This window comes from Mauremys mutica, chromosome 7 (genome assembly GCF_020497125.1).
Source record: "Mauremys mutica isolate MM-2020 ecotype Southern chromosome 7, ASM2049712v1, whole genome shotgun sequence".
Classification (NCBI taxonomy): Eukaryota; Metazoa; Chordata; order Testudines; family Geoemydidae; genus Mauremys; species Mauremys mutica.
The window spans coordinates 5986984-6967964 of record NC_059078.1 but is presented as its reverse complement, the minus strand read 5'-3'; the positions used below and the strand labels follow the sequence as shown (position 1 = coordinate 6967964).

At 43.7% G+C, this 980981-nt stretch overlaps 1 protein-coding gene and 5 long non-coding RNA genes across 43 annotated transcripts in view; 4 read left to right on the top strand and 2 right to left on the bottom strand.

Moving 5' to 3' along the window:
• The first annotated feature begins 63688 nt into the window (after nucleotides 1–63688).
• Nucleotides 63689–79379, top strand: LOC123374143. The gene is made up of 3 exons (XR_006581014.1): nucleotides 63689–63772; nucleotides 65381–65485; nucleotides 79205–79379. It is a non-coding gene; the product is annotated as an uncharacterized LOC123374143 (long non-coding RNA).
• A 78057-nt stretch (nucleotides 79380–157436) lies between these two features.
• On the top strand, nucleotides 157437–652913 carry MAGI1 (membrane associated guanylate kinase, WW and PDZ domain containing 1). Of its 36 annotated transcripts, none has more exons than XM_045023739.1 (26): nucleotides 157437–157872; nucleotides 419394–419510; nucleotides 535178–535297; nucleotides 552557–552763; nucleotides 560594–560804; nucleotides 564510–564592; nucleotides 567728–567766; nucleotides 573000–573057; nucleotides 577573–577661; nucleotides 578494–578586; nucleotides 581818–581880; nucleotides 583469–583651; nucleotides 584927–585547; nucleotides 608119–608150; nucleotides 617522–617738; nucleotides 623257–623334; nucleotides 627136–627227; nucleotides 628266–628458; nucleotides 631138–631431; nucleotides 634713–634913; nucleotides 643253–643343; nucleotides 643469–643529; nucleotides 644368–644511; nucleotides 645604–645742; nucleotides 647698–647786; nucleotides 649278–649472. In XM_045023739.1, the coding sequence occupies exons 1-26, from the start codon at nucleotides 157554–157556 to the stop codon at nucleotides 649332–649334; spliced, it is 3891 nt and encodes a 1296-aa protein (XP_044879674.1). In that variant the 5' UTR covers nucleotides 157437–157553; the 3' UTR covers nucleotides 649335–649472. The 36 variants fall into 36 exon arrangements, with proteins under 36 accessions (XP_044879674.1, XP_044879673.1, XP_044879672.1 ...); XM_045023738.1 differs by having other exon boundaries at nucleotides 634710–634913; XM_045023737.1 differs by having other exon boundaries at nucleotides 634710–634913; nucleotides 644365–644511.
• On the top strand, nucleotides 328831–334232 carry LOC123374159. Its single transcript, XR_006581016.1, has 3 exons — nucleotides 328831–328958; nucleotides 332235–332313; nucleotides 334102–334232. It is a non-coding gene; the product is annotated as an uncharacterized LOC123374159 (long non-coding RNA).
• Nucleotides 652914–768902: 115989 nt separating the features above from the next.
• Nucleotides 768903–785635, bottom strand: LOC123374893. 2 transcript variants are annotated; one of them, XR_006581240.1, is made up of 4 exons: nucleotides 785598–785635; nucleotides 771002–771090; nucleotides 770268–770336; nucleotides 768903–769303 (listed from the first exon to the last, which is right to left on the bottom strand). It is a non-coding gene; the product is annotated as an uncharacterized LOC123374893 (long non-coding RNA). The 2 variants fall into 2 exon arrangements; XR_006581239.1 differs by lacking the exon at nucleotides 785598–785635 and adding an exon at nucleotides 785462–785533.
• An 80448-nt stretch (nucleotides 785636–866083) lies between these two features.
• On the top strand, nucleotides 866084–941844 carry LOC123373605. The gene is made up of 5 exons (XR_006580777.1): nucleotides 866084–866168; nucleotides 866437–866945; nucleotides 933224–933332; nucleotides 940133–940186; nucleotides 941769–941844. It is a non-coding gene; the product is annotated as an uncharacterized LOC123373605 (long non-coding RNA).
• Nucleotides 941845–943555: 1711 nt separating this feature from the next.
• The window catches only part of LOC123373606, a 45561-nt gene continuing 8135 nt past the window's right edge, over nucleotides 943556–980981 (bottom strand). Inside the window, exons 2-3 of one of the 2 annotated variants that reach the window (XR_006580778.1) lie at nucleotides 949237–949329; nucleotides 943556–945789 (exon numbers count right to left, since the gene is read on the bottom strand). This is a non-coding gene — a long non-coding RNA (uncharacterized LOC123373606). The remainder of the gene's footprint in view (nucleotides 945790–949236; nucleotides 949330–980981) is intronic. The other variant, XR_006580779.1, reaches the window with a different exon arrangement.

Sequence of the window (980981 nt, the reverse complement as noted above, 5' to 3'; positions counted from 1 at the left end):
GGAGTGTCGTACATAAAACGTGGACAGTCATTGTCCTGCTCTATTCAGCACCGGTGAGGCCTCAGCTGGAGTCCTGAGTTCAGTCCTGGGCGTCACACTTTAGGAAAGATATTGACAAATGGGCGAGAGTCCAGAGGAAAGCAATACAAAATGATCAAAGGCTTAGAAAACCTGACCTATGAGGAAAGGATAAAAAACCGGGCAAGTTTAGTCCTGGTTTTTTAGAGAAAAACCTGACGGGGAACCTGATAACAGGCTCCAAATATGTTAAGGGCTGTTAACATAATCAATTGTTCTCTTGTAGGTAGAATAAGAAGTAAACAGGCTAAGACGGCAGCAAGGGAGATTTAGGTTAGATATTAGAAAAAAGCTTTCTAACTCTAAGGGTAATAAAGCTCTGGAACAGGCTTCCAAGGGAGGTTGTGGAATCCCCATCTCTGGAGGCTTTTAAGAACAGGTTGGACAAACACCTGCCAGGTATGGTCTAGGTTTACTTGGTCCTGCCGCAGCTCAGGGGGTTGGATTTGATGACGTTTTGAGGTCTGTGATGGGGTGGGTGTGTCCTCACAGGCCCCAGGCGGTTAAGGTGGGCTTGAGAAGTCAGTTATGGTACCTGGATGCACCTGGACGGAAAGCCAAGCTGAACTGACCATGAAGCCCAGCTGGGCAGGAGTGGGCTGGTTAGTATAAAGCCAGGAAGTTGAGTGCAGGAGAAAGCTGTAGGGAGGGAGTCTGCAGTCATGCTCTGGGAACAGAGGTGGTGAGGAGGACACACAGGGGAAGAATAGGCCATGGGATCTTAGCCCTGGAAGAAAGATCAACCCAGAGATGTTACAGGGAAGAAAGCCTGAGAAAGGCTCGGTAGGAAGAAGCCCCGGGAAATGGCTGCAAGGAGTGAGACTGTGCAGACCTTGGCTGCTGATTATAGGTCCCTGGGCTGGAGCCCAGCGTAAATGGAGTCCATAGGTTCCCCGACCAGGACCTGGAGACGTGGAACAGAAAACCATCTGAGGCAGCGTCTGGATAGCTTGTCCAATAGGGCTTGCTTACCCCAGAAAGGGGGCTATATAGTGAACTGGCTGGAGGGAGGTCGCAGGGTGAGAAAGAGGAGCCAGAGCGCGAGTAACCGACAGCAGGATGTCTCAGATGCGGCAAGAATGAATTCCCAGATTCAGCCAGAAGGAGGCACACCCTTCACAAGGCCCCTTCACAGTCTCACTCCTTGCAGCCATTTCCCTGGGCTTCTTCCTACCGAGCCTTTCTCAGGCTTTCTTCCCTGTAACATCTCTGGATTTCTAGGATTCTGTTTGCGGTTTGAAGGCTATGTGATTGAAGTGACTGAAAAAAAACTTAAAGACTTTTGTTATTAGTATCACTGTTGTGCCTTAACTGAGATCCGGCCCCACTGTGTTAAGCACTGTACAGACAGATAGTAAGAGACAGTCTGTGTCCCAGAGAGCTTACGGTTTCAGAAGAAAGGACTTCCCATGGGAGTTCGGCTCCAAAATCCCCTTTAAAAATCTGGCCCTAGGTTGTAGATGTGTCAATTCAGGTGTGATTGGGCTGAGTTATAAAGGTTCCAGAACCAAATCTTGTTAAAACTAGTGATCTGCCACTGTCCAAGTGGCAACAGGTCATAAATAGATGCTCTCTTGTGATTCCAGTGGATCTGTGTAGAGGAAAGCTGACTGGATTTTGCCGGGGCTAGTGGGATATGCTGTGAAAGTGTGTATGGAAGGGGACTGGGGTTTGAAGTAGCCCTATCTCCTTCCAGACAACTGCATTCAGCACTGCCTCCTGGCACGTCACATGGAAAGGTGTCTACGTATTGAGGCTAGGCTCCTGCCACGTTCCCCGCACGTGTTGTTGGGATGCTCCTGTTATTTTCACAGAGAATCAGGCAAAGGTGCTCCATGCCACAGCCTCATTCACAATACAACCCTGCCTCATTCACTGTCCATCGGGGGCATTGAATGAGGCAGGGGTAGGGTGACCAGACAACAAATGTGAAAAATCAGGACAGGGGGTGGGGGGGTAATAGGAGCCTGTATAAGAAAAAGACCCCAAAATCGGGACTGTCCCTATAAAATCGGGACATGGGGTCTTATGGATAAAATAGCTTATGATGATATCATAATGTATACCCAGAAGGGGACTGAATTAAGGTTGCACACGCAACCTTATTTCTGGCATTTCCTGATTCTGATTGCTTTGTTTTGCAGCTTTAACTTTCCTTTAAGGGCTGGGGTGAGATTGGTATAGAATCTGAATATGTGATGTCAGAGACCATAAGCTTCCCCATGCTGTTTACAATAACTTGCCCCATTCCAAAGAAATCTGGCATTTTTAGAGAAATTTAGCTGAAACACTAATTGCAGTAAATATCATGGAAACAGATGGGGAAACCAGACAGCCAGAGATTTAATAACTCCTTCGAGTACTTAACAGTAGAAACACCTGTCCCAGAATTCATTAAGAAAAAATGATTAATGAAGATGTAGTTTTTGCATAATTATAGAAAGACCTGAATTGCACAACTTTTATTATCCTCATTTATTTTGGAATCCAGCCCTTATTGGCAGCCTGGACAACCTAAAAGATGAGTGGGTTGTGAATGACATGAAATGCTCATTTTTAGCCATTGGGCAGGGCTAGTGCAATGACTAATCTAATAGCGAGGCAAGCAGAGGTGAAGGAGCTGTATGAAATCGCTAGAAATTAACCTTAAGCCACTACCTTTTATTCCTGGCTGAATCTGTTATTTCATTTGGCACACAAGAGAAGAGGAGAAAAATCTTATTTCTGCCCACTCTTGTGCTTACTGTCCAAGGCCCGTGTGACGGGTTGGGTCACAGAAACCCCCTTGGGACTGCCACCTGATGTGCTGAGACTACCACTAAGCCCATTTTCCCTGGCAGCTTGGGACTTCAGTACTTTGCCTGGTTGTTCCAGACACGCTAGCCAGCTGCAGACTCAGACCCAGGTCTGAACCACATTCCCCAGAAGCTGCAGACTTAACTGAAAACAGCGTAAGAAGTGCTCCTGTCTCCAACACCTGATACCCAGTTCCCAATGGGATCCAAACCCCACAAAAATCCCTTTGACTCTGTATAAAGCTCATACAGGGTAAACTCATAAATTGTTCACCCTCTATAACACTGATAGAGAGATATGCACATCTGTTTGCCCCCCCCAGGAATTAATTACTTGCTCTGGGTTAATTAATAAGTAAAAAGTGATTTTATTAAATATAAAAAGTAGGATTTAAGTGGTTCCAAGTAATAACAGACAGAACAAAGTAAATTTCCAAGCAAAATAAAATAAAACACGCAAGTCTAAGCCTAATACAGTAGGAAACTAAATGCAGGTAAATCTCACCTTCAGAGATGTTCCAATAGGCTTCTTGTACAGACTAGACTTCCTCCTAGTCTGGGTCCAGCAATCACTCACACCCCCATAATTACTGTCCTTTGTTCCAGTTTCTTTCAGGCATCTCTTTGGGGTGGAGAGTCTCTCTCTTGAGCCAGCTGAGGACAAAATGGAAGGGTTTCCAGGGGCTTATATAGTCTTTCTCTTGTGGGTGGAAACCCCTCTCTTCTCCTATGTAAAATCACCTCCACAAGATGGAGTTTTGCAGTCACCTGGGCAAGTCACATGTCTATGAATGATTCAGCTTTTTGCAGGCCGACGCCATTGTTTACATGTTAGTTTGAACATTTCCAGGAAAGCTTAGATGTGGATTGGTGTCTTCCAAGGTCCCTTGTTAGCTAAGCACTTGAATAACCCCTTCACACTATGTTGACCAAATCAGCCTTATTGCTTCCTATAGCAAACACTCATAGCTTCAGATATAAAAATGATACATGCATACGAATAGGATGAATACATTCAGTAGAACATAACCTTTGCAAAGATATGTTACATGGCATATCTAGCATAAAACATATTCCAGTTATGTCATACTTACACTCGTAAGCATATTTCTATAAAGCATTATGGGGTGCATCGTCTCAGCCCGATCCTGCAAACACTTACATATGTGCTTAACTTTACTCACTTTATGAGTGGCCCCAATGACTTCCATGGGACTCACTGAGTAGAATGGAGAAAGCGTTTGCATCATCAGGGCACCATTTGCTCTATCAGTTGCATTTCTTGACATGATCAAACTATTCTGAAGGCTGATGACTGCCTGAAATGTTGTATGGCAGATATTTTCAATCATCAAACTGCTCAGGAAGGCTGTCTTTGTAGCTATGGCACAGGTAGGGTGACCAGATCACCACACTAAAATATCAGGATACATTGGGGTGCCATCATCCTCGCCCACAGTCCACCCCCGCTCCTCCCAGGCTCTGCCCCCACTCTGCCCCAGGTCCTGGCCCCTCCCCGCTTGCCCCCTGCCCACATCCTTCCTCATCCCCCGGCCTGCCGTTGGCTTGCTGCGTCCCGCAGTCCCCCACCCTCTGCTCGCCTCCCCGCCCGCCCGCCCGCCACTCGTCTCTTCATCCCCCCACGCGCCACTTACCCCTACGGTGCTGACTTCCCCTCTGCCCAAGTCCCTGACCATGGCCTGCCTCTTCCCCGCCTCCTCCCCTGAGCGCGCCGCGTCCCCGCTCCTCCCCCCTCCCTCCTGGAAAGCGCTAAGTGCCACCAAACAGCTATTAGGCGGTGGGAAGCGCTGGATGGGGGGAGGAGCGGGGATGCAGCGACTGGGGGGAGAGGGGAGAAAGAGGCAAGGAGGGGGGAGCTTGGCTGCAATTTTTCCCCCTGGGTGCTCCAGCCCCGGAGCACCCACGGGGTCAGCACCTCCCTCCCACTTGCCTCCTTACCTGAATATCTGGACAAATGGTGTCCCAATCATATATTGATCGGGATGCGGGACAAAGGGTTAAATATCAGGACAGTCCCGATTTTATCGGGACATCTGGTCGCCCTAGGCACAGGGCTAAGAGTCAGGTGACTTGGGTCCCGTTGACAGCTCAGTCACAGCCTTCCTGAACCAGGTCTGGTAAGTCAATTACTCTCTGTGTGACTCAGTTTCTTCATCAGTAAAAAACCTGCCTTCCTCAAAAGGCTGCTGGGAGAGTTAATTAACAAGCATTTGTAAAGTGTGCCGAGGACTGTGGGTAAAAGGTGCTGGGTATATGCATGGGCAATATGCTCCCCGTGGTGGCCAGAAGATGCAGAAAGTGCTAAGATACTGAAAAATGGATCTGCACAGCCCAAATTGCTGATTCCCCCAGGATCCACATGGATCAAGGCTCTCCCCATGGAGGCTTGGTGCCACCACTCAGGCTGTGTCTCTGCAGGGCTTCTGCGAGGAGGGACCTACGCGCCAATGGCTCCTCGAAGTTCTGCATAGATCTCAAAGGTTCTGTGGATTTGGAGGATCCAGCTCCATTGCTGTCCCACTGCAAATAAACGGTGGCTGTTCCTGTGCAGAGACAGGGCAATTTTTTTATGTTAGTTCGCTGCAAATTGTCTGCTCAGCTCTGAGTAATATAGCCGCTGAATTCCTTCCCTGGACTCTGTCAAGCATCATCTGACACTGCCAGCAGTGATGTAGAAAGCCGCCACTCCAGCTGAAAATAGGGTTGCCAGGCGTCCGGTTTTTGACTGGAACACCCGGTCGAAAAGGGACCCTGGCGGCTCCAGTCGGCACCGCCGACCAGGCCGTTAAAAGTTAGGTCAGCGGTGCTGCAGGGCTAAGGCAGGCTAGTAGGGGAGTGCCTGCAGGCGAGAGCAGTGCACAGAGCCTCCTGGCCCCCCTGCTCAGGAGCCGGACCTGCTGGCCACTTCCGGGTGCAGCACAGTGCCAGGACAGGCAGGGAGCCTGCCTTAGCCCTACTGCGCTGCTGACCGGGAGCCACCTGAGGTAAGCCTGCACCCCAACTCTGAGCCCCAACCCCCTGCCCCAGCCCTAAGCCCCCTCCAAACCCAGAGGCCCCTCTGGCACCTCAAACCCCTCATCCTTGGGCCCACCGAAGCCCTCGCCCTCCCCTGCACTCCAACTCCCTGCCCCAGCTCAGAGCTACTTCACCCTGAACCTCTCATCCCCAACCCCACCCCAGAGCCGGCACTCCCAGCCCAGAGCCTGTATCCCCTTCTGCACGCCAGCCGCCTGCCTCACACCGCAGCCCCACCGCCACACTTTGAATCCCTCAGTCCAACCCCTCAGCCTGAAGCCCCCCCTGCACCCCAAACACCTCATCCCCAGCCCCACCCCAGATCCCGCACCCCCAGCCTGAGCCCTCACTCCCTCCTGCACTCCAACTCCCTGCCCCAGCCTGGAGCGCCCTCCCACACCCCAAACCCCTCATTTCTGGCCCCACCCTGGAGCCCACACCCCCAGTTAGAGCCCTCACCTTTTCCTGCACCCCAACCCTCACCCCAGCCCAGTGAAAGTGAATGAGGGTGGGGGAGAGTAAGCCAGAGAGAGGCGGGGAATGTAGTGACTGGGGGCGGGGCCTCGGGGAAGGGGAGGGGTTACAGTATTCGGTTTTGTGTGATTAGAAACCCTAAGCTGAAACCATGCTCCTACTGGAAACACCCCTGGATACAAGGGCATGTGGGTTTATGTGACCAGCTGGATGTTGGTATGTGGACTATAGCTTTTTTTGTGGTTAGATTTAAACGATTGTGCCTTTAACAAAAGAGCAACATGTCCTTGCTCTTGTCCTTATGAATTAATTCATAACTTCATAGATGCTATGGCTAGAAGGGACCATTGTGATCATCTAGTCTGGCCTCCTGTAGAACACAGGCCAGAGAACTGCTCCCAAAATAATTCCTAGAGCAGAGCTTTTAGAAAAACAGCTAATCTCGATTTTAAACTTGGAGAATCCACCACCACCCTTGGGAAATTGTTCCAGTGGTTATTTACTCTCACTGCTAAACATTTTATGCCTTGTTTCCAGTCTGAATTTGTCTAGCTTCAACTTCCAGCTACTGGACTGCAAATAATAATAATACGCCCTGACTCTGAGCCCTTCAACTAGCCAACTACACCCCTGGGTTTCTCCCAGGAGGATTATCTTAGTTCCCATATGAAATACGCCAAGGGGAAAAGTTCCTTAACTCTTCAGTACATGCCAGGGTGATGTATGTTCACCATTTTTGGAATTCATATACTCACCATGGGGAAAATGTTATTACATGGAAAAATATATTATCTAAGGAATATAAGAATGGCCATACTGGGTCCATCTAGCCCAGTAGTATCCTGTGTTCTGACAGTGGCCAATGCCAGGTGCCCCAGAGGGAATGAACAGAACAGGGAACCATCAAGTGCTCCATCCCTGAACATGAAAGATCATAGAATCATAGAATCTCAGGGTTGGAAGGGACCTCAGGAGGTCATCTAGTCCAACCCCCTGCTCAAAGCAGGACCAAACCCAACTAAATCATCCCAGCCAGGGCTTTGTCAAGCCTGACCTTAAAAACCTCTAAGGAAGGAGATTCCACCACCTCCCTAGGTAACCCATTCCAGTTCTTCACCACCCTACTAGTGAAAAAGTTTTTCCTAATATCCAACCTAAACCTCCCCCTCTGCAACTTGAGACCATTACTCCTTGTTCTGTCATCTTCTACCACTGAGAACAGTCTAGATCCATCCTCTTTGGACCCCCTTTCAGGTAGTTGAAAGCAGCTATCAAATCCCCCCTCATTCTTCTCTTCTGCAGACTAAACAATCCCAGTTCCCTCAGCCTCTCCTCATAAGTCATGTGCTCCAGCCCCCTAATCATTTTTGTTGCCCTCCGCTGGACTCTCTCCAATTTATCCACATCCTTCTTGTAGTGTGGGGCCCAAAACTGGACACAGTACTCCAAATGAGGCCTCACCAGTGCTGAGTAGAGGGGAATGATCACATCCCTCGATCTGCTGGAAATGCCCCTACTTATACAACCCAAAATGCCATTAGCCTTCTTGGCAACAAGGGCACACTGTTGACTCATATTCAGCTTTTCGTCCACCGTAACCCCTAGGTCCTTTTCTGAAGAACTGCTGCCCAGCCATTCGGTCCCTAGTCTGTAGCAGTGCATTGGATTCTTCCGTCCTAAGTGCAGGACTCTGCACTTGTCCTTGTTGAACCTCATCATATTTCTTTTGGCCCAATCCTCTAATTTGTCTAGCAAAGAATCCTGTGGCACCTTATAGACTAACAGAAGTTTTGCAGCATGAGCTTTCGTGGGTGAATACCCACTTCTTCGGATGCAAGCAGTCTTCTTGCATCCGAAGAAGTGGGTATTCACCCACGAAAGCTCATGCTGCAAAACTTCTGTTAGTCTATAAGGTGCCACAGGATTCTTTGCTGCTTCTACAGAACCAGACTAACACGGCTACCCCTCTGATAATTTGTCTAGGTCCCTCTGTATCCTATCCCTACCCTCCAGCGTATCAACCACTCCTCCCAGTTTAGTGTCATCTGCAAACTTGCTAAGGGTGCAGTCCACACCATCCTCCAGATCGTTAATGAAGATATTGAATAAAACCGGCCCCAGCACCGACCCTTGGGGCACTCCACTTGATACCGGCTGCCAACTAGACATCCTGGGTACCTGGTCCATTGTGAGACAATGTGGGAAGGATATGCCTCACAATGATTGTGAAGTCAACCGATATTATTATTCTGTGTCTTATTAAAACATGCCCAGTGCTGAGTCTTATTAAAACATGGCATCAATAGCCGGTACTAACATGGAAGGAGCACCAAGTTAGAAAGGAACCTTACTGACAGTGTTATATAATGGCCTGATCATGCCTCATTCTTGTAAAGAGTCAGTGATTTAATCTGGGTTACTTGCAGGACTAGGGCTATTTAGACAAATAAAGATTGCATTCCATATTGGATCAGACTTGCTTTATCCGAACTGGTATCCTCTCTCTGGGTGCACCTGCTCCTTCATTGGACTGAGACCATTTCCCAGCAAAATAACAGAGATCCAGGGTTTGCAGGTCTGTACAACGGTGGAGACCTGGCTTTGACCCAACTTGGCTGATGTCCCAGGGCATATTTTAAAACTCTTCTAATATTGTCTTCAGCTTGTCTAGCTGAAAAGTATTATGGATGGTTCTAAAATTATGGACACCTCTTCAAATTCCAGCCTCTCTTTTTGCCTCCATGCGCTTCAGCTTCAGGTGAGGCTGGATGTGTCTATTTGTCCCACTCCCATTGGCACTGAACTCAAAGGGAGTTTTGCCAAACACGCTTGCCTGGAAGGACTTACTGACCAAAGCCCTGATTCTAAGCCCTTTTGGAGCCAACAGAAAGTCTGCCACTGATCTCAATGGGCTTTGGATCAGGCCCTAACAGAGCATTTTACAACTTCTAGTTCTACTTACAAGGTACAAGCCCAATTCTTACTTTTACGGTCTTATTCTTGCAAGGGACCAATCCTGGAAGACGAAGCCAAAAGTTCAGATATTGTAATTAGTATATTTTTATTATGGAGTAAATACAAGAGCTGTTATTTTAAAGCCAACTCAGTCTGGTACTGTCATAAATCAATTTTGAAGTTCATACTCCAAATGAGTCATAATTTTGTTAATACTCATAATTTTTGCCCATGCCCCGCATAGAGATAGGGTCATTTTAATGAGTTCTAACCACCCACCATAGCTAGAAGTTGATATGGGCATAATAATCAAACTGGAGTTTCTGTGCTTAAGATGATTTGTATCAATCTACACCCCCCTCCCCTCAGTCTAATTAACTGCTCTAATAGAATTAATCAGCACCCTAAATATGGGACTCTCTAGCGATTAAAAAAAACCCTGAACTATCTGTTCCAAAATACAATTACACTGACAAACTCAATTACATGCCTCAGTCACTTCTTAAATTACTAGCTGATATTGAATTGTGCACAGTTTGTTTCATTGTAGACAGAAATCATAAACACTTTTAAAATCATACGGTGTTTACCAAAATACACAGAAATGCTGCTTTTATTACCTATGCTGCAAATTAATTTGACACGTTGAAAGCAAATGAGTGGAGCTGGAGAACTCTATTCATGCTGCAACCTTTCCACGGATACCATTTGCAGTAGAGAAACATTTAACATATTAACTTCATTAGAATCTTAAGTTGGTAAATAGCTTTTCAAAGTAAGAGAGGTTATTTGAGTCAAAATTCTATCTGCGTTTGAATGACAGCATCGATTACTGTATGCAGTGTTGTTGTAGATGTGTTGGTCCCAGGATATTAGAGAGACAAGGTGGGTGAGGTAACATCTTTTACCGGAGCAACTTCTGTTGGTGAAAGAGACAAGCTCTTGAGCTACACAGAGCTCTTCTTCAGGTCACCCGTATAAGCCTGAAAGGTTGGGTCTGTCACCAGCAGAAGTTGGTCCAATGAAAGATATCACCTCACCCACCTTGTCTCTCTAGCATCAATTACTGCATTCTAACTATTAATTTCTTCCAAAAAGACTTTTCACTAAGTAGATTTTTGCCCTGGAGTCAGTGAAATGTTTACAACATGTGCAATTTATAATACTGTAACTATGAACTTGGGTTTAGTGTTAAGTCTGCAAGGAGTCTGATGACAGGTTTCAGAGGGGTAGCTGTGTTAGTCTGTATCAGCAAAAAGAATGAGGAGTTCTTGTGGCACCTTAGAGACTAACAAATTTATTTGGGCATAAGCTTTCGTGGGCTAAAGCCCAATTCATCATTCATCATTCCATTTGGTGAATCTTTCGGCTGACAATAAATGCCAGTCAAATGTGATAATGGGAGTTGGTTTAATGTGCACTTCAGAAGGAGCAGGGGGATACCTTTTAAAAAATACCAAACTTCGTCTTCATCTGAATTTGTTGACAGAGGCTTCTGGAACTGTATAAAGCTTTGTCAGGTCCTATACAGATTCCCCTCTCCTGCCATACACTTTAATGTTTTTCAGATTTTTACTCTAATGGGACAGTAATAGTCTCAAGTTATAGGGTGGATCTTTACTTGGTTGCAGCTGGTCATGTGGTGTTGTGTCTTGAGGGATTTATATTAGGGCTCCAATCCATCAAAACATTTAAGTATGTGCTGAACTCTAAGCACACAAGTAGTTCTACTGAAGTCAATAAACTCATGTTCTAAGCATGTGCTTCAACGCCGTGCTGAAAGAGGGCCAATGACAATATTTTCCCAGGCTGACCCATCCCACAGGTGTTAGGGGATTGATAAAAGTGGGTGGTTCTCTCCTGACCATGTTATTATATTATACCAGCATCCCCAGAGCCCCAGTTTGAATCATGCCCCTTGGTGCTACATGTTGTACAAAGACATAGCACCTGTCCAATCTAACGGCCTGATCCTACATCTCTGAAGTCAGTGGGTGTTGTGCCATTGACTTAAATGAGATCAGGATTGAGCCCTATAACAGGACATAGAATCATAGAATCATAGAATATCAGGGTTGGAAGGGACCTCAGGAGGTCATCTAGTCCAACCCCTTGCTCAAAGCAGGACCAAACCCAACTAAATCATTCCAGCCAGGGCTTTGTCAAGCCTGACCTTAAAAACCTCTAAGGAAGGAGATTCCACCACCTCCCTAGGTAACCCATTCCAGTTCTTCACCACCCTACTAGTGAAAAAGATTTTCCTAATGTCCAACCTAAACCTCCCCCTCTGCAACTTGAGACCATTACTCCTTGTTCTGTCATCTTCTACCACTGAGAACAGTCTAGATCCATCCTCTTTGGAACTCCCTTTCAGGTAGTTGAAAGCAGCTATCAAATCCCCCCTCATTCTTCTCTTCTGCAGGCTAAACAATCTCAGTTCCCTCAGCCTCTCTTCATAAGTCATGTGCTCCAGCCCCCTAATCATTTTTGTTGCCCTCCGCTGGACTCTCTCCAATTTATCCACATCCTTCTTGTAGTGTGGGGCCCAAAACTGGACACAGTACTCCAAATGAGGCCTCACCAGTGCTGAATAGAGGGGAATGATCACATCCCTCGATCTGCTGGACTAGGGTGACCAGATGTTCTGATTTTATAGGGTCAGTCCCGATATTTGGGGCTTTTTCTTACATAGGCTCCTATTACCACCACCCCCAACCCCTGTCCTGATTTTTCACACTTGTTATCTGGTCAGCCTACAAGTGACATGTACAGGGCAGAAGGAGAGACAACTTTTATACATGGGGGGTACAGCTGGTCAGGAATTCTTTGAGTAAATTTTTTTTCAGTGGAAAATGCCAATTTGTAACTTTAGATGGTGCTTTTCTTCAGCTCTCAAAGAGGTGAATGCCTGAGCCACAGGGCTATTGGCTTTTCCAGGGTGGTCTCTCTGGGTTGTTTATTCAAAGGGCTTGATGTTGTTCCCCACCAGAATGGAAGCAAATGTCAAAACCAGGAATTTTTTTCACAGAACAGAATTCTTGTTTTCCAGCCAGTCCTAGTGTGTATGGGGGATTTTTGTTGTTTGTAGCATCAGCTACACCCATCTGTCCCTCATTGTGGCCACTGCTGATCTCTTATGGGTGGGAAAACAGAGTTCGGCTTGGAAGGGGAGGAGAGGCCAGTGGCCCTAGAGATCAGTTTGGTGGGGAGGGGTTCATGCGTACAGGAAAGCATGGGGATGTTTGTGTAATGAGCTGGCAAACAGGTGGAAGAGTCTGGTAGAGTGAATCAGGATGTGGTGCAATCACAGACAAGAGCTGGAGATCCTGTCTTGCTACTGGCCAGGGATAGAGACTGCCTCTATTACCATCTCCACCTAGAGCAGTGGTTCTCAACCAGGAGTACGCGTACCCGTGGGGGTACCCAGAGGTCTTCCAGGGGGTACATCAACTCATCTAGATATTTCCCTAGTTTTACAACAGGCTACGTAAAAAGGACTAGCGCAATCAGTACAAACTAAAATTTCATACAGACACTGACTTCTTTATACTGCTCTATATATTATACACTGAAATGGAAGTACAATGTTTATATTCCAATTATCAGAGGGGTAGCCGTGTTAGTCTGGTTCTGTAGAAGCAGCAAAGAGTCCTGTGGCACCTTATAGACTAACAGACGTTTTGCAGCATGAGCTTTCGTGGGTGAATACCCACTTCTTCGGATGCAAGTGGTGGAAATTTCCAGGGGCAGGTTTATATATGCAAGCAAGAAGCAAGCTAGAGATAACCACTTCCTCGTTATCTCTAGCTTGCTTCTTGCTTGCATATATAAACCTGCCCCTGGAAATTTCCACCACTTGCATCCGAAGAAGTGGGTACTCACCCACGAAAGTTCATGCTGCAAAACGTCTGTTAGTCTATAAGGTGCCACAGGACTCTTTGCTGCTTCTATATTCCAATTGATTTATTTTATAATTACATGGTAAAAATTAGAACATAAGCAATTTTTCAGTAACAGTGTGGCTGTGGCACTTTTGTATTTTTATGTCTGATTTTGTAAGCAAGTCGTTTTTAAGTGAGGTGAAACCTGGGGGTACACAAGACAAATCAGACTCCTGAAAGGGGGACAGTAGGCTGGAAAGGTTGAGAGCCACTGGCCTAGAGTAACATAGAGAAGGACTTGGCCCTGGACCTGTTGGAGAAGATGGACTCTGGCCCAGATCCTAAAGGGTATTTAGGCTCCTATTATCCATTGAAATCAGCATAATATAATAATGTGGTCAGGAGAGAGCCACCAGCTTTTACTTTGAGGATCTGGGCCTAAGACACTGGGCAGAATTTTCCTCTTATGTACATAGGTCCGACTCCTGTGGTCTCAATGGAGATGGATTGACATAATGGAGGAGGACATGACCCACACGGTCTGTGTTGGAGCCTGTCAAGCATTTACCCAAACATAATTTCCCTTTCCTTTTGATCTCCCCCATCAAAATGGAAGATGGAGAATTGAGGTTGCCGGTGAGCAGCAGCAGCCTGTCTTTCTGCTATTCATCCTGCCACTGATGGACTAAATAAACTTAGCCTTATCTTGTACTTCCACAAGTGTAACAACATACCAATGCTCTGCCAGTAGTCCTCCCTTTGGGATTCCTGTTTCATATCACACAAGCTCTCTTAAAACAGTGTTTAAAAGGGATGGAAAACCAGAATCTGTGCAGGAAAAGGTTTGGAGTTGGATTCCAAAATGACAATGACTTGCAAATTCATCTCAGGTGAAGCAACCAGTGTGGGGAAGAAAATGTGTGAGGGGATGTCATTGGCCATCCTCTCCATGAGGGGAAAGCATGACAGTGGTGAAAGGAAGCACCATGAAGACCTTAGAAAATGAATTTTGTTTTATTTTACTTTTCCCCAGTGGTGCTCCACTCCGACTCTGCCCCGAAGCTCCGCCCCCACTCAGCGTCTTCCCCAAGGCCCCACCTTCACTTTGGCTCTTCCCACCCCCGCTCTGCCCCCTCCCCGAAACTCCACCCATCCTCCGTTCACTGGACTCCATCCTCTCTCAAGCCCCTCCCTGAGCCACCAAACAGCTGTTTAGCGGCACCACCTACCAGCTGTTTGGCAGCGTCCCCGATCAGCTGTTTGATGGTGCTGCCAAACAACTGTGGCTGGTGCATTCTGAGCATCCACTATTTTTTTTTCCAATGGGTGCTCCAGCCCCGGAGCACCCACAGAGTCAGCACCTATGGGGAGGTTAAGTTTAATTAGCAATATAAAAAATGATGCAGTGTCAGTTGCTGTATTCCAGCCAAATATATTTTAACTGACAGACTAGACATCCAAGTACTGTTGTTACTTGCTCCTATTTATCTACTTCTGCTATGATCTAGCAGCAGCAAGATAGAAAAGGTTAAGTTGGTCATGAAGGATTAGACCTCTTCTGTATGGGGGAGGTGGTATATATTAACCCTTGTCTCTCAATTCCCTGTGCTAATTCCAAATACATCTTTCTCAGAGCAAGAATTGTATCAGTTGTACTGCAAAATTCTCGATGGAGTTGCTTCACTTGAATAGCCATTTACCTTCAAAACCCTCCTTAAAACTTTCCTTTGTCAGGATACCTACTGGTGCATTGAGATAACTGCCTGTCGTGCCGAGCAATATTGTCTCCTTGCTTCCCTGTACTTTTCCAGCAGTCTGTATCCACCTGTTGTCTTTTTTCTTATACGTAGATTGTAAGCTGTCTGGGACAGGGACGTTCTTTTTTTATTCTGTTTTCGTACGCCTAGCACAATGGGGTCCCGATCAATGACTAGGAGTCCTAGATGCGACAAACATATAAATGATAATGAATCAAATGTGCATGATAAATGCAATTAATCACATGGATCTCCTCATCAGGGATGTGGATTGTTGACAGATTATGCACACACCTTATGCGCTATTAAATAATTATTTGCCTAGCAGGTAGGATAATGTCAGCATTCACATTCATTCAGTCTCACTTAATATAGGAGGCCCAATGCAATGTATGAAGTTACTGAGGTATAGCAGAGAGTATGTTTGTGCGGGTAGTCACTTCACTCTAACGCAGTATTAGGGAGTGTATGAAAAGGTACTAAAGCAGGGGTGGCCAACCTGAGCCTGAGAAGGAGCCAGAATTTACCCGTGTACATTGCCAAAGAGCCACGGTAACACGTCAGCAGCCCCCCTAATAGCTCCCCCCTCCAGCCCCAGTGCCTCCCACCCGCCAGCAGCCCCACCAATCAGTGCCTCCCTCTCCCTCCCATGCCTCCCACTGCCGCAATCAGCTGCTTCATGTGTGCAGGAGGCTTTGGAGGAGGGAGGGGGAGAAGTGAGGGCACGGCAGGCTCAGGGGAAGGGGCAGGGGCCTTGGGGAAGTGATGGAGGGGGGACAGGGCCTGTGGCAGAGCAGGGGGTTGAGCAGTGAGCCCCCCCAGCACATTGGAAAGTTAGTGTCTGTAGCTCCAGCCCCGGAGTCAGCGCCTGTGCAAGGAGCCATTTGTTAATCTCTGAAGAGCCGCATGCGGCTCCGGAGACATAGGTTGGCCACCTCTGTACTAAAGTATTAAAATTAGATTCCATTCTATTCAGACTTCGCATTCAATTTAGCTATAAAATACTCCAAGGCTGAAGATATATTTTAGGATAAAGGCAAATCTGAAGATGCTAATGGAGGACTAGTGCAAAAGAGTTACTCTGCTGAAACTCTAGGATAAGACTCATTTCATGAAACAACTAATACTTTTGATACTTTTCTCAGAGTTCAGCAGAATAAAATCATACATCAAACTGATAGCTTTCTTCAAAGCTGGAGTTGCTTGGGTGTTCCATGCAGAGGCACCATCCTTTATTAATTCTACACATGTTTCTCCAGTCAGCAATGATGCATTAGATGACACTTGCAAAGGGTTACAGAGCTGATACAATATTAGATAAAAATTACAAGTGAGAGGCTATTTTACTGCTATTTATTTTCATCAACTAAGCATCGCTCTCCTAAATGTCATTCTAGGTTAGTCGATATTGGCTTTTCAGTCTTCTGAAAAGTTTTGTAATTCTTTGTTTCACAGCTTATGTATAGAAATCAATACTAGTTTGCAATTGGTTGAAACTGTGAAATGGCCAAGTTAGTGCTGATGTATTCCTGATTTCTCTTCACATTATATTCCCATTCACTCTCAGAATGCAAATAAGATTTTTTTTTAAGTCAACCCATGTTATCTTACAACTGGAAAAAAACACATTACTTCCATGTTCATTAACATTTCCAGTTTGGTCTAGTTCTAGAATTTATAATTAATAAAAGAAGCAATAACATGATGATTGGTCTTGCCCAACTCTCACTGAAGTCAATGTGAGTCTCTCCACTGATGTCAGTAGAAGTTGGATAGAACTTTTTTTTAACCAGCACCGATGAAATTGCATGAATATTGGTCATTTCGGGTTATAGTCAAATTAGACTTTCTTTGCTGCTTCAGAACTACTGTTAAATTTCCTGTTATTACAAGTTTAATTGTGTGCCTGATTTTCATTTTTTTTTAAATACACCAGCAATAATTGTAATACATGGCTTAAAAATTCTGACACCCTTAACTTTGTTTCCCTCCTGGGACCAAGTGGTGTTGTCTCCGAAGAAGAAAGATGTGCTATAGTTGTCCTCTCCAGCTGCACTAATGGTTCAAAGGTAGAAAAGTAGGGCTGGCCAGAAAACAAGAATTTCATTGCATGAAAAATGTCAAGATTTTGAAAGTTGTTTTCATTCCACATTGAAATAAATGAGAGACCTTTCAAAAATTTTCACAAAAATCCCATACATGCTAGGACCCCTCCCAGTATAGTTCAGTGTTTAGGGCATTCATGGGGGAGGTGAGAGATCCAGTTTCAAATATCTGCTCTGGCTGGGTTCAGACCAGCAAGTTGAACCTGAGTCACTCTCATCCCAGGTGAGTGTCCAAACCCCCAAACTACAGAAATTGTTTCTCGGCCTAATGAATATTTACTTATTTATACAAAGTGGAACCACTCCAACAGAGAAAAAAGACCCTCTATAGCAGGGGTTCTCAAACTGGTGGTTGTGACCCCTTGAGGGGTCACAAGGTTATTACTTGCGGGGGGGCACAAGCTGTCAGCCACTCCAAACCCCGCTTTGTTTCCAGCATTTATAGTGTTAAATATAAAAACCGTGTTTTCAATTGGGGGGCGGGGCTCGCACTCATAGGCTTGCTGTTTGAAAAGGGTCACCAATACAAAAGTTTGAGAACCACTGCTCTGTGGCCTGGCAGTTAGGGCTGTAGGAAACCCAGGTTCCAAATCCTCCCTTGAATCATGCAGAGTAGAGACTTGAACTGAGGTTTTCACATCCCAACAGCCGCAGCCTGTGGGCTATTCTGGAGTGATGGTCTAACGCTCTGGCTTGGATCAGAAATTCTAGCCTGGCCCCGAGAAATCTTCCTACCCAGCCAGTTCTAGTTGTAAGCTTAACTCAGGAATAGCTTCCCCGATAAATAGTTCTTTAAAAACTTATTAAGACCTCAATTCTGCTCTCATAGAAATCTACTGGAGCTTTGTCATGGACGTCATATTTATGGCCTGATTCTGCTCTGACTGAAGAGTTCACTTGTTTGAAATAATGTTTCTACATGAAAGCTGACTTATCTCAAATCTAGCTGGTATGGCCAGCTCACAGGGGGGAAACAAACATTTAAAAATAGATTTACTGTCACTATGCAATGTCGTATATCCCACAGAAACTTCTCTGGACTGAGACTACCATCTAGTGTTCTCATGACAGACTGCTGCTTTGGATGGGAGCAATGCAGAGCACCGTGGCTTGATTACTATTGTAACTGGATTGTTGATGATGACTGACTGTTCCAGCCATTGGATCATGTTATACCTGTCGCAGCTAGATGGAAGAGCCCATTATTAAATATTTGTTCTCCTTGCAGATACTTATAGACTGTAATCAAGTTATTCTTTAATCTTCTCTTTCTTAAGCTAAACAGATTGAGTTCTTTCAGTCTATCACTGTAAGGCAGGTTTTCTAATCCTTCAGTCATTCCCGTGGTTCTTCTCTGAATCTTCTCCAGTTTATCAACATCCTTCTTGAATTATGAGCACCATTACTGGACACAATATTCCACCTGTGGTCACATTAGTGCCAATAACCTCTCTACTCCTACTTGAGAGTCCCCTGTTTATGCATCCCAGGATTGCATTAGCCCTTTTGGCCTCAGCATCATACTGGGAGCCCATGTTCAGCTGCCCCCCAAATCTTTTTCTGAGTCACTTCTTCCCAGGATAGAGTCCCCCATGCTGTAAATATGGCCTCTATTCTTTGTTCCTAGGTATATGCACTTAGTTGCATGAAAACATGCTGTTTTCTTGCACCCAGTGATGCATAGACCCTGTGGCAGCTCTCTATCCAGCGGAGAATTTCACTCTTAGGGATTTGCTGCAACTAGAAAAGAAATCTGTGTCAAAGCGGGCATGACATCTCAAAAGCTACCAGCTCCCAGGGCTGTGGTCAGACCAGGTCTTACAAGGAGAAACATTCTTGACCTGTTTTCATTTGTGCTTTGTTAATGATTGTCAATCACCTGATTTTAAAGTTGCTGTTTGTAATTCACATACTTTGAATGGGTTTCCCCTTCTTCACAAAACCCCTGGCTAGTAAGCCCTTTTGGTGAATTAAGCAGCACACCGGTCCACCAAGATACCTTCACCATGTGTGTTAGTTTGTCTCCTCCTTAAACTCCAGGTACAGTGCAACCGTATAGCAGCAGTTGTGAGGAGACCCTTTCTGCTCCTTGGGTTAGCCTTTTATACTGCCCACTTCCTGGGTTCTCCAGCTAGTGAGTGTCAAAGTCAGACTCAGGACTCACAATTTGTCAGACCACTCTGTTTATTAGCAAAAGTGCTCTGCTAATACACCCAGAAAATGTGAGCACCATACAAGGCTCAAACCACCTTATTTATACAGATAAAAGGGCACAAAGTTAACAAGATTACAAAGGGAGCAGAACTGATAAATTTAACTGGGGCTAGACACATATCTCATGTCCTTATTAACTCTCACCAATCTCCTGTTGATGTCCTACCATCAGTTTAAGTGGACCCATTGTTCAATACCTTAATGATCCTCTTCCTGACAACTTTATCTGAACATTCCTCATTCCTGCCTAAAGGAACATAGAGCATTTCTTTAATTCATTCTACTTCTACAATATCATTCATTCTACTTTCACATGAGCTAATGACCTCATTACCTTGTCAGGCTACCAACAGATGTAAGTGTTCCCTTATGCCTTAACCACACCCATTGCCCTGCATGTTCTAAGTGACCAGGGTGCTGGCTTCCATACAGCCCAATTTGAAGCTGCTAACACCACCCTGTCACACATACATTTGCATTTTGGAAGACTGTGCTTATGTTGGGCTTTGCATGTGCAAAGATTAACTCATTTCCTACAAACAAATGAATTGACACTTTTTAAATTTTGCTTTCTTTTTTTTCATTTTAATTTCAGTTTCATGCTCTATTTCAATCTAATTTTTATAGATCCTTCCCTCTTCAGTTTCCAACTTCATCATCATCTACTTGTAAGGAGAGATGGATCCAAACTGGAACATTGCATTTGAACACACACATACACACACACACACACACAGTTATAACTTTGGGGAAATTATATAGAACCTATACAGAACAGAATAGAAATTCAGATCCCATTCCAAATCCATAGTTCATCCCCAAGCTTTGGAGAAGTTTGAATTCTTCCCTAGATCAAGATTTATGCCTCATCTTTGTAAAGGAACAAACCAGAACTCTGAATCTGAACACCATAAACTCTGGGAAGTCCAGATTTTGTTCTGATTCTAGCTTGTTTCTATTAATAGGACAGCTATTCCTTTTGGATTTTTAGCTACTTTTCTACCCACATTACCTTCATATTGGTCCCATATCCAGAGTCAATGTTAATTCGCTAAGAGTTGTGCTATGTATGGGTTGCCCCAAGAACTGGATTTTTGGAGCTTACTGTTACTTAGCATTTTTATGAAAGGCTTTAGAGAAGTTATCTTGGGATTGAAGGGCCTGCCATGCTCCCATTGAACTCCACAGGCGTTTCCCAATGACTGCACTGGGAGCAGAATCATTCCCTAGACATGTTAACGACAATGTGTGAGCATCAAGCCCATTGAAGCCAATAGCAAAGCTCTCATTACCTTCAACTGAAGCAGGATGCGTCCCTTGATTTTTCCACTCAAAGTCTTTTGTCTAAGTTAGAAGACCAGGTCCACATTCTAAGGTCAGTTTGGAATTTTGACACCTTGTTTCTCCTATTAACTTATTTAATAATCCATTGCCTCCTAGTTATTTGCTTTCTCCGTTATTAGCCTGTATAAATCAAACCTGCATGGTTTTATTCTCAGCACGCCATCTATTTTGAAGCTAGAATAATGAATTGTGCTCCTGCTTTGGAAAAATTCCTGTGTCAAGGACCACCTTGGTTTTAGAATTCAGATGTCAGGATTTAGAGGGGAAACACTGAGGAGCATAATAATGTGCAGCCAATGATAACTTAGCCCTGAACAGAATGCAGAGAGATGAATAGGCAGTTGCAAAATACCAAGGACAAGGAAACAGTACTGCCTGCTCCGCCTTCTCATTGGGTGAGAGCCCGACGTTACTTCTACTGGATGCCTGGGAGTGGAATGGTTGATTAAAAACATTCTTCTTTTTCATGAGGTGCAGAATGAATTTCAGGATCAACATCACCAAGTATCTTAACCTGCCAAGATGTTCTGGACAGAAAATTGGTTTCATAATGTGAAAGTGATGCTTTTTTAAAAACACAGTAAGTGCTATTGTCCCCATGAAGACCCCAGAGTTAGTGAGGGAGGGCGTCCAAGGTCCACAAAGGCCATGAGGAGCAAAACTCACAGAGGAACTGCCATTTTCCCTCCTTTTATTTGTGTTTCCATCACTGACTCACTGTGCGGCAAATCACTTCATCTTCCCTTGCCTCCGTTTCCATCAGGCTGCACCCAGGGCACAGCCTGCCCAGGACCACAGGAGATGACTCAAAGGCGCCTTTGCCCACCACACCACACTGTGTGCTCCTCATCCAAAGCCAAGGTTCTAGGCTGCAAAGCCTTGTTTAAGTGCTAGCTGTGTGGAGTCTGCTGGTTTCTGTACAGAGTCTGCCCTTTCTAGGAACTGGATGGAGCTATAATTGAAATACCCCCCATTCTAATCTCCATAGCAAAATTTGAGCCATACAGTAACACTGTTGTCCTTGAAACACGAAACTAGTTGAATGTGCTGTCTTCAACGGTTGCCTTGAGTTCTTCGCATCCAACTCCATTCTTGACCCATTCCAATGTAGCTTCTGTCCTCTCCACTCCAATGAAACTGCTCTACCTAAACTTAAAGGTTAAGAACCACTGCCCTAAAGTCTCTAATGACTTCCTCCTGCCCAAGTCTCACTGTTGCTACTTCATCCTCCTCTTTCTTGACATCTTTTGAAAGTCAGCGATTCCCTAATTGAAATGCTTCTTTGTCTTCCATGAGTCTGCCCTGTCAATGTTGTGTTTGATGGGTCCTTTTCGTGGGTGTCCCCCAGGGCTACATCACTGACTCCCTTCTCTTCCCTCTATTTGTAGGTGACCTTACCTGCTTGCATGGCTTTGACTGCCACCTTACTGCCAATGAGTCACATCATGATCTATCTCTCCATCCCGACCTGCCTTCCTCCTTCCCATCCAATATCTTGGCCTGTGAGGATTTGAGGGTGTGTGTATCTGTCTACATATAATTTATGAGTTCTGGCTGATTTTACAAAATTGCTGTACTACTGGATGCCTCAGTGGAATCAGCCATCTGCTGTCAGGGCTGGTGTCACATCCCTCCCAGACCAGAGACAATGGAGAATCATTAACATGAACCATTCCCATTCAAATGGGAACACCTTAGGACAATGGGATGGTCCCATCCTAAGTGAAATCAGTTTTCTCCAACTTCTCTGCAAAGAGCTGGGGTTTGAAGCAGTTGAATTTCCCCAGAAAGGGAAAACAAAGGAACTAGGTATTTAGAACCACAGCGGCTGAGAAAGAGGACAAAGAGGAATGCTTTCATAACAAGAAGGAAGCTGACTCAGGAGAGAGAAAGAAAGAGACAGAGACTCAATGATGTGGAAGAGAAGCCATAGCAGGAGGGGGATCCCGGACTTTCTAGAGGACTCTGACTAAATCCCAAAGAACGTCCACAAACGGTGAGGAAACTGAGGCAGAGATGGTGTACAGGTGTTTTATTTTTTGTCTAGATCTGTGTATTTCTTATGCTAGCTAAAGTAAAGAGTAATTGTGTTAGAAACCTTTGCAAATCCTGTGTGTTATGTGCTTCAACTATCACCTGTCCCTGGAGAGATGAACTGTAATCCAGGAGCTCTGGGACAGGGTGTCTTTAAGCCAGGGGTAGGCAACCTATGGCATGCGTGCCAAAGGTGGCATGCAAGCTGACTTTTCATTGGCACTCACACTGCCTGGGTCCTGGCCACCGGTCAGGTCTCCCCTCTCCCCTTTGCTCCCCAACTTGCCACTGAGGGGAGTGGCCAGTGCATGGACTGAAGTTTGCCACTAAGGGCCATCTGGTCCCCTGGGGGAGAGAGCCAAGTGGACGCAGCTGAAGGGCTGTGTCCAGAAGAGGATGCCATGGTCTGGGGAGCAACATGGGTCCTAGAATTGGAGGCGAGAGTGACGATGGGCGAGACACCACTAGACAAGGGCGCTCTGGCAAAACAAGAGTTAATTCCCAGGACAGCCAGCAGGAGGCACTGTGGTGGTGAGTCCCACCCCATTACAGGGTGACAGACAGACAAGGGAAGCTTAAGCACCTATGTGTCCCAGTCATGCTGCTTTTTCCATCGTAAACTCTCCAAGGCTTTTCTTTCTGTCCAGAACATTAACTGCTCAAGCAGGCCGTCCTCATCTTGCAAGTGAGTCACTGCAACCTCCCCAGCAACTGGCCTTCCTAATACCCCGCCCCCTCGCCTCACTCTCCTCTGTTCATCTCACTGCTGCTAAAGTCATCGTCCTGGCTCATCGCTCAATCACGTTACCACCTCGTCAAGTCTCTTTGCTTGTTCCCCCACTTCCATTGTGTCTAAAACAAACCCTGGTCCTTACCTCCCAGACCCTTTCCAGCTTAGGGCTTCCCTGCTTCTCCAGGCTCTCATCCCACTGAGCCTGGCTGCTTTGCTCTGCCAACGTGCAGGACCTCCATTATCCACTGCCACTGTGATTCTTCTACAAGCCCCTTCTTCCAGGCTGTCCCCCGAAATCAGTTCACAAAGCCACTGCCCTGTCCTCCTTCATGTCCCTTCTTAAATTCCACCACTGCTGCGACCTCCAGGCTAAACTGCCTGACGATCATGGCTAGGCCAGTGATCCAATAATGATCCATTAATACCTCTTAGGTACACTGGATATAAGTCTGGAAGGGAGACTTCTGGAACCTTAAGTCCAGTCCTCTGCTCTTGCAGGCAAGCCCCTCATATAATCTTGTGTCCACTTAATTATTAAAAACCCTCCAAAGTGTACACATAACTAATACATGCAACTGCATTCTTGGCTTCCTCTCTCCCCGCCCGCTGCCTCGTGTTCTGTTTGGATTGTAAGACCTTTTGGGCAGGGGCGGTGTGGCCTTCCCACTTAAAGGCCAGGAGGCCTGGGGCTGGCCAAGCCTGTTTAATTACCTTTGCCTTGCCACGCCTGCACTGAGTGTAGAAGTTAAAAAAAGAGAGAAAAGCCCAAGTGTGGAGGAGAGCAATGGAGCTGGGTTGTGGCTGGAGAGCTGAGCCACAGGACTGCTGGGGGGGCTCCTGGAACAAGGGGCCTGGCTCCAGGGAGACAGTCATGGGGCTGGTGTTCCACTAGGAATCAGGAGCACTAAGAGGGATGATGAGCCTAAAGAGGGGTGAAAGATGCTTCACAAGGCTTTCATTTGTAGTTCTGAGCATAGGCACAGACTCCGTGGGTGCTCCGGGGTTGGAGCACCCACAGAAAAAAAAGGGTGGGCCCTCAGCACCCACCGGTGGGCTCCTCCCTCTCCCTCCCAGCACCTCCCTCCCACCGGTGATCAGCTGTTCAGAGGCATGCAGGAGACGCTGGGGTCGGGGGAGGAGTGGGAACAGGGAGATGCGGGGCGGGGGCAGGGTTTGGGGGAAAGGGTGGAGTGGGGGTGGGGCCTGGAGTGGAGTGGGGTCAAGCACCCCCGAAGAACTCAAAGTTGGAGCCTCTGGTTCTGAGTTTCTGGGCCACCTGAGGTCCTGGGCCCCCAAGAAGAAGCCCTGGGACCAGCTATTCTAGAAAGGAGAGTGGGGTTTTATCAAGTCCTGTGGTGATTTAGAAAGGCTTTACTGCCAGCCCAAAGGCACTTTGAAGAGGCCAGCTTGGGCCCTGACCAGTTACAGCTGGCCTAGGATATGTCACTTTTAGGTGACCTGGCCAGAGGCTGCGTCATGGATGACGGAGGTGACCAACAGAGGGAAGCACCCAAGGGGAAGGCCCTAATCACAAGGGGCTATGACAAAGTGACTCAGCTAGGTGCAAGGTTGCCAGGTTATTCTCAACAACAGTTCTGCTCACTGGCCTGCCAGGCCTGTTAGTGGCCCCCTTTGCCTTGTGACTAGGTCACTCTTGAGTCTCTCCCCTTTCAAGGTGTCATAAACAGACCTCTGACACAAGGTAATTCAGAGTCCAGCCAAAAGCCAGGAAAAACCCAAAGTCTAGTAACCTCCATGCCAGTCCCTTGGCCTGGATTTGGGGCTCGTTGTTCTTGTTGTCTTTCAAGAACAAGTCTGCCCCTTCTCCTTTTGGACTGGGGGAGAAATAGGGGAACCCAGGCCCACCCTCTCCCCTGGGTTCCAGTCTAGGGACCCCGTTTTAGGCAGCTAAGGATTGTCCCTTCAATTCCCTGCCACTCTCCTGGGCTTCTACACTTCCTTGCTTGTCAGCCTCTTCCCCATGCCTGTGAATGCCGATATTCCCACAAAGGATTTGTGGCTTCTCGCAGCTTCTTCCCAGCTGGTTACTGAGCAGCTTCTGCCAAGCTTCTCCCAGCCTCTCCAGCTGTAGCTGGGCTGTTTCAGACACTCCTTCTGGTGCCCCCAGGACTCCTCCTGCAGCTGGGGTTCTGGTTCAGACAGTCTCTCCGTCTCTTCTCTCCAAGACTGGAGAATCCCAGCTCCCTTCCATGCAGCTGGACTTGTAACGTGGACCAGCTGTAGGGCCGCAGTTTGCTGCTCCTTCAGCTGACTCCTTTTCCCCCAGGTTCAGGGGGTTCAGCAAGCCAGCCTCCTCCTACTGATGCCCCCTTCCTAGTGGGGAGAGGTCTGTTCACCTCCCGCAGATGGGCCCCCTTCTCCCTTTCAAGGCTCCTCTTCCAAGACTGGCACGCCAAGCAGATGTGATGGGGCGGGACTGCCTGCGCCCACAGTTGCTCCTTAACCCCTTCTTGCATGGGGCGGGGACTGTGCACCTCGTCACAAGGACACGAGCTGGTGAGTTGCTTCTGTGCATGTGGGGCTGACTCTGGGGCAGGGCCCTATAGCAGGCTGCCTCTCACTCGTGTTTTGCACAGCACAATGGGATTCTGATCCTCACTGACCCAGGGCTACTGAAAAATCAGTCAATAACGTGGTCATGTATTATGTAAAAACAACCTGTTCAATGATGCACAATGTTAACCTAATGATTAATGAAAGGCCCAGAACGGTTCTGTTGTGATTTCCATGGGAGAGTCTTGTTTTCTCATTCTACCGGGGATCGTAAAGAGAACAGTTATATAGCTTGGAGTGAGAAGTAACTTCAAGAGGAAGAGATCTAATTTCAACTCTAAATGCTGTGGCCTTCCTGCTGCTGGAGAATACAAGTGGAAGTGGGGAAATCTCCTCCAGACACTACTCCGGTTTGCCACTAGATGAAGCTCATGCTGCATTCTAAATTACCCTGCGATGGATGCATCATTTCTTCCAGCTAGAGTCTGCTGTTATAACACGAATTCCCCCACCCAGGGCATACGTGTGAGGAATGAAAGAATCTTTATCTTATACCCTCCTGTCCTTCTGCCTACTACACCTGTCCTGAATTTCCACCACGCTCTGTAAGTTGCACCCATTTGGATACCAAATCAATGCTCTATACATGTATTCAGTTCTGATTTTTATTTTTTCAGTGACCCTCCTCAGTGCTGAGGGTGGAAGTGTTGGAAGGAAGCAAATCGGGTGGGTGAGGAACAATTGGCTTTTCAGCATCAAGCTGAATGCAATAGTTTGCAATGAGGTTCCTCTTATTTATTTTTTTTCAGATAGGTTTAACCCAGTTTGCAGTGCACTGTGTTGCGTTGTTTGGAAATAGAGGCTTCAAGGGGCCGTAGGTGCAGGAATAAAATCTCAGTGTAAGCCCTCTGTTACATAGCGATTTCAACAGGGAGCAGCACCAGCAGGTTTTCTGGATCTCTCTACCCTCGATTTTAGTGTCCCATGTGTTTTTCGGGAAGTAAATTCTGTCTTACAAAGCAGGATTAGGAGCAACAACAAAATAAGTCTCTGGAAAGAATGAGAAGCAGAATCTACATCTGCTACATGCCATGTTGTGTATCTCCTCTGAGTTTAATGTCTGAGGAGAAACAGAAGCTATCAAAGTTAAGTCAGGCTCCTGTTGCATGGATTGAAGGATGCAGCTAGAGGTAGATGTTGCGGGGGCGGAAAGGGAGTAGCACCAAGATAGAGCCATGCCTCAGTGTGCACTTAGAATTCCCTAGGTAAGAGCCGCTGAGGACTTTGGCAGACGATTGGTAAAAAAATATTGCCCATATGTTTTGGAGTTTTTTTGCTGTGAATAAATAACCTGAGTCATTCAGAGTTAGCTCTCAGCAGAGAGAAGCATTTGGGGGTTGAGAGCATTTCCCCGGCAAGTGCAAAAGGCAGGCTGATTTACGCGGGCTCCAAAGCAGAGCTGCACATCTTGGGAAAATGCAAGTGAGTGCCCAAATTCCAGGAAACCATCTTGCCCCCATCACAACCTGCCCCTTCCTGGACACACACCATGTTCAACACCAGTGTCTATGGGTCACTAGCAGAGCCTTTTTACCCCTCTCTTATTGGTCTGTGTCCCCTGAAAACTTAAGGGACCCCAATTTTCTATAGGCTGTGTAAGTTCCCTTTATTCTCATTAGCACTGATACACAACCTGTAATCTGTGGGTAAAATACATGTCGGAGCCAGATCCACCTTTACAGTATTTTTTATGATCTAATATTAATCTTCTGGGTAATTTTTGCAATCTTAGCACTTGGTACCTCTTTTCCCATAAACTTAGGGCATTGGGTTATTTTCCGGTCACTTATGTCATCATTTCTTGTATCGAAGGTGTAAAATAGCTAAGCTAAAGTCTTGCAGGCCCCAACCTACAGGTTCTTGCATTTCAGCTCGTCTTACTCATGTCTAATACTTGGTTTCTCTAAATACCATCGGCGTCAACATTCCCTGGCACTGGTGGGTGCTCGTGCCCCCCCGCCCCTGGTCCCACCCCGACTCCACCCTTTCCCCACCCCTGCCCTGCCCCCATTCCAACCCCTTCCCCAAAGTCCCTGCCCCAACTCTGCCCCCTCCGTCCCCTATTGGGTCCCTTCCCCAAATCCCCGCCCCGGCCCCGCCACATTCCCCGCCTCCTTCCCCATCCCTCCCAGCGCTTGCCATGTGAAACAGCTGTTTCGCAGCACAAGCGTTGGGAACTGGGGGAAAAAGCAGGCATGCGGCACGCTCAGGGGAGGAGGCAAGGTGGGGCAGGGCCGGCTTTAGGAATTGCGGGGCCCGATTCGAATACCCGGCAGTGGTCTGGGTCTTCGGCGGCGGGTCCTTCACTTGCTCCGGGTCTTCCGCAGCACTGAAGGACCCGCCACCGAAATGCCGCTGAAGACCCAGAGCGAGTGAAGGACCTGCTGCCGAAATGCCGCCTAAGACCCGGACCGCCGCCGGGTGAGTAAAAAATTAAAAAGGCACCTAAGTTAGGCGCTCTTCTTTAGGGTGCGGGGCCCTCTTAGGCGCGGGGCCCGATTCAGGGGAATCGGTCTAAAGCCAACCCTGGGTGGGGGAGGTGGGGATGGGAGCTGCCAGTGGGTGCAGAGCACCCACCAATTTTTCCCCATGGGTGCTCCAGCCCCGGAGCACTCACGGAGTCGGCACCGATGCTTAATACTGATCAATCTTATACTTTTATAATGCTACAAATTAACTCTAATTAACATATAATAAATATATGTAATAGAACATTGATTAATCATAACATCACACAATAAATAAACTAAAATCATTGGCTACAGAAGGCATATAAACAGATGTGACACTAGACATTATCAGCAGCATCTGTATGCATTTCTGCTGAGAAACTCCCATAGCGGTAGGCCTGCCGTTTTAGTACCTTTATTTTTATTTGACGACCGTGTGATGCTCGTATTAAACAACTACCTCTTGGGTGGAGCAGCAGGGTACCTACTTGATTAGCTTTTTTTGAAAAAGAAACCTGAAATAATCTCTTCATCATGCAGTAGATGATAAAAAATTGCTCAGCCTTGCTGTGAAGGAAACATTAAGTAATGCTTGCAATTTGTAATATTACTTTGAGCTCCTGCTTTTGTGCTGAAAAGGGAGCTTATCCCTATAAAAGGCTTTTAAATGTCAGATAGACACACTCACACATTCTCATTCTCTACAGCTCCTTTCAATGACATAAGCTTAAATTGGTCACCATGGCAACCTTTGGCTGTCCATCCTGTCCACTTCTTTATTAATGGCACCAGGAATCATGTGTGAAGTATGCTTATAAATAAAGAAATCAGATATAATTCAGTCTTCTTCCCCACAGCAGTCATTTATTTTATTAGCATGATTCTAGTGTTTCCATTAATATAGCCTTAGTTTAAACTACAATTGGATCTGACCCAAACCAGGTATTCAAACACTGAACTTTGCAGGATGTTCAGATCTGCATCCCAAAGGTGTGGCTTGGGCCCATGTTTCTGTAGAAATGTGTTCAGAGCTAAGAGTTAGCATGCAAAGTGCCAGACACTTTTAAAATGACTTGTGTAACCCATAGGGCTAGCTTGCCTTTATTATGCTCACTGCTTTGCATTATTTTCAGCAGTAATGCAATGAACCTAGATGCCTGTTATTAGCCAGTGAGGGAAGAAAGAGGAAGCAGATGCCCCCCGCTCCTGCTTTTTCTTGGGACTTGTTTAAGTAATTGTTGAAACTGGCTAAGGGGGTAATTATTTGCAGAGGGACACCTGTACATATGTATAGTGTTACGTGCTTATTGTATAGTGTTAGAAATTAGGTATTAGGCTAGTTAGTAGAATTTAATTAAGCTCATTCAGAGTAGAAGTTGAAGGTGAGTAAAGTTAGTCAAGATTTCTGCAAACCCAGTTGTGGTCAACCAAAACTCAGCATAAGTAGACTTAGACACACACACACACACACAAAGGAGTGCTTGTGATCCTGACCATCAGACTAACTTGGCGTGCCTCATGGGTGACTACCTGTCTCCCACCATTAGGTCTCCATGGAAATTGTAACTGGGTAAGCATCCCTCATTCCACTGCGAGGGCATCCTCACTGGGTATTATTGACTAGTCATTGGGGTTTAGAATCTTTATACAAGTGTGATTATTGCAACTGTGCACATTGGGGTTCCCAACTACACAATAATTTGAATAATACTGGGTCTGATCTTGGGACAAGAACCTGTCTACCCTCAAAGTGATAACTGGGGATTCTTAAGTAATCAATATAGTTAATACGTAATCTATAGATCAGGCTACAGATGTCTAGTAATTATACAGGCCCCATCACCACAACATCGGAAGGCCTCTCAGTTATTTATGGATTGCTCCTTGCAATGCTCCTGCAAAATAGGGAAGTATTATTGTCCCCATTTTATAAATGAGGCACCCAGAGATTTCAACATTTTTCAAGGTATTTAGTAAAGTTGGGTGCCTTCTTTTTTGAGAACCCAGCGTGGCATTCATTGGGCTTGGATTTCAGAAGAAACAAGCCCTCCATGCCACAACTGATGTCAGAGGGAGCTATAGGTGCTAGGCACTTCTGAAAATCCGGCCCCAGCATCAGCAGGTCAGTGCCCAAACGCAGGCCTTTCAGAGAAGACTCTTGAAAATGTGACCTTTACTGACCTGCCCAAGGTACTTGGGGAAGGCCATGGCAGAGCTTAGTGTTCTCCTGAATGGCAGTCCAGTGCTTTCATCACAAGATCATCGTTCCTCCCCTCTTTAACGAGAAATTGGTTGGTTTTGTCCAGCGCAGTGAAAAACATCAGAGAAAAATAGAAGCAGATGTTTTTAGACAATTTCTCAGGCTCCTGCAGCTTCAAAGAGCTTTTGATTACATTGGTTTTTAAAAAACATAAAAGTTGACCTAGGGCTTAGCGCTGTGTGCCTCACTTGGGCAAAACTCCCATTGAAATTGCCTTTGCAAGGATTGTAGGACTGAGCCAACCCAGAAAAAGTGCTACTGCTCATAAGCCAGATTTAAAACCTTTGTAACTGGTTGGGTTTGTTTTTTTAAAACATGCTTCATTAGGAGCATATTTCTCCCTCTGATTTATGCCTGCATTAACTATTAAGGTTAATGGAAGGTGGGTATACTCATGAGAAAGGAATCGTACCTCCTAGAAGAAATGCACAGACACCAGAGCATTGCAGTCTGTTGTGGCAATAGTTCTACCCCTGCTATGCCTTTAACTAGGGTTAGGCCAGACACGTGCACAGTTCAGGAAAGTAGTGAATACGGTGATGTGAAAGCCTATAACTGGCAGCTCTAATTGACGTTTGTCTTGCTATTTCTACCTGTTCCTGTTTAATCAGTTCCAGCAGCCCACCAAGAAACTACACAGGCTGGGTGGGAGTCCAGAGTCTTTGGAATCTGGTGGTATCTCCCAGCTGAGTTACTTAGATGCTATTTCTATTATTGCTCCTTTGAGCAGCTTTTCTGACTTTTCATGTTTGAGTTTCATTGGCAGAACACCAGTGCAGTGCAGTGCAGCAACACCCCTATTGCCTGAATAAAGGCTGCAGGATTTGGCCTCTTGCTATTAGTGCAAAGGTTAGGGTCATGCAGAATGCGGAGGCATGCAGGTCTCTAAAGAGTGTAGAGTTCTGGGTAAGCTCAGAAACCATAAAGCTATCACATCCTTTAACATTTTTCTCATAAAGGAATTATTTAAACCTGCTGTTACAAAGTGCCTTCCCATAACAATTCTGAGTACTTTCCCCATGGTACCCAAAGAGACGACTGTGGATTCCTACATGCCTGTGAAATTCCCCTGATTGGAGGGAACAGGCAAACTATAGCAAACTGAGGGCTCTATCATGCCACCCCTATTGACAGACACAGCCTGAATCCAAAGTCCATTGAAGTCCATGGTAATCCTTCCATTGACTTCAATGGGCTCCAGATCAGACCCATAGTTCTGCATACAGTCCCATTGAAAAGCCACATGCGTGAATAAGGGTTGCAGAATTTGTTTTGTAAATTCCTGCTTTTTTGTTCTGGTAAAACAGGGACATTTCTACTTTAACTCCCGTAAGCCTGGGCTTCTTCCAAAAGTTCAAGGAAAAGGTATCTCTGCAAAGTTACCTTCCAAGAGTGAATTTTATTTTCTTTGTGATGAGGCTTGGAAGGTTAGAATTGTATCAGTAAATGTCAGTAAATGTCGATTTCAATGTACACACACAAACAGACAACATATTTCCATCACTAATAATCCAAATTTACAGCTAGGCAAAGTAATGAAAATGCTGCTTGCATAGGCATCGACTCCATGAGTGCTCCAGCCCTGGAGCACCCATGGAGAAAAATTAGCGGGCGCTTAGCACCCATCAGCAGCCAAGCCCCCGCCTCCATTCCCATCCATTGGCGGTCCCCGCTGATCAACTCTTCCCCCTTCCTCCCATGCCTCCTGCATGCTGTGGAACAGCTGTTCTGCGTCGTGCAGGAGGCGATGGGAGGAAGGGGGAGGAGCAGGGATGGGGCGCACTCAGGGAAGGGGGTGGGAAGAGGCGGGGTGGGGCCTTGGGGGAAGGGATGGAGTGGGGGCAGGGCCGGGGGTTGAGCAGGGTTTGAGCACCCTCTGGGAAAATTAGAAGCCGGCGCCTGTGGCTGCTTGAGAACTTATTAGAGTTTGATTTTACTGTGTATATTTTGCCATGGGATGCTGACAATAAAGCTAGACTTTATAGAGCTTTAACTTTTTTAATCTCAGCGTCTACAGTCATTAAATGATGATTGTCTGACCCCCTCGTTGTCTGACTCCCCCATAATTTTCAGCAACTGTGAAAACTGAAATTGATAAAAATGGAAAATATACTTAAAAATAAACTGATCTGATTTGTCAAAATTATAAAAAACATAAAAATCAAATTTTGCCAAGCTTATTTGTGACCCAACTCCTAACGAAATGAAGCGTGTTTCTTTCCTTCACTCTCCTTTTCCGGGGCTTTGGAATTCTCTTCTGCTCCTTTTTGAAAAAACTTGTGTGAAGCGTTGTGAGCACAGGAAAAATGTCTTTTCATTTTTGAGATAGCAGTAGTAAGCCTCTACTCCTGTCAAAGACCTGATTGTTTTTCTTGGTTTTGCAAGGGGAAACTACACCAGACAGTACGGTTCTTATCTAAAGTCTGGGAGGAGGCAACTTAGTCTAGCAGTTCTCTCTGGCATATCATATTTCTCCAGTGATAGATCCACTGGTGATAGTTTAAGTGTTAATATTGTCATGATCAAACCCGTTATTCTAATGAATATAGTCACACCCTATAGTCAACTCTTGCCTCTGTGCACTGGGAGGAAAAGGGCAGTAAATGGATGTATGCAGTGTTGTGGTAGCTGCGTTGATCCCAGGAGATTAGAGAGACCAGGTGGATGAGGTGATATCTTTTATTGGACCAACTTCTGTTGGTGAGAGAGACAAGCTTTCAAGCATACACAGCTCTTCTTCAGGAATGGGAAACGTAGGCCAGGGACCAGAAAGACACAGGAGGAGCAGAACGTGGGGCCGCTGGGCCTCCTCCGGTGTGGCTGTACTGCGCGGCTGCTGTACAGACGGAGGAGACCCTGCGTGGAAGGCCTGGGATGGTAGAGCTGCACCGGGGGAGCTGCGGGTGTGGGGCAGCCCAGCGGCTCCATGTTCTCCTGCTTTCGCCGCTGCGGTTCCGAAGTCTCCAGCGCAGCGGGAGGAGGACTGGAAAGGACCTTGAGAGATCATCTAGTCCAGTCCCCTGAACTCGGGGCAGGACTAAGTATTATCTAGACTATATAGGGAGAGGACGGGGAGAGTGTGGGGGCCCCGGGCCAGGGGCAGGGAGGAGTCACGTGAGGAGGTCACGTGCCCCCTGTTAGCTGCTGTTGTCCCGTCCCCACCCTGTACCGGTAAGAAATGGATTCCACTTGCACCACCGCCTGCAGTGTGTAAATCAAACCAAAACCAAATCAGATTATTTGTTTGGAGGATTAGATGTAACTTCTCTCTCTCTGTTGGGAAGGCCCTGGGGACACAGATGAGCATCGTGATGAAATGAGAAAGAAGCGCTTTGTTCAATCAGCGTTTTGATGCGCTAATGAATAACTCATGGAGACCCCCAGTTGAAGGTACTCTGGTCTTCATAAACAAACTTGATATTCAAAGTTGAAAAGGTCAGTTCCAGGTGACTTATCCTTTCCTCAGCCATCTGACCAGTATGCTCCTGTAGGTAGCAGTGTCCCAAGATGTGCTTTAAGGGGCTGATTCTCCACTCACTCGCATTGGTTTTCACTCGTGTAATTTAAATTCAGTGGCATTATTCCAGATTTACATTGGTGTGAGTGTCGCATCAAGCCCCACTCCTGCAAACACTGAGGCTATGTCTACACTGCACTTTGGTCGGTCAAGGATGTGTTTTACCAACAAAAAGTCAGTGGGAGATGCTCTTCCGCCGACATAACTACTGCCCCTCAGTGGGGTGGTTTTATTTTGCCATCAGGAGAGCTCTCTCCTGCCAGCAAAGAGTGGCTACACAGGAGCCCTTACAGCAGCACGGGCCACATCTGGCCTGTCAGACCATGTAATCCAGCCCTCAGCTCCCTCCGGGGAGAGGGGTCGGGGGCTTGCCTGGCTCCGCACGGCTTCCAGGAAGCAGCCGGCATGACTCCCCTTCCAGCTTGACCCACCTCCAGCTCCTACATAGTACGTGGAGGTGTAGCCAGGAGGCTCTGCGCGTCACCCTGTCCGCAGGTGCCGCCCCCGCAGCTCCCATTGGCTGCAGTTCCTGGACAATGGGAGCTGCAGGGGTGGTGCCTGCAGACGGGGAGGCGCGCAGAGCCACCTGGCTGTGCCTCGGAGACGGACAGGGGGACATGCTTCCGGGAGCTGCTTGCAGTAAGCGCCAGCTGGAACCTGCACCCCTGAGCCCCACCGCCCACCGCCGCCACGATCCAATCCCCTGCCACAGCCCTGATCTCTCTCCCGCCCTCTGAACCCCTCAATCCCAGCTCAGAGCCCCCTCTTGTATCCCAAGCCCCTCATCCCCAGCCCCACCCAAAGCCCTCACCCCCCCCAAATCCCAACTTCAAGCCCCCTCCTGCACCCTGAACTCCTCATTTCTGGCCCCACCCCAGAGCCCGCACCCCCAGCCAGAGCTCTCACCCCCTCCTGCACCTTTCCCCCAATTTGGTGAGCAGTCATGGCCCACCATACAATTTCCATACACCGATGTGGCCTCAGGCCAAAAAGTTTGCCCACCCCTGCGCTGTAAGGTACGCAGTGTAGACATAACCTTAGCCATGTGGGTAACTTGATAAATGGGAGTAGTCCTGTTGAGTTCAGTGGAGTTCCTCAAGCGCCTAAGTGTTTTCAGGATCTGGGCCTTAATCTCTAAGGGCTGAAACCTGTTCCTAATACAGTCTATGGGAGTTTTGCCCTTCAGCAGGACTGAGCCCCAGCTGAGCAACAAAGTGATGCAGTTCCACTCAGCCTGTGGATAAGATAACTAAACGCTCCCAGGAGTCTCGTTCCTCCTCACAGTTCAGGTTCTATCTCTAGCCCCCTCGGGCGGCCTGACAGTTTCAGACTCCCCCACTGTTCGATGGATCAAAATAAGACCACAAGGCTACAATTTTAACATTTGTAGAGAAAATTATAGCTGGGCCATTTTTTCACTCTGAGAGCAATTTCTCACAAGTGTAGTTTAATTTGCCTGCCTGCTGGGCTTCCTTCTGTGCAGTACAGAACAGGTGCAAACAATGAGCCCCCTTCGTTTCTGATTTCCCCCAGTCTTCCACGCACACGCCCTGGCTTGGAGAAGGTGTGTATATCTGTGTGTGACTAGAACAGCCCATTATGAACCAGCTGTGAAGCCGAGCCATCAAGCTCAAACCTGGGGGAAGTTTGACACTGTGGCCAGCTGTGCCTCTGCTAGAGTCAGACTCATGATGATGCTATGAATTCTATCCCCCATGTAATTTTCAGCCCTGCCTGAGAGAAACCCCCTTGGATTGGCTGCCTTCCCTGGTTTTCCGACTTCCTGAGGAAGACCAGCCAATTATAACTGCAGCAGGAGGCAGAACTTTCCTATGCCCCTCACTCTGAGAGGAATTTCTGCTTTAGGGGTGAGGGGGTAGCCCGCTGTGACATTATCTGATTAAAACATGACCATGTAGATCATTGTTGCTACCACTGTTATATAATTGCGACAAATCTTATACAAAGTGTGTCAAGAAAGGTGTCAATAGAAAAGTTATGATTTGCTGAATATGATTGTGCTATTTGTATGCATGTATCATTTTTGTATTTGAAGTTATGAGTATTGGCTCTATACCGGCATTTCAAATGTTTGCTCCTGGGAAAACACCAACAAAGCATTTAGCCAGCACATTGTGAAGGGACTATTCAAGTTAAATGGCCCATCAAAGAACACAACTCACAATGGACCATGGGAGATGCCCATGTACACTTTCCTGTGATGGTTTCTGCTATGACTAAGCGAAATCATGCATGGACATGTGACTTGCCCATGTGACTCCAAACACCATCTAGTTACCTGTAATTTTCCACAGTGAGAACAATGGGATTCCCTTCACTTGGCAGAAGCTATAAAAGGCCTTGGAGACATCTCCATTTTGCCTCTTTCCTGCTCAAACCTCTGGACTATGAACTTATACTAATGGGAGCATTCTAACCAAGGGACTGAGGACCTTCCAATGATTTGGAAGCAACCAGAGACTTAACAAGCCAGCAGTATATTCCATCACAGTGACAAGTCTGATCCAAGAACTTTGCAATTATTGTATGTATTTGGTTCCTTTAACTGATTTTAACTCTTTGTTTTCTTCATAAATTTTTAGATTTTAGATACTAAAGTATTGGCAACAGCATGAGTATTGGGTAAGATCTGAATTATCTACTGACCTGGGTATGTGGCTGGTCCTTTGACATCTGAAGAACTCTTTTGTTTGGTGAAATTGGTTTTAAATAACCACTCCTCATTAAGTCTAGTGCAGGCGTAGGCAACCTATGGCACGCGTGCCGCCTTCGGCACGCAAGCTGATTTTCAGTGGCACTCACACACCCGGGTCCTGGCCACCAGTCCAGGGGGCTCTGCATTTTAATTTAATTTTAAATGACGCTTCTTAAACATTTTTAAAACCTTATTTACTTTACATACAATAGTTTAGTTATATATTATAGACTTATAGAAAGAGACCTTCTAGAAACATTAACATGTATTACTGGCACGCAAAACCTTAAATCAGAGTGACTAAATGAATACTCGGCACACCACTTCTGAAAGGTTGCCAACCCCTGGCTAGTGCCTGGGTGTTGAATCCAGGACTGGAATGCCTATGGAGACTGTTTTTCTGACGTCTTGTTAGCCAGTGTGGTGAACCAGAAGTTTACTTTGGTTGCTGGTTTGGTATATGTGATAGGGAGAATAACCACCAGTTTTGGGGTGTGTCTGCCCTATTTCTCAGCAGTTTGTCCTGAATTTGGTATTCTCAGTTGTAACCCACAGAAGCATGGAGACACCCATACCATTTTCATAAGAGGGAAGGAGGAACAGAAAGAGCCCTGCTCCCTGCTCTCCTTGTGAACAGTGGGTCAGTCTCTGCTCCCTCTGACTCTCACCATCCCTGCAGCACCAGGCCTGGGAAGGGGGAAAGAGGTGAGGAAGAACCCCTGGGGCTGCCCCTCCCCCACACAGCTGGGGCAAGGGAGATGAGGACCCTGTTGCAACTGCCTTCCCTATTCTGAAAGGGTGGTGAAGAGCCCCCCACAGCAGCAAGAGCAACCAGAGGTGCAAGGGCAGATGTGGGGTTGCTGGGAGGGGAGTTGATGGGAGGGCTGGGGAGGTACAGAATGAATTGCTGGGATGGGCAGAGGTGGGGCTGGAAGGGATGCATAATTAATTAGGCTGTTTGGGGGTTGGGGAGAAGGTGGAAGCTCTGCACCATCAGGCAGCTTTTTATACAAACCAGCGTAATCTGATCTGAGTTGGGCTCTCCCGCCAGGGGTCCCGCATGGAGGACCAAAACCACCTCACTCTATACAAGCGAGAGAGTTGGCACAACTGTGTAATTGTCGCAGGCAGCAGGAGTTCCAAAATGAAAGAGCAGACCAAAAAACTCACTTGACAATGGTAATTTAAAAAACTCCTGATCTGAGAAGCCCCTGTTGCATGTTTTGGGGTCCGTCTCATGATTTTTGACCTTTTGGGGTTGTCAATAGAGGGGTTGGAACTTGCATGACTTGCCCATAATGGCCCTGCTCTGATTTTTCCATACTCACTCGGAGTTAGTTAACCAAACACTTGTCAGAGAAGAAAAATGAAACAAGAAAGAACAAAAGAAAAGTCTCCATGACAGAGTAAAAGCCCAGCACGCATGTGCATCCTCTGCAGCAGGCAACGTAATGGCATCTGCCACGGAGACAGGGAGGAAGGGGCTGCTCTGCACTTAAAGGAGCAGTATGAACAGACCAAAACACCTCTGAGCTGTGTGAGACCTCCCCAGCTCTGAGTATTCCTGAATTCTGGAGTTAGTTAGATCAGATCTGAACTCTGCTGCTGGGACCAATCTGGAGTCCTCACTGAGCACTAGCAGTCGCTCCCTTTCAGTGCATTCAATTACTTTTAGACCAGTCCGTTTGCAGTCATGGGATTTTTACCTGCTGCTTCCTTCTGTATCTCTATTTTTTCCCTTTTCCTATTTCCTTCATAGCAGTTGCATGCACAGTACTTATTGTGCCGCTGGCAGAAGATGGAGGCAGGAATCCTTTTGCAGATCTGTAAAGCCACCGCTGGCTGCAGAGGAGTTATTCTGCTGGGGCAGAGTAGGAACCTGAGGTGAAGCATTATCGGAAGGAAGAAGCCAGTTGCAGTGGCAGTTTAGCCGGAATGAGTTTACGTTTCTGAGCAGGGAGATTAGCCCCGTGCTGTGTGACATAGTCACAAAAGAACCAGAAACCCATTTTGATGTGAAGCCAAAGCACAGCCCAAACTAGTGCCCAGTCTCTAGTATTTGTCCCACATCCACCCCTTCTCTCCAACGGGCCTGAAGTATCCCTTATTTACAGCAGTCCCCCTAGAGTTGGGGGTTGGCCGTTGACTTCCGGTGCCAGGGTTTTGCTGTGATCAGAGGTGAAAGTAAGCCGGTATGCCCTGATACGGCGTACTGGCAAGAGCTGGTGTGCCGTACCGGGGCGGCTCGGCTTCCTCAGGCGGCAATTTAAAGGGCCTGGGGCTCCCAGCAGCAGCTGGAGCCCCGGGCCCTTTAAATTGCCACCAGAGCCCTGCTGCCGGAGCCCTGGGGTAGCGGCAGCGGGGCTCCGAGGGCTATTTAAAGGGCCGGGGCTCCCGCTGCCTCTACTGCCCTGGGCCCTTTAAATAGCTGTCGGAGCCCCACCGCTGCTACCTCAGCGCTCCGGGGGCTCTTTAAAGGGCTGGGGTTGTAGAAGCAGGGGAGTCCTAGGCCCTTTAAATAGCCCCCAGAACCCTGGAGTAGCGGCGGGGCTCCGGGTCTGTTTAAAGGGCCGGGGCCGGGGCCGTAGTAGCAGCCGAGCCCTTGGCCCTTTAAACTGTTGCCAGAGCCCCCGGCTGCCACTGCTACCCCGGCGGGGGAGGGGAGAGCACTTACCAGTACAGCGCGGGCCGGAGATGGCTCTGACCCCCCCCATCCCCGCCCCTTCGGCCTGAGGCCCTGCCCTTTCCAGGTGCCGGGAATCGGGTGAGGTGGGCCTGGCCCACCCGTCCTCACCCCCACTGGTGTGACCTCACATGGAAAACCATGTCTGGTTTTGTCTCTGGACCGGACCGGGGACAAACCATGGGAAAAGAGGACTATCTGGTTTAAAACTGGATGCACGGGATCCCAGCCTGGAGTGTGCACTGACTACAGCCCCGCGGCCTGGGTGGCCAGACATAGGAATCACCCATTGGCATCAGCCCAGTGCTCCTTCTAGCCTACTGTAGGGTGCATGACGGGGGCTAGTACCAGATGCTTCCAGGAACATGCACAAAACCCTGCAGGAGCCTTGTAGGGGATAAGGTGCCCTAGGGAAAGTTTCATCTTAACTCAGATTAGTTAGAGATTGGCCAGTGTCCTGAGGTAATTCCTGGAGGGGTGGGGATTCTCTCCTATACCCTGTGGTCAGAGAATGCCTGTGCAAGGCCTTTATCCACAGGCTTTGTTCAGGGGTCCGGATTTGACCCGAACACCATGATTTTTGTGCATCGTTTCATTTTGTTTCACAAAGCAGCCCCATGGGCCCAGTAGGCTGCCGAGCCTCCTGCACATACTCACAGTGAGGGGCTGGAGTTCCCTTTCAGCCCCTTTGGCCTGCAGCCAGACACACGCCATGCCCAGAGAAACACGCTGTCCCTCAAGGGCACTTGGCAGAGCTCTCCAAAAGACTGGGCAAGTACAAGGAGATATATTTATAGTGACTGACAGCCAGTACAGGATGTACACAAGGTGGTTAAAAAAACAAAAACAACCCTCCCTCCTTTCTATCTTTGCTTAACAATCTGGAAAAACCTGGCACGTTCTCGTTGACTGTGCACTTTGATATCAGGCTGACGATGCTAATTTAATTATGTGCCAGCAGGTGGTGCACAAGGAGGAAAAGGAAATGATTTAACATTGTCCACTTGCCTAATGTGCAGTTACATTTTCAGATCAGAGTTGAGTCACGCTTCAGCCATTCTGCCTCAGCGATACCATTTATAATCCACAATGACTCAGATGCTGGCCTTTTATCTCGTTCCCTAAACCAACCCCAATGCCATTAACGCGGTTCAAAAAGTGGGAAAGGCCACAAATCGTGAAGCAAAGAAGATATATATTCTTATCTCCATGCTACCCAGCCCTCTGGCTTGCCTCACTGCCAGAGCCAGAGCTAGCCCACTGGGGGCTCTGGGTAGGAATAGTTTTGCCCTCTCCAAAACTAAAACAGGCACGTTCTTGTAATAAAAAGCGAATAGGGGATCCCTTGAGCTGCCCGGGCCCTAAGCAATTTTTTAGTCTGCTTATGCCTAGCGCCGGCTCTGCACACTGCCCTAGAAAACTTATCTAATGGTTTTCCTAAGAAAGTTTACCTGGCCGAGAGAAATACCCGGAGGAAATGACAGTGTGTTTGATGTGAAGGAGGGAATGATGGGGGAGCTGTGGCAGCTGTCCGAGCGATGGGAGTGAAGTGGTGAAGCAGCACTAGCTGAGTAACAAACAGAGCCAAAACACTCCAGGGCCAATTGTCATCCGGTGTCAGTTGTCACAGCTCCATGAGCGGAGCTGTGACAGTTTACACCAGATGGAGCTATGACCGTTTATACCTGCTGAGCATCTGCCCCGGAAGGATCACCATGTGGGGAATCCTGCAGCAGGGCTGTTTGTTCCCTGTTCCAAAGTACAAGGCCAGCTTCATGTCTGTGCTGGTCCCTTACGGAAACTTTCTCCTGACACCCAGAGAAAGGGGAAGAGCCAAAGAGGAGCCAGGGACTGATAGTTGCCAGGACCGCTGCCAGGTTTACAATGGCTCCAGTGGCTCCATGGAGCTGGGCCCATGCTCAGAAGAGGGCCCGGCCTACTCCGCTTGCACTGCGCCCCGAGACCCCGCTGGCTCCCACCCCCCGCCCACCACTTGCTCCTCTCGGCCTGCCTGCCAGCTGGCTGAAGTCTCCTTTCCACCCCCTGGCCCCACCCCCTGCTCCTCTCAGCCCCCTGGCAGGACCCCAGTGCACCTCCAGCTCCGGGCAGTCTCTGCTTCCCACCACCTCTGGGGCCCCACCTGTCTCCCTGGAGCTGAGCCGCCTGGGACAGGTGCAGAAGCCTGGGGCAGGAAGACAATGTGGGGGGCTTGGCTGGGTCTTGAGGGAGCCCCACCAGGGCAGGCCCCGGACTGGCTGATCGCGACACTCCCGAGGGGCCGGAGCGATTCCCTGCCCCAGACCAGCCCTGGCTACGCTGCCAGCTCAGCCTGGCAGACACAGTCGCCTCCCAGCAGGCTGGTGAGTGTGGCCAGGAGGCAGGGCTTGGGGGAGTGGGTCTCTTGGAGATCGGGGGTGGGGAAGGTGTGTGTGTTGGGGCACTAGGGAATGGGGGTTCTGTAGGGGGTACTGGGCAGTTGTGGTGGGGCTGTGGGCAGGGTGGCATCGTGCAGGGCGCTGTGCATTTGTGGGAGGGTTGGGGGGCACTGCGATAGTGGGTCCTGGGGGGCTCTGGCCATAGGGAGTTGGGGAAGGGGTTGGGCGGGAGGTCTGTGTGGTGTGGCATAGGCCTGTCCCTGAGGGGAAGGGGAATGTTGGCAGCACAGGGCCAGGCAGGCCACTGTGCATCTGTCAACTGCTGCTTTGTAATTGGGTGGAGCAGGGCCACCCCTGCCAGGCCATGCCCCATTGCCCCTGGCTGGCCCCTCGCTCCGGGGACTGACCTCCCCATCGCCATGTTCCATTGCCTCCATGGGGGCCCACAAGTATGTTTGGCACCAGGCCCACAAAAGGTTAATCCGGCCCTGCCCAGGACCAGTGGGGAGAGGCCAGCACTCCAAGTCAGTGGACGGACAGGGTGGGCAGGCCAGTGAAAGAATCAAGAACCCAGGGCCTGTCCTCCCTGGGAGCTGGGGCTGCCAGGGCAGAGGGGAGGAGAGCCGGGAAGAGAGCAGCAGCCCAGAGCAGACCCGGAGAAGCAGCCCAGAGCTGGAGCAGCACAGACCAGCCACAACGATGGTGAGCCAGGACCAAGCTACCGTGGGGAGCTACAGGACCAGAACTGGGATAGCAGCTGGCCGGCCATGGTGCAAGTCAACTGGAGCGAGCATGGTGAGCGGTTGGGGAGAACCTGGACAGAGGGAGGCCCAGTGCAGGAGACATCGCCAGACAAGAGGGCCTTGAAGGACAGACTCAGGGGGGATGCAAACCCGATGGGAGGGCTGATGATAAGGAGAAGGGTCATGCTAGGGCTTGGGGGAGTGGGTCTCCTGAGGGCGTATAGCTGCCACCAGTGATCTCAGCACAGTGCATCCTGCTCCTGGGAAGGAGGCCTGGGGTGTGTAAGGAATAGGTTGTGAATTTTATTGCATTCCAGAGATTATTGTTTATGGTGTCCCTGTGTCCATAGTGTGGGACTCCCAGATCTTTTAAATCTTTTCAGTTTTTTCTTTATTTGATTACAATTTTAATAAATGGTGTGTGGCTTAAACTCCATGTAGCGATCAGTGGGCCAGGGAAGTGGCCGCTGTGGAGAGAGTACCCCAGAGTGAGGACACCCTACCCCCTGAGCAACCCACAAGGAGACTGGGGGTTAAGTGCCCCAAAGATCCTGGCCCCAGCCTTATTGGGGTTACAAGGACTCCACTGCATGGGGAATCCGGCTAACGGGAGTTGGGACGGGGACTCAGATCCTTTTGCCACCCGAGTCCACTTGGGTAGAACAGAAGCCAGGAAAATTCCCCGTAATAACGGGACATTCCCTGCTGACACCTGCTATAACTTTATTGAAGTTGATGAAGTTACATCAACTGTTAATTTGGCCCTTAGGGATACAACTAAGATAAGAGCTCTAAGAAACAGGGCCGCCCAGAGGGGGGGCAAGTGGGGCAATTTGCCCCAGGCCCCGCAGGGGCCCCCATGAGAATACAGTATTCTATAGTACTGCAACTTTTTTTTATGGAAGGGGCTCCCAAAGTTGCTTTGCCCCAGGCCCCCTGAATCCTCTGGGCAGCCCTGCTAAGAATGTCTGGATCCCTCTAGTACAATACTCCAGCATTCCCAAATGAGAGTCCTAAATTTTAGTAGGAACGTTACAGAAGCTAGACTGGTGCAGACCAGTGTTATGCCAATGAACAATGAATTACTGATGGGAAAATAGACATAGAGAAGTTAAAGAACTTGTTTGAGGTCACAAGTCAGTAGCAGAAGTTGGGAATAGAACCCAGGAGTCCTTACTGCAGCCCCTTCTCGCTTTCCACTTGATCGTGTTCCCCCACATGAGCTGTATAAAGAGAAGAAGAGTTCCATTTGGTAAAAGAACAGACACAGACATTTCCCCCTCTGCAGTCTATAGCAGCAGCTATTCTTGTAATAGGTGGCTTAGAAATGCTGATAGATAGGAGTCAATATCCTTCCAGCCAGCAGAACATAAAGAATCAAGTTAAGTCTAGTGTTGTGCTTTGGGAGGTGACCAATACCAGATTCATCAGCCTGATCATTCAGTACTGCATTGTCCTGGGAGAAAATCTTCTCCCAGACCCCTGGAGTCAGTTTGCATTTCCAAATGTGATGCTGGCCTTTATCTGAGTGTGCATGTGTAGCTACCAAAGAGTGTAAGGAAAGTGATCTAAATATACACTGAGCCATTTGGGCTAACAGGTGACTGACTGTCTGGGCATTAGCAGAGGCAGGGCAAGTTAGCTGAGGTAGAGAAACATAAAGAAGCTCTAAAATGCAGGGGCAGTATATTACAGGGTGGGAGAGAACAGGGAAGATTTGAAAGGACTGTTACCAAATTAGATAGAGCTGATTTTGGGGTGAAACATCAGTGATTTCGAACAAATAAATCAGTAATTTGCACCTTTCACCTGAGATTCTCAAGCACATTACACATCTCATAGTTCCCCTGTGAGATGGGCATAAAAATGCCACCCCATTTTATCTGTCTGCCACCATAGAAACCAATACATAATTTGGGTAAGCTGAGACACAGAAAGGCTAAGTGACTTTACTAGGCCAGGGACAGAGCCAGGAATAGGTCGGACATGTCCTGAACCCCAGTCCCACACACTAACTACTTCACGGTGCTCCGGACACAACTAAACACTTAACAGTAAGAGCAGAACCCCTCCATACCCATGGGGGCACTTTCTGTGGAATAGGCTAACCACTCCTCTTCCTTCTCACATCACAGCTGTCACCAGCATTCTCACTTCCCACAAGCTAAGTCAGTCCAATGTGAATAGAGGAAGGAAGGAGAATCAGAGGGGAAATAAACCATCAGCTGGATACTGGTCTGGTGGTAAATAGCTTCCGACTGACCACGGTGGTACAGGTGGGCTGGATCCATTACTACTCAGCTGGGCTCACTGAGCGACCAGGCTGCAGCAGAGTCCATTCCTTATTACCTAGGGGCTTTCTTTTAGAAGGTTCTGCTGCTTTATGCATCAGGCTTGGGCCTGGAAGTTAGAAAATGTATATATCGGTGTGGGGGTGTACTCCACACACTGGCCCAGAGAGGGTAAATTAGGCCCAATTAACTGCCCTGGCTGCACCTGGTGTGTAGACAAACATTCAAAGGTCATGAACACCCACTTTCCCTTTGCATCCAGGCTGCATTCAGAGTTTGGGGTGGAGTACGACCCTAAGCTAGCTTTTCATGGCGAAGCTTCACACAGCTGTGCTCACCACGCCTGGAGACTTAGAGCAAGGCTTCTCAAAAATAATGAGCTTGATTCCTACTGAGTGTTTTATACAGCAGGAAAGAGTCTTTGCTTAATCTCCTGCTTAAAATATAAGGAAAGCGACTGTATCTCTTTCTCTTTACGCAGCCCCACAGGTACTGCTGCTCTGACTGGTGTCTGGGGGCTGCCAAAAACATAGAACACAGGGAGCACTGTTAGAGGACTCACAAACTATTTAAAGGGGCCCTGTCCACTACATGAATGGATTGGTTTGATGTAAAAGAACTGACCTAACGACAAAGGAGGCATCACTGGGTATGTCTACATTTGAGCTGGGAGATGTGATTCTCAGCTTGCATAGACATACCGGTGCTAGCTCTGCTTGAAATATGATCTAAAAATAGCAGTGGTGGCACATGTGGTCACTTGTACTAGCTGGCCTGAGTACAATCCCTCCCTCCCAGCCCTGGTACATATTGAGCGGCTAGCCCTAGCCACCATCCATGCTGCCCTAGCCACACTACTGTTTTAAGGTGGTAACTCAAGTAGAGCTAGGGTAAGTACGTCTACACACACCAGGAATCACACGTCCCAGCTCCAATGTAGACATACCTATAGAGGACTGGATGAGTGAGGAGTATGTGGAATAGGAAACTGCGAGCAGAACTTTTTATTGTCATCTTGTCATGAATTTAAATTATGAAAATGAACCTCAGCAGCTTAGCTCTATACTGTTGCAGTCTATAAATATGTGATTTACAATTAAGCTATGTAGATGATGCCTAGAAGCAAGTTTTTCCTCTGATCTATGAGGGTAAAGGATTTGTACTGTCAACGAAGAATCTGTGCAAGAATGAGATTTTCCTGACTGTGAGATGGCAGAGTCTCTCCTCTCTGGTCTGGTTGAAATTCCCAGCACGAAGAGACAAGCCTTATTAGAATCTATATATACTGTTCCTTTAGGAGTAGAGAAGACAGGAAAGACTGTCAGGGAAGAAATTGCTTCCACTGGTAATTCAGGCAATTACTCTCCATTTTTTTCCCCCTTGGTGAACATAAAATACTCTTGCTAGGGAAGAGATGAACCATTCCAATCAGCTTCAGAGACCACTGAATACTGATTGCTCAGATGCCTTAGAGTAGGTGGAGAACTTTTGTAGCTATGCCATTACCTGCATATTAGTGATGAGCAAATCATTTCACTAGTGATACCAGCCATTTCACCCCCTAGAGCTGACCCTGGGCAGGAGACTTGAATAAAATATAAACCCAATTTTATTGTTTCCAAACTCTCATCCAGGGAGGAGGGGGGGAGAATACAGATGTTAGATGACATGCGTCCCCTCCTTAGTAAGCTGGATTCCTGACTCTAACTGAAAATGTGCAATGGTCTCAGAGGCCAGAAATGGTTCACTTTAGTGTTTCCAGTAGTTATGCTCCTTCTCCATGCGTGCTCATGCTGACTCTCACAGAGCATTAAAGGACATAGGGAGAAGGTCCCAGCTCTAATCTCAGATGCTGTTCTGTGTCCTCTTATGTATCCGGGAGCCAGTCTAGGAGCAACAGAGAAAGATGGCGAGAGAAGAGTCGATGGGCAATGCTTTGTGATGTTTGTAGATATGCAGAGTTAGCATCCTTGCAAATTAGTCTCTCAGTATGCTAGTTCTGTGACGACGTGTTACTTTTATCTTGTAAGTTGTTAGGAAACCAATACTAGCTATAGAAACAATACACAGGTATTAACAGAAAGAAATAACCAAGGGAAATTGATTACCTCGCTCCAAACAGCTGATGCATAATCCAGACTCTCTTACATCAGAGGTTCCAGCAGATGGAGCTAGAGAGCCAGAACAATCAGTTCATTGTCTCTTCTGTAGTAAGACGAGCATATTCCCTGAGTTCCTAGTGTCATTCTCCCACCAAAAGCCGCATAAAGGGCACCTTTCTAATTTACAGACACAATGGATCCACACTGACATGTTTAAGAGGATGGGTAAAAGAGGGCTTCAGGGAGGGCCCATGTCTTTAGACTGGGCAGGGAAGTTTGGTTTGGTTTTGTTTTTTTATAAATTGACTTGGTAAACAGCAATATAACAATACTATGTACAAAACCCATCACTTGGACTCTCCAGTGATGAGCATCTCTTAGCAGAGATCAGTGTATTGAGGGCCTGAGTCAACTCCCATTGAAGTAAATAGGAGTCTTTCTCATAACACTGGAAATGATAACCCTTGTAGCCCCACTCTTCAGAGGGGGCTTGCGGGTGTTTCCATTGACGTCAGTGATGGCACTCCAGTTAACATCAGTGAGAGCAAGATTAGGCCTTAACTGATAGCTATTATTTTAGGGGATGATCTACCGCTCCTGCCGGTGTTTAAATGGATAGTAACAAGATCAGGAGAAGGGAAGGTTTGGGAAGCATTGCTTACCCAAGCCAGGGAAAGGCAGGACCTGGGCTCCACCTGAGCACCTTACTAAACAAGAATTTAGGATCTTCTCATCCAACATTTTCCCTTGTGTTGCATTATTGCAGGTCATTCCAGTTCTTCCCATGCCAATAAAGTGCTTCAGTGAGGCTCCTTATGGCAGAGAGGGGATATGCAACTCCCTTTGCCTCTTATCTTGCTTCTGCCTTCGCTGTGGTCAGGTTTCAGTTTCTCTCTGAGGTACATAGGTGCGGGAGGTGCTGCAGCACCCCCAGGTTTTGCGTGGGGTCCCAGCCACCGGCCATGCACCCAGGGCTCTGCTCCCCACCCCCAGCTGTGGTCCCAGCCTCAGCCCCATGTATCCCTCTCTGCGTCTGCCCCCACGTCCCAGAGCTGCAGCCCCATCCTGGCCCCAGCTCTGCACCGCTTGGCAGGCCCAAAGCTTGGATTGCAAAGTATATCCCTGAGCTTCCAACATGTCACCAGGATAAAAGCTACGTCCCTGACGCATGGTGACGATTTTTCTTGTCTTCCCTAAATCCCACTCCTTCTTAACCCAGGCACAGAGTAACCATCATGTTGCCTTCCCAAAACTAGTTGTCTGACTTAAGTGCATTCTTTTCTTTTCCAGTCTTGAATCATGTGCATGACAGTCCAGCTCTTATTTAGCTCCTCCTATCGAAATCAAATGCATGGTCATCTTTAGCGGTTGGTCCACCTGATTTGACTCTCAACTCAGTAAAGCCACCTGAACTTTGCTGGCCGCTTCAGAATTCTTTGTAGTGTAATGTGCTCTCCCATGTGTTAGATGGCAACCCTTGTTTTGAATATAGTAAATGGCTTGATATCTGCCAGATGATCATCTTCAAATCTGCTCTCAGATGCTATTGAGCACCGTGTTGACACTCAAACAATAGACACCAAGAAATAATTTAATCATGTTAGATATTGTCCTTTCCAGTTTATATTGTTTCCCATAGAAACAGTGGCCAGTGGTTATTGCACAAGTCAAGACAACAGTACAGCGTGTTCTGCTTATCTGGAAGCTAACTTATCAATATGCCAAAAGCTGCTTGTAATGAGACACAGAACAGAGAAAGCTGAGTCCGTGGATGGTACGTGCCCTCTTTACAAATGCTGATGGGATTTACTTGAGAAGGGGAAATGTATGAGAAAACTGACCCATAGGTTGGGCAAGAACATTGAGTAAATGCCAACTACACAAGCTAGGGTTCTAGTCTTTCTTAACAGACCCCCTACAAGTAGCCACTAGGTATTTAGAATAGCTCGCAAGCAGTCTCAATCATTAGAACCTCTGTCGACGAAAGAGGGAATTCTGGCCAGGACATTGGCATTACCTTGCTTTGTTTCCAGCAAGTGTCCGGAATCGTTAACTTTCACCTGGACAGTCAGAGACTGGGTCTACGTTTGCTGTCTCCTCTGACCCAGAGGAGAACCGTCAGCTGTCCCAAGAGGAATTCCTGCCTGTAGCCTTTTCTTATGAGCCCAGCTGGTCCAAGCTAAAGGATGCTAACTAGGATCTTGCTTAGGAAAGTATTAAAGAGGGACAAATGCTGAGCCCATTCTCGTGAGGTCAAATCAATTGCTGACCCAACTGGTGCAAGTGAAATAAGAAGTCGTCGGAGAATGAGGGCAGTTTCAGAGCAGGGACCCTAAACAAACACTGACTACTTGAAATGTTCCAATAAGATTTGGCCACCAACCCTTGCTTTCCCCTCCTTCCCACAGGGGGTGGGGTTTGAAAAGGTGCAGTGACTTCCCCAGGTTGTTTTAGCCAGCAGGGAACTAGGTGACATGCCGAAGGATTTGTAGCCATTCCTGTTCCTGCCTAGACAGAGAAATGACTCGGTACCTGAGAGCAGAGCTACACAAAGAGGGGAACATGCCCAGGCTCTGACATACAGCCCCTGCCTGACAAAAGGGCAGATCTGTTCCTGACAGCGCCTCCACCCTGCCGAGGAGCAGCACAAATGGGGGTGTAGCAGGGCGCCGCCTGCTCCTGCTTTGTTTCACCACAGAAACCTGCTCCAATTCCACTGGGCAATGCTATTTACAGTGTCCCGTGTGCTTTTGGCCCTTTCCCCAGGGCCTGAGAGGAGACGGGGTCTCCCTTCCTGGAGCACTCTCTGCCCCTAGACTCAACTAGCCCTGCTCCTCCTCCTGGTACTTCCTTCTTATCAGACTTGGGCTAATTGGCTCTTTCGCTCCCCAGCCTGCTATCCTGCTTAGCTAATTACGTTTCATTCCCCAGTTATACCTCTCTAATTAGTGTCAGTGCTGGCTCGCCTATTACCTCCTGTGAGGGAGAGCCTGGAGTTCACAGTATGCAGTCCTGGAATTAGACTCTTCTGTAATGATACACACCAGGGGGCAGAGTTAAGGTCATTCAGGGCACCCGTAACTTTCACACTCCCGGACCTTTGAGTGCATAAATGTGCAACCTTGATATCAACTTTTTACAAATAAGGCTAGTGGGAATAAGAGCCCCAGTGATGAGCTCCTTTTCTATTTTTTGTTAAGAAGGAAATTATTTTCATTTATTACCACTGACTAAACTTAAGACCGTGCTTCATTACGGCCTCCTGTTCCTCACAAAGAAATAATGCTGAACATTAGCCGTAATTTAACAACCTATTGCTGTAAATTGGAGCCCTGAAGGCAATTATTTCACAAAAACTAGTCAATTTCTCCACCACGCCTTCCTGCAACAGTGTTAGTCATTGTGTAGATGGCAAATGGCTTCAGAACCTTTTAAAGTCGAACTGCACCAGGAGTCTCTGGATTTCATGTTCCCAGTATATGTGCTCCGTAGATGTTTTGCTTCAACTTTAAAGCAATGCAGCCGCCTTTGTGAAAGGAGAGTTGTATATCTTTTCAAACCACTTTTTATCTTACCAGCGACTATAACATTAATATTGGCTGCTTTCCAAGCCTTTTCAACTTTCCAACAGTGATGCTGGAATGAGAGGTTGCTGCTATAATTCTTTCTGGATCACCCCATTCGATCACAGGTTAGGTGGAATGACTGCTCAGCTCACTGCTCCCTCACCTCTGAAGAGTTGGGGTCAAATTTTCTAAAGAGCCAAACCATACTTCTGTACAATAATTTGCTTCTGGGCTGAGAACTTTGTGAAGAAAAATACTTTGTCATATGACTCACAGTTAGTCTCTGCAGTGTCTTGCCACAAAATATCGAGGTCAAGAATTTATCAGGATTCAAAAGAAAAAAAAATTGGACCCTTCTATAGATAACAAGAATATCAAGAGTTAAATAATACCTATCCGTCATATAGCACTTTTTTATCAGTAGCTCTCAAAGCTGGTCAGTATTATTATTCCCATTTTACAGATGGGTAAGTTGAGGCACAGACAAGGGAAGTGAAGTAGGCCAGTTACAGAGCTGGGGAAAGAACCCAGGTCTCTGCTCTAATGCACTTGCCACTAGATCAAACTGCCTCCCCAGTGAAACCAAGAATTTTGGAAAGGACAAACTCTTATGCTTCAGTTATTACTTAAACAGCAAGTTAGTTTCAATATTAACTAGGGGGTGCTACTGTCCCGCTATAAATACTAACGTGGCTTAAGAATGCTTCTGTGGTCGCACCACTATCGGTGGCAATTATTGTATTCTTTTTTTAAAAAAGACCATTTCTGTTAGAAGTTGTGCTACTGCATTCAAAGTTTTCAGGTGAACTCCTGGCCCCGCTGAAGTCAAAGGGAGTTTTGCCTTTCATTTCAGAGGAGGCAGAATTTCACTCCTCTTTTCTGACAGTTAAAGCAGGATTGCTATGTACTGCCACTGTCCCCAGCACTCATTTTTCAGCAAGATGGAAGCTGCCAGCAGGAGGTTCAGAATTACCAATCCCAGGGGAAAGTTTTTAATTCAAGTGTCGTTTAAAGTGTCTCTCAGCGTGGGTGATTTCAAGATGCTGCACTAGGCTAGAATGAAGCCCTGACTCCTCTTACCTGATTGTCAGTTTTCTAGTATTAGAGAGACAAGGTGGGCGAGGTAATATCTTTTATTGGACCAACTTCTGTGGGTGAAAGAGACAAGCTTTTGAGCTACAGCAGCTCTGCTTCAGCATTGCCACATCACCCTCAGACCGCAGTGCTCTGAAATATGTCAGGGAACACTGCCTAAAAGCGACAGTACCCGTCCAGGGTGAAGCGGTTTGTCACGAAGCAAAACATCTGAAAAATGAAAATCTAGTTTTTAAAATGGAGCTTGAGAGGGAAAGATGAATTGCCAAAGACAAGCTGTAGATTTCCAGAATGGACTGCTGCTTTCTTCGTTTACGCACATTAATTGCGGCTAGTGACTGAAAAAATCAGGTTAAGGATCCGCGTGCTAGAGAGGTGAGTTCTAATGTCAGGCATTGTCCTTCGGTTAAGATCCCAGTAGCAATAAGGAGACATAGTGGTGAATCAATGCAGAAAAAAGCGCTTTTGACCTGTTGGGACACCAACAGTTGCTGTGTTGCGATTTACAGAGCCCAAGAAACCTCAGAGTGGGGGAGGTTTAGGTTGGATATTAGGAAAAATGTTTTCATTAGGAGGGTGGTGAAGCACTGGAATGGGTTACCTAGGGAGGTGGTGGAATCTCCTTCCTTAGAGGTTTTTAAGGTCAGGCTTGACAAAGCCCTATCTGGGATGATTTAGTTGGGGATTGGTCCTGCTTTGAGCAGGGGGTTGGACTAGATGACCTCCTGAGGTCCCTTCCAACCCTGGTATTCTATGATTCTATAATTAAGCTTTAAAATCACTTCTAGGGGAGGAACTTTGTCATACGTTTCACTCAGCCCAGCCGCTCCTAGTTGTGTAGGGAGCATGTGCTTCATTTGCTTCCGGAGTAGCCAGCACAGCTGTATGATTCCCTAGTAGATGGTACCACACTAACCTGATGTCATGTCTGAAACTCACAAGGAAAAAGGATGGATCGAGGGCACTTGTCTTTTTGCTCCATGGAGCGGGGTGGAAATCTGGCAATTGAGGTTTTATTTTGCTTTGTTTTGTTTACACACCCCTGCCCAGCACAGAAAGTGGGGTGGGAAGTTGATGACCTACCTCTCCACCTTTGCATGGCTTTGTAGGGGCCACTCAGAGTAATGCAGCACAGATCTTTTCTTCTTGAGCTAAAGGAGAAAGGACCAGATTTTTGAAGATATTCAGACATCTAACACAAACTAATTTCACTGGGGGTTAGGTGACTAAATACCTTTAAAGATCAGGCCCTACCTAGAAGCAGTAGTAGGTTTTTATCCTCTAGTGGTTCAGCCCCTAGAGGGGAATGTGAAACATTTGGCCAGTGTTTTACATGTGCACCACTTAAATCCTACAAGAGACAGGCTGCATAGATCTTGTGCCCAGGGGTGGGTTTCACCCGAAGGGAACAATGTCCCCCACAATGGGCTCAATCACAAACCCAAGAGTATCTGTGTAGGGGAATAAGGGGGGCATACAGAGACTCCCTTATACAGGCTAGTCTCATCACTGAACCTGTGTGGTAGGGAGAGCAGCTGCCGTCAGCTTTCTACTCCATATACCCCACGCAGGTGGGTAGGCAGCAGAGGGAGTGGGTGGAGACTTGTCTCTGCTCCTCCTCCATTCACTAGTCAGTGCAGCTGACCTAGTGCAGGTTGAAATAAGTTGCAACATCATCAGGACTAGACCTGGGCAAACTTTTCTGGCCAAAACTTTTTTTTTTTTTTGTGGTGGTGGTGAAAGATTCAGATTCAAAATCTGTGAAATGTTTGTGTCAAATTCACAGAATTCTTTTGACCAACACCAGACAAAATTCCCCCAAAGTCAAAATGTTGTTTTGATATTTTCTAAACAAAATGCTTTGATTATGATTTTTATTTGAAATGACGCTTTGCTTCAGAATTTCCATCAATGGTATAAAAAAAATGAAAAAAGCTTTAAAACCCCTTGAAGTCTAAATGAAAGGTTTCATTCAACCCAAAATAACTTCCTTCAATTTGGAGGGGAATTGCCAGTGAAGCAAAAAATCAGTTATTTGCACAGATCTCATCTCGGTGCCCCCTGGAGCAGCAGTGACGAAAGGACCAGATTACGATTCTAGGAATGGCTGGAGTTTGAGAGTTATTATTTCCAGATCAGGTAGACATACGCACACTAGCTCTGATTGACACAATGCGCTAAAAATAGCAGCATGGCCATGGCTGCACAACAGCGCTTAATTCGTAATGAAAGGGCCTCAAGAAATTAGGTGCCGGGACTCAAGCAATTCTTTTACATTCATAACGGATGCAGCAAGCCCAGAGGTGCGGGGGTCTGAACTGCCAGGCCCAGAGGTGCTGGGGCTCTGAACTGCCAGGCCCAGAGGTGCCAGGCCTCAGCTCTGGCAAGTCCTGGCACAAATTAAGCACTCGGCACTGATTAGCCACCCTGAGTACAATCCCATCCAAGACCCTCAGTACATACTTGGGGCAGTCCATCCTGCCATGGCTACTCTGCTCTTTTTAGCATGTGAGCTCAATAAAAGCTAGCATGGGTATGTCTACCCAAGCTGGAAATTACACCTCTAGAGCACCAGCTAACTAACATGAGGATCTGCAGGACTAGAACATGGGTTTGCTGGTCCCCAGGTGACGGCTACATCCATGCCACAACCACAGTTCTGGCAGAGTAGTGATTGGTGGGCTGTGAGCCTGTTGGCGCCTGGCAGCCCAGGATGTGGCACTCTGGGGAGCCCTGATTTGTCCAGTCACACTAAAGCCTGGAGAAGCCCCAGCAAGTTGTCTGTGCAACTAGGCAGATCCTTGCTTGCTGCTACAAACAGACCTTGCTGTGCCCCCCAATACCTTGCTTTGCTCCTGGTTCTGGCCCCTGCCCTGTTCCTGATACCTGGCCTCACCTCTGGTTCCTGGTCCCCTGCTCCACTCCTGACACCTCACACTGCCTCTTTTCCACTAATCCTACTTCGGCTGGCACAGCTGGCTCTGACCCGCTGTGGCTCATCAACCTTGTCTCTGACCTGATTTCATTGTGTGACGCTAGCACTGCTGCTTCTGGCCATGACCCCATTGAACTCAGACCAAGTCACCTCCAGCACTGGCCCCAGCCTCAATCCCTAGTCCTGTGGTGGCGTCTTGACATGTGCCTTCTGAGTCACGGGTCTGACTCCTGCTGCAGACAGCCCTGTCCTCTCCTCAGGCTGGACTGTAAGATTACAATCCAGGCCAGTGAGTGTTTTCATTTTCAGCAATGAAAGGATTAAACGTATCTTGTAACCTTCCTATAGGTCATTAGCCCAAGATAAATGCCATGTAATTATGAACACATTTGATATTTATTATAATAGTGCTGATGGTAAGGAATGAAGTCAGTATTCAGGTGAGTTATTTCCATAGATAATTTAGTGTAAGTTAAATTTTCCTTTACAAAATCTGTTTTAAACTTGATCTTTACTATAACTTTATCTTTAATGCCTGATGTATCACTTAATGACACGATTTGGCTGTGCATTAGTGAACTCTAGTTAGCACAATATTTCTTCCAGCTAATTTTCCTGGAAAAGGAAATATAACATTTCTACTGTGTTTCATGCCAGCTCTGAGGGGCTGGGAAGTTAGAAATATATATAATGGGGATAACATAACTCTCCATAGGTGAAGGATTAAGAGAGGCTTGGGAGCTCTTCCTTCTCCTTAAGCAGTCCTTTCCGTTCTCTTTCCTCAATGCTCTTGCCCATCAGTCTCTGTCTAGGCTATTAGCAAGTACATTAGTACATAAGCTAGCATGGCACCAGTGAAGTCTGCTGGTGCCTGGGGGTGGATCTAGGCTTACTACAAAGTCTCAGGAGCGTACCTGTGTGGCAGCAGCGAAAACCTTGACCAGCAAGCAGAAAAATGCGTTAAGGCCCAAGTTCCGAATGCCGTGGGTCAGATCTACAATCTGCATTGACCTGACCCATTCATATTTTTTATCTTTATTAAAGAGGGTCTTGTGCCACACCTGGGTCTTACCCTGCCCTTCTCAAGCTCCCAAATCCATGGGTGATCTGCCCAGAGTGGATTCATTGTAGCTTGCATGTCTCCTTCCCACTTCCAACCAATGTTGCACTTCAAGAGGCAATGATCCATGTATCTCCCATGGTCATGACGACACTCTGTCCCATCTACGTTTGAGTGCTAAGCTTCCACCACTGGCAATCTGTTTCTTACATCCATTTCTACTTCTATTATATTATAGGTGGCTGTCTATTTTATGGTGCCTATTATATCTGTTGTAACTTTTTACTCTGGTCTACAAATATACCCTTTCCGTCTTCCCAAAGTCAAATTCAGCTTCCATCTGCTACTGTACCATATGCACTGTGTGACGGGTTCACCCCTCCACCCATGTGGGGTGCCACTTGATGTACTGGGGAACCACTGAGCCCACCCGTTCTACCAGCCTGGGCTCCCTCACCCTGTCCTGCTGTGCCAGCCCCTCAAGCCTCCTCCAGCACACACACAGGTAGGGACACACCCAGCTGCAGAAAGACACTGAGATCCGCTCTGTGCAGGAAGACTCGGCTCAGGGATTGCCCCATACTCAAGTGCACACCCCCTCTGCAGAGTAAACTCGAAATTGTATTGTCTTGCGCTGCACAGAAAAAAACTGTACAGCATAACCTCATGAAATCCACTCCCTCCCTCATTGTGGAGGAAGATATGCACAGCTTTTTGCCCCCCTCTTCCATATAGGAATTACACAAACTCGTTATGGAATAAACAAAAAACAAGTTGATTAACTACAAAAGATAGATTTGAAGTGATCCTAAGGGCTAGCAAACAGATTAAAGCAGATTACCGAGCAAATAAAACAAACACGCAAACTAGGTTTAATACACCAAAGAAATTGGCTACAAATAGTAATTTCTCACCCTAAATGTTGTTTTGGGTAGGTTGCAGGATTTCTTGAGGACAGACTGCTCTTGCTTGCAGCTTAAAATTCCAGGTCTATCCTTCACGGGCCGGACACCATTCCTAGCCCGGGTTCAGTACCCCTCCTTCCCTTTTGTCTTTATTTCTTAGATGTTTCCAACTGTCATCCTGGGTGGGGATTCAGTGAAGAATGAACCAAGATTAACTCCCTTTTATTTTGGGGCCTAAACTAGCCCCCTGAATGCAAAAGCAAACAGCAGTGCAATGGTGCACACCTGCATTGCCATTGTTTATTTGACATTAACGTTTCTAAGCAGAGTATAGGTCATGTTTAAATGTATATGGATCTCAGGTCTTTCTGCCAGTCAACGCAGTCTGAAGTGTTTTTGAGCAAATCAGTGTACGAGTGAATTGTATGTCCCTAAAGGAAACAATCAGTAATTTCTGACCTAGAACATTAGTTTATTAGCAAACTAACAGATTTAAAATAATCTTGTCAGTAGTTTTCCTGCCATGGATAAAAATGAAGAGGGTCGGCTAGGAAAACAAATGAACAATTTTTAAGAGTGTAAAACATTTTGATTTGGCTACCAGAAAGAGCTCAGCGTGTTTAATGAAGAGGTCTGAGCTGGAAGAAGGCTAATCTTTGCTGTTCTATTAGATAACATCGCAAAAGATAGATGAAGATTTTTTTGTTTGCTTGCATGTCACCAGTGGTAGGTGGGAAGCAAGTCCCTTCTTAGGAAATCAACTTATAAAAGACCAGAACTAGACACAATTAACTGAAGACACAGTTGTATGCACTGCTGCGTAAACTGATATTCCAATCTACATTTCCCCAGCGAGAATATTTACAGAATGACTGCTTGTGCTAAAGTTCATAATTAAAGCTGTAAATCTTGGCTTCCCACTACATTTTCCTGCAGGAGAAGAGGGGGTAGGAGGGAAAGGGAAAGGACAGAAATTCTCTCTTCCCCCAAGGAAACCTTTTTTACTAGTATTTTGTAGGTTTTATTATGCTGGTGGCATTTGTCAGGCTTGCAAAATATGGGGATTGAGATCAGCCCAGAGCTTCTTTTTTATAAGATTGTTCTGGACCTAATAGCATCACAAACACTGATCAGCTTTAATATTGAAGCTGAGGCTTGCAGTTCATAGCTAATGATGGAAGCAACTGTCTCTTAATGTATGTTTGCATTTCAGTTTCCATTGTGGCATTATATTTTGGGGCACACAGTTAGGACCTCAATGAATAGGACCACTTACTTCCATGAAAAACAGCTGAAAGGTTGACAAATGAAAATCTTCACTGTGAAATTAACTAATTACTATTAATGGTAGTAGTAGTCTTACAGTAGTGCCATGGAAACCACTGGTTAACAACCTGCCTCCTGTAAAGATTGTTAGGATATCTATGAATTCAACCATTCTCGTGAACTACTGCAGTTTAGTTCTGAACTGTAACTTGCCTCCCATAGTGAGATTCACAGGTTTATACATTTTCAATTCAAATCAGGGATGTAAGGCCATATTCTCTTAATTTTCCATCAAGTGGTATATTATTGCATGAGTAGTCTGTCTCCTTGATTTCTGCAGGACTATTTGCAGAGTGAGATAAAATTGTGAGCCCTTAACTCCCAGTGGCTAACAATTACTCTCACAAGTAGGTATCCCTGTTGATACCAATGGAACTACTCATATGCAAATAACCTTCCCACCAGTGGGTACAAAGGGTTCACAATCCTGCCCAATATGACTAAAGATAGCAGAACTAGGCCCTAATTTATTGTGCCCACATTGTGGAGTTAGCTGAGTCACTGCTTGTAATAGACAATGCAACAGGAAACTATATTACGGACATGTAAATAGATAGATGATTAAGGATTCCACTGATGCTTGGTGAGGAGATGAGTCTTTTCTGCAATGGTGACCATTTATTACTATTAAACTAAGATAATTAGTGAAGTTTAGGAAAGTAGTCCCAGTCATTCGAAAGTCTGCCTACCAGGTTTCACCAAGCATACAAATTCAGTAATATCTTATGAAAACAAAGCTCCCATGGGACAACATCAAATTCCCAGTTCATGTCCTGAGGGACGCTGCTGCATATGCCCAGTGGCAAAATTGATGCATGCAGTCTAATGGTGTTTAAATGTGAAATACAATAGGGTTTACCAAAAAATATTTAAATAACCAAGAAGGATGCTGTGATCAAATAGAATCATGTGGCTTCAATTAGCCATCTGTTGTGCACTGTGGTTTATAATGACCAAGATGAAAACTTTGGCATGCTATAAAAAGAGAGAATTACTATGTCATTTCTAGCTGACCATAAGTATTCAAACATGGGCAACATCAGCTAACATAAGTAAGAAAAAATGGCATATTTCATATTCTGAACAGGTCTCCGCGTTTGGCATTAGCTATCCATCAGGTGACGTCATTATGAAAGTGTTGGTCATGGTTCCATAGTTAAGGTTCAGTTGAATTTTGCTCTTGAAGCAAGAATTCCCCTATTTTGTTACATATGAAGAACATGCCATATCCTTTTCACCACTGCAGTGCTTACTCTTGGAAAATTGAATGAATTTTCTGCAAATTTATAAGTAAATGGATTAAGGAGTTTAGGAGTAATTTGAAAAAGCGTCCTTTAAGAAAATTGGCATCCTGTGGCAGACCATTTTTAGTCCCAAATGATCTTAATAAGAGAATAATGCAGGCTCATCTAACTCCTTGTGTAGTTAAAAACTCACTAAAATCTCATGCATTGGCTACCTTCAAAGACATTTTTTGTAGGAGTGAGTCTTCTTTTAATTTTTTTGCCATTTTTCTTCATAACGGAAAACTTCTTCATCAGCCAGGGCAACCTCAGTGGCTGACAAACAGTGTTCTTCTAGAAAATTCCACAATTCAAAATGGCTGTCATCTCCTGTTGTTCTCACTGAGACTGAGACCACAAGCCCTTTTTTTTTAGGCCCTTGCCATTAAGATGCCCACTTTCAAAATGGCCACTGCCCCCAATGGTTCCTAAAGGGAATGAAGCCACACGGACGTCAACAATGGTTCCTAAAGGGAATGAAGCCACACGGACGTTGCCCCTGACTGTGACACCATGCAGTAACTGTGCACGGATGATTAGTGGATAATAGGGTTTATAGTCCCAGATTAGATTAGCCTGATTTTTAAAGACATACAGATTCCCCCCCACCCCATGTCACTAGAGGTTGGAGTAAAAGTTATTTGGGTGTCTTAACTATGCAGTTTCTTACCATAATGTGTTCTGGATTTCCATTAGGTTTATTTACTGACAATTTCCTAGGTTTGTAATGCTTGTTTGGGGGATACGTACAACATCCCTGTAATGTTTTTGCCCTTAAATAATTTATATATACTCTCATCCTTTACTCCAGTTTAACATAGCTGTTGTCTCTGAATAAATCATGGTCAATTTGTTGAATTCCAAAGGGAAATTTTTCTTCATTTTAATGAATTATATCCATGGACACAGAGGATCATGAATTTGTGTGAAGGATCAGGCTAATTTTGCTTTTTCATATTCACTTTTAAAGGCACACTAACAACTAGTCTGGTAACAGGTCACACAACCTTATATGAGCAAAAGGGTTTTCATTATTGTAAACCGGTGGAACGACTCAGGGGAGAAGATGACAGTTAGCAATGGGATTTCCTTAGGGTAGCTTGTGCCCATAGACACAGCCCTGACCAAGGGGTGGCGCACCATCCAAGATGTACCATCCAAGCTGCACCACCTAAGCAGTAGCACTGGGAGGCACCGGGGGCAGAGACACCCCTCTGAGGTACCATTTTAACCCAGCTCCCTTTCGGAGCGGGATGTACAATGTTCCAGTCCAGTGCAGCTTCTGTCCCATTTCCCTCACAGCCAGTGAGTGTGTGAGGGATGAGGGGGAACAAGAGGATGGGGGAAGCCCTGCTTAGCCACTAAAGAAGGGCATAATCCAGAATTTCTTACAAGAAGTCAACATCACTGTAAGTAAAGGAGGCTAAAGGGAGAATTACAAAGCATAGGGGCTGGCCATGCCTACGACCCCAGTTGCAGAGCCCTGCCTTCCTGTGGGCATTTATTCATCCCCCCGGTAGCTGAGCTGGAGTGAACCCTCTTGCTCCCCACAGATCAGACACTGCCCCACACCCTTTCGCAATGATCATTTGAAAGTAACTGAACTGAAAACATTTTTAATGTGAACTTTACTGCCAACCCTTCCAGCTGATGCACTTTTCTCCACTGTGCCTGGGTACCAGAGAGAAAAAAGAATGATTAGGCTGGTTTCTCCAGCTCCAGTATATCTGTGGAGCAGAGATGGGGTATTATTATTATTTATATATTTATTTACTACTTTATTTACCAGCCAGATGGACAAGCAGCTGTGAGAGCTGGTGAAATGTCCATTCTGTAGCTAGCTCTGCAAGGATCAGCAAGAATGTTCCTCCCTGAACACTTGCGATTCTCGGTAGCTAGGAGTACCAGGTAAGTTTTTAGGTATTTAAAAGTATGAAGCTTCAGAAGGAATCAGTGACGTGCTTTCAGGGGCTAGGGAAGAAGCAGGCGGCCTAGTGCCTTAGAGATACAAATATTTTCATAGGCTTCTTCGGCAGAGTGACCTTTACTGTTTTCTGACGTGCCCCCAAAATACGAAGTGAATAGGTGTCTGCACGCTGAATGAATTGAGAACATCAAGATTCATTCAATAAAGGGTTCAGCTGACTTTCAAAAGAGACAATGAAAAATCTGCAACCCCATGTTCAGGTTCATCTGGAGCTGAATCCAACGTCTGATTGGGTCAAGTTTTACGAAGCAACCTTATTAAAATCCTGCCAAGCAACAAACAGCTGGAGTCCTAGAAGAGGGCTGCTGTTTGTGTCAACCTCTTTGAGAGTGCTTATCTTTGTAAGCAGACTTTATTATGAATGAATCTGAGCAAAACACAGCAACCATCGAAGCAGGGTTGGCTCTAGCCATTTCGCCGCCCCAAGCACGGCGGCACGCCACGGTGGGGGGCTCTGCCGGTCGCCGGTCCCGTGGCTCCGGTGGACCTCCTGCAGGAGTGCCTGCGGATGCTTCACCGAAGCCACAGGACCAGCGGACCTCCTCAGGCACGCCTGCGGGAGGTCCACCGGAGCCGCCTGCCGCCCTCTCGGCGACCGGCAGAGCGCCCCCCACGGCATGCCGCCCCAAGCACACGCTTGGCATGCTGGGGCCTGGAGCCGCCCCTGCATCGAAGGCAGAACCCACCATCCTGCAGAGATTGATTCCAATCAATAGGAGTTTTTGCCACTGATTTTGGTGGGTGTTGTGTTGAGCCCATTGTGGGAGTGAGTATCTGATAGGTGAAAACAGTCATCAGGAAGTAGATTTCAGAGAAGCGGTGCCATTGATGAGCCTTTTCCTGCAGTCCTGAAAATACAAGCGAAGTGCTGGGTGCAAACTCACTCAATTTTAAGTGATTATAAAGGATAGCAAACAGAACAAAGCAGATCACTGTGCAAATAAAACAAAACACATAAACTAAGCTTAATACACTCAAGAAACAGGTTGTAAAATGTAATTTATCACCCTAAATATTGTTTTAGGCAGGTTGTAGAGTTTCTGTAGCTTAGGGCTCCAGTTATTTCTCTTCACAGCCTAGACCCTTGTCTCAGCCTGGAGTCAGCACCTGCCTTTCCAATACAGCCTACAATTCTGCAAAGGTTATGCACTTTGGGGCTAAACCATTCCTGTAAGGAGGAAGTCTCATCCCTGGCTCATGAAGATACTTTAGAAAAGGAAATATTTTGCTTTTGGATTGCACCAAGCTGTGGATTATCAAAGCACATACCACAGGCCCACCTTAACAGGGCTTTGTCCCCTTTCTTCTGTAAATCACTCATCCTGGTTGCTGTGTAATGTACACTGTTTGCAGGAAGGGAGATTCCTGACCCCCTGTAAATGGGGAATAATTCAGTACTGGACAATGGAGAGACACACTGGTATTTTGAATAAGGGTTATGACAGATAAGCTCTGGAGGCCTGATTCTGATCTCACTGGTGATTTCAGTGGTGCATCTCCTCATTTACACCAATGCTTATGAAATCAGAATGAGGCCATATATCAGGAACTCACACAGACCAGGGTTTAACTGTCATTCAGGTGAGACATACAAATTTAGCACTTTTAACCCTTCCTCAACCATCTCTCCAATACCCCTCATCATTTTTATTGTGTGCCTCTGAGCCTCCTTCTATTTCTCAATACTTTCCCAGTAATATGGTGCTAGAAACAGAGGACCAGAGGCATTTATTTAGGTTCCTAATTCCCACTTAAATTAATGGGAACCAGGTGCCTAAATACCATTAAAGATCTAGGCCTGGTCCAATGCCCATTCAAATCAACAAGAGACTTTCCCTTTACAGCAGCAGGTGCTGGAACAAGCCCTGAATGCAGTACCCCAGGAACTTGGCTACTATGATGACAGACACTTTTAAAAATGCTGATACAGAGTAAATTAAAGGCAGATGCCCCAAAAACAGAGAGAGGGACCGTTACCTCCATTAAAGGTGTTAGGCTTCCCAGCTGCGACTAATTAGCTGACTCCCAGACGATGGGTCTGATTTTTTGTATTGGTACACACACCACTGTTCCATTACAAGGCACTGACAGCATGCCCCAGGGTCTGTGCAACTGGAGAGGAAAAGGAGCCCCCAAACCCAGTGTTTACAGCCTAACTGCAAAACGCAAAGCTCACAAAACAAAGCACCTGCAGTGCAAAGATGAGTGTGGCAGAGAACACTGATTCTGCACAGCTGCAGCCAACCGGATGCCTGAATCCTGATGGGTGCTCCAATCAGGCAGGCTCAGCCTCACCTGTGTGTAATTAGCTACCTCCCAGGTCTGAGTCTGGGCATCAGGTTCTCAAATAAAAAGGCTGGGTAGGAAGACTGTGTTCATCTCCTCTGATCACCTGTATAATACAGGCTAATGAAGTTGTTGCTGCTGTTAATTGTTGTTGGAACTAGAGTATTTTGATTTAAACCTTTCTAGTGATACAGTATCCCCAGCAACCCTTGGTAAGTTGGCCCAATGATTATTAACACTCCCTCTTAAAAATGTATGCCTTGTTTCCAGTCTGAATTTGTCTGGCTTCAACCTCCAGCCATGGGTGTTATACCCTTATATGCTAGAGCAGTGGTTCCCAAACCCTAAGCTATGGCCAGTACGTCCCTCAGCCCATGCTGCTTCCAGCAGCTCTGATTGGCCTGGAGCAGTGAACCGTGGCTAGTGGGAGCCGTGATTGGCTGGACCTGTGGAAGTGTCAGGTAAACAAACTGGCCTTGTCTGCCAGGGGCTTTCCCTGCAACCAGTGGAACAAGTCTGGGAACCACTGTGTTAGAGCCATGGGCCAGAGCCTGCAGACCCCTTGGTGCTCCGATAAAAGGCCAGTGAGCATCTTGGGGGAGGAGGCTGTAAGATGTGCAGGAAGTAGATAGGCTGCTGCAGGATACAGGAGCTGGTTCATCTCTTGGCTTTATTTGGAATTGTTTTGGGGTGGAGAAATGGAACTCAGCCCTGAAACAAAAGGATTGAATCCTGGTGTTGGTGGGAGTGCCACCTAGGAAGCCAGCTATTCCTATTTCTGGGACACAATGCCTTTGCATAGGAAATCTGAGTAAACTCCCTTAGCAAGTTGTCTATGCAACCCCCTCAGCTGTGTGGCTTTGCAGAACAATCCTCTGTGCAGCCTCATGTAAAAATAATCATATGAGCAATCTCCCAACCCCAAGCTTTAATGACAGAGCTGGGGTTTTTTAATGATCCCCAGTGCAGCAGTTACTCCTTAAAGTAGATTTACATTACAGCCAGTTGCTATGAGGCTTTTTTTATTAGTATAGTAAATACAGAGAGGCAAGGGCCCCTCTTATTCTTTTGGTGTTGTGTGCTTTGCTCCACTCTAATTCACAACCTGATTTGAGCCAAAGCCAGGGGGACTCAGCTCTTTCCCAGCTAGCGTCCCTGGATGTCAGTCTTGGTGCCCTTTCTTGCTCATCTTAAGAGGCCTCACTGTCTAGGAGAAAACTGGTGTGTGAAGAACCACAGTCTGTGATGTGGGGCAGAGGTGGGAGCGTATGTATTTGAGCAGTGTGAGAGAACTTGTGCAGGCCTTGGGGTGGGATGGGAATATTCACAGCCCTACTAGAGCAACAGTTACGGTGGAGACTGAGGGGTGGCAGCATCTGCCTCATTCACACACACATCCTATGTTGTCCCCTGTGTGCTCGCATGCCACAAGGGCTGTCCTAAACTGTGTTCCTTGCTGCCCTAATCTCTATGGATCTGTCTACACTGCAATTAGACACCCGTGGCTGGCCTGTGCCACCTGACTCGGGCTCATGGTGTTAGCCTGAGAGAGTTGGAACTTGTTTTACTTTACAGAAAATGGGCTATCTGCAGTGTTCTACCCCTTCCGCATCTATCATTGGTAATTGCAACCTCAGTCTGCCTTTGTCTTGACCACACAAACAGGTGATATTTATATAAGAACAGGCTAGGACTCCCTGCAAACTAAGATAACACTATAACAGCTCAGTTGTTATCACAAATGATGTAAATGGAGGTGAACCCCAGAGTCCCAAACCCTATACACAATGGGGTACGAAGGACTATACCATATCTTGCAGACGCTGGACAGGAGAACAGGAACACAGACGGGAACCAGAGTCTCAGGGACAGGTGCCAGGAACAGGAGTAAAACAGAAACAAGATCTCAGGAACTTTGGTGACAGGTAAGTAGATCTTCAGTATGGTGTCTTCTGTCTTCTATTCTTGATCTCGTCATCTTGTGTGCTGAATGTGATTGCTAGCTCACGTGATGATGGAGCAGGTGAGTGGAGGTAAGTCAAGGGAACCTTGGTAGATGTTACAGGTTCACCTCAAGTCCTATTACCTCAGGGCTCTAGTTATTAGCTAGGCTGTTATTCTATGGGAGGGCTTCTATGTCTCACCGAGATAGCCTGCTTTCATAGCATCCAGAGACACCGCACCCCTGGTGCTAGGCAGATTCTGCTGCCAGGAGACACTATCTTTCCCACCTTTTCCTTGTTTTGGGGCTGAAAGTTGAAGGAATGCCAAGATGGAGGACAGATTGTCCTTTTACCAATCCAAAATGGTGACACTGTAACCTTCCCTACCCAACAACGGGGCTCAGGCTAAGGGGCTGTTTAACTGCGGTGTAGATACTCGCCCAAGCCCTGGGACCCTCACACGGTCCTAGAGTCCGGGCTGCAGCCTGAGCCTAAATGACTACACTGCAGTTGAGCAGCCCCTTAGCTCAAGCCCTGTGAGCCTGAGTCAGCTGGCATGGGTCAGCCATGGGTGTCTCACTGCAGTATAGACACACCCTATGGGGCTTGCAGCAGTGGTGAATTAGTGAGGCGCAGTGCCCCAACCATGCTGCCTCATCTGGCCTCCATTCTACTCCTGAATACGACCAGCTCCTGTGGAGATTGTGCAGACCTGTATCTATGCCTGGCGTATAAGGTCGGTTAAGCGGATTAGTGGGAGTTTATGGCCCTGACACAACGGGGCTGTAGGGCAACTGTAAATTTGACCCAATGCTTCAAGAAGCAGGGGGTAGACTGGCCCATTAAACATCCTATGATTAAGGTGTGCACTGAACACCAGTGTGAACGGCAGGGCTGGTCCATGGCTTCCTTTGGGGAAACTTGTCTTGCTCTCAGCGATCGCCTTGCACAGTCCTCTTGCTGGAACTGGAGGCATCACTAGGCCCAGGGCAGGGGTGGGAGAGGCTTCTCGGCTCTCCCCTTCAACTGAGCGCCTCCTTGCCTCAATCTAATTTGAATCTGGCCCTCTGGTTCTGGAGCATTTCCTGCTTTTTAGCTCGTGTCTCTGAGGCCAATCACTCCAACGCCCAGTATATAGCACAGGATGCTGCAAGGCTAGTTCTTGGGCAGCACTGCCCGGCTTAGTCCTCTGCAGAGCCAGGGGCTCCTTCAACCTTGCAGCTGCCAAAGGTCTCAGTGAAGCAGATTCCAGGGGAGGAGAGGTGAGCCAGTACGGCCTGTCGGGGTCTGGCTGAGCAAGATGCAGGAAGTTGTTTCTTTCCCAACTGCTTCTGAGTTCTCTGGATCTGGGAGACCTCTTGGCTTCCCTCCCACCTAGGCATTCTCCATGCCAGTTGATTTAAGTACATGGAAGGGCATGGGGGGCGGGGTTGGGCCACAAAGGGGCAGTTCTGGCCTCCACTGAAATAAAACTGAACTAGGGCTGCCGATTTTGGCTGGGTTTATTCCTGGAGGTTTCATCACGTGACCTAGTCTCTAATCCTGGAGGGTGATAGCCCTATGAAAGACTCCCCCTGACTTCAACAGGCCCTGGATTGGACACTAAGGGAGCAAGGAAGATATTCCAGTTCCTTGGGCATCCTGCATTAATCCCCCTAGTGGGGTACAAATCCTTCTGTGCTTGTCTAGGGAGGACATGTTAAAATAGCGGAAGTGACAGTCAAGCTGTCTGGCCCCAAGGAATTCCTTCCGGGAGGCAGGGCTCCTTCTTTTCTGCAGTACCAAGCAGCTTCTCTGAGCAGCGTGTACACAAAATGCTATAAAACCCCACCTGAGAGAAAAATAAAGTTTAATGAAATGGGGGGGGAAAGGAAGAGATCTCAGTGGACTGGGACGTATTGAGGGAAAAATACCACACCAAGACCCATTAGTCCCACCAGCCCAATTAGTAACTCCAATGGTAACAGTATTGACAGTGAAGCAATACCGCATAGGCCTAATTCTCTACTAGTGTAACACTATTGATATCAGCAGTCACAAGCAGGTAACTTGGAGAATGGTGGGGGAATCAGAACCAGGATATGTAATCAAGTAGTGTCCTGGAGCGTCTACGTTTGACGTGGTCAGGGCCAAGTGCACAGGTCCCTGTGGTACCAGAGGATTTTGCAGATGAGGCACACCAATAACAGGATGCTGGCAGAGCTGCAGAAAAGGCTCTGTCATGCCAACTCACTGAGGTTTGAGCCAGTAGAATTACACAGAATGTGGCTGCCCCATGCAAGTCATGCCTGAAATCAAATCCTGCAGATGAGCTTGTTTTTCATTAAAAGGAACTTGCCTTTCCTGCATTATCGATATGAATGTGAATGCTATCTCTGTTCAAACGATTGCAGAAACTCAAACACTGCAATCTAGATAGCAAGACCAGAAACACAAACACCACACCTTCGTTAATCCCAAACACCATACAATGCCTATCATTTTGCCTGTTTCTGTCCTTCTCCCTTCTCTTCCCCACCCCAAGTCCTTCACAAACAGGTAGCCAAAGTACTTGCCCTGAAGAGCTGATGGCTTAAATCAATACCCTACAGACAATGAAGAGGGTTACCCATGAGTCTTGTAATTCTATGGGTGGTTTTTTCTATTTTGTTTTTTAAATCCCAATGTGATTTGAGGGGAGGGAGTGAGTTAAGGTTTAAAGTCCTCTTTGACAAAGTGTGTCTTGAGGAAGAATGGGAAGAGGCATGCCCTCAAATAGCTTAGTAAGCTTGAAATGTGTATAACAGAGTAATACCATTGAAATGGCACAACTAAAACTAGTTGGACGCCTTTTTTAACTGAACGTAGAAGCAGATCTTGGCAGAAACGCTGATGATGTCAGTTGCTTTGTTCTTTTTACAAGTTGTTGCTTATATACAAGCAAATTGTGTGTTCATCCACTTGAATCTCTCTGATTAGAGTAACTTCTTCGGTACAGAGGTGCTCCAGTAGGAGGGACTCATCCAAGCAAATGAAAATATTACACAGTGTCAAGAACAAGGCAGTCCTGGAGACTAACATCCTCCATTTATTCCCAGAATGGGTATATAGCAAAATTCCCCACATTGCCCCCAAGTAGGCCTCAAACTTGAGCTGGAGGCAACCAACTACAAATGGGAACTTCACAGCTCTGTGGTCAATGACATTTTTGACTGATGGGGAACTCTGACCAGGGACCTCTTTGCCTCTATGCGGACAAAAGCCATAATGTAGATGCAAAAAGAACAGGAGTACTTGTGGCACCTGGGCTAAACCCACGAAAGTTTATGCTCAAATAAATTTGTTAGCCTCTAAGGTGCCACAAGTACTCCTGTTCTTTTTGTGGATACAGACTAACACAGCTGCTACTCTGGAAAATGTAGATGCAGTTATTCTGGCTTTTGTTGGTCAGGCTTATTTTTTGTTTAGGCAACTGGTATAAATTAGACTGGCACAAACACATTTTTGCTGGTATAAACTTTGCCCCCACTAGGGTGTCTATGGTTAGACCGGAAAACCTTTGAAGCATAGACAAGATCTAAGGGTGTGTCGATAGTGGCCCGCAGCTCATACTGCTATTCAGAACCTCTTAGTCTGCACTTAGGTACTGCGCTGAACCCCTTTGTGTGGGTGCTGCAGGCATGAACTAAGAGGTTCCTAGTTTGCATTAACATAGTCCTCTTCAAACAGGACTACATGAATGTGAGGTAACACCTTTTAGTTTGCACACGCAGCATCCACACGAGGGAGCTACAGCTCTCACTGCTATTCACAGCCCTGTAGTCTGAACTGCGGGCCAGCATAGGCATCACCTCTGGGTACGTCTACATGGTGATAAAGCCCCTGTAGCATGGCCAGGGTTGGCCCAGGTCGATTGACTCAGGCTTGTAGGGCTCAGACTTCTGTGCTGAAAATTGCTGTGTAGACATTCAGGCCCCAGAGCTCAGACATCCAGGCGTGGGTTGGAGCCTACACAGCAATTTTTCAGCCCATGAGCCTGAGTCAGCTGACCTGGGTCAGCTCTGGGGTTTATCCTCACAGAGACATACCCTAAGTAAGAGCAGGGCCCTAGGTGAAACTTCTACCTTCCGCCCCAGCTCACCCCTGCTCTGCGCACAAGCACCCCGAGCACGCCATCGCTGCTTCACTTCTCCCACCTCCCAGGCTTGCGGCGCCTAAGCTGATTGGCGCCGCAAGCCTGGGAGGCAGGAGAAGTGAAGCAGCTCACCCCTGCCCCGCCTCCTCCCCAAGCATGCCGTGGCTGCTTCACTTCCCCTGTGTGATGCGCCCCCCCCCTTACTTGCTGCAGGCAGCCCTCCCCGCGCTCCCCTGCCCCAGCTCCCTCCGCCTAAATGCTGGCAGCGGCCAAAGATCCGGCTGCCGCGGTCGCTGCCGAAGAACATGGTGCACCCCAAATCCTAGCGCCCTAGGCAACCGCCTAGGTCACCTAAATGGTTGCACCGGCCCTGAGTGAGAGTGCAGCTCAGGGTGACTGCCACCTGGTTTGGGTCATGCAGGTGGTTTTGGTAATGTAGAAGGGTCTCAGTCCAGTAGTAAATGGACTGAGACCATAACTCATTTCACACAGCCCATAGAATAGCTATCAGATGGCAAGTTATGAGGAATGCCTGCTCTCAAGCAGATAAGAGTCACTGGATTCTACAAAGCAAGGAAAATTGGATTGTGCCCACTCAGTTAAGAACATATTTGTCTGCCGCCTTCCTTACTGAATGTGGTACACAGTTCCACCAAAGAGCTGTCCATATCCTGGGGGGAGGGGGAGGGAAACTTATCTTGAAATAATGATGAAGGTTTGTAGCTGTGCCTCTTTGCCAGTGCTGGCTTCAGACTGTCTTGCAGAACTGTCCTACAGAAACATTTGATTTTTGGATGAGCAGCTTGGATAAAATAACTGACCTTCACCTTCAGCCAAAACTCTGATTGATCCAGAAACTTCAGAGGGAGGGGAAGAGGGGAGTAACAGTGATAGAACTTCAAAAATATTAGAGAATTTTTAATATACTCGCTTTTTATTCCATTTTTATGACCAATAATGGAAAAAATTGAAATGCAAGAAAGGTAGCTCTTACAGTATTGCCAGCTGAAAGAAGGAAATATTAAAAACTTCCGGAGCACGTGTGCTCTCACAAGATTTGTTACTTCCTGCTTCCTCCCAGTCTAGAAATACTACAAGAATACTGCTTCTCGTGTGCTTCCTGCCAACATACCACAAAGCTGTAAAAAATCTGAACATGAAAATCCCACAGACTTCAAAAGTGCTGAGCTAACACTTACACTGATTTAAGTGGCAACAGAGTTAGGCCAATGATTCAAGCTTTAGCAAAATCATACTCTTTAAAAGTATTAACTGAGCTTTTCCCAAAGCTCACAAAATCGTGGTTTCGGTGATACCCATCTCAAGCAGCCAAATATTCAGAAGCATGCGCCATGTAGTTGTGCATCTAATTTGTATTTTCTATTGCCATGCTTGTATTGGAGGTGCAAATGTAGTAATTTGCCCATGCAAGTCACACAAACAAGTGAGGCTGCATCTACACTACAAGCTAGGGATATGATTTCCCCTGCTCACGCCAGTTCTCATCAAGCTAGCACAAGCGGTATAGCCACACTAGCATGTGTAGTGACCTTGGAGGCGAAGCTTAGCCGTGCCAAGTACGTATTCACCGGGTTTCAGGCTGATTTGTTCTCAACATGGCTAAGGCATGCCTCCACTGCTGCTATTCGTGCTACTGTGCCTATGCTGCCATTTATACTTGTGCTACCTCAATAAGAGCTAGTGGGAGTATGGCTACACACGCAGGGGAATTTCACGGTGTTGGTGTAGCCTGAAGGTCATGTACACCCTTTGGAGAATCTGGTCCTAGATGTTTTGACAGTTTGGATGCTTATCCAAACTGTTTATCTTAGCTACACTTTTAGAGGGTCACATTGCTAATTTCAGGTGAGGTTTGAGTCTGACAAGTGACTGTATTAAAATGGCAATTTCTTGTTCCACAGTTATGCTATTATGTGTATTCAGAGTGAGGTCTGCTGACTATAGGTACAAAAATCTGAATTTTATTCTTGCTAGCCATGGAGAATCTCATGTAGCTAAAGGAGAGTGAGCTAGATTCTCTTCCTTCTGGTGGATCATCAGCAAAATTGTTTACTAAATTCCAGTCTGTTACACTGGTGCAAACCCATTGAAAACAACTCTTGCTAACAGCATAATTTGACGATGTGGAGATGCAGAGGGATAACTGAGAACATAGACTGTCCTGCATGTCCGGTATGATTGATGATGGAGGTTTCTTCCAGCCTTATACAAATCTCAGGCTGAGTTAGCAGGGCTGGCAATTTCAATTTGTAAACTGAACACATTTGCTATGGAATCAGTGAGATACAACAAACATGGAACCCTATGCTACCACTCTTTATAGAATTGCTTTTCGGGGATAACTGTACTAGAAACCAAATTAAGCAAGCTGGATTTTCCTTTGTGGTGCTTGCAAGGCTAAGAAAACCTTGAGTTACTTTGCTGTTACTTTAAATATTCCTGTTCATAGCCCCATCCCATCCTTCTTACCCACAGCATGCTGATTTTCTGGGACACAAAATGTCTGTACCTGGTCACAATGATCCAAGTCCTCAAAAACTAATTATTGTGGTGCTGGCCTTAGCTCCATAGTTATGTGCAAAATGCTACTTAGCCTTTTAAAAAAAAAATCTCACACACTATCAAATCCTTGCTTTAATGAGCTCCCGTGAAAGTTTCTCTCCTCTTATGAGTGTCGGGAAGGAATTTTCCTCCAGGGCAGATTGGCAGAGGCCCTGGAGGTTTTTCGCCTTCCTCTGCAGCATGGGGCACGGGTCACTTTCTGGAGGATTCTCTGCAGCTTGAGGTCTTCAAACCGCAATTTGGGGACTTTGATAACTCAGACATAGGCTAGGGGTTTGTTATAGAAGTGGATGGGTGGGATTCTGTGGCCTGCGTTGTGCAGGAGGTCAGACTAGATGATCATAATGGTCCCTTCTGACCTTAAAGTCTATGAGTGATGTGGAAGCTTTATCTACATAGTTCAGGAGAGATGTGGTGCATGAGCCAGAGTCCACATCTTCTAGTACAATTTGGTTAGTGGTTAGTGAAGTGATAAAGCACAATTATTTGTACTGAAGTAGCATCTGGAGGCTCTAACTGAGATTTGGGCCCCATCCTGCTAGGTCAGTCCCTCCCCTGAGAAGCTTACAATCTAAATAGACAAGACAGAGGAGCGTTGGGGAGGGAAACAAAAATGAAGCGATGCATCCATGGTGCCACAGCAGGTCAGTGGCAGAGGCAGGAATAGAATCTGGGACTCCTGACTCCCAGTCTCCTATTCGTTAAGTTACAACACCAATACATTGAAACTATGCACCAGGGGTGATGATTCTCTAAATTCAGCATTCTGTCCCCAGCCCCTGTGGGCAAGAAAGAATGAATGAGAGAAGTGAGACTCATAACTATCATGTAAATTATCTGACGCAAGTAACAGTCAAGTGGGGATTAAGAAGCCCTGCTCAGCTGAAAGGTTAGGCCCTACCCCTAACATAGGTACCCGAACTTATGCCAAATCCTTCTTCATACTGGAGAGAGAGTGAGTAATAAACATGCTGAACAGCCTGTTAGTGCCGCTGGATTCTTGGCGGGGTCATGTAACTTTTGATAAAGCTGGAGGAGAAGGCCTATTGGGCCAGATTCCTGCCATAGCTCTCCAGAAGTCTGTGGGGCTATAGCAGGGAGGAATGGATTTTCCTTTTCCTGACATGAGCCTCTTAAAAATGGAGTAAGATCTCTGACCAGAATCTCTAGGTTTGTATTATCCCCCTCCACCTCCCTCAGAACCCTATCTCGGGTTTGACAGGGCCCCAATCAGGGCTGGCTCCAGACCCCAGCGCGCCAAGCGCGTGCTTGGGGCGGCACGCCACGGGGGGCGCTCTGCCTGTCGCCAGGAGGGCGGCAGGCGGCTCCGATGGACCTCCCGCAGGCATCCCTGCGGAGGGTCCGCTGGTCCTGCAGCTCGGGTGCTCCACCGGAGCCATGGGACCAGCAGACCCTCTGCAGGCACGTCTGCAGGAGGTCCACCGGAGCCGTGGGACCAGCGACCGCCAGTGCGCCCCCCGCGGGGTGCCGCCGTGCTTGGGGCGGCGAAATTGTTAGAGCCGCCCCTGGCCCCAATGGTCACCCATATCAGGTCCCCCACAAACAGTAATACGTGTCCTCGTATCATAGAATATCAGGGTTGGAAGGGACCTCAGGAGATCATCTAGTCCAACCCCCTGCTCAAAGCAGGACCAATCCCAACTAAATCAGGACCAAGCCCCAACTAAATAGTGACTCCACAGATCATCCTCTTCATTTTACTAATAGGGAACTGATGGTCGGAGACATCAAAGACTTGATCCTGAGTCTATCAAAGTCAATGGAAAGACTCCCATTAACTTAATGATTTTGGATCAGGACCAAAGTGACTTGCTCAAAAAGTCTCTGCACCAATCAAGGCTTGAACCCAAATCTCCTGAAATAATGAATACGCCCTCGTTATTAGCCCTATCAAAGTTCAAAAAAGCTTTCGGTGTGACTAAAATGCGAAGCAGATCGGAGGCTGCAGAGCCTGGAAATGCACTGAATGATCACAATAAGCATGTCTATATTAATTTAATTTTGCTACACCATTGTAGCAAGTGCCTTGCGGGTACCAGTTTTAAAAATGTACGTATCAAATGCAGTCAGCTACAGTAGTAACCACATCGAATAGCCATACCACATTAGCTGTTAGATAACAGACTGCATTGCACCTTGTCTGGTGTTACAGGCTTGAAATTTCATCAAGGTGATCTCAAGATGCAATAAATTGCGCGAGTGAAGATCATGCATTTTAAACACACATACCCGCAGTCAGACTGCCAACTACCTATGGCAGGCGATGAAATTACAGCCCTATCCCTGAAATAAGATGCTATTCTAGTGTGTTGCTGTTCTCATTATAATCTTTGTTATGAGCATGGATAAATGTGCTTTGTTCTGTTCTTGGTATTAAAATAAAAAGGAGGGGTGTTTTTTTTGTTTGTTTCATCTTCTGTTCTCATCCCCGGTGTTAGCTATCAGAATGAGTTATCACTCTGCTGGCAGGGCCTTGATAGATCTTCATTTTCACTGTATGCTCTCATTCACTTTTGTGACTAAGATTACTAGAGTAGAAAATAGCGTGCCATTAATCCATTCCGCAGGCCCTAGTAGTAATAAAATGGAATTAGGCTAATGTGGGGAAATGGCACAAAATGTGCCTGTCCCACGAACAAAGATAGTAACACAAGGGAAGGAGGTGGCGCCAAATTCATCAAGACTGGGGCCGACAGGTAGAACTCAGAGATCAGGTTCCATCTCTGCTTAGCTGTACACCAGGATTTTTCTGTGCTCCAGATTCTTTGGGGCGAACTCAAAGGCCAATTGCAACAAAACATGTAACAAAATTGTGCCCGGTACCACCATGTTTGTTTGTTTGAATGTTCTATCCCCATCCCTAGCTGAGATCAGGCCCCTGTTGTGCCTCTCTCTGATTTTGCTTTGCTCAGGACAGTGGGGCCTCGGTCATGATTTGGTCTTTGGGTGCTACCATAACACAAGTGTTAACGATAAACATGGGACTAATATTTCTATGCAGATATGTCTTGCCTCCTACTAAAGGGGTCTTCCAACAGGCTCTATCGCCACTGGGAGATTGTGTCCTCCCACAAGCCACCCCACTCTATTACTGCCACCAAATCAAGTGCTCTGGTGCTCCCCAGTTTTTGTCTTGTTATAAATGAGTCCAGTGATCCGTTAACTCAGTATTTCCCGCTGCCGTTACCACTTCCTCAGTTAGACTCTTAGGTCAAGGTGGGAGGGTCCCAAACTCAGGTTGCAGCCCCAGCCTGAACATCTATACCACAATTAAACAGCCCCTTAGCCTGAGCCCTGAGAGCCTGAGTCAGCTGGGACGGGCCAGCTGCAGCTTTTTAATTGACGTGTAGTAGACAGACCCTTAGAGGGCAGGAGGGGGGCACCCCAAAACTTGTGATCTCTGACCCCTTATGCTATGGGGCTGGCTGGTCTGTTCCTTCACCAGTGTCCATTGGAAGCTACAGAGGACACTGAAGTAGCATAGCACATGTGGCTTCAGAGAAGTCACTTCACCTTAATACTAGAGCTGGTTTCAACATTTTCTATGGAAACACTTTTTGACAAATGGAGCTTGTGACCAAATGGAAAATGTCTGACAAATTTTGAGTTTTAATTGAATTTTTATCATCATGAAACTGAATTTTTTTTTAAACTGAAAATGTTTGGTTTAAAAAAAAATGGAAACATCTCACTTTCGCTGATTTTTTTCATGAGAAGAAAATATAATTTCCCACCCAGCTGTGCTCCCAATGCCTCAGTTTACTTGTCTGTAAAATGGGGGGAAAGACCTACCTCAGAGGTGGACCTTGCTTGTCTTGAAGAAAATATGAGAAGAGCATCTTCAATTTCTTTCTTCCCTTGATTTCACTGGGGGGCACACACATCATTCTCAGCCCTTCCATCTTCCTGTTTAGAATAGGAACCTCATTATTAGGGTCATGGATGCCCCTGCACTTTGACCTCTGTCAGGGCCCCAAAAGGTTCAGGGGCATCACATGGAAGTGTGATGTTTCGGACCAGATCTGAGTGGTGTGTTGCTAGTGGAGCTGGTTGAAATATTTCTAATTTTGATCTAACAACATAAAATAAGTTTGGGTTTTTTAATGAAAATGTTCCCTAAAAACATCCTTCATTCCCAACCAGTTTTAATTGTGAGAATTGTTGCAAAGAGCATTTCAACTATAAAATGTCATCAGTGCTAAGTACTTATGTTATCATCAGGCTGGTAGCTAACACTGCCATAGTCTTCCAGATCTTCCAGTCTTCCTCTCCTAAGGCATTCCAGGCTCACTCAATCTATTGGAAAAAAGCGACAGAGTCCTGTGGCACCTTATAGAGTGACTAACAGACGTATTGGAGCTCCAATACGTTTGTTAGTCTATAAGGTGCCACAGGACTCTGTCGCTTTTTACAGATCCAGACTAACACGGCTACCCCTCTGATACTCAATCTATTGAGTGTTACAACACATTTAGAAAACTGGGAACTTTGTTTATAGAGAAGGGATTTGCCTGAGCCATTAAGGTCACAACAAACTCCAAACTTCACCAAGTCAGGGGAGTGTTTGGGGCTAGAGATGTGGTTTGAGCCCCATCTCTGTTACCGAGTGAATAACTGCATAGCTCTGCAGTTTCACTTCACCCTCCCCCACCATGCTTGTTCCAACCTCACAGCTAGCCCTCTGTGCCCCTCTGCCACAGATGTTTTCTGGGATAACACCTCCCTCTCCATGTTTGGTTTGACACCCGTAGGGTATTCCTCCACTATGGGTCTGATCCAAAGCCTATTGACGTCAATAGGAATATTTCTCTAGATTTCAAGAGACTTTGGCTCAAACACCACGATGGTACAGTCTCTTCATAGAGAAGCAATGTTGAGTTGAACCCTTTGTTCTAACAGCAAAGCTCTAAAATTTGAATATTTCACACACTGAGATGATCAGAAATGTTTATATTGGATCAGTACCTGCATTCCTTGCTCAAAAAAAACTCCCATGAAAGTCAATGAGAACTTTACCAGAGTGAGAATTAGAGAATTTGACCTTGCGATATTTTTTTTTTGTTTTGCAAGATTTCTTGTGGCCTTCAGCATAGAAAACCTTAAAATATATGTAAACATATATAGCAGATTGTTAAGAATGTGCATGAGTTTCTTAAATCACTGAATCCTCACAACCAAAAATGGGGCAATTCTGGCTGGTTATGCTATCCCTAACAGGCTTTATCTGTGCCTGAGATAAAATGTAATAGTCTGAATGCCAACAGCAGATCTGTCGTAGAGAAATGGATTTAAAAGTTTGAAGGCACCTCTTCTGTATGGAAAACTCTCTCAGACACTATCCACGTTACAGAGCAATTGTTTTAATCATTTATTTTATTTGATCACCTTGCTTATTTCTGTCACTCTGTTCAACTGTTGGTACTGAATTCGAATTAAAGCCAGCTTGCCTCTGTTAAGTCCTGCCTCCAGCCTTTGTTATAGGCCCACATATTGAACTTCATTTTCTAACAGGACATTGCTCACTGTAGTCTCACCAATGAATGTGGCAGAAAGCGAATGGCTTTCACAGACCGTAAGAATAAAAGAATAAAGTGAATCAAAAAAGCAGCGGATAGTAGAGCCACTTACTATGATTCAAATCCTTAAATGAAACCAGCGTTCATTACATTGAAGTGCTCTCAAAACAGTGCCAAATGGGCTATGCATCTGTTCTTAACCAAAGGTGGGTAGTGAACAGTCCTGACACCTAATTGAGATGCAGAAGGGAACAGCAATGCAGACTTTTCTCAACCCAAGCTGAGACTCACCAGAGCCTGCATGAAAAAGTCTTTCCGCTGTGGGCAACCCTGCTGAAATAAACAGTGATCGCTTAGAGGCTTTTTCTGTGCAATCACAAGTCAGGGTTGTTGGTTCACCCCACTCCCATCCCAGCAAGTGGAGCAGCTGTCTGTCTGTCTGTCAGGTCACTGGTGAGATGTGAGGAGTAAATCACAAATCCAAGATCTCTCATGCAGAGACCCAGCAGCCCCTTCAGTTGCAAACACGCAGATCTGGTTTGGGGTGAGCACAGCACTAGGATGATAAAGCTGAGAGCTTCCAGTGCCAACCACAAAGATACTCTTCTTTCACTAGCTGCATCAGACTCATCCTGGTTCTTTTCCCCCTGGTGTACAAATGCATGCTGCCCTTTTCACTATGTCTTTGTGAGCGGCGGCGGTCCTAGCCGTAGGCAGCAAGGCCGTGAGACTGGGATTTCTTGTTTTAACATTCCCTCTCCTCCCTGCACTGCTACCATCACCTCTTGTCCTGTAAGAGGAGGAGAGAAGTCAGTGACAAGAAGTGAGATTTGGGAAATGGAGAGAAAGGAACCAGTGGTGGGTGGGGAAGGGAATGGGTGTTGGAAAGTATCAGAAGATGGAAATGCTGGTAGAGAAGGTTAGAGGGGCAGTGAGAGGGCAGGGGAATGGGGCAGAAGACATATGTTATGTCTGACATCTTGGTATCTTTCGGGAGCTGTATGCCACTAGAAAGCTTTCAAATGAGACACACAGCACCTGCTTCCAGCCTTGGATTTTCCCAAAACATCAGACCTTTAAATCAGCACATTATTCTAATCTATTTCATATCATTTGTAGAGGTACATTTTTTTTTCTCTCTGAGCCCTGTCCAGCTGGACCCAATGCTAAGGGAACCTGGCTCTTCAGCAGGACTGACAGAAAAGAGTTCCAATAATCACTTTTAAAACTCTCTAAAAGGGGGCAGAGTGTTGTTCTGTCATATACACAGCCCCTCCAGGAGATGGGAGGGTGGAGGTGAGAGATGAATACGGTATTGGCTCTTATTTGGGAGGATCCTGCATAGCCAGCAGTACCGAGGAAGGGGCTTCTGTTCAAGTCACTTCTTTCCGAAAGAAAGACAGTCTTCATCTCACAACAAAGTGAGGGGCTGGAACAGTTGCAACGTCATTATTTTTTGTATTACAGTAGAACGTCGGGCCTCCAATATACAGTCACACAGTGAGAGATCGACCCCGCTCCGGAGGGCTTACCGTTTAATAGACAAGACAGATGAAGGCAGGGAAAAGGAGCAGAAGCACAGAGAACAGAAGTGACTTGCCCGTTTGTGCAGCATGTTAACGGAATAGTTGGGAATAGGACCCAGGGGTGAGATTCTTTGTTGTACCTCTAAGAGATAAAGCCCAAAATTCACAGCCCAGCTGGGAGTGGGGGCTAAGGTGGGTTTCAGCCACCTTTGTACTCTCTCGATCCACGGGTGGCGAGGGCCCCACAGTAACATAGAGGCCCCTGGGGCCGTTACCTGCACAAAATTCTCTGTTACTCACACACTCTAGGGCACCCACCCTGACCCTGTTCCTAGGGCTCAGGCCTGTAACCCTGTGGGTTTGCAGGACCTTTTACCAGTGAAAGAGCCTTACGTGGTAATACCCTTATCCTCTATTTCTTAACAATCGCCAAAACCAGAAAGCACACGTCACCCAAACAGTGCTCACCGCTCCCAATAAGACACATGAACTTTTCTTGATGGCCAGCCAGGATCAGGTCTGTCTGGGGGACTCCAGTTTCTGCCCGGTGTCATTGGCAGAGTGTTGAGGTCTGGCCGCTCTGATCTTGGGGCTGTGTCCTGGAGTTGGTTCCCAAAGAACTTCCTTTTGGACCCCAGTTTATATAGTGAAATTTGAGTCCTTTTTAGCTGTACCTTAACCACTCATTATACTAAAATTTTACTAACCAATCTTAACTGAGGGCTTGGCTACACTTGCACTTTATACCGCAATAAAGCCTCCTAGAGCGCTCTGCCTTACTCCCTGTCCACACTGGCTCCCTGCCTAGAGCGCTCCTGGTACTCCTCCTCCACCAGAGGGATAACGGCTGTTGCATATCGGCTGAGATGCCCCAGGGCCAGTGTGAGTGAGGAGTTACGTTACAGCGCTATGACTGACCTCCGGAAACGTCCCTTAATCCCCTTAAGTCAAGTGGCCTCTCTTGTCTTTGTTGTGAAGTCGGCTGAGGAATGCTCCATTTCAAACAGCTGGCTGCTTATCTGCTCCCAGCTGCTTATCTGCAACAGTAAATGTTTGCTGTGAGTGAGAGTGAGGTGGGGGGAGGAGGGTCTGAACTTACAAGACAGCTGTTGACACACTCTCAGCACCCCAAAAACCCACTCTCTCTCCCCCCACATACACACAACACACTCCACCCCACCCGGCTCATTTGAAAAGCACGTTGCAGCCACTTGAACGCTGGATAGCTGCCCATAATGCACTGCTCCCAATGCAGCTGCAAGTGCTGCAAATGTGGCCATGCCACTGCACTGGCAACTGGCAGTGTGGACAGACTGCAGTGCTTTCCCTACTACGCTCGCCGAAGGCGGGTTTAACTCACAGCGCTCTACAACTGCAAGTGTAGCCAAGCCTGTAGTGTAACAAAATTCTCTAAGCAATCCTACCCCACTGCCTTAATTCATTTACACCTAGCAAAATTAATTATGTAACAGACAGAAACAATTAAAGAACCAGACAGAGACCGTAAAGATAAACAATAGCAAAGTGAGAACCATAATGACAAAACAATAAAGAAATGAGGATTTCACAACCACAACTATTGATAAGTGATTTCTTGACGGACAGAATGCCATCAAACTAAGTTTTCTTTAACCATCTTAGGATCTGATTCTTTATCTGGTGATAGTTGGTGCCATTAGGACGGGGGTCTCCTTCTTAACAGCCTGATATTACAGTGTTTTAATGTCGTTTAGATGGAACCTGAGGAAGTGACTTCCTGCTTCTCAGCTAATGGCAGCTGCTTGACTAATCTTTTTAATCTGGCTGCAGAGGAAGGCCTTATCCTTACAGGGCTGTGTAAGTTACAACACTCTCCGTCAAGCGTGAAGATCTGAGGGGAACAATGACTGCAGAAGTCGGGTCCATTGTTCCCTGCATCTGGCCCTGGAAAGAAAGAAACAGAGATGGCTGGAGTGACGGGGTACTGCTTTCTAGAAAGCCCCTGATGTTCAGTGGCAGTAGGAGGGTGAAGGAAGAGAGACGATTCCTCTCACCAATGCCAATATACAGAGGCCACCTTGAAGAAGACAGCTAGAGATCTGAGGTTTTCGAGTCGTACACTCTAGCTTTAAAAGCTACGATTATCTCATAATCTTTGTATCTGGCACTCAAAGTGGAATGTTTCGCTTCATGTTTTTCTGCAGCTCGGTGAGAGCTCTGGCTCAGGCAACTTTCCCTGCATTGCTCTCCTCTTTGTCTTTTTATTACTGCAGGAGATGTTTTCCTTGGGGGTGGCAACATAACTCTCAGGTGGTCCCTAGATACCCAGCCTCCCTCCCTCAACTGACAGTTCAGATAACACGGCATGCATTTTTAGCACTAGAGTTAAAAAACCCTTGACTATTAATACGGTTTTCCTCGTTATTTCCTGTGACCTTAATAGATGCTTTAGGGGGCTGTGATGCTACCCGAATATTTCACAGCAACATTTTGTATCGCTTTGACAGGTTCTCATTTAGCAGCAGCTTTCCTAGCGGGAGTCTCAGCTCTCTGCCTCTTTTGTTCTCATTTTTGTTTCGTTTGATAAATTGCACTTTCCCACACTGTCGGCCTGTACTCCAGACTCCTTGGAAAGTTTATTGGAATGGCTATTCATTATTCCCTTCTACTCTTTCCCAATCGCTCCCCAAACTCCTGCAATGATGGGATTTTAAGATTGCAACAAGCGAGCCCTATCCTGTTCCCAATGCGGTGAACGGGAATGTTGCTTATGACTTCAGTGAGAGCAGTTCTGGACCACCGGTCACTTTTCTGCTTCTTGTTGCATCAATCACAAGTGAGCCCATACAAGGTAGGCCACTGTCCTTAATGACCAGGGCCTGAATCCTGCACAGGTGTCTGCCCCAGTAAACGCTACAGGATATGGCATAATATTAGAGATAGTTGCAAATCTTGCATTTCCTTCAGCATCCGAGCCAGGCTGTCAGCTACTCTAGAGAATCTCTGGAGCTCCCAGCTTTTTTTTTTCTGTACACTGGGTAATGCAAAAAAATGCTTTGCTTTCAGACATCAATGAGATTTGGATCAGGCACTAAAGGCCTAAATCCCAAAACCATTGTAATTAATGGGAGTCTTTCCACTGGCTTCAAGGGACTTTGGATCAAGATACCAGTCCACATGAGCTCTCAACACACGGCCTACTTATATTTATCCACACACACAAAACACTTCAGCCATCAGTTTAATATTTGAGATGTGGCCAGACTATCTGCATATTTTTTTTGTAGCCACAGAAATATGATGACTATTCTAAAAAAAGAAAAGCCAGCCAACAGGCCACATGCCATGCAAGACTGGCTGAGGAAACCAGGCAGGACTGCTTCCAGATTTCTTGGGAAACGTATTGAATTATTACAGGATTTAATGTTTGGAAGACGAAATTACCCTTGTAAGTGACCTCGAATGTAATAAAGAACCGAGACTAGTCAGTGCTATGGTTTTATTGCCGAAAATAACAAAGTGATGTACTATAGTAGCACAAACATGTTGTAAATTACTGAGAGTAATAGACCATGCAAAATACTGGAGGAACATAGACTGTATATCTATGTGTGGGTATATATAATAGATATGTGAGCTGTATAGGGAAACCATCTATGGACATAATTAGGACTGATGAGTTAATGACTGCTGTGATTTAAAATATATTGGGTGAAGTCCTAGCCTCATTGAAGTCCATGGCAAAATGCCTATAGACTTCAATGGGACCAAGATTTCATCCATTATGCATTGGTATATCTGACCTGTCTATTTCAATGAAAAAGGAAGAGCACCGACAAGAATTAAACAACTTTCGGTCCAAGCTATTTGGACCATGACTTTGCATGTTTGCACAGCACCTAGTATGGGGCCCTGATCCGTATTGGGTCCTTTCTCCAGAAGACAGAACTATGCTCACAAAAACAATGTGTCCTTTAGACAACTGTGGAAAATATATAAGGCCATATGCTCAGGTGATGTAAATATGCGTCGTTCCAGTAAGTTCAATGGAGCTGTGTTGACTGACAGTAGCTGGGGACCCAGCTGACATAGCTTACCATATCTTAGAAGGTAATGTCATTTCTGCCAATTCTCCTCTGTTGTGCATCACGTACAAACAATGCTGCCATTCTGATATTCTCTCCACCCTGGACTTGCTTTGCCCAGGGGGTAAATGTCAATGTAGGTGCAAGTATGCAGTGTTGTTGTAGCTGTGTTGGTCCGAGGATATGAGAGAGAGATGAGAATCAGACCCATGATGGCTCTATCCATTCACTGGCCACTGATCCTATCATTCCCCTTCGTATATACTGTACAAGCAGCAGTACAAGCTGTGTTTGACAGCTCTCACTGCTTTCTCACAAATCTCATGATGTATGAGGATTTTCATAAAGCCTCAGCTCCTGGAGTCAGCTGATTTCATCACATTCTCAGCTTTCATTTAAAAAAAAGTTTCTATTCTTCATGGCTCTGGAGAAAAGCTTGAAAATGTGACTGCCTAAAGGCTAGAAAACTAAAGGGCAACTAAAAATAACCCCACATTTTTTCCCAAAATCATGATTTTTCAACCAGTCTCATGAGCCCAAATCTTGGGTTTTTGAATGCCAGGGGTTGGCAGTATTATGTAAGCTTATATCTTGACTGCGACTAGCCCTGCATCCAGTCCATTCAAACATTCTGTTCAGAAGCAGAAATAAAGGGTGAAACCCTCCCCCCAGTGAAGTCAATGGGAGTTTTGCCAGTGACATTGGTGGGCCCAGGATTTCACCCAAAGTCTGTGGCAAGGCTGGGAAGCGAACTCAAATATTAAGGCTCAATAAGATCAGCGAACTGAGCAAAGCTCAGGCAAGATTCACATTTTTCACAGTGAAGGCAATTGGCCTTTGGAATAGCTTATTAAGAGATGTGGTAAATTCTCTGTCACTTGCTGTCTTCAGATACAGATCGGATGCCTTTCTAAAAGAGACGATCTAGTTCATCCACAAACTATTGGGTTACATATGGGAATCACTGGGTAAAGTTTTGTGGTGCATGTTATACAGGAGGCCAGATTAGATAATCATAAAGGTCCCTTTTGGCTTTAAAAATCTCTGCATCTTCTAAGTCCCAATGCAGGACCTTAACCCAAGGAGCATTCTTCACAGTTGAAGGGTGTTTCAATCTTGGGTTTCAGTTCAGGGCTGCCCCTAACAATAACCTGAGATAAACAAATGAGTCCCATTTCCCCTATTCCCAACAACGAAAGGGGAAAGAGCCTGTTAACGTTTGCAGTTTATGAATGAAGCCTCATCTCTAGGGTGACCATGTGTCCTGTTTTGGTTGGGACAGTTCCCTTTTTAAGCCCTGTTCCGGACCTACCCAGTTTTGCCAAAAAAGTCAGGATTTGTCTCATTTCCAACTGATCGGGAATGTTGAGCAGGTGTGAGCAACCACACCAGACCCCGAGCCAGCCCCAGGCCAGGAGGAGGAGCGCAGGTGAGTCCCACACGGGGGCAGGAGCTGCCAGCCCCGGGCAGCAGGTCTCAGGCGAGCTCTGTGCAGAGTCCCATTTTCCCTCTGGCAAATATGGCCACCCTACTCATCTCTTGGGAAAGAAGTGCAAGGAGAAAAGTCTCAACTCCACCAATGCAGTGTTTATGCTTCATTTGCTTCCACCCATGCCAAGTGATTACTACACACTGCCACAAACGCAGAGTAAAGTTATGGATTTATCTTAGCTTTGAACTTTACACCAGAAAGTTGAGCATGAACTATGGGGCTGGGGGGAAGGGCACCAGGCACAGCAATGCTGACTGCATGCCAGAAAGCCATATAAGTATTCTTATTCATCTATCTAATCCCCGCAGCACATGACAAATTGCCAGCATTCATCTATCTTGCCTTAGCAGGCTTCAGAACTCATGAGTCATATGTTCATGCCACCGCCTTTTGTAAACAAGTATTCTAAATATGCATTGATCTGGCAAACTTCATTATTATTTATCAAAATGTTCCCTTGTCTCCCTAACACTTAATAACAATAATGAAGAATAATGCTAAGTTCCAACGCTGCAAAAATATCCTGATCTGTATATTTATTTTGCAAGTTTAATTGAGGCTGTTTGTTGCCATAAAAATGAGCGGATTTGTTTTCCTATGTATTACGCGGCTAACAAAATTATCAGGATTCATCTGTAGCTTTTTTTTAAGTGACATTGGGCTAAATATTAGTCATTGTAAGATGCATTTGTGTTTACAATTTTGAGTCTCTTATGAATTATTCAGCAACAAGCAAGCATAGCCTTTACAGATTTATATGGGGACTGCAAATTGGGTCTCCTGGGTTCTAGTCCTCACTCTGCCATTGACTCGCTGAGTGACCTTAGAAAAATTATTTACCCTCTCCATGCCTTAGTTTACCTGTTTGTAACACAGCTATAATAATAACTCAATGTTGATTCAAGGATTAATTAATATTGTAAAGGGCTTTTAAATTGTGAGATGAGAGACCATTTGCATGTAAATTAATTTCCTGTCATTTCATGAAAGAGAAATCTTGGTCCAGGGGTGGCTGAAAACAGCCATGTGATGACTCAGTATGTTTATACAATATTACCTCAACAATGCTGTGGTCAAGAGCAATGTTAACCAATCTGATTATTTATGCAAATGAGTACACCTTGAGTAGTTACTGTTGAAACAAAGGGAAAACATTAATCTGAGTCAACCCAGTATGGTATGCAAATCCTTGCTTCTTGATTGATACATCAGAGGAGACTAGCGTCCCCCCACCAGACATCTAACTTCATCTCCCCTTTAAAATGTTAGTTTATAAGGCACAATGATGCTGATCTAGGGTTGCCAATTTTGGTTGGACGTATTCTGGAGTTTTCATCACATGATATAATCTTTAATTCCTGGGGACTCCAGGGCAATCCTAGTGGGTTGCAACCCTATGCTGATAAGAGCTCAGTATTGTAATGATGACCTCTAAAATCAGGGTATTCGTGAATTAAGATTGACATTGTGTGTGATTATCTACTCGGTGTCAGAACAGTGGCTGATTTTACACAGAGCCTGATCCTTCTCTCATTTATAGTGACGGCAGCAAGATTTAGCTGACACACTGCAGTACCCCTTGAGCTGCAATATGTAGGCATAACTCTATGCTGTGGATTAGGGCATCCATGGTTCCTTGCTATCAGTAACACCCTTGCGTTTATTGCCTGGTGTCTGAGCCTTAACGTTATTTTTAGATAATGCTCTATATCTAATTGTGCAGACTATAGGTCAGAATAAGTATGAAAGCCAGTATATTTTTCAGCATGTCATTGGAACTAAATTCTTGTTTGGGTTTTATTCTGCAAGAAGCATATGGGCATATCCTGTTACTGCAAATGGGTTTGCAAGTAAGATAGCACTTACATATATTTTTGATTTACTCTCACTGTACACTCACTTCAAACTGATATTACTGTATCAGGTTGTAAAGAAGCAAAGATAGTCACATTTAAAGAACACCAGACACTGTCTGCTTTAATTTTTTAAAGCAGAAAAACTTTCATCTCTCTGTCCTTGAGTTTTCTATACATTTTTACTAAATTTTATTCCAGTAAACTTAATCTTTTCCTCCTCAAATCTGTATTTATTTACATTGCAGAATATTTTGGAGATGTCTTATGGAGAATCCTGTAGGTTGCTTTTTTTTTTTTTATAGTATTGGTATTAAATAGGTTTAGCTTTTTACAAAGATTCCTAGGACTTGCCACTAGAGACTGACTTAATCAGAAACATTTAAGTAGGTCTGATTTCAGCCAGCAGAGGGCAAAGGTACACACCAGCGGCTAGCACTAGGTAGGTAGCAAAGAGAGACCAGTTCATTGCATGACGTGATTGCCTTCCCCTTTTCTCCCTCCCCACTCCAAAAAAGCACCCAAAGCTTTGGAATGTTGAGCCATTTCAGTTATTTGTTTGGTTTAACAATTCTTTATAATTGTTTATGTAATTCTGATTTTTTAAAAATCAATTAAGAGAATGTATTAAAATGCATTAATGAAGTTTAGAATGTCTCCTGTGGTATGTTCCTCTGAACATATGGAATGAGACAGCACTATTCCTAGCGCTGAAGATTTTTTTTCATATATCATTATTTAATAGGGGTTTTTTGGTCTTTGTTTTTTCTTTATTACAGTAACCAAACCAAGATTGGGGCCCCACTGTGCTCGGCGCCCTACAAACACAGTGGGAGATTGGCTGTGACCCCAAAGCAGGACTGGCTCAGCTTTTCTGCCGCCCAAAGCAGCAAAAACAATAAAGAAAGAAAGAAGACGAGCGGCGGGACTTCGGCGGCGGGTCCTTCCTCTCTTCCTTTTCGGTGGCAATTCAGCGGCAGCTGAAAGAGGAAGAGAGGGAATGAGGGACCCGCCGCCAAAGACCCGGACGTGCTGCCCCGATACCGGATGGAGCGCCGCCCCTTTGAATTGGCCGCCCCAAGCACCTGCTTCCTACGCTGGTGCCTGGAGCCGGCCCTGCCCCAAAGAACTTGCAAGCTATGTAAAACAGACAAGGAGTAAGAGGAGAAAGAGAGCTTGAAGTGACTTGCCCAAGTTCACACAGCAGCTCAGTGGCTGAGTCAGATTCCTGACTCCCAATCCAGTGCCCTACCTCAGGCTGTGCCGGCTCCACCTCAGTGGAAGAAAAGACCTCTCCCCTTACCCCCTTTGTCTCCCACACTACAGGCAGATCCTCCAAGGTACTATTCACATTCATTTCCTACCAGCCCCTTCCTGTCCCTTCACACTGCTCCTCATCTCAGGTCCCTTATGCTGGCCACCGTCCAGGTTATGGGTATAACCTCCATGCCAGAGGGCACTGGTGGAATGCAGCTCTTTAGGGCTAGAGTGTACCATTTAGTTACTGCCCTAGCTGGCACACCAGAAATACTTAGCGCGATGCACTGCTTGCCATAAGGAATTGCCAGACTGGGTCAGACCCATCGGCCATCTGCTCCAGGACCCTGTCACTTACAGTGCCCGACACCAGATGCTTTGTAGGAAGGTGTGAGAAGCCTGCAATAGGTGGATAAATGGTGGGATAATTAGCCCCCAGGAAAGTCTCATCCTTATGGTTAGAGATTGTCTTCAGGTTTTGATCCTTTCAAAAAGTTTTTGTTTGCATTAACTGTTCTAACTGGATACTCTTGCCATCTGTACCCATGTCGCTGAGTCTTACTGAATCTTTGAATCATCCTGTAGCAGTGAGTTCCACAGTATTATTATGCACTGAGTGAAGCAGTACTTCCTTTAATCAGGTCTGAATTTACTACTTCTTTGAATGTCTCATTCTTGTGTAGTGAGACGGGAGAATAGAAGTTCCTAATCTATTTCTCTGTCCCATTTGATATTTTAGATACTATTTGCCACCTTTCTAAGGTAACTAATCAAAATCTTGTCAATCTCGCTTCAGAAGTCTTTTTCCAGGCCACTAATTATTCTCATCCACCTTCTCTGAACCCTTTCTAATTCTAGAGTATCCTTTCTGAAATGGGGTGACCAGAACTGCACACAGAATCCAGACAAGGTCACACCAATGATTTATATAACGGCATTATGAGATTCCCCATAATATTCTCCATCCCATTCCTTATACATCCTAACATCCTGCTCACTAATAGACCGCAGCTGCAGGTGAGCAGAGGACTCCACTGACCTGCATACACCGATGCCCAGTTCCCTTTGCTCGGTTGTATTAGTAGTGTACGGTGTATTAGTAGTATGGTGTATTAGTAATTCAGATTTTTCTCTCCAATGTAAATTTACTTTGCATGTACCAATATTGAACTTCATCTGTCATCATCATGTTGTCCAGTCACTTAGCTTAGTTAAGTTCCTTGGAGTCTTCTCTAGATTTGACTAATCTACATCAGAGATAGCTCAGTGGTTTGAGCATTGGCCTGCTACAAACCCAGGGTTGTGAGTTCAGTGCTTGAGGGGGCCACTTAGGAATCTGGAGCAAAAATCTGTCTGGGGATTGGTCCTGCTTTGAGCAGGGGGTTGGACGAGATGATCTTCTGAGGTCCCTTCCAACCCTTATATTCTATGATCAGTGGTTCTTAACCTTTTGGGGCTCAGGACCCATTTGTAAATGTTTATGGCCCGTTGAGACCCAGTAAATAGTCTGGGGGCAGAGGCCCTGGGTGGTTTCGGTTAGGTCTTGGGTTCTACCCTGAACCCATCCCACAGTGGCGGCTCCTGCAGCTCCTGTGCTGGAGGGGGGGGGGGGGGCTGGCTGGGCTCAGCTCTCCGCTCTGGGCATTGAAACCTCTGGAGTTGCAGCACTGCTCAGGTTGTGCCTCACCTTCATGACTGGACAAAACCTGGAGCTGTGACCTGGGTCGTGGGGTTGCAGTGCCACTCACTCACATGTGGCCTACCCGGACTCCCATCGTCATGACGGCCGGGCCAAACCTGAGGGGTGCTGGGACCCCGGGGGTTGTAGTGCCTGGAGCACGGGGGTTTGCCCAGCCAGGCCTGTGGGACAATAGCCACAGGAGCTGCCATGCAGCCCTTGAAACATTCTGGGGACCCAGTTATGGGTCCCAACCCACGGGTCGAGAAACCTTGGCCTAAATAATCCAGCGCTCCCCTGTGAATGGGGAGCATGGACACATGTCTCCCCTTCAAGGGGTGCTACATGATAATTCTGCCCCAGGCAGGGGCAGCCGAGCTCGGAGGGGGGAGCTGGGTAGGCGCAGCCTGGCTGGGAATGGGGAGCCGGGGACAGACTGGCTCTAGTAGCCCGGCTTTCTTGTCAATTTCACAACTCCAGCATGAAGACCTGAAATTGCCAAGTCAGCCAACAGCCAATGTAAGTAACACAGCGCCTGCACACACACTGCGCCTCCCTAACTATGCTGACATAAACCCTATGCCTGAGGTGGAGTTGTTATGTCAGTGTAGCAGGGCATGTCCACACTTACCGGTAGATCGGCATTGCTGCAATCAAGTCGATTTAGCGGGTCTTGTGAAGACACTAAATCAATGGGAGAGCCCTCTCCCATCGATTTGTGTACTCCACCTCCCTGAGAAGCATAAGGGATGCTCTTCTGTCGACCCAGCGCAGTGTAGCCACTATGGCAAGTGCATCTAACTACATCAACTTCAGTTACGTTATTCACATAACTGACATTGCGTAAGTTAGATCAATTTACCGTGGTAGTGTACACCAGCCCTTACATCGGTGGGACAAGGTTATAGTGTGAACACTGACATAACTAGGTCAATAGAAGGCAGCTTACATCGACATTACTGGGTAGTGTAGACCAGGCTTTAGAGAGTGGAGATTTCTGAAAAAGCCAAGGAAGAGAAGGAGAAAACAGTTAAACCAAGGAAACATCTGCAAAAGGTTTTCTCCTATTTCAGAAATGCCTGTATAATGGAGGGGCTCTCAAACTTTTTTCATGGTGCAGACCACATCTTAGGAAAGAGATTGTCCCATAGACGCCTTGTGTCCTGTTCATGATCAGATAACCTCCCTGTGGTAACTCCAGCGATCGCTCACATGGAAAAGTAGTACTGGGAATGTATCAGAGCTGTATCAGAACTGCCTTTTAATGGGCTTGAACAACTGGAAATGAGAAGGAAGCACAGCACAACATGACTAGCCCATCCTCCATGTACCACCAGCAGCTGCTTTGCTGATCACAGTTTGAGAGCCCCAATATAACCAACTCTCTCAGTTCATTTGAATTCAAGTGCACTGAATTATGTAGTGCTCCATAACCTAAAACTAAAACCCTTTAGGTACCTTTTAGGAAAAACACCCATGGAACTGTGGTAACCTTATGTTTCTTGTTATAAAGTAATGCAAAAGGCTGGTCTCATTAAACTTTTAGCAGCAGTGCATTTTAGCTCTGTACATAAAGAATGCTGAGTACTGATGGGATTCTTGAATTTGTTCAAAGCTTGGTGAAAATGTAATAGGTGAAGTGCATTACATTTTAGGATAAAAGGCAGAAATTCAGTGGGATTGTTCTGGTGCCATCATAAATGAACCATAGCTTTGTTATTAAAATCTATACCACATCACGCCACTTACAACATATTGAAAAGCCTTATTTATTGGTTCATGCTAAAAATATCAAAGCCAAAAAAACCCAAAAACATGTCACTAGTTTTCAATGTAATATCTTTGATGGTGCATAGCCCTGGGTGCATTTTGGGGGTGGGATTGGAAAAGCCTGTCTGTTGGGCATACAGGGCATGAATGTAAAGGTGAAAGTACAACGCATGGAGGAAAAGCATCTCTTCTTTTAGGCCGCAATTTGGGGAAGCATGTAAGCACCTGCTTAGCCCTACCTTATACAGGTAAATACTTCATGCACATACTTAAATCCCATTGAGATCAATGGCACTTAAGCCCGTGAAGTACTGATCTTGCACCACCAAAGTCAATGAGATTCTATCACTGATTTCAGTGGGAGCACCGGAGCCGGCGTAGGGTCATGGCTTGTTGAATAGGGAGGAGCGACAGCCCAGAGTTAAGGCTAAGCACATGTTTAAATGCTGTCCCCAATTGGCACCATATGTTATTTAAAAAAGCAATTCTGAACCGTCAAGAGAGTCCAGGTGTCCCAGATGAAAAACAGAAAGGTCGCATTAGTCACAGCACTCCAAGTGCATACAGCAACCACAGCGCTGCTGAGGGAAAGCCCCCGAAGCAGGGAAAGAGCTGAGGGATACACTGTTAGTATTCGTGCATTGTGGTAGTGTCCAGGGGCCCCAGGCATAGTCCAGGACCCCATTGCGCTAGGTGCTGTACAAACACAGAACAAAAAGACGGTCCCTGCCCCAGGGGCACGGGGACAGAGGGCCATGGCCCCATCACTTTTTACCCACCGTATAGGGTGGCCAACTTTCTCATCTGTGAAAACTGGACACTGAGCGCCGGAACCTCCCCCCCCCCCGCTCCACCTTTTCTCCTGAGGCTCCGCCCCTTGCTCCACCTCTTCTCCTGAGGCCCCGCCCCTTGCTCCACCTCTTCTCCCGAGGCCCCGCCCCTTGCCCCACCTTTTTCCCTCGAGGCCCTGCCACCCGTTCCTCTTTCCCCCCCTGCCACCATCACTCGCTGCTCTCTCCCCCACCCTCCCCCTGCCAGCTGAGCAGGGCTCTAGGGGTGGAGGGGTGACTGGGGCAGGACAGGGGAGGAAGAGCTGCACTCCAGGGGTGGGTGGGGGCCTGGGGCAGGGAGGGGGAGGACGCGCTTGGGGCAGGACGGGGGAGCCACTGGTACCTCTCTCTGCTGAAGCCGCTCCTGAGTGCTCCAGGGCCCCTCCAGGCTCCAGCCTCTCAGCTGCTGCTCTTCCCACCCGCCTGCGGTAGAGGCCAGTTACCGCGGTGTCCAGGAGTCAGCAGTGCTCACCAGACATTGCCAGGTTCCCTTTTCGACCGAACTTTCCAGTCAAAAACTGGATACCTGGCAATGCTACTGCCGTAAGGGCAAGTGACATGGGGAGGGGGCGCAGAGGAGCGAGCAGGAGGGCGGGGTCCTGGGGGGGGGAAAGGTGACGTGGGAGCTGGGCCTCGGGGGAAGGGGCAGCACAGGGAGGCAGGGCCATGTTGGGGGCGCAAGTGGCCCCCCCCACTTTTAGGGAGCTTCTGTCACCCCTGCCCCAGCCAGCTTCACTAATGTGTATGGAAAATAATGTCTGCCGCAGCAATAATACACTATGACCTTATAATACCCTTAATAATTTATACATAAACACCTAACAGCTCGTAGCTAGGGTCATTTTCAAGAGGAGGTAAGGGGTGTGTATGATTCCTTTTGGTGATTATGAAAGGCGGCAGACAGAGCTCGAGAACTGCTCTGGCTGGTGGATAAACAGGAAGGACGCTGGCAATGCAGGCTTCCCCACATCATTAGTGAGCCTCAGCCATCATGGGGTGAGACTGTCCTTAGCAGTGATTCACTACGTCAGCTCAGTCGACCTCTCTGCTAACGCTGACCTTGCTGTCACTCATGGTGGGGACTCGGACAGAGAATACCGAGCCATTTCAGACACTTCACTGAACAGCTTTCAGTCACTGCTGCCCCAGGCTGGATTTGAACTAGCGACCCACAGAGGACAGGGTCTGGGTCCTCTTACCCATCCCCTTAGAAGCAAAGCATTCTAGTCTGATCACAAGCCACCAGACCCACCCACACACTAATATTATACTACTAGAGTATTACAGCCCACAGCAGACTAGGCTATTATGGATCCCAGGAAGAGAACAGGAGGGGCCAAGGTGCACCAGTGCCCTAGGCCTTCACAATGGCAGGGAAGTGATTAAGTGAGACGTACTGGGAGAGATTCCTGCCCACACGCTGCAGAGGAAGGTGAAAACCCCTCCAGGGCGCTACCAATCTGACCTGGGAGAAAATTCTTTTCTGACTCCACATATGGCCATCAGTTAGACCCTGCTAGATCCCCATCATCCTCAAGCCTGTAATATATGTAATAAAATCCATCTTTTAACTAACGAATTTTTTCTGGTTCAATCAAAACCATACGGTACTAACCTTCAGGGGGAAATACATCAAGATTTACATTTTGTCTTCAAGAGACGTAAGGAATTGATTTTAGGGAAGAATATACCAGACACTACAGTAAGGGTAGATATCAAGTTACTCGTATGGCAGTCATTGCTTAGATACCATACTAGCAGGCTTGGTAGGAAACCTTAAACAGACAGTGACATGTAAATATACATTTAGCATGGGAGTGGCTAAACTAACCAACACCTGGATTAAGCCTAGGAGCATGCCCAGTGTGAACTAAATGTTTCCCGAAGTCTGATTTGAATAAAGAGCATTGTACCATCTCATTAGAAAGCCTGCTACACATTACAGCTGCAGAGAAAGTCACGCAGTTCCTGCTTCTGAACGACTAAGGGCTGAATAGGAGAGTTTACTGTACTCACAAAGGGCAGCATTCCGGCCTGCTTGTCTTCAAACCAGCGCAATGTAACACAGTGGGTTCCACCTCGGCTCGGCAATCAGAGCCAAGAGGCAGGCTACTGGCACTGGGCTTTCTGAGGGAGTGGGCTTTTCTATATCCTCTCTGAAGCAGGCCAGCCATCATATGTCTCCTTCCTTCTCCTCCTGGGAGGCAGGTCGCTCCTTCTACAGAATGCTAGGCTACGCTATTTGACAGTGACTAGCAATTTTGGGTGCCTCCATTTCTGAATGCCAAGCTAGAGACACCTGACACGGGGCCTCCTCTTCACAGTTAGGGTTGCCAACTGTCTAATCACACAAACACAAACACCCTTATCCTGCCCCTGCCGCTTCCCTGAGGCCCCACCCCTGCCCCACCGCTTCTCCAAGGCCCCGCCCTGCTCACTCCTGGGCTGGGGCAGGGGGTTGGGTTGTGGGAGCAGGTGAGGGCTCTGTGCTGGGACCAAGGGGTTTGGCAGGTAAGGAGGGGGCTCTGGGCTGAGCCTGGAGCAGGGGGTTGGGGTGCAGGAGGGGCTGTGGGGTGCAAGCTCTGGGAGGGAGTTTGGGTGCAGGAGAGGGCTCAGGGCTGTGGCAGAGGATTAGGGTGCAAGAGGCGGTGCAGGATCTGGGAGGGAGTCTGGATGCGGGGAGGGCTCGGGGCTGGGGCATGTGGTGTGTGCTCTGGGAGAGAGTTTGGATGAGGTGATATCTTTTATTGGACCAATGTCTGCTGGAGAGAGAAACAAGCTTTAAAGCACACAGAGCTCTTCTTCCTGAAGAATAAATGTCTTAATAAAGACACTGGGTGTATGGCTTATTACAACAATCTGTAACCCACTAACCTTTTCTGACTGCAGGTGTGTTAATGGGCTACTTCACCTCGTATAGCCACCTAGAATATGTGCTAACTACTTCTGCTAAACTATCTGTTCAATCTTGTATTTCGCTGGGATGTTCTAAGTACCTTTCCCAGACCGGAAGAAGAGCTCTGTTTGGCTCTGAAGCTTGTCTCTCTCCCCAACAGAAGTTGGTCCAATAAAAGATATTACCTCACCCACCTTGTGTGTGTGTTTCTCTCAACCCCTCTGCCCACACAGCTCAGATTCCTGACCCGCCTTGCACATGGCCTGTGTTTTAGGCCATGGCTCCCATTGTTTCAGCTATCTAGTCTATAAAGGAACTTAATTGCTTTTTACATGTATCCTGAATACAGGGCAGTTGTCACACCCACCAGCTCCAAGGAGGTTTCACCCAGCCCTCAGGCTAAGGCTCTATTATCTATAGGTTATTATCTATACCACATTAATCACTATTATGTCTGAGTGCCTTCAAGTAGCCCATTAAGCAATGTGACTAACATCTGTCTCTTATTGCCTCCCTGGGGGAAATGTGTTTTGGTTTTGGAATTTTTCTATAATATCTATCTTAGAATAGCTGATTTTTCAGCTTGTTGACCAAACCAAAAGGCTTAGGGGTGGGGGAGGAGAAGGGAATTGTTTTGGGTCAGCCCAAAATGATTTTTTTTTAAAAATCTTTGGTGAACGGGAAAAAATCATCAAAAAATGGAGGTCAAATGACATATGTTTCCCCGATAATGAAACATTTTGTTTAGTTTTTGAGTTTAAGCTTTTAAATAAATAAATTTCAACAAAATGTATCAATCCACTCAAATGTGCATTTCTCAGCAAAGAAAAGTTTTGTCTGAGAAATGCTGCCAGCTCTTGTGTGTACACACACACACACACACACACACACACGTTGTTGCATGTTTATGTAAGAGAAGTATGCAGTGTAATTGTAGCTGTGTTGGTCCTAGTATATGTAAAAGAAAGTAAGGTCAAAGAAATGTGAATAGAATAGAATATAGTAACAAAGTGGTTACTTAGGTCTACTGGATGAAATCCTGGACCTATTGAATTTAGTGGGACTTTTGCCATTAACTTCTAGAGGGCCAGGATTTCACCCATTTTATTAATCTTGACAATGCTCCTTTTAAAATCAAAGCATATGCTAGGCTCGAGGAACAACTAGAAAGCACAAAAGAATATAAGTCTTACCTCTATGAAACATTACGCTGTATTTACTGGTCCCACACCCTAGCAATCTTTACAAACGTGTTCTGCTTTACATCAGTAGCAAACGCATAACCCACATTTCTGCTTTCCTCTTTAAAAAGAAGGGTTGTGTGAGAAACGGGATCAGAGAGCATGCAGAGTCCTCTGATCAGTTTACCACTGAGGTTTGCTTGCACTGGTTCTGAGCTCAAGCAACTTATTGGCATCTTTCAGATATCAGAGAAGAATTATCTGTCGGAACCTGCAGGGTACTTGGAGGTTTATGGCCAAATTTCTGCAGCACCTGTGTCTTTTTCAACAGAGGGAAATTCTCAAGCAAATAGCTGGGTGCTGCTCTATTTAATATCCACCAGAATGTCATCTTTAGGTCCTGGGTTCTACAGCCTGCGTACATATTGATTTCAATGAGGGAGTCATATGCAACATTAGTCAGAATGTAGTTCAGGCCTTTATTTAAACACACTTGGGTTATTTATTATTTTCCTTTGAGAATCTATTTGAGTTCCAATCTAAGGGTGGGGCAGGGCTGGGAAACAGGCCACAGAATGGCACTGCAGAGAGTGCGTTTAACTGGGCAACTAAAAAAATCTCTTGCAAAACAAATTTGAAGGAGGGTAATGTAAAGCATTGGGATTGCAAGAGTAGCCTCCAAATGTGCTTCAGGGAGGCAGCCAGGAAGCCAAGCACTATGATAACAGTTTATTATCTTCATATACCGTATATAGACTATGGGTTTTATCACTAACCTGTATAGTCACGTTCAGTAGCAGCACAGTGAGAGACAGGGCTGTACATTTAGGCTCGAGTGAGCTATTAGACCAAACAAGAGAAGTAAGAGATCAAGAATCAATTTAATGTTATACCAAATGTTTCAACTTGGAGCGCTCTTCATTCTTATTGATTTTCAGAAGGATATTTTATTAGACCAGGATGGAAATGCAAGTTTGGTCATAAACAGGTGTATTCAAACTAACATAATCATTAATTTTACCCTTGAAACTTTACAAACACTTTTTGAATGGGAATTATCAAGACTGAATGCAATATTATTGAACTAGCTAGTCTAGCGTATTCTGCTAAGGATATAAATCATTAATCGGTGACCACGAGTTTCCAAGTTCAAGTAATGGCAGGGTTTTTTTCCCCAGATGACTGTTTAAACATTTTGTGTTGTTCATCAATAATACAGCAAATAGAAAGCAATTAAAGGTAGAAGGAAATAGATGGCCCAATTTGCAAGAATGGTGAGTTACCCAAATTGCAATGAAAGGTATTAGAATGATGCAGGTGCTCTGGACCGCTGAAAAATTTGACCACAATCCCTGGGAAAAGAGAATCTAACTAATTATGAATTAAGATTTTCTTCTGTACATTAAAATATAAGTGGGCTCATTTGATGGATGCATTAATAAATTGATCCTTTAATCCACAGGTTAATGAACCAGTAAAATACACACTCAAAAGCGTCTCACAGTTATCATTGCTATGGCATTTAAATCAGAATTTAATGTGCCTTTTAAATTGTTGACATAATTTGCTTTGTTTGGGCTATAAACACTGAGTCCTGTCCATTGCGCATGGGATGACCCACAGTATCTGGGAAACACAAGACGATTCTTTGAGATTTTTCCCCCATCCCAAAAAAGTTCCCTCGTTCCATGTTTAACTCACGCTGTGCTGGCACTTTTCATAACGAGATGAGTGAAGTTCAGAGTCGGGGTCTTCGTCTTAAACTTTGACTTTTTTGTCTTTTGCTGCTTTGTGTTCCTTAGCATTATCTAATCCCTTCCCTACCACCTGCCATCACATCTCCCTATGCAGTGGCAATTCTATTTCTAGCATTTGAGAGAGGATGTACCTCCTGTGTGGTTCAGCATTGAAGGATTAAAGTCTCTCTCTCTTTACACTGTGGACATGAAGTAGCTGCTTTCTCATTGTATATAAAATTGCAAGGTTAAATACAACAAAAGTCTAGTCCAGAGGGGCTCAAACTGGGGGTCGGGACCCCTCAGGGGGTCATGAGGTTATTACGTGGGGGGGGGTCGCGAGCTGTCAGCCTCCACCCCAAACCCTGCTTTGCATCCAGCATTTATAATAGTGTTAAATATAAAAAAGTGTTTTTAATTTATAAGGGGGGGGTGTACTCAGAGACTTGCTGTGTGAATGGGGTCACCACTACAAACGTTTGAGAACCACCGGTCTAGTCTGACCAAATTGAGCTTGTCACAAGACTGCAGGGAGAGGGGTGAAGATGGCTTCAGGTCACCGTTGCGTCACGCCTAATTCTGGCTGGCTCATCACTAGGCTGGTCTATCTGACAGTGGCCAACACCAGATGCTTCGGAGGAAGATGCAAGAAACGTCCTAAGCCCTTGTGGTGAGAGACTGGTTTACATCCTGAAGCATTAGGTTTAATATCTCTTCCAATAATTGTTACCCTTATTTAGTAATGCAGGATATACTTGTTATCAATATTAAGTGTCCAGTTCCTCTTTGAACCTTGCTGAGTTTTTGGCCTAAATTACATGCAGTGGCAATGAGTTCCACAATCTAATTGCACATTTTGTGGAGAAGTATTTCCTTTATCAGTTTTCAATTTGCTACATTTTAAATTGAGTTCATTGACTGTCTCCTTGCTCTTAAGTTATGGGATGGAGAAGAGAAGCTCCCCATTCATCTTCAGATTTTATATGTGACTTTGGGTATGTAGGACTGAGTAAAACTTGACAAAGGTACTCAAGCCTCTATGGAAGTTTTGTCTGAATAAGGAATGAAAAATTAGGCCCAGTTATTATCAACATATAGGGGCACAAAATACTGGGTAAAATTGTGTTTTTCTTCTTTTTGGTGCTATCAATGAAGAAGATTTAATTTTGCAATCTGCCATTAGTCCATAATGTGCATTAGGTTGCCTTAATAGTTGTATTACGATCACTTGAAAATCAGCTTTTCTTTTTGTGGGGGAAGCAACTTTGTCAGAAACTGGAGGGGTTTTTAACTCTTACACAATACAGATGGAATTTTCAAAAACCTTCCAGGCTGGCTTAACTCCCCATTTGAAATCCATAGGAGTTTCCCCATTGACTTTAATGTGAACAGAGTTAGGCCAGTGCTGAGCATTTCTGAAACCACATGAGACACATTCAAATAGCTGTGTGACATAAGATAATTGATGCTTATTGCTTCGTACAAGGTATGTCAAAAATACACTTCAAAACCATTTTGTACAGCCATAAGCCTTTTTTAAAGTGAAACTCAAGATGCAAAATTCCCCTATCAGTGCAGCTTTCCCTTAAATTCCAGGGGTGTACAGATCTGGGATTTTTGGACTAGCCCATGATATAAGCAGGGGATGATTTCAGAATTTGAATCTCGGTTTGGATTTGGGACATCCCCAGAGTGAAAGATGCTCACATCTGGGGTTCTGGTTTGAACCAATCTTTAAATGAAACGTTAGGCTCCCCTAACAGAGCCAGTACAATCCATCCAGAAAATTATTGCCTTCACTTTGAGCTTCTTCGGTTTGGTGGGTCTAAGCCAGACCATTGATGTCACATGAATTTTGTCTTCTGTGACTTAATATTCATCTCTGAGTTAGCAAATTGGCAACCATAAGGCTTTCCAGTTTTAAAAGCTGCTCTTGGGTACTAAAATGCTTCCTGCCTGTAGCAGGAGCAGCATTACTTCTAGAGTGTCTATATCACTCATTCGTAATAGACCACAGGAGACAGAAGTATTTAGTTAAATACTATTGGGAAGGGAATCATTGCCTAGGCTTCACAGCCAGGCTTCCTTCCTCCAGAGCTAATGCCCTAAGAAACAGCTAAATGCACCACTGCACTAGCTCAAGGCCAGATTTCCTACAGTTAATACAAGAAATTCTCATACTGATGAATGACATCACTATTGGTCATTGGTCTCTCTGAAAGAATGAGATGGAACAAGGCTAAAAATAATAATTTGATGGGACCAACTACGCACTCCTTATTTGGGCAAAATTTCAAGAAACCGGGTGGGAATGTGGGGATGAACAAAGGACCAGATCCTCAGCTGGTGTGAATTGGTGTAACTCCACTAAAGACAATAGCAATACTCAGATTTGCATCAACTGAGGCTCTGGCCATAGTGTGCAGTAGAAAATATATCTGAAAGAAATGTCCAGCCATGGTTGGCTACGTGGGGGTGAAACAGGCTAACGTTTGCTACTTTCAAGTTCTTCCAAAAGTGAAGTTCAGGCTGAATTTGGCAAAAAGTTCGCTCACCGTGGGCTGCTTAATTAAGCTCAAAATCCAGCTTCTGGAAGTCTGACCCCTCCTCCCGCAGCGTTTGCATGATTCCCTGTGAACCAAGACAATTAACTTCCATAAGACTCCATTCACAAGTGAAAATTAGTTCAGTAACATCCGTATCCCCTAAAGCTATTTGCCTTGGCATTGGAGAGGAAGGAAGGATAAAAATCAAAGTGAATGTTGTAACTAGCATAATTTTAAAGGTAATTTAGATATTTTAATTCCCCCCCCCACCCCCGTTATCACATGTTTTAAGAAAACCAGGTGGCCTCATAGCAGGGTCTGATGATAATTTACATGTCTTATTTCTGAACTAAGAGTATGGCTCCCTTTTGTTCAGCTGCTGCAGACTTCTGACTAATGTGATATTTTCTTCTTGATGCTTCCATAGATTAGGATCAAAAGTACTGTCCACAGAAGGGTGGGTCTCCTTTTGTCTGCAAACAGAAATAACAGTCTGAGGCTTTAGTACAAACAACTTAATTTGAGATCACAGGTGAGAGTTGGATTGTGAATGTCCGTTGAATGTCAAGCAAAAAAGTCATAGTGCTCTGTGTCAGGCAGAGGGACTGGCTTGGAATTAGGCTCTTCCCTACAGAAGACCTCTTTTGGCCTTGCTTGTTTACCCAACAGTATCTTATTCTGAAGTGTAGCGGATTTATTCTTGTGTTGTATTAGGAAGAACAAAATAGCCCTTTTCAGATGTTAGTACAATGGGATAATTTACAGACAAAAATGATCCATCACTTTCAGATGATGCAGTGCAGCTAATTTGCTCTTATAAGCAGAGGAAATAAATGCAGCTCAGTAAATAACAATTTCATAACCAGTTTTCTGAGGACTTGAGTCAATGCCCATGTTATTTCTCCTAAATACTAAACCCAATTAGTTGCATGTGTGCACTAGCATTTTGTCTTAGCAGCCTAGGTCAGTGCCCAGGTAGGCCTGTATTTGCTTATGTACAACCACGTGTGCAAAACTGGATATTTGTGTACACATGATATACATGTATATCACATATGGGCCTGGTCCTACAGCCCTTTCTTACCTGGAGGATCAGAACACAAATTGGAGGTGGCGGTGGGGATTTCTGCATGCACCTGATTGTGTGGGGCTGCAAAGTATGCGTGCATTGCTGAGCAGCTGTGGATCTAGCTGAACTGCCAGACTGTCTATTAGAGGTTTAGGGAGTTGTTACCCTTGTTTGCATATGACTTCTTCCCTGCAAGAAACCCCTTTAGATACCTATGAAAAATCTCACCCAAGATCTCGAGATTCCCTGTCTGAGCTGTCCTTTTCAGGCAAATGATATGACTGAAATGTCCTACCACTTTCCTTATTTGGCAATAGCCATGGTCAGTTACTAGGCATCTCCTGGGCCTGAGTGGCAATTTGAATGCAAGGGAATGTCAATAGCCCTCCTTAAAGAAGGATTATCACATATCTCTCTACTGGACTTTCCCTTCTTACTATGAATTACACTCATTGTCCATCTCAAAACCCTGGGGAGGAGATCTGTTCCGGGAGATATATAGAGACATTTTCAGGGCAGGCCTAGAGGAAGGGAGGGAGGGAGGGAGAGAGAGAAAGAAAGAGAAGAGAGAGAGAGAATTTCTGTTGTTTTGACCTGCAGTACAGCACAATGTTGCAGTTGCAACATCATAGCCATCCCCATTGCAAATAGCCGTGTTGCATTAAAGTGGCCTGGATGGAAGAAGACATGCATTAAAATCTTAGTCCAGTCCAGGAAATGCACCATTATATATTTCTTTCTGCTATTTGTTTCCAATTATACAGCTACATGTGCCACATTATTATCCCCATTTTACAGATGAGGCAACCAAGGCAAGTAGGATGTCAGTGTCAGAACCAGGATTAAAATGCATGAATCCCATGTTATTGATCCTGTGCATTGTCCATGCTGATGGAATTAGCTGCAACAGCCCAATAGCTCCTATGTAGGAGCTTGCAGAAATCCTAGCAACATCAGTAGCATCCACAGGTTTCACAACCCCTAACAGCAATTGTATGGGGGACTCTAAATAACTCATGGGATTTAGGAGGAACCACAGAGAGAAATTTCTCATCCCAGAGATTGATTTACATTTCCAACATCATCTCTGCAAAAATTGCTAAGGATTCACTGATATTTAATGAATCCAAGTCTAGATTAGCCATGACAGTCTCAAAATTCAGGTCATCCTGAAGGTGCAGCCTCTGTGGACCCCAAAAATCAACTATAACCAAGCGAAAGCCATTCCCTGTATTCATGTGATGAGTTATTGATCCTCCGTCTCATTCAGGAGCCTCACTTTCTTCATCAATAGGTTGTTGTTACCCTGCGTATCACTAGTTAAAACAACCCGCATGAGATTGTCACTGCAACCCAAGTTTTTAAATGCAGGAGTGCCTTTGTGTGTCAGTGTCTGCCATTATTGCAGTTTCTAATTGCTATTAGGCTATATACCTGCCATAACAGTAGACACCTTGATTTACCCCTCCTGGCCTTTAGCCATAAATACTTAGATTTACTTGCCATGCATAAGTATAATATATGTGTGTACTTTACACAAGCAAATGTTTTCAGTATCTCTTTTTGTGTCCTATTCTGCACACAGTCATTTGCTTTGACCTCGTGCTCCCATGTCTAGCGTAAAACATAAATCAACTGGGCAAATTAATGATGCTGAGAGTGCAGTAATGCCTCCAAGCCTTTAAATGTCTTCTTTAAATAGGTATTATATGAGTAACATCATGGCCAGCCATGTGAAATGCTTATTTAAGTCCTCTAATGAAATGGTCACAGGGCTCATTGTTTATTTATGTGATGGCAGGAGTCTGCCTTTAAATTCTAACTTTGTCTCCAGCCAGCCATTCATTGTAGGCCAGCAGCTGTAATGACTAGCAAAGAAATTTGCTCTGTTTCAGACAGAGCTATTAAAAGAAAATTATTCTAAAGTAATTCTTATCTTCTGATGGGGTGGCTGAATTACTCTATATTATGGGAAAGGAAAGTGCAAACGTGCCCAGCTTTTCTTTTGATTGGAACTACTGTTTTATCGCAACTCTCATGTAAAATATACATTTTTAAAGCTTTTTTCCCCTCACTGCTCTGCATTAAGTGCAATGGGAAGATAAAAAACAGAAAAACTAAAGAGTAAACTGCATTGACACCTTTGCAGAGGAAAGGCAAGCTCCTGATTTCCTCCTCTGTCCATGCACACAGGTCTTCCAAGTAACAAGTAACAGAAGTAACAGAGAGGGGTGAAAACCACCCCAAAATTCTGCAACTAGTGAGCTCTAGGGTGTGTCAGAGAGGATAATTTTGACTTTAAGAAAAATGATTCATACTTCAGGATACAATCCCAAACTGGTAAAGACTCCCCATAGAGGCCATCATCAGGGTTTCAATCCATGATCAAAGCACAGATCTCTAGCACTTGAGCTAGAGGATTAAGATCATAGGTGGTAGCAGTAATCAGCTGTCTTCCATGAAGATTAGTCACCAGAAGGGATGTCACACACCCAGCACATGGTTTTACTCTGTCACAGTGGCAAAAGTTCTTGTTCTAAGGAAAGCCAGAATCCTTACAAAGAGAAAAACAGCTGAATTCCCCAAAGGAGATTCTTACATGCAAAAAATCTCCCCTGGGACTCAACCTTAAAGCTCAGAAGAGGTCAGCTCTTTCAATCTGGTTTGGGCTCATCTTTGGTTCTTTCTGACTCACCACCAGCCTGCTGCAGCTGGGACTGAATTAACAACAGCGCTCTGTTAATGATGTGTGTGACTCAGGTAACAATCAGCTGGCTCTCCCTCACCTTGTTGGACCAATATAATAAAAACCAGCAGGATCTTATTAAGAGGGATAAGGCAAAGATGCCACATTTATTGTAAATACCATAACAAAACAAAAGACAATGTTTTTCTACTTATTTCTATCACTACTTATTCCTTATACACACACACATATATTCATCCACACAATCATTCATTCAGGTTCTGTATAGATGTTATAGTTACCAGCCTAGATGTTGCTCATGCCAAGTTACTGGCCAGGTATCTTGGTCATGAGGATGGAGCCGAGTCTGTGTCAGATGCATCTGATGCTCCTGGAGGCTGGCGGCAGAACCATAGACTCAAAGTCCTCAGTCTTTAGAGTCCAGTTTTATAGGGATTTTTCCCTATGTCAGTCCATGAGAGTTGCTTCATTTTGCTGTTGCTAAATCAATCAGCAGGTGGCTGGCTCCATTCTGTCAGATACTTGTTTTTCCTTCCTTTGAGGTGGTGGGGGTCATCTGGTTGATCCCACTTGACACCTTCTTCAGCCAACACTGAATTCTTCAGACTGGTAACTCCCTAACCATTCATTCATTGTTTAAACTAGGCATGCATTCACATACATTCTTTATCTTAATCACATCTATTTCACTGTCTCTTTACCTTTTGGGGTGTTACCAATTTATGTGAGACTCCCTGTCTTTTAACAAGCAAAGATAAAGTGAGATGAAAACTTACAGAGGGTGGGGGTCTCTATCTATACACTATAACAGCTACTGTTTTGGCTTATTTAGAGATAATTAAACAAGTTTTATACCAAGTATCTCTTTGAGCAGGCTTTACACAGACACAGCTGGTGGTTTGCAGGTTAGAGGCTAAATGTTGGGAATCACAAATTTACTTCTAACATAAACCTTAAGTTATAAAGTATCAATTAACAATAAATCAATAAATCATCACAAATTTACTTCTAACATAAACCTTAAGTTATAAAGTATTAATTAACAATAAATCAATAAATCATTTCTCATATAAACCATGTTTAATATAAACCTTCTTTAATATCTCTACAACCTGGGTTGGCTCTGTGGCGCTAACAGGAGTGAGAACTTGCAGACATGACAGAGTACACAGGGGGAGCAGCTCTGCTGAATAACATGCCATTTTCACCTCCCCAGGCTTCTCCTCAAAACACATTTACATTTCAAAGCACCAAAAAGCTGGTGAGAAATTTTTTTTATTAGGAAAAATACCATCTAGTGACTCTTAGTTCTGATGGAATATTATTCTAGTAATACCTGCCTGCAGAAGGTCATTGTATTGGGGTTTCAGTATCCTTCTCTGTTTTTACTTCAACCATCCAAAATTTCATTGGTACACTACTGCCTAAGAAGTAAAGTTGTTGTTAGTTCAGTTAGTGAGGGCCCAGTTTAAGACAATGTCTGTGTTGTCATCCCTTGTGGCATGGGCACCAGGGCCTGAGACAAAGGATGTGGCAGTCTGAGCGCTGGAGTAAGCCAGGCTGCAGACTGATGCTGCAAAACCCTTCCTGTTGGCTGACTGCAGTGTATAGTCTCTTCCTCCACCATTAAATTCCCTCTGCTGAATGTTTCCTGATGACAGCAGTTTTGAAGCTGGGCAGGACACGTGTGTGAGATCTGGAAACTGACCAATGTGCCCCAACTGACCAATTAATCAGTGGTTCCCATGGCTGTGGTGATTCACCATGGTGCCACTAATTTTTTTTCTTCCTCTTGTCTATCTCTTCCAAAATTCTCTCCCTTGTGGGCCGTCACTCTCAGTTCCTCCTCTGGCCACCACCCTGCAACCTCTGGCCGTGAGTCAGAATGAGGAAGCAATTCTCCATTGATACTTGCAAATGGGTGTGCCACGGAAAAATGCGCTGCCTGGAAACAACCAGGAAAAGAAAAGCTAAGGGCCGTATTCTCAGCTGGCACAACTCCCCTGACTTCAGTGGAGTTACCCCAGCTGAGAATTTAGCTCCAAGTGTCATTCAAATAGATCCCCTGCTATAAGCAGTCCTAAATAAAGGTAGAACCAGTTACTGCACCGTACAAAATCCATAATAGCAGAGGAAAATCCCCTTGAGTTGTGGGTCAGTCTTGAATATAATAAGAACATAAGAACGGCCGTACCGGGTCAGACCAAAGGTCCATCTAGCCCAGTATCTGTCTACTGACAGTGGCCAATGCCAGGTGCCTCAGAGGGAGTGAACCTAACAGGCAATGATCAAGTTATCTCTCTCCTGCCATCCATCTCCATCCTCTGACAAACAGAGGCTAGGGACACCATTCCTTACCCATCCTGGCTAATAGCCATTTATGGACTTAACCACCATGAATTTATCCAGTTTTCTTTTAAATACTGTTATAGTCCTAGCCTTCACAACATCCTCAGGCAAGGAGTTCCACAAGTTGACTGTGCGCTGTGTGAAGAACTTCCTTTTATTTGTTTTAAACCTGCTGTCCATTAATTTCATTTGGTGGCCCCTAGTTCTTGTATTATGGGAATAAGTAAATAACTTTTCCTTATCCACTTTCTCAACATCACTCATGATTTTATATACCTCTATCATATCCCCCCTTAATGTGAGCCTTTGGGTCTGTTGTTGTCGTCTGAGCACATTGATGAGGGAGCAGGAAAGGAGAGCTTGTGGGATTAGTATGGGAAGAGTTAGGGGAGACTGAATCATTTGTGGGAGGAAGAGGTGGCTGAGGGAATGGAAACCTGCAATAATAACCTCTCCGGTGGCCAAAAAATCTTGAATTGGGCCTTGGCCACTGTTATGTGGCATGTATGACAAACGTAGACTGAGCTCACGTGTCCGCTGAATAAAGCGCTGGGGGCCCAATCCTGAAAGGTGCTGACTGCCCTCAGCTCCCACGGAGGTCAGTATTGTCAACCCTGTCCATTCAGAAATCATGAGCCAGGCCCCCAGAATCATTATCTCTCTTTATATAAGATGGGTTCTTTCTCTTTGCTTTCTGGTTTCTCAGCTTTTGGGGGCACTCAGGTCACATTTTCAAGCTTTTTTCCCCACAATCACAAGGGCTAGAAACTTTTTTCCTTTTTAAAAGTGAAAGCTGAGATTGTGCCATATTTATATGACTCCAGGAGCTGGGGCTTTAAGAAAACCCCCAAAGATTGCCAGACTTGGCAAAAAGATCACCCTGTCATAATTACCAGAGTTCCTGCAATAACCACGCCCCTGGAAAGCACAGTCCCATAATTAAGGTAGAGATTCTGTCACAGGTAATTTTAGTAAAAGTCAGGGACAGATCATGAGGAATAAACAAAAATTCATGGAAGCCCGCAACCTGTCCCTGGGTGGGGGACAGACAGAGCACTGCCGTGGCTTACAGCCAGGCCCGGCTCCAGCATTTTTGCCGCCCCAAGCGGCTGGGGAAAAAAAAAGAAGCCGCGATCGGTGGCACTTCGGCAGCAGCTTTACCACTGCCGCTTCATTCTTCGGCAGCAATTTGGTGGCCGGTCCTTCCCTCCAAGAGGGACCAAGGGACCCGCCTCCGAATTGTCGCCCCAAGCAACTGCTTCCTGCACTGGTGCCTGGAGCCGGCCCTGCTTGCAGCTGCTCCAGCCCCACCACGGCTCCAGCGGCAGGGTCTGACTTCTGCTGCTCCAGCCTCAAGTGGGCTGACCCAACCGCAGTTGCTGCTCTGGCAGGCCAGGGAGAGGTGCTTTGGCAGAAGACCGCTGGCCTGCTGTTCCGACGGCCCCAGACTGACCGCTGGCCTGCTGTTCCGACGGCCCCAGACTGACCGCTGGCCTGCTGTTCCGACGGCCCCAGACTGACCGCTGGCCTGCTGTTCCGACGGCCCCAGACTGACCGTTGGCCTGCTGTTCGGCAGCCCCGGGGCTGGCCGCTGGCCTGCTGTTCTTGTGGCCACTGCTCTTGGGCTGGCGGATGGCCAGCGGTTCCAGAGGCCCCAGGGCTGACCACCAGTCAGCTGTTCCCATGGCTGCTGCTCTGGCAGCCGTGCCCCAGAAGAAGTCGGGAAGGTCACAGAATCCGTGACCTCTATGACAGATCGTATCCTTACCCATAATGAAGAGCACATTAGCACTCTGATTCCATAACAGTCCCTCTTGTGACTGAGCACAATCCTGCAAAATAATCTGCATCTGTAGCCACTTCCTATTGCATGGGAATAATGGATGCTAAGTGCCTGATTCTCAGGGACTCTTTTCCTGTCCTGGGATAAGGATGGGGCCTGGGGTGGCTTCAAGACAACTTCATGCTCCCTGTATTCTGGGGCCACACAGGGACCCACCCAGCACTAGGGGTAAGCTAGAGCAGCATCAGGGTCACTCTGTACACTCTGCTTTCCTACAGGCCATGGAAAGCAGGAGATAACTGTAGTGCAATGCACGCTAGCCAAACAATACACCTCCTGATCTCTCCAGGGCCAGTGTGGAGTCCTTTGACCAGCTTGGCAGCTGCCATGGTGATGAGAACAGATAGGGAGCCATTTGCACCACTTTACAAGCTTAATTTGCAACTGAGAATCAAGTTCTATGCAGCTCAGAGCACTTTGGTAATGTCTGGTAAGTAAGTACTGCATGTGTTGTTATTAATAATATTTACTAGTGCTGACAATATAATACTTTAGAATGAGTGAAATTCATACCACAATGCACTGAGGGACTAAGCTAGTCTTTTGAATTCACTCATTTAGTCTTCAATTTTATAGCCACCTCCCATTGTCATATTTTTAATCATGTTTTGATTTCTTCATGGTTTAAATTACATAAGGCAGCTAATGATTTTAATTTAAAGTATGCTGTGGAAGAATGCAAATAATATTTCTGCCTAGTCAAGGGCAAATGTGAACTTTTTATTGTAAACTAATTAATCATTGTGTTCTGCAGGAAGATAAATGACTTAGAGAATGGGGGTTCTTTCTATTATTTACTGGGGTCATGTAGGACCAGCATGCCAAAGGTTATCAAGCCAGGATCTCTGTGTTTAAATAGGAACTGATGAGACTAAATTACTTTAGACATCTGGGTTTTTTCCCCTAAACTGAGGGAAGTCAGCTAAAGTCATTCTCAAAAGTGAGCTGCCACCACAGCAAAACATGTCAGTATAACGTGCTATCCCTTGCTCTCCTTACATTGTGTTGGATTAGCCTGGAGGGTTAGAGTATCTAACCCAAATCAGACTTTCTGCTAAATTTTTCCTCAGAGTGAATTGTTCATAATTAATCAAGTCAGATTTCGATGGCTCACCTAGATTTCAAGCTCTCTCGAACAGGAACTGTCTTTTGAGGCTTGTTTGTATAGTGCCTGGCCCAGGGGATTTTTCTAGACTAGTGTTTGCTGTCCTGTTTTAGCTCAGATTGGTTGCCAATTAACTAAAAGAAGGGTAGATATGAGTCAGACACTCCCCCCCCAAATTGTTTCTTCCAGGACACAGATAAACCACAAACATGTGTATCCTGGAACAAACAGGGAGTGTCTAGACTTGCATTTACAATTGCATTTGTTAATGTCAGTTAACTGGCAATCAATAAATTGGAGCCACAAACTGTAGTCCCCACAAAACAACTTTGGTTGAGGCATGGTAACATTAATACATGTACATTGAGGCAGCTTTGGTGTTTGAAAATGCTGGGAACCTCCCAAATCCAGAAAATCAGTAATTAGCAGGTAAAACTCTCCTGACTTCCATGTTTCTCACCTAGGGTGACCAGACAGCAAGTGTGAAAAATCGGGACAGGAGGTGGGGGGTAATAGGAGCCTATATAAGAAAAAGACCCAAAAAATCGGGACTGTCCCTATAAAATTGGGACATCTGGTCACCCTATAATCTCACCACAGTGACTTCGGTTATTAATAACAACACATGCAGTACTTACTTACCAGACATTACCAAAGTGCTCTGAGCTGCATAGAACTTGATTCTCATGCAGCTGCCGCCTTGGTTGACTGAGCCGCCTGGTATTAGCTAGCCCTATTTCGGCTTTTTGTCTTCATTTCTAGATTATTAATTGGCAATAGAGATGAGATGTCTTAATGGAATGCAATGGGATGAGTGCATATGCACATTAATAGGACACCATTACTCTTCATAGACACATAACAAAGCCTTTCAGAATCTATATAAGTGGTGCAGATGAGATCCATTATTACAGATAAATTATTTGATAAAGTCCCACAACTCCTGAACATGAAGAACTAGGTGTGCCCTGTTGCTACATGAGTATGCAAGAAGCATTCCCACACAAGGATTGAGCACAGTCATGATCCTTGTGCTAGCAGGGCTAGGAGAGATGACTAATTAGAAGATGTTACCGCCCTTGTGGGATTTACCTGAAATTATAAAGCAATGTAAAGGTTTGCTTAAATGTGAATATGGCCTAGGATGATCAGGATATTTTGAAGTAGTTCTGTGGGGTGGGTCCCATCCCTTGGAACAGAAGGAGATGTAGCTGGTTCAAAGCTAAACCAATTGGTAAATCCAGGAACTGTTTCTTCTCCATCGGCTACACAAGGGGAAGGCATTTATACCAGTGCAAAGTGAGTAGACAGTGGGTGCAAAGTAACTAGGGCTGCTGGGAATCGGGGCCTTAATCCAATGTTCACACTGGTAGGTATCCACTTTCCACTCTCTTGATTAGCCTTATGTGCTATTTCATCTGTCATTTGGATCTGAGCAGCTGTATCTATTACCAGCCAATCTTTTTATCCATATCGAGCCACACTCAAAGCTCAGCTGCAAGAGGGTTGCCTGCATAGTTGTGTTATTACAGTCAATATAATAAAAGGCAGGACAAGTTTCTTAAGTAAAAGAAACCCAACACCTTCTGAAGAAATGGGATTTTGTAGAGGTATGGCACAGTACATTGGGAGCAAATAAACCAATCTTAGTTCCATGAAAAGACAATGTCAGACCCAGTTTATAACTGTGCAACATTTGAAACTAATTTCTTTGCAAAGATCTATGCGTCAGAGCAGGCTCATGGTCCCTTTCTGAAGTTATGTGCTACCATAATTTCTGCCTGTAACATCCAGACTGATCAAGCTCTGATTATGGGTTGGCAAGACGTTCTTTGAAATCCCTGTTTCTTCCCGTCCTTCACTCTTTGTGTCCCTCAAGACTCTCTTGGCCAGATAGTCTGCGTCTCTGTGCTCTGTCCCCAACAGATTCTAGTCTTGAAGCTAGGGTAGTAAGTCACAGAAGGATTACCCCAGTGTAGGGGATCTTCCAGTCATTGAGACCTGATGGATCTACATTCCTCCATGCTGCCATCATAGGGGGGTATGGTCAAGGTTCCCTTACTGATCCGTGGCTACCATACCATCTCCTTTGAGTCACTGGCAGCCAGCGGAACTTAAAGTGGCTTTTTGGTTACACTGGGAATCTGTCACAAAACACAGCCTACCCAGGATGGGAACGGGGGGGGATGTGCAAAGGACATGCCCATGTCTGAGCCACGCTATGTGCTCTACTCAGCCAAGCCTCTGAGCTGTCATTTTTATTTTTCTCTTTCTGTCAGGGACAGTACGTGGTCCTGCTGTGAAGGCAGGGGACTGGACTCAATGACCTTTCAAGATCCCTTCCCGTTCTAGGAGATTGGTATATCTCCATAATTATTATTTAATCTGTTTTCTGTCCCTTATAATCACTTAACATTTACCTTTTATAGTTAATAAACTTGTTTCTTGTTTATTCCAAAACCCAGTTTGTGCAATTCATGCCTGGGGGCAGAGGGCAAAAAGCTGTGAATATTTTCCTCCACATTGAGGGAGGAGGTAAATTTCATGAGCTTACGCTGTATAAATATCTACACAGTGCAAGACAATACAATTTTGGGTTTACACTCCAGAGGGGGTGTGCACCAAAGTGCTGGGCAATTGCCTGAGCTGAGTCCTCCCACACAGACCTGATTGCAGACGCTGTGTGATTCTGCAGTTGTGTGTGACCCTACCTGTGTGTGTGCTGGAAGGGGGCTTGAGAGCCTGTCCCAGCAGCACAGAGTGGGAGGAACCCAGGCTGGTGGGACAGATGGGCTCAGTGGGACCCGAATGCAACAGGTGGCACCCCGGAAAGGAGGGTCCAACCTGTCACAGCATGGATAGCTTAGAAAATTGTGACCGGGTCCTGCAGACCTGATCCTTGGATGTAGCCCTATTATACGTGTTAAATGTGACAGGGTGGACTAGGCCCAGAGGTGCCCTACTGGAGGCCTCACAGCCCTGCCACACCCCGGCCCAGAAAAGGGCAATAGAAAGGTCCTCCAAGCTGCCCAGAGCGGCTGTGTGGGACACAGCCAATCAGGGCCCAGGAAGCTAGTATAAGAAGACCTGCAGACTATGCTGGGGGAATTCTGGCCTATGGTTGTGGGACTTCTGTTATAACATGAGCACAGGACTTTTGTAATAAAGGAACCCCCTAAGACCTATTTTTATACTTGGAAAGATGCTTTTGACTATATCTGGGAAGTCTGAAGGAGGAAAACTGAGGCAGGTGTTCCTGTCATGCCACAGCCTACCACAGGAGGTTGCTCTGGGTGGGGGGACCCCCTGTGACAGTGGGTTTTGTACCATAACTTCTAAGTCTATTCCCTCTCCAGAATGTTCCCTCACTTTGTATTCTGCTCACATGTGCCCACACCACTTATTTTGTATCTACCATTCTGTGTTTGGCAGCATCTCTCTCTCCTTACCATTTCCTCCCATTTAGGGCCCAGTCCTCCTCAGAAGTGGCGAGTGCCCTTGGCTCCTGTTGCCTACAGTGGGAATTGAGGCTACTCAGCAGCCCCCAGGATCAGGGGGAGCCCCTAAGTATCTCTGAAAACTTTTAAAAACATCCTACCAATCATTCCTTTAAGACATGACTTGGCGCTGATTTCTCTGGTTCTCTGTTGCAGTGTTCTAAGGGACTTGGCCAAAGGCATAAAAGATCAGGAGGACTTAGAAAAAGCTCATCAGTTCCTCATTCTTACACAGTCCTGTAAGGTGAGGGGGCTCGCTTGATTAAATGGAGAGGAATAAAAAGTCACTACCCCATCATATAAGGCCTGATCCTGATTTGATGTCAGGGCAAAGATGGTCATTCATTTGGGCTTTGTAGGTGACCCACTGCCTCTAATGGAACAGTGCAACTTAAAGGAGATCTCTCATTTATGTCCACTATAGTTTCTGAGTTTTAAAAACTATGACAAACAGCGAGCTCTCTTCGTACTGTTATTTTATTTTGGGGTGGTATATTTTATTATAGATTACTTGACAGATTAAATTAAAAAGGGTCCGATGAAATTTCATGAACAATTTCTAGATCTGCAATTAGCTGGGATATTCAAATCTTGTGCTTTAGGGTAGAAGAGGATATCAGCAGGGTTTATAAAGGAATTGCCTTTTCACATGCAACGCAGAACAATTGGCTACATGCATTATAGGGATTTCCCCTTTCTATACTACCAGATTTTGACCACTGCTGAAGGCAGAATAGTGGATAAGACAGGATAATGATCTAATTTGGGATAGCAAATCCTGTGTTCTTACTAATGACTGTTTCTTTTGTACCATTTGCAACAAACTTCCATCCAAAACCACATCAAGAAAACAAAATAATCAACATGTGACATTCCATTCCTACCACAGCCCCTGGTTTGTATTAAGATTGCACGTTCCCGTAATGTACAGCATACAAAGGAAAAGAGACAAGTCCTTATATTTTTGAGTTCTATGGTTGTTACTTTTATTTGATAACTAACCAGTGGCTGTTGTAAACCAGTGAACAGAGTTAACGATAGCACTAACAACCTGAGCTGCTAGCGCACAAATTGCTTAATGAAAATGGCTGGTAATGAGGGATTTTGAGGGGGATTGCTTAATTAACTCTCTGTTAAAATATGCCAGTTGAGTTTTTAGAGTCCAAGATAGAGCAGTAGAGAAGAACATGCGTTCTTGATGCAGACTACAGTATGTTAATGGGAACGCTACATCATGTATCCCTGCTAATTCCACGCCAGGAAACAGGGTTGCCACTGATGTGCTTTGAGAGTCCCAAGGCACCATGTACAGCAGGACGCAATATGACAGATGGAAATAAGTGTAAAACAAGCTTTCCACGTGGAAGGAAAGTAAAGTTTTAATCACTGAGCGAAATGGAATTGTGCCATTTAACAAACACGATGACTCGAGGCTGGTTTTGGCTCGGACAGTCCATGGCAAGAGTTTTGGCTCTTTTGTGTTTGTCAGTATTGAGTTTGCTGGGGTGTTTATTGTCACCCGTACTTTAAACGTGCAGGCTGCCAGCTGCAGCACACACCAAGAGCTCAGTTTTTCCTGGAAGCATTCCTTGTTCAAAGAGGAGCTGAAGAGTGGTAAGTGCCTGAATAGCTGTTGTGTCATGCTGTCTTCTAGTATCCCACTCAATGAGATTTCCCTGGTACCCGTCATTCATGCCCCGTCATACGTCTGGGTGTCCTAAGATGTCCATGTAGCAAGGCCTGCCAGAACTAAAGGAAAGTCTGTTTGGGGTTTCACTTCTGCATCCCTCGCTTCTGTGTCCCTATTTTTCTCAGGCAATGCCATCATTTTTGTTAGCTACTTCTGGCACATCCGTTCCCATGTCTCCTTTCTGCTGCTGGCTGATGGAAGTAGTGCCCAAGAACTAAATCCACCCATGATGCTGAAACATTTATCAGTTTGTTAGGTGAGTACAGGAGATAGACAACTTGCTGGGTGGTTGTGGTGGTGATTCTTTCTCATATGTGTCTGCTGCCTAGAGCCTTGCACTGAATAGAGATCAATAGCATGCAGATAAAACCCACAGTGGGAGAACATGGAATAAAAGTGCTACACTGTAAATGCTTAAGTTTCAGATGAGGCTTCCAATCTAAGTCTTGATATGTGGATTTTAATATCTCATCCATTTCGACTATTGTAGGGGTTCTCAGCCTGGAGGTATTGACCTCACCCCCGCTTGCTCTCCCATACTGCTAAGTGAGATGGAAGTCCTGGCTAGATCTTGGCTAGATGGAAGCGGAAGAGCTGTTGGGAGGCCCAGTATGGAAAAAGTTGAGAACCGCTGCATTATTTAATCATTCTTCCACTTCGCTTTGCTAGTTGTTCACTCGAATTGAAGTGGGCCAAAGTCTGCGGTGTTATACCAGTGTAAAGGAGCAGAATGTGACCCCAGGCTGCTGACGCAATCAATTACAAATGTCATCGCAAGTCTTAGGAGACCGTTCTTTGAGCTCAGGATCTCAAAACACTGTACAGACCTAAATTTAGTAACCCTGTGAAGTAGGAGAGTGTGGCTATCCTTATGTTACACAAGAGTAAACCAAGGCAGAGTGACCCACAGGAATGCAAGTCTTGTGCTTTAACTACAGAACCATCCTTCCCTTGCCCTGGTGATGTCAGTGTCACCCCAAGGTTAAACTGCAATGAGAAAATAGCCCAGAAAACAAGTGCCTTGCGACTAAATATGTACCAGAGGTTTTCACTGTGGTCCTCAATGGAACTACACAGATTGACACCAGCTGAAGTCAATTTAGACTACAAGATCCTCCAGTTGAGGATCTGGACATTTGGTATGATGCCTGTTATGAGAGAACTGTTAAAGGGATATTAATAAATTGAAATATTTTATCGTTAACAACCCAGATCTCAAATGTAGTTGGTCAAATTGAAAGCCCAAGTCTGGTGTTCAGGCCGGTGTGCTAGTTGAGGCTGAGAGTTGACGTGGAAGATCAAGGAGAGCTTCAGTTCATTCTGCAGTCAACTTCTAAGGCTTGGCATTGATGTTTCTCTAATGTACGGATGAGCGGGATAGTTATTAGAGATGGGCACGGCCAAAGGCGGTTAGGATCTATCTGTGTATTTATTCTAGGCTCATAGGTGTTGACTCTGTGGGTGTTCCAGGGCTGGAGCACCCACTGGCAGCCAGCTTCCCTATTGCCCCCAGTACCCCCCACTTGCCATGATCAGCTGTTCCATGGCGTGCAGGAGGCGCTGGGGGAGAGGGGTGGAGCGGGAACAGAGCGTGCTCGGGGGAGGGGGTAGAACTGGGCGAGAAGAAGCAGGGTGGAGATGGGGCCTTTGGGGAAGGGATGGAGTGGGGGGGCAGGGCCTGGGACTGAGCTGGGGTGAGCACCCTGGGGAAAAGAGGAAGCTGGTGCCTGTGGCTTATTACTCTTTTACTGCAACTCCTAAAATTAAATGTTGGTAACTATAAGGGTTGAATGAATGGATCTCTTCTCTGTTTCAAACCCGGATGGCAAACGCTGGGTTTTTGCAGCTGTGTTGGTCCCACGATATTCGAGAGAGAGGTCAGGTGAAGTAATATCTTTAATTGGACCAACTTCTGCTGGTAAAAGAGACAAGCTTCCGAGCTACACAGAGCTCTTCTTCAGGACCTAAAGCTCAAAAGTGTCTCTCTCTCACCAACAGAAGTTGGGTCCAACTAAAGATACTACCTCACCCCCCATCTTGTCTCTCTAATATCCTGGGCAGGAGTGATGGAAGCTCTCTAAAAGTGTGTGTGTGTGTGTGTGTGTGTGTGTGTGTGAGGGGACGCCACGGGCACCCTAACTGTGGCCCTACTCCTGCACTGCCCCTTCTCCCTGAGGCCCCGTCCTCACACTACCTCTTCCCCCCCAAGACTCTGCCCTCCACTCACTCCTCTCTGCCCCCTTCCCCCATTGCTCGCCCTTATAGCCCCTCCCAGGGCCCCTCAAACTGGGACCAACATGGCTACAACGCTACAAACAGATTTCAGATTGGTCATTTCAGTTAATTCATCTAAAGTCAACACACGCGCGCCCGCACCCCCCTTCTGGGACTGGTCCTTGCAATCTGGGACTGGAGTTGGTCCAACTGAAGATATTACTTCACCCACCTTGCCAATCTGGTCATTGAGACTCTGTCCCTGTCTCACATTACACAGCTCTTCCCAGATAATGGAAAATGCTCTTGAGATCCATTACATTCTAAAGGCATCAATAAATGAGATCCTTGTAATGTTTAAAACTTTCTTCACAATGGAATACCCGGACCCAGAAAAGCCAGTAACGTAATGAAAAACGTAATTAAAGTTTGAGTCACATTGAATCCATTATAACTCAACCATGTACCCAGCATTGATTTCACTCCTGAGTCAAAGAATGTGTAGTTTGATACCTCCTGAATCCTATTAACAGAGGCCTGTGCATGCATGCCATTTGTGAGGTTTAAAAACAAGAGTACCCTTTTAATCAACTTTAAATCCACAGGATTCATATTTTATTGAGTCTGAGTAAATGATAGTGAGGTAAAACTGTATCTGCCACAAGGCAGATGGCTTTTTAAATACAATCTCTAAATAGAGTGGAAAAGGAATTTTGGCTATACTTCAGTAGATTACTTTATTCAGTGAGTAATGTAAGGGTAATACTGCCTGATAGCCAGAGGAAGAGAACCTCCAGTTTAATCATTTAGTAATACACTTGCATTGCCCATTATAGATTTGTCAACCGTCATAAATGAACTGCAGTTTTATCCATGAACTACATTTCGAATAACTATATTTATATTTTTTTCATCTACACCTTAAGCAATTTTTAGATGGGATACAAATGAAAATCTGTTCCATTCAGAGAATTCCTGGATGTCTTTATGTAGTAGGATGCAACTTCTACTTAGTGGGCTTTAGATAGTGAATGTATTCAATACTACACTGGCAGTTTTCAGAAAGCCCCTTAAAGCAGCATGGGTAGAGGCAAGGAAAAGTTAGATTAAAAATATATATAGAGATATATATATTCTTATGCAGCCACCTATAAATTGCAGTTGGTGGAATTCTGTTTTGTATTTTATATCTTGGTCAGTCATGAGCAACAAACTCTTCCAGGAAAATTCTATCACATGACATTTTTCTTTGCTACTTTTATTAAAAAAACTTCTCTGTCCTATTGCATTTCTAAATTCCTTTTAGAAGATACACAGTTTGTCTTTTATATACAGATTCTAGTACTTCTCAAACAGAATATTCTTCCTTACTGCCAAGTCTCACTGCTTTCTCAGCTGTGTCTCCTAGCAATGTCACTCTAAATGTTGCCCCGCACTAGAAGCTGGATCACTGATTAATGTCGTTGCAGAGCCCTTTTTTTTGTCAAACTAATTTACTGCTACTATGATTTTGAAGAAAGAAGATTTTAATTTGTTTTCCTTTTTGAGGCTTGCATTTGAAAGAACTTAAGAGGAACCTGAAGAAATACAAGTGGTGATGGTGGTTATAAGTTTCAAGTATTCTTACTCTCCCATCTTGTAACTAAACTCCTTTTGACCCTCTCCCTATTGTTGCACCTCCAAAATGATGATCAATGATTTTAAGAAGACCGGCCATGTTTTCATCTGCAGCATTTACCTCTGGAGTGAACGCTAATTTATACAGAAAATGCAGTCTATCCTTACTGCGGGATATGCTGATTTATAGACTGTGCATCTGTTTCACATAAAGTGCCCTGAGTGCAACAAAAACCTACATTCTAGCAAAACCCAGGGCATTCTTTAGTTTTTAATAAATCACGTTCCACTCGTGGGATATTTGCTAATGAATGTATAATGAATCCCGAGAGATTTCTCTACCCATCACTGCATATTCTGAGTTTCTGAGCCCAGTTCAGAACCCTCATTACTCGGGCAAACGTCCCACTCTTTCAAAGTCTTAGTAAGGACTGCAGCATCAGAAAGCTCATTATTAAAATATACATTGTGTCCCTACACACAAAAGCTATTCAGGACACGGTGACAGAGACTAACAAGTGAGCCCTGTAAGACCCTAAATGAAAATCCTCAATTTTACTTTGTAGTTAGCAGCTTTACCTTCACCTACTAAATCTATTCCGTTCAGGATCTCATTTTCTAGATTGGCTGAGCCAAACTGATCCCTGGCATGAATCCACTGATTTGTTTCATTTGTTGGGTGTACTAAAGAAACAACAGATCTTGTAACCATGTTACATTAGGGCAAGATTCCAGTACTCGTACTCACTTACTGCTTTGGGAGAAATCCCGCTGAAATCCGAGGAAGGTGCTACTCAGAGTAAGGGTTTCAGAAACCATCCCTATATACCTGTAGATATGATGGGGAAGTTAACTTCTAAGTAGTCTATTTCTCAGACTGTTAATTGAAGAGAGACTTGTGTTGAAGCAAGAATGTTCTTTTTCCCAGCAAGAGAATGCTGCAGCTTCCTTCAGCGAACGTGTATGTTTAAACAGGAAAGGGTTTCTCAGAGGGGCCACCTGACATGACTGAGTGACTGGGGGCGCTGGGCAATCACTATCTAGTCATCATACACTACAATAAATTACATTGTTTTAAACATCTTGAGCATATGTCACCAGGCACCTGTATCTTCCCATAGTGAGGTCTGGTCCTGGAGCCGTGTTTTGTCTTTGCTCAGGTAAACACTGGTGTGACGCTAGACCCCAGATTCTTCATAGAAATATGGTTATGATATGAATATGGCATAGCTAAGATGTTTTATGCAAGATGGGTGGTGAGATATCATTGGAAAGGATATGATTTGCTGAATGTAATTATCCAATTTGTATTGTGATGGGGTCAGGCCAGACAGGTATAGGAGAGTGATAAAAGGCAGATATATTAGCCCCAGGATAAGCAGGTCCCTTTTCCCCTGGTAACTGAACAGGGGTTACTCCAGGTTAATTAGGACACCAAACCTAATAATGTTATGGAAATTTCACAACTAGAATAAATTAACCCCTTGATATTAGGTACCCGTAATGCAAAAAGCCACGTGTAGGTGCTCCTTGCTGCCATGAATTTCACCTGCACCAGTCGGGAGAGTTATATGCATAGCTCCCCGTCAGTAGGACATGAGCTCTTGGTCTCTGTTGCCATCCTATAATGGTATTGTCATACTTAACTGTTTGCTAAATCAGCTGCTTTCCTTTTATCAGAAAGGTTGTTTCTTAGTGATAACCCCTTTTCCCCTGGCAGGATCCTTTTTTGAGTCGAGGCCTTTAATTAGTACACTGCTATGCTTCTCTATAAAACAGCACCGACTGTGTTAGCGATGCGGCTCTCGGCCATGGCAGGTGTGCCCTGGGATGTGACAGAAGGCTATGCCACAGGTAGAGAGGAAGGGCTTGCCTGGCATGTTGGTACATGTTTTAAATGGTTAGCTGTACCCAGAGGCTGTCAGAGTGCAGGGATCAGGTCTCAAGATCAGCCAGGCAACCTGCTCATGACAGTCTCCTCCCAAAAGCAGCTTTCTTCCTCAGAAGACTTGGCTGAGATGAAAATAAATGCAGCTTGTATTTCCCTGTCACATTTTACATAGCCAGAGGGCCAAACCCTGCACTGATTTATGCCTTGTGACATCCCAATTAAGTCGCTGGAGCCAAGGACAAGTCACTCCACTTTTCTTTGGCCCAGAGTCATCTTCAATTCAGCCCTAACTTGTTCCCCTGTTACAAGAGCCCCTCTGGGGCTTTGGAGTGGTACAGAATTACCGGGGCACAAGGCCACCCTGGCCATGCCCCTTGCCACCTACCAACAGCCCCCTCTTTCTTCATGTCCACACATGGCCTGCCCCAGCCTTTCACAGAGTGCCCCTTGTGGCTGGCACTACTGCAGAGGTAGCATACAGCTGGCAGCGCTTCTCCGATACGTGCCACAGGCCCCCTCCACGGGGCCATTCCCCAGGGGAGGTTAACTCTGCCTTATGCCCCAGCTACCTGGCACAAAGAGGCTGCAGGGTAACAATGAATTTGGCCCTTTGTCACAGCTTACACCTCTTCTCCAGTGACGGAATACTTCTCCATTGCAGGGTTAGTCAGAGGCCTCATTAAATTAATAGCTTCTAATTAAAGTGCTTTGAGATCTTGGGATGAAAAGTGCTTTGAAAGAAGGAAATATTATCCTTTCTTTAAAATGTTATGTTTTTTTTCTGCCAACAACCTTTTGTGGTAGGCTAATTTTAGCAAGTTGAAAGCAATAAAGTATGATTCGCCCTTTCAAAGGCTTTCTTGACATTATTTAAAGCATTTCCTAATTTACCTTAATCAAAGAAGCAATCAAAAATTGCTAATCACCTTTATCAAGCCACTTATGCCGGAGCAAGCTACGTGGTAATCAGGCATACAATAAAAAAAAGTATATATTAGAAGGAAATAAAGGTGATGGGCCCAGGGGTCATGGGAGACCTAGATTTGAATCCCAGCTTCCTATGGTAAAACTTTGGCTGAGGGTGGCACATTGCCATATACATTGCCCAAACCGGACAGTCTCTACACAAAAGAATAAATGGACACAAATCAGATGTCAAGAATTATAACATTCATAAACCACTCGGAGAACAGTTCAACCTCCCTGGTCACTCAATTACAGACCTCAAAGTCGCAATTGTCCAACAAAAAAACTTCAAAAACAGGCTCCAACAAGAAACTGCAGAATTGGAATTAATCTGCAAACTGGACACCATTAAATTAGGCTTGAATAAAGACTGGGAGTGGATGGGTCATTATACAGAGTAAAAACTATTTCCCCATGCTAATTTTTCCCCTACTGTTACTCACACCTTCTTGTCAACTGTTTGAAATGGGCCATCCTGATTATCCCTAAAAAAGTTTTTTTTTTCTCCTGCTGATAATAGTCCACCTTAATTGATTACTCTTGTTACTGTTAGTATGGCAACACGCATTTTTTCATGTTCTCTGTGTATATATATGTCTTCCTACTGCATGCATCCGATGAAGTGGGTTTTAGCCCACGAAAGCTTATGCTCAAATAAATTTGTTAGTCTCTAAGGTGCCACAAGGACTTCTCGTTCTTTTTGCTAACAACCCTGACCCTCTGGATAATTAGCAAGTGGAGCTGATGGGTTCCCAAAGGGACTTTATTCAGACCTCTTCACCCGGGATGTTTGTAGGCTTCCTGGGGGAGGAGGGTATTAAAGTGGACAGCATGGAGGAGGGGCAAATCATGTACAAAAATCAGGGTGAGGTAAGTACCCTGCTCCATGAGTACTCTTACTGAAGTCAATGAGGTTGCTTCTCGGTATAAGGTATTCCCTTCTGACCCTAAGACAGCTACATTGAAAGAAATGGCCATTAAGAACTGTACGACCATGCATCTTTGCTCAGATGAAGTCTGCAATTTTCCATTTTGAGATGCTAAAAAACAATTCAGACATAATCAATAAAATCAAAACGCTTCCCAGAGCAGATTCGATGATATGTCTTTGGTGTTTCTCTGCTATTCCTACACCCTTCACATGACCCAAAATGAGCAGTATTTTCCCTTTGCACAGCAAAGTCAGTGTCAACATTAATAAATTCCAACCATTGTTTATTTTATGATTATATGCATAAGCGGACATTTATGGCTCTTCCATTGGATATGTCCTGATTTCTGGACAAATTAGTTCCTGATTCTCCTTCATTGTGTCATGTGGTCCTCACCTCCAGGGGTTAACTGTTCACTCAGTTCACAAGAAATTCTTTGGGGTTAGGAAATCTTCTCATTTTATGAATCCTGCTTGTGATACTCACTGCCTTTTGTCATCAGAAACTGAGTCACTCAATACCTGCGTCACTCAATACCTCAATTCCTGCGGCTCCCTAGAGTTTTTAGAGTTGACTGAAATCCTATCTTCTCAGTCTGACATTGCATGAGTGCTTTTTCAATCTTTTCTATTACTGTTATTTCACTTAATGTAACTGAAAGAGTTGTGACATCTCCCGAAGGAGAACAGTCTTAGAACTGGGCAATTTGTAATGCATAAGTTATTCCTAGAGCTGGTCAGGAATTTTTGACAAAACTATTTTTTCATCAGGAAGTGCTGAATCATTGAAACCAAAACATTTCATGAGAAAGGATCAGATCTGACACTTCTTGACTAAAAAAACTGTTTTTGAAAAAAAGTTTAGAATTGTGGAAATGTCCCATTTTTGTGAAAACAAAATATTTTGGTTTTCTGGTTCAAAACAACTCTAGTTTTGAGTAAATTTGCCCCTTTCCCAAGTTACAAACAGACTGTGATGATCTCAAATGTAATAATCCTTCCCATAATTCTTGGCCTGTAGTTCATTCACAAACAGTTTGGCTTTGCTATTCAAATTTCTATGCTTGAGCTTTTTACTGGACATGTAAGTCACAACATGGTATGTTCCTGTCCCCTAACTGGACAAACTCTTACAATCAGGTTTCCAGCACAAATATTCATGTTTGCAAGTTCAAAATGTGCCAATATTCTCAAATTCTACTTAATATTGACTTTTTCCATGAACATTTCTGCCACTGAACTCCTGTGGCCACGTATCTATGGACAGTAAACACAAGAGGGGTCTGAACCAGCTGCCCCTTCCATGAGGTCCTGCCCCCGCCCCTCTGCTTCTCTTAGGCCCCACCCCTGCTTGCTCCATCCCCCCTCCTGCCGTCGCTTGCTCTCCCCCACCCTCACTCACTTTCACCGGGCTGGGGCAGGGGGTTGGGGTGTGAGGTGGGTGTGTGGCAGTGAGGGCGCCAGCTGGGGTTGTGGGCTCTGGGGTGAGGCCAGGGATGAGGGGTTTGGGGTGTGGGAGAGGGCTCTGGGCTGGGGCAGGGAGTTGGGGTGAGGGCTCTGGCTGGGGTTGTGGGTTCTGGGGTGGGGTCAGGGATGAGGGGTTTGGGGTGTGGGAGAGGGCTCTGGGCTGGGGCAGGGAGTTGGGGTGAGGGCTCTGGCTGGGGTTGTGGGTTCTGGGGTGGGGTCAGGGATGAGGGACTTGGGGTGCAGGAGGGAGCTTTGGGCTGGGGCTGGTGGGTTTGGAGTATGGGAGGGGGTGTGGGCTCCAGCTGGGGGTGTGGACTCTGGGGTGGGGCTGGGGAGGAGAGGCTTGGGGTACATGAGAGGGCTCAGGGCTGGGGCAGGGGGCTGGGTACGAGGTCCCAGCGGCACTTCCTGCAGCTCCCTAGGGAACTGCAAGGGGCCAGGGAGTATTCCACCAGCACAGACCCAGTGGAGGGATGATGTACGTGACCCTATGCAGCTACCAAGGCTGGGTATATCGGGAGCAGGAAGGCGCTTAGCATGCCACTGAGTGGTATGGGGTGTCTGAGCTGCAGCCCATAGGCATGGCCGGTGGGTATAACAGGCCAGGGGAGGCGAAGCCTCTCCAGACAGGATGCACTGCACCTCTCTTTGGAGGCACGCCCCTGGCCTGCCACCTTTGGAACCCTGCCAAACGGGTGCCGGGCCGTGGCCCCTTCCACACTCCACCCTGAGGCTCCACTCCCACGTCCCGCTCTTCCCCCTTGGGCCCTGCCCACGCTGCACCTCTTCCCGTCCCCGCTCTGCCTCTTCCCCGAAGCCCCCGCACCCGCAGCTCCCACTTCTCCGCCCCTTTCCCCCGCCCCTCATGCTTCTCCACCACTTCCACCGCGGCCCCCTCTGCCTGCCTCGCGCGCCTCTTCACAGCAGAGAGGCGCAAGCGGGGGGGCCCTTTGGGGAAGGGGCAGAGAGGTGCGGGTGGGGGAGCCCCTCAGGGGAAGGGGCCCAGCAGGCAGAGTGGAGGTGGACTGGGGGCGGCCTCAGAGGGAGGAGCCCAAGTGGGAGCGGGCCTCGGGTGGAGCCAGGGTAGGGCCCCAGTCTGGGTGACAGTGGCCCCTCACACTTCTAGGGAGCTTCCAGCGCTCAGGCCCAGCCTCCCCAAATGTGGGAGCTGGGCCCCACCCTTGTCCCTAGGCAGCCCTTGTGCGGTTGCCATAAATCAGAGCAGTGTCTGGTGCTTCTCTACTCTATGCTGGGGGTTGCACTGGCTCCATCCAGCAGCCAAGAATTCATATGACACAAATGTGGTAGAAACGAAAGCCACTTTTGCTCACCCCCTCTTTCTCGTGAGCTGCCTTCTCTGCTGCATCTCCCCGGGGAGAGACAGCACAGAATTTGTCCCTTCCTAGTTCTCATCATTTGAACATTGTGAATTTACAATTGATTGATAGCTTCCCAGGCCAGAAGGGGCCACTGATCAATTCTAGCCTGACCTCCTGTGTAACACAGGCAACAGAAGCTCCCTGAAAAAAATCCCTACAGCATATCTTTTGGAAGAACATCCAATCCTGATTTAAAAACTTAAAAATGAATGGAGAGCAAAGTTAGCACCATCTGTCTGACACATAAAACCTTATGAAAAACAATTTCAAAATATCCTTTCTTAAATTGAAAATGTTACCATGTAAATCAACCATCCTAGTATTGCCTCATTCCCCTAGCACTGATGGCAAGCACACGTTAAGATAAACTTCTGATACATAATAAGAGAGTCTTTCAGAGTTATAGCAGCAAAGAATCCTGTGGCACCTTATAGACTAACAGACGTTTTGCAGCATGAGCTTTCGTGGATGCATCCGACGAAGTGGGCATTCACCCACGAAAGCTCATGCTGCAAAACGTCTGTTAGTCTATAAGGTGCCACAGGATTCTTTGCTGCTTTTACAGAACCAGACTAACACGGCTACCTCTCTGATACTTTCAGAGTTATGTCATTCAAAAGTACAGAGTGACAGACTGACTTCTTGTAGATCCTCATCATGTAGATCTAGGTTAAGATTTTTTTTAAAATTAGTCCTGATTTGGGGTGGTTCAGTTGACGAACATGAAATGCGCCTCTTTTATAGAGGATGGGCAATCAACAGGCACTGAAAATCAGGCACCAAAAAAATGGATATCCCCATAATCACAAGCACTTTTGAAATTCTTAGCCCTAGCTACTTGGTTGATTTTGGGTCTGGATCAGGGTAATTTCCTCCCCATGATAGTCAATGAATGGTACCTAGATAGACTTAGTTGAAGTCCATTGCCTTTTCCATAGGAAGAATTTCCTGAATGTCTTGATTCCTTTGTTTTACCACTGGTAGCTGTGGGGATTCCTACATCAAGGTACATCTGTGTTTTGCAAGCAGAAGTACCATCTGGAGAAATGTTTCTAATCTGTATCAAGAGTTATTGTTATGTCTGACAATGTTCTCTTTGCTTGAAGGTGATGATGAAAGAACTTAAAGACTGCTTTTTGTGTGTCCAAAAGTGTTCATTTTATTCTGTCAAATCCAGATCTAAGAGAAGAAAGTATTAATCCTTACCATTTCATACATTCTAATACCCACTCAGCCAAATTCCCATTGCAGCTACTTCATTGCAACTGTGAAATTGGCAAGTACGCTCACGTGCACAAACAAAAATCTGCCTTTGTGCATTCGAAATGAGTGATGCTTTATGCAGAGGTGGTGTGGGAAAAGGATAAGATAGCATGGGCAAAGAGAGGTCTTTGTGTGCAATAAATAAGACCTGCTGGAGATTTGACCCCAAAATACATCAATAAATAGATACGCAAATGGTATTTTAAGTAAATAAATAGTTGAAACACAAAGGGTTCAACTATTTGCTGATTTACATCGTACTGAAATCAATAAGGTCACAGGGGATGGAAGCCAGCCTGCAGTTTGACTCATTTTCTGTAGCTCACTTTCACTACTGAGCCACTATTCCAGACAGAGAGGGCCAGCTCCTCAGCTGGTTAAAATCAGCATCACTCTCTTGAACTCTCTGGAGCTATATGGCTGAGGGCTAAATGCAAACTCCACCTTTCTAGAGTCTTTTGTGCTCAATTCTCATTTACTGTAAATAAAGCCAGACCAGCCAAATTCACTTCAGGGAATCTAAGCTTTATTTAAAACTACAAACCAATAGGGCGGTCTTAGAAAAAAACTGTGTTGATATGAATCTACTCGAAGAGCAGAGTATATTACAATACAACAGCAGGATGTCCAGTCAATGACCAAACTGGAGCAGTCTGAGAAGTAAACAGCTCCGACTATAATTCCGTATGTCACTGAAACAGCAATAAAACCTTATCAAGAAGGAATCGCAAGTGCCTAATGAGAATCAGATGCAATGTAATATAGGCTACAGGCCATCTTCTTATCCAGATGCACAGGGAATTATGTACATCAACAGAATATAATTTGGTTTCTTATTGTATTTTTCATACTCGGTGTCTCCCAAAGAGCTTTAGAAAGAAATGAGTTAATTACTGGCTGCAGCAGGTAGGAAAACATAGCCATTATGTGCTCAGCGCTCGTTCACACGCAGCTTTGGATGGCAGAGAGTTCTCTTGGGAGCCGGCCACTTATTCCCGAATCCAGGCTCCTTGCAAAAAGTACAGTGGGGCCTGTAATTTTTACCTGGACAGTTATTAGATGGGTGAAAGGAACTTAATCTTAACGATAATCTGCAAAGGAGAAAAAAAATGGGGTCGTGCCCCCTTTTGCATCTTTCTGATCTAGGGCATGTCAAGGCTGGAGCTGGGAGGGGTAATGCCCAGCTTGGGTGGATGTCCTTGTGCTAGCTAGCACACTAAAAATAGCAGCATGGGCAGGGGCTTAGGCTCTCAGGCAGGGTTGTACTCGGGCAACCAGCCGAAGCCACCGCCTGTGCTCTCGTTCTATTTTTGTGGAGCTAAACTCCAGCGAAGCCAGTGTGTGCACATCTACCAAAGCCGGTAATTACGCCTCCCAGTTGCAGCATAAAGAGAGCCATATACAGAAAGCCTGACAGAGGGGACTAGGTGGGTGTTGTTTAAATTGGTTCTTTTCTGAGGGGAGTCTCATTTTTTTTCTATGAGCTTTCCCACACTTAGTTTGAAAGGGAGATGGCAGGTCTCAAGTGCCCGTTTCCATCTATTGGAGTTAACCTGGGGTGTGGCTGAAGGTCTGCGGCCCATCAATAGCTCCTTATTTCCTGGCAAGCGAAAATGGAGACAAAAGATTTTTAAACAGAGGCCTAGACAAACTGGGCCCAGCCAGACCAGATTGATCTGTGAAGGGCTGCTGTTGAGTCTGGCATTTGAAAGAGAGTCATTCCGCCTTCTCAAAGAACTTTTTCTCCCCTCCCTAGACCATCTCCTGGGGAAGGCTCCAGCCCCTATGGTGTATTTTAGCTTCTGAGAATTCTTTGGGGGAAATGAGGGATCTGCAGTGCCCTGGACCGAAGGAGGTTCTTAGACTGAATTCTGTGGGGCAGGGACTATCTTTTTGTTCTGTGTTTGTACAGCACTTGGCCCTACGAGCTCCTGGTCCAAGACGGGGGCTCCTAGGCACCACCCCCAATACACATACTAAGTTTTGTGAGGGTGTTTCACACAGCCCACCTCTAAAGAGAGGCAAAAGGAATTCTGGAGCCTAACCCTTACCCAGTCTTGGTCAAAGGCACATGGTCAGAGTGGGGTAGTGAAGGGCTGTGGCAGGCATGAACAAGGGCAGAAGAGGACTATGAACTGTCTGGGAAGCGGGTGGGATGATGTTAACAAAATCAAAGAGTTTTAAACCGTCGTAAGAGTCAGCCCCTTCTCAGCTAGGGCCGGACCCAGCTCCCGTCACAAGCTGGAGCAGTTTCTCACAGACTGCAGTGGAAGTTGGATCAAGCCCTTAATTAGCTTTTACTTGCTTGATTTGTACTATGACAATCCTACTCATTCTCCAGGACAGACTTCAAGGAAAGGAAACAAAGTACACAGGCCATGAATTCATCATGTAAAAAGACGTGCAAAGGGGAAGGTTCCCAGTATTATGCCACTGTCTCTCTATACCTTGTAATAAAAATAATAATGAGCTGTGAGGATGAAATTCACCCATGTGCAGAGGGACCACCCAAAACCTATAGAATGCTCAAGTTCTGCTTAAGCTCATTTTGAAGGCGTTCGTGGTGCAGGGGCCTTTGCAGAGGGGTGATTTACCCTCTGAGGTTGGCAACCTTGCAAAGACTTACGCAGGGGCTGTGAGACATCTCACTGACTTCACTGTAAAGGGAGGTGAATGAGAATTGAGCCTAAAGTGCCTAATATGAGGCATAATTTTAAGTCTGTGCGGGATTGGAGCCTTCACCCTAACTTCAAAGCTACGGTTGCCACCTTTATAATTGCAGGTAACCAGACCCCTGAGGCCCTGCCCTCTGTCCTACCTCTTCCCTTGAGGGCCCACCCCTTCTCCACCTCTTCCCAAGGCCCCGCCCCAGCTCTGCCTCTTGCCCCTTAGGCCCTGTCCCTGGCGCTTGCTCCTCTCCCGGCTCCCTCTCCCCCTCCCCGGTCGCCTGCTGGATCGTCTCCACCTTGCTCCCTCCCCCAGCTGGGCTCTGTCTGCTCCAGGGCTCCGCTGAAGCCTGAGAAGGAGGCTGCCTGCAGGTAGGAGGCGGCCCTGGCTGAGCAGGGGCTGGTGCAGGTTAATGAGCCAGCACCTCCCCCAGCCCTGCAGTAACTGGACTTTTGGTGTCCGGGAGTCAGTACATCTGACAGGTGCCCTTTTCGACCAGACTTTCCAGTCGAAAACTGGGCACAAGACAACCCTAATTGACACCAATTGAAGCCAAAAACCAGACTGTTGGGGTCAAATCCAGATGGGTGGCATCCCTACCAAAGCCCTTAGCCAAAAGCAATTCAATCTCACAACCCCCCCCAGTGAGTTAAGAATCCTTCTCCCCATTTTACAGGTGGTCAAACGATAAGAGATACTAAGTGACTTGCTCAATGCCACCGTGAGAGTGAGGGTACATCTCCACAACAGCTGGGGGACACGATTCTCAGCCCGGGTAGACAAACACTCTGCTCAAGCTAGTGCCTAAAAATAGCAATGTAGCCGTGCTGGCACAGGAAGAGGCTTGGGCTAGCCACCTGGGTACAATCCCACCCAGCCCTCTGGGTCTGTAGTTGGGTGTCTAACCTGAGCTGCCGCTGATGCCACCCCAGCCACACCGCTCTTTTTAGATGCTAGCTGGAGCAGAGCTAGCGCATATCTGTCTTCCCAAACCGGGAATTACACCTCCCAGCTGCCGGGGAGACATAGCCCCTGGGTGAGACCTTGCACCTGAAAATGAAAGCGTACTTCCTTTCTTGCACTATTTATGGATAATCCAAAGCTAGCCTGGCTCAAATGTATGCACATTTAAACCACATCGTTGTTTTATGGCTAACACACAGACTCAGGACTCAGGAGATCTGGGTTCTGGTCTCTGTTCAGCCACAGACTTTCCGTGCAGCCATGGGCACCTCGCCTCTCACCTCTATGCCTCCAATTCTTCACCCGTACATTGGGGAGGGGATGAGACTTTACGGGAGAGTTGTGTCTGTTCAGCAAATGAAAGGGGCCTTGAGATGCTCAGACACAAGTGCAAATATCCACATTTCCCACAAATGAGAACCAAATGAGAAAATCGGGACGGGGTGGGGAGTAATAGGAGCCTATATAGGAAAAAGACCCAGAAATCAGGACTGTTCCGATAAAATCAGGACATCTGCTCACCCTAGTTACATCAGCGGGCAGTCCAGCCCTTTGAGTTCCCTGAATGTTTCATAAGATGAGGGGGCTGCCCTGGTGTGCTTGGTCAGAATCTCCCCTCCCTTCACCGTTGTGCCAGCCTTCACCTGCTTATTTTGCTCCCCCTTCAGCTCAGCAGTGAAGCAATTCATGTGTGAGCTCCTGCACTAAGGCCCCACCCCTCTTCGCTCACTTGAATGGGAAGTGAGGGTACATTAGCAATGTACAGCTTCAGGCCCCCATACAGCCAGCCCTTTAAAACAGGAGGGGTTATAAAAATGTCAGAGATTAGGATTAATTAACCACTCACCTGTGAAGCTCCGAGGCATAGAACTGAGAGGTTTGAAACAACACCCCGGGGACCTATTCATGAGCAGGAAACCTGATAGTTTGTCTCCAAAGTCACTCTTTGCATTTAAAGTTCCCAAGTGTTGTCATTGGACGTGTAACGTTTTGTGAACTCCAGTTCAGCAACTGTAGGAAAGATGGTCGTTGCTTTATTTATTTTTGTAATCAATACTTGAGCTTTTCTTCAGTGGAAATAACATAGCACCGAGGCCCATTCTGCTTCCCAAGGGAAGGCTAAACCTATGGGGCACCTTCTGATAATCCGCAGATGTGCGGCTGGCTGGAGCCCCAGAGCTAACAGGAATATTTATTTTGCCATTCACAAAGGGCAGAGCCGGGCAGGCCGGGGGAAGATGGTCTCAGCTTCACTACGTTGCATCTGCAGTCAAAGGGGCAGATGCCCTTGCTTGTTTGGTTCCCTTTTTGCGGCACAGAGAGGGGCATGTTGTGGGCACAAAGGGGTACTGGCCAGAGTATGCAACATCACAGCAAGCCCCAGTTGGTGGGTTCTCTCTTAGGGACTGTTGCCAGCTGGCACAAGTAAGAGAAGTCCCTACACTGCTCTAGCCTGTGCTGGGGCAGAGAATCAGGAGGCTATTAGCAGTGAGCTCTGGGCCCAGCAGAGTCTGTCTCAAATAGGAAGAATGTACCTTACACTGGAGCTGTTCAGGGCAGAGACTGTGTCTTCATGTGTATATGGAGGTAGGACTGTCCTATGGTTAGAGCACTTAGCCTGCACTGTGGGAGACCTGGAGTCAATTCCTGCTCTGCCACAAACATCCTGTGTGACCCTGGGCAAGTCACTTAGTCTCTGTGCCCCGGTTTCCCATCTGTAACATGGGGATAAAAGGGCTTCCCTAACTCAGAGGGGTGTTGTAAGTATAAATACACTCAAGGTTGTAGGGCTTTAGGGTGATAAGGGCCCAGAAGTTCCTAAGATAGAGAGAACTGGTCCAGAGAAGGGCTATTAGGATTAACCGGGGAATGGAAAACCTGTCTTATGAAAGGAGACTCAAAGAGCTTGGCTTGTTTAGCCTAACCAGAAGAAGGCTCAGGGGGGATGTGATTGCTCTTTATAAATATATCAGAGGGATAAATATCAGGGAGGGAGAGGAATTATTTAAGCTTAGTATCAATGTGGACACAGGAACAAATGGATATAAACTGGACACTAGGAAGTTTAGACTTGAAATTAGACGAAGGTTTCTAACAATTAGGGGAGTGAAGTTCTGGAACAACCTTCCCAGGGGAGTAGTGGGGGCAAAAGACATATCTGACTTCTAGACTAAGCTTGATAAGTTTTTGGAGGGGATGGTATGATGGGATAGCTTAATTTTGGCAATTAATTTGACAATTGATCTTTGATTATTAGCAGGTAAATATGCCCAGTGGTCTGTGATGGGATGTTAGATGGGGTGGGATCTGAGTTACTACAGAGAATTCTTTCCTGGGTGCTGGCTGGTGAGTCTTACCCACATGCTCAGGGTTTAACTGATCGCCATATTTGGGGTCGAGAAGGAATTTTCCTCCAGGGCAGATTGGCAGAGGCCCTGGAGGTTTTTTACCTTCCTCTGCAGTGTGGGGCACGAGTCACTTGCTGTAGGATTCTCTGCACCTTGAAGTCTTTAAACCATGATCTGAGGACTTCAATAACTCAGACATAGGTTAGGGGTTTGATACAGGAGTGGGTGGGTGAGATTCTGTGGCCTGCATTGTGCAGGAGGTCAGACTAGATGATCATAATGGTCCCTTCTGACCTTAAAGTCTATGAATCTATGATATACAGACAGATACTATCAGAATTCACATATGAAAGAATAGAGGGACATGATTTAGATTCAGTTACTTTCCACTTACTACTGGTGTTGCCTTCAATTCAAAATATGGTTTCTAAGCTCTCAGACTGAGGAAGGTATTGTTGCTACCTGTAATGCCAGTTTGTTGAAGGAGAGAAAGGCGAGTTGGCTTTGTACTCTGCTATTGCTACATGCCGTTTCCGCCTCTCAGCTCCTCATGAGCATGCTGTTATCGTTAGAGGCCCTGAGGGCAATTGGATTTCGGTTATTGCAGAACTTCATACAGGCTCTTCATAAGGATGCCTATTAACCGTGCACCGTGTAATATCTACAGCAATAACCTGAGACACACAAATGATGCTATTTGAATGTGTGACGTGCCTCGCTTCAAAGTAGATGCTTGTTTTATGGTGAGATTTGTCATACATGAAAATAGCATCCTTTGTTGCAAAATAATGTGATTGACAGGTGTCTTTCTTCCCCAGAGAAGAGCATTAAGGAAGTTGCATAAGAAATGAAGAGCATTCGGAGCAGTGGAGGATACAAACAGATCAACCAATAAGCCATCTGTGGGCAGTGAACGTACCTGTTGGTCACACTCAGCAGGGCTGAATTAGTCAAGCATAGACCCGCCCCTCGCTTCTGATCAGTTCAGATGAATATGTTGTTTAATCCTGTTACCTTGGGTAAAATGTATTTTTTCAAGAGAGCCGAACTCAAGGGACCAAACATGGAGTCAGCGGAAACTTGGCAATTTGGGGGTGAGAGGAGCATTCCAGTTTGGAAAGAATGTGCGCTCCTCTAGCTGTGTAACTTGTAGGAGCGCTCGCGAGCGACACAGCACAAGCTTCCCGGGTTGGGGCAAGCTGAGCTCAGCGCAGGACCAGAGGAGGTAGGGTGACCAGATGTCCTGATAAAATTGGAACTGTCCCAATATTTAACCCTTTGTCCCGCGTCCTGATCAATGTACGATCGGGACACCATTTGTCCCAATATTCAGAGGCGAGCAGGAGAGAGGTGCTAACCCCATGGGTGCTCTGGGGAGGGAGCACCCATGGGCAAAAAATTGCAGCCAAGCCCCCTCCTCCTTGCCTCTTTCTCCGCCCAGTCGCTGCGTCCCTGATCCTCCCCCCCCTCCAGCGCTTCCCCCGCCTAACAGCTGTTTGGTGGGGCTTAGCGCTTTCCACGAGGGAGGGGGGAGGAGCGGGGACGCGGCGCGCTCAGGGGAGGAGGCGGCGAAGAGGCAGGGCAGGGGCAGGGACTTTGGGGAAGGGGGTGGAATGGGGGCAGAGTGAGGGTGGTGCAGGGACGGAAAGAGGCGGGGGGTGGGCGAGCCCCCACCCGGCAGAGGGGAAGTTGGCACCATAGGGGTGAGAGGCAGGCGGGGGGGTGAAGAGGCGAGTGGCGGGGTGTGTGTGAGGAAACGAGTAGTGGGTGAGGGACTAAGGAGGGACGCAGCAAGCCAGCGCCAGGCTGGGGGATGAGGAAGGGGGCGGTGCAGGGGGGCCAAGCAGGGAGGGGGTGGGGCCTGGGGCAGAGTGGGGGTGGAGCCTGGGAGGTGCGGGGGTGGACTGTGGGCGGGGCTGATGGCACCCCAATGTGTCCCGATATTTTAGTGTGGTGATCTGGTCACCCTAGATAGGGGTGCGGGTGGGAAAGAAGTTCTGAGCCTTCTTTAATCTGCCCTGATCTTGGGGTCTGCTTTGAGCTGCTCTCATTTATGCTGGGAACACTAGCCCCTAGAAGTGTGCTGCTAGCACAGGATTGCCAGAGCACCCCTTGCCACCTCACCACGCCCTGTATGCCAAGGGACCAGGAAGGGGTGGTGCTCATAGGCGCCAGCTTTCTCTGGTACTGGTGGGTGCCCCCGCCCCTGGCCCCACCCACTCCAACCCCATCCCCAAAGTCCCCGGCCTAACTCCACCCCCTCCCTGCCCCATTGGATCCCTTCCCCAAATCCCCACCCCGGCCGTGCCTCTTCCCCCAGCGCTCCTCCCCCTGGCCTCCCTGCCCCATGAATCAGCTGCTCTGGGAGGGAGCAGCAAGCACTGGGAGGGAGGGGGGAGAAGCAGGATGCGGCAGCGAGCTCCCAGAGGAGGCAGAGGCGGAGGTGAGCTGGAGCAGAGGGACGGGACAGGGCCACAGGAGCAGACACCAATTTTTTTCTGTGGGTGCTCCAGCCCCGGAGCACCCACGGAGTCGGCGCCTATGGTGGTGCTAAGTAACTAGGCTGGCTTTATGCCACCCTATGCAAAAGGAATCCCTAGGTGCCACTTAGGACACCTTTCTGGTTGTCCGGGGGAGTGGTCTGCAGTATCTGGCCCATGTAATCCACATATAACTGAAATTTGGATGCATCCAGAATGCAAGCAGGGGCAATGAGGGTCAGAGAGAAACAGCCAAAATGAAAATGTCTTTTTTAAATTTCACAAAGCTGGATCTGAACCCAAATTCTGTCCTTGCTTCCCTCCTGTGTTTTTTTATATTACCACCCAGGAGAGACTTTGGATCCCACTTCCCACAAACTAGAGATAAATCATACCAGTAAAATGTCAGCCTAATGCATTCATTCTGTAATAACATCCTGGGAAAACATACGTATGAGGGGAAAGATTTTTCCCCCTCATCATCCACATTCTGAGGATTCATTCTATGAGGCAGATGAATTTGCAGCATTTTAGATTTGGGGAAACTAAATAATGACTAGAAAGTTTGTCTTTATTGCATCCATCTGCTTGGTTAGGATAAGGAGCAGTTCCTTATGACATGTGGATGATAACACATCTGCTGCCGGGAGTCCCAGTAGAGAGTGCCAGTCCTCTCTAGTTCCTTGCTATTAGGCAATAGAACAAAAAACCAACAACTATGGTTGCCTTTGCCAGCTCAAGTTCTCAACGCTGCAGGCTAGATGAAAAATCCACACAATCATGGCACCGTACCATATGTGTTTAAAAGTATTACAACATGCATAATGGAGAGGTCATCGCTTGCTACCCAGAGGTTCCAGGGAAGAGACAGCAGTGAGCTACAGTAGAAGCACACCAGACACAAAAGAAAAAGGAAGCAGAGAAACGTCATTTGAAATGCTGAGCAGCAATTAAAACCAGGACGACCTTGATGCAGGGAATTTCAATAGATTGAGTCTGAGGGCCTGTGCTGACTGGCATTGAAATCTGTGGCAAAACTCGGTAGCCCAGGGTTTCTCAAACTGGGGTCACCACTTGTGTAGGGAAAGCCCCTGGCGGGCCGAGCCGGTGTGTTTACCTGCCCCGTCCGCAGGTCTGGCCAACTGCAGCTCCCACTGGCCGCAAATCGCTGCTTCAGGCCAATGGGAGCTGCTGGAAGCGGCGGCCAGTAAGTCCCTCAGCCCGCGCCGCTTCCAGCAGCTCCCATTGGCCCGGAGCAGCGATCCGCAGCCAGTGGGAGCCGCGATCAGCCAGACCTGCGGATGGGGCTCACACCGGCCAGCCAGGGGCTTTCCCTACACAAGCGGCGACACCTGTTTGAGAAACCCTGCTCTAGCCTTCTTGAATACACAAATTGGGCCCATGTTGTGCTGTGACAGGCACCTGGTTTTCTATCCAAAGGGGATTTAATGACTGTTTCTGGGGAGGAATGTAGGACAGGGATGAGCTCAGTGGTTTGAGCATTTGCCTGCTAAACCCAGGCTTGTGAGTTCAATCCTTGAAGGGGCCATTTAGGGATCTGGGTCAAAAATGTGTCTGGGGATTGGTCTAGATGACCTCCTGATATTGTATTAATTAACTGAGATGTAGTAGCATGAATACTGCATTGTAGGATAGGTAAAGGATGCAGGGATCTGATCCTGTTGGGGCCAAGCAGCCTCTTTAAATTGTGCTGTGAAAAGTAGCTCCTTGCCAGCCCCCACCTGGGAAACTAAAGAGATTGGGGAGGCAAGAAATTGGACTACCCAGCCAGGTGATCATCATGCCCCCTTCTGCCCTTAAAGTCTATGCATCCAAATCTATGAAATGGTCAGTTCAAAATCGCCAGGCTCACTCAGACCCGAGAGCAGAAGTGGGCATTGTGAGACAATGACAAAAGATTGGGAGTGGGGAACATGCTGTCCCATGGAAAGTGCTTCCAGAAGAACCGAATCTTGTCCAATGAGAACGCTCCCTGCAGGTTAATGCTGTGCGCTGCTTTTCTGATCCTTCAGGCATTCTGCTTTTAGTTCCTCTTCAGAGCCACCCTCCCTTTGAAATCCATTCAGAAAAACGTTTATTACCCTGCAAGAATGTTGATTTGTCTCTGCGGAACTTGCACGGAGGAAACAGCTCAATGTGGCGCCGAAACCAACATTTAGAGTAACGACTTGAGGTCAGGATGAATGAACAGATGAATAGCCCGTCTTTGGGCCGCTGAGAAGCTAGCTCATGTCGGACGCAGGCGTGGAATTGATACTTCTCTTCCTTATACGCAGTTTGGCCCCCGTCTAATGTGTGAGTGAGGCCGTATTGACTTGGGTTGGGGTTGGGGCCTCGGCTTTTTTCCCTCTCATCCAGGGACCAGCAGATTGAACTCACTGCTGTCTCTCTCATCACCCGTCTTCTATTTTAAATGTCAAAACTAAGCTTCCCATCCTTTTAAAGTAATTATGGGTCTGATCCAGAACCAGTGAAGAATTTCCATTCACTACAGTGGACTTTGGATCAGGCCCTAGGTTACTAGCGGTTCTCATTGCACGGGTCACCTTCGCAACAGATGTTTAAAGAGTTTCTTACTATGATTCTTCTGAAAACCAAACAGTTTTCAAGTTCCCCACCTCAAAACCCCCAAGCCAAGAAGTGGGGCCCCATACGCCCACAACCACTAGTCCCCTGATTTTTGTGTCTCCCCCCTGGACCAATTCTTGCCTGTCGAGGCGGTATTGGTTTTCCCACTACTGGAACTAGATCTGCTGTAAACTCCACCCTGACAGCCACTGCAAGAGGGACAACCGTGTTGGGCTGCCAGCATTTTAACAAGGGGTTTCCTCAGAAGTATTCCACCCCGGTCACTGACATCAGCCTCCTTCATCCCCTGCAAAAGGAATCCAGCAGTTGGATACTTCCCTACCCTCCTGTAAAAAAAGAAAAGAAAAGAAAAGACCCATTCAGGCCTCCCCCAAAATGCACAAATTCCATATTTTCCCCTGCCTCCCAAATCCACCCTTCCATTCCTCACCCCAGACCCCCATCCTCTAACCTCTCATGCTTTCTCCTCCCCCCAGTATGCTCCAACTCCTCTAGGAACTCCCCCAGCTCCACATGGTCCCTGGCAGCAGCCGCCCCCAGCCATTTGGGTGCCCTACTCAGCACCCCTGCAGGGGCCTGTGGGGGGACACTTTTGGGGGCCCCACAGGCCCAGAGTGGCCCAGGGATTAACAGGGGGCTGGGAGCACCCTGCTCCGCTTCCCTCGCCCCGGCCCCAGCCGTGTCGCTCGGGGGGTGATCCTTGCCCCGCACTCACTGGCGGCGGGAAGTGGAGCACCGTGGCTGGGAGCTGGTGGAGTAGAGCGGGCTGGGGCCGAGTTGCTCTGCTTCCCGCCGCTGCCAGTGAGTGCGGGGTCGCTGGGAGAAGAGGTGGAATGGGGGCGGGCGGGGGGTGGAGCAGGGGGGAAGGGTAAGAGGCAGGGCGGAGGGAGTTGTCCGGGGCCCCACACCCCGCTAGGGAAGGCCCTGCCCCTTGCAGAGGGGGCCCGGCCGAGGGATAGGGCTGGTCGCCAGGGCTGGTGCTGCCGCGTATGCAGCGTATGCCTAAGGACGGCCCTGCCGCAGAGTTCCCCTTATGCTCCCACACAGGCGTGCAGTCTGAGGCACAGCCTAGCCCATAAAAATGACATAATGTCCGTGGCTTCAGTCAGGGGCGAGGATCCAAACTCCAAGCACAAGAGCATGCAGCTGGGTAACATTAAAGATGATGTCCTGTGGTGACGAGATATTAAAGGCTTGATCCTTAACTCTGAATTTCCATCCCTCCTTGGGCTCAGGCTTTTCTGTTAATGTAGAATTTTGTTGGAATTTCCAGGGGGATTTTTCTGTTTGTTTTATTTTAGTGCCGATGCTGAATCATCTAGGAACTGAGGCTTGGTTTGGGTATCAATGTGCTTTTATAAATTATCCACATGCTGAGATTGGATTGAGTTCAAAGTGAACCTTATACCTATTTTTTTAATTATTATTTTTGGTTAATGTTCCTTCAATCCAATCCCAGTCATATTCAGTGGAACGAAAAGTATCTGGCACGTCATGATTCTGAGCCTTAGTCTCTGGAGCTCCTGATCTCCCTGCCATGGAAGGTCCTTGTGGCTGCTGCTCTTCATTTTACAGAGAGTCATATATCAGTTTGCCTTAATTTACCATTACATGCTATGGTGTCTGGAACTAATAAAAATTGCCATGCAAGGCAAATGACTCCTGGTGGGCAGCGCACCTATGGATCCTTTCCCATGTCTCTCCATCCTTTCTATACGTTGGTGACCGAAACTGGACACAGAACTAGCTGAGGGCTAACCAGCACTGAGTAGAGTGGTACTAGCATCTCCTACAATTTGCAAGCTATGCCTCTGGTAATGCAACACAAAATTGCATTTTGTTTTTTGGGTTTTTGCAACAGCATGACATGGCTGATGTTGAGGCTGTGATCCACCACAACGCCCAGATCCTTCTCCGCTGTGCTGCTGCCAAGCCAGTTATCCCCATTCCATATTTGTGCATTTGGGTTTTCTTCCCTAAGTGTAACACCTTACATTTGTCTTTGATTAATTTCATTTTGTTGTCTGTAGCTCAGTTCTCCAATATATAAATATCCTTTTGAAGTTTACCTGTATCCTCCCCTTTAGTTTTGTGCCATCTGCAAATCTGATCTGTGTGCTCTCTATTCTTACATCTGTTGTAGGGGCAGCAGTGATCTGTATGCGCTGTATAACCTGTATGTTCAAAAGGTCTGTTACACCTCCCCCCCCCCCCCCCGCTTTTGTCTCCTCTCCCTCTCTGAATACCTGTGAAGTGGCTTTCCCCCTCCCCCTCCCTCTCCCTCCTGGAATGCTTGTGGGATGAATGGGCTGCTTGAACAGCTGGAAGATCAGAAGCGCTCCCGGGTAGACAAGGTGTTTGGGACAATAATTAGGCAGCGCTCACACACCCAATGCATGGCCGCTGCATGGACACTGCCCGAGGTGGAGTGTGACAAACCAGATGCGGCCAAGTCATCTCTAGTCGCAGGCCATGAGGAGCAGGTCCTTAAAAGGGGAAGGGGGACCATGTGCTCGGCTGTGCACTCACAAGCTTGTACCTCCCATAAAGGCCCTTCGCCCAGACTGTCTGGCCAGTGGTTTGCCGCGTTGCATTCCATCGTGCCTCGGGAAGACTTACCTTCATCGCACTGTCCATCGCTGCGCTGTGGGACACTTACCTTGAAGAATCCTGACATCTCCAGTGCCAGGCCTGTCCTGGGAGCATGAGTATGCGAGTGTGAGTATGACACTTCCCCCTTCTTTTGAGCTTAGCTATCAGTATAATAAACCTGCTGCTTTCTGCCAAACTCTGGTGGGTCATTAGTCCTCCCTAAGCTTACTAGCTGGCCCAATTTCGGGTAACAACATCCAGGTCCTTACTAGAGCTGTTAAATAACACCGGACCCAGACTAGATCCCTGAGGAACCGCACTTGACACCTCCCTCCAGTCTGACATCATTCCATTAATAGTTACTGTTTCCTTACAATATAACCATAAGACATGAGACAACAGGCCAGGGGGTACAAGGAAACAATGGAACAAAACTGGACAGCATGAAAGGCAGTGGTGACAGTACACCAGCTGCCTAATGACAAGGCATCAAAGTTGAGGAGAGCTTGTAAACATTTCTTCACAGCAAGTAGACCAGTGGTCCCTTGTGGAGGAATGTTTGTGCGGGCCCAGTAGGGATTGGGCCAGCCCCGACGGGGAAGGCAGGCAGGGAGGAAGTGCCACTGAGCCCCACTCTGCCCCCAGCTCCGCTCCAGCCCCAACCCCGACCCCAGCTCCTGGCCCTGCCTGCGGCTCAGACCCCAGCCCCGGTCATCAGGCCCCGGCTCCTGACCACAGCCCGGCTCCCGGCCCCAGCTCCAACCCTGGCTGTGGCTCTGCTCCCGGGCCTCACCACAGCCCCACTCCCCAACTTCCAACTGCGGCTCCCAGGAGGACGCAGGCAAACTATATTATGGGCAAGGGGGGCCTGATTTAAAAAGTTTGGGGACCACTGAAATAGACTCTTGCTTTGCTTGTGCTGTAATCCTTGCATGCTCTGCTGCTACCATTTGTGTTTAATGCTCTTGTACCACCTCATTCTAGTCCACCCATTAATGTCTCTTCTTGACAATCAAACTTAGCTTCCCGTAAATGCCATGGTAGGGGCCAGAATACATCATGTTCACTTTGATATCTGCGTAACCTTGAATTGGAATGTGGAGTTAGATCCTCAGGTGCTGTAAATCAGTGTAATTCTAGGACGTGGCCAATAATATTGTTCATGATGCCAGGAAACTGTGAAACAAGCAATGCTGCAGCAATAAATTAGCTCACATACAATTTACAAGCCCTATAACTGTTCCCATGATGTTTCCTTAAGACCTCATTTAATTTAGAACACAGGATAGTCTGGCAGATTATGCAGCGAGAGACTTCATTTTGGGGTTATTTCTCATGGAAAAGAATTAAAAAACAATTATGGAGACAACATGATCTACTGGCTAGGGCACTGAGCTGGGAAGTAAGAGTTCTGGAGTACACACTTTGGGTTTCAGACAGGACTGTACTAGGCATGGGTAACTCATTCCATTTCCTGGGCAGCTGCAACTCACACTAGCTCAACCAAAATTGGCACAGCTATGTCTCCCTGAGCTGGATATTACACCTCCAGCTCTAGTGTAGATATACTCTTACACTGTTAGCCCTTTGGGGCAAGGACTGTCTCAGCATGTGTTTGGACAGTGCTAGCACGATAAACCACTGATCTCAGCCGGGGTGTCTAGGCATTAACATGTACTACCAGCCTATGTCAGTGATGCGACTTTTGTTCAATCAAGATTGTATTTCCTGAAGAATTGCGTGCGAACTGGGAAGATAATTTTCTTTTCCGACGGATTAAGCTTGAGTGTGAAGGGTCTCCTATCCTGGACCTGCAATGGAAACAAGCCCAAATCAGAAATGTGACGATGAAGTAAATTTTCCATGAGGCTAGTAGCATCAGACAGCGGGATAAGTTTCCCCATTTCAGTGAATTAAAAAACAAACCCACATTAGTATAATTTCCAGATCGCAGAATGGTTTCTGAAGCTTTCCAAGTGTCTAAATGGGCCCCGATCCTGCAAACACTTTTGTATGTGCTTAACTTCACGCACATGAGTAATCTCACTGAAATCAGTGGCTCTACTCATGTGTGTCAAGTTAAGCAGGTGAATGAACATTTTCAGGAACAGGGCCCTGCTGCATATTGCTGTTGTAGTTGGAGAGACCCCTCCCAAGAGCTTATCAGTGTTGTACAAAGAATGATAAGGCTTTGGGGAATTCCTTTATTATCTTTGTGCTTTGTCACTCTGCTCTCTCATCATCACTTTTATTTTTAATGTTACTTCTTTGTAATCAGGCCAGTGGTGCTTGGGCAAATTTTACTTATTGGGCATGCATTCACTCTTTAAGGGAACACAAAATATCTTCTCTCCGCCCATAGTTCCTGGGTGGGGGAGGGAGGGGAGGGATTCCCATTCTTTATTCTCCACATTGTTTTGCCATTAATGTTCAGAACAGCCATGGTACTAATGTATATAGTAATACACCACTAACTGCCAAAAAATGCATAATGGAGCTAGTGGACAAAGTACAGTGCTGTGCATTGTCCCAGAGGAGACGCACTGAAACCCAGCTATCATTTTGATTTTAATCCTGGGAAGGCTAGAGTCTCTATGGTCAGTTTTATTTTCAATCAAAAAACAAGAGGCCAAAGATCCTCAGCTGGTAGAAATCAGAGTAGCTCCTCAGAAGCCAATAGAACTACACTGAGTCATACCAGCTGACGATTCACACAATCATAGCAACGTAGGGCTGGAAGGGACCTCGAGAAGCCATCAAGTTCAGCCCACTGAGCTGAGGCAGGACCAAGTCAACTTGGATCATCCCTGACAGGTGTTTGTCCAACCTGTTTTTAAAAACCTCCAGTGATGGTAATTCCACAACCTCCCTTGGATGCCTGTTCCAGTGCTTAACTCCCCTGGGAGTTAGATTTTCCTAGTATCTACCCTCAGTCTCCTTTGCTGCAGATTAAGACCATTACTTCTTGTTGTACCTTCATTGGACATGGAGAACAATTGATCATCCTCCTCTTTATACCAGCCCTTAACAGATTTGAAGACTGTATCAGGTCCCTCTTCAGTCTTCTTTTCTCAAGACTAAATATGCCCAGTTTTTTAACCTTTTGTCACAGGTCAGGTTTTCTAAACCTTTGATCATTTTTGTTGGGTCTCCTCTGGACCCTGCCCAATTTGTCCACATCTTTCCTAAAGTGTGGTGCCCAGAACCGGACACAGGACTCCAGCTGTGGCCTCACTAGTGCCAAGCACAACAGGACAGTTACCTCCCATGTCTTACACAGAATCATAGGACTGGAAGGGACCTCGAGAGGTCATCTAGTCCAGTCCCCTGCACTCATGGCAGGACTAAATATTATCTAGATCAGGGATTCTCAAACTGGGGGTTGGGACCCCCCCAGGGGCTCTCAAGGCTATTACAGGGGGGTCAAAAGCTGTCTGGCTCCACCCCAAACCCCACTTTGCATCCACCATTTATAATGGTGTTAAATATATAAAAACATGTTTTTAATTTATAAGGGGGGGTCGCACTCAGAGGCTTGCTATTTGACAGGGGTCACTAGTACAAAAGATTGAGAACCACTGATCTAGACCATCCCTGACAGGTGTTTGTCCAACCTGCTCTTAAAAATCTCCAGTGATGCAGACTCCACAATCTCCCTGGGCAATTTATTCCAGTGCTTAACAACCCTGACAGTTACAAAGTTCTTCCTAATGTCCAACCTAAACCTCCATTACTGCAATTTAAGCCTGTTGCTTCTTGTCCTATCCTCAGAGGTTAAGAAGAACAATTTTTCTTCCTCCTCCTTGTAACAACCTGTTATGTACTTAAAAACTGTTATCATCCCCCTCCCACTCAGTCTTCTCTTCTCAGACTAAACAAACCCAATTTTTTCAATCTTCCCTCACATATCAGGTTTTCTAAACCTTTGATCATTTTTGTTGCTCTTTGCTGGACTTTCTCCAATTTGTCCACATCTTTCCAGAAATATGGTACCCCAGAACTGGACACAATACTCCAGTTGAGGCCTAATCAGCGTGGAGTAGAGTGGAAGAATTACTTCTCGCGTCTTGCTTACAACACTCCTGCTAATACATCCCACAATGATGTTCGCTTTTCTTTCAATGATTTTATGCTATTGGTTCTTATTTAGCTTGTGGTACACTATGACCCCCAGATCTCTTTCTTCAGTACTCCTTCCTAGTCAGTCCTTTCCCATTTTGTATGTGTGCAACTGATTATTCCTACCTAAGTGCAGCACTTTGCATTTGTCCTTACTGAATTTCATCCTATTTACTTCAGAGTATTTCTCCAGTTTGCCCAGTTCATTTTGAATTTTAATCCTATCCTCCAAAGTACTTGCAACCCCTCCCAGCTTGGTATCATCCGCAAAGTGTACTCTGTATGCCATTATCTAAATCACTGATGAAGATATTGAACAGAATCGGACCCAGAATTGATCCGTTCAGGACACCACTTGATATGTCCTTCCAGCAAGACTGAGAGCCACTAATAGCTACTCTCTGGGAACAGTTTTCCAACCATTATGCACCCACTTTATAGTAGCTCCATCTAGGTTGTATTTCCCTAGTTTGTTTAAGAGAAGGTCATGCAAGACAGTATCAAAAGCTTTACTAAAGTCAAGCTATACCACATCTACTGCTTCCCCTCCATCCACAAGGCTTGTTACTGTGTCAAAGAAAGCTATTAGGTTAGTCTGACCCAATTTGCTCTTGACAAATCAATACTGTTATTTATCAACTTATTATCTTCTAGGTGCTTGCAAATCGATTGCTTAATTATTTGCTCCATTATCTTTCCGGGCACTGAAGTTAAGCTGACTGGTCTGTAATTCCCTGGGTTGTCCTTATTTCCCACACCCTTTTCATAGATGGGCACTATATTTGCCATTTTCCAGTCCTCTGGAAGACAGGGCCTTGCCTTTATGCTGCTGCCTGGCTTCCCTCTACTAGCTCCCTGCATCCCTTGACAGCACATCTGGACTGTCATGTTCTTCTTCAGCTGCCTGTAGAGCCGCAACAATGGGAGCCTCCCGCTTTACAGACCCACGATGAGATCCAGATCCTCAGCTGGAGTAAATGGACACAGGTCCCCTGACGTCAGTAGAGTGATGCTCATTTCCGCCTTCAGTCTGCAGTATCTTGCACTGCCGAGAGCTATGGCTGAAGGGGGCCAGGGGCATACAGTGAAGCACAGCTTGCTTCCCACATCATCCCAGCTTCTGCAACCGGTGCGGCTCACAGGTGAGCGCAAGCTCCTCCCTGCCCAGGCTCTGTAGTTAGCCCCATATCAGCATTCAGGGACAGGGGTCTCTCTCTAATATCTGCTGCTTCCCATCCAGGCAGCGTATTAGACGCGCTCCTAGTGCAGCCAGTGCTTCTGCTCCCTTCAGCACATTGTGGCTCAGCTCAGTCGTTTTTATTTGCATTTCCTCCCTCCCCTCGCCCCCTCCCCCCAGAAGCTATTCCTTGTTTGCTGGCTGGGGTGTCATTTGTATGCAGAGGTTAGCGAAGCCCAGTCACAGCTAGGCCTTGGGCCCATAGATCCTCTCTGCGCATTGCCCAGCCGGCGTTCTGTATGTAAGACAGGCATGTGTCACATTCCAGACCTGCACATCTACCAGTGTGATCTATGCCACCATGTGCCAGCAACGCCCCTCTGCCATGTACATTGGCCAAACCGGGCAGTCTCCGTGCAAAAGAATAAATGGACACAAATCTGACATCAGGAATCATAACATTCAAAAACCAGTAGGAGAACGCTTCAACCTCTCTGGCCATTCAGTAACAGATTTAAAGGTGGCAATTTTGCAACAGAAAAGCTTCAAAAAGAGACTCCAACAAGAAACTGCTGAACTTGAATTGATATGCAAACTAGATACTATCAATTTAGGCTTAAATAGAGCCTGGGAATGGCTGAGCCATTACATACGTTGAATCTATTCCCGCCATGTTAAGTATCTTGTCAAACTGTCTTAAATGGGCTATCCTGATTATCACTACAAAACTTTTTTTTATCCTGCTGACAATAGTTCATCTTAATTAATTAGCCTCTTAGAGTTGGTAGGGCGACTCCCATCTTTTCATGTTCTCTGTATGTATCTATATCTCCTCACTATATGTTCCATTCTATGCGTCCGATGAAGTGGGCTGTAGCCCACGAAAGCTTATGCTCAAAGAAATCTGTTAGTCTCTAAGGTGCCACAAGTACTCCTGTTCTTTTTGCGGATACAGACTAACACGGCTGCTACTCTGATTCCAGACAAGGCTTTTGACAGGTTCGAACTTTGCATCTTCTTTATGGCACGATTCTGGCTACTTAACAGCAAAAATGTCCTAGGTGGACGATCATCCGTCTCCCACAGCTGATGCTGTGCCGTGAAAATTATCTAGTTCAGCAGGCTTGCGTTGTTTGTGGGATTTTATTAGGGAGCGAGTGGTGGGTTGAAAAAGAGAGAAACGGGCAACAGGGCCAGAGAAAGAGGAAACAGCATTAATGTTCTCTTACCGAGATGCAGCAGAAGACAGAGGAGGCAAGGGTGAGACGTGAGCCTGATCCTACATATGTTTGCCCTTGTAACTCTGCTGAGTGGAGTTGCATCAGGATAGACCTAGTGAAACAGGGTGGAGAGTCAGGCCCAGAGACTGGGTGGCAAGGTTGTAGGGTCTAATGCTTACTGATAAATGAGTCGTCCAGAGGAACCTTTATTACGGCGGCAGCACAGCCAATGTCCATCTCATAGGTTTGGAGGAAACAGCCTTCCCTCTTCCTACCACCTGCAACTTGATGTGTCTCTCACTGTAGTGGCAGGTGCTGCAGCAGCATGGGAGACCTCTAGCCTCCTGTCTGGCCAAATCAGCTCTGTTCCCTAAATCTCCTGAGAGCAGTTTGCTGCCAAGGCAGAACGTCTCACCCAAGCTCTAATAGTTCCCCTCTGTGGAAGGGAAGACCCACGTGCAACCCCATTGTCCTCCATGCAGGATGATGTGCCTTTAAAATAACCAAACAAAACAGGGATAGTATTAGTGGAGGCTGTTTCCCAGTCCCCAGGAGGTGCGATGGAGAAGCAGTACCCAGCATTGTTCTCTGGTCCCACTTGTGTGTGTGTGTGTGTGAGAGAGAGAAACACACACACGCGCACACACTGACTGACTACACGGGGGGAGGCTTTGGGACTGGATGAGTGTGAGGCTCATGGACAGTTGGGCTGGAGTTATCCAGGTAAAGCCAGAGCCCAGACCTCCCTTTTCCCTGTCAGGTCTGCCGGGAACCAGACAGGCAGAGGTCAAGTAGCTCTGGTGGAGATGCAGCTGGGGCATCTTACCCAAGCAGGCCCAGCTTATTATGTATACAAGAAGGAAGGTCCAAGGAGCTAGCTGTGCTCAGATTGCAGGAAGGAGATAAGCATGTCAGCTAGTTTGGACCCAGGAAAACATGGTGAGGAGAGTTGCATCCGACGAAGTGGGTATTCACCCACGAAAGCTCATGCTGCAAAACGTCTGTTAGTCTATAAGGTGCCACAGGACTCTTTGCTGCTTTTACAGATCCAGACTAACACGGCTGCCCCTCTGATACTTGACATGGTGAGGAGAGTTACATGCTCACCTGGAAAGGGTATTTGTTTATATCACAAGAAAGGGAGGAATCTGAACTTTGGGAGAGCCCACCCTGGAAGAGAACCTTCCGAGGTAGAAATGTCAAGTTTTTTTTTTATTATTTAAAGATGTATTTTAAAAAATAAAGTGGAAATGCCCCATTAGTGCTCCAGAGCCTCACTCTCATTACTAGTAGAACCCAGTAAACTTGAGTAGAAACCCCTACTGAGTGCTTTGGCTTTGAATCAAGAGCTCAGAGCCAGGCTGTCATGAGAAAGCTGTAACGCGAGGCACACTTGCAAACTAAATCCGATCTTTACTGTAGCCAATAGGCAGTGCCCTATCCCCTCAATAGCTTTAAAATGTTAGAAATAAACCGAATTTTGTGGTTGCCAATAAGGCCACACCCCTGGCAATAATACGGCCTTTAAAGTCACACACACATACGGGCAGACTAGTGAAGGTCAATGGACTTATGCTTCTAAATTCCTTAGGGATATTTAAAAATCTGTTCCTTAATAATAATCATTTCTATTTCACAATGGCTGTAAAACTTTTCAGGCACAGCATTCCTAGGAGAGTATATCTGTTGCCAGCTGGCTACAACTCTTTGTTCTGTCGCCTTACACTTGCATGAGGCACTCAAGAACAACCCCAAAATACAGTGCGTATTGTGTGTTATTTAAGCCATAAGACATGACAGGGTATGTTTTATGGGGCCATTAATTCATGCTGCCGATGACTTTAACCACCAAAGAAGTGTATTAATGGCCCCATAAAACACATCCTGAAGTGTCTTCATATGATTATGAGATTGATCTTCAACTTTAAATGCTGTTGTATACGTAAGCAGGGTCTGAAGGAGCTCTCCCCTGACATCTAGTGACACGCCGGGGGAGAAGACTTCAGGAGCAGACTGTATTTGCATAGACACACCTCCTCTGCCTAGGTATTCAGCGAACAGAGCTGCATTGCCCACGTGATCACTTTTCGACTGGTTTGGGGTTACAATTCACATTGGTGTTGTATGCTGGACTACTAGTGAAATGTTGTTATCCTTATTGTATGGATAAAGGGCAGCAGAACTATACTTAGCCTGCCCTGATTGAGGGTGGCACCTCAACCTCACTTGCTAAGCAGTGGGGGCAGATGCCAAATCCCACTGCTCAAGCTAGGGGAGTGTAGGTGCTGTGTAAAGAGTTCTACATACCATGGGGTCCTTCCCTTTCTAGTGTATAAAAACAGAGCTGGTTGGACTCAGTTGAGCATCAGTGTTGCTGTTCAGTGATTACTAGAACTGAAATCCCGGAGGAGCAGAGCTAAGTCTTAGACTTTCTGTGGGGCCATGTTGGAATGAGAGCCAGTATAGAAGCAGTGGTGCAGAGGTTCCCTGCTACGCAGTGAAATCACTGGCAGAAGGGTTACATATAAAAAAAAATTGTTGAAATAAATTGAAGGGGAAGGTGACCCAGTGGGTCCTTTCACGAAGTAGTTGGCTCCTTATTACAGTCCCTTGGTCACCCAATGACTCTGTTCGTCTCCTTGCCACAAAATGTTGCAATTTTGCTTGAGAAAGACCTTTGATTGGAATAACAGGGGTGTTGCAAGTTGGGATGGAGGTTCACTCGCAGATCTGTGTGTCAGCTTTGGCAGTGCCTGCTTGCAGCAGCCTGTCCTTGGCCTGAAGTCCTGAGATTTTACATTATAAACAAACAGCCGTGTTTGTCAGAATAAAGGTTTAGGCCACAATCCAGCATTTCACCCATGAAGCCAATGGGGCTCAGCACAACTGGAACAAGCTAAGGCCGTAGTTGGTTTGTTTCCTTATGTAGCAAATTTGTTGTTATTACTATAAAGCTATATTGCCTCTGTACATGTTTGGATGCTAGTAACCGTTCGACATTCTGACACCACTAAGAATCTGCTCTCTGATACAAGTTAGATGGGTTTCTATGGGTAGTGACTTTTGATTGGGCAGCATAAAGGTAAAACGATGTTCTAGTGGTTACTAGTAGCACCAATGGAACAGAAATCACTGTATGAACAGCTGTGAAGTGATGGATGGACCTTACTAGTGATCTCGGAAATCTCCCTTCACCCACTTTCCATAAGGACCAGCTTCTGAAGACCCCAAAGGTGATCGTAACAAAAGAATGTGCGTTTTAGAGGGGAAATTAAAAACGAAACGTGATGTTATTAAAAATCCTATATTTTGTTCATATAAACGATCACAGATAAGCTTCTCCTTGATCTCCACTAACCTCTGGCCTGGGAGCTTAGAACATGAAGCAAACCCTTTGGAATTAATAGTTATAGGTAGAAACCATGATAAATTCAGCAGCTGAACATAGTTTTCATCCGAACACAAGCAAAACGCCATGGTTTTCTGTCATTTTACATTCAAACAAGGGGGGGAAATGATGTGGTTTTGGCTGAGTTTTGACTCTTTGGGTTCATTTAGACCCAAGACACACAGTGGAAATGCTGATGTGGACTGGACAACATTTGCTAAAACACCTGACCATAGCCTGTTCAAGAGAACTGCTGTTTATTTCCAGTAGTGCCCACTTTGCACTTGAGAAACAGAGAAGAAAGCACAATCCCTGTCCCGCACAGATCACGGACTAAGGCCAGGCAGCCAGACAAGTCATGGGGAAAGGTACATGTGGCAGTAAGTAAATATAAAGTTGGGTTAAACATATCTAAATGGACATGGAAATCATAACCTAGTTTGACAACGTTTGGGGGAATACCTCACTGGGAGGTCCAAGACTAACTATGTGACCTTCTCCCTATCATCTGCCTGAAACCCCTGTGCAATCCCACCACTGCAGGGAGGGAACAGGGAAGGGCAGCTGTAGATTTCCTTACAGCTGGCAGTTCACTCAAGCAATGAGAAGCAGGCAGGAGCCTCCATAGCTATTTGGCTGGGGTGCTGAGAGACCCAGTTCAGATCTGTAAAGCTCTTTGAGAGCCTGTGCGGGAAGGAGCTGCTGCAGCGCAACGTATTATTGCTACTCCATCCTAATTCCCCATGCTAATCAGGCTCTAATGATCACCAGAGAGCCCTGAGCCAGCACGCAGCAGCTTGCACACCACACCATGGGGCTCTTGAGCTTGTAAACAGGGCGCAAGCTTGTCTACTTGTCCCTGGTGAGGTGAGGCCTCAGTAGCTGCATGTTGGAACCAACCCTGAGACAAGAAACTGCTGAGCACCTCGCTGCCCCAGTGACATCATTCAACTATCCCATGGGAACTGTGAAGCTTCATTAATTAATGTTTATCAAGGGCTTAATGTCCCTTGCAAGAAATAAAGTAGTGTTAGAATTGCAGTAGTTAGAGATGGAAAAGGCCTATTACATCATCAGGTCCTGTCTCCTGCAAAGGCAGGTTATGGTCTCTGTCATCAGGCAGATCCGGCTGGAGCATCCTCCTGCAGCAGGTCCCGGCCTGGCAGGCATACCTGCCTCAGTTTCCCTGATCAGCATCCTCAATCATTTCATGTCAGGCTCTCTTGACACAATAATACCTTCCTTGGGGCTGGATTATTTTAAAACATTATGCAAATGGCCCAGACCACAAGCCCTAAACATGTAGACCATTTCTCACCCCAGTGCCAGCAGTCATTAAAACTCAAGACTTCTTGTTCCTTTGATGCTCCACATAGCACATGCTGGCGCCTTCAACCACACCCAGATGTCAGTCCTCCTGTGTGCTTGTACCAGGATAGCCACCCCAGCCCTTCAAGCAGGACCCCTCACTGTCTCTCTCTGCTGGGGAGCATCCCTCACTCCCTCTGTTCCTCTCCTGGTTCCTCTGGGTCCAGCTCTCCAGTCCTGCATATGCCAGTGGGTAAGCTCTTCTGCTGCCCCCTTGCCTTCAACCCTCTCCTTGGCTCTGGGTCTCCATCTTACAGCCAGCAGGTAACTCCCTCTGCTGCTGCTGCCGCTCCTCCTCCTCCTCCCGCTTTCAGCCCTCTCCGGCTGTCTGGCCCTGGTTGTCCAGCTTGGGATGCCAGTCAGCGAACCCCTCTTACCGCTCTCCTGGCCTTCAACCTTCCCGCAGGAAACACATTTTGCTTCCTTCTGGGAGCCTCTCCATTCCCCTGATCTCTGCTCCTTACCTGCCCCTGACAGCCAGTCTCTGCTCTGACTCACTGGGACTCACTCCATTGGGTCTCTCCCTGATCCTTTACAGTCCTTGGGTGCTGCCCTGCCCTCTTAAAGGGCCAAATGGGAGCACCTGTCCTGGTACACGAGCTCTGGATTTACTTCACTTACAGGAACCAGCCAGCCTGTGGCAGTCTCCGGGATATTACAGTTCCACTTGCTCTTATAGCCACACTGCTAAGAAGGGTTCTCATGCAACAGAGCTAACTGGATAGTGTTTAAGTGATTCTGATGGACAACTTCAAAACTGCTCTACTGTGTGTCATGGGCTCCACACTGTTAATAGCTGACCAAGATTTTCCTTCTGCTTAAATAGTAGGGGCTAAGTATTTGGAGTGCCCCTTCCTGCTGCAACAGTGCATTTCTGAGTGTCCAGAATGAGAACAACCATTGTAGCCAATAGGATTTTAATGATTAGCTACACCTGATGTCAGTATTTAGGACTCAGTGGAGAGATCCATAACTAGTCTCCTGACTCATGCCGAGAGCCAGACCAAGTGAGCCTTATTCGTTCCAGCTAAGGAGGATAAAAGGCTTGGAAGTCACCAGCAGAGTGAACAGAGAAAGCTGAAGCTTATATCTACTATACTGTTATTTAAGTTAACAGTAAGTGCAGCCCTGGGAAGACAGGGAATACAGCGCACAAGTGTACCGTGTGAGGAGCAGAATGGGAACACCACTCATTTACTTCACCGTATTATAGCATTAGTAGGAAAACAACCCCTCCCTTCCCCCCACTATCTGTCCTATACTATATAATATAGTAGCAGAATTGTTTCTACATAGTTTTTCAACATTTTTCCATGAGGCATCAGTGGTTCTCTCAGATGGGCAGCCACAACTCATGTGATATTCACATGGAGTCCAGATGAGTTTAGCCGGGGCAGGGCTGTCACAAAGCAAATCATGTGAACCCATAATGCTGGCAATAACCCACACGCTGTTCCCAGCAGAAGCCCAGTCTCTTCCCACTGGCAGACTCAGACTTGTTGCATGAATTCTATCAGTTGGGTCTTATTTCTGATTAACCGCCATGCAGAAAATCCCACAAATAAACTATAAACCCTTCTCTCCTAGCTACGCTGCTGTGTCTTGTGTTTAGCAGACCGACTTAGCGTTCGATCCCTGGGGAATTTAGTCAGCTTGGTCACTGATTCAGCTCTACTGCACAACCCACAGGACAGAGACATGTCATGGCCCTCTGGTTAGTAGTTGGACAGCCAGCTGGAGGGACAGATACAGCAGATTAGCAGACGCTAGGCAGTTGTTCTTGGAAGGCTAAGACACTGGAGTGTCACCAGCTTTCAGGTCAAACACGGAGCAGCAGCGGATCTTTGTAATAAAAATTCCAAGTTAGAAGAGGCCGGGAGAAAGCTTAAAGAGATGGAAATGAACAAACAAAAAAGTAGTGGACTGAAAAGCCTAGGTGGTGATTTGAAGTTCTTTTTGGAAATCTGGTCACAACATTGACTGCCCCGCTGAACATTTCCACTCACCTGTTCCCATCTTCAGTCCATAGCAGCACATTCCGAGGTGTTGTACATCCCATATTTTGGTCTGGATCCCCAGTCCTCGGGAGAGGGTGAATATGGACACTGAAAGGCCACTGGACCGGGACTCAGGAGACCTGGGTTGTACTCCTGGCCTTTCCACTGTCCTGTCTCAGGCAAGTTGTTTGGACTCTTCCTTCTCCTACCCTTTGTCTGACTGGTCTATTTAGATTATTATGCTATTGGAGTACAGATTGTTTTTTATTTATGTCTGTACATCACCTAGCACAATGGGGGCCCCACCTCAACAAGGGACTTAAAACTACTGTAATACCCCTTTTACGAAATGGCCACACTCTAGGTCTTTATTTGGGGGAAAGGAGCAGAAGTGGGAAGATTAGAGGCAATACCCTTTACCCGGACCAACTATTGCCTCCTGCACTTTGATAGCAGAACACAAACTTCATGCTGAAGCAGAGCACCTGGTTCATTGGGCTGTCTTTGGAGGTTAGTGAAACAAGTTTGGCAGTCAGCAACAGACGACTCTGCCATAGGCACGGTAGTGATCTTCTGTCCATACCTGTCAGAACGCTAGTTCCCACATACCTTCTTATAGTCCAGCTTCACAGGTCACCTTGGTATAGAAATAGCCAGAGAGAGATGAATTGTGAGGGGAGATAGCTAGAGGGCTGGTGACAAACATCTGGCACACTGTAATGTAACATATTACAGGTGTCTGAGCAGGAAGCAAAGAAGGGCATATTTGTTTCAACCCCAGGATCCCGATCAGTAGCAATGCTGTGGGTGGTGCATGCTCCCGGTCTCTATTTAGGAACCAAATTGAGCATTTCTTGCTGTTCCTGCTTCACTCATGGATTGCTGAGGAAGAGCGTGGTGTAGCTCGAAAGCTTGTCTCTCTCACTCAACAGAAGTTGGTCCAATAAAATATATTGTCTCACTACTACATCTGTCTGAATTCAAATAGGCTTTCAGCTTCAGGGAGAGCAGAGGTCATCTGGAAATGGACAACTGACATTTTTTTTTCTGCTCAAGTTTCAGCCTGGGTCAGTTAATGGCGTTCTGAAGATGCTTGCAGAACTTTGGCCCATGCAAAGCGTGTTAGGCCCATGTCCTTCTTAGTGGGAAAATTCTAGTAGGGAGATGTTGGTGTGGGATTGTCAATGCCTTTCTGTGGAAGGGCAGGATGCAGACTTTTCTTAAGGAATTGGTTCAAGAAGCCATTTTTCATAATCTCTCAAACAATAAAGTACATTGAAAAACCTAGGTCAAAAGAACATTATTAAGGTTGTAAAGTCAGAAATGCCAGAAGTAAGGATGCCTGCGCAACCTTAATTTGCCCCCCTGTGTGTGTGCCTTATGAAACAGTCTTTAATTACATGATTACACTGTATTTTTTCTACAGGACCCCAGCCTCATTTAGTGCCAGCCTCCAACAAACCTCTACTTCACAGGCGTGAACTGTGATTTTCAGAGGTCACCAATTTAGCCAAATTTTGGTGGGTTTTCGTTAGGGCAGTAAAAAGCACAATGGTGACACCAGGGCAAGAACCCTACCAAATTTCAGCTATATAGCACAGACATGTTATAGCTTCGGTCAAAACATTTAAAATTTTTCCCTAAACTCATTCTGTGAAACGGCTGAGCTGCTTCTGCTGGAACTAAAATAAATCAATAAATCAGCCAGAGGCACACACCCAGCCTGGAAGACTTCAGCTAGAACAGTTAAAGTTTGGAAAAGTTATAAGCAACTGAAAACAGAGTCTTATAATGGAAAGAGTTAGGCAACCTTGCTACCAGCTCTGCCTATTGTAACTAATGAAGGAAACTATGAACTAGTTGCAGTCTGAGCAATTCAAAAAGGGAAAGACTTGGACCAACTGTGGAAAAGATGGACATTGCCAAAAATATTGTCATGCACCCAGCAGGGATTTGCTAACAGTTTCTCCCCCTGGCCGCCAGGTACTCTTGGGACAGCAGATAGCCAAGCTGTCTCTTCTTCCATTCTGGCTGATCCCCTGGCTGGATCCAAGTTTGCATGGAACAGTCAGGAGGGGAAGGTAGATGTGGCCAGCTGCCTCAATGGCCAAGAAAGGGAGGACAGGCAGGGGCAGAGCGGGTATGAGTTGATTGGTGAATAGCATGGGGAAAAGATAAGAGACAGGGCCAGAAGAAGGGAGGCTAATGAAGATGAAGAATAGAGGAGGCTGCTCTAGGAGCTCATCTTAACCACCCATGGACCAGCTGAACAACCTCCTCTCAAGTTCTCTCCACCAGCTCCTCTCCCCTTAGCAACCCCCCAGGCTCCCTCCCGCTTCTCAGTTCCCACCCAACCCCCTAGACTCTTGTTGCACTGGGAAGTAACAGCAACATGAACGCTGTAATCCAGCGGTTCTCAAACTGGGGGTCGGGACCTCAAGGTGGGTCATGAGTCCATTTTAATGGGGTCGCCAGGGCTGGTGTTAGACTTGCTGGGGGCCAGGGCCAAAGCTGAAACCCAAGCCCCACCGCCCGGGGATGAAGGCAAAGCCTGAGGGCTTCGGCTTTGAAAACCTCCCCCCCCAACACACACACAGGGTGGTGGGGCTCAGGCTTTGGTCCCCCCTTCTGGGGACACGTAGTAATTTTTGTTGTCCGAAGCGGGTCGCGACGCAATGATGTTTGAGAATTGCTGCAAATCACCACACTGTCGGGGGGGGGGGGGAGGGAGGGAGAGCTACTTGGGGGGAAACGCTGGCTTGTTTGCACCCGCAAGGAATGTCACCCCTGGAGCCACACTTGGCAGCCGTGCCCTCTCCTCCACCCCCAATTGGGGGCTTCACACCTGCATTTCTCGGACGTCTTTCCTCTGTCCCTTTCCACACAGCACACAAGCAGGATCTCTCTCTAGCTCCCTCCCCCCATCTCCTCGCAACAGTAATTTGTTCCCCAGCGTCTCTGTCCAGGCACCAGCAAGGTGGCCAGGATGTTTCCCCTCCCTCCACCTCACCCCTGAACAAGTACCAGGCAGCCTTTTCTCCCCACCCCCATCCTCCTTTCCCCACGTTTCTTCCTCACCCTCTGCTCCCCCCATCCCAGCTCAACCCCATCCTCCACCCCCCACTGCCGTTTCTTGCCCCTGCTCCTCAACTCCAAACCCAGCTCCTTCCACCTCCCAACTCACCCCCTCTCCTCCTTGTACCCCAGCTTGGCTCCCTCCCCTCCATCTCAGCTCCTCACCTTCCCCATCCTCCTGGGCAGTTCCCTGCCCCCTGCTCCCCCTCTTCCCCTGCACCCCAGCTCCCGCCCCTCTGCTCCCCTATTCCCTCTGCTCCCCCAACCCAGCTCCCTCCCCTCTCCCACCCTCCACCCCGCTACTCTGCTCCCCTGCACCCCATTCCCCAGCCCAGCTCCCTCCCCTCTGCTCCCCCAGCCCAGCTCCCTCCCCTCTCCCACCCTCCACCCCGCAACTGTGCTCCCCTGCACCCCATTCCCCAGCCCAGCTCCCTCCCACCCTCCACCCCGCTACTGTGCTCCCCTGCACCCCATTCCCCAGCCCAGCTCCTCCTTCCTCCCCCTCCCCCCTTCGGCTCCTCCCCCCTTCGCACCCCAACCGGTTCCCCCGCCCGCGCTCCCGCACCAGCCTAGCGGGCAGGCGCGCGCCCAGCGAGCCGGGTCGCTCCCGGGCCGAGAGGGGGCGGGGGGCGGGAGGGAGCGAGCGCAGGGCGCCTGCGCGGGCGGCTCCCCGGGCTCCCGGCTGGAACGGGACGGGCTGAAATGTAACCAAACAAGCGGCGCCTTTGTAGCGGCTTAAAGGGGCCGCGGCCGCTTCCTGCCGAGCGGGCTCCGCGCAGCCCGGGGACGGGGGCAGCTGCCGGGCGCTGTGCGGCCGGGCCGGGGCGGGGCGGACCCGGGGGCGGGCGGTCGGTCGGTCGGGGCCGGGGCGGAGGATGGCTTGAGCGGCTGGGGAAGTTGTGAGGCGCCGAGCCAGGCTCGCCCCGCCGGGCCACCTGTTTGGCATCCGCTGGGTTGGCTGGACCGGACCGGGCCGGGGAGGGGGCGGCGGCGCCATGTCCAAAGCGATCCAGAAGAAGAACCACTGGAGCAGCCGGGTGCACCAGTGCTCGGCCCGGCGGGCGGGCGGCGGCCGGCCGGGGCTGCCCCTGCTCGGGGGCGCGGAGCACGGGCAGTTCCCCTACGTGGGGGCGGCGGAGGAGGCGGAGGGGGGCGGCCCGCCGGTGCTGGCCGGGGGCGAGGAAGGGGGACTCAGCCCCGGGGAGCTGCTGCTGGAGGTGCAGGGGGTCCGCGTGTCCGGCTTGCCCCGCTACGACGTGCTGGAGGTGATCCGGAGCTGCACGGAGCCCATCGCGGTCAAAGCCGTCAGACAAGGTAAGGGGGCGGCCAGAGAGAGCCGGGAGTGGGTGGGGGGCACTCGGGGTGCAGGGCAAGCCCCGGTGCCCTGGCTCTGGCGGTGCCGCCGGGCCGCCCCCACCTCCTCCCCCCGGGCCGGCGGGGCGCCGCGCTTGCCGGGCGGCTGGGAAGTTTTTCCCGAGCGGGACCGAACTTCTGGGGCCGGCGAAGCTCCCCACCTGCCGGCTGAGCGGTCTCTCCCCCGGCCGGCTCCGGGCGCGCCGTGCCCGGGGTGCGGACCGGACCGGACCGGGGGCGAGGCTGGCTGGGGAGGGGGCGGACCGGGACGCGGCTTCACGCAGCCGGGGAAGCTTCGGTTCTCTCCGCCTTTGCGAGCGCTCCTAAGGGGCAGCTCCTCACCCCCCCGGTCCTGCCATCGAGGCTGGGACTCTCGCTCTGCCAGGCTCGCCGAGTGGCAAAACATTGACTTCGGGGGGTGATGAAATGTTTGCACCGGAGTTGTGCTTCCTCCTCCCCCAGCATCAGAACATGCAACAAAGGTGAACACCCCCCCCTCCTTCTTTGGGCAGTGTTTGATCACAGAGATCAAATGGAAAACGCCAGGCAGGGGCCGCTTCTTGGTGTGGTTAAAGGCAATACAAATGGTTCATTTTTTATCTGTTCGTCCAGGGTCACGACGTGACCTTTGAAACACCTTGCTCCCTTCGATGCGAAGGCTGTAATTGGGCATCGTTTAGGTTCCCCGGTGCAATCAGAGCCCTGTTTTCACGGGGAAATAAATCTTTAAGGCTTGCTACCTTCAAGTCTGGCCGGCCTTAAGCACAACGAGCAATTCCCTTAAGACATTCTTTTAAGTGCACCGAAACCCCTAGCTACAGGCAGTTCTGGAGGCTCAGCAGTTGTGGAGTGAAGTGCTTGGATCTGCTCGCTAATTCTGTTAGTGAACAAAACAAATATTTCACTTCACTGGACCTGGAGGAAGTTCCTGAAAGATTTACTCCTGCAGCAGGGGTGCATCCCATAGACCTGTAGCATTTGGTTGCACTGCTGGATTATGACTAGAGTCTTGTTAAAAAGTATAGGCATGTGATTGCCAGCTGCCTTCCTTAGCTTGTCAAAGGGTTGGTGTGGCATGTGCATGGGGAAGGGAAAAGCTGTAACTATCCCCACTTGGAATGGTTACCGGTATTTTAGCCTTGCTTTCACTCTTAGCAGTAGGTCATTTCTGCATCACTTTGAGCCCGGCGGAAGGGAGGTGAAGGGATTGTATGAGAGCGGTCTCAAATGAGGCTATGGAAGACAGAAGCAAGTGTCTTCCCATGTGAAAAGCCCACTTCACCTTTAACAGTTTAACACAGCAGGTCTAGGTAATAGGTTTGTAGTTTCCAGTGTGGGACTTGAATTTAGTGCCAGGAAACTGTTCCTGTTGCAGCAGCTGTTAAGGTTATTTGAATACCCAGGTTTTTGAAATAAACAGGATTATATTGGAACACCTGTAGGTTTGCATGGTGGCCTAGCACACCAGGGTCATCTATAAATGGAGGCAGGAAGGGAAGTTCTGGTAGGATAATTCAGTAGATTCTTTAGGGGAAAGTTTTATTACTGCACAAACATGTACACATCCCCAAGCGGAGGGATTTGCTGTGTTTGGCAAATGCAGCGATGTTTTGTGTAGTTGATGTGCAGGCAACAACCTATTTACTTGACCCAAAAGAGAATTAATCTCGTCTTTGTTGTTTGGTTGATGCCCTTCTTGTAAATCAGCAGAGCTCTCCTCTAAACGTCTGTCTGCTAGCTCTACTAAAAGCTAGTTTGTAGTTCCATGCACTTGTTCTATGGACATTATTCAAACTTCCATTGTCAAAGGAAATTATAGGAAGAGTAGTGTTCTGTTCCATGTGGTATGTTATGTAATGTGTATTCTTGAGTTGTCAGTGTAATAAATGTCTGCTTCCTTTTAAAAATGGAATGTCTGTTCAAAATATCCCCACACGTTACATAAAGAAGTATCCGAGTAAGATAACTTATAAAACCTAAAATCAATAGAAATATCCCCCCCTCCTTTTTTTTTTAACTGTAGTGGGAGCAATTGTCTTCTTTCTCCTGCTGTATTTGCAGCACAAAGACTGCAGCCCTGAAAACCTGGAAGTGAAATTGACTATGAACAAAGTAAAATTGATTTTCATTTTCCTGGCTGAGTGAAATGCGTAGAGTAAATAAACATAAAGAAATGTAAATGGGGTTTTAAGGATTGTTTACATAAGAACCATTTGTTTTGACAATCACAATAATAATTCGAGATTTTCACAGTTGTGCAGAATTATGGGTTTTAAGCATTTATTTTTTACCAAAATTTATTAAATTTTTGCAGTTGCAGGAAAATATGGGGGAGTGTCACGCAGTGGGGAAGAGGGGAATCAGACAGTAGTTAATGACTGTCGACACTAAGATGCAAAAAGTTAAAGCTTTATAATGATTAAAATACAAATTATCGAAATCACATGTCAAAATATACAAAGTAAATATCCCTACATCAAACTCCAGTAAGTTCTCAAACAGCATTTTTCTTTCTTTGCCTTTCTGTACACTTCTGTTACTGATGGAAATAAAATTTCATTGGTTTGTATATACTGTATATGGGGAAATGGATGTTTACCAACCTTTACTGATAGACTTGGAAGAATTAGATTTTTATTTAAAATGCATGATTTCTGTGTCAGTTTCCAGTAGCAGATTCTCTTTTAATGTAATTTTAAGTTATCATATTCAGCAAGAGTTGCATCTTACTAAAACATGCTGCAAAGTACAGCGTTAAGTGAATGAGTGTAAACACATTTTAACTGTCTGATTCCATTTCCCCTCCTTCTCCCCAGTCCCTGGTGCCTGCCTAACTGATGCTGAAGTTTTGTGACAAACTTAACCTGGAAACTTAAATACTTTATTGGCTTGTCTGCTTTGTATGACATTTACAAGGCTGGAAAAACAGGAAGTTTACTATAAATAAGTCAGTCATCTCTGCAGGCTTGAGCAGAGAAAATAATTGATTTGATCTTGAAGTTAAAACACACACACAAACAAAAAACAAATGTGAAATGAAGGTTTTATATGTTAAACACACTCTTCTTCTTAAAGCCAAGCTTTATAGGATAACAATTCAAAATGCAAACTCCTTCTTTCTTTAACTCTTTCTTTCCCGTAGTGAGTATTCACTTTGAATGGGCACTTGGATACTATGGTGATTTGGGGGGCATATAAGAATACGGCTAATTGGAGTAACTTTTAATGAGAGTTAATAGAAGTAACTGTTCATATGGGATTTGTGTGTGTTTTTAATGTCCCTTGTCCTTTTAATGTGGAATAAGTGAACAACTTTATCCCATAGGTGCTTTTTTTGTATTTTATAATCTTTTGCTTTGGGGAGAAAAAGGGCCCCTGGAAGTTGACTGAGTACCATTCAGTGCTGTCAGAGTTAAGCCAGTAAAGGTACAAGTGAAGAATCAAAACAACAGAACATATTTTAAGTCTGAGGTGTAGTGTTGTTTTTAAAATTGACCACGTTCCCTTCCTGTTTCAGTTTCAAACAAATTGATGATCAACTCTACTTTGAATTCATAAATATAGTCGTATGGACCACTTAATTTGATCTAAGTAAAGAGTGCAAAACTGATGCTACTTCTCCTGAAGCAGGGAGAGGCGGTTGGCCAATGGAGACTCCTGCGACTGTGGGGCTTGTTTCCGATCCTTAGTCCGCTCACGTCTCCGGGCGGAGTTCCTCTGGGCGGCGTCCGCTGGCTCCCTTGACGCCTTCGAGGAGCAGTGGGCGCTGTCCGGGGTTCTCTGCTCGGTGTCACCATCAGGCTCCCTTCTTATGACCCTTTGACCGCACTCCTGTCCCTGTTCTTTTATTAGTTGTCCCCCGCAATTAGTGGGTTTCTGAGGCTCTGTGGCACCTCCCCTTAGGCTGGGGGGGGGGTTCCGTTAGCATGGGGCGGGCTCGCCCGCCCCATTTCCTGGAAACCCAATAGATACTTCTCCTGAAGAAGAGCTCTGTGGAAGCTCGAAAGCTTGTCTCTGTCACCAACGGAAGTTGATCCGATAAAAGATATTAGCTCACCCACCTTGTCTCTCCTTCTCCCATTCATTTTAATATCACATATTTGGTAATGTAAGACTTGCATTAGCATAATATCTTGATTTCCACTGTCCATGCTTAATGTTGTAGCTTCCTGCAATAGACTTGTCTATTTATCCAATGGATAAAATTGCAATACTTGACAGAATGGTATTGTGGTTTTTAAATTTCTCTCTCTTGTTGCTGTTTACATATCCTGATCGAGAGAGCCTGGCACAACAAAAAACGGGTTTCGCATTTGTTCTTGGCAATGGACAAGTTAACAACTTCTCCATAACCGATTAGTTGTGTGCCTTTCATTTAAAATAGGATGTCTTTTTCTTCTTTGTTTTCTCATGAAATACAGAAATTGGGGATATTTCAAGATTAGTCAGATTTCTTTTTTTTCAAACTCTTTGATTAGATGGCATATGTCAAGTTGTTCAAGTCCTCCTTGTCACTGTAAACGAAAAGGTTGTTGAAGAAAACTAAGTCCTCTGTGCACTTTTTAAAAGAAATTGTTTTTAATTTTTTTCTTAACGACTACTGGCTGAAGTTATGGTACATGAGGATCAGTTTATATGAGTGATGTTTTTGGATTACTCTGAAGTCAGTGTGGAGAGGGAGGGGATTTTTTTTTTTTAAAGCCAAGTGTAAGGTAAACAAGGGCAGACATTCATTCCCAAATAGTAGTGACTATGGTTTATCATCTGCTGTCATGTATGTTTGTTTCTTTTAAAACCTTACCTTGACCCTGAGAGAAATTCTAAAACATGGTGAGTTGACAGTAAATTTCTATGGAGCGCTGGCATTAATTACAACTAACAAGCCATGAAGTGTTGGAATCTATTTATGTGAATAGAACAGACCCTTTAAAAGTTGTTTGTATGGGCGTATGTTCTGACATCATTTCCCCAAAAGGGGCCTGTGAAGGATGTGGTATCTTCTAATTATTTTTTGTGTAAAACATCAACAAATATAAAAAAATTGATGCCTCTATGAATTTGTGTGTATAGTAGTTTTACATACTCTGGGAAGGCAGGGTGTCAGGTTGGTTAATAGGTAACATTAAACATTTGATAGGTAGGTTACAGAACCCATGGCTGGCACTGATGCATAATTCTGTGAAATGTAAAAATATTTGCATCCCATGTTTATTTTGGACTCTCATCTGCCTGTTTTTAGGTAAATGCAAATAAGTTTATAAAACTACTTCCTTGATATATCACATGATCTCTCTTTGGTTCTGATAAAGGTTTGGGGTTTGGTTTTTTTCTTTGTTTGTTTGTCTTTTTGTTTCAGCACTTAACAAAATGTCAAACAAAAACATGTTCACAATTCCCTGTGCATTTCCAGTTTGACCCACATCCTTAAAGTTTAGGTAATAGAATCTGAGTTACGGAGAACAACATAAATTTGTACTGATCAAAAATTTCATACTGGCATTTTTGAGGTCGGCATCTATTTTGGACTTCGAGATTACGTTCACCATTTATACTGCAATAGCACACTCAATGCGCTAGCTGCTATCCAAGCATAAAATCAGTGAAGATGCAGTCCCTGTCCGTGAGTTGATCAGAAATTCTGTGCATCTAAAATATTATTGCTCTTAGCACACGTGAAATGTAGACTGTTGTGTATTAAAGTATCACTGTAGTGAAGATCAGGTTTTTATCACGATCAAGCTTACATGCTGTAAGCATTTGTTAGGATTTAGAATGTGAAAATGGACCCTGCTTGTCGCAAAATGATTAGCTATGCATCCAGGTACATACTTTTATGTCGTCGTCCTACAAAGAGTGGGTTAGCATCCCAGAGTTATTCAGTCACAGTCTTAATTTAACAGCCCTGCCATTATTAAAATTTTAAAGAGTTAATATGAGCCTTTAATGTCATAAAATTGGATTATGTTTTTCACAATAAGTTGAATCTTTCAGCCCATTATGTGATGAGACTCTAGGCTCTCTCTTTATGGGCCGTCGTATTGCAGTACATTTAAACCACAATTACAGCTTAATTGCAAGCAATGTTTCAAAATTATTGCGATTATAAGATATTGATGCAGTTCTAGTGGGTTTTTTAGGCTGAATTTTTACTTTAGCAACTCAGACCTGAAGCACTTTTGCCATAATTGGCTAAATGTGAAACATGAAATTCACCTGCTGTATAACTCTTCAATAACTTTAAGGACTGCATTCAGCAAGTTTGATGGCCAAAATGTGAGTGTCTTATTGCTAAAGGAATAAAATATAGGGATATGTGTGATTGGGTTGCTAATCTTGTCATACTTGAAGTTGCAACCGGTCTTCCATTCTCAGACCTGTTTTGATCACATCCATACACACTTCTCCACCCTGTTCCTCAAAAAATGGTCCTCGGGGCACATGTACCAAATCTGAAGCAGTTCTGCTGAAGGATAACTTTTTTGCCAAATTTAAGGTGTGTTTGCTATGCCATTCCAAGATGTGGCACTCATAACAAACTTTGAAAAACACTTCTTTCTTTTTTGAGTAGAAGATTATATGTCTCCAAAATCTTGGTTTACAAAGTCCAAACTTATTTTATGACAGAGGCTGTGAATAGATCTCGTGCGTAGGATTAGCTTGGGAAAGGATAGGTTGGTGGTTACTTGGAGTTTTGGTAACATTTGGGGCCTGCTTCAATTTCCAGCAGATTTCACAAACTATTTGTTAGCCTTCAGCCCAGCAAACTTGGTAGGTCATTTGTTGGCTAAGAACAATGCGGGGGATAGCTCAGTGGTTTGAGCATTGGCCTGCTAAACCCAGGGTTGTGAGTTCAATTCTTGAGGGGGCCATTTAGGGAACTGGGGTAAAAATTTGTCTGGGGATTGGTCCTGCATTGAGCAGGGGGTTGGACTAGATGACCTCCTGAGGTCCCTTCCAACCTTGATATTCTATGAATATGCTCTGTCAGAAGCCCTATGGAATTTACTAGCAGAGTGCACAGGCCTGAAAGCCTATGCTGGGGAGGGGAGGGCTCCTTGGGCAGTGTAGTTTGCTGGGCTGAGCAGAACACTGGAATCAGGACCTCCTTAAGTCTTCTTCCAACTCTGTAACACTGAGGCTAGATCTGCGCTGCAGTTAGATGCCTGTGCCAGCTGGCTTGAGCTAAAGGGCTGCTTAATCGCAGTGTATATGCTTGGGCTGGAGCTGCCCAAGCTCGAACATCTACACTGCCATTAAACAGCGCCTGAGCCCTGGTGAGACTGAGTCAGTGGGCCAGGCCAGCTGGGAGTGTCTAATTACAAGTGTAGACGTAGCCTTAATAATGCTGCAGTGCCCTTAGGGTTCCTTTTTTCCCAAGGATCACATAGTGTGTTACATGAATTAAGCTTCACAAACTCCTTGAGAGTTAGGCTTGTATTAACTCCATTCCACAGGTGGGAAAATTGAGGATTAGAGTTTATCTGGTGTCCGAGGCTACACGGTGAATCGGTGGCAGAGCAAGGGTTACAGCCTCATTTTTCAGAGTCCTATACTAGACTCCCATCCAAGTCCCCTTTAAACTCTCTGTGACTGCTTTTCCCGCTGTGAAACGGGATTAATATTTACCTGTGTCACAGGGAGACAGTACCGTCTTGTGTAAATATTATGGTTAGGTACAGTCATCTGCCCCTATGTCTTGCCGGGCTGCCTTCCACAGAGATAGGAGCAGTTAGAGAATGCAGTTTAAGCAGGGACCGAAGAACACTACTGCTGTCCTTTCTGCAGTTCTCACTTCTCACCCTTGTGCAGATTGGCTGCGTGCTCCAGTCCCTCCCACCCCTTTCCTCCTGTCTCCAAATGTTTGTCCCTTTGTTTGTCTCTTCATCTAGCTAATCGCCTTTTAACGTGACCCCGGTGAAACGATTTAAATTACGTGACACTTGCCACCATTGCACCATTGATTATTCTGCTTGTGTGTTCCCGCTGCCCCGTCTGTCTGCGTGTCTCTTTAGAATGATTGTCAGCTCTTTGGGGCAGGGATTGTTTCATGCTGTTTGCTCAGTGCCTATAGCGTGGTGGGGCCGGATTCTTGTCCCCTGTGCATTACTGTAAGACACCTGATTAATGATAGAGGGACTAGTTGCGTGAAGTAATGTCTCTTATTGGACCCAAATTCTGTTGCGGAAAGGGAAGCTTTTGAGCTTACACTGCTCTTCTTTAGGGCTGGGAAAGGTTCTGTGGTGTCACAGCTAAATGCAAGGTGGGACAGATTGTTTAGCATAAGTAGTTAGCGCAGTGTTGTAGGAGATCATTCAAGGTGAGGTGGCCAGTTAACACTGCCGCAGGCTTAATAATAAGCCATAAATCCAGTGTCTTCATTAAGACTATGACTTAATAATAGAAGACCCCAGCTCGGACAGAATGGATGTGGTTTGACAGTTGCGTTGCATGTGGTGATGGGGGCTCACACAGGGCCATGGGCAGAGCTTACTCCATTTTTTCCTGGCTAGAAGGTGAGAACCCTAAGAATGGCCAGGTTAGACCTTCCAAGCCAGAATGTCACCTGGAGCTACTGCAGAGCCAAGCTGTCCAGGGTTAACATGTCAGCTACTAGCTGTAATGTGGTAATTTATCTTCCCAATCTTGACATGTTGGCCTTACACAGAAGGTGGTGAGGATTGAAAGGTGGAGTTCAGCTTGCTTAGGGTATGTGACCTGTGCACCGTCATGCTGCATTTCAATGTTTTTTCCTGACACTGCACAATTTAACATTGAATTTCCCGTCTTCTCGTTTTTTTATTTTCTAAAACTTACAAGTTTTGGATACCTGTCTGCAGCCTTAATTCAGTTTAAAATATTGAACGCAGATGTAAAGGAAATAAAATTGTCGCTCAGAGGGTCTCATTCAGGCTAAAAGTGCAGCTGGCCTAAATAAAGCCAACATTTGCATCGGTGGGATAGAATAGTGCTGAGCAGAAGAGCTGTATTCTAACTTGCATGAAATCCACATTCAACCACTTGTATCCTGAGACTCAGCCATACATCGGGGTGGGTGAGGGAGTGGAATGAACATGTCCCACAGCCTAGTCTAAGTCTGTAAATCAGTGAAGAAGTCAAGATTTTAAAATAGTTCTTGTCAAATAAGTTAGTTCTCTTCTTTCTTCCAGATGGAGGGTGTGTTTGCTTATATCTTAAGGAATGAGTTAAGAGGTGGTTTTATGCTTCCTCTGGTTTGCTGGAAGCTCCTACATTTGAGACGCATACGTTAAAGGAAATTCTCAGTTCTCATAGTCACAGCTAAATGGTTCGGGTCTCTTGGTTGAAAACGTGGAGAAATCTGGCCTGCGTGAGCGAGTGCCATGAATTTGCAGAAGCAAAATGAAGAAATGGAGGAAAAGTTTGCTTTACCTAGGATGCTGTAGCTTGAATGGGCACTGCTTAGAAAGTGGATACTCCAATACATGTGTGGAGAAGGGGGTTCCTTTTAGCCTTGCACATGCTGTCTCTGGGTAGGGATATACTGCGGCTTGCTCCGAGTTCATGCCTATTGTTTCTTTAATTGTGTCTTCTGTCACCACCCAGAAGTGGAGTGTTCAGGGACCACCTGCACCATGGATACTGGACTAGACTGACACCAGTGTGTCATGTAAAGATGTTGCATGTGCCCCTTGGCTTGCCACTGGTAGCATCCGTTGTACAGCAATAGCTTTTAGGGCATCGCTGAATGTGTGAGACCAGAAAAATAATTTTAAGCAATCATCATCCCTTTTCCTTTCCCCCTCAAACGTTCCCCTACCTTGATGGTTTGGCTTTCACTTTGTTTCAGGCCTGATCTACAACTAAAACTTATTTATCTACCTACGTCAGTCAGGGCTGTGAAAAATGTCATGTCCTGTGCCATGTAGTTAAGTTGACCTACCATCCACTGTATAGGTGGCTGTTCTTCCATCGACTTAGCTACCTCCTCTTGGAGAAATGTATTAATTACACCCAGGATGTGAGGCGTTTCTGCGGCTGTTGCAGCATAGAAATACTGCTCGGCTCTTCAGTCTTGGTGACTAGTCCTTGGTATGTGAAGGAAATCCTCTGCCACCTCTTTCAGGTGTTGCATGCTGGGTTGGACTGTCCCTTCCCAGGAACAGAGAACTTGGACTAGCTGTTAGTTTTTTCTTTTGGGGAAGGTCATTAGGTGCTTCTCTAGGCTTAGGGACTTTCTTGCTATTCAAACATAACATCTTTGCAGCACTTGGTGTCTGGAGTATTGGTGTCTCCAGTGATCTAGTGGAGGCAAGCAGTGCTGTTTCTAAATAAGCCTGGCCTAAATATCAACACTCGGAGTTTGTCTGCACCTCATTAACCCATGGCCACAAGTGAACGAAGACGATCTAAGCTGTGCCATGGCACCTACTTGATTGGCAGCCTATGACAAGGAGGGGAAGATACAACCTGACCGGAAAATGGTGGAAGGTTGGGGGGGATGGGCATGAATTTTCCACTTCCAAATGACCGTGGTAGCTGTCTGCCACTGAGCTGGTATGGTTTTCTCTTTATGGGCAGGCTAGGTGGGTAACATCCCTCACAGACTTCTGGGAATTGCATGGCTCAGGGCAGCTGGGATATCTTCAGCAAGATCCAGCCTTCAGTCTGTAAAGGTCAGACACACCATCTATCCTCTGTGCACTGACACTTTAAATGGCTTCCTGAATTTTTTGGCCACTGGAAGCTGGAATATCAGCAACATTCTCTGTGCTAGTTCCTGACTCTACCTTTGTCAGCTTTTACTCTGAAACGACTTCTTCCTTCTGTTTTGTGTTAGCAATAATATAAATATTCTTAACCACCAGTCTTTGAAAATTGCATTTATTAGGGTGGTTTTTTGAAGAAACTAAATCAGTGTTTCCTGCAGATCCTGGCGTTTTTGGTTACATTTTCACAGACTTGGCATTTGACTCAAAACAGTTCCTAGTTTTATATTTGAGGTGGCTTGTATCACAACTTAAAAAAAAAAATCCGGAGTTAAAAATGTTGTTAGATGTGATGGAGGCTAGTCCATTAAACCCAGTAATGCAGCTCTCTGTGGGATCTGAAGATCATGCTAAATGTACAGTCTTCATACACTTTGACACACACATTTATGCCAGTCCTTTTCTTTGAAATCTGGATTTAGTCAGAACAAACAGCAGAACAGAGGCACATAGAGTTGCAATGTATAGGAAGAAATGATCAGGTTTCCATGGTTTGCTCGCACTTGACAAAACTAACTAGTTTTGGATTATTGTCCCACAATTTTGGAATCTTCTTCATCTTAGCATTTTACTATCCCGTTTGAAATTTGTTTATTTCCTTAATGCAAGTGACTTAAAAAAAATCATCTCTGGATATTTAACTTAGAAAATATTTATTAAAATAAATCCCTTTCTTCCCCTCCCACCTCCCAAACAAATATTGACATGTTCTTTAAATAACATTGCTTTTCAGCTTCTGCTTCTGTGTTAGTAGAGTTGCTTGCATTAAATGGTCACTGGTGCAAATTTACGAGTATGTAAAATAACTAACATCTAAACCTTTGTGTGTAAGTATACACCCAACTAAGTGAGAGAGAGCTGAGTGCCCAGATTTCAGAATGCCCTTCCCACTGTGACCCTTCTTGAGGTGATTGTGAGTGGCAGGGCTTGAGGAGAGAAGAGTGAGCGGACACAAGAGAACATGTGTAACTTTTCTTGGGGGAAATTGTCCTTGATGGGGTCAAGGAACTTGGGATGGTTTTGGAGGGTGGTGAAGGACATTGTAGCAGTTCATAACTGGAGAGGAACAATTAACTGGGAGCTCGGTGCTAGGAAAGGGATGTCTAGCCTCCTGAAGGACATATGACTGGGTGACACATAGTGGAGTAAGTTTCCTAGAAGCATTGCGGTGGAGGCGAGGGATCATCTTCCAGACTCCTGAAATCCCTGACGCACTTACTAACCTTCCTGCTGCTAATGTTGGGACCAGCAACTGTGTCTGATATGGAGGTGAACTCAGAGGAGGCAGCCACAGTGGAAGAACAAGACGCCTTGTGAAGGTGGACAGAGGTTGCTGGAGAGTCTCATTCCCGGTTCTACGGGAAACAAGGACACAATTCTAATTAATAATGACTAAGACAGTCCTTCTGAACCCTAACGATCCAGGTGAACTGGGCTCATTGCTCAAAGCAGGCATGCTAAATGAGTGCGTGTGTGTATTTCTATAGATCAGCTATAAAGCTGATTATTTTGCTATGAATATCCTGCTTTATACTGTGTGTAAAATGAAACTAGCTGTCTAAGCTGTTACAGAATGAGCTCTCCTACTTATCCACACATGCAGTTAGGATTTGGCTAGAAGAGTTATTGTACGGTGGAGCAGGGTTGGTGTGTCCATGCTGAAATCAGTGGGCGTTTTGCCATTGACTTTAGAGGGAGCGGGATTGGGGCTGTGAAAGCTGAGGTGCTATTTCGCAGCAGGGCCCACTTTATAGCGGAAATTGACTCTTACCCGAATGTAATTGAAAAGGATGGCTTTGCAGTAGCAGAGACGCATAGGAAGATACCCCACATGTGACATCGAGCACGGAATGTCCGCAGCTCTCCCTTCTGCAGACTGTATGTGCAGCCAGCGGGATTTTCAGCACTATGCCACCATAAAATAGCATGTCAGTAGCTGTGTTAGATAAATAATATGGCTTGTCCATATTTGGAGCTGTTGTCAGCCCCAGCAGATGCTCCTTTTGGTAATGTGTTGCTGTTGAGAATTCCTCTTTGCTGGGTTGGGAGAATGCTACTTGTGTGACAGCTCTGTTACAAGTTTATCAGTCCGCTACATAATCCAAAATGTGTGAGTTCATCATTTTTGTTTTTCCTCCACCCTTTTCCTTTCCCAAAGAACTTTTTTTTTTGAGATCTGGGGATATGGATCAAATATAAAATCTCTAGTCGAGAAAAAGCAGCATATATATATTTATATATATTTTCTTGTTCAGCTTGAACACTGAAGTGACTAATATGAAATACCTTGTTAATCTGCACTGATTCTTTGCAGCAGGACAGCAGTGTAATTCTTAGGGTTCAACAGATTAAAAGCTACACATTCGGCGTGGGAATGGCTAATTGTTTTACTTTTAAAATTAAGATTAGTTCTTTTATTTTTTCCATGTCAGGTTGACTCTTACCCACGCTAACAACGCTTGCTAGGACTACAAATTTGATTTCTGTACAAAGATGTCAAAGTTGTATAATAACAGTACATACAAATCTACTGATTAGCGATTTTTCCTGCTTCTCCCCAACACCTCCCAAGTGCTATATTATTAACTAAACTCTCTAAAAGCCTGAACTTTTTTTCCCCTTCTCCTCCTGTGGATAATGATCATTTACTTTTTTAATTGTATGTAGCAAAGGTATTGTCTTCTTGCCTAATGTAGGGATTATTGGCACGGATATAAAAGATGAGCTTTGTGAACCTCCTGTGACACTGTGTAATCTTTCCATAACAGATACAGAGCTGGAGTGTTAAGTCCTAGTAATTTTCTCCCTCTTTCTTTGGTTTTTGTAAGTAAGTGTGTGTGTGTGTGTGTGTGTGTGTGTGTGTGTGAGAGGCACAGAACTGCTCTGAGCAGAGTTACAAGACGTGGTTTTAAGAATCCCGGTGCTCACGGGAGTCTTGTCTATGCTAGAGCTCCCTTGGTGATGGTAGTGCAGGGCAACCACAGCCCCGCCAAAGTATGGACCATATGTAGAATCCAGGAGTAGAAGAAAATATTGCAGCAGTGCCTATCCCAAGTATTCAGAAATCATGAGTCTGACCCCTCCCCCCCCAACCTTCCCCAGGAGATTATAAAAATAATAAATTGAGTTCTTTTTATTCAGTGTTTGAAAACCCGAATCCTAACGGCTCAAACTTTCTCCGCAGCAATGAGTGCTAGAAACTTTTGGAAGGAAGGGTGAGATGTTGACATGACTCCAAGAGTTGGGGGTTTTGAGAGATGAAATATCACGAGATCCACAATCAATGGCAGAAGTTGGCCACCCTGAAGTTGAAGCATTATTTAAAAAATGTGAGGAAATCAAAAACACTTATGAACAAGCAAGAGTTTATACCAGTGGTTCTCAACCCGCGGCCCAATCAGCACACAGCTGTGGCCCATGCGACATCCTCAGGGCCATACAGGTAGTATATATATTGTGTGAATGCAGCCGTGGCTCATGATGGAAAATAGGTTGAAAACCACTGGCTTACACCCATGTTACTTCATAATGAGACTTGGGTGGTCCCCAGTCCTTTAAAGACACTTCAAAACTGTACTTGCATGTGGGATTGTCTTGGCAAAACAGCTTTAACACTTGGCCTGTAAGTAATCTAAAGGAACACATGACTTTTAAAAGGCTGCACACGCATTAGACTTCAGTCACTTTAAATGAAGCTGACATTGTAAGCAGAGTTACGTGGCGTAGTGCAGCTTGGTGTTTAAAACGAGTTTCACATTCTTTCTCACTGGTGCTATCAGGCAACTGCTAGTGAGATCTTTTTATGATTCTTGTGAGTCATTACTGGTAAGAGAGCACACCTCTCAACATTATCTTTTGACAGGTAACTAATTTCACTATGCACACAAGTCTCTGGAATTTTAGAGGCCATAAAGTTAAATGTAGTTATGTAATGGCAAACTTAGATGAAAGGTGAATTGTAACAGCTGATTTGATTATTATTTTGAGGGTTGTGGTGTGGGAATGAAGAGGGGGTGAAATCATACTGAATGTTCTATGGCGGGGGAGGGGCTAAATTTGTATTACAGTAGCAGCGAGAGGTCCCAACCACAATCGGGACCCCCTGGTGTTAGATACATGGTAAGAGTCAATCCTTGACCTCAAGTATCAGAGGGGTAGCCGTGTTAGTCTGGTTCTGTAGAAGCAGCAAAGAATCCTGTGGCACGTTATAGCCTAACAGACGTTTTGCAGCATGAGCTTTCGTGGGTGAATACGACCCATGCGACATCCGAAGAAGTGGGTATTCACCCACGAAAGCTCATGCTGCAAAACGTCTGTTAGTCTATAAGGTGCCACAGGATTCTTTGCTAATCCTTGACCTGAGAGCTCGCTACAGTAGAACCTCAGAGTTACGGACACCTCGAGAATGGAGGTTGTTCGTAACTCTGAAATGTTCGTATGTCTGAACAAAACATTGTTGGTTCTTTCAAAAGTTTACAACTGAACATTGACTTCATAGAGCTTTGAAACTTTACTATGCAGAAGAAAAACGCCACTTGCTAGGGTGGATAAAAATCAAGGGTGGGGTTTTGTTTTTTTTTTAAATTGGATTTTTTTGATAAAATGCTTTGAGGAAAAAAATCTATTTTAAAGATAGATACATTATATAGCTCAAAGATATCTCATCATGGAATAGGGATTATTAATTCTATAGTATGAGACAACATATTCATGGTTTTGTAAATGAGTTCCAATAGTTCATGGATTAGGGACCCAATTTTATGAGGTTCTAGGGGTTTCTGTATAGATTATTTAGGTTAATCTTTCTATCTACCCAACGGGACTCAGTGCTCAGTCTAGAAGATACCATCAGAGATGCTTAGTTTTGCAGTTCTCAAACTGTGGATTTGTCTCTTCAGTGGTAACATGCTTGTTAACAGTAAAAATGTTTTAAAATAAATATATAGAGGTGAGAAATAACAGACCTCAACTCTATTGTCCCTCTGCAAATTTGTGTACACAGAGTCAATCCCTTACTTCCCTCTAAAAGTGCAAAGTTTCAAAAAGTTCAACAAATATAAGATTGTTGGGGGCAGAATAGATCTAGACAAGGAGAAGAAATCTGGAGATAATTGTGAGACACGAGGGACAGGGTTTTTTGTTAAAATATTGTAGGTTTTGCTGTTGAAGAAAAAAAATTCAGAATACTTTAACGTTTTAGTTAAATAAAACCATTTAAATGTCTGTCTGGTAGTGGTAATACAGCATGGCAAGAAAATCCTACAGATATTAATGATTAACGTGTTGAACTGGAGATATTTATGAAGTCATTGGGAGGTGAACTCTCTGCTTCAATTACCTTTGGTAAATGAAATAACCAAACAATCATTCATTTTCTGATATAGTTGTAAAACTAATCTGAAAAGTTTTCAAAATAAATCACTGTTTAAAAATGTATAGTGTGTACTTTCTAAAAATGAAACCTACATCTATCTCTGAGTTGTGAAGAATATGTATTAAGGTTATAACAACCACCAAGAATGCACTTTTGTGTAGAAAACCGTGATTAAATTGAGTCTTCTGACTAGCGATTTGACTTAAATCAAATCCACCCTACGGCTTACCCTTTTATTTTTTTGGTAGTTTACATTTAACACAGTGCTGTACTGTATTTACTCTGTGTGTGTGTGTGTGTGTGTGTGTGTGTGTGTGTGTGTGTCTGCTACTGCCTGATTGTGTACTTCTGGTTGCAAATGAAGTGTGTGGTTGACTGGTCAGTTCATAACTCTTGTGTTGGTAATTCTGAGGTTCTGTGGTATCTAAATAGACCATGAAGACCATGGCTGAAAGAAGGGTGGTGATGTTATCCCTGTCTTTTAGATGGGGGGGTGTGGGGGGGAAATGAGACACAGAAGTTAAGAGACTTGACCAAGAAGCCTGTGGCAGAACCAGGAGTCCACATGTCCACATCTTAAAGGACCTAAACTCTCTGTCCTTGTTTACCCAGTTCTGATCCTAGCTATATTACGTTGACATCTTGGTCATGTCATAAATGAGTAAGCAGTGAATACGTGAAGTCTGATCCTGCAAAGATGTTAAGCATGAGGATAGTCCCATTGAACTCAATGCGATCACTCATGTTTAAAATTAAGCATGTGCTAATACAGGGGTCGGCAACCTTTTCAGAAGTGGTGTGCCGAGTCTTTATTTATTCACTCTGATTTAAGGTTTCGCGTGCCAGTCATACATTTTAAAATTTTTAGAAGGTCTCTTTCTATAAGTCTATAATATATAACTAAACTATTGTTGTATGTAAAGTAAATAAGATTTAAAAAATGTTTAAGAAGCTTCATTTAAAATTAAATTAAAATGCAGAGCCCCCCAGACCGGTGGCCATCTTTGGCGCGCATGCCATAGGTTGCCTACCCCTGTGCTAATACTTTATAGAGTCTCTTTGGGTGGAAGAGGTGCTTTAAGCACGGTGCAGGAATGTATAATTTTTATGAGAACGTTGCTGTTTGCAGAATGGTTGAGACTTTGTTTACATGGAAAAAGTGGCACTGGTTTGACTTAAACTAAATCAGTTTTAAAGAGATTTAACTGGTGCAAAACCCTGCATCGAGACGTGTAATGTGGCTTAAGCTAAAGTGAAACGAGCCACTCTTATATCTGCTGAACAAAAAGTGGATATAGATCACAGCAAAGTAGCTGAGAGAAATACAGATATCCAGGGTTAGTCTAAGGACTGCGGAACAGGTGCTAGTACATCAGGAAATATGACACACCATAACCATTGTTTGCTTCATAACAATACAATAACTATGACAATAGCGACTCTTGTATGTTAGTCCCTTTTTTGTTCCTGGAGGAAGCAGTCGAAAAACATAACAAAATGTTGGCTACTTGACTAGCTTGTCACGGTGAGTGATTCTTCGTTTTCCCTCTATATCTCTGTGCTTGGTGTTTTTCTCTCATTTGTTATAACCTCATCTGTATTGGTGGCAGCCATCGTGGTGTCTTACCTCGGGCTGGGAATACAGTATTTATTTTTCCAGCGTTAACTGCAGCGCTGCTTCTGAATTGGCACAAAATCTTGTTCTTGGAAGATGTTTAGTTCAATTTTATAAAGCTATCTGCAGATTCTTCCCTCTGCCCCATGCACCCCAGCTCTCCCCCCCCCCCCCGTTATGGAAAGTTCCTAGGAAATGTACCAGCAAATGAAAACTTTCCATAGGGTTTTTGAACAGACCTACCAAACTTAATAGAAAATTCTGTTCCTGCAGTCGAATTCTGCAGGGTTTTGGAAATATCCCATAGAGTACTGCCACCTGATCACAGCTAGGCAGGCAGAGAACTGAGACTACTGTTGGTATGCAAAAACACACTCCTTTTATTAATTTTATGGTGCCCTTTCCCCTTCTCTTCTTTAGCCACCTGCTATGACTTGTCATAAGCCTGCATTGTAAGTTCTCTTGTGCAGGGACTGGTCCTTGATTGGGATCTCTAGGTACTGCTATTGTGGGTCCCAGGTAATAAAATAATAAAGATGGAAGTGTGATGGCATCACCACACGTTAATCTGGGGATCCCTGTTTTGGAGTTTCTAAGATACATGTTTTAAACACTTGGAAAACCAAAAGTATCTGAGAAATCCTTAAGTTGAAATTCTGGCCCCATTGTAGTTGATGTGAGTTTGGCCATTGATTTCACTGGAGCCAGGATTTTACCATAACCTCTAACCTGTGTGTGCAAAATGGCGGTCTGTTCTTGGGACCCTGTTGTCGGCTTTTATTTGTTCAGTTTTGAATCTCGGCTCTCTAGGTCTTGAGTAAACACCTCACTTGTCGGAGTAGCATTTTCTTTCTTCAGCTTCTCAAGGAGACAGTGAATCTAAAGCCTCTAGACCCTGACTTGCTCACCGGTCCTGCTACCTGTGATGGTTGTAACCCATCGTTATGGGGTCACAGAACAGCTTTATTTAACAGGGAGAGATGAGACTGGCCTTTCTCCTCCCCCTCCCTCCCCCCATTTTAGTTTTAATAAGAGTTCATGGAAGAAAACATTATGGCTGTCAATGTAGTTGATCTTACTGCGTCAAGGGAACCAGTTGCAATACACCAATCTCCTTGGAACATAATTTAGCCTGCACTGAAGCTGGGAATGAACCACGTTTTAACAGTACCCGAAAGCATGTGGCAGACTTAATGACCCCCCCCCCCGCCTCCCCAAGGATATAGAATAGCTCATGTGAAACTCACAGCCATATTTTTCTGGTGTAGAATGCTGCTTTATGCATTTAGCTGAGATTTAGGGTCTGCTTAAGTTCATTAAGCTAAACCCTAGGAGAGGTTTGAAAATGCCAAGTCTGGGAGCATATCTGTGCTCTGACTTATCTTGAGTTTAAAAACCTCTTTTAAAATGCTAATTTATATACTCTACAAACAGTCTGTATTACTAAGCCCAAGCATTCAGAAATCATGAGACTGGTTTAAAAGCCAGGAGATTTTAAATAAAAAGAACCAATATTTATTTATTTAATTGCCTTTTGGTTTTTAAGCCTTTAGATTACCTTTAAATTGTGTATTTCAAGCTTCTCTCCAGTATCGAGAGGGTAAGAAACTTTTTATTTATTAAATTTTTTAAATGAAGGATGAGATACCATACAATTTACCTCCCGGAGCTGAGGCTTTGGCCTGGAGCAGCGATCCGTGGTCAGTGGGAGCCGCGATCGGCCAGACCTGCGGATGGGGCAGGTAAACAAACCGGCCCGGCCCGCCAGGGGGCGTTCCCTACACAAGCGGCGACCCCAGTTTGACAAACACTGAGTTAGATTAAAAATTTGAGATATTCAGGCTTCACCTACAGTACTGGGGTAGTTGAGTAGTTACCACTGTTGATCTGTTTAAGTTGTCATCCATCATTTGGTTGAATGACATCTGAGTTCACTCTGCTTTCAGGCCCTGTCTACGCTAGGGAATTTGAGCAAGAACGTCCCACTGGCATTAGCAATTGGCAGGAGGCCTAGCATAGAGTACTCTCCTGTGGCTTCTGGCTTAAATCTGCTCTGACAATGCTGGACATTGCCAGAAACTTGTCTACACTAGGGCTTCCAATGTGCGATTGAACCAGTAGTAGCAGCAATGGGGAATATTTTGCCCTATTTCACTAGTGTAAATAAGGCCTTAGAATTATTGTGAATGCAGCTAGCTAGCCTGAGACAAGCACTGCACCAATTTACATTCAGACGACTTTCTTTGCAATCATAAGAACTGGAAACATTTGTTTTAAAAGTGAAAGCTCAAATTCTGCAGAAGAGAGGTGCTTGGTCATTAACCTGTTGCTGGATGATCTTTCATATGCTATGTCTGGTAATATCTTCTAGGCACAATGGGTTGTATTAAGTTCTAACTTTTGGGCCTTTGGAGAAAACTACAACATTTCTCAAGGATTTTTCTGTCACTAGGTAAATGATAAATATTTGCACCTTTTAATTTGAGTTTGTCCAACTCTTCTGCCTGGAATTTAGATAAAAAATGGAGTAGGGTGTTGTGGTGAGGATGGGGATGTCCTTTTCCATCTTCAGACTTGGCACTTCCCCCTAATAGGTTAAGTCAAACTTTGAACAACGTTTCAAAGTCTTGCCGTATGGCTTAAATATAAATATCCTTTATTTAAAGGGCCACGAGTGGGTTTTGAGTATTGCATGCAGCAACTCTAGCAGGAAGTTGTTTAACTTGTCTGAATCTTTCTCTCGCTCCAGAGCTGCTATTGAAAATGACAAATTGCTCAAAGCAGTTTCCATGTTTGTCTTTAAAAAATTCAGCTTCTTTCCATCCAGAACACGTGGAAGGCATTTGTGCACTTGACTTAGTGTTTCTCTGTCCTCAGGCTCACACTTAGTGGTTTCTGACTTCATGTAATTTTCACACACAGCTGCTCCTGTTTGTTCCCCTGAATTTTCTATTGGACTTTTTAAAAAATAAAAAGTGTAGTGTAGACATTAAGTCAAATTTCTATATGGTTCGTTCTTTGGGAACCATCGGGAAAAGACAGCACAGAGTTTTAAGGTCCTCAGTGTTCAGATGTGATGCTCAAAGTGTTAGGAAATCTATAATTTAAGCTGAAAAGTCTGTGTATACGCCCGAATAGTCATAATGTCCTTTTAAAACATTTAAGTGATAAATGGTGTTAATGCTTCTGAAAATGGCAACGATTCTTTTGCCTAAATGTTTTCAGTTATTACCTGAAAGTTACCACTTACCAGAAGTATATTTATTTGGACAGATACAATATGCAAAGCAATATAGGTTGACATGATTATTGTAATGATAAAATCCACTGTTTAAAAGGTTTAAAAATATATATTTCCAGACATGTACTTACCCTGCTGTCTGATCTTCAACAACCCGCTTCCCTTTCTTGTGCCTGTTTCCTCTCACTCTTTCTTGTCTTGTCTCTACATTTCAAGCTTTTTGGGGACTCTCTATCACTATATGTATGTACGGTACCTAGCGCCCTGGTGCTTGAAAGGTGGTGGTGGTGGGTGGAGAGGATTTAGTGTGGCCTAGTGCATAGAGCAGTGAACTGTGACTTGACACCAGCGTTCCATTCTTGGCTCTGCCACTGGTCTGCTGGGCAAGTCATTGTCTCTTTCTGCCTCAGTTTCCCTTTTTGTACAACAGGAATAATGATGCCGACCTCTTTGTACAGGGCTTTGAGAGCTAGGGATGAAAAGGGTTATATAAGTGGTAAGCATTAATTAAAGCAGAATATTATGTGAACTGCATCCACTTAGGGATGGATTATAAAGCCCACCTTTCTAGGGTCAGTGAAAGAACCAAGGCCATAGTGTGAGTGAGAATACAGTGATAAATTGGGTATAAATTACACTTATGGTGAAAGGAGCCAGATTGTAATGAGGGAATCAGGCAGCTAGTCATTCATTTCAGGCTGTATGAATTTTGCTTGTATATTCCTTTTGCATAAATGCCATGTGGGTTATTTTTAAGGGAACTCGTTCACTGTAGAAAAGCAAAGGTTGATGTTGTGTGCAACGTCTTACGTTTTCACGGTTCTGTACAAATAATATCTAATTCACACAGCACACCTGTGAGGGTGCAAAGTAGCAATATCTTCCTTTTACCTTGGGGAGGGTGGTCCAATTCATCATTGCCCTGTATCTTTGTGTTCAGGGGGTGTAAATGTTTCCTTTGTGATTTGGCTGCATATTTTAGATCCACTGTGCACTCAATGGCACAAGAGCTTGCACAAGGTCCAGGGCAGGGATGAATTGGGCACCAGGTATCTCGGCCAAAAAAATGGGAATGGGCGGCTGGGTTACAACTTGAGAGCTGCAGCTTCCAGTCCTAGTGTAGACTACAGGGAAACGCTAGCATTAGGATCAAGTTACACTGGAAGATGGACAGAAAGTGTAAATCGTCACATCCCTGGTCATGCAGGCAAGTCTATGTTTCATTGCAAAATCAAGACCTGAGGTCTATCCATGCTAATTGCAAGAACGAGGCCCCATGCTGTTCTGAGCTTGCTGGCTACAAACTTGGTTAAAAGCTGTACTTTGGGCAGGGAGGGCCCACGTCTGAGAAGACAAGGATTTAGATTGTTCTTTTTTCTGACCTCCTAAATGGCGTGAGATTAAAGTGAGTAGGCCGTACCTTCTTGTTCCACTTGAAAATGCTTTTGCTCAAGAAGTATGAATACTGATACAGTATTCAAGAGGGAATTTGAGGATGTTCCAGATGCCTCTTCTATAACTTGAAGGCTTGTTGTGTCCTGACACATCTATTTTTACCCATTTCTCTCTTAATATAATTCTGTTCCTTTAATGTGCTATGAGTCGTTTATTCTTGGCAGGATTATTCTGATGTGCTAATTGTATCATGTTCAAACTCTCCTTAATGTTAATGAGTAATCCTGGAATCTAAATCACACCGGAATAATATTGCTTTCCATGATGTAGGAATTGTCTTATCAGATCAGCAGTCTATCTAGTTCAGTAACCTGTCACAGACCCCGGCTAATACAAGATCCTTCAGAAGAAGGTGTAAAGGAATCCTGAATAAGGTTGGTATGAGAGAATCTATTCTAGGGAAAGTTTCCTCCTGATCCCTCCGCTTGTTGAAGGCTGGCTTATGCCCAGAAGCATGCGGGTTTTTAATATGCGATTATGCCTCTGGATATTCTTGTTATCCATATAAACTCGTAATCCTCTTTTGAATGCTGTGAAGCTCAATGATACCAGACATAATATATTTTTAATGGATATTAAATCTGTATTGCTGTCTGTGTGTCTGGCTAATAAAATTAGTGCATGCTGAATACCCCGCAGTTACCTATTAGGAAACCAACTTCCTCTTTTATATAACAAACCGATAATTGTTTTTTATTTTCTCCGTGGACCATGTTTGTGCCTCTCTCTGCTAATACGATGTCCAGCAGCATATCATCAGGAACAAGGCCCCGTGCCTTAGACGTCTTTTTAATTTTTAAATTTTTTTTATATACCCGGTGGCGGTCCAGGTATTTGGCAGCACTTTGGCGGCGGGGGGTCTGGAGCGAGTGAAGGACCCCCTGCTGCCGAAGACGTGGACCACCGCCAGGTATTCGAATCGGGCCCCACAGTTCCTAAAGCCGGCCCTGATCAGGAATGGATTGTTTTTGTTGCCCTTCATTTTCACTCTTGTGATTGAGGATGGAGACTGTCTCGCTGTAATGCAGTATTTACTCTGAAAGCACTTCTCCCCCTCCCCCCCCTTAATTGCATTCCAGACGAAAGTACAGTCCTCTGCGCCCGAGCAAAGCACTGAAGTTAATGTTCTACTCGAGGTACAAATTCCTCTTTCCTGATACGAAGGGAGCCCAGCACAGTGCATTTGTTCTAATTTTTTTAGGCCAGGTGAAAGCACTGAATTGTAGGAGAAGTGCCTGTAAAATGTGCAAGCAGCAAGCCGTATCTGAGGCTGGAATAGCTTCCTAAGTAGCACAGTTTATAATAATGGGAAGAAGCCATTAGAGCTGTGCGTGCGTGTGTGTGTGTGTGACAGTACGAAGATTTTTGTCTTGCTGAGTCTCCCACAAGGTGGGATCTACTTTTTATATCTGCGGCCATTGTTCCCAGTGCTCCCTGAAAGAAGCAGGGGAGGGATAGCTCTGTGGTTTGAGCATTGGCCTGCTAAACCCAGGGTTGTGAGTTCAATCCTTGAGGAGGCCACTTAGGGATCTGGGGCAAAAATTGGTCCTGCTAGTGAAGGTAGGGGACTGGACTCGATGACCTTTCAAGGTTCCTTCCAGTTCTAGGAGATTGGTATATCTCCAATTATTACCTTATTACCTAATGGGCATAGTGGCCTCTATTAAAGCCAGAATTTTCAAAGGAGCTCTGTGTCTTATATGGAGGACAGACTTTCAGAAGAGTTCAGCTCCCATTTAGGCACCAAAACAAGTGGCTGGATGTTTCTGAAGATCTCAGAATATTGGGTGCTGGTCTCCCTTGGAAAGCTGGTCACTAGTGTCACAAAGTGCACGTTGGAAACTCCAGCTCCAGTTGTGGGCGTTAGCTCACGGCCAGGTTCTCATCTTGAAAATCTGTCCCCACAGGCCTGCCCTGAAACCCAGTGAAATGAATGGACATCCTCCCATTCATTTCAGCGGGCTTTGGATCAGCCTTTAAGTTAGGGATACCTTTAGATTCTTTGCTACTGTCACGTCAAGTCCGAGCAGGGCCAGCACCCGCCACGGTAGACAGAATATGCACTCTGCAGGCCTGTCTGGAGCCTACCGCTAGGCCGATTTGTAATCGGTGCCTAAGTGACTGGAATGGTCTCCATTGACACGTGGGGGATGCGTGTTTGTTTATAAGGCAGGGTTCAGTGTGGCATGTATGAGCCAAAGCGGGTAGCATTTAAGTTTAAGGAAAACTCTCAAAAAAATTTAAGTACAATGAAAATTGTAGCAAAACGAAAATCTTGGCTAACACCAAACACTAATTTCCTTTGGGGAAATGTTCATGGAGCCATTAGGATCCCAGCCCCCACATTGTGCCTCCTTCAAAGATCCCATATTTTGATTTACCTTTGCCCCATTTTCCACCCCTTATCAGAACTCTTCTGAGGCTCTCGTAGAGGATCGTTGCAGTGCTGAGTGGCTACCTCATCTCCATTGGTCTATTACCATTGCGTTTTAGCAGTTGCAAAGGGATGGGGCTAGGTTCTCGGCTGGTGTAAAAGCATAGCTTCATCCAAGTCTGTGGCGCTACGCTAGCTGAGCGTGCAGAGCCTCTAACTCTGGTTAATTGCATTGGCAGTTGTCACAGAGTGACTCTGGCCGCATAAGAGAGAAGAGGCCGTGACTGACCAGTTAAACTCCAGTTGGGCCTGCATGGGCACCTGGGCCCTAGAGGGAAGGAGACAGGGAGAATCAGAGCCTGAGAGGAGTCAGACGCGGGGTGCAGGAGAGCTTCCCACGATTGAGCCAGAGGTTCAGGGAGCAGTGAGGAAAGGCGGCAGGCGTTGCATGGGAGAGCTTCAGGAGACCCAGCAGAGAGAGCTGCGTTCGGATGGAAGCTGAAGCAGGATTGTTGGTGAGATTGACCAGAGTTGGGGCTTGGTGATGAGCCTCTAGGAAAAAGGGGAAGATCCAGCTTGGCTGGGAAGCCGAGCCCAGAAGCAAGAGGGGTGTTGCAGGGGAGGAAGGGCGGGACTCTTAGGCAGAGAGGCCTTGAGGAGCAGAACGCTGCTGGAGCGGGGAACCTACTGGGCAAAGAGCTGAATGAAGGGCAGCGGGTAGGCTGGTCACACAGACTGGAGAGTGGGGCTCTGAATCGTGGCAAAAAGAACTGGGAACCAAGTGCTGCTATTGACTCTGGGGTGGGTGATTTGTGATGTCCCAGCAGAGGGGAATGGAGACTGGTTCTATTGCAAGGTTTTGGGGGAGATACTGCACTGGTGTATGCAAATCCATAACATGAGGCTGGCACTGTATCGGACACTGAGAGACTACATTCCTTTCACAGGCAGACTGAAAGGGAAACTGAGGCTGAGCGTACCTGTTGTGCTGTGACCTCATGCTGGAGGGTACTCGAGGCAGAGTCATCCTACGACAGCAGCAAAGAATCTTGTGGCACCTTATAGACTTGCATCCAACGAAGTGGGCATTCACCCACGAAAGCTCATGCTGCAAAAGGTCTGTTAGTCTATAAGGTGCCACAGGATTCTTTGCTGCTTTTACAGATCCAGACTAACACGGCTACCCCTGTGATACCCTACAACAGCAGTGCTTTTAGGTAGACCACTGGACTGGTCCCACACTTCATTATGTGTTTGATACCTGCGTCTTGTTCTTTAGCTCGAAAGCAGGAGTGTCTGTAACTTGGCTCTGGAGGTTCCCATTTCAGTCCCTGGTGTTGACCAAGATGGCGGCATGTGAGTTCAATATGGCTTCCAAAATTTGAAAATGTGAACTGTTGGATACCCCAGATCTTTCATCTGACTCCACAAGGAAGCGATTTAAGTGGATGGAAGTAGTGAGTGCCTAAGTATTGCCTTCAGAATTAACAAACAACCTTTATTTAGGTCAGCCTGAGCTACTCTCCTGAATTAAAAGATGCATATAAAATTTATAATGGGTTTTTACCCTGTACTATATGTATTTTTTTTTTTTAAAGCCCGGAACAAGGTAGTTCTAAGTACAGTATGTAAGTGAACTGTAAAACTTCCATTAACTATATCAAGTAATGGCAATGCACCAATGGTAACCTTATGAACTACACCGTCTTTAAAGTTTACTGCCTCTGCTTTATGAGCCTCAAAACCTTTTGCACTAAGTGGAAGGATGGCTTTGCTGTAACAGTCCTGTGTCTTACTAGTTTAAGTCTGTCCCCTAAACACTTAGGACAGAAGTAAGCCATCAAATGTCTAGATCTTAAATATGGGAGAAGTTTGGTGTGTGTCTGGGTGGGTGAGAGAGAGATCTGAATTCTATACAACTCACATAAATAAAAACAACAAAATGACGAATAGACAATGACGGCTAGAGACCGTTCAAGTAATTTAAGCTGGAATTTTCAAAAGACCTCAAGACCTGCAGTTGGGAGTCAGATTTTTTTTCAAGCCTGGGTGCTGAGCTTTTTCTCTAAAGGGACCGTTGGGTGGTCAGTGTCAGTCTCCCTGTAATTTACAATAGCAATTTATGTATTATTTACGTGCATTACCCTAGCACCTAGGAGCCCTGAGCATGGGCCAGGACCCCACTGTGCAAGGTGCTGTACAAACACAGAACACTTGTTTAGGATGTCGCATGCTCCTAAGCAATGAAGTCATTGATGCAAGAGAAGTCAGAAGCTAGAGTGGCTTGTCGCACCCTGTTTAGCTATTTTTCATATTGAAAGTGACCATGATAGAATTCTGAAACAGGATAAAAACAAACAAAAGATGACTTTTAAATCAACCCAGTTGTAATATTGCCTTGTGTGACCAGGCAAACCCAAGTTAATTCAGAAAGATTCAAACTTGTTAAGGAAAAGTTTGCAAGTAATGGTACTAATCCCTCTGCATGTGATGTTGAATGATAAATGAAATATTTTAACCAATTTATGATAAGGTGAGAATTTTATTTTCTAAATTTCAAAATGAATTTTATTGGCATCTGTAGACCTAAATGATGAATAAAATGAAGAAATAGAACATACTCTTACTGTTTCAGTAAACAGGGCTGGGAATGGTCTTACGAAGTCTAAGAACTTGGGGCCCGATCCCGTACTCCACGCTGGACAACTGGAAATTTGTTGCAAAGGCTTAATATCTACCTATGTCCAGTGCCAATAACTTGCTCTATTGGTTTACAGTGTCAAATATATATTTCTTTGGTGCCTCTCTATCTTTGTGCATGTATTGGACTGGTTTTGTGGTTTGACTGCACAACACAGAAGGTCAAAATTTCTAGGTAGAGATGGAGATGAGCCAATCTCACTGTTAATTTTATGACTTTTAACTGAATATTTTTTTTGGACCAGCTAATTCAAATCCATGCTTATTGCGGCCTTTGTGGTTTGGAAGTGAAGTGTTCCTGTGTTTAAACCCTATAGTTTTACAGGATGTTGGTTTAGGCTAGAGCTTTGCAAAACCGAAACTTTATAGTTTCCTCTTGTGTTCGAGGGGGTAAGTAGGTGTGCAAAGAGAAATGTGCATAATAAAATGGCAAATACATACACCTCTCTTCTCAAGCATACTGTAGCATCCTGCAGTCACCTTCTTTAAGATTGCATGAAATACAGTGGAAACTAACATGCCCAGCTGATGGCAAATGGGAATAGTTCGTTCCAGCTGAAGTGTAAACTCTCACATGAAATAAAGGAGTACAACCATGTGAAGCGATCACTCTTCGTTCATGGCGAGCACAGTCCTTTTAATTCTTCAAACCCTTGATCTGCAAATAGATTTTACTTTGCCTCTGTTAGACCATCTGGGAAGCTTCTGAGAACAGAGAGAATTCCAAAGGGAGGAAAGACACAGAAGAATGTGATCCTCTGGTCGCCAGGTGTTGACTGCTATTTTAAAACTAACCTGAATTTTTAGTTCTTTGTAAATAAATAGTTCATGCCAACTTTTCAAGTAGCTCCAAAGCCTACTGTCCTGGCAGGTGCACGTCAGCTGTGAACTGCCATAGTTAGACGTAATGTGACAGTCTAGCAAGAGAGAGACAAGATGGGAGAGGTAATATGTTTTATTGGACCAATATTGCCTCACCCATCTTGTCCCTCTGATATCCCGGGACCAACACAGCTACAACTACACAGTCTACCAGTAGATGCATCCCAGAAAGCAGTAGCAGGATCGATTCTTTAATTAGCGCTCTCCAAATGATAACTGGTAGATCAGGATTGAAAAGTCAAATAACCATGTCATCTTGGCTACTGATCCATTAATGACTGCTGCAAATGACACAGCCATTGTAATAGCTAGTGTTGAGACAGACCGTGTAAGGCTTCTCCGATGCTGGGCTTTCTGCAGTCGCTAGTGGGATCTGCTTTCCCCCATGTTCCTGCCAGTCAAATCTTCATATTTGCCCTGGAATTGCGGAGGTCGGATTTTGACAAGCAAGCAGCTGAAGCACTTAACTGTAGTTTTCAAGAGAGGCTTGGGGATTTAGCCAGACTAAGTCCCATTTTTGGCAGTTTAGTCCTGTTTAGCTGTAATGGGAGTCGCACAGCTTCAGACCCGACGCAGTGCTGTGAAAATGTACAGCCTGTTTGGAAAAGCATAGAGAGGTCTGGAGGGAGGCTACTGGGACATTTAGACCACTCTTCCGAAGTGGAGGGGCTTTGCATTGTTCAGGTCTGCAGGCTTATCTCTAATCTTGCCTTGAACATCTCTAATAGTGCTCTCGTTGTCTCACAGGTGAAAACCCCAGCTTAGGGCGGGTGAGGGAAGGGCACGATGAGATGAAGTCAAAGCGCCAGGACTTTGTAATTATTCCACACTACAAGTAATGAATTGAATCCATTATTTGTATGCCTCAGTAAAGCTCAGTGCCACAGGTCGGCAGAAATCCTTTTATTATACTGTGCATCTCTTATTATCTCAGTTGGTGTCATAATAAATGTCTCTCTCCTTATGACTTAGCTTGCGGTGTCTGATGTTAGAATTTTGGCTGTGCTGGGCTCGCATTTAGGCCCTGCCTTCACTGATTTAGTCTTAGCCCTGCTCTGAGCAAAGCTAGCTTATGTGGTATTTTAAAATGGTGGCTGTAGCTAGCTCCCTGTGTATGCTAGAGCTCCCATCCTTGCTAGCAAGCACCCAGTGGAGCTGCACCAGAGAGAAATGGTGGGAAAGTTGGTTTTTTAGGAAAACATGTCCCCGCTGTTGACTGGTTTCCACAATCCATGTAACACACCCACCTGTCAGATTGAATTGAATGCTACTCAGCTAACCACCTTAAAAGGCTGGTTTACTCCAAAGTAGCTGAGTCTGTCCTGGTCCATACTGACGTGTTATGCCTTAAAGTCAAAGGGGATTCCAGAAACGAATAGACAGTACAGACTCCCCAGGAGATAGGCGAGGAGAGGGAGGTGATGTTATTTGGGGATATCTGATGCTCAAAGAGGCTATTAGAAACGGTCCTCTTTTAACAGATAGTATCTGTTTAACCTGGAGCCATGTTATGTGTGTTTCCAAGGAAATGACTTTACTGGGAATGGATGCATCTAAGGAAATCTTTCTCTTCTGCAGCAAGACCTCAAGCCTCTAAATATTAAAGAATTGAATCTTGGAAGCCCTCAAAGATATTGCCCCATTTTACAGATGGGGGGCGGGAATAATGAGTAAGGCTCGCAATTTAGTCATGGATGTTACAGAAGTCACAGGATCTGTGACTTCCAAAGACCTCCGTGACTTCAGCCAGTGCCAGCTGGGAGCTGCCCCAGGCAGGTGTGGCAGCAGGGGGAACCCCTGCAGCTCCTTGTGGGTGGCAGGGGGAACCCCTGGAGCTGCAGAGGGGACCCCTGCAGCTCTCCCCCTCCTCAGAACTCTGGAGTTTCCAGCCTGCCCGCAGCTGCCCAGGCTCCCCATTTTGTCATGAATATTTTTAGTAAGTCGGGGACAGGTCACGGGTTTCTGTGAATTTTTCACTATTGCCCATGACCTGTGTGTTACTCTTACGAAAATTAGCCGTGACAAAATCTTAGCCTTAATAATGAGGAATAAGTGACTCTCTCAATGTCATGCAGAAAGCCTGTGGCAAAGTGGGGAATAGGAAGGATTCAGTTCTCCCAGTCCTGTGCCATAACCCCAAGGCCATCCTTCCTCTCCATTGCCTCTTCATGCATTCTCAACTTCAGGGAAGTTGTCTGTATTCCAGGGAATGCTCGTTCTGGAAGGCACCACATGCCCAGGGTCTGAGAGGAGGTGGTATCTTGCATCCCATCTCCTGTAGCTAGCATGCTTTGTATTGCAATGATGTTTAATACATCAGCTCCTGGACCCTTTGTGTAGGGCAATATTGTGCATTCTTTGTTCTACTCCACTTTTCGCTGTTTCTTTCCTTGCTGCTGATCTTGCTCTTAAAAGCCCTTATTTTTCAGCGTGAGCTAAATAAAACACCGAAAGTGACGACTATTGACATGAACCCATTTGTCTATTGAGGGGCAGGTGAAAGTGCTGTGGGTGACAGCCAAATGTGGGGTTGTGGTCTGGACTCAAATGAGGTGTTAGAGGGCAAAACGGCTTGGAGGTAACTGGCAACATTTTACTGACTAATGTACCTCCCATTAAAACATTAACGACCCTCATGTAGAATTTATAAGTGGTTCCAAAGTGTGAAATAATTTAAGATGCCATGCTCTGCTGGCTTAATGAGTAGTGGAAGTAGACGAACTCAGAATCTGTTTTTTGTACGAAGGGTCTAAAATTCGATATATACAGACGTGGAGACTAGGGAGCATTTTTAGAGTGGGCTCTGCAAACGGCTGTAATATTGATGCCTGTAAATGTAAGCTTGCTTCAGTTTTGTTGACTTCAAACTATGCGTTAAGCAGTGGATCTCCAGGTTTTAGCAGTAGGTGTATATGTATGAAGAAGTGGACAAGATTCTTCCTTAGATGGAAAGATGCCGCGGAAAGAGTTCCCATGTCTGTGGTACGCAGGAACTTGAGAGAGGTGAACAGTGCACGCTTTTGAAGAAGTTCCCTACCATCAGGTGCCATTTGGGACCCTTTATAGTGGGAGCAGCAAGGTGGAGGAGATAAGGATGGGAAGCAATTCTGTGCTCAGGTGCAACTTTGCCACAACAATTCATTATGAGACCAAATGGTGATATTGTGTCTCAGATCCCCTCTCTTATTGGGGCACGGTTGGGTTTAAGGAAGGAAACGGCTCTCACGTTTGAAACTTGTAGAATGTATTTGAAGACAAGACTGACTGCCTTGTTCGTTTGGGTTTTTATAGATTTCTGCCAAATATGGATATTACAGAGTAGCTTTCTGGCAAGCCACCACGTTCCAGGACTGATCAGCCTATTTATAATTGAAAACCGTTCAACAGGACCATCTTTCACCAGTTGAACTAGCCAATGGTTTTGGTTTTACTTTTTTTATTTTTAAACAAAACGGTCTCTGCTGGGACTGGTGTCCTTTCCTGTCTCTGTGACCGTGTGGAAAGTTCTCACTTGAAATTATTCTTCAGTTGCATTTTAACACAACAGTCTGAACAGAGGTGGTTGCAAAAACCACAAAGATCTGTTTCTGTATTGGAAATCTTAGATGCAAGTGTGGTGTTATACGAAAATCCAGATGACGACAAATTTTATTTAGACTCGATTTATGCAGCGAATTACCTTTTTAAGGCTCTGCAGAAAATACCCCCTTTTGTAGACTTGCAATAAACAAACAAACACTACCAGTTTATGTCAAATACTGGAGGATTTACAGATGACTTTCATGTGGTTTGAAGGTATAATATATACAAGATAATGGCAACATACAAAAAGGGTATCATTTACAGTAAGTGTGAGGTTTAATACAAGAGTTTATGGGCTAAAATCCTTTTTGTGCATTCCAGCACTCGAATAACCTATAATAAGGCTTTTACAGTGTATAGTATTTTTTAAAGCAAATTTTTATTTCCCTAATATACTTCCAATCTAACAGTGCTTGTCCTGTGTTTTATTCGGTGTGCTGTTAGCTGCATTAACTAGCAAACAGCTGGGGGGGTCTAATGCTTGAACCATGCAGCAGCTGCTAATTAAAAATATATAATACAGCTCTGATTAGTTTATAATGATTATAATCCCCTTAAATTTGATTATTACAGCAGCGTGCTAACCTCAGCCACCCTCTTTCACTGTGGGGGCCTGTAAGTCACAAAACTAGTCATTAAGTGCTGATAGCTGGTTCCTAAAGGATTATTTCCCAAACAGAATGGTGTGGCTGAATAAAGATGTCTGTTTCCCATCTGCCATTGGACTCTTCAGAGCTGCACGGTTTTGTTTTTTCTTCTGCTCCGCTGCTGTTGGTTTCGGAAAAAACAATTGTGCCTTTTTATAGTTGTGTGCTCTGTTGATGGGCTTCCCCTCACCCCCCTTTAAAACAAGACAGCTTCCACTGTCATGCTGGCTTAGAGGGAAACAGAAATCCAGGAGTTCCCTTGTGTACAATTTTAAGATTCCTTATCTAACATTCAGGAACTGTGTGTGTGGTGGTGGTGGGGGGGGGTTGTTTGTTCAAACCTGTCCCTCTCTGCACCCTCCTCCCCTGCTTGCAAACAGTCTTTTTAAAACGTGTGAGGAGACTTTCAAAAGCGCCCGACTTTCAATGGGCCTTTTGCTCCTAAAAGCCTTAGCTACATTTTGAAAATCTCCCCTCATAGTGCCCATAGTTCAATTCATGTTGAGCCACCTAGATAAATCTCTCCTCCCTCTCCCAACCCAAAGTACTGAGCACTCAGCAGCTCCTATTGATTTCATGGGGGGGGCCGGGGGGGCAGTTCTTTCACCTTTGCCGCTGTCAGGGGAATTCTCAGCAACTCCTGACGCTCAGAACAGGGCCCTGGGAAGGGAAGGGAAGGCTTTTGGGTGGGTGGTTGAGAAGAAGCAGGTGGGGTTTTGGTCGGAGAGTTCAGCTGGCAGCTCTGTGTCTGAAGCAGGCATGTGGTTGGAGGTAAAACAATCCAAACAAAGCAAAATGTTTGCTTTGGCCGCTGTTTTTAAATGTAAAGGGGAAATAATTGTAAAATAAATACAACCGTCTCTCCCCTCCCCCCCCCCCTTGAATAACAAGCCACGCCTCTCATCACTCTGATCACACTGCTTGCGTCTCGTAGCCTTTACCCCTCTCTTCGGAGGGTGAGCTTTTCAAGTCAGGGGCTGGCTCTTTAGTGATTATGCAGTGCCTAGCACACTGGGGCCAAAGCTGAGGTGGGGCTTCTGAGTGCTATTGCCATGTAAATCATGCCGCTTCCTGCCATGGAGCGGTTGGGAAGCCTGAGTCCAGCGCTGCAGGAGAGAGATTGCCAGGAGACTTGGAAGGGTGCTGTTTCAGAGGCCTTGTCAAATAGTGCCCTGATCTGGCAGCATCGTTCCTGACTAGCACGCAGAGTTCATCTAAGACCGGGGGACCTCATGTTAATGGAAGCTCTGCAGTAGGGATTTTAATAAATGCATGAGATAACAAAACCAGTAATTTAAAAAATCTACCAGATTAAAATAAGCACCTGCACCTCCAGGCTGTGGTTATTATTCATTTATTAAACAGCTGTTCAAAGGAAAGCTGACATTGTCCCAGAACAATAAGTTTATGCAAACCCTGGCCAGCTTGGCAAAAATAGCAAAAAAGAGCAGGCGATGATTACAAACTGTCAGGTGGTGATTACATTACACATCCCTGCTTCTGTCTCAATTAACCTCCTGCTTACCAGCCAGCTGAACAGTCCAGAAATCCAGGAGCTCTTAAAAATTCTGATTGATGTCTTAAAACAAGCTCTACTTCCCAAACTTGGGGATAGTTCTTCATGATCATGCCCAAAGGTGCTTGGTTCAGAATGATACAGCCCAGCCACATCTGGTACTGGGTTCTCAATGGGTATGCACTGGAGTCACATTGGTTTACACCAATTGAGGATCTGGTCCATTGTCTCATATTGGTACAGTAATTGGTTATAATTTTTCAAGGTACACAGGCATGAGTTGCCATGTATCCCTGAACTGAACAGGGCCCAGTTTCTTACAGTGCGTAACTGTTTTGCTAAAGGGATCCTGTCGAGGCTGGGAGGTGTAAAATTAGATCTACCAGCTTTGCTTTGGGTCACAGGTGCCAGCAAGCGTGTCTTGCCATTCTTCTGGGAGGGAGGCTTCTTGTAAACTTCAATACCCTGCTGACTGCCAAGAACTTAGTATGCAGAAGGGATGGTGTGCTGTACTTCTATCATGTCCTCAAGTGCCTTGAGTTTGTTTCTGATGGGTTGCCTGGCTGAGAAGGTGGGTGTTCACCTGTTTCCAGCCCTTTGGTTTTTTTAGAGTGCTGATAAGATATGTGAAAAATAGTTATTTTTAGTAGATTTTCTGGCTTGGATCCGTCAGTATTGTCACTGACTTTATTTCATGGATTTTATTTTTAAGTGAACATATCACTTTATTTAAAATCTAGGTGCGTACAGATGTTTCTTCACTTCTCAAGCGATAGCTTTTGTATTTTCCGACAGTTGACGCTTGTAGGTGCTGTATCAGCTCATTAGGAAAAGCCAGCTAATAAGGTGTTTATTCAATTAAGCCACTTCTGTGAGTGTCAAGGAAAAAGGGATAATTGACTAGGCTCTGAGAAGTGTGCCATTTCTGGTCGCTTCTAACTCTGATCTCCAGTCTGAGAGTTACAAGCCTACAACCAAACCGTTCTTTAGGGGTAGGGAAGGGAAGAGAATTTCAGTGTATGTGACTCTCACTTAGACCCCTTCTGGTGCTGTGAGATGGCTGTGTAATAAAGACGGAGCAATTGAGATTTATGATTCTCTTCGGGGAAGAGCCGGCTTGCATTGCTATGACATCCTGTATCTCCAAAGAAGTTAATCACAGCGTCTTCTGGGTTGCTGGGTTACGCTGCTTGGAGGAAAAACAGAAACTGCAATGAACAATAAGAATAGCTAAAACCACAAGTCCCAAAGAGATTACAGCCAGCTCCTCCTAAAGGAAACTGATTTCAACCGCCAGCACCGTTTTTCATTAGATGTTTGGATTAAACAAAATGCTCCTTTTTATAGCATAATCTTTCCCTCTGAGACGAAGGGCTGAGTTGCAACTGAACTGGCAGAAAAAACAATTGTTGAGTCAAACCATTGAGGTCATGAGACATAAGCAAAATGTGGCCAAGGGCTGTTTCTTGCATCTGTTACATTATGGCAGGATAATCGGGCGGGTTTTAATTTTCAAAGTTTCCATGGGGTGGGTGGTGTGTATGTGGAGCCTGTTTTGCATTTCAGAACAAATGGAAATCAAGTGGGCAAAAGTTTGGGCTTGTTGGTCAAGCCTTGTAGTGGAGATTGAATGTCAGGACTCGTGCATTCTCCACAGAAAGGAATTGGTTGATTTGTGCTCCGACTTGATGTTCTTGTATCATTTTAAATAAATCTACTTATGGTGAATGTAAAATTGTCTGTTTCTTTCTTTTTAAAAATAGCATTGGCATAATCTAGCAAATGTAAAAATCCATTTGCAGGTAGCAAACACAGTGAAATTGATTCACTATTGATTTCACTTGTTTAAAACAGTTCTTTTAAATATGTTTCAGCACTGCCCATTATACTTCACCAGCTAGGTTAAACCTGCATATCAGTATCTCAAAGCAGGCAAACCAGTGGCATAGCAAAGAAAATATTTATTAGCAAGAAAAAAGAACGCAAATTGCTTGTCGATAGGAGTTACAGCACCCTGCCCCAGTGAATATTGCTATGGTGGTTCCATAATGACTGCCATAGTTTTGTTGTTGACAGAATGTAGCAGTTAAAAAAATAAAAAATAAAAAAATGCTGCTGACTCTCCAAGATGAACTATCGAGAGGCCTGAAGAGTTGGTAGAAAGCGTATACAGCCAAAATGTTCAAAGTGACTAGTGATTTCCGGGGTCTTAGTTTTTGACTGTTTGTTTGATGTGAGAAACTTTTAAAGGGGCCTGATTTTCAGAGAGTGCTCAACAGCCACCCTCCTGAAAATCGGATCTTTTAAGGTGTGTCAAGGTGGGCCCCCAGAACTGCCAGTCACTCTCCTCAAAATCTTGGCCACCCTGAACACACATACAGCCCCCTCCCTCCCCCCCCGGCAATAGTTAAGGGCTCCAAAGAATAGCTCCGTGTAAGCTCACTGACGGAAGCTGGTCCAATAAAAGATGTCGCCTCACCTACCTCGTCTCTCTAATAGTGATATTTAGGAATTTCTAAGACACAAGTGGTGACTCGTCAGCTATAGCTGGGCACTAGTCTCATGGGATCTTTCTGTGCAGCTAAGCAGTAACTATGAAGTGTCATAACCTGTAACAGTCTTTTTCCTCCACTTAATCTGCCCCTCCAATTTAGCGTAAATGTCGTTCTTCGGTTAGTTGTTCTTTAACTTGTTCTTCCCTGGACGCTAAGGAAAGGGTGTTCAGACCTGCTGGTAAAGAACGCTTGCTGATCAGTACCCCAATCCATTCTGAAAGCCATCTAATGAAGACTTACGCCCTGCATACATTACACAGCTGTTTTCAAAACCATCTTGGAGGTGAGTTTGAACTGTGAGTTACAGTAAAATCATTATACGAGGCCAGGACTTTCAAAAATGCATGATTAAAATTAAGTTCCTAAGCCCATATTTAGGCATCCAGGGAAGTGGCTTGGCTTTTGAAAAGTTTTGAGCTCCCAGCAGCTCCCGTTGACTAACTTCAGTTGGAATGCGCGGATATTCGCTGGATACTGAGTGCCCTGCATTCTTCAGAATCAGGCCTCTGACTAGTCACCGCTCACTGAGAACCTTGGCCCCGCATTCAGAAGGAAAGTGATTCCAAAATGGACTGGGCAATCGCACCTGTCACTTCAAGTGTTAAACTAGTGGCTCAGAAGGCCAGATGGAACATCCCCCCCCTCTGGTCCCACACACGCACGGCACTCCCCGTGAGTCCATACACAGTGCTGATGCTACATTGGCTAGATCATGCACCTCCCCTTTTTGGATCCCTCCATTTCGCTTCTCATCCAGTAATAGAACACATTCTAATGCTCCCAGGGCCGCCCGGGGGGGCGGCAAGTGGGGCAATTTGCCCCAGGCCCCGAGCCCCACAGAGGCCCCCATGAGAATACAGTATTCTATAGTATTGCAACTTTTTTTTTTAAATGGAAGGGGCCCCCGAAATTGCTTTGCCCCAGGCCCCCTGAATCCTCTGGGCGGCCCTGAGTGCTCCTGTCACCACTTTCAAAGATCTTACAGAATTCCGCACCTTCCTATTTATCCTCCCACGTCATGCGGTTTGTTTGTCTTCCCGTGCTGTCTACTCAGCCGAACTCATCTGCCCATTTGCCAGTTTTTCACACAGTTGTCTCTATGCCTCTGTCATTGCAGCCCCAATGCATGGTACGATCACCCTGAACTCCTCTCCAAGGCCCCTAAACTGTCCACATTTCAGTCCCTCTTAAAGACCCGCTTCTGCCATACTGCTTACAGTGAACCTTACTGATTTGTATGGAAATTGCCTATTGTCTCCCTTCCCAACCGCTGTCCTTTAGATTGTAGACTCCAGGGAGCAGGGCTGTCCTCCTTAAGAGTTTGGAAAGCACCTGGCATGCAGTGGATGCTGCGGCAAAAAATAATGCTGCATTAATGCAACCAGAGCCAAAATGTTTTAAGTCGCTTGGTTTTATCCCCAGTGTCTTTAGTAAAAACTCAGATTGGTTTTCAGTGCATCCAGGATTCAGCAATGGAACCAATTTAGCCTGTACATTTTGCATTGCAGAATGTGTGGTGGTAGGAAAGCACCCAAACCACTCCCGCACATGTGTTCCTTTGCTGAGGGCTTGATCCGTGGGATTTTTGCCTGCCATCGGAGTGACATTATTCCCTTGAAAGGTTGTGCAGAAGGTAAAACTCCAAAAGAGGTGTAAACCATCCAGATCCACCACGTGCACTTCAAAGGGAATACAATCTAATTAACATCATCCATCATGAGGAAATGAATATGTTTTGAGTCTTACTCAACAGAGGGAATACAGCCCTAGATACTGATTTTAAATAAACGTAGTCTACATTGCCCAGGAAATAAATACAGAAATGTAATTAAAAACATGAGAGCTCAAGTTTTAAATACAAGGCTTAATAAAATTATATATAAAACTCCCCCCACACACAAGTAAAGAAATAGCTGTAAAAAACCAAACTAAAATGTAAACCTGTAAAAAACCAAACTAAAATGTAAACCAAGTACAGTACCAAAAGAGTTTCTCTCTTCTCAAAGTCTCCTGGCCAGATTTTCAAAAGTGTGCAGTGTCCACGTATGGGGCTAAATTTGAAAAGTAGTCTGCTCTCCTCCTTCTCCATGGGAGGGAGCTGCTTGATGCTGACCACTTTAGAGAATCTGACTCCTGGATTGCTTAGAGATACATGGCCCAAAGAAGGTGAGTGGAGAAAAACCTGCATCTTCAGGCTTCTGGTTCTGATCCGGTTTGGGTTGGTAGTGTATGTTCTATCTCCTTTCCTTTCACACAACTTCCGTTAGCTTCATGGAGCTTAAATGGAGACCTATGCCCCCTCCGAGTACTGTTAGCAGTGCCCAAATGAGAGTGAGTTGGATATTTTGCCTTTTTCCTCCACTGTAGTCATATTGGGATGCAGGCACTGGGAATCCAGGCTTAGTAAGATTGAAAAATTCTAGTTTTAGGGGCATTTTGTGAAGTTCAGCCTTGTCCACTCTTGCCTCAAGTAAGGAAACCGTGTCACAATTTGAAGTAGAACAAGCTGGCAAGCTGTGTCTCAAGGACAGAAAGAGAGAGAGGAGATAATTCCTATGTGCATGCTTGCAACAGAAACAATATGTGTGTTTATATAAATAGAGCTCATTGCAACTGCAAAAACGATAACGCTCCCTCCAACCCTACTCCCAATCTGAAGTCTTCTGGGCTTTGTTACGGCGAGGAGGAACACACTTTATTTTTTTACATTTTTAACTACTGTAATAACATGTGCTGGGTGTATTAACCATGGCAAAGCAACCACGTCGATCTAATCAGCTATCTAGCCAGCTCACCAATAGAGGTGGGGTGTGTATGTAAAGAGACTATTTAAACCCTCCAACTTTTGGTAGTGTTGTCAAGGGGTTATAGATGTGCCCAGAAGGAGTTCCTTAGCAAGATACCCACTTCCCGGTTGGAGATCATTTCACTTCCACCTGGGTATCACTTAGTGGCAGGATGCCTTCAGAGAAGGAAAGCAGACCTGGCATGCAAATAAACACCCTCTGAGAGTAAAGGAATTGGTATGACTGGGCCAAACCAAAACAATGGCTATCAGATGATTGAGCATTTGGGAATAGCATCAGTAAACAAAAACATGTCAAACCAGGCAGACAAAGGGTCGAGTTACAGACCTAGTGATTTCAGGTGACCTAAGGAACACAAAACATGAGTGTGTGTGTCTGTATATTTTTATATATAAATATTTATTTTTGTATTCCTGGTATCACCAAGATGTTTGTTACATCATATGGCTCCAGGAAATGAGAGAGCTGACTGATTTGCATCAATAAGAAATGTTACAGCTCAGCGTATATATTCTGGACTATGTTCATACACTCCTTGGAGGCCAAATGCTTCTCTGCTCTCTTTTACAGGGAGGCAGTTGTCCAAGTGAAGGTAACTAAGATGTAGGTCCTGAAAGCTGTAAAAGTTGGGTCAGTGTTCTGGACTGCTCAAAATGTAATAAGCCATATATCAGGATTGTAGGTGTTGGGTTCATTTTGGTTTTGTTTTTTCAGTTCTTCCTTGGCTGCATGTGACATGATCTACTATGGATGGTAGTTAAGATGTAATGGTCTTGTAACTGTGCACTCTAGAAACGGGATGGATGGTACCTTGTAAAATCTGCATATGGACTTAACCTCTTTCGTGACTTGAAAAGAGTCCATGTGGCTAGTCCCAAGTCAGAGCCCATCAGATAGCCATGTGAGGAACCAAGTGCAAGTTGGATACCTCCTATTTCCCAGGAGTAGAGAGATCTATGGGCGAATGCAGACTGCCCTGTTATCAGATAGCTGAGTGGCCGTGACAGCATTCTCTGAAAAGGTGAATGACTGGAAAAAGCTTGTAGCTACAACATATTATATTAAAATCACTGTGTTCCTCCTGGGATGAATTTACTCGGTGCCACTTCTAATACTCAGTAGCCCAGTCCAGACGCTCCTAGGAATTGTCCTACAGCCTCAGACCCGTGGTCTATCTAGTCCAGTATCCTGTCTCTGAATGTGGCTAGCTCTGGAAGCCTCGGGATCCTCGGATTCAAGAGTCCTGCAGTAGGCAAATGTGGGGTAACCTGCCCCAATGAAGTGCTCATCTTAGTCTCTAACAGTTAGAGAGGCTGGCTTAAGCACTGAAGCAGGACCTTTCGACCCTTTCTAAAGTTATGATGCCGTGCTATTGGAGAGCTTTATTTTGCTGCAGCAGAGTTGGATACTTACTGTTCATTGCTGTGTATCCTGGCTTTTTTTCCTATTGGTGGATTGGATTTTTACAAGATGATATTCATCTGCCTTGCCTCTGAGAGAGAAGTACATTAATTTTGGGTACCTGCCAGTTCAAAGCCATCCTTTGTAATTTGCATACTGATGAAGTTGTGGTACCATCTCTCTTTTAACATTGGGAAATGAAATAATTGTTTTCTAGCCCAGTGACCTGACATAACATTTTCATTAGATTCGTAATTGGTGAAACACACACTTCCCTATAACCGGTCTTGTCTCTTGACTAGGACAAAGAAATGTATTTACTGCCTTTGGCTGGAATAGACCGTCCCACCGCATGAACACTGGCTGAACCATGGCACCCTGTAGCCTGCACGGTGGAATAATATTTAATGGGTTTGCACGGTTTACCCTAAAGTTGTTGACTATCTTCATAACTACCTTATACCTGAATAATTGTTTGCAATAGCTTCAATTTAGATGATGATGATAAGCTAATTTTTTTCTTTTGTGAGTGAATTTTTTATTCTTTTTCAGTTTGCAAACATTTCCTCCCTTTCCAGTTTTTTAATGGAGTTCTGTGTAGAATGGATGGCGTTTTTATCTTTCTGTATCAAAGGGTACTCTCGCTGCTAGAGTGCCTCCTTCTGGCTGCTCTGGGAAGTAGCTCCTTCCATGTCCAAAGCCCCCTTCTGTTGCTCGTTCACACGCTCTGCAGCCTTTCTCTCGCTGTGACTCGGGGTGCTCTCTTCTCATGGCGTGACCCTCTGGCTGGGTCACTGTGTTCTCCCCCTTCTGGGGTATCAGTCTCGTGGGAAGAACCATCCCAGATAGTCTTCAAATCTACGGCCCTGACTGTGCCCCTTCCCCAGTGGATGGTTGGGGAACATAGGCCCGCCCTCTACTCCAGCTTCCAGCTGAGGGACCTTCTTCCAATCAGTGTCCAAGGTCTGCAACATCCCACTTTGCTGCTGTTTTTTCTGAGCCTTTTCTTACGACGCTTCTCTTGGGTTTCCGCTCCACCACCCTTCTGAGTAAACTCTTCCTTCCTTCATAGCTTAGAAAATTTTCTCTATTATGCCCCTGAAAAATTGAAGAATCTGTTCCTCCTCTTCAGGGAGGCAGCAGAGTAGTTGTTGGTTGGAGCGTAACCATAATTCGGTGATGGATGGACGCTACAACAGATGAACAGAATGTTGTTCTATTAAGAGTTTCTGGATTAAGATAACAGCAGATAGAATGGGCAGAAAAGCGAAGCATTTAACAGTTGATTGAAAAGCACGTACTCTGTTTGCTAGATTAAACAATCTGGTGGAAAAAGTGGCACAGCTGATATCTCAGGTGGTTTCCAAACTTTCTGCTTCACTGACAGCTTCTGCTTGAAACTGCTCTTCTCTGCAGTGTTCTTCCTGTTTCCCAAGAGGGAAAGCACAGTCTATATTTAGAAGGAGGCTAAGGTAAAAGCACTGATTATTAAAAATGCTGATTTATGAACCATTTTGTTGCAAAGCCGAGCAAGTTGCTGCAGTGCTGAAATCCAGCGTTGCTTCGTGCTATAAACTGCATTGGTTTACCATGCAACACTGTGTTTCCTTCGAGTACATTCCCAAAACGGTGTGGAAGAGCTGTCTGTCATGTGACTAGCAGTGTTTAGGGAAGGAGTTATTAAACAAGACAATAGACTTACTGTGTGCAGTGTAAGCAAAGATCATAAACAGCTGTAGAACCAGCCTGCACAGCCAAAATATCAGAGTTCAAAGGCTGTCTTCCTTTTGTGACTGGTTCAGCCCAAACCAGTGTTATCCTCAGCTTAAGAAGCTGCACTTCATTGCGGGTCTGTACCTGAGCTAAAAAACATGGTTCCTTTACCATGGACGTCCAGACAATGTGGCAGTAAAAGCACCTGTGCCCTGGCCAGGCTAATGCGAGAGCTGCTGAAAAAGGTCCCTGCAGACAAGACTACATGAGAGTGACTTTGCAGAAAGGCATCAGGTGTCAGTCATGAGCTGCATCAGATTGCTTTGTGAATCTGCTTGGCCCTGATCTAGGAAAGCATGTGGTAAAGGGCTCAAGGGCTTTCTTAGCTTTCAATCTTTATTCTCAAGATCTGCTTCCAAGTGTCTTAAATATGGAGCCGTTTGGCCTGTCGGGATCTGTTGTCACTGCAGAGTTAGCCTGGGTGATTAGCTTAGCCTTGCCTCGCTGCGAGCACCCACACTGAAAAGCCGTTCCTGAGTCACTGCGTCTTCACTGGTGCCACGCTCTCCTGTGTATCTCATTAAGACTTCTTGGCTCATCTCATGATTCTTAGCGCTGAGGTAAGCTGAGCCTCTCTGCTTCTTTCCCAGTGAATTATGGGAGAATTTGTCTGTGCTTGTGGGCACGTGAGAACTGTGGGAAAGCATTGGAGAATTATCCAGCCCTCAAGTCTGCAAAGTAGTTGTAAGGGACCAGGGAGTAGACAGTCCGGCCTAGCGGTCTTGGCTGGGCTGGTGTCCACAAGTGAAGGGTGGCCGTGAGTTGGTCAGCGAGCAGGGATCGGAGTAATTGGTAGAGCCGGGATCGATAAGCAAGAATCCGACTGGGGTCGGAGACCGAAGGTCAGAGGTACTATCGGGCTGGAAGCAAGAGTCAAGCTGGGGTAAGAGACTGGAGGTGAGAAAGCGAGGTGTAGACCAGAGTCACAGCAGGACAAAAGTCGGTGTAGTTGCCCAGGCAACTTGCCGGGGCACCCTCCAGGGTTAAATAGTATGCATGGGCCAATCAGAGGCTTCGGCCCCTTTTGGTTTGTACTTCCTGCGACACCTGATCTCCACGGCGCTCTTTGGATGTGGCTCTGTGTGGCCTCCCCGGGGGCAGTGTGGGAACATCAGCTGTGCCAGGCTCCAGAGACCCAGGTTCTAGTCCCATGGAGCCTTACAATGGGTAGGTTACCAGCCCCAGTGAAAGCAGAGCCCGGCTATACCCCCGTGATGGGCCAGCTAGCCTGGGTTGAAAACTCCACTAAACTAGCATGAGAGGGTTTGGAGTGTGGCTGGAAAGCCCAGCCTTGCTCTGCAGTTAATACAGGCCCCAACTTTAAGCATTGATACTTCATGGAGGTCTGACCTAAATTATTTAATGACCAAGGGTATGCAACCAGCACTGTGATACACCAGATCTGCGTGTGGGGGGGGAGAATATTAAAAGCCTCCGGCAGGAATATCTTGTATTTCTGGCCAAAGCGAGGGGAAATTCTTGTGTGATCAGTTGTGACGAGATGAATGTGAACCTGTCGTGAGTGAAGAATATCTATAGCATGCAGCGCTCTCGATGCATGTATTTATACTAACACAATTTCAACCACATAACCTGCCGGGAGGTCATTGTTAACATCCTTCTGTGCTGAGCCTTTGCAGAGGTCTTCTAACATTGGGTCCCATGTGTGTTTCAAAATCTAGGCGCAGTGGGGAAGGGCAATAGGTGATTCACTGATGATGCTGAATTTTCTTCTCTTTGAAGAGGGAGGTTAGATGTTTCGTTCCTTTGACTAGTGTTTGTGGCTTGACTTATAAAACTAAAAGACCCGCAGTGTTATTCTTTAAGCCTTTTGCGGTCTTTGAGGTCTTTTTTTTTTTTTTAAAGTAAACAGCTAGAACTCATTATTTCAATTTCCACTTGCACTTAAAGTTTCATTTTGCAAAATGGATTGGAAAAAAAGTTGCCCTGCTAAATTATTGGGGAGGAAAAGGGGGTTAATGGTAATACTGGTTGCTGGCTTGGTTAGCTCTCTTTCTCCCAAGCAAAACACCTTCTTTCAGTGTAAATAGCAAGAAACTGAAGAGTGACCTGGCACTTTTATTGATGAATAAATATAGAATACAAGCGGCTTTTGTGTACTGAGATTCCAGTAAGCCCTGTCGTTCCAGACTTCACTTCTGAAACGTCTGTAAGAGCCACTCAAGAAATATGTTGAGAAACATAACAAATCTGCTGTCTCCTGCTGAGGCATGGCTATGCGCTGTGGCGTTTTTGGGAACAATCCATGAAATGTATATGTATGTAGCATGAGTTTTTCCAGAGGAGTTTAACATTGAAGGAGTGGGTTGCACACTGCCTGCAGAGCATGTCTTCCCATTGCTTGGGGAACAGGGGTAGGCAGGCTTGTGAAAACTCTTGAGTCTAGCTGGTGTATCTTGTTCAGAATTTGCCCAAGCTTATTAATTAGGTGCACAAATTACAAAACTCTCTCATACCTGGCTGAAAAAGGCAGATATGCTCAGAAATATTGAAATATAGCCCTGCAAGTCTAATGAATGTACTGTCCAGCTTTATTATTGTTGTGTGCAGTGTTGTAGCCATGTTAGTCCCAGGATATTAGGGAGACAAAGTGGGTGAGGTAACATCTTTTATTGGACCAATTGCTGTGGGTGGGTGAGACGAGTTTTTGAGCTACACAGAGCTCTGCTTCAGGTCACCTGAAGAAGTTGGAAATGTGAAAGTTAATTTCTGCTGCTTTGTTAGCCCAGCTGGGTGAGTGTGTTTTCTCTCTCTCTATGTAATCTATTAAGGTACCAAATTAACCAGATTAAAAAACTTTAGTGGAAAATGCTGTGTGCTCCCAGTGCAGTTTCTTTAATGTTGCTGCTGAACCATAATTCTTGCATTCTTTAAGTGTGTGTGTGTGTTTCAATGAGAGGGAAAGGTAGTAAATTTGAAAATAACAAGGAATGCTTTTTCACACACTAGTTTGTGGAACTCATTGCCACGTGGTGACATTGAGCAGGATTCAAGAAGGGATTTGGACGCTTACATGGCTAACAAGGACATCCAGATTTACAATAATAAAGATTTAAAGACTATCTTCTGAAGATTCTGTCAGAACCAGAGGAGTACTGCTGGTGCTGTACTGAGCCGTCTCTAGAGTGGCTTGCTGTCAGGCAAACCTTAGTGCAGAGGACACTCAAACTGTGTCACCTTGCTGGTAACTTGCCAAGAGCCCAAGGGATGCATCTGTGATGCATAGGTTTACCTCCATTAAAAAAAAAAAAAAAAAGCCATGAAAAGGTTCTTACCATCATGTTTGCTTGTATTTAATCTCCCATCTAGACTAATAGCAGAACAGTAAACAAGCAATTCCTAGTAATAAAAACCTGATGTCTCTTAGCACTGAGTGAAACCTTTGTCATGGAACCATCTTACTTGATCAGGGGGATTTGTTGGTGAATTTTCAGTGTGCCATGGGTGGCTTGGGGGGCACTGATGTGTAAACTTTTGGTTTTTGGTTGAGTTTTGCTTGGTGTTTTGGGTTCCTTGGAATGTAAAAAGTAGCGAAAGGGGGAGGAGAGGTGCAAATCTGAGTAAAGGAAAAATAAGGTTTGACCCCACCACTGAATAGCATGGTTGTGGCTTTCGCATATCTTCCCTGCTACTGGCTTGCCCTGACCTGGCTGCTTTAGGGATGGTTGTGGCCTGCTGGATTCTCGGAGGACATCTGCACTCCGAATGAAGGTGTGATTGAAAGTTGGCATACTCATGATAGCTTTAACCTAGCTAACACGGGTAACCATCACAGTGAACATGTGGTGGCACAGACTTCAGCGTAGGCTGGTTGCTAGAATACAAATCTGCCAGGGCACAGTGAAGGCTGGGCTGCCATGTCTTCACTACTCAGTGTCATCTGTGTTAGCTAGATTAAAGCTAGTGTTTGGTATACTTACCTGCACCAGTCACCCTTTTATTTGCTGGGGAGACATAGCCTAGTCTTTCTGGGCTCCTTTTTGACACTGGTGCCTTTCTTACCCTGTAGTAGCCCTTTTTGTCAGTTCTGATTTCCAAGAACACAGTGGACTCTTCTCTGGCAAGAAGAACTGAAGATGTCAATAAAAATGGTATGTTACTTCGCTGAAATCTTCACAGCAGAGCTGCTACCTAAGATGGCATTTTAACGGACTAGGTGCTTCCTTTATAATATTTGAGGTAGAAATTTTATCATCTGCAGAATCAGGGAAGGTAGGGAAGAAAACCAACTAACATAAAAATTGATTTGTATTGGGGGAGAAAATAAATGCGAATATTAAATGGATGGATGATTAAATGGGTTTCTTTTCCGCTTCTTCTGGAAGCTCTAGGATTTATAGCAAAATAGCTACAAAATCTTGGGATAAACTTTCTGCGCGTGAAATGAGGTTCAGCTAAATCAGGATCTTCTATACGTTTGCTTTGAATGTATATTTATTTTTCCTCCTTGCGCAAACTGGGGATCTGAACCAAGGCATGAGTAATTCCAGCAAGTTGGGTGATATAAACCTCCAGTGTAGGGGCAATAATAGCTTGTCTAAAATAGGTATTTAACGACACCTCTGTGTATAATAACTGGTCAGCATGCAATATCTGAGCCCTCGCCCCAGTCTACCATTTAGTTATGTTGGCTTCTTTTATGTGAAATCTCTCCTTTCCCACAATACCGTCTCTGAAAACAGCTCTGGGAAACAGATGACTTCAGAGGTTTAAAAAACAAAAATGAAACTTTAACAAATTTGGTCTTTGCCAAAAGCATTTAATACCAAGAATATTGCATATGTTTTCTATTGGAATTATTCCCTGAAGGCTGAAATCCAGGCGTTTTCTCCTGATCTTATCCCTCTCCTGGCGACTTGAGTGGTGTGTGTGTGTGTGTGAGATATATATATATATATATATATTATATAATATATATATATATATATATATATATATTCCCAGAGGAAATGAACGAATGTCAGTTTTTATAGGAATTATTATAGGACTAAAACGTTACTTCAGAAAAGGTGATGGTGCTCAGAAAGCAATAGCTGCTGACAGATTGAGAGACCTTTAAAGGAGCACGGGGCGTTTACGTTCATTATTGTGGTTCAGCAGTTTAGGCATTTTGTTCTTGCTTGTCTCTAGTTTTCTATGTTAGTTAGGAGTTTTGATTGAGGCTACTTAATTAGTTAATTCTTGTGTCTCTGAAGTTCTGATTCTGCAAGTGGCTGGACCCTTCCCCAATGAATTCACTGAGCTGTGATTGTGGGATCGGGACTGCCCAGTGTGGAAAACAATGGAGCTCCTATTTGGCTTAGGGCATTTTGCGCTATTGTAATATCAGTACCAAATACTGATGACTTTTATTTATTTATTTTTAGCATTACAGTTGCACTGGGCCCCAGCAGTGATCAGGGCCCCATTGTTCTGTGCTCCGTGTAAACTCACTTGTCTCCCTTTCTCCTACACACTATTTTTCCATCCCAGGCCCAGGCTCTGTACTTGCTTGCGTTTTGAAATGGAACAAAGCACTAAACCGTCCATTTAAAAGCTGCTCCAAGGCTCATCCGTAGCTCCTAAACCTGAGTGATGATGGAGGGGCTGTTCAGCTGAAAGCAAGAAGCACCGGACACCTCACAAGATCAAGCCCCCAGGATGCTATTGTTTTAGCAGGTCTTATCTGACGCCTGTGCAAAATCAGCCACTCACTCATAACACTGAAGCTAGCTCTGAACATCTGATCTGGATCTCTCGCTCTCTCCCCCGATAGGCCTGTTTGACTGGTTTTCACCTGTGGAGCCCTATTGCTTCAGAGCTGTTTAAATAGGCAGAGTATTTTAAAAAGCTTCCAGCCTTGGCAACCACATGTAAACAGTGCGTAAGCCGAAGAACGGCCTCCCAGAAGGACAGCTCGGGGAGTTGTCAGCCTTTGATACCTATAGCACGTCTGCTTCATCTGCCGAGGCAACTTATTATTTAAGACTGGAATTTGAAACTTGCTTGGGAGCACTTTTGTTCTACTATAGCTGGCTTAGATAAGCGGGGAGAATGCCAGCAGGGCTGTCAGCTGCCTTTTCATGCATGTAAAGCTTCCATACCCAATCTGTTAAACTAGCCAGTGGGTGATGTCCCTGTTACCCGTGCCCAGTGCAAATGTAACACATCCACATGCAGAAATGCAGCTATGTAGCCAAAATGGTCACTGGGCCACATAATGGAAGTGATTTAGAAGTGAGTGTAAATCAAGATGTGTTCATGGCATACAAGGTCTGTTGCTGTTCTCTTTTAAAACCTTTTGCTCTGCATCGATTAAAAATTCAGTAATGGTTTAGCTGAACACTCGAATTCTCTACCATTTGAGAGTGGTGTGTGTCCTGTAACCTATGAAACATGGATATCCTGAAATGTGTCATTCTGAAATAATCAGACAAAGGTTAACAGAATTGTTAGTTTGAGTTTTGTTTCATTTTTTTTACCTCTTCCTGCCCTTCCGGTTCTCATCCTACAGCTAAGCTATAGGGAAAAAACCCCAAGAGTTTCCTTGCAATATTGGTTTGAATGTGGTGGAAAACAGGAATCGTGAGTCATAGGTTCCAAATTAACACTGATGTGTAAGGTTAAAATGACCTGTAAAAGATGGGCTGTCCATAGAGACAGGAAGGTGTGCTATCGGGCTCATAAATCTCAAGGCTACAGATCAACTTGTGCTGGCACTTCTCACTCGTGGAGCTTGTAAACATGTCTGTGTGTGTTAGCCCCATGCTGTAACTGACGGCTTTCGCCTGGGAATAGTTTAACCCCTTCTTATTGCTCTGATGTTGTCATTTTAAGAGCGTGTAAATGTTTTTTTTTGCTTTAACTATATTTAGAGCTTTCCGAGATCAGCACTTTCTGAAAGAATTAATTTTGATGGATTCTTTTGAGAAATGGATCCCAGTCACAACTTTCAGATCAGGATCTAGGTTTCAGTTTGTGACTGGATCCAGGGCGCATGGTTCTGGCCCATTTTTTTTTTTTTTGCATTAAGAGCTGGTGGCTTTTCGTGTTTGCAAGTTCAATCAGATTTGTTCTTCTTTTTATTAGTGGACTAAGAAGGTCCTGTATTTGCTCAACTCCAGTAGAGAAGAACAACTCCAGGTTACATAACATGCTATTATTAACAAGGATTGTCAGTTTCAATTTTGTTTTTTAGTGATGTAGGAATGTGACATGATATACAGACCATTTCTGGTTTTTCTCTATTGGTATCCATGACAAGATCATCGTTTTCTATAGCCTCATCAGAGGTGAACTTCTGCATTGTGGCTTCCTTTGCTTTCATTTTTGGCAGCCCTAAATAGCTGAGAGGGTTTGCTTTTAGATTGTCTTGAAGTTCTAAGTGTGTGGGTGGGTTTTGTTTTAATTTTAATTTTAATTTTTATTATTTAAAAGGGATGAGGGATGGGAAGGGAAGGACGACCACCTAGTTTTAAATGAAAAGTACCCAGAGTGAAGTGAAATTCCCTTTTTTGCCTGAAAGGGTTTGGATCAATGTTCTAGGGCAGGGGTTCTCAGCCTTTTTCTTTCTGAGGCCCCCCACAACGTGCTATAAAAACTCCGGGGTCCAGTGGGGGAGCAGGGGCTCTGGGGCAGGAGGGGGCTCGGGCATAGGTGTCGTTTGACTTCATTTTGGGTGGGCAAGGGCCAGCGGGGCTCCAGCCAGCTGTGCATGGCGGGGTCTGGGGAAGGAGCGCCACCTCCCCCCCTGACTCCCCTCAGCAGGCCACCCAGCCTGTCTGGGCACGGGAGGGATGGGGCACAAATCCAAAAATTCTAACTCAAAGGTAGAGGGCTCAGCTCGCCCACAGGGGTAGCTCAGGGTGAGGGGTAGCTAAGGGCTTTGTGCAGGCAGGGGGGTAGTTCGGGGCTGTGCCGGGAGGGCTCCCCTGCGGTTCCTGTCCCCCCCCGCCCAGGGCTCTGCCAGCCATGGAGCAGGGTCCCCCTGCCCGGGCAGCTCTTACCGACTGCCTCTGTGGGAGCAAAGGGGGCTGGGAGCTGAGGAGCAGCTTCAGCCCCCTGCACCAGGTGGCTGCCTGCCCCATGGCACCAGCCAGAGAGCAGCAGCTGTCCCGCACTCCCTGGCCAGGGGGTGGGGGGAGAAGGAGGTGGAAGTGTGTGTGTGTGTGTGTGTGTGGAGAGGGCAGCATCCCTGTCCTCCCCCTAACTCGGGCTCAGGGCTTGTGCCCCATGGGGAGCACCAGGGCTCTGGAATTCAGCCCAGCTGCTCCCGGCTTCAGCCCCGCAGGGGGTGCTGGGGCTTGGGCTCTGGGTTTTAGCCGCAGGACCAAGTGGCCCCCATGAAAGGGTTCGCGGACCCCCTGTTGAGAACTGCTGTTCTAGGGAACACCCCCTTTCCAAACGTGCTCTCACGTGTTAGGAAGTGGGTGGAGGCCACCAAGCAACTTCTTAATGAACCTGAAAAGTTCTAAAGCGTTTTCGAGTTCTCGTCTTTAATTCCTCTGCAACCAGCACTCTCTGAAATCAGACCCGCGTGAAAAAGTGGCACCCATTTTAGTTTGTTGTTTTTTTTTTAAACTAGTGCAAACCCTGTGTGGATGTCCTTGTTTTAGTCTGAGTGGCTTATTTGAATGTGACTTAAACCTGTTCCCAATAGTGGATGAAGCCCTGGCCTTCAACTTGGGTTCATTTCCCAGCTCTGCCACTAGCCTGCCATGGATAAGCCATTTCCTCTTTCTGTGCCTCCGTTTTCCCCATCTGAAAAAGGGGATGATTATACTGATCTCCTTTGTAAAGTGCTTCGAGATCTTCTGATGAAAAGTGCTGTCTAAGAGCTCGGTGGTATTATGAAATAAGAGCATCCACACTGGACTTTGCACCAGCTTAACTAAAAAATTCAGTTTAAACTCACACCTTAAGTTAACTGGTACATCTTTATCATGTAGACAAGGGCTAGGAGTGCCTGCACTACATGCCTCAAATGCTCAACATACATTAAAAATCTGAGTTTGATACTGTCTCTTCTTGGGTTAGTTGCACTGATTCTTCCTTCGCTTTTCTACCATTCTCAGTCGTATTCACCATTTCTGAAATCCGGTAGCATCGTCCTGTCTGATATTTCTGGCTATTGCTATTTGCTCTCCCTTCCTCTCCACTTTGAAACAGCACCTCCTGTCAATCACTCTGGAGTTGCTGCTTGTCCAATGGCTACGGTAGGATGCTACCAGAAGATATTGTGAAATGTTGTGACCACGAAAGGCCCAGCAAAAATATTGTGGCTCCTGGCGACTGTCTTTAAAGGTCAAACGGCATTCTAGTTGAAGCTGCATGTGTGGACTTTAAGTGGTCACTTGGGGCGTGCCTGCAACAAGCTGTTTCCAGAGCAAATTTTGGGTCTAAACAGCTGTGAATGATTTCAACTTGCAAAGGAAAACAATGGCTAAACTGGCTGCAATCCAGCCAGTAGTTGGTCAGCTCTGCCCTGCCTCTTTCTTGGCAGGTCCACCACTGGCCCATTGTCCTTTGCTCTTGCCAGTACAAACCCAATGTCATCTCTCTCATTGTTCCAGTTGGTTTCAGTGATCTGTTTTTCCCAAGCACAATTATCTATAATCGGTTGTTCCCGCTGGGCATAGCCTGCTTTCTGAAGGCAAGGGGAAAGCGTACAACCTGGTGGACTGTGCTCCTAAATAAAGATGCCATCACAAACAGGACATGGGGATATTTGAATACATTAAACACAGGAAGCAAACAGAAAAATGGAGACGAGAGAAGAAATAAACAAGTTGGAAGGAGGAAGGTGGCTGGCAGATAAACAGACTTTCTTTTTTTTTTTTTTTTCCCCAGCATGAGGCTTAAATGAAACAAACAGCTTGCATTCTTTGGGATTGTTGCACATCAAGGAGGATAAAGATGGATAATTTCTATCCCTCCTAGTGGGACAGTTGTGGATTTTGCTGCTCTCTGCCAAATGCAGGGTTGAAAGCAGATGAAGTGCCAGCAAGGTACTTTATATGCAGAAGCGCTGCAATCCAGTCACTGAGGATGGATGGACACTTGTCTGCAGCTTGTTCGCTGTCCAATTCCTAGCCTGTCCGCTAGGGGTTAAATTGAGAGTGTGATCTTTTGTGTGCTCTCCTAGCTAGAGGAACCATGCTAGTTGAAAGCAGACACAGCTTGGATTTGCAGTGAAATTGTAGTCTCCTTATATTAAAACTGATCTAAAAGGGGCCTGGTGCAAAGAGAGATCTTTAATATTAGTTCCATGCAAATGGCTGCATTTTACTGCCATAAACAAGTTAGTGTGGAAAAGTAAGAGATGGTGCAGGAATTCTGAATTTCTCGAGGGCGGAGTGGGTGGCAGTCAATGAAATGAGGCAATGGTATCTCTTAGGTCTGGATGAGATGGGGAGAGTTCTGTGGTTGGACCTACGATTGTTTCTTCCATTATAAATATCTGAGTCTGTGTCTGACTGATTTAGCTCCTCCTGCTCTTGGATAATGGGGATTCAGACCCATGACAATGAAGGAGGAAGAGGAGTGTGTGAGAACTGGTGCCAAAGAGAAGGAAGATTGCTGCCTTCTATGTGTTTGCATTTGTATCTGCACAGACATGGGGGAGAACCCGCAAGCGCTGGTGAAACCAGTGGCCTAAATTTCAGGTTCAAAGTGGTTGGTGATATTGATTGGCTCTTTTTGTGTCCAGACATGAGATGGTTTTTAGAAGGGTCAGTTTTTTCAGAGGGTGGGTGATCAGCACTTTATGAAAACTAGGCCCCTTTAAAGGTGTCTTTATTCAGGAACCCAAGTCGCTCATCACATCTGAAAACTTAGGCCAATAGGCTTTCCTGACTGAAAGTAGTTGATCTGCAGCTGAATTTTAGACTTTGAGGTGCATTTTAGGTACAACTGAGCTACATTTACTGTGGAGGATGTACGCTTCAGATGAGTCCGGGGACTCATGAAATATGGTATTTGCAATTGTCAATGCAAACATGTTCTATGACCTATACATTACCTCGTTGGGAAAATATTCCTCTTACCCGACAAACTCTGTCAAAGTATAACAGAGAGAAAACAACCTGAACTTTAAAAAGGCTTGTTGAGAAGGAGGAATGTTGCATTTCTCTCAGAAACTCACTCCTTAGCTGCCTTTTGTTGAGGGGGGAAAAATACAAATTTATATTGACAACATTATTGCCCCTTGGATTATACTTTGTTTAAAATGCAACAAAATAAGTAAACCTGTGAATTCAGAGAAGAAATATAAAGCTTTATGTGCTCTAGTTTTCTATCTCTGATGCTGTTTCTGATATAGCCTCACTTTTCATTTTGTTTGATTTCATGTTGAGTGGGGAACGAAAATAGAGTAAAGATGTCCCCATTTATGTCTATATTAACAAAGCTCTGTATTGCCAAACGTGATGGATGTGACAACTGCTCTCCAGTTATTTATCTTCTCAGAACTGTGACAGTCAAGAGAAAATACTCTATGCTCTAAGATGCATAAAACGAACAAATATATTCAATTTAAAATAAAGATATCGAGGCTATAAAATTTCAAGTCAATAAGAAAGAGGAGGTGATGCTAGATCCTACATATATGGAAAAATAAACTATCCCGGGAAATGTGAGACATTTATTTTGTTTAATATGAATATATCCAGAATTCTAGCCATTGTGATACCTTCTGTGCACCAGAATATAAATCACAGAGGCTGCTATCTGCTTCCAGTCTGTTTCAGGGCATAAATAGATGGCTAGCTGGGGAGCGGAGAAGAAACACGCATGCATGCACATTACTCCTGGGGGAATTCGGCGCCACTGCGCAATGCAGAATTTTGCAGAAATTAATGTTTTTTGGCGCAGAATTTCCTTTCCCCCACAGAAATGGGCTGCAGTGCTGCTGACTGCCACTAGGGGCTTCTGGAGTCAGCAGGGCCCAGATTGCACATAGAAGGGAAACGGGGGAGGAGCTAGAAGGTTCCTGGAAGCTGCAGTTCCCCGCACACCCTGAGGGGAGGAGACATTGATGTGCAGGAAACTCTGTGCAAGCCTGGAACCCAGCATCAGGCTCTGGATCCCTATGCTCTGGGGGGTAGAGGGGTGGATGTCTGGGCTCTGGTGGGGAAAGGGGTGCAGATATCTGAGCAAGGGGAGACCCCACGGCTGGGCTCCTGTGCGGGAGGGGGATGTAGGTATGTGGCCCCCTGGCTGGGCCTGGAGCGTGGGGAGAGCTAAAGAAACAGGAAGTAGGTTGGCATAGGGGTTTCTTTAACGCTCTACTCCTGGGGGGATTTTTGTGTGTGTCTGTATTGTTACAGACATACTCGCTGACAGGTATTTTGAAATAAATTACCAAAATAATTTAAACTGGTGTGATTATGTAGTGTTGTTGTGACAAATAAAATTTGCAGAATTTTTCAGAATTTCAAAATATTGTGCACAGAATTTTAAATTTTTTGGCACAGAATTCCCCCAGGAGTGGCACATGCAGTACTTTTCCCTAGTGCCATAGTTGATCAGGGATGTTATGTTGAGTGTGGAAGTAAGAGTTGAGCTACCTCCTGAAGCTTCTCCGTTTAGTATTGGCCATTGCTGGAAGAAGGACATTGGCAGTGTCCCATTCGGCCATTTAAGCACGACAGTTCCTTTATTGTCCCTTAAATAAATTGTCTTCAAATTACATTTTATAATGGACGGAGGTTTCTTTTCTAATTTCTAAGAAAATGTTGGAGACTGTTTTTGATGTATTAATATTCATACTCATTTTGCTTTAAAACCATTTTTGTGCTTTCTGATACTATAAACCGTTCCATCTATAGATCCCCCGCCAAGCAATCTGCAAATACTAATGAACTAAGGTGCACAACTACCTTGTAAATTAGTATCTGCCCCGTTTTACAGTTGAAGAAACTGGGTCGTAGAGAGGTTTGGCTGAGATTTTGGCTTTCCGGGCTTAGGCACCTAATTCCCTTAGATCCCTAGGGACTTTTCTGGGGTCAGTGTGAGAACCAGGAATAAATTGTGATTCTCTCGTGTCCTGGTCTAATGCATTAATCACTAATTTATGCACCAATTCGTTTCTTTGCAGGCCGTGGGTGAATGGATTTTTCTAGAATCTTACAAAGCAACCTCTCTTGATTGTTGTGACAAGCTGCTTGAATGAGTCACAGACTGAGTTGTCGTGATTCTAATTCAACTTTAAAGCTACCCAGAGCTTTCTTTCATTATCATTGCCACTAGCGCTTAGACTCCAGTGGTGCTTGCTACAGGTTCCCCTGTGACTAAAACATTTTCAGTCTTCCTCATGATGAGACGGCGTACAGCTGATTCCAGACAGGCAGATGTTTCAGACACTCAATATATTTCAAAACGTGCTCTTTGGTGGGCAGCGTGTGAAGAGAGCTTGCACAGAGTCTGTCTTGCTGGTTTGCAGGGTTTTATGTACTGGGGGAGAGTGCCAGGAAAGGACTAAAATGCTAAGCCTTTGCTGGGCTGGTGTTCCTAATCTGCTAGCTTCTCTGACAGACTCTGCTATGCTTGTAATAAGGAGATCTGCTCAGAGATCTCCTGTTAAACAAAGCCTGCACTTTCTCCTGTCTTGTCACTTAGGGCGGTGTGATCATGGCAGACGTGAACCTGCAAAGCCATGTGTAGCATACCTGTGTACCAGGCTTGTGAGGAAGGTGGAAGAAACGGTTGAGTTTGACTAAAGTTTTTGCACCTCAACAGCCATCAGCCTTGATGATTTAGCTCAGGACAAACTGGATTAGGAGTTCAAGGTGTACTGCATGATTGGCCTCTGAGGCCACTAGTAAGGTTCTACTCGCATGGCTATGATTTTTGCTGCCTATTATAGCTATACCGAGTAAGCTGTAGTATCAATGCAGTTATACTGGTATATCTTAGCCATATACTGGTATGGAGATTATGCCGTTCCCAAACTTACATAAACTACAGTGGTTAAGTACTTCCATACAGATACAAATATGCCCACTGTAGGAATCGGTATTACAGAAATGCTAATGAGAACATGAGGGCTTATAATTATGGGGAAACAATTTTTAAAAAAAGGCAACTTCATTTCCATAATAAACAGATTTTTTTTTTGTCTGTCTTGTTTCTCTGCAGTGCCAAGTCCAAGGTTTGTGCAGGTTGGTCTCGGAGTGCACATGGGGCCTCATTACAGTTAAGGATCTCTGTGTAGGCATAGAGGTCTGATTTTAATGGAGTCTCTTGCAAGATCAGACTCTTGCACGCCAAGATGACCACTGGACCATAGAAATTAAAATCCGTCTAAAGAACCTAGCATATCTTGGATGCTGCTTATATTTCCATATATATAATTGCTTGCCTCCCTCATGTTAATTTGCATTTTTAAAGTGGATTGAGGTCTTTGGAAGATAGGGTTTTATAAACATGCAAATTCAGTCATTTATTAGATGTGTATAGAAAATATGTAATTCTGCATGTCCTCTGTCTTGAAAGCAAAGAGCAAAACACGACTGGCCGTTACAACACAGCATGAGAGCAAGTTGCAATTAGCTACTGTTTCCTTATTAGTAGTATTCCTTCGCACACTTGCGCAGATGTCTTCTGCTTATGAACAGTCTGTGGGAGACAGAGGACTCTGGCTTTGTCCTCATGTTTGGCTTGCCTATTATTATATGCATCTTTAGGCCATGAGAAAATTGTGAAGTGTTTTGGTCATTCATTTATGACCGCATGCAATGAGTTTAGCAAAAGAGAACTATAAATCCCCCTCTCTCTTGCACAAAAAGACGCTTCCTGAGGCCTCTGATAATTAGGATGTCCCACCTAAACTAATTACAAGCTGTCGCTCCATTCAAAACACCCTGTGGGGTAACTCTCATATTTTTTCAGAGACCTGAGCAGACTCTTACCAGGTTAATGGATTTTCTGTACTCTCTGTGCCAGGTTGATCTTTATGATCCTGACCAAAAATGTACTGCATGGCACTCTGCAGTGATTCTCGGCCACGCCAGTTTGCCATAAGTCTGCCAGTCTTTCCCCTTCAGAGCGACTCTTTCCACTGCAGTCTCTCCTCTGATCCACGTCAACACAGGAGAGAGCGAGCCAGTATTTTCTGTCGTTCCAGGCTGGAACAGCAGGGACCCATTGTCAGCACTGGGTTTGCTCTGTGTGGTTGAACCAAGCGGGCGGCCTGCCGGTTGGAGGCAGGGTATCTCCACTTTTACGCGTATTTTTTTCCCCTCTTTCCTCTCTCTGGGAAGTGCCTGTGAGTTGTGCTGAAGCAGCTCAGCTTAGCGCTCTTGTGCCAAGTGCACTGAAGGTGGCGTTGCCCCTTACTCACTGAGGAAGGCCCCGGTGAAACACACAGGAGAATGGTCAGAGGAGAGCAGTGACTTCTAGTAACTGAAGGGAAGGTGGAAGCGATGGGAGCTCCTCTGGTGTGTGGAACAGCTTGGGCGATAGGGTTGGACTGTGGTGGTACAGTGGGTGGAAGGAAATGCAAGAAGTATATGAGGGAAAGCTAGAAGAAGAAGGAGAAAATGGGGGTTTTGTGTGTGTGTGCGCGGGGGGGGGGGGAAGGGGCAACAAGACCATATTCTGGAAGCTGCCTATTTGTCGGGGCTTGTCTACACTACAGAGCCTTGAGGCTGGTATAGCTGTGCCAGACAAAGCCCCCTAGTGGGGAGAGAGCATATGCTGACAGGAGTCCTTCTGCAGGGAAGGCTACTCCACCTCCTGGAACGACATTAGCTAGGCCGACAAAAGCACTCTTCTGTTGGTATAGTTGCATCTACAGCAGGGATTTTGCCAGTTGTGCGCGTGTGTGTGCGTGCATGTGTGTGTGCGCGTGTGCCTTTTCACACTCCTAGCCAGGATGGCCATGCCAGCAATACTTTGTAGAGTAGATCAGGCCTTAGTTTTGTGGGACTGTCTGCAGATCCTATCTCCCCAAGGGACTTAAACAACATTAAGCCCCCATTTAAGCCTATTCTATAGACAGATGTTGTGCCAGTTTAATTATGTCAGTTAAGGGTGTGATTTATTACCACTCCGCTCAGTCAATATAATTACACTAGTGTGGACATAGTTAGTTAGTCGTGTGAAGGTGCCTTATACCAGTATAACTTATTCCCCTCTTAGGGAATAGCTATAATGGTATAAAGGGGTGTATACTAATATGACTGCATCCACACAATGAGCTTTTGTGCTGAGGGAGCCTTGTAATGGGCCAGCCAGTCCATATCCCTGCCAGAGAGGGACTGTTCCTTACCGTATATTTTTGTAGTGGTGGTCTTAAATGGAGACGTCTGATCTCTGACTCTGCTGAGAAGACCATATTCTCCTTCCCGCCTTGCTGGTGTTCAGTTCATATTTCTGCTTTATAGTTTAATTTTAGCTTTGCTGAATACTTATGCTGTAGATTGATCAGTCCTCATGCTCTGGATGTACTGTATTACAGTGGACATGTACTGTCAGAGATGGTAGCTACAAAAAAATCACAATGCTAGGGAGAATTACATTCCAACTGAAACCATCGAGTGCTCCCATTCAGAGATGCCAAAGCTCCCAATGCTGCATAGCTAACATAGTAAATTTTATTTGGCTGATGAGAAGTCAGTGGCATTCCCCAGAGCTCAACCTGCATTCTCCCTCTAAGAAGCTCTCGTGAAGCCTTGCCAACTTCGGGGGGGAAAACTGCCTTCCAAATAATGCCCAGCTGGTACAGACAGGGATTTCCTTTAACTCCGCATTCTGCATGTTATGTGGGACGGGCGTATGGTGCAGGGTCAGGCGATATGGGTCGAATTCTTCTTAAATGGAAATAGCCCAGAGGGAAGGGGTGAAACCTGCAAGAGAACTTGTGGGGTGCAAATACTTTGGAGCCTGTTGGAGCTGTGTAAACTTTTTGACAACTCTTTTCAATGTGAGGTGGAAATGAGCCACTGTCTGTGTTTAGGTTCTTTGCTAAATTAGATACTTCCCTGATACCTTTTAAAAGTATATCCAGTGTGCCGTCTGGCAACTATACCTACCTGGTTATCCTCCAGAAAAAAGTGTACCAGTTGTTGCTTAATAGAAACTTTTACTCGAGCTGCGGGTTTTTTTGTTTGTTTTTTCCAGAGGGTTTCTTGTGTGTTTTCTTTTTGACAGATTGTGTTGTTTCACTTGGCTTTCATTTTTCACCCTGTCAGATGAATTTTACAGGTTTTTCCCTTGCTGTCTCTGTGGATCAGTGCACATGAGTAGTGATCCTTATAGTCTCTGGATTGCATATTTGTGTAGCCTATCGTTGCTGCAGAAGTTTTGAAACCTGTGGTTAACTTTCAAGATGGGAAGCTCAGGCCTTGATAATCTTAGTGGAGAAAACTCGCTGCTGTGGAATGGCATCGTAACTGGATGGCTAAGAATGCTGAGATTGATTTTGGAGCTTTATGGAGCAGGGATGTCTCTATGGGAGAAACTTCATAAAGAATATGAAAATGCAGGTTTAAAATGATCTTAAACTTCACCCCAACCTTATTTTTCAAAACTCTCGTTGGGAAATCTTTTGGCAGGGATGCACGCTGATCTGTCACATCCAAAATGTTCACTCTCCTCCGTGTGCCCCTTCTGTAGAGGATCAGAGTTTGTTCCAGCCCTCCTACGCTGCAGCCTGGCTCTTGGACTCAAGCTGTAGAGGTTAATGTGTTTAGCTCTGGAGCAGGGGGTCTCAAAAACGTGGCCCGTGAGGTTATTTTCTGTGGCCCACCAGCTCCTTGCAGCCCCCAGCGTTACCTAGAGTGGCTCCGGCCTGGTGCGCAGCGGGGGCAGGGCAGGCTCCGTGCCTGCCTGTCCTGCCCCCGCGCTGCTCCGGGAAGAGGAAAGAACGTGGGGGAGGAGAGGCGCAGGGGTGTGTGTTTACGTTGCTTCAGGCACCACCCCCAGCAGCTCCCATTGGCCGCAGTTCCCTGTTCCCGGCCAATGGGAGATGCTGGGGCGGTGCCTGAAGCAACAGCAACACACACCCCTGCGCCTCTCCTCACCCACGTTCCAGCTGCTTCCCGGAGCGACGCGGGTGCAGGGCAGACAGGCAGGGAGCCTGCCCTGCCCCCGGTGCACACCGGGCCAGAGCTCACCCCCCCGAACCCCTCCTGTACCCCAACCCACTGCCCTGAGCCCCCGCCATACCCTATACCCCTCCCCTAAACCCCCTCCTGCACCCCACACCTCAACCCACTGCCCTGAGCCCCCTGCTGCACCCCTCCTGCACCCACACCCCAACTCCCTGCCCTGAGCCCCCTGCCGCACCCCTCCTGCACCCCGACTCCCTGCTCTGATCCCCTGCCGCACCCCTCATCCCTCCTGCACCCCCTGGGGGCAGGGAGAGGGCGGAGATGGGGTGGGGATTTCACGGAAGGGGTTGGGGTGGGAAGAGGCGGGGCCTCATGGAAGGGGTGCAGTGGGGGCGGGGCCTAGGGAGGCGGGGGGAGGTGTCAATGATGCGGCCCTCAGGCCAATGTACTAGTCCTCAGGTGGCCCTCGTGGTCACTTGAATTTGAGACCTCTGCTCTAGAGGTACCCACTTCAGTCCCTGTGTTGGCCAAAGATGGCAGCTGTAACATAAACCAGATGTGGATTTACTTCACTTGTCTGAGTAGCCTTTAATACAACGGCTCTTGGACATTGTCTGCACTAGTAAAGTGCAGCAGTTTAAATCAATTTAAAAATTGCTCTAGTCAAGCTGGTACAAACCCTCACGTAGACACAGATAAACTGGTTTAATTCTTGCTTAGGTTGGTTTAACTTGCATTGGTAAGTTACTATCTTGAGATAAATTAAGTGCATCTACATTATGGGTTTGCACCAGCTTATTTAAATCAATTTTTAAATCAATTTTAGTTGTTTAGTATAGACAAAGTCTTAGTAGAATCTGCTAGGCATTGTAGTTAAATATTTAAAAAAAGAAAAGAAAAAAAGACACGATTCCTGCCTTGGAGTTTATAATCTAAAAAGACCAAAGAGAGAGAGAGGATGATGTACTCATTTGATAATGATTCGTAGAATCCTATATGTGAACATCCATTACAAAGACAATAAACTGGAACTGCTAGAACACTAAGGAGAAACAGCCAGCCCCGTATGTAAGTGATGGGTGGGTTAAAATATACATCTGTGTTCATTTATCAAATGTCAGTTTATAAGAGATTTTTCTAAAGCTGATTGAAACTTGGATTTTCTGTTCCATGGGAAATTCTGATATTCTGAAATTTGGTGGTAGTTCCAAATCAGAAGCAATTTTTTGTGAAAAGACATTTCCGGGGGGGGGAGAGGATCAATTCAGGTTAACACTCCATTTTGATAAACCGAAAATGTTTCATTCCAATTTTGACTTTATTATAATTTGCAACATAACATTTCAAAATAACAAATAGAAACATTACATTCTGATAAGGCAAAATGGGACGTTTCAACCTTATAGAAATGCTTTGTTTCATTTCTCCCCCCCCCCCCCGCCCTAAATTAAATTTTGTCAAAATGGATCTGTTCCTGCAGGAGCAGCTTTACTGGAAAATGTCTGACCAGCTGTAGATTTTATGTGCAACCCACCCTTTATGAGGAGCCTGCTGCAGGGTGCCGTGCTTAACTGCAAGGGTTATTGTTCTAGTGGGGTACCCTCTTCAGTGGGGCGCACTCCACCTGCTTTATTAGGTTCCTGTTGTGAAAATGGAAACCTGGTCTGTGTGCTTTTCCTGCAGTGCTCACATGAGAGCTGTCTAAAGCTCCTCTGGTTCTAAGTCTTAAGTCCATTGAAGTGATCACAACGTCATATTAAAACACCACGCGCGCTTTTCAAATGGCATGAATTTACTTCTGATGATGCCATTTGCTTTTGGGAGGAACTACATGCATCATTCCTGAATGGTGAGGAGCGGAGGAGGAGACTGTCTGAGTATAGGACCTTTTGAAACATGAAGCAGTCTGAGTTCAGTAAAGTGCTTTACGTATGTTCTAGTTAATCTGTAATTTTTTTTAAAGCTATTGCAATCAATGAACTGTAAATAGGGCAACCATTTGCATAACTGGTTAACTCCAGATTAGAGTGTGACTTAAATTTCAACACAGTACGCGATACACCCCCCCTCCTCCCCCCGGTCACTTATCTTGCTCTTTTCATTGCAAGACTCTATCTTCAGCCCAGGCTCTAGTCCAGTTAACGTCAGTCACAATCCATCTTCGTATCCTCAGTTAAGGTTCGGGATTTTTGGAGAATTTGCTGAGCGAGACCATGGGTTGGTTCCTGAAAAATCATGGTGTCCTGTAGAACACTGCTGGCCTGTAGTTCTGACACTCAAAAATATGCCCTTTCATTGAGGCTTGAATCACTGAAGCAGGAGCAGGTGTATTTTCACAGTGACAAGTCTAATTGCTAGAGTAAGCTTGCAGTGCCCCAGATGAAATCGAGGGGGAATGGTAGAATGGGGGGAGAGGATCGGGAGGGGAGCACAAAACAGATGCTTGAAGTGGAGAAGAGGAAGGGGAAAAAGTGATAGGGCTATTTCTGACACTGTAATCCCTCTTCAAATTGTGAATTTTCCACGGGTACCACTTAAAGGGATTGTTTTCTCCTTTTATAACTAGGTAAGAGCCCAGCTCTCCACAAGTGTGCATGCTAAAGTGCACACACCCTGTCCCGTTTGCCCAGGGCGCTGGCCAGTGGGATTTGGCCACGCATATGTCAGGCAGTATTTGTGTGCATCCATGACTTGTGCCCGACTTCTGAAAATGTGGGATACGGTGGCTGTTTTCATCTGGACATTCCCCTTCGCCTAAGAAACCAGGAAATCCAGCAACATAACTCCAGGAACTCCACTGTGGTAATATCAGTGTGGGACCCACTCAGCAGTATTCAGAATAGCTGAAAAGTACCTTTTTCTTTGTTGAATTAAAACATGACAATGTGCCCAGCCTTTAATTACTCTGTGTGTAAAAACGACTGTGGAGGCCTAAAGGGATTTGTATTGCCACTATAAAGGCAGTGACTTGAGACAGCAAGATGATAGAGAAAGAGCTAATGGGGTTTGCAACTGACATATTTATTACAGCCTTGAGAGAAAGAAATACGCCAGTGGACAAAATTCCTATAATGTTTATATAAGCCTGTCAGGAATTGATTAAAGTTCAAATATGTTTTGCTGCACAGGGCTGGTAAAAATAATAAATTTAACACAGCAAAGTTTTGAACATCATGTTTTTGACAGTCTGGTTTTGAAGGCCTCATTTGCCGCAGTGGAAGGCTTAGATTTGTTATTCTTACCAGTGCAGCAAGGTTTTCTTTAGCATTGCATGTTGCTTTTCCTTTCTGGATGCCACTCGTTCTGGGAGCGGTGGTTTGCGGGATCCTCCTCCTCCTTTTTTTTCCTCCTTAGACTTTATGAACGGAATAGAAGATGCACACAGTTAAAAAGAATTTATTTCTCAACATAGGAGGAGGGTAAAGACTAGAGGCTCCAATTGAGATATAGGGCCCCATAGAGGGCATCGTTATAAATTCCCATGGTAAGAGACTGTCTGAGAGGAAGGATGACATCGTGATCGGGGCACTAGCCTGGGATCTGAGAGATCCTGGTTCCGGGGTCTGTTTCCCCTCAACCCTCCTCTGTCCCCACGCAGCCCTAGTTTGATATCAGTATTACGGGAATGTGGGGGAGTTCCAGTGACAGCCTCAGCAACGTCAGCCCCTTCAAATTACCCCTTCTTGCAGATGCAGCACAAGTGGAGGTAATGGGGCTCTTAAAGACTCATTTGGGTTTCAGAATTTCAGGCAAGATGTTTTAGAGCCAAAAATTCCTCTGCTCTCTTCCCCGACGGCCTCCCATGCCTCAAAGGCAATGTGTAATAAATCAGTGTCTCTTTGGCCTGGTCTACACCCAAAATTTAGGTTGACCTAGCTACGTTGCTAAGGGGTGTGAAAAAGTAAGCCGCCCTGGCATAGGCACTACGGAAGAATTATTCTGTTGTCCTAGCTACCGTGTGGATTTGCTACAGTGATGGGGGGTGGGGAGGAAACCTTTTGCAGTAGCCACAAACTACTGCTGGACTTTGCAGTTATAGCCAGGTCTGTGCTAGAAAATTAGATTGGCATAACTACATTGCTCGGGGGTGTGACAAATCCATACCCCCTGAGCAGAGTGATTAAGCCAACCTAAGTCCCTGTGTAGACAGCACTAGGTCAATGGAAGAATTCTTCCATCAGCCTAGCTACAGCCTGTCGGTGAGGTGAATTTCCCACCTTGACGGGAGAATCTCTCCTGCAGGCCTAGGTACTGTCTACACTGAAGCACTACAGTGGTGCTGCTGCAGCATTTTAAGTGTAGACAAGCCCATATTTATTCATTCACTTCTTTTTTTTCTGGTAATTGCACAAAACTGCATTTCTCTTACATCTCCCCTAAAGTGCCTGCATCTGCATGATTGATACAACCATGCAGTACAAATCCTGTAACAGAACAAAAGCTACAGAAAAATATATGTGGTGGCCTTAAAGATAACCCCTTTTAGCAGGGGGCAAAGTTGCTACCTCTCTGATTGCAAGCAAGTCTGTATTTTCGGTGTAGCTTATCTGATATTTCACCCATGTGCCAGAGAAAACATGTAATAATCCATTTGGAACTAGCCATAGCTACTTCTTTCGGAGGTTGATTAACCCCCCATCCTCCAAACACCTTTGTTATTGGAGAGACACGTTCTTTCCCCAGTAGGCTGAGTCTGCTGAGCACTTTTTGGAATATTTACAAGGGAGGATAGTTTAATAGTTATTCAGGATCACTCCAGCTCCTTGCAAAGATGCTGAAGAATTCACGGCATGTGCTGGAGTTGAAAACCAAGCATGCTGAGATTGGGAGCTTTTGGGGGCAGGGACTCTATTTCACATCCAGTGTCTAGTGCTGATCCCTGAGTGGGGCCCCTATGAGCTGCTATAACACACATCAGTTTCGGTAGCAAGTCTCTTAATTGGCTGATTGGCATCAATTTAGAGCAAGAAAGTAGATGAGTGTCTTTATTCTAATGGAAACCTTAGACTGGCATGGGCAAACTACGGCCGGTGAAACGGATCTGTCCCGCCAGCCTTCGAGCTCCCACTGGGGAGCGGGGTCTGGGGCTTGTCCTGCTCTGGCACTCTAGCTTGCGAGCAGGGTCGGGGGCCACTCCACATGGCCTGCGGAAGCAGCTGCATGGCCCTGCTACAGCCGCTACGTGCTCCAATGGCCCCCTCTGGTGCTCCAATGGGAGCTGCAGGGGCGGTGCCTGCGGGCAGAGCAGCATACAGAGCCGCCTGGCCGCACCTCTGCGTAGGAGCCAGAGAAGGGACATGCCGCTGCTTCCGGAGCCACTTGAGGTAGGCACTGCCCAGAGCCTGCACCCCGAGCTTCTCCCCCTGCCCCAGCCCTGATCCCCCCCTTCCCACCCTTTGAACCCCTCGATCCCAGCCCAGAGCGCCCTCCTGCACCCCAAACAGTTCATCCCTGGCTCCATCCCAGAGCCCGCCCCCCAGCCGGAGCCAAAAAGTTTGCTCACCCCTACCTTAGACTAAGACTAGTAGAGAGCTTCACTTACTGGCATGCTGCTTGTCTGCAGTATCTTCTCATGCCCAAGAAACTAGACTAGAAACTTGTGCTGGTATAGTAATGTTGGTTAGGATGGTGATTTTTCTCTACCGGGAAGACCCCTAGCATGGACCCAGGTATGTCAGCATACAAGTGCTTTTGGTGGTCTAGTAAAAGCTACTGCACCAGGAGGGTTATCTGGCAAATCTTGTTGTGTGTACAAGGCCTTAGTGAGGGATCCACATCACTAAGACTTCAATAGTATAATATTACTCCCATAGGGAAGCCTATGAAACTGACAGAGCACCAAGAAACAGCGAACACTCTTGAACCAGTGTTTGGCAGCATATTATGCAGCTTTAAACCCTCCTCCTTGTACCTGGTAAACATAGCTGCTCTTGGAGGGAGTTAATATTTCGGAAGAGACCTATTCTAGGTCAGTTCCCGTTAGTGGTTTTCATCAGTATTGCTTGTTTAACTCTACAGAGGGGGTCCTATAATTATTAACGTGCTGATTTGGGGCATGTTGCAGTCCCTTGTTCTTTGTCTCATTGTAAGTGCACTTTAGATTTTACCATGTATTTGTGATTGGGCAACACCACAGAGAAGGATTTGGATGTCATTCTTAGTTTCGTTGACTGGGGAGAGGGATGGAAGTTATTTGAAATCGACATTCCTTAAATCTAATCATCAGAAGATACCAGGGAGAGAAAGCAAAGTGCTGGATTCCACGTGTTTTGTTCCAAATGAAGAATGAAAGAAATCCATGGAAGCAAATCTAAAATACAGAATGGTATAGGAAGCTCCCTAAAGAACAGAGTGTGCGGGCGAAAAGGCTCCACCCTATTTATTTTGAAATGGGTGAAGCAGAGCTGAATGGGAGCATGCGTGACCTGCCTTTCAAAGTGGAGACAACGCCAACATTTTTTTTTCATGTTTGATAGCCATTAAGAATTAATGGACTTGTGGCTTTATTTTCCACGTGATGCTCTGGGATATGGCACATGAGGACACTTCAGACGAAACTCAGGTAGCTAGAAGACGTAAGCTGTGATAGGACCAAGATTTTCATGAATGAGCGCCTACAAATTTGGCTCTTAAATCCATAGCTAGAAACTGAATTGGGGGCTTGATTTTTTTTAACTGGTTCTCAACACCAATGAATTCCCATTAGTTTTAGTGAGAGCTTCTGGACGCTCAGCACTTTTGCAAACCAGGCCACTTATGTGGGTGCCTAAATATGGACATAGGAGCCTTGGCACCTGTTCTGAGCACCTGGACTTCTATAATGTAGACTCGGTATAGAAGCTAGGGATGATAAACACACATTTGCTCAGCTCCTCCCTCTACTGCCCCTGTCCCTGAGCCAAGGGCGGGAGGGGTATCATGGACGATGATGGTTGCATCCCTTGTCCCTCTCTGGTGTTCTCATCCTTCAGGTGACTTAATCTTGTCTTAGCCAAACCACACACATTTGTCTCTGACACATCCGCCGAACCCTGTTGATCTTGTCTGTGCTGGCTCCATTATGTCAATCTCTCTCTGGTAATGAGGTCCCTGCGATGATCCATGTGCAGTCTAAGAGCTTGTCTACATTGCCCTGCAGTTCGCACTACAGGGGTGTGAATAGCCGTGCGCATCAAAGTGCTGCGCTGTAACTCCCTCGTGCGGATGCTGTGGGTGTGAATTAAAAGGTCCCCAGTTGGCATTAATGTAGCCCTGTATAGATATAACCTTGTGGTGCCTCTCTATAGACCACCACTCTCCTACATGTCCTGTGCTGCATACACCATAGGCAGCGTCCAGTGTACTCTCTGCTGGTCATTTTCTGCTGTATCGTGCATTGTACAAGAAGCTGAAGCCTCAGGAAACTTTAGGGTTGGGAAAAACCCTCTTAACCAGGGCTGATAGAGGGGAGGGGGGGAAAGAAACAGCAGCCCCAAAACAACGACCCATTTGTTAAACTGCATTCAGTGCTGGAGGCTAGGTACTGAACAACATTCCTAGGTTTCTCCTGTTACATTCCACCTTTGAACTCCATCTAATAGCCTAAAGCCTGATTCATAACAATGTAGCTGTGTTAATCTACAGAAGTAAACACTTGCTAATGGGAGGAAACACCTGCACAGAATTATTTCATTGTCTGTCTTCTCCCATTAGCAAAAACCTTGGCTCTGTTTAAGCCAAGTCTGCCAGTTAGTGTACAAACATTGTGTAAGCAACGGCCAGTTCAGCGATGGGGGGCCCAAGCGAAACTCCAAGAGGTTGTAGATTGGGTCTGAATTCTGCGGGTTTCAGGGCAGCACTGCGTGGGGTTTTTTGTGTTTAAATTAATGTGCACTTTGCATATGCTGGAGAGCACTGACCCGAAAAGAAGTGATTTATAAAATTACAGAAATTGGCAAGGGAAACTTGGGCAAAACTGTAATATTTAAAACTTACGTGTTTGTTTTTTAAAGGGCTAGATTACAAACTGATGGTGTCTCCTTAAACAGTGTATCCTTTTGTTGTTTTAAACCTGCTGTCTATTAATTTCATTTGGTGACCCCTAGTTCTTGTGTTATGAGAAGGTGGTTTCCGGGAAACTGCTAAATGGAAATGCTAAAGGATCCCCCCCTGCAGCTGCATGCTTTGTAAAATTATTACCTTCGGTGATACAGGGCACTTGGCTAAGTTGGGTTTGTGTAACTGTATGTTTACTGCTGTAGACTCACCATGAAGGTAGTAATACCTTTTTTATGATCAAAAACTGTTTCTTGGTAAGTAATTTGCTAAGGAGTCACCTGACCTAGTCTTAGTCAATCTTCTATTGATACAAAAGATTCGATAAAGGACTACAAGAGTGACTTGAGGTCGGGAAAAGCTGCCTTAGAACAAGAGACTTCAGAAGCTCAATTTATTTAATTTACCAAGCCCGAAGGTCAAGAGGTAACTTGATTACAGTCTAAAAGTATCTCCTGGGGAGAAGCTTTCTGATAGTGGAGGGCTCCTTTACGGGAGCAGACAAAGGCATGAGGAGATCAGTGACTTGAAACTGAAGCTAGATCAATTCACAGTGGAAATAAGGTGCGCTTTTCGCACTGGGAGCGATCAGCAATTGGAAGATCTAACTGAGGGATATGATGGATTCTCTGTTGCTTTGGGTGTCTTTCTAAAAGCTGTTTTCACCCTTTATGGTTATACGCTTGAGGCAAGAATTTCTAGCTCAGCCTAGATGACCACAGTGGTCCCTTCTGCCCTTAAAATCTATGAATCTGTGCATGCCAAAGGCATTTGAGAGCATCACAGCACCTGAGGAGTTTGAACCCCTGTCTAATGTAGGTTTATTTTGCTTTTGTTACTCTAAGCTTATGTAATGGGGTTTGGTAAAATCATCATGTTAATATTAGTCATTCTTGCACTTGGATTTTCTCTTAGGAGAAATTGTCTCTGTGCCCCCTAGTGGAGAAATAATTAATTTGAAGACTTCAGAGTTGCTGAACGAGTTGCAGGACCCCCTGTGAGTGGGCTCCAGACTGTGTCGGGCTCACAAAGGAGCCACATTCTGAACTGGGCAGTTGTCTGTTTAGTCGGCTTTGCTTCTCAGGTGGCATTATTGGTTAGGTTTGATCCAGGCCCCTGAGAAATACAGCGCTGTAAGACCTCAGCTGTGAGGAACAAGGAGATTTGATTTGTGTTTCTGCTCTTGTTAAATGGTGCTAAACTTTTAAAAGTGCACTGGCGCAGAGCGGCAGCACTGCATGTAAACGAGCTGGTGAGTGGTGATTATCAATCAGGGGCTCGGTAGGAAATAACAGTAAGGTTGGGAACCTGTCTGGAGGGGCTTGTGATTCCACGGCAATCTTAAGCCGTGTTTTGATGGGGGGTTAGTTTCCATCAGCTGGGGACACGCATGCTGATGTCCCCTGGTGGGGGTTCCCTGCATGGCAGTGCAAGAGCTGAAATCCTTTGACTCTGTTGTTCAAATAAGGATGTAAAGGGGGCACTCTGTGCTTCAGCTTTTGCGTCTAATCTTCGTTAGCTGCTGGCTGACTTTTCTCACTGCTGCTTTTTGCCCATCCGCCTGACACTCCCAGCGTGTTGGTTTGGTGTGTGGTGTTCGTTCGGGTTTGCAAGCTCGACTGGTTGTCTCCACTCCCACTGGGCTGGGGGTCGCTTGTCTTCAGTGTTCTTGGGGAGAGCGGTCAAAGCCAATGCCCTTGTTTCAGGCTGCCTTGTGGCTTTTAGACAAGAATTCCACCCCTAGGTTGGCCACCAAAACATCAGGGACGGATGCAGATGGCAAGAAATTGCTGCTGTCTCAAACTTCTTAAAATCTTGTTTGCACGTGTTGGGATATAATGCAAGCGACAGCTGTGAATGCATCGGAGCCTGTTTTACCCCCTTGGTGGTTTCCTCCCTTCAGTTGCTGTGGACTCGTGGTGGTGGTTGGTTTTTATTTATAATGATGAAAAATGTCTGAACACAGTTTTGTTGTAATCATGAATCACCATTTCTGTTTGTGCTTCACTTCCCTTTCCCTCCTCCCCTTAAACTCCCAGCCAGATTCTCTGCTGCATGCACATGGTGGACACTGAGCAAACGTTTTTAACTACCTGTGACTGCATGGCACAGTGCGTAGTGCAGATACAGGGGTGGGTTGTTTTGGTCTCTCCTTACTTTTGTTGAGTTTCTTCATCCTAATCAAATATTGTCTCTGGAAATTCCTTTCCCAAGATCTCCGCTCTTAATTAGTCTTTCTCTTAGCTCCGTGAAGCAGCATAATCAATATTTTATTATCTGACTGGCAAACTTCAGGGGAGAATAAACTAGTTTCCGTTGTCCTACAGTGCTCCCTTTTGAATGGGAGCTAGCCATGTTAATGGCTGTCCATTTTCCCTGGTCTGGGATAGCAAATGGCTAACTAGTCATCCAACAACACAGCAGTTTCATAAAATCAACCTGACCACATAAGTGGTACAGACATCCCCTCTCCTCCCCAATCAGCACAAATGATGCTTACCTCCTTTGCAAAGTGATTGGAGATGGATGGATGAAGAGTGCCAGGTAAGAGCTAAGGAGATGTGTATCATGCCTTCGGAGGAAGGGCGGGGTGGGGTGGAGCAAGGATCTCGGCACAGGGACAAAGCCCTGTGCTCCATTTGCATTTGCTAGCACCGTTTTTGCCCTCTACACACGCCAATAGCTTGATATCCTGGGTTGGGATAATCTGTGGCCTAAAGGCCACCGCAGCTGTCTTGCCATAGCCACAGCTTGGAGATGTTGATGATCGGCCCTATATCATGTCTGTGAAAATGGGCTAAGCAAAATTTGCATGTGGGACCAAGCACTCTGTAAGGCCAGTGGGTGGCCTACGATTGGGAGTGACGCATTCTGCGCCTGTGACCTTGGGCATCTCTCTGTGCCTTGCTCGCCTCATCTGCAAAATGGGTGTGACAAAGCTCACCCCTCTGGTAAAGTGCCATGACACCTCTCCAGGAGATGTGCTCTGTCCAGCTACCTGTCTTTGAAATCTGAAAGGTAGTCTCATAGAAGTCACTGCCTATATTTATCAAGGAAAGACAGATTAGATATTCATATGTCGGCTAATGCAGCCGTTGGATGCAGAGCCCTGTGCACCATAATTAACGAAGTCTCTAGATTGTCTCAAGCCATCTAACAACTCAGCAAATGCCTGACTCAGGATCCATTGAAAAACCAGTCGAAACTGGCTCTGCTTCCCACTTAGCGGATAGATTGGTGGATCTAAAACAAAGCAAACACATTTCCAGTTAAGAGACCATCCCCTTTGGCTCCTTTTAAAATATTTTCAGAAATAACTGGTGAATATAAGTGGGGTTTTTTCTTTTCTGTGTTTATAACTTTTAAACCTTCTGATTATCTCTGATTTACACACCTTTAGTTTTGTATTTGAGTTTTGTACCTTCAAGAAAATGCTGCTAATCGTTTAGTGGCAAGTAATCAGTGTCAAAGAGAAAATGGATAATGGACAGCATATTTTAAATAGTTTAGCTTTCAGCAAGTGGAATGTGTAATTGAAGTCACTTGTATTTAATCATCCTCTAGACCTTGAATTTCAGTCTCTGCTGCTTGGCTCTCTGGAAAGTTGACGGCTTTTTTAATGCTGCCTCTTTAAAGGTAACACCGAAATGTCCTTTAAATTGCCATGACCTTGTGATGTGGTTATTTATCATTCGGATTGTTCCATTCTTCTGCTTTGGTGTTGCGTAAGCAGTCAGTTGCATTAGCCTGTGAACAAGGGAGGCTGTAACTGAATTACTGTTCAGGCTCCACTCGGCATATTCCCCCTGTATTTTCGGAAGTCTTGAGTGTTTTACATAGAGTTAAGGAGCCATAGATAGGTCGCCTCTCTAATTTGCACAAAAATGGGAACAGCTACAGAAGGTGAGATGGTAGATCTCAGTTTTGTGTGTAACAACTAAGTGTATTTTAGCAATTTGACAAGTAAAAACCTAAAGAGTAAATAATGCTCCTCTAATATTATTCATGTTGTGTCCTGACTAAAGGACTGTACATAGTTCATAGCAACGAACTTAGTTTTCGTATGTTCTCGTTGAGAAAACTGTAAAACTTAAGGTTCCTGGTTTTAACAACAAACAGAGGCAATAGTCGGTAGCACACTCTCTCTCCTGTGGTGTGTCTAAGGCACCAATCCTGCATGGGGGATCAGACAGCATGGATTCTTGCACCTGTGAGGGGTCCCACTGGCTTCAAGAGCATCACTAATGCTTATTCTGGCCTTCTGAAATTCTTACAAATCCCAGGGAACTCTTGAGTCATTCTCCATATCTTGGGTGCAAAAAGTAAACATAGGGCATAGAAATGTAGGGCTGGAAGGGACCTGACCAGGTCATCTACTCCTCCCTCAGCACAGGAGCAGAATGGACCAAGTCAACCTAGACCAGGGGTCTCAAACAGGGCAGGCAGGCAGGGAGCCTGCTCTGGCCGCGGTGCTGCCACCCCGGATCCGCTCTACGTAAGCAGTGCCGGGCCGGAGCCTGTACCCCGCACCCCTTCTGCACCCCCTTGATCGGACTTTCCGACAAAGATGCGCAGTTATAATCACGGCCCTATGTTTCCTGTCTTTTAAGATCTAAATATCAACACTGTAAACACATTATCATAGCACAAGCAGTTCAGACCCTTCATGTCTTGTGAGCTGGTGCTCCAGAGTTCATCAGTCCCTAGAAAGTTGCAAAAAAATGTGGAACAGTAAGGCTGTGGCTACACTTAGCACTTCAAAGCACTGCCGTGGTAGCGCTTTGAAGCGCTAAGTGAGCGCTGTCCGTACTCCACCTCCCTGTGGGGAATAACGGACAGCGCTGCGCTCCCAGCGCTGGGGCTTTGACCACACTGGCGCTTTGCAGCGCCGCAATTTGCAGCGCTGGAGAGGGTGTGTTTTCACACCCTGCTGCAGCGCTGCAAATTTGTAAGTGTAGCCAAGCCCTAGGTTCTAGGAGACTTGCTGAGTTCTGGTTTGGGACCATCTTTAAGGCAGGTGGAGGAACTGGAGTTAAGGACAGTGTAAGGAGGATTTGCTGGGAGCAGAGAATGATGAATAAGTTTGTACTTTATTCAGGCCTCCATTCAGCAAGGCACTTAAGCAGCAGAGTAGTCGGGGACTATTCATTTACTTAAAATTCGGCACATGCCTAATTTGGCCATCAAGGTCTGGTGTACACTTCGTTTTACCAGTATAACTATTTTTGAAGTGAGAAATTTTTATCAAAATAGTTATCCTGGTAAAATCCCTAATAGGGACATAATTATATCTGTATAAAGGTGCATTATACCAGCATTGATGATTTCCCTTCCTATATGGGAATAGCTATACTGGGATAAAGCACCTTTACCCTGATATAACTGTCAGTAATAGAGAAATTGTACTGCTTAACTACACCAGTGTAGTTAAAGCAGTGCAACTTTCTAGCATAGACCCTAGGCCTGTGGTGTCTCCTTAAAATCAGTGGGCACTGTATGCCGAGTCGGAGCCAGTAAGGGAATTGGTACCCTGTGCCTGCTCAGTGTGGTGTTTTCATTTGTTTACAACATAACTTCTTTCTTCTACTATTTTAAAAATCAAACTCTGCACACCAGACAGTCCTCTTTGGAACTGTGTGTATGAAGTCTGAAATTTTAAACTCCCCAACATTTTTGGTTAGCTGAGTGTAAAAGGTAAGTGTCTGTCTGAATAACATTCTCAAACTGGAGAAATGTGTAGTTTTCCATGACTTCTCTGATAATCCAAATGGCTGAATGGATCTTGTTCAGACGTTCTCGAAGAATTTCCCTCGGGGCTGAAACTATCTGATAGAAATCTCAAGCAAAAGAGAGTTTTTTGCTGAAAAAGTTATAGGCCATTGAAAATAGGAGCTTAGGATGAAATGGCCTTTTCAACCATATCATAGTATGAGCTTATAATAAAGAACACTTGGTTCCTAATCCTTTTTAGTCTAGCAGTCTGAAAACTCAGCCCTGGCAAGCTGCTTGTTTTATCAAGTAAAGAGCAGTGGCAGAAACAGATCGCCCCATGTTCTGTATTTAGAATTTATAGCCAAACGTTTTCAGGCTATTGACTCTGAAAAGATATTGGTCAATCATTTTTTTTTTTCCCCAAAGGCTTATGTGAGTCCTGTTTCAGTCTAGAGAGCAGGCCTGATGTTTCTGCTACAGTTATTACTGGTAAGACCTTTTCAGGGTTAACCCCATGATGCTGAGAGGCAGGCCTCCGTAACGCACTTGCCTTTCCTGGTACTGCCAGTGCAGTGCTCTGTAAGTGCTAAGGGTTTATCAGATGTATGTTATCCACAGTAGCACATACATACTTCAGCGTGCAGCTGCCTGGGGTAGGGTTTGGCTAGTGTTAGGGCTGCCAACTTTCTAATTGCACAAAACTGCCCCGCCTCTTTCCCGAGACCCCACCCCCCACTCATTACATTCCCCCTCCCCCAGGGACTCGCTCTCCCCCACCCTCACTCACTTTCACAGGGCTGGGGTTGGGGTGTAGGAGGGGGGTGAGGGCTCTGGCTGGGGATGAGGGCTTGGGATTGGGGGGGTGGGGAGGGCTCAGGGCTGGGGCAGGAGGTTGGGGCTTGGGCTTCCCTTTGGCGGCTCCCAGGCAGTGGGGCTAAGGCAGGCTCCCTGCCTGTCCTGGCTCTGTGCTGTGCCCCGGAAGCAGCCAGCAGGTCTGGCTCCTAGGTGCAGGTGGGGCAGGACAGGAGGTTGCGCACGCTGCTCCTGCCTGTAGCCGCCCCCGCCCCCAGCTCCCATTAGCCACAGTTCCCAGCCAATGGGAGTGCGGAGCCGGTGCTCGGGGTTGGGGCAGTGCACGGAGCCCTTTGCTCCCCCAGGAGCCGGACCTGCTGGCCGCTTCCGGGGCACAGCACAGTGCCAGGACAGGTAGGGACTAGCCTGCCTTAGACCCGCAGCACCGGGCCCGGTCAGCAGTGCTGGCCAGAGCTGCCAGGGTCCCTTTTCGAGCCAGCGTTCTGGCTGGAAACCGGGCGCCTGGCAACCCTAGATAGTGTTGATAGCAACTTGCATTAAAAACGGACGCAGTGTGAGGCCTGGAAGGCAGTATGGCCTAGTGGACAGAGCACTGGACAAGAGCTAAAGGAAACCTGTATCTTATTCCCAGCTCCATCACTGGCCTGCTGAGTGACCCTGAACAAGTCACTTCACCGCTCTGTGCCTCAGTTTCCCCCTGTGTAAAGTGAGGGTGATGACACTGACCTTTGTAAAGCGCTTTGAGATCTACTGATGGTAAGGGCTAGGTGTGAATCATTATTTTATTATTTCTGTTGCGGACTCCAGCTGCTACTGTAGATACAACAGCTAATACGGCTTTCATCAAGCAATGTGTCATCCTCCAGTTTAACAAGCACTAAAATCCTAACAAACTGGCCCAGCTTACAGAACCTGGGGCTGCAACGCTGTTGAGCATGAGGGGACTCCTGATGTATCATGAGTACAGGGTCACATGCTGGCTAGAGTGACAATGGGCCCTGGCTATAAATTTGAAGTGCCCTTCCCATTGTAAATACGGTGCTCATTTCGGTCGGGAGAGCCGCATGGTTTTATGTGATTTCTGCTGGAGTATAACTGGGATCCAGACAGACAATGTCGTTACTCTGTTTTGTATCACTTCTTTCATGCACATCATATCTCAACATGTCTTCTGCAGTTAAGTGGTGCCATTACAGATTTAAGTGCTAGGAGAAGAGAGAATTATGGTTATGATATGGACAATGTGGAGAAGATCTTTAGCTGGGATATGAACTGGGATTGAGTGTCAATGAGCCATAAACTTGTGTAAGATTCCAGCTCCTAGAGAGGAGGGTGTGCTTGAACCTACAAAAACCTTGGTCCAGTTCCTAAATGTCTGGCCCAATTGGCACCACGGCTGTAAATGAGTAAACACAATGATTTTGAGAAATAAATTGATTTATTAATTCCATTCAGTATATGACATAGAAATGTCCCAGTGCCTCTAATGTCCTGGCAAAGCATGCTGATTGGTGCTCTGCTGCTTTGGGCAGAAGTACAAAGAGCAGAATACTGTGTTGACTTGGGAAGGCATATGGAACACAATCAGTTTCAGCTGCGAGAGTTCTTACGCCATCATGAGCCCGCCTCTGAGAACCAATAGCTCATGACAAAATGTATGCTTACAACTGGGTGAAAGCCCCAGATGGCTATGTGTGAAAATTTTCATCATTCTGGCCTGCCATTTCCCTACCAGGAAACATTACTTCCTGTACCCAACTTCTTTCGTTCTCTTCCTTGGTATTTGATAGGGATGGCAGAGCCTCTTGACAACCTCTTGGGCACTCATCTTTATTCTTTATTTAGTTTTTCTAGGTTCTGTTTACTATCTTTTAAATAATATAATAGGACGTTGAGGTGATACTGCCTTAACTGGGGTCAGGTCCTCCTTGTACTCGATGCTGTACAAACACCTAGCAAGAGACAGAACCTGCTACAAAAAGTTTAGATGAGACAGGTGAAAGGCGGGATAAAGCAAGTATCATTCTCCCCATTTTGCAGATAGGGACTGAGGCACAGAGCAATTCAATGACTCCTAGGCGGTCAGGCAGGGCATCTGTGGCACGCTGGAAATTGAACCCGGATCGCCCGAGTCTGTCTTGCGTCACAGGACCATCATTCTTCACGTCAGCTTATTTCCCACCAGTCATTTAAATTAGATGCTGCTATATGCAGTTTACACGCTTTTTGGTTTGGAGTGTAACTCCGAGGTTCCCAAACTTTTCTTATTGTGTACCCCCTTGCAGATCTACCAGCTGCCTGTGTGCCCCAAGCCTTCTCATCACTGATACTTAACACTACCTGTCTTTAGCCATCTACCCATATTTCACTATTATGTACAGATTTAGTGACGGTGTGATGAATACAATCTGGGGGAGGAGAGGGAAAAACCGCCTAAGTTCTGAGCTCAGTTAGACTGGATAGTTTACTGGGCAACTGAGCCCACGCATACAGTGATTGGAGGGGAGGGATCCGTACATCAGCGTCTCTGTGCATCTGTGTTGTCATTGGTATATCTTGAAGTAAATTAACTACCGTAAATTCCCACAGAGTTTTAAAGCTTCGTCTGAGTAGCCTATTATGAAAATGCAACAAATAAAAATAACAAAATCCACCATTCTGCAATGTCGCCTGTGTGCCCACCAGAGATGTCTCGCGTACCACTCTTTGGGACGCCCTGGTGTAAACACTTTGAAATGGCTACTGTGCACAGGATATCCAGTAGAGTGCCATCTCTAATCTGCTCACAAGGAATGGATTTCCCCTCTGCCCCCTTTACTTGAAAAGCTGGCCAGTAAGTAACTTTTTGAGCATGCTCAGTGTCCCTCACGCAGGTATGAAACAGATACAGGTTTGTGATCACGCCCTCTTTCAGTAGTTTGAGTGTGCTCTGGCTGTGGATCTCAAAATGGAATAGGGGATGAGAAAACGAAACAGGTAAGGAACGCTCAGGATTGTCTCGCAAGTTGTAACTAAGTAAAGGAGTGAGAACTTTGTTCCTCTGTGTAAGAAGAAAATAAAAACATGGGCTAGGAATGAATGAATCTAACATAATTAAAGGTGTATTTCACTCTTTTTTTAAAGTGGCTGTCACTCTCGGCTGAAAACACTTCTGAGGCTGCTCTTTGTTCACTCTCTGTTTGGGTCCAATTGTTAGGGAGCCATCTTGGGCAGTCAGTTTATATATTTTGTAGTATTTGAAATTAAGTTCTTAATCTAGCCAGCTGCCACGCTATGGACTTCCAATCAATCAGCCAGGCTTCCGAGCGTGCCAGCCACGCTTGGGTCTCGCATCAGCCTTCGCTTTAACTTGTTCTCTGGAAATGAAATTTCCAGGCAGCAGATCTTACCATGAGATGCTGTTTTCTTTTCCAGTCTCTTCAGTTTTTGTGCTTTTCTGGAAGCAGTAAAATTGTAACCTCTGTTCTTGCTGTGTAATTATTTGAAAGGGAGGCACACTGGGCTTTTGCTATATGGCTAATAAGGGGTGTGTGTGTGTGTGTGTGTTTTTGCATCAAGTACATTGATATTTAGATTAGTTTTGTTTCCTCACCATGACTTTCACGCTTACTATAGATAAATATTGTTTGTGGCTCCTGAACATTAATTTAGATACTGCCAGATAAAATGGAGTATGTGACGCCATAACAATAAAAAAAATTTTTTTGGAGTATAAAACCATTTTATTACTTAAGATCATGTTTGCTTATACCATTAGAGTTGTTTACAAGGTACTCTTGGCTTAATATGTATATATCATGCATTTGTGGATCTTCAAGGAATAGCAATAAAACATTAGTTTTGTATGCATCCAGTTTTCCTTTAAAATGCAAATTAACCCACTGTGGCCACATATACTATAAATATTTTAGTTAGTTTCTTCTCTGTTTTTTTCTTTAGGAGTAGATCATTTTGTTTTCTTGATGTAGTATTAAATAATATGAGCAACTGTTCAAGCAGTATGTCATGATGATCTTTTAACATTTTTGTGAAGAGGGCGATAACTAGATTCTTTAAGGTTTTTTTTTAATCATCTGTCACTTAATGAATATTCAAATTAGTGGATACTTGGTTTGGTTTTTTTTAAGGCATGATCATGCCATGATATTTAAAAGCACTTGTGATACCTATATAATTTTAAAATAAATTTCTCAATGCAGTATGGAGTAACTGAAGATAGGCTTTTTGTATCAAGGATTTTGATGGCATAGAAGTTAAAGGGAAGATTGGATAGGCCACACGTGTTAAGAATTCCTGAATTCTACGCCTGGTTCTGATGTTACACCCCTCCATCCTCATAGGTCATTTAAGTATATTGCTAAATGAAGCCATTAATACCTGCCTAATTTTAAGCAGGTGAGTAAATTCCACTGAAGTTAATAGAATTACTTGTGCTTAAATACCTTGCTGAACTGAGAGAGGAGACAGGTGAGGTAATATCTTTTATTGGACCAACATCTGTTGGTGAAAGAGACAAGTTTTCAAGCTACATAGCTCTTCTTGCTAAACTGTGAGGTAGTGTGTCTCTTCTCCACATTTCTTTGTGTTCTCTTTTCTTCCTGTAAGAGGCAGGGATGAATGATGATCTACTGGGAGGTGTTGATTGATTATATTTTGCATAGCCTTGGAAGAGTGGTTTATAGATGCTAGAAGGAGGAGGAAAAATAAAGCTATCATCTTGTAAAGCATTGCAAACAATTCCCAAGTGACCAGTGATGAGAAACTGTGCGTTTATAGTTTTTAAATATAGCTGAAATTGTGTTGTCTTAAAAAAATTCAAGAAAACGACTGTAGCACCAGTGCATTTCGGTCACTTCCTTCATGATAGCCTCCAGACCTGGGGCAATCTGAGAACAGGAGCATCTGGCTCATGCGAGCAGAGCGGGCATTTTGCTGCAGCAATGCCTGACTGGGATAGAAATGTACCAAGGTGAGAGTGAAATAATGAGAGCTGTAGATCTCCCAGGATAAATGCTGATGCTGCAAGTCTTCCCTAAGATAACAGGGTAGAATATGGCACCCTGGTGTAGGGAAGAGAATGCAAAGGAAGATGATTCATGTGCACCAGCTACTTTCTGCTAGGTGGCCTCTTTGTGGATCCTCCCACCACAGGAAGGAATGCAGGATGGAAAGTTACTCCTTAAGTAAGATTGAAGTGGTTGATCTGCATGTGTGTTCAGACAATGCTGCCAAACCTGTCCCTAGGTCATGGAGGCTTTCCCCCACCCTGGAAAGATAGTCTGTTAACTGTTCATGCTCCGGAGTCATCTTCAAGCGCTCTTGGGTAACAGTAACTTAAGCTGAAGGGGAATATTGCAACTTGTTTTCGGGTATTCTCCAGTTCTTCCAGCATTGCTGTGCCTGTCCTGCATCTCCGCCAGGCCTACTTGCACGGAAAGCAGCACTGGTGTGGGAGAATTCAAGAAAATCCTGAGTGAAGCACAGCTTTACAAACATAAAAACACCTCTTTGGAGCCACGTCTTTGTACAGGTTCGTGCAGCACCCAGCAAATACAATATGATTGTATTTTGTCTTGTGGTAGTGCCTAGTGGCCACAGTCCCATTGTGCCAGGTGCTGTACAAATGCACAACACAGATGGTCTCTGCCCAGGAGAGCTTACAGTCAGGCAGTACAAATAACAGTGATGAATGAATCCTTCCGACACCTTAGTGAGAGAATCCTTCTTACCCATCTCACAGTTTATCCCTGACTTGGCTTTGTACAGTGCAGATTTGTTCCCCCTTCTCCTGATTAAAAGGAAACCGCTTTCTTTCTTCTTCAAATTCCCTCTGCAAACACAGTCTGGTTCTGGACATGTTTTCTGTGAGACATACGGCCCCCCACCATCTCCGTTTCCTGGGCTAGGAATCTGATGCAGGTGGGTGGGGAGACAGTTACACACTGATGCCGCCAAGGCCTCGCTGGTAGGTAGTTTAATTACATTACTTTGCAAAGTTCTGTATTTTGCTGAACCCCAGATTTTCTTTTATGTGATCTTCAGACAAAGCAACACAACCGTAGGGATGGCCCCTGTTCCACCATGCTCAGTGCAGCTCCCCAGTAACCTGAAACCACCCCAGTATGTTTGCACGCAGGCAGAACAGGAAAGTTTTTTTTTTCAAGACCCATGTTGCATGCTGCCCATCTATGATTAGAATCTCAGCATTGTTGCTATCCAGAGAGTGTGCAGTAGAAAGTACAAAGCTGCTTTCCCTTGATAGAGTAAATTGCTTATCATCTTGTGCTGTTAGCCATTTTCCAAGCCCTATTCTGTAAATGAGTTTAACCGTAAAAAAACCCTCTATCCTCAAATTGTCTCCAAAAGTGTGTGTGACGGGTTTCTACTTTTCTGCTGTTGCTGCCTGTGTGTCTGTGCTATTCTGACCTATTCATGTCTGGAAGGCAGAGAATATATTAAGAATATGATGCATTTGTACGTTCCTCAGATAGTATAGTTAAGGGTCTAATTTGATATGACACTTACTAATCTGCCAAGACTTCCAGTGATTTTTTTCATATCAAGTTAAGTTCTATTTGCAATAGATCAATGGGTGAACACACTTCAAATATATAAATTACAAAAGCCTAGACTATTTATTGTTTACTGCTTTCCATTCCACTTTTTTTTTTTTTTTTTAAACTTGAGATTCTCCTTTTGCTAGCTGGAAAGTTGCTAGTTTCACTCACGTTGCAAACTAGCTTTTTACTAATTACATTAGCTTTTTATTTAAAAATTGGCATTGTACTTTATATTTGCTTGATACAGAGTTGCCTTAGCACACCAGTTAGGGTAGGTCCATACTTACCGCGCGGGTCGACGTGGAGAGTTCGACTTCTCGGAGTTCGAACTATCGCGTCTAATCAAGATGCGATAGTTCGAACTCCCCACGCGCTCCGGTCGACTCCGGAACTCCACCACCGCGAACGGCGCTGGCGGAGTCGACCTTGGAGCCGCGGACTTCGATCCCGCGGCGTCTGGACGGGTGAGTAGCCTGAACTAAGGTACTTCGACTTCAGCTACGCTATTCGCGTAGCTGAAGTCGCGTACCTTAGTTCGACCCCCCCCCTTAGTGTAGACCAGGCCTTAGAGCGACAGTTTGATTCTATGAATCATCCTTGTATATCCAACCATTCACATTCATGCACTCCTGGGACAGTTTTTAAAGCAATTTCTGTAGTGCACAGATTCTCTTAAATTTGTTCATAATGCCCCATGTATTGGTCTGAAAATATCCATTGATTGTCGGAGAGAGTTTCAGGGGTGTGTGTGTGTGTGTGTGATTCTATTCTCTCCTTGTTACTAAATAAATTGGTCCAAAAGACACCCCACTTCAAGCAACACTACATATTACGGTTTAGAATCTAAACCTGGATCCAGAACTAAATTCTGCAGCTGCCTTTGTATTATGGACTAAACTGAAATCCTGGATCTGAAAACTCTGGATTTTAAGGTGGCGTTTGAAATCTAAATGCCATGGATCCTTTCTAGTCAACCTATCTGTATTATGGTGCAGTAATCACAATAGTGCAAGCTGTGATTAGGAAGAGTCTAAGCACATGCCATGTGTGTGGGTTTTTTTAATATACTAAATATAAGGAGATTTAAATGTATGTGCACTAGATGGTGTAAAAGTTGCAGAGTAGGGCATGACTGCTGTCTGAGGAGGTGGGAATACAAATAAACAATTAGACACACATGCACAGGGATCCCAAGCGACGGTGCTTCCTTGCAGCACCCTGTTTGTTTTTGTTTTTGTTGTAATAACAGGTTGAGGGGAAGGATGGTCTTATGGTTGAGGCATTGAACTAGGATTTATGGGTTCCCACATCTCCCAAAGGCCTTGTGCAAGTTACTCTGTGCCTCATTTCCCCAAGTGGGGGTGATAATTCCTCTCTTTGGCTGTAAGCTGTTCAGGGCAGGGGGGCTGTCTCTTGCTATGGATATGGATAGCAGCCAACACAGCAGGGTCCCTAGATGTTTCTGTACTAATAATAATGGGTCTGTGACGGCATGTTTAGTTTTCATTGGCTCGTGGAAGAAATAACCACAGCAAGGTAGACATGTTATCCGAGTTACGTCTGTGAGAAGGGAAAGGTGCAGAGGCAGCTTAGCTGGCCTCATGGCGGAGTCCTCTGTGTCTTAGGTTTGTTTCTCTAGCTTGTATTGCATTAACCTTTTACACCCATTTACATCCAGCAGACTAATTTCTGAATGAGCCACACTTGCAAGAGCGAGCTCTAGGTTTTTAGCCTTCTGATGCACAGCCGATAAGACTTGACCTTTGAAATGAATGCCCGTGTGCTGCCTAAACAAAAGCCCCTGTAAGGTCGTGCTTTCCCCCACCTGCTGCTTGTGCAAGCCCATTGCAGACTAACGCTGTACCCCCAGCATTCCTATCTGGGGCCTGAGAAGTGCTTTTTAAAGCAATACAGCACATTCCATGGCCTCGTAAACGGACAAGGATCAGTAAGGAATTTCTCTGGAGTTAGTGAAACATTAGTTGGCTGCTGGTCATTTGTTTTGGCCTAAAGTCAAGTACAATTGCAGTATGTGCTCTCCGATTTGACTGGCAAAAAGTATTTAGAAGAAAATGTTCAAAGCTGAGTAGCAAATTTTTGTTTTGAATGTTGAACGTGGAGGGTAATTTGGCAGAAGTCTGGATGAGATGTTCACTAGCTAAATGACTCAATTCTGGCTTCAGCTATTAACTGCCTGCATGTTACAGTCACAACAAATTTGGATTAAGCAGTTCCTCTGATAATAGCAAGAGGGACACTGGGGGTAGAGAGAGCGTTTGTATCTAGATTCTTTGTTGGGATTTTTTTTTAAAAACTGCTGTTATGGAGACAAAAAGCTTTCTTCAGGCTCAGCCTCCTTCTTGGAGGAAATTTTAATACCTAACATAGTATTAGCTTCCTAAAACTGTGCGGAAGCTCTGAGCCTCCTCTCTGATCCTTAATCCTTCAGTGCCATTACAGCTTGTGATGAGTGCTCTAGAATGACCATAATAAGGACACTCCTGTTTAAACTGAATATGAAAAATGTGGTTTTGGTTTGTTTGGGGTTTGTTTTTGTTTTGGATAGAACAGCCTGCTTTAAGATGGTTTCTTCCCCTGGATCAGCCAGGCAGATGTTTGTTTACATGTACCTATTCTGATGAAACGACCATATATTTGCCTAGCTACTGCATAATTCCCTGCTCTGCCTCTGCTGGGTGTCATGTGGTAAGTTAGCAGATGCTGAACAGTGAGGGGAAGCCGGCTGTCTGTCTGAGGGATGATATGCCAAGGGTACTTCCACAGCGTAGTCTCAACAAACCTAGTTAGATACACAAATTGAAAATAGTTCAGTGATTTATATTTATTGGGGTGCTCGGACATTTTATTGGGGTTTTTAATTTCAGTCACTTCCGCTAGTGAGGTGGATGGACAGACAGACCAAAAAAAAAAAGGGAGGGGGCAGTTAATGCTTCAGAGCTTAAGCCAATCTAAGGGTTAGAAATTGTCCCACATAGTAGGTCTCACCCCAATCTGCTCCCTGGAGTCTGGGGCTATTACACCTTCCTCTGAAGCAGGCTGGACTGTGGACCACGAGTCTAAGCCAGTCTGGAAATTCCTATGTTTAAAAAAAAAAAATCAACATGCTTGCTGTCTATTCTGGGTTCTTCTACGGAGATTATTTCCGTATGGGGAGAGCATGTTAGAGCAGGAATTTGAAATGATGCAAGTTGCGGAAGCAGGCTGAAGAGATGCCTTGTGAAACTGCAAAGGCTGATCACATATTCAGTCTTCCTTTCCCCCTCATCCCTTTTAAGGGACTTGATCCTGAAATCTTTAACACAATTGCCTCAGGCTCCATCCTGTCTATTTGCCAAGATTAAGGAGAATGAGTTTTTTCCATAAGACTCAACAGAAGCTCATATACCCTTGTCTTGCGTTATACTTCCAAACATCCGAGATGCAAATAAAAATGAGCAAACTCTTCCTGCACTCAGGTGATTTGCATAAAGGCCAGTACTGAGCTTGTTTTAGCTTCCTTTAGGACAGTCCCTGAAGACCTACTTCTGCATTGGCAAAGTGAGACTGGGTTACAGGGCCCAGTTCAAACCTTTCTTTTAGTGAATGGGAGCTTTTCCGTGAACTTGCATGGACTTAGGATAAGGCCTCCTGTGAAGAACTTAAAACAAACAAAAAGTGAAAGTGTTGAGTGTGTGTGTACAGTTTGCCGGACTGTTGTGTTTGTGCTAACTGGTACCTCTTGGGAAATGAGTTAACTTGGCCAATAGAATTATACAACCGCCTGGCCATAAGGTCACTGGGCTCAATGCTGCACTTGATTGCCTTCTAATACCATATTCCGTGCCTGAGTTTAGCTTGGATGTCTTGTGTGCCTAGCTGGCTATTGGCCACTCGCAGGGCCGGCTTTAGAAAGTGTGGGGCCTGATTCGAATAGTTTTGATGGGGCCCCGGCAGGGATGACTCACCCGGCGGTGCTCCGGGTCTTCGCTCCGGGTCTTCCGCAGCACTGAGGGACCCGTCGCCGAAAACCCAGAGTGAGTGAAGGATCCGCCGCCGAAGTGCCGCCAAAGACCCGGAGCGCCGCCGGGTGAGTAAAAACTAAAAAGGTGCTTAAGTTAGGCGCTCTTCTTTAGGGTGCGGCGCCCTCTTAGGCGCAGCGCCCGATTCGGGGGCATCGGCCTAAAGCCGGCCCTGGCCACTCGGCCCCCATTTGACAAAGTTTTGTGCCTTCTGGTGGAGTTTAGGTTAATTTTCCTGCGGTTAAATTTTTCAAAAGTGTTGAAATGACTTACAAGCCCAAGACCCACTGATTTTCAGTGGGGCCTAAGTGCTTCGGAAAATGTTACCCTCTGTCTTTTCTCTAGTTATGTGGCTGTGGGAGCTGCAGTATTACAGATCCACACCATCTCTGGCTGAAATGTATACAGAGTCTTCCAGGGGAATGCAATAAAGGAGGAATGCTGATAACTTCCATAAGCCTTCAAAGTTGTGTGAACCTCTCCCTGCCTTTACACCCATCCCTGGTTCATTCTTGCTGCCTCTCACCGCAGCTCCTTTCTCACCTTGCTCCTCCGGCTTCCTTGTCTGAGATCGGGATTTCCTTTTGTGTCTGTCCACCTCCCCGAAGGCTCACTCACCCCGTTCTTAGTTGCCTGCGTTTTTGGCTTTCTGATGTTACATCAGGGCTGCCCAGATTGTGGGAGGGGGGCGGCAAGTGGGGCAATTTGCCCTGGGCCCTGCAGGGGCCCCCACGAGAATACAGTATTCTATAGTATTGCAACTTCCTTTTATGGAAGGGGCCCCTGAAATTGCTTTGCCCCAAGCCCCCTGAATCCTCTGGGCGGCCCCGTGTTACGTTGCCTCTTTCCCTTTCCCTACAACATATTCTCTCCTTCCTCCTCTTAGGCTGTGTCTGCACTGCCACTCTCAGCGCTAAAACTTTTGTCATTCAGGGGTGTGAAAAAACACACCCCTGAACGACGAAATTTTTAGCACTGAAAAGCACCAGTATAGACAGCGCTTTATCGCTGGGAGCGCAGGGTGAGCTTTCTCCCGGCGATAAAACGTGTCTACAGTGCCCACGTCACAGCACGGCCGTTAGAAGGACACCGCTCCACCCATTGGTGCAGCCTTCTCTTCTGGGCTTGAAAGAGGGGAGAGCCTGGGGTGTTGGTTTTTGTCCGCTTTCCATGTGGCTTCCATTCTCTCTCTCCTAACTGTGCTGCTGATGGTGAGAGGAGGCGCGCTCGCTCTCTCTCTCTCTCTCTCTCTGCGCACTGTAAGAGATGAGCCAGCTCCTTTTTGTTTCTCTGCTCGTCTTGTGGCCAGTGGCCAAACTGGCAGCTCAGTAGTGGAGGTGGTTCAGCTACCAGGAGGCAGCTTGCAGCAGCAGCTTTGTCAGTGCTCCACAGCTGAAGATTGATTGAAGGTGAGAGCAGAGATTCCCCACAACGCTCCAGGTTTCACTGGCCTCACTGGGGTCCCAGATTTGTCACTAGAACAGGCATTCAGCCATAGCAACCTGTTCACATTTTGAAGGTGAACATGGCAGCAGAAAAGGCTAAAATGGTCATTAAAAGGAGAGGGAAACAATGGGATGGGCATGGGGTTACTGCCTCCCCCTTTATTAAATATTGGGAGGCGGGGGGATGCGAGCGATCAGATGTCCTCCCTCTTCTCTCTGCACTTTTCCAGAAACATTCAAGTGTTGTTCCAGCTTCCTGTTGATCCAAGACTTTGCCAGATCTGATAGTTTTCTGGTTTTGTATGTCTGAAGATCCAGCCAGATACAAATTCCTTTGTACCCTTAAACACCTGTCCATGCTAAGGTGGATTAAATGAGACTGGATACACAACATACGGCAACCACGGCTTTTGTTTGGGTTTTTGTTTGATTTGCAGCCTTTTCTCAGACTGTGGAATGAAAATACAGATATTCCAGAGGGTTTTGCCATTCAAGAGGTAATTTGGAATGAAAACACTCCAGCTTTGCCTGGTTATGGTGGCAATATGAAAAACTGAGTTGAGATGGCTTTAGTTGTTCCCGGAGTATGTAACTGACCACTTCAAGGAGATGTGCTTGTCTTTCTAAATAGTAGTCTTTGGGATAGCATAGTTCAAATTGTATATCAATCCATACAATATTTAGGGAAAGACTGGATTCATAACACACAGAATCACAATCCAACTTGAAAATTAGCTGCCTCGGTCAAATTATGTGATTTAGAGGCATAGGAAAAAACTTCCATACAGGAGAGATTTGTTTAGAGAGGAGACAAAGGGGCAAGGTAGAAGTATAATGGTAGGGAAGTTTTATGCTCGTATTTACCCTTTCTCCTAACACAAAGGGGACATTTGACAAAAGTGAATGGCAACAAATTTAAACCTAAAGAAAGGAAGCACTTCTTTACCCAATGCCTAATCAGCCAGGGGAACTCATTGCCACAAGATATATCAGAGGTTAAGAGCATAGTAGTATCTCCTATATTACCACATCCCCTTCTGCATTGGTCACTTGTCTTTTATTTATTTATTTATTTTTTAAAGCTTTGCTGGAGTAAGGTGAAACTGATGCAATATCTTAAAATAGCCATCTTTTATAATAGGCACATACGGAAGAAGCTGGTGCATGGAACCATATAAGATGACCATTCCTCAGTGGGTATTAATCTTTTAAACATTTTTTTCCCCATCACTTCAGGAAGCTAGCATTTCATCTTTATGGTCTCCTTGATCAAATATATAAATAGAATTCTTATTACTGAGTTCTTCTATTACTAATTATTAAAAATGACTTTAAAAGAAAAGTACTGTTTATTAATTTTATGAGTAATAGTGTGTCTGGAAATAGAGCACAATTTCTTAGGAGTGAAGGTAATTAATTAACCATAAAAACAATTTACAAAGAAACGTGTTGTACTCTGTCACTTGAAGTCTTTAAATCAAGAATGGATGTCTTTCTGCAAAATGATGCTGTAGCCCAACCAGACATTATGGACTTCATGCAGAGGAATTATTGAGTGAAATTCTATGGCCTCTGTTGCATAGGGGGAGGCCAGATTAGATTACCACCTTGGTTCCTTATGCCCTTCAATCTATATGAATCTACGAGCTATAAATATTGGGAGAAGACTTAAACTGGAACGTCCAAAATGGTCTTGATTGTCTTGGAACAGTTTTGGAGTGTTAAGGACCTACGGTTTACGTTTCCTCCTCCTCCTGCTCAGAGCCATGCTGGAGCATTGCTGGTACTGACTCTGAATGTCACCTTACAGTTCAGTGGACACCTGTGTATCTATCCCCACCACCATATAGACGTACTGACCAGCCCTGATTGGGCTTAGCTTGCCAGAACTGACAAGCAGAACCCTGCAAATCTGTGGAGATCCACTTCATATCAGTGGGCCATTTTTGCAGATAGTGGATCGGATGCAGAAACAATTGCACAGGGCTCTATTCACCAGCAGCGCTTGGTCCTCAGCGTTGGGCTCAGGCAGGCCAGGGGGGTGCAGTGTGCTCGGGGCCAGCAGCTAGCAGCCAGTCCAGCCACTTCCTGTCCAGCAGCTCTGGTCCCTCGGACAGTGCCAGCGTCCCCACCATGGCCCGGCCCAGCAGCACTGGCCACGCTCCCACTCCTGGCCTGGCCCACCAGCTCCTGGTCAGCAGGGTCCACCCCTGACCACAGGGATTGGAGTGGGTGGGGCCTGGGGCCCCACCCTACTGTGGTGCATCATGCACTGCTGCTGCCGTGTGTCATCACTCGCAAGCCCCTGGGAGCAGCACGTGATAGGCCATCCCTTCCCCCAGCCTCTGCGCCGCCCCTTCTCCTCACCTACACGCTGCCCCTTACCCCCAGTCCCCACTCTTGCATTCTCTTCCCTTCAAGACCCCGCCCCTCCACCTGCCCCCCCTCTCCCCCCCAAGTCGCTAGCCCTTGTGAGACGGTTTGCTGCTGCGGGTGCGGACACAGGTAAAAGATGGCTAGCAGATCGGGGGGCGGATCATGGGTTGAGCCTGGTGGATGCGGATCGGATCCACGTTTGTATCCATGCAGGGCTCTGCTGACAAGATCGCAACCCTAGAGACTGGAATGTGTTGGTCTGTCTACCCAGCAGCTGGGAAAGAACCTCTCAGCCCAGTAGACAGACACAGGCTGGCTTTGCTTGAGCTAGCACTCAAAAATAGTAGCATGGACATTGTGAGCATGCGCATGTTGGTCTACTCAGGATAGAAGGCTGGTTCCCAGCTGCAGTGTAGACATGCCCTCTGAGGAAAGACCAGAGTAAGAAAATCCATATTAGCTAAACGGAGAAGACTGAAGTAGTTGGGGAAACGTCTTGTTTTCTAGCTTAAGAACAACTGTCAAAGGAGGAGAGGGTTATTAATAATCTATTTACCAAAAAAAAGCTGTGGCATTATACTTTAAGCATATTGTGAAAGAAACTTCACCCATTTCCCTTAAGGAGGAGGAAAATTTAGAGTCTTTTAGTCTTTAATAACCCATTATATTTGAATTGTGCTCAATTTTGATTATAAAACTAATCTCCTGGGCATTGTATAATTGGATAACACTGGGAGGCATCTATAAACTGCAGTTCTCAGGACTCCCGCTTTTAATTTTGGGATATTACACAGGCTACATCGGAAAATCTTATTCTTTGTAGCACTACTGAATATCTATTTTAAGCAAATATTTCTCTGGTTGTGTTTCTCTATTATTAATGGCATTAGATTAATTCTAGAGGTTGTTTTCTTCTTTAGTAATAGTTTATTAGCTCACAAGTTTATTTGCGCTGAAGCCCATTTAGGAAAGTAATTCCCCACTGAAAGTGACTGAGTCTCCGTTGTTTACACTATAAGCACCAAACACTGAACACTCCAGATACTTTCCTCTGCTTATAATGCAAGGTCCTTACAGCTCTATAGTCATCACTATCTATCTATGTAGTTATACGTGTTGCCCATCAAAATAGTTTTGGAGCGTCTCATAAACTTGAATGCCTTTTTATTTGCAGGATCCCTGTGAGGCAGGAAAGTATTAGTCCTGTTTTACAGATGAGAAAACTTAGTCATAGGGATGCAGGATTTCCGGAAATGAGTGCCTAAAGTTAAGTGCCTAAATATGAACTTGTAAGCCTGTTATAATTTAGTTGTATTATTGTAGTGCCAAGGAGCTCCAGTCACGGACCAGGGTATGCTAGGTCTGCTACAAACAGAGGAGGAAAAATATGATCCCTGCCCGCAGGAACTTAGAATTTAGTAAATGACTTGATTTTTTTCAAAAGTTGTGAGCACACAACAGCTACCTCTGTAGCAGTGGGAATGCTTGGGTGCGCAGTATTCTTGAAAAACTGGCTGCTTAGTTAGGTGCCTAAATATGGATTTAGGAGCCTAACTTGAGGTACACACACACAAAAATTCTTAGCCAGAGGGAGATTGTGATTTATTCTAGATCATACAGCAGGTCAGTGACTGAGTTTGGAAATAGAACTCAGGACTTCAGAGTCCCAGTTCATGGCCCTGTCTGCTAGGTCATGCTGCCTCTCTAAATTATGTAGATATTGAAATACCACTCGTGGTGGTGGTTTTTTTTTTTTGGTCTGGTAATACCTATTTACAGAGTGCAGAAGGTTCTGAGCTTACATAGCCCTTAAATAGGAGATGAAGTCAAGGCCGGCTTTATGACCCGCGGGGCCTGATAGAACACTCAGCGGTGGGGCGTCTGCTCCAGGTTTTCCGCGGCACCGAAGGACCTGCTGCCGCCGAAGACCCCTGGAGAAGACCCCACCGCCGCTGAAATGCTGCCGAAGACCCCCGGGGCGGGGCCCCCTTAGGCGCTGGCGTGGGGCCCGATTCCGGGGAATCGGGTGAATCCTCTTAAAGCTGACCCTGGATGAAGTAGATAGTACAGTGGACCACCTTGCCAAAACCATGTGGAAGTCTGACACCAATTGTAGATTTAAATAAGGCCAGAAGAAGAGTAGGTTCAACCTGACTGTGTTGGTGATGATTGAACGTCTCCTTTTTTTGTGGCTTGATCAACTATGTTGCTGTATAGTGAATCACAGTCTCTCTTTGTGTGTTTGTCAGTCTGTTCTGCTCATTTACAATTAGTATGAGGAGGTCTGGCAAAGGAAATTGAGGAAAGGGAGAAGGAGGAGTAGAATACAGTATTTCTTAGCTTTAATATAGTTGCTGGATCAGGTAAATAACTAGACCTGAACACGGTCTGTTAGACTGCAGATTTCTTGACCAGTGAGATCTGAAGTCTGTCTCCGCTTTACTTTGAGAATTTATTGCCTTAGTATTGTTTGACAGTGAGATTTTGTTTTTTAATACCAGCTCAGCAGTCTACAGACAGGAAATTTAGAACCCGAGAGAGACTTCAAAGGCATCTGACTTCAATGATTCTAGCAGAATTCTTGTTTTTCCTGGTGCAGAGTTACAATGTCACAAGCTTTTATTTGTTCTTATTATGTCATGGACGTTTGCAGATAGCTGAAGAGCACTGGACTCCACATTTGATGTGTAAATACAGTAACTCCTCAAGTAGTAATGTAGTTCTGTTCCTGAAAAATGCGACTTTAAGTGAAACGATGTTAAGCGAATCCAATTTCCCCATAAGAATTCATGTAAATAGGGGGGGTTAGGTTCCAGGGAAATTTTTTTTGCCAGACAAAAGGCATTAAATACATTTTAAACAAGCAATTTAATACTACGTTGGGGGTGGTGGGGGAGGTAGTAGTGTGCACGTGCTGTGTGTTTACAAACATACTGTACAGTACCATAGTTGGGAGGTGCCCCTGCCTTACCCCACACAGGCACAGCCCAGTGGCACTGGAGATGAGGCAGGCAGGGAGGCTGAAGGTGCTGTAGGCTGGGAGCAGCACGTTGCACAGCAGCGGCAGCTTCCCCTACTCTGCAAGCACCAGGGGCAGGGTGGGGAGAAGGGGAGGTGTGCCGAGTCCTCGCTCCTCCCTCCTGCCTGGGGCAATCAGCTGGCTTGTGGTGTTGGGGAGGAAGGGGGAGCCTGCGCGCCGAGTCCTCGCTCCTCCCCTCTCCCTCCTGCCCCCGAAATGCCACAAACCAGCTGATTGCCACGGGTGGAGAAGGGGGAAGGCACTGATCCGCGGGGGCCGGAGGCGCTGGAGGGGCGGGGGGCGTAGGGAGGCTGTCAGCTGTGGAGAAAGCAGGCACTCAACGTAAGAGTGGAGCATTGCACAACTTTAAATGAGCATGTTCCGTAATTGATCAGCAATGAAACAACGTTAACCGGGATGACTTAAAGTGAGGAGTTCCTGTACATCTCTATTACCATGAAAAAAGAGTGTTCAGTATTTCCACTATCTACAATTTGAAGAAAAATCTCAGAAAAGGAGCCCTGGAAAAAACCTGAAGTCAATCCTGCCAAAAGTGGTGGCTGCAAAATGCAGAATATTTGGATGCCAATGTGAAAATGCTTGTCTAAAATATTTGACCAAATCTAGAATATTCATAATTCAGTAACTGATCAGGCTTATTCTGTTAGAGTGGATAGCAGGTTTGCATTTCCACTGACAGCACAGTACGGTGGCATATTGCCAGAGCTGCAGTGGAAATCCAGAAAGACTTAATTTCATTATAATAGTTGCACAGAATTAAACAGTTATTACACTCTTACTCTCCTGATACATTTGCATGCCTTCTTGCTTTGAGATTACTTCGTAAATTGTGATTTTTTTTCAGGTTGACTTTAAAGGTCATAATATAGAAGAATTAAAGTCTGGTTCTTTGCCTGTAAATGACTTGTGAATTCTCTGAGGCAGAGCATATTGCTTCAGCTTAGTTGCGACTGGTTTTTAAGAAAATGTGTTTATTACTGCATATGCTGTTGTGAATTCTAATAACTACCAAATGTAACAAAATAACTAGATTCATTTTTTGGAATGTTTCATTAAGGATCGGCCTTTTTTCCTTCATAACCAGAAAGGGAAGCAAAAACTGCCTTTAAACATGGTACAATATATGAGCCAGCAGGGAGTCTAAAATACTTTTTCCAGACACTGGTGATGTCTCTAATAGCCTACTCATTGATGAATGTGACTGAAAAGGGAAAAAAATATCTAGGATTTGGGTCTGTAATAGTCCAAAGCTTGGTGAGTGTGTTTGAGGTATAACTAACAGGTCAGCTGGTGAATTGCCTAGTTACATACGCTCAAGAATACAATGCAGTCATAACTTTACCAGATCATTTTATTGACTGTTGAAGGCTTACATAGTTGCTGTTTTAAGAATATGGTGGTATCCAAATATAATCCATCTGGTTGCCATTAATAATGAAAGATCTGGTACCGAGTTCAGACAACTGAATGATAGAAATCCGATTTTATATTTCTTGCAAAACTCTAAAGGTGTTTCAAACCTGCATTCTTAGATAGCTATTATATCCTTATTGATGCGTCTGAGTTGATTGTGGCCTGTATAAGTGGTAATGAGAGCTTGCATGGAAGAAAGGACTCTTACAAGGAAATATAATTGTTTTGAATTGAGTACATTGTCTGACTAATATCACCACAATAAAGGTGTATATGATTCATGACTCCAGTGTTGACAACTCAGAGTTGCAGCTTATGCAGCACTGGAAATGTATCATTGGTCTGTCTGTCTCCCCACCCATCATTTTACAAGTATGAGTAATTTTATTTTATAGCTGTCATTTACAATTCGACTCAATAGCAAATGTCTGAAGAGAGTTACATCGTTTGATGGCTTTTCTGAATCAGCGTTACCTTTTGAAAGGAGAAATTTGTGAGACATTCATACAGGTTCAGGGTTTCATAGCACTAGGCACTGTAGAAGCATGTAAACAAACAGTGAGGCTTGGAAGGATTCAGTTTTTGTCTGTAAATGTCAATAAGCATCAGTTTCACTGGGCACATGCAAACAGATGGGAAAAATATTTCCGATCACAAAAACTGAAATGTAAACGTTTGTCATTAAATAATTCTGACCCCCTCACCCCAAATTTCTTGCAACTCTGAAAATGTGAATCCATAAAAGTAGAAAAAACTTCTTATAAATACATTGATATTTTCGGTCAAAACGATGAAAAAATCAAATTCTTCCAAGCCTGCAAACTGTCTCTGTCCCAGAAAGTTGACAAACGTGTGTGTGTGTGTGTGTATCTTATATATGTATATAAATAATAGTGTGCATTCATACTTGTTAGAGGGCTTTCCCTTCACCCTGTCCCCTGATTCTTGTCACGTAGACAGACAGAAGACCAGAAGTCCGAGTGCAAACAATGCGATATTTATTGGGGATAGTTTCCAAGCAAGCATATTCCAAAGCCCGTCACACCAGTCTGGCTTATCTCTCTACGCCGATAGAGTCTGTTCCCCAGTGTTTCGTTCCCAGCTCTGATGCTGCAGAACGTTTACCCCGCGTCCGCCTTCCCAGCTCTGACACCGTAGGGACTTGTGTGTGTCCCTTTTCCCTGTTCCCTATTCCGTTCCCGTTTACCCCTTAGCAAACAGGATTCCAATTTCTCTCCCCCCCCACTTCCTGTTTGACCCCAGTTTATATAGTAATATTCGTAGTTATACCTTAACCAATCATTTTACTGAAATTTAACTAACCAGTCCTAACATATTGTTACATAATTCTCCAACCAATTCTGTCCCACTACCCTAATTAACTTACACCTAGCAAAATTAATGATACAGCACACGGACACAATTAGCGAACCAGACAGATTGACAATAGAAGAGTGGGGGCTATAAAGAGAAAACAATACAGAACTGAGGGTTTCACAGCCACAACCATTGAGAAGTGATTTCTTGCCAGACAGGATGCTGTCAAACAAAGTTTTCTTTACCCATTTTAAGATCTGTTTCTTTATCTGATGGTGATGGGCACTATCAGGACAGGATTGTCTTGCTAACAGCGCAGTACCACCTTATTTCAGTGCGACTGGTTTGGAATGTGAGGATGTGACCGTAGGCTTCCCGGCTTATGGCTGCCCCTGCTGCTTCGCCAAAGGCCTTAGGCTAAGAACCAGGCCTCCGCCTATCCTAGGGAGAGAAGGCCCATACTCAGGCAGACTGTGATTTTGATTCTTTATTTTTATACCCCGTAACTAGCTAAGTGATAAAAATACACCTAAGTTCTTAAATTATAGGCCTTTACAGGCAGGCCTGAATATCTATATTCTAACAATACTGCTTTATGTTGTGATCCCATTGGCTCTCAAGCCAACTAGGGTGGGGATGGATGGGAAATACCCAACAAACTCCTACAGTAGATACTGACCGGAATTGTGTTGGTGACTCGTTAAGGAGTCTTGAGTCAGTTCCAAACTGGAGAGGTCTGTTTTAATATCCTTTTTTGGATGCACTGTTGCCATTGCTAAGTGTTTGTTTTCATGGCCCTGACTGATAATTTTCAATGAGATTTAAATACAAAAATGTTGAGGTGTTTTGAGCTTTTAGGATTTATATATGGAAAAAGCTTAACAACCAGGAGAGATAGGCATGTACTGTATATATGATATAATGAAAGGACGTAATTATCATGGAATTATCTTATTCCCTGATCCGAGGCTGCTTGTTGTGGTTTTTTTTTTTAAAGGAATATTTGTGATTTAAAATGGCATGAGTTTGCAGCACTGTGGATGGGACATAAAAACAATGTCCAGACCATTGGTGGAATAGGGTTGTTAATACAAATGTCCTATTCATTTTCCAACTGGATTGTTATTACATTTCCCCTGCAGTTTCAGCAGGATATTCTTTTTCACCTCCTACCTAGAATGGTTGCCTAATATTGCTCCATGCTGCTGAACCATTTGCACATTTCAACTTGGAGGAAGTGGATGCTTGTCAGTGGTGGGTGAAATGATTCTCACAGCCTGTATTTCAGTTTAAGAAGCTGATTCTGTAGAAAACGTTTCCAGGAGAAGTTTCATTGAAGTCCATGGGACTGCTGAGTAGAGTTTACCATGTATTTAATCATTTGCAGGGACTGGGCTATAATTTTGTAAAGTTTGTGGATTCTTCAGGGTGAAAGGTGGGAGGGAAGTAGTGTTGCCTAGTAGATAGCGCACTAGCTGGCACTTGGAAGACCTAGATTTTTTTCCCCCTGGATTTGGCATTGACCTGTTGGGTGACGTTGGGAATGTCACTGCCCCTTTCTGCCTCAGTTTCCTCATCCATGAAATGGTGATAATACTGTTACCACCTTTGCAAAGTGCTTAGAGATCTGCTGAAAAGTGCTACATGAGACCTAAGTATTGTAATATTCTATAATTGCAAGATGTTGTGTGTTTATTACTGAAGATCCCTTTGTTTCTGAGAGAGAACTTTGTTTTATTTTAGGCAATGTCTCCTAACGTGCTCACCTTACTTGAAAACTCTTCCTCCTATCCACAGAAATATATTGTACCTCTCAGTCTTCCCAGATACACTGGGTCCTGCATCGCAAAGGACTGCGCTCCAAATCAAGGCCTAACAAAAAAACAAAAGTACAGTTGTATTATTTGTGCTTTACTCTGAAAGTCTTCTGCTCTTATTACTCATTTTGGAATTAAAACTAATACAAAATGACCAGAACAGATGAGGGGAAAAAAAATAATCCCCAGCCCATAACTTGATTTTCATGTCCCGAGTGTTGTCCCCTGGTTGGGGTACAATAGCCATGCTGCATTCCTTGGCAGTTGTCATCGAGGAAAAGCTGTCTTGGAAGTCCAAGGCTAACTGTATGCCATCAAATCCTCCCTCCCCCGCCAATAAAATCTGGACTGTAATATTTATGAAGGCTTAGTAAAAACAAAAATAAATATGGACTATTTTACTGCAATTGAGACCCCCATAGAGCCATTTGTTATCCTTTCATTTCCTTTTCAGACTGGCTAATAGTTGCTTAGTGATTACGTTTAATGGTGTGAAAGCTTTTTAGTTTTGATACCCTGCTTCTCTTGCCCTGTTTCCTTGATGCTGTCTATAAAGATGTTTACATTTTGGACAGAGCTACAATTGGTCTCCTATGTAATTGTGCGGAAAGCTAATAGTTCCAGTTCCTAGATGGCTATCTTTAATTCCTTTTGGTACTGCTGCTGTTTGATACATTCTCTCGCACTCTGTCCACACTATTAAACTATTGATTGGTTTAAGAAATTGTGGACCCATTAGATTTATTTCTTGGGAGTGAGTTTTATATCTTGCTAGCTTACCCTGTGCAGTCATTCTCTCTGCTTGGTGCTTCTGAGCATTTTATATCTTCTTTGAGGACAGATTGGATGGGGTGGGGTGATGGAGAAAACATGAATAGGGAAAATAATTCATCTCGACCTAATCTACATTAGAAAAAGTTTGCCAGTATAGCTTACGCTGGCAAGAGAGAATTTTTTACGTCACTTAAATCAGTTCCCCAAGCCAAATAAGCTCTACTGGCGAAAGCCTTAGAACAGATGCATAAAAATTGGCATAAAAATGCATCTGCATCCACTCTAGAGCATTTGCTGATTATAAAAATGCCATTAAAAGACTCATCTCTAACTGAGATGACTACTTCTAAGGGTGCCACTTCTCAGTGTAGACCTAGCCCCAGTTGGAAGAGTGATCCCTGCATATGCTTACAAAGGAGCTAGTGCTGATTAGTGGGTGTAGGCCTGGTCACTTCAGTGAGAGAGTTCCCAGTAGTGTTTAAAGGATGGACCTGAAGTGGTAACATAATAGCAGCATCGTCTTCGTGTTTTTTTTTAAGGTACACAGAGCATTTTATCTTGAAGAGTTAAAGGTTCATGAACCTCTCAGTTTTGTTTTTGTTTTGAGATGGCAAAGCTGGTCCTCCTTTTTGTTTTAAAGGTGATTCAAGTAGAAAGATTGTCTGTCCAAAAGGGTTTCCAGTCTTGTGTGTATCTAGGCTAGCAGAGCTCCCCGTAAGCGAGGCTGGCCCAAGAGGGAGTTACCACAGGATTGAAGGACGACCACAAACTATCCCATGCTGAGTTCAGAGTGCAAGCCATGTTTCTTCCACCTCCCTTTGCAAAGTAGAGCATATGTAAATAATACCTTTGTGGGTTTTTAATAAAGTATTCTTATTGGCAAGGAGGAAGAGAGCCGGAAGGAAAGAACCATGCGGGAGAGGTGCCAGTCAGTCATGTCCAGTGCTACTAGAAGGTGCTTAGGTACCATGGTGATGGGTGTAGTAGAGTTTACATGTTGTATTGTTTTAATTGTGCCTATTCTCCCCTCGCTTCTCCTTCCCCTGGCCCCCTCTGCATATGATTCCCTTCATTTTACATGGAGAAAAATAGAGCCAGGAGAGGAATATCCCTGCTCTGAAGTAGGACGGGAACCCAATGATACTAGCATTTGTCAACCTTCTCTTGCATCATGGCTGATGTTTGAGCCCTGGCCCTTTGAGTGCACCCCAATGGGTTCTTTGATTTACAGCATCTGGGCTAGTTTAGAGCTTAAGTCATTTCAATGCAAAACGTTTACACAGCCCTAACAGAGCCACCTCTACAAAATAGCTATTCTGCACGTATAGACAGTGTAGTAGGATAGCCCTGCAAAGCAAGCATGAAAACTGAGCGGCATAGGTACAAACTATACTTGCCTGCCCTTTGCCCAGTTGATGAGACTGGGAAAAGCTAATTTACTCATCTAGTGAAAATATAAAATGATTTGTTCTGAGCAAATGAGCAATTATAGTACAACGGTTCTGATGCGGGCGTTTAAAAATGAGCAATAACGTTCTGTGCTAAGTAGGGTGTATGTAGTCACTGTCAAGTTAACAAGGGTGATCAGGATCTGGGTTCGCCTAATCCAGGTGTGGTCACTGCAAAACCACACTCCACTTATTGTGTGCACACTGGTGCTGCACTCACCCATGTGCGTCGCTGGGGCTTCTGGCGCATATTCGTGGTTGCTTTGCGGTAAGCTGAGCTGCTCTGTTTGCTTTCCCAGTGAAGTAGGGAATAAATTGTCTGCTCTTCTGGGCACACGGGGAATTGTGGGAAGGCATTGGAGAACTGTTAGCACTGGAGTGATTTATCCTGTATCCTCACCATGAAGTGAGCGGGTTACTAGCCTGAGTGAAAGCCTCGCTCAGGGTTTAGCCTTTGCCTCAGGCTGGGCCAGCTAGCCCAGGTTAGAAGCATCCCCAAACTTGGGTCAGAGGGTTTTGTGTGCAGATGGGAGTGGGGGTTAGGGGCAGCTCCTGAATAGGAGCCCAGGTTAAGCGTGCAGTGAATGAAGACAGACCCTAATGTACAAGGGGATTCTTATTTAAAGGCGAGGTGTATTGAAAATCCATTACAGAAAGTATGAGTGAACAATACTACTTACAAATATTCTAAAAACACATTTATTTGAAAGCTTTTCTCTGCCTGTGCATATTTTCAGTTCTTGCACCAACAAGTTTGGAAACTTTAAAGAGGAGTTCCGGTCTTGCTGTCTCTGGTGAATAGATATCGCTGACTCATCACCAATTAAACATTGTTCTGGTGGGGATAAAGGCCTTGTTTCTAGAGGTGATGACTTTTTAAAAAAGGTTTTAGAACAGGCAGAGCAATGTCTGCTTTCATCATCACGTTTGCAATCCCAGCAATGGGAACCAAAGAAAATAAAAAATATGAAAGGTACTGATGGGAGTGAATAATGATCTGATATGAGGCTTCTGCGGGGTGAAAAATGTACAACTAGCATCTATGCCAGTGTTGGGTTTGGTAGATAAATTCACTAGCTAGGAGAAGTATTTTAAATGCTGCTGCTGCTGCTGATAGGAACAGGCTATTAAATTGCTAAAGCCAACAACATTCCTTTGGGCTGTAGTCACAAGAGGAGCTGGCTACTCTTTTTGTAAACTTTCTGACAGCCAGTAAGCAGAATATAATAATGAAACTGTCAGAAAACTAATATGCACTTATTTTAGGAAAACCCATTATTGTCTGCTTCTTTTGGCTTCTAGGCTTTTTTTTGGTACTGCTTGCTCACTGTTATTATTTTCCACTTTAAATACTATTGGTGAAGCACATGTGATAATGAAGGACAAATGTGGCTTGTTGCAGTGTCAATGTGCTCCAAGTTTCTCCACACTGCTCTGCTACTGACCCCTAATCAATAGGCCCACTATACAAGTTCTCGAAGCGTACTGGAGACAGTTTTTTATTTCAGAATAAAGTCTGAAATAAAGCTACTAAGAGAGAGGCTGTTCTAGATTTGATTTTGACAAATAGGGAGGAGCTGGTTGAGAATTTGAAAGTGGAAGGCAGCTTGGGTGAAAGTGATCACGAAATGATAGACTTCATGATTTAAGGAATGGTAGGAGGGAGAACAGCAAAATGAAGACAATGGATTTCAAAAAGGCAGACTTCAGCAAACTCAGGGAGTTGGTAGGTCAGATCCCATGGGAAGCAAGTCTAAGGGGAAAAACAATTGAAGACAGTTGGCAGTTTTTCAAAGAGACATTATTAAGGGCACAAGAGCAAACTATCCCACTGTGTAGGAGAGATGGGAGGTATGGCTTAACCAGGAGATCTTCAGTGATCTAAAAATTAAGAGTCTTACAAAAACGCAGACCATAGAATTTCCCCCAAATAATTCACAGAGTACATCTTTTTAAAACAGTCCAGTCTTGGTTTAAAAATGGTCAGTGATGGAGAATCCACCATGACCCTTGGTAAATTGTTCCAGTGGATATTTACTCTGATAGTTAAAAACGTATGCCTTATTTCCAGTCTGAATTTTTCTGGCTTCAACTTCCAGCTGTTGGCTCATGTTATACTGATTGAAGAGCCCTTTATTAAATATTTGTTCCCCAGAAAACACTAATCCAGTATTTTTTTCCCCTCAAATGCAGAGAAGGCAATTGATGGCAAGGAGGAAAGAGGGTTACCATAATACAATGGGAGTAGTCGAACTTTCCTTGGAACCACTCTGAATTCATTTATGGAGAAAAGGATACAAGGCAGTGAGTTTGTTTGTGAGGACCAGTGGCTTTTTCTTAGTCATCTGGGTCTGTGACTTAAACTCAAAGCAACATACTGTCCTTGTTTGTTGTTTGTTGCTTTCCGGGTGGACTGCAGAGTCGAGTATAGATGGTGCCTATCGTGGTGGAATTTCCTAGATAATTTCTGGGGTCTCCTTTGAAAAATTTGGCATGGAAGTGGCTGTAATAAGAAATATAAAGATGTTATTGAAACACAAAACAAAACACCCCTGCTGTGGATCAGAATATTCTTTCTTCTTCTGAGATGTGTTGCTCATGTCGATTCCATTCTAGGTGTGCATGCACCCACGTGAGCAGTCGAAGATTTTTGCCTTAGCGGTATCCGTAGGGTATCCTTGAGTGCCATGCTCATGCATCGGTATGAGGTGCCGCTGGCCCTACGCCCTCTGTTCCTATCACCCGTGGTGGTTAGTCGCAGCGCCTTTCCTTGCATAGCAAGGGCTAGTGGTTTTGTCTCTTCTGACTTCAGTCCCTAGGGCCTTGTAAATAGCTTGTTTATGGTAGTTGGAGTCCCAGCGGGAACTTCACCCCAGGCTGGCCATGCCCAGAGTTTAAGCCCTGCATAGGCTGTGACAGGCCTATGCGTGTAAGTGACTCCCACAGCAGCTGCCTCAAGTGCTTGGGGGAAATCGCACTTGAAGGACAAGGGTTGTATTTTTAAACATGTTCGACCCAGGACTCGGCGGGATATTCGTTTGCAGGCTCTCCTCATGGCGGCTGCCCTCCGTCCGGCTTCTGAGCAATCCTGCCAAGACTCGACTCCTAATGCCTCGGCCTCGGTGTGCCGTGCATCCCTAGCACCGCTCCCCGTCACCAATGTGCAGAAAGAAAACTAAGAAGCACGGCTCCCCGACACTGGGCAAGAAAGGCATGGGGGCATCGGGCAAAGGACCCAGTTTGGGCCGCCCGGCCACTCTGGATGTGCCTCCACCTCCATGCCACAGACTCACAGCCCAGATCCTCTGGGGCTAGCCCTCAATCACTGGCACTGTGATCGTGGTTCCCTCCATCTTGATGCAGGTCACTTAAGGGGAGGCACTGGTCTCTGTACTACCGGCACCGTTTGCCTTCCTGCCGGTCATCCTCTCTGCGCAGATCTCGGTCGCTTGCCTCGTGGGAGCACTCCCTGTCATGACTCTGGTCCTCCCCCTCTCTCCCCCGGCCCCCTCGATACTGGCACGGATCCTCTCACTTCAGGCACTGGTCTCTGTCAGTGACGGTCAGCCGGCAGATGCAGGCACCAGAAGGGGATTCCTCCAGCATGGAAGGACAGTTCAGCCCCTCATGCAGTGTCCACTGGCATGATTGGGCACTCGAGGCCGCATCGATATCTATGGCAGCATGGACAGTGGCCAGCACAGTGGCCTTATTGGAGTGCATGGGGCGTGCTGGTCATGACGATGCCCCCTTCGCACTGCTCATCTGCCGCCACCTCGGAGCAACAGTTGGCGGAGCATGAGTCATGCTCGTAGGCCTGGGTAGAGGAGACTGCACCCACCCCTAAACCTCCCTCCCTCATGGGGGACGACACCTTGGGGCCTCCCTCAGTGGTACAGTCATCGTCTTCATCCCTGGACGAGGCAATTGTCGGACCATTGAGGGCCAGTCCTCTGAACAGTTTTAAAGAACACCAGGCGCTTCTTTGACGGGTGGCCGAGAACTCTGGCCTAGAGGTGGAGGAGATGGCCGACCAGGCGGATGCCTTGTTCAACATCCTCTCAGTCTCTACCCCTGCCCATGTTGCACTATCAGTCTGCACAGAATCAGTTCCGGCCACCCCCATCGTCAAGGCCTTGGCAGCCTCATGAGGGGTCTCCAAGGAGAAGGATAGAGACACGAGTTTTAGTTGTCGCCGCCCTTCCTCCACTCGCTGGATGCTGGACATAGTATCTCAGGGCTATACCCTGCAATTTTCGGCTGCCCCTCCCTCCCATCCCTCATCTCTGGCTTCTTGCTCTCTCCTTCAAGGTTTCATTCCTGGTCGTGTTCATGTCGGCACACAGGCTGTCCGGGATCAGGGCGTTTACTTCAGAGCTGCCCTATATGGTCTTCTACAAGGTCCAGCTGTGACAGCACCTGTCGTTTCTGCTCAAGGTCGTTTCCCAGTTTCATGCTGGCCAGGGCATATACTTGCCCATCATCTTTCCAAAGCCTCATTCGTCAGGTGAGTAACACAGGTTACACACCTTGGACATCAGGATGGTGCTGGGCTTCTACATAGATAGAACAAAGCCGTTCTGTGAGTCAACACAGTTTGTTTCTTGCGGTGGCCGACAGAATGAAAGGTCGCCCAGTGTCTGCTCAGAGGGCGTTGTCCTTGATCATGACCTGAATCTGCTACTGCTATGAGCTCGTGAAGGTGCCTCCACAGGCGATCGTGATGGCACACTCAACTAGGGCACAAGCATCATCAGCAGCCTTCCCTGGCACAGGTACCAATCCAAGAGATCTGTATGGTTGGTACCTGGTCATCTGTCCGCACCTTCACGTCTCATTATGCGCTTACCCAGCAAGCTCGAGATGATGCTGGCTTTGGCACAGCAGTGCTGCAAGCTGCAAGACCATGAACTCCGAGCCAGCCTCCGTTGACACTGTTTGTGAGTCACCTAGAATGGAATCGACATGAGCAAGCACTCGAAGAACTAAAAACAGTTGCCTACCTTTCCTAACTGTTGTTCTTTTGAGACGTGTTGCTCATGTCCATTTCATTACCTGCCTTCCTGCCCCTCTGTTGGAGTTGCTGCCAGAAAGAAACTGACAGGGCATAGGGCTGGTGGTGCCTGATATACCGACACATGAGCACGGCACTCAAGGGGGCCCCACAGCGGGCCCTACAGATACCGTGAAGACAAGTCTCCAACCACGCACATGGGTGCGCTCACACCTAGGATGGAATGGACATGATCAACACATCTTGAAGAACAACATTTAGAAAAGGTAGGTAACTGTTTATTTCCATCTAGAGCTACAACTCGTGTTAGCTGGAGGCCACTGAATAACATGCATAATTGCTGCTCAAGTGCAGAGGAATATTTTTTTATCACAGTGCCCTGTAAGTATGTTAGAAATTAAGCTCAAAGCCTGAAATACCAATAAGTGTTTTACCGATTGTTATAGACATTCGTCAACGTTATAGTCCGCTGTCTGTTGCCAATAATAAATGCCTGACGTTCCTGCTAGAATAAATGGCTTTTTCCAAGAAGAGGTGTATTTAATGAAGAATGAATAGCACAAGCTGTAAAAGTGGCATGATCAGTTATTTTTATAAAATGGTGGTAAATGATGTAGAGCGAAGTGGCGTGGACCATAGAAAGATGCATCATACCCCAACTTGACAGGATGTTCTGTTCAGAATGAAAATGAACCTGGCTGGACAGTTCTGGTTTCTGGCAGTTGTCTTAGAGGATGAATTTTTTAAAATAATTGTTCACTATATAAACCAGGCTTATAAGTTTCTACTCGGATACATCGTATGCAGAATAAGCTGTTAGTCAGGCTACAGAGTGGGAAAGGGAGGGTGAGTTGGAGTTTAGTCAGCATGGTTAGAATTAATGGCACCCAGGAGACTAGGTTTGATCATAAGACAAAAGACTTATGCCTCCACTCATACTTATGTCTCCCTTTTATCTGAATGTATGGGAGTGAGAGAGACAGAGCATCTGCGAGTGATGATCAACTGCTATTATGTAAATTGTTAAGATGTAATTGAAAAAGCAAGCACACTAAATGATGTCCATTAGATCAAAGCTTTGCTAGAAATAAAGACAGGTCTGACTGATGTTCTGTTGTATTTCTGCCTGGAAATTACTGATTATTTTATTTTTTAAAGGACTTTGGTGTTTATCAGCAGGTTGTCAGGGTGACACCCTGTACCCAGTGTTTACCTTGTTGTGTGATTGATATATTGTGTACAATCTATGCTTTGTGAGATATCATTTGAAAACTCATAATCTGCTGAACATTATTATTCTGGTAAAATGTGTGTGGCAACTTTGTAAAGTTATGAGGTTCTACTATATAATAATGATTTTACTGTAGCATTTTACAAGATTAGAAAAGCAAGTCCAATTCTATAAATTGCCTGCAGCATCTGGCATGGTGAGAATGATTGCTTCAAATCTTTAGTTTGATCCAGTTTAGGAATTAATTTGCAGTTTTCTCTTTTTACTTCTTTTGTAACCAATTCCAGTGTTTATGCCTTAACATTTATAACCACTAAAATCTTTTTTTAGTTAATAAACTTGTTTGTTTTATTTAAACCAACTTATTTAATTGAAGTGTGTGGGAAGCCTCCACTTGAAACAACAAGGCAGGTGCATATTCAGTACCCTTTGTTGGAATGACAAACTAATTATGAGCTTGTATGACCCCGTGGGCTATTGAACAGTACCAAATGCACATTTCTGTGGGGCAAGGCTGGGACTGAGGGATATACAGGTGTCGTCCTGTGTCTATTCATGAATGGCTGGGCATAGCATTCATGTAATCAGCTGGGAGTGACTTTGCACGCTGGTGGCTGTGAGCGAACAGAGTCGGGATGGGTTGATGTTCTGACAGCAAAGTATTGTAAAAGGCATCCCAGGCTGGAGAGCTAAGGTGACACAACAGTCCAGATTGCACCCTGTGGAATGTCACAGTTACATAAGGAAAAGTCTGAAAGTGGGGAAGAAAATAGAAGTAGATGGACCACACCATGTAAATACTGTAGTGTAGGCCCAAACTCTGATCTGTCTTTATAAATTACTATCATCTGCTGGAGGATGTCTTCTGGATTAAAAAATTGTGGGGTTTTGGTGGTCACTTTCTCTCCGTTGCGCCCCCCCTTCCCTTTCCCAGCAGAGTTGATCATATTGAACGTTAGATATTCTGTGAATGACAGATGGTATTCCATTTGAAAAATGGCACTAGTCAAACGGCATGAGGCTGTCTAGTCTGTCTACGCCTGCTACCCAACTTGAAAAAATGATGCAGTGCATCTATTTTTATTTAAACTATCCCCAAATGGTATTCTCCTTCCTGACGTTTGGCATGCATCTTGGAAAGCTTGGCAGGTGTGCAGGAGATGTGTTGAGAATCGAAGGAAATTAGCAAGAGATATAAAGCTGAGATTCGCCATAACCATACAACTGCGTGTGTATTTGTATTATAGCACCTACCAGCCCCAGTCATGGACCAGGAACCCATTGTATTAGGTGCTGTACAAACTCTGCCTCATGGAATTTACAATCCGCATATACAGTAAGTCAAGAGATGATAGATGGACACAGACCAATGGGGGAGTACAAGGATACAATGAGATAATACTGGTCTCGGCGCACCAGCAGTCTTTCCGTTGTCAAGTTTCATTGCAAAGGGGATTGTCAGAAAAGTACTAGTTATTATGAGAGTTGGTAACATTGAGACACCTAGCATCCACCTGAGCCTTTGGAAATCTCCTCTAAAATGACCAGAAAAATTAGTACTTATTAAGGCACAACCAAAGTCCATATTTTCCTTGAGGGATGAACAAATCTTGATTTCTGAAACAAGAAAACAACTGAATATATTATTATTATTTATTTACTGTTCTGTTTCTTGGCATCTCTCTATCATAACCATGAATTTAAAAAAAAAATTAATAGTTTTTTTGTTTGAAAATAACACAACATGGACGATTAACTTGAGGTCTCTAAAACGGTATTGTTTACCTCAGTATCTACATGTTCTATCTATGAAATCTTGACTGGTTAACGTGTTTCCTAGATTTTTTTTTAAGGCCAGATTGCACCATTAGATCATCTTGTGTGACTTTTTGCATAACACAAGCTGGATAGTTTCATCCAGTTTTTCCTAGTTTTCAGACTTTTTTGTATTGACCTCTGAGTTTAAAAAACAAACATACTGGTGTAATTGTCCACACCCCGTCATGAGTCAGGATTTTTCTCGTGTGTAACAAAAGAACTTGTTAGGAGTTCAGTGATCTCTGAAAATGTTCCAGAAGTGCAAATGATTACATTATTCAGTGGTATTGAGTTGTGTCATTACTTGCGGATAAAATAGGGCTAGATTGGTGCAGGTGATGCCCAGCCCAAGATACTCTGTTACACTGATTTGTCTTTATGCTCCATTTTGAAGGTGACCGTACCAAACTCTGCAGCCGGGTAGTTATGTAGTGGGATAGCTATGTCAGCCAGCACAGTTTTTGTTTTAAATTAGATTACACATCCAAGTTCACCAGCTCAGTGCACTGATGCGTTCTACATAATAGGGCCTAGAGTGGTAATCAAGATACCACCATCTGCCATAAATTAAAATTTCCAGAACTTAGCAGTGAATTTCACAAAGCGGCAGGCACAAGATGTGTTCCTGGTCAGCTTAAGGACTAGAAAGGAAAGATCTAAAGCAGGGGTTCTCAAACGGGGGGGTCGGAACCCCTCAGGGGGTCGTGAGATTATTACAAGGGGGAGTCACGAGCTGTCAGCCTCCACCTCCAACCCACGCTTTGCCTCCAGCATTTATAATGGTGTTAAATATATAAACAAGTGTTTTTAACATATAAGGGGGGTTGCACTCGGAGGCTTGCTGTGTGAAAGGGGTCACCAGTACAAAAGTCTGAGAACTCCTGATCTAAAGAACCCAAAAAATCTGTGTGGTTTTTTAAAACTATGATAATTGTGTCAGTTTTTAGAGCTCACGATGTTGAGCTTGTTCAGTTTGGTTAGCAGAATTGACAAAATGGAGGTAATTGTGAAATTTTCCCTTACTTTGAAAACTGAACAGGCTAAAGGCAGATCTTCCGCAACTGAAAATGTGCCTTCATTTATCAGGTTTGGATTTCAAAGGATAGTAGGGGAGATACAGCCTGTTTTTTGCCCAACTCCCAGTGCCTTTCAATAAGAGTTGAGTGCCCATTACACTTTGAAAATCTCCCCCTTTTTCACTAGTGAGTAAAATTCAGGACTGGTCAGAAGGTTAATTAATTCGAGCTAGTCTGTGGTGGGTGTGTTCAAGAACAAGAGTGTGCAGAGTCCGTTCATGGTCTCTGTCATTTGGAAAGCCAGGGGTGTGCCATAAATCAGCCTCTCTTGAAAAATGTCCTAGATGAAGAAGCCGTAACCAAAATTAATTCAAAATCTCATCAGGGAGTTAGAATCTGGCAAAGCTGAACTCAGAACTGACGCACTGTACCGTCCAATTGGATTAGGATTTCTGAGCAATACCATTGTCACCTGGCAAAGGACAAATGAAATTCCGTAGTCTTTGGGTGCTAATTTAAACTCTGAGCTTTAAAAATAGACAACCCATATCAGTTAATAGAAAAGTTGGCTAGATTTATTAAGGCAAAACACCAATTTTCTTGTGTGGCCAACTGTGCCGCTTTAATTAAAATGAATTGAAAATATACTTAGAGGGTGGCTATCAGACTTTTTGAAGTGCTCCATTATCATAAGCTGCACAGTAATGGGTCCCTGGGGAGAGAGTAAATGTGTTTCCTTGCTAAAGTAGATTTGCAGTCCACAGGAGAGCAACTGGAGCATCCTAAGACTGCCTAGACCATTGCAGTAGTGACAGTAAAAACCAGGTAGGCTAAGGACTTGAAACAGTTTGTTTTTCCATTTAGTCCTTTCTGTCCTTTTTTTAGAAAAGAAAAGCGTTGACATTACAGTGGTTAGTCAGCACAAACTCAGGGTTTGGCTGAGGGGTGAAAACATTATCTAAAGTTGCATCTATTCTGCCCACATGGCACTGCACTGAAAAAAGAGGTGAGGAAATCCGTTTTCGTAATGGATAACATGCATTTGATTGCCACATATTTCACTGTGAGTAAATACTAAAAGTTTGGTTTGCTTTTTACTTTCTGCTGTATATCGAGCACTTTGAATACTCGTTACTGCCAGTGTTCTAGAGGGAGGCTATGCTACATGTTCAAAAATGCGCACACGGATGTGCGTATCTTTTTCTGTGTGCGCCCCACTGTGTGACAAATTCCCACTGCAACTCGCAACACTGCAGTTCTGTAGTGTAGACAGGGCTTTGGCAAGTTGTTACCGATCTCTTTGTTGGCGTGTACAAACATCTGCCTTGGATTTAGCATCACTGGAACGAGAGAGCCGCAAATCCTCCTTCTCCTTCTCTCTGTGATTTCAAAGTGTTGTGCCTACGTGATATAATTATTTGTTCCCTGGCTAGGGTGTGTGGTTTATTACTGTTGAAACAGTTCATTATTGCATCATAATACTTATCAACAAGATCAAAGCCGATAAGTCTAATATCTTGTGATTAAAAATCAGGATGTAGTTGATGTATTTTATCACTAGGATAATGTGATCAAGTAACTGTACGTTTTCACTAATAAATTGTTTGGTTCTGCAAATGCACATTACCTTTTAAGGGCAGTTTTAAATTAAAGTTGCCACTTGGACCTCCAAAGCAAAAGCTTTTTAATCAAGTATTTTAAATGTACTCGGAGTGAAGATGGCTTGCATATGTAGCTAGAAAGCATGATGTGTGTTCAGTATGGGAGATGCTGAAAGTTCTTGAGTTTTGCTGTCACGATCTGAAATGCTGATTTCCCTTGCCCCAAACCCAGTGTTGGATGATGGGAGTTAAGATTATTTTTTAATTTTAAATGACTCACCTTGAGTATTGATTCTTTTTTTTTAAAAGGTTAATTATTTTCATGGAGTTCAGTTAAACCTCCTGAGCACAGTCATGGAAACTTTTCTTTTAATAACATTGATTTATATTGGTAGTTTAATAGCTGGGTCATAGCAAGACGCACATACAAATGCATTATTTTTTTAAAGGTCAGGTTAGCATGTGTGTTGGCAGGTGTCTTGTTTGTTGTTCTTTGTCCAGTCTGTCCCAAATCTCTCAAATCTGGGCAAGGAAAATCCACTTGCTGCTGTTCTCTTGGAAGCATTCACTGGAGAACGTGGGGGAGGGGAGACTAAGCCATTCGTTTCTGGAGAATTGAAGCTTTTGTTTAAAAACTGTTAAGAAAAGCTTCTGTCCCTTATGGTGACGGCGATCGTTCAGTTTGCACGTGGCACATTTAGGTGGATAGTGTACCTTCTGAGGCAGACGGGAAGCTCCACCATTGGGCCTGCTGCTCACAGCTTTACCAGCAGAGTAAACAGGGGATAACATTGAAACTGTCAAGAATCTGAGTCAGTTTCACATTACAGCTCCTTTGGAAATCTCTGAGCAGCACCCCAAGGTATTGGAGTTACTTGTAGAGAAGAAGGAGCTACCGGATAGAGGCTGTTGGAGAGGTAGAGCAAAGGGTAGATCTCTTCTGTCCTCAGCACAGCAACCCCCGCTCCTCATGGCTGGAGCAATGGTTAGCATCCTAGATACCTCCCAACCTCATCCAGGATCTCAACTGGGGAGTCTCTGAAGCTCCGGAAATGCTGCCTCAGCTAGGGGAAGTACGTAACCCAGGCCTGCTTGGTGTGGTGCTCTGTCCCTCTCTAGTGGGATCACACCTGCTAAAGATTGAGTTTGCTGCAGCCTTGGCTAAGAGCCCCATGGCTTTTAGCTCATGTTGTAGAGGCTCACACATTAAGCTTCAGAGGTCCCAGGTTCAATCCCACCCACTGACGACCAGGTTCTGTGGGCATTACAATTTCACACCTGAGAATCAGAGGAGTGAAAACAGAGAATGCTTTTGGCTGAAAATAAGGAGGAATGGTTGGTCATTGTGTCTTGCCCTGTTGGGAAGAAGAGAATTTAAAGAGAGCACTTTCCACTGGGACCTGAATATTTCTCACAGTGAGCATCCTTGAAGCTCAAAGCTAAATGCTCAGGTCCCATCTACAATGAGTTTTCTGAAATGCGTTCACGTCTCTCTATGGGGCATAGAATGTGCTCATACTGCTTCAAAAAGCGAGTGTAGGCCATGGGGCCTCGTACAATAAGGTAGGAGATACAAGAGTGAGTGTGAATTGTCCTTCTGATTAAGCATGTATTCCCTGCCTCTCCTGTAGCACAGTTAAGGCTACTATAAAATGCCGAAACTATTAAATGTCACCTCTGCAGAGGAATTTGCTATTTTCCTGATCATACTGAGCACCTCCTCCATAAATCAGTACGTAATGAGTTGTTTTCCTGTGAGGCTGGGCATTAGCAGTTTGGCTGAGGCTAAGATATAACAAACCACTGAGGTGAAAGTGGCAGCTCTTCTCTGGAAATGTACCAGTACCATCCATTGACCATTGTATGCCCCCTCTGCCCCTCCTCCTGTCCTGTTAGTTTGTTTCTGAATGTTCAAAAATCAAATAATCAACTTCCATCTTTGAAAAGAGATGAGCTTTCAGCTGAAAATTTCTAATTGGTACCTCAATGAAGACAGTATTGCTCAGTGTGTTAATAAACATCTTGGCCTGTCTTTAATTGCCCTTTTATGTCTTTTGTCAGCTTCCTCCTCGCCTCAGTATCGCTTGAGGTTACCTGCGATACTGTGTCTTTAAGCTATTCCAGTTCGTCACCAGATTCAGTTGCCTGTATGCTGGGAGGCATTTTGTCTCTGATTTGCCTCTCCTGGGGTGGTATAGCTTACATCTCAGCCCTTTACTCGGGTCTGTGCTTACGTTCAAAATAGAACCCTTAGACTTGATGCAGCCAATTTACTCAAATGCACGTATAGTTCCACCGAAAAGCCTAGCAGGGAAGGATTACAATTTGAAAAATGTAGCAAAACCTGGTCCTGTGTTTGTGTCACTGCCAACTCTGTCTCTTTATTGCAGCAACAATAGCTAAGATTGCTTTGTATTTGGAGGCAAATGGAGTAAGTTTTTGAATTTCAGAATCATTTGAAAAAGATATAGACATAAGTAGGGGCACATGTAAGCAACCACCACATTGTTAGTTTGGGAATAAGTATGGATTAATATTGATAAGTTTACCTTTTTGTGAAATTAAGGAAAACAAACCAACATAAAACTCCACTGAACATTCTTCTGTTTCAGTGCTCCTGACACGTAATTACTGTTGAATTACTTGTCTGCAAAAGCAGGATTGCAGATTAAACGCTTTCTGTAAAAATTGAAATAAATTCTAACTGTAAATCTTAATGCATAGATCTGTGCTTCAGTGGGATTTCTTTGTACATCCTGACTATAAAATGAAAAGGACTTTTCACTGTCTTTCATGTGTGCAATTTAACATGCTGACTTTTGTGATGCAGAGGTAAAACTTCCTGCAGCAGTTGACAAATCTGAGTACACGCTGTTCAGTGATAAGTGGTGGATTTCTCCCATTAGCCATAGATGTTGCCTGTAGTGGCAGAGGGCCTTTGCCGAGGGCTGATTTAACTCTCTTCCTGTATCATAATATGATGGTCTGTGCTGCCCAGTGCTCCAGAAATTAAGATTTCGGTCCTGCTGCGCCATATATTATTGTCAACCACAGCGTGAAACCCAACATGAATTTTAAACCGATATAAACTGCATGCTGAAAATCAGAACACTGACAACGGGCGTCTTGAGTTTCATGTGTCTGGCTTATATCTGTCTTTATGGGTGGGAAATATAGCGTGTGTTCTGTATGCATGTTGTATTAAGTGCTAGAAATATAGCTGAATCTGGGTGATATTAATAGGACATTGTGTGATACGCAGTTTATTTAGGGTAACAATTAGCCTGTGAATTTAGCCAGTCCTTAGTAATCATGGTCAATGGATGCAGTTTTGTAATCAGATTTGTTTCCTTGAGGATTAAGCGCATTTGGAGCACATCAACTTATTAAACTGACACTTAGTGGGCTTTATTACTAATGTGCATTAGATGAAGTGGTGTGGTCTGGATGAGAAACAGATGTGATAGCTAATTATGTGTAGAAAACACAGAGGTTTGGCTATTTTAAATATGTGAAGGAAAACAACAATAATATACATTGTTCCATCAAAGTAACATCTGTGCATTTAAGACGGCTGCAAAAAGCAATAGATTAAAGAAATAGGGGCTTGGGCGGATTTATTTTGTGCTTGCGATTGGCTTGTGCCTTGACTTCCTATGCTAGGGAGTAGTTTGTGGAGCCAGCTGGAGGAGACAAAGGACATGGGCTTTCAGAGGGTGCTTTGAAATTCTAGACCAGGGGATAGGAATGTTCTTTCAACAAGAGGGTGTGGCGAGAGGGGAAGATTGGCGCAAAGGAACACGCTGCAAGTGACAGAGAATACAGAACCGTAAGCGCTTTTTTAAAAAGGGGAAAGTTAAAGCATAGCTACAAAACCTCGTCTTCTCTTTGACCTCCTTTTAGATGAGTGGTGACTTGGTGAGCCGCCTGTTGCAGATTCTGCTCCAATGGTGATGAATCTTGTGAAACTCAGTGACTTCCAAATAAGTGACCAGCTGCTGAAATCAACAAGATCAACAAGGCTTGACTTCATATTCCAGTAGCTGAGCATGTTTAAACATATATGGTCTCTATATAACTTCATTGCTAGCATATGCATCCTTTGTCTGGTTATCAATATTTTAATTTATAAGCTTTAAGTTTTTAAAGGGTTTTTTTTTTTTAACATACTTACTCTCTTACCTATAAGAACATGTAGCAGAATTGTTACAGGTAGCACCTACGATGCGTATAGGTGAAAGTTTTTCTGTTTCTTCTTTTTGATTGAAGAGTTGCCAATGTGTTTAATTGTTTCTCTATAATTTTATTTATTTGTTTTACTGTAGCACCTCAGAGCCCTAGTCCTGGAGCAGGACCCCATTATGATAGGTGCTGTAGGAACACAGAATGAAAAGACAGTCATCTTCCCAGATTGTTTGTTTATGTGGGTCTTTCACACAGCAGCAGGAGGGAGAACTGTTCTTAAAAAACAGGGAAATGTGATTGTAAAACCAGAACAACTGGCTGGGAGACCTTGTCTCAGGTGTTAGGCCTGCTACTACTTTTGCAAATGGTTGAATTCAGGTGTCTAACCTCCCTTTTTTAAAAGGCCATGATGTTAGGGAGCTTAAACAAAATTGCATTTGCAAATCTTATATTTAAGAGGTATACAGAATTTAATATAAAGCCAACCTGCTTGCTTCCATAAGGTGCTGTCCTAGGCATGATGGAAAAAATGCTGTTTAGAAAGAATGCGGGCCTAATTTTGAAAATCCTGTCCTTAAACATTGTCACGTGTTGTGCCTTTTCCTTGTGTCTAAGATAAATTTTCAGCATGTTTATTTACTTCTCACCTGTTTTGTTTGTTTGTTTTTTGTTTTGCCTACCAAACTGAATTTATGTGACTCTTCAAAGGTTTTGCCTGTTATCAGAACAATAACTTCAGGACAGATTGATGGCCACACTATTTCTTGCAAATAAATGCTAATCGATCAGTTGGTTTCTTAAACCGAAAAGACCTTATGGTTGCCTTGGGACATTGACTAACACCTGGTGGTTGAACTGTTGCAGTGACTGGTTTCCCAAGGATTTTTGTGTAATTAATCATGTCTTAGAAGAAGGACAGAATACAGAAATTACGGGGAGTTCTTTATTCTAGTTTCCTGGATAATACATCAACATCCATCAAGGCCTTTTTAAGGACCTATCAACATCTTCCAAGGTTATGGTGTGATTCTCCTCTCAGGCTAGCGTAAAGTCCACTCCCTTCAAAAGAATTGCCTCTGATTTACACTGCTATGCAAAAAAAAGGGAAATCAGACCCTTCTATTCAACCCCCAATATAAAATCTTCCATATAATTAGGAAATGAGAAAGTGGTGCAGACCTAGTGTGTGCTATATGATTGTAAAGTAGCCCCTCCCCACCCCTAAAATGGTGTTTATAAGGGGCCCCAAAGGGGGGAGGGAGAGAGAGAGAGCTCAGTGGTTTGAGCAGTGGCCTACTAAACCCAGGGTTGTGAGTTCAGTCCTTGAGGGGGCCACTTAGGGATCTGGGGCAAAAATCAGTACTTGGTCCTGCTAGTGAAGGCAGGGGGCTGGACTCCATGACCTTTCGAGGTCCCTTCCAGTTCTAGGAGCTAGGTATATCTCCAATTATTATTGCTGTTGTTATTTCTGCATTTACAATGGAAACATCTTAATTAGAGCTCCTGGAAAAAAATTGCCATTGCATCCATGAGACTACTGAATGAGAGAACCTTATTGAAAAGTCCTATAAAATTTAGTATAAATGAAGCATGGTGTTTCCATAGAAAATACTCTAAAACCTATAGAACTGAATTGAAAATGGTGAGCCTGAGTTTATTTTTTCAACCATTCTGTAGAGTTCTAGAGAAGGGATTGTATTCTATATTAAATGCTACAGAATGGTTCAAGGGAACTTTATAGAAAAGTTGGTTTATTTTTTCTGTTTAATTCTAAAGGACTTTTCCATGAGGGTCATCATCAGTTATTGGTCGGTGAGTTTGTATTAGTGATCAGAATAAAAACTGATACATAAACTCAAAATACAGTATTTCATTTTTACTACCCCTAGATTTGTCAGCTTTTTGTGTTCAACTGATAAACTCGGAGGAGGTGAGATCGTGGGAGAGAATGAAAAAGAGATAGCAATCTGGAACTTTAATCTGTAGTCTGAAGGCACAGCTTTCCACTAGACTGTCTGCATAACGAGCACTGATCTAGTACAACAAACGTAAGAGAAATTGACTCATAAAAATTAGTGACAATGACCTTCCTTGGGGTATGTCTGGGGGCTGATCGGTGGGCAGCAATCGATCCAGGGGGGATCGATTTATCGTGTAATCAACCCCCAAGCGCTCTCCTGTCGACTCTTGTACTCCAGCTCGGCGAGAGGTGCAGGCAGAGTCGACGGGGGAGTGGCAGCAGTCGACTCACTGCGGTGAAGACACTACAGTAAGTTGATCTAAGTACATCAACTTCAGCTACGTTATTCATGTAGCTGAAGCTGCGTAACTTAGATCGCTTACCCCCACTCCCACCCCCCCCCCACACACGTAGACCAGGACTTGGCTGAGGGGTGAAAACATTATTTTAAATGGTGCTATTTCACCTGCATTTGTTGTTCCTCCTTTCTCAGCAGGATGTTTTCTGTATTACAGTAATTCCAGCAGGCACTAACCAAGATCAGGGCTCTGTTTTGCTGAACAAAATAGCAGAGAAAGAGAGTCTCTGCCCTGAAGAGTTTAAATTCGATAGACAAGGCAGGCAAAAGGGGAGAAGTGGCAGATGTTTCCTTCTTTGGAATAGCATCTGACAACGTTCTTGGGTCCGTGATCTGCCAACTCTGATAGATTTCACTAGTTTACCTTGCCCATAAGTGCCGTGTGCTTTGAATACACAATGTGTGCTTACTTTGGATCCCCAAGTCCTTGGGTCTTGCATCCTGCTCCGAGCTGCAGTACGTGGTCATTCTGATCTTCCCCTGAAGTGAATTTGCACGGTCTTTGGCCAGCTGCTGAGGAGCCACAGTCTCTTGTTCTCACAAGTCTCATGTGAATGGTCGTGATTGCGGAGTAAGATGATTCTTTAGGAAATTTGGGACAGTCCCCTGGAGGGCTTAGAAGAGGAGTGACACCTGTATTCAAGTGGGAGCCACCTCTGAGAGAGGTGCACTGGGATGATGTGCTCTTGGAAGCTTGTATTTGGTGGATGGGCTGCAGAGCCATTTGGAACGCCACTAAGGTTGTAGGTGTCACTCCCAGGAACAAGTTATAGTAATGAAAGCTGCAAGTTAAGAGCAATGGGTGTAATCTCCTCACCAGCCAGAAGTAAAAAAAAAAAGTAGGTTATTTTTTATAGCCATGGCTCTTTAGGTATTGAGAATCAGTGAGGAGTTCAGAAGGACATAGGGGCTTTGGGTCATCTTAACTCGCTGTGCTTGGAAGATGCATTTCTACATGAAATACAGAGTAGATCACTTCTTTCTCACTTCCAGCGTTGAGTGGCTTTTTTCCCCCCAAGGACACATCCAATTGTCATGCTGTGTCACACTCATCTTGTCCCATATCCTGTCTCAATCAGTTGTTACGATCAGCTGCATTAGAGGAAGGTGCAGGAAAACCTGCCCCCAAATACATTTTACTCCTAACACCCATTAGTTAAGAGCTTGGCTTAAGCCCCGAACCTTACAACTGGGGGAATTCTCCGCAACTGCAGCGCAGCAGAAAAATGCCCCCTGCAGATTCTCTTTGCTTCCTTGCAGAAAATGGTTTCTGTGGGGGAAGCTGCACTAGTGCTCACCCCTCCCCAGCAGCTCAGACATGTCTGTTCGGGCACCTGGGGGGAGAGGTAAATCACTGGGAGGAGTGGGGTCTGGGGATGCCCTGGCTGCCCAGGAACATTAGTCCTAGCTGGGTGGGGTGGAGTGGGGGAAGAAAGAGAAGAGGACTGAGATGGAGTTCCCCCTCCCTTTTCCCTTCCCTGCACAAAGCCCCCTGAGCCCCCACCCTGCTGAGCCTCACCCCCTGCATCAGGAGCCCCCTACACCTGAACCCCCACCCCACTGAGCCCCAACAGCTGCATCCTTTCTCCCCTCCTTCCACCAAGCCCCACTCCCCCAGCCCCTCCCCTGACACTGAGCCGTAACCACCTTCACCTGGAGCGTCCCATGCCCCCTGAACCCCACACCAAGCCCCCGTACGCCCAGACCCCCTCCACACCTAGGCCCACAGTGAGCTGGCCGCACCCAGACTGCGCCACGCAGAACCCTGGTACTCTTGAGGGAGTTCTGCACCGACAAATTTTAAAATTCTGCAAAGTTCTGCATATTTTATTTGTCAAAATAACAAAGTAACGCAATAACAATATAATCACACCATTTTCAACTATTTTGGTCATTTAATTCAAAATACTTGTCAGCAAATAATTGAAAATGGTGTGATAATGTATTTTTACAAAATGTGCAGAATTTTAAAGTATTGTGAGCAGAATTTTTTATTTCTTGGTGCAGAATTCCCTCAGGAATACCTGATGCATGAGTGTGAAAAAGGTCTATATAGAATTAATAAAATATGATCTACAACACTAATGAGTACATGCAGTGCAACATCTGTAATTGGTGAAGCTATTAATGAAACTAAATTGTGCAGTTGTTGAAGATGGAAGAAGTGTGAATAAATGGATACACGTCATCAACAAGATGGGAATGACCAAATTGCTGCTTGTTGTTTTTTAATGTATGGGTTACCCTCTGATATGAACTAGTTTCATTTATTGGTGAGCTTCCCTGTTCTCTAATTAAACTTTTGGGTCTGATTTTCAGTTTTCAAAACTTAGGTTGGCTGAAAAATTCCAAGCCATAGATTTATCTTTGTGATGCTCGTTAAATAATTTGGGGTTGGGCTTTGGTGTTATTTGAATGCTAGTTATTATGGTACAGCGTATTGTTCTGAGTGGGTTTTCCTGAAATCAGTTTTATCTGCTGATATCTGTGCACTAGAGTGACTGAAAGATGGTATCATTTAATTAAAGCAGGAACAAACAAGAGGATTAATGTAATCTGGGGGAGGGGGAAAGGCAGTTGGATGCTAGAGCAGAGCGTACGCATTCTGCATGAATGCATGGTGAAAATATATATGGCTTGGTGGGTGCAAAAATGGTAAATAGAAATCTTTTAAATCATCTGCCAGATACTGGACTAAACATTCATATTTGATAAGTATTTACTCATTTACATTTAAATGGTTGAGGTTTCCTTGATAATCTGTCTCGTGTAACATAAAAATGTCCTGTTGCAAATATTTCTTTTAATGAAAGTAAATACCATAGTCAAAGATATTAATGTGCTTCACCCAGCGATCTGTTTCCAGGTACTGAGTTTCTATAAATGACCTTTATCATAGTTACAAGCTTTTATTTGTGAAGTGTTTTTGGCATTGGAGAGTAGAGACTTCCACTGTTGGTCTGGGTTGAATTTATTATTAATAACAAGGCCTACAGCGTGGTCAGTTTACTCAGGGATTGACTACATGTCACATTCCTCTCCCTCAAGAATTTACATTGTGACAAGTCAAAGGTGTAAGATGAGACACGGGGTAAGAGTTCAGGGGAAGGAGGGTTTGGTGAGTGAGAACTCAAAGCCAGGAATGAAAAGCTGCAAGACAAGTAGATCCGGTGCACTTCTTGGAACACAGATGTGGTCTTTAGCCCAGTGATCACTAACCTGTCTCTTTATAAAAACCACTTGAATCTCTGTAGACAGTTGATAAAACACAAATGATCCTCCACGGCAGAACAGAATGAAATTCCTGCACTGCGCTTGTACCAGTTTGAAGGTTTAACAGCTCTCTGTTCAGCATTTGCTGCATATGTGTTATTGTGCTGCCCAGAACAAGTTGCTTACAACTGGTAGAAATTATTTGGAATCCAGCGTGGCCTTGTGCTGCTTTATGCCTCATGCCTTTTCTCCTTTCAGCTCAATATAGCAGCGCATGTCTTCACTGAGAGGTTGCAAATTGCTTCCTTCTCCCTCCATGTGGCTTTCTTTACTCTTTGCTCTAGATAACACTTTGCTTCATGCAGACAGCATTACATAAGAACATAAGAATGGCCATACTGGGTCAGACCAAAGGTCCATCCAGCCCAGTATCCTGTCTACTGACAGTGGCCAATGCCAGGTGCCCCAGAGGGAGGGAGTGAACCTAACAGGTAATGATGAAGTGATCTCTCTCCTGCCATCCATCTCCACCCTCTGACAAATGGAGGCTAGGGACACCATTCATTCATGCCGTCCAGTGAGACTCCCACAAGTCAGCCAGTAGGGGATGCTATAGGGATAAGGTGTCCTCCACTCTTCTTGCTGGGTAGTTGAATTTCATAAACACAGACCTTCCTGCTTGCCAGCAAAGTATGGTAATGAGAGTATTAATTGTTCATTCATCTCAGCGAGTAGCATGACCGTAGGTATCCAGAAAGGCTAATCTGGAAGCACGCAGGTAGTAGCAGATTAATATGCTCCCAGCAAGATGTAGAGGGCATGTAAGCTATTTTATATTAAGTTGGTTACTTCATTATATCTGACTTAAAGTAGTTAAGCCAAAATATACAATGAATATACAATATGCAATGAAGATTTCAATAGTTTGATAACAAAACATTTGCTTAGTGGTGGTGGTTTTCACTGCCATGTGTGAGACCTGGATCTTGGTTCCTTGTCCTGAGAACTTGTCTTGAGTGTAGACTCAGCCTTGGGGGTGGTGGAGGAGGAATGCCCCTCTCTCTGTGTCAAAATTCTTCTCTGATTAATTTAAGAGCAGTCTCCCTCATCCTCTGAGAAGCACAGAGGCCCTTTAGCGTTGCTCCAGAGTCATGTGAGCGTGTTTTGTCTGATATACGCCCCGCTCTAACAGTGTGTTCAAAATTGGGAAGAGAGCTTCAACCTGTCAGGATTCTGTGTTTGTAAAACAATTGAGACTTGTCTGTTTCTTCTATGAATACCCAAAGAGCCTATCAGTTATAACACAGCAGAGGAAGCTGCCGCTTAGCTGTCAGGCCATGCCTTGTCCAGAGCTAGCATCATCAAAGTCAGGAGTCATTTTTCTAGTTCATTTAGTAATGGCTCTTTTTCTAAAACCTTGGATATCAGGTTTCAGTTATAAACAACTTTCTTCATTTTAGTTATAAATCTCAGAAGATATGTGTTGAAACACTGCCACAATTTAAAACTGCATGAGAGTAATATTAAAACATTCCCCATAAGTTCCTTGCATTCTCCTCCACCTACTCCAGGTTTTTTTGCAACCTTGAAAACTGTCATGACAGACAGAAATGACTTTCCATTGTCTTACAAAGAAGCTGGCAAGGGGGGGTTGTGTGTGGAGGAAGCGGGGAAAGGCCTTTATTTAGGGTGTATAGGCCTGTGTTTATATGTCTAAATCAGCATTTGAGTTTAGAGGGAGATGCTCAAGACATGAAGCTAAAACCTTAGTCCAAGTGCTTTATTTGTAAGTTGAAGTCAAAGAAACACAAAACTTGGTTCAATCAGGCAAGAACTTTTAATAGACTTCAGTTCCTGGCATTTTTTGTTCAGTAAAATGAAGGCAAATACTATGTACTGCAGTGTTTTTAAAAAAGTGAAACCTAAGGCCCAGAACAATTTAATTATGTGTGCACGCTTGCTCTCTGCCTTAAGTTGAGGTCTTTGGCACATTTGTATCTTGGTTGAGTGCCAATTTTGCAGCATTTGTGGTGTGCCAAAGTATGCAGCGTTTTTATGGGTGAAGTGTCTCATTTTGCTATGCGTTGGAAGAGGTCTTCAAACACAATGTCTTAGAATGGTGAGAGATACCCACTTCTTTCTTTTAAATCAAGGCTTTTTTCCCCCACCTTCCAACAGAACGTGTGGGAGTTTTTCACCTGCTTTAGTAGTGAGAATCTTGCATTGAGAGAAGCTGTTCACACAGGTCTAGTTGTAGGGGTTCTGTCCCCTAGGCAAACAAGCGAACGAGTCACTGCCAGCCCACGATAACCTACACTGTTTCCTGGCTTGCAGTGATACTGCCTCTACAGCCTGTGTGGCAAAGCTGGCCCCATATCCCAATAATATAATGAGAAATTCTAAAATTCATCTCGAACTGGTTTTCTCTGTATTGTTAGATAATAATCAGAGTGTGTGAGACCTTCGTCTGTCATATTGACAGAATTCAATAGTGCGTGTTTGTGAACTTGCATCTTAAGGCTTGAAAAAAACTATCTCTATGTCTTCTCAATGGAATTTAATGAGCATGTGATAGAATGTGCTATTCTGGAGCCAACGTGCTGGCTGTGGTTTGACTTATTGGCAAGGAATTATTACCAAAGAGGTGGGTTGCATGCATTCTGGATTCCATTTTTTTTTTTCAATGAATGCTTTGATTGGGCATTGGTGATGCAATGTATTAGCCTGTGTACATTCATTGGTGTTTTTTTTTTTTAAGCCACATAGTTATTCCCTTCCATTGAAATTACCCTTCCACACATTACCCTTCCATTGAAATTTCCAACTGGACTGTGGGTTAGCTCAGCACCTTCTTGAATTTCAGAAGACAAAACACCACTAGATGGGTTCACTGTCAAGGCAGGTTCAAATGTGTGGTCTGAGTTGGCAACCTTATTATCCCTTTTAAATTAATGAATGGATGTTTATTAAAGTTTAGTGTGTAATAATTAACCCTCATTGTCTTACAGAGAAGCTGGCATGGGGGGTTGTATGTGGAGGAAGCGGGGAAAGGCCTTTATTTAGGGTGTATAGGCCTGTGTTTATGGCTTGCGGCTGGAACAGTGTGCACATGGTACTCTAGAGATTTAGGCCTGTACATTTCAAACCGCTCTTGCTTTAAAAGAACAGACCAGTCTGGCGCACCAAGGAGTCAAAGCAAAACCAGAGCTCAGGGTTTGTTTGCTTCAACTTAGATCATCGAGTAGCAGAGATTTTTAATGCTGTTGCCACCTTTTATAAACGAGGTGTTTGATGCAACCAAAACCACATCAGGTGGTTGATAGGGAGTACGGAATCAACAATTAAAAGTTTGTTAGCTGTCTGCCAGGAAGTGCTTATCAAAAATGATGAGGAACTCTCCGGCTTGATTTTCAGATGCAAACCAACCACGCAGAACAAGAATTGGCTTAAATTGACTTGAAACTCCTAGACTCTCTTGATGCCAGAGTAGCAGATGGCCTGTTGTCACTGCAGACAAAAATTATGTTAATTAATATATTACAAAACTGACTCTAGTTGAACATTTATTTTTTTTTATGAGCATGTGATTATCAGCTTTTTTGAAAGATGAAATTTGGGAATATTTGGACTGATTTATTTCTGACAGTACAGAGAGACTCTAAAATAGCTTTCTGGAGATTTAATATGCTGGGGTTTTTTATGCTGTAGTAATTAAAAATGGTTATAATTCATCCAGTTGGCAGGGTCACAGTTAAAGAACCTTGCATAAATTAATTTGAAGAGTTTGTAAATATATTGCCTAAGTCTGTAGTGTTGTATATAAGAGAGTGCCTATAATAAAGGAGCAGAGACACTGTAGGATTGATGGACCCCAAGCATTAAATACACCAAACCACTTTTCCTAGAAGTATGAATATATTTAATGATTAGTTTAGTTACCCCCATTAAATAGCTGGCGATCCCGGGTTCTACTCATTCAGCTGTATGTTGAATTCATGTAGACTACATTCTCTCCTTTGTGTCAACTAGAGTTCCCCATCCACATCCGGGCTGCTTTTAGTTCAAGTTGTCTAAAGTCATTAGGGTGCATCTAAAAAAATGTAACCCTTCTAACTGACGTTAAGTGGCAGATTTTCAACATGGGGATTTAGTCGCACAACTCCCTAGTACAGGCTCCAGCAAGTGGCTAAATTCCAGTGCTGCTTGTTCAAAAATTAATTTCTGAAAGGGATAGGAAGAGCCTCATTTTGAATCATTAAAAGGCATAGAAAGAGATTTTTCCTTTCCTACATGCAGGGGTCCTTTGTACCCAGTCCCAGAGCCCTGTTTTCCCACTCCCGGGAACAAAATGGATCAGACCCAAGGTCGGTCTGGTCCGGTCTGACAGCAGCCAGTATCAGATGCTTCACAGGAAGATGCAAGATCCCTACGATGGGGAGATGTGGGATAATCCACTCCCCACATTAGCTCTCATCCTGATCTCTCATAGTTAGATTGGTTTAAACCGTGAAGCATGAGGTTTACTATCCCTTCCAAAATTTCACCCAGGTTACCTTCAGTAATATGTAGAACTACACTATCCACTGCTTTTTCTCACTTACTAACTTCACGAGACTTTAATTTTCTTGTAGCAAGTTTACTGGGGAGAGCAACACACAGAGCTTTCCTTTCTTTTATAACCAAACTAACTGTAGTTGGCTGGAATCACTTTTCCTTCTTGGAGAGACAAATTTTGCTGTACTGTATACCAGCCCAGCACATGTTAACAATGGACCGTGAAAGAATCTTATCTGGGCGATAAAGATTGGCTGCATTCCCTGCGTTGATGCACTTTGCACCTAAGTGAGATTTGCATACTCCGCAACTTCTCTTGGAGAGATGACTTTGGTATAAGGTCTATGATGACGTGTTCCAGGGAAAGGAGCCAGCCATTGTGTGGAGCCGTGTTCCCTCTAATTTTTCCCATGCATGTGCAGAATTAATTTTGTTATATGCACCAGAATGGAGGTGATGTGTGATATGTTGGTGCACATAGCAAAAATTCATGTGGTGGGGGGTGGAGCCCAGGTGTTTGGAGTGTGGGAGGGGGCTTAGGTCAGAGGGTTGGGATGCCGGAAAGGGGCGCCTTTCTTGCAGAGGGGCATCCCTCCGCCGGCTGCAGCAGGGCCAGGGCTGGGTTGGGATGAGAGGGGCACCTCTCCCTTGGCCCTGGGTTGGGGCTAGGGGTGGGTTGGGAAAATGCCTCTCCCCGCTGCGGCAGGTCTGGGGCTGGGGGAGTGGCATCTCTCCCCACCACGGCCCTGAGTGCCTTTGTGGTGCTTAATAGGCTGCTGCGCAGCCACGCAGCTTAGAGGGAACTTAGCTCTGGAGCATGGATGGGATTTGGTGGTGCTCTAATTCACTGTTATATATTTTGGTATCCCCAAAAGTAATACAAAATCGGGGGTCTTTTGTTCTTCTCTAAGTCATGTCGTCATAATAGAAAGAAAGTTCTAGATAATTGTAATGTCATAGTCAATGGCTCTATCGCCCAAGATCTGTGTTATTTCTGTAGTTCAGAACATTATTTTCATTGTAAACATTTACGGTAGCACCCAAGTTCCCACAGGGACTTGGGGCCTTGTCGTGCTGGGTGCAGTAACTGTGAAAGTTAAACCTTGCTGACATGCTGAGGTCATTGAATCAACATCTGAATGGGGGGGTGAGACTGTTCTCCATCTGATGGGGAAGGTTATGAGTAAGTTTCATACTGTAAAAGGGGTGTGAAGTCTGGTGATCCGCTCCTAGAGTGGGAGGTGTCACCTCGAAATCCACCGCCATATTTGGGTATTTTTGGTTTGTCCAGTCTCCGCAAAGAGGCCAGCAATGGATTGGGCATGAAGACTGCAGTGCCCTTTCATCTTTCAAGAGTTTTCCCCACATGTTGTCAGTGTGACTTTGGGCAAATTACTTGATCTACTCTGTGTCTTTGTTTCCCCATCTGTAAAATGGGTTTGATTGCTTCTCTACCTCACACGGGTATTGTGTGGCTAAAAGCCATTAATTATTGATTTGTATGGTACTCAGGTACTACAGCAATGAGGGCCATATAACTAGGTAACTTTGCAGACAGAAGGATAATAGCTTCCAGGTGTATTGAGACTTAATTCATGAGTGTTTGCAAAGTGCTTTGAGATCCTGATCTATTCAAGCCATCTTTTTTATTTGCATTCTTATTTATCCTGTGGATTGAAAGCGAACTAGGAATTGTATGAAACGTGGTGCTTATTTTAGAAAATCCTGAAGGGAGCAGTGAATTTGTACTGGAGGTCCTGGAGTTTTCAAGGAAATGGATTTGTTTTGAGTAAACTGTGAGGGACTGTGAATACCTGTGAGAGTTCTTTTTAATTGGTCTACAGCTGTTGCTATTTTTCTTCATGCTCTTGCTATTAACTTACTCTCCACTGTTTCCCAATTTAGCTGCTGCTATTGGTGCAAATTGGATCATACATCTGCCTTGTGCATTGAAAAATAAAATAAATCAAAGTGCTTTCTGCCTAGTACAAGTCTATTCTTGAGGAAAAACTGTTGACTTAGGCAACAGCGGGTGGTGGGTACAGTGGGATTATTTTAAGGACTGAGCAGGTTTACGTTGTGTCCTATTTCCCCCCCCCCCATCCTTACAAACACACTGAATTGGAAATTAAATTGTTACTTACGCTGGTAACGACTACTTTAGTGTTAAGTTCATGGTGATGCTTTGATTATAAACCTTTGCTGTCACTGGCTCATGACTTTCTGGGGGGAAAAATGGAGGGGAAGAAAGAACAGGGGCCGGGAGAATATAAAATGTTTCATTTTGTTCTTTGTAGAAAAAGGGAGAGGGTTTTTGGTGTTTTTTAGTAACTAAACAGTTTTTTGACCAGCTGTAATTGAACAACATGGGAGTTAGGAGCCGATACCTTCTTGAGACTCGCATGGGATCAGCTGAAAGCAGGGCTTAAATTCTCAGAGTATTTCCCACAGCTCCCCCTCCATCTCTTCCCCCCCCCTTCTATGCAGGAGGGGGTATGCTGGGGGCTTGCGGCTTTAGCTGCAGGACCGGGGTCTCCCACCTAGATATCATCTCCCATGCTCTACTGTGGCCATGTGACTGCCATGTCATGTTGCGTCCTCTCACCAAGAGGTTGGCGCCCCAGGTATCAATGGAGGGTAAGATGATCGTGTCACTGAGTACTTAAAAATATTTATAGCCCCATTAACCTGTTAAAGTAGAGGTAAATTTTGGAAGAAGGTGATAGTGTTTTGAATTAATTGGTGTGAAGTACCTGAGAAGAAGGGCAAAAATGGGGACTAGGAGATGTGCAGAGATAAATTAACCTATACTCCAAGGCTGGAGCCACCTAACGAAGAATACCATTGTATTAGTTAATTTTGATAAACATGGGCTTATAATCGAGCATTTCCAGGCATCATTTAAGTCTGAGATTGTGCAAGAGCGTTATAATGCACATGGTATAGCTGGGGAAGCCCAGCATTAATACATTCTTTACCGTGGGTGGAGATGAGTTGTTGTTTCTGGAAGAAAGGGGGAGTGAGCCTCAAGACATCCAGAAATTAGGATTTTTATGTGACGTTTACCCAGTGTAAACATAAAGGCTTGATCCAGTCTGTTGGAGCCTGTGGAAAGACACTCAGGGAGTTCAGTTGCTATTGGTACTGGCCTGTAGTCCTGCTATCAATAATCTGTTGATGCTGTGAGCACTTGGTTAATTGAAAATCACTCCAAACCTCCGCCCATGGTTTGGCTTTCTAGTTATCTCAAGTCCTGTCTTGGCTTCGCTAGCTTTTCTCAGTGCGGCGGGGCCATTCTCAAGAATGTCTGCTGTCCGTTTCTCTAAAACATACCTGCTGTGGCCATTTCTTCTTCATCCCCAGAGTGTTTGCTCTGTGTCTCGAGGCCCTATGTCTGTAGGCCATACGTCTCTTTTCATCCCAAATGATGCTTACTCTTTTCTAGTGTCCGAAAACCCCCATTCTGTGTGTGCCCCTGAGTATGTTTGCAGGCTGGGTGTGGGCGGGGGCATTTTTCCTTCTGCTTGGTTACTTTTGTGACTCGGCTCAGCCTGGTAAGCAAGCTAACTGACCCGCAAGCTATGTTTTACATCTCAGCTGTTTTGAGATGCAGAGGTGAGATGCGTACAGCAGCTGTTGTTCAAAGGCAGCACTTGTACAACTCACTGTCAGTGGTCTCTGATGTTACCATATCTTTCCCCCTCTGTCCTTAGAATAGCAGAGAACTGTGGTAAATGTATGGGATCAGTTAAGAACATAAGAACGGCCATACTGGGTCAGACCAAAGGTCCATCCAGCCCAGTATCCTGTCTGCCGACAGTGGCCAATGCCAGGTACCCTAGAGGGAGTGAACCTAACAGGTAATAGTCAAGTGATTTCTCTCCTGCCGTCCATCACCACCCTCTGGCAAACAGAGGCTAGGGACACCATTCCTTACCCATCCTGGCTAATAGCCATTAATGGACTTAACCTCCATGAATTTATCCAGTTCTCTTTTAAACCCCATTATAGTCCTAGCCGTGTCAACCTCCTCAGGCAAGGAGTTCCACAAGTTGACACTGCGCTGTGCGAAGAAGAACTTCCTTTTATTTGTTTTAAACCTGCAGCTCATTAATTTCATTTGGTAGCCCCTAGTTCTTGTATTATGGGAACAAGGGTGTGTAAGGATGTAAAAACAAACATACGTTGACAGCATGGTGCATTTGCTCAGAATGGCAGATAGATGTGTCCTTGCTAACAGGCATATTCATATGCATGTCTCTTGTCAACTTTTCTATTTTTTTCTATCAGAGGGGTAGCCGTGTTAGTCTGGTTCTGTAGAAGCAGCAAAGAATCCTGTGGCACCTTATAGACTAACAGACGTTTTGCAGCATGCATCCGAAGAAGTGGGTATTCACCCACGAAAGCTCATGCTGCAAAACGTGTGTTAGTCTATAAGGTGCCACAGGATTCTTTGCTGCTTCTATTTTTTTCTATGGCCATTTCTGAGAGTGTCTGTTTTCCTTTTAGTGCTAGCCCTGAATATGTGCTGGCTTTACTGTTGTAGGATCATAACCAAGAGTAAATTTCCTGTGTTAACCTGACAGAAAGTGGCAGCTTGCCCTAATTAATGTTTTTATTAAATTTTTTGTGGTGTACGTTCTATAGTGCACTCCATTCGTTTTAACGAGGAAGGCAGTAGTAAGACACTAAAATTATTTGCTTTGGACCTTGATAAGACCACACAAGCCCCAAATGAAATTTAAACTACATCAGCCACAAAGTAAGAGTGGATTTGGCTCATGCTGGAAGTTCTCAGATGCAGTGAAACGAAACTGCTTCTGTTCTGCCATGGATTGTGCTCTATCTGAGTCCTCATGCCATCTCAAAGATGCAAAAAGATACTACTATTAATTTACAGCCACTTCTTTTGCTTTTAGGGTATTGTGTTACCTGGCTCATGGCACTCCCTGAATTCTGGACAGTGGCCCAAAATGGCGAAGGGAGAGAGTTTTTAGTATATTAACTATCTTCTCATTTTTTCCTTTTTAGAAACAAAAGTAGGTTACTGTGGTATGTCCCCCACCCCGCGTACTTTCCTGACTGAAAAGTTTTGAGGTGGTTTAGTTGGATGGGTGGGTTTTTTTTAAAAAGGGGGGTAGACATATGTGAGAAGTCTCAATGGTTTTTATTTACATTTTGTGTCCATACCTATGCATATCAGGTACACAGCTGTCAGTGCTGCAGAAGGACCAAGGGCAAGATGCTACAGCAGTGACAGTGAGGGGAATGAAGAGATGTCGCTGATGACAGCAGGAGGGTGAAATGTGCGGGTAGGAGGCTATCCTCTGGTCTCGGTGTTGTTCTGCAATGACCTTGAGCCTGCTGCTTCCAGTCTTGGAGAAGAATAGCAATTAATGAGAAAGTTCGTCTCTGCTGCTATACTTTCCCTTCCAATAACTTGGATGAGGGGAGTTAGGTAGCTTTGAGCACCAAAAAGGATCATAAATATAAACAGATCGTATGACTTACAGCAGTGGCTCTCCACCTTTCCAGACTACTGTACCCCTTTCAGGAGTCTGATTTGTCTTGTGTACCCCTAAGTTTCACCTCACTAAAAAACAACTTGCTTACAAAATCAGACATAAAAATAGAAAAGTCACAGCCACACTAGGACTGACAAATTGCTTCCTTTCTCATTTTTACTATATAATGATGAAATAAATCGATTGGAATATAAACATTGTACTTCCATTTCAGTATATAGTATAAACAAGTCATTGTATGAAATTTTAGTTTGTACTGACTTCGCTAGTGCTTTTTAGGTAGCCTATTGCAAAACTAGGCAAATATCTAGTTGAGTTGGTGAACCCCTGGAAGACCTCTGTGTATCCCCAGGGGTACACGCACCTCTGGTTGAGAACCACTGACTTACAGTACTGAGCCTTTCTTACCACCCCACCTCTCTTTTTTTGGAAAAGAGGCTAGTTAGGACCCTGTTCATGTTTGCATATCTATAAATCTCGTAGATGGACTTAATAACTTCATGCTTATGGATGAGGAATTTAAGGATCTAGCTGAATTTTGTGGTTTCTTCTGCTGTCTCTATGTTGGAACAGTCTAGGTATTTAGCAAAGTACCTGTCATTCTTGGGCAGGCTGTGACTTCTAGTTCTTCTTAAACATTATTCTTTACCCTCTTCATTTTGTTTGTAATCATGGGACCAAGCTTGTGTGGACTCTTGATCCAGGTTTCTCCTTTGTTGCCCAGGAGGCAGTGGGGAGTAATTCTTGTTTGCTCATTATTATTTTCATCTTCTAGTTGACTTCCCCCATTTTTGTCAAAGAAACTTTTCAAGGGGCAGAACACATGGCTTCAAACCATCCTCTCTTGCTCTCCATCTATTTGCTGGTTGGAAGTGTTCAACAGTAGAATGGCAGGTTCCTTCTGAGTGCTCATTTTAACATCTAATGAGCACCATGCAGCACCAGCTTGGTGAACTGGATTTTCAAGGTCATTTGCAAGTCAAGGTCAACTAAACACACACATTCCAGAGGCAGCGGACCCATGGGGAAACATAAGTAAATGTCCAGATCAAGAAACTCTAGAAGTTTTTTTTGGTTACTTTTGTGTGTCTTATTCTACAAAGTGTAGCACTTACTTGCAATGGTTGTACACTCTTCCCTCTACCATCTCACACGAGTAATAAAAATAAAAACCATGTTTTGAGAAGTGGCATGGACAGATTATCCAAGAACAGCAGCTTGGTTTTCACATAACTTTATTAGGCTGTCTCCTGTGCAAAGAAGAAATAAAGGGGCCCTGCACACACGCCTGTGACTGTGTATGAGAGAGAGAGAGAGTCACAAACTGTATAAATGGCCATTAGACGTAAACATTTGCGCTCATCTTAAATGTAATGATGAACTCTAGCCAACTCTCACAGGCAGGTAGGTTCCCATCATAAATATTTATTTGGTGGAAGAGTCATTAAAAGTGAATTACGTCTAACTAAGAAGTTGGATTCTTCTACGGTGGTAAACCATAAACCATACTTATCTCCTGGGTGCTGGGGGGTAGGTGGGATGGTTGGAGTTGGAAGCATACAATGCATGGGTACAAGAATGTTCAGTACTGAAAAAGCACATCCTATAACTAATTATGGGATAGGGTCCAAAATAAATACGAGAACTAGATAGACACTGTTCAAAACAAAGGTGATAGCTAGTGAAGGACTATAGAAATGAGTATTCGACTTGGTTTGATTTGTATATCAGTGATATGGTTGAAGAAATGCCCAGGCCAATGAAGTGAAAGGAATTGTCACTGATACTTGTTGCTGACCTGTGACAGATCTGGACCCCAGATTTCCCCTGGAGTTGGAAGGTTGTGTATTTTGCAGTCAGTCAGCTTCCAGAAACTTTTCACATCTGAGACTTAGAATTAATTTGATCAGAAAGAAAATGAAGTTATATTATCTGTATTTCATCAAATTTATGTTCATCACCTTTCTGAATGCTAAAACCAGCCATAAGCTGCACTGTCACGGCCAATCCATTAAGTTTTCAGGGCAGTTAGCAGTCTATTGTCCAATCCAATGGCCCTTTCACTTTTGTTGTCTTATAGAGTCAAATCAAATGACAAGCAGCAAAAAAAAACATGCCTATCATCACCACTGCCACTTCTTGCAGATCTCTTTAACGCTGTCTGTTTGGCTTTTTTCTCTTTAAAGGGCACTAGGGGATCGCTTGAAATAGTTGTGTGCTGATGCACAGAGGATGCATTGCTGTTATTATCTACTCCTAGCAGACTGTCTGCGGGCATCGCGGGCATCACGGGCAAAAAGAGGCACACTTACACTGTTGGTTCAGAAAGTATAAGGGGAGAGAGCAGTGGGTCTTGGTGTTGGCTTTAAAGCATTAGAAGCTCTGGGGTAAATCCATGGCTCTGTTACAGACTTCCTGCATAACCTTGGGCAAGTCACCTCATCTCTGTCTGCCTTATCTATAAAAGGGGAAAATATTTCCTTCCTCACACCTTTGTCTGGCTTGACTGCTTTGTAAGCTCCTTGATGCAGAGGGGGTGTGTGTGTGTGTGCGATGCCTAGCACTGTGGTGCCCCCAGTGTCAGGTGGGGAGTCTGGGTATTACCAGACAAAGAATGACCCAGAAGTTCTAGTTATTGTTGGCCGGAGGTTCCATTAAATAGTTGATTGTGGGAAGTTTTTCAAAGATGACTTCAAAAGTCACTGGAAATTGAGTACCTAGCTGGCCTTTTGTATCTTTGAAAAATCTTCACTGGATGGCCCTTACGGTTCACAGCAATCAGTGGGGTTAAGAGTTCCTTGCTTCAAAAAATAAAATTTGAAAATATCAGGAGGTCTGGCTTGCATTTCCTTTTAATGATTTGAAAGAAAAAGCCTCTGTATCAATAGCATCTGCATTCCACCTTTCTGCCACCGTTACATAGACATTTACCACAAGGAAGAAATATGCTCGTGTTCTTGTTGCGTTACTTGCCACTTTAGTAAGTGCGCTTCATTCAGGTTGGTTTTATTATGCAATTTTTTTGAGCAGAGTGGAGGAGATGTTTATTGGAATAAATAAGTAGTGCAATCTTAGAGCAGTGATGATGCACCGTTAGGAAGTATTTAAAAGTAAGTAGACACCTTAATGAGTTCAGAAAATTGGCTTTCCCTTACAAGTGGCCAGATACATGAAAGGAGATAGATCCAAAGATCAGCCGCCCTAGACGTCTCTACTTTTCAAGTTTCTGTATGTACCTTAGCAGCATCTCCAATCAATAATGCAAAGGCATCAGAAATGCTGGTTTGTCAATATCTGGGGCCTGATTCTAATCACACAACAGTTTAAACTAGCATAGCTCCATTCAGCCCCATTCTGTTCCATTCCATCTTCAGAGGGCATTATTGCAGATTTCTGGAGCATTTATAGCAAACGCCTTCAAATCCACTTTTTCCCCCACTATTGGACTTTATGAAGGTATTTTGAATGCGTCTGAATACCGTTAGCATTGCATATTGATAATCCCCAGAACTTGCAGTAGAATAAAATAAAGTATCTTTTTCTCTCCTGTAACTAGCCATCCACTGTCTTCCACAAATGTGTTTTTGATTAATGGTCCTTAATGGAGGCTGGGGGTGCTGGGGCTACTAACACATCCTCTCTTAGAAGGAAGAGGCTTAGGGTCACAGGGTGTCTCCATCGCTACCCAGTGAACCTCACTGCCTGGCTGGCTCAGATGGTTTCACAGTCATGAACACACACCGGGTTGTTTCTCTTTCACCAAGGTGTGCCTTTATTCCCATCTTACTTAGCAATACTGTGCAACACAGGCCTTGGCTACACTTGAGAGTTACAGCGCTGTTGGTGGCTTTATAGCGCTGTAACTCACTCCCCGTCCACACTGGCAAGGCACATATAGCGCTGTATCTCCCTGCCTACAGCGCTGCTTGTACTCCACCTCCATGAGAGGAATAAAGAGAATAGCGCTTGCTGTTGCAGTGCTGGGGTGCCAGTGTAAACTGGGAATAATCTTAGTATACTGTGACTGACCTCTGGAAGCTTCCCATAATGCTTTTAAGTAAAGATAACTTTGTTTTGTTGTCAACTCCGCGCTCCTGGAGCTGCTTATCTTAAAAAAAACAAACACAGCTACTGTTTGCTGTGAATAGGCAGGCATGGGGGCTCCCTTTGGAACGTCCACAGCTAGTGTTTGCTTGAGGAGAGAAGCAGCGCGGCGGGCAGGAGGGATGAGGGGGGGGCCGTTTCCGAGCGGCTGCTTATCTGGTCTGTGAGGGGGAAAAAAAGCTGTTTGCTTTCAGTGAGTGAGAGAAAGTGGGGTGGAGGAGGGGGTCGGAACTTGCAAGGCAGCTGCTGACACAGTGTCAGCTCCAAAAATCCTCTCTCACTCCCCCACGCTCCCTGTCCCACTCCACCTCCCCCCTTTTGAAAAGCACGTTGCAGCCACTTGAACACTGGGATAGCTGCTCATAATGCGCCGCTCCTAGTGCCACTGCAGATGCTGCAAATGTGGCCACGACAGTGCGCTGGTAGCTGTCAGTGTGGACAGACTGCAGCTCTTTCCCTACTCAGCTGTACGAAGACAGGTTTAACTCCCAGCGCTGTACAGTTGCAAGTGTAGCCATACCCATAGGCTTACAGGAAGGATAGGCTTCCCTGGAGCCCAAGCTCTCCTTCTGAGCTGCCTCTTGCTTCCTGTTTCCTGCTCTTATGTTCTCCCCAGTTACCTTGTTAGCTCAGTGATTGTCATTCAGGTACTCATCATCCAGAAAGTATAGAATTGCCCTTAGCTGGGCCTGCAGCCATGTCAACAATCGTGCTGTTGCTGATCACGTCACATGTAAAAGAGGCATGCTCACACGATGTGAAACAGAAGAAGGAATATAACTTAAAAGTCTGGCATTCTCTGACACGTTCATGTTTAGGATCCTTTCTTCAGCTGGAGCCATGAGCTGAATTTTTATTTTCCTACGTTCCCTTAAACAATCCAGAAGGATGTTTTGGGGGCTGTGGCAAGACGCATAGATTGCGAATTTAGTGTTGTGGTATGGTTCTTGGGCTTTTAAAAAGTGTGATAGTATTTATTTAAAAAAAAAATTTGTCTGTGACACTTCACTGTAAATGAAGAATTAAGTCATTAGGTGTATGGTATCGTTGAGACTTTCCCTCACAGCTGTATGAGTCTGGGTCAGACAGACTAAAATGTGAGCCACGTTTATTATACTGCTTATTTTTTTTGTGGTGTGCTGGCTCACATATCACGTCACTGTATATCTGTTTATACCTAAATACAATATAGACCTTTTATTTTGGATGCTCTCTGGGATTTTAGTGGAAGACTATTACGGAAAGGGTCTTTCCCCCCATCTTTTTACTAGTCATTTCTTAGCCTAGCCAAAATGATGACCTCTGCAAAATGCCCTAAAATGCTTGAGCTTGCACTTGTCAGTTACTGCAGCTTTCCTACTAGAAGTTTGTTTTATTTTTATTATCCTGCGAGAGAAGAGGCTGGTGTTACCCTCTCTGATGGCTGCAAACATACAAACTCTGCATGTTCTACAATGCGACTTTTAACCCATAGCTGTAGCAAACAAAAATCCCAGGTCGTATAGCATGGCAGAGGTGGGACTAGAACCCGTGTGTGTGTGATACTGTTACTTAGAATGAAGATTCCTCCCTCCAACATAAACTGGGCACTTCTCTCCCAAAGGATGAGCTGGTCTGCTAGCTCTCCATAACGGAATTGGTGCCATTGCCTTCCATCTCACCGATACCGTATCCGCGAATTGGAAGAGGCAGTTAATAAGAAAACATGTTCCAGTTGTTTTGAGAATAGTTGGCTTGTCTGCCCTTTGGAGAGGGTTTTACTGAATGGGCAGAGAATATGGCCTGCTGTGCAGAACTGTCTGCAGCCTTTTATAAAGGGAAAGCTGGAATAAAGAGATTACAGTATCCAGTCAGAATGGGAGCTAGCTTAGCCCTTAGTTTGTCCTAAGGAAGTTTTATTGTTTTCTTCATCTGGTGAATTTCTCCTGCTTTATAAATCAGGAACTGAAATGGTGATGAATCTGCCTTCAAGTGCAAATAACCATGTTCTAAGTGGGTAGAATCTGTTCAGCCTTCAAAAACACACGCCATGCATTCTGAAGTATGTTACAAATGAGAGAAATCAAACTGCTCCGTGATCCTCTTTCAAACTACCCCTGCAGCCGCCTTCTCTCTCCCCCCCCCCCCCCCAATCTGCAAAAGATCTAATTTGGCTCCTTTTTTCTGTAGACCTTACTGCAGAATCATTGCCCAAATGGTGTGATTGAATGTTCTGGCCTTGGTGAGCCTGAAGATGGAGTATACAGCATGTGAGGGATTTTAGCAGCCTCTGTGCCAATGGTCCTGGAAGTCAAAGTTGAATTGCGTTGTCAGAGCACAATCAGGACTGCATTACAGCAGATTTAAGCTTGCCTGACCTGTGTGTGACCTGCAAAGCCATAGCTGATATGCTTGTAGGGCAAAACGTTCTCACTTGGATGCCTAAGTTTAGGGCCTCATAACCTAGTTTCACACCACTAGACCCAAAGGCTTATCAGCATTTTAATCAAAGGCCTGAGGAAGTGTTCCTCATATTTATGCCTCCTGTATATGCCTCGAATTGCAGTTTGCAAACAGCCTAATGTGCAGCATAAACAAAGCGGAAAGTTTCTGTTCTTCAGTTCTCTGGTACAATATGATGCAAGAGCGGTCCTCTATCCAAATTAGCAGACAAATGTTAATATTTAAAACAAAGAACGCTTTAGTTTTTTTCTTAAGTCTCTTTCTGCCTCCCTGTGTCAACTAATTAATGATAAAGCTTTAAACAAGCAGACTACAGAGTTAGCAGTTGTCTTTACATATATTATTGTAATTTGAAAAGCTTTCCCGTAACAGTCTTAATCCCAAATCCTTATAAAATAACATCCCGTTACTCCACTACAGGCTTTTTTCATAGCTTCATTAGTGCAAGCTGTACCAGTGTTTATCTCTTTCAACTCTCGGTTCTGAAAACTTAGCAGAGGCTGTTAACATTGGGATTGTGTTGCAGGGCTGTCGCCGTTCACTAGGTTTTTCCAGGCTTAGTTTATCCCTCAGAGACGCGCTGCAGAGGAACAGATAAACAAAGAAAATTATTACCACCACTAGTGATTCCGTGCAGCATTGATTGTGAGTAATATGTGTCTGAGAGTCCAGAGATCTGGGTTCTGATACTGGCTGCGTCAAGACTCCCGGCATGACCTTGAACAAGTCCTTTCACTTCTCCGTGCCTCAGTTTCTTTTATGTGTACAGTGAAGATAACAACTCTGTTCTATATCACAGGGATGTTGTGAGGTTTAATCCATTAATGTTTGTAAAATAATATAAAATGGTGTGCGATCTTCGACGCTGAGGAAGGACAAAGTTATTAGTATGGATCGTTGGCTCTCACCCTTGAAAATGCAGTTACAGTTAGAAAAGTGGTTCTGTAGAGAAGACCTTGACTGAATCCATATTTGTTCATCAGACTTACTGTGCTTAAAACTCAGAGGACAACTATCCGGGCTCTTAATGCTGCAAATGTAGATCCCAAGCCTGCTTTCCCAGCATATTCAAAACTCCCGTTAAGGTCCCTGAGAATTTTGACTAAACAAGGAATGCAGGATTGGACCCCTAACGCGAGTCTGATTAAGCGTTGTCTTTTTTTTGCTCCTTAAATTAATGCCCAACAGCAAGGATTCCTCCATTAGAATTCAGCTGACAGTCTGGCTGATCATGCATGAGGCAGAATGCAATCCAGCTTGCTCCTACACAGCTGCACTGAGTCTAGCAGGAGTGGAAACCTGTTTTGGGCACAAGGCCCTGCGGAGCTCCCTGCAGGCAGTGCAGTTCTGGCCCGGTGATGGGCTGTGCATATTGGGTCCAGGAGCAAAGCCCACAATCAGTTTAAGATACGTGGCTGAGAGCTGCCCCTCTAGAAACAAGCCCCTTCATTTAAGGAGGAATGATTGTGCCTAGCCTAAATAGCTGATTTGTCTTTCATTGCACATTAAAACATTTTACCCCTAGGGTTAATGTGACTCTTAGTGCATTTAGACACAGGCAAGTTTTTATCTGTCTGTCACCTAGCATTAATTAAATGTATGAAAGAGGGGAATGAGTGTAAAGTTAAATATAATCCCCAAAGTGTGAACTGACGATCGGAAGTCTGCTGTAATAAAACGGCCGTTTTAAATGAAGGGTTGACTCAAACAGTACAGAGAGGAATCTCCCGTCTTCCCCCCCCACCCCCCAACCCAGTCACATTCACCCACCTCCCCCCAAATGCTGTCAGTCAGCCAATAAAATAACATTGTGGAAATTCACTGGCAGCCTGAGGCTCAGGCTTAGAATCTTTCAGACTGCATTTGCCTGTCTCAGGAGTATAGATGGTGAACTTCAGATGGGAGATGTGTTCCCTGTAGCAGCCTGTCATCTTACAGCATCAGTAGCGGGATCTGAAACTGGATCCCTGCAGTGGAGGATTCCTCTTCCCTGTTTTGGTTCATGGGCAGCTAAGCTTGGATGTCATACCTCCATTACGCTGGAGGACAGGTGATTCATAGTTCTTACGCAGCATTTTGTGCTACCGTCAAGTTAACACAGATGATAAGATACCATCTTATCTCAGTGTTGTATGTGTTATTGGCATAATATACTGTAGTTTTGTCATACCTTTAAGTTCATGCCTAATAGCTCAGAGCAGGCTGCTGTCATAATAAGGCTTTCAAGAGCATTAACCCTTGGAATGGATAACTAATCTGGCTCTTAATCAAGGGAGAAATATACACAGATCTATTAGAGGCAGGAGGAGAAGCTTAATCAGACGCTGTTTTCGTAAAAACGCTGTGCATTTGGCAGAAATCATGCTGGGCACATACTCTTCAACCAGGACACACACAGCTAAGTTGTATTCTTTTTGTTTTCTCTCTCCAAATGACATTAAACACCATAATTAAGAAAGCAGCCAAAGTTAAAATGTCAAGTAAAGCTTTTTATATTTTTAGTCCCTGACCCACTCGACTGCCCTTAATTTTGCATATTTTATCTTTTATGGAGTGCAGGTTCTGCAGCACTTGGGTGGCAGAAAGAAAACTTGCTCTTAATCTGTGTTTTGTTTCTAGAAACACTTTGTTGTACTTTAATGAAGGGAAATTATCTTTGCAAGCAGCCTTTCTTCTGCCAGTAATCTTGACATAACAGGCATGTACGAGGCATTAATAAAAGTATTTTTCCAAATGACCCTCCAGCCTAGCCATAAGGATTTGAATTTCTATAGTCCCAGTCCTTCATTTATGTATTTTTTTGCTGTCTGTAGCTAGATGGTTTGTGCAAAAAATAGGCATTCATTGAAACACACACACACACATTTTTTTTGGTTTTCTCTGATATCACATGTTCAATACATTCAGCTAGTTTTCTATTGGTTTGTTTTCTAAGAAAATTCTGCTGAAAATATTTATCATTCTGTAATTAGTTTTGGTGCCCTCCCAGCCAGCACCAACCAGCTGACACTTTTATCACAGCAGTGTTTTGAAATCAAGTATAATGGTGCCGTTGACTGGTTTAAAAAAAAAAGGGGGGGGGCTGTGAATGGGGATTGTACTCTTCTGTGAACTTTATGCTGGCAGAAGGGACCTGAGGACGGGGGACTGGGCACAGACGTGTGTGCGCGGGGGAATAGTAGCCCCTGCAAAGACTTGGAGGCCTGTGTGTGTATCTCTACCTGTGAAAAGGTATCCGGCTGCGAGCGGCTCACTCACGCCAAACACAAAGTTGTGGCTGGAGCCCAGGGAGCAGTCGCTTTACATGACAGACAGGTTATGGAGAGACAAGTTGGGTAGGAAACGGAAGCTGGACCAGGGAAAGGCGTTCAAAGTGAAGTGCAAGTGGGATGCCAGCAACCACTTCCTCCCTGGGGCCAGCTTCACCCGATTTTCCTGGAGGTTCATCCACAGGGCCTGTCTCAGCTGCTGAACGGAGCCGGCCACCACGGGAGTTGGACAAGCGATGCAGGAAGTGCAGCTATGCCAACGAGATGCTACCGCACATCCTGTGTAGCTGCAAGCCCCATTCCAGAGCCTGGCAGCTGCAACACAACACCATCCAGAATCGCCTAGTCAGAGCCATCCCGCCACCCATAGGGAAGGTTGCGGTGAACTCCGCCATCCCTGGAACCAACAGCTACCTGCAACTGGACATCGTCATCATCAACAAGGACCGGAAGTAGATCATCATGGTGGATGTCACAGTTTCCTTTGAAAACCGGACCCTGGCCTTCTGCGATGCCCGATCTCAAAAGCTGTAGAAATATGCCCCTCTGACCAACACCTTGAGAGCTTGGGGCTACGAGGTCCCAGCTCACGTGCTGATCATTGGAGCCCTGGGAGCATGGGATCCCAGTAATGAGTGAGTGTTGAGGGAATGCGGAATCGGTCAACATTACGCTCGGCTGATGTGGCAACTCACGGCCAGTTGGTTGAAGGACATCCACATAGAACACATCACTGCACATTGGCAATACCGGGAGGGATGAGCTTGGCGTGCAGATGAAAAGAGCAGTAAGGAAAGTAACTGAAATACTTCCCTGATGGATTGGATTGTCTAAATGGACAATCAACCTAATTCTCAATTGCTGATGGACAATCTCCACTCATTGATGTATTTTGCTATCCACAACCAACTCTGTACAACTTTTCATGAGTGATGTACCCGAGTATTCAGATTTGTTAAATTTATTCACCTAAATCTGAGTTATTGCTGATTATGCACTATATGTATCTTATAACTTTTAAAAGAAACTTTGTGGATAATCTAAACGCTATACCCAGATGTACAGACACTCTCTTCTTAACCTGTGTACTATATAATTTTTTAACATTAGCTTTAATAAAAAATTTAAATCAATTACTGGACCAATGTCTGTTGGTGAGAGACAAGCTTTCACTGCCGGAGAGATAATGCTGTTTCCTTCCTCCTAAGAGAAGGGAATAGGATGTGGGCATGTGTTTTGGGGGGAAAGCTAATGAGGTTGATGGGGCGAAGGGAGAACTAAATAGGGGCTGGCTTCATGAAAGTGCAGCCTTGTTTTCCTTCCCAGCCCACAACTGCCCACCCGAGGGGGAAGAGAAAGACAGTAAGGGGGAATTTCTGGAGTTTCCAGCTGATTGTTACCTCGTGGGGGTTTCCATGGGAAGAGACTGCTGGCTCCCGGGTTATCAAGTTTGCATGTGTTCTCTCTCCTCCCCCTTTTGTGTGTGTATTAATAAACCTCGGATAGAAACCAAAGTCCTGAATTTATCCAGAGGACCAATGCTTAATTTGTAATGAAATGGGTGCCAGTGTTCAAGCCATTAGGTGCTGGGACCCAAGAACCTTTTTTTTACTTTCATAACTGACGTGCCAGGCCCGGAGGTGCCGGGGCTCTGAACGGCCAGGCCCGGAGGTGCCGGGGCTCTGAACGGCCTAGTCTAGAGGTGCCAGGACTCAACCCTGGCACAAATTAACCAGTGCAGAGGACACTTGCAGTGAAATACATACTTTTAAAAAAGCTCTAAATAGAAAAAGCGCATTCTGTCCTCACGTACATGGGTGCAAGGGATGACTGTAAGCCTAGTGCACAGTGGATGTTCTGCCATGAAACAGTCTTCAAGGGCTGATGTAGAGAACAGCATTTGCAATGCACAAAACATTTTATTGGTCCTACAAAACCCAGGAACTATGCAACATATTCTTGAGACCCCTTTGCTGCCACCTTGTCAGGTAACAATTTACATATATTCAGACCTAGAGGTGTATTGGAACAATCTTGTTTATAAAATCTGGTACACTTGTTAGGAATTTCACATTCATAATTTGCCTGTAACCAGTCTCTGTGAGCGTCTCATCAGAATCAACTGTAACTTAATCATGTGCACAGGGCCAGCTCCAGGCACCAGCATAGGAAGCAGGTGCTTGGGGCGGCCAATTCTAAGGGGCGGCGCTCCATCCGGTATCGGGGCAGCTTGTCCGGGTCTTTGGCGGAAATTCCACGGCAGGTCCCTCATTCCCTCTTTGAGCTGCCGCTGAATTGCTACCGAAGAGGAGGAGAGGGAGGACCCGCCGCCGAACTGCCGCAGGAGAAGCGGCGTCGTTGAGCTGCGGCCGAAGTGCCGCCGCTCCTATTTTTTTTTTTTTGCTGCTGCTTGGGACGGCAGAAAAGCTGGAGCCGGCCCTGCATGTGCATTTGCTTTATTATCTACAAAATGTGCTCTCTTGTTGCACTGAAAGCTATAGGCGTTGCCCTCCTGGAAGGCCTGGCTTTGGGATTTGGATTCTACTTGCAGAAGCTGTCTGCTGCTATTCAGACAGAAAACCGCAACTCTGGTTTTATTTGGCAGCCCTTCTTGGGTCACTGCAATAGAGAGAAAATATTTTTCCTGTGTTTGCTTGTAACCAACCCAGCCTTCTGCATTTGACTAGTGAGAAGGGATGAAGAGAGATGCTCCTTCTGCTTCAGATGTTATGTTTACAAGGAGCCACACCGTACCTTTTACATGCACCCAGACCAAGGGACAATGAATACTCTACACCTCCCTACTAGGGCTTCTGGAAGCGCATGTGACTTGCTCACGACTCTGGGGTGCAGTTCCTGCAAAGGGAGACCAGGAGGGGAAGTAACTTACTTCCCTCCTTGTGCCTGGCCACCTATTCTGTCCAGTAACTAAGTGGGCAGATCCAGGTCTCTGATCACTCTCTCTCCTGTCTGCTCATTCCCTGACCGCTCACCGCCCCTGTGAGCATCTAGAGAGCAGGAGCTGTTCGCAGAGGGCCCAAGATTTGGGTGGGTCGAGCAGATGGACGACGTGGACCTTACTCGGCTAAATCAAATCATCCAGCCTATTACATAGAGTCAAATAGTGGTTGCTCTTGTCTTTTAGGCCCAGCTGTTTGCAAGTCTCCATTTTTTCCACTCAATTGTCTTTTGCGGGAGACGTTTCCTTTACCATTCTCTAGCCTGCTGCATCAAGAGTACGTTCACACTGCACCATCCCCGGGCGGGTTTTTTTACAGTAGGAAACCCCAGTAATTTACAACAAGAGTTGACTCTGTGTATCCCTTTCTAATACAGGCTGTTTCATTTAAATCCCAGCAGAACAAGACGCACACTCGCTGCTATTTGCTGTCAGGGAAGTAGTTGTTGTTATTATTCTAAGCGAAATTAAAAACCAACCAACCAACCTCATCATACCCCTGTGCCTTTTAATCTGCAGCTTTTTAGCAGTACAGCTGCTGCTGTTGACCGCAAACATGAGGCAGTGGCTCCCTCTGGAGCCAGTATCAACCTGGCTCCTGGGAATGAGGCTCTGTTGCTAAATCTGGCATCGATTTCAGCTAAGTACTTCACCCCAAACATTTGCTTTTTAAATGTAAGGATGCCTGTTCCCTGAATGACTGAGCTATCTCCTTCTATGCTTCTCTTTCCCCTCCTGAGAGAGAGGAGCTGTCAGTCCTTGTGTTGTAACGAGTGAGGTTACAAACAGGAAACTTGCTTGGAGTTCTATAAACATTTTTAATATACACCTCTACCCCGATATAACATGACCTGATATAACACGAATTCGGATATAACGCGGAAAAGCAGTGCTCGGGGGGGGGGGGGGGGGCTGCGTGCTCTGGCGGATCAAAGCAAGTTCGATATAACGCGGTTTCACCTATAACACGGGTAAGATTTTTTGGCTCCTGAGTACAGCGTTGTATCGGGGTAGGGGTTTACATATGTTTTAAAATCATCTAGCTTCCCAAAGCACTTTGCATAGAGCCTGATCTTTGTAAATATTTACTACCTGGTGTAGTGCTTTCTACCAGGATCCCACTGGAAGGAATGAAATTATGTCAGCTACTAAGTATAACTGCCTCCTACCACTACCATTCACTACCACCCTAATCACCACTACCACCCTAACATACCCTCTGTGTCTGGGATAGAACATGGCAGCTGTTAGAGCACGGTATTACTACAGAGCAATACACAAACTGTTTAAAAAAACAAAGTGTTTGTTTATGCAATACGTACACCAAATTAATTGACACTGTTATTGGCTCTGAAATGGCCAATACATTTAGCATCTCTTTTCTAAAATAGTGGTAGCAATTGCTTGCCAAGAAATTCCTTGCAAAGTTAACAAAATGCTGTTAGAGAGCTTTAAAAAAAATAATGCATGTAAAATGGCGTTTTATAGATGAAATAAGTGATTGGGAGACAGAATACATCATAATTGTGAGCTGTTGAGCAGCATACTGTGAAAGCATTATTTTTGCTAGTAGGCACAAGCTGTAGAGCTGGATGCAGACTTGGGGGCAGGGATTTTCAAACGATAGTGGCATTATAGTCAATGACAGAATTTGGTCCACACGTATGTGTTCTACATGCTCATACTTGTGGTCAAACTGTAACTTTGAGTGAATATCCAGAACACACCCTCCAGGAGACCCCTCAGGAAACTACTGTAAGCATTTAAAAGGGGACACGATAACATAGAATAATTATATATTACAGTAGTGCCTAGAGGCCCTACCTGAGATTGGGCCCCATTGTGCTAGAGACTCAAACACTCATACCTGCCTTGAAGAGGTTACGTTTAAATAGAAAGGGTGGACAAAGGGTGTGTGAGAGAGAGAGAGGTTCAGAGAGATTAAATGACTTGCCCAGGGTCACATGGCAGGTCAGTGGCAGAGCAGTGATTTGATTGTCCGTACACTACTGCAGCCACTACATACTGCCTTTCAGTTTAAAGCCAAGAGATAGTCCTATAAGCTTCCTGTTCCATTTGCAGAAGCTGATTTGGTCAAGGTGCTGGATAGATACCACCTCAAACGGACGGTGTTAGTATAAATTAGTTCATGGCCCAAACACATGCATCAGCAAGGGCTGGAGTCTGGAGGATGCTCCCTCTGGGGTGGACAGGCCATGTTTCCACTGCTGCCCTGCCCACTGGTTCTGCTGCGCAATGGCAGCTTTACCTTACGTCCAGGGCTAAACAGGAGCCGATAAGCCGAGTCTGTGGGGAGGTTGTGCATCTGTGCTCTGATCCAAAGTCGTCTGAAGTCAGTAGAAAAACTCCCAGGACTTTGGCTTCAGTGGCCTTTGGCTCAGACCACTACTTCCTACCAGGGCCGTGCACCCTGGTCAGCTAGTGTCACTCACTTCCAGGGCATTGACTGGCTGAGAACATGTACTTCCACCAGTGGCTTCAGCCATTGTTGACTCGGGACTGAGACTGGCCCAGTTTGAAAACGTGGAAAACCAAAACGCTACCAGTGCTAAATGTTATACGTGCAGCAAAACGGGTGCATGCCCATTTGGCTGTCAACCTGCCATCTGCTGACTTTACGCCAAAATAGGTTGTGGTCAGTTAAATCTGAAAGGAAAGGAAAATGCTGGGAGTGCTTGGCAGAAAATGAATGATGGTGAGGAAGTGGGGGAGAGCCAGGGAGTTTTGAGAAGCCTGCTAAAGTTCATCTTGACTGCATGGAATTTTATGTAACACTTACCTCTGCAAATGCAACAGACCAAATTATTTGAACTGTGTAATTTTAAACTATCGGGTTTGTTACTTAGATGGTTTGATGGGAAGGGGTGATATGTTCTCCCTTGACAGTGTATTATTATTTATTATGCATTTCTAATATTACCATTACTGTGGTATCCAGGCAGAGTTGTTTTTTTTTTTTTGTAAAAAGTACATCAACAGCCTTTCAGGAGACAGAACCAATGGACTTTTCCATTTGGCAGTTGGTTATGAGCCATTGGATCTAGTTAACATCCTCTGTGAGGATATCGTCAGAACTCTTCCACAGCGCAGCTATTCTGGGAATGACTGTTGAAAGAAGAGTCTTCCAGCGTGTGCTCTGCCTGCTGCGAGAATTGGGTTGATCTGGATCTCTTTGAATAGCACATTCCAGAACCAAAGGACTTCTACAAAGAGTACACGAGTGCGCCAGCTATGTTACAATGAATGTAAAGGTCTGGGTATTATATCTGTACTTTCCTTCTGTTTGAAGGAAACTAGTTTGATTGAGTCACTATCAGCTAGTCTTTGGTTCTTGTATCTCTCTGCGGCTATATGATTTTAGCATGAGTGGATCAGTTATACGTATCGATTAAGGGCATGGTCCCGCACACTTGAGCGACTGCACTTATGTGGATAGTCCGAGTGAATTCAGTACAGTTCCTCACATGCAGAAATGTTTGCAGGGTGGGCTCCAATCTCGGTTGGTTTCCTTAGTGTTTTACATACAGTACTAGTATTTTGATACAGAGGGAATCTGAGAGAGAGCCCAAGTTTGTATATTCAGCAGTCTTTGTGGGGGCAGGGGAGAATTTTAAAAAGTCCTTGTTAATTGTTTTATTATCAGAGTTCTAATGCCAGGCATGTTGAAATATGAGAGCAACTGAGGAGGGCCAAGTTATCTTTGATGAAACATTCTCACATGGCTTGTTAACAGGCAAATTGATTGAAGAAAAACATTAGGAAGAGCCAGGAGTCAGAAATAGGATGTTTCAGTCAATATGACGGTTCTTTTCTTGAAGGATGTGTTTGTAAGGGCAAAATTTCATTGTTTTCCCCTAATTAAAGTAGTACAAGAGAAGCATAAGGACTGGAGCTATGTTTTAGTCATGTATGTTGTTTAAATGGCTGAAATAAAATATACTCCCTATGCGTTGGCTAAGTCTGTCTTCTTGTGGTACCAAACAGCCTTTTATAATGTGTAATTTTATGCTGAATGATAAAGAAATATACTATTTTTATTAGTATTTTTTCATAAAGCTGAGAGGAAATGCCAGTATTTATATCATGGTGTATTAAAATAATGTGTGTAAAGGGGAAGGAAAATTTATTTTTATCTTTCAGTGGTTGCAATGCAATCCAATATTTATTGAAGCAAGTGATGGGCTTATTTTTATATAAAAATTGTTTTGCGTTAAATAGGCATGAAATCAATGGGATTATAGAGAACAGAGGCTCTCGGCCTTTCCAGACGACTGTCCCCCTTTCAGGAGTCTGATTTGTCTTGCGAACTCCAAATTTCACCTCACTTAAAAACGACTTGCTCACAAAGTCAGACATAAAAATACAAAAGTGTCACAGCCACACTAGTACTGAAACATTGCTTACTTGGAATATAAATACTGTACTTCCATTTCAGTGTCTTGTTTATACAGCAGTATAAACAAGTCATTGTATGAAATTTTATCCTGTGCTGACTTTGCTAGTGCTTTTTATGTAGCCTGTTGTAAAATTCGACCAATATCTAGATGAGTTGATGTACCCCTTAGAAGACCTCTGTATACCCAAAGGGGAACGACTGATACAACTGTAAATCTAAAGAGTTGAATTTAAAATATGTTGTGTCCACAATTTTTAAACCAGCCTGCAGAATTTTAGACTAGATTTAATTCTGTATTAAATGTAGTTGGATTTCTATAAGGGTTAATCTTGACTTTTTTAACTCTTAACCAGTTCTGTATTTGGTCACAAGCCAAGCAATCAAAGGTCTGATATATAGCTTGCCATCCACTATACTTGTCCATGCTTTTAAAAGAACAAAATCCGTTCTACTATTGGATGGAATAGGCCAGATTTCTTAGTTTTGAGTGCAGTTTGACCACATATAATGCACTCAGTAAAGGAGAGAGAAAAAATGTACGTTTTTAAAACTGTAGCTGACCAGTCTTTTTTCATCAAGAGTTGCTAGAAACTGATAGCACAGTTCTCTAAGAGAACATGCTTTGATGATACTGCATGAAATTTTGCATGTAGCCTGATATTGATTAAACAGAATGCTCAGATAAGGAAACCATAAACCCATCAAATGGGTTTTCTGTGTTGTCTCTCTGACCCGAGTGCATATGTTTTTGTGTTTTGTCAGCTAGGTCTGCATAAATTCTTCCACTGTATGTATGTCTTCACTCCCCCCTTCCCTCCTTTGTTCTCATGAATAGAGGCTGTTACGGTACATGTTTGCAGCATTAGGCTCTTATAAAGTGCCCTCTTGTGGTGAACTGTAGCTTCTGCAAATTAAAACTGTATTCATATTACCAGTCCAGTTTATGCTCAAATAAATCTGTTAGTCTCTAAGGTGCCACAAGGACCCCTCGTTCTTTTTGCTGATACAGACTAACACGGCTACCCCTCTGAAAGTTATGTAATGTAGTTACTATGGGTTTCCTATGATCGCTTAAATGAGACAGATATTTTGTGTTCATAATTTGAAAAAAATTACATTTCCTTTTTTCTGATTTTTGTCCCATAGCTCATCTTGGCTGAAACGGTACACCCCCGTCCTGATGTTATACTCTAAACTACAGTGTTTAAGGGGTAGGATTTTGGCGGGGGTTGAAAGAAATACTAACAGCTTTTCAAGTAGTGGTGTTGAAGCATATTGCTTTGCTTTGTGTGGCCAATTGCATTGTGGCAATACCAACAATGAGTGTACAGTATATATATTCTGAGTGGCAGCTGAATTAATTGGACTGCAGAGAGATGTTCATTTTAAGACATGAAAGGGGAAAGAAAACAATTGTGTAAACACAGAAAATGTACAGTACCCAGCAGAGATGTGTGAGAGCAGTCGTGATTGAGAAGCAGCTCGTATCTAAATGGAGCATGCCAGATTTTGGTGACATGTTTTGAGACTGGATTAGACTAGAATGGCACTGAGGAAACCCTCCGAAATGTGTGAACATCATTCACAGCTTCTGTGAAAATATGACTTAACAGCAAACTGACTAAGCCGTTTGAGGTTACGACGGGTGTGAGACAAGGATGTCCCATGTTATCCATGATCTTTTTACTGGTGGCGAATTGGATAATGAGAGATCACTCTATCATTTAGAGATTTTAAATCAAGATTGGATGTTTGAAGAAGAGCTCTGAGTGGCTCAAGAGCTTTGTGTGTCTCACCAACAGAAGTTGCTTCAGTGAAAGATACTACCTCACCCACCTCGTCTTTCTAAAAGGTATTTTTCTAGTTAACCAAGTTGTTGAGCTAGATGCAGGAATCAGTGGATGAAATTTTAGGGCCTTTTATGTACAGGATGGTCTTTCTTTTATATACTGACTGGATGATCACAATAGAGACTCTTCTGACCTTCAAACCTATGATTCTCTGACTTCCTTGCTGCAGATATGGCCAGAGTGTTTCTTGTTTCAGATTTTCAGGAAACAATTTTCCTTTATGAAACTAAAGGTATTAAGCTGTGTCTCCAAAAGTCCATACTGCTTGATCCCAGAAGGGAAAGCATTCATCCTATCAGGAACATTAATACTGAAGAAGATTCTCAAAGGTAGGAAGACATCTGATCTATGCTTAGAGCTTCTGGATATTACTGGAATGCAGAAAAAAATAATTCCATTGAGCTATTGTGTAATTATTGAGCTTGAAGGCCCCAATTCAGTATAGCACATAAGCATGTACTTGAGTTGGAGCATAAGCATCTGCCTAATTGCACATCCCTATTGATTAGGGATGGGATTACAAAAATCTTAAAATTAAACCTGTGCCGAAGTGCTTTACTAAATTGGTTCCAACAACCAAATGTAAGTTTATAGCTTCGGAAATCAGTGTGATTGCTTTCTTGTTCACCAGGCTGAGCATGTATCTACCCAGCAGTGACTGAGGTATGGAACTCTCATACAAATGTAAGATGGGGGGTGGGAGGGTGGGGAGAAACATGGATAATTTCATCTTAGGTCAGCTTAAACAAACAAACAAAAAAACCCTTCCTCTGACCTTTATGCCTGGGTCTAAACGCTTCCAGAGGCTAATTGGGACATTCTTAAGCCCACTTGAAATGGTGAAATGAATCAATTTGTTCATATGCAGTTGGAGAACAAGACTGATTGCATTAATAATGGCAACATCACTGGCTCATGATAGAAGAGGTCATATCTGCAGTAATGTGTGCTGAAGCATAAATTTAATAGTTGAGATGCAAGAGAGGCTCAGAAACTTAGAATCATAGAATCTCAGGGTTGGAAGGGACCTCAGGAGGTCATCTAGTCCAACCCCCTGCTCAAAGCAGGACCAAACCCAACTAAATCATCCCAGCCAGGGCTTTGTCAAGCCTGACCTTAAAAACCTCTAAGGAAGGAGATTCCACCACCTCCCTAGGTAACCCATTCCAGTTCTTCACCACCCTACTAGTGAAAAAGGTTTTCCTAATATCCAGCCTAAACCTCCCCCTCTGCAACTTGAGACCACTACTCCTTGTTCTGTCATCTTCTACCACTGAACAGTCTAGATCCATCCTCTTTGGAACCCCCTTTCAGGTAGTTGAAAGCAGCTATCAAATCCCCCCTCATTCTTCTCTTCTGCAGACTTAAACAATCCCAGAATTCTTGTAGATTTTAAGAACTTTTACACTGCTTAGTGCAATCCATTTAAAAGTCAGTGGCTAGAAACCAAACGGCCACGTACATTCTCTGGCCTCAAAAGTACCTTTGAGTATTTCTTTTTATTAAGTGATTAGTTGCGGCAGGGGGGAGGTAAAAAGATTTTTGCTGGTTTATCTTACGAACTGCACTGGAAAGGCATAATTCAACCCCCAAATTCCCTTTTCAGTAGATGTAGTTTTAAATGTATATAATGCAAATTATATAACTCTGGCATGTAAAAACACCTCACAAACTGAGGCTAGAATGGGGGGTTGGGTTTTCTTTTAAATTGATGGTAACAAGATCTATTTTTAGACTCTGGTTAGTTAGCATTTGAGTAAGGGTTTTGCCAAGATTATAGTAATGAGAACTAGCACTTCGCATTCTAGATTTGGGATTAACCCCATCTACATGCTCTGAATAAAGCACAGTTTACCACAGAGTGAATTATCACAGTTTCCCTCTACTTGTCACATGAAATAAGGCCCTGATGCAACAGAGCTTCTAAGCATGTGCTAAAGTGAATCCCTATTCATCAAGTCCTATTTTGAAGCATTTGCCTGAGTAGGAATGGATTTAAGCACATGGTAAAAGCTTTGATTTGGGATAGCATGCTCTTAAATCCCAGGGATTTATGAATGTGCTCAGATTTAGGTACATGCTTATGTACTTTGCTGAGTTGAGGAGCCTAAATATGGTAGCTTTTGTGATATTTTGGTAAATGCTAATTTTTTTTTATGGTGAGTATTGTGCATCCTGGTAATGTTTCGATTTGCATTTGCTGGGTCTTCTGGCAGAAATCAAGGGAAATGTATGTGACTGTAGATGGAGCCAGGCTGAGCTTTTTCTGGGAAGGCCGACTTGCATGATCCATACAGAACGTTATCCACATATGAACAAGACAACCGAACATTGTGTAAGCAAAATAACTTGAAATGAAAAAGGAGGGTTTGTCAGATGAGATTAAATGACCACTTGTTAAGTAATCGCGCAAGTGTCTTTCATTTGCTTGTAGCCGTAGGCAGCATCGAAACATGTTTTATATTAAATCTGTGGTAACAATGAAAGCTGGTGCCCCTCAGTGTAATCATAATTTTTGTTCCCATTCTGATGGGCGAAAGCTGCCTTCAATTATTTTAGTGGTGTATGTGCCCAAAGCTCTTGCATCCCTGCCAACAAAATTAAAGATTCTTGCAAAGTAATAAAATTGCCACGGATGTGCGGGTTTATATATTTATTTTTGAAATCATCCCTTTATAAAAGTGCTTTTAAAATAAACCATTGCACTGGACAGACATGATTTTATTTTCAGACCATGGTGTGAAATATTTGTTAGTGTTGAACAAAAATGATGTTAGCTGATTAATAAGATAATGTCGGTTACGTTTTAGGCTATTCTGCTAATCTCTCAGATATTACTAGGAGGCTGGTATGACATTAATTTATGTATATATCATGTGGTACTGAGATTTTATTTCCTGTTCATTTTGAGCTCCAAGAACAAAATGGCACACAAGTAATATTTTGGTTTCCTCTCTACCCTGTCTCTTCAGGTTTCACAGCTGTCGTTTCATCTGTAATGCCTTCTTTGGGGTTTGCTCTTGGATATATGGTTCTAGCAAAAACCATCTCCAGCTGTACCAGCTGAGCAGTTTAATGGAGAATTCAGTTCCTCCAAAAAGCTGAGCTTAGTCAGCAATATTATTGTGCCGCTAACATTTTCAGAGGGTGGACACACTGCTAAAGTAAAATGACGACCTCAAACATTCTGCAGGCCTTGCGAATGTGTCCTGCTGAATCCCTGTAGAATGAATAAGGAAAGATTCAGGGACAATCCAGTCCTAGCCTCGCTTTTCTAAGGAATGTTTTACATTTGTCACCGGACATATTCTTATTTATTTGTATTATCATAGTGCCTAGGAGCTCTGATCATGGACCAAGATGTCATTGTTCAATCCCACCCTAGTTTTCAAAAGACATGGTGAAGAAGCACACATGTTGGTGTGTCTAACTGTAAATTAGAAATTGGCTAATAGCTGCAAGGGAAAGAGGCACTTGGCTTTGAAAGTAGAAACCATTCTCTAAAACCTTTCTGTATACAGTGAATCGTCCAAAGATTAGCTGTGCTCAATAGGTCTGATTACCTTGGGCTCTGGTTCAACACACCATTTGAGCAAAGCATTTAAACATGTGATTAAGTCCCACTGAAGTCAATGGTATTTAAGCATGAGCTTAAAGTTAAAGATATGCTGCTGAAGCGCATTGCTGAATGGGGATGGATTGTTGACTGGAGGACGTGTTGCACACTTGTATTGCCTGTTAAGTGAATACAGCAGTGTGGTGTACCAAACAATGTGAGCATCTTGGGCCTTGTCTAAACACACAAATTGTGCTGCTTTAACTATTGTGCTTTCATAGAATCACAGACTTTAAGGTCAGAAGGGACCATTATGATCATCTAGTCTGACCTCCTGCACAACACAGGCTACAGAATCTCACCCACCCACTCCTGTAACAAACCCGTAACCTATGTCTGGTACAGTTCCCCCTAGTGATATAACAATACTGGCAAAACCCCCCACCCTGTAACCAACATCGTTATATGGTATTACTAAAAATCAGTGTGTAGGCTAGACCTTCAAATAAACTGAATACTGCAGTCACAGTGGCTTTATGTCAGTGGTACTGCCAGCTCCAAATGTTAAGAAAAACATGAGACAGGCCCATCCTCCCAAAATTTGCTTGAAAATCTTGAGTTTTAAAAATGAATACAGTTTGGGTTCTTTTTATTTGCCTTCTGGTTCTTAACCCCTTCAGCCACACTCCGGGCATGTTTTCAAGCTTTTCTCCACAATCACTAGAGGCTAAAATCTTTCATTTAAAGAAGATAAAAAAGCAAGCTGAGATTCACACAACTCCAGCAAATTGGGGCTTTAAGATAAGCATTAATTATAAAATTGTGAGAGTTGGCAACACTGCTGAAGCCAAGCTGGAGTTTCAGCATTTGAATGAGTTTTCTCTTTAAAGCCTATTTGTTATCTTGAGGGTTGTGATTACAGCTGGTCAAAACATTTCCATTCCGTGGGAAGTTTCAACATTTAAAAATTCATTTTCATTCCAAATTGAAACGAAAAAAGTCAGAATTTCCCACAAATTTTCTTAACAAGAAAAATTTGGGGGTTAATCCAAATTATTCATTCAGATTTTGCCTTTTTAAATTTTCTATTTAAAACTTAATCGTTTTGAAACAAAAACATTCGGATAAGGTTGAAACATTCAGTTTTGACCTTATCAAAACACTGTTGAAATCAACAAGTTTACATGCAAAGTTTCAGTTTCTATTAAATGACAATTTCCAGTGGAAAAACTTTATTATAATTTTTTTTTAACTAGCTCTAATTGTGACCTTCTTTGAAGTCTGAGTATCATTGAAACAAAGATTACAGGTTACTCACTGTAAGGTTCACCCATCCAGTTTCCTTCCCAAATTTCTACCTTCTAGTTTTGCAGGCAGTGGCAGTTGAGTTTGCACCCACTTTACGGTGGGTGGGTAGGTGACTCAAAACGTACTTAATAGCTGTTGAGGTTTTTCGGGAAGAGACCTTACTGTCTTGGGGGCACAGTTGTAGCATTATTTTCTCAGCACAGTTTAATGAAATACATTGACATTTTCCCTCAGCCTCCCTTTCCTAAGGGGAGGTCTTACATCTATGGGAGCAAGGCAGACCAAACAAAAAAGAAACAACCAAACTCTAGCGAGTGTCCTCTGTGTAGAATTCTCTTGCCCGTCTTGACTAGTGAGGAACTCTGTTCCTTCTACTTATAAGAAATCAGTACCAGAAAGGAGCTGTCTGGCTTCAATTCTGAGTGAAGACAACCTTTCAGAAGGTCCCAGAGGTGTGCTGGTGAGACCACCACCTCCTCATCAAGTGTGCAGAATCTATTGAGGATCTTTGTGTCAGCCAGAGTGACTGTGGTTGATGGCATCCTACGAGGCATTGTGGAATAAAGTTCCCAGATCTGGCTCAATCCTGTAAATCCATGGGTGGTGCCAGCTAGCGTCAAAGTGTGCATCCAAACCTTCACTTGTTGGATGCATACTTTGACTTTCACTTAAGAGCGCAGTGGGAGGGTGTTTTTGTCCATCCTGGCGATGTGGCCAGAGAGGATGCAGTGTTGCTTTTGAATGTAGTGAGTGCCTGGAGGAAGGCCAGATCTCTGAGAGATTATAGCGTTTTGCACAAAGTGGAACCACTTCATTGTTTATGAGGCCTCACCCAGGCTGATCAGGGACAAAACAAGTAGCATTAAGCGTGCGGAAAATCAAGGCCAGGAAAAGGGGCCATCTGGAAGTCATTCTGTGGCTGAGGCTTCCTGTGAGAGCATCACAGTAGCTTATGTTGATAGGCTACGTGGACAGGATCTGGGCACAGTTAAATCATCGCAGTGATCCATTGTTCAGTCTCCAGAATGGAGGCAGGATGACTGAAATGCAATGGAGCTATATCTCTAGTTCAAGTTCAATTGAGGGAAACTCTAATGATGGGGACGCGGGGGGAACCTGATGTGTTAGGAAGCTACCTTTTTATGAGGAAATGAGTGCATGTGAATGGGTCTACAGAAAGCAGCTTGTACAGCTCAGACCTACTAGCAGTCTGTATCTCAGCACCGCAAACCTGCCGCTGCTGGCAATCCAGGAAAAATACAGGCTGTGATCTACTGGGCCTAGCTGGGCAAACAAGGGAGCTTGAGGAGTTCAGGGCTGTGACCAAAACCTGTGCACCTCTTTTGTGGGGAGTAATGTGAAGGCAGACTGGCTGCACACTTTCATAATATCTACCAGGGAGGAGAGAATCTAAGTCCTTCAATATTCCCTCCCCTAGTATGAAAATAGACAGTCAAGAGGAAATGTGAAAATACAGAAAGAGGGTATGAATCATTCCCCCTCATCCCCTGGTAAAATAGTCCAGATAAAAGCTGAATCTCTTGCACTCTGAACCTAGAACTCATTATCCCCATCATTTAAAATGATAAAAGTAGCCTGCTGTGTTTCAGTAATTCCGACAAGAGAGATTTCAGAGTGGCAGGCCTTATTGATTGAACATCAAGCCTGTCTCTCATGAAGAGGGAGCAATGCAGAGAAACTCACCAGGGTTTGTCTAAAGGTGAACTCTCATTTCCACAGGCATGAGAGAACTGATATTTACCTTCACTCTGCCCTGATCCTTCCCACAAAAAAGTAGTAGCTTGGTGTCTTGCAAATTGGAAAAATTGTCATGATTAGAACAAAAGCTTTTAGAAACTCCTTGATGCTGCTTGCCATTTTTCCTCAAAAGCAGGGCCTTGAAAGGAGCTGAATTTGTGACTAATAAAGGAGCCAAAGAGGATTAAGGCCGCAAAAATCGTGGCTGCCTTGTGGGGAGCGGGGAACAAGGGTGACACTGTGGATTGCTGTTATGTATAACGGCTTATTAATTATCTTCATACACTTTCATAAGTTGCTTTTAGATGGGCTAAACGTCCTCTGTCACTCTCCATAGAAGTGTCTCTAAGTAATAGTAGAATGCTGAAATAATGCATGCTGTTTGTTTAGAGAGAATGGCCCATCTTTAAGACTTAAATTTGTTTCTTTGCCACTCTAATCTGGAGGAATATCTTTCCTTATTGCATGCATTTTTGCAGTCAGATGTTGGACAATGAAGCAAATTCTAGGTAATGATTTCTACCCTGGATTTTGTGGTGGTAATGTTGGTAGGTCAAATTAAAAGCCAATAGGTAGGATGTCCAGTAAATAAGAACATAAGAACGGCCATATTGGGTCAGACCAAAGGTCCATCTAGCCCAGTATCCTGTCTTCCGACAGTGACCAATGCCATGTGCCTCAGAGGGGATGAACAGAACAGGTAATCCTCAAATGATCCATCCCTTGTCACCCATTCCCAGCTTCTGGCAAACAGAGGCTAGGGATGCACAGAGCATAGGGTTGCATCCTGACCACCTTGACTAATAGCCATTGATGGAGCTATCCTCCATCTACTTCCCTAGTTCTTTTTTAAACTCCATTATAATCTTGGCCTTCACAACATCCCCAGTAATGATTGTCCTAATACTTAATTGGAGTTAAAGTTGCAAATGATTTGTGATCATTAGCAGTGACCAGCTTCAAAGTAAGTGTGCTGGATGGAAACTCATGGATGGCCCTTGTGGGAAGTCTCTGAGAGCTTTTGTTTCCCTTTCCCTTGGAGACTGAGAGGGAGCTCTTATTCCTCAGTCAGTAAGAACTCTCTTTACTTTTTGGTTGCTTAAGTCTTTTTAAGTTACTTTAAAGAATTAAACCATCATGCACTTGTCTGTGGAGTGGGGAAAGTTACTACAGGTGCAGAATGATACTTCATTTAATTTCAGATGACTGTTGCTCAGGATTTGAAATCTTAAATGCAAAGGTCTTTAGGCTCCAATTCAGCAAGGTTTGTAAGCATGTACCAAACTGCTGATTTGAATGGGATTACTCAGGTATTTAAAATTAGGCATGTGCTTAAGTGCCTTGCTAAATTGGGACCTTCCCTCATGCATGTCCAGCATTCTTTAGTGGAGATGAATAAAACAATATCGCTCATTATGTGTAACTCCAGGGGTGAGTAATTTTTCCAGAAACTGCTTTCACTCACTGCAGTTTGATTAGGATGGGTGGTTTTATCTACAAATAGAGCAAACGCTACAACTTTATTAAAGCAAATAGGCTCATTACTGTTGCTTTTAATGTGGCATGGCAGGCCTACTGGAGTTAGCGACTGCATTACATCTTCTTCTAAAAGGGTCTCTTTATGTGAAGGTGGTCACCTCGTCCCTCATTTCCACTTCATGTGACAGAAGGTTATTGGGTAATTGAGTCTGCCCTTAAAGCAATGACAGTTATGGTAGAAATTTGACAGTTAACAGCTTTCTAAACACTACGGTCTTTGCAAGATGAATGTTGAGCTGGCAGTAAGCTAATGCTGCAGATTTGGGGGGAACAGAGGTTTTGTGACTCTTATTGACTGCCTTTTACAATTTTTGATTTATTTGGAGGGGCGATATTGACTAGCATGGTATTGTAATGAACTGGACTGTATGGATTCAGAACTGCCAGGGGCCCTAAACACCTAACAGTTTATAGAGATTTCCTATTCGGTCAGGTGACAGCAGCTTGTAATTTGGAGGAGGAAGTGCAGTACAATACTGAAAAAGAGGTTGCAGTCTGTTAAATTTAATGCAGATTAGATGCTACTGTTGATCGATGCAATGCCGTTAAAGTTTTAGGCACCCCAGCACTGGTACTGTAGTTAGAGTGAATTGAAGGCATTGTAACACTTCAGGGCTTTGTGGCATTTGTATGAGTGAAGTTTTTACCCTTCATGTAGCTATGAAAATGTTCCTTTTTCTAAAGTGATGTCTTCCTCCTGTGAATTCAACACTTTCCTCTCCTAGTATCTACAGCGCTCTCATTTTCACCTGCCTTTTGTGCTGTTCTTGCACCGTAATAAGATTTGTGAGTGAAGCTAGTTAGTAGAGAATGAATGAGCTGCCGCAGAGGTCACTTGCTGGTAGATGGGATGTCTTGACTTGAGTGTTCCTTAGCAGCTATTTTGAATTTCAGATTCCAAGGGTATGAGCAGGGGGGGAAGAACTGAAGCGAGAGAAGAAATTCAGAGAGACTGCCAGTGCAAACCACCCACAGAGAGAGATGCATGATTTCTGTCTTAAAAGTAAAGTGAAATACTTCAGCACTGAGCTGTGATTGAACCATGCGTTGCTAGCCTAACCCAGAGCACTCTGAAGTGCTGCTTACCCAACAATGCTAGTAGACTGCATTGATAAATAATGACATTTAGTACTTAGATAAACGCTGTATAATTATGATTATAAATTCCTACAAGGCTTTCATATTGACCTGCAAGGGACAGCATTCTAAATCCTGCTGGAAATCCAGTCACTTGAGGAATATGGTGATTCTGTGACCAATTTTTTGGTGGTGGTTTTGGTCATCTTGCAAATGTTGAAGGAGAAAGGGGCAGTTTCCATTCATGTTCAGTCCATTGTTTATATGTTGCTTCTCCCTTTGTGTACACCTGAGTTGTATTCAGAAGTGGTTTGAAGACTAATAATCCATGAAGGGTGATGAAATAGAGCAAACAGATTTCAAACTCTACCTCCTGCTGTTTTGAGAAGGCAATGCCATCTTCAATTATTGCCAGCCTCTTGGTATTTCCATGTTGTTGTGCATTCTGGACTCATTTCTAGCTAGTTAGTGAGGGGACTCGCCAGTTGGTGAGAGAGAAGGAAAGATTGTCTCTTGACACTATTTCTTGGGCTGTTTTTTTAAAAACATAGCCTGATCCTACGTGGTGTTTTCTGTGAGGCGCTAAGATTGCGCATCAGTGCCCACCAAGCCTGCAACTTCTTTTAGTTAACTAAAACTCACTGGGCTTAGTTAAAAATTAGTCCACCTAATTGGAAGTATATATATTCCCATATCAGTCCCCGGAGAGTGACCAGGTAAGAAGCGTCCTTTCTTAATAAGATGAGCTCTCCTGCCTCTAAGGAACGTGCTGTGTGCTTAATGTAGTGAAACTTAAGCTTTAGCACCCGAGGGACTATTGGAAATTAGATGCTTAGCAGAGATGATCTTTTGTGAACATTGGAGAGGCTCCTTTATGGTTAGGCCAGGTAAGCTTTGCCTGCCTGTCTGGAATTGGAGTCAGTAAAGCTTGCATCTTTTTTTGTTCTATTCAGGTTCTTACTGCCCTCATCGCTGTGGATTCTGAGCACTACCTATCCCCTAAATAGTTCTGAATATGCCCAAGTGTCAGTTTTCTGTATCCTCTCTCAGATGTGACCACCCAGCCCTAACAATTGATCCCAACTGCAGCATGCGTTGGGCGACAGACCTAGTTTTCCAACGAGAAAACCCGATAGCTCGCTACTGCAGATCCACACTTTGATAAGTTAAAATCTTAAAAATGATTTTCCATCAGACAAGTAAGAGGAGACGAGTGATTCCTGTCAGCCTCACTCACAGCCTCTTACAGATTTTCTGGCATCTCCAGGCACAGAACTATATAAACTGTATTGACTACGATTTACCACCTTTACAAGAGGAAAGCTGGAGTTTCCCAGTGACTGAGATGACCGTATCCCCTCTCTTATTGTGGTTCTTAATATGTTCAGATGAAGCTGAATTTGGTCTGAACTTTTGTTGCATTTTACCAATGGGCTATTTCTTTAGTATGTAATTGTCAGGCTGAAGATTTTATGTGGGCTGGGGTTCCTTTGAATTGTGTTTTGTGAGTATTAGATGATGCTCAGGATTTTTATATAGGATGAGATAAGTAGGTAAAAACAAATGTTGCCTTCCCATAGGCATCACACAGTCCATTGTGCTGTGGACAGCTACCTTCTGGAAGTGGAGCCATTGATCCTTGATATACAGTAGAAGGTAGTAACCCGCAGCGAGTGTGTATTTCTGTTCCCCTGTGTCAATCTACAGAGGCTATAAGTTGTTACAACCACAGTTGCAGAGCCTCGTCTCTTTTTAAGCTCATGCTAATTAATAAGTATATATCCATATTATATTTATCTATCTCATAGAACTGGAAGGGACCTTGAAAGGTCATCAAGTCCAGGTACTGTCCCTGACAAATTTTTGTCCAAATTCCTAGATGGCCCCCTCAAGGATTGAACTCACAACCCTGGATTTAGCAGGCCAATGCTCAAACCACCGAGCGATCCCTCCCCCCTGCTGTAGCAGCACATGCTTTTAGCTCTGGAGGTCCCCAGTTCAATCTCCCGTGTGGCCCCAGAGATGGCAGTCGTCGCAGAAACCGTAGATTTGTCTGCACTCTTGCATCAAATTGCCAGAGGTTTTCCCCCTGCTTTTGCTTTATTCTACTTACACCCCCTGGAATAGGAGTCTGAAGTGTTATGCAAGCACTTTCCATTAAAGGCATAAGGTGCCAAAGTTTTTAGTTACCTGAATTTTGAAGGAGGTCGCATTTAATGTTGCTCCTGTACAAATTGTTCTGCTGATAACTGCTTCATAAGTACCATATTGTGCAGTGGTTTTCAAACTTTTTGTATTGGTGACCTCTTTCATACAGCAAGCCTCTGAATGTGACCCCCCCCATAAATTAAAAACAGGGGGTGGTGGTTTAATTTAATTTAATAGGAGATCGGGGTAGTCAGCCCCAGAGGGCTGACAACTCATGGCTCCCATGTAACCACCTTGCAACCTCCTGAGGGGTCACGACTCCCAGTTTGAGAACCCCTGGTATTGTTATTATCTACATAACATTCTCTATTGCAATGATTAACCATTGGGTACTAGGCAAAAGTAGACAGTTACTGCAGTGTCATTTTGTCAGCATTAAAAACAAACTACCCTCTCCCCATTTTAAATCAGACCCCAAAATGCGGTGGCTGGGAGAACATCTAAGTCAGGAAAAGAATCAACCAGAATAGAACCTGTTGTTGTTTGCATTATTGTTGTGTCTGTGAGCTCCAATCATGCACCAAGACCCCATTCTAGTTGCTGTGTAAACACAGAACAAAAAGAGGGTCCCTGCCCCCCAAAACTTGCAATCTAAGTATAAAATGAATCTAGCCAAGCCTGGGACAGAAGCCTTCATTGCTGAGAGTTCAGAGTTTAGTTTACATTTTGTGCTCTACTTGAAAAATACACTCCACGAGGTTAAGGGTTAGACCAGAAGGCCTGACTAGGTGTCAAACATTCTGAGAGCTTTATGTCTGATGTAATCAATGAGTGAATAAAGCATGTATAAGTAGGATTAGTTGTTCTTTGGTCCCTTTCCAGGAGAAGCAGAGAGAAATTCCAACAGGGTTGTGTTTAACATCTGTTCTCTTTTGAGGCTCTTCTTCGGTTTTGTTCTGTGGGCAGAAATTGCTGTGGAGTTTTTGTCCTGGAGCAGTTTTTTCCAGTGCTTTTTCAAGAGAGATGCAAACAGGGCTGAAAAATTTATCCTCTCCATAAAAAGATGTAATAAACTCAGTGAGTCCCCAGAAAGAGTGAGCATATGTTTTCATTCAGAAAGCGTAAGCCATTTAATTAGGTACTAGGGTAACAGAGTCTTCAAAACTTTTGTTATTTATCTGAGGATCAGGGTGGTAAAATGTCAGAAGAACTGGTCGTTTAACATAGTGCCTCGGTCCTCGGAGAAGATGGTTGCACAGATGTGACAAGGTAAATTTTAGGATCAGAGGTCTCCATTCGAATTATGAATTCACACTGATATGAGATCAAAATCTGTGTCAGCATCTGCACTATAGATTTGGCTTTTGAGAAACTTTGTTTTCTGAAGGAGCTGCACTGGCGTATCTGTCCCTTGCTGTGGAGTTTCATAAACAGAAAAATCCAAATATCTCTGGAATTTGAGTGGAACAGTAATGGAGAACAAAAATTCTGCTATGGGACTGCATGCTTATGATTGGCCTATCCACCAACTGGCACACCTTTGTCTTCTGCGCCGCCTTCTTTCCAACAGACCTTTATCCCCCTCTCCCTACCTTACATAACATTATCTTCTAGTGGAAGTAGTGCTTTGGATGACCCCATGCTGCCTGACTTCTTTAGGGGATGGCCAGATAGCTAGCTTCCATTCCTGGACAGTTTGAGATGGCAGAAGAAATGATGAGTGAAAAGTTGCCTTTTCCAATGGAGTGGGCACCCTGTCTTACGTTCAGTAACTGAGGGTTTGAAAACCTTTAGTTTCTTAATCCCAGGGGATGACAGATACCCTAGAAAGAACTAGGTCCAAACTCTGTAAATATCACTTTAGTAATGGAGCGATAACAAATAATGTTAAAATTTTATACCTACAATTTATATGCCTTATAGTTTTGGACTCTGGACAAAAAAGTGTGATTAACTGGTGCCCATTTAAATAAGGCCAGGTGGTAATTACGAACTCTGAAATAATTGATTGTGTCCTTCATGTACGTTGCAGTTATATTCTCTGAAAGGTTATGCTGGTGCTTTAACTAGACAAAGACATTTTAGTATCTTCCCCTCCATAATTTCTCCGGTGCTACTTTCTCTATATTAATGTAATTACTACAGGTTAACACTGCAATCATTTTCTCTTTTCCATGGCTCTGTAACATGCCATTCTTTTGAGATGGCAAAACGTGGATGTCTTTAATAGTACCACTACTGTTTTTCAGCCTTTACATTTCCTATAAAAACTGGTTAAAGGGCATGATCATAGTGTTACAATTACTCCGTGCAGAATACAATAAAAATTTATAATGTAAATATAAACCCGGTAATGGGTACCCAGAATGGGAACCCTCAGAGATTTACTAGCCACCAGTACTTTGTTCTTGCTCACTTTGACAGCGTATTTTTATGCAGTGACAGGGATTTTTATTCCCCTAGCAGTGGATCTGTAGGCCTCGATTTGCTCATTCATATGTTGCTCCCTTAGCTATGCATGCTAACTAGTTTGTTGATAGAATGGAGATTTCCAGTTCTTTTTGTCCTGAGTACTGGGTAGTTGGGTGAGGCGATAGTTCTAGCATATAGAGCCTTTTTTTGTGTTGCCGGTGAGAATCCAGACCAGGGTAGGTGTAGGGACCCAGTTCCCCACCACTGCCAGCGTGGCTCTCCCCAACCTGGCTCTGGCCGGAGTGGGGGTGGGTGGGGCTCGGAGCCTCGGCCCGGCCGCGGTAAGTAGAGCCCTGCAAATCCACAGACCATTGTTGCGGATTGCGGATCAGATGCGGATACCCATTTTTGTATCCACCCAGGACTCTACGTATCACAAAGTCCATCACCACAAGTGGCACCAATGGGCAGCTTAACAAAGAGGCCTCGAGTAGAAAGGTCCTGGAGGCTGAATTCCCCTCTCAGCCCCAGAGATGGGTGATCCCTCCATGTTAGAGATGAAGGCCCCTGCTGACTCCTTTTGGTTGATCAGCAGTTGGCATGAATCTTCAGGGCTGTCACTTGGGCATCTTTCGCTAGCCTTGAAATTCACATATAGTTTTTATTGCTTTGTCAAAAGTTGGCTTAGTGCTCAGAAATTCCATTCTTGACATCTTAACATTCCACGCAGGAAGGCTCCGTGAATTGTGCCAACAGAGATGATTCTTCTGTCTCGATATCTTTTTCTTTGCAATTCATGTCCGTAGAAAGACAGCTGTCCGAATGGTGCTTAGGAAGGGTTACATAATTACCTGTTAGACTGATCCCATAGTTGCAGTGACAGACATTGTTGTAATGCTGGCTTTGCACCTCCACTGCTGCAACCCAGCAGCCACTCTGCTTCCTGATTTCCCATCCTCCTCTCTTCTCCTGTTAAAGGAGCAGTGCTTGAGCTATTCTGTTCCTTTCATTCTCCCGGCAGCTCCCTTCCCTTCCCTGCCAAACCTCAATTTCAGGAAAGGAGGCAATGGCTTCATGGGCTTGACTTGAACGCTCACCTGGTCAACATTTCTCCTCTCTCTGGGCAAGGAATTTCCCCCGCAGTCCTGCGGTGGATGGTAAATTAACCGTTGTGCACATACCCAACACACGTGACCATTTCCCAACAGAGAGAGAAGCATTTTTCAAGTCCTAATTTCCTAAGGGACTGAGCACCTCCTGTTGTGGTGGGAACAGGAGCAAGGATTACATCAAGGATTACGTGGTTGAAACAGGGATAAGTATTTCACTAGTAGCCCACTGAAAGTGACCAGTGTCTGGGCTGCTTTCTGCTGTGGTGAGATATCCAGTTATTACCGGTAATTCTTGAAGTGCCTTTCAGCATGGCCTGCCTTGACTTTGACCGGGGCTGTAGGTGGTCAGCAGATCTGAACATTGCCCATCTTGGACAGTCCTCAATTACTTGGTTAAACATCCAAGAGTTGTTTGGAGCTGCAACATTGCTACGTGCTCTGCACAGTCTGGGCCTGAATGCTGAGGTCTGGATGGAAGGACAGGGATGCATAGTACAGCATAGCAATCTGGTGGCAATGAAACAAAGCGTGATTTCGCCTGACATTTGGAACCTCTTAGTGTGGATATTATCAATGCAAAATGTTTTCAGAGTTCATAGGAAACCCAGGTAATTGAAATCATTTGCTGGTCAATGTTGCACTCAAACAGCTGAACAAACACTTGCTATCCAAAATGCCTGGTTGATAATTTGAATTGCATGTATGTGAAATTTGCTGCTCTCCTTGGACCGTTCTACATTTGTTTCCAGCCTTTTGAGTATGTTGTTGGTTTGAGATTTTGGCATCCTCTTCTGCGGCTTAGTATTTTATCAGCACTACTCTGCAGCTAAGGTTGCAATCAAGATTTATTTGGTCATGATATTTTTTGGCCTTGGAAAGAAGTGGATGTTAGGCAACTCATTTCCTCCCTGGTATAAAGCTACTGCTGCTAAAATAACATGGGATTTTTAAATAAGTCTGGATACTGGAGACTTTAAATAAGTCTACACACTGTAGGTGTGGGGTGGGGAAGGTAAGATTTTGAAAAGATTGAAATTTCATTACATTATATACCATTAATTCATAGAGATGAATAACTTTTGGCTGTGGCAATAGTACTGAAACTAATTATTAGGGTGACAGTTACATATAGAAACTATGGTGGCTGCAGTCATGCGACCTTTGAATACAAACAAACCGCTGCTTAATAATTTTGTTTTGGATCCTATTGCTATTACTAATGCTCACTTTTATCCGCCGTCACGAATGTATCACAGTATTTCAGGTTCTTTTTAAAGCATTGTTTTTATTACTGAGTTTGTGGTATAAACACTAATTTCATCAGCAGGCTGTTTTTTGTACCTTGTCACTCACCAAGGAACTAAAAAGGGTCTGGGAAAACACAGCTTAGGCATTCAAATATCCCTTTTGAATTATTTTTGAATTTAATTGTTTGCAGTTTAAGCCAATGTGTGTGGTGGTTAAAAAGAAAAAAAAATCTAGCATGTGAGTGTTATCTTGATTATTCAACCCAAAACTACTGGGAAGCATTTTTTTTTAAAGAGTCACCATTTTTAAGAGTTAAAAAGAGCCATATTAATTATTTGCATTATAGTAGCGTTCAGCGGTCCCAAGGGAGATGAGGACTCTGTTAGGCAATGAAAGACAGTCCCTATCTCAGAGACCTAATAATGTAATCGGACAACACAAAGGCAAAGATTTGGAGGGAAAATGGAGGAATGCAGTGACTTGCCCAAGTTCACACAGCAGGTCAGTGGCAGAACTGGGACACCCAAGCCATTGCCTTGCCTACTAGACCATGTTACTTCCCTGCCTTGTCATCATCACCACCACTGCTGCTCCTAGGGGCCCTAGTCATGAACCAGGATCCATTGTGTTAGGTGCTGTACAACCTCAGAACAAGAGAAGGTCCCTGCCCCAAGGAGTTTGCAGTCTGAATAGAAATGTTTTCCTCTTTTTCAGCAAATGTGGAATTTCCCTTCACATCAAAGTTAGTGGCCTGCGGCGCATTATGAATGCTGAGGTCTGGATGGAAGGACAGGGATAACGTTATTTATCCTGAATGCTGAGGTCTGGATGGAAGGACAGGGATTATGGGTAACGTTCAGTCCCAGAATACCACCCTGGGTAGCTAGTAATGGGGGTTCTACATCATTAGTAGAAACAGATTTCTATATTTCTATTTGCTTCTTCCCTGAAAAGATCAGACCTTAAATTCCTACATGCTATAGGGGTGTGTGTGTGTGTGTGTATTACCAACTTTCATTTGCAGAAAACCGAACACCTTTGCCCCGCACCTGCCACACCCCTTATCTGAGGCCCTGTCCCCACTCACTTCTCCCTCCATCGCTCGCTCTCCCCCACCCATGCTCACTCGTGCACTTTCACCATGTGGGGTAGGGGGTAGGGGTGCAGGAGGAGGTTCGGGGTGCGAGCTCCAGGCAGCGAAGTTGGGGCAGGGGGTTGAGGAGTGCGAGGGGGTACAGGTTCTGGGCTGGAGGTGTGGGGTCCAGAGTGGGGGTCATAAATGAGGGGTTCAGGATGTGGGAGGGGAGTGCAGGAGGAGGTGAGGGCTCCAGTTGGGGGTGTAGGCGCGAGGGTGGAGGAAGAAATGAGGAGTTCAGGGTGCAGGAGGCCGCTACGGGCTGAGGCGCCTCCCGGGAAGCAGTCCCTGAGGCTCCTAAGCGGAGGCGTGGCCAAGGGGTCTGTGCGCTGCCCTTGAATGACAGTTCCGCCCCCTCAGCTCCCATTGGCGGCAGTACCTGGCCAATGAGATCTGTGGAGTCGGTGTTCGGGGGCGGCGCTTGGGGGCAGCACTCGGACCTCCCCTGGCTGCGCTGCAGGAAGCTGTCGCCGCTTTCTGGGAGGCACCTGAGGTGAGTGCCACCAAGAACCTGCACCCTGAGCCCAATCCTCTGCTGCAGCTCGGCTGCCCAGCACCCGCACCCCCTCCTGTGCCCCAGTGTGGGCCAACCAGACTTTTAATGGCTTGGTCAGCGGTGCTGACCAGAGCCGTGAGGATCCCCTTTCAACCCGGTGTTCCGGTTAAAAACTGGACACCTGGCAACCCTGATGTGCTTGTGTGCCCACGCACAAATGTAAATATAATTTTTGTGGTTCTACACTTTTTACAATTAATTTTCCTCTTCTCAGATCTGTTCACTTTGGATTTGCAGTCAGAGGAATATAAAAAAACAGTATTCAGAAAAAGTTTTAAAAGCTCTCTCAAATACTCTTTCTGCAAAATATGTGGCATACACACAATACATGCTGGTCTGTTGCGGTATTAAGATTTTATTAGTAGTACTCCTTGGAAAGGACCCCATAATTATCTTGTGGCTTCACCGCTATGAGTAATGCTGCCGTCCAAACCTCATGTAGATCAATCCCACATAAAATGTGTTCCCTGTCCTATAACTGTACGGAAGCAATCGCACAGACTTTCAGTGAATTTGTAGTGGAGTTGACACATTATGGTTCATGCACCACTGTGCATCTCCAAACTGCATTAGATGGGCTGCCTGTGATATTCTAATGGTGCAGGATGAAGTCCCACATTTCATCATGTGTTAGCAACACATTTAATGGTGTCTGTGAAAACAGACAAATATGCTGCATTACGTGTTGGTTACCAGATGTTCTTTGAGAAGGAATTTGCTTTTTTAAAATTGGGGATGGTGGGGAGAGGCAAAAGGCCCCAATCTACACTAATGGCTAAAAGTATGATCTTGAGAGGTTACGAACATATTTAACTCCCATCAAGAGCTCAGCATCTCCTGGTCCAGCTCCGTTGCTGTATGCCTGCCAAACCTCAATTTAAGTCCCTTCAGAAATCACCTGCAAACTGGAGGCAGGGATGGATGGTTGTTTTGCTCTTCACTGAACCCAGGGTCAAGTTAAACTTTGGGCTGACAGCACGTCTGCCAAGAGCCAGACATATTGTGGTTCAAACCCACCAATTTACACCTCCCTGCGTAACCCATAAGTAGAAACTAGCATTTAAACCTTAGTGAGAGCAGCCAAGCAGCAGTGGTCTCTGCCATAATACTTTAATGAACTGGATAAAGAATGGACTTTCTGCCATGACAATGCTTGATAGTTTATCGGGTAATCTGTTTCTCTAGTCGTTTTGCTAACTGTGTTGTATTCTGATTATCAGTAGCAAACAGCTGGCAGGGATGCTTCGGGGCCGGCCCACCCCAAGCGGGAGGCTTGGTTGTCTGCTTCGTAAGATTAAGAACTTCAGCAGGAACTTGAGGGAATTGTGCAAGGTGGTATAAAAAAAGAATATCTTGCGATGTGGAGCAGGATGAGTATTTCACAATGGCATCTGAGGGAATCAAAGTGAAGTGCTGAGGAGCCTGCAGCATTTATGTGTATATAAAATACAGGAATTGTAGGTTGTAAGATTAGCAAGTGAGGAGAAGCAGCAGTTGCTCAGCAAACCAGTACAATCCAGTCTATGTATTTCCAGCATGCAGCACAGCTGTGAATGCAGAGGCTCATGTTCCTTGTGACCATGGTAGCAATCTTTTGTCATCTGTCCGGGTTCATAGACGCCGCCCCCCTCGGCTTGAAGTGGTTTCCATTATATACAGGGTTTACAGTTTGGTTCAATGGCTCTCAGCACCCGCACTGTAAAAATAGTTCCAGCACCCCTGTCTCAGACTGAACTGTAAAAATTTAGTGCTTCTCTCTCCTGCTGAGCACAGTTTTGATAGCTTTGCTCTTGGGATGCATTTTAGAAACATATTGGCCATTCCCTTTCTCCTTGAATGATTCTTACAGCAGGCATTTAAGAACTGTGCCAATTTTTCTGTTAAGGTCAGTGAAGAATCTTAAGCTGTGTCTTTATATTTGGAGTTTTGCACTGAAAAGCAGCACATCAAAGCAGGGCTGTGAGACGTGATGTTTTTTTCTGAAGCCAGCCCCTGTCCTCCAATGATAGATTTTAGCCCTGCCCAAAGTCTGCAAATGTTCTTTCCTCTCCATCTGCTTATGCTCTCGTTGCCCAGCAGGGAGCACAACTGGTTTGTCTCAGCCATGAGCAACTGCTTGTTTGGCAAATACAACCGATTTTATCACCCTACTTCAGGCAACCACCAAAGGCAGCACCGAAGATTGTGGTGTCATTTTTATACAGTTTGTTATATTCCAGCGTTGTATTCTGCTGCAAACCTGCTGTGAAAATGAAAAGACCAGACCTTAGGATGTGCAATTGGCTTGAGCTTGATAGAAACTTTCAAGATCCAGGCACATGCGATATAAGATTTGATTTGAAATGCCTCATTTAATAAAGGGTCGTCCCCTCCTCCCCAAGTATAATATAGAAAATTTGTCTTAAAAATGATCCCCAAGGAGAAGACATCTAGTTAATTTCTTGCAGAGATACATGCGTCACCACTTACAAAGCTATCTAAAAACTGTCTCCAGTTTCATTGCAATGTGGCTGAGTATTGTTAGTTTAATTAATAAATATGGGAAAGCTGCTTCACAAAGAGAAGGAAGATTAGATACCACAGTGATAGGAGCCTTAGACGTACTTTGGGTAGATTGATAAGATCCGTCTTTGTTTCAGTTTAAAGCAAAGCTCCTATCCAGGAAGCCTGGCCATCTTTGCATAATTAAAAGACAAAATCCATATTTAAAAAAATTAAAGACAGGAGACTGCACAGAGTTGAGGAGAGAGGACACATTGTATGAAATACTTTCCAAGGAGAGAGTCCTACATACGTTCATGTACTTCTTGTTTCATGATTTCCCATCTTTGGCTTCTCCATTTCTGGTGCAAACCATGAGATTTGTTACATGCCCATGGCTACACTATAGCTTTAAGCACCACCACAACAGTGTCTGAGGCAGGCACAACTCCTCCTGAGGTGCAAAGTAGTGTCTCCCATGCTGTGTCCTTTGCAGGGTGTGCATCGGCTCCCACGCACCTAGTGTACTCTATTGGCCTGTTCGAGTGGTGTTCCTTGTCCCTTTCAGGTGACTAGTGCCTCCAATGTAGCTAAAGACTCCTGATCCTTGCACTGAGAACCTGATTCACAGCTCATTGATGTTAATAGGAGTTTTGCCTACTGGCTTCCATAGGCTGTGCTTCAGGCCCTTGTTGTCAGGTGGCAACAGCTCTTATGACCTGCGTAGGGGCAGGCACCACCTGAACTGTGCGTATTTAAAATTTCACCAGTTGCTCCCATTTAATTATTTGGTTTTGCTTTGTTAGTTCTTGAAGGTCTTTCAGTGAAATGCCTTTGTATTGTATTGATTCTTCCTTTCTTTATGGCATTTATGGGTTATGATTAAGTCCTTGTTGACGTTGTACAAGATTAGTAAAACATTTATTAATTTAACCGTTCGATCTGCTGCTTTAGTTGTGGACTTTGTGGCAAGTTTATAGACTCCCGCTTCCCTCCCACCATATCTCAAATCATTCCAGGCTCATCAGCTGGCCCAGATTTATACTGAAAACTTTTTCACAGGTAGCTCTTCAGTGGAGTTCATATACAGCAGTTGATTGATCAGCCAAAGTCGCATTCGTTCAGGCAGTTATACTGAGGAACTGCCAGAAGTGGGGGAAAGCAGATGCGATGTATTTCATGTTAATGATAGCCTGTGATTTGGAACAGCTAGGTTGGTGTGGTTGGGTGAGGATGGGCATGGGCTGTACAAGTATATCCCGTTTTATGATGGTTTCTGATAGAAATGCATAATTGTAGCCTCATTAATTGCAAGGAATTATTGGGAAAATGTTTTGCTACGAGTTTGTATCGTCAGTGAAAATGTTAATCACGTCTCCCCATTTGATATAAATATTTACATCTGAAACTGTTTTAATTAGAAATTACAAGTTGATTTAAAAAAAAAACATTCTAAACAAGTGACACAGCCATCCCTGCATGCTTAGTGGAAAGAACTGATTTCACATGTGGTTTAAGCTGCTAAATAAGATATTAATATATGCAGAATAAAATGTAAATGTATGTTGCTTATTTATGTTTTTCAGGTAAGAAATTGCATTCCGTTAAGCAAAACTGCCTAAGGGATTTGATGGGATGCTGTCTCCTTGCATTCATTTGTAAGCTGCCAAATCATGCAAAGTATTGTAGCCTCCAAAATTAGGGGCTCTGATTGTAAGTAAGGTATTTTATTCCTTCTTAATGTGGTGAGGAATGTTTAGAAGACAGTAGGGCTGTGTTAAATGATTTGGTGAATATGTCTCAACCTAGTTTGTGAATTTCAAATGGATTCAAACCCTTTTTCAGAAGCACTCAGAGATGGGATTAATTTTGCCAAATTCTTTGCATAGCCCTCGAAGATCCTCCATATGAGAACGTGTGTGTGTGTGTGTGTGTAACACCTCCTTGTTTCAAGCAGTAATCCATTAAGTTGCATCCAAGATGTATCTTTGTTAATTACCATTGATGACATCACCTCATTCTAAATGGCAGGTTATGAGCCATCAGGTGTTTGTCTAAGGCATTGCTAACAAAGTCAAGAAAAGCTCCTTTATACATTTTTAAAAAACCCTATAGTATTAAGGTGTGACTATTGGAAGGACAGAAAACCATCTGAGTTACTGTATTTGATCCCTAATTGTGCACTGGACACAATGCCCATGGAAGTAAAACAATAGGAGAATAATTTTTTTGGTAAAATATAAAATCGAGAGAAGTCTAATAAATCGGCGTTGAACAGAGCAGTGGTTTGTTTTGTTTTGTTAGGCATAATTCATGATCAGTTATAGACTGGGAAAATCTAAATCTTTAAAAATAAATATATCAATAATCTGCAGTTAATAATACAGTTCCTCTGTAGGTTTGTTAAAAAGGAGAGTACATGTTCCAGAAAACAGAGAATATTACCCCCGAAAAATGAGTCTGAAATCCTGGCCCTTTTGAAATCAATGGCTGAACTCCCATTGACTTCAGCAAGGCCAGGAAGAAATTACATGGGGCAATTGTACCTTTTAATTTTCCTTTGGTTCTGATAATTTAGCAGCATTGTTTAAAAATAAGAAAGGAGAACTAGGAGAAAAAGATGAATAGGAGCATTGTAGTAAAGCAAAGCATGTGTTAGCCAGGACAGGTTGATTGTGTTTGTTCTCTTTATCCCAAGAGGGCATATTACTCTGCTTCAGCATTAAGAATTTGGCTTCCTTGTCAGTATTACACTGATGGGATGTGCATAGGTTACAGAAGCAAAAGAAGCAGTGAGCCTTCAGTTCTTCTTGTAGTGCAAATCGACCACTAGATTATAAATTTACTCTTAAGAGGCAATTAGATGCATTTTTTTAAAATGTATTTTAGCTGCTAGCAAAAAACTTAGCTGACAGCAGGAATATTTACAATGGTATGTGCCTTTTGATTAAACTCCTGTTCTGGCAGGTGACATGATCCAGGAAGAAATGAGAAAACAATACATTTTTCCTGTAGCATTTTTCAAATAAAGAAACACACATGCCCTGAAAATATTCTCCTGCCTTCCACTGAACAATAACCACTTAGGCACCTCAAATTTCTACATGTTCTGTGTTGTATGATGATTATCTAAATTCACCTGTGAGCCATAAGCTCTCTCCATTCATGTGCTTCTGTTTCTCTGTCTTTATACCTGCATGATGTAAAAATAATCTACCAGAGGGAGTCTACTTTGAAGCTGACATTTTCTTAATCTAAAATTAAACCTGCCTTTGTGGGTTTCTTTGCAAATTACACAAAAGCCAAGCGTCTTCAGTGTTCCCAACTCTTGTGTTATTTGATGTTTTTTCTTAAAGCCCCAGCTCTCAGAGTCATGTGATTATGTGAGACACTTACCTTGCATTTAATAAAAGGTTGTTTCTAGCTCTCCTATGTGCAGAAAAAATATTGAAAATGTGACCCTTAAAGGATTCCAAAACCCTAAATATATTTTAAATCTCATCATTTAGGCCAATCGCATGATATTTTTTGGACACCATTTTATGAATGCTTATGGTTGGCAATAGGATAGTTGGTTAAAAAGGAATACAAAATGTGTGTCACTTTCTTGAGTTAGCCATTGTTTTCTAAAACCAAGTTCAGAAATACTTCTGAGTGTATGAAAAATACTGTAGCATTCTAGTCTTCCATGAACACAGTCATTGGTGCTTTGTACAAACCACCTAATGATTTTTCTCTACTTGTGATTCCTCTTGAAACTCAAAGCCAGCACATATTGACACGGCCTGGGATCAGAAAAATGTCTTTCAATTCTGAAAACTACATCTTGATAGCAGAGAAGAAAGGATGAACTTTTTAAATCACCTTCAATCGATATTTAAATGGAGGACAAGCTTTAGTGTGACAGCTAGAATGGATGTTTCTTTTGAACATAGCCTAACCCTGACTACATTCATGTGTTGGAATAGAATTGCTGGGGCAAAAGTGTTCCTAATCTGTGTAGTGATTTGAGCCTGGAGTGCAAGGTTGAAGTAGCTTAGCCCAGAGAGATGAAATCATGGCACCATTGAAATCAGTGGGAGTTTTGCCATCGACTTCAATGGGGCCAGGATTTTAGAAGTGAGCATATAGGGTCCCTCGAAGATCAGTACAGGAATAAAAAGATGTGGCTTGGGAGCATGACTTTTTCCAAATAAAGAGAGGATCAGCAGGCATCCCCATCAACTGCAAAGCTTATGAAAGTCATGCAAGGTCCCAGAAAGGGGCAGGCATGGACTGTGAGAACTGTTGGCTACATTTTAGTTGTGTACAAGCAGTATTGAGGGAGGAGTCTGGTGTACTATTCTGACTGCTCCTGTTTAAAAAGGGACCAGAAAGGGGCTGCGGTACTGAGGGACCTGAAGTGGGAAAAGCTGGTGGCAGGGGTGTATTAATAGAACCAGTTCCTCAAAACTTTCAAGGACAGGACAGACTGTTACCTCAGATGTGCCAGGTCCTGGAATTCACCCAGGGGGTTAAAGGAGTGTTTCTCAAACTGGGGTCGCCGCTCCCTACACAAGTGCCGACCCCAGTTTGAGAACCACTGGGTTACAGGGCCAGAAGCAGCAGAGCCAGCTTTGTACCTCCGGAGGATTCTCCTGTTGTGCAAACAGGACAGTGTACGGGGCTGAGGATCTACACTTGTATGGTCTGGAGTTTTTTAAGTTAATATTGATCTTGTCTTATAGCACGAGGTGTTTGAATGTGAAATGCTGGCCCACAACTTAGCAGTTGGGTGTAGCCCGCTCTCGTGTGTGTGGGGTTGAAGGTGGAAAGAAGAGAACGTAGTTTTATGAAAAACTCTGATTCTGTCACAGGTGTTTAAATGATACTTCTGATACTGTGATTCACATTTTATAAATTTCTGTTACTTAGCATGCAAGTGATTACGTGAATGTTTCTCCAACCTCAATACAACATACTTCAGCAGTCTCATTGTGTAACATCTAGGAAAAAACACCAACCGTGATCCTGCATAGCATTCAACTCTCTTTTTTCACTTTATCGCTTCTCCCTATCCATCTGTGTGGTAAGTGACTCAAAAAAAGAGTAAGTGCTGCTTCCAGTTTCCTATTATTAGGAAGTCTACAGACTGCAATCGATAAGGCTGAATTTCTAGGCTAAATTAAATGAAGGCAATCTACATGATTCCCATTCATTACACAGGAGAGAAATTGAATGCTTGAAATGTGATCTGGTTCTTGTAGCTATGCCATAGAAAAGTAATAATCCTTTATAGCAAGGCAGCTACTAGGAGTCTAAAACTGAGTCTTTTCATTACGGCTCCTTGAGGAAGGGCTTGTATAATGGGAGATTGACATTTCCCCCCAAAAGTAGTTAAATTTTGGTAAAATAAGAAAATATTTTTTGCCAGAAACAAATAATCCAAAAATCTGACTTCAGTAAATTCTAGGTTACCTCTTTTCTCCCTCCTTCTGTCTGTTGCTATGGTTACAGTGGGGCACAGATGCAGCAGACCTGACACCAGTATACAATAGTAATAGCAATACCTCGCACTTTGCATCAGTAGCTCTCATAGCACTTCACAAAGGAGGTTTGTGTCAATATCCCCATTTTATCGATGCGGAAACTGAGGCACAAAAAGCGACATGACGTGCCCAATGTCCCCAGCTGGCCAGTGGCAGAGCAGGGACTAGAACCCAGTCCAGTGCTCTATCTACTGCGGGAGTATCCCTGTATCTTTTAGCCTATAGCATTACTTATTTTCCTTTGCTTCCTGGCATGTGCGCAGACAAAATAAATGGCACAGCAATTTAGGACCTGATTCAGTAGACCACTTAATCACGTGGTTAACTTGAAGCATGACTAGTCCCATTGAAGTCAGAGGGATTTAAGCCTATGTGATTTGCGCCCCAATCATACAAACATTGACGTGTGTAACTTCATGCAGATGAAGTCAATGGGGCCACTCATTTGCATATAGCGACTTTCCTGTATAAATGTTGCCAGGCTTTGGGTTTAGACTGGGATAGTCAGACCTTTGGCCTATTCTCAGTGGTGACAGATGACCATAAGAAGCAATGGTCTCAAGTTGTAGTATGTGTGTGTGGGGGGGGGGTTTAGGTTGGATATTAGGAAAAACTTTTTCACTAGGAGGGTGGTGAAGCACTGGAATGGGTTACCTAGGGAGGTGGTGGAATCTGCTTCCTTAGAGGTTTTTAAGGTCAGGCTTGACAAAGCCCTGGCTGGGATGATTTAGCTGGTGTTGGTCCTGCTTTGAGCAGGAGGTCCCTTCCAACCTCCTGAGGTCCCTTCCAACCCTGATATTCTATGAGCGTGTCACGATCTAACTCTGCCTATGTCTACACGACAGCCTATGTCGTCAAAGGTTATGTCATTCAGGGGTGTGAAGAAACCACCCCCTGAGCAGTACAAGTTACACCGACATAAGCACTCATGTGCACAGCGCTGTGTCAGTGGGACATAGCTTCTGCCGCTCATGGAGGTGGTTTTATTATGCTGATGGGGGACCACTCCAGTCAGCATAGAGCAGAGGTGGCCAAACTTACTGACCCTCCTAGCTGTATACGATAATCTTCAGAAGTTTCAGAGTCACAAGAGAGACACAACCTGTCTCGCGGGGCAGCACCTGCCAGGACGCAAGGCTAAAGACCTTATCTCTCCCTCCCCACAGGGCAGAAGCCCCGAGCTTCCCCCCGCCCCATCTGGTAGGTGGAGAATGGAGGAACGTGGGGGCTCTGCAAGCTGCACTTTAACTGTAAAAGAGCCATATACATTTCTTATCCCTGGTCTCTCACACTGGTCGTCCTGCTTACTACCACCTCCTTTATTCTAGATCGTGCAGTGCCTGAGGATGTCTTGGATGGTGTGTGGGACAGAGGCCAAGCAGCCCAGCAATGTAGAGTTATCTCTGTTGGTGTTGAATACACTAACGCCTGTAACAGATATTGCGGTAGTAAAGAGAATAACAGTGAGCCTGTCGTGCTGGAGAAGCTTGTACAATTGGACACGAGTAAAATTCTTGACTGAAATGCAGGCTTCTGTTACTCTGTGTGTATTGTCTTGTGTTGAATTCTAAATTAAGGCATGTTGAAAATGGCTACCAGTCTCTTGGCTGATAACTGTGAGTCTTAGGGCTGGTCTACACTGGGGGTGGGTATCGATCTAAGATACGCAACTTCAGCTACGTAAATAGCGTAGCTGAAGTCAAAGTATCTTAGATCGATTTATCTCAGGTCCTCACGGCACGAGATCGACGTCCGCGGCTCCCTGTGTTGACTCCGCTACCGCTGCTCGTTCCGGTGGAGTTCCGGAGTCGACAGGAGCACGTTCGGGGATTGATATATCGCATCTAGATTAGACGCGATATATCGATCCCCGAAAAATCAAGCGTTACCTGCCGATACGGCGGGTAGTCTGGACATACCCTTAGTTATTTAATGACCCAATTAACTATTCACTTACTGTAAGGCCAGCAAGGCACTGTTGCTGTTTGTTTAATCAATTTCATAGGTATAGAGGAAACCCCAAACATGTACAATGGTTTAGATTGACATGGATGGCAGTGAAAGTTAACATCGTTTCATTCCAGAAGTTAGTACTGAACCTGGACAAACTCGATTGCGTGGTAATTGTGGTGATTTGCAAGTTGCCTTGCGATACTTCATCTATGGTTTGATTCCCACCATGACATGTCAGGCAGCAGAGATTGCTTTCCTTAGTATAACGAGGAGGAGGAGGAGATATTCATCCTCAGAGAGGTTAAAGCTAGATTTCTCTAGCTGTACCTCTGAGGAAGGGGAAATGCCTATGGAATTATCTGTTATGTTTTAGAGGAGATGATGATTCACAATAATAGTACAAATTTTAAAGTGACATATATTACAATTAAACTTCTGTTTTAAAATGTGTTCATGTTACCATTCTTAGATTTTAGCCCAACCCAGAACAATTTCCTGTGAACAGACTTGTGGTTGCACTGAAAAGAAAGGTGAGGATGTGTACTTACAAAATTAAGGCCCGGACCAGTTCTCATTTCAAGGCTCCGGTTGACTTCAATAGCCCGTAGACCTCTGTTCATCTAAAAATATTCCAGGGTTTTGAATAGTTAATAACTAGAATAGAAATAGGTCGCTGTAGTTCAGTTATCCAAGGCAGTGTTAGGTTTCATACGAAAGTTCATTTCTGAACAGACGTATAGGCACTGTGAAATATTAACATTATTCATTCATATTTGCATACTGACAGACCCAAGTTCATTGGGACCTTCACTCCTCAAATTCAGAATACAATTTCCATGTGTAAGGAATGAAAGCATATTGGGGAATTAATTTCTTTACCAAGTAGAAACCAGGTACCCAATAGAATATATTCTTACATACCCATTTCAACTCTAATTTAATTCAACTGCACGATTTCTAGTCAAAGAATATTGAGTGAGTTTTGTTTATTGTGAAATGCACTGGGAAGCTCCTTATTCTTGAAGTGATAAAGCCTAGATCAGATGAAAGTGGAGGTGTAAATCAGTTGGAAGGCCAATGTATATTCTAACTATTACATTGACTAACTTTTTTTAAAAGGGTAACAATTCACAAGAAATAACTTAATAAAGATCAGCTGTTCTTGGCTTTTTTTGCATTGTTACAAATTCTTCTGCAGAAAAATAATTGGATCTTAATTGTGTGTCTTACACAAATATAGTCTTGGGCACCGTGGGCCTGATTTTGACCTACAACCCGTTTTTACAGTGATGTAATTGTAGTAGGTCAGATCCTCAGCTGGTGTAGATCTGGTATAGCTCCATTGAACTCGACAGAACGATACCAGTTTACACATTTTAAGGATTTTGCCTGTTGCTTTTGCTAGTTAGTCCTGATGTTCACAAATATTAGAGAGGAATGAGGGCCCCTATGTGTAGACGCTATAATGAAATGGATCAGATTCGTCTCAATTTCAACCAGTCAACTCCTCTGACTTCAGTTTGGTCCATGTTTTTAGGCTTCGTTATATGTTGAATAAGGAATACCAACACCGATCATAATGCAGTGGTAAATAATGAATACCTTTGATTACATTTAATCTCAAGGGAGTACAAATATTGGCTTTATTTTGTTGAATCTAGGATTAGAATTAACATTAATTCAGGTCTTTGAGTCATTTCCACCCTTCCCCTCATTAAATGTGGAATTCCTAGTCTGTACTTTAGAATCATTTTGGACTAAAGAAAATTTCCTATATACCATTATGTTGTATCTTCACTGGGTTTTTAAAATGTAATTGTATTGTGATTCAGGGGCTAGAATTACAATTCATATATAAGCATATACAATGTATAAAATGTGTGGTTTTTGTATGTATGTCTATTTCCTTATTTGCAATATATGTGTATACCTACACCTAGACAGATTGTAATACAAAGTAAGCATTTTCATTTCATCAGAGAAAATACTCATCTAATATGTCTGAGAGACTAATAAATTGCTCTTGTTGAGTGAGTGAAGCACCACCTGTGGGTCATAACACCCTGCTCAAACCAATGGGAACATTTGAGTACAGGATGAGTATCTTTATTCTATTTTAAGGTTGGAGATTGCTCTTGGAAATGCATTCAAAGCCTATTAAAGACCTTCCATGGACTTCAGAGGGCTTTGAATTGGGCCCAGAAGTTTCCTTTCAATCAGGGGTTGTTCAGCTAACACTGCCTAGACTGACAGTGCATGCACACACATATGCACAGTGAAGCATGTTCAGAACGAGTCTCAAAAACCAAGCTGGAAGAAAACGACACTTCTAATCCAGGAAACCAGGTGCTGTAACGCAATGGCTCTCAACCTTTCCAGACTACTGTACCCCTTTCGGGAGTCTGATTTGTCTTGTGTTTCACCTTGTTTAAAAATGACTTGCTTAAATAATCAGACATAAAAATACAAAACACTGTTACTGAAAAATTGCTGACTTTCTCATTTTTACTAGATAATTATAAAATAAATCAATTGGAATATACATCTTGTACTTGCATTTCAGTGTCTAGTATATAAAGAAGTCATTGTCCGTGTGAAATTTTAGTTTGTTCTGACTTCGCTAGTGCTTTGTATGTAGCCTGTTGGAAAACTAAGCAAATATCTAGCTGAGTCGATGTACCCATTGGAAGAGAACCACTGGTTGAGAACCACTGCTGTAAAGGTTGAGAATCACTGGTTGAGAACCACTGCTGTAAAGGTTGCAGAGATAAAGTAATGCTGGTGATTAAGAAGAGAGAAACCCACCTGCTCTCCTAAACTTAAAGCTCACGTGCAGGTTGTTTCTCTCATCTTCTGGCCTAGGACGTGGAAGAGCTGGGTTCAATTCTTTGTTCACTAGGACTTCCTACATGACCTTGAGCAAGTCACTTAGTCTCACTGGGCCTCAGTTCCCCATCTGTAAAATAGGGATAATAGCTCTGCCCTAACTCACAGGTTAAGGAGGAGAAATATAATTAAAAGATTGTGGAGCGCTTCAGGATCTACTGATGAAAAGTGCAGAAACAGGCATCATCGTTATTATGATTATTAACCATATTACTAATGCCCATCTCATCTCCACCTCCAGGTCTCCTCACCCAGACCCCTGTTTCCACCCCCTAGGCACTTCATCTCTGTTGCAATCTCCTTACCCAGCCAGTCCCGGTCTTTCCACTGGCCTCCTCAATGAATCCCGGTCTTCCCCTCATGCCAGCTGCCAGTCCTGTTCTACCTTTATATGCTCCTTGTGCCAGTCTTCTTGTTGACTGGTCCCTAATCACCCTCTCCCTGGCCCTCAGCCCCTTCCCCATTCCAGCTTCCTCCACTGGCTCCCAATCTGAGTCAGCTCCACTTCCCCCACCCATACCCCGTCACCACTGCTGAAGCCTGGCTCCTCACCTCTCTGCATTTCTGGCATGCTGTTTCCTCCTTCCCCTCCACATGGCCTGGGCACCAGCTGGAAGAGAATGGAGAGTTTCTGGGGTGTTAGTTCCAGTGCCAGGTGATGCAGCTGCTCCCGGCTTCTATAGGCTGCAATTGCAGGGAAAGACCTCTGCAGCCTTGGAGTGGAGTATGCTCAGATGTGTAGTGGGGATGTCTCAGTGCCGTCCAGCTGGCTTGTGGCAGCTATTGGAGGATGGAGCATGCTCAGTGCAGACAGAAAATTCTGAGAATTTAGCAGCGAAACTTTAACAACTCTTAACAGGTCTCTCTAGTGAGCATGTGCAAACTGAGATTTTTGCAATGGCTTATAAACTGCCCCCTCCCCGCCACCAAATTTAAAGCCCTGTCTCCAAAACATTGAGATAGTAGAGCTTCTCAATTAGATGGTTATAAGAATTGTATTTAAAATGGACAAAGTGCATTTTTCCCAAATCTCATTCTCTGTTTTTTTCCCTCCACTAGATTGACGTTTTGAGACGTTTTCTTCCTGGTGATGTTCCTAGACTGTTCTAATGCACTGCCTGTCTAATCTACCTACTTCATATTAACTAATCTAAAACATAGAAAATATAATGTGATGGTGTCCTGTTAGCAAGGATATAACTTCCAATCTAGAATTTTTCTGTCCCAGCGGTAGTTCCTTAACCATTTTTTTTTGAGACCACACAAGTTATTCCTAAGTAATTATTCATGTTTAATGCATTATTTGCACTACATTTCTTCACTAGGGCTGGAATGAATGTAGCCTGTTAAAAGGTCATTTTATCCAAATGAAAGAAAAAGCTTTTCTCTTGGTGCCTTTGCTTTCTTAATTACTACCTGCTGAAGAGGTGAAGCTCAGCTGTTTGCTAACACCTACCTTTTCTGAAAGCAATTAGGAGTTTAGCTATAAACCAGCTTTGAAAAAAAAGTCCCAGACTAGCAGATATACTGAGGGTTGAAGGCAGCCAAGTTTTTCATTAATCTTTGGCAACTCTACACTGAGAACAGAATGTTTTTAATAGCACCTTTCTGTTGTCAAGGTTCTCTAAAGCACTTTCTAGAAAGCCATGAGTTAGCCAGCGTTTGGTGGCATGGTTGTGGGCAAAATTTAACAGCTGTCTCATCAGAGCAATTGTTCACACTCAGCCTTGGAGGTTAGAACTTTGTGTGTAGTGAAGAGGGGCTATTGGCTAGGACACCAGGGTTCTCTCTTCTTCTTTTCAAAACATACAGTTGGACCTTGAATTTTTTCACTTGAGTAGCAAGATGGGACCACTGTCTAGGCCAGGGGTAGGCAAACCTTTTGGCCGAGGGCCATATCCGGGTATGGAAATTGTATGTCAGACCATGAATGCTCATGAAATTGGGAGTTCCGGGGGGGTGGGGGTATGGCTGGGGATGAGGGGTTGGAGGTGCAGGGAGGGTGCTCCGGGCTGGGACCGAGGGGTTTGGAGGGCAGGAGGGGGATCATGGCTGGGGCTCAAAAGGGACTCGGGGGTGCAGGCTCCGGGTGGCCCTCTACCTCAAGGAGCTCCCGGAAGCAGCGGTATGTCCCCCCTCCAGCTCCTACCTGGAGACATGGCCAGGTGGCTCTGTGCCATGCCCTGTCTGCAGGCGCCACCTCTGCAGCCCCATTGGCCAATAAGAGCTTCAGGGGTGCTGCTTGGAGGGGGGCAGTGTGTGGAGCCCCTTGGCTGCCCCTGCACATAGGAGGCTGAGGGGGGGACGTGCTGCTGCTTCCGGGAGCTACGCAGAGCCGTGACACACACGGCATGACACAAACACCGCACCCCAGTGGGAGCTTGAGGGCCGGATTAAAACATCTGAAGGGCTGGATGTGGTGTCCGGGCTGTAGTTTGCCCACCCCGGTATAGGTAATGTATCTGAATAAAAGGGGCTTTGTTATCCTAAAAGTTTTCTGCACCTCTGTAGCACCTTCCATGGAATGATTTCTGAGCACTTCACAGAAGTTTTAGCTAATCCTATCAGCACTCTTGCAAGCAGGAGAGTATTACCTGCATTTCACAGAAGGGGAACCTGAAACTGCATATGCCCCTGGGTAAATCCCTTCACCTCTGTTCAGGTCTTGGTATAGAATGCAAGACAGTAATAGAATCTAGATGTGACTCCCACGCGGTGCTTGACTCAGAAGGCCATCTTGTGGTTACAGCGATCGTTTTGAACCTGCTCGCAGGTCCCCATTTAATTTACTGCCCGCTCGCTTCCCTTCCTCAATAAACAGTCACATTGCAACAGCCTCCCTGAGGCCGCAGAGTGCTAAATTTATTCTGTGATGCAAGGTGCCTTCTTCCTTCTCAGAGGCCGAGTGCACCTGGATTTTGAAGGGCTGAAGCATGAGTGGATGTCTTGGATGGTGGTATACACCACGGCATCTCAATTTCATGTTTCAGCAGTTCACTGTTGTGTGATCAGTGGGACCTCTTGCTTCAGTTCATCCAGGAAGTCAGTACTGAGCTTTTGACACTTCGTTTTCCAGGTTGTGCGGGAGGTTTAGTGATCTCAAACCTTGCCGCCTTATAGGTCTCCTACTGCTGGTTGTATCCAGCTCTCCCTTTTTAAGAGCCTGACTTCCACTGGGCTCAAAGTGAATTGTCCTTTACTTCCATAGCAAAGAGGTGGGGCCCTTAAACAGTACTTACCAGGAACATCCGGCATGACTGCAAGTGAATTTTGCCTACTGTATCTTTAACACCATAGAATCGTAGGACTGGGACAGACCTCGAGGGGTCTTCTAGTCCAGTCCTCTGCAGTCAAGGCAGAAGTACGTATTATCTTGGCAGGGGGGAAAGCCCAAGGGTTTCAACCCCAGGTCGGGGGTCTGTAACCTGAGCCCTGCCACCCAGGTCTGAAGCCAAAGCCTGTATCCTGCTGCCCAGGTCTGAAGGGGCTTGAGTTTCGGTGCCGGGCAGTGGCACTTGGGCATCAGCCCTGGGCCCCAGGAGGTCGAATGCCAGCTCTGGCGACCACATTAGAAGGGGGCCCTGACCCACTTTGGGGTCTCGACCTACAGTTAGAGAACCGCTGCTCTAGGCCATCCCTGTAGCCCTCAGACAGCACTATAAAGGTTATTGTAAGCGGGAGTTGCGATAGGTGGCTCATGCCCTGTGTAATACCTGGAAAATGTGCCCCGGATGTTCGATTCTGCATACAAGCCAAAGTGAGAACCACATTAGTGAGAGGGACTCAGGATTTAGGGAGAAATAACTACTCTGGAAGCTTCAATGCAGCGGTGGTGGTTGTTGCTAAGGAAACCACCTCTCCTGGCTATCTGTTCAGGACACACATTGATTTACAGTGTGGTGTGTGTGTGTGTGTGTGTGTGTGTAATTAACACCTCGTCCATAGCTTTTTCGTTTGATGTTGTGAGTAAGGGGGAGGTGTTTGGCCTGGCCGGTGTATTGTATATAGGCAGCTGCTTAAAACAATAATTTGTGTATCAGTGTCAGCCCAAATCTCTCTCCTGGAGATTTCACAACCTCAGAGCGAGAGAATGCTCACAAGGCCGGGAACTGGCAAGATTGGTAGCAGGAATTCCAGAATTCTAACCCCAGCTGTATCACTGGCTTGTTGTGTGGCTTTGGGCAAGGTGTTCAGACCGTGTGTCACATCCTCAGCTCAGGATCTGATCCTATGTGTCCGTTTTCTCCATCTATATATTGGGTATAAGTTTTCCTTCGACGTGGGATATTGAGGATTGATTGATTTAATGTCTGTGAAAGGCATTGAGCATGTAAAATGCTATTTAAGTGCTAAGTACTATCATAATTCTATATGATATAGATTTGCATTTGTCCCCTCTCTAAACTTTTATAAATATATAAATATATAAATGTTGTTCCTGGGTTTTAGATTCCCATGCTACCTTTGTTAACTTAGTCCTACTATGGAGATTGGATTAACTTATTTACCTTTAATTGGTTTATATATTGCAGACAGGGGGCACACTTAAAGTTCATTCTGCCTTTAGAGATAGGATCAGTTCCAGAAATATCCCTGGGGAATACTACTAGAACCATTAAGATCTATAGAACTGGAAGAAACTCTAATTCACATGTGCAATTTTTTCAGAGACTGTATCATTTGTGGAAGTTTGTTTTGATATCTCTAAAGATGGTGGCTCATAAATGTATTTTAGTAGGGATATTATTGTACTGAATTTGTTAGCTAGGAGATGATAAAGAAATTGCATAAAAACCTGAATACCTTTTAGTTACAACTTTTTTCAGGTGTACAAAAATACTACAGTATTAGAGGGATCTTTTAAATGCTCAATTTGCTAACTTCAAAGTGCTGCTTGCAGGTTTGTGAAATACTCTAATATGATTAGAATTGATTTTTTTAAATCTCTTGTTTGGAGGACCAGTCATTACGGTGTGATGAAAAGGCTGCTTTTTTTTTTTGCTCTTACAAAAAGACAGGCTGTTTAGTATAGACAGGTTTGCTTATGTTTATGGTGTTTTTATGGGTTAATTTGCAATTTTTGCTTTTATTTTTAACCCTGGTTTTCTCAGTCAGATAGTGCTGTGACTATCAGCTGCATTCTGTGGAATGTCAGGGAATTTGTGACCTAATCGTATCAGCTTCTGCCCCAGTACTAAGTTTTCTAAGTCTTGCTGATCTTTCAAAGGCAATTTCATCTAAATCAAAGAGTGCCAAAAATGACTCAGCCGAGCCCACAGCAATGAGGACCTGAGCTGTGATCACAGCTATCCCGCTGTTTATTTATTACATCCCTTCGAAAAACAGCAACAACAAATTCTTCATCATATCCACCTCAATGACTCGGTATTGGCCTTTGCTCTTAGACACAGCAATTGAGCAGATGCTGAATATGTGGCCCTTTTTATGGCCATGAGGGAAGCCAGAGGTGATGGAGGAGCCCTTTGTGTACTAATTAAAAGGACTGTCAGATAACCAGAGCAGATGGGACAAGTAAATGTCTGCACATGGATGGAGAGACAGTGGGTTCTTTCTTCTCTCGTGTGCGCGTGTGATCGTCTTGATCTTCTTTTCCCAACGCTATGGTTGGATAAGGCCTGGATGGTTTTATCTACTGTGTTGTACCACCATCTCTTTGGATGTCCATGACCTCTCTCGCCATGCACCCTTCCTTTGAGAATGATTTAAAGCCGTTGGTGTGGGGTCTTTCTAACAACACGGCCAAACCGTTGTAGTTGAGGCCTTTTGAGTAGTGTAGTGATGCACTGCAATTTCAGTCTTCTACAGATGTCGTCATTTCTTGCTCTGCCTCGCCTTGCCATGCCCAGGCTACGGCGAAGGAACCTCATTTCAAATGTTTGCCGCTTTTGCCCCAGGTGCTTTTTCAGTACCCATGATTTACAACGCTACAATGAACATTCTGTATAGTCTGGTTTTCATAGATGCGAAGGCCGTGTTTCCCAAACTTTTTCCATTGCTCCCCTTTCCCCCCGCGCCGCGTAATAAGAACTGGTCTGCTCTTCCTTCCCCTCTCTCCCCCCCCAAGCCGTCAGGCGTTGTAGGCAGGGCCGGGCTGAGTGCAGAGCGGGGGCTGGGTGGTGCTTCCTCCCCGCTGGCCCAGGGGACTGGCCTGGGCCGTGCCATGTCCCCCCGAACATTACTCCATGCCCTCCCAATTGTGATGCTCCCCACAGTTGGGGGACCACTTTTCTGAGGCTAGAAGGGACCATTGTGATAAACTAGTCTGGCTTCCTGGATAACACAGACCATAGGACTTCCCCAAAATAATTCCTAGAGCGTATTTTAGAGATAAACATCCAATTTTGATTTAAAAATGGTCAGTGATGGAGAATCCACCAGAACCCTTGGTAAAGTGTTCCAGTGGTTAATCACTCTCACTCTTAAAAATGTACGCTTTATTTCCTGTCTGAATTTGTCTAGCTTCAACTTCCAGCCGTTGGATTGCATTAGACCTTTCGCTGCTAGATTGAAGAGCCCATTATTCAATATTTGTTCCCCCTGTAGATAGTTACAGACTTACTAAGCTTCTCTTTGCTAAGCTGAATAGATCGAGCTCCTTGAGTCTATCACGATTAGGCACGTTTTCAAACCCTTTTATCATTCCTGTGGCTCTTCTGTGAACCCTCTCCAGTTCCTTAACATCCTTCTTGAGTATCGTGGTGCTGTCATGGTCTCTGATTTAAGGATCCAAATGTTTTTATTCAGGCATGTGAATGTTCTTCTGGCTACAGCTGTCTGCTTGTTGCTGTCATCTTCGTAGCGGTTCTCGTGTTATGATGGAACCCAATTAGTAGAAGCTGACTTCAGTGTCTACTCTGTTAATGACTAGCTTAGCCTGTTTGATATATTTACAGATATATGGGAGGGGGGATTTCATTTTAATGCGGGGGTGGGGAGTGGGAAATAAAGCACTGCTGTTTAGCAAAGGATGAAATTCATCTGTGGTATAGAACGCAAGCCCTTCGTGGCACTTAAGCTGCTTGGGTGTTGTATGGGATGGGGGTGGAGGAAACCTAGTGGTGCGGCTATGCAGGTTCCTCATCCACTGCCTACCATTAGAGGACCTCCTCATGTCAGTTGGTGTGAAGGACGCCCTTGGGAGGCGCTGCGGGCACTGCGTTTACTTTTGAAAATGTTGGCCTCAAACCCCCACAGGTGCCGCAGCACAGATGAGGTTGTTTTTCCACTCTGTAGCTGCCTTGCTCAGGTGGGTATAGAAGTGTGTGGAGAGGATAGATTTCAGTTCCCCAAACCCTCTGCATTCCACTCACGGGAGATAATGGTTACTTGGCCTCTCTGGGCATGGTTGCCATTTCATCCTAAGCTTCCAAAGTACTGTATGAAAATGTTCATGGAGGATAGGCCCATCAGTAGCTATTAGCCAAGATGGTCAGGGATGCAACCCCATGGTCTGGGTGTTCCTAAGCCTCTGACTTGCCAGAAGTCACATGGACACATTTTGATAAGTGCCCTATTCTGTTCTTTCCCTTTGAAGCATCTGGCACTAGCCACTGTTGGAAGATGGGACTGGGCTAGATGGACCATTGGGCTGACCCAATATGGCCATGCTTATGCATAGTCCTAGCCGGTGAGAGCCTTATATTTCTCCCCTACCAGGTCTATAGTGGTGTAACTCCCGATTTACACCAGTACAAATGAGAGGAGAATGAGGCACTGAAAATTCACAGTTCACAAAAGGAAAGAGCCCATACAACGTCCTATGTAACCAATAGTAATGTTCAGTGTTATGAATGTTGATTCAATTAATGAATACTCTAGTTCAGTCAGAAATTAATATAGTCCTATGGCCAGTATTATACAGAGGTTATGACAGATGATCAGAGTGGACTCTGCTGGCCTTATAATTCATATATCTTTATGAAGGCCCATCGTTCTGTATATATACAAACTAGGGCTGTCAATTAATCAAAGTTATCTCGAATGATTAACACAAAACAAGTTAACTAGATTTTAAAAAATAGTCGCGATTAATCGCAGTTTTAATGGCACTGTTAAAACAATAATAGAATACCAATTTAAATTTATTATGAATATTTTGGATGTTTTTCTACATTTTAAAATATATTTATTTTAGGGTTGCAGTTAACTCATGTGGTTAACTCAAAATTAATCATGATTAAAATAAATTAATAGCAATTAATTGCAGTTTTAATCGCACAGTTAAACAATAGAATAGCAATTGAAATTTATTAAATATTTTGGATGTTTTTTAACATTTTCAAATATATTGATTTAAATTACAACACAGAATATGAAGTGTACACTTTTAATTACTTCTGATTACAATATTTGCAAAATGACAAAAGAAATAGTATTTTTCAGTTCCTCATACTAGTACTGTAGTGCGATCTCTTTATTGTAAAAGTGCAACTTGGAAATGTAGATTTTTTTTTATTGTTGTTACATAACTGCATTCCATAACAAAACAATGTCAAACTTTAGAGCCTATAAGTCCACTCAGTTCTACTTCTTGTTCAGCCAATTGCTAAGAGAAACAAGTTTGTTTACATTTACGGGAGATAATGCAACATGCTTCTTAATTACAATGTCACCAGAAAGTGAGAACAGGCATTTTCATGGCACTTCTTTAGCCGGCATTGGAAGGTATTTATGTGCCAGATATGCTAAATATTTATATGCCTCTTCATGCTTCGACCACCATTCCAGAGAACATGCTTCCATGCTGATGATGCTTATTAAAAAAAATGCATTTATTAAATTTGTGACTGAACTCCTTGAAGGAGGATTGTATGTCTCCTGCTCCATGGTTTTACCTGCATTCTGCCATATATTTTGTGTTATGGTAGTCTCAGATGATGACCCAGCATATGTTGTTTGATTTAAGAGACTTTCACTGCAGATTTGACAAAACACAAAGAAGGTTCCAATATCAGATTTCTAAAGATAGCTACAGCACTTGACCCAAGCTTTAAGAATCTGAAGTGCCTTCCAAAATCTGAGAGGAATGAGGCATGGAGCATATTTTCAGATGTTTTAAAAGACTTTTGGTGGTTGCGGAAACTACAGAACTCAACCACCAGAAAAGAAAATCAACTTTCTGCTGGTGGTATCTGACTCAGATGATGAAAATGAACATGTGTCGGTCCGCTCTGCTTTGGATGGTTATCGAGCAGAATTCACATGGATGCATGTTCTCTGTAATGGTGGTTGTGAAGCATGAAGGGACATATGAATCTTTAGTGCATCTGGCCCGTAAACATCTTGTGACGCTGGCTACAACAATGCCATGCAAATGCCTGTTCCACTTTCAGGTGACATTGTAAATAAGAAGCGGGCAGCATTATCTCCTGCAAATGTAAACAAACTTGTTTGTCTGAGCGATTGGCTGAACAAGAAGTAGGACTGAGTGGACTTGTAGGCTCTAAGGTTTTACATTGTTTCATTTTTAATGCAGTTTTTTTGTGCATAATTCTACATTTGTAAGTTCAAATTTCATGAGAAAGAGTTTGCACTACAGTGCTTGTATTAGGTGAATTGAAAAATACTTTTTCTTTTTTACAGTGCAAATATTTGTAATAAAAAATAAAGTGACCACTGTACACTTCATATTCTGTGTTGTAATTGAAATCAATATATTTGAAAATGTAGAAAATATCCAAAAATATTTAAATAAGGTGTATTCTATTATTGTTTAACAGTGCGATTAATTGCACAATTAATCACTAATTTTTTAATAATGCAATTAATCACGATTAATTTTTTAATCTCTTGACAGCGATTCATTTATTTCAATTCCAACACAAAATATAAAGTGTTCAGTGCTCACTTGATGATGTTGCACTGTAAAAAAAAAAAAAAAAAAAGTATTTCCAGTATTTTCCAGACTACAGATTAGCATATTGTATGAAGGTTATGATTCTGAGGTGTATTTCCACTGAGAGTGGCAGAAATATTTGTAGCAACAACAAAATAATTCTTTTAGTATCAGGTACTTACACAATGAGCCAAACTGACATTAGGATAGAAAGATATACTTACAAACGCATTTGTAGTGTATGGATTCTTGATAGAAATGATACAACACAGATGAACACTTGGTTCATATACTAGATTGTGGCTTAGACTACACATCTGTGCAAGAGAGTAAGAGCCCTCACCCCATGTACACACTTATGTGGGCTACCTGAATCTTGGGTTCTGGTCCATTGGAGTAAGTTGGGCTTCTCACTTCTGCTTACTACTTCTCTGGAACAAATGGCTGGAGTCTTGCGCCAAAGTAGCGGAGTCAGTGCACAGGGCTAGTATAGGCTTGCAGCAAATCATCATCTCCCAGGAGCAAAGGGGGACGGTGGGGAGGGGGGATTGTTCCTTGGGAAGTGGAGAATGTAGGGATGTTTCTGAGTCAAAACACTTCTTTATGCTACACGTAGGGTAGTGAGGCTAACGTACTACCCGTAACAGCCTACCTTAAGCGAATTAATTATTGCTGCCCGCCGCTTCTATTTTGTTGTTGTAGTTTTGCATGCTTATGCAAGTGTTCATTATCTCAATTGTGTACAAAGGAATTCAGAAAGGTAGGTCTCGATTTCCCTTTCCAAGCTACTTTCATGCAAATGAAAGCGTTATTTGTAATAGGCGGATGGAGGTTGGAGTGGGGGAAGAAGTTTCACTCACCATCTCTTTCTAGATCCTAATTTAATAATGCCGTCTTCCATCTCACCACTGTAATAGCAGTGTCAAGCCGTGCTCTGAATCTTGCTGTAAAGATGCTGCTGTTGCTCCTGGGTTCAGTCAGAGCAGGCATCGTCCCAGATGCCAAGCATCCTCCCCCAACATAAAGAGGTAGACTCCAAAAGTTGTCATGAACTGAGCTGTGGGTTTCAACAAGAATGGCAGCATTATGGTTGTTTAATTTCCTAAACGAGTAAAGCTAAACTGGAATTAAATATAAAGCCTAAACTTGATTTCTTGCGATGTTTCATAGAATGCCCAAAATCCTGGGATAAAACCCAGTCTTTTGCCATAATGAATTTCCATAAATATTTCATTGATGTAATTATCTACTACTTGAAAGTATTCTCCTGCATGGCTTGTGCCTGATAAAAATGCTAAATCGGATTCATTTCTGAAGTGTCAATTTAAAGTGTAAGAGTGTGTGTGTGGCATCTGTAAAACCCATACAGAGGAAAAGAAATAAAAATATGAGTCATGCAGGAAACAAACATCTGATCTGTTTTCAGCACTCTAAGATGAAGTAGAAAAATGCCAGACCGAAATTGCAGAAATCTCAGCTGTTTGCTTGATTAAAATTGTATTTCAAATTGTGAGCTGCTGGAACATGTAATAATAAGGAACAAATCAAGTCTGCATACTTTTTTTTAGAGACTTGTGCTAGAGAGCTGCTACGTAATACTGCAGTGGGTCTGAAAAATCTTTCTTAAACCACTACAGAAACTACCATTCTCTTTAAGGATTTAGGGATGTTTGTGTGTCTGCGTGTGCTCATATGTTAAGTACTTTTAAATTTCCTCAACTGTTTGTAAGTGATATGCCCATGTCAAAAAGTTAACATTATTCTAATGATCTTGCCAGTGTGTCTCAGCGAACACATCTATTTCAAGAGGTGTGTACAAAACAACATTGTCTTGGCCACTTGCCCTCTTTCCCTCACTTTTATAAGTCTTTCCCCCTTTTATACTCTCTCCCTTTTGGTTCTCGCATCCACAGTGTAAAGGGGGGATGGGGGAAAAATGATTTCATAGACTATCGGGTTGGAAGGGACCTCAGGAGGTCATCTAGTCCAATCCCCTGCTCAAAGCAGGACCAATCCCCAGACAGATTTTTGCCCCAGATCCCTAAATGACCCCCTCAAGGATTGAACTCACAACCCTGGGTTTAGCAGACCAGTGCTCAAACCACTGAGCTATCCCCACCATGGAGGTGTGCATAAAGTGGAATCTGTCATTTGTGATCACTGGCTGGTAACTGGGCATCATGTATCAAAAAAGCAAGCTCTATGAAATCCTAAAATCCTCTTGTATACTTCATACCTCACAGAAGAAAGCAGTAAATTATTGGCATGACCAGGGATGAAAATCCAGCAGCAAATTCCCTCTATTATTATATCAGTATGTTTTCCCCCAGATACCCATCTCTGGCAATGACTAAAGTCTTTTCAGACTGTGAAACAATGTATACCGCATGAGTATACTGCTTATTACACTTGCTTGCAAACATGAGATGTCTTCTGTGTTGTAAAGGTAGCAAAGACAGGCTGCGTGTATTAACCTTGAATTCCACAAATGTGATCTTGTGGTAAAGCGAGAATGCTGCCAAATGAAGACAGAATAATTTGAACATGATAAAAATATATATATTTGAAACTAAATTTAGCCGGTGGTAATGATCATTTGATTTGCTTGCATTAAGCATTGTCACTTTGTACTTTGAGACTCTTTAACCAAAGTACCCAGTGGGTGGCAGTGTACTAGCTTTGGACTGGGAATGTGGATTTTTTTTTTTAAATTCTCAGGCTAGTTTCCATGGTGATCACTGCAGCTTTCTTTCATGCTTGTGCAGAAGTGGAGGGGTGGGGGTGGGAAAAGGCGAGAGGGCGATATTGCATTAAAACAGTAGAACAACCCATGGAAGCCACTCTAGTAAAAACAAGCAGCAGGCCCTGGAAATAAGAATGTAATAGAACCAGAAATCATAGATGTCTGAAGAGCTATCTCCAGGAAACCTTTTCTCTAAAGCAGTTGAAACAGATCTGTGAACTTGAAGAATCTTGTGAAGGAAGACAGCAAATGTATCTGTTTTAAACTGGGCTTCATGCACTGTAACTCTCCTGACTTTCTTGTCTTATATTAATAAGCTTAAGAACAGCCATATTGGGTCAGACTAGTGGTCCACCTAGCCCAGTCTCCAGCGGCAGCCAGTACCAGGGCTCCAGCAGAAGTGTACAGACCAGGGCAGTTGCCGTGATCCCTGTTGGCTTCTGGCAGTCAGAGGTTTAGGATTGCATCCCTGACAATCTTGGCTAATAGCCATTGATGGAGCTTTCCTCTATGAATTTATCCAGTTCTTTTTTGAACCCAGTTATACTTTTGACCATCACAACATGACACAGGTTGTTTGTGTGTTGTGTGCAAAAGTACTTCCTCGGTTCTTGTATTGCGAGAAAGGGTAAATAACACTTTGCTATTCACTTTTTCCCCCCCCACCAATCATGATTGTATAACTTCTACCCCCTTAGTCGTCACTTTTCTAAGCTGAATGGCCCTAATCGTTTTAGTCTCTCCTCATATGGAGGCCGTTCCATAGCCTTGATCATCGTTGTCCTTCTCTGAACCTTTCTAGTTCTTCTATGTGCTATTACATGGGAGTGAGCAAAACTGCACTCAGTATTCAAGGTGTGGGCATACTATGGATTCATATAGTGGCATTATGATATTTTCTGTCTCATCTATCCTGTTCCTAATAGTTCCTATCATTCTGTCAGCTGTTGAAACATGCTGAGCTGAAATTTTCAGCGAACTATCCATGGTGACTCCAAGATCTTTCTTGAGTGGTAACAGCTAATTTAGAGCCCATTATTATATATGTATAGTTGAGATTTTTTTCCCGCAATGTGCATTACTTTCCATTTATCAACACTGAATTTCATCTGCCATTTTGTTGCCCAGTCATCCAGATGCAATCAATAGGGTATCAGTACATAGCAAGACTATAAATTCTCCAGTATCAATACTTAGAATAATAACCTCTTTGATGAATAGGTATATAATATTGCAGTCTGAAATGGCAGGTAAATCATAGAATCATCCCCCGCACTCATGGCAGGACTAAGTATTATCTAGACCATCCTTGACAGGTGTTTGTCTAACCCGCTCTTAAAAATCTCCAATGATGGAGATTCCACAACCTCCCTGTGCAATTTATTTCAGTGCTTAACCACCCTGACAGTTGGAAAGTTTTTCCTAATGTCCAACCTAAACCTCCATTGCTGCTATTTAAGCCCATTGCTGCTTGTCCTATCCTCAGAGTTTAAGGAGAACAATTTTTCTCCCTCCTCCTTGTAACAACCTTTTATGTACTTAAAAACTGTTATCATGTCCCCCCTTCAGTCTTCTCTTTTCAGACTAAACAAACCCAGGTTTTTTCAATCTTCCCTCAGAGGTCATGTTTTCTAGACTTTTAGTAATTTCTGTTGCTCTTCTCTGGACTTTCTCCTATTTGTCTCTTGAATGTGGTGCCCAGAATTGGACACAATACTCCAGTTGAGGCCTAATCAATATGGAATAGAGCAGAAGAATTACTTCTCGTGTCTTGCTTACAACACTCCTGCTAATACATCCCAGAATGATGTTTGCTTTTTCTTTGCAATAATGCTACACTGTTGATTCATATTTAGCTTGTGATCCATATGACCCCCAGATCCCTCTCTGCAGTACTCCTTCCTAGGCAGTCATTTCCCATTTTGTATGTGTGCAACTGATTGTTCCTTCCTAAGTGGTGTACTTTGCATTTGTCCTTACTGAATTTCATCCTGTTTACTTCAGATCATTGCTCCAGTTTGTCCAGATCATTTTGAATTTTAATCCTATCCTCCAAAACACTTGCAACCCCTTCCAGCTTGGTATCTCTATGCCATTACCTAAATTATTGATTAAGATATTGAACAGAACTGGATCCAGAACCGATCCCTGCGGGACCCCACTTTAATATGCCCTTGCAGCTTGACTGTGAACCACTGATAAATACTCTCTGGGAACGGTTTTCCAACCAGTTATGCACCCACCTTATAGTAGCTCCATCTAGGTTGTATTCCCCCAAGTCCAACCCAACCCCCACACTCAGACCCCTCAACCATACAACAAACTCATTCCCTTCAACATATGGCCACCCACAAAGAGCCTCTCCAGCTGCTCCAAATCATACTCAAATACCCAATGAAAACACCATCTCAGATTTGCAAAGTAGTAACAACAGACTTTGAGTAAAAGCAACACATATGCCTCGATATCGCCGTGGCTGGAGTGTAGGCTGTATGTCTGAGTTTTGGAGAACCGAACATGTGCAGTGTGGGTGTAGTGAAAGGGAGAGTGTGGCCGTGGAAAAGTCTCTGGGGTGTTAGGATGTTGGTGTGGCAAGGCTTGTGCATTGAGATAAGTCGGGATGTTAATGTTGCCTTTGGTGGAGATTTCCTAGTTTTTTAGTGTTTTTCTATTGTAAGGGGAAAAAAACCACGTGCAGTGTTAACTCTAATACGGTGGTGTGTGTATGTGTATAATATATGCTAATATGTCAAACAGATGACAATTTAACAAGTCTCGAAAGACAATGGCCTACTTAGTCACTTCCTATTTTTCTTTCCCTTTATAGCCTCTCTCCGTGTGTGCTGTGTGGGCGTGTTTGACCCTACTGGTTCCCCTGCACACACGCAATGAGTCATCTTGCCACCTGAGAGCTGACAGGTCAAGTCAGAGTAACAGGCTTCTGTACAGGTGAAGTTTCCTGAAGTGACTTGTCTGTATAGAGGAGGAATGATTACCTGTTGCTGGCGACGGCCCCCTGAAATACAGAGAAATTTATTATATCAAACAAAGGTTCACCATCCCAGAATAAATAGCTTCCCTTTTACTATATTTAATGTAGAGCATATGAGGAGTCTGTTTACATTTCAGGCATGCTGAGTGGCTCAGGTTAACTTCAGAGGCATATGAAACCTTCCTGTCATAGGCAAAAATCTCATTCACATAACTTATTTTTTAGACCTGTTCAAGTTGTTACAAGCTGTTTGGGGATAGTAAAATATATTGCAGCCATGTGAAACTGTCAAGCGCCGTAGTCATCAATTCTCTAATAGTAGTTGCTTGACTTTATTACCTTTCAGAAATGAAGAGGAGAAAAATATTGTTTGACTTGGCGCAACCTGCTTTACTACATCTCTCTCTCAGGCTGTAGCAACAATTCTTACCACCATAAATGAATAAAATTCGACAAAAATATAACCTGCTTTTAGCCAAGATTTAATGTTATGGTAACCTTCCTTAAACCTAGAATTGGTATGCTTCTTTCCTTGTTCATATACAACTCCTGTTTCCAAATAAATTGGATAGATTGAAACTCTGTTCTTGAGGATTAGCAGAGGACTTAATTAAAAATCATGCATACCATCCCCAGGGAGTCAGAAATCCTAACACTTCTGCTGCTGAGCTCTATTCAAGCCTTATCTTTAAATAAGACTTATCTTATTCGCAGTGATCATCATAATTTTTCTCCTTTTACATGCATCAATTCATATGCTGTTGCTTATCAAAATATTATTATTATTATTTATTATTATTGGTGTTTTGGCCTTAAGTATAGATTGTGACAATGCATTAAGAATGTTTTTTATATATCAGAGTTGAAGACTAAGAGAACTAACCAGCAATAAATCTTTTAAGCAAATTCCCTGGGTTTTGTAATACTTCAGTCTTTTTAGAGATTCAAATTTCCCTGAAGGTTGAAGGCATCTGGCATTGGGATTTCAGTGTGGATAGTCTGTGAAATAAGGTATAAGAAATGAATGCCATTCTTAAATACTAAACTTCATCAGGAAGTGTCCTTTTTCATCCGTTAACATCAAGCTTTCAGTGCTGCATCTTATAACGCTAAATGTTAAAAATACCGAGGATCCAAGTGGTTTGGGCCACTGATATGGGATGAAGAGGATTCAGATATCAAGGTTATGGGTACAATTCCAGTCCAGTTGGATGGCCCATGTGAAATGAGATTGGTGTCAGTGTAGTTCCCAGTGAACATATGTCCATATAACATCAACGCATCTGGCATGGACTCTGAGATAGAAAACTGTCTCATAGGTGATTCTTTTAGTTTGGAGGCATGTTGGAAGGAGAGCATGTTTTGCTGCTGCCTGCACTGCAGTTGCTTCGTGAAGAGAAAACTAGACTCTGCTCTCCTTTGGGCATCTTTCAGTATGTAGTCAATGAGTACAGAATACAAATTGCACTTCATTCACACGCAAAGCTATGTCTGTGCACCTGCACATGTTTTTAAACTGGTGTTCAGTGCATTGCCAAACCTGGTGCTGTTCTGTGTACAGCATTGCTCAACTGTTGCAAATTGGAAGAGCGTGGATAGATATATGAATGTAGATGTAGAAGTGAAATGTCTGAAACACATATGTGCTCATCTGCCATTCTACTTTGTCAGAAAAACCTGACCAGGGGGGAACCCCCCCCCCCAACTGAAGGCGTATAATTTTTGTAAAATATAGTAGAGATGTCTGCCATTACTGGTATTTTAGCTGCTAAGATGCCTCTGGAATCTAAAAGTCTGCATTCGTGGAATGACCCATAAGGCTTAGAAAGCATATCACACGAGGCAAATTGATTTATATGAAAAACTGTAGCATTATATATTAAATCTGCAGAGGGAAAAGGTTTAAGATAAAGGTAACATTTTGATCTCTGGAAGATGATTTGATAAGTGAAATATACAGGAATTAAAACTTACCTTTAGTGATAAAAAACATTTAATTTATAATGTCTTATGCAACAGGGTTATTGAATTAAATACCAATGGATATAATCTAAAATTTAAGGAAAACTTGTTCTAGTTTTTGTTTTTGTTTCAATACAAGAATGATTTATGTCTGTTTTCCATAGCAGCTGATAAGGATCTTCCTTTTCTAGGAATTAGAATCAATCAAAATATTTAACTAAGCCTCAGCAAGGTAACTCTGTCAAGATTTCTCTTTTACCAATCACATCTTCACTTTGTAATATCATGCTTTGTGTGTGTGAGGAATGGTCGCAAATTTAAACAATCTTGTTGAATTTTAAACTGTACTTTCATAGGTGTGTTTTATTTATGCAAGCTGAAAGATTATCTTTAAAATGTTTCAAATGCATTTATAGTATTTTTATTTATTGTTGATTGTTCAGTGTACCGTTATAAAATACTTCAATATACTGAGCGTACACTAAAGTAAGTGTGTGTGTGTGTGTGTGTGTGTGTGTGTGTGTGTGAGAGAGAGAGAGAGAGAGACTTCTGCTGTATGCTAGGAGCATGTGACTGAAAGATGAGACCTGACACAGTTTCCTTCAAATTTGTGTGGGAGAGTCCTTACACAACTATGGGCTGGATTCTCCTTTCATTCAAACTTGTGTAAATTAGGATTAGCCCTGTTGAAGTCAGTAGCTTTGCAGTAATGCAAATGATAGTATTAGACCCATTAGGTTCAGAGAATCCCAGGTTGATAGTACAGTAGATAACCTCAGAGCTATGGACACTAGAGTTACAAACTGACCAGTCAATCACACACCTCATTTGGAACTGGAAGTACGCAATCTGGCTGCAGCAGAGAGACGCACATAAAAAGAGAGTACAGCGTTAAAATAAATACTAAAAAATAAAGGGAAAGTTTTTAAAAAAAATTGACAAGGAAATTTTCTGTACTTGTTTCATTTAAATTAAGATGGTTAAAGAACAGCATTTTTCTTCTGCACAATAAAGTTTCAAAGCTGTATTAAGTCAATGTTCAGTTGTAAACTTTTGAAAGAACAAACGTAACGTTTTGTTCAGAGTTATGAACATTTCAGAGTTACGAACAACCTCCCAAGCTGTTTGTAACTCTGAGGTTCTACTGTACTGCAGCTGGCAATGCAAATTCACATAGACTGATGCACAAATGTCATTTCATGACTCTTCGATACCAATGTAGCACGGTTCTTTTTGGCCACATGATTACCCTGAAATCCCAGACATGTTGCAGGTAGTCAAAATGACTTGCCCATGACTCTTAAGAAATTCATAAGGGTAGATATTCCAAGTATCAGGTTCCAATGTTGAATCATCTTGATTTCCTGTAATAAAAGCCTGTGCCGGAAATGCATGTCGGAGTATGTTTGCAAATCTGTTGACCAGATGAAAGAGTGGAAGCAATTTCAACTCTTGGTCACTGAAATAGTTCTCTCCTTGAAGTTAAGTAAGAATCTTCTTCTTTCACACTTCAACCTCCCTGGCCACACAATAGCAGATTTTAAGGTGGCCATCCTACAACAAAAAAACTTTAGGACCAGACTTCAAAGAGAAACTGCTGAGCTCCAGTTCATCTGCAAATTTAACACCATCAGTTTAGGACTAAACAAAGACTGTGAAAGGCTTGCCAATTACAGAACCAGTTTCTCCTCCCTTGGTTTTCACACCTCAGCTGCTGGAACAGGGCCCCATCCTCCCTGATTGATCTAACCTCGTTATCTCTAGCTTGCTTCTTGCTTGCTTATATATACACACCTGTCCCTGGAAATTTCCACTGCTTGCATCCGAAGAAGTGGGTATTCACCCACGAAAGCTCATGCTGCAAAACTTCTGTTAGTCTATAAGGTGCCACAGGATTCTTTGCTGCTGCTTCTTTCAGGGAGCCATGCTGCCAGTTTGACTGCACAATTTAATTATTTACCAAGCATTCCCCCGTTTTTTATTTAGCAGTACCAACCCTCAAGCCATCAGAACCAGGGTAATAATGTTAAGGAACAATTCAAGCCTAGATATGCAAATCAGCAATTTAGTTTGCTGATTAGCCTTCTTAATTATGCTAATTGTAAATAAACACCATAAATTCTGCCCAAATTCTGAGTCCTGGCTATGTGTGCAAGCAAAAGAGTTCCTTGTAGCATCTACATTAATGTGCTCAAAACTGCTTAGTCGGATTTCTCATTTCCCCCCCCCTCCCACTCCCCTCCTGAGCTGGCAGCAGGGGCCAGTTCACTTGAATCTGCACATTAAATACACATTTTAAGGCATGTTTCTTTTGGAAAGATGCTTTGCAATTTTTCATTTAAATCCAGACAAACAGGTCCTGCTCCAAAGTTAATAGCATATACTAAATTAACTGTTCCCACTGAACTTCAAGACGGACAAAGATTGTGGAGTTCAAAGATCTCCTATCTAAATGGGTCTTATTAAAGGCAAGGTAAAAGGAAGGGCAACTTAAAAAAAAATTAAGAGTTCAGCTTGGCTGCTTTAGCTTGGGCTAAATCCCTTCAAAATCTTTACTGTATTTCTCCCTTATTTTTTAATGCCACTAAGTTGTTCCATTTTACCCTTATTATTTAGTGGCAGCATGCTCCTGCTTTAGTACCCAGTTTCCTGTATAGTATATAAAGATCATTTTATTACTATCCATTTTTCTGCTTGATAAAAACACATTTTACACTTATCCCCAGGTCAGTGGAAATGGGGATATCTTTGGTCCTAAAGTGTAATTATTTGTAGTACTTGCTGTTTATTACAAGAATTCGTACAGCTAGGTGTTAAGGGTTTAACATGGGTTAGAAATGCACCACCTATGTTAAAAACGTAACCCCTAGCTATACGAATACTGCTTGAGTTGTGGACATCAGACCTGGACGCAGTATTCCAGTAGCAGTTATACCACTGCCATATAATATAACCTGTCAACTCCTACTCTATATTCCTCTGGCCTTTAGATGAGGCCTGTAGACAGTCAGCTCCTCCTCCCTTTGAAATCAGTAAAGCTATTGCTGTTGATTTCAGTGAGAGTGGGAACCAGTGGACACTGTGCGATCCAATACTGTGTAGCCAAGAGGACCAGAACAAAGAACTTGCAGGCACCGAAGTGTCAGACAGCAACCCTGCAGTCAGTAGAAAACCTTTAGCTTGCTCTAAATAGGGCCGAGTTTGGGCTAAGATGTAGGTCTAGTGAACTGGATTTCTAGATGTGGGGGCTTATCTCTGAGCATTCCCTGTCTAGAGTCTGTAGCCTTGAAGGAGATTCTGAAGCTCCAGATCATTGCAGTGCGCTAGCCCTGTGGTAACAAAGGCTTGGATGCTCATGGGGCTGTCAGCGCCTGAGGAAAATGGGCCTAGCCAGCCCAAGCTGGAAGAAGAGGTTTCTACTGTCCGCTCTTATCTGGAAGTCATAGGAGTCTAATAGGCCCTTAAAATCACAAATGGCTTTAATAATAGGTGGGCAAATGATATTCGACTGGTAGAGCTGAGGTAATGATGGCTAATTTGTCCAAATGCTTACCTGTGCCTGTCTTATGAGAGCTGAACCTAAGGCATCGGGTTTTCATCCATATCCCTCTCTCAGCCAGGCACGCGGGAAGTACAGACACGGTTCTGCTCAGCTGCGCAGAGCTGTGTATCGTTAGCATATCACTCTGATTGGTATTAGTGTTATTCACAGTAGCGTTTGTATTATGGTAGTGTCTAGGGACTCCATTTATGACCCAAACCCCGTTGTGTTTGGTCCTCTATAAATCCAGAACAGAGAGACACTCCCTGACCTAAGAATAATGACATTGCAAGTGTCCACATTGTATACCCCTGTCACTGGTGTCTTGGCCTCTGTGTTTGAAGAGGAACCAATTCTTGTCACCTGTAGGTTGCCGCAGCTGGGAAGAGCATTTGCCCACCAGTAGACTCTGATCTATCTATGAGGAATAAGAGGAACTCAGCGTCGCAAAATCCTGTAGTCAAGTTAGTAGCCACTATAAGAGCTGGGCATTATTCACGATTAGTTGAAGGGGGTCTCTGACAAGTCTAGCACCATTATCTGGACTGCAGGCTTTCAGGGGTCCAGCTAAGGAGTGGGATGGAAGCAGCATTTTTGTGTGTAATCAGCTATCTCATGGCAGTCATAGGCTTCTGGTCTCTGGGTGGTGTCACGGGATAGTCCAAGTTCTGTTTCAATACCACATCTTGGTCAGAACACCAAATAATTGTGGTCTAAGTGTTCTGTGGGCGTCAGATGCTTCTAGAGTGACTGCTGAAGGGGTTGTATGTTGGTGGCCTTTGTTTAAAACGCTTCCAAGCCAAAAATCTGACCTCATTAATATTGACCTAGTCCATTGGTCCTTTTTTCTTGCTCTTATGACTCATGTTGTAGTCAGAGTGCTACCGGTGTGGTGCTCTGCTTTCTCCAATGTTGATATCAGCTGCGTGCGTGTGTTCCCTCTGTGTGCTGCCCCAGCTCTTTGAAGATAGCTGACACAGCAGACTCGACGAGAACCCCCAATCACCACAGAGTCTAGCAAGATGCAAAGTCACGTCGGCTAGGTTTATTGCGAACATAAATGAACATAATGTAGTAAGTGCAGGCCCTGATAAAGGCCCAGTTGAGGCCTGAGGCCTGAACTTACTACACATGTAATTGTGATAGGTAGAACTGGTTGCAGTAGCGCATTAATTAATTAATTAGATGTATACAAACGCCTCTCTGTGAGACAATCTGTGGGTGTTTTCCCATTCTGGAAATTGACTATAGTGTCTATATTTCTTTAGGTATTCTGGTGGCCAACCAAGAGCTGTTAGTGTAGACCTTGCTTATTGGTGTCAGTAATTACTGGAGACTGTAGTTTTGTGAAAGTAAACATTTTGGGCATTTCATATAGAGCTTTCTATTTGTTACTGTTTTTAATCTCTTTGTATAGGCAAGATGAATGCTGAGACATCTTGTTTTGCAGTCTGCTGATAGCTTTTGGAAACATTGCTGGTATTGTTGTTTCCGCTTGATTGATCAAGTGAGTTGCAGAGAAGTTTAATTTCTCTAAGTTATTTTTCATGTTTAAAGCATTTTAACAAGAGTGGAACGTGCATTACCATAAACACAGCCCCCTTCTGTAAAAATTATCCTACTTTTGAACATCTGCACAATCTCAAAGGCATCTTATTTTTGTGTCAAGACGGCAGAGTTTATTTTGTGTGTGGATTTTGGAAGAGTACAACTACCAGGTTTGATCTAACCTCTAGCTTTCAACATTTATTTCCTCTCCAACTGGCAGTTCTTAAAGAACTGCGTACATTCACTCTATCTGATGCAGGCCCAAGAAATTAGAAAGATTCATTTTAAAAAATTTTTCTTAATTTATCTCCAGCTGTTTGAGAATACTCTGGGTCATAAAAAGTGTGTGAGAGAGAATTTTTTATGTGTGTGTGATATACAATGTAATTTGTACCCCAGGGAAATATAGTTTACGATGATTTTGTTGATAAGAGGGACATATCTGAGTTCAAACCAAATTTTCTTCTTCCAATTTCAAACATTTGAAACTTGATGCTATGCCAGACAGCACTGAATTTCAGATTCAGCCATCTTTGCACTGGTCTAAAGTTATGTCAGACTTGCTGTTTTAGGGTACGGCTACACTTGCAGCTGTACAGCGCTGGGAGTTAAACCTGTCTTCGTACAGGTGTGTAGGGAAAGTGCTGCAGTCTATCCACACTGACAGCTGACAGCGCACTGGCGTGGCCACATTTGCAGCATCTGCAGCGGCATTGGGAGCGGTGCATTATGGGCAGCTATCCCAGCGTTCAAGTGGCTGCAACGTGCTTTTCAGAAGTGGGGGGTGAGGTGGAGTGTGACAGGTACAGTGGGGGAGAGAGAGAGTGGATTTTTGGAGCCGACACTGTGTCAGCCTTGCAAGTTCCAACCCCCTTCCCCATCCCTCTCTCACTCACTGAAAGCAAACAGCAGCTGATAAGCAGCCTCCCCGAAACGGACCCCCACTCCCTCCCTCCCGCGCGCCGTGCCACTTCTCTCCTCAAGCCCCCTCTCTCCCCCTCTCCTCAAGTAAACTCTCTCTGTGGGCGTTCCAAAGGGAGCCCCCTGCCTGCCTCTGCTCATTCACAGCAAACAGGAGCTGTGTTTTTTTTTTTTGGATAAGCCGCTTTGGGAGCCTGGAGTTCACAACAAAATAAAGAGAGGCATCACAACAAAACAAAGAGAGTAATCTTTACTTAAAAGGATTATGGGAAGCTTCCGGAGGTCAGTTACAGCGTACTAAGATTATTCCCTGTTTACACTGGCACCCCAGTGCTGCAGCAGCGCTATTCTCTTTATGCCTCTCGTGGAGGTGGAGTACAAGCAGCGCTGTAGCCATGGAGATACAGCGCTGTATGTGCCTTGCCAGTGTGGACGGGGAGTGAGTTACAGCGCTATAAAGCCACTAACAGCGCTGTAACTCTCAAGTGTAGCCAAGGCCTTAGGTAAGTGGAAGAGCCAAAGATCAAAATGAACGTATTATGTACCACCTGAAACTGCACCATGGTTAGAGGATTTAACAGGGCCCATCTTTTATACCATTTTGTCTCAAGAGCAGAGAAGTTCTTTATCATTGAAATAAAATGGTCCATACTAGAATAAGCAGCTGAGGAGCTTTGAAGAATCTTGGAAGCTTATTATTGTAATTTCCAAACCACGTTTTGTTCTGTAGATGCTTTCAAAGTCCGAAATGTTAAACGTAGATCTTATGTAGTCATCTCAGTAATTTTTTAAATTTTTTTTTTTTAAGGATTGTATGTCCAGGCCTCTGGGTGCATTTGCATCTCTTTAAACACAATATCAAATGTTCACACTATCGGTTTAAGTTGTCTAAAGTGAGTAGTGATTTGGGTGCCCAATATGAGACACCTTACAGGGAAATGATGAGCATCTACTCTCTGAAAATCAGTCCCCATCAAGATGCCTGAAGTTCATGAGTTTGAAGCCCACAAAATGACTAGTTTTTTTGGAAAATGTACTGACTACAATGGGCAGCCGACTCAGTTATTCCCAGACTGTAAATTACCAGCAGCCACCTAAAGGGGGAAAACTTCAGAACAAGTTTTGAGCCTTTAACCATCCATTCATGAGGGCACGTCCCATCCAACACCACACCATAGGCAAAAGATATGACTAGCCAATGTACCATGCCACTAAGGTCAACAAACCTGGGCAACAAGGGGAATTAGTTTCCACACTGAGAGCATGACAACGCTGTAGTCAGGACAGGAGGTGTGATTTGTAGCATGTGTAGAAAACCTGAGCTTGCTGTGATAGAGGCAGATCAAAGATCGCTTGAGTAACGACAACAGTGGATCTGCAAGCAGGAGGGCGGCAGCATGAGCTAGTTTCCACATACAGGACCCTGGGCTACATACTCGGGAGGCTAGCTCATGTTCAAGCCCCCACGCCCTGACCCCATTTCCCCGACAGTGGGGGTGGACAGGGAGGGGACAGCCCCCCACTTGATCTGGTCCAGGGCCCCACAAAAGCTTAATCTGCCTCTGGGCTAACCTGTGCTGCCATCCCTGCACTGCTGCTGTTACTTGAACTAGCTGTGATCTAGCTAGATGAAAGTTGCCTTGGATATGTCACCATGTGCTGCAGTCATACCTCCTGATTGCCATGTGCCCTGCATGCCCTGAATCAGCAAGGCCTGTGCTCTGCTCCATCTCCTAAAGATTAAGAGCAAAGCTAAGCCCTGACTCTGTCTTGAAGGAGGGGATGATGTGACAACGGCAATGAAGACTATCATCTCTCTTCCCACTACCTATTTTCCGTCCCGAAATAAGACTGAAAGAATGTCCGCCAACATGTGCAGACTTCCAGTCTCATGTTGTGAAGTAGGTGACGAGACCCCAAGCTGATTTACAAGAATAATAGTCAGAGTCTATGCTGAAGTTGCCTCGGTTAAATAAGCTTAGGTGATTCCAATGTTACATAATCCGCTCCTATGGGAAACCAGAAGGTTAGAGAACTCGCGTGTGCAATAGACCAATTCTCCATTCTCAAAACCAGGTGGACACTCCTGAATTAAATTTTGGGGCTGACCTTTTGCCTGAGGTCAGGTACCAAAAGCTCTATTCGCTTTGCAAATCTCTGAGCCTGTCGTACTTTTCTAGAGGAAGCTGTAAGAATATTGGGCCAGCTGAATCAGCCATACAGGTTCTGGCAGTTCAAGCAAAGTTCGGACCTTATCTGTGCTTGCATCATGGGTGAGGATACCCTTATTCACCACTAAACAGCATGACCCAGCCAAAATTTGATTCACTACAAGAGGCTGTACTTCACTTCTGGGAGGAGACTACAAGGGAGGACCACAAATATTCAACCAAACGGTTGATGTCTGCTCATTGGTTACCTCTGCCTAGTCTCTATATCTGGTACTGACAGTCCTGAGATTCCCAGGTTGTTGATCTTCCCAAATCTTCAGCTCCTGGCAGCAGTGTTTCAATTTTGGCCATACAGTGGCCATCAAAAGGCTGTCACTGCCAAATTTGGCAGCATACTTTGGGACCTTCAAAGTAGGGAGCAAAGGACACCAGAGATGTTGCAATCAAATTGAAATAATTACATGAATTTCCTAAGTGGGTCATGCTTGAGCATCCGTGATCGTTCGATATTTTTCCTGTATTAAAGCAGATCTGCTGCCAGTGATTAAGCTTCCTTTAGGGAGCCATAATATTGCCTTTATTGATTTTTCTGAACTGTCGCTCCTTTTTAGTGCCCTTGAAGGACTCTGTCTTATTTACTGTATTTTTAATTAAAATCAAATGAGGGGTGTGGTGGGGAGTAACCCAACTATATGTTACCCTTCTATCCCGAGGATGAATTAATAGAAACAGTTGTATGGGAGACTCCAGGACAGGAAAACCTTGTACGATCAGTGCTTAGCGGAATAATAATCCCTATTTCTGCTATCATGCTTTTCATTAGTAGATCTCGAAGTGCCTACCTGTCTTTAATATATTAATCCTGACAACTTACTCCTGAGGTAGGGAAGTGTTATCTCCATTTTACAGATGGGGAACTAAAACACAGAGAGGTTAAGGGAACTGAACCAAAGTCTCCCAAGTCATAAGCTAGTTTCCTAACCATGGGAGCATCTTCCCTAGTGTTGGTCAGCTCGTGTGAAACAAATACAATGTAGTTTGGAAAATGGCTAATTATTTTGAAACTATGGAGAACTTTAAGCTTAAAAAATAGAATCTATCTGCTCTATGGTGGCATTAAAGGTCCCAGAGCACTCTCCTGTAGCGGTTATCCATCTGGCCTAGCTTTCTCCATCTTCATTGTTGTGCATTTGAATGGGTGCCTCTTGGCTGCCATCTTCCATTTCAGCAGTGGGGTGTGTGCGTGCTGTACGTTTGTGTGTTTAATATGCCGTGATGGCGAGTGCAGTATGAGACCCTGAATGAAATACATCATTTGGAAATGTGTTTTGGGAACCTTCAGGATGACAGCTGCTGTATAGTTAAAATTACATTTTTATTATTGCATTTTTCATCACATCAAATGGATGTTTAAGTTGAAAGTATTTTGCTTTAAAGCCACAACATACCAATGTACTGAAGTAAGATGTAGCAAATTAAAATAATAGCACATGAATTCACTGTGTTACTGTGTAGTTACATAAATTCCAATTGCAATCAAATCCACCTTTGATTTTGTTCCGCACTGAATTTTAAATAAATGAATTATGAATAGTCCCGAGCATTGTGTGATGTCTCTCATGTTTTGGCCATGTTGAACTGTATGGTCTCCAGTTCTGGGGGCCACACTTTTTCCTTAAAGTGGACAAATGAAGAGAGTCCAGAGGAGAGCAACAAAAGTGATAAAAATGTTTAGACTATCAGGAAAGGTTAAAACACACTCAGCATGTTTAGTCTTGAGAAAAAGAAGACTCAGGACTGTTTTAAAGAGGACAGGGATAAATTGTTTCTCCGTGTCCATTGAAGGTAAGACGATAAATATGAAGCTTAATCTGCAGCAACAAGAGGGAGATATAAGTTAGATATTAGAGGGGAAAAAACTTCTAACAATGAGGCTAGTTAAGCACAAGAACAGAAGGTTTGTGGAATCCCCATCACTGGCGGTTTTTAGGAATAGATTAGACAAACACCTGTCAGGGATGGTCTAGGTATACCTGGTCTTGCCTCAGTGCAGGGAGCTGAACTAGACGGCCTCTTGAGGTCCCTTCCAGCTCGACATTTCTGTGGTTTCTGAGAAAATGTTAATTTACAAAAATATTGTTACTTATCATGGAGAAGATTCAGGGCTAGATGTTTAATTCTCTACTTCCACCCTCTCAGGATTCAGGCCAGAGACCTTTGGGGCTGGGATGAGACAGCAAGGAGACAAGTTTAAAAAAAAAATCTTTGTGGAATAGGATTTTATATTTTACTGGAGGCATATCAATATTGGATGAACTCCTTTAGATCTACTGTGCCCATAGCCACTGCATACCAAGTGCTACCACAGCTAATCTTCAAAGAGAATATTCTGTCATCATCTGAGTCGTAGCAAGAACAGTTTCAGCTGAAAACAGATTGATGTGCCCAGGCTCTTGCCAAAGATCCTTGAATGCCATGCTTCATAATTTATATGGTGGTTGTTGCTGTTCTGTAATCCACATCATCAGAAGCTTCATTAGGTAAGAGGACCTTTAGACAATAAATACCACATTACTCCACGGAGGCATTAAACACAACACAGAGGAGGCATACTGTCATTCAGTAACAGGACTGCAGTTGCTGGTATTAGAACGGAATAGGCTTCATGCACAGAGTCTGCATTCCTCACAAGCGGTTCTACATTATACTGTGAATGGCTGGGTAACATAACTTGTAGAAAAATATATTTACTTCAACTCTATATCGGTGTCCAGTGAACCATAGATTTGCAGAGAAGTAGAAGACTGCATACAGCATAGAAAAACAGCAACAGTATTGAATAACAGTAAGATCAGGAACTGGAATTAAGAAGGCAATTCTCATTACTAGGGTCACACACACACACCCACCCACCCACCCACCCACCCACAGGATGTAGTGAAATAGCATGCCTTGCAGCTAATCCCTGGAAAGCCTCTGGTTACTTCTGCAGTGAAAACCAATATCAGCAAAACTCTTCCATATGAAAATGTGTTTGTCCAACCTGGGAACTCTGTAGGAAGGCAGCTGTAGCCTGTGCAGTTGAAGCTAGATTTCTGAATGTTTCCTCTTTGGTCAAGTCTGAAACAGGTCTTTCAAGAACTTCTCAGAGTCTTGAAACTAATCCAGTAAATTCTCTATAAATTAGATGGACTCATTCATAGCCCATCTTCCCACATTTAACACAACACAACTGTCACAGCTCTAGACACATTGCAATACAATTATAAGACACATTCTACCCAATGTCATAGAAATGTTAGCGTAATACGTTGATTGTGGAATGTCACTTTCTTCTCTGTGCCTCGTTTTCCCCATCTGTAAAAGAGGGATGATACGAGGGTGACCAGCTTGCACAACTTGCACAAAAACTAAACACCTTTGCCCCGCCCCCTGCCCCGCTTCTTCTCCAAGACCCCGCCCATGCCCTGCCCCTTCTCCAAGGCCCCACCCCCACTCACTCATCCCCCCTCCCTCTGTCACTCACTCCCCCCACACTCACTCACTTGCTCGTTTTCACCAGGCTGGCTCAGAGGCCTGGGGAATGGGAATGGGAGGGGGTGAGGGCTCCGGGTGGGGATGGGGATGAAGACTTTGGGGTGCAGGAGGGTGCTTTGGGCTGGGATCGAGGGGGTTGGTGGGCAGGAGGGGGATCAGGGTTGGGGCCAGGGAAGAGGTCAAAGGGTACAAGTTCTGGATGGTATTTACCTCAAGCAGCTCCTGGAAGCAGCGGCATGTCTCCCCTCCGGCTCCTACGTAGAGGTGTGCCCAGGCGACTCTGTGCATGACGCTGCCACGTCCGCAGGAGCCTCTCCTGCAGCTCACATTGGCAGTGGTTCCCAGCCAATGGAAGCTGTGCGGGTGGCACTTGGGGCAGGGGAAGCGTGCAGAGCCCCCTGACTGCCCCTACACGTAGGAGCCGGAGGGGAGACATGCCAGCCCCGCTGCATGGCACTGCCAACCGGACAGTCAATAGCCCAGTTAGCAGTGGTCAAAAACTGCTCACTTTTTGGGTCACCCTAACACTGACAGAAGGAGTTTTTTTTGCAGTGTCAGAACACGTATTTTCTCAAACATTAGCTATGTTGACAGAAGCTATGATTATATTTGGGCACTTTTTGGGGTGAGGTTGCAGATGTTTGCCTTTTATTTCATACTTAGTTAACAGAAACATTAACTTCATTAAAATATACCAAAAAGTAAGAATCTTTGAGACAAATCTGCCTCCCACCCTTCTCCCTCATATTTTACCTAATGACCAGAAGGCTTAGGGGCAAATACTCTAACGTAGCTTCACTGAATTCAACAAAAAAAAATCTTAATGATGACATCCTACATCCTTCAACAAATGTGCCACGCATGTAATCCATGGATGTGTGTTGCTGAATATTTTTTAATGTTGCTGATGTGGTAATTAAGGTTATGTATTGACCTGTGAGGGACATTAATGTTTTTATGTAGAGTTTCTTTATCTGTTGAAGGCAGAAGGAATTTCTTCATGAATATGCGGAGTCTCATTGGAATTGTTTTAGGTGGGGGTTGGGATTTGGTAAAGAGGTGTCCGATAACTTGGCGTTTGCTTGTTAAGTTTGCTCGCAGGGATGTCACACACAAACCGAACAAAATTCCTTTTTAAATTCCTCCATTTCACTCCGAGCAACTGAAATCTGCCTGGTCCTGTAAAATCCTTCAACACTTCTTCAGTGAAAGCCACTTTTCCCCCTTTCATCACACACTTCCCTTTGTCGCCCAGGCAGAGGTCTACTAGTTGAGGGTGAGGTCATCTTTGCATTTGCATTCCTGAGTCCAAACTCACCCATCTCCTTTTTAAAGTAGGCAAATCCAACCAGTCCTTAGGAATATGAAATCTGAAGTTGCTCCTTAAGAAGCATCCCACTTCCACTGCATTGCCAGCCACAGACATTCTGATTAAAACTAATTGTGCTTCACAGAATTTCCTAATGAGAATCTATCAGATTTGTTTAGGCCACCCAGTAAAGAACTTTGTCTTTCTTTGGTATGCAGTAGAAGCTGCCTTTTTATTCAGTTTTTTTTAAACCTTGTAGCTGATGTTTCACAGTTTTTATGTATAGAACACAGCATGAAAATGTGAGATAACGAGGTTTATTCTGCTGAAGCACGTTGTTCGGTATTATAGTTTTGTCGTTCATGGTTAATGCTGATCCAGAAAAGGTCCAATAATGTTGCAGTGCAAACAAAGACAACATGGAAATAGGAATAGAGGTTGCGCTAAAATTCTCAAGTTTGCACCACAGAAAGGATGAGCAACTATGGTTTTTATTTTCAGTCCTCGTTATTAGATTTTCATACACTGTGTCCTGTAGGAACATTCTGTATTTCAATTTATTATACAGCAAAAAGCCTCCTTTCATAATTTTTCAGTGAGCTAATTCTGAATTGCAGCCTCTGATCCTGGAAGGTTATTAATTCTTAATTATAATGGTGGTAATTTACTCTTGCATGAATGTAGCAATCCATTTGGAGGTGATTTATTTTTGTGAGAAATATGTAGTGAAAAGTGGTCTCTTCCCCTCCCCCCGAAGTAGCTGATTGATAAGATCGCAAGATTTATCTGTGTGTGTGTGTGACAAATTAAATGTTGTATTTTTGATGATAGTCTCTGTTTAGGCTATTGCCTGAGAAACTGAAAGTTAAAATAACTAACGTGAGAGGGTGTCCAAACTGAGGGAGTTGTACATAGTAAATACATAATGGAAGTAGTGGGAAATAAATCAGTTTTTCCAAATTATTTCAGTTTTAGCAGGAGAGGATTGGGTTTTCAAAAGGATTCGCCCAACTGTGCCTCCATTGAGAACACCCACTGACTTCAACTGGTACACTTTTCAAAATCCACAGGGCTTTTTTGGACGAGGGCTTTGTCTACACTAGCACTTTGGATGACAAAACTTTAGCCGCACCCCTGACCGACATAAGTTTCACTGACAAAAGTACTGGTATGGACAGCACTATGTTGGCTGGACAGTGTACCCTGCTGACATAGTTATCACTGCTTGTTGGGGGTAGTTTAATTGTGCCGGCAGGAGAGCTCTCTCCCACCAGCATAGAGTGGCTAGACAGGAGACCTTACATCGATGCAGGGGCCATAGTGTAGATATAACCTAGGATTTGAAGATGTGATGTTAAATGTTGTTTATCTCACTTGGCTAAAACTCTAGCCAAGACACACTATTGTAGTGTAACATGCCCTAAAAGTGATAGTGTTAAAGCCGAAGGTTCCTCCTTCCGGTCTAACTTGATCTGAAAATCGGGGGATTAAGGGGCTTGTCTTCACTAGGCTTTTGTATCGTGAGTTAATTGGTTGCCAGTTAACTTGAGGTAGTTAACACATTTGTAAAAGCTAATCCCTAAGGTCAAGAACCAGCATTTGTTGCCTGCCAATCAATTAACTTGAGGCACAAAAATCTAGTGAACATACTGTAAGGCAGTCTTGTACCTGCTCAGGGGGTTAAGGGCATAAGTGTCACAAATTGACGTTTGCTATATTTAAATGGCACATTACAGACCGTTAGGGTTCTGCAGTCCCATATCTGGATTCTGCATTAAACAGGACAGCCTCTCAGTTCGACGTTTTAAACTCGCAAGTGGCTTAATTTGCCTTTTGCTTAAAATGATGTTTTCTTTGTGCTCACATTTACTAGCCCTGATGAGAAGGGCTGCAGCTCTTCCCAAGAAACTGGCAGATGTCCCAGTAGGAAAGGTTGTGTTTTTCCAGCACCTGGCACTGGATATCCTGCACTCAGCCCCTGAACCTCAGTGTTCCCTACTCTTAGCTCTGCTTCAGAGAGTGGCGGAATCTGTGGGTGCATTTCTGCCACCTCAGAGGAATTGTTTGAAGCTGGCCATAAGTCTCTGGCAAGAGGCATTATTGGGGAGAGGAGAGGAAAATGCCTTAAGTACAAGGCTGTTGGCTGGGCCCAGCGTGCCTTCTGTGTTGGGTGCAATGGTGTCTAAATACTGCAGAGAGCTGGGTTCTTCTTCTCTGATGGTGCAATTCACCCAGGCCCACTGTAGCACCTAAGTCTCATGCTGGGGATGTGCAAGGGTTCCAGAACACAACAGGGAGGTCACCGTGCTGTCCCTGCATAGATTGGTGTGGAGGCTGCATTGGAGGTTGTCAAGGGTGATTGGTCCCTTGAGACCAGAGAAGAGTCTCAAGAATGAAGTGAACCGGGGAGCTCTCAGGTGGATGGTCTGGAGAGCAGAGCCCTGGACAAGGGCAGAAAGAGTCTGGGAACAGATTTGGAGGTGGACTCTCAGGTGGGTGAGCTGGAGATGACATCCCAGGAGTGGGCATGGAAAGCTACCTGAACCTGTTGTGATTTTGGGGAAAATGTTTTTTATCAGAAGGACTCTGGAGACTATTGAACATGTACAGGACTAAATTATGCCTAGAGGCAGGCTTTTGACTTGGACATTGAGAGAGACTGTGTTTCTTTACTGACTGGACCAAGGGGAAACTGAGGCAGGTGCACTTGTAGTGCCACAGGAGGGATTGAGCAGATGTGCCTTTATGTGATCCAGTGGTCCCAGTCCTCTGTGTAACAGACACTGATGGCCTTTGACCACCGTTCCCTCAAAGGGATAAGAGAGAGGCCCAAAGGTGTGAATTTAGTCTCCCCAGCTGCCCCATACCCGCTTTCATAGAGTCCTATCATCCAGCCTTTCGGCAGACACAGTGAATTTTCCCCTGCATGCCCCCATTATGAGGAGAGAGAAAGAGCTGCCTACAAACAGTTGAGGAGTCTCTAGCTATCTTTCTTAGGTTAGTGTACAGTACAACTTAGCTGTATGTTCTTCTTTGGGTATGTGTTTGCCACATGCACCGGTGTCAGATGTTTGTCCCTCAGTGGTATCTGTAGGGGACCAGCTCTGGTGCCTTCTGGAGTGGTGCATGTATTTACTGGCATATGGGGCGCTGTCGGCTCCTCCCTCCCTCAATTCCTTCTGTGACTGTACTGTTGAAAGTTGTATAGTTAATAGTTCCCTTAGTGTTAAGTTAGAATTAGTTAGTCCCATACAGGACTTAGCGTAGGGATGGGACATGCCCCGATCCCTGGGCTTCAAGCCTTGACTGCTGCAAAAGACCTATCCAGTCAGTGATCCCCATAGAAGTGTTTAGGGGAAACCCACATGAGCGCCATGTGTTGCATTTGCAAAAGCTTCAGGCCGCGGACCAAAAAGGAGTGGGACATTCATCTCCGAGCACTCCTGTCGAGCCCTCTTCCTCACTTTCTTCCTGATTTGATTTCTTTAATGGCCTTTGTGGAGCCTGCAAGCTGCTTCTCTGCCCCCCACACCCACTTCCACCAACACTGAAGCATCCTGCCACCGCATGGGATGAAGACAAGGAGCCATATAGAAAACTCAGGTCCAGAAGAAAAGGCCCCCATCAAGACAAAGTTTAATTTCCATGACAGGTAGACTGTGAGAGAGAGAAACTCAGTCCCAGGAAGCAGAAGAAGGCAGAACCTTCTTGGCAATTTGTTAAATGGGATCTCTGCTATTGTTTACAACTTTGTCAGACTTGTAACTCCTCCAGGTCCAAAAATTGTTATTAGAGTACTTCCTTTGAGAGTAAATAGAGAGAAACCTAACAATGCTTTGTTTCTCTGTCGAGCGGCCTTTCCCAGCGCTGTTTGGAAACACACAGACATTACGCGTGCTTTGCCATGGCTTTGAGCACCTACAGGAAAAACTGTACAGATGCTACGAAGTGAGGCTGGAGTCGCTTCTTATGCAAAAGCTTCTAGCTAGTCCTCCGTTATGGCAGAGATGCCAGAAACGTTAGCCAGCCCTTGTGGTGCTGCTTCCTGCTGCTTAGATAAGAGCTTCAAGCTGTCAGGCCAGAGGCTTTCAGGTAATCTGTCCGCTCTTCTAATTTGATTTTGTGGTGTATGAGTTTTCTAGTTTGATGCTCAGCAGCAGCAACACCTTGCTTGTCCTAATTATGTGTCTGCACGCTGCAAATGAGCTGATCTAATTTGAGCAAAATATCCCCTCCCATTCGCCACCTAATTATAGTGTGATCCACAACTGTGATCTGCATCATCTGGTGAGTTGATTCTGGCCTGTTGGATTGCCTTATTTTAGTGAATGTGGAAGTCCAGTGATAAGCAATGTAATAACTAAGAGCACTGTCTAATGCCTAAACATGGCTGAAATTTGTTTGTTAGAACCCCATGTTGCTGGGTTTCTCAGTCTCTGAGAAGTTATTTATAAAGATAAATAATGGCAGGCTAGTTTAGTAGAAAACACTTAATCAGCTATTTCCCTTTAGTTATAGATGTCTTTTCTTCAAAGATGTGTACTCAGCAAGCGCACAACTAACGTAGCTGAAACACCAACAGAACAGCCAGTTAAACCTATCACAAGGTTCTGAACAAAGAGTCATGTGTTTCTGGAAACTGAAGAGGGTTTTTAGCTAAAACCCAATGGCAATAAATTAAAAATTGCAAAGTAACTTTAAAACATGACTGGGGTCACTAGCCTCACATCTGATCTCTGGGTGTAGAACAGTAGAAAGTCTGTCTCTGCTGTAATTTCCCCAAAATTAGTAACAGCTAAGAAGAGTAGGCATTATTTTGATAATGAAGGGAATCTATCAATTTGGAGACCTCAATTAAAATCGTTCAAATGATTTTCTACTTAAAATATCATTTATTTATTTATTTACTTGTTTGCTCACTGAAGACCTCTATCAGAGTGACTTGCCATTTAATTTGCCTACTGGTGTTTGTCAGATAGATTTATTGGTATGAAAGAACTGGGTGTTTTTTTTAAAAAGGTACAATAGTTGTCTGATAACATACAAAGTATTTCTGCAAGAATCTAAAAAAAAAATGTGGTGCTTTAATATTTGTTAACATTTGTTCATAACTCTTCAGGAGCCATATCTGTGTTTGTCTTTAGTCCCATGAGGATTTGTCTTCTCCTTTTCAAATATTTCCCTTGTGCACAGTTGAGAGAACTAAGCAAGGTTTTTTTATTGTTGTTGTTCGGAAGGTAGTGGGTGAACAATCTTTTGTGGGCTCTTTGAGTCGTAGCATTATGTTACCCTTGTTGATGGATGAAGTGATCACATGGCACTGAGGACAGATTTCCTCAGCTAGAGGTATGTGCATATGATGCTGGATTTCCTCCACTTGTGGTATCTTTTGTGCGGTTAACGTATTGTATTGATTGAATCAGGGAATACTTTTGATGTGAAGGGAAGAGCTGCTTGTCTGCTATTGGCCCGAGGTTAGAGGTTACAAACTTTCCAGCCAATGAAAACCATTTGTGCTGATGTAGCACAAATTGCATTGTGTGAGCATCTTATGTTTTATAAGGCTTGGTAACTAAACAGAATACATTTCATGTGACTCAGGAAAAAAAAAGTCTTATCTAAAGCAAAACACACACATGCAAGTGAGAGGTACAGACTACCACAGAAGAGGGTAGGGGGTGGCTGATTTTAGCAGTCAAGGATTTGGATTTTGTAAAGTTTTTCATATGTATAATTTTGTACCATTGTTCCAAAAACCCCACAACTTCATGATAGTAGTGGTAGTAAGAATAGAAAGAAGGGATTTAATTGGGAATGTCAGGTAAGATCGCAAAAAATGTAAGCCTTGTGACCAGGGGCGGCTCCAGACCCCAGCATGCCAAGCGTGTGCTTGGGGTGGCATGCTGCGGGGGGCGCTCTGCCGGTCGCTGGCAGGGCGGCAGGCGGCTCCGGTGGACCTTCTGCAGGCGTCCCTGCGGAGGGTCTGCTGGTCCCGCGCGGCTTCAGTGGAGCCGCGGAACCAGCGGACCCTCCGCAGGCACGCCTGCGGGAGGTCCACTGGAGCCGCGGGACCAGCGACCGGCAGAGCGCCTCCCATGGCATGCCGCCCTGCTTGGGGCAGCGAAATGTCTAGAGCCGCCCCTGCTTGTGACTAGCTTGAAATACTACAGGGGAACACATGCAGCGCTGCGGCTGCGCCTCTTTGCAGTGACAGGAGGGGTTCCCCCATTGCTCTAGTTAATCCACCTCCCTGAGAGGTGGTAGCTAGGTCGATGGAAAAATTCTCTTCCTCAATCTAGCCCTGTCTGTACTGTGGGTTAGGGCAGCATAGAGCTGTTCCATTGTAAGTTTTCCAAATAGGCCATCCTGCAATGACATAGAAGCACAAATCCAATTGAAGGTCAATGCGAGTAGTGTGTCCAAATCACTTAGGTCCTTTTAAAAATCTGACTCTGAGAGTCCAAATCTCTTAGGGAAAAAAAAAAGTGTTCTTAACTCGAGTTGGCCAAGTGAAGGTCAAATCCTAGTGAAGACAAGGCAGGTGGTAGTTTTCACATGAGTTAACAGGTCAAGTTAAAGGCTAGGGAGCCTAGGGTTTCACTTGACTTGCTAAGTGATGTGAAAACTACAAACTGCCTTGTCTTTACTAGGAGCTGACCTTGAGTTAGGGGCACACCTTTTTTTCTAGTGAAGAGAGAGACTCAGTTGGGTTTGAAAAATCTCTGCCTAAAATACTAACACACAAAGTAGAGCCTAAAATGAGTGGACAGGCACTATCCCTTGTGCACAATGAGATTTCTTCCTATTCCAATTTAAAGCCATTGGTAAAAGAAGGATTTTCAAAAGCACTTTTCGCATTGGCCCTGCTGAAGTCAAAAGGCCAACACTCGGTGCTTTTTGAGAATTGCTCCCTTAAAGCAATAGGAGAGAGGAACTCTAACCTGGATCTTAGATAGGAAACCGAAATAAGGAAAAAAGGGAATATTTCAGTTGATTAATATAAACTGTAAATTATGTCAAGTATCAGGGGGTAGCTATATTAGTTTGTATCCACAACAACAACGAGGAGTCTGGTGGCACCTTAAAGACTAACAGAGTTATTTGGGCATAAGCTTCTGTGGGTTAAAAAACCCATTTCTTCAAATGCAACTGATGAAGTGGGTTTTTTTTACCCACGAAAGCTTATGTCGAAATAAATCTGTTTGTCTTTAAGGTGCCACCGGACTCCTCGTTATTTTTATAAATTATGCATTTCTATTCAAGCCATTGTTGCTTAAAAATACAATTTTGGTATAGTTTTCAGTTACCACTGTGCATTTAAAATGTTGGTTCTTTTACTGTTCTAGAGAAACTACATTTAATTGTGTTCTATGTAGATCTAAATATATGCCATTGTTGCATGGTTTTGAATACATTCATAAATGTTTAACCATCTTAGCAGCTTATTCACACATTTCCTTACACTTAACTTTCCCTTAAGCGCCTCTAAACTTTTAGTGAGGTGCCACTTTTCCCTACAACCACACAGTTATGAATTCTTAATGATTACAGATACACATTCAGTGAAAGCAAAACAAAGTAGTTTTGTAGTCCCTACCTTCAAATTAGTTCAGACACCAGCCAAAATTTCTGATTTGCTTAAAACATTTGGAGGGGTGAAGGAGAAAGAGTTGATGGTTTTCACTTGTATACTTCCCCCACCCCCACCCCCCCATCCTTCTCAAGATGGGCTGCAGATCTAGAAATGTTCTGAATGAATTAACCTAGAAATGAACTTCCTGACATGTTACGATTGGTTTTACAGCCGTGCCTAAGGTGCCTGAGTGAGAGCGATGCATCATCGTGCTAGATCAGGGGTTCTCAAACTGGGGGTCGGGACCCCTCAGCAGGTCGCGAGGTTATTACATGGGGGGGTCACAAGCTGCCAGCCTCCATCCCAAACCCCGCTTTGCCCCCAGCATTTATAATGGTGTTAAATATATAAAAAGGTGTTTTTAATTTATAAGGGGTCGCACTCAGAGGCTTGCTATGTGAAAGGGGTCACACTAGCCACTGTGCTAGATGATCGGTGGATGCATAATAAGAGTACCTGCCCCAAAGTGCTTACAGTCTAAGAGAGTCCTGATCTGGAAGAGCTAGTGTTGTTCCCATTTTACAGATGGGCAACTGAACCACAAATGAATTACCTGTCCTAGGTCATCAAGAAGTTTGACAGAGCCGGAGATTGAATCTAGATTGTCTGAGTCCCAGCCCTGTCCCTTAACCACAAGGCTACCTGTGATGGTTCTCAGGATACCTGCGACCATGAGTTGCCTTGTGACCCTGTGCCTCCAATGTGAGGGCATCTTGCTTGTGGTAGATGGGTGTTAGCTCCCTAACACCACTAGCCTGTCAGCCACTCAAGCCCTCTCCTCTGGGCTATGCCAGCCCTGTCTTCCCCTTGCAGACTAACAATAGGTGCCCCCAGTCTCCAAGTTCCTTTGAATCATTCCCCTGTGGTATCCTGCCCCTGAGTCTGGCTACTCCCAGGAATCCCAGATCCTCTGCCCCCAGAGAGCAGGGTACCCCAGTTTACCAGTTTTACCTTAAACCTCCACTCCTGTTACACACGTAGCACTTACAATGAAACACAATAAGGTTTTATATAAAGAGAATAGAGATTCTACTAGAAACAAGAAAGAGTGGTGGGAACAAATGGTCTACGGTGATTAGTAGTTTCCTTTCCTTTCTAACAAAGTAGGATTTACCCCCAGTTCAGTCTGTGGCACAGCTGGCTGGCTTCCCAGGGACCAGTTTTTCATGACAACATCCACACACTCCATGATGTCTCCTCAGTGAAAGGATGCTGAGGGAGTTCCCCCATAGACATAATCAGTCTTTTGTCTTTATTCGTAGACATAGAAGTTGCTGAGCTCAGCATTTCAATGCCTAGCTGGTTTAGGAGCCCAAATCTCATTTCAAAATCATTTGAGGCAGTTGGGAGTTTAAATTCCATCAGCTGTTGTTGGAATTTAGACTTCGGGGTGCCTAAATCACACTTGAAAATGAAATTTTGGATCCTAAATCAGCTAGGCATTATGACACTGAGGGTAGCAGTGTCTAAATATTTTTTTAAAAAATCTGGACCTATGAAGGCAGAATATGGTTATAAATAGGAATGTCAATTTGCTTGAAGACATTTGGTGCAAGTTTGTTTAATATCATGTGTATTCAAAAATTGCTAGATATGCAGGTGCAAAAACCACTATAGCTTTTTCTGTTCCCTTCAATGTTCTAATGGTCTCTATTAACATGAAAATCATTTAACAATATATAAAGTTTAAATTACAGTAGGTAAATTACTGTTTTTCCTATGTGCAATTCTCATTACACGGTATAAGTGCTGTAGATAAGATATACAGCACATTAAAATTCATATTTCCAGTTTTAAAAACCTATTCATGGAGATGAATGTGTTCTTAGTTGATTACATCTCCTAAAATTCATGCTCAACGCACACACTCATTAGAGGAAAATTGCTATGTTAGTCCACAAGAACGTACGTAGCCAAGGAGAAATTAAACAACAAGATTAAGGTGGAAGGGCTGCATGACCAGCACATAAAAATAAAGATGAGCAGTTTCATTATGACTTGAATTGGTTATTTAGAGTGAAGTTCTGCTGATGTTCAGAAATGTCAGTGCAGCTATAAAATGGTTTTGTTGTAATTAAAAGCTACTAAATTGAAAAGAGCTGGAGATACCGTGTGTGTGTGTGTGTGTGTTGTAGCTTCAAAAACTTTATTTAGTCACTTTTTAAAGGTAGAGATGAATTGATAAATGAACTTTTTCTTTAATAAAGAAAATGAGTATAATGAAATAGAAGCACTGAAATCTAAAACGAATATGCATTAAAATGTTTTATTTAAACAGCCTTGGATTCAGGAGGAGCATCAGAACATTTGACTTTTACTTTGCAAGTAAGTTTTCAGGCCAACATTTTCAAACGTGTCGCCAGAATCCTTATTTAGGCTCTCTGATTTTCAAAAGCATGGAAGATGCAGCGGCTGGGACCTGCTGGGTGCACAGCTCTTCTGAAAACATAGGCCACTTACTTAGAAGATCTCAAGCAGTGGTCCTCAACCTGTTTACTGTGGGGGCCACATATGCAGCTTTCTCTGTGTTACATGGGCCGCATCCATTCAATATATATACTACCTGTATGGCCCTGAGGATGTCACATGGGCCACAGCTGTGTGCTGATTGGGCTGAGAACCACTGTTCAGAAGGATCTGAAGGGGGAAAGTGTAGGGGCTTTAGTAATGAATGAGTCCAGGAAGGTCATTCCAGGCACAGAGGGCTACTTGCAAGAAATGAAGATCGGTTTGGGAGGAGAGGGAACTGGGCACGTGTAAGCAACGGTGATTTTTGTTACCAAAAGCAGCAGAAGAAGAGGGAGAACTGGTAGCACACATGAAAATCTCACGTTATTTGGCTTGGAAAGTGCTAAGGGATCCTTTGTTGGAAGGAGGGGTTAGAGTTAGAAATACATGAGCTGAAGAAGATTCAGGTATAAAAGCTGAGGCATTTTGCACCTCAGACCTTTTTTGGACCAGAATATCCTCCTTGATGACATTAATGATGCAGAGACGTTTTTCTGTCAAATATTTTCTGACAGTTCAGTTGCCAAAAACCAGCGGCGGCTCCAGGCACCAGCACTCCAAGCGCGTGCCTGGGGCAGCAAGCTGCGGGGGGCGCCCTGCCGGTCCCTGCGAGGGCAGCAGTCAGGCAGCCTTCGGTGGCTTGCCTGCGGGAGGTCCGCCGGTCCCGTGGATTCGGTGGCTATTCGGCGGCGGGTACGCTGAATCCGCGGGACTGGGGACCTCCCGCAGGCAAGCCGCCGAAGGCTGCCTGACTGCCGTGCTTGGGGTGGCAAAAAAGCTGGAGCTGTCCCTGCCGAAAACATTCAAGTGGCAGAACGCGCCTGTAATTACTAACAACATGCTTGCCATGGAGTCTGAAAACTCCCTCATGAAAGCCCTAAACGGCTCTTCACGTTGTCTAGAAATAGCAGCAATAACCATGGTAATAAGCTCTTTGCTGCTGAGGTTTGATCCCTTTTGCAGATAGGCAGCAATATAGTCTGTTGATTTTTCTGTAGCTGCCGGCACCGGGGCTGCAGCCTGCTCACCCCCACTTTCCACCCTGTCTAGCCTCCTTCCCCACCAAACCCCCGCACGCCGTCAAGCTATTGTCTTTCCAGCCCCACTCACCTCCCATCATCCAAGACAAGGCCAAGGCTGATTTTGTGTGGACTGGGGAGGGGTCCCACCTCAACAGTGCTCCCTGGGAACCGAAATGGGCTTGGATGTTGCCTCAGTAGGAGACAGTTTTGCCTAGTGCAGTGGCTCGCAACCTTTCCAGACGACTGTCCCCCTTTCAGGAGTCTGATTTGACTTGTGTCCTCCAAGTTTCACCTCCCTTAAAAACGACTTGTTTACAAAGTCAGACATAAAAATACACAAGTGTCAGACACATGAGTACTAAGAAATTGCCGACTTTCTCCTTTTTACCATATTATAAAACAAATCAATTTGGAATATAAGTATTGTCTATATATTTCAGTGTATAGTGTATAGCGGGGTGGCCAAACTTACTGATCCTCTGAGCTGCATACGATAATCTTCAGAAGTTTGAAAGCCGGGCGCACCTGCTTCGGCTTCTGCTCCGTGGCAGGTAGTGGGGCTTGGGCCTTCAGCAAGACTGGGGCTGAAGCCCCGAGCCCTGGCAGCCCCCTCCTGCAGGGCTAAAGCCCGTAGTTCCCTACCCCACTAGGCAGAAAGCCCTAGCCCCACCACAGGGCAGAAGCCTGAGCTTGCCCCTGCCCCAGTCTGGTAGGTGGGCTTGCAAGCTGCAGTTTGGCTACCCCTGGTATATAGAGTAGTATAAAGAAGTCATTGACTATATGAAATTTTAGTTTGTCCTGACTTCGCTAGTGCTTTTTATGTAGCCTGTTGTAAAACTAGGAAAATATCTAGATGAGTTGATGTCTCCGCTGGAAGACCTCTGCGTACCCCCAGGGGTATGTCTACCCTTGGTTGAGAACCACGGGCGTAGTGGTTAGAGCACTGGAGAGTGGGTCAGGAGACCTGGGTTCTATTCCTGGCTCTGTCACTGGCCTGCTGGATGATCTTGGACAATTCACTGCCTCCATGTGCCTCAGTTTCCCCATCTTTAAAATCAGGATAATGAGACTGACTTCCTTTGCAAAGCACTTTGAGATCTACTGATGAAAAAACCTAGGTAGTATTATTTACTCACTGACAAGCCTGGCTCAGGTCTACACTGTAAAAATTATTTTGGCCTAGCTACATCGTTCAAGGCTGTGAAAAATTTCACTCCCCATGTGACATAGTTAGGTTGACCTAACCCCTGCTGAAGACATGACTAAGTCAACGGAAGAATTTTTCCTGCCTAGCTACCACCTATCGGAGAGGTGGATTACCTACATCGATGGAAAAACCCCTTCTGTCGAAGCATCTACACTGCAGCAGCGCAGCGCCATAGCTGTGCCACTGTAGCTGCTGTTGTGTAGGCATATGTCTAGTGAGCACAGACAGTATCACCCATCTAGAGTGGTAGCAACAGCTCCACGGGTGTCCTAGAGACAGAGCTCTACGGCCCTAGGGCATTGCCTGCACAGATTCCTAGCTGCCTGCGATCCACGTACATTCGTGTCCATGACACCCATGTCTTTGTTTCAGACTCTGAGGCCGCTGGCAGCGATAGGTTTTCCTACCTTCCACATTGCACCTCTAAGGTAGACTTTTAATGACAGAGATTTTAGCTGTCTGTATTAAATGGGAAGGACTTTATTGATTATCCATGGGTAATATACCATATCTACTGCACATGCATAAAAACAACTCATCCCTTGAAGACTTTAATGCAGAGAGAAGGGATTCCCCCGGGCTTGCTCTTTGCTGGCCTTGCCATCTTTGTCTCTTAGCAAGGGAGAATTATGCTGTTCCTATGGTGTTTGCTTTTATTAAAGCCATCGCTTCAGCACCTTTGGCTTTTGGTGGCAGTTCAAAATGTAGGGAAAGGCTAAAGAGCTGCGAGAGAGCAGAAGTTAAGTGCTGCAAGCTTTTCAAATACATTTCCCCCAAGATGGCTGCCAAAGGGTAGTCCACTCGCTTCCCTGAAGACTGTTAGCTTTTCAGGGAGTGGCCAAGTCTTTATGTATTTGAACCTTTTGGATGTTGCTGCAATGCAAACAATAAGAATAACAGTAATGTATTGTTTTAAGTTTAGAAGACAGACAAAAGAGGAGCCAACAGAGCACCTTTCCAAATGAGCGTTTGTTTGTATTAAAATTGCACCGGGGTGGCTGTATGTCTTTTGCTGCCCCAAAGACGGCAGTCAGGCGGCCTTCGGCGGTACGCCTGCGGACGGTCCGCTGGTCATGCAGATTCGGCGGCGTTTCTGTGGGTGATCTGCCGGTCCCGCACCTTCGGCGTACCCGCCGAATTGCCACAGAAGCCGCGGGACCAGCAGACCTCCTGCGGGCGTGCTGCTGAAGGCTGCCTGACTGCCGCCCTCACAGCGACTGGCACGCCACCCTCCGCAGCTTGCCGCCCCGGGCACGCGCTTGCTGCTCTGGTGCCTGGAGCCGCCCCCAAATTGCGCTTAGAGACTCAAACCAAATGACATACTAAGGCCTGGTCTACACTACACAGTTAAGTTGACGTAAACTGCCTTGCATTGACCTAGCTCTGAAAATGTCTTCACTTAAATTTGGCTCCTGCTGAAGTAAGTGCCTCTCTAGTCTGATTTAGTAACACCACTTCCCCGAGAGGTGTAGGGTCATTCCGTGTAATTAGGTTGACGCAGTGTCCGTGTAGGCACTGTGTTGCTTATGTTGACTGTCACTAGCTTTCAGGAGCCATCCCAAAGTGCCCCAAATTGACAATACAATCGATAGAATTGCACCTGATGACACAAGGAGCCATTTGTGCACACACAAACTGTTTAATAACTGTGGTGGCTGTATGCTGACATGAGTTAGGTCGACATAATTTTGTAGTGTAGATAGGCCCTAAGAGACCACCCTTTCCCAAAAGAGTTCACAATCTAAAGGGACAAGATGAAGGATGGGAGATGAAACAGAGGCACAGAGAAATGACGTGACTAACCCCAGGTTGTGCAGCGGGACAGTGTTCGAAGCAGATATAGAATCCCAGTTTCAGGACCCCCAGTCCAGCACTAGATCACTCTGAAGTAATTGGGACTACAGACATGCTTAGAGGTAAATGTGTTTAGCATAAGTTCCACCTTGCATTTAGCAGTGACACTCTTAATTTCCTAGACCCGAAGAAGAACTCAGTGTATGCTCAAAAGCTTCTCTCTCTCACCAACAGAAGTTTGCCCAATAAAAGATGTTACCCACCCACCTGGTCTCTATAATATCCTGGGAACAATATGGCTACAATAACACTGTTTGCAACATTGGGTCACATTCAGCGTTGATGCTTGTTAGGAGCAAGAAATTTAAATACAGACTTACTCCCCCAGTTAATAAAGATTCCTTTATCTTATGAAATTTTGTTTCATGGTATGATTCTTGAGCACTTTACAGATACTGCTTTAGAATATAAATGTCTTTGTTTCTGTAAGCCTTGTGATTCAGAAGTGTTGAAGTTTTAACAACTGTTTATACAAGATAGAATGATCCAAGTTTTAGTTTATATAACTTGAATTTCTGGGACACTCTAGGAGACAAATATTTGAGCATTGGCCTGCTAAACCCAGGGTTGTGGGTTCAATCCTTGAGGGGGCCACTTAGGATCTGGGGCAAAAATCAGTACTTGGTCCTGCTAGTGAAGGCAGGGGGCTGGACTTGATGACCTTTCAAGGTCCCTTCCAGTTCTAGGAGATTGGTATATCTCCAATTATTACATTACAACTCACAACTGATTTACAAAAAGAAAAGTAGTATTTTTGATAAGTGGCTGGAGAAATTTTGTGGAAAGACTTTATTTCGCTGTGACTGTTGTATTTGGAGAACACAAATGCAAACAGTGGGAGAACAGTTTTATGATTATTAAATGTCTAAAATGGTGATTCTTTGCTACAGAATACTACTTATAACGATTTGTTTATTTTCATTGAAATGAAAAATTTCTTTATTGATTTGAAGAATATTGATGATTTTTCTTTGTAACCTAGAAAAATAACAAATGATTCATTTTCTTATAATAAAACTCACTTGCACAGCCCGCCAAAAAAAATAAAAATCATTATATTGACCAAGTCCCGCAGATATATTCTTGTAAGCCTTACATTTATTTAGTAAACAAATGCAAAAAAAAAAGGGGGGGGAGGGATTTATCATTTAAGCTACTGATGCACTGCCAGTTCTTAAAATTTCCTATTTAAGTATCTGTCTTTGATGGTGTAAATACTTAAACTCCAAACTTGTGCAAGCTGTTTTGCTAATTTCCATTAGCTTTCTTGCACATCATAGCAGATATTTGGTAATAAGTATGGACAGGTCTTAGAATTCTTAAGGCAAGGCTTTAGCTACATTCTTAGAAATGCTTCTGCATTTGGTATGTAAATGCTATAAGAACATTTCATGAATGCCAAGTAAATCAATTATTTTTTGTTGATTGGATTTAATTTAAGATTCTGAGTTAGCATGTTTCATAACCAATGTCTGCAGGTTTTTTATATTGTAGGCGTCAAAGATGCAACAATCATTGTTTTTATGTAAAATGAATTATTAGTGCATAGTTTGGGTTTAGGTTTAAGCTCTCATGAGTGTGAGAAACAGTGAAGGCTGCCCTGCAATGCATAATAAAGGCAGGTCCTATATTGCACTTTCTGACACAATGCTATTAATTCATTTCTGGCCTGACAGGTGATAGCTCGGATCTTTCAATATTGGGCCTCTCCAAAGCGAGAGGATATTATTTATTTTGAAATGTGTCGTATAGTAGTTTTCGTTTAAGTAGAAAGCTGTCCCGTCTACAGACCCCACCAAAGGTATTTCTTTCGTTACCTATTTTGTTTTGAACCAATGTCTCCAACAGCAAATGGACTGAGAGCATTGTCTCATAGCTTCACTCTCACATTTTGCTATGAAAATGGTAACACGTTAAATTTGGTTGTGTCATGACTTGCCCAGTGGGTTGAATGATGGGAATCCAATTTTCACTCCCTACCTATTTCCCCCTCCCCCAGCTTCCAGACAATTGATCACTCCATTCTCAGACCAGCAAAGTCTGTGGGAGCATCCTTAGAGGATAGAGAGTCCATCTTGTCATTTCTCAGTTTTTCCTCTGCACCAGATGAAAAGTACTAGGGTGGTTTGGAACTGAAGATGTCCATGTCTTGACCGGAAAGTGAAAGAGTGGGAAATGAAGTGGGTTTTTAGGGGTATTTGTCAGAGGACTATTTTTATTTTATTGTTTTTCCTTTCACTTTTGTGTCACTTTGAAGTATTTACATGAATGTAACCTGTTTGAAAGGTGGTTTTTGATGGGCTCTAATTTTAGTCAGTGAATGAAAACTTTTTAAGTATTCTATTTTTTTTAATAAAAGGAAATGATGAGAATATCAAGTGTATTTTTTCAGGCTAGGGAAGTTAACTGTAATCCTGGAGTTAATTAATAGAAATACAAACGGAAGGCTGTAAATGAGAGATTGAGGTGAAGAATTGGTCAGATCACTCCTATGTGTACTATAGCTATAAAGCAGTTTGGTGTTTCAGTATGAACAAATATTTCCATTGTCCTCGAGAGAGTTTTTTTCTCATTGCAGTCCAAAATAATAAAAGAGGGGCATGGCTTGAAAATCGAAACAGTCTTCATGTGGAAGGAACATTTTGGGACTTTCTAAATAAGATATAAGTATGGAGAGGGATATTAAAAAAAATACATCCTTTGAAACTTCAAGGGGGCTTGAATATTTTTTTAGGATTGATGAGCAATGCTTTCGAGTCTCTCATGAGCATACAACTCCTGGGACCACACCCTCTTCACCTTGGCTGAGTCCTCGTTGACCTCTTTAATCCTTCAAGGGACAGGGCACAGTAAAATAACCCAGGCATTCCAGCTGGTTTTTAAACAAAAAAATCGACACTGACATTTAAAAAAAAAGGACGTTGACATACATACACACTAACTTATGCATGCCACAACTGTGCAGATGTGGTTTCTTGTGATACACACATTCACAATACAGCTATGTTCCTGGACGGTCAGAGACTGTCTGAAAGTGATTCATCATCAGAGTTCATTCACCCAAAAAATTGTGGGCGGGTTTTCAGGGAACACAAACCTTGTTTAAAGACCTGGGCTCCACATAACTGACCATTTGATCTGTTTCTCTATAGTTGTTGTTGCAGTGATGTTTAGGAGAAGGGATTCCTTGTACTGATACAAAATGTCTCTTATAGTGCACCCATCACCCTGGCATCCGAATGCTTAAAGCTTTCTTATATACCTTATTTGCTACAGACCATATAACATTAGTTTTAGCGACACTATTTCCATTTATTTAAAAAAGTCTAAGATCCTTTAAATGTTACACTTGAGTCATTTCTTTCTAATTAAGCTCTTTGGGGAGAGGACTGTGCTTTCCTTTGTGTTAGTGAAGTACCTGGTACTACCAGCAGTAAACTCCAGTAATATATGCAGCATGCGTTACAGTACATCACTTCTATAGTATTTCCCACGAAAGGACCTCAGCAGCACCTTGTCAGAAGTAACGAATTTTCTCTACAGCCCTGTCAGGTAGAGCGGTCATTCTTCCCCCTCATTTCCGATGGGGAAACTGAGTCAATGACGCATAAATGAGTTAACCTAGGTCAGTCACTTGGCAGAACGGGGAATGCAAGCCATATCTTTGATACACAGTGCTGTGCTTTCCGTAGCAACGGAACCATTCATTTATCTCTGCTACAGAACCATACATCTGTGTCACACAGAAGGTGATGAGTCTGATTCCATGGGCTTTCTGAAGTGTGAAGAGGCAAAGACGAACTTCTGCATGTTTTAGGTGCAGGAGGGAGTTCTGCTCTGTTGTGCCTTTACAGGTGGGGTAGGAAGGACCCCTCAGGGCATCTGGGAGGATCACCATGAAGCAGGAGGGATCTGATCCAAGTGGAATTGCAGGCTACTGCTTCTTTCTGTGGTGCTTGTGGACCTGAGGAAAATGCCTTTTCCCTCCGGCCTGCTCTGGCAGTTGGTGTCACTTGCTCTAATAGGAAAGGATCTTTGAGATATCATGGTGCCACATTTTGCGGCATCCACAGTCTATGGATGGCTTACAGAGGGCAACGTCTAAAGGAAGATGTGATGGGGTGTCCATCCCACCCAAGACTGGGAGGGGTTAAGATGGCCAGGTGGGCCAATTAACTGCCCAGGCTGCACCAGGAGGAGGCGCCAAGGAGCAGAGATTAATCAGCCACAAGGCTCAGCTGGGCTGGAACAGGAGGGGCCTGGAGAAAGCCCAGGAGCAGAGAACAGAAGTGGGGTAGTCCGCGGTCACTCCCTGGATGAAGGGAGGTGTGTTGGGCCCATAGAGGTAGTCCAGAGTTACTGCCTGGGAGGAGGGAGACTGGGGAAGCCAGAGAGTGGGGAAGCCAGGAAGGTGGGAGAAGGCTCAGGGAAGAAGCAGCCAGGAATAGGAGTGCAGACCTTGGCTGCTGATTAGAAGCCCCCAGAGGGAACCCAGAGTAGAGGGTGGGTGTGGGTGCCCCTATCGGCCACTCGGATGTGGCGCAGGCTGGGCAGAGGTCAATGGACTGCCTGGGATGATCTGTCCTAGAAAGACTTTGCTACCACACCTAGAAGGGGGGACCCATGTATTGACCTGCCTGGAGGGCCGAGTCACAAAGAGGAGGTTGTGGTTCCTGTTGCGAGAGGGGTCCGCAGGGCAAGAGGACAGCAGGATAGACCCCTTAGAAGAGGGCGCAATGCCTGGCAGAGCGTGTTCCCAGGACACCCAGGAGGAGTTGCAGTAATGTATTTCGGAAGCTCCAAAGGCCTCACTCTGGCAAATGCAGAGTCTGGAAAAGACTGACATCTGCTTCTGAGTACTTCAGAGATTCAGAAAGGATCCTGTGGAACAAAACACTGCTGCTAAATTCAGGGTGGAACATTAGTCTGTCCATTTCGATACACTGTGATTCTATTGTGAAAGGAAATCTTAAAAACTAATTAATACTTGTAAATTGCAAATCCTATCAAAGTATGTGGGGCAAAACATTTGCTAGAGAAGACAAAAGAAAGGGTAAAAAATTGCCAGATATTTCCCCTTACTTACCAGTAATATCTCTGTATTCTTATGCTGCTGTCTCATCCACTGGGCAATTCAAGAGGATTTTGCTCAGAACACATAATCTATAGAGATTAGTTCACTTGCAGGTGCCTGTTCTAAGTGGCTTGTTAATATTTAAGTTGGCCTTGCAGTAAGTTAGGTGTATTAAAACAAAAATTAAGGGAACTTTTTTAGATAATGGCTCTGATGAAATAGCGCTGTCAAGGAACTATCAAAGAGATCAAAAGTACTTATAAGTGCCATGAAAAGAATACTAAAGACAGCATCTGACGTATACGTAATGGTAGGTCAGGAGAAGAGTAAAATGGTCAGTGTTTTTGCTAGCATGAATAGGTGCCAGTGGAACAAAACTATGCCAGTCTAACATTATAACCTGATTTCCTTGGGACCAGAAATTATGGAGCTGTCCAAGCCTTTAGTTTGGGAGAGCACCAATTCTCCTCTTGCAACAGAAAGTAAATTTGAACATTAACCAAAGCACACGTTGCCACATTTCCGTAGCGCTAACCGTGTTGCTTACAATGAAGTGTATATGATGTGGGAAACTGAGCGCTTGAACTGTTCGTAATCCAGGAGTCGGACGGTTTGCTTTACAAATAAAAAGATGCTGCAAGCCGTATTGGTGTGTGAGAGAGAGAGAGAGAGTTGTAGGTGGGAATCATTTTGTCTCAGTAAGTGCAGATCCTTCTTGACCTATTTCATAATTGCAAATTGACAAAGCCATTTATTTTTAAACACAACCAACCCATCTGAAAATGTTGATCTGAAGTGGAAGCAAATATTTTGTGCATTTATTATAATAATGCCACTGAGTGCTTTATATTGGGATAATGATGTAAGGCCTGTCAGGATTGGGTTATCAGTGCTCTCCCACTCTCATCCCCTGTTCAAGGGGGATCAAAGGGAGACTGGTCTCTGAACTTCTGGGCCTGCAGTTGTGACAGGCTTTTGCATGGAGTCCATCTGTTTTAAAGGCATGTAATACTAAAGAAATACCAGCAGAAGTCCCAATATTGCTATGACGGTGAATGTCTGTGACCATATTTTGTGGGTGGTGCCTTCCTCTCTCATTAAGTTGCAGAATCAGATGGAGAGAGATTCTTTCTTTCCCATTCACTTCAAAGGGAGAAAAACACTGCTTTAAACATTTGATTTTTAAGTATTTGGAGGACAAATGTAGGTTTTGATTTAAATTTAGTTTCTTTTATTAGCTTATAGGCAGGCAGAGTCTGAGTTGTTGTTGTTAGATCTTTTTTACAGAAATAAAACAATACCCCAATTCATCCCATCCCCCACTACACACTCACTGTACCTCTGCTCTTCTGAAATATTTCCTATTTAGCTACATATTGACCTTGGTAACAATGAGCTTCAGTCCAATTTCTGTAGCTGGCTGACAGCGCTGTTTTGGCCCTGAGACCTCTGGGTTTGTGTGCGTTTCAGTCATGAGAAATACTAAATTGACAGTTACTTTCAACTTCATGCCATACCATCAATTCCCTGCTGCTCCACACTGTGTGGTTTCATAGCTGTTCTTTTGTATCCAATTTATTGCAAACGAGCTTCATTTGTTGACAGATTTTAAGATTTTCATGGTCAACCTGTACATTGTAATACACTTTCCTGTTCTTTGGTCTTGAAATAATTTATTGCATAATGAATCATTATCCTGTTGTCTGACAAAACCTCAGCGAGCGGATGGTGTCTAAATAGAATAACATGTTCACAGAATGTTACAGTAATGGTCTCTGCCCTTAACAGTTCCTAATTTATCGTGAGACAGACTGTATGGCTAGTTGTGCCATTCACTGAGTTCTCTTTTGGCACGGAGAGAGGAAAGATGCTCTTGTGGTTAAGGCCTGGTCTACACTAGGACTTTAAATCGAATTTAGCAGCGTTAATTCGAACTAACCGCTCAACCGTCCACACCAGGAAGCCATTTAATTCGAACTAGAGGGCTCGTTAGTTCGAATTTGGTACTCCACCCCGGCAGGTGGAGTAACGCTAAATTCGACATGGCTAGCTCGAATTAGGCTAGGTGTGGATGCAAATCGAACTTAGTAGCTCCGGGAGCTATCCCACAGTGCACCACTGTGTTGACGCTCTGGACAGCAGTCCGAGCTTGGATTCTCTGACGAGCCACACAGGAAATGACCCGGGAAAATTTGAATTCATTTTCCTGTCTGGGCACTTTGAATCTGACGTCCTGGCTGGACATCGGGGCGAGCTCCGCAGCACCTGCAACGATGCAGAGCTCTCCAGCAGAGGAGTTCATGTTATCTGTGAATAGAAAGAGGGACCCAGCATAGACTGACTGGGAACTCTTCGATCTGATCGGTGTGTGGGGCGAGGAGTCTGTGCTTTCGGAGCTGCGCTCCAAAACACGGAATGCGAAGACCTACGAGAAGGTCTCCAAAGCCATGAGAGACAGAGGATACAGGCCGGATGCAACGCAGCGCCGCGTGAAAATCAAGGACCCCAGACAAGGCTACCAAAAAATCAAAGCGGCAAACGGACGCTACGGAGCCTGCCACCACTGCCCCACCAGTGACCGTGGACTCTGACGATGGGACAGTGTCGACGGCCAGTTCCTCGGTGATGTTCGCGGACGGGGAAGATGAGGAAGGGTTTGTGGAGGACGAGGCAGGCGAGAGCGCTTACAACGCTGGTTTCCCCGACAGCCAGGATCTATTCATCACCGTCACGGAGATCCCCCAACAACCCTCCCCGGCCATTAACCCGGACCCTGAATCAGGGGAAGGAGCAGTCGGTAAGTGCTTTAACCATGTTAACTTTTATTCTTAATATAACAGGAATCTTAACTGTGTGAAAAGGAGGACTCTCTATATATGGGGATAGAACAGAAATCATCCTTGGAGATCTCCACGAAGCTCTCCTTGCGTTAATCGAAAAGCATCAGCAGGAGGTTCCTGAGGAGAGCTGCCTTATTGGGTGCTCCATGGTAGCACAGTTTTCCGCGCAAGGCTTTCATGAGGTACTCAGGGAGCACTGCCTCCCCGAGCACGGCTGCATCGGGCCCTGGTTCGTGCTAGCTTTCACGCAGCATGCGCTCTCTATCTTCTTCAGTGACCCTCCTCAGGGTGATTTCGCTCGGAGACTCCTGCATCTAACTAGGTTAATTACTGTAATTTTACGCCTGGTCCAAAGTATTTTTAAAAAATCTACGGACAGACGGCATAGCACAGACTCAGCACGCAGCTGCGTGACGAGCGTAAGGGAAAGCCAAAGAATATAATGGACGCTCATGGAGGGAGGGGGGAATGAGGACGCAAGGTATCCCACAGTTCCTGCTGTCTCCGAAAAGTATTTGCATTCTTGGATGAGCTCCAAATGCTTCTAGGGTCAAACACAGTGTCTGCGGTGGGTCAGGGCATAGTTCGGCAATTTGCGCACACACCCCACCCACCACCAGAAGTGAAAACAATCCTCTGTTGACTCTTTTACATGTCACCCTATCTTTACTGAATGCTGCAGATAGACGCGATGGTGCAGCACTCAACACCAACATCCTTGCTCCCCCACGCTATGGATGGCTGATGGTACAAAACGATGGAAATCCGTCCTCATCATCAGCCTATTGGCACATGGGGCAGTGCAAAAGGGCTGGTAACCATGCCGACTAGCATCAGTAAGGTCGATCAAGGGTGCCTGTCCCTAATTTTTCATGGCAGATGGTGCAATATGGCTGGTAACCGTCCTCATCATTGCAACAGGGGGCTGAGCTCCATCAGCCCCCACCCTTCATTGTAAATAAAAGATTCGATTGCCCCTGGACTAGCAGAGGGATGATGGGCTCCTTCATCCACACTCCTTAATGTCCTGCCTGGACTATCATTGCAGCTGGAGGCTTCCTTCCAGTCATTTCTCACAAACAAGTCACTGTGTCTTATTCCTGCATTCTTTATTACTTCATCACACAAGTGGGGGGACAATGGTATGGTAGCCCAGGAAGGCTGGGGTAAGAACAGAATGAACAGGTGGTGTTGTTGCAGGAGCACCCGCTGTGAATAGCATACAGCTCATAATTTATGCAGGATCGGACACAGAGCAGCTGTGCTCTCTGGTTCTATGATACAGTGGTTCTCTAGTACACTTGCCCATAATCTAGGCAGGACTGATTCTATTTTTAGATACCAAAAAGGAGGGATTGACTCAGGGAGTCATTCCCAATTTTTGCTTTTGCGCCCCTGGCTGCTCGGCCAGGGGCACTTATGACAGCCCCAAATGGGGCAGTGCAAAAGGACAGGTAACCATGCCCATCTTATTACCATCTTATTACCAATTTATGGTATGGTTGATGGTACAATATGGCTGGTAACCATCTCTGCTGTCATGCAAAAGCAAAAGCATGCTGCTGTGTAGCGCTGCTGGCCTGCCTCTGTCAGCGGCATCTAGTACACATACGGTAACATACACAAAAGGCAAAACAGTGTCCATGGTTGCCACGCTATGGCGTATGCCAGGGCAATTCTGGGAAAACGGGCTTGAAATGATTGTCTGCCGTTGCTTTCCCGGAGGAAGGAATGACTGGCGACATTTACCCAGAATCCACCGCGAAAATGATTTCTGCCCCAGCAGGCACAGGGGTCTCAACCCAGAATTCACAGAGACAGCCTAGACTCAGTTAATTGTTCGCAAAAATGTATCTTTGCAAGGAATTCACTCCCTGTTTCCCATCTCACAGCTTCCACTGTCTCCAGACCTGCCACAGCATCCCCCTCGCAGAGGCTGGCGAAGATTAGGCGGCGAAAGAAAAAGACAAGGGACAAGATGTTCGAGGAATGTATGGGCTGCTACCTAGCAGAGGCGGACCAGCAGAGCCAGTGGAGGGAGACCGTCTCTCTGGGCCAGCGCTCACACAGCGAACGGGAGGAGAGGTGGCGTGAGGAAGACAAGCAGGCGACTGAAACAATGCTTGGACTAGTGAGGGAGCAAACGGACACGCTCAGGCGCCTTGTGGATGTTCTGCAGGACCGCAGGAGGACAGAGCCCCCCTGCAGTGTATCTGCAACCGCCCTCCCCCGCCACAAAGTCCCATACCCCCCTCACCGAAAATAATCAGGAGGAGGGGCGGCCGGGGACGTGAATACTGTCACTGCACCACAGCATAGTGCTCAAGTACCCAAAAGCTCTCATACCGTACATTTGCCGAAGTCCTTCACTTCCAGACTCACAGTAGTCCCAATCCCAGTCCCATCCCCTAACTGTCTACTTAATTAATAAAAATGCTTTGCTGTTAATTACTGTTTCCGTTATGTTTTTTCAAAAGACTGTGTTCGAATGGGGGGCGTGGGGAAGGGGGTGGTTAATTGCATAGGACAGTCACCTTTCCCAGGGTACAGACACGGGGGCAGGATCAGCAGCGGGTCACACACACGGTGCAGTCAGTAGGCAACCTGGTCGGTTTTTGGAGGTGGTTTCCAGGATCTGTGTGGGCGGGGGAGATGTGACTTTGCAGCGGGGGAGGGCGGTTTCAGATCTTATACAGCGGTCCTTGTCCTGGACCGCTGAGTCACGCAGCTGAGGAATCTGTATCCGTCCTCCTCCGCCACAAGGTCACATATCCGCCCGCACACAGAATTCCATAAAGAGGGATGGCAGGCTCCGTTGAAAGAAGCCTTCCGGCACTGCGGACCGCTCTAGGAGCAGGAGCCTGTCATTCCTTGAGTTTAGAGGCGGTCTTTACATCACCGCACACCCTACCCAGCACAGCCTGCGTCCCAGTTTCAACCCTTTCACGAAAAGTCATGAATAAAGAAACCTTTGTTAAGTAATAATGGGACATGTATTTTATTTTTACACGTGTGCTGGAAGTGGGGGTAACGGGGTGAACGGGGTATGTAACCGAAGAGGAGAGTCAACAGTCAGTGGGTAAAGAAACGGGCAGGTTCAGCTTCTCTGTAAAGAAACTGAACAGTCACAGGTCACGCTGCTCGCTGGTATTTGAAGAGTTCCTTGTCGCTGTCCCAGGCGCCTGTATAGGGCTTCATGAGCAAGTGCATTAGCGGGCAGGCTGGGTCCCGGAGGATGACTATAGGCATCTGCACATCCACAACAGTTATTTCGTGGTCCGGGAAGAAACTACCTTCCTGCAGGCGTCTGAGCAGCCCACAGTTCCTGAAAACACATGCATCATGAACCTTGCCCGGCCACCCGACGTTGATGTTTGTAAAACGTCCCCTATGGTCCCCCAGTGCTTGCAGCACCATTGAAAAGTAGCCCAATTTCTCAGCAGCTGACTGTGGAAGACGTGGACGATAAAGTGCGAGGAGGAGAAAACAGCGATGATCGCAGCGGGCTCCGTGCTTGCAGTGCTGTGGCGTCCGCGCTGTCACTGACCAGAAAAGTGCACGAACAGATTGCCCGCAGGCGCTTTCACGGAGGGAGGGAGGGAGGTTGTGATTGACGGTTCAATGACGACACTTACCCAAAACCACCCTCGACACATTTCTCCCCCCAGCAGGCATTGGGGGCTCTACCCAGCATTCAAATGGGCAGCGGGGACTGGGGGAACTGTGGGATAGCTTCCCACAGTGCACCGCTTCCAAAATCGACGCTGGCCCCGTGAATGTGGACTCAGAAATTCGAATTAGTGTATTTAGTATGGATACACAAATTCGACTTCATAAGGTCGAATCCACAAATTCAAACTAAGTTGATTCGAAATAGTCTTGTAGTGTAGACAAGGCCTAAGATGTTGGACAAGACTCGAGAGATCTGAGTTCTGTTCCCAGTTCTGCCTGTGTGACCTTGGGCAAGTCACTTAGTATGGCTTAGGTTCCCCATCTGTAAACTGGTGAGAATATTTTCCTCCTTAAAATGTATGTCAAGTACTCAGGTACCGTGATGTGGAATATCGTAAACCAGCCTATGAATAAAAGATTGCTGGGACCTTCACTCAGTACTGTAGCAGTGTTTTGCTAGTGCATAGATGTGATTTACATCCTATGGCGTGAACCAACTGTTTCAAACTTGTATTAATAATTTTCTACAACCTTTGGTATAGTGGTGTGGGTTTATTTTTAACTTTGATTTATGACCTTGAATATGGTTTATGGAATAAGACATAATCATATAAAGCTATTATAGCTTGTCTTCGTTCTTATAATGGATTGTGTGTTCTGTTTCTTGGGAACAAGTTTGTTGGGGATCATAGTGGTTTTTGTTTTTTGTTTTTTTGTGGTATGAGCTCCCAGGCGTATGGTTACTTTGTTTTTTGCTTCTACTTCATCATTTTACCACATTGCTTTAATTGTGATGGTGCAACGTGTACTGAAAACTGTATCCTTAGAAAAGTGCATTTTCATAACTTTGCTGACAAGGAATAATTTTGTTCTATACACAAGGTAATAGAGGTATCACTTGTTCTTGATGGTTATTCTAGGTTCCAGACAGCAAAGCGAATAGGTTATCAATCTGGTACAAATGTGTACATGCACAATTAAATTGTTTCTGGCTAATCATGTGAGAACGCATGCAGTAGGATGTGTTTAAACTTCTACTTGTTCGGTTATGGATCATCTGGGTACCTTTTCAAGGGGTTATTATGATAAAGACAAATCTGTGATTTTATTTGGGATCTAAATGCTAAAGTGGGGGTGGCACTTCGTATATGCCTTAAACATTTATGTATTAATATTACATGCACTGCATTAGCTCCTTAAAGCCCAGAGACCAGGATCCTACATTGCTAGGCACTTTACAAATGCTGGTGAAAGACAGATCCTGCCCCAAAGTGCTTACAACTGAAATATAGTACAGCATGGGAGGGGAAACAAAGGCACATTGAGATGCACTAATATGGCCAAGGTCACAGCAGGTCCGTTGTCAAACCAGGATTAGAACCCATGCCTTCTGAGTCTGTCTAGTGCTGTATCCATTAGGCAACACTGCCTTGAGTCTTACTTTTGTTGCATGTTGGACTTCAAGTGCTGGGGAGAGCTTTGAAAAAGTATTGCACTTGGTAGGTGTTTTCCCTTCCTTTTAGTGTTTAAAAACTCAAATAAATGTCCAATTGAAGTTACTCAATGCTTGTTTCTTAAAGTACGCTGTCTTTTTAAATTCTACTTAGGGTTTACAAATCTCTTAACAAATCACTTTACAGATCTCTGCTCCAAGTCTCCTAGAGTGGATCTCAGTTCCATGTCCTGTGTATGTGTAAATTATAGTCTTTCATATTTCTAGAAGTGTTTTATGGCAACTATCTTATAAACACATCCTTGGCCCTCTCCCTTAGGGAGATTTGTTAGCTTCATTTTAGGGCTGTTGAGAAAAATCTCACGCGTTGCTTTGCTTCTTAAGAGAGATATCAGAGTATTTCCTATCTTTAAAGGTCATGCTTTGTCGTTATCGTCCTCATACACCTCTGTTTCACAATCACTCTTTCCATCTCACTTTCCTTCTGATACTCACCTTCCTCCAAAATTGTGTGGTCAATGAATGCCAAATAAACAGATTTGTTTCTCTGCGCTGCAGACCATTTTATCACATGTTAACAAGGGCACACAGTGATGGCTGCATGGCAGTATATTATGACCATAACTGTAGATCTCAGCAAGACTGTAGGAACTGTAATAATTCACTTCGTAGCTCTCTTGAACCTCTGATAACACAGCATGCTACAGGGCAGGCTGAATTGCAGCGGCATCATGACATGAGTGAGATGCTGCTCGTTTCATTTTCCTGGGGATTTTGCCACTATCTTCTGTCATTAACAATATACACTGAAGTCTGTTTCTAAAAACCCATTGGTTCATTCTTACATTTCACTTAAATATTCTTCCTTATGAAATGATGTAATTGATGACTTGGAATGATTCCTGTATTCATCCTTTCTCTGTTCAGTGCACAACAACAATATGATGTCCGCTCCCTTTGAACTAGAACTTCAACAATGTTTCCTCCACCATCTAATTGGGAATCTGATCTGGAATCAAGGATTTGCTAAATGTCAAGACTGCTGCTTTGGTTTGATTCTGTGAAAGAGCTGGAGTAAAACTTGTGTGTGAATTTTGTTTTTAAAACGCTTTATTGTGTTTCTTGCGGAATTGAAAGGATTAATGTGTAGAGGGGAAGGATCGGTTTTCAATTTGCTCTGAACAATTTCAAAATCTCTCTACGTTTACCAAGACAGAAAAGAAGGGGGTGGAGTTAGAAGACTTTTCATAGTTTTAAGTTATAAAATTCAAAGGAGAGGCCAGGGGAGGCTCCAGGCACCACCACACCAAGCACGTGCCTGGGGCGGCCAGCTGCGAGGGGCGGCCTGCTGGTCGCCCAGAGGGCAGCAGTCAGGCTGCCTTCGGCGGCATGCCTGCAGGAGGTCCACCAATGCTGCGGTTTTGGCGGCAGGTACGCCGAAGGCGCGTTAGCAGCGGGCCTTCCGCAGCCATGCCGCTGAAAGCTGCCTGAGTTCTGTGCTTGGGGCGGCAAAATACATACAGCCACCCCTGGGAGGGGGGAAACCCATTTTGAAGAATTATCGGCAGAAGTTCAGGAAAGCTTTTTTCTTTCTTTATAGCTATAGCATGTTTTAGTGCAGGCATCTTACACTATCTCCCCAACTCTCCACTAGTTTATACAGAGATCATGACGTTAAGGAGTTATATGCATATAAATGAGAGGATAATCAAACCCTAAATCTTTTAGGTATTTTTTACTGTTCTCTCTTTTGAAGACTGGCATTCCCCTCTCTCTCAGATCACCTCCTGAAATGTTAAAGCAAACCCTGATTGCAAATGAACAGTGGACAACTATGTGTGTGTAATGTTCCAAGTTTAATCTTTGTGATCATTAGGCAGCAGTAAAGATCTTGACTCGTTCCAAGTGACTTCTTTACCTGGTGTATACTGAATTGTTCAGAGTACCAAAAGATTTTGCTCAAAGCAATTGAGCTGAAATGAAAGGGAGAACCCCCAGTGCAGATCTTTGAATATAAGTTGTCCAACATTTGTGTTAGTGTTAAAAGATCCTTCCAGCATTTAACCTGAGTCTTTTGTAATAAATATACCATAATCTGCCATGTCATTTGTGGAAACTGAAGTATTTCAAAAGCCAGGGTAGGGAGGAAAGATGCATTTGGAGCTGCTGAAATACTTTGCCCCTGCGATCCCGAGGTGAAAGAAATTCTGGTAGGGTGGACTAAGACAAATGCACTGTTTGTGTATCTTGCATAATTTGCATGCAGAATAAAGTAAGAGGAGAGTAATAGCATATAATTTATTTAAGAATGGAGTTATTCACATATGCAGGACAGTAAAGCTGCTGAAATCCTTTCAAAATTAAATCCGATGGTTGAAATACTGGGGTGTTAACCAGAGCAGTGACATTTATAACTAAACTTCAAGCACCCTCAGCACGGTAGTTATTTAAAGGTTTTATAGAGGAAGAAGTATGGGTCTCTTCAGAAACTATTTAACATATTTGGTAGATAAGTAGTAGGGTTTGGCAACATAATTTGATGTTTAAAATGAATTCCTTTTTGTCGAGATTTATTTCTACTGGCTACCATATTCTGAAAGATGGATACGAACAACAGTTTTGGTGTGCTGTATTTCTCAAAGACTCCTGCTATTTCGGTTAAGGTTCATATGCCTCACATCTTTTCAGGAATGTCTGGTTCATTTTTCAGCATATTAATGAGCTCTTTAGATCTGTATTTTGATTAGCAATCATAGACGTGTAGGGCTAGAAGGGACCTCAGTTGGTCATCTTGTCCAGTCTCCTGTATTGAGGCAGGAAATGAAGATGGCAATGTAGCCTTTGTGTTTAGTATTCTGTTCTCTTCTGCTCTTTGGTGGTCTCCTGTCAAGTGGGTCATTGTATCTACATTTTGGATAATTTCTGAACTCCACTTTTATTTAGTACCGAAGAATTCTCATGGACAAGAATGGTTTGCAAAACAAGTCCGTTGTTTTATTAAGCACTGACTTAGAGCTGTTGCCCTGGAGGTTAGAATCATAGAATCTCATAGAATCTCAGGGTTGGAAGGGACCTCAGGAGGTCATCTAGTCCAACCCCCTGCTCAAAGCAGGACCAAACCCAACTAAATCATCCCAGCCAGGGCTTTGTCAAGCCTGACCTTAAAAACCTCTAAGGAAGGAGATTCCACTACCTCCCTAGGTAACCCATTCCAGTTCTTCACCACCCTACTAGTGAAAAAGTTTTTCCTAATATCCAGCCTAAACCTCCCCCTCTGCAACTTGAGACCATTACTCCTGGTTCTGTCATCTTCTACCACTGAGAACAGTCTAGATCCATCCTCTTTGGAACCCCCTTTCAGGTAGTTGAAAGCAGCTATCAAATCCCCCCTCATTCTTCTCTTCTGCAGACTAAACAATCCCAGTTCCCTCAACCTCTCCTCATAAGTCATGTGCTCCAGCCCCCTAATCATTTTTGTTGCCCTCCGCTGGACTCTCCAATTTATCCACATCCTTCTTGTAGTGTGGGGCCCAAAACTGGACACAGTACTCCAAATGAGGCCTCACCAGTGCTGAGTAGAGGGGAATGATCACATCCCTTGATCTGCTGGAAATGCCCCTACTTATACAACCCAAAATGCCATTAGCCTTCTTGGCAACAAGGGCACACTGTTGACTCATATTCAGCTTTTCGTCCACCGTAACCCCTAGGTCCTTTTCTGCAGAACTGCTGCCCAGCCATTCGGTCCCTAGTCTGTAGCAGTGCATGGGATTCTTCCGTCCTAAATGCAGGACTCTGCACTTGTCCTTGTTGAACCTCATCATATTTCTTTTGGCCCAATCCTCTAATTTGTCTAGGTCCCTCTGTATCCTAGCCCTACCCTCCAGCGTATCAACCACTCCTCCCAGTTTAGTGTCATCTGCAAACTTGCTAAGGGTGCAGTCCACACCATCCTCCAGATCGTTAATGAAGATATTGAATAAAACCGACCCTTGGGGCACTCCACTTGATACCGGCTGCCAACTAGACATGGAACCATTGATCACTACCCGTTGAGCCCGACCATCTAGCCAGTTTTCTATCCACCCTTACCGTCCATTCATCCAGCCCATACTTCTTTAACTTGCTGGCAAGAATACTGTGGGAGACTGTATCAAAAGCTTTGCTAAAGTCCAGAAATAGTACATCAGGTTGTGTTCCTGAGCCTTATTTGATGTCTGAATGTCAGAATTACTGATCAGCTAACCAGTATGATCAATTTATCAGATACATTCCCAGCAGTATCACCATCAACATTCAAGTCGCCATTCTCCTAGCTTGGTTCAATGGAACCAATTCTTTTTTTGGGGCGGGGGGTTTGATTGTTTTTGTTTGTTTGTTTTTTGTTTTTTTGCGGGTGTTCTTTTAGGTGGAATATATTTATTTTATGTAGCTGCTGTTATGTGGTGGGGGCAAGCGTTATCATACACACTCTCTATGCTTGGCGTGTGTCTCTGTGTGTGTCTATACTACACACCACTTATGGGGTCGTATAGAGTACATACGCTGCACATCCCTCGGCATGGGTATAAATAGCAGTGAAGGTGAATAAAGACACAGCAGAGCCTTAGGGTATATATCCTACACAGCTCTCTACACACCCAAGCGATGACAACTCCCCTCCCCGCCCTCCCCCCGTCATCTTTAGCAGTGTTGTATCCTGCTGCCGGAGCCTTTCCCCACCATAAGGAAAGACTTTGGCAGCGGGAAAAGTCTGAGACAGCTCTGGGAGCTCCACCCCCCTTTCCCTGCTTTCTCCCCCCACACCAGAGCCTTTCACTGCAGCGTGTAGCTACATACCACAGTGTGAATGCAGCCTGCTTTTTACTGCAGCGGGCAGCAAAACGTACCCAACACACCACCTTCCGTGTGGACAAGGCATGTGCATGCGCCTGTGTGTCTGTATGTCTGGCCTACGTAACCCAATAAATGTTAGGTATGTCTAGTAGGACCAACAATGGATGTGTTAGCGCCTATCTCAAACTCGTCTGGCATCTCACAAAGCCTGATGCCTCTAAAATGTTCCACACTCCATTTACAATTTGCAGTCTTGAAAAATGCCCATGATATTCCCTATGGTGATTGTGCCTTAGTTTCCTTTATTATCATTACTTGATATTTATGTTGTTATAGCATTTGGAAGCCAACCAGGTTGCGGGCCCCATTACGCTAGGTGTCCTACAAACATATGTAGCACATGATAATCTCTGCCTGAAAGTTTGTCACTTGTGTGTTAATGGAGGCATATTTTTAAAAAATCCTGTTAATCTTCACCGCTCATCAATAAACGCTCTGCAGATTTGCCTTGCCTGTTAGAGACCCTAGGCTTATAAGAGATACAGACATTTGTTACACATGATGAATGTTTTAAGATCTTAAGCATTTCTTATGTGTGCAGAAAATTAATCCGCCCTGATCAGATTTTGAGCTGCAAATCCAAAATTATACATTCTGTTTTATTTGGAATGCAGTTATGAAAATGATTGCTAGTCTTTTGTGGGGTGGTTGTTTGAAGCATACGAATTTGGCTGTAGAATAAATGTGATGGAAAACCTGGGTGCTGCCTTTGGTCTTCGTGGGAAACCATAAGGGTAACCTAAACAGAGCAAAACCCAACCTGGAACATTGGCATCATTTGTTAAAGCAGACTTAAAATGTCTCGGAGGCAATGAAGTCTCAAAACCATAGCTGTCTGTTTCAACCTTCCTATTAAAAACAAAAAATTAAATCTCTTAATACACCACTCACTGTCCCTTTTTTGATGTCTCTAGGTAACTGAATTTTTTGCGCATTTACAGAACTGCATTTATCTTCTCTAGTGTATACTTGTCATTACAGTATAGATTGTCTTGAAACTGAAATTTGAAATAAAACTTCCAAAAGGTGATGCCTTTTTCTGTGAGATATGATTTTCCCATTTTATTAGTTATTTTTTAAATCATTAACCATGGCTTCAGAGCAGACAAGAAGAAAGAGAAAAGAACCTCATTCTCTGCTTTAAAAGAAAAGTGGAAAAAATAAAGCTCAGATTTGTTTTGTTTGCAGAAGCCTGTAAGATCAGTACCGATACTCCAGGATAGAATAACTTGTGAGTTAAAATTCAGCATTGCTGCTGAACATTAACGTTTTACAATTCCGACTGATACTTTTTAAATAACTTCTGAGTGATTGGACCTGTTTTTTATATTTGTTTTCATTAATAAGAAGTAGCGTGAACACACTTCTATTTTCCCCAATGCTCGTTGAACTGCAGTGAAGTCACAGTTCTGTGTGCCACCATCTGGGAAACTTTTTTTTTTCTTTCTTTTTTTTTCTTCTTAGAGACTTGCACCTTTTTCTTCAGATAGTGGGCTCTCTTGCTGCTAGAATGCAGATGAGTTGAATCATAGTAGAGAGACCCCCACTGGTTGTTCCTTCACACTGGTATGAGTCTGTGCTGTAGGCAATAAAGGAGTTTGACAAAGAGCTTTAACAGCCTTGCATGCTGTTCTAAGCAGGAGACATTTTTCACTTTTTAGCAAATGACATAAAAGGAAAAGAGAGAAAGAGGTTTCCTATTCGAACACAGGAGATGTAGGCAAACTATGAAAGATTACTTTCTGCTACCGTATAGACTTGTTCATAAGCCCAATTTTTTTAGTAAAAAAGGGAAGCACCAGAGATGGGGGTCAGCTTATAGACAGGGAGAGGTGGGACACAGCCCCTCCCTGCAACCAGGGCCGGCTTTAAGGCGATTCCACCGATTCCCAGGAATCAGGCCCTGTGCCTAAGAGGGCCCCGCAGTGTCCGGAAGAGGGGCCCCGCACCCTCCGCCGAAGTGTTGCCAGAAACAGCGGCAACCGATTGAGTTGCCGCCGAATTGCTGCCGCTATCTTCGGTGGCAGCTCAATCGCTGCCGCTGTCTTTGGCCGCATTTCAGCGGCAGCTCTTTCTAATCGGGCCCTGCATGTCTTAAAGCCGGCCCTGCCCCCAACAGAGGGAGCAGGGAGAGGCAACACAGCCAGCAGAGCCAGAAGGGAAGAGACGAGGCCAGAGTCTCTCCGCTTCTGGCCACGCTGCTCTCCCCCCAGCCTCCGAAGCAGCTGCAGCTCCGGGGCTGGCAGGCTGCAGCCGTGCCGCTTGGCCCAGCCCCTCAGAGCAGGCTGCGGCAGCGCCACCCAGCCCAACCCCCCAGAGCAGGCTGTGCCCACACTGCCCAGCCTGCCGGAGCAGGCTGCCAGGCCAGATACATCCCTCCCCTGGCCCTCCCCAGATAAGGTGGGAAGGGATGGGATGGGGAGAGTGTGGGGGTCCCAGGCTAGGGGTGGGGTCATGTGGGGGGTGGTCACAGGGGTTACTCCCCTGACTCCTAGCTTCTCCCTCCCCCCGCAAAATTTCCCCATCAGTTGCTGTCCCGGCCCGTCAGGGTAAGCAGCAGGTGCGCTGGGACACTTTTTGTTTACTTAGTTTTAGCTCCGTGACGCTCGAGGTAAACAAACCATCTTGGCCCACCAGCGGCTTATCCTGATGGTCCAGGAGCCAAAGTTTGCTGACCCCTGAATTATAGCGTCGGCTTATGAACAGGTTATAAAAATGTTCCATTTTTACTTATCCATCTGGGGTGAGGGTCGGCTTATAAGCGAACCGGCTTATGATTGAGTATATACTGTAAGTCGAATATAACCCATCAGACTGATGTATCATTTTAAGTATATGAGCAAAAAAGGAGTTCAATGTGTGTTTTGATCTCACTTAAATAAGACATAAATATTCGTTTTGTGGTGTAGCACTATCTCATGCTTCAACCCTCTGGATGATAATTGAGACAACAGGAGATATAGTTTTATAGTCTACATAGTTATTTTCAGGCCTTAAAGAATAAGAGATTGTGTCCAGTAGTTGTCACATCCTCACTGACAGAGATCCTAAAACAGAAAAGCTGTACTTTGTAGAACATGTGAAATGCCAGCTTCTTTTTCATTATCTCTCCTGTCTACATGGACAAATAAATGATTAGTTTAGACAGAACCTTGGCTTATGTTCCTAACAAGAATATTTTCCCACTGATCCTGAGAAAGTCAAGTTATTTCAAACAGGATGGCAAACTAATAGTAGTCAACAGCTGTTTGAGTAGGCAAATCTGACAATCATGGGGCTGGTGATGTACGCACATCTGGACACGTTGTTTATAGAGCAACTTCAAAAGCACCTGGCTTGAAAGAAATAATGGAGTCTGTATAGATCATAGAATCATAGAATATCAGGGTTGGAAGAGACCTCAAGAGGTCATGTAGTCCAATCCCCTGCTCAAAGCAGGACCAACAGCAACTAAATTATCCCAGCCAGGGCTTTGTCAGGCCGGGCCTTAAAAACCTCTAAGGATGGAGATTCCACCACCTCCCGAGGTAACCCATTCCAGTGCTTCACTACCCTCCTAGTGAAATAGTGTTTCCTAATATCCAACCTAAACCTTCTCCACTGCAACTTGAGACCATTACTCCTTGTTCTGTCATCTGCCACCACTGGGAACAGCCTAGCTGCATCCTCTTTGGAACCCCCCTTCAGGTAATTGAAGGCTGCTATCAAATCCCCCCTCAATCTTCTCTTCTGCAGACTAAATAACCCCAGTTCCCCCAGCCTCTCCTTGTAAGTCATGTGCCCCAGCTCCCTAATCATATCTGTTGCCCTCCACTGGACTCTCTCCAATTTGTCCATATCCCTTTTGTAGTGGGGGGACCAAAACTGGACACAATACTCCAGGTGTGGCCTCACCGGTGCCAAATAGAGGGGAATAATCATTTCCCTTGATCTGCTGGCAATGCTCCTACTAATGCAGCCCAATATGCTGTTGGCCTTCTTGGCAACAAGGGCATACTGCTGACTCATATCCAGGTTCTCGTCCACTGTAACCCCTAAGTACGTTTCTGCAGAACTGCTGTTTAGGCAGTCGGTCCCCAGCCTGTAGCAGTGCATGGGATTCTTCCTTCCTAAGTGCAGAACTCTGCACTTGTCCTTGTTGAACCTCATCAAATTTCTTTTGGCCCAATATTCCAATTTGTCTAGGTCACTCTGGACCCTATCCCTACACTCCAGCATATCTACCTCTCCCCCCACCTTAGTGTCATCTGTGAACTTGCTGACGGTGCAATCCATCCCATCATCCAGATCATTAATAAAGATGTTGAACAAAACTGGCCCCAGGACCGACCCTGGGGCACTTTGCTTGATACCGGCTTCCAACTAGACATGGAGTTGTTGATCACTACCCGTTGAGCCCAACAATTTGTTGAAAGAGTTATTGAGAGTATGGTGCATTGAATGGAGCTGCATAGGAACAGTATATTGCAAAAAGAATTGAACTGGTCCAATATATCAAGCTTCCTTATAAAAACGTAATTATCCCGGCAGTCATATGTCATACTTAAGAACAATAAGAAGGCACAATTGGCATTTAAAGCTGTCAAATAGGCTCTTGTACAAAATAAGACCAAAGAAAAATACCAGTCCAGTAAATTCAAAGGCCTCCACCTGGCAGCCTGCTGACAATAGCTTACCTGGGACCCACAAAGCCCAGCCCCTGTGTGAGGCTCTTCCCCTCATGTCTGATGGGCAGAGTCCCAGAGTGGCTGAGGAGCCTGCTGGCTGTACGTTAGCCAGCTGCAGGAACAGGAAGCTGACCAAACAAGATGGCTGCACACTGCTCTGGACTGAGTGCCCTTGTGTTTCCTGTTGCCACTTCCCTGGCTTCATTTCCTGGCATCTGATTTGTGGTTCCTGCCTCTGACATTCTGATATCCTGACCAAGTCTGGCTCTGTTCCCAATTCATGGTTCTGATCTCCAGTTTGTCACCTGCTTCTGACATTCCAGTCTCCTGGCCCCACTGCCTCTACACTCCTGCCTCGTGACTGCAGACTCTGGCTCCGACTACTAGGTCTGACCACCCATAATCTGCCCCTGACACAGAGTTTATCTCAGAATTTTTCACTCTTGATTTGGGAAGGAAGGAAGGTCTCAAAACTCAATATGTTAGGTGATCCATCCCTTCAGGCAGGCAGGCAGCGAGCTCCTGCTTCCTCGCCAGTCAGCCCCTAACTGAGCCAGGCTCCCTTCTTTTCTCCCCACTCCAGGTCTGGTATGGGCCACAGGTATAGTGGGGTGCAGCTCACTGAACCCAAAGGTGGCGTTTAACCCCCACCATGCCAAAGTGCAGATTCTCTGTTCCCTCTCAGGGGGTATCAGTATTAAAGCATTTATACTATTTGTCATTGTTCCATATATTATCTGTCATTCCCTGTTGTTGTTGTTTGTTGTTGTTGTTGTCATAATAATTTTCAGTTAAAAGTAAAATTGCAGCATGTGTTCGATAGTGGTGGTTTTAATGTTAGGAAAAGTAAAGCTCTTTTATTGTGTATGGAGAAAATATTCTGGCAGGACTTTGGATGAAATCACCTGAGTCGATGGAAAGCTACGTTTAATCAATAAAAGGAGATCCACAGATATGGCCGGATACGTTTACGGAATAACCTTTGCAGAGTATGAAGCAATAAGCAGAGCTTGATAAAATGCCTCATCTTTTGCCTTTGTTATTAATCGTTCTCAAAAGCCATTATTTGTGGACATGCTAGAAACCCATCAAGATTGCTGTTACAGACCATAGCATTGCAAAGGAATCTTCCTCCTGTTGTGAAGGCTGGAAAAGAGTTTCCTGACCCGGCTTGATCTTCCACTTTCCAGCGAGGGCATCCTTGGGACCTGGCTTTAACTAACTGGAGGCATGGATAGCTGACAGGGCATTTCAGACTTCACTGAGTGAATTAATGGGCCATGTGAGAAAAGTTTTGTGAACGGAAACCTTGTGCGGCACTGAGTATTTCAACGTTTGCAAGTTCTACCATATTATCTCTCTGACAAGCCAAAGGCATTCTGGAAAAGAATTAGTAGCAGCATTTCCCAAGTTAGGCTGAAAATCCCAGACTCAACAGTTTTAATAGAACTGGAAGTCTGCAAAATTATGCTCCGTGAGCTCCCGGAAGTTCTGGCTTCACAGCAGTCTACTGGATGGTACTTGGGACCCTGGAAGCCCCAGCCCATAGAATCATACAATATCAGGGTTGGAAGAGACCTCAGAAGATTATCTAGTCCAACCCCCTGCTCAAAGTAGGACCAATCCTCAACTAAATCATCCCAGCCAGGGCTTTGTCAAGCCTGACCTTAACCTCTAAGGAAGGAGATTCCACCACCTCCTTAGATAACCCATTCCAGTGCTTCACCACCCTTCTAGTGAAAAAGTTTTTCCTAATATCCAACCTAAAGCTCCCCCACTGCAACTTGAGACTATTATTCCTTGTTCTGTCATCTGGTACCACTGAGAACAGTCTAGATCCATCCTCTTTGGAACCCATCAACCAGACTGCCATGGATCTGGGGAGGAGGGCAAGCTGGCAGGAAAATATGTAGGTTTCCATAGACGCCTCCCTGGTCTCGGCAAAAGTTTAATGGCAATTAACATATCCCCACAAAACATTCAATTTCGACAAATCAGCGTTTTTAATTTCTGACCAACCCTACTCTTGTGTCATAGCCCAGTGCCTTAACCATAAGACCAAGCTTCCTCTCCATTAATCCACTGGTATGTTGTTCTCAAAAGAGGCTATATCCTTATTCAGTTACAGACTGCTCAGCTTTACACCTGAAAGAACTACTTGTCCTATGGTCAGAAACCCTGTTTCTTTGTGATTGGAGTCTTTAGCCACCACAAAATATTGTACTTTTATCTATTTCTTACTCTGCACTAGTACACTGAAATGTGTCCATTGTCTTTAGAAATACATTTTTGCTCTCTATTGCATAAAGCCTTTATTTCCTTTTTGGAAATGTGATGTTACCATTTGTAACGTGAACATTTGTTGTGGAGGAAAGAGGGAGGATGACAGAAGCATGATAGTGGGAGATCCAAACCCGTTAAGAAAACAAGACTGCAACACCAAGGGAAAAAGTAATTTGTTATAAAGTTTAATAAACTTTATGTGCAATATTTTTTTTCACTGCCTTAGATGGATTGTTGGATTTATGTTGCATAGTAATAGCTTAATAGATTAACTCGATTTTTTACGAGTGGATCAATGTTTCAGCACTGAAAAGAGAATGTTATTACATGGCTTGTAATATGGCAAATATATAGTCCTGGGTCACAATAGAGTGGAGGAATGAGAAATGGTCATAATCCTAGAGAATCTGAATGTTTTTGCTAAAATAATCAACAGTGAACTAGTTCACGGTGATGTTAACATTGTTGTCATAACCTTTTTTTGACAATTTGTTATTCTAGTGGAATACATAATACAGTATTAAAGTTCCTACAAGCTCATCCCTCCTGGACACATGGCAGGGATAGCAACCTATTAATGTTTGGAGACAAATTTGGAATTCCATTCCTGTCACCTGCGAACAAGGAGAGCTATTGTGTTGTGTGTTTAATTTCACACTTCTTAGCAGCAATACCTTCACGTGGAGGCTTCTCTTGATGTAATTACAGTTTCTAAAGCTCTTGATCCATTGAACAATGGAAAAGATTTGCCGGGTTGATTTGTCTAGCTCAGGACTGTTCAACTTAGCATTCGGATCTCTGATTGACCATTCTTCTAGATACTGTACTTGTGCTGCCCAGTAATGTAATTTTAAATTAGGGAGGTTGAAGTGTCCCATTACTGTATGTTTAAATTTGCACCTTTTGAAGCTTAATGGGACAGGATCAGGACTTTAAATTGTTTCCAGATTTTCATAGCAAGCCTTGTTGCTGGTTTTATTTTATTTTAATCACTAGCGCAGACCAGAAAATTGTTTTCCTCTTCTCCCACTTCCACCTCTCTTTCTCTACCCTGGTTTTTGGCAAAAAATCAAACACTGAAACTTTTCTTCTTTCTTGCTCTGGGGATGACATGATCACAGTGTGTCATGGGAGATGTAGTCCAGCCAGCGAGCCCAGCCCTGGAGGGGAAGGGAGTCATGAACCTCCTGAGCTGTAACTCTTCTGAGGCTCTGTGGGGATATTTGCTAATTGAAATTTTTGTGGGGTTGGATATAGGTTTTGGGGGGGGGGGCAGGGAGGGGACAAAAAGTCACCATTTTCTGTGGAAAGCAAACACTCTCATGAAAAGTTTTTTGCTTAGGCAGAAACCCAGTTTTTAACCAGTCATATTGATAACCATATACATTTTCTGGCCTGATTTTTCAAAAGTTCTAAATGCCTGCACTCCACTAGACGTCAGTGGGAGCTGCAGGTATCCAGCATCTCTGAAAACCAGGCTATTAATGTTGATGCATACCCATGATCCAATGAGGACAGAAGGAACTACAATGAAGCTGTGGTTAGGCAGGCCAATTGTCTGGTTTTAAACCTGGCAGCCCTCTCTTTGGGTGGTTTGTCCTCCGTCTAGTACGGAGACAAAACAGGATTGTATTGGACAGGAGATGCCATTTTGAAGAGCACGTCATTCCGTGCTTGCCGGCATGACCATGCCAGTGGGCTGGTGCAGCACACTCCTGATAATGGTTTCCTCCATGTAGTGTGACCTCATGCGCACCGTGCATGTGAGATCACGCCAGCAGGGTAGGCCCATGCTGTGCCCAGGAGTACCCCAGAATATCCAGGTATTCTGGGAATACGTGAGTGGCCACCCCGACTCTAATTAGTATCCTAAGATGAGGAATCCCCGTATTGAGAAGGGATGGACTAATCCCTTCCAGCCTTATGTTTCTATGAATTTACATTTCCTGGCCAGGTTAACTCGCTCCAGCCAATCAAGGAGAAGTAGTAACTGACTAATGGGAAGTGACTGATTGGTGGTGCAAGGTTTGAGATGGAGCTGAAAAAATGAAAAACGACAGCTCAGACTCAGATAATACTGGCACGTATCTCCCCCCGCCCCATTTTCTGGAAGAATCGTATGCTATATTTGAGCGAAGGATAACAGATTTTGAAAATATTTTTCCATCTCTGTTTTGGAAAAGGACTTCTTTGGCATATTGTTTTGTTAGGGCTCATTCTGCTAAAGCTTAGTAATGCCTTCTGTCTCCCCAAGCTGATTTGGCTTTTGCAGCTCTCACATTATATCCTAGTTTTAGAACATACGGTAACTTCTGTCAGGAGACGCACAGACGTGTGTAGCCAATTCTCGCAAACAGGTCGTTCATGTTAACTCAAAGACTAAAGCTATTTTTTTTTTTCAGCCTAATTTTTTTTCCCTTTTGCATCTATTGCCTTCCAGACCCTGTCTGGATAAGTCTCTTTTCCAGACAAGTAAGGAAAGTAAACTCTACTGGCTGCTTTGGATCAAAACAAAGAAAATGGAGCAATCCCTCCACCAGGCTTGCTTCATGCTGAAGACTTGCTTGAGCTCCGTGGAAAACATTACAAATTAGATATCTGCGAAAAATGCTATGCATGCATGGCTGGCTCTGATACAGTCTGTTTTTTCTGGAAAGGTATTATCAGAAGCTACGGGCTAGTAGTGAAATGTTCATGTATATTAGGATGTGTTCATTGATGGCCTGGTGAATGATGGGGTCAAAGTGAAATGCTCAGCTAGAATTCTGTACAGTCTCACATGGAATGAGTCTACGCACTGGACTATGATATTGCACAGATTTCATTCTGCGCTCACTTTGGATGTGTAGGAGTTTTTTTAAACTCACATAGCAACATCAGCAACTCTTACCACTAATGACTATTTCATACTAATTGCTTTTTCTTGTTAGACTGTATGGTAACAAATATCCCCTCTACAGCTGTGCCTTTTGTGTGTCAGACAAAATGTATTCAAGTGAGAAGTGGTCCTGCATTTCAAAGTTCAGATCTGGATATTAATTTCCTCAAAGTTTGGGAGGAGCATGGGTTTCTGATTCTGGCTTTTGACTTGAGGATATCTCCAATAGGAAGTCCCTATGGACATGACTTGATGTTGCAGCTTGATAGGCCTAAATGAACTTGATGCCAATGGCCTGGTTGTAGTAGGATCTTCTACAGTAATTGTCAGGGGTATAGCCCAATTCAAGTTGTAAACAATTCCGGAGCATCTTATAGTACTTCAGTACAGCTGTCTCCTGAACTTTGTAATGTACATGTAGCTCTTTCTGATTCCATATTATGATTTGTCCTAGATATTTTCATTTCAATCCCAGCAGGCCCCTTTTTCTCACCTCTGCTCACCTCGCTCTTTGGTGTCAATTACAACCAGAGGTTGAAAGCCTAGTGCACGCGCGCACACACACACACACACACACACACACACACACACACACACACACCCTCCCTCTCCCGAGTGTTTGATGTGGAGTCTTCAAAGAGAGAAAGCAAAAAAGAAACCGAGCCAAAGGCAGGTAACATGCAACGTTTTTCAGGAATTGGTATGAGTGAGGAAAAGGTAGCTGAGTGCCACTGAAAGCCATTAAAATAAATGACATAGTTAACCTCACAACCCTTATGATGATTTTTATGTCCAGATAATTTAAGCTATCCTCAGGGAAAACCTCAACGGGTACTACCAAAAACGCCCCTCCACTTTACATAGGAGTGTCTCAAGGTGTAACAAATGTAGGTTACTTCTTCTGTGATACATGTGCCATGAGCCCATAGTGTGGGTATCTCTCAATTCATGCCATGCAGGTAGGGGACGGCCAGTCCAGAGGCACCATCCCCTCTGCTTGGCAGGAGATCTTACTTCAGTTCTCTGTCTCTTGCTGGGACAATTGCAGCTACCACCTTTTCTGCAGGAGCACCATCTTTATTCACCATCACTGGAGCTCCAGAGCCTATGTGGAGCTACGAGAGGCCAAAAATGCCCTTTCTATTCTACCTCACTCATTCCTTCGATATAGGATCAATTTGCGTGGAAATCTCCTGCCACCTGCTGCGGTGACTTTGTAGCCTGGATTAGTGGAAACTGGACCAGAGGCAGCGCAGTACTGGATGCGTGTGCCCTGCTTCAGCAGCCCCTCTGCCAATACCGGGAACAGAGGAACCCAGCCAATTCTAACTCAGAAGGAGAATCCCAGGGCAAGATGTAGGAGACCATCAATCTATTCCAGACATCTCTACCTTTTCTTTGGGGAGGTCCTCCATCCAGAGTCTATGTCTTGGATCAGCTGCTTCCTTTCTCTCTAACGAGGGGGATCCTTTCTGTCATCCACCTCTTCCCCTTCTCCAAGAAGTTACCAATTAAGGGTCTCATCCATTTTCCATTGTCTCCCCTTCCCCCACCATGGTTCCCTGGCTACTTCCATTGTTTTTTTTTTTTTTTTTTTTTTTTTTTTTACTGGGACGTCTTCTTGGCCTTCTGGGAGAAAAATACTCCTCCTCAGAGTTATTCTCTGAAAAGACAGAGAACAGGCCCAGACTCTGATTCGTCTCCTTCCCCTTGCTGCCCCTGCTTGCTCTTCCAGTGACCCCAGAATTCTGACGTGAATGCGTCTCCCATCCAACGTGGGGTTGTGTACAGGAGCCAGGGGGATTTAGTCCAATGAAGTGCCTCTGTGTCTAAGACCACTGACACTCAACCTACACATTCTCTTAGGCTCTACCACCTGGACTTGGTTGATGTGGTCTTCGAGCGGCTGATGTCCTATCTTAGCAGTCCTAACGCCTAGTTAAATCTTGTGGTCTTGATTAATTCCACCCTTCCATCCATTTCTCTTCTGCAGTCCTTCTGCCACTGCTTCTGTTCAGATCCTTGCTGTTCTCCATTTTCTCTTTTCCCGCCACAATGTGGTTGCTGTTAGCAGACCCATCACACGTACTGTTGAAACCCACGCTCCAGCGTGCCCTGGCAGATGAAAAGGCATGGCCAAATACTGAGGTGAGGGAGTGCCGGGGAGGTTTGCTTTCAGAGTTGGATAAAAACTGCAGCTATGTAGTGGGGATGGACCACCCAGAGATCAGAACAGGGGCTGATTGTGAGAAGCCCGGGTTTTCGATTGGCTGACCTGTATCATCATACATACTGGAAATGCCTCTGAAAACAGCTGGGATGAGAAATGTGTGTATCCAGACCCTCAGATTGTCAAGCCAGTCGTGGCAACATTTGTGCTTTTCTTCTTCTTACCTTTAAAGAGTGTGTGTTGTCTAGTGCTTTTAATTTGACTTTTTAAACTTTGGCTAGATATTGAACAAATCCTTAATGTGCATAATATAAGGTGGAACACATTCTAAATGCAGTGCAGGGGTGCAAAAGTGCATACGATGGATTTACTGTGGATTTATGAACTGTTAAAGAGTATTTCTGAAACAGCAAATTCTGAATTACTATTCTAGTGCTGGGTCATTCACCCGTACATGCCTTATAGGTTAAGAGAGATACCAGAATATACTGTGCCAAGAAAACTATTGCCTGTTCTTGATTTTGAACAGCGTTGAAAAGTTTTGAGTGAATAGGTTTCCTTCAGATTCACAAACGACACCTAAAATAATATTTATAAAAAGTTCTGTTAGTAATAAAGTAACAGGTGTTATTCATTCTCCAGTCAAAAATTATGATCTACGCTGAAGTGCTCTCTGCTGATTCAGCAGCTGTTGTGGTGTTGGAGACTTAACTGTGCTTCATCAAAGCTGAGTTTTATTACTGCAGAGGTAGTTGATTCTGTTACTTTGTTCTCTTCTATGGAGTGCAGCTCTGTGGCTTATTATAGTTTTCAGCCATAGCAAATGCACCGTGGGAGATCATGAGCTAAAAGGATTTTGCACTGGATCTTTTTTAAATAAAAAAAAGTAAACGTTGGGGGGGGGGGGGGGAAATTGTATGATTAGTTAACTTTTCCCCAGGGAAAGGTAAGTAGGTCATTTAAATTATACTGATTGTAGCGATATATGTATTAAGATGTATAGTAAGGGAGGCATGTAGGCTTTGGTCCTACAGTTCACCTGTTCCAAGCATGCTTCCTGTGCTCGCACAGAGCCTGCCTGAATGTTCGAGCCTGTGGGATCAAGACTTTAGTTGGCTCATGGCATTTCCAACAATGAACCAATATGAACTCACAGGTCAGGGCCTATTGCCAATTTACTCTAGTCCATATGGCTACTGAAGCAAACACCTGCAATGATAGGTGATGATATGGGTACCCTGGTTTGTTTCCATCAGTCTGGGGTTTGGGCAGGATTTTGTTTGTGCATTGCAGCCAAGATCTCACTTTAGTGCTTTAAGAAACAAACATGGAGGCAATCAAATCAGATCCCTGTCAAGTTATGTTAAATGTAAAGCCAGCTCTCTCAGCAGGGCTCAGATAAATATTTCTTTATTTATCCAAGGAATAAAAGACTGGTTTAAGTTTTCTTGCACTAATAAAATGTAGCAGCAAACAGTTTACCAAAATACGGTGGATTTATATGATGCCTTTACTTTGTGAGTGGCTGACAAAAAGAATCCAAATTATATAGACTTTCGGAAGCTACATTCAGATGGCAGGTCGTTCACTCCATGATCTTACTTAGGCTTTTGCAAATGGATGATGAAAGCAAGTGAGCCAGTGTATCAGACTCACCTCTTACTTTGACCTCAGAGGATACTCTAAATTAGGAAAGTAGAAAGTCACTGTTAGATTTATTTGATTCTTCTTTTGCTTAAAAATAACCAGTAGTGCTATATTTCATTTCTCTTGTCTCCATCTCTTTCTCTCTGTCCCTCATGACAAATGGCTGTTAGAACAGTGTTAAGCTATGCCCTTAAAGCCACATCAGTAACAAAACTCTGGGCTGGCAGATGTGACATACTTGACTTACATAAATCACTCTCTTTTGTCATTGCTGGCATATGACCAGTGAGTGTTCTAATTATTGAATGGCTTTTATAGCCCCATTATTTATAATCACTTTTGGTTAGCAGCTGGAAGACCAGGATGGAGTAGAATGAAATGATATAGCACAAAATATTATCATTTGTCTAACAGCTACTGGGATTAGGGACATTTGATGATGATATGGTTAGGAGCATTCAGCGCTCATTCTGGGTCCTGAGATGGGTTGCTGCTTAGTAGACCTTGCCATGAGAATGATTGCATTCATAGGTACAGAAGCAGAACAGAAATTCCTGCAAATATTAACAAAACATTTGTCCATCACAAACAACCTTAGCTCTAGAATACAGGCAAAACCACTATTAGTAGGTCTGCACCATCAGTTGATGGTGATTTCCATTTATTATTTGCATTGTGATAATGGCCTGGGACCTTACTCGTGGTTCAGGATCCTATCTTGGGGTAGGTGCTGTACAAACCCATCTAAAAAAAAAAAGTCCCTTCCCTTCCAATTTCTCTTCTCTTCCCCCTTCCACCCCCTCATTATAAACCAGTTTGACTAATACCTTCATCCTGCAAACCCAAAACAAACTTTTACAAGAGGCAAAGTTTGCTTTCCCTCTCGATATAGTCATTGGGCTGTGAGAGAGAGAGAAAGAGAGAATCTTAATCTAGATGACTTCATTGCACTGTTACCCTTGTAGTAAGGCCTTTTAACCTCCGCTTGCTTCATGGCACTGTTATTTTGAAACTGCCTTCGGATGACCGCAGGAAATCCTCTTGCTATAGAGCTTCTTAAAAAAGAAATCTCGCTAAAGAGTGGAATTGTGTTGTGATACACAGATGAAATATGGACTTGTCTAGTTCAGAGCCATTAACCCAGCGGTGGCCAACCTGAGCCTGAGAAGGAGCCCGAATTTACCAACATGCATTCCCAGAGAGCCACAGTAATACGTCAGCAGCCCCCCATCAGCGCTCCCACCTGCCCCGGCTCCCAGCGCCTTCTGCCCACCGGCAGCCCCGCCGATTAGCACCTCCCCCTCCCTCCCTCCCTGCACCTCTCCATCAGCTGTTTTCGTGGTGTGCAGGAGCCTGGGGGAGGAGGGGGAGAGGAGGAGCAAGGGGACAGCAGGCTCAAGGGAGGGGGGGCGGGATGGGGTGGAGTGAGGGCAGGGCCTGTGGCAGAGCCAGGGGTTGAGCAGGGAGCCCCCCCCCGCCACATTAGAAAGTTGGCGCCTGTAGCTCCAACCCCGGAGTCGGTGCCTGTACAAGGAGCCGCATATTAACTTCTGAAGAGCCGCATGCGGTTCCGGAGCCACCCCTGCATTAACCACTCAGTAGTCATTACGTTCCTGCTTAAAAATAAATTGAGACTCTGAACTAGCATGTAAATCTATTTATGTGAGGTACGTAATGTAGGTCAGAGACCACTGTACCCTGGCCATGACTTTTCCTAGCACAAATGGTACTAGGCTCTGTCAGAATACAGTTGATGGCCTGGATTATCTATAGCCGTCTTGGAGAATAAATGGGGAGAAAACATCTTCAGTAATTACTTTAGAAGTGCAAAGCTATTATAATATCGCTTGGACCCCATAATGCATGAACATAAAATGATATTTAAAAACTCACTTAAATGTCTACCGGCTATATATCACACGTTCGGAGTCTGGCCTGTCTAAAGCAGGGTGGGAACAGGGGCTCGCTGCTCTGGAAGGCGAATGGTTGTCGTTTCTTCCCACAGACGCAAAGCCTGCTTATTTCACTTTTGCAGTTTAGTCTGTTTGCTTCATTGGAGCTACTTGTGGGAGTAAGGTGAGCAGGATTTGGTCCCAACAGAATAACACAAATTCTCATTGAGGCTGTTTGGAGTAGATGAATATCTTTATACAAGGAAAGAGAAGCTTTACCTTTACCTATTTGCTCCTATGTAGCAGTTTGTGACTGTGACTGGAATAGATCCATTGCTAATGTGAGGAAATTTACGGTTTTTGAAAGATCAATGTTTGTTAGTGACTCTTCTATTAAAGAACTTTGAGAAACACCGAGTGAGACAGGAAATCAGGATTGAAAGAAACATGTTTAAAAGCAAGCACTATAGTGGATAGATAGCAGCACAGTCAGGACACAGACACACACACATTAATTTATTGTTGCTGGGAACAAACAAGAATGAGCAATAATAGTCCACCCACTGAGTTATTTTCTGTTTCACTGTTTGGGTTGGTTTTTCTCACTGAACAACTATCATTTGGCTTCCAAAGTGTAACATCATTAGAAAGAAAACCATTGAACTCTGGATTTGCAAGAACATGAGTAACCAAACAAAACCCAAGATGACATGTAACCCAAGTTTCCTTTATTTAGTCCAAAGTTCAGGAAAAACTATTAAAAAAAAAACCTAGACCCTTGAGTTGAGTAGAAACTCAAGTTTCAAAATGTATATTAGGTGACAGCTTTCTGAAAGGTTTCAGAATGGTAGCTATGTTAGTCTGTATCAGCAAAAACGACGAGTCCTTGTGGCACCTTAGAGACTAACACATTTATTTGGGCATAAGCTTTCATGGGCTAGAACCCACTTCATCAGCTTCCTGGAAGGAAAAGCAACAATCTGAGAGATTCACAGCATGCTGGCGAGCTAGTTAAAAAATTAAGGAAAAAATTACAAACCCTCTCCCCCATTTTAAAATTATTTTTTTCCCTCATTTTTTGCAATACATTTTTAAATCTTTTTGGTCAGTTAAATCATGTGGCGAAATTTAAAAAGTCAAAATTCATTTTTTAAAATGGCTTAAATCTGATTCTGAATACAATATATTACACATGAAAATTTTAAATACATTTCAATATAATTTTTGATAAAAAGAAATTACAAAGAAGTCAACATTTGGAAAAAAGATATTTCTATGGAAAAAATCATTCCAAAACTTTGACCAATTCTAGGAGGAAGGGTATCATGCATGAATTATAACTTATATAGCTAGGAAGTCCTAGCACAAGGCCTTGACTACTGCAACACAAATAACTGAATACATAATGCATGTCAGAAGACAACCTATATTTTTTTAATGCATGCAGTTTTCTAACATTATATGCAAAATACATTTAGGATGTTTTTCTTCCTTATTCATAACCTTGTTTAACATTGGCTTGTGAGGGGAAAATAAGGACTAGCTGTTGAATTAAAAGATGAAAAATTCAGTGATTCATCCTTTCAGGGTACGCCATCCTTTGACTCCTGCAAAATCTGCCTTTAGAAGTAAGAGAAGGATATACCCCTTACTATCAAATACACAGAATTGAGAAGGTCGCTTCTGAAGGTTGAATTGCCACAGTGAAAAGTTAGCCACGTCCAAGTAAGCCATCCCACAGGAAATCACTTTTAACTTCATAGTGACTGGAAACTATTTTTTAGAAAATTGGGTGGTGATCCACTGCTCGGCATAGTGAGGGATGTTCCCAGAACCAGTAAGGAAAGTATAATGATACAATGTTATCTTCATTAGTTTGGGCTTACTGTTTTTAGATGCTTCTACAATGAACATGTTTGATCTTTGCTGACAGTGAGATGGAAATAAATAAATGAATATATGATAAAGCAGTGTATAAAAATGTTTAAAACCTAAACCAAAATATGATACTAATTCAGTATCCTGCTGGAAGCTCATTAGTGGGACCTCAACAGAATTAATAACAATGGCTGTTTTCCGCCTCCAAGAGCAGTTGTTAATACCACAATTCTCTGATAGAGTAGAGCTCCTTGCAACTGTAGAGAAGATGGTTGTTTCTAAATTAAGTGTTTCATAATCAGATTTAACTACATACATTAAGTTCCTGCCAGTCTGTGAATGACTATCTTATTAGAAAGTTTATACTTGTATTGATTTATAGCTGTGTGTAGGCAAAAAAGCCATATCTGATTCATATTCCTTATAAATGTGGTGTGCTGACTCTACAGAATTTTCCTTGCTGTAATATCTCAGCTGCTTCCACCTTTTTCAAAACCATCAATGTTGTTTGGAGAAGATCACATTAAATTGTTTGTTTTATTGGAATAATTCTATTTAGAGTTTTAAAAACTATTCTGATACTAACAATTTTGTTATAAAACTTTATGGAACGACATTATGCATATAGGATATTCCCATCCCCCGGCTCGTTCAACTGTTTGGACCAATGGGGTTCCCTCTGTTGTTTCTGCTTGCTAGATAGAATCACCAGCTCAAGTTTTTTTCTCCCTGCCCAACTGCAATGAGACACCAGGATATTTTCTAAAAGAAAATTTCTGGGTTTTGACTCAAAATGACTTTTAATTTAGAAATTTAAATGATAATCAAATAAAACACAGGTCTAAATTGAAATAAAATGTTTTGATAGACCCGGCCTGAATGTTTTTGTTTTGAATATCAGTCAGCCAACATTTTCAAGATTTTAATTCTTTATGCGGATTCGTGATGGGACACATTTTCCCGGGACTGGAAAGCCATTTCCTGCCCAGCTCTAACTTCTACTGCCTGAATGAGCACCTCTTAGCTGTGCACAGCAAGAAATAGATTTCCTTTCTTTTCATTTCTCTGTGTAGCTGGGAATAGAGCAGGTTAGGAACTTCCCATCAACTTTTTTTTTTTTGAGAGAGAATTTTTGTTCTGTTCTATGTAGGTTTTTATTCCTTGTTCATCACCATAGTCTCTGAGCTCCTTCTAGTAACATATTAAACATCAGAGTCCTGTGGCACCTTATAGACTAACAGACATATTGGAGCATGAGCTTTCGTGGATATCACCAGTTTGAAAACTGGGTGACTGGGCAACAAAATGGCAGATGAAATTTAATGTTGATATATGCAAAGTAATGCACATCGGAAAGCATAATCCCAACTATTCACCCACGAAAGCTCATGCTCCAATACATCTGTTAGTCTATAAGGTGCCACAGAACTCTTTGCTGCTTTTACAGATCCAGACTAACACGGCTACCCCTCTGATATTAAACATCGTGACTTGACATCTGTCCCATGGTGTTGGTTCTCTCATCCTCTTCCCAGAGAGAGAAGCGTGTGTACTGGAGTGTCTTGTTTTGGTAATGTATTGGGGGTTATTTGTAGCTTTTTTAAAAATAGCTGTTTTCTCTTTGCAGGAAGTAGACTGAACAAAGATCTGAGGCATTATCTCAACCAGAGGTTTCAGAAAGGATCTCCAGATCACGAGCTGCAGCAGACAATTAGAGATAACCTTTATCGCCATGCTGTGCCTTGTAAGTAATGAAAAATTCCCCCAGTGGAGTTCATGTGATAAAATTAAATCCTTTTGGTGGTAAACTGTAAGTGGTGCTGTGTACTGCTATAGGGGAGACCTGATTTACGGCTATGGGGCTCTCATGTTGGTGACAGCGGAGAAGATGATATGCCTGGCTCTGTGGATTGGCTGAGATAAGGTGCAAAGTGGATGGTAGTTCCAGAATGGATTGTGATGGGAAAAGGTTTGAAAATAAATATACAGTTGATGGGAAAGGAAGTGAGATGGTAGGGAATGAGTGAGGAAAAGAGCGGGTTTGGTAGTGAAACCACTTCATCCTGGGGTTCTGATTTGCTGGTTGCACCCTGTCTTGCTGCATGTCAGAGTTCCATCATGCAGCAGCTATTTACATAGCATTTACAGGTTGGTTTATGCCTTACATAAAGCTTGGACAAACACTTGACGCAGAAACAGTTCTGTGTTAACATCAGATGGTCTGTGTCCTGTGCGCTCTTTCCCCCACCCCCCCCCCCCCCCCCCCCCCCCCGCTTTCCGGTTGTTAAATTGCTTGAATAGGAACAGGATCTATCGTTCTTCAAATTGATTTGCTCCTGATGCTTATTTGACTTGTGCAATTGCAAACCTTTTTATGACATCATTGCTTGTTGCTGTAGAAATGGGATGATGTCACTAATGGGGGGTCATCCTGAATTGAAGGAGGAAATAAGCAACAAGAACAGACAAACTCTTTAGAAACAAACCTCCCTTTTCATGCAATTGTCAATCTGGATGAAAAAAGAAAGAGAAGTCTTTGTTTAAAAAAAAAAAAACTAATTGAAAACTTTCTCCCCCACCCCTCAGTTCAGAAAGGTATTTTTGCTCATTAAAGATTCAGGAGAAGTGTATAATAAATTACCTGAATCTTTGCTCCGAGCTCAAACTGAACCTGGCCTTTTTGGAGTTTGGGGAATGCCCCCCATGTGTCACTGCTTTGCACTTCCTGCCTTCGCTCGGGGACTATATTACAGCCAAAGATGCTCCCCATCAATCTGAATACACTCAGGGCACACTGGGAAGGTAATGGCAGCTCTCCTAAGGGGTGTGGTTAAAATTTAAGCAAACATCTAAATCTTGAAGTATTTAAATGAGTTGCCAAACATTTTGAGGCTTACCCATCTTTACAGGACCAGCAGCTGATTTATCTACTGCAGAGACTTACTGAAATATTAAGTGATAGTGGTTATCAAAAAGCTGACACTTGCCAACGGTTCTCATGTAATGGTAGCTGGGATAACATGCCCATTTCTTTCTTAAGGGCTATATATGAAATACTTGGCTGGAGTAATGGATACCATTGTGAGACAACTGTTTGTTTGACACACTTTGACTCCTTTAATGACAATAGTTGTGTATCACCAGTTTGAAAACTGGGTGACTGGGCAACAAAATGGCAGATGAAATTTAATGTTGATAAATGCAAAGTAATGCACATCGGAAAGCATAATCCCAACTATACACATAAATTGATGGGGTCTAAATTAGCTGTTACCACTCAAGAAAGAGATCTTGGGGTCATTGTGGATAGTTCTCTGAAAACATCCACTCAGTGTGCAGCGGCAGTCAAAAAACGAACAGAATGCTGGGAATAATTAAGAAAGGGATAGATAATAGGACAGAAAATATCATGTTGCCTCTATATAAATACATGGTATGCCCACATCTTGAATACTGTGTGCAGATGTGGTCACCTCACCTCAAAAAAGATATATTGGAATTGGAAAAAGTTCAGAAAAGGCAACAAAAATGATTAGGTGTATGGAATGGCTTCTGTATGAGGAGAAACTAATAAGACTGGGACTTTTCAGCTTGGAAAAGAAACGGCTAAGGGGAGATGTGATTAAATCATGACTGGTAGAGAAAGTAGATAAGGAAGTGTTGTTTACTACTTCTCTTAACACAAGAACTAGGGGTCACTAAATGAAATTAATAGGCAGCAGATTTAAAACAAATAAGTATTTTTTCACACAACGCACAGTCAACCTGTGGAACTCCTTGCCACAGGATGTTGTGAAGGCCGAGACTATAACGCGGTTCAAAAAACAACTAGATAAATTCATCTGCACACACTATTAGCCAGGATGCGCAGGAATGGTATCCCAAGCCTCTTTTTGCCAGAAGCTGGGAATGGGTGACAGGGGATGGATCACTTGATGATTACCTGTTTTGTTCATTCCCTCTGGGGCACCTGGCACTGGCCACAGTCGGAAGACAGGATACTAGGCTAGATGGATCCTTGGTCTGACCCAGTAGGGCCGTTCTTATGTTCTTATGGCTGCATTAGTCTTATTTCATCAGTGGAAAGGAGGGACTGAAGTACTCTTTGAAATGCTATGCATACATAATGACTAAACACTGATCCTATTGAACACTTCCCTTTTCCAGTTTGTCAATCCAAAATGTGATTAGTCTTTATGCTTGTAATTTGCCTGGCTGCAGTTTTTAAAGGACTACTGAACAAGATGCCTTCTAGGAATGTGAATGAATGCAATTTTAGGCTCAGTAGCTGCAGAGTCCTGATGCTAATATCCTTCTGCCCATGTATTTCTTTTGACTTGTATTCCAATTTCAGACACAGCAAATAAAGAAAATGTGCAGAAGTTCTATTGAAGCATTTTCTGTGTTGCCAAGGTTACATTTTGAAATGCTTTCTGTTGATTTGTTTCTCAGATTTATTGAACTTGACTGTGAGTTAAACTGCTTGAATTTAAACTTATTGTGCTTTGTTTTAGAATTGGGGTAGCAGGGAGGGAAGGGATAGAGTGATTTCTGCCTTTTAAAAATAACAGGGAGAGAGGTTTTGTTCTGGCGTTTAATAAGAACATCTGTAATCATGTTCCAATTATGTAACAAATAGAAAAATCTGCAAGGAGAGGTTATTTATTGTGTACCCCTGTCCTTGCAGAGCTATACATCGGGTAACATTTTATTTTTCCTCTGTGTGCTGTGGAAAGGAGATGAGTCCGGTTTTTGATATGACGTTTAACATGTACATGTGTGAATTTGAATGAACCTGCGGTATGCATGGTGGTTTGGGATGCTTTTACAGGTCCAGAGATTAATCTAGTTGCATGCTCACATACTTTTATTCCTTGGTACATGTAACCAGTAAATCCAGAGCTCTGGATCCAGAGCTCTAGTGCTAATGGATTATGAAGTCTTGTATTTTGAAAATGGAATTCCCTGCTGATGATCTGGTAAACATGCTACAAGCACACAAGGTCACTCAAACTGAGCATGCTTGGACTGCTTGCTGCTGGTTGTTGCTAATATCAGGAATACATGAAGTGATGATTGATTAATGTACAATGGAGAAGGAGGTGTAAACTGGCTCTTCCCCTAAATCCTAGGAGGTTAATACCAAACCCTGTGGTTCAGCTGTGCATAGGCTGCAAGTTATGTTCTAAAGGAAAAACGATGGGCTCTTATTTACCACGTTGCTTGTCAAACAACAGCTCTTAAAACTACTGCAGACTTTTCAGGTTACAAACCACTCAACAAAACTAAATGAAAAGCTTTGTCTTCAGGAGGAGAAAAGGTGTGGTTTTGAATGAGCATTGCCTATCCTGCGGATCGGTATTGTCTCTCTGTTCCCTTGTAATTCCCCATCTGCCTGTATCCATCTGTTGTCTCTTGTTTTGTACTTAAATGGTCAGTTCTTTAGGACAGGACCTGTCTGTCTGTTCTGTGTGTATGCAGTGCCGAGCACAATGGGTCCTGGTCCATGACTGCGGCTCCTTGCATGACAGAAAGAATCATAGTAAGTCGAGTCAATTAATTTGAGGTAAAACCCTAGTCAAGACCAGGCAGTTTGTAGTTTCGACATAAGTTAGCAGGTTGAGCTAAATCCTATGGGGAAGACTAGTCTTTAGTTCAACCTGCTACTCTTGTGAAAACTACATACTGTCTCATTTCCCCAAGGACTGTAGTTAGCTAACTCCAGGTAAGACTATACCTCTTTTCCTTATGAAGACACAGGGACAGAGGAGTGGAGAGGTGCAGCTCTCGTTGTGGTTTTTTTTTAATGTGAAATAACAATCGCACTTAAAGAGCAAAGCCAGAATTCAGAGATCAGATGGCTTTGCAAGTGACCCACTGAGCATAGGGACTACTTTGTAAAGAAACCGGACCTTGAAATAGTGAAATAAACTCAAATTTAAAGTGCAATGTATAAAAGCGCGAACACACACACACACACACACACACATATACACAGAGAGAGAGAGAGAGAGAGAGAGAGAGCGCCCATATAGTTATTTTTATTGTTAATTCTTAATAAAATAGCCAGGGTGCCAACTGGGCTTTTAAAAGGAAATCTGTAAATGCACGCCTAAATGTTACCTCGGGAGCTGATGGTAAGGACCAGGTAGCCATGACCCTTCCTAAAGCTATGCCAGATTTGTGGTCAACCTCTATAACAAACACTCTTCCCCGCCTCAGGTGTTACCAGCCTCTCTCTAACAAAACCCCTGCCTGCAATTTCCTTCTGCCTACTCCAGCCTCTATTTTCTGCTAAGGTTATAGTGAACAGCAGATCTGATAAACCTTCCTATGGGCCTTTGGCCTCTGAATTCAAATTTCGTGTGATCTGAGGACTGATATTACTGGTACACCCAAACGTGCAAGATTAGCTTTCTGAAGACTCTGGGCCCAACTTAATCATTGAAGGCTAGGGCCAGATAGGATGCAGGAGACATGACACGTCATTTAGTCTACACAAACCTTATTTAAAAAAAAAATTAAAAGTGTAGTTTAGAAACCGAGCCCGTTCTCGTGTCAGCTGAACCAATTAGTTCATTCGTAATGCCAATCATTGATATTTATACACTTCATTGCTGTATAGTTTGACAGCTCTGAGGTGTTGTGGGGGTTTTTTCTTCACTTCTGAGAAGGCAGCACCTTAAGATACTCGAGCTAGGATCCTCTCTTCACTCACTCAGATAAATGACCGCACTAGGGTGACCAAACAGCAAATGTGAAAAATTGGGACAGGGAGTGGCGGGTAATAGGAGCCTATATAAGAAAAAGACTCAAAAATTGGGACTGACCCTATAAAATCGGGACATCTGGACACCCTAGACCGCACTCATCATTCCCTAGGCCAATGGGTCTCAAACTTTTTTTACTGGCAACCCCTTTCACATCGCAAGCCTCTGAGTGTGACCCCTTATAAATTAAAAACACTTTTTTATACATTTAACACCATTATAAATGCTGGAGACAAGCGGGGTTTGGGGTGGAGGTTTGCAGCTCGCAAACCCCCATGTAATGATCTCGTGAAACCCTGAGGGGTCCTGACCCCAGTTTGAGAACCCCTGCCCTAGGCATAGTATCCCTTGCCAAAGCTAGACTATAGACCCATGTTACGTTGGGTTATTCAGGTGTCTAGAACGCTGACAGTCTCTGGTGGTTCCTGTATCCCTGCCTGACTCTGAGGCATTGCATCCTTTCTGGTTTCTGATCTGGTATGGGTTCATTAAGGCCATCAGAAGAAATGCAATATTTCTAGGCTAGTTAATGGCTTTATTGCTCCTGGCAGAGTGTGAATACTGTACTGGAGACAGTTCAGCAGTTTTGGGCCAGGTCTGTGTCTAGGAAGGCTTTGCTACTACACCAGCGGAGTCTTCCTAGAGTGGGTGCAACTTATCCCTGCAGTATTGTGCTTTTGTCGACCTAAGCTTATTCCAGGTTCACTCACCCCCAAGCAAAACAATCTCTACCAGTATATAACTACATTTACACTAGGGAATTCTGCCAGCCCAGCTATGTCCATCAGAGATTTACACCTCTTCGCACCCCTGACAGACATAACTACGTCAGCAAAAGTCCATAGTGTTGACGTGGCTTTGGGATATCTCTGGGTTTGGAGGAGACTAGAGGCCCTCAGGTTGGTTGGCCTCCTGTGGAATTTTTGACAGACTATTGTTGTTCCTGGAAATATCACTCTTCCCCTAAAAGTAGCATTGGGCTATGCTAACTGCTTGACATTATCATATCATTTCTGAAAGGACAGCCATAAAGAGTTACTCTGTAGAAAACATGGCTGGTTGGGAGTAAACCTGAGAACCTGCCCAGAACATTGCTTTCTAAATTAGTGTTTCCAAGTAGATTCATCTGGAATATATTTGCACTATATCAATTGACAATAGTACCCAGTAGTAACATATTTTAATGTTACAATAGGCGTGTGTAGTCCGTTGGTTCGACGATGACATGACAATAGGACAACATGTCTAAATACAGGAGTCTGGGCAGACAAGGTCATCTCCATCTTAAAATGATGCTGAAATGGGCTGGTTTAAAATAAACAAGCTGGACTGGCCATTTGTCTTAGTTGCTCATTCTCAGAAATGTGACAGCAGCTCCCTTTTCACAGTGGACCAAGAAGAATAAGAAAGATGTTATTACCTCCAGACAGGCTCTGTTTGGTATTTGTGTCCTGGTCCCATTCATTTGATTCCTTTGCTTCTCCCTGGGGGTCTTCTGTATCTTCAGAGTCATTCAGGCAGTGAGATCTACGTTTAGGGCGCCTGGCAGCCCGAATCTGCCTTGTTGTTGTTTTTGTTATTAGCTAGTACAACATGCCAAAGCAATTCTGCATTAGTTCCCATTCTGTTACCCTTGGATTTAATAATGCTTGTCTTGTCCTTTTGGCCAGTGACTTTAAAAAGAAGTCAGGCTGTAGACGTTTTTGCTGTAGATACGGAGACGCCCAAGGTCAGTACGATGGCTTTCTTAGGGCAGAGATTTAGACCTAGGCTCTTTCTCTGCATAGCAAATTTTTCCTGGAGGGTTCTTTTAAGCCCTTCTGGGTTCTTTAACTTTGTTCTGTAGTTGTCAGTTCCCCAAAATAAACGCGTACTGGGGGGGATAAATTGGCTGGCTCACTTAAGGTTAGATAGGTCTGTTACATCTCTTCTGGTCATGCTCCCTGCAGCAGCCAAGCCTCCCAGAGTTCAGTTTTTTTCCTGTGTTTTGAATCCCAGAGTACCAGCTCCATTTGCTACAGTTGACCTTGAAGGTGCCACATTGAGATGGAAAGCAATAGTTAAAAAGACATTGGAATAAGATTTGGATGGAATTCTAAGGAGACTTGGAAAACCAACAGTATGTGACATCCAGTCGTCTGGTTTGTTCAAGCTCTCTTAATTTTTTGTGGGAAACTTGAGAAAGAGGGCCCCCGTTCCAAGAGTTCCTCACAGCTATGAAAGGAACTTTCGAAGTTTTAAAGGAAGGCCAATAACACAAAGCAAGAAATTGTGATGTCACATCATAGGAGATAAATTATGAAATGGATATAGAGGGCCACATTCAGTTCTCGGGTAAATGGGCTCAGTGGTAGTTGAATGTACTTATTTAATAATTACAACTCTGTGCATTTTCTTCCTTGTATGTGGTACATATTTCACTGGTAGAAACCCTGGGTTCAAGCCTGGATTTAAAATAATTTTACAAGCGAAAATGAGTTTGGCGCATTTTAATCCCCCATAGATATTTATTCCCATCACAGAACAAATCTCTACATTAGGCACCATTGGCTTTTTCTGATCGGTGGTGGGTAGGGCTAGATGGGCCAGGCTCTGGGCAGTCTGTTGGCAAAGCTTGCAGAGCAGCTGCCTGGCGATGTCTAGGGGTAACTGATGAAGTCCTTTGCATTCATTAGCACCAGAGAAACCCACCGGATTTCAGAAAAGAAGACACATAAAAATGAACTGGTAGAAATACAAGCAAACCCTCTTGTTGGCTCTAATTAGTCTGGATTTAACGACAATTCAGCTGATTTTTCTTAAAATGAATATTCATTATGATTTATATGATGCCAGTTGTGTGCATCAGCCAATTCTTGGAATCAAATGAAAAGACCTGTATAATATGAGTAGACATATTGGTTATATACTAGGGTTCATAGAGTAGCACTTTCTGATTTATTTTAGTTGCTATTTTTTTTAAGATAAACAGAATTGCTGACAGTCCAAGTTATTTTCTTTCATAAGCAGTAAGTCAGAGGTTTATATAAGCAAATGTCCTTTGAATTATCAAAAGCCTTCAAGAAGTGCGGCATTGCTTATTATCTAAATGCTTTTTCTATTGTATATACACATGTAATTCTACTCTGTAATAAAAAAAAGTTGCAGTGCCCATGATTATGAAAGCATTCTTTTGAGCAAGGTGTGAACAAGGTGCCCTAGCACAGAAAAGGTAATTAATTATTTCACAATATTTGTCCCAGCTATAAAGCAGTTTACAAAAAAGTTGAAATTTTTCACTGTATCCTTATCACCTACCAATGTCTGTAAAGTTCAGTTTCATCCTATTGCATTCTCTGGAGAGTATTGTTTAGTGTGTTTTCAGAGCACTTTTTGTGTCCTTGAATATGTTCACTCAGCATGTATAAATTACGATGTTTTTTTTCTATACTATTGCACAATAGATATACTGAAAACCCCCCTAGTCCATTCAGAATATTCTTGTCACCATATTTCTGAACAGTGCATTGCTGGCACCCAGAATATTCTGCTGTAGGCTAAAATTTTCTGGGAGAGAATTATTGCAAATATTAACTTATAGAAGCGCTAATGTCCAATTTTGAGCTGCATGAGCAACATTTATGTAGGTTAGTTTATTTGTATATGCCATTGTCTCTGTTTAATCGGAGGGCCCTCAGACATTTTTCCATCTGGCCTCTACTTTTAAATCCATATACATTTTAAACCAATGGAACTGTTGGAGGTTCTTTAGGTTTGGAAATAAAAGCTTGTAGGATGGCTAATATTTCTCCATCTATGTGCCTTTTTGTTTAGATGTAGCTTTTTTTATTTCAAAGAGACACAGTACTGAAACTACAAGAGGCATCAGAAACCAGTACAGTCCAAAGCAGAAATGCAGACTCTTTGTGGTTCGGCCTCATAAGACTCTCCCATGCCACTTCCCAAGCAAGATCTGGGTAAGACGTGCAGGAAGAGATCTCCTGTCTGGTTTCCTTTGTTTTCTTTATTAATACCTGGTGTACTTTGTGTTGCCTTTTTCGTTTTGGGTGCTGTAGTTGCACGTGATTGCTTTGTACATCTGTAGGGCATCTGAAGTGGCTGTTCAGGTAACACAGACAGAGACTATACAGGCACTCTAAATTGTAAAAGGTTTTAAGGCTGCGAATCTGCAGAAAGGCACAGAGTCTGTAAATTCTGGCTCAGCTGCTACTGTTCCTTCAAACGTGGGATAGAGAGAGATCTGTGGGTTACTTTAGAAGGCATCTTGGTTGTCAACTAAGGTAGTCCCATGTTTTTACCCACTTCACAGTTTAAACTGTGGAAGAAAAGAACCACAACATACCCAGCAAGGTACGAAGCCCAGGAATGGTAAATCTGAGCACAGTGTTGATTGGAAACATTGGGTCAGAGGTAATATAGCCAACCATTTGGGTAAAGTGAACATACATCCAGGTTTTTCGTGTCGTGTCTCAATGCCCCAAGTATGTCTTTCATGATGGCTGACGTGTCCTGGTTTTTCCTTTCGTCAAACAAGTGTTTGGTTTCTCTATTCTAACTACAAAACTGGTGTTGAAGGTTTATAGCCGTATTGAGTAGAATTTGCTCTGTGTTTCACCACGATGAAACAATCCAATGGAATGAGTCGTCCATATTTAGAATAAAATGAAAAGTGAAAAGAGGGTAGATATTCTTTAACGCTCTTCTTTAGCCCAGCTTGAATGTTAGTGACAATTGAGTGGGTCATGATAAACGTGTTCAGACACAGAATTACTGGAAAAGTCCCCCAGTCCAAGAAGTATGAATATACTGCTGTTTAGTCAGAAGGTGGCAGAAAACTCCAGCATGCAAGTTCTCTTTCGTACAACTACTTAGTGACCGTAAAGATGTCACGCAAAACTGTCCCATTTCTTTATTTTGAAAGTAGTATTGTAGACTACAGGAGTCACACAAACAGCTCTCTCATTTTACTTCTGAAGTCCAGTTTTGTAAATGAAATGCAAAATATATAAGAATGTTTTCCTTCCAGTGGAAGTGCCCATGTTGTTTTTATCAGCCACAGATTTGGCTACACTTGTGCTTTGGCAGACTAGAAAGGGTACGGTAGATGCAGACTCATGCCGAGTTTGAGGGTGCCCCTTCAGATTGACTTAAGCAAAAAATTGAAAAACCATGGTGAGTCTTTGAAAATGAACTGCGGCAAATCTATCAACAAAATATTACCCTTTCAAAGAATCATAGAATATCAGGGTTGGAAGGGACCTCAGGAGGTATCTAGTCCAACCCCCTGCTCAAAGCAGGACCAATCCCCAACCAAATCATCCCAGACAGGGCTTTGTCAAGCCAGGCCTTAAAAACCTCTAAGGATGGAGATTCCACCACCTCCCTAGGTAACCCATTCCAGTGCTTCACCACCCTCCTAGTGAAATAGTCTCTCCTAATATCCAACCTAGACCTCCCCCTCTGCAACTTGAAACCATTCCTGCTTGTTCTGTCATTACTTTCCTGCTTCCCTGTGAATAGCACACTGTATTATTCTTGTAAAGTAGTGGCTTTTTATTTCAGTGCAAAGGAAGCTAGCTACATATTCATGTGAAATAACTTTCAGGTTCCAGGGTACTTTCTTTTTGGAGCCATACTGCATACTAGAAATAATGTCTTTGTAAATTCATTCATTCATTGATTTTTTTTTAAATCGAAGTCAGTGAATATAGCCAGCGCCCCTTCCCCCACCTCTACCTTACAGAAATATTTCTAGTTCTATCCCCATGGAAAGGGAAATAAATCTCTTATTAATCATAATGTTCTGGATATATCATGTCCTCCTGAATAATTAGGGCCTTGAGTTATGAAGTCTAGATTCCTGGGTTGTTGCCAGAGTAGATTTGTTTAAGGGGAACAGTAGAGCTCCCTGATATCTTTTTAAAGGGCTTTGTAATGTCCCAGACCACACCTAATTAGCAATTTAAGAGTGAACACATCTATTTCACTGATGGTTGTGAAAATTACTATTTAAGTGGGAATGTATAATAAATGGCTCTTAGAAGGGATAATATGTCTTGAAAATGAGATGTGTATTATTAAATAATTGGCTGGATACTGATGTCTTGCAAGTATCTGTGCGTATATTTCAGCATGGACCTGCTGTGTCTGTGCAGGGCAAAGGGGGGAAAGACAGCAGGGGATCCCTAGAGTGCCACTGGCCATAGGATTTTGATCTGCTTTTCGTTCTTTATGATCTGCACCTCAGGAGGTTTTAAAAGAAAGTTTAACTGCATTTTTAACTGTGTGTCAGAAATAAATTCACTCCCAATTTGACTTGCAGACAAATGCTGGAGCTTTTTCCTTCACAACCTAATAAAGAAATGTAGAATTTAGCTGTCTCTCATACCATTATGTCTAAACCGGTTGGAAAAAATTACATAATCATGCTTTGGGGTGACATGAGCTCTGATCCTGTGAAAACTTGCACGTCTACTTAACTTTACACAACTTAGTGGAATAGTCACATGCTCAAAATTATGCAGATGTTCTTTGTAGCATTTGGAGCCCGTGCTCGGTAGTATTTAAGAATCAGGGGGCAAATACTTCAAAACAAACAAAGCCCTGCCCCTCTAGACATCTTTTCAAATTCTGGAGATTGACAGAAGAGATGGATATAAATGCAGTAGTGTCAGCCCTTAGCATCCAAAGGTCACGAGTCAGCCCCCAAAATCATGAAATTGGTGTAAAAACCATGATTATTTAAAAAAAAATATTTTGGGTTCTTTTTATTTGGCTGCTAGTTTGAGCCTTTAGGGTGTACTGGCTATTTTCTGCATGGGGACTGGAAACTTTAAAAAAAAAAAAAGCTGAGATTCTCATAGAATCTCTTGCTGCCAGCCCCTGGGGCTTTAAGAAAAACAGCCAATATTGTGAGACTTGCGGTGGAATCTTGTTAATGGGCGCACTAAATATGAAGACAAGATAATAGAATGGGATCTTTGAGGAATGTACTGTTCCGATAATGTTCATTAATATTTTGCCCATTTTTTCACTTCTATATTTTTCAAATCGTTTCACTGGAGCGTTTTCTAATATTAGCCTCCTCTTGTCCTGCTCCCAAAATGGTCACTGTTTTGTAGAAAAAGTTGCGGATATGATATTGTATAACTAACTGCACAAGAGAATTACTTGGATAGACATTTTGTAATTTACCAGCATTAAAGAGCATTGATAGTGCCATTAAAATGGTAAATTCAGTATTGTAACATTATTAGATTTCTCTACTTCTTTTTAACTCTGAGCTGATAAACAATTTTCAACCTGTTTTGAAGGTGATAGCCATCTTTCAGTTACTGTGGGGAGGGATAGCTCAGTGGTTTGAGCATTGGCCTGCTAAATCCATGGTTGTGAGTTCAATCCTTGAGGAGGCCATTTAGGAATCTGGGGATTGGTCCTGCTTTGAGCAGGGGGTTGGACTAGATGACCTCCTGAGGTCCCTTCCAACCCTGGTATTATATGATTGGCTACATGCCATTCAGTGTCTCTCCACTTAGCAGTTCAAGTTGTTCAAATCTTCATTTACCTCATCTATGCTTATATTTTGTTTCTTCTGTAAATGAACTTCTCCTTACAAGAATTATTTCCTTCCTGAGAGAGATCTTGGCTTTCAGGTAGCACTTCCCCAGTGAGTGGGTAAGACATTATGAATTCCTTTGCTATTAGTTGTGACTGCATTAATCAAACATTCATCTGGTGTTCATGCAAATACAGTCTGCAATCCATAGGTATTCCAGTGGCTAACGCTATATGATGCTTAGTGTGGGATGCGGGTCTTAGAGGTAGTGATGTTCTTGGCTTCTGCTAGCAGATGTACGAGGCAGAAGGCCGTGCGCGCTGTCTGCAGGAGCATGTTGGGGATTACAGTAACATAGATGAGACCCAAAGTTGACTTTATGGAACGACGTGTATATGACAGCTGCCCATTGGACAGAACCTGATGGAATATAATAGCAGAAAGTAACTCTTTAACAGTGACCCTATACATGTAAGATTTTGAATGTGAAGAAACTTTTTCAGCGCTATCTCCCCATAGAGAAACTACTTCCACTCCCAAATGTTAATTGTAAAGGGGCACAAACCACAAGCAGCAACTTACCACAGTAACTGTAGATTCTTGATTAGCCTGGAGACTTACTTGGAGATATTGCTTGCCTGTGTGTTTTTTCTTAGTGATTCATGGTTTAATTTGAGTCCTGTCTCAAGAAGGAGGTGATTGTTCTACATCACCTATCAGAATGGAGAAGTGGAAAGTGATGTTAAAACACTGACCCTTAATCTAAAGTGCACCCATCTGGGTTTTATTTCCGCATCTTGCTGAGTTTACATTTATGTGAATTCACAGTTTGTTCCCCATTTGCTGTTCCCACCTGGTAAGTGAATTGGTTCCAAAACGTACTGATGAAAAGACTAAGGGGGTCTGTCAACGAAGTTTGTTCCTACCTAAAAGAATGCTCTATCTTACACTTCCAGTGCTATGTGAGTTAAAACCCAGCTGTAAAATCTCATCTCAAGATGCTCTTGTTTCATGGTGAGAAGTTGGGGTTACCATAAGGACAAGATCCCTTTCCACATATTGAAATGATTTATAACTTGCCTTTGACTTTCTGCAGAAGAAAAGGTATAAAATTCTTTGGCATATGACAAAACAGCTACTATACTATTGGTGTAAATTTGGTGCTCATTAATTATTTTGTTGGACTTTAGACCACCACATTCATTAAATATTCCTGTCCCTGTTAGTAGGCACAAAAAAGAGTTGGGTTTTTTTTAAGTTTGGTGCTGAAAATAACTCGTAGAAATAACAGAATGTACAAATATAAAGGGGCTGATGCGATGAATGTGGAATCCATGCACTTCAGTAGAGTGCTCAGAACCTTGTTGAATTGAACCTCAACTACTTGTTTTTGTTGTTTTTTCTCTTTCAGCGATAAACGATACATTTTGTGTAAGAAATAATCACACAGTGCAAATGCAAAAGGAAGGATATCATTATAGAGCTCATGAAACGCTATATTTAAAGAGTAACAATCAAAACACGAAGGGCCAAATAAATTTAGAAAACATTCTCCAGCTTTTGGTGGAGACCACAGGAGCTCTGAGAAATTGATTACTTTAGATCTTGGTTTCCTGGCACAGAAACAGAAGTTTTCATTCGGGGTGTGTGTGTGTGTGTGTGTGTGTGTGTGAGATTTGATTTTTGTGGGTGGTTTTGCTTTAGGGGTTTTTGTAGGAGAAAAAATTCTTCAAACCTCAGATGAAAAATAAGCAATTATATTGTTATGGACTCTGTTTTTTCCGAATCATATGGAAGAGTTTTCATAGATGATTGGGAAGCTGCCTTTATGAAAAAAAAATAAAATGCTCCATTTGTTTCTTTTTATGAAAAGACTTTTTCACTGTGTTTCCACTTTGGTGCTGCCTGATTGGAGCATGATCTGCTGAGAGCATTTTAATTTGGCTTATGCAATAGTTTTAATTTTGTGTGTGTTGCGGGAGAAGGAATAAAATGCTACTTTTTTTTCCCACTCTTAAATGTACCATAGCTAGTATTCTAAATCCAGTCTAGTTCCAGATTTTGGATTTTTTTTGCTCCCAGAAGAGCTACTGCTACTCACAAGAGATGTAACTGGGGGCAGTTGTAATTTAGTGAGGCTGTGGTTGAAAGATATGAGAAATTAATCTTGAGGGAAGATTTTTTTTCAACAAGGAACCCATAAAAAGTCAGGAAACTGGCCTGTTCAGGACTCTGAATTTTTTTATGTTCTGGTAAACCTAAAAAGACTCAAAAATATATTTATAATCAAACCTTTGTGTCTCTTTTCTTTTAATGTGTTTGTTTCTTAAAGTTGAGATAGGGCTCATTCTTGCAGTTGGTGACATTTTGTACTCAACCATCCTGCCTCGTGTAACAGTCCAAGTGCAGTTTGGGTCAGGATACACATCTTTCTGCAACTACCATTAGTTAGTGGTGTGGGCTTGGTGTTGTCTGTATGTCAGTAAAACAGTGCGATGAAGGGACGCTCTGTCCTTCTGACTTGCACTTGTGCGCGCACACGTGTAATAGACAGGCAGGTCTCGGAGTGCAAAGGTCAATAACTGTGACAAGTTACGTTGTGAATAGCGAATGCCAGACGTACATGTGGTTTAAAACGTTCGCTTGCTAAAGCAGCTGGTTTTCGGATTGCATGCACCAGACTTTATGGCTACATATAATTTTGTAGAAGCAGCAAAGAATAATTTTGTGTAGCATGGGCTCTGCTGTAGGCTAGGGGTGTAATTGTCAGCAAAATGGGGTTTTCTTTGGAAGGAAGCAAGTATCCTCCTGCCTTGCTTATTTTCTCCTGCCAGTCTACACCCACAAAACCCTCCTATTGGCAGTTCTCGTGGCCAGAAGTCTGCCTGTCTGTCCTTGATTGAGCACCTGTCACTGTAGGATGGAGCTAGCCCATGGATGCAATGTTGTGTTTGCCCAGTGGGATTGCTTGAGGACACCATGCTTCCTTCTTGGAGGGACTTCGCACCCTGTTTCTGTAGTACTCCGAATTCGTGCCTGGCCCAGATGTGAGGTACAACCTCAGCAATCCAAATTCAATCCCAGCACAGGCCAGGGGCTAGCCCTGCAAAGCAGCCTGTGAACTATTAGCAGGTAGACTTCCTTGTGAAGCTAAAATCCACTGGGATTTTTGTGTCTCACCCACGCAATACTATTTTATGGGAAGTGCCGAGAGTCCCACACATACACCTACCTGCTGGCACTGAAGCAGTCAAAACAGTATCTCGTTCTCCCCAAAATATCTTCTGGTCTCTGCTCTTGATGTTTACTGTTTAAAATGTACAGACATATGCTTGGCTTAAAAGAGGAAAATCTTGGTGTTACCATTGCAATTCCCAGTAGATTTAAGAGAGGAAAGTCAGTGCAGTAACAGACACTTGAGACCACTGCTGAAAGAGACAGAGAGAGAGAGAGACTGACTCTGTATTTTGTCTTAGAATGCCTGTTAAAAACCAAGAGCTATAGAGAGGTAGATTAGATATAAGAATTTCCCCCCATTCTGGTGCCTTGTGAAGGCGGACAGTACCATTTCACCACTTCCCTGGGCATGGTCTAGCGAAAGTGATAAACAAATGAAAAGGGGGAGAGAGGAAATCTGTTGACTGGTATTTCAGATTTCCAACATACACAGGTGCTTTTTAATCCCCCTGGCCTACATATTCCACAGCCCCTCCGATCGAGGAGTCGTGATGTAACGCTCTTTTCTCACACTCCCAGCTTAAATACAGATGGAAATTGTTGTCATGTGTTAGAAATGTCACCAGTGATATAAAAGGCAGGCTTCTGCATTTCCCCTTTTGCACTGTCACCTGCTCCTGCCAGCTTATTCTTCCCTCTCAAACCTTTTGTCATGTGGCAGAAACCCTGATGTAAGTAAGCCCTGTCCTCCCCCTGCATCTGATCTCTGCATTTTTTATTCCCCTCTGCTGCAGTGCTGAGGATCATTACATAGCCCGACTTTAAGACAAGACCTCACAAAGGAAGGATTAATCTTGTATTTGTGCTTGAATTTCGAAGGACTCAGGCAAGTGAGAACATTCTAATGCATTTTTTCCCCCCGGATGCTAGTGTAATAAATGTGAAGCAGCAGGTATGATGAGCTGTGTCAGTGTTTACTGCGCAAACCCAGGGGTTTATCAGCTTCGGGTTATGTGTATAACGGAGGGGGATAGCGAGGTTGGGGAGGCTGGTAGTGGCGGGAGTAGCTGCACAGTCTGAGCTCAGCCCGAGAGGACAGATGGCTGGTGCTGCTTTTTAATTCATCAAGCAGGCTTTCCGTGAGGCCCATTCGCGAACGGGTATGCTATGAAAAGAGGGGTCAATGGGCACGAATAGGCTGAGATCAGGACCAGATGCTTGCCGAACAATGGGACTTTTGAAAGAAATGCAGGAGGAAGCGTGGCGCTTGCTTTGTATTGCCTCCGCATTGCAGGTTGGAATTGGGCAGCTACATTTTAATGAAGTGCATTCCAAAATGTGAGCGTCAGTCCGTGCTTTCGAAAAAAGGACATGTCGAAAAAGGGGTCTTGTTGGCGGGGGAGGGGATGAGGGAGGGAAGTGAGCCACTGATGGATTGTAAAGAACAATGCAGCCTTAGTGTTCAAGGGGGAAACCATCAATACATTCCTGTGCATATTAATGCGGTGCAGCAGGTGTTGCTAAATGTATGTTCCAGCATTGTTCTGCCTGCAGCTTAGCAAAAGGAGAAGGGGGAAAACCTTCTGATGTGTGTATGCATGCGGTAATTGTGTTGATAAAAGCAGTTGTTCTACAGAGATCACTGCATGTCGAAAGTAAAAAAAACAAAACAAAACACGAGAACAAAAAATTAGCACACATTTTTATTTCAGCCTTGAATGTACAGACAGAATGAGAGCCTGTTTTAATGTGGGGGGAGTGTGTGGGGGAGAATGGAAGAGGTACATGCCGACTGGTGCTTACTGCTTAGAAAGAGGAGCTTGCATCCCCACTGTAGACAGCTGCACGCAGCTAGGCTAGAGCGCCTGTTCTGAGTGCCTGACTCTGAGCTTTACCAGTTTTCTTGCCAAAGAGGCTGGGCACTCGTTAAAGGGCCAGCGAGGCCATGCTGCACCCTTTCTTTTCAAAATGTCCATGAATACCACTAAAACGGGCACATGCTGGAACCAGGAGGTGAACAGCATAGGGAGACACTGGGTCAGTAGCATATGGTGTGCCACAGACAGAGGATGCCAGGAGAGGAGGAGTCAGGGTCTGTTGTTTGTGGAAATTTGGTGATGAGAGCCTTAAAAGGGGCATAGTTTAGCCTCCCTCAGGAATGCATCACTTATGAATGAACTGATATAACTCTGTGCAGTCTGGACTAAACAAGACCTATAAGGGTCTTATTAAATGACAGATCTTTCTGTGCCTGTTTGTTTCCTGTTACTATGCATTAGCTAAATATCCTGTTTTAAGGTATTTTTCTTTACTCCACCAGAAACCAAATAGCAAAATAGCATCTCTAAGCAATTACAGACATGTTAGCTAGCATCATACCTGGGGACGCCAAGAGGAAAACAAAGAATGCCAAATAATTGTTGCATTATGTTTTGTTTAAAGGGAGATCCATTAAAATACCCCCATTTTATTCTGATTTCTGTCAGGTTCCAGTCCTGTTTGTGACAGGGGATACCATATTTATCAGCACAGTGAAAGGGTCTTTGTTCCTTTATTCATAAAATGACACACTACTTCTTTCAGGGAAAATGGAATATTTGCTTTTAGAACTAATCTAGCTGGTGATAAACTTAATTGTTAGATGCTGAAGGTTTTGTATTTCTTCTCGGGATTTGAGGCCCAGTGGAATTTGCAGGTTAGGCTCCTGTTGGCTTTTTTTTTTTTATTCATGTGTAAGTAGTGGTGGGGAGTGAAGTGCTCTGTTTGCCCACAGGACTGGTAAAGGCATGGTCATGGCAGATGCAGCTGCCCTTTCTTCTGTCCCTGCCCTGTGGATAAATGGATGACTCAGCCGTGACCTGTGTGTGTGTGTGAGAGAGAGAGAGAGAGAGGATTTAGGATTCATGGCTCTTCAGTCATGTGGACAAGTGTCCATGCCTAATAGGAGACTGGCCGAGACCACAGATTCATTTCACACAGGCTGCTGAGATGCCAGCCATTGGTTGGTAGTTACTTTAGGTTATTCCTACCCGTCTAGGTTATTTTCAACCAACTGATGCAGAAGCAAAATGAAGTGGATTGGGTTACAGAACATCATCCCACTCCCACCCATGTCATGTTATCGGTTACTATTTATTTATTGTTCTCCCAAGGGTTAGCTACTTGAATATCAGTTTGTGTGACTAAAACAGGAGTCATTTGCAAGTTCAGTTATATATTTAACACCAAAAAGGATCCCGGTCTAAAGCAGCAGCTTCTCAAGAGATTAATAAACCCTTGTTACACACACACATTCTGCATAAATTCAGCAAACACATGGAGCTCAGTTTAACATTGAGTTGATTTGCATCCGTTTTAAGGGCGCATATTCAGAGAACAGTTTTATCTGCATGTTGTCATAAACTCTATTTTATACCCTACAGCTGAAGAGTAGTAACTGGCAAAATCCAGAATCATCTCAGGACTAGTTTCCTCTACTTAGGGTGACCAGATGTACTGATTTTATAGGGACAGTCCTGATATTTGGGGCTTTTTCTTATATAGTCACCTATTACCCCCCACTCCCTGTCCTGATTTTTCACACTTGCTGTCTGGTCACCCTACCTCTACTGCTGTCTTCACTATTATAGTTACGTTAACAAAGGCTCGGACTGCGAACCCCTTATTCATGTTGGTGCACTCATGTGACTTCGAGTGGATTACTCATGTGAGTAACTATTTGCTAACATGAATAAGCCAAAACCTAACTCAAACAGTAGGCTACATATTTTTCTCCTACCAGCCACATGCATATTTCCACTAAATAGTTGTACAGTATTCGTGCCCATGAAAAAAAGCAATGTTGACTCTGTAGATTCACATTTATTCCTTTTTAATGTGTTCTGCTTATGTTGGTAATCAGATTCATAATTGGAGTCTTCGCATGTCGCTTTCACCATTACTGACAACCTCTGGCAATAGCAAAACTGTCATAGCATTCAAAGTGTCTTGGAAGGAAGAAGCAACAATGCAAACCATTAATTCAGCAACACAAGCTGATTAAATGGTGTAGGGTTCTTGACTCCACATCTGACAGTGATAAAGCTTACACTGGATTTCAGTCATTTAAAACTTCAAATACTATAGGTAAGACTCTTGCTTTCACTTTAAAGCTCATGCATTGATGTCTTTTTAACAGCCTTCCATCCACTTCAAGACATTGCATCTGGAAAATAATTATGCACACATGCTCCTGAAAATAAAGCATCTTGTCTTTTTTGCTGAGGTCTATCGAATGCTGCTGTGTTCAAGAAAACATGTTCAAAATATGATGCTGTTTTCTGTCAAATTTCACTTATTCTCATCCTGGAATCCTCTGAATATTTTGCTCTTGAATATTCTAGTAAGCGTGATGGCTGGTTCACTGTGTTAATCCTGCATGGTCTGACGGCAGCTAATCCTGAGCTGCTGTTGCTCTTCTGCATATATAAGCAAGATATCCTCCCCCCCATGTTAATATCTATTAGAATTTCATCACACTGTCAGATTGGTGGGCCAAATAGAAAAGATGGCATGTCCTTTTTCCTCCCTTAAATATGTGCCTTTGATTTCTTCTTCCTGGAATACAGAACATGGAGGAGTAAAATGAAGATTAAAAAACAACAACCCAACAACCACATTTGACCTATTTTGCTTCATTTGAGCCTGGATCTGTCTGTGTCTGTGTGGCATATCTTCAGAACACATTTACAATTTTTTTCAGGTCTTCTGCGTTATTGTATACAGGTAACATTTTGTAAGGGAAACACTGACACCTACTCTCACCCTATTTGGAATTTAAAAAAGAAGGAAGAAATCGTAAGCATTCCAATAGAGCCCAAAAAATGTCAGTTCCAATTCCCCATTAATTATAGGTGGAACTGGTAGTGGTGACTAAAGGTGCATAAGAATGGCTACACTAGACCCGACTATTGGTCCTTATATCCTGTCTTCCAAAAGTGGACGGTGCCAGATGCTTCAGAGGGAATGAACACAACGGGGCAACTATCTAGTGATGCTGTCATCCAGTCCCAGCATCTGGTAGTCAGAGCCATAGGGACATCCAGAACATGGGTTAAAGTAGCCTTAATTAAGATATAATTCAGAGTAATTATTATACTGTGACTTTTAAATGGACTAAGGAAATGATATTCTACATAATTAGATCAGAAGTTCCAGCTTTGGCCCTGTGAGACTTCCTATGGAAAAGAACAACGGGAGCTATTTTTGAAAATCCTGGCCCAGTTGTGGATGCTGACTTCTGAAAAAACTGGCTCTAGATGATCTAAGAGAGGCAGGTTTTCATTTTTCCTTTGGGCCAATTAATCTCACAGCCAGTTCCCTATGGGAGCCTGTTTCAGACCTGGTGGGAAGGGTGTGGTTTTGAATCATGCTACAAGAGGAGAGATTATGGAATCTTGTGCTGATTTCTCTCATTCACCCCTTTTCCCAGGACAGTCCCTGAATCGCAGAATGAGAGAACACTAAACAAATCCATTTGTATATTACTTATAATATCTGTCTACTTTACTGAAAAGTTTTGAAGTTTATATAGGTGGGCCTGGTAAAAGCCACAGGGTCAGACCAGTGTGAGCTGTATTCCACTAAATTATGGATATACAGTGTCACAATTTCCAGTATTGAAATGAGAAAAGAATACTAGGTTGACAATGTATATGTCAATGTCCCTGTATGTATCCTACCTTAAATTGAGAAATTAGGTTGTTGCTTTCTCTGCTCAGACAAGAAATTACACCACTGTTGGTACTCTGTATGCTGTAAGCACCATCAAATATTTTCTTATTTTCCTCTCCAAATGAAAACTTTTATATTCACATCCCAGTGATATCTTAAGTCTCTGAATTTTATTAAATCTTTGGTGGGGTTTTATTAGTGCAACGGCATTGTCTATAACTGTTTAAAAGTCTGATGGGATTCAGGGAAAAAGCCCCAAATCAAGACTTTAAAAGCTGATGTCACAGTTCATTGCCAATTACAATTTTTTTTTCTCTCTCTCTGTCTCTCATATATAATGAGTCTTATCAGGAGCCTTTGGTCCCTTTTCAAACTGTTGGCATTCAGGACATTTTCTGGTGCTAATCTGTTGCATTAATCTCAATGCATGGTGAGCTGTATATGGTACTAATGATAATGCAGTTTTTGTCAGCATTGCAGTACTACATATTGATTAAAAGTCTGTCACAAAGTTGATGGTGTGCTAATAATACTGCACCAGAATGTAAACTCTTGGTAAACCTGGCCAACAACGGCTGAACAAGATCTTATCCTTTTTCCTTTACATTTGGTCCAGTTGAATCCAGTGCTTGTGAAATGTGCAATATATGGTGTCTTGGAGACTCAAGCCCTTTCTCTGTCCACGGAATAGGTGTGACATGGGTAGCTGCAATGTAAGCTTCTGCCAGGGCTGCCATCAGTGGCCATGTCTGTACTAAGGGAAAGGGTGTTTTAACATGTTAGGTAATGCATGTTAACACATGTTGAAATCCTAGTGTAGACAAGGTAAGTTGTCGTTTTAACATGTTAGCTGTTCTAGGTAAACCCTACAGGGTAAATCATGATCAGTTACATGTGTAAAAACTACAATTTGTCCTTTCTTAACTAGGATTTTAACACGTGTTAAAACCATACCTTTTTTCTAGTGAATATAAGGTTAGTGTGTTTTGACCTCTCATTAGGAGTGTCTCACCTTTACAGTTGACAAGACAGTTCAGACTCTGTGTCCATTAAATCCTTTTCTTCTCTTCTTGGACTGCCAACAAAGGTACCCCAAAATGCCCACTGTAGAGGTGCTTTTTGTGATAGGGCCAAACGCCTCAGGGAGCTAAACTGAGCTCACCAAAACAATTGACAAGCTGGACTGAGCCCACCAAACCACAACCTGGTCTGAAATTGAACAGTGGAGAAATGATAGAAGCTCTGTTACCTGTCCCTTAAGCCAATTAGTTACCCAATTAGAAAGAGTTCATGATTTAAATATATCTGGGTAATTGAACAGGAAACTTGAGCGTACCGTTCTAATTACTTTGAAGTTTTATATTTTCTTTTTATTACTGTGGCATGGCACAAAACTTGTAATTTCATTTTATCTTCAGACTATCTGGTAATTATTTGATTGGTAGTGCCTTTATCAGATTTTCCTCCCCCCATTTATCTCTCTAATAATGTCATATGTATTATAGTTTTATTAGTTCAGCAGTCTTTGATGTCTGCAAAGTCTAAGGGTATTCTGACTTTTTTAAAAGGTCTTGGTGAGTAAGCTTTCGTGATGTCTCTTTATTCATCTTTCTACTTGTTTATGGTTCTTCAATACAATCCAGGCCAAAGGACACTCCTGGCTCTCGAATTGCTCTGCTCGCGCTCACACACTTTGCAGTAGCAGCTGCTTGTTACCACATAACCAATTAACCGCACACTCCCCTACTGATAGATGTTTCCAGTCAATGCCTCGCGTTAGTTGCTGCTTCAACATTTTGAGGGAAATGGGGCCATTGCAAATTGGTTTCTTCTCCGTCTTCTTTGAAGAGCTGTATCAGCATAACTGAAATGAAGGAATGTCACAGGACCCCATTTGAAAACAAAGGCTGACTGATTTGGAGTCCTAAGAAGGACCAATGGACTCTTAGGGTTGCTTTTTTGAAATTGCTCAGTCTAGGCCTGCATTTGCTCCTATTAAAGTTAATGGGAATTTTTAGCTTTGACTTCACTGAGGACAGATTTACAACAATATTTCCAGGGCTGTTGAAAATGCCATCTTAAACCATTAGGGTACTGAACAATTGGTCCAGTTCCCCTTTCTTATGACTTCAGTTCTTTCATCTGGAATATTCCTTCACAAATCTAAATCAAACCTTTTATCATAGAATCATAGAATATCAGGGTTGGGAGGGACCTCAGGAGTCCAACCCCCTGCTCAAAGCAGGGCCTAATCCCCAACTAAATCATCCCAGCCAGGGCTTTGTCAAGCCTGACCGTAAAAACCTCTAAGGAAGGAGATTGCACCACCTCCCTAGGTAACCCATTCCAGTGCTTCACCACCCTCCTACTGAAAAAGTTTTTCCTAATATCCAACCTAAACCTCCCACACTGCAACTTGAGACCTTTACTCCTTGTTCTGTCATCTGGTACTACTGAGAACAGCCTAGCTCCATCCTCTTTGGAACCCCCCTTCAGGTAGTTGAAAGCAGCTATCAAATCCCCCCTCATTCTTCTCTTCTGCAGACTAAACAATCCCGGTTCCTTCAGCCTCTCCTCATAAATCATGTGCTCCAGCCCCCTAATCATTTTTGTTGCCCTCCACTGGACTCCTTCCAATTTTTCCACATCCTTCTTATAGTGTGGGGCCCAAAACTGGACACAGTACTCCTGATGAAGCCTCACCAATGCCGAATAGAGGGGAATGATCACATCCCTTAATCTGCTAGCAAGGCTCCTACTGATACAGCCCAAAATGCCGTTAGCCTTCTTGGCAACAAGGGCACACTGTTGACTCATATCCAGCTTCTCGTCCACCGTAACCCCTAGGTCCTTTTCTGCAGCACTGCTGCCTAGCCACTCGGTCCCTAGTTTGTAGCAGTGCAGGGGATTCTTCCTTCCTAAGTTCAGGACTCTGCATTTGTCCTTGTTGAATCTCATCAGATTTCTTTTGGCCCAATCCTCTAATTTGTCTAGGTCCCTCTGTATCCTATCCCTACTCTCCAGCATATTTACCACTCCTCCCAGTTTAGCATAATTTGCAAACTTGCGGAGGGTGCAGTCCACGCCATCCTCCAGATCGTTAATAAAGATATTGAACAAAACCGGCCCCAGGACTGACCCTTGGGGCACTCCGCTTGATACCGGCTGCCAACTAGACATGGAGCCATTGATCACTACCCGTTGAGCCCGATGATCTAGCCAGCTTTCTATCCACCTTATAGTCCATTTATCCAATCAATATTTCTTTAACTTGCTTGCAAGAATACTGTGGGAGACCATATCAAAAGCTTTGCTAAAGTCAAGAAATAACATGTCCACTGCTTTCCCCTCTTCCACAGAGCCCGTTATCTCATCATAGAAGTTAAAGTTAATGGATAGTGTCTGTTTGCAACGGTATGTTTGCTAATATGAGTACTGCCTCAGAGTTGAAGTAGACTTTCTCCTGTGGTAAGTAATTTTTGAATATTCCAATTAGAGAGAGAGAGAGAGAGAGTAAAACATTGCTTGGGACATATATACATAGGCTATATATACATATACAGGGCTGCCAAGAGAACGTTAAGGATCCAGAGTGTTGTGCACCAAAGTTAGGAAATGCCATGCATAAGGTCGCCTCTTCAACCTCCCTTGCACATATCCATTAGGATAGGCTTGCCCATCGTCAAATAGGAAGGCTCTGTCAGAGCAGGATTAGAATCCAGCTCTCCTGGATACCCAGTCTCGTTCCTTAAACACAAGAGAATACCTTTCTCCTATGCCTCTTTTTTTTTTCTTTTTTCTATCTTGCGCACTATATAAGATGAGGCTTGTAAAACAAATAGTATGTGGCCAGGTAAGGATGGTATCGTAATGCGTATATGTACAACAGGGACAAATTAAAGTTGCGTAAGCAACCTTAATTCTGTCATTTTCTAACTTATGAGCATGTAATGTCCCTAAGGTGTGTTTTTTTTGTTTTGTTTTTTTTAACAAAACGACTCCCTCATGTGAAACCATATCAATCCGTTCTATGAGTCATTCACTAAACATGTGTATTTGGCACCTTTGTTCCAAAAGGCAGTGTGGATAAGTATATGAGGCTGAGGTCCGTCATATCAAAGAGAAGGTTCTATTTGCATTTCTGCAGGATCTCAGAGGTGACCCCAACTGCGGGGGGATGGTATTTGCCTGCCTTCTGAGAAAGGGATAGGACTGTGGGGCTTTGCAAAATATCGCTATACCTTTACAAAATATCTAGTCCCTACCTCAAATAATAGAGATGTTTAAGTTCTTCAGTGAAATGCTTAGATTTTTTTTTAACATTGGCAATACTATCAATGTTCCCTAACCACATTCTTGGAAATGGCTAGACTGTTTTCACTTAACTCAGAATAAATAAATAAATGAAGCTCAAGGCAGAGAAAAAGCATGGAGGATTTCAGCCACAGTGGTTAGTTTGGCCGAGTTTTATAAGTGACTGGAAACAGGGGCTTGTAATGGAAAGTGTTCAGGAACCTTTGCTTTAGGCATTGCTGCTAGCTGCGCCTAACATACATGGGCCTTAAATGTTTAAGAAAGGAAAGATTCTGATGTCGTCTCGAATGTTATGTGTAGAGAGATCCTTGCATCTCAGCTGCAAATGTCATTTTGTCACTGTGGAGAGATCTTTAAATTGAAGGACTTTTATTAATGAAAGGTCCTTTTCCCCTGAAGGAAGATACCCTTGCTCAGTGGCTCTGAACCTTTCCAGACTACTGTACCCTTTTCAAGGGTCTGATTTGTCTTGTGTCTCCCAAGTTTCACCTCACTTAAAAACAACTTGCTTACAAAATCATATATAAAATTACAAAAGTATCACAGCCACACTAGTACTGAAAAATTGCTTATTTTCTCATTTTTACCATATAATTATAAAATAAATCAATTAGAATATAAATATTGTACTTAAATTTCAGTGTATAGTATATAGGGCAGTATAAACAATTAATTGTTTGTATGAAATTTTAATTTGTACTGACTTTGCTAGTGCTTTTTATGTAGCCTGGTGTAAAACTAGGCAAATATCTAGATGAGTTCATGTAGCCCCTAAAAGACCTTTTAAGAACATAAGAACGGCCATGCTGGGTCAGACCAAACGTCCATCCAGCCTAGTATCCTGTCTACCGACAGTGGCCAATGCCAGGTGCCCCAGAGGGAGTGAACCTAACAGATAATGATCAAGTGATCTCTCCCCTGCCACCCATCTCCACACTCTGGCAAACAGAGGCTACGGACACCATTTCTTACCCGGCCTGGCTAATAGCCATTAATGGACTTAACCTCCATGAATTTATCTAGTTCTCTTTTAAACCCTGTTATACATGCCCCTGATTGAGAACCACTGCTCTAGCTTCTATCATCTGGAAGGGAAAACTGGTAAATGGCATGTCATTATCTCAGTGGGGTTTGCTAAGTGCAATATTTAGAAGTAACTAACTCCTGGTGAATTATCTGCCGCCCTGCTTCTTTAGCAGCCGCACAGTTTGCCCTTATTAAATAGCTGCCTGTTGTAACATTCTTTGGGAAGTTAAAAAGTGGCCCACTGCACTAAGCCATACTCCAGACATCATAACAAAAACTCTTTTATACACTAACACTCCAAACCGATGGCTCTCATGGGTGCTTTCATAATGAGGTTTTACGGTAACTGTTCCCTAATACTTTTTCCTTCTACCGCTGCATCAGATTCGCTCTATCCCTCTCCTTAAAAGAAACAAAAAGCTTCAGCAATCTGCTTTACCAACACTTACAGTATTTCAAGTGGGAAGAATTTCCACAATAGCATGAAAATACTGAAATAAGGAGAGGGATTTTTTTTTTTTTAAAGACCTCCCACATATCTTTTTGGCTCAGAACAACACTTTTACGCCAGATGGTGCTGATGTTGGTATCTTCGGCTTTATCTGCACAGTGTAATACTGCTAGGTCAACCTTTTTGGCAGGAGGAGTGATAGGAGTAAAGCCACCCATTGAGATGACAGAGAAGCTATGCGTATTGACCTTTTAAAATTTAACCCCTGATATTCTTGAATTGAGGTGGGGAGAGATTTTAAAATCAGAGTTTGATCAATTCATGCGATTTCCCAGCCAGTGGTTGATACTTCACACGCATTTAAAATTCATGATAATTTCAGAGAGTATTGGGCTATATTCTGTATATAATTTCCTAATCATCTCATTTTCATGCTGATGCTTACAACACAAATATTCATCTGCTTTTCATTGTTTTGCCCATATAATTCTCCTGGTTTTTTAAAAAAGTTCTCTTACACGCATGGGCATAGTTTGGGGGCGTGGGGCAGGAAGGGTGTTGCCCCAACTTCAAGCCCTTAGGCAGGAGTGGAATTTACCCCTCCCCCACAAGTGGCCCTGTTGGCCTGATTGGAGCTACCCCCAAAATATAGAAGTCAAACTATGCCTATGCTTATAAGTACACATTCAAATTAATCTTAGGAGCACCATAGAATCTGAGATCCTTCCCCACAAAATTGGTAACAATAGCAAAGTCCCTAGTGGATTTCATGGTGTCTGTGGTATTTCTCCCTTTTTGGGTAAAATCTCTCTTTGGTGAAGCAGGTGTGCTTTTGATTTTGATTTTATTTTTTACATTTACATTGTATTAGTTTGCTTTCTTCTTTGTTTGTTTTTGTTGCTTATCCAGTCACCTAAATAACTATCAAAACATACAGGAGCATTGTGGCTTGAGGGCTTTCCATCCCCAAATAGAGTTTTCACTTCCACTTTATGCTGTTTTGTCATTGTGCTAACATACCACCAACTGCAGAGCACCCATCTATGATTGTGTGTGTGTGTGTGTGTGTGTGTATATGTGTATATATATGTATATATATATATGTATATATATGTATATATATATATATACACACACATCAATTTCTTTTGGCTTTATTCTGAGGAGGGAGCTCAAATATATAATGTCAAGGTATTTGTGATAAGGCCCATTTGAAAACTGTCTGTTTAATTTATGATGGGTTTCAGTGAACAGTATCAGTTTGGTTAGCTGAGTTTTGACAGCTCTGTCTTTATGCTTCTATATTTGCTTGTATGGACCCAAAAACGCAAAGCAAAGTTGCGTGAACCTGATTAGTTTCTTTATTTAATCAACAACTTGACCAGATGCTGGTGTCCTGAAGCACCAGTGTCCTCCCTCCGTATAGGCAATGTGGCCTAGTGGATAGACCCTTAGACTCAGGATACCTGGGTACTGTTCCTAGCTCTTCCACTGGCATACTGGGTGATATTGGGCAAGTCAGTGCACCTCTTTGTGCCTCAGTTTCCCCACCTATAAAATAATAGGGGGATAATGATACTGAGTTCCAGTGTGAAGTGCTTTGAGAGCTACTGATGAAAAGTGCTAGATAAGAGCTAGATTCTTAGCCAAGGTAGGCTTGCATCCCTCATCCCAGGCTCTGGTATTGTCTGTGGGAGACATATGGACTGCCCAACCCCTTTTAATGCAACAGCAGAACTAGAAAAGTTCCCATCTTCCAAACCTCACCAGCATGGGGTTACGTTAAGAAAGGTTTGCTCTGCTCTGCTTGTGAACTTGTAGGTACTGTGACAGGCTGACTGTGAGTTCTGAATCTTGGTAATTGAGTGTCGACATACTGTATCATAGTAGGTTTAATGGGCTGTCAGCACCCGAAATACGTCCCGATATTAAAAATGGGTATACCTTTCGCAATGTGCTGCATCTGACCCCTGCTAACAATAGCCATTGCAATTTAGTAATAGAAAATAGCTACAGGACAGACACCTCCTGGATCTTTTAATTGCTGAGTGGTACAGATCTGCAATCCCTCCCAAAGATCCTAAGATGGTAGGGTGGAGACGGGAGGCATATGGTTAAGGAAGGCGTTAACCATTACTCTTTCTCCTATCCTCTGGACCTGGCAACAGTGGGGAGAGCTGTATTCTGTTCCCAGCTCTCCCACTGGTGTGGACAAGGCATTTTGAGAGGAAGGAATATCGGGGGTGTAGGGCACTGGTATGCATCTCAAGAGATCTAGGTTCAGTTCATGGCTCTGCTGCTGACTTCCTTTGTGACTTAAAGCAAGTCATTTAATTGCTCTGTCCGTCCTTGTTCCATCCAAAGAGTCTATTCTAAAGCTCCCAGTGCTTCATGCAGATCCTGCCTTCATGCTGAGCCCCGGTGAAGTCAGTGGCTCAGGGGCTCCATCCTCATTGTCAGTTACAGGATGGGGCCTTGGACTCTGTGGGGCAGGACAGTCGAGGCAATGTGTTTTGTAGTGCATCTAATACAATGGGGACTGGTCTCAGTTGGGATCGTCACATATCACTGTAATACAAATAGTACTGAGACTTCACCTTTCTCTGACTTATTGTCTCCCGCTGTAAAGTGAAGAGGATACTTGTCCTTTTTAAAGCTCATTGAGAGATATGGATGAAAATCACTATGGAATTATTTGAGTGCAGCCTTTACTGGAGATTTTCTAGTGGGGGGAGGGAAAATAAATATGGGAAGATGTCCTTTTCTGTCGACTATATATGAGGCTTTGGAAAGCTGACTTTCATTGTTGTGCATAACATCAGAAGGCAGCTCTGTTGTGTATTCAGGTGTTGAAACTAAGCTCGTGTTGAGACTGCAGAGAAGTTTTTCAATGAATGCAGTATGAAATAAAATGCTAGTCAGAAATAAAATGAAATAAAACCAGTGATGCTTGTAAGTGCCATTTGTCTGTCTTAGGGACTTAGAGGTGCTTCGATAACATAATATCAAGTTCTTGGCAGCGTGTGTGCTTCTGGCCACGTCATTTTCATGGCCATTATGTTCAAATGCTTATCTGTTTCGGAGAAGAAAGAAGTGTGAGCTTTCTCTAAAAAGAATCCCAGAAATTATGAATAGGCTGCATTTCTTGCCATTTGCCCTGGAGCTTATCTCAAAAATATAGTTTGCCTGCCTTCAATAAATTGGAAGATGAGCCAAACTGCTTCATTGTTTCTTCCTAATATTTTTTTCCAGACAATATTTATCTGTGTGTGTATGTATATGTATATGTGTATGTATATATATATATATATGTATATATATATAGGTTCATTCATATCATTGAGTACTGTATGATATAGGTTCATTCATATCGTTGAGTACTGTATGGATATGCAAGATGACTGATTTAAGTATAAAATGTGGGTGTGGGAGTGGACTTTTACATTGTTTTGAAATCAGGGCACTTAATTTGCTTATCATAGTATTTTCCATTGAATGTTTCTTTGGGGGCAAAATGTGATGGAGAAGATGCTGCAAGATGTAGTGTAATTAACTGTAGATTGGCTTTTGGCTACTGCTCCTGTCTAACTTCTCTACCTGGAGCAGAAGGTTGATCCAGTGATTAGGGAGCCAGTCTGGGATTTGAGAGATTCAGGCTAGATTCCCTGCTCTGCTATAAACTTGTGTGACCTTGGACAAGTCACATAGTCTGTCTATGCCTCAGTTCCCCGTCTGTAAAGTAGGAGTAATAGCTTTTCTCTACCCCACAGAGGTGTTGTCAGGATAAACACATTGTCAGATACTCATTTACTGTGATGGTGGGGAGGCAAATAAATACCTATGATAGATGGGTATGTATAAGATATAATGGAACTATGGTTTTCCAGAAGTACAAGTTAGAACCAGGGGAAAGTAAGTGGCACAAAGATTGTTTTCCATGTGGTTTCTTATACATGTTTGTCATCAAAATGGTGGAATCCTGACATTTTATAAATTTACCAGTTTTGAAAAACTTTCCAGATATACCATATTTTTTCCTGCGAAGTCACAGCAAAGTGAAATTTCACCTTTGGAAAAAAATGTAGGAATTGCAAGGGAAGCTTGCCATTGTATCGTTTTTTGCTAGTGGTGGCCCCAAACCGTAAAGTATAGCTCTAGATCTAAATTTCCCTAACATGTAAGTGCATTCAGATCTTGGATTTGCGTTAAGGCCCAGCCAGTGTCTTACAAGCAAGTGCTTGGTAAGGGGAAGAGAAAACTGACACATACATATGAATCTCATCCCAGTCCATCAAGTCATCGCAATTTGATAAGGACGTAAGGGCCCCATGCCTTCTACTGCAGCTGTTGGCAGTTTATACATAGCTAGAGAGAGTAGTCAAGACTGCCATGAAAATTATTTATCCATGCTACAAAAACAGGACTTCTGGTGTGTCACAATTGTGGGATCCTTCAAACCCTGAGAAGGAAAGCTTATGGAAGTCAATGGTTTGTTTAAGATTTAAAATGAATAAAAACATCCAGGAAAAGGACTTTGCCTTTTGCTCACTGCTTTTGTTTCTCCTTACTGTTTAATCTAGCAGCATTTGATACCACCATTGAGTCTGGGTCCGCAGCTCAGCTGGTATTCAAATGGTCAGGTCACATGATCACTTTTGAAATGACCATAAATTGGTTCTCTTTATAAGCTGGAGAGCATAAAAGCAATAGTTACTGAGTAGGGTCACTTGATGCTGAACTTTTCGTCATGATTTTGCTCTGGAACAGTTTATAATTACTTCATGATGTTTGTATTATTCATCTGTATACCCAGACACATGTATTCCACCAAATAGGTCACAGATCATTAGAGCCATTTGTAAGTTGCAGAAGTGTGGCCATAAAAAGCCATATTCCTGCCAAAAAAAAGAAGACTGGGAGACACAAGGTGGGTGAGGTAATATGTTTTATTGGACCAACTTCTGTTGGTAAAAGAGACAAGCTTCCAAGCTCCACAGAGCTCTTCAGATCTGGTGCAAAAAAAAGCCTGTAATTAAAAAATATATAATTTTACAGGCAGTTAATTTTTAATGCAGACACACGTCTTTTGGGTTTGTCACACCTGTTTTTTATTGGGCAAGAGATATTAGTGTTGGAAAGATAGCTACGGAGAACATGCAGGAAACGTTTCACAATGATTATAACTCTGCAGTTTTACCATGGAATATTTTTATTAGGTAGTTAACAGCTTTGATTTTGGGGATGGGGGAAAATGCTGCCAGCAGTGCTATTTTGAATTATATGGTACAGTCCCGGTACAAATTTGTGACCATAAATAATTTTAATGGTGAAGCTGTTTTTAATTTAGCCATGTTGGGGGGACACACACTCAATTTCATAGAACCACAAATTCAAACTATGTACGTGATGGAGATGTCACTTACCTTTTGATAGGTTGCTCCCATTGACTTCAAAGGGCATTGGATCAGTGCCTTATTGTCTAAGTTTGGGGTGTAGAGAGGACATTCTTAGTGGGACATCCTCAGCTCTGAAGCCCCTTTACTCACAAGAGGGTGCATGTTTGTCAGATATAGAGCTTATTGAACAACTCTCGTTTATTTACTTTGACATTTTCCTGACTCTGGGTTTTGCTTGTTGGGATGGGTTTTGTCTGTTAGCTGAGTGGAGTTGGAGCTAATTGGCAGGTTTATTAATAGTTTATTACCTGTTCCATTGATAGATACATGTTACAATATTAGAAGTTGCTTATTTTGTTTCTCTTTGTTTTGTTGTGCGTTTGGAGACATCTTACGTGGAGTTATTTGTATGAGCAACAATGACTTGTGGTGTGTGTAACAGCCCGCAAGCGATGAATAAACCACTCCAGTTAATACCAAAGCGATTGTCATCTCTAAAGCACATCACCCATATAAATAAGGAATTCTCACAACACTACTCTTTCTGGATAAACTAAAATGAGGTAAAAATTCTTACCTGTCCATGAAACAAATCTGAATTTGAAAATAAAAATAAAACCAAAACTCCCACAACTTTCTAAGGGGTGTGGTGGGTTCTACATCACTTGAAAAATTTAAACTAAGTTTGGGTAGGTTTCTGAAAGATACACCATAGCTCAAACAGAGGTTATGATCTTAAAGCAGAAATTACTGCATGAAATCAATGGGCTGCATTAGGCAGCAGGTCGGACTAGATGGTCATAATGATTCCTTCGGTCTTTTAAATCTATACATCTTAAGGGGAAAAGTTTGGGTAAACTGTTTTCTTGATTTTGGCTGGAGGGAAAAAAATATACACCCTCGTGTATCATAAGAGAAGCTACTCATAGTTTGATCCTCAGTTGGCATAGCTCAGTGTAGCTACACTGATGTCAGGTTGCAAGCTTGGATAAACATATTTATACTTAGCAAGCTGCTGGACAATTTAAGGTTTGCCTGTGACTAAGTGGAAAATCTTTAAAAATAGACCAAATGTTCTTGAAATGGTTTGATATATAATATCCAATCCAAATAAATGTAATGTTCTCATTTACCCTATTACAACTGATTCATTTTAATGGATTTTTATCCTCTTTTCTTTCTCTGAGAAAAACAAATATATAGCACACCTTTACTATCAGGATTTAAGGATTCTGGGTGAAATTCATCAAGCCCCTTGCATCATTTTAGTTCCACTTTAGCTGTATTTTGAGGACTTGCATGAGACTTAACTCATGTATAAGTCTTCTGCATCCAGTGCACCAACTTGTTTAGGAAGAGTTAAGGCCAGTTCTCCACCATTCAGTCACTGGGAGTTTTTTTATTGATTTCAGTGGGAGCAAGATTTGAGAGCCTCAGTGGTACATGGAGGAATGGCTTTCGTCTCATAACAAAGAGTAGTGATGATAGTGGGGAACCAGGAGATGTAATCAGGACCAGCTTTCAGACCAAGGTATGGCAGATGTCCTGTTGAGCAATGCAGTTAAGCAGGTGACCAGCTGTAAGCATGTGTGTTGTCCAAGCCACTCTGCTCAGTTGGGAAGACTTGACTTATGCTGGCCGCTTCAAAGCACTGCGTGTGTTTTCATGAGGAGTCTTTAACCAGGATGCTCCTAGCAGAAATCTTGGCTTTGTGCCCTGTTTATTACAGATAAAAACTAGCATCCATTCAAAATCTAGATACGTCTGTGTTTCCAATCAGCATTATTGCGAAACAATCCGAATTCTGTGTGAGGTGGAGGCTGGGTAATCCTTAAAAATGGAACTTTGCTGTTCCTTTTCAATTTTCGGGAAACACAATTTTAGTTCAGTTCAGTTTGGATCTCATTTGTGAATCTAAAACGTTTTAAGGGGCTGAGATTGTTGGCCAGAAATGACATTGGTGAGAGTCGTGCCATTTGAACGGTAAACTGAATTTACGAATGTCATTTATTTCTATATAGGCTGCTTGGATTTCAGCAGTGCACATGAGCTTGAAGACGTTTTATTTTTAAAATTGTATTACATAACAAGCATGAAGCCGTGCGAAGGACTCGGGGCCACATTCACAGCTGGCATAAATCAGCATAGTTCCATTGACTTCAGTGGCGTTCCAGCAATTTCCGCTAGCTGAGATTCTGGCCCATAATCTATCATCCATCTAATTTAATCTAGCCCTCTCTCATTACCATGGTATCTGGGTGCCTAATATCTGTTAGCAACATGTTAGTCTGAAATGATAAAGATGCGTTCTATTCTGGAGGCCACACAAGTCAGCAGACATACTGTAGGATCTGCATGATACCACTTGTTTGCCCAGTAAAAGTGAGGTTGTCCACAGGCAGGGTTTGTGTGGAAGGAGAGTGGGGCGGGGGAGAGAGGGCGGAGGTGAGAGGAGCAACTAAATATATGGCTAATGTGAACTCTTTCTTTATTCCAATGTATCAGAATAAGACAAGTTGTTGGCTGAATGTGAAGATGTCCTTAAAAAGACCATATTTAAAAATTAAAACCAGAGTAAATTCAGTACCAGTAAACTCACTTTGCAAGGAATAAAGCTATAATAAAATGTTAAATCAAAGCAAAAAAACAGTGGCTGAAATGCTACACCAGTTTGTGTATGGGGGGAAAACACACCAAAGTGTCTATAAACTGAAACCATATCAATAGTTCCAGATGCTCACTAACTTTATGAAACCATTAAGTTTAATAGTGCTGACATAATGGACTTTATTTGCATCGAGAACAGGGTCTTGCTTTTCAGAGTAAGGCTTAGGCAGCACAGAGGCAGGAAAGAGAGTCTGACTAAAATGAGTCTGAGAGGTTCTCTTGTTTTTATTGTAACCATTATGTTTTTTTAATGCATTTTGCAGGAATGGGTGGAAGGGCTATTGATTTCTGTCTCTGACCTACTAGGTGGGCACAGAATTGAGGACTTTATCTTGATGGTAACTGCACATTCATTTTTGTTTTAACCAAAGTACATCAGCTTAATACTGTGTTTGAAACTCGGGGTGGAATTTTCAAATGTGCCCAGTATTGGTTTAACTCTACTCCCACTGAAATCCAGGGGAGTTGTAGGAGTGGTACCAATGGGAGCAGAGGGAGCCCAGTTCTGCACACTTTTGATAATCCCACCCTTAAATTTGTGAGGATTCCAGAGAGAAGAGCCAGTAAGTAGCTTTTAATGAACTCTTTCATCAGCAATTGTCTGGCTACTAATAACAAGAAATATTTTCCATATTGTAGTTTTCACCAGTTCACATACCATTCCTGTCTTACCTGAATTAATCCATTTCATAGTCCACTTAAATCACTCATTCAGTGTAGATAATTTAATTTATAAGTGTGACCAGTTAGCATGTCTCCAGGTGCACATGTATTGCTTTAATAGCATCACACCACTTTTAATAAACACAACATGGATCTGCCCTCCCCAAGAAGACATGGATCTGCCCTCCCCAGACTGAGGTCACAGCTCACAACTCCAGGAGTTAACACATACAGGGCTTATATCTCCTTTCCAGTTGTATCTGGAAATTAGTAGGAAACTGGCACAATATTGCATCCTGCGAGTAATGCTGCCAAGCAATACAAGCTACGCTCTGCTTTTGAATGGTCTTGAGGTTGGCCCACATGGAGTGAGTGCATTGCGGAATCTAAACTAATGGTGCCAAAGACAAGAGTGAGCATAGCATGGTCAAGATCTGACATAAATGGGCACAATTGCCTTTCTGGGGCAGAGGGCCACCAATACCACCTGTGTTTCTTGGGGCAGTATGAAATTACAAGAGTACTCCCATCCCTAAATTGTGAATGCCTCGGAAGGAGAGTGGAGAAACGGTCACTCCCCCCCCCCACCCCCCCCCCCCGCCTATACATACCACCATTTTAAGATAGAGCCATTTTATAGAAAGTGTTCTATTGTTGCTGGAGAATATGAAGAGGCACCATGATCTGAAATGAACTGCTATTGAACATATGAGATAAGCCATGTGAACTAAAAAAACAAACAACAAAACTACACAAATGTAATTAAATGTATAGGAAAATGAGACGCTTACTACTATTTTGTTTGCCTACCCTTGTCCATATGACAATGGTTTCCTCATTTCTTTTATATTCTGCTGAAGGACTAGCTTTGGCTACTTTCTGACCCATTGAACTTAAATATTCTGCAAAGTATTTTGGGAGTTGTAGTTCCCTGAGCACATTTTCACTTAAAGCCAAAAGCTGAGCATAAATGTTTGGTTCGTATGCTGGCTGACAGAGCTGTGCTGTTTCATTTGGCATTACTGGAGAGTATTCATTGCTTTTCAATGGGCTTTCAGTTTCAAATTGTGCATTTAAATACATTTTACTCCATATTTGTTATGCTACAAAGGCCTATCATGAACAGTTTTTCTAACGACAATGGTGTAGCAAATTCTGCAATAGGGAAATGTGTAGATTTGTGGTTCTATATCAACAGATTCCTTAGTTCAGAATTATAGAATCCATGGCTGTGAAAGACCATGGAAGACCAGTAATGCTGGAACTAGGGGTGCTGGGGGAGCTACTACACCCCCTGGCTTGAAGTTGTAATAACAAACACCAAATACATGGTTTCCATGGTTTCCAGTTCTTGGATGTGAAAGGTACGTAGGATAAAATAAGTACTAGTAGTTATTATTTGTACTACCACAGTCTAAGCATGTTGTATGTAGCTAGATATTATATGTTGCCTTGTAGATTTCACAATGGATTCTTGAAAACAACTGATTTTAAGTTGTTACTCTTCAGAGGTCTTTCAGTTGAAATAGTTTGTCAATGTACTGTACTTAAGGTATTTACTCTATTTAAGTACTTCTGAAAATGGTGGAACACAGCAATTGGGCAGTGGTTCCTGTGAAGCTCAAAACCACCACCTCCAAAGTCAGACATCCTTAAATAACGTTGTTGCATCAGGAAACTCTATCCGTAGACATATGCCTTCACGACAGTTCTTTAAGGGTTTGGCTACACTTGAAGGTGTGCAGCGCTTGGAGTTAAAGCTTTCTTCGTACAGCTGTGTAGGGAAAGCGCTGCAGTGTGGCCACACTAACAGCTACCAGCGCTGCAGTGTGGCCACATTTGCAGCGGTGTTGGGAGTGGTGCATTACGGGCAGCTATCCCACAGAGCACCTGTTCCCATTCTGGCGCCGTGGGTTGTGGGAAGGGGGCGGAGGGTGTGGGTCATTCTGCTTCCTGTCCCAACGCCCCGTGATGCATCACTTCACATCCCAGCAATCCCTGCTTTTCCATCCACGTTTGGCGCCATCTTGACTCTCTCAACGGTTTCTGTGGGAAATGGAGCCCGAACTGCTGAGGAATATGCTGACGAGTCTCGCCAGCACATCACGTTTGGCAGTTGAGCTATTCCTTAAGATCCAAAGTGATGAGGAGTCCGACGATGATAGCGAGTCGCGTGACGCGTACGACACGAAATTGCTTGTGGCATTCACAGAAATGCTCAGCACCGTGGAACGCCGCTTTTGGGCTCAGGAAACAAGCACTGAGTGGTGGGATCACATTGTCATGGAAGTCTGGGATGACGAGCAGTGGCTACAGAATTTTCGGATGAGAAAAGCCACTTTCATGGGACTGTGTGAGGAGCTCGTCCCCACCCTGCGGCGCAAGGACACAAGATTGAGAGCTGCCCTGCCGGTGGAGAAGCGGGTGGCTATTGCAATCTGGAAGCTGGCAACTCCAGACAGCTACCGATCGGTCGGGAACCAGTTTGGAGTGGGAAAGTCGACCGTTGGAATCGTGTTGATGCAAGTTTGCAGGGCCATTAATCGCATCCTGCTAAGAAGAACCATGACTCTGGGGAACGTGCAGGACATTGTGGATGGCTTTGCACAAATGGGTTTCCCTAACTGTGGAGGGGCAATAGATGGGACGCATATTCCTATTCTGGCACCACCTCACCTAGCATCCAAGTACGTTAATCGGAAGGGGTATTTCTCCATGGTTCTCCAGGCACTTGTGGATCACCGTGGGCGTTTCATTGACATTAACACAGGCTGGCCCAGAAAGGTGCATGATGCACGCATCTTTCGGAACACTGGCCTGTTCAGGAAGCTGCAGGCTGGGACTTTTTTCTCAGACCGGAAGATCACAGTAGGGGACGTCGAAATGCCCATTGTGATCCTTGGAGACCCCGCTTACCCGTTAATGCCTTGGCTCATGAAACCGTATACAGGGAACCTTGACAGGAGCAAGGACCGGTTCAACTACAGGCTGAGCCGGTGCTGAATGACTGTGGAGTGTGCTTTTGGCCGTTTAAAGGGGCGCTGGTGATCTCTGTATGGGAAGCTAGACTTGGGGGAAAGCAGCATCCCCACGGTTATATCCGCGTGCTGTACCCTCCATAATATTTGTGAAGGGAAGGGTGAAAGATTCAGTCAGCCATGGACCTCCGAGGTTCAACGCCTGGAGGCTGAATTTGCACAGCCAGAGAGCAGGGCTACTAGAGAGGCCCAGCACAGGACTGCAAGGATTAGCGATGCCTTGAGGGAGGAATTTGAGGCTGAAAACCAACAGTAACGTTTGGTGCCTTGCACGGGAGTGAAGTGCAGTGATTACAATGTTAGTAGGAATCTGTGTTTCCTAAGCTGATTTGCAGTGCCTGTTTCTTTCCTGGGCTAAGGTATCTTTGACTTTCTGCAATAATAAAGACTGTTTTCAAAGCCAAGAATTCATTTACTGAAAAGAAAATTACTTTATTGACAGACACACAACTTTTTGGGAACCTAAAAGGGCAGGGGGGTGGGGTGGGGAACTGTACAGTCAGGTTTGAATGTGTCCTGTCTGGAGGTGCTGTGCAATGACTGCTGCACTTCAGGATGGCTATACTGCATGGTGATGGGGGCTGAGTGCAGAGGGTAAGGGTCCTAGTTCTCAGGGCTGGTTGGTGAACATACCGGTGTTGGAGGCAGCTGGTGGTGGTAAGAACCTGGATGCTGAGGAAGGGGGTTTTGAGCTGACATTGGGGCACAAGGGAAAGAGCTTTGGGACGGGGTGGGGGGCGGGCGTGGTAGTGCTCTGCCTGCATGGCTACGAGCGCCTGGATAGAGTCCGCTTGGCGCGCCAGGATGCTTATCAGCTGCTTTGTGCTTTTCTTTTTGTCCGCTGCGTTTTTCTGGCGGATCCTGCTTTCCCTTTCCCTCCAGTCCTGCACTTTTTGATTCTCTGTGACAGAGTGCTGCATAACTGCTTGCAGCATGTCGTCTTTGCTTTTTCGCGGCTTCTTCCGGAGCTTTTGTAGTCTTTGAGACGTTGATAACACGGGCAGCCGAGATCTCAAGGTTGCTTCTGTAAAGGCAAAAAATGCAACACTTAACAGAGGCAGCATTGTTTATACCAGACAGTTATTCCCACACAGTTAAGGAGTGTAACAGTCTTCACAATAGCATAATTTTCCCATCCCAAAGAGAGTGCACATAACCCACGGGAGCCCCGAAATGGTGAGGAAGGGGGACTGATTGCTTCAGGGCTCTACTGTCCTCGGGGTTTCTGTGCATTGGGGAAAGCAAACAGCTGCAGGGGGCACCTACACTGAACACTATCCCAGCATTTTCCACAGGAGTTGATCCTGGGAGATGTCTCGCTGCTGCGGGTCACCTGGGAAGCGCGGGAGGGTCTTCTACAGCAATGCAGATTCCGCCCTGGCCCCTTTGCAGCTTGCCTGTGTGCAGCAATGGTCCCCCCACCCCTCGCGGCACAGTGGCGCGGATGTGTTAGCCTGACTGGGACAAGGACCACGGTGGCTCTCCCAATAAACTTGCGCAAGCGCATTGCTTACACTCTGGCTGAAACTTTTGAAGAGATTACCGAGGCCGATTACAGCGAAGTGATAGGCTATGGCTACACTTAGCGCTGCACAGTGCTGCCGCGGGAGCGCTCCCGCGGCAGCGCTTTGAAGCGCGAGTGTGGTCAGAGCGCCAGCGCTGGGAGAGAGCTCTCCCAGTGCTGTCCGTACTCCACCTTCCCATGGGGATTAACGTACAGCGCTGGGAGCCGTGCTCCCAGTGCTGGGGCTCTGATCACACTGGCACTTTGCAGCGCCGCAACTTGCAGCGCTGGAGGGGGTGTTTTTTCACACCCTGCTGCAGCGCTGCAAATCTGCAAGTGTAGCCAAGACCATAGACCACATCAGTGCACTATTCCGCATCTAGGCATGCATGCATGCAGCCCTAACCCTCCCTCCTCTCCCGAAAAATTTCCATCCTGAAAATAAAAGCTGCTTAACGGGAACCCGCTCCTCTGTTTGTCCTCCACCAAGTACCGGCTGCTGCGACTGGCTACCTTCCTCCTGGCTTGAGAAGAGCTCCTGGCTGCATGCCTCCAGGGACTCCGGGGTGTCTCCCCGCACACCAATACTCTCACTCTCACTTTCCCCCTCCTCCTCCTCCTCCTCCTGTCGCTCTGAAGTGTCCATCGTGGTCCTCGGACTGGCGGTGGGGTCACCCCCAAGTATCGCGTCCAGCTCTTTGTAAAAACGGCAGGTCGTGGGGGCAGCGCTGGAGGAGGAGGGTGGTTTCCCTCATGGGCTTTGCAGTAGGCACTCCGCAGCTCCTTCACTTTAACCCTGCACTGCAGCGCGTCCCGGTCATGGCCCCTTTCCAGCATGGCCCTTGATATCTGCCCATAGGTATCGTAATTCCTACGGCTGGAGCACAGCTGGGACTGCACAGCTTCCTCCCCCCAAACACTGATGAGGTCCAGCAACTCACCATTGCTCCATGCTGGGGCTCGTTTGCCACGTGGAGCCATGGTCACCTGGAAAGATTCACTGATTGCACTCCACACCTGGCTGAGCAAACAGGAAGGGAATTTTAAAATTCCCGGGGCATTTAAAGGGTGGGTCTACTGAGGCCAGGGCAGTAGAGTTCGAACTGATGAGCAGAGTGGCTAAACAGGCATTCTGGGATACCTCCGAATACCTCTGGAGGCCAATAACAGTGCTTTTGGTGGCCACACTGGCGGAGCAGCGCTGCATCAGCAGCGCTATAGTCATTATTCCCCAGGCCGAGGTGGAGTACTGCCAGTGCTGTAGCCAGGGAGATACAGCGCTGTATGTGCCTGGCAAGTGTGGATGGTGAGTGAGTTGCAGTGCTGTAAAGCCACTACCAGCTCTGCAACTCTCCAGTGTAGCCAAGCCCTCAATCATATTTTTTTTATCATCATGGTGTTTAGAATGGTTTCACTATATGGCAGGTCCAGCCAGTTGAGAGGTCCATTATTTTGAGGGACACACAAGGATACTTTTAGGTTCCATGTAGTTCTGTGCTACTCTTTCCGTTTTCGGTGTATTCCCTTTTATTTCCATTCAAAATCTTTGAATGTTTTCCATTATTATGTCACTTGGTCATTATAAGCATGTGAGTTCATCTTCTGAAAGGTGCTTTGATTATGTTAAAATTATAGCATACTTGAAAAGCTTTTTGACAGTCTTCTGTTTTAAAGCACTAAATTTTGCAATCACAATGAAAACCAAATAAAGCTTTTTGATTGCGTGACAATTTTTACAAAATATGAGGAATTGCCTTACATTCATGCAGTAGTGCGCATTTAATCTCAGAATGAAGTTCAAAGAGCTAATCTCCTTGGGTAGAGAGAGAGTACTCAGTTTTGAGATCCATCACTCTATTTCTCAGGTTTCTGTGGTGAGATTTCCATTTCATTCACCATAACGTCACTTAAATTGTCTAGAATGCTCCCACAGTCGTCTTCTGAAATATCAAACTAAATGTGGAAATAAGCCAAAAATAAATGCACAAAATGGCAGTGGAAATAGACACATCTGTGAATCACGCTTTGTTCAGTGAAGACATGCAATATCACACATGCATCTTCCTTGATTTTATCTTTTGTCTCAACATTTTCTCTCTTCCCTTTTTATTTCGTGTTTGAACATATGGGGGCAGGGGGATAGAATCTTCAGCCGGTGTGAATTGAAGTCAGTGGAGCTATGCCGATTTATGCCAGCCAAGGATCTGCCTCTAGAGTGTTTTTATTCTGTGCCTAAGAAGCCAAAAGCACTTTTAAGCTTTCCTAAAGATGTGTGTGTTTCTGTATTCATAGCATCTTGAAATGTGTTGTCTGACCACAATGCGCCTTTGCCTCTGTATTTTAACTCTCTTCCTAATTGATGGGCTAGAAACAAGTTGGAAGACATGGGAGCCATTTCCTCTTCTGTGCATGGTTGCATTGCTTACTGACATCTGCATAAAGCCTTTTAGGAGGGCAAATATGAACTGAGTGGAAACAGTGAGAAAAATGAACCAATTAATGTATAGCTTATTGGGTTGAACACTCATCTGTGAGTTCCAGAGCTCTATAATGAAAGCTGTGCAGTAGGCTAGTTTTCACAGTTTAATAAGAGCTCTTCTCCCATAACACATGCCCTAGGTTCAGCAGAATTTTATTTTGTGATCTGAATACCCTCATTGTTTGATGCTCCAGTCAAAATTTCCCTCTGTCATTCTAGGTAATTGTTCTTGTGCACTAGTTAATTCTCTAATGTGCTATGACAGAAAAATGAATGATTTTATTTTAATTTTCTGGTAATATCTGTGACAGAATTTCAATGTTACATGGGATTTTTCTGCATGCGATGGATGCTACAAACAGGCTAACCCAATAATTTATAATACAGGAACAATTGCCAAATATGAGTTGCCTTCTTAATTATTGTTTCAATCATGGCTATTCAGTATTGTAATGGGCAATCAATACAAGAATCAAGGCATAAGTAAGAATCCTAGAGTGTAGCTAAATTCATCACCCATATTTAGCTGTTGTAACAAAAGCTACCATTCCCAATTTCTTGTATTCATACAAGACCTCTACAAGACGCATCCTATGATGAGGGGTATAGGTTTTTGATGTCAGTTTTGCTCTCCTATACAGTTAATTGGATCTGTGATTGCCTATCTGAGGGGAGAATTGGATCATATGCTTTTTGCCTTAGTCCTAATCTTTGTATTTTTGTATATAGTTAAGCAGGGATTATTTCATGGGTTTGTATCTAAAAAGAGAATTTCTAGGTGCAGGGAGGAAGTTTCGAGGGCCTGATTCAGTTCCCATTATACTGCATGGAAAGATTGTTGTTGGCATTATGGAGTTGAAACAGACCATAAGTGCATCTTTATAATCCATGTTTCACTTGTGCAGAACCTTCAACTCCTCAGTTCGGTGCCCTCATATTACTGAAAAGAATGGCTGAGATTTTCTGTGGAGAGGCACTGTACTTTAGTGGATAGATCATTGAACAGAATCTCTAGAGACCTGGATTCAATTCCCAGTTCTGCCACTGGCCTGCTTGGACAAATCACTTAATCTTTTTTTTGCACTTCTGTTTCCTTGTGAATAATATTACTGAGCTCCTTTGTCAAGTGCTTTGAGATCTGTGGATTTAAATACTCGCTACAAGGACTCAGCATTAGTATTATTTCATCAAAGCTGGCTAAACCAGTGAGTAGAGGACTGCGTGGATACAAAATATGTATCCGCATCCGATCTGCAAACACGGATGCAGATAGCTACGATATCAAACAGATATGTGCAGATTTGCAGACTCTACCAGTGAGCTTTTTAGTACATGATGCTCAGCATAGCAAACTGAACTGAGGATATGAAAAATGAAAGAAAAATTTGATGTATTGAGTGATTAAACTGATCAGAATTAGGAATAGGTATGAACTTCAGACTGCTCCGTTCTGTTTCACTTAGTGAAAATAGCTTTAACTGAAAAGAGCAACTTATTTTTTTCTAAAGAATTTAAACCAACTGTAGAGTACGTAATAATAATTAATAAAAATTGTATGACAGTACTAGGGTTGCCAACCCTCCGGGTTTGGCCAGGAGTCTCCCGGAATCGGGCTCAATCTCCCGGAGGCTACTGAAGCCAATCCGGGAAATTTTAGGCTATTAAAAGTCTGGCGGTGCAGTGGGTCTGAGGCAGGCTCTCTACCTGCCCTGGCTCTGTACTACTCCTGGAAGCAACCGGCATGTCTGGCAGCTGCTCCTAGAAGGAGGTGCGGCTGGGGGGGGGTCTCTGTGTGCTGCCCCCGCCCGAGCACCGATTCCGCTGCTCCCATTGGCCGGGAGCAGGGAACCGTGGCCAATGGGAGCTGCGGGGGCAGCGCACAGAACTGCCTGGCTGCCCATGAGCCCAGGGGCCGCTGATGGACATGCCGCCACTTCCGGAAGCCACCCGAGGTAAGTGCCACCCAGCCGGAGCCTGCGCCCTGAACCCCCTCCCACAGACCAACCCTCTGCCCCAGCCCCCTCCTGCATCCAAACTCCCTCCCAGAGCCTGCACCGCAAATCCCCTCCTGTATCCCAACCTCTGCCCCAACCCCTTCCCACACCCAAACTCCCTCCCAGAGCCCACACCCCAAGCCCCCTCCCACACTCCATCCCCCTGCCTCAGCCCTAAGCTCCCTCTCCCACCCAAACTCTCTCCCAGAGCCTGCACCCCAAGCCCCCTTCCACACCCCAACCCCTGCCCCAGCCTGGTGAAATTGAGTGAGGTGGGGGAGAATGAGCGACAGAGGGACAGGGGCTGGAGGGAGCGAGGGGCGGGGCATCGTAAAAGGGGTGGGGCAGTGGGCAAGGGGCGGGGAAGGAGTGGGGCAAGGGTATTTGGGTTTGTGCAGTTAGACAGTTGGCAACCCTAGACAGTAGCACCTAGAGGCCAGGCCATTGTGTTAAGCACCATACACCTACCACATAGATATAGTCCCTGGTCTGTCGATATAGTCCCTGGTCTCACAATCTAAGGGTAGAATGATAGACAACAGCTGGATACACCCAACTGATGGGATAAAGAAACAAGGAGATGATACTGGTGAGCATAAAATGCAGTGGTCACAGCAAACCAGCTACTCTAATATATTTTCAGTGAAGTATTGTGTTCGCTTCATAAATTAACTAAAAAATCCTCAGTAAACAGAATCCCATCCATAACTGGTGAAACCAGTTGGACTTTCCCTTCCATAAAGATCTTGTTACCCATAAAGCTTCTGAGTTTTCTGTACTTATAGTAAGACCGATGATAATTACCCTTCAGGGGTGAGATATTCTGCTGGTCTCTGGGAATCCCATATTTCTGAAAGGGAATGACAGAATTTATTGCAATTTGGTGACTAGGATCAGATGTTGTTTTATTGTTATTAATTAAGCCTGCTGTGGATATGTAGTTTACTGCCAGATGTCCTTCATTTTCAGCAGCACTACAATGCAAAGTTAACAGGGTTATGGCTACAGGTTTACAACCATTCTGCATGGAAGCTCACATTCCTCCTATAAGCTTTTAAGTGGCAAATAGAATAGCAAGACTGTAGGCTTAAGTTTGAGAGCTCTTTGATTGTGGTGAGCTGCAAGTCTGAGGATGGGTTAACAGATTGAACCTGAAGGTTAAAAGTGGATGGGCTAAAATGTACTGAATATTTTAATGTTGTCTTGTCATGGTGGAGTTCAAGCCCAGAAAAAAAATGAAACCCCATGGTTATTTCTGAAGAAACACTGCACACCATCACTCATTAGCTTTTTAAAATATGACCGTGTTCGCACTTTTCTATTTTTAAAAATAATTTCACCAAGAGCTGAAGATGGAGGGGAAAAGCCAGCTTTGTGTGTGTTTGTCAATTCATGTCTTTCTGAAAAGAAAATGTCAAACCACTTGGGCTCTCGTTTAACTTATTTCTAAAGTTGCACTTTACAGCAAGAAATATGCCACTCGTTCTGTTTTCTGAACTTGTGCCTTTCCCCCTACAGTTTACCAAATGTTGGTTGAAAGTAATGCCTTTTGGTAGGGCAGCAAATAAAACAGTTAGGACCAGATCCTCAGTTGTTGTAAATCAGTGTAGCCCTGTTCAGAGGCGGCTCCAGGCACCAGCATGCCAAGCACGTGCTTGGGACGGCAAGCCACTGGGGGCGCTCTGCCGGTCGCCTGCCGTGCTTGGGGCGGCAAAATGCCTAGAGCCGCCCCTAGCCCTGTTGATTTACACCAGCTGAAGATGTTGCCCTTAACATGCTTGGCGTATACAGGTAAGTCTGTGGTAAGAGCCACATCTTTAGAGACTATTCATTGTTGATTTAAAAAACCTCAAGTATAAGGCCTAAATTCTGCCCTAAGACGTGCATGGGACTCCCAATGGAAGTCTCACATGACGTCACGGTGCAGAGTTTGGCCGCAAGCTGGAATAAAAGTGCACGTGGTATCAGAGGATCCTCAGTTGGTGTGAGTCAGCATATCTCCACTGATCTCAATGGAGCCACGCCAGCCTGGCCTGGCTCCGTGCTGCTCTGCTCCCCGAGGTAGCCGGCACGTCCAGCCCCTAGGCGGAAGGGCCAGGCCGCTCTGCGTGGTACACACGGCCCGTGCCCGCATTGGCCGCACTTCCTGGCCAATGGGAGCTGCGGAGCCGGCGCTGGAGGTGGGGGCAACGTGCAGAGATTCCCTGAACACCCCTTGCCTAGGGGCCGCAGGGGCATGCCCGGTGGGGGTGGGTGCCGAGGCTCGGGGACCAGTGTCCAGCCTGAGGCATGGAGACTTGCCGCGGGCTGGATGAAAAGATGCAGCAGATCACATCCAGCCTGCGCCCCTCCCTGCCCCCCCTTAGCTCGAGGCCCCGGGCTGCAGCCCCTGTGTTAATCCGGCATCAGTATGGCTATTATATTATATCAGTTTGTATGCCTTAGTGTCATGGTTCACCAGTACATTAAAGCATGAACCACTATTAACATAACCACATACGTCACTGATGACTAATATGCCTTCAAAGACATGTGACTGCTCATCAGTGCCCCAGTTTAGCGTGATGTGAGTATTGCCCTCCAGCTAGTCAAAAACAAAACCATACATTAATAATATTAATGTCTGTGCATCACTGATACAGATGAAATCAGGCTTACTTTTAATCACTTTGTAGGGTTTTTCATGTTCTAGGGCTGATTGTTTATAGGGAAGGCATGACTGTGCCAAAAACTACTTAACACAGGAAAACTGATCAGCCCTTTCCTGCTTTTCACCCTCTCTAATCATGTGAGAACAAGGAGACAGTCTGCAATATTAGACCAGCGCATTGAGAACAAACCAGGTGATATACTTGATGCAACATAGTCACAATCTGAGAGAGGCTGGACCACAGTAGTAAATACTGAGAGGAGGGGCCAGGATAATTTTAGGACTATTGGTTACATTTATAGCAACAATGTGAGATCTAAAATCTATCCATTTTAATTACTGTACCACGCCAATCACCATGATATAGGAGCACCTAGATACTTATGCTTCAGGGTTTAAAATGACCTATGGGAGTTGGGAAGGAATTTTTGCCTATGTACAGTATTTCACAATCAGCCAGGTGCACACAGACACAGTTAGCATGTGGGTGGGTGAGAGGTGGATTGGGCTTGCATTCTGATGATATGTTAGCCATTGGCCACCAGACCAAGGTAGGTAGGCCAATGCCGTGATACAATATGGCAAATTCTATGCAGATATTGGGAAATTTTTTAAAATACGATTTTGCACCTAAGGTCATACAAAAGTGTTAAAATAAACTCCCACCCCCCATAAAATCTTTGGGTTCGTTTGAGTAATTTTCATCCTGAAATATACAAAAAAGATCCAGCTTTGGGAACATTTCTGAGAAAATTCATCTCCACATGCACAAAATTTTAATTTTCTAAATTCACCATATTAAAATGTGTAACTCAAAAGCACTCCTGTTTTAGGCCTGCCTTCAAGCAAAACCATCTTTATATATATATATATATATTTAAAAGTGTGTAAAACCATAAAGTGATCTGAAAGCTTTAAATTTCCCAGTTTTCCTATTTGGTTATAATTATTTTATGTATTTGCATGCATATATTGAAGACAAATGTCTTGTCTAGTAGACATGTTTTTAAAGCTAATATTTGAAATACTTGTTTGAGCTCAATACAGGAATATCTCACCTGTGGTATACAAAAGGTCAGACTAGATGATCTAATTTCCCGTGTTGGCCTTAAAATCTATGAATATGGAAACCTAAAGCAATATAGTTACTACAATACAGATACTCGCAGTTTCTAGACCACCGTGAATATTGCTATTCAGAGTTTTGCTTAGTTCAGCTAGCTCAGGTAATTTTCATTTGAGAAAGACAAACTTTGCCCTCCAAAGATACATTTTTGTGCAAGAGAGAATATAGATGCAAAAGAATAATTAGCCAGTGATCTCATAAGCTACAGTTTTTTAGAATCGTGCATACACACTAACTTCCCCCCAAAACAAACTGAACAAAATGTCCCATTTTAAGTCTGAGAGTAGTTTGGAGTCCTCCTTGCTGCTAGCCAGCTTCAAAGGATAAGGGTTTTTTTTTCCTGCTTCATCAACACAGCTCCTTGGGGATGTGGGTTCCAACTGCTCTTTCCTGAACGCACATTTCCAGAGAGTTTTAATGGGAGCGTTTACATTTTCTCCTCCTTTGTGCCTTTTCTTACAAATCTTGGCCAAGTCCAGGAATCTGTGGTGAATGTGAGTACCTGGGCAGAAAGATACTGTGAATGCAGAGGCACATCTGGTGTTTTGTACCAGTGTATCTCTCCCCTAGTCATCCTTGATCTAAGAGTGCACTTCAGGGATTCCACACTCTAGGACTTCTAACAATCCCTGTTGAGGAATGTCTTAGCGGGGATATCTGAAATATTGTAATGTGTTCCCAGCAGCAAGTGACCAGATAGGAAAAAAAAATTAAAATCAGTTTGTCCTTCCTCAAGGTGTGTTTAATACATGTATTTTAACTGAGATGCAAAGGATGCCTGCTGTTAGTTATCTTCCAGTAGAATTGCAGTGAAAGGAGTTTAAATTTAACAAATTGGATGGGTGGAAATTGGTTCTTTTTTCTCATCGTGCACATAGTCCTGCCCTGATTGTTGTCAGTGGAGCTACCCTTATTTCTGTGCTGCTGTTGGTGGCAGCGCTGCCTTCAGAGCTGGGCTGCTGGAGAGCAGCGGTTGCTGGCCGGGATTCCAGCTCTGAAGGCAGAGTCGCCGCTAGCAGCAGTGCAGAAGTACAGATGGCATGATTGGTATTGCCACCCTTACTTCAGCGCTGCTGCCTGCAGAGCTGGGCCCTCAGTCAGCAGCCGCCACGCTCTGGCCGCCCAGCTCTGAAGGCAGCAGTGCAGAAGTACGGATGGTATGGTATTGCCACACTTATTTCTGCACTGCTGCTGGCGGGGCACTGCCTTCGGAGCTGGGTGTCTGATCAACAGCTGCCGCTCTCTGCCTGGCCAGCTCTGGCACAACATGTATAAAAAATGACAACAGTATAAAATTAACAGCACACATTAAATGGATTAAAAGCTGGCTAACTGGTAGGTCTCAAAAAATAATTATAAACAATCATTCTTGAGTGGTTGTGTTTCTAGTGGCGTCCCTCAGAGATCAGTTCTTGGACCTATATAATTTAACATGTTCATCAATGACCTGGTAGAAAACATAAAATCGTCACTGATAAAGCTTGCAGATGACACAAAAATTGAAGGAGTGGTAAATAATAACGAGGTTCACTCAGTAATACAGAGCGATGTGGATTGCTTGATAAATTGGGTGCAAGCGAATAATATTTGTTTTAATATGATTAAATGCAAATATATGCATCTATGGACAAAGAATATATGCCATACTTACCATATGAGTGAATCTATCCTGAGAAGCAGTGACTCTCAAAAAGGATTTGAGGATCGTGGTGGATAATCATATGAACAGTGCAATGCTGTGGCCAAAAGGGGAAATGCAGTCCTTGGATGCGTGAATCTCAACTAGATGAAAGAAGGTTATTTTACCTCTGTATTTGGCACTGGTGTGACCACTGCTGAAATACTATGTCCAATTCTAGTGTTTGCAATTCAAGGATGATGTTGATAAATTGGAGAGGGTTCAGAGAAGAGCCAAGAGAATGATTAAGGGATTAGAAAACATGCATTATAGTGATGGACTCAAAGAACTCAATCTGTGTAGCTTAACCAGGAGAAGGTGAAAGTGTGATTTGATTACAGTCTATATAAGTACCTACAGGGGGAACAAATTAACAATGCACTCTTCAGTCTAGCAGAGAAAGGTATAGCACTATCCGAAGGCTAGAAGTTGAAACTAGACAAATTCAGACCGGAGGTAAGGCATAATTATTTTTAACAGTGAGAGTAATTAACATTGTAACAACACTGAGTCATTGTGGATTCTCCAGAAGCAGCAAAGAATCCTGTGGCACCTTATAGACTAACAGACGTTTTGCAGCATGAGCTTTCGTGGGTGAATACCCACTTCTTCAGATGCAAGTGGTGGAAATTTCCTGGGGCAGGTATATATAAGCAAGCAAGAAGCAAGCTAGAGATAACGAGGTTAGATCAATCAGGGTGGATGAGGCCCTGTTCTAGCAGTTGAGGTGTGAAAACCAAGGGAGGAGAAACTGGTTCTGTAATTGGCAAGCCATTCACAGTCTTTGTTTAGTCCTGAGCTGATGGTGTCAAATTTGCAGATGAACTGGAGCTCAGCAGTTTCTCTTTGAAGTCTGGTCCTAAAGTTTTTTTGCTGTAGGATGGCCACCTTAAGATCTGCTATTGTGTGGCCAGGGAGGTTGAAGTGTTCTCCTACAGGTTTTTGTATATTGCCATTCCTAATGTCTGATTTGTGTCCATTTATCCTTTTCCTTAGAGACTGTCCAGTTTGGCCGATGTACATAGCAGAGGGGCATTGCTGGCATATGATGGCATATATTACATTGGTGGAAGTGCAGGTGAATGAACCGGTGATGTTGTGGCTGATCTGGTTTGGTCCTGTGATGGTGTTGCTGGTGTAGATATGTGGGCAGAGTTGGCATCGAGGTTTGTTGCATGGATTGGTTCCTGAGCTAGAGTTACTATGGTGCGGTGTGCAGTTGCTGGTGAGAATATGCTTCAGGTTGGCAGGTTGTCTGTGGGCGAGAACTGGTCTGCCACCCAAGGCCTGTGAAAGTGTGGGATCATTGTCCAGGATGGGTTGTAGATCCCTGATGATGCGTTGGAGGGGTTTTAGCTGGGGACTGTATGTGATGGCCAGTGGAGTCCTGTTGGTTTCTTTCTTGGGTTTGTCTTCCAGTAGGAGGCTTCTGGGTACACGTCTGGCTCTGTTGATCTGTTTCCTTATTTCCTCGTGTGGGTACTGTAGTCTTGAGAATGCTTGGTGGAGATTTTCTAGGTGTTGGTCTCTGTCTGCGGGGTTAGAGCAGATACGTGGATTCTCCATCACTGATTTTTTTAAAATCAAGGTTGGATGTTTTTTTCTGATGGATCTGCTCCAGAAATTATTCTGGGGGAGTTCTCTGGCCTGAGTTGCACAGGAGTCAGACTAGAAAGATGATCCTAGTGGTGGTGCCTTCTAGCCTTGGAATCTATGACGGAACAACCTTAGTGTCTGATAAGTAGCAAGCCATGACATTCTTCTGATTTTTATTAAGTTTTTGTTTTATTTTTCACTAATGTTGTGTTGTTTCAGTTTTATTCATGCCTGGGGGATTGCAGAGTGAGACCCCAATGGAGTGAGAGGCCCTGGGGTGGTGAGTGGTTGCCGAGTGAGACCACACCACAGTGGCAGCTTCTGTGCTTCAGGGCTGGGCCTGGCTCCTAGCTATGGGCGATGCAGCCTGGGACTCCGGGTCACAGCACTGCTCAGGTTTGGCCTGGCTGCCCCTCTGTTCAGGTGATCACCCGTCCTGAATTGGGTAGGACAATCCCAAAATGCAGAGTTCAGGTCCCGGTCCTGGGCGGAACGACTGTCCTGGAGTCCAAGTGGAACCGCGCTGCACCTACCCAAGGCTCAGGGACGGCACCACCCTCTTCCCAGTGGGAGGGTGGTGAGGTGGGCGTAGCCTCTGTTGCCATGGGGCCCCACCCCCTGCTCCTCCTTTCCCCCCCGTGGCCAGGCCAGAAACCAGCACTTGGCAATAGGAAGAGCCACCCAGGAAGCTCGGGCTGCTGTGCGGAGTCCTGGAACATCCACCTGCCCTGTGCGGCATGCCCTGGGGGGTGGGGACACGGGCCGGGGGCTACTCCTGAGCACCCCGCCCTGGACAGGTGGAAGGTCCGGCTCTCCCCACAGCGGCCTGGGCTCCCTGGGCAGCTCCAGCCTGACCAGGAGGCAGGGCCTCGGAGGGAGGGGGAAGAGGAGGAGCAGGGGTGGGGCCACATAAGGGGACGGGGCTCCTGCGTGTGTCCTGCTTTTTTCTGCTTTCTGAGAAGATGCTCACCCGATTCTCTGTCAAGGCCAGGCCAAACCTGAGCAGAGTTGCAACCACGTGCCTCAGGTTGCAACACTGCAGAGGGGAGCCAGGCCCAGCAGCATGGGACAAGAGCTGCAGGAACCGCTTCTGTGGAGTGAGCTTTTCATTTAATTTTGTGGGGGGTTTTGCAGTCACGAAAAACACAAGCTCTGCTCATAAGCTTCCCATAGCTGGTTGTCACAGAGCAGTTAGTGTAGTTATTTTTAGTGTTCGCTTTTTTTCCCCCTATATATTTTGTTTATTTAACCCACTGGAAAAAAATCAGGGCCTTTAGTTTTTTACCCCAAGTAAAATCATTTCATGTTTTCTTGAGAATGATGAAGGAAAAACCCAGGATTCAGTGCGAAGCTGCAGATACACTAAGGACGTGCTGGCTGCTGGTAAATATTTTTTACTATGTCAGATTACTCTGGCCTGCATCAGATTCATTGTTCACTAGGAATCCTAATTTTCTGCTCTTTTAGGAGAAGATTCCCTGCAAAGTTAAAGGTGCAGAGAGTTTGGAAGAGGTTACCCTTCTCCAGACCTCTGCATTTCTTTTGTGACCCAGAGGAATTTTCTTTAAAGCAAACCTGTTTCTTTCCTTATGCTTTTCCTTCCTACCCTCATTTCTGTCTCTCGCTCTGGGTAACGCCTTCAGGGTCCTAGAGTGTGTGTGTGTGTATATATATCTCTCTCTCTATATATATTTCCCCCAGACTGTTGATTGTCAGGATCATGTGATTTTTCTCTGTGGGTGATGTGAAAGCCTTGTTTATCCAAAGGCCATGTGGAGGTGGGCGGGTGCTCACCAGGGGGACATAGGGACAGGAGAAGCTTGCCTCACACAAGAGCTGGAGTGTGAATAGCTCACATTGACTGAACTGTCTCACTGGCAGGACAGCTAATTTGCTGTGCTTGTGGGCTTGATAAAAGAAGCAGCTGCTGGTAAGTGCTTGCTCAGATGCATGTAGATGAGACTGTGGACTGCAAAAGGGATCCAAGCAGATTTTTTTTTTCTTTCTACATTTCCTCCGGATTTTCTACCTCTTGCTCCCATGAAGTTGCACTGAATCAGGTAAACTATTTTAGTTCTTTTCCTGTGTTTTGTCCTTCCTGGTCAGAATGACGGACGGACGGACGGATGGATGGATGAATGAATGGACTATTCTGTGAGGATGTCAGGAACAGCTACCTTTAGAGCAGGCAAATATTTTTGCTATTCTCTTCAAGCTGGCAGGCGTAATGGTTTTAAAACTGCAGCCATGTTACACGGGCACACCCTCCCCCCTGTTGTTTTTTTTTTAAATTTAGCTGTAATCTAAATAAAGCTCAGTCCGGTATTTCTCATTTGTATCTGTCGATGCACCAGCCAGCCATGTTTTTCATGTGATTATCTACATGGTACTGGCTCTCCCCGAGAATGGTAGGGGGCTCCTTTCGGTGTCAGGCCCTTTGCAGCGTTTTCTGAAGAAAAGGAAAAATAGATCAGCTATCCGCAGTTTGCATTTTGGTGGGTGGGGGGGAAAGCAGGAGCTGTTTTAAAGGGTTTACTTGGAAGGGGAAAGGGGGGAGATGAGGGTTGATTGCCCCCATCCCCCAAATTTGGCTGGTTCTGGTTAATGAGATGTTAGATTTCTCTCTCCCCCTCCCCCATTTGCTATTTTTTTTTTAAGTGTTGTTTGAATAAAGCTCTGGCTCAGCTGGAGAAAATGGAGAAGCAGAAAGGATGAAAAGGATGGCCTTTTGTGTCATGCTCTATTGTGCAGCTTCCCCCCCCCCCCCCCAAGGCTTCACTGGAGAGCACCAGCAGTTGTTAGTTAACTGCCCACTGCCTGCAGAAACAGCCTCCCAGAATAGAGGGGCTAAAATGCGGCTGCTTACAATGTGAGAAAGATGTTAAATGGGATTCAGAATCTGCAGACTGGAAAATGTTGCACAATTTAACTGCATGTGTATTACCTGCAGGGATTAACCCTCTTTACTGACAAGTCTCTCTTTCTCTGCCTCTCCAGTTCACTCTTGCTTGAAATAGCTCTGAGTTTGTAAGAAACGCCAAGTTTTGTAGAATGGCAGTGATCTGATCCAGTGTCTTTTTAAGAAATACTCTGTGTGCTTTACTTCTGTTTGAAGACAGTATTAGAAGATGTACTGTTAACCCTCACTGCAAGATTTGTTAATTACCAGGCTACCAATATTTTAGGAATATCTGCCTGTGACTTCTGAATACAGTCACTCTGAATATTTTTGCTACTTTCCAGGCCAGGCTTCAAACCCAAATGCATCTTTGTTCAGCGTTTAAATTATTTGTGGAAGGATTGTCATCGCTAGGTGCCAAGGGTAGACTACAGTTCTGGCACAGTAGAGGAATGACTGTTAATTTGAGGTCTGGTGCTGCTGGCGGTGTATCTGTGGAACAACTCTTTTAACCACAAATAAGGACAAAGGTCTCATTTGGAATGAAGCTTTTTTTATGAGTAGCTGTTAATTTATCAAACAAAATTCTGTGGTGTGGCTAAATTTGGGGGATTTTAAGTCAGGCCTTTGCCGGTAGGAAATTGTAGGTCCGCACTTTATGAAGTCTAAGATTTCTTGTATATCTGATGTCATACTTTGCTTAATAGATCTTGATTACTTTGGGGGGTTTTGCACCAGTATGAGCCCCTTCTGTAGTTCTCTGCATGGCTATAAAACAGGTCTTGTGCTGATGCTCCTTGTCTCTGTTTCAAGCTCCTCATCTTTGGTAGGAAGCTCACTCCTGAAAATATCAATTATACTTTCAGGCATTTTACAGGTTGATTGTCATCGTACAGAGTGGCTTATGTGAGAACTTCAGCTTCTTTGGGTTTGTGGGTGTCTCTAAGAGCCAGTTTTATATTTGGTGTCTGATAAGCTGTAAAGCCCTAAATAAATGGCTGGAGAAGTGGCTGCCTGAGATAAATACCACCTCTCTCTGTGTGCTACCTGTTTCAGTTGTGAATGGTCCAAGTCAAAGCCCTCTGTTCCAAAGAGAATGGACTGGTGCCAAATATTTTCTGGGGAAGCGGGGGATCCTTGACTGTGACAATATCCTTTCTTCTCTTCTTCCATCAATGCCCAGATTTTTTGACCTTCGGGGATGCTGCAGGACTACTCTATTTTCCTGTGTTCTGCTGAGGGAGTTGACTGGGGATATAGTTTAATGAGAGAATGGAGGTTGTTATTGACATTATTTTGTGGATTGGGACTGATGGAGATGGGCATGTGACTTTTTTTTTTAATCCTTAGTTTTTACATTTTAAAATATTTGTAAAAGCAACTGAAATAGACTTTTTATTAAAAGAAATTTGAATAAATTTAAAGAATGGAACTTAAAACTGGGTATGGATTGTCCAATGTACAACATTGGATTCCTAGGTTTGTGTAAGCAATTTGTATTTATCTAATACCATCTGCCGCTGAAAACACATCATTTTCTTGGTGGTTTAATATAATTTTTAATTGACTTAACAAAAAAAATCCTGTGTCTGATAGATCTTGTGTTAAATAGCAACTCTTGAGTTTTATTTCCCTTTTAAATTCCTTTAATTTTTGCATGTATTTTCTGCCTCCTTGTTTACCAAGGAGGAAACCAGCTGGCAAGGCATGGGAAACAATGAAATTGACTATATACAAAGGCAAACGGAAAATACCCAACAGAAAATAAAAAGTTGAGAAAAATAAATAAAATGAATGAAATATTCCTCCTCACGAACTCTTTTCAGTTTTAGTAAGCCTAGGTAGGCACCAGACTTTCAGACAGAGGAGTGATTTCCCATTTGACCACGTTGCTTTTAAAGTATTTCTCTTTTGTTTGCCTTACACGTTTGTGTATGGATAACATGAGATACAAACCAGTCTGTAAGCTGGTGTTCTGCTGCTTAGGTTGACTCGGACCCCACATGCAAGAAACTGGCTGTCAGGGGGCATCTCTTCCGGGGTCCTGTAGGGCAAGATAGTCATGGCACCATCCCATCACAATTGCATTGTAACACAAGCTCGCTTTCCAAAGTGCTCTATTCAAAATTACCTGTTGGTGCCTGAAAAAAACCAACCTCCATAGATTTGCAGTTATAATTGTACGTAAAGAAGGTCTGTCATAGAGCTTGCTGCTCTGCTTAAATTCCACAACTTAACCAGATAACTCATGATACCATCTGTTACATTTCACTGTCTACAGAAATGGTTCCTTTCATAGAGTAAAACTCCATTAAGAGACGGAGGTTATCGGTATTCCCCTCCCTCCGAATGCACACAGGCCTCCTCCTCCTCTATTTCCTTATGGCTGACTTCATGAAAGGATATCCCTTTTATCTGTTAGTGTGGGAGTTTTGAATCCTATGTTATCAAAGACACTAGAACAAAAACATGAGTGAGTCTCACCCTGCCTTGGAACAGCACAACAGCACTATCTGAGTTTCTTTATAACTCTGGTTTTAGAGAACGGTATTCTTGCCTATTGGATTTCTTTAAAGTAGCAGAGGTTGGTACTATGCTAGTATTTATCTGGTATCTGGAGTGTTCTTTGTACTGGATGGACACTGATAGCCCCTATACAGTATGTGGGAAAGATACACGCCTGCTGTTCTCTGTCATTGCCATAACTCTTCTTTTCAGTAAAGTGTTTGTTCAGAGACCTGAGTGGAAAGGCATACCGTAGAGAGAGCCATGAATTGCACATTCTGGATCAAGAAAACTGTATTTTGCTCTCATCATGGATTTCCATTGATCACACTGTGTTTTAATGTCATTTTAATGTTAATGCGTTGAACCAGTACTGATGACCTGGAGATACAGATTGAGCAGGGATCCTGCTCCCTAGTTTGTATTTTAGCTGCTATAATAAAAAGACTTGATAAATAAATGTCACGCATGGGAAATCAGTTTCATTCTTCTTTAAAATGTTATTTATATGTAAATATCTGGTATTGTTTTTTCTGAAAAGGCCAAGTAGAAAAGCATTTCCAGTCCCTGTCTAATGGATGCTTCATTTGCATTAGGTGAAGCAATGAGAGCTCAGTCAGTCAGTGTTGTCCTGCTGGAACTAAACCTTTTTTTTTTTTTTTCATGAAGCAATTGCGAACAATATTGAGGATTCAGGGAACGTAGGGCAGTGCAAGCCGTCAGAATTGCACTGCATACCCTGCAGATCGCTATCATAAAATATTAAACCAGGCCCTGCAGATCAGAGCTGCCTTCTCACATGGAACAAGCACATTTTCTCTCTAAAACCTCTCCAAGTTTCTTGAATTAAAATATTTGTAAGCTGTGATTAATGAAGACAATTGGCCGGGCCTTTGTTGGAGGGAATGTTATCTCAGAAATTTGGATCAGGTTTCATGGTGAAAATTTAATAATTTTGTATTCGCAGGAGCGTGCCGGACACTGGTTTTCGGATGGCAGTTTGCCTTTATATTTATGCTAACTGATGAGTACAGCCCTCATCTATCTGACCAATTTAGTGATTTAGCTAGCACAGCAGTTTTTTCCCATGATATTTTAACAATTTCTCTACACTGATAAATCCATTAGCAGTCAGTATTTCTCTTTATCCAGAGTGTGAACTCAAAAGAATTATCTTGGTGCATTGTAAGGTAAAGATCATTGTAAGGTAATTCAGATCCTTTGACACCGTCTGTTTCAAATTGTCGTCTTATAACAGCAGCTATTTTGCTCCAAGTTGGCAGGCTATGATAAATAACTCATCAGTATACAGAAACATATTGTGATGCAGTCACACCGAAAGATTTAGTTCATAATATACGCTATATCCCTTGGGCTTTGTATTGTTCTGTCTTTTTATTTATGGTTTGCCCATCCAGTGTAGGTCTGCTAATTTCCATTTATTAGACCAATATGGCCTGCAAATGCAGTATGATAAAAGCATGTAATTTATTACATACAAATAGCTACTTGGTACTGCATGATGATGCCGTGTGTGCTGTGATGCTTGATGATCATGGCTAGACAGTTAACTGTTCCTCCTCCCTTTCTGTTCTTTTCCTGGTCCCATATTCCCCACCTCTACCCCCACATTGATTTACAAACATTACAATCCGTGTAAGTAACAAAGCTGGGCCAATTCTTTGCCAGGTTCATTTCCTTGTGCTTTGTTGCCCTATCTTGTGTCTTTAAACGATAATCGTTCAAGCATGGGAGTTGTCTTTTCTATGTTTGTAGAGTATCTGGTGTGGTGCAGCCCTGCTCCCAGTTGGGGCTTTCAGGTGCTCCATCATGTACATGTTGGTTTATTTATTTAAGTACAACAGTTTGAGATAAGGCTGGAAGGCCATGTGCAATTGGAATTTCATCACTTTTCCCAGTTTCTGAGTTGACAGTTACTTTAACAGTAGTTTTACGTTTGATTTCCCCTCTCCTTTGTTAAGGAGAAGGCAGAAAGGTGCAGTGAAATTGAAGATAAAGTTAAACTGCTTTTTAGAGGGAGGGGTGCAAATGTATCTCAAACTGTTTAAAATTTGTAGGGTTGTTTTTGTTTTGTTTTAAAAGAAGTGTGACCTAAAATCTTGCCTGGTAAGTTTCATTCTGATGCAAAATAAAATGGCTAAACTTACGTTCTCCAACTCCTTTGAGAACAGCGCCAGTTCCAGGCACCAGCTCAGCAAGCAGGTGCTTGGGGCAGGCAAGGGGAAGGTGCGGCACGTCCGGCTCTTCGGCGGCAATTCGGTGGTGGGTCCCTCAGTCCCTCTCGGAGGGAAGGAGCTGCCGCCAAAGAAGAAAGCGGCGCGGTGGAGCAAGCACCGATCACGGCTTTATTTTATTTTTTTCACCGCTTGGGGCGGCAAAAACCTTGGAACCAGCTCTGTTTGAGAGACCTTGACGAGAGAAGTACCATTATAATAATAATGTGTAAAAGAGAGACGAAAATTCCATCAGTCACTGACTTTGCACCATAAATGTCCTCTCTGTGGATCCCAGGAGCAATGAGAAGCACCAGCAGTATCTTCCTGAGTCTGGGAATTGTCCCATGTCATCCTAGCTTAGGTAGAAATACAACACCAAAAGAAGCAGCACACCTTCAAAGTGGGTGCTGTAGAAGACTCAGTCCTCTCCAATTTTTCGTGTAAAGCAAGCATGGACTTGTTCTATCTTGAAAATCTGTGCTGAACTCCATGAGCAATTAGCACACCTGTGCAGTACATGTGGAGAGAAACTAAATTAGGTTTTACTCTAGCTCGGTTCTCCTTTAACAGGCCCTAGCCACACACTTATGGTTGGAAACTGTGCTGGTAGCAAGCACATTTAAACACTCATTCTGTTAGCACAGTACCACCCCCTTTCCCTGGTCCTAGACAGGGATTTCTTTAAGAACCATGCTAGCCAAACCAGGCTTGTCAGCTTCCCCTCCACACAGTCTGTAGCTCCTTTAAAACTTGATTCTCAGCCAAAATAATCGCCGTCCACAACAGACAGGGACATTGCACTAAAATCCTGCAACCATGGCTATTGTTATCCTGGTTCCAGTGGTGCCGCTAAGACTGGGACCTCCCGGCACTGGCAATTTAACCTCCGGTTTAGGAATAAGCCAGTGGTAACCTGAGAAACTTAGAGTTGAAATAGAGTTGAAATCGTTGTGTCTGCCAGCCCCAAACTTTTCATTTTCAAAGTGATCAATAGGCTTTTGCCTTCCCTTACAAGAGACCATCTACAGGAAGAGAGATAATTAGAGTCAAGGACTGGAGCCCACAGTGGCATTGGAGGTAGAGTTTGATATTTCAGTACGCAGAGGAGAATGAGAAGGAAGGGAAGGCAGCCAAGCAGTATGTCCAGGAAAATAGGAACATAGGAGTCGAGGTGGCTGGACAAGAATGCTCAGGGGAGAAAGGAATTCAGATAGCATGTGCATGGAGAGCAGAGGACCAAACAGGAACATGGGAGGAGGAGGTGAAATGAAATAGCAATGGTGCACGGAATGATTAATATTTGTGTAATGGGAGATGGGCATTGGGACTTTGCACCTTCTAGCAGAGACCGCGGGTATGGAGAAAAGAAGAGGATATGTACATAGTGATGTGACAAGTGTCTGGCATCTGCTGACTGCCTCCCCCAAGAATCCAGGTGAGGAGGATCCAGCAGCAGGGCCTGCAGTGTTGGAAAGACCGAGCAAGCTAGTTGACTGCCTGGAAGACACTGGAGAGGGAGTTAGAGAAGAAGGCTGCTGGAGAGGCTGGGCTTGCTGTACAGAGGGTTCCAGCCTTAAGATCACAAAGGTTCATTTAACCTCAGTGAGCTTCAGGTTCTAATGTTGCATAAGCATATTCCTATCTGATGGTTTCTGCCTTTAGTAATAACTTGAATAATCTCTTAGGTGTTGTGTGCACGTTTAGGCCCAGTTCAAAGTATTTAAGCACGTGCTTAAGTATTTTGCTGAATGGAGGCCTTTGTGCTGTATACAAATGTTAATAATTGTGTAGGTTGATACCTAAAATTCAGTGGATGAAGATTGTAAAGTGAGTGTGTGGATTGCGAAGTGAGATGTAACTACCCACATTTAGATGAGCTTTGCATAAAATGTGTTCAGAGTAATGTTCTGCTTATGCTTGGGATTTTATTTTTGCCAAGAAAGAGGTTCAGTTAAAATGCCACTTGTGTTTCCAAAAGTTTGCTCAAATTAGTTCTCAATTTTAATTTAATAATTTCTTTTTCTGGCATTGCTTTGAAAAGGCAATATTTAATTAGAAGAAAAAAACTCTAAAATGCAGCCAAGTAATTATGAAACTCATAGAGTTGGGCGCAATAAGGATTAATACACAACACCATTGTGGTACAATAAATCAAACAGAGAGAGAGAGAACCAAAGAGTTTCACTGAGTACCGAGTTCAAGCAGACCATGTTCTATCAAAGGTATCTAGTATATCAGTCAATTTAAATGAGTTTCTAGAGCAGTGGTTTTCAACCTGTGGTCCGCAGACCCTCGGGGGTCCGCAGACTATGTCTAAGAGGTCCGCAAAAGGTGACGACGAAAATAAAGTTTCAGATCCCAGAAAAGGCACTTCCGTTTTTCTGATCAATCAAAAGCATGTGACTACCCCCACCACCAGGTCAAAACCCGGAAGTGTTGTCGTTACCATAGAAGCCCACAGTTTAGCGCCCTTTCTCCCACATCAAATGTCGGGCAGAGCCCATGCAACATTTACAGCTGAATTCCATTCAGCTAATTTTCAGTCTAAGCCTACGTCTACACTACAGTTTATGCTGCCATAATAGACGCCCCTCCCCCCCAAGCGACAGAGTTACACCGGCATAAGCGCTCGTGTGCACAGCACTATGTCATGGGAGAGCTTTTCCTGCTGACGCAGATTCTGCCGCTCACAGAGGTGGGTTTCTTTCTTAACAGGAGAGCTCTCATAGGGCGTCTTCACCACACCACTGTATGTAGATATGGCATAAGATTTCTATGGTAGGGGTCCGTGGACCACAGGTTGAATTTCCAAAGGGCTCCACACCTCTCTTTGAAATTTTTAGGGATCTGCAAATGTGAAAAGGTTGAAAACCACTTTTCTGGAGCAAGATTATCCAGGCCCAGTGCTCAAATCACTGGTTGATGGAGAGAGAAATTTCCACATCAACAGGATTGTTAGTATTTATTTGTATTGGTGTAATGCCTCGGCAGCCCAGGAATGGGCCAGCATCCTATTGTGCTCGATGCTTTACATCATTGATTTTGGATCCAAAGAAGCACCACTCCTCTTTGTTAATCCCTTGAAAAATGGATCAGTCTTCCAGTATAAATAAGTGACACGCCCTAGTATGGAGGCAGAAATGAAGTGTCACCTCTTGTTAATGCGCGCGCGTGCACACACGCACGCGCACACACACACACCCAAAGTTGTTGTCCTGAACACTCCCAGAACAACCAGCTACAGCTCTATCATTTATTCATAACTGGGTCTATTAATGTGTAAGGTATGAAAGTGCCAAAATGGGATTTTTTAAAAAATTATTTTGGTTCTAGACTCCAGTAAATTAAGAATTTGTTATTTTGAAAATGGATTTAGCTGGTTCTTCATCCCAGTGGGTAAAAATCCACCACTGTGGACACAAGAAGATCACTTTTTATATATAGATTTAGATATACACTCCACGAATCTCTGTAGCAGCATAGGAATGAATTATCCATGCTGTGAATCAGCATGCTTTTTAAACAGCAATTTAAACAGTAAACTCTAACAGTCTCAAAGAAGTCCTTGATGATTAAATGAGTCAGTAATGGGTTTTTATATATATATATATATATATATATATTTTCATATATAATGGAGTCTTGGTAGTGTTTTCATAGTCACGTTTATAAATTATAAACTAGTTTTCCATTATAAGCAGGCCCCCCCCCTTCCCATCAGAACTTTTTCAAAAACTGCTTTTTCACCTAATGTTTCTCCCGTGCGTTGATGTTACAGGTTTTTTCTTTCAAAGTTTGGGTTTAATTGGACAAGGTTTTTTCCCCCTCTTGGAGATGGGGCGGGGGGGAGGAGATGGACTTTACCTTTGAAAAAGTATTGCAACTTTATTTTTAAAAGTTTAAGTGTCAAAAACAGATTGGTAATAAGACACCATCTTTGTTTATTCACTATGAAGCTTTGAACATTTTGAGAGAGAATTCTGTCAGGTCTGGGTGAAAAGTGTACATTCTGGTTAATTCTTTGGACATTAGAGCATAAGTATATTTCTAGTTCCATTACTTCCAAAAATACAAACCAATCTCTAGGGATGAAAGTTTGTCCCAGCATGGCCCCTCCATCCCTAGTCTAGTGGAACTACTCTACCCTACATCTCAAGCATATGGCAGTCCTTTCACATTGTGGTTCCTGAGAGATTTGCCAGCTTTCCTTGGTTGTCAATGGAAATATCACAAAGCAGATGAATCACATCTTGGTTTTCTGCTTGGTTTTCTGTTCTAAAAGTGGCTTGTGCTTAATAATTGTGAGAGAGAGTGAGTGTGTGTGTGTGTGTGTGTGTGTTTGGTTTTGAGTTTGTGGTGACTGGTTATTTAGCTATCAGAGTGCCAAAACCAAAACAAATGAGTCTGAGCAAAATTTCAAAAGTGACTGATTATTAGCTGTTTTCTCTGTAAACGTTAGTGACTGTTTTACCCATTTCAAAATAAAAGTAGTACAAAATTCAGTTTTCCTCTGAACAGTAATTGTGTTACATTTGGAGACTAAACTCAGTTACTGAACTGTGAAATAGAAGGATTTAAACCCTGCTGTAAGTGAAAAGCTCAGCGCAGCTGGGACTATGGAGTCTCTGACAAAAGTCTCCATAACGAACCTGGAATACGTGCGTTCTGATTCTGTCTATTGCTTTGAGCAAGTTGTTGATCCTATCTAACTTAGTTTGCCCTATCTGTAAAATGAGGATAAAAATGCTCACGGGATGTTGTGAGGGTTAATTATGTTCAAGCTTATTAACTGCTTTAAAGATGAAAAATGCCACATAAGTATTGCTGCAGCTATCATCCAGTTCTGCTGAACAGCAATAAAGCATTTATACAGAGTCTGAATTCCAGGGGTGTTGAATACTTATCCAACTCTCTGAAATCAGTGGAAGCTGGGGGTGCTCATCAGTTCCGAAAATCTGTCCCATAGTACATAGCATGTCCAGAGCACTTTATAGTAAGAGCCAATTCATCCTTGTGTAACAGTGCTGTGAGATACATGGGTGAGTAGTATTATCCCCATTTCGCAGATGGGAAAACCAATGCAGAGCAATGAAGTGACTAGCCCAAGGCCACAGCAAGATGTCTAGCCTTCTGGCTGTCAGAAGTCCTGAAAAAAACCAGAACGAAAAGAACCTTTAAACTAGAGTGTTTGTTTCTTCATGTCCAAACAATTCAGAAACTTTCTTTTGCCTCAAAGGTTCTCCCTGTCTGAGGTTATTTAAATATACCTTTTCTGTTTAATGCCAAAGCTTGAAATATCTCTCTACCTACCGGCTTGAATGGGCCCCATTGGCATAGTATTTGAGCCTCCCAAAGTCGAAATAAACAAAACATGCCCACTCTCAACTTTGCCAGACTGTGAGAGAGATAATGGTGTCTGAGACATTAATGATGTAGTCTTCGAAATAATGGGATGCAATTACCCCCCTCACCCACCTTGCAAAAGACAAAATGCTCTGAACATTCAAAGAGGTAATGAGGGAGTGAGATTCAATGTCTATATATAGAAACTCAATTTGTATACATGTTACAGAGCCTTTGTTAAACAAAGTAATGTGCTTATTTACCTGCATGGTCTTTCTTTCATGTGCTAAACAGCTGTAGGTTGACTGCTAGAGATACAAGTGTAATCTATTCCTTCGTATTAAGTAAGTGTCTGGGAACACTTCCCTGTTCTTTATATACAGTATGTGGTTGTACACGTTTCCTTACAAGCTTTGTTATTAGCCACATAAGCCTTTGATAGTGTCCCGGGGCTCATAACATTTAAACACTGGTTGCAAAAACAGGAGGAAAGAAAACCTTTTGGTCCTGTACGTTATCAGAGATTCACTTGAGGTGACCCTGTGGAAATGTTACTGATGGTTTTACGTCTGAAGGCAGACAGTAAGTAGACATAATTTGCTCCAGAAAGGAAATCATATGAACTGCACAGAGCACAATGAAAGGCAAGTGGCTGATTTATTGTGAAAATGTATAGCTTTCTGGCATTACCTCGTTTTTATGTTAATCTTGTTAGGTGAAGTGTTGGTTACGGGATAGTGGAGAATGATGCCAGGTTATAGTAGCTCTTTGAGGCCAAGCATTATTATCTTCATTATCTCAAGAATGTAAGTTACAATCCAGGCCAAGAGCATATTTGGGTATTTTTTATGATTACTGTATATACTCGTTCATTAGCCTGTTCGTTTATAAGCCGACACCCAAGATGGATAGGTACAAATAGCAAAAACTGTATGACCCTTTCATAAGCCGACCCTATATTTCAGGGGTTGGCAAACTTTGGTTCCTGGCCTGTTAGGGTAAGCCATAGCGGGCCTGGAGATTTTGCTTACCTGGAGCATTCACAGGCACGGTGCCCCTCAGCTCCCATAGCGTGCCACTTCCTGCAGCTCCCATTGGCTGGGAACGGCGAACCGCGGTCACAGGGAGCTGAGGGGCTCCATGCCTGCAGACACTCCAGGTAAACAAAACGACATTGTATTAGATATTCAATGATTCCATAGAGTTTAAAATCATCAAATTTTGGTGTAGACCCATTTATAAGCCAACCCCCACTCTTTGATGCGTTACTTTTTTACCAAAAATATTCAGCCTATGAATGAGTATATACAGTACTTCATTTTCCAGAAGTCCAGTTTCTCCAAGCTGTCTAATGAATAGACGAGGCAGAGTTCAGGACAAACCTGTCTGATATGCTAGGATGCTTTTCTGCTTTTCTTGCCCCTTTAAACTCCAAGGCTGATTTTCTATGCAGAAGAAGGAAAGGGGAGAGATGAGATTTAAAAAAAAAAAAAAAGTTACAGCAGAACCAGCTTATAGTAAGTCCCACTGTAGCTAATGCCACTTATAATGAAGTTAGATTAAAATACTGCTGCCTCAGAGCTTTGTGCTGCAGAAACTGCAGTGGGAGAGCCATACACTTTTTAAAAAGTTTCTTCGCAAAAAAACATGGGGGAAGCAGTTAGAGCACAGAACTGGGTGCCACCCACCAACTTGTATGAATTTGAGCAAGTCATTTTAACGTGTCTTGAAACATACAGAAATATCTGCAAAATGGGCACAATTAGACTTACCTCACAGGTGTGTAATAAAGATTAATTACTGTACTTAGAGCAGTGGTCCCCAACCTTTTTGTCTGGCGGGCGCCAACCTTTTTGTCTGGCGGGTGGCAGTCGAGCATCCGCTGAAATGCCTCTAGATGATGCCACTTGTCAGCGGCAAGCGGCGTCATTGAGAGGCGTCGCCGCCGATATGCCGCCGAATTTCAGCGGATGCTCGACCGCCGACCAGGACGCGGGCGCATTTAGATGCCCTGCGTTGCAGACCCCTGACTTAGAGACTAAATGCCCTAGAGGAGTGCAAAGTATTGTAATTAGAGGTTTACTTTATCTTTTTTATTATTATTTATCTTTGTATGATGCTACTGCCTATGTGTCAACCAGGATTAGAGTCCATTGTACTATGGGAAAACACATAGTGATAGAGAGTTCTTGCAGTGAAGAGCTCACCACCTTAACAGCAAAGAGAAAGGGCAGACAACTTTAATAGTTCTTTCCACTTCTAGCCTCTTCCAAAGAGGCTGGGATTGTCAAAGGCATGTAAGTCAATTAAGTGCTCAACTGCCATGGAATTTCAGTGGCGGCAGGGTATCTCCCCAATGTTGCTTTGATATGCCTTAATATGTTGGCATATTCTGAAGGTTTGCAGGTACACACATGGGGATGGGCATGTAGTCACCACTTGGAAGATGTTGCCTGAAATTTGAGAGGTACAGGTGGCACTACCCGTACAATCTCTGCAAGTCCTTGCATTTTTATGAATTTTCAGCATCCCTTGATTGATTTTATTTTCCTTCCCCACTTTCTGTTTAGTGGCAAATGAACAGTGTATAATTTGTGCTAAATAGAGCCACTGGCTTCCCTCCTGGTTCACTTACTGCTTGAAACCCTCACAACACTGAAGTGGCTACAGTGCTTTTGAAGAGTGGATTTTTTTTTTTTTTTAAGTTCTGTGGTGTGACCCAATCTATGTTCCATGCTTCTCAAAGCTAACTCTCTTCGTTAGCAAAAATTAACACTAAACATGGATAGAACATCGGTGACTCGGGTGTCAAAAGATGTGGCCTATATATACTGGCTTTTGGATTCAGTGGAGGAGGAAGGAACAGTGTAGTATACATTATGGTATGTGTTGTATGCCACATAAGTGAAGGTGAAAGCCAATCTGATAAATAGAGTTGAGGTCCCAGAACCTAGCGAGGGGTGAGTTTTGGTGGCTTCTGTGACAGCAGAGGGCAGAAAGGACATGAAGTCCAGCCCCTGCAGACCTTCCTGGGTTGGCTAGACGTCTCATGAGATGGCATGAGATTAGGGACTACAATAAGAGCTGTATGCTCAGGGCCACTTCCTGTTTGCTGGTCAGCCCACCCCACCACCCTTATCTAGGTCGCTGCAGGCTATGCTAGTCACTGCTTTGGGGCTGGGAAGGACTTTTTCCCCACACCACCAGATTGGTTTGGGTTTTTTTTCACCTTCCTCTCAGCAAAACCTAAGGGTTGGGTTTGGGACAACTAGAGGGTTGGAATTCTCCCCCTCCCGGAGATCACTGTGTGGACCTCTGTGAGAGTCGTTTAGTTATCACAACTTTTGGCAGGTTCCTAGTGCAGGAACTTGCTGATTTAGGCTCCTGATCCAAAAAGGTAACTTAGGGGCCATTCTAGGGACTCTCCTTTTGAGATGAGGGCAATGTGTCTTCGCTGGAGACAAATAGGAACCAGGGGCTGGGACACTACCCCACTTGATGGCAGTATTGGATGGAGGTCAAGGGTTCCTCTCACCTCAGCCCCCAAAATGGAGGCTATGGGTGTCCAGAGAACCTCTTAGTGTGATTATTGGCTCTCCCTGTGATGCCCCCAAGAATTGGCAAAGGATCAATGGATTGCTAGTGACAGCACTGAGCTGTCCCCCCGACTGGAACCTTGGAAGTAAAATTTGACTGATAAAGTTGCATCCTCGTTAAAACCCATACAACATGTCCTTGCCTTCTTCTGTGTGATGAGCACACCAGATGCACTTTTGAACTGCTCACCTGCCCTCTGCTCAGTGACCCATTTCCTCCAATACTTGTTCTAATACTCCAGCCCTCTGAGAGCTTTTAAGCATCCTCCCAGTGAAATGGTTCCTCTTCCTACCTGCAGAATTACCCAGGCCTGGGCTAGGTGAGATTAACCCTGCACCAGGGACAACTTTTCTAGACCTAAATATGGCAGAGGTTTAAAGTTCAATTTCTCACAGGTCTGGAGAAACAGGAGCCTTTGCCACTGGAATGGCGAGATACCCAGCTTCCCAACGGGAGGACCATGTCTCTCGCCTTGAAAGGGGCCAAACTGTCAGATTTTCAAGCTGGTTGCTCCCTTTCAGCCTTTAACTCAGATGAAGGGATACAAAAACTAGTTCTGATGTATTTTTGAAACTTGCTGAGATATTTCTAAAATATCTTTTCTGTAACACGTTGGAGTATACAGAATCCACGGTGGTGGTTCAGATAACAGTGTTTCTCAGCACTTGTTGGGAATGACCTATGTAATTCTGAGGCTGCTCAAGTGAACAAGGATTGCCTGTGTGTGTGATGGTTGCAGGGTCAGGCGCATGTTTTGTGGTGTTTCCTTTAAAGGTGGTTTTAGCATGGCATAAATCTTAAGTTAGAGCAGGACATCTGCATATTGGAGAGCAGTTTTTAAAGCCCTCTCTAACCTGCATTATTATTATGTATTACTGTCCACCTAGGCGTCACAATCATGGACCAGAACCCCATTGTGTTAGGCCATGTACAAAACACAGAACAGAAAGATACTCCATACCCCAAAGAATTTTCAATTTAAATATAAGACAGATGGATACAGACAAGTCGGAGTGTCCAAGGTAACAGTGAGATAATAATGGCCAGCATGATCTGGCAGTGGTCTCAGCATGCAAGCGGCCTACCTTTTGTGATTTTTTTTGGTAGAAAAAAAGAGTCCTGAGTAAAGTTGGGAAAAGGGATAATCATACAAGCTCATAAAGGTATAGCTGGAAGGAAGCTTAAAAGGTCATCTGGCCCATCCCTGCCACCCACAAACTTAAGTAGGATTAAGTATACCTTATATTCTTAATGAGGTAGTTGTTGTCTTCGCAGCATAAATGCTTGATGACAAAATCATGTTTCATCAATATGCTAGAGTTCTTTGAGGATGTCGTCGAGCATGTTGACAAGGGAGATCCAGTCAATATATTCTACTTACACTTTCAGAAAGTCTTTGACAAGGTCCCTCACCAAAGACTCGTAAGCAAACTAAATGGTTATGGGATAAGAGGGAAGATCCTCCAATACATCAGTAGCTGCTTAAAAGATAGGAAACAAAGGGGTAGGCATAAATAGTCAGTTTCCACAAGGAGAGAGGTAAATAGCGGGGTCCCTGAAGGATCTATACTGGGACCTATTGTGCGGTTCAGCACATTCATAGATGATCTGGAAAAGGGGGTGAACCATTGAGGTGGCAAAATTTGTAGACAATACAAAATTAGTCAAGTAGTTAAGTCCAAAGCAGACTGTGAAGAGTTAAAAAGGGATGTCATTAAACTGGATGTTTAGGCAACAAAATGGCAGGTGAAATTCAGTGTTGATAAGTGCAAGATAATGAACATTAGAAAAAATAATCTCAACTATGCATACAAAATGGTGTGATCGAAGTTAGTTGTTACTACTCAAGAAAGAAATCTTGGAGTCGTGGATAGTTCTGCTCAATGTGCAGTAGCAGTCAAAAAAGCGAACAGAATGTTAGGAACCATTAGAAAAGGGATAGACAATATAGCAAAAAATATCATAATGTCACTCCATAAATCTATGGTATTAAATACTGCATGCAGTTCTGGTCACCCCATCTCAAAAAAGACATATTAGAATTGGAAAAGTTACAGAGAGAGGCAACAAAATTGATGAGGGGTATGGAAAAGCTTCCGTATGAGGAGAGATGAAAAAGACTGGGGCTGTTCAGTTAGACAAGAGATGACCAAGGCGGGGATATGATGGAGGTCTATAAAATCATGATTGGTGTGGAGAAAGTGAATAGGGAAGTGTTATTTACCCCTTCACATAGTACAAGAACTAGAGGCCACTCAATGAAATTAATAGGCAGCAAGTTTAAAACAAACACAAAGAAGTACTTCTTCACACAACGCACAGTCAGCTTGTAGAACTCATTGCCAGGAGATGTTCTGCAGGTCAAAATTATAACCAGGTTCCCACAAGGGTTAATTAGATAAATTCATGGAGGAGAGGTCCATCAATGGCTATTAGCCAAGATGGTGAGGGATGCAACCACTTCCTCTGTTTGGCCCTAAACCAGTGGTCCCCAACCTTTTCATCTGGCGGGCGCCAGACGAAGGACCGTGGCAGCGGTCGAGCATCCGCCGAAATGCCGCCGAATTTCTGCAGCATTTCGTCGGCAATGCCGCTCGATGACGCCGCTTGTTGGCAGCAAGCAACGTCATCGAGAGGCGTCGCTGCAGAAATTCGGCGGCATTTCGGCGGATGCTTGATCGCCGGCCAGGATGTGGGTGCATTTAGATGCCGTGCCCTGCCCTAAACCTCTGACTGCCAGATGCTGGGACTGGATGACGGAATGGATTGCTCAATAAATTACCCTGTTCTGTTAATTCCCTCTGAAGCATTTGGCACTGGCTGCTGTCAAAGACAGGATATTGGTCTAGATCAGTGGCTCTTTATCTTTCTAGACCACAGTACCCGTTTCAGGAGTCTGATTTGTCTTGCGTACCCTCCTCCTCCAAATTTCATCTCACTTAAAAACTACTTGCTTACAAAATCAAACACAATTGTCACAGCAAACTATTACTGAAAAATTGCTTCCTGTCTCATTTTTACCAGATAATTATATAATAAATAAATTGGAATAAAAATATTGTACTTACATTTCAGTGTATAGCATATAGAGCAGTATAAATAAGTCATTGTCTGTATGAAATTTTAGTTTGTGCTGACTTTGCTAGTGTTTTTTATGTAGCCTGTTGTAAGACTAGGCAAATATCTAGATGAGTTGCTGTACCCCCTAGAAGACCTCTAAGTACCCCCATGGGTACATGTACCTCAGTGGTTGAGAACCACTGGTCTGGATGGACCATTGATCTGAACCAGTATAGCTGTTTGTAGGATATCAGCACTACTAGAGGAGGGGGAAAGAATAATGTATATGTTAGAAGGGTGAAGAGTCACCAGTAGTAGATGAATGTATTAAAGTGTGAGCTGATATTATCTGATATGGAATAGCAATCTATGTAATACGGGGTATTTGAGGTAGTTAAGAGAGTGTACTGACTCTGTTGGGTCCCATACTAATTAGTGTCTAAGGGTACGTCTACACTACGGGACTATTCCGAATTTGCATAAACCGGTTTTGTAAAACAGATTTTATAAAATCGAGTGCGCGCGGCCACACTAAACACATTAAATCGGTGGTGTGCGTCCATGGTCCGAGGCTAGCGTCGATTTCTGGAGCGTTGCACTGTGGGTAGCTATCCCGTAGCTATCCCATAGTTCCCGCAGCCTCCCCCGCCCCTTGGCATTTCCGGGTTGAGATCCCAGTGCCTGATGGGGCAAAAATCATTGTCGCGGGTGGTTCTGGGTACACCCTCACCCCTCCCTCCCTGAGCAGCAGACAACCATTTCGCGCCTTTTTTTGCTTGGTGAACTGTGCAGACGCCATAGCACAGCAAGCATGGACCCTGCTCAGCTCCATACCGCAATCGTGAATGTTTTAAACACCTCGCGCACTCTCGTGCAGTCTATGGTGAACCAGGACCTTCAATCCGAGGCGAGGAGGAGGCGGATACGGCAGCGCGGCGATGACAGTGATGAGGACGTAGACACAGAATTCTCTCAAACCGCGGGCCCCTGCGCTTTGGAGATCCTGATGGTAATGGGGCAGATTCTATCCATTGAACGCCGATTTTGGGCCCGGGAAACAAGCACTGACTGGTGGGACCGCATTGTGTTGCAGGTGTGGGACGATTCCCAGTGGCTGCGAAACTTTCGCATGCGTAAGGGCACTTTCATGGAACTTTGTGACTTGCTTGCCCCTGCCCTGAAACGCCATAATACCAAGATGAGAGCAGCCCTCACAGTAGAGAAGCGAGTGGCGATAGCCCTGTGCAAGCTTGCAACGCCAGACAGCTACCGGTCAGTCGGGAATCAATTTGGAGTTGGAAAATCTACTGTGGGGGCTGCTGTGATGCAAGTAGCCAAAGCAATCACTAAGCTGCTGCTACGAAAGGTTGTGACTCTGGGAAACGTGCAGGCCATAGTGGATGGCTTTGCTGCACTGGGATTCCCTAACTGTGGGGGGGCGATAGATGGAACCCATATCCCTATCTTGGCACTGCAGCGCCAGGGCACCCAGTACGTAAACCGCAAGGGGTACTTTTCAATGGTGCTGCAAGCACTGGTAGATCACAAGGGACGTTTCACAAACATCCACGTGGGATGGCCAGGGAGGGTTCATGACGCTCGCGTCTTCAGAAGCACTACTCTGTTTAAACGGCTGCAGCAAGGGAATTACTTCCCAGACCAGAAAATAACAGTTGGGGATGTTGAAATGCCTGTCGTTATCCTGGGGGACCCAGCCTACCCCTTGATGCCATGGCTCATGAAGCCATACACAGGCAGCCTGGACAGTGGTCAGGATCTATTCAATTACAGGCTGAGCAAGTGCAGAATGGTGATGGAATGTGCATTTGGCCGTTTAAAGGCGCGCTGGCGGACATTACTGACTCGCTCAGACCTCAGCCAAACCAATGTCCCCTATGTTATTACTGCTTGCTGTATTCTCCACAATCTCTGTGAGAGTAAGGGGGAGACCATTATGGCGGGGTGGGAGGCTGAGGCAAATCACCTGGCCGCTGATTACGCGCAGCCAGACACCAGGGAGATTAGAAGAGCACACCAGGAAGCGGTGCGCATCAGAGAAGCTTTGAAAACGTGCTTCATCAATGGCCAGGGTACAGTGTGACTGCTGTGTTTGTTGATGAACACCCAACCCCCTTGATTGACTCAGTCCCTGTAAGCAACTCCCCCTCCCCCTTCGAGTACAGCTTACTTATGCAAATAAAGTCACTCTCATTTAAAAAGCATGAATTCTTTATTGATTCATTATAAAAAGAGGGAGAGAAGTAAGGGTGTGGTTTGGGAGGAGGATAGGAGGGATGGAGAAGGCCATTAAAAAAAAAATTCACAGTAACGACATCCCTTCTGGTTGGGCTGTCCACGGGGGTGGAGTGGGCGGGTGCACGGAGCCTCCCCCCACGCGTTCTTACACGTCTGGGTGAGCAGGATGTGGAACATGGTGAGGGTTGAGGGTGGTTATACAGGGGCTGCAGCGGCACTCTGTGATCCTGCTGCCGTTCCTGAAGCTCCACAAGACGCCGGAGCATGTCAGTTTGATCACGCAGCAGCCCCAGAGTTGCATCCCGCCACCGCTGATCTTCCTGCCGCCACCGCTGATTTTCCTGCCGGTCTTCCTGCCGCCACCTCTCATCTCGGTTGTCCCTCCTGTCCTCACGTTCACTGGCCTCTTTCCTGTAATTTGAAACCACGTCCTTCCACTCATTCAGATGAGCTCTTTCATTGCGTGTAACTTCCATAATATCCGAGAACATCTCATCTCGCGTCTTCTTTTTCCTCCGCCTTATCTGTGCTAGCCTTTGGGATGGAGGAGGGATGGTTGAAAAATTTGCAGCTGCATGAGGGAGATAAATATTTAGAAAGATACATTTTACAGAACAATGGTTATACTCTTTCACAGTGAACAGCACTATTCACCTAGCACATGTGATTTCCCTACAAGGTCGCATTTTTCATCTTAATAGTGAGTGCTTGCAGCTCTGGAGTTACAGATCTCACAGACACAGGTCCAGGCATCAGAATTCAGCTTGCATGCGGCCATGGTAAGCCACTGTCTTTCGGCTTCTGCAGTGATTTACCCCTCCCCCCCCAACGCATGGCTAATACCACGCTAGCTCCCTGCTAATCAACAACCTTCCCACCCCCCACGCCCCCCACTGCGTGTCTGGTAGCTTGGGGAAGCCCCGCTGACCAAACACAGAAAAGATCATTGGCATTTCACTCCTCCCCTCCCCCCGCTTCGCTACGTGCAGGAAAGGTTTTTTTTTAAGCTGATGCAGTCCACGAACCCAGTAGAAAAATGGCCACCCCCCTTACTTAAATTCCTGATTTTTAACCAGGTTATCCTGAACGATATCACTTTGCTGAGGATAACACAACAAGATAAAGAGCGGATGCTTCTTGAATGCCAGCAGTCACCGGGACCATACGCTGCTATGCTTTGATAATGATACCTGATTACTTGCTACATGCATGGTGTGGTAAAGTGTCCTACCATGGTGGGCGGAACAAGGCTGCCTTGCCCAGAAACCTTCTGCAAAGGCTTCTGGAGTACCTACAGGAGCGCTTCATCGAGATGTCCCTGGAGGATTTCCTCTCAATCCCCGGACATGTTAACAAACTTTTCTAAGTAACTATACTGTCTGCGAATGCATCCCAAGTCCTCAGGGCAAATCAATCATTAAAAAAGGCTTGCTTAAAAAACAATGTTTGCTATTTGCAAAGGTACACTCACCAGAGCTCCCTTCCATGGCGTCATTGTCTGGGATAGTGGCTTGTGAGGGCTGGGAGGACGGTAATTCCGTCAGGGTGATAAAAAGCTCCTGGCTGCTGGGGCTCACGGAGTGCTGTGTGCTCTCTGCTAGGTCTTCCTCCTCTTCTTCATCTTCATCTTCCCCGTCTGCATAATCCTCAGCCATGGCAGAGATTACAACCCCCACCTCGGAATCCACGATCAGGGGTGGGGTACTTGTGGCGCAGCCCCCTAAAATTGCATGCAGCTCAGCATAGAAGCGGCATGTTTTTCGACCTGCCCCGGAAGTTCCGTTTGCTTCTTTGGTTTTCTGGTAGCCTTGTCTGAGCTCCTTAACTTTCACTCTGCACTGCACTGAGTCCCGGCTGTGGCCTTTATCCGTCATAGCCTTAGAAATTCTTTCAAATACTTTTTCATTTCGTCTTTTGGAACGCAGTTCTGTTAGCACTGAATCCTCTCCCCAGATAGCGATCAGATCCAGTACCTCCCGTGCAGTCCATGCTGGGGCTCTTTTACGATTCTCAGGAGACTGCATTGTTAACTGTGCTGATGAGCTGTGCGTGGTCACCTGTGCTGATGAGCTCTCCACGCTGGGGAAGCAGGAAATGAATTTCAAAACTTCGCGGGGCTTTTCCTGTCTACCTGGCCAGTGCATCCGAGTTCAGAATGCTTTCCAGAGCGGTCACTGGTGCACTGTGGGATAGCTCCCGGAGGCCAATACCGTCGATCAGCGGCCACACTAACCCTAATCCGATATGGTAATACCGATACTAGCGTTACTCCTCTCGTTAGGGAGGAGTACAGAAACCGGTTTAAAGAGCCATTAAAATCGATATAAGGTGCCTCCTAGTGTGGACGGTTGTGGCGTTAAATCGGTTTTACGCTCCTAAAACCGATTTAAACGCCTAGTGTAGACCAGGCTTGTAACTGCCTTACAGTTTGGTGGTATCAAGTATCAGAGGGGTAGCCGTGTTAGTCTGGTTCTGTAGAAGCAGCAAAGAATCCTGTGGCACCTTATAGACTAACAGATGTTTTTGCAGCATGAGCTTTCGTGGGTGAATACCCACTTCTGCATCCGAAGAAGTGGGTATTCACCCACGAATACCCACTTCTGCATCTGTAGAAGAAGTGGGTATTCACCCACGAATACCCACTTCTGCATTCTGTATTCACCCACTTCTTTCGTGGGTGAATACCCACTTCTGCATCCGAAGAAGTGGGTATTCACCCACGAAAGCTCATGCTGCAAAAACATCTGTTAGTCTATAAGGTGCCACAGGATTCTTTGCAGTTTGGTGGTAGGAATTCACAGGTTCCCGTCTGGCTTCCTTGTCGTCGGAAGAGTAACAGGCACATTCAGGCTCATGGTGAATTGAACTTATCATTGTCAGTCTGTCATCTCACAAGCAGCAAAATAAAAGGTACAAAGAAATGCTGTCCCACAGCAGGGCTTTGCTTTCTCATTTCTTGTGCTATAGGGAGATTAGGGTTTTCCCTACCTCTTTACTCTTGGCATTTTTCCTTGTTGTTTTTTAACTGCAATGCAATATGTTGCCTCCTCGCCTGTCTAGAGAATTGGCACACGGCACCCCGGTGCTATAAAAGCTGCTGCATTAATCACCTCACACAGAGTATGGTGGGAGAGCAAAGCCTTTGCTCCATCCCTCAGTAGATAGCTTTGCCCTGGGCCAACCCCTGGTAGCTTGAGGAGTGGATTCCCAAAACCAGATTTCAGGCCGGCTTTCTCTCTCACTTTTCTGCTTGAACTTGCATTGTTTGAAGTGTTGACTATATTAATCTCAGCTACAATATAGTTACTAATGTGGCATTGTTGGTAGGTACAGCTGTAGAGTAGGTACAGCTGTTGGTAGGTATAGCCTATTTTGCAAACCTGTAAATAAATCCTGATTTACAGAGGTACCTGAAAAACAGATAAACTATTGACTGCCACTGATTGTTCTAGGATAGGGGTAGGCAATTGAAGGCGGCATGTGAGCTGATTTTCAGTGGCATTCACACTGCCCGGGTCCTGGCCACCGGTCCGGGGGGCTCTGCATTTTAATTTAATTTTAAATGAAGTTTCTTAAACATTTTAAAAAACCTTATTTACTTTACGTACAACAATAGTTTAGTTATATATTATAGACTTATAGAAAGAGACCTTCTAAAAACATTAAAATGTATTACCAGCACGCAAAACCTTAAATTAGAGTGAATAAATGAAGACTCGGCACACCACTTCTGAAAGGTTGCCGACCTGTGTTCTAGGATGATATACCAATCTCCTAGAACTGGAAGGGACCTCGAAAGGTCATCAAGTCCAGCCCCCTGCCTTCACTAGCAGGACCAATTTTTGCCCCAGATCCCTAAATGGCCCCCTCAAGGATTGAACTCACAATCCTGGGTTTAGCAGGCCAATGCTCAAACCTGTCACTTTCAGTGAAATTCTGCTAGTTTCTGGTAACACAGCGAGTATGGGGGTCACTAGCACCCGAAGGCTGAAAAGAAAACAAAGTGTCCCATTCTGGAAAGGCTGGGATATGAAGAGTTAATGAGCTGCCAATCTTAGTTGAAGAGGTCAGATTTTTCTACAAATTCCTGTTTGCCTTGCAGTTCAGTGGGACGTTTAAGCATGTGGTACAAATAGACTACAAATATGAATCAAAATTCTCACTTTACACCGGCCCACTTATACTCCAGCCAAGCTTTAGATGCAGACGAACACCTTGATTTAACTTGTTGAGGTCAATTTGAGGAGGGACCTAGCTCAGGGTAAAAGGCAATAATCTTCATCTAGAGTAGCAGAAAGGTCAAGGTTAGCTACCACACATCAGCTAACCTCAACCTCATCCTAATAGTTTATCCTGGTCTAGACATACTCATAGGTCTCAGTCTGGGAGAGCACTTCAACACATGCTTAATTTTAAGCAGCTGTGTAATCCCACTGATTTCCGTGGAAATTCCCAGGTGTTGAAAATTGAGCTTATGCTGATGTGCTGTGCTGGATCGGGGCCAGGCTGCTGCAGTGATAAAATTTGCATTTGATTTGAGCAATTTCTAAGCCTTTGAAAATCTCACCCATTCACGCACAACTTTTTTCTCTTGTGAAGTGTGCAGCTAAGAGAGGCCAGGCTTCTGTGTAGAGCTAAGTTGAGTTGCACAGACAATAACATCAAATGATGCTTAGATGCCCAGTTCCCACTGAAAGCCAATAGGCGTTGGGTGCTGAACTGCCATTTGTACCTCTGAAAAATCTTCCCCTTAGTGAAGGTGGATAATGAATGATGATGAATGGGCCCCTGAAGAGCCATTCCTTCATTCACTCTGCTGCTATATCTGGAGTATTTCATGCATCCATCTTGTAAAGTTTTCAGCATTTGAAAACCATGGTATGTGCTGTCTGTGTGACGTTTTCCTGTGTGAAGTACTGGTTGATACAGCTTCAACTTTTTGCACTAGACACATCAACCATTTTGTGTCCTGGAGAACTTTGTGCCCGGTGTCCATAAAGTTTTCCACACATTCCTCTGGATGTGTGGTGAGTTACTGCTTCGCATCTACAGTTCCTAGGAAAAGAGTTCCCTATTGCAGACTTTTAAAGATGTGCAGGAACAGGGATTACTCAGGCAAAGAACTGTGTGTTCCAGCAGTGTCTAATGAACTATTTCCTTATCAAAAGCTTGCTTTCTTTAGGGGATAAGGTTAATTCCGTAAAAAATTATGTCAAGCAAATGCTATGATTAAGCACTGAAAATTCAGGAGATGACCACATTTAGGCCCTAATTCTGCAAAAATTTAAGCATGTGCTCAACTGTCCCACTGTGAGTACTCTGAATGCCTTCACTGGGACTGTTCAGGGTGCTTAAATTTAAATGTGTGTTAGACTTTGCAACATCGAGACCTTAGCTTGCATGCACAACTTTAACTCTGTCTGTATTATCATGTAGTTTTAATGATAGTCATATTGTAACTCCATTAAAATGCAATACTTACACAACCTTATAAATATACATGTGCACCATCATCTGGTATTCTGTATGTACCAGAAAGCCATGAAATTCATTTTTATAAAAAGTACTCGGTAAACTATTCTTACACAGCATACCATAGGTCAAGTCTAAATAGTGAAAACTTGCTGGCTGATATAGGCTGACTGTTTTGAGTCAGGTGAATTAGGTCTATTGTCAACTGCCTCAATCATTGTGTTGTATTTGAGAAAGTCCATGCTGCTGATCATAAAGAAGTTGCCTGGTATGTGGCTGTTGGCATAATTATTAAACTGTGTAGCTGTGAGAGAGAAGCAAAGTAATGTTGGGGCATTAGTACAATAAAAGTGTGAATATACAAGGATGAAATGAACATTGCAGGATGCTGCACATGTATCTAAGATTGTAGAAAAAAATCATGATGATGATAATAATACCCAGCTTTTGTATTACACTTTTCATCAGTCAATCTCAAAGCATTTTACAAAGGAGGTAAGTATCGTTATCCCCACTTTACAGATGGTGAGACTGAGGCACAGAGAGGGGAAGTGACTTGCCCCAGGTCATCCAGCATGTCAGTAGAAGTTCTGGGAATGGAGGCTAAGTCTCTATCCACTAGGCCACACTGCTTCCTATTTCTAATAAACATTATTAGCATTACATGTACCTTTCATCTGAGGATCTCAAAGCACTTTCAAAGTATTAAAGGAAGCCTCACAAAAGGCCTTTGAGGGAGCCGATTATTATTCTACCTAAGCTAGAGGTAGGTAGACTGATACACTAACCCTTAGTCCCTTTGGCCACCATTGGAATTGCGGGTTTTCCACAGTTCAGAAAATCAGACCCTGTATGACTAGTCCACACCAAATGAGTCAGTCGTGGAGCTGGTAGCAGAACCGAGGTGTCCTGATGTCCAGACAGCACTGCTAGTACATATTAGTTTGTTTCTGAAAATCTTTCAGAACATCTCATAATTGTTTTTAATTTCTGAAAGCAGGCGAGGTTGACATGCATTGTAAATTTCCCTGCTCTTTTTGAACATAAGTACCTTGGCTATGAAACAAGGACATAGCAGAGCAATTCTTCAGCCTAACAACCTTTCCTGTGTCCGTGTGGCTGTTTCCTCTATAGGACTCTTGCAAACAGTGCACAAATTAAGAATGCTTGAAAAGCAGAAAAAGGAATAATTTTATAGGAGAGGAGGCTGCTTCTTTCCCAGGTGGGACAGGATGCCCATCAACTGAACAGCTGCTCTGCTCTAAAAAGGACACACTCAAGGTTCTCAGGCCCTAGAAATGATGATGGTTTCTTATGGATGGTGTTGCTTTGAGGATACTTGGATATTTAATTTTCCAATCAGTTGGTGAAACTAGAGGGAGAATAAAACCATGAGTCACTTACTGTGGCTCTTGTCAAGTCTCACACAGCTGAAGTGGAGCCATTGCACTCATAGTTTGGGATTGGCTTCCACATCTTACAGAGGCTTTATGGTAACTCCTCACTTAAAGTCGTCCCGGTTAACGTTGTTTTGTTGTTACGTTGCTGATCAATTAGGGAACATGCTTGTTTAAAGTTGTGCAATGCTCCCTTCTAACGTCGTTTGGCAGCCGCCTGCTTTGTCCGCTGCTTGCAGGAAGAGCAGCCCCTTGCAGCTAGCTGGTGGGGGATTGGAACCAGGGTGGACCGGCAGCCCCCCCATCAGCTCCCTCCTCCCCTAAGTTCCCTGTGCAGCAGCTGCCTGCAGTTAAGCTGTGTCCCTCCCCCCACTGCCATGTGCTGCTCCTGCCCTCTGGCTTGGATCTGCTCCCCAAGACTCTTGCTTGCTGTGGAGGGGGGACACAGCTGAACTGCAGGCAGCTGCTGCACAAGGAACTTAGGGGAGTGGGGAGCTGATAGGGGGAGGAAAGGAAGAGGGGGGCTAATGTCAGGGTGTTCCCCTGCTCCTGCACCCCGCTTACCCCATCTTCCATAGAGCAGGGGGGGACACACCAGGGCTCAGGACGGAGGGAGTTTGCAGCAGCTGCAGTCTCAGCAAACCTAATTAATAAGGCAGTGTACTTAAAGGTGAAATGCGCATATCTCCCTCCATTCCTGCTGCCTTGTAGTGAGAGAGTTAACCCTTGAGGGCTCAGCCAATTGCTAGTACATCATTTAGCAGTAAGGGAAATATCCCACCCTCTGACTCCCCCACCTCAACCAAGCTTCACAATCATCATCACTGTGTACCAGTATTAAATTGTTTGTTTAAAACTAACCCCTAACCTAACCCCTAACCTAACCCCCTCATTTACATTAATTCTTATGAGGAAATTGGGTTCACTTAACATCATTTTGCTTAAAGTCACATTTTTCAGGAACATAACTACAACGTTAGGTGAGGAGTTACTGTAGTTTAATTGTGCTTTGCTCAGGGAGTGATAATGTTCCCAGTAGCTAACAAAGCTCTAACATGAGTCCCATAACCAGTGTGTCTTATAGCAGTGGTTCCCAAACTAGGGCCACTGCTTGTTCAGGGAAACCCCTGGTGAGCCAGGCTGGTTTGTTTACCTGCCGCATCCACAGGTTTGGCCGATTGCGGCTCCCAGGTAATGCCGTGACTCGCTGCTCCAGGCCAATGGGGGCTGCAGGAAGGGCGGCCAGCACATCCCTTGGTCCGCGCCACTTCCCACCGCCCCATTGGCCTGGAGCAGCGAACCGCGGCCAGTGTTGGAACTGGACTGGAAACTGTTTAAATACGGTTGACGTCTGCATGATTTGGAATCCAGTGTGAAGAAGGATTTAGACAGATTTGCTCTGAGAAGAGCCTGCATAGCTCCTCCCCAGCCAGTTTTGCAGCCCAAATGGTGACTGGATCAAAGAATGATCCTGGTTTAAACCTTCTGGGTCTCCTTAACCATTATATTTGACTTAGTTTTTTTAAAATTCTGAATAATTAATGTGTAGATGCATGAATAAGTGTTCAGAATGTGTCTGCTACAGGTGTTTGCTTCACTTTCTGAAATTAGAGCACAAGAAAATTATATACCTGTGTATTTTTATTTTTAAAAAATAATTGTATATGTGCACAAAACTCAGAAGAGAATTCTTAGCACACAGCTCCATTAATATGCCCATCTAAGAAGTCACACCCTGCAGGTGCTTTCCGTGTTTTGTTTTCCAACTATTATTGCAGTGATAGGGGAATTTTTTTAAATATAACAGACAATCACATCATAACATGGCTGCCGAGTTATAGCAAGAGCTGTAGAGGGATTTTTACTGGTCTGGAAGTAGAAATGGAGTGGATCATCAGTGCAGACCATTATATATGGGGATCCTTTTGGCTGGGTGGCTTCTCTGTATATTCTAGAGAGCCCCTGTGACTGCTTGTCTGACCCTTCTGTGTATTTCCACTGCAGACATCTATCTCCAGGGATAATGTTTTCTGGAAGAACATGCCAACCTGGGGTCTGACCTACCTGAGTATCTGCAGTTGTGTACTGCTGCCCATCACTATGGTATCGGAGTGTCTCCCATTCAAAATAGATTGACAATAGTGGACTTTTCATGGAGTATCTGGCGCTTCTGTCTCTTCAGGTTATAGGGATGGAGCTATTTCTTTTAGTCAGGAGGAGAGTTGTTGGTACTGTAACTGTCATTCTGTCAATAAGGTTGGGCAGCGTTTCTTAAAGATGATCCTTTACTCTGGAAGTTCATTCCACAGCCAGGTCCCCTTCAGTGACAATGCTTTGGCTCCAGTTCTCATGTGTTTCTGCCCCCCACCCCCAGCTTTATCTGTGTATTTTTGAGCAGCATTATTGTCTTAGTGGTTCAGAGACAGAGACACTGTCTCCAACGATGCAAGGACCTGATACATCAGTTGTTTTAAAGATTGTTACAGCCTTAAGCAGGGGGTGAAAGTAAGCTGGTACGGCGTACCGATAAAAAGTGGCCACCGGTACCGGCCCATACCCAGCTGAATTTAAAGCACTGCCATGGCAAAGGACCTTGCTTAGGATGGAAGAATCCCATGCACTGCTACAGGCTGGGGACCAACTAGCTAAGCAGCAGTTCTGCAGAAAAGGACCTGGGGATTACAGTGGACGAGAAGCTGGATATGAGTCAACAGTGTGCCCTTGTTGCCAGCATATTGGGCTGTATTAGTAGGAGCGTTGCCAGCAGATCGAGGGAAGTGAGCATTCCCCTCTATTTGGCACTGGTGAGGCCACATCTGGAGTACTGTGTCCAGTTTTGGGCCCCCCTCTACAGAAGGGATGTGGACAAATTGGAGACAGTCCAGCGGAGGGCAATGAAAATGATTAGGGGGCTGGGGCACATGACTTATGAGGAGAGACTGAGGGAACTGGGGTTATTTAGTCAGCAGAAGAGAAGAGTGAGGGGGGATTTGATAGCTGCTTTCAACTACCTGAAGGGGGTTCCAAAGAGGATGGAGCTCGGCTGTTCTCAGTGGTGGCAGATGACAGAACAAGGAGCAATGGTCTCAAGTTGGAATTGGGCTTGGAACTTTCTTCAGTTTTAACGTCACTGCCCCGGGGCGGGGGGGGAAAGGACAGCTGCCCTGGGCTGGCAGTGTAAAAGGGCCCGGGACAGCGCGCGGATGGGCTGGCTGGGGGATGTTGACACACACACCTCCTTCCGTCCAAGGTCCCACCCCTTCCAGGGGCAGGAGCCGGCCTCCGTACCGGTAAGTCTTCGCCGTTACTTTCACCTCTGGCTTTAAGTTGATATCAGTTTCTTATAAGAGTCCAACGCTTCCTGGTTTGGGCCATGTTGGCATTACCTTCCTGTGTTGACCTAAATCATTACTGGGAGAGAGAGAAATTTTTTAAATGAATGCCAACTTTATATTGACCTGGGAAATACATAAGGATTTGCTGTGCAAAATGACATGGAACATGAATAGGAGGGAAAGGCATTCACTTGGGAGTTTGTTTTGAACAATTAAAAAGATAGTAGTCCAAAGTCTAAGCCAAAATTAACTAATAGTTTTTATTTTAATGGAAGACTTAATATACCATGCATTATGTGGCCAATGTACTGGTTGCCATTTAAAACTTACCATTTGTTTCCTTACATAAATCAATAGTTTCCTTGGTAATTGTAGTATCCCTTGTAGGGACAAGCATGGGAGATACTGCAGAAAGCTTATCTATTTATCTAAGGAAAATTCAGCAAACTTTTAAACAGCTATAAGAAAATGGCTGCCCTCAGAACTGTACTGCCTATTAAGAGAAATGGTGTGTGTGTGTGTGTTGGGGGGCGGTTTATATGGTATTGTAAAGGTACCAACCATAGTCTTAGGTTGTCAGCTTTATGGGGTGAACATGATCAATTACTGGAAAAAGCCCTGAGGATTAGGAAGGTTTGATCTGAGGGCACTATGTGGCTATTATATAAAGTATTGATTTGTAATTTATCGTGCAAATATTAACAGGGAGAATCTGACATACAGCGAACATTGTTTGCCTATAGCAGCAGTTCTCAACTGGGGATCCAGGAGGCCTAGCTAATCCCTCCCTGCACCTGAGCTCCCCTCTGCCGGCACACAGCCCCTAGCTTCCCCCTCCCTGCACCCTGAACAGTTTTCAAACTTTTTGAGATGAAGGCCCCTCCACCCGTGAGTTATAATTTTTGGTTTCCTGCCCTTCAACCAGACAGGCTGGGTGACCTGCTGGGCGAGTCAGGGGGTGGAGGTGATGCTTGCTCCCCGGACTTCACCGTGCAGAGCCAGCCCAAACCCCACCAGATCCTGCCCCACCAATAGAAGTCAAACTACACTATGGAGGGCCCCCCGCCCAGTGCTCAAGCCCCCCCACCAGGCCCTGAAGTTTGTTTTGAGTTTGAAAAAGGTTGAGAACCCCTGGCCTATGGCATTCTAAATGTGATAGGTAGGGTAAGGTGATCAGCAGGATGGATTTTAGAGGCCATATAGCACTGAGGGTGAATTTGGAGAGCCTCGAATAGATGAGGAACACCAGTAGTAAATTGAAGATGCCCAGCCCATGTAAAGAGAGAAAAAAGATGTAGAGAATAGAAGGACAGTGGGGATGGGGTGGAGCGGTGGAATCGATGCCAAAGACCCATAGTCACTGAGGAAAAGATGATGGCTAGGTACCTAGAACCTGATCCACCCCATAGTGAAGCCAGAGGGAATTCTTCCATTGACTTCAATGAGTGGTGGTCACAAGGAAATCGATAAAAAAAGAAATATCTATAGGACCATGTTTTCATGTTGACATTAGGAGCTGCTCAGGGAGCTGATGGTTCTGAGCACTTTTGAAATGTGGCCACTTCAGTGGGATTTTTAAAAGTGCCTGCGTGAGATAGGTGCACAGTTCCCATTGCTTTCAATAGAACTTATGTGCCTAAGTTGTTTGAATGCTTTTGAAAATCCCCCCCAGAAACTAAATGTGAGCTGAGCTCCTGTGAAAACCTGGTCTGTATTGTGTATTCTCTTCACCGGCTGGCGTCAGGGAATGCAAAGGGTTTTGTGGGTAGTTGTGGGTATATTCTGATATTTCTTCTTTTCCCACAAAAGCCAAGGTTGATTCCACCTTCTTTTCCATTGTTCTGCCAAAACCCCATCAGATTATAGGCAGTACTGGCAGAAACAAAAGAAACTTTGTAAAGGGAGGAATTTAATTCCATTGCTTGCCTGATTCGCTGATTTGTTGATTCATGTGTTATGGTGTCAGGTTTTGCTTAACAATTAGTTGGTGCATCAGTACTTAGTGCTTCACTGAAAGATAGCAAAACATGAAAATGAGATGACACACTCCTAAATCTTTTGATTGATTTGTTATTTGGACAGCTCATGTCTGTTTCTCACCTTCTAATTCTAATTCAGTTTAACTCCTTCTTCGCCTGGCACGTAGCTATCCTCAAACCTGCTTGCTTTACTGTATGATTCTGCCATTGACAATATACTTGAGGCTTCCTATAAATCCTGAAATTGGGGTCATCAGCAGGGCCGGCTCTGGCTTTTTGTGCTGCCCCAAGCAGGCGGCCGGAGCAGCGAAGGCGGGGGCGGGGAAACCAAAAAACAAACCTGTGGGCCGGCCGGAGCAGCGAAGGGAAGAAAACAAAAACCTGCAAGCCTTGCTACAGACCTGGCACCGCTCCCAGCAGGGCACTCCCCTCCTCCGTGCTGCCGCCCCCTATAGGGTGGCCGGAGCGCCGAAGGGGAGGGGGGGGGAACTTGCGGGAATGCCGCCCCTTGGAATCTGCTGCCCCAAGCACGAGCTTGCTCGGCTGGTGCCTGGAGCCGGCCCTGGTCATCACAATGGATTAAGAAAAGTTTCCAAAATTATTTACTAAGGATCTCTGAATGGAGCTGCTATCCGAACTCTACACTTTTGGGTTTATAGCCGTGTGAGCTCTGAGGATAGAAAAAAATTCTAATTCTGGTTATAAGAAGGCAGAGTAGTGGGTAGTGATAGATTAACCAGTTTAGATAAGAACAAAACTTTCATCCAAAAAGGAGTGTTTCGAATAGGAGTCTGTGGTACTTAATCAGAACTCCTGGGATCTGTTGATGCCTCTGACACTGATCTGTTTCTGTGGCAAGTCACTTTTAGCCTTTCTTGTTCTCAGTTTATCCATCTCTAAAATGGGAATAAGAATAGTTCTTACCTACCTACCAATGGCTTTGTGAGGCTATATTGTTTGTAAATGGCCTGGAGAGAATTGGATGAAAGATGATATATGCATTAAGTGTAAAGTATTATTAAAACTGTAACCAAGCCCAAACTGAACCTTTTTTTGTGGTTAGAAAAACTTTCACTTGAAAAACGAAAATTGAAAATATGTTTAACGTACACATTTCCTGGTTCCCTCTCGCATCAGAAACTAAATATATGTTTCACTGGAAAGTTGATCTTGCAAGATTCCCAACCCAATTTTTGTAGACCAGCTTGGAGAAGGTTCAATTTGGACAGAATGTCCTGCGTTCAAGTCATTGGACTGGTCCTGGGAAAGAAGAAATACCTTGCAGCTTTTAAAATGTGGCTGTGTGAGCTGGAGTTATTAAAAACGCTTCTAAAAGTGAAGCCCTCATTTGAGAGATGGATATAAATTTTTATTTGAATGGTTAGGTCTGCCACTAGTTTTTCTTCATTTGTCAAAAAAAAAAAGTAAAACTACAGAGCTGTTACTGAATATATAATGAAAAAAGACTCCATAAAACAGCACAGGGAAATTAGTCAAGTCCTGTATTGATTTTATTTTTAGAAGCTAATTACTGTAAATCAGCTTTGCAGCGAATTGCATAATTCACTAGGAAACCAAATTGGAAAGGGTCTGTAACCCAAAAACAACTGTTTCCTTCTACAAACATTTCAAACAGCACTGAGAACTGAAGGCAGATCTCCCATTCATGATGCTGCATTTGTCAGAAATGAGAGGATGCTGCTCCCTGGATATTACAGCCCTGGAACACCACAGAAACAGAGAGAAGATTTATGATATTGCATTCGCATTCTGTCCTAGCCCACTGGGAGAGCTCAAAATCTAATGATTGCGGGGGCGGGGAATGCTAGCCTTTGCAAGGAAGAAATCATAATGTTGACGTGATTTAAATGCCCATTCACTGATTTCCTCCCCCCCCCTTTTAAAAATATGTTGTTACTTTTATTTGTTTTAAATGTGAGATTGCAGATCTGATGCATTTCCCCTCCTTCTCCTTTCTCTGTCATTTGTCTATGATGCTCACAGTAGCTAGTAAACAGCAGTTGATGATTGATGTCAAGGCTGGGAGCAAACAGCTGCTGATTTGATTATTACTGTTTTATCTCCTTAACCTTTGGAGCATTGTGGGAATATTTATTCACCTAGTCACACTTAATGGCATTTGGTGCAGTGTTTCCACAGGAACAATGAAGGAATGGTATTATACAGAGGTAGTTTAGAAATTCACATTCTTGTTCATGTATTTATTTAAAGATATGAGACGAAGGGAAGTACAGGGTTTTGGCAATATGGAAGGATGTGAATTTTGGCTATGCCTTTTTCCGTTTGGGAGCAACTACAGGCATTGATGAGTAGATAGAGAGAGATGCATTATGTTAATCAAGTAATTGTACTATGTTGCCATAAAGAGGATCGCTTCATTATAAAATTCTTGTTTTAATACTGTCATTTTAGCAGACGTATAGCATCTGAACTAATTTGCATGCAGATAAGGAAGCCCTGACAGCTTGGTAGCATAATTACTCCATAGCATACAGTACATTACTAGTAGGGGCTGAACCTTTTACTGGAGGTGTGCTCATGGGACTAATTACTTTGGCTTTGTTAAATTTAAAAATGATATGCAAGCAGGCAATAATCATTTCTATGATGCTCTGTTATTTTATGTTCAATAACTTACTGAAAACCTGAGCTTCTGCAGCCATTTAAAACCATGCAAATACAAAGATGTCAGCACCTCCTGACACAGCCAGAGTAGATTAACCAAGTAATCTGCATTAGGAATTTGTGTGAACAAGATGTGATCACCTTTAATGGTAAACCAAGTCATCCAATCACAGGTTAACAAAAAGAAAGAAGGGAAAAATGCAGGGGAGGGGTTTGAAATAAGGTTTTAAAAATTGTGATATTGTGATTCTAGTAGTGGGTGGGAGAGGGGTTTCAGTCAGTGAACAAGAGGGTAGTTACATTATCTTTTTCTCTTAGTATCTGATAAGAGTAGATACCAAACTTTTAAACCGTTTCATTCTTAGAATGGATTCCCCACCTGCATTGCTTTTTCTTACCATGTCTGTGTTCTGCTGGTTGATTGGTGTCCACTTCAGTTACAGATATATTTCTGCTATAGGAGTTTCTTCTTGCTTTGCATGAGTCTGCACTTAAAGGATTCTCTGTACTTTGTTTATTTTTTTTATGTACTGGGAGGTTGTAATAGTCCGCTGTTGGGGCCGTGCCCTCTCAGGGGCCGTCAGGGGCCAGGCCGCCTCACTACACGGCCCAAATCAGTCTCCGGGTTCTGAAGGTCTTGGGGTTTTGCCCCTCAAGCAGGGGCTGAACAGAAGGCACACGGTTACTGCAATGAGTCCCAGCCCTCAGTCAGGGCGGGGCAGCAGACACTAGGTCTAGGCTCAGATCCTTCCCACCAGCTGAGCACCCATAAAGTCAATAAGCCACGGCCCTCATTCAGGACGGGGCAACAAACCAGTTCTAAGCTCCGGTCCTGGCAGCCGGAGCTGAGCAGTTACAAAGTCAGTAAGCCCCAAGCCCTAGCTCAGGGCGGGGCAGCACACCAGAGTCCAGGGAGCTCAGATCCTTCCTGCAGGCTGAGCACCCATAACGTCAATAAGCCCCGGCCCTCATTCAGGGCGGGGCAACAAACCAGTTCTAGGCTCAACTCCTTACAGCAGGAGCTGAGCAGCAATAATAGTTCAGGGCTCCGGTCCTTACATCAGGAGCTGAGCAACAATAAGAGTTCAGGCCGCAGGTCCTTGCATCAGGAGCTGAGCAACAATAGTCAGTAAGCCCCAGCCCTAGGTCAGGGTGGGGCAACAAACAATAGTCCCAGGGGCTCAGGTCCTTGTCTCAGGAGCTGAGCTACAACACTAGTTCAGGGAGCCCAGGCCCTTAGTCAGGGCGGGGCAACCACAGTAGTTCAAGGGGCTCAGGCCCTCGGGCAGGGGCTGAGCAGCAACAGGGACAGTTCAGGGCTCAGGTCCTTGTACCAGGAGCTGAGCAGTCACAACAATACAGGGGCTCAGGCCCTTGTGTCAGGCTCTGAGCCACAGCAGGTAAGTGCAGGCTTCTCTGCCTGAACGCTGGTAGGAGGGGGAGTCTGCCACCCGTGAGTGGGGTGGCAGGGGGGACACAGGCCCACCCACTCCACTGTGTCCCAGCCCGGGGCCCTAACAGCGGCGTGGATCCGCTGCAGTCAGTGGGGATCCTGGCCACAACACACTGACATGGGCACGTCAGTGCCCTCAGCCGGACAGGGGTCGGCTACCCCCGGGCTACACTCCATTTCCCCCTCCTCGGGTACCTGCTCGCCGCTGGGGTCCCACACCATGGGCTCCTCGGCGTGCTGAAGGCGGTCTAGGTCGGGCTGCTCCGCCGGACTCGGGTCAGGGGGCCGCTCGGGCCGCTCCTCGGGGTACCGGGCTCGGGGCAGGCTCGGCCAGTCCATCTCGGGGTACCTGGCTCGAGGGAGGCTCGGTCGGTCCGCATCCGGGTACCTGGCTCGGGGCAGGCTCGGTCCGTCCGTGTCAGGGTACCTGGCTCGGGGCAGGCTTGGTCCGGCAGGAGCCTGATTAGGAGCGTCCGTCCTCTCCGGCCGCTGGGCTCCAACTGAGTGCTGAGGCCGGGCTTTTATACTTCCTGTCCCGCCCCTTGACTTCCGGGGGGCGGGAACAGGCGGCGGTGGCTCCGCCCACTGAGGTGGCTGTTCCGGTTCCTCCCTCTCAGGGGCCGTCGGGAGCCAGGCCGCCTCACTACAGAGGTGTTTGTTTATTTCATCAACAGACCATTATAAATGGTAAACAGCTTGCTTATTTATGCATTTATTTTCCTACAGAAACTAAATCAGTAGCATGGCATATGTTCAGGAGCTGGAGTTAGAATTTGTGAATGATTGTGATTATCACGTAAGCTTGAAGCTGACATACATTGTAGATTTATTTTAATTTCAGTAACTTTAAATATATATTGCTAATACCCTGAGGAGATAGACAAATGGGGAGCCAACCAGCAACTGTTTATATTTTTCTGAACTGTCACATGGTAGGGGAAGTGGTATACAGTTATTAACTGAAAAGAGCTGGGAGGGTTATATAGTATTCCAGGGTCACAGCCCTTCAAAACTGCTGCTTGTTAAAGGTAGTCTGAAAGGAACATTGTTTGGTTTGTGCCTGTTGGGCTGACAGGTGGTTAGAGTTTCTCCAAGGGCTCTTTGTGATTGATTGCAGATGGCTGGGAAAGACAGAAAGGAACACATGCCTACAGTCTACCATCCTTTCTCACACTGAGTAGCCCTATTGAAAGAAATAGGATTCTACTCAATATAAGTGAGGGTGGTAATCCACCCCAAAGCTAGCAGTTTGAACTTGTAGGTGAAATCCTGGCTTCCCTGAAGCCCATGGGAGTTTTGCCATTGACATCAGCGGGGCCAAGATTTCATTCCTAGACTTCGCTCTGCTGTTCTGGTTAATGTATTTCCATCTATTTTCAATTCAATTAAAAGTTTCTTTACTAACACTGAAGAAGATCGGGTTTGTATTAACATATGTGGCGTCTCAGGTCCCAGCATGTAACTGTGCTCCTAGAAAGCATTCTGTTTGGTATTGCTAGGGCACAGCTGTCTGGAACTAAATCTGATCCATTTATCTTGTCATCTCTCCCAGTTAGTCAGTTTCATCCCTATGTGAAAGGCTGTGTGGTGTTCCCTGTCTTTGTACATTAATTGTTCGCAGGGTATATGCTACAGAGTCTTTGTATTTATTTCACAATGCCCAGGAGTGTACAAATATTCACTTACACTTCTTTCTGTTGCATTAAATGTTGACTCGTAGTTTGTTTTGACAAATTCGAAGCTCATCTGAGTGAGTTAGTTGCATTTCCCTAATCTAGGGAAAGGTATGCAAGATTAATAACCTGTTGGCAGTGCTGTCAATCTAGTTTGTTTATTTTATGGGATGAATATGATCATGAAGTTTGAGAATGGTTTGTTAAGCTTATCAAAATCTGCTATGTATTTTTAACGGTAACTAGAGCTGGTCGAAGTTTTGCAGTTGAAACTTTTTTGTGACTCCCAAAAAAGTCCTTTTCACACCCTTTCTTTTCCTTTCTTTTACCCGTTTTTCCACTGGAAAAAAAGGAAAAAAAAAAAAGAGGGAGAAAAAGAAAGAAAATAAAGGGAGGAAAAAGAGATGGAACGAATTCCAAAACTTGGGGAAAAAAAACCAACCCTTTATTTTTAGATTTTTGTTTTTCTCAAAGGTCAGAAAGCTTCAAGGAAAATTACATTTTTTCACAAAACGTACTCACTGTTTTTCAATCGGCTCTAATGGTAACTAACAGCTCAGGTTTGGTTTTGTTTTGGATAGCTCAGTTTTGGTGCTGAACTTGAGTAGGGTGACCAGAGAGCAAGTATGAAAAATGGGGACAGTTTTTTTCCGAGTGTAAGTGAGGGGTATAGTTACGTATATAAGACAAAGCCCCTAATATTGGGATATCTAGTCATCCTAAACTTGAGGCACCTTAAAGGGGCCTGGTTTTCAGAGGGCAGAAAGGAACACAGCTCTTTTGAAAACCAGAGGCCTTTATGGCATCTCAAATTGGGCACCCAAACCGATTAGTCGCTTTTAAAAATCTTGGCCGTCATTTTTATTGTATTAACTTTATGGACATGAATGAACTTCTAGGTATCCTGTTGAGGACACGAATCCTAATTGGATCCTCTAGGTGTACTGCAATAAAAATAGATGCAGGTTTCAGAATGTAGTAAATGTGCCAAAATATACTTTATATTTACCAATTGTAAATACAGCAATAACTCCTATAGAGCTGCTATAGTGCATCAAGCATTTAAAGCTATATAATTAACAAGCTAATAATATTTTGTGAGAAGTCTTACATGCGTATTTATTCAGTTATGAACGTGGTGCCTAATTTCATGTGTAGAAGATTGGCTTTTTTTCCCACAGTTGTTTTCCTTTATTTTTGCCCTTTCCCATCTCTTCCACTCTGCCCCCCCCCACCCCCTCCATATTTGCAACACCATGAATTGAGGGTGGGAGTTTGGTGTTAACTTAGATATCTCGGGGGGGTTAGCAGTTTGTCACCAGCCCAGTGGTGTTTGAAGCATTCCTTTAATGTTTGATCCTCTCCTCTCTGGATATTATCGCACCTACCCAGTCCCCCTAAAGGCTCAGATGGTGCCACTTCCCCACACCTCCCTCCAGGCTCTACTGGTTATCAAACTAATGCCAATGAAGTACCAAAGTGATGAATGTAATGTACTGTATGAGTTTTGACACATTGGCCTATGCTTCATTATCACCTCTGGTGCTTACAGTGGTTGCTATAATTTAGAAGCAATAGATAACAGAGCCTTGAAGGGCTGATGTATTCATATTCCACCCAACTGCTCCTTGTTTGTGTATTTATGGAAACTAAACTAGTGCAGCGATGTCTTGTTTATTTCCACTGAGCTGGAGAGAATAAATATTCTAAGGGAAAAGCGCCAGGTATGCTTGTAATTTCACAAAGGTAATTATGTATTATCCAGCCTGCTTTCTCTCAGGGAGATGCTTGAGGAGAGGAGCCTAGGGCAGGAGAAGATTTGTACAAGACCTTAATAAAAGCTGCTGGTGCCTGGAAGATGATGACACAACTTTAGTGCTCTGCTGTCCCATGATGCACTCCCTACGCTTCTGGGCTTCGGCTGTAATTGAAACGAGTGAGCCATGTAAAAGAGCCCTCATTTATGTTATACAAAATCAGCATTGTGCCGTCTGAAAAGCCCTGCAGCTCAGGGCAGGTAGAGGAGAGCTATGTGTGGGAAGCAAGGGGGGTACCTGCACTTACAACGAGGCTAAACTTGCTGAAGGAGAGTCTCTTTAAAGAGTAAATTTTTTTTGTTTGTGTGTTTTTTTGCAATGATGTGCATAATGTGTGAGCATTCTACAATGCAGTCAACACCCAAGTTTGTTAACCTGCCACAACTAGATACATGATGTGTTCTGCTGTTTAATCCTTGTAGATAGCAGAGACGTTTTCAGCATACAAATCAGGTTAGCTTTCAGAGATGTGGATAAGTCAGATTACATATAGCAGCCTGGGCAGAGAAATCGAATCCTCTTGTGTTCTCTGGCAAGCTTTGATTCGCAGATATCTACCTTTTCTCTCCCTTCATGTGTGTATGTATAAGTAGAGGAAAATAAACCACTAACAAGTTATATTCCTAATAATATCTAAGCATCTAGATGCCTCAGTGATATGAATTCTAGAAACCCCTAAAATAATAAGATCTCAGGAGAGGCATAACATACCGATCTCGGGTGAGGCATCTGCTGAGGGTCCTGCAGACCCTAGCCCTGTGTTGTGAGTGATGTACGGTCCTTTTCTCCCAAAAGTATGTCAAACAAGTGGCACATTCAGTCTTCAGCAAAAAGCCATGTGGGTTCTACACCGCTCTGAGCATTTGGGGAAAAACTGGTTCTTTCATTTGGACAATTTACTGATTCCAAGGAGAGAGTTAAAAACAAAAAACCTGCACAGAAACCCAACAAAAACAAACCAAACAATGACACTTCTTCTCCACCCCCCCCCAAAAAAACCAAAAACGGAGGCCATTGGCTTTCAGAATTTATGCAGATCGCAGGGTTAAGAATCTAAAATGTGGATCTGAACTTCCCTTCACATTTTGGGTCACTGTAGAGCCTTTTCATAACGATATGAGGGCAGTGCTCACTGCTCCATTGTGAAGGCTGAAGCTAGCTTCCTAGAGCCTGGTTTTTCAAACATTACCCCCCTTAACTTCTCCAAAAAGAAGCCAGTCCCCTGGAATTTCAGGTGCAACATCTAATCCAGGGGTTCTCAAACTTCATTACACCACAACCCCCTTCTGACAACAAAAATTACTATGTGACCCCAGGAGGGTGGGGGTGGGAGGGACTGAAGCCTGAGCCCACACAAGCTCTGCTGTCCTTGGGAGGCCAAAGCTGAAGACCAAGGGCTTCAGCCCCGGGCAGGGAGCCTATAATCTGAGCTCCACCATCCAGGGCTAAAGCCCTGAGGCCTGGGCTTCGGCCCTGAGCAGTGGGGCTCGGGCTTCAGCCCTGGACCCCAGCAAGTCTAAAGCCAGCCCTGGAAACCCCATTAAAATGGGGTCGCGACCCACAGTTTGAGAACCGCTGATCTAATCCCAAGGTAGAAAGAAAAAAAAGCAGAGCTTTAAATTCTGGCAGTGTGAGTGAGGGTGGGAGGTTGAGTTAGTTGTAAATGTCCATATGGTTGATGTTAACCATTTGCTAATGGTTTTGGCCCATCCTGTTTCCCACATGCCTTGGGCTATGGACTCCAAATTTGGGCCATTATCTACCAAATACATAGCTGGCAGAAGAAGCTCTGTCTCCCAATACCTCGGGCCAGGGAGGAGCAGAGCACGCCACAGAACTGTGTGTGCTTTAAAACTGTAGAATACAGTCATTTGAGGGTTTTTATTCTCCTCCCCTCCGCCCCCCAAACCAGTTTTTGTCCCCTGGCTGTGTTCATACACAGCTGTTTCCAAGGGTATGTGGAATGCCATTTAAAATGAGTTTGTTTAAATATAGACGTCTTTACTGCTGACGCTAGACTGTGTTGCTCTCGCTGCTGCCGTGAGGAGGAGCCAGATGTGAGGAGGATTAAAGTGTGTATGGGGGCGGGGCGGCATAGGTAGAGTGAAGGGGATGTGTACCGGAGGTAGGGAACTAGGAGTCCTATTGAAGTGTGTCAGGCTCCGTGGAGAGGATAAACTCTGCATCGAGGGCCTCAGGATCTGTAGAGCAGAGTCCAGTCCGGTGCTCTCTTTACACTAGAATGATACTAATATTTGGTGCTCATTTTTATTTTAAGAAAAGGCATGGGGAGGAATCCCTGAACCATCTCTTTGCTTAAACAAAAAAGCTGCAAGTGTGTCTCACTGGAGACCAGCTGACAGCCGGTCTCCATATTTTCATCTTTACCCAAATTCTACACTTCACAAATATTTCAAACTTTAACCTGTGGTGTGTGACTCACTGTGGAACCCTGCATGTATAAATTACCACATGCCATCATTAGTACAGCTTTTAAAAAAACAGCCTTGCAAGGTCTGCCTTCGCTTACGTAAACCCACCATGAACTGTAATCAACGCATTTCATAACTCTAAACAGATGAATCATTACAATTAGATTTATTATTTTTTACTACTCTGCCAGCACATCATTCTGTGGTAAAACGTGTAGACCTCTGACATAACACACTTTATCCTCCTTTATCAATTCCTATTACACAATTAAGATGTTGTTAACTTTCATTACTTTATTTCGAGTTTCACAATATTTGGTGTTTTTCTGTATTTGGTGAGTTTCTGTTCCTCATGGTTAGAGAGAAAAGGTTGAAAATGTGACCCGAATATACTCTAGCTCAGGGGCGGGTAAACTTTTTGGCCTGGGGGTCATATTGGCTTTCCAAAATTGTGTGGAGGGCCGGTTAGGGGAGGCTGTGCCCCATCCACCCCTCCCTGTCCCCTGACTGGCCCCCGCTGCCCCATCCAACCCCCCTCTACTTCCTGACTGCCCCCCCTGGACCCCTGCCCCCATTCAACCCCAATGTTCCCCGTCCTCTGACCGCCCTGACCGCTATCCACATCCCTGCCCCCTGACCACCAACTCGAACTTCCTTGTCCTCTATCCAACACCCCCCCCCCCCCACTCCCTGCCCCCTTACCGCGCTGCCTGGAGCACTGGTGGCTGGCGGCGCTACAGCCGCGCCGCTCGGCTGGAGCCAGCCACGCACCGCGCAGCACAGAGCACCGGGTCAGGCCGCCTCTGCAGCTGTGCTGCCCCAGGAGCTCGCAGCCCCGCCGCACAGAGCATTGTGCTGGTAGCGGAGCAAGCTGAGGCCATGGGGAAGGGGGGATAGCGGTGGATGGGCCGGGGGTGAGCTTCCCAGGCCAGGAGCTCAGGGGGATGGGCAGGAGGGTCCAGCGGGCTGTAGTTTGCCCACCTCTGCTCTAGAGGTTAAAACAGAAGTACCACTGAAAGTGTGAAGTATCAGAGGGGTAGCCGTGTTAGTCTGGTTCTGTAGAAGCAGCAAAGAATCCTGTGGCACCTTATAGACTAACAGACATTTCGCAGCATGAGCTTTCGTGGGTGAATACCCACTTCTTCGGATGAAGTCTTGCATCTGAAGAAGTGGGTATTCACCCACGAAAGCTCATGCTGCGAAACGTCTGTTAGTCTATAAGGTGCCACAGGATTCTTTGCTGCTTCCATTGAAAGTGTGATTAACTTAAAAACTTTTTTTTTTTTTAAAAGAACATCTCATGATTTGGGGCGGCAGGGAGGAGAGATGCCTCAATGCTCAGGCTTGGCAACAGTGCAACTGGGGCCAAATTGAGGCACTGAAATAAGAAGAACCCTCAGCATTTTGGTTCCCTTAAGAATTTGTCCATAAGTGGATGCTGGGCACCATTGGAAATCTGGCCCTTACTTAGCTGTTTAAATGTAAGCCAAGTTCCTTGGAAAATGTGGCCCTTTAATAAACAATACATCAAATCAGTATTTGACAAACAACGTGTTTTCAGTTGTGCAGTAACTGGGTATAGTTTAAGATTTGGTGGGTGTCTGATCCCAGAAGAGAGAGAGTGCGTGCTGAAAGGTTGAGAAAACAGTTATTTAAAATCTCCCAGGGTTAGCAAACAAACAAAAACAACTCACACATTTGATCCCTTGTAGCCTGTTACGGATTTATATTGGCCCAATTTAATTACTTTTTTTCCCTCCTTTTCTCTTCTGTAAATTCAAATAATCTCAAAATTTGTAGCTGCAGCCTCAAGACAGAACAGACACATAAGGTAAGAACCATATGAAATAGTATCTTAAAACAGCCCTTAGATATTTTTCAGCACTTGAGAATTATTGGGCGTCTTCTCCCATCCACACCCGCAAATCCCAGTGACAACAGTGGAAATTACACAAATTGGGTGTGGGGGGAGGATGGGGGACAAAGGGAATATATCACTAAGTCATTTATTTGTCCTCGAGGGACAAGGTATATTTTGCCATGTGACGAGCAAGAGTCACAGCTGGCATCATTAACTGTGAACCCTCTCTGCTGAGTGACATTGATGCGGGCTGCAGAAAATGTTTGCTTGTGTTTGTGATAAGATTTTCACTAACTAGAAAAGCATATCAGAAAGTTAGATGCTCAAGTCTGTTTTTTGAAGTATAAATTCATATCTGAGCATTTTATTCTGTGTATAGTAAAATCCTGAACCTAGATTAAATCTTTGCTGATTCTTACATTAATTATACACTAAGAGCCCAATTCTTCCAGCCTTACTCCCGTTGAGTACTACCATACTCCAGGAGAGACGGAATCAATTATACAGGTTGGACAAATTCACTTAAAGTCTGAATTTACACAAGATCTCAAGGGAAGATCCAGTTTCAATTATTTTAAATAATAAATGAGAATCCCATTAAGCAACAAAGAGGAGGTATGATCCAGGAAATCAACTCCCGTTCTCTGAATAATGGCTATGTAACTTCTGACAGAGGGGAGAGGAGAATTGATGGATTTAAGGTAATGATGGCTCTCTCTCGGAATTGCCCCTTCCACAGTCCTGAATTTGTGGGGGTTGGATAAAATGAAACCCAAATCACTCCTGTTTTTTTTCCCTTCTCTTTGTATAATTAAAATTCTAAACATGGCTCCCTGTAAAAAAAAAAAAACAAAAAAACAAAAAAAAACCAACCCTAGAAAAAAATTAAGTTAGTTAGTGAATAAATTTCAAAGTACAGGATTAAATATATGTATCTGGAATGCATCAAGCTAGCTCAGAGAGAATCACTATATTAGTAGTAGTAGTATCTGTAATACCAGAGCACCTAGGGGCCCAATCATGGAGCAGCTGTAGAATCACAGAACCATAAGATGGTCTGTGCACCAAGGAGCTTACAATCTAGAGTGTTACAAATAAAATAAATAGGAGCTACAGTGTGTGAAAGGCGCTGCTTAGTATCTGAATAACAAATGCCGGGCCAAAACATTTTCTGAGACTATCAGCAAAGTTCCCCCCCGCCCCCCGTCTACATCTGTTTTTTCCAGAACAAATGTTTAGAGGCATTAATAATTGTGTTTTCCTCTTCACCTCGAAAAGCTGCCTAATTTGGCTTAACAGTCAGAGTGAAAAATAATAATTAATGTGACTCATCCATCTAGAAAGTGTAATGCATAGCACAAACTGAACTGAAATAATGGCAAGAGAAATCCTGTAGATAATGTTTCATAGTATAATTTCCTGCAGAGGAACGAAGTGATCTGAATGAGGAGGATGCCAGTTAATCAGCTGGATTTAGAATTTCTTTCAATATTATTTCATCAGTTCTTTCTTTTTGTATTTTACTAGTTTCAATGGTAATTGCTAAAAATATATGGAATAATGGATTATTCCTGCACAAGGCTGTTATTTATTTTACAGGCAAATTGCTGATGTCATCAATGGTGGAAAGTGTGGCTTAGCTGGTTTGTGATCTTCAATATTGTCCCAAGCGCCTGTTTAGCTGATATATTTTACTGCATGGTCACCTGTTTAGGGGTGGGTTTTTGCTCCTGTAAGTAAAGGCTGAGTCAGCAGTTATGTTAGAAATTCCTTTTCTTGTGAATCTGTCACTGTGGAGTGCCTTGAACCCACTTCTCACAACAATAACTGTAGAGTCATGGGACTTAGGAGACTCACGTTTAACTCCCTGCTCCTTCACAAACTTCCTGTGTGACTTTGGGTTTACACCATGTGTCTCTGTGCCTCAATTCCTCATCTGACATAACAGCACTTCCCTACCTCATCGGGAGGTGCAGATTTTGAAGTACTTGGATACTATGATAATAGGTGCCAGATAGGTATCTAGGTAGGTAGGTAGATTTTTATTTTTAGTTACAAACACATAAGTGATACTGTAGCCCTAGGGCCTTGCACATTCCGTGGTTCTGAAACTGTGGAATCCAGCCCTGGGCATGGAATTTTGCTCCAGAATCGAAATTTTCACAATTAGAAACCACTTGCTTATTGAGATGGGAGATGTTTTTCTCAAGTAACAGAAATGTCCAGTTATTTATCTCATGAAGTGACATTTGACCAGTCATGTTGCTGAATGTTTGAGCTTTATTGTCTTTTGTTGTTGAATTCACTAAACATACACCACCCTCTTGCCCAGAATTTCAAATCCTAGGAAACAGCTTTTGTGAGATGTTAGTCTGGGTACTAATTAGAGCAGAAACAAATTCTCTAACCTAGCCAAAATGTGCTTATTGCATATAGGCACTAATCCTGAAAATATTTAAGCATCTGCTTAATTTTAAGCATGTTGGTAGGCCCTTGAAGTCAATGGAACTATTCACGTGCTTAAAGTTAAACAAGTGTGTTCAGGATTGTGCCCATAAAGGGGACCTTTTAATTCTTCTTATCAGCATCCACCTGGTAAAATGACTTCACCTGCATCAGTCATTTGGAGGACCAGAAATAGCTGTTGAGGGATAAATGTCTCCCACTTTGAAAATAAATGTCTGAGCTTAGCTTTAAAATTTATTTTTTGATTAAGCCTTATGTGCCATAGGAGAGCCTAAAAACTTTATATTCCACTAATAATCTCTTTTAAGTCAGATACTGTTTTGGTGTTTAAAATAAATCTCACCTTAATGGTTTCAAAAAGCACAGGTATGACTTCATATTTTCGGGGGAGCTTGAGGGCGGGTGGAGGGAACTGTCAATTTATTGAGTTTTGATAGCCTTGGAAGCTGGTTTCTGTTCATCCATCAGACGCATTGTGCTCAGGCAAGCTTTTCTCGGAGCACCTCTACCAAATGTGTTTTGATTCTAATTTGGAGGGGCTGTGTCTCAGCTGAGAAAATAATGGTGTTTATGAAAATTAAATCCCTGCCTCTGTGACAGCACAGACAGCAGATAGGTCCTTAGACGTGTTGTTGGTTTTTGTAATGTGTGCATCTGTTCACTAAGAATTGGACTGGGACAAGCAGCAATTCATTTAAATTGGGCCCTGAAACCATCATTGCATAGTGATGATTTTTGTTGATATCTACTTGGGCTGGATTCAAACCTGTGACTACAGAGGATCCTAAGGAACCTCGTACCTATTCACAGAGCATACAAGTATTGGATGCACATGGCAAATGAGAGCCAAACTCATCATGGCACCGGAGGGAGCTCTTGTGGACTATCATGTTCATTTTTGGGCACCCAAACAGAAAGAGATTGATATACTGGCAGGTATTTTGAGAATTGCATCTAATATTAAGGGATTTGAGAAGAATGTCTCGTAAGAAGATCCTAAAAAGACTGTATGTATGGCTTAGCCAAAGGTTTAATCAGAGAGAAGGGGAGTAAAAGGATTAAATGAAGCAAAACTCTAAACATCATGTTGAATTTCCTAACACAGAACTAAAGAGTTTTGTTGGATCAGGACAATGCTACAGAAATGCAAGTAAATTATTTCATGGCTATCATCAAGTGAAATTCATGAGTCTCATTGATTGCTGTTAATGTGTAACAAACAAAATTATAATAATCAGAAAAACCTATTTTTGTTCCATACTATGATGGTTTGCGTTGACTTGAAAAGAAACCTTGGAATTATAGGCCATCTAACCAAAATTCTTCCTACATCAGAAAACTTCTCAGTAAATGGAGGCCGTAGTGTAATTCAGGCTTTCTTCGGTGTCCTATTTCACACATCAGTAATAGGAAGATGAGGATTTCATCATGCTGAGGAAAAGGGATATTTAATTTACAATTAAGGATATGTGTCTGGTTTCAGTAACTTTTATGTCAGCTGAACAGTAAATGGATGAATGGTTCCTCTTTTTTTTTTAAGTGATTTAAAAGCTGCATGTGATAACTAGAGCTGGACCCTAAATCCAAACACCACTAAACTTCAGAGTGTTCAAAATCCAGATTCACATTTTGCATCATCTTGAATTTTAACATGATCAGGTTGCTAGGCAAAGTGAACGAGAAGAAAATATAAAACCAACTAAAATATTGGAACCCATGAAGAAGTAAAACCAAGCTATGCATAAAAATGTACTGATAAATTATAGAAAGGGGGTGGGTAATGTCAAATTAGATTAAAGGAGAGATTGAGCCTGTTGGGAATAAAATCCCAAATGGGTATGTTATCAGCATGTTCTAACCCTCCCCTTGAATTTTAATGTAACTAACTCCAGATGGCTACATAACTGCCTATGTCTGCACCCTTGTTATACTTAAAATGCATAACGTCCCTCATTTGTTGGTCAGTTCCTTTTAACAGTTTTGAGTATGAAGCCGCAGAGTATCTAAGGTGAGCCATGATTTGTTTGTGAACAAGACCCACCTGAACGAAGGGACTGGTAGTGAGCAAACTTCTGTCTTGCTGAAAATTGGAGTGTCACAGGAGACACATGCGTTTGTAAGAGTGTGATGACATTATCACAGTTGGAAGTCCATTAAGTCTATAGTTTTTCACAGCTACAGGCAATGGGAGAAAATGTATTGGGGAGAAGATACTGCCAGCATTCACTACTCAGTAAAAGGCCTGCTTTAAATAATAGCATTGAGGCCCTATAAAAACATATCAGGATGTGATTGTGTAAAAAAATCTCCTGGTCAGAGAACATGAGGTCACCATATTAGTCTTCAGGCAGTGTCTCCGTATTTAACCAAAAATGTTTTACATTAATCCTTCCACTTGTGATGGAACCAGACAGGGAAGAGACTGAGTGGCTCCTGTTAGAGGTTCATACTGTTAGGTGAGTTGTTTTATGGAGACATTGGACAGCATGTTAAGGGCCTGATTCAAGCACAGTTGAAGTCAATGGGAGTATTCTGTACCGCACCTGATGAAAAGTGGCCCATGTTTTGCTGACTATCTGAATTTTTCTGACAGTAGAAGAAAAACAGCAAGGGAGATGAGTAATGTTTGTTGAGGAGGCTGAAATAATTCAATTTCTTCTTTATTACTAGATCTTTAATTTCCAGAATACTTTTCTGTGTGTGCGTGTGTGTGTAAGCATATGTATGTGTACACAGGTGACCCAGGGACCCTTTTGGTGCCAGTTGGCAGAGGACACAGTGTGTGTACAGGGTGGCGGTTTCCCTGGATCAGATATACGCATGATAGTTCACCAAAGGATGGCATGTGACGTCTTTTCCATGAGCCATTAGCCCACTGGTCGTCATAATCACTGCAACATATTTGTATGGAAAATAGTTTGAGAGATGTAATAAGATTAGGTTCCAAAACTGTTAAAGCTTAAAGCTTGTCACCTGAGTTGAGGGGAGCCTCAGGGCTGACTCAATCTGCATATAGAACGATGGACATCTGTAGAGACAGGCTGTTCCTCCTCGCTGGGCTACGTGTGGGTCCGAGGACAAAGACAAAGGTACTCCAAGATAAGTCTCTGAAGAGGGGACTCCTGGGGTAAGAGATAATAGACCAGGGGTCGGCAACCTTTCAGAAGCGGTGTGCTGAGTCTTCATTTATTTACTCTGATTTAAGGTTTCGCGTGCCAGTAATACATTTTAATGTTTTTAGAAGGTCTGTTTCTATAAGTCTATAATATATAACTAAACTATTGTTGTATGTAAAGTAAATAAGGTTTTTAAAATATTTAAGAAGCTTCATTTAAAATTAAATTAAAATGCAGAGCCCCCCGGACCAGTGGCCAGGACCTGGGCAGTGTGAGTGCCACTGAAAATCAGCTCGCGTGCCATAGGTTGCCTACCCCTGTAATAGACTATAACTACCTAAAAAGAGGAAAGGGGACATGATTTTATCTTTCGGTGGGGAGGTATGCTGACAGACTGGTTGTCTCATGAAAAGAGAGTCTCAGCCAGCCTGGTTGTAAAGCACTGGTGGGCAAAGTTTGCTTAGAATGCCATCAAAACAAATACAAGCACTTAACCTATTTTGTGTCCTCTTTCAAGAGTGTGTTTAAGTGCAGGGTCAATTCTCAGGACATCTCTAAAGCCTTTGATCGATGTTGATAATGAGATACCTTGCTTTTTGGGGAAACCAACATATCATACCCAATGAGGGCCTCATTTTTCTGCAGCCTATATATCTGAAGAGGGGTCTTTTTTACTCTCAAAGATGACATTGGCTTGTGTACCTGCTCCATTTTTGAGGCCCCAGCTCTTGCTAAAATTAATGGAAAGACTCCCACTGATTTAACTGGTAGATGGAGAGGGCCTTATCTTGGCTATGCAGTCACGTGTTACCCAAACGGTTTATTAATATTTATTTAATAGTTAAAATAAACCTGAGTTGTCGTTCACTGGGCTTCCACCTCCAGATTCCATCTTGCATCTTCCCACTAATTGTGAAACACCGTCAGGACTTTATGTAGGATGAAAAGCGTTCTTGAATAACACACAATCCTTTAAGTATTCCTGGAAAGCTAGTCACCCCGGCTTGCCTGACCGATACTTGCACACTTGCCTTCTGTCTCTGCCTTATGTCCTGTGATTTCTTTACAAGAGTTTCCAGCACACACATCCTTCTATTCTCTATCAAATGGAGTCTTGACACCCGTTCTTTCCCGTTTCTGGACAGACAGCCTCCACACCCCTGAGGTTAAGCACATTTTTTTGCTACAGCCTTGTGATGCTGCACTATTACCTGCTCGTACCTTAAACATGGTACCCAGCAGATAAAGATCTAATAGCTAATGGGAAATTGGCTGACTTCTGGTACTGTGCCTCCTCAAGAGACCACTAATTTTCCCTGTTCTTTTGCTTCTACTTACACTTAAGTTTAGTCATTCAGCACAGTGGGAACGAGAGCCGATGGATGTTTTATTGCTCACTTGTGGGATGACTCTAGTATGTATAACTAGTTTGTGGATTTCTTTCTCAGTGAAAGTGAGCTCATGAAACTGCCAGGTTTGATTTTTACCCTCTTTCTCTTTGGAGAGCTCTCTGCATTATGTGGAGGGGCAAACATACATGTCCTTCAAATTTCTTCCTGAAAAAAGCTGATAACAGCAAGAGAGTCACTGCAGCTCTAGGTAATTTATTTTCTTTAATAGGAGGAAATAAAACATACCTGTTGTGGTGGGGTGAGTGTAAAAGGCCAATCACCATAAGTCTCATACGATTTGTCTACACGGCAAAAAAACCACGCCCACAGCAGCGAGTCTCAGAGCCAGGTGCAGACGTTCGGGCGTGGGCTGGTGCTCAGGCGATGAAGTCCGAGGAGATGGGCAGGTTTCAGAGCCCAAGCCAAAACATCTATGCTGCTGTTTTTAGCAGCATACCATGAGCCCGAGTCTGCAGACCTGGGCACGGAGACTCGCTGCCGCGAGCTGTTGTTTTCTGTCTTTGCCGTGTAGACATACACATAGGACTGGAAGAGACCTCCTGGCCATGGAGTCCAGTCCCTTGGTATCACAGGCAACCCTGTGATATAATACCAGGTAGTTATAAGACTAAAGCAAGGGGCAATACACTGCCCCAAGAGGAGCTGGGAGGGTGATTCAGTTGCAGTCTCCTGTCCAGTTCCCCCTTAGGAAGTAAATAGCTCCAGGTCTATAAATGGCTCAGAGTTGGCTCTCCAATCCCCTGACACTGCTATGCTGGCCGGAGTGCTTTGTGCGGGGGAGATGCATCCGTGACTCCTTTCACTCCTTGCCCTTTCCCACTGCCCTTTTGCAACTGGTGGCAGGGATGTAGTAGCTCTGCAGACCAGCATCCCTGACTGCAGTTCTACACAGGATGCGAGTAGCGGTTGCAGGGTGTAAAAGGGACTGGCCACTTCTTGGTCTTTCGTGTTTAGGTTTGTATGGATGGAGGGATAAGCATATATAATAAAACAATCAGCATTATGTCTGTTTCTAGGAGTCAGTCCAGCCTTTTGCATCCTACATGTGTGTGCTCAGACAAGGGCTGATATGACCAATGCATGGCAGTACATGTCAGAGGGGAGGATCTAAGAGTCAGCTGAGGATTTTCAGTATTACAAATAACCAGATTATGAGACCGCATCCGAAGCATGTAGAGCGAATAATACGGTGTATGCTTAGCATACTCATACATCTATTTGTCTTCAGGATTTTTCCAAAATATATAGTTCTCACTTAAAAGAAAATGAAAAAAATACTGCACAGAAAAGATTTATTTCTGAAGAAAGCATTTCTTTGTTGTAACTGTTGCATTATCAAGAATGTTTAAGTTGTATATATGAGAGAATACATGAAATATTCCTGTTGCGATCTAAAGAATCACCTTGTTAATTCACATTCAGCGAATCCACTCTCCCCATAATTCGTTCACACAAAAAGTGCAGTCTCACCTCACTTCTTAGCAAAGCCTTAATAACAGGGCACTGTAATGAGGTCCCATTACTAAGGCTTGATTGGTTATGAAAATATTCTCTAGTACATTAACTAGTGTATTATGGAGAATAATGTAAATAATGACAGCTAAACTCCACTCCACAAATCAGTGAACAAAGTACATTTTGTATTGCATTGTCCTTGCTTTTTCATCAACAGTTTATGTACTGCCTGGTCATACACCATTTAAATTAGCAGGTGCTATATTCTTGAGTTCAGTGGGCCCAGGATTGGGCCCTTATTCACAAATTCATGAAATTCAGCCATTCCCCATGGGTATCCTCCTCATTAGTGTTAATTAACAAGATTCCCGCAAAGCATTTGAGATGGCAAGTATTTTACTCTCCATATTATCCAGCAGCCAACTCAGCCACAAAATGAACTCGGTAACAAGGGTTGCTAATAATGATCACTGAATGAAGGCAACATCCTACTGGAGTGTTTCTGTGTGAAGAGAGATGAGAATTACTTGTATCGTGAATCAGAATCTAATCTGTTTAGGGGAGAAAGTTTATGGAAGTTCATTTGGCAGCAGTTGTTGAGTCTACTGCAATGTTGCCATGAACATTTGCACCTCACAAGTGAGACAGCGTTCAGGTGTTGAGGATGGAGGGGGGATGGTTCAGAGGTTAGAGGTCTACCTCAGAGACCTGGGTTCTGCCTCTCTCTGTGACTTTAGGCAAGTCAGGATAGGTTTCGGATAGAGTATAGGCGCTGCATGCCCAGTTAGCACAGGTATAAATAGCAACGTAGATGGCGAGGCACTGCTGGGACGAGTAGAGTGCCCTACACGCCTGAATGCTGTGTGTATGTACCCTACACGGATCTCTACACACCCAAGGCCTCTTGTGGCTACACTGCTAATATTAGCAGTCCCGCTGCCCATTCCTTTCCTCTACAGCTACCCCCTTGTCAGAGCCTTTTACTGTTGCGCAGAGCTACATGCTACAGTGTGAACACAACCTGCCTTTCACTGGAGTATGTAGCTACCCATACCCTGCCACAAGTGTAGACATGGCTTTAGTCTTTCTGTGCCTCAGTTTCCCATCTGTACAGTGGGAATAACAGCTCTTTCCTACCTCACAGAGGTGTAGGGAGGATAAATACATTAAAAATTGTGAGACACTCGGATACTGTGGTGATGGGGGACAAATAAATACCTAAAGCAGATTAAAAGGGACAAAAATAATGTCTTACTTTGAGGGTTTGAACATTCTAAGCTGCTGCGTTTTTTCAGTTACGGTTGATGTCACCTTGGGGATGTGCAGCTTGGCTGGATAGTTGCTCAAAGGTGGATTCAAAAGGTGAAACATCTGTAAACTAGGGATAATGATGCTGACCTCCATTGTAAAACACTTTGAGATCCACTGAGAGTGGTGGTGGTTGTGACAGGTTTGGGCCCTTTTGGGGTGTAACCGGATGTGCTCAGGTGCCCCTGAATCAGGCTATTCTGCCCTTTACCTGGCCTTGTTGGGTTAGGCTCAGAAGCCTCTTCCAGCCAAGCGCACAGGCAGGACCACACCCAGCTGCACAGAGAGACAGACCCGCTCTGGAAAGATTCAGCCTTCAGGGCTCACCCCAACATTCTGGTGCCCTCTCCTTCAAGCGCCGTACAAACCCGAAGGTTTTATGTAATTTGCCCCCTCCCTCAATGTGGAGGGAGATATGCACAACTTCTTGCCCCTCCCGCCCCCCCAGTTAGAAATTAAATAAACGTGGTTATATTATACACAAGCAATAAGTTGATTAACTACAAAAGGTAAATTGTAAGTGAATCTAAGAGAGAACAGACAGAACAAAGCAGATTACTGACCTAATAAAGCAAAATACGCAAGCTAAGCTCAATATACTTAAGAAACAGGTTACGAAATGTAAATTCTCACCCTAAATGTTATTTTAGGCCGTTTGCAAAGTTTTGGTGGCTCAGAGTTCCAGTTATATTTCTATTCAAATTGAACCCCGTCTTAGTCTAGACTCCCCCCTTGCCTTCCCTTTAGGTGGTTTTACCAGTCTTTTTTCTTGGGCAGACAGGCCATGGAGAGGAGGAGACCCGTTTGCCTTCCTCCCCACCCTTAAATAGCATTTACATGAGGCGGGAATCCTTTGTTTCCCAAACTTGACCCTCCTTCCCTTCCAGTGGAAAGTTACAAGAAGTCCCAGGTAATGTTTAGTATCAGATGACAAGACCACCTGACTGTGTAGGATCACAGTGTCCACGAGTCAGTGGCAATATGAAGCGTCCACAGGAAGGCCAGGCCTTTTCACAGTCCATTGTTCTCGCTGGTGGGCCATCCGCCCTGTCTGGCTTTTCCATTGTTGTACCTGAAGTGTTAGCAGTGGGCATCACCCGAAGTAGCATAGCTGAAATACAGATACATAGTCAATATTTCCTAACTTCAGATACCCATCTTACATAAAGTACATCTCAGTTGTGTCATATTCATATCGTAAGCTTATTTCCATAAAGAATAAGGAGTGAAACGTCCCAGTGGTATTATTATTACTTCTTTGAGAGGAAAGAAAAGGAGTGATACGATTGGATACTGTGTCAAAAAGAAATTCACTGTCATTTATGAGAGGCTGATGATTGGCATCATTCCTTTTCTTGTAGATAACTAACTGTTGCTAAAATAAGGTGGGATTTGCAAAAGCGCTCAGCATTGACTTAACTCTACTCGCCTTAAAGCCAGAGAGTTTTGCTGTTTACTCCAATGAGAACAAAGTTAGGCCAACGCTGAATGCTTCTGAAAATGCCAAGAGTGAGCTGGATTCTGTTCCTGTTCATGCGTCACTTACAGAGCTCTGAACGCATTTCTAAAATAAGACCATATTCTTCCTTAACTTGCACCTCTGCTACTCCATTGAACACCTGACTTGTAACTTAACTGCATTTTTAACGCACCTCCGATTGGTTAGCATAATGGCTGATGATGCACAAGAGGGAAAGCGCTTATCTTAACTTTCAAATCTCAGAATGAGTTTACTAAGCGGAGAGTTAGAAAAAAAAATCTGTTTATAAACTGTGTAAATTTGGTCTGTAACAAACATGATGCAATGCCATTTTTACAGAGTCAATTGTCAGGGTACAACCACACATCGGTGGACAAAAGAAATATGTGAATACCATAAGACTATCTGAGACTTAACTCCATTCAGACTTTCTTGAAGAAAATGCCAGTAGTATCTATTTGGATAATACCTAAATTGGCCATACCGAAGAAAACTGTGCTACAAAATTGCTAATGGAAGTGTTGCACTTAATTTTGTATTAATGTACTATTTATAGATTAGGCTATTTTTAATTGTATGCCGTATATGAGCAATTCTTGTTCAAGCCTGGCAATGAATCGGGTGTCTTTTCTGGAGACAGAACAGGTTGTTTCTGTCTGTTTGCTTTTCTTGTTGCCATCAGCAGGCCTGCAGAGCTTGCCCTGCCTTTCGTTTATCTGGTGATTTAAATGACAGATGCAAAAGAGATGAAATAGACTTCCCAAATTATCTAATGACATGAGAGAAGAGGGTGACCTTTAAACAACATTTGTTTCCCCCTGGTTGTTGAAAATTTTCCCAGGGGCAACCTTCTTCAACAAATGCTAAAAAACCTTCTGGGATGCCTCCAGAACACATACTAGAATGATGTTGCTGCTTCTAAGCAGTCTCCGAAAGATATTTCATAAAACTCCAGCCATAAAACTTAGCTTTTTTATCTTTTCAATCTGATGCTACTGTTCATGCATCTTGCTTCATACTTTTTGCTACAGACTGTCTGACAAGGTGCAAACACCCTTTGTATAAATATGGAGAAAAAATGTAGCGCAACCGTGTTGTGAAACTTAATATACAGTCTGAGTACGCAAGTCTCTAATTAGGTGTCAGCTCTGGGGTTTTAAATGAAGCCTGAGTGTAGCCTCCTCTTAGATGGCAGTGAGTATAAAGCTATTTTCCTGCAAATTATATAGTTTTAAGAAACACATGGTGTATGCCCCTGTGCTCTGTTGGATTCTAAACTGCAACCAACAGGAGTGGGTGAGGAGATTACGAAAATTACAGCTGTCAATGGGAGGTGAGGGTGTTCAGTACCTTTGAAAATCAACCTCTAAATGATTTGCTGGCGACTGATTAGGTGTAATAATTGCACTACAATGCTAGAGAATTGTTTTCTTCTAACAAGAAGGTAATTGAGGTGACTGACTCTGGGCTCTTTGAAGTCTTATGCTTGGATTACAATAAGTAAGATTCTGATTAATTTAGCAGCAGGGTATCAAAGGCTTTTAACAACTTAACATGAGGCCCTGGTAGAATGATAAGGAGATAAACAGCCTCTGAATCTCATATTAACAATTTGACCATGCTATCCTTTAGGCTTATGCTGGATCATTGTCAGCACAGTTGTTCGATAGGCAATATAATGGCGATATCAATTTGTCTTTAAAATGGACACTGTTATATTACTGAATTCAGAACCATGGTAGGCAGATTAGCGTTCTAGTATCCGTATCTCAATGTCTGTACTTTGACCCATCAACCTTTTACCTCCAGTCGGGGATATTGCAGATTATGTATTACTTATGCCACCCGATCTTAAACCAAACTTTGCACCCTCGATAATCTGTTATTCCCTGATAACCAGAAACTTCTATGCTTAAACTCTGTACCGTTCACTTTTTTAACATCATCTTAATAAAATTTTTAAATCTGTTCTCAGCTTTCCCCCCTCCCCCTGTCCATGAGAAGCTGATGGTGCAAACTTCAGTGCTGATGTAGTCTCTTTTTATGGCTACAGGAGAAAAGGTACAAGTGGTTAGATTATGAATGTAAGGTCACTACCTACCTTTATACAACAGGGAGCACTTTTGCCAAATATCGTAAAAATTTATGAACCATAAAATGCATGCAAGGAGTCCATAATCACCCAGCCTTTTCTTCGGTGCTTTCTTGTTGCAGCATTAGCAATTCTGAGCGAGTCTCACAGCAGGGCATAACACAAATTAATTAGCTAAATTACTATCTAATGGCTGTAACATTTGATACTGCTAAATATTTCAGTGCAAATATGGCAGCCAGGTTAACATATTTAAATATGATTGGCTCCTGTTTTCAAGCTGAACATCTCACTCTGGCCAGGGTAGCCGACAAAGCTCAGTGTGTTTAATTAGTTCTGCCATTAGCCATGTTCTAATCTGCCATTAGTGCTGCTCTGCTCTGATGAAGTGGACCATGATCCTTCAAGTCTTCTCTCAGCAAAGACCATCACACTCTAAAGATGATGAAATGGAATGTAAAGCAAAGTCCTATGCTGTGCACATAATTAAATCCCATTAATAACAAGGGACCTAATTACTATTTCAGATTCATCAGCAGAACATTACGGTGACAGGTTCCTGGATGGGAAGGTGTTGGGGGTAATCTCTAACATACATGCTGCAAATTAATCATGCATTTGTGTCTAGGCCATATACGATCTCAGAATGGAAGACACTGGTTATTTTTAGCATGCCCTTCCTGAGACAGGGAATAGAATTTGCTTGGCTTTTTTTTTTTTTCCTGTTGAGAAGAAACCCTTCTGGCTTTGTTGTAAGTGTGGTTTGTAATCATTGTACACATCCCAGATGGTTCATGAAGACTCTTTGAAATGCCATCTGCCAGGCGTGTGTCCAGCCGGCAAGTCTGCCATTCTGCTACAAGAAAGGAGGAGGTGGGGTTTCCCTTCCCTCTTTCTTTCTGAATCGCAGTCAGTAACACTTGCTCAGATTCAAGGCAGGATGGATAGCAGCACAAGCATCTGAGAACAATCTTTGTGCTAGACAATAACATGGATAGTTGTTGGTTTTGGGTTTTTTTAAACCTTCCCCCAAATAGGGCACCCTAACGAGTGTTGTTTTATTTCCGTACGTTCGTTATTGGAGACTGATGCGAGGTGACAAATGTTATCTAGCTGATGTAATGTTTTTCTTTGTACGCTACGGCTCAGCATTTCTAATGCATTCAATGTGTGTCACAGACAGTCCTACTGATAACAAGCCCATCTGCGATTTTTTTTTTTTACTTGAACATTTTCAGGAAATTAAGAACACTGAAATGGAACACATAAATCCATCCAAATGGCTCAGAGGAATTATGGCAAAGATATAATTGTCATGTAAAAAAGCCAGCCAGTACAGTAAACTGCTAGCTGCAGTTTTACCATCATAAAAAAACAGAAGAAGGGGAATAAATGGTTAATAAATAGTCTCAGGAGGAAGATAGGAATAAAGAAATTATGGGGAGGTTTGAAATGAATCCCGAAGTTCTCTGATCTTCATTTTATTAAATAATGTATTCCCCTTCTTATCTGTGTGTTTGTGTTTAATATGTAAGTTACATGATAAATCATTTACTATGCATTGTATTCACGAGTGTCTGATGGTCCCGGGTGACATCTGACGGTTACACTGGATGAGGAAAGACACAGGGTCTAATTCTCAGTTACGTTTTAGCCCCTTTACACTGCTCCAGCAAAGTAAAGTAAAAGGTGACGGAAACAGATCATTAGAAATACCCAGTGTGTAAGTTGGTTTCCAGGGCAGTGTAGTTCTGTGCCACCCCTCTCCCCTATGGCCCATCGCCCCTACTTTAGGTGTGCCGGGGGAAAACCGGGTATGGCTGGCGCATGCTGGGCTCTGGCTATTCGTAGCTGGCAGATGGTTCATGTGGAGGGGTCATTGCTGCTTGAGCATCAGCAAGAGTGGCTTGGATAGCCCAAGAATACAAGGAGTGCAAAGGTGATGTAAAATCACCATTGCTTCCCATCCTCTTTCCCCCTGGATTTCTCAGGAGTGACCTCATGAACCATATTTCAAATAGATGGCGTAGAAACCTACTTTCCCCTTCCCTGGCACTTGAAAACAGCTGCCAAGTTGTCAGTGGGACAGGAACTTTATGCCTGAGCAGCTTCTGTGAGCTTCAGTCTCCCCTGTAAATTCCCAAGAGCCGCCACCTCTTTCTATGTGCAGTGATGGAATTCAGCCTTTTTGTGGAGGGCTGAGGCAGATGCCTGTGATGAGGAGATTCTGCCTGCAGGAAGGAAGAGTGCGTCGATAATGAGCAGTCATGCTTAGTGCTACGGCTTTCGGCTGCTTTCAGGTTATTCCTGAACCAGCAGATTGATTATGGCCAAAAGTGCCCACACCCCTCCAAGCATGTTATGCTACACTTTCTTCTGAGGTTGAATGTGTGTTAATATCTGTGAATGTGTCATCAGACTTATTGTTAGACTGACAGAATTCGCACATCCTGTGGCCTGAGGAGTCACTTAAAGAAAATAAATACTATTGAACATAAAACCGATCAGTATCAACTGTACCCTATAATCTAAAACAGTGGAATATGCCACCGCAACAAAAAGTTGTGAAAAGACTCGTCTTACATCACACTTGCTGAACTTAAGCTGATGGGGAGAACGGAATTTCAGGATAGATGATGCACCAGTGAGGGAACCCTGTTCCCAGTCTTCTCATATTCATACCAAAGGGCTATGTCTCTGGGATGCTGCGTTGGGAAACAGGCAGCCTCAGAAATAGTAGCCAGACCCCAAACCATACAGATTTTTATTGTAGATTGAAGTCAATACCTTGAATTGCATCCAGCAGCAAATTGGGAGCTGGAGTAGTCTCTGGGGGATCAGTAGGTGGCAATTGTGAAGTCATGGGCCACCGTGTTCTACACTAGCGGAAGCTTCTGAGATGCTGGTCACAGATAACTCCTTGAAGACCTTACTACAATAATCTAATCTGGAGGTCACAACAACATGAATGTGGGGAGGTTGAGTTCAGCGAGGTAGGGTTATATTATTCCGTATCTAATATAACTGATAAGGGCCATTATCTGAGACTCCAGGAGCAGCCAGGAATCCAAGAGAATCCCGAGGTTACAAGGAGTGCAGGTAGAAAAACAGGAAAATTTGTCTCCATTTTCCATTGAAATATTTCCAGGTTCAGGGTGGTTTTTTTGTTTTTTGCCAACTCCAACTATGAGCCTCAATCGCAAATTCTGGACATGCTCCTTGACAGAGAAAGCAATACCTCCCCCTGTTAACTACCGTCACTGCCATTTTATGGGGATTGAACTTTAGCCAACTCGTTCAGTCGTGGACAGGCACACAAATGGTTGGGTGTTGTGTTCCTGTTTGTTTCAATATATTCATGCTCATGTTATACAGAGCCTTTGCGATACAGAGATGGTGCAGCAGGGGCAAAGAGCTGTTTACCCGGAGAACCTTAACACACTCATGTGTTTTCAAACATTTTTCGAATGTTTAAACTTGTAATCTTACCATTTACCGGAACAAATTGTGGATACAATGTAAAAAAAATCATTCTAGTTTTTAGAGATGATATAAGTTTAAGATAATTCTTTGTACTTAAAATGAGGGATACTCGGTAATATTTCTTAAACTGGAATGAAGTTTTTAGGTGAACCTACTGTACCAGAAGAGTGTGTGTGTGTGTGTGTGTGTGTGTGTGTGTGTGTGTGTGTGTGTGTGTGAGAGAGAGAGAGTTTTAACATTTTTGTATAACAACTGTGCCCCACAACACTTTCTAGTGCTAAGTAAAAAGTAATAGCAAAAGTAGGGAGAAATTAACAGGTACGTGCAAGGGAGAAAAGAGATCTTGAGCTGAGATGAGAGAGGAGAGAGTTGATGCATTGGAGACATACAAATAGAAGCTGCAAAGAAGCCTCCTTATCTAGAAACATACTTCGTGTAGCGTAAGGAATTTTATTGCTGGCAATTCACAGGAGAGTCAGTAAAATAAAATCCCAGACTAGCCGCAGGGACAACTGTTGGTGTGTTCCGAACACCAAATTCTGGCAGATGTCTTTTCTGCATATGCCACAAGAGATCGTTTGGCACAGCCCAGTGAATACAGAAGGGTAAAACGATTGGTAATACATGTCTGTGAAGGACAGAATTACTGCACCTATTCAGTATTTATGTTGGGCTGTAAATTCTAGAATTCACGCTAACTGACTCTCAAGGTTTCTTTCCACATAGCTCACATGGGAGAATTAATTTCCTGATACTGTTATTTCCATGGAAGATGTTTCAATGTCTCATTTAATTCCTGATAATATTGATGTTGCATTAACTTGTAGCTTTCTCCATTTAGGCACAACCCGTCCTCCACGAGAAGGAGAAGTGCCTGGTGTGGACTATAACTTTCTGACTGTGCAGGAGTTTCTGGACCTTGAGCAGAGTGGAACTCTTCTTGAAGTAGGAACATATGAAGGTATGGCATAGCGGGGAGCTGGTTCAGTAACATAAGCTGAAGGAGACACTTATATAGTCAATATAAAGGTGTGTAGGCCAGTGACTTTATCTGCTTCTTAGATTTTGTCTTCATTAAGGAAAACATGGTCTATTCTTAACTCTAGTTAGCTAACTCAGGATAAAATCCCAGTGAAGGCAAGGCAGTACATGGTTTTCACACAAATTAGCATGTCAAGTTAGGCTATGGGGGAAGTCTAGTTTTTAACTTGATCTGATAAATTGTGTGAAAACTACGAACTATGATAGGATTTTGTTTCCAGTTGGTTAACTTGCATTCACACACCTTTTATCGTAGCGAAGACAGTTCATTTTCTTTGCATTAGAGACCAACCCTAATACACTTACTTTGAAATGTAGAGAATTCCCACATCACTGTGATATTAAGTTTTTCTTCCTGCTTGTAGTTCAGTTACCTATCATACAAAATTACATTGGTAGCCATCCTCTTGTAGCATTTGAAGTGCTTGCCAAGCCACCCAATAGCATTTTCATCAGCACAATGAAGGGCCCTAAGGCCACCATGAAATCTAGTCACTTGACACTGGTCAACAACATGCACCATTGACTGACGAAGGTCAGAGTGACAAAGTGGGTCGTTGTGCAGACCCCATGTGTAGAGATTGATGAACAGATTCCAAACTGGCCAAGGAATATGTCCAAAGGTGACGTCGCAGGTCAAATCTCTGCAGTCAAACTGTTAGATCAGCGACAAGGAAACCATTCCAGATGTTTTAACTGGCCACTCATCGCGCCATAGGGTTGCTGCTGACAGATTTCAATCTGGCAGTTAAGGCCACAGTGGATGCTTTGACGTAAGTTGTGCTCTGGGGTGACTGAAAATGTCTGTGAACTGTAGGAGACCTGAACTGGCACATAGCTTTTCCATCAGTCTGGCTGTAGACTCTTTGCAATGAATGTGTGTATGGAGGGGGAGAGAGATGGCACCATGTTCTCAGAACTGGTAGCTATGGGATAGGAGTGGGGCACAGGGTGCCTGTGATGATACTCATGGTTGAGTTCAGTTTGATGTCAGCCAATTTAGCATGAGGCGAATGACCCCACACATGGGCACAGTATTTCTCTGAGGAATAGCACAGTGCCAGAGTTAGGGTACAAAGTATCTGTGCCTGCGCCCCATGTTGAGCTGGCTAATTTGCTGATTAGATTATTCCTGGTCCTGACTTTGCCAGCAGTCTTTTCTAGATGGTTGTGGAAAGTCAAAAAGAGGTCCAGTGTGACCCCAAGGTAAACCGGTTTTGTCTCATGTTTGTTATTTTCCTTTTGAGGAAGACACTTGCATTTTGGAGTTGGAAGACGCTTGAAACTGTCTTAGTCACAGTTGTTTGGAGGCGCAAACTGCTACAGTAGGCTGCCATCTTGGCCAGGTCGGTGTTCAAGATGTTCTCCAATTCGGTGAAAGAGCACAACGGGGCACTGCAGCAGATATCATCTGCATAGGTAGACTAGCGTGACTGAGTTAGTGGCAGGCCATTTGTGTACAGATTGAACAAGGGGAGCGCAAGCATGGAGCTTTGGGGTAAGCCATTGGGTTGAACAAATGCATAGAGAAGACAATCTCTGCTATATACCTGAAAATGCCTATCACAAAGTAGAAGTTCACAAGTAGACATTCAACCCATGCTAAGAAAGCTCTTGATAATTTTACCAGAAGGCCAGTGTGCCATACTGTATCGTAGGCCGCTGTCAGGTCTAAGAAAACATCTCCTGTCTTCAGGTTTTGTTGAAACCTGTTTTCTATATATGTAACAAGGGCTAGGACTTGATCTCATGTGCTTTGACCCTTCCAGAAGCCAGCTTGGTCGACACGGAGAGCTGTCTCCACTTCTGAGATATACACTGAAGGATAAGCTCCTCAGGACTTTGAAGACAATAGATAGCAGAGAGATTGGTCGGTAGCTTGCCACATTGTCTGGGTCCTTTCCCACACAATGGGGAAAAAAGGCGATTTTAAAAAGGCGATCACTTTTGACATCCTCCAGATCCTTGGCAGGTTACCCTCATTAACAACCTGTATCAGGAATTTGGATAGCCACTGACAGGCCATGGTTCCAAGGTGTTTCAGGAACTCTGGTGAAATATTGTTGTAGCCTGTCGCCATTCCAGGTTTGAAGTTGCTAAGTACAGTGTCTAATTCAGTGCTTGTGAGTGTTCCTATACACTAAGTGGATTACGTCATTGTGACTCTGCTGTTTTATGAGCTTATTCAGGGGAACTTTTGCAGTCTGAAGCAAGTGGCTAGCCATTTGGTTTGGGGAGACAGGAGGACAGGGCAGCACTGGTGGGTGTTGTGCCGATCCAAGTCGACGCAGAAGTTTCCATGATTTCTGGCAGGAATGGGTGAAATTCATATTCCCTGTTGTTTCCTCCCATCTTGCTTGTCTCGTAGCTTCTAAGGACTGTATTAAGTGGTCAGCAATAACTGGCTCTCCAGACTGTTTGTACCACTTCAATAGTTTTGAACATTTAGCATTTAAACAAGGAATTTAGACAGAGCGATAGCCTCATGAAATGGACACACACACAGCCTTGAAGGTGGCTCCACAGAAAAGGTTGTAGGCTTTGTTGATTGGGATGGAAAGCCAGGGGATGGTAACGATACTTCATTCTAGGGTTTCACTGAACAACTTCTAGTTAGGTTTCCTGAGAGTTCGTCTTTTCTAGAAGCTTCTAACAATGGGCAGGTGAAGGCCAACATGGACGCGTGATGGTCTATGTTGACTATGTGGAAAGTTGTCCAGGAGCACACTCGACGCAGGTTGGGGTGACAGTCTAGTTATGTCACCCAGCAGAGGTCAGGTGAGTAATCACGTGACCATCTAACTGAGTGAAATGTACCCTGTTGTTTTGGGTCATGGATGAAAATAAGGTCATCGTTTGATGACCACTCCACCAATCATTTACCGTCTGGTTCTGAGTAACCCCAGTCAGTATTGTGGCTGTTGAAATCGCTCATAGTGGTAGCCATGAGAACATGCTGTCCCTGAAAATAAAACCATATGAGAAAATGAAATACTAATGGAAGATGACCAGAAAAGTTTACACACCGCTGGCTCATTTTTCTAGTGTCCCCTAGCCTCGTTCCTCCTTTTGTTTTCTCTTAACCTCCCACTTGTGCATCCTTCATCATCCAGCTCTTTGTTTCAGTCTCTGCTCCTGTCCATTTAAAGACTTGTTCCTTTTCAGGATGGTTTTCTGGAATTGATTTTATTTCCTTTCTCCAAGGAGACCTCACCCTCTCTCCAGGTCCTTTGACCAGACAAAAATGCTGTGTGATTTGAGGTGCTCCCAGTCCCCTGGAGAGCATTATTTCCATAGGCTTGGTCCACTCTGAGTTCTGTCCCAATCTGATATGTGCTGTCATAAAGCCACTGATGCACCTTACCAAACGCTTGTTTCTCAGTTTCCTTCCCCTCTCATCTCCATTTATGTCTCTCTCGCCCATCAAGTTCTCCATCAGGAACATATCTGATCATGCTCCTGAGGCTGATTTTCTACAATGAGGAATGGTAGGGGAAGTTGTGTGGTTCCCATGATCTTGTGCTGACTTTCACTCCCAGAGTCCAGGGAGTTAACTTTTAGGAGATGCTAGCAGTTAGGGAGAAACACAAGTAGAATCTGGAAGGCTATGTGCTGTCTACAATATAAGCACGATTCAGTCAGAGAGAAATTCACAAATCAAAAACGATAGCCATTGTTTTGGCATGATGACCTAAGAATTGTGTGTAAATAACTGCTGTTTTCCAGCCATAAGTTAGTGTTCTAAACTCTGGGCCTGATTCTTATTTCCACTACGGTGCCTTTACACCCCTCTGGCCGCATAACAGGGCCTTGAAGGGGGTACGAGTTATATTTATACTTTCTTTAGTGCCCCTTTAGACTTATAGAGCCGTGTAAAGAGGCCTTGGTATAAATGAGATGCATGCCATTCTTTTTAGAGCAGTGCTTCATCACCTTACAACATCAATGAAGGTGATGCACCATCAAAGAAACAACAAGAGCAACAAGGAGATAAAACCACACTCAAGCTACATTGCCATCTGCTGGGCGGATCAACACTGCCAAATGGATCCTGACATAAGTAGGGAAGTGGTGAAGACATGCTTATTTTGCAGCCCTTAAGGAACTAATGCAAAATATGTGCAAAAGAAATCCGAAGTACGGCTAATTATCTGCTTAAAGTTGGCCCACGTCTTTTTTTTTTTGCATCTTTTTTGCTTCTTTATGATGTATAATAAAGTCTTGAATTTTTTTTAAACCCAATCTTTTTATACTCCTTTGTAGCGTCACCTTTAAACATTGCACCTGAATCTTCACCTACAGCTGCACCGGGCGAAATGATTGCAATGTCAAATCTTTATGGGTTTAGCATTGCATGACGTTACTAATTTTATAGTTTGGCTTCGCTCTTCCGCTGCTGTGAGTTGATTAGCATCACTGCTAATGTTCCAACAGCAAAACTACCCCGAAGTGAGCTTTTTTTCTTTTCTTGTGTCTAACTATAACACTCAATTAGTTTTCCTTGTCATGATGCTCAAAATAGATCAGCTGAACTGCTTCCCTATCGCATCACAGTCCTCTTTTGACTTTTCCACTTTGAAAGGGAAAATGAGTACCTGTCTCTAAGCTGGCTCTTGGGACAGTCTGGAAATTAGTTTTCAGTTAATGTTTAGTCAGCTGGGGCAGTTTAAATATGGCCATTTCACAGTACACATGTTTATATGTTAAACTGATAAAACATATATTATGTATATTTTAGATATTTTTTCCAGTTCAAAAGAATATTGCTGTTGATTTCATCATTTTCTGATGATACAGGGAAATTTAATATGGGTTAGTATAGTAGAGGCATGTGGAATTTTGGCATCTCATTTTCAGGAGTTTGAACAGCCACATCTCCCATTGATGTCAACTGGATTTTCTGGTGCTTGGCACATGTGAAAATCCATTGTACTCTCCAAAGGAAAATCCATGAGAATAAAGAAATAATTATGATGATAGAGGTGTGTGAATCTTGATACATACAATTCCACTGTAATATGCAATAAATAACAGTCCAGGGAATGATTTTTCCGACTTTGTGAGATTTGTTTACGGGTTTGTTGTTGTTATTGTTTGTTGTTAAACATACTTTACATTTGGTTTGACCAGTGTTGATCTTGATTATGATCCAGTCAGTGATGTAATTAAAAGTCAATGTTGTGATCATAGCAGATTCTGTTAAAAAAAAAAATAGAGAAGACAAAGTTAAACCCTTCTGATAACTGGGTTATTCATCCAGCTTTTCATTCTAAGTCAACTTTCTTCTTCCTTTACCTTTCCTCCTCTTTACCTACCCTACTCCTGATTTGTATATATTATCAGTGTGGAGGTTAGAATTCTCCTGAAGCTGCCACTAATGTCGTACTGTAAACTGGGTTCATAGAACTCATTTTCTGCTACTCCTGATGTAGCCATTTGGCTCGATCAACTTCAGGTGAAATTGTAGTTTCTGCTCTACACCAGCCATATGAAAGAAGAAGGTAAAACTCAACAAAAGTGAAAGTCTCATATATGTTTACTGGAGACCAACATAGCCATCACCTTCATAGAATCATAGAATATCAGGGTTGGAAGGGACTTCAGGAGGTTGTCTAGTCCAACCCCCTGCTCAAAGCAGGACCAATCCCCAACTAAATCAACCTTGATGCTCTTCGTCTTCGTCGTCTTAGAATAATAAGAATGTATTGCTCTAGATGGTTTTCAGAGAGGAAAAAAAGACTTGAGTTCTTGCCCTGGAGAGCTTATAATCTAATTAGACAACCTAAACATAATGGAAGGGGGAATGGTATGCAATGAAGAACCGTGTGATTGACGTTCAATTGGCATGTTAGCTCCATGATTTTGTTGGGTTTGATTAGCTAGCACTCCACTCTGGGCAGGGTTTACAGGACTTTTGGAAGAAGCACGCAAAGGTAGAAACATTCTAAATTAGTAAAAATGCAGTGCCTACTTGTGTTATGCATTTCCAGGTTATGTTTTGGTAGTTTCTCTGGTGATCTAATCGAAGTACAGTCTAGGAAGTATAGAGAGTGTTTTGACATTAGAAGATGAGTTTGCCTTTTGAAGGTTTATCAAGGCGTCTAGTGGTGTGTTTATTGCTGGATACCACTGCAAATCCCAATTTTACTTCTACATGCACATTACGCCTCTGCCCTGCTACATCTCAGAGGTCTTTATTTCAGAAATTGAAAAGAAACCATCGCCTCCCTCCCTCCCCTTTGCTAAGGTAGCACTTGGAAAGTTGACAGTGAGGGCAAGGCCAAAAGAAGCAGTGAAGCCTTGTGAAAATTGACATAATTTTAAAAGCTCTCTTGCACTTAGCTTATTGAGGGCAAGAATGGCTGGAAAGGAGGATTCTAAAACAGGCCACGGGAGTGATAAGAGGAAGGGTAACACACAGGATATTGACTCCATCGTGGATACTGTGGATTCTGCTTTAAAAAGAGAAAAGAACTGAAGGTGGAGCCACAGAAGGCTGGGAGATTGGACTGGATGCAGCCCCTTATGAGAGTGCTCTGTCGGTATAGATGTTAATAGTCAACTGATAATTGTCAGTCGATAGCACTCAAGAATGTGTAGCCTAGCTCCTGAGTTAAGACCAATATGGCTTGTGGTTGTGTACTGCAAATAGCTTCCTCTTTGAAGCAGAGTGGGTATGGCAGTTACTTCCAAATGGTTCAGGGGGCTGCTACCTTTTCCCCCAAGGGAGAGTGCTGCACCAGTCCATTTACATTCAGAATCTCCTCCAAAAGTGATGCCAAACCAAAACGTTCCAAAATCAGGAGATTTTAAGTAAGCGTTGGGTTCTTTCAATTTGCCTTCTTGTTTTGGTGGTTAACACAAACCAGGCTTTACTTTTAAAGCTTTTTCTCCTCGACATTATTTTTAATGAAAGCTGAGATTCTCCAGTAATCGTCTGACTTCAGGTTTCAGAGTAGCAGCCGTGTTAGTCTGTATCCGCAAAAAAAACAGGAGTACTTGTGGCACCTTAAAGACTAACAAATTTATTTTAGCATGAGCTTTCGTGAGCTAAAGCTCACTTCTTCGGATGCATAGAATGGAACACACAGACAGGAGATATTTATACATACAGAGAACATGAAAAGGTGGAAGTATGCATACCAACAGGCAGAGTCTAATCAATTGAGATGAGCTATCCTTAGCAGGAGGCAAAAAACTTTTTGAAGTGATAATTAAGATGGCCCATAGAAGGTGTGAGGAGAACTTAACATAGGGAAATAGATTCAATTGGTGTAATGACCCAACCATTCCCAGTCTTTATTTAGACCACAGTTAATGGTATCTAGTTTGCATATTAATTCAAGTTCAGCAGTCTCTCTTTGGAGTCTGTTTTTGAAGTTTTTTTGTTGCAAAATTGCCACCTTCAAGTCTGTCACTGAGTGGTTAGAAAGGTTGAAGTGTTCTCCCACTGGTTTTTGAATGTTATGATTCCTGATGTCAGATTTGTGTCCATTTATTCTTTTGCGTAGAGACTGTCCGGTTTGGCCAATGTACATGGCAGAGGGGCATTGCTGGCACATGATGGCATATATCACGTTGGTAGATGTGCAGGTGTACGAGCCCCTGATGGTGTGTCTGATGTGATTAGGTCCTGTGATGGTGTCACTTGAATGGATATGTGGACAGAGCTGGCATCGGGCTTTATTGCAAGGATAGGTTCCTGGGTTAGTGTTTATGTTGTATGGTGTGCGGTTGCTGGTGAGTATTTGCTTCAGGTTGGGAGGACTTCAGGTGCTGGACCTGGAAGTAAAACATCCAATACCATCAGATGCACTTTAAAATGGCAAGAGTTAGTAGCACTGCTCTGACACGGGGAGATTCTATAGTGTGTGCATGCTGGGTGGAATGGTGATCCAATGTGATCACCCTATGGTGATACATTCAGAAAGGAAAAATCCATTTAGAGCAGACGTGGACAAACTATGGCCCACGGGCCACATCTGGCCTGCGGGACGTCCTGCCCGGCCCCTGAGCTCCCAGCCGGGGAGCCTAGTCCCCGGCCCTCCCCTGCAGCCACGCAGGCCGCACTCTGACCCACCGCTCCCACTGGGCAGCATGGGGAGTGCAGTTGGCTCTGGCCAGGTGTCGCGGCTGCGAGCTCCTGCTGCTGGTAAGGGATCCGGGGGTGTGTGTGAGCGTTGGGTAAGGGAGCGGGGAGTCCTGGGGGGCAGTCAGGGAGGAGGGGGCAGTTGGTTGGGGCAGAGGTTCTGGGGGGACGGTCAGGGCATGGGGAACAGGGAGGGTTGGGAGTAGGAGTCCTGGGGGTCCTGTCAGGAGGTGGGGATGTGGATAGGAGTCAGGAGGGCAGTCAGGGAGCAGGGGGGATTGGATAGGAGGTGGGTCCCAGGGGGGTGGTTAGGGGACAAGGAGCAGGGTGTGTGTGAATGGGTCAGGGGTTCTGAGGGGAGAAGTCAGGGGGCGGGAAGTGGGTGACTGCCAAGTGTCACTGTGGTGTTATGCGGCTTCATTAATGAATGCTTGTAAAGCACTTAGTGATCCTCAGCTGAAAAAGTGCTGTAATGTGTAATATGTGAAGGGTTGTTAAATTATAGAGCATTATTGTCAAGGCATCATCCTTCATTCTCGAGACGGGTGTTGTGAGAGTGCCAAGAAAAGTAATAAGTAATCCGCATTAGTTTCATCACTTAAAGTAATGGGTGACTTATTAGCATATATAATATTAAACTGGCTACTTTAGACAGGGACCCTGATTACAAGTACTTAATGACTGTAATCAGCTACCTTAACGGTCCAGCTAGAATAGCAGCAAAAGTCCCAGGATGCATTCAGAAACCACCACTTGAATTCCAAGAAACTTCCATTTTACCTAATATTTCTGATGTGTTTGTTCTGCATATTTCTGTCCACTGGCCCTCCTCCTCCATCTGTTTCTATAGAACAGCTGCTTTTTTTTGTTCTAGTTTCTTTGTTGATTTGCATTCTGTGGGTCTCGCCAACTTTGTACAGCCCCGAAATGAGTGCGGTGGCCATGGTATGCAAAACATGAAGAGAAAGATCAGAAGACTGGGGTGGCAGATGCTGTGGATGCACATGTAGCGGAACAAACATGTTCCGCTTAATAAGATAAGATCCGCTTATTAACGTCTCCGTACTACGGATTGACTCAATAAATCATAATGGCTCCTTTAGAGCACTACAGTGTATCATGTCAAAGATCCACTTATTAACATCTACATATTGTGGAAAGATTCCCCCCCCCCTTGACTTCATGCTTTTCTTTTCCTTTTCTCTGGTAAAAAGAAGAGTGTAGTTAGTTGCATTCTAAAATGGGACATAAATTCCTGTTTTTCTCAATATATAGGTAGACAAGTGGTGTGAAATTTCATAGAAGGTTAATTTTTATGCCCTTTGAATTTTCTATGGATTTTTTGTATGGTTCATACATTTTTAATAGGCTATCTTTGGCTCTGGCTAAACTTTTTTCTCGGTAGCACTACTCTTCATTGTGGACAGCTATCTCTTAAAATCATTGCCTGTTGACCCAAAACTTGGTAGCCAAGTTGATCCTGAGGATTTCTAGCACAAAGGACAGAGGGGTTTTGTTCTTTTTTTTGAGGGGGCGCTTGAATGTTAGATTTAGGGTTATTTTTAGCTGTTATGGACACAGTATGTGCTATGCACACAAGCCTGATCAATGGAGGTTGGGAATACGGGAGCGGTTGATGATAGGAGCTGGACACGCTCAAGCCTCATTGACGGGTGCTGAACACACATGAAATATTATCAATTGTGAGCTAGGCTTTCTGGCACATTTTATCTTGCAGCAAGGAAGGACTCACATGTGGCTACTTACAGACAAAATATTTTCTGCTGCAGCTGTACTTCTGTGTTTCAGAGGTCTGGCCCCTACCTCCACCTCATCCAACTCCCAGCTTACACTGAAGCATTCAAAGAACCTGTATGAAATAATACACAAAAATTTTGTTATGAAGCCATTAGGGTTGCTATGCACACAACATACCTGACACCTAGCCATAAGAGCAAGGAAGTGAAAGGGCAAGCCACCTAACAGTGCATACCTTCGATGCTTCCGTCTGTGCGAGCATGCTCCTTACCCCTTTCCACTACAACAACCACATACTACAGCCCATGCACTCTGGCCTCCTAGACACCAGCCTTCCACCCCCGTCAGAACCGCCTTGTGTACACAATCCTTCTCCAAACTACCCTCGTCCAACATAACCACCTAGCGCACCAAACACGCATGACCATGTTAGGGAAATGATAATCTGGTACGGGGTTATGTGCGAAAAGGCTCAGCGGTAAGGCTGAGATGAATAGTCTGTGTTGTATGGTCGTTGTCATGCTAAGGGAAGTGTGTGTGGCGGGAGTAGTAGAACATATGTGCTGTTCCTTGCTTTTTGTGGGTTCACGTTAGCTAGAGCATATGGTGTGTATAGCAATTCACAGCACTTTTGGGTGTGTATTTATATATACCTATATGTATGCACCTGTGTTTGTATATACATACCAGATTGTGTGTGTACAACAGATACTCCAATGTGATGTTAACATTAATGGTCCCTGCCTGACTTCAGGAAAGTCACAGCCTGTGGAGCCAAGGCATCCCTGCTTGCCTGTTACGGTCAGACTCTTCCTGTCCCCCTCCTTCCCCCAACAAACTGTGCTGCAATGCTAAAGGATAACTGGGGAAGTGGGTTTTCGTTCTGTGAATATCTTTGTTTAATTTATTGTGTGCATTAAATCTGTTTGTATGCAGCTATATACAGATTGAACAATAGCCAGGTGGTTGGAGTGATAGCTAATGATTTTCTGTTAGCTGTCGTTCACCGTAATGGTGATGATTTTGATACATCCACATGGTAGAAAACGATTTTGAACTAATTTATTATGTCTAGGTTTTTCATGGAGCCTAAGGGAGTTCGGTGTCCATATCCCCGTATTCATTAAGCCCAAATGAAGATCCCAGCCTATTTGGCCAATGAGATCATAATGCAAGATTCTTGGTTGTTACCCAAGAATTTAAGCCATAAATTAAAATATGTCTATTGTAACATTTTGGCTAATTCCCAACAAAACATCCAGACTGATCTCTCAGCTAGCCCATTTTGAACCACCTCAAGAGAATCAGAAATATAAAGGAGATTTGATTTACATACATTGTAATTTAATTTCTCAGTGCTCTCTTTCATTGCCGACTGCAAAACCATGCTGTGCTTTGCTTCCCGTTCCAGATGCTACATCCCTGGCCGCCTCTTGGTTGCCTGGATACTCTGAGTTTCCTCAAGGCAATTGCTAATCAATGTGGGTTGCAGTTAGGTGATTCCTGCAGACAGCAGCCAGATCTGACATCTAAAAGTAGAAATCCGTAGCCAAATACAGTCTGGGAAGTGAACAGCTAAAACACTGTAACCCTATCTCCACTTCCAGGAATCAATTCGTCTCGTGCTAATCAGACACAAGCACTCTCATTGGATTAGATGAACAGAGGCACTTTTAGTAAAATTTAAGGGTCAATCATTTTCTGGAGAGCGGACAAAAGAGGCACGGCTCAAAAAACAAATTACATTAATAATTACATTTTGATTCTGCATGTCAAGACCTTGCTTAATTTTTGTATTTATCTAATTTCTTCCTCAGAATGCCATTTTGAATTAATATAGAATGCAACAGAGACTGCTTTTTAAGACATAAGCCATTAGTAGAAACATTGTCAAAGCACAATATTGGAGCTTTGAAGATAGTATGTGTCCTCTGAAGTGTTAGCTCCTCAGTGCAAAGAGAAGGCTTTTCTGTTATCATTGCAAAATTATGCTTTGCTATAGGAGTCAGTGAATTCAGAACTACAGACATAATTTTCAGAGGTGCCAGGGGCACTGCAGATCTCCTAATGATTTCTGTAGGAGCACAGCACCTCTGAAAGTCGGGCCATCACTACTGTATGTTATTTGTAAAATGCTTTAGGATCCTCTGGGATAATGGGTGTTGTGTGCTGTAAAGGTAAGATGTTGTTAATAATTAGAGCCGAGTGAACGATTCAGTACTAATTATATTTGTTATGAATTTAGCCCCTTTTGGTTCATAAATTTCTCACAGACCAATGCTAAGTTGCCTTTTCAAGTATACATTCTTCACGTTTATTAGCAGGATACGTGAAACAAATAATTTCCAGCTTATGGGTGGTTCATAAACTCTTTGCTTTGACTGTTCACTGTTTGTTATTCATGGTGTGTGGCTGGGTTGCTAAGACAGAGGGTGGTGTTGGTTGACTGAAATAATTGATATAGAAGTTGAAAAAAACAACAAATAGCAAATACTCAAAATTCCAATAGAAATTTCTGAATGGATGATCATTTGTACTAAGCTTTTTCAGGCTTTCAAGACTGACTTCCTTATGGTAGTCCAAATACTCATTAATAGGAAGCGATGCGACTTTTCATCCAAAGAACAGCAAACCAAACAGGAGTATTTTAAAGTTTGATCATGAAATGAGGGATATTTTAAAAACTATTCAACCAGCTCTGAAAAATATACACAGTAAGAAGAATTTTAAAAAGAGGAATCTCAGAGGATCAGAGAAAGTACTTGATATAGATTCAAATATTTTTTTTAAGAAATGTGAGACCTGTGAGCAGATATGAGAGAGCTACATTCAGTATTGACATGTTGGTTTTTTGCATTGGTCAAAATCAAGGCCAAACTGCTGCTAATTACAGTCAGTGACAAAAGGCAATGTTTGTTTTGGGTTGTTGCTTGATTGTGTTGGAAGTTAAATGGTGGCAGCCCAGCTTCAACATTTACACACTTTCAGGAGATGACAATTATACCAAATGTTGCTGGTTTTGTTTGAAAAGGGAAAACCTGGCAGATGCCACAAAATAGCTTCCTGCCCCCACAAATCAGCTGGTGTCTTCCTCTCAGCCTTCCTGCCTAATGGTGCAGAGAGAACCCTTTCATTGACTGCACGTCTCCCCGTCTGCTTCTGTACCCACAAGTCTGGAAGCTCTAGATGCCATTTCCTGTGGAGTACATGTGTGGGAGCAAACGTGAGTTTTAGTTACAGCATCCATTATTAAAGCGCCAAAGGCTGTACCAGGAGCCCTGGAGCCCATTCATGCTCCAAACGCCCAGTGCTCTGTTGCAGCACCTTCCAAATGAACTGAGCAGCATAGAGAAATATACTCATTTGAATGCAGCGAACACGAATTTTAGACGCACAAGAACATTTCCATTGAGTCTAGTCATCTCCAGTTGATGTCCTGGGAGCCAGGCTGTGGTATGGCATTTCCACAGTTTGAGATTTTTATTCCTGATGAGTTTTTTATCTTCAAGGTGCCCTGGCAAAACACAAAAAAGGAATCAGTTCCTACCCCAAGGACCACCCATTTTAAGTTAAACAGACAGTCTAAATATATTGCCACACTGAAATACATATGAACCTCACAATTACAAACACCTCCCGTAATGCAGGTTGTTCGTGACTCTGAAATGTTCGTACTTCTGAACAAGATATTATGGTGGTTCTTTCAAGTTTACAACTGAACATGGACTTAATACAGCTTTGAAACTTTACTATGAAGAAGAAAAATGCTGCTATACCTTTTTTTTTAGTAGTTTGTGTTTAATACAGTGCTGTACTGTATTTGCTGATTTTTTTATTTGGGGGAGGAGGGGCGACTCCGTTGCTGCCTGACTGTGTACTTCTAGTTCCAGATGAGGTGTGTGGTTGGCTGGTCAATTCGTAAATCTGGTGTTTGGAACTCTGAGGTTCTACTGTGCGGACATTGAAACGTATAGCTTGAAAAATATGAGTAGATGAGTAATTTGGGTAATTGGAAGTAAGAGGGGAATTAAAGATGTTTTTAGGGAAGTTTGGGGATATTCTCCCTTGGGGGAAAAAACAAATGTGTTGATTCAATATGATATATTCCAAAAGCAAAAAATAATTAAAAAAATACTGACCAAGTGACTAGTGACTTCGGTTGTCAAACTTGAGACATTTTTGCCTGATATTTTTTAGAAAGTGATTGCCACTACTCATATTTTTATGAGCACTCTCTCTAAATCCAGTGGTTCTCAATCTAATTACCATTGTGAGCCACACAAGCAGCTCTCTGTGTTATGTGGCCGCATCCAAACCATATATATACACACTACCTGTCTGGCCCTGAGGATGTCACATGGGCTGCACCTGTGTGCTGGTTGGGCCGCAGGTTGAGAACCATTGGTCTAAATTATTACTGGAAGAGATGAGAGGGGGATGAACTCATCAGAGGCAGGGAGAAATCATCCTAGCCTTTCCTTGAATTTGGTGGTGGAATTTTAACAAAGGGGTCCCCAAGAGACCTCTTCAGCACATCTGTGTTACATACTTACCAAGATTATCAAAATTCTGTCCCCATTACACACCTATATTCCCTTTGTCTAAAACTTTATATGTGTTACATATTTGTAGGTCTAACCGCTTACAAAATCTCTGAAATAAATGCTGGACAAAGTATCTGTGTTCAGTGCCACACATAGAAGCTGAATTGCTACCGATGTATTTTATACATTCGTTGATCTTTGTAATCACCTGTTAGTATCCTTGTAAAGTACACAGAGCATAAAAAAGAAATAACCAAATAATATTGAATCTCTGGAGAAGTACAGAATAGAGTAGGATAGATTATCTTCTCTTCCTACCTCTTTTATGTTCCCCCTCCTTTTTCTCTCACATTACTCCTCCTCCTCCTCCATAAAATATTCTTGCAGCAGATAGAACGTAAGAATCATTTCTCTAGCAGAGACTGCACCTGCTGTAAGATTCGACATCCCCATTAGGGGCTCTTTCCAGAGGAAGTCATTTCCTTCTCCCTATAAATTATGCATCTGTGTACATTTAAGATTCTGAAATGAAGAATAAAACAGAAAGGTAATGCTGAACATTGCACTGCTCTACGGAGTTGACTCCTTGATCCTTTATAGACACTTGAATGGTGCTTACCAAGAATGAAGCTCATAGCGTTTCTACATCGCTAAATGCTCTGAGAAGGGAGTCCCTCTGATTTCCAGAAACCGTGAATTTTGAATCCTAGTCCTTGTACTCTCAGACGGCAGTGCGATGGGTAAGATCTTTGTGCGGGGTAAGCCGGGAAGGCAAACTGGGATTTGCTTAGCAGCAGAAGCTAGCCTTCCTTTCGCAGGCCCTCCCCGATGAACTCAGCTGATCCTTTCTCCTGGTTGGACTCTTTCTCACTCCCTGTTGCCCCAGTCTATCCCCATGCCCGTCACAGGGCCCACAGGTGTTTGCCTGGTTTTTCACTCTCCTTCCTGCACACAACCCTCCGACTGCTCGGGCATGATTCCTGTCTTAATTCACTCCGAAGGCCAATGGAAATAGAGCTTCAGGGATGGACTAAAGTAGAAGCTTGAAAGGAGAAGATTGATTCAACCACTCAAATGACCGTTCAGATAAATGTTATGTTTTATGAATTAAAATTCATAATGTATGTGATTTCCACATCAAGCTCTAGTGAGCTGTAACTGGGCGTTGTAAAATAACTGCCTGTTCTACTGCAAACCTAGGGATTACTGCTTTTTAGCTGTGCGTACAGCGGGTTTGTCTACATCTGTGTGTAACTCATTAATTTTAAACACGTACAACACATTCTCCTATAGGCAGGCGTTTGTGTGTTTGTTTGTAATATATATGGCATATATACAGTACATGATGGTTTGGTGTGGTATTCAGGTTTCATGTGTATTTATTTGGGATAATCTGCATTTTCTGTGTATATGTATATACACACACACATTGTGTACTCTGAATGTCTCCATGTATTAGAGGGAGAGAATATACAGTATATAGAATGGTATGGTGCACTAAAAAGGTTTTATCAGCAAGGTTTGGATTCTGATAAAACTTTTATGCCAAATCATTCTCTTGTTATTTCTTTACATGTAATCTAGTTAGCTGAAGATATAAAGCATAATGTAATCAAATTTACCTGTGTGTTTTCAGAGTAGAATTTTGAAAAGAATTATGGCTGATATAAATCATGTGCATATATAAACATGGGGGTGGAGAGGTAGAAATGTATTTTTGAAACTGCTTTGGGATCCCTGAGAATAAAAGGCTGTATTTAAATGGACAATATTTTAAGTCCATTTCTGTGGCCCAAGGGCAGAAATTAAAATATGTAAGAATTGTTGAAACTGGTATGGATAACTGATATTTTAAATATAGATTTGTTTGCTTATAATCACAAGTAATATAAACTGTATTCTGAATATCACAAACTTACTTATATCATAGATTCTTTGGGACTGTCTTTTTGCTCTGTGTTCATACAGCGGCTAGCGCAATGGGGTCTAAATGACGGGGGTTCATAAGTGCTACTGCAAAGTGAAGTAGAATGGAAATGCTGAAATATTTAATTGTGAAGATTGCTATCCAGGCTAGAATGAGCCTGCCATAAAATGGGATTTTACCGAAAGGATCAAAATTGTCCCTGGGAGCTGCATGTGGGTATAAGCAAGGCAAGGGTGATATTTGCCCCTAAGAGTCTTGCTTTAAAGATTTGGCTAGTTCACTTCTACCCTAACAGACCCCAACAGCTGAAGTTTCTCTTTGAAGAAAGCAGGTGGCACTTGGTGTTTTCCTTTGACAAAGTGTTCCTTTAGAGAGAGATTACTTTTCAAAAATGCAACAGCCACCCAAAAGAACTCTTCTATTAAAGCAGGTCATCCCAGCTTTTCATCACTTATCTGGTGATAGCAGTAATGAATTTTTTATTTTCTGCAGGGCTCACTCTAAATCTGACACAGCATTGTGTGGTGCATACATATAAAAAGGCCACTAATTGAAATTCAAATGTAATGAGATGAAGTTTTGCTATTCACCACAGCTGCCTTTGTTTTAGTCCTTGTACGCTCGGTGCACCTAAACAATGCAACCCTCGCTTCTACTTTTAAATTCAACATGAATAAATTAAAAGGAAATAAATCTTCCTAGTCTATTCTAGAAGTGAAATATAGTTTGAAAAACAAGAACCTTTTTTTTTTTGTCTTTTGCGGGGAGAAAGAGGTTTTGCTGGAATAAGAAGAAGAATAAAAAAATCTTGCTGCTTAAAATCTATTTTTTTGAACATGCAAATGTGTTTCTATTGCCTAGGTAACTATTATGGAACACCCAAGCCTCCCAGCCAACCCGTCAGTGGGAAAGTGATTACCACTGATGCTTTGCAAAACCTTCAGTCCAACTTCAAGCAGTCGACTCCAAAACGAACCAAGTCTTATAATGATATGCAAAATGCTGGCATAGTGCATACGGAGAATGAGGATGAGGATGACGTCCCTGAAATGAACAGTAGCTTTACAGGTAAAGCAAAAAATATTCTTGTCCATATTATAGGACGCGTTGCATTTCCCCCTGCCTCTCAATAGGAGCCCTCCAATGCTGCCCGTTCTGGATTGAACCACATTGTAATCTGGGTTAGAAGTATTTCTACTGGCTTCTCTTAACAACACATTTCCCCTAGCTCACAGAATAGTTTAAAAATGACATGGAATAACCTAGATGTGTATCTGTTTCCCATACAAAATTATATAGCCCTTGATTCCGTTCCGTCCCCCCACTTAACCTATCACTATACTCAACATAGCTAATTTGCTAAATGAAGGAGCGTTATGGTTAACATAAAGTATTTCTTTTTTGAGAGTTCAGTGTAGAATTATGCCATAGACTCATAGACTTTATCTGTGAAGGCCACATAAAATGAAGATAGATTAGAGAATTCTAAGAAAATTCATTGAATCTTTTCTCTTTTGATATCTTATGTTAATGACGGTCAGAGTCCGATTAAACAGCACAGAGAGAAGTTGTGTATTTTCTTCAGAACCTCATGTAGTCACTTTGTTTTACAGTCTTACATAATCATAGATGCCTCTGAAATGGGAAGTAGCTTGGATTTCTGAGTAGACATCTCTTGCTGTGTAGAATAATTGAGAATTTCTCCGCTATTGTACAGGATGGGGCACATTTGTCATTTGAGGTACATTCATGTTCCTTTAAATAGTGTCTCCTGAATTCAGTGGGCCAGATTTTACTCTCAATTGCATTAGGGTAGATCTAGATGACTCCATCAATTCCAAACGAGCTGGAGCCCACCTGACAGGAGTGTGTGTTCAGAATGATTGGACAGCACCTAGTGGAAAGTAAAAGAAATGATTTTAAATCCTTATAAGCATCACACTAGTCATTTTGCTCTTGGAGAGGTTGAAGCTGGTTCGTAAAAAGACGTGATGTAGTATTGGAGAGCATGTAAACATTCGGAACCTTTTCCTGTGGACTATAAAAAGCAGCTGCTGTTGCAAACGTTTTAATGAAAATCTGAAACTCTTTGTCCTCTTGAAATATTTTGAACAACGTTTAGGAAGCCAAATCTGCGTAGATCTTCACTTCCACCTGTGACTTTTCCCTCTGCCGTTTTCGCTTGATTTTCAGCCAGGCTGGAAAAAGTCAAGGCAGTGTTCGTTACCACTGACACTTCTAACCATTGTAACCTGGGCTCTGTGGAGCAAGTTGCATACGTTTGAAACAAATTGTTCCCTCTTCACTTTTTTTCTTTTAATTGTTGGCCACATATTTCTTACCTACACCAAGGGCTCCTCAAGTTTACAGTTTACTCCTTCTTCTGTTCCCTGTGGTACATCCTCCAGCAGGCTGGGGCTGGCCCGCAAAGGGGCAATGAGATGTGAAAGCATCTGAAGCATCAAAGATCAGCCACAGCTGGAGATGGGATACTGGTTGGGGTGGACCAGTGCTCTGAGATGGTACAGATAATCCTCTGTTTGAGATGTCTGGCAGATGTGTCTTGCTCACATGCTCAGGGCCTAGCTGATCACCAGATTTAGGGTCAGGAAGGAATTTTGCCCCAAGTGAGATTGGCAGGGACTCTGGTTTTGTTCTGCCTTTCTCTGCAGGCGGGGCATGGATCGCCTAGGCATATCTCACCTTATCGATTCCCTCTAGTCGCCAGCACCCCAGGGTCTCCAGTCCTCTGCCTGTGGCACCCAAGAGTTTAGTCTCTCCCGAGGACTAAAATCCATTAATTTTACTGAAGTCACTGGGCTCAACATGAGGGTATTTGCGTGAAATTTGGTGGCTTGTGAAATGCAGGAGGTCAGACTACATGATATAACAGTCCCTTGTAGCCTTAAACTGCATGAAACTATGGTGCTGCCCCTCTGGCCAAGAGAACCAGGAGCATTGTGCGAAAGCTGTCCCCTACCAGAGGCTGACCACCCCGCTGCTCGCTGCTGGCAGGCTCAGAGCAAGAGACTAAATGACTCTGTCTAGATTCCACTGAGGTCAATGGGAACTGGCTCAAACCCTTAGCATTTAAACCCTGGTCCGGTATCTTGGTAGCCCAGAACTTTCAAGTAGCGTCCTTGTGATTTATATAGGGCTTCATACCTCTTCAGCCACTGTTCACGTGTTAATTACTCCTCACAATGCTCTTGTGAGGCGTGGAAGCAGTGAATGGGGTTATTCCCATTTTCACAACCAGGAAACTTGAAGCAGAGAGAAGTCAGTTGCCTCATTTCAGAGATGGTTGCGCTCCATGTGCAGTGCAAGCGCTCAGTATATCTGAAAATCAGGCCTGAAATGATTGGCACAGGATTATGTAGCAGGTTGGTGAAATAGCCGACTAGAACTCAGAAGCCCTTGGCTCACATTCCTCTGCTTAATCAACACCACCACCTAGTTTCTTTCCAAACTATGGGCAAGATTCTCAGTTGGTGTCAATTGTCCTAGAGCCTGTTATTTCAGAGGAGCTGTGCTGTTGATTTCCACCAGCTGAAGATCTGGCTCTAATGGCCAGATTTTCAAAGTTACTTAGGTAATGAACCATGTTCGTGGTAGGATTTTCAAAAGCTGTGGACCTAACTCTCATTGGTGTTAGCACTTAGGGACCAGATTTTCAAAAGTATGTAAGTCCTTCTGCCAGTGCAGCACATTCTATTTACCACTGCAAGTTCCTTCCATGTGTAGAAGCCTGGTTGTTGGGTCTGCTGAAACATTTGCACTTGCAGATAGATATCTATGGGAGAACATGCCACTTTCTGTATGAGATAGCAAGAGGTAGTCACTGGAGAGATGCCTATGACCATTCTTTCCTTGATCTTTATTCAGCCTAATGTTGCATTTTAAAGCTTAGTCAGCACCCACAGCATTACTGGAATAGATCAGAAACAGAGAAGCCAACTGAGATCTTTACAGTTGCTCTTCTTTCAGAAACACAGAAGTTAACTGAGGGTTTATAAATGCTGCTGCACTTTCTTTTCATTGTTTTCTTTTTGTTTTTAAGAGCATCCAAAGAAAGTAGCTGTCAGCATAATCAGAAATTGTAGCATTGACACATAGAACAGGAGGTTTTGCTGCTGTTTTCACTCTATCCGTGTTGTTGGATTGGGTCCTGATCCCACTCTCACCACTGCACATCATGAGTCACTTGGTTGAAGTCACTGGAGTTAAACCTGTGTGAAAGGCGTTTCAGACCCATCCTCCACTCCGGCCCGTAGACATTTCCTGTGCATTTGTACATACATTGTATTGAAATTGCCAGTTGTTATTCTCTTGTCCTGTGTCTACTTGTGAGCTTCTTGGAGCAGGGGCCATCCTTCTTAAGTGTTTGGAAAGCACATGTAGTGGGCACTAGAGCAAATGAACAGGAACAATAGTACTGGGGCAGACTACAGCCCTGGAAAGAGCAAGCCTTATGGAGGAGGATTCTTTGATCCATGCCCTCCTTGACCAAGAATCCTAAAATGTGGCAGAAGTCTCCAGACATTCCTTTCCCTTAATTCTCTCTCCACTAAAGGGGCTTTCTCTTGGGCCTGGTTTGCATGAAATATTCCCCAAATCAACTGTCTATGACTATTAAACACAAGATTAATTAAAAACAGGGAAGAAAGTTCAGATTAACAAAACAAGTGATATTCGCAATTAATAACTATTATTATTTATATGTCAGTAACATCTGGGAGCCCCAGTGACGCAGGGGTGCTGGAACAATTTTTATAGTGGGGGTGCTGAATCATTTAACACAGAACAAAAAGACCCCAAGGAGCTTACAGTACATCAGGCTTGGCATTTGACAGACTCGTCCGGCTAGGTACACAGGCTTCCTTGTAATGGACAGGAGTTTTATGGCCTGTCAGGGGAGTTCTATGGCCCATGTTATGTAGGGGATTAGACTAGATGCTCACAATGGTCCCTTCTGGTCAAAGGGCAAAGCTACACTTAAAACACTGCATTGGTTCTGCTGCACCGCTATAGTGTGTCAGTGAAGATGCTCTTTGCTGATGGGAGAGAGCTCTCCTATCAGCATAGTTAATCTGGCCGTAACTATGTTGACGGGGAAAATTTCTCCTGCTACACTGAGGGTTGGGTCAGTGTAATTACATCACTCAGGGGCATGGATTTTTCACACCCCTGAGCGACATAGTTATAGCAATGTAAGTCTGTAGTATAGACCCGATCTTAGAATCTATGACTCTATAATGGCTTTCTTCGGAAAAGCATCTGTTCTCTCTGATCTCCTTGGTCAACTTCTCAGCCTGTTAGCCAGGCAGTGTCTCAGAGGTGCATCCTCTTGTATCTGTTTTTTTCCTTAGTCCTGTTGATTCTCTGAGTCTCTTTCCCAGCCCATTAAGTCCCTTTGATATGTCTGGCTCCTCCTTTTACGAGGCACCTCCTCTTCCCTACTCCTCCCAGGTGAAGCTCCCAGATATTTTTCAGGATTGTTTGTTCCATGTTTGCTTCTTACCACCCCCAAAAGTTCATAGAACATAGAATATCAGGGGGACCTCAAGAGGTCATCTAATCCAGGAGTTCTCAGACTTCTGTACTGCTGATCCCTTTCACATACCAACCCTCTGAGTGCAACACCCCCCCCCCCTTATACATTAAAAACACTCTTTTATATATTTAACACCTTTATAAATGCTGGAGGGAAGGCGAGCTTTGGGGTGGAGGCTGACAGCTCGCGAGCCCCCCATGTAATAACCACGTGACCCCCCAGTTTGAGAACCCCTGATCTAGTCCAACCCTTTGCTCAAAGCAGGACCAATCCCCAAATGGTCCCCTCAAGGATTGAACTCATAACCCTGAGTTTAGTAGCCAGTGCTCAAACCACTGAGCTATCCTTTTGAAGGTAAAGCTCCCTGCGGTTTGGAACCCTTATCCCAGCTCCGCACCCCTTTTGCAAAACTCCCTACTGCTGAATATAAATCCTCACATCTCGTGACATTACAACTCCCACCCCATCCCACCATAACAAGACTTCTTGTTGGGAAAAGGCCATTCTGAGATCTAATTAATCTCCTTTCTAATGGGAACTGGCCCTGACTAGAACAGTTTAACTATGAAACTAACACACTGTTTTGCCTTTTACGGAGACAGGAGATATATATTCACTATAATTCCCTCTGACTAGTGTTTTCTACTCTGCGAATTAATGAAAGATACAAATAATCTGTCATCGTGAGATCAGACTTGGGCCCCTTGTCTCCACCAAATGAGCACAAAATCTGGATAGACGAGCATTGGCCCACCCAGGTCAAAAGACTTTTTCATGCTTATTTCATGCCAGGGATAATTCTGCTAACCATATTAAAATTTCCCTGTTCTGCAGAGGGTCTGTCTTAGACTTGTGTTTTCAAGCTTTGGCATGTTTACACTAATGATCTGGAGGGGGATGAATCATATTTTAGTTTCTTAATCTTGCCAAACTCTATTTTAAAATATTTGAAGGAGCTAATGCAGGAAGCAGACAGTGAGGGCGTTGAACTAATCTTGGTCATAGTTTTATTTTCCTGGTTTAGAAAATGTTATATCAGTGCCTTTCACGTTCACAGAAACAGCAGGCAGGGGTCCACCATGGCAAGGACTTGGGTTTTTAAGTGTCCAGTAGCTCTGGTTTTGGAAGACGGTTGTGGATTTCCACCTCCCTTCAAGAAGCAAAGCTCCCTTGCGGAGTTGTCCCTAGGGGACGGTGAATCGGGGCAATTGCTCCAGGCCCCGCACTTTGGGGGCCCCGTGGGTTGGCACGATTGGCCAGTGCTGCATGGGTGGCAGGTGAACCGCTCCCTGGGGGAGGCTACCCCCAGCCCTGCCCCTTCCACCCGTGGGAGAGTGCACCCAGCCCCAGGAAGGTGGGCGGCATGGCCCCAGCCCCCTGGAGCCCAGCAGCCCTGCCAAAGCAGGGCCCAGGAGGGGGGAGCATTGTTGTCGGGGCCGCGCCTGGCTATTTGGGGAGGCACCACCTCCACTGGCCTCCTCTACCCGCCCCTGGCGTTGTCGGTCCCAGAAATGATGTCACTTCTGTCCTGGGCCCCGCATCCCCCTAGGGACAGCTCTGCTCCCTTTACTAAGCTATGTCGACACTTCGCAGCCTATAGCGGCACAGCTTCAGGGCTGCTGCTGCACCACTGTAGTGCTTCGGTATAGACCGGTGGTTCTCACCCCGCAGGCTGCTTATGGACCAATCAGCACACAGCTGCAGCCCATGTGACATCCTCGGGGCTATACAGGTAGTATATATATTGTTTCCATGCGGCCACATAACACACACAGAGATGCATATGCAGCCTACTGTGGTAAATAGGTTGAGAACTACTGGTATAGACACTCACTACAACAACAGGAGGGGTTCTCCTGTCGCTGTAGTAAATCCAGCTTCCCGAGAGGCAGTAACTAGGTCAACGGTTGACCTAGCCCTGTCTACATGGGGACGTAGGTCAGCTTAACTTTGTCATTCAGGGGTGTGGATTTTTCACCCCCTGCCCCCCCGAGCATGACATAGCTGGGTCGAGCTACTTTTCTAGTGTAGACCAGCCTCCAGCCACAGCAGTGTTTATAACATCTCTAAACTAAGGTCTGGTTTACGCTGTAAAGTTATCTTAGTATAGCTATGTCAGTCGGGGTGTGAAAAAACTTCTGCTGACCTAAGCTCCAAGTGGAGGTGCCAACAGAAGAGTTCCCTTGACATGGCTAACTTAGGCCTGGTCTACACCTAAAATTTAGGCTGACCAAGCTGTATCACTCAGAGCTGTTAAAATGTTTGCACCACCGTAGACACAGCTAAGATGACAGAGCAATTCTTCCGCTGGCCTAGCTACTGCCTCTTTGAGAGGGTAATTTACTGCAGTGACGGTAGTCACTACAGGAAGTGTCTCCACTACAGCGGCGTAGCTGCAGCTGTGCCACTCTATTGCTTATGTGTAGACGTAGCCTTGCTCAGGGAGTTAGTGTTCGTACACTCACAGGAAAACCCCTTCTGTGGGTGCAGACCAAGCCTACGCTATTGAGCTATGCCAACATAGCTATGTAACTAGAGTCTCTGTAATGTAATTAGGAGCAGAGGTCCAGTTTGTGTGGAGCAGCTCCTAAGGGTTTAGGATGTGAGGAGTTGCTGCAGAGACCATACACCATTGCCATTTTGGAGGGCGGGTTAGGGTCTGCAAGGATCCAATAACCCCCTCCCCTGCCCCCCAAATACTGCAAGCAGAGATTTTTCCTCGAGAGAGAGGAGAACCATGCCGCTGTCATTAGGGACTGTACTATTGCTATGGATTTTACCTGGAAGGCACTTAAAAGCTCTGGAGATGAACAGCCTTGTAAAACCCCATGGATGGGGCAGAACAGAGTGTTGCAAGCTGCCACTTAAAGCAGGATCTCATGACTCGATTATAAAACATTGAAATGAATTATTGTAATTGCTCAGTATGAAATTGTTTAATATGAAAGAACATCACCACATCATTGACTTTCTGTGGCGCTTGTGCTCCAAGGTACCTTAGGCAATTCTGAAACTCTCCCAATCAATCTTTCTGCTGAAAGGATATCTTATTCTCTTGGGCCCCGATCCCATAAGCAGTTCTTTGTGGGTGGGGCCCTGCACCCTTTCAGAGCCCCACTGAACTCAGTTACTTCAGCAGGCTCCAGTTTGCAGGATTAGGGCTTCAGAGGGAATAGCTACAGGAAAACTCACTATCCGTCTCCCAAGTCCTGTGCTTTGAAAGGTAAGGTGAGTCTTTGGAACCAATACCAGTGCGGGTATGGACGCAAACAAATGAACAAGGAAGAAAAAGTGGTACAAATATTTGAGTGTGATTACCAATAATCCTTTTTGTGATTCTGCAGCAGATTCTGGTGACCAAGACGAGCACAATATACATAGTATAAGAGAAACAGCGCCACCTCCTGTGAATAATAGCATCACCGCCGTTCCCACCACGGAACCATCTCAGAAGCTCCCTCAATACCTACCTCCTTCTGCAGAGGAAAACCTAGGTCCTCTACCTGAAAACTGGGAGATGGCCTATACTGAGAATGGAGAAGTCTATTTTATAGAGTAAAGCTCATATTTTGTTGTCTTCTGTGTGTGTGTGTGTGTGTGTGTGTGTGTGTGTGTGTGTGTAGTCTCTGTCTGTAAATGTATATACAAACCATGTGAATTTAATGTCTACAGTTGCTTTTAAGAACTAAAAGATCTTGACCAGTTGCAAGACATCATTGCAATGCTCCTGCTTGGGCATTTCCTGAGTGGACCAAGCAGCCAAACTCTTCCAGAGTTCAGAGGTGTTGTAGATCCAATAAATTTGCGGAGCAACTGTAGTTTTTTACAAAAATATTTACAAGAGCCACAGGCAGTTAAAAATATTGGTTAGTTTTCTAGTTTGGGATGAAAGCTCCTAACTGAAAAGCGTTAAGAACTCACTTTCAGAGCCTGCCTGTGTACATCAGAATGGTCGGAAAAATTCCTCCAACCCCTTGCTCAGTCAGTAGCAGAGCCAGGGAGCTAACTTGGTTCACTGCTGTTCTCATTAAAGAGAAGGGTCCAAATTGGATGCTGACATGCTCCAGTGGGCTTGCACAGAGCATAACTCAGAGCAGAATTTGGCACACAGTATTTGGAAGAGCCCGGAAGACATAGCGTTGTGGATAGTTTTTGCTTGACAGCTTTGTAGTGTCAGCCTCTTTAAGGTGATCGTAATATTGATTTTTTTTCATATAATAAATAATAGTCTCTAATTGTACTTAAAGAGACTTATTAAGACTTGAGCAGCTGCTAAAACAAGACCGGCTAATACAAGAGATTCCGCCGACAGAGTTAGCTAGTCATCAGAAGAGTGCAAATAGTGTTTGTGGCCTGAAAACAAGAAGTTAAACAAATCCCTTATCTGTCTTTATGGGTATGGGGCAAGGAATTCAAATTTGGTTCTGAAGGTTAGTATACTGTAGTAATGGAAACTGAGGCCCTCTATCTACAGACCAAATACAGTGCATCCAGAGACAAAGCTGGCTTTTCCTTTATATAGTACTTAGACCAGAACCTCCGCTTTGACATGTTAAAAACCCCAACTATTTTCTATGGGTAAGATAACTGCCAAACTGACTTTGATTTAAAGGAGTTATGCTACATTATTTGCTGGTGGAGTGACTGTGATCCTCTAATGTCTAGAACTGAAGCGATCGTGTCCTTTGGGAGAGATTCTTAGGAGGTCACGCCACCGGCAGGGGCAGACTGGCAGGCACTTCAAAATGGCGTCCTCTGTGCAGCATGGCCTCGCATACACTGTGTGTGCAGGATTATGCTAGTGGGGGTGAGGTCATGCCTCTGGGATAGGCCCAGGTCATTCCTAGAAGTACCAGAAGGCCCAGTACTCTGAGGATATAGCCGTAGTCATCCTATTTGTGTTTCAGTTTGAACCGAGGCATGTTCATTATACTACACATGGTGCTCTGCCCTCAGTTGTATCCGAATGGTGATTTTGTGCTACTACCTTCATTCTTTGAAACACTTTTTGGAGGCAGAGTGATTTATTACATGTTTATGCAGTCTTCTAATGAGCGAAAGCCCTGAATTTCCAAATGGTCTTTAAAAACTTCTTAGCCCTTTTTTGACAAAAACTAGGTAGGAGAAGGATGTTTGTTATTAAAATCATGTACGTGTCCACTGTAACTTACTTCTGGATCTGTCCTTACTTCTATGTGCATACTTGATTCTTTAATGCTGTTGCAAGTTATGCCATAAAGCAGGGAGAAGAGAGAGGATGGGTGTGAGTCAGTTCATAACAAATAATAATGATCTCAGCTATTGCCTGCAGTTCAACTGAGTTTCAGTGTAACTTTAGAAAAAGAAAACAAATCCCGCCCAATGATTTTATACACCTCGCTGCTTACAGGGTCAGGAGCAGAAATTCCATGTGCAAGGCTGCTTTTATAATATGCCCTGTCCAAACAAAACCAGGGAATATTGCAAATAGCACAAAAGTTTGTTCTCATGAGTTTATCCGATGGAGGAGGCTTAGATAAATGTCGTATGCTTAAGCTAACGAGCTTATGGCAGGGTTTCTCAAACAGGGGTCGCCACTTGTGCAGGGAAAGCCCCTGGTGGGCCGGGCTGGTGTGTTTACCTGCCCCGTCCGCAGGTCCAGCCGATCGCGGCTTCCACTGGCCGCGGATCGCTGCAAGCTGCTGGAAGCTCCCATTGGCCCGGAGCAACGATCCACGACCAGTGGGAGCTGCGATGGGCCGGACCTGCGGACGGGGCAGGTCAACACAGCGGCCCGGCCCGCCAGGGGCTTTCCCTACACAAGCGACGACCCCTGTTTGAGAAACCCTGGCTTATGGAGTTCTCCTGTCATTGGGAATGACTTACCAGACTGACACTTGCTAAAAATATACAAATACTGTACCCATCCATATCACCACCATTTTCCCTAGCAAACCACAAACTTCTTATACATTGGAGGAGCCTCTCTGCTGTATTATTGATGATTTGCCTTGCTTTGCTAGAGTTCAATTTGCTAGTCTGAGAAACCCAAACCACGACCAATGAATTCATCAGAAACTTTCTGAAATGCACAAAATAATTGAATGTGTTCCTTCCGCATTGGGAAGGCTGACTAATGAAATGGGTGAAACCAAGGACCTTTTACTACAGCACTCAGACACAAGAATAAGTCAGACATGGAGTCATGCTGGTTGGCTGTTAGTCCTGAAAGGAACATAGTCCTCATTACATTATTTCTTACTTCACAAGGGGTGTTGTGAGGCCTAGTTAAAGTTTGTTAAACCTCTTTGAGAACCTTGAATGTGGATTTCAGAGTAGCAGCTGTGTTAGTCTGTATCCGCAAAAAGAACAGGAGTACTTGTGGCACCTTAAAGACTAACAAATTTATTCTAGCATGAGCTTTCGTGAGCTGCAGCTCACTTCTAGTTTTGATATGGCATTAGAAGTAAGGACCATTAAGCAGAGCCAAAGGCTAAGCTAGATAAATTTCAGTTTTAGAAGAGACTAGTCTCTCCAGATTAGATATTATGCAGAAGAATGCATCAAGCACCAGGACTAGTTTATAGATTTAAGAGATTATATTACCCCTTGTTCTGAGACACAAATCAAAATTAGGAGAAAAACATCCCTACAAAGTATATTTAAAGAGGTCATACACACAATCTTCATCCTTGGTACCGAAGTCAGGAACTGGTCCATGGACTCATGAATAGAAAGAGTTGGAATTTGCGCTGGTCACGATTTCCATCACAGATTTTGATAGAAAAGTTTTTCCAGTTAATAGGAACATTTTCATTGGAAATATCTGTCCTGATTGATGATTTCTGTCAAAACCCAACAAATTTCAAAGAAATATGTAGATGAAAATAAAAAAAAAAATTGAGAATTTTCCTGAGGAAATAACTCATTTCCCAGCCAGCTCTCATTGGTAGATGAGTCCATGAGTTGGCCTCCACATTAAAATGTGATCCAGAGTGTAAATGAAAGTTTGCACGTCCCTGCTATAGTTACTCCTGTGGCCTTACACATGAATTTCTGACTTCTAGTGGTGACTATTTTTAAAATCTCAGATACTTTTTTCTGTCAATTCTGTCTCCTGACTTGCTAGCCTGTTTTATAAAACATAACGTTGTTGTATTTCTTCTGAAATAAAAACATGTTTTCAGCTCAGTTGAATAATAGAGGGGCACATGTTTTTCTGTCACTGGTACTTTAGCTTGGTTTATTAACAAAGGTCATATTTCCATTTCTGGTTTGCAGCCATAATACTAAAACAACATCTTGGCTAGACCCACGGTGCCTGAACAAACAGCAGAAGCCACTAGAAGAATGTGAAGATGATGGTAAGGAACTGAAAATAGTGAACTAAAACTTAGTGTGTTTGCTCTAATTTAGGTAAATAGATTTTTTTCCCCAAAAAACAATAGTATGATTGCAAAATGTAAAATAAAGAACAGGGAATGCACAGAGATAACCAGTATGAACACACACGTAAGATGAATCATCATGATTTTCAAATGATCTCGAGTCAAACAATCGCAGAAGTACTAGAACTAGGGGGCATCCATTTTTGCACAAAAGGATTTGAATGTTCATTGTTGCAGAATGAGACCAAGATTCTTTGAATGCATGTGCTAGCTAGCACTCCTGTGCAGGCACAGAGTAAATGGTACTCTGCATGGCCCATTGCCTTATGCTGTGGTTAGTATGTTTTAAGTGGCTCCAAAGGACATTATTATTTCTCATTTGGGTAGAATTAAAAGGTTAATGTATTGCTTCACTTTTGAATGTTATATTCTGATTGTCTAGTTAGCATTATGATTGCTAAAGAGAAATTATATTTGAAATCATGGATTTTTATCACTTAATTTGAACCAATATCGTTTTGCATTCCTTGAGATGTTGAAAATGCAAGCCAATGTCCAGTTTGAAGGCACATAAATAAATCAAGCATCCCAGTATGTGACTGGAAGAGGAGGTATTTCACTTAAGTTTACCTTTAAAACTTGCAAAAATAATAAAACATTTGTGAAAATATACACACAAATTTTGGTCCCTTGACCTTTAACACATACACAAAAAAACAAAACAGGAAAACAATGGCATTTTAACTGGCACAGTGCTAGCCATGAGCATTTTAGAGTGTCTGCATTATTATCCTAAAGTTAATTTGGAGATTATGATCAATCACCTTCTCGCTCAAGCTATTTGTGAGTCAGGCTCCTATGCTTTAGGGGTATTATCTTACTTAGGAAGGGAATGGACCTGATTGTTTCAGAAGTCACCTCTAAAGTTGCTGTTACAATCTTCTAAATTGTTGACCTCCATTTTTTTCACATCTGAGTTTTTTTCACATGTAATGCCTGGATTTGACTGAACAAACCACTTTTACTTGAGGAAACGAGGTAGTTGTACAGGTGGCTAATGGACTTGAATGCTTGCAAAACATAAGATGTCTTGTGATTGCACAAATTTTAGACAAGACACTATTCATTCAGTTTTTAGAGGCCTGCGTGAGAGCCCTTTGAAATTTTGGCCTCTTCTGTCCGAGACTAGATCTTGCAAAGTTTGTAGGACTCCAGGCAGAGAGATCCTTCATCCCGGGCTGATCCCTTTGCAAGATTAGCGTCAAAAAATAGATACATCACTGGGACCTCGGAGAAATGATTTAAAATAGAACATAAAAGGCATCCTAAGCTTTCTCCTGGCTGAGGCTAGAGTTTTCCCTGAAATCATGGATTTTTATCACTTAATTTGAACCAATATCGTTTTGCATTCCTTGAGATGTTGAAAATGCAAGCCAATGTCCAGTTTGAAGGCACATAACTCCCTCTTCAGAGCACGGCTCCAACTCCTGTTTATAATCTGGTTGAAGTTAACAAGATGCACCTGCCACTGTGAGTCAGCAGGAAACACCCTGCACTTTCATACAGGGTCAGGATACAAGAATCAGGATGACTTACCAGAGGATCCCCTACATTCTGGTACCACGTGCCAGAGTCTGCCGTTCTCTTATACCCTCATCTCTTTCAATTAAAAAATAGGTATCTGAACAGCTTGTGTAATTGGGACAGTTAATTTACAACTGTGTAATCTTTTTGTAAAATGTAGCTGTGTCTTTGTTCAGCAGCTCCTTCCTTTCAGCTCATTTTATCGTTTCTGCCTCTATTTGCTAATGAATTATTATTTTTCTAACAGCACGTAGTAAAACTCATTCTGTCCCAGGTGCATTTAGTGCACTGCGCACTTCTACTTCACTGTTCTAGTCTTTCTTTATAGTTCAATAAAAGCTCCTAGGTGTGAAGAAAAGGTAAAATAACATTGCAAATCCCAAATGACAGTCTGATCCAGCCAGTGTGGACAAAAGATTACTCATGTGAGTAGCTCCCCTGAAGGCTCTGGGGCCACTCTCAGGAGTAAAGTTGCATGTCTGTTTTCAGGCTTGGTCACATCATGTGTACAGTAGAAAAAGTAAATAGTTTGAGTGTTCTACATCTTTTCAAACTTGTTTTGAATTTTAGCTGTGTTGTATTCACAGGGTACAGATCCCTGAAAGTTTTCTATTGTTTATCATATGAAGAAAATGCTTATTAGCATTTTACACACAAATGTCTAACCAATTATTCTGGCCTACTATAATACAAACAGTTCATGGGTAAATTAGAGCACATAAAGTATTTCTTCAGTGTCATAGTTATCAACAGCAATTTAATGGTATTGTATCCCTTATGTGTGTCATTTATTAACATAGCGAATACTTTTCTGTTATGTCCCAGCTTGTTTTACCATCTGCATTCTAGTTGTGTCATCACCTTTCATTTTCTGACTGCAGTATTATTCATAAGCTAAGCGATACCGTAATCATCTGTCATTGTTAACTGATGAAAATGAGGTCTCTTCGAAGCTAATGCAGCTCCATCTGGGTGTCAGGATCTGTACTGTGCATCTGTTTTGCAGGATTGGAGCCTTAGGCCCCATCTGAGCAAGGCACTTAAGCACATGCTTAACTTAAGTGCATAAGGTAGTCCCAATTAAGTCAGTAGAGCTACCTATGTATTCCATTTAGATGTTTGTTTAAATACCTCACTGAACTGGGTTCTAAGTGACATCCTGTTTAAGGGCAAAGAGTTCCTCCTCAGATCTGCACTCAGCTTTGGTCTCCTGATAAATATATAGCCATATGCATCTGAGAGGAGTGTTTTGCCAGAAAAATGATGATCATGCAGATTTGTTTATCACTCAGTCTAATCAAATGTTGGCATGAAAGTAGCTGATCCATAATTATTTTAACAGTGCAAGAACCTATTCTTTCATGACCCACATCAAGATCTGATCACTGAGATGTGATAGACTGAGAGTTTGGGCTGTGCAAAATTGGTGTTGGTTCTTCTGTTTACTATAGCAATATCTTGCTTGGTGCTGGTATCTGAAATTTTCTTTTAATTTTTTCTGTCTCATTTACTGCTCTTCCCTTGGAGAAGAAGGGGTACACACGGAGGAACTGGACAGTGAACTAGGTAAATCATCCATCTCTCATTTTGCTGTATGACTGACTGTATCATTTTTAGCCTCTCATTGCTTGACCTCTCCTTTGTGTCATTTTGCATCTTTCAAGTTTTTAATTTCAGCAAGGCCTAATTCAATAACAAAATGTATTGGGATTTTTGGCACTGAAAATAGATTTTTTTCCCCCATGATGTGGAATCTTAAGGCATAGTTCTTATGGTATTGGATCCCAAAGAAGAGAAACAAAGTAAGGCCTCAGTCTTGCAAAGGCTTGAGAACATGTTTACCCTTATGCCCATTAGGTTTTAATTTTCACCCTTATGAAGTCAATGGAGTTTTGCCATCGACTTCAGTGGGGCCCGGATTTCACCCAGTGAGTAGGTCCATTGACTTCCAAGTTATGTGAAGGGTAAGCACATATATAAGACTTTTTTCAGGATTAGTACCCAGTTTTCCAGATTAGAGAAGCTAAGTGAAATTTGGAAAACTGGCTAAAAATATCCCACAGAATGTTTTTGCTGAATTTGTCAATGAAACAGCAGAAATTTTGCCCCAGGAGTTGATGTTATAAATCAAGAATAAATTGATTTTAGATGGTGCAGTCTAGTGATAGTTTCTACGTGTTTTTGAAGAATGCAATCATAATATCTGATCTCATTTAGCATTAGTTAGTTCAGTCTGTAATTCTAGTGCAAAGAACTATTAGACCGTTATTTCTGCTCCACATTCTAGTCCATTTCGAGAGGTGAAAAGGATGAGTATGTTATATGTGACTGTATTTTCCTTAGGTCGTTCATTGCTTTAAAGAAATTTATAGCTTTGTATGGTAGCCGATTATATTACAGTGGAATTAATCTCTGGTTTCCGTAATTACTTGGAAGTGTAGACTGCGTCCCACTTCTGTGTGATTGATATGCCAGAAGCCATCAATAAATATTGACTGCTTTTTAAAATCCTATGCAAGAAGCTGCTCTTGTGGTTAGTGCGGCTGGAATAATGTTTAGAACCTAACTCCTTTTAGTGCAACACTTGGAAAGAGATTACATAAAGGAATAATTTATCAATTCCTGTAGCAGGTGTTGGCACAACCCACAGTGCTAAGGTTTCCATTGCGATGGCTGGTAATCTTTCACAGACTAAAATAACATCAAGAATAAGTGCATGAAGACAGCTGAACCAAAATGTATTTTTAATTAAAATGTCTCAAAAACAGTAGAGATGAAGTAATAATAGTATAAAATAACAAGATTATGGGTAACAACTAAACTTAAATGTTTACTCCTTCTATTACCCTTCAGCACAGAGACTAAATTTAAGGGAAGGATGGACAGAGGCGGTAGATTCAGGGAAGACCATTGGTTGATAACCATGGCCCTGATCCTGCACCAACTCACACATGTGCTTAACTTTACTAACATGAGTAGTTTAATTGATATCCGTGGGACTCCTCACAGTAGTATAGACAAGTGTTTGTAAAATCAGGGTCCATATAAATACTACAGGGGTTTACAAGCATTTGTATGTCAAGAAAGAAGTTTAACATTTGCAGTGGTTCAGTCAGTGCCAGCAAAGTCAGTGAAGTATTGTCAAAACATATCAACAAAATCTCCAGTACAATAGGAACGCCAGTGGTTAGTATAAATTAGTTTGTGCCAGAGATTAACGCACCTAGTTTAACTAAAGTTTAACATTTGTTTTCTAAATGTGAGAAAATTAAATAGAAATCAACTTGAAACTTTCACAATATTTTGTATTTCTCTTATATTTTCTAAAGAAACTGATTTAAAAGGTAGTAATATAGATGACCTCTGTTTTAACAGAACAGTGCTATTTTAGGATAGAAATTAAACACTTAGGGAAAGATTTAACACTGTTACACGTGGGCAACTCCTACTAGTCTTGTCTACACTAGGAACACTGAGACCCGTAATTCACTTCTGTGCAGCTCAACCAGTAGTAGCAATATCAGAGACTGCAGAATAAATTGCAGGCTGGTAAAAAATCTCTGAGCCCAACCTCCAAAATGGCTATGATCAGTCAAGCTCTGGTGAATTTCAGGACTTAGTTTTCTAGTGTAGGTCCATTGGCATTTATGAGCTATGACTCATAAAGGATGGAATGCTCCAGCAAAAGGTCTCAGGGCTAGAGTCTTATATGGGTGCAGAGGGGCAAGGAAACTCAATCTGGGCTGGTGGTTTTCCTGATTTTCAGGGATTTATCACTCTTGTAGGTTGGAACAGTGACCAACAGGCTCTCAGCTAGGAACGGGTTTTGACACCATGCTTAAAAATATAAGTTGGGCACTTAAAGCCAAATGAATAGGTTGTTGCTCTTGTTCTGAATTAATATTAGATGATAATCCTCCATGGGGGTCCCACGAGTGTGCCCTCATAGAACCATATGGGACTGCAAGAATGGGGATTCCTTTCCTGGGTCGAAGCTATATTCTATGATCTAATTTCTCTGACTCATCTTGAAGATGGGGGCGGGGGGGAGCATTTAAAACAACCCAGATATTGGACTTTGCAAAGTGGGTGCTGCTAATGCAGAGTAACTTCTTGCTTTAGAGCATTTCAAAAGACTTTTTATTAGATTCCTGGATGTGGATCTACATAATAGACTACTTATGGCTCCAAAGCATCAGTTCTTATCTTGTTGGTTTTCAACACATGTAGAAATGTGTTTTGTTAAATTTAAAACTGCTTAAAGAAGTATTTATCTAATAGCCTGGAATGTCAGTGGAGTAATTCCAAGGTCCTTGTTTTGTGACCTTCCATAAATGTTCTTTTCTTTTAAAGAAAATAAAAATGAAATGTTAATACTAAAAACATTTTAAATAAAGATAAGGCAATGACACTGGCCAAAAACAATAGCATGAGATTTGAAAATAAAATAAACATTATTTAAGGTTGTGACACAAAAAGCATAGCCAACAAACATCACTCTCCAACTTTAACTCTTGTTTTGGTGCTCTACTTCCATCTCTCATTCCAACCTGGCCTCCACAGCCGTCTGCTTCCACAATGGAATAAATTAAGAATGAAATGTCAGCCAATACTTTTGACTCTTTTGATTCTTCTCTGTGTTAGATCTTTAATTGTTTGAAACTTTTTGACTAAATCTCAGTCTTTCCATCATTCAAATCGGTGGGAGTTTCAACTGAGTAAAGACTTCCAGGATTTGGCCTTTAGTTTTGCGCTTCCATTTTAATATTGACATTACTTTTGTGATTTGTAGAGGAATGTCAATTTCAAACCCATTCATTTGGTAGGCATGCAATCTTCTGAGCAGATCTCTTTTGCAAAGTGGTTTCATACCCAAAAGTTAGCACTGGCTTGCATTTGGTTGCTTATGTCTCAAGGAATCCAAAGATGCTTAAACCTGATAAGTGTAAAAATAAAGAATAGGGGGAAAACATGGCTTTTATTTGCAAACAAGAGACTTGTGGAGCAAAACCCACAAAATTAATTTCTTCTGATGTTCAGCCAATTCTGAATGCAAACATAAACTCTGAGTAATTACCCCATATGTGTTTGTATGGCTTCTCTTCATTTTCAGTCTGAAATTATTTGTGCCTTTATGGCAGTGTAGCTGATGTCAGTAAATACTGAACAGTACAGTTACATTATTCTGATTAATGGGCCACTGCTTGATTGTATTGGCTACGCAACTGATACCATTAATAAAAATAAATCTTTGCATTCCATAATGAATAAACACAGATTTCCCATTGGTCTTGTCAACTTGGCAATAAGTGCTGCTTTTATGAGGAATTCTTTCTCATTGGGGTATTTTAATAGTCTTCATATGCATGCTTATTATATGGTGACGGTTCTTTCTTTAAAGTAACTTGTGTAGTACCCAGGGCTGGCCTTACCATGAGGCGAACTGAGGTGGCCACCTCAGGTGCCCGACTGTGGTGGGGCGCCACTAGGACCTAGAGTGTAGAAAATTGTGTCTGTTGCTGGTGCATATGTATTCTCTCTGCTCTAGATGCACAGAGATGGTGGAGTGCTGTGCTGGAAGAAGGCAGAATTGAGACCTTTCAAAGTTTCAGCCCAAGCGAGGGGGATGGGGGCGTCATTTGAGCTCCCCGCCTCGGGTGCCAAAATGTTGTGGGCCGGCCCTTGTAGTTCCTCAGGACCTAAAGCCATTGGGAGCTTTGTCTGATTCAGTGGGAGTAGGATCAGGCCCTTGAGTAATGCATACAGTTCAAATAACCCTCACTACTATGCTGAAGTGATCATAGAATCATAGGAATGAAAGGGACCTCGAGAGGCCATCTAGTCCAGTTCCCTGCATTTATGGCAGGAATAAGTATTATCTAGACCATCCGTGATGGGTGTTTGGAGGTTTTTAAGAGCAGGTTAGACAACGATGGAGATTCCACAACCTCCCTAGGCAATTTATTCCAGTGCTTAACCACCCTGACAGGAAGTTTTTCCTAATGTCCAACCTAAACCTCCCTTGCTGCAGTTTAAGCCCATTGCTGCTTGTCCTATCGTCAGGTTAAGATGTTCACTGGTTGTGGTTAAAGAGGTACCATATGCCTCCAGTCTAGAAAATCTGCAGGCACAAAGTGGGGATAGAGTTCCAAATGCTAATTTCATCTTCAGACCTGTTTTTAGTAATTGTTCTAATTAAAAAAAGAAAAAAAATGATGTTACATGTGATTATGGCATTAAATGCTTTTATATCAAGTGTTCTACAGTGAAGTACATTTGTGTTTGCATAGTATCTAGCATAATGGGCCGCTGGTCCTGAGGGGGACATTTGGGTGCTAACGTAGAAATCATGGTAAATGCTGAAATGTATTTAAGCACGGTTACTGCAAATACTTAGCAGAGGAATCAGAAAAGTGTACTTTTCCCAAAGCAAAACAACTAGAGAGAGGCACCTCCTAGAGACTCTTAAACAAAGAATGCATGATTGTTCATTTAACCTAGGAATCTAAATAATAAAATGCAACAAAAAATTGACCTGCTAAAACTATAGCCAATGAGCAGAGGTGACTGCTTTCCACAGGTTTGTTAACCCTGCTCCTGGTAAGGCAACAGTAATATTTGTGCTCATTAGACACTGTACTAATACGGAAATGATTGCTGTGATGATTCTCTTTCCTGATAGTTATTCTGTAAGTGGGAATATGAGCTGATGTGAAATTCTGTAAGCCAAGTGAAATGGCGATGCCTGTCTGAAAACTATATCTTTAAGGCATTCATATACCTTTTCTCCCACCCCTAGAATTGCCTGCTGGTTGGGAAAAGATTGAAGATCCTGTATATGGAGTCTACTATGTAGAGTAAGTGTTGCTTGACGTTTCTGTTTTCAGTGTCAAATAGATAAGAACTTTTTCCATCTGAATTTGCTGTATCTTTGTATCATTCATTGGAACTGAATGGCTCACAGCTGGGGGTAGTGGTATTTGCCTCCACCACCACCACCAGCAAAAAAGCATTATGAATAAGCTAAGAATGCTAGTCACGCGTGACGTAAGACAGTCACCCACCCTGATTGCTTTGTTTGTAGCTCGCAGTACTATCAGAATGCACAGGCAACCGAAAGACTCGTATTTCTCCAGATGCTGGAAGTGAAGAGTTAATATTCTTGGTCTCAGGAAGGAAGGCACATCATACGTTGCTCTTCTGCACCCCCTGGTGGCTGGCCGTGGTTCTGCATTACAGGATGTGACCTAAACAGGAGTGCTGTACGCTTAGGGCTTGCCAACATGAGCGTTTAGTTTGTGGCAAGCTATCCACCGCACGCTACCCTGCTGCAGATTAACAGTCCATTTTACCCTGCTGACGCGTATTAACAGTTGGTTATTGAACTTTGATTTAGTCCTCTTTGAAACGGTACCAGATCGAAGTTCATTAATGAACTGTTCTGCACATGGAGCCGGGGGTGTGCTTCCCGGCTTGAGGAGATACACTTCTTTTAGCTCTCATCAAGCTAGTGCACTGAAAATAGCAACCCGGCTGCAGTAGCATGGGCAGCAGTCAGTGGTTGCATGGGCTAGCCATTCTGAGTACAAATGCATCCAGACCTCATGGGTATGTACTCAGGCACCGAGCCCAATCCGCTGCCGATGCCCCTGCAGCTTACGCTACTACCGGTTTTACACAAATATGTCTCCTCGAGCTGGAAATCACACACCCCAGCTCCAAGTGTAGGGATACGCTGAAAGGGCTTGTTCAGCTGTATTACTGCAAGTGGTGTTATATAGGGAAGAGGCCTACTGGGATTGGAGCATTGGGAAACCTCAGAGTCTTAACGTTCAGTGGCCTGAATTCCTTAATGAATGCATAGCTAGAAGTAAAGGCAAGGAAGAGTACTGATCTCTAGATGCCTGAGACCCATTCTTGGCAAAGACAGAATTCTTTTTAGCTGAGATCCATTTATTCAAAGCTAGAATGGGTATGTGATTAATTTAGCAATTTCCTTAGTAAAGCAGTGTGATCTAAATATGCTCTCGTAAAGCAGATTACCATGTCAATTAAAAAAAACCCAACAAGAAATGAAAAATGACAGTGCTTGTGTAATCAAATAGTAACCATAAAGGTTCCTGTATTGTATTGTAAAGAATTATGGGTTTAATATAACTCTCTCCAGAATTTGAACAGCTTCCTCTTTATCTAGATGGCAGATCGCTCCCTTGGGAAATCGGAGAACCCAGTTTTGTTTCATCACTGACCCTATAAAATGAATTTTTAATTATGTGTACACTCCTGTCTGTTAGGATGGCTTAGGATAGCCTTCAGAATAGACATGGAATAAAGATTCTATCTGCTTTGGCTCATTTTTGACCCCACCATCTGTGCCTTGGGAAACAAAGTTTAGCAAACTGTATAATTAAGGCCTGACATTTATTTGCCAGAGATATCGGGGGTATTTTTCATCTATTAAATGTCATGCCAAGAGGTCTCTTTCCAGCATTTCCAATGCCACTTTGCATATGCATGCCCATTAATTTCGGGCCACTCCTTAGTGTGAGATTAAATAGGACTGTAACAACAGTGTGATATAAAAGACCATTTTATTTAATATCTATCATCTACTATTACAGGTACAAAATAGATTTATCTCTCTTACACAAACACACTTATGTTCTGTTACACTGCATGTTTTTCATTTCATGAAAAACTTAACTGATACCATTTTTTGGAAACCATTAAATTCTTCTCAGCCTTCCACTGATACATTAAATTGACAAGCAGCAAAGAATCCTGTGGCACCTTATAGACTAACAGACGTTTTGCAGCATGAGCTTTCGTGGGTGAATACTCTTTTGCATCTGAAGAAGTGGGTATTCACCCACGAAAGCTCATGCTGCAAAACGTCTGTTAGTCTATAAGGTGCCACAGGATTCTTTGCTGCTTCTACAGAACCAGACTAACACGGCTACCCCTCTGATAATTAAATTGACAGTCTCTTATAGAATTCATGAATTTGTTTTCATATGATTATTAGATTCATTAAATCAACAGTCTAGCATCAGGCTTATTTAACAAAAAAAAGTATCCTTTTTGTGAACCCAATGAAGACAATTCTGAGTGGAACTCTGTAGTGAATGTTCTGCAGTTATTTGCAAACAGCTGTTTTGAAGGTAACTGTGGAAAGGACTTCCAGACAGCAAAACACACATTCTTAATGGTAAACTTTTGTACTGGACTGTAGTTGAATTTTAACCAAATACAATTAACACTGACTAGGTGCTTAAAGCAACTGATGCTTGAAATTCACAGATAAGCATTAGAGAAATTGGATATACGTGTTTTGTCTCCGCGCATTAGGTTTTTTAAGATATTCATCTCAGTAGGTTTTATGCAAAGAGATGCCATTGTGTAAAGAGTAACTGAAATCATCCCTATGACTTGTGTGAAAATTGCACCTGAATCAGTATATCAATGTACTGAAGTTTCTGATACAGATTTTCACTATTTTGTATTCTCTTCCAATAGGTGTATTTTGCTAGTGCTTTACCTAGCAGTTTCTCAGTAGAACCAATCAAGTGAAGACTATCCCTGGTGATATGTCTCCACAATTGGCTAATGTTTTCATGCTGGTCAGACGCGTTAAAAATCACCATGCTTTTTTCTACCTTTGTCATCAGTTCTCCAAGTATTAAAACAACTGATGATCCAGCAGAGTGCAGCTCTGCAGGCGATTTCAGCTGGGCCTGTGATTCAGAATAAACCTGAAATATTGAGTCCATACCATGCCAGCCTCTTTTGAAATAGAACTTATTGAGGTTTGCAATGCGATTGATTGCCTACAGTCAGTGCAGCACATCGTAGCTCAGTGCTGGATTGGTCTTTTTCACAGTTCTGTTATCATTTTCATAAAATTCCTAATGACTGTTCGCAGTCAACACATCTTGCTAGGCTCACCTTGTGCCATCAAAGCAGAGGGCAGCTGAGAATTGCCCTAGTATAGGGAAATTATAACCTACCATAAAACTGGAATAGTTGGTCCCCTTCACCCTGAGCATAGATTTTTAAGGCCCGAAAGGAAGACTGGGATCACCTGGTCTGATCTCCTGTAAAACACAGGGCAGAAAATCACACGGATTAATTTTTGTATCAAGCCCTTCTGTCTGAGCTAGAACAGATCTTTGAAAAAGGTATCCATCCAGTCTTGATTGAAAGACTTCAAGTGATAGAGACTCTATCACATCCCCACTTAAGTTGTTCCAATGATTGAGTACCCTCCCTTTTAAACATCTGCCCCTTGTTTCTAGTCTGAATGTGTAGGTGTTACGTCTGATATAGCGGGTGATAGGCATGGGTGTGTTCCTGGCCTGTGGTGGAACACAATGCCCTCTGACTTGTAGAATGTCCCTCACATATTGTAGAGGAAGTTAAAGCAGTTCTGTGACTCTGCTAAATTGCATAGACGAGGTATCTCAAGTTCAGGAGTGCAATAAAGATGTCTCAGATACAGCTGTGTGTGTGAGAGAGGGAGGGAGTTCAACACGCCTGAATATTGTGTTCAACACACTGGTTAATACTTTTTCTACTGAATCTATGACTCCTTTAAGAAGCTGTCTAATTCACAGGTCATGTAAATTCCAGCAGAACTTTAATGGCTTCAACAGATTAGCAGTTCTTTAGCAATTTTGTGGCGCTGTCATTTTTTTCATGGGTTTCACAAAAGGGTTAACTCTATCCATCTGGTGCAATGCATGATGCATAGACATTAGGAGTTTCTACACACATTTACAGGTAAGTAAGCTTATTTTGTAGCAGACTTGGATTGATTTATGTTGGTTTCAAACCAGATTATTTAATGGTTGCTAATTCAAAATACTTCTTGTGCCAAGGTCACACATTCCCCTTCATTCAATCTGTCTTGCTGCCCAGATCTGCTGTGCAAAGCTTTGCAAGTATTTTTCACCCACCATATTAATATTGTGCATTGATTAGATAGCTGACAGATGTTACCAGATTTTTTTTTTAAACTTCCCTGAGCCGGGGAATGACTGCACCTCTGGGAATCTGATTAAAGCAGGGACGATGTAGGTCTGTCTTTTAACATGTAGTCAGACAGGGCATCCTTTCTGCCTTAATCTCATTTTCACAGTTAAACTGCTTCTTATTGTAGTTGAGAGAATTAGCCATTCCTGCTCAAGATGTCACAGCAGATAAGTTGTGCTTGTTTTCCTAAATGAGCATTTGGCACAAGTTGGTGAGTGTTTCGCCATATGCCTGGCTGTTCGCTTTTTTTGCCCCCTTTGTCTCGGGAATTTCAAGTCTGGCTGTCATTTTTGTTTGCCACACAAAATGTTTCCTAATTTATTGCTCTCTTTCTTCTCCAGCCACATTAACAGGAAGACACAATATGAGAATCCAGTTCTGGAAGCAAAACGGAAAAAACAGCTTGAGCAGCAGCAACAACAACCAGAAGGTTGGCACCCGTGGAGAGCATTATGCTTGAGAGATTTGTTAACAGAATATGCGCTCCCTTGAGTTTACAACCCCGCATGGACATATTTGTCCTTCATTAAAATACTTACATTGTGATCCCTGTGATTTTAAGGGGTGGATTATACACACAATGAGATATAAAGGGGCATGTAGTTTGCACTCTTACTAGAAGACTGAATAGCATGAGGCAAAGGAGAAATGATCAAATATATTAGCACTTAATGGCTTTGAATCTCTGAAATGGGGAGAATTTTTTAACTACTTTTAACTTAATTCTGAAAGATTGATCGGTTACAAAGCAAGCTTGCTTGCTCCCCAGGAATTATAAAAATCGACTTGTGAATCTGAACTATGATTTTTTTTTTCAAGAGGTCATTTTGATATTTGGCCTGGTACTAGTAAAACTTAAAGAAAGACTAGAGAGTAGTATTAAGTATGAATTAAACTCCTTTTTACATTTATGCTAAGAGTAAATTCTTGGGCGCTGCAAACATGTTACACATCAGTCCGTTATTTCAATATTCTGACACATTTTTGGATTATTAAAAATCACGTAATGCAGCAATAGCACTGAAATGAAATAGTCTCAGCCATTTAGAATGCAGGTATGCTATGGAGTTTCTGCATGACACTTTGATTGGCTACATCCCTCAGAACTCACAGTGCTAATCCACGTAGCCAACATGGCCTCCTCCACTTTTCAGTCCTCTCTTCCTCCTCCAGTCCTCCTCGCTTTTCTAGAAGGTTTAGTCCTACCCAGGTGGGTGATTTTGTTCCATTATAGTTATGTTTTGTATTTTTTCTATCTCTAGAATGGACAGAAGAGCATCCATCTCTTGGTCCACCGGCTGTTCCAAACCATGCTCCAAACACCCAAGAACCAGTTCGAGAAGCACCAGTACAAGGTAACATCCAATAAGGTTTTTCCATTATAATGAAACTAATTTTGCCACCACATGTCTTCAGAAACAGGACCTTCAATAGTAGTGGAGTGAGGACACAAAGCACCAATTTCCTGAATTTCTCTAGACTTTGAGAACTGTGGGTCTTACACAGAAGAGGACAAAAATGAAAGTGGGAATAGGGGTGCCTCTTAGAGAGCGGATTTCTGAAAATCTCTCTCGCGCGCATTTCAGGTCTTTCAAAAGATACTGAAAATATGAATTAGAATCTTAACAGATTAAAAGCAAATTGTTTAAAGTAGGATATAATGGGTGTGTGCAAATGCCTATAGAACTCAGCCCCTTCTTGCAATACTGTGTGGTTGAACTGTGTTAGAACACGTTTGGCTGTTGTTATTTTCTTGCCTGTATGGACAGGAAACAAATCTACCAAGGATAAAGTGTGGTTCTTATAATAATGCAGGCTAACAGTATTTTCTGTTATAATATGATCAGGCCATAAATGGGGTAGGAGTGTGTGGTTGGATATTACTGCGGCCAAAGCTAGTGTATAATTGTTACCCCTGTCAATCGCTAAACATGAGCAAGTAGGCTGAGAGAGTTATGCGAATTAAAATTGTTTGACACCATTGTCCTCCTAGAGCTGGTCAATACTTTCTGATGCCAAAACAATGCCTACTGTGTTTGCCACAGTTTCAGAGCACACTATTTCTGAAGTGCTCATTAGCTCTGTGAGGCTTGCTCACGTTCCTGCACAAATAGCCACTTGAGTGTCTCACGTTTAGACTTGCCAGGAGAGGGTCCCGGCAGAGAGGTGACTCGTTCAGTGTTTCCTTTTACTTCTGTGTTGTGAGGCTTTCCATGCCAGAAACGTTTTGGGGAGACCATTGTAACGTGGCTGATGAGGGAGCTGTGCTAGTCAGAGAGCGGGGCAGGGGTACTGACACTCTAGATATCTCAGTAACTGAGGGCTTGGAAGGAAAAATCATATCCCACCGCTGGGATGATTAAGTGGAAACTCCATGAGCTAAAATTCAATGCGTTCCTAGAGCCTCTACAAATTTTTCCTGTGTAGGCAACTGTCATAATGCCTATTGCAACTGAAGCAAAGTGCGCTCCATAAAACACACAAGCATCCGCTCCAATTCTGCAAATCCTCATGCACGTGCTTCTGTTTAAAATGAAGAGAAATGCTGCTGTGCTTAAAGGGAAGCAAGTGCAAAAGTGTTTGTAGGGTCAGGACCTTATTTACTGATGCCATTTCAATGCTCGCGCAGCATTCTGTGTATGTCCCGCCACTCCTGGAAAAGTGGCTTGGCAGAACCATCCCACCAGACAGGAAGATAAATGCTCGGAGCAACATAAAAGACTGCATAGAAGGGCTGCAGCGTGATCTGAAACTTGCTAGAGCGCAAGGCAAGATCCCCAGATGAGAGCCTTCCCCTTACACAGCCAGCCATGGATTAACTAAGTCCAAGTATCAACAGCTGGAGTCCCCTAGCAGCCTTAATTGTGTGTAAAGAGAGAGCTGGTCTCTGCAATAACTTGAGCTCAAGCCTTGCAGGTTTGTCGCTAGCACCGTAAATCATTCTCTGACTCGAATAAATAGGTAGTGCAGTGTGCTGCAGGTGTTAGGTACTCGTCCCTGCAGAACAGGGTGAGCCATGCTGCAAAGACGATGCAACCTGAGGGCAATTAGAATATAATGCAGTCGCCCAGACTGGCAGAGGGAAAGCCATTGGAGGGCGGAGGTGAGGTCTGGTGCAGCTTCTTGGTCAGTGGGAGTTGGGAATCATCGTTATCTGAAGCTCCCTGCCCATCCAGGAGGAACAAGGGATCCAGCAGAACCACAGGAGGGCAAATCATGTTGGACAAGGGCGACCGTACCACCCACTAGAACCATCATCGTCACATCTCTCCCTTATGCCTTAAGAACAAAGCAAAGGCTGTCCAAGCTGCTGCATATTGTAATGCAGGGGAACGGATCATGTGGAATGTAGTTGAGCCAACCAGGCTCCTTCATAAGAACGGCCGTACTGGGTCAGACCAAGATCCATCTAGCCCAGTATCCTGTCTGCCAACAGTGGCCAAGGCCAGGTGCCCCAGAGGGAATGAACCGAACAGGGAATCATCAAGTGATCCATCCCCTGTCGCCCATTCCCAGCTTCTGGCAAACAGAGGGTAGGGACACCATCCCTGCCCATTTCAGAAGTCGATAGCAATCTTTCCAATGACTGCGTCAGTCTGTCAATATAATTGTTTCAGTAATTAATGCTCCATGGCAGATTTTTAATTAAAACGTTAGCTTCAAACTTATTTAAATGTGGGGAGAAAATAAACAGGCAATTTGGAGCCATTGTTTCTGTGCTCTGCAGCTTATATTATAAGCAACGAGCAAGAAGAGAATCTTGAATCTATCATGAGAACTGTATTTTTGTCATGATATTTTTTTAAGAGTAAATAGGGTGTATTTGTCAAAGCAAAAATATGCCGTCCTGGAACGGGTAGAATGGGTTCAAGTGAAAAGAGGAAAGAGCTGTCCATCCATTGGGATGGATTCTGTACTGCTCCTCACGGGTCGTGCCATGTGGCGGGGAATGCACCAGGTGCAGGCAGCCTTACTCTGGATCCCTATGCACCGTGCTGCAGTCTGGGATAGCCCAGAATCTCCCATTTCCTTCTGTTCCGGGGGCGGTGGTGGGGAGCAACGTAGGGCGATATCCAGTAGCCCTGCCATTCTCCTACTCCAGTGGAAGTTCTCCCCTGGCCCGCGGCAGTGCCTTTACACGCCCTCTACACACCTGGAGTGGCATAAAGTGGCCAAAACCTATTGTTTTAAAATAAAAAAAAAATATATATATATATATATATATATATATATATATATAAATACAGACTTCACCTCTCGTGCCCCACGTGGGAGGTGAATGCTGTGCCTTGACTCTGTACATAGTCGGTTTTTAGCTCTTATCCTCTTAAATTTACTTTAAACCTAAAGGTTTAGGGTTACTTTAGGGACCTTTACTCAGCTGATCAGCCCCTCCTGCTCTGGTGACCTTACGTGAAAGCTCTAGTCTCCCAGTCGCTTGGACAGATGTTCACCAGCACACTTCCTCACAGCGTGTGCCCTCGCTTGCACTTGCCTCCTCTCTCACTCGCGGCATTGATTTCACTCTCACACTTGCTCACTTTCTTTGGGAGAGATCAGCTGAGTTGCCCCCTCTTTCATTTCAGGCTCTGCTGTCTGGGAGTGTTGCACAAAGCCCGGAAGAGCAGCAGCTGCCATCCGGCAACTTGGTGTGTAGCTTTGTCTTTCGGCATCCAGTTATAACGTTCATTGAGAGTTAAAAAAAATGGACCCCCCTCACCTCCCATTGCAACCAAGAGATAGCATAAAAATGCTGCTATTAGCACGATGTGTTAGTATACACAAGAATCATGTTCTTGTGTTTCAAAGAGGCTGTGAGGCGAGTCATTACCTCACATCCTGCTAACATTTTCTGGAGGAGAACACCTTTTGCACACCCGAAACACTGCGGGGGTCACATCTCGCAAAGCAAATAGCACCCTAGAGATCTGCCTTTTGGAGCAGAAACTTGGGGGTGAGTTCTTGAATGCACGCCGGCGTTCTGATTCTAATGCCCATCGAGTCCTGTCAATCCTAGAGTTGTCACCAGGGGTCTCAGTGGTACAGCTTTTTCCCTCTAGGGACCTGGGTAAAAAACAGTCACAAGTGCGGAGATGTTTGATCTCCTGGCAGCAGAGCAGGCAATGTGACTACTTTTCAGAACCCATGCAGTGTCTTTTACATGGACCCTACCTCCATAGGACGTTTTATTTATTTATTAAACTTTTAAAACTCTCTTCATTCCATAGCATGCTCCCAGGGAGCATGGGTAACGCCCCTCCGGCACAGCCAGTCTGGCCCTGTGATTCCTTTTGTGGTTCCCACGCACCACTGTCGATACTGTTTCATGCACGTCAGGCAGAGTGTGGAGAGGAGCATGAGTCAAAGACAGTGCTTTGGTTGAGCAGGGCAGCATCTGAAGAACATTGCAGTTAATATGTAGAGGAGGCTGCAGGATGGGGGATTATACTCAAGGAAGCGAGATCCCTTCACAAAGCTTGCTCTACTTTTGGTGCAGTTGGGGATGAAAGACCAGAGTGGGGATGAGGGAGTCAGGGGCTTTATGGACAGAGTAATTTGGTCAAAAACTTGTTTAGCTTTCCATTCGGCCAGAAATTCCCGCAGCAGCCTTCCCTGGCAGTCGTTTGTGCAGTCTCTAGAACTGCTCAAGAGATTACCAACACTGAGATAGCGGAGGTGTTGCAAGTCAGGTTTGAAAAGCACTGGCAGAGCCATGAATGTCCACTTAGCACAGAACCTGCTCCCTGAGGCGAGTGTTGCAAGTGCCTCGCTTTCATGAGCTCTCATTTCATCCATTGTTTTTTAAAGAGATGACATTTGCCATTACACGTGTTTTTGTGCTTTCTAAACTGTCTCAGGAGAAAGAGCTAGTAAATATATCCAGATTGTCTGTGTTCCATCTCTCACCATCGGTAGCCTATGCACGTTACTGCATCTGTTTTTTAAATTAAAATATATATTCTGCCTTGAGATGGACACTCACAATAATAAGCAGAGGGCCAGATTCTGATATCATTACTCACATGTAGCACTCGACTCCATGAGTGGTCCCAGTGAAGTCAATGGAGTGGCGTAAGAAGCTAGTAAACTGGAGTAAAATTGCAGATCTGACCCATTCTCTTCTGCGCATACACACAAGTGTATCTGTCCATTAAATTGCTAGCATGGGCCGGGGAAGGAAAAAGGGATAGAATATTTTTCTAGCATATTTATGGACTTTCAAAACTTCCTAAACAGGAAAACCATTTTTCACGCGAAACCCTTCAGAGTTGAAAGGGAAGTTCATCCACACCAAGCTGAGGAAAAGCAGCAGGGGGTTCGGCTTCACTGTGGTCGGAGGGGACGAACCAGATGAATTTCTCCAAATCAAGAGTTTGGTGCTTGATGGCCCTGCTGCCCTGGATGGCAAAATGGAGACAGGTAATGACGCTCTGGGGACAAAAATGAAAAAACACCCCACTTTGCGCTTAATAGCGGCTGCTATCTGAGGCTCTCAAAGAGTTTTAAGACTCATCATAACGCTCTGAAATCGATAAGTGGTATTGTCCCCATTTTGTAAGTGGAGAAACTGGAACACAGACCAGCTGAGGGACCTTTCTGAAGGTCACGTAGCAAGTTATTGGCAGTGCCGATATCAGATCTCAAGAGCCGTCGTGTCCAGTGGTCTGCTCTGACTGCTAAGCCATTGATGCTAAACCTTGGGGAAATGAGCAACCGCTTCAGTTGCTAGTGCAGTCCCAGATTGCCACCTGACGCTGCGTGGCCATAGGCACTTTGGGATGCATTGACAGCTCCTAAGGAGGAAAACACCTCTAGGGTATTGTGTGGCTTATTTTGCACCTCTCTGTGATTCCTTTTCATCTCGCCCCTTCTTCCTAGCTACTAGCAAGAAGTGGGGAAGGGGCTGTACTGCCCACTCCCTCCTGCTGCTCTTCATGTCTGGAGGCATCCTGAGCCGTGTCTGTTTTTTCAGTAGTGACATTAGTGCATTGCTTGTGCCACGCGCTACAGGAAGCAGTGGGGGTGGGTTTTTCGCTCTGACTCAGCAGAGCAGGAAGAGACAGTAGTGATGTGACCCATGTCTCTGGAGCCACTGGTTGAGCATCACTGCTTTAAACGGCCCTGCCTTGCAACTACAGTGTAAAACAGATCATAACTTAACTATCCCACGCCTAAGTACTGATTAAGTCTGAGACGCTATTGCACCATATTTATGCAGTCTCTAGCTGCAATCATTCTGTTTTTATTCTTCATGTGATCTCCGTGTTTCTGTCACATGTCAAGTGTATTAGTGTGTGTAATAGCAAGAGCTGAGCTTTGCAAAAACTGTTAAATGGGCCATATATTGTCATTTTGCTTGATTTTTTTTTAATAAGCCAAGTTCTATTTTCCTTTCCAAAACACTTTTGTATGTAAAAAATTATTCAGTGACTCTTTTGGATACAGATTGCTATTGCTCACCTCAGCACAGATACTCTTGTCCTTTGCTGAGAGGCAGGAGTGTTTAGATAAAGTATCTGTGCAGATGTTTATGCCGGTACAAGTCTATCAGCATGGAAGCAGAGTGGTACCCATTGTTCAGTGCTGAGAAGAGTCCATTGTTAATGTTCTGAAAAGAGATTGGGGTATTAAAGCAATGAATTGACAGTTTATGTTGTTATTTTTGTTGGTTGTTGTTTTTTGTTTCATCCATAGGAGATGTTATAGTCAGCGTGAATGATACCTGTGTACTGGGACATACACATGCTCAAGTTGTAAAAATCTTCCAGTCCATTCCCATCGGTGCCAGTGTGGACCTTGAACTGTGTCGAGGTTACCCTCTGCCCTTTGACCCCGATGACCCCAACACAAGCCTGGTGACGTCTGTGGCAATTCTAGATAAAGAACCGATCATTGTGAACGGGCAGGAAAATTATGATTCTCCAGCAAGCCACAGTAGTAAAACGGGGAAAGTAAATGGCTTGAAGGAGCAACGGCCAAGTAGTCCAGCTGAAGTCTCTTCAAATGGATCCCATGGTTACCCCAACGATACTGTCTCTTTGGCTTCTTCTATAGCAACACAGCCTGAACTCATAACTGTACATATAGTGAAAGGGCCCATGGGCTTTGGTTTTACTATAGCAGACAGTCCTGGTGGTGGGGGCCAAAGAGTGAAACAAATTGTAGACAGCCCCAGGTGCCGAGGCCTAAAAGAAGGGGATCTTATCGTTGAAGTGAATAAGAAGAATGTGCAAAACCTCACTCACAACCAAGTCGTGGATATGCTGATTGAATGTCCTAAAGGAAGCGAAGTCACATTACTTGTGCAACGAGGAGGTACGTCTTAGGGTTTGTTTGTTTTTTAAAGTAGTTTTATCTGGAAGGCTTGCAGTCCTAAATCTTTGTAACCCACCCAAGTTATAAGATGTAGAAATTGACTACCCCTCACAGTTTTCTCATATTACATATCATATATTAAAAAAAAACATTTTAATCCATTTTTGTTGCAGTGGGAAATGTATGTGTATAGATGCATTATACATAATAGCAAGTGTTCTGATTAAATCAGGATTTACATCATAACCCCTGTTTTCATATACTGGTAAAAGTTTGCCTCTGGGACTGAAACTTTCTTTGGATTTCCAAAGAAATTGTGGGCAATTCTTTGGTTGTTTTTTGGAAAGTGAAGAGGGCAGAAATAATCCATAGTCTTCTATATTTTTATTTTTTTTTAAAGCTCAACAGTAACTCAAAAATATCCAGGGAAAATCACCCGCCAAACTTTGAACGTGCATAGTCCTCGTTGCAGGACCAGCCCTTCTCCGGATGTGGGATGGGCCAAAAAAAATATTTAAACTCAGAAAGTTTTAAGCAATTGAAAAATTACTTCTGAGCTACTTCTCAGTTGGCATCTGTTAGGAGTTTAGCAATCCTGATGAAGTTTCACCTCTTTTTTTTGTGTCTTTGCAAAGCACAGTGTCCCAGAAAGGTGCTGGGACAACCTCCACTGAGCAATAGTAAGTCATAAGCTCCTGCTGTGCTTATTTAAAAAAAAAAAAAAAAAAAAAAAAAAAGGTAGAGGGGAGCAACGTGCGAGAGGAGAGGGAACGTGTGGGGCTTACATGGGTTTATGGATATATAAGCACAAGGCAAAGAGGGAAGAGCCGGAGGAGAAGATGTTGATGAGATGCTGTTTGACCACCAAATGCCTAGTGGAAAGAATAAAACATGGTAAAAATGGTTCTGGGTGTAGTGAGCGTGTATGGGAGAGCGTAGACTTGGGCTTCTAATTCCATAAGTGCAAGGCAAAGTGTAATGAGGAGAAGTAGGCTAATGAGACATTCCCCTTGTAGGTCTCACTGCTGCTAGGAGGCCAGAGTCACTTGGTGCCTGCACAGCAGCTGTTGCTGCCTTCTTAGGGAGGTTGTCTACACGGCAATCACCAGGATGCTTTGCAGCTTGTGGAGACCGACCCGAGCTAGCTTTCATCTCGCTAGCTCAGGTGCTGGAGCAGGGAAGCTGCAGCAGCCTGGGCTTGGGTGGGGACAAGCCCTGTGTGGAATTAGCCAGGGTTCCAGGCAGACTTGTACAGCCCCATGCCGCCGCAGCGTCACTGCTACCGGGACTTGAGCTAGTGTCCTCTGTGCTCCCTGCACCACACGCCACTTTTTACGTTGCGCATGTCTGCGCCGCCATTGATGCCTACACTGGGCCGGGTCAAGCTGCCAGAGATGAGCTGCAGCGCTAAAATAAGCGCAGAGTTAAGACTGTAACTATGTGCTGAATGCCGCCTCCTAGCCAAGCCGTGGGGAACATCTGGCGCAGGAATACTTCTCTACCGGCTTTCCGAATGGTTTGTAGTGGAGTCAGCATCAAGCCAGCAAGGGCTAGGGAATGTCAGTGGGGAACAAGTGTTCCAGAAAGGTGTACTGGATGGCCCTGCCACCGCACACATGTGGCGAGTGAAAGAGGGGTGGCCAGTGTGTGTTGCTGTACTTGATTTCGTTTGCATTTCAGCTCTCCAGTTGTTTCCCTTTAATCAGCCCCTGGTAAAGAACGTGCTCAACATAAGGGTGTAAATGAAGGCCCCTGCTAACACACAAAGTCCTTTCATCCCCTTGCAAAGTCCCTTTGGCTTGCAAGATTGGGATCTTACTTTGCATGTTTTGAGTTTGCCAGGACAGGGGGTGGGACGGTTATTAGCGGGACCTACCTTTTCCAAGGTGATTGGTGATTTTGCGGTTGCTTGTCTTGACACCTTGTGGGGCCAGTGTTGAGATGGTGGTGGGTGCTCATCCATTTCTGAAAATCCCGGCACTTGTCAGGTGTCTCAGATTCATCTCTTGTGAACTACAGCCAAGGATTCTAGTGCACAGATTGAGCAATGAATGAGGGCTGTAGTAAAATGAATACTTTCCTTCCCTTCCGCCTCAAAAAATTTATTGAATTTTATATTTTTATAATAAATTAAAAAGTAAGGAATGGAATATATTAAGACGAGTTCTCTAGTTTTATTACTGGTATCTGCAGAATCTGAGTAATTTAAAATCACTCTAATATTGAGAGCCTTTAAAATACACCATAAGTCTCATGTTTGATTTATGTATTTGGTAGAAAGTTTCTCCAACTACAGTTGGAAAGGAAACAGCAGATATTATTAATCTTCCTGGAAAGAACATAAATATCTCTGTTACCACTGTACATTAGTTAGTCGAACTGTGGCCGACGTTCAATCATCCTTCTTTTGCCGCTGGGGTATAATGAGACGGTTTGATGAGGAAATCAAGGTATTGAGTTTTAATGGGAAAGTAAATGGTCAGTCTACTGCTAATATTAATGAATCTCTTCTCTACCTCATCTTTTCCAGCATGCGGATTGATTGATGAACACAGATAGCTGTGGAGTTGCTATAAGTGTCTCAGATTTTGTACCAATCTCCTGACTTATCCCTGTATCTAGAGGCCTAGTTGTCTTGGCATTTGTATCTAATTGCATTGTATTTGCAATTCTGAGTTGCAGGTTGTCATGGTACAGAAGCTTGAATTTGTTGTGACCCTGGTGCCCAATAAATAATTAAAATGAGCTTCTCTCCACATCAAAATGAAGTTACCCTGAGAGGTTGCTAATCATGGTTCATAAATTTAGCAAAATATAGGGGAGGAGGGATAGCTCAGTGGTTTGAGCATTGGCCTGCTAAACCCAGGGTTGTGAGTTCAATCGTTGAGGGATCTGGGACAAAAATCTGTCTGGGGATTGGTCCTGCTTTGAGCAGGGGTTTGGACTAGATGACCTCCTGAGGTCCCTTCCAACCCTGATATTCTATGTTACAGTAATTCCTCACTTAAAAGTCATCCCAGTTAACGTTGTTATGTTGCTGATCAATTAGGGAACATGCTCATTTAAAGTTGTGCAATGCTCCCTTCCAAAGTTGTCTGGCAGCCGCCTGCTTTGCCCACTGCTTGCAGGAAGAGCAGCCCCTTGCAGCTAGCTGGTGGGGGCTTGGAACCAGGGTGGACCGGCAGCCCCCCCATCAGCTCCCCTAAATTCCCTGTGCAGCAGCTGTCAGCAGGCTAGCGATTGCAGCTATCCCTCCCCCCACTGCTCTTGCCCTCTGCCTTGCAGCTGCTCCCCGAGCCTCCTGCTTGCTGTTGGGGGGAGAGAAAGGGAGGGCTAATGTCAGGGTGTCCCCCTTCCCCCGCTCCTACACCCCACTTACCCCTTCTTCTCCATATAGAGCAGGGTGGGGACAGGGAGAGAGAGAGAGAGCCTGGAGCAGCAGCTGCTCTCTCAAGTTCCTGTTCCACTTAAAAAGACAATGCACTTAAGAGTGGGTCAGCGTACTTAAAGGGGCTGTGTGTATCTCTCTGTCTCCCACACACAGGGTGTGTCTGTCATCTCCTCTCCCCTCCATTCCTGCTGCTTTGTAGAGTGAGAGGCTACATCAGGCCTGCACAACATGCGGCCCGCGGAGCCCTCTGACTCCCGGCCGCGGCTGGGATTTAAAGGGCTCTGGGCTCCCCGCGGCTGCAGGCAGGCCAGAGCCCTTTGAATCCCTGGCCGCGGCCGCTGATTGCCTCCTCCACGGACCCCTGCCCTAACTGCCCCCCAGGACCCCCACCCCCATCTAACACCGCTGGTCCTTGTCCCCTGATACCCCTCTCCCAGGACCCCACCCCCTATCTAAATGCCGCTGCTCCTTGTCCCTCGATTGCCCCTTCCCGAGACCCCTGCTCTTAACCAGGGGCGGCTCTAGCAATTTCACCGCCCCAAGCACGGCGGCACGCCACGGGGGGCACTCTGCCGGTCGCCGATCCTGCGGCTCCGGTGGACCTCCTGCAGACGTGCCTGTGGGGGGTCCGCTGGTCCAGCGGCTCCGGTGGACCAGAGGACCCTCCGCAGGCACATCTGCAGGAGGTCCACCGGAGCCGCCTGCCGCCCTCCCGGCAACCGGCAGAGCACCCCCCGCGGCATGCCGCCCCAAGCACACGCTTGGCATGCTGGGGCCTGGAGCCACCCCTGCTCCTAACTGCCCCTTGGGATCCCAGCCCCTATCTAAGCCTCCCTTCTCCTTGACCCCAACTGCTCCCTCCTGAGATTCCCCCGACTTCCCCTCAGGACCTCACCCCTTACCTGTCCCCTGATGAACCCCTGAGATTCCCATGCCTATCCAACTGCTCCCTGTCCCCTGACTGCCCCCCCGAACCTCCGCCCCATCCAACCCCCCTGCTCCCTGTCCCTTGACTGCCCCCCGGAACCCCCTACCCCTTCTCCAACCCCCAGCCCCCTTATCGTGCCACTCAGACCAGCGTGTCTGGCTCCAGCAGCTCCAGACACGTTGCTGCCATGCTCCCCCGCAGAGCCCACAGCCCCCCTCCACCCTCAGCACCTGCCTTCCAGATTTGAACACCTCAAAATTCAGGAGTGCTCAAGCTCAGTTTGGGCAGCTGTTACTTCATTTCTCCCAAATCAAATATACTGATCCACTGTAACTTGCTGTAGAAAAAGTAGAATAAAATTGAGCAAGAAATGCTTATTAGACTGAAATTGCTATTTTCAACAGCCATGGCCTTTTTTTTTATTTGTTTAAAAGGAAGACCGTGATACTGCATTGGCAAATTCCCCACAGAAAGAAAGAGTGGAACAAAAGAATAATAAAGGCACCTCAACTTTTCCTCATTTATGGAGGACAGTCTTATAATATGCATCCAGATATTCTCCTATCACACAAGCTGAAAATTGTTCCACTTTACTGCAGCTCTGTAACCATATGGGAACCAATCCTGTCTGTGTTTTGTGCACATCCAAAATTCCTGCTGAATGACCCGCTCTGGGAGCGAGTTACCAGTGACCCAGGGCTGGGGCGGCAGGAGGTGTGGGGGAGGCACTGGTGGGGGGGAGCCCAGGGCTGGGGCAGCAGCAGGGTGGAGGGAGGGCACTGGTGGGGAGGAAAGGGGGAAGCCCAGCGCTGGGGTGGCAGGGGCTGTGGGTGGGGGGAGAGCCCAGGACTGGGGCAGCAGAGGGGTACAGGGGGGAGCCCAGGGCTGGGATGGGGGGCAGCCAAAATTTTTTTTTGCTTGGGGCAGCAAAAAACCTAGAGCCGGCCCTGCCGGGTTCCCCCAGCCGCCGGAGCCCCGGGCCCTTTAATTTGCCCCTGAGGGCTCCCAGCCACCTCTTCAGCTGGGGGCCCCTGGTTGATTTAAAATAAAGTATCACCTCCTCACCCCCAACCTTCCTTTTTGGCCCATAGCTGTTTTGGTGGGGCGGCGCTGGGGAAGGAGGGTTTGTTTCCGTAGGGCTGGGCGGCCCTGGGACGGGGTGTTTCTGCAGGGCCGGGAGGTTTCGGCCCTCAGCTGTTTTCTTTGGAGGAATGTGGCCCTCGCCGCTTTACGAGTTGTGCAGGCCTGGGCTACATTAACAACAATGTGTTAACCCTTGAGGGCTCAGCCCAGTGCTAGTTCATCATTTAGCACAGGGGTTCTCAAACTGGGGGGCGGGACCCCCCAGGGGATCATGAGGTTATTACATGGGGGGGGTCATGAGCTGCCAGCCTCCATCCCAAACCCTGCTTTGCCTCCAAGATTTATAAAGGTGTTAAATATATAAAAATGTATTTTTTAATTTATATGGGGGGGGTCACGCTCAGAGGTTTGCTGTGTGAAAGGGGTCATCAGTACAAAAGTTTGAGAACCACTGATTTAGCAGCAAGGCATTCCCTGGGAAATATCCCACCCTCTTCCACCCTCTATCTTCACCACCTCAACCAAGCTTCACAATCATCATAGCTGTGAACAGTATTAAATTGTTTGTTTAAAACGTATACTGTGTGTGTGTGTGTGTAATATATTATATATAAAAAATAGTTTTTTTGTCTGGTGAAAAAATGTCCTTGGAACCTAACCCCCCCATTTACATTAATTCTTATGGGGAAATTGGATTCGCTTAACATCGTTTCACTTAGTCGCATTTTTCAGGAACAGAACTACAACGTTAAGTGAGGAGTTACTGTATAAGCATGAGGCTAGCTACAATGTGGAAAACAGAATGTCTGGTTTAAAAGTTGGAGAATGTAGTTAGCTAGGATGCACTGTGACTCTGGTGTTTAGATCCGATGGACTTCGATCCTCTCTGCGGTAACTTTACCTTGCATTGCCTCTGCCAGTTCCTTTATCGGAAGTGCCTGCCCTAGACAAAGTGCCGCTATTTATTTTGATCTGATTCCAGAAGTGTACTTGGCTCCATTCTGTGATAAGATCCTTCATGCCTCTTGAAGTGGTTCTTCTCTAGGTCTCTCTGCTGGCTGTCCTTTCCTCCTCCTCCCCCTGGTGTCCAGTGAAGAGAGTGCTAGGAGAGCTTGCCGTCAGGCATTCTTTTATTAACATAACATTTGCATTCAATCAGACTTTGCCGGAATCATCCCCATCACACTGACGCTCGTGCTCAGAACTGTCCAAAGGATTTGTCAGTAGTGATTACTAATCAGGCAGAAAAATATCAGAGAGAGATGTGTAATCTATGTGAAAAGCTCAGCCAGCTCGAAGCCACTGGTGCACTCCCGACAATTACGCGTAGATGTTGAAATGCAAAGCGCATAGCCACAGAGAGCGGCCTGTAAAATATTTACTGTAATGTAGCTTCAGCTGAAGCTTTGACTTCCAGAAATTAGATGGGTTGTGCCAACCAAGTCTTGCAGTTGTTTTGAGAGAGGAAATACAGGACACTTTGTAAAAAGTATAAAGTTGAAACACCTATTCTCTTAGGATTTTAGCATTGTCTTGCAGTATTTACACATTGCAGTATTCTGCATATGCACGAGAACCTGAAAGTGAATCTAGATAGAAACAAAAGTGAAATTCACTAGTGTCTCTTCACTTTTCATGCTTCGAGGAATTCAAAAAACTATACAAACACTACTACTTACCTAGTCCAAAGTCAAGTGTGAGTCTTTGCAGGATCGTGGCCTACAATCGTACAAATTATTTCAGTTTCAGTAATCTTGAAGTATTGTTGTTAATCAAATAGTAAGTATAGGACATTTTTATTTTAAATGTTATTTATAACCTGATGTTGTCCTATTAATATTGGACAAGGGGGTTCAAAGCAAGATACAAATCTTTCACCTTCAGATCACTGGTTCTAATATAGCCAGGTGTGTAGTTACCAAAAGTTGTTGCCATCTGCCTGGTATTCCGTAACTTACTGTTGGGTGGGGTTCTTTTGTAGTTCTGACTGAACCGGTGTCCCCCTCCACACAGCTGTCCCAATTGGTGCTTAGCTGTACCCTGGTTGGTGTAAAAGCCAATGATAAAATGGGTCTGGAGTCTGATCTACGTACTCCTCTCAAAGATGCATCCTTCTACCCTACTCCAAGACCAGGGTTAATGCTCAGTGTAACTTCATGAGTAGATAAACAGAGATCTTCAATTTCTAAATACTTTCCACTAGCACCAAATTCACTTCTACTTGGAGACGGAGAGCTGCCTGAGAAAGGAAGACCAATCTTTTGAGGCGGTCTGGCTGGGGTTTCAGAGCCAGCTGAGGGTAGGCAGAAGATTTTGACGGTTATGGCAGGGAACTGTATAAACAACATGTATTTATCTACCGTATCTTAGAGTTTTATACTGCCACCTATCACCATAATAACGGAGTGCCTTCCATATAAAATCAATGGCAACAGCAAAGTCTTTGGCTGAATCCTCAACCAATAGTGCTATTCCTTTGGCCCAGGATTGTACAAGGTACTGAGTGGCCTCAGTTCCTGCTGACTTCCACGGGAGTTCAGGGTGTTCGACACCTTTTAGTTTCAGGCCTTTAAACTAAAGAACTGGCTGGATACATGTTGCTTAGCAAAAGTCCCCTCACAGAAGAAGAAATCTCTTCACTTTACCCAACTTATCGCTAGCACTGCCGAAAGATCATTTAATGGACCCAAACGAAAAGCAATATCTAATCTCACATCATTAGTATTATATCTGCTTTTTAGCCGCTTTCCCTAATGATGCGAAACCATCATAATTATAGCTGCCTGCAATTAGCTATTGCCGGAGACTTGAACTCTGTTGAACAAGCCGCTCACTTCTGTTTGCCCTTTAGGCTTGCAGTGAAGAGTGATTCGAAAGTCATGCTGCTTAAGTGCCTAGCTGCCAGAAAATTTCAAACGGTTATAGCAGCTGCTGAATCGAGAGAGAATCCAGATCGCATTCAGGACAAGATCACAACCCTGAAACTATATGACTGTTACCATAGCATGTCTGTGCATGTGCCAGGGCTTTAGAAAGGGGAAGACAGGGTTCCTCTTTCAAACAGCATTTTCATTTATTTTTTCTTTGTTGGGGAAAAGGGTATTTCACACAGACTGAGGACTTGGTCCTGCAGTTGTGTCTATTCAGGTGGACCTTTACAGACAAACGGAGCCAGATTGAAGTCAATGTCAGCATAGCTTGTGCATGACTGCAAAGATCTGCCTGTGGTGGTCTGATTGCAGGATCAGGGCCTAACATCATGAATGTGTCTTAATCTGCATTCCCAGTGATTTATTTTTATTTTCTGGGTGTGGAGCAGGGTGGTGTATCTGACTTGTTGAACTCCCTGCTTTCATTAAATGTGTGGCCTTGAATACTTTTTGAAGCAACAGTTTGATCTTAGCGTACCTGACTATTTTGCTAATGGAAATAATTTTCTCCTGTGTTTTTTTTTTCTTTTAAATCAGGGGTGTTCATTGCAATCCAGTAGTAAATACCACATCCTTCAAAACGCCCTACCTTGTGTCCTCCCCCAGTCTCATCTTGAGTGTTGTAATTATAATTGGTCTCCCTTACTTCCCAACTGACCAAACTATTAGCCCAAACTGCGGCAGCTTCTTCCTTCATCAGAAACATCTCTAATTCCTGGTCCTTGGAAATCAGCCTGATGTTCTTGCCATACGGCGTGCCCAACTGACCCTAGCTCTTTTCAAATCCCATCTCAGGAGTCCTCTCTTCTCCTTGGCTTCTCTCTCCTAACCCTCTGTCATGGATAAAACAAGCAGAGCTTCACACTCACTTGTATTCAGTCATCTCCCTTGAAACCTGTTCATTGGATCCTTCACCAACACCTTATCATCTCTGTATAAGCTATTTGCAAATATACAAGGTAATACTCCATGGTGCTTTAGCATGAATAATGCTATCCACAAATAGATCGTGATGGCTTATGTTTGATAGCTTATAAGTGCCAAAGATAAGGTGAAAAATGATGTAAATATGTGTCAGAATTGTAGCATGATTAAAAATAGAAGTAAACTAAACTGATTTGATAGTTAAGATTCTGTATTACAAGGTGTTTTCTTCATTTAATTACGACTGTTATTAGAAATCTTTAACATATGTAATAAATCAGTTAACTTCATGTGCTGTTTCAAGTTACTGTTTCCTTTAGAGAAATTTGTATGGGAAGGAGGAAATCAGATGAGTGAAAATTAGAGCTGGTCTGAAAATTGCATTGAAAAATACACGTTAAATTTCATGAACATTTTCTCATACTGCAATTTTTTCTCTAGTAAAAATAAATTAGGGGGCAAGTTAAAGCACTGGCCCAAAGTTAATATAATTTTAACATACGCTTCCTGTTTTTCATGGATTACTTGATTAGTGGAGAAGTAGCAGTTCTGAAGGAACATTTCAATCTGGGAATGGTGACTTCTCTTTCCCAAAGTATCTGGTCATCTTTTGCCCATTCTCTTCTCTCCATTGAGTGGAATTAAATTCTAACAAGGCTCACAAACTTGGTGAGACTTTAAAGCAAGTTTAAATATCACATTTTCTCAGTCTCTTACCATGGTCATTCCGCTTGGTAACTAGTTTACAGAGTAACAGAAACAGGAATTGGCTAAAATCAGAAGAATAGATTAAATGAAAGGTTAGGAAAAAGTTGAGAGTTAGATAGGCTTGGAAGGATTAGATCCTTATCAGTAAATGTTGGCAAACGTTGATTTCACGGTACACACACAAACCGATGACAAATTGTTTCCATCGATGATGATAGCAATTTATAGATAGACAAAGTAAGTAAAATCTGCTTGAGAACTTACTAACGTTTAACTTCAGAATATTTACTTGGTATATTTTGAAATGTGATGTTGACAGTTTGTGTTGTAATGATTAGAAAGCTTTAACTTTTTGAATTTCAGTACCTAGTGTCATTAAATAATTGTTGTCTGAGCTCTCCCATCATTTCTCGTAACCACGAAACTTTCAATAGATTTAAAAAAAAAAAGTTTAAAACCCATAATTTTGGCCAACTGTGACAATTGATAAAAATAAAAAGCTTAAAAATAAACATCAGAATATTATCCTTTGAAATTATTTAAAAAATTAAAATTGAATTCTGCCAGGCCTGTTCATATTTCATATGAACATTTTGGTATGGGTGTGTTTTTCACATTCACAATGAAAGTTACCTCTTCTGTCTAAGCGGCAAAGGAGCATCAGATGTGCCTTTTTGGGACAGTGGTCTATATTGCTATGCAGCATGGTGCACTGATTTCCAGTAATTGGTGTGTAAAGCAGCCTGACAGAAACTTGTTTTCTCTTTTGTGACAAAAATAAGCCTCAACTAACTTTTTAAATCAGTTCTTCGCATTAATAATATATATCCATTTTGTGGCCACAGCTTGCATCCACAAAAACCACAGAGGGTGAAATCCTGTCCCCAATGAATGGCAAAACTTCAGTTTACTTCAGGCCAGGATTTTACCTGGTCTTTCAATGCCTGCAGTGAAGTGTGTGTTCAGGTTTTAATAGTCGCATATCAAGTTGTCTTGATGTATAGTTACTAATATTTGCACTAAAAGGGCATTTGCAGGCGCAAATTAGACCCACAAACAAAGAGACTGGGCCTCAGTTTAGATTAAAATTGCTGCTAATTCGTTAATGTGAGACAGAGAGAGGAAGCTAAATCACGTCACTTGACTTAGAAACTCTGGTGTGAATGGCTAAATGAAAGTAATCCAAATCAAATGGGAATCTAGTACTAGAAACAAAAGTCAGTATTGCCAGCCCTAAGCATTCTAGAATCATGAGCCAGGTCCCTACAAATCAAGAAATATACTTGATTTCATGAGATTTTTAAAATATTAAATGTGGGGATTCTTTTTGCTATGTTTTGGAGCTTTCGGGGTTCTTATTTTCAAGCTTTTTTTACTGTAGGCATCTCAGCTAGAAACTTTTTTTTTAGTAAAAGCTGAGAGTCTTACGTAATCACCTGACTCCTGGATCTGGAGCTTTAAGGGAATCACCAAATACCACAACACTCGTGACAAAATTGTGAGAATTGGAAACACTGATATGTATGCATTTTCATTGCCTATAGGACTCTCCAGTTTCTGATGGTATGGTGTATAAAACTACCCAGGATGAATCCATTAGTCATTTAAAACATAGCATTGTTTTTATCTCCACTACCTATAATCAACGTATCTAATGTTGCTACTATTTGAGCATGAAGTGGAGTGGAGCAAACTGATAAATGCCCATGTAATCTGTATTTAGGGCAAATATTAGTGTTACATCAGTTACCATTCATTTTTACGATAGTGTGACACATCTGTGTCAGACTGTTTGTTCCTCATAGATGTGTACATCATCTGATCTCCACAGTCACTTTGAATATTAGGATACAGTAAAAGTCAGTAACTGATACAGTTCATGGTGTTTCATCACAAAACTCCTTTTTTAAGGGCTCAAATGATTTCCTAAACTTGTACGTAGTAGTGTAGTGTATGTGAGTCTCAGGAATGCAACTCTCACGGTGTATGGAAGAGTTCAGATCAGTTATAAATCATCAAGAAAAATCAAAGGATTTCCTAGCAGCAAATTGCCTGAAATCCTCTCACTGTGTGAACTACTTTAACTTTCAGAAGGGAATCGGCCCTTTCAGATGAAAAGATGGGGCTGGCTTAAGAAAAGAATTACTAAAATTATGGCAGTTCTAAGTTTGTTTTTTTCAAGTTTGTGGGGTTTGAAAGTTTTTTTTCTTAATTGTTGAACTTGTAGTGTAGGAGCAAGTCGAGCCGTGCACCGTTGTTTTATATCAGATGTGATGCGATGTAACACAAGGTGGCACAGCAGAACCTTATACGATGCATTAAACTATGCCAATTTAACTTGAGACATGCCTCACGGTTCCCTCAACATTTCTCGCATACCAGCGAATCGTGCAGACTTGGAATAATAAGCTAGGGGAATGCAGCACATTTTTTTCTAGCTTCTAAAACCAAACCCTTTCCTCCTACCTTTATATGCTGAGCTTGTGGGGCAGCTTCAGGGTCTACAAGTTTATGTTTAACGTAGTTCTTGGCCACATCCAGGCTGGGCAAAAAGGCTGCAGTAAGACTGATTAAACATCATAATATCAACAATAACAGAATTAATGAGGTGCCTGGCTTCAAGGAAAAGGTGCCTGGCTCCGTTTATTGGTATAATTGATTAAATGGAGAGTAATAGTCCCTTAACGGCAGTCGTGAGTCGGTAAAAGTTGACAGGGACGGTAAGTCTCTCCTAATGGTTTGAGTTTTATTTGATTGTGTTTTTATTTTGAGACCAACGATGCATTATAATAAATACCCTAGCACTTGGCAGTTCTGTACCTCTCCATTCTGAGTTTAGCTACAGATATACCTTCCTGTTCTTAATGTGATTCTTTTTTTCCCCATCCAGACCATGGTTCACCCTCTGTGTGTGGGGGGGAGGGTACTAAATGGACAGTTATTTTTATTTCTTATTCTTATTATTTATATGACAGTAACGCTTTGAGGCCCCAGTTGGGATCAGGGCCCCTTTGTGCTAGTCGCTGAATTCCCATGGCATTTCTAGAGCTTCAGAAGCATTTGAGCTCCAACCCACCTCCATGATAGACCAGCGACCTCAAGCTCAAGAACTTAGCTTGAGCTGGAGTTTTGGGATGTGGATGGGAGTCGGGTTAGGTGTGCTAAGAATACAGGGCAGACGCACCCACAGTGAGAGACAGTCCGTGCCTTGCAGAGCTCACCCTCTCGATAAACAAGGCAGATGAAGCGTGGGAGGGGAGGCCGAGTTCCAGGGCGGGGAAGTGGCAGGCCCAAGCTGTCACAAGAAGTCAGGAGCACTGTAGTACATGGAGGAACCAACAAGGATATATTTTCAGTGACAGAATCGTAGAACTATAGGAGTGGAAGGGACAAATAAACTCTGCGTTCTAGGACTAGTTAACTCCCCTCTGTGTCTAAAGGGTTCGGATTTTAGGGAATGCTTTGAATCCAGTGATTGAAAGAGTTCTGTTTAGCCCCTCATTTATTTTAGAGTAAATGTAGATTTGAATTTTAATACATTCAGCCCTCCTGAAAATGGGTATAACTCCATTGTGTTCAGTCACAATCCATCTGCTTACCTTCCAGTGGCTGGAATAGGCCTCTCACTTAATATATCAGCTGATTATTGAAAACGTTGTTTATTGATACTAATACCACAGTTGTGCCCATTGTGTGGCTGTTGTACACACACAAAAGAAGAGAGCTTGTCCCAAACGGAACATTATTGGGGTGTGAATTTATACCTTGTTAATAGTGCTATAAAATCCCCGGAGATAAAAATTGCCTGTGATCAGAACGAATGCAACACTGACAACAGCAGAACATGTTTTTTGTGCACTCCTTCACCGATGTGCCTCAATGCTTAACCTGGAGGCATCCCTTCGAACGGTCGGAGGTAGTTCAGCGTCCATGCTCACTGACTACTTGGCCTTTCTGCTTGACCTGCCAGCAGGCGTGCCTGTTGTTATGGTGCTGGGACTTATACTCAGACAACTGTGCACTGGAAATTGGATTGAGACACTGAATTCATTGCAGTTCGTTCAGTGAAGAGCCTTCAGACGGCGGCAACCTCTGGCAGCGTTGTCTGCCCCAAGTGATCAAAACATATGAGTCATGTGCCAGAAATCATGAGAACGGCCTACAAATCATCATTTTTATTTTTAAAAAGGGCTCACTTTAGTTTACTTCTTGTATTGGAGGCTTTAAAGTTCGTGTTCTCAGGCTTTTCTTCACAACCAGGACTAGAAATACTGGGTTTTGTAATGAATGCTGAGAATCTCACAGAAACACATGAATCCAGGGGCTTGGGCTTTAAGAAAAAGACTTAATTTAATGAGATTTGCAATAAAATCATAAGAGTGGGTGAAACTGCTTTGGTCATGAAATGGTGACTCTTTATGTAATTACCAATCCCTCAAGCTATCTGATTACTGTAATGTCATCTTTATTAGTGGTTAACGACTACCTAAGTGATACATATCTTGTTACACAGTTGCATTGATATACTTGGAGTAATCAATTAGCGTTTTATTAACGTTACACATCTTTCTTATTACTTCTAATATAAATTCTTATTTGAGACCTTGAAAGTATGACCACAGAATCAAAATTCAAATTATTGGTAATTTGTTTAGCATCCAAAACAGGAGCGAATAATAATTGAGGATATGATTTAACTTCTTAAGGTCCACTGGGACTGAAACTCTTGTCGATGGCAATAATATATTCTGCATTGTAGTGTGGTTTTTGGGAACTCTATTTGCTCATGCCAGTGGGTTAATAATACCTGTGTTTGGGCTCCTAAAAAACACGTTTCTCAAGCATTAGCATTTTAGAACTGGAGCATTGTTCATTTTGTTTGCTAGTCACCAACCTTTGATTTATAGCAGGCCTGCATTCCTTCGGTGCAAATTATTCTTTGGCTTAAAGCTAGTATTGCATAGCTTATCTTTATGCTAGTACAGTAACGCTATTATAATGCAGATTACTATGACAAGCAGAAAAGTTATACTGTTGCAGGACTGGGTCTTTTTCTTGATGGTGCTGTTTATGGCTGTATGCGGACTTGTGCTCTCTTTTTTTCAATTACTGCGTGGGTGGTTTTTTTCAATCTGGAAAAGAGCAGCTCCCATCAATTTTTAAAAATAGTATGCATCCTTCATTAAACATCTTTTGGCAATGGTTTATTCAGAATTATTATTTTTCCCAACAACATTAATGGCCATTACTGTTAATTATTTAGAGCTCCTTGTTTTTCACTCAGAAAACATAGAGATTGATGTGTGCTGCGGGGTAAGTAGGCCTTTACCTCTGGCTCCAGTATTTCTCTGCACCTCTTGCCAAATATGTGTCTTGGTGGATGTTACCCTTTTTTGGTTATTATTCAGCACAGTGTAAAAAAGCAGTATTCAGTGGGCTTATTATTTTGTCATGCAGCTGTTTTTCCCCAGTAAATGTTAGCCCACTGCCACAGTCCTTAATGATTTTTTTGTGTTTTTATTAATTTCCTGCTGTCCTGCATTCTGTGCTCTAGCCAAAATAATGGCGAAACCAACTCTTGACCTTTTCAACCCAGTTCATCTACCTTTTGCTTTGCTGTTGTTTGCAAACATCTCTCAGGCTGTTCTGATTGGAAATGAAAACCAAACATTGACTCATAGGCCAGTCAGCCTCACCTCAGTCCCTGGAAAATCATGGAGCAGGTCCTCAAGGAATCAATTCTGAAGCACTTAGAGGAGAGGAAAGTGATCAGGAACAGTCAGCATGGATTCACCAAGGGCAAGTCATGCCTGACTAACCTAATTGCCTCTATGATGAGATAACTGGCTCTGTGGATGAGGGGAAAGCAGTGGACGTATTATTCCTTGACTTTAGCAAAGCTTTTGATATGGTCTCCCACAGTATTCTTGCCAGCAAGTTAAAGAAGTATGGGCTGGATGATTGGACTATAAGGTGGATAGAAAGCTGGCTAGTTCATCGGGCTCAACAGGTTGTGATCAATGGCTCCATGTCTAGTTGGCAGCCGGTATCAAGTGGAGTGCCCCAAGGGTCGGTCCTGGGGCCGGTTTTGTTCAATATCTTCATTAACGACCTGGAGGATGGTGTGAACTGCACCCTCCGCAAGTTTGCAGATGACACTGAACTGGGAGGAGTGGTAGATATGCTGGAAGGTAGAGAGAGGATACAGAGGGACCTAGAGAAATTAGAGGATTGAGCCAAAAGAAATCTGATGAGGTTCAACAAGGACAAGTGCAGAGTCCTTCACTTAGAATGGAAGAATCCCATGCACTGCTACAGACTGGGGACCGAATGGCTAGGCAGCAGTTCTGCAGAAAAGGACCTAGGGGTTACGGTGGACGAAAAGCTGAATATGAGTCAACAGTGTGCCCTTGTTGCCAAGAAGGCTAACAGCATTTTGGGCTGTATAAGTAGGAGCATTGCCAGCAGATCGAGGGACGTGATCATTCCCCTCTATTCGGCATTGGTGAGACCTCATCTGGAGTACTGTGTCCAGTTTTGGGCCCCACACTGCAAGAAGGATGTGGAAAAATTAGAAAGAGTCCAGCGGAGGGCAACAAAAATGATTAGGGGGCTGGCGCACATGATTTATGAGGAGAGGCTGAGGGAACTGGGATTGTTAGGGGGGAGGGATAGCTCAGTGGTTTGAGCATTGGCCTGCTAAACCCAGGGTTGTGAGTTCAATCCTTGAGGAGGCCACTTAGGAATCTGGGGCAAAAATTGGTCCTGCTAGTGAAGGCAGGGGGCTGGACTCGATGACCTTTCAAGGTCCCTTCCAGTTCTAGGAGATTGGTATATCTCCAATTAATACCTTATTATTGGTATTTAGTCTGCAGAAGAGAAGAATGAGGGGGGATTTGATTTGCTGCTTTTGAACCTGAAAGGGGATTCCAAAGAGGATGGATCTAGACTGTTCTCAGTGGTAGCAGATGACAGAACAAGGAGTAATGGTCTCCAGTTGCAGTGGGGGAGGTTTAGATTGGATATTAGGAAAAACTTTTTCACTAGGAGGGTGGTGAAGCACTGGAATGGGTTACCTAGGGAGGTGGTGGCATCTCCTTCCTTAGAGGTTTTTACGGCCTGGCTTGACAAAGCCCTGTCTGGGATGATTTAGTTGGGGATTGGTCCTGTTTTGAGCAGGGGGTTGGACTAGATACCTCCTGAGGTCCCTTCCAACCCTGATATTCTATGATTCAGTGAGTACCAGTCAATTTGCCACTTCTTGTTCGAAGACCCCATCCTGCCAAGTGCTGATGAACACTCTCAGTATCAGCTGAAATCCTCTTGGAATTGAACTCATTCAGTGCTTTTGACCCGCTCGGCTCTTACGCATGTGACTGTGGAGTAGTCTACGATCTTTCTGTAACATTACTCCTGAGGGCATTCAGTGCCAAAAAATTAAAAATGCTGCGCACAATATTTTAAAATTCTGCAAGTTTTATTTGTCAGTAAATAAATGCGGAGGCTCCAGCATGGTAGTGGGGAGCACAGGCCACTGGCAGTATGAAGGTGGGGATCACCCTGCAGCCTCTCCATCCCCCACCCCCGGGACACGGACTCAGTGATGAGGCTGCACCCAACCCTGACACAGCACAAGGCCTGGGCCTGCCCCAGAAACACCCTGGGGCTCTGCGCCAGGTGCACTAGGTGTGGAGCAGGCAAGATCTCAGTGTGGAACAATCTAGGTGCAGGTAGCTCAGTGGAGGGGTTGGGTGTGGGGGGATCTGGATGCACAGAGGCTCATTGAGGGGGTTCCAGGTGCAGGGGCAATGGGATTTTTCAGGGAGTTCCAAGAGAAAGTGGTTGGGGCTCAGTGGAGAGGTTTGGGTGTGGGGATCTCAGCAGGGCGATCTGTCTGCTGGAGGAGTGGGGCTTGGTGGGGGCATCGGGGTGCAGCTAGTTGAGAGTCAGTGGTTTGGGGATCTAGATGCGGAGGTTCAAGGGCGTGGGGCTAGTCAGGGTGGGGGTTTGGGTGTAGGGAGCTCAGTAGTGGTGGTCTGGGTGCCAGGAGGCTCCAGATGTTGGGGTGGGGGGAACTGCTCCCTGTACAGTGACCCCTCTGCCCACAGCTGAGGAGCGATGGGGGCAGGAAGCAGGGAGAGGATGCTGAGCTTCCTGCAGCTGGGGGAGATTTCTGGGGGTAGGTCGGACACAGCCCCAGCCCTCCTTGCAGGGGAAGAGGAAGTCTCATCCTCTCCTGCCTCCAGCCCAGCCAGGATTAGCAGCTGATGCCAGCTCAGGGTAGGAGCCACTGGCAGGGTGGTCCCCGGCCCTGCGGTGATTTACCTCTCTGCCGGCTGCTTCGGGTGCCTGAAACAATGTACCTGCACAACTAGGGAGTGATGCGTGATTGCTCTTGCAGCTTTCCCGTCAGAAAGCCATTTTCTGCAAGGGAACAAAGAAATCTGTGGGGAACGTGAATTCTGCGTGTGCACAGTGGCACAAAATTCCCCCAGGAATAGTAATATACAGGAATTGGATAGTGTCCCTTTAAATAGTTTGTGAGCCCTCTAGTGGCCCTTATTGTCTATTATGTTTCAGGGGACACCACAACCCTGCCAGACTGCAGTGTGTGAAGCCTTGCATTTTGCATATGTTTAGTGAACACGGATATTTGGAATTTGGATACTTTTATATACTAGAAACAGCAGAATTTGGGGTTGATTTCACACAGTGTATCCAGCTTTTGTATGGCTCGCATAACTGTTTTTTATCAGTGCTTTCTAGATTTGAAATATACCAAAAAGACATTTAAAATGATGCAGTTTTAAAACAGAATAAACATACCAGCTAATATTAAATTAAAACTCTGTGTCTAATCCATGAGTTACAATGCCTCCTTCACAGCGTTTCATAGGAAGGTTGCTCTAGATAGTGAAATTGTGGTACAAAACTTGCTGAGCAATTTACATTTTTCTCCCTATGTTCCAAAATATAGTCTAGCAGATGGATGTGGCCAGCTGTACATAGAGCTTTAGGGAGTTCTGGGGAAGAAAATGAGAGCTTTTTGTTAAGATAACTGTGATAATCTCACTGATAACTGGCTTAATTTAGATCCCTGCATTTGGTTAGCTTTTTTTACTAACCGTGTATATACCCATTCTTGGTGACTCTGTGTGAATTTAGAATACAATCCCTTTTTGTATTTAAAGATTGCGCAGCGATCACTGGTATTTTGCCATTAAGCAGTTGCTTGATTACATTGGCTTTTTACAGGGGAGTAATTTGTGTTTTCTGATTGATTTAATTTGAGTCACATTTGTAAGCATTCTCTGTGAGGATTCTTGCCCATTGGAGGGGCTCTAGGTCAGTGTTTCTCAACGACCGGACTGTGTACCGACACCGGCCCCTGAGATCTCCTGACACAGTTTAGGAAGGCAGTAAGCTGGTCCCTGGTATCAAAAAGGTTGAGAAACACTTATCTAGGTCATATGGACAGTGTGTCCCAGGTGTGCTGTTTTGTTTTGTTTTAACCACCGCTAACTGATGGCAACAGCCCCTCTTTTGCTATTTGAATGCACTTTCCCAAAAAAATATTTTGATAGTGAAGATGTCAGCCTTGTTGCCCAAGGGACAGATTTTAAAAGGTATTTGGTTGTCTGGTGGGCTTTGAAATCAATGGCAGTTAGACACCTCGATACTTTAGAAAAATCTCCGTAGGGGCCTAAGTACCTTTAAAAGTCTGGCCCTAAATGTCTATATTTAACCACAGAGCTGGTACAACCTAGACAGTGGCAGTACAGACTTTCCCAGGCCACCCCCGTGCATGGATTCCACCATGACCTGCTATGACCTCTGTAGAGAGAAACAGGTAGTTCATTCTTTGTGCCTTTTAAGTCCTCGTCCTTTCTGCTGGGATTTCCAACCAAGATGCCACTTGTAGCGATGTGTGTTTCAGAGGCAGATGTATATCTGCTAGGGGTTGGGAGGGATAGCTCAGTGGTTTGAGCATTGGCCTGCTAAACCCAGGGTTGTGAGTTCAATCCTTGAGGGGGCCATTTAGGGATCTGGGGCAAAAATCTGTCTGGGGATTGGTCCTGCTTTGAGCAGAGGGTTGGACTAGATGACCTCCTATGGTCCCTTCCAACCCTGATATTCTATGATTCTAGCACCAGCTTTACATAAACCACTCACCAGCCAGTAGCACCTTTGGTCCTTCCCATCCTGAATTTGATGAGCAGTGGCAACTGGCTAAAAGTTACACCGCCCATTACTTTGTGCCATTAGTTTCCCCCTCAATGAGTGTGTTCTCACTAGTAACAGCCCCCGCAGGAGTTGTCTCTGCGTGCAGATGTGTCTTATTGCTCTATACTGTATCCTTTCCTTCAGCTGGGAATGCATGTTAGAAACTGGGGTCTGTTATCTCCAAGTTTGGCCCACAACTGCAGGAACTCGGATTTTAAATTAGGTCTTGATTTAAAATAAACAAATTTTTACAGCAAAGTATTAATGCAAGTTATCACCCGATTTTGTCCCAACAAAAGTTACTGATGTGTTTTGATCATGTACAGTTACTTGTTTTGGTAAAAAGTCAATTATTGTTTGCTCTGTAGCAAAGTCTGGCGTAGAGCAGTGACACAATAAGATTCATGAGCCTTTGGAGGGCCTGTCAAACAATGGCCTTGTGTGTATTTTCCATCATTTCTCAGCCATTTTCGATCTCTTTGGATTGTAGCAGCTGAAATTAATGACAAATTTTGAAGGAGAGGTTTGTTCAGAAGTTCATATTTATTAAATTTTAACATGTAATGACCCTGGTGCAATAAACTAAATCTCTAGTTCACTTTAAACCTACAGTTCAGTTGCATCAACAGTTTTAACTTTTGGAGAACAACTGGATTGCTATAGTGCCAACTCTGGTGTGTGGGTGTGTGTGTGGGTGATGTATCCATTTAATCAGAAAGAGTGTCTCTTGCAAAGAATGCAAATATATAATATGTGATAAACTGCCTATTACAAATGTGACTTGCCATGAAAACTGTTGGTGCTTTATTCTTTGAGTGTGTTACATGAATGCAGGCAATGTCTGCAGAAGAACAAAGCTGCAATCTTATTTGTTTAGTGTAAACAGTTTTGATGTTCCACTACCCAACAATCAATCGCTGCCCTAGAGGGTCTTAGTTATTTGCTGATAATGCACCAAACAGGATAATGTCTAGAGCACTAATGCTCCCCAATCATTGAAAACAATTAATTAAAAACCCGACTACAGCATTTGGTATTATGCAGTCTTATTTACATACAAGTCTGACAGCAGGCGGTAAGCGAGTACTGTTTATCATTTGTAATTGTGGACATTCCATATTCAGAGATGATACCTTGCAAATTACCGTAAGATGAGCTTCTTGCTATAACAATTCATATTTCAGTTGCATAACTTGTTTTACTTCCTGTATAAAAGTTAGACAGGAGCATGGTTTTTAATGCAACAAAGTGTATAAAGTAGGAAACATAATGCTGCATAAATGCCACATAAATCGCATCCTAAAGATGAAAGCAGATTTTGAGTGTCCGAATTACTGAGCACTTAATGTGCAGTGTAATCTGTGTTTTGGTTTTATATTTATTTTTTCTGGAATGCCACATAAAGAAACAGATTTGAGGCAGGAGGCTTTTTTTTTATTGAAAATCATTTCTTTTTCTCTTTGATCTATCTGCTCAGAATAGCCTTTCCTATATCGTAGGTCATTTACAGCTCGTTGTCATTGGCCATTGTGCCACTGATAGAGGAAGTCAACAGAAATTGACTGTTGGGCTGGCTTCCAATGGCAAAATCACCCTTCTCTCTTCTACTGCGTGCTTTAAATTGTTTTTCTTTGCATTTTGATCATGATCATTGATCATCCCCAAAAATTCCCGTCATCCAGAACTACCTAAACCTTTCACCTCAGCCCACTACGTGCACATCAGGGTCAAGACATTCTGAGCATTTTATTTTCAAGCTACAGCAATCTGAAATTGATCATATAGCTATGTATCTAGGGTGGACTTGAAGAAAACTTGTGTATTTTGTCAGTTACATCCATATTTGTAAATGATCCCTTTTAGGGATAAAGATTATCCCTCTTTGTGCTTTTGTTTTGCTTTGCCAGCCTGAGCCTCTCATCTAAGCCAATACAAATTTGCTTTTAAAAATCTATTTCTAGAGAGACACTTTTTTAAAAATCAACCTGTTTCTCTTCTGTGGTTCTGATTGGTCCGATAAAATTGACAAGCCAATCGCGTCAAAAGGAAATATCCTTGGCTTAATTGTAAGCTAAGTCTCTCTTAATCCAGGGGAGCGTTTGAGATTCTGTCCAAGTGTTCAATTTCCCAGGCCGCTGAGGTCTGTGAATTTCTTTCCCCAGCCTCCAGGCTGCCGCAGCACAAGTCAGCATAGCTAATGCAGATCTCTCTCTCTCTCTCCTCTTTGATTCGATATGAACAGACTGGTAACTCCAATGCTAGAGCGAAATCTGACATAACTCTGCAGATGGCTACATTCAGATGATACACCTAGGGATTTTTTCTTAAAGGAAAGTAACATTTATATGCTAATGTTTATTTTTTCCTTGTTGCCTTTTTTCAGGATTGCCAGTCCCAAAGAAGAGCCCAAAGTCGGTAAGTACCTTCTCACCTACTGTTTTGTGTGAGGGGTTTTGATTTTTTTTTTCTTAATGTGGGGTGTTGATTGTTTTAAGTTGTCTTTCTGTTCCAACACGGATTGCCTTGCACAGCTTGTGCTGCATGGTGAATTGAGAGAAGAATTCAGAACAGAAAGGGAGCTTGTTGGCAAATAAGGCTAGAGGTTTACTGATCACCTTCCCCGCTGAGTGAGCTTCTCCTCCGTTACCTCCTCCCCTAAATCCCCCCAAAAGCCATTGTCTTCCTTTTGAAAGACGGGACGCTCCACCTTCTTTCCAGCAAGCAATTCCTATCAGCGGTGTCCATAAACTCCGACCTTTTGCATTTACTCCCTGATCTTTCTCATGGACCAGCTGCTGAATGATTTTATGAAATATTAAAGCATGTGTATTTACAGAAAGACAAATCATGCATATTTACAGTTTCCGGCGGATACTGTTAGCTGCCCCAGCACTGGAAATATCTTGATTGTTGTGTAGGGCATCTTTTGTTGTTTAGCTTGGCTTTAGCAGTATTGTACTGCAGGTGTGGGATCCTTTATTTAAAAAAAAAAAAAAAAGGGCAAGAGAAGAAAAAAAATCAATATTTTCCTATCCTTTCTAATCTTGTTTCCCTATAGAACCGTTAGCTGGTTGACATGTTAGCTAATAGCTTAGAAGCTATGGTCTAAAGTGTCATTAAAGCTCAGCTCCTAGTCTAGTGGAACAAAAATAACGTGATGTTTATGAGCCTGGAAAAGGGATGAATATTTTACAGGAAATGAGATATTTACAAGGGGAAAGTTTCCATTTATTTGAAGGGGTAGTGAAGAAGGTAGGCTTATTTCCGAATAGCTTTGGGAAAGTCACATGAGTGAGGTCTTTGCAATACTATAAGTTCACTGATGGTCTGTTGTGGGCGCCGATAGCTGCAGCTGCTACAGTCCACCTTTCGGTAAAGCTCAGTAAGAGGTTTGTTAAGAAGATGAGCAGAATCTCCTGCTTTTAATGCAAGTTCTCTCTTCATCCAAAAAGATAGCCCTGAAATAATTAATGTGATTCTGATGGCTTAGAGCAGTGCTGATTAAAGTCACATGACTTCAGGCCTATACCATTGTCAGTTTGCATTAATGTTAAGAGGAAGAAGTGCAGTTTGTGCTCTCACTCAAATCACAGAAATGTCAGACTGTATGCATTTACTTCTGTGTCATAGTCAAAGATTAATTCAGCCTTTAGTAAAATAGAAACAAGTGTGTAAAAATGTACAAGCCAAGCAGATTATTTTTTGCTGCTGTATTTTTTCCCCTGTCAGAGAAGGAATAGTTGAATTGATGTTAGACATTTATTTATAACCTTTATTCATTAAACCGTCATATGATGAATGAACTTTGATTTTTGAAAACAGGTGCCCTCACAGAATCACGTAAGGTAGCATCATCTCCTTATTAATCTGATGCTGTGCTAAACACCTGCCAAGTGAACAATGATTCATTAGAAGCATTTTAAATCTGTGAGACACCTAAATCCATTTAGAGATAATCCTCTCTGTATGAACAAAGAGACTGTTTACAAACAGATGTAGTTCTGGAGTCTTCAGCGAATTTACCAGCCCCTAGCTGTAGTTATTATTTTCCCCCCATGGAATTTGCTTGCAGAGAAACCATTTCGTTCACTGAAAGCAACCAGATTCCTTACGAGTTACACTTCTGAAAGCTCTCTTACCTTTCTGCATAGTCCTTCAATATTTTTCACCACAGCCCCAGGCAGTGCTGTTCCATCCGAAGAGGAAGAATCCAATAAAAACAATCTTCCTCCTCTGTTTAGATATTAAACGGAGTGTTTGCACCAGCAACTAGTGGACAATACTATCTTATGTTGATATATTGTGGCAGCTGTTTTAGAGTACATGGCAGTCTAACAGTCACACTACTTAAAGGAAAAGAGGGAGAATGACCAGCCTACAGAATACAATCTCTTTTAGTTTAAGTGAAAAGGATAAAAACATTATCAATATTTTACTTATATTGTTAAGATAACTCCCTTTAACTTCCTTTTTATGGTTAATAAAATACAGGTTCTGTGTTTAATTGTGTGATGTGGGAGTGGAGGAGGAGGAGGTTTCAGAATATAACTGCACTGGTGTCGAGTCCCAGCCATTCCAGTTGATACAGACCATTCCGTGACTAGGGGCAAAGGAGGAAGGGGACTTCCCTGAGGTTCTGCCTTGAAACTGCCCTGCAGGATTTCCAGGGCTTGCCTGTTTGGCACACCTAGAGGTTGCCAGGGCAGTGTGATGATGCAAACGTCACAGCCTCCTGGCACAAATGCCAAGGCCCAAAGTCTTTTTCCCAGGTGCCCCTATGTGAGCTAGTGCAGCGGCACCTGTGTAAAATGGGGCATTAATGTAGCCCCTGTTGTCGTCTTCACCTTCACGGTTCTCCAAGAGGCCTTTGAAACAAAATTTACTTCTTGATTAATAAGGTAGCTGCTATTAAATAAGCCACATGCAGTCAGCCCTTATGTTGGTAGACTGATCTTAAACCAAGCCCACGTTGTTTTTTGTACTGCATTACAGAGTAAACTCAAGTTCAGATCTTCAATCCCCTCCTACTCCTCCTTCGCCCAGCTCACTGCTGATCCCTTCCCTTCCTTCTCTGCAGCCTAATGAAGCCCCTCTTCCAGTCCCAGATACATTCCTCCTCCCCCACTCTCCCAGCTAGCTAGTGTCAGTGTCTGCTTCCTTCTCAGACATGCCCTGGCTTTATAGCTGGTTCTCTTCTACAACCTACTCCCATCCAGCCGTATCTGCCTAACTTTGCCAGACCCAGTCTTGGTAGAGAAATTTTGAGCGCCCTGGGAGTTTTGCTGTGGCCAGGACCATTGGTATTGCACATGCAGTGTCTGGCTCCAAGAGAATACACATGCAGACAGAGAAAAGCACAAATGCATTTCTGAAGGTGCACTGGAAGGCTTTTCATATCTCATTATTAGTTTTTAAGTCTCACCTGATGTGAGTTCAAGGTGCTGCAGCAGCTAATGTAATGACTAAGACCACAGCAGAGCAGGGAGATGACTTCCTTACGCTCCTTTAGATGAACTAATATTATCAGCTGTAGCAAAGGGGGTGGGAGCGAAAGGGGAGGGGACATACGCCTGGAGCAGTGGTTCCCAAGCGTTTGTACTGGTGACCCCTTTCACACAGCAAGCCTCTGACTGCGACCCCCCCTTATACATTAAAAACACTTTTTATAGATTTAACACCATTATATATGCTGGAGGCAAAGTGGAGTTTGGGGTGGCAGCTCACGACCCCCCATGTAACAACCTCATGACCCCCTGAGGGGTACCGACTCCCAGTTTGAGACCCCCTGGCCTAGAGAGCCAGAACATAGGTCTTGGTAGGTAAATGAAGGAGGAAGTGACTTTGAATGATTTTGTTTTAGGATATATGGCTGTGTAATATTTAACCATATACATGTGCATTCTGGAATATTTTGTGTTTATTTACCTTTTAAAGCGAGAGCATTTCAGCTGAGCTGGAAGGCCCAAAGTTGTAAAAGTGCTGGGTGCCAGATTTAAAGTGTTCTGCTCTAGGGTTGAAGTTTCCAGTAAAAACTATATTTCAGCAGAATATTGGGTTTTCGAGTAAACAAAAATGTTCACAGAAAATGTTTGCTTTCTTTGACAATGTTCTGATTTTTCACCCAAGCACCCAAAAGTAAACATTTTCAGCCGAAAAACGAAAAATTTTCAGTTGTTGTCAGTTTGGGGCTGACATTTTTCTGTTTTGGGGTTCTTGATATTTTTGGCTGAAAAGTAAACATTTTCCCAGAAAACTTTGATGAAAGCTAACATTTTTTGGTTTATATCCAAATATCCCATAGGGGGAAAAGGACGTTTTCTAGGCAGCTCTTCTTAGCACCCAAATTGGGGCCAGATTTTCCAAAGAGACTTCAGTTCCAATCTAGGCACCGAAATATATGATCAGTCCTCAGGGCAGCTAAGCATTCTGGGTGCTGAGCTCTTTTGAAAGTGTTGCCTATATAGAAGCTGAGCTCTTCTGAATTTCCCAGCCTTAAAATTGTTCATGTTCACAACCTCTCCCCACAAACCTACTGCTCCCTTTTGGCCCAAGCAGTTAGCCAGTATTTAGGGGTGGGCCAGCCTCTTTCTGTTAGGAGGAGAAATGGATGATATGAGTCAAGTGTTTCTTTGGCACAATCTTGTTCGTTTACAAAGTATGTCCATGAAGTCCTGTTTCCCTGAACACAGTAGGAAAAAAACAATATCAGGCCGTTTCTATGCTCACTATTTCCAAGCCAGCTTTTCCAGCAAGTCCTGTGCCCAAAGGGCTCTGCCTTTGCACTCTCTTTCTCAGGCATAGGCACTGACTCCGTTGGTGCTCCAGGGCTGGCGGCCCCCCCAATCAGCTCCTTTCCCTTCCGCCCACCAGCAGCCCCATCAATCAGTGCCTCCCCCCCACCCAGCGCCTCCTCCCTGCCGCAATCAGCTGTTCCACGGCTGTTCCACTGCGGAGGAGGAGCAAGGGTGGGGCGTGCTGGGGGAGGGTGTGGAATGAGATGGAGCAGGGGTGGGAAAAGGCGGGGCGGGGCCTGGAGAAGAACTGGGGGTAGAGCACCTCCCGGCACATTAGAAAGTCATCACCGCTGCTCTCAGGGCCACATTCACCACCACTTCCCTCACTGTCTGCTGGTCCCGGCCTTGCCGCGTAGCTACTGCCTTGGGTGGTGGCTTCTGTTGTTTCAGCAGTCACATTTAGCTTGAAGGAATGGTGCTTAGTGCATCCAGGTCTGTGTTTGGTGGCAGTTAACACCTTCCAGCATGACACTACTCTGTGAGATGCTTACAATCCTATTTCCTCGCCCTAGTTTTGCAGTATAATTGCTACAAACTCCCTTGAATGTATAGTTTTCCTTTTCTTCCTTTAATCATCACACAGCTTTTTGCAAGGGAAGGTGCAGTGCACTGTATTAACACATGAGCTTTCCTGGGTGACTAGCGCTGTATTAACTTTGCAGCCTTGTTGAAGGCTGGCTCAACCCTGAGCTTCATGGCAAATAGAGTGATTGTGGCTGGAGATGGTATTGCAGAAGGCTGAAAAAGGAGCCCAGAATGCAGGCATGTGTATAACTACAAGAAGCCATGTTCAGAATGGCTCTACCTACTGTCTAATCACTACACTAGGAAAGTAAGTAACTTCTTATTGTTCATTTTTATCAGTGGTCTACGTAAAAACAGTACAGTCAGAGGAGTTTGCAGCACTTACATTGCAAACATAGGGAGGGGAAAATCTGATTGTAACTGGGATACATTTGGGTGAATAATCGGTTAAAGTGAGGTCACTTTTAGAATAATAGTATCATAGGTTAGAAGGAACCGCAAGGGTCATCTAGTCTAATCCCCTGCCAGGATGCAGAATTTGTTGTCTAAACCATCCAAGGAAGATGACTATCCAGCCTCTTTTTGAAAAACCTCCAGTGAAGGAGCTTCCATGACTTCCCTAGGCAGTTTATTCCATTGTCCTCCTGTTCTGACAGTTGCCAAGTTTTTCCTGTGATTTAATCTAAATCTGCTATGCTGTAATTTGAACCCATTGCCTCTCGTCCTGCCCTCTGTGGCAAGAGAGAACAACTTTTCTCCATATTTTTCTGATAGCCGTTCAAGTATTTGAAGACAACTATCACGTCCCTCCCTTAATCTCCTCTTCTCCGAACTAAACATACCCAGTTCCTTCAGCCTTTGCTCATATAGCTTTCATTCCATCCCTTTGATCATCTTTGTCGCTCGCCTCTGGATCCTTTCCAGTTTCTCTACATCCTTTCTATACATTGGTGACCAAAATTGGACACGGTACTCCAGCCGAAGCCTAACCAGCTTGGAGTAGAGCAGTACTATTGTATCCTGTGAATTGCATGCCATGCATCTCTTAATGCAACCCAAAATTTCATTTGCCTATTTTTTTTTTCTGCAACAGCATCACATTGTTGAACTCATGTTGAGGTTGTGATCCACCCCAACTCCCAGATCCTTCTCAGCCGTGCTTCTGCCACACCAGTTATCCCCCATTCTATATTTGTGCATTTATTTTTTCTTCCCTTAGTGGAGAGATGTAAAAGCTTGCTCTTTATCCAGCAACAGCAAACAATGCTAAAGATGGCAGAAATACTTTGCTGTAGCAATTGGTGCTTCTTAGTTAAGATACGCTCCACTACACAGTTATGTCGACTAAGCTGCCTTACATCGACCTAACTCTGTAAGCATCTACACTAAAATGTTGCTCCCGCAGATACAGCTTACCCACTATACCAACTTAATAAATCCACCTCCACAAGAGGCATAGAATCAATGTAGATGTAGTTAGATCAGTGCAGGGTGACACTGCGTTGCTTACATGGACTGTTGCTGCCTTTCAGAAGCTGTCCCACAATGCCCCACACTGACAGTAAAATCAGTGCTAGCGCTCCTGGTGAGTACATGCACCACTGATACAAGAAGCAAAGCATAGACACACACAAGGAATGTAATTACTGCAGCAGCTGTATGCCGGTGTAAGTTGGGTCCGTTTAATTTTGTAGTGTAGACATGCCCTCAGTCTATCAACACGAGTGAAATAGTTCAGTTAGATCCCTTCAGGATTTTCAGCATCACTGATGTGGTAAAGTCCTGCATTGTTTGAAAATAGGGTTGTCTCCAAATGTTTGTTAATCTGTCACGACAGATTTGTGGCTGATTGGGTGACTTTAATTGTGCATTTCCTGACTTTTTTTATTTCTGTTTTATTTTAAAGAGCACCCTGATCTTAGAGATTCCTGGCTTTCTAAAGTTGTTTTGTTGTTGCAGGACTTTTCCTTCTTACACAATTTGTGCACATTTACAATAGTAACTCCAGCTTAATGAAGGGTTTGGGGGGGTTGGGTTTTTTTGTTTGGTTGGTTGGGTTTTTTTGCTTGCTTGCTTGTTTGTTTTGCCTAGGACATACAGAAAGTTTGTTAGATCCAAAATACAGATTAGAACTCTAGAATTGAATGCTTGTTTTAAATTGTTAACATTTTTCATATAATCGAAATAAGATTATTTTTTTTTAACTTCCTCATCTAAAGAAAAGATTATTATCCAGGTAGATAGTATTAGTGCCTTGTTCTTGTGTTTACAAGTGTTAGCTAAGACTTGAATACAATTTTCTGTTGTAGTCCCTATTATCATGGTTCTTTAAATCAGCTATATTCAATCACACTGGCTTAAAACCGGGTATACTGTGCTCACAAGGTGCTTTTGTTGTTTAATTATTTGCCACAAAATAAAACAACAGCAACAACATGCTGCAAAAATGACATTTTTACTTATAAAACTGTTGTTTAAGGAGTGGGCATCCACAGCTCAGAGGCTGTTTGCAGAGCTCTCTCTTAAAATGGCTTACTTTAAAACCTGGGATTTTGTAGGCAAGTAAGGCTGTATGTGAATTAGCTTCTTTCGCCACTTAGAAAAAGGGAAAAAAATGTTTGAAATTGGTTTGGGTATTTGTGTTTGAAAACTGGTTGCTGGGCAGTCACAGCAGGCACGCTCCGTTGAAAATGACTTGAAAGTACAGAGTTAATTTAATATTCACATCAGTGGAGACACCAGTTAAAGCAGGAGTTCTCAAACTTCATTGCACCGCAACCCACCTTCTGAAAACAAGAACGACGACATGACCCCAGGAGAGGGGACCGAAGCCTGAGCCTGCCCAAGCCCCACTGCCGTGAGTCGAGGTGGGGCAAAGCCAAAACCCGAGCCCCATCACCCAGGGCTGGAACCCTTGGGCTTCGGCCCCAGGCAGTGGGGCCCCAGCAAGTCTAATGTCAGCCCTGGCGACCCCTGTGCCTCTGTTTCCCCTCCCATCCTGTGTCTCTGCCTTGCTTGTTTATATTGCAAGTTCTTGGAGGCAGTGGTTTCTCTTACAATGTATCTGTCCACCACCGAAAGCCAGGAGGCCTTGATCTTGCTTACGGACTCTGTTTTAAAAAAAAAAAAAATTGCTTGAGCCCTGGCACCTCTTTCATTACAAATTAAGCACTAGTCTGATCCAAAGCCAATGTGGGTCTTTCTATTGACTTCCATGGGCTTTGGATCAGGCCCTTGGTTCCTAGAAGAGAAACCAGATAAATAGCATTAGAAATTGAAGGAGTCTGGTTAGCTATAAACAAAGCATACAAGACAGACAATGGCATTGCATGTTTCCTACATTGGTGCACCAATGTGCTTTAAAGTTGCACTTCTAGACGAGAATATAGTTCGGTTCCCATGGCCTTTTCGTCTTTGATCTCTCTGGTGAAACCTTTCATAGGAATTAACATAAATAGGAATTAACCTTTCACAGACTTAAAAGTGAAAATTGGCTTTACTTTTTAATGTGGGATTTGACATTTGCCAATCAATTAATAGCAACAAGGCCCTTTGTAATGTGGAAACAAGAGAATACAGTGAGCATTGTTTTAAACATATTTACTGTCCATTCTTGGTAACTTTTCCAAAACATTTTTACTGCATATTTAGTAGCATGAATTCTTGCAATGCAAATGTGACTCTTGTTAATTTGCATACATTATTGTAGCCAATTATGTGAATGTGAGTTAAGAACAACGTACTCAATGTAGCTAAATATTGACAAGACAGGTCTTTTGACATGCTGGGTAGAATGAGCCTTGAATTTAAGTAGAAACATTTTTCTTTGTTTTAATATACTTGCTTAAAACAAGGAAATTAAATTGCAAGTAAATATTTTTAGGTAATGTTAAGGATCGAATGTAATGCTATGAGGTTCAAGTCTTGCATCTTAATTGCTTTGAACTCTGTTTCCAACCAACTCTTTATGACTTGAGGATTTCAAAGATCTGTGAATGAGGTGTGATTTCGCATATCCAGGTCTGTAATGCAGTTAAGAATGGCTTTTCAGTCTGAGTACTGATATTTTTTGTCCTTGCTTTTGTGGGTTTATGTTAAACCCTTAAAGTTATCTGAATACAGATATTTGTAGTTTAACACAGAGGGGGAAAAAGATATTGAAACTAGTATCCTATAATGAAATTTTGAATTGTTTTGTGGTGAGACATAGAAGGCTGGATGATTTTTGTGATTAATCTCTTTCCATTTTACATACTACTTCTGCCAGTCTGTCTGTCAAAGTGTGTCTCAGGGAAGTTTTCTGCACTCAGCATTAACTGGAAATGATGGCCACCAAAATGTGATGTATATATTTGTATGCATGCAGAAACAGTGAACAAAGAAGGGGGGAAAGAATGACGGAAAACACCCACTCAGAGACCAATAACCTTCTTTTCTTTCTCTTTCCACTTGCTTTCTTATGTCCAGCAACCACTTGAAAGGAAAGACAGCCAAAACAGTTCCCAGCATAGCGCCTCTAGCCACCGCAGCACGCACACGGCTTCACCCATCCATACCACTCAGGTGCTTCCCGACTACCCTGCCACTGAAGCACCAGCTGTGGAGCAGCCGGACAACTCTGGACAGAAGAAGCCAGATCCATTCAAAATCTGGGCCCAGTCCAGGAGCATGTATGAAAGCCGACGTGAGTATTGAACAGGTGTGGTTGCTAAGGCTACAGTTCTGGCAGCCACTCTTTATGATTTTCATATATAGGAATTGAATCTCTTAAATTGTTATTGAAAATATAGGGCTTTCAGTTGGTTAAATTGATTACATGTAAATGAAGTTACAATATTTTAAGTATTGAGGGCCTTCTTTTCATCCCTTTTTTATTTATTTTCAAATCAGGCATTAAAGAGACTTTCAAAGACGTGAAGCAGACTTAGTTGCCCAACTGCCGCTGAAAATATCTCAAAGTTCTCAGAGCAAGTTAATGCTGCTTGGTTATGTAGCTTAGACCAATTCAAATTACTGTTTTACAAATAACAGGTTTATCATTCTGACGACTACTTAAGAAAATTTTATTCAGGTTGAGTTCAAGATTGGTTGGGTACACACAGAGACCTAAAAATCTTAATCAAGAACCAAAACCATCCGCAAATGAAAAATACAGAGCATTAAATAGAAGTAAAGGGCAAAGCGATCCACAGAGTTGACATATGCACATCATGGACAGGAAAACAGAGCCAGGGCAGGTCACCATCAGTGGCAGTGACAGTTTTGGCTGTTGCCTATTATGTAATTCCAGAAAACATACATGCATCAATGTTGATACACATTTTTTACACATTAACGTATCTGTTACTGTATGTAATTAAGCCTTTGTCTTTTGCCTGTATGGGGCCTTCCAAGGGATCATAACTGGTGGTCTGATTATTGACATAGCTATTTGTATCAATGCATTTGTGAATAATTCCAATGCCTCAACCTGGTTAGCCGCACAGGTACATGTTGCTTAACACCTCCACCCCAAATTCTATGAAGATTTCATTATTTTGTTCCCTCCGATTAACTTGTTTTTGACAAAAACAAGGAGGAGCCCTTGTGGCACCTTAGAGACTAACAAATTTATTTGGGCATAAACTTTTGTGGGCTAAAACCCACTTCATCAGATGCATGGAGTGGAACATACAGTAGGGAGGTATAAATACACAGCATATGAAAAGATGGGAATTGCCTTACCAAGTGGGGGGTCAGTGCTAATGAGGCCAATTCAATTAAGGTGGACGTGGGCTATTCTCAATAGTTGACAAGAAGGGGTAGAAATCATTTTTGTAGTGCTAAAGAGGCCAATGTAAACAAGATGGTCCATTTCAAAATAAATTTGTTAGTCTCTAAGGTGCCACAAGGACTCCTCGTTGTTTTTGCTGATACAGACTAGCACAGCTCCCCCTCTGAAACTTGTTTATGAGAAAAACTCTTATTGCTTTTACCGTAGGTCACTTAATTATGCTTAAGACTTATGCCTCCTATGCTAACAAACCTATACCTGCTAGGCCTCAGCCTGATGCCAAGCCTATCTTAATGTTAATATTTTTTTGTATGTTTTCCTACTTGCATTTCAACTATATTAGCATTACTCACAGCAAATTACACACACACACACACACATACATATGAGTAAGCTTATTTTATACCCTTGGTAGGATCAGGTCAGGGGTCACAGGTCAACAGTTACTATAAAAGGGAGCTACAGTCAGTGAAAGAAAAAATTGTTTGCCAAAACTCAGGTGAAATGCATTTCCATCTCACTCCTGGTAGGCGGGAATACTGCTGAACTGTTCTGTCTTTACCAGCATATACTACCCTAACAATACACAAAACCAAATGCGTGCAGTGAGTGCATTTATTTTAATTATTAATACATGCACTCGGCTAATCGTTGAGCAGGGTTTGACTCCGCTCCAAGAGTATAAAATTGGTTTCAGTTGGTTACTTCTCTGCAGTGAAAATAAACATGTTTGCTTCATTTTAATCACAATGCCTAAGAGAGAAGAACCTCTAAAAACTTCTCAGAGCAACATTTGAAGCATAGTAGGTGTACTTTCAGAGAATATTATTCTTTTAATTAGGGACAAGAGAGCTTGAAACAGTTTGTGCCAAAGGAGCACATTCTAGATTTTGTTTTTATTTACGTAAAGGATGATCTTCTTGCACAAAATCTTCATACCATGCTAAATGTAAGTTTATACGGACAATATAATATATACATTACCCCAGAACGTACAGCAGTTGGGTTGGTTTTTCCAACCAATTGAATCATTTTTAAATCTTATGGCATGGAAAAAAAAAACCCAAAAAACAAATCATGAGCGACAGGTTTCTTGGCTGCAGAAATATCTCTCTGGATTGGATGCCTCAGCAATGTGTCTTCGTGCGTTTGTGCTTCTGTGTCTTTCTCTCTTTCCCTTCTAAGGCTCTGACATAGTTTTTCTGGTTCTGCAGGCCTGGTTCTTTCCTTGGGCCAGATAGTCCTCTTCTTGGCCCACTTGAACAGTGATTGAAATTACCTCAATGAGTATTCAAGAGATCATTAGGAAGGAGGGGTCAGGTGGTTTTCCAATCCGGCAGGGCCACCCTGCCAGAATGGCAGAGGTAGAAGCCACCTTGTAGGGACACTAGCCAGCCTAACATGGCTGCATTAGCTTCCCTGGTCTCCCTGCAGCATGGCTGCATTCGGAACTGTGCTGTCATTGTCTTTGGCCCCCTGCAGCTGTTTACATAAGTTGTCATTAACTGTGGACCTCATACTAATTAGTCATTAGTATTAGCTCAGCAGCATTAACACCTGCCTCCAGGCTGAAATCTGAGGCCAAGCAGGGTAAGTACCCTGCCCCTCCCTGTCCACCTGCAAATGGATGCAAGGAATGCTACCCTCATTCATTCGCTCATTCCAGCATGGCCGTGGGCAGTTCCCAGTTTGTTCTTCCATCTGTGTAACAGGAGGGGACAACACAAGCCTTTCAGAGGCCAGTCCTCAACTCTCTCCATCAGCTTGTTTCTGAGGTTCCCTCCTTGTTTGTTCTCAAATTCTCTTTTTCCCCCTTTCTTCCTTCTGAGAGTCCTTTCTGTACACGCGGCCTCCTGTCCCCCCATCATGCCCTTCCAGCTTCCGTCCTTAAGCTTCTCTGTTTGTCACAAACACTCATCCTGATGGCTTCATGAGACACTCGGATACTATGGTAAGGAGAGCCATAGAAATACTCAGTTACGTACATAAAATAATCCAGTCAGCCCAAGGTGACTAATTAAGAATCTTAATTAGTTCCTTGGAACTTAATTAGTTGCAGGGAACTGCGACTCTATTTAATACATATATGAACTAATGTTCTTATGTGAAGCCCACTTTACTCTCACTGACCCTGGATATGGGTGATGAGTGCTCTGCTCCTAATTCAACAAAGCTTAACTTCAGATATTAAAGCCAATGGGACTATTCATATGCTTGAAGTTAAGGCTGAGCTTAAGTGCTTCGTTGCATCATGGCCCAAAGACAGGGCACTTTGGACAGGGTGACCAGATGTCCCGATTTTATAGGGACAGTCCTGATATTCAGGGCTTTTTCTTATAAAGGCACCTATTACCCCCCACCCCCGTCCCGATTTTTCACATATGCTATCTGGTCACCCTAACTTTGGAGGATCAAACCCTTAAAGAATGGAGAGTGAAGGAGTGAGTCCTGAAACCAGATCATTTAGTGGTGGTAATAATTTATCACTTACTTTTGCTAAGTTTTAGCAGTGTGATCTCCTCTATGATTAAAACTCATTATTGCTAAAGGAAGTTGTGTGTGTATCTGAGGGGAGAATGTACCTTGAGTTTGAAAAATGGATCCTTTCCAAGATCCAGAAATTATATGGGTAGAGAGCACTCAATGGAAGGAGGAGTAATTGAAGGGTTATCAGTGTCACAATTCTAACATCTTACGCCCTTTTATTGAAAATATATTTTTATAATATGCTTTTTATATTTCAATTTATTATTAAACTTCCTTGAAGATTAGCACAATCTGTTGTCACATTTTTCTCATGTGGCCTGATTGCTTTGCAAAATACCATATCGTACATATGGCCATCTGTCAAAACAGCAGTGGCAAAATTAATTAATCTGAATTGCAGATGTGTTAATGAATCTCTTTGAAGGGCTTAAACGTTTAATTAAAAGTAAAGGAGAGCACTATAGAATAATCTTAAAGCTTTTAAAATATTCTACTTATCGTTAGTAGTTGAATTTTGTTTTCATGCACATAATGTATAATTTTTTTTCGAAATCTGATTAAAAAGAAAAAACAAAGCCGACATAGTAGGTAGCATTCACTCGGCAGCAATTAAATAGAATAAAAAAGTATTAGCTACCCCGCTATAAAACAATACAATCAGGAAATTGCCAACTGTCTTCTGATCAGACTGGCTTTAAAGACAATAGTCTATAAAAGGGCCTTCTGTAGGGCTATGTTCTCTGTCATTATATTAATATGAAACAAACAGTTACATTCATACACTTGGACACACAGATGTGCCCATACCCTTAGAGAATGTCTTGTTTAAAAGGATCTTAATATTTACAGCATGCTGTGTGAACAGAAACGGGTGCAGAGAAGATCTATTTACAAAGCTGATTTGTGGGTGCACTTTGCTAAGGGTCTGTCACAAACGTAGTCCCTTGATAGCAAGGTACTGAAGCACTTGACTGACTTCAAGCACATGAGTAGCAGTATTCTTGCCAACCCCAAGCCATTCTAAAGTCACAAGTGTTTTGGGTTTTGTTTTTTAAAATAAACAGTATCTTTTGGGTTCTTTTTGTCTGTCTTCTGGTTTGAGGAAGCACCCAGGTCTTTTTTCAAGCTATTTTCCTTCACCAGGAGCACTAGAAAATTAATGGAAAAAAACTCTGAGATTATAATGTAATCACTTCTTAAAGCTGGGGCTTTAAGAAGAATATAAAGTGTCATGAGATTGGCATCAAATCACAGTAGTTTTCAACACTGCAATAGTCCTATTGGCTTCAATGGGATTACTTATGTATTGAAAGTTAGGTATATACTTAAGTCACCTTGCTGAATCAGGGCCTTAAATCTTTTGTGCCTAGCCGAGTACATCATCAATACTAAGGGTGTTGACTTCTAGATAATCCAACTGATTCTGCCAGGTGTATTTGCATGTTCCTCATTTTATTTAAGTTGTTGTTGCAATGGGCAATAGATTTTTACCCAACGGGTAAGGTTAGAGGTTACAGAGTAACACTTAATTAAAATGAACTCTAATAAAGCACCAGTGTATGAAAATTTTTTCAGTGTTCATTTTTATATGTTTATAGTCTCTTCTAATGCTGGAGATTAGATTTATAGCCTGTAGAAATTGAATACAGGAGCTGTCTCATGACAGTGGACATTGTGTTATGTGAGCTGTAAAGGTGTTTTGTAAAAATCTGTTTTTAAAGTATTTCCAGACAGATGTGTACACTGTGACAAAAACTAGTATTCAGATATATCAAATTCAATAGACCAGCAGGTTCTGCTTTAATCCATAGCAGCTATGACCTTTGCAATAATACATGTGAAAGCCTAACTGAATCCATATCAGTCAAAAGTAAATTAAAATGAATTTAACAAGAAAGGGGATACATTAAGCTTTGCAAAATTGTAAAAATTAATATTGCAGCTATGTCACCTTCGCCTGCAACTGGACTGAGCAAGGGTGAGAGAGAGAGAGAAATCAATTCCACGAATTTTGGAGAATGTAAGGATGAGCTGAGAACTTTATTTGTGTCTTGTCTTTCTTCTTGTTTGGTGTTCTTGCTACTCTGTGCTTGGGAACAACTCATCACCAAGGGAGGCGATGGCTCTCCATTGGCAAGCAGCAGTTCTTAGATATTTGTGTTAAAACCACACACTCTCTGGTTGTGCTCCATGCACCTACCCTGCCATGTTTCGTTGGCTGAATGGAGTCACTCTAAGCTGCTGGTTCAATTCCTTCTCATAATCCCTACACAACTCTTTTTACAACTTTTTCAGTGTTACTCAAAATGGTTACCCTTAAAAGGAGACTTTAGCCATCTGAGCTAATGCTAAGGTCACTTCTTTAGAAACACACTGAGGAATGAAGGCAGGGCTGTGAGGCAGAAGCCTCACAAATGCATCCCGCCAGTCCTCATTGTTACAATTTAAGAGTCAAAGGCCCAAAGAAGCATTTGGTTTTGTTTTAATTTGTAAGGAAAATGGTTTCTCATAAACCGTAAGGGGAGGACTGGGGTTCATTCTCCAAAACACAATTATACTGTGTGTTAAAGTCATACATTAAGTACGATATATTAAGCATACAAAATGGACAGTTTTTTTGTTAGCTGACTGGACTATGCCAGTAAAAAATCTAATTGGCAAGCTGATGCCAGAAGCTGTAAAAGGAGTTCTGTTTCTTTTGTCTCCATCGTGTGTGTGTGTGTGTGTGTGTGTGTTGTTTCATCTTCCTTTGGTCCTTTAAGATCTGTCACACTGACTGCATTATGGAAATGTGCTAGATACACTTCAGTTTTAGACTCAATGTTTCACTGCTCTGATGCAGGGCCGCTCAGAGGGGGGGGGGCAAGAGGGGCAATTTGCCCCGGACCCCGAGCCCCACAGGGGCCCCCACGAGAGTTTTTTGGGGCCCCTGGAGCGGGGTCCTTCACTTGCTCCTGGGTGCCCGGAAAACTCTTGCGGGGCTGGGCCCAGGAGCTTCTTCCGCTCCCGGTCTTCGCTGGCGGGGGGTCCTTCCGCTCCGGGGCAGAAGGATCCCCCACTGGCGAATTACCGCCGAAGCGGGACCCGCCGCCGAAGTTCAGCTCGGTCTTCCGCAGTAATTCGGCGGCGGGGGGCCCTTCCGTTCCGGGACCCGCCGCCGAAGTGCCCCGAAGACCCGCGGTGGGGGCCCCCCGCCGCCGAATTACTGCGGAAGACCGGGCTGCACTTCGGCGGCGGGTCCCGCTTCAGCGGTAATTCAGCGGTGGGGGGGGGCGCCGCGGGTCTTCGGGGCACTTCGGCGGTGGGTCCCGGAACGGAAGGGCCCCCCGCCGCCAAAGACCCCCAGGCCCCCCGAATCCTCTGGGCGGCCCTGCTCTGATGTGAAGCTCTAGTTAAAGCCCAGCCTTGCATTACCCATGCTGACCATTAATAGAGTAGATTCTATCTGAACGAGGAACATAAGGCAACAGTTGGTGACACTGTAGGTTGATAAATGTGAACATATTAAGAGATGCTGAGAAAATGGGCCTGTGCTGAAGATCTCTGTGGAAGCCATTTTGTTTCTGACAGGCAGGGCATGCACTCTAATTGGCTTGGCCAATCTCTGCCAAAAAGCTTGAGAAACATTGGAGAGAACCTTTCGTATGTGTCTGTGTTTTTCATGCCTGGACTAACAAAGACAGTGACAAACACCAATTAATTTATTGTCTAAATTCTGTTGTTATACAAAATGTCCTTCATAGAGCAAATAGCCTCAGCCAGCTATTCTTAACTAATCAAAATAACTGACTTCCAGCATGTTTGTAGCCTTATTATTCTGTAATTATATTTACAGGAAAATTAGGTTATAACTTAGAGTGAGATAATACATCCAGGCCTAAAGCTTAATTTATTACCACAAAGCAGCTAAAATGAGACAATATTGTGTAAAAAGGTGTAGAAATCATTGGCTGTAAAATGGTGTGAATGGACATGTCAAATCACACGCCTATGACTTACGTTCACCTGTTCATTTCATTTCCACTCTTCCAGTCATATTACATTTTAAATTTATTGTTGAGTCTTTGAAAGAGATAATATTATAGGTAATCTGAAGCCAAAGCAAAAAAACACCATTTGATTAGAACCAACCCTTTTTGTACAACAGATACAGACAGCATAAAATGCAGTAAGAGCCCAACCCAAACCCTACTGAAGCCAAGGAAAAGATTCTCATTGACTTCAAGAGGCTTTGGCCAAGGCCCTAAATGAAGACAACAAATGGTTCCCCTCCTCTTAGATATTGAATCCAGCTTTAGTTTGATTATAAAAGTGCATCCTGCATACATGTATGTATTTATACAATTAATTATATATTAGGTATAATTATAGATTGTTAACAAAATGAATCATTTTTGTAGCAATAAAGTTGAATAGCTCAAAAGAGGAAAATTGAAAGTGATTTCTTTACTAAAGATATAGACAGTTGGTCTATAAAGGAATAATACTATTATAAATTAGCAGGAGTATATTACGAAATTAATCTATGTTATAGTTACTAACCAATAAATATTAAATGAACCTGAAGTTGTCTTCTGATATCATTTAATGATAGCAATTAATTTCACATTTAAATCAAAAAGAAGGAAGAAAGCATGAATAACTTAATATAAAGCATCTTTGTTCAACTGCACTTCAAGGTTACTACTTCAGTGTATGTAATATTCATTGTAGAAGTGTCAGTGGTTTTCCATACTCATGAGTAGTCATAGTTGGCTTCTTCTGCATTTCCAGCTGTCTTTGTCTGGTTTACAGTTTTATATCATTTTAAATATAGAGGGTCACATCTGTAGCTGCTGGTAAATCAGCTACCTTACTTTTCTGATGTACACCAACTGAGGATATGACCCCAGGTTATTTAAAGCATTGTCAGCAGATCAGATCAGGTAAGAAACTATGCTGTAGAAAAGATAATTATGACTGCAGAAGTCATAATACAGACCTCTTGTTTCTTTTTTCTCTTACAAAAACAAAAGCAATGGTATCATGTTGCTAATGGTATCTATTGTAGATAATCGCTTAGCAGTGACAGAAGTGTATTTACCAATGATTTGTAAAAGAGTCTGGGATTTATTACTGATTGTCATATTAATGAGTTCTAATATCACAATGCTAAGCAAACAGTGATTCACAATTGGCTGCCTGCTATTAAAATAGAAACCCTCAGATTCCTAGCAGTAATTTACAAATTAAACCTATGAACGTTTTTAGTTATACATTGAAGTCTGGAAACAACTGATTGGATGTTCCCAAACACGGAGCCTCGTTAAAAAGCATGAGTGCCAGAGCAGCACAGCTAATAAATACAGCAGGCCTAATCACCACCTCCTGCAGTCAGACCAAGAGAAGGAGGCTGAGGGAGAAAGACCCACAAGTTGGATCAAGTTCCATAGGTGTGTAATTTGAGCATTGATTGGGGAACTCTTTTGGAATGAATTTGCTTTCATCCAAAGGCTCACGGTGATGCAGGTACTATAGATCATTGTTTAGTTCATCGTTGCAAAGTGGCTCCAATCTGTTTTGCCTTGCAAAGCCCACTTGTGCCATTCTTACTCATGGTGAGCTATATCTGACCACATGAGCTGTCAATGGGACAGCATATGTAATAGGGTGCTATTCCCTGTGAGTGAGGAAGGCGCAACTGGGCTGTTAGTGCATCTTCTATCTCAAAGTGTCATCACTTCTAGTAGTACAAAATTGAGAGGTCTCGGGGGGACTTGGTGTAAATCTGTGCTTTTCTTATTAGAAGTAACAATAATTTCCTTTCCTTCTTTTCCTTCAGTTCCAGATTATCAAGAACAGGATATCTTTCTATGGCGAAAGGAAACGGGCTTTGGGTTTAGGATTCTAGGTGGAAATGAGCCTGGAGAACCTGTAAGTGCTTTTTAAAAAGTGGATTTATGTTAACCAGTGTTACCTCCCAGAATCACTGCAAAAACACATGCAGTGCTGTGCAAACAGCATCTCTGTTAAAATGAGAGATGGGCCTAAGCTAACACCACACATCCAAACACCCCTAAAATTTGAGGGGAGCTCTGAACTTCACTGTTGGTCCTTATCTGTATTCCAGGCCAAACCAAACCTCTAGATTTATCCACCCACCCCCATGCACCTTGATCGAGAGAGATCTTCCAATATGGTTTCTGTTATTGTTGTATTTGAATTTTGAGCAGTCTTCCCGCACTCGCAAACACACACATTTGCTGGGCCTCTTAAACATGAATCTAGTACCCGTGAAAGGTACCAGACTAAGAGCACCTAATGCTCTGGTCTATTCACTGAGCAGGTCACACTTAGAAAGTGGCAATATAAATTTCTTTATTCTGTCCTGTCACATTTATGCCCATTTGTGGAGCATGATTTTTCTCTCATGCCACAGTAAATGTGGAATAACTCTCTGTGAGCTCAGTAGGGCTAAACTGAAATTGGTGTGCATGAGAGAGGACTCAGACTCCAGGACTCCAGGGAGAGGTCAGAGGATAATTCAGTCTCAGTTCACCTCTTGGCTTTCCTGGCAGGACTGACCATACTATTCATCATCTTTCTATTGTATTATAGAGCATTTTTATAAAGCATTTCTCTCATAGTGCGTTATCAGTAGAGGTTGAGGGATCTGATACAAAGTTATGGTACAGTAATAGTAGAAACAGAATATGCCAGTAGTTTTTATGGTGATTTCATGACGTGGATAGGTGTCTACTAACACCTGGACTGTTACTTACTAGAGGCTACTGTACAGAACACCTGACACATGTTACTGTCTTTCGATGCTGTTGATTTGGGTCACACTCAGACCGAGGCTCCAAATCTCATTACCGCTCTCCTGTGATTTCCAGCTGTCTGTCTGATGGGTGGGTACATGCTCATTCAACATCTCTCTCTCTCTCTCTCATTTTTTTTTTAATTCATCAGATTTACATTGGTCACATTGTACCAGTAGGCGCTGCTGATGCCGACGGTCGTCTGAGATCTGGAGATGAACTGATCTGTGTGGACGGAACACCTGTTGTCGGAAAATCTCACCAGCTTGTAGTCCAGCTTATGCAACAGGCTGCCAAGCAAGGTCATGTCAATCTAACTGTAAGGCGCAAAGTGGTATACACAGGTATGTTGCCATGTGACCGGATGGGCACAGCTCTTATTATTTTCAATCTGTGTCCTGTGATCTGCTTGCTAACGATCAAAAGCTCCTTCTCATAATAGTCTTGCAAAAATGGGACTACCGATATGGACGCAGATATTATTTCACCCTTTGGGTTGATTTTTATTTTATTTTATATTTTGGCTGTTAAAATGTGGTTTAAAAATAGGTTTCTTTCTGGTTAAACATGAATCAAGATTCTCTGTTTGTAAGCAGCCTGGGCCTCTTCAGTCCTTGTTCAGGTTCCTGTTAAAGCCGTTCACTAACACGAATCGTTGTTGTTGTTGTCATTACTTATGTGTACCTCTACCCCAATATAATGCTGTCCTCAGGAGCCAAAAAATCTTACCGCGTTATAGGTGAAACCGCGTTATATCAAACTTGCTTTGATCCACCAGAGTGCGCAGCCCCGCCCCGCCCCCTACCCCCCCGGAGTGCTGCTTTACCGCGTTATATCCGAATTCGTGTTCTCTCGGGTCGCGTTATATCGGGGTAGAGGTATATTTTGGTAGCTTCATGATGCTGACACCCAGTAAGAGACTGTCCCTGCCTTGAGGAACTTACAATCTAAATAGACAAGACAGAAGGGGGCAGAGTGGAGGGACAGAGGTACAGAGAGGGAAAATCAGTTGATCAGGGTCACGCAGGACTGCCATACAGGTCTCCAGAGGCCCAGTTCCCTTGCCCTTGGACCATGTTTCCTCTAAGCACATCCCTTCAGTTCTGTCCTTGAGAGACCGTTGAAGACGGATGCAAAGTAGAGCTGTTTGAAACTCTTCTCTCTTTTTTCATTTTGTAAGCACCATATTCAAAAGCTAGGGTGTTCCCAAATTGATCCAAGATGAAAATATAACCATTCCTGCCGCTGAACATGGCTTGGGTGAGGGGAAAAACAGAGGCAAGAACAAAACATTGTTTTGTTGTTCTTGCATATCTGTCAAAATGTGGTGTTGTCAAAGAAAATGACAATGCAGCTAGCGAGCTCGTGATGAAGAGCCTTCCGAATGACAGTTGATTTATGTATCACTCCTGTTGACTGGTAGCACTGAGATTTTGCTCCATCTGCACCCAAATTTCAGGGAGGTTACGTTTGGTATTTTGGTCTGGGGCCATTTCTAGACAGAGAAGATGTGAAATAGACCTTCAAGCTGAGGTGTCAGCAGAAAAATAGGGTGTGGGGTATTTTAAGCTTAAAGGAGCATCAAAGTAACCTTCAGATTGAGAAATAAACACACAAAAGTAGTTAAGACTGTCACAGCCTCTCTAAAACTGCCCCTTGTTCTTATACGTTGAACCACAGATGCGCTTCTTGCAGGCAATGTGAAATGTGCTTATTTCTTAACTCATACTTTCAACAATGTAGTGCAAGTGGAGCATAAATTATTTGCTATAACAGCCTTCAACACTAGAGTAAATACTGTGATGTTTGACGTTACCATTGTAGATCCTGTAATAGAGGATTGGTTTTATAGAGGTGGGGATTTTTTTTTAATTTTTTAAATCCAGGCTAGAAACTGGCATAAAAAGATTTAGATTATATTGTGTCTGAGCTTTTGGTTCCCTACTGCTCCCCTTACCCTTGGGTCGAGAGGATTTGAGATTGTTAGAGTCTAGGATTTGCATAGGGTGATGTTTGCATTTTTGCCTTTATATCCAATATTTGTCCAGTGCCTTTGTCTTGGTCTCTTGATGGGTAACGATGTTCAAAAGCACATTTTTCTGTCTGGCTTTATTTGTTAAGATGTTGTTTAATGATCATTAGCTTTTGTTGTAACACCGCCTATGGCTTCTGTTGTTCATGATCTGTACTGTTGTAGTGCCTAGATGACATCTCTGTTGTACGAGGCACTGTACGAACATGCAACAGTGAGATAATCCCATCACAAAGCACTTACTATGGCAGATGTGCTCTTTCAATATTACTATTCAGTATTACACACTGGAAATAAGTGTGTGTTCGCAAGACTCTAAAGCCTGGTCTACACCGCATGGGGAGGGGGAATCGATCTAAGTTATGCAACTTCAGCTATATGAATAATGTAGCTGAAGTCAACGTACTTAGATCTACTCACCGCGGTGTCTTCACTGTGGTAAGTCAACTGCTGACGCTCCCCCGTCAACTCCACCTGCGCCTCTCACTCCAGTGGAGTACCTGAGTCGACGGAAGAGTGCTCGGCGGTCGATTTATCACGTCTTCACTAGATGCCATAAATCGACCCCTACTGGATCTATTGCTCCAGCAGGGTGGTATTTAACAGGGACAAGCTGAACCAATGTAAACCAGATTTAAAACCGTGTAGATCATCCACACACACAAAGTTGCACTGGTTTAACTCAGTGCAACATCATTCCTTTAGCTAAATCAGTGCAACTTCTCTGTGAAGACAAGGCCTTAGTTGTGCTACTGCATTTGCACGCCTGCCACACGTGTGTGTTTTCAGTTTTGTTTCAAACTGGTGGCGGCAGCTGATTGTACACCTTGTACCCAGTCATTAAGGAAATATTTCCAGTCATCCACTCACAGTAAAATAGACCTGTTCTGCCATATATCATAGGCATGTGTTTCTGTCACTGAACATTTGTAATACTAAAAACAGTGTGCTCTGCAGACAGTTCAGTGAGACTCCTGCATTTCTTCTGCAGTTCCAAAAGCAGAGAATGAAGTCCCTTCTCCAGCCTCTTCACACCACAGCAGCAACCAGCCAGCTTCCCTGACGGAGGAAAAGCGGACCCCGCAGGGAAGCCAGAACTCCTTAAACACTGTGAGCTCGGGCAGCGGCAGCACCAGCGGCATTGGCAGTGGCGGGGGCGGGGGAAGTGGCGTGGTCAGCACAGTGGTGCAGCCGTACGACGTCGAAATCCGCCGGGGAGAAAACGAAGGCTTTGGCTTTGTGATTGTGTCCTCAGTTAGCAGGCCCGAGGCAGGGACAACTTTTGGTAAGTCCTGGGAATTGTCCAAGCACCTTCAATGAGACAAGAGTTTGAATGCCGTGGTGCAGTCAAGAGTAGCTAGGATCTAAATAATTTAAAATTCATGAACAAGCCTTGATTTGTGTAATTAATAATTTCATTGAATGCTGAGCATTAGTAGGTGTTTGCCTTCTGGGTTTTGCTCAATGGTGAATTAAAAAACACAGATGGATATTGTAAACAGCCCCACCACCAGTGCCAATGACTGGCACTCCTTGAGTGCACTCCAGGGTTAGTTTGCAGTGGTGTGTTAACCACATGCCCAGGGTTGGATTGTGCTGTCCATCAAATAGCAGGGGGAACCTGTGAAGAAGGGGCACATGATATTGCAGGATGGAAATAACTGAATGATTGAAATCTTGCCCCCAGTTATCAGTGGAGATTCAGTTCATTTAAAAATAGCAACTGTTACACTGATTAGCTTTTCTTTCGGGTTTGTAGGGATGTTCTTGGGTCACCGTAGGGGGATGAGCAAGCTGATATCTGGAAACTGCTAAAATGTTAGTGGTCTCCATAAAATCAAAAAAATAGCTCATCTCCTTAAGCTCCTGCTGCCTCCTTCTCCCAAACACACACTTCATTTGAATAGTGGAAAATGAGCAGCTGACATGACTCTGTCCTGTATGCTGCTTTGATGAATTTGGTCACCTGTGCTTTCTTGAGAGCCCAGTGTGGGACGTGGGTCAGTGTAGGTGCACCTGCCTGCATCTTTGAAGAACCCCTTCCGAGCCATTTGATTCTTGCCAGGAAGATGTAATTCTTTCTGCATAGCTAAAGAGGGGTATTTTTGAAACAACAATTAACTAAAGCAATGACAGAGCATGGGGGATGGCATTTGTGTGGAGATGTAGGCATGGAAGGAAGGCTGTGATGGAAATGAATACCCAGAATGAGTCCAGGGGCAATATTGGCTTCTGTGCTCAGGGGAGTATAGAAACTACCAGCCTCTGCATGTGCACTCCCAGGACACATCCCCAAAAAAAGACTAGGAGGGGAAAAGGAGGCAGAGCGGTAGCTCTACTCCTTTCACACTACCCTGTGTAGCAGGGTGGGCACACCAGGCCAAGTAGACTGCACCAGCCTATGCAACCTGCAATGGAGAAGAAGTGCCTCTCACTGGGTTTATCTGTACTAGCCTTTTCTCCCTAAAATTTCCCACCATTGCTAACACTGGTGAAAGCACTAGCATAGTGATGGTGCTCTAACTACCATGCCTTCGAGAGCAGTCGTTCTTAGCACTGGTAGAGCTGCTACAGTGGACATTCTAGGGGGAAAAAGAGAGTCGTGAAGACAGTGTCTCTGGTACAGTCCATCCCCTGGAGGATGGGCAACCCCATGCGTCCCTCAGTAACTCAATACTCAATACAATTTGGGCCTAGATATTTTTATACCAAAGCACAATGATCTATTAAAGTGTAAACTGAATATGGAGAGAGATTTTATGTACTTGAAAGTATTTAAAATATATATGGTAAAATAGACATTATTAGATGTGAGATATACTGTGCTTTTTTCTCCGTAAAGAAATTTTGTCATGATGTAAAAAGTTGTTTACTTGCACCAGAAATGTTAGCTAAATGAAAGCTGCTGTTCTATAATTTCTGTAGGGTTTTCACAGTGATATGTTTTGACCTTTGACTTTTTCCTTGAATTTTTGAGTACACTGAACTTTTCCCTAATATTCTGCATGAGATGCTTGTCCTGAGCTATGCAGTGCTTGCCTTGTAACTGTAGTTTTTTGTACCTCTCACATGGGTGGTCTTTAGAGATGGGCCAAACTGATTCAAAAACTTCCCTGGTCATCTGAGCTTGGGGTCAGTCACCTGTGATCAGTAAATAGGGTAGATTGAAAATGAATTTCTGATTTTGATGCCCACAAAACATCCACTGAAATGAGCAGTCCAGTGATTGTCTGTATGAGAGAGAAATTTGCTCACGATTGAGAAATACCATCCCATTTATAATAATCCTTACTGCTGGTGGTCAGCGTGCATTTCCCACCTTGTCATATCCCCGTTTTTTAGCCCTTTCTTCTTTATGGTCTTTTTGGTACTGTAACCTATGTAGCAGTGTATATCTCTAAAACTACTAATAAAATAAATGATTACAGCATATACACAGAACTGCCTTTTGGGGATGAATGTATTCCAGATACAGAGTTGTCACTGCATGCCTCACAATCTCATGCTCCACTTATCACGTGTTGCATGTCTGGGCTTGTCTGCAGTTTCAAGAAGCTAGATGGTTGGTTTGACCTGAATTCTGTCTCCTGTAGCCTCAATTCTACAAGATGTTGAGCATCCTCCAGTCACATTGATTTCAGTGGTGCTCACAAGGTCAAGTGATTGTGTGTGGTGGGAAGACATTTCTGACTCTGTGATGCATTCCTCACAAAATGCTCTTGCTGTGTCTCTCTCTTAGATATTTGGATTGTTCTGCCTGTGGTTTTAGAGCTATTTAAATCAGGAGTGCCTCATTTCCCCCTTCTCCTCCCCCTTCCCCACCCACAGCCCTATGCCCTTTAAGATCATAAAATGGGAAGAGTTAACAAATGGTTATGAAGAGGTTGGTGGTATCGAGCAGGTCAGGTATGTCAGGCTTGGCCCATCTCTAGTGGTCCTGCGCCTTGCCTAGTGCTTCCTTTTGTTCACTATGGAAGAAACAATGCCTTATTGCTTACCCGTGCAGCATTGATAGACTAGATCTCTGTGGTTAAAAGGGGAGTCACACTCCTTACTAGGCATAGAGTGATTATCTTTCTAAATTGAGAAAGAACAAAACATTGGCAGAAGCTTGAACAGCAGTTGGCTAAGATAAAGACGAGAGATGCTGACTGATGTAATCTACAAGCAGCAAGGTTGAGTTTTCTACCAGCAGTTTCAAGGTTGCAGTACAAAAATAAAACCTCAGTCAGGTTATTTTTGGACTGTTGAGTGCAGTTGTAGTCTCTCAAAATCCCACCATTTGTAACCAAATGACGGGTCAGAGTTTTGGTGGATTAGCTATCTAACTATAGGAAACACCTACTTGTAACAGTTCTGGTGAAGCACTCTGCACTCGTATAGTTGATTGCCAATGTTTTGAACAGTGGCAGCAATGCTATCCTTTAATAACTTTTGCTTGATGCATTAATTAATTAACCCTTAACCTTCTCTTTCCCCTTTCAACCCTTTTTCTCCTTTTCCCCTTCACCGCTGTCCCATGTATATAAACAATTAAAAACAAAAACAAAACCAATACAAAAGCAGGAAATGCATGTGTGGGCATGCCTCACAAAATAGGTCGGATAATTGAGGGGAGCCCCGCAGACCGCTGTGGCAAGCTGAAAGTAGGAGACCGGATCTTGGCTGTTAATGGATGTTCCATCACCAACAAGTCGCATTCCGATATCGTCAACTTAATTAAAGAAGCAGGAAACACTGTTACTCTGCGCATCATTCCAGGGGATGGTAAAGTATATGCTCATTTCTGTCTTATCCAAATGTTTTATTCCTCTTTGGCTTTTCATGTCACTTTGAGTTGCACAGACGTGCAGGTTTCCGTTCTCATCCCATCAGGCTGGAGTTAGCATTGAGAAGTTTGCCACCGTCATACAACCATGTCTCTTCCCGCCCTCCCCCCGCTTCCTATAATTGGAAATCAGCTTTTTTTTAAAAAACAAAACACAAGAGGTGCTAAGTCTGGTCAGAAATTAAAATCCCCTCCCTCCTGCATTCCTTCAACTGTCTCTTTAAAACTACCTTCTGTAAATGAGACCCACATCTCTGTGGATTTTGAAGCTTTATTTGATTTTTGCAGTGATAATGCTGCCTTAGAATATTTGGGAGAGGATTCATGCCCTGTAAGGCATGGAGTCCCTGAGGTTTTACATATACACAAGCAGGCTATATAGCAAAAGAGATCACAGAAAGGGATCAACACATTGTCACGATTTAAGCCGTTTGAAAAGAAGCTTTGTTTTTATTCAGGGCACGTTGCTTTAGGAATGATCTCAGTGCAGTTTGAAATGCTTTGGCTCGGTGATTTTGGTTCTCGAGGTGCTCACAACTGATTGCTTCAGGAGTGACGCCTAGATGGGGTTTCACTGCCCCAAAATTTTATTGTCCTGGGAGTTACTTAATGTGGCTGATAGCTGGGGCCAGCCCTGGTCATAGCTGCTTAAAAACAATGAATGGATCTGCACCGTGCCTGGGGGCTTAGCAATACAAACGCTTAGTTTGTGGCAAGCTGTGGTGTAAATGTACCCTGCTAGGTGCTAAGGAACTGTTAGTGAGCAACAGCAGGATCTACACACACTGTGCATGGGGTAGATTTACACTCACGGTTGCTGCAAACTAAGTATCAGAGGGGTAGCCGTGTTAGTCTGGTTCTGTAGAAGCAGCAAAGAATCCTGTGGCACCTTATAGACTAACAGACGTTTTGCAGCATGAGCTTTCGTGGGTGAATACCCACTTCTTCAGATGCAAGAGATGCAAACTAAGTGTTCATGCAGACAAGCCCTAGGATTGAATTGGGAAAAACTGTTTTCCCAAACCTATCCCTGACCTACCATTAAGAACAAGGCATAAATGTTAGGGATATTTCTATAGTAGGATTAAATCATTATGGTTCTGAATCCCTTATTTTTTATTGATTCACTGTAAATTGTATGCTCTGGATTGGTCTGTAGTCTAAATTTGCTTCGTAGAAATTCTCTCCTGCCGTCCTGTTCGTGTCAAGCTGAATCAATGTTTATAACATTTGACGGCCCTGATTCAATCCTAATGAGCATTTTGAGAATCGTGCAATATATTATTTGCAGTCCAGAAAACTCAGTTAAATGGAGAAAGAGTGCAATTAAGGGAAAATTGGCTCAAATAAGATAGCCCATTGCAATGAAAACTATTAACATGAGGTTTTTTCACTCCACAGTCTGACTGGAAACATTGTGCTGTCACTTATGCTTCGGTGTCTGTCACACAAGCTATATTGTACTCTGTATCTATGGAACAGAGAGTTTATGGCAGTGAATATTTTTAGAGAGCTGGAGAGAAATTATGAATTGAGCTAGGGATTTTCAAAGGCGCATAAAGGAGTCACATGTCCAGTTTCCAGTGGAAAAATTCAGTGGTGCCTAATTCTCTAAGGGTATGTCTACAATGCAAAGAAAAACCCATAGCACTGAATGTCACAGTGCTCAGGCTGCAGGGCTAAAAATAGCTGAGCAGGTGTTCCCTATTGGGCTGGACCCTAGCTTCCAAGACCCTCCCCACTCATCAGATTTCAGAACCAAGGCTCCCAACTCCAGTGGGAATGTCTACACTGCTATTTTTAGCCACACAGCCCCTCAGACTCAGCACCACAGGGTTTTCTTTGCAGTGTAGACATACTCCAAGACTCCTTTGAAAATCACAACCTGAACCATAAATTCATGCCTTACCCAAGAAGCCTGATTACAGTGCTTTTAGTTATAAAAATGTAAACTGATGAAGACCAGAACATATCTGTCTTTATAAACCACTTATATTTAGGATGAGATATTATGTACATTTCAGGGCTTTTTCCTTATATTGCTATGCAGCAGGTCAAACTCTGTGTGATCCTCAGCAGCTTCCAGTGAATTGAGTATTCATGAATAATGAAATGACTATAAATCGGATAGTCTGGAATCTGAACTGGCCTGTGTGTGCCAATGTTGAATAGAGACCTAGAGAAAAGTGGTTCATTACCTTGTTCCGGCAACTGAATAAAATTGAGAGACGTTGACATCTGAGTTATAAAAATCTTGAATGGTTTAAGCATCTTCAAATAAGAGAGGATTTCCTCTCCCACACACATACTCAGCCAGTCAGTGTGTGTGTGTTGGAAACATGCCAGCCGTGTGCACCCAAACACACATAACAGGATTATGGGAGACACAACATACCATGTTAACTCTAGTTAAGCTGGGAGAAAGACACGCAGGCAGTGCACAGCTAAGGCTGTTCTGAAGGCATTCCACGCTGAAAGGAAAGAAAGGCAAAGGAGTGCCAAGTAAGAAGGGAATGCTCTTTACACTGGTGTCGCTGCAGAATTCAGGCCTTTGTTTTAACTTCCACTTTGCAGTTCAAGGTGATTTTGTCAGTTTTACTCAGCAAGCATTCAACAGTCATGGTGCAGCCCCTCCCCATACCCCCAAAAAGGAGAGATTTGCATTTGCTCTAAAATCATGAGGTTTTTTAAAAATCCATGTTGGGTTTTTTTCATCTGCCTTCTGGATTTGGAGCCTTTAGGGGTCATATTTTCAAGCTTTTCTCCACAGCCAAATATCATGACAAGATCACAAGTGTTGGCATCACTTACTAATGAAATGAAAAAACTTTTTAAAGTTATTTTTACTGTGTGATAATCCGAGGGCCTGTGAGAGAGTCCTACAGTTTAAGGCCAGAAGGGCCAACAAGCCCATCTAGTCTGACCACCTGGATATCACAGGCCACCAGCAACATCCAGCACCTGCACACTGAGCCCAGCAACGGAAATGAGACCATAGTATCACAGCCCACAAGGGAGACTATACTACGCTGCACTATGGGCAGAGAATAGGAGGGACCGAGGTGCAGTAGTGTCCAAGCCAAGAAATGATTAAAAAGCATCTGTATGTATGTGTATATGTAGATAAGTTCTGTCCCATAAATACTTGTATAGTGCCCATTGAGGTCCATGAGAGTTTCACATATCTATCCAAGGGCAGAATTTGGCCCGTCGTGCCTTCAAATATTTAGATAGTTATTTTGATCTTCTCCTCCCTTGGTTTTCACACCTCAGCTGCTAGAAGAGGGCCTCATCCTCCCTGATTGAACTAACCTCGTTATCTCTAGCCTGCTTCTTGCTTGCTTATATATACCTGCCCCTGGAGATTTCCACTACATGCATCCGACGAAGTGGGTATTCACCCACGAAAGCTCATGCTCCAAAACGTCTGTTAGTCTATAAGGTGCCACAAGACTCTTTGCTGCTTTTACAGATCCAGACTAACACGGCTACCCCTCTGATTTTGATCTTTACTAATTTAGGCCCTAATCCTGCATGCACTTAAATTTACACCTTCCTGAGTACTCCCACTGAAACTGTCTGAGAAAGCAGTGGGACTGCTACAGTACATCCAGCCAGTCGTATGCATAAATCTTTACAGGGTAGGGGGAAATGTGTAGTACACAGGGAATGAGTGTTTCGCATGAGAACAAAACTGGAAGCAATGTCTGTCTGTTTCATCCCTGAGCCTGAACGTGAAGTGTTGATTGGTACCTATTGAGTTAGCCTGACTTAGCAAAGCTTTCTGATGGTGGCAGTGGAGAGGGCAATCTCTGTTGTTAAAGGTGATTTGAGGAGATCTGATTTAAAGTAAAAATTTGCAAACAGCCTTTTAGCAACTGATATAGTGGTTCTTACAGAAGTTAGTAAAACTAGACAACCTTTAAGTCAATTAGATAGATGGCTCTTCTCATTTCAAAGCAGGGAGGGCAGTAGAAATTATTCAGAGAGGATGCTCGTCTTGTATCTCAAGTCTTTTTATTAAAAGTTAGTAAAAATACTGCACATCTGTTGACAATTACTAACTCTTATGCTAGTGTGGTCTAAAGAGAGACCCAGAACAGTGTCATGGAATTTCATCAGTACCTAAGATGTATTGTTGATCTATTTGGTATTCTTTGCATGACCTCCTAAGGAACAAGGTTATTGTATTCTGTTTGCACCCAGTCTCCATGTCATACCAAAATGGCAATGGAAGGTGTATGTGGCTTGTATGCTGTTTGAATTTAGTACAATTTAGAAACAGTTTATTTTGGGAGCACATTGTAGCCTCAGAAATGCCCAAGTGAATTAGACAAGACCATGTTGTCTTAAAATCCAACAGTTCTTTAATGCAGCCAGTGCCCATAAGCAGGAGTGTGTGTCTCTGCACAGAGGCTGGCTGGCTCCAGACGGCATCACCCCCAACAAGTACAGTTCATTTTACTTTACTTTCCTCAGCCTCTCTCAAACCACACCCACCCAGTTAGTGCGGAAAGGGACATCTGTTACAAGGTGTCCTATAGTTTAAAATAAAATAAACCAATGCAATAAAATACAATCCCAGCATTAGATACATTTCCAGAAAAGCTTCCAGCCATCATCTTCAAATCACTCTTCTTCTAATTGAGGCACATACCTTCCATTAATGCAACCTGGCATTATAGGGAACTTCCCTAGGAGTCACCAGGGAGAAATACCAGATGAAAGAAGCGTAATGCAAACAAGGCTAGGCAGGAAAGAAGACCTTAGAGTGATTGGAGAGCCAGGGGTTTTATTTGTTTGTGTATTAACTTGGGCTTAAAGCAGAAGCTAGTCAAATTCAGACTAGAATTTTTAACATTACCTGCACATTTTTTTAAAAGTGAAGATAATTAACCATTGGAACAACTTACCTAATGACGTGGTGGATTCTGTGTCACTCATTCAAACTTGATGTAAAGAATTTGTCTCTCTAAAGCTCTAGCTCAACCAGAAACGATGTAGGCTTAGGGTAGGAATTGCTGGATGAAATTCTCTGAAATGTGTTTATACGGGAAGTCAGACTAGATGTTCATAATGATCCCTCCAGGGTGGGGCTGGGGATGAGGGGCTCAGGGCTGGGGCAGAGAGTTGAGGTGTGGGGGGCAGTGAGGGCTCCAGGGTGGGGCCGGGGATGAGGTGCTCAGGGCTGGGGCAGAGGATTGGGGTGAGGGCCGGGGATGAGGGGCTCAGGGCTGGGGCAGAGGGTTGGGGTGTGTGCGGGAAGGGTGAGGGCTCCAGGGTGGGGCCGGGGATGAGGGGCTCAGAGCTGGGGCAGAGGGTTGGGGTGTGGGGGGGGTGAGGGCCGGGGATGAGGGGCTCAGGGCTGGGGCAGAGGATTGGGGTCCAGGGGATCCAGGCTCTGGGGTATGGCCAGGGATGAGGGGTTTGGGGCGCAGGAGGGTGCTCCGGGGCTATGGTGGGGTGAGAGGACTCCCCCTGCTCTGTCTCCCCACAGCAGCACCTGGGCTGGGCGGGGGAAAGGCTCCCCTCCCTCGGCCGCAGCAGGTCCAGGCCAGGCCTGGGTATGGGCCGGGGGAGGGGCAGCCCGGCTGCGGCAGGTCTGGGACGCCCCTCTCCAGCCGCAGCTGGTCCCCTGAGCACCTGTGCGGTGCTCAATAGGCTGCTGCATGGCCTTGCAGCTTATGGGGAACTTAGTATATAAGTACTGTGTATTTATTTGATTATTTGTTACTAGTAAGACACTAACTACCTACAGGAGGGGGAAGTCTTTTCTAAATACCAAGATTTTCTGTAAAGGTTAAGCCTAGATATTACTGCTGTATTCATTGAATCAACTGTTATCACTGCTCTTGACTACAGGGAACAGGCTTCCATTGGTACCTTGAATAGCATGTGTTCCCAGTGCTTTTGGTGATTTCTGTGCTCAACATGTTTGTTTAGATTAGCTTCAGAAATCATAATGATCATAAATGGTGGATATATTTGTTTGTCGTGATTTCCCAAGCACATGTCCTTGAAACTCTCAGAACTTGCTCTCATATAAACATAAATATCAAATGTCATCTTCCAGAGTGTACAACTGGTTCTGTCTATTATAACCACTTTAAAGATGTCTTTTCCTCGAAAATACTCACTTCTGCAGACTTCCAAGTGAGCACTTTCCAAAATGGCCAAGCAAGGAGGAGTTCAAAGATTTTCAAGTCCTTTATTCACTTACTGATGACTGTAATCCTGTAGATGGGAGGGAATTTCTCTCTGTGCACGAATCCTTTCTTGAGCTCATCCCTTAACTTTCATCAATAGTGTATGCACTGAGTGCATCCTGTAGTTTCTAAAGCTGTCCAGCCCACTTTCAATAGGGATCAGTATAACATACACTTACGGAGAATGCATAGCATCTGTGGTCATGGGTACGTAACATCGCAAAGGGCCTAATTTCGATCCACATTCCAAACACTCACAGTGCTTCGAGGGTATTTGTATCTGGGTGTATGGCTCCTTTTTTGCCCTCAGTCTTTCTCGTTTGTGCCTGGCCCAAAGCTATTAAGAAAATCTGTATCAGCGCAGAAAATAGAAACCAAGTCTCTCATTTTTATGCCTTAGCCGCAAATCTATCTTTTCTTCCACTTGCAAAATTCATATTCCAGGCCTCTTCCCAAAATGGGCTCAGATTCCAGCCCTTCCTCCCAGAAAATGGGTGGGCATTCAGATCAGGGTATTGGGTCGGATCACAATTGGCCTAACTGCTACTATTGAAGTCAGTGGTAAAACCCCCATAAAACTCAAAACATCTGTCAGGGATGGGCTAAATAGTACTTAGTCCTGTTGTGAGTGCAGGGGACTGGACTATATGACCTCTTGAGGTCCCTTCCAGTTCTATGCTTCCCTTGGAGCAGAGTTCGGCCAATGCTGAGGACTTTGAAAATGACACCCTTCAGTTTTTGTTTGCGTCTGGTACCAGTTACGCCACTCCAAGGGAATGTGTATTACACTGAGCATAGAATGTGCAATAGACCGTATTTTAATGAACAATAAGAATTTGAACAGCACAATTGGTTAAATATTAGTTAGAGATTTGGAAACGTGTTTTTGATCACGTCCAACGTGTTAAGTCAATAGAAAACTACCATTGTCATCAATAAGTTTTAGATTAGGCCTTTATTCGATATATCCCATAACAAAAACTTTAAAGGTACAGATTCAGATGGAGACAGTATTGACTACATTGTGGTTTATGGACTATTTTAGTGTTCCTATTAAAAATAACCCAAATGATCTTCTGACTTTTGAAGTAATTAAGATTTGGCATATGTGTTGCTGATCAAGCAACAAAACATTCCATGATCCTTAATTAGCCTATACTTTAAAAAAAGATTAACCTTAGCTCTCAGTAGTGAGGTGGATAATGGAACACATCTAGCCCAAACTTCCTGAATATTTTTCTGATTTACTTGTGTGCCTTTTCACAATTACTGCTCTCAGAATTTCCTTGAGATTAATGAAAATGCTAATGAAATTTGGTTACTGGAGAATAAATCCAATTTACATAAAAATATAAAATTCATTACTTTAGTGGGACATCTTGCTGTACACAATTTACATTTACCAGTTATTTCTGATTCAGGCATCCCACCCCCAACCCCTTATTAATTTTTCATTGGTAATGGAGTTGGAGATAATGTCTTGAACATTCAAGAATTTTCTTTGTTATTGAAAGCGCACAGAATACAGTAACAGCAGTGACAGGTTAGTGTTTAAAAGACTTTCTGTTATAAGGATCACAGGGGTAAGAAGCGAGGCTGTAGTGGAATCTTCTGTATCTAAAGGCAACCACTAGAAAAAGTCAAGCAAAGAGGACTATCAGCCTCATGTAAAATTCCAATGTGCAACTCTTGGTTAAGAAGCCCTTGCAGATGTATAGGTGCAGTGCTGTTTCATGTGGCTGCATTTATAGAAAGCTGAGAGAAATTCTATCATCTTTATTTTCCTATTATTATTTTCTTTATCAAAGGCTTTCTATATATTTAAGGGGTTTGGGGCAATCATTGCACAGTGTGTGTTGAGATAAATACTTAATCGTTACCTAGTAACAAAATTCTCCTTTCAGTTGCTGGGTTTATTAATGATGAGCCAGTGCGCTTCCCTCTCAGGCACATTCTTAAAAAATGTTTTTGATACTTCCCAGTGAAATCCCATTGCAAAGCATAGATTTGTCTCTGAATGAATTATCTGATTTAAGATCTTTTCTCACAAGAAGCACCATTTTGTTTTACAGAATCCTCCAATGCTACTTTACTGACCAACGCTGAAAAAATTGCTACGATTACAACCACACATACTCCTCAGCAGATACTCCAGGAGCCCAGGTCAGCTAATTTTCTTTGAGGCGAGCATGTTGATGTGCTATTTCTTTGGTTACTTCTGAGTCATCTTCATTTCCCATGAATTGTTTTTTTCTCCCTCTCTTCCTCTCTCTCCTTCATTTCAACAGGAACAACACAAAACCAAAGCAGGAATCCCAGTTTGATTTCAAACCGCCTCAGGCAGCACAGGTAAGGGATGCCTTTCTGATTTGCTTGGTTTACCATGCAAATGTGGTTCCAGTCTGCTCAAGGGTTGTGCTTAAAGTGTTCTCCCTAGAAAATTTCTCTTGAGGCTAGATTCCCTCCTTCAGTTTGTCTGCGGAAGAGGGATCACTGATTAGAGTTCTAATATGCGTTGATGTTGTTTCATATGACAAACACTTCAAACACAGAGCTGCATCAGGATTAAAAACACAGACAACTAAATATCTTACGACAGTAATAATTTATGTGTTTGTTTACTGGAGTGTGTTCTCTGAGGGGGCTAGTCTGAAGGTGTTACTGTGCACCAAATGACAGATTCAGAGGACAAAAAAGAAAAGAAATCAAAGTTTGATAAGAGGCCTATAGCATGGGTTCTTTGGGTTTATCATAGTATAGGCCACAGCTTAATAACAGAGAGATTATCTCATGGATACTTCCCCTCCCACTGGCAACTGCAGTGATAACCACTCTCATTACTGATTGCTAAGCTTCTTTGTTGTAATACAGCAATTCCTCTGCTGTAGGGAGAAGAAGTGCATGCCTTTTTAGTAGTCTTGAATAGAATGTGCCAGCCTCTAACAAGAAGGAGTAGCTAGCATCACGGGACCAAACAGCTCTTTGCAGACCATTAACGCTCTTTGAATCACAGTTTGGGTCTTTAGGAGCAAGGAGAAGCCTTTGTCTTTGTATGAAAACAAACCTTGTAGATATATATTTTTATTAAGACGATTTAGTGTCCATTGTTAAATATTTGCCAGGCCCGGCAAAAGTACAGAGTTCAACTTCTTGTTCAGTTCTGTACAAATTGTCTTCCCTCCAGCAGGACCAAGATTTTTACACTGTTGAACTGGAAAGAGGAGCCAAAGGATTTGGCTTTAGCCTGCGAGGTGGCCGAGAGTATAATATGGATCTCTATGTGTTGCGGTTAGCTGAGGATGGTCCAGCTGAGAGGTGTGGAAAGATGAGGGTAAGTACAAAAAGAGAGTTGGGGGGGAAATCTATTTGCAACAAAAATGAAATGACAAGAGAAAAAGGCAGTAGCTCCTTTTAATCTCTGTTATCTTTCTTACCAACCTGTCAATAGCCGGCTTCTGTCAGAAGCTGCACTTGCTCCGTATGTTGGCTTCTGTTTGACCCGTCTTTTGAAACTCAATAAGTTGCTGACCAAATCCCAGCCCTTATTCCAGACATTATCCCCAAATGTTAATGTTTCAGTTTTCTTCAAAAAATGTAGCAAGGTTCATGCATGAAAGAAAGTGTGATAAGCTGCCACCTTGGCCAACACACTGGCGATTGAACCAGGAACCTCTAGAGCTGAAAGCATGAGCTGCTACAGTTTGAGCTAAAATTTCCTAGCTGGGCCTGTAACAGACTTAAATGCTCTACAGGTAAGGTACCGAGAGGAGCCTGCATAACACGCACTCACTAGTGAGTTACTAAAGTATTGCATAATTTGTCACTGTTGTAACCCAAGACGTCACATGCTACCTCTACCGACTCTGTATATGCAATACCTTGCTGTGGTAGGTCTAATTTAACTTTAGGTATGCCAGCAGTCCCGTTCATTCCAACAATTAAGCACATGCAAAAGTCTTCATGGGATTGACTGAGAGGTTCTCAGAGAAGAGGTCTTTCATTTTTTTTTTATAGGTCTGCAGACAGCATGCACACCTGTGATGCTGTTTATTTAATACCTATACAACCGGTGTATTCTCTTCTTCCAAAAAGTAATGCAAGAAATGTTAATATTTAGAAAGATTTTTTTAAAGGATAAACTTATAGCACCAGATAGCTGATATAACTCAACATAGCTCCACTGTAGCCAGAGTGCTGATGGTCTATTCCACAACCTTTGTTTTCCTTTCCTGATCAATTCTTGAATTTCTAAACTAGGCTAACAGATTCAGGCCATGCATGTACATTCAAGTGAGAAAAGTGCCTAGACATAAACTAATATGTTAAATACTATGTTCCCTTAAGTGATATGCTCAAGTTGTGGCATTCTTCTGCTGCAGGCCTGATTTTAATCCTAGATTCTGCTCTTTCATCATGTTGACAGATTGGCGATGAAATTCTAGAGATCAATGGGGAAACCACAAAGAACATGAAGCATGCTCGGGCCATAGAACTGATTAAAAATGGTGGCCGCAGAGTCCGCTTGTTTCTGAAACGTGGAGATGGCTCTGTACCAGAATATGGTGGGTCAAACTATGAAAACATTCCTTTCTTTCCTGGCATCACTCCATGAATGATTTGTCTCAAGATCTGAAGCAGGGATGCTTTTTATTTTCCTTTCTCACCAGTGTCTTGCCAACCTTTGCAACATATGGTTAATTGCCTCGCTTGTGCTGAATTTTCTACACATTTCATCCTTTGCTTGCTTCCATGGACTTGGGCACAGTGTAAGGCAAGATCATCAAAGCAGTATTTTTGGTGATCAAAGACAAAAAACAAAAACCGTATTGTCTTGTCCAACCAAACAAGGAGTTTTACTGAGCTGTGCCAAACTGTCTCTCAGCAGTTGAATTGTTATCTCAAAATAACTCTCTTCCTCTAATCAATACCAAAAAAAAGGGGGGGGGGATTTTGAATCTGTAGTTTATTGTTAGGCTTTTTCCTTAGTTTTTCTGTATCCTTGGGCATGAATGCAAGAAAGCTAATGGGTTTTGCCTTCAGCTAATATGTAAATATTTATAAAGTTATTTCAAAATGTTTATGCAAAGTAGATGAATTTGGCCCTTACAGGTCCTTTTTCCCCCTTAAAATATCTGTTGGTATCAAGTCACTAATTTGTAAATTCTGAAAAGATTAGGAGGTTATGAAAAGGTTTCTAGAATCTGTCTTGAGGGAAAGGTGCTACTTTTCCTTTTCTGCTGAGGTTTGCAGTAGAAGTCCTTTTCTACACCTGTCTGTTGGAGCTGATTAGTGAGAGTAGTGAGTGGCTTAGCATAGTGTTCTATTTAATATTATTATTATGCCTTATTTATTTGAGATAATTGTGGAAAACTATGCCCTCAATGTAGGGCTACTCCCAACCAAAGTTCTTTGAAGTTTCTATAGAAACTGATGTTTGAAGGGATGTCCTTTATACTTTTTTCCCCCTTATCTGGGATTTTGTTGTGTCAGTAAGTTCTAAGTCTTTCACTCCATTACCTAAAAACAAAACAAAAAACAACATTCCGCACAATTCATGAACTAGGTTTTTTTAATTTACTGTACCATGTTCAAGAGTTTCCACTATCTGCTCATAAATCAGAATTGAACCTAAATGTCTGACCAAATCAGAATATAGATTTCAAACAAGAAAGGAAATTGTGGGTTTACACGTTTGTAATATAAACCGCCCACCAGAAGGTTGAACAATAGCGCTGAAATTATGTAATGTTTTTTCTACTTTTGTCTTTTCCGACTCCTTTCAATGTACAGTACTGTATCATATGCTAGACGTCGTAAATGTCCTGTAAATTGCGTGCTTCACTTCTTAAAGCATATGTCTGCTGCACTGAGGATGAAAATCCAATACTAGTTTTCTTTTGGCTAATAATACATTAAACTGCTAAATATATAGTTTTCAAGCAAGTATTTAACATGCAGGGGCTGCACTTGTTATAAATAAATAAATACATATATATATATATATATTTACACGCATACACATTTGTAACATTTTGGGCTTAATTTCTTCAGTCGCAAGTGGTTACTTGGATAATGTGAAGTTCCAGTATTTTTCAGAATTGGTTGGAAAGTGCTCCTATCTGAGGCTGTATATTTTTGTAATGAGTTTTGTACTTATTTTTAATGTTGTGGTCTTTGGTGGACTTTATTTTTTTGTTGTTGTTTGATTGTTAATGGTTTTTCTATGACATTCTGTGTCGCTGTTCCGACTGTCTTTTAAAATGGATGCATCCGTTGTCTGGGTTACTGAATCACCTTTTAGATGTCTAATTATGTCACTATAATAACAACTGTCATCTTTGCAGCCTTACTCTTGGGTGATGCCTAGACAATCATACTGGAAAAATAAACTTTCTTTATCCTAAGATAAAATATGTAGATATTTTTTCTTTCATTTTTGTTACGGGGAATCTAAATTTTCTACTTTTCTCTTTCTCTCTCTCTTACTTTTCTTGGTGCTGGGCTCTTCCTTCCTCAGCGATGATACCTCCTAATATCGCTGCATGTATGAGAAATGACAAGCTCGGGGAGCCTTGCTTCTACCTTACGGGCCATAATCAAACTACGGTTTGTAGCTAAAATCAATATTAGGTGTTTCTGTGCTGTGGCCTAATTCCCTCATATTGCTTTCTGCTTTGCTATATTTTTATATGTACAGCAATTCATTCTGAGCCCCCCGCGTTCTTTGAATTGTAAGTACACTACCCGAACGTGTTTGAAGCCTCGCTCTTACCTTGTGCAATAGCCAGATTGCAAGAAAGCTGTGGAAAAATGGGGTGGTCCTCCCACACCTTGATTTTAAAAATCAAACCAAATAAACTCCCATGCGTTGCCACAGTGTTTTTCATCTGTAAATCATAAAAATAATGGCCCGTGCACAAAACAAATTGATGAGAGAAGTTTAAATAAAAGAGCTTGCACACAAGAAAAAGGAAACTTTTGAGTATTTAGCATGTGTGTTGTGGGAGAGTGGGAAAAAAAGATTCTGGATTGCAAAGTGGTTTGTTAGCTGTTCAGTCATTGTCATCAAGACCATCTACTGTACTTAAAGTAGGTGACTCTCCACATTGGAATTCAGGACGTGTGCTAAGTACTTATTTAACATCAGCAGAGTTCTTTTTAAAAAAAAAAAAGTCAGAAATCTGCATCTCATGTTGAGTCAGTGCAACTACTTTAATGTTTTGCCATAAATGTAATAAATCATTCATACGCATCAGTTACGAATGATGTGAGTAATTTTAGCTTAGCTGCAGCACAGCTTCTTTGCTTTGCAGTTTGGCTTATGAAGGTAGTTCAGATCTGTTTTATGGCAGTGAAATAATTAACAGGAGAATTAGGTGTTAAATCAAACTCATCCTGTGTATTACCATATCTTTCCATTTCTTTAATAAGAAAAGATCATAACTTCTATTGTCATTTAAATTGTGGTGAAAGCAAAACTATCCCACTACTATTTCATAATGTAATAGGACTAAATGAGATTTAGTAACACATCTGAAGTTCTTGTAAAATGGAAATTACATTATTTATAGTCTAATTAAAATATGGTGCTATAGGTTCAAAACATACAGATCAGTTATATTATTTTATACTTGTAGTCATTTAAAATGAAACATCACACAGACTATAAGTCTTTCTAAGAAGGCATTTCTTTAAAAAGAATTTTAAAAAGTGATAATCATTTCCTAAAAGTCCCTTCTTTTTGGGAGCATCATCCTTTTAAAAACAGCAAACCTTCCTTTTTTTCACTAGAAGCAACTTATTTTAATCTAAGCATTATAAATTGGATCAGGGGAAAATATAAAATCTCCCATGATGCACAGAGCATAAAGATGAGAGCCGCTTGGACTAAAATAGAGCTAATAAAGGGAAGCACCAATACTAATCTCACTGTTTGCAGTTACACTTAAATTAACAAACGCTTCAGTTAGTCTTCTACTGACTGCTTTAACAGTTGTTTGCTTTTGGCACTAATGAAGTCTGAAGAATCATAAATGGTGTCAGAACTGGAATAAGTCATTTGTACCAAACAATTTGCTGTTGTTGTTTTTCTTCCAGACCCCAGCAGTGACAGGAACAGTCCCGCCACAGGTTCACAAAATGTATCGGAAATGAAAAATGTGCCATCTGACCGACGACAACACCCATCATTGGAGTCCAGTTATCCACCAGATTTTCACAAATCATCACAACATGGGGACAAGCGGATATATGTTAAAGATCCAAAAGGCAGCAGAGAGTTTAGCAGACAATCCAATGAACACCACACTTGGAATGGAACTTCTCAAAACAATGATAGCGTAACAGGTAGAAAAAAGGACAGGTCACCAGGAAGGAGACGAGATAGACAACCAGAGAGAATGGTGGTAAATGGACAAAAAATGAAATCTCCTGAAAAAAGGAGGGAAGGGACAAGAAGTGCTGACAATACTTTGGAGAGGAGGGAGAGACATGAGAGGAGGAGAGACCTTTCTCCCGAAAGGCGAAGAGAAAGGTCACCAACTCACAGAAGGGATGGCTCGCCAAGCAGGCGAAGGAGATCACTCGAAAGACTAATGGATCAAAGAAAATCACCAGAGAAGAGAAGAGAGAGCTCACCTGAACGGAGGGCAAAGTCAACTGACAGAAGAAGGGAGAGATCACCAGACAAAAGGATCAAGGATGAACGAGTCGGCCACAGAGAGAGGGAAGAACACAGTTTGAAATATGATACCAACAAAAGACACCCCCCTGAACAGAGAAGGAAACCCTACAAAGAGTGCAGCACTGATCTCAGCATCTGAGGTACTCGTCCGATGCACAGAGCCACATTCCAGCCTTTATAGTGCTGAAGGCTCTAAGAAGAGGGTAATAAAGCTGAAATTATCTTAGTTTCTTAAATGATGAAATATCAGATACCTGCTGATCCTATGAATAGCAACAAACGTTTTACGCAGATGAAATCTTATAACAAAAATATATACAAAGTGTTGTGCCTGATGTATAATATTAAAGAAAGTATTTTTAAGTGTATTCTTTTTTTTTAAGTTACTTGCCAAATGGTCCTAAAGGATTATACAAATTTTGTTTCTACATATTCTGTAGATTTCTTGAGAATAATTCCTCTATCAGGCAACTTCCCCTTCTCCCCCATAATTAAATGGGGACAGCCAATAATATAAGATAGTTAGAGGATTTTTTTTTATAAAGGGTGAAGGAGGAATTAAAATGTGCATATCAATAGGATTGGAGAACTCCTGCTGAAGGAATAAAAAAAGAAAAAAAAAGTTCCTAAAATGACAAGAACTGTTTGAAGAGACTGTTGTTTCAATGAAGGATATTTATATAAAAACCCACACAGCACAAGATGACTTATGATAAGGAATTTATAGTTTGTTCCATGAACAGTTTATACATTTAGGCCCCCTCTCAAGGATGCGTGAAGGCAAAAGACTGGTAGCGGCCGTATCTGTGTAACACACAAACGTTGACTCTCGATCTCTCTCGCTAGTCTCAGCAACACTTATGATATTCCGTTAAGAAAGTGCCCCCGGAGCCCTACTCAACTACTGGAAGTATATGGACAGAAATCTGAGCCTGTCCAGTATTGTTTGGTCTGCTTTGCAGAAGAGTAGTGCATTGGGATACTGGGGTAAAGACAGTGAAGTTTGACGAGAATGAGCTGTCCCTTCACAGGGCAGATATATTCCTTCTGCTCAGGCTAAACCCGTGGGCTTTTCGTATTTTGCCAAATTGGAAATCTTTGTGTCTATACATAGATAGATAGATAGATTCAAGTTTTATTTTACTGGTTCATTCCTACTGAGACGAAAAAAAGGAGATACCTGTCAAGGGCACATAAGGACAGAGGCAATCAGTAGAAGGGTCTGGTTGTGAAAGCCTAGATGCTGGTTATGCTGTAATTTAGAATCTACAAACAGCAGCAAAAGGGGAAAAAATGCAAGTTTCAAAGCTGTATTTTTAAATTTGCAAGTTGTGTGGTAAGTCTGCTGTAGTATTGGTATAAGATTTTAATGGATTACTGCCTAGCTGAGCCAAAATGTTTGCCATTACTGTTGGACCACTAAAGTAAACTGCTGCTTTTTACAGTGCATTGGTGTATACATGTATACTGTTTCACATTTTCCATACGAACACAAAAACATTGCAAGTCTATCACTGTTGTTGCCATGGTACTGTAAAAAAAAAACAACAAAAAAAAATGAGAAGATGGCCAATCATTGTGTGTACAGAGTTTAAATTGTAATTAATAGAGCCTGTTGGAAAAAAAAATAAAACTGTTGCCTTTTTCTTGTATAAAAGAGAATTTATGATGAAATTTAGCTGTGAGGAATGTGATAAGTGTTTATATTTCTGAAAATGGAACAAATTGATTCATGGGAATATATTTTAATGTAAACTGAATCAGGTATGTAAAGCTGTTTTAAAATTGGAGACTATATAAGTAATTCTAAAGCTTTTGTTGGTTTGGATATCATTTCTTTCTTCATGGTGGGCCTGCTCGTGTATTATTCAGCACTTGTATGCAGTCTGTTCTTCAATCATCATTTCTTGCAATGTGCTAGATACATAATGCTCTTTTCTGTGTTGATGAAAAAGCAGTATGTGGGCCAATCTTTTTTTATAAAACACTATGCATATCTACATACTACATTGTTCATAGCTTTATTTGAATTATTGGGTTTATACATAACATTAGTATAAGTAGATGTGGACTTACCCAGTACAAGCTTCTTTCCTTGGAACAGACACAATGTATATGATGTAGCAACAAAGAAGGAGAAAGTCTGTGAATGCTATTTTTATTATCAAATAAAATTTTCCATACAAAGTATGCATATGAGTATAGTGGTAAGATTAAGAGAGCCACACCCTTCTAGTTACCTAAAATTGTATAAATTATTTAACGGTAAATGTCTATTTCCAAGGTTAACCCATTTTGACTTGTCGGCAAAAATGAAATTATGATTCCAGTTGTACAAGATAAAATCTATTCCCCCAAATTATCAAGAGCTAAGATTTTAGATAAATGTGGCTTTGGGGTTTTCCTGGGGTTTGACGTCATTCATCATCATCATGCAGTGTCAAATGTAATACTGTAAAATCACAAAAGTACAGATGCTACTCATGCCTATGTCTGAATACTTTTACAGAGTCCTCTAAAATATTAGTCAATGAGGCCATAATTCTTTCAACTCTTACTTAGCTGTGGAAATATTGTATGAAGACTATTAAGTAAGGATTGCAAAACCAGATTTATATTAAACACTGTATCATTAAGCCAGCCCCTTACTGTATACTTCACCATACTTCAGCTAACCTGCTGGAAGTGCAAATGTCTTGATTAGAGAATGACAAATGTTTTTTGTATTTTCAGTCTATCTTCAGGCAGGTTTTGCAGCTGCATAATTGATGTCTAAAAGAATGTTAGGGTAGAAACAAAATACCCAAATCTGTGCGTGGTTTTTTTTTAAGTTCAGACCTTTTGTGACTTTTTACTGTATAATTCTATTGTAAATGTATGCATTCCATAATTACTGCTTCTCAATTTGTATCTTTTATTGTTTCTACTGTATGTCTACAACATTTTTATGTAATAAGATAGCTTAAATAACCTAAACGGAGCAGGTCAATATGATTGGCTCAAAGGCTACTTAGTATAGAAGTGTTAATAAATACCAGAATAATTAATTACCCATACATTTAGTCCTTGGCATTAGCATACACTGAAATTCAGTGGACAAAAGCTGGCTTGTTATGTCTTGCTGTGGGTTGCCCAATGTGTGCCACTTCCGTGAACACGGAGAGGGTCAGATCCTCAGCTGCCATAGTGGTGTATAGCTCTGTCAATTGCCACCAGTTGAGTATCTGACCTTAAAATTCCTCCTTTTTCAACAAAAATGAATAGAAATCCTTTTTAGACTGTATGTTATCAAACTGGGAGCAAAGATGCCAACAGTTTATTGCAACTCAGTTTTAAATCTGCTAGAAGGATTAATTGGCATGTGTTTCTTGCATGCTGAAACTCTGGAAAGTTTATGGAGCAGTGAGCAAAAAAGCACTGGAAACTGAGATTGCTATTTCTTGTGCAGTTTACCTCATTTTTGGTGGTGGTGGCAGTATTTTGTTGGCTTCCAGTGTCAATAATAGGTCAGTCAATAATCTGGCACTGGATTCAGTTCTACCACCCTTACTCATGTTGATTAGTATCTAATTTCACGAGCAGTACTATTGATTTCAGTGGGACTGTTTACCAAGTTAGGTAGTACTAAGTTATTTCCGAACGTTATTTTGCCGTTGCTAGCAACTTTTAGATTAGCTAAGCCTTTTTTTTGTTGTTGTTGCTTTTGTAAGGCTAGCCTTCTGAATTCATTCTCGGCTTGAACTTCCATTCCTACAAATGCCTGTTTTATTTAATCGTGGTCTTGTGTTCAGTCCATCTGCTGTGTTTTGCTTATTTTGTTACTAAAGTGGTAATTATAGATGTTACTCCCCTCCTAACTGATATGTGTTTTGTTAAAAGCAAGCTTTCAGTACTGGCTACTGGCTCCTTGGTCTATTGAAGAGCATTTATAAATGGCTTATAATGAGTGCAATTTAATTGGCTTTCATAGACAAGAAGTAGACACTATTTATATCTTGCTGGTACCATCTGTAAATGTATGACTGTTAGGTATTCTGGGGTTCCATATTCTTAAGATTTGTAAGAAATGATCTTAAGCTTTGGCTACACGCGGCAGCGCTTTGAAGCACTAAGTGTAGTCAAAGCGCCAGCGCTGGGAGAGAGCTCTCCCAGCGCTGTCTATACTCCACCTCCCTGTGGGGAATAACGTACAGCGCTGGGAGCCGCGCTCCCAGTGCTGGGGCTTTGACCACACTGGCGCTTTGCAGCGCCGCAATTTGCAGCGCTGGAGAGGGTGTGTTTTCACACCCTGCTGCAGCGCTGCAAATTTGTAAGTGTAGCCAAGCCCTTAGGAACTAAAAACAAAACAAAAAAAACCCATCCACAATTTATTTGTTGGACATTTGGTCTGAAAACTCGTAAGTTTGATTGTATTCCAGTGATTTTTTAACATGGTGTTAATTCCTTCGCATTATTTCCTATGTGACCACTTAAGAGGCTGTAAAGTGCCATATTAAGCTATTTCATACACAAAAAACAGTACCTCTGGGAACACAGTGTAAGGCGAATGTTAGTGTGATGGCTGCTCTTTAATAGCACATGGATATTCAATGGCTTATGCTACAGAAAGCAACACTGGCAGCAGAGACACAGATTTCAACTGTTGTGTTTTTAGTAGCCCAGGAGCTGAAATTATAGGATCAAGTTGCGGTGCAATTTTTTGCCTGTATTTAAACTAATCCTTTTTCTGAGAGTTTTGTTTGCCAGATTTACCTGCACAGGATTTGTATGCTTGTGTGCTTTCTGCTCCGTAGTTTATATACCGGGAGCAATAACCAAAATACATATTGTACTTTTGCTGCCTGCAGCTCTACAAGTGATTTTAAGGAATGTTATTGCTTATGGAACATATCTGTTTTGACAGCGTTGGAAAATGAAGTTCTCTCTGGGAAGCATGGGATACACTGTGAGAGTGAGACTCCTCTCTGGAGATGGCAGAATGGTTGATCCTTAGTTCCCACGCAGTCATAATCTCCCCAACTGAGATTGCAGATGAAGTTTATATAAAATCATGACTGGTGTGGAGAAAGTAGATAAGGAGGTGTTATTTACTCCTTCTCATAACACAAGAACAAGAGGGCACCAAATTAATAAGGAGCAGGTTTAAAACAAACAAAAGGAAGGGTTTTTCACACAATGTACAGTCAACTTGTGGAACTCCTTGCCAGAGGATGTTGTGAAGGCCAAGATTACAATAGGGTTCAAAAAAGAACTAGATACATTCATGGAGGATAGGTCCATCAGTGGCTAGTGGTCTGGACAGGCAGGAATGGTGTCCCTAGCCTCTGTTTGCCAGAAGCTGGGAATGGGCGACGGGATGGATCACTTGATGATTCCCTGTTCTGCTCATTCCTTCTGGGGCACCTGGCATTGGCCGCTGTCGGAAGACAGGATACTGAGCTAGATGGACCTTTGGTCTGACCCAGTATGGCCATTCTTATGTTTTAAGTTATATGTTTTGATGATGGAGTTTGGGTGAGGTTCTGTGCTGCTCATCTAAGAGGCACAGCACAGAACTGGCAGCTCAGAAGTGAGTTTATGCCCTCCCAGTCCTGGACTGTTCTGCAGTCCCTAGTATATTTTAGACAGCCCTGGCTTCCAGCACACACACCCCTCCCCCAATGCCAGGGCTTTTTGGAGGATAACCTTAGAGCGTCTTCCTCAGTTTCTGCCCCGGAAGAATCCTACACCAGCCAGATACAGTGCTTTTGAAACCCTTTTATGCTGCTTCAGCCCATTTTATCCAGAGTAAAGGGGCCAGAACTGGGCTGAGTATTTCACCCTTTGAGTTGTGAATACCTGTTCATGAGAAACGAGAGACTCTTCCCTGTAACAGTGACACGAGGGGAGAAGAATTGAAAAAAAAAATACTATCTACAAATAAATGGAATCTGAGTCCATAAAACACTCAAATGCCTTAATCATAACTGCACAATGTCAGTAAAAGGCAGAATTAAGGTGGTTGGAGTGCCTTAACTATGCGATTCTTAACTTGTTTGGATTTCTTTTAAGATGACCATAACTCAGAATTTCCTGGGTTTATACTTGGTTGTTTTGGGGTTTTTTTTGGATAATTACAACAACCCTGCAATTTTTTTTACCATTAAATTACTAATGTATCTATTCTCCACCTTCACTATATCTTAATTTATTTTTGTCTGTGAACAGGAACATAAGAATTGCCAGGCTGGCTCATACTGTGGCCCACTCTTCCAGTACCCTGTCTCTGACAGAGACCAGCACCAGACGATTCAGAGGAAGGTGCAACACTCTCCTTCCTCCCACCCCCCGCGCCCCCAATATGTCTACACAGCTGGGAGCGTGCTTTCCACCGAGTAGTCAGACACACATTAGCTCCGCTCAAGCTAGCTTGCTAAAAGTAACCGTGTGGCTGCCGCAGCATGACTACCAGCTCAGGCAAGTGCAAACCTGCCTACGCCCCGTATGCATGCTTGTGTGGCTAGCCCGAACTGCCACCCAAGCGGAGCGGCCTCACTGCTGTTTTTAACACACCAGCTGGAGCAGAGCTAGTGCATATCTACCAGTGTGGCTACAGTGGGCAGATGTGGGGTAATCTGCTTCTCGTTAAGGTTTCATTCTAATAGTGATTACCTTGAACCCTGAGACATTTTATCTCCCTTCCAATACCCTTTTTTATGACTATTGACGTTTATAACTAGATATTATCCACCAGCGGTTAAGGTCCTAATTCATCAAATCGCTTAAGCAAGTGCTTCAATCCCGTTAAAGTCAATGAGGCTTAAGTGTGTGCTTAGAGTTTTGCTGATCAGGAATGATTTGCTGAATTGGAGACTAACAGAGTAGGCTACTATGGCAAAGGATACTCCAGCCTAACGTTCAGTCCATTTGTTCTATGTGATGTGAAATTACTTCGATCAGAATACTTGCATGAGCCATAAGACATAGCTGAAATCTAAAGGGGTAGTTGTCTTATGTCTTGCACAGCGACAAGGATTTTGATGGACTTAGATCATACAGCCGATGCCAGCTTCTTATAAGAACTTTTTAGGACGTATGATTCAGTGGGAACTAGGACCAGGGACAGAGAGAGCTCTGGGGAGAAAACCCCAAACTGAAGTTCGCTGATATCTTGAACAACAACGATGGAGTCAAAGATAAATCACAGGTAGGGTAAGTTTGAACGACATCCTTGAGCCACATCCTTGGCTGATGTAAATCAGATTCACTCTATTGACTTCAGTTTATACCAGCTAAGCATCTGGCCTGATGTGTGTAGATTCTAGTCAGTGCAGGATGGAACTCCACCTACTTACATAAACGTGTTCATAACAACCATATATCCCTGGGTCGAAGAGTCTTTTCCTCCTGAAATCATCTCTGGCCTAGATGCTAAATTTCCCTCACTTGCTATTCCTTTAATTTCATTCCATCTGTTTTTTCATATCATCCTTCTCTCTGCCCTACCCCTCCCTCTAGCCCTTCAGAATTAACCCCGATATAACTGTTACCTTGTGCTATTACCAGAGGATGCGTTGGTCCCTGCAGACCTGCTGGTGTTGACTGTAGGTGTGAATAGGATTGCTTGAGTTGGCACTAGTCTTTCAGAGGGTAAATGAGAACACTGACAGATGTGGGAGCAAAGCTGGCTATGGCTCATTCCAGATGAGATGGAGGAAACACTGGTTGGTTGTGGAAGCAACTAGAGAGTTGTTTGGTGGTGCTTGTCCCTATTATTGTTAATTAAGTTCTTCCAGATCTCTGCGTGCTTCTGGAGTCTCCGGTTTGCTTTGGGGAGCAAAAAGCACCTTTCTTCTTCTCCATTCAGCAATAGTGATCATTTCTCTCTGACGTGGTCCACAATTACCCACCTTTGTGATCTCCAAACTGCACTAGTGTAACATGCTCTGTGTGAAGTTACACTCTAAGAAAACTGGAAAGCTTCTGCTATTTTGGAAGGCAGTGAACTTCGCCATAGGACATTATCCCGCTGCCCTTCTCATGTTGCTCAGGGGGTGGGGGACTCCCAGTTAGATTAGAGGGGAATCTTGATGGGTCCTGGTAAGAAAAAGGTTAAGAACTACTGCCAGAGGATAAGCTGCAGATTGGCATCCTATTAGCTTCTGGATGTGAATCATGGTATTGATATTGATCTATCAAGTCTCTGTATGGTTTGAATCCTGTCTACATAAGAGACCAGCTCTTTCCTTGTGCAGCCCAAGTCTGATTTTAACCCTCTGAAGACTATGGGGTGTGTAATGAGAGCTTCCCCAATTACAAGAGCAGTTGAGAAGCAGCGCAGCCACCCCTTCCCAGAGAGAGGAGTTGATAGGGATTGCGCCCTCTGAGGTGTTACCACAAACAGCACAGGAAGGTGTAATAATGGAAAACTAAATTGTTTTATGCTGTTCGGCCACTTGGTGATGCTCTGTATAAAATACCTCATTTAAACAAACCCCATACCAGGCAGGGCATTAAAGGATCTTATGATGAACACATCTGATGTGTATCTTGCTCAGAAGGAAGCACCAGGAACAGTCCATATCTGGTGGTAGAGAAGAACATGGCATGGTGTCAGGAGTAAACTAAGAGCAGAAACAGAAGGAAAACATTAACAAAGGTGGCAGACAGAAGTAACAAAGCAACAAAAGTTGTAGGATCTCATCAACATGCCACTCTTCAATGCCCCAGAGAACTTCAGCTTTGACAAACCTTCCCAATGGAGAGGCTGGAAACAGTATTTTGCAAGATTTTGCATTGCAAACAAACTCCACAAAGGAGCTCGAGATATACAGGAATCTTCTTTAATTTATGCTATGGAGAAGAAAGCAGAACATATCTTTAAATCCTTTGACTTTATTGAAGGCTGTTACAAAGATGACTATGAAGGGGTTCTGGCTATGTTTGATGCATACTTTATGCCCCTGAGAAATGTGGTTTATGGAAAAGTATGTTTTCACCAGAGAGCTCAAGAACTAGGGGAAAATGTTGAATGTTTGATAACACCTCTTAATACGTTGGCTGAAAATTGTGATTTTTGAAAATGCAAAACATAAACATATTAAAAACAGTCTGGTTTTTGAATTAGCAAATAAAAACATTTCACAGCAGCTACAACTAAAGATAGATTTAACCCTAACTATAACTATACAGAGAGCAAAGCATTCTGAGGTGGTGAGACAGCAAAACCTAGAGCAACTTGACAAACCTGAAAAATCAGAATTTAGCTTAGAAACTGTAAACAGACACTTGAGTATTAAAAGTCATTATCATAAAACACCTGAGGCAAAGCGAGAACTTCCAGACTAAGAGGGCCAAATTCCAGCCTACGTGTGCAAGGTGTGGAAAAAAGTCATATCCCAAGAGATGACGCATGTCCAGCCAGAGGCGCATGGTGTAACATATGCATGAAATATGGACATTTTGCAGCCATTCGCTGCACCAAAGCTGTCAGGGAGTTGACTGATTACAGACACGCAAGAGCCATTGTTTCTTGTGATGACACAGAGTCTGCTCAGAGAGTGAAACTGATTATTTATGGTAAGACAGACACACGTTCGAGCTGCACAGAGCTGCTGAAAAAGAGCTCTGTGTCTCTCAAAAGTTTGTCTCTCTCACCAAGGGACTTACAGTCACTTTCAGCCCCTCCCAGAGTTTACCTGACAGCTCTAACTAGCCCTGGAGGTATTCTGAGCTGCCTCAGTCACTTGACTACAAAAAGAACTTACAAGGACAAAAGCTATGCATTCAGAGTGCATGTGATCAAAGACCAACAACTTTCTCAGCTGCAGCGTGGTGGCAACTGGGATGGGCCTAGGGAGAAAGGTGGAAGAACTCGAAAGAGGATTTGATGATATTGGACTTTTGAGATGAGATCCAGTACAAATCAACTTCAGATAATGCTGAGTGTACTAACACCTCTCTCAGAGAGACCTTTAGAAGAGACTATCTGCAGATTTACGCAGATTCAGAGGACATTATTACCTGGTCATCCAACTATCTAGAAATAATGTACTTGAAAGACATAACATGTTGCAGTGTTACTGAGAAACTGAAGTGCACTTTGCTCACTTTGGTATTCCAGAACAACTAGCTATGGACCATGGACCACAATTCACTGAATTAGAATTTAAGTCATTCTGAATGAAATATGATTTTGTTCATATTACTGGCAGCCCACATTATCCACAAGCAAATGGAGAGGGTGCGAGAGCTGTACGGAGAGCCAAGAAAATCCTACAGCAGGAAGATCCATTCCTCGCTCTTCTGAGTTACAGATCACCACCAGTAGCGGTTACTGGATATAGTCCAGTGCAACTCCTGATGGAAAGGCAACTCAGAACTACTGTTCCAAACTTGGAAAAGAGCCTATTTCCAATGTGACCAGACATAAGGAGCATGGCCAAATCAGATAAAAAGGCTAAGAGAGTTTATGAACACTTTTACAACAGACATCGCTCAGTTAAGAGAACTGGCAGGTCTAGAACCCAGTGACCATGTTCATGTCAAACTAGATGAAGAAAAAGGATGGACAACTCCAGCTGTGGTGGATTCAGTGCCCAGACCATATGTGATTGAAACGGACAGTGGAGAGGTCAACGGAAACCGTTGATATCTACAGTTTGTTTCTCAGCAAGAACGATCAATGGAGTTAAGTCTACAGATGGAGGATGCAGAACAAGAAGAAGATTCAAGGATTCCAGACAGACCGCAGCCAGTCGTTGTCATTAATAGATAGCCAGGTGACCAACTTGTTATGTGTTTGGGTTGTTTTAATTAGAAAACAAGTATGATTCAGAGACACTTAGACTGATATTACTGAACTTCACAGACGGTGTGATAGTGTTAAATATTGTAAAGGGTCAGACTGTAGAACTTGGAGAGGTAATGGAATACTAATCTGTATGATACTCTTCAGCCACTAGGTGGCACTGTGTGTAAAATACCTTATTTAAATGAATCAGAGCCATACCTGGCAGAGAGTTAAAATATCTGAGAATGAACACATGTGGTCTGTATAAGCAACTTCTGTGACCAGTCTGTATCTGGTGCAGAAGAGCATGATAGAAAGTGAATTTGGGATAAAAGTAGCATCCACTCAAATATTTTTGCCGCGTACCCATGCATATTTTATAGATAAATATTTATGTGTGATCCGTTTTAACCTTGATTTTATGCTTTTAGCTCTCTTGCACTACTTGTGATTTCTTGCAAAAGTTTGTGGTGCTGATGTAGGACACCCATTTGCTGAACTGATTCTCCTTATACTTGATAACTTGGTGATTTGGCTAACTTACCAATAGTAGATCCTTTTTCTGATGCTGCTCAGTGACCATATATTTATATATAAATCAAGGTTACTACTGCATAATTCTCATAAATTTTGCCTTAATATGTCGTCTTAAAAAGGGAGGGGAGGGATTCTCTATTTTAGTAAGCCAAAAAATAGACATACACAGTCATTGAACTTAAACTTCGTGCTTTACTTGTCTTTCCCTTCATTTCATTTTCAAAAGAGATCGATCATAATAAAAGTTTGGGGGAAAGCATGATTTTTTTAAACGAATTTCACAGCAAACTCGTGTGACCCCTATCACTGAGTGCACGTGAGGATCACAGAAAACTGCATGTTTTGTTCTTATTTCTAGCCTGGAGAAGGGTTGGCTTTCTACATACGGTTTTATATATATTTTTTTCTGCTTTGTGTATTTCAGTTTGTCAGAGTACTTAATCTCCCATTGCTACTAACCTTGTGTGGGTTTTTTTTGTCTTCTCTTCATATCTCTTTTGATAAAGTGGCCTGCAGCCAATTCCTTCATTTCAGCACGTTCCTTGTCTTTATCATTTTTTATTGCAAACCATGATGATTCATTCTCTCAGAACCTCTCGTTTCTCCAAGGTCTCAGACTACAGCAGCATACTGAGAGATTTGGGGCTGCATTTATCAAAGCAGCATTATGTCAACAATTCTGCAGCAAAATAAACTCCGTAAGCCCTAGAAAATTGTAGAAAAGCTGAACTAGGCAGTTCCTGTATTTCAGGTGATCAGAAACTAATACTAATTTCCTATTTTGTAAAAATTATGAAAAGTTTTTCATTAGCATGGAATTATGCCAAGTCTCATTAACTCTTTTATTTCATGTGTCTGTTTGAAGACTGAAGGAAAATACATTTAAGATAACTAGAAATCGAAGTCCTTTATGCAGAGAAACCCTGCTTCAGAAATTATTCCTATTTCAGAAAGCATTTAAGCATGTCCCCAAGTCCCATTGAAGCCAGTGGGAGTTAGGCATGTGCTTAAGTGCATTCCTGAATTTGAGTCAGAAGGGGAGTAGGAGCAGAGAATACTCTGCCATTATGTCTCAATTCTATTCTAGTAGTACCACAACCAGGGGTTTATGGTTAATGATTTCTGTAGTTTTCTTGTCCTTGGCCCTGATCTTGGGTTGCTATATGTATGCTTGCCCACTAAAAACTGAACTGAGACTCACTACGTATGAGCTGCCTGATGTCAATGACTTCTGTGCACTGCTAATTTGAACCCTTGTTATAACTCTTAATACCATTACTAAATTCTTCAGGCCCAAGAGGTGCCATTCTTGTCGTCTTTCCTAGCTTCTTTGGCTGCACTTAACAGATTACATGTTCTGTTGGATAGGAATTAGTCTAACCTGAGAGAACTTATTTCCTTGTGTAGCCTAATGTGTTGAACTGACCTTCTCTTCCAGGTGGTTTCTACATTTTGATTTTCATTCCGAATTCTACATGTAAATTTGAATTTCCTGGCCATCTCCCATAACTGCTGTGTGTATATATGATGTGTTAATAGCAACTCACTGGTCTGCCTTGTTGCTGTGGCACATTCAGTAAAGGGTCTTATGGCCCATGTTTCAAAAGCCTTAATCCTATTTTGCACAACTCCAGGGAAGAAAAATCACACCCACTTTGAGAAATGTTCTCAAAAAGGAAGCATGCTGTTCCTTTGGTGGTTCGTTCTCCTGTGCAACTGGCCTTCCCTTGTGGCCACTTGACCTCTCCAGGATGAATAATGAACTGAGAAGCAAGAACAGGATCCTGGGTGTCTCACGGCACTACATAGAGATTACACGAGCCCTTATTTCCCTTTAAAATGTTTCTCTTCAGAAACCTCTCGGCTTCATTAAAACGACTTTTACTGTATGTTTTCTAAACCATATGATGGATCTCCACCTTAGACTTACAACCTTGATGTAAAGAGTTGATTAATCCCTTACCCACTTGCACGACCACTGCTACAACTTTATTTTCCCTGCCTCGGGCTCATTTAAGTCTGAACTTTGTGGTTGGTGAAAAGTGCAGGGTGATATTTATCTTCAAAGCATTGGCAGCAGTGGTGTAAATTCCCCAATGCCACCTCCCCAGTGCATCTCAACCCAGACCTGGAGACACCACGCTCTTGGGGTGAGAAGGTAATTTAGTTTTCATGTCTATTCAATCTCTGGCCCTTCTGGCTGAGCCTGCCAAGTGCTCTCTCTTTTTATAGGGTTGGCTTTGTGGTATGGTTGCCTTTTTACGAAGAGCCAGATTGACACTATCAAGTCCTTTCACTTACACATATGCTTGTTCCTTGATGGACTAACAACTGTTGGGTCATTGCTTGAGCAGAGGGTTGGACTAGATACCTCCTGAGGTCCCTTTCAACACTGATATTCTATGATTCTATGATTACTGACCTTAGCCTGGTTCATACTGACAACTTCTAAATCACAGGATCTGCAGGATTTTCCCAGTCCCTTAATTCATTAGTTTCCCATTCACACCTCTATTGGATTCACCAGAACCAAGAGTCTAAAGAGGGGACAGTATTGTCCATCGTCCCCTTTTGGGCATCAGTCACATCTCAGCCTGTCATTACATTCCACAACTTAACAGCCCAAACATCTTTAGATTCACAGGCTGTCATTGCCATGTCAGGTACCATGATATACTATGTTAGAGAAGACTCAAGCCTATAGCACTCAGCAAACATTGGTGATTAGCCCATTTCCAGTTGGTGGAAAACAAAATTTCCCCATAGAACACTGAAATTAAGGTCTCAGCAAGATATAACAAGCATGTTCAGTGGCTCTGGAATTCTCCTTTCACAGAGAAGCAGATATTGTGTGTTCTGGCGCAAAGGAAAGAAATCCGATATCTGAAAGAATATAAAATGGTAAAGGGAAAAACCAAAAACTGTAATAAAATTGTGTGCAGTTCTAGTGTGGAGAAAGCGGTGAAATAACTCCCAAATGCTAATGGCATTGAAGATATTGAAATGAGGGTAAAACTAATTATGCAAGAAACATTTTTATTTCAATATCAGGGTAGCATTTGGCCCCCTAAAGACTAAGGTGAGAACAAAGAGACAGGTAACATTTTGAAAAACATTGACCACTCTCTAGGCTGATTGGAAAACAGCAAATATGCAAATATTTTTGTCAAAATTTTGAAAATTTGAAATATTTTGGCTTTGACTTTCTCTACACTGGGAAAGAGGGGCTAATAATCCCCTGCCCCATTCCTCCCCCGCACTCAGGACTGACTGTCCTTACGTAGGCTACTCATTTGGTTACAACCCTTGATGGAGCAAGAGGGTTAGCAATAGGCAGAGTCAGGACTCCACTTCCCCTGTCACTGGCCTGGGGACGTGAGCAATGTATTGATGGCGTAAGTCAGCCAGCACCAAATCATTATCTTCACCGAGGCAAGTGGGGAGCAGTGATTCCTTGAGCACAACTTCCTTGAGCTGCCGCTTTTCTGCAGGTTGGGCTCTTGTGATGGCACTTTAAATGCAATAGGAAAGAAATAGCGCTAAATATTAAGCAGTGACCCCGCTGATAAGAAGCACCACGTACGATGGAGAGAAAACCCTGAACTGTTTCTGCAATTTCTTTCTCCCACTAATTTTGTTTGGTTGCGTATTCAGCAGGGTTAAAACTAGGTCAGACTCCACCAGTTGTGTGATAACTGTGACATGAGCCTGGAGCTGGCTCGAGGTCTGCTCTCAATCAGGGAAGATGTAAGAGATCTTTGGTGGCATTTAAGGGCTTGAGCCTCCTTTTGCTTACAGTGGTGTAAATCAGGAGCGATTCCATTGAAGTCAGTGGGGTTATATTGATGTAAGGAGGAGAATAATCCAGCTTATTTTGAAGCACATGAGCAGTTCCATTGCAGGTTGCTCAGCACCTTTCAGGACAGAGCCCTTAATCAGCAGCTGTTTTGGGAAGTTCGCAAATTTTCGTGGCCAAAGACTAAATGAATCATAATGTGCTGACACCAACAAATAGTTATATCAATAAATGGCCCGTAAACAAGTAGTGGGAGAAACTGCCCAGGAGGAGAGTTTCAAAAACATGAAGTCAGTTGGAGCTGGGGCTTAAACTCATGTTTGTGCCTTTGAAAGCCTTCGTCAAAATCAAAACATGTGCCCTAATTTCAGCATTTCCAAAGATAGACAGGAGAATGCACTGACGCTGGGTACCAGGCTAGCAAAACCGCCAGCTCGACTTGTTTTTTCAAAGCGTAATGTTTTCTCATGTCCCTTTCCCTTGCTGTTAGCAGATTCTGAGTTTGTTTCAATACTGTCATGCTGGACAAATTGCTAGTCTGAAGACAGTTATGGCAATTTACCAACCCTGTGATCCGGGGGCTGGGGGAGGGAAGAGAATTAAGCATGCGAGAGAATTTTTTTGGCTGAGTGGAGCAGTAGAAGGAAGATAGTATATCAGTGAGTGTTGTAGTGTAAAAGTAGTAAGAATTCATCTGTTATGCTTCGTAGGCTGCAAAGACTATTCTCCAAAGCATTTCACTTAGAGGAAACACTTGAAACATCCATAATCTGTTGTATACTGTTGAAATGAGCTTTCTGACCACCCAGTCAGTCTCTTTGTCTTGAACTGAGTCACTTGATAGCCTGCAGATACAGTGGGGAAGTTCACACTGCAGAGTCACTCTGTGTGATCTATATTTGATGTATCCAGGCGTTCACCAGCCACCGTGGTGTGGTGTGTGTGTTGGGTAGGGAAATTAGGCTGACGTGGGAGAGCTCTGAAAGTGGCATTGATTTAGAGCTGAAGCTGGTGGCAAAACAGCCCAGGGTCTCCAGCCAGGAAAGGAGACGAAAGATGGTTAGAAACACTCTATAAATGGAGAGTCAGATAATAACTGCATAAAATCCAAGGAAGCTTTACCACCCACATACTCAAAGCATTAGCACTGAAATACTCTCTATGTGGTTAGTGCAAGACATGGCTAGTGTGACTGTTGTGGTTATAGAGTTTTGGGTGATTTGTGCTTAGTATTACATTTTTAACAAACAGCAACCTTGCAAGTTTTTCATCCCAGTCAGTGATCTGTGATGTTTATTGGATAAAATATTCTGTGTTCCCATTCACCAGCTCCTCCTCACAAATAACCCCATCTATTTCACATTCTCTGTCTCACGTGCACTCTTTTTCTCACATTCTTTCTCCCCAATCATGTCATGCTTCCCCACCGTAATAAATTAATTCCACGCTTTCAGCCCTTTCCGCCAAAAGTGAATCTGTGCAGTTCATTCAAATCAAGAGCTGAATTAATCAGCTCTTCCCTATCCCCCAATTTGTCTCTCACTCACCTACCCTGCACATGAACCCTATTCCCGTTCCACCCACCCCCACACCAAATCCCTGGCAGCCCCTGCAGGTTTCACTTGGTATCTCTGCTCCCTGGCATCTGTTCCAGACAGTAGCAGCAATGGCATCTAGCAGGCATTCTGCTGGCAGTGGTGGTCCCTGGTGTTAATGAGCTGGGTGGTCAGAGGGGGAAATGCATTGCCGTTGGGGCTGGTGATCTCCTTTAAGTGGTGGTGGGGAGCACGTCTCTGGCTGGGTAGGAGTGGAGCGGGTGTCTCTGACAGGGGTTGGGGTCAGAAGAAATGGGCTCCAGGCTCCCTCGGCATAGCAGCTACTCAGACACCAGGCTGAGAGTGAGGAAGGGGAAGATAGATGGGCTGCAGCAGGTGCAGGTCTTATGGCAGCGGCATTTTGGCCTTTTTGCCTCATGCACCACTGAAGCAGCCAGCAGGTAGGCGGGTGGGTGTGTATGGTGCATCCCTATGCTGGAATCCCAGGGGATGGAGGGTTCACAGAATACACGTCAGCTGCGGTGGCCTGTGTGAATGGCAGATTTGCATGCCGGAGTGTGGAGCAGCTAAGAGAAGACTGGAACCTTCAATAGACAGAGCTGACCTTAGCACTAGAGGCAGACCTGTGAACCCACGTGGCTGTTCACCATTGTAGCACCACCACTCCACACACTGGAGCAGCCTGAGGCTTGGGGGAAGCATTAGCAAGGCGAACCTTTGGGATGCACCCCAAACTTAATGGACCTGGGTGTAGAGGGCTCCTTAGGTCCCCCCCAAAACTTCTAGCTGCAGAACTGGAATATTCAGCTGCTTGTTCCTTCCGGCCGTTGTCACCTTTGTTTACATCCAGTTGAGTTTTAAGGCTCCTTGCACGTAAGAAGTCTAAAAACTTATTTTTTCCCAAATGAACGTCAAGATTCTCCTTCATGGGGCTTCATGGCTCCGTCTGCCAACAAGGGACTCACATGGGCCAGCTCCAGCTCATCAGGACGTACCGCAATGATTACTTGGCACTAGGAGCGGTGCGGGCAGCTTCTATGCAAGCTCCAGCACGCAGCTCAGCCCATGTGCCTCTGTCTGTACTGACCTGCAGGACCCTGGCTACTCCCCACCTGGCTGGTGGGCTGCGGTTTTTTGAAACGGCCAATCAGCCAGCGTGTGGCAGGACAATGCAGAAACCGTATCTTGTGAAGTCAGAGACCAAAAGGCAACAGGGGGAGCGTGCTAATAGGGGCACTTCATGCCTTTAACATGGGCAATTTGCAAAGGAAAGAATTAAATGTGAACTGTGCAATCGCTGTGTAGCAAACGTAGGAGCTGCCATTGTAAGTTCCCCTTGAGCCTTTGTATGTAAGACCCTGCTCTAGTGAGAGAGGCACAGTGGGCAATGACAGTGGAGTCATCCCCTAGTAGTTTCTCAAAAAAAAAAAAAGCACTTATATTATTAACACTATAGAGTGACGGGGGAGGGGGGCATGATATCTGTGGCAGGGTTTGAATCTACGGTGTCACTGAATCTGACACTTCCCGGAATGTTATAACCAAAATCCTTAATCAAGCATCAGACTGTTTATCTTGGGGCGCTAGAAGGAGGTCTGACTCTGCCAAGTAGGATGAGGTGCAGACTACAAGTACAAGCATCACACTTATGGCAGGTAATACATTATGGCTGTCTTGCCAGTTTGAAAAGCAAGTGAGATTTCTCATGGTATTTACCTTCACGAGGGATAAGAGCGTGTTTTGCTTGCTCAGGTGTTTTGAGTCTTTTAACTCTCTTTGTCTTGCTGTGCTTGGGAATTAGTTGTTAAAGGATTTGTGTATTCTTCTAACCCAAGCCAGAGGGTATTTGTGTGTGTGTTCAGAGTAAAACTGGCATGTTTGTTTTCAGAGATGTTACTTGGCTCTGTTGTTTGTTCTGGTGCTGTTGCAGTGGGAGAGAGAAACAGACACAAAGGGAACAGAAGTATTTCTATTTGAGGGGTACAGAGCGCAGAAGTGTGCTGTTTATTTAAACAGCCTGTGCCATGTTTATTAACCGGCCTGCTGATTTGTAGAAAACTCCTCTCTTAAGGAAGGGAAGAGGATGAAAAGAAGCCATTTCCAATTCTATGGAGTGGCCCCAAGGAGGCCTCTGAGAGGAAGGTAGGATCTAGCATGTGGCAGCATTAGGAAGGCTGTACGGTGACAAAGTCTGGCCTAGCTTCTTGCAATAAAGTTCTGTGACTAGGAGGTACAGGTTTGGCCCAATGTCATGGCTGGAGTAGGACCAATACAATGTAGGTGGTCTACCACAAAGGTTAGAGTATAATCCTTTACATTAGTGGTCTCTCAGTATCTCCAACCCGCAACCCCTCTTTCTATGCTGGAACTCCATCCCATCTAGCTGGGACCCCCGTCCCATTTACAATCTAGGGCAGGGTGGTCACGACATCAGGACATCTGCTCCCATTGCCCAGCTGGAGAACCCCTGCTGTGCATCTTTTAAGGCATTGGCTAGGGTGAATTGTAAGAACGGTCGTGGTGGGTGGGAACATATTTTTGACTTGGCGAGTACGGCATGGAGCAACTAAGAAAACACCTCTATGGAACTAGAACTGATTCTTAGTGGGATGTTAATGCCAAAAATGCAGCCGGTAAGTCCTTGGGGAGGGTCCCGGGGTTTTGTACTGAGTTAGGAAGGGCTTTGGAGGATGTCACCGGAATCTTCTCCTGGAGAGAGAGAAGGAATTGTTCCATAATAATTACCTCTAGATGTCATAAAGTATTAACTCTGACGGGCCTGCACAAGTGCTGGTAGTTTTGTCTGTTAATTCACTGGGAATAATTTAGCAGCCGGCAGCTGTATCTGTCAAGTGGCTAGGTGCAGCCCTTTGAAGCCCGTCCCGATGATCCGCTCAGCGCCCAATTTGATTTCATTGCGTTCTGGGTGTGTGCTCGCTCTGCCCTGGAACCGCTGGGCTGCTGCCGGCGATCTGCTGATGTTCCTTTGATTCCAGCTTCAGATGTAACAGCCCACTGCCATCATTCCCACATTACAAAAGGATGCTGGACATGCGGACACCAAGGCTTACAATCAAAATAAATCGAAAGACCCGGGGTTGGAGGAAAAAAGGGGGAGAGGTTTAGCAGGCAGAGTGAACAGTGTCATGGCAGCAAACAGCATGTTCGTTCTACGGGTTTTATTTTTCTGTTTTGTTGTGGGGCTGGGTTTAGTGAGGTGGGGCTCCGCTGTAGGGGAGGGGTTGGAGGCGACAGGGCAGAGGAGGAGCAGGGTAGGACTGGCGGGTCTGGAGTGAAGCTAAGATGAAGGGGCTGTGCAGGAGGGGCGGAGGAAGGGCTGGAGCAAACCGCCAAGCAAGGCTGGGGGGGAGAGAATCAAAGGACGTCCCATAATTTGGACTTGAATGGCCACAGGTCCCTGGTTTGCCTGCCCTTGTTCCTACCACGTGGAGGCTCTCGCTGGATGTTCTCTTTAGTTGTACCTGAAGCCCACATGGTTGGGAAGAAGGAAGGTGCACTGCCTGGGTCTTAGTGCCCCCATAGTGTGTGTGTGTTGGGGGGGGCTCTTCCCCACACACTTCTGGAGCGGAGGGGAGGGGTGAACCCCATTTTGAAATAGTCCCTGCTTTGGCTGCTTCAGGTCCTACTGGTTGGGGTCCCTCCAATCTATCCTGTGCACTTGGCATAGGAAATGCATCCAAGGAGCATTCCCCCTCAATTCATGTCTCTTGGCTGTTTCTGAGGATCTCTGCTTCAAAGCACAGGGAGCTGAATGGAAGACAAGGGGAGCAAAAGATTTTGCATGGCTAAGTCCGAATCAGAATAGTAATAGTGACCTTCGACCCTTGGTGTGCGGTCCCTTTAAGGGCAGGCCAGGGCCAGGACATTGCTGCTCCAAATGCTGGCCCTTTAAGGGCAGGCATTCTGGGACTCGTAGTTCCCTGGAAGGATCATGTGACCAAACTGGAACAAACCCTGCTGGGAAACGGTGCAGGACTATATAAAGCAAGCGCTGTGCTCGGTCCGGGCAAGACTCAGGAAGAGCTTGGGAACTGCTGCACAGTGACTCAGGGAAGGTGCCTAAGATGGGCCGTTGGAAAGAAGCTGGTGGGAGAGTTGGGGATAGAAAGCCTTGGCGGCTGGCATTGTTTAAAGTTGCCCTGAGAAACAAAGTTGCCTGGTGCTGCAGGTATAGGGTCCCAAGGACAAAGCCTGGAGTAAAGGCAGGGATTGGACTCACCTATGCTGCCACCTAGAGATGATGAGAGGGAAAACTGCAGCCAAGGAAGAGGACAGGGGCAACAAGGAGTGGCCCAATGAGAGGAAAGTATTGTTTCACCCTAGAGAGGAGAGAAGACGGACAGGCCCTTGGTGAAGGGCTGAGACCAGCAAGAGACTAGACGGGGAAGACTGTGGTTTTTCATTTGATCTGCACGTTTATGTGCCGCGGAAAGGGAGGACTCGTACCGGCTTGGTTGGAAGGCTAAACTCCAAATCACCAGTGCACCCCCATTGAACCCCTGTACTGAGCCGAGGGTTAAACGAAACCCCATCTTCACACCAGACCCCGTAAGATGATGTTGGGCTGCACGTTGTGGCACATTTCAGCTTCTCTTGACTAAGTAACTTGGATCGTCTAGAAACCACAAAGGGCCAAGTTCCTCCCAGGTGTAACTGCACTGATGAATTTTGGCCTGTAATGGCCAACTTTCTCAAAGGAACTTCTTTCTCTTTCTCCACAAATGAGGAGGAAAAAAGTGTTACCCAGATATTTTTATCTATAGTAATTAGGCTTTAAAAATGTGATGACTAACTCTGCAGCCCTTGCCTGCTGCTAAAGTTGGATAACTGCAGATCAAGATAATGTGTTTTTAATTTCCTTCCTTTATCAGGCTGCTGGTATGCAAATATGTAGAAGACTGTTTGATAGCACAGACTCACTCAGCGTTAAAGAAGAATTGAAGAGGAGATTAGATAGAAAAGTACAATGAGATAGCATCTGGCTAGCTGGTGTGTTGTTTGAATGCTCAAGGCAAATGTTTGGTGGGTAAAGAACAGTTTTATGGCGAAGGCCCTGAATCGGGACTCAGCAGGCCAGGATTCAATTCCTAGCTCTGCTACAGATTTCTTGTGTGACCGTGGCAAATCACTTAATCTCCCCGTCTCAATTCCGCAGCAGTTATATGAGAATACTAGTGCTTCCTCTGTGTGTCTTGTCCATTGATATGGTAAGCTTTTCCAGGGCCCAGGTGGTCTCTTACTATGTATATGTTGAGGTCTGCTAGAGTTAGGGTGACCAGATGTCCTGATTTTCGGGGCTTTTTCTTATATAGGCACCTATTACCCCCCACCCCCCATCCCAAGTTTTTACACTTGCTGTCTGGTTGCCCTAACTAGAGTGGAGTGGATGTCTCGCTTGGGACTGAAGAAGGTGGTGTGCTCCATAGGAGCAGACCAGGAACCAAATTATGACTAACAATTATGAGTAACAGTTTATTCCCTGCTTCCCCCTTGCCCCCGGGGGGAAATAAGGTGTATTGGACCTTTGCTTAGTTTAATTTACTCCTCTCGGCATACAGGACTCCCCCTCTGCCTACCATCTTCCTGCCCAGGAGGAGAAGGCGGCGGAGTGGTGGTCTGGGAGCAGTTGCTTCCGTGATATAAGTAGCCTGCTTAAGGGAGCGAGGGGTCTCATTACACCTGAATGGGTCTCCTTTGAAACGAGAGAGAAACGCAGCTTTATCTTAGCAGCCTTCCAGCTCCCTGGTACCCCTTTGATTTCCCATATTGTCCAAAGAGTCAATATCTCCTGCGGATAACACTCCCAGCCCCTCTACTGTGCAGATATCACTGGATGGCCTGTTAGTCTTCAACTACTTAATTCCTTATAGTTCTCTTTTATTTTCTCTTGGCTTAGTGCCGTTTCCTGCACCTCTGGAAATGTTATTCAGTATGCTGAGGTCTTTGTGGAAATGTATGCAGTTTGCTAAAAGTGTCTCTTTTGTGGGTAATTTTTTTTTAAGTTAATCACTTCTTAGCATGCAGCTCCTGGGTCTAAGAGCAATGAGGGACTCTGCTTCAGCATGCTGCCTGATTAAATTTTAAAATAGCCTATTTCCACTTACATACATTACACGATGTGCAGTAAATGGGAAGTGTGTATATTTTGCCTTCCTGGTGTATATACTCTGATTAAACGCTCAAATCGAGCAGCATCTTTCATCATATTCCTAAAGTCCTGACAAGTACTAATAGGAATACTGGTTTGGGCTATTATTAGAACCTGGAGAAAGAAAGGTCCTTTATTTTTATCTATGCCTTAAATACATAATAAAGTCCATGCTGTCCATTTAATTAATGCTCAGCTAGAAGCAGAGCAAGCCGGCTAGCAGTGGAGAATATGACATTTGACTCCAACAAATTGAAAAGTAATGATAAAAGGTGATTAATGATATAAAAATGCAATTACTGGTTGACATTAAGACTCATAAGGAGGGGTTGGGGCTTTCCCTGCTGCGGGGAAATGTGCACGGTATATAAATGCTGCTTGACATTGCTGGCTTGGTTGAACTGTAAATGTTTTATGTCTCTCACCGCAGAAAAGCTCACCGACAAACCAGTCACGGGAGCACACCCAGTTGCTCTTCTGCTACATGTTCATTGTCATCAGAATACATGCCGAGACCCCCTCCCCCAAAGCCCTTGACAGTAAAAGCTGGTGATGGGTGAGCTTGTTTTGACTAATTTTGTTTCCGCTTGAACATTATGGGTTTGAAAGTTCAAACTCCAATGTAACCGGGGTCAGGGGCTGAAGAAATGGAGCATACTGGGGGAAGGGGGGGTGGGAATCCGGTGGACAAAATCAGCGTGCAAGCTGAAAGTGACAGTGAGTAGGATTAAAAAGAGAGAGGGGGACTCAAGTGGGGGCTAGGTGAAGGGGAGAGAAATGAAAAATTGTGTCAGCTTGGCTTTTGGGCATCTGATCTGTTCTAATGTGGTACATAGCTAAGGCTTCCCTTCTGGCTTGAAAAACATGTTTTTGTTCTTAAAAATTGCAGGAAAGAATATGGCTCACATTGCGGAGGGGAATTCATGAGCTTGGACTTCAGACTTCAAGATCTCACTCAAGTCATTTTGATTTTTGCAAGATCTCAGCTCCACAAGGTTCTCTCTGCCCTGCTAACCTGCTGTGCACCCAGCAAAAATGGCAACAGGACAGAGATACTGCTTAGCAGTGCTTGGTAAATGGGTAGTGTTCAACCTCCAGGGTCTTGGAAAATACAACCAGACACACACCGAATTACACTGGATCAGAAACTGTGCGAGATTCAGCTGATTGCAAATAAACAGTCCTATGCTGCAAGGTGCTCTGTACACTCTGCTCCGCACCTTGCAGGATCAGGCAAAAAAGTTTTAATATTTTGTTCCACGGGTGGAGTTAAGATTAAATAAAGCAAGGCTGCATTGCTTTCAGTGACTCTTCCAGCATATAACGCCTCTTTCATCACTGTTAAAAAGTATCAATACCTGCTTAATTCATGGGATCACATCTGGATGGCTGACAGTGTATAATAGAGGTCAGAAGAATTGTATAGCTTGGCTTTCACTTCAGTGGCCAGGAGCTGGCTGGTATAGATGAAGTGTACTTATAAGAAGATTATAATGGTAATTTGTAAGCTTTCACTTGAAGCATCACAGCTGAATCTGTTGTACAGGTGAAGCCAGTGGCTGCTATCCAAACCTTTGATAAATCGCTTCATTGCTAACCTAATGAGTTCTTCATAACCGGACGATTTCTGCAGTGGGCCATTCAACATGCTATTTTCCATTCCACTGGTCAGGACTGAAAAGGTGATCACACACACAACAATTGGGCAGCAAGCTTGAGACTTGAGCATAATTTGAGACTTGGGTCTAGCTGTCGAACACCAGATGTTCTACCTTTTATAAAAGGCTTGCCAGGACATGGCTTAATTTATCTTCACCTCATTGGCTGCGGAGGTCACTGCAGCACCACCTGATTTGAAATAAGTGATAAGATTAATTTCATTGCCTTTCTGGGTGAGACTTGTCAGATTTTCAATTAATCACAAACTGGGTCATCTTCTGTGAAATCTTTCCCGGCTTTGCTAGAATCTCTAGAATTATTTCACTGCGCCTATTTATGTTTCTTTTCAAGGGGAAAAGTGACACAGAGTTGAACCATTGGGGAGTTTCATAACAATGAGGTGGATTGCTAGGAGGCTGCAGATAGGAACAAATATGTCTGGCTTTCTTTAAAAATCTTCTCAAGGGGAAATTCAGCCCTGTACAGAAGTCTACCACCCTACCCCTCAAGTAGTGCATATGGAACCTACTGGTCAGTGTGCATCACGGGATTCCCTCTGTGCCGGATCCAGAGGGGATAAACGCCCCACTGAGAGAGTCTTGGTTTTTCAGCTATTGTGGTTCCCGTCCATTTATTTTTCTCTGCTATCCAGCAATGAGATTCTAGCCATAGGATTCATCACTTTTTAAAAACGGATTGTATCAAGATGGTGTTTTTGGGAAGAAATGCAAAACAATCACAACATACTGGCACAACATGGCACGAGGGTCAGTCGTCCAAAACAAGGCCAGCGCTAATAAAACAGAATTGTTTCAACATAGGAAAGGATGTAGAACCAAAAAATAGAAATACCTAACTCTTCTACAGTGCTTTAAATCCATAGATCTCAAAGCACTTTACAAAGGTTGAATCACTAACTCCATTTTACAGAAGGGGAAACTGGGGCAGCACACACCCCATGATGCTGAACTGCCATTATTCTCATAAATAGATCCTCTCCAGCTGTCTTAAATATTGGAGGCCATTTTATTTCATTGAGCTGTTGAGGGCTTCTTTAGACCACAATGAAACAACAAAATATAGATAGTTGAGGACTATTGACTGTATTTCTATAGCTAGGGATCTTTCCTAATGTCATGCACTGCTAACCCAGACTGGGCACACTGCGCTGTTTTGCTTAGGGACGGAGTTGTGAATACAGTTGCTGTTGGCAATTGTTGGCTGCGAGGTGGGTGTTCTTTCTGTGTGCTGCACCAGCTCTGTGCAGACTTCGATTGAACTGCCTAAAGAGACCACAGATTCAGTTCAGTGTCAAAAGCACCTGGCCACGTTTATTGCCAACAAAGCATGGTCCCAGCTCCCCGGATCGATGTCTACCTGCGCCTTTATCGTCTTCGGCGGGGGGGGGGGGGAATGTGTTTATACCATAAGCTTGCCTTGGGGTGTTCTGGTACTACCCTTCGGGAATGTGTTTACGTGAATACTTAGTGCCTAGGAGGGCTCGTGTTTTTGTAACGCCAGCCCTGTTCTTGCCCAGTTCATGTATGGGACAGTGAACCTGCACCTAGGCAGGTTTTGTAATAGGCCTGTTTTTTTTGCTCATAAGTAGGATTGCCGGCTTTCTACTCGCACAAAACCGAACACCATTGCCCTGCCCCTTGCCCGGCCATCCTCTGAGGTAAGGTCCTGCCCCTGCCCCGCCCCTTCTCTGAGCCCCTCCCCCACTCCATCTCCCCTCCCTCCCTCACACACTCATTGTCACCGGGCTGGCTTAGGGGGTTGGGGTGCAGGAGGGAGTGAGGGCTCTGGTTGGGGGGGCTCTGGGGTGGGGCCAGAAATGAGGGGTTCAGGGTTTGGAAGGGGGCTCCGGGCTGGGGCCTGGGGTTGGGGTGTGGGAGGGGATACGGGCTCGGGGCTGGGGCTGCAGGTTCCGGGAGGGGCCAGAAATGAGGGATTCAGAGTGGGGCAGGGGACCCCAGGCTGCGGCAGGGGTGAGGGCTCCGGTGTTCATTGGGGAATATTATATAAAGCCAGGGCCTATGAAACTTTTACAGGCTTGAAAAAATTAAAATGAAACCTTTTGTCTAAGGGTTTCATATCAACCCTGGGAACACTGTGCTGCCCAAATGTTCAGATCCTCCCCTTGTACCTGACTCCCTGGCAGACTCTGCGATGTATCCGGAATCATCCCTCCTATTATTGGTTTGCCTGGGGTGAGTAGATAGAGCACTGCTCTGAAATGCCTGGGAGCAGACCCGACAGACTTTACACAGGTCTTTCAAACCACTGATTTAAACCAACTACCTGGTTATGTATTAGAATCTTCACACCACAACCTATGCTCCATGACACGTTTTAGCGAGTTGCCCTTTAAGATGACTGACCGGCTACAATACGTGAAGAAACAAATGTTATTGCCCATAATTCTCTGGAATGGTCACATTTTGTCCTGGGATGCGTGCTTGCAGTGCTAGTTTGGGGTCTGTGGCAGCCACACACTCACCTCCATTTCGTCTGGGATTAGAATTGCTGGTGCCAGTAATTGTCTGACTGCCGTACTCCCTCCAGTGGAGGTTTCATTACCTTCCTTGCTTTTTTGCTCATGCCAAACTCTCCTGCAAAGTGGACGGGAGTTTTGCAAAGGGTGACCAAGATTCGACCCGCTAATGAGAGGGGTTTTTCCCTTCTGTTGGTGACATTCCCTCCTGAAGAGTTTCGTTTTGCCATGAAAAATTGGGTTCTTTATTTCTTTGTGTGAACCTTAGACAGTTTTGTTCTTTGCTCAAATAAAGCGTCGTCATCACTAAAGAAGTGTTCCTTGGTGCAGAATCGTTTGTTTTAAGGAGTCTCTATCCGTTGACTGCAGTGGTTACTGCTATGTTAGCTCTGTACAGTTCTTTTTTCTTTGTTTACATGCATACAGAGAACTGGTTAGGCAGGTCTTGAGTTATAACCATTGCTCCTGACTGGCTAAGAATTGGGCGCCTGTTCTTATTTTTCTTACTTTGTCTGCCCCTGCTCCAGACCACTGGGTTGTCTCATCCACTTTTCTCCTTTACACTGTAAGTTCTTCTGTAAGGGACTGTGTCCTTCTGTGTATACCAGTGCTTCTCAACCTATTTACCCTTGTGGGCTGCATATGCAGCACTCTGTGTGTTATATGGGCCACATCCACACAACAAATAACATAAGAACATCCATACTGGGTCAGACCAAAGGTCCATCTAGCCCAGTGTCCTGTCTTCCAACAGTGGCCAGTGCCAGGTGTCCCAGAGGAATGAACAGAACAGGGAATCATCAAGTGATCCATCCTCTGTCACCCATTCCCAGCTTCTGCCAAACAGATGCTAGGGACACCATCCCTGCCCATCCTGGCTAATAGCCATTGATGGACCTATTCTCCATGAATTGATCTAGTTCTTTTTTGAACCCTGTTATAGTCTTGGCCTTCACAACATCCTCTGGCAAAGAGTTCCACAGGTTGGCACTACCTGTATGACCCTGAGGATGTCACATGGGCCGCAGCTGTGTGCTGATTGGGCCACAAGTGGCCCGCCAGCCGTGGCTTGAGAACCACTGGTGTATACAGTGTCTAACTCGGTGGGGCCACCACGATACGTGGGCACTACCACAATATAAACACTGAATAACAACCAGGGTTCTGAGCCAGATCCTCAGTGGCTGTAATTCAGCACAGCACTATTGACCGGAGACCAACAAATCCTGTGTGTCAAAGGCAAGTAATTCTGTGAAAATTATAAATTCACTGGTTGTAATTTAGAGTCCCTCCGGATTTAAAATATTCCCGTCTCTCCTTTCAGTAAGTATACACAGATTCTTTTTACTTCACATCCAGTAATAGGCATCCAATTGGTTATAAATGTTTTATAATAGCTGCCACTTTAGAAAGTTTCTTCCACAAACCAGTTACAGCAACACATTCATTTTTGCCTTCCCTACATTTTCATTGTTATGCAAACAATGTGTTTGAAATACGTGTCTAAACAAAGGTTTATTGATGCTGCAGGCAGTACTGGTGGCTGCTGGGATTTTTTTTAGCAGCAGAAGCAAAGTGTAAAGCTAAATTTGTAGATTTCACACCACTCTCTCTTGCATGTGCAAAATAAAGGGGGATTTAATTCAGCTACTTCTTCTATGTGGGTCTTTGCTGGATTTTGATGTTGTTTGACTTGTTCTTCTGAGTTTTAACCCTCTGGTAGCTGTAGCAACAGAAGCCAACACTGTAGACTTGTCTTGGCTGATGGATAGGAGCGTTGTAAGGTTTAATCTGATAGGAGAGGAAGGGTGGTTCATATTCATGGCAGTGGCAGTTAGGCATCTAACTTGGTCCCTTTTTGAAAATCCCCAACGCCCATGTGTTTAGAAAAATGTATTGTGGGTTCTGTCTCCCGTATCAACATGCTCATAGAAAGCATCACTCAGCTGTCAACTCATTGCAATCTTTGCGATTTATTAGCATCAAAATCTCCATACATTTTGTGTGTTTTTGTTTTGTTTAAAATGACTTTATTAGGTACCAGGTAGAAAGGATCATCAGAATCCACTCCAAGAGTTCACAAAATTCAATACAGAATTTCCCCAGGACTGAATGTCAGGTTAACAAATTGTAACTTACTGGAAAAATATCTCTGTTGCATTCCAGTCACAAAGGACATTAGCCATCAAACTCCTGATTTCATGATCACCTAACCTGTATGGACTAGAACTGGTACAACACCCAGGGACTTCAATAGAGCTATGCAAATTTATACCATTTGAAGACTGGCCCTATTTGTATTAAGTGTTCCCTTTTCTATGCAGTATTCAGTTCCCCTAAATGGGAACTGCAGGTGGCTACAACTCTTCCACGTTATCCTACCACAAAACATAAGATGCTGGATAACTTCTGGTTGGTAATGTGCATCTAGTTCGATCCATACTTTCTTCCTGCTGACTCCAGTTTTCTAAACAGCAGGATATTTAAATGCATTGTTTTGGGGGGCCGACAGCCATTACAATATTCCTTTAACAGTGCAACATGTCCAAGTCCAGACACTGGGTCAGAGCATCCTAAATTCCATAGTTAGGTATTGTGGAAATCATATTTCTGTGCCTGACTATAAATGACCATGGCAATATTTCTGCCAAAACCTCTTTGCATTCTAACTTTCCAAGGGATATATTTTTCTTCTGCAGTATTGTTGCAACATTTCTCAATCAAAACTCATCCTTTTATTCAGCCCTGTGTAGAGCATGGAATTTCATAGGAAAATTCAAATGAAAGATGGTGTTATGGTTAAATATCTTGAGGTGTAGTCCAGTGAATTCCCACCTCTGCCACAGACTTCTGAGTGACCTTGGGCACGACATGTAATCTCGCCTTATCATTGTTCCCCAGAAGTAAAATTGGGATAATACTTCCTTTCTTCCACCCGCTGTCCTGTCTGTCTAGGTTGGAAGCTCTTTGGGACAGGGTTGTCTCTTGCCCGGTGTAGCACGAGCACAATGGGGCATTAATCTTAGCTGAGGCCTGTAGATCCTCCTTTAGTACAAATGTTTTTTTTAAAAAAAACCAGTAATAGTCACAGCTAGTTGAAAAACAGAGAGGAAGAAGTTTCAAACAATTTTGCTGTCTTTTGTTGTGAAATTTTCATTGAAATCCCCCCCAAACATTTTTTCAAATTTTTCCAAGTGCTTTTTTCCTCTAGAATTGATATTTTTGTTGCAATTCAGAAATCTTTGTCCAGCTCTACTACCACTTTCAAATCCACTGAGAGAGCCTATAAAATTGCTTTTTGTCTTTTTTTGGGGGGGGGGGGGATCTTTTGGTGTACCATTGAGAGGTGAAAAGCAAAATCTGTCCGTCACTGGTTGCAGTAATTAGGGAGCTGGAAGGGAGTGTTCATGAAGTTTTTTAGGTAGTTCAGATGAAGATCAGTTATTTCCTTCTCTATCCCTTCATTTGTCTGACAAAGTTGCTGTGGTAACATACAAGCTTGAGCTCTTCCCAGGGAGTGACTTTAGTTGATCTATTAAACAGATGCGCACGACTCAGTTTCTAAAAGCAACTGTTTAGTAGGAACAAATTCTGTATTATGACAGGAGCTACAATACTTGGTATAAATACTCTGGAGCCAAGCACTTATCCACTAAAATCCTTTAAATGAATTTTTAAGCACTTGTGACTGGGTGCCTGGGATGGACCACACTGAGAGTGCCACACTCAGGGCAGGCTGCAAGAAACAGGGCGGACAACCCCCCAAAACTGTGGTTAATTGTATAATTAGGTTCACCAAACCAGTAGCAAAAGAGCTTGTGTAATACCAAACTGGGTTGACAAGAAGCCAAACACAGTCCCCTTTTGGCATTCCAGCCCTCAGTTCCCATCCAGAAAAATTACTCTAATCAAGTGAGAGGTTTCTGAAAACTAAATTCATCGTATATGAAGTTCTGCCAATCCCAAGGGATCAGACACTTACCCCCAGGTCAAGGTCTATCTCAGATCTTACCCAAATATCATGCTGTTACCCAATCCTTAGTAAATTAATTAAAGATTTATTACCAAAAGGAAAGAATAGAGTTATAAACGGTTAAAAGATCATATGCATGCAAATGATTGCAAAATCCTTAGGTCAGGTTTGTAACAGCAATGGAATAGACTGCTGGCTTGTAAGGTCTCTGGTAACTTCCAAAAGATTGGAAGGACCTCAGTCCATGGTTCAAGATACTCCTTTTAGTTGTAAATCCACCGTTCAAAGACTTGGAGCAGGAATAAGGTGAAGTGGAGATGTCTCAGGTGTCTTTGATAGTCTCTGCAATGTGCATGGAAAGTTACTGTCCCAAACAAAGCCCCTGTGTATGGAAAGCCACTGATAAAGATGGTGTCCAAGGTCACATGTCCGCCTCACATGCCCTTATGTGTTTTGCTGAATCGCAGGGATGGCCATTGGTTCCTTGTTGTCTGAGGCATCCTCAGGAAGAGCTAACTGGAGAGTTGATTCTTCTGAATAGCAAATCAAGCTTGAATAGTCCATTCTCAATGGGCTGGCGAGACTGGATGTAAACTACCTTGTGGGTGTCACCCCAAGAACAAACACATCTGAGATACAGATGCCTGGCCAATATTCATAACTTCAGATTCAGCGATGATACAGGGATTTAACTAGGATACTCATGTTTCATAGATTGTAACTTTCCCATTGACTTCTCACATGGTATCTTTTGTACAAGATTTGGTGCAGCGGTGTAATAATGGCATCAGTAATATTATAAATGGTCACCCCTCTTTTATACAGCGTCACAGCATTGTTGAACTCAATGAAAGTATTTCCATCATCTTTTATGGGACTGTTTGAGAGTTTGGTGTCTTATTTGGCAACCATCTTAGTGAGTGATGGCTTGAGTTCCATTGCATTTCCTGTTTATTGCAGGAAGACGTCTCACAATGGACAGTTAGCAGGTATTAAATCTCTTCAGCAGATGTAAATCAACATAGCTCTATTGACTCCATTGGTGCTGTGTGCCCGCTGAGGATCTGACCCATTTGACGTTTCGGTTCCTATCCTGCGCTAACTTGGTTTCCCAATTCAAAGCTCTCCTGGTTTATTGACTTTCTTTGGCGATAGACGTAGGGACAGAAACTAATCCTAAATCTGTGTTCCTCAACTAATCATCTGCTTTTTCCTATCTGTATAGGATAGAGCTGTGCAATTACCCTGCTAAGTCATGCCAAATCTTTTGAATCAGATATCTACATAGGAGATTTTTATGTTAAAAACCTGAATGAGTCTTTCCTGTAAATTTCTTGTCCGTTTCCCTTGGCTCAGTAAATACTCATCTTCATATGTTTGTTTACACATAAGAGGAAGAAGTGTATTTTCTAACAGGTCATCCTTTTTGAAAGCTACAATAAAAAAATGAGGCATCTTAAAGCTATCAGAGACATAGCTACAGGCAAAAAGCAAAGTGGGCTTAGTGACCTTGATATGCATGCCGTAGTTGTTATGGCAACAGGAGCCTGAAATCACTGTTGCTAAGGCACAGAGAAAGAAAGCAAGCTCCATCACTTAATGATCATTGTTCTCCAATAACTTAATTTCAAGGCTGGTGCAAGCAAAAATGCAAAATGAGTCAGCAAACAAATCTAAAGCACTGAGATAAAATGCTGATGTGTTTTGTGTTCCCTCTGCCCCCAGCCCCTCCTGTAATGTGGTTGAAAGGAAACTCTGAGGATTTACAAAAACTGGGTAGAGCTCTGTGATAGTTCACAGGAAAATGTATTAAGAGCTAGAGAGCAGGTTTAGGCACAGCTCTGAGCAAGGAGTAATGTATACTTTGCAGTGCCCCAGGAATAGCACCAGGAGTCAGTGTGACAAGGAGACACAGCTCTGAGGCAAAATTCCTCTCCTGCTTCCTCCTAATGTCCCAGGGAGGTAATTTGCTTCTGGCCTAAACAAGCAACAAATTATGTTACCAACCCATGGTGACTGACTCAGCTGCATTGGTCAATAAGTAGAGGGACTGAGTCATTTCCCCCCTACTCCTACCCACTCAGGTACTCCATAAGGGAGCGAAGAGATGCTACAACACTCTCCTGTTCCTATATGGTCTGGGTAACCCAGGAAGAAGTAGAAAGATAGTTGTTTATTATTCGATACACTCCACACATTCTATATATTAGACACTACAAGAAGTATGTGGAAAAACTGGAAAGAGTCCAGTGTAGGGCAACAAAAATGATTAGGTGGCTTGAGCACATGACTTATGAGGAGAGGCTGAGGGAACTGGGATTATTTAGTCAGCAGAAGAGAAGAATGAGGGGGGATTTGATAGCTGCTTTCAACTACCTGAAAGGGGGTTCCAAAGAGGATGGATCTAGATTGTTCTCAGTGGTAGAAGATGACAGAACAAGGAGTAATGCTCTCAAGTTGCATTGGGGGAGGTTTAGGTTGGATATTAGGAAACACTATTTCACTAGGAGGGTGGTGAAGCACTGGAATGGGTTACCTAGGGAGGTGGTGGAATCTCCTTCCTTAGAGGTTTTTAAGGTCAGGCTTGAGAAAGCCCTGGCTGGGATGAATTAGTTGGGGATTGGTCCTGCTTTGACCAGGGGGTTGGACTAGATGACCTCCTGAGGTCCCTTCCAACCCTGATATTCTATGATTCCTGTGCACAGACATACAGTTCAAATCACAACCTCGCCCTAAGTGGATTAACCTTTCTTCCAGTTCATGAATGTCTGTGATGTTCAGATTGAGATTTTTCTCAGCTTTATTCATTATTTGCAATTATTCACATTCTGTGAATGATCTGCAGCCTGTTTATGAATATTTCAGATGCGTTGATTTATTCATGCACTGTGTGCTGGGTAATAACATGAGAGAACGCCATCCCTGTAAAACTAAATTGGCTCTTTATTAAGAGAACTATTTATATAGATGATTCATTTTACGTCTAGTATTCTAAACATGTGCACACAGACTGACTTCTTGATGCCTCCTTCAAACGCTTCCCTCCTGCAACCTGTGAGCCTCCCTCAAAGTTCCATGCAGGTTGCTAAACTTGTTAGTTCCTGTGGTATATTTCTCTTCTTTGACTGAGTGAGGATAACTCTTAGACTCCATGTTTCCAGGGTGAATACTCCTATTCTTGAGTTCTGATTTAGCTTTCTGTGGATTTTTTTTCTATTTTTGCTTAAAATTAGATTCAGATTTTTAATGTTAGCCTAAAATTTCTAATCTCAAGAATATTCACAGAGAGCAAATGCACAAAGGATGTTAATGCAGCTGAAGACAATTCTATTGTTTAAGTGACTATTTGCACCTCTGTCTCTGGGTTCAGGTTTCCATCTTCAGGACACTTTCATAAATCTGTCTGAAGTGCAATGAAACATAAAAGGAAAACCTGGCTTCCCAAACCAAATAACCTATTACACTGAGACATTGCAGTATCATTGTTGCAAACTTATTCTTCTGGTCTGTCGCTGTGGAGTAACACTGGAATTTTTCAGAAGGCTAATCAGAGATCACCTTAAATTCTAATGTAATTTCCAAAAAGGCCAGTTGTCAACATACACTGAATTCACAGCTCAAACCTTTATTATTACTCCAGAAAGAGCAGCAACATTGGCAGACAAAAGCAGACTTCCTGAGTTTTCTCTAGTGGCAGATGGAAGGCTCATCAAACTGAACAGCATGCTGTACAGAGGGAGAGGTTTTCCAGTGGTAAAAACATGCATCTCCACTTGAAAAGCAATTATGCTTGGAGGGGCCGGAATAGGCACAGATAAACCTTTTAATGTCCGGACAGACTGTTGGCTACAGATGATTAGGGTAGCCGGTGATAAGATTCTGGTCTAGGACTGGTGTAAATCAGGATGTCCTTCAATGACGTCAAAGGAGTGATATCAAGAGACAACTGGTCTGAGATAGGATTTAAGCCTTAGGGTAAAATCCTGGCGTTACTGAAGTCAATAGGAATTTTTTCTATTGGCTTCAATGGGGCCAGGATATCGCTCCTAGTATTTCAATGTGGCACTAATGGTGGGTGTAGCTGTAGATGGGATAGGTCAGTGACGGTTGGTGCATGGCTGGACTGCAAACGTGGTTCTCTTCTCTATAGTTCTTTATATTGCATTCATCACCATAGTACTTGAAGAAAGAACAGGAGTACTTGTGGCATCTTAGAGACTAACACATTTATTTCAGCATAAGCTTTCGTGGGCTACAGCTCACTTCTTTGGATGCATAGAATGGAACACACAGACAGAAGATATTTATACATACAGAGAACATGAGAAGGTGGAAGTAGCCATACCAACTGTAAGAGTCCAATCAATTGGGATGAGCTATCATCAGCAGGAGAAAAAAAAAACCTTTGAAGTGATAATCGAGATGACCCGTAGAAGGTGTGAGGAGAACTTAACATAGGGAAATAGATTCAATTAGTGTAATGACCCAACCATTCCCAGTCTCTGTTTAAACCTAAGTTAATTGTATCTAATTTGCATATTAATTCGAGTTCAGCAGTCTCTCTTTGGAGTCTGTTTTTGAAGTTTTTTTGTTGCAAAATTGCCACCTTCAAGTCTGTCACTGGGTGGTTAGAGAGGTTGAAGTGTTCTCCCACTGGTTTTTGAATGTTAAGATTCCTGATGTCAGATTTGTGTCTATTTATTCTTTTGCATAGAGACTGTCCGGTTTGGCCAATGTACATGGCAGAGGGGCATTGCTGGCACATGATGGCATATATCACGTTGGTAGATGTGCAGGTGAACGAGCCCCTGATGGTGTGTCTGATATGATTAGGTCCTATGATGGTATCACTTGAATAGATATGTGGACAGAGCTGGCATCAGGCTTTGTTGCAAGGATAAGTTCCTGGGTTAGTGTTTATGTTGTATGGTGTGCGGTTGCTGGTGAGTATTTGCTTCAGGTTGGGAGGCTGTCTGTAAGCGAGGACTGGCCTGTCTCCCAAGATCTGTGAGAGTGAGGGATCATCTTTCAGGATAGGTTGTAGATCTTTGATGATGCGCTGGAGAGGTTTTAGTTGGGGGCTGTAGGTGACAGCTAACAGCGTTCTGTTATTTTCTTTGTTTGGCCTGTCCTGTAGTAGGTGGCTTCTGGGTACTCTTCTGGCTCTCTCAATCTGTTTTTTCACTTCAGCAGGTGGGTATTGTAGTTTTAAGAATGCTTGATAGAGATCTTGTAGGTGTTTATCTCTGTCTGAGAGATTGGAGCAAATGCGGTTGTATCTTAGAGCTTGGCTGTAGACAATGGATTGTGTGGTGTGTCCTGGATGAAAGTTGGAGGCATGTAGGTAAGTATAGCGGTCAGTGGGTTTCCAGTATAGGGTGGTGTTTATGTGACCATCGCTTATTGGCACAGTAGTGTCTAGGAAATGGACCGCTTGTGTGGATTGGTCTAGGCTGAGGTTGATGGTGGGATGGAAATTGTTAAAAGCGTGGTGGAATTCCTCGAGGGCTTCTTTTCCATGGGCCAGATGATGAAGATGTCATCAATGTAGCACAAGTAGAGTAGGGGCGTTAGGGGACGAGAGCTAAGGAAGCGTTGTTCTAAGTCAGCCATAAAGATGTTGGCATACTGTGGGGCCATGCGGGTACCCATAGCAGTGCTGCTGACTTGAAGGTATATATTGTCCTCAAATGTGAAATAGTTGTGGGTGAGGACAGTCACAAAGTTCAGCCACCAGGTTAGCCGTGATATTATCAGGGATACTATTCCTGATAGTACTTGAGTGCCTTTCAGAAGTGCATTAAGCCATGTGACTACACAGAAAACAAACGTGGTTTATCTCATCTTCCCACCAGAGGGAGAAACATGTGCATCCAGCGTCTTGTTTTGGTAGGGTATTTTTAAAAAAAACTGTAAATATACCTGTTGCTATGTATGAAGGTACGATCACAGAAATGTTCCTTGTATACTACACGGAAGGTGGGGAGGTCTGTGAAAGTCCTTAGTTGTTTGGGGAGTTCATTCTGCAGCCCCCGGAGAAAGTTCTGTTTTCTGCACAGACGAGCTTTAGTTTTATTGTTGAGTGCTCCATTGTGTCAGAGGAGCAAAGTTGTTGATCATGGTCTTTGTCCCGGAGCTTTGGACAATCCTGGACCCAGGCCAGGTAGGGCTTTGAAGATGGTGCCTAATTTAGATTGTTTCTGGGTGCTTGTGTGAAGCCACTGGGGCTAGCTTTGTGTAGAGTCTGCTTAATAGCAACCCGCAGATTGACAACTTCCAGTTAATAGCAACATTTTGCCGGGAGCCAATCCTGCCCCATTCGCTTTCATGTTAGTGGTATTTGGATATTGGCCATGGCGTGCTGCTCATTAACAACATTGTGTGGGAGAAAGCTTCCAGCTACGAAGAGGTTTTTGAGGCTGCAGCCGTGGAAGGAAACACTGGGACCAACCTGCCTGTGGCTGGTGCTCAGCCCATCCGAGCGTTTCCTTCTGGGGCTGTAGCCCCACAACCCTGTCTGTGCCCAGGGACAGCACAGGAGGGAAGAGGCTGTGGGAAGGGAGTAGCAGGGTGTGGGGCTGCAGCCCAGATGTTGGAGGTGCACGGTACCTCTCCCTGCACTCTGTAGGCTGTGCCCGGTCATGGGGCTGCACCCAGGGACGGAAGTGCTGGACCAGGCTGAGTTCCCGACCCTGGGCAGCACAGGGAGAGGTATGGTGCAGACCCTCAGCACCCCTAGTCCTTGTAAAAAGACCTGGCATTTGGGCTGAAGACCCCTCCCTGCTGCTGCCATCCCCACAGTCAGGTTTGCAGTGCTGCAGGCAGGAAAGGCACTTCCCAATGTTTCCTCCTGACTGCAGCCTCACAAACCCTTCTTCTCCTTATTAACAGCTGTTGAAGAGTGGCGACTTTTTGTTGGCAATCAAGGGGTTGATAACAAGCGAAATCTCCTGTATAGGTGCATAGCTAAGTGCAGTTACTGGGGTTTGTAGGACCAGTGAAACCTGCTGTGCCCTGCAGTTTCAGGCTAAAACACTCGAGTGCTGCTAGTCCTCCAGCGCCTTCCCATAGTTCCCACCGACTGTCCGGAAGGACAGCCAAACTCTCCCACAATTCCCTGGGAAAATATCAGAGACTGGCTCTGTTTACCACGAAGAACTATGTGATGTGCCCCCAGAAGTCCTAGTGAGACACACAGCTGAGTGCCTCACCAATCAGGACACAGGAACTTGAGTGTGGTTGCTCAGAGCCAAGGTAGGCCAACCCGGGTGCCAATCGCCCAAGGTAATGCTGAAGTGAAGACGTACCCTTAATCTCCTTTGAAAAGGCCTGTTCCTGAGAGCTGCTGAGCACCAGTGACCAATGGGAGTTGTGGGTGCTCATTACCACTCAAGAACAGTGCACTGTATCTGTAACTCTTGGGCTTTCTACAGGCTACAAATGTGGTATTTGCTTTGGGTGATGTGTGAATGCCAGTTTTGGTTGCCTGATCAGCCATGTTTCTGGTCCACTTTTTAAAAATAATTTTGTTATGCTATTAGTCTCTTGTCCTCAGCAGTCCTAACCATGGACTCTCTAGCATGGGCTGATCCTCGATATGAACGCATTGCTGTGCCACAGTCCCTTCGTAGCTGGGATTCAAAATACTTTTTGTGGCACCACTTCAATGAAAAATGGTGGCTTAAGGCATCCATCGGAATGAGTAAGCACAACCAGAGGTTAACTGATTTCATTTGCATGTCTCACGAGGAAGGAATTATCCACTGTAAATCCAAACCCGGTGGCACTTTGACCACGGCCTTATTGGTTGTAAATACAAAGTTAACTTACCAAAGAGGTCCCTCACTTCCCAGATATTTGGACCACTTATGGTTGGTTTTTTTGTTGTTGACATTTCAGAATTGAAATGAGTGTACAAGGAGCATCCTAGCTCAGCGGCTAGTGGAACTTCAATTGTATTGGCTTAGGGACAGATTCTGCCCTCCTTACTTGGGCTGGGTAGTATCTTACGCCACATGTAGAGCTATTGATGTCAATGAGACTATTAAGACCGAGTAAAGGAGGCAAAATCAGACCCTCAGGGCTTGTCTATCCAGCGAAGCAAAAAGCTCTGTAGGGGTGTGATTTGAGAATGCGCCAATGTGTTGCACTCTAACTGCCCTGTGTAGACCCTGTTGGTGGGCTCTGAAAGGTACCTAGTTCACTTTAACAGTCCTTTTTAGAGCGCTCCACCAGGGTCTACATAGGGCAGCTAGACCCCAACATGTTAGAACTCGTTGCATATCACGCCCCCGGTAGAGTGCTTTGCCGCACTGTGTAGACAAACCCTTAGGGGTATAACAAAAAAGATTAGTCTCTCATATAGCTTGAAACTAACCAAGGACTCCAAAGAGGTAGGAAGCCATTTTGCTATGTTGAGGATGCTTGGTCCTCCCAGATGTAGTTAGCTACTGCATGTTAATACTGGAGTTTTAATGTAAACCAACCTCACAGTAGCCAATAAAAATACAAGAGCATGAAGTGAGGAGGGTCACTGGAGATAAGTACTTACAAGCACAGAATATATGAAAGAGCAGTCTGACCAGTGAAACATTAGAAATGGAGCACTGGCTCTAGGAGTTTGTAGAGGACTGCCGGCCTTACATTCCAGTGTTGTTAGTGCAGGTATTTAAAGGTATGTCTTTGTTGTTAGTGTTTTTTACTTTCTTGGGCTCAGCTCCAGCACTGTAATCGGTCTGGATAGTGCAGCTGCCCATGTGGAGCACAATGCAGGAGCAGGCCCTCAGGAGTGTTAGGGGTTTTTTAGTTTTGTTTTGCCTGTAAATGAATGGATAAGTGAGTTAGCGGTATCAGTAAGCGTGTATGGGTGAGTGGTATATATAAACACTTGTCAAACTCACGTGTAAGCCTTTATCTTCACTGCAAGAAAAGGGTGTGTTTTTACCACGGGTTCCCTATCCTGCTGGAAAATCCTAGTGAAGATATAGCACCTGTAGTTTTACCACAGGGTAAACTAGACCAGCTCAAATCTGGCATGATTATGGAGCTCACCGAGTCTAGCCACCTTGGAGTTAAAAATGACAGGTGCCTTGTCTCCATTGGGATTTCAAAGGAAGGTAACTAACACGTGATCGTTATCTCTCTGTAAAAATGCGGAATTGTTTGGCAGTGAAGACAAAGCCTGAGAGAGAGATTCCAGGCTACAGTATTTACAAGTGCCTGGCAGATCTGTAACTTGACGTCTTTAAATCATGATTTGAGGACTTCAGTAATTCAGCCAGAAGTTATGAGTCTATTACAGGAGTGCAAGGGGGTGAGGTTCTGTGGTCTGCCACATGCAGGAGGTCAGACTAGATGATCATGATGGTCCCTTCTGGCCTTAAAGTTTATGAGGTCAGTAATACACTGCCGTAAAAGTATATTGTGAGTTGAATTATTGGTACCTTCCTCCACACTCCCAGGAGTGTTTTCCTGAAGAAAGGTGAGAGTATCCCCAGTTCCATTAGGGAATCTTCTGTGTGTGGGAAAGGGAGGTTACAGGGATCTTGAAAATCATCTAGGTGCTGCCTAAACCACCATCTTGCCTTTCTTCTGATATGGAGTCTTAAAAGGCAGAGTAGCAGCTCTCACCAGTCAGTCTCTTGCTTCAAGACTGGCTGTATTGTTGCTGAAGTCTGGAAGTTTAACAATTAAAGACAATTTTTAATTGCAAATTGAGTTGTCTACTTGAAAGGTTAGTCTAGTGTTTTATGGCTGGCTAGTGTATCTTTTAATTAGCTGTCCATCAAATATCTTTGATCTGAAGAACAAGGGCTTATGAGAGGCAGAGTTGCTGCTCTGTCTGGGTAATTCAGGGTAACCCAGATTGTCTTGTTCTGCAGGCTAGAGTTAATGTGACTGGAGTCTGCAGACTGCTGTTGGGCTCCTGTCTCTGCTGAACTTGTCGATTTATATTCCAGCAGGATATCAAAGGAAATAATGGGATTTGTGAGGAAAGTTGATTTTACCTTGTTATCTGATGGGGCATAACGTCATCCTCTGAACTAGAGACAATGGAAGTTGGTAATTACTCAGCACTGTGGCAGATGGGGAAAAAGGAGGATTCAAAGCTATTCAGTCTGACCAGGCTCTGGATCATCTCCTCTCTAGCAGTAACATCATAGAGTTTCACTAAGTCATTCCCTTGGGGCAGAGAATGATAGCAAATCTTGCATAGTCAACCCCAAGAGCTCAAAAATCATGAGTGAGGCCTTAAAAATTATAAAAAGCTTTACATTCATGAATTTTTTTAAATAAAAAGTTTGGGATTCTTTTAAATCTGTCTTCTGGACCTTTAGCGGTATACTCGCCACTGTGCAGGCTAGACAGTTTTTATTAGTAAAAGCTGAGAGTCTTATGAATCACTGGACTCTGGAAGCTGGGATTCTGAATCAGGCAGAACCGGGACTTGAATGAGGGTCTCCTACATCCCAGGTGAGTGCCCTAATTATTGGGTTATTGGCTAGTCTGTGTGGGGGCTCTGTCTTTCTCTTCTCCCCACTCCTCCTGACCTGAGAAAGTCTCATGGAAATCTATGTTTTGTCAAAAGCTTCCTGACCAGCTGTGGGTGTAAAAGTCCAGCCCGCTGCGATATTGCTTATAACCATCACTGACACATCCTATGCATGTTTGCAATATGCTTATAACCTCTGTTAATCACTGATTAACCCTTTATATACTATTTGGAAGTGTACCCTTAATATAAAGTGTGGTCCATTCCCTTTAAGGATCAACCCACTGGCCACAATGTAGTTGAACAAACAGCTGTTTGCATCCAGAAATAACCAACGTTCCTGCAGGGAGGGGTGGGTGTTTTTTAAGAAAGTAGCTTCCAGAATTTCCTCAACCTCTTGCATCATACAAAGGGAGTAGCATGGAGCTGACACTTGTCCTTCTATGTTCCTTCATTCTATGCTGCAATTGATAGGGGATCATGACGTTGGTCATGTTACCCGGGGTTCTTTCAACCCAAAGCTCTTGGTAACTTTTACTCTGTGAGAGGAGGTGTCAGGAAATAAATCAGGGGAGACACGGCTGTCCGACCGATAGATGGCTGGCACAAACAGGACAACATGAGTGCTTTCACTTAAAGCTAAACTTTACTAGTCTCAAGCACTTACATACGTCCGCAACAAGATTAGTAAAACACACTCCCAACCCTTGATAATTACCAAAGCTGAGAGTGTCTTTTGAGTGACACAGCAGCAGGCTTCTGGTGGCCAAATCTTCTGTCCGCCGGTGGGGACCGCAAGATGTATCCAGAGGAAGAGTCCAAAAGAGTACCTTTCAGACACTTCTTTAATAAATGCATGGACCAGGAGCCACCTGTACAGATTGTTACTAGACGAGGTGAATTTGTATTGAAGCCTAATGATTTTCTCAGCTGTGAGCCTTAGGAATGGTTGAGCATTGGAACTTAGCTCCTCTCTTGGTTGAATTGACTTGAGGACCTGGACTTTCAATTCTTTCACAGGGGACCAACGTAGCTAACTTCTACAGATGATGTGTGAATGGGTATACAATGACTGATTTGGGCTCTAGAGTCACCTTCCTAGTCTCTGTGGCTAGTTTTGTCACGTGCAATACAACCTTGCCTTTTGTTAAATGCTAAACTTGGCCACCAGCATGCTACGCTCCTCATCATAAACAAAATTTATCTTAGAACAGCTGTCACTCTTTCTATGGTGTAGCTCTTACACAGGAATGTAGGAATTGCCAGACTGGGTCCATCTCATACAGACACTGGTTCCCAACGATGGCCAGTAATAGGTGCTTCTGTGGAAGTTGAAGGAATCCCTGAACTAGGTGGTTATGGGATAACTTACCCTTAGGGGGGCATTTCTTCATAAATCCCCTTAATTAAGGGGGCTTGTGCTCTGAAAGAGTTTCTATCTTTAGTACAAAGTTCCTGTAGCAAGGAAAAAATGTTGGTTGTGAATGCTATACATTTTCACTGTATAATCCTTGGAGGAGGGAAAGAGGGGTTTCTGTTAGGAAAAATCTTGGCAAATTCAATGCAAACTCTAAAAAATGAAGGTTTCTAACCCTCTGAACTCTGATCCCTTGTGAAGATGAGAGACACATTTGTTCTCCAGGCATTGATCGCCTGCTGGATTCTATTCGAGCTATGCCAAATGGAGATAATATAGTGCCGTTTGTGACTGAAAGACACTGCTAGTGACAGGGACAGTTGGTGTATTTGCAATGAAGCCCAGTAAGCTACAAGACTCCTGTAGTCAAATGTTTGTCCACTTCTTCACAAATCCCATTTAGCAAACTCGATTCTTCACCCATGATCCCATTCTAGTGCAGACAAGACCTTGGTAGCCATCTCCATCGTCATCTCTCCTTGAAAGCCTATAATGCAGTAGATACGATTATAAATGGGGCATAAACGATTATAAATGGCTTTAGCTTTTCTAAGGTTCAAGGTACTTACAAATGTACTATATTTAGTCCAGTTCTTCTTTCTTCTCTTTCCCTATAATCCTAGAACACTGCAGCTGCTGGGCCAGATTTTCAACAGTCCTCAGGCTCAAGCAGCTCCTGCTGAAAAGATAATGGGTTAGCTTGTCTTCAGAGTCTAACTGACCCATTATTCTCCATGGTGTTGAGCATTTTTTAACCTCTGGGACTCAGGGTTTTTTTTATATACAATCATATACACTGACCTAAAACTTTCAGGATTTATGTTTGCAAACCCAGTTTTCTGGTGACCCCCCCATGGCAGGATATATAACTTGCTTTTCATTGGCAGGCTTTTCAGTGAAAAGGCAAACCTACATGATTGGATAGTTTTGTTAGCTAGAGCGTTTTCGGTGATCACCTGGAACTCACGCTATCATAACTTTAAATTACTGTAATCTAACATGACCCGCGGCTACTCAATCCATGGCAAGAGTATCATTGAACCCATGGTGCTGCTAGGATAATAGTCATCGCTCTGTCTGAATTTAGAAAACAATTACACTGCCTTTCTTTTGACCAGTAAGCATGAGCTACACATTGTTACTGCATTTTGTTTTACAGTTCTGTACATAATCTTTCTACTCCCAATCTCAATAGTAGACTCATCTGTAGGCAGTTAGGACCAGATTTTTAAAGGTATTTAGGTGCCTAAAGATGCAGACAGAAGCCTATTAGGATTTTCCAATGGGAATTAGGTGGCTAAAATACCTTTGTGTCTTAAATATCTTTAAAAATCTGACCCTTAGTTCATACTTATGAAATTGTATTGAGCTCAGATGTAGATTTATTATCTACAGTACATGCTCTACATTTGGCAAATCAATCATTGCCTTTCCTGCTATGAAGTTCTAGAGCAGGCTGTCAACTGATATTAATCAATCTTTGTCATTGCCCATTTCCAAAAAGCCATTTGCATGCTTAGCCTCACATTATATTCTGCAGCAAAAAAATCCCAAACCAAACAAAAACCACATTGTCTATTGTTATGAGTTACTGCAGATCTCTGACCTTATTGATTGCACATATGCAATGTAGGGTCTGTATTTCCTGAGTGTGTCCAATTTATTGTGTTTTTTTTTCCCTTTCCCCACTTTTCTGAATAGCTTTGTTTTTCTTAGCAGGCAAACCAGCTGTTTCCAAGTTAATTCAGATAGCTGAGAAGCTGATATAAATGTTATAAGTAAATGTAGACACCAAAGAACATTTGACTGTTGGAACACTTGCTGTACATCAGGAAATGATTAATGATCCTTTGAAAACATAAAAGTCCGCAAGTGTATATGCTTATTGCTATTGTCACGTAGTAAGACTTTAAACTGCTATAACCATGGTAATGGGGAGTTTGGAACATATGTGATGTGAGTACATCTATTTCTTTCAAGTAATCAAAGCTTTATAGATGGATCATTTCTCTTGCCATAGTAAATCAAGCGGAGTGCCCCAAGGGTCGGTCCTGGGGCCAGTTTTGTTCAATATCTTCATTAATGATCTGGAGGATGGCGTGGACTGCACTCTCAGCAATTTGCAGATGACACTAAACTGGGAGGAGTGGTAGATATGCTGGAGGGTAGGGATAGGATACAGAGGGACCTAGAGAAATTAGAGGATTGAGCCAAAAGAAATCAGATAATGTTTAATAAGGACAAGTGCAGGAAGAATCCCATGCACTGCTACAGCCTAGGGACCGAATGGCTAGGCAGCAGTTCTACAGAAAAGGACCTAGGGGTTACAGTGGACGAGAAGCTGGATATGAGTCCACAGTGTGCCCTTGTTGCCAAGAAGGCTTACGGCATTTTGGACTGTATAAGTAGGGGCATTGCCAGCAGATCGAGGGACGTGATCACTCCCCTGTATTCGACATTGGTGAGGCCTCATCTGGAGTGCTGTGTCCAGTTTTGGGCCCCACACTACAAGAAGGATGTGGAAAAATTGGAAAGAGTCCAATGGAGAGCAACAAAAATGATTAGGAGGCTGGAGCACATGACTCATCAGGAGAGGTTATGGAAATAAGATTGTTTAGTCTCCCGAAGAGAAGAATGAGGGGGGGATTTGATAGCTGCTTTCAACTACCTGAAAGGGGGTTCTAAAGAGGATGGATCTAGACTGTTCTCAGCAGTACCAAATGACAGAACAAGGAGTAATGGTCTCAGTTGCAGTGGGGGGAGGTTTAGGTTGGATATTAGGAAAAACTTTTTCACTAGGAGGGTGGTGGAGCACTGGAATGGGTTACCTAGGGAGGTGGTGGCATCCCTTCCTTAGAGGTTTTTAAGGTCAGGCTTGACAAAGCCCTGTCTGGGATGATTTAGTTGGTGATTGGTCCTGCTCTGAGCAGGGGGGTTGGACTAGATGACCTCCTGAGGTCCTTTCCAACCCTGATATTCTATGATTCTATGAAATGATTCCTGACCAATTTGGCAGGCACTTGCTACAGCAAAGTGATCTCTCTTATTTCAGATAAACCAACCAATATAAAGAGACTTTTGCTGTAGATGGAGCAATCTCTGGATGCGTATGTTCTAGCTGAACATTGCGGTATGTGTGATTTTTGTTGTTGTTGCATAGTTTGTGATAATCTTGAGGCTTGTTTGTTTTGTTTTTAAATGCCAAATCAGTGAATCAGCCTGTTGACTGACCTGGAATGTTGGATGCTCAGTGATCCAGAATAACATCTGAGATCTAATCTTTGTGTCCAGTTAATAGCCAAATGTCCCCCCAGGACATGTTGAGTAACTTCCAGGAACAGCTCAGCAGTTTGCATAATCAGGCATTTACTCCTCGCAGAGCTCTCATACACGCCAAACTTTCGGATATGTTTAATATAGACATCATAAAAAGAAGCCAAAGTTGTGAGGACAGATATGAGAACCTCCAACCATGGGGCTGCCTTAGGAATCTTTGGCGAGGCTGGAGATTAACACCCATTCCTCCACTATCAAAACGAACATGGGGAGTTCAACAGAGAATTTTTTATTATTGAATTATTTGCCTTGCCATCCCATCTGCAGGCCAAGGGCCCACTGAGTCCCTGTACAAGGATATAGTTGAGAGACATCCTCTACCCTAAAAGTGAACTGTAAAGCCCCATGGGTCTAGAACCCAGGCCTGTAGAGTTACCAGGCTGCCGCCCAGCAGCAGCTATAACCAGCTCTCACTGTGCCTCAGTGGGTTGCAGATGAGAATACCAGATTAAGGACAAACTGCTGAGAAATAGGGAAGACTCACCCTCAAGCTGGTGGTTATTCTCTCATAAGATTTACCAAACCAGCAACAAAAGTAAACTCCAGTCTCATCACCCAGGTTAACAAGAAGTCGGAAATACAGGCTCCCTGGGCATTCTAGCCGTTATTTCACCTCCCAGATACTAGACTTTATGAGGAGTGGTTATTGAAAACCAGTTTCATCAAATACAGTGTTCTTCCGATCCCAAAACATCAGCCACATAGCCAGGTGAATATATAACTCAGATCTCACCCAATAATCATGCTGTTGCCAATCCTTTAGTATCTACTATCGAAAGGTTTATTTATAAGAGAAAAGAAAGAGGAGAGAGTTATAATGGTCAAGGAAAACAAATCCATAGACTCATTGCAAAGTTCTTGAAGCAGTGATGGAATAAATTGCTGGCTTGTAAGGTCTCTGGTAACTTCCAAAATATTGGAAGGTCTTGAGTTCATTGGTTGTAATGCTGCTTTTAGTATAAGTCCATAGTCCAGAGCAGGAAAGAGGCAAAATGGAGATGCTTCCAGGGTCTTTTATACTTTCTCCTGGGTGGAGGGAATGCCATCAGTCTTAGTTTGTGGAAAATTACAGGCACAAGATGGAGTCCAGGGTCACCTGAGCAAGTCACATGCCCTTGCATGCTTTGATGACTCTTAGGAGTAGCCATTACCCATATTTTAGCTAAACTTGACTAGTTCATTCACAAGGTGTTGGCCAGACTCAATGTAAATTACCTTGTGAGTGTTATCCCAGGAACAAACACATTTGAAATACAGGTATATAGTCAATATTCATAACTTTAGGTACAAAGATGATACATGCATATAAACAGGATAATCATACTCAGCAAATCATAACTTTTCCATTGTCACCTTACATGACTGTACAAGATTTGTTAGAATTATCTAACCGTGGCAATTTTAATGACACGGTTATATTTTGATCGTACAGCATCACACCAACTTGTGCTCCACTTCCCATGACCCGCAGTGGACACAGACCATGAAAAGTTCCGCCTCAAGGGTTTGACAGACAGCAGCCCCATGGCTCCTGATTGGCTTCCTGCCCTATCATAAACACAACGGGCGTTCCGGCAACAGATATTCTGTAGCTGCCACGACGGTTCCTGCTCCTTGCTCTTGAATTCCTGGCTTGGTCTTGGCTTGTTTTGGACTTTGCCTCCTGAATCGGACTCTGACTCTGGCCTGGACCTGATTACGAACTTCTTGGCTATTCCTAACCTCAGATTTGCCCCGTTCTGACCGTTGGCCCTGATTGCCCTTGTTGGGATCCTGAAATGTACTGTCTACCCTCTCTTTTAAATGGAGGAGACTCCATTTGGGGGCATTCCGCTGATGGCAGCTACAGCAGTGTGGTATGGAGAAAGATTTGGTCTCTCAAGGTAGGCAAGTCTTCCAGGGCTTCGCTCGCTAGGTCAAAAGTAACATTTTAGATTCCCCCTGGTAAACAAATAGACACCCAGTGCAGATAACTGAGCACTAGTGTCTTGTGCTTCCACTGGGGCGCACTACGTAATCGTTATCATTTACTTGCATTACTGTAGTGCCTACCGGCCTCAATCTTGGGCCATGACCCCTTTGTTTTTAAATTGTATCCATTAAAAGCCTTAAAATAAAGCTTGGTCTTCTTTCCTAGGGAGTCTGATTCTGTATATTTAGCAGAGATGTCAACACTGAAATGTCAGTATCCTGCTCAAAATATGCCCGTCCTTTCTTGTATGAATGTTTTATTTAGAAAAAAATAGAGGAAGGAATTTGTGACATGCCGTGTCTACCCTGAGCCCTGGCCTGGCCCGAGTATATATACAAGCACCTAAATCTCCATGGTTGACAACTTCACTCCACAGCTTGTCTGTGCAGAAGACAGAGTTTTATGGGGAGTTAGTTGATGGCTCTCGAATGAACAGCCCCGGGAACAAAGGCCCATCACAAACCTAGCCACCTTCTGCTCTGGGTGCCAGGGTCATGTCTGTGACCTTGCCTTCTCTAACATAAATATTAAATCTATTAAAAAAAACCCCAAACTCTAAAGCCCAACCCAAATAAGGCATTTCACTGCACACACTAAAACAAACAATTCGTGAACGGATGTGCTGTCCCATTGCTTAATACACCTGAAAGGTGCTTCAGTATTACAGTAATGTGTTGCATAAGAACCTCTATAGAATAGAACAGTGTTAGATAATTGCCAATAAATCACTTGCTATGCCTGAATTACTATTTGAAGGGCTTCCCAAATTTCCAGCTATCCCTGACCTTGGGGAAATTGTTAATGTTGGCTCTAGATGAAGTCAGAGGACGAGTGCCCCTCTCTTCACACCAATTGCAGAAAACCTGGAGCTGTCCTACACCCTGGCGAGCACAGCAGTGAGAAAACTGGCTTAGCCAGAGGTGCAGAACGTGTCTGATTCCTCATCATTCCTCATTTTGGTCGACTTTGGACTATCTTTTTTATTCCTTTTGCATTATTTTATTACAACAAATGTATTTGGGACCAGTTCCTGGGTTGCTGTAATTTAGGGTAGTTCTATTGACTTCTGGCACACGAATACATTGTCCAATATCTGTAAAAATGCTTACATGGTCCTTTCCCATTCTGAATGAACGCTTGTGTCTTGGATGCTTCTACAAAGAATCTTATCGTTGGACCAATTGCAGCAACGCATTTGAGCATGTCCCTAAATCTGCCCCGGTTCATCAAAGCAGTTAAGCACATGGAGTCAAAGGGATTTAAGCACTTGCTTAGAGTTGAGCATATGCTCAAGTGCTCTGCTGGTTAGCAAGGCATTGCTGAACTGAGCCCATGGCATGTAAATCTCAGACACGTAGCTACAGCACCAATTGATCTTTTTCTGCTTATCCTCTTTTCTAATCTCCATCTTTCTTTCTCTATTCCTCTGCTCCCCCTCTTCCTCTCATTCCTATTACTACCCCCTTAAGTAACCCCGCTTAACAGCAATAACCAAGACAGAGTCAGCGTGTGTGCTAGCAAAATAATCTTTTTATTGCATTCATCTCAGTTCCCTTTCTCCTATGCAGGTGGCATTCGATATTCTTCCAGTGTGTGCACGGTGCATTTTGGCTTCCATGTCATTGTTCCTTCACTCATATCCATTGACTTCTTAAAATAAGGTTTTAAACCCCATCCGCCATCCCTGATGTATAGTAAACACTGTCCAATGCAATACTGGAATGAAAACAAAACTGATGTCTGACATCTCTGCGGACAAGATACAATCATCATCATTTGTACTGTGCCATACGTATGCAGAGTGTGGCTACAGAGTTTACAGTCTAAGTTCTGGATTGTGCAAATGGGGCTTGTGTGTTCTCATTGAATTTAGTGGCACTCAGTGAGAGTAAGGATCTGGGTCTAAAGTGCTGCACCATCTGGGTTAATCTCTAGTGGGGGCGAGGGGGCAGCATGCATGTGCCAGGTGGCAGCCATAGCTTGGCTGTGTGTGCTGGTGATTGCAAAGGGGCAGTGTTGCCTAGTGCTGCTTCAGCCATCATCCTCAGAATTGATGAGTTTGGGCTGGGGCGGGGGGGCTTCTTATTCCCCTCCTGCACATTAGAGACGAATGCAGCTGGACGCTACTGGCTATTTTTTTTCCAAAGGCATAGCAGGTAGCCCTGGAGGCATTATCTCTATTGGAGGCATCCCTACCATGGCTTCTCTCTTCAGAAGTATAATTAAACCCTAAATATATATCTCCTCAATAGCAAGCACATTCCCTATATTTTATTGAAAACTATTTACTGCATGGGGGGGGGGGGCGGTGGAAACTCCAAACATCCTACTTCATGTGATTGCTGCCCTCGCCACAGTTATATCTAGAATGAACATTAATCACGATGAAATAATTTATTCTATGTGGCTAGGACATGCAGTTCCAGAGGAACTAAATTTTTAACAGAGCATTAATTAATGTCAGTTCCTGATTGTAATTCACATTAACCCAGGCTTCAAAAAAGCCCAGGGAGGGAAGCATACTTTAGTAGATCTGTTTCCCTTTCATTATCTCTTCCATTGTTTCCCTACCTTGACTACATTTCTATTTCTGTTACATTTTCCCCCTCCTGCTGTTACTATTTTTGATCATATTCTTGTCTACCTTTTTAGGTTTCCCCATTACGGCTGAACTGGCTTCCTGTGCTGTAAGCCTTTCACTGACTGCAAGCAACAAGCTCAGTGTTAGAACTGGAGACTCTTCACCCTACCGGTATGAAAGATCAGGGAAACTGTTCTCTGAAAGATTTCGACAGTTGGTTTTGTAGCTTCTGCCCCCCTCCCTATTAATTAAAAACAAAAAATCTAACTGCAAAGGCCCCTTATGTGACGAGCCACAAGAGGGCAGCGTTATGTTGAATTAAGCCTCATAAAGTTCTCATTAACATGGCAGCACTCTATGGCTGATTAGATGTATGTACTATTTGTGGTCAGACAGCTATGCCAGTGCCGGGGGAAAAAGCTAGTGTCTCTCATCAGTGTGAGTAATGGAAGAGGCAGGATATCCCGTTTCATGTCCTTCCTTTTCCATTGAGATGCTGGCTCTGCATTTTGGTGATATTAGCCATTGGGCAACTGTGTGTGTTTGGGCCCCGATCCGGCATGCTGCCCCATGTGGGTGGGTTCCTCCACCCACAGTGAGGGTCAGCCTGATACTTGTAGAAAATATACACTTCCTAAATATCAGATTATGCTGCTCTTCCTGTTGAGTTCTCTGTAAATGTCTAGCTATGCATTAGAGAATGTATAATACCATTGCATTCTGGCCATTGTCTCCTACAGGGAATTAGCCCATTCACCACAGAACAGGAGGCAGCACCTCCCAGCTGTGGACCCAGGCTGTAAAAACAGCTGTAAAGTCCCTGACTAGACCTAGCCAGAGACCTCCAAACCTTGCAGTAATGTCTCTGAAAGAGCCTTTCATTGGCGTTAGAAGCCCTTTGTTGAGCAATAACCGATAAGAACTATAAAAGACATGCTTGGAACTAGATTGGTGAGAGTTGTATACAGTGGCCTAGAGCGAGAGAAATGTATTCTACCAGGGACGAGGTCCATGTCCATAAAGAAAGAACTAATTAAACTGGTAACTAGTATATTTCGCACAGTATGTCACTGTACAGCACTTGTACCATAATGCGCATGGAAGCAGGTTCCTTTTGCATCGGTGAGGTTTTTTTTGCCCACACCCATCTTTGAATTGAAATCTCTTCCGGACACGCAGGGCTCCTAACCTGAAATGGGGCCAGCTCACAGAGACCTGGGCAATGTGCCATTGAAGGCAGCACTGGCAGAACAGTAGAGATCCCACTGCAGGATCAAGGCCTCAGGCATCATTTTCTGATGCACGTAAATACTTTGTTTTGCTAGGAATGAATTAATTAGTAGCTTGAATACCTGCAGGGTAAGGGAAGCCCTCCAAGGTAACTCCATTAAGGTTTTACACATTACCTCCCAGAAGGATACAGGTTGTCCCCTGCTTTGCAATGTCCTATGGTGCTTCCACAGTGACTGCAGTAATAATATTGCAACCGCAAAGCACTGCCACTTAAAACATAAAACCTTCCCACAGCTCATCTGTTCCCCAGTGCTAAATAGAATGGTCATTGGCAACAATCTACCAACGAGCATGCAGCTATGGTGTGTCGTACTCATGCCTGGGTGCCTCAAATCACCTGGGAGGTGATTATGTCACTATAAGCACAGACCTTGTTTGCCTCATTTACTGCACTTATAAAAGACCATTTCAAGTTTTAAAATGGTGGAGACGTTTATTTCCCCTCCCGACTGAATTAAGAGTGTTGTGTAACGTTACATACAGGACAGACAGAAGACATTTCCCTGTATCGTTGGCATGCTATAAGAGAATATGTAATTAAAAAAAAAAGTAACTACTTCTAGGAACATTGAATCTCGAATAATCAGACAACTCATGCAGCTTTGAAATACATCAGCTGTGACTCTAAAAGATGCCCAATCAAACTAGTAGCAAGTGGCCAGGCATAACATCCAGAAAGGGTGCGCTCATTTGTAAACATAGAATATCAGGGTTGGAAAGGACCTCAGGAGGTTCTAGTCCAACCCCCTGCTCAAAGCAGGACGTAATCCCCAACTAAACCATCCCAGCCAGGGCTTTGTCAAGCCTGACCTTAAAAACCTCTAAGGAAGGAGATTCCACCACCTCCCTAGGTAACCCATTCCAGTGCTTCACCACCCTCCTAGTGAAATAGTGTTTCCTAATATCCAACCTAAACCTCCCCCTCTGCAACTTGAGACCTTTACTCCTTGTTCTGTCATCTGGTACCACTGAGAACAGTCTAGATCCATCCTCTTTAGAACCCCCTTTCAGGTAGTTGAAAGCAGCTATCAAACTCCCCCCTCCCCCAATTCTTCTCTTCTGCAGACTAAACAATCCCAGTTCCCTCAGCCTCTCCTCATAAGTCATGTGCTCCAGCCCCCTAATCATTTTTGTTGCCCTCCACTGGACTCTTTCCAATTTTTCCACATCCTTCTTGTAGTGTGGGGCCCAAAACTGGACACAATACCCCAGATGAGGCCTCACCAACGTCAAATAGAGGGGAATGATCACGTCCCTCGATCTGCTGGCAATGGCCCTACTTATACAGCCCAAAATGCCGTTAGCCTTCTTGGCAACAAGAGCACACTGTCAACTCATATCATCAGCTTCTCGTCCACTGTAACCCCTAGGTCCTTTTCTGCAGAACTGCTGCTTAGCCTTTCGGTCCCTAGTCTGTAGCAGTGCATGGGATTCTTCCTGCGCTTGTCCTTGCTGAACCTCATCAGGTTTCTTTTGGCTCAATCCTCTAATTTGTCTAGATCTCTCTGTATCCTATCCCTACCCTCCAGCATATCTACCACTCCTTCCAGTTTAGTGTCATCTGCACTGAAAGGTCCTGTAGAATGTATTTTGCATGAAACCTAGAGGGATTCAATAGGGTTCTAAATCATTGTTTCTAAAAACCTATATAATTTAACTTAATTTTATTCTCTTTAGGTGATCTTTTAACCATCCCATAGAATTAAATAGAAGGGACACACCAATTAGTCTGTAGACCTTTTCCAGAAGGGTAATTTCTTCCCTTGTGGGTGGCTAGGTGGTCATCACATTGGGCTACCATGTGAAAAACCTGAGGTTGGATTTCTGGCACCTGTATCTCTCACCAGCACAATCAGCTCTTTGAGTTTTGTGAGGACTCCACCTTGCATTCGTGAGGGTCCCAATCAGCCATTATGTAATGATGGTCACCAAGATACAAAGTCTAGAGAGGGCCAGCAAGCAGAAGGGGGTGAGAGTCCATCATTAAGGGGTTAAATACTGTTCTGCTGAAAGTTGCCAATGGTTGGCCCTTTAGCGATCCTAGAAGTACAAGCACCCAGACCCCTGTTATGGAGACTGCAGGTTAAAGCATTCTCCTTTGTCTGGCAGTTAAAGATCTGAGGCTCTTTTCTATTGTGACGCAGCTGCATGAAAGGAGGGTAGCCTCAGATGAGGAGCTTCGAGCTCAGGTGGTTTCTCAGATGTAAAGCTCCGGGACTGGGCAGCAGGAGATAATGGTTTATTTCACTGTGAGAATTGTGTGAGGCCAGACAGCGACACAGAGGTCCAAGATGGCTGCTTCTAGAGACAGGGCAATGGGACAGGGCAATGTTTGTGTGCCCTTTGGTGACACCTCTGTTCAAGGAAACTAGACTTGTGTACATCGTGCCAATAAGTAAATGACATTGAGTAAATACCCTGACTCCACAGCACACCTGATTTCTGCTCTGAGTCGGCAACTGAGCTGTGATGCCCCAAATCTGTTTGGGCTTGGTTGGTGACGGAGACGGCCATTGGGCTGCCGGTGTTCACAGAAAGGCTTGTTCTCTTGGAATTGGGGCTGTTCTGGGGTTGCTGCAATTGAGAGAGCTGGTTGTTGCAGCTTCCGTATTGTATTCAGAGGGAAATCCTGGCCTGATAATGCTTTTAAGAAAAGGCTGCGGGGAGCTGACTGCTGATTTTGCTCCTGAAGAAGGATCACTGCCTGGCCTTTCCCCTTCAAGAGCGGAAGTAGCTGCTGCAAGGGATGTTGCTGGACTGAGTCTTTCGTGACCTGGACTTTCCACTGGAGACAGCCAGGAAGGTAAGGGCTGCTGTGCCTATGTTTGTTTGTTTTCTTTCTTTCTTTCTTTCTTTCTTTCTTTCTTTCTTTCTTTCTTTCTTTCTTTCTTTCTTTCTTTCTTTCTTTCTTTCTTTCTTTCTTTCTTTCTTTCTTTCTTTCTGCCGTTGGCTCATTCAGGATGCAGAATCCTAGCATGACTTCTCATTAAATAAATATAGTGCATAAATATTTCATTTTTTCTTGGTGTATGGATACATGGATATGGTCTATACTTACAGACCTTCGTTAGCTAGAGGTGTGATATTTTACTGACATAGCCATGCTGGTATAAGCCCTAGTGTAGACACAGTTATATAAGCCAAGAAGTGCTTGTGCTGGTATAGTTTATTTTGCTTGGGAAACTGGTGAAAGCTGCATCTCCCCTAGGAGGAGCTGTGTCAGTATAGCTGTACTGGCAAACCCTTTCTAATGCTGACCAGGCCTGTTCTAGCCATCACAAGGAAGCAGGGGGAAGACACAGAAACACTCAGGTTCAAATAAATAGGAATATTCATATCCAAACTTTTCTGGGCTCATCACAACCAAATGGAACCTTCCCAACTTGTGAGGTTACCCCATTGCTTATTTATTGATTATTCTTTGTATTATGGCACCGTCTAAAGGCCCCAGCTGAGATTGGGGCCCCACTGCAATAGGCAATGCCCCAAATACTTCCCACCTAAATAGCCAAGACAGAGAAGGGGTGATAGGGGAACTAAGACATCGAGACTTAGCCAAGGCCACCCTGCAGATGAGGGGCAGAGCAGGGAACAGAATCTCTGCCTCCCGAGTCCAGTCCAGTTCTCTCCTCTCAGCCGTAAAGCTCTGAACCCTCAGAAACCAACAGTATTGCTCCCACAATCCAAGCCACACAAACTGTCATGGAGTCACCGGCCAGTGCTCTGGAACTACTCCATATGAAGCCAGTCAGGACTCTGGGGGAGCCTCCTCTCTGTGAGCAGACTGTCTCCAGGGCAAGAAGCTTACACAGCTTCCACCTTCCTGGGTCTGACCTCGGAGCATTCAGCATCCCCTTCTCCACCATGCACTTCCCACAGTGAGTCCGCACAGGCAGAGCTCCTGGGGAAGCCAGAGGGGCCTGCACCCCAATTCCACAGTCAGATGTGACTCTCAGCCAGGCAGTAAAACAGAAGGTTTATTAGACGACAGGAACACAATCCAAAACAGAGCTTGTAGGTACAGAGAACAGGACCCCTAAGTCAGGTCCATCTTGGGGCCAGGGAGGCCAGAGCCCCATCTGGGCCCCACTCCATTTCCCCAGACAGCTCCACATTGAAACTCTCCAGCCCTTCCTTTGGCCTTTGTCTCTTTCCCGGGCCAAGAGGCCACCTGATCACTTTGTTCTCCAACACCTTCAGTTGGCACCTTTGCAGAGGAGGGACCCAGGCCATCAGTTGCCAGGAGACAGGGCAACAGCCATTCTCTGTGCAGACACCATCACACTGGCCCTTTAGGGCTCTGCAACAATCACACACCTTATCCCACCACCTAGATACTTAAGAACTGCATAGGGGAAACTGAGGCACCTGCACAGTATTCAGAGAAAACATTAAAAATGTTCCCACTTTGTCACACAACCCCCCACAGAATTGTGGTTAGAATTCAGACAGAGACCCCAAATTTAACTGGTCCCTTAATTCAGTCTTTAGTTTTGGCCCTAGATAACTTGTCTTGGGATAGTGCCTGGGATTTGAGAAGTTTATTAGATTAATTATACTTTGTATTTATATAGCAGCTTTCAGCCAACACCCTCCCAACACATTACAGACATCAAGAACTGAGGTGCAGAGGGAATGAGTTCATGACCAAGACCACCCAGGAAATCTGTGGCAGATCAAACTGATCAGACATCTCCCAAATCCAAGTCCAGTGCCCGAACCACAAGCCCATCCTTCCTTTCAATATGTGACTCAATTCCCTGCCTTGTTTTGAGCCTCTCAACCACAGAGTCTTGGCTGCTGCAGGAGCACAGGGCTATTCTCCCAATTTAAATCCATTGGGCCTGATTTTCCACCAGCCCATCGCTTGTGTAATCACTGACACCTGTGCACACGGACGTGGAGGCATTTAAAATGCCCTTCACTTTCATTTTACAGCTGCCTTTGCGATCCTCTGATGGGCACTTTGACTGGAACACCCTTTTCTTAACATGTCAGCTTGAGAATGGGGTCTATAGATGTCTGGTTATACTGTAGGTCTACAACTTCATAATGTCTCTGTTTCAGGACTATTTTACCCCTTTGTAGTTCATACTGCACACGCCTACAAAACGTTCCACTGAAACCAGCAACTTTGCATTTACAAATTACCCTGTGAAATGGTCCCCGTGGTAGCTATCAGATGTACTGTTTCAGACATCAAATGCTACCCTTTGCCCCCTGTGGTGTAGCATCCATTGGCTGTTTGCTTCCACTTTCTTAGAGGCATGTAATCACTGCAGCTTTAATAGTCTGAACATGACTGCTATGCCCCGACCACTTCCAGAGAATCACGTTCCCTGGCCATGTTTTTCTGATGGTCTGTTAGTGGGAATTCAGCTCCGAGGTCAGCAGCTGGCATGCCAGGAAAAAAAATATAATGGGGGTTCGCTTCCTTTATGGAACTCTCCTTCTGCGGGAAGTCCAGGACACTTTGGTGGTGGTGGTGGTTTTTACAAGTCATGATATCATCATCCAAAGACAAAAGCTCGCTTTGTTTACAAACCGGGCTTGTGTTGCTACTGCAGCTTCTATGTGAGACGTGCATCTTGTGGAAGAGAAGGTATAATTTTTCCCAGTGATTTCATGCTTAAATTATTGGTAATGAAACCGTGAACAAGCATCATTAACATTTATGTTTGAGCAACCTACTACCCTCCCGCCCCCAAGCGTTGACAGCATCTAGACTCATTCACCTTTTTTCTTCGCTCCAAACACTGTTACATTGATCGCTCATTTTGCTGGACTGTTTGCTCCCAGTAAACACAGCGCACGTTCCACTTGGAAGAATAATGGATCAGGAGCTGACATTTATAAAAACCCAAATGTTCTGATGAATGAAATGATCCCCCCCCCCACCACCAGAAAGCACATTTCAAATATCAAAAGACATTCCTGAGATATCCTACGTGAAACCAGGATGTATGGTTAACGTTAACCTGCGCAATATCTCTGAAAGGTCAGCACTGTTTATACTTCCCCTTTTACAAAAAGGGAAACTGAGCCAGAAATGTTCAGTGATTTGCCTGGGGTGCAGCGTAAATCAGTGGCAAGTTGTGGAGATTAGACTCTGAGGGCTGCTAGCTAGTTAATAAAACAAGTCTGCTAAGGAGGTCCTAAAGTTCCTTCATTCTGGATAATCTTTTCTCCTGGCAGCAGCTGGAGGTGTGGGAGACAAGCAGCTTTGTGTGAGACATAAGTCTATTCACTAGCTATTATGAGTTGGCAAAGACACGTTGTACATTGCAGACGTTATACCAGTAGAATGACAGTCCCACATGGTAACATGTCTCTCTATTGATTACTGCACCGGGTACATTGAGACACATTTTACTGTAGGTATAAACTACTGGTGGATGAACATCTAACTTCAGAGAGAGCGGCCTGGATAACTCAAGGGCCTGATGATAGAATCATAGAATCATAGAATCTCAGGGTTGGAAGGGACCTCAGGAGGTCATCTAGTCCAACCCCCTGCTCAAAGCAGGACCAAACCCAACTAAATCATCCCAGCCAGGGCTTTGTCAAGCCTGACCTTAAAAACCTCTAAGGAAGGAGATTCCACTACCTCCCTAGGTAACCCATTCCAGTTCTTCACCACCCTACTAGTGAAAAAGTTTTTCCTAATATCCAACCTAAACCTCCCCCTCTGCAACTTGAGACCATTACTCCTTGTTCTGTCATCTTCTACCACTGAGAACAGTCTAGATCCATCCTCTTTGGAACCCCCTTTCAGGTAGTTGAAAGCAGCTATCAAATCCCCCCTCATTCTTCTCTTCTGCAGACTAAACAATCCCAGTTCCCTCAGCCTCTCCTCATAAGTCATGTGCTCCAGCCCCCTAATCATTTTTGTTGCCCTCCGCTGGACTCTCTCCAATTTATCCACATCCTTCTTGTAGTGTGGGGCCCAAAACTGGAAACAAAGACTTTTATCTCTGGGTCTCTGGTCAAAATCCAGTCCAGGTTGGTTATGACTGAAAGTTACCAGCCTGTGAGAGCTGGCTGCTAGTCTGTGAAAGGAGTTTAGTGATCTCAGTACAGTTCCTAACGGACCAGTCTTTACTTCACAAGCCACCACCTCTTCTGAGTAGTTGCAGCAGAAAGGCGAAGGATTGGATGGGCACGCAAACAGACACATCCTTCCGCCTCCAGAGGAGGCTGCCCAGTGCTGAACCAGAATCCTGGAGAAATTTACTCTGCCCTTGCCCACACATTACGTGTGTGAATGAACAAAGGCTTCATTTTCCAGAATTTGTCTTACTACAGCACCTCTCAACAGCAATAAAAACACTGCATGTTAAAGAATGGAGCAAAGTAGCCAAATTAATGATGACTATAGAGGACCTTCTTCTTCTGCTTGCTTCTTACTCTGTGCGTAGCCTGTGTGCCATTTGTTAGACTGAGGTCTACTGAGACCACATCTGCAACTAATTTATTCATACACACAGGTCTCTGCCATGCCCTTTTTATCCCAATCGCTCTCACCCTGACAGCTTGTTTGTCTAGTGTTACCAAGGGTCTGGATTTTACTTTGCGAACTCTTTGGGGCAAGTGTTTCTTTGTGGGTATTTTTGGGGTGGGGGTTCAGTCCCTAGTACAATGGGACCCTATCCCCAATTGGGGTCTTTAGTTGCTAACATAAGAATAGACAGACAAAAACTGGTCTAACCAATGGTCCATCCAGCCCAGCATCCTGTCTTCTGACAGTGGCCAATGCCAGGTGCTTTAGAGGGGATGAATAGAACAGGGAAATCATCGAGTGATCCATCCCCTGTCGTGTTATGTGAATGGGTAAATAACACTTTTTCTCCACATCACTCAAGATTTTATAGACCTCTTTCATATCCCCCCCTTAGTCATCTCTTTTCCAAGCTGAAAAGTCCCAGGCTTTTTAATGGCTCTTTATATGGAAGCTGTTCCATACCCCTAATCATTTTTGTTGCCCTTCTCTGTACCTTTTCCAATTCTAATAAATCTTCTTTGAGATGGGGTGATGCATGCAATATTCAAGGTGTGGGTGTCCCATGGATTTATATAGTGGCATTGTGATATTTTCTGTCTTATTACCTATCCTATTTCCTAATGGTTCCTAACATTCTGTCATTGCATATTGAGTGGATGTTTTCTGAGAGCTATACACAGTGACTCCAAGACTTCTTCCTTGAGTGGTAACAGTAAAGTTAGACCCCACCATTCTGTATGTATAGTTAGAATTGTTTTCCAATGTGCATTACTTTGCAATTATCAACACTGAATTTCATCTGTTATGTTGTTGCCCAGTCACCCAGTTTTGTGAGATCCTGTTGTAACTCTCCTCAATCTGCTTTGAATTTAACTGTCTTGAGTAATTTTGTATCATCTGCCAATTATGCCACCTCACTGTTTACCCCTTTTTCCAGATCATTTATGAATATCTTGAACAGCACTGGCCCCAGTACAGATTCCTGGCGGATACCACTATTTACCTCTTTCTATTCTGAAAACTGACCATTTATTCCTACCCTTTGTTTCCTTGTCTTATAATGCGTTACTGATCCATGAGAGGACCTTCCCGCTTATCGCATAGCTGCTTATTTTGCTTAAGAGCCTTTGGTGAGGGACCTTGTCAAAGGCTTTCTGAAAGTCTAAGTATGCTATATCCACTGGATCACCCTTGTCCACGTGTCTGTTGACCCTCTCAAAGAATTCTAATAGATTAGTGAGGCATGATTTCCCTTTACATGTAGATTCTTCCCCAACAAATCATGTTCATCTATGCATCTGATAATTCTGTTCTTTGCTATCATTTCAACCAATTTGGCTGGTACTGAAGTTAGGCTTCCTGGCTTGTAATTGCCAGGATCACCTCTGGAACTTTTTTAAAAAATTGGCATCATGTTAGCTATCCTCCAATCATCTGGTACAGAAGTTGATTTAAATGATAGGTCACATACCACAGTTAGTAGTCCTGCAATTTCATATTTGAGTTCCTTCATAACTCTTGGGTGAATACCAGCTGGTCCTGGTGACTTATTACTGTTTAATTTATCAATTTATTCCAAAACTGTCTCTATTGACATCTCCATCTGGGCAGTTCCTCAGATTTGTCACATAAAAAGAATAGCTCAGGTATGGGAATTTCCTTCACATCCTTTGCAGTGAAGACCGATGCAAAGAATTCATTTAGCTTCTCTACAATGGCCTTTTCTTCAAGTGCTCCTTTAGCACCTTGATCGTCCAGTGGTCCTGCTTCTGATTTAAGTAATAATAGTACTAATCAGCTATCCCTAATGGAAACATGTCAATCCTAAATAGAGCTGGGTGGGAACTGGAATTTCTGGCCCATAGGCCATCTTGGATATCTAAAAAACCACTTGATTCTGATTCAGAATGAAAAATTTGGAAATGCAAAATTTCCCACAGAACAGATTTAAAAAAAAAATCCCGTTTCAGAAAAATATTAAGGGATTTGTTTTCTGAAAAATTTCTGAGCCAGTTCCCTGGTTGTCCAGCCAGCCAGCCAGTCAGGCAGCCGGTGAACTGGGTAGCCCATTTGCCAGCTCAGCAGCAGCACAAGGAGCCAGCCAGCTGGGGGAGCCAGGGCGTCTGCTAGCCAAGGAGCACAGCAGCCCGGGGAGACTGGGTAACTAAGTAAGAGCTGTGGGAGCCAGGCAGGCCAGGGAGCCTGGAAATCAAGGGACCCTGTCAGTGCGGGAGGGAGGCAGGCATGCTGGTAGGAGACCTGATAGAAACCTGCCTAGTTTCCATTGAAAGTTTTGATGGAATTGCCATATTCCCATAAAACATTTTGATTCTGTCTAATCAGCATTTTCTGATGGGGAAAACCTCCTAAGAATAGATTTGCGGCTCATTTCCCCTCCAATGTTTAGCTTGCCCCATTCCATGTTAAATCTCACTTTATCATTTGCCCTGAGTGCTGAGACAGGGAAAGCTATCTTTCTCCCCAGAGCAATTCTTTAGTGTCTAAGGGAGAGAACTGGAACTGAGCCCAACCTCAGAAGAGGAAGTGAAATATACATTCCACTGAAAGATTTGCTTTCTCCAATTAAGTATTTAAACACCCGGCTTCCTGCTGTTCAGATACTCTACCCCCACTGAGAGGCATTGACACCTTTGAAAAATGTGCCTCCTGGACCAGCCGCTGAGCATGGTGGGGGAAAGGCAGCTGGAGCTAATTAAGCATTGTAACAGTAATGAGCAATCCTGGCACAGCAGGAGCTCAGGGGAGCCCAAACCATTAGTGGTTTTGACATGGTATTTTGGGTACAAATTCGATACCCACCACTGCAACAGCTGACAAAGAGTGTTGTGGGGCGGTTCCCTGCACGGAATACAAAACGTACTTCGTCACGCGCACCCAGAACACATCATAGGACTACGGCCCTCGTTACAACATTGAACCTTTACTTTACAGTAAAATATTTTCATGGCACGTCCCTTCGTTTTGTCGGGAAAGGCTGACTTTTCTGTCCCAGTGCTAGGAACCATGCTACTGCCCCAGAGATCCAGGCTTGTCCAAGTTTACTCTGAAACTGCTCTTCAGGCGAGCATGTTCACTTTTGTCTTTTGGCAATGATCTGACAGTGAGCTGCTACAGTGATGTGGAATTGTAAATAGAGCTCTTGAAACTGGCAGAGGGAATGAAAATGTTAATTGGTCTCCTTTCCATGAAAACCGAACTTGTTCTGGTACATCAGGCTCGGTACGTTTTACCTTGCGATGGCACAGCTGTACCAGCTGTATCTCTGTAGCGCTCCAAGTGTGGACGTGCCCTAAGAGAGAGAGATCCTGAAGACGGGCGTATGCCAGTGACATCACCCCGCTGACTTAATTTGCAGCTGCACCCGGTTATACCCATGGTGAATGCAGCCCATTGTTAATCCTCATCACAAATCCTGAATAATCAATGGACATTTATTGAACTCTTCTTGTGTGCTCAATGGGGCAATCAGAGCTACTTGTAAGGATTAATTTCAAGTGAGCCTGTAAACTCCCCAGCGCAGTGACCTGGTGTTTATTCCACATGTGCAGGAGGGGAGACCTGCCTCTCACTGAAGCCCACTGGTTCTCCAGTACACTTAGGGCTTGTCTACATGGTGCATTAGTCCATGGCAGAGGCGTGTAAATTCTAGAGTGCGCTGACTGGCCTAAGGTGGCCCTGCTGGGGTGCACTAAAAATTCCCTCGTGCGTGTGAATGTGGTACCGTTTGGACGAGGGCTACATTAACACGTGCTAGGGAACTCTTTGTGCATGCTAGCATGGGTCACGCAGGCCAGTTAGTGTATTGTGCACTAACGCGCACTGGAATTTACACCCGTCTGTGCAGACTAATGCACCATGTAGACAAGCTCTAAGGCGTAAAGATGCCCGAGGAGCCTAGATTTTAAATGGGTCCCGGAGTTCACCCTTACTGCACACTTACCATTTAACCCTGTGCTGCAACCCGTAGATGTCTCAGCTGCCCCTTTCCACAGTCGTCTTCCCCCGTGTTAAGTCCCAAACACATTTAAATGAATCATAAACCCCCACCACACAAAAACCAAACAAACCCTCTTCTGACTTTTCATTCTTCTTCTCTGGTTCTTATACTAAACCCATCACCGTGGGATATTGCCAGTCTTGGGCGCTCAAAGCTCATGAGTCAGGGCACGAAACCCCAAAAGACTGACTTCAAAATCATGAGACTTTTAAGATCAATACACTGTTGGTCTCTTCATTTGCCTTCTGGGTTTTGAGCCTTTATTATTGTTATTTTGAATCTTTCTCCTTCAGCTCTTCTGTCACCCTCTAGTACAGGGGTTCTCAACCTTTTTCCTTCCGAGCCCCCACCCCCAAGTGCCATAAAAACTCCAGGGCCCACCTGTGCCACAACTGTTTTTCTGCATATAAAAGCCGGGGCCGGCGTTAGGGGGTAGCAAGCAGGGCAGTTGCCTGGGGCAACCACGCCACAGGAGGGCTCCGTGAAGCTAAGTTGCTCAGGCTTCGGCTTCAATCCTGGGTGGCAGGGCTCAGGGCCCCGGGCTTCAACCCCAGGCAGTGGGGCTTCAGCTTTCTACTGGGGGCCCCATTAAGTCTAATGCCAACTCTGCTTGGCGGACCCCCTGAAACCTGATCACGGCCCCCCCCAGGAGGCCCCGGAGCCGTGGTTGAGAAGCACTGCTCTAGTATTGAGCTGTGTTGTCCGTTTCAGGTCTCAGTACTTTCCCTCAGGGAGCAAGGCCAGCTTCTGCAATTCCTTCTTTATCTATGTGCAAGCCGGGTGACTGCCTTACCAACAGAGCGCCCCGTCAGTCATCGCTACAATGGAAGCCTTAGTAAGTTGATTATTTTTATGTTGTTTGAATACAAATTAATCATTAGAAACATTAATAGAGGCTGCTTGACTTTATAATTAGCCATGTGTTTATATTACAGACATGAGTTGTTAATCTTCGCCAAACACATTTGAAATAATCAATCTGCATTTAAATAAATTGACATGCAATTGTATCTTAATCTACATTAAATTCTTATTTAGGAGCCGCTAATTGCCAGCCATTATAAATGTTTCTGAGGCTAACAACAACTGGGTTTGATGGAGCGCAATATTTGCCTGGGAATCGAAGCTCAACATGTACTGAGTTGCAAGTACCCAGTAGTCTGCTCCTCCTGCAGCTTTCACTTCAGCTGAATGTTCTTGAGAAACTCAGTATCAAATTGTTACAGTGTGATGGTAGGTCCTATGGCACAGTGGTAGGTTAACCAGATCTAGATCCTAATGAATTAATAAGGCTCAGCTGGTGCTAGATAAAATCATCATATCTGCGGAGTTTTAAGATGAGCTAGTTTTCATTTCTTCATCCAAGAAACTGAAAATAAATGGCTTAATGTCTAAAACATATTTTCCCCAGCCTTAGCATTTTTTCCCTAGGTTGTTTAAATATTCATTTTTTAATTTGTTTGTTAAGAGAAAAGCCATCTCCTCTTATTGCCACATCTGATCACCCAAATCCCAGGTGATAGAAGTGTGGATGTTAAGCTGAAAATCATGTCAGATAACAAACTTCGTAGTGGCCAGCAAACATATGATGATATGCGTATTGCTATATCTTCTTTAGCTTAAGAGAAAGTGTGTTGTCGTTAGACAGCTTGAGAGTCAGGAACTCAAGGATCTGTTCTCTGAGATTATCTTCTTCTGGGCCTCTGGGAAGTCAGTTAATCATTCTGTGCATCAGTTTCCCCATCTGTGAAATGGAGGTAATAGTAATTGCCCACCTCCCAGGGCTGCTCTGAAAATTTTTTTTTGTACCTTGAAATTTCAATTCTCTGCAATCCACCTTCTTGCTTATTAATCAAATATTGTAAAATGTTTTCTTTGCATTTGTCAATCATATGACATTCGTTAAGGGGCTTTGCAGTTCTAGGAATTTAGAATTTGCAGAAATTATATATTGAGTTGGATGGACCAGAACATACCTTCCATGAAATCTGCCATTCTGGATAACACAGTTGTTTCACTCTCTAGTGGGAGAACAAAACCCCATTTCCTGAACAAAAGTAGAAACTTACAAAAGTGATTTGCTATCTGAGTGGATATTGAATTCTCTTTGAATTAACACTGTTTCCTTTCTCCTCCTTGGTAACCTCAGTGCTAGCACATTGTTTCTGTCAAGTATGGCAAACAAAGGTTTTCTTCAAATCACTGACGTATACTTTGTCCACTGGCCAGGTTGTTGTGTTATACCTCCCTTACTGATATGCGATGCTTTGACTTGCTGAGAAACTGATGTCTTGTGTTCTGATTTAAATGCTCTTTTCTTAGGAGCTGTATATCCTGTGGTTGAAAAGAACCTAAATGTAAATTCAGCCTTTAGCTTCTGAGTATAGTGGAAAATTTAGTGTTGACATGACTGAATCACTTTCCTATCACAAGGTCCTGTGTACAGAAACTTATCCACGTGATTTGGCATGCTCTGTAAGTGAATCCGAACTTGGATCTGGTACTCCGGTAATATTCTTTCTTTATGGTGTGAACAGAAGATACTCCCTGGTTTGTCACAGAATCTCTCTCTCCTTTCAGCTTTATTAACACTGCTGTCTCGTGGTGCAAACTCTTTTAAGAAATTGATACGAAACCATGTTAAGGATTTTTTTTAAAGGATGTCTTAAGGAAAGCTAAATAGTGAGCATTTACTAGTCTGTGGACAATTCATACATCCGAAGTAATAATTGAGCTACAATTCTATTGACCTCCTCTGAGTAAATGTTTGGTTGTAAGCGAGTTAGGAATAGACCATTTTTGGTAAAGTCACTTCCAACAGCAATTCATCAGGAAAAGACATTGCATTATTTTTCTTTGTCCCTTTAACTTTGTTCTGCATTTATTTGTGTAGTAGCAGAGCAGTTTGTATTTTCCAGAGATTAAGGGCCAGATCATCATCTGGTGTAAATTTGGTGTGACTCCTATGGAGTCTATTTACACTAGTTGAGGATCTGGCTACTTGAGTTCTTTTATTTCACAGATTTTTTTTCCATTGGAAAAAGAAGGCTGGCCCTTTTCTTGCTGCTGACAAAGTAAAACAAAAACACAGGGAAATAGTTCTAACTTTTTTAGAGGGGAGGAGGTTGTGGTATTGTCTCTTGTGCTATGACAGTAATTTCCATAAGCAGCTTGAGTCCAAAGACTGTTCCTCAAAGAAATCTTTGAAACGGCAAATGCTGTTTTAAGCAGTTTTTCTATAAATTCCCCCCCCACTACCCTCCACACATAAAATGCTCTTAATGGATGCAATTAGCAGCACATCTTGGTTTATGCTGATCTTAGTTCCCTGTATCTTTTTTAAAATAAAAAATGACCAAGGATGTAAATGGAGGGTACTTAGCAATATTAGTATGATTGCAATGGCTGGAGGCCCCAACAGAGATTTGGGACACCGTTGTGGTGAGTACTGTACGTACACATAGTAAGACACAGCCCCTGTCCCAGTGAGTTTACAATCTAAGAAGACAAGACAAAGGCACCAAGAATGGAATTCAGGTCACAGAGTCTAGAACTCAGGTCTTCTGAATCACAGTCCAGTGCACTAGCCACTGGAACATGCTGCCTCTCTAATGCTTTTATGTGTTAGAGTAAGAGCTCGGCAAAGAGCTCCCTGGCACAAACCCTGTGTGTTTCACTTTTTCCTTTCCATCTCCTACATGGGATGTGATATGGGTTATCCAAGTTCCTCACTTTCAACCCCGTATACCGAATTCAGCCCTGACTTGCACTGCACCCAACCCCACTGAAACCAACCTCCTGACTTGTCCAGGTATAATCCAACTTTCATGTCATCGCTGGCCATTAGCTGCTGATTCTTTAAACCTTTCTCTTGTGTGGATTCTTTCTTTTCTCTTTCTATGAGTAAAGCATCTCTTTTTTTCCTTCCATGTGTCTTTGCTACTTGGAGGCTTTTCCTTTTCAGTGACTTGTTGGTATCCGCTCTCATTGCTTGAAATCTCCTGTGTGCCTTTACTGCAGTGAAAATCCCATTACATTCTCTAAATGCCCAATTCACCCCCCATTAAAGTCAGTGGAAAGACTCCCGTTGGGAGCCCATGGGAGTTGAATTAGACCCTAAATTGTTGCTTACATTCATATCTCTCAACATGGTATTTGTCTCTTAGTAACCATCATTTGCAGGCAGTGCTATAAAAATATTAATAATACGTTGCTTGTAGATAGCATCTTCCATCCTAAAGTATCCAACAGCACTTGACAAACATTGTACAGAATCAATTCACTCACAACTAAAATATAGCCACTTCTGTCATGCAGTGCACACACTAACATTACACAACTTAGGCAAGGAAGCTCAGGAGGATACTGGGTCCAATTGAAACTAAAAGGGGGAGTTTAGATAATGCTAAGAAACCAAGGTTCATACTTGCATAAAGTACCAGAAAGATATCTTAGCGCCGCAAGTGGTCAGTGGGCAGCCTTAGAATTTGTCCACGTGTGCAGCAGTGTTTCATCTGAGACTCATAAATATCTCCCTGTGCTCATTCCTGTTACAGGAACTCCTCACTTTAGGTCGCCCTGGTTAACATTGTTTCATTGTTACGTTGCTGATCAATTAGGGAACATGCTCATTTAAAGTTGTGCAATGCTCCACTCTTACGTTGTTTGGCTGCCTGCTTTCTCCACAGCTGGCAGCCTCCCTACATCCGCCCCCTACCCACAGCACCTCCCGCCTGCCGGCAGACCCCGCGGATCAGCGCTTTCCCCCTCCTCCCCACCGCCTGCCTGGGGCAATCAGCTGGCTTGCAGCATTTTGGTGGCAGGAGGGAGGGGGGAGGAGCGAGGACTTGGCACACAGGCTCCCCACTCCCTCCCCTGCCTCCCCAACACCGCAAGCCAGCTGATTGCCCCAGGCAGGAGGGAGGGGGCAGGAGCGTGAAGGCTCCCCCTTCCTCCTCCCCCCCCCTCCCTCCTGCCCGGGGCAATCAGCTGGTTTGTGGCATTTAGAAGAGAGGGGAGGGGAGGGGAGCCAAGACTCAGCCTGGGAAGTAAAGGGGAAGGAGGTGGGGGGGGGAGAAGAGGCAGGTCAAGGATGGGAGTTTGGGGGAAGGGGGGGGAGTGGGTGGGCTGAGGGTTGAGCCCCCCACCCCTGGTGCTTGCAGAGTAGGGGAAGCTGCCGCTGCTGTGCAACCTGCTTCTCCCAGCCTACAGCACCTTCAGCCTCCTTGCCTGCCTCATCTCCAGTACCACTGGGCTGTGCCTGTGTGGGGTAAGGCAGGGGCACCTCCAACTACGGTACTGTACTGTATTAAATTGCTTGTTTAAAATATATATAATGCCTTTTATCTGGCAAAAAAAATTCCCTGGAACCTAACCCCCCCTATTTACATGAATTCTTATGGGGAAATTGGATTTGCTTAACATCGTTTCACTTAAAGTCGCATTTTTCAGGAACAGAACTACAACGTGAGGAGTTACTGTACCTTCTTTATGCTACCTCCTCCTCCCACAGCTCATTTGGTATTTTTTCCTTCTTACATTGCAAGAATGCATCAGACTATTTAACAGGTTCTACCTCGTATCTGATAATGGCGAGGATATAACTGAATGGCTGATATAAAAACTAGGTATTATATTATTATATTTATTGATGTGATTATTTTAGACTGTTAAGGTGGGTGAGGTAATATCTTTTATTGGACTGGCTTCTGTTGGTGACAGAGACATTGCCTGGCGTATATTTTCTCTTGGTGTGATGCTAAGTAAAGTATTTTTAAAGGCAAACTGATTTACAAAGCAGAAGTCCAAGCAGAATTGCAATCATTGCTGGTTGTGTGACCATTCTTGACTCCTGTCTCTCAACCCTAGAAACAGCCTCTCCTCTAGAAAATACCATTCATTGCTCTGCTCTTCTTTTTATTAGCGCTAATTCTCTTTTTGCAGGTGTTGGAATAATTACCTGCAGTCCGTTCAGCACCCCCAACTTTGTTTTCGCTCTTTGCACAATGATAATCCTGAAAAAGATGTTACAGTCATCCATGTTTCATACACTGCAGGGTGGATCAAACTACATCCATGTGTGATTGTTCTGAAAGCAACTGTAGGCTCCCTTATCTGCAGACATCACTAGGATAAGGACTTTCTGAAGGGTTTGTACTATTCCAGCTTCTATTCTGGTATGTTCTATTTGAAGATTGCCAGTAACTCTTTCTTGGTAGCGTGGTAGCTAACACGATAGCTGAAGGACTTGTTGCTGCTCATGATATTTGGTTCTTCAAGCCTCAGCTTTCATTTTTTTAAAAGAAGGCATCTAGCCCTCATGTTTGCAGAGAAAAATTTGAAAATATCATTCCCTATGTGCTCCAAATCCAGAAGGGAAATAAAAAGAAGCCAACATGTATTACTTTTTACATCTCATTTTTTAAATTGTTTTTTAAGGCTCATGGCTTTTATAGCCAGTCTCTTAAATTTTTTGAGGCCTGACGTGATTGTTTTTTAACACTTAAGTCCTCTGCAGTGCCGACATTATCATTTAATGCTACAGAATCTCTTTGAAACTTTCCCAGGCGGACCTGGGAAACTAAAAAGTGTGGTAGTGACCTGCATTTTGAACTTTATCTTATCATTCTTGGTGAGGAGGTCAAGATGAGCATATGCTGGAACTAAGGGGGTAGGGGGTAGTGCTGCACCCCCAGCTTGAAGTAGTTTCCATTATATGGGGTTTACAGTTTGATTCCATGGCTCTCAGTGCTCCCACTATAAAAATTGTTCCAGTGCCCCGCATAGATGTCTTTCCAGGAGGAAGAACAAGCAGAATGTCCATGTGTACACTGAATTTTACCAACGATATTAACTGAAGAACCTTGAGGTGACCTATCTGCACTTTTTATGCAAGATGCACCCATGATTTCTAATGCTTATGTGTTTCTTGTTTCTAAATGTTTTCTAAAGTATTGCTAAGAGCAACATTAAAATCTTATGCCATAATGAAAATACAACTTTAGTATACATACAGGACTTTTTAATCAGGGAAATACTCATAAATCTACCAAGTGTTTTAGGGTCTTCTTTAGAACATAAAACACTTATACAGCTGAGATTCTGGTTTCTATATTTAATTCAGTTTGTTCAGGTTTAATGTGAGAGATTTTCATGGTAATTCACTAGAGCAGAAGGAATAATTCCTAATGAATTATTTATTCACTGAGTCTTATCTCTTTCTGTTCATGGAATCTTCAGGAACAAGTCTCCCTTTTCTTGACTGTATTTCCCACTCAAATGAGCTGACAATGGCAGTAGTACCTAGAAATCCCAGTCATGGACCTTGGAGATTGTGCTAGGTGCTGTCCAAACACAGAACAAAATGTTTGGAGAATTTTGCTCACTTTGTATGACTAAAGCAAATTTACTCAAAGTTCACACCCACAAATGAATGTTTGTAGTATGTCTCCAGCTCTGACATTGGCAAGGGACAGTTTCTATTAAAGAAATGATCCTCTTATACAACAGTTATGCTGCAGATTTTATGGGAAAATGTCTTCTGTGGTGAAATTACAGCTCAGCAAAATTTAGAAGGCTTGCAACTTAATCTGAGGTTAGAAATCTTCTTCATACCCTTGTCCCTCACAAAACAGCACAATAAAACTTTGTGAATATCAACCTGGGTGAATTGCAGTAATGTACAAGAAGTTAAGCCTGTTCTGGCATGTTACAATAACTTGACATGACTCTTCAGAAAAACAAAATACCTTATACTTCCATCCATCACTTTCTTGTCCTGTTTTCAGAATACTTAATGTATGGTACAGGCTACATTGGTCCATCAAACGTACGGCAACTTTAAACTTTTGTAGCATTAGGTCTAAGTAATGGAGAGAAACTCATAGATCTTTGAGACAAACTTTGAATGATGAAAGAAGGCAGTCAGTGAGGCTGATGATTGAGGGTTGGTGGAATGGGGTTACTGAGTAAAGCAAGGGAGACAACACAATGGTGAAAGGTGCTCAGATACTACAATGTTATAAAATCCTAAAATGGATAGAGTTGTGTGTGTGTTGGGGGGCGGTGCCGAGAGAGGTAGCCACACGGGCTGCAGAGGTCAAGACTTCACTCAATCCATATCAAGTAGTTGGGTGCCAAATCCAAGACTGGTATTTGCTGAAAACCTCAGGAAATTCAAAAGGAGTTCTGACCTCATGAATGAAAAGGGAATGGAATTCTGAGTACTACAGAGAGATACTGGATTATTCTACGTACAAACTATACGGACAGCCATAGATTAATTCAGGACACATAGTGCAGAATCTAGAACACTTAATACACTGCTAAGGTTCTTCAAACCAGCTGCAGTAGATCAAGGATTCACTGCCATAACAATAGCAATGGAACATATCACAACTTGGTGGACTGAAACTCTACTTTCAGTACTCTGCTCTTTGGATATAACTCCCAATACAAAGTCGTGGAAGCTATTTAGGCTTTTTAGGAACTTGCACGGGTATTTCTTATGAATCATCAGCTGGAGGAATGGGTCAGCAACAGACATCTTTTACCAAGCTAAGTTTTTCTTCAAGGCTTTATTCCTGACTTGGTGTGCAAGTTTTAATAATAATAATTAATAATAATTAGGGGGGGAGGTTTGAGTGGTTTCAGTGGTTTGAGCATTGGCCTGCTAAACCCAGGGTTGTGAGCTCAATCCTTGAGGGGGCCACTTAGGGATCTGGTCTGGTCCTGCTAGTGAAGGCAGAGGGCTGGACTCGATGATCTTTCAGGGTCCCTTCCAGTTCTATGAGATACGTATATCTCCATATATTATATTAATAATAATCAATAGCAACTAGTAAACAATCCAACTGGTTTCCTCCATAAGCATGGAATTAAACAGAATGTCTACAGCCACAGCCTTCTAGTACCTGGATGCAAAGCTCCAGATCTTTGGAGGCCTGCCTCCCCCTGTGCTTACTACAGATGTAGACATTGTTAGAGTTTCCTGGGTCCCTTTGGAGCGCCTGAATGAGTTGTAGCTCCACATAGTGCCACCTTGCTCACCTGTGTAAGGTCTACCGATTTGCTCATAATTAGGCCAGGCCTCTGAAACTTTGCCAATAGGCTGCAGCAGCACACAACATTAAGGAAGTCACGGAGACAGTCTTTATAGCATCTGAAACTATTTAAAGCAATATACCGTATTCTTTATTCCCGGTTTTACTTTATTTCCACAGCCTTATAACATATGCCTATAATAAGAGTTGTTGCAGGGACACGGTTTCTATGGCAATACCAATTATTAGGGATGAGCCCACTTCACTGCAGTTGCCAGCTTCAGCTGTTGATCCAGCTGTGTATGTGTTGACTGACTGAACGCGGCCATATGTTATGCACTATGCAATATATTTATGTACGTATGTAACTATAACATTAAGCCAGTTCAGCTAGTGTTTACCAATTATCTAACTGCAAAGAAAATGATATGATGATACACTGAAGTTTAATTTTTTTTGAAGTGCATTCAGTGAAACCCTGTTGTGCTGACTTGGAAGTTGAAAATGGATTCTTGTTGCTTGTGAGGACATGCAATACTGTTTAGTTGAAGGGCATAATAACTTCTTATATTTGTATGACTGGGCAATCAGCTTTGCCTTTAAGATTTAGCCTAAGAGTTCCTTGAACTAAAAGTTCAAAATTTCTTCTCATGCATGGGGAAGTGCTCCAGGAAGCCTGCAAAAATGTGGGACTTTCTGCTCATCTGATGTTGGCCTTCTGCCTTGGTCTTGATCAAAGGAAAGGGTGGTTGAGTGGATCTAGGTCTGAGGTGCAGAGTTGGTCTTCATCTCAGTTGTCTCTCTGAGGCCTTTCAAAGATGAGAGATTGATGCACTAGCAGGCAGAAACTGGACTGGGGTTGGTGGAAAGAAGTCTCCTAATGTAGCTACTGCTTTCCCCTTGTCCAGAAAGTCAGGTAGAGCCAGAGGGAGAGCTCAAAGAGGCTTCATTTGAAGGCAGAAACAGTCTCCTCTGAGAAACAGTCTCCTCTGAGACAACACCATGTGAACAATTGCTGTGACCAGAAGGTAAGCTCCTTTATATGTGGAGGGAGAATTTGCCACCAGGGACACTTGCCCTTCATCTGACATCTTAAAGGCACAGGGGGATTATGCTGTAATAGAAAATACTATGGCATTATTCTCTCAGCTTTGTTATGAATTTTTGTGAAAAAAGGGGAAACATCAGACACTACATTTCTTCCTATATATAATGTTTTAAACTATGACACGTTAATTTGATGTTTAGTTTAGAGCAGGAACACTCACTGCATTAGGGATTTTGGTTCTGCTGACGAAATATGCTTGTGCAGCACCTGAGAGCCACATCTGTGTGGACCTATTTTCAATTGCCATTGACAGGGGTCTTCACAGTGCAATGCTGTGGCAAAAAATGACCAGTGCAATCCTCTGATGTACAAATCCAGCAGTAGGGAGGAGAAGTATGGAAGTGATTTCACCTCTGAATATGTTATTAGTGAGACCAATACAGGAATATTGTGTGCAGTTCTGATGTCCGCATTTCTAAAAGGGCATTGAAAAACTGGAGAGAGTGCAGAAAAGATCCACCAAAATGAAGTGAGGGCTGGAAAATAGTGAGAGACTTAAACTAAACAGATGAGCTTTATCAAAAGGTCCTTTGAATTTGATGAGTAAGTGCTTTTATAGGAAGTGATTATTGGGTATTAATGGGTTTTTTTAATCTGGTGGAGAAAGGCATAACAACCACCAATGGCTGGCAGTTGAAGCCAGACACATACATATTAGAAATTAGGCCCACATTGTTACCAGTGAAAGCAATTAACCTTTCGAACAAACTACCATAGGAAAGGGGGAGTCTCTGTCTCATAAAGTCTTCTGGAAGATATGCTTCAGCCAAGCACAAATTATTCATCTCACTACAGGAGTAACTTGGATGAAGTTCCATGGCTTGTGGGTTCCATGGTGTGAGATCAGCCTGGTTGATGTAATGGTCCTTTCTGGCCTTAAAATACATGGCAAAACATGCACAAGTGCATGTGAACAATCACGTCCTCCTGTTGCACTGTCGTGGGATCCAGCAGGGGGTGCTGCAAGCCAACAGTTTTGCCCTGCTGGGCTGACATTCCTTTTAGCTTTTATCTCACTGTAAACAAAAGATAAGTCCTATGAATGCCAGATTCCCAGTTCAAACTGCCTCTGACCAAAGGGAATTTGACTACGCGAACATTCACACAGTTTATGATCAAGCTTAGAGGCCGTTATGCCTGAAAATTAAATTGCTGCACAGAGTGGCTGCCTGTGCATATTTTTTTTTTTGGTTGCAAAGCCGTAATAGCTCTGTGTATACCGTTCCCACAGAGGAAATTACAATAACATGTACTGTAATTAACTAACTACAAAAGTAACCTGGTTGAAGGTTTTCCTGTTTTTCAATGGCCTTTCCATTTCACAGCATTAGAAAAGGACCATTTCCCCACTTGTTTAAATCTTTTCATGAGAATTTTTATTGAAAAATTTCGGTGTTTTTTTTTTTAATTCATTTTGCTTCTTGCCTCCTTTTCCCCGCTTTTGTTGTGGGAAAGGGGTGGAGGATCCTGAGGCAACTAGGCCAAAATGACCATTTTTCATTTTGTCAAATTGGAAAATTTCCAAATGAATGAAAATGTCTGCTTTCAAAATAAAACTAATCTCTGGAATTGGGGGGAGAGGGGGTAGATCATTCAGTGAATTTCCACCAGCTCTACTGGCCTTTTAAATGTCTTCTATTACAATCCAATCTCTGGTTGGATGCCACCCTCCTTTTCTGGGAGTGGAGGGAAGAAAGCTAGGGAGAAAATGAGAAGGGAGGATGTGCTGGATTTTTCACCAGAAGCCACAGTGCGGGAAGGGGGTGGGGCGCACAGATGGGTTTATAGTGTTGCGCAGTGGGTCACCCACCCTTGTAGCCACGCGTGCACATGAATGCGCTGCATGTAAAAAGATACACGATAGAAAATGTCTCTATAAAAACCATAATGGATAAAACTGCAAAATGAAAGACTGTCTTTCTGTAGCTGCAGTCCAAGGTCTCCTCTTTAGTCATCCTGGGCGGTTGCATGGGTCTCCTTCTGGATTCTGCTGTATTGTTTGGTATTGTAAAATGATCAGTGACATAAATAAATTGCATAGCATGTCATGATTCAGTGCATTGGAAATTGTAATTCGGTAATAGTTTCCCTCCCCCCACTCCAAACCTGCCAGAGAGGACTTCGCAGTTAATGTCTGCCAGGACTCTCCTTCAAATACTGCGGTTTATGTTAAAGCATCAACATTTTTTTTTTTTTTTTTGGTTCGGAGTGACCTGTGACCAGTTCTCAGATCTTTAGCTTCTTTATTTGGTCAGTCTCCTAATCTAAGAGATGTTACTGTTTTACAAAACCGCTCTCTGTTCTCAGTCTACAGTACACACTGCTAATTTGTAGCTAATACTCCCTTTGTGGCTTCTTTAATAAGAGTGGAGAATTTTGTTTTTCTTTTTTCAGAATGAGCTGCACATGTGGTTGTTAAACCAGCATTTCTCTGTTTCGGATTACAAATTACACAAGATGCCAACAGCATGCATAATTTTTTATATAACCTTTTCTATCGCTTTTTTTTTCCCTTCAGCCTATACCAAATCCCTGCAAATCAAGGGCCAGGTCAGGGCCTATCTTGCACGCCCTGGGAGATAAAAGATGGTGTGAGGTGCTTACTTGGTCTCCTGAGTTGGCTTAGAAGGTAGCAGTATGCAGCGGGAGGGAGGAAGGTAGTAACTACCCAGGCATCTATTTCCACCCTGTGCAGATGAGTGGGTGAACTCTTGGTTCCTCCCTCCACCTTAGCCCCGAAAGCCATGGTTGTGCACTGCACTGTGGGACAGATGCTATGCCAGGTATGGGACTGATGCAGGGCATGTTCACCTACCAGAGCAGAGTGGAAACTGGGAGGCAGATTGTCACGACAGTGCAAAAACATGCTGCCTCCTGTGCTGGGTTTGTGGCAAAGCCATGAATGAACCATTTAAAAAAAGACAAACCCAAATCCTAAAGAGAAATTGGGTTACAGCTAGCACTGGCTGAACCTAAAATGTGTTCGGTGGAGCATCCCAGATGAAGATTGCAGTTCTGGGTGTTCATTGACTATATTGGGATGTCTTTAGGCGAGTCTGTCAGTTGATCTCAAGTCTTACTAGAACAAGCTGGCCGGGACAAGCTTGTGCTAGAACGAGTTTACTAGGCCATGCTCAAGTATCTTCTGCCTTTGGCTGGTCATAAGTACTTTGTGGTGTTTGCACATTAGTACAAAAGCAGTTATGAATCAATTCATTTATAAGGGTCATGATCTTGTACTTAATTAAGAATAATGTAAAAGTGCTGCACTAACGGATATACAGATTATACACTAGGATCCATTTCATCCATCAGTGAAATGCCATCATTTCTCAGGTGAAACAACGTAACTGTTCAACAACACAAAGCAATGCTGCACAGCAATTTAGAAAAGGAAACAAAGAATAATGGATTCAACTGAAATCGCAGGGAGAATTTACTTAGGCAGCATGTAATTACCAGAACTGGAGTTTATTCAGAACACTGGACTTAAGACCCTATCGATTACAAAAGATTGGCCATAAGAAGGTTTGTTATAAATTTAAGGAAGTTTTTAGGAAACTGGGGAGCACAAAGCTGAAGGGGCAACATTTGATGCAAGGATCTGCAAGGATCTGCCACATGTTTTTTGTTTAGATCTGGGCAGTTGAACAACAGTAAATGAGCATTTGGCTATTGAATCCATAATAGGACCTGTCAAATGTACAGGGTGATTGACCCGGGCTCAAACAGTTTTTAAATCAGACATGCTAAAAAGGCAGGGGAATTGGGGACCCCGAACGGAACCACTTAATGGGTTTCAAATGGAGACAAAGACTTGGGGCAAAGGCACCTGTCCAAAAATTGGGTTTGAAGACTGGACCTCTGAAATTCAAGGAAGAAGTTTGGGTGGCTGAAACCATGGATGAACTAACAATTAGTTTGGATTTCATTATGTTTAAGGCTAAGATTTTGTCACAGGTATTTTTAGTAAATTCATGGACAGGACGTGGGCAATAAACAATAAATCACATAAGCCGGAGCCTCACCGCTGAAGTCATGGAGGTTACGTAAAATCAGGGAATCTGTGATCTCCGTGACTGATTATTATGGTCAACAACTGAGTGGTCAGTGCCTTAAAAATTCAGTCTGTGGAAATTCGCTTGAAAGAGGTGGCCCAGGTGAAATAAATGATTTGTAGGCAAGTGGTTTGCAGTGAACAAGCTGTATATAACAGCTGTATGCTGTGGTACCTTTCCAGCAATGTAAATATGTGGAGTGGCTGAAACCAGTTTGGGGACCAGGATATTGGGGGAATCTTAGCTGCTAATGCTCTTGTGGATCTGAAACAGGAACTGATCCCTGTTCATTTGCTGAATATTTCGGATAAGCTGCAAATATTAAAAAAAAAAAAAAAAAAAAAAAGGAAATAATCTCAGCAAGGTGTGATTTAGCATTTCCAGAATTGAAAAAGGCTCTTGGCTTGGTGTATCCACGTTTCAAAGCCCCTTCCCATAACTGTCAGGATGAGTTAATCAGCAGACCTCCACCTGAGACAAAAGAGGGTTGTGAAATCCCCCAGGAGTTTGGACTGAGTGGACCAAGGTGTGTGCGTGTGTGTAGGCAAAACACACAGAAACTGAGAACAGACCCAACGGAGAGAAAGGCAGAGGCAAAAATCAAGAAAGCAAAGCAGTAGCCAGTGAGCAGTGTTCCCCTGCAAAAAGTTAGAGAGCCATCACCAGATCCCAAAAAACTCTAATGAGGCTTTGGGCTATAAGCAAAGAAACTCCTTCTTTTCTTCTTGGTTCCTCCTGTGTTCAGAAAAAACAGGACGTTGTACCTTCCTTATGAATAAGATTGCATCAAAGAAAATACCAGATGCCATCAGTTTCCACTTCCAATATCACCAGAGCCACTTGCGTCAAAAAGGGGCAACAGTATCTAATGTAACTCCATCATCTTCAGTGAAGGTGAACCAGGAATGAGTTTAGGGTTGTGAGTACTTCAGTTGCCGGGCTATTGTGCAGGATCCTGAAAAACTGACAGTATGCTTCTGTAGTGGACTACATTTGGATACTGCTATGTCAAACCATGAATGGATAGATTCCTTGAGCAAGTTTGCACATGCTAAGCATTTGAATTACATTATAAATGAAAACACCTGTTACTTCTGATTGCATTTTAGGTGGGCAATGGACTTAAGGCAGTTGATCTAACTTTCTTATTGAATAAGTGAAAATAGGTTAGTTGCAAGATAAAATAAGTTGCATCATTAAAGGACTATATTCTCCATGGTTTGGCATCTGTTTGGAGCTGGCTTGGATTGAGTGAGTGCCAGAAATGTCTTTGACCTGCAGGCTTGGGCTTTCACCAGCCATTCTACTGGCTTTTACTGGTACACACAATCCTTACAGTTGTTTAATAACATCCTGAAAAATAGAGAGCCATTTTCATTGGGATGTGTAAACTCTTCCAGCAATGGAGAGAAAAAGCAGAGATGCGGCTGTGCTGTGTTTTTTGAAAGAGAGAAAAGAAAATGAAAGTAAGGGGATCAAGGATCAAGCAATCAAAGGATCAGGGAGCACTGGGGAAGAGGCAGCACTCCCCTGAGAGTGGAGCAGGGACCAAATTGACTCTCCGAGATCCAGTTAATCTCCACTTCTTCTCTTGCCGTAGGTTTAATAAGCAGTGCCAGCTGTGGAGTTGTTCTGGGTAGAAATTTAAATTTTTGACCCATCCTGAAACTTTTAACCTCTTAAAAGGAGTGTGTGTGAAAATCTGAAATTGGTGCAAAATTCCTCAAAACTGTGAATTTAGAAATATTTAAACTGGCTCTAATGTACAAAGCCTTATTATTTTCTCAAGGCTGCTAAGAAGGGATGACTTAGTAAACAGGGTCAGTGTTAAGGCCAATGCCACTGTAGTATGTATTTAACTATTTTCAGAACAGAATCTGCCTTCTCATTCACACATTGGACACTGAGAGTTACTAGTGAAATCCTAGTACACAGTGCTTCAGCCTTGTAATTGTAAATCTTCCTAATAGAACCCAGCCATTTCATACCATACACCATAAATCAGTGCCCCGATGAGTGGGCTTTGAATGCCTGGACAAAAAATAATTCATCAAGATTAAATCAAAACCAGTATGCTGCATCTGAATCAGGTGTTAGTCGGGATGTATTCCTTTGAGGGGGGGAAAAATCACCTAAAAGTAACATAAATCCATGGCATGGTTCAGGTTGTGAGGAAATGTGAGTGATGTGGATTTACAGGCTTTCTAGTGTGGAGATGCTTCATATGGTTGGAGCTTGCTGTTCCTTGGGACATCATCTGGTTCCAAAATACAGATGTCCTGCAGCTTGCCACAAACAACAAGGGGCTGACCCTGATCTCACTCACATCGGTTTTACAACTGATTTCAGTAGAATTCTGCTTGGTTTGTGCCAGTAAATGGGAAAAGAATCTTATGTAGCTGAGGAAACCTAGAGAGATGGAAGGGGTCAGATCAATCAGCATTTGTTACTTCAGTAAAACAGTGAGGGACAATGGGGAAAAAAAATCCGGGGATATAATGCTAGTCTGTATCGACGGACTTTCTTCCTTTGTTGTTTCCAGTGGTTTTGTAGCTGTGTTGGTCCCAGGATGTTCTAGAGAGAAGGTGGGCGAAGCAGTATCTTTTATTGGACCAACTTCTCTTGGTGAAAGAGACAAGTGTTTGAACTCACACAGAACTCTTCTTCAGGTTTGGGAATGTGCTCAAAGGGTCACAGCTAAATCCAAGGTGGAACAGGTTGTTAAGCAAAAGGAGTTAATATATTGCAGGGGACCATTCAAGGTGAAGTGGGCAGTTAACTTCTGCAGCCCTGGGACAAAAGAGGGTTAGTAGGTTACAGATTCTTGTCATGAGCCATAAATCAAATGTCTTTATTGAATCCATGATTTTTAGTGTCATACAAAGTTATAAATTTAAGCTCCCAGGCTCATCTTTTAAAGGTGTTGTGCTGGTATCCTTTGAGGAGGAGGACTAAGAGTTCGGCCATTTTGTGAACTATGTTTGCCCATGGGTGATGTCGTATTTTTGTCTTTTATCATGTTTCTGTGTGAGTTCATTTGAGAGCTGTTGCATAGAAACATAACATCATCTTTCATTCTTTAGTCATTTTTCCCTGTAGTTTCAGATATTAATGAATCAAATCTCATTTATAGTAGACAATTACTTGAACCAAAGCACTGTCTGCAATACCGCCAGGAGAACGCTTGAACAGATAAGAATACACACTTGCCAGTATCAACAGATAAATTAAATATGTACCATACATGCTCTGTTTACTTAATATGAATTAATACTCTGGTGCAAATTCATTACTAATATTCTCTTAAACAATATTTTAATTTATCTTTTACACTTAACATTCCTCTCTGTCTGGAATAGTTTTGAGCATATGTTCCCCATTTCTTCTCGGGGGTATCATCAATTTGCATAACGTTAGGTCAAAAGCCCCTTGAGAATTTATTACTTGACAGTTTTGTATAACAGAGTTATCCTTTTGCTGTGAATGGAAGCTAGACTTGTAGGATAACTTTACAAAGGCACAAAAAAGCAAACCCCCCTGGCTATTGGTTATTACCAACTACTTTGCAGAAAGTTTGGAAATGTAGATGAAGGCACCAAGCAGTCAATATGTCTGTCTTCGTAGCACATAAAAAAGACATTGCTGAGACGATATAAACCATAATTCTCCCCAGAAGATTGATAAAGGTGGTTATGTGAAAAGTAATTATGATTAGAAGCTCAGAGAAGTGGCAGGGCTGGCACTCAATTTTTCAGCATGGCATAGTCACCTTTTGTACGGCATCTATACACCCACTACTCTGCAAAGAAACCTCATCTTTATCCTGGATTCTTATCTCTCAGCATGGATGCAAATATATTTTGTTGGTAAAGTTTTTGACTTTGAATAGAAAGTAATATACGTATTCTTGGAATTCTGCCTCTGAGCTAAGGAACAATAACCTTAACTTTTTTAATAGGCTCTATCACTCAGTGATCATTCTGAGAAGATGAATAGTAATGGCTCTATTTTATTATTTTTTATAGCAGGTTGTAAGGAAAATGAATGTTAGTTTCTATGTCAGCTGAAGGTCACCCTGACCCCCACTGGCGCAAGGGAGAACTTCACTGAACTGTTTTTTGTTGTTCAACTTTGGTTACCAGAATTAATAAAAGAGAAAAATTACCCCCCAAAAACCTCACAATGCAGAATAACTCTGCAGTCTCCAAATAAAACCACCAGCAGAGCATGAAAGCTGGATGGGAAGCAAAATAACTGATCTACTGGATTATTTGGAAATTACTCACTCTGAGCCTACATTTTAGGTAAAAGGAAGATGAGGTTTTTTTTGCAGCTCAGGTGGTGCAAACTAATCTTTTTGGAATGGATCCCATCACCCAAAACATCCTAAACTCCTGGAAAAAAGCCCAACCTGCCCCATCCCTGCTGCTTCTGTTCATTTTACCTACCTCTGTGCTTCTGCCGGCCAACTCCCCACTGCTGTTTGAAGCTGATTCCCTCACTGGCCCTACCTAGATACATACTCCTGGCTGAACCAACAATTCCTTTGCTGGTTTCCAACCCACTGCTCAAGCTGAGAACAAGTAAATGGCATTAAGGCGACTGTGGGGAGGATAGGCCCGAAATCAGTGCAGCAGTGAGTCATGATTTGTTGTAGGCAGTAATCCCACTGTTTCAGACTCACCTTCCCATTGCAGGGAATTCTCCTGACTCCCTGCAATATAGTGAGCCTACCTTTGAATCAATCACCTAATGTATCTAAGCAAGAAATTTAAGCAACAATTAGAGAATTCCTGTGGTTTCTATTCAGGGCCCCATTTTCAGCAACGCTGAACGTTCATGGCTGCAAATGAAGTCAAAGGGAACCACTGGTGCTCATCATCTCTTCCAATCAGACAGACCTCAGGGTCCGAATTTCCCAGTTCAACACCCCTATCTGGGGCTAGATTCTTCAAAAGAACTCACCTCCCAGGTAGGCCCCAAAATAGGCTGGCATGTCAGAAGTGCACAGCAGTGGATAGGTCATGGATGTTGACTTCCTTTGAAAATCTGGCTTCAGTTGTAGGGACTTGAACTTCCTAGATATGTGGTGTTTCTTTAACGATAACTCAGACAATTTGGGGATCTTTAATAATCCTTACTAGATGCTGATGATAACAGCAAAATGTGAAATGAACTAATACCATTTGGGGGATCACAGAGAAATTTCTTAAGATTTCCCCCACCTCCCCGCACAGTAGAAATGAGCACAAATCCCACAGCTGAAATTTGGGTCTTCCATTCCCATGCACGGCAGCAGTCTTGTCCATTTAGCACATATCAGTAGTCACTGGCCTTCCTGGTCAAGTATATGTAATATACTGGTAACCAGCAGGTCCCTTTCTTATTAAATTCTCAGGTCTGTTGGCAGCTTGGTCCAGCTGCTTAATTGCTTTGGACATGACTGAGAACCGGAGAGGGCTGTTCAACCGGCAATCAGGGTTGTGCTAGTTTGCTAGGACGTTTAAATTAGTCTCTCATCCCCTGGGGTAAGATGCCGTGCTGCAGTTTCCATTGAGACATATGCACATGTTCTCACAAGCATGAGTTAACCAGTTGCAAGACTGATCTATGCGTAAGTTTTACTGGTATAACTATGTTGGTTAGCGGTTTGGCATCATTATCCTGATAAAAGCCAGCATGTGTAGATGCAGTTACACCAAATATAAATATGTTGGATACCAGCATGGCTTATTTTGGTTCCCAAACCAGTATAAGCACCTTTATACCAATATAACTGCGTCCACACTACTGCTTGAACTATCAAGTGGCAAATCCTTTCTAGATTAGACAAGCCCTAAGAAGGTGCATGCCACTAGTTCAGGTTATAGCAGTACATGCAGGGTCAGAATGAGCTCTCCCCTGACACCTAGTAATGAATTGAGGGGAAAAGCTTTCAGGAACAGACTATATTTGCATAAACACTCCTACTCACGTGAATGCTCCTCTGAACTCTGGGTCTTTGCTGACCAAGGACAGCAACTGTCTGTGGGTGGTTAAAAGAACATTTGTTTGTTTGGACTTTCATGCTGCAAGGTGAGAAACTGAGGCAAAGGACACTGCCCAGTATACTCTAGGGTGGATGTTTACCCATGGTCATATGCTTGCCAATCATGGGTGTGGTGTTTTCACAAATAAATGCTGGGTTCTTTCCCCCTTGTTATTAATGTTTTCTTTGCTATACGCAGACTCTGTGCTTGCAAGAGGGCAAGTATTGCCTCTTAGAACCGCCCAGGGTGGTGTTTAATTTTCCCAGATTACTGGGCGGGGCTTGAGCCAATTCTGTTTTGTATTGTTAAGAGGAACCCCTAGATATTGAACCCAACCCTTGTTGCAGCCGACTCCACCTGGCAGAAGGGTTACACCAGCAGCAGGAGTCATTAGCTGAGTTCTTTATTGGCATTCAAAGGTTCTAACGCATCCAGGATTTGGGGCTGAAGGACTGTAGAAATGGACATTTCTAGACACAGACTGAAGTTGAGACCAGTAAAGGGACTAAGGAAACACAAATTTAGGAACTCTGGAAGTATTGCATCCTGACTTTGGCTTCAGGGAATCAAGAGCTGATTCTTTTCCTGAGCCAGAGAAAATGGAATTCTTGAGATTGGACTGTATATTTATCAACCAGAGGAGTTTATTAGACTATTATGAGACATGATGTATTCTACACTCATTGCAGTTCAAGCTTAAAGTTCTGGATTCATAGTTTGTTAATTAAAAACATCTGTGCAAAGGATATATGTGCATGGTCAGAAGTGTGATACCTAAACCAGCAGAAATAGGTCACCGAACCATTTCCCAGAAAATTTCCTCTTGTGTATTTAATTGCCCATAGAAAACCTAAATATAGAAGCCATCCATTAGATTAATGTCCAAATCAGGTACCTAGTTTTCTGTAGTGCTTTTATCTGTGTGATTTAAAAGACAGAAGAGCTGAACAAGTTAATTTAGCTTTCTGGCAAATAGTGAGGAAATGTGGGTTAATAAGGGAAAAGTGGCTTACCATCCCATTGGGTGCACACGCATGTTACAAAAGCAAGCTTTGTGGTGTTGTTTATTCTTTGCCTTACCATAGCATGTAGAGACCAGGATCCAATTGTGCTAAGCACTGTTCAAACATTAGAAAAAAGAGTCTCTGCCCTGAAGAACTCACACTGCAAGTGAGAGTAAAAGGCAAGAGACAACAAGTGAATACAACAGACAGACTGACAGGAGGAGCATTAGAAAACAATAACACAGTGTGAATTAGCATGAGCTGTGGTAGTAGACCACTGGCTGACTAATAATGTGAATGCTTATCCTAACTTAAACACAACTCCATCATTCATTCTACTTCCCAAAGCAGGAATCATATAGCTGGAGAGGCCCATCCTTTGGTACAAGGAGCAACGTGTGCTGATCGTGTCTCTGCTAGCCATCCTGTTATGCTCCACTTTGGCTCCTCTCATTGAAGGCCTGTGGCATGTTTTCCCTGTGACTTTTTTGAACAGCTTTTTTTCCAGCACGTGCAAAGCTGCAAAGGGCAGAGTTTTGCGTGGTGGTTTTGGAACGTGCATGCTTGCAGGCCTAGTCAGAATTTGGCCCCACATTTAAAGTCCTCATCTACAAAAGCAACATTTTGAATGCAGCACTTAGCTTATGGTAGCGATGGGACAGGCCATGGAAGATTTAACTACGTGCATAAAAATGTGTCTGGGCTTTTCTGATCTTCCCTGGAAATATCAGAAGATGGAGCTTTCCCCGGAAATTTGTAGCACCTTTCCCATTTACCTTTATGCTAGAAAAACAATACCGTTTCTAGTGGTATTTCCCGGCTTCGTTTCCATCCTAAACCAGGAAGTTCAGATGCAGTGAGAAAAACACGATACAAAATTTGGAGTCTCCTTGAGTTGTTTCTATTTCATCACAATCGTCCTACTCAGCATTTATGTGCTCGATGTGCTGAGCAAACTATTTAGTCCTTGCAGTGTCACAGATGGAGAAGCTCAGGTTCAGAGAGGTAATGAGCCAAATTCTTCCGTCTGCTAAATCCACTTTGCAAAGCTCTTGTGGCTCAAAGTGGACTTAGGTTGGCCTGAAATATCTAGCAGATAATTCCCCCATGAAGGGAAGCCTGCAACTGGCAGAGATCACTCTTGTATTAGCCAGTACCTTCTCTCTCCACCCTCATTCAGCATAAGGGCATGCTGATGGCAGGACTCTCCAGTGGGTGAAGAATCCAGCCTAACTGGGTTTGGCCAAAGCAAGGCCATGGGTAAATGCCCAAACTGGGTTTGAAACTCAGAAGTACCTGACTGCCAGCCTCAGACTCTTTTTTTTTTCTCAAAAGACCATGCTGCATTTTTCTTTTATCGAGACCTGCTTTGCCCATCCTGCTACTAAATAGTTTTATTAGTGTTACCAACATTGGTCAACCAGAGAAAGAACAGTGGGGTATAAGAATAGAACAGAGAAAGTGCTTAAAATACATTCGTGTGTAGCAGAAATAGATAGTAAATATCTTATCTATAGTTCTTCCCCACCCAAAATCAATCTTGAGAATCTTACTTTTTCCCCCCAAAAATGAAGATCCTCTTTCATATCCAAACCACTTGGGAGTAATTTAATCTCCTGTTCAACTCCTGCCCAATCATTTTATCTTTCATTTCCTTCCATTGTATTCCATCTGGCACGTGGCCCATCTGTTATAAGTCCCAGATATCATAAAGTAATTTTGGAGATTTATGGAAAGGGAAAATAAGAATCAGGTGGGTTGAAGCAAAAGTTGCTTATGGTTTGTGGATGTCTCGGGGGAATTGCACAGAGCCTGCAACAGCACAGAAGTGTCTCCGTAGAACAAAGCTGGAGAGATAAGGCAAAGCAACCCTAGTTTTCTGTAATAACTGTATTTGTGCCAAGCCGCAGGTAATTACTCTGTTTAGGGGAATGGTGCTCCGCAGACTCGAAGGGAATATTTTCAAAGGCACAAATTGAAGCTAGATGACTAGTTCTCGGAGGAGTTGGGCACCTTTGAAAATCTCCCTGTAATTGCAGTGCTGATAAAACTGACCCAAAAGTCACTTTAAAAACTTTCATTTTTACCAGATTAACCATTTGCTCGGTTTTGCCTTATGTTTGCACTTTCCATGACAACAAAAGCAGGATCTCGTTAGCAGAAAGTCTCTCTTCCAAATTCTCTACTAGTCTCTAATAGCTGAACTGGAATGGGTACGTTTGTAGTAAGCCTACTGTCGGTTGCCACATCTCTCCAGAGAAAGCTACTTCTGTCCTGCTTCTGTTATTGCCTAGTGTAAAAAGCCTGCATAAAATTGCTTCTGGAGACCATGGGCATGAGGCAACCTGCAAAATCTCACTGAAAAATTGTAGAATAGGTCTGAACTTCATGAAATGAAAGCAAGTGGTGTGAAGTTTTGCAATCGTGGGGGAATAATTGCTAAATTTTTCACTGCTACAAATTGTTGTGACTCTTGATTGGTGTTTAAAGTAGATGTGGAGCTAGGCAGCCACATAAAAGTGTTGTCTCAAAATGCCAATCCAAGTCCAATGACAAAAACAACCCTCCCCTTCCTCCGACCCGGAACTTTGGATTCCCCAGTTGACATTAGGAAGCCAAAATAATGATCACTTTCCCTCCCCTTTAAATACTTTTTGTCCGGCATCCAGATGTGCAAGAGGGATGAAATCAAAAGCATTTAAATCCCATACTCCACATTACTAATTTACATAACATAGGGACAGGCAGTAAACCAGCCAATGACATTGCCAAAATATACATAGGGGAATGCTAGGAAGCCTCCCAGAATAGCCAAAATACAGATCAAGCACATAGGAAATCAGCTTTGAGCATTAAATCCTGGTGTGACATTGAGATGAAAAAGCTCCAAGCACTGTTGGAATATACATAGGAGGACCAAGCAGATTAGTATACATACAGGAGCGCATGCAAGCATACACATAGGACCACATGGCAACTATCCATGGCATTGCCCTGAGCATGCACAGACACACGTGATAGCTCAGCCAAGATATGTGCAGGAGCAGGTAGAAAACAAGTCTCCTGCCTTAGCAAATATTCATTTGTTCTCGTTTGCTTCTGGTTCAATGCAGAAACACACTCCAGCACATGCAGGAAATGAGATTCAACATTGCCAAAAGACCTCCTAATTGTAATCAACAGGAAGCCTCCAAAAGCTTGGAGCTGGTTCCGGAGAAGGATCCAGTGGTTCACCTGTTCTCCTGAAGCTCGCTCAGCCTGCAGAGGGTCCCACTAGTCACCACAAGACTCATTCGCCCTCTTCCAAAACAGTGCCAGGGCAATGGTAGGGTCTGGTTTACCATGTGCTCCTCTATGTATGTTGGTACAGCTGAAAGCTGGCTTATGCTCATTCCTACATGAGTTTTTTTTTTTTTTTGCATTTCCTTGGTCTATTTTGCTATGAGCTCTCCCTAGCCCTTGCCTAAAGAATGCCTTTCATCACTGCTACCTCATGTTGCCTTCTGGCTGGAGACCCAGTGATTCCTTACCCCCATCGCCATTCCAGTTTGGACTTATGCTAGAGTGGCCCTGGGGGGTGTGCTCACTTAACCTGGGGTCCATAAAGATAGTTTAAAGTTACCTTTACCTTTTACCTATCTCTGCTACCTCACTTTTTACCTTAGCTCTTGCGCTCAATGCAGCCTGGCTGGGATGCGAGGGGTAGAGAGCTAAGTTTCACTAATTCTGCTGAATTTCATATTAAAAGATGATGTGGGAATGATTATTGTGAATAGAGCATAGTTATCAGACAACCCAACCCAGGAAGGAGAATTCCATATAAGAGAAAATAACGGTGGTGACATGTATTATTGGAATCTGTTTTTATTATTTATGTTCGTTGCTAGTATAGAGAGAGAGCGAGCACTTGCCATGCCAGATCAGACTAGTGGTCCAATTGGCTTGGTATCCTGTCTTCAACTGTGGCCAATTCCAGATGCTTCAAAGGAAGGTGCAAGGAACATGGATAATTATGGAATTACCAATTCACTGGGGAAATTCCTTCTCAACCCCCCTCAGTGAGTGGCTGTCTTATACCCTGTAACACAAGTGTTTATACCTCCCCCTTTTTTTGTTAATCCTATTTAATGTAACAGTGGATGTTAAATACAAGGCCCTGTTCCAGCAACGCAATTAGGCATGCACATAGTCCCAATGACTTTAGAATCCCAGTGAAGGCTTGGAATCAATCTTTGTGGCAATGAGTTCCACTGTTAAAGCAATAATTTTAACACACACAACAAAAATCCCCCCACGACATTAAAAGTTCCATTCTACTGTACTTCAGCCTAGACACTAAAATATTTTCACTGCTAAAATCAGGAGGAAAATAAGTTTTACGTTTCTCATGGACGAATTGACAGTAGTGGTAGAAGAGTTTACTTTTTAATCATTGTTGAAGCCTCCGCTAACATCCTTCCTAATGCATACAGATTTCCCTTGTAACACATTGCAATCAGTTGCACAACAATAGCCATTGCTGTATTCTATTGTACGCTGTTAATGGACATGGACACATGTATTTCCAGTGAATCCTGAGAAGACATTTGGCTGTTCTTAGTCTACGTTCTTGAGGGAAAAATCACATTGCACATCCTAAAACTCCCAGTGACTTCAACAGCAGCCTTGGGTGAGTGAGATATGTAGGACTTGCCCCTTAAGTGTTAGGTTTCCAAAATGTTAGTTTTAAGGATTGTTATACAGTCTGTAAGTGTTTGAATTTTAATGAATAGCTGTGATGATAACCAGATTCTCATGTTTTATAGAAAACCAGCACTTCATAAATACTAAATTGTGTTATTTTCTACATCTGTGCTGGTTTCCTACAACTCTGGAAATGAAATTATTGGCCGATGTCTTATAACTACCTAGTGAATAACTATCACTAGCCTATTCATTGTACGTCCAAAATATATAAATAACAAAGAGGAATTCCATATGTTCAGGAAAAGTGGAAAACCCAACAAAAATATGACTCCAATCTGGCATAGCGTTTCTTAAAGAGCAGTCAAGGAAAAAGTGTGTTTTCCCCCTACGCTAGTATTATTGCAATAGTAAAATAAAAAGTCTGCTGTCATCAGCTTTTTATCAGCTGTTTGATATCCAAGGGCACTGTCCGCCAGAAGTGTTGGCTTTCTAGTGTGTTCATAGGCAGGGGCGGCTCTAGACATTTCGCCGCCCCAAGCACGGCGGCATGCCGCGGGGGGCGCTCTGCCGATCGCCAGTCCCGCGACTCCGGTGGACCTCCTGCAGGCGTGCCTGCGGAGGGTCTGCTGGTCCCACGCCTCCACTGAAGCCATGGGACCAGCAGACCCTCCGCAGGCACGCCTGCGGGAGGTCCACCGGAGCCCCCTGCCGCCCTCCCGGTGACTGGCAAAGTGCCCCCTGCGGCATGCTGCCCCAAGCACGCGCTTGGCGTGCTGGGGCCTGGAGCCGTCCCTGTTCATAGGCATCCATGAGATAGTAGCTACATGGGCTTATTGTTCCATAGCAGCGTATGGATAACATTTTGCAGTAGAAAATGGACACCATCCCTGCTTCTAGGCACTTAGTCTAATACTCATAACCTCAGAGTTCTATGACACTGCACTGCAAACATCTATGTTCTGTGAGAATGGGGGTAACCATGAGGTTACCTTAACTTCAGTCTCTCCGCTCATAAAAGGATAATGCAGGAGTGGGAAGCTAGACAACTGCACTTGGAATTTATAAATCTAGAAATACCTGTTGTCATTCCTATGTGTGGGTTTGCAGAGACTCAGAGGGTGTAGTGAGATACAGGGTACATCTGAGTATTGGTCCTTTCTAGGAGATCTTCTAGGGAATTTCTTATTAGCCAGATCTGAATGAAAGAGTAGTTGACTTGCTCTCAGAGAGTGATTGCAACATGTAAAGCATGCTTTTCTATCTCTAAGGTTTGATGGAGATGTTTTGGACCAAATTTTGCTCATGAGCACTGGAGTGAATTTGGAATAACTCTCTTTACGCCAGTGGGATTACCTCAAATTGACAGCAGTGTCATTAACAGCTGAATCCGGTGGCCCCCTAATTGAGTAGAACCATTAATGGGAATGAGGACCACAGAATGGTCCTGATGGCAGTGCAGACCCAGCACCGCCCTGTTCTCAGCTTCAGTTCAAAACAAAGGAATTCTGGGAAGAGTAGTTCCCAGGGCTGATGGGAGTGTTAGGCCTCACAGCAAAGAATGTTGGGAAGAAGTGCCGGAGGATATAAAACAGCCCTTCCCTCAAAAGAAGGAAGGCTCAAGATCTGCAGCAAGTCTTCTCTCCTGAGAGAGACATTAAGAAAGGGGCAGTAGCTTTGGTCTGGGAAGGTCTTGGAGAAAGTTTAGAAGAAACCAATGAAAGGGCCTATGAAGAGCCCTAAAGAGGCAACTAGATGTCTGGGTAAGGGACACCAAGTGTGTGTGGCGGGGTGGAGATGATGGTTTGGTGAGACAGCCTGGACCTGGGAGAGGAATTCATGGCCCATAACAGAGCAAAGGAAGAAGCCTCAAGGGGAGAGAAGTGGGGAGAGTTGGTGGTTGGCCCTGACACCTGTTTCTTTGTCTAGGGCACCAAGGCTCCGAGCCCCTAGCAAAGGGGTAAGGAGAGAGCACACTGATCTCTAGATATTCTCTGTTGTGGAAGAGCCCCGAGGCTCCTTTAATTTGTGTCAGGAGCGGGGCAGGCCCTGGGCTAGGGTCAGAATACTGCTGGCGCCAAGGTGTAGCTTAGAGCCACCTTTCTCTCCCTCTGGTGCTGCCCCGATGTCGGCTCACAGTGATGCGCTGTTGGAATGACGAACCCAGCCTTGCGTAGCTCTGGACTAACAAAGAGTTAAAAAAAACCAATCCAACAACCTCAACCTCAGCAGCTGATATTTAACATCATGAATGAATGTTCCCACGGGCACCAGAGTGAGCACCTGAATTCTCTAGTTCAGAACGAACACAGTGATGCAGTCCATGCTATTTTTAATAGCAATGCTCTGCACTCAGTGTGCTCAGCCGTGTGTGTTTAATCACTTTGTGCATCATTTGAAGCTCTTATAAACAAGCTACTCACGGAGGAGTCGTACATTAGGCAAGTATCAGGGCAGCGTCCTTGAGCAGTGACGTGACTAAGTCGTAAATGTTCGCTGAGGTCCAAGTAGGGGCCGAATGTTCAGGGAAAACAAATTGTGTCAAGGAAGAATTACAGGACTTGGACGGCCGTGTGCATTAGTCTTGCCAGAGACGCAAAAGGAGGAGGAGGCCCAAGGGAATTTAACTGCTGGAACATATCCTAAGGGCTGTGCCAATCAAAACCTGAGAAAACCCCTGAGAAACACCAGCTGATGGTAATATATTTCTTCTGTTAATTGCGTCTGAGTAAGGAAACTAGAGGAATCTCTTCTGCAAATGTGAGGAGGATGCCGTACAATGCAGAGAGGCACTTGTTAAGCCTCTGTTTGCCGGTGGCACAAGGATCATTCAGATTGACAAGGAGGAAATGCAAAGAGCATCCGCTCTTTCTCTGCATCTGCAGGGTTGCTGCTTTTAATTTGTGAATTTGCATGATGTAAGGCCTGAGAATCTCGTTAGAGCTGCAGAGGGAGCTCTTTTGTTTTTAAAGGGTGTTCTAACATGAATTGCCCAGGCTTTTAAAGGCTACGATCTTTCTCAGCATTAGAAGCAATTCAAAACCTGATCCCAAGGGTGCTGGAACAATTTGTATAGTGGGGGTGCCGGGAGCCATTGAACCAAACTATAAACCCTGCATATGATGAAACCACTTCAAGCCAGGGAGTGCGGCAGCACCCCTAGTTCCAGCATCCATGCCTGATCCTCCAGAGAGCAGTATATGAGCTCTGCTCGACGGCGTTATGGGTAAAGGAAGGGGGTGGATTGGGGGTGAAGAGAGCTTGTATTTACTTGCATTCTTATGTATTATTTAACAAAAAGGGAAACACAAAATGCAAAATAAAGCATAAAAGGCTTGTACAGTTGGTGTGAGAGCCCGAGTGATAGCCACAGCAGTAAGTTCTGAGGATATCATCACTAAAAACACCTGTCAAAAACTTTACAGTCGTAGTTCTTCAAATCCGGCTATCTCGTCATCATTTCCGAGCAGTGGTACAGAACACTTTCTCAGTTTCCAGAATAGGCCAATCCATCGGTTCAGAGCTGCTCTGTTGCTAAGTTCAGGGCAGCAGGAATATGGGAAGGGGGCAGAGAAAGCTGGCTTTAAGTCCCCTTTGTGCTCCCAGGATTCCAAGTGTCTCTAGTGCAAGTTATCACAACCTAAAGACTGCTCTCAGTTATGTCCTACTCGCTATTGCCCCCTATAGGTCATTAGCAGCAGAGATCAGCTGGGGCACTGTGAAGAATCTCTCCTTGCTATCCTTATGCAGCCCCCTCCCTCATTTCAACTTGCAGCAGAGTGAGGGTCTTGTGCAAATATAAAACGGCTCCGCATGTTACAAAAGTCACTTTCTTTGAGCAGAGACTGAGCTGCATTGATGAGAGGAAGTTCAGGCACTTCAAAACATGGAGACTTGCAGAGAAATGTTTGCAGGGAGAACCTGAAACTCTGGTGCGGGCAAATATAGTCAGGAAGGTTTCTTTCCGTATCCTCTTACTATTATCATCATTGTTTGTTTAGCAACACCTATAGCCCCACTTGAGATGGGGCTGTACAGACACATGAAAGAAGGCCCCTGCCCTGCAGCGCATACAATCTAAAGAGGCAAGACAGACAGAGGGCAGGAGGGGATACCGAGCAGAAAGAGGGGAAGTGAGTTGCCGAGGTCACACAGCAGTTTGGTGGGAACAGAAGCCGGGTTTTCTGGCTCCCAGGCTGGTGCGCTATCTGCTGGAGACCACGGCCTCCCTAAACTCAGTCCATGTTCTCCAGATCTCATGACAAAATGTTGTTGCCTCTGTCTCACCGGCATGGCGGTATTGGACCAGTTCCCTGTGTTGCTTCAGCCAGCAGGTTCTGGAGTCCATTGAAGGCTGGATTGACTCCCCGCTGCTTCCACCATTTCTTTCTCCTCTCACAGATTAAGCAGTAGGAGAGCAGCTATGGCCACTCAGGAGAGCCCAGCAGTGCTTCAACTAGCACAGGCCCCAACGCCTTGAAGGACAAGAATCATCCTTCCATTACCCTTCAGCCTTCCCATCACCCTCCACTCTACACCATGAGAATGAACCTCTGCCAGCCTCATTCTTTCCCACAGCTCAGCCAACACCTTGACCAGGAAATCCAAACCGCTCCGCCTCTCCTCAGAAGCCTGTAAACTTGACACATCCACTTCACACCTGGATGGAATCAAGAAATCCAGAGTTCACAAATAGTTTTTTCTGGGTATGTTGTCCAAGTTCATACCAGCCAACCCTCTTCTGAAATGGCTGGGATCCATCAAGGAACCCTTGTGTCTGTCTGTCTGTCTGTATCTTTGTGATGTCACTGTGATGGCAGGCTTTCAAATTCTTTTTCTGAGCTTGCAAGCAAGTCTTGATTCTTGGGGAAGACATGCTGTCTTGTTGGGAGTCCTGGCCTTTGCAAGGCTCTTTGTGTAGGCAGCCCAGGAGAGAGGAGCAGGAGAGTTTGCTGTCTGCTATGGGCCTGACTGGATCTGATTCTTGAAGTAGAATTTCTCCCTGATAGCTGGGCATTGGTGTTGGGCTGAGATTCCGGGAAGAAGAGATTGCCTTGCATGCTGTCTGACCATCTAGTTTCAGGACTGGTGTGTGTGTGTGTGTGTGTATATATATATATATATTATACTGCAAGAATACCCAGACTCCACATAGCTGATTTTCCTCCATTGCAAACCCAACCTGCAAGGCCCCAGACATCTGCTCCCACTCAACCAATGGGTAATGATGGTGGCAGAAGAAGACTTGTGTCCTTTCTTGGGGCAGAGTCTCACGACTCTCTCCCACTAGACCGGGGACTGAAGCTGCAATTCACTGTGATTATCTTACCTGCTCTGAGTTTAGTTCCACGCCTGCAGAGCTCCTGTATTTCATGGGCAGTGACAGGGTTAACCAGTGACCAGCCAGCCTTCAGAAAGCAAAGTATTAGATATTCAGAACAAAAGCATTACAGAAAAAAACCCAAACAGATCTTAAGACCAGTAACCAGCTTATAGGTAGGTCTTAGCTTACTGAGCAGTCACCCATCTCTCACCCAGAGATCCTGACAGGAACAAAATACTTCAATCTCTTTCCATAGGTTCTGTCCCTCTCGGTCACGGTGTCATGTCAGTTCCTGGATTCCCTCCCTCTGTCAGGCTGATCACTTTGTATAGTTTTCTGTTCTCTGTTAGCCTTCATAAACCAGTCTATGCCATTTCCCCCAGAGGTAGAGACTTCCTCAGACTTGATTACCTGCCTAGAGATTTGCATTAATTGCTGCCCCTTGCTTCAGTGATTTTATTCCTTCAGGAAACCCCTCTAATTGCCCCAGGGAGCTAGAATACAATCCCCAGCTCAAAGCATTTAAAGGTTGATAACATAGTCTCTGAATATCCGTTGTGCCCATAAAATCTATCACAGACTCTGAGACCTAAGTGGGGTGCCCTCACTGAGGTCAGAGTTGCAGTTACCTTGGGATGTGTGACAGGGGCAAACACTTATTCATCCATATCTTTCCTGATCTTCTGCCTGGTTATAATCCCAGTGACTGAGTTAATCTGTTCTCTCTTCCCCATGATGCGATCTGAAATTTCCCATTAGCTGAAACACTGAATTTGACACATTAATCGTTGGTCATTTCACAAATAGCCTTTTTTTTCTTTGCTGAGAAGGAAAGGGCATTCCCCCACTCTAATCTAACCTTCTGGGAAAGCACATGTGCTTCTAGGGTTTAGGAGCAAAGATGTAATCATTTTGATTGTTTAGTTTTGTATATTCTGTTGCATTTTAGGCTCCAGCGTAAGCAGACAACTGATCGGTGCCAGCTGGCGTAATCTAGAGAAATCCACTGGGAAAGAGTCGCGTGTGAAGGCATTTTGTAGATCTTTTAAAATTAAAAGTGCATTGTGACTTTAAACCAAGTCCCTTTTCACTTTTAAAATTAAAAGTAAAAAGGAGCCAACTGAATGAAAATAAAATATAAAAATGTTAATATCAGGCAAGTTGTTTTGCGATGACTGGTGGGCTGCTTCTCTGCTGAGTATGGCATTGGGATACGTTAATGTTTCTTAGGTTTCTGATTTACATCTGCATGAGGCATTATGTGCCTGGGAAGTAATCATCTCCATAATGTTCTGTGCTCTCTCCCCCACTCCCCCCGTGCCCATTGTAACACCTGTTGTCTCTTGTCATATGCTTAGACTGCAGGCTCTTTGGGGTAGGGAGAATCTATTTGTTATTTCGTGTACAGAGCCTAGTACATTGGGGCCGTGATCTCTGACTGGGCCCGTAAGGCATCATCGCAGTACAAATAGTAAAAAGCAGAATATCTAGCTAATCACCAAAGTAGCATCATCCAGCACGTCTTAAATAAAGCACTGGCGAAACACTGAATATACTACAGACGAAGGCTGGGAGGTGGGGCGAGGGGAGGAGAACTGTGTGAGCTGTACTAAAAGGCCATTTAGAGATGAGAGAGACTTATTAGCTCATCTAATCCACCATGCCAGTGCAGGATTGGTCTCTACGGTACATTCCCCAGTGCTTTTGTCATCATCTAGTGCATCAGTAGGGTGAGTACTTCGTGGTTGTAATTCCCATGAACAGTGTGGCCGTACTGGAATTACATCGAGCCTTAAGGGACCTGACCCTTGTTTCATCTTTTTCTCAGGCTTCAGCAATGCCGTTCCCCTTTGGCAGCACAGCTTACGATGCTTGCTTGGTTCATGCATACGTTGAACTCTCGTGTTGACATACCCTGTTCCTACTCCATCAAAGCTGGCAAATCACGTTGGAAAGAATCCATCACTTGGCGTTAAGCAGTATGTAGCATATGGCTGAGTCACAGTTTTGTTTTGTTTTTTTAAAGCAATGACTCAAACGGTGGGAGAAAATGCCACATTTAACTGAAAAAGTGATGATGAGCCCTTAAAAAGCTCACGTTATAAAACTAACAAATGAACAAAGACTAGTGGACTCAGGAAAATAAACAACAATGCAGGAAAGTCCAAGGGGAACAGAATAGAGAAATAAAGGAAGAGGCCCATATTCTTCTCTGATTTATACCCATTCAACCCTGTCGACATATTTTGACATTAATGGGGCTGTAGCTGAAAGCAAGGGTTGTAACTGTAACTATTGGCCTAGAAAATTAAAGATCAAAAGCACACACAGAGACCAAAACTAACATTGAAAAGAAGGCAATCAAGAAAAGAAGAAAATAGAAAATGGTAAATCAGTTGCAAACAGGAGGGAGAAATCAAAGCATAAAGAAAAAAGGGGAAAAGAAAATGATAACTTGATCAAAGAAAGAGCAATGAAAAGAGAAAACACAGAATAGCAAGCAAAGGGACCTCACAGAAGGGCGCAACGCAAAACTGTCAAAGAAGAAAGAAAAGAAAGACGCAGAGACGAGAAAGGGTAACCCAGAGGAGAGGGAAGGAAGGATGCCGTCAACAAGAGAAGGAAAGCTCTGAAACCTGAGTGTCCTGCTGGAGCAGGAGAAAGGTTGAAAGTTTCCTGTCTTTGTTCCCTCTACATCTCTGATCCCTGTGTTGTTGCCAGGACTAATCTAAAATGCTCTGCACAGTTGAGTCATAGAAATAGGGAGTGGTAGAGAAATGAGCTGAAAGGCCGCCCAGTCAATACATAGCAGCCCGAAAGGCTTCAGAGATTGGGATTTGCGTAGCTAGCAGGAAATGTTTTACTGACAGAGCTTTTCAATGGCAAATGCCATTTGTGCCAAAATTGAAACATTTTGGAAAATATTGATTTTGATGAAATTTGAGTTAGGAAAAAAAATGAAAAATGGGGTTTTAATAATTCCAAATGTCTCATTTCAATATTTTTGGAATGGAATGTTTCATGCTTTGAAGCAATTTTTCAAAAGGAAATTATTTTTTTTTATATAAACAAATACACACGGGTCAAAATTAGAACAATATGGTTTGATTTAATCAAAACAAAATATCTTGATTGACCCCCCAATGATTTTTTTTTTCAGAATTCCATTTTTTGGGAAAGTTCAAAATGTGTTGTTTGTTTCGTAACAGATATATATATTTTGAAATCATGGAATTTCCTGGCAAACAGAAAATCTGTTTCCTGCCCAGCTCTCCATTTGAGACAGTTTCAATGAACCTTGGCTACTCCTGGGGCATGACAAGGAAATAATAAGAAGGATCCAGAACTCCTCCAATTACATTGGCCTTCAATCAGCATAGCTCCATCAACTTCAGTGCAGTTACTCTGTGCCAGTATAAGAGGGAGGGAGGATCAGACCCAAGAAGTAGCCTTGGTACAGGGGAAGGAGCACACCGGAGAGAAGGGATAGCATGAAATCAAGGAGGAGGAGTGCAAGAAAGAAACAAAATTGAACGGGAAGGAAGCCTAATATAATGCAAGTGAAGTTTCTTGCCAGGATCTGCACTATGGTTTTCATTCACCTACAACACTCTCCTGTCCTTTGCCTTCTCCACAGTAGGAAAATACATTGTGTTAACCAGCAGAATGTTAAACCCTATAAGCCCTTGTCTACAAAAATAAGAAAAAAGCCATGGCAGTGTTCCTCAGAGCCTGGGCCAACCCAACCCAATGTAACACAAATACATTGTGTTAACCAGCAGAATGTTAAACCCTATAAGCCCTTGTCTACAAAAATAAGAAAAAAGCCCTGGCAGTGTTCCTCAGAGCCTGGGCCAACCCAACCCAAACATCTGGGTCCAGCCCAAACATCTACACCACTATTTTTAGCCCCACAGCGTAATCTCTGTGAGCCGGAGTCAGTTGACCCAGGCTCGGAGACTTGCTGCTGTGGCTTTTTCTTTGCTTGGAAGAGATGCCCTGAGTGACAAGTCACATTTTAACATTGTCGGTCAACATGACTTCCTAAGATTGTGTTTGAGCATGACCCAGATTCCCCAGTGTAGAAAAGGTCCCAATGTGCTTGTTCATCCTTTTCCGTGTAGCTCCATGAGATGAAAATGATGAAAGGACGGTTCCCGTTCTGCTGTGGAATGGTGATTGTAGATGTATAATGGTGGGAAGCATAGTAATTCTAATATCTTTCTTACTCTCTTCAAGTGATAGGGGAGGCTTTTTTTTCTGACTATAAACCTGAATGAAACATTGACACATACCAGCCTGGGTCATTCACTGGTTTTCAAATTAGTGAAATTAGGTTTCACACAGCTAATCCTTACGCACTCTGTCTTTCACACATGTGCATCCCCTGCCCCCAAATATTGAGTTTCATCAACTTTTTTGCTGGTTTGGCCATTGCTTCTAAAAGGAAATTTTATAAATGCAAACACAGCTGTGAATTTTTAACCCAGTGGAAAGCTATGCATGCAAACTGTAAAGATTTGTGTTTGCCCTGCATCTGGGATTATTACTGAAATAATATTTTAAATATAAGGAGTAGCCAGGAACTTGAATGCAAAACCAGTGCCAAGTGGAATCCCAAAAGTGACAAGTTCTGTTCAAAATCTAGAAAGCACAATTTTTCAATTGGTGCTAAATTTGCCAAAAACCAAACCAAAACCCAATCCCCCCCTGCTTAGCTGAAATACCCTTCAGTAAATATGTCTTACAGGCCACTAGAAAGTGTGCAGTTATTTTATCCAAAGTAAAAATGTTAGCATTACAAACCTTATTCGATCCTAAATACTGACATACTAGAGTGGTTATGGTAGAAGGTTTGATGATAACATTTTGCATCACTAAGCTTGACTTTCCTTTCTTTCATACCTTAAATTAGGCTGCGGTTCCTAGCGGGAATCTGTACTAGGTGGATATCGTATCCTGAGCACTTCCCAACCTGGAACTCCACATGGTTTTTGTAGCAACTCAAACAATCTTAGTGGCAAACTTGCACATATACCTACATACTATTAAGGGAACCATCTATCCCATTGGGGAATCTCTGAGTGGTTTCAGAGATGTTACATTGTGCTCTGTAGATGCAAAATGTGAGCTTCACTAATTTTGTGCTCCCTAGAATAATAGGCAAAAGTATTTCTGCAGACCTTGCAGTGTCGCTGCAATGAAAGAACAGAGCTGCTTGAATGTTCCTGATTCAGCTGAAATGGATCTTGCAGTGAGAGCATCAAAGCCAGGCCTGTATTATCAGTTTACATATTTTTAAAGTGACGGTTTATTTCTTGCATAATCCCCCTTCAGGCACGTTGGTAGCTGAGCAGAACCATTCCCAGAGGCATCTGCTTCCTGGCCTGTGAATGTGATTCCTTGCATCCATTTTTAGAACCTGCTTCCGCAAGCCCTTCACTGAACCCTAACTGAAGTTGGTGGAAGTTGAACAACGAGGAAGGCTTGCGAGGACAGGGGTCTCAATGATGGCTTCGTTAAAACAAAGTCCTGAGGACCTGCTAAATAGCCCAGATCAAAATCTTTGTGTCATTCTGGAATTCATACAAGCTAAATGCCTAGCCCCTAAACATTTCAGTTCATAATGCATCACACCATTTCTCTATTCTGCCTACCCCCGCTCTCCCCCCACTGATGTGTCCTCCTCTCTCTCCTAGACATCAGGAGTCTTCTGTGTCATGTCCCAAGTTACTGGGGAGCCTCTTGACTCAAGGCACTGAGACATAACAGTGAAGTACATAAACAGCATTCTTGATTATAGCCATGCTTGAAATTCACTCCAGTGCAAAGCCAAAGGCTCTGTGACCACTTCGAGCCTATCTGTGATCTATGCAAAGGCTGGAATCAAGTGTTTTAAGATGTGCAATTTGCCTCTTTGTAGAGGGGGTGAAATCCTGGCCCCACTGAAGTCCATGGGAGTTTTGCCATTGACTTCAGTAGGGCTAGAATTCAACTAGTGGGGTATTTGATCCTATGCAAGTATTCACACAGCACTGAGTAGAGTCCCAGGAACCATTCTTCGCTGCATTGGAAAGTGGGTGGGGAGAGTGTCTCTTCTTTGGTTGTTATGAAGTCTTAGCTGGGAATCCAGAGGGGATACTGCATTATATGTTGTCTTATCACGCCTAGCTCCCAAGAAAACAGGGTTAGTACGCTGAGGAATGGCATGACAGCTATGCTTGTGTCTGTGGAGAATGTTAGGTAATGGGGTCAGTAAATGCTATTTTATGGATATGGCTGTCGGGGGCGTAAAGCTTATGTTTGGACATGATGTAGTGATGTAACATCTGCCAACACTGTAAAGGTCCTTTTGGTTGCCAGGAGCTGCCCCGGAATATTCATTCAAATTTCAGCAGTTGGATGAGGACCGTCGTGAAGAACAGTTGAGGCTGGCTGGTGGGGGTGTGTGTGGTTGTTTGGAGACCTGGATAAAGGTGCAGGAGAGGACTGTAAATGAGTTCATTCATTTTAAGTATTCACGTAAGAGTTCATTAACGAAATCGGGAGTGAAGCTGTGGTGACTGGGCTTTCCTGCAGTGGCCTTTGAAGAGCACTTATATTTATCATCGCTACTGAGGCAGAGCCCTTGGAATAAGGGAGCAGAGCAAAGGGTGGGAGGAGGTAAAATTTCCAAGTGCAATGCTGGTGGTGGCAGCAGTTAAGAAAGTCCAGGGCATAGGACAGTGTCCTAACTATAAAGAAATGCTGGGCCTGATTCTCTGCTCCCTCATTCCAGTTTAAGCATAAAACTAGAAAATAATAGCAATTGTAGAAGTGTGCAACTGGAAGAGACCTTGATAGGTCGTCTAGTCAAGTCCCCTGCACTGGGGCAGGACTAAGTATTATATAGACCATCCCTGACAGGTGTTTGTTCCACCTGTTCTTAAACACCTGCAGTGAAACTGTGGGACCCTTACTGAATGGGGGAGGCAACCTAGTGACAGATGATGTGGAAAAAGCTGAAGTAGTCCATGATTTTTTTGCCTCAGTCTTCACAAACAAGGTCTGTTCCCAGACTGCTGCACTGGGCAGCACAGTATGGGGAGGAGGTGAGCAGACCTCAATGGTGAAAGAGCAGGTTAAGGACTATTTAGAAAAGCTGGACATCCACAAGTCCATGGGTCCAGATCTAATGCATCCAAGAGTGTTGAGGGAGTTGGCTGATGTAATTGCAGAGCCATTGGCCATTATCTTCGAAAACTCATGGTGATGGGGGGAGGTCTGGACGATTGGAAAAAGGCAAATATAGTGCACATCTTTAAAAAAGGGAAGAAGGAGAACCCGGGAAACTACAGACCTGTCAGCCTCACCTCCGTTCCTGGAAAAAATCATGGAGCAGGTCCTCAAGGAATCCATTTTGAAGCACTTGGAGGAGAGGAAGGTGATCAGGAACAATCAACATGGATTCACCAAGGGCAAGTCATGCCTGACAAACCTGATTGTCTTCATAGATTCATAGACTCTAGGACTGGAAGGGACCTCGAGAGGTCATCGAGTCCAGTCCCCTGCCCTCATGGCAGGACCAAATACTGTCTAGACCATCCCTGATAGACATTTATCTAACCTACTCTTAAATATCTCCAGAGATGGAGATTCCACAATCTCCCTAGGCAGTTTATTCCAATGTTTAACTACCCTGACAGTTAGGAACTTTTTCCTAATGTCCAACCTAAACCTCCCTTGCTGCAGTTTAAGCCCATTGCTTCTTGCTCTATCCTTAGAGGCTAAGGTGAACAAGTTTTCTCCCACCTCCTTATGACACCCTTTTAGATACCTGAAAACTGCTGTCATGTCCCCTTTCAGTCTTCTCTTTTCCAAACTAAACAAACCCAATTCTTTCAGCCTTCCTTCGTAGGTCATGTTCTCTAGACCTTTAATCATTCTTGTTGCTCTTCTCTGGACCCTCTCCAATTTCTCCACATCTTTCTTGAAATGCGGTGCCCAGAACTGGACACAGTACTCCAGCTGAGGCCTGACCAGCGCAGAGTAGAGCGGAAGAATGACTGACTTCTCGTGTCTTGCTCACACACACCTGTTAATGCATCCCAGAATCATGTTTGCTTTTTTTGCAACAGCATCACACAGTTGACTCATATTTAGCTTGTGGTCCACTATAATCCCTAGATCCCTTTCTGCCATACTCCTCCCTAGACAGTCTCTTCCCATTCAGTATGTGTGAAACTGATTGTTCCTTCCTAAGTGGAGCACTTTGCATTTGTCTTTATTAAACTTCATCCTGTTTACCTCAGAACATTTCTCCAATTTGTCCAGATCATTTTGAATTTTGACCCTATCCTCCAAAGCAGTTGCAATCCCTCCCAGTTTGGTATCATCTGAAAACTTAATAAGCATACTTTCTATGCCAATATCTAAGTTGTTGATGAAGATATTGAACAGAGCCGGTCCCAAAACAGACCCCTGTGGAACTGCACTCATTATACCTTTCCAGCAGGATTGGGAACCATTAATAACTACTCTCTGAGTACAGTTATCCAGCCAGTTATGCATCCACCTTATAGTAGCCCCATCTAAGTTGTATTTGCCTAGTTTATCGATAAGAATATCATGCGAGATCGCGTGATAGAGATAACTGGGTCTGTGGATATGGGAAAAATGGTGGATGTGATATAGCTTGACTGTAGCAAAACTTTTGATACAGTCTCCCACAGTATTCTTCCCAGCAAGTTAAAGAAGTATGGACTGGATGAATGGACTATAAGGGGATAGAAAGCTGGCTAGATGGTCGGGCTCAATGAGTAATGATCAACGGTTCAATGTCTAGTTGGCAGCCGGTATCAAACGGAATGCCCCAGAGGTTGGTCCTGGGGCCAGTTTTGTTCAACATCTTCATTAGTGATCTGGATGATGGGATGGATTGCACTCTCAGCAAGTTCGTGGATGACACTAAACTGGGGGGAGAAGTAGATACGCTGGAGGGTAGGGATAGGGTCCAGAGTGACCTAGACAAATTGGAGGATTTGGCCAAAAAAATCTGATGAGGTTCAACAAGGACAAGTGCAGAATCCTAGACTTAGAAAGGAAGAATCCCATGCATCGCTATAGGCTGGGAACTGACTGGTTCAGCAGTTCTGCAGAAAATGACCTGGGGATTACAGTGGATGAGAAGCTGGATATGAGTCAACAGTGTGGCCTTATTGTGAAGAAGGCCAATGGCATGCTGGGCTGCATTAGTAGTAGCATTGCCAGCAGGTTGAGGGAAGTGATTATTGCCCTCTATTCAGCACTGGTGAGGCCACACCTGGAGTATTGCATCTAGTTTTGGTCGCCTCACTGCAGAAAGGTTGTGGACAAATTGGAGAGTCCAGCAGAGGGCAATGAAAATGATTAGGGTGCTGGGGTAGATGACTTCCAAGAAGAGGTTGAGGGAACTGGGCTTATTTAGTCTGCAGAAGAGAAAAGTGAGGGGGATTTGATAGCAGCTTTCAACTACCTGAAGCGGGATTCCAAAGAGGATGGAGCTCGGCTGTTCTCAGTGGTGGCAGATGACAGAACAAGAAGCAATGGTCTCAAGTTGCAGTGCGGGGGAGGTTTAGGTTGAATATTAGGAAACACTATTTCACTAGGAGGGTGGTGAAGCACTGGAATGGGTTACCTAGGGAGGTGGTGGAATCTCCTTCCTTAGAGGTTTTTAAGGCCTGGCTTGACAAAGCCCTGGCTGGGATGATTTAGTTGGTCCTGCTTTGAGCAGGGGGTTAGATTAGATGACCTCCTGAGGTCTCTTCCAACCCTAATTTTCTATGATTCAGTAATGGAGATTCCACAACCTCCCTAGGTAATTTTTCCAGTGCTTAACTATCTTACAGTTAGGATGCATTTCCTAATGGCTAAGCTAAATTTCCTTTGTTACAATTTAAGCCCTTTACTACTTGTCCTGTCCTCAGTAGTTAAGGAGAACAATTTATCACCCTCCTCTTTGTAACAATGTTTACATACTGGAAGACTGTTATCATGTCCCCTCTCAGTTTTCTCTTCTCCAGACTAAACAAACCCATTTTTTTCCAATCTTTCCTCTTTGGTCATGTTTTCCAGACCTTTAATCAATTTTGTTGCTCTCTTCTGGACTTTCTCCAATTTGTCCACATTTTTCTCGAAGTGTGGTGCCCAGAACTGGACACAATACTCTAGCTGAGGCCTTATCCATGCTGAGTAGAGTAGAAGAATTACTACTCATGGCTTGTTTACTACATTCCTGCTAATACATCCCAGAATGATGTGTGCTTTTTTTGCAACAGTATTACATTGTTGACTCATACTTTGTTTGAGATCCACTATGACCCCCAGATTCTTTTCTGCAGTACTCCTTCACAGGCAGTTATTTCCCATTTTGTATTTGTGCAATTGATTGTTCCTTCCTAAGTGTAGTACTTTGCATTTGTTCCTATTGAATTTCATTCTATATATTTCAGACCATTTCTCCAGTTTGCCAAGATCATTTTGAATTCTAATCCTGTTGCCCAAAGTGTTTGCAACCCCTCCCAACTTGGTATCATCCACAGACATTATAAGTGTACTCTTTATGCTCTTTATCTAAATCATTGATGAAGATATTGAACAGAACTGAACCTAGGACAGATTCCTGCAGGACCTCACTCGATATGGCCTTCCAGCTGGATTGTGAACCACTGATAACTATACTCTGATTACGCTTTTCCTACCAGTTCTGCGTCCACCTTATAGTATATAGTTTTTATGAGAGGGTCACATGAGACAGTATCAAAAGCCTTCCTAAAGTTGAGATCTATTACATCTACAGCTTCCCCCCTTTCCTTAAGGCTTGTTACCCTGTCAAAAAAGGCTGTTTGGTTGGTTTAACATGATTTGTTCTTGACAAATCCATGTTGATTGTTACTTACCTTATTTTCTTCTAGATGCTTCCAAATTGTTTGATTATTTGCTCCATTATCTTTCATTATCTTACTGAAGTTAAGCTGACTTGCCTATAATTCCCTGAGTTGTCCTTATTCACCTTTTTATAAATAGCTATTATATTTGTCCTTTTCCAGTCCTCTGAGATTGCTCTGATCCTCCTTGAGTTCTCAAAGATAACCTCTAATGACTCAGTTCCTTAACTATTCTAGGATGTATTTCATCATGCCCTGCTGACTTATCTAAGTATTTCTTAACTTTTTCTTTTCCTATATTAGTGCCAGATCCTGCCCATTTACGCTGATGTTCACTTTATTAGTTTTCCAATCACTGCTAACTTTTTTTGACGAAAACTAAAACAAAATGGGCAATAACACTTTGGCCATTACTATGTTTTCTATTGTTGTCTTTCCTTTTCATTGAATAATGGACTTACCCTGTCCTTGATCTTTGTCTTGCTTTTCAGGTATTTGTAAAATACTTTCTTGTTACCTTTTATGTCCCTAGCTAGTTTAATCTTGTTTTTTTGCCTTGGCCTTTCTAATTTTGTCCCTACATACTTGTGTTTTTTATATGCAACCTTTGTAACTTGACCTAGTTTCTACTTTTTTTATGACTCTCTTTTTTGAGTTTCAGGATGTTAAGATCTCCTGGTTAAGCCAGGGTGGTCTCTTACCATACTTCCTATCTTTTCTATGCATTGGTGTAGTTTGCTTTTGTGCCTGTAATAGTGTCTCTTTAAAAAACTGCCCACTTTCTTGAACTCTTTCTTCCCTCAGACTTGCTTCCCATGGGATCTTGCCTACCAGTTTTCCAAGTTTGCTAAAGTCTGCCTTCTTGAAGTCCATTGTCTTTATTCTGCTGTTTTCCCTCCTACATTTCCTTAGAATCATGAACTCTATCATTTCATCAGCTCTTTCACCCGAGCAGTCTTCCACCATCAAACTCTCAACTGGTTCCTCCCTGTTTTTCAGAGTCAAATCTAGACTAGCCATTCCCCTAGTCACTTTCTCCAACTTATGTAATAAAACGTTGTCTCCAAAGCATTCTAAGAACTTGTTGAATAATCTGTGCCCCGCTGTGTTATTTCCCTGACAGATGTCTCAATAGTTGAATTCCCACCTCATCACCAAGTCCTGTGTTTTGGATGATTTTGTTAGTTGTTTAAAAAAAGCCTCATCCACCTCTTCTTCTCATTTGGTAGTAGACACCTACCATGACATCACTCTTGTTTTTTTTTTCACCGTTGTGTTTATTGTTGGCAAGGCACCCAGCAAGTAAGATGAGATTTCATATACCCTCATTTTGGAGGACCTGGTAGATTTATTTTCTGTAGCCTTACTGTTAAGACAGGTTCAGTTTTGGTTTAACAGCCTTCTTCCTTGAAGAAGAATGGAAACACTACCTAATGCACTGCTAACGTTATTTTTGTTATTCTTCTGCAGTAAACATTACTGGATTGAATTATTTTAGTTTTGCTGACTAAGTGAAATACGAGGCAGCACAGTTAAGAGAAATATGAACAACTAATGAAGCATTTATTTTTCAGGGCACTTTGTTCCTAAACACAGGAAGTTGTAAAATTGCTGATAACAAATTTTATTAGTTCATAGGCAATACCAGAAATGACTGTCTTCTGTTGAGTCAGGTTCTTAATGAAAAAGGGCTGAGGGATTAAGTAGAGCAGTAAACTGTCAATTAAATGATGGTGACTGTTATTTGGCTTTGATGTTAGATAACTTCTCTCTATTGTGTCATTCACAAGGGATACTTTGCTTCTCAACTGAGCTTTGCACACTTTTTTTAATTAACATCTTTTCCCCGCAGTCATCACTTTGTTATTGTTCTCATTGATCAAATGGTAAAGGTTATTTTCTTAAGATTCTGCTATATTTGACATTTTTGCTGTACTGTTGATGTTAATTAAACTGCAACTGTTGAAAATCCCTTTTCATTTTTCTACGTTTCCAACTTGTACCGTAAATTACATAATCTAATTGCTTTTTGAATTGCAATACAGTATTTATTTGCCCACTCAAGATGATGTCCCAGGACATTCCTTATTCCAGGAAACAATGAATTTTTTTAGGATTTATGGTAATTTAAACCAAACCAGGCTCCAAGAGAGTGAATATATTTGTATCTATATTTTGACAACATCGTATTACAGTAAATGCACAAATAAAGAGAAAAATAATGGGTAATATTTATTTTCCTAAAGGGCTTCTTATTTTACGTATTTATATTTGTTAAAATAATTGAAGAGTGGGTTTTGGCATTTTAACATAATTTATATTTTACTCCTTCTATTCCCCAAGATTATTGGAACATCAGATGTTTCACTCATGACTTCAAAGAATAATGTTCAGACTACATCTGGTGATAATAATGCAAACAATACAATATCATACCACAAACTAGAACATGAACAACTCGCAACTGGGACACATTGACCCAAAGTTGGTTAGATTTTGTAATAAGTTTTTGTCTTGGAGCGGTTTTTCAGAAATGTCCCCTTCTGTAAATCTTTTCATTAATTCACTCTCCAAGCCCATTCACTGCTTGGTTCCTCTACTGAGACTTCTAATAAAAGTGCTGAATAGAGTGGCTGAGAGGGTAAGAAAAAATGCTGCCATATCTTGGAAAGGTGGAGTCATAGGGCAAGGGACCACTTGGAAGGTCTTGTGTGCTGTCATCCCCATTGTATTGGATAAGTGGTTATAGGGTGAGGAGAAATACGACGTAAGGCATGAACTCAAGTCAAGATGTATAGTCCAAGTTTCATTGGTTTGGCCTATAACTATGTCTTGGATCATGCTAACAAATGCAAGTTCCCAGCATTCATGATTTGATGAAGTCTGTTGCTCCTGGCTGCATGACACTGCAGGATGAATTCTGGCACAGTTAGTGCTGGCTGGGAATTTTGTTGAAGCCTGAATCAAAGGGTTAATGTGATTGTGCTGTTGATTAGCTGGCTGTGGGCTCATCCAGATGAGACCCATGTGATCCTGCTTGGAGGAAGTGACAAGAAGATATAGTGAGGAAAATATCTGCCCCTCTGATTAAGCATTTGTCCCCACATATTGTTTGAGTTCACAGTCCAGGGATCTAGTTAGATTCTCAGCTATTACTATACCATTAGGTAACAACAAATGACCAGAACAGCTTTTCTTCATTGATCTGTGGCCAAGAGGTTGCAATTTCCTTTGGGGACATGCAGACCTGGCTACTTCAACCGATGCCTTTGTCACCTTGAGATTAGTTCACTGATTTGCACTCTGTGTGGTACTCCTTAAATGTATCCAGAAAGTGAAGCTGGTGCAGAATTCGATAGCTGATTTGTTAAGCAATATCTCTTGCCGGGAGCATATTTCACCATTACTCTATGATCTGCGTGGGGTGTCTATTGTTTTCTGGGTAGAATTCAAGGTGCTGGTTTTGCTCTGTAAAAAGCCTCGAACCAATCGGCCTCAGAGACCACCTCTCTTCCCTGGCTATACTGACACAAGTGAAGTGACTTCCAGTGAAGTGGAAGATATTGTCATCCTAGGTGCTGTCTGTAACAGTGAGGTTTGAAATGAGACTGAAGTTTACTCATTCCACATAAGCCATGGTACAATGACAGATGTTAAAAAAAAAAAAAAAGTATGCTCACTATCAGTCTCCACTGGATATGAGCTAGTGGCTGAAAGGTAAAATGCTATGTGTCCTGTTCTCAATCCCCGCAAGTCAGCTCATTCCCTCCAGCTTTCTATCTTTGTATCATTATGTGCAATAAGTGCCATTCTCCTCCAAGACAGGGCAGCACGTTACCCTGTCAACTGATTTAATGAACTATCGTCAAAGTTCTTTTTAGTTCAAAAAAGTGGAGACACAGAAATTAGCCTGATTACCATAAGTTCCCCTTTCCTTTGTGACAGTGTTATGCATTTCTACTCAAGAGAATCATAAATAATTATCACTCTGAGAGAAGATGATCTGAGATATTGGTGTAGATATAGGGATACATTTTTAAAGGCATGAAGGGCAGTTAAATGGAGGAGGGTGCCGACTTCCCTTGAAAGTCAGTGTGAATTAGATGCTTAACTTCCATTTGTGCCTTTGAAAATCTCCCCTTTATAGTGCAACCAAAACAACACACACTGAGTCCTCTATGTTGGGTCTTGTACAAAGTACTTTTGGAGCTGGACTTTGGCACAGATCGCATGGGAAACAGCCTTGGGCGGTGATTTTCATGGGGTACCTGTGCACCTCCAGCCTGCACAGCTTCAGCAAGAGCAACTAGCATAATTCTACAAGAAAAACTCCGAAGATGGTTTAACCTCTCCACTTCCTTGGAACGCCATGGGTACTAAGTCTAAGTCATTCTGCAGCGGTCACATGGGTAGTACTGGCCCATTGGGATGTGAGATTAGGATCTGATCTGGTTTCTTCATTCACAGTATGTCAGAGCACTGAAGGCAGCCCAGTCAGCTATCAGGGAAGGGAAGGGAGCACATGCCGTCACTCTAGCCAACTCAAGGCACAAGGCTGAAAAAGGATCCCGATTCCCCTACAGCTCTCTTTATCCAGGTCCCTCAAGCTGGATCACACTTATAAACAGGAACACAACTACTTTGCGTGAGAGAATGGTTCTGCACCCTAACAGTTTATCTTGACAGCTAAGGTTCGTTTGCTAGACGCTGCCAAAGAACTGGTTTTACGAAGGAAGACACACCAGTTAATGGGATTCAGTGATGAGGACAAGACCCGGGAATTCACCTTCCCCGTGAAAAATTCATCACAAGAGAGTGTGATGCACAATTGTCAACACTTCAGATCCCTCCAGCAACTGAATGACAGTGAGTCTGAGCCTCTACTGGTGAGTGAGGATGGTACATGGTTTTTTGTAGTTGGCACTGGTAGCTTTTGTGGTGGAGGAGTTGTTAGAGATGTGGTGGGTAACTGTTAAATGGTAAGCTGATAGTATAAATCATGTGCAGTGTTTAACACTGGTTGAGGAAGTGGGAGGAGAATTATTTTATTTAGTCCTTTGTAGAAGCAGCTGAAACCCTCCAGAATGTGTCTTGCATCATTACTAAAAAGCAAACAAACAGGCATTTTAGAATTTCTAGGTTAACTTATCTCCAAAATCACAAAGTTGGTGCATGCTCACAAAGAAAATGCTAATCCATCTGCTTAAAAAATACAACTCATAATGCTTAGATCTACTATATATTTTAAGTAATTATTGAGTCTAGGGCAGTAATAAGCTTATATAAATCCATCCATCCATCCCACTCCTGAGTTTAGTGACAGCCATACACCCCTATTGTTGACATTCTGGTTGAATGGATATAAATGAGAGTAGAGTTTGGTATATATATAAATATATATGAAATGAGGAGAAGTTATTACATTCATATAGTAAAAGTTATTAAGTTCAGAAAATTGTTTTTGAAAATAAACGGTTGACATTTTCAAAGCAATGCAGGTGACTGAGCCAGACATCTTCCATGAATGGAATGTGAAAGTGAAGTTGATGAGTAGTAGCTATCCACAGGTACTATAAGATTTAGGAAATATTCAACAGCAACTGGTAAATCAGCAGCTGTATGATCCATATATTAAAATATTTACTCTGCTAATTCACTAAACTTGACATTATTTAGAGTAAGTCTAGTTTTTTTTCTTTTTAAAGTGTATGGATTAGTATTGTCTTTGTGATTTTGGAGATTAACTGCAAATGCATTTTTTTATGACGCAAGACACGCAGTGCGAGGATTTCAGAGACTTAAATGAATTAAGAATTAAAAAAAAACCCCTACCACTTCCTCATTCTGTGCAAAATACTGCATAATGATCACTTTTAAAGGAAGATGTGGCTAAATCTCTTGCACTACTTTGAAAAGTGTTCAATGCTACATATTTTAATGTTTGCAATGTGTACGTAGAGTGAAATTAAATACTGAGTGGCAAAATGTAGTGCTGAAGTTGCATTGTAGTTCGAGGTCTCGCATGGAGAAGATTAACTCGTAGATATTTCAGTCCATCTGGAGTGTCAAGCTTTTCAAGTGAGAGGTTGAAACATCCACCTTTTATTTATTTATTTTATTTATTATTTTGGATCAACTGCATTGGTGTCCAGTTCATCTCGGATTTATGATTTAGAGCTAAACCATAAAGGCTTTGTATGAGAGGTTACTGGGGACATAATTCATACCATCTATTTATAGTGAAACTGAAATGCATTTATCATATAGTGAAACATATACGCTGCGTAATGAAATGCATACATCGTAAACATCATAGTATAGGATGTCCCTATCACATATACTGAAATGTACCATATAAATCATATCCAGAAACACCAACTCTCCATCAGATATTGAAAAGAGAAAGAGATGGTCTGGTCATCCTAAACACATGAATAGAAGTCATGGGCTCTGGGGTTTTAATCCCAACTCTGACACTGACACCCTCTGTACCTTGGACTAGTCACATAATCTTCCTGCTGAATTTTCTCACATGTAAAATGACACTTTCTTACCTAACCATGGTGATGTAAGGATAAATCAGTTACACTTTGTAGAGTGCTTTGAAGAACAAAGGCCCTGCAAAAGACAAGCAGTATGGATTGAAATATATTACACTGGATATTTGAAACATATGCATCATTTGTGACTGCAGCATATTCACTGTATTGAAGTGTCGTCAATCATATGACTTTGGTTGTTCCCCCAGTACAACTTATTTAATTCCGTTTGTACTCAGTCTGGCAAAATGCTAGCCTGCCTTTTGGTTGTAAACACAGTCTGCTTAAAATAAAACATATGGCTGTGGTTAGAAATGTGACAGCATAAAAATGGCAATTTTTGACTCATCTGATCTGCTTCTCTCCAATATGTTTTCAAGATTCTCTCTGGCTCTCTCTCTGACAGAGCCATGTTTTTGCTCCCATTACCAATGCAGATGCAATCCAAATGTGAGAAAGTGAGCGAGAACATGCATCGCAGTGACAAGGTGTAAACACTCTTAGGCACCTCAAAGGTTAAAGGAGCCTGGGAGTGCTAGTAATCTCCCTCTTTGCACCTGAGGATGGTGTGGTCAGGTGGAAGGGACAGTCTTAAAAGAGGCTACCAAAGACCTGTGGGGAGAGGAGACCCAGAGGAGGGGATGTAATGAGTTCCCTCTCTTTTAGCAGGGGCCTGGTAGAAGGCCAAGAATGCTAAAGGGGCAGAGAAGCAGACAGTGAGCCTGATGCCTGAGGAAAGATCAGGAACTGTTGAGGGATGACAGCGTGCCTGAACTCCTGGGAAGGTAGAGAACTGTGCCAGGCCAAGCCTGCAGGGTGGAGGAAGGCAGAGGAGCCTGTGAACAGATGTAAAGACATTGCATTATAGCTGAGGCTTGTCTGCAAGGGAAAGGGCTAGCCAGCTGGGCCTGATTGGGGTTGAAGATGTAGTTGTCTCTATATTTCTGTTGGACTTGTTAAAGGACTTTGCAGCTCAGTGTGTGTGTGGTGGGGGAGGGGAAGCAGGCTCTTGAAGAGATCTTGGCTGGAGGATCAGGCCATTCCTATGGCTAGAATAGGCTGAAGAACACAGGAGGGAAACTGAGGCACAGCTGCTGCAATCCCACAATTAGCCACTAAGGGGCATGATGGGGTGGCCACTTTGCTGCAATCACCAATAGTTGTTACCTGAGATCTCGCCTAGGTAATGTGGTGATTGTTGCCTTCTAAAACCCATAGAGGGTTGGATGCAGAATTGTCATCCCTGGCAATGAGCCAGAAAAACCTAGCTTGAATTTCAGATCCCAGGTTGAGCGCCCAGAGCTTCCAGTGAGGGAAAACAAATCTCTTTATTTATTAACTGAGTAAACTTGACAAGGAAGTTGCTGAGTGACAAGAAGCACAGAACTAACAATGCATTTTTATGGTCATTTTTCAGGCTATAACTCAGTTTTTATACACGATTAAATTATATCCCTTGTTTAAAGGTATCTTGTTCCCTGAAATATTTGCTCCCTCTTTGCCTCACTCTTTTCTGAATAAACAGGGGAGAAATGGCGACTGGTAGGAAAATACAAGATGACTGTCTTGTTCTTGAGCATCAGTTTATCCCGGGGCTTATGTGGTCACTGTCATTGTAGTATCTCTGTGGTACTTATCTGGACTCATTACCACAGTATCTGAGCACCTCACAATCTTTTACTGTTAATGTGGGTATCCTCACAACCCCTCTGTAAGGCAGGGACGTGCTATTATCCCCATTTTACAGATCGGGAACTGACACCCACAGAATATGTGACTTGTATGTGTTCACACAGGAAGTGTGTGGTGAACCTGGGACTTCTCCCAAGTCCAAAGTTAGCACTCTAACCACTAGCTCATTCTTCCCTTTCGAGTAGCTGATTGCCTAAACTTCAGCATGGTGGTAGCATAACATTCTTTCTCCAAAGTACCCAGAACCACTAATGTGATAAGGACACCGTGGGTCTGATTCTTATTAGAGTGGACTTTAGGGGCAGTGAGAATCAGGCCCAGAGAATTTATCTTAAGCATTCAGGACCCGATCCAGAGCCAACTGAACAGATAAGTGAAATTCAACTAATGTAAATCCATCTTCACTTGCCAGTTTAAAAATGAAAGCTGAACTCCCAGAGCGAATGGGTAGTGAATATATAAACAGACCTGAGTGATATTGCAGACACATCATCTATTTTATAAAAGAAAACCAGCTAGAGCTTTGGACTGACATTCTTGATAACCAAGAAGGAAGAAATATTACCAGAACTGGAGGTCTCCCTCAGGTGGCTAAGACAGGAAAGTTTATATGTCTCAAGACAGAAAGTATGGCGAGAAATAATTGGAAACAATACTGATCGTCTGTGCCCAGTGGTGAAATTCACCTGGCACATTAGGAGTTAAAAAAGCTCCCAAGACAGCAGCAGCATGGCTGGGAGGGGAGAGAGCAGAAACACCCTCCTACATGTGAAGGAGCTGATCTCAATGGAGCAAGGAGAAGCATCAGGGACAGGGACTTTGCCAGTCATTCTTCATTCACAGGGATCAGTGGCCACAAACCCCTGTGCAGGGAGTTCTCAATGGGTCATGGCCATTATTCCAGCTGTGGAGATGGAGCAGGTGTCAGAGACAGAGAGAGAGAGAGACTGTGGGCTGGCCAGTGCTTTGTCTGGGATTAGGGTGGATTCTGTCCACGCCCCTCAATCCCCACACAAGGCCCATTTGCTCAGTGCTGAGAGGGGAGAAAGAGAATTTCTCTCAGAATGTTTTATTTTCTAGGCATTACTACAGGAAGACGTAGAGGCACCACTGTGCAACCGCGCAGCTCTGCTGATCGTGTGTGTAATGCAGAAACTGGGCGATCTCTAAACTCATCCAGCAACAAAAAATCTGTTATCCCAAGAAAGAAAAGGAGAGAGAGCTCCAATTGATTACTAAAGAGCCAAGGCTGATAAAAATTAGGTAGCATTGGTGATTCGTCTTCCATATTTATTCCACCTGCAAAAATCAAGATTACGATGTAAGATCCCTAAGGACGGGGAAATGAATTATAGTGGAACAAGGCGTTCATTTTACAGAGGAGCAATAGTTAAAAATGAAACAATAAGACTCGGCTTGCCAGCTGAACCAAGAAAAGAGAGATGAAGAATAAGAGGAGGACATTGAAGAATATCTGCAAAAAAAGATTCATTTGAAATATATGTCCCTAGATTTAATTTATTTAATTAATGTTTCTTTTCTGCATCAGGTTTATGACACAGATCTAGGTCTAAACCGAAATCCAACTGCAGGCAGTGAGAGGCTCATTGCCTTAGAGCAACCTCTAACCCGATATCATGGTGTCGCTGATCTACTGGGCTTTCCCCTCAACAATGAGTCTAATGATCAGTGTTCCACTGCTATTTTCCACATTATAGGAGTGAACCTCAGTTGTTTCTGGCCCTGTCTGGCTATGCAGCGGGGAAAGGAGAGAGAAGGCATGGTGAGAAGATTGGTTAGCGTCCCTCAGGGCCGCCCAGAGGATTCCGGGGGCCCGGGGTCTTCGGCGGCGGGGGGCCCTTCCGTTCCGGGACCCGCCGCCGAAGTGCCCCGAAGACCCGCGGCGGGAGCCCCCCGCCACCGAATTACCGCAGAAGCGGGACCTGCCGCTGAAGTGCAGCCCGGTCTTCGCCGGTAATTCGGCGGGGGGGTGTGTGTCCCCGCCGCGGGTCTTCGGGGCACTTCGTCGGCGGGTCCCGGAACGGAAGGGGCCCCCCGCCGCCGAAGACCGGGCTGCGCTTCGGCGGCGGGTCCCGCTTCCCCCCCGCCCCAGCCCCAGCCTCTTACCCCCGGCTCCCTCCTCACCCGGAGTCTCAGCGCCTCGCCGGAACAGCCGCAGCGTGTGGCCGGCGGGGCCTGAGCTCCGTCCCGCTCAGAGCCGCGTGGTGAGGGGGCGGGGCTGGGAGCTCCGGGCCGAGCGGAGGGAGCTGAGCTCCCAGCCCCGCCCACTCACCACGCGGCTCTGAGCGGGGCAGGGCTCAGGGGCCCCGGTGGAGACACGGCGCTTGATGCGCTGAGGCTCCAGGAGAGGGGCGGAGGCGGGAGCCTCCACTGTTCTCTTGGGGGCCCCTGCGGAGCCCGGGGCCCGGGGCAAATTGCCCCCTTTGCCCCCCCCTCTGGGCGGCCCTGGCGGCCCTCTCCACATGTGCCCCAGTTCTCACTTCATGAGTGCAAGGGCTCTAACAGACTGGTACATACAATAACAATAATAATAAAAATTGGAGATATACCAATCTCCTAGAACTGGAAGGGACCTTGAAGGTCATCAAATCCAGTCCCCTGCCTTCACTAGCAGGACTGATTTTTGCCCCAGATCCCTAAGTGGTCCCCTCATGGATTGAACTCACAACCCTGGGCTTAGCAGGCCAATGCTCAAACCACTGAGTGATCCCTCCCCCCAATAAAGCTGACAGGGCTAGACAGGCCTGCCCCTAGCCCTGTGCGTCTCCATGCAGGTCCGAGGGAGATATAGCGAATGTAGAGTTAGGCCATATTGCTTATGGAATTTTCCTTCATTAGCAGAGATGCTTGTTTCAAACTCTTTTTAAAAAAAGTTCCTAATGATGGGGCCTAAGAGATCAGTCTGTAGGGAAAGCTACTGAAAGAAGACTTAATTTCTCCATTCAGACTGAGCCAAAATTTAAAGAGCAGGTTGGGCTTGTTCTGATTGATGAATTGGAGCCATGATTGGAGTCAGTTCAGATAATGGTTTCCCCCCAACCAGTTCGCCCATCCCATGATATGGATGCCTCCCCGAGACAATTGTGTTAGCTCATTTCTGTGATATTACAGACTAGACATTTCCATTTGATTGGAAGGAGTTAAACGGTGTGGTCACACTCATGGACATTATATTAAAGTGCTGACAGATATCCAAGTTCACTTTCTTCATAATGAAAGCACTCTTTGAACAGCACCTGAAGGGTTGTTGCCAGATCTTTTCTTTCAGCCTTTTTTCATTACATTTGAGATTCAGGTTTGGAATAAACCTAGACAGAAACTTGAGAACCATGGGTAAATCCAGGCCATATTCTACAATGAGAGAAAGCAGTGTGGCTGGTCCTGTGGATGAATATATGGCTGAGTTTGTGCCTTATTCTAAGTGACATCTTACTAATGCAATCAGATTTGCAGTTTTCTTTGGAGATTAGCAAATTAGTCACATATTTTCCACGTTATATTTAGGCTTTTTTTTTCTGTTGGTGAATACACTTTTTGGAGAACTTTCATTCTTTGCAATTTTTAATCCAAACTTTCATTGAAAACTTTGTCGGTTGCTTCATTTTCAGTTAGTTTCTGTTTTCCCTATTTATCACCTCTTGTTTCTAAATGGTTGTTTTGAATTCTATTAATCATTTTGATTGTGGACTCTCACACTAACAAAATCATAAAGAGTCTCAAGACACTGTAACATGACCAAATGTGGCAAGGACCCTCAGAATCAAAGATGAAACTCATTACGGTGATAGGAAACATGATACGGATTCTGCTAACTGTGATGCAATATATATCAAGGTCTCTCCTACCCCCGTAAACAATTAGGAGACAGTCCTTTTATGTGGCTGCTGTAGTTAATGTATTCACAGCCTGCATTTTACTGCTATTGTCTTTTGTGCCCTGCTCTGTGAAGAATATTGAACTTGCCACACTTTCTAGTGCTACCTTGTTAACAATCTGGAGTTTCCATCTGTAAGTGAATGCACAAGCTTGGAATGTCATTAATGGAAAGTGTGAGTGAGAAGGGATTAATTCTAGGCAGCCTTGTGATACTTCTGGGTAAAGTGGGCACATCCACTGGCAGAAAACAATCAATCAGTCAGATTCTTCTTCAAGCTTGAAAGACACAGCAGCCCTGCCATTGACCACACCAGAGAGGACTAATGTCACCTCAGAAAGATGAAGAGAAACAAACTTGGGCCAGCACTCTGTGTTCAGTGGCCATCAACTCTTCATGATCTTCTTCCCCAAGGAGATTATCAGAGTCTGTCTGAGCCAAAGTGGATGGGCCTGATATCAATTGGAAGCATTTCTACATTGTTCTTAAGGGCAGCAGCTGGTCTATTTGCTGTGGACTGGAGAAGCTAATTTAGGGGACTGTCTTGCACCTGTGTTTCTACAAATGCCTTAAATCTGAGGAAGGCTAAATTAGGTAGGATAGACAGAAGAGGATAGTTTTAATAATGTTAAATATAGTGGGAACTAGAGAGAGCTAACACAACAAAGAACAGCAGACATCTCAAAGCAGGGCCAATGGGAAGTTTTCCTTAAAAAATTATTTTGGGTAGAAAATGGAGGGTTTGACAAAATTAAAATTTTCATGGTTTCCTTATTCTTCCCCCCCCCCCGAAAACTGCAAACAGAAAGTATCTTGTTCTGGGGGCAAGGGTTGGGGGTTAATGACAGTTTTTCCTGAAAATTTTGACAGAAACAAACAAAAAAGCAAACACAAATTTCAACTGGCCCTGAAATTAGGTCACTTCCCCCTTTTTCCAATTATGGATGAGCAGGACAATATTTCTGTTGCTCACTGAGGGTTCTGAGCAAGAACTGGGAAAATCAGGAGAAATGGTGTTTTGGGGGTAAAAGTTGGGAAACGGAGTCACAAGACCGCCCAATTTAGGTTTAATCATTTTTTGCTTTTATTTATACTATTTTTAAATATAGTTATTTAAAATAACAGAATTATTATCACTTATCATGTCTGGACAAACATTTATACCTGACAAATAATAATGACAAGACAGGATCGGTAAATGGGCCCAAGTTACCACATTCTGGGGCACCAGAAAGTTCTTCCATCTTCCATGACCCGTAGGTCTGGTCCTTCAGTCCCATTCTTCAGTTTTTGGTCCGGTGTTTCTCCAGTTTGGGCCCATGCTCACTTCAATATTTCTATATTGCAGATTATTTAATCTTTATCCAAATGGCTTTTAGCACATCAACCCTTTCGATTTTTGGTAATCCAGACTTTACACATGCATGAGTTTCAGTTACTCAACTTCTGTATTTTTCCTGCTGGATTTGCAGTTTCTTGGTCATGTTGGTTTTGTGTCACCCTGCCCTGGGTCTTAGAAAAAGCTAGGCTTTATTCATCATTTCATGCTTGTGTCTCTTTTACTTACATGTTCCAACACAATAGGGTGCCTTTGTTCTATGGGCAATAACAGTTTAAGCAGATTAGCAATACTTTTAAAAAGAAGAATTTGCAAAACCACACAGTAGCAAGGCGGAGTTGCTTTCCTCTGACACAGACAGGGAGGAACCACTCCCTGCCCCCTAGTGGGTGGAACCAGGCTGGGCCTGCCAGAAGGAGGGGTCAAACCGGAAGTATAAAAGGTGGGACCTCCAGCTCAGTTGATGGAGAGCCAGGTATGTTGCTGGACCATATGTTGCTGCTGGTCCCTGAATCAGGAGTTGAGCTGTATCAACCTCTGCCTCTGGAGGTGCTTCTGGAACTGTCACCCAGCAAACACCCCAAAGACCTGCTGGAACTCCTGGCTGCTGGGTACCCTGTGGAGCCTGAGGGCACATGAGCGACAGAGCCCTACAACCAGGTAGGAGTAGGAAGTAGCCCAGAGAAACCAGACATTAGTCTGGTTGTGTTTGCTGAAGCCACGGTCAGCGTGTTTCGGCAGGACCCCCATTGACTCTGTGGTGGGATTCTGTGCCACTGTTAGGGCCCTGGGCTGGGACCTGGTAGAGTAGGGTGGGCCCAGGGTCCCCTACCCCCTGCTGCCAACCCCACCCCTGTGGCAGCCTAGCCACTTTAGGCTTTATGGCCTGTATTTGCCTTCTGCCTCAGCCAGCGAGATATTGCTCAGATATTGCTCGGACCCACCCACAGGGCTGAGCCTGGACTGTATTGCTGCCTGCCCTAGCTAGACTGGCTACAGACTGTTATTGGTGCTAATCCCTTGTTGATTGGCTCTCAGTCGCTAGGTGGCATAGTGAAGTGGAGTGGTCTTCCTCTGCCACAGAGAAGAAGGAACCCCTCCAAGCCACTACACACACTTATTCCAGCAAGGACTTGTCCTAAGTTTTACCTCATCTGTACTCCTTCATTAAATATAATTACAAATAATTAAAAATATAGCTATCAAAGCTCTTAACCTTACCATTAGCAACTCTTCATTTTCTATTTCAGTGTTGTAAGTCAGTATATGTTACTCTGTGCTACCTTTAATCTGTTAGAAAAGGGAGTGAGAGTTATGTAAAACATGATGATTCTTTAATGTCAACATTTCTAAACTTCTCTAAACATGGCTTTCTCATTCCAAGTCCAGTTTTGTTTGTGAATCATACAAAGAAACTTCATTAGAAATTTCCCTGTGAATGCATTTTGAGGGGTGTTTTAGTTTTAGGGCCTTGCTATATTAGTTGTGTTTAATGGTGCCCCAATAAGGGGATTTCCAAGAGTCTATGGTACTTGGAACTAACTTGATTAGTGCTTCCTCTGACACTCTCATGCATAATGAGATCTACTGACCCATGCTCTTTGGAGTGATGTATCAAAGGCTGTGAAATTTATATCCTCCTAAAGCTGTTGTATAATAGGTAATCTCTCTGCACTTTGGTTAATGACTCCAAAATTCTTGGGGGTTTGTCCTTTTTAGGACAGAGACACGGGGGTTGTATAAGGCTGCGTGGGATTTTTGATGACCTGTGGATTAGCTGTAGGAGGTCTCTTCTGGAGTGAGCTATTGGAGAAATTCATTCAGTTTACTCACTTGGAAGTTAAGTGACGCTAGTTCAAGTGTGGGTACTGTATTCCCTCTGAATTATTCTGTGTGTATTAAGTCTCTGCACTTTAGGAAGATGTTTGGAATGTTTCTGTGGTGGATTTTGGTACCTGATGTATTTCTCATGGTTCCTCATGGGACCAGATGATGTGACACCCCCAAAAGGAGAAGTAACTGAAATTAGGGAGCAAAGTTCTGTCTGTTGAATAGAAGAACATTAGAATAATGTTAATAATGTTAAATACACTGAGACCTAGAAGCTGTAGTCAGATCTAGATGTATTCATTATATTGATTACTTAAGAATCCCCAGTTATCACTTTGAGGGTAGACAGGTTCTTGTCCCAAGATCAGACCCAGTATTTAAATCATTGTATAGTTGGGAATCCCGATGTGCACAGCTGCAACACTCACACAATAGGAACTCTTCTATATTTACGAATAGTTTTTTAATACATTTACCACAGTCACAAACACTCCAGCTCAGTAAGGTATCTAGAGATACTACAGAATGTACATCTGCACATCCATATACTCACATCATCCCATACAGGACTACCTGAAATGTCAGCCATCATCTTCCTCATCACCATCACCTTCCCCCTCATCACCAGTGGCCATCATTCTGGCACTTCCCATGGGCTACATCTCCTTCTCCTACTGTCCCTAGGCTGGGATGCAACTTTTATCATATGTTACGCTTACACCACTATATCTAATGCATATGCAGTTGGGGTTTTGCCCCTTTTCCTTATTTGTATTTCCTCCTCTTACTAATGTTGGAGTGTCCTTCTCCTGCAGGTTAGTATATCAACGATCTCAACTTGTTATCATAGACATCAATTCGTGGCCCTCTTGCGGTTAGGTATCTGTGGATGTAACTGAGGTACCTCTCATTATTATGTACGTTGATTCATTGCTATGGCACTCTTGTGGTTGGACTCATGTTCCTGTGGTTGGAAATTCCCCTTAAACACTCTGTTTTCAGCTCCCCAATACTTGGGGGTTTCTGTTGGGCCATTTATCAGTGCCAAAGTTCATAGGCCTCAAGCCTTCTGCTGAAACTGCTGACGCAAATATCTTATCAGGTACAGGCCTGTAGGTTCCTTGCATTATAGCTGAATATAATGAAGGCAAGCTAGCCCTATGGGCTACAAAGTATAGTTAACAATAGACTAAGTACTGTGGTGGGGTAAGAAAAGCACACCTGGATATGTCTGCCGTTTTCCTACTGTTCTGAAAAAACCAAGTCAGGGTATTGCATTGGATATTTAAGAGCACCTGCCAAATAGGCAGAGTTGCCCTGACCCTTCTCTTGCCATATTGTTGCAGTGTATGAATAGGGACTGCCTGTACATGTTTATCTAAATGTAGCCTGATGTTAAATCAGACAAACTGTCTCCTCTTCTAGGATGAAATTCGCCCCTCAGCAGAAAAACTGCACCTCTATTTTGAGGTCTTAAGTAACAGGTGGAACTTTTGCTGGCCCTCGGCACAGGGGTGCATTTTGCTGCTAGAGAGCACCTTACTGGAGATGCCATAAGGACAATCAAACCGCTGTGTTTATCGCAGCGGATGCTATTTTATGTGTGTAACATATTCCTACATTTTAGTGTCACACCAATTAGCATTAGCATACTAACAATTAGCATACTAACTCACATGCCACCTGAGTTGTCCAGCTCTTTTTTCCCATAGAATTGCCAGTAGGTGGGTGGTTGCATGTGTACACACATTTATTTTCAGGACCATTGGAGCAAAGCGCAAGCCTTTTTAGAGGGGCTGAGGACATGAAGTGTCCCTTCTCCGGTTGTGATGGGGTGTACAAAAGCCTCCATTGGCCAGGAAAGGGTTTGTGAGCTGCTGTAGGCTCAGTCAGCCCCATCCTGTTTCACCTGCAAATACTGGCAGGCTTGGAGGCGGGGCAGAAGGGAGGGTTAAAAGGAGAGGGTCAGCACCTTGGAGAAGAGCTGGGAGGGAGGGCAGATCTCTCATACTAGCTCCTGGAAGAAAGGCCTAGCGGGGGCCAGGATTCAGCTGGAAACTGCTTGGTGCCAGAGCCTCTCTGAAGGAAGATAGGCCTGGTGCAGGATGATTGTGTTTGCTTTGTTACCCAGGGCTAGGGTGTTCTTTTCAATCCAGGGTATTGTGTGTTCAGTTCTACCTGGAACCTTTATGGTCTGCATGGGACTTGTACAGACATACGTATGTATTCAGCTTTCATCAATAAAATATTGTGTCCTCCCAGGGGTCCTAAAAATGAGATAATATCTTCTAAGCCCAGGATGAAACTAACTGCAGAGCATTCAATGTAACATAATCAGATATTAGGTTACAAACTGTACCATATACAAACGTAACAGGCAGGCAACATTTGTCAGTAAGACCCCTCTTGTTAGCAGGTATTGATCCTGCAGGGAGAAGAGTAAGTGGGTTCTGCTGACTCAGTGAGACAGGTGGCTGATGACCCCACCTGGAGAGAAGAGAAGGGGGGTGGCTCTCTGGAGAGAGGAACTAGGTTGTGGCTAAGCAGATGTATGAATCCTAGGAGCAGTCAGGCCAGGGAAGGAGGTCTGAGCTGAATTTTGTTATCTTATTACTTCAGGAACAAGGGGAGTTGTATTTTTTTTTATGCTACAGTGTTTGACCTGCATGGAGCAGCTTGGGAAATGTACACACTCAAAATACAGCATCATTTTTCAGCTGTTTTTCTCTCTTGTGTGGGCCTCCATAGCGTAATATCCTTGCAGTGCAGAATGGATTGATCATTTCCACTTCTGCAGTAACAAATCATAGGGACGGGAATTGACATAATAGATCAGACCAGTGACCTACCCAGTCCACTATCCTGTATTTGTCAGTGGGCAGTACCACCTGCTTCAGAAATGGTTACAAGAAACTCCACTGGGGCAGTCGTACAACAACCCAAGATTGTTCCTAAGCCATATCACTTAAAGGTGGGCTTGTGCCCTTAACAATTACAGTTTATACCCATTGTAACATTTTATCCTGTTTTTATTATGTAACTATTTAGTTATTTTTTGAATTCGGCAAAGCTCTTTTTGCACCATAATAACTTGTGGCAGTGAGTTCCATAAGCTTAATTATCTGTCAAGTTAAAAAGGATTTCTCTTTATCAGGTTTAAATTTGCTGCTTTGCAATTTTATTGGCTGTCCCTTTTTATTAGTATTACGAAAGAGTGTTCAGAGAAGAATGTGACTGGCCTTTTCTACAGCATTAATTTCTCTCTCTCTCTGTTCTTTCCCTATTGTTTGTTGAAGTGACTACTGCGTAACACAGGCAATAAAGAGGGGTATATTTAAAGTACAGGGACTACAGGTTTATGACAAACCCATATTATTGTGATATATAAAGCAATAAAGTTTAGATTTTAAAAATAGCTTTTAATCTGAGTAAGTTTCTAAAACACATCTTAGCAAGCATATATTTTTAGGGCAATAAATGTTTCTGCTGATTGTTGTGGGTCTGGTGGTTAGATCAGAGAAATGCAGTGTCTTAGAAATGAAAAATACATAACAGCTATGTTTAACCTCTCATGGTTTGTGACTTTAGATAAGCAGCCTTAAATCTCTCTCAAACTCAAGTACTGTTTCACCAATGCAATCATATTGCTATGACTTAGTTATAAAATTAAATCTTAGAATAAATGAAACATCCTAGGATAAAATTCCCACCACTGCAGACAATCAGCGCTAGGGTTAAGGGCCACAGAGACCCTATTTTCACAGTTTAATTGTGAATTAAGGGCTTAGACCTTGTGCTGGGCCTCTGCACAAGGGTGAATTTCACTCTCTAGTGAGTTACCAGTGGAAATACTCAGATATCTAAATGGCAGATTTTCTTTAAAATTACATCTTCCTTTGGACAGTTCTGTGATATCTGGGGAGAACAAGTCCAACTTGAATTTTAATATCAACATTTTGAAGAATAGTTTCTGTTTTATTTTTCTAATGCATTGTTAAATTAAAAAAATTCAAAGTTGAATTAAATGGGTTTTGTGGGCTAAGAAGCTGTAGATAATTCTAAAACAAGGGAAACATCTATTGATTATGGGATATACTACTGCTTTCTATCTCCAATGGGTCTAGAATGCTTGAGAGAGAGAGACTTTTGCAAGTCATTTTCCTGTTGATCACCATTCACGTCCTTTTCATGCTGACAGTCAAATTTGCAGTTTCAGCTCATAAGATCCCATGAGAATATTTTGTTTGTTTTTCGCTCATTTGCACCTTCACCTTGCATTTCACTCTGAGTTATATCTGATTGCTTCTGAGCTCTTCTGAAAGCTTCTCAACACAAATATCCCATGATTTTAATGCAAAACCATAAATCATCCCGTTTCCCTTGAAGTAGGGCCTAGGTTTGTTTTGATGCTCCTGGTGTGAGTTTCAATTTTATAACAAAGCCAATTTGTATAATTTCCAATTTTACTGAGAGCACTTCCCACAATTCTAGTTATTTGGAGTGATATCAGAGTAATTTTGTCTTTTTTGGGGATGAGGAGAGGGAATGATCACCTACTGAAGGCCTCAGTTCAGCAAAGCATGTATACATGTGCTTAAAGTTAAGCACATGCTTAAGTCCAATTGAAGTTAATGGGGTATGTGCTGTAGTGCTTTGCTGAATCAGGGTCTAAATGTCTTTATGTTGCTAGTAAGATATATGGAACAGAGATGCATTGTGGATTGGTAACTCAGTGCAACACTCATGCATAATTTTGCCAACAAATAATCAGTATAGGAAATACTTCATGTCAGGCCTATTTTGTATTTTACTATACACGGGTCCAGCATTGCCAGTTTAACTTATATTCAGTGGGATGTGCTATGATTCAGCATGAGTAAGATTGGCAGAATTAGACCCACAGAGTCTGATCTAATGGGAGCTTTTCCATTGACTTCAATGAGTTTTGCATTCGGCCCATAGAGAGGGAGGGAGATGCCTAAGGTCTAATTCAAGAGGAGTCTCTTTAGGCGACCTTCTGACTTGAATGTTTCTCAACACCATGGTTCACCTAAGTAAAAGTCTAGGTTTTTTAAAATTGTTGATCTAATGCGATTCCTCCAAATTTACATTGGCATAGCTGAGAGCAGAATTTGGCCCAGACTCCTCAAGTATATCTCTTTTTTTTTTTTAGCAGAAGTACAATGTGATTAACAGAATTGTTTTCCTGCAATTGTTGATGACAGCCAAATGCCCGTGTCTCCTGACTTGCTTCAGCAATAGCAATAGAGATGTATAGTCTCCTCGTGCTCTGTTGTTTCCATTACACGAGGATTGCAATCTGCTTTTCTGCTGCTGTCATCCTTGGCATTTCCCAGACCCCTTTCCAGGAACTGACTCACATTCTGAGTCTGAACAGTCCTATTTCTTAGGAGTGCTTTAAAGTGTCTGCTTTGGGTGGGAGATGATATACAGTAGTCTGCTTTATTTACAATAACCTCTTTTCCAGCGAGGAAATATATTTTACAATTTCCCTTTAAGAATGGATCTGTCGTTATGCCAACACAGATTCCATTCCCCAGGACTTCCATGGCAATGACATATGGACATCTCACTTTTCCTGGTAAAATATGTTCTAGATAAATATAAATGCTCTTAAGTCCATAGGCACGTTGGAATCTCTGTCCTTTTGGAGGATTAGAGCTCTGGTCTCCCCTTTGCCTCTGAAATGGGATTTGATTTATTATAGTTCTCTGTGTAAATAGTAATATGTGATTTATGCCAGTGTTCAGCATGCAACAATGATTTCCCAAGTGATCATCTCAAAAGGGTGCAGAGAGAGTATTGAACTGCATATTAGATTCAAGGCGATCCTAGCCATGCACAAAATTATAAGCTTTATGTATTTGTGCAAAGATATGAAAGGCAGAGATGAGCCTGATCTGCAAAGTTCAGATCTAAATCAGAACTTTTACTAAGTTTATGTGTATGCCAAGGTTCTTGTTTGGTCCTTTACATATCTAGGGTCCAGCCAGGAAATTTGGATATGGTTAAAAACTTTTACCCAGTTGAGGGTTTTTTTTGGTTTGGGCCTAACATCAACATAAAAATCACACAATATAGACAATAAAGACAATACAGCAAGGGCAACACTCCTAGTTTAAGGTAATTATTAATAAAAGCAGTGGTACGTTAAATCTTAATATATTTAGAAATTCAGCCTATCGTATCATCCAGCCCCTACAAAAATAATTATTTATGATTTTAAAAATGAAGTTCATGCATGAACTTTCAATGGATTTCTAACCTCCAGCCTGGAGTAGTGAGGAGGAGGTTGTGGTCACCAGAACCCCTGGTGGTCTTTAAAATCTGCAGGATGGTGGAATTAGGCCACTGGTTTTCCTTTCGTTGCATTTTTATGTGAGAGGACAGCATAAGGTAGATACAGATTTAAACAAGATAGTGGCTGTTAAATGTGGGCAGATATCTTGGTCCCCATACCTCATGCCATACTGAAACCTAAAAGTGATTTTTAAAAAATCTGTAAACATGGAAGGGATATTTTTTTGTTCAATCAGACTTTGTCCCATGCTATGGTAGTGATCTTTGAGGCATCTCTCGTAAGTTTGCCTGGTATCATCAAACTCATAGACTCTTAGAATTTAAGGTCAGAAGGGATCATCATGATCATCTGGTCTGACCTCCTGCACATTGCAGGTCACAGACCATCGCCCACCTACTCCTGTAACAGACCCCTAACCTCTGGCTGAGCTACTGAAGTCCTCGGATCATGGTTTAAAGACTTAAAGTTACAGAGAATCTGCCATTTACCCTTGTTTAAACTCTCAAGGGACCCATGACCCATGCTACAGAGGAAGGTGAAAAGCCCTGTAGTGAGGCAGTCTGGTTCCCCGCCGCCCGGGAGAGGGACGAGCCCCTCCGGATGCCAAAGTGGGCGGAGCCAGTGGAGCTTGCACCTGCCCCCCTGAGGTCAGGGTGCAGGACAGCAAGTACAAAAGCCCAATCCCAGAGCTCACTAGAGGCCCGGCCATTGGAGAAGCCAGACGCCTGTGGCCTAGCTCCCGGTGGGGAGACTCCTGCAGTCTGCGATCGACCTGAGGACTGACCAGACCCTGGAGAAGCTGTTAAGCCTGCCTGTGGCAAGCTACCCCGAGGAGCTGCCAAGCCTGCCACTCGCCGAGTACCCTGAGGAGCCCATGATGCTTGATTCCGTGGAGGACACGGTCCAGACACAGGTGCCTCTAGAGGGGGAGGTAGGAAGTAGCCCGGGGGCAGCCGACCCTAGTCTGGCTGCAGCACACCCAGAGCCGAAGTCAGTGTGTTGCGGCCAGGATCCCCACTGACACAGCAGCGGGTCGTCTACCGCTGCTAGGGCCCCGGCCTGGGACGCAGTGGAGTGGGTGGGCCTGCGTCCCCACTGCCACCCAACGTGTGGGTGGCAGTCTCCCCCTCTCCCCAGGCCTTTTGAAGCCAGGGCCTAGGCCTCCTGAACTCATTGGTTTGCTCAGCCCCTGCATAAGGGCCTGAACTCATTTGTTTGCTCAGCCCCTGCATAAGGGCCTGAGCCAGAGACTCTCGACTGCCCCGCCCTGAACTAGGGCCTGGGTCTGTGGAATAGAGCTGTTTGTTGATCTCTACTGTTGCCGCGGCATGAAACCCCACGGCCAGGCTAGTTCCCCCGAAATAACCCGATGGACGTAGTGAGGCGGTCTGGTTCCCTGCCGATCCAGAGAGGGCCGAACCCTTTTACAAGCCCCCATGGTCTCCTCCAATCTGACCTGGGGGAAAATTCTGCCCTGACCCCAAATATGATGATCGGTTAGACCCTGAGCAGGTGGGCAAGACCCAGCATCCAGACACCTGGGAAAGAATCTTTGTAGTAACTCAGAGCCCTTCTCATCTAGTGTCCCATGACTGGCAGTTGGAGATATTTGCTACCAGCAGTTGCAGATCAGACATGCCATTGTAGGCAGTCTCACACCCTGCATAATCTTACCAAACATGTGGTCTTAATGTAATGTAGGAATATATAAAATAGTGTTTGTGCACAAGCAACACTTCAAAGGGCAGCAAAGCTATAGAAGTCAGAGGTGAAATTCTGACCCACTAAAGTCTGTCATTTTTGCCATTGACTTCAGTAGGGCCAGGATTTCACCCCAGATTATGTATACCCTAGCATATCTCCCCTGGTTGCAGTGGTGCTATGCTGAATTACATCAGTTGGAGAGCTGGCCCATAATGCACTGAAGATGTTAAATACAAGACATCCTCTGATGGGTAAAGAGCTATATTTTGGATAAAACAAAATCATTTCTTTCTTTCACTGCTGCCAGGGAGATATCTTGAGTTCTAATTACTAGCTCAAACAGTTAGAATTACCAGCACTGTGCAAATTGGTTTGCGGCTGGTAAAATTACTGGACTTGACTCTTGTGTCAATGTAAATCAGTAGTAACTCCACTGATGCCTAGTCTATGGACTCACACCATTGTAACACAGCTATGAGCAAGGGGAGAATCAGGCCCCTTGGATCTTTTTTAAAAACACTTTCCCATCCAGTGTTACGCTCTTATTTGTTTACTTTCCTGCTTAGATCGTTTCCTTTTCTTTTTTCTGTTTCCCCTGACTGAATTTTGTCCCTGTGAAAGGCAGTGTCAGAATGAAATTTACAGGTCTCTGTAATCTGGTCTCTTTCCTGCCCTCTCAGTTGACACTGGTGTGTCAGTGAATGAAAATGACCCTTTGAGGTCAATAAAAACTGATCTAATAATGTGAAAAGATACTTTACAGTTCGTGGTGCCAAAGCGGCATGTTGGCTAGAGAGACTTGCTGTCACTGACTGTTGACTCTTTCCACCAGAGCATCTTTGCCTGCCTTTTCCTGAAGGGGACCTCCGTGAAAGCTTGTCTCTCTCACCAGCAGAAGTTGGTCCAATAAAAGATATGACCTCACCCACCTTGTTTTCCATAGGGGGTAATTTTGGCTTTGATGGTGTACGACTTCCAGAGAGAGAGAATTGTCAGAAATGACACGTGGCCTCACAAGTGAGTCCCATTGAAGGCTTAGCCCTGAAGTCTTTAATCCACTCTCTTGTCGTACCAATGTTCAGATGTGTCTTAAACTCATCTTTATCTATTGGTTTACTTGGCAATTTACCCTGTGTGTCTAATACCATATTCCTGAGCTGAAGGAATTCTGCTTGAATGTCCGGGTCTCTCGTACTGTTCTAGCTTGTAGTCTATCTCTTCTATTTTCCCTGAACCCCTCTCTAGGGTGAGCAGGTCATTTGCTTCATTTCATAAAATGTTTCATACTTTACGTTGCTTTGGTTCAGGGGCAATCACATTACAGTTAAGCCCAACCAGCATTACCCCATAAGCACATATAGTAGCTGCAAAGTTGAAACCATCCTGGTGTTTTGTTTTGTTTTGTTTTCTCCCTACCCAGAGAAGTGGTTCTCAATTTTTCACTTACTAAGGCTCCTTTTTCCATAATAGGAAACACTCAGCAGCCTTCCCCCATGTAGGGGGTTAGCTGAGACCCCCCACCCAATTAGCAATATGGGAAAGGCAGGGCGGTCACAACTCTGACATCTGCTTGTGATCCCCAAGTTAAGAGCCCTACTTCTAAGACAGTAACATCCTTCCTAGGGCAATCAGAACTGAGCCACTGGTGGGTTGTAAAGCAGTTGTATTACTTTGATTTGTATAACGTCCCATGTTAATACACCCTGCGCCCTGGTTGTCTTTGTAGATTGGTCTGAAGGTTTCAAAGATTTGTTTTTTTTACCCTTAAAACAACACAGCTATTGGTGGTGGTGATGGCTTTGTGATTCTTCCACTTTATACTGTAGTCTTTTCTGATGCAATTCCCACAAACACGGTTTTGCATGTGCCTACAGTACATTAAGCCCACATGTTTTTTATTTATTAATCACTTTTTGGTCTTATTGCAATCCCAGGAGGTCTTTTCTTCCTTAATAATCTGTTTTATCTTCAGTTTTGAAATGATCAGCAAACTTTGGTGTCTGGTGTTTTACTTTCTTATCCTAACAAAGTACAAAGGATCTTATAGCAAAGTCTTATCTCTCCCTAGTCACAACCTTTAGCTAGAGTTGCTCCTACTTGTAACCACTCACTGTATCCTGTTTTTGAGACTGTTTTCTGTCTATCAGGTTATGTGACCTCTCTGCCATGATGACTTCTTACTTTGCTGGTGATGGGTCTGATCCTTCAGATTTCACTCAAATGAGCAATTGTGCACTTGATTAAGTCCAGGGGTCTCATGAAATCAGTGGGCTACTCTGGCAAATAAGATTTAATCACACCAGAGAGTATTTGTGCCTGGCAGCAGTTTTGAATCAAGCAGCAACTCAGCGATTGATAAGCATGTGCCTGCTACATCCTTCCACAGTGGAGACGTGCATTTCCTGAATTCTGGTGAGTCCTGCAGTGTTAACGAATTTAGCCTTCCTTCTCATAAATCCACGTTTTCTGCATTTAACCCAAGTTCTGTGTCTCTCCAAGTGTTTCCAAATACATTCTGAATATTTTTCCCTTGTTAATTTCAATCTTATTGAAATTACTTAGTATATTTATAAATGGAAAAAGCAACAGATACAGAGAGTACAATAAGTGATGCAAACATTCCAATGATGACTGCAAACATAAATCACAGTATCAAGCTCTACTTCATCCTCCCAAACAGGAAAGGAAGACATTAAAGAAAAATGATAGGAAGGAGAATTAAGGAGCTTACAGCTCCTGATTGCTTAATATATGAGAGATAAGGACCTCAGATAGTCTCGGATTTCATTATTCTCCAGTCTGTCATTGACCATTTTGATATGAATCTGCATCCTGTTAATCATACACTCCATTTCTGCATTGCCAGTCTCCCAACTTTGGATAATTTATTACTGTCTGAATGCTGATAATGTCCAAGTAACTATGCTGTTCTTACAGAACTCATGGTTTCTGATTCATTGTATCTATACTATAGGATTGCACCATTGGTGACCTCCTAGTCAGAGCAGGGAATAACTGTGCTTAGCTGAACATTTGCTAAATATGGTTTGTCCTTGTGTGTACTACTTTGACAGCTGGACCATGTTTGACACAAATTCGGCTGCAACCATTGTTAAAAGCTGTTAACACCAATTCTGTTCTGGAGTGTAGACAAAGCTGTAGGGATCAGGGGTGAAATTCTGACCCTACTGAAGTCAATGTAATTTTTGCCATTGACCTCAGTAGGGCCAGGATTTCACCCTAGATTCTCTCCAGTAGTTGTTATGCTAATCAGGCTGTAATTGCTCACAATGTACCATGTGCTCCTTTGCTTCTGTCACTTCTCTCTCATGTCGTTTTGATAATCTAAGGGTTTGGTAGCCATGTGCCTTTTTAGGATGATGGTGTTCTGTTTGTCACCTTCCAGTCCTCAGGGTTTTACCCTCACTTAGAATGCTTCCAGAACTAAGGCCTGGTCTACACTTAAACATTAGATCGTAGGATGACTATGAGCAGGCAATGTGATGTGGCCGTTAAAAAAGCTAATGCAGTCTTGGGATGCATTAGGCGAGGTATTTCTAGTAGGGATAAGGAGGTGCTAGTCCCGTTATATAAGGCGTTGGTGAGACCTCATCTGGAGTATTGTGTGCAGTTTTGGTCTCCCATGTTTAAGAAGGATGAATTCAAACTGGAACAGGTACAAAGAAGGGCCACTAGAATGATCCGAGGAATGGAAGGCCTGTCGTATGAAAGGAGACTTGAGGAGCTCGGTTTGTTTTCCCTAACCAAAAGAAGGATAAGAGGAGATATGATTGCACTCTTTAAATATATCAGAGGGATAAATACCAGGGAAGGAGAGGAATTATTTCAGCTCAGTGCTAATGTGGACACGAGGACAAACGGATATAAATTGTCAGTCAGGAAATTTAGGCTTGAAATTAGACGAAGGTTTCTAACTATCAGGGGAGTGCAATACTGGAACAGCCTACCGAGGGAAACAGTGGGGGCGAAGGACCTCCATGACTTTAAGATTAAGCTAGATAAGTTTATGGAGGAGATGGTATGATAGGATACCGGGCTTAGTCAATAGGTTAATTAAGTGCCATACTGGTAAATAGTACAATGGGTCAATGATATGATATTCTTAACCTTTTTCCAGAGGGTATGGCTGGAGAGTCTTGCCCGCATGCTAGGGGTTCAGCTGACCGCCATATTTGGGGTCGGGAAGGAATTTTCCTCCAGGGTAGATTGTCTGTGGCCCTGGAGGTTTTTCGCCTTCCTCCGAAGCATGGGGCAGGGGTTGCTTGCTTAAGGAGTGGGTGGATCGGCTTATGTGGTCTGCATCTTGCAGGAGGTCAGACTAGATGATCATAATGGTCCCTTCTGATCTTGAATTCTATGATTCTATGAACCTAGCTGTGTCGCTCAGGGCTGTGAAAAATTTTGTGCCATAAGCCCTTTTGTTAGGTTGACCAACCCCCGCGATGCAGACATGGCTAAGCTGATAGAAGAATTCTTCCGTTGACCTAGCTATAGCCTCTTGGAGAGGTAGAGTAACTACAGTGACAGAATAGCCCCCTTTGTCAACATAGGAAGCGTCTACCCTATGGTAGCACAGCTGTAGCTATGTGGCTATAGTGTAGGGACACCCTAAATTAAGCTCTCCACTAATTTCATCTCTCTCTCTCAAGTCATGCCTACATGCCTGGCAGTTAAATCCAGGTCACTTGAGAGGTCATCTGGTCTAACGGAATGAGCACAAGATTGGGAGTCAAGAGGGTCCTGAATTCTGATCCTGCTTCTGCCATCTGTGGCCTTGTTGAAGTCTTTTCATCTATCTGCCTTGATTTTCCTATTGGTAAAATGGGTTTAATAATACCTACTTCAAAGGAGTGTTGTGAAAATTGTTTAATTACTGTTTTAAAAGTATTTCTAATATATAGAACCTATGTATTCTGTTACATAAACATATGGTATACCACCATATTCTCTGTTACATAAACATATGTTATGCTACCATAAATAATGTGCCACCCATGAAACAAATATAGCTCATAACCTTACTTAGCTCTTATGCGGTGTTTTTCATCTTTACATCTCCAAGTGCTGTGCAAATGAAAGTATCGTTAGCACCATTTTACAGATGGGGAGACTGAGGCACAGAGATGCAGACCGTGGGCTGGAGGTAGAGCTAGGATAGAACCTATGTCTCCTGAGACCCAGTCCAATGCCTTCTCTATTGTGCCCTACTGCTTCCCATAATAAACTGCTAAGTACACTATTAGCTTGTCGGAATTCTCAATTGTTTTCTGACCCATTCCCATTATCTACAACTTGTACCAGGCCACGCTAAGAGATTTGGGCCTCAATTCAGTAAAGTATTTAAGCCCCTGCTTAAAACTAAGCACCTGCTTACATGAGTTTCTGAATCAAGGCTTTGGGGCCTGATGCAAAGCCTGGGATTTGGGTCAGGCCATTGATCCCCCTTTTAGATAGTGCGCCATCCTTTTTCAACGGCAGAATCAAAATATCTCCATTTCCTACCTGGAGATCAAGGCATTTCCCTCCTAAACACTCTTATCTGTACTTAAGAAAGATAAACAAACAAAAAAGAGAGAAGCTTTTCTTTTCTTTTTTCTTTTTAAATTGGCAACAAAGCAGTTTGCTTGCATATGCAATCATAGCCTCTCTGATACCACTGAGCAACACACCTCTCCCTGTATCCCTTCCTGACACCCCCCTAAAGTACCCAATTTATCTAAGAATCCCAGACTGAGTGAGTCCAGTTGGCCAGGCTAACGGTTATTTCAGCTCCAGACAGTCTCTGTCAGCTCTGCTCTGCTACATACAAATTGGTATCATACCATATATTGCAATTCACCTTTCCTTCCTTTCAGTTTCCAGGTAAGATACCCGGATCCTTTCTAAATACCTCTTTGATTTTCTCTGATGCCCTTTGTTTTCATCCTGATTCTCTTGCGTAACCTCTCAGTGCTCTCTAGCCTGAACGTTTGCTCCCAACCAGCCTCTTGTAATGGCACCAGTAAAATGCCACGTTGTGTCTCCATCTAGCAAAACTTCCCCATCTTTTTTTCGCTCTGCAGCGTCTTCACTATTATGCTTTCCCTGTCTTGAATAGTTCCACCTCACTGCAAAAAACCAGCCACCTAAAATCAGGATCTGAAATTATTTTGGATTCTTAAAGGGAGAGTGTCAACTTGATTTTTTTTTTAATCTGCTATAAACAAATCCATTTCTGTTAGTGCATGTCCTGAATTTGTTTTTAAAAAACATTTGTGTAAAGTTTTGCCTGCTTTCTGTTTGTTTAAGGGATTTTCAGCAAGAGCAAAACTAATGTGATTTAGCAAGAGAAACAGTGAAATTGACTGTACAGAGAGTGCACTGTCAGCAAACTGAAAAAGAATAGCTTTTCACTAACATTTCACTTAGATCAATCTGAGCCATTATTTGTATCTATAGCAGATACAAAATATACAGACAGAAATGTAATTTTCAAGTTCAGTGTCCCTTTAAATTTAATCTTCTATTAATTTTTAAAGCTGTGCAGTCCACATTTTACCTTCAATGTTGCTCTTACTAGTGCTGTCCACAAATATTTCTTGTTATTTATAGCAAAGCACCTATCCCTAGCTCTGGGTGCTTTAGTAGGAAATAAAATTTACAATATCAGAAATGTCAAAGAAACCTTGTTTTACCTCTTGCACAGCTCTGGCATCAGGATTCAGAACTTCTTTGTCACAATAGAGGCAGCTTGGAATAGAACATCTGCCACTGATGCTTCTAGCTATTGCTTCATCTGTCATGGGTCATTCGTAAACTATGCTGGCCTATGAGAGCAGTCAAAGACAGCAGACATCTCTGACCTAGATTCTGGGCTTACACAAGTGAATGACATCACACATCTGAGCAGTCCTAGTAAATTCATTGGGACTTCTCTTATATGTGCACGCTTTGCAGGATTGAGGCCTAAAACTGTATCGCTACTGCACATCATCCTTACAGAGAGGTATTGGTTAATCCAAGACATAGAAGCAGGAGCTTCTTAACTAAATATATGGAGATATACCTATCTCATAGAACTGGAAGGGACCCTGAAAGTCACTGAATGCAGCCCCCTGCCTTCACTAGCAGGACCAAGTACTGATTTTGTCCTAGATCTCTAAGTGGCCCCCTTGAGGACTGAATTCATAACCCTGGGTTTAGCAGGCCAATGCTTAAACCACTGAGCTATCCCTCCCTACTGTATAGTCCTTACTAAAATGGTTCCTGAAAAGAAAATGGCATTACTCATTCTCTGGTTAATTCACATCTTTCTTTCAAGATTTCTTTAAAAAAAGAAAAAGATTATTTTGTTTAAATAGGTCAGAGAGAGTGAGTTACAGTTTAAGATATCCCTACAAGCCATTAGCAAGTAACACAAATATGGAAGTGCTAAATGAAAAACATGTTTTTTCCTGTGGATGTTATATATTGAGTGGTGACAAGACAGAATAGTGCTCCAGTATACTGTTTCAAAGTAACTTTCAATATTAACAAAAAATGCCTAAATTATGGCAATGAAAATTGAAGCCACGTATTTAGCATGCCTTTCTTAAAGGGCTGTAGCAATTAATGTTTCCCCTCACTGTCCTGATCTGCTGAAACCCGATTGTGGTCACCTTTAGGGAGAAAAATATAGGTGAGTTTCTGTGTCCATTCATCCTTTCCTACTGGGCTGAGATTGCAAATATAAAGATTCCACTTAGGTCTAGTTGTGATGAACTTCAATGAAATCTGCTAATTTTGACCAAGTGACTGGAGACTGATAACCCATTTCACACATGGCTAGAGTGGTGATAACTATCACCCACTAAAAGCTTACTCTGCGTTTGAACCAATAAGATACAGGTGAAATGCTTTACATTCTATTACCATTTGCTTGGTTCATATAGTCCCCTGAATGCTTCCCTATGGAGAGGGAAGCATTCCTTTCTGGGGCACATGGCATTGGCCATTGTTGGAAGACAGGATACTGGGCTAGATGGACCTTTTGGTCTGACCCAGTATGGTCCAAGGATAGAGCCACTGTCTCCCCAATGGGCTAAAAATAAGGCTTTATTTACTGTTCAAATTGGTGTGGAGAGTTAGATCTTTTTCTCTTTGTTCTCCTTCTCTTTCTCTCCCCAGTATATGATCATTTCCCCTGGCTTAGGGCTAGGGCCAGACTGGAATAGAAATTCTGAATATATGGTTAGAGAAGGAGGTTTTCATAAGCAACCTCAACGTGATGAGAGCAACCAATTACTCTGTCCCTCCTTTAAATGTGTCTTGGTCATTTTGAGGAGAAAAGGAGAGAATATGGGTTGGGTGCCTGGTATTTTCAAGTGGGTATATGTACTGTGGGTATTTATTTCTCCACTCTGCCCCTGAGGTTCTGGGGAGCCATTCAATGCTATGTGGTACATGGTGTTTCTTAACAAATAGCCCTTCCTTGAGCTGGAGTCATGTGGTGCCCTGTTCCCCACCATCTTTAAACATGAGCAATGACATGCCTAGCTCCCACCACATCTGTCCTGCAGTATCCTTTGAAGTGCACATGACAGGCTGGGCAATTGTGATTATATTTAAAGCTGGGACATCATCATTTTAAGTAAAGCAACTAAGGTAGCAAAACCAGGCTGTGCAAACAGGGCTGTTGACAGCGAGGATTGGCCTGAACCCCAACTCCCATTTCTTCTTCTGCAGATCTTCCCTTGGCTTCATTTCCCTCCATCCAAACACCCTTCCAAGGTCCACGGGGGCCTAACTCCTTCCCTTCCTACCTGCATCGCTCCAGAAGATCCCCTCTTTTACAACTCGCCCAATGGAAAAACTAGTCCGTGCTATAAAACAGCTGGTTATATCATGCACACCATACCAGGGGTTCAGCCCTGTTCCCATTGCAGCCGCAGGGTTTCGCTACTGACTCAAAACCAGAGAAGGTCTAATGGGTGTGATCTGGGGAAAATATTTAAAGGTTAACAAAATCCACACAAATCTGAAGACTTTATATTCCACGACAGCAACACCAAAGCTCTCAGCTGCGTCTAGCTCTGCTCTCATTGGAATCACTGGGAGTTTTACCATTGACTTTCACATGAGCAGAGCTAGGCCAATGCTGAGCGCTTTTGAAAGTCCAACCTGTAACACAGATGGCACGTAAAAAAGCAATACTATGCTAATACTAATGTATTGAATAATAAACTATAGTTCTGTGTGCATCACCTCTGCTCTGTGGGACACAGTATTAAGTGTTTACAACCTATTGCCCCTGATGACCACACTTTATAGAGGCTGCACTGTTCCTCTCCTTCAGTGGGCACGTCTACATGAGCGCACTGCGTGGCAAGCTGGGGTGTGAATCTATGGCGGCCCAGTGTGCTTCGCACTAACTCTCCTTGTGGATCCTCATAGGATGCACACTAAAAGTTCCCCTTGTGGGTGCACCTGTAGATGTTCCCAATGTCTCCCCTCTCCCATCCTTAGTTTTTTTCTTTTAGCTAAACTTCTCCTAACAGACCCTCACCCGTTTAAAACAAAACAGAATACAAATTGTGGGACTAACATGACGCTTGCAAACTATCACACTGTTCAATCTGATCCTGTGCTATCTATATCCTTTCCCGCCCCCATCCTTGTGTCTGCCTTGTTTCTTTAGATTGTAATCTCTTCAGGGCAGGGACTGTTCCTTTCTTTGTAGAGAGGAGGTCATGATCTCAGTTGGGGCCTCTGGGTGCTATCCTAACACAAATAATAAACCAGAGCAACATAATAAATGAACCACCTCACTATTCCAATGTACTGTCAGCATGTGTCCTTCATCTATTGACTCTTTGTTATTCATGCACATTTTGCATGGAATCAAGCTGTTCACCTTCGTAGAAAAGCCCAATAGATTTTAATAGCAATGTCTAAACTTTCAATAGAAAGACCTCCCTGTAGAATTTAATAGAGAGACATATCCCTTCTATAGCCTATAAGATCATGTTCTCGGTTAGTTTCTAAAGTGATTTCCATAGAAGTCCATTACATTTCTATAGAATTCTGTTTGTCTCATCCCTGTAAAATTCTGCAGGTCTTCACCATGGCAGAAGATTGGGTTTCCATTGTATTAGTTCGTAACAGTGAATATTACATGAATCACTGCTAGTAGTACAATAAAGCTACTGCCAGCTACTGTGCTCCATAAAGTTTCCCCATAGCAGTGGAAATATGTTAAAGCCACATTTTTAAAATTGTATTTGGCCCATTCTATAATCTGTAAGAATGATTGCTGCAGCTCTGGTTAGCATGAGCAAGGGTAGACACAGAGGAATGGCTACATCCACATTTAAACAAAGAATTAGGGGAGAGATGCATGGATGCACATGAATGCAAATAAAGTCTCTCTGCTCTAATAAACAATCTAGAAAGAGTTTCATTGCACCTCGGTCCAAATGGTGGTCTAGGGGCAGATTAACCAGACCGACTTTGCTAAAGGTACCCTGAAGCATCATTGTGGGTGAAACGAGCAGCCAAAATGTCAGCAGACTATTATGTAGTAGGTGAAATCAGATCTGTAGTTTGGGATGAAGGGGACATCTCAAAAATTCAAAGCTTCCAGACAGGAAGGATGGTGTTATAATTAAGGCACTGGACTGGAATTGTGGAAATCAGCATTCCATTCCCACCACTGCCCTGGTGTCACCTTGGGCTAGTTTGTAACCATTGGCCCTGATTCAGTTTCCATTAAGTAGAGTAAAACTCCCATTAAATTCAATAGTGCAGGATCAAACCATTAATCTCTGTGCATCAGTTTTTCAAATGGGTATTATAATCCTCCCTCTCTATCTGTCTTGTCTGTTTAGGCTGTGAGCCCACGTGTCTGTGCAGTGTCTAGCACAAAAAGGCCCTGAAGTCACTTGGGACCTCTAGGTGTTACTGTAATATAAATAATTATACAATTAGGCAAACAGTAGAAAGACTGTGTTCCTTGTTGTGACTCTCTCCTGGGCTTGGTCACAAGTCTCCATCTACATTGTGTTCTGTTACTGCAATCTTGGGAAATCATTTTATAAGTGACCATGGTTTACTTCTGGGATTCATGTAATGAATTGTTAAATTACGTTGGCAGGTTAATTGAAGAATTTACATGAGTTTATGCATTAGAATGATCTGAATGCTAATGCCGTCTGCACGTTTTGAACGCTTGGGTCAAAGTCAGTAAGCATGCAATTGTATCTACTTTTTCCCCCTTGGATAAGTCTTGCAAAGGCCCTAGCTCTGTTTAGGGTAGACAGCAAATCTTGGACTGCATAGTAATGGTCTCCCTCAGAGAAGGATATGAAAGGGCTTAAATGTACCCAGTGGAAAATACTTTTACAGTGAATTGAATTAAAACTGATTAGGTTGTAGAGAAAGCAAGCCTGTTTTTATATAATTAGTTCATGTGTTTTATGGTTGACATTAGTGCATGTAAGTGCATACTTTTAACATGTGAGAGTTGGTCCTGCCTGCCTGTGTATCCTTGTAAAAAAGAGACATTTATGCCTGAAATTTGTTTTTCTCTTTGTTAGCATATCACCAGTAAACTAAATTACATTTGCTAGAGTGGTGTGATGTGGGACTTCACTTAATCAGCAATGTCCACGTTAATAAAAATAATGACCTGGAACTACGCTGTGTACTCACAGGATGCTGAGTCATTAACATCATTAGCCAAATGCTAACTTCTTTGGGAACGTTGAAGGTCAAGGTCTGTGGTTGAAGGAGGAAAAAAAAGGTAGGGATAAATTCATATAATGCTCAGGCCTAGGCTGAATAGATAGCAAGTGTGAAAAATCAGGAACGGGGTGTGGAGGGGGATTAATAGTGCCTATATAAGACATAGCTCCTAATATTGGGATGGTCATGATTATATCAGGACATCTGGTCACCCTGCTTAGGCCAGGTCTGACCTTGGGATATGAGCACAGAAAATAAGTCTATGGAAAGATAGGAAGGAGAACTGCAGAACTGGATTAACTTTTCAGTTAAAACACACAGACACACACACACTTGGAGTGCAATGAATGTAATCATTCTATGGTAACTGTGTGTATAAATAAGGTATTTGTGATGGTCTGGGTGCAAGTAGGAAGAAATACACATTTAGACAAAACATCTTAAATTCAAACCTATTCTTTGATCCCTAAAATAATGCTATGACATAAGAATTTTGTTTCAGAAAAAGAAGGGGTTTTGCACTTGGATGGTAAGTTTTTCTATTCCAGATGTGATGACAAAAATACTGTTTGCATTATATAATTGCAATTTGCATGCCATTAGAGTCTGCAGAATTATGATTAGAAACAAACCCACTAGAAAATGTCCTGTGAAGACCGACCCTGCATAGTAGAGAGTTGGTCTGTATGATCTAACGGACTCCTACACCTCTAATGTTGATAATTCATACTAAGAGCTTTGCTGAAAATGATCAAGATCCAGCAATATGTATTCAAATTGATTTGGAGGGTTAGGTACTGAGTTAAGAAGGAAGATTAATTGGACCTGTTCCATGTAGCCGAGGGGAGAAAAGCAACTAGAATGGCATTTGCAGGGATGCATAAGATCAGATGTTGGACCTCTGTGTTTGTCATCTGCTGTAAGCAGCCAGTAGTTTTGACTGATTTAATTTATGTGGCCACACAGAAAGTGGCTAATAGTTAAAGAGTTCTGGCCACATTAAATTGGAACTTATTTCCTTAAGTTATTTATTATATATTAGCAGCTATAGGCTCCGACTGAGGTGTGGGACAGAGACAGTCTTTTCTGTTCTGTTTGTACAGGACCTGGTACATGACAGGGGCCCCTAGGCGCTACCGCAATTCCAAATCATACATCATCATCATAATTTGGGGGCTCCATTGTGCTAGGTCCTGATGAAGAGGCTCTCCCTGTTCTGAATGTGAAACAGCCCAGTGGCCTGCTAGAGGATTTCCATATGTAAGTGGAAAAGGCAGCATCTTTCTATGGTGGCTCACAGGGAAAGCAGAGAAAACATCGAAATAGCACTTTTCTGACACTTAACAGACAATCGTTCTCTGGGGCCTTCTGTTTGTTGTGACAAATCTCACTTAAATTCCTAACATAACGGAAGACTCCTCTTGTACTCCAAGCGGCTGCTTTCAGAAATACTGTACAGTGCCTGCTCTTCAGGCTTGTGCTGTAATCCAGTCTCTGAAAGTAAGATGCATCAAAGGATCAGACTGTGCTTGAAGCCTGCTTGCAAAGCTGGGAATAGAAAAAAACATGGACCTGCATCCCCCTTGGCAGATTAATGGGGCTGCAGCTGGTGAATCTTTAGATTAAAAAGCCCTCTAACTCCTATTGTTTTATAAATGGGAAAGGAATGAGATTGATGTCAACAACCATGAAGACCAGCCTGTCTGGTCTGAATGCAGAGACTGTGTTGAGTTGAGCAATGGAAAAAGGAAGTCTTTCCTATTTCTGACAGGGGCTAAAAGGTTTTGCAAACCACAGGGAGTCGTTTCATGTCTAAAGTGATAAAAGGTAGGCTGACAAAAAATTCACTTAGCTTATTTACTCACAATGGTGCTTAATATACAGCCCACGAAAGTGAGAGGAGCAAAGCAAATAGGCAAAGACAACACCTCAAGAAGCATGACAAATTAAACCCAGTGATAACCACATGCCTAATAAATCTGTTGCCCAAAACATCTCTACTTTCAGTGTTGGGAAATCTTGTAAAAATGTAACTTCACTCCCTGCTTATGTAACGTTGAAACCTTGTTTAAGACCATAAATGGGGCCATGGGAGGACTGCTCAGATGAGTCAGTTCTTGCAGGTGCCACCTGCGTACAACATTCCAATTAAAACCTACCGTGCATGGTAAGCTGAAAGAAAGTGGTTGCCTTTGACATGACATTTTGAGCACTCCAAAGGTCGCCCATGTATTATGCATACGTGTCTCAAGCGAAAGACCATGTCAAGCTCTATCCCCGGTGACCAGCTTCAATTTTGAACCTTCAAGCAATAAAATGTAACAATCGGTCATTTTCCCTTTGTGCATTTTTGATTGTTGACATTTTGTGTTAGATGATACAATAGTGGCTGAACTGCAAAGTGTTTTATTTAGTTACTAAATAGTAAAGGAAGCCAGTGGTAGAAGGGTAGTTATAGGTAATGCAAGACTTTCATTTATATATAATGGAATCCCACCGTAAGGATCAGTCTGGGCAACCTTTCTTTTGAGCCGTGTACTCTGTACAACCTGCTGCTGTTCAGTGTAGGGGAGGGCTAACTCATATTGAGCCCATGTGTTTGGACACATTGCCCTTTTGCTTAAGGTAGGAAGGAACAGAATGGAAAGAATTTCTGTGTGTTTTCAGACAAATGACAGCATTTTGTGCCTTTGTCAATGGCATTTTGTTAGTAGGTAAAAAAACAAAAATAGACCCTCCCATGAGTCCGAGGGTATGTCTAAACAGCGCTAAGAGGTGTTTCCCAGAGCAGGCAGGCAGACACGTGTTAGCTCTGCTCAAGCTAGTGCACACAAAATAGCAGTGTGCAATTAGATTCTGATTGACTTGCCCCAGGATGCAATGCCTAGTAGAACTCATTCTTTCTAAAATGGATGTTGTGCTGTCATGCATCCCTCTGATTGTCTCAGACTTGGAGGGATAAGTAGGGATGCCAGTTCAATGAATGGACTTTCTGGTGGGTCCTTGTTGGGTACCAAATACACTATTGATTTTTGAACTGGACTGAGAGCATCAACTCACTTCACACAGACCACGGAGCAGCCTTCAGGTGACGTTGTCAATGGGTTGGATATGAACCTGATTTTTGTACAGGGATATTAGTGCCCTGCTTTGGATCTTGCTCTGAGATAACACAGCAAATATATGAGCCCAGTCTGACTATTGCTTGTCATCTTGTTGGTTCTACATTCTTGTACAGCATTATCACTCATTATGTGTACTGCAATGCTTTCTGGAGGCCAAGGCCTCTTGTGTTAGGCACTGTTAATGAGACAATCTTTCCCCAAAATAGCTTATAATCTAAATAGACAAGACAGACAAAGGGGACTGGACTCGATGACCTCTTGAGGTCCCTTCCAGTCGTAGAATCTATGAAAAGGTTATCAGCCCCATTTTACAGATGGTGAACCGAGAGACAGTGAGATTAAGTGATTAACCCAAGGCTACACTGGAAACTTGTGCTAAGCCCTGGCCAAACATAAAACAAAAAATGGTCAGAGAACAGGTGGAGATGAGAGGCAGAGAGAGAGAGAGCACACAGGAAGAGTGAGATAGCCATGAGCAATGTAACAAGCAGGGGTTACAGAACACTTGCTGTTCCCAAGTGATTTTGTGTAGGCATCACGGCACAGGTAGTTTTTAAGAAGAGACTTAAAAGACAAGGTGGTGGCTTTGCAACTGGGAGCTCCCTCAATGTGTAGTGGGTGGCCATGGGAAAACCGCAGTGATGCTCGTCGAGAAAATTAGGCAAATGGGCAATCAGCGGTGGCATCACTGGTCTGGAGCAGAGGCAAGAGTCTGTCGCTATTGTGTGGAAGAGATGATAGAGTGGGATGAGGAAAGGCCAGGAATGGCCTTAAATTAAAGACAAGTCATTTGTGCTTGATGAAGTGTAAAGGGGAGGCAGTGAATGGGTGCAAAGAGGAGAGTGATATGGTTGAATGATGAGGCAGAAAGATGATTTTTACAGTAGTGGTTGAAGAGATTTAAGGAGGGCATTTGTGGTGGCTAAAAAGGAGAAGGCTGCAACAGTCAAGATGGTCTGGGGGAAGCTTTAGCTCTGTGGGTGGAGAAGGAAAGGCAGCTCTACTGGTCTAGATCTGCGTGGGATGATGACCATTCAGTATAATGACCAAGGAGATGGCAGCACCTTTCATTGTCAAAACATGCCGGAGCTCTACCTGTGCCTGTGGTGAACTATATTGAACTCCTGCCATGTTGAATACCTATGTGAAAAGCACAAACTTCTTGCCCTTCCTCAACCAAGCTTCAAAGATATACTCTAAGAAGCACTGCTCCCCCAGAATAAGCTTTGAAATTAATTTGAAGGTGCAAGTGGAGATATTGAACCGCTTACTGGCAGCAGTTATCTTGCAGCAGTGTTACATCCTTTGTGACAGTGGTCGCACAAAAGCTGAGTATCCAAGGCAGGAAACTAGTTTCTAGCTGGATTTAGTATTACTGTTTACTATTTGTATTACTCTTTGGTGCATCTACACAGTGTTGCATAGAAATATCATTGTGCTGAGCACTGTACAAACATATAACCCCCCACCCCAAAAAAACCTTTCTAATCCAAACCGTGTTCTTAAACATTCATAACTTTAAAAAGTTGATTAAACAGTTGCAAATTTTGCATATATCTTCTCCATATATAATGAGCTGAACCAGTATTCCAGATCCAAACATCCTGACATTTGGAGTGCTCATGGCAGATGCTGAGGTTTGAGTCAATCTCTAGTAAACAGTAAACTCGATTGTTTTTTTTTTTTCATGAATCAGCAGAAAAGAGTGCAGCTCTTTCTAGCATAAGTATGTTCTTATTTTAAGCCTTACTGAACAAATGAGATATTGTTTTGCTCACGGGGTCCTTTGAGCGGGATTTGTTACTCGTAAGGTCTCTGCTTTTTATGGAGCAGGGAAAAGTTTATTGAAATCTACGATGACCAGATTACCACAATGGTGTTTAAAAAAAAAATCTAATAAATGTTTAACATTTTGACAAAGATCGGCACATGTTCCAACAATACTGCATCTATGTTTTCTTTAAAAAAAGCATACAAAGTACTAATATAAATGCCACCTCCATGGAGAAAAGGGCAAGCATTCACTTTAATGCCTGTGAAATTATTCTGGAATTCAATCCATAGCAATGTATCTAAGTCAAGCAGTGTGGCATGTAGCCACATGCAGCTAATGCCCTATCAAAGGCAATGCTTTAAATACATACACATATATACACAAATCCTTTAATTTTGCTGTAGTAATACAAATCACCAATCTTGATTCAAAATCAAACACATGAAAAAGAGAGAGGGAGGAACTTTGTGGCTAGCAGAAAAGAATCTTTAGAAAACAACTTGGAATTCTTTCAAAACGTACATCACCACTTCTAGAACATTCTCTACACCTAAGATCTTCACTATGTTTTCTCGTCCCTCTTTATATTTCTCCTTTACGTATTCAGTACGTTACATGCTGTACTATCCTATCTGGAAACCTTTTATTGCCATGTTGCAGAAGGCTATCCTGTGCTTGAGGCATTGGGCTTCGATCCAGGAGAGCTGGGTTCGATTCCTGATTCTGCCATAAGTTTCCAGTGTGGCCTTCGGTTAATCACTTAATCTCACCGTCTCGGTTCACCAGCTGTAAAATGGGGCTGATAACCTGTCCTGTCTGCGGGGAGTAGGACAGACCATGGCAGAGAGGACCAGGCATATGTGGGAGGTGGGGATTTTAATGCTGCACCAGAATTCCTATTAGAGGTCTGGCTCACTGCTAAGGCTCTGCACTGCTCCCAGTGCAAGGTGTGTGGGAATGACACAATGATATGTGTCCATATGTGATTCAAGAGTGTGCATGTGTAATCATACACATGTGCACACGTTCAGGAATCATAACAACCTTGAAGCAAAGCAATATATGCCTGCATTGTTATTTAAACATTATGGTAAACTGACATTCTTGTCCCTAGAAAAGCTACTTAAGATAATATTTAGAGAGTTCTAAAATTTATTAGTTATGTTTTCTCTCTCTCTGATGCCTGTGCAATCTTGGGTTTACAAAAAAGGGAATATGAAAAAATAGTACTAATATATTTTTAATAAACATCTTTAAAATAGTGTTTTCTACTTAGAAAATGTATCCCTTTGTGAGAATGTGTTGGAATAAATACACATTTTCAATTCATTTTTATAAATGGAAATTTCTATTCATGTGTTAGAAAATATTTGCATTAATAGTTGCAGTGGTCATTCTTGTCTCTGAGAAATTCACCGTGCATTAATGTGCTTAATAACACAGTGCAACAATGTATTTGGAACATTTCTTTTAGCTATTTCTAAACTCTACATCATGGCAATTTATGTCAAAATATATGGTCTCTAGCAGGATTACCTCTGTTTGTCGTGCTACTTATCCTACTGGGAGACGGTGAAAAACTGGAATGTGTTAATAAAACTGTAGCTATAAGGATACAAGACGTTCTCTTTCTGCTCCTTTGCAGGAATACTATGTGTATTTATAGATTTGGAAAGCGTTCAGATTTTTTTTATATGCTTGAGCCAAGATGTTCTCTCTGCACTGACACCACTTCTTGTTTTGACCTGAACACCTGGGAGTTGGAGTTGCAGCACATAGGAGACTGAGTTTAATCAATCATATAACTTTGGGCCAAATTCTGTTTGTTATAATGGTGATAAATCAAGAGTAACTCTACAGAAACAAGGTTTTTAATCTCCATTGCACCCATCAGGCTGGATGCTCAGTTCTTCCATTCCTGCACTTGGGGCAGGAATGGAGCGTGCAGGGAGGGAAGTACTGGTGGCTTTAAGCCACCGTTGTGCTCTCCATATTCTGGGCCATTCAGGTGCCTTCCTGGCCTTGAGTGTAAGAGCAGCTTTGTGACTGCTCTAACTTATGCTCTGTTTCCCTTGGCTCCCTATTGTCATGTGATGCAGGATACAGCCATAGTGCAGAGCACTCCAGCCATGCCCCAGCCCACTTCTGATTCATTCCCTCCATGGAAGGGAGCAGCTGGGAGCAGAGCCAATGAAGAACCCTTATACCAGTTCTACACAGGGCAGGGAGGACTCCTAACCAGTGGCAGCATTTGTCCTGTAGGGGCCCTGCAAAGCTCAGTTCTGGGGCCCCTGCCTGCCGAGACACTATTTTGCTATACAAAGTGGCATTCTCCACGCAGTGTGACCTCACATGCACTATCATGCTGAATGGAGGGTGCCATTTTGTAGAGCAAAACGGTGCCCTCCATGCAGATGGGGCATATTCCAGCTCCACTACAATTGACTTTGCCACCAGGGACAAGTAATGCTGTATCGGGGCCCCTGTGATTGCATGGGTTGCAGGTACCATCTCCTGACCAGAGGGTATTCTCCATAGACCGTTTCCACACACCTTAAGCCCCTTTACACTGCCAGAGCAGCATAAAATAGCCTTGGCATAACCGAGAGTTGGGCCCATTGACGTCCATGGCATTACTGTGGATACTCACTGGTGTAACAGAACAGAATGTGTCCCCCTCTCTTTAACTGATGAGGAGGAGAGAGAATTTTATTAAAAGTAAAAGAATAATGATGAGAGAGAGGAGGTGGTTCCTGTGAGGTTTTCTCCTATATTTACACAGAACTGATGGTGTTGGTAGAATCCCGTTGAAAAGCGTAGAGCAAAAAAGCATATAAAAGCCTATCGGGGTCAAAAAGCAGTGTCAGGTGCAAAGAGAAACAGAGTTGGTAGAAAATTGGACCCCTTCCACCTTCTCTTACAAGAAGAACAGTGCTGGATGATACAGGGAAGAATGGAGGTCAGACAAATTGGACAATCAACAGGGAGACAGAGGTTAATGAAATTTGTAGGAAGGAGAAATTTCTGTGAAGAGAGGAAAAATCCATCATGACAAAAAGAGGACAGTGTAAGTCATGAAATACAATCAATCATAGCGGGTCAGTATTGTCTGTTTGAGTTTCAGAGCTAAGACACAGGCAGAACTTCTAGAACTGGGGGTGGGAGGTGCGGGGAGTAGTCTATGCCGTTTAAGGAGAGAGGCAAAGTTTTAAGATATTACAGTAAAAATGTAGCCTAGCCCATTCTTCATGTTCTTCATCAAACATAGTTGATATTTGAATTTTAATTAAGTTTTAATGCCCAGTTCTAACTCAGTCCCACTGGCTTCCCTGGGATTTTTGCCGGAATCACGACTGCAGGATTAAGCCCCAAAGTTTTGTTTGTGTTCCGGAAAAAACAAATCAATAAAACATACCCAAGTGGGATGCCAGATCATATAAAAGCCTTCCAGATTATTAAGTTTTACCTCTGTACTTTGCCTGGGTACAAAGAACTAAGTTTGGCTATATCCTACTATAAATAGTCATATAAGAGTTGGAAAGTTATTTATTATGTAATGTCCCTAATAAATTATATATGTCCTCCAGGAAGGAATTAATTACAAGCTGAGTATTGTTAGTTATAATGCTGGGAGAGTAGATTACAATTATTCCAATCTGTATTGAAACCAACATCTGAAAAAAAATGAATAAAATGTAAGAGAGAAAAATGAAATACATGGTTGTCATTGATCAGGTGGGGATAGCTGTGGAGCTAATCAGTGTGCGTATGTGGCCAGATTTTCAAATGTATTTAGGTACCTAAAGTTATGTACCTAGTGGGACATTGAAAAACCCCTAAACAAGTTATGCCCCTAACTCCTGGGAGTTTTAAAATCTGTCCCATGGAATTTAGCAATGCTCTAAATACGACTGCTACTATTTATTTTTGCAATCTAGTTTATGTGGAAGGTCCTTTGGTACTAAGGTGCATAAAACCATAAGAGAGACTGGTTACAGATTGTGGTTTTCAGCCTTCCACTCAATGGGTTTTCCAGGGACAAATAAGCACCATTCTCCTCATATTGGAGAAGTCAGGCACTGTTTCACTTGCCCGGGATCATGCCGTGAGCCAGCGCAGAGCTTCCTCTCCTGAACCCCAGACTCAGGATTGATCCTGCAAGGTGCTGAGCACTCTGATCCAGCAACACCTTTATACACATGCTTGTCTTTATCAAGTTGTGAGTAGTGCTATTGAAACCACTGCAGCTACTCACATCCTTAAAGCTAAGCACGTACTTAAGTGCTTTGTTGGCTTGGGGTCAGAGTACTCAGCACCCCGTCTTGCTGTACCAGACTGTAGGGGTTAGCTAAAATAAGTGATGGGGCTAGATTGTGGCTTTTTTTTTTGTCCCATTGTGCGTGGTTCAGAAATACGTGACCTCAAAAGGAGAATCTTACACATGACCAATGTGAAACTTGATTCATGTTTATTGCTATGGTATGGCACAGTGACTCTGTGGATAGAGCAAAAGATCGCCAAAAAATGGCAACACAGTTATTCCGTTTGGGAGAGCACAAAGCAAAACTACCCTTTGTTCTCCCACAGGTACTCTTTAGCCAGGCTGCCCAAAATTCACAGACACGCACACACTTTTATGTAAATAAAAAGTAAATAAAATAACCTTCACATGGTAACTGTCTCATTAGACCATTCTTCACAGCCCCCTCTCCCTGCTGTCTGGGTATGCACTGCTCCTTGCCAGAGCTTTTTGTCTTGCAAAATAATCTGGTCTCATCTTCTCCTCTAATGCTCAGCAAAATTCCTGTGCTGTGGCTGATCTACTGCAGTCCTTGTTCCTGTGGTAATCCCTGCTCCTTACTGACATCTTTTTGTGTCTCATGTTGGTTGGCCCTGATACTGTGCCTTAAAATGGTTTCTTCATCCATTATGGAAGTTGTGTCTCATGTCTCACTACAATTCCCAACTCCCCCACCCCTAAGGCCCCTTTAGATGCCTGTTTCATTTGATAGTTCAGTTCTACCCTTGCTAATCATGGCTCAGGGCGGAGTCATAATGGGGTCAAAACAGCTTAATCCACTGTAAGAAAAAAAGAATGTTCCTCTCTCTGTGTTGCATACCATAAAATAGTCCTTAATGCTAACGTCTAGGACTCTGAAGTGGTTTTCCTTCATAATTCAGGCCCTGAGACCAGGTAAGCACTGACCTCAGCCCTGTTTACTGGTGCAGTCTCCATGGCAAAGGACAAGGGTTGCTTAAACCCAGTCCTCCCAGTACCCTTTTGTTCTCTCTTGAAGCTCTTTTTCCTCCCCCTGCTTTTCAGGTGTGCTTCTGCACCATTGGACTGTACAACTGCCCCTTTGATGTCCCAGTTCAACCTGTTTAATGGTAAGTATTTAACGTTCAGCCTGAAACCCTTTCATAGTTTAGCAACTGACTTCATTTGACTTTAAGAAAGTGTCGGGATAAGTAACAGATTAATCCAGATTATTTAAACATCTGCAAGCATCAGTTACATTAATAATTAGCTAAAGTAGATTCAGGATTAGAGACTGAAAGTTTGCTATTCCATCCTGCAGGTTTTGGGGGATAAAAAATTGATTACTAAATCATACCTCCCCACAACAGACGTGCCATTCCATTTAGGGGCAGTTAGATACAATACATGGAAGCTTAAGGCAAATGGCTTTGCAATACTACTGCTTCGCTGACTGATTAATAATTATTTATGGTGTAACCTTAATGGATTCATTAAAGAAAGGAAAAGCATCAATGTGTTTTGTTTTGGCAATGCTTACTGTGGATATTTAATTATTGACAAAAATAGGCAAGTACAAACACACAAATGCAGACCATTGCTTGGGGGGTTGATTACAACACAAGACTAGAGTGTCCCTTAAGCCTTGCCTTGTGTGGTCATATAAACGAGTGTTAACTGGACATAAATTAGGCTAGTAGTGTTTCACACCCACTTTGCACTGGTGTCAATGATTGCCCAAGGTACAGGGCACTGGAGAATCAGTGTCTGAATGCTTGTATTCTTTTTCTTTATATCTCTGCACCCTTGGGTGCACAGGGTGTCCAACAGTTTCTGCTATTTATTTTGGTTTTGTGCTAGTCTTTTCAGGCTTCTGAGTGTCATGCTGATGGATTTGACCTCTTTCTCTATTATTCTGCATAATGTTTCTTGAGGTTATCCATTTTTTTCTCTTTCCATGTGGTGTCCACATTATCACTTGCTGTGGAAGTTATGTTGGTGGCATCCTTAAAGCATATCCAAAATAGTATCATCTTCTCATTACTGCATTTGATGCTTTAGATTGGTTTGCTCTACTTAGACTTTCTGATGCTGCCAGAAACTCTTTCCAATGGTCTCTGAAGATCTTCCACTGGCATTTACTTTGAAATGAGTTATCCCAAAACACAAGGAAAGTATGGAAGGCTGTTTCATCATGTGCTTTAATAATCTCTTCAGTAATATTATCCTTTACAGCTGCCTTCACATTTTTCAGCATACAGATAGGTTTTTCTAACTTGTTCCTAAGTCAATATAAAGCTCTCGTGGTAGATCTTCGTACCGTATTTCTAGTAGTTCCTTTGGGTTTGATCGATTTAAAACAGCCTGAAAATGTTCCACTCATGTTTTCCTTTGTTCTTCTGCACTATAAGAGTCTTTTCACTTGCATCTTGAATAGGGCCTCCAATACTTCTCAAGTTTCCTTTTAGCTGTTTGATTGTCTTATACAAAGTTGTAAAATCACCTCTTTGGCTAGCATCTTCAGCCTCTGGACGTTTTCAGTCAATATATGCCCTTTTATCTCTTTTAGCACTCCTTCTTACCTTTTACCTAGAGCTCTTTATTCCTCTTGCCACTTGTTTGTCTCTTCACATCTCAGTATTCATGAGTTTTGGTTTGCACTTCTCTTTTTCACTGCTGTCCAAGCAGCATCACTAATCATTCTTCCCTTTTAGGTTTCCTTGATATTGGAATGGTCTTTGCACTTTCTAGGTAGCACACTCTTACATTTTCCCATAAAGTATCAATATCTTGCTTTTCTTCAGTTAACCCCATTAGGACTCGGAACCTGTTCTTCAATTCAAGCTGAGGGGCACCTTTTGTGTTTGGGTCTTTTAACTGTGTGCTGTTGATGTGTGGTCTTCTTTTAACCTCCTTTGTCCTCTTTAACTTAATCTTTGATTTAACAATGAAAAAATTATGGTCACTGCCCACATTTGCTCCCCTTTGCACACGTAGAGCTGTGTGGGGGGAGGGAGGGAATGCTCAGCACTCCCTCTTAAGAGCAAACTGTTGATCTCCCATGTCACTATGTGGTGAGACTGTGATGCTGCTGACCCTTCCTCCCATGAGCAGTCTTCACTTGCATATCTGGGCTCAGACATTATAAGTGATAGGAACCCGGGTTTGTGACATTATTGTTCTGGTAATCAGTGTGTTCTCTGTGTTAATACCCCCGTGCGATGGCTTGTTAGAATGAGTGTTTCAGTTTGTCAGCAATCTGATGATAATTGGTTGCACTTTGCTTTATGTTTCAAAAAGTGTCTACAAAAATTCCTCAAAATTAAATTTTTGGTGGCATGACCAGCTCCTACCAGTGTCCCATTGGAAATATCCTAGAACTCCTCGAATCACTAGATGTTTTGCAATTAAAAAGAGGGAGAAATAAAATACCTACTCTTGGAATGCACTGTCCTCCCCCTGCACCCCTGCCCCACCTCCTGAACTATTTTACCTGTTGCAATTAATTACAGTAATTATTGTCATTAAAACGGAGATGTGCTCATTTTAGCATGATCTCTTCATTTTTAGTACTGTGCCCATTGCGATGGTATGTGAGTATCAGGATTCCCTTAGAATGGGTTCTGTGATGTAATTTGATTTTAGCTCTTTTTCAGAGATGCTTATCAGTCCTTCCTGGTTACCTGCCCTCTGTTCAGATACAGTGGAACCTGAGGCCATATAAATGCTTCCTATATAGAAAGACGTGGACATGCTTCTGCCTCTCCCTCTGTCCCCCTCTCTCATTGCTTCCAGCTCCAGTACTCTCTCCTTTCCTTCCTCTCTCTCTTAGTATTCAAGCAGGGAGGAAGAATGGTCTTGTGGTTGAGACACTTGCCTTGACTCCAGAAAGCTGAGTTCAATTCCTACTGCCTGAGAGAACGTGAACATGATTTGTATTACAGTAGCACCTGGGGGTCTCAAGCAACCTAGATACCTTGTTGTGTGGTAAGCAACAGTCTGCCCCTAAAAGAGGCTTGCAGTCTAAATATTATTTATTGTCAGAGCGTGTAGCAGCCCCACTCGTGGACAAGGGCCCTCTTGTGCTAGGCACTGTACAAACACAGTCCAAAAAGACAGTGCCTGCCCTAAAGTGCAATCTAAGTAGACAAGACAGGCAATAGGTGAGAGAATGACGACTTACTAGGCTTTTTACCGCTGTTTATATGGTCATATTCTGTGACTTGGTTTCCCCATCTTTAAAATGAGCATAGTACTTGCCTCTCTCACGGGTTTGTTTATAGGATAAATCCACTAAAGTTTGTGAGGTGCTCTGATGCTATGGTGATGGGTGTCAGATAACCAGACATCCCTTCTGGCCCAATCTTGTTTTACTTTCTTTCTACTGCTCTATTCTTTTACATCCTCAAAACTCCTGGGCCATTTTCTCTGCTCCCAGGCTACATGTTTGTCTGTGCTCATTCTGTTTGCTTTCCCTTCGCAATCTGTTTTTCTTCCACCTTTTATTTAAACGTTAGCATAATGATAGTGACTCTAACAGCTCTGATCCAGCTATTATATTTTCTTTTTTCCATGAATGATCATTTATATGTGTAGAAATGTCACCAAGCTCATTAAAGTTCGTTTACAGTGTGAGCTAATGCTCTATTTGTGTTTAGATAAAGCCATTTCAGCCAGTTTGCCAAATGTTTAAATGTGTGATCAAAACCAGGTGATTTACCTCCCCATTTTGTTTAGAGGAACCAAACTTAAACAGCATTGTTTTCTTTTCAAGTGCTTTGTCATTAACATTGAGCTAGAATACAATAGTTTGAGGCACTTTTGTTAAGTATTATTAATGTACTTACTGTGCTCTGAAGCAATGGGGATTTGGCAAAACAGGTCAAATAATACATTGGAATCACAAGTTATGCATTTCTACAGAAAGAGGCTTCACACTCAGCCAGTCTGGTGGTAGAGGGTATTCCATACCATAGAGCACAAAACCCACTTGGTATATCTGATCATTTTTGCTAAGAGGAATCTTAGAGCTTACAAAGAATCAGTAGAGGATGATTTTAGGGTAGACTTTAACCTGTGTGATAGTCTATTAGCGGTAGACTGAGATGGGGGATTAGTGATACAGATTAAAGGATAGATCCAATTGGGGTGCTGAGTACCTTCCGCAAAGTATTCAGCATCCTCAGCTCCCTACAGCCCAGTTGAACAAATTCAGCATCCTGAAGAACTGGGCCCTGATATGGACAATTCACAATTCTTATATTGGCTATCCGCTGTATAATAGTATTGGCCCACTGTGTTATATGTGGCTTTTGAAATTTAATTATAATGGAAGATGAGCACTGACTAAGAACTTTATTGTGCAAGTGGAACTCAAACATATATTGTTGTCAACTTAGTAATGACTGATCAATCAGAAAAGGAAATATGGGATCCTCCATTTCTGAAGGAATCTGCTTTGTAATAAACAAAAATCCTAGGCATTAAAATAATGTATCCAAGTTAAATATTTAAGAGGATGCTATAAATACACAACTAGCGGGCCAGAGTGTATTTGGTATATTATCAACCAGTGCTAGTACAGGACCAACTTTTTCTGTTTGGGTCACAGTATGCTATTGATTGTAGTATGCTTGAGCGTAGCTAACATGAATCAGTGTCAAGTATCAGAGGGGTAGCCGTGTTAGTCTGGTTCTGTAGAAGCAGCAAAGAATCCTGTGGCACCTTATAGACTAACAGACGTTTTGCAGCATGAGCTTTCGTGGGTGAATACCCAGTTCTTCTGTAGAATTGCATCCGAAGAAGTGGGTATTCACCCACGAAAGCTCATGCTGCAAAACGTCTGTTAGTCTATAAGGTGCCACAGGATTCTTTGATGAATCAGTGTATCTGCCTGCAGTATTCACACATCGAGTGGGTTTGCTGTTACACCTGGCATCCACACTAGGGCTGCATTCAACCATGCTAACAGCAAACCCACTTGACATTGTGGGACTGTGTCATCCTAAAGCTCTGGGATGACCAGCACTAGCTGCAGAGCTTCCAGCCCAAAGCACAAAACCTCCCACGACTTTGTGGTTGTCTCATGGCAAGAGTGGGGTTGAAATCTGTTACTTCCCCGGTGCAACTGGTCAGCTTGGCTGGTTGGCACATTGGGGGTATGCAACAGTCATGGCCTACTCTCCATCCTCCCTGCCTAAGGACAACAACTCAGCTGAGATGGGGGCATTCATCACCCATTCAGTGAAGTGGTATGTTACTTCTAGAGGAAGTTAGTACATCTGGGCACAAGAGAGTCCTGATAGAACAGGTTGCAGTTGATTCCAGTACCACAGGGATGGGTGCAATAGCAGAATATAACAGAACCTGCATTAAAGGCAGGAGGAAAGGTGTGCCTAGCAGTTAATGCTGATATGAATTGTTCTAAGATCCGAGAAAAGAGTTCTAATTTGTAGATTAACAAATGCTTGTTTAGCGAAATCATATATCCATGGTAGACCAAGTCAAAAGTCACCCAAATCCTAGAAAAAAATTATGGAGTCATGGTGATTACAAACTGCTTTGTTTTTAATGGTTTTGTACAGATCCAAGCAAATCAATTACCTTTCTATGTTGTTAGTGGTATTTTGTTTAAAGGTTTACAAGCTGCAATTAATCACACTTGATTTAAACAGCATGTTGTACATTCCCCACTCTCGAACCTCGATTGATTTCTTTTATCCCTCAAAACGTCACTTCACCATGAGAACAAACACCACACAGTCCTTGTGCACAGGCATAGACAAGCCACGTGCTGCATTTGATGCCAATCCTTAGCACTAGATCTTTGGCCTCCAAGGCGCTAATGGATCCAATCACTTAAGTTTCCAGCTGCGAAATGTAGTCTGTCATGTACACAACTCCTCCTGATGTCAATGGATGGGAATTTCACAAGAATGTCTATAGGCAAAATTTGGCCCTCATTGTAGCTGTTTTTGTGCATTGCTGAGATCCTGAAAATATCCGCACTTAACCATATTTTTGTTATAACTCACTTTTTTTCAATTTTGAAGAACACTGGGGGTTAACTCAAACGTACTCATGCAATTAGTTTGTATATGGGTGGCTATGACAGGGCTACTCGCATGAGTAAATGCTACTCACTGCGAGTCAGGGTTACAGGTAGATGTGCTACTACAGGCTTCAAGAGTATTTAGAAACTGAACTTTTAAAGATCTGTTGTGTGCTTATAAACATGTCATATTGTCTGATAACTATAATTAGGTCCTGTCTATACTGTTTTTCTTTTGCACAGGTGTGATAAGCCCTGTTTTATTTACATTGGAGGTTTGCACAAAGACATAATTATTGTGGTGCAAATATATTGAGTCCGGCCGAGAGCTAGGTGAATAACAGATTTTTGGGGTTGCTGGCAATTTCAGGCCAACCCCCCACAAAATTGTTAACATTTTTCTGCCAGTTGAAAAGTTGGAAAACATTTCATTTGGGATCAAATGAAATATTTCATTTGACCTGAAGCAAAACATTTGCGGGTGAGTCTGATCATTTTTTCATTTGTAAAAATAAAATTAAAGGACATTTCTAAATGAAAAGTCATTTTGAATTGAAACAAATCAAAACATTTCATTGCAAAAATGTCAAAAGAAAATGTTTTCATGTTTTTGGAAGTTTTTAAAGGTGGTCGTGGGGTTTTTTTGGACCAAAATGATTTGGTGAAATTGACACACAATTGTGAAATGTTTGTGTTGCCAAATCGGCATTTCTTTGCCCAGAACAGTTTTGTTCAAAAAATATGGCCCAGCTCTAGACTAGACAAGCCCTTTACATCATCTTTCTAAAGCTAGCCTAAGAGGGTAGTTCAGTAGTGCTGGCTCTCCTCAAAGATTGCACCTTAAACTCATGCTAGGATGATTACCTGCCATGTTGTTTCATGGCCACTGTTGCACTCCAAATTGGGCATAGGGAAAAAACACACTGATGTTTTTTACCTAATTGTACTAGCACTGCGTAGTCATGCCCCAGCTGTCATTACGTTGCTAATGGTAAACCTTGAATCACCATTATCACTGGGTAAATGTTCATAATGCTGTAGGGGGAGCTGAAGTATGTTGCTATAATTACTGGGAGGGCTAACTCCCCATGCAACATGCTGAAATCTTGCTCCTGGCTTCGTCCCTGATCTTTTGCTTCTGAGCTTCAAACAGCTAGTTATAACATTATATCCTTGTGTTATATAAATCAGACCTTGGCCTTTGTCCTTCATGAAATTGGTTTAATTCAGTCTGTGAAAGGAGGAGCCTGACTTAAAATCATGTGACTCTTTGAGCACATCTCTAACTTGATTGGGACTGTATCTGCCAATGAGAAAGCATTAGTGATAAAACATTAACTTCCATTTTTTGTCATTGATATATGAGTACATGCTTCTTCATACTGAAAGTACATAGTAAGGCCTCTCCATGGCAGGGAATGTGGCTGCTCCTGTGTTTTGCAAAGCACTCTGGTTCTATAGCAATGATTAATAGGAATTTATTTAATTTACTTTTGTCAAATAGTTATGAAACTATAACAAGAATCAACTGGACTTTTGCCTTGGACATCAATAGGAAAAGGATCAGCCATCATAACAAACATGTCCCAAGTATAAACCAGCAGGAAAATTTGAAGCCAGGTTCAGTTCCATACTCTGCCACTTTATGACCTTGGGCAAGTCACTTAGTGTTGCTGTGCCTCAAGCTATCATTTGGATAATACCACACTTTGCAGGGGTGTCATAAGGAAAAATATAATAATACATCAAAGATTGTGGGGGTAAGGCTGATGGGAGCAATAGAAATACTTAGGGCTGGTCCACACTAGCACTTTACATCGAATTTAGCAGCGTTAAATCGAATTAAGCGTGCACCCGTCCACACCAGGAAGCCATTTAATTCGACATAGAGGGCTCTTTAGTTCGACTTCGGTACTCCACCTCGACAAGGGGAGTAGCGCTAAATTTGACATGGCTATGTCGAATTAGGCTAGGTGTGGATGCGAATCGATCTTAGTAGCTCCGGGAGCTATCCCAGAGTGCAACACTCTGCTGACGCTCTGGACGCCAGTCCGAGCTTGGATGCTCTGACCAGCCACACAGTCAATGCCCCTGGAAAATTTGAATTCCTTTTCCTGTCTGGACAGTTTGAATCCCATGTCCTGGTTGCTCATCGGGGCGAGCTCAGCAGCACCGGCAACGATGCAGAGTTCTCCACCAGAGGAGTCCAGGCAATCTCACACTACAAAGAGGTCCCCAGCATGGACTGACCGGGAAGTCTCGGATCTGATTGCTGTGTGGGGCGATGAGTCTGTGCTTTCGGAGCTGCGCTCCAGCAAACGGAATGCAAAGACCTTCGAGAAGGTCTCCAAAGCCATGAGAGACAGAGGATACAGCTGGGATACAACGCAGTGCCGCGTGAAAATCAAGGAGCTGAGAGAAGGCTACCAGAAACTCAGAGCGGCAAACGGACGCTCCGGAGCCCAGCCCCAGACATGCCGCTTCTACGAGGCACTGCATGCCATTCTCGGTGGGTCTGCCACCACTGCCCCACCAGTGACCCTGGACTGAGAGGATGGGATACTGTCGACGGACTGTTCCTCGGAGATGTTCGCGTACGGGAAAGTTTAAGAGGACGAGGCAGTCGACAGCGCTTACAACACAGATTTCCCCGACACCCAGGATCTCTTCGTCACCGTCAATGAGATCCCCTACCAACACTCCCCACCCGTTACCACGGACCCTGAATCAGGAGAAGGATCAATCGGTAACTGCTTCAAACATGTTAACATTTATTTTTTTAAATAAACTGGGAAAACAACTAGGCGAACACAAGGTCTATGTACAGGTGGATGGAACTGTCATCTTCCTCTGACATCTCCAGGAAGCTCTCCAGGAGGTAATCGCCAAGCCTCTGCATGAGGTTCCTGGGCAGGGCTTGCTTATTGGGTGCCCCGAGGAAGCACACTTTTCCACGCAACGCTCTCAGCTGGAACTCGGGGACCAGCGCCTTCACGAGCATGGCAGCATAGGCCCCAGGGTTGTGTTGGCTTTCCTCCAGCATGCGCGCTCTCTCTCTCCGTGACACTCTCCTCAGTGTGATGTCACGCGCAGACTCCTGCATGCAATTAGAGTAATTTTGTGTACCATTAGTAATGGTTGTGCTTAACTGTTCCTTTGCATAACAAGAAGCGTCACTGTACAGCCACGTGTAGGAGGCTGCAGAGTGGGAGAATACAGGGATCTCTAACAGGGAACGGCCGCGAGGGGCTGCAACAGGGGCACCGATTCTGCTTTCATGTTTGCCTGCAGCAGGAGGACAGTGCTGTAGATGCAACTTAAAGCTGCAAAAAAACCTAGGCTTACCATGCCTGGCCGCTCCACGGATTCTTCTTTCCTGCCCCGCTTCTCTGGTCTGCAGTGCAATACCACAGGCAATGAAAGCGAACCCAGAGAACTCGAACTGTCCCCGAGTGAGTGCTCATGAGAGAGGTGCTGTGCTTGCTCTTGTTCACACACACTGAGTAGACTTTGTTTATTTTTTGACCAAAAATAGCTCTCTATGGAATTCACTCACTTTTTCCCATCACACAGGTGCAACTGTATCCCTACCTGATCCAGGCGCCTGGTCGATGTTCTGCAGCACCGCAGGAAGGAGGACGGAGCTCCCCTTCACTGCATCTGCGACCGCCGCCCCCCGCCGCAAAGTCCAATCCCACCATCACCCAAAATGACAAGAGGAAGGTGCACCTGGGGCTGTGAAAAATGTTAATGCACCACAGCAGAGTGCTAAACTTACAAAACGCTCTCAGTACCTTACTTTTGAGAAGTCCTTCCCTTAATGTGCTGTTCATTATAAAAAGTTTTTATTTTTTGGTAATTTCTTTTCCCGTCAGGTTTCTTTGCAGAATACTTTCCGTGAAGGGGGGAGAATGGTTTGGGAATTGCACAGGACTTTCACCGTTAATAGTGGTACAGATACGGGGGCAAGATCAACAGCTGGTCACTCACAGAGTGCAGCCTCTAGTCACCCTGGTCAGTCTGTGGGGTGATTTTCATGTTCTGCTCATAGGCGGAAGGTGCCCTGCGCCAGGTATATTTGCAGGTGGGTCTCTCCACCGGCCATGCCTGGATCGTGCCCTGTCCCACGCGGGTCTCCCCCAGCCCCGTCAATTCCCTGCCTGGAGCAGGTACCAGCCCCCACCTGCCACCCCTCCCCCGGCGTGTCGTCTCACACACCCCCGCCGCGCCGCGTCCCTGTCTCACAGTAGAGAGGCTACCCGCAGAAATGCTGTCTGCTGCCCCAGGGTCATTGAGCATGCCATCCACAAGTGGCAAGGCAGGTTGCCCTCACCCTGCCCTTCTATCGTAGCCCTGAGCCTCTACAATGCATCAAACCATCAGCCCCCAGCCCGAAACCCCCTACACCTCCTCCCCATTATCACACACCACTCACACCTTCCTACGCCCCCAACCCCCAGTCCAGAGCCTGCACCCAAACTCCGTTGCAAAGCCTGCACCCCTCACCCATTCCTGCACACGCACCTGTACCAGTCCTCACCACAGAGACCGCTGTACGAGCAGGAGCCTATCAGTCCTATAGCCTAGAAGCAGTCTCTACATCACTGCACACCCAACCCACCACAGTCACCGTCCCTGTGTCAACCCTTTCACGCGAAGTCAGTAGTCCAGAGAAGGTTGTTGCTGAACAATGCTCTATTAACTTTATTTGTACACGTGTGTTGGAAGGGGGCGAACGGGTTATGAAACTGTAGAGGAGAGTCAACAGAAACTGGGTAAGGAAACAGGGGCAGGTTCCGCTTCTCTATACACAAAGTTAATAGTCACAGGTTACCCTGCTCGCTGAGGAACCTGGCTTTCAAAGCCTCCCTGATGCACACGGCTTCCCGCTGTGCTCTTCTAATCGCATGGGTGTCTGGCTGAGCGTAATCAGCAGCCAGATGATGTGCCTCAAGCTCCCATCCCGCCATAAACGTCTCCCCCTTGCTCTCACAGATTGTGGAGCACACAGCAAGCTGCAATGACAATGGGGATATTGTTTTCGCTGAGATCCGAGCGAGTCAGTAAGCTCCTCCATCTCCCCTTCAGACGTCCGAAAGCACACTCCACCACCATTCTGCACTTGCTCAGCTGGTAGTTGAAGAGTTCCTTGTCAGTGTCCAAGGCGCCTGTATAGGGCTTCATGAGCCACGGCATTAGCGGGTAGGCTGGGTCCCCGAGGATCACTGTAGGCATCTGCACATCCCCAACATTTATTTTGTAGTCTGGGAAGAAACTACCTTCATGCAGGCGTCTAAACAGACCAGAGTTTTTGAACACACGTGCGTCATGAACCTTGCCCGGCCACCCGACGTTGATGTTGGTAAACCGTCCCCTATGGTCCACGAGTGCTTGCAGCACCATAGAAAAGTAGCCCTTGCGGTTTATATACTGGCTGGCCTGGTGGGCCGGTCCCAGGATAGGAATGTGAGTCCCATCTATAGCCCCACCGCAGTTTGGGAATCCCATTGCGGCGAAGCCATCTATGACAACCTGTACGTTTCCCAGGGTCACCACCTTCGAGAGCAGGAGATCAACGATTGTGTTGGCTACTTGCATCACAGCAAGCCCCACGGTAGATTTGCCCACACCAAAGTGGTTCGCTACTGACCGGTAGCTGTCTGGCGTTGCAAGTTTCCAGAGGGCTATGGCCACTCGCTTCTGCACAGTCAGGGCTGCTCGCATCCGGGTATCCTTGCGCTTCAGGGCAGGGGACAGCAAGTCACACAGTTCAAGAAAAGTGCCCTTACGCATCCTGAAGTTTCGCAGCCACTGTGATTCATCCCAGACCTGCAGCACTATGCGGTCCCACCAGTCCATGCTTGTTTCCCGGGCCCAGAATCGACGTCCCATAGCATGAACATGACCCATTGCCACCATGATCTCCAGGGCGCGGTGTACCGTGCTTTCTGAGAGGTCTGTGCCACTCTGAGACTTCATGTCCTCACCACGCTGCCGTTGCCTTCTCGACCGAGTTCTCAACATCTCACTGTGGAAGAGGTGTTTGATAAGGTGCGAGGAGTTGACAACGGCCATAAGTGCAGCAATGATCGCAGCGGGCTCCATGCTCGCAGTGGAGTGCTGTGGCATCCGCGCTGTCACTTATAGCAGGAAAAGTGCGCGAACTGATTTCCCGCCGGCGGGAGTGACGGTTGAATGATGACAGTTACCCAAAACCACCCTCGACACAGTTTCCCCCCCCCAGCATGCATTGGTGGGAAATCCCAGCATTCCGATGGGCGGTGGGGAGTGCGGGAACTGTGGGATAGCTTCCCACAGTGCACCGCTTCAAAAGTCGACGCTTCGCCCGTTACTGTGGACTCACACAGTCGAATTACTGTATTTATTGTGGATACACAACTTCGACTACATTAGGTCGATTCCAGAAATTCGAATTAAGATGAATCGAAATAGTCTTGTAGTGTAGACGTACCCTTAGGCAGATACAAACTGGCCATTATTAATTAGAAGTGTTTGTTCCTTCTTCAGTATTCATGTGCAAATCCTGCCCAAAATAATTGGTTTATAATGGTGGGAGAATAGACCCCTTAATTATCAAGGATCACTCAAATTAACTTTGTAGTTGGCTGAAAAGTTCAGATTGCATGAGGTGAAAAAATGATTCTCATTTCTGAAGGTTTTAGACACTTCTGCTGTTAATATATGTATAGTATATGAGTAGTTCTGTCCTCATTGTGGATGTTCAATTGTTCTTTGCAAACATATTGCCATGTTGTATAGCATTCCTGGGTAAGTTTTGATGGAGATTTTTTCAGGGGGGTAGATATGTGATTGAGAGGAGCTAGGAAAGTAGGAAGTCTGAGGGTTTGTTTGATTATTTTTGTTTCCATGTAGGCCTTGTTGGTTGTGTCCTGTCTTGATATTTTAATAAAAATGGTTTTATGTCAATTTTATGATGGGTCCATAGTTTAAGACAGATGCAGTTATTAAATCATAATAAATGAATATTTTTCATTGTTCATTTCAGATCTATCTCCAGTAGCATAAAAATGATTTGTAGCGATGCTATTACTATTATTATTATGTCCACGCAGTGTGCAGAGGCGGTCAAAAAAGCAAACAGGATGTTAGGACTCATTAAAAAGGGGATAGAGAATAAGACTGAGAATATATTATTGCCCTTATATAAATCCATGGTACGCCCACATCTTGAATACTGTGTACAGATGTGGTCTCCTCACCTCAAAAAAGATATTCTAGCACTAGAAAAGGTTCAGAAAAGAGCAACTAAAATGATTAGGGGTTTAGAGAGGGTCCCATATGAGGAAAGATTAAAGAGGCTAGGACTCTTCAGTTTGGAAAAGAGAAGACTAAGGGGGGACATGATAGAGGTATATAAAATCATGAGTGATGTTGAGAAAGTGGATAAGGAAAAGTTATTTACTTAGTCCCATAATACAAGAACTAGGGGTCACCAAATGAAATTAATAGGCAGCAGGTTTAAAACAAATAAAAGGAAGTTCTTCTTCACGCAGCGCACAGTCAACTTGTGGAACTCCTTACCTGAGGAGGTTGTGAAGGCTAGGACTATAACAATGTTTAAAAGGGGACTGGATAAATTCATGGTGGCTAAGTCCATAAATGGCTATTAGCCAGGATGGGTAAGAATGGTGTCCCTAGCCTCTGTTCGTCAGAGGATGGAGATGGATGGCAGGAGAGAGATCACTTGATCATTGCCTGTTAGGTTCACTCCCTCAGGGGCACCTGGCATTGGCCACTGTCGGTAGACAGATACTGGGCTAGATGGACCTTTGGTCTGACCCGGTACGGCCTTTCTTATGTTCTTATGTTCTATGTTCTTACATACCACAGGTTTCCTCAAGGAGAGATGGAATAAGTCTTGCTCAGTGATAAACTGACTTACTGCATTTAGATTTTTCATTCCTTTTAAAATAAGTACATGTAAGCAATGATTGCCTGAACTGGCTGGATTTCATGTAGGTGATGCATCTTTGGCAAATAGTTTTTGTAAATAGTTTAAAGCAAGACACTCTTCAGTGTTTGGCATAAGTCTGACACAGAGGACTTTTGTGCTTCAATTGCATCAACTTGAATCGATCTTTAAACACTGATTAGAAGAATACACATGATTGCATTCTAGAAGTCCCTCGATTTTTATTCTTATATAAATAATTTAGGATACCATCACTTATTGAGTAGTATCTTGCTTCATAAGCAGCCCTATTAAAGCCTGCCACTCAATAAGGTACTACTCATCTGGGGTGAGAGTGGCAGAATTGTGCGCTACATAAAGAGTGATGCTAGAAACTAAAAGGAGGATTAATAACTACCAGGTAACCAAACCCCTGCTAGTGGCATTACTAAAAAATGAAAACCTCCTCTCTCCAAAAAGATATGGGAAAGAAGTAAATTAGACTTGGGTTCGTTTGATTTAATTCTCCACCAAATAATTGTGCAGTGTGTGCGTTACAGCTTATGCAATGCTTTTATTGAACCTGCAAGAACTCCCTGGTTTAAAAAAACTAAATCATAAAGTTCAAAGAACTTAACATTCAATGCAAAATTAAAACCTATCCTTCTCCAGTAATATTGCGTTAACACCACACAACTCCTGTGCAAAAGGATTATATATCCTCCAAAAAACAAAAGATAATTTGATGCAAACTGAGGTCTGTTTTTATGTTGTTGTGTTTTTGTTGCTGTTGTGTGTTTTACAGTTGCTTGTACTATGATGTGTTTGGTTTGGAAAAATATTAAATAAAGCTGAATGCTTCCCTTTTTTACTGCATGAAATGACAGCTTGCAGGCCACAGTGAACAAACAAAGGCTAAAGGGCTTTCATCAGCTTAGATTTTTTTCTGGGAAAAGGGTGCAGAAGATGTAAATGGTGTGGCCTTATTGCTCTTCTTTACATGTTTGGCTCTCATCTGGATGGCCCAAATTTAAATGAGTTACAGAAACTATGGGAGGGTTAATCCTACTCCATCTGAAATGAATGAGAGTGTTGGTGCTGACAAAAGTGGTAGCAGGATTGGTCCCTTTGTGCTGTAAATTGATGTAGCCACAGGGAAATACCAGGAATTTGGTAGCTTTATCAGAGCTGTCATAACAATCAAAAAGCAAAGGGTCCAAATGTCTTTTCCTCCAATGCAAACAAATTACAGATGAAAAAATCCAATACACTCAGGGCAAATATGCTTGGATTTGGCATTGCAAAAACTGAGCATAATGGGCAAAATCTGTCCTCAATGACATTTGCAACCTAATGTCAAGATGTGTTAGAAAGACTCCCTACCCCAATAATTTGTCAAGTGGGAATTGAATTTCTTGCTAGTATCTGAGCTAAAGGAAGTAACTCCATTAACTGGCAGCAGTAAAAAGAGTCTTATCCTCTTTTTGGACCAGCCAGTAGAAGGAGACTTATGACATACTGAACTAATGGATTAAACATGTGTATTGCTTATTGAGTTGCACAGGTGTTTAGGGAGATGGAGTTTGCCCATTGTATTTTTCACTGAATCTGTTCATTAGGGAAAGATTTTATTTTGTGTGCCCTTGGGAAACATCTCAGTTATATCAAATGTGAATACGAATCTAAATATTTGTCACACATTAGTCATAACTTTCCCTGCCATCAAAAAGGCTTCTCACAGCCTACCTTCTCCTACTTGATCTTGCTATGAATTGCTGGATTTGTGACAGTCAGTGCCAGGGCCTTAGACTGTGATGCCAAAATCAGAACTGTAACTTCACTGCAGGATCAAGCAGCAGAACAAGCGGGGCTGGGGAGAGAATTGGTTTAATTAAAACACAGATATATTTCCTAATAGTCAGCAGTCAGTGGGGAGAATACAGAACATCACAAAAGTAACAGGAATGCTCTCTCTAAGTTCGACAGAAGAAATCTCTGTAAAATGCCCTTTATCTTTTGTTTCAGAGTAGCAGCCGTGTTAGTCTGTATCCGCAAAAAAAACAGGAGAGGTGCCACAAGTACTCCTGTTTTCTTTATCTTTTGGTTACTGTTGAATCGGGCTTGTGCTGCCAACATTTTAACAAAGGACTCTTAGCTATCTTCTAGGGGAGAAGGCACTTAAGCAGAGGAAGGGAGTGGAAATGGGGAACAGATTTGCTTTCCCTTCTAACCATAACCAAGGAGAGAGGCAGCATCACTTTGCAATCAGATGTCTACTAAGTGCATTTACTGGAAATACTTATACATTGCTCTTCAAATGTATTGAGTCTATTAATATAACACAGGTTTGGCCGGAGTAATTTGGAACTGGAGGACAAGGGTCAGGAGCAGGATGAGGGAGGCATATCCTCCTCCACGAGTATTTTTTATTAAATACCAGCCATTAGATGCATGCTGCTCCAATCCAAAGATGTATTTCTGAGCTGCAGGGATAAGCCATCTCTGTAGGGATAAGTATAGAGAAAGGAGGGGAATTCCACCCAAGGCAAGGAAATCACCCCAGCCTTCCTTTACTTTTAAAGCAGAATTTTAACAATGGGTTCCCATCAATGTGCTGAATCACTTTGGACAATTCAGTGCTACTATTAGAACATAGCAGTCCTCCAGGAAGCAGGCTACCTGGATTATTTCCTCTCAATCAAGCAGCTTTATTTTTGAGTGGGAAGGGCTATGAGTTTTGTTCCTCTTTCTCAGGGACTCAGTGTCCTTGTGGATTCCTGAAATCTACATGATGGCAACCGGCCAACTCCTGAACTCCTCTCCCATGACCAGGTTCTGACGCCCCTATTGCCTTAAAGGGGGGAAAAGGTAACTCTTAGAATAAATCAGGTGTGGTAGAGGGAAAGAAAATGGATACCACTTTTTCTCAGAAGTGCAGATATGATCCACTCTGGTATCTAATCATCCAGTGGACCAATACCCCAGGTATCATGTGGTGTATAATGAAGAGGAGACAGGTAAATAAGGTCAAAGCAACAAGATGTGGTATTAGGGATAAGAATACAATTGATAGGGAAGGGGGAAAACCACAAACACAAACCAGTATTACAACCAATAACAATAGTGACGGTGACCCAATGGGGCATAAAGCCCAGACCCAGATAAATTCCTCACTTGGCCAAGTGCCCTATAACAGAGATTGATTTCGTCCTACTTCATCTAGGTGCTGAATTGTGTGCGGTGGTGGTGCTCAGGACCTCAACTATCGGGCTAGTGGAAAGCCGTCAAGGAGGAACTCCGAGGAGTCCAGCGGATGGATGGTGATCTCCGGAGATGGAACAGCAGGATAAGGTAAGTGTTGAAGGTCTTCTCCGGTGTCTTCGGCATAGGTGTCACTCTCGTTGATATGGTCGGAACCACGATGAGACCCGTACCGCACCATGCACAGGCTGCCGCTCAGATGGACACCCCGCATCCACACAGGGGTCAATCTTTTATATATGTTAAGGCAGGAAAAATTGGACTGTTCCAAATAGCAATGCCAAGCAAGTCTGAGGTGATAGAACCTTCAGGGATTTGGGCGGGAAAACAGATGCAATATCCAGAGCCCAAAAGCAGGAAAATCCAGTCCTGACCAGTTGGGGCTAGCTTTGAGTCAGTGCCCCTGAGGTAAACAAGGATGGAGTTCTGAAGTCTCATGTCACAAACTCCATTTTGTATTTCTTATTTCAATTATCCAACACCCTGGCTCATTCTGAGTAATACCATACTCCAGGCATCGTCCCCTTGGAACCAACTGGATTACTGATGGAATTATCCAACATAAGTAAGGAGATTGAAAACTGGCTCTTGGATTTTACTCAGTCCTCATTCTGATAGATTTGCAAGGAAGTTAATGGGAAATGGCTCATTGAGCAAAAACAAAAGACCTGATTCTCCAGTCCATATTAGTCACTTTAAGTGTTAGTTACTCACTTGAACAGTCCCACTGAATTCAAGAACTTCAGGATGTGGCTTGTGATAATATTACCTTTAATTAGATATGGATTACATTAACATAGAATCATAGGACTGGAAAGTCATAGGACTTGGGTCATCTAGTTCAGTCCCTGCACTCATGGCAGGACTAAGTATTATCTAGACCATCCCTGACAGGTGTTTGTCTAACCTGCTCTTAAATATCTCCAATGACAGAGATTCCTCAACCTCCATAGTAAATTTATTCCAGTGATTAACCACCCTGACAGGACGTTTTTCCTAATATCCAACCTAAACAGCCCTTGCTGCAATTTAAGCCCATTGCTTCTTGTCCTGTCCTCAGAGGTTAAGAAAATATTTTTTTCTCCTTCCTCCTTGTAACAACCTTTTATGTATTTAAAAAACATTATCATGTCCCCTCTCAGCCTTCAGTCTTCTCTTCTCCAGACTAAACAAACCCAATTTTTTCAACCTTCCCTCATAGGTCATGTTTTCTAGACCTTTAATCATTTTTTTGCCCTTCTCTGGGCTCTCTCCAATTCATTCACATCTTTCCCGAAATGTGGTGCCCAGAACTAGACACAATACTCCAGTTCAGGTGTAATCAGCATGGAGTAGAGTGGAAGAATTACTTCTCGTGTCTTGCTTATGGGGAAGAATTATTTCTCATGTCTTGCACCATTGGACGCGTTCTCTTCTATTCTAGGTGCTGAAAGATACCATGGTTGTGCCAGATACTGTAGGTACTGCATTGGGACAGTGAGTGTTTGAGGGTCTACTTCTCCTCTTGCTCTCACCAGTATAACTCCACAGTGACACTCTTGGCCAGTGAATCTGAACAGAGTAGATTGTTGTATAGTGTACAGTATCATCCGGCTCTAATATTGCAAATGGTTCCCAGAGTTGACATGAAAAGAACACAGTGTACGTGGCCTATATAGCTCTATCCTCTTCAAGAAAAATAATATACTCACAGCCTTTTGTTCAGTCATTACTTCTCATTGTTGCAAGACAGATATATACAGTATAATTCATGACCCTTTATAAAAACAAGGAAGTACATTAACACATCTTTTATTTCAGAGAAACTCAAGGCCTGTACCCGTTTATAAATCCTTCCCTTTGTTCTTTTCTGTAGATTTATTAATATAACTGCATTCGCTTCAGTGCCTATTGGACATATGTTTCAACCTGTTCATCCAAACTTTAACTGTTTTCAGATTAAAATAGTTTCTGAGGGGTGTTTCTCAGCCTGTAGCTGAGCTCCTGCCAAACCTATGTTCTTCCACAAAAAGGAAAATGCTGAGCATTAATAAAAAAAATATTAGCATTAGTCAGGAGATGATGATAAATAATGCATTGCTGCATGTGGCAGAACAAAATTTTACTTTGTTTGTATTTTAATGGATTTTAACCATGGCAACTACTGTAGTTTTAATAGAGGAAAATAGAAATTATACCTCTCATCGGGGGTGGGGGAAGACTCCCAGAGCTGAATTTTCAGTTGGGTTCCACAATTGCTCCTGCAAAATTTGCGTGCATCTCCATTTTGCACATTCAAAACCTGCATTTGTACATGTAGAGTAGGTCAAAATGCAAATGAATCCATATTATCCATGTTGGTGTTGGCCTTTGCTTGCATATTTACCAGTGGTTGCACAGGTAAACACAGGTGCTGCATACACAGAACTAAAGAGAGCCCAAACTGACTGATGTATCTGAATGTTCTGAGTTTTGAGAAGAAATTTGGATTAAAATACCTGGATCTGAATCCACTTCTGTGATAGTCACTCCAGATTAAATCCCAAACTGGAAAGGACCTACTTCTTGGATCTAGCTCAATTTCTTAGACTGGAGGAAATCCATGAGAATCTTGGTTCTCGTCCCATCAGATCTTATAAATTGTGCTCTGCCACGTGGGGCCAAAAATATCACAGGAACAACATGTGATACTTTGGTAGTCAAATCCGACCCATACATACAGACTAAAATACATCTAGAGCCTCTTTGCCCAGCTGCAAACAAGATGGGTCTTTATAGATCCAGCCACTTGTAACTAAACTTGATAAGGCGAAAACTGGACACTTAATCTTTCTCTCAAATACTCCTCATTCAGATTTTAAATACTGTCTCCAAATCCAAACCCATCGCCATTCAACGAGTACTGTACAATATTCATACAATCCATGAAAAGAGAGTTTTGTAGTAGTACCATGCAAGGGATGCTCTTCAGCAATATGTATAGTTTAGTTTGGTTTCACTCACCATTTTTAATACCTCATTAGAAATAACCTCTCTTTACCTTCCCACTTTCTCTTTTTCTTTTTCTATTTCACAAAGGCTGTTTTTATTCTGTTCTGTACAGAACCATCCTAGCTTTTCCCTTTAACGTCCTTATTAACATAAGCACCATCACTAGTGATATCAGTCATGTTAGCAGCACAGTTCTGGGAGCAGCATTTATTAGAGGATATTTCCTCTTAGAGCCAGATGGTAGCACAGGAAAAATATGGCAAGGTCAGGCCTCGAGAGTAGATATTTTTCCTACACCATTTCTCGGGGAGAGGGGCAAGGACTTAAATTATATGGCATTCAGAGGAGATTTTCTGCTTCATTTAAATAAGTAAGGTAAATGAAAACCCTAAAGGGGCCCAATCCTGCTAGGTGCCCTGATCACACTGACCTCCCATTCACATGGTCTAAAGGAGTTGAGGGCATTCAGAATTGGGCCTATACTTTTCCTTAGTTTTCTTTTAAGACTGCAGAAGGAGACTAGCTTGAGCATAAATCATGATGACCCTGATGCAAAACTCACTGACGTCAATGAGAATCTTTCCTTACCTTTTAATAGGAATTGGATCAGGCTCTATAATATTCGTCAGTGAAGGAATATAAAAGACTAGAAGACAAAGAAAAGGGGAGGGGAGAAGCTAATGGTGAAATTCACTCCTTCTATAGGGCTAGTTAAAGACATTGGCCTCAAATAGGTTTTAAATGGGACTTTAATCTGGTGTGAGCCTGTAGCGATCAAACCCTGCAGCAGCAAGTCTCAGAGCTAGGGTTGCCAACTTGGTAATATTTAAAAACCAGCCCCGCCTCTTCCCCCTGAGGCTCCACCCCCATCCACACCTTCTCCCCTCCTCCCCATCACTCACTGCTTTTCCCCCCCCACCCATGTCAGGAGGGACTCACCTGTGGAGCCATGGTTGGGAGGTGCAGCTGCCGGACACAGGTAGGAGGTTGCCGCAGCTAAGTAGGAGTGGTGGGGGGATGACCCAGCACCTCCCCTTCTGCAGTAACCAGACTTTGGGTTTCCGGTCAGAAGATCTGATCAGACACTGTCAGGTCCCCTTTTCAACTGGACTTTCCAGTCGAAAACCAGGCATTGGCCACCCTACTCAGAGCCCAGGTCAACAGACTCAGGCATGCACTGTGGGGCTAAAAATAGCAATGTAGACATTCAAGCTCAGGCTGGAGCCTAAGATTCAAGACCTTCCCCAAATCTGCTAATAACTGGTGCCTGACATCTCTGATACCTGGACTTGGATACCTCTGGGAACGTAGGATTTGCTGTACCAGCTCAGACCAATAGGTCATCCAGTCTAGGGCTTAATTTCTTGGCAGAAGCTTATCTCTGAGGCTTCAGGAGGAGGATAATGAATTGACCCTAAATGTGACCATCCCTCTTTTAATTCAATGAATGTTTGTTTTTAATTAGCCCTTTAGCAGGGGTGCTGGAACTAGGGGTTCTGGGGGTGCAGCATCATCCCCTGGCTTGAAGTGGTTTCCATCATATAAAAGGTTTACAGTTTTGTTCAATGGCTTTCAGCACCCTCATGCTAAAAAGTGTTCCAATGCCACTGCCTCCTAGTGGTGGTCATGCAAAACAGGACCGGGCAATGTGGGGAAATGGACACTGTCTGGGCTGTGCCGTATTACATTCGACCAAAGGACCCAATTCAGAACACTTCTTAAGAACATGCTTGACTTCTGTGGGGCTTAAACACATGCTTAAAGTTGAGCACTTGCTTAAGTGCTGTTCTGAAGAGGGATACTGGCCTGAACTGGAGCCTAACATCTTTCACAAGCACTAAATCCACTTCTAAAGCAATGTCTGACTTTTATTTTTTAACAAAGGATAAAGAGGCAGAGAACTACTTAAGGCAGTCACCATAATTCCAGGGATGGTAGTGGAGGAGTTAGAGACTCTGCAGATAACACTGAGAATGGTGATAAAAAGCATATTGGGCAGACAAGTTCCCAGGTCTACAGAGCATACACCAAGAAAATGAATAGGAAACAATACCACTGTGACAACTGGCAAACATAATACCACTATTCATGAAAAGGACATGCTATAGCAAGTTAAGTCATTATGAAAAGGTTAGACTATATATCCGCATGGGATAAATTATTAAAAGCCATTTTACAGGATTTTGAGTGGGTTGAGAGAAAAATATACCACTGTTTTTAAATGTGGGATCTGAACAATTTAATATCTGTTCTTAAAGGATCATTTTAGACTATAGACTCTCCTGCTTCTCTCACAAAGGTGCTATGGGACATCTCATCACTCCAGTTGGTAGGATAAAGGCAAAGGCACCAGAACCAGCAAAGAAGAATACCGGTGATTCATCTTCAGAAATATTAAATATTTCCCAAGAGGTAATGATGAGATAGAAGTTTATAGAATCATAGACTTTAAGGTCAGAAAGGACCATTATGATTGTCTAGTCTGACCTCCTGCACAACGCAGGCCACAGAATCTCACCCACCTACTCCTGTATCAAACCCCTAGCCTATGTCTGAACTATTGAAGTCCTCAAATCGTGGTTTAAAGACTTCAAGGTGCAGAGAATCCTCCAGCAAGTGACTCATGCCCCACGCTGAGAGGAAGCCGAAAAACCCCCGGGCCTCTGCCAATCTGCCCTGTTTGTACATCTGCACTCCAGCTTACTTTATAGAATGAGTTTGGCTTCTTTCTTACGTTTAAAACATTTTCCAAGAAGCAAACAGTAAGTTTAAATAGATGTTATTTATACTGCATGTCTAAATGTGCCATCTGAGACTGGGGTTCCATTGTGCTAGACACTGTATATACACCAATCAATAGACAATGCCTGCCCCAAAGTGCTTACACTCTAAATAAACAACGCTAAGGGGTGGGGGGAGGGGAAACAACTAACCCAAGGCCACACAGCTGATGAGTGGTACAGTGGAGAACAGAACCCACATCAATCCCTTACCCACTAGACCACTGTCTGTCAGCGTCACTGCAATCTAACATTAGGCATGAAAATATTGAAGTCTATAAGCCAAATAAAATGTTTATGAAGATTGTTCTTCTATAGTCTTGTATCTGAAAGACCTGAGACTAAGACAGCAAAATATGTATGCATACTATAATTGTCAGCTTTATGGTATGATACATATTAACCACATGACTATTGTTAAGGAAATCTTCCCTATGCTGCTCACTACTACAATCTGGAAAAATGATTGAGATCAGCTCTGGGATTTATTTCTTGCTCACAATCAGGTGTAGTAATTAAACAGATGTACAGTATTGTTTGCACCAGATGTGTACAGTGGAGGCTTCTAGACTGATTAACATTTGCTTTTAATATTTTCCATGGGTTCATATAGCATTCTGGTTTTATTTAGATGTTTATAATATTTGTATTAACTCCTGTGCAATGCTATCAATGGAAATAACAAATCCTTCCTGACCCCTGAAGGCAATCAGCGTATTCCCTGAAGCATGAGTATTGATTACTCTTATCTTAGAATGAATAGCTATAAATGTTGAGCAGTCTTGTCCAGTGTGATAGGTGCTATGTTTCCATGTAGTGCAAACTGCCAAAATACCATCTCTACCCCAAGTTTTCAAGCATTTATTAATTTATTATAATATCATGATAGCTAATAGTAATATAGCCATTATACTACAGAATTATAACTCCAGAACTGCTTCTTGTAAAATATATTCAAACCATGGATCGGGTACAAGAATGATTTCATTTGCTGAGGATCCACTGGAGATTAAAGCTCTTCTGAGATAAAAAGAAATGCTGTGCTATTTCAACTAGTCCAGTTTCCAAAAGAGAATAAAAAATGTATAATTCACACAATGACAGTCAACATAAATATTGAATAAGTAGTGCAATGGATTTTATAAATAAACAGGAGGAAAATAGATATTTGATTTAGTCATCCGCTTCTGGAACCAGCAGGTTACAAGAATTAGTCTGTCTAATATAGTGTAGCCTATCAAATTGTAATTCAAATCATCCTCTTGCTTTTTCCCAGCAAAACAAAGTAATAGTGATGAAAAACCATGCTTAAATTGTTCTCCTCTGCTCTACATAAAGGGCCCAATCTGACCTGTGAGTAATTTTATGCTGTGATGGACCCAGGCCAGTTGGGAACAGCAGAACAGTAGAAGGGAAATATACTGGCCACTGGAGAAGCAGTTTTTTGTTCCCTGAGTGACCAGAGCAGGGGCTGCTCCAGGCTAATGAGAACACCTGATTCCAATTAACCGGCTAAGAGTCAGGTGAGGCTGTTAAGCACTGGACTCTAATTAAGGCCCCTCTGATGCTGTAAAAGGGTTCACTCCAGTCAGGCCAGAGGGAGCCAGAGGAGAGGAAGTGTGTGCGAGGAACTGGGAGCAAGAGGTGTGCAAGAAGCTGAGTGAGTAGGCATACTACTGGAGGACTGAGAAGTACAAGCATTATCAGACATCAGGAGGAAGGTCCAGTGGTGAGAACAAAGAAGGTGTTGGGAGGAGGCCATGGGGAAGTAGCCCAGGGAGTTGTAGCTGTCATGCAGCGGTACCAGGAGGCACTCTAGACAATTGCAGTCCACAGGGCCCTGGGCTGGAATCCAGAGTAGAGGGTGGGCCTGGGTTCCCCTCAAACCTCCCAACTCCTGATCAAAGACAAGAGGAATTGACCTCGACTGTGGCTTCTACCAGAGGGGAAGGTCTCTGGGCTGTTTCCCGACCCACAGGGTGAATCTGTGAGGTGAGCAAATCCGCCAATAAGTGCAGGACCCATCAAGGTAGAGGAAGAACTCTGTCACAATGCATATAAGTATTCCTATTGATTACAGTGTGATACGGATACTCACATGCATAAATCTTTACAGGAACAGGATTATAATGGTTAATATTATAAAGTTAATTAATTTGGTTAAAAAAATGATAAAACTAATCCCTGCTGTGTCTCCACTCACTTCAGCAAAGACACACCAGGAATGAATTTGGCCTCATGTTACATGAATTAAGTTAGGCATCATTTAAGGAGGAGATTTCTAAAGGCACAAATGAGAGTTAGATGCCCGGTTCAATAGGAGTTGGGCACTAGTTCCCTAGGGTCCCTTAGAAAATCCTAGCCTAGATAACATCCATCTAATGTTTTTATTATTATTATTGGTGGGGTGAGCGTGGTTAGCAGGCGTTCCTACCAATGTGACACTCAGCCCTTTAACACTGAGATAATTGAGCCTTACTAATGGGCAAGATCCAATAAAATGACCAGATCACCGGGCCTGAGAGAAATATAACACAAAGTTCATCTCCGTTACATCTAGTGGAAAGACTCCTATTGATGTCAGTTGGCCTTGGGTCAGGACCCTGGCTTAATGCAAGCACAGTCTGCTTCCTGGTTTAGGGTAATTGCTCCAATGGGCATGAAATGGGCACATGAACAAAAGTGGGCGAAATGCAAAATCCTTCCTCTTTCTCGCTCATCATTAGTAATTTTGGGGGTGGTTTTTTGCAGACTATTAATTTGTTGGCCCGTGTGTAGAAATAAGGGCAGCTCTAATGTAGGCATTTTTTTCATATAACAACTGAATGATGAGTACAATCCGATTCTGAATAGATTTGGGTTGTCAACTTTTTGGGACTGTAAAAGGTGGTGAAAGACTTATGTCCCTGTCCCCCACAATGTATTTGTTCAAAATTATTCAATGATTTTGTTTTCATGCTAATGTATTTCAGACTCTGGTTTACCACTGGACAGTGCACTAGCAGGTACAGCTTTGCGAACATCCCACAAGAACTAAACTCCCTTGAGTTTTCTTCCTGGGGGCTGCCCTGAGCAACCCCCTATGGGGGATGGAGTCAGTGTAGTGTGCATGGGGTGAAAAAGCAGTCATCTTGCTGGCCCTACCTCTTGCTGGCCCCATGACTTTTCTCACCCATCTCCTCCATACACTTGGAGACCCCACAAAAGGCTTCCATAGGATTGGGGGAAGGTAGGAATGATGCCACCGAGATGTGGGTTTCTCCTTCCACATCTCCAGGATCCTGGGCTGGGCCCTCTTCAGTGATGGAAGCAGAGGGGATGATCCCAGCCCTCAATATTTAGTTGGTTATAAGGCATATATGCTGCCTGTGGTTATGTGCACTCAATATTCACTGTCTTTCCATTGGAGCTGTGCAACAATACCTGACAGCAGAAGTTGCATCTAGTTGTATTTGACAGGAAATATATAAACCAGTTTATACTGTACTAATTCAGAAATATCTTTCATGCTCTTTTATGGAAAAAAAAATCCTCCACTCTAAACTCTAGCTAACTAATTACCTGCTCAGTCTGAGACTTGTGCTCTGAATTGTGCCAGCAAGAGAAGCTCTCTTTGGGAACCTCACAGGAAAACAGGGAGATGAAAAGCCTTATGAACATTCAAAAAACCCAACATTTTAGTGTTTGACCAACTGCTGAAGGAACAAAAATGCTAGGAACACGCCAAGGAGAAAGGGACAAGAGGTGTTATACAGGGGCAGGAGATTTTATTTGTATTGAACATTTTTCTTCTGCCAAGAAGAGGAGATATGCAGAACTACCTGCAGGAGAGGTGCCTACCTCTCAATTATACTTACATGCAGTCCAAGTGTTAACCTATCCCTACTTGATTGGCCAGCTCCTCAGTTGCTGTAAATGGTCATTGCTTTGATTTCAATGGAGCTAGCCCCATCTACTCCAGCTGAGGATCGAACACCAATTGTTTTGAAAAAGCTTCTAAACAATCAGTGCCCCCCCCCAGCACACATGTACAAACTGCTTGTGCAATAAAACCAAAATCCTTATTTTTTCAGATCAGGTTTTTAGGGACTAAGGTCTCTTCATAAATCCAGGACACGCAGGCACTGGGGTGATCCATCACCTCATTACATTAATATGCGATGCTGTGCATTGTACTGAGGAGACGGTTGTCTGGTCAGCATGGGAATCAGGCCAGGAACAAATAAAGAAGTTAGGAATCTGATTATTTCGGGGCCAGTTCTATATGCGTTACAGCTTCTCCATTTCCCTGCTGTCAGCTAGTTTTTCGTCTCTTCATTCCTCCATCCCACACATGAGGTGAAGTATCCAGCTAGCTGAGGCATCTTGATTAGTTCCAGCACCTTGCTGATTTCTTAACAATGCACTTGTCAGGAGAGCTGAGCTGAATTGCAGATCAGGTTAGGATGAAATTTGACATTTTCAGCTCCAGATAAGCATTGACTGCTTTAATATGGCCTGGCTCCCTATAGCCCCTGAGGCTCATTATGGCAGCCAGGAATAGCTGGAGTGCAGTGGGATACCATGCGTACCTCCTTTTTCCTGGCCATGCCCCATACAGTTAGGCTCTGAAGAGGCTGGCAGAGGGAGATACTTTTTCAGCTTTGCACCCTGTAAGAATTCCCTCTACCAGGAGGGAATTCCCCAGTAGCCAGATACACTGGCTTTGGAGCCCCTGAAGCCAGCATAAAGGGGTCGTAGTAAGATGCTGATGAATACGGCTCACAGTTTCTAGGTTAAATGAGTGGGGAGAAGAAATTAATGGGTGGACATAGAACTATCTTTTTATCTTGGTTCCTAGTTTTTAAATCATTCCAAAATGATAACCTTATAATGTAAAGCCAGAAGGGACAATGACATCATCTAGTCTGACCTCCTGCATAACACAGACCATTAAATTTCACCCAGTTACGCCTGTATTGAGCCACAATAATCTTTGACTAAAGCATAACTTGTGTTTGGCGAAGGCATATCTTCCAGAAAGGCATCCGGTTTGGATTTGAAGACTGCGAGAGATGGAGAAATCCACCACTTGCCTGGCTAATTTCTTCCAGTGGTTAATCGTTCTCACTGTTTTTATAAGCAATTGTGCCTAATTCCTAATTTGAATTTGTCTGGCTTCAATGTCCAATCATGGGTTTTTTATATGCCTTTCTCAGCTAGATTAAAGAGCCACTTAGTATCCTGTATTTTCTCCCATGAAGCTACTTCCACACTGAAATCAAGTCACTTCTCAATCTTCTTTTTGACAAGCTAAACCATGGGTTCTCAAACTGGAGATTGGGACCCCTCAGGGGGTTGTGAGGTTATTACAAGGGGTGTCACGAACTGTCATCCTCCACCCCAAACCCTGCTTTGCCTCCAGCATTTATAGTGGTGTTAAATATATAAGCAAGTGTTTTTACTTTATAAGGGGGGTTGCATTCAGAGGCTTGCTATGTGAAAGGGGTCACCAGTCCAATAGTCTGAGAAACACTGTGCTAGACAGACTGAGCTCTTTAAAAAAAACAAACAGGAGTACTTGTGGCACCTTAAAGACTAACAAATTTATTTTAGCATGAGCTTTCGTGTTAGTCTTTAAGGTGCCACAAGTACTCCTGTTTTTTTTTTTTTGCGGATACAGACTAACACGGCTGCTACTCTGAAACCTGAGCTCTTTAAGTTTCTCATTGTGAGGCATTTCCCCCCCTGCCCTTGAATCATGTTTGTGGCTCTTTTCTGTGCTCTCTCCAGATTTTTTAGCGTCTTTTTAAAATGTGGCACACAGAACTGTACACACTATCCCAGTATATGGTCAATGCCATAAACAGAAGTAAAAATCATCTTCCTACTTGCTAGTCCCCTGTTTATACATCCAAGGATTGCATGAGCTCCTTTTACCACAGCATCACCCTGGGAGCTCATGTTCTGTTGTTTGGAAAGGATTTAGGGCCATAGTGGACAGTCACTGCTTTCCAGGCTGCGGTCCCTCATCCTGTCTGTATGGGCTGCATTCCTTATATAACTTTTTGCATTTGACTGTATTCAAATACATTTTTTTTGAATGGGCCCAGGTTACCAAGCAGTTCAGATGGCTCTGTATGACTGCCCTGTAATCATCATTTATCATTCTGCCAATCTTTGTGTCACCTGCTAGAGCAGTACCAGTCCCTGTGGAACCACATTACAAATCCTTCCATTCAATGATGATGCCACAGTGACAACTACTTTTTGAAATCTGTCTGTTGGCCAGTTCTTAATCCATGTAATGTGTGTTCTATCGATATTGTATTGAGCTAATTCTTAATCAAAATGTCTTGCAGTATGCAGTGAAATGCCTTACAAAAGTCTTAGTATATTACATCTATGGAGTTACCATTATCAGCCCAACCTGTAATTTCATCAAAGAATGAAACCAGGTATGCCTGACAAGAGCTATTTTCCATAAAACTACATTGACTGGCAGTAATTATATCCCTGTCCTTTAATTCTTTATCAATTGAATCCTCTTTTAGCGTTCCAATTATTTTATCTGTGATTGATATACATTTACCTGGGTCATCCTGCATGCCCTTTTTGAATATTGGCACAATGTTAGCACCCTTCTAGTCTTTTGGAATTTCCTCAGTGTGCCAAGATTTTTTTAAAATAAAATAATATCAGCAACTGGTTTAGGACTCTGGGGTGCAAATTATCCAGGCCTGATCATTTAAAAATGTTTATTCCTAATAGATAACCCCTAGCACTCTCCTCAGTTGCTAATTGACTGGAAAGCATTTCACCATCCTCATATGAAATGCTTTCCAAATACAGAACATAAATATTTATTGAACACCTCTACCTTTTCTGCATCATTATTAGCAATTTTACCATCTCCATCTAGTAATAGGCCTATACTATATACAGACGTTAAGTCTAATGGGTTAGGGAGAAAAGGAAGAGCGAATGAAAAAAAAATCATAGAAGCAGATCATCAGCTGATGTAAAGTGGTGTAGTCCTTTTGACTACAGCTGGAGTGAAGCAGCCTGTCCCCATTGATCACAGTTGGTGTAAAGTGTTGTAGCTACTGATTTGAAGTTAAAGTTGTTCAGCAAAAATTTGAAAAATTTCAGCTGAAAACAAAGTTTTGATTCAGAAATACCACTGCATGATGCCTTATGGGAGTGGTAGTTTGGGTGCCTTGTGTCCTCATTCTCCTCTATGGGTAGGGCTTTCTGATGGGACTACATCTCCCATGATGCACCAGGGTCTGCCTTCTTGTTGAACCACTGTGATGCATTATGGGACATATAGTCTGGCAGGGCAATCCAGTCACTGAGGAGACTGGGGGCTTTTGTTTAAAAAAAAAAGGTCAATTTTTTTCTATGGAAAGTAGATGCTTTTCAGAAAAAAAAATGTGCTTAATCAAAAACCCATTTTTCCATTGAAAAACAGTTTCAGCTGAAAATTTTCACCCAGTCCTACTTGAAGTCAAGGAAGCCTGTTTTTGCCTAATGATCTGGCCTATAGTTTTGCTTCTACTTCCTCTAAGTGCCAACATATGACTTCAGCGGTAGTTTGTGTTCCTTTCAGCACTTTAACCCATTTTCCAATGTAAAAAGTTAAAATGGAAACTCTTAAATAATCCCAGTTTTGTTTTCATAATAGAAAATGACTTGAAAATGGCTGCCAGGCTACAGACTGCAGGAGATGACTAAAGCAGGAACAGCCGCTAGCAAGAACCCTCCATGAAGATGGTAACACCAGATTTTATTTGGCCTTCCTCTCTCATGGGGCTCCTTTGTTTCTTTAGCTTTAGTTACCTGGCTCATGTCTGGATTTGTATTTATTTAGACTGTCCCTTACTACAGTCTAAATTACAAATTACAGGATATCCTAGTGCCAAACCTAGTGAGTAAAACAGATCTAATTAGTCTATGGCTCCAGAATTCATGCTGATGTCTTTCAGAGGCCTTTCTCCATAGCAGAAAAACACACGCAACATCCTGAGCTCCTGTCAGGATTCACCCTGGAGATTAACATTGTTGTGCAGTTAGTACTGGTTGTCTGTCCCTTTTGCTGTAGAAGGGAGGGTGAGTTAAGAGGAATTTTAGATGTTCCAATAAGAAACTAGAAAACATTTCCCATAAATATGATCAGAAGGGACCAGACTTTTTTTCCCCTATAACATTTGGATTTTGTTCTGGACACCAGTATGTCATCCTGCTATTGTAAACTGTGCCTTACAGTTAGCAATTTGTCTGAGAATGGATGGTGCATTTGTGAATGGAAATGGGTTGGTATACACTGACAATACAATTGGTATTCTATAGTTTAACATGCAATTAAAACTGCGATTAGTTGCGATTAATTTTTTTAATCGTGATTAATTTTTTGAGTTAATCGTGTGAGTTAACTGCGATTAAATGACAGCCCTAATTTTTAGATATTCATAGATTTTTAAATTCAGAAAGGAACTTTATGATCATCTAGTTTGATGTCCTGCATAACACTGGCCATAGTATTTCATCCAGTGATTCCTACATAATTTATGGTGGAACAGGAGTACAGTGTTTAGAAAGACATCCAATCCTGATTTAAAGACTCAAGCAATGGGGAAGCCACCACATTCTTGGTAAATGCTTCCAAAGCTTTAATCACTCTCACAATTAAATCTTTTATTTCTAGTTTGAATTTGGCTAATTACATCTTAAAACCAGTGGACTTTGTTATGCTTTTGTCTGGAAGATTAAAGAGCTCATTAGTATCTACTACAACAATTTTTTGTTTCTTTAATTTTGTTAATGGAACCTCTGGTAAGGTTGCATTAGAATCCTTACTTCACTTGATTAATTTTATGAATGAGTTACTACAATTTATTTTGTGTGTGTCAATGACTATGATTAAGGACTCACTCCTGTGAGGTGCTGGGTGTCCTCCATACTCCAGAGGAGTGCTCAGGGCCTGGCAGGATTGGTCCCTAAATGAGCCCGAGATAGCTGGAGGTCCACATGAACTGCATCTGTGAGTAAAGCTGTACTAAATTAATCAGAAAAAAGTCATAACTCTACACATGGAGATACAATATTCACTTAGGGCCAGATCCAAAGTCCATTGAAGTCAATGGAAAGACTCTCAGGGGCTTTGGATCCGGCTTGTAGAGAGAAAGGACAGTCTTTATGTTAAAACACTGGATTGCTCAGTTCAACTCCCAGTGCTACTGTGTGACCTCGGACAAATCACTTCCTCTCTGTGTCTTAGGGCTTGGCTACACTTACAAATTTGCAGTGCTGCAGCAGGGTGTGAAAACACACCCTCTGCAGCGCTGCAAATTGCGGCGCTACAAAGCGCCAGTGTAGTCAAAGCCCCAGCGCTGGGAGCCGCGCTCCCAGCGCTGTCCGTTATTCCCCACAGGGAGGTGGAGTACGGACAGCGCTGGGAGAGTTTTCTCCCAGCGCTGGCGCTTTGACTACACTTAGCGCTTCAAAGCGCTTCAAAGCGCTGCCGCGGCAGCGCTGCCATGGCAGCGCTTTGAAATGCAAGTGTAGCCAAAGCCTGTGTTCCCCATCTGTAAAATGGAGATTATAATACTTCTTTTCTTCCACCTTTGTCTATTTAGACTGTACGCATTCCCGGATAGGTCCCTAGTGTCTCTTACTGTATGTTTGGCAGTGTCTAGCCTATGGGGCCAAAGTCTGTATTGGGGCCTCTATGGCTATGTCTACACTGCAGTTGGGAGCAGCTGTTTCTGTGTACTAGCTCAAACCTCACTAGCACGAGTCTGCCTTCCTAGGCTGGGAGGCTTGCTCCAGACAGACGCTATGTGCTAGTGTTGTACAAGTTATTAAGCATGACATAAAAGCCAATGTGATGTATCTGAACATTAGCCAACGTACAGTGGCAGTTTCGATCCTGGGACACTTGGAAGAACACTGCCCCACTCAAGAAAGTGAAATAAAAGCAAAATAAATTAGCATCATGTTAATTCTATGTGATCGTTGCAGCTTTTCTTTTAAAGGGACACTGTAAAGGTTCATAGACACTGAATTAAAGACATGTTGGTTGGCAGACCCATTTCATGAGTAAAATACATCTTGCCTTATTTCTCATATTGCTTTAGGCCACTGGATACATGTTTTCTTGGTGCTTATATGAGAAGGTGTTATTGTGGGGGAAATGCAATTTTCTTATGTGTTAGAGTAGTTGAAGCTGTCTGATTATGCAGCTGAATGCATTTTCATCTGAAATACAAGGCTGGAATATCCACTGGCCCTTCAAAATTCTTGATTCCTGTCAATGTTGTCCATTACAATAATGGAGAAGGAAATGACAGCTATTCTTTATAGAGAATAATGACTTGAGAATGAGAATTCTCTCTCAAGTTCAGTAAGTAACAAGTTCATGCTAGTTTTAACTTTTGGATATAGTGGTTGTGGATATCACTCAAGACTTAATAAGCCAAGGAAGGGAATGGAACTTTTATTTAGCACAACAGCCTGGATCTGTGATTTTTAAAGCCAGTGAAGAATGGATTAACATTTATAAATGCTAGGTTGATCAGTAACACAAATAAGTAAGGGCAAATTAACCTTTGCAGCACATCACACGGAGATAAACAGACAGTGAAAACCCTGAAAAATGTTCCCATGTCCTTGAAGTAATTTGCAGCAAATCAGTATATAATCCATTGTATTGCACAGTACTGTGGCAGGCAGCCTCTAGAATGTAAATTTCCAAGAAGTTAACAAAGATAAGTGAACGTACAAGGGCACGTTGTGACTGGCAGGCCAATGTTCTTGCTATAGTGGCGTCATGTCCTTTCATGCAGTTTCATGTACTTTGGGACTAGGATTATAATGTTTAGCCAAGGGCCAAATCTGCTTTATCAATATCTTCATTAGACATACCATAGAGCAGCCCATTAATTAAGGCCCATATTTCCCACTTTTTTCCAAAATTTCAAGAGATTTTCCTTATTTTATTTTTATTTCTTCAGCCCAAAAACTAGGGTCAAAAACATTACATTTGAGACATTTGTCCCCCACAAATATATATTTTTCTTCTTGGGGACCCCATGTCCAGTAATCCTTCATTGTGATTGGGTTCAGTCTGCAGAAGCAATTCACTGCTGAATCCAATAGGTTGTTCCCTCTTCACACAGGGGCCCACCCAATTGGGAAGGCCTCCAAAATGAACTGTGAAAGTACACACACACCTATTGTATAATAAGTACATATAGAACATGCTATCACAGAGCTATAACAATACTAGAGAAAACTGTATCGTGAAAGCAATTTTATATCCCAAACTTTTCCGTATGGAGGAGAGGAATCCAACTTCACAACCTGAGGTGACGCCACCGAAAAGAATTACCTCAAAAACAAAGGTGGATCAGGACTGCTGGATATGCTGCCTTCAGGAAAAGAGATATTGTAGATGAGGAAGACAAATTTCCCATTCTTGAGTGAAAGCATGTGCAACAGTCTCTTGTGGCAGGATGTACATGGCAGTGAGTTCAGAAGAATAAGAAGGTCTACTCACAGAATAAAGGAGAGAGAGAGAGAGAGAGCAACTTCTTTCCTGGTAGAGATGTTTGGGGATTTTTGAGTATTAAGGTGCTGTAAACGGGTCGACTCAACCCTGCTGCGCCTCCTGCTGGTTCCACTCGGAATTTCCCTCAGTCCAGCCCTGAGCGCCCTCGGCAGGCTGGTGATCCCCCTATTCGCAGGCCCCCGTGTCCCTCCCTGAACCCGGTGCCCCTTTCTATAATTGGGTCTCCCCCTCCCAGGGGAACCCCCACCCTACTATCCCCACTTTGCCTCAGTAGTGGCCACTGACAGTCATGGTCTAGCCCCACACCTTGGGGCAGACTGCAGTATCAGCCCACTCATCACAGGCAATAGGGGTTTGGACCTGCTGCTTGTCCTACCCCTGGGCTGCCCTCTGCAACTCCCAGTACCTTTGGCCCTTTGCTAGGCCGCAGCCTGGGGCTTTCCAGGCTGGAGCTTCCCTAGCTCCTCAGCCTGTCCCCCAGCCCTGCTTCACTCAGGTATCTAGCCTCAGGCCCTAAGCAGCCAGGCCCATCTCTCTCTGCCTCCAGAGAGAGACTGACTGGGCTCTGGCTTCCCTGCTTCTTATAAGCCCCAGGGCTTCAGTTTGGGGCGTGGCCCCCAGCTGCAACCACTTCCCCAATCAGCTCAGCTCTGTCAGGCCACAGTTTAAACCCCTTAAAACCCCGGAGCAGGGTCCACCCTGCTACAGGTGCCAACACTTGAAATACATCAGGGAGATGAAACATCGTCAGTCTGATGAGGAGTCCAGACCCAACTTGCAGGCCTTTCTGTAGGTCAGAATAATGGATGAGGTAGCCGCCTTATATACTTCTTCAGCAAATATAAGTGCTCTTCACATGTTAGAAGTAACTGCTGGGTGACTGGAATGGGCCATAATATCTTCTGATGGCTCCATATTCTTGTATTTATAGAACTCTGCCGTGCAATTGGTGTTCCCTTTGACAACATGCACTACCTTCTTGCATGTACCTCTAGAGCGATATAATATGAACAGCTGCTGTGATTTTCTGCACAGCTTAATTCTTTTTCATATATTTAAATATGGCATTGCATTATGTCTGTCCTATGTCAGGCTTTTTTCGTTGGGTGGTTTGCTGTGGAGAAGAAAGATGGTACTGCCAGCTCCTGAGCAGGGCCGCCCAGAGGATTCAGGGGGCCTGGGGCAAAGCAGGGGAGCTGCGGCGCTTGTACTCACCCGGCGGGGGTCCGGGTCTTCGGTGGCATTTTGGCAGCGGGGGACCCTTCGGTTGCTCCATGTCTTCAGCAGCACTGAAGGGCCCCCCGCCACCGAAATGCCAGTGAAGACCCGGACCCCCGCCGGGCCAGGGCTCGCGGGGCCCTTGCGAGGCCCAGGGCCTGGGGCAAATTGTCCCACTTGCCCCCTTCTCTGGGCAGCCCTGCTCCTGAGCTTAGGGATTCAAGAGAATATAAAAAGGGAATCTACAGCAGTGTTTAGAAGTGTCTCTGTCTAGATTAATTCTTCCATTTTTTTCCTAGCCAAGAGATAGATAAACTAAAATAAATATACAACTATGGCAACGTTAATGATCACAGATAACAAGGGAATTGAGTTCCAATTCACTGACTTTGAAACTCATGGATGTCCCTTAAAGTGTCCACATTTGAGTAATTTAGACACACAATGCCATCGTCCACGGTAGGGTAGGAACAAACTCTTAGTCACACTAATGAAAACCAGTTGAAAGCCACAGCAGATACAACTCTTGGTGGTATTCCTAAATCACAAAGAGCCCTCTTTGGAGAGAGCATACTCTTTCCTGTGTAAGCTAGGTAGAAAACTCAGAAGTTTCCTGCATATACGATGTGCATTTGCTTTCCACTAACATGTTTTTGTCATGATGGAAATTGTAGAGGAGAAAAAAGTGTGAATAAAGAATGCTGTATAGTCAGCCAAACGCTCTGAATATTCTCTGAAAGCTTGGGTAGATGTTGCTTATTAAGCTCCAGGCAAAGGTAACAGATGTAACTACAACTTGTGCAGCAGATCACTCCAGCTGGTAATAATGGCTGCATTATTAAAAAAAATATTTTGTACACAGATAAATGGCTCCCTTAATATTTCTTCATTACACGATATGCAAAAGACACATACCTTACATTGGTATTCAGCTCTGCATGTTCCCTTTTGCCTACCTAACTTTTCTTTTGCAAGTAAATTTCAGTCTGTGCAAGTAATGCCCCCTACTAATGGTACACTTTTTGCTGAGTACTTGAATTTGTCTCTTAAATAGAATCAAATAGTGCACATGGGCTTATTCCAAAGTCAAACCTGTAATCTGGACCTACAATGTGACCTTGACCAAGTCATGTCACTTCTCTGTGCCTTTATTTCTCCTCTCCCTTATTGTCTGTCTTGTCTATTTAGATTGGAAGCTCTATGGGGCAGGGACTCTCTTACTATGTATATGTCCAGCGCCTAACACAATGGGTTCTTTAGGTGCTACCAAACTACAAATACTGATTTATTCTTGTTGGTTTCTTCAGCAGAAAGAGTTTTGCCAGAGCTGAAAGGTTTGTCTATTGGGACAGAGGCTTGAGTGAGACCATTGGTGTCTAGATCACACACACACAGACATAGAAAGAAAGGTGTTTTAATCAAGTGCCCAGCCTCCAATTAGATCCAAGTTAACACCTGTGGGAAATTACAGCAAGTAATTCAAGGAGACCATACGACTTCTTGAATTCATTAGGAGCCCACTGAGAATTAGAGAACATTACTAAAAATAATTACATGGAAATTATAGAGTTCAAACAGAATGCTGTGCCCTGTTCATACCAAGCTCTCAATGTATGCAGAGGGGGAAAATCAGACTTGATTAATAACGTTTCACTTTTTTTCTTTTTTATTAAGGTTTATATAAATTTTAACTTTTAAACGCAACCATCACAATGCAAGAAAGCAAAACAAAAATGAAATGAATAAATTTAATATGACCATCTATAACATGTAGCGTAGTATTAACATACATATGCAAAACCAATTTCTACTTAAACGAGACAATCAAAATAATGAGTGCTTTACAGTTAATGGGGGGAACCCCACAGACAAGGAAGAATGGGGAAGTGTGAAAGAAGGTGGGGAGAAGGTGGAAAAGTCCAGAGGAAGGGGGAAGGGAGGTCTTGAGCGGTCACTTGGTCTTTGGGTGTTCCTTAAGCAAATGTTTCTAAAAATAGTTCTTCAGACTCATGTAGTTGATCCCTGTTGGAGAAGGTGATCCGTCAGAATACCACTGTTTTAATATGTGCATTGCTTTACTTTTCCACCTCTATAAAATCATTTACTGGGCAGATGAAAGGCCCAAACTCGTGGGTAAGTATCCTAACGTGTAGTTCTCAGCTGATGTTTGATTGCTAAAGCCCCAAATCATTTTAATTCTAGTATCAAGTTCTTTCGGCACATGTTCAGACCACATGTGCAGGAGTGTGACTTTATAGCCAGCACGTGTCTGAAGGAAGAGCTTTAATCTTAGTCTTTGCAGAGTCCAACACATGCTAAGTGCAATTTTTACTTGAATTAAACTTAAAACTATAGAGGCATTATATAATACAGTTGACCCTAGTGCAGCCTTTAAAGAATGCTCCCAGGTTTTAGTTATATCTTCAAGACTCAGAGTCCTGTTTCATTGAAAAGGCAGAAAGAAATGGGTCTGGAGAGTTTGTGGATCATCTCTATGATGCCCTGTTCATCAGATGGGTCTGACAGTCCCGTGGTGCCTGGGTCCAAGTGATAGGTCAAGAAAGGTTTTAGCCTTATATGTTGTCATATTGCTGTGGCCCGGAGGTTGTATAGGATGTGGCATGGGAACTATCTCTGCAAGATCAACAAGCTGAGAGATGCCTCTAATGCCTCCACACTTCCATTCCCTCTATACGATTGGCTGGTTGCCAATCTGCAAGCCACCATTTTCCCACATCATGGTTTTTATATGGCAGGGGGGGTGAAAATGAAATCTCTTGGCCGATATGGTCCAGGCTGTCCAATCTAACTTGCTGCACTATAACTGTCTGCGTGGACCCTGCTGACACACATTAACAGTTTGTTAACGTAGACAAGCCCTTAATCTTTATTAAGGAACTTTTGTATTAGGATGGAAGTTTTGAATTTTACACATGTTTAAGGACAGTGTATCAGCTTGGCATGAACTGCTCAATCCTTAATCCATTGAAGTCAGTAATAGTTGTGTCATTGACTGTATTGGGTACAGGATTGGACCCTAAATAGAATTTAAAGTAATTCTTTTCTTCTTACAAAGCAGTCACTAAAATTCATTTTATTATGAGGCAAAATCAGTACCTTGAGCAATGTCGCAGTAATGCAGCCATCCTCATTAAACATGTCCCAGTTAAGTGGTGTTTACCATACCCAGTGTTCCCTCTAATTTTTCCCACCCACGTACAGAATGAAATTTGTTATGTGCACCAATATGGAGGTGATGTGTGACACATCACCTCCATATTAGCAGCAAAGAGTCCTGTGGCACCTTATAGACTAACAGACGTTTTGGAGCATGAGCTTTCGTGGGTGAATACCCACTTCGTCGGATGCATGTAGTGGAAATCTCCAGGGGCTGGTATATATATGCAAGCAAGAAGCAGGCTAGAGATAACGAGGTTAGTTCAATCAGGGAGGATGAGTCCCTCTTCTAGCAGCTGAGGTGTGAAAACCAAGGGAGGAGAAACTGGTTTTGTAGTTGGCTAGCCATTCACAGTCTTTGTTTAATCCTGAGCTGATGGTGTCAAATTTGCAGATGAACTGAAGCTCAGCAGTTTCTCTTTGAAGTCTGGTCCTGAAGTTTTTTTGCTGCAGGATGGCCACCTTAAGATCTGCTATTGTGTGGCCAGGGAGGTTGAAGTGTTCTCCTACAGGTTTTTGTATATTGCCATTCCTAATATCTGATTTGTGTCCATTTATCCTTTTCCGTAGAGACTGTCCAGTTTGGCAGATGTACATAGCAGAGGGGCATTGCTGGCATATGATGGCGTATATTACATTGGTGGACGTGCAGGTGAATGAACCGGTGATGGTGTGGCTGATCTGGATAAGTCCTGTGATGGCGTCGCTGGTGTAGATATGTGGGCAGAGTTGGCATTGAGGTTTGTTGCATGGATTGGTTCCTGAGCTAGAGTTACTGTGGTGCAGTGTGCAGTTACTGGTGAGAATATGCTTCAGGTTGGCAGGTTGTCTGTGGGCGAGGACTGGCCTGCCACCCAAGGCCTGTGAAAGTGTGGGATCATTGTCCAGGATGGGTTGTAGATCCCTGATGATGCGTTGGAGAGGTTTTAGCTGGGGACTGTATGTGATGGCCAGTGGAGTCCTGTTGGTTTCTTTCTTGGGTTTGTCTAGCAGTAGGAGGCCTCTGGGTACACGTCTGACTCTGTTGATCCGTTTCCTTATTTCCTCGTGCGGGTATTGTAGTTTTGAGAATGCTTGGTGGAGATTTTGTAGGTGTTGGTCTCTGTCTGAGGGGTTGGAGCAGATGTGATTGTAGCTCAGTGCTTGGCTGTAGACAATGGATCGTGTGGTGTGCCCAGGATGGAAGCTGGAGGCATGAAGGTAGGCATAGCGGTCAGTAGGTTTTGGTATAGGGTAGTGTTAATGTGACCATTGCTTATCTGCACCGTGGTGTCTAGGAAAATATGTGCACCATATTGGTGCACATAACATAATTCATGTGGCAAGGTGGGGCCGAGGGCTTCAGAGTTTGGGAGAGGGCTCAGGGCTGGGACAGAGGATTGGGGTGTGGGTGTGAAGGCTCTGGCTGGGGGTGTGGGCTCAGGGCTGAGGTTGGGGATGAGGAGCTCAGGGCTGGGGCAGGGGGTGATGGCTCTGGTTTGGGTTGGGGGTGTGGGCTCAGGGCTGGGGTTGGGGATGAGGAGCTCAGGGCTGGGGCAGGGGGTGAGGGCTCTGGTTGGGGTTGGGGATGTGGGCTCTGGTTGGGGTTGGGGATGTGGCCTCAGGGCTGGGGTTGGGGATGAGGAGCTCAGGGCTGGGGTAGGGGTGTATTGGGGGGTGAGGGCTCCAGCTGGGAGTGCGGTCTCTGGGGTGGGGCTGGGGATGAGGGTTCAGGGCCGGGATGGGTTGGGGGAGGGGCGCCTGTCCTCCAGCCACAGCAGGTCTGGAGCCAGGCTGGGTCGGGGTTGGGGGAGACGCATCTCTCCCTGCCACAACCCTGAGAGCCTGTGCAATGCTCAGTAGGCAGCTACACAGCTTAGAGGGAACTTAGCCCGTATACATATGTAATCTCTATCATTACTGCTGATGAAGTTAGTAACCCCTTTAGCAAGGAGACATGGGATCAATTGCTGCTTGGGAAGATGCAGCTGCAGCAATCTAAATAGGAATGGCCTAGGAAGGGAGGTGTAAAAGATAATAGCAGACTATTTAAACCAGATGAAAGCTTTAAGGTAGGTTAGTGACCTTCAAAGAACTAGGTAACTAAGAAAGTACATCAAGTTTGCTCTTATATAGATATTACTTTTTTTTTAACTTGGCCAGAATCACTGCTATGACATGCTATGATAATAAATAGCTTTTACATATGGTAATATATGAATAGTAATACGTCTGGCTCCCATTGAAGTAGCAGGCTTGGGACTAATATATAATTTTTAAGAAATGTCCCTATTGGTAGAAGAATCTGCTTATATTGTATTTAAGTGTTCAGAGGTGGTTTCATTTTTAAATGCAATTCTTAAAGCCAATTTGAAAGATTATTATACTCAGAAATGATCACCATTCTTTTAAGTATACTGATGTTAATAAAGGGCCCAACCCTGCTCTCACTGAAATTAATGGTAAAGGGTCTGGTCCAAAATCTGTAAAGCCAGATGCAGAATGCTCTACTGGGTCAGGCACTGGACTGGGAATCTGGAGATCTGGGTTCTATTCTCAGCTCTGACGCAGACCTGCTATTGACTTCAGGCAAGTCACTTCACTTCTCCATACATCCATTTCCCCTTACTCCCTTTGTCTTGTCTATTTAGACTGTAAGCTCATTGGAGCAGGGACTGCCTCTTACTATTATGTTATACAGCACCTAGCACAATGCAGATCTCAGTGGAGGCCTTTCGGCACTACCTTAATAATTATGATAATAATGTTAAAGTCAAAGTGAGTCCATTCATTGACTTCTATGGGCTTTGAGTCCGGTCCAGAATTCACATTGTCTTCCATGGCAACAGGAACAGGTACTTAGTGAATCTCCAGAATCTACCTTTAATATTTCCCTCCATTTAAGCAGCACCTCTTGGATCCTCCATTGTTCATCTTCTGCATATCAGAGGCCTGCACATGTCATAAGACATTTCCAGATCTACAAACACCAAGCAAAAGTCAGAGTGCTTTGTGCTACCAAGAAAAGGTTCAAGTCCAGAAACAAATGAGTTAAACTAAACTCATTCCCCTGCTTGCTCTGTCTCCAAAGAGCCCAACATTCCCATGTAAATTCCCTTTTCATTAATCTAATAACGCTCTACTTTGTTCCTAATTTACTACCCCCTTCAACAAGTTTTGTAATATTTGTTCAAAGCATATATATAAATCATTGCTGCCCTTCTGTACTTTCTTAGTTACCTAGTTCTTTGAAGGTCACTAACCTACCTTAAAGCTTTCATCTGGTTTAAATAGTCTGCTATTATCTTTTACACCTCCCTTCCTAGGCCATTCCTATTTAGATTGCTGCAGCTGCATCTTCCCAAGCAGCAATTGATCCCATGTCTCCTTGCTAAAGGGGTTACTAACTTCATCAGCAGTAATGATAGAGATTACATATGTATACGGGATTGTCTACACTTACTGGAGGATTGATTTGCAGCGATTGATGCATTAACAGTCGATTTAGCGGGTCTAGTGAAGACCCGCTAAATCGACTGCATATCGCTCTCCCGTCGACTTCTGTACTCCACTGGATCGAGACGAGTAAGGGGAGTCGATGGGAGAGCATAGTGTGGACCCTGCAGTAAGTAGATCTAAGCTACGTCAACTTGAGTTACGCTATTCACGTAACTCAAATTGTGTAGCTTAGATCGACTTTTCCCTGTAGCATAGACAAGGCCTAAAGTTCACTTTTAGGCCTCTTGCTGATTGGAAAGGGGCTCATGATCGCCAGTTTTAATGCTAGTCACCATCCTTTTGACCGACATTTCTAAAAGAGAAGTGGAGAACATATCTGCTGTACAGTATCCCTGTTCTGATGCCCCTAAATCTGAGCTCCCAGATTATAAAGAAGAGGTTAATCAATCTCTATTGAACACACACAGACCTAAATACTACTGGATTGTGTCAAGAGCCAAATAAGGGCCCACTTAACTACATGCTTAACTTTCAGCACGTCCCATTTTGAGAGTGATTTTTGTCATGAGAGGGTTTCAGAGTACCATACTTCAAAGGCTGCTGACCTCATAATTTTTACAAGTGCTAACTCACATGTATGGTGTCAGTATAAACATGGAGCTGCAATCTAAAGCACTATCTCTGTAAAGCCCCGGATTTTGTACTGGGGCCATGTAACTGTCTTCAAGTTGATTGCTCAAAAGGAAAATCCCTCTCTTTTGCAGAAAGGTTCTGAAGCATGGGGTATTTGCAGGCCCAATTAGTGTTTCAGGACATGAGCTATGATCCTTTAACACCCACACAGTTGCAGTGCACTTTTCATTGGCCATAGAAGGGATAGTGCAATGATTGAGCAGTCAGCAAAATAATTGCCTGGGTCACGTACATGAGCTGGATGTGTAATTGGCACACTGTGACACTCCATTGCTAGTGTAACAGTGGGCTGAGTCCACTTAAGCAGGGTCACTAAGGTGTTTTACTTGTGCAGTGGTGGTGAGAGAGAGAGCTGGAGGAGGGATTGGGGGTCGGGGGAGGGTAGTTGTAAACTGGCCATGAACAAATTCAGGCTGGACATTAGAAGGTTTCTAACCATCACAGGGGTTAAGTTCTGGAACAGCCTCCCAGTAGGAGTTGTGGGGGCAAACAATGTATCTCCTTTTGAGAGAGCTAGAGGAACTCATGAGTGTAGTTGTATGATGGGGTTGCTTGTGATAGTAAGAGGCAGGGCTCAGCAGCCCTGGGGCTTACTTCTGGTTTATGTCTTATGTTCCTAAAGCTCATGCTTTCAGCCAGCCACTGGCAGGGGTCAGGAAGGAATTCCCCCTCCCCCGACAATATATTGGGGGTGGTGGTTTAATCTCCTTCCTCTCAAGTGTGTCAGAGGTGGCCATGGCTGGAGATGGCACAATGGGCAGGGAGGGCTAGTGCTCTGAGCTGGCACCGAGTGTTGTCTCTCACAAGTGCTTGGCTGGCTGGTTCTTGCTCACATACTTAGGGTCTAACTGGTCCCCAAATGTGGTTTGGGGAACCCCCCAAGTCAGATTAGCAGTGATCTTGGAAGGTTTTTTTCTTGCCTTCCTCTGCAGTGTGTGGGTGCAGGTCACTTGCCAGCATTGTCGGAGTGTATCTCACTGAATCGTTTCTCTGCCATTATCGGGGCCTTGATCACTGGTGCACCTCAGCCCCTCCAGTTCTCTGCCTGGGACAAATAATAGTCTAGTTTCCCGGGGGCTGTAATTTGGTCTCATTTCGGTTGTTGAGTTTAGTGTGGGGTGCTGGATGGGTTGGTGGCCTGTGATATACAGGAGGTCAGATCAGCTGATCTGGTGGTTTCTTCTGGCCTCAAACTATGTTGTGAAAAAATTCAGAATTTTGAAGTTGTTTTTGCTGGATTCAAAAGAGACCTGTTAAAAATCTCCAAAAAAATGTCAATCAAATATGTTAATAAAATAGTAATTGAAATATTTTGTTAACCACAAACCCAGTTTTCAGTAAAACAAAAAAAAACCCTCTGGTAATGTTTTAGATTATGGTTTCAATTAAAAATATTGTTTAAGCACAATGCAAAGGATAAAAAAGGTTGGGAAAAGTTGGCAATTTAGGGTGAGAAGTTTTGTTGTTTTGTTCTGATAAGACTGTTTTTCAACAATTGTCTCATTTGGAAGTTTTTGACCAGCTCTTTGTGAACATAAATGACCTCAGTGTCTGAATCATTGTACCTCTAATTTAAATATGGTGTATTGGTGCGTCCAGGCAGATACCTCAATCGGATGTGATAGAATGCTCATCTCTGGCCTGCTAGTGCAGCATGGCATAGTGGAAAGAAAATCTTCTCGAAGTAAGATGGCAACACATCCCCTCTGCACCCCCGGTAGGTATAGCTGTGTGGTGAGCAGAAATCTGATCAAGAACAAATGGATGTAAACTGGTCATCAACAAATTTAGACTTTAGACGAAGGTTTCTAACAGCCAGAGGAGTGAAGTTCTGTGCCAGCCTTCCAAGGGGAGCAGTGGGGGCAAAAAAATCCTAACTTGTTTCAAGACTGAGCTTGATAAGTTTATGGAGGGGATGGTATGATGAGACTGCCTACAATGGCGTGTAGCCGATCTGCGACTGCTAGCAGCAAATATCTCCAAAGGCCAGACACAGGACACTAGGTGGGGAGGGCTCTGAGTTACTACAGTGATTTCTTTCCCAGGTGTCTGGCAGGTGGGTCTCCATGAAATGTTCAAGGTCTAACTGATCATTTGGGGCTGAGAAGGAATTTCCTCCTCGGTCAGAGTGGCAGAGACCCTGGTCGTTTTTGCCTTCCTCTGTAGCATGTGGTCACTTACTGGTTTAAACTAGTGTAAATGGTGGATTCTCTGTAACTTGAAGTCTTTAAATCATGATTTCAGGACTTCAGTAGCTCAGCCAGAGGTTACGAGTCGATCTCAGGAGTTGGGTTGGTGAGGTTCTGTGGCCTGTAATGTGCAAGAGGTCAGACTAGATGATTATGATGGTCCCTTCTGGGGACCTGTCTGTCCTCTGCCTTCGTGAACTCCCTCCACCCAGTAAGTGACACTTGTCTTTCCCAGCAGCAGAATAATTGCTGGCTCTCCCTGAGTGGGCACATGATGGAGGTTAGGCCCAACCCACTCATGGATACACCAGTATTGCACTCAGCTTCTAGGACACTATTGACATGTATGGACATCACTCACTCTTTTCACCTTCCCATATGACTAAATGGCTCTGTTTTGGCTTCTTGCTATATTGCCGACTGACGGTGGGATTTGGGGTGAAGGAGAGAGCAGAGGAAAGCCAGAGTGGAGTGGCAGAGAGAAGAGAATCGAATTGGGAGGTATGGAGCAATGCATTCTGCTTTCTCCCAGTGTCCTAATGGGGTTTTTTGTCCCAAGAGAAGAGCGGTGAGAAAAGACAGGTGGCTGGCGTTGCTCACCTTTACTAGAGATTCACTAATGCAACCTCTTAGACGACATCCGATTGATTTTTTTTTTTCATACTCTAGACAGGAAGAGCTTGGGGCTGTTCCTCAGCAAAGCTCTGTCACACAGACACTGGACTGTATGTTATGCAAGTAAATGCAGCTTTAATTTCTTTTGGTGATATACGGCAGGCATGACTCAAAGGTAAATACTCCTGAAATGCAATTAGTTATCCTTTTGCTTATCATTTGTGCCTCAGTGCCGTTATTTATAGGAGCGATCCTTCGTGGTTCATTTGATAAAACCTATGGGAGCTCCGTTGCGGTGATTCCACAGAAGCGGTACCAGCAGCAGCCTAACGTGAAACCTGCTGGTGAGACCTTGCCGTGAGTTTTCCCTTTCTGGCACAAAGGGAAATGCTTTTGTCTGGGAATTTTAATGTCATTGCAGGGGTGAGTGGCATATCCAACCCTGTCAATCAGAAACAAAACTCAACACCCCTGATTGCTACTATGTGTGTCTCACACGTTGATTGCTGTTCATGAAGCCTACAGATGGAATGGAAAAGCTTTATACTCAGTGTGATCCAAACTGCCCTGGAGCATATTATGTCAATGTCATATATATTAGAAAATTATAGTGAGTACTCAGAGTGACTGTCTGTAACCATAACCTTATTCTATCTCTTTTTTTAGCATCAGAGTTACAGCACATATGCTAGCATATTTGTCCATATGCCTCTTGCAGCCAGGGGGAAGAAAAAAATGAATAACATTTTCCAAAGAGCTTACATGATTTAGGAGCCTAAATCCCATTTACTTTGACTTATGCACTTAGGAGCAATTGACTTTTGAGAATGGGACTTAGGCACCTTTTAAAATGTTATCCTTTATCTACTGGGGAGCCCAGCCCAGTTTTAAATAGTGCCCGTCCAACTCTAATTGAAGGTAGATTTTTTTGCTTTCTTGGAATCTTGACTAGGTTGTCAGAGAATCATATTATATCAAGTACTGTACTTTCTAAGAATAAAAACCACAAAATTAAAGGCCAGGAGAATGCTGGGGTTGGTTCTTGTTGCTTTGACAACTCAAAGCTGTCTGTCAGAGCACCACAAACCTGTCCCAGTGAATCTACCCCAAAAGTCTTGCTCATCTGTTAGATGTTGCCAAGATTTCTCAGCTTTATTTGAAGTCAGTACCTTGGTAAATTAGGGTTTAGGGGGCTTATTTTCTTCCTCCTCTTTTTATTCCTTTCTTATCCCACAATCTGATGTTGGAGAGGACCTTTGTGTTTCTAAATTGAAACCATGTTTGTCAAATGCACAAGTGTAGGGGTTGGGGAGGAAGTCCTTTGTTCTTCTCTTGTTTGTTTCCCCTCACCTGCCATAGCCAAATTATGAAGTAATTCTAAACAGCTGAGGTTAGTTTAGGACATCTAATCCCTGAAAGCTGGATCTAAATTCCAGGATCAGAACACAGCATTTGAATTTCTTCACCAGCCATTTAAATCTAATTCCCAAAAATCTCTGAAAAAGTGTGAGAGATTATTTGTTTTTTAGTTGTTGTTTAATCAGTGGTACAGAACTGGGCCCTTGGGGTGAAATTCACCTCTAGCAAAAGTGACAGCAATAAGCCCTCCAAAAATTGGGTGTAAGTGGTACTTCAGTGATGCATAGGCCTTCTTGAGTGCAATGATGGGTGTTTGTAACGAGTGTGTGTTTGCACAAGTGAGGCCGTAGTGAAGATTCTTGTGACACTAACAGTGCAGAAACATCACATGGCCTTGGATGTATCAGATGTGTTGAGATGAAAAAACATCACTGAGCCAGATGCTTTCTTTTGGGGGCCAATGATCTTTCCGAAGAGGAAACTGAGGCATGTGGCTCTGTAGGTACTGGGTAATATCACTTCTTTCTTTCTTTCTCAGTGTGGCAATCTGCAGTTTTAACAAGCTGTTGTTTTGAAGAGGGGGGTTTATGTCTTCTGGACAGTTCCCCTGTTAGCCCTAAGTATTTCCCTCCTCGCCGCCATAAAAAAACCAAGATTGCCTTGTCTTTTACCCAGTGGAAAAGTTTTCATTTGCTCCAATTTCTATATCATCCAGGATAAAGGGGGGAGAAAGCCTGGTTCTTGCTGGTAACTTGAATATGACCATGAAAATATTATTTATATGTGATGTGGGAAATATGTTCTTTAAAGCTGTATCATCTTACTAATTGATTACAATGGGGCTACTTGTGTGTGAGAGGCAAGCAGGATTAGGCCCTTATTGTTAATTATTACAACATGTTATAATAAGGTCTGGTTCTGCACCCTCTGCTCGGACCAAACTCTCATTGACTTCAGCTGATCAGACCAAAATCCTTAAAAAGCAGGAAGCAAGTAGCAAATACAAGGGCATTCGGTCTTTATGGATAACTGTCCAATTGACTCAAATGGGAACTTGGCAGGGTAAGGCTGCATGACCACATGCTGTAATGATTAACAATATGTATTCTCCATAATCAAACTTGGTTACAAAAAATCATTATTGTCCTGTCCCTGCTCAAGGAAAGCATTGCTAGCAGCTCTGACATGCCACATGTCAAATAGAACAAGCAAAATCACCTTGCTGTTGGTATAGGGATTTAATTAATTCAGTCACAATTCAGCCTTGGCTTCCTCCTGGCTCCAGTGATGGAATAAGCTACACTCACGCTATTCCTGCCATAGCTTGCCTCTCACACTGTGCTGGCTCACCTAAGCTGGACAGTGCAATGGGGGTGCAGGATCAAGTGTCCTCCTATGTTCTACACTCAAATGCCTATTTCCTGCTCACCTATTCAGTGTGAGGGCCAGGCAGTCTGGCCTAGCAGTCACAATTGGACTGGTGTTCACACAGTGAGCAGTGATTTATGTAATTATTAGAGCCAGGATCGATAAGCAAGAGTCAGGCTGGGGTCAGAGACTGGAGATCAGAGGTAGTACGGGGCTGGAATCAGGGGACAAGGGTCAGGGTCAGATGGGGGTTGGAAACCAGAGATCAGAAAGCAAGGTACCATTTGGAGCCACAGCAGGCCAGACAGCCTGGGGCACCCTCCGAGGTTAAGTAGTGCTTACGGGCCAATCAGAAGGCTGCAGGGTGCTGTCCCTCTGGACCTTTAGGGCGATATGTCCTGTGGTACTTTGTCTCCACAGGGCTCATTGGAAAGGGCTATATAATGCCTCCTGGTGGCAATGTGGGACTGTCAGCTGTCCCAGGCACTGCAGACCTGAGTTCTAATCCCACAAATCAGGATGCCTGTGTAAAGGAATAAAGAGGACATTTTATGCCCTAAAACTTCCCCACACCTCACAATTGACCCCTGATCCAGCAAAACACTTAAGCACAAGCTTAATTTGGTTGCAGCGGGTCCTTTAAAACAATGTGAAATAGGTATGTCACAATACGCCAACATAATAGATATAAATCAAAACCCAAGTTAAGACATCACAGCATACACTTGAGCACCTTTCCCTTGGCATTTTAATGTACAGGGAAAAATCAGGTGTAATAAAAAGTATGAGATGTTCCCATGACAAGTGAAACGTTAAAGAATATTGATCGCCTTAAAAATAGCCTAGAAGTCAGAAATGTTTATCTAGAAGAGACTCGGAATCTTTCAAGCCCTGCCATAAAATGTATATGTGTATTCTCATTCAGCACAGACATCACTGATAGCCTGCTGACATGGAAAGTGCTTTGGCTTTCCACTAATGAAAAATAATAATTTAAAGTCAAAATGTATTTGAAATTAAATCAGAAGGGGAAATGATTAATTTAAAAGAAGACAGTATTCTAGAATGATCTCTCCAAGATGGGAAAACATTTCACATTTGAAAGTGACTTGAATGATAATAATCTTCAAAATATTCAGGGCTGAAAATGTTTCCTAAATGCAGTTTTTAAAATAGATGTCAGGAGACAGCTTCTATTTTCTGAGAGCGTTCTGGAACCACAGCAACTGATGTTGCTCCACTTAAAGGCGAACAAGGATGAGAACTTGATAGAAAGGAAAGGAGATGCTCTGAACATTTGCATGGTGGCCTTGCAACTAAGAAAGAGAAGGCTAAATAGCAAAAGCTGGGAAAGTAATTTTAAGGGCTTGGCTTGAAGGAAACAATTCAATTTGAAATGCACCCACCCATGCCTGCAACTCACATAGGGCTAAATTTTGCAGTCGCTATCTAGTCCTTCCTCCTTGGTTGTATGGGAGTTTTAGCTGATGAAGAGCTACAGCATTTAGCTCAGGGTAGAGCAAGGACAAACTGGCTTCTGCCTATCTTGTAGAATTATGACTCCTGAACCATATCATCTAAACACCTTACAGGCCATTTATCCTCACAACACCAGGTGAGGTAAGGCAGTGCTATTATCTCTATTGTATGCATGGGGATTTGAGGTACAGGGGATGTGTCTACACTGCATTGTAAACCTGGGTCCTTGAGACCCAGAGCTTGTGGACTCAGTGTTTCCAAGCCTGAGTGTTCATGCTGCATTGTAAACCTGGTCTTACAGCTATCGTACCTGGGTCTCTCAGCCATGCTAATGTGTCCATCCTGCACTACACAGATCTTCTGACTCTTGTCCCATGGCTTGAGCTGCATCCACACCGCAAAATGTCAGGGTTTGGACATGAGTCACAGTGGGACTTGGGCTCTGATCCACTCCCCCAGCAGGGTCCTAGCACCTGGGACCTGAGGGCTTGCTGATGTGTGTGTGGATGGAAGGGTGGCTTGGACACAAACCTGAGTCAGAGCTCAGGCTTAGTGTGCAGTGTAGACATACGCAGAGTGAGTAAGTCAGTCTCACAAAACTGGGTGACTGGGCAATAAAATGGCAGATGAAATTCAATGCTGATAAATGCAAAGTAATGCACACTGGAAAACGTAATCCCAACTATACATATAAAATGATGGATCTAAATTAGCTGCTACCAATCAAGAAAGAGATCTTGGATTCATTGTGGATAGTTCTCTGAAAACATCCACTCAATGTGCAGCAGTCAAAAAAGCAAACAGAATGTTGGGAATCATTAGGAAAGGGATAGATAATAAGACAAAATATCATATTGTCTCTATATAAATCCCTTGTATGCCCACATATTGAATAGTGCATGTAGATGTGGTCGCCCCATCTCAAAAAAGATATATTGGAGAAGGTACGGAAAAGGGCAACAAAAATGATTGGGGTAAGGAACAGTTTCCATATTTAGAGAGATTAATAAGACTGGGACTTTTCAGCTTGGAAAAGAAATGACTAAGGGGGATTGGATAGAGGTTTATAAAATCATGATGGGTGTGGAGAAAGTAAATAAGAAAGTGTTATTTACTCCTTTTCATAACACAAGAACTAGGGATCACCCAACAAAATTAATAGGCAGCAGGTTTAAAACAAACAAAAGGAAGTAATTCTTCTCACAACGGACAGTCAACCTATGGAACACTGTCCCAGAGGATGTTGGAAAGCAAAGACTATAACAGAGTTGTTAAAATAACTGGATACGTTCACGGAGGATCGGCCCATCAATGGCTATTAGCCAAGATGGGTAGGGATGCAAAATCATGCTCTGAAGTGTCCCTAACCTCTGTTGCCAGAAGCTGGGAATGGGCATCAGGGGTGAATCACTTGATGATCACCTGTTCTGTTCATTGTCTCTGAAGCACCTGGCATTGGCCACTCTTGGAAGACAGGATACTGGGCTAGATAGTCCAGTCTGACCCATTATAGCTGTTCTTATGTTCACTGGAGCTTCCCGGCTCAGGTAGACACATACTAGCTCAGAGTCTAGCCTGGGTCTGCAGGTCTAGCTTGGTCTACCCAGGTCTAGCCTAGGTCTGCAGGTAGGTGTCTAACCTGAGTTGCCCCCAGCTACACTGCTGTTTTTACCATGCTAGCTGAACTCTGTCTGCCCAAGCTGGGAAGCACACTCACAGCTGCAGTGTAGATGTATGTGGCTTGCCCAAGGACATATAGGAGTTTTATGGCAGAATAGGCAATTGAGCGGTGGTTTCCTAACTTGCAGGCTAGCTCCTTAACCACTGGAGCCTCCTTCCTCTGAAGCCTGGGGTAGAATTAGATCCTCTAAAAGGTCACCCTTTGTTTGTTTGTTTTTGGAAGAATAAAACTCAGTCCAAACCCTTTCTTAGAATCTGAATATTTTGTCTAAGTGCTTTCCCCCTTTGGGTCCTTTTGGGGCAGGAACAGAAATTCCGGAATACCACAAGAAAGGCTGAGCCTGTGGTATTTCTGGTGTGGCTAGAATGGGAATTAGAAATACCAGAAGTCTCATGCAAGAGCCTACCCAGTTTTGCAGACGCAAGGGGCGTCACTGGAATCTTGCTCTGGTTTTACATTGATGCAATGGCACCAATCTCAGTGGGGTAGCTCCCGATTGACATTGGTGAAAGGAAAGTCAGAATCAAGTCTATGGATAGGTGCCTGCACTGACTGAACAACAAACCTTTGGAAGTTCACCAGTCTCTAGTTAAAACAACAGCAAGGCAGAGGAGCACCAGCGAAGCGGGAAGTGGCAGACTTAAAGCCAAGTTTCCTGGTTGTCAAATTCTTATAGTCGGATCCTCAGCTGGTTTGAATGCACACGAGTCCTCTGGCTTCTGGCCCTTCAGAATCTTGAAGAGTGTTTTTTGGTATTTAATGCCATGGGCCAATCTGTCTCCTAATAATGGAAAATGAAAGATGATGGTGGCATCTGCTTTGGGATTCTAGAACCCAATAACCTACTAAAACACACACACACACACACACATCTCTTTGTAGTAGATTTTACATTTTGCCAGTGGCCACTGGAATGCAGTCCTCCAGCATGTGTCAATATTCTTATCTAACCGCAGCCGTGAAATGCCTCACCTACACAGCTCCGCAACTGGCAGGAGAACCAGTTAGTTGAACTATGTATAAGCTGAGAACTCTCCTTTAGCTTCTATGGTGATGTACTCTTCATTCTGAGATAACTAGAGGCTTAAAAAGTACTCAAGTGCCCACCATGCTTTGTCATTTTAAACTAATGAAAGTCGGTGCAACAGCGTACACAATGGGTTGGAGAAAAGTCAGGTTTTTAGATGCCATGTGGCTTGCAGTGAAATCTCTGCAAATACCGGAGGTTATCATGAAGAACTTTGCTTAAATTGCCTAGGGAGGTTGTGGAATCTCCATCATTGGAGATTTTTAAGAGCAGGTTGGACAAACACCTGTCAAGGATGGTCTAGATAATACTTAGTCCTGCATGAGAGCAGGGGACTGGACTAGATGACCTCTCAAGGTCACTTCCAGTCGTATGATTTTCAGCAAGCTACATGATGTGCACACAAACAAATGACAATATCATTTGTAATTGTTTTACACTAAAATATCTGTAGGGTACATTAAAATGGGGCACTGTGTCAGCCTGGGGAATTGTGAAAATTGTGGCATAATTAATTGCAAAGTCGCTGCATCATTGTCTCATTTCAGGAATGAGCTTTTTTAGCTCTGTTTTCACCTTTTCCCAATGCACACAGGAAGATTCCTATTTTGATGTGTTAATATTTAAAGAAGAACCAGGCAAAACTGGACTCAATAAAATGAAACCTGACCCAACCTTTTGGCCAAAGCTCTAAATAAACTCAAATCAAATCTTTGGAAGTTTGAAAATATTCAGTAACTTCCTCCACCCCCATACCAATTATCTTCTAGTTCTTGGTACTTCTGCACATCCTAGTTCCAACTTAAGGCATGATGCAAAGGCCACTGAATTCAGTGGAAAGATTCCCATTGATTTTTGGTAACCTTTGCATCAGATCCCAGAGTGAGAAAATTATTTTCTCTCATTGAAAAGGCTTTTTACTTGGGGAAAACAAAATGTGAAAGGAGAAGTGAAAAAATGGAGGATAAATTCAATTTTCTAGCTAGTAGCACATGGTCTAAATCATGCCTGTATAATTGGCATGGACATTGCTACCCCTGCCAAACCCCCCCTCCCCCTCAAACCTCCCACTGGGAATGAATAGAGAACGACTGGGGTAAAAAATTACAGTCACTACATTAGCTGTTTGCAATAACTTGAAGGCTTAATATTGTTCCCCATTAGTTTGTACTGTAGAAGAAAACCATGGTTGTTAATCAACATTAATACCAAGATGGCTGAAATTCGTCTTTGCATGTCAGAGAACAGAAAATTCTTCTTTTGTTTTCTTTTGGTTACAACTAAAATGACAGCTGACTAGCTCCCATCATTAATCTACCATGGATGCCATGCACATGAGTTTACATCCGGGGCCATGACTTAAGCTGACTTTTTTTCTGCTGAGAGTGGAAAATATGGTAGCACCAAGAGCCATCAATAGAACTGAGGCCCTATTGACCTAGGTGCTGTACAAACAGAATAGGAGACAATTCCTGCCTCGGAGAGCTTGCAGCCTCGAAGACATAAGGATAGGTAGAGGGTGAGGAAGGAGGCCTAACATACAAGCTAAGGTACATGGGAGTGACCGATACTTGTTATGTTAGTTGCATGTTGTTTTGTAGTTTTTGTTTGCATGTAATTGTGTGCATACATCACCTTAGTCACACAATGGCCCTATTTGTGTTGGAAATCCAGCATGTGTGAGTTCATATCAAGTAATTGCTAACTCCCTAATTTGCACATACAAATGTGGCTTTTGTGCACACAAACAGGCATGTCTGCAAATTTTGATGCACATGCATAGATGTAAGACCTTTTTAGAAATTTGGCTTGGTAGTCACTGTGCTTGTGTTTTATAGTGTGTATATATATTTCCTGATTTGCATATTCTAGCTATAGCACCATTCGTGTTTATGTATAGATTTCACATATCACATTTTGGCAAAACGTGCAGTATTCTCTTCTTTAAAGAAGTAATTTATTGTGCTCCCTCTTTCAGTTCATTTTTGCCTTTCCCTTTCCTTCCCCATGTGGTGTTCTTGAACTCTTCTGACGCCCACTCCAGTATCATGTCTGGACAGTTTAGTCTCTGCCAAACAGTCTGTGTGATATCTCTAACAGACTGCCTGATGGCTGTCACTGCATAATCTCTGTGAGTGACCTCCACCAGGCCACTCTGAAAGGAATTATGGTCCCTGGACCTTTCGCTGGGTGCTTTCGTTATTTGTATTGTATTGAGGGCGAACAGTGTACTTGATACTGTTCAATGACTAAAGAGAGAGGCAGTCCCTGCCCTGAGATGCTTGCCAATTGAAACAGACAGTATAGTTCACATGACCAGGTGAGGGTCCAAACTTCCAATAACTCTGTATTCTAGTTAAGGTCCTAACATTAGTTAAGTTTCTTATAATTCCTGAGGTCATTGAGTTGTGTACCGTGCACCCCAATTTAGCTCTGCAAATCAACGTAGGAGTCAAATATCTGTCTCTTACTCCAACAGGGGGAATGGATCTGTTTCCCCAGAACATTTAAGGTATGTCTACACTGCAAGTGAAGCTTTGAGTACAGCGTGGGTAGGCATACCATGCTAGCTTTAATCCACCTAGCCTAGGTAACAAGAGTAGTGATGACAGGGCAGCATGGGGTTCAGAGCATGCTAACCACTTGAGTATGTACCCAGGGTCCTTGGTGGGCTTGTACTGTGGGCACTAGCCTCTGCTGAAGCCCATGCCTCCCCGTCTTCATATTGTTACCTTGCTTGCTTGATTAAAGCTAGCAGGGGTGTGCCTACCTGAGCTACAATCACACCTCCGCTTGCAGGATAGACACACCCTTATGGATGAATGGCCTGATCCTGCGGGGGCCTGCACATCTGGGGGAGGGGTGCATTTGGGCCTGGTCTAGGAAAAGAAATTCATTATGCTCTAGGCCACGGCACAAAAATGTATGCACTACTGTGTACCTGAATTCAGGCACAATTGCCTGTGCCTATTGGTTAGGTGCTGCCTTTGTACAGAGGATAATCTCCAAGTGATCCAACGAGTCTAGTATTGGGCTACTGTCTTTGGTGATCTTCCACTGGGATGACTGTGAAACCAGGTCAGACACAGAAATCAGGAGGAAGAGGAGCAGTGTAAATCTATCTGTCATGCTACGAGCATGGGAGTGACTCTTTTAGAATGATGATGTAATGTTAGTATTGGCGGAGCTATGCTGCTACATCTGTTAAGACTTTGAACATGCCTACTGTGTGTCTGTGGTCCAATTCCCTCCTTACATACATCGGGCTTACGGTATTGTAATTCTGCTTACGACATTCGAGTTGGTCCTGATTGACACCTGGGTAAATAAGAAGAGAATTAAATCCTCTCTGCTGCCAGAAACTATAAAACCCGCTCTGCGTGATACGGTTATGTATTTTGGATGCCAGAGCAAACCTTTAGAGAAATGCTATGGCATTCAACAGCAGTCACCCCAAAGACCGCAGTAGCACTCTTACAAGACATAGTTGTTTGGATAATTACTGTAGGATACTGTACTACAGTGCATTTTTTTCCTAAGGAAAGTCTATTGATCTATCCATTTTTAATGTTCATGCAACTTAGCATCACTAGAAACAGAGCAAAACGTGAAACAGAAACAAAGAATTCAATATATTCTTTTGCCAGTATGTTCTCCCAAGAGCCAGCTGTCCCTTTCTTCTTGTTTTATATTCCCACCCCTCTTTCAGCTATGGTTCCATGTCTCTTCTTGCTAGTTAAACATTTGTTATCTCAGTGTTGGCCAAATATCAGGGAAGACTTCCTGATGGTGAGATGGGGAATACTTTCCCAAGGGAAGAAGCAGTGACTACTTACTCATTTCAGAGATTAGAAAACTAGACTGGCCAAAATACTAGAATATGTGGTGGCTGGAGCAAGCCTGGAATTGACAAAGAGCCTGTGAGGGCTTTTTCATATGTAGCTTAGCTGGTTTTACCACGTGGATCCCTAGTGACTTCAGTATTCAATATTCTTTTCATATATACCCAAGGAGCTACCCACATGGCTCTGAATGCAGGCTTGGGGCCTTAGATTATATGCTCTTCAGGGCAGGGACCCTGTATGACTTGTCTATGAAATGCCACACAAACTAATGATACCACAGTCTTAAAACAAACCAATAAACCTTAATCTCTTCTCATTCTATGGAGTTTCCTAAACAACAGTCAAGACCGGTTTGGACCTAGCTTCAGCACCAATACCCTTTTTTCACAAGCAGCCTACAGTTCCACTCAGGGTTTAATGTTGTTTTGGGATTTTCGGGATGTTGAGTTGCTTTCTGGCTAGTTTGTCTACTTTTATTCTCCTGTTGTATACAGATATTTATTGCTAAGCTGCTGCAAGCATGTTGTAACTTCAGAGCAACCTCAGAAAAGGCATCTACAGCTGCAGTTCAGAGGTTGCCAGAGACTGCTCTTATTGGCAGTTTTCCGTCAATCTTGTTACTACAAGTTCAAGCCCGAGCAGCAATTTTGGCAAACTTCAGAATTTGCATGAAGTTCATATTAGTTCACTGCAGTCGAAGTTGCCAGCAGTTCAGTAGTTCCTTCAAACTACTTGAATCTCAGTTAAAAGATTTAAACTAATCTATCTGTTTAACCTTTTAAGGAGGCATTTTAATGTGCATAAACTTTTATTTTTCCCAAATATCATCACTGAAGCTGTTTTTATAATATCCTTCCACTGTGTAGAACAGTGGTTCTTAAACTTTTGTACTGATGACCCCTTTCACATAGCAAGCCTCTGAGTGCGACCCCCCTTATAAATTCAAAACAGTTTTTTATATATTTAACACCATTATAAATACTGGCTGCAAAGCAGGGTTTGGGGTGAAGGCTGACAGCTCATGACCCCCCCATGTAATAACCTCACAACCCCCGAGGGGTCCCAACCCCCAGTTTGAGAACCCCTGGTGTAGAAGATTTAAAATCCAGTTGCATGTTTGTTTTCAGTATCATATGTAATAGTTTCCAAATTAACTGTGGCAACACATAGGGTATATGCTAAGTAGTTTTATAGGGATATCCATTGATTTGCCAGTCACTTATTCAGTGAGGTCTTAGATAACAGCATTAAAATAAATATTTACAAAACTCCAGCCTTTCAAACAATTTCACAAGCCATGACTTCATATTAGTCAGGATTGTTATCAACAACACACCAGCATCGTTCTGAACCTATCAAAGGCACGATTCAACCCAAACATTTCTCAAAAATCAGCCCAAGAAGCCTGTGGGCTCACCCTTAACTGACTTCCACAAGTTTCTGCAGCTTGAAAGCCAGAAGCATTTCCTATTCAACCAGTCTGACAAAATCCTTTGTGGTCCCAAGCTATGGCTTTTCTTTACATTCATCCCTAGTATACTCTACAAATCACTTCTGCTAAAATTCCCTTTGGAGAGAGGAAGTAAAATGCCACATCATTTTTGCTGCATAGAACAGAACATTGCTCTGTGATGAATTCCGGGGGAAGAGGCAGGCCAATGGGAATGAGAAACCAAACAAAGCGATGCCTTTCTGTGCTCAAACCTACAGCCCTATATGTGACACTTAAAGTATGTAAATAGTGGGAGGCAGCACTCAGTTTCCCTGCTGCCCTCCTTGAACATTGTTTGGAATAAATGTAACCACCGCATTTAAATTTAAAGATGAACTTGTAATGGTTTTTCATACCCCCAGAATTTCTTGCAGTTGACATTTTCTGTGGCTTTAATACTCTCCACTCCTTGGACTGATTTTTTTGGAGAGCTAAAGGCCCGCTTTTTACCAATATTTAAAATAGCATGCAAATTGGATTGCCCCACACTTCAAACAAGACAGCTGTATCATACAGTGCTTTAATGTATCAGAATACAAACCTGAGGGCAGATCAGCAGCTGTTGTTAACAGTCAGAGCTCCACTGAAGTCAATGCAACTCTAACAATTGACACCAGCTGCGGGTCTGCCCTCAGTGGTATTGCCTAGGCTGGATTTCTGCATATAGCATAGATCAGTTAGTGGTTGCTGTACACTACACCTGGGAGGTTGTGCACAGTCAAGGAAATGGGTGCATTAAAGTCAAAGCGCGGAGAAATGGGCAAAATGAACAATCTGGATGTATTCAGCACCAGAGAAAATTGTGTATTATGTTAGACTTGATATCACCTAATTAATCTTCACTTTACACCCAACAGTGCTAGGGTGATTCCTTGTTTTTCATAAATGGTTTACAAATTAACTAGAGTTGGATCAGCAATTACAATCACGCACACAGTAATGTACATGTTGTTGTAATTTGTTCCTGGTAATGCCCAAAATGTGCTGGGCATTTTCCAGACAGGAAGAAGAAACAAAGGAATCATTGAATGATAGAAGTTTAGGCTTGGAAGAGACCTCAGGAGGTCATCTAGTCCTATCCGGTGCTCAAAGCAGGACCAACACCAACTAAATCATCCCAGCCAGGGCTTTCTCAAGCCAGGCCTTAAAAACCTCTAAGGATGGAGATTCCACCACCTCCCTAGGTAACCCAGGAGCTTACAAACTAAAGATAGTCAGGAGTTAGAGGGGAAACATCCAACATTACAAGTAGAGTAGCCAAGGGAGAGAAGGTACAGTGTCAGTCACTCTCAGACTTTGACACAAATAATGTCATTTGTGAATATTTCATGGTATCTCCTACAAATACCAACCTAAAATTCCCTAATTCTATTTATCTGCTACTTCACTCTAGGTTGCAACTTCTTTGACCCTTTCTTCCAATTACCGGTATAGGTCAAATGGTGAACAATAGCACAGGAACAACTTGCTGAATAAGGTATGATGCTACGCGAATAAAGGAATAGGTCACTGCCCTGTAGAGGTTATGCTCATCCAGTCAGAATAGAAACATACCATGTGATTTACATGACCAATCACAACTGAATAACAGCTTGAATTTCAAATACTGAGGATAGAATATTTGAAGTGAACTGTTCACAATCTGCCCATTGAGTACATTTAAAAAAAAACACCCAAAATTGATAATTTAATTTAAAAATAAGCTACATGCACGGGGTACATTAATTGCTCACTCTATCTGTAACAGATATGTGGGGGGAGGAGAGAGAGAGAGAGAATGATCTTATTTGCTGTGTCTTTCTTCCACTTACTATACAACAGGAGCACTGCTATTGGAAGCAATCCATGCAAAATAATGTTAACTGCTAGCAAACTTTATCTGAACAAAAATGCACTGGGTCTGAGATTTTGCTTGGCTCAATTTTTCAAAAGTAAGTAGTAAGATACAGAATAAAACAACTGAATAATTAAACATTGTTTATTGTGCTATGAGAAACTAAATTTTTATTGGAACTGAACTAACCATGGGTTTATATTTGCTTGTAGTCTCTGTGGACTTTTGTATTACTAAATAATATAGTAATATTCATAAATCATACCAGAGTTTTTTAAATTTCCTCAGGAGTGACCTAGGCCAGGGACCCATAACAACTTGCTGAGAGACTTAAAATTAAGCTCAGCTGTAATAGCATTGTGACTAATTTATGGTTAGTTTGGTTGCTATGAAGATACATTTAAAGGAACTAGAATGTATGGTAAGGGTAAGACAGAACATTAATTTAGTAACATATAATTGTCACACTACCAAAATGTATCTAAAGTTTTGCTGGTTTATTGCACATGGCAAAATAGTCTGTTTCCAAAGAAACAGGAAAATCAAATTGCATAATAAAGTATGTAAATACAACCAAACAAAATCAGGAAAATACCAGAGACAAAATGAAACTTATCAATTGTTGTTGCCATATTCTATTTCTTTTGTATACAGACTATATGTATATTAAAAGTATAGTATATCATCAGCTTTAAAATGAAAAGATGTACAATATTATCCATACTGCACTAAACTGATACATTGTTTTATGCGCTTTGAACTGTGATTCTTAAAATATATGCTACCTCACTGAAAAACATTTTCATGTAAATGAAGCTTTAGAACTTCAGGAAAGATTGTTTATACTGAATAGAGAATAATGACAAAGCCCAACATTTTGAAGTTGTTATAAGTATTTGTTTTTCCTTTAGTTTCTCTTACCACAGAATGAAAGGATAAAAATGATTTTTCGGTAATTATAGGCCTGACTTTTTGGTCCGTATGCAGGCAAAACTGCCACTGAACTCAATCGGTATCTGGGCCCAGATCATACATATCCTTCCTTAATTCCACCCCTTCCTTCAACTCTTATAGCTGGAATTTAATCTTATGGACACCCAGTGGGGTTACATCATTTCCACTGAGATCAGGCATTGGGCCTGAAATTCTGCAGTATTTGGTTAACTCCAGCCAGTGCTACTGATGGCACAAATCAAAATGTATTTCCTTGAATTACTTTTCAAATTTAAGCTTATTTTTCATTTGCATGATCTGCAAAGAAAATACAAGTTTTAGTTCATTCCTGCTTTGTACCAAAATAACTCCTGTTTCCAATTATCATATCCTTTTGTACTCCACTTTTTCAAATGATCATACCAAACACAAAATGTTAAATTGTCACCACAGCCCATAACTCATCCCTACTCTCAACCAAGAAAGAAAAGAAAGAGGGCCGGTCATTCGTGGTTACAAGAATCACAAGAAAATGTGGTACTTGATGATGATGTTCCTCTTTAACCATCGTCTCTATGTTATTCTAACCACAAGAACTTCCATTTTCTCTCTGAACTAGTAATCAGCCTTTTATTTTTATACTTATCACTCTTCTTGAAAATGACAGAATTTACTGAGCTCACCAACATGTGTTCTACAAATTGGTATGTGCTTCAGACCCTCATTTAATTTATATAGGAAAAGAAATTAGTCCCTGAGGTGACCTCTGGATATTTTCACTTGTTGGGATGTGTTGCCCAGGGCTCTTGAGCTTCAGGAATCTTCTAGCTATGCAGTAATGATCAGGACCTCAGAAGTGGTCTCATTAATCCCTCCTTTCATCAAACATTAGGAGATGCAGTTATAAGAAGACACCCTGTCCCCAACCTCTTCAGTTCCTCCTATTCAAAAGCTGGCTATGAGCACAGGGACCCTTGCTCCATGCCCACAGAATCTTTCTTGGTTTTCACCCAGAAATCTCCTGTTAGATTTGTTCTTGTGGTTGACATGCATCCGACTAAGTGGGTATTCACCCAGAAAAGCTCATGCTCCAATACGTCTGTTAGTCTATAAGGTGCCACAGGACTCTTTGCTGTTCTTGTGGTTGAGACATTTTCAATAGATTCTTGGTACCTGGGTAATTTTGAGTAGTGTCTTTGCCCTTGTGTACTCTGGATTTGTGGCTCATCGTTGCATTGCTTCTGGGGTCATCGCACCAAATACAAAAGGCCTGGAGAAAAAGAACGTGTCTAAGCGGTGCGATTTGTGCCCTTCCATCCTCCCAAAGTTGGATGCACTTACCTGCCACCTCAGAAAAGGCCGTTCTCCAGATGGTTGTTTGGTACACTGGGCCTTTACACTGTTGGCCTGAAAGGTCATACTTGGTTCCAGCCCTTCCTTTTGGACTGAGATCCTTTAAACCAGCCCTGTACAATTAGTCCTGCCTGCCACACCTGGGATGGGAAGCCTGAGTTTTCATGGGGAAAGGGTTTCAGATAGGGAAAGTCTGGGAGACCCCCAGTGGGAAAGAGAGACAGAGTATGGATAAGGTAGGGATTTTTGAAAGTTTGATTTCAGGAATGATTTTGATATGTTAATAAATCCAGCCCCAAGGAGCGGTGCTCTGCAGCAGAGAAGAGTTTGTTGTGGTAGTTTGATTGAGAGCCCTGAGAAGTGGGGAAACTGAGGCGGGGTGACTGCATAGTCACACCTAGCCACAAAGGGGTGTTTGGGAGGGGGCCTGCCCTGTGACAAGGACTCTGTCCAAATTCCTTGGTTCTGAAGATGTCTCTGACTCCTCCATTGATACTGATCCCCAGGACTCTGTCTTGCCTTTACCCTCTTTGCAAATATTGTGAGGCCCTCAGTGCTGATGCACTTCCATCTTCTGCACAGGACCCATTCCTTATTGCAGGGACCTGAGGGAGTCCACTTTTGGAGTCTGGGAGATGAATGAGTCATCTTCTGACTCAAGGTCTCTGTGTTGGGGCCTGCCTGCATTCTCCTCCTTGCAATCCAGACTGGGCTTTGAGGTTCACCTAGACAACCCTCATGACAAGGACATTGTAATTTCCAGAGGTTCACATTTCCCCTCAGGTTTCTCTAAGAGCTTCTTCTACTCAGCCTCTCAAACTGCCTGGGCTGAATCTATGCAGGGTTCTTTTCCTTATTTCTCTTCCTTCACCCATGGATGATGTGGCCATATTGCCAAAAATCTCCTGTAGCAATTTAGTAGTCAGGAGACCATAAGATGTCAACTGAGAAGCCTACTCCTTTAACTCAGTCTTCCATCTTTCCCAAAGTGGGTAAGGTGCAATTGCTACCTTTAGCAGAGTAACCTCTCCCTCTTGAGCTACTTCTGGCCAGCATTCACAATGATTATCTCAGAACCATATGAAGAGGAAGCAAAGGATGGTGGCAAGCAGTCCTCAGCAGCTGACTACATAGCTCCAGGATCTTCTGCTTCCCCTGAAGGATACCATTATGTCTGTATCTGTGCCATCACCTGCTCCCCGCTGGCAGTTTCAGGAGTTACAGATTCAGATGGTACATTACAAATATCTTTTGAGCAACAAATACCAACTGGCAGTAAAAGCACATAACACTTACAGCAGCAAAGAGTCTTGTGGCACCTTATAGACTAACAGACGTTTGGGAGCATGAGCTTTCGTGGGTAAATACCCACTTCGTCGGATGCATCCGATGAAGTGGGTATTCACCCACAAAAGCTCATGCTCCCAAACGTCTGTTAGTCTATAAGGTGCCACAAGACTGTTGCTTTTACAGATCCAGACTAACATGGCTACCCCTCTGATACATAACACTTACAGTATATAGTCCAGCAAGCAGACGCTGTGGTATAAATTAATTTATTAGCCATTTAATATGGCAACTGAAATGAATCACAGCTAAACTCATGGCCTACGTGGATTACCTGAGAGAAGTATCAGTATTTCTGTAGATTCGCCCAGGTCTTTATTTATTTGGGCTTTCAGTAATGGTGAAATATTCATGTGGCTGGTGCAAATGAGTGCAATATAAAGTTATGAGAATATAACATAGTTCTTCTTAAAGTTATATTGTAATTACTAGTGGTCAGTAATTGCTGCCTTTGTGAAGTATTAACCCATGCACAGTGACAATACACACACATAACAAAAGTATTGCAGCTTGTAACTACTTAGCAACACTGACTAACCTTGAGTCGCTATCAAAGAACTAGAGTAAAAGAAATATACAGTACATTAAAGTAATAAACTCTGGTGTGATTTGAGAAAGCTGTTCTGAAAGACACAGATGTTGTATGTTTCTTTTCAGCATAAAGCATTTAGTGAAAAACTGGGGAGCTGTTTTGCAGCAATATTTTCTATATAGTAGTAGAAACAAAATGGTATTTGTTTTTGTTTGTTTGCTTGCTTTTCTCCTTGCAGCTGTCTGAGAAAAGCACCAGCATTCCTAGACTTTTTGAAGATTCCCTGTTATTTCAAACCAGTGCTCCAGAATTAGATGGTTAATTAAAATAATCTTTCCTATGGAAATCTGGCATTTGTCAGGCTTGAGTGTGCGGGTGGCTCACTAGTGAATCTATTTGCTTTTTTGTTCATTTACACAAGTCCCTTCCCTTTAATCAGGCATGCAGATGGATACCTAGAGGAGAGAAAAGGCCCATAAAAATAAAGAAAGTCATTCCTATTGATAGATGAACCTTGCAAGTTTCAGAAATCTGATGCAGATGCTTATCTGAGTTTATCTCCACCTGTTTAGATTAGAAATCTCACCCCTCCAAAAAACAAAACAAACAAACAAACCAAAAAAAACCCACCAACCTTTTCTTCTCACTGAGATTTCCAAGGCTGCTTGGTTTCAGATGGGTCACAAATACCATGAGAGAGTGGTATTTTCTCATAGGGTTTCTGTCCTACCAGGAACAAAAAGTGCTGTGTTCTACCATAAAAAAAAGTTTTATTTGAAAATTAACCACATTTTATAAGCTGAAAAAATAATTCTGGTTTCAGTCAGTCCCAATTCTGATTGAAGGGTTGGGTCAAATTATCAAAACTGGTTCACCCATACTAACTTATTTCAGAGGAAATATGTTTTGGTAGAATGATGCTGTGGAAATTGACAAGGAATCAACTCCTCTCAGTAAATTCTGTGACTCACTTCAATTAAAGGTATGCTGGATTGCTTATAATACCTTAAAATAATATAATGACACTGCTGCTACTGGAGAAGAGAGGATCAATTGTTACTGCTGTGACTAGACACAGCTGTTCACCTTCCATCCCATCCCATCCCATCCCCCAGTGTCCTGGCAGCTGAAGTCATAATAAAACCAGTCTGGATGAAGTCTTGAAATCTATTGGTTACAGGAACATGAGGATTGCTGCTGCTGACAGTTTGCTGTGGACTTTTATTCAGTGGTCTTTGGATGAAACCTAGAAAAAACATAAAGTAATTGAATGATGCCTATTCCTCCCCTCCCTACTGTCACATCAGGAGCGTGAATAATGCAACTTTACTGCAGATGGTCTGATAATTTGGGGAGATCTGGGGGGAAGAGAGAAGTTTATTGCAAAGGAGAGTTTAATATATGACATTGTTCTTTATTTGGCAGCAGTAGCCTCCTGATATTTTTTTTTTAATCTTGCTTAAAAAAAAAAGGTGGGGGAAGGGATGCAGGTATGAGAGAGAGAAATAATTACATTTTATTTGGTCCTAGGTCACTCTGTTGGATTTTCCTTTGATACCTGGCTGGATTACTAGAGATGACCCAGAACAAGAGATGGAAAAATAAATGTGAGTGACTCAAGCAACCAACATCAGGTGTTAATGAATAAATATCCTTTAGCTAGCCACCCACCTTACAAGGAAAAATCCTCCCCCAGATGGAATTTAATACAGGGGACCATTGTGTGAAGAGGCACTTCAGAGAGTGATGATATATTTCCTAAAACAATTGAGGGATAATACAGATAACGTGCAACTGATTTTCAAATGTCCAAATCTGTTGTCACCATTAGAGACACCATTGAGGCTACAGCTGTGACACAAAATGAGACAGATACATTTATATTTGTTAATTTTCTATCTTAATGAGCTTGGGCTAAGTGTGTCAGGTGTGGAAAAATCAACATCGGCTCTTCAAGGAAAAAAAAGATAAACCAACAAATTATATTGGAATCAGTGTAGCACCATTGAAGTCAATGGACCTGTGCCTATTTATTCCAGGTGAGGGTCTATCACTACAGATTCCAGCTTCTGTTGTTCATGTCTGTTATGCAAATGGTGAAAATTTGAGTTCTCATTTTGCTAATTTCAAAACATTTATTTTGGGACATTGGACAATTCCATTCTATCTCAAAATGTTTACTAGCTATTTGAAAGCCACTTTATGGCTAGGTGAGCACATACTCCCACGTGTGGCATTTGTATTTTTATATTAATTCATAGTTAACCTTTGTCTAAGAGGAATGCATTAGTTTCTTCTGTTGGTAGTGATTCTATTCCTGTTTCTTTTCCTATATCAGATGTTCCTGTTCAAAAACATACTCTGCTGATTAAATTGGGGTGGTTGTTTTTTTGCAGACCTTGACTGGGTGCTCAGGTTATGTTACTAGCATCCAATGATCTGCTTAAGGAACACACCCTACTTGTTTTTCCAGATATCACGTTTAATCATAGACCTTTTTATCTGGTTATTTCCAGAACACAGAGGAGCCTTTAATTTGCAGTAATCTATCTGTGCCAGTATTTAGTTATGTAAAATAATAATTCATGGATTTTCCTGGTCAATTGGCACAATGTAATGAAGGACTAAAAGGAAAAAATAGTGATGTGTCTTTTAATGATATAGAAATGGGTCTGATTACAGGTTTGAAAGTCAAACTGCAAATGAAAATAATTCACTTCACTTTATATTTGTATTTAACAAGAATAACTATTTTTCTGGTAGCTGTTTCTATGTGTATTATGGTAGCACCGAGAGGTCCTAGCTAAGACCTGCGGGGAGGGATAGCTCAATGGTTTGAGCATTGGCCTGCTAAACCCAGAGTTGTGAGTTCAATCCTTGAGGGGGCCATTAAGGGATTTGGTGATTGGTCCTGCTTTGAGCAGGAGGTTGGACTAGATGATCTCCTGAGGTCTCTTCCAACCAGGGCCGGCTCCAGAGCCCAGCGGGGCAAGCACCCGCCTGGGGTGGCCCTTTCCCGGGGGGGCGGCAGGCTGGGCCGGTGGACCTGCCGCAGTCATGCCTGCGGGAGGTCCATCGGAGCCCCGGGAGCAGCAGACCTGCCGCAGGCATGACTGCGGAGGGGACGCTCGGCCTGCGGCTCCGGTGGACCTCCTGCAGGCATGACTGCGGACGGTTTGCTGGTCCCGTGGCTCGGCTGGACCTCCCGCAGGCATGCCTGTGGCAGCTCCAGCAAAGCCACCGGACCAGCGAACCGCCCGCAGCTGCGGGAGGTCCAGCCGAGCCGCGCGACCAGCGGACCCTCCGCAGTCATGCCCGCGGGAGGTCCGCTGCTCCCGCGGCTCAGGGGCGCCTCCCGGGCATGACTGCTTGGGGCGGCCAAATTTGTAGAGCCGCCCCTGCTTCCAACCCTAATATTCTATGATTCTATGAAGACCAGGGTTCTAGGTGCAGTACACATGCATAGCAAAAGACAGGGCATGCTCCAAATTATTTACAATCCAAGTAGACTAGAGAAAGGGTGGGAGGGGAAATAGAGGCACTGGGTGGAGAAGTAACTTGCCCAAGTTCACCTAGCAGATTAGTGGCAAAACTGGGAGGAGAACACCTAGCTCCCAGTCCAGTGCCATACCCACTAGATCACTGTTTCTCTACCTTTTTTATACCAGGGACCAGCCTTCCTAAACTGTGTTAGGGAAGTCTCAGGGATTGGTGCCGGTCCACAGACTGGTTGTTGAGAAACACGGCACTAGAGCATGCTGCCTCTCAGATGATTTGGATTACCATTGGCTGTAACCCAATCTGGAGATGTTAGGCAAATAGTATAGCAAAAAGATACTGCTCTTTCTGTTTGGCCCTTCCTATTTCTACGTTTTGGAGGACTTTATTTAATGGAGGCACATCAGAGGCAGAATTGTTTTAAGTTCCCTTGTTTTGTAAATCTGTTTTTGTTTTCAAAAGTACTGTAAAGAAAAGCCTGTCCTTCCCCCTCTCTTTTTTTTTATGGTAATGCTTATAAAAGATCTCTGATTGGCATGCCTGAAACCTGCTAGTCATCCTTAAAGGAGGCAGAGCACCTGCAACCTCCATTCTGGCATTTCTTAACTTTTGAGTGCGCAACTTTGTAACCTTAATAATGTTCTCTTAATGTAGGGGAGCTTTTTGTGTGTATTATGAGTCCTTATTGCCCGCTACACTCATGAATATATGAAAATTATATTTTGCAATGTTCAGGATAAAGTAGAGCTGTTTTCTCTCAACTAAAGGAGAAAAGGGCTCCCCATTAACCTAGGGGCAGTTTTTAAAAGGCACAAAAGACAGTTAGGGACACAAGTCCCAGTAAATATCAATGAGATATTGGATACCTATCTGTGCCTATGAAAATCTCCCCCTTAAATCTAAGTACATACATATTGTCCATAAAGTCTTGGTTTACTTTTTCTGTTTTCATGCCTTTAATTTATACATCAGATTTATATTCTGGGGACTCTGCTGCTCTTGCAGAGACAAATTACTGAAGCTACAGGTACTTGTGTAGATGTGCCATGCTTTGGCATAATTAAGGTCCCACCTTTGTCACTTTTACCTAGCTTGCTCCACAATAGTCCCCCTGGTTTACTCCCAGAGTAACTACTACTCAGCATGAAGGAGGGTGACATGAGCTTGGAATGTCGGGCCTGATAAAAGATGCTGGATCCGTTTGCTGTGTTTCCCACCCCCTGGAGCAGCTTGAATTGTTGACCTGGACTTTTAATTTCCATGTTTTTCACTGATGTTGTTTAAAATGCTCCCCATTATTGTAAATTCTCACCTATTTGTCACAGAGGGAAAAACTGGAATTAACAAGAGTATTTTGCTTTGTGGCTTCAGTTCCTCATTAGGGGAATTTATGGTCAGGGTCGGGTAAAGCCTTCCTTGAATTATACTGAAGTTCTAATGATAAAAACCTAAGGGAGGTCATGAACATAGGAGCTTTAATACCCTTTCAGAACCATCTGGCATTAGATTACATGCAGGGAAAGAACAAAATCTGGCAGTAATATTCATCTCCATTAACCTAGAATACAGGCTGATATGATTATAGTGGAGAAAATACTCCCACTCTTTTGACAGAAAAGCTCTTAATAGATGTGGGCTAAATTGGTTCATAAAATGGTAGACCTCTTGAAACGTGTATTTTTACTTTTGGTTGCAATGGTTTTGTTTATAGGTTTTAAAAGTCTCGATAACGAATCTGTGTTAAAAAACTGGTATACAGATCAGCCTCGTTCTGTTGAAAGATGTCTGTCAAAACATTTTCTTTTCCACACTCATATCAGAGCCAAACAGACACTGCAGGCCAAAGTGAGTGGTTTGGGTTTTTTAATAAAATGTGTGTGCCCACAAGTTGTCATGTGCAAAACTCCAAAACATGCCTTTGCATGTACAAATGTTCGTGTGCAGTGAGCAGTTTGTTTGCTTTTCCAATTAGGTGTGCAGTGACATGGATCTGTTCACTCACATCCTTCTTTGCACGTGACAATGTCAGTTTCTGTGCACACCCAAACGTGTGTGCAAATTCAAAAGCTGATTTTTTTTCCCCAAAGCCTCTTTGGATATTGGGCCCTGAATGAATGCGATAGCATGACAGTAGCCAATTTATGATCCTTCTTTTGGGTGGGAGACCCCGGCCAGATTCCCATCTACTCCATTTCTGCACTTGGTTCAGAGCCAGGCACTCTCTGTATTCTGGGCCCTCGGAATCAGGCATAGTGCAGTGCATTCCAACCAGGCACCCTAGCACTGGGTATTGAGAGCAGGGTTGGTATGTTGAATCCTCATGCCAGCACTACACTGCCCATGGAGGCCCTTGAGTAGTGGGGATTCTCGGGGGCTGTTCCACCATCCTGTAAGGCCCCCGTCAGAGCGATGTTAAGGGATCTTAGCCTAACTTGCCACTTCATTTTTGCAGTCTCAATCTACTGCGTGCTTAAATGATCTAAAAAGCAACGACCGCTATTTCACTTCAGAGGGAAAACCTTCGCTGCAGAGTGAAGGAGATCACTGAATCCTGTAAGATGTGGCTCTGGTGCTTGTAGTGCTGCATCTGCTGTTATATTTCTGCTTTCTTCTCTGGAATGGTAACTTTTTTTTTCCTGAATGATTTATGCTCTAGTTCGAAACCAGAACCCAGGACGGCCTGTTCCCTTGGTCTGGTGTGCGATTAGCGTAAATATGCACTCGCAGCCATTTGTATCTGGTGCTTTCTACCGACAGAAGGGTTTTTATTATCTTTCTCTAAAGAAGCCCTGAAAGAGAGAGACTGGCAACAAAAGGAAGTGCTCTAACAGGAACAAGAATGAAAAGGGGCAAAGGGCAGGAAGTTGCTAAGAGACCATGTCAACCGAGAGCAGGGAATTAATGGCCAATATCAAAGTGACGACTGGAAACGGCATGTTTTCCTGCATGCGTTTAGTTACTAAAGAAGAACTGCTAATGGAATGCCTCAGCTCGGCTTTAAACTGCATTTCTAATGAGTGGAAAACTCGCTTCCATTTCTTACCTCTCTAGCTTTCCTACTTCGTAGAATCAAGTACTGAGCTAATGACAAGCCTTAAATGCAGTGGTCATGTAGAAACCTAGCTAGCAATGTGAATAAAAGGCAAATAAGTACAGTAAAAAACCAACAGCCTGTACTGTAGCAAGCTGAATGTTTCCCAGGATCTTCAGATACAATCTATTAGATGTTGCTACACCCTCCGTTTCTTGAATGCAATGCAAACCAGACATATGCAGTGGCTTGACAGTACAATCACCCCACGCTTGTGATGAACAGCACCCTTAGGTAATTTGCTTTTAAAGTTAAAGCAAATCTAAAGGGAAGAGAAAAAAAATCCTCTTCCAGATACCAAGCCTAGCCATAAGCGTGGCTGTACACTGCATCTGGGAACAGCTGTGTCAGGGTGCTGCACGTACCGTGCGCTTCTGCAGGACCACACAAGTTTACTGTACTTCTTAAATCCTAGCCTCACAGCAGTGAAGCTTCTGCCAGGTTGTTGGAGATAGTGGCACCTGGGAGGTGTTATGTGAGATGCCATGAGAATCCTATTTGCATTTACTTACATGTGTTTGTTCCGCCCCCCACCCCATGACAAGCAAATTGGATTCCCTATCTCTAGAGTGAGAAACGAAGCAAAAGGTTTGCAAGGGGAGTCTGGCAGACTGTGTGACTGAGCACAGAGTTCAGAGATAGGCAAGGGATCCCCTTGCTGAGTTATATAATGGAACAGCCCTCCACTAATTTAACTACATTTCAAGGTTTTCAGTCTTTTCCATACAAATGCCCCCTCACCCCAAACTCCCTTCTCATCTAACTGGGGTCTAACCTAGCAATATGGGAAGGAGCGGGGCACAATCCCCTGACATCTCTTTGCACCCTCCCCCCCCAAGGGGACATGACCCCCAGCTTGAGAACCCATACTTGAGCTATAACAGAACTTCTGCTGAGGTGTATTACCATAGTGCTGGTTATTATACAGAACATGATAATGAGGTCAGAGCGCCCAATGCTTGTTAAAGTTGCCACTCTGCAAAGCCTTGCCAGCATAAACCCATGAATCGGATTGGTGTAGCTGTACAATAGGGGTGATAAGATGATGGGGCTAGCTTGGAAGACAAAAAATAGTCTTGGGGCCCATAGTAATGTAACTATAGTACTGAGACTGATGATCACTAGTACGACAAGTGACAAAGAGTCCTGTGGCACCTTATAGACTAACAGAAGTATTGGAGCATGAGCTTTTGTGGGTGAATACCCACTTTGTCAGACGCAGATCCAGACTAACACGGCTACCCCTCTGATACTAGTAAGACAAGGGAACTCAAATATAAGTGGATATTGGCAGTGTCGCTGCATAATTACTTTGGACAGTTTGTCTAAAGGGGCACAACTCCATCAAAGTCAGTGGAGCAACACCCATGTACCCCAGCTGAGGTTCTGCCCAATATGTTTACTGTGCAGAAAATGACTGGCCCATGAAGACATGTCTGTTTGAGGCTGAAACCACAATGTGGGATAAAGCATTCCAGAGAACCTCCCCCTTATCTAGAGACTGTTCTTGTAATGCTCCTCCCTGTAAGTTCTGCTTCTGAAAGTTAAACCTTTCCGGGGGAAGCTCTAACGTGGACGGACAACTTTTTCAAAAATGTTTCTACATTTTTCATGTAGAATTGACGTAGTTTTGTTCTTTTAAGAAGAATTCTACCTTTGATGCTCCCCATCATATCCTGGTCAAATGCCGTGTCCTCCTCCATGAAATCCAGGGTAGGAAGTAGCCTTTCTGTATATCTCAGACATATGGGTCATGTTTGGACACATTCCATTCACATTAAAAGAGAATCAGATGTCCCTGCGTGAAGCATGATTCTAGTCCAATGATCATGCATATATGGGAGCCTCCTCATTGCATGCATTCTCCATCCACACAATGCTAGATTTTGAAAGAATGCAAAGGCAGTTTTGCAATTCATCAGGAGATAAAATTAGCTCAGGCACATTCCATTATTTGTTCGTCCCCTTCCTTCAGTTTTGTAGCTTTTATAATAGAGAGTGATTTGTGGGGGAAACATTACGTTTGCCTGAAGTAGTATATCCAGTGAAATAGAAGTTTTGTAACCAAATGAAATGTACAAGGTACTATCCATAGCTGTTTCCCTGTCTTGATTACTATGCAAATAGTGAATATTGTCTTGGCTAAAGATGTACGGCAGGTCCAGCTTCTGTATTGACTTAATCCCTATTCAGCTTTACTGAAATCAATGGAGTTGCATGAGGCGTCATCAATGCAGAAGTTGCATGATAGGTTTTTTACTGTACAATACATATGCATAGATACCTTTCATGCAACATCCAAAATGTTTCCATTTCACAAGTTGTGAGCATAGATCAATCACTTACTTAGGCATATTTTTGATTTAGAAATAGGGGGATGAATATTACCAAAACCAAATATATACTATCAGACTGTTTTTGTGACTTATGATCACTTGTTTTTAGATATTACGTGAATTAAATCTTTGTAATAATCATTAAAATTAATTGCAGTATTGTGTAACAGGGTACAAGAACAAATATCAGGAAATTTTTAAAAAGGGCACTTTTTAGAAGCTTTCATGTTTAATTAGATCTGCAAATGAAACATTTCCCCACCTCTAACTAAGAACCTAAGCCAGCTGGTATCTTGCCTATTTGGCACAAACAGGAAATATACATGTCTAGCTTTGCAAATAAGATGGTGAGTCATTGTTGCAATATAAATTTAAGTTTTTAGACAGAGGAACACTGTGTCTTTATATAATAAAAAGTGCTGATACTACTGCAATATATATTTTATACTGTTACACATTAAAATATTCCTTTAATTAAATTTTTAAAAACTTCCTCTCTGTAAAATAAGTTATTCGATTTTCACTTTTTAAAATGTACTGTAGAATCTAATGACTGTGTGTTTCCCATCAGTTTTATTTAACCTATGTCCTTTAAAATGTTAAAGTGGATTGATTCTGCTCCAGATCTTCTCTGTCACATGACCCATGATTAGGTTTCTTGGCAAAACAGTGGTTCAGTATTTATCCTGCACTGGGAAAAAGTAGACTATGAAGATGATCTAGGATCATCATTTATAGTATTGTTTTTCAACCCTCTCTATAATATAGTAAATTAGACAGTAAGGAGATGTTTCCACTACTAAATTCATTTCAGAATTAGAAATCTAGTATTTTTTTTTCAGATTTCAAGACTTTCATCTGCTCATGTGTCCTCCAGCTGTTTAATTAAAGATTTGATACATTGGCCAAGGAATGTTAAATAGAATTGCCGTAAAATAACTGTTGTATGACTAGGCTCCAACCCCAGGTATCTAGAATCAACAGTGCATTTGTCAGAACTATCTCACAGTTTGCATCAAGCTTACTAAAATACATTAATATGAAAAGTAGTAATTCAGCATATAATGTCTGCAAGAGCAAAATCACTTAACGTTCATTACTGACCCTAGGCTTTGTGAAGCCAAGTCCCAGGAAGTGCTTGGGATTTGGCCTTAAAACATAAGATTTACTAGACAAACACTCATCCAGCATAGATCAGCGTTTACATAACCAGGTAAGGGGCAAAAATGATAACTACTTTAGTAGATGCTGTGGATTGAGTCTTTATGGAAAACTGTTAGAATCACGTTGCAATTCAAACACCTAATGTGTTTGTTTGCTTTTTAAACAAGACATACATTGCAAATATTTATTCACGTCTAAACTTACTGCTTTGTGCAAATATTAAATTTCAAAATATAAAATTGTATTCTTGTTCCAGAATTAACATTTCCTGTTTGTGGCCCCAATTTAGCCATTAAGCAAACAAGCAATTGTTGTGATCACTCCTGTGCTTAAAGTTACGTATGTATGTAAGGACTTTGCTGAGTAGGAGCATTAGGGAATACATATGCATTTCCAGAGACCAACCAGGGACACAAATATTTCCACTTTTCTCTCCAGCAAAGCATACTTTGCTTTTGTCTATGAGAGCAACATATCCTCAAAAGCGAAAGACATATGGTTACACCGTAGACATGATATAGTTTGCAGAGCATTCCTCATGTGGGAGGCAACGGACCATCAGATACCCATCAGAGAGCATGAGATGATAGTAGTTCTCATCTGGCTATAGGACAGATTTCCTGAGGCAGATAAATGACGCCCAGCCTTCTCGCTTTAAGTGATGCAGTTTGCGAGCTGCCACTTCCAAAATGAGTTCTCTATCTGGAACAATGCAAAATAGCTTTCTTAAAAATAATACGAGGTACGTTCATTGCATGAGGCTAGATGGTAACTTTCTATCCTCTGAGCAAGGTGTGCCTTGTAGCGACATTGCTCTGGAAGCAGATCTGAGAATGAATTGTGACTCAGGGTCACCATTCCTACCATGCTGCTCAGTTGTTCAAGAGAAGTGAGTAAATTACTTCACCCCTTCTTGGAGAGCAGCTTAATCCCACCCCGCTACTCTGACTGGAGAGTGAGGTCACAGCTCCTTCCACTTCCATACCGTGGGGAATACTGGATTGTAACCCAACTCCCGCCACTGAAGCCAGAGTCCCAGTCTGTGTGGAACCAAGTGAAGGAGTAAGGCCCAGACCCACAAAGTGACTTCAGTGTTACAATGCTGAGCATCACAACACCTAACTTTTAGGAGCCTAGAAAATCACTGGGATCCACAAAGCCCGAGTTAGGTGCTTAGGCTTCCCCGGACAATGAATGGAGACAGAGACAAGAGCCGTGGCATGTGAGCCACAAAAGCCAGCATGTAGATGAGGAACTGCCTGAGCTGGCCAATGGGTGAGGCCGATGAGAGGGGTGTGTCATGAGCCCCACCCCTCTCTTGAAGTCAGGCACCTCAGTCCAGGCTGGATGGAGTCCTCGAGCTCTGCTGGCACTCCTCAGCTGAAAGCCCCTCTCTGGAGCCAGGCACAGACCCAGAGGGAGTTGGTGCAGTCTGCTGGGCTCACTTTATTGTTCAGGCAGCAAAGTTGAATCTAAGGCTTTGCGCTGGGGAGGAAAGAGTGCTCAGACATTTAAACGGGCAGGACATCACGCTGACCATGTAAGCACTGGGTCTCTGTTATCCCAGAGGGCAGGGTACTCACCAGGGGCTTGCAGGGTTCAGCTCCCCCTAGGCCCTATGAGGAGAAGGGATTTGAACAGGGATGAAGCAATTTTTAGGTGAGTGCTGTATGGAGCAATTCTCCCTCTTTCTCTGGCCCAATCATTTAACTGAAGAGGAACACCTGGTTTGGGCTCCACAGGTGTGAAGGAACAGTGCACACCCCCAGAGGGAGAAATGTAGGCAACTAGGGAGCTTCTGCAGTGGAAATTTAGGTATCAGGTGAGTTTAGGCACCTAGAGGGTTAGGCGGTACCTGAGCAGGGATTTTGTGGATGACAGTGAGGCCTAAAAATGGGACTTAAGCATCTAAATCTGGGGTTAGGTGTCTAAGTACCTTGGTGGATCCAGGACTGTGGGGCTTTATTTCCCTGTAAGGGCAGAGACAACCTAACCCCTAGTGAAGAAAAGCAAGAATTCTCATTTATTCCCATACTATGTTCACTGAAGTCATCAAAGTACAACACATGCCCTGAGCCTAGCTTACAAAGGATATCTGCTTCCTCCACATTCATTCAATTGTTGTTTTTTTCACGTCAGCAAAATATCTTTTAACCTTTTCACACTATGTGTTGGGTCTCACAGCAGAGCCATGGAAGGGCTTTCTATTGCCTAAGGCCCCTATCCTGTAACTGGATCTATGCAGTGGACTCTTATGCCTGCTTGGCGCTTCATTGATTTTGCACTAATTGCCTGGGCCCGAAGGCATCCAAATCCTCCATGGCTAGGTGGATCAAATGCTGAGTCACTGAAACAGAGTCAGCTGTGATTAAAACATTTCCAGATGATATCAGAGTCCATGTTTCACGGTGGGTTACTAGATAGAAAGAGCATTAGCCACCCCGGAGGACAACATTTGTAAGAACAACAAGAAGTCCGGTGGCACCTTAAAGACTAACAGATTTATTTGGGCATAAGCTTTTGTGGGTAAAAAACCCACTTCTTCAGACGCATGGAGGCTGACTCCTGACTAAGTGGTGAGATCTGGGGCCTAAAGTTGTACAACAGTTTCCATAGTAAACTGATAAAGTCCTCAGCACTTTCTGAAGGTTTGACCTTTCAGGACTAAAATTGACTATCCCGGTGTCTACATTAAAGTGAATTTTTCAGAAAAATTGAAGGGAAAAACTCTCTAATTAATTTTGACTTAGGGGAGAGTTTGAAATCATTTCTTTTACCCAGTTTAAGTACAAGACAAATGTTTTGAAGAGCAAAAACAAGCTAAAATTTTAAACTTGCAACATGGCATGGGCACAGTCCTCATTAAGAACTAATGCCTTTGCAGACACCATGTGGTCACACTTAACTTGTTTGGCTTGCGCCTGCACATTTACCAATGCAAACTAAACTGCTGTAATCCAGTTTTAAATCAAATTAGAAGGGTCCACACAGGGCTTTGCATTGGTTTAACTAAGTCAGGCTTTTTTATGTAGACCAGGTAAATTCTTTTTCTTTTTTTACGGAAATTAAATTGAAAAAATTTGCATGTCTAAAGTTTCAAAAAGAGTTAAGAAATGCAAGAATCGGGCTTTCAAGTCAGCCGCATTGTTGAATGTTTATAGCGATATCTGCACTGGGTTTTTTCTGGTTAAATATATAGCACAATGTGCTGTATTGTTTCTCATAAAATATATAACTAAAATACACAGAATGAGCAATGTGGCTGAATTAAATTGCTGTTGGAACCTTAATTTTTGCTTTTTCCTGTTTTTAAACCATTCATTAATGTCAGTGCTTATTTGCATTTAATATTCTATACAACTGTATTTCGAGCGTAGCTTCATGTGGATATTCTTCTTTAATTCTCACCGCAATCTGTTGTGTTGCTGTGCGGTGCTAAACAATTGCCAGTAACAAGGTAGTTTAAGTATAGCTAGACCTTTTTTATCTGGCGAGCTCAGAGGCTTTCTAATAATTTTACAAAAATATAGATAAATAGAATCAGGACAACTTGTCCATTGGGGGTTTCTGGAGACATTTTCAAAGTGCATGTTGATGTTTCTAAATGACCTGTGACTGTTCAGTTTAAGTCCAGTGGGGTTTTCAGTATGATCTGCTTTCTTTATTAAAATATTCTTGGTAATGGGGTGTTCACCTCCAATGGGCAAGATTTATGTTAACTGCACTAGGAAAATTCTCCTTTCATGACCTTTCCTCCATTGCGTGTCTTTATCTGTAATCAAAACAAACAATACCAAAATATTTGACAAGATTAGGAAAACAAACTATAGTTTGGTGTTTTTAGGACAACAAATGCAAAATCCTTAATTAGTAACAAAAGTTAGTCAGATCCACTTTAATAGCCATGTCAGACTCCAGCATAGCCTGCAGCAGAGTCTCCAGCAGAGATGAAACATCATGACTCATTCCATTGGGTAGATTGATTTGGGATTCAATCAGCAATGCGCCCAAGCCAGTAAGTTCAGATATGGACTTGCTCAATGTTTCGGGGATGGTAAAGTCGGGTTTTGGTTTGGTTCATTACTGATGGCTTCAAAGTTGATGAATCCGAAGTTTTTCCAAGTTTGGGTGCTTACATCGGAGGACTTTGTTTTGGGCCCAGCTCCAAATTTTATTTTGGTGACAGCTGATCCTCCGTATCACGTCTTAAATTTCCAAGTCCAGAGAATGGAAGGAAGATCTCTTCAGGCTCTGATCACCAATCGAATGTCACAGTCTTTCAAAATTAACATTGTAGGGCCAGATCCTCAGCTGCTGTACCAGCCTAACACCATTTTAGTCAATTGCAGCTGCAAGCCCCAAGAACATGATGAACTGCACTTGAAACTTTCAGAGCTTTTAAAAAAAGCCAAACCCTGTACCAAAGAAAGTGCTGTCAGCAACCTGATCCTCTCTGGATGGGCACAGCTCTGGTGCTACTCAAGGGATGGACCCTGACGCTTGGTATTAACCCTGGCCAGGACCTGACTCTGAACTCCTCTGCTACTCCTAGCCTCAGGTTTTTCCCTGCTCTGACGGTTGGCCCTGCAGGCACTTGTTGGGATCCTGACACTCTGGGGGTCTCAAACACACTCCCAGGTGAATGGGCAGGAAAAGCCTGTGTAGAGTTTAAGGAACCCCTGGAGGGTGACACTGATGCAAATTGCCTATGGGTTGCCTCACTTTACATGATGGAGTGATCATTGGCAAAGTGTGCTGGGCATGGACCGTTCACAAGCAGTGGGAACATAGCACTACCTCCTTCTTTCAGTTTGCTAGGAGATTGGGAACTGGATAAGCTCTGTCCAGACTGGGGGTGGATATTGCAGGGATCTGTTTATCTTCTGTGTGTACCAAATGGCAGTTCCCAAAGGCTGCTGCAATCTGAGACTAGCTCAAGTGGTTTGGCCCATAATTTGATGTAACCTTTGTGTCAACGGCGTCACCTGTGAGATGCAAAACAAAGGCAATGCTATCCTCTAAAACCTTTCCCCCCAGCCCTCTGGGCAGAAATGGATACTGCTCCCTCTCGCTTGCCAGCTACCCAAATTGTTTTGTAATTGTTTAACTTCATGCTGATGAATGAGTGGTAAAACTGAAACAGAGCTGCAGAACGCAGTTCAAACAGCAAGATAAAAGGGCATGTATAATGCATAGATGTTTTCATCCAGGAATGAAATCCAGGGGTACTGACAAATGAGAGCAAAGTTTCCATTTGGAGGAAAAAAAAGACAGCACATGGGATAGATAAAGGGAAAAAATAGAGACAATCTGGATAACCACATGACCCCAATGGCCACATGTTGTGTTACCATGTGGGAAGATACAGGTAAAGACTCTGGCTTCCTGCACAGTGGAGTGATACAGCTCACTCAGGGGTGCTGGAACAATTTGTATAGTGTGGGTGCTGAGAGCCATCGAACCAAACTGTAAACCCTGGAAATGAGGGATCGGCAACCTTTGGCATGTGGCTCACCAGGGTAAGCACCCTGGTGGGCTGGGCCGGTTTGTTTACCTGCCGCGTCCGCAGGTTCAGCCTATCCCAGCTCCTACTGGCCGTGGTTCACCGCTCCAGGCCAATGGGGGCTGTGGGAAGTGGTGGCCAGCACATCACTCGGCCCACGCCGCTTCCAGCAGCTCCTATTGGCCTGGAGTGGCCAGTGGGAGCCGCGATCGGCCGAACCTGCGGACGCGGCAGGTAAACAAACCGGCCTGGCCCACCAGGGTGCTTACCCTGGCGAGCCACATGCCAAAGGTTGCAGATCCCTGCTGTATATGATGGAAACCACTTCAAGCCTGGGGGTGCAGCAGCACCCCTAGTTCAGCACCTCTGAGCTCACTGGAGGAGAGCAGAGACTGCTGATTTTGCTAGAACCTCTTCTTGTAATGGGGCCTCAGCTGGGGATTCCAGCCCTGGGTCTGAAATAGTCCAGGACTGGTGACTTTCAGAGCATGCAGCAAGACCCATCTGCTTGCCTGAAGTTTTGAAAAGGGTGCGGCCTAGAGGGAGGTGGATTTCTGGAGACAGAGTTTGTGGGGGGGCTGGAATTGAAGTTTTGCTGGCTCTTCCTATCCATTTTGCTTTGGGTGAATTATTCTTTTTGAAATGGTGCCAAGGGCACCCGTGGCAGATGGATGCCTCTTTAATGTTGTTATAAATAAATTTTTGCTGAGTAAGGTGTTAGTATTCGCCGCTTGGAACTGAATGTTGAGTTGAAGAGCTGAAACACTATTTTCCAACTTAATCCAATTAAAATAATGTCTTTGAAGAATGAAGAAGGGTGCCGAGTAGTGTCTTGTTTAAGCGCTGCTCTGGAGATATCGCAGACGCAGTGCAGCTCTTGGGTCACCTGGTGGTTATGAATGATAGTTTACAGCAACTTTTTTTTTTTACAAGAAGAGGCAAATCCTGCCAACTTCTGGTTGCATAGGTCCTGATTTAGCTATCCTCACTCTTGCGGCATAGTAGCTTTCCTTGCCAATACTTTGATTTCAATGTGGCCGCTCGCGGCCTATAGGATGATTCACTGGGAGTAGGGCTGGCAGAGTCTGACCCATAACCAGTCCTAGGGGAAAGATCTTAGCATACTTGTGTCATATGAGGTTTCACAGTTTACAAAGCTGAAGGCCAGAAAGGACTGTTAGAATATCTACTCTGACATCCTGTATGAGAGAGGACATTTAAATTACACCCAGTTACCGCAGTAGTGAGCCTCGTAACTTGTGCTTGGCTAAAGCATGTCTTCTAGAAAGGCAGCCAGTCTGGATTTGATTTCAAGGGATGAAGGATCCACCATGTTGCATTGGTTAATCACCGTCACCATTAAAAACGGGTGCCTGATTTCTAATGTGAAGCTGTCTGGCTTCACTTTCAAGCCACTGGTTCTCGTTACATTTTTCTTGGCTAGAGTAAAGACCCCTTTAGTACCTGGGGATTTTCTTCCAGCCCTTGTATAGTTTGTGAGGCTCTCTTCTGCACTCTCTCCAATTTGGCAACATTCTTTTTAGAGTGTGGCCAGCAGAACTGGATGCAGGACTCCAGTATCAGTCTCACCAAAGTAAATCACTTTCCTCCTCCCATTCGCTACTCCATGTATATACCTCCAAGGATTGCTGTAGCCCTTTGTACCCTTTGCACTAGGAGCTCATACTCAGTTGCTTGGTCCGCTAAATCCTTTTCAGCGTCACTGCTTTCCGGTATACAGCCCCCCATTCACAGGTATGGCCCACCTTCCTTATTCCAAGAGGTGTAACTTTGATTTGGCTGTATTCAAATATGGTTTGAATGGGCCAAGTTTACCAAGCAATCCAGAGAGGTCTATGTAACTGCCCTGTCCTCCTCATTATTTACCACTCTGCCAATCTTTGTGTCACCTGCAGATTTTACCAGCAGTGATTTTATTTTTACTTCTAACCAGAGGTTTCTAATAAGCTTCCTGGTTACTAGTCTTGGATCAGAGGTTATAGCTAAGCCATAAGCTCTGTATTCTTCCAGACTATGTTTCAGAAACAGGAAAGTTCTTGCATATCTGATGGCTGAGTTTTTACATTTCTCTTTTTAGTTTTTCTCTATTTGTCAGTTGTGTCTTTATCTGTTCCACATCCTATTGCACAGAGCGTAGCTCTACCTAGATCTGGGGCTGGCAATAAAGTTATGGAAATTATTCATTGATTTGGTTTATGCACTGTAGCTCTCTTGAAATGGGCTTGTTTAGGAGTTTAATTACAGGAGATTAAATATATGCCAGCTAGGCTACAGTTGAATGTGATACCGATGCTCAGTTAAGCATGGCCCTGCATATTTCAATTTGCCCAGCAGAACCAGGTCATATTCAGAGTCATCAGTTTTAACAAGTGAACTTTTAGCATGGTGTATTGTGGGGGTAGGGTATTACCCTCCCTGATGTACATGAACAACTTGTGGTATTTCAGCACTCGGCTCCTCCACTCTGCCCTTGAAAAGTGCCCAGCTGCATTAAATACTATACACACAGCAGCCCCTGCACACCAAATGCTGCTCCATTCTTTTCTCACTAACGATGACCCTGATGCACCCACTCCTCCCCTTAGTGAAGTGCAAGAAATTACTGGAGCTGGTGGAGAAATGCATAAAAAACCTGAGTTTTCAAAAGAATTCAACCATCCTGATAAAAAATCAGCACCCAAAAAATTGCAAATCATTTTCATCAAGCATATGAAAAAAACTCAACCTGCTCTAGAAATGACTGATTTTTTCCCCCTCTCCCCCAACAGGTGGCCTGAATTATTAATTGACTCACGATAATCCTGGTACTTTTCACTTTACCCAAAGTCCTGGAGACTTTGGTGATTTGAGTACCAGACTTTGGGGAAGATCACTGAGGTGAACAAACCTGCCAAAAAGCACAGGACCTACCAAGGTAGAGGAGGAACTTTGTCACACCAAATATACCCATTTTGCAGAACAGACAGCGCAGAGGTATTGCATTGCCAGATATTTACTCTTCTTGTTCCATTTCTGCCTCTTTATTTTATTTCAATGCTTGAATTGTGGCTACAAGTGGTTAACTTTGCCTACAAACCTGCTACCCTTGTAGAAAATCCTGTAGGCTTTAATGGAAAATGCTAGTCTTTGTATGAGGTATGTTTTCAACCATCCTAGAGAGTTTCACATCCTTTCTATTGAATTAAAAAAAAACTCAAACCACCACCAAATAGAAAGTGTATCGTGGTCTGTTAAATGATAGATGACCCATGCCTGTGGATAGTGGCGGGGGGAGGGAGAGCAGAGTGAGGGCAGCCAGCTTCAGTAGTGTTACTGAGCGTGCTCAGTCCAGTGTGCATGATCAGTACAGCCATGCAGCAAATCTGGGGAGGCATGTGAGCCTCCCTCCCCCACATTGCCTCTGTCATAGTCCTCACTCAGCTGTACAGAGGAATAAGGGGAAGTTATATCCTTTCCTTACATTGTGGCTCCAACACGAAAAGCTGGCGTGACTCACCTGATATTCCCCATTGTGAGCAAATAGGAAAGGAGGAGGTGGGGAGCCATAGCTCTGCTTGCTGGCCCACGTCGCAGACTGGCTTCACAGCTGGAAGGAAGCTGCTTCACGGAAAGGGGTGAAGTAACTTAGGGTAGGTCTACGCTTCAAGCTGGAGGTGTAATTTCCAGCTGGGTGGTCAGACCTGCGCTAGCTCTGATTGAGGCAGCACGCTAAAAATAGATGTGGCGGCAGGAGGGGTTAGCCACCCCTAGTGAGAGTCCGTTCAAGATGCTAGGGACATACTCAGGGGTTTAGTCCCTCCCACCGCTCACCCCACCATAGCCACGCTTCTATTTTTAGTGCACCAGCTCAGTCAGAGCTAGCGTAGGTATGTCTGCCCATGCCGGAAATGATACCTTCCATTCCAAGTGTAGATGTCTCTCCTGAGAGCAAGAGGAGGAATTGTGACTTAAAGTCACAAGATTCATTCTCTGATCTGCAGAGCAGCTACACACCACCCCTGCGATAACAGGGACTGTGCCTTTGAGACCTGAGCATCCCAGACAGACAGTCTGGGCAAAGTACTGAGAAGTTCTCGTTAGGCACAGCCAGTTGATACCAGACAGAATAAAGCCGAGTTCTTGCAAGCAACTTCCACTGATTTCCGTGGCAGTTAGGAGCCTAAATACCCTTGAGGATCCTGGCGTCAGTTATCACCAAACGCCACAGCTCTTGCTCAGAGCAGACTGTCAAGTTATGACCCAGCCCATAGGTTTTGATAATGCCTTCTCTGAAGACTATTGATAGTTCTATTAGTGGGATCCCTCCCATGTTCTGTTGGATTGTTTCTACCGCTGAAGCTTGGGGAAAAGAGTAAAAAAAACAAACAGGTGGGAGCTTTGTAGCATACTTTCTACTGTCCCTATTTTCCCTAATTGAGCACTGCTTTATTTACAAGTTTGACATCCCAGTGCCGTTCCTGTTTCTCTACCTTCCCTAAAACCCACTCTGAATTAGTGCCAGATCCTCAGCAGGCAAAAATTGGTAGACTTCAGTAGAGCTTTGCTGATTTACACTCACTGAGGATATGGTTTTTCATCTTAAAAAAAAAATAAATTGGGTTCAGCATGCCATGGGAGCTGACATAGTCTGATACAACTCAATCCTGGCATTGCACTAGATAAGAAACTGAGGGAACTGACAGCTACTCGCTGCTGTTGTCCTTTCTTTTTGTTTTAAACTGGTGCCTCCACTACCCCTCCTGGTGAAATCTCCATGGAGTGTACATGTTGATTTGGAAGGCGTGTGTGCGCGCACGGCCTCTGAACGCATAGTGTGTGGTTCTCTGGGTTTGTAACTATGAAATCTTGAGCACTTCTAACAGCTTCTAGCCGCTGAACAAACAAATCATTTTAAGAAGCATTGAATCAAATGATGCCCTTCCAGAGGCCCAGTTTGGAACGTCTCCCTTTGTGAACAAGAGAGCTGTTTCTGGAGACCGTGGTATTCTTCGGTTACTAGCTAAAATAAAAGCCATCAGAGGTATCCTCCCTGCAACGGCAAGAGAATTCTTGATGTGGGGAGGTCGTGACTAAAACCACAATGAGAGAGGAGATCACACATCAGATGCAAAGTGATAAGTTAGTAAAGAATGGCTGAGTTTTCCCACATGTTCATTAATCTTCCTGTGTCTCTGTTCATTCATCTGGTCTTGCGGTGCGGCACCATTCATTCTCTGCACACCTTCACCCAGACTCCTGCTGTCCTCTCTCTGCCTTGCTTAGCTTTCTCCGCCCTGTGCTTAGAACTGGCCATGGAATTGGGGAGCTGCAGCTCTCCACCCTACCTGCTCCTAGCACTTTCTAGGCTCAGCTGAGAATCAAGCTCAGGGGGCTGTGTGCATTTGATTTTGGGCTCAAGCTCCATTGAGGTGATGGGCAACTTCAACTCAGCAGTGATTTTTGTGAGCACAATCCCAACTCCCACGAGTAAGTCACTGGGGCTGTTGCTGTGAGTAAGGATTACACAGGTGAGTAAGGGTCTCAGAATTGGACCCAAGTACTTTTACACAGTCGAGGCCTGAGTCAGTGAGGTGCTGAGGTTCACGTAAGTAAAGGATGCAGGAGCTGATCCAGGATTTATACATTTAAGGAGAAGATAATGTCATGACATAATTTTGGGACAGCTGGTAAACAATAGAGATTATAAATGAGCTGGTAAAACCTAATGCCTCCTTTGGAACGATTATTTTATTGTGCAAATATGTATTGTAGGAGTTATACTCAAACACTGACCCAAGGATCCCTGCCAGTTTCCTTTAGAGCTTTCACGGGTGTGTATTGAGCCAGGTTTTACACACACTATTGATATGCCAAGTATAACTTCCCAAACATAGTTACCACATCTGTGCAGTAGTTGGGTTTAAAAGTTAAACGTCCCCGCTGGGTTTTTTTTAGATGCTAGCAATGATTAGACATTACCATGGGCTAACAGCTTGTATAATTCCAACGTTTCCCTGCTGCTGCTTGAAATTGACACAAACAGGCTCAACCTTGCCTTACCCCCCCACCACAAAAAATACAAATCAGTTTTAAAAAAAATCTATTTTTTGTTTGCCGTTGTTTAGCCAAACACTGGAGAACTACTTACTTTGCATTTTTCTCAAATTAATCATGAACAGAAATAACCGCTGGGCAAGGCCCTTGTATAGCCAGAGTCAGTCCAGAACACATTTCAGGCCAGTTCCTACACAGCATATAGAGCCTTCATGCAGGGACCTTACAAAGCCCTGGCAGTGCAGCCTGATGATGGATGCCCGGGGCAGATCCCAGCCCTGTAATAGTTTATGTATGGCAAGTGGCGTTGCTGTCTGTAGCAGGGTGGGTCCCTGCTCCGGGTTTTAAGGGGTTTAAAAGCGGCCTGGCAGGGCTTGAGAGCTGCTGCTCTCAAAGCTGGGCTGATTGGGGAAGTAGCCGCAGCTGGGCCACACCCCAATCAGGCCACAGCCGGCCCCTATAAAAGGCTGTGAGCCGGGAGCCCAGTCAGTCTCTCTCTGTTTCTAGAGGGAGATGGGCCTGGCTGCAGGGAACTGAGACAAGGTACCTAGGGTGAAGCAGGGCTGGGGAAAGGCTGCGGAGCTGGGGAAGCTCCAGCCTAGAAAACCCCAGGCTGCGGCCTAGCATAGGGCAAAAGGTACTGGGGGGTTACAGGGGGCAACCTAGGGGTAGGCCAAGGCAGCAGGTCCAAACCCCCTTTGCCGATGATGAGTGCTGGCTACTGCAGTCTGCCCCAGGGGCTAGATAGAGACTGGGCAGTAGCCACTACTGAGGCGAAGTGGGGATAGTAGGGTGGGGGTTCCCCTGGGAAGGGGAAACCCAATTAAAGGTTAAAGGGGCACTGGGGTCCTGGGAGGGACACGGGGCCAGTAGCAAACAGGTGGATCACCGGCCTGCAGAGGGCGCTCCAGGGCTGGAAAGAGCTAATTCCCGAGGACGACCAGCAGGAGGCGCCGCAGGGGTGAGTCTGACCCGTTACACTGTCCTATAAAGATTCACTTATAACTGAGGCCCTGATCCTGCAGTGCACCTGCAGATGTGTTGGCACCCAGAATTGTAAATGTTTTCAGCCAGGGACTGACTCTTGCTGTATATCTGCATAGCACCAAGCTGCCGCATTTAGGCACTACTGTAATATACTTGTTTAATGTACTATATGCAAATAATATTTAAAATTCCCATGTTGGATGAAACCTCTTTGGGGCAGTATTGCCCAAGGGATGTGCCTAGAAGGTCTCATTTTTCAGAAGGCTGATTTCACTATCAAATGAAATGTCCCTGCTAAGATGGAAAGACTCTATCTTGCTCTTTCTTTTCAAACTGTAGTGAGCCCCTCTTGGACTCAGCTGCAGAAAAAAAACGGGCTAATACTGAAGATTCTAAATCATTCCTAAAACCAGAGCTCTTTGCTAATCCCAAATTTTAGGGCCTTTCTGGTCTTACCCAAACATCAAAGCTCAAAGATCATTTTGGCGCAGATAGGGAAATTACAAAGAGACATTACATGGCTGATAATGGACTGGGGTCTTTCACGGGAATGAATGTTGGGTGGTGAAAATGAAAGTTAATATTACGAACAGTTTGGGACTTGAGAAGGTCCCAGCATTCATTTATATCTTGCTGCCTGATTTTCTATGTTCATTTCTCTGCCCTTCCCCTCTACCTCCCCTGGAGAGAAAGAGTGTCCAGCCATTTCCCCGGGGGAAGACTTGGTTTTTTTTTGTTTCCTTCCCCAATTATCATGTTTCCAGTGCTGGTGAACTTGGATCCTTTGACACTAGAGAGCGTCTGCTCTGTTAGCTACTCTTCATCTCGCATGATATTCATACAGAGGGTAAAGCCGTTTTCCTATACGCATTCTCCCTTTTTATGGGTTCAAATCTCCAAATGCAGAGCAGTGCGCGCACACTTCACAATTTCTGTGGTGAAACGGAAAACGGTGACCGGCTTTATCACAGTCTCTGAACTAGTCCAAAGCCACCCTAGGAAAAATTGCTTTCTAAAGCTTTCATTTGATTAAACATAAATATATTTTGTAATGTCCCGGGTCTGTTTCAATAGCTGATTCTATGAATAGCTTTTTACAAAATAGGAAATGTACTAGACAAAGTGTAAGTTACAACCTGAATAAGCAATGAATAGGATGGTTGGGCAGTGTGTGTCTGATGTATAGAGACTAGGCATTTTCTCTTTGTGTGATCCTGCTCTCACCGATGGGAATTTTACCATTGCTGTCAATAGGAGAAGGCCGTTGGTGGAACCCGTTGTGATTACTGGACCTAACAAGTTACCTAACCTCAATCGTAAAAAGCGCGTGAAAGTTCATACAATGTTACAGTAACAATAAAAAATGGGTCAAGTTGTTTACGATGATGAACATTATATGTGCAAGAAAACCAGACAAACTGGATTAGTCCAAACAACCATTGTTTGAGGACTATGTGAGATGAAGATAATGTAGGAATGAAGTTACGGCCCTACGGAAATGGATTGGTGGATGAAATAGTGAGGGGATGGGCTGTTCCACCCATCACTCCCTTTTTGGGTCCTTATAGGAAGAGACTTGAGTGTGTGTGTGTGTGCGGGGGGGAGAGGAGTGGATTACAGAAAGAACAAATGGAGAGGAAGAACAGATGGAGATGACAGGCTACTGAAGTAAGCTTCACCTCATGGCTGCCACCCCCACCACACACTGTTTCCTGGGACTCTGGGCCTTTGCCGTCCTGATTCTGAGAGATGTCCTGACCAAGCCAGAGAGAAGATCCAGATGACATCGCCACCTCTACCAGCTCCAGCTGAATCCCAAATACCTCCTGAGATGAAGCAGTAACAGCTCCAGCTTCAGGCCACCTTTCTTCCCTGAAGGACAGTTATTACCATCTTTGATACCATCTAAGAGACTGTCAAACAAAGGGGTTAAAAGGATTTTTAATGATGTGTTTGCCTTGGGACTAAGCAGGGCGAGGTCTCTGTACTAAACCCTGCACTTTATTTAACACTGTTTAATGTTGGACAGTGACTGGGTTATATTAACACTTTGGCCCATTTATTTCAACTAAACGAAACCCGGCCACAAAATTTGCACAAATCTTGGGTGTGCAACTTTGCACACTCTTTTTTGTGTGCAGCTGAAAGCCCAGTTTTGGGCATGCAGTTGGCATTTGCATGAGCAAATTGGATAATAAGGTTGCAGTGATGTGCATCTGAACTTACTTTATGACCGGTTAATGCTAGAATGGGCATCCAACCTAATCCTTGGGTCTGCATGTGTAGCCTACTGTGTCTTTTGAATACAAAAGTAAAACGACACTTCCTTCTGTCCCTCAGCCCCCTCCCTCTAAATAAATAAAGGCCAGGGTGTCGGACTATAACTCCTCCTCCCCCCTTTCTTAAAAAGCCAGAGCAAGGAGTCAGGCCTAAAGATCAACAAACTCTGGCTGTGTCAGACCTCAAAGATAACTGATTCCAGAGCTAAGGACTCTCCACTGAGAGGGTCACCTCCCTAGTTCCATATGTTCACATATTGAAACTCTTAGCTTGAGGGCGCCACAGGCTCATCTCTGCTGCAATAGCAGTACAGGCTGAGAGGCAGTCTCCCAGCCAAGCCTTAAGCCAGGGGTCAGCAACCTTTCAGAAGCAGTGTGCCGAGTCTTCATTTATTCACTCTGATTTAAGGTTTCGCGTGCCGGTAATACATTTTAACATTTTTAGAAGGTCTCTTTCTATAAGTCTATAATATAGAACTAAACTATTGTTGTATGTAAAGTAAATAAGGTTTTAAAAATGTTTAAGAAGCTTCATTTAAAACTAAATTAAAATGCAGAGCCCCCCAGACCGGTGGCTAGGACTCGGGCAGTGTGAGTGCCACTGAAAATCAGCTCGCGTGCTGCCTGTGGCACGCGTACCATAGGTTGCCTACCCCTGCCTTAAGCCATAAGGTTCAGGGCTTGATCCAGACTCCCTTTGAAAACAGATAAGGCTCAGATAGGGGAAGATGTAGCAGTATCAAGTAGTGTCATTAGATACTGACCTTTGTCATGTGATAGGAGTAACATTTATTTTACTGTGAACGGTGTCACTTGACTGCGGCCAGGATCTGGCCCTGACCTGCAATCTTGGTTTCTACCCTCTGGTTACACCTGTCCCCCATGTCCAATCTCTGCCAAACAGTGGGAGAGTTGGTGGCTGGCTCCAATGAGAGAGAGAGAGAAAGCTAAACGTGGTCATAAGACATGCTAGCACAGTGTGTGTTGTATGCCCTCTGGTGGCTGCTCCACTACAGGATAATAGCCTACTACTGCTACACCCTAATATTATTAGAATTATTAGAATTATCCCCTTTAATCAAATGATAGAGCCTTATGTTGTGGTACAGATGGGCCTGGTTTCCACCCATGCAAGGGAGTTGTTTCATGAGCATTTTGTGAACACATGCTATTCTATATTAAAAGTGCCTTTTTCATGAATAAGTGTCTTTTCCCCCACTTACCTCATTAAGGCTTTAATAACTGCTAGCACATTTTTGGCATATAAAGTTGGCAAGAGTAAAGAATTTAAAAAAAAAATGTCTGAACCATTTCAGCCTTGACAATAAAGGCTTTTTCTTTTCTTTTCTTTTTTCTTTCTTTCTTTTCTTTCTTAAAGCTAAAAGGAGGGAAAAAAAAATCTCTAAATGCTGTTGTGTAACCTCCCCAAGTGGGATAATTTACTTTCTTTACAATACGGAGAAATTAAAAAGCCTATAATTTTTCCAGCAGTGTTTTCTGTGATGCAACACAACAGCAAGACCAATCCTCCATCTTAATGGGGAATGAGCTAGCACGTACTGTATGCAGGCCTCATAACTAGGTTCCATTGCTGCAGCAGGCCATTAGGATTAGTCATTCGGTTGCTGATGGTTCATTGTTGTCTTCTCAAATTTCTGAGTCAGCAAAAAGCGACGAGGGGAAAACATGACAATATCTTAGCATCAACCATTTCCCTTCCTTCCCAGTGCCAGCAGCCATGCAAGAAGCCTGGGTACGCAGGCGAAGAGTAACTGAAATACCTTGTTCTGGTCGCAGGAGAAGGCGCACAGGGCCGAATGCTGATGGCCTTGCTTCATGCAAAGCTCCCGTAGGTTTCTATGAAACTGCTGCTGGAGTAAACACTTGTGGGATTCGGAATGGGGCAGCAGAGGCCTTGAACTGATGCTCCCAGTGCTAGAGAGGGCTCAGTCCTGCTCCAATCACTTGTAGCAATCCTGGTTTTAACGCATTGGAATAGGGAAGTTTATCAGGGTTGATCCAACCAGGAAGCCTGCAGCACAGAAGTAATAGGAACAGGACATGGAGTGGGCACTGACTTGCTGTAGCGGACTGGGACTCACCCTTGCGGCGCCTCCTGCTGGTGTCCTGGGAATTAGCTCTTGTTCCAGCCTTGGAGCACCCTCTGCAGGCCGCTGGGCCCCCGCATCCCTCCCTGGACTCCCCCCCGGGCAGTAATCCCTCACTCTCGGGGTCTCCCCTCCCCAGGGAACCCCCACCCCCTATCCCCTCCTCGCCTCAGTCGTAGGCTCCTGCCAGTCACCAACTAGCCCCTGCTCCCTGGGGCAGACTGCAGGGTCAGCCACTCATCACCTGCTGCCTCTGCCTAGCCTTGGGCTGTCCCCTGCTACCCCAGTACCTGTTTGGCCTTATACTAGGCCGCAGCCTGGGGGGTTTCCAGGCCGGAGCTCCCCAGCTTCTCTGCCTTTCCCCAGCCCTGCTCCACTCCAGGTTCCTTCCCTAGCTCCCCCGCAGCCAGGCCCATCTCCCTCTACAACCAGAGGAGACTGTGTGTCTGCCCCTGGCTTCCCTGCCTTTATAGGGCCCGCTGGGTCTGTTTGGGGCATGGCCACAGCTGAGGCTGCCTCCCCAGTCAGCCCAGCCTAAGGATCCCAGCCCCAGCCCTCCCCAAGGGCTGGCTTTTAACCCTTTCAGGCCGGGAGCGGGTGACCACCCCACAACACTTGCTTTCTCCAAGCAAGTCCCTGGGCAGGGGCAGAACCCATTCAGTTGGACAACTCTTCAAGGCAGGGACCTCAGGCCCCATTCACTGTTGCTCTGTGACTTGTCTGCAGCAGCACAGGTGGCACAAAAAAGTTGCAAAGCAGCCACACCGGGCACTACAAGAGACCCTCGACAGGCGTCTCAAAGCCGGCAATGCCCTTCCCTTCCTTTCTTCACCTTCAAGAGGCATTCAGGGGTGGGTAGGTAGCAAGAGTGGGGTCGGGGTAGCTGGGGTGTTGTCAAACCCTGGTGATTCTGTGCCACTGCAATGTTCCATCAGGGCGGTGCAAGCTGCCTTCCCCATCTCTGGACTGGTAGGGCCGGCGCAGGCTGCGTTCACGTGGTTATCTGCCCAATGCCATATGCCATTAAGTACTGTGTAAAAAAACGTAGTAATTCCTCACAGGAGACCCAGGTCAGCCCCTCTGTAATGGCATGGAAGCCAGTGGAGTTCCACTGGGCATGAATCTAGGCTTGCGAGTTTTAGTACTTCTTGCATTCACGGTTGGTGGTCTCAAAAACTATGGGTTAAGAGCTCCCCAAGCCCCTCACAGGACAGTGGATCTTTTGCTGCCCTTTGCCCCTGCTGAATAATGTAGGTATTGCACATTCAGGAGGCCTCTCTTGATCTACTCTGCCTACAGGAGAACCTCAGAGTTACGGACACCTTGGGAATGGGGATTGTTCGTAACACTGAAATGCTCGTAACTCTGAACAAAGCCTTATGGTGGTTCTTTCAAAAGTTTACCACTGAACACTGACTTGGTACAGCTTTGAAACTTTACTGTGCTGAAGAAAATTCTGCTTTTCCTTTATTTTTAGTAGTTTACGTTTAACACAGTGCTGACCTGTATTTGCTGTTTTTTGTTTTTTGGGTTTTTTTTGTCTCTGCTGTTGCCTGATTGCGTAGGTCCAGTTCCAAATGAGGTGTGTGGTTGACCGGTCAGTTCATAACTCTGAGGTGCTACCGTATAACCGGAATGGGAGTTGCAACAACAAACGTGTCCAAGATTGGGCTGTGATGTGGTCACTTTTTCCAGGCATGACATCGTAGCTTGGCTGGTGTCAACATGGCTGTGGGTACTTTGGAGATACCTGCAGGGAGAGGGCCAAATTCTGCGGTTACAGTGGGGTAAATCCAGGATTAATCCATTGACTTTAGTGGAATTACTCCAGATATATTCTCATCAGGGCTAGCCTCAGACCAAATGGCACCCCAGAGGTGCGCTCCCCTTTCCATTTGTAAAACTTTTAAATACCTTACCACACACCCCCGCCCCCAAGTCCGGTACCCCAGGCAGTTGCCTGCCCCTAAATCCGGCCCTGATCCTATGTTACTGAAAGCATAATCTGGCCTGGCATATTTCCAACTCAGACCCATCTCTGAGTACACTAATTCTTTGAAACTGCAACATCTTTCTATACCAGAGTAAATCTCTTGTGTCGGCTGGTGTCAATTTTGCCCTGATTTAACAATGCATTCTGGGAAAGAGTTAAAAGTCTGTGGAATCTGGCATGGGGGACTCAGGATGGGGAAATGGGGCAGGAAGAACGTTGCTGATGTACTCCCTAGCCAGACTAGTGTTCAGAACCCACTTCCTAGACACTTGTATCTCACCAGGAAATGACAGGAGTATGACCAGCCAGCTGAGATGTGTGCTGTTCTATCCAGGGTCTAGTGTCCTAAAGCAACGACAGCTTTTTACAGCTATAATAGCCAGAATCAAAGGAGACCACTTCCAGCCTTCATACTTGTCCCTTTATTATTCAACTTAAATTAAAAGTGTCAAACCAAGCAAACACGTCAACAGCTAATAGAAACTGGAAAGTAACTACACACCTTAGCTGTTCACTCCAATCCACCAACCGTGTATAAAATCCCAAGAATTACAGGGGTGGGGAGGGGGAATGCTATGGTAAAATTTACAGCCACTCTCCTGGTGCTGGTTTGTGCAAAGGAAAAACATTTTAAGCCTATAGCAGCAGTGAGAATCTAGCCCCAGTGAGCTGCAAATATTTCTCCTCCGTTTATGTTCAACGAGACCTCTCCTTGCTCCCCCACACCCCTCTTTTTTGTGTGCAGTTGCTGCAAAGTCTGGTCATTCCCCTGTTCCATGAAGAAGGGGAGAGACACATCTGAAATGTTTACAGACTCTGTTGCCTGGAGACAGAAGGAGGCTCCTCAGGGCAGCAAGCCAAGCGGCTTTACATACAGGGAGTCAGACTCTGCAGCATAAGAACAGATGTGCAGAGTGACATGGCTGGAGCAGGACTGACACCGTCCCGCTAAGAAGAGGATAGAATGCCATAGGCCGAGCTCCTGTGCATCATAAGTGTAGGCCGATTATTGCTGATGGTGGGCAGCTTTACAGCTGGGAAGTTTTTTTACAGCGTTGCCAATTCCTGTGATTTTAGTGCAAGTCTCACCATACGTGGTGGGTTTCTCAAAATCCCAACTCCTGATTTCAAGTAGTTCTCATGAGCATCTCGACTTTCATTTAAAAAAAAAATGAGTTTCTGATCTTAGTGGTTGTGGCGAAAAACTTGAAAATATCAACCGTAAAGGCTCAAAACCTGGAAAGTCCATATAAAGAATCCAAAGTATATGTTTATTCAAAGATATCATGATTTCGCGGGGCCTAGCCCCTGTTGTTTGAAGGCTAGGGGTTGCCAAGACTGCAGTATTTGTACAACCCTGGAATCAAGGAGGAGCAGTAAAGACAGCAAAACTCCTAGCTTTTCGAAGGACAACATTTTTAAGATCACCCGTAACAATAAGAAGAGCAATACTGGTGTCAATGCAGTTCAACGGAAAGGAGCCAAGGCTCAGATCCTCAAAGGTGTTTAGGTGGCTGACTTGTGAGCGTTAGGCACCCATATATCTTTGAGGATCTGGGCCCAACTCCTTGAAAGTTTTGCAGCTAATTACTGCAAGCAGAAAGACACCAGGCTTAGCCAAGAGACCGACGAAGAGTGCAGAGTTGGCGCAGGGAAATGTATGTGATTAGACTGTGCAAATATGTAGGAACTGCAATCTTAGGATTAAAGGAATCTCCATTTTGATCTTACTCTTCGGTGCAGAAGTAGCCAGTGTAATTTCCTGTATGAAGGAATGATCTTCGAGAGATTGGCTATGGGGTGGGGGGGAGAAATGGTCCAGTTGTGTTTTGAATAGGCATGCGCAGGGGGAAATAACAATTTTGAAGTGTCAGGCGTTTGTTAGGAATCATTTGAAATGACTGCAATCACTAGGGTGATATACTATTAAGGATTATCCACAAGATCTGTCCCCTTTGAAAAACGAAGGCAAAACTCTTGTTGACTGCAATGGGAAGAGGTGCATACTTGGCAGCAGCAAATTTTGCTAGGACATTGTTCTTCTTTTCTTTCTAAATTCTTGTTAGTTAATATCAACTTCCTGCAAACTCCCATGGAGAAGGGATTTTAGCTTTAAAAAAAAGTCGGGGCTTTTTTTAGTAGACTCCATTGTCTTGCGTCTTCCTTGTTTTATCACAGAGATCATTGTTTTGTTATTTTGAGCATTTTTTGTTTGCTGTCTCTTTCGTGAGAAATCCTGCACAGCCTGTGTTGTGGACCCTCTCCTGCTCGCCAGGAGTCTGAATTCAACTTACGGCAAGGTGACTCAGTGCTCAGCTACTATCCGTCAGCTCTGGCAGACTCTGCAATTTCCTTAATCTTCCAATAAGTTTCCTCCCCCAACAACTCTGGATTCTTTACTGGAAGGAACCTAGAGAGGAAAGTCAACCAATTCTTCTGGTTTCTTAGGATATGACCAAAATATTCTCCTTTTCCAGTCTATAGCCATCCTCAGTGGCTGTCACAGTTGTGTTCTCAAATTACATGCAAGTTCAAAGGAAGTGGCCTTCAAATTAATAGCTTCCTTCATACTGTATTTCCACTACAACTATAGTGAGTGTAGCGTATTCTGTAACTACTCATGTTGAGCAGTAAATAGATAATTAACTATTTGGACAACTGTACAAATTTGCCTTTGAAGTATTCACACAATCTTTGCTGACCCTTTGTAGGTCATCCAGGATTTAACCAGCAATAATTGAGGTCCAAGGAAGAACAGGCAATTTCTCTTTTCAATGCATAGTGCCAAATGATGTATGCATGTGCTAGGAGGAAGAAAATGGTACAGGAAAGTCCACACGCATGAGTAGTTACAGCATACACTACGCCAGCTATAGGTGAAGTACAGTATTAAAGGAGCTATTAATTTGAAGGCCATGGTCTTGTAACATGGAGGTATTGAACTATAATATGCAATGAAGAGAACTTCAGTTTATTTCCCAATATACTTATTAAAAATGATGTCCAAGTATTTGTTCAGAGCATAAGGGCAGTGGGTCCAATTTACTCTACTGGGGCCAGCGGTGGAACCCAGAATTTGCACCCAGGGCAGCAGAAAGCCTGGTGGGAGAGAGGAACGTTGATATAAGCTGACCACAAGCCTTGCTTCGCTGGGGAGCAGGAAGCCAGCTGGCAGAGTTTGTACACTGGCAGGCCCAGTGTCGGAAGGAGAAGGACAGGGCTGCCAGAGGTATGCTGATTTAGAACTTCTCCCAGGAAGCCCTTCTCTGCTGAACTTTTTCAGATCCCTGGCCAAAACTTCTCCAATGAGACGCCTCCAAGGAAGGGCTGGGGCAGTACTGCCACTGATCTTCCTGATGGCTGAATTCCTCTCTCATATGCAGCTGCCTCTGGTGGCAACGTAGGCATGGAATTGGCAGCACCTTCTGCTGCTGGGAGTGAATTGGGTCCTTTGTCATAATAAAGCCAGATCAGAGCTGGGAGCGTTTGCAACTGTCTATTCTGGCTGCAGGTGGTGGTGATATTGTGCAATCCGCCGGCTGTTCATATAAACCCAGCACCTGACTTTGTGCTATTACATATTTTTTCGGAGCTGAATAAATTACCAGCGGACATCTGTAAAACACATTTGTATGACTAAAAGGTTTATAAAGACATGATGGGTTAGCTCCAGCTCCCCTCCCACTTTAGCCCAAGGGTAAATTTCTGTGATGGATCCTCTCCAGTGACGAATGGCATTCCAGAATTAACAAAAGAGGAAAGAAGCATTTCTCTCTGTGTTACCCATTAGTTTCTTGAAGTTTATGCCAAACAAATTCTCTTACCGTCAAAGTTGTTTTGTAAGTGGATATCAATGGATATACCTCTGAGAACAAGGTAATTATGAGTGTGGGGAAACTGTCTCCAATGGTTTCCATTTTTATGGCCTTGTATATAACAGTGCAGTACACATTTATTAATAAATGTGCTTTCTGATTGCTAATCCCCATAGGGACGAATTTTTGTTTTCCCTCATTCCCTGTAGCTGCAAAAACTTACTCACATGTTTAATTTATGCACTGCAAATAACCCCATTGATGTCCATTGCACTACTCACATTGTATAACGTCACATCAGAAATCTTTACAAAATTGGGACCTTATTTTTCAATTTTTAAAAATTGTGTGTAAGTAAAGAAAAGAGCAAATTTTATGCAACGAATATATAACACACTCTGCTCTCCCTTTCACCAGAGTTAAATCTAGACTCACTCTATGGACCTCAGTGGAGTCACTCCAAATTCACTCTGGGGTAACAGATCATGATGCATCTGAACAGAAAAATACTTTGCCCATATATGTCTCAATACCAACATAAGCTAAATCAATACACATTGAACTGTGTCCACCCAGAGAGATTTCACTGATTTAGTTAAAATTGACAAATCTGTTAATTTCTTTTTCCATTTAAAAAAAAACCCAACCCTTCCACATATGACCATAATCAAGAAGGGAAGCAGCAAACCAACATCTACCAACTAGATTTGCTGGCAATGTTTAGACTTTGTCAGTATCCCGAATATATTTCTAGCATGATGCTGTGCTCATGATACTGGGGTCACTTAAAGTCAGGGATGAAGACCCAGTGGGGAGGGAAGAAGGAGGGGGTAAGATCCAGGCATGTTAGCCTCTAGGCCAGACCTCTCTTTTTTTTTTTTAATCTGAGATTTGGTACAATGTGGTCCATTCCAAAAGAGCAGAGGAAAACAAACAAACAAAACTCTCAAGAAGTATTTTTATGAACCCTCGTGTAACACCCTCGTGTTACACTCCAGCAGTAGCTGGAGAAGAGTTGACTCCACCATAGGCAGGGAATTATAAGAACGGCCGTACCGGGTCAGACCAAAGGTCCATCTAGCCCAGTATCCTGTCTACCAACAGTGGCCAATACCAGGTGCCCCAGAGGGAGTGAACCCAACAGGCAATGATCAAGTGATCTCTCTCCTGCCATCCATCTCCATCCTCTGACAAACAGAGGCCAGGGACACCATTCCTTACCCGTCCTGGCTAATAGCCATTAATGGACTTAACCTCCATGAATTTATCCAGTTCCCTTTTAAACGCTGTTATAGTCCTAACCTCCTCAGGTAAGGAGTTCCACAAGTTGACTGTGCGCTGCGTGAAGAACTTCTTTTTATTTGTTTTAAACCTGCTGCCTATTAATTTCTTTTGGTGACCCCTAGTTCTTGTATTATGGGAATAAGTAAATAACTTTTCCTTATCTACTTTCTCCACATCACTCATAATTTTATATACCGCTATCATATCCCCCCCTTAGTCTCCTCTTTTCCAAGCTGAAGAGTCCTAGCCTCTTTAATTTTTCTTCATATGGGACCCTCTCTGAACCCCTAAACATTTTAGTTGTCCTTTTCTGGTGCCAGCATATCTTTTTTGAGATGAGGAGACCACACCTGTACACAGTATTCTAGATGTGGGCCTACCATCGATTTATATAAGGGCAATAATATATTCTCCATCTTATTCCCTATCCCCTTTTTATCCCCCTTTTTTTCCCCCTCAGCTTTCTCGGCAGTGTTTTAACTTGGCCCTTCCAAACTCTTTGCCGCTTTTATTATGATTTGTATTTCAGTAATGTTGAGGTGTCCTCGTCATGGGCTGTGCTGAGATTATGAGGCTCTGCAGGTGCCAAATCGCTGGTGGACAAGTCTGACTTGGTCACACCTCTCCCATGCCTACTCTGGCGTGGCCTGAGCACCCGGTGCAGCCGGGCAGTGGCCCTTAGCTGATGGAACAGCCTCTGCCTCTGGGCGAAGGGGCCCGCTGCAAGGAGGATATTGCTTGGAGTGAGGGTGCTATTCTCTCTGCCCCACAGTCCCTTTGTGCTAGCTAAGCTATGGCAAAGGGGGCACAGGGCAATATTGATTTGACCCTTGGAGGCCTGATTCTGTTCTTATGGTGGTACTGGCTTCAGTCAGCAGTAACTCTGCAAACCACAGGATGTATCGGGGAGCAGAATCAGGCCTTGGATGACAGTCTCTGGTGCACAGCTGCGAAATGCATCTAAAATGATGAGAGCAAAAATAGAGGCCAGAAATGTGTAACGTATCCAAGGAACTAAGCAGTGACACACTATATAAAATGTTATTGTTCAACAAACACTGTGTCTAATAAACTCCATTGACTAGTGTTAGCAGCTTGGAAACCCCAATGCCAGTTAAGTAAAGAAACAAAAAGCAGAGCCACAGGATGATACCCAAGCAGCACAGCTGGTTTTATTTTATAAGATATTCAACTTTCCATATTAAACAAGGCTGCTTAGAGTGTATGAAACACATGGGTTTGGGGAAAAGGAGACCAAAGTTCCAAAATCAAATCTCCGTGGATATGTACAGCCATTAAAAATAAGGGGCGTCCCTACGCCTCTAGCTAGTTACTGTCGCATCACAGAAGAACCCATCTTGCTGTCATTACTACATCAGTTGCACAACAAGGTCATGATCCTGAGAAGTGCTGTTGAGAAGCACACTATGCCATGAACTTCAACTGGAACTGAGCAGCTCTGAAGGTGTGTCCAGAAAGATTCCTTTGGGGAAAGACATTTTGGGCCTGTGAAATTCAGAGCACTTTTATGGGCTTCAGTGGGAGCTGAAGGTGCTTAGCACCTTGCCGGATTAAGCCCTTAATCTTGTGTAGCAAGCAGAACTGCTCTCCAATCTTTACTAATGCACATTGGCCAGCGCAACGTGTTCCTGACCATATTCAAAGATCTCTGACCCAATCTCCTCTAGCAAATCCCTAGGACATCTCAATAAACCTATACAATGGCTCAAATGAATGCTTGTTGCAGGGCAGATGTTTGAAACTGTCCTCTTGCTAGAGCTCTGATTCGGTTGCTAATAGCTGCAGAAGTCCCTGCTACTGGCTTTACCCTTTAGGCCATGCTTTCTTTTTTGCATTTTTGGTATATTCGAGTGTCAGAAAACTCCCAAGATTTCTGGACTGTGTCCAGGACTGGATTTGGTCCATTGGCGTCTCAGTGGAAGCAGCTGAGAGTATGAGATCACAGCATTGGCCTACCCATGTTGTCAAAAGCTGGGATGTCATGTTTGGACAGACTGAGTTCAGAGGTGCAACTTCTAGGACTAGTGACATGCATGAAGATGGCACCCTTAGTTATGTCGACACGTTTGTTAGGAAAAAAAATCTGAATTCACAGGTCCCTCCTTGTTAAACCTGTACACACCCAATATACCCTTGTGTATTCTGGAAATAGGTCCATGCTGCAAAATTTGGATTCTGTTGCAGCTTTTGTACACTCAAAAGTTTGACTGTTTGCATGCAGGGGTTTGAAGTTGCTCGTTATCTGTATAGAGACTACTTGAAAAATTCCAATCCTGCTCCAATTTAGATTTTGAACAACCCCAAAGTTTGGGGAATGTTTGAATCCAAGACTTTAGTTTCAAGTCTAGCTCTCCTAAGAATATCAGAATTCACAAAGGATGGACTGAGAATCATATCATTTTAGTCTCCAACCTATTGTTTCCTTCTGGTGACTTTTTCCTCTATGTGCAGCTGTGCTGGCGGCATCTGTCAACAGTTTTTAAAATATCTAAATGATGTTTTATTGTCGATTTTTTTTTGTCCTGAAAGTAGACCATGATTTTCTCTGGCAAACCCTGCTGTAAGTAGCCTTTGATGATTAACAAAACAATTTAAACAGCAGCAGTTGGCTTAAATTTTTGGAGATTTTTTGGCACACTGAATAGTTATAAGTAGAAAATCTTTTCTGTGTCTTGGATGTAAGTAATAACACATTCTTACAGATGTGGATTAATATGGCAGAGACAAAAATTAAGTCCATGGGGAAAGTGTCACATATACAATGCCAATCAGAGTGTTAATTAGACAGCATTTCTTTGGTGCTAGTTCGAATGCTATACCAAAATGATCACAAGCTACTGCAGCAATCAGATTATCCTTGTGTTTCGAAACTGCTACTCTCCAGATAGCTGTCAACAGATTAAACCCACAAACAGAACAGCGTGTTCAATTGGGGGAAGACATAAGTGAATGACAATTGCTATTAAAACAAGGAATAATGAGTTAATGCTTTCGGAAGAGTAAATGTATTTTGGCTGTTTAGGAGCAGTGAGAGAGAGACAAGGTGCGTGATGCAATTCCCTGTATTGGACCAACTTCGGATGGTGAAAGAGACAAGCTTTTGAGCTTACACAGAGCTGTTCTTCACTGCGTTTAGGAATGGTGAGATCAGTCAGACAATGAGGGATAGTAAGGTAATTATGGCTTGAACATTTGATGCCTTTGAGCCAAAACTAGATCTCTGCCAATAGGGGTGACGTAAGTTCAAACAGTATAAAGCAGGAGTAACTTCATCAAAGTCAGCAGTTACAGCTCTTAAGTCAAGACTGAATTCCAATATGACTTGTCCCTCCTCCCCCCATTAGGCACTCTTGAAACCCCCACCCTACAAGTCATGTGGGATCAGAATCAGACCCAGAAAGTATAATGTTGAGTCCATGTTGCTAAGCAAAGGGGTAGGACTTGAGGACCCAGGAGTTCCCTTCCAGTTCTATCACATATGCTTATCTATATTGGAAGACCTTCAATTTGTCCAGGGTGCTCGGTATACTGTAATGGGATTTTTTTAAAGCAAAATATGACAATTAATTGTTTAAAAATTACCTTTATCTTAATACCTCCATCAGGCCCTTAAAAATACTTCCTTTGAAAGTCACGAAAGGCCAAAGAGAGACACACTCAATTGCTGAAAGTACATGGCCCAGCTCCTCAGCTGCTGCTCATCTGTGGGAATGCAGAGTGGGTGTAGAGGAGGTGAGGGGCCGTCAGATGCGAAGGGAGGTACCAGGCAGGGCTGCCTGGTACCTCGCCCTGTGCTCTCCACCCTGCCAGGGGGCTGCAACCAGGAAAAAAAGCACTGGTACGTGCTGAAGCCTGATGCCCCAGGAGTCCAGGGAGTGGTATGGTGCAGCCCCGTGGCCCCCCTGAACCCCATAGAAAGCCCCCACCCCACTGCATCCCAGTGCTTCCTTTCCGGGCAGCTGCCTTGGGAACCTTCCTGTAGGTGGGGCCTGTTCCCCTCCACCCCCAAAAGTTGCTAGTAAGTGGCCTGCCGCTGTCAAGAGCTGAATCCCATTAATGTTGGAGTTAATGGGAGGGGAGTGGTTCCCAACCACATGTTGCTGATATCTGGACTGCTATTAAGTGGAATCTCCTGTATGTTGCAAAGGAAGTTAGGGAAATATTCACCTCAATTCTGAACCCCGCCATATCTCCCTAACACCTCATCTGATTTTCCACCCTTTTGCAGAAGCACTGCATAATGTACTGTACTCCCCTTCGATCCTGCCGTCGAAAACAAGAAATCTTACGTCTGCCCCATAGCTAATCCCTCATCTGTCAGCTTTGTCTGTTCCTGGGTTTTGCAGCAGGAGAGCCAAGAACACTCTGAGGGGGGATGCCTCTGGTTGATGCCTTTGACCATACTGTCACCGTGGAACTCCCCCTTCGACTGCTTGGCAGGGCAAAGGCTGCAGGATGGCTGGTAGGAATCATTCCCCAAACAGAGACCACAGAAGATCCTAAATGCAGAAAAGCTTCTTAGAAAACTAAGACAAAAAACCCATTAAATAAAAATGAGTGTTATAAAAGCAAGTGTAGTTTAACCCTGGCTAGTGGCTTAGCTAGATAAATTCCAGGCTAGTAAATAATTCAGAGAATAAGACTCTTTTGTTCTGCATTCAGCCATGTCTGTCCTTCACTCTCTGATATGAAAATCTCATCTTCAGCATTACTCCCTTGTGCGTCCCAGACTCTGAGCCTCGCATTTTCTCTTTGTCTCCCCATGCTATCTCCCATTACCTATGCACCATGGCAACAGTTCCCACATCAGTTACCTTGCTTAACCGATTGCCTACCACTTCCAAGAGACGTGAAACTCACCTCCGTGGTTGTATATCCCTTCCTGCACATGTAGATTGTAGCAATGTTTAATCTAATCATGCCATTCTCTTGTTTGCTTAGGCTGCCCTCCAGATACAGTACTCGGGGTGTCATTGTCCAGAGCTGTAAGGGCTCTGTCCCACTTCCTCACCTAGTAATCGTAAGCTGAACTCCAATACGATGGTATCACACACCACAAAATTGTTTAGTCTCTCCCAGTCCAATAGATTTTCTTCAAATGCTATCCAGTGGGACGACGTCTCTTGCAGGCTATCTGCTCCAAAATTCCCTACACCATTACTACAGAGACCTGCAAAACACTGGGGAGGGATTACACCCTTTTCTTTTTGCTTTAGAAAATCTACAGGCTAAACCTATTACAAGTAGCTTATTGGATAAACTGACTACTTCACTAGGTTAATAGAAGAACTGGTTCAGGGAAAAAATAGGAAATGGTCCAAAATCCAGCCCATAATTCAAAAAGAACTGAACGCAAGTTCTTTGTGGGTCTGAAAAGTCTATATAAACCTTTCCCCGACCCTCCAGAAAGCTCACTTCTGCTCTGAAATCCATCTGAGGGTTCCCGACAGTCTTGGTTCCTGCTCTGCTAGACTGGCTAGTGCCTTCAGATCTCACGAGTTCTGGGACTTCCCTGAGGTCAGAAGAGAAGCAATATATTTTGAAGCAGAGATCATTTAAGGAAGCCCTAGAGACTTTGAGGTTTGAATACAGTAACTGGCCCAAAGCCAGCAGAGAGATTACCAGACCTGCAGAGACTCCCCAGTGCGACATCACCAAATGTAGCAGAACTGCTGGGCGCCAGAGAGTCTGCTGAGGATCAAAGAAAGAGGTGGGGGGTGGAGGAGGCAAGTAATATTGGGAAGAGGGAAAAGGAGCTGGTTGAACTGGGAGAGAAGTAGGGGGTTGGAGGGCAAAGGGGGACTTTGTGGGGGCGGAGTTGGAGCGTGCTTTCCAGCGTTTAGAGCTTGTCTGGTCCAAAGCTCTGCCGAGTGACCCAATGTCTGGTTACCAGATTAAAGAGGATCAAATGTCAAGTTGACCTCATTTAGCAGTTAATATTTATGTCCAGGTTTTCAGAAGGGTGGGCGTGCAAAAGCAGGTGTGCAATTGTGTGCTTAATTTTCACCTGCAGTTCAGCACAGTTGCACGTATAATCATGGTAACCGCACAACTTTGGATGCCGGTTTTGCTCATGCATAAACCCTCCTGAATATCTGCCCCGCACTGCTCCAGATCACGTTGTGTGTAACGGTAAAACGCCTTTCATCAACGCCACAAAAATACACTTTAAATAATTTCATCACTCAATGGCATCCAATTTGGGCAAGTAGGATTTGTACCTTTGAGCAATGATCCTAATGATCTTTTTCTCTTACCAATTATGATCCTAATGATTTTTCTCTCTTACCAATTATTTGAACGTCCCTTCTCAGCTCTGGTATTACAAGGGAAAGAATATGCTAGGGTACCTTATCTGTGCAATGCTCTAACTATGTATTAGCATTAATAGGAGTAGGTTTAATTCTCTGCCCATGGCACACCATGATTAAAATATCACCCTCGTGCCTGTGTGGAATTGAGAAAAATGGTGAATACCAGGTTTCTGGTGAATAGATTTGAAACTTCTTTGATTCTTCATCGTCTGCGCTTTCTGTGCCTACTGCCTTGCTTTTCCCAGCGTGTATTCTCTGCAGCATTCGTTCTGTGATGTTGGCAACATTGCATCATTATTTGTATATTGAAATAAAGGATCAGCTGGGTATTAAAATGTTATTTGGAAGCTGATGTTTACACATATTGGTCTTTAAAACACCAAAGACTTGTTTAGTTCAAAGCTCACAAAGCAACCGGTGCCTGTTGCTAGTTAAGCCCTGTTTTTAAAATAAATATTAAGGCCCTGATTTAGAAAAGTGATGATGCATATGCTGAAAACCTACTGACTTAATTGCAGATAGACACGCATGCAACCTGCACTGCCAAATGTAGCATGCAGTGACAGTCTCGGTTGTTTTTCATAACTAAGCAGCACTTCAGCCACCTTGACTCAAGCATCACATTTCTGCAGCCGCCCCAAAAAATCATAGAACACCTGCATGACTTTTTTTTTGGTTATTGAATAGAGCTTTGTGCTAGTTTCTCTGTCTCCCTCCTCAATGATACTATCACGGATTAATTGGCACCAACACAGATGTTCACAGCTGCGTTCAAGATGTTGGTGAGTGCAGCATGTCAGTCATGCATGCTATCACTGAGCAGATGAATTTATTTCATTCTTTAGGAAGACAGTTTTGTAATATGACCTAATAAAATCTTTCAGCTAGATTTCAGCAAGAGAGAATACTCATCAGTCTACCGCAATGGCTTAGGCTGAGAAAGCCGTGCTTAGGCTGGGATTGTTATTATTTTAACTCTCCTGTGCTGAATTTTTAATCAGACAATCATGAGACAAACCTAGTTACCTAATGGAAGCAAAATGTCTATTAAAAATTACACTTAGTGAGAGTCTTTCATCCAGACGTCTCAAAGACTGTTACAAAAATGTGAGTGTGTGTTGTAACAAAATTATGTAGAGGGATCATTAGTGCCATTTTGCATACGGTTGCCCCCGTTCAAGCACTTAAGCCAACGGGACTTAATCTTAAATGGATGCCTGTGTTTAAATGCCTTGCTGACTATGTATGCGCTGAGGGGGAAGCGCCACTGCACTTTAGGATGTTTGAAATCTGGATCCAGATCCAAAGTGCATGCAGGGCTCCGCCCCAACTATATCCCTGGGGGGCTGTTCAGTGCAACATTAATTAACCCAAGAACATGTGACTTGGTACTTTGGACCAAATTCTGCCCCCGCCCCCAATTTACACCCTGGTGCAAGTGTTTGAAGGCAATGGGGTGCCCAGGCGGTGAATCATGTTAGATTTGGCCCATTGTTTCAGCATAGCAGAGTTTTAAAAGAGCCCTGGATTAGCTAGGCATAACCTGTCAACCACTTTGAATTCTCACAGGCTCATCCAAATCGGCAACTATTGTGCATGCAGATTAAGCTATACAGGGAGCATGTGTAGTTGTGCTAGAACACAGGTGTGATGGGGTGGACATGCTCCAGCCCCCCGTAATCCTCTAGCAAGAGGAAGAAAGGGGTTCCCAGCTCCCTGCAAGGGGAGAGAGAGGCCCTTCTGCGCCCAGTGCAAGCTGGCAATCAGGGTGGGAGGAGCAGACAGCTTGTTAGAGGAGGCTATAAAAGGAGAAATGGGAAGGGAAGGGCCCTTGCACCCTGGGAGGCTCTCACTGGCAGCTGGGCCTTGGCTGGAGAGGAGCAGCTTCCTGGGCTCAGTGGGCTATAGAAATGACAGTACTTAGCCTTATGGAAGTAAGAAACCTGATGGGGTTGTGCCCCCTTCTTAGCGAGCACTATTAACCTGAAACAACTTGCCTGCTACTGGGAGTCAGGACATGCCAAACTCTTGGTGCCAGGGCCAAGTTTCAGCAGCGAAGGTGAGCGAAGAGCATAAAGGATTAAAAATGGATAGCAATCATTTTGTCAGGCAGACTAGACCTGCAGCACGTGCCAAGGCATGTTTTCTGCAATGTTCTTGAGGCCTATTTATGCTATTTGGTCTTGACGCTGATGGCAGCAGGATGTGGGTATTGCATGGATTGTCTTGGAAACAAAGATTTCTTGCTCTGTAAAAACGTTTGCTGTAAACTGCCCCACGCTTTCCTTGATCTCCGCATTAAGACCCTAATCCTGCAAACTTGTTCCGAGGTGCTGAGCTTCCAAGCACGTGGGTAGCTCTATGGAAGTTAGTGGAGTCTTACTGTTGACTTCAGCGGGAGCAGAGTTTGGTCAACCTTGAGTGCTTTTGAAAATTCCACCCCAAACCCAGAAGAATTAATCCTTCTCATCAGCCAGTCAAGTACCCAGACATTTGGATTTTTCAGCTGGTATATTAGATATTATGGCACTTCTTTGCAGAGGTTATTCGGTGAGCCTGTATGACACAAGCATAGTTCTGTGTTCTTGCTATATGCTCTTCATAATAAAAACAACACAATATAGCCTGTTTAATGTTCTATTGCCTTACTATAACACTCTATCTGCTTAGTGTAGCTGCTTTATAGTCATTATAGTCCTGTACAGTTACAAGTTACAGAAACAAGTAACCGTCAAACGATACCTACTCAGACTCCTTTTAAAAAACGACAGGGTAATTTATCTAAGAAATGACAGGGCAATTTGGCTAAGAACACTACCCAGATTCACTTTTGGTTTAGTTAGACAGTCAAACAGAAAGCTGGCCTTTATGATGTATGAAATTTGCACGTTTTGGTGTCCAAACTGAATGACTTAAACAGCTCGTTTAACGAAATGCCACTTAAAAGCATATTACCAGCTTATTATTGTAGCCTTTCTCCTGAGGTCCCTTCCAACCCTGATATTCTATGATATTCTAAGTGATAAGGCATTGCTTCTGACATTGGTACCCTCAGCGTGAACACCTCATATGATCTCTCTCTCTCAGCAGTTTGAACTTCTTGCAAATAAAATACTAGAAGCATATGGAGGCGCGTGCCCCATCAAGGCAGATTTGCTTAAGTTTAAGTCTACCGCAGAGTAGTGCAAAAAGAACAGGAGTACTTGTGGCACCTTAGAGACTAACAAATTTATTTCAGCATAAGCTTTCGTGGGCTACAGCTCACTTCTTCGGATGCATAGAATGGAACACAGTGTTCCTTTCGCTGTAGCCCACGAAAGCTTATGCTCAAATAAATTTGTTAGTCTCTAAGGTGCCACAAGTACTCCTGTTCTTTTTGCGGCTACAGACTAACACGGCTGCTACTCTGAAACCTGCAGAGTAGTGGTTTCTCAAATGCCTCCCATGCTTCAGCTTCACACTCTGTGTTGGAGCCTGAGAGAGGAGTGTGGGCCGGCCTGTTGGCACTCCTTTTTACAGTCAGGACTGGTATCTGCTGTACAGCTCTTAGCAATGGCCACAAGGCCTGCGTTCCAAGACTGTTTCCAAGTCTCGTTCATGTCTAATTGTATCGTGTTCCCCCTTAGTAGCCTGTGATGAAAGTCAGCGGAGGAAGTAGGTGAATACACTGCTCCAATCCGTTCCTTGTCAACCACTGGCAAAGAGGTACGACCAGAGTAAATGGAAACACGCTCTAATGATCAAGGTCACAGATGCTGCAGAAGGGGCAGAATTTCCATGATTTGCACACTACACAAAACATTTGAGGAAAATACTCATACAGAACAATTTAAAAAACCACCCAAAAAAAGCCGTGGGTGAAATAGAATGCAGAAGGGCAATGGAGATGGGCTTGCATAGGAGGAGAGATTAACTTGCTTTCATTGAAGTCAATGGGAGTAGGGTTAGACCACCACAAGGAATTGAACAAGAGGGCACAAATGAGTGGTTTAGAGAAGATCAGTCAGATGCTGCTTTTTTACCCTTTCTCATATTGCAAAAACAAGGAGTTTTCCAGTGAAAACAAAACATGTTTGAAAGCTGTTGAAAGTAAATATCTATTATGTGAATGACGATTAATCTGTGGAATTCACTGCCACATGATATGGAGACAAAGATCTTACTAGTGGTCAAAAAAATGTTAATAGGAATGAATAAAAAATAAAGGGAAAAATATATCAAGACCATTGAGCTTCAGGCTATAAACCAGCCACTAACTGCATGAGAAATGTCCTTCAGTAGGGTCTGTTATAGGGATTTTACTCCTTGCATTGCATTAGGGACAGAATGCTGGAGTAGACTGGCTGTTGGCCCGATCTAGAATGGCAATGCTGTTGTTTGTTTGTATTCTGTATTAGCAGGGGGAATAGACAAGATGACTTAATACAGTACATTTCTAGCAAGTTTTCAAGTTCTAAATTCTGTTCTTATTCAAATCCAGTTTCAGTCTGTTTGCTCCCGTGATACGTTTTGAAAGCATTTTCTGTCCCTGTCACCATTCCCCCAGCCTCAGCGTTTTGCCAAGTTAGAGCCGGCTCCTCATCGGGTGTGAATAGCCATAATTCCAGTGGTGGCTCTGGTTTCATACTTACAATCACAGTCCTTATCCTACTCTGAAGCTTAATGGGGGCTTTGCCATTAACTCCAGTGGAAAGAGGAGCAAGGTCCATTATTCTCAGTGACGTGTGCATTTGCAGTTCCAACTCCTTGTTCTCTTTCCCTCGGCCCCTCTCCAGCCACCACTTGGCTCCATTACCGGTGGCCTCTCGATTAGGGTTATAGGCAAAAAAGTTTGATTCCCACCTCCTGTGGGAGTGAACTAATACTTCTCCTTGCTGAACTTAGCCCCTCACAAAAGGGCTCTTTGTATTTAGTCTTTAACCAGCTCTTTGTCTAGGCAGGTATTCAGCCCTGCATGAATAAAATGCCAATGCTCTCCGCTGAATCAGTGATCTATTCCTGCCCCGGGTTTCCAGGGGAAGAACAAAATGGCAATTCCTGAGCTATTACAGCTATAATTGGCGGTAATAATATAGATAATTGGGGGAGAAGGAGCAACATTTACTTTGGAAAATGTAGACTGGCCTTAACGGAGACCATACGAAAGGCTCATGGCCTTGCTTTGCAGCTATGCCCAGCAGAACCTCTCTTTAAAAAGTGTGTTCAACAATATTTTAATGTAAATATTGCTGAGTGCCTGTGATTGGTCAAAGCAGAGGTTCATAACAGAGCCCAGGGAGCTGAACGTACGCTGAAGTTACCACTAGAAACTTTAGCTGACGCTGGCTAGTTGTGGTGGAGTGAAAGGAGAAATGGAGGCTCCTGAACTTGTGTGTGTCCTGCTAACCCTCTGGATGGACTCAGAGCTTCTTACCTGTGTCTCGTGGACTGTATGATGCTAAGAGAAAACTCTCCTTTCGCTCCAGAGTAGGGTGACCAGATAGTAAGTGTGAAAAATCGGGACAGGGAGTGTGTGTGTGGGGGGGGTAATTGGCACCTATATAAGAAAAAGCCCCAAATATCGGGACTGTCCCTATAAAATCTGGTCATGCTCTTCCAGAGGGAAGGGACCTTCCTTCTGCAGCAGGGGGAATCTGTGTCCTAGCCCAGCTGTTGCTGCTGCTTGGAGCAGCCATGCTGCACAGCACAGTTATGCATGTGAAGCCCTAGATGGCCGCACTTTTGTTTTGCTACTTTCATTCCGCCTCTCCTCCCCAAGCCCTGCATTTGTTGTCCTCAATCAGCCAGGGATGGACTGAGGCAGGAGTATTTTTTTTTCATCCCGGGTATGCTCCCAATTGGGAGAAGAGGGGAATAAAATGAAACACTTTTACATCGCGTGCTTGTTTCTCTTTGTAGCGGGGTGGTCACCTGCTCCCGCCCTGACGTGAACGGCACTAGGAGAGGGCTGGGGTGGTGAAGGGCTGCTGCTGGGGAAAGCAGCAAGCCTCGGCTGATTGCGGAAACAGCCACGCCCCAATCAGACCGGAGCTGGCCTTATAAAGGCCAGGGAAGCCAGGAGCTGAAGGACCCTCCCTCTAGCTCTTGAGGGAGAAGGGCCGGGCTGCCTGGGAGTGGACAAAGGTACCCAGAGTGGAGCAGGGCTGGGGAAAGGCAGAGGAGCTGGGGAGCTCCAGGCTGGCGAACCCCCAGGCTGCGGCCTTGGTAAAGGCCAGAACAGGTACTGGGACTGCAGAGGGGCAGCCTGGGGTAGGCAAAGGCAGCAGGGCCAAACCCCCCTTTGCTAGTGATGAATGGTGTGTACAGTCCCCCCAGTGAACGGGGGCTAGATGGTGACTGGGAGTACCCGTATACTGAGGGGAGGCGGGGATAGGGGGTTGGGGTTCCCCTGGGAGGGGAGACCCAGAGACTGGGGGGGGGTACTGCCAAGGGGCAGCCCCCAAGCAAAAGGGGTACCGGAGTCTGGGAGGGACACGGGGGCCAGCGACAGCAGGACATCAGCCTGCAGAGGGCGCTCCAAAGGCTGGAGAGCTAATTCCCTGGACGAGCAGCTGGAGGCGCCGCCGGTGAGTCGCCGCATTGTTACACTCTTGCTGCGAGAGCCCTTTGAGACTACCCAGGTGGGGATAGAAAATTGTTCCCGTGAGAGCCTCGCTCAGCAGAATTCCCTGTTTCAAAACGTAAGGCTTGATTGACAGGAGAGAGTGGTTTACCACTAAATGGAGAATACCATATCATTGCATCATGGGTTGATGGCTTTATCACCCAGCGTGCAAGCTACAGCTGTGTCAATAGCACATAAGAATATCGTTAAAAATACTAGAATGCCTAATATTGGGGGGAACTCAGGTGACTGCTTAGCCATGGCAATGGCCTTTCAAGCTTTTCCTCTGCATCCCTGAGGGCAATGTATATTGTGTCCCATCACTATGTGTTCTAACCAGTTCAGTGTTTTAATCCTCACCCCACCCCTGTGGAATAGAGCACGGCTATTGTCCCCATTGGGGGGATGGAGAACAGAAGCTGAGAGAGGTTACGTGATGTGCCTGAGGTCTCACAAGAAGCCTGCAGCTGAATTTGGAATTGATCTCAGGGTCTCCTAAATCCCAGGCGAGTGTCCTAACCACTAGACAATGCTTCCCTTCTTGAAGACAATTTTTATCAAAGACGACTGAGCCTATGATCTCATCGTCTGACTACAGGAGCTGGGGCCCTAAGACTAGGTGCTATATATAAACTGTACCCTCCTTAAAAGTTTCAGGCCTTGAAGCCTACCAAGAGTTTGCTAACAGTGTGCTGAGACCACAGCCCAGCATGCTGTGTTTCCTTGTACTCCTCCGTCGGTTTCCGTATCCATCCCTTTTTCATCTTATACTTCGACAGTCCCTGCCCAAAACAGCTGACAATCTTTTTTGTTTCTGTTTGTACAGCACCTAGCACAGCGAAGTCCTGGTTTGGTCCAAGACTGGATTTCCTAGGTGTTATGATAATATAAACGATTAATAGTATCAGAGAGAAGCATTATTATTTATTAGTGCCTGTGCCTAAATATGGCCTTATCCATAATTATTTTTATCCAGGAAAATGTTTGTGCTATTTATGAAGATGAAGGGGGAGGAAAAGGCAACCTTCTACTGGTAGGCCAAACATCACTTCTAAATGAACATATAATCTTCCTTGCACAAAAACAGACACATCTCAGCTGCTCTTCAGCACGCAACTTCCTATCCCAGGAAAGGGACGATGCCTGTCAAAAAAAAAAAAAAAAAATCCTGACACTGAGCTGTAAACCCACCATTGACATTTCTTTTCCCAAAAGCAAAATTAATATTTAAGAAACACCCATGAACACACACACACACACACACACAACTTGCATTTACTTCATCTCGCCAGAATGTAAACTGAAGTCAATCTTTGATGTTACATGCACAGATGTTGTGGCCAAGATCTCCCGTGGCAAACGCTAAACAAAAAGTGACTGAACTACAGGAAGCTGAGCAGACCACAAACATCCAGCGCTACAGGGATGGCTCAAAGCTGCAATCTACAAAAATGCAATGATCTAACCCAATTCTCCTTAATTAAAGCAGGACTTCCCAAGATATCGCACACAGTTGGGGCTGATCTCAACTTCTCATTTTAGCTGCAGTTCCTGATCACGGTAAAGGAGCTAAGGTACAAACTAGGGCCCCAAGCATGCCATTCATAGGCACTGTAGTTTGCCTGTGCACTGCATGGAGACACAAGAAGTCAGTGGGGCTCCATGAAGGTGCAACAGTCTGCTTGCCAGCAATGAATTGTGGCATTGGGGCCTTTGATAGAGAGAGACTTAATTGAAAGGCTAAAATGTCAATCGCTTGTTTGTGATTGGCATATTTTAGCCCTTATTTCATTACTTCTATATGTGAGAGCTGAGTGATTAACTCCTAGCCAATAATTTACTCAGTTAAATTAGCTCCTGTTACTAGTCTCAGATCGTACAATGAGCAGAGTGCAATGTCCTCAAATTTATTAGCAAAATAGAGCAACTTCAAATTATATAGACAGAGAGAGACAGACAGGCCGTCTCTCTCTCTCTCACGCGCGTGTGCACGCGTGCGCACACACACACACACACACTAATCGCAAGCCTTTCACTCTATGCATTTCATGTTCCATATCCAAAGTGAGATCTGAATTGGCTAGTTGTGATTGGTCACACATGACTTTTATAACTGGGAGAAGGAATTGAAGCCATAGATGGAGATTTAAGGAGATGAAGCACAGCAGGTAAGACGAATCATGAAAATGGGAACATTCTTCCTCTCTGGGTGAAATAGACCTTGCTTTTCCTCATCTCATTCACACAAAGTGAAGATGAACACGTGCATAGTATGAAAACGTACCCTGCTATATGGTGCATTTACATGCCCTTCTTTCAGAGTCCTGTTGGGTTTGGCAATCAGCATCTCCCATTGTGTTAAAGGCAGTGACCCATGCTCCAAACCACTTTGGGGGGCAGGGCGGAATTCTTGAACTTCCAAGTTCAAATTTATCACAAGCATGTACGTCAGTAAACTCCATGACTCAGATGTTCACAGAAAGAGCATCTGAGATGTCCAAGTATGGCTAAAATAAACTCCCCTTTAAATTTGAATGTATGCTCTTGGACACCTTTTTTCTTTTTGCCTTCCACACTCCTCTTCCTAATCACCTACAATTTCTCATGTATAGTGCAGCTTTGATGTGAAATGCCAGTATATTGTACATCCCATGCTTAGAATATGGTCCATATAAGAATAATTACAAAATGCTTGCACATAATGGAAGTTAATAGGATTGTACCTTGAAAATTAGGTGGCCTTCCCTGTAACTGCCCCAGACTTCAATGTAACAAACTTCTAAAACCCACAAAGAATCTGGTGCCTACAACTGCACATCCTACTTAACCCATCAACTTCAGGAGATGTTAGAAAGTTAAAGCCACTAAGAGGAGGATGTCTACAGTTCTGTTAGAACTTAATACAAAAATGATGCACAGTTTGTCAAAAGACCTGGTACTGTAATCAGTGTGTTAACACCAACTTTGGTATTCTTTGACTGATAATATGTATTTAGTCATGTAATTGTGCATGTATTTTACACAGAATTATACTGCTTGGGAGTTAACAAATACGGTCAGATAACAAGGAGTCAACAGAACAAGGAGACATACTATGTTTTTTATATATTCTAATATATGTAACTGACATGTTGTTTTATGCAACTGATAGGAAGCAGTGCATTTTCACAAAGTACATGTGCATAAAGGGCAGTAGATTTATTACTTGAAATTAATCCTTCCAAGTGGTTTTTATTGTAATAGCAGGAAACCAGCATTTTTTTAAACTTGCCTTATTGAAATCATCTGGACATATGCTACCTAATAAAATGGCAGTAGATGGCTGATGGACTTCCTGCGAGAAAAAGGGCTGATCAGATATGAACAGACCCTGTAAATAGAAATGAAACATGTAACAATATTCATAATACAATGGGGAATATGTTGGGTCAGATCTTCAGCTAGTGTAAGATGACTAAGCACCAACCATATCATTGGGGCTACCCTCATCTATATCAGCAGAGGATCCAGCCCAGGATTTCTAAGGTGGACGGTCGCATATTTAGAACCAGTTAACCAGATATGAACAGTGTAGAATAGCAGCAAGGTCACCATTTGCCTTTCTCTCCTTGTCAGAGAAATAAGCATCCGAGCATTATTACGAATGGGAAGTAGGGTAGGTCTACGCTGCAGTTGTGGGGTGTGATAGCAGCTCATGTAGACATACCTGAACTAGTTTGAATCTACCTGCGTGACATTTTTTCATAAACTTGGGGGCACATGGTCAACATGAAGTGGCCCCAGACTTCCCTGAAAACAATAACCCCAAAATAAACCTACCCTGTTATGCTGATCATCTCAAGGCATTTTCCCTCTTTGGTTATTTTTTTCTCCTTGTACAAGGTCTTCTTAAGCCAATTCACAAATTTGGTGGTGCTAGTTGGTGGTGGTGGTTGGTTTCCCCCCCACAGCTTTCAGAGGTTTGAGCTGGAGCTAGTGTTGCCAAAAATGAATTTGGAACAACAACTTTCTATCCCCTTTCAAACAACTAGTAGCTTTTTAAAATAATCACTTCAGCATTGTTACTTTCTGATCACTCGCCCTCCTCTCTTTCCTCCCCGCTACCTGGAGGATAGCAGTGAATAGGGTTTCAAACAGAGAAAGAAATACATAGAGGCCAAAATGAAGACAGTGAGATTGTGAGGAGTCCTGGCTGGAGGACAGACAGAAGATATGGGGAAATGTAGTGTCTGGCAATGAGATAACATGGTCTTGTGGTGTCTGTGATCAGATTGGTTTTGATGAATGTCCAGCTTATTTAGTGGTGTCATTTGTATGACTCATTCCTGAGCTATCTAAATAGGTCCCAGCTAAATAGTAACTGCTGCTCTGCCCTTAGCTTCTATAACCCACAATGAATTTTCAGCCCGAAAGCACAGCAATTAGCATAGTCCATGAAAGCTGTTTATGGAGAGAGTGGTTTTGCATCACATACATTTTTTCTTCTGTTGCAAACAAACAAACAAAAAGCCGGTTGCTGTTATTGATTCTCAAGTGAACAAAAGAAAATATGATGCCGTCTTGCTGAACAACTTTTGGTCCTTTCAAAAGAGGGTAAACTTTAATATATAATAATCTCCTCTGACAATTAGGTAGTGGGCCAGATTCTCCACTCCACATAGCTATGCCAATTTACACCAGCTGAGGAGCTGGCCCCATGAATCCAAATTTATTCACTGGAGGTCAGTCTTGACCTGTCAAACATTCACATTCCTACATTAACTTATTTTGCTTTCACTTCCCCCGTCCAGATTGGCAGGTTGCCTAGGAACCTGGTTATTTAATCAGCACTCCCAATCTAACGAAGCCCACGGAGCTAAAAATATTTTGTACCAGTTTCCCAGTTCTCTTCTACCCATTTTTCCACAAAGGGGAAAAATGAAATTATGCATTTTGTGCCAGAGCTGAAGCATGCATACAGTGGCAACATGCTACCCTTCCTGCTGGCTCACTTCTACTTAAAACCTAACAATCTTCTCCTTTCAGTTATGCCATGAAACACACACAAGTTAATGGGTGAATGCAGCTCCAAGTACAGTGGAGCTTCACTGATTTGTACCAGATGAGGATCTGCCCCAAAGATCTGAGAGTGGATAAGACAGACAAATAGTAATAGATGAGGAAAATGCTGAAGACATTTATCTCATCAGTTGTAGTATTTTTAAAGGCTTCCCCAAGTCAATCCCCTCTCATCCTCTCGTTCTGTATTGTTGGTCTTCATTCTGTTTCCCCAGACTGCCCCCCTTATCTTTCCTGCTCTCTATATGCTGTAATTGTGGAATTACATGGACATTTTTTTATGGTTACAACAGGAGTTCCTCATGCCCTCATGTGAATTCCACACATAATTTTTCATATTCTTGAATTCTGGCCACAGGCCTCCGGGTGCCAATATAAATGTCTGATTTTTGCTTTCTAATTGCATCAAGAGTCCATTTCTGATTTGTGAGTGTTGCAGGGGGGAGGGGAACAAACTGTAATCCAGATGCAAACTGTAAGCGTTGCACATTTTTATATAACTTTGTAAGTATTGCCCTGGGTCCTATTGACTCGTGTAGGATATTTTGCAAAACATCCCTCCAGCACACACGTGAAGAAGAGAAAAGATCTCCAGAGAGTTGTCCACTGATGGTGAAACCCACAGAAGGATCGTGACTGATAACTAGAACTGGGTGAAAGAATGCGAAGATTCGGGTTGACCGGCATAGTTCATGAATTTGTGTCAATTTCACCTAACTGTGTTGGTAAAAAAAAAACAAAAAAAAACTCACATATGTTTTGTTCTGACATTTTTGAAACAAAACGCTTGACTTTTTGATTTAAAATGACTATTTTGAAAGTACCTTTTAAAAAAAAATTGAGGGGACAGAAGCTTGAAAATGAAACACTGTTTTGTGTTTGCTCAAACTAAATGTTTTGTAAAACCAATGAGTACTTGTGGCGCCTTAGAGACTAACAAATTTATTTGGACATAAGCTTTTGTGGACTAAAACCCACTTCATTAGATGCATGGAGTGGAAAATACAGTAGGAAGATATATATACATAGAAAAGATTGGGGTTGCCTTACCAATTCTAACGAGTCAATTCAATTAAAATGGGCTATTATCAGCAGGAGGGAAAAATCACTTTTGTAGTGGTAATCAGGGTGGCCCATTTCAAACAGTTGACAAGAAGGTGTGAATAACAGTAGAGGGGTAATTAGCATGGGGAAATTAGTTTTTAGTTTGTGTAATGACCCATCCACTCCCAGTCTTTATTCAGGCCTAATTTGATGGTGTCCAGTTTCCAAATTAATTCCAGTGCTGCAGTTTCTCGTTGGAGTCTGTTTTTGAAGTTTTTTGTTGTTGACGAATTGCCACTTTTAAGTCTGTTATTGAGTGTCCAGGGAGGTAGAAGTGTTCTCTGACTGGTTTTTGAATGTTATAATTCTTGACGTCTGATTTGTGTCCATTTATTCTTTTGTGTAGAGACTGTCTGGTTTGGCCAATGTACATGGCAGAGTGACATTGCTGGCACATGATGGCATATATCACATTGGTAGATGTGCAGGTGAATGAGCCCCTGATGGCGTGGCTGATGTAATGCTGCATTGATTAACTTTGTCAACAACTTGTGCCTTCATGAGAAGAAAGCCACGATACAGCGGCCTCACTAGCCACTATTGTTGGGAGTTGAAGGTATCAGACTGAGTGAGATGTGTGGTCTAGTCATCCTGAGCACAGAACTAGGTGTCAGGAACACCGACATTCTGATCCAGGCTCTGCTATGGACTCTGTAAAACAGGGATCCCACTCAGATGTTGTAAGACTTATTTTAAAGGTTGTCAGGTGGTATAAAGGTAAATTCTATATACGCTCCAATGCAGTGTAATTAAGTCAGCTATGATTGATTACCTCGTTATAGGAGACAGCAGTGGAAGTTCATCTCAGCTGCACTAGCAGTGCCAGTTTTGCTGTCTAACTTTCAGTTCTGGGGGCTCACTGTGAGACACATGGGAGCATGGCACACTTGGCTTCTTAGGTACTTCTCTTAAATACATTGTTCTTTTTGGCACCATTTTCTGCTTTACTATTTGTACAGGTTGTCTCCTACATACAAATATATAAAAAACTATTTCTCATTCTTTGTACTGGAGCAGGAGTGAAGGTTACCAGTTGGTGCTCATAGTCCCAAGGTGCTAGGCCTTGTATTTCATAAGTGTCTGTACAATCTTTAAGAAGGCAGCCTGCCTGGAGCACCTTCCTGCAGCAAGCTGTGGTGTGACAGGTATGTCTGCCTCAGTTTCCCCTCACAGGCAAACAACTCCGCTTCAGGCTTTCTTGTCTCAATAATACCCCTCATTGGGCTTGACCTATTACAAGATAGTCCAAACAACTGTCCTAAACATATAGTTTATTACTCATCCCCGTGCAAACAATCAGTAAGATCAGACAACACCTTGTCCCAAAACACCCCAGGCATCACCCTAGTGCCGTTGACTACACCTGGACTCTCTGGCAGTCCTTGCACCAGGACAGCCAGCCCAGCTCTTCAGCAGGAACTCCCCTCAGTTTCCTGGCTGGGGAGCATCCTTGCAATACCCCCACGTCTTCCACCACACCTGGAAATCTTAACCATCCTCTTCCATCCCCCTGCCACCCGAGCTCTTCCAGCTGGAGTGTAAAGATGATCTCCCAGCAGAGAGGCCATGGAGGTTCCCACTGGGAAGAGCAGCTCACTCCCCCAGCCTTCTCCTTGTTCCTTGTTTGGGGTCCAGCTCTCCAGCCCTGGAGATGCCAGTGAGTAAATTCCTCTGCTGCTCCCTTGTCTTCAGCCCTTTCGAACCCTTGGCTCCAGCTTACAGAGAGACGGCAGCTCCCTGTGTTGCTGCTCCCGCTGCCTTCAGCCCTCTTCAGTCATCCAGCCCTGGCTTGGATGCCAGCCAGCAACCCCTCTTGCAGCTCTCCTGCCTTCTCCCAGGAACCACCTTCTACTTCTTCATGGGACCTGCTCCACTGCCCCTGGTCTCTGGCAGCTCTCACCTGCCCTTCCTGACTGAACCAGTCTGCTCAGACTCTCTGGGACTCCCCATCACTAGGCCTCTCAAGGTCTCTCCCAGCAGGGTCCCCCTGCCTCCCCTCTGAGCGGATTCCCAGAGAGCATCCTGCTTCTGACCTGTCCCACGGAGCCAGCAGGGAGAGACCCACGTCTACTCTCTCTGCCACTCTCCTCAGTGATTCCCAAGCCTGCTTTCCCGCACCAGGTCTCTGTCTCACTGGGTCTCTTTCCTTCCCTGCTCCAGGCCCAGGTGCCCTCTTTAAAGCCCTCTTAATTGGCTAAATCAGAGTGTACTGGTAAGGCACAGGCGCATGTGACACGACCCTTGCCTCAAGGAGTTCACAAGCTAGATTACAGGGTGACATAACTGGTGAGTGAAACCACCAAATGAGCAGAGGACGGGAAGTAACAACAAAACCAGTAAATGCTAGTCTTAGGAATGGCTTGATGCCGAGAGATGAGCCAATTCGACAAGTGGAAACCTAATTAGAAGTCTTGTGAATGTTACATACTACATCTGTGGGTGTCTATAATATGTCCCCATGTGCAGAGACATGCTGCAAGACATGGTATGGCTTTCCAATCTTGCTAAAGCTTCCATAGCACGGGCACTAGAAGCTAATCAAGGCTACTGAATATGACTAGGCAAGATACAAGAACAAGACGAATGAAAGGTTCTCTCTGATGCTTTCCCAGCCCTTCTTTGGTCACTGAGAGCAGCTTTCCCCTACTGCTTTAGTGGCCTCTATTTAATTGTTGCCAGTACATGGGTGGAGCAAAGCCACTGGACCGCTGGCTTACAGTGCTACCCCAGAGCAGCTCTTTGAGAGAGTGGGGGTGAGTGGCTGTGATTGGTGAAATCTCAAAATTCAGCTCAGGGTCAGGGGAAATTGGGGATGTGTGCATGCACACTCCCTTCCTACTCAATGTTGATCTTTTTAAAAAATCTCTAGAAGCAAATCTCTATTTATTTATTTATAAGCAGATACTGGAAACCCCACCTCTACCACTCAGTTCCCAGCCCAAAGCCTTGCACTCATCCATATTTTGCATCGAGACTAAATTCAATCTTGAGGTTCTGAGAATTACCCAGACCAGTCGAGCTTATTTCATGGGGCTCATGAGGTCATGGGAATTCCATGACTGATCTGTAGTTCCAGCATTCCCAGTTGCCAGAGTGTAGAAATAACGGGGAATCAACGTCCCTTGCAGACAAGTCATGCAACTTTGAGCATGTATTTGGCCTACAGCTGAGTTGAGCAATGGAACTCAGCATTAGAAATGCTGAGTTGGATTGATTTTTATGTTGAATCACCAAGATCTTCAATCCTGGATGAGCTTGGGCAGAGTCATAGGTTCACGTGGCACTCCACTGAAGGACTAAATCCTCAGCACAGCACAAAATCTGACTATAAATGTCCTATGTTCTGGGAAAGCAAAGATCCAGAGAAGAAGTACCACAGCAGCCTAAGGGTTCTAGATTCCCTCACATTGTGCCATAGTCAACAATCCACCCACGCAACCCGGTTGTTCTGCCTGCGTACCTGCTAGCATGCAGTGCGTCTGTGCAGAGGACAGTCCTGCTTGCGCTCCATGCTCTGCCTGCACGGCAGAATTGCACCAGTTGTTCCACTATATTTCTGTAGGTGCAGTCCTAGGATCTGACCTTGCACCCACTGAAGTTAATGGCAACACTCTCATAGTGTTGGGTCAGAGAGGAGTGGCAGGATTTGGGCTGAAGTGGGCTCTGACACAGAATATATCTCGAGCAACCATCCATGAATCCAAACAATAACCAGCCAAGGGTCTAACATAAAGAAATCTGTCGATGACAACAAAACCGTGTCCGGGCTTATAAACAGAAGTCCAGGTCCCAATCCTTCACTGACTGAAGTCAATGGCAGCAGGAAAAGGGCCTGATTCTGCATTAATGACATGAGACGTGACACAGGGTAAAAACAATCCAGTCGTGTGGTCCTTAGCAAAGCTGTTATCTAAAAACGTCGGGGGGCTTGTATCTGTTCGGAGCTTTACTCTTTGGAGCCTTCCTGGCTGTCGTGTTTGGGTGTTGCCTGACCTTCTATTTAATTACGAGTGGAAAAAGGGGGTGTTTTGGCTGAAATCAGAGGAAATGGCTATGTGTAGTCTACAAGCATGCTACTTATTGTGTCACGAGACACCGTTTTCAAATGCAATGAGGGGCAATCAGCACCACTCGCTGCATTAGCTGAGCCTTCCAGCTGGGCTTCCAGAAATAACCAGATCTCAGACATTGCTGGTTACATTTGGGATATTCAGCATTCTACTGCTGGGAGCGGGGCAGGAACAGCTCCTGCTCAGAGCAAGGGGGCTTGTTCTGGACGATACCGTGACCATACACTTAGCTCTGAAGCAGATTCCTGGACGATACCGTGACCATACACTTAGCTCTGAAGCGGATTCCTGGACGATACCGTGACCATACACTTAGCTCTGAAGCAGATTGAACATTTAATCAGGCAGTTTTTGGTGTGGGATTGGCTCCTTGAATCCAGTTCTCACTTGCAAGGGTCTTTCTGTGTGGTGTCAAATGCATTTTCTGTTTCTAAATTGTTCTTTGCATTCTGTCTCCCTTACTTTATAGTGTTGGCTATTTTTTTTCTAGAGATGCAAATTTCAAAGTTCTGAATCCAAAACTTCTCCATTTCATAGAATCATAGGACTGGAAGGGACCTCAAGAGGTCATGTAGTCCAGTCCCCTGCACTCATGGCAGGACTAAGGGCAGGTCTATGCTACCACTTCAGTCAGCGTAACTTATGTTGCTCAGGAGTGTGAAAAGGCCACCTCCCTGAGCGACGCAAGTAACAGAGACCTAAGCACTGTCTACACTGGCACTATGTTGGTGGGAGATGGCAACATGCAGGGAGGGGACCCTACAGTACCATGTGACCAACTGGGGCCAGCAAACCCTGGCAAAAATCTGGCTTCACCTCTGTGGGGTTGGGGGGTCTCAGGGATTCAGCCCCACAGCATGAGCTTGCTGCAGCTCAGGGGTTCAGCCCTGCTCCTGCAGAAGCCCGAAGCTCCAGAAGGTTCCTTCTGTGGGGCTGCAGCCATGAGACCCCCCTTCTCTGCAGGGCTTAAGCCTCTAGCCCCACCACCCTACTGTGGGGCTAGTGCCCCAACAGTCGCCTCCCACAGGGCTGGAGCCCCAGTCCCGTCAAGCGCGCCCCAGCTCTTGAACTTCTGAAGATTGTCATATGTGGTCCGGAGGGTCAGTAAGTTTGGCCACCCCGGCTATCTAGGCTAATGCTCTTGGTGGTGGAGATCTTCAGTTTGGTCCTTATTGGCCAAGGTGGTGACCATCACATGTACATCTCACCTTGTTTTTGAAAGTTAGGCTTAATTTGCAAATAAAAGTATTGCTGTTCCCTGGCAGCCCTGTTGGGAGTCCCTTGCATCAGCGCTGCCCTCCACCTACAAAGCCAAAATGAAACATTCTAAATGTACCTTCTCATTCCCCTCTGATACACGGTTCTCTCTAAGTGTGTCGGAAAGAAGGTCCGTGGATCTGTCTACTGTAAGTCACATGAGACCACAATAGATTTCTGCCTCTCTTTCTCCTGTCTGCCTTATCCATGGCCATCCCCCGTGCCTTGCTTGATCTGTCACGTCGCCTGCCCTCTGATCTCCATTTCTTGGAAAGAAGGTATTTCCCCACCAGGCTTTGCCCAGCATATAAGTATGTTAGGCTCTGATCCTGCAAGGAGTTCTTTGTGTAGGGGGGTAGCAATGAAATCAGGGGGAGCATTACACAAGTGCAAGGTTTCACTCGCATGAATCTGATTGTGAAGTGAGTTCTGGCTTCCTGGGGCAAGGTATAAAGGTACATGGGCATGTAAGGGGTTCCCAGGTTCCTGCTGGTCCTATGTGTGATCTGGGAGGAGTTATAAGGAAGGGGTAACCAGGAATATTATGCTACTGTAGCAGAACAGGTGGCATCTTCTCTCCTCCTGGCTGGCTGAAGTTGGAAAGGCTCATGTGGTGGTTAGCTGGGACTCTGAGTAGATCCGTCCATGTTTGGAAATAAAACAAGCCCCAAAGACAAGGATGGGAAGTGACCTACGGTTGGGACTTCATTTCGTGCATCTGCTCATCGGCTTATCACTCCTCGGCCATTTCTCTGACCGAAGCAAAGGCTCTCATTAGAATTGGGAGATGCACGAGGGTGGCTTGTAGAAGACTAGCTCTGAAATAAAAAAGGAGCACAGATTTTTTTGTTTTTGTCTCTTGTATATATTTTTAAAGGTAGATTTGAGGAGCATACTTGTTTGCTATTCCTTTAAGCTGATAACACTCATTCAAAAAGAGTGAAAATTCATCACACTCGCACATGTTCTTTCTGACTTTGAAGTCTGGATTTCAACATGATGATGACTTCGGAGAATAGTTTTCTATTTCTATTGGATTGTTCCTGTTTGACCATGGTACTTCTATAGTAATACCACAATAAAATGTCCTTGGTGGTTGTTATTCCAGGCAAAATGCTGGGCAAATCTGCTCGTTGAAAACATCTGATATCCTCTCCCCGCTTCCGCCAGCAAGCCACCATCAGCATTGCAAAGCTGCTCCAACAGCACAGCTGGGAACACCAGGCTGGCATAGAATCGACACAGCTGGCTCCTCTCCATTCTTCTTCTCCCCCTCTCAGGATAGGGGCCGTGTCAGGGGTTGGCGAGGCCTTTGCACTGATTTCCCAGTCACTCTACTGCCTCTGTGCCAGCTGCCCTGGGGATCTGGGACATGCAAAGGTGGACAAGAGCCACTTTGCACCCCCTCGCCTGGATCTTTGCCAAATGCAGCTCTGCTTCGCCTGCTGAGCTGTGCCTCAATCCTCACTTACCCCATCATTTCATTTCTCTTGTAATGTCTGCAGGGCACTTTTCCACATTCATCCTGCCTCCCACTCTGCCAGTCTCCTCTGATGCCTCCTGCCTGTTCTCAGGTTATTCTTAGACAACACACTTCCAGAAATCATTGGACACTCGTACCAATCCAGCCCAGAGCTCAGCCAAATCAGCAGAGCTCAAATCCTTCAGCTCCCCTGAGAGAGGGCTGCTGACTGTACCCAATACAGGGTGGTTTTGGCATATGAGCAGATGTCCATGCCTACTGGACAGGAACACCTGATCCTGACCTGGATCCAAATATGCAGAGATAAAAGGCAGATATGTTGCCTGTTGGGCCACCTAGGCAGTTGGAGCTTATTTAGCAAGCATTTGATGAAGAAACAGAAGTTTCTTCTCCCCTGTGGCAGGTCTTTGGCACAAGAACAAAGCAATCCTTTTTAGTTGGCTTTCCTTTCCCCAAAGGAAAGGATGGAAATGATGTTTAGGTAACGCTTGGGTATTGTACGTACATTTGATGAGAGGACAATTAATATCCGGACTCTTTCAAAGAGGCAATTGCTGCTTTAGCTTATAAATCACTGGATAGGTAGAGAACGGTCATCTATTAATGTGGCGTTTGCAAATGACTGCTTATTGTTTGCGTCCTGGTGGTGTAATTCTATCTGGCCTGAACTTTCCATACAGATTGCATACCTCTGTGATTATGTATTTGTCTCTACGAGGCTGCCAAATACATACAGTGCAGCATGTGCAATCTGACCTCTACCACAGGCTATACAATTGTCTTTTCTAATCCACTCCAAGTTAGCATGCCCAACAATAGTGCTTCCAAGAAAGATCGTGCCATGCTAGATATGCCGATTGGCTACAGTGTTGATATTGTCCTAGGACGCACTAGTAATACCATCCTTATTGCAAATGTGCAAAACTGACCATTGTATGCAAGGGCCACATGGGATTGGAGTTCCAGATAAGAAATCTAGAGGGCAGATCTACCTAATCTAACCAGGCACTTGCACCACATTCATCTTTTTCTTGTCTGAGCACTTCAGAGTTACATAGGCAGAACCTGACCGATCCTGCAATCAGATCTGTGCGGTCAGATTCCTGGGTCCATGTAGAGGCCAGCTCGCTTCCACGGCAGTCTGCCTGGCTGGAGGAGTTCATCCACATGGATCTGGCGGCAGGATTCGGGGTCACACATGGGATTTAAGCCCTATATGTTGGTTAACATTTACATCCATTAGTGACTACTCTATTTCTACATATGTGTGCCTCCCATTAACGTTCTTCCCGTTAGGTGCCTTCTTGGTCCTCATAGCATTTGAGTTTCACAGCTTTTACTATATTTATCCTCACAAGACCCTCGTGAGGTAAGGAAGTGCTGTTATCCCCACTGTACAGATGAGAGAACAGAGTCTAAGGGTAACATTTTCAAAAATGGCTCAAGTGCCCGAGGACCTTATGTCCTACTTGCTTTCAGGCTCTTAAGGCCAGCTCTTAAAGGTATTTTGGCACCTAAATATAACCATAGGTGCCTAGTGGGATTTTCATGAAAGGGAGTTAGGTGCCTAGGGGCTTTTGAAATTACCACTAGATGCTTAGCTGTCTCTGTAGGCTACTGGCTACCTTTTAAAATGCAGCTCTAAGTCACTTTTGAAAATGAGACTTGGGCTCCTAAGTCACTTAGGCACTTTTGAAAATGATGCTCTACGTAACTTGCAGAAGGTTGCACAGTCTAGAGCAGGGACCACTCTCCTCTCGCGGGAGTTAAGCATGTTGATAGGAGGAAAAGCATTTTTAGTTTTATGACCCACTTTTATTATAAACTATCTTGCTAGCATAATGTTCCAGTTCTAGACACTACTTAACTTCCAGAAAGGCCACTGGTAAAATACTGATCTGAAGAGTAAATAAATAACTGGGGAGTGATTCCAGACTTTCAGCTTCACCAAACCCATCTTGAGCGTGTTACATCACCTAATTAAGCATCTGTAAATGTGGCAATTATTACAAAACTTCTGTAAATATTCATTAACTATTCCAACAACATTTTTCCCTCGCGTCAAGCCTGAAGAACTGCATTTACTAACTCTCTGCTTTGTACTATGATTACTTATGAGCGTTTAAGGGAAAAAATGGGGTGTGTTTTTAGGGCCAAATGTAATTTTTATGGTGTCTCTCTCCTATGATATTTCCTTTCTTTGTTCTCCATAATGTTTTAAAGAGGAGCCGCTATTTAAATCAAAGATCCCAACTTTGGGGAAGTCCAGAATCAAATGTGGACATAAACATCTTCTCGAAGAGCCAGAAGCCAGATACTCCTAAACTCTGGGGATGTTCAGCTCCGGCTCCTGCATTTACAGTTTGGACCAATGTGTAAAGTTCCAGAACTGCTGCTGTCATCAGCATCATGGGTTGTAACTTGATACAGGATGTCGTCATCACTTAGGCACTATGGTCCAGTGCCTTAGCTATGACCAAGCTGGGCTCACTGCTGCTCTGGAGGGGGCAGCAAAGGAACCAGGCCCCCTCCAGGCTGCTCACCCCGGTGCACATTAGCACAGCCTGAAGGCTGCTCCAAGATTGAGCTGCTGCCTCTGGCCCCCAGGGGCCACTGAGGCAGCTGGGGATTGCTAGAGTTTCAGGCTGCCATGCCAAGCCCACTTTTCCCTGGCTACATCAGGAGCTCGGATGGGGGTGGTTCTGTGCCCCTATTTCACAAGGCAATGTCAGGAGAGGAACGCAGGCAAGTAGGAAGCCTTTGCCTTTTGCTGTGTTATGAAACTGAGAATAATTTCACATGCTTACATTTCTGCTTCTGTTTTTTATGTGATCATTAAAAGGTGCTGTCTCTTGGCCACCATATTTGAAATTCTTCATCTCTTGCAAACCACCAGAATTCTTCCCTTGTGCCTTTCACCTCTGCATTTTTCTTGCAGTACGCATCTACAGCTAACCCATGCAGTAGATTCACAAGGAAAGGAAGCACAGGCACTCACAAATTAAAAAAAAAAAAGACAAAGCAGTTTTAATGTTACTAGCAGGGTTGGGGAAATGTACAAACCTCAACATCTGTTAGGTAAATTTTATAGCATGAATTTAACATTTGAATTATTCTGATTGTTTTATGACACATTCAATTATCCTGCCTCCTGCGAAATTTTTGCAAATTAAAGTGAGCTAGTAATAGTCCTTCAAGTAATACTAAAGCCAGGTTTAATGGCTCACATGCACTATATGCTTCTCAGCATGACTGCGGTTTTGCTTTGCTTTGCTGTTGATTATGGTCTAGCTCAGCGTGTCAGTAAGTATCGGAAACCAGTGATAAATCTTTCTTAACATGGCTAAGTGGGTGAGACAGAGCTGGGCCTAGTGCTGTGTGAACTGCACACGTGAGTTTGTTATTCACAGCGTCGATGGATCCTTTAGGATCTCAAGTATCCTGTGATTCATCGTACAATTATGACAGAATAATTTTTCTGCCATAAACAGAAATTTTAATATCTTAAGAACAGACTTAAATTTTGCCGTAATGTACAATCCTGAAATTCATACTCTCTTCCACCCCCAGCACCAAGGGGAGTTTTGGTTGAGAAATGGCTGCAAGCGGCTCAATCTTTACTCATGGGAGTGGCCCCATTGCCTGCAGAATCAAGCCTTTCCGCTCCTAGGAACTTCAGTGTTCTCCCACATACTGTTGTGTAGTTATGGGTAGTCCCAAGCTCTGCCCTGTGGTATGTCGACACAACTCCCATTAATATCAGCCAGGGACTTGAAGTCAATGAGAGTAGCATGCATGCATGTTTCCAACGCAGTCAGGCCCTATGTGACTCCATTAGCATTAAGATGGTGCTTTGTGTAATCTGACTGGAAGACCTCATTTCCATTGCTAAATTTTATGACAATGAAATACACAGCTTACTGCAGTACTTTAAAACTGCTGTCTTCAGGCTAGATTTTCCAAACAGCTCCGCAAAGCAGAAACTCTGCCCATTGGTGTCACAAGGGGAGTTTTTGGGTGAGGAGAGTCTTTCAAAAATTGACCTGAGCTCTTTGGAAAAATCTCCCCTCAACCCCAGACTGTATTTGCCCCATGAGTGAGTGCAGAATTTGGCCCTTCTTTTATTTAACGGTATAAATATACATTTTACAAATGACAGTTGCATAATAAATTTTTGGTTAAATGAGTTTAAACTTTAATTTTTTTCACTGAACTCAGGATCACTGCTGAATAATATGCATGTATTATCATGGCTCACACTCAAAGGGTCTTTAATTATTTTTTTGGCATCTGAGGAAAGGAAAAGAAGTGCCCAGCTAATAGACAACATGTAATCCATCTGTGTTTGTTTTAGTGCATCCTGGATTTGTGGAAGATACTGACAAGAGATGTTGCCTGGGGTACATTGACCTTTGTGCACAGAAAGAAGTTACAGCTCACCAGGCTAATAGTGTAAAACAAGAGAGCTGCTTGTCTTTAGATTATGACCCGGTCACTTAAAGCATGTGGGAAAAATGTGTTCAGATAAAGGCTACAAAATTGTTAACACTTTTAATTATGTTTAGATTACAGACCATTATACTGCTAGCAGAGCCCACGTTATTGAAAATCTTATCAGCTGCCATTCAGTGAATGGCCTAGCTAATAATGCACTTGGTGGAGTCTCTTCATGTATTCATTCATGGTGTTTGTCCATCCATGCAGCCCTAGGAGTATTCTTTTGAAGCATCAGTCTGATCTTAATCCTGAGCAACAATAGCTGTTTTATTCAAGTTATTCTTTATCACACAGTACTTAAAGAAATGATTTCCTTGCAATAATTTTCAGAGCCGGTGTATGTAGATGAAAAGTGAGGACTTTTTTTAAAATAGTCATTCTGGGTTCCATCCATTCATCAGTTAAATTTTTTTTGAAGCAGCTAAAATTGCAACGATGTGGAATTTTCTTACAATATCATCGTCTGGTTATTTTTTTAAAACTTTTAAAAAAATCTTTGGTGTGAAGGCAACAAATGGAGATAGGGAGAAGTATACATAATTTAAACGTGCTCTCAACATCAGATGAGAGAAAGTAAGCACTTAGTATAAAGCTATTGAAATTAAAGGGGAAAACGAAAGATGTTCACTTCTTGTGTCTAGGCGATAGCTATTTTATTCAACAATGGCTAATATTGCAAAACATCAAGGCTAACCAGAGAGGGATGTGTAATGAAACACTTAACACATCCAGGTCTAACCATAATACCCTATGGAATTCAATTAACTTGGTATCTACAAAGTTTGAATCAGAGGTTTGGTTTGGTACCCAAAGAAACCATCTGGGGGAAAAAAATATCAGTGCCTGGGGCAGCAGCAAGTTTTTTGTTTTTCCTACATTAGCATTCAGCTTCCCTGCCCACTGTATGGAGAGAACTAAATCCCAGTGATCTGAGAAGGGGAGACCAAGATGGAATGAAAAGCAACTAGGAGAAAAGAGAGGGACTCTTGCAACTGTGCAGTGGACTCTTGTGGAAAACCCTCCATATCTACAAGAAAAGGACAGGCTGTGCACAGATAGAGCTGTATATACCTGGCAAATGCTTGTTTGATATCTATTTGTTACCTAGCTGCACCCAGATTCTTTGGGGAAAGGTGAAGGGAGGGGTGTCCACCCCAGATAGTGTGCAGAACAAGAAGCAACGACCGAACCGTCATCTGGTAATGAAGTTACTTCTAGAACTAGTTAGAAAATGTTTTTCCCTCCCCCAGGAATTTTTTTTGACTTTTTATACCCCCCACCCCCACAACTAAAATCTGAAATTTTCAGTTGCCAAAACTCCAAGTTTTCAGTCAATTTTTTTTTCTGTTTTCCTTCTCTAGTGAAATCCGGAAATGTTCATGGAAAGCAGACACTTTCCACCAAAAAAAAAATGTTTTTAGTCAAAAATCTAGCTTTTCTTTGGAGGGAAAAGTTTCACTGCAAAATTTTGGACCAGGCTTGGCTATTTCCCAGTAGGCATGGTGCCTCTTTTTAACATTCTCCAACGCTTAATTTCTGACAATTGAAGGAAATGGCATCCTCAACTGATATTTTTTTTCTTGCGGGGATTGTATGCAGAAATTGGGAGGCAGAATGGATGAACTGAAGTAACAGTGGAGTACCAGGGCAGCATAGCACCATGTGAAAATAAATGCAAGTGCGCGCACTCGCGCACACACACACACACACACGATCCTTGCTCTTGATGATCAGAGCTCCAGCAGTCTACTCCATATTTAACTTGTATCATAAGCACACAACCAAAATCTATGAATTTGCAGGTGCCTGGCAAGTGGTTTACTCTGGCACAAAAGTTGGCCAGTGTATGTCTCCTAAGAACATCAGAATGGCCATACTGGATAAGACCCAATGGTCCATAGACCCAATATCTTATCTTCTGACAGTGGCTGGTGCCAGATGCTTCGGAGGGAATGAACAGAACAGGGAAATGATCAAGTGATCCATCCTCTGTCGTCCAGTCCCAGCTTCTGGCAGTCAGAAGCTTAGGGACCCATAGAGCATGGGGTTGCATCCCTGACCACCTTGGCCAATAGCCTCCGATGGACCTGTCCTCTGGGAATTTATCTAATTCTTTTCTGAACCCAGTTATAGTTTTGGCCTTCACAACATCCCCTGGTAATGAGTTCCACAGGTTGACTGTGCATTGTGTGAAGAAGGACTTCCTTATGTTTATTTTAAACCTGCTGCCCATTAATTTCATTGGGTGCTCCTCATGCTTGTATTATGTGAACAGGTAAATAACACTTCTTTCTCCACTCCATTCATGATTTCATAGATCTGTCAAATTCCTCCCTCCCCTCTTCTCTTTTCTAAGTTGAAAAGTTCCAGTCTCTTTAATCTCTTCTGATATGGCAGCTGTTCCATACCCCTAATCAAGGATTCAAGGTGTGGGCATACCAGGGATTTATATAGCGGCATTATGATATTTTCTGTCTTATTATCTGTCCCTTTTCTAATGATTCCCAAAATTCTTTTTCCTTTTTTGACTGCCACTGCACATTGGGCAGACATTTTCAGAGAACTCTCCACAATGACTCCAAGAGCTTTTTTGAGTGGTAACAGCTAATTTAGACCCCATCACTTTGTATGAAGAGTTGGGATTATGTTTTCCAACAGGCATTACTTTGCACTTATCAACACTGAATTTCATCTGCCATTTTGTTGCCCAGTCACCCACTTTAGTGAGATCTCTTTGTAGTCCTATTTGGACTTAACTCTCTTGAGTAATTTTGTGTCGCCTGGGTTTTGTGCGTCTTGCCTGAATACAAATGCTTCACATACCACAATCTCTTGCGGTGGACACAGCCATGCATTTGATATGGCTCAGTTGTGGGCCACAGCCTTATTGAACTGTCTAAATATTAATATCTGTGAAGTGATAGAGCACAATAGCCCTTCAAACAAATACCTAGCAGTATCCCAGTCCAGCCCCCAGTCACTGGCCATATGGTCCCCACTGGATAAAGATGGTCCAATTCCTCCAATCTAATTCACTAGGCACAGGCAATTTCTGCAGCATCGGGCATCTACAACGTTCTTTGGTTTGCTACGGAACTATAGCTTATAGGTGGGTCTAAGGTTGGCTTGCTTGTTCATGGGTGCAGCACCACTATCTTCAGTGGAGTTACGCCTCCCTTATAGCAGCTCTGAATGTTTCATGACGGGCCTAGTCATGATTGGGGCCAGAGTGCTCATTACCATGCAGAATTGAGCCCAATTCCCTTTTCAACTCCTGACTCCACCATAATTCTGATTGACATCATTGGAGCCAATGGGAATTTTGCTTTTGTAAGGAGGTCAGGACAAAGCCCCCAGTGTTATGGGTGGAGAAAACTTCCAAATTATTTTTCATAGTCCATGCTTGTAAGGCCTTTATCAGAAAATATTCTGTCTTTTCTTTGTGAGCATAAAAGATTAATACAAATGTGTGGCTGAGGAGTACAAATTGCTTTTCCAATGACAATTAATCCACTGGGGCACTTAATCTTGTAGATTACACATGCACAGTTAATCATGTGGATTACACATATACAGATATTTAATGAATAACGTAATTGGAAAAGTTTTATCAGCGTGTGGCTATTTAAATGACCTTCTACTACAAATACTGGGTCAAGTTTGTCTCCTGAGGTAAGATCTCTTCTAGGATTAATGCATCCCATAGTTTTATTGAACAGATTGTCTTCAGCTATTATGCAGATTTTTCTCTCTCAAATACAATTAATTCTGATTCATTTTCTCTGATCTTTTTATAGGTTTATTTCTCTGAAAGGGAAGAACCACTGGAGAGAGAAAGCACATTGAATGTGCGGGACAAACCTATTCTCAACATGAGACGATTTGGTGGAAAATATTTTTCTACGGGTAAGGGAGTAAATCAACATTGCTTTAATAATCTCTCCCTCCTTCAACCAAATCTGTAGTTTATAAATTTTTAAAAGATTTTTGTCTTTAATTTTCTGGTCTCATTTCACCCATGGCGAGAGGACTATCATTTTCATGTCACCAGAGCTGGGTTGAATTCCACTCTTTTTTCAATCTGAGGAATATGATCAATTTACCACGTCTTCAGACACATTCTTTATTTGCAGAATGATTTTAGTAAGAACATTTGTGCTTGATCAGGTTGTTGTATTTTTCAAAATGTGAGCAGACGGTTTTCAGTTGGTCCCATGTTACGTGTCAGTTGTGACTGGCGCCCCACCATCCCTCTTCAGGAAAACAGTCAAGCTTAACTTTGACTTCAATGGGACTTTAAAACATGCTTAATTGTAAGCACCTGATTAAGTGTTTCCCAGAATAGGCCTGGATTTAAGCACATGCCATAATGATTTTCTGAACTGGGCCCTGGATAAACATAAGTCTTAAAATTAGAGCCCTGAGCCTGAAAATATGTAACTTTACTCGTGTGTCTAGTGCCACTTAGTACAATGGGACTTCTGACATGAGCAGAATTGAATATATGAATAAGTGTTTGTGGGAACAGGGCTTAGAATTTCAAGTGCTCTACTCAAATTTTATAAATGTAAACCTTGCCTTTCATTAGTATTCTCCCATGTTCACTTAAAAGACGGTGCTTCTGTGAAATTAATAGCAGGAACATTTGTATGTAATATATTCAGAAAACTACACAGTTGAAAAATGGACTCATTTAAAAGCTAGAATAAGTATTCACAGGACAACACTATAAAGCTGGGTGAATACTGGCAGACTATTTCTGTTTCAACACATTTGTAATAAAAACTTTTTTGAAGGGGTAGGAGGAATAGTGTTAACTCATTCTTTTTGGATAAGATTTTAGATACGTAGACTGTTTCTTTATTGCTTTTGGCATGTTGATTTCTACTTAATACCCACAATGCTTAATGAAACTAGTTATGCTGGCAGCAGGTAGAGTAACAACTGATTAAGATATTTCTGAAATATTTCTCTTCAGTTGTATAACTAAGGCATAAATATTTACATTGTAGTTATCAGTAAAATATATTTTTCTGAAAGTACCAATAACAACTCAATCCCTTAATTAAGATATAAAACAGCTGTTTGATGGCACTTACAGAAACATTTCCCTTTGACTGATAACCTGAAGAGCAGAGAATTTACTTTAGGCGCTTTTAAATAATTCTCAAACATTTTGGAAAGAAGTTTTAAATATGAAGCTTATATAAATGCAAATCAGCACTTGTGGCAGTTATTTTCCAAGGTTAAAAATGTTTGTTCGCATGGCCTCAGACTTGTGAATGGGTATAATAATGAATGGATTATTATTAGGACTCATTCAGGTTGGGCCTCATTGTGTTAGGTGCTGTACAAACACATTGTAACATTTGTGGTAGGTCATTTTATAGAATTTCTCACTAAATACTGTATCCTTTTTTATATCTGCTTGGTACCTGTCAAGAGTTGGAATGGTCCATTAACTGACCATTGTTCGTGCCTATAACATTTCTAATTGCTGCTGGTATAAACCCTGGAAACCACTTAGTAATTCTTTAACAGTAGTTAATGACCAGTTTCTTAGCTGAGAGCTCACAGCAAAGCAGGTTAAACTCTTCTGAATTGATTGTTAATCCCAAACCAAGAGATCAATGCTACCATGAACTTCATTCAGCAATTCAAAAATGCAGTGAGATCGGGAATGGTGGGAAAATCTGGTCCTTCCATAATTGCCCATGTTCAGTAGTTGTCCAGTAGTTTGAAAACAAGCAGACTCCAAGTCAAAGCACCTGCTGTGATTCTAAGTGAATTCTGGTTGAAATTTCTTCTCAGAGACGTTGCCCACTGGGGACATTTCTATAGTAACACTAATAATTTTTTTCTACTGCAAGGCAAAATTACATATGCTACTTATGTTTTTATGTTTTTAAATTTAAAAGCTAGGCCCTCAGCTGATGTAAACTGGCTTAGATTCTTAGGACTTCTCCCAGGAAGCTCTGCTTGGGCTATTTTTTTTTTTTAAAGGTGGATGTGAGAGTGGGGGAGACTTGTTCTTGTGACTATCAGTCTGAATCAGGCCCTAAATGGGTGGAAGCCATGAATGAGATTTTTATTATGGTTGGTTGGAAATTTTCCATTCAAATTGTGGATGGAAAATTGAGTTTTTGATTAAACAACATTTTTTGTGAAAACTCCCTCCTTTCTGTGGAAAACCTTGATTTTTTTTTTTAAAAGCCTAAAAACTGAAATATTTTCATTCAAAATGGCACTGCCATATATCATGGGAGTTGTAGTTCAGGTGCCTAATACAGTAAAACCTCAGGGTTACGAACACCAGAGTTACGAACTGACCAGTCAACCACACACACCTCACTGGGAACCAGGAATATGCAATCAGGCAGCAGCAGAGACAAAAAAAAAAAAAAGACCCCCCCCAAAAGTAAATACAGTACAGTACTGTATTAAATGTAAACTTAAAAAAAAATAAAGGGAAAGTTTAAATTTTTTTTGACAAGGATAGGAAACTGTTTCTGTGGTTGTTTCATTTCAATTAAGATGGTTAAAAGCATTATTTTTCTTCTGCGTAGTAAAGCTTCAACCCTGTATTAAGTCAATGTTCAGCTGAACATTTCTGAAAGAACCACCATAACGTTTTTGTTCAGAGTTACGAACAACCTCCAGTCCTGAGGTGTTCATAACTCTGAGGTTCTACTGTAGTTCCATTTTCTTCTACGACCCAGGCTCTCTGGCAGACAGTTCCCAGGACTCATCATGGCATGGTTCTGCTATGACACAACCTCCTCTCATTGTTTTGGACCAAAATATTTGTTTTCCAAAATTTGCTGAAAAGTTGATTTTTTTTAAAACCCATCTATTTTATGAGTACTTGTGGCACCTTAGAGACTAAGAAATGTATTTGGGCATAAGCTTTCATGGGCTAGAACCCACTTCATCGGATGCATGGAGTGGAAAATACAGTAGGAATATATATATATATATTGTATGTATACATAGTACATGAAAAGATGGGAGTTGCCTTGTCGATTCTAATGAGACAATTCAATTAAAGTGGACTATTATCAGCAGGAGGAAAAATCCTGATTACCCCTACAAAAGTGATTTTTTTCCTTCCGCTGATAATAGCCCACTTTAATTGAATTGTCTCATTAGAATTGATAAGGCAACTCCCATCTTTTCACATACTATGTATATATATCTTCCTACTGTATTTTCCACTCCATGCATCTGATGAAGTGAGTTTTAGCCCACAAAAGCTTATGGCCAAATAAATGTGTTAGTCTCTAAGGTGCCACACATACTCATTGTTTTTGCTGATACAGATTAACACGGCTACAACTCTGAAATCTATTTTCTGACTATCTCTAGATTTAACGCTGCAAGGATTTCTGCTCACAAGTTCTTTGGCTGTTGAAGAGAGCATGCTGCTTAGAGCAGCTTCTCCCAGGCTCACCCTAATATACCCCTTCAAAACCAACGAGCCTCATTTACATGTTGGTAATCTGGAAAGTCTTTCCTGGGCACACAGGTTCAATGGGGAGCAGGGCATGTTGGCTCCAAACACCTTTTCTACCTTTTGTTCCTCTCATCTATTCCCCCATGCTGTGTGAGACTTAAACACAAAAGAATCTAAGCTAAGATTGCAGTGAGATGAAACGTTGCAGTGATATGAAACGTTGTTTGCTTTTTTTGGATTTATGTTAGCCTAAATTTAATTTTCAGTTACCCGTCTGACAAATGAATTTACATAGTCTGGATATCAATTAAGGAAAAGATTTTAATTTCAACTCCCATGCAGCGTGCTTAGTTTGATTAGGAGCAATCTTTCCCCACTAACTGCTTTACTTTGGGCTATTTGACATAGTTGTACCATAGCCAAGCGCTTCCATGCCGCATCAGGAATTTACTTGGTACATGTGCTCACTCCTCCCTGGGGGATTACCTTTCTCCCACAATTCAGCCTGGAGAGAAACTTATTACTAAACTGACCTTGGCGTTCTGCATAATATTTCCTTAATTTATGTTTCTTGGGTTCTTTTAGAATTCAGCTCCACTGGAGTTGTGTCCACAACTGTGAGCAAAACCCAACTTTATAGCCACAGAGCCTTTGCATAAAAATGACAATTTACAGAGTTAGGAATTTAAGCAATTATTGGATGTGTGCCATGATACAGAATAGAAGTTGGTTATCCCCTCACTTTGTGTGCACAGATCTTTATTACTCTGTAATCATGGTTGGTCAAAATGTCAGAAAAATGCTGGCTACATATATAATAATATTGACCATTTAAAAAAAAGTCAGTGCAGTCATCAGGCTTTATTATGCGATAAACTATTTTTCTCCAGAGTATACAGTGGTTGTTATGGAAACATAGTCAACTATCAAAGCAGAGCTTTTTAATGCTAGGGGTGAAATCCTGGACGCATTGCTGTCAATGGCAAAACATCTATTGTCTTCACTATAGGTATCAGAGTACATACATGTGTACACGCCCGTACTAGTCCCCTGCCTTTGGAAAACATGGCCATGAAGCTCTGTGGCATGCAGTGCACATCACTCATTTTATTTTACTTTTTGCACAAGGAAGGAATTTTATATTCATGTCGGACATTCTCATTCACTGCACTGATTACATAAGCTTCCCCTGTAACTTAGAGAACTGATTCTGCTCTCCCCAACTCCGTCACTGCAATTCATGCAGTTTAAGTATCAGCTAGTCTGCTATCAGCAAGAGGTAGCAGCTTGGGGTTTCGGTGTATCGCTGAGGACTGAATGACAAGACAACAAGAAGACAAAGTGTGCACTTAGGGAAAAAAATGGAGATAATTTAACCTCTGGATTTATCTTCCTGCACTTGCTGTCTCTAAGAACAGCTATGGATGACAAGCTTAATAACAAAAATCTGTGATCCGATTGCCTTTCAACAGAGAGCCTATTCTATTGCATCATCACAGCCCGAGCGCCAGTTGAAGGAAGAGAAACACCTGGAGTCAAGTGCTGAAAAAGGGAAAATACATGCTCAGATGGTAAAAGGTCATGGAAAAAGAGCTGGGCTTGTGGAGCAGCTGCAGCAGTAGCGGGGAGGAGCAGACATAACTGGAAACAATACTATCCTAGAGTCATGGGCCATGCGAGAAATCATCCCATTTGTTGTCACCCCGTAGTGTAGTAATATCGGGCTAAATCAGGAGTTCTCACCGGGATCCCCTTCTGACAACAAAAATTACTGCATGACCCCAGGAGTGGGGACCGAAGCCTGAGCCTGCCTGAGCTCCACCATCTTGGGTAGGGGGGTCAAAGCCTGAGCCCCTCCACCCCGGGTGGGGGGGACCCAAACTGAATCCTAAGGCGCTTCAGCCCTGGGCGAAGGGCCTGTAACCTGAGCCCAACTGCCCAGGGCCGAAGTCCTTGGGCTTTGGCCCTGGGTCCAGCAAGTTTAAGCCATCCCTGGTGACCCCATTAAAATGGAATCGTGACCCACTTTGGGGTCCCGACCTACAGTTTGACAACCGCTGGTCTAGATGGCCTCCGAATGCCTCTCACCTAGATACAGAGCAGGCAACGTGGAAGTGATGTGACTGAAAAGAGCAACAGTCAATTCTTATAGCAGCCTCGATGTGTTGTGCAAGGTGAAATGAAATGGTGGCCCTGAGAGAGAGCCACCACTGCTCAGCCAGATCCACCGAGCAGGACCCAGGCAGAGCTGACCTACAGGTGTGAGCAAACCAATCAGGAATTTGATGAAAGCAGCTGATTCACATTAACATGCTCCATGTCAGGCTTCCGCACCCATAAAAAAAGGCCATTTCATGGCTTCATAAATGTCACGCGCTGAGGTTAACACACAGTGCTGGGCAAAATTTTTCAGATAAAGCCTTTTTCAGTGAAAAATGAGGATTTGGTGATACCAAAATGTTTTGCAAAGTTCACGTTGGTTTTTCTGAATTGCTTGTTGTGGGAGAGGGAGTGAAAAGGCAAAACCCTTTGATTTTTTTGTTTGTTTGAAATGACTTTTCATTTTGAAAATTCCTTTAATTTTTAAAAACAAAAACCTTTTAAAAAAAATGGTCAACATTTTTACATATTTCACTGGACCTGAAGCAATGTTTTTCCAGAATTAACAGTGAACTTAAAAATCTGATATTCACACAGCGCAACTAATGCGTTTTCTCTTGATAGCTGAGCTGTCATATTAACGTCACCCTGGATATCTGTTCAAATGATCCGTTAAAAGTCCATCTCACCAACCTGAGCATATCACCTAGTCTGCCAGCTCTGCCCTACCCAGTCCAGCTTCTAGAAAACGTGCAACGTTTTGTATCAAGGATTGTTCTTCATCAGCTGCAACTGATAAAACAACAATTTGTAGTGACGTTTATCCCCAGGTATCTAAACCCTGGATTCATGCTGTACTGCAGGACTAATATGGATTCAGCACCCTCAGAGCCCTGTGTACTTGGAAACACACTAGGCCTAAATTTGGCAAGAAGACCATCACATTTTTGTGCTGAAATCTGTAGCAAACTAGAGAGCTGCATCTGTATGAGGTTCAAAAACAAGGGTGTTTCCCCCCATAGTTGAATTATATATTACAGTTTGTGATGCTTACTTAAGCCCGTATTTCCAAAAGGCCTCAGCAAATGGCTGGAACTTCCAGAAGCATTTGTTTCAGACATTCCTGTGCCTTTGTCTTTCTGTACCTTTTTAGGTTGCTGCCGAATGACCAGTTTGCTGGAGGATTTGACGCTGGCATGTCACAAAAGTAAGTCTCCCAAGAGCCTCTATGTCATCTCCCCTCCTTCTAGCTGGGGAGAGGAGATGAGAGGTTCTTCCATATCTGCTGAGAAGGGGTCAGAGATTACAGTGGAAGGGTAGGAGATGGGGAACAGTGAACTGGGGTGGAAGGTTGAAGCTAACAGTAGTGGGAGTTAGAAGGGGTCATGCAGGGAGAGTAGCCTGCCTGCAGTGTCCTGGCTGCAATGTCCTGTGGTGAAGGAATGGCCAGGCATGCTCCATTTTGTTTAAATGGCTTTCATAGCACTAACAGTGGTGGGAGCACCTAGCTAGAAAAGTGAGATACACGGGCAATTACATTCCCCCATTATTTCTGTGTAGCAGGTGTGTACTTTGTCTGCTTTCTGGGAATGCCCTGTCAATATTTCCCGACCAGCTGGTGAAACAAAGCTACTAATTAATAGTGTAGCCAGGCAGTCAGTTACCTCCACAGTCCATCTACCAGGCAGTTCCCCTTTCTGATTTTTTTCCACATATGGGCCTCGCCTGTCCCAGCCAGGACTGTGTTGAGATCCAGGTTCCCCGTTCCATCCCTAAGCTTAACTCTTTCGGCCTTCAGTGCAACAGACAGTGGAAGTCAAATGAGAACGCCCATTCTTATACTTTAAAATATCTGAAAACTCATGGTCCCTGATCTTAAATTGTATTAGACTAGTTCTGCTGGACCGGTGCTTGAGCTTATGCTTCTGAAAGGCTGCATGGACTCGGGGTCAAACGCCCATCTGAGGATACTTGATGTTTAATGTTATCAGGATCAAAGTGATATGTGGAGTAGTTGTTGAAAGTCCATCTTCCAGGAAAGTCTGGGATGCAGCTACTTTATTAGCTGTGATGACTTCTGATATCTCAAGAGCCTAACCCTTCACACCTGACAGGGAAGACTGTCTCCTAAAAAAGTAGAGACAGTTTATCTTGATAAATAACTTGGATACAACACAAAGGCCATTTGCTGGCTACATACCTGCAACTGTCTGCAGTCAAAAAGGGTTAAGACTAAATTCTGAGTGGGTCTGTCTGTAACTTGATTATGTGTTGCTGATAAAGTCGTAATCAAAGAACTAAAACTCTTTTGAAGTTCAAAGGAACTCTGTGTTCATACAGATATGTATAATGGATCTGATTATGGCAAATGATCGGAAGGTGTCTCATAATGGCAAATATAACTTGGGTAACACACAATGGGTCAAAGTCTAGGAATGACAGGACTTAATGCTACTTCAGAGTGCCGTGGGTTGGAAAAATAGATAATTGGTTCACTCAAGACAATTTCCCCTCCATTGATCAGAGACTTTCTAAAACTAAATTTAAGAGTTGACAGGTGAGGTGGACACTGTCCTAGGAATAAGACACATGCTTTTGTCATGACACCATGCTGATTTCTAGCAAGGCAGGAAAGCTTCTCTTTATATTTTTTGGTAACAATTTTTCTTTACAAATTTGGCCCAGGCTAGAAAGAGCCCTACTCTGTATTTTTACTAGTTTTCATGTTGTTCTAGTAGACCTAAATATGAGTATTTGTAAGATCTCCGTGACTGACTGGCTTTCTTTAGAAGGCACACGCTGACCAAGATCATAACCCCGTCTGTCTCTTGAGAGGAGCAGGCAGAGGGAGTTGTTATCCTAGACCACAAAGTTCAAGGAGTTCATGCCTTAAGACGACGGCAAGACTGGTGATTGCATGTCAAGGTCAGTACTGACAGGGCATGGGGGACTGGATGACAGTGTTTGAGATAAATATACAAGAACTTAAACAGGCTGGTACCGAAATGCCATACAGCTTAAAGACAACCAATTGTGGTTCTGAGAACGATTCTTGAAGCCCAAATTATGGCTAGGGTGCACTAGAATGGCAAGATCTCATTTGGAAACCATCTGTTGAGGATACCTGCTCAGGGGACAGCTACGATGTGGATATAAGGATTGAGGAGCAGACTAAGAAGTCTGTTGGGGAGGAGATTGTCTCCTACTTCATGTTTTGCATAGTTAGGGTGACGAGATAGCAGGTGTGAAAAATCGGGACAGGGGGTGGGGAGGGGAATAGGAGCCTATATAAGACAAAGCCCCAAATATCGGGACTGTCCCTATAAAATCGGGACATCTGGTCACCCTGCTCGGAGCTACTGTAATAATGATCGCAGCCCAAGCGAGAGGGTCACTTGTTGGCATGAGCCTATGGCCAAGAGACACCAATAGAGGTGTACCAGGGAAGGGAAGGGCACAAGCTTCACCATTCCAAAGCAGCTTTCCATCACCCCCAGTGCCTAGTGAAATCATTATGCCTTTCAAAGGCATAACACCTCCAGGAACTGCTGCAGCCCCTCCCCAGCCCAGCATAACATAATCTTGCCCCTAATGTAGAGTTCTCTCTCTCTCTCTTCCTTTTCCCTCCCTTCCATGCCAGGGAGTGAGGATTCCAAATCACAGCCAGGAAAGTCGCTTTCCAGAACACTTTGTGCTGCATCAGAACATTCCGTCGTTGTTGTTCCTCTGTCAGATTTGCTTGATGGCATTTGAAAAACTGGAAGGAGAGGGAGGAACTAATAATCTCCCGAGTTATGAAATTCTGGTTTTGGAATGATTCAACCTAAGGTAAATGTCTGGGGCGGGGTTTCATTCAGAAGGTGGGCAAGCTAGAACGTACTGCTCGTTGTGATTCCCTGTGCAGTGACTGCAGAATGGTCTACACGTCTTTGTAAAGCCATAGTAGCTGACCGAATCCCAAACCCCAGCTATACGCTGCCTTCAGACACATGCGCTGAGGAAAAGGCAATATTATGCCTGTACATCATCCTAGTCTTCACATGCCTCTGGGTGAGAGGACATATTGGGCCCAGTCTTGTCCTCAGTCTAACTGGGGGAATTATCTGGCCCCCATCACTACAGTATTTGAGTGCCTCACAATCTGTAATGTATTTAGCCTCACAACAGCCCTCTGAGGGCTGTTCTTATCCCCATTTTACAGATGGGAAAACTGAAGTACACAGAGGCTAGGTGACTTGCCAAAGGTCACACAAGAAGTCTGTGGCAAAGCAAGAAATTGAACCCATGTCTCTGGCTAGCTCCCTAGCCATTGTATCATCCTTCCTCTCCATGTCAAATTGCAGGAGAAGTAGAATCTTGATAGCTGACTGTCCCCTCGCTCCAATTTTAATATACTCTTATGTAACTGAAGACTGTATTATAATGCATATGAAGAAGGGGGCCAAATTAAGGTTACACAGGCAACCTCGATTCAGGCATATCTTAGCATTTGAGTGCTTGACTTTGCAACCTAGATTCACTTTCACAGAAGAATCACAGTACTTTTAACATTTTATTTTTTTATGTAATAGCTGTGCTGATTTCAGCAGTTAATTTTGATAAGACCAAAATTGCAAAGAACAGGAATGATATTGCAAAATGTAAGTCACGCAGCCTGCCAAAGCGAACACACTACCTCAGCTAGGCAGGCTTCCAGTGCTGAACGATTTAAAGTTTAACTGACTCATGCAAATATTTTTTCAATATTCATTTTAGAATGGTTTTCTAGTCACCTGGCTGCTTTTTTTCCCTTTCTGCATGTAAGCCTGGCATGATTCAAAAAAGAGAAGAAAATTGTCAGATTTGTGTGTGCATGCATGCACGTGTGTGTGTGTCAGTCACAGATTGCTAAGAGCAAACACATCAATCAAACACCTCTGCTCAAGTATTAGGGGCGTGTACTTGGTTTCAAGAACATAGACACAGAAAGCAATCGAAAAAGTTCAGGTGTATGAATGTTTGAAATATCAAAACACGGTTGAGATTCGTAGAGTTGTGAGACTAGCTATTGGTTGAATCCGAACCACATGCATAATGCGATTGGGTCTGCAAGCCACTCCCACAGCCAGCTAAGCACATTGCAAACACACATTGAGGTAAGAGAAGAATTTGATAGAAGAGAAGCAGCCCTGAAAATGTTTAAAACTTGAGGCAAACCTAGACTTATGGCCCTCTCTATGAGCCAATTTTTGCATGGGCCAAGTTCCACACAGAACTCCACTGGAGTCTCTGGGACCTGTCAGCACACACCTTGGTATAAAACTGGCCCTATAATTGTAGGATTTCACATTTAGGGCCATTGAAGCCATAAGGGTAGATTTTTCAAAGGCATGACAAGGAGTTAGGCATCCTACTTGTATAGATTTTTTTTTCCAATGAGAATTGGGTAACTAATAACCCTTTGCCTTGGAAAAAACTCCCCCAGTAGCAAACTCCAATGGGATCAGGATTTGGCACTTAGGTTTCTTGTTCCTACTATCCAGCTGGAGAACAAATTTCACAAGGCTTCTTGAGGCAACTGTCAATGGTGCTCTGTATTCCAGCCAGCAAGAGGTACTGTAAGAAGCTGTGAGCATTGGGTTAAAAAAGGATTGAGGCTAAAATATTTGATCTGCTTGCTGGACGTAAGGTCAGAGTTGCAGAAAACCACTCTTAAGAATAGTTTGTTTGCCAAATGCTGACGGATGACCGTCCCTTTCCTCAACAACTAAACTCTTGTTTAGCTTTATTTCAAATGTTTACATTTCTGCTGTGATTGCAATAAAAGACCTTTTCTTGTAGCAGCAGCAGCCAACCCTCCGAGCACAAGAAAGGAGTCTGTAAAACTGGTCTCTAATCTGTGCTTGTAAAATTCTTTCTTTGAGAGAGGCCACACTAGCCATCCTGTGTTTTGCTTTTGGAAGGAAGTTAAACACACAGCATTTTAAGTTATTTACCATAGAGTTAGATCATCAGAATGAACAAGCTGACCAGTAGCAAAACCAAAATGGTTAAAATGAATGCCCTGGGCTTTCTTACCAAAATTGATTGATCTTTAATGTCTTGAGGCCGACTGTAATGCAACTGTATCGGCAACAGCTTCCAGTCACTGCAAGCCAGGACCAGTTGTCTTTGGTTCCCTGTTCTATACAGGGCTATTTGCTGTAATCGGAAATTGTTACTAATTCATTGGCATATTGAGTCCGCTGTGTAGGCTTGGACCGCATCGTATGTTACCTGGCACAATGCTTCCTCTCTCGCTTTCTTAGTACCTTTTCATCCTCCCCTTATTGAGTTATACTCTGTGGTCAGGCGGCCCGACCACCTCCCCAACCCAGAATTAGCACTGAGGAATGCAGCATCCATTTTACTCTGTAGCCTCCATTTGGCTCCTTTCATTTTTTTTTTTTAAAAACCTCTTGGGGATCTGTGTGCCTGGCCCAGGATTTCCAGCAGATCTCTCTAGTATACGAGAGTATGACAGGCTCCACGCTTGTCCCTTCTGTAGGAAAGCCAAGGTTTGGAAACACCGCCGACTTCTGCTTGTTCATTTTCCTTTTCCAGCTGTCCTTCTGAGGAATGAGGTGATCTAGCGCTGTGGGGAGAGGGATCTGAAATACAGCCTGGAGAGGGGAGTGGCTGAGGAAAGCTTGTTCTCTTATGTAACTATGGTGCCCCCCCCCTGCGCCCCTGGTCTCATTTATTATCCACAGCACTGAGAGGTCCTTGCTGAGATCGGGACACCATTTGCTGCTACCCACGGCACAAACATGTAGTAAATTCCTGGTGCAGCTGAGGAAGAGAGGACAAAGGTGGCGTTAAGCCGTCATTACACTCACTCAGTCCTGGGGCTGTAAGATGCTACAATGGCTCCAGCTTGGAGCTATACCATGTGGAGATTCCCCCAGGAAGGGGAAACTCTCCACGGTAGGAGCAGTGCAGCATTGCTACATAGGCGAGGATGGTTTAGGCTAATGTCTCTTGGGATATGGCTATGTTACAAGCACCCCAGCTGCAGTGCTGCAGACACGCGCTAGAGCAACAGAAGGGGTTTTTCTGTTGCTGTCGTAAATCCCTCCCCCGTGATAAGTGGTAGCGAGGCTGACTGAAGAATTCTTCCTTCAACCTAGTGGTGTCTATACCAGGGCTTAGACCAGCTTAACTACGTCTCTCCAGAGTGTGAATTTTTCATGCCTCCGAGCAACATAGCTGGGTCAACCTCAATTTCAGGTGTAGACCAGGCCTTGATGATGACACACTTGGACCCCATTGAGGAACAGCCATCTGGAGATCGCACCTACCATATCTCGCTTCCAAGCCCCTGAGTCTCTCACTTGCTCACTCTTGTTTAGGCCTAGATTCCAATACCCGTACTCAGCCTGAGTAGCTCCTCCACCCAGTGAAGTCAGGGGAGTGAGGTGTTACTCAACATGAGCAGATTCTGGACCTGCAATTATTCAGAGTGATTTCTGGAAACGCATACATTCTAGGTGTACTTGGTCCTGCCTCTGTGTGGGTGGGATGGCCTAGCTGACCACCTGAGGGTCCCTTCCAGCCCTAAAATTCTATGACTGATAGAGACTGAGTGGGTTAGTCTTGTTCCCCCCAGAATATATTTGCTTAGATTCATTTTAAAGGATTTAAAATCTTCCCTACCCACTTATAAAATAGGTATATCCAGTATTCCCAAACACAGGATATCACCTGAGATTCATGGAGAGGGAGCTTTCTAATGATGCCTTCTCCAGCGGCAGTGGCATTAAGATTTTTTTAATGCTATTGCAACAGCAGGATGATGCGTGAAACCTTCCAGTTGGCTTCTTTTAAAACCTAACGGTGCTGACTTTCAAAAAGAAAAAGATTCAGGGTTAGGGCTTGAGTAGCAGGAGAGCACGACCGTGGCGTGCCATTCACAACCCCCCAGCCCCGATTTTTGCACTCTGCATTTGAACCTCCCAGCACTTTGCAGGAGCTCCCATTGTATTCCAGCACAGCAGCGTTATTGAATTTCACCTCTTTTCTCTGACCTAAGAAGGGGGGGGAGAAAAACCTCTATGCTCCTTCTCCCCCACTGGTGTTGACTAAATCATGTGTGAGGGATTAAGGAAGAGCTCGGCACAGCATTTGAGCTCTGCTCTTGCTACGGGAGCCGTTGCGGACTGGTGCTGGCACAGAAAGAAGAGAGTCTGTTTAACAGTTGGGCTTTTTTATCAAGGAAGTTATGATAGGACAGCAAGGGAAGGATGAGGAATAAAGAAAATGATCCTTAATCCAGGTAGCCCTTGACACCAATGGTCAGGCCCCGGCTCCTTGCTGGGGTCCCAGTTTCCAAGATTCAGTGTAAGGTTTTACGCTGTTCTTATAAGAAATGTGCCATTTTTTGGATGGAAAATGTTAAAGGAGCTTGTCTCCTATGGGGCAATATTAATCCTTCTTACATGCAGATTATTTGCACTAAAACCTTCTCTCTGATCTGGGTTCCCTGCTCTGCACATTTGGTGGGCAGGTCTCATCTCCCTCTCTCGGTCTTTTTTCCCCTTAAAATCCTTGCTCCTATTGGTATTGTCACCAGTCCCTCTGACTCAGTGCATCGGAAAACTGTGCCTTGTTGTGGGTGCGCTGCCAAGTTCATGCTCTGAGGGGAGGTGATACTTCCTAAAGGGCTCATTTAGCATAGCTGGGGAGAGGCAGACTAGCTGCCCTGAGAGTGTTCAGTAAACTGCACTGGCAAGAAATTGCATTGGTTCATGTATTATTATCCGCAGTTGTAAGGTACCCGAAGAGACTGTAGAGCCTAAATTAAGGCAGAAATAACTCATGGGTAGGCAGATGAAAATACATGATCCTGATTCTACTCCCTCTGGTTTTAACAGCCCCAATTTGGATACGGGCAGTAGCTTAGATGGTAGGAGAAGGCTAGTGCAATATCAAAATCTTATCGTTGTATTGCTTCTGTAAGCGCTATGTTCCTGGTTAGAAGCTATGTCTAGGCAGGGGCACAGCAGTGGGTTTCTTAAAATGATCTCTCATCCACACAGGCAACAGAAAGGAGGCCATGTGACTGGAGTGAATGAGTGCACAGGACGTCTTTGTAACGGCTGACCTGATGCCTTGATTGCTGCAGCTCTTCAGGAGGAAAGGTGGTCCTGGCTCTGGAGAGGGAGTCAGGTGACAGGAGTTCAGTTCCTGGCTTTGCTGTCAGGACCGGATTAGAGAATTTTGGGGCCCCGTTCACTATGGAAATTGGGGAGCCCCCATCCCCCCTGGGGTGGGAGTCCCATGGGATCTTGCCCCCAGAAGGGGGATTTCAGTTGGGGGGCAGTTACAGAGGAAGCCCCCCCACCCCAGTGCTTAATTTATAATGAAAGAGGTGCGGCAGCTCAAGCTCAAGAGAACTGCCAAGCCTAGAGGTGCCGGGGCTCCGCTCTGGCAAGGCCTGGCACAAATTAAGCCCTGTTCTTCCTCACTCATCTCACAGCTGTGGCTCCTGTCCTACAAGGCTGGCTAGACTTGGCTCCCCTCTCTGGGCACTGCCACCCCACCCCTCATGCACCTCTCTGGTCTGGCTCTGCCCCCGCTCCCCCATGATGGGAAGGCGCCAGAGCCAAAATTGAGGGAGTGGCATCGCGCGTCGCCCCCCACACCCTGGTGCTCCAGGTCGCAACGCCATTCATTCAATTTTGGCCCCAGCACCCTGTCATAATGGGGCGTGCCCTGCGTGGTGTTGTGACCCCTTGCACCATGGCCCAGGTTACAATGCCCGGTGCAGGGAGCCCAGCCCCGCACGACAGGAGCCACTTCAACTGGGCCAGGACTTTTTTGTGGTGAACATGGAACAGTGCCACAAAACCTAAGACAACTGGGACTTATGGAAATCAGATCCTGCCCCGAGTGGCATTCAGGGCCCTGAGGAGGGGTGGGGTTGGAAAGTGAATCTGCCCCACACTCATGGCCCAGTGGCTCCTGACCCAGCTCTGGCCATTAGCTCTCGCCACACTATGTAGATGGGGTAAAACCTCAGTGTGCCACCTCCCACGCCACTCAAATTTGGCCCAGCCACCCTTCCATGATGATGGGTTAAACCTGCTTGGGCCCCAAGACTGGCAGGAGGCACTGTGCCAGTGCACACTAGTTAATCCGGGCCTGTCTGCCATAGATTTCTTGGGGGAATATGGGAATAAGGAGTTTGAATACCTCACACTGAGTGGTAAGATCTGAATAATGATATAAAGTTCTCACCATTCTACAAAAGTGTCCCATCATTCGTCAGAGTAAAGAGCAGCCTTCATATATGCTTCTTTGGAATTTCAGATGCTTGACACATGATATTTCCTGTAAGGAAAAATAGCCTGCTCTGTATAAATAGCATAACAAGATAAACATTGCACTCAGTGTGACAACCAAGAAAAATACTGAGAGGTCAATGAGATGGATTCAGAAGACAATGCTGACTTTGTGACAAATCCGATGAAACTCGTCACACAAGACCCTAGCAATGGCAGGAGATGAAACAATAGTCTCTATCACACACACATCAGCTAGCATGGCCATGTTCTTTTTATTTATTCTATATGCTGGCTAATGACAATACATCTTTTGTTCTTACACCTGTTGGAGAAGGGAAATGATGGAGTTTTAGTGGCTTTCCATGGGGCAAATGGGTCAGATTTCTTTTCCCCAGTTTATTGCCGTACATCCGGTTTCATAAATGTGCTTTTCAGCCCAAGATACACAGGCTATTCAGAGCCTTGTTTGATCGTATTTTAAAGGACAATAAAGCAAGTCATGAAAATCCTCACCAGGGTGACATAAGAGGGAAGACATTGCCAGTTGTAAAACAAGCAGCCGTTTAAAGCGAATCAGATTATTTGTGGCATTGCAGGTTTGTGCTGCAGAAAAGCATCACATGTGATTGCAGCAGCACTGAATCTCCTTTGCTTTGGCCTGACGTTTGTGTTTAGAATGGCTACGCTAACAATAAAAATGCATGGCCGGATACCATTCCCTGCTCCGATCACCACCATCCCTCTGCTCCGTTATCCGTGTTTTAGCCCTTCTTTCTCTGATGGTTGCTGCATTGATTGGTCACCGCTGCTATTCATCTGCAGTAATCTTCATGCTGACACCAAAAGAATGAATGGTGAGATGAAGCTCCTGTAGCACAGCTAACAGGTCTTCCTTTGGGAGAATTTAGTGGAATCTGATAATAGGGGCAATTCACAAAACTGGCCTGGAGGGACTGAGCAGGGGAAAACCTAGAGACAGTCAGCAAGGGCCTTTCCTCTGGGAAACGCCCCATCTTGGGAATCAACCCACTCCTATAATCCCTGGGTGTGAGTCCTCCCACCTCCAAGGCATTCACTTCTCTGGCTCCTAAGCTGCAAGAGAAAGGTAAGCTCCTTGTTCACCGAAATTTACAAAGAGAGGCAATGAAGACAAGCAGTCAGTTGCGTAGCAGATCCCTTCACATTTCAGTCTGTGCTGACCATGAAAATTCTATCGCTCGCTCCACTTCAAACCAGAGCGGCCAAAACCTTGAACAGCCGGGGCAATGGCCTTGCCTGTCTCTAACAATCCTGCTACAATGTGCCGTGGCATAAACATGCTGAGGTTTGTCTGGCTGCAAGTTCAACACGCGGCTTTAAACAAAAGTAAGAGCATCACAGTCGGGTTTACAATATGCCATAGGGGTTGTACTCCCTGGTGAAAATGCCATAGAGACCATCTGTTCCTTCTTACCCATCCCATTTCCTTCCATACCACTGACTGACAGTTCACGTCCTTCTACATACGAAATCCCAACTACAGAGGACACTTGCAAAGATGAATTAGCACGGTCATATTACAAAAAGCCTGGCTCATGATTAGAAAAGCCGATGAGCATGTTGGCACGGTGCTGAATATGTAATATAAATGATATGTTGTGACAATTTTTCTTAAGTGACCTAACTCTTTGCTCCCTCTTCCCATTTATTTTTGGTTGTATGGCAAGTGTTACAGCCAGGGGCCACACTTTGTATGAAGGATATATTTAGAAAGAGTTGACAGAGGGTTACTATATGATATAAGCACATTACAGACATGAGGAATGCTGTAGATGGTTCTAAGCAAATCAGTAGAAAGTGTTATAGGTGGTTATAAACCATAGTAACAAGTAACCTGTTGGATTTTCTAACAATTGATTAACCACCTAATAAACACTTACTCACCCTTCATAAACAGTATTAAAGGTACATTTATAAAGCATGACTGAGCCAGCTACTGAAAGGCTAACACATTGTTGGTGGGTTTTCTGGATTTTTATTTCTTTTTGTGGATACTCCAAGAAGGTTAGGAATTGCGGTCCCAAATCCTCTCTCTTTAAAAAAATGTCAGAAGTCTGACTTGACCTCCAAAGCAAATCAATGGAAAGTCCTGAATTTGCCCTGTTATGAAGAACTATTTCAGGGATTTGAATCCAGTATCTGTCTTATCTACAGGGATGGTCCATTTTGCTCAATCCACCGCACTGTACTAATACATTGCATTTCTATTCTTGTCAGCCAAAGATCTCAAAGACTTTTACCAAAATTAATGAACTTTTCTATGTTACAGACGGGGAAACAAAAGGCTGGAGACTTGCCCAAGGTCTGACAGGAAGTCCAGGGCAAAGAGCTGAATAGAACCCAGCCATCTTAATTACCAGGCCTGTGCTTTACCCACTAGATTACTCTTCCTTGATCTTTCTGAGCTGAGCTCTGCTCAACTTTAGTTACTCACAGTCAGCTAAATAACCAAAGCCATAATTCTTGCTCGCTGACTATAGGAAGAGTACTCTTAGGAGCGACATTTGTACCTCAACGAATCAACACAACCGGCACAGTAACATCGTTTCCAGACGTGTCTTGCTTTACATCCAGCATTCATCAGAACCTTAGGACCAAAAGTGGCACCATACAGCTCTATAGAGACCCACCCTAATTTAGTTACCAACTAGATCAGATTCCATTCAGTTCTAGCTGGTTGGAAAATACTAAATATTTTCTGTGGAAAAACATGAAAAAGAAAAGAAAAATCTTCACTTGCCAAACAATGTTTCATGGACATCTTCTGCAGAAATGTTTGGGTTTGATGTTTTTAAAAAGTCTCTTTTGGGGCTGAAAAAAAGTCTCAATGAAATAGTTCAAATCAACTCTAGTTACTACAGGTACCAGGATAACTGGTACAATAAGTTGGAAGAATTGAGTGCAGTCCCTAATGTAAGAATATCCTGGGGTTTTGTGTATGGCTGTTTCTGTGTGTGGTTTTAGAGCCGACCCTTAACAACATTTTAACCTTTGACTTGTATTTTCACTTTTTATTTAAAGGGAAAGATCTCCATGGAACCATGTGAGACACAACCCTGTAATACCTGGATCACTGACACAACGGAGAACAGCAGTCCTGTCTATTATGTCAATGCAGCGGTCATTGCTTCATGGATTATTATCACAGAACATCGAAGGGGCTGTTACAGGCTTGGAATCTATTTGGCCATTGTGGATTTGCGGAACTTTAATTTGAAGATAGTTGACACTACAGAGGGCAACAGATCCCTCAGTCATGTCAGTTGCAGGATTCTTGTAAAGGGAACACTTCCTCCTGACTAAATTCCTCATCCCAGAGGACACAAACCAGTGTGTATCCCTGTAAAAGGTAACAATGGTCAAAGTTTAGAGACTCAGTTATCTGAGACACATCCCCCAAATTCTCTGGTCTGGAAACCTTGTGGGAACTGACTGTCTGGTAAGATTTCCAGCTAAAGCAGAGCTGTGGGAGAAACTGGTGCAAAATTAGCTGCACCATGGACCCAATTGTTGTGACACTTCTGCATCTCACTGGTTCCACTGGATTGCTTGCGTGTAACATTTTGTGTGTAGGTATTGGCAGGATCATGGGCCAATGCGCCTGTTTTTGATGGCTGGAGCTTCCGCTTTTTGTATCTTTTTTTTAAAAATCAGTGAAAGATTTCAAAGATGGGAATATAATCTGGATCTCTCTGCCTCTCTCAGCATGGTGATAGGCCCAGGGCCGATGCTATCTCCCTGCAAAGATTCTGCAGAAGTTGTTTAAGTCCCTATGCCGTGTGCTCAAGAAAGTCAGCTGCCATGTCCAGAGGGTTGGGTAGATTCTGTATTTCTCGCTGAGCCAACTGGGAAAAAAGTACTGTGTCTTTCCAGGAACTGAGCCTGGGTTTCTACCTGCAACTGCTCAGAATGTTGTATGGGGCTTGTCGCTGCCCGCAGAGCCTGATCACTCAGCAGCAGCAAGGAGTACCTCGGTGGGAGGCACGTTTACCAGCCGTCCCTTCCCACCTCCATACCCCACCCCTCAAAAAGATCATCCTGGAATAACGTGTGGGGGGATTAGACCTACTTGCTGGGAGCACTCCCAAAGATGCTGTGGGAGGGGGCCACATTATCCGCCTTAGATGATACCATCATGTAAAGGTAATAGTGGAGTGTCGGAGGTTGGTCTGGATTTTGCAGGTCTGGAGAGGCCTGGTGAGGCTTGGACATGTATGCGGTTCAGATAAGCAGCCAAAGTTTGTGATGTTCACCACTCTGAACTCTGACCTTACTGAGATTTTCTTCCTTCTCTAGACTTATTGGGGTTTCCACGTTCTTCTCTAACTCTCCTCATAGTGCTAAAAGCAAGACAAGGCACATTTGAAAACAAAATGGAGATTGTTATTTCTCTGTTCGCAACAGAGTAGGTGGAAATTGTGGGCATTGCTAAGGTAAGTGGCTGTTTGGAGTATGAACTGTCAGCTACCTGAGCTCTGGTCTGCTCTCTGAGCTTGTGTTCAGTACAGGGTAGGCACTGTCTGTGTCCATATTGGTGTGATTCGGTTTTGCTTTTGGATATACGTTTGCAGTGGTGACAAGGGATTTTAGTAAGGGAAAAGGTCAAGACACTGTCTAAGCCCCAAATGAGAGAAGAAGAAGGAAAAAAAAAACATTTAATGATGTGGGATGGTATCAAAGCTAAAAGTCAATAGTCAGAGCACCGATCCACATGTCTGCGCTGGGAATTCTCACCTCAGGCCCCCCAAGTCAAGAGATGAGCGCAGTAGAAAATTGAGCGCTAGCATTTCTGTCTGCTTTGTGTTAAGCAAAGGACTATGGAGTGTCTGAGATGGAATTCCTACGAGACAGGTAGGCTAAGAAGATCAGCATCACCCAGCATTTTGTAAGAAGAAGCAGAGTTTAGAGGAAAAAGTATATGCACAGTTGCACACCCACCAAACAAACAGCAGATAAGCTGTCCTGTTTCTCACCAGGATCCAAAGCATCGATTCTTATGGCAGATCTCTATGCCCATATAAAGCCCCATTTAGGTCATTTTAGGATCAGAACCACATTATAAGACCAAGGCCTGACCGATTTTGTTTTAATTTAAAAAAAAATGTACTTGAAATCAATTGCCCAGAGCAACTAGATAAAACTGTGCTTACATAAAACAGATATTTTTACAGTCAAACGAGAGATGTTTACTATTCAGTATAAGTACTTATTTACCTCATAAATAACCATTTTCTAATCTTAACCAAGTACTTACATTTGTTTGCTTTAGTCTGATTTACTTATATTTCCCAGGCAATGTACATATTTTAGAGTAACACAGAACAAATGATGTATTGAGTGTATTTGCCATGGCTTTTGAAAATTATCCCCGTGTCCAAAGACTGCTTAAAAAGTTGTATTCCTCTTAAATGCTCTCTGCTTGCTGCTGCTAAATGTCATCTGCAAAGCCAGGAAGTCCTACCCTGCCAAATATGCAGTATCCAAGCCAGCAGGATTAAATCCAAATGATATTTTAGCCAGCTTTTGAAAACGAATAGAATTTGTGACCCAGCACTCAGGGAAGTATATAATGGAGTGGCAAATACAGATGGTCCATACGAAGCTTTCTGGGTAACTTCTAGTTTGACACATGAAATGTTTTGTGTCACTTAAAATATATAAGTATTTTTGGCACTGATTATTTAGTGAAGTGCGTATTGGTGCAATAGAGAAAAAAGCTGTGAGAATAAGGACTCAGTGCTTGTTAGTTAGGCCTTTGTACAGCTTTCCGGACTTGTGAGTATAAATGTCAGTATTGCTCACAGTATGTTATTCCATTCTATACTGTGGACATGAGGCTTCCTCAATGCAACCCCAAATCATGTGACACTTGTGTGGTCTGGAGTCCTCTGGCAGACTCAAAGCTGCTAATGTCCCAACGTGGGAAAATCAGTCGTGGAGGTGGCAAGTCTGTTGGCAGGCGCAGGGCCATAAAGGCAAAACTGGAGTAGGCTGTGGTCATAGGTGCCAACTTCCCATCTGCCCAGTGGGTGCTCAACCCCCCCCCCAACCCTGGCCCGCCTCTTCCCACCCCTGCACTGCCTTCGCCCCACCCCATTCCACCCCTTCCCCACAGTTCCTGCCCCACCCTGACTTTCCCCACCTCAGCCCCGCCCCCTTCCCCCCTACATTCTACCCCCTTTCCCCAAGTCCCTGCCCCTGCCCTGCCTCTTCTCCACCTCCTCCCCTGAGCATGTCCCTGCTCCTCCCCCTCTCTCCTGGAAAGTCCTAAGCGCCGCCAAACAGCTGTTAGGCAGCGGGGGAAGAGCTGGGAAGGAGGGGGAGGAGCAGGGACGCGGCGTGCTCGGTTGGAGGGAGGGGGTGAGGAGGGGAGAGCTTGTCTGCCAGTGGGTGTGGAGCACCCGCTAATTTTTCCCTGTGAGTGCTCCAGCCCTGGAGCCCCACGGAGTCGGCGCCTATGCCTGTGGTAAATCTGAAGTTAAACCTAGCTGCCTGGGGAATGGGTTGGTGACTGCTGTGGGTCAAAACCAGAATCAAAGATTGCATGATTAGTCCTGTGCCGACTAAAAGAACCAAGGGTTGCAGGGAACTGCTGTGAGATCGAATCAACGGCTGACAAAATCGGCTGCTGATAAATTAACAATAATCACTTGTTTTGCTAAAGTGCTTCATCTGGAGGCCTGAGACTGCTGCACAAAAATAAAGAGGAACCAGACTATTGCAAAGGGTGACAAAAAGTAAACCAATGCATTGCACCCACCCTGGGGCAGAATGGGGAGGGAGGAGGAGTTAGGAAAAAGGAGCGTCTGCCCATGCCTAGAAGGAGGTGGATATTAACAAACGCCAGCATTACGCACCTTGTCCAGAACTAGTTGTGATCTGTGTTCTTCCCATAAACAAAGCTTCCATTGAAGTTGATGGAAATTCAAAAATCCAGGTCGGACCTTCAGAAGTGTTCATTTCTTAGCAGCTCCCATTATTACATAAATATTGCCATATTGGATCAGCTCCTGGGTCCATTAGTCTAGTATCTAATCTCTCATTGGTCTGTACCAGATGTTTCAGAAGGAAATGTAGGAACCTCGCAGTAGATACATTTTCATCCTGATTTCTATTAGCGATTGGCTTAAGCTCTTAACATCCCTCCTCTTTGCAGTGGGAGCTGCTGGGAAGTAAGCTGTCTTGGAAATCTGGCCCTAAACACCCACAATTGGCCTGTCCCATGGGCTACATTTTCAAAAGTGACTTGTGTTTTTGGGTGCCCAATTTGAAACACCTGACAGGGCCCTGATTTTCAGAAAGTGCTGAGTACCCGCCCTCTGAAAATCAGGGTTTTGTTTTTTTTCAGTGTTTCCATTTGGGCATCCAAAATCACCAGTCGCATCTGAAAATTTAGGCCATAGGGGTCAATCTAAAGCCCGGTGAAATCGATCAGTCTTTCCTTTAACTTCAGCCAATAAGGTGAACCACAGAATGCAGTGCCTTCCTGGTACTATTCTCACCTCATTTCAAACTAATTGTTTTTAACCCTAGAAACTGTCCAAAAGTAGGAGGTCAAAATACCAACTTCTCCTTAACCAAAAGCTTCTTCTTCAATGCTTAGCTGGACAGTCAGCCATAGTGATCGTTTGCCATTTGGTCTGTTCCTTTGCGGCCACAATACATCAGAACAGACTTGATGAACCCATGTAATAGGGGGGCTGCCTCTGGGCCGCCTCTACCTGCGATTGGTGTTATTTTATCACAGATGTTCCAGCCACCCGGAGAACGGCGTTTGCCGGACTGTCTTGTGGCATCCTTGCGACATGTCCCAAAAGGTAAGACGCCGAATGTGGACAATGGCCCCAGTAGTCTATAGACCGGAGCGACTGTAAACATCTGCATTTCAGAAGAAGTCATTCCTCTTCATGCCCAATATACATCATTGGCATATTGTGTGGAAACCCTCCAGCTTTGCCCAGACTGAGTGGCACAGTGCCCAAGTTTCGCAACCATACAACAGTATGGAGAGGCTACAGCTGGCTGAAACCGAAAGCTGGCTGAATAATATTTGTTTGAATAACTTGTATTGACAAACTTCACAATACTGTAGTCTAGTCTAAAAATATAAATATTTTTCGTAGGTGGGCAATTTGAGTGCAGGGGACTCCTCAGGCATGTCAGTGCTAACTGGCATGAGTAAGGGGGTCACAGTCTGGATGGATGGAATATATGGATTTCCTGGAGCTGGGTGGTCCCTCTGTGTCAGAGGTACACAAAGGACTATGAAACAATATGTGCCCCTATTTGGTTATTCAGCCACGGGCAGTGAGAGAGAGAGAGACTATGTCCTGGATGCTGGAAGGTCAGGCAGCCTCTCTGTGGACTGGAAAGCAGAGCGGTCCTATTTGGTAGCCCTCTGAAGAGAGGCCATATGCTATCCCCTGGGAGGCATGGAGAGAACCTCTTTCCTTCTAGCTATCTAATGGTGACTATGACGTGGCTGCAGGCCCAGGAGTGGAGGAAGGGGTTGGGGGAGGGCTTCTGGGGGGGTTCATGTGCTGAAAGAATACGTGAGGCTGGTCCCTGGCTAGCAGGGTGCGGAAACCAACTGCTGCTGGGTTAGTTTGCATAAACCATGGAAACCAACTGCTGCGGGGACTGTGCACCAGTGCAGCCCGGGCAGAGCCATGTGGGAACAGGGCTTGCAGCAGAGTCAGTCGCTGGGCAACCTAATGAGCACAGCTGACCTGTAGTCAGCCACCTGGTTGGCTCCACTGCCTGATTGGTTGGCAGAGTCCGCAGGCCAGCTCTTAAGCCCAACAGCAGCAGGTCACCCCTGGCTTGTTCCCAGCCTTGCCTCACTCCAGGTAACCAGGTGCTGACCCTCGACCCTGATCCCTGACTTTGGCTCCGGCATCTGGTCTCTGACTCTGGGGTCTTGATTCCTGTTCCAACCAGTAGGCATGTCTGCCCGTGTCCCAGCCACTGACAGAGACACAGATTTCTCTCTGTATTCTTGGTTGTGCGGCTCTCCGCTGTCTCCAGGCTTCGCTATATGATAGCACAAGACTTGACAGCCTGCATGAGGTTGCGGAAGCTGATCAGCCTGGAAGAAGCCAAACCACTTTTCTCGGCTTTGCCAAGTCAGCCCCTCTTCTTCGGAAAGGCAGCCAAGGTGGATGTTTTCGCTTTCCTCACTTGACGAAGGCAGTCAAATTACAATACTTTGGAACGCTGTATAGTAGTGTAATGCGACATCTCCTTTCATGAAGCTACTGCATTCATTCATTCATTCTCCACCCAAACAGAAACCTGGCAGTGACTTTCTCACTGCATTATTTTTGGATCAGTTATTCTATCTGTTGTCAGACCAGGAAATGTCAGCTTTCATCTGGCCTCACTTTCACGTGTGACTTTAAAAAAAGAAAAAACGGCAGCAAATTTGTTTTGGTGTATTTAACAAATTGATATATCCTCTACTGATGTCAGCTATCACCCAGCCACCAGCTTCATCACCAGGCATGCTGCTAGCTTTGACCACTGCTTTCGGCGCAGCAGCTGCCATGTTAATTGCCAGTAAAGACACAGCTTGACAAGGAAAGGGCCGGTGTCTGGATTTCTTGCTGTGCTCTTCACTGGGAAGCACTACTTTATGATTCTGTGGCTCTAGTTCTCCTACAATCTCATTTCCCAGACACCAACATTAGCACAGAAAAAAGTTAAGTGGGGTTGCTACTTAATTCAATTTTACCTTTGTATTTAATGTTCTCTCTTAACCCATGCTATAAACAGGAACATAACCATTGCCATACCAGATCATAACCTAGCCTGGTATTTCATTTCTGACTGTGGTTGGTAACTTAAGCTTCAGAGGAAAGTGCAAGAAATCCTGTAATGGACAATTAGGAATAATCTCTCCAGAGGGGAAGAGTCTTTCTAACCTCCTATCAGTCGGTGGACTGGTCTATTAAACTTGAGGATTTGTATCTCTGACACCCTTTTTTTTTAAATCTTAACTCAAATGTCTCTGGAGGATGCTCTCATTCTCCTAATTTTTCCCCCCCTGAAACCTACTTATCTCTTAGCTTCAATGGGATCTTGTGACAGGGAATCCCACAGCGTAAAAACAATGGATCATTTAAAACCAGTATTTATTGACTAGATAGGAAAAGACTCATTGGTAGCAGCACCTTCTTGCAAAGTCTGATGTATTAGGTGGCCAATAAAAAAATAAAGACGGCATCAACCAATGCCTGAATTAGATTCAAAATATTAGCTGCATTGTTTTTAAAAGTGAAGAGGCATTTTCTTTGCAGTCACCAATACTGATTAGTGACAAACCCCTGAGTTATGCTGGTGGCTTTGCCATTCACTTGAAGTATGAACTTGGTCAAACCACTTGGTAAAAGTCTCAAAAGTACTTTAGTGATTTAAGGGCTTACGCACTGTTTGACTTTCAGTAATTACTCCCAATAGTTTAAAATACATACTAAGAGGCATGTCTGGGCAGAGAGAAACACAGCTTCAGTTCAGGGGACAGATAACGTCTGCAGCCACAGTGAATGTTAGGGCCCTTCCACAAACACAAAACTTGCGTAGGAAAGAACATTCAATCGCCAGTAAAACTCAACCTACTGGGCCTAAAAGTAATGCTGTTTGGGTTTCCTCTCCTTTCAGGGCATAGGTTCTCCCTCTGCGCCCATGCCCCGACTCTGACAGATGAGAGCAATTTTAGGTTCTGGCCATGACTAGATAGAACCCCATCCATGGAGGCTGCTAAGGGAACATGCTGAATCTCTGGAACCACAAGCCCCTGTTGGCCTTGCCCACTTTATAGGCTGCACCCACCAGCTCTTAGGCTCATCAGCACAACAGGGCTTCTGACACTGTCCCCTGCCATTTGCACCACCAGGGACCTGAGTCCACAGATTGAGGCGGGCCCCCTCTGTAGACTTAAACTTTAAGACACCACAATATTTTGCAGACTTTTATGTTAACCGGAACAGAGATTTCAATGTGTGTCTTTCTTCTCCTTATGATTATTTATGCACTTCTGGTTTATTTTCAGCCTGTGTTTATATATTTCCAATTTTGTACTATTTTCATTATTGATGTGCTAAAAATAGGTATTTCCCAAAAGACCATTGTGAAAACATGCTTCTGTCGTTCAAATATCTTCCTCTACGTCTTCATTTGGCTGCTGATGACAAGACTAAGATGTTGAACAACTCGATGAGGCTTCCAAAGATGATTACACTGTCTTTTCCTTCATCTCATTGTAAATCTGGAGCATGGTGGGTTGCCTCTTACAAAATGTATGAAACTCTTCTTTCATTACCCAATAGACAACTTTCAGAACTTTCTGCTAATAATCATCACTTTAAATACAAAAGAAAATTGGTGCAAGAGAAGAAATTCTAGCAAGTATTCTCTTGCCAAATATGATGCTATGCAAGTGTATTTCAGATGTGGGGTACAGGTTTGTATACAAACAAAACATATGCTTGCAAGATATTTCGGGCATAGCGCAATGTTGTCATCATCCTAGAACACAAAAACGGATTGTGTTTTCTATATCAGGTCTGGGCCCAGAATTGTCTTCTGATGACTATTGCTAAGACCAGGTGTCTCTGCCACATGCCAGGCTGGTTAGACAGTGGGACCGGAGATGTGCGTCTGTTTTCTAGCTCTATACATTTGTTAGTGAACACATGCCTAAAGGTGTTAACGTTTAGCCACGCTTTCAGCTTTTTGAAACTCTCTCGTCTAATTTTGCACATGAATTTATTTGGAGTGTTGGTTTAATAGCCTTTAGGATATGGATTACAAGAACCTGATCCTACTCATGCACATGCTTAATTGCATCTGTGCAAGCAATCCCGTCCTCCCAATGACACTACTCACTTATGCAAAGTTAATCATTTGCAAGACAGGGGCCCAAGTTCCGAAAGAGCTTCCCATTGGAAACAGTAATCCAATGGGCTGCAGGGATCTACCATTTGTGGTGATGCCTAATAACGTGAGGACAATGGTTATGATGATGCTCTGTTACTACGGACCTGTTGGAAAATATTTCATATGACCTCAGGTCATACAAAAGATCAAATCAATAAGTACCGTTGTGTTTTTGGTATTTATTTGACCCATATTACAGTGGTATCTGAGCACTTCACAATCTTGAATATATTTATCTTTCCCGCACACCTGTGAGGAATGGAATTACTACTATCCCTATCTTACAGATGGAGAAATAGAGGCACAGAGTCTGAAGCCCAGATTTTCAAAGTTATTTAGGTGTTTAAAGACATAACTAAGTGCCTAGTGGGATTTTCACAAACACCTAAGTGCCTAATGAACTCTGATTGACTTGAGTGGGAGTGAAGCACCCAGACATTTTTAAAATCCCACTAGGTGCCTATCTGTCTCTTCAGGCACCAAAATACCTTTGAAAATCTTTGCCTAGCTGACTTACCTGATGTTACACAGGGAGTCTGCAGCAGAGCACAGAATATATATTTTTTTCTAAGTACCAGGCTCATGCCCTAACCATCCTTCTTCTGAATGTCCAATTGTGGATATAGTTATCTGGTAACATCTTAGCCATGGGCAGAATTGTTTATTGAGGAAACTTTCAGACTGCTCTGTATCAGGAATCAAAAAGTAAGACAAGAAAGGCCTGTTAAAATACCTGGTCCACCTCCCCTGCCAAAGCAGGATTATTCCTGAAAGCACCAACCAGTATGAAAAGATTTGAAATGCAAGTGATAGATTCTCCAAGAACCTTCTCATTTGCAAATTAATATTTTTAAACATCAAATGTGAGTGTTTTACTTGTTTATCTTTCCAGGAAACCCTCCTGTATTCCTTCCAGGAACTCAGCTGTGACTATCTACTTGGCGAGATTTTTTTTTCTAAAAACAGGAACTGATCTTTAAAACCTTTATTAATAAACAATTTATATTTTTTGCAGTGAAGTATTTGGCCTAACCAACAAATTACCATTCCCTTCACTGAAGAAACCATTTACCTCTGCAGCTGGTGGGACTGATTCAAAGCCAAGTGAAGTCACTAGGAGCCTTTCCATTGACTTCAATGGGCTTTGGATTGATCCCAATATCTCTTTTTAGTTGTAATCCATTGGTCAGTGTATGTTGCATATCCCCCCCACACACACACACTGTGCCCAGTCCTCAGAGGATATGACTCTGTTGTAGCCCATGTTAGCAAGCCTGGCTATTTAGCAAGCTGTAGCCACTCATTGTAGAACCAATGCTCACTGTATCAACCAGATGGCGGCTCTGATGTTTGCTCATATGTGAAGTGAGTCCAGATTCCAGCAAACAGGAGCCTTATTCATCACTGTCCTGAAGCCCCTTTGAGATCACCAGGGGGTCACAGGGCAGATATATGGGCCCTGTGATGGGGTGTTTACCCCACATCAGCCCCTGAAGGTGTTAAGGTGGCTAGGTGGGCCAATTAACCTAAGCTGCACCTGGAGAAGGAGCCAGGAAGCAATGAGGACTAATTAAAGGATGACGCTCACCTCGATAGAAACAGGCAGAGCTTCTATAAAGCCAGGTAGTTGGGGGCAGAAAGGGGCTGCAGGAACAAGGTCTGTAGTCACTCTCTCTGAGGCTAGGACTGAAGGGAGGTTGGCCTGGAGGGAAAGGAATATCCAGAGGATGGAGAAGGAGCCTGACAGAGGAAAATGTAGGAAGCAGTCCAGGGAAACAGCAGCAAGAGGTGGGACAGTGCCGACGTTGGCTGCTGGTTGTAGGATCCCTGGGCAGGATACTGGAGAACAGGACAGCTCCAGGTTCCCTTACCAGCCACTGGGGAAGTGGCACCATTGAGGGGAAGTGAATTGAAAGGCTTTCCAGAACGGTTGGTCTAGAGAGACTTTGGAACACGCTGCCCTGAAAGGAGAAAACTACAGTGACCTGGCCGGAGGGTCAAGCCACGAAGAGGGAACAGTCAAGTCCTGAGAGACAGATGGAGTGAGCACCTGCAGGAAGGGGTCTCAGACTGGCAGAGCTAAAGTCCAGCTGTGGCCACAAGGAGGCACTGCAGCAATGAATAGAGCACCCTGTGTTGGGCCCCCACAGGAATACCCCTGCTTCAGGGTGCTTCTGCACTGCCTCGGCAGCAGCCCCAGGTGCAAAGGGGGTTTGGGAGTGGAGACGGTTTTTGGAAGGGACACGTCTAGACACTGTCCAGTCCTGCAGCAGTAGGAGGAAGTATGACCAGGAAAAATCCTACAAATCTGAGCCAAGTTAAAATGGAGGCTGAACATCGGCAAATATTTCCTAGCAATGAGATTACGAGGCTGGGGATGTATCCTGGCCAGGGGAGTGCTGGAAGGTCCATCACCTGAGTCATTTGGAATTCGATTGGACAAAACACTCCAGGATACGCTCAAGGCAAAAATCCTGCACTGGTAAGGCATGGGCTGGATGACTTTGCAGGTCCTTCCTATCTCTGGGTTCTATGCTAGCTGTACCATAAAACACGGAAATGCTTGATTTCCCTTTCCTCTCTTGTCTGTTCTGTCATTGCCTTGCCTCCTTTTTGCTTCTGTTCTCTCTCCTGTTTCTGCACCCCACCCACGGTTCGAATGCTTCCTTGCTTCTCTTCTCTCACTGAGAAGGGAAGTTTCCCTTTAGGAAAGGGCACAGAAGTTCCTGTCTTCCGGACTAGGCTGCTTCTGTTACTATTCATGCTGCATTATATTATCTAATCACTGCTGCTCAGATTTCTGCCTCCTGGCTGACGGAGCAGAGCGAGCTGTCCTGAAAATATCCTCCTAATCCTCGAGCAGCAGCTTTCCCTATATCGCATGTGAGGCTTTATGGAGAACTTCAAGGGACAGCTCTTGGGTTATTTCCATATCAGCAAACAATAGCCAGGACCTACCATTCTTTATGCTAATCCCTGTACTCTGATTGGTTTGCCAATTTCACTGCATTTGGATATTATTTTCAATAGGCTGCTGTGCAGAAAACAGTCTCCAGAGCATTTCGGCGCATCCGAGACATTGCTCCCCGTAGGCCTGATCCTCCAAGAAGCTGTGCCGGGGCCTTCAGAAGCCCCAGACATGCCTGGTGGTTGAGCATGTTTTGCAGGAAATGCAGAGCGCTCGGCAGGATCAGGCCCCAGCTGTGAAAAGCAAACAAGCGACACGTTGCCAGAATAAACCACTGTTGTCTTTTTAGGGCTGTTGGGAGGGGTAAAGGCCCCTCCCCATAACATTGCTGAACTTCCCCTCTAGAGCCACCCAGTACTGGTCTGCCGCCGCGCTGGCTGCTGATGCAAGGCAGTCTCTGTGCGCCTGCCAGGACTCAGTTTACCTCTGTAGCATAGCAGCCACCCACTCCACAATGCTTTAATCCATGCCAGGATTGAGGGAGACCCTGTCTTTTGACAATAGACAGCACAGGCCATTTTAGCGAGCTAGAGCAAGGAGGAGAATGTCTCTTGGTCTCTCTCTAGGTAATAGCCTTGATGAAGAATCTGATTTAGATTCATGACAACCACGTCCTGAATTCTCCAGCTCCGGAGTGAATGACCCAGCTTGTATTCCCTGGCGTTTGCAGGGTTGGCTCTAGACATTTTTTATTCTTTTTTACAACGATGGAGTGAACGTGGGACATCCTGGTAATGAGTATTCAAGATTCCACTGCGCTGAAGTACTCTGACGGTACTCTGTGCATTTCCATGGGGATAACCCACACTTCATTCCCAGGTTCTCATTCAGTGGCCAGCGAAGAGGGAAGGAGAGTGAGGCCTCTTGATTTGGGGATGGAGTTAACTTCCTCCTGTCGTGGTTCACACGCTTGAGAGACAGCATGGACTGGGAGACAGGAGTTTTGGGTTCCAGTCCTAACTCCCCCACTGAGCTCCTGTGTGACCTTGGCACAATCACTTCCCTTCTCTGGGTCTGGTTCCCCTCCCAGCCTTTATCTATCTTGTCAATCTCTTAAGGAGAGGGACTGTCTCTTACTAGCCATTTGTGCCTAGCACAATGGGGAGCTGTGTTCTGCTGCTGGACTATAATTAGTAACTCTAGTACGAGAGTATAAATAGTATTATAGTAACTGGACTATAAATACAACTTCCACAGTACCAAACAGATTAGACAGCAGCGGCACAGTATCATTAGCTTGAGGAAAAAGATAAAGGCAACTCAGAATGATAGACTAGGTAAAACTCAATCCTTCTTATTCTCTGTCTTGATGTGCCAAAAAAACCGTGCATCTCTTTGCGGGTTTCCTTTATTGCCAGACTCTCTCTCAAATAAATCTATGCTACATGTGAAGCGGTGAGGGTGAGAAGAGCCGGTGAGGTTTGTTGATATGAGGGAAACTCAGGCGGATATTCAGCTAATATAGAACGGGACTGGTAATATGTGAAACCAAGCCAGAACTCAGGTGTGCTCTGCTCTTAGGCCACACAGAATGGATGGAAGAATCCCATGCACTGCTACAGGCTGGGGACCAACTAGCTAAGCAGCAGTTGTGCAGAAAAGGACCTGGGGATTACAGTGGACGAGAAGCTGGATATGAGTCGGCAGTGTGCCCTTGTTGCCAAGAAGGCTAATCGCATATTGGGCTGCATTAGTAGGAGCATTGGCAGCAGATCGAGGGAAGTGATTATTCCCCTCTGTTTGGCACTGGTGAGGCCATATCTGGAGTATTGTGTCCAGTTTTGGGCCCCACTACAGAAAGGATGTGGACAAATTTGAGAGAGTCCAGTGGAGGGCAACAAAAATGATCGGGGGGTGGGGGACATGACTTTCGAGGAAAGGCTGAGGGAACTGGGCTTGTTTAGTCTGCAGAAGAGAAGAACGAGGGAGGATTTGATAGCAGCCTTCAACTACCTGAAGTGGGGTTCCAAAAAGGATGAAGCTCGGCCGTTCTCAGTGGTGGCAGATGACAGAACAAGGGGTAATGGTCTCAAGTTGAAATGGGGGTAGGGTGACCAGACAGAAAGTGTGAAAAATCGGGACAGGGGTGGGGGGTAATAGGAGCCTATATAAGAAAAAGACTCCAAAATCGAGACTGTCCCTATAAAATCGGGACATCTGGTCACCCTAAATGGGGGAGGTTTAGGTTGGATATTAGGAAACACAATTTCCCTAGGAGGGTGGTGAAGCACTGGAATGGATTAGCTAGGAAGGTGGTAGAATCTCCTTCCTTAGAGGTTTTTAAGGCCCAGCTTAACAAAGCTGTGGCTGGCATGATTTAGTTGGTGTTGGTCCCACTTTGAGCTGGGGGTTGAACTAGATGACCTCCTGAGGTCTCTTCCAATTCTAATCTTCTATGATTCTATGATCTGAAATGCAACAGGAATCCAAATGAAATCTGGTGTGTATGTGGAATGGAATGGGAGACGGGGCTGATTAACAGTAGAATAGGGATGAATTTAAGGCATAAATAAAAGAACTGTTTGAAAAAACAGTAAAAAATGAAAATTTTTGAAAATGTTCCCTGACATTTTTAAATTTTGAAAATTTTCAGAATTTTGAAAGATTTGAACTAGCTCTATAATATTTGATTAAATATTTGATTAAAACATCCAATTTCGATGTTGAAATTCAAATTTTTGAAGAAAAAGCTAATAGACACATCAAAATCTGAAAAATGTCTACCAGCTCTGGCAATATTCTAGAGCTGACCACTGATTTCCTCATAGGAGAAATGTGATTCAAATGCCACGTGATGGTGAAAAAAATCTAGTGTTGCCAGATTTTATTTGGGGGCAGGGGAGGAGGTACAAGTTGAAGAAAGGCCATGGGTAGTTTTCCTTGTGATGCCTCTCTTAAAACAAAAGAAAAGTGCAACACAACCCCTCAATCCGATGTCGATGCAATGTTAAGGTTATCAGTTTAAGACACAAAAGTCAGGAAACGAGAAAGGCTAAGAAAATGAATTTACTCAGTTGGGTATATTTTTTGATTGCACATTAGAGTGTTTAAAGTAGGTTTGAGGGATGTGCAGTGTGACCAGATGTCCCGATTACTGTGAGAATCTAAACCCTTTTCATTTGATGAGTCTCTACCTTTTATTATTTTTAACGTTAGAGTTGCACTTTGACCTAGATTTTTAAAAAGAAGTAAATTCATTCTTTAAAAGGCATCTAAAAACAAAACAATAGTGTTAACTTGGGATTGGGGGAAAGGCACAGGGACAACCGTAGCTCTATAGCTATATAGCTCCCTATGTCATATTAAACCTGCTAGCTAGAACACCAGCCCCAGTGTTCCCCATTGTCATGATTTTATGCAAGTTCCATTATATTTCCAGTTTTTCTTAAAGCCCAAGCTCATGGAGTCATGTGACTGTATGATTCATGGATTCTAAGGCGAGATGGGTCCTTAGATCATCTACTCTGCCCTCCTGTATAACACAGACCATAGAAATTCCCCAAAATAATTCCTAGAGCAGATCTTTTAGAAAAACATTCAATTTTGATTAAAAATAGTCAGAGATGGACAAGCCACCACGACCCTTGGTAAATTGTTCCAACGATAAATTATTTTCACTGTTAAAAATATATTCCTTATTTCCAGTCTGAATTTGTCTAGCTTCAGCTTGCAGCCATTGGATCATGCATAAGGCAAAGATTTAGTCAGGGGTGTTTTTAGTAAAAGTCATGGACAGGTCATGAGCAATAAACAAAAATTCATGGCCTGTGACCTGTCCATGACTTTTACTATATAAATACCCATGACTAAAACTTAGCAGCTCCTGGAGCCCCGGGCACTGCTGCTCTGGGGGCCCCCGGGACACCATTGCTGTGGGAACCTGGGGGCTGATGGCCAGCCCCTGCACTGACCGTGGGGCTGACTTCCCCCCAGCCACCTCTGCTCTGAGGCCCATGGGACCACTGCTCAGGCACTCCTTGGGGCCAGCCGCCCCAGGACCACCTGACCAGTGTCTGGTGTGGATGGCCCTGGGGCCGCTCCAGCAGCTCCTGTTGTGGCTGGCCCCAGGGCCAGCTGCTCTGGTGGCCCTGGTATCCGCACTGGCCACTGCAGCTGCGAAAGTCACGGAGGTCACAGAAAGTCACGGAGTCGGTGACTTCCATGACCTCAATGACAGAATCGCAGCCTTAATCAGGCACTACCCTTCTCTGCTAGATTGAAGAGCCCATTATTAAATATTTGTTCCCCAGATAGGTACGTATTGACTGTAATCAAGTCATCCCATAACTAGCTCTTGAAGCTAAATAGATTAATCTCCTTAAGTCTATCACTATAAGGAACGTGTTCTTAATCATGGTCATGGCTCCTCTCTGAACCCTCTCCAATTTACCAAAAATCCTTCTTGAACTGTGGACAACAGCACTTGTTGCAACAGTGCCATATACAGAGGTAAAACAACCTCTCTACTCCTACTCGAGATTCCCCTATTTATGCTTCCCAGGATTGCATTAACTTTTTTTGGCCACAGAGTCACATCGAGAGCTCATGTTCAGCTGATTATCCACTACAACCCCCAACTCTTTTTCAGAGTCCCCCATCCAGTAAGTATGGCCTACATTCTTTATGCCTAGATGTATACATTTACATTTCACCATGTTAAAAAGCCTATTGTTTGCATCCGACGAAGTGGGTATTCACCCACGAAAGCTCATGCTCCAAAACGTCTGTTAGTCTATAAGGTGCCACAGGATTCTTTGCTGCTTTTACAGATCCAGACTAACACGGCTACCCCTCTAATACTTGACAACGTTATTTTGCAAGTCTCATGACTGTCTTGGTTTCTGGGGGCCTAACTCATGAACACTTGGAGTTGGCCATGCTGCATCCTTGATTCCCTTTCCACTGTCCTGTCTGGCTCTGGTGGCATCATGGGACTACTAGTGTGAGGGAGGATTAGTCGTGAATCTTTGTAGGATTGGGTGCTAAAATGGCAATTGCAGCTGGTGAGTTCAGATGAAGAATGGCCCCAATTCAGCAAAGAGCTTAAGTAGTGATTGCAACGGAACCTCAGCAGATGCAAGTTCTTTGCTGAATCTTGTATTTGAATTTTACTCTTTTATAACACAAGGCCTGCTGGTGTGTAGCAAAGCAAATCTAAACACTGAGGCAGCACAACGTAGAAAGAAAAAAACAAAAAGAAAATTCCCTGCTTCTACAGTTCATGCTGTTCTTCTAAACTATTTATAAAAAGGTCTACTGTAGCCAGTGTTTGCATTTGAACTGCTTCTCTGTTCCAGTTTTCAGGCTTCTCTGACAGCTGAAAGTACAGGTCAGTTCGACTCCCCCCAGTTTTGAACTAAGAAAGGGAGGGAGCTAACGCTGCAATCACAGACCAATTAAAACAGAACTCCTACAAATTAATACATGTTCACAACCTATGCATGATGCCAATTGGGTACCCCTAATAAAATGCATCTGAGGCAGGAAACGGAGCCCTCTCTCTGGCCTGCCTCTCAATCCTCTTCCCCTCTCATTTTCATTAACTCAACAACAGCTCTGATTTCCTGTGTCCTTTTCAAAGATCACTGTGCACATCATTTGGGATTCATGCAATACTGCGTACTGTTAAACAATGCAAACCACACACTTTGTCCTACGCTTGCCAAGAACCCCTGGATTGGTTTTTGAGCTGATCTCATGCTTATCCTCCCTACAGTCTACATCCAAATAATATATAGCTCCATTTTTCCTCTAGTAAATCCATTACAGAAAGTAACAACCTATCCAGTGAAGGATTTTTTTCTGATTAATAGATATTGAGATATCAGAATGGTTTGACTTCATCAAGACTTAAAATGTATTTGATATTTTTTTTTAAATTCTAGAAAATATTCCCTATCTGTCTTTGAATTAATGTTTCAATAGCCTTCTTTTGGCCAACAGTGCAATCAAATATAGGTAATTAGTATCTACAGCCCCGGGGAGGGGGTGGAGAAGAATAGTTTAAAAATCATATTAATATATTAAACATTTTAAAACCCTCTTAATGGGATTCTTTAATCACACAGAAAAACAGGAGACCAATGTAAGCAGTCTTTGAGTGTGATGTCATTCTGTCTCTGCATGGGGCAAACAAGCCACAGATAAGCACCTTCCAAAAGCCTTTAGGCAAAAGGAAATAATCCTTCATGTACACATGCACGGTTCTTAGTGTCTAAACTTCTTCCTGGCGTTTGCATAGGAGGGCTGGCCAAATTTATCAAGCAGAGAATTTCTGAAAGGTTTGAAACAGACAACCAGGAAAATGTGGGTTTAAGCCAGGATGAGCAAACCTTAAATTGTTCAATCCAAATACGGCTTTTTATTGATTAGCCCTGTCTGAAACTCCTGAATGCACAGAACGGGGCAGGAAACCTTGATTTAAAATAGTGTCATGAAAAAGAACGTTTCCACTTCTATCACTATTCGGTTAGTAATGATAATACTAATACGTAACTCTTGTATAGCGCTTTTCATCAATAGATCTCAAAGCAGTTAACAGAGGAGGTCAGTATTAAGCCTGCAAGGATTTTAAAGATCAAGGCACTGATTCTCTGGTCCAGCTGAACTATACTTGAGGGCCAGGGTGGTCTTAAGTTTCTTAGTGGCTAATGCCTTTCTGATCACATGGCCACTTACCCTTCATTTCAGTTCCTTCTATGAAGACTTGTTCAGTTGCAGAGCTGGGGCATATTTTTGCTGATCCTGGTGTGTTTAATTGTCAGTGATTGGATGGGGGTCTGTTATTTTTGTCCGGACTAAGAGCATTCTGGGTGCCCTCAAGAAATGGAGCACCAGTGTCCTTGGGTTTGCTTAGATGCCTTCAGTTCCTTGTGTGGTACTGCACCTCAGAGATGGTTATGTCAAAGAGTCAAGAGGTCATCTAATCCAGTCCCCTGCACTCAAGGCAGGACTAAGTATTATCTAGACCATTCCTGACAAGTGTTTGTCTAACCTGCTCTTAAAAATCTCCCATGATGGAGATTTCACAACCTCTCTAGGCAATTTATTCCAGTGTTTACCCACCCTGACCATTAGGAAGTTTTTCCTAATGTCCAACCTAAACCGGCTTTGCTGCGATTTAAGCCCATTGTTCATATACCATAGCTGTTACTCTGGCAAACTACCATCCATGCTCTGCTTGAAATCTAACTTTATCCTTGCAATTTGCCAAGGCAGTAACCATATGGCATTCTTGCTACATAGCATCTCTCGCCTAGTTTTTGTGCATTTACCTTTCTTCCATTTAGCTCTCATGACCACAGGGGGACAATTGCCTTTGACGCAACAATCTTATTGGAGATTCACAGTTAGATTATTATTGTTCTGCCCATAATTCTCCAAACTGGTGAGCCCAATACAACATTGTGAGGTGTGTTGATAGTCAAATTATGTTAAGTACAGGTCCCTCAAATCCATCAGGTCTTCTGCTGTTTGCATTGACTTCTGCTAACTTATTTGACCATGCATGGGATGGGTTTGATGTAGTGCACTTGAAATGATGTATCAAGAGAGTTGCCAAAATGCATTACTTGTGAACTGGGGATCATTTCTATGTTGATAACACATCTAGAACCCCATGGCAGGCAAACTGCAATTTACCTTGTTTTTTCCCCATTGTTACTCAAAGTGTTGTATGACTGCTCGATTTCTAAAAGAGGTGAGTAGTGTTGTTTTCAGTCTCACTAGTTACAATCTGATGATTATAAAAGACGCAGACATTAAAGGGCAGCTGTATGCTCATGAAAACCACCCATAACGATGTTTGAATACAACTATTTTGTAGTATGCCTTTTAATTTTGAGAAAAGCAATACATTATTTTAAAGCATTGGGATTTTAAAAATAAGCTTTCTACCAATGTGCTTATTATAGAGCCTAACCCTAAACACACTTCTAACATCCTGTAAGGATGAATTTGCTTTTGTATTTCATCTATTTTGATTGATTAAAAGTATGTTTAAATATCATATTTCAAACAAGTGATCACTAGGGATTATTTTGTTAGCTTTACTTTCTTAAACCAATTTTAGACTGAAGTCATTGATAATCTGTGCCCTTGATGTTTTGTCTCCAGTACTGAATTATATCAGTATTGTGGAAGTAGGAATAAATAAGTGAATTTCTCTGGCACTTTTGCCTATATGCTACTAAAACTGTAGAGTATTTTTAGAGGTTTTTTTTTAATAAGATCATAATTTCAAAATACCTACTCCTTGGTTCTCTTAGAATTCTTCAATAATGAAACAAGTGATAGGTCCAAGTGGCACAAAAGTGCAAGGTGGTGAAAACGAGTAAGCACACACCTTTTCAGGCGCATTCGGGGGCATGCCAGTTCGGTCCCATGTCACAAAGAATGAGTCAGAGGTGTATTTCCTGCTGTACAGTATGCATGTGAATTAGATGGCTTAGAACCATTCCTTACACCTTCCCAAGGAAAGGAAAGAATTTGAAAACATCTTCCATGCATCGAGGCTACTGAACTACTGGATGTGGGAGAATCAATTCCAGGACCATTTACCGTATTGCAGTGTCTTAAACACAGCATGCATTTCTTGCTCTTGTTCCCTTTCAAAACAAGCTGTAGATTCTTTTTGGAATGGTCTCTGAAGCTGATATTTTATTCAATTATCCAGTTATATGAACTGGCCTACTCCAATGGCCAGATTTTCAAAAGAATGAGGTAGCCACAATTCCGGCCAGAATTTCAAGAACTCATCAGGCACCAAAATAAGAGGTCAGATTCTCCAAAAGAGGTCAGCATATTACAGATATGTGGGAGTCCTGAACAATCTGCTTCCTCTGGATGGGTCATGGCTGTATTGCGGGGAAGATAAAATTGTTGCTGTGCTGACTCAGTGGGCCAAATTCTCCTCTTGAGAGGCCCCTATCCACAGTTTGGGCATGCAGAAATGAGTTGGCATAGGATTGACGTAGTCAAACACATTGACAATGCTTTTGCAGAATGTACATATGCCAGCACTGAAAGCTTGCGAAGAGCTCGTGTGGTGACATTAAGTGCTGCAGGCTGTTAGCCAGTGTGGGAATTAAGGCCTCATCTAAAGCTCACTGAAAGTAACAGAAGGACTCAGTGGGCTTTGAATCAAGCCCACAGAGAGCTAAGAGTTACCATGCCTGGAGAACTGCTGAGCTCTCAGACTGAGCATAGAAGGCTAAGGAGAGATTACTTTTTGATTCACTACAATGAAGTCCTAACGCTTCCACGTACTGCAAAAAAAAGACACATTTTTACTATACTTCTCAACATATGCTTAAGAATATATATTAGCTACCCATCTTTCTCTACTTCCCTCTCCACTGAACCCTTTGTCTGTGTAGACGGCTTCAGTAACGGAAATTTAAAACTTCTGTTTACATCTATAAACAAGATAAGGTACAAATTGCTGCAATACAAACTCCTCGCGCTGGCCTTCCACTGACCTCAGCCATAAACCAAAGGGAATCTCCCTTTTTTTTTTTAATAACTGAAGGAGACTCCAGTCTCCCTCCCTAAACAGCAGCTACCAAATAAGCTTGCTGAATTATTTGTGGGTCTGTTTTGTCACTGCTGTGCCACAGGAGCTAGGACCACCAGATTCATTGCATTTAGCATAGCAAGAGGCCACCAAGTTAATAAATGGCAGCGGTAGCCCAACCTGCGTGGTCCTGAAGACACTTTACGCTGCAAAGTGAGGCTGATTAAAGACACTCCTATCACATGACAATTTAGTATTTTATGTTATCACATAACTAGTTAAAAAAAGCATTTCTACCATACAGCTGAAAAGGAAAACTACCGTAGGTACTTTAAAAGTATTTGTGCAGCAAATGATACTGGATAACTAATGACAGGATTGTGTTATGCTTTCTATTTTTTATATCCATGTTTTTCCCCTCTCTCTGAAGATCATTTTTGTCAGATCATGTGTACTGGCTGTAAACTACCTGTTTTTACCAGGCTGTAAAATAAGCAGAAGTATAATTGGATAAAAGAGAGATCCATGCACCTCACATGGTTTTTAACAGAAGCTGAAGGAAGTGCTTACTCTGATCTATGAAAGTGACAGTGTAGGTCCACCTAGAGAAACAGCTCTCTGCTAACCTGAGCATTGGCTGCAAAGGGAAAACAAGTACGTTTTGACTGTGGCCCAAAGGAACATCTGGATAGAAGGTACAGGAAACAAGAGGTTGTCAAAGAAAGGAGTGAGGATGGTGTCAGTGACAAATATTCCGAAAGCTCTGTCCTTCACAACCTTTGCTGTAGTTATAGCTGTATGCAACCCGGGCTCTCACAGGGTATAATCTGCTATAAGACAATTGAACCTGATAATTCTGCTCCAAGAACAGTGATCTGGAGACAGAAGGTCACTACAACTCAGGAGCATGGCTTTTGATTTGTCAAATGGTCCTTCTAACACCAGCCGTCAATGGCACGTATCTGGGATCTCAACAAAGACTTGTGCGAATACAGGAAGCATCTACATCTTGGTGTAACTTCTAGCTGGACAGTCCGCTCTGCCTCTGGAAGCTACCTTTGCACCATAAAGAGGAGCTAATAGCCAACCCTTTCTCCCTGAAAAAAATCCTAGTAGATCATTCAATGTTTCCCTTAATAGCTTGATGCCACCCACTGTGCTGCAAATGATAACGCCTCAGCTTTTTTTAATGGCACTGTGATGTTTAGAAAGGGTGAATCCTCCAGAATAAACAATGGCTAATGCTCTCACGCAGCAGAGTCCAGCCCGAGGGCCAAACACCTTTTAAAAGGTCGAGGGGTTGCAATCAATACCTTAACTATTTCTCTAAGCTGGTAGAGCCAGTTGAGCTCCAACCTTGCTCTCCTTGGAGCTCCCACAGCCCGGCAGGAAGCAGCCAGAGCTCCTCTCCCTTGCTCTCATCGGTGATGCACCAGGTGGCCTGCAGCTGAGCTGCTGGAACAGAGAAGGGAGAGTAGTTGTTTGGAGCACCTGGCTGCAGGGGGGAGGCAGGTGGGGAAGCAGCAACCCCTGGAGCAATGAGGCTGATTCAAACACTTCCCTTTTTTGTAAGCTGAAGCATCCTGCTCCTGGAGCCCATTTTTCAATCACCATATGCAAACGTTTGTAACACAGTTGCCCTTGAGGGCCACAGGTAGGACACCGCTGTTCTAAACTGCAGGTATGGTAGCGGGTTGTTTAAAATTAATGGAGAGGTCAGCTGATCCCAGTAGCTGGCTACAACTCAATACCAACCTTCAGCCTGGGTGAAGCAGCTGCCAGAATTGTGCATGGTTGTGGGGTGTGGCTACATAGACCAAGGTCGGCCTTCTCCATTTGGGACTTTGGACTGCAGAGGGGACCGTGGGATGGGAGCAGCTTCTGACAGCAGGCTCTCGTTGCTGTGTTATGAAATGTTTTAGATGGAAATAATGCAGTAATTAAATACACGCTCTCTGTGCCTTGATAAGTGCAACACATGACCATATGGTTAGTTCTAAGTAACCCTTCATCAGATGAAAGCACACCAGTTCTACAATATAAAATAGTGCTACACGATAGCTGTTTGGGGCAGAGACTTTGTACAGCATCGAGCATGATGGTCCTGGCCCACAACTGGGATTCCCAGTGCTACTGCAATCAAATAATTAATAACAACACTATATCAGCCTTGTCCAGTAAGTCAACTGATCTATTAACTTCAGAGTAGTTTACAAGAGTTACGTTGTCTTCACTCTGGCATCTTCTGGATTATTCTTTTTTAATTTTTGAAAAGCAAAGCAGGTAGACTATACAATAAAAAAGAAACTGGGAACAGCTGGATTCCAAAGCAAATCGTTGCTTCCTTTGCCTTCACTTCACTGTTGCCAACTTTTGGGACTTTGTCATGAATCTCATGACGTTGAGGTGTTGTTTTTTGTTTTGGTTTTTTTTGGTTTTTTTTTCAGTAAAGCCCCAGTCCCTGGATTAAAGTGATTGTGAGAAGCTCAGCTTTCATTGGAAAAAATAAGTCTACACTTCATGGTTGCTGAGAAAAACTTGAAAACGCGAGCTATTGTAACGCTGACAGACCCCGGTAGACGGTGGGTGGGATCAAATCTAGGACCTCTGGAACTAAATGCATGAGCCTCCACTGCATGAACATAAGAATGGCCCTACTGGGTCAGATCAAAGGTGCATCTAGCCCAGTATCCTGTCTACTGACAGTGGCCAGTGCCAGGTGCCCCAGAGGGAATGAACAGAACAGGGAATCATCAAATGATCCATCCCCTGTCTCTCATTCCCAGCTTCTGGCAAACAGAGGCTAGGGACACTATTCCTGCCCATCCTGGCTAATAGCCATTGATGGACCTGTCCTCCATGAATCTATCAAGTTCTTTTTTGAACCCTGTTATAGTCTTGGCCTTCACAACATGCTCTGGCAAGGAGTTCCACAGGTTGCCCATGCATTGTGTGAAGAAATACTTCCTTTGGTTTGTTTTAAACCTGCTGCCTATTAATTTCATTTGGTGACTCCTAGTTCTTGTGTTATGAGAAGTAGTAAACAACCCTTCCTTATTCCCACTTGGCCCTTAGCTAAGGTTGTAGAGCAGACTCATTAATCTCTCTCTAAGCAGTGTTGGTGCCACTAGATGAGACAGACCCAGGAAGTGTGTGGGTTACCCTAGGTGCACTGTAAAAGCTCAGAAACAAAAAGTCAAATAAAACAGATCACACTTTTTTTAAAGAAAAATCATGATTTTTTTAAACCTGACTCATGATTTTTTCAGTGCTTAGAGTTAGCAATACTGATAAGAAGGTAAAACAGCTAAAATTAATTACAATAAAAACTTTTTTATCCAGCATGTTGGGGGAATGGGGGTGCTGGTAAGTGAAAAATGCCGGTTAACTCAGAGGGAGTAAGTTTGGGAGTGGGAGGGGATGTGGGGTTGGGGCGCAAGGGGAGGGTGGGCTCTGGGAGGTAGTTAGGGTGTGGGAGGGGGCTTGGGGTATGGGAGGGGGTGCAGGGTGCCGGATCCAGGGTCCGCGCAACTCGGGTGGCTCCCCGCAAGTGGCAACCTGTCCCGACAGCTCCTCGGCGGAGGAACGGCAGGTGGCTGTGCACGCTGCCCCAAGCACTAGCTCCACAGCTCCCATTGGCTGTGAACCACGGCCAACGGGAGCGGCGTCTCCGCCTAGGAGCAGCCGGGACAGGTTGCCACTTGTGGAGAGCCACCTGAGGTGAGTGCCCCTGGATCTGGCACCCTGCACCCCTCCCGTGCCCAACCCATTGCCCCAAGCCCCCACCTGCATCCAAACCCCTTCCTGCACCCCAACCCCCGTGCTGGCCCCACGCCAACCGGACTATAAACTGGAATTTCAATGAAGATCAGAAATGGCGGGTTACAGAGCTGGCGAAGTGCCGAATAAAACAGCTTTTACTGTACTGCTTTATGCAATGAATAATTCATCTGTGGAGCAAACTGATTCCGAAACAGAATCCTGCAGCGAACTGTCATGATCGTTTTCATGTATCACTATGTAATTATAAAACCATGGGAGGAATATCGTGCTAGCCATTCTCTCTTAGGAGACAGGGACGAAAAACTCCTCTCTGGCCATTTAATTTTAGAAAACCTCCTGAATGTGTGTGTTTACTTGTAACTCTCTTTTTTAAATTAATCAGAACTGACGATACTAATAAATTTTTGCCTCCGAAGAAATAGACCATTATAAATATAAACTCCCTAGGTCCTTTTAGGCATGGCAACAGAACGGTCTTCTGTTAAATATTCTTCCAAAGCCACCTGGTACCCTATTTTCATGGCCAAGTATTTGGTAACTTTATTGCTCTAAAAGAAGATTGTGCTTCCAATATTTGACCCTGGTTCTCTGGGCTACTCACTCAGACAGACTGACGTGTCTCAGCAAACTCCATCTGAGACTGTGGGCTAGTGAAACGAGTCTGTGTTAGTGCTTCTCCGCTGCTTTCAACCTAGACCCCCAAATGCCAGGCCCGCAGGCTGCAGCCAGAAGCTATGGCTGGGTTGGGGTGGGGTGGTGTCCATTTCTACCCCCATCCCACTCTGCTCCACTGGTTCAAGCATCAGTGCTGCAGTGCACCAGCTGCTTTCCCAGGAGCAGTGTGTGCGTATGGGGCATGAGAAGAAGGGGGGAACGGAAGCAGCTGGAGAGGGAGAGAGAAAACTTCCATTTCACCTGTGCCATTTTCCTGGTTTGGTTTTTCTTAACTGAGGCAGTCCTGCCCTCACCACCCACCTGCCAGTTGCATCCTGCCGTCTGAGAAACACTGGCCTATTGCTACTGGGGATGAGGGAGGTAGTTCCTTATACCTAGTTTGAGGAGAAAATTTTAGGGGGATTATTGCTGGTCGGTGCTGCTTTCAGAGGAGGTGTGTGAACCACTGAGGTGGTACCAGCTGACTCAGTTTTGCTGTCCCACCAGAAGGCTCCACTTCCCAGGCGGTTCCAGCCACTCTCACCTCTTCCATCTTCTTCCTAGCTTAATCCCTGCTTCAAGCAAGCCTACCTCTTAGGCAAAGCACTTACATATGTGCTTAAGTCCCACTGAAGCCAACGGGATGTAAGCATATGCTTACAGTGCCTTGCTGAACAGGATTGGACTTAAGCACGTGCGTAAGTGCTTTCCTGAACCAGGGCCTTACAGAGGAAATGTACTTCACTGCCACTGCTTTGGCCACCAAGAAGATGCTCCAGGCCGGGGGTGCCACATGCTTCTGCAAGGCTGCCACATACCAGAAGCTGGCTCTGAGACAGATGCATTCAGGCCATGGTAGTTATGCCGTTCAGGTAGCTCTTAGGTCTGGTGGAGCTCCTGTTAGAATTTCCCCCCGAAGTCCATTTGTGGTCCTTAGCTACTTGGCCTGTCTTTTAAACATGCGGCTTTACTGTGATAAACTCTAGAGGATGCAGCCATGCTGGAGAGAGATGGTTCTTTCAAGCCACTGCACCTGGGTAATGAAATCCAATGTGGGCTATTCGCTTGTCTAGGGGAATATTAATAAACCTTCTGTGGTGCTGTAAAATATCAACAGGAAGGCACGCAAAGGATCCAATCCAGCTGCCACTGATTTTCCAGTGGAAGCTGGATTGAGCCTAAAGAGTTTACCCTCATTTAGCCATTAGTTGTTTTCTGATAGTTTTATAATCAGTGCAGATTTAATAACACTCCGTACATAGTACAATATAGCTAAAGATTTCCTGAAGGAAGATTTTAAAGCAATTGAGTAAAAGGTGACCCTCTTCTTCAAGTCATGGATGGCGTACAAAGAGGCCAATTTGTGGAGGAAGAGTTTTTTGCATGCGTACTGTATCTTGGTTTTGATTTTTTTTAAAAAAAGACTAGCTATTTCCATTTTATAATTGTTGGGGAAGGCCAAGTTTTCAGGAAAAGCCTGAAAACGTCACTCAAATAAAAATGTGATGGTTTAATCAGATGTGCCACTAACATTGCTTTGTATGTTCAGTGCTGCATATAGATGTGAATGGGAGGGGAGGTGTTCCAGTGGAATGATCACAGGATTGGGTTATGGCACCATTTTATTGCATGGCCTTTGGCAAGTCAAGTGACTGACTGCATTTCCCCATCTCTAAGGCGCCGATAATACATGTAATATCTGCCTCACAGGACAGTTGTGAGAATTAGTTTATTGGAACATCTGTTAAGAAATACTGTAAAAGTACACGGCTCTAGGGCAGTGGTTTTCAACCTTTTTTAATTTGCGGACTCCTAAAAAAAATTTCAAATGGCGGTTCAAACCCCTTTGGAAATCTTAGACATAGTCTGTGGACCCCACCAAAGATCTGTGGACTACATACTGAAAACCACTGCTCTGGGGCGGAAGGACTCTGTACCTGCATCAGCTTCAGCATTCATAGGTTGTCTTCTGGGGCGGAGATAAGGAACATCTGCTATATTTACTCTTAATTTGACATTTATTTATTTATTTTGCAAAGGCACCTGGAATGCGTAATATCAAAAATCAAAAGAAACATGTTCAGATTCTGCTCAATTTACAGCATGTTAAATGCAGACTATAAATTAATGCAATGTTTAGTTTGAGGTTTTAATTGCCGAAGAGTCAGGAAATGCAGCATTAAGTGTCCCACAGCAACCTTAATTCTGTCCCATTTCATGGCTGCATTAAAATAGAGTCTGTATGTGCTTTCCGCTCCCGAGCTCTGTAATGTAATGGCAAGATCCAGCAGTTAGGTCAAACTAAGTACAAACTTTCTGTGAACACTACTAAAGGAGGCATAAGCAAAATAATTAATATACTGAAAATGTACTTCAGAGCTAACCTTAAAAAGTGAGGGATGGGCCAGCACTGGACCTGCAAAACTGATAGATTTTAAGGCCTGAAGGGACTATTAGGATCATCTCACCTGACCTCCAGCAGAATTCAGGCAGGAGAACCTCACCCACTTTCTGCATCAAGCTCATAACCGTTGAGCCTGCCTCTCCCACTCTCACCCCCAACTTACTAGTATCAAGCGATCCTCCAGGCTCCATGAGATACACAAGCTTCTGCTGAGGGAAAACCTGGAGGCATTAAACACAGTGGCACAGGTTGTTCCTGAACTTTGCAAGGGGGAGGGTGTAGGAGAAACTTCCTTTCAGCTCCCTCATGTTCCAGGAAAAGCGGGGACTGCTCCCTCCATATGAGGTGGAGAGGTGAGGGTGCTATAAAATAGCCTCTACTAGGAAAAGGGCAGAATCA

Excerpts from the sequence above, each read along its gene's own strand:
- MAGI1 (XM_045023719.1), top strand. The coding sequence starts at position 157,554 with ATGTCCAAAGCGATCCAGAAGAAGAACCACTGGAGCAGCCGGGTGCAC. Across the intron at positions 577,662-578,493 it reads GCAGCAACAACAACCAGAAG|AATGGACAGAAGAGCATCCA; the intron begins GTTGGCACCCGT and ends TTCTATCTCTAG. Across the intron at positions 628,459-631,137 it reads GCGCAAAGTGGTATACACAG|TTCCAAAAGCAGAGAATGAA; the intron begins GTATGTTGCCAT and ends TTTCTTCTGCAG.